Source organism: Pleurodeles waltl, chromosome 12, assembly GCF_031143425.1.
Source record: "Pleurodeles waltl isolate 20211129_DDA chromosome 12, aPleWal1.hap1.20221129, whole genome shotgun sequence".
Lineage (NCBI taxonomy): Eukaryota > Metazoa > Chordata > Amphibia > Caudata > Salamandridae > Pleurodeles > Pleurodeles waltl.
Genome location: NC_090451.1, coordinates 219,337,054 through 220,247,890, shown reverse-complemented (window position 1 = coordinate 220,247,890; position 910,837 = coordinate 219,337,054). Strand labels below are relative to the sequence as shown.

Sequence of the window (910,837 nt, the reverse complement as noted above, 5' to 3'; positions counted from 1 at the left end):
TGAGTTATTCCTTCGAATGTGTGAGTTGCGTGATTGATACTGTGAGTACAAAAAATGCTTCGCACTTCCCCAAAATTGGCCTAACTGCTCGACCAAGCTATCATAAAAATTGGAGCATTAGGTGATCTAGTTTTTACTTCTGCAAACCAACGTGTGGTTGCCTGGACCCCCTGCACAGTGTGCTTAGCTTTGCACACTACATAGAGGGCCAGCCTCCTACACTCAGAAGAGGGGTGATGCATCTGACGCAAACTTCATTCCCATCGACTTCTTTACACTAAACTGCACCACCTGGCTATTCCATTAATATCCTCCTTCAATAAGATAGTGCAAAAGTGATGCATTCTGCCCGCCCGGAAGCATGCCACAGTTGTTTTCATACATAATGGAGGACTGGTAAAGCCAGAAGTTTTGTCCTTGGCAAAGATGCATTTTTTTTTTTGCACGCATATGCAGAACAAATTAAAACATTAAAAATAAAAAAGTTGGAAACATGCTCAAAAAAAGAACAAATGAACTATCACAGAGCTTTGCCCACCAGTACTGGTCTGAAGCGCACTATATTTTTGAGGTGAAAGTGCACATGGAATCAGGCACAATGTTGTCACGCGGCCAACAGCTTAAGTAGGCTGACCCAAAGGCCCATGCTGTAAGCTGTTGTGGGTGGAACAAAAATGTGAGTGACACCTGAACAGCCAAATGAATAAAGGGGGCAGAACAAAACCTCTCTATGAATATACATGTATGCATTTTTTATTTAAGATTTTTTTTTGCTTACATAAGGCTGGCGAAAAAAGCTAAGGCTGTCTTTTGGTATGACCTAAAAAGGGGAACTATGACCCTGAATAATTAGCAATTCATCTCGATTCTCAACAGAACATGGAAATATAAGAGGCTGGTCCTCGCCACCAGAATTCAGGCACACCTGGAAGCCCATTATATTATCATTGACTGCCAGGGGGGCTTTTGAACTGTGACTAAGACCATACTGCTCAAGGACAAAATATGTCACTATGAGGAATGGATGCTACTTTTAGTCCTCCTTGACCACAGAGCCGCTTTTTACAATGTAGATTAAATAAAAATAAAGCGCTCACATACCCAAAGACGTCAGGGTGCTAAGTACTCAGAACCTAAACTGGAGAGTAGACCTAGGAACCTGCTAGAACTTAAAGCCTAAAAAGTGAGAGCCAACTTTTAAGGCTTTTCCTAAATAACAGATGATTAGCAGTAGTAATAAAAGAAGGACGTCGTAGATCGTGCCAAGACTTGGCTGTGGTGTTGGAAAAAGATTTACTACCCAAACAAGCATGTCAGATTCTGGCCAGAACAAGTGATTTACTGGGGGCGAGCACAATTCCGTTCTTAGAACATACCAGAAATTTACGGCCAAGATCATGTAACGTCTTATGTGCCATACGCAGAACCTTAAACATGATAAGCTTCTTAACTGGAAGCCAGTGCAATTTCCGGAGCTCCTCGGAAATAGAGTGAAATTTGGGGATGTCAAGGCTCAGCCAGGAGGCTGCGTTCGTCTCTGTCATCAGCTTGTTTCTGAGCTTTGATATTAGGGTAAAAGGGGTCACAGTCATTCAAAAGTAAATAAATCAAAGCAAGTACCACCTCATTGTGTGAGGCAATAGGAAGATATAGAAAGGCTTTTCTTAAAGAGAGAATGATGTTAAAGCATACAGAAACCACGACTCACTTGAGAAACAAAAGAGGGCTTACTAACAAAAAGCACCCCGGATTTTTAGCAGAACTAAATGGGCCGCGGAGATCGCGGGCCCCAATGACTAGGCCAAACAGAATGCTGACTGCCAATAACAAGGACCTCTGTCTTGGCAAATTTTAATTTTAGGTAGGTATCCTTCATCCAACTACAAATTTCTTGCATACAATTTTTAAAATCGAGGGCCACAGAATGAACGTCACTGATGATGGTGATGATGATTTGTGTGCTGTCGGCATAGGACAGCACACGAAAACCAAAAGATTGAATCAGTTTGGTCCGAGGCATGACACAGAGATTGAATAAGGTTGGGCTTAGGGACGACCCTCAGGAACCCCATAGAGCAAAGGGAAAGGTTTGAGAAGACCCGACGGCACAGTACAGTTTGAGATCTTTCAGACGGAAGGGAACCCGATGAGCGCAATACCTTACCTTTGATTCCAAAGTGAGACAGACGGGAAACAAAACAGGAAGGTGAGACAATGTCAAAAGCTGCGGACAGATCTAACAAAATAAGGGCGGCAGGCTCCCCACCGTCTACCAATGATCTTCTACTGCCTACCACCGCCGATTCAGTGCTGGAGATGGACCTACTAAGGGTCTCCTTGGAATCTTGTCCAGTTATTTAGGGAATAACTCTGCATCTCTCTGATACGGCCACTAGGGTCAAGTAATTGACTCCTTTTCCAAAGATGTTTCCTTTAGCCTCCCTTCTCTAACATTCTTATGAATGAAGCCTATGGCCATCTCGTGAAGTGCAATGCTGACTGTCCAATGAAAAACAGTCTTCCAGTAATGTGTCTCCTATATACGGATGCCCGTTGGCGCAGACTGAAAATGCCTTTCATTGACGTACAGTTTCTTTTAGGACTGCATTAGTGGTTAAACAGGAGCACACTGTTGCTAAACAAAATGTGTTTTTTTGTGAGAACAGTTACACCAATAATTAATAAAAAGGAGAGATTGTTAGGCACTTTGAATTTGTAGGTGGGTTGTTGTAGTGATAGGGTCATACGGACCACTGCAAAAGAAAAGTGCTAATATATTGTGCATTCAAAGCAAATTTTGTTAAAATATAATAATCTGGCCCACTATCAGCTCATCTGAAGGTATTTGGATCAAAATCTGCGGAAAGTGCTATGTATGGCACTGAACTATGGGGCCTTTTGAAAGTAAACCAATTGTCTAAAGCACAGCGTGTCTTCATGGAAAAATGTGTCTCTTCAGAATCGACCCCAGTGAAATTATTAGGGACTGAGGCGGGTGTAAAAGACACAGTGAAAGTAGCAGCCATCAAGCCTGCACTTTTGAGGACCATGAGTTGGGGGTTATATGGAGATTGGCCAATGCAGGACATCAGCAAAAAACTGGTGGTAAAGCTGCAGCCCCCTCTGAGTGTCATGTAAAAGAGGCTGGTGTGCATCTAGACCTTTTCTCCGTGTCCTTTGACCTCCCTTGATCTTCCTTAGACTAAATATAACGTAGATAGTGGCAGAAACAGAACGTGCACTGTTTAACTCCTTTCTGAATATGGATTATGGTTCACTTTTTCTTCTATAAACCATAAAACCTCATGTCAAGTACGACAGGTGGATTTAATGCTACCATCATATATGTGATCCCTCTTCCGAGTGGTCCTCTTGAGGGCTTGTATACTTCACTGTTGTACTAGTAATTGGGAAATGGACAATATTAACTTAGGTAAGCTCTACCTTTCCCAACTTGAAGGTGAATAAACGTCCTTGTCCTGGTGTCCAGAGAAAGTGGCTAAAACTGCTCCTGCTGGTGTATTGAATTAAACACCGAAAATATGTTCTTGCTTTTTGTAAAAGCATGGCTAAAGTGAAAATCCATTACTGTTTTGCAAATCGCAGCATTTTGGAGACAAAACCAGTGGGAGACCCGGCCTGTGATGCAGGATCAATTAAGCTAGTGTTATCTGTGATCAAAGAACGTCGAAGGAGACAGCGATTGGTAAGGGAAGTGTAAATTGCTTTTACTAGCTATAGCCAAATTAAAACCCCTCATCCCTTCACTTTCCTCAAAACGTGAAGCCTTGGTAGCTGGTGCAATGACCGATTCCAGGCCTGACTATTTCAATTATGTTTGCAAGGGACTGTCAGCCAGCGCATTAACACAATTACGAAGAGCACAGAATGCTGCTATGCACACTGTGTTTGGACTGAAATGCAGGGACCAAGTTTTTAAGTCTACAAGGTCTTTGCGCTCACTCCTGCTGAATGATCAGATTTTACTGTATTTAGTCTATGGATTGCTCTGGCGATTCCATCTCCAAGGTCCTGACTTGTTAAACCATTGCCTCTCCCACACTATAGACCAACTCAACGTCGTGAGGATTTGTCTCTTTTATAAATAGCTACGTTTATGCTTGCATTTAAGGGCAGTGGGCCATTGTTGGTAGCAGGCTCCATTTTCTGAAACTCTCTTCCAGAATACCACAGAAGGTTACCCAAATTTCCAGGGCTAAGGCAGCTCTGTTAACTTACCTTTTCTACTTTGCACATACGCAGGTACCAAAATACCTGTTCTGAGGAAGGGTGCATCTTACAAATGTCATAATTCATTCAATGTTCTTACTGAGGGAGTGAAGGAAACGTAAATTAGGACTTAACTATTAAAATGGTCTCTATGTGGACCATATATGAACCTGGGCTGTTGCATTCTTGTTTTGAGTGCTGGAGAATACCACACAATGGACAGATACTCCTGCAAAAGCTTCTAGCAGTCACAGTAATACATCAGCTTAATACTAAAACATATGCTACATCACTTTAAGAACCTAATGCCATGATCTCTGCATCTCAGAGTAAATTTCGTGTTGACTCCTACCACATGGCTTGCTTCACTACAAGGCACTGTTGCAATACTTTCTGGCATCCACACTAAACTGTCTGCTAATTAACAGCAGACATGTTTTCTCCCTTCTTGATGCTAAGCTACAATTATCTACCTCATTACCCGTGTGCTTCCAGTAGGTGTGTTGCTTCAGCAGACGACACCCTAATCACGCTTGATGTTCACAGTAAGATACATGTCTGCAGGAAACAACATGCTATACAGTGACTGGTGCATTAATCATCTGTGGAAACCACCAGACGCAAGCTGATGACCCCCAACAATCACCTTGCATCACATAAGGCACCAGTGTGCAACCACAGCAGAACCTGCTGACTAGCAACGCACATACAGCATCACTCCTCCATGTCCTTCCTGGTCTTTACACAAGTGGTTCCCAACCTGTGGTCCGGGGACCCCCGGGGGGCCCAAGAAGCCTCATCAGGGGGTCCACGACTGCTTAGAAAATTACATATTATTATAAGATTAGGTCACCAGCTTTCAGTAATGACTCAGTGGGGGTCCCCAGATTCCAATAATGATTTGGTGGGGGTCCCCGAGTTCCAGTAATGATAAAGTGGGGGTCCACAGAAGTCAAAAGGTTGGGAACCACTGATTTACACTGTGAGCTGTAGAACTGCAGAGAACTGAATAAAAACCACAGGAAGACTGGAGACAAAGGGCAACTCTGCTGGTTACTGGGAACCGATTCAGTGAAAGCGGAGACTATTTTGTGGCAGCCCAATTAAAAAGACATTCTTTCAGTGTATGAGATACCTAAACAATAACGAAGAACACTTGGAGGTTCCTGATGCCAAAGAAACAGGCAAATATCTAAACACTTGAGTCAAACTGTCCCACAGATTCTGTTTCTGTAGCAGTTACATCTGCTACAATATATGTGTTGATTGAAAAAGAAACAAAATGTTTGTCATTTTTTGGATTCTACAAAGGGATTCAATATAACATCGCCTGCAGGGGGCCTTTATTTGTGGCAAATACGAACCGTGAGGGGGTTTTGTATCGACTGTAGCCATTTAAATACATGCATTATAAGTACGGTTGCAGTTTCAGTTTTCTCTAAGTTTTACAGATAAATACAGACCAAAAACCCCATCCATTTCTCTGTATTATTTTTTAAGTAAGAAAATATGTCTTTTTTAGAGTGATCTTTGAACTGTCAGTCACATATGTTAGTCCACTAGCTGAGCAGACTGACATGCAGGGCAGTTAAAAAAAATAAAGACGGGATGCTTCCTAATGAAGCTTTAAACAGTTGTTGATGTGCATGTGTGCTAAACTGCTAATCTCATACGAGTGTATCACACGAGTATGCTTTTTAACCCAGGATGTGTCTAGCATTAGCATTTTTTTTGAAATATACTAGTTTCACGTCCATTTTTCACAAAACACAAAGTAACTACGGATAATCCCAAATAAAAATGTCTCAAAATATAGGTACTATAAAAATGAGAGCCCTAAAGAACTGCCATTGGTTAGCTTTATTGATTTTTAGCTATATCAGATGAGTTCGGATATATGCCAACTTATAAATACAAAACTGCATTTAAGAGTATGAGATGGCTATAGGTGTGTGGCTCTTGTAACGCCCTCGCGGTGACTCCTGGGATATGAACAGTTGTGGGGGCACCGGCCGGAGCTCACACAGCCGGCCCAGGGCCCAGAGCTCTGCAGAGGTGCGCTCAGCTCCGGCAGCACACTATGGACGCAGCTGCCGGGGACCCTCATGGCTCTCGCACTAGGGTCTCATGGGATGGGGACGCGGGGCTACTATCTGTCATCAGGACACGATCAGCTCCGCGTGGGCACCACCACCGGTGGGAAGCTGGTGGGAAGCCCGGGTCTGGGGAGAGAGAGAAGAGCCCAGAGCAGGGGACCCCTACACGAGCCCCACCACAGGGAGGTCCAGAAAAATAAACATCTCTCTTAAGTACCTTGCTAGGTGAGAATGGCTGCTTGAAGGGAAGGTTTGCGGAAGAACACAGCAAGATTAACATGAGAGCCTTTGAAAAGCAAGCGCCGATTCTAAAACCGTGTCCTAGTAAGAGGCTTGCAGCTGAAAACATGATGCCCAGTGGCTCCACTCCAAGCATAGAGCACATCTGCTTAAAGTGCTGACTCCTTCCTCCTGGCCTAGAAGTGCTGACTGACTGCTGGAGAACTGTGAGCCAAGCTGTAGTGAAACGAAACACAGCTCCCCGCCACGGAGGGTTGCAGTCAAGCTAGAGTCTCCCAACGTGCTGAATACCCGGGTCTGTGTGGTCGCGCGCCCGACTTCACTGCTGTGGATCAACTGAAAACAGCTTTCCAAGAAACCTTTAGGGATTAGGAGCCTTTAGCAGCGGCGGAGGAAAGTCCCCCACTGGCTAAGAGCCCAGGAGCTGAGAAATAAAACGATATTTTGTGGGGTTTTTCAGCTGCTGGCTCAGCTGAGCCAGGTGTGAAGGGAGGGGCAGGGCTGGGACATGGGAGGGAGGAGGAGGAGTGGAGTGCGCAGGTTAGTTTGGCCGGCCGTCTTAGGCCGGCCACAATGACATGCACACTTAGGTTTCTCCAACCCTTGGAGAAACTGCACAGACTCCAACACAGTGTCTGAGCGGCAGACCAAGCCGCTCAGACCAATCCCGATGCTGCTCTCATGCTAGGTTTAGCATGAGAGCAGCACCAGGATTGCAAGGGGGAGCCTGTGCTAGTGTCCCAGGGAGTGCTCCTCAGTAGAGGACCGCGAGGCGCCGGCAGCGTCGGGAAAGGTACGTTTATTTTTTACTTTTATTTATTCCCCTGCCCCCTCTCCCACCTCCTTGAGGTTTGCAGCGGCCGCTCCTGGCCTTTAGTAATTCCTTTTGTACTGAGCAACACACATACAGTGAAATGATGTTTTTATTGATGTTTGGTGGCAGTTCAGTGCATATATGGTCATCTACTGTTTCACATTACAGCTCTGCACAAAAAGAGGCAAGCGGATACCCTACATATTTTGACTTAGACAGGCTTTGTTTTTAAATAGTCACTTGGGGCCTGATTTACGTGGCAGAGTACCCTGTTTGCCACAGTGACAGCACGCATGCTTTATCTAGGCTTAGGGGGCTGTCATGTTTCCAGTGGCGATGCCCCGGCTGGCACTGCTGGCTGAAACTCTACATCAACGACCTAATGGAGCTGGAGTCATCAGTGTAGGTGCATTAAGCTGCCTACCCCTCTCAGGGCAGATGGTCTAATGTACTCTTTTCAGACTGGCAGCCAAACCCTGGTGGTCCAGAACAGAAAAAATAAAAATGACCCCCTCGGATCTAGGAGAAAACTTCCAGGGTACCAAGTCATTCGTTTTTCAAAAGCACACTGCAACGTTTGTGAGCGGCTACCTGAAGCATGGGTAAAGGTTTGTATATTCCTGAGTGGAATCGTCATTAAAACCATGATGTGATTGCTAACTTCTGCGCTCCTTTTCCTGCATCCCGACCTTACATCACTTATGGTAGAAACCAACGCTTTCTATTTTTTCATGACAAGCGATGAGCCGTATTCAGTGATGTACGTTTCATGGAAGGTGATGTGGGATAAAAATAATCGTAATCGTTTTGTGATCGAATTCTTGGCTATTAAAATATATTTGCTATGGTAGCCATTCGTCTGTAGGTACAATTTCTGTTTCCCAATAAGGTTTGGGGGAATTAAAAACCCAGGGGGTTTGAAGTTCAGCAAAAAACATGAATAAGGGCAAACCCATTGGAGTATGTTTTTTGTCCACTATCTGATTTCCAATTACCTACATGTTCTGTAGCCAGATTGGGAAACTGAAGTGATATCCATATCCTACCATAGGTACATGCTGAAGATGCTGCCAGTGTTCTGGTCGTCTCTCCTGAGAAGGCTTTGATGATTGCACATGACCCATCCGTTCCATTTTAGGAGATGTCAACGAGAACTAGACACACATTTATCAACAGACTGATGTTCTCTTGAGCAAAGGAACGATGACTGGTTCCACTGCCGGAGGCGAGACCACCACCAGTTATTTTGCCGCTGATTCAGATACTTAGTATGTGCAAAATGGAGTATTAACATTTACGGATGTTTGACCAAGGAACTGGTGGGCGATTCATAAATTGAGGGACTGTGCATCCTGCCTCCCGAAGCGGCACATCAGATCTAGGGGACTGGTTGACATACATTTGCAGTTAACCTATAAGTATGGGAACTCATACTGGTCATCTTTACAACTGTAAGTGATAATACCTGCTATGGCTATTTTTCCACCTATACTTCGCGAAAGGAGTAGTTATTCAGTTTTTTGAGTCAACTCCGCTGCTGTTGTATGTATGAAGAAAGCACGGGCCCGAGTCGTCCATGTAGCACCCGTAGTGCTTAGCAATGCTGTGAAAACATATGACATGGGCGCCAAATTATGATTTATTGAAGGTATAGAAAGGTCCACTTTGTACCATTGTGGAGTGGATGTCTGATGGAATACTAAAGTACTTTTTAGTGGGATAAAAGTCTTTCAGTGTTAAGCTCTCTTTCGGACCTTTCAGCTGATGATCCTCCTGCCTGTGGATGATGTTAATGTATAAATTGTGAAGAGTGCAATACGTTAAGTAGCACGGTGTAGTGTACTGTGCAAAGTATAATATTAGGATGTGTTTAAAATTCAAACAATGCGATGTTACTCCCATTTTACAAACTATTTGTATTTCTTTATTTCTATATATTTTTAAATATAATAAATTAATCACAATTCAGAACAATTCCACACATAGGGGGTTATTACAACTTTGGAGGAGGTGTTAATCAGTCCCAAAAGTGACAGTAAAGTGACGGATATACCACCAGCCGTATTACGAGTTCCATAGGATATAATGGACTCGTAATACGGCTGGTGGTATATCCGTCACTTTACCGTCACTTTTGGGACGGATTAACACCTCCTCCAAAGTTGTAATAACCCCCATAATCTCTCCAGCCACTCATTAATTTGATCAGATGCAGATAACATTACTGCAATAACGTAATACTCTAAAGGGGCCCTGAAACTTGTATTTGACGTGGCTTTACTTTTCTCACTATCCCTTTCCTTGAACTCGGTTCTCTTCCTTAAAGTGATTTGATGGGGCTGCAGAGTGACGTCATTGACACTTTAAACAGGTTAATTATTATATATGTATAAATGTATACTATACCTACAAGTTAAATGTAAGCAATACAAACCAAAGATGACACTGTGCTCCAGGCTTGCACCACACATCATACTACTTTACCATAAAATACTTCAGATGCACTACCTTCTCAGTACAAGTCACCCAAGCTCTCAAACTCACTATCAGCTAAGACTTGAAACATTCAGGAGCATTTGCACTTCAGAAGAGAGGTGAAAACATGGCTACTTCCAAGATAACTACATCATCCAACAACCCTGGGATAGAACCTGGAAAAATAATCCCTCCTTCAAGTACAGTCTACAGTCAATGATGTTAGATAGACAGACTAACACATAGCATCTTATGTCCAGGTAAGTTATGAAGGGATGACCTCTATATGGTCTGAGTTACATATAGTAATATCAATTCATCTATAATCCTCCTGGCTGGCACCAATTCTAATACCGTAACACTCACTCATCTGAACGTCGCTGGGTCAAGTCCATTACCTAGTACTGTTCCAGTCCAACGCATTAAAACATTCATTGCCAACTGAAAAAGCATGGATTAACTGAAAAGATATGTCACATTTCACATGACCAAAGGCAGACTCTAATTTAGTCCTCCAATGTGAGTCCCACCTAACTTCATACTATGGGTGCTTCTTAACGTTTTGCAGTGACACTCATACATGGGGTGATAGAATAAAAGTAAATCCCAGCAAATCTCTCCACCATCTCTCCCTCCAGTCCTATCAGGGATACTTAGGGTCTCTCTCTTGGGTGGGTCCTCAGATTCTGCTTGAAAGATTCCAGCAGGATTTCTCTGCAACCTTCACTTCGACTTCTAGCCTCCAGAACTGCGACTGGACTCTCCAGGCCCCAACACTCTGCTTCCAAGAAGAAGACCTTGTCTGCAACATTGTTTCCAGGGCTCCTGACAGAAACTGCAACATATCCACCGGCTGTGCATCCACTGAGGATGGAGTGTCTTCAGTCTGCACTGGAAGAAAGAAGGAATCTCCCTTGGAGTAAAGAAGTCACTCCCCTCATCCGCAAGCACCTGCTGCAATGACAACCGGCTGCATGGATCTCTCCTAATCTTGAGCTACATGGATCCTGCATCATGGGTGGTGGTCCTGGGTAGTCCTCTTAGTCCTCTCTGCCAGCTGTCCAACTTTGGTGGAGGTAAACCCTTACCTTCCCACGAAGGACAGTACCCCCATACACCGCATCGTTTGCAGCTGCCAAGGTTTGTTTGCTTCTCTTCCAAGGGATCTTCAGGTGACCTGTAGCTCCAGTCCTCAGCACTTCTTCCTGTGATGCACGGCCCTCGCTGTGGTTCTCCTGCAGTGTGGGATCCCTTTCTGTAGTGCTGCATGAGCTCCTTCTGCGACTTCTGTGTCACCGTTCTGTGGGACTCATGTGGGTGCTGCCTTTGCTCCTGTGGACTCTGTGTCTCTGAGGGTCCCCTCTGACTCCCCCTCCTCAGTTGAGTCCTCCTGGGCCTTGCTGGTCTCCTGCAGCTCCACTTTTCCATGAACCGCAAATTTGCCTTTGCAAAGGCTTGTTGGTGGAATTCCTTCACTGACACCGATCTGCAATCTTCACCCCAGCGTGGGACATCTTCTGCATCCACCAGAAACTCTTCTCCAGCTCCAGGACGGCAGTGCTGACCTGATCTTTATCACCGTCGATCAAATCCTGCAAGTACAGATGGGTGGGTAGTAGCTCCTACTCCTCCTAGACTCCACTGTGCCTCTTGGACTTGGTCCCCTCTCTCCAAAGATTTTTCCTCTCCAGGAATCCACCACTGGTTTCTTGCAGTCTTGTCTGGGTGTCTTCTTTTCTTAGTTTTTGTCCTTTTGGGTGGTTTGGGGAAATTCCAGTGATTTACTCCTGCTTTCCTGGTCGCTGGGGGGTATTGTGGCACTTACCTTTGGTGTTTTCTAGTACCCCCAGCTCCCCTCTACACATTCCACTTATATAGGTGGGGGTCATGTGTTCGCATTCCATTTTTTTAGTATATGGTTTGGGCTCCCCCAGGGTCACTATTGCTTATTGCTATTTGCACTGTTTTATAATCTTTTCTATGCCTATTACTGGTTACTAGTGTATATATTTAGTGTATTACTAAACACCTATTGGAGGGTAGCCTCTCTAGTGTTTTGTGGTATTGTGTGTCAAAAATAAAGTACCTCTATTTTGTACAACGGAGTGTTTTCTTTCATGTGTGTAAGTGCTGTGTGACTACAGTGGTATTGTATGAGCTTTTCCTAACTCCTAGATAAGCCTTGGCTGCTTATCCATAGCTACCTAGAGAGAGCCTGGCTTCTAGATACTGCCTACACTTCACTAAGGGGGATACTTGAATTTGGTATAATGTGTAAGTACCTTAGGTGCCCACCACACACCAGGCCAGCTTCCTACAAACTCGAACAGAGATCCACATACAATACACAATACATCCTTATTAACAACACAACGTAACAACTCCAAAACAAAATTCCATTGTTAAAAGAAATATGTGAAGCCTTATTAAAATTGAATACGCAAGGTCAGTGCTAAATACAACACTCAATTGTAAGTGCAACAGACTAAATCGTGCAAATGCAGTTACTTGAGAAACTTCTGCCTAGATGTGAATAAACCTGCATCATTTCCAGCTTAATCTTCCCTAAAACCAAGTAAATTTCTGTCTAATTCCACAACCTGACGTTCTAAAAATCATAACCTTTTTCTTAGCTATATTTAATTTTAAAAATGCTCTTCAGCATATTTCTCCAACAAACAAAGACGCCATTGAAAGCCTCTTGGGGTTACGTCTAGTAAAATAACATCATCTGCATAAAGGAGGCATCCAACACCCTTTATCTGATCAATTCTCCAGAGCAGATCATGACTATAAAGCGAAAAAGGTAGAGGGCAAGTAGGCACCCCTGATTTAAACTGCTATGAGTCTCCACTCTACTTGGGAAGCATAGATTCCCACCCAATAGGACCTGTGGCCACGTGGAAGACTGCAAGGCAATTATTAGCCTGAAAAGGTGAGCAGGCATCCCCAGTGTAGTCAATTTTCTCCACAGCATTCCTCGTCAACCCTGTCCAAAATAATTAAAGGCAGAGTAAATGGGCATGCCCCTAGCCAAAGGGTATTTTTCAATTAGTGTTTTAATGGTGATGATGTTATCAAGAGTACCACTATTTTAACAAAATCTAGACTGCTCAGCAGCAATGAGCTTATTACCAAACGCCCACAATTTGCCAGACCCATCCACGAGGGCAATTCATCTATAACTGGCAGGCGAGGCCTTTGGTCCTTTTTTTTATATAAGGGTACAATAACACTTTCCTTCCAGGATAAGGTTATGTCACCAGACAGATAACAATACTGAAACAATGGACATAGAAAAGCAGCCAATAAAGAAGCATCCTGCTTAATAACCAATATCGGAAGATTGTCAAGCCCATAGCCCCTGAAGTTATTGCACCATTAATGAATCCCTCAATCTCATTACCAGATGGGAGGCCATATAATTCCTTCAAAACAACTTAACATAATACAATAGTCATACACACCTTTCTGGTTGATAAGCACAGACAGTGTTGTTTATGAATCCTTCCTAGTCAGAGAGCCTGAAATTGCTGTAGATAACAAAGTTAAAATATTAAGGGTCATGCCAGAAGCAGGGATGGCAAAGGACAATCATATAAGCAACATCATTTCTTCCCCTAATTTACATCTTAAGATGCTGAGTAAACAAGACATGACTGCCAGAGAGCAGTAATTAATACAAAAATGGGCGGTCCACATTTCACCCACTCTATGGAATCTCTATTGGGTTCTAGTACGATTCTGTACAAAACTTAAAACTCTGATTCTAACCCTCAGGGCAGTGTGAGACCAAGACTCTAACATCCAGAAGAAAGAATTAATGCCTTTAAATCCAGTCAGGCATCTTAGAACATCAGAGAAAATATTGTTAAAGGCAAGAAGTTGGGCCTTCCTTACAATTACATGTTCATCATGGGATGATTTGAAACATTCTGAACAACTCTTGCTTTTCGTGCATGAGCAGGTCCGCCTCTCAGGTGTCGCCTGTGCAGGAGCCACAATCAGGTGTTTAACAAAACGTTCTTGAAATCAGTACCTCGTAGCCAACCACTCAGAGCTTTGAGAGGATGAGACAGAGAGACATCGCCATGAGAGACTTGTTGGTGAGGAATCAAGATCAAAGTGGGCTTGAAGACCCACCCAAGCTTATTTTCAACCTCGAAGAAATTAGAGAAATAATAACTTTCTCACTTCCTGGACCAAGTTTTCAGTGAAATCTAAACAAGTACTTCTTTTTCGTTTAATGTATTGACTTTTATTGTGTTTTGTGGATAAAATCATAACAGCAAATACCTTTCAGGTATGATGGCGTATATCAGTGGTGCTGAAAAAGCATATATGTCTGACTATCAATAAAACAGATAGTCTAATAACCTCGCTATGAAGCTGCAGGGCACTCTCCCTTTAATGCCATGCCCAAAGAAATTACAATTGATCCATAAGAAGTTAGGATATAACAATTGGCGATCCCTCTGCGCATTTTGATATATCCAATGATGAAGATACTGGTTCAGAGTCTCAGGACTGGCCGTCAGTGGTGCAGTTCAGCAGATGCATCGCTCTTGAGCAGTGGGTGCAGAAGGTCAGAAGGAGGAAAGAGAGGAACCAGAAGGTGGAAGCCATGGCCCAATGCTCAGAATGTACATAGGCCCTAGCTTGTGGCCTCTTTAGCCAACATAGGACAATATTTGTTCTGTGACGGGGGAGGGTGCTCTAGGACGCCAGAGAGAGTCTATTGTACCTCTTTTCTTCAAGGGAGTTAGAGGGCTCCGAGCGCTCCTAATAGGTTCTCTTTGAAGCCATCATTCAAGGCAGAGTGCACTGATCCATGAATACAGTGTTCTGCTAAAAATCTACAATATGCTGTTTACTGCATGGATGCAATGTTCAACAACAGGAGCTGTGATGCAGTAGCTTGAAAGTACCATCACACGGGTTAGACTGCTGTAACTCAGGAATGTAAAACAGTGATACAACAATTACTGTGTTCTGATACGTGGCTTGAATAAGGTGGTATGGGTGTTAGAATGTGGGGAAACAAGGCTTAGGATGGACAGACTCACAATCAGAAGGCATGGACAAAGGGACAGATTATACTGAAGATAAAATGGTGATGGATAAACAGTAGAGTTATGGTAAACCTACCTCAGATTGGGAGGGAGTGTTACCATTGTGGCAGTTTAAATCATCTTGCCTACAGTAAATCCTGCCCGGCAGTTAACCAAAAATGTGCATTTTGTGGTATAAAAGGCCACTTTGCGAGAGTGTGTAAAAGTAATGATCGTAATGGCAAAGTCAAATAGCTTAAGAAATCCAATGGGAAATGATCAGAAGAGAATTCTGGCAATTCGGAAGATGAGAAGAGTGATACTGGGAGAGATTGCGTACTTTTTGTGAATAATTATGTTAAGGGGAATCCTGTTTGCACTTTCCCCCTTCCGGTTATGCCCAGGTTTTTTCAGTCAAACCATCTGCCCAACTTCTAGTTCCCCTTAGATCCATGTCATTTGTCAAACGCCCTATTGTAAATCACCTGTGCTCTAGAAATATTCTTCTGGATAACATTTGGCGACCATTCTTCCAACAAGGATTTACTATGCCAAGCACGATTATCCTTGCTATAGGGGTCTCTTCCTATCATATAACAAAAGGGACATAATCCATCACAGTAGAGTTGATACGATGCATCCACACCATTTTTTATTTCATTTTTCCAATCCTTTTCCTTGACATGGCTGATTGCAAAATCCATTTAATCACACGGTCAAACCTTTCAACTTACCCATTACTTTGGGGATGGTATACCAAAGTCGTCTTATGCTCCACACCATTTCTAGTAAAAAATCATTTTACTTCTTTATCCTTAAATTGTATCCCATTATTGGTAATTATCTTTCTAGGCAGCCCCTCTCATTGAAACAATTCATCTGCATATTTCACCACAGCCTGTGCATCAGCTCTGTCCAGAAAATGACAGAATAGCCACTTAAAAAAATCATCAAATGTGACCAACACAAAGGTATTTTCTCGGTCTCTATTTATAATTCGACCCATAATATCTAACCTAATGACTTCCTAAGCCATTTCAGGAACCGGAACAGGAACCAACAGGAGTTTACATAGCACTTGTGACGTATAAGCATTATTGCAATCCAAACATTCTCTATCCTTTCAATTTCACAATCCATATTTGGCCACCAAGAGTACTCCTTAACTCTTCTCTTATTCTTGACACTTCCTAGATGACTTTCTTGACATAAACACTCAATGCAACTTAACACACTAGGTGGCACATCCTTAGTACCTGCACTGGAATGTAGATGCACTCTGTAGGGTAAGGAGCACCACATGCCTTTGTCTGACGATTGCGCCACCACAACGTTGTGGTAAGAGTGGGAATGCAGTCCAGGCCTCCCAGTAACAGTTTCTGCCTGCTTTGAGTAGGCAGACATTTTCAGTGGATTTGTCCCTGCAATTGGGTAAAATCCATCACAAAAGTAACCTGGTTGTTTTGGGCCTGTGAGGTTATATCCTATTCTGGAGAAAAATATCATAATTGCTGGATTTTGGTGCTGGGTCAATCAGCAGGAATTCGATATGAAGACTCCTGGGTGTTCCCACACCAAAATCTGTCTAACTCATAATGAGGGCCATAGTGGTACATATGATATGAAACTGAAATGTAATCTGCTGATGCAAGAAGAATTACTGTCCAGATAGTGAGGATGCGAAGTAAGAATGTACCGGCAGAAAAATGTAATGCAATACTAAAGAGTCTGCTTTATCTGGAGCACACATGCCGGTGCATCCGAATAAAGTAACAGCGTATCACGTGACCACCTGCAATGTGTCAGAGTTGTAGTAAAGATGGCAGCTGCCAAGTGTGAACATTCTGTTAGAAAAGTTGGAAAAACATATAAGTGAGCAAAGCATCCATTACAGCAGGAATGCCCAGGAGGGCTAAGTCCAGCCCTGACCTACAATATTGGTTTAAATATTCTGTTGATCCTTTCAGTGTATGTCTGTTCAGACAAATAGAATATGATCAGACCAAGGTAGACCAGAACGCAGAATTATGTGGAAGTGGGATTGCAGTAGAAAGTGTTTGCTCACACACTATAACCACACAATTATGTTTCAAAGTCCTCATGCAATCACAGAGCGCCCGTAGAAGGTTAGGATGCTCTCATAGGCGCCTCCAAGGACCTGGTGCAGTGCTCTGACACTGTCGCAATGCACTGGCATTGCTGACATACGGGCCTCTGCTGCACTGCTCCTGATACAGTGTGCTTGGACTGTCCCAGAGCAGCAATACCAGCACTGAGTTTGCCCATAGACTGTTGCAGTTCAGTACTTCACCCCGACCCAGAGTTAGACTATGCTCCAGTAATCTTCTAAGGCTCTACTACTGATACAATGTCCTCACACTGTGATAATGTATCAGTACAGGGTTAGAATGTACTTATCGAGAGTAACTGTGCCCTTATGATGTGTTACATTGCTTTCACACCATCACAAATGCATCCGTATAAGGATAGAAATAGTTGACAGCGGGTTACAATGCACTGGTCCTGTGTTACAACGTCCTCACACTATTACAGTGCACCGATCCTATGTTACAGTGTCCTCACTATTAAAATGCAGTGATCCTGTGTTTCAATGTCCTCACACTTACAACGCACTGATCCTGTGTTACAATGTCCTCACACTTACAATGCACTGATCCTGTGTTACAGTGTCCTCACACTTGCAATGCACTGATCCTTTGTTACAATGTCTTCACACCATCACAATGCACAACGACAGCATTACAACCTCATAGAGAGTTTCAGTTCACTGATACTGTGACACTGTCCTTACGCTGTCATAAAGCACTGTTATGTGGCTAAAATGTGCTCTTCTGGAGTTACTATTCACTGATACTCTGTAAGAATGTCCCATATTGTCATTGAAGGCCACGTGTACTACCCACAATTGGGGTCTGCACCTGCAAAATCTCCCTTGTTTCTGTTTAGTCACATGTTCTCCATCAGAGCCCTGCATGTGAAAACATATACATTTATCTTCTGCAGGGGTGTGCTTCTGGCTTTACGCTAACTGGGTTCTGCAGGATCCTCTTTCCACCTGACTCTGTAACTAACAGACATTTGTTTCATTTTGTTAATAAATATTCAGACCTCGAGTAGGCGTGTGAGCCGATTTCTTGAGTAATACATATCATCTGTGAAAGCAGCTTTTTGGTAAAACAGCCCTTCTGATACTTATTATACATCTAGGCATCTCACTAAGGCCTGCACGCCTATAAGACTGCCATGGGGTGTCCCCAAAATATCCAGAAAATTTCCTTTTTCTAAGCTAAAGGGGGATAGTTCTATGGCAAAATACAATTTTGTCTGAAGCACCGAATGTCACTGTACTGTTCTTGTAGCTCAATAATTGGCATTTAGCTAAGTTGTCTATTTGAGTTCAAGAAAATGGATATTGGGGTTATCTTACCATATTAAAATAAGCATTTGCAATGCATAGGGTCTTGCATTTCTCAGAGTTACAGCTATTAGCAGTTGTAAACTCCCAACCGGATTTTTCTTGCCACATTGAATGGAAAAAAACAGTGCGATTGTGCTGCTACAGTTCACTCGTAGTGTAACTTATCAGTAAAAGTGCAATTATCTACATAACCGGCAAAAGTGCAATTAACTATGTAACAGGGTCGATGTTATTCAAAGTGTTCGACTTCTCCCAAGCGAGATTGCGCTGCGAACAAAAGATAAAAAGTAGTCCACAAACCTGACAGGAAACAGTGAGCCTCGCATGTTTTCAGTACTTGGTCGCTGCGCTTGAGGAGGGCTAACCACCGTAAAAGGCATGACATGTGCGTGTCTTCCACTAATGAAAGCAAGCAGATTTTAACAGGCAAGGCCACGAACCAATGAAAGATACTGACGTGACATGGACGGAGCTCCGAGCCCTTTTCTAAGTACTAAAGTGTCTCACAAGCGAAACGCATGCGCAAGCGCATCCGACGCTAGCTCGACCCTAACAATAGATATAGGGGACATATGTCTACAAGATCAAATAGGAAAAGCATAGGACAGAACTGGAACAAACTGTTGAATGGTAACTTATTTTGTCAAGGGGAACATTTAGCAATCGAGATTGTACCTCCACAGGATTTCCTTGTGATGTTAGAAGGCAAATTTTGATTCAAAATCAGGACACTCAAACTCCAAGAAAGGACGACGTAGTGGAATTATGTAACTCTGTGCATAATCATAACTCCTCCGATCGAGTAATGCTAGATGAATAAGATTGATTTATAAACCCCCAAAGTCAGTTGGCCTAATTTTAGAATAAACTATTCCGATTACCACTAAAAAATAAATGACGTACCTTGACTTTGCATCTTGTAGGGCTAAACAAAGTGTTGTTAAAAATCGGTATTAAGGGTCACACTGTTCACAAACATATTGCCAAACACAATGTTCATGGGAAAATATAACAAATACTGTCTAGGCAAAAAAAAAAATAATCATTTTGGTTACTTGTTGCTAAAGTCTGTCTGATCAAAAGAGCCTTCTGGTTGTATAATTCTGGAGGAAGAGTGGGCCAGGCATACTGAACAGCTGTATCGACATGAAAAGTTCTTTTATTCTGGAGGGCTGAATTCTAGGATTGGCAACTTCATCCTTGACAACGTAATGTAAAGTCTACTGCCATCACTACATAGCACACAGTCTTGGGGAGCTCTAGACCCTAACATTCTCCCTAGAACACTTTTCCAAGCCAGCCCGCTTATGAGGGTTGCTCAGTTAAGTTACTACTGATCCCTCAGCAGGTGACTTGCACGGGTGTGGTACCAAAGCCGTGGCTGAAAGCCAGTTGAGCCCTATACATAAAAAGGTGTGATATCTGCTCCAGGTAAATAGAGGTTCGTAGCCCTACTAGACAGTGAAAGCCAGTTGTATGCACACATTATACGGGATCATTTAAGTGATTGGATAAATCAAGTGGGTACCTTACACAGGAACAACTAGGATTTAGGAAAACATCTGGCACCTTTGATATTGTGATGATTTTGGCAAGACAGGGCACAAAGGCTCAGAATAGAGATTGCAATTTATATTATGAAAGTGGATTCTACAGCATGCTTTGAAAATGTGAGTCGTAACATTGTGGGAGAAGCTGCACATAATAGGCACAAATGCAGGCTTGCAAGCTTTACATACAGACGCGTGTCCATGTCTGTGGGAGCAAGAATGGCCAATATAATAAGAACATCGTAGTAATGGCTTCAACATTTTCTTTCTTAGCGTTATTATGGGAAGAATCTATTGTAGGAAGATAATCAAATCAAAAGATTTTTATTGTAAATGTACTGAGGGTTCTTAAATGTAAACATGCACTTATGTGATAAATCGGAGGGTTCCCAAATAAAAAAATATATTAAACATTTCTTAATGAAAATATCAAGAAGCATGTTTTCTTAGAATATTGGGATTTTATTGAGCGGTGTAAAGTTATTTTGGTCCTTGGTGAGAAGATATGCTATTCTGGTTCTGCAGAGTTATTTGCTAGGTTTTCTAGACCCTAGTATTTGCATAGGGGTCATGAAATTAAGATTGTAGTAAATGGAGATTGCTGAATTTTAATGTTCATGTCCATTTTCTAAAGGAAAATCTACAAAGTTTAGGGTAGCTGTAGCATATGAGGATACACAAGTACATCTTCTTTGAATTTGTCCTTGTCTATTAGATCGTAGACTGTGCTATTTACATTCCAAATTCTTAGCTAATAAGATTTGAAACACTGAAGAAGCTGGTCTCAGATTATCAAATAGAGTTTGTTTTTGCACTGTGCAATATTTACAAAATAGTGATGAAAAATAAGATTTTTTTTTTTTTTTAATCCATCAGTCAAATACAGTTTTAGCTGTACAGTTTTACAGCAATAGGTAGAATAGGCTTCAAATGGTACCTATTATTTACCACGCTAAGGGAATAGGTAAATTACTTTATCTGGCCCTTTTTATGTCAGACCTCTCGGATAACCTAAAAACTAATAGAATAGTTCTTGGGGAGTATTACTACCTACTCTTAACCCTTCATATTGTCACCAAGGTGATGGTGCTGATGGTTGTCTACTAAAGCCCGGAGAGACTGATTAGTGTTAACAGTGGTTTGTAAGTTCCTGGTGCTCACAGAAACCAAGAGGGGCCGCACTGTCTTCCTAGGGTGGGGGGGGGGGGTCAAACAGAAAAGACCGTGAAGCTCAGGGATCCCCCTGGGGGTGTCCACTTTTGAGTCTGCAACAGTTTTGTCTGTGTCCTGCAGATGGTGATGAGGATTTGCCGGAGGCTTTGAATGCACTACACACTTTATTGTGTGAGTTCAGCTTAGAATCCGTGGAGCAGCGTGCACAGTGTTTCACTGTAGATTGCCGACTCAAGGGGCAGAGAAACATGAGCAGCTGCCCCAGGCAGGAGAAGAACCCTCTAGAGAGCTCCGACAGGCCTAAGTCCACCTTCCCTGCCATACTGCAGAGGTTACCTCAAAGGAAATGTTGATTTATCCTTGAATACAGCATTGGAGGCCCTCAGACGCAGTAGCCTGTAGATCACACTGTTCCCTGTGGTGGCAGGACCCAACACAAAGGCAGAAACAAGGCACATGGAAAGAAATCTTCCTGTGCACAGTGCTATGCAACGACCTGCTCCATATGGAGTATGTATATGTCACCAGGCCTGCCTAGCACCAGACCGAACTCGTAATACAAATGTGGCTGGAGCGAAGAGAGGGTCCACAAAGAGTATTGGTCCACAAAGAGACGTGCATGGGGCTCAGGTAGGCATGCAGGCCCCAGATCCGAGGGGAGGAAAAACAGTAGATGCAGAAAATTCAAACTGGAGTGCTGACGGTGAGACCCTATTGCCATTCAATGCCCCTTATGTTTAATGATGCCTGGTTGGATCCTGAGGCCTAGGGCGGCTTCAGTCACAGGGTTACGCTTTCAAGGCCTCAGTGCTGCATTTTGTGTGTAACTTGTGGTGATAACACTTGACAACCAAAGGCATGCGCAGTGCCTCCCTGCCTCATAGAATCCGCGCTTCCGGTCCTGCCGGCCTCCGATGAGAGCCCGCTGCGGGCAGCGCTCAGCCACGGGAGCCGGGAAAGATTTGGAATACATATGTGCGAATTACCCCGCTGGGAAGCACGATGCTGATTACGGAGTAACCTATTTTTACCTCTTTGCTATTAGAATCTCACTTATGTAGCTCGGCAGCCCACCCGATTACTCAGACCTGTTGCTAAGCTATCGAGGCCGTGGTTCCCTCAGCAGAAGCGGCGCGTGGGAGGCGGTCCACGTGCAGCGCTGCCACACTCCATGGCGGCACTAGATGCACCGGTGCCTGGAGAAGCTGGTAGGGCGGGGATGGTGTCAGTCAAAGCCAAACCTAGGACTGACACAGGAGCAGATTTATAGAAGATTTGCACCACCGCAAAGTGGAGCAAAGTATTCAGCAAGAATTTACTTTGCAGCACAAAACTTTTCAGGGTTCTGGAAAGTTGCCCTGGAGTAGCACAGGCAGCGCTTTGGCCTACTTTGCGTCAAGGGGGTGTTCAAAGGTTGCTAATTGGGCGTTCCAACCCTACTACCCATAGTTTTGTTGCAAAACCACATCTATACCGATCGTCACACCTAGCTTTAACAAAATAATGCCTCTTCAATATAGGTGTAAATTAGGAGAGACGTATTTAATTCTCCAAACATTTCACTCAGGGTTGCGAGTGTGCTGCACTGTACGGCACACATGCACCGTGTGCAGAGTAAATAAAGTGTCCACGCGTTTTACATTTGTACTAGAGGGGAAGCTTTAGTTCTGATAGGGAACCTCTGCTAGACATCACGCACACACCTTCGCATCATGCTGTAAGGGGGTATGCATGGATATGATGAGAGCAGCAGCAGGCCATCTTTAGTAAGGCTGGTTCAGCGTTGGTTTCTCGCCCTAATGCCCCCCAGCACAGCAACCCTGGGTTCCGCACTGCCCTGCTTAGCCCACAGCTAAATTACTGGACACGGTTATCCATTCTGACACTGGTCTTAACCTGTGACCTGCGGGCTGTGAATTCCATGTTGCTGAGTTCACATAATTGAATACCATTAAACAAGGTAACTGTAACACCTGTTATTTGCAGCGCTTAGAAAAGGCAGAAGTGCTATGCCAAAACTGAACAAGGCATTACCATATGTGCTGACTGCTGTTGGCAGAGGTGGCCCGTCCTTTAAGACGGAGGAGCGCTGCCCCCATGCCAACAGCGGCAAAACCTTTACAATAAACTCAGTTTATTATTGTTTCCTTATAAAGGGGCGGCCCACGGGGTGACATGCATTGAGAGTGAGTGCACAGAGCATTCCCCTCAGAGCGCCTGTGTGTTTGGTCAGCCGTCTCGGGCAGTAGGCTCTCTCCAGCCCAGCAACACAGTTGCCGGGCTTGAGAGAGCATGCACGGGCTCCCAGTCTGCCTGGGAGCGCCCTATCTGGGGGCTCCCAGCCAATCCTGACACTGCTCTGAGCAGCGTCAGTATTGGCCGCAGGGCAGGCTGGGAGCCTGTGCCTGCAGCGATGAAGCAGAGGAGACTGAGGAGCAGCGCGGTGGGGTGCAGGTAAGTGTTTTTTTTTAATAAATGATTTCATGTTTATTCCCCCCCTATCCCCCTTCCTCTGTGCGCCGCCCCTTCCACACCCCACGAGCCGTGACAGGCTGTTGGTAAGAGGTGCCCAACTCATGCCAGATTTTCTGGCCTCTGGTCAAGTGAACTAACATTTGCTGCCCTGTCTGACTTTGCACGGTGTATACCGGGCCGCCATATATGGCCTACCTAGCTTATCCAGATTGCACACTCTGCACAGTCTTGTGTCATCCTATTAAATCAATACTTGCACACCAATCATCCTAAATCCACACTTGCACACTCATCATCCTATTAAATCCACACATGCACACCAACCACCCTATTAAATCCACACCAATCTTCATATTATTAGCTCATGGTGTGTGCCTACTCTCAAAGCCTTTGAGAGAAGGTTGACCCTCATAGGGTTAATGTGACCACCGCAAGGGCCTTTCTGCAACTTGCAAGTCACAGGTTCCAGTCCCAGCAAGATGGCAGAAAGGCACACCCTTCCCAGGAAGATAAAAACGAATCCCATTCAAATTAACTCCAAATATTGCAAATCTTGAAAGTTTGTGTTTATACAACACAACTTAGAAACTCAAAATATTATATTCATTATTATATTCCTTACACATACATTCCCTTACTATATATTTATGTATCTTTTTATTAATTTAGTTCTACTGTACAAGAGCGAAAAACATTACTGTCTCGTGAGCTTTGCTCTGTCTCCCCATCACCTTATACCATTATCTATCTATCCACCCTCCGACTCATCCCAAGCCCATTCTACTACTGTGATCTCCTGAATAGCCCTGTCTAGGCTCTTCCCTCCTCTACCACTCCTGGTGCACCCCAAACCTCAGTTTACTACTATGATCTCCCAAACAATCCTACTAAATTCTCCCTCACTTATCTCACATTTTACTCATCCAAAACCCTTTCTACTACTATGATCTAACTAATCCCTTTCCAGGGACTCTATCTTCATCAATCTCTCCTTTACTCATCCTAAGCCTCATCCTGATACTATAAACCACCAATGAACACTTCTGGATTCTTCCCTCCTCTATCCCTCCATTATTGTATTCAAACCTACTAACAAACTCAGATATCCTCTGCTCAAATTAACTCATACTAATACTGTACGTATATTTCCCTATACTAATCCACCACTAATGCTTTTGGGTTCCGAAGTAGCGAGCTACTCGCCGAAAAGTGCTCTGAAGCCTCATCAGGGGTAGTAAGTGTTATATAAATAAAATTACAATTTGGGGAATGGTAACACCCGGTATCTGCGTTACTAGGAACCAACACGTCTCTACAGCGGGCTCTGCATTAAAATAGATTGCTAATGTTTTAATTCCCACTTTTTGCAGACAGGTACTTTCTCGTCCAATATGGCACCTTGTCTTTGAAATTGAAATTCTGCAAATAAAGTATTGAGTCCTGTGCATTTTCATTATATTGTGTAGATGGGAGAGGAGGGGTGGTATTCCAGCCCCGTTGCTGCATGTATTTTTTAATCACTAACGATCAGGATATACAAAGTTTTCACCATGAGTTTCATCATTTGTCCCTAGGTCCTGACAATGACACAGTTGCCCCAGGAGCTCGTGGTGACCAAACACAACGAGAATAGGTCAACCGGAACCGGAACAAGAAGTGATCCTTCACGAGCAACTGGGCCCTTAGCAACAGAGCAGCCTCTTGGCTGTCTATCAGTACGTATTTCCCCATGTTTGTCTGCACCTATGCCACATGTCATGTCTATCATTTATGTCAATGTAAGCACACCGGAAATGAATAGCTCTTTGGCAACTTTAAAAGGCCGATGGACTATTTTATCACTTGCGAGGAAGTCAGCGAAGCAGCGACAACGGGCATTGTACCTTTGCAATACCAGGGAAGCTCGTAGAGGGGCTCAGGAGGATCTCTCTGAGCTGGTATCCCCGAAAGGGCTAAGGAGCAGAGGGGCTGTCTACATATCGCTTCTGCTGTGCAGAACTGCCCTCCAAGCAGATTCTGAATGCTTCTGAACAAATATATTTTTAATCCGGAGTCTCCTGGTTTAGGTAACCCTTTTATGGTATTTTTCAGGAATGTTATGACCCCAAGTGTGGCGCTTAGCATTGCCTTTGAACAGTATTCCCCATACTCCCTGGGTATGGTTGTGAGGTGGCATTTGTTGTGTGACATTTTAGCCACAGTTGGAAAGGATAAGCCAACCACTGGCATCAATGTTCGTGTTACAAAACGTCATGCTCTTTAACACTGACCCTAACATGCTATACAGCTGGCCCAGCGGCCCAAGATGTGCAGGCGCCAAGAAGGAGCTTGTGGTATTTTTAATTAACCTTTAATTTTCCAGTGCTTCAAAAAGTGACCCGGGGGTACTGTTGTGATTTATATATGTTAGGGTTCTGTAAAGTGCAGCACATGTATGGAAGTCGTCTTAGAACAGGAGCTATATGCAGGGCCACTGGAATTATGTAGCAGAAGAGGACCAGATTATGCAGCAGGGTTGTCTAAATTATGCAACAAGGAAAGGCAAATTATGCAGCATAATGTGGCACACATTTTTTTATGATTTTTTTTTTACTTCTGGTAATACTGTCTGGGAAAATATTTCACCTTATTAGTACTGATTTAACACCCAAAATACAGTAATAAGCAGCTGAAAGATGGCTGCTCAGCCTTTGAGATATAACACATAACAGTCCTGCTCTTCAGCTTTACCCAGGAATGCCCATCCTTAAACGTGAAGGGGCCCTGACACCCCAGCTTTTTGAAAACATGAAGAGTGTCTGTCAGGTTGAGCAGAGGTCGCCTGACAGCCACTCTTCATGTTCAGGTCAGGCAGCCAGGCACTGTACATGTACTAAATGTGCAGGCCCCAGTCTGCCTTAGTTGAACTTTGCCGAGCTGTGGATTTTACACCCCTTTGGGCATGACCTCTTCCTCCCGGCAAAGTACTTGGAAGTCATTCCACTCATGAAGGGGGAAGCAACACTGATAGACATGGCCCTTGCCACTACCGTTTTAAGCCTTGAAGTGCCCAGAGCTGAGTGTCTATCATGATGCCTTGTCACAGAGTGGGGTGGAGTCAGCAGGCTCACGGATCTCATTGCACTCTGCAACGAGTATGAAACTGCTACTTCCTCTCATTTGCCGACCAATACCAAGGTCAGCGAACGAGAGGAAGTGGCAGTCCCAATCCTCCAGGAATCACAGAGGGTTCCCTCCCGCCACTCGAGATCACTGCTGTGGCCCGGTAAGTTTTTTTCTTTTTCAATGTATGGTGTATGGTGCATGTGTGAGTACATATGAACGTATGTAAACTTGTGTGTGCCTGCTGTGAATGTGTGTATATGCTTGTGAATGGTGGGTGTATATGTGTGTATTTGTGAATGTATGGGTGTGAGTGAGGGTGCATGTAGATGTGTGAGTATGTGTGTGCGTCTGTGGCCTATCCACCCCTCTGCTCGATTTACTGGCCACTATTGGCTTTACTGCTTATGCGTTTATCATCTTGGTATAATATGTAGCACCAATGCGCTGCAGTTCTGGCTGCATCTGCATTTCATGTATACAGACAAAGGAAAAGGTTGAATTCATGCAAAATTTTCAGAATATTCACATCAAACAAATGTGCAAACACCGAACTAAATAAAATTAATTTATATAGTCAGTTGCTAAACTGAATATCCAACACAGATTTCTCACTTCAGCTACTAGAGCCATTCGAACTTCGCACATATTTTGTATGCCAGATGACTATCAATTTTGGTTTGTTAATGGGAAGTTACATTTAACTCTCCTTGCTGCTATAAACTTACATAATTATTTTTGTATTTTAGTAGGGCATTAAACAAGAACCTAGAGTTTAAAAAGCTAGAATTCTTTCTAGGACATGCAAAGGAAAAATCTTCTTTTTGACCACTTTTATTCCTATTAAAAAATAACCTGATGGAGTAGCAAACTAATCATTATGAGTGTGCGGTCTTTAGACTGCCACACTCACGGTAGCGGTCAGGACTGCTGCTGTTGCGGTAGTCTGGCCACCACATTAAAACCCTGGCGGTCAGACCATCAGGGAACCGCCAGGATCCATGATCCCGGCAGCCTGGCTGTGGTGGAGGTTGTAATCTGTCAGGGCAGTGATGCCCTGTGGATTATGACCTTGTTCTCCGCCAGCCTTTTCATGGCGGTAACACCGCCATGGAAAGGCTGGCAGAGAACAGGTGCAGAGGGTTACAGGGGGGCCCCAGCACTGCCCATGCATTGGGAAGTGCAGTCCCCCACCCCCCAGCACTGTCGCGATTGCGAGGGTGCTGGTGCACACTGCGTGCTACAGAATTGCTGCTGGGTTGATTACGAGCTGGAGATAATGCTGTAGCCTGTTTCCCGCTAGGCCAGCGTGCAGAAACCAAGGTTTCCGCCCACCGACCTATCAGGAAACTCTTAATAACTCTGGCAGGGTGGTCGCCACGAAGGCAGCAGCCAACCTGTCAGGAGTTTGGCAGACTCCCTTCTTTGTCAAACTCTTAATGAGGGTCTAATTATCTTAAAATATGACTTTATTTAGGCCAGACGGTGAAAAGCAGAAAATCTTAACAGCAGCCTTGCTATGAGCAAAATATACCATCAAGATCAGTGGTTCCCACCCTTTTGACTCCTGAGGACCCCCACTGAATCATTACTGAAAGCCGGGGACTCCCAAGCAAATTGTACAATTTAAATTTCAAACATTAAAGCAGTCATTTGCAAAAAATACACAAACAAGTACACACCAAACAAATACTCGAATTGCTAAAGATATAATTATTTTATACTGAAAAAGTATGCAAAAATCAAAACATTTTAATGGGAAAGTTGGCACTGCATCTCGGCAACTAACTCTTCAATGTTTGGTTTTATTTAGAAAAGTTGAATCCTCAGGTCAGATTCTACATTTCCCAGGCAATTTCTTTTTTTTAAATGTTTTTTTAGGTACATAAGATCTGAGAAAGTTTTTTCACATAAATATGTTGTGGGGAAAGGAAGTAATATCATAAGAGCCAATGTGTCACATGTAATTAATTTGTTTTATAGCACCCATCATTCCAGTGTAGGGTGATGGAGCACTATAAGGTGTAGGATTCACATGTCATCTACACAGGTAGACATTTTCGAAGAGTGCTTGATCTGGCGAAGCACAAACTTGGGATTCAGAACTCAACACAGTGGTTAGTGTTGATTTTAATAATAAGAATGTATTTCTATGCAAGCAAACCTTTTTTTCAGAAGCATAAGGAAAATGAAAGACTGGGGAGGAAAAAAACAACTTTCTGATTTGTGCCATGCAGTTTGCATGCAGCTCTTCGATGGCAGATCATAGCTCATTGTGCTAGATTACGACTGTAACTTATGAACTGCACAGTAACAAAAGAATCCCTGTGACAAAAGCAATAACCGACTGCGCAATACACATAAAATACTGTTCTTTGCATTATAAACATTCTTTGCAGCAGGAATATTAACCATCTGCGCTAACTTTGAGTCAAAACTGCCGCTAGACAAAACTCCCATCTCTCTCCAGCAGGTACATAAAATCACTAGAGTTATCATAATACTTTTATTTTTGCCCAGATGCTGCTCCATGTACAAGGAACTTTGCAGTGCTTTTAAAACTGCTGCACAAAGAAAGTAATAAATATAAAAACAGCAGGTTTGTCAGAGGCCCCAGCTGGAGAAGTGCCTTCCTCCCAGCCAGGCCTGCAGACCCCCCCAGGAATGTGTCACAGACTCACAGAGGTCTGCAGACCACAGTTTGGGAACCACTGATCTGGGCAAGTGAAGCACTCACATTAAACAAGAACTGGCAATACAATACAGTAGGTCTGGACCATACCTGAAAGTGTCTCTTCAACTTCTGTTCAGTTTAGGTGCTCTATAACTCATCATAAATGTGCTTTGTCACTCATTCCTGCACATGCATGCATCCATCTGCAGAATCATTCTTGCATTCACCCCCTCACACACTGACAGTAAAACATACATGCAAACTCACCAAGAATTTGCAATATAAACTAAAGAATAAAAAAAGAACAAAAAAAGAAAGCAATGCTGCAGCTTAAATGCAGCAGGTATATCTTAACAATAAACAAGTAAAAATGTAAACAGCGTGGGAGAGCCATCTTGCTATGGTATTGTGTGTAGTATAAACACAGTGTATTAACATTCCACTACATTAGCTTTAAAATATGCCTTTCACAATAAAGATGCCAGCCTTACTGCAGATCTGTCATCTGGAATACATTTTCCCAATGAACCATTCAGCCTTTATCATTGTCTTGCTGCCCGAACCAACTCAGACACGCAGTATTGAGCATAAAGTTTCCGACATGGCCGCCATCATGCATACAGTCATAAAACCACATATATGTACAACATTTTACTGGCAAAACAACATACAGCCCCTCCTCAGAGGGTCCAATGAGTATTATCACAGTGCATGTCTTCTAGCTACAGGGTTTGTCGAAGGAGGCACCTAGCACCAGAACATTGATAAGTATGTCAGTCTATAACAATCCACATAACAAAATACCTGTCTACAGAGTTTAACAGAGTCTAACAAAAGGCACACCACCTTAAATGTGTGCTTTTCCTAGTAAAAAAGAGTCAGCCTTACAGCTTGTGTTGTTATATGGACTTTAAAACGGAGTAATAACCCACAAAGAAAGCCATGTTGGCTTTAAAATAACATTTTCTCAATACATACGTCAGACCACAGTCTTCATTGTAAGATATGTAATGAAGAGATCAGACCTATGGCATCTGACATTACTTTTCCCAATGAACCAATTAGTCCCAAAGTATAATGTAAGGCTTTTTATCTTAACCAACGTGGCTTACCGTATTTAGCATACGTTTTCTCACATGGCAACCATCGGGCATAAAGTTACTAAATTACAAATATTTACACAATTGCAGTAGTTGAAACAATATACAAAGTTAACCAGAAATATCAAAGGGCAAACTGTCTCCTTCGAGGCTTTGTCAGAAGCGGGAAACAGCACCAAGATCTAGAGTGCAGTGGCATACAATGCAGTCGAGTGCAGTGGAATAGTGCAGAGTAGAGTGGCATAGAGTTCAGCAGTGGTGAGTTCAGTGTTGCAGAGTCGAGTGTCAGAGTGCAATGGTGTAGAGTGGTGTAGAGGGCAGTGGCATGCAGTATAGTGATGCAGAGTAGAGTGCAGTGGTACAGAGTGCAGTTGTGTAGAGTGCTTTGGCAGAGAGTGCAGTGGTTAAAAGTAGAGTGCCATAGAGTGGAGTGGTGCAGAGTGGCGTAGAGTGCAGTGGTGTAGAGTAGATTGTTTCAGAGTAGAGTGAAGTGGCATAGAGTGGAGTGGTGCAGGGTAGAGTGCAGTTGTATAGAGTGTAATGACAGAGTACAGAGGTGTAGAGTGTAGTGGCATAGAGTTGAGTGTTACAGAGTAAAGTGCAGTGGCATAGAGTGAAGTGTTGCAGAGTGGGGTAGAGGGAAGTGGTACAGAATGGAGTTGTGCAGATTAGATTGGTGAAGCCTAGACTAGAGTGATGTAGAGTGCAGTGTCAAAGACTGCAGTGGTGTAGATTAGAGTGGCAAAGAGTACATTGCCACAGAATAGAGTGGTACAGGGTGGAATAGAGAGGTGTAGCATGAAGTGGCATACAGTGAAGTAGTGCAGAGGGCAGTGGTGTGGAGTGGTACAGAGTAGAGTGCAGTAGTGTGGAGTGGTGTAGAGTGGAGTATTCGTGGTGTGGTAGCACACTGCCATTATAGACAACACATTTGCAATTGAAATGACCGTTACTTTTGCACAGACACACAGTTTTACAAATAAAACTATACAGTACACAGTTTAAAATGTGTGGAAATTGCATCAACCAGTTTAATGAATTGTTTTGATCATATTAAGGTATTTGTTTCCAACACACTTCAGAAATAACAAAAACTGTGCTCCATTTGTGTGTTCCTAATTCTGCTCTTTTTTCTTTTTTTTTACATATTTACAAGTCCATTTAGTTGTCATGTGCAAGAAAAAAACTTTCCTACCCCCAGTATCCAGCAAGATTGTCATATAAGTCCTCTCATTTTGAAGTCAAAGAAAGAAAAGTAAACAAGCGCCCCTGGAGGACATCTTCTGACATTTGAACTCTGTCTTTGAATGCACAGCATTCATGATGAGATTAGAATATTTAAAGGCCCGTTACCAGAAAGCAGGTTAGCAGACAGATACAGAAAACATGGTTTAGGCAACAGTAGGGAGGGACAAACTGAATCTGGACAGCCTACGCAAATAAAGCCAGCAGATGGAAAGTCAGGAAGTGTGAGTTACAAACCACAAAGCCAATGGTAATCACCGAGTGCAATGCATTCATAAGTCATCCTTCTGAAAGTTCCTGAGATGTCTTTAGCAAACCAGACAGCAGCTGAGACCTACAAATAGAACCAAATTCAGTGAAATTACAAGTATAACAAATACAGCAGTGAGAAATTTACCACCAGGCATTATAATGCCATGTCCCTAAAATACATTTCTAATTGGATGGCAGAGAGAGTGCTCATGCAAAACAAAACGTTCCTAAATCATATCTGTCTAAAGTGATCAAATGTGCTTTGGGCCTCGCAGGGAGTAAGAAAGCGCTCTGTAAATTCCGAAAAAATACAACATAAACAACATTTCAGTTTCATCCAATATAAGGTCAGCTGACAGCTGATTTTATTTTGTGTGTTAAATTACATAGGTTTTGGCAGTATTTTCCTTCCATAAAGGGTTTTGCCGGCTGTAATTACTCGAAGTGGTTATTTTAACATCTGTGATAACCCAACAGAGCGAACGTTGTGGGCTGGTGAGAGATCTTTCTGTAAAGGGTAGAATTTTAATACAAGTAGTATTTGCTAAATATAGAACCCAACAATATGTATACACCCACTCCCACTCATAACAATGCATACTATCACTTGTAAGAACAGATGTCACTTCCACAGGCTAGTGTTTTTGACACAAACTTTTCACCTATACCTGGGGCTGCCTCTGCATAGGTTACTGTAAGTCACTACTACAGTGGAAATGTAGATTTTCTTGTTTTTTTTTAAAGTTATTTTTATTTTGTTTTGGAAAAACCAAGACATACGTTAAGGTCTGAATGTCATATTACCGACCTATACATAGTGTCGAATGTATCATCAGGTATACTATAGGAGTCAATACAGGTGGTAGTACTTGTCCATTTCTTTAGCACATCTTGCATCAACAAAATCTTGAAAATGTACATCTGGACAGCTGGCGCGGGTGTGTGAACGCAGGATCTATTGTAGAGGGACTAGATAACACTGAGGTGGTAAAGTATTTATGGGGTAAGGGGTATGTTACGGAATGTCCGGCTGTTGAGAAGATGTGGTGTCCGAGTGTGCATGATGAGTGGGATATAGTCAGTAAGGAACTGAAGGGAGCCCTGCCGTAAAGTGTAGTGATAAATTGGTGTAATACAACAGTTTAAATAGTAGGACCCAGGATTAATGATAGGTCAAGAAGAAAATAGGAAGAAAACCCCTTTTGGGTGGAATGAGGTGACTCCTAACTGTGGTGGAGCCAGATACTTTGGCGAAAGGTGGAAGGGCAGGGTATTTTTGTGCAGTGTACAGTTGTTTAGGGCGGCATGGTGACATCACGTCTGAGTTGCTGGAAGTGAGTGAGGATTGCCGGCAGTGATATGAAATAGGGGGTTTTCGAAGACCATGCATTGCCTCACCGCAGAGTGCCTCCTCAGCCGTTGCACCCCATTTTCACAAGGCTTCCCTCCCTGCCGCCCCTCGGAGGTGAAATTGAGTGCAAATGCAGTGTAAGTGTGTGAAAGGCCAGCAAGTGCCAATGCTGCAAAGTAAGTGCATACCTTTTGACTTTTTTTATGTTTGAAGATACCCATGGCGTTGGCCTCAGATGTTTGAAAGTCCGGTAGTTCTGTCACCTCTCGGAGTGTATCGTGTATTGAGGGGTAGTAATGTTGCTGTGTTGGACAGGACCACAGTATGTGAGAGAGGACTACTCTTAAGAGGGGGCAGCGCGAGCAGGTCATGTGCGCTGAGGGATAGTACGGGTTCAGTCCAGCCAGAGTGAGATATGCTCCATGTAAGATATAGAATTGGATGTTTTTGAAGCAGGGGTTTTGGGAGACCGATTTTGGGAGAGACAGTGTTGTCTCACACTTCTCATCTGGAAGCACTCTCCCTATATCTGCCTCCCACCACTGCCGTAGGGTAACAAGAGGAGTGTCCATGAGTTCTCGAATGGCCTTACAGAGCCAGGTGATAAGGTGAGGTAACCTGTGCTCACTGTAAGTATTGTATGTACGACTGGATTTGGGGGCAGTTTAGTATTTGTGGCACTCCACAGTGTGTTGCGCATTTGCAGGTAAGTTATAAATTGCCATGTAGATAGAGCACTATCTGTGGTTAGTTGAATGGAGAGGTGGTGGTCGTCGATATATAAATCCTCCAAAATGTGGAGGGAGCTCGACGTCCATCCCGTCAGCATGCGTGCCGTGTAGTAACCTTGGTAATGGGGAAGGCCTATCAAAGGTATGTTGTGGGTGTGGCATGGTTTCCACATGAAAGCCGGCGTATGCAAAGCCACGTGTAGGAGCCAGGGGGAGGCAGGCAGCACCCTAGGGAAAAGTAAGTTACCTAATGTAGCCAATGTAAGACTCCAGTGGGAGTCACTGGCTTCCCCTGTGTAGTGCCCCGCCATCCAGCGCGACAACCACTAAAAAGTAGGACTCAAAAGAGGAAGCTCTCAGCCCACCCCCCTCTGCCAGGAGTTGCAACGTTTTAAGGGCTACTCAGTGGAGCCTGCACCCCAAATTAAAGGGCACAGCAGAGTGCCCAATTCCCTGAATAAAGCGAGGGGGAATAAGCGGTAGGTTTGCAAAGTAATTTAGTAATCTGAGTAAGACATTACTCTTTATAACTGCGATTTTGCCAATAGGGGTGAGCAGGAGAGACTGCCAGAATATCATCTGCATGTGGTTACCAGCAAGGGCTCCGCAGAGACTTCCCTCATACAAATCGGGGTGTGTGTGATAGATATGGACCCCTAAATAACGGATCGCCTCTGGGCACCACTGCAAAGGCGTCTCTCCCAGTGATATGCCATGTTGTAGACATCCAGGATGTAGGGGGTAGACTATGGGCTTGGCCTAGTTAACTCTGAGGCTTGAGACTTCTGCAAATGCTGCAAGCGTAGTGTGTAACAGAGCGAGGGGCCGTTGTAGATCTTTGAGGTACATGAGCATGTCATCCACGTAGAGTGAGACCACATTTACCCGGCCCCACAGAGGGATGCCCCACTCCTGCCTCTCCCCAAGGAGATGAATCGCCACTGGTTCCACCGCCAATGCAGCAAGGGGGAGAGCGGGCATCCCTGCCTAGTAACCCGCTGTACAGGAAAAGGGTCCGAAACCAAAGGGGCCAGGAACACTCGAGATGATGGGTCTCTATACAACAGACAAGTGTAGACGAGTAATCGTCTCTCCACTCCCATGGAGGTTAATACCTGGAATAGGTAATCCCATGATAGGGTATCAAACGCCTTTTCCAGTAGATTTTCTTGTTAAATTTCAAAATGTGAAAAAAATATACAGGGCTGTTCACAAAGGTAAGTTACACTTTGGAATAACTTTACTTAATTTGGCTATTCACAAAATTTAAGAGTAAAGTTACTCAAAAGTTCAAACCTACACTGTCTCCACCCACTGAAAAAAGGAGTGGAGCCTAACTTCCCAGTGTGAGTTACTACTAAAAAAAAAAAAAAGTAAGCCTAGCACCACCCACTGACAGCCCCTGGTACTGCAACAACTTTCCACAGAAAACAATGGAGAAAAGGACTTAAGCGTAAGTCCCATATGAAATAATGTTAATATAAATTAAATTACTTAAAATAGTTAAAATATAAATACATATAATTTAATGATAAAAAAATAGTATATATAATAACTTTTTTTTGCATTTTACATTTCACTAAAAATAAATGGTATTAAAATGTAATGACCCTGCATTTAATTAATTCTATGCATCACTTTTAATATTTATTGAAGTGTAATAAAAATATTATTTTTTCTTAAATTGGGAATTTATTCTTTAAATTTAAACTTGGGGGATAATTTTAATTTAATATATTTTAATTATTTTTCATTCAACACTTAGTTATTTGTGCTTTAACATGTTTTCTTTAGTTCTACATATAAATAAATAAAAATAATTTACATTACTATTTAATATTAAAATCTGTTCACAAACGTTTTCCAAATGTAATAAACGTCTTTACTTTTCCTTACACTTTACCATGAAAGGATCTCTGCCACTGGGGTAAAGATCACCACGTGGTAAATTTTAGGTAACCTTTTCCTCTACTTTACCATACAGAGATCTCTGCCCAAACTGTGGCGATATCTGAATAGTAACATATAGACAAGTTTTCCCTATACTTTACCATATGGAGATCTCCTCCTCAACTGAGGATTATGACTATGGTTAAGTAAAGGGGAAAGTAAAAAAAAGTTTATTAAACTTGGAAAATGGTTTTAAAAATATTTTATGTTTACTATTAATCTGAAAAAATGTATATATCTATTATAAATATAGAACTAAAGAAAAATGCTATAGCACTAATAACCAGTTTTTTCTTTTAAATAATCTTTAATTAAATTTATTAAATTAAAAATATTTTTTTCAAGTATAACTTTTAAAATACATAAAGTAATATATATATATATTTTAGAGTTGCCTCTTAGTGTCATTTTGGGCAGATCCAGTAGTTTATGCCCAAGTTGGTTTAACAATTTTGCAGTAACACTCCATGTGGTATTAACGCAGGAGACTTGTCCCCAGAAAAAGGCCCAGCATTCAGGAGTATCATATGTAAATCTGCACAGTAGTGCAGATTTCTGCATTGGTTTCCCTATTCAACAGGAGATTAATATAAGGATCCCTATACCGAGGGCACAAGTCGGGCGTACACGCAGGGACACGGCGTCCACCCACTGTTTTCACAGGGTGGACACACTGTCTACCCTGCAAGAAGTGGTCCCCACTGAAATATGCTGAATATGTCCTGCTGTAATTTTGAGACACAAGGACATATTCAGCAGCGCTTGCAACTTATCTGCTCTCGTTTCCAGCAGCAACATGCAGAGTGGGAGGGAGCTGTCATGTTTCAGACTCCGGCTGGGCCCATAAGAAAGGCTGAATTTAAGTGGCCACCAGGCCCCCTTTTGTTCCGCTATCCTGAATGGTATCTATCTAATTTTCACACCTAGATGCAAGGGAGAGGAAAAAAAGAGGCACAGCTTGTTGTCATCACTAAGAGAGGCATGCTTTTTACAGTGTTCAGCACCTGTATATGAGACATGCATGCACTGTAAGATTGTAAGATGCGTTGGTCTGGCCCATTTTTTGGACAAATAACAATTTAAATAACACTGTTTTGTTCTATTACTTTTATAGCACTACTCATCCTAATGCAGGGTGTCAGAGCGGTTTACATCAGACGTACACATTATACATTGACAATAAATTCTAAATATGTGTAAATCAATGTACAAGATGTGTTACATAAGACAGTGAGGCTTACAAGGTGCAGCAGTCACAATTCCTCCATAGCTTGCTGTGCTATTTTAGAAGAATTACAGTTTACAAACTGCTACTAACAAAATGTCTGCATTAAAATCAGTAACTAACTTACTTGGTGACATAAAATAAAAATCTGTCATCTGCAGATTGACACATTAACCCTCTACACTACTTTGATTCAAAACTGGGACTAGGGAAAATACACCTCTCTCCAGCTAATGTGTTACCCTCTAAAGTTACCTTACCATTATTGTTGTTCCCTGGGATTTAATGGAAAAACAAAGAGCCCTGCTGCAGGTGCCCAAAACTCACAAGATATTTTAAAATGCAGACTTTGCAACCAGTTAAGCAGGATAGATTTACTACTACATTTCTCCCTGTTGCAAGCTTCTTTGTGGCAGTTTAAAAAAAAAATGTATAAATTGAAGACCACATGTTGTGTTGTGTCATGATTTTGGCACATACCAGACACAACTCTCATTTTTAAATCTCATAATGTGCTCAAATGTACTCATAACAAACCTGCGAAACCTACGTTAAGAGATAAGACTGATGTCACTTCTTGTGATGTCACTTCCTGTGAGGTCATGGGTTGTGATATCACTTACTGTAATGGCGCACTGTGATGTCACGCTCCATGATGTCACTTATATACTGCCTAACTTGGTTAAATACGTCAGGACTTGTGCCCTGCCTGTACCACGTCCTAGAAATTGCCAATACTTATGGTATTGGTAATACCGGTTGCGGTATTATATTACCACACGGCAATAACTGCAGTGGTGGTGATGGGGGACTTTGTAAATGGGCGCACCTGCGCTTAGTCGGTTCTATACATTTTTGTCGTAATGGCCCTGAGGCAGTTGCAGGCTTCCGCCCCGACGTTCATTTCAACACAAAAAAATTAGCCATCACGGAAACGTTCCCTTCTCATTAGAGTGGAAGAGCCCTGTGGAAAATGGGGTCGATTTCATCATACTCTGTCCCGGAACTCCTGGCTTTATCCGCCCCCAGGATCGGGAACGTCACAAGGGTCCCGGTTGGCACAAGAGCCTCGTTCTGCCGAGAGACGTCCCGGGAACAGGAGAAGCAGGCACACCTCCAGGCGCTAGACGCGCGAGAATAACTCTTGCACCACCCACGAACCTGTCAACATTTGGCAAGAATGGTGCATGCCCGACGAGATTATCAAAGCGGGCATTGTGTTTCCTCACTATTCGCTTTCCCACAACGCTTTTCCTGTGGCGTCACTGGCTTGCGTGGGGTGTGATGGCGTCTTTAACACAAGGGTTCAGAAGCTTCATATGAACGTGATATATGGCCCTATTGATTAGTCATTTTCTAGCAGCGTGGTGCACTCCGTTCATAAACTATCATAAAACAATATCGCTGGGCCCGTGTGTGTGGTTTGCGGTTGCCCTTGGTGATGGTTTATCGATACTGAGTGATGGACAGGGCCTCGGGCAGACGTGGGAGGCGGGGCTCGGAAGTATGGAAAGTGGAAAAGCAGCGCCCTTGATGCTTTCAAGAGACCATAAAGTTAAATACAGTGTCAAGGCTGAAGCCGTGTTTATTAGGCCGAGCCTACATATTGACATACTGTGAAGTTACCAAGAGCGCACAGCGGCATGGCGCCAGCCCGCTGCATCCCATTGGCTAGCTGCTTTTCTGTTCCTGTGATTTGCCAGCTTCTTGATTCATGTCCCAGACTGTGCTTGTGTCCTTCCCACAACCGACACTCTCATTAGCAATATTTTTGATGGGCTGCATCTGTGCTTCCATTACTTGCTTTTCAAATAATTTTTTTTGTTCTTTTTGGTAAAGCACTCCACAAGAGTGTATGTGTTTTCTGGCTGTCTCCCATGTGTACTTCCTTTCCCCTGCGCTCTGCTTCTCCCTGCCACCTTCTATTTTGCACTTGCTCTTGTGTCCTCTCACTCATCGCTTTCATGCCCGTGTGCTTCCCCGTGTGATATCTCATTGTTTCTTCTCCTCACCCTCACCCTCTGTGTTTTCCCCGACAACCTTCCTTCTCCGTCACCACTGCTTCTCTTCCGCACTGCCACCATTGCCCCTCACCTGCACTTGAAAAAAACATGTTTTCACACATTCTTTTCTTTTTATTTGCCAATCCAACTCAGATTGGCAAATGGAAAAAACAGCCACGTCATAGCTTTTTAATTTTCTTTTTTAGCCTAGTATCTTTTACTGCATAGCACTGGGGATGCTGTCAGCATGATTAAAAAACATTGACGAAGCCTATTGGTCACAAAGCTGAGACCTATTGGCTTAGACAGTGCTTGTTCCATGTGCTACGCTCGTCTGCAGTGTGTACACATTCTAGGATGAACACCACTCATTTGGAATGTCATCTTTTGTGGAATTTAATGGCTACTAAGTTATCACCAGACCACTCTGTTTCTCCAGTACAAAGGTCATGAGCAGTGGTGCTGGAACTTAGGGGGTCATTACGAGTTCAGCAAGCGGAAAAGTCCACCCGCCAAACTCCTGCGGTCAGGTTGCCGTCAGTGCAGCCTCCTTCCCACAGGCCCCATTATAAGTTCCCCACAGGGTCAGCGGTCGTAAATGGTGTTTCCGCCTGCTGGCCAGTGAGGAACAGCCCACAACATTGACACTGGCTCATAATTAAGCTGGAAGCCATATTGCGGTGTGTAGGGTGCAACTTCATCCGTTGTGCTTTTCACAGGGCTGTCCACAGTGCAAAGTGCATGGACAGTGCAGGGGCCCCCATGGGGCCCCTTGTACCCTGTCTCTGCCAGCTTTTACATGACGGTGCAACCGCCATGTAAAAGCTGGTGGAAAGGAGGGTCGTAATCCCCAGGGCAGCACTATATGCCACAGTCATAATGTGGTTGTCTGATCGCCACCAAAGTGGTCAGACCACCGCATCGGCAGCGGTCAGACCGCCACCACGACAGTGTCGTAATTAGAGCCTAAGAGTGTGAGAGGTGCTGCAAAACCCCCATGAAATGAGTTCAGATGGACAATGAGCAACATAGGGGCAAGTTAAAGGCTTTTCTTCTAGCATAATTTTAATGTTTTGAAAGAAACACTGCCTAATATCCTTTACGTCTTTAGTGAACAGACGTTATTAAACAGCACGCACACTCTAATCGGTCATAGGATGGTGAAACCATTCCTATGACCCCCAGGTTATCCACCCAATGAGAGGTCTTACAATACAACAAAGACAGTCACATCAGCAAGACCAAACCACCTTGCATGATATCAGACTTTCACGTCTAGAGAGGTTCCTGCTGGAGAAAGAGTCAGGTCTGATAGTTCAATGGCTGGAAGTGATTCCTAACCACACAGTCTTCCATATGGTGTATGATTCGCAGACCCTAGATCCAGAGTAAAATTCTCTCTAGCTTCCTTGCCTTGGATCACAAACTGTCCACCCTCGCCACTCACTAGAGCGCCTCCTCCATAGCACTGCTCATCCCTTTCTTTTATTTTTACTATGGGTGTAGTGTGGATCCGGTGAATGCATATGGGGCACATCCGTCTACTTCTGATGATGCTGGCGTTATGTAATCCTAGTCACAACAGTCAATGTCAGGGATCATAGTTGGCCAGGTTATTGCACTCTTTTGTGCTTGTTAACCCTTCATTTCTTTTAATCTCTTTTGTAACGATGGTCCCGTGAAAGTTTTGGTTTGGTGAGGGGACATGAGGGACCATGATACTGAAAGGAAAACTGCTCCTCAGCAGCGACCCTGTGGATCTACTGGAACAGAGTGAGCGAGGTGCGACTGGTCTACAGGATTTCATGCGTCTGTCCTAGAATGAGTGTGGGAGCAATGTTATTTCCATGGGCTTTCCTGCGCTTGTCTTGAAGGCAATCTTCATTCCACAATGATAGGTGGCGGACATATATTTGAGGGAGCCACCTACCTGAAGCAACTGCTTTTCCCCCAAATTTTTTTTTAAACTTGGCCAAATTATTGCGTGTTGCAATCTGTGGTACCACAGCGGGTTCAAGATAGTTCCCTTTAACAGGTGGCCGTACCACAAATGGAGCGTGAGAAGATAATAAGTTGAGAAATAATAAATGTATATACTGTTCTGAAATGTAAGAATGTGTTATCCGGTAAATAAGTCAGATGTATCCGATTCAGTCAAAGCAGATTAGTAGTGCCCAATCAATGAGCGATTGCCTTGAAGTATGTGCTTAAACAATTAGTCTTTTGTCCATCGACTAGAGATGCATCCCTTCTAACCACACAAATAACCAAATTCTCACTTCCAGTTCTGCTGTACGAGTGCCACTGACTTGAATATAAATGTGTATTGTCCTAGGGAGAGTAATGATATTGTGCCAGCCTGTTGCATCATCTGACATAGATGTTCTTTCCGCTGTTTCTGACCTAAATCTGGTAGACTGAAAATTATCCCTTGGCTCACTTGTGCGTCAAGGCTCATTAAAGGGCGCCGTTATAAAAATGCTTGTAATATATTCATGAATGTCAATTCACCAAAATGCCTGGGGTAGTGGAAGTGACATTGCACGCTCTTTGACCTTCAGTTTCTCTCTCTCTCTCACACACACACACACACACACACACACACACACACACACACACACACACACACACACACACACACACACACACACACACACACACACACACACACACACACACACACACACACACACACACACACACACACACACACACACACACACACACACACACACACACACACACACACACACACACACACACACCCCCTCAAGCATGCACACAATATACATTTCAAAGCATTTTTCTTTTTTTACTTACCTCAACTGCCAGGGAGGGCCAGCTAATTGTAGTCCATTTCTTATTATACTAATATTTAAACATTATTTACTATTAGTGTAATAAAAAATGAAAGGAAACAAAGAGAGTGGATCACCAAGTGACGTCCAGAAGGACGCGCTGCCCCTGTGTTCCTGGCACTGATTTTGCCACCTGAGGCCAGGTGTCGCAAAGGAGGTGCAGGGGTCGCAAAGGGCAAGCCGGGGGTCACAGCTGCGACCCCTAAAAGACAACCATGAATACATTGTAACGTGGTAGGCTTTGCATATTAGATAGTAGAGAATGTTTGGTGCAATTTGGTGAACAGAGTGGAATGTTTATTGCATGAGACAAGGGCATTGTTTCAAATCCTTTTTTTTTCTGCTTTATAAATAATATTGTTGAAGCTGCAAAAAGGGGCATTTTATGGTGCCAGGGTAACCTGGGTAAATCTAAATCTTAACTTGAAGAATACATTTACTATAGCCCAGTCTGTTGATAATATACATTTACGTCATTCGCCCAGATATCACAATTCCTTTAAGACAATTCTATACTTTCAGACTTCCAAACTGGATTCTGCCCAGGAAGAGGCACTGAACCGGCACTCATAGCAATCTGGGATGATCTTAAAAACACAGTCGACCGCAATTGAGTTGCTGCACTACTTCTGTTGGACCTCTAGGCTGTCTTTGATACGGTTGACCATGACACCTTCATTCAAAGACTCCATGAAGCTGGCATACAAGGGACTGCTCTCGACTGGATTACTTCCTAGCTTAAAAAAAGATCTAATATCATCTACTCGCCCCCCTTCTCATCCAAACCCTACCTCACAAAAGCAGGGATTCCCCCAAGGATCAATCATCTCACCTTTGCTTTTCAACATCTACATGATATTACCAGAACTGATCAATGATTTTCATCTCACATGCTGCAACTATGCAGATGGCACACAAATACTACTTAAATTAGAATGCCCCAAAAACATTGAAAACTCAGAAATCTTCAGTTGCCTCAGAGCCGTTGATCAGTGGATGACATGGAGCCATCTCAAACTAAATGCCTCCAAAACAGAAATACTCATATGTGGTGACTGAAAAAGTTATGACCCTCTGTGCGTCTGGCCTGACGATCTCGGACCACCTCCTCAATTATCCAAGGAAGTTAAAAACCTTGGAATCACCATGGATTCCAAGTTAACTATGATTGCCCAAGTGGACAAATTAGCACGAACAAGCTTCATCACCTTGAAGACTCTGCGACTCATCTTCCACCACCTCGGATTTCCACACAAGGTGCAAGCTACTATCTCATTTCTACTATCCAAACTGCATTGTGCCAATGGCCTCTATCATGGATCATCTCTATCTATTATGAAAAAACTACAACATATTTAGAACTCCACAGCCAGGCTACTATTACATGTAAAGCTGAAAGCCCACATCTCCCCTGCCTTGAGAGCACTACACTGGTTACCGGTTACCAGAAGATGCACTTTCAAGCTGCTTTGTATCACCCACAAAGCTATACATGGAACAGGACCGCTTTTTATCTGAAACAAAATAACCAAATACATCCAACAAAGAAACCTCCGCTCAAGATTGGCACCCCACCATAGAACACCACCATACAAGAAAAAGACTTTAGGTGGTACATCCTTCTCCCTTCAAGCAGCCAAACTATAGAATTCATTACCCCCAACTATAAGAGCCACAAATAACTTTCTTGTCTTCAGAAAACTACTCAGGAGTTGGCTCTTTCCTTCATAACCACCATATTCAAACAACTATGGACTGCATATGCCTATGTTGATAAAAAAATTATTTCTGATTATGTGTATATTTCTAGTTATGTATAGTTCTTTAGAAAATATGTATCGCTACTATGTCATAACAATAAAATACACACACACTCTTTAAACCTGTTTGACTAAGTATATTTACCCATGGTTCTAATTATGTATTGTATGCACATATATGTATGCATATGTGTGTATATTCATGTGTGTGTGTGTGTGTGTGTGTGTGTATATATATATATATATGTATGTATGTATGTGTGTATGTTGTTCTGTGCTTGGCATGTTCGTGGGTCATTGCATGGCTCTTGGGTGGGTTGTTACACTAGATATCTATGAATCCCTGCTCTCATTTTATCACACTTATCTACCCATCATCATATGTGATGTCTCTATCAATCTATCCTCCATTCACACTCTGACTCATCCCAAATCCATTCTACTACTCTCATCTCCTAAATAACACTGCCTAAGCTCTTGCCTCCGCTTCCACATCTAACTCACCAAACCTCACTCTACTACTATGACATCCCAAACAACCCTACTAAATTCTCCCTCATTTATCTCACCCTGCTACTATGATCTCCCTAACCCTTCCATAGACTGTTCCCTCCTCCATCCCCCTTTACTCATCCCAAGCCTTTGGGATGAGTAAATGAGGGATATACTCCTAATTAACACTTCTGGATTTCTTTCCTCCTCCACCCCTCCATTACTCCAGTCAATCTAACTAACAAACTCTCATATCCGTGGCTCAAATTAACTCCAAAAACAATCAACCCAGAGTGGTGTAGTTTTATAGATCAACATCATACTATCTTATTGCAGGAGACATGGGCCCCTTCTGCGACCTATAGAGCAGGTGATTGGACCTTCCAGAAGGTTGCGCTCCCATCGCCATCTGGTAGGGCATCAGGGGGTTTGATAACTTGGCTAAAGCACGATCTGTTTCCAAAGGCAAAGGAGCTGTTTACTCCCACCAGGGATATACTAGCTGTGGAGGTCGAATTTATCAGCCTAAGGGCGCCTGTTCGCATAGCAATTGTAAATATATACATCAGACCTGGCCTACAAAGGACCCAGATTGCTCTGCTAAATTTACTTGCAGAACTTTTGAATCAATTACCAGGGGGGCAGGGCTTAATCGTTGCAGGAGACTATAATATGCAACTGAGCTGTAAAGATGACTCCCAGCAAAAAGGAACACAGTTTGTAGATTCATGGGATAGGTCAGGGCCGGTTCAGGTTGTAACAAAGAAAACAGGGGGAGCATTAGATTTATTAGAGGATTTAATAAAAGTAAAGGGGCTAAGAATAGTAAATGGGAACACAAAGTCAGATACCCCGGCGATGCCCACATACAGAAAAGGTCTATATTTAAGCCGCCTAGACTATGTTCTAGTAGACGACACACTTTGGAATTCTCTTATTGACATGGTTGTTTTTCCACAAGATGATAGTGACCATCAAGCTCTTTGTATATCCTTCTCAACCTCCACATTTAATTGTAATACACTGACTAAGTGGGTGAAGGGTCATGCCTTAACCGTGACAAACAACTATAAAAATGTGAGATGGGAATTGGTGAAAGAAGATGTAAACTTCCAGATATCAATCTATAAAGCAGTTATATCGGCGCTTCTGCCCTTGAAGTACATTGATTCTGCACCAATTGACCTGATTAATTTGCACAGTATCTTGGTCAGTCGGCTAAGACCATATTTCCAGGTAATAAGGAGGCTGGTAGAGGCTGGGGATAAACCATTGAGATGGTTCTTCAGCTCCTGCCGGCAGGCAAAAACGCAGCTTTTGGGAGCAATGAAGGCAGGGAATTGCTGAGAGATAAGAGCAACTAGGACTGCCTACAAAACAGTATTGAAAAATGCCAAAAAAGAGTGGGAATCTAAACATCGGAATGGTTTGGTAGATGCTCTCCATGAGAAGGATTTTAAACTGTTTTGGAAATTAGTGGCAGAGAAAGGTCACTCTCAAACCGTGGAGAACTACCCAGCAATCCAGACAGAAATCTGGGTGTCACATTTTGGGAATCTATATAGAGCGGCTCAAATTAGCAATATTACTGTTTTTCTGCCAAAATCCCAGAGCCTCCTTACTTCTTATACACCAGCTACCAGGCCAGCCATATCATCCAAATATGACCCGGACTCCTTTTCTTTAAAAGAAACAACTTTGGCTCTCCAAACATTACGCCAAGGGAAGGCCCCGGGGCTAGATGGTATCCCAGGTGATATGTACTTGTCTCGGTCCAGAACTTGGTCTTTATACTTAAATGCACTTAGCAACGAGATACTGAGGGGTGGTGGGCTTCCCCCAATATGGCAAGGAGCAATCATAGTCCCTGTTTTTAAAAAGGGGTCAAGGGAAGCACCAACTAACTAAAGACCAATAAGTTTAATTGATGTTAGCCAAAAAATATTTTGTAAGCTGGTCCTGTCTAGACTGCAGACATGGATAGAGGACTCCCACATCCTTTCCAATTTTCAGGCAGGATTTAGGAAAGGAGTGAGCACAGTAGACCAGGCGTTCAGGTTCAATCTCCTTTGTTGGAAATACCTGACACTTAGCAAGAGCCGCTTGTATGTGGCCTTTATCAACCTAAAAGCTGCTTTCGACATGGTCCCTCAGGACTTATTGTGGAATGTCCTGGAGACCTACCAATTTGACAAAAATTGCTGAGATTGATTAGGTACCTTCATGAGGGCACTTATGCCCAGGTACGCTGGTCTCAAGGTGGAGATCTGACAGAAGCCATACCTGTTGACAGGGGGGTCAGACAGGGGTGTGTTTTGGCTCCCACTCTGTTTAACCTCTTCATCAACGGTGTGGTATATCAGCTGATGTACTGCAATCATGATGCCCCAAAGCTAGCAGGAGTCCCTGTCCCCATTCTAATGTTTGCTGACAACACCTTATTGATCTCAAGAACCCCAATGGGTTTACAAAATTAACTTGATGCTTTTTCTAATTTTTGTACCATGAGGGGCCTTGAAATTAATTTAACGAAGACAAAGTTTATGGCCTTTAATCCGCACAAGACATTTAGTGGGAAAATGTCTATAGCAGGACAACTGGTAGAGAGAGTTAATCAGTTTGACTATCAGGGGATCAGACTAGCAGACGACCAACAGTGGTCGGCACAGATCGGGAAGAGCTTGTCTGTCCTTCGGCAGAGGTCAGTAGCAATAGGGAGGAAAATTGCTAACATCTCAGAAGGGGAAATTTCACCTGCTATCACAGTATATGAAGCAGCAGCAGTGGCTGTTTCAACTTACGGTGCTGAGCTATGGGGGTACTGTAATTCCAGAAGTCTGACGATGATAGAAAACCATTTTATTTGTAACTTCTTGCGGCTGCCGATGAGTACCCCTCTTATACCACTTAGATTTGATTTAGCTTTAAATGAGATCCACAATGTAATTGCCTTAAGGCCTCTTATGTACTGGGTCTGCCTTTGGACTTCCGAACACCTGTCCACCTACCAAACAGCAACAGCTGAGCTTTTAATGGACGGTGGTGTATTAAAAATTCCTTGGTTTAAATATATTAGAGACATGAGTAAATTCCTCAAAATGGAGGAGGTATGGAGAGATCCTTGTAATTTGACCAAAGAAGCAAAAGTACGTATAAGGAAGTGCTACTGGGAGACTACTCTAGTGCAAACTTGGTCCAAAAAAAACCAAGGCAGCAGGACATTACAGTTTTTAGATCATAAATGCAGTCCTAAGTTTGAGGCCTATATGGATAATATAAACCCTCTCCCCCCCACACTAAAACCCTTTTTTTAATCAAATTTAGGTTAGGGATTCTGCCACTCATGACATTCACTGCGAGGTGGAGTAAGGAGGATCACAATCCGAGTTTCTGCCATTTTTGTCATGAGCAACCAGAGTCACTCGCTCACTTTATGTTCTTTTGTCCCAGATATTTGACATCTAGGAAGAAGTGGATTATTCCTTTATGCAGATCAATGGGGATAAGGAAATGCAACACATCCTTACGCATTTTGGCAAGTGATACAAGTGACAAGGTACTTTTTGGAGTCGCAAGGTACTTACAAACTGCTTGGGCTATAAGAACTAGAGAACTGTCATAACTGTGTGTTTTAACAATTTATCTTAGACTAAAATTGCTCTTGGCTGAAGTAGACTACTAAGTGGAACCAAGATGCAAAGGTTCACAGGGTTCTAAAACTTGTTGTCCGTCTTGTATCGTTTTTATATTGTGTGTTTTTAATAACATTATGAATGAATTTTTTAGGGCTTTTTAATGTATTATGTGGCACTTCTTGTTTTATCCTTTAATTGTTTTATTGTATGATTATGGTATGTTGTTACGGGATACTTTTATGGCTTTTAGCCAAAATAAAGTTATTATTATATGATTATATATTAACTCATTATAATACTAAAACTGTACTCATATTTCCCGATACTAATCCATCACTAATTCTTGTTGGGTTCCGGAGTAGCGTGCTACTCGCCGAAAAGCGCTTCGACGCCTCGTCAGGGGTAGTAAGCGCTATATAAATACTATTACAGTTTACTGTCAACTGACATTTTTTTTCAATCTGAATAACTAACAATCCAGTCAACTAAAAACCAATTGAATGAATGACTACAGGCATAGCTAAGGAGCGGGAGTGCACCGGCCTCTTAATCAATCAATCAATCAAGGCATTTATAGAGTGTGCTACTCACCTGTGAGGGTCTCAAGGCGCTAGGGGGGGGGTACTGCTGCTCAAAGAGCCAAGTCTTGAGGCTCCTCCTGAAGGCGAGGTGGTCCTGGCTGGTTCTTAGGTGAACGGGGAGGGAGTTCCATGTCTTGGCTGCCAGGTAGGAGAAGGATTTACCTCTGGCGGTGGATCTGCGGATACGAGGGATGGTGGCGAGGGCGAGGCTGGCTGAGCGAAGTTGACGGGTGGGCGTGTAGAACGAGAGGCGTCTGTTGAGATATTCGGGGCCCTTTTTGTGGAGGGCTTTGTGTGCATGGACGAGGAGCCTGAAGGTGATCCTTTTGTTGACGGGGAGCCAGTGCAGGTGTTTCAGATGGGCGGATATGTGGCAGTGGCGCGGTATGTCGAGGATGAGGCGAGCGGAGGCGTTTTGTATGCGCTGAAGACGATTCTGTAGCTTAGCGGTGGTTCCTGTGTATAGGGTGTTTCCGTAGTCCAGGCGGCTTGTGACGAGGGCGTGGGTAACAGTTTTTCTAGTTTCGGCGGGGATCCAGCTGAAGATTTTTCAGTGCATGCAAAGGGTGTGGAAGCAAGAAGACGAGACAACGTTGACTTGCTCGGTCATGGTGAGGAGGGGATCCAGGATGAATCCAAGGTTGCGTGCGTGGTCTGAACGGGTTGGTGCGGTGCCCAGGGCCGTGGGCCACCAAGAGTCGTTCCATGCAGACGGGGAGTGTCCGAGGATGAGGACCTCCGTCTTGTCCGAGTTTAGCTTTAGGTGGCTGAGCTTCATCCATTCTGCAACGTCTTTCATTCCATTTTGCAGGTTGGCTTTGGCGGTGGCTGGGTCTTTGGTGAGGGAGAGTATCAGCTGGGTGTCGTCGGCGTAGGAGATGATGTTGATGTTGTGTTTGCGAGCGATGTTGGCGAGGGGGCTCATGTAGATATTGAAGAGGGTGGGGCTGAGCGAAGAGCCTGGAGGAACGCCGCAGATGATCTCTGTGGGTTCTGAGCGGAAGGGTGCGAGGTAGACTCTTTGGGTTCGGTCAGAGAGGAACCAGATGATCCAGTTCAGGGCCTGTCCTTGGATTCCTGTGGAGCGGAGGCGGGTTATTAGGGTGCGGTGGCACACGGTGTCGAAGGCAGCTGAGAGGTCCAGGAGGATGAGTGCGGTTGTTTCTCCGTTGTCCATCAGGGTTCTGATGTCGTCGGTGACTGCGATGAGAGCGGTTTCTGTGCTGTGGTTGGCCCGAAAGCCTGATTGGGAGGGGTCGAGCAGGTTGTTATCTTCAAGGAAGGTGGTCAGTTGTTTGTTGGCGGCCTTCTTGATGACCTTGGCCGGGAAGGGGAAAAGAGAGATGGGGCAGAAGTTCTTCAGGTCGTTGGGGTCAGCCGTGGTTTTTTTCAGGAGAGCGTTGACTTCCGCGTGTTTCCAGTTCTCGGGGAAGGTGGCCGATGCGAACGAGCTGTTGATGATGCTCTGTAGATAGGGGGCGATGATGGCGTCGGCTTTGTTGAAGATGTGGTGGGTGCACGGGTCCGAGGGGGAGCCGGAATGGATGGTGTTCATGGTGATTCTGGTCTCTTCGGAGCTGATGGGGGTCCAGGCGTTGAGGGTAGCAGTTGGGGCTGTAGGTTCAGTGGTGGGAGGCAGGGTTTGGGGTCTGGAGCTGTTGTGTAGGTCGGTGATATTTCGATGGAAGAAAGTAGCCAGGGAGTTGCAGAGTTCTTGTGAGGGCGTGATGGTGTTGGAGCTGGCGTTGGGGTTGGAGAGCTCTTTGACGATGTTGAAGAGTTCTTTGCTGTTGTGGGTGTTGTTGTCAAGTCTCTCTTTGAAAGATGCCCTTTTGGTGGAGCGGATCAGCTGGTGGTGTTTACGGGTGGCGATCTTGAGGGCTGACATGTTTTCTGCGGTGTGTTCTTTGTGCCCGATTTTTTCGAGGGTACGGCAGGATTTCTTGGATTCTTTGAGGGCGTCCGTGAACCACGGGGTCTCCTGATGTTGGTCTCTCTTGGGTGGCTTCTGAGAGGGGAGAGGTTGTCGGCACTGTTGGTGATCCACTGTGTGAGGCTGAGGGCATCGTTGGGGGTGATGGCAGGTTGGTTATGGATTAGAGTTGCGAGAAGCTGATCTGTGGAGATTTTGTTCCAGGGTCTGCGGGGGATTTGTTGTGTGCGAAGGTGGTAGGTCTCACGATTGAAGGTGAAGTGGACACATCTGTGTTCGGTCCAGTGAAGCTCAGAGGAGTGGCTGAAGGATATATGGTTGCTGGCGGAGAAGATGGGGTCGAGCGTGTGGCCGGCGGTGTGGGTGTCCACCAGTTGCTCGAGTCCGAGGTTGGCAAGGTTGTCGAGCAGGGTGGCGGTGTTGGTGTCGTTGTTCTTCTCCAGGTGGAAATTCAGGTCCCCGAGGAGGATGTAGTCTGGCGAGGCTAGGGCGTGCGAGGAGATGAAGTCAGTGATGGATTCGCTGAATAGGGCGCGTGGGCCAGGGGGCCTGTAGATGAGAGTGTCTCTGAGGGTGGTCCTGGGGTCGGTGTGGATCTGGAAGTGCATGTGTTCGTCAGCGAGGGGGGTGTCTTCGGTGGAGGTCGTGACGTTGATGGAGTTCTTGTAGATGATGGCGATTCCTCCCCCGGTTTTGTTGGTGCGGTCTTTCCGGGCTTAAAAATCATTGCTGGTATTTTCTGACCAAGGTGGAAACAAAAGAATTCAGATTACACGAGTGAAGATGATGAGGTTTAGGTTGCACCCTGTCTAGCTATTGATCCCCCCTCAGAGATGCTTTGACCACCCACCAACTCTAGCTCTGGCCCTCGCTTATGACCTTTCAGTATGTAATGGACTACCCCCGTCAGATCAGGGATCGCCACACTTACACTGACTATTCTATTTTCAATGTCGATAATCGGCACCTGGTGTTGCACGAAGATTTACAGTCCAGTTGAGAGAGACTATGACCCTCTGGTCCTGTCCTTGCATTCTTCTGTTTTTATGCTACTCAATGCCTATTTTTCGGCTTTTCAGTACCTTGGGATGACTGGTATTGGAACAACTGCAGAAGCATTACATTGGATTGTATAAAGCTGTTAGTAAGAGTTCTGTTGCCCTATTAAAGTATGCACCACATGGAAGCAACAAGCATTTGCGCGCACTGCTTGCATCCCCAAGGCACTTTGGTTTTATAGATGGGGTGGCAGATGCTTGTGCAGCCCCTTCTACAATATGGATTGCACAGTGCACATTTTGCACTGGTGTAATCAAGAGGGGACTTCCCCTCGTATGGATGGAGGCCTGGGGCCTCTGCATTTGACCCAAAGCTGTACTAATGAGGAGGGCACCAAGACAAAGGAGCTGTCAGTGGGTGCACTGAACCACCACAAAGAGGTGGTGCCCAGTCAGTGTGCCCACCTCAGACGGGGAAAGAGGATCCGATGGACCATTCCCAAGAGATCACCCTTCAGGCATGTGCAGTTACTGGCATTTGTTTGTGGTACTGGTGTTTTGCTGCATTCATGGATGGGGGTGTGTGAGAGGACCATTTATCTCACAAGACAGCAGGGCTGAGAAGTGCCCCAAGGGCTACACATTGTGCAAGACAGTCCTGCAGCGTGGCACGTGCTCAGGCAGTGCCTGGGCGAATACTGGGCACGTCTGTGCCCATCACAGCATGGAGACGACTGGGCTGGGCCACCCCCTTTGATTTTGCTCCAAAAGTTGACTTTTGGTATTGTACGTACATAATTAATTTCATACTATTGACATCGTGTTCACACACTTTTTTTTAATCGAATGATTTTGGACTTTCTGAAAGACTGAAATATACATTTATGATTAAATTGTTTACCTCACACCTTAGTATGTGTTTATTTAAACATAGTGGCCCCATATAAAATGAATATTTGTTGCACTTGCACCCCTGTTTTACAAAATGGGCAAGCGAAAAGCAACATCCCGGAGGAACAACAGACTCTTATATCTTTAAGACTAATAGAACTGGTTTCCCTGAAGGCAAACCCATTAGTAAACCTAGTAGCTCATCCAGTACACTACCTCTATTACATTGTGTCTCAATGGAAAAATCCAATAGGACGAAAAGAGAACATAAGTCATTGGGACGCAGCCTGACATTGTCTACTTGGTCAATGTCCCAAAGTTGACAGCGCACGTAAGGGAAGAGAGTGAGTCTTTAAAAAAACAAGGTGATTTACTGGATTAGGTCCCAACCTAACTGACTTTGCCTCGTTTGTTCTGATATAATAGGGACCAATGAATATCCAGGAATTGGGAAACCCATGACATAACTGAGTTAACCCTTGCAGATTCTAGATTGGTAGATGGGCTTGTGTCCTTGGATGCACATACAATTCCTCCAAATTCTCAAAGGATTCAGTTCAAGTTAAATCCCTTTTCTATTCCTGCCCCTGCACAGTTGTCCTTCATGTGAAAGCAACACCCCTGGCCTTGGGACAATGTGCATCCCTTCCTAGGTTACGCCTCTTGGCCCCAAAGTTAATATTGATTGACTGCCATCTTAAATATTAAATCCCCTGCTCTCACACACAGGTGATCATCAGTTACAGATAATACAAACTGTTTCCTCAGTAAATTCCAAAAGAGTGGCTGCCCCAGGTATTCTGGGAGGTACACATGGAGAGGGCTAAATTACTGTGGGAGCTATTGAGGCTTGTCATGCAACCATTTATATGTACTCAAAGGAACTGGGTGGTCTGCATCCCCTGCTGTTCTTGTCCTGGAATATGGCAAGCTTGGGCAGAGGTTGGTTTACCCAGAGTGGCGCGAGTTTGTCAATAGTTACCATGTTTTAATGCTTAAGGAAACTTGGTTGACTGAACAAGTCTATAGGGGCGTTTTTAAAACCTATTTCATCAGTGGCTGTCCATCTGCTGCCGGATGGGCGTCTGGTGAATTATTTGTCTGAATAAGTCTGAACTGCCGCAAACTTTTGTCTGTTGAGTTTCCAGAAATCCTAGGATTGAACTTAACAGGGTAATGGGTTGTCATAAAAAACATATTTTTTATATAACCGTTCAATATCACGCAGCAAAGAGTCGCAAACCATTGCTGTCTTGGATCATCACCTGATTAGCATGAATCCAAAGCCCCCACTTTTGATCGGAGGGGACTTTAAGATAACCTTTGAGCCACTGGAATCTATGTATTTGGTAACTGAAAAGGAGATGAAGCAATGGATATCCCATCACTTGATACCAGTTTGTTAATAGCCTGTATGGTCTGGGCTTCACTTGTCCTCTTGACACTTACCCACAGTTTACGTAGCTGTAATGGGAGATTTAAATATTATAAAGCCAGACTACATACTTTTGCAAGGTGGAAATACAAAAACAGGATCTACTATTTCGTGCTGTATACTGCGTTACAGGGCAAAATGACTGATTTCATTGTGGTCCAAAGAACACATAGCACTACATGTACGAAGATTTGAAATAGTGACTTCCTAATTGCGATTTCCTATGAATCAAAATTAGGAAATTGCTATTTCAAATGTGTGAAACTTTATTTGAGTTTCAATTGCGATTCCTAGTGGGTCGCAAATAGACCTACCTCATGGCTAATAATGGGGTAGGACCCAATTTTTAATCACAGCCATCACAGGGATGATGGCCTGCTGGGGTCAGCACACCACCATGTCTGTGATTGCTTTTAAATAAAGTTTTTTTTTTTTTTTTAAATGCAGCCCATTTTTCTCAAAGGAAAAAGGGATGTGTTTAAAAAAAAATGAAATTGGACCACTACTTGCTCTTGAAAAATATGTGTTTCTCTTTTTTAAAGGGGCAGGGGGTCCAGTGAGAACCACTTCCTATTTGCGAATGGGTTACCATCTCCTTCAACGAGTCAGTAAAATATGAATGTTTGCGACCGTAATTCGGTCGTCATAAGTCCCATTCAGAATTGGTATTTGAAAGGGAAGCCCTGAACACACCCTTTCCAAATACCGAATTGTAAACAAATTGCGGTTCAGTAACCTGATAGAGAATCGCAAATTATGTTTTTTCCATATTTAAAATCATTTTTGCGGTCAGAAACCTCCTGATCGAACCATTTCTGACTTCAAAAATGGTTTGTACATAGGGCTTATAGTTATCATAACCTTATGCAAATTAGCATGAATGCCACTTTAATCAAGGCTTGCCCTAAAAATAGTGGACCAACTTCTGTACAGCCACAAATGGGTAATAACTGTAGGACGATTACATGGCCTAGAGTGTTAGCTGACGAGGAGGCATTGATGAAGATCTACAACATCTTTTATTCATTTTTTGTACCTTTTGCTGACTTCCCTCAATGGGATATTTCTATTACTTATATACATTATTCCTTGTTTTCCTAGCTCAACGAATTGTTCAAATATACATCTAGAATATAGGACCTCTGCCATAAAAACTAATGCAAATAGGTACAAATTGGGGTATTCTAGCAGTTGTCCTAAAGCAAAATCCCCACTTATCCTATCTATCAAATTATGCATCCCATCATCGATTAGAGCTGCAGGGTCATATTAAAGGTGTATCTTAAATACAAATAAGCAGATCTGGGACAATGGTAATTGGACAGACACCATTGAGATATCCAAAAACAGAGACATGACTTCCTTTTGGCATATAATTTCCCATGGCATCGGGGGGAATACCCCCACTGATCACCTCATTCAACCATCTACATGGGTTGAACATTTTGGAAATATATGCACCTGTACCAGTCTGTTAGAGCTTAGCCCAGTTGGTAAACTTAACCATCCAGTAACCCGTACAGAATCTCTGCCCATATAGAATCAGTTTTTCACTTTTGCAGATACTCAGGCTGCATTGATATCTTGAAAACGGGAAAGGCTCCATGCCCAGATAAGATCCCAGGGAACTTATGCCACCAGGACATTGCAATATGGCTCCATTCATGATTTTTTAAAGTCCAGCTCCATAGCTGCTGGTGCACAGATACACAATACATGGTGGGGGGCTGAGATGATCCCAATCTATAAATAGGGGGCCAGAGGTATTCCAAGCAATTTTAGGTCCATCAGTCTATTGAAGAAACTGCAAAAGCTCTTTAATAGATCCTCAATAAATTTGAGAAATTGATAGTTGAAAAAGTGGTGTTATTGCCCTTTCAGACTTACTTCAGAGTTAAAGCTGATTCCATTGATCAAGTGTTTCACAGTTGTCTTTAATTCTGTGTAAACACATTACTTTAAGTGAAGATCATTTATATGTCTAGTTCGTGTACTTGAGGGCTGCATCAACCTGGTCTCCAGACATTTACTGTCTCTCGTGCCCATGGGTGTGCTGACAACAACTGCTGACAGGTATAGTCAGTCACTCATGAGCACAATTATGAGTAGGTATGCCTGGAAACCAGGGGGGATTACTGAGCAGGATGAGACAGAGATTTGTTCTGGCTCCTACCATTTTCTCCCCTTACATCAATGAGGCTATCAAGACTGTTCTGTGCTGTACACACAATTCTCTTAAATGATCTATCCATACCAGTTTTGTTCTTCGTTGACAATAACTTGGCCCTCACTATGACATTGGTGGTAAATTCTGCTTATCGCCGCGGTGACGGCCACCAGCATACCATTGCGGGAGCGAACATCCATTCACCATATTATGACACACACACACTAAACCAAAAGAATACTGCCACAATCACAAATCCGCCAGATCAAAGGTAAGTGTTAAACTGTTGGGATGAACACCCATACTGTCACGCCAACAAAACAACACCCTACACATTATGACCCACGAATCACCACAGCAGACATTCAACTGCAGTAAGCCATAGGCGGTACACACCGGCACAGTCAGAAAGGCCTCCCAAAATACAAAACAACACAACATTGGCCAATACCAAAAACACACACCTGACACAAATACACGCACCACACCCACCCACCAACAGCACTATAAAACACATCCACATTACCCACAACCCTTTACGAACACGAAAATAGCCACAAGACAGACACACAAATCTCAGTCACAATTACACACACCACTAACACCCAGCCATCCGTCACGCATCCCACCACATTATTCAACACACACTGCACAACACACACCACACAACACCCATGTCCCCACAAAGGCACCCACGTTTCACAGATGAGGAGTTTCGGGTCATGGTGGAGGAAATAGTCAGGGCAGAGCCACAGCTGTTTGGAGCACAAGTACGTCAAATATCCATTGCAAGGAAGATGGAGCAATGGCAGAGAATTGTGGACCGGTGAACGCCATGGGACAGCATCCAAGAACAAGGGACGACACCAGGAAGAAGTGGAACGACGTACGGGGGAACAAGGCACCAGCCATGGCAGCAAGGCACCAGCTCACCATCCAGAGAACTGGCAGTGGACCTCTACCTCCTCCCCCACAGCTTACAGCATGGGGGGAGCAAGTCTTGGCAATCTTGCATCCTGAGGGACTCACTGGAGTAGCCGGAGGACTGGAAACTGGTGAGTCAAAAAATACTACCTATCACCCCCCCACACACCTGCATGCCACCTCACCCCCTTACCCTGACTTCCATCACTCCACTCCATCCCACACAGTGCACCTACACATATGACTAACCCCAATGCCAAGCCCTGAATGCCATACCCACTGCATGTACAGCCCTCTCAGCCCTGCATGTACACCCACCACCTATGCATACACAGCATGGAGAACTAACAATCACACAATACATCACCATACACAAATAAAGGCGTAAGGGCAATAGTAATGATATAGGGGAAGCTAGGGATGTAGAATATGTCGCGGACATGAAGCATAATAGATCACTCTCATCCCCGCAGGTGCCCCAGCCAATTCCAGTGGCGAGGAGGTGCCAGGCTATCCAGTCACCCAACAGAAGATGCCCCCAGTGATGACAGTAACTCTGGACTTCTGGATCTGGATGAACTTCCTGGCCTATCAGGGACCACTGGTCGGTCGGCCACCCCAGACCACTCCTAGTCCACCACAGAGCCTCCCACCTCAGTTTCCAACACCACAGCACCCACCCAGAAGTGTGGCACAATGGTAGGAGTGGCAGACCCTGAAGCAGAGATCTGGCTCAAGACCAGGGTTCAAGTCCTGCTTCGGCAGATCTTGGGCTCAATTCCCTTGGACCACATAATTCTCGCCTCGGTGCCTAATCTAATTAATGGGTCCCACTCTGCAACTCTGGGCAATAGCTTGCTTAATCTCCACAACGACTCCAACACGCTTGGATGCCTGGCTTCACCCTGGGGGTGCCCAGGAGTGGGCACCTCACAGGGAAAAGCCAGGAGGGGTTCCATAGCGGTATGAGTACAGCGCCTTGAGACCCTAACGGGTGAGTAGTGCGCTATACAAGTGCAAAGTTTACAGTTTACCCAACATCCCCATACCTGTGTCCCCAGGACACATCAATCAGCAGTGTGCCTACCCGTACAGGGGCCCCAGTCCACACCTCACAGGCAAGACAATCAGGGTCCTGGGGTCGATGGCAGTGGGCACACCATTCAGGGGACACATGCACAGTGGGACAGGGACAGAGGGAGGACAGCTGTGCGCCAAGGGGTGGGCAGGCTCAGGGAACTGACTGTCCTGGAGACACTTGCTACTGTCCTGAGGGTTACCAACAATCCCACAACAAGATGGGCCAGATTCTTGACATCCTGCCGGAGAACCAGCGGCTGCAGGAGGTACACCATCAGGAGATCAGGAAAGATTTGCAGGCCATCAACACCACCATGGTCTCCACAGCAGGGTGATGGCTGACATGGCCAACATAGTGAGGGAATATAAAGCAAACCAGCGGGCCCCTTCCACTAGCCAGTCAACTGAACAGCCCACCACATCTGCTGCAGCTAGTGGACAGGAGGCCCTGCCATAGGACCCACAGGCCACCAGCACCCCTCCCTCTGCAGAAGGTGAACCACCCCGCAAACGGTCCCTGCAACCAACACAGATGTCAGAGACACTTGCTAAGCCCAAGACCACCACCAGGAAATTAGACCCGCCTGAATGTCCCCCTTGTGTCTCACTCTGTCATCTTGTCTACTATAAACAACTGCCTTTGCTCCCCTTCCTATGGCCCCTTGGACACTGGACCTGTGCTACAGACTGGACTAATACCATGAACTTACGTCTACCATCACCCCATTCCATTGCACTATTCCGTCTACAACTTTCACTACAATAAACACCCTTGAACACAACTTGAGTGATAGTGCTTTATGTGAAGAAAATGTGCAATTGTGGTAACAGTTACATCTTGTGCGAATGACCTGAACTCTGTGATAGCATACAAATAATGACCTGTAGCTGTCTGTAGTCATCAAATCAGTACACAGTAGTTTTAACACGAACATCTGCTAAATGAGAAGGCCTGGGTAACAGTCAATTGAGATGCAAAGGAATTGACTGCCATCATGCTACAGCCACACTGAAAGGATAAATAATTAGAGGAAAGGTCAGTTCCACTGTCTCATCTGTGTGTCAACGGAAGTACTGCCATTTAACTGATGTTCTGTTGTCCACATCCTCATCCTCTGCCTCCTCATCCTCACTGTCCTCAGGGTCCACTGCTGCCACAGGGCCATTTCCAATATCCTCCTCCTGCAGATAAGGCACATGTCATCTGAAGGCCAGGTTGTGCAACATGCTACAACTATCTGGCAAACCTTCTCAGGAGAGTAGCACAGGGATCCACCTGTCAGGGGAGGCATCTGAACCTAGCCTTCAGGAGCCTGAAGGTACGTTCTATGATCTGCCTGGTTTGCCCATGTGCATCATTATACCAATTCTCAGCCCCTGTCCTGGCATTCCTCACAGGGGTCAGGAGCCACAATAGGTTTGGGTAGCCAGAGTCACCTGCAAGTATTGAGGGACAAACTTTAGCCTTACACAATGGTATGGAGGATGACTCCTGAAAGCATACACTGACATACAATGGATGGGGACTCTGGCTCACCTATTAGCCACACCTTGTGCCTCTGTAGTTCTGCCATCACATTTGGGATGCTGCTATTCCTCAGGACGAAGGCATCATGCACTGACCCAGGATACTTGGCATTGACGTGGGAGATGTACTGGTCAGCAAGGCAGACCGTTAGAACATTGAGTGAGTGGACACTCTTCTGATTCCTGAATATCTGTTCATTGTGCCGGGGGGGACAAATGCAATACGTGTTCCGTCAATTGCCCCAATAATATTTGGTATATGTCCCATTGCATAGAGTCCAGCCTTCACAGTGGCCAAATCTTCCACTTTGGGGAATGCGATGTAGCTGCACATGTTTCAGCAAGACAGACAAAACCCTTGCCAGCACTATTGAGAACATTGGCTGTTACATTACTGCTGCCAAGCCCACTGTCACTTGGAAAGACCCAGTTGCCAGGAAATGGAGCACTGATAGAACCTACACAAGAGGGGGGGATCCCAGTGGGATGACGGATAGCTAATATTAGATCAGTCTCCAAATGAGTACACAGCTCTGTGACTGTGGCCTTGTCCAGTATATAGGTCAGTGTTATGTGCCTGTCCTCCAGTGTAGCCAAGTCCACAAAGGGTCTAAGCACCGGCTCTTGTCTCCTCCTCCTATTCCTCCGCAGTGGTAGGTATCTAAGGGACACATGAGTGAGTAGGGTGTCACAATCTGAACAACGGAACCACCACCTCAGGGTACATAGAGCATGTATGTAATCGGACATTGTGAAATGCAATATATGTGCAATTAATAACAATGATGCAGTTTACTATTTCTGAATGTTGTCCACCACCATAAAATGGTGACCGCCTGTCCTGTAAGTAAAGACAGGTGGAAGTGATGTAACTTCGCCGGCGTTGGGCATCACAGGAGAAGACGGTCTTGCACCACCATGCAATTCCCCATTGGCTAAAATGGGGGTCTATGGAGTACAGTGTTCAATGGGGATCACCGGCGGTGGTGACGGTGTACACCGTTGTGGACGTGACCACCATTTTCTGCCTAAAACCTCACTTGATTCCTGACTTTCCACGAGTCAACACCTACACTGCTTGTGCAGCTTTGACCTGTGTCTGGATCCTGCCATGGCCTGTGTGACCGGTGAAAGGGCCCCTGCCTTCACTTCGGAGGAATTAGAGCACCTGGTGGATGGGGTCCTACCCCTGTATTACCCCTGTATTGCCAGTATGGGCCTCCAGACCACCATGGGCATGATACATGTGACAAGCTTGCATGGAGATGTGTGTGCTAGAAGTGTGTACTTTGTGTGGGGATATGTTTGGTGGTAGTGTACATGCAGAGCTCCAGGTGATGTGTGTGCCAGTGGAGAAGGAAATTGTATTTTTGGGACATATTTGTGACAGGCTGGATTGTATGGTTAATAGTGTCCTTCTGTCTGAATTACCTCTGCAGGTCAGCGCCCATCTGAAGAAGGGATTGTGGCGTGCCATCGCCAAGGATGTGCAGACCATGGGGGATCTATAGAAGGCGGAGCACCCACTGTAGGGAAGGTGGGGGGACCCGAGACACTGGGCCGCAGACCGCAGAGGCCCAGCTGGGGATGGCCTCCCAACAAGGGCAGGGTGCCCATCCGAACCTCATCCTCCTGATGGCCTGCATACTGGTGGTGGCCGGCCTAGAGCTGGATGGGTGCTTAAGGGCAGCAGAGCAGCCATAAGGGGGTGAGTACAGTGAGCATGTCAACAATGTCAACAATTATTTTGGGGTTACATGGGATCCTGGTGGTGGGTTTCAGTTAGTAGGTGCCTCTTAAGGCTACCTTAGCCATTGCTGCGTGATCCACCTCGAGGTAAATAAGTGTATAGCAAAATCTGGTAACCTAGATAGGTAGCATTCCATGTCAGGCAGGGCTTAGTGGGTCCCAGGAGGGGTGCAGTTGGCAGTGGTTGGCTCTCTACTTGCTGTGCACTTAGCCAATGTAATGCCAGTGCGATGTATAGTGCTCAATCCTGATCCCTGTGTGTGATGATAATGTGTATGCCAACTGTGGTGTTGTTGCTGTAGTTGACCCAGTGCTCCCTTTCTCTCTCCCCCCTATTATCTTCTGTCATCCTGTCCATGTGTGCACTAGTATCATCTGGCAGAGGAGCAGGGGCACCGGCGACTGAGGGAGCTACATCCCACTGGACCCAGGAGGCAGAGTCCACCGATGCTGAGGGGACCAGTGGGACGGACGGCAAAGGGAGCACCACAGCGGAGACAGAAGGTGATAACACCTACTCTGATTCCTCCTCCGATAGAAGCTCCCTGGTGGTGGCGGACACCTCTGGAATCACCCCAGCTACAGCCGCCACCCCCAGTACCAGCACCGCCCTCCGAGTAGCCCGCCACTGAGTTGCTCATGCCCGCTCACCCAGGAGGGTGGGCACCTCAGGCCCTGCTCAAGTGAGCCCTGCGGCCCTCAGTGAGGAGGCTAATGACCTCCTGAGATCCATCTCTGTAGGGCAGTCAACCATAGTGAATGCTATCCAGGGGCTGGCATCACAGATGCAGCAATGCAGTGCATACCTGGAGGGCATCCACAGTGGGTTGGCGGCCCTACAGAGATCGTTTCAGGCTTTGGCCTCTTCTCTGATGGCAGCCTATGTTCCTACTATCCCCCCCCTCCAACTACCACTTCCCAGTCCCAGTCTCCTCAATCCCAACCCATCCAAGGCACAGATACAGACAAGCATGCACGCAAAACATCACACAAGAGTACCACGGTCAAACACAGGCAGTACACTTCAGGCCACATGCACTCACACAAACAACAGACACTTGCACACACAACCATATCCACTGTCTCCCCCTCCTTCCTCACAGTCACATCTGCACTCACACCTGCATGCAGTGCATCAACAGCCACCACCACATCATGCAGCACACACACCTCACTTGCAGACACCTCCACAACATCCATCCACGCATCCCCTTTGTCCTCTCACACCCTCTCTGCCCCCTCCTAAGAGACACAAACACACGCACAGACACCCAACAGCCATCCACCTCACACATGCACACTGTCCATGCACCTGCACCCAAGTCCATAGACGTGCGCCTCCGACAACCACTCCCTCAACCTCCACGCCCAACCCTCCTCCCACATTCCGCCCCAACGACCCTAAGAAGCTTTTCCTTGCACGTCTTAACCTCTTCCCTCCCTCTCAACCCCCCCATCCTGCCCGTAAAAGCAGGGCCCCAACGACCCATCCCAGCACCTCAGCCAAACAGTCTGCCACTGCCCCCATCAAATCATCAGCTGCTGGCACAAAGGGGCCCCAGAGTGTGACGGCTGACACTCCTACTGAGAGCACATCTACGGCTCAGAAAGGGAGGACTAGGGTGGTGAAAAGGAAGGGACACGAGACAGGGACAGTGGAGGCAAGGACACAAGTGACATGTCTAAGGCCAAGGGGACCCGTCACAAGAGGGCACACATGGATCCCCCTCCACCAGCAAAGAAAGCGAAGGTTCCTACTCCACTACCAATGAAAGTGAAGGTTCCTACTCAACCACCAATGAAAGTGAAGGTTCCCACTCAACCACCAATGAAAGGCAAGAGGCCCACTCCACCACCAGAGCGCAAGGAGCCTCCACCTCCAGCAGAGACAGTAGCCCCCACCTCCAGCAGAGGGCACGGAGCCAATACCTCCAGCAGAAACACAGCAGCCCTCACATCCAGCAGAGACACAGCAGCCCTCACCTCCAGCAGAGACACAGCAGCCCTCACCTCCAGCAGAGACACAGCAGCCCTCACCTCCAGCAGAGGGCAGGGAGCCCCAACCTCCAGCAGAGACAGGGCAGCCCTCGCCTCCAGCAGAGACACAGCAACCCTCACCTCCAGCAGAGACACAGCAGCCCTCTCCTCCAGCAGAGGGCATGTAGGCCACCCTCCAGGGACTGTTGTACGAGGAGTCCCCTCAAGAGCCAGTGGGCAAGTTCCCCACTTCTGCAGAGGCGCCCACCACCCCTCCCCCGTCCCCCCTGAGATGCCTGCCCATTTCCAACATAATGCCCCTGAACAGTGGATTCCAGATTGTTTCAGGAGTCAAGTTGGGCCTTGGACTGTGCCCTTCTGTACTTTGGACTGGCCATTGGCCCATTCTGAACATTGTCACCTGCATTTGGAATTGAATGGACAATATGGTAGCTGTTGGCATCAAAGTACAGTGTTTGCTGATTCTCATAGTTGTTCTTGTTTTATTTTAACGGGTGTCCTGTAAGATTGGTTTAACTTTGCAACTGGTTCTGTGTATGGTGTGTGTATGAGTGGTGTGTGTGTGGTGTGTGTGTGTGTGGTGTGTGTGTGTGTGTGTGTGTGTGTGTGTGTCACTCTTCTTTTGCTCCCTCCCTTGTGTGCTAGGTGGCTGTACTCACCGTCGGCGTTCCATGAGGGCCATGGCGTAGAATATCATCGGGAAGACTTGAAGTTCCAGTTCCATGGTGGCGGTGGAGTCCTCTGTGTACCTGTTGGTGAGTCATTTGTTTACTGTGTTCTGTTTCCGCCAGGCTTCTTTTGATGGCGTTGGTACCACCCCAGAAATTGTGGTGGTTTGCTATGTCATAATATGGTGGGTCGTACCTTGGCTTCCGCCTGGCTGTTGATGGCTACTGCCGTGGTCAGTGGTGTTAACGCCCTGGCAGTTGCTGTGGTACATTGGCTGTCTATGGGAGGTATCACCACTGTGGTCATAATTTGGCGGTATTTACTGCCAGCCTGTTGTCGGTATTACCACCACTTTATCACTCACTGCCAATGTCATAATGACCACCTTTGTTACTATCTGGAACCCCTATTGGTTTACAAAATTTCAAGACCAAGTTTAAAACTTTTTACGATTTGAAGGGTCTACAAATCCATACACAAAAAAACTAATTATATGGCCATCATACCCCATAAATCCTCCAGAAGGAATATTTTAATATGCTCTACCGGATTGGAAGGAACTGAAAGATAGCAAATTATCATGGACCCCTAAATTAGAGAAGGGGAAGGCAATAGTTCAGCACAGGTCTACTGAACTTTTAAAGTTACATAAAACAACAATTTCAAAATCCTATTGTCAGCCCTGAGGGGTATAAAACCAAGACACCCATATGTCTTGTAAGGAGTAGAGATTTGCAGTTTCGTAAATGAAGATGCATTGGCCGCAAGGGAGAATGGCTTTGCTAGAACTCTTTTCAATTTACCACAAGGTACACCTCTGATACCGTTATCTTTTGATACTGCATTGAAAAAAACTGAACATCTAGCTGCTCTAAAACCCCTTTTATTATGGGTTAGACTTTGGTCAACTGACAAACTAGCCTCTTCTAGGATTAGTTTAATGAAATGATAAATTTTGATTCACTTTGTCTTGGCTCCGGCGTATTAGATCCTGGTTGGGCATAATGGCTCTCAAGAATATGTAGACTGACCCGACTTTTATAACTCCTGCTTCCATGGTAGAGTATTAGAATTTAAACTGCTACCCTCTTTTAAAAATCTTGTATGATATACAACCATTATCCAAAACACTTTTTGAGAAATGTTGTGTTGGAACTCTTTGCATCAAAAGCTTCACATCAAAGTGGAAAACTTGTCAAGCAATAATCATTTTTGTTCCTTGTGTACCAACCATGAAATAGAAAAAAATGAGCATATGTCATTATGAGGTCAAACACAGCAGTGTGCAATCACTGCTTTTCCGATGTATTGGTTTCTATGTGGGCTATTAACCACGCCCACGACTTTCACTCGTTTGTGGGCTTCCCTTTCAAAAATCCTTTGGTGAAATGTTTTACATTTGTCCCTCCTTGGGGCATTTTATTACCGCCTTGGGGACCGACCCTGTTACACGGATAATTGCTTGCTGATGTGTTTGACTGCGAGCGAACATCTTTTTCCTTTTGTCTCTCCCCTTCGTGCTCATGGCGGCTGTGACGCTTTGAATTGACTTGCTTATGTCAACTGTTTTTCATTTCATTTTCAATTTATGTGGCAAGAAAAGTCCAGATAGTAATTTACAACACTAATAGCTCTAACTTGAGCAAACATGAGACCCATTGCATTGCAAACGCTTGTGTTAGTTTCATTTTATAATGCTATGAGAAACTTTTTTGTTCTCTGGATTCTTTCTGTATATTTAATAGTAACTGTTGCTGTGCTCATCTGTAAATTAGACAGACAGCGCCACCATGTGGAACACCGTCATAAGTTCTGGTGTTGACAATTAAGGGCTGGTGTAGAGCGCCAGAAACCACCGGCTCAAATTAAGCTCTGATCGTCGTGAATTAAAGAGGCCTGGAGTGGTTCAGCACTAGCAGCCTTGGTATTTGGCACAGACATGTATCTGTATCGGCACAGACATTTATTAGCGCTGGCTGCAGTCATCTGAGGAGCGCTTGTGCAACAGCACCAATTATTTTACAACTTAAGTGCTGAACAAAGAGTCTAGCGTACTGTGTTATTGTCACCTGAGGTAAGTGCCATTTTGTGCAAATATTGGGGGAGGTCAGATGCCCTGACCTTGAATGTTAGAAGGCCCAAGTATGATTTGCTGCTCTTTACAGGGCTGAAATGTGCGGCTCTGGAGATTGTGGGAAAGTAATAGAAACTGAGAACTCACTTTTGAAGAATGTACTTGCCCTATGTGCTAGCACTCTGCCGTTCCCGTCAGTCTGAATAAGGTATGACTTGTTTTAGACTTGAAGCTCGCCTAACACCCATTCTACTCTTGATCGCACTGTGGACCATGGAAGAGATTGCAATGTACAGAGAACCTGTAAAAGGGGTGCCTGCTCCCACCCCTATTGTCCACTTACCTTTTAAACTGAGCATCATTTGTCTTCAGCACACTGCCCAACTACAGCCCATTGTGCATTGAAGAAGGCAGGGACCACCAACGAGTTGGGGGTCTTATGAGGAAGCTGTAAAAGAGGGATTGGGCATAAAAGGCTCCTGCTCTACCATACCATGGCTTATTACATCCACTCAGCTTCAGACAGACCAGCCTATGAAAGGATCTGGATCCCTCCAATGAGCACTATTCAACAGGTAATCCGAGATCTAAAAGACAACTATTAGAGGTGGGCCAGCTCTTAACACATTAACAATCCAAACATGGCCACTAGACTGCAATCTTTCAGTTGAGCCGTGAGCTAGACTGGAAGGTGACCTGTAATGGGTGAACTCTTTGCTACCAATGTACTTTGTATTGAAGTTGCTTCGCCCCCACCCCACCCCCCAAGTTTCCTCATAACGTCCGGAGAGTAATTTCTGGTGATGGCTGTGTCCTTCTTTTAAGATACCAATCTACATCTCCGCCCCCAGCTGCTACCCATCAGCCTTAGATATGGGGATATGGCCCCTCCCACCTGGGCGAGGCACCCCCAGAGTGTGGTCAGCTCACGGCCCACTGTTCTCTGATACTGCAGTAAGAAAACACAACGAAAGGTTGGATCTGGTGGTCTTTTCAGCACACCTGACTAAAGCTAGTAATGAGTAGCTCCAGGGTGCTGCAATTAGCAGATCTAATTAAGCTCTTCATAGCCTTGGGCTTCGAAGCGCGTTAATAACAGGTGTTATTACCCTCTCCTGAATTCACTCATTCATCTGTAGGATCAAAGGCCGAGCTAACCATCTGAGGCTTCAACCGGTGACCTGCAAGTTGCAAGCAAGCTCCCCCAAGCAGACTTATTAAAATGTCGATCTGTTTCACTGGCACTCAGCGCCCCGTTTCAGCGCAGCAGCCCTAAACTCTGTCCCCATCTGTAAAATACGACCCACGGTTTCCAGACCTGACACATGGCCCCTACTCATGTACTCGCGTCAGCAAAGTCCTGGCCAATCAGGATGACGGAGGAAAAACACCTCCTAGTTGCTTCATTTTGTGTAAGTTCATAAATATTCTCCAGCCCGGCTCAGGGCTTTTATAAATCCTTACAGTTGCATAAAACTGTAATTACAAATAAAGGAATTTTTAAAATGAGACATAATGTATATTTCCTATTGAAGGACAATAAAATACCCTATTAGGTTGCAAATTTGCATTTGTATTTATATAGCGCCTCATACCCTTCGAGGAGCTGCCGACGCGCTTCAGGTGGACGGATAGCAGGCTGTACCTCTGAAGGCATTTCCCTCCCCATTGACGCGAATGTTCAAAACGAAAACCTACAAACAACTGCGATGGGGGAAGGCACCAGGTGCCCCCAGCACAGGCTCAGCAGACATGGCCTCCCGAGTCCTGCCAGCCTCAGCCGCGCAGAAGGATGCCCGGCCTTTGTACAGGCGCTGTGATCTCAGTGCATACCGAACACCGGTAATGAATGCATCCTCACAGCAGCGGGCTGCAGGTGAGATCCGCCTGCATACCTAATGCGGCCTTAATGGAGGCTTAATGCACAGGGCATCCTTGCGAGCGCTCTGCTGGGGGGGGGGGGGGGTCTTCTATTTCCAGCCCCCCTCAGCTGACTCTAAGATCTGAAGGCACAACGGGGAGGGGGCGCTAGAGTGGCAGGGAGGGGTGTGGCGGGTGTTGGGGACCAGGTTCGCTCTTTTAATAAGCTGGGCTCCGAAGAGAAGATCTGAGGGGCCGGTAGAAGAAAGTAGCCGGGTGATCGATAGAGGCAGAATCAATAACGATACACATAAGTTATGGAAGATCAATACGAGCCCGCAGGCTCCAGTGTGCGAGCCAGCAGGAAAGGATGTGTGCGCGCCTGCGCATCTTGAGAAAACTGAAGATATTGCTGCCTTGCTTGTGCCTGCAGCCCACCGCACACCAGAGAAGGGAAGAAACCCACCGGGGTTCACGCCTGGCTTTAGAAAATGTCTCAAGCCAAACAGCCTTCAAAGTAGCCCATCCCACGATCATTGATTCAGTGCTCGAGAGGAAAAATAGAAGTGCAGATACTCCGTATCAGAGCACCTGCCTATTTCTGAGAAGTGCCAGTACTCTCCAGTTAAAAGTATTATGGCCCATATTTATACTTTTCAACGCACAACTGCGCCAACGCAGTTGTGCGTCAAAAAATTTAACGCCGGCTAACGCCATTCTGAAGCGTCATGCGGGCGCCGTATTTATTTAATGACGTTAGCCGGCGTTAGCGTAAAAAAAAATGACTTACACCAGGCAGCGCCAGCGTAGGGGAAAATGGAGTTTGGGCATCAAAAAATAGGGCAAGTCAGGCTGAGGCAAATTTTTCGCCTCAACCCGATTTGCGTCATTTTTTTCCACTCCCCCATTGAAATGACTCCTGTCTTAGCAAAGACAGGAGTCATGCCCCCTTGCCCAATGGCCATGCCCAGGGGACTTATGTCCCCTGGGCATGGTCATTGGGCATAGTGGCATGTAGGGGGGCACAAATCAGGCCCCCCTATGCCACCCAAAAAAAAAAAAAAAAAATACTTACCTGAACTTACCTTAAGTTTCCTGGGATGGGTCCCTCCATCCTTGGGTGTCCTCCTGGGGTGGGCAAGGGTGGCAGGGGGTGTCCCTGGGGGCATGGGAGGGCACCTCTGGGCTCCTTCCGAGCCCACAGGTCCCTTAACGCCTCCCCTGAGCAGTCGTTAAAAAATGACGCTAACGAGGGTAGACGTCATTTTTTTTGACCCGCCCACTCCCGGGCGTCATTTTTGCCCGGGAGTATAAATACGACGCACATGCCTCAGGGTCATTTTTTAGTAGGGAACGCCTCCCTTGCATATCATTAACGCAAGGAAGGTGTCCACGCTAAAAAATGACGCAAACTCCATGAACTTTGACGCTCGATGCGTCCAACGCCAAAGTCTAAATATGGAGTTAGTTTTGCGTCGGATTTGCGTAAAAAAAAAAATGACGCAAATCCGGCGCAAACAGAGTATAAATATGCCCCTATGTTTTTCCTGAGAAGTGCCGGTACTTTCCCTCTCAAAATAAAAAAGTGCTGGTACTCCGGACAGTGCCGGTCCATTTACAGCACTGCATTTATTCTAATTAAGTACAACTAGTCCACTGCGTGTACATCAAACATAACAATTTTCGATGCTTATCCCAGAGGAACAGTTCTCCATAATACACCCACTATCCTCCGAGTGGAGGGCATCCATTACATGTAATGGTCGATGCTCCTCCCGGGCATTTCAGGAACCTCGCGCCTAGTCAGGGAGAGAAGCTATGTAAAGTATTATAAACTTACATGAAAAAGGGAACGAAAAAATTGGGCAAATACTTAGACCATTTTCTCCAACTAACTTCACAACCCAGGGGTTCTTTCCGGGCCGGCTTTAGGCCAGTGCGACCGGTGCGGCCGCACTGGGCGCTGACCTGGAGGGGGGCACTGTGTTTACCAATAACTTAAAGATTTAAAATCACTGGCTGCAAGTTCCTTGTGCGTCCAACTTCAAGGCAGCAATAAAAAATGTCAGGATAACTGTTGTAATTAATGATCCTGCTAGAGAGAGATCCGATTTTTGTCTAGTGGCAAACTTGATTCGCCATAAAGTAGCGCAGAGGGTTAATATGCCTGCTGCAAAGAACAGTTCTGCATTTTATGCTGATAGCTGAGTGAATTAGTAAATCCAGTGTTTACCAGCAATTTAAAACAAATGAAATATATGTGCGAGAAAGACAATGGAGGTATGAGGGGCACTTTCGCCCGGCGGTGAATCCGAGGATGCGGTAACAACAAAGTTTGTCGCAGTGGACGCCACCACTGCTAAAGCCGGCCCGGTTCTTCCCTCCTGCTGTGCGGTGGGCCCGCCAGCAGGCAGCCCGCAGCAGTGTTTTTAGTATTCTGTCGCCGTGCCCACCACTGTAGCACAGTAACACGGTGTTATGTGAGTAAACTTTGAGTCACTCGGAGTGAACTCAGGAACCTCTTCCTTAGTGAGGGAGCTCTGCGCGCCCCCACAGAAGAGCGTTTCTGGGCCCGTGGGGTTTTGACACGCTCCTCCCTGACGTGCATATCCTTGGTGCATCTGATTCAAGCGGTTTAAGGTCTTGCTTGACAACGCAGCAGTCTGCCAGACATCCTCTAAGCAGTACTTTAACACTCAAGTGCTTCAACGCCTACTCAGCAGTAGCAAGCGCTATGTACATCCAATTACAATTCAACACCTACCGTGGCGTGTGTTCGTACAGCAGAAGCTCGGAACTCGTCCTGTACTTAACCCACCACCCTTCATGAAAGAGACAAGGGGACAAAGCCGGAACTGGTTGGGAAATCTGTCTAAAGTGCAGGTGGGATCGGCCCTAAGAACAGGGCCGTTGATACTATGCAGGCACGGAGAACCACATTATGCAGGAAGGCTCAATTATGCAGTATGTAAAGATACATTATGCGGCACATTGGGATGCATTCTGTGTCAGTATTATTTTGCGTTTTCATTTTATCACATGCATTTTATATAGGCAAAAGTTTCACCTTGTTAGTACCTGTTTATACCTGAATGAATATTGCAATTAATAACTGAAAGGAGACCTAGCTGTTTGCAAAGGGATTGCCACTTTTAGAGGCCACGTGGTTACTTTCTGTACTAACTGTTGATCCATTTGAGTTAGAAACATATTTTTTCGTGAAATCTGCTACTTTTACAGCAGTGTGGATCATGTGGGAAATGCTGCATATTCACAATTATGCAGAAAATTACAGCATCATATAACACCTGTGGCTTGCAAATGAGCCACTGTTTCATTCCTAAAAGGGAGTTATCAACACTCAGGGTCGTAGCAACAGGGTGATTTCCAGACTATGGGGCATATTTATACTTTCTTTGCGCTGAATTAGCATCATTTTTTGTTAATTCTAATTCAGCGCAAACTTAACTCCATATTTATATTTTGAAGCTAGAACCGTCTAGCATCAAAATATTGGAGTTTAAGTCATTTTTTGGATGTGTGAAACCACCTTGCGTCAATGAGATGCAAGGTAGGGTGTTCCAGTCCAAAAAATGACTCAAAACCCCTAGCGCCTTATTTATCCTGCTCTGCAAAAATGGTGCACAGGAGGGAGGCGGGCCTAAATAATGGCGCTAAGCCTTCTTAGCGCCATTATTTAACGCCTGTATCAGGGCAGGCGTTAGGGGACCTGTGGACCCATCTCCATGGGCAACATCATGGAAAGAGCACAAAGGTGCACACCCCAAGCCCCAGGAACACCCGCACCCACACCAGAGGATGAGGGGACCCCATCCCAGGTAAGTATAGATAAGTATTTACATTTTTTTAAAGTGCCATTGGGGGCTCTGAAATGCCCCCCCCCCTACAAGGCACTGGGTGCAGTGGCCATGCCCAGGGGACACTGTGCTGGCCATTGGGGTGGTGGGCATGAGTCCTGTTTTTTTAGTCAGGAGTCGTTGTATGGATGGTTTTGTGTCAGGAAATGACACTAAGCTGGTTAAAGGCATTTTCTTTTGCCTCTAACCAGTCTAGCATAATTTTTTGAGGCAAAACCACCTTCCCCATACTGCCACCCCACCCGGCTAATGTCATTCTCCCAGATGTTAGCCCACCCTTTGCGTCGGATTGTGGGGTTCCATAAATTTGGCGCCCAGCTGGTGCTTTGGAATGAACGCAAAACTGTGTTTGCGCAGTTTTGCGTCAAAAAGTATAAATATGGGCCCATATATGCAAAAGCCTGCAATAGGTGGGTGCACTGCCAGAAAAGTATTAGAATCTACATTGCCAGGTGATTTTGGGAACTCTGCCACACACAAAATTGCCTGTCTCCGGTGGTGGACTAACCTCACAAATTGAGGTAAATGATCAAGGTAAAAGAAAGTGGAGCAGCAGAAAAACCCGTAAGTAAAGGACATTTTATAATGCTCGTCAGACTACAAGGCTAAGTTGGCATGGGCGCAATTCAAACTTGTGATCTGCAGGTTACACACGGGTATCCACAGCAGGGACGCAGCCCACTGTGCTATCTTTCTGGCTGATAGGATGTGGCACACAGCTCTTTAATTTGTGCAAAGTTGATCTAGCTTTTGTTTGAAGTTAAAGTTCACATGCACAGAAGAGTATGCTCCTTGCTGAAATACACAATAGGATACACAAAAATAATGTTAGGCTCTTTTAACAGTTGGAATTCCATGTGCACACTACGCAGCAGGAAGGGTCACTGTAGAAGCTCTAGGTGTTTTCTTCACTATATGCAGGGTAGAGGAATTATGCTAGATTCTAGAACAACTTACCCATAACCAGGGACCTGCCACAGAATAAGTCACATGCCACAATTTGCTGAGTTCGTGATATAAAAATTTTAATTGTACATTTTAATTGCAAATTATATTTATGTAGTGCTTAGTAGTCCTGATGAGTCATTGAAGCGCTTTGCGGCGAGTAACATGCTACTCTGGAGCCCAAGACTAGAGCTTAACAGTTATTAGATTAGTAGAAAGTGGTTTATTCTTTTTTCTTGTGAATTAGTTGTGTTAAGTGTGTGCTCTTTATTTCTTGGGTTTTTAGTCAAGTTTAGTGTATGGACAGAATGATGGAAATTAATTTGAAAAGGGTAAGCAGTAATTTGTTTTTGGGTGGAATAGCTAAAGGTGGAAATTTGAGGAGGATGTTTGGGAATTCACAGTAGTCAGAAATGTTTGGGGTGAGTCAGAGGAGAGGGATGAGACAAAGCTTGAAGGGAGTAGTATTTTATTTAATTTGCAACAACCCTGAAATTAACTTACACATACATATATTCACATGACACTTGGTAAAGTTTTAGCAGTTGGAGTAAACCCCTCTATTTAAATACACATAAGTATATAGAAGCAATAATATTTACATTGATCTGTTGTGCACATGTACCTTGTGGTGAAGTATGTGTTTTTTATTTTATTTTGATCAAATAACTAATTAACTTCTACATAATGCATGACGATTAGTAAAGTTTTAACATTAGGCATAAACCTCTCTACATATGCACCTAAAGGCATCCAGAATCATTAATATTTACATGGCCTGACATACACATGTATCTTGTAGTGTAGTATACAATTGATTCCCCCCCTATAAATGTAACTGCTTATAATAAGCATAGTTCAGTGTAAAATGACACATTTAAAAATAACGTCATCTCCATACAGTGAGAAGCATAATTTGTCATGTCTGACTATACTGTTGTGGTGCACTGTTATGTTGTGAGTACAGTCATCATAAGAAGACGAGCAAACTCTTGACTAATCTTCTGAAGTTGAGGTGGTTTTCAGTGGATCTTACTTTTGTGTGTAGCAAATTCCATAGTTTGACTGCTTGAACAAAGAAAGATGTTCCAACAATGTTTTTCCTTCTATGTAGGAATAATGAGGCATGGATACATTTTTGAATGTAGGTTCTTTTGTTGTAAGAATGAGTTGGGTTTCTTCCTGATAAAGAGTTGTCCTATGCCATGCAATGATTTGTGGGTGACACAAGCAGTGTAAAGGTGGATCTCTTGGCAACAGGTAAAATTGAGATATCTGAGGTGTCTTTACCTGTAGGAGGAGTCTAGCAGCAGCGGTCTGAATTCCCTGTAATCTTCTAATAGGTGATAAAGTTGAGCCTTGAAACAGACCATTACTATAATCTAGTTTTGATAGGACAAGAGGGATGGTAGCTTGAACCTTGTGGGGGAATCCTAGATGCCAGAAGTTGTGTTGCAGTGTTTTCATTATGAGAAATATTAATTTGGCTACTTTATCCACCTGTGCATTCATTGACAGCTTGGCATCCATGGTTACTGTGAGGTTTCTTACCTCCTTAGATATTTTTGGCAGTGGTACTAGAAAGGCAAGCCAGGCACAGACAGTGTTATATGTTTTCCAGTCACCACAGGTGAGTTTTTTGGTTTTGGATGCATTAAATTTGAGGTGGCTCCTTGTCATACACTGATCAACAACCTTGAGAATAAATCCAAAGTACAATTTGAAACAGTCTCAGAATTCTTCACCTGGACCGCCTAAATGCTTCAGTTGCCCCCACACAAGCCTTGTGTGATGAACAGAACTCTTTCTTCATCAAAAAGTTTAGGATTATCAATGATAGTATCTCTCCCAGCACCCTTTTCAGCCCCACTCCTTTGGAAGGTAGGAATCTTTCCCAGTTTAATGCTTTTCCTTTAATCACCAGAGATGATCTGTCCAAGTTGTTAACAAAGGTCAAGTCTATCTCCTCTAACTACATTTGCCCCCCGCGATCCAAAAAGCAATTTTTTCAGTTTCCTGATTTGGCGATGACCATGCTCAACTTATTCCAGAGCAAGGGCATGGTCCCATTTACCTTTAAAGAAGCAGTGGTTCTGCGTCTTCTCAAAAAAAACCTGGGACGATCCCTCTATTCTAAAGAACTACAGTCCAATTACCCTCCTCCCCTACATTGCCAAGCTTCTGGAGACCCACATTCCCCATTTACTTTGCTCCTTTATCAAAAGCTCTTCCTTTCTAGATTCTCATCAGGCAGGTTTTTGCCCCTTTAGCTCTGCAGAATATGTTATTCTTTCCATAGTAGATGATATGATAGAGACAGATAAAGGTCAGGTCCAAGCACTGGCCTTCTTGGATCTACCGGAGGCCTTTAACACTGTTGTTCATGACATCCTTTTCCACTGTGTCATGGTCGCTGGCCTGCAGGGCTGTGCTTGAATTGGATTAAGTATTTTCTATCGGACTGGTCGCAGTCGGGTCACCTCCCCCTTTTTATTCCTCCAAGGTCAATCTCAACTGTGGAGTACCTCAGGGTTCTGCCTTATCCTCCATTCTATTCAATCTCTATCTGCCCACTGGTAAATTCACTACAATAGCTAAATGTAAAAATATATAACTATGCTGATGACATGCAACTAGTATTCAACCTTGAGGATACTCCAGAAGGAATATCATTCTTCCAGAACACCATGACCTTTATCCGGGACTGGATGAACGGTCATCAACTGAAACTGAGCTATGACAAAACCGAGGTGATGATGGTTAAAAACAAATTGCAGTACTGGAGTCTCTCCTTTCTTTCTCAGGAGTTACAGTCCCCTCCTATTCCCAAAAAAGTAGTCAAGAGTATTGGCATACTTGTCTATGAAGATCTCTCAATGAACCCTCAGACTGCAGCAGTGACTGCGTCCTGCTTCTTCCAGCTTTTCAAAATAAAAAAAAGGACATTTTCTCTACTGAGGCCATCATCCACATTGTACTTGCACGTGTGATATCTCGTATTGACTATGTCAATGCGCTTTACTCAAGTCTCCCTACGGTTATGAGCCAAAGACTGCAGTTTGTTCAAAACCAAGCAGCCAGATTTGTCTACCAACAACCAATATACTACCACACTAAGCCATGTTAAAGAAACTGCACTGGCTTCCAGTCGTGCATAGAACCCTGTTTAAAAAGGGCTATTTAATTGGTAATATCCGCCAGAGTAAAAGCGCCTCCTTTGTAGGTTCCAGAATACGAAATTACATTCCTAGGCACAACCTTAGATTAGCACACCTTAATCTCTTAGAAGGTTCCAAAATTCAACAGGTTTACTGCATAGACTCCCAGCGTCTGGAATTCTGTCCCAGATAACATAAGAGCAGCAATCTTTTATGAGCAATTCAGAACCGGGCTAAAAACATGGCTTTTCAGACAAGCCTATGATTAATCACATCTCTGCTCTGCTGCTAGTGCTCACAGCGCCAAGAAACGTTTTGGTGAACGAGTGCTTAAGAAGTGCCTTATGACATAACATAACATTGAGGTAACTGAAGATTTTTGATGTTGCAATGTCCTTTGGGCTTTTCAAATTCAGAAGAATCTGTGTGTCATCTTCGTAGTTATAGCAGGTGAAGTCAAAACTGGTTTTGACTTCACCTGCTATAACTATGCAGATGACTCACAGATTCTTCTGAAAATCATCTAAGTATATGTAAATAACCAATTACCCAATACATCAGATGCATTAATGGAACTCATGGGCCTTAGCTTTTTTTTCTGTTTCCGATTTTCATCACTGTAATTTACTGTGCAGTAACACAAAGTAATTCAACATATTCACAGTTAAGAAATAGCCTAAATAATCTATTTAAAACAGTGGAGAGAGTTAACAGCAGTGGATTTTAATTATGTAAATTATATGCAAGACAGGAAACAGAAATATCAATTAAAAAACGGCGGTGCAATGGGAAATAATTGGATACAAGGTCATGAAATTACAATGATTAGGGAGGTGTGATGAGCTCATTGCATACGTAAAAACTGTAAACGATGCCGCGCCTCTCCATAAAGAAAGAAAAAAAAGATTTTTTCACCGAAGAACCGGAAAAGGATAGCTTCTGTGCTGATACATAGACACTGTGTTGGGCCATCCACATAAAATGAACATGAACGCTCAGAATTAATGTTTATGCCAACTGAATAACTGAACTAACACACATTAGTTGGTAAATAATCGCATAATTTGGCAACAGTGTGCCAGATATTTCTATTTTTGCTGAAAAATCTACACTGCAGCGTGGTCCTGAGACAGCAGAAGTCTCCAGCTCTTCAAGGATGGCCTGGCTCTTCTGGTCCATCCAAGCACAGGCCATGTCTAGTTGCTGGAAGAGGGACGCAGTTGGAGAGGACCATGGGACCAGCCTCGCTCAGACTGATACACTCTGGGGTAAAGTACTCACAGGTAAATTTGAGAGTGAGAGTGTTGGCAAACTAGAGGGTGCACTTTTTGGCACCAATTATAGACGGGGCACCTTAAAATGGGAGGTAACCAGGGCCACTGGAATTATGAAATTTTGCGCTGCTGCGTTTTCCGCATACCTATGAATTTGCCACACCTGTCATGTAATTCATCAGCTGCTGCATAATCAGCTGATTGCAGCAAAACATGTTTTCTAGCAGAAACGTGTGGGTGTCAAAGACAATAATGAAGTGAAACATATGCCCAAAAAGTATTAACTTGTAAAAATGCCAAAATATGAGGTAATACTAGCACAAAAGATCATGTATTACTCCAAAATATGTGCCTTTTCTTGCTGCATAAATTGGTCCTCCCATGCTGCAAAATTAAAGTGGCCCTAGAAATACCACAAATAAGGAATGTTACTGTCAATTTTCCCACACCGCATATGCACCCCATTAGTGCAAGGTTTGATCGCCTGCAAATCGCTTGAAGAAAGACTCTTAATTTGTGCACCCAACAAAGCCCTGTTTTGAAAGTTTGCGCCTGAGGACAATTGTGCACAATCAGGCTCCATGCACACCAACAAACTGCCTTCAGCAGCAGCCCAAAATGGAGATGGGTTTGTATGCGAGCTGAGGGCCACCAGACACCGCAAGGCACAAGCCATTGTAGGCAACACCGCACAATCCGCTAGGCCAGTCTGGGGCTGACCCGCTGCTCAAGTCAGAGCACTGGTGGGTTGCATGCAGGGGTTTGCATGGGAGCATGACGCTACACTATAATAGTAACTTGGATCTTTTTATAAAGCATATCCCAAAACGCAGGTCTGCCCCACCACACACCGCCTTTAAGAAAGAACTGCTACTAAAACAATGACATTCAAACAGTCACTGACAATGCAATCCTAGTAACCTCTAATTAAGAGGCACCGTCTCTCGCCAATGTAAATACTGCGCATGCCCTATAACTTAAGCTTAGCAATGTCTCCTAGCTATATTACCTTTTATAGTAGATAAGGACTCAACCTAATGGTACCAAATCTGCCAAGTGAGGATGAGCCAGCTTTGCCAGGGCTGGGATTCAAACACATGGCCGTCTTGCCAGCTGGTCGTGCAGGGTGCCTTCCCACCCTGTCCTTCCAGTGGGAATGGCACAAAACCACAAAGGGCCCCCCATTTAATAATAGAATGCATGGGAAAGGGGTGGGGGGGTGAGTTCATTCGGTAATAGATTTCTGCTGACCTCTATTTCTTCTACATAAAATTAATGACACTTATAAACTGACCCCCCTCACTTAATTCACTCTCTCTGCTTTCAGTTCTCATAATTTAATCAAATTGTAACAATAATTTACAAAATACATCATTGTATGACACAAATCCATTATATGAAACAGTTCATAAAATACTGCAGTACATTTTTCTCTCTCTCTCTCTATATATATATATATATATATATATATATATATATATAAAAAATCATAATTTACATAAATTCAAACCCTACAACCAGTCTTCTACATACATACTCATGCATCCATTCACCATCTAACAACATCCCCCCAAAGACTCTTATTGACCAGACTGACATCGTTAGGATAGCGCTCACACTCCTGCCATAGGGGCTCTACACGCGACAAGATTGGTGTTCTTTCTCAATTGATTTCAACAGTTTATGGAATCAGATATATATATATATATATAGAGAGAGAGAAGAGAAATATATATATTTATGCTATTGGTGGTTGCTAGAAGGTAGTTCTAGATAGGACCTAGTTTCCATAAGAAAAGCATTTTTTGTTTTGCCAGTAATTATGGCGCTGTTTGAAGTATCTTCACAAATTTTTCAAAACTTGTTTGCTAGTCGCATCAGCTGCTGTCTGCAAAGTTTCGGCGTGATTCGTCAAGCGGGGCGGAGAAAAAGAGAGAGTCCAAAAACGTGTGATGCACATGCAATTTCCCATAGAGATTTTAGACACAACTACAGCCGGAACCTCTGAATGGAATTACACCAAATTTGGCAAAGAGCTAGATCTTGGTCCTGAAAGAGTGTTTTTAGTAATTTGCTGTAAATCTGTTCAGTAGTTCTGGAGTAGTTAAAGAAAAAAGATTTATGTATATCTACAGATTCGGAGGGTCTGCAGAGCCGACAGATCTCAAACTAAGATTTGATTGGCTGTCACCACTTAAACTAGGAAGTGACAGCAGCCATCTTAGGACTCAAGACTTGGCCCCAAGACCTAAAAAGATGTGAAAAAGGCAGAAGGGGGCAGAGTAGGAATACCCTAACCCCGTGGGTCTGGTCGTGGGGTCCCACAGGGCAATGCCTAGTGCCATTTTTTTTGTTTGTAATTTTTTCATGAATTCCAGGAGGATCCACTAATCCGCAGCAAAATTAAAACAAAAATACAAGCGTGCTCTCCTGCACTTGGTTTTTTAGAAAAAAACCCTGGTAGTCCAGGTCCCAGTGGCTATAAATATTTATATTTTGGGGGATGGGGTGGTCGGCTGGTGACATTTGAAAGTGGTGGAGTGTAAAAGTTCAGGATGATGACATGTGGTGAGGGACTCTGGGAGTTCTTCCCCTGCGAACATTTTGGATAAAGAATGGGTAAATGGTGTATTTTCAAGCAAATTTGAGACAGCCTTATGTAATAGTTAATTTTACGTAAAATACTCCTTCTGTGTTGCTGTGCTTTGAAAATATGCAGGAAACGTTCAGATACTGTAATCAGGTAACTACTTAGCAGTCCTGCACCGAATTTTTGATTGCAATGTGTGTTTACTGTGAAGAGTTTCGTCAGACTGTTGCAGTGTTCCATATGGCTGTCTGTAGGCAGAGAGCTTTATTTTGTGATATTCAGGTTTTTTAATGGAATTAGTAAGTTACCACACACATTCTGCTTGCCAGCTGCAAGCAATCTTCTACCCCATTTAAATGGATCCACTTTTCTTTTTTTGCATTTTTATATAGCTGAACATGAGAAGTCCTTCACCAGGCAAGCGGCTGCTTCATCGATCGCAGCACGAAGACAGACGGCTGCAAATTTGCTTGTCCCCCCTTTACAAATAAAAAGAGACACAAAAAAATGAACCCTTATTAACACGGCTTGCATAACCAACTCCATCAAGAGCAACTCCCAAAGGCAAAGGCTAGAATATACTTGTTGTTCTGAATAACATGTATTGCGTTCGAAAGATTATTAATTAGTAGCACATCACCGATATGTGTGAGATAAAGCAGCGAAATACAATTGTAAATAAAGTGAGTAGCTATGAATAGGGCGCAGAGCTTCTTGAAGGTAGCTGTACTGTAATGAGCCCAGGTGAGGTGTGGTCTCTCGTCTCAACTCTCTCCATGCTCCCTTGTGTGCAATGCCGTTACTGGCAACACGCACGAAGAGGGGAGAGGGAGAGCAAGAGAGAGGGGAAGAGCAGCACGGACAGAATGGCCAGTCACTGCACGGCTTCACAATAAAGCCATACCATCATTGGCCATTACTCTCCCATGGCTCCGTGGACAGGAGGACTGAGCCTCCCAGCCCAGTGCTGCCTGTAACTTGCGTCCTGCCAACGCAGCATGAAAGCAGTGCCAGGATTGGCCTGGGCAGCCCAACTCACCGCTCACTAGGAGAGCGGGGGACTGCGGCTTTGATCTCCCGGGCTTTCTAACTGTGCAGGTGAGACTCCTCCAAAGTGTGCATGTCTGGCTGGCCAGGGACAGGCACCAGTCCAACCAGGCATGTGCAATTGTTGTTGACTGACTGGTTGTCGCAACAGAGCACTGTCTGGTCTGCTGCTGTCAATCATATTCCTAAGCCCCACCCCTCCCCAGGCTTGCCGCACGGAGAGGCTTGAAAAGACTAAAGGAACAGGACCACGGCTGACAGCTGAATGCTATAGCCTGAATATAATAATTTGTTTTTGTTTGTAGTCCCATTTAATAAAGTCTGGGGGGTAAAACTATCAGAGGGGCAACACCCAAACACTTTAAGGAGGAAACCGCCCCTGGTTGTCCCCCTTCCAAGATGATTTCAGCCTGGGGGACCCAGTCCCTGGGTTCCAGCAGCATTAAGGAGGAGGGAGCATGTGGACCCCATTCCCTGGGCCAGTTTTGTCCTCGGGGATCCAATCCCCCCCTCCCTGGGCCAATTTTGGCCCTGGGGATCCCTCTGTCAGGGCCCAGCCAAATATGGAAAGGGAGAAGAGGCTTTGTGACCCCCCTCCTCCCCCCCCCGGTCGTATTTCAGATCAAGGGAACCCATCCCAGAGGCCCAGCCAAATATCCAAAGGGGGAGGCTCGCCAGGCTGATTTTGGCACTGGGGACACCAGCCACTGGGGCTAGGCCAGATATGCGAAGAAGGTGGAGGGCTCTGGCAACCCCATCCCAGGACATAGCGTTTTCCCTGCCCATGCACCTGTGTTTGCGGGAGCAATGCCAGCTCCTTCTGGATGCGGGTAGCTGGCTGGGGACACCAACAATAATGTGGTGGATACCCTGGGTGGGCACCAGGGCACCCACCCTTTGTTGGCCGGGCCCCAGGGATGGAGTCCCTGGGCCAAAATCAGCCCAGGGAAAGGGGCTGCATTGCCCTCCTCACCCTTTGCATATCGGGCTGGGCCCTGGGCTCCCCCAAGACAATCAACCCAGAAAGGGGGTGAGGACTGAGCACCCCCATTTCCATATTTTGCTGGGCCTCGGGGACGGGGTCTTCAGGGCCAAAAATCAGCCCAGGGAGGGGGGGGGGGGCACACAGTTCCCACCACCTTTGTATATTTGCTGAGGCCTGGGTGATGGGGTCCCTGGGGCCTTAATCGGCCTGGGGGTCTATGTCCCCCCCACTTAAATATGATGCCAGGCCTCTGGGGATGGGGTCCCCGGTGCTGAAATCGGCTCATCGAGGGGTGACCACATGGCCCCTCCTACTCAAACATGTTGCCAGGCCCTGTGGGATGGGGTCCCCGGGGACAAAAGTAGCCCTGGGATCATGCCCCCTCCCCCTAAAAAATGTGCCAGGCCCTGGGGGATGAGGTTCCCAGTGGCCAAAAGCGTCCTGGAAAAGGGGGGCACAGGCCCTTCTCCCCCCCAAAAATGCACCAGTCCCTGGGGAATGGGGTGCCTAGGGCCAAACTCAGCCCAAGGAGGGGGCTGCGTGCCCCCCTCACCTTAATTTTAATTAGTGGCCTTGGGGGATGGGATCCCCAGGGTATTACAAAGCTTGGGGAGGAAGGACACAAAGCCCTAGGGTTCCCAGGGCCAGGTTTAAGGCTGTGTACAGTGTGGGGTTGGCTGCCTTTGGGGTGTTGGCCAGAGGGCCCGGCTGTAGGTCAGGACTTGTTAATAGCCACCCCCCCACCCCCACACAAGTGCCAAAGGCTATGCACAGTGTGGAGTGGTTGCATGTGGGAGGTAGGATACAGGCGGGGCTGGCCAATCAGTAGTTTATTTTTTAATCTACAAAAGGACAATCTGCAGACCAAGTTCTAGCACCCTTCTAAATTTGGTTTGATTCCGTTCAGCAGTTTCTGGTGTACCCCTGCCTAACGAAGTCTATAAAAAATGCATGGGGATTCTGCGTCACCTTGCGACTTTCTGAATGTGTTAGTCTTTATTCTTTTACTGTGGGCCCGCTTACCTGAATATGACCTTAATTGTGGACTCCTCTCTATCACTCCTTTGTAGACTCAGACGAGGACTTACAGATGCTGCATTTCTCCTGTGTATGCTTGTAGGCTCACGTCATCACTGCTCAAACTCATTTAAGATGGCTGCCTGTATGCAGTGGATGCCTCACAGCTGTTCTTCTGCCCGTCTTGGATAAACCACATATGACATTTCTGTAGGCTGCCTGTAACCTGTCCATACCTATTGGTTGGTCTCCTCTTTCTCCTTGGTGGAACATATAGACTCTGGCTGCCTGTACCCAATGCACTCCTGTTGGCTATTCCTCTGTCACCCGAGTCTTGGTCTCTACTGTAGAGGCCAGAGAGTTTATCCACTTCACTTCTGGAAGCACTTGAATGTTAAGATCATCTATCATGGCGAATGTATGCCCTGCATGCCTGCAGATCCCTTAGTTTTGCTCCATGGGGTTATACAGAACACCTTCCAAATATTCCTGGATGCAGGGCAAATGGTGGGCTGCTTATTTTCTACTTCTGGTAGGATCAAGAGAGACTCACAAAGCAGTCGCAATAATTAATGTAGCTAATATGAGAGCATTCTACCTTTTGCCCTTTTCCTCCCATTGCACGCCTGGGTAGAGTAAGACAGGAGAAAAGAACCACTCTGGTCAACAATGCACAACACCAAAACACATCACACAATACCAAACCCTTCACATTTTCTTTTTAAACATATTTTTATTAAATCATGGCTCAGTGCAGTAAAGCATTGAAAAATATGGTCAACAAACACACCTTGGTCACAGGTATAATTTTCCATTAGAACAATCATGCCTACACAGTATATCACCGCAGTTGTCAATTCTATTATTCGTAACATGCCTTATATCTCTGCATGCAGCCACTATCCCCACGCAGTGGTCTCCTCCATTCCCTGTTCCACATCGCCACCCTAGGCCCCTAGGCCCTTTCCCTACAGTCCTCTATATTCACCACATAATGACCATATCTTATCAAATTTCCGGGGGCAACCCCTGCCCTGGTAAATCACTTGTTCCGCGTGATGGCACCAGTCCATGTTTCCCTCCCACCTTTGGAGTTCCGGCGGCTCCCCAATATTGGGCAATGTCCCTTTTGGATACCCGCGCTGCTAGCATCAACCAAGTCTTTAGATGTCTCGGGCAGTTCTCCTCTCCTGAGATCCTGGAGTATCAGCCACCTGGGGTCCCAAGGGACCGGGAGTCCCGTAACCAAAGTCATAATGTACACCACTCTCTCCCAAAGGTGTGTATAACTGGACACCCCCATAATATATGAAAGAATGTCCCTACCTCACCACATCCCCTTCGGCACAGATCTGACTCCCCTTTTCCCATGTGGAGTTGGAGGGTTCTAGAATAATAGGACCTGTGAAGGATTTATTATTGAATCTCACTCTGATTGCCACCTCTCTTGGGCTCTGAAGGGCGTCTTGCCAGTCATCATCCTCAATTCGCCCTATATCTCGCTTCCATGCCTCCTGAAGGGGTTGCCCTATGTCAGGTGAGTTATTCATCAGTTTTTTACAGATTAGGTAAATTGCTTTCTCCGGCATGGGGTCCATCAACAGGCGATCTTCTAATGGGGAGAAATTGGGGATTTGCTCCCCCCTACGGAGATGTGTCCCAAGTGCGTGACCTAGTTGGAGGTGTTTAAAACTCGGACGGTCCCGGATCATATTCAGCTTGTACGTCTGTCAGCATGATTAAGAAGCTCTCCCCCTGCCAGACGTCTCCGAGCTTATCAATGCTGAGCAATCCCCAGGCTCGGAAGCATTTTTGTGTACGAAGTTCAAAAAGCTGGTCACTACACCAAAGTGGCATCTCGGCCGTTAGTTTACCATCCCAGCCTAAATATTTAGTGGCCTCTCTCCAAACCCTCACCACCACTTGCTTGTTGGGCGGTAGCAAACCCTCCCCGGGAGTATAGCACTGAAGGGGATCCCCGGTCTCCCATAGACTCCCTGTCTATCCTGTAGGCTGGCTCCCCTACGTCCGCATACACCCAGTCTCCCACGGAGAGAAGCTGGGCCACCCAGTAGTACGCCTGCATATTAGGGACCGCTATTCCCCCCTCATATACTCCTTTCTGCAGTTTCACCAGGGAGATCCGCTGACAAACCCTTCACATATTCAACATGTTGGAACACTTAAAAAAAAAAAACACAAACAAGATGGCTGTCGCGTCATGACCCCTGCCACCATGCGTTATGCTGGTCTGATGTAGTGTCATGATACATAGTGAGCATGCATTAATATAATTTTAGGTTAAGCGCAAGCGTGCGACCTCCTGTATACTTCGTCTTTGGGCTTCCAGCTATTTCATTTGTTAGTTTCAGTGTCATTTAAAAATCCTTGCCTGCTAGTGGTCAGCCATGCCTCTTTGTCCCTCCTTCTTCTGTGTGGGAGCAGTGACCAACTACTGTATAATTACGCTTTGTCCTGTTTAACTGGCCTGTAGGGGACTTTTTTTTTTGCTTTGTTTCCTGCTCCTGTCCAGGGAAGCTTCCCTTTTAACTTGCAGGACATTGTTCCTCTGAGCTTAGCTGTAAACAAGGCTAGAAATCAGGCTGTTATCTTGGGCACAGTTTCTCTTTGTGGGCTCTCTGCTCCGTCTCTCAGCTGCCTGACTCCCGCCCTTCCTTAGCTTGGATTTTCTTCACCAAGTGTGCCTGCCTGCAAGCTGAGACCTTGCAATTGCTTATAGCCTAGGCACCCAGCTCTTCCAGAGCTCTGCAATCCTTAGAGACAGTGTCCACTTCTGCTCCATACTGGGATTCCACTCATAGCTCCATCAGTGCACCTCTGTTCACACTCTCCAAGCCCTCAGGCGTGCCGGTGCCGAGAACCCCACACACGCTGTCTGCCACAGCATCTCATCAGTCAGAACACTCCACTGCTCCAGTACTGGGACCTCGGCGCAGCTCCATCAGTGCACTGCAGTTCACACACTCCAACCCTCAGCTGTGCAAGTACCAGAAACCCCACACATGCTGTCTGCCAGAGCACCTCAGTTCTTGCACTCAGTACACTCTGCTGCTCCAGTACTGGGATCTAGGGCACAGCTCCATCAGTGCACCTCAGTTCACACACTCTAGGGCCTCAGTTGTGCCAGTGCCAGAACCCCCCACACGCTGTGTGTCAGAGCACCTCAGTTCTCACAGTCAGTACACTCTGCTGCTCTAGTCCTGGGACCTAAGGCGCAGCTCCATCAGTGCACCCCAGTTCACACTCTCCAACCCTCAGTCGTGCCAGTACCAGGAACCCCAAACAAGCTGTCTGCCAGAGCACCCCAGTTCTCGCAGTCAGTACACTCTGCTGCTTTAGTACTGGGATCTCGGGCGCAGCTCCATCAGTGCACCACAGTTCACACACTCCAACCCTCAGCCGTGTCCTTGCCAGAACCCCACACATGCCATCTGCCAGGTCACACACTCTAAGCCCTCAGCTGTGCCGGTGCCAGAACCGCACACACGCCGTCTGCCAGAGCACCTCAGTTCTTACAGTCAGTACATTCTGCTGTTCCAGTACTAGGACCTTAGGCGCTCCTCCATCAGTGCACCTCAGTTCTACCCCAGCGAGGTCACTTCCTTTCCTATATTAGGACCCCGTTCACATACAGTTCCATTACAGCAGCTCAATTCTAATATTCAGTCCCACTGCCAAGGCATTACTGGATCCAAAAGAGCAAAAATCAGCTCACCAGGGCACCTCCAGGCTAACACTGGCTCACCAATACTAGGCTCCACACATAGCTCCATTAAGATACCTCACTTCTGACCTTGTGTGCCCGTTACTATTCCAGTACTGCAGCCCACATACAACTCTGTCAGTGCACCTCAACCCTAACCCGCAGCGCCCCATTATTCCAATACCAGGAACTACAAAGCGCTCCATTTCTCATTCCTCACCAGCTGCCTTTCTGTTAGTACAGCACTGGGCCAAGACACAGCTCTGTCTATACTCCCAATCCTGATCTGAAGCGCCCCAATACTGCTGTATTGGAGTTCACATACAACCCTGCTAATGCACCTTCTGCTGTTCTGCAGTTCCCCCTGCTGTTCCATACTCTGACTTCTGCTTGAGGACATGGGGGAAGCAAATTAAATATATTCTTAGCTGCCATCTTTATTTGGGAGGGTCTGTTTCACTTATCTCACTCCGTTCTTTCCTTTATTCTGTTTACTCTCAATGTTTTCTTTCTCCCCCACTTTTCTCTTTCTAGCTCTTAAAATCCACATGTTAACAGTTTTGCTCTTTCTTTCAACTGCTTGTTTCTACTCTTCTCCCTTTTTTTTTTATTTATTTCCCTCTTGCTACCTCCTTTCAAACTTGCAAAAACTTGGTTATTTCTTTTCCTGTTTCGTTCCTCTCTTTTTTCTTCATCAAGTGTTCATTCTTTCACTATTTTTATCTCTTCTCTTCATTCTTTCTTTGTCTTTCTTATTTGTTCTTTCCTTTGACTCAGTATGTGTCCTTTCACTTTTTTAAATCTTTCTTACTTCCTTTCTCTGGGGGTTTTCTTATCTTTATCTGTCAGTTCTCATTTTACTATAAATTCCTCTTTTTCCGTCTGTATGAGGAAGCCACAAGTTACTTGTCGGGACCTGAAGTGTCAAAGTGTTTTTTCCATTCTGTGTCTGTGGGAAATGTGTCAGTAAATACCTGCCCTGGTTCTTTCTCTGCTTGTTTCTTTCACCATCTTTCTTTTTTCCCAAAATGTTCCTTTTTCTCTTTCTTTTCACATTTTTCATTATTTTTTTCTCTTTATCTTTTGTTCGCCTGCTTCCTTCCCTTTCTTCTTTTGCCTCACAAGTTTGCTTTATTTCTTCTTAGTTGTGTTTTCACTTTCTTGTTCTTTCTTGTCCTTTTTTTTTATTTCTGTGCAACCCCTTCTCTTTCTTCCTTTTGTCTGTTGTATTCCTTTCCCTTCTCTTTTTCTGCCCCATCCGCTTTCTCTCCTGAGGCCTATTTATCAATGGAGCAAAAGGTGCAGTGGCACCAGGGCCCAGAGACTTACTAACCTCACTCAATTCTAATTACTGGTGTATTTTCCTACCGATATTGCAGTCAACCTCTTATTCGAGGCCCCCTGACACCATTACTACGCCACTTGTCCTCTCAGACTCCCTCTTTCCTTTCACCCTCCATTCCGTCCCAAATGATATTTTTGTTATGGTGTTTTGAACATTACACTCTAATGCCAAAAGTTTATTTCTGATAAAGGTTTACTTGATAATTGTATATGTTTTAAGATAGAGGGAGAAGGTAAATGGAAGTGCTGTAGTTAAATGCTGGGCCACTAGAATTATACGGCAGTAAAAGACGAAATTTGAGGCAGATTTGACCAATTTATGTGGCAAGAAAAGTCAAGTTATGAATTTACAATGCCAATAGCCCTAACTCAAGAAAATGCAAAACCTATTGCAAATGCTTGTTTCAGATTTTGTTCAGTGTGAGCAATAGCCATGATTTACTATTTTCTTTTTACCGATGCTGAAGAGCAGCATTAACAAAAAACACTGTGAAAACCAAGAGGGCCCAGGCAAACCCAAAGGGGGAAACATATTGGCTTTCTAAATGCTTGTTCACTCTGAATGTCATGATGTTGGCGGAGACAAAGGTTCACAACTTCATCCACCGTTGCATGCAGGACAGAGGCAATGCATTCTGTGTGAGAGGACAACAGGCTGTCAGGCAGGTGCAAACTGCACTTTCAAAAGCATGGAGGTCTGAAGGATTCAGAAAACAACTGCTGCAGAATCTCTTTGCTGTAGAAGCCGGGCTTACTTTAAACAGCTTGAACAACCAATAGCTTCGCTGTAGGATGGAAAAGGTATATGGAAGGAGTGGGTACGAACGTAAGCACACAAAAACCAAATTGACCACTGCATTGATCTTTGATCCAAAAATAATTAGGAAGTTGGCCGTAAGGCAGTGGTGTAGCTAAAGTGTGATGGCCTCTATTGCAAGCATGGACATAAGGGCCCCTGGCTTCCTATCTGGGTAACAGAAACAGCCTTAACCGATCATGCATGAAAACTACAGAGAAGCTGAAGCAATTGTGGGTCCTGGAAACGTGCAACTATCAAGTGAAGTCCCTATGTGTAGGGTCACCCCAGCGAGGGCAGTTACAACGAGCATCGACACGATTACAGACTGAAAGCACGCAGGATGCTCATGGGAAGACATGTTGTTACGATGGTCATCCTAGTCCTTGCATCGTATGAAGTCCCGGGAAGTTTAGCGCTTATTTCTGTGTGCTAGGGGCAATCTTCCACAAATGGTGGCCATTAAAACCGCTGGGCTATCTTCACAAATAACACATGCACCTGAACCCTGGAGAAAAACTGGAGCATGTTATTCCTTTGTGTCTGATTAAACCAATGAATGAGGCTGGGATTAAGTAAACAACGAGGCGAAATGATCAAATTCCCCGTTTCTGAACAAAATATTACCACCAACGAAAGACCCAGCTGCTACCTGAAAGAGGGGTAGAAGAAGCAACCCGAAGTTAAGCAAATCAAATTAAGACCAAGACACCCAACGCAGCGGCCGCCTTGGGGGCTGCGTCATTCCGGAGGCGTGCACGTGACCTTGGGAAGAGGTAGCACTGTAACAATGATGCCACGGGCCCGGGTGCAAGGAAAATGCTCCATTTCTCTATCGAAGAAGGGTTATATAAAATACAGCAATTATCTTGGTTCTGTGTTCCCCGGTGCACGGCACCTGCTGCGCCCATTGTAGCTACGACCCTGAAAAGAGCTACTAGCATTTCTAAAATCTCTCCCCACGCCCCCAATGTTCACCCAGGTCGATGACCCGAAGACTTTACTTCCGGCATGAGAGCAGACGTCGGGTATCCACTCCACACCTGAGAGAGCACTGTTCCAGCTCACTTCCCAGCCTACTTGCTGACTCTTCAGTTTTCGCGCTTTTTTCCTGCCGCCGCCACGGAGGCTGCATGTCCTTGGCCCGGTTTCGCGGGGTCATTCCCACGTGCAGAGCGTCACGAGCTGCGGCTCAGGGACATGACGCACTACTGCAGCCTTGCGTCTTATAGTGGACGTACCGTTATATTGCAAAGGCATTTGTGGCCATGCGGGCAAGCGTGTGGTAATATATTCCACACCTATATGCAGTTTTGAAATAAGGAGGGTTGATAATTATCAAAATGTAATTCACGGAAATAAAGGGTGACAGGGGATAGAATATACTGAGGGTGGAGGGCAGAGGGGCATCCTGGCATTAAACATGATTTTCTAAGTCAGCTCGGCGAGTCAATGAATGAATCACTGGCAAATTATTGTGCAGAATAGGCTGGTCACAGGGTCCAATCTCCACAGGCTACACCCAGCATATCAGAAGGAATGAATAACTGAATGAAGGGATACACAATACTGGCATAGGCGTGATTACGAGTTCCCTGGAGGGTAGGTGCCATTTATCGCACCCGATAAATTCGGACTCATTGGGGTTTGGAATTTATTGGGTGCGTTAAATGGCACTCATTTCCAGTTTTGGGGGAAAAAAATAAGGATTTTGGTGGTGATAGCACTAAGCCTGTCTATCACAGTAAATACTGTATCTTACCCCGTTCAATTTCCAGCAGGGTTGGCCTACCAAATTTAAAATTAAATGTCGGGCGAGGCCTTTATCACACTGGATAGACTCCACACAACTTGTAATACTGCCCCTGTGCAAACTGGATTTGCACAGGAGTTGGAAAACTTTGCTCCACTCATAATAAGGCCGCAGTTACCTATGAAGATTCAGATCTACCTCCGCGGATGAAATACATGAGAATTATTGAGATGGTTGCTATATAGAACTGTCGTTTACAGTACAATAACACTGTGCCATAAAAGCAGTTTATAACATCTCGAGAAACAGTAAATTAAATAGATTCCTATTTAAAATGCATATATTTCATGCCAAAGGTCACTTCTATACATACATAACATCATCTAAAAACGAAAAATGGAAGAAGCTGAACAGCAGAGAAGCTACAATCAACAAATAAAGAGCAGGCTGTGGGGCCGGTGACACACATAAAACATATTATAACTATTTTCCCGGATAAACCTCGACATCTGATACATTTTTACATATTTATAAATCATATTTCCACTGAGCCTTGAATTTCTCCTCAATTGTCAGTGTTACTCTGCGCATCGCCAACAATTTCCTCTGAGATATTTAGTTCAGTTCTTAATAAATGGGTAAGGAATGCTGAAGAGAACACTGCTGACAACATGAAAACGTGCAAGGCCCAGCTCATGCACTATATTCAGATGGACTATAACGGAGGCTAACACTATTCCCTTATTGCTGTTTTTTTAGGTTTAAATCTGGTTTATTGAGTTTATTCAAATCTTCAATACAACATTCAACCCACCTACATCCAAAGACCGGTGGGGATAGTAAGAAAATCACTATAATAGGGAGATTGGTGGAGAGGCAGGTGGGAGAAAAAAGGGAGGGAGGGAGGAAGACAGGGAGAGGGCAAAGGGGCGAGAGAGGAGGGATGAAGGGATAGGGAATAAGTTCCCTCTACAGCTCACTGCAGATGAGCAACTAGTACTAAAAACGGGATAGAAATGGAGGAGGCCGTCTCCAGCACCTCGTTGACTAACATGGCCCAAGTGGGTACGGCCAAGAACTCGTAAGTAGGCTGGACAAGTTAGTTCCCTAAAACCATGGGACAGGAATCTTATGCAAGGCCCCCGGGTTTTATCAAAGAGTGGTAGCATGCAGATTATGGCTGCAGTTAGTTTCTCCATCCCAGGAGATCCCTTAACTTGTGGAGTCAGTCCAGACGTGACTGCGCCAAGTCAGAGGCCCAAAAGGACCTGTTTGACCGCCGCAAGCACTAGTGTAATAGCCCACCCCTCAACGACTTTAATGGGTATGTTAGGGGATTCCGAAGTCCAAGAAGGATGCAACTGGGGAACCTGGGGATATCCATGTCATAGATCTCATTAATGTCAGCCAAGACTTCTGCCCAAAATGATTATATCTTTGGGCAATGCCAAAAAAGATGTTTAAGTGTGCCAGTTTGTCCACATTGTCTCCAACAAGTTGCATCCCCGCCTGATTTCCACTGAGCGACCCTCGCTGGTGTATAGTACCAATAATAGGCAATCTTGAGGATCATTTCCTTACCTGACGCACTGCATGCAGAAGTGCAAGTCCTGTGCCAAAGACCCCCGGTTCTTTGGCAGTGAAGGTGTTCACATTCGCGCTCCCAGCGATGTTGCACTGGTGACTTAGAGGGCATCAATAGAACATACATACATATATTATATATATATATATATATATATATATATATATATATATATATATATATAGAGTAAGCGTTTATCAGGTGCGTGGTGAGGAGTTACTTTTCAAAGGAGGTGAGGGGTCAGCTCTTGTTGGGGGGGTGGGGCACGAATGTGAGGTTGTAGGAGCCAGTGCCGGCGGGTAATGTATTGCCAATGGGCACTGGACGGGAGGCCATAATTGGACTGGAGCGGTGCAAACTCCATAATCCCCTCAACCTCAAAAAGGTCACCCAGCTTTTTGCAGTTGGCAGCTTGCCAGGGCTCAAAGGAAGACCCTTTGTACTGCTGGCAGGAAATCAGGATTGCCTATAAATGGGGTCAGGGGAGCTATGTGGGTGGAGAGCTTGCACTGGGTTTGTACCATGTCCAAGACTCCTATTGTGGCACTGGGGAGACACAGACCCCAGAGGGCGGTGAAGTTTAGGCAGCCCTGGTATTTTCCAGATGTGTATGCCAGCCTCAGCCTGATCTATGAAGCACCAGTGCTTCTCCATGTGTGGCCTAGACCATTCCACCATGTGGCAGAGTTGAGCCGTTTGATAGTACCTTAGTAAGTGAGGGATTCCCAGCCCCCCTCCAATGGGGCTAGGTAGGCCTGTGTTTTTGCTATGCGTGCCTTTTTCCCAGCCTAAACAAAGTCATCTAGGAGATGCTGTCATTTACCGAGAACATGTGGAGGAGGCTGCAGTGGTAACATTTGCATGACATAAAGAATCTTGGGTAGAATGGCCATTTTGACCTCTGCCTGTCTCCCTAACTGGGAAAGGGTGTATTTTTTTTCAGGAGGAACTAGCAGTAGCCAGGAGCAAGGCTTAGTTGCTCTCTGAGGTTTGTCTTGGCATCGGAAGTATCCAGAGGCCCAAATATCCCACAGCACTGGGTGCCCAGGTGAAGGGGAAGAGGCTTTCTAAGTGGTCTTGGTCGGCTTTGGGAAGAGTGAGATTAAGGAAGTGTGATTTCAGAAAGTTGATGTTGAAGCCAGAGGCTCGTCCAAAGGCTTACATCTCATGCATCAAACGAGGTGAAAGACTTTGTCCATGCTATCAGCACAGCATCAGAGTAAAGTGCTAATTTATGCTCCCTGCTCCCCATCTGTAGCCTTTCAATATCTGTATTCCTGCGTATCGGTTTGTCAAAATGGTCCATATAGACGGCACAAAATAGGGGGAACAGCCCTGATGAGTGCCCCCAGCAATATCAAAAGGCTGCAACATCAGTCCACTGACTAGAACTGCTGTCTTGGGTCGCACAAAACTGCACCACATACAGAAGCAGAGTCCTGGGCGTAGGCCCATTTTAGTAAGTACAAGTTGGAGATATGGCCAGTGGAACCAATCAAATGCCTTTTCGGCATCAGAAAACAAGTGGGCTGGTGTACAAGACCGATGGGGTTTATCCAGGAGATGGCAAAGGCTCCTAGTGTTGTCACAAAATTTACGTTTGGGTATGAACCCTGCTTGATGGGGGTTCACAAGACTTTGCATGTAGGAGGCCAGGCAGGCAGCCAAGATACTTGTAAAGATCTTGACGTCACGTTCAGCATCGAGATGGAGCAGTATGAAGAGCAATGAGGGGGGTCCTTACAGGGCTTAGGGATGACTGTGATGGTCGCCAAGTGCATCGTATCAGTGAGTGTGCCAGTTGTACTAAGGGAGTTATATAAATGAGCTAAGAGGCGCCAAAATGGATGCAAAGGTTTTGTAAAAGTCTGCTGTGTAACTGTCATTGCCAGGCGCTTTGCTGGGCTGCAGTCGCTGTATAGCCATAAGTACATCAGTGGTCAGGATGTCTTAATCTAGGCTGGAGGAATCGGTTGGGGTGAGGTGGGTCAAGGGAACCTTCGCTAAATATGATTCAGCATCCCTAACGTCCAGGGCTTCAGCCCCGTACAGAGTGGAGTAAAAGTGTTCAAACGCTTGAGTTATGTGTTCATCTTGGTCAACTTTAGTGCCCTGGGAGCCCACAATCTCTGATATCCTGTGTTGGAGGGTCTGGGCCTGAAGCCTATGAGCCAACAATCAGCCCGCCTTGTTGCCCCATCATAATGTTTCTGCTTTGTTCGCAGGGATGCGTATTCAGGCTTATCAGTGTTAAGAGCTTTGAGTTGCTAGCGGGCTGCAGCTGCACTTTGAAGGAACCTGTGCGTTGATGTACTTCGTCCAAGTCCCTCACTGCATCCTCCAGCTGTGACCGTTTGTGCCTCCTATCTCGGTTCATCCGAACCACCACAGCTGTAAAGTGGTCTCGAATTACTGCTTTCAACATGTTCCATATCAGTACAATAGTAGTTTCAGGGGTATCGTTGATGGCCAAGAAGTCTTGGATGGCATTTGTTATATCAACAACAGTGGCGTCATGTACCAATATTTTAGGGTTAAGGTGCCAGGTATGGTGGTGTGGTGTGAAGCCTGGCAGGTGGCATGTAATAGATATAAGTGAATGGTCTGAAAGTGCAGCTACGCCCATATCAACCACCTTGGTGACTGCAGTTAGGCACTGGGTGGTAAGGATGTAGCCAATTCTTCCATAAACTGGTGTGTCGCAGAAAAATAAATTATAGCTTTTTGTGAGAGGATGGCGCTGGCATCATACATCGACTAGTCCAGCGTCTGTCAACCATTGCAGACATGTTGGTGATAGCGCTCCTGTCTGTCCCATCCTTTGGGTTGATCTATCTAGGGAAGCACCAGGGACCAGGTTGAAATCTCCTCCCACCATGTCTTCATCCGGGGAGGCTAGTACTCGCTCCATCGTGTCTTTAGGGAAGGTTCCCTGGTGGTCAGTGGGGGCACAGATGTTTGCCAGTTAAAAGATATAACCCTTTATGTCAATGCACAGCAAGAGTGATCTACGTGGGATTTCTGCTGGGGTCTGGATCACCCTCCCCGGAAAGTGTGTGGCCAGCAATACCGCTATTCCCGCTTTCTTCCCCAACCCTAATGAGAAATATTGGCGGTCAACCCATCTGGAGAGCAGGTGCCTCCAGTCCACCTTTAGGAGGTGTGTTTCCTGAATAAGGGATACATCGCACTGAGAGTCCCTGAGCAAGGAAAGAAGTGCTAGCCATTTCACTGGAGGGCTGAGGATGCAAACTTTGAGACTCAAAATGTTAACCATGTGGTGTGAAATGGGTGAAGCTACTCGTGTGGAGAGGAGCTAGGCCCCACGGTGGTGGTGTGGAAGCAATCTTGTTCATATCGAAGCTGGCTAGTGTCTAACCAAATGTGAGCTGTCGGAGCTAGGAAAACAAGAGAAAACAATAAACAATACAACTGGGTAGTTCCCCGCCTGGCAACACAATGGTGAATCAAAGTCAGAGGGTCCATGTAACCAGCGAGAGTCATGTCCAGTCGTTGGTGTGGGTGGAGAGAGGAGCTCCGCTGCTGAAGATGGAAGCCAGAATAGAATGACAGGGGGCTCCTGACCCTCCCAGGTATATGAAGAGAAGGAGAGCAACTTTGCAGTGCAGATAAGCAAAGGCAACAGGAGTCAGCAAGGGGAAGGGGCTACCTCTAGTCACTGTCCGGTTCAGGCGTGCTGTCTTTCCTTTGAAGTTGATGTAGTAGTGTGACTCTTTCGGGGAGGTGCTATTGAGCAGAGGGTTTGCAGAAGCATTTGCTCTTCGAGTCCACAGCTGATGAGGACGCCAGACATCCGTGTTGAGAATGGGAGAGGGGGGTCGTCATTCTGCAGGTCGTCCATGTCTAACAGTGACTGGGCTTCCTCCAGGGTGCGCAGTCTACGGGTTTCATTATTCCATACAAATGTAAAGCAGAATGGATATCCTCACTTGTATCTGATGCCTCTGTCACAACGAAAACTGGTAAGGGGTCGAAGGGCCCTGCGGCGCTGCAATGTAATATGACGTAAGGCCTGATATAACCACACCTTTGCGTCGATAAGTCAATAGCATTCCTGTTGTGCACTGCGGACATGATGGCCACTTTCTGTCGATAATAATGGACACAGGTGAGTATGTCCTGTGGTTGCCCAGGGGAGTGGGCCGGTCAACCAGCTGTGTGTGCAATCTAGGACAATCTCCTAGTTGGCCAGGGCCAGAGCTACCTGATGAAAAAGATGAAGAACATAATCTTGCAGGTTCCCGGAGTTGGTCTGCAATGGAGCTCCTTTGATTCAAATAATGCAGTGTGGTGACCTGTTTTCGAGATCCTCCAGTTGGTAGCTGAGATCATCAGTTTTGTCCCATGGGTGAAGGATCATCCAACGATGTTTCTATAATTTTTTCGTCATGAGAATCACTGGCCTGCTCCATGGATTCGACCTTCTGGTCCAGTTCACCCACACCCCTCCTGATGTCCTTGACATCGGTCGCTATTTCCTGTTTAATTGAGGCTATGTCGTCCCAGAGGGCTCCAAAGAGGCTTTCCAAAATTGGCCGTATAACTGGGGCATCGTCATCACGATCAGCTTTCTGAGGTGGTGACGACAGGGGTGGATGCTGATGTCGATCCGTCTCCAGTTTGGTCACTTTTCTTTGGGGAGGACTTTGTGAGCAAGCCTTTAATGGAGGAATCCTTCCTAGCATGGCTGGCTGTTGACATGGCGACTCCGCAATGGTGCCAGAGCCAGGCAAGAACAAAGTGAGGGGCCCGACAGGGCAATATCGCACCTTAGTAGTGAGGGGCCGGGTTCCCTGTGACAAAAGTTGTTACCCACCTTAAACTCCGCTGCTGCAGAGGGAGCATGCTATGAAGGGACATAAGCGCAGGAGCAGATGAGTCTAAAAAAAGGGCACCTCAGCGTGTTACAGCCCACTGGTAACAATTTTCAACAAGATTATGGGAAACATGAAAACAAACAGGCACTGGAAAAGTCAATCGATCTGACATTTGTTGTGAGTCTTTTGGTTTCATCAAAGTGTGTCTTGTTTCGACATGGCTTTTGTGACACTTTATTGTTGTATGAGCTGCCAGGCCTTCACCATTGTAACAAACACTGGCAAAAAGCAAAAAAAAATTTTTTGTCTCAAAAAGTACACAAGGCCACCAGTGGCGTAACAACTGCCCGCTGCCCCTGCGGTGTGGGGGGGGGCACCGCTCTAGGAGGCCCCCTCAGCACATCACCTGCCCTGAGTGAGTCTTGGGGGGCGGGCTCCCCATGTTCTTTGCAGGGGGGCGCCTTCCAGTTTCATTATGCCACTCATTGTCACAGTAGTTCCTGACACTGAAGAAAACTACTTTTTGTGGCAATATGCTCCTTGTGGAAGAGCAAAATGCGATCACTCACAGTAAAGCCAGCCAGTAGATAGAGAGAGAAATAGAAGTTTAATAAAAATAAAAAAAATCTTTGTTAACGCTAGACCTAATAAGGGACCCAATTCTTAAAGAAAGTCACAAAAGTGCACCTATGGCATAGGTCTTTGAATCAGTGGCTTTCATGAATTCACAAGAACTTGCAGAAGTAGACCAGGAACTCGTATTCCTGGAAAATATTTGTGAACTGTATTTTAGAATGAGTAAATATGCATGTGTAAATTTGCTCATGTGCAAATCTATTGAGCGTTTACAAGTTCACTTTCCTTCCAACAACTTTTTTCCCAACCCTGGAAGAACGTCTACTTCTGCCATTGTCAGGAGTAAATTTCCCACCTTTCTCATTATGGTAAAAGATTAGAGAAGAACTCGTGAAAATCCTTAAAACATGCAAGTTAGTAGGTTTGGGACTCAAAGGCATCCAGCCATGAAACTATTGCTTACTGCTTTCTCCAGCCCAAGTATGTAGATATGTGGAAAGGTGGCAAAATAAGGAAATTGCTTTAGTAGGGATTGAAAGTGCATGTATTCAAGCCCTACTATAGTAGTAGCCCCGGTATGATCAGAGGGGCTATTATCAGAGCTCTTACAAAATGTGACTGCTGCCATAAATTTTCGCCACACTACATGGCATCAAAAGGAGAAGTAGATTTTTTACAGGACAAGTAGATTTAAGAAGCAACCTGTCCCATGGACAAGTAGATATTTTATTGAATTCCACACCCCTGTGCCATGCTGTGAAGTAGATACTTTGCAAAAAACTGCATTCTAAGAAAATTTGCACCTTTTATTAATGAAAAATTAAACATATTAATCCTGTGTACCACTTCCGTAACTCGGAGACCTTCCTTAGACAGCCACTTATCACGAACCTTCAAGTACAACGTATTATCTTTCTGTTGTCTATGGATACAAACCCGACAGCTAATGGATCTGCAAGAGGAGGTTTCTATCCAGTATTCTACCAAATCTAAGCTGTCCCAAATTCTATTAATATCCACATTACTTAAAAACTGTCTAATATAAGTTAAAGACCCTTGCATCATTATCGTACAATGCCAGATTTAGTACTCTATTTCTGCCCATGTCTTCCAACTGGCTGAGTTTAGGAAATCAATAACCGTACAATACCCATTAATCTCCAACCTGGCCACAATATTCGTATCCAATAAGAGACGATTCCCAACACTAATATCTGTCAGGCGGGTTATACCACTGATGAACGAAATGCTGTAATATTTACACAGTTGATCTTTATGCTTAACAAAATACCATCAAACCTTACATCTAACTTTTTGTGGGATCTGTGAGGCATAGAAAATCAACCATATCATATTCACGGAAAATCAAATGAATAAAAAATTATCTACACTCATCCTGCAAGGAACTTTTTTCATAAAATGTATATGAGCAATGTGCAAAATTAGCAAAATATAATTTCAAATCAGGCAAAGCTAAGACGCCTTCTTTTAAAGGCATATAGTGTACCTATATAGCGAGTCTTGTTGTCTTATTCGCCCACATAAAAGCCAAAACATGCCCTTTAATTCCTTAAAAAACTTCACCTGAAGGGTACATGGAATCACTGAAAATAAAAAAAATACACAACAGTAGGACTGACATTTGACTCAGTGTCACCTGGTCCATTATTGAGAGAGGCAGATCAGTCCATTTAGCAAACAATGCCTTATCTTACGGACCAGAGGGGAGTAGTTCAGGGCAAATAGATCATCCACCTTTTCCGTAACATATTTCCCTAAGTACCTTTTAGGCCAGGGATTAACTAAGGGGTGAAGTTCTATAGATAAAGTGTCTAGTGTGCAATTGCTTAACCAAATTTTAGCTGGCAGATGGTGGCAGATGCAATTTGTGCAATCCTTTGCTAGTGCACTCACTCTACCCCTCCCCTCGGAAGTAAATGCCTGTGCAGCTGTGGACGCCGATTGAGACCACCAAAGGCACTGTGGAGGTTTGCCCAACCTGGAACAGGCTTTGAGCATGGAGACCTGATGGGATGAAGCCAGTAGCCTCTCAGCGCATGGAGCTGCTGCCAAGGGATTGAGAAGCAGCAGCTGCTACCAGCGAGGGTCACGGAAGCAGCATACCATAGGTGAGTGCAGGATGCCACAAGGAGTCGTGGTGAGCCGTGACTCACCCAAGGCCCATTTCCTGGACTACTGAAAGACAGCAGTGACCAAAGAAGTAGTGTATCTGCTGCTTTCACTGCTGGGATTACACGCTTTTGTGTGAAAGTGCTGCTGTAAATGGGATATCTCCTCTGATGTAATAAGACTGCTTCTCTGGAGGCGAGCTCCTGCATGTGGAGCTTTTGTCCCTGTTCTGCCCGTATCTGATTTTTTTCCCTGCTCGACATGTCAGTAGTCCTGTTTGATGAGATTGCTGAAAGTTGTTAATTCAACAAAAATATCCCTGCAAGTCAAGATCAGTTGTTGGGGTGGTGGTCCTCCCTTTTTTGCCCAAGCTGATCAAATGTTAGACAAGGCTTATTCATAAGCTTTACAAGCTTGGACAAGATTGTTAGAACAGTAGCAACAACTCCGGGTTCTGACTCATCTGAGTCTAGTCTGGTGAATCAGCTTATTTATGATGCGAACATTTCAACGCAAAGGCGCTTGTTCAAGTGCTTTGCTAAGTAAACCCTCGTCATCCCGGAAGCTAAAGCATGGAGGGTGCCAAATTAAATCTGTTGGGATGGAGTTTGAAGTTAGAGAACTTCTTCAGGCTGAGAGGAATGGGGCAAGCACTAACCCAGTGGGGGACACAATGGGGCTGAACTGCGAGAGTGGGGTGATGTTTCTGATCTTTAACTAACGGACTCACCCCCCCTTGTTAGACACTACAGATGCTGAGGCAGACGGGAGTGTAATTGTCAACATAGTGGGGGGAGGCTCAACTGGAGTAGCTCAACCTAAGCAATACCCTCTATTCTCTAAACGAATAAGGGAGTCTATGCAGATGGGGGGTCCGACTCAGTCAGTAGATGTGGAGAGTATTAGAATTAACCAACCCACTTCTCTTCCTGCAAAAGCACCTCTGGTGGCAGAGATACCTCTGACTGCATTTCAAAGTATGTACTCTATTGATGAAAGCACGCAGCTGACACCAGGGTTGGGAACTGTTATACCCAGGATAATGCGGATAAGTCCATCAGGCAAATGTTTGAGGCCATATTAGCTGAAATTAAGGACCTGAAAGCTACGCAAGCACAGAAAATCGCTGTTCTCCATGCATGCTCGCTTAAGATCAAGAAAGTTATGGGCCAGGCCCAGGCAGGCTAAAGGAAGTGGAGGTCAGAATCTCAAACTTGGAGGACAAGGTGGGGGCTATGCAAAAAGAAGTCACCTAGTTGGGAAAGAGTGAATGCCTTTTGGAGGATAAGCTGCAGGACTTAGACAATTATAGAAGGTGTTCAAACCTCAGAATTATAGGGGTACCAGAAGGAGTTGAAGGACAAAAGATGCCCCATTGGTTGAACACCAATTTGAAAAAGGCTATACCAGATATAAAAAACGATTTGACTATTACTTGGGTCCATCGAGTGCCTGCTCAACACCTCCCACAGAAAACAGAACATTGTCCACTCCAGAGGTGCTTCAGTTTAAGGTTTTCTCCTATATGTCAGCAATTGCAGCATGCAGACCAAGAGAGTTTGTTTAAATGATTGATTTGTTTAAGACTCAGGGCGCTCAAGTGTTCATTGTTCAGCAGTCCAAGCTTAACGTTTTGGCAAAGGGCCACTTTCATCTTTTATCACATATTGGAGCAGCCCAGACTCTTATGCAGAATTTATCTAGCTAGATTGACTCTCAGTTGATTCATTGGAACCGGAGTTTACTTATGTCTGTATGCCTGATGGATATACCCATGATAGGTTTTGCAATGTGAATGGAATGCACACGAGTGGTAATGGGTCTAGATTTGTGTTTCCGGGGATGGGTAGAGGTGCCCAGGGTACGCTTGTTTTTTTGTGATAGGGTGTGGTAACATTGCAACCAGGGCAGGTTGGGTGGAGAGGGAGGAGGTGTGAGTTAATATACTCTTACCCAAGGGTGTGTGGTCTGGGGTGAGGGAAGGGTGATGGGGGTGTTTTGCAATGGGGAAAAATGGGAGAGTTCATGAATTGCTACTCAATATTAGGTACGACCGCCCAATTGGAATGGGAAGTGGTTTTTGATGGCTGGGGCAATGGAGGTGGGCATGCTAGGAGAATTTTGGTATTGACTCAGAAATAATGAGTTTTCAGCTTCAAAAAGGTGGGTGCAGATCTAAGCGGGCCCACATGGAACCAACATGGGGGGGATAGTAGTCCAGTTTTCAGCTTCAGGATGTTTTCCTTGCCATTGCATTGTTATTTAGGCAAATTGCACTTTATCGAGGAGTAAGGGGAGGACAAAATCTAGATGGCCGCCATGTGTAGGCATAAGTACAAAAGCATGCTTAATACTCTGGCTCCTCTGATATCCAATAGGAAGATGAATATGGCTGTGATGCTGCAGTTAAGTTCAGTAATTGAGCATCCTCCCTTTTTGTGCCCTACCTACATCAATTAATAAATGCTGACACTGGCCTGTTCAGTAGGCATATTAGAAAGTATTATGGTAGTTTATAACCAAGGAATCCGTATTATCACAGTTAACCCTAATGGTTTAAATAATAATCGTAAGGCTCAGGCGACTGAAAATTGGATAAAAGGGCATCGCCAGATTTAGTCCTTATCCAGGAGACACATTTTCAAAATAAAAAGGTACCAAAATATAAAATATTTGTGCACTGGACAGGTTATCAATGTGCATCGTCTGTGAGTGCTGCGCATAGGGGGTGGCAAAATATGTGAATCGGTATTTTACATTACCGGTCATTTTTTTCACAAGTAGATAAGCATGGATGATGGGCTCTTATGTACTGCTTAATAACTGTACAATGGCCGTCACCATGATTTACGCCACCATCCCCGATGATTATGCCCCTGTCCTCGAACTCACTCAGGCTTTGTTAACTATCCCTGGAACAGTTATTATTCGGGGGGGAGGTTTAATTTCATTCTAAATCCAGTTTTAGATTCAACATCTGATGCTCAGGCTGTGCAAACCGCGAGTGGCAAAAGCCATATCTGACTGTATGAAAACTCTGTGGTTATTGGATTTACGCCACAAGAAGTATACAATAAAACATGAGTATTCTTGTGTTTCAAGTAAATATAAACTCAGCTGCCAGACTGACTATTTCCTATCCTCTCGTCAGTTGAAATTACCTAGGGATACTCATACTTTGAGCAGTTTCTCAGACCATTCCTTGGTAAACATGGACATAGTAGGGATCAAGGTACAGAAACCTACTGCGAGGTGGCATTTTGATAAAGTTAACCTTGAGGCAGAAGAATGTTGCAAGGAAATAAATGGCGAGATAATAAGCTATTATGCACTGAATACGGATGCAACTAACGTAGACTGTGTCTGGGATGCATTCAAGGCCACAATGCGTGGTCATATCACCTCACGTCGTATCATGCAGAGAAAGGTGCTTTCTGCCCGCTGGGAAGGTTTGGAATCTGCCCTTTGGCAAGCACATTTGATGAATTCACACAACAAGAACATTTTCAGTAAATCTGTTCTTATTCAGGAGAGAATGAACATGGCAGATTATTATTATGAGAGTGGATATATTGGTAATACCGCCTACCTTCAGAGGGTAGGGTATATGAGGAGAATGAGCATGCAGGTAAATTTCTAGCCTGGTAGACCCGGGAACACCAGGCTAAGAATATGGTTACCTCTCTCTTTGATGATGAAACTAAAACCAGCCTAACAGAGCCTGCTCAGATTTATCATACATTTTCAGGCACCATAAAGCACTTTATGATGTGCAACAACAAGTTGATACAGTTTGTCTCAAAAGTTTCTTATCTCAGCTTCCTCTCCCCAAGATAGGTGCTAGGCAGAACAGGCCCTGCTAGTTACAGTCTCCCTTGAGGAGGCTGAGGAGGAGGTGAAGTCTTTGGCCAGTGGAAAAGCCTGTGGCGCAGATGGGTTGCCTGCAGAATTGTCAAGAAATGTGCACCAGTTTAAAATCCTGAATTGACCAAGCTCACCAATCACATTTTGGAGTGGGGTGAGGTCACGGGTTCATTTTGCACCGCTGTAGTGACTAGCATTCCGGAAAAAAAGAAAAAAAAAGGAAAATATTAACTCATACAGAACCATCAGTCTGCTAAACACAGATTATAAAATTGTTGCCAAAGTATTGGCTAATCTTGTGAGTAAAATGCTTGGTTCCATCATCCTTCTGGGCCTGTGTGGTTTTATTCCTGCAAGGCGATTATTTTCCAATATGAATTTTTTAACTGAAGCACTAAAATATTTTTCGAAAAATCGAATCCCCACTCAGGTTTTATTACTGGATGCAGAAAAAGTATTTGACCTTGTATCCTGGACCAGCCTTTTTACTATTTTACAAGAGTTTGGGTTTCCAGACAGGCTGATACAGAGTGTATCACACCTGTATGGAGGGGCTATAGCTCAGATAATTATTAATTCTCATAATCTTGGGACCGGTGCGATTGCTAAGGGCACAAGGCAAAGCTGCCCCTTGTCATCTATTCTTTCTTTGTTATTTATAGAGTCACCAGCCATAGCAAAACGTACTGATACGAGCACTGTGCCCCCTATAAACGGTAAGACTCCTATTAAATTATATGCCAATGATATAGCATTATTTTAAAAAACTTAACAGGTAAAACTAAATCCGTATTTTTACAATTTTTCAAGAATTTCAAGAGTGGTGGGTACAAAATGAATAAGTTGAAAAAGAATGATTTTTTGTCATAATGAAGCTTTAAATTATTCCCTCAATTATACTTTTTGTGGCTCCCAAGCAGCCTTGAGATTTGCTAACAAAGTATACTTCCCCAACACAGAAATGTGCAAACACAAATGCAGGTTCACAGGAACACACGCTCACTGACTCTCACCACCTCTCTCCCTCACTTCCCAGCAGTCCAAGTCAGCAGTGTGTTCAGTGTTCATTGTGCAGGCTCCCGCTCCCCTGCTATCTAATTACCTGTTTGCTGAGGTGCATGTCAGAGGTTTGCAGCCATGAGGGGTTGTGCAACATACCCGGGCTAAGGGGGTAGAGAGTTGCAGACTGCAGTCTTCTGCTTTCTCAACCCAGGCAGGTGCAGTGCAAGTGGCCAGAAGGAGGGCAACAGGAGCTGCAGGGCTTTAACTCAGGGACCAGCATCCTCTGCAGTGCAAGGAGGCCCCAGGTCTCCTCGTCATGGGGAGGGCCCGAGTCACTTGTCATCTTCATTTTTAAAATCTGTCTGGGTGTGAGGAGGGTCTCCCTATACATCACCGAATGAGCCCTCAGGTTTCATTATTGTAAATGTAATTGTATTTATGTAGCGCTTACTACTCCTGACGAGGCATTAAAGTGCTTTTCTGCAAGAAGCACGGTACTCTGGAACCCAAGATGGAGTAAAGGTGGTTTTGTATATGGACATAAAAGTTACTAATTCGATCAGTGGACATGTAGTTCTGTTAGTTGGGTTGAATAGGATAAAGGAGGATGGAGGAGGGAAGAGTCTAAAAGGTGTTATTAAGGAGATCACAGTAGCAAAATGCGGTTTGGGATGAATCAAAGGCTGTTTAGAGGAGGGAAGAATCTGGAAAGGGGTATTAGGGAGATCATGGTAGTACAATAAGGATTGGGATAAGTCAGAAAGTGGAGGTATAGGATTACCTAAAGGGGTATAGGATGAGACAGAGATGAATTGGAGAGAGTTGATGGGTTTCCTTCCTACAGTAGGTGTGAAGTGATAAATACATAGATACATAACTATATGTAAAATAATCAGGGGTGTAGCTTTGGGGGTGGGTGTTTGGAGTGCTACACCCTCCTAATAAATCCATTTTTTAATAACATTTTGGTTGTATGTTGTGGTGTGTGTCGGATTTCACAGGGATTTTTTTATACGCACAGACAAAAACGCACACACACATACCCTTCCTCTCTGTTTCAAAGACTTAAAAAATGTTGGTTATCACACTAAAAAATGTGCTTTCTCTAACTTAGTACCCCTACCAATCTGCATTCCTCTCACTTTCCGCTGATCCTCATGCCCCTCGTGTGCCCTACTTGTCCTAAAATGCATTTTAACATTATGTGCCAGCGCGATTATTGGGAAATCTGAAGCTCATCCTCCCCAATCCTACTGACCAGCTACGGCCCTGAAAATAATAAAGAGATATAAGTTGTATTATATAAAGTCCCGTATGTACATGTGTGGATAAATAGTTAGAAACTTCGACTATCAAGTGTTGCTGTCCATAAAGATAATTTATTTATGTTTTTTGGGGGGGGTATTTTTTGTTTTTATTATTCTTCCACATATATATATATATATATATATATATATATATCTATCTAGCTAGCTCAGGACTGCGAATTTTTTTTCATTTATTGAAATAAATCAAGACAGCTCAGTAGCCCGTTTTGACCATCGAGCCTTGCTCACGCCTCCAGTTCCAGTGAAAACTGCCTCCATAAAAGTACTTAGTATAGAAAGAGGACTGATAAGCCTGTACAAATTAGACGTCATATTGAAAGTTTGCCACCACATCACCAAAACGTAGAAAAATAATCACAACAAAGTTGTTCAAACAGCAAACTTAATCAATGGCATGCCTTCATATTACTCCGGGTAGAAATAACTTGTACCATATCTGTTTATTAACCAGAAGTAATATACATTAGTTATACATTAGTTTCTTATACAGGGGAGCTGTGAAGAAAATGAGGATGACAAAATGGGGGCAGAAATATACGGGACCAATGTCAGTCTCCATCGCCTCAGAGATGGCTGAGCATAGCAGAACGACCACCAGGCGTGACTGGTGCTAAGAGGAGGCAAGGCCTATGGTTTTGTCATTGCTGCTGGTGCAGAAATTCAATGACTGGAGTCATAGCTATCGGTGGACTGTGATGACCCAGACTGCTCATGTTGATGAGTACCACAGCACCTCAATGACCCACAGCAGCAGGCAGGCAAGTTTGGAAGGTCAAAACTGTGATAGGGATTTGAGTGAGAAAGATGTGGTGCCCCTGCAAAGCTGCAGTGAGTGTAAACAGTAACTCAATGATGTACAGTGGTAGCTGCAGAATGAGGGGGCTGTACCCACAAAGGCCTTAATAGATTTGACACCACAGGGATTGCATCAGTCTCGGTAAGGATTCCATCAGAATTCTAAAGATGATTCTCCAGTCTTCTGAGAAAATAAACTGGGTAGGTTGACTGCGCCATGAAACCTTCAGATGACTGTTTGTGCTTTACAAATAACTAAAAATAAAATAAAAATAAATATCATGAGAACCCCAGGCTTCGGGCATTGGTTGCACAAGAGTTCCTCGCAGACTGGGGTCATCCATATTTGAGTGTCATTAGTTTTACCCATCAGTGAACACAGGGCTTCACTCTCCTGCTCATACTTGACACATGTTCCTTGTGCTGCAACTGTCTGCACCCTTTTCTGTTTCTAAGGGATCAGAGTGAAGTCCGAAGTCTCTAAAAAGCAAAATGTTGGCACTATAGAAAAAGTATAACTAGGTTTTATCAGTATGTGTGTGTGTAAGTGTGTGTGTATGTATGTATGTATATGTTATAAACAAACCAAACATGTTTTTCTTATGGAAGCACGGTCCTGATCATAACTATCCAGTGGTCACTGCAGGCTTGATAATGGTCAGAAGGTACCATTATCAAGCCTGCCATCTCAATAGCACATCTATATCGTTATTTTGTATGGTCCCTTTTTCACTGAGCTTCTGACCCCTCTGTGGAGCGATAAAGCTCTTAGAACAACAACACACAGACTGAAGCCCTGACACAATTACGTGCACAGTATGACTTGCAGATGCAGTTGTGTAAGTCTTTGCAACAGCACATCCATATCAAGTTATATTGTATAGTGTCATTTGCGTAGCGCGTACTACTCCTATGAGGGGCACCGAAGCATTTAGACCAAGAGTGCACATTAGACACAACACCTGACAGCACTATGTGAATATCAGAACTCCTAGATATAGCAGGCTAAGCGTTTGCTGCCTCAACAGTTCATCCATATCTGATTATATTCATATTTCTCCGCACATCTACAAGTATGCGCTAGACGCATCCTCGACACCATCACGTGAAAACGGCTGAACACCAGAATTAAGTGCTATGTATATAAAGAAATGCATGACTGAATAGACTGGTAAACAAGAGTGACTGAACACGAATTCTTAGCAACGACTGTAAGTTCATTACACTGTCCTATGCCACAATGTTATTATTTTATTTAAATGTAGAGGGCTTTTTTGTGGCGGGGCGTGTGTGTGTACTTGAGAGAAGACAGAGCGTGACAAATAGATACTAACCGATGGCAAGTGACCCTCTCCCATCGCCCCACTGCCCTCGTCTTCTCCACACCGTCCTCCGCTTCAAAGCCCGAGGTGTTCCCCGACTGTGAGGCATGGTAAAGTGCTCTTCCGCCCCTATCCCGCGGGGCGGCGCTCCGGTGAGCACTCTACCGACAGGGGGCGGTAAAGTGGCCAAAGCTGAGGCACAGACTCGCAAGCGAGGCCGTGTAGCTGGACTGCTTCTTGGGTTCATGATTCAAAATCTGTAACCCCGGGGCTTCTTCCCCAATAGTTCTTGGTCTCTCTATTGAGGCGAATGTCAATAAATTTTCGGATGTACCAAGTTGGCAGGGGAGGGGGAGCGGGTGACGGCCGCAGAGTTACAGCTCACGAGGCACGGGTCACCATGTGGCATTGGAGACCAGATCTCTGCCTGGCACCTTAAGACAATTGCCAGAACACTTTACGATGCAACCAGTGTACCGAGAGGTGAAACGTTAGACCCCATCCTCTAGTAACCCCCTTTATATGAAAAGAGAGTCACCCGGGCATGCTCTCCGTGCAGCTGGATAGATGTGGCCGAAAAGCCAGGCCTTGCCGCCGGGACTCTTACCTTTCCTTTGCCGCGTCAACTCATTAATCGGGTAAATCCGGCGCGGCGACGGCCCACGAAGCCCAAGCTCGCTGCCGCGCACGTCTGCACTCCTTTCTGCACAAAAATGCCCTTGTGCGTCGAGAGGGAAACATCGCCAGCTCGGGGGACACCATGGGAACGTTGCAAACTCGGCTGCTGGTGTAATGAGAGAAGGCAAGATCTGATCAATAAACATCAGGAGCCTGCAAACTGCAAAAGACGCTACAGCCTGGGCAGAGAGGCCTCCCGAGCGCCGGCACACGAGCACAGAAGCGCCTTATGCCCCCGGTTTACTCGAAGAAAGAGTTCGGCATGTTCTAGACAGTGAGACTGTTCATTTGATTGGCACAATAGTTGTACACATCACCCAGTAGGTACGCAGAAACGGAGGGTCAAATTATGTGGTAGAGTTGATTAGATTATGTGGCAAGCAAACCTTTTTTGGAGCATATGCGAACATTCCGTGGCTGTATCATTTTACAACATATTAATAATGACAGCAAAAGTTTCACCTCAGCAGTGCCAGTTCAAGTTCAAGTTCTTAATACAACAATTAGCAACGGAAAGGTGACTAATCAACATTTGCAAAGGGTCTGTTACCGCGCAGTGCCCAGGGTTTCCCCTTAGCCCGAAGTAAAACATCAGCCATTTGTTCAGGTTTTAAGTTTCTGTTAAGGCCAGCATGATACTTTATTATAACTTTAAAGAAAAGCGCCTGTTTCAATTTTTATTATGACCTTCCTGTCTTTATTTAATGTAATCATCAGGTGCCATTAAAGCAGTCCTAGGACACATTTTAAAGTGCTGTTTTTAGCATGTACTGATATGGGGAAAAATACCAGCTTTAGGTGAGTTTCCTAGATTTTGTACCGCCTGGGGTGTGACAATACTAGTCAAAAACAGTCTGATCCTCTTTAAACACATTTTTAATTAACCGTACGCTGGAAGGTGCTTCCTCTGTCACAATGACTAAAACTAGAGGTGGGCAAGGGGGAGTAATTTACTAATTGATATTTTGGGTGGGGGGAATTTTAAATGTTTTTCAACAACCGCTGCAGTGGACCTTATTTAAAAAAGATAGTGTGATAAGTGGGTGTCTTCTTTAGGTTTCAGACGTCACTTCCTATAAGAGCAGGTTGCATATCTGCCACAGTCCGCGGGCAGTAGGACAGCTGAATGGGTTAGTCCATCAGCCACCCCCCCCCCCCCCCAAAAAAAAGGTACAGTTATGTGGCCCTGTCATTCCTGAGGCACACACGTGTGATGACATATGCATGTATGTGCTTATGCCTACCGAAGCAAGACCATTTTGTGTATTTTTTTTTTATTTACCTTTGCAGGATCGCATTTCATCTGTAAATAAAAATAAATAAACGTTCAGTTACACAAACACATGCCCAGCAGCAATAGAGTCGTCCAAAGTTGAGGAATAAAAGTAATTTGAAGCACCATTAGGGGTGGAACAGAAACGAAGGAGTGGGTCAGGGTAGTGGGTTGAGGGGAAAACAGCACACTAGGGAGACAGCAAATGAGGCTGGGGGATAAGCACACAACGGAGAGATTACCACAGAGCGTGGGGAGTGTGTATTAAACGGAGGAAGCACACAAAGGAGAGAGCTTGAAAACACATGCACACTCTCCTGGAGAGTCGAACTAATAAGAAAATAAGAAGTTCCCTAAAAGTGAGCGGAATAATCATAGAAGTCAATCAAAATGATAGAAAAGAGGTCGTGCTCCAGGGGAGGGGCAAACACAAGAAGAGGAGGGCAAGCCATCGAACAGGAAGCAAGCAAATGACAGCGGCAGTAAAACAAACCAATGGGCAGGCTGTAAACCCACTGTAAGTTTTTGGTAAGCCCACAGAAGGTCTCGCAACCTGACTGCGCTGTCTAGTATACGAGACCTATGACGTGGATTCTGTGTTTGTGAATAGTAAGTGGTGATCAGACTTGCAAAGATGGTATGACTGAACTTACAAGTTGTAACAACACAAACAACTGTGAGTCACCAGGAATTTACTTGAATCCCATAACATAACATCACATCTATAACCTTTTCCTGGGAAAGAATCTCGTTTACAGTTAGCTTTTCTGCAGTAGACATCTGAAAATGGCTTTCCCATTGGCATTGAAATAATGTATCATAGTTAACCTAATCAACAGTATGCATTTATTTAAAAATCTATAAACAGTTACACATGACGTAGACTGAAGCCACTGTTCTAATTTTGAATAACTTGGGAGGATGAGGGTCTGAATCAGTCCGACCATGATTTGAAAGTGTACATGGGCTACCATAGATGCGTCCAGCAAGCACTCATCCTCATTAGCACCCGTCTAGGTATTGACTAGCAATATAAGAGAAACATGAAGATACCAGGGACTGGGTCACAATACATTGTTGGGTGGCAATAAATGTCCCTGATAGTCAATATTGCATTGATTAGTACAAGCACATTTTTACAATTTTCTTGTGAAAGCATGTTTGTGGCAGCAGTAAGTTGTGAGACTAAGGTACATATTTGAGGATTCATATTGCAGTTAGGTGCAGCAACAAGACAGTAGTAAGAAGTCATCCATGGTGGTGCCTTTGGCAGTTGCGGCCTATATGCGAATATAGGTTTCCCACTTCGGTGGTGACTGACGCGGAGTCATTCTTTCCCACATCACCAGTGATTAAAGCTCTCTGGAGACTGCCAGGCAACACAACGGTTCATGATCCTTTTCAGCTTCAGCGTGGCTCACACCGTAACATCACAGAGATACTGGAGGGACCCCTCCACGGCACAGGTGACTCCAGACTTACCTCTTTGGGATATTCAGCGGTTTCTGGATGCTTCATATGCTGGGAACATGCTGGTGTTTTCTTTATGTGCAGTTTATCCTCCTGCATGGTCAGACATGCTCCTTCCTTCTCTAAGCACTCAGGCTTCTAGCCACTCCAGGTAGACCATTAGCTCCTCCAGCAGAAAATGCAGATTTATGATGATGTCCGCTGACCTTGGAATAAATGGATGTCAGGCAGACACCTTTCCTCGGTGTATAGCAGCTATTCGAGTTGTCTATGGAGTACCCTTTCCTTGGTTAAGAACTTGGGACTGGACCAAAGCGGAGTGGCTTGCTAAGCACTTGTATACACATGTTCCAAACAGAGGATCTGGATCCATTGTCTAAAGCTTTGGAGTCAGTTTGGGTGGGTTCTCTTTTAAATGGCATTTCCAGGCTACTCCTCAGACAAAGCCTTTGAGCAAAGTGATAAGTCTTACAGAAGGAAGCAATGGGGAGGACTTCAAGTACGAGTATCCAAAACATGGACACAATGAAGTGTGAGGGTGTTTTGCCTGGTTGTCATCAGCCTTTCTGAAGCAGTAATCAGGAACATTTAGTAGAGCAAGCCCTCCCTAGAAACTTCTTCATCTTGAACAACAGAAAATGTAGTCCCAACCCCCATCCCTAGCTTCTACCTGAAGGTGGTTCTCATAAAGAACTAATCAGTAGCCATTTTCCAACAATGACTTCAATACATTTCTAGCTGTAGCCTTCTTTCCATCCTCACTCACTTCATTGTCTGTGTCTCCAATCTCCCACCACAGAAATACAGATGTACACGTCCTCTCTGTTGGAAGCTGTCCTTATCTTTCATCATGTGCCATGCTAAACCAGGGGCATCCAAATGGATCTTCCTTTTGCCACTACTCAGAATAACACAACACACAGAGTCCTCCTTTCATACATGTGCTACACACACACTGCACACACCAGCAGAATGTTACCTGAGATAAGCCAGTAGGTTCACCTCTCCTTGACACAGAAAAAAGTGGTCACTCTGCTGATTCACAAAACATGGTACACTGCCACCACTGCTTTTTATGATATACCAGGGCATTGACAGCACTCCTTCTGTGCCCCTCCACAGCACGGAACAGGTTTTGAACCTCTCATTACCATGAACAGGCTAGACCTTTATGTACCCAATAGATTAGCAGATTAGATTTGTGAGGGCCAAAATGAAAGTTTGAATACCAATAAAACACACAGTTGGGGACTCAGGGAAGGGTTACATGCTTGTTTACCATGCAAGGGACAATTTCTTCCAGCAGACTCCCCTACCAGATCAGACATCATAGAACCTTACTCCCCCATGGGAGACGTCTAGTCATCAGATTGGCAAAACAGATGGAAAAGTACATCTGCATTTCCATGATTCACTCTAGCTTGGTGTTCTACTGTGAAATGTAGGTCTTGTGAAGAGTCAGAATATCTCAGCAACTCAGGATTGTAGCCCTTAATTCCTTAGTGCAAAAAGGACTGTGTTTAAAAAAAAAAAAAATCTTAATAAAAAAATAAATAAAAAAAACGTTTCACAGAGTTCTATGAAGCATTTCCTACTCTCTCTAAAACTTTATACCATAGTCGAAAGGCGAATAGGTCCAAAGCAGACTCATCCCTTTTATAAATGGGTTACCACCCAGATTTGGAGATCTGTAATGTTTCTGTTTCAGTGTTTTGCGACTGGAATTATGGTTGCATACCAAATTGCCATTTAGAAGGGATGCCTACAACACTCCTCTTCCACATAGCAGTTCAGCATAAAGTAGCAACCCCATTTTAAGAGATGGTAAACATTTACGGATTCCTGACTCCTAAAATGCCTTTAGTACACTGTGAAAACACTTTTTTGCAGTCAGACTGTTTGTAGTTGTAAATATATTTAGTACCTATGGCCCATAGTTCACTAGGTCACAAACATTGTTAGGAGCATTATTGACACCAGTAGGCATGAACATAACTGGTACAATTGCTCTAGCATACAGAATGTAATTTTCTCATTAGCACCAAGTGCCAATGCGATCTGCCAATACCCACCACTTAGATCAAAGGTACTCAAGAAGCAAGCAGCACCCAGTCGGTTCACTGGCTGATCAGCTCAAGCATATGGTCATGCATCCGTCTTGGTCACCTCTTTGAAGGACCAGAAGTCCACACAAAAATGCAAGTCTGTGGATCCTTGCTTGGGCACCAATACTACTGGACTGGCCTAAAGACTATGGAAATGCTGAATCACTCCTGAGTCCAACATCTTAGCCAGCTGTGCCTTCACACATTTGTCTACCTTATCTGACATCATGTAAAGCTTGCTTGTCACTGGTAAGCTATCGCTTATATCAATATCATGAACACAGATGGTGTCAACCTTTACTTCAGCAAAAAGAGATTGGAAATCATTCCAGTGCCCTTCCACTTTTTTTGGTGTTCAGGCATTAGTTCAGGGACTACAAAGATTGTAGCTAGGGCACTACTAGGGATTTTGCACTAATGATGCTGACCTGTTCGTGAGATTCCTTCCCAAGACCCACAAGTGTAAGGTACTCAACATGTGGCTGGCTAAATTCCTCCTGGGTAGGTCCTCCAGCCACTAGCCAACTCAGCAGTGGTAGCAGTGACCCAGACCTCAACACCTGGTCCAATTTGGGCATCTTATTCTTCTCTCCGTCTGGAGCAGGGGCGATTGACGCCTCAACCTGTGTCTGCTCAGAGCCTGCCCTGATAAGGTTGGTACACTTATTTGGTCCTTGCAAATCTCAAATAATACCAGTCTTTTTCTTAAACTGTTGTGCAGCCTGCATGGACGTAGTCTAAGGCATGTAAGCTTCTGGTCATGGTACTCCTTATCATACCCTCTGGCTACCAAGCTTGTGCCATTGGCACCATGGATAATTTCCTTTGGCCTGAGATAACTCCATGTGAATCACAGTCCTATATACAACTGTGTCCTTTAGAGCAAGAACATTCCTCTCATTGATAAAACCTCCCAAAGCAAATTCCATGGTATTTGGATGGACATGCTTAAGAGCACCTCTGTCCCTTTCCCAAATGTCCATTAATAAAAGGTTGAGTGTCCCAGTGCCTACTCAGGTAGATTCACCCACAGTCAATAGACTAGCTATAATGGGTGCAGTTGGTATAGGTTCAGTCACCTGACAGTCTCTTTCATAATTACATCCATGTGACAAATATAAGTAATAACCTTGGATTTGTAAGAACCTTCCTACCCTCTCCTTTTCTTCTGTTTCTGACTCAATTCCCTTTTTGTCTGTCTCCATCCTTGGACCTTTAGGAATTTCCCTGGTCCTTATGCTCTGGCTTGGAACCAGTCTGATGCGAGTTCCTCTCTTCTTTAGGCTTGGACCCATGCTGTTCCAGCCTTTTGTTAATCCTGTTTTGGGGAAAATTGGAATAAAGAGAGACAAAACTTCTCTGGCAAGGCGAAAGCAGTTTTAATCATAATGGCCAGGAGACCAGTCACCTCCGTAGTGCTGAAAAGGTGATCTCAAATGACTTCTTGCAAGGAGCCCTTTATATAGCTACAAAAATGCTGACTTCATACATATTATCTTCCAAAAACTACAACTAGTCACAGAATAAAAAGTTAATAATATACATCCATATAAACACCACCTCACCTGCGCCCTAAACATGTGACCTCTTCTCTAGGTTCCCCTTATTATAATCCTAACAGAGCTTTGATAAAACATGATCCTTTCTTCCTCAAGTGTGTAAGTATTTATGACTCTGTTCCCTAAAACTTCTTACCTGACTCTGTAGTTCCCTAAAACGTCTTACCTGACTGTATACTCTTGACTAAAGTAACCGTTGACCAATATTTTCTAAGTCATGTCTCTAGTGACAATGAAAATGAAATACATACTTGTGCACTGTGATCATAAACCCTTCAAGGCTTGTTAAACATGTTTCCCCTTTTGACTGAAACTTGCTGAGTTTATATTTTGTTTCCTGGTGAACTCTCACCTACTTTGTGTCCTGGCAGCTGGGGCCTGTACTGCTTTTTAACTATGTATAGTTCTACAACACTCTCTCCTGAAGTCTGTGGTGGTGGGATTTCCTTGCATTTTATTCTTTCCTGAACATTCCCCCCCCAGTTGATATTTCAACTACTTTCTATAATTCTGGATCTGCACTTGGTATCAAATGATATGTATTACCCTGAGCATCTACTAATTGTGTAGGTGGCCTGACTGTGAACATCTCTCCCACCTTTGCGCTCATCCTCTTACAGCAAGAGATAGCTAACTGAATAACACAACATATCAAAGCAACAACACGATAAGCGGTAATAAAGCTTTAAACATAGCCAATTGAACCAACCCTTAAACCATTCATCCGGGGAACCTCCTTCATCCACAATTTTCTTTTGTAAGTTGTGCAAAGTTTGTATGGCCTCCAACAATGTTGCACATTGTTTGCAGGTACATAATCTAGGCACATACTTCTCCTTCCATGGCCATCATAAGATCAAGTACATAACGGTGATGCATGATCATCATTCTCTTAGCACGCACAGCTTCCTTTATGGCATTGAATCAGTCTTTTGTGGTACTGATCGCCTTCATTAGTTCCCATCTAGGTATTTGCAATCATAGATCGGTTGCTTTTGCCTGAACAAACCGTAAGACAGTTCCAAAATAACAGCTGGGCATCACTGAACAACCTGTGCTCTTGGGGAACATTGTAGTGAATCCTAGTTTGTTTTAATGGGATAACAGGAGTTTTCTTAGCCTTTGGTTTGCAGAACTCTTGCCCCGTCACCTAGTGACTTTTAACCTACTTAGCTTGCTCTGTCTTAGCCCATTTATTTAATTAATTCTTCTAAGATGGCTGCCTTGTTTATAGTTAGGCCATTTGTTTAGCTTTATGTTATCAGTGCCACCGTGCTAAGGCGTCAAATCAAGCAACAAAAGACAAACAAACTGTAGGTGTTCACATTAGGTACTTTCCCTCTTCACGCTTTTGAGGCAATTGTTTATATTAATTACCATCCCAAGCATGCTGTGTTATCTATTGTTTGGGAACAACCTACGTCAGGGGTCCAAGTAGATCCGGGTAGCAGTGCCATAATACTCTGCAGCTCTTCTCCTCCAGTGATGGTGTAACAAGGTAGTTAGGCTGCTCATACAGCTTGGAGAGAATTATTCCCAAAATGACCAAGACTGGTGTGTGCACAGTAACCAAAGAACGAAGGCAGTTCCAGTTAGGTGGCAACTGGGTGCATAGGAGTTCTCCGCACTGCCAATAATAGACAATGAAGCTGGAGGTGCCCCCCTGCACGTTGGCATTATCTATTGTAGTATTGTATTTTATATTTTTCCCTACATTGTTAGTGCTATTCCCTCTGAAACATAAAGAAACCAATATTAATTTCATGGCTGACTGGGAGCTTACTGCATCATCCATCCAAGTACATAGCACAATATTAATAACCTATATGCATGCACACTTTCCTGGGGGTTTACAGTTGCAGTCATCTTCTCCGATGGTTTCCTTTTTTATGTTGCTGACGGTGTCTGGTACGGAGTGGGCTCCATCCAGACATCCTATAGGTGGATCCATGGCTTACTACCGTCAACCTTGATTGCTGTGAGAGTACCTATTGTTACTGAGAAGGGACTATCAAACTTGGGATCCTTCCATTTCCAGACATAATTTTTTATGAACACTCAATCTCCTAAATGCACGGCTGGGAGGTTGACCTCACTGGTGGTTCCTCTGGTTGCCTGTTTGGAAATGAGGTTTGCAGCCTTCATTAATTTATAGAAATAAACATGCATTTCTTCATTCAGAATTTCAGCTGTACTTTCTGCCTGCACCTAAAATCTAGTGGCAGGTATTTCCGTGTTCTTGAGCCTTCCCTGTCACTATCTGATGGGGAGTCATGTGGTGGTCAGAACTGGGTGTGTTCCTGAGAGAAAATAGGGCTAATGGTAAACAACACAACAATCTTTTGTGCAATGTGGCACATCATTTGCCTATCTTATTTTTTTAGCAGTAAGGTGCTCAGCTATATCGTTACTCTGGGGGTGGTAAACAGAAGATAGTTTATGTCTTATCCCCAGCATTGTTGTGAGATGTGTGAAAATGGAATTGACAAAGTGTGTGATGTTATTGGATTATATCCCTTCGGGCATTCCCCAGCAGGCACTCACCTCACAAATCTGAAAAGTAGCAGCTGACTTGGCATCACAGTGGACACAGGGTCCTGCTTCAACCCACCGGGAAAAAGGACAAACCGCAACTATGAGGTAGTGATAGTTGTTACATCGATCAATCATATCAATAAAATCAATATGATAGGCTTGAAGGGACTTTGTGGTCATGGTATGGTTGCATTTATTACCTTTAATGTGGGGTTTGGGGATAATTGTTGGCAAATGGTACAATTATGAATGTATTTAGTAAGCATATCATGAAGGTTGGGAATGAACCAATCTTGTATCTGCATAGACAAGTGATCTCTTGAGATGTGAGCGGGTAAGTGCAATTGATCAAGGGCTATTATGAGCAAGGCCTGCGGCATCACTGGTTTACCTGTCGATATTTGTCTATAAAGCAAATCGTCCCCTGACTGAGATGACCCTCTAGTTTCCCTTAATTGTTTCTCATGCAGAGGAGCAGCATCCTGTAGTTCTTGAAGATATAAACGTGCTGCCTCAGCATAATGAGGTATAATAATATTTGTGGTAGTGTTTGACTCGGGCTCATGTGGTGATGCAGCCTGGGCCACTAAGACTGGGATATATTGTAAACCTGATGGTACATATGGGGGTGTGCGCCTAGCTGCGTCTTTAGCTGCCCAATCTGCTAATGCATTGCCCTGTTACACAAAGTCCTGTCCATTTGTGTGTGCTGCACACTTCACAACTGCCACTGCTTGTGGTAGGGCAAGTGCCTCTATTAAGGCGTTTAAGAGATTCCTATGAATGACAGGGCTCCTGTCTGACATGATGAAGCCCCTTTTGCGCCATCTCATGATGCTTGAATATACTGTAGCAGTTACATAAGCAGAATAGATTGTGATAACTTTTCCTATTCCTTGCTTAAGAGCCACTATCAGGGCTATCAATTCTGATGCTTGTGCAGAATAATGCGCTGGCGCAGTTAGCTGCTCAACTGTGGGAAGTGTGTCTGAAGAATTGTCCTGCTGTGCTCTACCCACCACCGCACCTGTGTCTCTTACTCCTGAGTCCTGGTCGGTGGTATAGAATCCACTATATTGTCAAGATTTTCCTGCACATTGGAGGGTAAACCCTTGTTTACTACATTATGGAGCTAAACAGCATTTCCCCTAATAACTTCCCAACCCTGGCCTACTTCTTGAATCCATTTCTCTTTCATTCTGCTGAGGAATTGGACGGCGTCCACACTGAACTGTTTTGACTGAGCAATGAGAGACCAAACGTCTGGCCTATCTCGATACACTTTCTTCAGCTGGTCCTAGACTACAGTCCAAACCAAGTTCAATTTTTAGACACATCGTACATGGTTTCAGTAAGTAGGACATTTTTCACTACAGCCTTATGGAAGACAGTGTCTGTCTCATCTTTTATAAGGGAGCTAAGTAGACTCTTTATTTCCCCTACTGCCATGGTGACACCTGCATTTTGTTTTTCAAAGGTCTTAATCCATTTCCCGGGCCACTCTGTAAGTGGTGGTTAACAGCTTTTTGAGGTTTTCCCTATCTATTGGGCCAAGAAACATAATGAGGTGCCCCAGGTCTCTTATTTATCAGAGGCTTCTGGTGTATGGGGCTAAAATGAATTTGGGAATTACACTATCTGGCATACTTTTGCCACACGTGCAGACTCTTACACATATACAGATAGTCCCAGTCTGGATCTCCTAACTGGCGTTTGACATGTCACATGGATTGAAAGACCCTCTTTTGACAATTGGCTCATCTCCGAGGCTAAACCTTCAGTCCACCCTGCTAAAGTGTCTGTGTAGGCTCTTACATTATACCAAGTGTTTTCACCATGGGCGACTATCTCATTGGGGGTGAAAGCATTGCTGCGTGGAGCCGATTGAAAACTTATCTGTTGCATCGGTCCATCATGTAGTGTCAACCCCCCAAGTAACCTTATAAGATCCGATTCTGGGACATGGCTGATCATGTGTTCCTTGGAACTGTAACTGCTTGAGCTCTGTCGCTCGGGGTCTCCTGGTATTAGAGAAAGTGCCCGCTTTCCTTCTCTAGTGGTTTTTGTAAACATATTATTGTGGACGGGCGACCTCATTGATCAATCCATATGGTCAAGGTCGATTAGTACTATTGTAGGTGGGACATCTAGCCTGCAGTGATTAAAGTACTTGCTCTATGCTATCTATGTGCCTATGTATTGTTTCTATTCTGTCTGCCACCCTCCTGAAACTTCTTTGAATTTGTGATGTCCTTCTCTCCTGGCGTCCTTCACATTTCTTCTGTATTTACTTTGTGACAACCATTCCCAAATGCTCTCTGGTGGAACTATATTGCTTCCCTTCTTCTTCTACCAAGGTGGCATATTATCCTCAGTCGTTTTAGGGTCTTTTTCTCGAGATGCTGGTCGCCGGGCCATGCTAACAGCCCTATCTACATAATCATTCCACTTTGCATCTTCTGCATCTCACCATTGTGGGGTGGGCACCCATTCCTTGATTACCCTCCATGTTATGTCTCTTTTTTGTGATAAGTGCGACGTTGCTGATGCATCTTTGGACCCTGGACCCTTCCTTTCGCCTCTACCCTCCTGGGGAGAGACCTAACTTAAATGTAATGTAAATTGTGTTCCCAATTGTCCTGAGAACCGAAAGTCTTCCACCCTTGTTTGTTGTTTTGGAGTACCTGTGTGTTTTGGCTTTGGCATCTGTAGGGCAACACTAGTGGGTTCCTCCAGAGATAGTGGCAGGGTCTCAACCTTGGGATTCTCAAATCACACCACAGCTTCCTATAACTGTGCTAGTAGATAAAAGCTGAATACCTTGGAGGAGATATTTGTAGGGTCATATGGAGGTGGGAGAGCAGATGAGATACAAGATGTGCCGGTATTTGAGACCTTTAGATTTCTCACAAAAGACTCGCCACAGGGCTAGGTTGGCCTCTCGTTTCAGCAACTTAACTCTTGTATATTTGCTTTTCAGGTGCGTGGAAGTATGGTCTAATATCTTATAATCAAGTGTCCCTACCTGTGGCCAGGGTTATGTGTATCTCTGGCTAGCCTTAAACCATTCTTTACAGTGTTTCTGTAACCTTTTCTGATCACCAGGAAAGGTCTTCTGCGTGTGTTTTAGGGGAGTCTACATAGTCCCCTGTGTGTCTGGTAACTTTTTGTAGTTTGGCTTTTTATCTTTTCACTCAGTGTTTGACCCATTTAAAACTTCCTTTCCTGAATTTTTACACTATCCCTCACAAGATAAGGAATCAATCAATTTGTTTCTTAGTTGTATGTTGTGTATCATAAAATGACATTACCCTGTGGACATATTTCTGTTTACACGTGTATACATATATTACCACCAATATGTTTTCATTTAGATAGACATGCTTTTCGAACTATATCTATATCTGTTACAATCCATTGCCCTAAACAACATACTAGGTCCGTATTTTTTGATTGCACCCCTCTGTACTTCATTCCTTGGACCTTATGGGCCAAAGAATGACTTCCAGACGTAAAGTTGGGGTCTGTTGCTTCGAGTGTTCTGTTCTTACTCAGCCTTTTGGACTTTGCTTGTGTGAAAATGTCGGAACACACATTGAATCACCTATACTGTCCTGGCCACTTCCAACATTGCAATAAACTGTCTAGCAACTGTACATTGCGCTTAGCTAACATTGTGCCATATTACATACACAATCGTGAATGTAATTACACATTACATTTCATTCATGTTTACCATTGCAAAGAAAAAGTCATATAATATACAAACATGGAAAAGAGTCCATGTTGGCCTCACCCTAAAGACGGCAACTCTGGGTCCTACCCTACTCCTCCTCAATAGGCAGAACTTTAGGTAACATGGTGTCTGTTTACCTTGTCATAATTGTGCAATAGTCTATGTTGCTGGGTAGGCGGTATTCCAGTGGCAGCAGTCGGCTGAGGACAAACAGGACTCCTGACTGGCTCACTAAATGATGGGGGAAATCTGGAATAAAGAGAGACAAGACTTCTCTGGCAAGGCAAAAGCAGGTTTAATAACAACGGCCGGGAGACCGGTCACCTCTGTAGATCTGAAAAGCTGATCTAAAATGACATCATACATATACATGTTATCTTAAAAAAACAATAACAAGTCACTGAATAAAACGATAATAATATACTCCCACATAAACACCACCTCACCTGCGTCCTTAAACTTGACCTTTTCTGTAAGTTCCCCTTATAGTAATCCTAACAGCGCTTTGATAAAATATTAACCTTCCTTCCCCAAATGTGTAAGTATTTATTGCTCTGTTCCCAAAACTTCTTATCTGACTCTGTATACTCAACTAAAATTACTGTTGACCAAAGTTTTTTAAGTTACGTCTCTATTGACAATGAGAATGAAATATGTCAATCAATCAATCACTATACTTGTAGAGCATGGCTAGTCACCCGGTAGGGTTGCAAGGCGCAGGGGCAGGAAGTGAGTAGTCATCGATGAACAGAGGGGATCAGACGAAGAGCCAGGTTTTGAGGTCTTTTCTGAATTGCGATAGAGAGGGAGATCTTCTGAGGTGGATGGGAAGGGTGTTCCAGGTCTTGGTGGCGTGATGAGAGAAGGATCTTCCTCCGGCTGTGGCCTTCCGGGCGCGAGGGATGGTGGCGAGGGCGAGGTTGGCGGAGCTGAGCTGTCTGGTGCACATGTGGAAGTGGAGTCTGTGGTTGAGGTATTCTGGTATGGCGTTGTGAAGGGCTTTGTAAGCGTGCGTGAGAAGTTTGAATGTAATTCTCTTGTCTATTGGGAGCCAGTGCAGGTCCCTCAGTAGGGCGGAAGTGTGGCTGTGTCTGGGGGCATTCTTGATGAGACGGGTGGAGAGGTTCTGGATGCGTTGCATTCTTTTTTGTACCTTGGTGGTGGTTGTGGCGTAGAGTGCGTTGCCGTACTTCAGGCGGCTGCTAACAAGGGCCTAGGTGACTGTTCTTTTGGAATCGGTTGGGATCCATTTGAAGATCTTCCAGCGCATGCGCATGGTGTTGAAGCAGGCGGAGGAGACTGGGCTGACTTGATGGTTCATCGAGGGTGCTGAGTCCAGAATGAAGCTGAGGTTGCGGGCGTGGTCAGTGGGGGCCAGAGTGCTTCCGAGGGCATTGGGCCACCAAGAGATGTCCCAGGCTGAGGGGTTGTTGCTGATGACGAGGAGTTCTTTTTTTTCGGTATTTAGCTTGAGGCAGCTCTCCTTCATCCAGGCGGTGAATGCCTTCATACCATTGTGGAAGTTGCTTTGGCTGTGTGTGGGTCATTGGTGAGGGAGATGATTAGCTGTGTGTCATCGGCGTATGAGACAATGTTGAGTGCGTGGTGTCTGGCGATGGTAGCTAGGGGGGGCAATTTAGAGGTTGAAGAGAGTGAGGCTCGGATGATCTTGGTGACCTCTGAGTAAAAGTGGGGGAGTCGGACATTTTGGGTCCTGTCGGAGAGGAAGGAGGTGATCCATTTCAGTGCCATGTCGTGGATGCCGGCATCGTGGGGATGAGTCCGTAGAGTGTGGTGGGAGATGGTGTTGAAGGTGGCGGACAGGTCGAGGAGGATGAGAGCCGCGGTATCACCCCTGTCTAGGAGGCTGCGAATGTCATCTGTGGTGGCGAGGAGGGCAGTCTCAGTGCTGTGGTTGCTCCGGAAGCATGACTGTGAAGGGTCCAGGATGTTGTTGAGTTCGATGTGTTTGGTGAGTTGTCTGTTGACAGCTTTTTTTTATTTTATTTTTTTATTACTTTAGCTGGGAAGGGGAGCAGAGAGATGGGCTAGAAGTTCTTGAGGTCGTCTGGGTCTGCAGTGGGTTTCTTCAGTAAGGGCTTGATTTCGGCGTGTCTCTAGATTTCTGGGAAGGTGGCGGTTTCAAAAGGAACGGTTGATGATGTGCCGGAGTTTGGGTGCGATAGTGCTGCTTGCTTTGTTGAAGATGTGGTCGGGCAGGGGTTGGAGGGAGAGCCGGAGTGGATGGAGTTCATGATGTTGAGGGTTTCTTCGTTGGAGAGGTTGGCCCAGCAGATTAGGTGGTGGAGATTTGGAGGAGCTTCAGTGGTGGATATGACGTGGTGGACGTGAGATGGTCCTGAGTTGGGAAGCTGTCGTAGGTGTCTGCTATATTGCAGTGGAAATAGGTGGAGAGGTTGTTGCAGAGTTCTTGTGAGGGGGGATGTCCGTGGAGTTCTCTCTGGGGTTGGTCAGTTCGCTGATGACCCTGAAGAGCTCTTTGCTGTTGTGTGCCTTGTTGTTGATGTGCTCCTGGAAGGCGTTTCTCTTGGTGGTCCTGATGAGTTGGTGGTGTGTATTTATGGCTTTTTTGAAGGCTTCGTGGTTGATGGGGGTGTTGTTGGTGCGCCATTTTCTTTTGAGGCGTCTGCAGCTTTGTTTGGACTACTTGAGGGCGGGGATGAACCAATTGGCTTTCATTAATGTGCGTCTGTTGGAGGGTTTGTTGATGGGGGCTAAGGTGTTGGCCCAATCTTAGATTCAGTTGTTGAGGTCTCGGGCAGCTGTGTTTGTATCAGGGTCGTCTGAGGGGTGAGGCTGGTGATTAGCTGGTCCTTGGTGATCTTGTTGCAGCTCTTGTGGAGGGGGTAGGTGAGCGAGGTGTGGTCGGGGGATTTGCTGAAGGTAAAGTGGATACAGTAGTGGTCGGTCCATTGGAGTTCGGTGATGTGGCTGATGGAGATGTGGTTGCTGGAGGTGAAGATGGGGTCTAGTGTGTGTCCGGCGGAGTGGGTGGGTGAGGTGATGAGTTGGTTGAGTTCAAGGCTGACAAGGATTTCGAGCTGCGTCGCCAGTTGTTGTCATTGGGTTTCTCCAGGTGGAAGTTGAGGTCCTCGAGGAGGATGTAGTCCTTGGAAGCAAGCGCGTGGGTGGTGGCGAGGTCGGCACTGGTGTTGCAGAAGGGGGGCGGGGCCCAGGCGGCCTGTAGATGGACAGGGAGGGTCTGGTGGTTCTTGCAGGTTCTTTTTCAATCACTGCATTGTTAAATTGTCACTTTTTTCCTTCTTTCTCGTCCTCCTGCTTTCCCCCTTTTGTGTTTTGTCTCTCTTACTCAGGATCAAACTCTACTGATGCAAAATATGTGCTGGTGTCCAAAAACGATCATCAGTGGGACTAACCTGCAACCACTGGCTCAAATTAAGCACTGCATTCTCAGCAAAGCACAAGTGTGGAAATCACACAGTCAAGCCTAACTGACCGTTTTCCAAAAACCACCCCATGGCCAAGGCAGGGCAAGATGTGGCTTTGCTGCATCACTGGCCTGCGTGAGTATATCGCAGCCCAGTAGGCTGGACTTTTTCCTTAAATAAAGAAGATGTAGGTTACGGAAGGGACTGGTTAAAACAAGGAGGTGAGGACATCTGAATCAATTACTAGTTCTGTTTACTCACCCACCAAAACCTTAGCTGCCAAGTTCCTCATAGAATTCTGGTGGCGTGTAGTCATATTTAACCAGCGGCTGTTGCCAATAAGGCTTTGTCGGGCAGCGCATGGAGTGGGGAGGGGGGTAAGCAAGGGGGAGGGCTGGGGGAATGGATGGGGGTAATAATAGAGAAAAATAAATAAAAAGATGTACCTGCTGCTGTTGCCGGATGCCGCCTCAGTGTTCCTCTGGGCCTACCGCCTCGTTGCTTCTCTGCTTGCTCCCCACCCAATCCAGACGCTTCTCTTACGTGTTACTCAGCATGAGAGAAGCGCCGGAATTGGTCTGAGTTGGGCTGAAATGCCACTCAGTCAGGGACTGGGAGCCTGTGATGGTTCTCCAACCGGCTGTGCAACACAGCTTGGGTGGTGAGTTCGATGTGCGCAGGTTGGTTTGGCCAGCCTAAGATGGCCTGCCAAACCAACATGCACACTTGGAATGCACCTACCACTCAACCTCCCTGCTGCTGACGCAGAGGATGACCCTGCCCTAGACTCAGCGAACTGACTAAGTGAAAAATAAAATGATAATAAAATAGTTTTATCATCATTTTATTTTTCTTTCTGCTGCCTTTCAGCAGTTGGGCTATGCTCCTCCGCCATAATGGAGGGGCCACCCCTGCATTAAACCGAGTATAAATCTAGGACTACAAGTTTGAAAATTCTAAGGAAAAAGGATCTGGAATAACTAGTCATGCATGAACCTTGGAAACTTGGCAGCTATGCAATACCTGCTTTGCATGCGATGACCATGTGCAGTAAATGCTAGTCTTTTCCAGTTATGAAACTCGCAGTGTGAAATACTGTTGCATAACATCTTCTATTGAATAGATTTCCTAAAACATCAGAAAGTGTACAGATGGCTCCAAGTCACAATGGGCACAATACTCCAGTGCTGTGCATTTCTCTTACAAAGTTTTTTTAGGTGTTTGTGGCCTAGTTGGATCAATTGGAGAAACCAGAATACAACTCCTAGACTAGATTAAATTGTTAAATGGAAACAGAAAAGGAGCAGTGCATTCTTGATGACATTGAGAGATCTTGTAATCTTACCATCCTGAAGAGTCTTTTCCATATTATTTTGATTGCTTGTGGAGATTTTCTGCTTGAGTCTGGCAAAAATTGCATTTAAAAAAAATTAGGTTTTCATTTTGAGGTAGTTCTTCAAGATAAAGTAGATCAAGCAGATGTTTTTCAGTTTAAAAAAATAATAATTTCCAGCCATAACTTGATACATTCTTATTATTCTACAGTGCAGAGAACTACTTCCTTACATAACCACACCAGAGCATTATTATATTGATATACTAGGCCAAGGGCTTAGATACAAGTAATAAGTCTTCTAACTATATTGATGTTATCTCTACTCATGTTTACACTTAGTCTATTTTCATTGCCTGCCACGGCAATGAAATTGCATGCAAATACTAAGGTTTTCTATCTTTTGCATTAACTGTAATTGCATTTCTACAGCGCCTCATACCCTGTTGCGAAGCACATTATTAGACAGGTAGCAGGCTACTCCATGGGGGTGCGTTTGGTTGGAAGGGTATTGTGTTTGCAATGAGCCCTACGTGGGAAGCATTTTGGTGATGTGTCTGAGAGCGACCATAGTGTTGCTCTTATCCTGTCTTATGTTACAGTGCTTAACACTGAAAAGAAGGGGTGGAGACATTCAGCTCGCTTGTCTGCTGCGAGTTACTCTTCCAGTCCCTTGTGGAGTTTTTGGTGATTTCTTGTGCTGGATACAAGTAAGACATCCACTATGTAAATTATGAGGCGGGTACATAGAGGAGAGAGAGGACAGAAATCCTCCTAGATGGTCTGCATTAGCATCCTTTCGCTTCTATCGGGTACAAGAAAGGGCTTGTTGGTGCAGGTAAGCATGTAGCCCTATATAAGAAAGCCAAAGCCAAAATTGACTCAATTTTGCTATTTATCACAATGTCGAGCTGAGTAGCCACAACCAATCAAATATTGCCAAGGCGAACATTATTTGTTCCAGAACCAAAACATTCCTTCCTGTCTGGGAACAAACGAACCACAAACATTGTGAAAGCTGCATAGGCACAATTAAATATAGTCAGAATCAACAATTAAGACGGAAGAACATGAGGTTTGTGTATTGTTAGGGGAAGTCCCAGAGCAGAGGGAAGGGTCTAAAGTACTTGTCTGCTTGCAACACCATCCTAGACACATAACGCCTTGTAGCAAAATGTTGCAATACCTATGAATCCACAATAGCTTTGGCAAAACTTGTTAATCTATACTCATGGTAAAAAACATTGATCGTATCTTGCCACCCTAGGCAACAGAAAACGGGGAGGTAGGAGCGTTAAGATGCAGGAGCGGCTGATGCAAGTAAATTGCTGACATCTGCAGACCCACCCGAGGAACACTGTATGGCCGTAAAAGAGAGATTTGTATTTGCCAACCAACCTGTGATGAAACAGGGAACAGTTAACAGAAAAAAAAATATGGCTAATGAAAAGGGTAGTCCTTGCTAAATAGGAGATACACGGCATGTATGTTTAATAGCGAGAGTCAACCAAACCACAGGGATTATCCACGTACCTCCTAGAACTGACGTGGCAGGGCTAGTCGATGGTGTAAATCTTTATACAGTGTAGAAATCACAAAGCAAAACTCAGCATGAACTACTACCATAAACAAAAACAAACATCTCCAATTTTTATATTCATGTACAAATTTCCTATAACCATTGCTCTTGTGCTATGCACCATTGGGGGCATGGAGTGCATATGACAAGACCTTTATTGTACTGAAAACTTCCCTTCTCGCATCTTTTCCTCAGGACCTGCTAGTGTCCACATCACTACTGTGTGCTGACAGACCTTTCCGATAGTGGACTTCTACTTCCACCCACAAGAATACACAGGCCTTTCCTCCATCAAACACCCTTAAGTCATCCATAGAGAGGAGAGAGGCCATTGGTCATAAAAACAACAGTTTCTGGAAAATCTCTTGTAACTTTGTCTCTGGACTAAGGTCAGGGAACAACAAAATCCTCTGTCATTGGCAGAGCAGTTGTTTTTAGGTATTATATCCATAATATACTTATAAAGGTTTTCAGCTGGCCATCTTCTTCCATTGTTCTATTACTGTGTCTTTTCCATTTTTCTTATGCTCATTACATTATGGTGCAGGGGGCTGCCCACCTCTGACATTGGCAAACTTCAAAGGCACGACAGCAATGAACAAGTTGATTACCTACAGTAACATCTTATCTGATAGAGACTCTAGCCACAGATTCCTTACCTTAGAATATTCCTCAGTTGTCACATTGGATCTAGTAGAATCATTTAAAGCAGTACCTCTGTGTGCTGGTAGGTGGCGTCGATGGGCTCTGCTTCATAAGTGATTTGCGCGGTGCCTATGAAAATGCACCACACCAGCATGCTGATATCAGTTACTTTTCACTACATTTCTGCACCAGAAGCTTGGAGCCACAAAGGATGCTGATATATAAGTGAGTAGACACTAAGGACCTCACTATATGGAGACATCCATTCAGTGCTCGGAAGATGGGTGGGTCGGTAAGGAATCTGCAGCAAGTCTCTACCAGATAAGGCATTACCAAATGTATATAACTGTTTCATCTGATAGAGAGTTATAGACACAAATCCCTCACCTTAGGCTAAAGATCCAAGCAATACCTCACCAGAGGTGGGTCTGCGAACAGATTTAGATCAGCAATTCCTGGAGGACCAAACTGGCAAGGTGCCCATTATGACGGACCAGACTGTCCAGACAATAGTGCTTGGTGAACGTGTGCAGAGGCACCCACGTGGCAGCCTGCCAGAAGTCCATGACAGGGACTCCGTGAGCTGACTCTGGTGAAATGGCCACGCATGCCCTCAGTTAGAGCTTGCTTCCCAGCCAGTGCATAGCAGATTTTAATGCATATTATGATCCATATTCAGATGGTCCTTTTCAGCACTGGCTTTCCTTTCTTTGTTCAAGCGAGCCAAAATGAAGAGTTAATTGTCCACCTGGGTGTTCCTTAGTAGGATCAATGTAGCACGAGAATGCTCTTTTTAGGTCTAGGCGATGGAGTCCCTCTCCCCCTTTGTAAAAGTGAGGTGGAGTAAAGAAAGTCAGCAGTGTATTGGTCTGGCCAATGTGGGAGCATGTCAGCACTGTTGGCAGGAAAAAAGCATGTGTTCTTAGAACCAGTTCATATGGAAAGCATATGGTGTATGCAGGGTATACAGATAGGGCCTGCAGTTCACTAACCCTCCTAGCTGATGTAATGGGCACTAGAAAGGTAGTTTTGATGGTCAGACGACGTAAGGGAGAGTTGTGCAAAGTTTTGAAGGGTGAGCACATCAAAAATATCCGTAACCAAGTCAAGTCAAGGGTTTTGGTGGGAGCATATGTTGTAGTCCTTTTAGGAAAAAAGTTACAAGAGGTGACTTAAATAAAGAAGGCTGACCTGGCAACCACAAGAATGCTGATATGGCCGAAGGATACCCTTTAACTATGCCCAAAGCAAAGCCTTGCCAGACTAGTTAGAGAACGAACAAAACTTCAGATAAAGCTGCAGAAAGGGAATAAACATCTTTGGCAGTACACAAAGCTACAATCTTGTTCCAACAGTAGGCGTATACTGTCTTGGTTGAGGGATGCTTAGCTTCTAGAATGACATCACAGACTTCTGTAAGGAGGTCAAAAAATGTCAACTGCATCCGCTCAATTGCCATGTATGAAAGGACAGCATGCACAGGTACAGGTATAGGACCCTGCCCTGCTGCTGTGACAGTAGATCCTCCAAAGGGTGCAGATTGATTGTAGGACCGATGATTATGCTCAGGAGTTTGGGATACCATACTCTCCATGCCCAATGCGGAGCCACAAAAATGATTTGGGCCCTGGTCGTTCCTAAACTTCTTGTGAAGGTGTGGTATCCGCGGAAAGGCATGCAGGAGGCCTGAGCTTCACTCGCAACGAAAAGCATCTCCCAGGAAGAATCACCTTGAAAACCCCAGTATGGATAAGTGCTAACATTGTGCATTCTTGGTGGTGAAGAACAGATCTAAGATTCCCCCGAGTTGTCGAAGAGACCTTGACATCCTCTGGATGGAGACACCATTTGTGATCCACTAGGCATCAACAACTGAGTGTCCGCTCAGGCGTTCAGAGAACACGCCAGATGTTAAACCACCAGGAATATGTCCTGATGTTTCATCCATGTTCAGAGATGCAGGGCATCTTGACACAAGGTCCACTACCCCACCCTGCCCTGCCTGTTGCAATACCATATGTCAATGTTGTAATTGATCACCTGAACCAGCCTTCCCTTGACAGAAGGAAGAAAGGCTTTCAGTACCAGGCAAATCGCTTTTAACCCCAGCAGAGCAGATTAATGTAGATTCAAGATTCCGCCAGAGACCAAAGCCCTGACCTCCACATCTCCCAAACGGCTGCTGTTACCAAGGAGTGATGCATCTGTCACTATAGTCAGTGCTGCGTGGGGAAGAGAGGGGGGTCTGCCGCTGACCCGATTGCGGTTCATGAGCCACAACTGTAGATCATTTGCAACTCCGCTAGTATTTGGACCAGGTCGCAGAGATTCCCCTGAGGCTGGACCCACTAGGACTTCAGGTCCCACTCGAGAGTCCACATATGCCAGCGGGCATGTATTACCAGTAGGATGTAGAGAAGGCCATGAGGCCCACAGCCTTAGAGTCAGTCTAAAAAAAATTCAGAATAGAGGCTCAAACATCAGAATCAATTGTAGTTCTCTACCACCTTCCGGGCGTACCCGCCTTTTGTGTCCTTTTCCTTCATTGTGGGCCGCTGTTAATTACCTGCTTATCAGATGATGGCGTGGATTGGCCGACGCACAAACGTGCGTCTTATTTTACCTGAGAGATGCACTGTTCCGGCATTATCTGGGAACGCATCCTCATGGTAGGTTCTCGGGCCGAGCTTGAGGCATTACAATGTAAGAGTAGAGACTCTCTCTTTTGTGTTTCTTCTAGTGCAATCCTTTTTTGGCTTCTTAATGTTTTGCGACCATTGCGGATATATTGAGCACTCCGACTTGAGTTGACGGCGGATGGTTGATTTATTATCAAACCCCAGTCTGTATTTATACCGCTCGATTTGTTTGTCCCTCATACTGGATCCTTATATACAAACTATGTGGGCCAATTGTTGGCCTACTTGATTTCTATATGAGATTTTAATCACGTACATTTAACCTAAACCAATTGTAACTGAATTTTAGCAGGCTATCGGCCATATCATGTTTGATACTACCCCAACTAATATACTGACAATAAGGATATTTTTAGTTGTGGGGATAGTAATTGATGACATTGATACTGACTAGTTAACTCTGTTTTACTTTGACAGTCACATTATTCATATCATTGTTTTGTTGTCAATATAGGTCATCATTCTTTGGGCCCTTTTACTCATTGAGACTGAAACATCTAACCTTTTTGTATATGATTTTGTTTTCTACATATTTGCATAGATATTACAGCAAGCTCAGTAGACGCTTGTTCCCATGAGGCATTTTCCTCACTTAGGGAGGTTAGGCAACATTCATTGAATCGTTTTCATTTTTATCACTGAGCATGGTACCCACTATTTTCACTTAGTGCCACGGCACCTTCAATCTTATTGAAAAAAAACTTTTTGATAAGAATGTTGACATTTGAATTTGCAATCTCTTATGTGTCTTTCTTGTCTCCACAGAGTATACCACATGTTTTGGTATAATACCATAAGTAAGTGGTTTATTTAGGTTTTTGTATACATATTTTTAGACACATTGAGGTCTCTTTAAATAGCCTAGAAGTGTTTTTTCTTTTTGTTATTTCGTCCAGACGAAGCGCCACCAGATCCATATACACGCAAAACATGTTGACCTACGGTGATGGTTGAGGGTGATTTCCACTTCCTCACCTTACTATGTTGGTAGAGTGATTGAGCATTATCTCTAGCTCACTCCCCCTTCATTTTTAACCTTGACCCAGACCCTTCATGGCTCAATAAAGTGTGGTGTTTTCAGGGGGTTCTCGAGCCAATTGTATCCATTCCTCCTTTCTTTCTCCTATGCTGTCCATAGGATTGAATCTGTTCCTCACCAACCATGGCACAGATCTCTAGTTAAGATCTCCGGCAAAGTGCCTCCTTGCAGTGGGCCTGTCAGACACTGCAGCGCCAGTCTGAGTCGGACCAAATCCCATGATGATGCATGACATCTTTCGGGTGTGTGAGGGTATTTGCTTCTAGATAGAACAGTGCCTTGTGGAATTTTGACACATCTTTCATTGGAACAGTGTACTCATTTATATTGTATGAGACTAAACCAGTGTCTGTGGATGTGTCCTTTCCACTGAAATCCATCAGTTCCTCATACCAGATGTTTGCAGGCTTTTTCAGAGGTTTGAGGTACCCAAAAGGATCTTAAGAACCTACTCAATCATACTTCTCCCGAGGCCTGTCAAAAAAAAGCAGACCCTGGTTCCCACTCCGAAGGTCGAGATCCAGCTGGCATTGGGGTCGATGCCGATCCGGCTCCATATCAGAGTTAAGTAGGATGATGGGGCAGCACCAGGAACAACATAGCTGGAAAGGGCTCCAGGGTAGATTGCGGTCTTGCAATCAGAGCCATTCCAAATCCAGGGACCCGAATGGTGCCAAGGGAGGACCCGTCGACAGAAATCCATTGGGGGCACCTGTCAAACCCATGGGGCTTGAAGGCACTCTAGGGGGGTCGGCCGACCCAAACAGGAGGTTTTATGGTCTCAAAGTTCACAAAGTTGAGTGGTGGTTGCTCCTGAAAACTCAAGGAAGTGTAAATTAGGCCAAGAAGCAGGCTCCGCGTGGGAGTGGGGCCTGGAGTGACATAGCTCTCACTGAGAGGTACTGCTTGAAAAGATTCCGGATCCAATTTGACATCCGGGATATACAGGGAGTGCAGAATTATTAGGCAAGTTGTATTTTTGAGGATTAATTTTATTATTGAACAACAACCATGTTCTCAATGAACCCAAAAAACTCATTAATATCAAAGCTGAATATTTTTGGAAGTAGTTTTTAGTTTGTTTTTAGTTTTAGCTATGTTAGGGGGATATCTGTGTGTGCAGGTGACTATTACTGTGCATAATTATTAGGCAACTTAACAAAAAAAAATATATACCCATTTCAATTATTTATTATTACCAGTGAAACCAATATAACATCTCAACATTCACAAATATACATTTCTGACATTCAAAAACAAAACAAAAACAAATCAGTGACCAATATAGCCACCTTTCTTTGCAAGGACACTCAAAAGCCTGCCATCCATGGATTCTGTCAGTGTTTTGATCTGTTCACCATCAACATTGCGTGCAGCAGCAACCACAGCCTCCCAGACACTGTTCAGAGAGGTGTACTGTTTTCCCTCCTTGTAAATCTCACATTTGATGATGGACCACAGGTTCTCAATGGGGTTCAGATCAGGTGAACAAGGAGGCCATGTCATTAGATTTCCTTCTTTTATACCCTTTCTTGCCAGCCACGCTGTGGAGTACTTGGACGCGTGTGATGGAGCATTGTCCTGCATGAAAATCATGTTTTTCTTGAAGGATGCAGACTTCTTCCTGTACCACTGCTTGAAGAAGGTGTCTTCCAGGAACTGGCAGTAGCACTGGGAGTTGAGCTTGACTCCATCCTCAACCCGAAAAAGGCCCCACAAGCTCATCTTTGATGATACCAGCCCAAACCAGTACTCCCCCTCCACCTTGCTGGCGTCTGAGTCGGACTGGAGCTCTCTGCCCTTTACCAATCTAGCCACGGGCCCATCCATCTGGCCCATCAAGACTCACTCTCATTTCATCAGTCCATAAAACCTTAGAAAAATCAGTCTTGAGATATTTCTTGGCCCAGTCTTGACGTTTCAGCTTGTGTGTCTTGTTCAGTGGTGGTCGTCTTTCAGCCTTTCTTACCTTGGCCATGTCTCTGAGTATTGCACACCTTGTGCTTTTGGGCACTCCAGTGATGTTGCAGCTCTGAAATATGGCCAAACTGGTGGCAAGTGGCATCGTGGCAGCTGCACGCTTGACTTTTCTCAGTTCATGGGCAGTTATTTTGCGCCTTGGTTTTTCCACACGCTTCTTGCGACCCTGTTGACTATTTTGAATGAAACGCTTGATTGTTCGATGATCACGCTTCAGAAGCATTGCAATTTTAAGAGTGCTGCATCCCTCTGCAAGATATCTCACTATTTTTGACTTTTCTGAGCCTGTCAAGTCCTTCTTTTGACCCATTTTGCCAAAGGAAAGGAAGTTGCCTAATAATTATGCACACCTGATATAGGGTGTTGATGTCATTAGACCACACCCCTTCTCATTACAGAGATGCACATCACCTAATATGCTTAATTGGTAGTAGGCTTTCGAGCCTATACAGCTTGGAGTAAGACAACATGCATAAAGAGGATGATGTGGTCAAAATACTCATTTGCCTAATAATTCTGCACTCCCTGTATTCTAAGGTAAGGACTGTGGCTAGAAGTCTATCAGAAATGCCCCTTCACAGGGAGTGTACCCACACTTACAAGTAGTTCCTTTCAGTGTAATGGACTACTATGGCAATTGTAAGCCCCAACAAATATTGATTTTGTCATTTCTGTTTAGATTCATGATGGCCTACCACCTGCCCCAACAACAGAATTTTTGCAAAAACCGTGACAAAACAAGCATTGAAAAAGCCAAAAGGTTGTCAGTTTACGCCAGACCTACAAACTTTGCCAATGCATGTTTTAAAAGTTGCCACTCCCAAGACCGCTTCCCTTCCTCTTCCTTTCTGAGTGCAACTAAAGTGCCTTGTTAACATGCACTGTCATTCTTACTCTTTATGGTCACCCATCATCGCTCTTTCTCCACATGCAGTATTCTCACCCTAGTCTAAGTGCACATGTTGCCACAAGAAGATTTAATTTAGGACTCCAAGTTTATGTGTTTCATCTATCGCCCGCCACTCCAGACTGTGTAAGTTCTGTACACATCTTCTATTCACCACAATTCGTAACTTAAATCAGACCCTCTAGGGTTTTGCGATTTGCATAAAAATTGTGCATTAGGGACTTTTGTAGAACTGTTGTGATTTTTACAAAAGCCCCTGCAAAATCTTAATTAAACCCATTCTTTAACCCTCCATTTATTGACTCTGTGCTGTGCCAGTAAAAGGAGGTTTGGCAGGAGAGAGGGGTTTTCCTACACTCTCTGCCTCTATAACAAAGCAAAACAAAATACTGCAGGAGACCAGGACTAAACAGGTATATTCATGTCCCAACTCATTTGGCAGTCTTCAGCTCCTACAACCTCCACCTCCCACTATGGTACTTATCTGAGCTGACCTCGACCCATAGATAACTACCCCCAACCCCAGGGCACCCATCACGCACAACTAGCATAAAATACATGGTGCTAGAAGGCGAACAGCTGATACTTTATCCCCTTCCACCCTCCTCACACCTTAATTTAAGGTAGGAGGTGGGCGAGAGGGCTAAAGTAACAGCCTTCCTCCAGCACCATGTATGTGATGCTGAAAAGCATGACCACAGGGTAGTAACAGCAAGTGCTTATTTGCTGGCCCTACCTTGGGGCCACGGTATTTTTATGACAGACGTGTTTATTGCCTGTGGCAAAATGTTGCAAATGTTTCTTTTTTGGGCCACAATTTTTTTATTTTGAGACTGGAAAATTTGGCAAAACAGGCGACAAAATCCTTGGGCAGGTCTGATAAATGATTCAACCTCCTTCATCAGAGCAGTGGTGTAGGAAGCTGGCCTGGAGTGTGGTGGACACTTACGTTGTTGCCACATTATACCAGGTCCAGGCAACCCCTGTTAGTGAATGAAGACCGTGTCTAGGAAGCCAGGGCTCTCTAGAGATAGCTGTGGAAGGGCAGTCAAGACTTATCTAGGAGGAGTGTAAAGCAATACAACAGCAGTGACACAATAACTTATCACACCTGAAAGGAAGCACAAAGTGTTGCAACAATAAAGGTACTTTACTATAGTAACACTGAACTAGATTACTTATAGGCAGTCCCCTAACTGGTGGTAAGTACTATATATATATATATATATATATATATATATACACACACACACACACACACACACACACACACATACACAGTAATAATTAGGAATTAGCATAAGAAACAACAAGCATTGGGAAGAAATTGTAGAAAAATAGCTAGGGTCCTAGGAGAGGGCCATACCATATACTAAAATAGTAGAATGCAAAGTAAAGTGCCCCACCCAAGGATATGGAGTAGTTAGAATGGAGCTGTGAGAACTCAGGAGCCCAAGAGGTGAGTACCTAGGTGATCCCAAGCGACCAGGAGAGCAGAGGTAGGTACCTGGTCTTCCTAATGACTAACAAGTGGACTTAGAAAAGGAATTTTGCAAGAATAGGACTGGACTATAGGAACCGAAAGGTGGATTCTGGAAGAAGAGGACCTGCAAAAGAAGAGGACAGAGTCCAGTCCACGATGGAATGTCCAAGTGGGGCAGAAGCCACTACCCACCCTTCGATGGATGAAAATCTGGGTCGATTGGGGAGGGAGAAGATCAGCTGTGGAGGAGCCCAGGAGCTGCAGAGACGTCCTTGGAGCCGTGCAGATGATTCCCCATATCGGTTGCCGGGTCGCAGATGGTCAGTGGTTAGGAAAAACACCGCCAAGCCTTGGCAAGTGCAATTTGGAGCAACAGAAGAGTTGCAAGGCTGAAGAGGACCAGCAAGGTCCAGGGGACTTGACTCTTGGAGGGAAGTCTGGGCTGACCCTCAGCAGTCAGGAAAGCCAGCAGAAGCAGTTACAGCCCCACAAGCAACCCACTGGTATCAGGCACAGTAAGTTGCAGTGAGGCTCAATCAGCACAGGAGACCCATGTCACTGGAGCAGCAAAGGAGAGACTGTCCTTGCAAGGATGAAGTGCTGGAGGCTGGGGCTACTTGGAGCCTGAACATCCCTTGGAGCGGGAGTCAACAAGCCTTGCTTGCTGCAAGAGTTGCGGTGCACAGGGGTACTGCCCTGCAAGGAGAGGCACAGGCTCCCTGTCTCCCAGAGTGGACAGAGGGCAGAGAGAATCAAGGGGACCACTCAAGACCACCACCTGTGTTGAGGATCCACACAGTTCCACAGGAGGGCAGATCAACACAGCCGGACGTCGCTGCTTTAAATGTATGCAGATGCAGTGGAGTGACTCCTTCACTCCAAGGGAAATTCCTTCTTGCTTGTTGGTGCAGCTGAAGTCTTACCAACACCAGAGGATACACAGCTGGGGAAATGTTGCAGTTGCTGGAAGGAGCTGGTGAAACAATGTTGCAAGGTGAGGTTGTCTTGGGAGTTGCAGTCTTGCGGTTTCGGTGGCCAGGAGCAGAAGAGGTCAATGCAGAGGAGTCCTGGTGGAGCCTTGCACGCCGAGTCTGGGGAATCAAGGGAGTCCCTAAATAGCCCTAACAGGGGGCTTGGTCACTTTGCACGGTGACCACCTATCAGAAGGGTCACTGACGTCATCTGTCTGACCTGGACAATCAGATGCTCTCAGGGGCCTCTGCAAATCTTGTTTTCAAAATGGCAGAATCAAGTGGCCACCTCGAGGAGCTCTGGGCACCAACCCTGGGGTGGTTATGGACAGGGCAGTGGTCACTCCTTTTTCCTTTGTCCAGTTTTGCTCTAGAGCAGGAACTGGTGCAAACCTGTTTATGCAAGGAGGGCACCAAATGTGCTCTTCAGAGCAAACCGGTGGCTTGGGGAGGATACCTCTCCCCAGGCTTGTATCATCTATTTCCAAGGGAGAGGGTGTTGCCTCCCTCTCCCACAGGAAATCCTTTGGTTCTGCCTGAGCTGGTCAAGCAGCGGAGGGTAGAAACCTGTCTGAGGGGCGGCAGCAGTGCAGGCTGCCCGCAAACCCTGAAAGACTGGAAGGAGCAATACTAGGGGGTTCCTCTAAGGAGCCCCCAGAGTGTGTGGAATCATGCAACCAATACAGGTATTAGTATTGGGGTATTATTCTGACATGTTTGATACCAAACATGCCTAGGTTTGGAGTTACCATTATGTAGCTGGACCAGTACACAGATAAAATGGTTTCCCTGTACTTATGAAGTCCAGTGCATTGGAACTGGAGTTTGTAGGGGCACCTCTGCTCATGCAGAGGTGCCCTCACACACAGACCTGCATCTTTCCCTCTGGGCTAGAAGGCCCTACATAGGGGTGACATAGTGACCTAGTGCAGTGACCAGCAGTAAAAGGGTGCAAGCACCTTTTCACGCAGGCTGCAATGGCAGGCCTGCAGAGATAGTTTGCATGGGTTCCAATGGTTGGCATAATACATGCCGCAGCCCAATGGGGACTCCTGGTGTACTAATGCCCTGGGTACTCAAGTACCATATACTAGGGACTTACAGGGTACACCACTGATCGGCTTAGTTTCAAACTAAGAGGGAACAAGGCTAAAGAATGCAGCACTCTTAGTCTGAGCAATTAATTTATTAAGACACTTCCCAGGGCTCAAACAAAAGTATACAAAAATATTAACTTTAGCATTTAACTTGAATGTAGCAAAATGTGCAGCTACTAAAATAATCAGAGCAAATTAATAATAATCAGAAAAAATCCAATATATAAACACTGACTATGTATGTAGTGAAAATATATATATATATATATATATATATATATATATATATATATATATATATATATACACATACATGCACACAGCAAAGCTAGATAATTAAGAATTAAAAATGCATCACAATGGGGATTGAATCCACATCATCCTTGCCAACGTCAAGCTGTGGAACCCTCAACAGCTGAGACAGGAGACATTTTCCACAATGGGACTCTGACTTTCCGAGCAATGCGTCCAACCTCAGAAATTAGTACCGCCTGCCTCAGCGCCAAGTTTCCCTACCTTATATACTTAAAACAAGCTCAAGAGGAAGGTTCTGGTAACCTCACCTGTCCCTTCGAGTAAGTTGTGAAATTCAAGCGCTAGCTGTATGTGGTCAGTGTTGAAAACACACAAAAGGACTGGTAAGATCCCAATGTACATTTCCAAGACAGAGCCGTACCCTTCTCTGCTATAAACAGTCTCATCCTTGGACACTCTTATCATCGTTTCATCCCCATGTCATGTTCCCTTCCCTAATGAGAAATGTGAAAACACGTTCAATTTAGAGAACAAGCTGTGTGTGGAAAAATACCTGTGCCGCCGATGTGACGCAATTTGAAGCTAAGCTAAGCACAAAATGGAGTCAGTGGTCAAGATGGAATCGGTGGTTAAATACAGATAGCATTACACTCCACTCTTTGACCAGTGACTCTCATAACATCCTGGTCTAAAAGTAACCCTTTTTGGTTTAAACATTATAAGTAGATCAGGTATGCATTCTACACAGCAACATAGCATTATTAGAATACAAATACGTATTCCGCCCCAAATATTGCGTAATTGCCCAAAATCTGGTAACCAGTTAAATAACCAGTCCCACCACCCTTTGTCAACATGTTGTCGTACTCCTTTCATCAATTCATGTAATGCGTTAATAAGAGAGTAGATAGAGTGGTCTGATAGGTTGAAGTAGCACATTTCCTCAAACTCTGAGCATCCATGGCCATGCTTCAAGAGCAAGTAGTCAATGGCTGCCCTGTTTTGCAATGCAGCTTTTCTAGCCCCTCACATATCCAGTAGTTCAGACAATGTGATGGATGTGTGATTGATGTTCTTAACCATCAAACATGCTAACTTGTTCATAACTCGAGTATTATAAACAGCTAATCCTAGAATTCCTACTATAGAAATGCTTAAACTCAGATATTCTGATTTTAGATAATAACTGAATTTCAGAGTCACAGTCTTCGCTTAACCGAACTGTTTCCCTTGGATAGCGAGTACGTACAGAGTGAAATGGAAAAATCATGAGTCCTAACTGCGTAAAAACACTCGGTCCACCAGTTATACTGGCAGGAATGTATGTATAAGTGGTATTTCCACAAGAGAACCACCCCCCCACTGGTAGTTTGATATGCTTGATGTGGCTAGCAGCAGTCACAGTATGTTGGAAAAACATGCTATTGTCCATATTCTTACAAGTTTTATGGTTTCTATGCTGACACAGTAATCGTTCCCACTCAATCTCTTGATGAGACCCCGTTGTTGTCTCCAGGCGCATGTGAGCACATTTTCCGATTTTGTGAGAATCACAAGTTAAGTTGCAGCAGACATTAACGGTAGTAATATTGTAAGTAATCACATGGGTTAGTGTATCCCATTTCTCATCTGTTACCTCTTGGCAAAACCTGCAGTATTCATACAAGGAGAAGTGCGATAACACGTCACTTTTTTTTAACTGCTCCATCTTTGTCAGTGGTATAAAAAATTTGCTGCAGAACACTGGCAGGAGTTGGTATGGCGACTAGGCATGTTGAGATAACATCCACAGTACTTTGCATGTTAGACATGCAAAATGCAATCTGTTGAGCACAACTCGTACCAGATGGATCCATACATTTTCGGTGAGGTGCAGTAAAGGTGTTGATTGTCGTGGTCGGTCAGTCACTTCAGAGTGGGGGGCTTTCAGTCCCTCCTGACCCACACACACAAAGGGAGACCACGTAGAACAGCTAGCAAAAAGACACCTCATAGTATGATCTGTAAAAGAGATAAGTATGATCATTCTTGCAAATAACAATTATCCGGAGGTATATATATATATATATATATATATATATATATATATATATATATATATATATATATATATATTCCCATTTCACGTGTCCTGGTTTCATGACTAAGAGGACATTGTCTTTGCCCTTTGCTATGATTTCTGCTGGTTCAGGAGAACGGTTTGGGGATTCTACCCACACCTTAGCAGCAGGGTTTTTGTCAGTTGAGCCAAAACCTCCCTCCCCACGCACTGTAAAAAGGGCTGGGGCTGTCCCCTTTTTCACTATTCCTCCATACACTGGGATAATGGGTCAACATTCGCATTAAAGGGGTCTCTGTATTTGTCAATGGTCTGTTATTCAAAATTTGGAGAGCTTCATTTAAATGCGATCTCCAGTTTCTCAAAGTTCCACCTCATAATTTTCGTAATTGGGCTTTCAGCAAGCCGTTCATTCTCTCAGTCAGTCCTGCAGCTTGTGGATAATATGGAATATGATAAATCAATTCAATATTGCGTTGTAAACAATAATCTTGCACCAATTTTCCTTTGAAATGTGACCTGTTGTCACACTGGACTTGGGAGTGGGACTCCGTAATACAACATTAACAAGTCCAGAGTTTAAATGGTATTAAACTGAGTGGCACTTTTGTAAGGGATGGCAATAAGGTAACCAGAGTAAGTGTTCACTACTGTGAAAGCGTATTGATAACCACGACTAGTCGGTAGTGGTCTAATGTAATCAATATGACATATCTGCCACAGCAACTTCCCTCTCCCCAACTGACCTTTGACAGTTTGGGGAACAGATCTCTGTTGTGTGTTTTGAAAAACAGGACACTGCATGATCACTATTTTGATCAAATCTAGGGAAATGTGCATCCCTCTAATCTGTGCCCGCCCAGATGTCCACATTTCTGGTGTGCCCACTTAGCCATCTCCACCAAGTCAGAATCCTGTGTCACCATTCTGCCTCTGAGATTTTGGCTATGTCGTCCGCAATGGAATCAAACCATTGTTCTAGTGAGTCGGTGGGACAGTGGGCATCTACATGATACACAGTAACGGTACTTTGCTCTAGTATTTCCCAACTTTTTTGCCACAACTCTTTGCCTCACACCTCCTTAGAATGTATGTGCCTGTTATGTGCATGCCATGTGGGAAGCCAGGTGGCTAACCCATTGGCTGTAGACCAAGAATCAGTATAAATGTGACAGGTCCTGGGCAATTCTTGTTTCAGTGCCTGATATACAGCATACCATTCTGCATATTGACTACTCTTTCCTTCTCCTGTAGTGGATAACAACTTCTTGGTGACTTGGCTATATGACACTGCTTTCCAATGTCTTTTGGCCTCCACATACTTGGCTTCACCATTGGTAAACCATGCATGCTTCATATCCTCTGGAGACAAGGATTTAAATGCCTCACCCCACCTCACTGGTGACTCTTACCTCTGGTACCTCCTGCACCCTCTCCTCATCCTGCACAGAGGATTTACCACCTGTTGATGCAGGGCTGTTGTCCCTGCTGGTCCCACTCAGGCCCTGTCCTATATGTACAACTTCCACCAAACTATACTGGCCTCTTGTGCATGTCCTGTGCGGTACGTTTTAGGTGAACTCATCACCTACTGCATTATTGGAATCTCAGAATCACATTATGACCTAAGGTCATTTGCTCAGTATCCACTGGAGCCCAGTAACAAGCAAGTAACTGTTTCTCAAGGGGACTATATCACTCTCCACAATCAGGTAGCTTTTTGGTCCAGAAGTCCAGGGTCACACTCTTTCTTCCCTGTTTTTGCCACATGCTCCAGTTTGCATATTGCCCCTGAACGGTTACATGTAACTCAATGTCTCCTTCATGTACTGGCCATAAGTCTAAAGCCTGTTGAATTGCCTCCTTTGCCAAGTCAAATGCACACTGCTGCTGCTCTCCCCATTCAAACTCATGTTTCTTTCTCGTCACTTTCTACAAAGGGGCAACATTCAGGCAAGTGAGGCATTTGCTGTCTCCAAAAACGAAACAATCCAATGAATTGCTGAGTCTCCTTCTGAGTATGGGGAATGGCAAATTTTAATATCTTTATTTTGCTTGTGGCCACACCTCTCTATGTCCCTGATTCAACTGAATTTCTAGAAACTTCACATTTTTAGAAGGTCCTTGTGTCTTATCTATATTAATCATCCACCCTTTTCTCCACAAGAGTTCCACAACCCTGTCCATCTGAGTCTGCACCTATTTTTGTGCCCCTCCCTGAATCACATCATCAACATGAGACAATTGTACAAGTAGAATGACAGATATTTTATCCAGGTGTTCTGCCACCAGCCGATGACAGATGGTGGGGCTATGTACATACCGTTGGGGGTAATCTTAGCCATTGCACAAGAAACTGATTTGCTCCTCTCAGGGGCCAATTGTATAGAAAAGAAAGCCTTGTCAATATCAATGGTTGCATACCAGGTCCCCTTATGTTTTTTATTCTCTCAAAGTGATGGTGTTTTGGACTGCAGCAGTCAAGAGGGGGGGGGGGGTGTATTTGTGGTAATCAATAGACATTCTATAGCAGTGGCTCCCAACCTGTGGTCCGGGGACCCCTGGGGGTCTGCGAAGCCTTCTCAGGGGGTCCGGGAGAGCCTAGAAAATAAAAAAATATTACCAATAATTGACAAATTAGGTCCCCAGCTTCCAGTAATGACTCAGGCGGGGGTCCCCGGATTCCCATGATGATTCAGTGAGGGTCCCTGGGTTCCATTAATGTTAAAGTGGGGGTCCACAGAAATCAAAAGGTTGGGAATCACTGTTCTATAGCACCCATTGGTCGGCACAATGGCTACAGAGCACTGTTCCACTCAGTGGTGGCTAGAGCCACCACACCTGCCTCCATCAACTCCAGCATAGTCTCACTTAGTTCCTCATGCCCTCCCGGAATTCAGTATTGTTTCAAACAAACCACCTTGGTTGCTGGGAGCACCTTCACTGGGGGTATCTTCAAATGACCCACCCTCACTGCTGCCACTGAAATGTATCTCTTTGATCCAAACTGATAACAACCATCATCCAAGTATAAAGTCATCCCTTTCAGAATGTCAGTTCCCAATATATACTCTTGGAGGGGCACAATCAAAACAGTACATTCTCTTTTTGGTGTTCTCCCCATTTTCATTTGAACAGCAGTCTGCACTGCGGGGGTTTGCTCTCCACCCATCCCTATGATGGTGTAGTGCTGACCTGTAAATTTGTTTGCATTTCCATAAAGAGGCCTTCGCTCCAGTGTCGACTAAGGTCCGGACCCTTTGAACATTTTTGTGCTTCCAGTGAATTTCTAAATCAACATGGGGTCTGTTATCTTTATAAGCCCTTCCCTGTACAGGAACTTCACCTGTTTCCTAAGCTGATTTACACCTGTCAACATTTGCCCAAGGCAGGTCTGGATATATGGTCTCATATCTGCAAGGAGATTCCTCTCCTTTCCTGTTCTCAGCAATTACTCAATAACTGTCCAAATCTTCCTCCTCTTTCCCTCGTGAAGTACAATTTTTCTCCCTTTCTTTTCCTTTCTCCTGCATCTGTGGCTGGCCCCAATTTACTTGTTTATTATCTTGCCTTTTCACTTTCCTGCTGCCCTCCTTTCTGTCCAGCCCTCACTTATGGTACATCTCCCACAGGCTTTTGGTATCTATCCCATCAGTCTGCTCCTTGTTGACACCATCCTTCAGTAATACCATACCTATCTCTCCTAGATATTCTATTATTATTTGTGTGACCCTCAGACCTCAAGGCTCTCTTAGGTTTTGTCCAATCTCCAAGCTCTCCTAGCTCGCAAACTTTCAATGCCTGCCCTGTCTGATTAATTAAGAGTAGGAGAGTCATTTTTACCTGCTTGTAAGCTGGAGGAGCAAGGCATATTATTTTATTTTGCACTGATACAGAGAGTGGTCCGTCTAACAGACGGTGAGCATCACCCAGAAAAATAGCAGTTTTCATTTTCTCCTCCTTAATTCACTGCACTGAATCTCTGTACCAGGGCTTGTCATTTTTTGGCCAGTCTGATTCTGTAGGCTACTTATGGTTACACCCCACAACTGCTAGCTGCTGTAGGGTGATCTGTTGGTTACCCCGATAGCCCCTAAACTGCTCCTGTATTATGGGGTCAGTGCTAAGAGTACAAAACTTAGGAATGTCTCCTATATCTAACATCACTCCAGCGACTCCTGTGTCAAATAATCACACCATGTAAGTAATGTTTCCCCGATCGCTGCTTGAATCTGTATATGATATCATTGTCTTCTTGTTGTGTATCATCTTCTAGGGCACTGGTTCCCAATCTGTAGCTTGGGGGCTACTGGGGGTCCACAAAGCCTCTGCAGGGGGTCCGCGAGTGCTTAGAAGAATAAATCATATTAACAAATTAGGTCCCCAACTTTCAGTAATGACTCAGTGGGAGGGTCTCTGGATTCCAGTAATGAGTCATTGGGGGCTCCAGGGTTCAAGTAATGATAAAGTGGGGGTCCACAGAAGTCGAAAGGTTGGTAACCATTGTTCTAGGGAGTGCATCGCAACCCCCCCATTGGGTTTTGTGGGGGTGCCCTGTATTTTCCGTCTAATTATAGGCTGTGCATGAACCACTTTCTGTTAGTCGGGCAAAAGCTGGCCCACACCTTTTTTAACTGATTCATCACTGGAATCAGAAAAATCGGTTGAGTCCCAGATATTAGCGTCCCAGATTTCTGGATTCCAATTTAACCCTGCTTTAGTAATAGCTAAATGAACTTTCTTGTGATTGACTCTACCCCTACGTTTCCAATACCTGTATTGGGCAACGAGGACAGCTGCCTTCTCGGTGACAGATTAATAAGTATCTGCTTTATCTTGCAATAACTTATTCTGACAAGATAACATAGTTACATTATTTTTAGCTTCAACTAGCTGCCTCTCTAATTGCTAGTTTTCTTGTTCCAACTGCACATATCTTTCAGCAGAGATATGTTGAAAAGATAACAGGATCCAGCCCTATCTGCCTAAAATAGATAAATCACATCCCTGTTCTACTGGCGCTTTCTGTAAACAGAGTAAAACTGTTTTTTGGCTCAGCATCGCTAAGACATCCATCCCAATTCTCACATAATCCTGCTCCACAAGACCATTCTTCGCAAGAACATCATAGGGTGCTTTTCCCACCCTTGTATGTCATTTGGAATCTGGGAAACCACCTTTGACTTTTTGCCATACATTTTTCACTTTTAAATCTTTCACTTTGTATCCTGCAAATGACTACGCCAATTTGATCTGCTTCGCTTTAAACTAAGAAGGAACGAGACTAAAGAATGCAGAACTCTTAGTCTGAGTAATGAATTTATCAAGGCATTTATCAGGGCTCAAACCAAAGCATACAAAAATATTAACCTGACCATTTAACTTGAATCAGCAAAACACATGCAGCTACTAAAATAATCACAACAAATGAATAATAATCAGAAAAAATTAAATTTATCAACAATGAATATGCATGCAGTGAACATATATTTATGCATGCATGCAGCAAAGCTAGGTAATTAAGAATTAAAAATGCATCATCATCCTTGTCCTTGCCAACGTCAAGCTGTGGAACCCTTGTCAGTTGAGATAGGAGTAATTTTCCCTAGTGGGACTCTGATTTTCCGAGCAATGTGTCCCCCCTCAGAAATGAGTTCCTTATGCCTAAGCACCAAGTTTCCCCATCTTATATACCTTAAACAAACTCAAGAGGAAGAGGAAGGCTCTGGTAACCTCCCTCCTCCTTTCGACCATGTTGTGAAATTCAAGTGCTGGCTGTACTTGGTCAGTGTTGAAAACACACAAAAGGATTTGCCAAATCTCAATGTGCAATTCCAAGACAGAGCCATACCCTTCTCTGCTATAAACATTCTCATCCTTGAACACTTTTATCATTGTTGCATCCCCCATGTTATGTTCCCTTACCTAGTGAGAAAAGTGAAAACATGTTCAATGTAGAGAACAAGCGTGTGTGGAAAAATACCTGTACCACCGATGTGACGGCATTTGAAGCTAAGCTAAGCACAACATGGAATCAGTGGTCAAGATGGAATTGGTGGTTAAATACAGATAGCATTACAACCAGTATGCCAATTGTGGGGTGTTGGACTTTTGGCCATACGCATGGTCATCCCTAGTCTTTTTGCCTCCTTCCTCCTGTTTTTTCTGACCTCTCGCTGTTGGCTCTAGGACTCTGAGCACTTTATCACTGCTGACCAGTGCTAAAGTGCAGGTGCTCTCCCATCTGAAGTTGGTATGATTGGCTTATACCTAATTGGCATATTTAATTTACCTATAAGTCCCTTGTACAGTGGTATCTCTATACCCAGGGCCTGTAAATTAAATACTACTAGTGGGCCTGCAGCGCTGCTTGCGCCACCCACTGAAGTAGACTTTCAAACCTGTCTCAGGCCTGCTAGCGCAGGGCCTGTGTGCGCAGTTTTCTGCCACAGGGACCTGGCATCTAAATTTACTTGCCAGGCCCAGAACTCCCCTTTTACTACATGTAAGTCACCCCTAAAGTACGCCCTAGCTAGCCCTATGGGCAGGGTGCCATGTATGTAGAAAGGCAGGACATGTGCCATATTGCATGGCCTGTCCTGGTAGTGACAAACAGCCTAACTTGGTGTCTCACTGCTGTGAGTGCTGCCTTCTCATAGGATTGCATTAGAAATGCCCTGCCTTATGTGTAAGGGGTATTGTCTGATTTATGAGGGGTAGCGTAGGCGTGTTTGGTATGGTTGTGATGGGGATAATAAATACTGCTTACTGGTGTGGGTGTATTTTTTATTACTATCATAGAAATGCCACTTCTAGAAAGTGCGCATTTATCTGTGCTTATGATTCTGGTGTTTTGCAGCTTGACTCCAATCCACGTCTGGGCAGAGTGACAGTTGGGGCTTTGTGCATACTTTTCAGACAGCCTGTACACAGGGAGGGTGGAGGTGTCACTGAGGTGCATCTACATACTGAATAGTCTTCCTGGGCTGCGAGAAGGGAGAGGCGGGGCACACCTACATTTGTAAAGGCTGTGCCCTGGCCTCACACAATAGGGTCGTTAACCCCCCACTGATGTTTGGAGCCTGTGCTGAAAGGAGAGAGGGGGCACTCCCAGAACCAGTTGTAACTGGCTGGAACCTCCTCTCCCTGTCATTGTAAAACACTGTAAAAAAAGGACTATAAGTACAGGGGAATTTTCCCCACAATTTGAACATTCTTGGAACTTGAAACTGGACACAGAACGCTGATGAATGGACTCACCAGGAAACCGCCATGGACTGCTGCTGCTGTGCTGACCTGTGACCTGCCTGGTCACTAGGAGGATTTGCCACCATCTGCACCCCTTGTGCTGGCCTGTAGCTGGATCCACCAGCCCTGTACCTTTTTCTTGATTATTTGTTCCCAGGGGCAGGGTGCTGTGGCCCCTGACCCCTGCATAGATCTTTTACATCTTTGCCCAGGATGCTTTAAGAGAAGAAAGGCATCCTTTCAATTGCTGGGCTTTGGAGGGGTCCTAGCGCTTTGAAAGCGCTTTTCTTGTGCCCAAGGAAATCACCGCCACAACCCGGGCATGAAGGAAGACCGTCGCGCCTTCCTAGAGCGCTTTATTTTGAGCCCTGAAATCACCGCCGCAGCCCGGGCTTGTAAATGAGCCCTCGCGCTTTCCTGAGCGCGCTGCCGTCAAGGTGCCCAAAAGAATCACCGCCGCAGCCCGGGGAAATTAATTTGGTGGAGCGCGAGGATCGCGCTCAGCTCCGTGCCCCCGGGGCACGAGAAATCCCTTTCCAAAATACCGAGGAGCAAGCCTGCTCCTAGCGGTGCTCCCGGGGGACGCGCGCTTTTCAAAGCGCCCCCGGGGCACCAGCAGGCCCCACCTTGGGCCGCGACGTCGAGGGAGAGGAGGACGCCTCTCCCTCACACGCAGGGGTCCCGGAGGACTCTCCTGCTCTGCAGCGCCAGGCGGCAGCCTCACTGGAGGCTCGCCCTGGCCCCAGCGCTCGTGTTGGCCCCCTCGGGGGCCAGGATTAGTCCACTTCGGGGTCTCCCATGGTGGAAGGACCCACGGAGGTCCAGGGAGACCCCAGGGTTTAGCGGGTCCCCGGAGGGGCCCGCGTTTCTGAGAAGGGGGAGCGCAAGGCGCCCCCCTCCACGTGCAAGGATTTCCCTGACTTGGGCCCCCCCTGGAGAGGGCCGGTGAAGGCCAGGGGGCCCCCTAATGATCCCGGGTCCCAGAAGGGGCCCGCCAAGGAAGCAGAGAGGGTGCGTGCCGCCCCTCTCTATTTGCCAAGTTTAGGGAGGCCCCCGTTTTGCGCAGAAGGGCGCCGGGGGCCCCATTATTCGTTTTAGGCACTGGAAGTGCCTCTTCATCAAAACAGGTACTTTCTAAAGGGACCAATATACCGATACTCTAAAGTTCTTTTTACAGACTTTATTCATTGTGTTATATTACCTGCCTGTACTATGATGATTTTACAGATGTGTGCACATGTTCCTTTTATGGGCATGACTTGCTAATATGTTTCCCTCACTTGCCATAGGTTTTCTAATGTTCCTACTATGGGCGTTTTATGATATTCTTGTGACAAGTGTGCTAATGTAATTACGTGTTTCCTGACTACTGCTTATGTTGCAGAATACTGAGTAACCTGTGTGTTATGTGTGACTACTGCTAGTTTGCAGAGTAACTAATGTGTAACGTTCTGACAACTGCTAAGGTAGCAGGATAGTACTGTTATGTGATGTTGGTCTAATAATTACGTTGTGTACAATACAGTGTATTTTTATATAATCTGGTGTTGTGTTTCCTTTGTGGTGGGGATATTGCGTCACATGTATGTGTGTGTTGTGCAAACGCTTTACGCATTGCCTCCGGGTTAAGCCTGACTGCTTGTGCCAAGCTACCAAGGGGGTGAGCAGGGGTTATCTTGGACGTGTAACTCCCTTGCCCTGACTAGAGTGGGTAAGTTCTGCCTGGCTGAGGTGCATACCCTAGCCAACCAGAAACCCCATTTCTAACATGGGGGGAAAAGGGGACTAAAGCAACCACATTTGGAGGAGAGAGCACAATCACTGGGGTGCTGGTTAGCAGGATCCCAGTGATGACAGACTAAACACACTGATAAAAAGGCAAAAAGTGGGGGTAACCATGCCAAAAAGAGTGTCTTTCCTACAAGCGGTCTTCAACTGCACCATTTGTGTTGGTCACCTCTTTCTTCAACATTTACTTTCGCTTTCAACTGCTTCACTCTTATCACCAACCTCTTTGGCATTTATCAAACTTCTTGTGCTTTTCTGCATTGAGGTCAAGAAGGCCCTCTTGCCCTCTAAAATCTCCCTACATTTTTAAACCTGATCAAATTACCTCACTACTTGAATTAGGCGAGGGCGCAGGTTATAGTTACCTTAGGGCAAGAGTTATAGTCACTCAAGATAACTATAACTAGTGAATTTCTGTGGTTTAGTGTGTAAAATCTGAACCTAACTATTACGTCCTTGTAACCCTTGCTTTTTTCAGTGAATTTCTAACTTTAAAAAAATTTCTATTTCCTAATCGTAGCGTTCCTATAACTTTTGTATTTTTTCAGTGAATTTCTGTTTTTCTAATGCTATTTCCTAATTATAATATCCCTGTGACCTTTTTTTTTCCTCTGGATTTATAGTTTTTTTTCAAAGTGAAGTTAAACGTAAAGCTATTGTAAAGTAATATTTAATTATCATATGCTGATCTAACCACCGCCGTGCACGGCCTTCGGACACACCCTGCAGCCAACCCCACGCTGCATGCGGCCAGGCCTAATGGCCACCCCCCAAAGGCAGCCAACGTGCTGACCTCCTCTCTGGGCCTTTTTTGGTCCTGGGGATTCCATCCTCCAGGGCCCAGTGTGTGACTGGTTTTCTGGGTCTCTGAGTGGGTGTGTAAGTAGCTGTATGGGTGTGTAAATGGGAGTGCGAGTGTGTAAGCTGGTGTGTGAGTGAGTGGTTCTCTGGGTGGATGTATCAGTGACTATATGGGTGTTTGAGTGGGTACGTGAGCACCTGTGTAGGTGTGTGAGAGGTTCACGGGGTCTCTGAGTGGATGGAGCAGGAACTATACAGGTGTGTGAGTGACTATGGATGTGTGACTGGGGGTTAGAATGGCTGCATGGTTGTATGAGTGGGTATCAGTGGTGTTCTGGGTCCCTGAGGGTGTGTGGATGTGTAAGTGGGAGTGTGTGTGGGTGTATGCCTGGGTGTGTAAGTGGCTGTGTGGGTCTCTGAGTGGTGTTTCAGTGGCTGTATGGGCTTGTGAGTGGGTGTGTAAATGGCTGTATGTATGTGGCTATGTGAGTTGGTGTGTGAGTGGTTCTCTGGGTCTGAGTGGATGAATCAGTGACTGTGGGTGTGTGAGTGGGTGTATCGGTGTGAGTGGCTGTATGGGTGGGTCTGTGAGTGGTTGTGTGTGTGCGAATGGGTGTATTTTTTATTTTTATTTGGGGTCTGGATCTACAGCGCTGAAGTGGATTTGCAGATCCTTGCGTGCCCTAAAAACATTTTTGGACAATTTCTTGCCCATGAGGTCTACCCTCACAAACCCCTCCCATCAGTCCCCATGGGGTCAGGATACCGCTACCCTGACCCCTTAAATCCTATTTACGCTTTATTTTCCTCAGGGAACCATGTTCCGATTCACAAAATGGCAGCCTCAACTTTTCAATCAGGTTGCGGCTAGCCAATCACGACACTGCTCTTGGGGCATGAATCTACAGATCTCCCACCGTAGATCTGCATCTCTAGATATATGTAAATCGTTTTTCTTTAATAACTCAAAACTACTGAACAGATTTACACCAGATTACAAAATGGTATCTTTCTGGACCAAGATCTAGGTTTCTGCCAAATTTTGTGTAATTCCGTTCAGCGGTTCAGGCTTTAGTCATGTCTAATTCCCCTATGAGAAATTGCATGGGCAAAACATGTTTTGGCACCCCCCACTTTTCTCGGTCCCCGCCTGACGAATCATCTCAGAACTTTCCAGACAGCACCTGACGTGACTGGCACACTAGCTTTGAAAATTTCATGAAAATTCATCAAAGGGCATCAAAGTAATTAGCAAAATAAAAAGTGTCAGTGTTCGAGTCCAGCCAGACTTGGGTCCCTTTTTTTTTTTTAAATTACAAATTATTTTAATTTGTAAAAGTTAGATTCATTTTTTATTTTAAATTGTACAGAAATATCTCATTCTAATTAGGTCATGCATCAAAACCTAAAAAAACTCTCTCCCTCTTTCAATCTTTTTCTACCACTTACACACACACTCAGACCCTTACACATCCACTCAGACCCACTCAGACACTCGCGCACCCACTCACAGACCCACTCAGTACCTCGTTCACACACACACACAGCCAAGTCACGCACAAACTCGCAGACGCAATAAGATAGTTAGGCACCCACTCACAGACTCTCACAGACCCACTCACAGACCCACTTACAGCCTCATGCACCCACTCGGAGACCTGTGCACACACTGACATCCACTAAAACACTGATGTATGCGCACTCACCCCCAGACAGACACTCTCACAGCCACTCTCGCCCCCAGATACACCCTCTCACACCTATTATGACACCCAGAGAAGCTGCAGCCAACTTTTGCCACACACAGCCAAAGAGCTGTGCACAACATGGGGTTTGGTAGTTATGGGGGCTGGCCCCAGGCTTGGTCATGCAGGCAACCTCCGCTGCGCAAAGGCGAATGCCGCGCATGGTGCAAGCTGGCATGCTTATAGGGGATTGGCCTCAGGACCTGGACATGTGCGGCAGTGGTTGGATTAACATACCGTAATGAAAATTACTATACGTAAAAAAAACATAGAAATTCACTGAAAAAAAACAATGGTTTCAGGTACTCTATAGTTAGGAAATATGATTTTTTTAACAACATAGAAATTCAGTTAAAAAAAAACACAGGTTACAGTGACGTTACAGTTAAGCTCACATTTTAAACATACATAACCATAAAAGTTCACCAGTTATAGTTACCTCAAGTAACTATAACTCATGCCCTAACCCCAGCTCGTGATCAAGACCTTGCTGGTTGAAACGTGTTGGTGTTGATGTGGTTTGAAGATTAAAATTAGTAATTCCAAGAATCCTGTGAGTGCTGTGTTTGACTTTGTGTCAAAATTGTGTGTGTGTGTGTGTATATATATATATATATCCTTTAACTTTATCAACCCCTGACACCTGAACTCACCCACCCCTATTTATACTACTGGCGATCGCTAGTAGATAGTGTTATAGTTAGGATCACGTTTACATAGAGAATTTTTTTTTCAACTTTCCTATATCTTTGGCATTGTTTGACAAATCTTTACAAAACTTTTCCCAAAAAAAGTGTGCTGGTGATTCTTGTTGAGCATGGAAAGTTTCAGGGGGATCTGTCAAGCGGGGGCCAAGAAAAAGGAGGGGTGGTGTTAATTCCTATAGTAGTTTTGAACATGACTACAGTCCAAACCGCTGGAACCAAATTTGGCAAAAAGGCAGATTTTGTTCTGCAGATTGTGCTTTTTGTAAATTTGGTATAAATCCAGCCAGTAGTTCAGGAGAAATTAAAGGAAATCCAAATGTATATATCTGGGCGGAGCATAAATACAGATCTCATGGTGAGATCGGACTGGCTGCCAGCACTCTAACCAGGAAGTGCTGGCAGCCATCTTGGGTCTAATCTACATGACAGCACCCCATTGAAATGCTTTGTAGTGAATGGCAGGTTTTGAGGTCTAAAAAAGGAGAACATATAAAGGGTGATATATTTTAGTTACAATATGAACAAGTTACTTACCTTCGGTAACGCTTTCTCTAGTGGATACAGTAGCTACCTGTGGATTCCTCACCTTATGAATTCTCCCTATGCGCCAGCATTCAACGGAAGTTTTCTTCCTAGCCCCTCACGTCGACGAAGATGTCACAATTGCACGCTCCGCAGAAGTCCTCGCCAGCATGCGGATGTCAGTTTCACCATTTTTTACTGTGCCTTCAAGGCGAACAGGTGAATACCGACTTCACAAGCACAACATGTGCCAATCCAAAAAAAAATTAAAAAATAAAAATACACACACATATATATATATATATATATATATATATATATATATATATATATATATAGAAAATTTCACTTATCCAGTGTACATCTGTTCGTGGCATGAGACGCTGCAGATTCACATGCTTTGCACATCCCGCCATCTAGTGTTGGGCTCGGAGTGTTACAAGTTGTTCTTCTTCGAAGAAGTCTTTTCGAGTCACGAGATCGAGGGACTCCTCCCCTTTCGGCTCCATTGCACATGGGCGTCAACTCCATCTTAGATTGTTTTCCCCGCAGAGGGTGAGGTAGGAGTTGTGTATTATAGTAATAGTGCCCATGCAATGGAGTAAATATGTATGTACATAATGTGGTTAAAGCGATATATTTACAAATTTACAAATGTTCAAGATCAACATCAAACGGCTACATGCTCCCGGGGAGGCGGGTGGGCGCATGTGAATCTGCAGCGTCTCATGCCACGAACAGATGTACACTGAGTAGGTGACATTTTCCGTTCGATGGCATGTGTAGCTGCAGATACACATGCTTTGCACAGACTAGTAAGCAGTTATCTCCCCAAAAGCGGTGGTTCAGCCTGTAGGAGTTGTAGTTGTTTGAAACAAAGTTCGTAGTACTGCTTGTCCTACTGTGGCTTGTTGTGCTGTTAACACATCCACGCAGTAGTGCTTGGTAAACGTATGAGGCGTAGACCATGAGGCTGCCTTACATATTTCAGTCATTGGAATATTTCCTAGAAAGGCCATGGTAGCACCTTTCTTTCTAGTTGAGTGTGCTTTTGGTGTTATAGGCAGTTCTCTTTTTGCTTTGAGATAACAGGTTTGAATGCATTTAACTATCCATCTGGCAATGCCTTGTTTGGATATTGGATGAGGTTTTTGGAAAGCAACAAACAATTGTTTTGTTTTTCTAATTTGTTTTGTTCTGTCAATGTAGTACATTAATGCTCTTTATATGTCTAATGTATGTAGTGCCCTTTCAGCTACAGAATCTGGTTCTGGAAAGAACACTGGTAGTTCTACTGTTTGATTCAAGTGGAACGGTGATATGACTTTTGGTAAGAACTTAGGATTAGTTCGTAAAACTACTTTATGCTTGTGTATCTGAATAAAGGGTTCTTGTATGGTAAATGCTTGTATCTCACTTACTCTTCTTAGAGATGTGACGGCAATTAGAAATGCTACTTTCCATGTAAAGTATTGTATCTCACATGAGTACATGGGTTCAAACGGTGGACCCATGAGCCGTGTTGAGACAATGTTAAGGTTCCACGAAGGAACTGGTGGTGTCCTTGGTGGGATAATTCTTTTCAGACCCTCCATAAAAGCCTTTATGACTGGAATCCTAAAAAGTTATGTTGAGTGCGTAATTTGCAGATAAGCTGAAATTGCGGTGAGATGTATTTTAATGGATGAAAAAGCTAGCTTTGACTTTTGTAAGTGCAGTAGGTAGCTGACGATGTCTTTAGCAGATGCGTGTAAGGGTTGTATTTGTTTATTGCAATAATACACAAATCTTTTCCACTTATTTGCATAGCAATGCCTTATGGTTGGTTTCCTAGCTTGTTTTATGACCTCCATACATTCCTGTGTGAGGTCTAGATGTCCGAATTCTAAGACTTCAGGAGCCAAATTGCTAGATTCCGCGATGCTGGATTTGGGTGTCTGATCTGTTGTTTGTGTTGAGTTAACAGATCTGGCCTGTTTGGTAGTTTGACATGAGGTACTACTGATAGGTCTAGTAGTGTTGTGTACCAAGGTTGCCTTGCCCAAGTTGGTGCTATTAGTATGAGTTTGAGTTTGTTTTGACTTAATTTGTTTACCAGATATGGAAGGAGTGGGAGAGGGGGAAAAGCGTATGCAAATATCCCTGACCAACTCATCCATAACGCATTGCCTTGAGACTGATCCTGTGGGTATCTGGATGCGAAGTTTTGGCATTTTGTGTTTTCTTTTGTTGAAAATAATTCTATTTGTGGTGTTCCCCATCTTTGGAAGTAAGTGTTTAGTATTTGGGGGTGAATCTCCCATTCGTGGATCTGTTGGTGATCCCGAGAGAGATTGTCTGCTAACTGATTCTGAATCCCTGGAATAAACTGCGCTATTAGGCGAATGTGGTTGTGAATCGCCCAATGCCATATTCTCTGTGCCAGGAGACACAACTGTGTCGAGTGTGTTCCTCCCTGTTTGTTCAGATAATACATCGTTGTCATGTTGTCTGTTTTGACAAGAATGTGTTTGTAGCTTATTATAGGTTGAAATGCTTTCAACGCTAGAAATACTGCCAGTAGTTCTAAGTGATTTATGTGAAACTGTCTCTGCTGAGTGTCCCATTGGCCTTGGATGCTGTGTTGATTGAGGTGTGCTCACCACCCTATCATGGAGGCATCTGTTATTACGTATTGAGGCACTGGGTTTTGGAAAGGCCGCCCTTGGTTTAAATTTATATCGTTCCACCATTGAAGCGAGGTGTATGTTTGGCGGTCTATCAACACTAGATCTTGAAGTCGACCCTGTGCCTGTGACCATTGTGATGCTAGGCACTGTTGTAAGGACCGCATGTGCAATCTTGCGTTTGGGACAATGGCTATGCATGAGGACATCATGCCTAGTAATTTCATCACCATTTTCACTTGTACCCTTTGTGGACTTGGAGTGGCAATCCCTTTTGTTGTGTTGATTGTCGCCCCTAAGTATTGCTGTGTTTGACACGGTTGAAGGTGTGACTTGTTGTAGTTGAGTGAGAAACCTAGTTTGTGGAGGGTTTCTATGACATACTTTGTGTGTTGTGAACACCGTTTTTGCGTGTTGGTTTTGATTAACCAATCGTCTAGGTACGGGAACACATGTATTTGCTGCCTTCTGATATGAGCAGCCACTACTGCCAGGCATTTTGTAAAAAACTCTTGGCGCAGTTGTTATCCCGAAAGGCAACACTTTGAATTGGTAATGTACCCCTTGGAATACAAACCTTAAGTACTTTCTGTGTGAAGGATGTATGGGTATATGGAAGTATGCATCCTTTAGGTCTAGTGTTGTCATGTAGTCTAGTTGTTTGAGCAATGGGATTACGTCCTGCAGTGTCACCATGTGAAAGTGATCTGATTTGATGTAGATATTTAATGTTCTGAGATCTAATATAGGTCTTAGAGTTTTGTCTTTTTGGGGTATGAGAAAGTACAGTGAGTAAACTCCTGTACCTCTCTGATGAATTGGTATGAGTTCTATTGCATCTTTTTGTAACAATGCTTGGACCTCCAGTTGTAGAAGATCTATGTGTTGTTTTGACATATTGTGTGTTTTCGGTGGGACATTTGGAGGGAATTTTAGAAATTCTATGCAATAACCATGCTGGATAATTGCTAAGACCCAAGTGTCTGTTGTTATTTCCTCCCATTGTTTGTAGAACTTGGTTAATCTCCCCCCACTGGTGTTATGTGTTGGGGATTTGTGACGTTGAAGTCACTGCTTGTTTTGTGGGGTTTTGGGAGTTTGGAACTTCCCTCTACTTTTTGGGAACTGTCCCCCTCTATATTGTCCCCGAAAACTTCCCTGCTGATATTGGCTCTGATAAGTGGGCCTTGTTTGTGAGGTTGTGGGTTCAGTGCTTTGTCCTCGAAACCCCCCTCAAAACTGTGTTTTACGAAATGTGCCTCTGCTCTGTGGGGAGTAGAGTGCGCCCATGGCTTTGGCCGTATCAGTATCCTTTTTAAGTTTTTCGATAGCAGTGTCCATCTCCGGCCCAAACAACTGCTGTCCGTTAAATGGCATATTCAGCACGGCTTGTTGTATTTCCGGCTTGAATCCTGATGTACGCAGCCATGCATGTCTCCGTATTGTCACTGCTGCGTTAACAGTCCTAGCAGCTGTGTCTGCCGCATCCATTGCTGACCGTATCTGATTGTTTGAGATACTCTGTCCTTCTTCCACTACTTGCTGTGCTCTTTTTTGGAACTCCTTGGGCAAATGTTCTATAAAGTGTTGCATTTCGTCCCAATGAGCCCTATCATATCTGGCCAACAAAGCCTGTGAGTTGGCAATACGCCACTGGTTTGCTGCCTGTGCCGCCCCTCTTTTCCCTGCCACGTCGAACTTACGACTCTCTTTGTCTGGAGGTGGTGCATCTCCTGAAGTGTGTGAGTTCGCCCTCTTGTGAGCTGCCCCTACTACCACTGAGTCTGGTGTCAACTGTTGTGTGATGTACACAGGGTCTGTTGGTGGCGGTTTATATTTTTTCTCCACCCTTGGAGTAATGGCCCTTCCTTTCACAGGCTCTTCAAACACTTGTTTGGAGTGTTTTAGCATTCCAGGTAGCATGGGGAGGCTCTGGTACTGGCTGTGAATGGACGACAGTGTATTAAATAGAAAGTCATCCTCAATTGGCTCAGCATGCAGGCTGACATTATGAAACGCCGCTGCCCTTGACACCACCTGTGCGTAGGCTGTACTATCCTCTGGTGGTGACGGTCTAGCTGGATAACACTCGGGACTGTTATCTGACACAGGTGCATCATAGAGATCCCACGTGTCTGGATTGTCCTGACTCATCCCTGTATGAGTTGGGGATTGCATCATTGGTGGAGTGGCTACCGGTGATGGTTGTGGAGAGCGTTGTGGAGATGGTGGCGGGGTTACTTGTTTAGCCACCTTCACCTGTGGCTGCTTGTCTTTGTCTTGGAAGGCAAGTTTTCGTTTCATTCGAATTGGAGGGAGAGTACTGATTTTCCCTGTTTCTTTTTGGATGTGGAGCTTTCTTTGGGTGTAGTCTGGCTCCATTGTCTCCAGTTCCTGTCCAAATCTATGTGTTTGCATTTGTGAGGACAGGCCTTGTTCCTCTGTGTAGGAACTTGATTTCGGTTCCGAGGCCTTTCCGGCTGCCTTTTTCAGTTCCGACGACACTTTTTTGCTCTTCGGCGTACTGATTTCTCTGTGCCGACTTTGTTCGGTGCCGCTCTCTCGGTGCCGAGATTGCTCTGACCCGGTGTCTCGGGGTCGAGTGTGCTCTGTGCCGGTATCTCGACCGGAGTCGGATGACTTCGACACATGCATGCCCTTTTTCGGTGCCGATGCCCGGTCACCTATTTTTCGGGTTAAGCCATGGCCTGTTGGCAGTGGCGTCCCCTGGGCTTTACTGGTCTTTACGTGAGTCTTGTGCATCGACGTCTTACTCACGGTTTTCGGCGTCTGTTCGGGATCGACCTCTTCTGAGTCTGAATCCTCGATGGAGAAGGCTTCCTCTTTTTCCTCCATGTGCTTTTGTCCTGTCGGCACCTACGCCATCTGTAGTCTTCTTGCTCTTCGGTCCCTTAAGGTCTTTCTGGACCGAAATGCCTAACAGGCCTCACAGGTATCATCTTTGTGTTCTGGCGACAAACACAAATTACAGACCAAATGCTGATCTGTATAAGGATACTTATTGTGACATTCAGGGCAGAAGCGGAATGGGGTCCGTTCCATTAGCCTTGAAGACGCACGAGGTCGGGCCGAACAGGCCCCGCCGAGGAATCGAAAACCCCGAAGGGCCGCCGGAGCTCTTTAAATTTCGGTGTCGATCTGTTGTAACTAATCCGATATCGAACGCAAACAATACCGTCTAATTTTCCGAGTTTTCTACTAACTTTCCGAACCGAAGCGCAGAGCGAAAAGGAACACGTCCGAACCCGATGGCGGAAAGAAAACAATCTAAGATGGAGTCGACGCCCATGCGCAATGGAGCCGAAAGGGGAGGAGTCCCTCGATCTCGTGACTCGAAAAGACTTCTTCGAAGAAAAACAACTTGTAACACTCCGAGCACAACACTAGATGGCGGGATGTGCAAAGCATGTGTATCTGCAGCTACACATGCCATCGAACATATATATATATATATATATATATATATATATACACACATACACACACATATGCACACGAATATATATAGATCACAATGTCTGTTTATATAAATATATATAGATATTACTATTATGACAATAATCGAAGTCTTGGTATGACCAGACCGGCAACGGGGAGGCGTGAGGGACTGTGAGGAATCCACAGGTAGCTACTGTATCCGCCAGAAAAAACATTACCGAAGGTAAGTAACTTGTTCTTCTAATGGATACAACTACTTGTGGATTCCTCACCTTATGAATAGAATCCCAAAGCAGTCCCACACTTGGAGGTGGGTGCCCGACTGGTCAAACCAAGAAGTCCTGCAAAACAGATCAGGCAAAAAGGCCATCCCTCCTAACTTCCGAGTCTAAGCAATAATGCTTTCTGAAAGTGTGGAGGGAAGCCCAAGTTGCTGCCTTACAAATATCAACAACTGGCACACCTCTAGCTAAATCTGAAGTGGCAGACTTAGCCATGGTGGAATGGGCCCTAATACCTTCAGGAGGAACCTTCCTTGCTAACGAATAACAAATCTTTATGCAAAGAATGACCCACCTTGAAAGAGTTCTCTTGTGGACAGCTTAGTCCTTCATTTTGCCCACATATTGAATGAAGAGTTGATCATCAATTCTGAAGGTTCTCGTCCTCTTAATGTAGAAACTCATAGCCCTTCTTGGATCCAAGCAGTGCGGTCCTTCCTCCTAGTTTGAAGGATGAGGAGGTGGGTAAACGGATGAGAGTGTTATAGATTGTCCCTGATGAAAGGGATTAACTACTTTAGGAAGGAAGGCAGCCCTGGGTCTCAGCACCACCTTGTCAACAAGAAAGGTTGTAAAAGGAGGTTTCACACTAAGAACCTAAAGCTCATTCACACGTCTAGCAGACGTGATGGATAATAGGAAAACTGTTTTTAAAAACTAAAATCCTCAACGGGCAAGTATGCACAGGCTCAAACGGTGAACCCTTTAAAAAAAGTCAGAACTAAATTCAAATCCCACTGAGGCATTACAAACGGAGTGGGAGTAAACTTGTTAGTTAAGCCTTTATGAAACCTCAGAACTATAGGGAACTTAAATAAGGAAGGCTGATCAGGAAGGCAAAGAAAATCCGACAGCGCTGACAAATAGCCTTTCACTGTCGCAACTGTGCAACCCTTCTATGCAGAGGAAAGGGCAAAAAGCTAAATATCAGATAAATGGGCCTTTAAGGGATTAATGGGTCTCTCTCCCCATCATGTAACAAATTTTGACCATCTACCGGCATAGACAGTCTTGATGGAGTGTTGCATGGCCGATAAGATAACATCCACCACTTCTGGAGGGAAAGAAAATTAACTCAGATTGCCCCATTCAATCTCCAGGCATTTAAGTGCAAGCTCTGGAGGTGGGGATGCAGAAACTGCCCATACGACTGTGAGAGGAGGTCTACCCTGTGAGGGAGACGGAGCAGAGGGCACAGTGAGTTGAAGAAGGTCTGTGTACCACACCCTTCTTGGCCAATCCAGGACTATTAAAATGACTTGAGCCCTATCTTGGCGAATCTTCCTCAGAACTCAAGGAATCAAGGGTATGGGAGGAAACGCGTAAAGCAGTTGGTCGCACCAAGACAACTGAAACGCATCCTCAACTCCCCCTGGACTGAATACTGGAGGCTGCAGAACAACGGGCAGTGGGCGATCTCGTGAGTGGCAAACAGGTCAATCTGAGAAACTCTCTACATCCGGAAGACGTGAAGAACCACGTCCGGATGGAGACGCCACTCGTGATAGGTTGAGAAGTGCTGACAGAGACTGTCTGCACAAACACTGAGAACTCCGGCCAGTTTGTTTGCTACTATGCAAATCCGATGGGCCTGCGCCCAGGACTAGAGCCACAGAGCCTCTCTGCAGAGAAGGTATGACCCTACTCCTCCCTGCTTGTTGATATACCACATCGCAGTAGTGTGGTCTGTCAAGACTTGAACTGACTGACCACGAATGAACGGGAGGAAGGCCTTGAGAGCCAGACACATTGCCCGCAATTCTAAAAGATTGATGTGAAACATCTGTTCTACTGGAGACCAAAGGCCTTTGCTCTCCAAGTCCCCCAGATGAGCTCCCCACCCTAGAGTGGAAGCATCCGTTATGACTGTGGTCACCGGAGGTGGAAGACAAAACAGCCTTCCTTGAGAGAAGGTGCTGTCCACAGTCCACCATCGTAGATCCACTGTAGCGTCTCTGGAGATAGTTATCGACTCCTCAAGGCACAAGTTGTTTCTCATCTGCACACCACAGGATCAGGTATGGCATGCTAAAGCCCTCAAAGAAAGTGTGCAGATGCTCATCCACCTTAGTTCTGTGTACCAGACTCTGCTGGGCCAATGCGGAGTCACTAGTATGACTTGAGCTCAGTCATTCCTGATTTTTCAGAAATAGGGGGAGGAAAGGTAGGGGCGGGCAGGGGTAAAGGAGTCCTGTGTTTCATTCCAACAGGAAAGTATCTCCTAATGATTTTTTTGCCAGAAACTCCAACAAGCAAAACGTTTGAGACCGACAACATTGTGCAGTCTCAGTGGTGCGGAAAAGATCTAGCCAGGGTACTCTCTACTCTTGTAAGATGCACTGTGCCACACCTTGATGTAGACACTACTTGCAATTTGCCAGTTGCCTCCTCCTCTGCTCAGCTGCTCCAGCATTCACTGACCCTACTGGATTGTTTGCAATGAGGGAAATGCCCTGGTGCTCCTACCAACTGCAGAGGTGCACATCCTCCTGGCACAGGGCCCGTCTGCACCCTGCTTGTTGTAATAGGGTGGTGGTGTCTGTGACACCTGCACCAGCCATGCCTTGATGGATGGCAGGAAGACCTTCAATAACAAATTGGTGTACAAATCCAGGCAACTGATGCACTGCCGGGCTTCCGTCTGACACCAGAGTTCTGTGATCTCTGATTCTGTAGGGGAAAAGTGGTATTCCTGCTTGAGCCAAAGAGGCTAGACACAAGAGACAGACTTTGATGTGGATCTGTGACAGACATCTGTTGTCTTCAGTCGCAGCATGGTTTGGAACCTAGAGTTTTGGGTGGGGACATCATTTCCTAGCATACTGGAATTCATTTTTGTTTTTAGAAGTAGTGAGAAGGCCAACACAATTAGGAGTGGATCTCCAGTTGTGCACTGGAAGGCACAGAAAGAAGGGACTGGCGCCCACATTCAGGGGTGGCACTCATGTGACACCTAGAGGCTCATAGGAGCAGTGCTAAGAAAAGTTTCTGGGTCTAGTCAGGTGCCTTGTGAATATTCGAATGTGCGGAATCTGAAGTTAGAAGTATCCATCAGAAACCCAGTGTCTAGTTAATCTTTTAGCTGCCACTCAAAACATATTTATCGACAGCTACATGCCATGGGGAAATCCACTAATTTCCACCTATACACATTATCAAAATCTGCCTGCTGTTCAGAATAAAACACCAACAAACAATTAACACAATCAATAGTGATATCAGGATTAGAAGTATTACATGGCCTTATATTTAAATCTTCCCCACAAAATCTATTCAGGAACTGTGATACAAATCTGGGCCATCAGCGCCTTTTAGAGTCTGGGGAAAATGACTGCATATCTCCCTTGTCATATCAAGTAACTTGGCTAATCCTCAATTACGAGTTACAATACAAAGTTCTGTGCTTCGTCTGGAAAGCAATCAATGGGAATGCCCAGAAGTAAACATCAGACCTCTTCTATTTCGATCAGCAGGTCACACCTCAGCGCACTCTTGCTCTGAGTCCAACTTTCTAAAGACCTAAAGTTGCTAAACAAATTCACCAGTTTTAAATGTAAATTAAAACACATACTCAAGGTACGTGCATGAGTAACGAGGCAATCGGCTATCTTCTTCATAGTCTTCTCAACGCTGAAGTCTTACTAATTGTACTGTGTATGTGTTTTTTGTTTGCTGTGCCCCTTGAATTTGGGTGCGCTTACAAAAATTAAATACAATTGCCATAATTGATTCATTTAAACTATCATCACGTTTGAACAGAGCCCTTATAAGACTGTTTATTGTTTGGGCACTGTCTAGACTTCTGACTCTGTGTATTCAGAAACCCATAGGGTAATGAAGCAATCGGCAACTAGCTCTTATTATGAAGGATTTACTTTGGATGCACAGATTATTCTTCACTCCTCCGAATCTTCCTGTGAAGATCAGCCTACGTACCAATAAGTAAAGGCAGCCCTACCCTCTCTAGGTGGAAGAGAAGCCATGCAAGGCCAGTGACACCAGGGTTTGCTGGAATGCTTTGGGAGATGTGTTGCTTCTGTTTCTCTATACCTTGCCGTCTTTTGTCTACGATGTCCTTGCTAAGCTGAAGCATCAGCCATCTTTTACGTACTTCTGACAAGAGATGAAGAGCAGCGAGCATGTATTGAATCAGAGGAGGAGGAGGAAGAAGAGCGAAGTTGTATCTGGGATAAACAGTGCGACGGAAACGCCACACCAATGCCCTGCACAATCAGAGATAAAACAAAAAATACAAAATTTTAATAGTTAAATATATATGTATTTTTGTTTTTACAGCACAGGCGACGTATGTTCCTAAAATGAAGAGAGATGAAGATGGCCGAGTAACGTGTTTGATGCTGAAACGCTTTCTCTTGGTGTCCTCTGTAGTATGGCTTATCCCCTTTGGGTTTGATCTCCACTTTACTCTCCTAGGGCAGCACCACAATCTTCTTCTCTAGCTTTTGCTGAGGGAACAGAACACGCATCATGATCTCATTGAGCTCTTCCAGCGCCAGCCTGGCATGTAGCAAAGTCACCTCATCTTGTTCACATTGCGAGACAAACTTAAGCAGGCGGTACAGGTCTCGCAACACTTCCCGCAGAACCTGAGGAGAAGAAAAAACAATGGTCAGGCCATATGCTTTCTGGTAATACCACATACAGGTCTAAACTACCACACGCCAAGGCTACTCAGTCACCTCGCTCTCAGCTCATTTCAGATTTTAGGGGAAGTGTCACCTCGCTTTATTGTACTGTACAGTATGGTATTCCTACAACACTTTCTTACCTGTGACTACCCTGCCGGCAGCTAATGGGGTATACAACGGAAGAATTGTGAGGTGCTTCAATCATGTCACAGTGAAATCGTAAATCCTCATAAGTAAGGCATAGAGCAAAGATACACAGGAGAGAGACACTACTTTCGTCCGAAAAAAGCCATCTACCCAAACCTTTAGACAAAGGGTTCTCAACATACTGTACAAATTACTCACCAAAATAATCTCAGAATTTTAGTCCGTCAATCCTCAATTGCATTTTATGCGTTGAATATCCGTCCCCAACATGAGAATGGGTGGTCTGTCAAAGCAAGAAGGAACCTGCCCAGTCTTTCTCCCAGATATCTCACTGCGTGAGGTTCACACTCTCATGTTGGGAAAAAACATAAGTCGTGTTGGGAGAGTTCCATCATGACAAAGCAAAGTATATGAGTGCAAGAGGAGTCATACTGCGTGGTGCGAGGACTGGTGCAACAAGCAAGCGTATGTATGCAACAGCACTGCTGAAATGCTGGCTCCGTCTGTGCAGGAAGAAGTCATCTCAGTTGTTTGAGCTGCTGGCAAGCATCACACATTGTTATGGTTTAGTAATGTATGAGCAGCATGTAAGCACCCCCGAATAGAGGGAATATTATGCTCTGAAGAACGGCAAAAACACGAAACGTGTCAGGAGAGTTCTAGCATGACTGGGCAAGCATTTGATTACAAGAATGCTGATAAAACTGAGTCACCGGAACCATCCAGTACACCTACCAGTGCGTGAAGAACACACATATGAAAGTATAGTTGCAGAGATGGCACAAAAAGATTCAACCTACGACTGAACCATGAATGGATCCCAGAGGGTGAGAAATCCCCCTAACCAGGACGCAAAAGCCCTGTCTATCAAATCTACCGTGACCGAAAACAGATCCATCGTCAATGTCCTCCCAAATCCTCCACATGAAACAGGTTGGTACCATTCAATCTCTGGAGCTTTGGAGAGTTTTCGCTTAAAATTCTCTAAATCTCAGTGGAGAATGGAATTTAGTCATTTTTTAATAGGCGTAGGGACTGGGACAAAGCTGCAATTCAATCCAGCGCCATGGAACTGCTGGTTGGATAATTTTTCAAGTAAATCCCTCTGAAGGAGTTTCCAAGCTTTCTTCTGGTGCCCTAACAACTGCAGGAGTACACTTTTAAAGACTACTGAGACTTCTCAGGGTGTTAGGCAGAGGCCAGCAGCAAAGTCCAGTCCTTTACCTTTGGTTGGCTGGGCACTTCAGAAAAGACCTCCTGAAGTTTGTTGTTTCCCTGTAGCCACAAAGAATGTCTTTTAACTAACCCTCGGCAGCCACTTCTTGGTCCTCGGTATGAGGGGCAGAGCAGGAATAGTCCTGCAGGGCTGCTCTCAGGTCAGACAGCATGGCCAGTCTTCTGAGCTTCTGCAGGTCCAGAAAGTATTCTAAGGATGGTGCCTTGTGGGTGCTAATAACTCCTGGACACGCTCTAACCAATAGGGTAAAAATTCTGGGGGCAACTCTACTGACTTTTGCAGCAGCTCCTGTTTGTCCTACTCCAAACAATTCCACAGTGCACCTTGTTCTCCAAATCCAAGGTGAAGAAAACTGTCTCACATTGTGTACAGCCACAACCCATGGGCCCACCCAACGATTTGGCCATATTAATGAACAGTCCTCTCCGCTATGGTCACTCAAAACTGGCTTTGGGGCTACCTTTCCTCCCACTGGGTTTGGCGCCAAACTGGTTATGGGGCCAAAGACTCAGGCCTTTCCAAGTGTCAACTAATATTTACTTTTGATAGGCCACTTTGAAATTGTAAGTTCCTGGGATCACCTCAACCGGTCTTCCTGACAGGGAAGGAAAACAAAACCTTTCCACTACCTCTGGGAGCAGTTTCATACCTCTTTTGTGCTTCATTCATGCAAAGCACTAGCTTGACATTGGCTGGAGAGCTAATACAAATTAGCCTCCAGCAGCTTCAGGCAAGGTAAAAGTACATTTTGTTTAAATAAAAGTTAAATTTCCAATATATTTAATAAAAATGGAACTTCATTAGGTTAGATTTTTAGTGAATATAAAAATACGTTTTTGAATGGTTTCTGTAGCTGGTACAGGTAAAAAATTATGGATTAAAATTTGTAATCTATACTTTTACTTTTCTTCTGTGCCAGTTACAACCTGACTAGGAACAGTGTAATTTTGGGCATAATCACTGGGGGAACATGCAAGTACTAATGCCACACATTTTCCACTCAAATATTATGCACCCTAACTTTTGGGAAGTAAGTCGTGCTTAGGGGTGACTTATTTAATATTTAAAATTCAGGCTTTCATACCAGTGACAAGGGTTATTCTAACAGGTCTGTGCAGCTGGGCTCAAGCTACTGTTGGCAGGCTACAAAGGATACACCTCAAGCCATGTTTTCTTTGGTGTTGTAGTGGTTGAAACAATAGGTGCTGTAGTCTGCAGGTATTTAACTTTAAATACCAGGGGTGTATTTCTGCACCATATATAAAGGCCTTATAAGAAAGTTAATTGCACCAATCAGGTTTACGCCAATTTCGACATGTTTAAAGGGGGTGCCCAAGCACTTTACTCTGATTTAGCAGGGCAAACATATGAAGACTTCTGAAGCCAGCAAAGAAGATAGGGCAAAAATTAGGATGACATCACACAAAAGATAGTCAATTCCTACACTGGTTCTTGAACATATACCTAAAGTGAAGTTTGGCTCTGACCAGAGCAGTACTTCTCTCTCACCTCATGCTATTGGCTGTTTGGTTTATAATTCCGCCTCATATGAAGTGCTTGCATTGCAATGCATGAGAGGCTATTAATTTTTAAAAGTACAATGATCATGCAATACAATATTTGACTCAAAGACAGAAAATAACATATACATATATATATATTTGTTTACTGCGGTAAGCATTTTTATGTTTTAGTCAGGGCTCTACATGCAAGCCAACCCTTCTGACTTTGCCAAAACTTGTTTTAACACCAGTCTCTCTACAGTCTTATGTTTGAGACACGAAAGTAATCATTACCTTTACCAGAAGAATCTGTGAACTCCATGCTCTTTCTGCTTCATGACAGAACACATGTTTTCACAAAGACTGGATTATTCTGTGCCCGTGTTCTATCCTTTCTCCCTTTCAAAGATACTTTCAGGTTTTGCATCGCTCTGAATATTCTGATGGTTTCTTATTCATTGCAGGTAGGTTGAAGAAAGCTAATGTGGGCCAGGAAATGGGTGAGCAGACAGAACCAGCAGTTAGTGTGGGGCTGTGGCTGTTAACTTGATACCTGATGACCCATTTTTAAGGACAAGACAGTGGTCATTAATAGTGAGAGGGTGCAGCAAGGACTAGGATCTCGACAGAGGAGGGCCCGAGGGAGAGTACTAGAACCAGACTGACAATAAGAATGTCTTGGAGAGGAATGGCGGGAGGTGTCGCAGAGAGGGACAGAACCAATGCCAGAGAAGGGAGGCCTCTGAGAGAAACCGAACCAGTGCTAGAGAAAGAGGCATTAGCAAAGCTAATAGGTCTCGCTGTCAGCAGACCTATTGACTTTATCAATGATATTGCTCATGCTCATCAGCGGGTACATAGGGGGCAAAGCAGCACATGATGGAAAGAGCAAGAAAATGAAAGCACTTGTCTGGAATGCTGAAAGCAAGAGCACTAGCTCGTGAATCTGAGCAGCAGAAGGACTTAAGTCATCCATTCGAAATGATGGTTATGAAGATATGCTCCTGTAGAGGGACAAATACAAGAAGAGAAAGGGTAGCCATCTAATAAGAAGCAAGCATATGAGAGTGATCCTAGAGTCAGCTAATGGTAAGCAAAAGCGGGGGCCAAATCCCACTGTAAGTACTAGTATTGTCGATAGAAGGTAAATCCACAACCTAGAAGAGACCTGAAAAGGCCAGAGGACACAGAACATTAGCAGTACCAGTACCAGAGAAGGACGGTCTCGCAGAGAGGAATAGAACCAGCATCATAGAAAGGGAGGCCTCTGGGAGAGGAAAAGATGCAGTGCCAGAGAAAGAAGGCTTTAGTGAGAGAATACAGTAAGTGCCAGAGAAGAGAGGCATCAAAGACAGGAACATAAGAAGTGCTATAGAAAGAAGGCCCTAGTATGAATGCCAGAGAAATAAGACCTCAAAGAGGGTAAAAAGATTAGTCCCAAAGAAGAAAACTTCAGACAAAGGAACAAACCAGAGGCAGAAAAAGAACAATCACAGGGAGAGGAACATAAGCAGTGCCAGATAAAGAAGGCCTCAGACACTGGAACAGCGCCAGAGATTAAAGGTCTCAGAGACAGAAACAGAACCAATGCCCGAGAAGGAAGACCTAAGTGAGAGAGACATAAATGGTACCAAATAAAAAAAAAGCCCAAGGAATAAAGTCACAGAAGCAAGGTTGTAGGCAGAGAAACAAAACCAGTGCCAGAGAGAGAAATGGTGCGCATCGAGCAAAAAGCTCTCCTTCCGGCTAGTTGAAAACGAAACTCTGCATCACCAAAGAAGGAACTCTAAAAAGCACGTGTTTCCACTGGAAATCACAAAAACTAAAATTAAAAAAAAAAACTTAATCAGGCCTTTTCCTGATTTGCACCAAGAATCTGAAACACCTTCCCAAAAAACTCAGATTCAAGCCCCATTTACCAGCCTTGCAGAGAAGCAAACACATACCTTTTCACAATGCACCTGAAGGGCCAGGACTCTATACAACAAGAGCTCCTGCCTCACAGCTTAGACCTATTATGTTATATTTTGTCTTTTATCATGTTACTTGTGAAGCGGCGTGATATACAAACATCGATAGTAAGATTCGGGACAGCAAAGAGGGCGTTCACAGCGGCCCAGGGGGTACTATCTGGGTGAGAGGAACATGGCACAGTGTCTTGTGGGCAAGACCTTGAAGAGAAGTGCACAGGGTGCAATGGTGGAAGGGGAAACCTCTAGAGATGGGGCAGTGGGGAGGAAGACAGAAGGGGCCAAGAAGGGATGCGAGAGAGAGTTGAATCAGGGAGAGGAGGGCATAATGCACAGTACTGAGGGAGGGCGAGGTACCTGGTGCAGGAATACAGTCCGGTGTAGCCCATGAACAGTATCAGGGAAAGAAGCCCCCCCCCCCCATTTGGATCCCATAGAGAGGCTGTAGCAGATATTACTGACAGGGGGGTCACAGACGATTGGAGGCTTTGTTCGGACAGAGGATTACAATAAAAGGTCATGGTGAGGGTGTGACAGGGTCAGCAGTGCTGCCATTTTGGGGCACTGTAGTACACTCACGGGCTCATTACAAGCCTGAGGGGGCGACCTCTCCCGCTAATCACAAGCGCCCAGGGTTCCTGCACCACTATGACTACCAGCTGCTGGACTGTCAGGGCTGATTTTATCACGTGGAAACCCTGTCCAGTAAAATCATGTGTGTGTAGCAGCGGGAACCAGTAAAGTCCAAAACGCTCCTACGGGAAGGCGGAGCGTCCAACGCTTCCTCCAACCAGCGCACAGCATGTCCCGCCAGGGCGCCCTCCTCACCCACACGCAACCCCCCTCCCACCCCCTCTCCAACCAGCAACACGTGCTGGCTCCCCACTCCTATTTCACACCTTTTCAGAGCAGGCCATACATGGGAGCATAAGCGCCCCTCTAATCATGAAGGAATTCTGAGTCTGCGTAGTTACTTCTCATTCTGGGGATGAAACCTTGCAATGCCATGGTGCAGTGGTGTAAAAAAAAAAAAAATGCTACGTAGACAGAGACTGCAAAGAAGTGCCTCAAATAAAGGAATATGGTTAGTACTTGCTGCTTAATAAGGGAACTCTATATCTCACCGACTTTCAGAAGAATATCTGAGGTAAATTCTGATTTGTGTGGTATTACAGCAAGTAGGAATTACTCAACGCTCACAATTGTTCCTGTACACATTTCGAAAAACCAAAACCTGGTGAAATGTATCCAGGGAAAATAAGCGGAGAAAAACAAGATGAAACGTGATAACCAGGAAGTAAACTGCTGGCATTGTATGCGATGCATACTTCTGACTTTCTGCACTCTGAAGAGGTGGTAATTACTGCACCCTGTGAATACAACACTGCTGTAACGGTACTTTATGGGTGCGGAAATTACCACCTATTTACCAGTGGCGTAACAAAACTTAAGGGTCCCTCCCTGCAGGTACCTGTCTCTCCTGGACCCAGTCAGGGGCCTGTCTGCTGTGCACAGAGTACTGTGCTGAAGGACCCCTCTAGTGCTCAGGGGCTGCCGGAGCCTTTGTTACGCCATTGCCATTTGCTCAGAGACTGATGGCCGAAGTGCTCATGATTTAACTGCGCACAACCTTCTTATCTGCTCCTGCCCCTCGGCGGTGCACGAGCCTGACCTTCCAACCCCCGGCTGCACCATCAGGCAGCAGTGCTCGAACAACTTACAGAGTGGGGGTGATGTCAGCCATAGGGATCGTGAAAAATCCAAGGGTCACACAAAACAAGTATAGCAAGTGTGTCGGCAGGAGAGAGGTAAGGGTGTGGTATGTAGCCGGTGGTGTATTTTGGCGCACTGGTGTGGTAGCGCACTGTCATTTCCAGACAGCACATTTTGCACTGAAAGGGTCACTAAATCTGCAGAGACACGCAGTTTTACTGGTAAAACAATATTGCGCACAAACGATAATGTGTGGAAATCTGGTTTCAGTGAATATTTATCATTTGCACATCACAAAGTTGTGTCTCGATTAGTTTCGATCCGATTAAAAACTTTGTTTTCATCACTCTTCAGAACTACAAACAAAATGTCTTTATTTTTTCTTTACTAACTACTGTTATATTTTGAAAAGTGTATTGTTTGCTTATATCACTGTAAATAGCTATAAATGTTATTGTGCTAGAAAAAAAATGGCAGCCTAAGCCTTTCCTTTAGCTTCTTGTAACCTAGCAAAATTGTCACCTAGGTCACTTTTACAAAACCCCCTTACTGTGCAGCCAGAAAATCAAAGCAAAAAACAGTTTCCAAATAAGCAGCTATTTGACAGAAGGCAGCCTGACATCTGACCTCTATCTTAGAATCCACGGCAAGTGTGACAAGATAAGTACAAAATTTAAAGGCATATTTATTGCACATTCACCTTTTGAACTCCAGCATTGTTAATTTGGGGAGTGCGGAAGCACCCCCACACCCCTTCTTCCAGCGCCTATGCTTCGGGGCCGGCCCTTGCGGTGATGGCCGGTGCGGTAGGTCGGGTGGAAACGCACAGGCCCTTCTCACCTGCCTTCCAAACACTTGGGAACAATCAAAGCCGCTCCTTCCCACTGAATCCCGGTAACTCCCCAGATCCGAGACATCAGAGGCCTTCCTGCGACTCCCAGGAGATCAAAGCGCCCTCGGCGGCGGGGATTGTCCTAAAGCCCGGGCAGGGAGGCGTTCAAGGTGCTGGCAGGCCGCATAAATGCCGACATGAAAGCGCTGCGCACACCTGCTTTGGTGCCGCAGCCGCGGCTCTCACGTTACAAAGGAGGAGATGCGAGGAGGGCCCGGGCTGACGGGGAAGCCCCGGCTCCGGCCCTGAACCGATATCAGCCATTGATCTGCACTAACCACACACTTTATCACCGCGGAAGCACCATCTGTTCCCTGTCTGCAGCTCCTCGGCCTCGATAATTAAACTCCGGTGTAGCACTGAGGGCTCTGCACCGGCTGCACGAGGCCGCCGGGACCCTGCTTCCTACAGTCCTGCCTCACACAGCAGGCCCGCGCCGCAGCCCCTAGCTGGAACTGTCAGGAGCAAGCAGCCAGCACACAGCTGGAGCAGGGTGTACCACCCCGGTGCGCTGTGCTACACACCTGGAGCAGTGCGTACCACCCCGGTGCGCTGTGCTACACACCTGTACCACCCCTGTCCAGTGCCAGCGCACAGCTCGTACCCCATTCCATCACAGGCGGACACAAAGCACGACACCTGTGACCGCCTGCATCCTTCTAGTGTAGTCACGCCACAGCTACACACCTGGAGCAGTGTGTACTACGCCTGTGCGGTGCCAGCGAACAGCTCGTGGCTTGCAAGAGGTACCCCATTCCATCACAGGCAGACACAAAGCACGACACCTGTACCCGCCTGCATCCTTCTAGTGTAGTCAAACCACAGCTACACACCTGCAACAGCTGGTGCCATTCCAGTACTGGGCCAAGACAGCTCTAAACCTGTAGCAGTGCTACCCTTTCCAGTAAAGGAGGGGCGCACAGCTCTAGACTATCAGGAAAAGCTCCCCCTTTCCATAACTGGGTGGGCGCACATCCCTTTCAATACACGATCATGACATAGGTTTGGGCCTGGAGACACAGCTTTACACATGTAAAAATGCTAACTAGTCCAGTTCAGGAACAGCACACATCTCCGTACATGGAGCAGCTCATGTCATTACAGAAGTGGGATACCAGACATCCGAAAACCTGTTTAAGTGTGTCCGTCTCATTGCAGCTCCCGGCTCTTGACCTCTGACAGCCGGTACCAGTCCAGTAGTGGGCCAACACAGATATCTAGTTCTGTAACAGATGGCACTATTGCTGTACTGGTTGGGTACTCCACTCAGGCCGTGTCACCAAGTGCAGTTACAGTACTTTGCCAGGACTGCTGCATGGGAGCATGTGGCTTTACAATACTGGGTTAGCAGACAGCAGTTGTCTTGTTACACCTATTTTTTAATTTTACCTAGTTATTGTTACAGTGCCGTCAGAACCATGCACACGGAGGGTCTGTGAGAGTACCACTGATCCAGCGCTCTTCAATTGTGGCCTCAATCACTCCTAGGCATTCCAGTACTTAATTCACATACATCCCCACCAACAAACATCAGCTACAGACTCTGTCCACAACTTGTAGTCCAGTGAGGAGACACCACACATTCCCAGCAGTTCGGCACATTTCTACCTGTGCATAACCTTATCTCTTTCAGTCATGCATATCTTCCTTCTCAGACCCCACAGGTACACCTCACTTCATAAATAACAACTTGCACCCTAACAATACTTAATCTGTAGCCTATCTATTCATTCCAACAACCATTTGCATGAAATCCTGTTACCCCAATTAATGATCACACAACTCCTATTGATTTTATTCTACTAGAAAGAAACTGGAATAAACGCATGGAGTGTTTTCATTGAGAGTGCAAGAAAAACAAGTTACTCACCTTCGGTAATGCCTTATCTGGTAGAGACAATATCTAGGTGCAGATTCCTTACCTTTTAATTCTCCCCAGGTGTCAGACTGGATTTGGAAAATTTTCATGATCAGTACCCCTGTGCACCGTTAGGTGGTGTCGATCAGCTCATCAGAATCGGATATGATATCATGGTAGCTATAGAGGAGCCGCCCCAGTGCGCTGACGTCAGTTTCTTTTCGTAACTTTCGCATCACAGGGGCAGAGCTATAAACAAACTGACTATAGGAGCATCAAAACCAAGTCCCGGAAAAGGGAGTCCTTGCCCCTAGAAATCAGTTTGCAGAGTGGAAAGGATGGGTGTGTTGGTAAGGAATTTGCAGCTAGCTATTGTCTCTACTAGATAAGTTGTTACCAAAGGTAGATAACTTGTTCATCCGGTAGAGAATTTTAGCAGCAGATTCCTTATCTTTGAATAAATACCCAAGCAATACCAGCCCTGGAGGTGGGTCTGAGAACCTCATACTTGAAAGTCCTGCAAGACCAAAAGGGCAAAGTACCCGTCCCTACGGACCTGATTGTCCAAGCAGTAGTGTTTGGTAAATGTGTGCAGAGATACCCACGTTGCTGCCTGACAGATGTCAAGGACTGGAACTCTGCATGCTAACGCAGTGGTCCCAGCGTTAGCTCGGGTATAATGAGCATGCAAACCCTCAGGGGGTTGCTTTTTGACCTGTGTGTAGCAGATTTTAATGGAGAGTATGACCCAACTGGAGATGGTCTGCTTCTGCATTCCCAGACCTTTTGTTTGCACTGACATAACCTGCAAAGAGTTGGTCATCCACCCTAAACTCTTTTGTACGATCAAGGTAGAATGCCAATGCTCTTTTTGGCTCCAGGTGGTGGAGTCTCTCCTCTTTCTTAGAAGGATGTGGGTGTGTGTAAAAAGTAGGCAAGGTGATGGATTGGCCTACCTGAAAGGGCATAACCACTTTTTGCAGAAAAGAGTCCCGATTGCGAAGCACCACTTTGTTAGGATAGACAGAAAGGTAGGGCGGCTTAGAAGACAATACCTGCAGCTCACTCACCCCGCTGGCAGACGCAATGGCTACAAGGTAGGCTGTTTTCAAAGTGAGAAGCCTGAGAGGACAAGGGTGGAGAGGCTCGAAAGGAGTCCACATCAGAAAGGTCAAAACCAAATTCAGACCCCATTGGGGCATAATGAAAATGGGTGGAGCAAAAAGATTTGCAAGGCCTTTAAGAAACCTATGTACAATGATCAGGCAACCTCAAAAAAGCAGAAATAGTAGACAAATATTCTTTAAGAGTGCCCATAGCAGAGCCCTGTTGGGCCAGGGAAAGGATGAACAGGATCTCAGAAAGGGGGTAAACAGGGTTAAACAGACTTGTCTGTGCACCATACCACAAATTTCTTCCAATGGCAGGCGTATACCTTTTTGGTGGAGGGACGCCTGGCTGGCAAGATTATGTTACAGTCTTCGGGAGGAAGGTCAAAGGCTGTCAACTGTCGCTGCTCAATCTCCATGCAAGGAGGAGAAGTTTGGGTACAGAACCCTACCTTGCTGCTGCAACAGAAGATCTTCCCAAAGGGACAGTCCGATCGGAGGATCAATGGACATGCCCAGCAGCACAGGATACCAGACTCTCCATGCCCAGTCCGGAGCCACAACAATTATTTGGGGCTGGTCGTTCTTGATCTTCTTGAGAACTCTGGGCAGAAGTGGTATGGGCAGAAAGGAGTATAGGAGGCCTGAGTTCCAGTCCAGACGTAAAGCATCTCTGAGAGATTGCGGCCTTAGAAAATCCAATGCGCAAAACTGTTTACATTGTGCTTTCTCGGCAGAGGCAAACAGAGCTAACCCAGGCTTTTCCCACTGCTGAAAGAGACCTCGCACTTGCCTCCAGATGGAGACACCACTAGTGATCTGCTAGGTATTTCCGACTGAGTTTGTATGCTCTGGCGCTCAGAAAGCCTGCCAGATGTTGAAATACCAGGGATATGCCCTGCTGTTCCAGCCACGTCCAGAGATGCAGAGCCTCTTGACAAAGGGTCCACTACCCCACCCGCCTTGCTTGTTGCGGTACCACATGGCGGTGGTGTTGTCCTTGAACACCTGCACCTTCTTTCCCTTGATAGAGGGAAGAAATGCTTTCAATGCTAGCCGGATCGCATGGAGCCCATACAGGTTGATGTGGAGTCCAAATTCTGTCGGAAACCAGATGCCTCTGATCTCCACCTCTCCCAGATGGACGCCTGATTCCAGGAATGACGCATCCGTCACTACTGTCAGATGTGGTTGTGGAAGGGAGAGGGATCTGCCTCTGACCTAATCATGGTTTGTTAACCAACACTGCAGATCTTTCACAGTTTCCTTCGAGATCTGGACCATGTTGGAGCAATTCCCATGATGCTGCGCCCACTGGAACTTCAGGTCCCACTGCAGAGCCTGCATATGCCATCTGGCATGTGTCACCAGCAGGATGCAGGAAGCCATGAGGCCCAGCAGCCTCCGAGTCATTCTCACTGAAATCCAAGATACAGGCTGAAACATTAGTATCATAGCCTGAATATCTTGGACTCACCGCTAGGGAGGATAAGCCTGAAACTGCACTGTGTCCAGAATAGCTCTGATGAAAGAAAGTGTCAGAGAGGAAGTCAGGTGTGACTTTGTCACGATATAGGGAACCCCAGCGAATGCAGGAGGTTCACTGTAGTCTAGAGGTAGGAGACGACAGCCTGGGGTGAGCCTAACTTCAAACAGCCAGTCATTGAGATAGGGAAAGACTGAAACCCCTGATCTCAGCAAATCAGCTGCAACCACTGCTTTCACTTTGGTGAACACCCAAAGGGCGCTGGTAAGGCCCAAGGGGAGCAAGGTAAACTGGAAATGCTTGTGGCCTACTTTGAACTGCAAATAACATCTGTAGGCAGGCAGGACGGGAATATGAAAATAAGTGTCCTGCAAGTCCAACGCTACCATTCAGTCTCCTGAGTCCAGGACCAATAGAACATGAGCCAGTCTGATCATATTAAACTTCTCTTTTATGAGGAAGAGATTTCGGAATCGAAGATCTAGGATAGGGCGAAGACCCTTGAACTTTCTGGGGACCAGAAAGTATATGGAATAGCAACCACAGTCTAATTTTGGCACAGGAACCCTCTCTATGGCTCCCTTGGCCAAGAGAGCCATAATTTCCTCACAGAGAAGGGACAAATGATCCTCCGTCATCCGATCATAGGATGGTGGCATGGATGGAGGGGTAGTCTTGAAGAGGAGGGAGTGGCCCTTCGGACTATCTGCAAATCACACCTGTCTGATGTGATAGATTACTAGTGGAGCAGGTGATGGCGAATCCTGCTGCCAACTCACCCATTGTGGTGGCGAGTCAGACTAGGAAGGTTTAGAGGCTGCTGTGGGTGGGCATGGGGGGTGAACTGTGCAGAGGCTGGCCAGCATGTATGGCACAGTGGCTGACCAGGAATGGACACGGTTGGAGGCCCCTTCCGTAGTGACAAAAGGGGTGAAAGACAGACTGGGGGGCGGGGAGGGCTGCTGCAAGACCCAAAGACCTGGCTTTAGACCAAGAATCCTTGAAATGCTGGAGCTCCATGTCTGCCTCGACTCCGAAGAGATGGTTGCTATCAAAGGGCATGTCCATCAAGGAAGCTTGGACATCCCCTGAAATGCCACATGTCCTCATCCAGGCGTGGTGCTTCAGGGCCACTATCAGTGAAACCGCTCTGCCTAGTGAGTCAGTCGTGTCCAGTCTGCAATGGATTGTGAACTTAGCTGTGCCTCTCCCATCAGCAACAGCCTGAGAGAGTACCACCCGGGCCTCCTTTGGGACCTGTGGCACCACTTGCGCAATCATATCCCACAGCTTGTGGGTATAACTGCCCAAAAGACATGTAGCGTTTATGGACCGAAATGCAAGGCTGGCGGACAGAAACATCTTTTTCCCCGGTGAGTCAAACCTGTTGGATTCCTTATCTGGGGGAGCAAAAGGAAACATGCCCTGAGAGGTAGAAGTTTGGACCACCAAGCTCTCAGGGGTTGCATCAAGAAACATGAGTCCCCAGGTGCGGGCGATGACGGCAGGCAATCGCCCTGTTCACAGGAGTCCCTCTGCTGGGCTTAAACCAGGTATTCAGTAGGACGTCAGTGAGGGCATCACTGAATGGGAGCTGAGGTGGAATGTCCCGGTTGCAGCATCTCTGTCAAGAGATTAGTCTTGACAGCCACCGAGGACAGCTGAAGGTCTAGGACATCAGTTGCCCTCCTCACCACCATAGCATAAGAAGTTCCCTCCTCTGTAGCCACGATACGGGAAGAAAGCATGCCAGCATGTGGAGAAGTATCCAGTCCTCTGGCCTCACCCAAGTCTTTAAACCAGTCACCTGCTTCATGGAGCTGGTATTCTAAAGGGTCCAGCAACCCGCCCATTCATCCCCAAACCCTAACCATAGTAAAAGGGCTCAGGATCCGATCTAGGAGGTAAGGCTTCTGCCAGTGTCGGAGTCAGTGTTGTATGACTCTTATCCCGCTCCGTGTTGGAGTCAGGGATCACAACGGGGAAGGCATTGCGCATGGGCTCATATGGCACACTGGCATTGGGGAAGGTCCAGGTGGTATGAGCGGCGCCAGTGTGGATACAGGACTGGATACCTGGGAGGCCTCTTGGCGCCTGGGCCAGAGCTGTCAGCGGGGAACCTGAAGGGGGCCCTACTGGCTCTGTGTGGCCCAAAGGTGCTCCAGTAGTGTCGGGCTGCCCAAAAATGAGGCACATGGCATCCTAAAACTCTCAAGAGTTCTGGCTCTCGGAAACTGAGGGAGGAGTGGAGTCGTTCCAGGTTCCGCAGAACGAGGCCTAGAGCATCAACGCTCCCTTGTCTCATTGGCCGACAGACGAGAAGAAGTCGAAGAACACTTCGACTTCTTGGACAACTTCTTAAAGCCTTGACTTACCTGATCACCCCGAGGACTTGGAAAGGGACAATGATGATGAAGGACTCCGCTATCAATCCCGGGACCTTCCTCTCAACCAAGATTTCGACTTGCTGAGTCGAGCGTTGGGCCTCCATCCACTTCAGGCACTGCTCCCTCAAAGCCTTCTGATGCACGGCCCGATATTCTGAGCAGGACTTCGAGTCGTGTTCGCGCTCCTGGCACCAAAGACACACGGTGTGTGGATCAATCACAGACATCACCCGATGACAGGATCCACAAGGCTTGAAGCCGGTCTTTCTGGAGGACATCCTGGATGCACCAGGAGCACAGCACTCAAACAATACTTGACAAAGTCAAAAAAAGCCAGCCAAAAATTTACTGAGGGGTAGCTCTCTTCGGACCAGCAATTGCTGGTGCAGGAAAAAAAGAACTGACCTTGGCATCCCGGGGTGACGTCTATATAGGAACCGCAACTTCACATCAGGCGCGGACGATGCCGACGCAGAGCCAATCAATGCACCTAAAGGTGCACAGGGTTACTGCTCCTGAAAATCTTCTGAATCCAGTCTGACGCCTGGAGAGAATTTATCGGTAAGGAATCTGCAGCTAGAAGTCTCTATCAGATTAATCCAATAAGTAACAATAACCAGCAAACACTGGATTAACCACTAACCTACTGTTCTGAAGGGGCATGCTATTCACCATAAAGCACTTTAATGCTTCATCAGTGGTAGTAAGCACAAGATATACGTGCAATAACAATACATGAGTTTATGCATATGAATCTTGATTTACAGTCACTTTATTTTCCATTTGTGAACGGGCACGGACATTTCGGCCACTGCAATGCAGCTCTGCTCAAAAGCCATGCTCTTCGATTACTTCTTTTGAGATGGAATTGAAGGCAACAGAGCCTTCAGTATATCCTGCCTTTCATTTCTATGAAATGAAAAAAATACCTGGTCCTGGTGGCACAAATAATCAATGGCAGTTGGGAAGATCAAGGAGTACACAAGAAAGGGGCAGGAGGCAGATACAAGATTGGAGGTAGAGTGAGGAGGGCAGAGGGGAAGAAGTCATATACAAGAGGGTGGCAGGCGGGATTTTGTTTTTCTGAAAAAGAGGGCAGAGGAAGCAACTTAATAGATGTGGAGGTGAGACGCAACATGTAGAGACTGAGGTCAAATTCAGGGATGAGCCATTAAATGAGGGCAGCAGCAATTAAAGACAACTCCTATGAAGTATTAGTAGAAAAAGAATGGGGAGGAAAGCCACTGAGTAAGAAGGAAGCAAATGAGATATACAACAAAGCTATCCAATTAAGAGCAAGGGGCTGACCCAAAGTCTAATATACGTAAGCATTTTGATTCAACAACAACCAGCTAAAGCGGTCTGTACATGAGACCTAAAAATGAGTGCTAAATGCTGGGCAGGCCCAGCGTTTTAAATTCTATTTCCCTCTTGGTATAATGGACTTTGTTTAATCGTAAATGTTGATCTGATCCACCAAATGAGATCTGACTAGAATTTCACACTCCTCTGTAATCAAAAAAGGGTCACCAAGGGACTTATTAACGTCCTCACTCACCCACACCCCTCCCACACTCTGGCATCCACGTCCAAAACCCCCACCCTTCTTACTTCCCCCAATGGCCAGGACTAAGACTAAGCTGGAGCAGAGATGGGGCTGCGGCTTAGGATAGAAAAACACTCAGGCACATGACACACCGCTTGGCAGTTCCTCATACACAAAAAGTACATAGGTGCATTCATTCATTCACTCCCACACATGCATCCGTGCTTGTAGTTTTATACATAGCTCTTGGTATTACAGTCTTAGTTTTGGGGCAGTAAAAATATTATGTGTAAATAATAGATATTATTATTTGTATCCAAGATAATGGTGCTTATTTTATGGCAGTTTAGGCAGCTAAGTGTCTACTACAGAACACTATCTGCAGGTAAATATTTGGATCCTTTTAAGAAAGCTTTGTAGCTCCACCTATTTGATGCAGACAGCTTAAATTAAAATGCAGATTAGAAGTTTCAACCCTGTAAAAATAGTTCAGTGAGTTATGCACCCCCTATAAGACTTACATCTAACATGCATGGCAAATATTTGAAGCCCTCCTGTGTTAACTCAAACTTTCGTTCTAGTTAGGTTGATAAAATGAACTCCATCGAGCCAGATAGTAACACCCATACTTAAATGCCTATGGGGTATTGTCATATGGAGCCTACGAGTGGTGGGTACACGAGTGAGGGGCGTCTATGAGAGCTGGAGTGCCGGAAGTGAAAGCGATACTGAGGAAGACTGGAACACATGAGAGAGGCATGGACATGGCTGACAGACTCCTTGGAAGAATGCTGCGATTTACCCGCTATAAATACTTCAGACAGGCACAACCTAACACTAAAGATGAAGGTGGATAACTATGTAGACACCAAAAACAGTCATTACTTATGAGTGGACCAAGGGGAAGGAAAAGGCAGTAAAATTAGCAAACTCAAACACTGAAGAGAGCTTTGGTGGGTGGTACCTAACGTGAGCCAAGCTGTAGTGAAAGAGAGAGACTACAGCTGCTGTCCATGCAGAGAGCAAAGCTCCAATACTGGAAGGCAAGAAGCAGGTGAATAACGAGTTTCACAACACTAGCAACAACTCTTATAGAGAAATTCATGATGGTTCACCATAGAGGAAGAGCAGGGCTGGGGGGCAAAAGAGGGTATCACTTGCAATAGTTCCCATGATACTGAAGCAATACAACAACTACACAAAGAAGTCAGCAGTCAAGTGTAATGACTTGCAAGACCCATCTTTGAGGAACAGTATTTACTTGCTGGGACTGCTAGAGCAGATGGAAAATGGTACAATGGCAAGATTTTATAGAGGAATTTCTGCCAAAGTTGTTGAAGGACTCTGGGGTGCTTAATGGCATAGAGAAGGGTCATCACATGCCAATGCAAGAAGAGGCTCTGGCTCTCTGACTCGCACTCGTGATACAGTGCCAGACATACAGATACAAGATTACCTTCCCATCAACAGTCCGCAAGCAGGACACCCTCATATACAATGGCAGTAGGATCTTACTGTATCTTAACTGAAATGGGGCAGTGCTGACTAAACGTTGTGCCAGGGTGGTGTAGTTATATGGGGATGTTCACTCTAAAAAGACATGAAATTATGGGAGTAGCTGTGCAGGTATGCTTTATTAGCTATTACAGCTACTTGCCAAGTGGGCGAGCGATTTGGATGCCTTAAGCATTACGTATACTTAAGTTTATTGGTTTTCTTGAGGCAACACTAGTGGAGCGAGTTCTCAGAATGAGGGGTTTAAAAGGGAACACGATAATGTGTCATAGGATGGGGAATGAGTGGAACAGATAGGTATGATTTGGGGGTTAGGAGAGGGGTGCTGTTGAAAAGGATGTCAATTTATGTTTAAATTACCAGACCTTCTTTCAAATTGAGATAGAGAGCCACCATGAGTTGAGCTGGAAAATGATCTCCTTGTTGCCATGGTTAATAGCAAAGAGACAAGAAGTTTTAGAAGTCTCAATGGAACAGTGAAAAGGCAGAGGATCTAGTCTCGTGTACAAACAAGGAATATTGTGTTATTGGAGTTGATTCCCTTCTTCGAGGAAAGAAATGAGAATTATGAAGGCACAAGGGATATTCATTAGAACCTGGAAGATTAAATTCCTAGGGCTGGAGATTTTCATTGTTTATCGGGAGGTGCACAACAGATTTTGTTTGACCTAATGCAAAACGGAATATTGCGCCTGTGATTCACTGTAGTGTAGCTGAAGAAAGAGGACTTGTGAAGGTTCAGACATGTGGTAGAGATTGTGTATTTATTTTACTAATATCTACCCAACTCTTATTTGAGGAATAATCTGTGGTTTGTTGTTGGGTCATCAGTGCCTAGACTTGTGGTATCAGAATATTTAAAAAGACGCTTGTGTGGTCATCCTCTCGGAAAATCAAAATATGATTTGGTGGAGAAAGGGTGAGGAAATACTACAACTGACAGATGTGGAGCTGAAATCCTTAGGTCCTCATTACGATGGCACAGATAATAGCAGTTACTGGCCCCATCAAAATTATAAGATCGACAGAAACATTGGCTTCATTTCTTCTCACACAGAGACTTAAGCTGCTGGAACAACCAAAATCACTATCTGAATGTCGGGGGCAGTGAAGGATGTACTACAAGGGGCGGGGGGAGATCTAGAATTACAGACTCCATTACTAAATTATTTCTTAGTGAATTCTCAGGGTAATTTCTAATTTCTTAGTGAGCCCGCAGGGTACAACCCCAAATGGGCTGGATGTATCTCATCCCTAAGAGAGTTACAGGTATCCCTGGTATTGGTAACTAAAGGGGCAAGGAAATACCCGATAGTTACCTAGCCACTCCTATTGAGGGCCTTATAGGTGAGATAATGATAATCTAGTTAGAGGGACTTCACAGTGAACATGAAGGCAGGAGTATGTGATGCATGCAAGGTTACAATTCAGGAAAAGTGCATTCCTTCATCATCACGAGTGAAGATAGCCCTCACCCACACCTTTTGTAGACACATGGACCGTATCCTGAGACCACAGACAGACTTAGTTAGTGATCGGCATATAGAGACAACTTTTACAACATTCACCACCACCAAATCTTCTTACTAACACGTTAAGGTAATCACTGTGGCTGGACCAGCCTGGAAGGCATAAGCAAAAGGCAGGAACTGCCTGGTCCCAGTATCCTATAAGCACAAGTGCAACCCAATATGTGAAGAGAACCTAGGTAAACAGTATTATAAGCAACAATGGTTCACTAGTGTCTCATAGATATACCACTCAATAACTTTGTGGTCTGGAAATTATCAAAAGAATGACATATTTGAACAAACGCCAAAAACACTAGCTGGGTCAAAATCAATTTAATTATCTTCATTTTACTTAAAGTACACCAAACAATAAAACAACAGTTCTAATAAACAAAGCTGGGTGCCCAAAGTGATCATACAGTGCAGACCAGACACAAAATGCTGCTGTCTATGTACAGGGAGTGCAGAATTATTAGGCAAATGAGTATTTTGACCACATCATCCTCTTTATGCATGTTGTCTTACTCCAAGCTGTATAGGCTCGAAAGCCTACCACCAATTAAGCATATTAGGTGATGTGCATCTCTGTAATGAGAAGGAGTGTGGTCTAATGACATCAACACCCTATATCAGGTGTGCATAATTATTAGGCAACTTCCTTTCCTTTGGCAAAATGGGTCAAAAGAAGGACTTGACAGGCTCAGAAAAGTCAAAAATAGTGAGATATCTTGCAGAGGGATGCAGCACTCTTAAAATTGCAAAGCTTCTGAAGCGTGATCATCGAACAATCAAGCGTTTCATTCAAAATAGTCAACAGGGTCGCAAGAAGCGTGTGGAAAAACCAAGGCGCAAAATAACTGCCCATGAACTGAGAAAAGTCAAGCGTGCAGCTGCCACGATGCCACTTGCCACCAGTTTGGCCATATTTCAGAGCTGCAACATCACTGGAGTGCCCAAAAGCACAAGGTGTGCAATACTCAGAGACATGGCCAAGGTAAGAAAGGCTGAAAGACGACCACCACTGAACAAGACACACAAGCTGAAACGTCAAGACTGGGCCAAGAAATATCTCAAGACTGATTTTTCTAAGGTGTTATGGACTGATGAAATGAGAGTGAGTCTTGATGGGCCAGATGGATGGGCCCGTGGCTGGATTGGTAAAGGGCAGAGAGCTCCAGTCCGACTCAGACGCCAGCAAGGTGGAGGTGGAGTACTGGTTTGGGCTGGTATCATCAAAGATGAGCTTGTGGGGCCTTTTCGGGTTGAGGATGGAGTCAAGCTCAACTCCCAGTCCTACTGCCAGTTCCTGGAAGACACCTTCTTCAAGCAGTGGTACAGGAAGAAGTCTGCATCCTTCAAGAAAAACATGGTTTTCATGCAGGACAATGCTCCATCACACGCGTCCAAGTACTCCACAGCGTGGCTGGCAAGAAAGGGTATAAAAGAAGGAAATCTAATGACATGGCCTCCTTGTTCACCTGATCTGAACCCCATTGAGAACCTGTGGTCCATCATCAAATGTGAGATTTACAAGGAGGGAAAACAGTACACCTCTCTGAACAGTGTCTGGGGGGCTGTGGTTGCTGCTGCACGCAATGTTGATGGTGAACAGATCAAAACACTGACAGAATCCATGGATGGCAGGCTTTTGAGTGTCATTGCAAAGAAAGGTGGCTGTATTGGTCACTGATTTGTTTTTGAATGTCAGAAATGTATATTTGTGAATGTTGAGATGTTATATTGGTTTCACTGGTAATAATAAATAATTGAAATGGGTATATATATTTTTTTGTTAAGTTGCCTAATAATTATGCACAGTAATAGTCACCTGCACACACAGATATCCCCCTAACATAGCTAAAACTAAAAACAAACTAAAAACTACTTCCAAAAATATTCAGCTTTGATATTAATGAGTTTTTTGGGTTCATTGAGAACATGGTTGTTGTTCAATAATAAAATTAATCCTCAAAAATACAACTTGCCTAATAATTCTGCACTCCCTGTATTTACAAGGATGAATTGGGAAAAATATTCAAATAAAATAATGAACCCTGCATTGGCACTCAAGGCATGGTTATATAAATCAATGTCTTGGAAATGTGTCTGTTTGCAGTATTGATGATGTTTCGACCTTCAGGTTGTACTTGAGATTATCATCAGAACAAAACATACAGAAATAGCTAGGTGGTATCCTACATAGATTTGATATAGTAGATGAAAACTTCAGTGGATGGTAAGATTCATATGAAGAAAAGCCATTTTTGAAACAGCAGAGATAATCCACCAAGAGAAGGGTCAACACGCTAGGAAAGTCTTGGTGGTCTCTGAAGCGTGCTTTAACGCAAGGCCAGGGACAGCAGCGACGTGGCCAGGGTTGAGAAAGCGCACCAGTTTCAGATGGGCCATGCAAAACCACACCCCACCGGGAACTGCACCGCTCCTGTTCGCAGCCGATACACGCCGCTGACTCACTTCAGAACATAAAGACCAAAGGTACCATGCTCAAGCGTGGCGGTGTAAACAGAATGGTGAACCTGAGAAACGTTGTTACCCAGAAGTGACTTCGAGGGGAAGCCTTTGAAAGCCCCTCCCCCCCCCAAGCAGGGGCGCTGGAAGTAGGAGTGCGGAAAGAGCTGCCGCACCCCCAAGTTGACCCAGTAGGAGTTCAAAGGGTACAGCTCAATAAAGAGGCCGTTACATTTTGTTTTTATCTTGCGCATTTTCTGCGAGTTCAAAAACGGACTTCAATTGTCATGTAATGTCTTTTGACAAATCTCTGAGTTTTTACCATGGAGATTAGTGTTTGTCTTTCCCTGACTACGGAGTCGGAATTTTGTAATCTGAACAGAGGGACAATTTTGATGTGTATAGGAAGGCTGCACGAGGTCAACTGTTTTCCAATGCACAACACAATGAAACACTTGTACATTAATATTACCAATATTTTAAAATATATCAGCAGCAAGAAAAGTTCACAAGGAATTTTTGTTTATAATCATTAAGTGTGATGGATTTTTTTTTTTAGGATAAAAGCGAGGCAGGACACTTTAGTTGTGTGAAGCACAAATGATAAATATGCACTGAAATACAAGTGATCGTGTGCCCACCACATAGGTTTAGCAGTAAAGCTGCATGACTGATGCAAATTTAGTGGCCACAAATGGAAAATATGCTCTCTGTTAAAGGCAGCAGGTTAACACCCCATGCTTTAGTCATATATGTGGGATAATATGCCCTAAAAAGCACCACTAAACACATACTAGTTCCCTGTCAGACCCTTGCCGAATGGGTGTGCCTCATTTGATACTCTTTGTGTAACACTTGGATTTTTCACAAGCCCCATGACTTCACTGACAGAACATTGATAGCAACACCCGCACCCTGAAAATTGTTCGAGCACAACTGACCCCAAGAACCAGGTAAGTGAGTTCCTCCTGGAGGGCTGTAGGCCTGCTTTTTTTTGCACAGACTATTTTTACTATAATAAAATAACTTAACAGGGATATAGCAGAGTACACAACAGCTAGTTTTCGCCACGCACTGTAACTTATACAGAAGTCTCTGTGTACTTGTAATTTGCCTTCTAAATCTGTATGTATGCACGTTGTTTCGTTGTACGCTGGAAGTGATAAGTAAGCACTGGTTAGCCACTGAGTTATTATTATATGTTTCATTATGTTCCCAGTTTCTCCCCACCACCTCCCTGAGTAAGCCTTGGATTGCTTGACTTCCCTACGATTAAGGTCAAGTTTTTAAAGGGGTGTACTTGGTGCCCACTTTGGGCTGAATAGTGGGGTAAGGCCCCAGGACAAGAGTGGCGAAGCAAGTTGATATGTCTACACCATCAAGCATGCAAATAGGAGGCTACATAAGAAAAGCAAGATTTTCGGCTGCAATGAGCCTGGACCAGGTCAGTGCTTAATTTGTGCTTGTTGTTTCTGGTGCTGAGCACTGGCTCTTATTTCTGAGGGCCGGCGCTTAGTTTTCTGCCTCAAGCATTTACTCTGAGCAAAAGACACGTGGGAAGGACGGAGGAAGAGAAAAAAGAAGAAGCGTCAGAAAGGGGAAAAGCAGGAAGCTGCAAGAGAGAGCTGAAGGTGCGGGGAGTGGCTGTTAAGGGATTGAAGAGGCCCGAGATGGCTTCAGGATTACGCTGCCTCAGTATTATGTGCTCGCACTTTTAATTGCAGCAGCTGCGTGTTTAAGAGGAGAGCTTTTAGCACCAGCACCTTTTTACTTACAAATTAAGCACTGGACCAGGTGCCAGTATCGGTCTTAAAATGTGACTAGGATGCATGGGGAAAACTTTTGTTACCACTATTTTTACATTGTAATAGAACAGGCCAAATTCCAAAGTCTTGGGTAGTAAGTATCGTAGTGCCTATACACAAGAAGAGTCTTTGTTCGGACCCAGGGTACTATAGGCAAATTATCTTATTAGCTGCAACAGGAAACTTTTCCCAAGATGTATTCTAGACAACCTAGAAGACTGGGCGTTTGGGAATGGACTTATCCGGAGAGAACAATATGGTTTTAAACCAAAACTTTCAGTTAAGGACAACATAGCAATCTTGCAAAATTTAATTGATAAGTACTTAACTTTTAAATCTCAAATTCTTTATTCTGTTTTTATAGATTTTTCAACTGCTTTTGACCGGGTGGATAGGCATAGTATGCAGACTAAACCTGTAAAATTATGTATCACATCTAACCTGTTAAGATTGATAATGGCAGTGCATACATCTACCTGATGTAGAATACTGTTAGGTGGAAGTAAAGGTTTAATGCCAATTGTTTTTTTTTTTTTAAACAAGAAATGTGTTGAAGTGTTGAAACAGGGATGTCTATTGGCACCACTATCGTTTTTTCGGCTCCCTCACGTTCTTCCTGCCCTCTTATCAGGCACAAAAATTCCCACCTAAACTTGCTTCTCAATCCCTCAACATATTGACGTATGCTGATGATGTGATTATCTTTGATCTAACCCAATTGAGCTGCAGCGCAATCTTGATATTTTGGACTTCTATGCTAAGGACAATCTTCTGAAAAATGAACGTATCCAAAACTAAAGTTTTTGCTTTTAATGGTAGGAAACGCTGTACACCTTGTGGATGGTACTTAGAGGCTGAATGACTGCAGCAGGTTAATACTTTACCACCTTGGACGAATATTTTCACAATACCTTGCAAATAGACATCACTTTACACAATTAGGGAATAAAGCACAGGCCTGAGCCGGTGCCCTTACGTTTTATAATGCCAAAGCGAAGAAACATTTTAAGCATTTATGAATTATTTATAAAACCAAAATTCCCCTTGTCTTATCTTATGCAGCTGAATGCACTCCCATTAATGAAAGGTCTTTTATGAATAGCTACGAGGGTAAGATCCTTCAAACAATTTGCATGCTTGGCACAGCTGTTCTGGTACCCACCTTAAGGCTGGAGTAGAAATGGGCCAGTACATTAGCCCAACCTATAGCAACAATAATTTTTTGGGCTTATAATATAATGCAAGCCCCTGGTGCTTCTCGAAGAGACATTCTAAACACAGAAACTTTTATAGTGCCTAAAAAGTATTCTACCTTTATGGTAAATCTTCAACTGGTGCTAGGAAAATTGGAGTGTAAGCTAGGGCATCTGCAGGGATAGCCAACTAGGCAACTAAGACTTTTCTGGAAAAATGAGGTACCTCGATGAAGTTTACACTTTAGACAGCAATCACTGCATGGGCTTAAAAATCAATAACACCTCCCCTGATACAGTAAGTTATAAAAAGCACCAACTTTACCAGTCATTACTTTTAGAACTAAGTAAGAAGATGTATACTACAATTAAGATATGGTATCCTCCCCTTGAAGGCGTATGCAGGTAGATGGGTAGAAATTCATGTTGCGCGTAATTTCAATATGTCTAGATTGGTAGAGCCATGACATTTTTTAAACCCACTATATTTAAAATATAGATTAGTAGATACATATTAATTCATAAGTTTTATAATGTTTCCTCAGCACGAACATGTTGGTTTCACCTAGTACAAATTTTTAAAGATTTTTTAAAATTCTGTACAAGTGTTGGGTAAGTTTAGAACAAGATATAATCATATGTAATTTTAACTGTTGATATCAGTCTATGTAAAGAAAAAACAAGTACATAATAAATCTGAGTGGATAAAAGGCTTTGGTTATTACAGTCTAAGCTTAGTAAGCCCTGTCTGCCCTGGGCCTCCTGAAAAAAGGTAACCCAACCTGATAAATATTTAAAAATCTGCAGTGTAAGCCATCATGCACTTTATCTTTGTCTAAAATCTGATGGTTTTAGTGACTACAATTAAGCATGCACTCGTGTATGGAATACCCTGAATCAAGCTATCAGACCTTGAGGGAGTGTGGATGAGTACTGCTGGTCATCGATAAGACAAACTATTTTTTCCATTTTCATTGCTTTCGGAGCCCCTTTTATCATGGGCGAGCGCAAAGTGCTCCGTCCCATGCTGTAATCTCTCTTTGGGCTTTTAACCACGCCCATGTCATATCAGTCACTTTCATTGGTTTGTGGGCTTACCTTTTAAAATCTGCTTGCTTTCATTTGTGAAAGGCATGCATACCTCATGCCTTTTCCGGTGTTTAGCCCACCTACACAGCACCAGTAAACTACTGAAACCATTTCAGGCTCTATGTTTTCAGCATGGTTTCCGGACTACTTTATCTTTTTATTTTCCACGCAGCGCGATTGCGCTCGGTTTTTCCGTTTTCAATTTCAGCACAATCGTGCTGCATTTTACATAGCGTGATCGCACTGTGTTTTTTTCCTTCCAATTTGTGTGGCAGGAAAAGTCCAGTTAGGAGTTTACAACGCTAATAGCTCTAACTCGAGCAAATGCGAGACCCGTTGTGTTGCAAATGCTTGTTATGCATGCTGCAAGAGGGAGAAATGAGTACCACTGCTTGGTGCACCACAATTTTTGTCTGTTTTGACTCTGGGTGCAATACCTGACATCTTTGCTGGAAACAATGGTGTCACGGGATGTCCGGTCACTGCTTTAGGTTTCATCCAAGTAGAATAACCATAAAAGCTTGCGCTTCAGCCTAGAAGACTGACCAAAATGTTGAGCATGTGAAATACACTGCCTCCTGCTGTGGGGACAGAACAAAACCTGCCAGGAATTCCATTTGCTTTACCTAGGTGTGCAATGTTTTGCAAATCCCAAATGGTCCAGGGTTGGATATGGCACTTCTCAGGGAACCTTCCTGAAACTTTTTGCTTTTCTCTCCCAGTCTTTGCTGACTCTCTGTGTGTGTCCTTAGGACTCTGGGCATTTCTCCACTGTATGGCAGTGGGAATTTGTGCATGCCCTTTCGACCTATGTTAGGAAGCGGCAGATATGAGCATGGTTGTTGTGCTGTACCCAGAAGGACCCTATAAAAAAGGTACCCCACATACTCGGGACAGGTGCGGCCCTGGCTACTACGGGGACATTGCACTGTGTGTGCCACCCCTAGAAGACCCTGTCAACCATGTCTTAGGCTAGATTGGATGAGCCTGCGGGGACACTAGTGCATCTGCGCTCAGGCTAGCAGTCCCTATGCGAGGGCCAGCCCTGAGCTGGCCTCAGGCCTCCTCTGGAGGGCCCCAAAGACGGGAAAGGTGGTAGGTGTAAGGCAGGGCAGGTACACAAAGGTGTACTCTGCCCTGGTGGGGGAAGACCCCCATTTTGGTGTCCTCTACTGGGGTGGGGGGTTAGGGTCAGTCCTGTATTAGTGGCCTTAGGCCAAGGGCACTGTCCCCCTGTATGTGCAGGGGGGACGTGCACACACGTCCTCTACTGGAAGAGAGGTGGCGTTAACCAACGTGTGCGGGGTCAGCCAAGACTGGTCCCGGGGTGTGCCCTTGCACCAGAGGGCCGTTAGAGGCGCTGGGTCTGGCCCAACAGGCCAGGGGGTGCCCACTTACATGATGGTGGTTTCATGTATGTTGAGCCTGGCCTAGCTTGCCTTTCCATGTCCACGTGCAAGTTGGTGTTAATTTATGTGCTAAGTTTGGCATAGCTGGTCTCTAGGTGCCTACCTGCACCAGGGTGTCATACATATAGTGAGTCTGGCCCAAACTGCCAGTGTGTAAATACTTGCACATGGGTGTTGCCTACTGTAGATGGAGAATGGCATGACTAACTTGTGTGTGCAACCTGGCATGTGGGTGGTTTACTGTATAGATACTGCATCTGGCATATCTTGCCAGGGTATGCACACAGGTATTTTAATATAGGAACTGAGCTTGATAGAGCAGGCCCATATATGCGCACATGCCCATTGTGGTGGCTTTAACCTAAGTGTCCAACCTGCCTCTGTAGTCTTGTTTGTGCGTCAGGGCACATGTGCCCAGGAAGTGTGGAACACCTATGCGTGTTCTCACTGGCCATGATAGCTGCTTTGCCCATAAAGTAACATGGGTGGAAGTCGGATTAGGTCTGGCTGCAATAGTGGATTGCAGTGCAGCAGCCTCATGATGTTTAGTATCATAGGACTCCGAATGACAAACCTCTCCGATGGTAGAGGTGGTTTTGTTATTAATGCCCTAGAAATGCCACTTCTAGGAAGTGGCTATATCCAGGCTTTAAAATGCTTTGTGTGTCCTGTAAATTCATTTTCATTCCACTGGTTGCAGGGGAAGAGCACATCTGTGCATTCCCCAACCGACAGCTATAGAATTTGAGCATCCAGAACGACAGACCCCCCCCCCTGCCATTTGTGGCCTGAGATACATCGGCTGGACAGAGAGGTTTCTGACACTTGACCTCTCGGAGCCAGAGCATGGCCCCACTAAAGATGAAGATCTACATTCCACATCCTAGGGTGGACAGGGACAAAATTTAGGGGAGACATCAGTGGTTCAAAGGAGAACCCTTAAAACCACCTCAAACTTCAAAGGCACACTTTAGTATAACTAGGGTTCGTACCCTTTAGCAAGGGAGAGTTGCATCCATGATGACGCGGGACCGGTACTGCTGGACCGCGTGGTGCACACTGTCAGAGGAGTCTGTTGTACACAGGAGGATAACTTTCTGAGGAAGGGATCACCGCACCATTCCTGTATTGTAGCTGGCCTGAACAAACTACCTGCTGCTGTGTAGTAAGCCTTAGTGTGCACTTCGAGGGCAGGTTATCCTGCCTCCTGTTCTCTGTGGCGGTCTGAGGGACATCAAAGACATCCTGCAAGGGACTTACATAGTCTACCGGTACCATCTGGAGAGCGGTGCCCTCTTCTGTGCCTACACTGTATGCTGGACTCCACCTGGCAGCAGCGGCATGAGCGTGGACTAAGTATTGTGTCTGGAAACCAGAACTGCCTGGTGCAGAGCTTGCCAAGTACTGCCTGCACCTCAGGTGAAAGGCCGCTCATTGTGGGGACCACTGCACGCTGAAACATCTTGTGGTGTGAAGGTGATCGCCTGGGGTGGGACACACCCCCCCCCCTTCCCCCCCCCCAGCCCATGGCCCTCTATTGTTGAATGCATGACATTTCTCTCATGTGACCCTCAGTTGCACACTCATTGTGTGTTGTGCACCGTTTATAGGTGGTGACCTTCAGAAGTGGGCGTGCAACCAGAATTGTGCCATACTCTGCCTTGTATGGCACGGTTGAACTTGCGTCAAAGTGTGTGACCAGGGAGTCTGATACAACTAAAGTCATTGAGTACCAGACGTTGTGCCTCATTCTAGGGAGGTACATAGATGAAGTTCCTTGTGTGAGTGTACTGTCTCAACTGACAAGTCATTAAGTGCTGGATGTTGTACCTCATTCCAATGGGGTGCAGGATTTACATTCTACGTGGGCGCGTCCAGGACTGTCTGGTGCGGTTCAAGTCATCATGCACCAGACTAGTGGCTCTGTCAGAAAAGGTACTACATTGGGAATTGTCTTTGGAGTGATTGTATCGTTGGGGCGACCCAGGTCATCAGGCCCCTGACGTTGTGCCTCATTTTTCTGGAAGTACAGCACTGTGCACTTTTCAAGTTGGATCATACCAGTCTAGTGCAACTCAAGTCTTCGTGCACCAGACACTGCGCCTCCTCGTACAGGTGGTGCAGACCAAGTAAGTCTTCATGTGCAACCGGAATTGTCGAGGGTGACTCAAGCCAACGCTCCCTGTTCCAGAGGTGCTGAAAGTGATAACTATTTAGTATCACTGGATTGTCTGGCTGGGCTGGGTGCAGTGGTAGCTAGCGGGGCCCCAGAGGCCCACCCCCATGTGTTGCAGACCTCTGATTGAACCTCCTACTGGGAGCCCAAACGCTCTTGCTAATTGTTGCCAGATTGGCTGCTGTCTTCCCCCATTCCCTCCCCTCCCAGGATCCTGTTAAGTGTGACTTTGGCTGCGAGCAGCCTAGTATCCAGGGGAAGGTTGACTCAGTCTTTGGTTGGTAGTGGGGCGGGATAGCTGAAGCTGGTTGGTGGGTGGAGGGCAGTTTGGGGCCCAGGGTGCCTGCAGACACAGTGGCATCCACTAGCCCGATATCAGCGCACCACATTAGGGTGCCGGGAGCGAGTGTGTATGAGTGTCGGTGTGCACAAACTGACCAATACCCACGGCATCACAAGGCAGTGCTGAGTAGTGCGGGTGAATGCAAGGGCAGCACCCTGGTGTTGCTGGTCACGTTCTTCTGCCAGTGAATCACAGAGGCTGGCATTATGATTTACTATTGCAGCCTAAGCAGCAGTGCTATGTCAAAGTGTTCCAAATCTTGTATGTACTTATTGATGCTAACATTGGGAACCAGGGTGCACCCTCAATTTATGTCTTACATTGAAGTTGGTAAATGCTAGGGTGGGTCTTGTGCGGACAACGCTTGGCACCGCATGAGGTTGATGGGAAGGAAATATCTTTTTTCACTTGTACATACTATTGTTGGTGTTACACACAGTTGGGCCTAAGATTGTGAATTCAATTGCAAAAAGTGATTTATGCCCAGATTTACTTGATACTCATGCTGTGTTGACAGTGTGTGTGTGTTGAATACAATTTTTATATACCTACACGATGTGTGAAGTCTCATTTGTGCTGCTCGGCATGGCTGCGGTGAGGAAGTGCTGTGTCACTGCTTTACACATTGCCACAGTGATAAACCTGACCTCCTTGTGTCAAGCTACCCAAGTGTGAGCGAAGGTTATACAGCGAGTGTAATCACCCACCCCTGATGGGAGTGGCAGGTTCTGCTTGGCTATTCCCTTGCCTCATCCAACCAGAACGTGCTCCCTCCAACATCTAGTCATGAGCAATCTTGCACTTGTGGTGTGCACTGTACTTAAGTGATAGTGATGAAAAACCACAATGCTCCTGCTCCAGGAGATGCATCTGGAAATAAACGAGAGATAGCCGCACTACCACTCTGGTGCTGTACCTATAGTTCGTGTCTTTGGAAGAAGAAATGCCGCTGCCCATGCATTAAACCTTTAAACACTAACTGAAGCCAGCACTGCTAAAGTAGGCTAATGCTTAATTTGTGCCGGAGCAGTTGGTGGTAAGTACAGGAACTATTTTGGGGGAACGGGTTTTTTTCAGTGCAACAGAGAGAAAAGGCAGAAAACACAGGAAGACGTGGCATATACGAAAACGGTAACAGAAGGGGAAAAGTAGTGTCAAAAGAGAAACTGCAAGACGGCTCAGATTTACGGATCAATATATATTTACGGAGTAAGCACCTTCAGAATGGGGGGGGGAATTGACGGGGTTGCTTTATTAGTCCAGACCCACGATTTATGGGTAGCAGTTAATTGTGGATTCCACAGGATAGTTAGTAAATGTTTTAAAGAGACAGAGGCCGGAGTGACTGCACCGTCAGACGTAATACAATGTTGTATTTTCCCTCCGCTGGCAGTTTTACCGCAGCAAAGGCCGGAGCAGGTACGGGAGCGCGTCTCCCCTCAATGAGCAGGCCTTTCTCCCTCCTCCGAGCCTGGCTGCTTGCTTACGACCGAGGAGGGCATTTCCCACGGGGCCGCTAGGGAAACAACATTCAATTTGGAATCGGATTTCCATAACTCAGTGACCTGCGGCCAGGACTTTATTACTGCAGCAAAGACATCCGTGGGAGAGCGCGAGCCGCACCAACCCCTTCCAAGCAGGGAGGCCGGTGGCTCTCAGGACCACAGACAAGTACCTGGGCGCCAGTCACACACAGTTGGATGGCCTGCGTAGGTGTGATTTACTCCTCGAAATTCAGGAGTAAGACAAGGGTACATCACAACTACCTACTCAAAGAAAACACAACTTTGGGAATCAGCCCCCTGCAAAATATCCAGGCTGTCAGCAGAAGAACCCGAGGAAGAGGAAAGATGTCAAGGCAGCTGAGGAGGGAAAAGAAGAGACACTCGCTTTAGGACAAATATCTGGGGCACGTCGACAGCGGGAAAGCAGGGGCGCGCGAAATTTGCTTTTGCGTAATTACTCGGTATTCTGCAAAAAAAATACCCAAAATCAACATTAATAACTATATTGTAACATGAAATTTGCCCTTGTGTTCAAATGCATTTCGTGCTAAAAAGTAATACAATTTGTAGAAGCAACATCAGTTTGCGCTCTGGCAGTTCACGTTGTTCCCATGCTCCTGAGCTGAGGTAAACTTTTGACGCAAATGCAGCGTACTTATGTCACGGTGGTTAATTTCGCATTAAAAAAAGTACCAAGAAATGTATGAAATTACATGATGGAAATTTCGCCCAGGCACAGGCCTACTCAAAAGCGATCTTCAAAGGATTAGTGATGCACCAATGTCACATTATGGGTTTTCTTTCATCTGGATGAAAATTATTTATTCACAAACAGTGGGTAGCTCCAACTACCATTAAACCCGGAAGAGAGTGAAAACTGTTCATGCCACATTTGGGAGTCGGAGTTTGGTCCAAATTGAGAATAGATTAGAGCTTTTCCCTGCTCAAGTTGCTCCAGGTACCAGAAAGCAAAAAGGGGGTAAAAAACTGATCTGAACCCCTATTTTGACCTTGACAACTCAGAACGAGGGGCATTAACAGACCTGGGAAAAAACGAAAACATGCTAAAAAGGTGGTTCCCACAGGGGTATGCCAGGGTTAGCTTCAGCCCATCCATGTCATGATGGCCTGGGACAGGGACTGAAACACCAAGTCTCAAAGCTCATCCTTCTAGCCCTTCTTCCTCAAAACCATAATCAATGCCGGGATCATCAGCACGATAAAATGGAACAAGGAGAGTCCAGAGAGGTTTCCTTCGAGTGGTCAATGAGGCAGATGGGTTAGGTGACAGAGCGTTAGCCCCTAGAAAAGTTGTGAACTGAAGTGGAGATAGGTGAGTGGAACAATAGCAGCTGGGAGCACAGACCTGGAGGGTGAAAGTACCACTGAATAGGCAGAGCCTTCAGATAGTCTCTTGTGGCGTGTAAGATAATGATGGTTTGGAATTCATCTTCTGTGGTGGTGAAAAAAACTACAGCTGGTTTGAACAATGGCCCAGCATAGGGATTTCGGCCTTGACATTTGGATTCCAGCCATGGCATCGTAAATGGGAGCCCAATACCGGTAGAGCTTGGGCTATCTACGTACCAGACCCCAAGTCCACACATTTTGTTTTACAGGGCACGTCACCCTTATCAATTGGCGGATGGAAAACATTTTAAGTGTGTGAACCGAAATCTGAATAATATAATTCCTAAATGCATCAAAGGCATAATAGATCGAGTCTTCAGCCAAAGACACCTACAAAAACAAAGTGTTTCAAATTGGCACTTATCCAATATTTGAAGATTTGCATGCTCAAATAACAGGTGCTACTATTTCCCAAACCAGTAGTACTTATTTAATAGACCTTAGAAAGAGAAAATGCTGAATTAACTAGCCACAATGAAAATCACAGAATCTGTTACCCATTCTACAAGATTCATCTACAGCAACAAAACCTGATCAGTGTCACCTTCAAGGTCACTAGTGTCCATCCTTGGCAAACAACCACAGGGTGTCTTATACCTGAAAATCTTAAGCCATGGCAGCTTGTGGAATCATATCTTTTGATCCAGTGAGATGGTTTCTCATGAATCCGCTGTCCATAAGGCTAAGAACCTTAGGCTAAGGTTCAACAAGCAGCTATATCTGAGGGAACATCTAAGCTTGGCGATCTCTGCATATTTTCTTCAAATGAGACAACTGAAGAAGGTATTTCCATTCATTTACTTTAATCTGCAAGCTCCGGTGGTGCAATTGTATTTTCTTCTTCCAATAATTAGGCCAATGTCTATTACCTGGGTCTCCCTCTGTGAATAGCTGGAGGGTTGCAGGTGGTCCAAAACATGACTGCTGTTCAATTTTCATGTATCAGACTATCTGTTGACCCCGCTGTTCGCTTCAATGGCTCCCTGTGGTATAGCAGGTTTAGGTTAAGGCACTCTGTTTAGCCCATCTGGATTTTTAAGGGATTGGACCAAAATGCATTTGTACATTTGTACAATGGGTGTAGCATGCAAATAAGACACAATACATCGTGACACGTCTCCAGGAGCTTGCTGATGATTGCCCTGGCTTGATGAATATGATACCATCAGAATTTTCTGATCAACAACCTGAGCCCCGGATAACATATGTGATCGGCGCTCTGTGGTACCTAGACCACACACCATCCACTGGATAATTGTTGACCCCAGACGTTGGGCACTTCCCATTACCTGAAGATGTCCCTGACCACCAGATTGCCTTGCTACACTGGAGTTTAGGTGCTACCGGCTGAATTTTACTGTCCTGATGATGACCCCCATTTGATTCTTCTTTACAACGGGGTCGAAACGTCGACATACCTATAAACATAAAGAAGCCTTATGGGACTTCAGTGCTTCCTGGACAGAAGGAGCCACTAGAAGTTCATAATTTTCTTAAAGCCACCTTTGTACATACTGTATATATCACCTTCACTTACCTGCACTTTTGCATCACCTTCACTGTTTTTACTAGGAGCACCTATTCAGACGAATGCAAACTTTATGTTCAGAATAACATGTTCAACTAAATATACGTTTAATGTCTGGAATAACGTGCAAAGAAATATATAATGCAATAATTGTCTATTGACGTTACATTGGTTGTACGCATAGAATTACTTTAGCCATTTGATTACTGTGGAAGTCTAGGTTACTTCCCCCTTGCATTGACCATTGACCTATCCACATTTACTACCCTGGTCATAAGGGTTAGAGGATATTTGCCTCATCTTCCTTTACAAACCAAACGTATTTGTGCCAGATTTCTGTGGCATGTTCCAGTCTGCTTGCTTGATCTGGGACCTTGCTCCTTTATTCTCAGGTTTTAGGCACTCTCAGCTTAACCCCTTCACTGCTAGGCCTTTTGGCCCCTGTGCTAAGACTTTTTTTTGGCTACTTGTGGTAATTCACTCTTAGTGCCCACATAATATATCCAAGCCAAATTTGTGTCCTTTTTTTCAACATCCTGCAGATTTCTAAAGGTACCTAGGATTTGTAGCTTCCCCTGGAGGGGACTGAGACAAATGGGCAAAATATAACTACATTTTGAGTTTTTGGGGAAAAATAGGTAAAAAGCGCTGCAGTAGAAAGCGTCTGTTTTTCCTCCTGCAAATGGAATCAACAAATGGTTTGCAGTGCTAAAAATCACCAATCAAAAAAAAAAAAAAACATTTTTCAACACAGTTTTGGCATTTTACTGGGACATAGTCCATTTTTCCTATTTTTGTGTGCTTTCAACCTTCTCCTTCCAGTTAGTGGCAGAAATGGATGTAAAACTAATGATGGATCCCGGAAAGCTATTCATTTCTTAAGAGTAGACAAAATCCTGAATTCAGGAAGGGATCATAACACCGATCAGCTCCCCCTCATTGGCATGCCCATTATGGGCAGCCACCACCCCTCTTTTATTTAAAAAAAATAATAAATCCCGTTACTGGATGACCTTCACCTACACATGTATGACAAAGTAAGTCTTAATAGTGAAAATATATTTTTGGAGTTTCTGTTTGATCCTAGACTCACACGCTAAAAGTGCAGTTTGATTTGAAGGGAGATGTCTTGGCTGCGACTAGACTAAAAATAAAAATATCTCAATACTATAGTTTTTTTGGGAGGTGTACAAGGTGTTACAAAGAGTTGCGTTGTAAAGGCAATCACATAAAAACAGAGATAAACCTGTTTATCTGAACCACGTATCCCACAAGTTTGAAGAGAACACAGAGCTAGGAATCAAACTGCTAAGCATGTGAAAGGCCAGGTCCAACTATTCCATAAAAGAGCTGCAGCAGAAGGAAAATATTTGGCCCTTAGAAGTAATGACTTTCTAATCGTTGCACTTTCTGGAATCACTCCTGTGATTCTAGGAGTAAGACAGTTATGATAGTTAGAAAAAGGGAACTGTTGTGGTGGGTATGAAAACAACCAGGAACTGCAGAGCATGAGAAATATATAAGGATGGACAAACACTGTTGCTGCTCCATCCAAATCTATGTGTCTCCCATAATTGCAGCCATGGAGTTCAGCCTTACCTCAGTAGCTTTCTCACTGAGTCCACGAAGCAGCAGAACAACTACATGAACTCCTGCTCTTCGAACTTCAGCCTCTCGGTCCATCTTCACCACTGATGTCAAACAAGAGGTCACCTATAGGGAAGCAGAAAGTAAAAACTGTTAAAAAGCATTGAGGCACACTTTCATCATCAATATACTTTATTTGATTATGAAGTATAATCATAAAAGTTCAAACAGATACTTTAAAATGCAATGTTGCAGCCATTATCATTCTCATAAAAATATTTGGTATAAAAATACTTAAAAACAGATAAGAACACACTCAAATATGTTTCAGATCATCATAGACTAATTGGTAGGGCCTCATCATCAATGTTTAATATAAAAAAGCAAAAGAATTGGGTCAGTAAAGTGCATTTTTTAAGAAGACTCCCACAGAATGGGACACAATAGATTGGGAGTTTCTGAAGGTAGTAAAATAACAGTGCAGGTCTATGGTGATTAAAGCCTGACTTTTAAGTATCAGTAGTATACATTTTTTCCTAAAAACGTTAAAAAACCTAAAAAAAATTATATGAAATGTGCCAGGGTTTGTGGTGATGACTCATCGCAAGGACAAAGTAAGATAGATTTTGGGTCATAGTGGCCAACAGGGAAACTCAGATAACATCTGATTATACCAAAACGGAACTTCGTCAGTAACACCATTTCCCTCATATTATTAACATACAATAAATATGGTTCAATCCTATTGGTCGTTTGTAAACTCATCAGTTCTCTCATGTTAGGCCTCATCACCTCTCTATCTTCCCTGTTGATCGGTGCCCTTTTTAAAAACAGTTCTTTGATTTTGGAGGAGTCTCCCTTTAAGATCGTATATGGGTTAGAAAATAACTCTAGTCTGTCCACGGCTTCCAATGAATTTTGAATATATTTCAGCCAAGGGATTCCAAACCATAATTACAGGACAAACAATCCTCTATAATTTCGCTATTAAAAGAGGCATCTGGGTTGCTCCAGATAGAGATCCAGAGAAGGGGGGGAGCAAGCCCCACCAAATCCATGACATAAGCCAGCCCCTTGTGTATAAAATTCTGTGGGCTGTCTGGTCCAAGGCCAAGAAGCCACCTACAAAAACGATTTTCCTCCCTCCAAAGGCTGTTACAGTCTTATACCCCCATATTCCAGCCCCACAGGTAAGAACAGGTAAACATTTCAATTTGTAGAGTCCCAGCAAGTGTTTAATATGTTTACTGCCTACTCTGGTGGATACACTGAACAGGGCCCCTGCTGCCCTGTTAAATCGTGAACATCATGTTCACGATTTAGAGAGACAGGGCACAAAGCTGTTGTTACTATCAAAGATCCTACTCAGATAGGGAAATTCACTGACTTTGGTGAGGTTAGTTACCTTGATGGATATTTATCTTAGCATGGAGGGCTGCGGGCCTCGCACCATGTAGTGTGACTTCTCAAAGGAGTAGAAATGCTCAAGATGGTCAATCTCTGAGGACTAATATTTGAGCCCAAACCCTCACTCTGAGTTGTAGGGTGCTGCTTTTCATTGACAATTACCCCAAATGTTTTGAAGTTCCTTTCCTTACAGGCGATGACAAGGCCATTCCAAGCTTCCTTCTTGATAACGACCTTACACTTTTTAATTGTAGATTTATGATGCTGGCTAGCTTTGAGTATGTTATCCTGGGCTCCTTGTCTGGAATTTAGGGCAGCCCTCAGATGTTGGTTTGGGATCCTACTCTCTGTCACATCACTCTGAGCTGGTGGCAACTGCACACTTAGGCACAATTATGAGTGAGGATTTGAGTATGACTATTAAGCTTTTCAAGAGAAGTGGTAATCCCCTGGGTTGAACAAATTTCAGTTCGAAGATAATCCATAATCAGGCTCACATTTGCCCTAACCACCTTAGCTGTAAAACAGGGGCTGTCTCTTCTCTTCCATCTATGCCTAAAACCCTTGTCCTTAATGACCAGATTAGTTACTCCTTTCAGCAGGATGGGTTGTTGGCCTGCAGGCAAATTAAGGTAATTTCTATAAGGGTGTTATTGCTATAACCTCTGGAGTCAGATCCCCCGGCCGCTAAGCAGTTGGTCAGCCCACTGGATAAAAACACATAGTCAATGGTGGTACTTTGTCCCCAGCCTATAAAGGTTGTGATATATGGTTCTTGAACCCCACCAATATTGCCCAAATTGCAAAGGTTAAATTCCAATAGGTTGTTCAGGAGTGCATGCCCTCTTTGATCAATCACGCAACTGAGCCTTGCCGAGGTTGTCACAGCAAAAGGGCTAGGGGTGGTGTCACATAAACCAATTTTAGCATTAAGGTCCTGGCGCACAATTGATAGAAACTCACCCAACTAACACACTTGTTCTATCCTTTAGTGTCCTAATACCATTGAATGGCACCCTAATGTGGGAGCCTAATTCTGTTACTGCATTATAGAAGTTGATCAAAAAACAATTAAATGTGGTGGGTGAAGAACCCATAAAATCTGGATCCTTTAGTGGCTCCATACAATGGGGATAATTGTAAAAATATTTTGTGATCCACAGACAGTCACCACCCCTCCCCCGATCACTCTCCTACCGAATATATTAAAAGGGTAAAACCTGTCCCAAGTAATCTCCCCAGATGTCCACTTTTCCTACAACAAAATAATGTTATATTTAGAAATAAAAGAGACCCAATTTGGGTCTTCCTCTTTGGACCGCAGTCCTGCGATGTTCATGATATGAATGTTGTATAAGAAGTAACAGTGGGTCCCAAGTGAGCGGACTGTGCCCCGAAGACTAAGGAGTCCCCGATTCTAACTTAGAAGGCAATGTGTAAAGTACTTGTGCAACACACACACAATAACCTTCACACGGATGTAGGAAAATAAAGCTTGTTTATCTGGTTACTTTTAAGTTCAGCACAATACAGATCCAATTCACAAATAGTGTAGTATAGGCTTTGTAGACTCAAAAATAGAAAGGTTAATGAGCAAATGTAATAGATTAAAGGGGTAAGGGATGGTGCCGGGGACTCCTCAACATGGGTATACGATGTTCTGATGGACTAAGGTTCTGTCCTGGTTCCACTCCTCTCAGAGAGTGGCGCACGGCTAGAGTGGGCACAGCCGCTCAGTTTGACTGATAGCAGCGAAGGAAAGCAGGCCCGCTCCAGACAGTTTCCAGGTGTAAGTGGCAAAGGTTGAGAAAGCAGCTCAGGTTGAAGTTCAAAGCCGGTGGCAAGGGAAAGCAGGGCCACTCTGAATTGGTCACAGATGCGAGAGGTGAAATTTAGCAAAAGCCTCTCAAATTGAAATTGAAGGTGAGTGGCAAAGGAAAGCAGATGCTGCTTGGAGTCACTTTGGGTTTGGAGGACAAGTCTGGGGCTACTGGGAAGAGATCAGCAGGGCAACAGTTCCTGAGAGCAGTCAATCCTGGCAGAGTGGCAATCCTGGCACACAGCAGTCTTTTCTCCATCAGTGTTTTCGTGAGTCCAGAGGTATACAGAATTTAGAGGGGGTGACTACAAAGAGTTTTTGTGAAGTGCACAGGCCCCCCTTTCAGGTCAGCCTCAGCTCCAGACTATCAGTGGAAGGCAATCAATCCCTTTGTGTGGACTTGAGACACTACTGCTTGAGGTGTAAGTGTGTTCCCTTCCCAAACTCCTCCCCAGAAAGACCTTCACTGTGCAGATGTGTGCAGATGCAATTGAGTATCCTGTGTTGTGGGTGTCTGGAGGGAATCCACAAGTGCAGCTGTCACCTAGCCCAACCCAGGCGTGTACTGGAAATAAGCTGTGGGCAACAAGGCAGTGAGTGCAGAGGAATTCCTACTTTCTAAAAGTGGCATTTCTAAAACAGCAATAATAAATCTGACTTTACCAGTATAGAGGATTTTCTATTACCATTCTAATGGTACTAACAATGATGCAGCCACTCCTCTCACCTCAGAAATTACAGCTTAAAGGTATTATAAGGAATTCCCTATGTTGGCCTATGAAGGGGCATGCCTCACAGTAATGAAAAAACGCCTTTGGGGAGTTTTTCATTACCAGCACACGAACATTTAAAATTATATGTCCTGCCTTTTGTTTACATTGAACCCTGCCCTATTGGTTTCCTAAGGTCTACTTTAACCCCTTAGCTGCTGAAAACTAGACAAAATTCTGAATTCAGAAAGGGGTCATTTGTGTAGATCCTTCAAGGTTTTCCTACAGAAAGTAACAGCTAAAATAAAAGTATATTGAAATTGAGGTGAAAAAAAGAGCAGTTTCTGTCCATGTTTTCTTCTATAACATTTTCCAGCTATGGCAGATGTTGGAAAGCAATATTCCGTTACGTCTGTTGGACTCTTCTGGTTGCGGGGATATATAGGGCTTGTAGGTTCATCAAGAATCCTAGGTACCCAGAGCCAATAAATGAGCTGCACCTTGCAATGGTTTTCATGGTATACTGGGCATCCAGCAATTCATTTGGTGAAATATAAAGACTGAAAAATAGGTATCAAGGAAACCTTTGTATTTCCAAAATGGGCATAAGATAAGGTGTTGAGAAGCAGTGGTTATTTGCACATCTCTGAATTCCGTGGTCCCCATACTAGCATGTGAGTTACAGAGCATTTCTCAAATAGACTTCTTTTTTACACACCGTCTTACATTTGGAAGGAAAAAACATAGAGAAAGATAAGGGGCAATAACACTTGTTCTGCTATTCTGTGTTCCCCCAAGCCTCCCGATAAAAATGGTACCTCACTTGTGCTCGCGACAAGAAGCGCAACAAGGACACATCACATTTTTACATTGAAATCTGACGTGTGTTTTTTGTAAAAGTGCCTTGCTGGGGTCTTTGGCCTCTAGCTTAGCCTGCACCTAGGGAAACCTACCAAACATGTGAATTTTTTAAAACTAGACACCTAGGGGAATCCAGGATGAGGTGACTTGTGGGGCTCTCACCAGGGTCTGTTACCCAGAATCCTTTGGAAACCTCAAAATTTGGCAAACAAAACACTTTTCCCTCACATTTCGGTGCTGCAAAGTTCTGGAATCTGGGAGGAGCTACAAACTTCCTTCCACCCAGCATTCCCCCAAGTCTCCCGCTAAGAATGGTACCTCACTTGTGTGGGTAGGCCTAGTGACTGTGTCAGGAATAGATCACACAACTGTCAATGTTGGTCCTTACATGAGGGCAACTGTTGACCCTGGGATGATCCATTCCTGACGCAGGTACAGGCACTCAAATGGGGTAGCGTTTTTAATCAGGACAGGTGGGGAAACACTGGGTGGTAGAACTTTTGTGGATCCTGGCATATTCCTGTACTTTGTGTGACAGAAATGCAAGAAAAAAATAGTTTTTATTCAACATTTCAGCTTTGCAGGGTATTCTGGGTAAGAAAACTTTTGGGAATCCACACAAGTCACACCTCTGTGGATTCCCCGGATGTCTAGTTTCCAGAAATGTCTGGGTTTGGTAGGTTTCCCTACATGGCCGCTGAGCCCAGGACCAAAAAAGCATGGGCCTGCCTTACAAAACCAGGTTGTTTTGTGATAGATAACTTTGATGTATCCACAATATGATTTGGATGGTGGAATTTGGGGCTGACCTAAGTTAGGAAGCTCCCAAGAGAGTACTCACTCTGTGTTTGCCCCGGCATGCACCTGCTCTTTGGGTTGGGCTAATCTGCTATTGTCCCGCTGCACAGCCTGTGCTTGCGAAAGGACAGCAGGACTGTCCTCATCACCTCCCTCATAATCACCGGAAGAGGAGTTATCGAATGGGACTCCTCCGACTGAAAAATCACTGCCAGAGTCTGCGCTGTTGTCCTATCCCTCAAATGCTGTCTCAGTATCTGGGGTCTCAGTCTCTGATCCTACGTCAGAGCTGTCCTCTATAACCCGAGTTAGGGCTTGAGAAGCAGTCATCCAACGAGATACCATCTCTGCTACTGGCTAAACTGTCGCTCTAAAACACTAGCCTACATAGACAGTCACAAAATTGCTGGTGGGTGCGTGTGTGATACCTGCAACAATAGAGGTCACCTTTCCTTCGCTTCTTCCCTCAATCAGCATGTTGTCTCAAGACACTCAAAAAAACTAAAAAGACACACTATTACTTCACCTTGTCACATACCAATCGTCACAATCTTTAGCGCCTCTAGCGCCCAGTCCAACAATCATTATTGATTCTCCCATTACCACCTCCTCCGATTCCCTCACTACCACTCAGCAGAAGTGCATTTTTATCTCTCCAGAGCGCCCCCTTGCACATACATTTCATTTGTATTATAGCGCAGGTAATGGCTGGCTTCACTAATCCACTCAGATAGTCACATATAATACAGTTTTGATCCTTGCAGTAGGCATATAAACCTTCTGCGCTACTTTACGTTATCAAAACTGCCACTAGACAAAAGTCAGATCCTTTTCTAGCAGAAACATAATCACAAGAGTTACTTGACTTTTTTACTGCTGCCTAAAAGCTACAGTTGAAACACGTCAGTTGAAGTATGTGCATTGTTTTGAAGACGCAAGCTGCAGGTGCCAGAGAACTGGTGGCGAATATTTATATGTATGTAAAGAGATCACTTTTATATGTGGGTGTGGTTTTCCTGGTGGCCTATCGCAGCCCCCAGGGAAACCACACACGCTTTGACAAAAGTGATCACTATATATACACGTCTTTATATATATATATATATATATATATATATATATATATATATGTATAAAATATTTATTTTAATAGCTGTATGGTTTCCTTGGGGGCCATAATGGCCCCCAGGAAAACCATACAGCTGTTAAAAAAATTATTGGCCCCACAGGGGATCGCCCTGCTCACAGGCTGGCCCCTGTCAATTTCATTTTGGGTTTAAAAAAAAAAACATTTACACCCCTGGGGGGCGTTATTGGCCGCGGGGGGATTGTCACGTTTTCCAAGCGGGCCGACCCACCCAAGTGAAATCCCTGGTGTCTGGTGGGGGTTTCCTGGCCCTCAAGGCCAGGAAACCTGTTAAGGAAGGCCTCATTTGAAAGGGATAATCTCCCCTTTCAAACTAGGCCTTCCTGAACATCGGGAAGGCCCGTTTGGGCCTGTTTATGGCCGCTTCCTGCTCCAGTGAGGAAAACGGATAGTGATGTCAGCGCCCCTCGCGGCGTGCTGATGTCACGAAGAGGCAAGTGGGGAGGATGGGGGGGAAGACACGAAAGATCTTCCGTGTCTCCAGGGTTTTTTTTTAATTAAAAAAAACTTCTCCGGTGCGACGCAACAGAGGATTTTTTTAACCCACTCCCTGGTGGTGTGGAGACGCACATGCACTTTAGCACTGATCAGCAGTGGTAAACTGCTCAGAGTCCTAAGGCCAACAAAAAGATACAGCAACAAAAAAGGAGGTAAAGGCAAAAGGTCTGCGGTAAGACCACCCTAAGGATGCCAGGTCTAACATCCAGCCACTATCCCTTTCCCTTTATCTTTATTAGCTTCGAAGACTCCAGCCTTGGCATGCCCAGTAGCCTTGACCTGGTGTTTCCTCTTCACTGATGGGCTTCTCTCAAGTAAAGAGCTGATCTCTTGAGAGTTTGTCAGCAACAGTTGATGAAATTCAACACATTTTCCCCCATAACTTCTGTAGGCAATTCAGATGCATTATTTTGATCCTTCTCCATTTTGAGGGAAGAGGTAGACAGCATTTTGGTAAAGGAGGTATCTAGCTCCAAAGAAAGCCGTTGCTTGGCCAGGTTTATTTCCCTGGCTGCAACTCCCACAACTCATGCCAGAAAGAAATCAAGTGTGTTATCGGTAAGCGAGGATGATGATGGTGCAGACTTATTTTCCTCTAACGTTTTTTGCTTACCCATCCTAGTCCCTAGGTACCAAGGTAGACAATATAAGAAAGAAAAGACAGAGGACGGGGGAGCAAAAGAAGCCGTTGAGGAGACGAGTGGCGAACTATCATGATGTTATGGTTTCTGGTGAAATAGCTGACAGAAGAATTTGCATCAGTGTATACAGCCTGCGATCCCTGCAAGTTCTAGTATACTAGTCCAGGGTGCCAAGTAATTGATAACTGAGACCCACTCCTTGCACAAAATCGGTCATCATAAAGTGGTAGGCAAACTAAAATAAAGGTGTCTTACCTGCATTTGAGAATAGGGGATACAGTGGCGTCCGGTCAGCCAGAGCTAAGGGGCACTGACGGGCACAGGACGGGCCTGTTATTAGCCTGGGCTTTGACCCACCATGTCCTGTGCAGCGGGAGACCAAGGGACACTTTAGGTGCAGTTGTAATTGTGTGTGGTGATCCCTCCTCTCAGGCAGTAATACAGACAGTGGTGCAAGCAAAGGAGTCTAGGAGCAGTGAATTCCAGCTTATGATGTGACACCATTGATCTTGTACGGACTAAACTTTAACAAAACAGAGGGCCTCTGCTAGGATCCAAAGAGCAGCCACAAATAAGAGCATAAAACAACCGCTGGTCCAAAACTGTAAAACTGGGAATACCTCCTATTGATATACCTTCAAAAAAGGAAATAGAACCAAATGTGAAAACAACATTATTTTCAAAATCTATTGCATGAACCACGCTGATATAGGATTGCAATTACATAGAAACATATAAATTTTAAGTATTATTATTATTACTAAATATGAGACTGCATACTTGGCTGGGTCTATTACATACACACTTTCATCAACCAGATGACACAATCATTCACCAAACTCACACCACACATCACCATATCATAAAAAAACAATCAAAACCTTACTCTTAACATTGCACTAGGATACTTATCTCCAATCTATCTATGAAAGATACAATAAAATAGGTGCATTCTCAGAACCCAACTATTCCACTTGTATATTCACAGCAGTAATTCCGCCCGGATATATTGATTCGCACATCCATAGCATTTTGTGCCAAAAGTCCATACGGTCAATTTGTTTTCCTTGGATCTTTTTCCAAATCCAATTTTCCAACGCTGACACGTGTTTCAGTGGTAACCGCAATCCTGCGGGAGCCACCTTCCTCAGGGCAAAACATTAAAAGGAGACAGTATGAGACCCCAACAAAGTTCTAGAGAGAATACATAAAAGAAACCATTTCTAGAGTGAAGACATAAAAGAAAAATAGGGCTCTAGAACCCTATAAGGGCTCTAAAATCCTATCAATGCACTAAAAACTTGTAAAGAACATATGTAGAGATACTGAAGAGGCATTCAAATCCAACTTACACCATGTGATAGAAGCAACCCAGTGACCCATAGTATCACACAGACCAATTATTCACCCTACCTTCACCAGTGCTCAGTGAACAAATAACCTAATGTGCCAACAGAACCTTACCATGCATGCACATGCTGTGCATACCCTAAAAAAAAAAAAAAAAATGGGCACCGACTCCATCTTAGATTGTTTTCCCGCATAGGGTGAGGTAGGAGTGGTAGAATGAGAATACTTGAGATGTCCATGCAATGGAATAGATATGTATGTACATCGTTTGTGCTAAAGGAATGTTTATTTACATATATACAATTTCTAATTGCAACTTAAACGGCTACAGGCTCCCGGGGAGGTGAGAGGGCGCATGTGAATCTGCAGCAGAACATGCCACGAACAGATGCACACTGGGTAAGTTACATTTTCCGTTCAATGGCATGTGTAGCTGCAGATACACATGCTGTGCATAGACTACAAAGCAGTAATCTTCCCAAAAGCGGTGGTCAGCCTGTAGGAGTTGAAGTTGTTTGCAATAATGTTCTTAGTACAGCCTGTCCTACTGTGGCTTGTTGAGTTGCTAACACATCTACACAGTAGTGTTTGGTAAACGTATGAGGTGTAGACCAAGTGGCTGCCTTACAAATCTCTGCCATTGGTATGTTACCTAGAAAGGCGCCATTGTTGCTCCGTTCTTCCTAGTGGAGTGTGCCTTTGGTGTAATGAGTAGCTCTCTTTTAGCTTTTAGGTAACAAGTTTGTATGCATTTGACTATCCATCTGGCTATGCCCTGTTTAGATATAGGGTTACCAGTATGGGGTTTTTGGAAAGCGACAAACAATTGCTTAGTTTTACGGTCTATATAATACATTAGTGCTCTTTTTATGTCTAATGTATGCAGTGCTCTTTCTGCTACTGAGTCTGGCTGTGGGAAAAAGACTGGGAGCTCCACAGTTTGGTTGAAATGAAACGGTGAAATGACTTTTGGCAGAAATTTTGGATTTGTGCGGAGAACCACTTTATGTTTGTGTACTTGTATAAAGGGTTCTTCGATAGTGAACGCCTGTATTTCGCTAACTCTTCGTAGTGAAGTGATGGCTATTAGAAATGCTACCTTCCAAGTTAAGAATTGGATTTGGCATGAATGCATGGGTTCAAAAGGTGGACCCATGAGTCGTGTAAGTACAATATTAAGATTCCACGAGGGCACCGCTGGAGTTCTTGGAGGTATGATCCTTTTTAGTCCTTCCATAAAGGCTTTAATAACTGGTATTCTAAAAAGTGATCTTGTGTGTTTAATCTGCAAGTAAGCCGAAATTGCAGTGAGACAAATTTTAATGGAAGAAAAAGCGAGATTTGCTTTTTGTAGGTGTAATAAATAACTCACAATGTCTTGTATGGAGGCATCTAACGGTGTGATTTGGTTTGCTTGGCAGTAGAAAACAAACCTTTTCCATTTATTAGCGTAACAATGCCTTGTGGTAGGTTTTCTTGCCTGTTTAATTACTTCCATACACTCATTTGGAAGATTTAAATAGCCAAACTCTAAGACTTCAGGAGCCAGATTGCTAGGTTGAGCATTGCTGGATTGGGGTGCCTGATCTGTTGTTTGTGTTAACAGATCTGGTCTGTTTGGGAGTTTGATGTGAGTTACTACTGAGAAGTCCAACAGTGTGGTGTACCACGGCTGGCGTGCCCACGTTGGTGCTATGAGTATTAGTTTGAGTTTGTTTTGACCTAGTTTGTTGACTAGGAAAGGAATGAATGGGAGAGGGAGAAAAGTGTAAGCAAATATTCCTGACCAACTGATCCATAGAGCATTGCCCTTGGACTGAGGGTGTGGGTACCTGGATGCGAAGTTTTGGCATTTTGAGTTTTGTTTTGTTGTGAACAGATCTATGTCTGGTGTCCCCCAGTGGTGAAAGTATTCTTGTAGTATCTGGGGATTCATTTCCCACTTGTGAGTTTGCTGGTGATCTTGACTGAGATTGTCGGCTAGTTGATTGTGAATGCCTGGAATATATTGCGCTATTAGGCGAATGTTGTTGTGAAATGCCCAATGCCAAATCTTTTGTGCTAAGAGGCATAGTTGTGATGAGTGTGTTCCCCCCTGTTTGTTTAGGTAGTATATTGTTGTCATATTGTCTGTTTTGACAAGAATGTGTTTGTGAACTATAAGAGGTTGAAAAGCTTTTAGTGCTAGGAAGACTGCTAACAGTTCTAAGTGATTTATGTGTAGTTGTCTTTGTTGACTGTCCCATTGCCCTTGTATATTGTGATTGCTGAGGTGTGCTCCCCACCCAATCATTGACGCATCTATTGTGAGAATGGCGTGAGGCACAGGGTCTTGAAAAGGCCACCCTTTGTTTAAATTTACAGGGTTTCACCATTGAAGCGAATAGTGTGCTTGGCGGTCTATCAACACTAGATCCTGGAGTTGACCCTGTGCCTGCGTCCATTGTTTTGCAAGGCACTGCTGTAAAGGCCGCAAGTGAAGCCATGCGTTTAGGACGATTGCGATACATGATGCCATCATGCCTAGGAGTTTCATGACGAATCTGACTGTGTAGTGCTGATTTGGTTGTATGTTTGATACCATGGTTTTGAATGATTGAACTCTTTGTGGGCTTGGAGTGGTAATTTCTCTTTGTGTGTTGAGTGTTGCTCCCAAGTATTGTTGTAGTTGGGATGGTTGTAAGTGAGATTTTTGGTAATTTATAGAGAACCCTAGTTTGTGTAGGGTATCTATTACGTACTGTGAGTGATTTTGACACCGATGTTGAGTGTTGGCTTTTATTAGCCAATCGTCGAGATATGGGAATACGTGCATGTGATGTCTCCTTATATGAGCTGCTACTACAGCGAGGCATTTTGTAAAAACTCAGGGTGCTGTTGTTATCCCGAAGGGCAATACCTTGAATTGGTAATGTTTGCCCTGTATGACAAACCTGAGGTATTTTCTGTGAGATGGATGGATGGGTATATGGAAATACGCATCTTTTAGATCCAGTGTTGACATGTATTCTCCATGTTTTAGTAAGGGGACTATATCTTGTAGTGTGACCATGTGGAAGTGTTCTGATTTGATGAACAGGTTTAGAGTTCTGAGATCTAAAATTGGTCTTAGTGTTTTGTGCTTTTTGGGAATAAGGAAATATAGGAAATAAACCCCTGTTCCTTTTTGTTGGTGAGGTACTAGTTCTATGGCTTGTTTTGTTAATAGTGCTTGTACCTCTATTTGTAACATGTCTAGATGTTGCGCCGACAGTTTGTGCACTCTTGGGGGAATATCTGGAGGGAAATGTGTGAATTCTATACAGTAGCCATGTTGGATAATTGATGGGACCCATCTGTCTGTGGTTATGTCTGACCAATGTTTGTGGAAAAATGTTAGTCTTTCCCCCACTGGTGATGTGTGTTGGGGAAGGGCGACAGTCAAGTCACTGTTTGTTACTAGTGGCCTGCTTGGTGGGCTGAAACTTTCCCCTTGATCTTGGGAATTGTCCCCTGAAGGAGCCACAAAACCCCCCTCTCTGATATTGAGATTGGTAGGTGGGTGCCTCTGAAGGCTGTTGTCTGAACCCTCCCCTAAATTGCGGTTTCCTGAATGATCCTCTATATTGGGAGGAGTAGAGCGCGCCCATGGCTTTGGCCGTGTCAGTGTCTTTCTTCATCTTTTCAATGGCTGTGTCAACTTGTGGCCCAAACAGTTGTTGCTGGTTAAATGGCATGTTCAGTACTGCCCGCTGTATCTCAGGTTTGAACTCTGAGGACCTTAGCCAAGCGTGCCGTCTAATTGTGACTGCTGTGTTCATAGTTCTTGCGGCAGTATCAGCGGAATCCGATGCTAAACAAATTTGATTGTTGGATATCGCTTGCCCTTCCTCTACCACCTGTTGAGCCTGTTTTTGATATTCCTTGGGAAGATGCTGGATGATATCACTCATCTCATCCCAGTGAGCCGGTCATAACGTGCGAGGAGGGCTTGCGAATTTGCGATACGCCACTGGTTGGCAGCCTGTGACGTCACTCTCTTTCCCGCAGCGTCAAATTTGTGACTCTCTTTATCCGGAGGTGGTGCATCTCCTGATGATTGTGAGTTGGCTCTTTTCCTTGCAGCACCAACCACTACAGAGTCCGGTGGGAGCTGTTGCGTGATGAACACTACGTCCGATGGGGGTGGTTTGTACTTTTTCTCCACCCGCAGTGTGATTGCTCTTCCTTTTACCGGCTCTTGGAAAACTTGCTAAGCATGTTTAAGCATGCCTGGTAGCATAGGCAGGCTCTGGTATGAGGCATGCGTGGAGGCCAGGGTATTAAAGAGGAAGTCATCCTCCAATGGCTCAGAATGCACACTAACATTATGGAATGCCGCAGCCCTGGCCAAGACTTGGGTGTACGAGGTGCTATCCTCCGGTGGAGACAGTTTTGAGGGGTAGCACGCAGGGCTATTGTCTGAGACAGGGGGATCTTAGAGGTCCCAGGGGTCTACATCATCTTGCGAGTGCACAGTATGTGTGGGTGACTGTGCAGTGGGCGTACCAATTGGTGACCCTGTCCTTTGTGGCAAATGCGGGGGAGAAAGTTCTGGCGAAAAATGGCGAGTTGGTGATTTTTCCCTAGCCACTTTTGCTCTTGGCTGATCAGTCTCAGTCTCTGATTGTGTTTAGAAAGCCAGCTTTCTCTTGCATTTGAGAGGAGGGGCAGTTTGGATCTTTCCAGTATCCTTATGGATTTGTATCGGTGCCTGCGTTTGGTCAAACTCTTCAATTTGAAGCTCCTCTTCAAATCTGTGCCTCTCCTTTAGCTGTTTAGAGAGCCCATGTTCCTCTGTGTAAGAGGTCTTTTTCGTCTCCGAAGCCGGTTTTCTCTGCACCGAAATGCCCATGGTGATGGATGGCCTCGGCTCCGAAAGGCTCTTTCGAAGCTTAGTCGATTCGACAAGGCGATGTCGAGATTTTGTGACGCCGGGTTCTTGGCTCGAGTCGGAAGACTTCGGCATGATCTTGGCCTTTTTCGGTGACGAAGGGGTTGCATGGTCACCGCTTTGTTTTTTATGGGTCAAGCCATGGCCTTCAGGCAGTGGCGTCCACGAGGCCTTATGTTTCTACGGTTGACTGTGGGGTTGGGTCGGGGTAGGCGTACTCACTTGTTGGCCTGCTGTAGGCGGTCGGTCTCCGTCGGAGTCGTCTGAGTCCGATCCCTGGATGGAGATAGCCATCTCCTCCTCTTCGACGTCGAGGTGTTCCGAAGATATTGATGCCATCTGCATCCGCCTCACCCTCCGATCTCTCAAGGTCTTTTTAGATCGAAACGAATTGTAGGCCTCAAAGGATCTTCTCGGTGTTCCCGTGACAGACACAGATTACAGACCCGATGCTGGTCTGTATATGGATACTTAGTGTAGCACTTCGGACACAAACGGAAAGGGGTCCAGTCCATTAGGCTTCGACGAAGTCTGTGGTCGGGCCGACCAGGCCTCGGCTGGGTGCAGAAGCACCGAAGGGCCACCGAAACGGTTGTGTCGTCGGTGTTGATGTGTCGATGGAAGATCTTTCCAGATCGCAAACAAAACCAACGCTTTGAGGATTTTTATTCTTTTCTCGATTCGAATCACAGAGCGAAGAGGAACGCGTCCGAACCCGATGGCGGAAAGAAAACAATCTAAGATGGAGTCGATGCCCATGCACAATGGAGCCGAAAGGGAGGAGTCACTCGGTCCTGTGACTCGAAAAGACTTCTTCGAAGAAAAACAACTTGTAACACTCCGAGCCCAACACTAGATGGCAGGAACAGTGCACAGCATGTGTATCTGCAGCTACACATGCCATCGAACATATATATAAATAGAGCTTACCATAACAGACAGAAAGAACTCTCAAAAACAGCTCACAACTAATAAACAAATTATGCTCAACTATAAAGGAAACAAACAGAACCACATTAAATGTGAAGAATTAAAAGTACCTAATAAACATTTTTTTTTTAAAACAGTAAAGAATGACACCTACTTGTACCACCAGACACTAACTGGCACCAGGCGGAGGAAGGAGATTAATTCCAAGAATAAACGGTTAGAAATTACTGATGGCCCCGAATTTATTCAAGTAATGCATGCAAGTCACTGTAAACAGCACTAATAGTGATGTTTGATTGTGCTACAACTGGATGTTATACACTTCTGGTCTTGGTGCCAACAGCTGCTTCTAACCTCCCCATTTTGAACAGGAGTATACCAAATTTCATAAGCATGGATTAGTGCATGTATCTCAAGTTATCACGTTTATGGCATGTCACCCCACCAGAGACCAGCCCTGCAACCACCTACCATTGCATCAATGAACATTGGGGTTGCAGGTGCCTGGTCGTGCAGCTGCGTCATCTCTACAGGCGACCCCAGCGAATGTATGAATGGAGTGAGAGGCTTCAGCATGTATTGGTAGGTTCGGTGTGCGTCTCCATGTCTGGTGACATGGTCAAGAGGTACGATTGCATTGGATCCGATGTCTCTAGGCCTAGACTGCGGGGGAAGTTGGTCAGCATATTTGGTCTTGGCAGTATATCAGGTCGCCAAGCCAGTCCTTAAATTTGGGTGTCCCTCCCCGCCCCATATACAGGCAATTCTGCACTTAGCCAGGAGTAGGCTCTGCGCTATATATTTCTGATAGCTTTGGTCAATTTCTCCAACATATCCTAGTAGTGCTATGATCGGGATGAGGGTAAGATTGTGCCCTGTCATGAGGGTGAGTGCTGCATCTATCTCAATCCAATATGCATGTAATGGGGCACATGTCCAAGTGAAGTGCAGAAAGTCAGCTGCCTCCATTCTGCATCGTGCACAGCTATCATCAGCACGTAGTCGGAACAGTGTAACCTGGCAGATGTTTAGTAGAGTCAGTGTTTAAATTTGCAGTGTATTATGTGTAATCTGCTGTTGGGGGTTAACTGCCCTGTCTGCGTACAGCAGTACTGCCATTGTATTTATGTTATGGAGATTCACAATTACAATCGATACTAAGTGTCTGGGACCTGTAGATTCAAGCAATGTGTACAGTATTTAAAATAGGAGGCTTCTGCGGTGGGGTTCACTTTTATGTTGTTCCGTTTATGTAAACAGAGGAATATTTCTAAGGGGGTTGGGTCTTTCCCCTCAAATAGCGTCTCTCGTGTGATAAATGTGTTCTCACAATATAAATTCCCCCATGTAGTAAAATTGTATTTCTGTAGCATCTGCCTTCAAGTTGCTTTATGTGTGACTGGAAAGGACGGATGGTACGACAGTGGCAACAGTGGGGAATAAATCAGTAGTGTGCCTAGTTTCCTCCATGTCGAAGATGTACATACAACAGTGGCATCCTCATAGAGATGGGAAGACATCCGTGAATCCAAGTATGAAGAGGGCGGTATGGGGGCCATATACCCTTGTTCAAATGTCAGGTACGGCAAATACGGGGTGGGCTTACACCAATGTATGACGTAGTGCGCCTGGGCACGTAAGTAGTAGAGCTCCATATCCAGAGCTTCAAAACCCCCTTTAAAATATGGTCTTGTTAGGGTGGTCCATGCAAGGTGAGGTTGCCCACCTGCCGATGTCAGGCAAATCAGTTGTGTTTTGAGTGCATAAAAAAAGTGTTGTCCCGGGTAGTAAGGGATGTTGAGAAATAGGTATAAAAATTTGGGTAGGATAACCATCTTCACGAATGCAGTGCACCCCGCCAGTGACAATAGTAGTTAAATCCATTGCGTGATATTGTCTGCGATTTTGGAGAGAGCGACGCCATAATTTGCACATATAATGTCACTCTTGTCATTGAATATTAATATTCCCAGATAACGCAGTCTGGAATCGCACCACTCTAGAGGGAAGTCTGTGGTGAACCGTGATGCAGCAGTTGTTAAATGGAAATAGTTGGGATTTACCCCAGTTTATGTTGACGCCTGAGAGCCCACAGAACCGGACACATTTGCGCAACACAACATTTAGACTAATATGTGGTTCTTTCAGAAATAGTGTGATATCGTCTGCATATAAAGAGACTAATATGTGGCGGGATGGAGAGCAAATGGCGTACTCCCCGTGGTGCTGACGGAGCTTCACAGCAACTGGCTCTATCGCCATTGTTAACAGCAGTGATGAAAGTCTGGTTTTGAGTCTGCACCGTTGATTCTGACTTTCGCCATAGGCTGGGAATAGAGGAGGGCTATCCATTTCAAATAGGCAAGGTGCAATCCCATCCTACGTAGTACTGTCATCAGACAGTCCCACTCCAGTGTCTTGGTAAACAAACACAAATGATCGGACGGAATGCAGAACCAATCAAACATTCACCCCCAGTCACAGATCTGGGTTTAATCCATCAATTCTTTTGCTCACCACGCCACCCCAGTTTGGACCAGTCTTGACCCTGTTCCCCAGGGGAACAGTCCAGCCCGAACTGCTAGTTGCCCCAGGTGGGAAGGGTATGCCCAGACGTGGATCATGTGCTTGCTAGGCCACCAGATTGAAGCTAGCCTTGCTGATGAAGGGTGATACCCTGAAACCAGTCCCAAGATGCTTGTTTCTGGTTCAGGGAGTACCTGGCCAGGCATGTCAGGCTGGACTGTTCCTATGGGGAACAGGGTCAAGACTGATTTGCCCACGGCTGGGTCTGAACTGGAATGGCATGACAAGCAAAAAACACTGATGTGTACGGGACTCCCTTGTAAATGAGGATAACAGTTTCCCATGCGTAAGATGAATAACTATTGATTTGCCTATGGGATGCCCAGCGGGCCGCAAATGTTGTGTTTACAGAGTCTGCTAAATCGGATTCCTGTAATAGGGCAATCTGTATATTTCTTCTATCCAGATAGGCAGATTGTGTGTCGATGTTTACCAGGGTCGCCCAGTCCTCTGACATTCCAGGAGAGACAGTTGTATGTTATTGGTACAGCATTTGTCCAGGTAGTATCAGTGTTAACCATCCTAAGGCGGGTGCAGAAGTGAGTATGAAGAAGGATATATGCAGGGGTCAAATCTGCGAATAATGTGCAATCGGGCATCATCAGAAATAGAGCATGTGAATATAATAACAATGCGAACAGTTCCTTATCCTCCCACTTCCCACACTGACGGCCCAATCCAATCAGGAATAAGTAACCCTCCCTTAACCTTCTTAACAGAGCAAAAACCATAGTAAGAAGACAGTGACGTTGATTCTTGCGTTGAGTTTGTTTTGGTTTTGTAGAAAGAGGATGGTGTGAGGAAAGAGCTAAAACTAAGAGGAGATAGAGAGGAATAATGAAGGTGAGGGTAGAGTAAGGGTAGGGTAGAGAGATATGTGATAGGGAAAGATAAAGAGTCACAGAGAGGAGAAGATGGAGAATACAGCAAGCCAGAACGTTACAACCGAAGTGAGTTAGGGGATTTCCCATTGGGGTTCGTCTAGAGAGCCAGTATGGTTCAGCGGTAGGTGAACAGGGGTGTCCAGGATGTAGCATATGGTCCCTTAAATGGCCCCTTTGTGCTCATGTAAGCCTTCAGCATACAGAGGTGATGTATAAGTCATTGGGTATAGTGTGAGCCAGGGTGGGCAGGCTGGGAACACCCAGGCCACCCTGCCTTAGTCCATAAAGGGGACCTCAACTGAGGCGACCATGGAATATGTTAGTTGAGTGTCACTTAATAGAGTTGAGTCATGCTGTGAGTAAGTCTACAAGTTGTTCACTCAGCCCAGCTGTGACATGGGTGTAGCGGGTCTAGATGGTGTATTTGGTGAGTGGCATTGCGATGCATAAATTCAGCCACCTGCTGCGGGGATGTGAATGTATGATCTTTGCCTTGATAAGAAATGCAAAGTCGGGCTGGATATAGCATCACATATGGTAAGGAGGCTCATCTCAGCTTTTGTTTGGCTGCTGTAAATTTGCTCTGGGCCTCCTGCACCGCCACCGTGAAGACTGGGTAAATGGTCACCGTATTGTCTTCAAATTGCAGAATTCACTTTTCCAATGGCAGGCAAAGGACAACATCTCGGTCTTAATAGTTCAGGAGCCTAGCAACAAATGGTCTTGCCTGGGTGCCTGGAGGAGGGCGAGTCTCCAAGGCGCAGTGGGCCATTTTAACGATAAGCATTTTTGAGAATGATTCTGCACCAAATAGCGTAATCAGAAGCCTCTTCACGTAGTCCTCCATTTTTCCAGTGTTGGTGGATTCCGGGATTCCCAGTATCCACAAGTTATTTCTGTAAGGTCGCGCCTTGAGGCCTTCGTTTTTGACAGCGATAAGTTTCAATACCTTCTCCATGTTCCGCAGCTGCTCACCTCGAGCAGTTTCAGTGTCCTCCACCGAGGAGATGCTCTGCTTTGCCTCTGTTATGGGGCTGTCATGTTATGCAGTTTATTCGTAATGGAGTTCATCCTGGCACACATTTTGTCCATTTTTGTCTCAATGGATATGAGACTCTGATGCATGGCCAAGAGTAGGGCCAAACTGTCTATCGTACAGTCAGGATTTTCCGGTGTTGCATCGTCCGTACTGACTTGAATGGGAAAATCAGCTGCACTATGTGTAGTTCTGCATGCTTCAAATTGGAGGTTAGTCTGGTACCCGTTGTTTTTTTCCCCATGGTGATTATATGGTGGTGCAATGTCCCGGGGCCGGCAGTAGTTGACGCCCTTGAGCGAAGCAGCACAATGCTTTAATTTTGTAGGGCCAGTAGAAATGGAAGAAGTAGAGGCAGCAGTGTGCTTGAAGTGTGTTTCGGGCTGAATTTCCAGTCCTGCCTCAGCCCCACAAGTTATGTTTTTCTTTCCGATGGGTGTCATCCACTGCATTCTTCCACCCAGGCGAGTCTCAGGCCAAAAGGGGGGTGCCAAACATTGATTGTTGGATTACTGCATTTGCAATTGTTGAGGAGGTATCACAGCAGCAGGTTAGCTGGAGGACTATGCAGTGACATTACAAGTTCTATGTAGAGTGACCATCCGACCACACAGCAGTAACCAGATGGTTCCAGCCCATCAATGCTTCTGTATGGCTGTCATTCCATGTGCAGGGAGGTGAGGACGATTCAGGCCACCATTCCGCGTCCCCACCACCACTCCACTGCAGTCCCCCTTCAGCTGGCCCCAGCCTACGTGGCGTGCCAAATGCCTCAATCAGGCACCACTTCCCCACTGGCCTCAAGTCAAAAGAGACATGACAGGGCTCAGAGGCTCCTGTAAGCAGGTGGCACCAGGAGGAGGGGGAAGGCAATGCAGTCCAGCAGGCTGCAGCAGGTAAGCAGTCTGCAATAGTGGCCCATGGCCCCACAGTCCGCTCCGCCGATCGTGGCTCAGTTAAGTCAGGGATGGGCCACCACGGTCTCCGGCTTCCCACTCCACATGCACGAAACTACATACATCAGCAGGCAGCACACTCACCTCTGCTCCCCGGGTCCTGTAAGTCCACACCGGGCACTCAGCAGCCAGGCTGCAAGAGACACATCAGCCTCCGGCAGACACACACAGGCAGGGCCGCAGATGCTGCTGGCCATCAGATGTGTACGGTCAGGCGTGGGCAGCGATTTCCCAGGTCCGGCGGGTGGCGTCCTCCTCCAATCCCCTAGCACGGAGGCGGCCCCCAGCTCCTGCTTCAAACTGTTAATCCTTGGAATTCCTCTCCCTCCCCCGTCTGGTGCCAGTTAGTCTCTGGTGGTGTCATTCTGTACTGTGTATTTTATGTTTATTAGGTATTTCACATTTAATGTGGTTCTGTTTCCTTTATATTTGATCATTATTTGTTTATTAGTTGTGAGCTGTTTTAGAGGGTTCTTTCTGTCTAGGTTATGGTAAGCTATATATAATTTTGAGTTTATGAACAGCATGTGCACGCATGGTAAGACTCTGTTGGCACATTAGGTTATTTGTTCACTGATCAATGGTGAAGGTAGGGTGAATAACTGTGTGATACAATGGGTCACTGGGTTGCTTCTATCACATGATAAAGTTGGACTTTAATGCCTCTTCAGTATCTTTACATATGCTCTTTTCACGTTTTTAGTGCATTAATAGATTTTTGGAGTCCTTATTTTTCTTGTATGTCTTCACTCTGGCTGTATGTTTTCTTTTATTTCTTCACTCTAGAACTTGGGTTTCGTACTGTCTACTTTTAATGTTTAAGCCCTCAGGAAGGTGGCCCCCACAGGATTGCGATTATCACCGAAACGCGCATCGGCGTTGGAGAACTGGTTTAGAAAAAGATCCAAGGATACCAAATTGACCTTATGGACTTTTGGAACAAAATGCTCTGGATGTGCGAGGAATCAGTGTATCCTGGTGGAATTAATGCTGTGAATATACAAATGGAATAGTTGGGTTATGGGAATGAACTTATGTTATTGTATCATTTATAGATAGATTGGAGATAAATATGCTAGATCAATGTTAAGAGTGAGATTTTGATTAGTTGTGTTTTTTATGACATGGCGATGTGTGGTGTGTGTATGGTGAATGATTGTGTCATCTGGTTGATGACAGTGTGTATGTAAGAGACCCAGCAAGGTATGCAGCCTCATATTTAGTAATAATAATACTCAGAATTTGTATGTTTCCATGTAATTGCAATCTTATGTCAATGTGGTTCATGCAATACATTTTGTAAATAATGTCTTGATATATAGCTCCATTTCTTTTTTTGAATGTATATCCATAGGAGCTATTCCCAGTTTTACAGTTTCAGGGCAGCTGTTTTGTGCTCTTATATGTGACAATCATGGGTCGCCAAAGAGAAATCATCACAGCCACAGTGTGACATCAGGTCAAATCAAAGAGAAATCATCCCAGAGGGAACATCTGCAAGGAAAGAGTATTCTAGCATGCACTATAGGCCAGCCCTTAGGGTCGCAGCATTCGGTGCCAAACAGAAATCATTACAGTGGGTTCATCTACAAGGAGAGACTTCTAGGAACACTGAATAGCAGTCCATAGTGTGACAACATATGGTCCCAAAGAGAGATGACCCTCAAAGCAGGAGAATCTATAAGGAAACACTTCTAGGAGCCCTGCACTTGAGCCCATTGTGTAATATCATGAGGTGGCAAACAGAAAGCATCAAGGAGGGACCATCTATTAGGAAAACATCTACAAGCACTGCATTCCCAAAGGTACAGTGTGACTCCATGTCCAACCAAAGAGTCTATCTACAAGGAAAGACTTTCATGAAAAGTGCAGACCACATAGTAGTGAGATACCATTTGTTCGCAAAAAGAGACAACACTTCTACAAGGAAGACGCTTATGGCTATCGGGACAACTCCAGTAGGACACTAAGTCGTGTCAAACCAGAACAACCATGCAATTGGTATTTACTGCAGGCAAGAGCTTTGAACACGGCAAAGCTCCCAGAGTGATACTTTCTAATGCCCAAGACAACCATCATATAGGGAACCCTACTAAGGAAAGCTAAGATCAACACAGACCACCAACATCACAGCATTATGCATGAGCAGAAAAACGAATTTCAGAAAAAGGAAGCCTTCACAAGCATGCCAGGTGATGCGCCTGTGAGCTGTGGACAGGGGAAGGAGAGATTTCAGAATTAAGAATACGAGCACTTTACATGGGGCAATAAATCAGTACATTCAGCGAAATGGGGATTATAGTGCACTGACCTCTGCTACGTCAGGGGTGTGCGTACATCAGGGTCACCAAGACTGGTGTTGTAGGAAATTCATGAACATATGCATTCTAGTGCACTATATTGATCTCCCTTGGAGATGTGGGAAATTCGTGGCCTCTATTTTATAAATTCTTAAGAACGTTTCTGAACTCTTTAGGCTGCCTCTTGTAAATTGCTAACAAGCCTTTGACACGCTGCAATCATTTGCTTCAGATTCAGCTCGTGGAGCCCTGATGCAGCACAAAATCCCCGACCACAGCATCCTATTGATCACATGAGGAGATATCGTCAACCTCGGCTCACCAATCAATGAGCACTGCTGGAAGCATCAGTACCGCCCCCCAACCCGACACACACACACCCTGCATCTTTTCTCTCAATCACACAACCTTAAGTGCTTTTACGACACAAGATACCATGATAAACATCTGCAAGCGCAAAGGGAGCCAAGCTGGAAAAAGTGCAAAGAGGGCCAAATATGCACAGGCAGGAGATCAATAGGACACGGTGTACTGAGCAGGGTAGCAGCAAAGCACATCAGCAGAGCGGACATTTGTAGCTGTACTTAAGTTGATCAGAACACTACAATGAATTAGCCTGCACTAAGCATCTTTGGAAAGAGGGATCTGGACCAAAGTCGATCATTTAGCCTCACTCATTGAAGCAACACTTGATCATACAGAGCTATTGATTGCAAAGCTCCCTATTAGGACTCATGGGACGATCCTTGTTTCTTCAATGTAAAATCATGACCCAAAATGTATTATGTTATGTTAGTATGTTATATGCGTGTATCTGATATGTGTGCACGCTATACTTTATGCTTGTATGTTACTATGTGTGTGTTTTGTGTCTGTTGTAAGTAATGGACTGGAAACCAGGGAAATCGGCTGACAGAACTCGGAGGTCCACATATACTACATTTGGAAAGTAGCCCCAGTTCCCTCTCCGGGGGTGGACACATTTCTAGCCCTCTCTTGTGGTTTATTCGGAGCCACGCGGGAAGGAGACAAGCCCCGACCTCCAGAGCATCGGAAGGGTGGAGGATCATGTCTCCATGACCTTGGCTGACTCCGTCCTAGATTGGCAGTCCGCTCTGAAAAAATGATGTACATTGTTGTATACTGCTAGCCGCTGCGCTTAGACGCCTCTGTAAATGACACGTTATTTTTTATTCAATTAAACGTAACTCAATTAATCGACAAATTCGGAAATAACAGAATTGATATCCTTTATTATTATTTCGTCTTGTAGAGCACGCTGATGCCGGAAATGACTCCTTGGCGCTAGACGACTGCTGTTAGCATGAAACAGACGCCACTCTAACATTTATTGGACTCAGAACAATAACCACTCAAGAACCGGAAGCTATTCCCCGTAAAGCTAGCAAGCATGAGCACGTGCACAGCTCTCTCTCATTCGTTCCACTTCCGCAACAAGTGCATCCCACTAATCACGCACGGCAACAAAACCCTTTCAAAACAAGCCAAACACCAAACCCACACCCTCCCAGCCAGACACAACAATGCATTAATATAAAGCTCATTTACTCCTTCACACACCGCGTTACATGCTACAAGAGCTGACAGGATGAGAGCACCAATCTGGTTCTCACGCTTGAAAGCAAAACACCTTCTACACAGGTTACAATACAAATAAACACTCTTCAAACCACAGGCCTTATGGTGAGCATGCTACCTGTTAGCTGATGAGCTCTGGCGCCTCAAACATGGGCATGAAGTGCTTTATTAACGCAACTAACAAGCGCACAAGAGAATAAGCAACTAAACAGACTTTTTTCTTCCTTAAGACTATATAAGCGTTGATTGTCCTACAATTTAAAGGAAAGATATCACACGATTTAGCTTTCCCAATACTAAAGAAGAAGTTACTAAACTTCGGTAAAGATATTTCTGGTGGGTACATCAGCTTTCCAAAGATTCCTCACCTTATGACCATCCTGCATGTGCCACGCTGTATCCGCAAACCTTTTCCCCAGCAATTGTTTCCCCAACACCACCAGGTGGCTTCATGCGGCTTCAGCTGTGACTCCATCCACCAGATGTCGTGATATCGAAGTACATTAGGCACCAACCAGCACCCTGGCGTCAGCTAATGGTACGTTTTCTGCACCCAATCAAAGCATGTGGAGAGCAATCAAGGGAGCATCAAAGACAGCAATAATAACCACACATAACCCGTTGCACCCCTTAAATCAGATCTGTCTCAGAACTCCTGGGGGTGCGGTGATAAATCTGCAGGAAGATTATGTATTCATTAGAAATATAATTGCCAAGGGTACTTAACTGTTTCATCTGATGGATACATTTTCCAGAACACACCTCACCTAATGAATGTGTCCGAATAATACCTTTGGGAGGTGGGATTAAGCCTTGTCAATTATACAAGGAAATCATGCACCACATTGCCTCCTTCTACAGGCCTAATAGAGACCTTAGATCGGCCTCAGCAGCCCTGGCAACCTTACCCAGAGTTAAAAAAAAAAAAAAAAAGCCAAGTGGGCTGGTGCCACAATGGCATATTTGGGAGCAAAGTTATGGAACTCCCTTCCTTCCAGACTGAGGCTTGTAAGCCATGAATACAATTTTCGCAAGGCACTGAAAACTGGGCTGTTTTAGATCTGGCGTTCTGACTGCCGAGGTCTGGTCGCTGTCCGTTAGCGCTGGGAAGCCCTAGGGTAGCCATGCGCTCTACAAATTTTATAACATAACATCACACATTCTAGGCAAAGTACCCATCATTGTGCTCTGGAGCTGTGAAGCAGAAGAGCTTGAAAAATCTGAAATAATGACAACATGGCTGTCTGGAATATATAAGATACTGGAACGCCTCTGGTGAGAGCGGTAGAAGCCATCATGGCTCTAGTGGTCATGAGTGCCATTTGCAGGGTATTTCTCGAGTGAAGTGTTGTAGACCCTAATACAGCATATGACTCAACAAGGAATAGTGTTTTTGGTCACCCCCTTGCCTTCCGTGGCTCCGGCGAAGTCCATAAAAACAGCAGATGCTTCACTGTAAACGCAGCCACGCAGACATGGAGTCGAGTCTCTGCATCCCCTCCTCCTCTTTGCAGTAGCATAGCAAGCATGCACTTAGCCATAATGCAAGCAATGGCAATGGGCCTCTATTTCCTCGTTTACAAAAACAGTTATAATTTGGGTGCAGTGGGCCCCAGTACCACTCCATCTGCTGCACTACAGATAGCTACATCTCTGCCTCTTTGGGGGGATGAAAGGAGAGATAAAAGATATAAAAGTGATGGACTGACCTGTGTAACAAGCACATTCAACTTTGGGAAGGAAAAAAGTGCAGGTAAAGATCCAATAGGTCTAAAAGGTCCAATATATATCTCTGTAGAATACCGTAAATTGTGGTCAAACTGGAAGGGCCTGAAGTTCACGGACTCTACGAGGTGAAGTCACTGCCACCAGGAAGATAGTCTTCAGAGTGAAAAGCCAAAACACAGCTGTCCTTTTCGCTTCGAGATAGTGCAAATCTTGGAACATCAGAAAGCTGTGACAGTAAAGGGTTTAGAAGAACTTGCACCAATAGAAAAACCTGTTTAAGTGCCCCACAAAAATATATCTGGTAGCAGGATTCCTGGCTCCCAAGAAGACTTCTGCAACTTCAGAAGGCCTAAAGAAGGAATCCAGCTGGCACCCGCTCAATCTCCATGTACTGCCGCAGCTTGCGGGGACCGGGATGGAGGACCTGACCCATGCAAGAGCAGGTTCCCCCTGTGCGAAAGAGAAAAGTGGGGAAAGGGGGCTGACTACTGAGCGGCAACAGATGTGTACCAGAGCCTCCTCGCCCAGGCTGGGGAACCAGAATCAGCTGTGCTGTATCGTTCACATAACATTTGATGAAAGCGAAACTGTCAGAAATGCATACAGCAGGCCTCGTGAACCTGAAGGGGCCCGCCAGCCACTCATTCAGAAGGAAGTGTATGGCACAGAGGTGAGGCTGCTTACTTGTCTGGCCCGCATCTAAGAGACCCGCAAATGGGCACCCTAATCTGAAACGGATCACGTCAGTCTCTTCAGCATCTAGCTCTTGTTCTGAATCGCCCCAACGGAGTGCCAATTCAGATCACCTGCTTGCATGCTGAGGAATCCTGCAAGGTGTGACACCATCTGGAAAATTCCACATTGCTGAGACTACTGCCGCAGGTGAATTGCCTTCCAACATAATGCTCACAAACCCACACCACCCTATCTGCTTATGTGTTACGGGTGGTGAAGTTGTTGGACAGAATTTGGATGATGCTTCCTGAAATAAAGAAATGTGCAGGCGCTGCTCTGATGTGGACCCCAGACCCTGCTTAACCATGTGACCTAGATGGGTGCCTCGGCTCTGCAAGTAAGCATCCGTGAACAGGATAGCCTGCACCTGCAGGACGCTCAAGGCACAACCCACCAACAGGTTGGAGGGACACAACCCTCAGTGCAGATACAAATAGTCTGATTTGAACATCTTCAACCGAGCAAAAAGGCTTTCTTGGGGTGGGAGCCAATGCTTTCCCAAGCACCACCCAGGAGCTCTCACCCACCATCTCGACTGTGGCGCCAACAGGATGCACGAGGCAGTCAAATTCAGCAGGAATAAGATGTACAGATCCATGATACAAGCGAATCAGAAACTTCAAAACCATCTGCCAAATTTGAGATGGAGGAAAAGCATTCATGTGGGTTGTGCCCGCTTCTCGGAAGGGTAGCCCCGATGTGGGAGTGGAATGGGATTTCTGGGCGTTGATCGTAAAGCCCAAGTCATGAAGCAGGTGATCTTTGATCAGTGCTAGAGATTCAGCCTTCACCAGCCAGTGATTCAAGTATGGAAATATGTAGACTCCTGACTTCACCAGTGAAGTTGCCATAACTTCCAGCACTTCTGTAAAAACACAAGGTGCTGTTGTCAGTCCGAATAGAATTATTGTGAACTGACGGTGCTGGGATCCTGTAATAAAACTCAGATAATGTCTGGGAGCAGGAAGGACTACACGAAAACAGGTGCGAATCTGGGAGATATAGGAAAGCTGAGCAATCTCTCACATTGACAGCCATTAGGACTAGACCCAGAGACAACATATTGACCATATCCTACTAAATGAAAAGGTTCTAGAGTTGGGGTTCCATAAGGGGCCTTAGTCATTGGTCCTCCTTGGGAATCTAGAAGAACAGGAGTAAAATCCCATGTACCTTTCTCCCAGAGGCAGCACAACAATGCACCCCCCTTGTTTGAAAGGGAAAGAACTTCAACTTTCAAGATCAAGGCGTGTGCTGGAGGGCACATCCTGGTGAAAGGAAGGTGGTTGAGCAAAGGGACAGAAAGTGCAGAGCACAGCGACTGCAGACTTGCTAGATGACACAGTGCTCTGTTGTGATAGTCTCCCAGCTAGAGGAAAAAAATGGGAGACCTTCCTCGTACCAGAAGATGGCAGCTTAAGGTGGAGGGAGTCAGAGAGGTTTTTGAGGCAGCAAAGCCATAAATCCACTCCAGGCTCTGTAGGAATGCCAGGACAGCGGGGTTCTGGTATAGCCGCTAAGATTTTTGTACTGCTGATAGAACTGCTTCACTGGAGAAGCTAGGTCCAGTGAGAGAGCCAAAGAACAGTTGTTCTTGAAGTTTTCCAGAAAGGAGTCAGCCTTCTTGAAAAATAGTAGCTCGCCATACAAAGGCATGTCCTTAAATGCATTTTGTCCATCACCAGAAAAGCTCCTGGAGTGCATTCAGGCGAGCTGACATAGGGTGATTGCTATACCTATGGACTTAGCAACAGTGTCCAAACTATTGTCGAACAAATCTGAGAAAGGCTTTTTCGTGTGGTGTGGAAGACTGAGATCCATCAGCTTTACCAGGCCCCATTGGGCGTGGGCACAATGGCCTAAAAAGCAAGTGTTATTTGTCATGCTAGAAGCAAAGACTTTGGATTCTGCAGAGGCTTGGATCACCAAACTTCCTGACAAAGGATGGAATGCAAAGAACGTCTGGTCACACAGGGCAGGTCTGTGCTGTCTGCCTGTGGACCGCTGGCAGCAAAAAGTGTTTTTCAAGGAATGTAAGAGCTTGACAATATAAGGCGGTTTGCAAGATTTCGGTCAAAACATTAGATTTGGCCTCTGTAGAAAGTAAAGTCAAATCCAATGCCTCTGCTGCTTTTCTTATCACAGGACTGAATGAATAGACTTTGGGAGCCAAACAAGAAGGGTAAGTGATGTTGAGACCACTTGCACTTTGCAAATCAATATGCAAACCAGCATTAGTGTTTTAAGCGTGAAAAGGGTATCTGACTCTGATTCATCAGTTTCTGCAACAGCGTAATACATACCAGGCTCGAAATAGGCATCAGGCAGACCCAACAGTGCTTTCTATCCAGGCAAATCTCTAGATCTCAGGGAGAAGATCCACCAAGGGCTTGTCAATAAAACATGCCTTAATCTTTTCTTTTGTGATTCTGTGAGCTGGCGTCAAAGGCAGTGGCAAAGATAGCTCCTAGTGCAGGCTCTGAATCGGCATCAGAGGCTGCACCCACTATTCAGGGGATGGCTCCTTGGAAGGCAATGACTGCTTGGGTGCCGGAGACTATTGAGCCATGTAGTCAGGGTTCTGAACAACTAGAATCACCAAACCCCCAGAAGTGAGCTCACACATTGGGAGTAGCCAAATAGTACTTCAGCTGTACTAAACAAATCCAGCATGGTTTCCCACAGGACCTCGACTCGTGCTGCGTCAGCAGATGAGAGCCAGGAATTCTGCCTTCATCTTTTTCAGTGTCGGGATTTTCTCCTACGTGAAGGACAGTCCGGTGTCAGGGAAGTATGTAGAGACTCCAAACAGCCAAAGCAGCAAACAATTTCCTTGAGCAAGAAGAGTATTTCTCCTTCCCACAGTGCTTTTTTGTGGGAAGATCATTTGGGAGGTCATTACCTGCCTTTGCTAGAAATAGCTTGGCCTCCTGCTTTCTAATGGACTTCAGATGCGTTAACAGAAACTGCAGGCTGGGGAGGCATGGTCAGAGAAAGCAGTCACATGCAGGTATCATGTGGGTTAAATAAGGACATTTTCTTGACTCATCGACTAAAAAGTTTAAACACTGAAGTCTTAGACAGTGGTAGACCTCTGGTACTTTGCCATCGGGCTGGAAGGGCAAGATCACACAAGCGGCACCCCTCTGGGATGCAGCAGAGATGGGTACCTGGGTAAGCAACCAGGATTTGACATATTGAACCTAATTGGCCTCTCCTGGGTGGGCGATATGTGGACCCAGGAGGACGTTATGCTCTTAACAGATTTGCAGTGAGCCTATCAATTAGAGGCCACTTGCGATACATACAGACACGCCACACACTGAAGGCAGTAGTGCCAAGAGAAGTAGAGCTCCTCGAGGCTTTGCCCTGGAGGACAGACTGCTAGATAAGTATATGCCCGGGAAAGCCACGTCCCTTACTTACAAAAAGTTGGTCAATAGCACACCAGATGCCCTGCTGCACCTGAGAGCGTGCTGGGCTCAGGAATTGGAGGGAGTTAAGGATGAGGAGTGGACGGCAGCCTTACCGGCCCCAAGGGAGGTGGGCATATGGGCAAGCTTACGTCTAGTCCAGCTAAAGATCCTCCACTGCTTGTACTATGCTCAGGCTATGATGGTTAAGATGGGCAGGGCGACAGATGAGTATTGTCTCCGAGGGTGTGGACGCATTGGTACGTTTTGTCACACTACGTGGGAATGGCCAGAGATACAGCTTTCTTGGGTGCCAGTGGTCGACTGTATGGGCGAGGTGAGTGGAGGTTCTATTGCTGTCTCCACAAAATGGTGTCTACGGAATATCTGGGGCAAAACGGAACTAAACCGTATGGAGTGCACTGGGATATTAATCCTGGGATTGGCGGTAGAGACTGTGGGGAGCAGTGCAGTTGCTGCAGCTTGGGAACTGACAATGCGATATGGACTGGTGTGAGCTAGCTGAGAGGGTGGTATATGAAGGATGGGGATGCCCCCAGAAATGTGTGAAAATCTGGAGACACTGGAATGGTTATAGGGGCAATATATGTAAAGTTTCTAGGGCACGCTACCTGGTAATGCCATTTCAACAATGTCAACTGTGAAGTGATGGGTGGGGATGTCAGGTGCTGAGACGATAATTGACATTGAAGAGAGTGACAATGCACAGTTGCACATTATACTTGTTTTTTATTAAAATGTCAATAAAAAGATTTATTAAAAAACACTGAAATCTTAGACGGGAACCTTTAACAGTGCCCTGTATGGCACCTAATATACTACAAGTACATCTGATTCGGCAGGTAGAGTCATGGCTGAAGCCGCATGGCGACGCTGTAGCACTACCTCTATGGAAACATTTTCCAGCTCGAAACTGGTGCCTCAAGGATATTCAGAAGGTGAAGTATTTGCAGAAAGATATAGCTATCAGAAAGCCCTATTTTCTAATTAAATACAATTTTTCTTCCCTACTCTGTAGGAGCCCAAGGCCAGCCAACATAAGATCTCTGTTTAGGTCAAGCTTTGGAGACCTCTTGTATACTTCAGTATACTTCTTTGTGGGCTTAAAGCCCACCCACTGCTTTTCATTTGTTTGTTTGTGTCTTTTAAAATCCTTGCTTGCTAGTGGTTAATCCTTCCTATTTGACCCTCCTTTTTGTCATTTGTTTACTCCCATGGAGCAGCGACCAAATACAGTATCTTTACGCTTTGGTTGTTTATCTGTTGTTTGGACGACTATTTTTTTCTTTGTTTCGTGCTCGTGTCACTGTTTGCCCATCTTTTGTGTTTCGGTGCCATCAGTTAATCTCCCTGTGCCGCCTCCCTTCCCCACGTCCCACAACACTGCTTGCCTGCCCCCACTACCCCTCCGGAGTTGCTATGTACCCTTCTGAACTCCACTCGCATTACTGCTTGCCCTGTCCTTCACAGGTCTGTATAGAGAACGTAACAGGCGTCTGTGTGATTCGTCTTGGTATGTTTCACCTGCGGCAAATTTTGTAGTGCGATCAGCCGCTGCAAGCCACGTGACGTAGTTTTGCATCATGAGCGCTCCACATCCTACGTCACCATCGTGCCATCGCTTGCAGTCTCCCTCTGTTTCTCTAGCCGCTGTTGAATCCCAGTCACCACAGTTTCCTGTCCAGTGCCGCCATCGTAAAGTCTGCTTTTGTGTGCACGGCTAAACCTACTGCTGCAATTGTAGGTCAGACAGTTTTTTGTCTGACACTATGGCACCACTTATCAGGCCTACCACCATCTAGGTCGCTACAAGTGCGGTGAGTGTCTTTACTTGCTGCGGGAAACAATGAAGATCCATCGCTTTATGGGTCTGAGCTGACGCTGGGCTCCAAGGAAAACTGGAGGTGCTGTGCAGAAAGCATCCCTCTGGGAATGGCTGTTCTGACCTCACCTGTTGGCTGTGGGACAGGGTTACGTCGTCATAATTTAAGCCTGTTTATGCACGTAGACGTTACACACTAGGTCCCTACAGCAACCCTTTGAAATGCATTGAAAACGGAGGCTTTGTTTACAGTGTTGCTTCATTTGTAAAAGTGCTCTTGTGCTACTTATATAATTGTCTGGTATTTCAATGTGTCGTTTCATATATTTTTATTTGACCTGTGTCAAATGTTTGTTAACTAAACATCATTTCTGGCATTTTGCATCATTTTTGGCACGTGAGATTTTCGAAATTAAGCATTATGCCTGGTCGCATAATTAAATACCATTCGGTGGAAATCCTATCGTAGGCACATAAACAACATGACGAACCAGAACCGGAGTTGCTGTTGTTTGCAGCACTATTATTTATTGCGCTATATTTTCTGTGTGCAAAATACATCATCCATAGGCCCATTCGCCACTAAAAGTTAGCGCTAAATACCAGATTTCCATTTCCTGCCATTACACGAATAGAAATTACATGAATTTTGCACACCCTTAACTTTTAGGATCTTTGACTTTGTTTAGTGCTCAGCAGTTTTACTCCTCTCTAGGCATTCATTCTTTAGTGGAATTGAAATGTTTGCTTGTGTAATATGTATGGGTTGTCTTAATAAAATATCTGCTACTTCCTCACATGACGCCATAGTGCTTGGGATGTTAGAAATGTGTATTTTGTGGGAAAGGCTTTTTCCCATGCTCCTCTTCTATTTTCAGCACTTCCAGATATATAAGTTTAAAGTACTAGTTGTACACAACAACACTTTAAATAAATGTTTCTCAATGCAGTGCTATAATGTGCCTATTAGTGTCAAAGCTTCCTTGTTAAGGACATACACTTTTTAGAACTTTGAAGACTATCATATTTTCATTAAATAGATCGGAAGCCCATCCTTGGTTGTGTGTGGCAGTTCACCAGTAGCACATGAATTAACAGTAGATGTTCTAGCACCCAGGATAATGTGCTGCATGGCTAAATACTTATGTAGTCCCAAAGGCGAGCCCTTTTGGCTATGCCAGTGCTTGTTGGTTGATAGTGGTCCCACAGTCAGTTAGTAATTTAGAAGTGTTTTGTACACTTACCTCATGAACCACTGAGCCAAGTGCAAAATGAAGTCTCTGGCAAAGCTCTCCAAGGTTAGATAGGCTGCTGGCTCGGAGAGTACTGTCCGGGTCTCGGGCTCCCCTTAAGAAGGCATGGATCAGAGGGTCCCGGTAGTGAGAGACCATATCACCTGCAGATGACAAGAAGAGATGCAAAGTTAAAAAAAGAGATGCAGTTTATTAGAGATGAAGCAAGGAACATGACACATAAAATCTTTGTGATGGTTTTAAATGGAAACCCGAACATATACATCCAAATCAGAGCAAAGCACGAAAAACATACGTCAACAGACACTATGGGGGTCATTACGACCCTGGCGGAACAAGTCCGCCAGGGCCGTGGGACGCGGTGGCACCGCCGACAGGCCGGCGGTGCCCCGCGGGGCATTCTGACCGCGGCGGCTCAGCCGCGGTCAGAGAAGGGAAACCGGCGGTCTCCCGCCGGTTTCCCGCTGCCCCAAAGGAATCCTCCAAGCCGGCGCAGCATGCTGCGCCGGCATGGGGATTCCGACTCCCCCTCCCGCCATCCAGTTCCTGGCGGTTCTCCCGCCGGGAACCGGATGGCGGGAGGGGGAGTCGCGGGGCCCCTGGGGGCCCCTGCCGTGCCCATGCCTATGGCATGGGCACGGCAGGGGCCCCCGTAAGAGGGCCCCTAAAAGTATTTCAGTGTCTGCAAAGCAGACACTGAAATACGCGACGGGTGCAACTGCACCCGTCGCACCTTCCCACTCCGCCGGCTCTATTACGAGCCGGCGTCATCGTGGGAAGGGAGTTTTCCCCTGGGCTGGCGGGCGGTCTTGTGAAGACCGCCCGCCAGCCCAGGGGAAAACTCGGAATACCCTCCGCGGTCTTACGACCGCGGAGCGGTATTTCGGAGGGGGGAAGCCTGGCGGGCGGCCTCCGCCGCCCGCCAGGCTCGGAATGAGGGCCTAAATGTTCTGGGTATGAATGAGATCTCGTGCAACATCCTAGCGCTAGATATTTCTTACACAATCTGCACACTCTATAAATCAACACCTTTGCTGCCCCTTACCCCACCGAATACCCCCTGCAGTCATGAGTGCAAGTAGCCACAATAATACACAAACCCATAATAAATTCTTAATTAATTTTTTAATTACTATTATGTACCTGGAAGGAACATTTTTAAAAACATTATGGAAATTCATCCCCAAGAGAGTGCACGCATGTGTATTCTTTGATTTGTTTTTTCTCCTAGACTGTTGGGAGTTACCTGGAGAACTCCATGCTGGTTTCGTGTAGCCACAAAAAAGCATTATTTGCTATGTAGCACAATCTTTAAGTGCTTTCAGTTTTCAAAGTATTGTAGATGATAGGTCGACATATTACCAAAGTCAGTGACTTCTTATTGTATCATTCTAGGGAGAAAAAAAGACTGAGTTACTTCATCAGAATTTAGATGTTCGACAGAGCCCCTCAATATGAGTGGCCAGGGAAATAGGTTGGCATTTCTCTATTCTTGGAGTTACCAATAGCTTTAATGGTACGCTAGAATAAATGACTTAACTTTTGTGATGCGTTTTCTGGTAAAGACTGACGGAAGATTCCTCGCCTTATGAATTTCCCCTGGGGTCAGACTGGATCCAGAAACTTTTGTAGCAATTCCTTCAAGTCTCAGTGGATGGCACTGTGCAGCTCTGCGTTGGATCTGTCTTGCACCAGATGTGGCTTTGGGGCCCTTATATGTATGCGTCACCTGAGTGGTCCCCTCGGGTCAGACTGGATCCAGAAACTCTTGTAGTGATCCCTTCAAGTCTCAGTGGATGGCACTGTGCAGCTCTTCGTTGGATCTGTCCTGCCCCAGATGTGACTTTGGGGCCCTTATATGTATGCGCCACCTCAGTGAGGACGTCAGTTTCTTTTTGATCTCTGCCCATGTAAATGGACGAGGAGCCACAGAAATAAAAATATGACAGTGTCCAAACTTTATAAATTGTAACCTTAATGATGGACTATCTGAGTCCATTCCAAATAATGGGGAAGTGGGTGAAGAAGATAAGTAACTTATTCTACTGATAGACTTCTCACTGCAGATTCCGCACCTTGTCAATAGATACCAAAGCAGTACTTACTGATGTGGTGAGTCTGTGGGATAACTCAAGCCGAATCTCCTGCAGGACAGATAATGTGTAGTGCCCACCCAGCCAAATCTGGCTGTCTATGCAGTAATGCTTGGTGAGCATGTAGAGTGATGGCCATGTAGCAGCCTGGTAAATGCCTTCTAGGGGCTAGTTCTTGGTTAACCCACAGTAGATATTGATGCATCACACAATTGGTAGATGGTTCTCTTTTGCACCCTTTTTTGATGCAGAGAAACCGATGAAAAGCTGGTCATTCTGTCAATAATCGCAGGTCTGATGTAAAAAACTAAAGGCCCTCTTGGTATCAAGTCGGTGCAGCTGTTCCTCCTCCTAAGAAGGTTGAGGTGGAGAATAGAAAGTGGGCAAGGTGATGGCTTGTACTATATGTAAGGGCGTGACTACGCTAGTCAGGAATGTCACGTTTGCCCGGAGGACCAACTTGTCTGGAAAAATGAAGTGTATGATTGCAGGACACACAAAGCTTGCAATTCAATTACTCACTTCGAAGAGGTTATTGTGATAAGGAACACTGTCTTGATGGTCAGAAGACATAAAGGACAACTGAGGATATGTTCAAATGGAGTACACGTTAGATAAGTGAGAACCAAATAAAGGTCCCACTTTGGCATCACAAAAACACGGACAGTAACATGTGGGTCAGCTTCTTCAGAAAACGCATCACAACAGGTGACTTGAAGACAGATGGCTGATCCGGTGAACATTGAAATGCTGAAAGGTAACTTTTAGCTGTTGCCACAGCAAAGACTTGCTGGAATAAAGATAAAAAATAAGAGAACATCTGATAACTCTGCATTTCGAGGTTAGATATGTCAGGAGGTGCGCGAGACAACAAATCTCTCCTAGCATCCTGAGTAAAACAGAGTTGGTAGATGGCGTCTGGCTGTTGAGAAAACTCCAATCACTTTGGAAGGAAACTTCATAAACTGTCAACTGTTGCAGCTCAATCTCCATAGGCGAAGGTGTAGGTTGTGCAGGCTCGGGTGCAGGACTCTGCCTTGCTGCTGCGACAAGCTATCCTCCTGAAGAGGCAGCCAAATCAGAGAACATGTGCTCATGGCCACAACGTCTGGATACAACACCCTCCTCATCCAGTCTGGAGCCACTAGGATGACTTGGGCCTGGCCTTTCCTGATCTTTTTTAGGACACTGGGCAGGAGAGGGGGGGGGTGGAAAGGCATATAGGAGTCAGAGATCTCAATTCATGTAGAAGGCATCTCCAAGGTCAAATTGCCTTCGGAGCTCCAACATTCAAAAGTTTCAACACTGCACATTCTCCGCAGTGGCAAATAGATTGAGCCAGGGTTCTCCACATTACTGAAAGATGCCGTGTGCCACCTCCGTGTGTAATTGCTATTTGTGATCCGCTAGACACCACCTGCTGAGTTTGTCCATCCTGGCGTTTAAAGATCCTGCCAGGTGCTGGGCAATCAGGGAGATGACCTGAGAGTGTGGCCACTTACAAAGGCGCAGAGCCTCCTACCACAGGACCCACAATCCCACTCCGACCCGTTTTCTACAGTACCATATGGCAGCCATGTTGTCCGTGAAGAACCTACACTTGTTCCCCCTTGATAGTCAGGAGGAAAGTTTTCAGTGCCAAGCGGATCGCTTGCAACTCCAATAAGTTGATGTAGAGGCAAGCCTCTGTTACAGACCAGAGTTCTCTGATCTCCACTTCTCCCAGATGTCATCCCTAACCCAGCAACAATGCACCTGTTATGGACACTAGATTTGGTTGGGAGAGTCGCCTGCCACTAGTCCACTTCTGGTCAAGCAGCTATCACTGTAGATTTTCTGTGGTGTCCTTCAATACCCGGATTGACTCCAACGGGTCCCTCTCGATTTTGAGCTGGAGGAGACATCAGATCCTACTGCAGAGCCCACATGTACCACCTGGTGTGGCCCACAAGCAGGATGCAGGAGGTCAAGAGGCCCAGACACCTCAGAGCTGCTTTCACTGAGACCCAGGTCAAGTGTTGAAACATCAAGATCATGTCCAGATTGCCCTAGACTGATTGAGGCAGAGGGATGACTCAGAAAAGCAAGATATTCAGGATGGCATCAATGAAGGTGAGGTATTGTAATGGAGTCAGGTGTGACTTCGGCACGTTGATGGAAAAACCCAGCTATGTCAACAGGTTGGCTGTCATCTGGAGGTGGATTATGAATATCTGAGGAGAGTATACCATCAGTAGCCAGTCGGCGAGGTATGGGGAGACTGGTATTCCCAACCTCAACAGAAAGGCTTCTACCATCACCTTAGTGAACACCCGAGGTGCGCTGATGAGACCAAAGGGGAGCATGGTGAACTGCAAATGCTCTTGGCCTACCTGAAAACACAGGTAACAACATTTGTGGGACTGTAGGACAAGCATATGAATATATGTGTCCTGCAAGTCCAGCATTACCATCCAGTCTCCTGGATCCAGGGCAGAAGAACTTGGGCCAGGATAAGCATTTTGAATTTGTCCTTCCATGGGAAGTAAGTCAGAATGTGAAGATCTAGAATAGGGCAGAGTCTTTCGTCCTTCCTGAGCACCAGAGAATAACAGTGATAACAGCCAGTCACGATCTACCAGTCACGATCTCTGATGCCAGTATCCTCTCAATTGCTTCCTTGGCCAAGAGAGCTTTAATTTCTCCATGGAGTATGGACAAGAGGTCCTCCGGGAGGTGTTGTGGTGCAGGAGGCCATGTCCATGGGTGGTGCAGAAAAGATAAGGTGTATCCACTTTGCATGATCTGGATGGAGCACACATTGATTGGACATGGTGCTCCTCAAGCCAGGGAATGTGATGCAACCTCCTACCAGTCCAGAATGTGCTTCCAAGGAAAAATTAAAGCCAAACCCTAGCACCTCCATCAGTGGCCGCGGGGTGGAAGGGCTAAGCTTTGGCAGCTCATTGTACCTGGAAGCCTGGACCCTGTTGGCCTCAACCTAGAAAGGAGTGGGAGGCCTGTTGCTGCTGAGGCAGGTTTTGTCTGTAAACCCCATGGAGCGACTCAAGGTGTGGTGTCTAAGCACCATGTGGTGCTGACCAGATTTATTAGAACATTTTGTGGCATCTTATCCATCCAAAATTAGCTTTTGCAAGGTTTGTCGGACATCATCTGAGACTCAGTGCTTAATTTGAGCAGGTGGTTTCTGGTGTTCGGTATCGGTACTTAATTAACAAAACCAGCATTTATTGACAGTCTGCCACATGGTGGTGAGGTTTGTCTAATCGAGAAACTAGCAAAACAAAGGTTGCTTAATAACTCAATGTACATTAAAAATGACTGACACCTTCGCCCAAAGCCATTCTTATAACTTTGGAGGCCTGGAATAGTCAGAACTGTCACACTTGTAGAAATGTGATGGTTCGTAGTTGTTACTGTAAAAGGCAGCATTGACACTGGCAACGGGCAGTGCAAGCGAAAGTGGCCTCCTCACCAGTGCTTTAAGTGGAAATACAGAAGTGCAGATACACACCCTGTACAGTACCTGTTTGCTACTGAGAAGCGCTGGTAGTTTTCTATTAAATGTATTGCAGCAGTGCTGAGAAGTGCAGGTACTCTGCCTTTCAAAAAGAAGTCGTGCAGGTTTTCAGTACCGGACAGTACTGCCCATTTAAAGCACTGCTCCTGATGAGGCCCCTGGCACTTAATTTTTTTAACAAATTAAGCACTGCTGAGATCACTGACAAGACGCCTGCCATTTTGTCCCATAATGTGTGCCATTATCTGGCCAAGAAGCATTTGGTGTTTTCTGGCCTGAAGGTGAGGCTGACTGAGGAGAACATCCATTTGGCTAATGTCTCCTTTCTTTTTGGTACCTTGGCAAGCAGTATGGTAGGGAATGCATTGTGGTTTAAGTGGCTTCTTGCTGCCTGGATGACAAGTTGAAATCGGAAGTCCGGATCTCCAGGAACTAGTCTACGCCACATTGCCACCTGGCTATTGGCTTGAGGGCAAGATCCTGGAGGAGAGCAGAGGTTGCTGAGTGGACTGTGCCAGGTTAAAGACCTCTGCCAGAAGAACAGTTGTGAGTTCCTGTGTTGGCATGCTGAGCTCAAGTGTCTCATACGCCCTCCGAATCACTGCAGTGAAGGATGCAGCCATTTCAGTAGCTATGGTGGGGTATGAAAAGAAAAGGCCAATGTCTGGGGAGGTGTCCAGACCACTGGATTCCTGAAGGTCATCAAAATTATTACCCTGATTGTACTTATTGTCATCCTCCATATCAAGAGTGCCTAAATCAAAATGAGGGGCTGGTTCAGAGTGGGAATATTGTCTAGGTCTGGGCGGTACAGCATGGGATCCGAATTTGACAATGCAATTGGCTCCCGTTTCAGAGTTGGTGCTGTCTGGATCAGCATCAATACGGACACTGGTGACAACAATTGTGGAGCCAAATGGGGAGTTGTGCCTGGTGAAGAGCATAAGTCTGTGGATGGTACTGGGGCTGGATTCGACAGAGTAAAAGTCAAGGACCAAGTCGACCTCAAGGCAAGGTTGAGGAAGTGCAGTGGACTTTAAGGACAGATCAGCCAACAGTAGACTAACTGGAGGCCTACTCTGATCGGTGGGGCCTAAAGGCGGTGCGAAGGCATCCGGTGTGGCACTGAAGATGTAGCCAGAATGCTTCCAGGTTCCAAGGGTGCTTGAAATTAAGGAGCAATCAAACCATCAACCAGTTTAGCGAGAATTAATGAGTTATAAATGGTTGGAGAGGGAAGACTCCCCTGGCCTACGAACGAGGCAATGAAGCATCAAGGGCAGTCTTCAGAGAGTCTGGATACAGTCCTCTTCAAGGTGAGGCATGGCCACCGGCTGAGATACAGGCCCAAGACTCCAGCCCTGACAAGGATAAACATGTAAGTAGTGGCTTTCATCTGCAACACAGTTCTTTAAGGAGTGTGAGGGTGCAAATGTGTGCCTTTTGTACATGTTACCATGCTTCCCACCCATCAAAAAAGTCGAAATGCGAGATTTTTTTGTCTGATACAATTCACATGCACGCAAAAGTTAAATGCTGTTAACATGCTGACATCAGTAGTCAGTACTATAGAGCTCTCTATAAGATGAAGTTAATAAAAATGGCTATAGTCCTCACATGCCCTCTCACTAGTCTGCCCAACAAAGCCATGCACGGGCCCTATAGAGCAGCATTGCCTTTGCTTCTGAAACTGTTTTATGTACTTCTTACATTCTAAAAGTACCTTTCCGCTTGAGTTTCAAGAGGCATGTATGATGGAGACAGTGTGCTCCACCTGGATGAACTACGTGTAATACTGCCTCCCTGGAACTTGAGATTGGGAACTGATGGTGTACAGAACAGATATGAACAATTGAAGAAATGTGTGTCACTTTTTAAGAAGATCATTAATGTTACCCGGAGGTTGAATCCCTGAAAAAATCCTAGTTCACATTATCATAAAAATTGCTCGGGTAACAAGAGAAGATGATGTTAGAATTAGAATGAAAACAGACACTGGCAAAGCCAATAGGTATCAGGAAGCTGAGCGCTATAGGCTTTGGCAATAATAATGCATTTGAGTACATCAGTAAAACAAACATAGCCCCAGAGCTGTATACAATGCATTAACATTGCCAACGCCTACTGCTCTCGGACTGCTGAGGCCTATTGGCTATCTGATGTATTACTCCATCTTACACGAGGGGCTATTTTACATATGAAAAATACTCTCAATCATTATACTGTTTGCCACATTCAGTTTTTAATATCATGTACGCATTGTACAGAATGCATTTTTTTTCTTTTTCTTCTTCAGCAGAGATAAAGACATAGGTCGTACTTTAATGAACAAAATAGCATTAATGCAAGCAACAAGCATTTTTGCATTGCAGTATTCAAATGATTTAGTACATTAAAGCCAGATCTCTTGGATTTGCCAGTGATTGTTTTAGAGTAAAAGCTTGGAGTATCAGCAAAAACTATGAGTATGTATGTATGCATATGTGTGTGTATGTCTGTATGAATTATGCATACGTGTGTATATATAAATGCATGTGTGTGTGTGTGTATTTATTATGTATCTATTGGATGTTTCCATAGTGCTGACTTCACAGAAGGGCAACGGAGTGAGTACAGGGTCCAAGGCAAAGATCCAGCCAAGGAGTAACAGGAGGGCAAGCTAGGTCCAGCAAGGGAAGGGTGGAAGGAGACGCAGCGGGGGCTCCATGCTTACCAGACACACAGAGGAATGTGGCATGTCGTGGTTTAGGTGCCAGTCCTGGGATTTTCAGAATCTTGAAACAGGAACTAAGCATTTGGCAGTGGTCACCTCTTTAAGTGACTATATACTGCTGCTTGTGTACATGGCATCACGGCATTAGGTGGGCCAGGTCTCTCCGAGCCTCAAACCCAGCAATAATTCATAACAGACACTGAAACGGGTCCTACCGGGCCCTAGATTCATGGCATTAACTTTACAGGCAAAATCACACAGATCGAATTCTGAACAATTATTGTAAAATATGTTAAAGAAATCCGTGTCAGTGCTGTGGTTCCATTTAATATTTAACATGGTTCACATGATCATGCATTCCCAAACAGTGTTTGCTTTTTGCCGAATGTTGCGTTTATGTATTTTTTTTTTGTTCGTGCAGACTTCTACTCTGGTATGGTGCATACTTTGTACCGATTCGTTTCCGGGTATGTGCAGCAGGCCACCAGCTCTGGAACTGAAAATATAAGGTAGGGCGAGCTTCTGACAATGCCTGCCTGTGGGTAAACATGGTGTTCAGAACACATGGACATCACAATCTAGGCCTCTCTGCAGAGCAATAGTCACTTGCAAATGTGGTTGTATGCAAATGTGTGTGGAGGTACTCCGTTATCAAATTATTGAGAACATGAAAGTAAAAGAAAATGCAATGCAGTGGGGCTTAGGTGTTTGTGGTGAGGAGGTGAAGTTAACGAGATACGAGGAAGTTCATGCAGGCGAGAGTGAAAAGAGGGTGCTGAACAGGAAAAAGATGATATGCAGAAGGAACATTTCAGAAAGATGTGGGGAGAAAAAAGGTGTGAGAGCGTATCATAAACTGCAGAGGAAAGTGGTGTGAAGGGAAGAACCGGGGTGTGAGACACTGAAGACCACTACCCCATTCGCAGACCTTGGTAATGTTTAAATCACAGTCTCGTACTGTTAGAATAGAAACCTTTTCAATATTATTTAAAACAAATCATCAATGTGATTAATTTATCTTAAACAGCTAACAACTTTTGACAAAGCCAATAGCCCTCGCTTGTTTTTGGTTTATGTCAGTTCTGTTATATATCTGAATGCAATAACAACGCTTAGAGAGCGCCATACACCTGTCGGGTGGCGTGCTATGGGAAGCACTGAAGTTTGCTTTATATGTAGAAGGCACACCATTAATTACACAGAGCATGTTTCTTGGAAATAATTAGACCACCCCCCCTTTTACAGACCGTCTATTTTTCATTTATTTCACCTAAAGCCCTGCACACTATACTTGCACAAGCAGTAATACTTTTGGCACTGAGATACTAATCATTCATGCACAATCGCTCACACACATATACATACATATATACACGCACAAAGGGGACGACACAGCGCTCAGAAATTAAAACACAGCTGTGCCAAACAGAGGGAGTGCAAGATTCAGAAGGTGGAAGGTCCCGGGTGGGCGGGGCTGCCGAGGGCCTTTGTTATGGGAGCACTTGAAAAGGAATGGGTTTCCTGCTGGGCTGCTGGCTGCTCTGGACGGGGCCACTGAGGATGGTGGGTGGGGAGGGTATGGTTGTCCTCACAGTGGCTCTACAGACCTTTCCACAGCCTGTCTGTCACGAGTTTCACAAAAAAAGCTATAAAGTTCCACCAAGGAGCACAGAGCTTACTGTAACCTTTGTGGTAAATGCTAATTTTTTCCCAACTTATGAAATATAGACAAGAGCATGATTTATGTGAAGTGTGAAAATACGTGTAAACATGACATAAATCAAGCTTGTGAAGCGGAACGTCGGTATGTATTTTTTTTTTTTTTTTTAAATAATGCAACGCCATAAGCAAGTTACAGAAGGGAACAGAAACGGCATAAGGAGGTGAATAATAAAACCAATCTGTGAATGAAAAGAAGCAAAAGGGTTGGGGCGGGTGGGGGGGAGCTTGTAAAAACAGGAGTACTCTTGTTGAGTACCCGCACACAAAGAAAAAAGTAGCTCCTAAGAGGGGAGGGGTGGAAAGACACGAACTGTGGGCAATCTCTGGGGGGAGGGCTAAACACAATAAGAGGCAAGACCATGCATGCTATGGACAAATGGGCACAAAGGATACGAGAGCGACAGTGGAGCGAGCAAATATTAAGTCTATGGGCGGCCAGAAGCCCACAAATTGAAAACTACATGTATCTTCGAGACAGTGCATGCATTGTCCAGCCGAGACCTAAAAAAGATTATGTGAGAACATGTAATGCTTTCAGGCATTAAACATTAGTCAACGTTTCTGCATTGAAAACTATTTTTTAAACATTATTTCATGTATATAATACCCTTAAAGGCGTGGCTACATTTCTGACGGGATCGCATGAGACTGTTTTAGGTGTACTGATAAAAGTTATTCCCAACACATATTCGCAAATGTCCTGAAGTCGAAAAAATTGTGCAAGAAGGTTTTCCTGTTATTAACTAGGGTGACCCAGGTAACAGTGGACCTACATATGGTACTGGTTCTTCTGTGAATAGATGGATAGGAACTGAACATTTGGAGGGTGCGACCTCTTTGCAGGAATGTCAATGATTCACAGTTTACTAGCTAAGAACCAGAAACATTTGACAATAGCAAGAGTTAATGAATTTAAAACGAAATGAAGTCAAAGTGCGTTCCTGAAAAATAAAAATACTTAGAAGGTAAAGTGGAATTACCCGATGCTGCAACAGTGCGTTTTCTGCATAATTATGGATCAATAACATTTGCCACATAATGCATAATAATCTGCTGCATAATTTGAAGATTTTAACAAATACTTGTTTGTAGCCCAAACGGATCAAAAGTTACTAAAGAAAGAAAGCACCACCTGAGGTGCCTCCCGTGGTTGATGCTTTGTAATGTCAACTGATTCCTTTTCAATTCCATGTAGCAGTAGTTAAGTGCTAAACTGGTACAAATAACATGAAACCTTTGCCATGACAGTTTGAATGTGTTAAAGCGTCAAGACTGTGAACTATTGTCACAGAACGTGCCACACAATTTGACATATCTTGCCACACTAGTGAACTCTGCTGCATAATTTGGCCCTCTACTGCTGCATAATTCCAGTGTCCTTGTGTATACAAGGCAAGGCTAGGGCACTAAATTCATGAACGTATGACACCCGCCCCACCCATGGATCAACCTTTCAATCCATAGGCGAACAATATTTAACATGTATGATCATATACTGAATATACTGAAACTAACTGCAAAATATAAATTTAATTTTCAAAGAATTTGTAATTTAGTATGGTAATGGATCCATTTCAAACTACATTTATATGTGCAATTCTCCAAATACCTCTGCTAAAATGTACACTACAAACACACCCTAATGCCAAAAGCTCTATAAAAAGAGATCCCATAAAATGTAGGTAAGGCAGTGGCACATTTAGCTATTGAGAGGATGATAGACCATCATAAATAGATTATTGCAACAAAAATGAACATTTTTCACGGGCATCTTCGGCAGGCAGGAAGCTGATTACACAGCCACTATTATGAATTTCAGATTCATTCAGAAACTGCCACATAATTAATTCAAATAAGTTTTAAATCCATCAGTCCTACATAAAACCTTAAACGCAACTATGGAAACCACTCAAGGGAGGTAAGGGGTGCGGAGACTAAAAATTACTTGTGTTAGGGAAGTAATTTCAGATGAGAAACCATTTAAAGAAAATGTTTGCATATTACTAACAGAATCTCAGAAGGATTTTGAGGAACAATGGTTTCACATGTCCAAACAGGACAGGCAGTCCCTTCTGCTGCACGTAAGTTTCAATGAACATCTGAACAAAAGCCAGTAATAGGGAGGAAAAAGGAGGTGGGACTTTTTTTTTAATTCCAGGAAGATAAGCATAGGAGATTCTCCTGTCTCCACCATGCTCTATTACACCCTGCAAACATGAAAATAAGTGGAGTTTTAGAAGAGAATGGGTCAATGTCAGATATAAGTTGCTTGTAGTATTAAACAAGCATTTGCAATGCAATTGGTCTCACATTTGCTCGAGTTAGAGCTATTATCGTTGTGAACTCCTAACCAGACTTTTCTTGCCACATAACTTGAAAATCAAAAGTAAAACAGTTTCACACAAGCGAGCCAATTCACAGCGCCACAGTCGCCATGAGCGTCAGCAATAAGGGGAGACACAAAAGGAAAAAGAAGTTCGCTTGCAGTCAAACCTATCAGCAAATGTGCAATTAGCCATGTAACAGGGGCGATAGCCACAGCGGTAACAAAACCTCCCCAAGGAGGGACAAACGTAAACCATTTACCAATGTCAAAGGATTTTTGAAAGGCAAGCCCACAAACTAGTGATGAGGTGGATGTTGTAAAAGCCCAGATACATCCCAACACGTCGGAAAAAGCAGCGCATGTGCACTGCTATGCTCAACCTAAAAAGGGATTAAATATTCAAATATTTACTTGTACTGTCTACTTCGAATATTTCTTGTCATATAAACTGTAAACTTTGCACTTGTATAGCACACTACTCAACCGTTAGGGTCTCAAGGCGCAGTACGCATACCGCTGTGGAACCCCTCCTGGCTTTTCCCTGTGAGGCGCCCACTCCAGGACAGCCCCAGGGTGAAGCCAAGCATCCAAGAGCTGTGAGGGCCGTTGTGGAGATTAAGCAAGCTATTGCCCAGAGTTACAGAGTGGGACCCATTAATTAGATTAGGCACTGAGGCGAGAATTATCTGGTCCAAGGGAATTGAGCCCAAGACCCACCGAGGTGGGAATTGAACCCTGGTCTCGGACCAAATCTCTGCATCAAGGTCTGCCGCTCTAACCATTGTGCCACACTTCTCCACATATGTCTTCTATAGGGCGAGTTTGACTCTCCAAAAACAAATATCAAGATTTAGTCCTAGGTAAACCATGAAGATGTGGATGAGGATGAATTGGCTTGGACTAAGCTAAGGAGTGATAACCAGGAAAGTGATTCTTAAGAACTGGAAGTCACTCATCCATTTCCCTTTGCCTGGAGGATCAATGATGAGTTGTACACTTTGAGTTCCTTTCGTTCCTCTTTGTAGGTCGGTTTCCAAGCTCAGTTTATGTTTCTTGCATAGTGCAAAAACCTCAAGCACAAACTATACTCGAGGAAATTACGGGAAAACCTCCGAAAGCAGAGGACAGTAGGATGGGGGAATCCAAAGATGGTGAAGTTGGACTCCAGTTTATTTGAACGCAGCTGTTACACAATTTCGAGTCATGAGAGAAGTCTAGGCACCAGAGATAGACCTCATGAGGGTCCCTCACCAACATCTGTTTGTGCCAATCTTTGCATGGTTTAAATCCTGTAGTTTTGGGGGAGACAAATCTCTTGCACATTCGAATAAAGGAACTGACATTGACGCATGGAGGTGGTGATTATATGTGGCTTTGATGTCACTTCCTGGGTAGGATGACTTGAAGTGAAGCCACACAACGGCCACCAAGAGAGTGTGAAGGAATTGCTAAGAAAATACTCTGGATCCAGTCTGAGGTCTCGGGGTATTCACAAGGAAAGGAATCTGCAGTTAGAACTATCCATAAGAAAATTAGCCTTAAAAAACAGAGTCACATTTGCTTCCTTTTCATAATTTAAAATGTATTGAGAGACTCACAAAGACAGTCTGATGTCTCAACATTCTGACAATGAGTTTATGGAGCTAAAGACTCTAGACTATGGTTGACTACAGCAGACACCTAATCAAGTCTCTTAAGCAATAATTAGAGTTCCAGTAACTGTGAAGGAAATGGCTCTTTTTAAAGTATTGCCAGGACATGTGTAAAAACAATGCTGATGCAAGTTTAATGTGTAAACACGGGGAAGGTACCAGAGCTCTTCTTGGCTTTGATGTATTTGCCTCTTGTACGTAGTTTATTTCCGAAAGCCGGGAAGTTGGGGGATGGATCTGTACTTAATGGCAGGATTGACAATGTTCTATGGATAGGAAAGAGACAGTGGTCCACCTTCTTCTGCTCTGCCTGTTTAATCGTTGAGACTTAGGGGATACAAGTTTTTTTTTTTTTTTTAAACCAAATGGTATGATTTGAATATTTACTTCCTGGTATGAACAACTATTTAGTGAGTAATCATGCTTGAAAATTTCAGGCCCGTGTCTGAACTGGCAAGACTATTTTTTTTTTTTTTTTAACAAAGTTCAGTTACGATGATTAATGGGATACAATGACTAATTTCCATTTTATGAGCTATGTTGCAATTAAAGCAATGAAGTATTCAAATGAGATAACGCCTGATATTTTCACAACCTATTTTGACTTTTAAAGGGTCTATGTTTTTACACAGCATAAGCCACAAAACAAAGTACTTGTAATGGTGCACAGGGCCAGAAAATATCATACACAGGTAACATCCATTTCGTGTCAATGCTCTTTTATGTATGAAAGAATGAGCTGGGTGCCTTTCCAATACTCTGGAAACTCAGGCATAACGGTGGCTGGGGCAACAATTGGCAAACTTGTGTTAGTGTGTTGTAGGCACTGGGGCTATGAGGACAAGATTCTGGTTCATCTTTTACTCCTTATAGTAAGGGATAGAAACCGAAATGAGGAAAAAGACAGGGTGTTCAAATAATCCAGGTTCTTGGTGTAAGGCACACTGTTCTTCATCTCATGTTCCATAAAAGGACCCTAGACTAATCAAAGAACACGCCCTTCAGGTGAAGCTGACCGGTACATCAAGTAATGGAAATAATCAGACTTCTGATGCACAGCAGCAGCAGGAGCTCTGAGGGGCAGGAAGAAAACCATTTAGTGAATACACTTAGGAAGGATACAAACTTTAGTTGGTCTTCAACCAGTACAAGCTGCAGAAGGAGAGAGACAGAAGGAGATTCCACCCGGAAGGAAATGTACATGTATATTTATTAATAATGCAGGCAAAATAATTTCCAGCATTCATTTAGTGAGATACTTGAAGACAGTTTGTGGTAAAACGTACTGAAAAAGTAGAACACTGTTTATTTCTGGATCAATATCAGTCATGTCACTGCCATTGATAGGTAGAGTAAATGCTCACGTACATAGAACAAAGCTGCAGATGACATGCATGTTCTGTTGCACTTATACTCCAGGATGAAGATACTCCATCAATCATGACCATGGATACTTCATAAATGATACAGTGGCCAAAGGTACAGAGTTGCAGTGACTCATCTTTCCTGAGTGATTATACATGCATTTAAAATAGTGGTTAGCAATGGTACCACTTCGAATGTCGCGGCATACTAATGCCCCAAATGTCTCAATATTAGACAGATTGACAGCTCCCACCGAGGGACGTACACATTATACACATATAAACATTGATAAGCCCCTACTCGGGTAGCCGTAATACCGTCAATCATGACAATCATCAGAGAATGGTGGCAGTAATGCATAAATCATGCGTGGGCCTCCCCAGTCCCTCGAAGGGGTATTGTCAAGCGTGCCAGGTGTAACATGGGCAAGTTCCAGCCCATAAGTATCGGCCCAGGACTGATGACAGAGCACTTGCTCGATCATGAATCCTCTGGTCTGTCGGCACCTACCCCTGTTCTGCGCTCCCTCGAGTGAATGTGGTGCAGGAGGCAGGGCTTTTTGTAGAAGGTCTACAAACAACGGGGGTAGAAATAGGACTTTTGTCAGACTCCAGAATGGCGACGGCTATCATGGAGTGTAGAATTCAAATCATATGGAAAGGAAGTTCTCAAAAACAGTGGCCTTGAGAACACAGCACTTACTTAATCATGAATCTTCGGGTCTGTAGGCACCTACCCCTGCTCCGTGCTCCCTAGAGTGAAAGCAGTATAGGAGGCAGGATTTAAATTAAAAGGTCTACAAACCACAATGGTAGAGATAGGACTATAATCAGACTCCAGAATGGTGGCGACCATCTTGAAGTGTTGAATTTGAGTAATATCGAAAGGAAGTTCTCACAAGAGGTGGACATTGTAATTTAATGTGCAAAAAATGGCTATTCTGTTGAAACGTTAATTTCTCAAACCCCGTAAGGGAACATAATAGACATATATGTGAAAGGGGGATGTTGTGCACATTGGTATATAGAGGGCAAGAGGTTTGTAGAATGTCAGACCACATGGTGTGTGAACGTATAATGTTTAGGATAAGTCCTGAAGCAGATGTTGTGATCTCTGGATGGTATATATAAAATAAACTTATGGAGTCAATGACAATGTCATATCAATTCTGACCATAGAACATCGTCGTTGAGGCCTCTGATATGTGTCCTTTGTCTGTGTACCCAACATTGTTCTTTTTTTTCGAAAAGTCTGACAGCACATTCTCTGTTTTCCGTCACACTCTCCAGTATAACTCATTTCATATCATCAGGTGTGCGATTCTGTTGAATGTAATGTATAGTTAATTTTATTGAAGCTCGTTGACATATTATAGTACTACGGTGTTCATTAATCCATATCTTAACCATCCTAGTGGTCACTCCTATGTAGCAGAGGCCACAGGGGCATAGAATCATGTAGATGCAGTTCATAGTGCAACAGTCTGTATGTTTAGTTAACTGCCACCTTTTGGCCTCCCCCAAATCTAATTTGATAGTGTTCATAGACAGGGGACAAACATTGCAACCTCCACATGGATGACGTCCTCTGATACCCAACCAGAGCTTTGGCAAGGTGGTGTCGGGGTCTTTTTGCATCTTGGTCTGGTTGTACTATCAAATCCTCGATGTTCTGTGTCCTTTTGAACGCAAATAGGGGGCTATCCAGAGGCTCTTGGGAACTAGTCAGTATCGGCCATCTTTTGTTGATGGTTTTCTTAACACAATTACTCAAGGGTGTGAAGGTTGTAACACAGGTTAGTGTGGTCTATTGGTTTCTCAAGGAATCAGTCAATAAAATTTCCCTAGGTATAGTGTGGGCTTTTTTTTTTTTAAACCTACAAAATAACCTTCATGGGATAATGTTGGTCCCTCAGTTTCCACCTAAGAGTGTCAGAATGTGTATAAAAGTCAGAAATATCACTACAGTTATGCCTTAATCTCAAAAACTGGCCAAAGAGTAGGTTAGCCCTCAAAGATTTAGGATGATGGCTGTCGAATAACAGTAGGCTGTTTTTATCAGTCTGTTTGTGAAAGATGGAAGAACGTAAAATTTCATCTTTCAGAGTAATATGTAAGTCCAAAAAAGCAACTTCCTAATTGGAAATGGTGGCACTGAAACGTAAGTATTGGTCTAGAGTGTTGACTCAGCTAATAAATCTATTTGCCTTGTCTCTCTCGCCCTTCCAAACAATCAGTATGTCATCGATGTATCGTCGCCATAATCAAATGTTGGAAAAGAACGGGTGTGCAGGTTCCAAAATGTGGCATTTCTCAAAAGTATACATACAGAGATAGGCTAGACTGGGGCAAAAGTACTGCCCATAGATGTCCTTTGTATCTGATGGTATAGATGTTCTTTGAATTGGAAGAAATGTTCTTTCAAAGCTATGCTGGCGCATTCTAGAACAAAGCTTATCAGGGTCTTATAGGTCCAAGTTGTGGAGGTAAGAATCTCCTCGACTTTTTCTAGTGTGGCATCCTGTGGTATATTGGTATATAGTGCCTCCACATCCAGGTATGTTAGCAGATCTGCGGTACCACTAGCATTGATGTGGTCTAACAGTACCAATGTATCTTTTGTATCCTTTAGAAAAGTAGATGTCTGTTGGACAGTAGGCTGAAGGAAAAAAATCACAACATTTGGACAAAGGTTCCAGTAGAGATCCTATAACTGACAATATCGGGCGGCCAGGAGAAGGGGTCCCTTTATGTATTTTTGGAAGGTAGCAGGAAGTAGGGGACCTGGGGTTCTTTGGTGTCCAAAAACTCTGCTTCTTGATGCGTAATCCATCCAGCAGTTTCTGCTTCTTCTATCATAACTCAAATGGTGCGTTGTAACCACTGTGTTGAGTTGGTCATTATGTGTTCATGGTATGAATTGTCACTCCTGTCTGTAAAATGTGTTGTCCAAAATCACAACAGCACCTCCTTTATCCGCAGGTTTAATAGTAATGTCTGGATCCTGGGACAGGGAGCGGACAGCTTGTCTCTCAATATTGGATACATTTTGAAAAGTCCAGGTTGGTTGTAATTGTCCAATTTCATGGTGTAGTGCTTTGTCAAAAATTAAGACCTCGACCGATACCATGCTTGGAGGAGGCATGAAAGTGGATGGGTTCCTCAAGTTAGTGTCACCTGTCAATGTCGTCATAGGGCGGCCTTTAAAGCAAAAATGTAAGCAAATTTTCTGGAAAAGAGCGGTTATTTCGCAGTTGAGTTGAAACAAATATTCTTTAGGTGTGGGGGACAAAGCCTAAACCTTTATTTAGAACTGTTAGTTCAGTAGGGGTTAGAATTTACCATAGACTGACGACTAGGCCTTCTTTGTCTGTGCTCTGCTGGGGCTCCTGGTTATCATCTGTGGTTCTTCTGGTTCCCAATGAACGTTCTTTCCTCTTCCTCTATTTCTTTCTCTGCCCCGGCCTCGTCCTAAAAAAGGATTAAACAATGCTTGTTGGCAGGGTTGGAAGAAGGGATATGGAGGTTGGTGCCACATAGGAAATTGTGGGTAAGGTAACATGGGTACTATATTCATTTGTGCAAATTGACGATTTGGGTTCTTCTTCCACTCCTTGTCACTGCTCCAACCGTCTGAACTAGAACTGTGGTAGTGAGAACGTGGTTTCCGCTGAGGGTTTCCTGACTCATCTGAAGACTCTGACCCTCCTTCCAGGTGATAATTCTTGTAAGGATATACTTTCTCTCTGCTAAATTTCTTGATGTCCTTCTGTAATTTAGTGAGGTGTTCCTTAGTCTTGTTCAGTTCCAAATTGATTTCTGCTAATTGGGACTTGAACTGAGCAAGTTGTATAGTTGCCTTAATGGATGTTTCCATCATGGAAATGTGTATGGTGATGGAATCTGCCAGTCTTTTTGAAGTGTTGATAATCAAGACTAGCCAATCGCGGGTACATTTCCAAGATATTTGTGCCCAGTCATTCTGAAATTGAAGATCCTGTAGGAAAATACGGGGTACATTGGTGACTATCAGTCCATTGGGGGCAATATTAGCCCTTAAGTAGTCTGTCATAAATGTACCATGTAAAACTGTTTTGATTAACTCTTTTTTTCAGTTGTGCTAAGAATTGCATCTACATGGTTGACCAGTTGAAGACATCAATTTGACTATTTTTAGCCATGCAAGTATCACTATCCCCCAAACACTACACCTATATACCGTATAGCGGGAGTTGCCACGTGTATACTCATTTATATGGGTACTTACTATGATGATGAGTCTAGACTACCCTAACCCGGGTCAACTACACTACTAATGTCAGTTTACATATCCCATCTCAAAGAATTATCAGATGGACTTCAGTAAATTTTAGGGACAGTACTTAATAATATTAGATGTCAGTCCCTTTGATATTCTTTTATAGATTGCTCCATTAATACATATGAGTAGCCAATCATTAACACAATCCTATGAGGTATCTATGCAGACATCCAATGCCTTTATTGTCTTCCTTTGACTCCATTCATGCAGATTATTACATTTGCTGGATCAATAATGCCCGTCGCTATCCCTTTGGGGCCCATCCTTTAATTTGAGGAGGGTAAGAATTCTAGCTTTTGATAATTAGAAGTGTACATCCACACGTCTTCACATCTTTTGAGAGCACAACTAGGGTATTCCACTAGTGTGTTTTGATTTACACTGGCATGCATAGCTTTGCATCATGTGTTATTAGACTATTGTGTGTTTAATAACCTTTCTCTCTTTTTAGGCTCCTGTTCCGCACATTTAACTGAGTTTACCACAACAGTGAGGATTAGGTATGATCTTTTTTTAGGTCCTAACGAATCACACTTAGAACTTTACAGACTAATTTAGAGAGAAACATGTTGACCTTTCCAATTCAGGCAGTGTAGGGATGTCCAACTCTGCCCACTACATACAAAACCCCTAGACGACAGGGTTTTTGACATAAGACATCATATTTGAGTAGGGACATTATTCTTACTTTCCCCGCAGTTTCTTCCTTTTTAACCTTGACAGAGGTCCACATTCTTAATAAATATTCTATTATATATGGGGGGGGGGGGGGGGGGGTGCTCCATGTCTGTTCACAGGAGCCCCTGTACTGGGCTTGGACCAAGTCTCAAGCAGGACTTCTATAAAAGCTTCATTTAAAGGGCAAAACAGGTTGGGGGGTCGTTCCTGGCTGAAGCACTTCAGTCAAGACGTTGGTCTGGACTGCCACCAAGGGCAACTGAAGGTCCAGGACATAAGTCCCCCTACGCACCACCATGGCAAGTGACACTCGCTCTTCCGTAGCTACAGGAGTGGGAGAATGCATGCCAGTATCTGTGGAGGTATCTAGTTCATTGGCCTTCACGAAGTTCTCTCAACAGTCTGCATTTGCCTGTAAGGGCTGGTATTCTTCAGGTCCCAGCGACCCCTCCCAAAATTCTCCAAGTCCTATTCCATAGGAATAGGCTCAGGCTCTGGCCTGGAAGGTATGGCTCTAGTCCACGCTGGAATTGGCGTCTGAAGATGCCCATCCAGCTCCGTGTCGGAGTCGGGGATGAGAATGGGGATGGCTCTGCAGGGAGTGTTGGCACTTGGACTGGCGCTGGGAAAGGTTGAGGTGGTATGACTGGCACCGGTCCAGATCCATTTGTGGACCCAAGGGGCCCAACTGGTGCCGAAAGCAGACCCACCGGCGGGGAACCAGTAGAGGCCCCTCCCGAATCCACAGGGGCCAGAAGGTGTGCTGGCAGGCTGTCCAAATACGAGATGCATGGCCTCATAGAACTCAAGAGTTTGGAGGGGTCTCTAGGTCTCCCGGAAACTTGGGGAGGCGCAGAGCCAGCCCAGGTGCAGGCTCAACCACGGAGCCAGGCCTCAAATGATGATGCTCTCCTGCCTTGTACGAAGACTGCCACAGATGGGGCAAAGTCAAGGACCTCTTCAACTTCGTGTTCTTTTTCTTGTGGGACATACCTGAACACCTGGACAACTTCGAATGCAATGAAGATCTTGGGCTCCAGGACTGATCCTGGGACCTTCTTATCGACCGGAATTAAGACTGTTGGAGCATCGCACGCTGAGTGTCAAGAAGCGTGAGGCCTTCAGGCGCATGGCGAAGTAGGCGACACAGGTGTTCGCGTTGCGGTTGTGCTCCAGGCACCAGAGGTAAACAAGGTGCTAGTCTGTCACCTACATCTGTCGATGACAGGCACTGCAGGCTTGAAGATGGCCTTCCTACTGGACTTCCCTGCCACACCAGGAGAAGATGCTCGAAAAAGACTGACATACGTTGAAAAAAGGTCAGTCGAACACTGACTTAGGGTAGCTCTCTCCCAATCTGTGCTGACTGGCTTGGAAAGAAAATTATTGATGTTAGCAAGCTGGGGTGGCACCTACATACTCACTGTGCAAATCACTTCATGCGCAGATGACGCCACGTGGACCCAAACGTTGGGGTACCGCTCTCAAAACCTTTCAGAATCCAGTCTGACGTCTGGGGATAATTTTAAGGTAAGGAATCTGCGGTCAGATATTTCTATCAGATATTCAGTCTCTATTAGATATACAGCATACACGGCCAGATGTACAAAAGGGAACTGAATTACTTAACGGACCGAATCACAGTTTCAGTCCATTAGGAAATGCAATACTGCCTTTTCACATGGAGAAAGGCCTTAACGTTGTTGCAAAAATGCAATTTCTACCCAGTAGAAATCGCATTTTGCGATTCCTTAAATAGGAAATAGCAAAGAGGGATTTTCTATTTGTGCACCACTTTTTATTTGGGTGCATCAAAGGGGCCATAGGCCATCGGCACGCTGGGTTTTGCATTTCCTAATTTGTGATTTCCTACTAGGAAACAGCAAATTTGGAAATGCAAAACCATTTGTATCTATGGGTCTTTAGGCCCATGGGAACGAATGGTGTAGCATTTCATAGACAGTAGTTTCCTAATAGCGAATTCTACTCTGTAGGAATCGCTATTAGGAAATCTCTACTTTTATACATTCCATTTTGCATCTCCTAAATTGAGATTTCTTAGGATTCATTATTTAGGAAATGCAACAACAGAATTTCGTACATCTGGCCCACAGGATGTTAGATGGAAGGGAAACGTACACTCAGTGTTAATACTCCGAACATAGGCTTTCCAGGACTGAAAAATGCTGTGAAGCAGTGGCTGTCTGTATCCCTGATCTGAGGGGGAGACTTCAACTGCGTTATGTCTGGAACAGTTGACAGGTATCCCCATACAGTTGACGTGGAAACACTCCTGAGTGATGGAGTTTACTCATTCTACTTCGCCAGGTTTGGGCCGTGCACTAGGTTAGAGTAGTTCTTCCTAAATATAGACTTGAAAGAAAAGTGTACTGACGTGGAATATTCAGGAATAATAATATATGATCAGTCACTGCTGCAGCTGGGACTGACTCAGGGTGGAGCAGACTGTATACCACTGTGGAGAAAGAGAAGAAACACCACAAGACCCTGAGCTCCAGACAATGATTTGGGAACAACTCGCTCAATATTTTGACATAAAGTGAGTGGATTGGCATGAAATCTGTGATCAGAGGAGTGCGTCAGAGAAAGGTGTTCGGAGTGGGTGCGCAAATGAAAGGGCGCTCGAGGGAGCATTGACAGAACAGGTACAGGTGGCCGCCATATCCCCAGAAATTACTGACAAAAAACACGCACTAGGGAAACTGTAGAATAGGATGTATAGATACTCCTTCGTTAATTAAAGGCAATGCTTACATTGAGAGGGAGGTAAGTCGGGGAGATTGCTAGCATGACTGCTGTGTAGCGAACATGCTCGATTCTTAAGGTACAAGTTGAAAGAGGACACTCTGGAATTGATCAACATGTGTTCTGTGACTATTTAAGGTTGCTTTATGACCAACAACGGGAAGCATAGCACACGCAGACAGCAGATGACAAATGCAGGGACTAGGTTAACCATAGGGCCTAGGCTACAACCAGGTCCCAGGTGAACAGTAGGGCCTAGGCTAACCACACGGCCTAGGCTAACCGCACGGCCTAGGCTAACCATAGGGTCCAAGCAAAACGGTGACAAGGGAAGAGTTTGAAGTGCCACCGACACAGGGAGACCTACGAGAGGCATAGAAATCCATGCAAAGTGGTGGGATGCCAGGATCGGATGGACTCCACGTAGAGGTTTACAGGTCTACCCAAGATTTAATGTGTGATAAACTGCTAGCGGCCAGGGATGCAAATTTTGTCTTGTATGAAATTTTTACTGACGTGGCGCACTTCAGTCAACTACGCACAAGGGAAATCCAGTACTAGTTTTAAAACCAAGCAAATACTACGAGAGCTGCAAATCCTAGAGACCAATGTCCATAATCAATGCATATATTAAAATTATCAGCAAGGCGACAACAAAGTTAGTGAGGGTCATGGTACAGTTGGACCACAGTAACCAATCGGAGTTCATCCAGGAACAAGCACATTGGCCAACCTGTGCGGACTGGCATATGTGTGATATTTCCATGAGCTGAGCATCTGGGTCTTCCTGTTTGAGGTGTTGGAACAATATAGGTTTGACCCACACTTCATTAAATGGATCAAACTGTTGAACACTCAGGTTTCAGCAAGGATGAACATCGGACTATCCCTGAGAGCTGAGAGCTTGACTAAGGCACTTAGCAGGGGAGCTCCCTCTCACCACTAGTGTTTGCATTGGCCATAGAGCCCCCGGCAGGCACACTCGGGAAGGGCATCTATAAGTGGTGTTTCTGCGTGGTCAACATCACTCATGTAGTGCCTGTATATGCCAATGAGATGAGACTCCGTCGATCGTGGAAAACCGAAGGAGTTGGGAAAACTGAGCTGGTCCAAATCTACTTTGTTTCCAATGAGAGTCACGGAATGAGCAGAGGAAGGGGCACTCCAGGGGCTAGGCACGGTATGGCAGCCTGGAGCTATAAGATACTACACAATCAGAATGACAAAATCACCCTTAATGTTGGCAGACTAGCTGATGGTGTATGCAGATCAACAGCCGTCTGAGCTGCACTGCTACTGTCAATGATGGACCAAGAAAGTGCCGGTCAAAATGGTGTCATTGCCTCACTACCCTGATGCTTTACAAGAAGTGATGTGCCTAGAGCCCATCAAATTGTTTACAGAGCTGGACAAGCTCTTCACCTTATTTTTGTGGGCAGGCTCAAGACCAAGTATTAAGCACGCCACTCTAAACTAGCCTGATGACAAGGCAGGCTAGAGCTGTAACTTCAGTGGAACAGTTACATTATCTCCATAACTGGCTGAGCGCGGAGCACACTAACGGAAGGGCTCTGTTGGTGGACTGTCCGGGATGTGAATGCCTGGCATCTTCCATTATGTTCTTTTGCGGGGTTTCCCCTGACCGGTGGCAATAGAGATGAAAGATAGGGAGAAAGATTAAGAGGGCTACAAAGTGCACCCCTTCTATGCAAATGCATAGCTCTGGTTGCTCAGACCTTTGACATGGAGGTGAAGAACAGGTTTGGGGTTCGCCTAAAGGCAATTCCCGGTATATGCCCGCATTGGGGGGGCGGCGGGGGGGCGGCTCCTAAATCGGTAGCGCTGAAGGAATGATATGCGCTATGGGATGGAGGAGCACCCGTTGCCACGCTCTACAAATCTCTGTCTGTAGTAAGAGTAGTCAATAGGCTTTCAGGGATACTAAGCGCATTTCTTTATCTGTAAATAAAGTTTTGTTCTTTTTTTTTTTTTTTTTAAACGCAGCAATGCTTGACAGATATTTTATTCTGAGAGATATAGGCAGTGCTTTTGAGCGGGTGGCTGCCTCTAGGGGCCACAGGCACTATTTTTGGGGGACCGGCACTTATTTTTCCCGATCATACGTTTCTCTGAGAGCATGGGAGAGAAAATCACACAAAGGGCAAGCAAAAGTAAGAGAAGGAGAGAAAAACTGTCACCAAGGGAGAAAGCAGGAACCTGCAAGTGTGAGATAAAGGGGTAAGGAGGGTGAGATAAAGGGGTAAGGAGTGTTTGGCAGTGCATTTAAGAGGCCTGAGATAGGTTCAAGAATATGTAGCCTTGGTATTCAGTGCCCTGACATTTAAAGGTGCCGGCCTAGCTTTAGAGCAGTGCTTAGTGCACCAGCACTCATTTTACAAATTAAGCACTGGATGTGGATGTTAGCGGAATCAAGCATTTTACCAGACACCACGTTCTAACACTAGCGATCAACAGTTTCACGCTGGCCCTGAAAATAAAAGCCGAGGGTGAAGCTAGTTGTCCTGCAGTACCACCTGGTTCTTGTGTGGCCAAGGGCAGCAACGATATTTGTTATTAAGATTGTCTAGTTGCTCTCGAGTCACACAAGCCACACAGAACTGCTCTAGACTGGCTACTTTCTAGAAAATCCAGGTACAAGTTACTGGGGTTAAAAAATCACATATCCCTAATGGTGTTAGTGCTAATGCACAATTATCACATCCCTTTGTGTCAGTTCCCTCTATTGGCCTCCCTTAAAAAGCAAATGTAATTTAAAGCGTTCTGGCTTGGCCTTCAAGTAGTGCTTTGAACGTTATGTCCCTGGCTAAGCAAACATTTCTATATATGTTGTTCAACTAGATACCTAGAGCTAGGTAATCAGAATAACTTTATACTATCAATCGAACACCACAAATTAAGCAGGAGAACTTTGCGAGCGCACAGCTACTCCAACTTGGAATCCTCTTCCATAAAACACTGTACCTTAAACCACATTATTTCTAATTCTAACACTAAAATAGAAATCACCTAACTGTCCCATCCGGTTTTCTAATTCAGCTACATACTGCAAGAGCTGTCTGGAAGACCTCATGTCATAAATTCTTCAAAAAGTACAAGACAAAGCACAGACAAACCGGGCTGTGGGTCAGCCCCACGTCTGCCATTGGCATTCATCTGTTTCTAATTATTCCCAATATCTGGATGTGCATTATGGCAAGGCATTTCGAAGACGATTACATTTCTCCATTTGTGCTTCCATTAAGATTAGGTGTCAAGTTCATCTAGCATTCTTGTGACACCACAGATTTGACAAGACGTATGGATTGTAAGTAAAAGCCAATGCGCGTTGTTTGATGTATTCACTTTCCTGACACAATCACAGTTTAATTTGCTGATATATGAGTTTTTGTTTATACCCACTCGGATGCATTGGACTGTTGTACAGGCAAAATCTGGGTAAACAGTGAACCATCTATGAACAAAAGAGACAGAAGCTCTCCGAGAGCAACAACAGTTTAAAAAAAAGTATCTACAAACATCAACATATATACTTAAAAGAAATCCCCAAGCTCTTCTCCTTTTCACCACCTACAGAAAATAGATATGGTAAGACCAGAATTGGCAAAGTCAGTAGGTTTGGTGTTGGCCACCAGCCTTTTGGCTTTATCAATGATTGTTTTTTCTTGCTTTTGCCAAACCCTATAATTGGGAAAGCTGTTGGTCCTGCATCAATTAAAAAAAAGAAAATATGCTAAGAGGAGCAAAAATATATTTTGGGTTTCAAAAAGCACATGCTAAAAAATGGCAGTACCTGGCACATAAGACAATTGCTTTGTGTGTGGATGTGCTCAGTGTCAAAGGACAAAATGCTGACACTCACAGTAAAGTTATCCAATGGCTGAAGTGGACTGATCCAAGCATGCTGTAATTGCCGAAGACACAACAGACCAATGAATGAAGGGGGCTGGCCAAAAGCCCCTCTAAGGATACAACACACAATTTTAGTAGAATCAAAATACCTTGGCTAACACCAGGCCTCAGAGGGCACTTTAATCAAAGGAGGCAAAAACAAGCAAGCTTAGCTCAGGTTCTTCATTAGGAAGCAAACAAAAGAACAAATGAAGGTTCATGTAACCAATTCAAAGGAGACTAAAATCTCTTCTCTAGTTTTACAGATTAAAAATATAATAAACTACAATTTTGGTACTAGCACTATGTATGCGAGACTCAGGACAATTGCAAATAGAAAGGAGTGTGTACATAATGGGAGGATCTCTATTTCCCTGATACAATATGTGGTCCTCATGTGGGCAGAACCAATTGATTAAAACAGGTCCTTGCAAGATGGGGTTGGTGGTCATAAAACAGACACACTGAATGAGACGGAAACCCCATATTCAGCCACGTATGACAGAGCCCAGCAACTTCTTCCTTCATTATTTCCATTCAGATTTTCTCTGCTCTTTAATGGTATCTTACAAAAAAACAAAACAGGTTACTATTTACTGCATCCCTTAATCTGTCTCTCTTAGGCGGAGTATGGCGTTGGTTTAAAAATTTGCAGGCATGCCTTTTTTTCTGTCTATTTGTTAATGCTTAATTTCTGGGGTTACTGCTGTGCTTATAATCAGTATTGTACTAAATGTGCAACATCATCTAAAGTTTGTACAGGTATTTCTTGAGTATTGTTCACATCTAGTTATGGATTAATAGAGGCAATTAAATACTCGAAGCAGTGGTACATGCTACAAGTTAGGATAGCAATAGTCGGGGTCATAGGAGGCTCCTATTAAGCTAGGTTGTAGGGTAAGACCATCTGATGATGGCCCTCACAGGTGACTCGCAAACATTTGAGCATATACCAAATGGCAAGCAACATGCACTAAGGGATTAAGGCTTCACGTGCATCATTTGATGTGGTTTCACAATACAGGAACAAAACGTAGGTCCTTTCCAGTCTCAAATTGAAAGCTATCAGACAGATGTATTTTCCGAGAAGGTGCAAAACAAATCATTTGCAGAATTAATGAACTGAAGGCAATGTTTTTAGTTTTTTTTTATATGCTCTTCGCTGTCAAGAGGAATAATTCAGACCAACACTCATCTGTTGTCTTATCAAAATGACATGAGTACTATCTAGCTCTACTCATCAATAATAACATTAAAAAATGTGTTTCTAAAAAGGTGCTGGATCACGGAATAGTTGTTTTATTAAAAAAAAAATAGAAAGAGGTCTTGCATCATCACATATGCATTGTGAGATGATGGGCCCAAACAGACTCAGCTTGCCTCTTTACTTCCATCTGTACCACACCACCAACTCCACTGTGACTTAACAGACTTCTTAATCACATCTTACTGTGAAGATAAACAGAAGACATGCCTATCTGGACATGAAAAAAGAAATGTCAGAGGAAGAAGCAAGCACTGTTTATCGTGGAGCATCTTGGAGGATTGTATGATGTGGTTTCAGGTAACTTAAGTAAGGTGAAGTTGTAACTTATCCTCACTCTCCAGTTCAATTTCCACCGTCCACCATGTTTAAAACAGATTATTGCTCAATAATGAGAAATTTTGAAGTGAGAGCAGAAGCTAAACTAATAGGTACAGTACTACTCATTATTATCGTCTCTTGGGCGGTATTTGAGCCAAAATACAATTGACCCTTAACCAATCCACGAGATAAGGAGTTGAAAGAATCACGGCAATGTAGCCTTTGTTTTGGCCATAAAAAAATCATACAAAAGTAAATTTACAGACAAATTTCTTGTTTGTGTGAAACACAAAATCAGCCAGACACCAGTTGTATTCAGACTCCTTTGTTTATTTAGTCAAGTGACAACGGTTACAGTCATCAAATGTTTTGCTCAGACTTGTACACCTACAAGCTACAGTCGAAAAACTGTCACTAATGCCCTAGACACCAGCATGTTGGACCACAGGAACATCCTCTAGGCTGGGATCACTTCACTAGAAGACAACAAAAACTATCCAGAACTCAGCAAACTCATCCTCAACCTCCCATACAGAACTCACATCACACCTAAGGGAGCTCCACTGGCTCCCGACACACAACACACACATTTCAAACTCCTAACACACACATACTGAAGGCACTACACAACTTAGGCCACACCAACCTGAACAGTTACATCTTCTTCCACCAACCACCCATAAAAGTCCACTCCACAGGACTCCTACTCACACACATCCCATGACTACATAGAACCAGTTCAGGAGTACAGGCATTCTTCTACATCGCTGCTAAAGCATGGAACTGACTCCCACCCCACATCAGAGCCACCTCCTGTCTTATTGAATTCCACAGAAGCTGAAGACCAGGGTTTTTAATTAACCAACCTATCGTAGGGAAATGTTCTGTAACGCAGTGTTCTGCCAGGCATTTTCTTGAAATTATCTTGATAGGGGTCAATTCCCAAAACCCAAGTTTCAGGGTTGGGCTTGGCCTGCTACACCATAAAAGTATTTTGCCCATTGGCTTTGTAGTTGTAACTCACATTTGTTTTCTTTGTACTCCTAGTTTTATTTGTTTTAAGCTGTCCAGCTTGAGTTTGTCCATTTCCTTGCCCAAACCTTATATACTGTATTTTTCCACCAGTGCTTAACTTCTGTAAACAGGCCTATAAATCTTGTTCTTATCTTGTCACATTTGCTGTTCATTCAAAGAGAATGGTGTTTACTTTTCTTTCTCTGACTTCAAAATGAAAGTATTTATGTCACAATCATGCTGGCTACTTGGGTTGTGCTGTACAATATTTTTTTCTAGCACAAAACGTAAATGTCTGTAAATGAACTGTGCAGATATTTCAGAATATGGAAAGCACAACTTAAGCACATTTTTTGGTAATTCTGAAATGTTGGGGAAACAAATATTGTAGTACGATCAAAACAAATCAATACAGTAGGAGATGACATGCCCAGACATTATTGTGTGTGCGCTGGATACTTTTACATCTGTCCAAAGGTAATAGCCATTTCAATTTAAGATGTGTGGGTTGTAATGGCGGTGCACTACCACACCATGCATACTCCACTTTAACCTACTCCACTCCACTCTTCACCACTCCACGCTATGCCACTTCACTCGATGCCGCCCTACTATACGCCACTCTACTCTGGCAATCAACTGTACCACACACTACTTTACCATGCTCCACTGTACTCTTTGCCACTGCACTCTACGCCAGTCCAATCTAAGCTACTCCACTCTAATCCACTGCAATCTACCCTGCGCTACTCCACTGCACTCTATGCTACTCTATTCTACGCCGCCACACCCAAAACCAATACACTCTATGCCAATCTACTGTTCAGCACTGCACTGTACGCCACTATACTCAATGGCATTGTACTCTATGCCACTCTACACCTTTACACTCTATGTCACTTTAATCTGCAGTACTTCACTCTACACCACTACTCTCTGCGGTTGAAGTCAACACCACTCTACGCTGCACCACTCTACGCCAATGCACTCTGTCATTATACTCTACACCAATCCACTCTACATCAGTCTAATCTACTGTGCACCACTGACCTCTATGATACTGCACTCTACGCCTCTCTACTTTGCACTACTCTATGCCAGTGCATTGTACCCCACTCTACTATGCACCACTGTACTCTTCGCCACTGCACCACTGTGCCCAGGACCATTCTACTCTACGCCAGTGCACTAACTCACTGAACTTTACAACCCTCTACAAGACTCCACCCTTCATCACTAAATTAATCGCCACTCTACTCTGCACTCCATGCCCTGCACTTTATACCAATGTACTCTATCCCACTACACTCTACATCATTTTACCCCACTCTAAACTATTCTGCATCACTGTACTCCATGCCACTGCACTCTACACCACTCTAGTCTATGCCACGGCACTCTACACCTCTGCACTCTACGCCCCTTCAGTCTACTATGAAGCACTACGCCAATGGACTCTACACTACTTTACTCAAAAGCAAAGCACTCTCTGCCAATCTACTCTGCACCACTGTACTTTATGCCATTTCACTCTAGTCCACTCCAAGACACTCCACTCTATAATCCACGATACTCCACTCTATGATGCTCTACTCTACAACACTCTACTTCATTCTATGCCCCTCTACAATACTACTCCACTCTACAATGCTCTGCACAACTCCCCCTATGCCACAACACACTACTCCATTTTATCTCACTCTGCTCTACTCCACTCTCATACTCCATGCCACTCCGCTCTATGTCACTTGACTCTACAACAGTCTATGCATTCCACTCTCCTGCACTAACTCCACTCCATGCCACTCCACTCTATGTCAATCCACTCTGCAACACTGTACTACACTCTCAAACATTACTCCACTCTACACCACTGACCTCTACTCCACTATAGGCCCTTCCAATCTTCAGCACTCTACTTCCTCCACGACACTCCACAACACTCTACACTACTCCACTGCATGCCACTCCTTGACACTCCACTCTAATGTACACACTTCTAGGCCACCACTCTGACTCTCATCACCACTCCATAACACTCCAGTGTAGTCTACTTTACGACACCACTCCACTCTCCTTTACCCCACTAACCTTTAGCCATGCTAACCAGCACCCACGCTGGTGTACAACATGGCTAAAGCAGATTGGCAAAGCCCATAGCTCTTGCAAAAGGCGACAGATACTGGCTGTGCTAATGCTTGTTATCAAATTGTTTTTCGAGCGAGAATTTCCTCAACTCAGGAATGTCACCACTCATATCTGTGCCAGGCTCTCCCGCTGGTAAGTGCCGGGTCCAATAGCGCCTCGTCCGAGAAGGGATCTGTTGTTCGCTACCTGAGAAATGAACCCCAAAAATCATCAAAGGCCATCTCTGCTCCTCGATGTCCTGCGATAAAAGCGGACGGAAGGGTAGCTAGGAAAGAGGTGGCAAAAAACGTGGCCACTAGTCCTAAAAAAGAGAACTCTGCACGAGTAAGGAGTTAAAAAATGAATGCGCCCGGGTGCTTAACGGTGGCCCCTACGGCGCAAGGGAGGTATTCAGCCACAGAACTATGGACATCGGTGACCTATGCGAGTCTTTCAACATAGTCGGCAGGAGGCCCGTTATTTTGCTTCACACACTGAAGGCGCCAGGTCTGCGGGTTTACACCTGCGATCCAAACATCTACCAAAAACGATGCTTTCAGCAGTTTGCTGAAGCACTCACAGAGCGACATGATGTTAACGCAGAGCTCCAAGCCATGACACCCAAACAATGACAGGCGCGGGTTAGTACAGTGCCGGCGCGGGAAACGGGCAGCATCTCTTAGAGAGCTCGCGCATTTCACGCTTGCACGAGCACAGCGCCGCTCGTCAGAACCACCCTGAAGGGCGCAGATGGTGCAACACCTGGAACAGCAGGCAACACAGGCGGGCACAGGGGTTACCAGGCCGCGGCTGGAACAACGGACTGAATGGGAAACTGGTGAAAAGGCCATTACAAGCGCGAACAGCAGGTCCCCACGCACTTTGCTTACCCAATTCCCATGCTCCGTATTAATTTGCTTTATCATAACTTAACGTTGTTTGAAGCGTCTTTTATTTTTTATTTTTTTTTTATTTTTTTTAGATCATTGCTGTAAAATGTTTCGACTCGCTTCACGTCTCACGAAGCACAAATGTATTATTTTCGCTACAAAACCCCTTGATAGCGCAGAGACGTAGGTGCGTCACTGGCAGTTCTGGGGGCAGTGCTGGGGGCAGCCAGAGCCGTGGGTGGATTATTCATGCCAGGCGGGGATTCTAAAAACCCATTCGAGTTTTTGTGCAACCTGCGGTTGTGCCATACCCAGGCTGCCGCTCTCCCACGCTGGCCTGGACTCTTTCTCTTCAGAACTTACAGTTTAGGTGCCCTAATGCCACTGCTGAAGTGACAGGAAATGAGGGGGCAGATTAGCCCGACCAGAGAGAAACATTGGGCAATTCCTAATGCTTCTGGCGTGAAGCACGTTCAGACAGGACATGAGCAACACAGTTACTGAAGATTTTGGGCAAAAGTATTGGCATGACCCACTAATGTGCTGCATTGTGAAAACGTCACGCTGCACTGATCAGGAACATCTTAAGGATTTTGGGGGCCACGGGCCAAACGTATTCTGGGGGTCCCAGATCAGAACAGCTTTGAATTTATTATCCAGTTTCGGCTTTTTCGTGCCCTTATTGGCCAGGTTACTTACCACGTATAGGCACATTCGTCCAAAGTCTACATATGTTAACTTCTAAAAGACAGAGACAGTGACATGTGTTTTCAATACTGTAACACAGAAGCAGCTCACGAATATTACTGCAAATAAACTCCGAGCTCCCCTCTAGTTTCTCATACGAGAGGTGCCCTCTTTTGAACTAAAATAAACTTACCTATGGATGTTGCATGAAACAAAAACCCAACATTTCTCTGGAAAATGAATGTAATAGACTCACAAGACACCCACGTTAAAAATAAATTCATGAGAAATTGTATTTTTGTCAGAACTACTTAAGAATTATTCAAATTCATCAGGGCAAGGCTCTGCAGGACAGAGCCCTGGGCCCGAGCCCCCCTTGCCTATGCTTTAAAACGCCGCTGGCACGGATCTCGGTGAGTGGGTGTGGTGGACCAAAATGTAGTTTGTCAGATGATCGTTCTTTCTGGTAACAAAAAGGAGGCCACAATTTGTGACTATTATTTGTGATCAGAAAGTTAATTTGCTTATACACGTATGTGGTAATGTGAAAGATTGCAAAATAAGGAATCGGAATGGGTCGCAGTTTGACCTACTGAATTATTAATCATTAGGAAGGTTGCAAGTTGCGACGCACTATTGTTGGTCACAGCCAGAGGAGTGGTGGCTTACGTACATACAACAGACTATTATGCCTGTGGCAGGTAGCACTGGACCATTGGAACACTGCCTACACCCCTGAAACCTGTAGCACAATTCATGAAGGGGGAGGGGTAAAAAGGGACCCTTCTCTTTTGCCAATTCTGCAACTCTAAGGTCAGCAAACATTTCAGTGGTTTGCAACTACAATTACAGCCCTAAACCATTGATACCTAAGGTCAGTGCTTGACTTGAGCTCGAGGTTGCAGGTGGGGCCCACTAGCACTTTTATTTTTACTTCTTATAGTACCAATTCTCAATTTAGAAGGGACACCCACCACACACTCCTTCCAAATTGTGATTTACAATCCATTTCTAAATCCATTTTAGGAGTCTTTAAAACTTTACAGACCATTAAAATGGGTTTAGCACATAATGCAAGTATTACAGTTCTCTAGAGTATTCTAGGGTCACAGCGTTCAGATTTCGGACACACTGGAACCAATGACTCAACAATGTGCCAACCTAAATCAGAAATCCAGTTGGACTGCAACGCACACACCACCCACTGACCAACATTAAAACAGATGACAGGGACAGGTAGTGGAAAACAACATCCTTTTCCATATGAACACACTCAGAGATCACTAGAAAACAGAATGTACATTTTAAAGCATTTATTTTAAAACTAAAACCCTAATCTAGAGTACACGTTATGAGCAGGGCCACTGGAATTATTTGACAGTAGAGGGTAAAATTATTCAGTAGGGCTGAGTAAATCATGAGGCAAGAAAGGCAAATTATGTGACATGTATAGTATAACTTCATTATTTCATCATTTTTATATCTGCTAACACTCTCTGGGCAGTGGTTGCACCTCATTAGTACCAGTTTAACTCCCACTTATAGCAATAAGGAACAGAAAACTGACCAATCTAGCTTTGCAAAGAGCCTTCCATTGGGCAGCAACACGTGCTGACATTTTTAAATTAACTTTCAAACCATTTGGGCTAGAAACAATTTTTTTAAATTAAAATCTGCAGATTATGTGGTGGTTGGCGGATTATATAGCAAATGCAGCAAATCTATAACTATGCAAAAATCGTGGCAGCCGCACATTATTGCTATGTGCTTTACTTCACTAACACCCTCATTTACTACTTCTAAGCACTATTAGTTCTAGCACATTTGTAGCACATTTATAAGATCCTATTTTGAATTTTAAAGACTGTTCACACCCACACGCCCAATTCCATAACAATAAATTCTAGTTTCAGCTCACAAAGGCAGTGTTTGTGCTTGTGATCAGCACAGTATACAGCATTATCGGACAGGCAGCTAGTGAAGGCCAACTGCCTTCTAGCTTTATTTAAGGCAGGTGCACAATTGGCTCTGGCTGTCCTTCTGTCACCTGGCATGAAGATCCTCTCTGACTTTTAGCTCTCTATGGATTTTATAAATGATTCCAGACTTTGTTGAAGACTTTTAGAATAAGTTTTCAAAATCAATGGGGTGTCACTCTTTCAGCTATTTTCACTTTCGGGAAAAGTTCTCTTGGAAAGAAAACAAATGTAACATGTAGTTATCAATCTTGTAGAAACTATAATTTCAAAATGAAGAAACCAAGATGATCAAAAGCCATGACTAAATACAAAAAATATATTCAGGTAAGTTTATCATATTTGAAATAACAGAACAATTTGAAAAATAATGTGCACTTGAGTTAATCACACACATTCACTTTTGAATAATTAGTTTGCACATCGTTCACAGAATAGGCATTCAGGCCCTAAAAGAGGAAGACAAAACATGACATTATGACACTGTCTTAGGATGAAATGATGAATCCCACCCTCACTGTATGGTATGCACCACTAAGGGTAAACTAAAATGATTTGGGGGATGTTACAACAGGTTAAGAGGAATAGGTGGGCTGATGTCTCTGCTAGCCTGCGCACTGTCTGCCAGATTCACGTCCATGACTTTGAAAGGACTGGGCTGGCTGCCGTATCTTTTCCTATACGTCGGCCCCCTGGAATAGCCTCTGGACTTTTTGAATTGGTGTGGAAACTGTTTGTCAAGGGACAACAGACCCAAGGAAAGTTCTGTAGCACTACGTTCATTTAAAGGACTCTAACCAGAGTCTAACTTCTCACTGAAAAAGTGTGACCCATCTAAGAGACACCTGTTCACTACTGGAAAATCCTGTGAAAAGCATCCACGCATGATGGCGAAGTACAAAACTGGTGATTGCTCTCCCAGGCAATCAGTAGTATCTAGACCAGTGGGAATAATGTTTGGCTTGTCTTGTCCATCATGGATTGTCTGCGCCAAAGAGGCCCTAAGGTCTTCTAAGACTATAGGCAAGATCTCACTGGCCATGTGACCCCCCAGTATGCAAACAGAATTTGCCGGCTACAATGCTAGACTGGCAGAGGAAAACATAAGCTTGCCAAAACTTTAATCTTTTTAGATTCTCTATTTGGAGGAGTAATTCAAAATGAGTTAGGATTAATTTTACTAGTAGAGGCCTGAATTACCAGGCTCAATTGAGTAGGATGTATTGAATGAAAATCAGAGCCACCAGGATCCAGTTTATGACGCCTAGCTGCCTGTTTATTTACAAGTGGCAAGTAACAGTGTTCCGACCAAGTGGCCATCATGGTATCAACGAAGGCCTCGTTAAATGGGTGAAAGAGCTAAATAATAGCTGTCCCAAGCTGCAAACTGTCTGTCAGGATATTCGTTTTTGTCTCAAATGAAGACCTCAGCAGCCCTCCGGACTACCAATGCAAAAGAGGCACTTTCTTCTCTTGGTGGCACAAGCAGTGAGTCACGCCCTGCCTCAGGAGAGGTGTCAAGCCCACTGGCCTCTTACAAATCCATGTAGGAGGCATTGTCTGAATAGCGAGGAGTAACAAAGCTATCCCCATCATCCTCCTCATGGGGTTTCTGTTGCTCTGAGGCAGAGCCAAGAGGATAACGAAGCCTCTGCTGGAGTCAGTCAGAGTGCATGGCCACAATTTGTGCTTTTGTGACACTGGTCAAGATCTCACTGAAGTCGGTTCAGCATCTGACATCAGTATCAGTACCAGGTCCTTTTCCAGGGCCAACAGCATCAATACTGGCATCAATGTGGAATGGACCAGCTCAGGTCTTAGAGACAGATCATTTCCAGTCAGCTCAGACAACTGGAAGGAACCCAACAAGTTCCCTTGGTACTGAGCTGACTAAGACTTCAGATTCCACTGCAGAGCCTGCATGTGCAACCTGGTGTTGTCCACTAGCTGGATGCAGGAGGCCAAGAAGTCTCAGAGCCATTCTCATTGTGACCCAGGGCAAAGGTTGAAACATCAGAGTCATAGCCCAAGTGTTTCAGACTCAAAGAGATTAAAGAAAGACTCGTAATTGCACTGTATCCAGAATGGCTCAGATGAAGGGGAGCCTCTGCGAAGGAGTAAGTGTGACTTCATGAGAACCTCAAAGATGACTGGGTAGCACATTGACCCTGAGAGCCTGGACTTTGTTGGCTGGACTACTGACCTCTTCCTCAAAACAACTGAAGGGCTATTGTTGCGGAGGTGGACCTTGGGGTTGCCTCTGCTGTGTGCCCATTCCAAAGCCTCAAAAAGGACAGTAATAATGGCAATACGGCCATGCAGGTGTTGAAAAGGCAAGGAAGCAAACTATGGCTCTGTTTTCTTTGAAATGCAATAAGTCCCCAAAGAGATTGGTGCCATCAAATGGCATGTCCATCAGTGATGCCTGGATGTCACTGGAAAAGCCTGTGGATTTCATCCAAGCATGGTGGCAAAGCACAAAGCTGGTACATAGTGCCCTGCTCAAGCAATTAGTGGTGTCAAGCCCAGATCTGAGGATGTACTTCAGAAGATCTTGATATCTTGTATGATCTGAGCCAAATTGGTGACAAAATCAACAAAGACTGCAGGCAACTGTTTATTCCCCATGCCCCATAACGCATGTGAGCAGCGTCCTTAGAATCAACTGGAGTTGACTGATCTGAGAGCTAGGCTGGTAGATGAGAACATTCTCGTCCCAAAGGCCTATCTGTTTGGAGCCCCTATCTGGAGGCATAGAAGGGAACTTCTTCAGGTTCAACCTACCTGCTTGTGGAAGCTTGCACCACAAGACTTTCTGGAGTAGGGTGTTAGAGGAGGAAAGAGGAGTCCCACAGAGAAGATCTGTGCCGCCTGGCAGTTTGCCTATTTACAGGTGAGCATGATCAAGGTTTGACCCAAGCATACATTAAAGTGTCATAAAAGGCCTCAATGCATGAGATGAGCTGCTCTAAAGATGTCTGATCAGAATGCAGGCCTTCTGTGAGAACATTAGTTTTTACCTTCATGCATGTCAATTGGAGGTCGAGGATTTCCACATCCCTCCTGATGACCAAGGCAAAAGATTTGGATTTCTCTGTGGAAGGGCAAATGGAAAGTTTAAGGAAGTGTCAGTGGGGCTATGTAGCCCAATAGCATCCCAAAGGTCCTGAAATAACGTTTTCTCTTCATAAAGTTGGAAATCTTCATCACCATTATGGGGTCTGGATCTGACAAATGCTTTGATAGTGCCAGAGTCTCACCCGAGTCTGAGTGGGGATGCACTGGCGGTTTCTGAGGTTGATGAGGATGTGATGTTGGTCAAGGTCATGGTGGATTCACTTCCATTTTTTTCAGGTTTTGGTGGTGTTAGTGTTGACACGCAAGGAGCCATTGAGGATCTGAGCAGCTTTTGAGAATAGTCAGGACAGGCCTCTGCTCCGGAGTCAGGGTGGCCCTTACAACTGTGTCAAGAGGCACAGTCAACATCAGGGACAAATCCACAGCTTGTGGTCCAACTGTATACCTCCTTGGATCCTGGGGGCCTTTAGGCAGATGGAGCTGGTAGGGTGCAAAATAAACAAAGCATGGCATCTTTGAAGGTTTTGGGCCTGTTGCGAAGTCACAGAAGTATCTGAGAATTTGAGTTGGATCGGTACAAGTTGAGGGATTGGCTCCAGACTGAGGGACCGCGACCTAAATAGAGAAGCACCCTGATGCTGCAAGACTTCACTTGATTAGAGTGGCAGGAAGAAGAGGAGTCAGGTTTAGACTTCTTTTTTTAATTTGGATTTTGACTTACCTGTCAAATGGGAAGACAACCTCTCTCAAAAACGTCCTCGAGAACAGATCCGTGTCCTTGAATTTGAGTGAGACCAGCCCTCATGTGCTTTTCAACGGTATTGAGTTAAGTAAAGCTTGGCATGGCAATCTTGGATGGCCTTTGGTTTCATCCTGGCTCAGTTGTTACACAACTTCAAGTCGTGTGAGGAACCTAGACACCAAAGACATACCTTGAGGGGTTCTTCACCAACATCTGCTTATGGGAGTTTTGCATGGTTTGAAACCTGAAGTTTAAGGGTGAGAGACATGTCCCTTGCACACTGTATTAGATTTTGACAAAAGTAGGTTCTGTCAAAAGACAGAAAATTAGGGAGTGGCCGTCAAATCTGTGATGGAAGGCACAGAAAGAAAGAAGTGACATCAGCATGCAGGGTTGGTGGTGTCATTAACAGGGCGTAATGGAGTTGCCACAGAGCTGCACTATACCACCTACCAGTGCTCAAGGGATTTACCAAGATTCATTTTTGGATACAGTCTGGTGCCTGAGGGTATTCACAAGGTAAAGAATCTGCGGTTAGCAGTATCCATCAGAAAGGATAAAGAGGGCACCATCTAATGAACATTCTTTTGATCAATTGAGGCAGCAAAGATATTTATTTACTAATTTACATCCTGATGTCAAGCATCCATTTTTATAATTTGGTAATTTTTTTTTTATTATTCAGTTGATGAATTCATGGTTGCCTAGCCGGATACTCGGCGTCAAAAGAGGCAATGCTACTCTGATTAAAATACCACCAGTTATATTATTTGCATTTGCCCATGAGTTGTATGGCGAAGATACTAATATTTAAAATCATTGATCAAGTCTCATGGTATCAGTACAGTGGAAAAGGCCACCCACTTATGATATTCATGATTTACAAATGTCAGAACTACAGAACAGACAACCTGTTTGTAAGACCAGAAACCTAAGCCTTAAAATATGGGGCACTGATTAGGAATGAGTGTGTATGGATGGTAAGCTATCCATGACTAACATTTTGTGCATTAGGGCTGGCTTTCCGTGCTTATGTGACAACAAATTATTAGTATTAGAAACTTGAACAAAGACCGTGTACGACAATGGTTTCTTGTAAAAATGCTGCCTTGACTAACCTTATTTTTCATTTTCATATAAGAGAGGGCCAACAGAGTTCAAATGCAATGAGAGTAACGATAAAGCTCAAAGGCGTAAATGGATTTTTGCCAGCTATTACATATACTATGGTTAGGGTTTTTAGATTAATTTTTAGATAATTCTATGTTTATAGCGTTAACATTTAACCGATCTATCAAGGATCAACAATGAAACTAGAAGTTTGGTAGAACTGCATTGCCATGAAGATATTGCTATTACTATCCCCGTTAACTCATCAGTATGCGCTGCATGATCACCGTCCTGTCCAGATTTCCATTCCAGGTTTATTTGACCCAGTCCTAAATTCATCCTGTCCAAAAACAGCACTGTGCTAGCTATGTTTTTGAATGCGTGTCTCACTTTGCACCCTCTAATTCATAATCTATCAGTTCATTCACTCTTTAAAAAACAGCCCTTATCTCCTCTGCTAATACTGTCCTTGTGATTGGACTCAACATGTGCTCACCTTCATGTAAAGCTTTATATGTCAATATTAGAAGGTAAGCATGAAAACCAAAGAGGAGTTCAAGTAAAGGGCAAGCAGGACCATTCATGAAATGTGTGTTCAAATCCATGGTCTCCTGGATTCAGAGAGGTCAGTGCATTGAACTATCACCTCAGGAGTGGATGGTGGGTCATCCACTAGATTTCATGCTATAAACCATGAAAAACTTGCCCAATTGGAGTACCCTTTTACACTATTCCAAGTGCAAATTGGCCATTACATGCATGCCTGGAAACAAAGCTCCAGGCCTTGATGGTTTTAAAAATTCATTTTAGAAAACAATTTCAGATATCTAACTAAAACAATTTCAGATATCTAACTAATCCCTTAATGGAATGCCATTATTTCTTGCAGACAGAGAAAGAAACTAAAACAATGATGGATTCCAGGTTCATGTTAATTTTTAAACACAATAAAAAACCTGGCGATACGTGGAACATAGCATACAGCTCTATTATATATTGATGTTAAAATTTCCACCAGAATCACTGGTCTAAATCCACTATGATGGGGTTTAACATCCAAATACTTGTTAATTTAGCATGCATAGGATAATACATGTTGAACAGTTCCTCTAACAACTATTGCAAAACAGACCCAACCTAAACTAGTCCTGCTCTCAATAGGTGCTAAAATGATGTCTGATGGATTTGAATGGGGCATACTAAGAGCATTGCTAAATAGGACAGAATTGAGTGCAAGTATGAAAACATTAATTTTGGTTAACTTCAGGCACCCAAAAGTGAGAATCATAATAAATGTACAGTTGTCGGAGAGGATAAACCTTAAGAGAAGGAAATCGGCAGGGGTGCCCACATTCTCTTTGCTTAGTCTATGGAAGCACTCATCAAAAGTATAAATAAAAAAACAAATATTGAAGGTCTCTCCACCATGAGCAGAAAACACAAATTGACATTATTTATAGATGCTATTTTGTGTTTTATAACCAATTCGGAGATTTCTTGCCAAGCCAGTGATTTTCAGCCATCTCTTGTTTCAAAATTTATTATGCCAAATCATTAGGTATGAATAATTCTGACCCACTAAATACTGGTGCATGATCAATGCAAGAAACCACAATAGTGTGTACTAAAAACTCCTTACAAATGTGGGAATATATCTTCCCAAAGGAAATTCTGACTGTTATCGCTGCAATATCTTGTTTGCTTTAAACTATTATTTAAAGATCTACATAGAGGGGTCAAATTAGAATTTTCCTAGTTTGGACAGGTTTTGCCATTAAACAGTCATCCCATTTCTCCTATACACAACACAAACATAACTCTTGATGTTTTCTAAGTACAACAATCATTTTACATGGTTTAATAAATCAGCTAGAATATCTAAAGAGAGATTCATTGCCAATTAGGTGTATCCAGTTCGACATGCAATTGGTATACGGTCAGAACACTGGCACTGCGGTCTGGTTAGCAGGCCTCACTGCACTCTCAGAGTCAAAAAACCAGAACCATCAGTCAAAAATTTTTGGGGTGAACATGCGAAGAGAGGCATTTCCTTATAGCCCCATATTAGCAATTCTGCAGCAGTCATTATGTAAGACTTCAAAGCATAGCTAACCACCATTCCTGAACAGAGCCAGAACTTGAGCTGGAGTCAAATATACTGAATCCCTCCACTACCACCTACGGCTTCAGCCTATAGTTACCTAGCATGAGCCTTTTACATCCTAGTAGATTGCTGACAGCAAACCACCTCCTGTGAGGTTCTCCATGTGCTAATTGGGCACCTGGAACCTCCAGAAGATAACCTGATCAATGTCCTTAGAATCTTAAAGGGAACAATTGAGATTGTGGTTCTTTATAATACAGGCAAATGCTAATCAACAAAGTTCTGCATATGGATTAAAACAAAACACTAGCAAGCAATAAAATGCATAACCACAAACACTGTTATGGAGAAGAGAAAGAAACAGAGGGAGGTACATGAAAAGGGATGAAGCAAGAGTGTGTCAGAGAAGAAAGGAGAACGGGCATAGAGTGACTGCTTAGCCAACATGGTTTTTACAACACTTCCAGACTTTAGGAGCACTGAGAAAGTCACATTTTAGGGCACAATTTGCGATGACATATGTCAACAATAGAACATTCGACTGCGAAAGCTCAACTTCTGAAAAGCATGACATGAAATCAACCAGAAGACGTATGTACCACACTGAAGGAAATGCTAAAAGGACATTCTTAAAATAGGTCACTGTATTCTTAAAGGGTTACTAAAGTCACCTGAATAACAGAGGTTGCAGGATCTTGAGTACTGTTAAGAAAATTAAGTCCTCCAAGTACTGTTATTCATAATAAGGTAAAGCATTTTCACCTGTTGCCCTATGGATTCCGACTGTCACTTTAGGAATGATTGGCTCAATATCCAGGGGGATCAACTTTAGATATCGCATTAACAATATCATGAATTTTCACTGCTGAATAATGTATTACTCCTATAACATAGAGCAAAATCAGTCATCAAAAACATAAACATGTAGCAACCAGTAGTCAGTCCCCACTAGGGTTAATGTTACTCACCCAACGCCCTGATGATTCTCATCAGCACTTCACCAATTTTCATCCTGGTCTCAGGTGTCTGGGTTTTCTGACTCCCCTGTTCATAAGTGCCATACTGTGCAAGCAGGACAGGCAGTATTTGCTTTGGATACACATCTGACAAGAGGGCAACACCTACAACAGTATAAAAAGAATGGAAACTGAACAATAGAGCAAAGACAGATGATAGATCGATAGGTATTCAACATGGAATCATACACAGAAAATAAGGAAAAGTATACTTGTATTGTGCACTCCTCATTGCATGCTTAGTCCTTAGTGCTCCTTTCTCTAGACTCCTTCCAGATATGAGGGAGACTCAAGGGTGCATTTTAGTTCAGCATAAATGAAGATGGAATTTGGCTTCAAATAGAGCAAATACCAACAAAAAAAACCCATCTCTTTCCATAACACTGTCCCTATTCTTTTTGTTTACACCAAAACAGAAGGAAAGAGCAAGGATGATGGGATGGAAGCAGACTGACGACTAGAATAATGAGAGTTCGTACATTGGGTAACTTCACTTATTCCTACACAGTCCCCTTTCAAAATAAATAAGAACATATTATAGCACCCAGAAAGAGGGAGCTCGTAATATCCCTATAACACTTTGTATTATATGTTCTTGTTATGCATGGCATCTACAGGAAGCCTCTATCGTTTGCACCAGATTCTAAATCTCATAACTTACTGTGATGGGTCCTAGCAACAGATGATGGCAAAACTCGTTACCCACTGTTGCTACATCATAAAGGCCTTCCAGTATAAGCTGACGGGGCTTTCTGAAAATCTGTCTGCGCAGTTCTGCGTGTCTGATTTGACTGAAAGTATATGGCAGAGTTGCAGGATGGAAAGGAAGGCAGGGAAGTTGGTAGGGTTGGATAAGGATGGCAGGTAAGTTTTCTTTGGTTTTAATTTACATTTGGATCCAGGAGGAGATGTCATGTTAAGTTTGGGTCCCTATTATTTCGCTGATGCTGCGTAGCTGCTGTTCAAAGCAGAGTCAAATGATTTTGGGGTGGGGGGGATATGCATAACATACAATTATATATGGGTAAAAAAGTGAATTACAGGAAGTTTTTAACCTCTGGATTCTGAGTGACATCACAGAAAACTTGAGCTTCGCTCTTGTTGTCTATTTGATGTCACTCAGAACCCTATGTGAAGACATCCCCGCAATTTACTATAACCCATCTATAATTCGATATATAATGCATGGGATTCTGCAGTCCCTGTGTAAAAATCAATCTCTAGTTTCTTTATAGTAGGTAACTGTTGACACATCCAGTCGCCTATTATATATGTGACAGAGTACCCCCCGCTGTACATTATAAGCATAATACAAGTCACTTGAGGTGTATCACAACCATACACAGGAAAGTCAGAGTTGAACTTTGAGGTAACTTGCAAAATCACTATTATGTACTACAGGGGGAACTTTATCCCTTATATACATGGTCACATCCTCCCCTTTCTCACAAACCATTAAAATCCTTGGTGCATAGCTTTTCATATGAAAGATAGAGAATGTTTGCAGACATGAAGAATAAAAACAGAATATCTACTGCAAAATTAAACATGTGAAAAATGCTGTTAGATACTTGTTGCAAGAAGATATCAGAATCAGTTTAATACAAATCATTTAAAAAAAGGTGCAGTAGCTCGGAATGTATAGAAACGTGGAGAAAGATTCTAGCTTTTCTATAAATGCCTAAGGGGTTCAAAAAAGCAAACATGTTGTCATAAACATGTTGCACACCACTGTACAGTTAGAAAAAAGGGTAGAAGAAAAAAAAAGCCAGATTTAATTTTCTTTCTTTAAAAAGCTGCTTTGAATATGCACCATGGCCTAACCTGCTTTCCCCTCGGCTGCTGGCTCTGGCAGCAGGCACTGTGACATCATAACTCAACTGTAATAAATTATTACAGTCAGGTTCTTACGTCTTTTCTTTATAATACGTGAGTAGGTGAGTCATCAGTTGGCTGTTATAAAGAAATCAATCAGGTATAGGAAGTGTGACGGGTGTTCCCAGATGTGGGTCCTGTGTTGACTGTGTCACTGGAACAAAGCTATACCTTGCTGATGAACTCTAATAAAGGTAATATCCGGCCTGGGTTGCTGGTGTTCCGGTTCATGGAGGACCTGGAGTCGCAGTTTGGGCTGGGCTGTTCCCAATGGAGCAGGGTCAAGGATGATTTGCATATGGCGGGGTCAAAACAGAGGTGGCATGGTGGCCGAAAAAAAGATGGACTGGGATGTGGCCAGCGAGATTGTCGGTGACTGAGATTAATTCAAGAATTACATCCATCACCTTTTTTTTTTTTTTTATGTTCACGGTTACTGGTGGTGGCGTCCCTGTCTTGAAATGAGCAAAACATCTGGTGGGGCATTTGGACAAGCTGCGAAGGTTGATGCTAACTGTTGCACCCAGGGCAAACCTGAATTGTTTGGTACCTACTGTTTTCACTGGATATGAACATACTGGACAAAAAGGCATGCGGCATTCACGGGGTGAAGTGCAAGGTTGCCAGAGGTGAAAACCTTTCAACCAACAGAGTCCAGCCTAGTAGACTCTTGGTCTGGAGCGGTAGTAAGAAAAGTGGTTGGTTTCGGCTCTGAAGGAGAGGCATTGCCACAAGGCTCTCTGGAGAAGGATGGGATAAACTTTGGGTCACCTGGCTGAGGACTGGGACTTTGTAAAAAGTGCCTGTTTGCCAAGCCTGAGAAGGGCAACCCAAGGCAGCAAGCACAGGATCCAAGAGTGGCTCATTAAATGGTATGCAGAGGTTCTGAGTCTGCAGAGGAGGGTGGCAGGATGTCAGATACAATATTCGATTTGGCCCCTGGGGTAGGCAAGGTCAGTTTTATTACCGCAGCTGTTTTTCATACCATCTACGTGAATGAAGAGACTTTCTTTGGGTGATAGGGGATATCTTCTTCAGGAGATGTGCTTAGGCCATTTTTGGGTTTAGCCTTTATCAAGCACAGCAACAGCATCTGAAAGGGATATGAAAAGAAGCTGGTTCTGGGTGAATCTTTGCACCATATGGAGGTGTTCTGCTAGAGGTTCACTGTTGAAACAAGCACTTAGCTTTTCTTTCGGCACTCTGATATCTGCCGGCTTTCAGGAGGAACCAGCACCTGCTCGAAGGACACCAACAGCATAAGGGTCAGTGTCTTGGAAGGCACTGGCTCCATCAGAGGCAGCACCAAGGCCAGCATCTCTGGAAGCAGAGTCAGGCGGCTTCAGGCTAGGAGCTGCTTGAATTGCAAAATCCGCAGAAATAGGCCCATCGTCGGGGAGTGGCCTAGAGAGTAACAGTGCCATCCTGTAAATATTAAGTATGCCCTGCCATGAGGCCACAATTTGCACAGGGTAAACAATGGAGATGGAAATTTTGCCTTCATCTTTTTCAATGTTGAACTTGGCTCAGTCAATGACGGAGGAGACTAGTATAGGGTAAGAGTATTAAGATGCTGACTGATATCAGAAACAGGATCATTTCCTCAAGGAAGAAGATTTCTACTTCCTGTGGTATTTTTATGGGGGAAGATTGCTCCTTCTCGGGAGATTTTTCTCAAGGAGAAAGGGACTGCAATGGCGTATCCTGGAGGGACCATGGGCAAAAATAACTTGGCCCTTGCTGCATCAAATAAGAGGAATAGAAGGTCAAGAACCGTGTCTTAATCCTTGACAACACATGCATTTGGCATGAGGGTCCAACAAGGACATCATCTTAGTGCATATGTGACAGGGTTTTAACTTTGAAACCTTGGGAGGAGACATTTGATCTCATCACTGTTAAAAGCTTAGAAATTTAGTTGATAAAGCACTGAGAAGATCCCCGGACTCATGCCGACAAGAGGCAGAAAAACAGGAACTTATGCTAGCACACTGAATGGTGGCTTATATGTCCACATGCCATCACAACCATGGCAAGCGGATTCAGAGGTGATTCTGCATGGTGCCACCTGGTGACAATGGAGAACTACTGCTGGGGGAAAAGTTTCTGCATTCAGTATTGAGCATGTGGACATTCATAAAGTGAGGAATCTACTGTAAGATGTATTCATCAGAACAATCCATCTAGCTATGGTCTGCTTATAACAAGGCATGACTGCGTAACTAGTTGCCCAATTGACCAGCAGTTATTTAGACACTTGTTTAGACCAATTGATAGCATTCATTTTGTTTGTTGTATGGCTCCCTTAACATGTAAGTTATTTAAGGACCTGTTCTGGGGATGAAACAATTGGCAAACAAATCGAATGGTTAAGGTAAAAATCTGAAATTACTAAGGACAGAAAAGATTATTCAATCCTCATTAATATATTATATTACAATAGAAAACATAGTCATGCTCATGGGTACATTGAGCATGTAATCCACTCACTCCCCGGTTGATGTGATGGTCTTTGAGAAGGAACCTTTAAAACAAGTGATACCAAAACAATTTACACATAGGTTTGAAGAGCAGCCTTCAAAGACACAGACATAGTGCTAACAAATGCCAAATGTAGGCAAATATCATACTCATTCACATGTATGTATAAAGAAAATGTATGACCAGATTCTATACAGTATAAAGGACAGTACCATTTTTTTCTTGATTCTTTCTTTGGTCCTCCATTGGAGGTTTTTTTTTAAGGATGTTTTATTTCTTTTACGATTGTCATGTACTCTGTGAGAGGATTCAAGTGACTGTATTGCACGTGTTCTGGAGCCAGGATTCTAGCTCAGTGACTGTAGGCCGGGAGCAGGATCTTTCTTCACATCCCGACGAAAAGATCCAGCCACCAGTGAAATCTTCTGTGTGGTTATTGGTAGATATGAAGAAGATCTGGTTACCAACCACTATATGAATACACTGGAGCAATAAGGATAATCCACTAAATGAATTGTTTCCCTTTGACAATCGCCTTAGGCAGAAGTAACAACCCTTAAAAAGCGAAAATTCTTTATGAGATACAGGAGGCTCAGGCATTTAGCGGCCTCAATAATTGTTACCCTCATATGAGGAACCATATGGATATGCAGTATTAGTGACTTATTTGTTCTTATCTCTTAGGAGCAGTGAAGAAATACAATAGGAGTCTTCTGCAACTTCTTTGATTAGTGCCCAGTGGCATCATTAGTCTCACAGCGCCATCTTGCTTATCACTACAGCAAATGTTAGGCTGCATGGGCACCTAAGGGTATGCCCTGGTGTCAAGTATCAGAGGTAATTCTGAGAAGGTTCTGTGTTGAGGTGAGTTTCTATCTCAGGGGATAAAACTGTAGAATACTTGGCACCACTAGAGATGGACTAGTGTACGTTGTCTCCCCATCTGAGATGGTGTATCTAGAAAGAGCAAGCCTCCCAGATCAATGTGTTCTAACTTTAGAGGTTTACTGACCCTATTCTTTCTCTGCTTCCATTATGAAACCCCCTTGGGTGAAAATAGCTGTCTACCAGTAAAGTCTATTTCTTGATGAACCAGCTTGAAGCTCAGAGGCTAGCAAAATGCAATAGATGTTTAGGTATCAATCCATCCAGGATAGCCTTATGTAGGTCACCTCGGCTCAAAAGTATTGGGATCTGAATTCCTGGCATTCTCTCAAGACAGACATGCAGTATACCAGGACTGGACAGAGACATGCAATATACCAAGATCGAATGGGACTGCACAAGGACCCAGTAGTTAAGATGTGCACCACATGTGGTGAGCAAATTCACAAAAACTGGTCAAATGATAAACTGGTTTTGCACGAGAGACCTAGGGCTGAAAGGCTGTGGTTGTCTTCTTGGGGTACAGTAGCAGATACATTTTAGCAGCCAAATCCAGTACGGTGTGGGAGTCTAGTGTCCACGTTCTGCAGCAGAGACAGGTCCTAGAGGGTCTGTACTGGTGTGCACTGGGTCACTTTGTAGGGACTGGTTGGTGGTGGCTAAGCAGAGACATTTGTTGGGCATGACTGATGTGTTGCAGCTTGCTTTAGTAGGTAATGAGTAGTATAAGGCTGGGAGTGTCTGGACTAATCTGCTCTGGTGGTCTGTGTGGTGCCTGGTTGTGACACAGCAGAGATTTCTCAATCAGTGCAGGTGTGCTACCCATGTGTAATGTAAAGGGGCATTGAGGTCAGCGTGGATGTGCTATGGTAGCCGTGTGCTGGGTTGTGACATAGCAGAGAAGCTTACTCCATCAAGGCCAATGGTGCTGCAGTCTTTGTGGGGTTCAACAAAACGGGTTGCTACAGGTTAAAATGACATAAACTGACAGGAAATATCCGCAACGTTTTGCTTTCTGTTTCCCATAATTGTATTTCTAAGTGTTGCAAAAACTCGTAACGCAATTAAAGTGGACCTTCATGATAGGAAACAGGTGTTCACCTTTGGTGAGTCAGCCACCCCAAGAGAGGAGATGCATCACAATGACTAGTCTGTGATGAGAATCGGCAGGTCGCTTTCATCATCCTTCACATATGCTTTTAATAAGCCACCCTACAGGATGCGCCTCCTGCCCTCCACTGCCACATTCGTGCACAGGTGCGGTTGAAAATGCGTGCTTGGCAAGGGCTGCCCTTACTCACCTTCTGCAAAGTGCTGCGCGGAGTGTGTTCCAGAACATTCCAATCCTGTGCAGGGAAAACCAAGGCCGTCTGCCAAACTCCTAAACGTAAGGTATGTGGCCAACACCGCCCTACTCCACACACAATCGCACCTCTAGAAGATAACTTCAAAAGTTCAAAGCTGGCGTATAAATAGTATGCTTAAAAAATATCAAAAATCTATGTTGTCAATGAAGCAGTTCAATGTCTGCAGCCCCAGGGAAATGGTAAAATAACTGAAGTATTGTTTCTCAGGTGACAGTTATGTAGGGCAGAGGAGAACCCCAACCCTTGAAACACCAAAAGACACAGCATCACCCACGGGAGATTCAAGATCCACCCGTCAGACACTTTTAAACACGCCTTTTGAATTATGTTAAGGCTAAAAATAAAGAATATATGGCGGTCTCATGGGGAGATCGCCGGGGATTTTCTTGTATTTTTATTTAGCACAGTTGCGACTGAAAAACACTTTGAAAGTGCTTGAGAATTTATTATCATGCAATATCTTGGGACAGTCTTTGTCCCACGACCGTAAAGGGTCAGGGGTCTTCTCACAGAATCCTAGCTCTCAAGTTTTAAAACTCCCTAGGAGTGAGAACTAATTAGCATATTGATAACATCACTTGAAGTGATGTCAGATAACCACTAACACTAATGAAGTCGCAGGAAGTCACATCAGTAAAATGATAAAAATCCTCAAAAAGGTCTTATTGATAAAATATAAATTACACTATACAGACACAAAAACACACACAAACGGAAATCCTACTGAACGGATAATATGCCGTGGTGTCCAACTGCACAGTGAAAATCCGAAGCGTATGTCTCTCCTAAGGCTCCTCCAGATTTTCTTAGCCGTCGGTAACTACCCTGGACACAACAGAAGTCTGAGTAAAGTTACAGCGAGAGTTCTGCTTCTAGCCTTCCTGATCAGGAACGAATATCAACATGGTATATGCAAATTTTCACACCAACCTCTAGATGTGTGATTCTCACTCGGGATGAGCGAGATTTGAGAAGTCTGTAGGGCCAATGCATTTTCAAGATGGCTGTGAAGCATTGCAGATAAGGACCAACCATATGCCAATTAGTCTTGATCCCTGAAAAATTAACAATATCAGTAAGGTCTTAATGCTAAGGACTTTTATATTAGGTTTCTTTAAAGAATGGCCCCTCTTCTTAACAAGCATTGGCAAAGCCAATAGGTCTCACCTATACAAGATCTACTGGTTTTGGCAATGTCATGCCATGTTGTACACCAGTATGGATGCTGTTCAGCATGGCTAAAGGTCATTGGCGCGGATTGTCAGAATGGAGTGGGGGAGTAGAGTGTTGTTGAGTAGAGGGGAGTAAAGATCAGTGGAAGAAAGTGTTGTAAAGTGGAGTGAGATGGAATAGGGTGGAGTAGGTTGGAGTGAATTGGGGGTAGTGGGGTAGATTGGGTAAAAGGGTGGATTGGGTGGGGTGGACTGGACTGGGGTGAGGTGGACTGAAATGAGGTGAAGTGGATGGGATTGGAGTGAATAAAATTGGATTGGAGTGAATAAAATGGGATTGGGGTGGGTGATTTGGATTGGATTGATAGGGCAGGTGTGTGTGGATTGTGGTGGGCTGGATGGATTGGAGTGGAGTGGACTGAACAGGGGAGAGTTAGACTGGATTGGGATAGAGTGGGTGGACTGGAGTGAGTAGTGTGGACTGGTGTGGGATGGACTGGGGTGGGGATTGGAGTGGGGTGGATTGAAATGGGGTGTGGTGGGCTGCAGTCAGATGGACTGGGTTGGAGTTGGGTGCAGTGGATTGGGGTGAAGTGTGCTGGATTGGGTGGATTGGAGAAGACTGGAGTGGGGTGGACGCATTGAATTGGGGTGGATTGGAGTGTGGTGGATGGATACGTTTGGAGAGGGGTGGACTGAAATGGGGCGGGGTGGACTGAACTGGTTTGAGGTGGATTGCAGTGGGGTAGATTGGACTGGAGTAGATTGGATGGATTGCATTGTGGTGGACTGAACTGGAATGGCGTGGACTGGGGTAGAGCAGGGTGGATTGGAGTAGAGTGAACTGCAATGGGATGGAGTTGTTTGAAATGAGGCGGGGTGGCTTGGAGGGGGTGGGAAGGGGTGGGGTGGATTAGAGTTGGGTTGGCTGCATTGAGGTGGACTGGATTAGTTTGAGGTGAACTGAACTGAACTGGACTGGGGTAGATCGGACTGGGGTGAAGAGGATTGGGGTGGTGTGGAGTGGATTGGGGTGGTGTGGAGTGGATTGGAGTGAGGTTGATTGGATTGAGTAGGGTGGATTAGGGTGGGTGGGGTGAATTGGATTAAGCGTGGTGGATTTGAATGATTGGGGTGGATTGGAATAAGTGTGGTGGATTTGTTTGGGATGGATTAGATAGGGTTGGGGTGGACTGGATTGGAATGAGGTGGATTGTACTGGAATGGGGTGGATTGGACTGGAGTGGGGTGGATTGGACTGGCAAGGGTTGGATTGGACTGGCAAGGGTTGGATTGGAGAGGGGAATACTGGATTTAAATCAGGTAGATTAAGGTGGTTTGTAGTGGGGTGGACTAGATTGGAGTAGGGTGAAATAATGTGGAGTTGATTAAAGTGGTTTGGATTGGAGTGGGATGGGATGGACTGGAGTGGGGCGGATTGGACTTGATTGGGGTGAGGTGTATTGGACAGGAGCGGGCTAGATTGGACTAGCCTGGATTGGGGAGGATTGGATTGGTGTGGGGTGGACTGGATTGTAGTGGGGTGTACTGTTTGGACTGGAGTGGGGTGAATTGGGATGAGTAAAGTGGATTGGGGTGAGGTGGACTGGACTTGAGTGGGGCAGACTGTTTTGGATTGAGTGGGTTGTTTGGGATTGGAGTGGGGGCAGGTTGGAGTTAGGCTTGTTGGAATGGAGCAGGTTGTTTTAGATTAAAGCAGGGCAGGTTGTTTTGGATTGGAATGGGGCACACTGGAGTTGGGCAGATTAAAGTGGGGCAGATTGTTTTGGATTGGAGTGGAGTGGGACAGACTGGAGTGCGGAAGATTGTTTTGGGTTGGAGTGGGGCAGATTGTATTAGGGTGAATTGGGATGGTGTGGGGTGGAGTGAATTGGGAAGAAGTGGGGTGAATTGTTTTGAACTGGAGTGGGGCAGGTTGGAGTGGGGCGGAATGGAGTGGGACAGATTGTTTTGGATTGGAGTGGGGCAGATTGAATTGGGGCAGACTGAAGTGGGGCGGACTGGAGTGGGGCTGATTGTTTTGGATTAAAGTGGGGCAGGGTGGAGTGAGGAGGACAGAGTGGAGCAGATTATTTTGGTCTGAAGTGGGGTAGATTGTTTCGGATTACAGTGCGGCGGATTGTTCTGGTTTGGTGTGAGGCAGATTGCAATGGGGCAGACTGTTTTAGATAGGGGCAGACTGGAGTGGGGCAGATTGGTTTGGATTGGAGTAGCGCAGATTGCAAGGGGAAGATTGTTTTGGTGTGGGGCAGACTGGAGTGGGGCAGATTGTTTTGAATTGGAGTGGGGCAGATTGTTTTGGACTGGAGTGGGGCAGACTGGAGTTGGGCAGATTGTTTTGGATTGGAGTGGAGCTGATTGTTTTTGCTTACAGTAAGGTGAATTGGAGTGGGGCAGATTAGACTGGGATGTGTTGGGAGGATTAGAGTCGGTGGATTGGATTGAGATGAGTGGTTTAGATGGAGTGGGATGCATTGGTGTAGGGTAAAGTGGGGTGGATTGTAGAGAGGTGGACTGGAGTGGGATGAATTGGAGTGTACTGCACGATTATGTGTTAAAGAATAATTTCAGAAGTTACACATAATAAAGAAACGATGTCGCTTTGCCATATTTCAAACAAGTTAATCGTCATCTTTTGAGAAGAGCGCTCATGAGCAAAAACAAAAGAAAACATGAGTGGCAATTTTGTTTGTCCTACTGGGCACGTTTTTGACAGTCACATAAGCCTTCTGTTTGCAGGGCACTAGAAGTCAAAAAGAACAAAATACTACCTTGATCACATCGGAAGCAGCGGCCAGGCATGTTCACAGGGACAAGTTTTTATTTTAGGCCACTGGAGCAGCTACAATCTGTTCCAGTATCAAGATATCTGTGGCGGTGTTTAAGATAACTTTTAACTGACAGACGTTGCACACTCCTTTTCTCCAGACTCCAACTATCTAAAGCCACGAGTGAGGCACTGAAATATTGCCTGCACTGTAAGAGATAGGGCTTGGGAAGCCTGATGTGTGCACATGCCATGTTCAACACCTCAGCCCTTTTACTTAGATACACATCTGTCAGCTAGAGAGACTTTAAATGTGTAGAGCACAAATCTAGCCAAAAAGACAGCAGAGAGGTGTGCAGGATGAAAGGCACACAGGCAATCAAGTGACAGGAGAAGAAGCTGGTTACTTGATTGTTACTGCACTGTGATGTTGTTTTCTTTAAAGAGGTGTGTCTTCAGCTGCTTTTTAAATTGGGTCAGCGTTGGTGGCGGTCCTTGTAGACATGGGGATATTATTCCAGTTCCTAGGTGTATAGATGGAAAAGGCCTGCTACCTTATTTTTTCTTTTTCACGCTCCTGAAGTCTCTAGTCTGATAGTGGCCTGGCTGTCTGTGTTCCATGAGCCACATGAGTGGTGAGCTTGTCCGCATGAGAAACTGGGGTGCACGCTAAACATAATACGGACTTCATATAGCACGTGAAACATACCAGGCGTTTCCTACCTTGATGAGTTGATCAGCACTGGAGAAAGGGAAGAGTTATCTTAGGGGGAAATACCCTCTAAGAGGGTAGCAGTGACAGGTTACTCTTACTTAACTTCTAGAAAGTAAAGGAGAACTTCGGAGTTACTTGCGGCAGGAACAGCTCTAAAGTACAGGTTGCACTTTTTCCAAACTTTTGGATTTTGGGAATCATTTTCAACATTTAATTACAGCAGGTGTAGTTATTTGGGACCATTTTCTTTTAAGATACACAGTGAATCTCATCTCAAAGTCCTAAAGGATAATGATGCAAATAGGACGAAATTGAAACATGCATAATTCATTTAGCAGCTATTCTTTATTAGGGTTACTAATTTCAGAGGAAATAACGAAAACTTCCGCCCAGCCAGCGCATTTCATTCCAGCAGTAACATTTTCATGACCCTATGTGTCATTGTTGAAAAGTGCCAAGTGAGTGCCAGTATCTCAATATTTCATCATTATAATCCACATGTCTGGTCATGCTGGCCGAGGGCGTAAGTGGTGTTACTGGTTTATGTACCATGCCAAAGCAATATGTGTGGAATTAAAGAAATGTGGGTTGTAATGATGAAATATTAAGACGTGGGCATGTATTTTCTATCCCATAAAGCCCAAGGGAGCCATTCCCATATCTTGGAAGGAGAGTATGGAACCTGGTAGATTTGATGGTGTATATTCATTGTGCAGGTTGTCCATGTTCTTTAAATACTGTCTAGGCTTTGCTGTTGTGGTTGAAACAGCAATGTTCCTGTTGTGCTGCAGTGTAGAAGAAGACAAAGCACTACACTCTGGCTCCAATCCGGATGGTGGGGAAGATAGTAATTTAAAATAGAGTCTCCATGCTGAGTATTTTGTGGGTATCTATGTACGTGATCATTAGTCATTCTTGAAGCAAAGCAAACTTTTCATGCAAATAACCTGCAACGCAATTCTAAATGGCAAGATTATGCATAGCCTATCATCAACAACAAATAAAATACTTACCTTAAGTAATGATCTTCATGGTGGATTTCTAACTGCAGATTCCTCACCTTGTGAACAGAGTCTGACTGGATTCGTAGATTTTTCTCAGCACGGGTAATTGTGACATTGGATAGATCCATGTTGGATCTGACTCTCCATGGAAGTGATGTTGAGGACCCAGTATAACAGTTATCTCTGTACGTCAGGTCCGTCTATAGTTTCTTACTGATGGACAAGTTACTTACCTTTAGTAATGCCTTATCTAGTGGAGACAATATCTAGTTGCAGATTCCTTACCGTAGAATTTCCGCAGGTGTCAGTCTGGATCCAGAGATTTTTCTTTAGCAGTACTCATCAGCACCGTTAGGTGACGTTGATCGGCTCCGTGTCCGTCATAGTCTATGCTGGGTACGACGTTGAGGTCCGATATAGGCACCACCCAGACGTGCTGACGTCAGTTTCTTTTCACGACTTTTGGAGCCAGAAGCACAGAGCTATAAGGAACACTGACCACTGGCGCGTTAAAACTAGAGCCCTGAAAGGTGAGTCCCTGTCCCTAGAAATCAGTTCGCAGAGTGGGGAGGATGGGCGGGTTGGTAAGGACCCTGCAACTAGATATTGTCTCTACCAGATAAGGCATTACCGAAGGTAAGTAACTTGCTCATCTGATAGAGACATCTAGTTGCAGATACCCAAGCAATATCATCCCTGAAGGTGGATCTGCAAACTAAGATCATCCTAGAAAGTTATGCAAGACCAAATGGGCAAAGTCCCTACAGACCTGACTGTCCAGGAAGTAGTGTTTCGTAAGCGTGTGCAGAGATGTCCACGTTGCCGCCTGACAGATATCAAGGACAGGAAGTCTCCATGCTAACGCAGTGGTCGCAGCTTTAGCTCTGCTAGAATGAGCATGCAAGCCCTCAGGGGGTTGCTTCTTAGCCAGAGCGAAGCTCATTTTAATGCAAAGTAGGACCCACCTGGAGATGGTTCTCTTCTACACTGCCCGACCTTCTTTCGCACCCACATAACTAACAGAGTTGATCATCCACCTGGAACTCTTTGGTACTATTAAGGTAGAATGCCAACAATCTTTGGGTCCGGGCAGTGGAGTCTCTCCTCTTCCTGAGAAGGATGCGGGGTGCTTAAAAAGTAGGTAAGGTGACGAATTGGCCTACACGGAAAGGCTTAAGCACTGTTGGTAGAAAGGAGGCCCTAGTATGAAGCACCACTTTGTCAGGATAGGTGGAACAGTAGGGCGGCTTAGATGAAGCTGTAGCTCAATCACCATGTGGGCAGATGTAATGGTAACAAGAAAGACTGTTTTCAAAGTGAGAAGCCTGAGAGGACAATTGTGGAGTCTCTCGAAAGGAGGGCACAACAGAAATGCCAAAACTAAATTCAAATCTCATTGGGGCATAATGAATGGAGATGGAGGAAACATATGAGTAAGGCCTTTAATGAATCTATTTACAATTGGAGACTTAAACAAGAAAGGTTGATCTGGCAACCACAAAAAAGCACGCAGAAATTGCTGATAGATACATTTTCAGAGTGTCCAGACAGATAAACTTTGAGAGTGCCCATTACAGAGCCCTGCTGGGTCAGAGAAAGGATAAACAACATAATCTCAAGAAGAGGGGCAGAAAGGGGGTCAACAGACTTGTCTGTGCATAATGCTACAAGTTTCTTCCAATGACAGGCGTATACTGTTTTGGTGGAGGGGCGCCTGGCTGCTAAGATAACATTACAGGCTTCAGGAGGAAGGTCAAAAGCGGTCAACTGCCACTGCTCAATCTCCATGCAAGAAGGCGGAGAATGGACAGGTTCAGGTGGAGAATCCTCCACTGTTGTGACAGAATATCCCCCCGAAGAAGCAGTCTGATCGGAAGATCGATGGCCATGCTCCATAGCTTGGGATACCAGACTCTTCGTGCCCAGTCTGGAGGTACAAGGTTTACTTGGGCCCAGTAGTTCAGCTCTTCTTGGGGTTTCTGGGCAGAAGTGGTATGGGCAGAAAGGCGTACAGTAGGCCTGAGTTCCACAGGCCTGAGTTCCACTCACGACGAAAAGCTGTCGTAGTTGGACTCTTGCTCTAGGCAAGAATGCTGGTTTAAGGATGACAGTACTTGTGTTTGTAGGCGACTATGCCAGTCCTACAACAAGTTCCAACTGTCGTCACAATCTTCCCGGCTCACAAGCAGCACCTCGCCAAGAACCCAAACAGTAAAAGGTGATTTGTGGCAGCCTTTATGCATGGACTCAAGAGTGTGACATCTCAGGGAGTGTTGTGGTTAAACGGAGATTACCCCTTTCTCACATTAACAACATGTCTCAATCAAACACAGGCAATGAAGATGCAGTAAGGTTTCAATAGGTTTTGTTTTAGCAAAACTGCAATCTGCAATAAGTGGCATGGGCTGCAATGAATAGGATAATGAACAGTGAAAGAAACAGAATGGTAAAGACAAGAGTCATTAATACAAAGACCCCCACCATCTTGCAATATCATGAAATGACATGAAGTGTGTGATATGCCCTAGCATGATAGGCCTAACCTCCAGCCTGAAAGCGAGGTAGGTATCTTAAACCTAATCTGCCAATGCCATGTCCATGAGAAGAGCCCCCAACCCTCGCTACCTTGGAATGTGGTCTCTAGCTCATACTCCGTAGAGACACGAAGACTGGGTCAGCGTCAAGCAATCCCTGTGACTATCTGTTAAAGTGAGGAGGATTTATACAGATCTACTTGGACCCCTGACGTAGGTTTGTTCCCAAACAATAGATAACAAGGCATACTTGGGACGGAAATTAATATAAACAATTCCCTCGAATGCATGAAGAGGGAAAGTACCTAAATTGAACACCTACAGTTCGTTTGTCTTTGTCGCTTGATCTTGATGCCTTAGCGCAGTGACACTGATAACACAAACTAAAACACCAGCCTAACTCAAAACAAGGCAGCCATCTTAAAAGATTTAATTGGATAAATGTGCTAAAACAGAGCAAGCTAAGTAGGGTAAAAGTCACTGGGTGATGGGGGCACGAGTCCACCAGGCACAGGCTAAGCTAACTCCTGTATCCCATTAAAACAAACTAGGATTCACTACACCCTCCCCAATGCCGTAACAAGTATGGCAAAAACAACAAGTGATGGACGGAATGCTGAACATTGTCAAACACTCACCCCCAGTCATAGATCTGGGTTTAATCCATTGTTCTTTTGCTCACCATGCCAACCCAGTTTGGACCCAGCCATATGCAAATCAGTCTTGACCCTGTTCCTCATGGGAACAGTCCAGACCGAACTGCCAAGCCAGGTCCTCACTGGACCGGAAACAAGCATCCTGGGACCGGTTTCGGGGTTTCACCCCTCATCAGCCAGGCTAGCTTGAATCCAGTGGCATGGGAAGCACGGGACCCACGTCTGGGCATACCCTTCCCACTTAGGGCGACAAAGCAAAAACAACAAGTGATGGACGGAATGCTGAACATTGTCAAACACTCACCCCCAGTCATAGATCTGGGTTTAATACCAATAGAGTGAGAGACTGCCAGATGTGGAAAGGCATGACAGCTTTCAGGAGGAACTGTGCCTTAGTCCATAGCACTAGCTTTCTGGAAAGAAGGTAGTGTACGGTCGCTGGACAGAAAATGCTTCTGATTAACCCATGTGACGAGCTTATGTGATCATTACAACTAACATTGTGTTCAGGGTTAGAAAGCTTGGTGGGCCAACTGTGTATTCAAAAAGAGTGCACATCAGAAATGTGAGAATGTTATGTTGTGCTGATTTGTAAAGCGTGCTATCAACTGGGAAGGCACCCTTAAGCTGAGCAGGTGTGCAACATGCTTCACCTGGTGAGGTGGGGGAGTTGTTTGGAGAACCAAATCTTCAGCTTCTTTTGGAATTCAGAAATTGAAGAGGCGGCTCTGATCTGTAGTGGTAGGTCTTTCCATACTTTTCAGGTGATGTAGAAGGCCTGACCACCAGATCTGGTTTGGTGTGTGTGTGTGGGATGTGTGCACGGAGTAGTCAGGTCAAGCAGAGGTGTCTGGATAGTTTGTGGAAGGTGATGCAGCTAATGAGGTAGGCCGGGCCTATGTGGTGTGTGCTTTGGAAGTGTGTGTGAAAAGTTTTAACTGTGTTAGTTTGTGTAATATTTGTGCAATGTGGGAGGTTAAGTGTGATTCTCGCGGTCAAGTTCTGGTTGGTTTGTTATTGTCTGGCAAATTGTTCGCTGATCATGGCACAGACAGTTTTCCTGTAGTCCAACCTGCTACTGATGATGGAGTGGGTGATGGTTTTACAAGTGCTGGCCCGGAGCCATTTGAAGGTTTTCCTCAGCATATTTGGGGTGAAGAAGCATGAGGCTGTCACACCACTGACTTTGGCAGTCATGTTGAGCTTGCTGTCAATGACCTGGAGGTTCTTCGCATTGGAGGTGTGGGTGGGATTTTGGGGGGGGGAGGGGGGGGGAGGTGAGGTGCGGGCACGAGTTGGTATGTCGGCTGGTCCGAGCTCAACTGGCCACCAGGTGGAGTCCCATGCCAATGGGTACTTTACGAAGATCATGACCTCTGTCTTGTCTGTTTCAAGCTTGAGGTAGTTGGTTGCCATCCAGTTGACATCTTTGGTAAAGGAGGTGGTGTACTTGTTACTAAGAGGGAGAGTATAAGCTTGGTGTCTTCTGCATAGAAAGGGCGTCGATGTTGTGTGAGCGGATGATGCTAGTAAGAGGGATCATACATGCGCTGAAAAGGTCCTGATTAGTGAGGATACTTGAGGTACTCCATAGATGAGGTTACGGGTGCTATGGGTGTAGGAGCTCAGCCAGACTGGCTGGGTCCGCCCAGGCAGGAAGGAGTAGATACAATGGAGGGCGAGCCCTTTGATTCCAATCTCATGGAGATGTCAGATGAGGATGGGGTGGAATACTGTGTTGAAAGTGGGGGATAGGTCCAAGAAGATAAGAACAGCCATGCCCCTTCACTGGGGCATCACAAAAGTTTTCGGCTGAAATTTGGGGCAGTCCTTTTAAAAAAAACACACAATATGAGATTCTAACAGAGATGGCCACTCCGGTAACCGTATAAGCTAATAAGACTAAAACAAACTTGATCAGCCATCTCTATTTTAACCTTGATTGTATTCACAGCAAGGCCTTACTGGGCTAATAAAAGGTAGGAAAAAAAGAGCTTGCAGGGGTTCAATATGCCTAGAACACCACCACAAAGCAAACTACTCCCATTATCCAGCCAAGATGGTTTTGGAGGAGGGATGCCTGGCCACGAGAGAGGAAGGTTGGAAGAAGTTGACTATCGCCGCTCAGTGGCTAAGCATGGAAGAGTAAGTTGTACAGGCTCAGGTGCAGGACCATGCCCTGCTGTAGTGAAGAAAACCCCTCTGCTGGCCCAATCAAGAGCCACTAGGATTTCCGGTTTGTTGAAAACGCCTGGGATGTCAACAGGTCAGCAGTACTCTGGAGGTGTGTAAAGACTGTTTGAAGGGAACCCGCATTTAGCAACCAGTGGTTGAGGTACAGGAAGAGTGGTATTTCCAGCCTCCTCAGATGTGCATCAACCACCACCATCAATTTTGTGAACATTTGAGATGCACTGGTAGGGCCAAAGGGAAGCATGGAGAACTGAAAGTTCTTATGGCCTACCTGAAACCGCAGGTAGTGTCTGTGGGACTGTGGGACTGCAGGACAGGGAGATGGAAATAGGCATTCTGAAAATCCAATGGCACCATCTAGTTGCCAGAATCCAGGTCAGACAAAACTTGGGCCAGTGGGAGCAGCTTGAACATGTGCTTCCTGAAGAAGAAGTTCAGAGGGTGTAAGTCTAGAATGGGATTAAGTCCTTCGTTTTCTTCTGCACCAGAAAGTAACAGGAATAGCAACCAGTCAGCAAGCAAAAAGGGTTCAGAGCTCAAACAGGGCTAGTCAGTTTAGCTCCCATGAAAACAGATGGATTCTATCCCTAGAACAACCACTCCAAGTCACCTGAGGTTGAGACTTGATCTGCAGCAAAACATTAAGTTAATAAGTACTACTGTACCTCACAGTGCAACCACTGGCATAGGGAGAAGCTTGGTCAGCTGAAAACTGAAGGGCTAGGTTGGAGCAATGGCACCTGTAAGGGGAGTGTGACTTGACACGACAGTATAAAAGAGGTTCTGCATTGAAGGAAGTTGTGGCCCCCTGGGATCATCAACTTTTAGGTGGGAAACACTATCTTCCTGGAATCACACGTAAAAAGGTCTGGATAGGAAAAAAGTTGTGTAGTCAAGGTCTGACAGGCACCATCACATCACTTCCAGAAAGGAGTTGAAGATTCATCTCTTCAAAAAAATGACCTTATCACTGCGTTGCCACCATTTTACCAGACGGACTCCACTCCTGATGGGGAACCCCCATTCCCACTTGATGGCCCACCCACTAAAGGTTTCTCCCCTGCCTTATGCTGGCACCTTTCTATGCCGCTCTTCTCCAAGAAAGCGTGAACTTCTTTTTAGTGAATGAATAAGTAATCCTCAAGAGCTGTGTGGAGTAGGTAGCATCTTTGGATGGGTGGACAGGAAGGGGAGGGCATAACCAAAATAGACAATTTGAAGTACCCATCTGTCTGATACTTTGCCACCTGTAGAGTTAATAACTTATCAGGCCTCTAACTGGGTGACAGTGCTCTGCGGAGGGCAAAATTAAGGGAATATTGCAGTGGGGAGACTGGGTACTTTGTTGCCAGGGCGGACCTGGAAGCTGTTGGCCAGCTCACCAACCTCTTCCTCGAAAGGACTGTGAGGTCTGTTGTTGCAGGGGGAATCTGTGGTGGCCTCTGCTGTATCCCACTTCCAAAGCCTTGAAAGGGGCGATATTGTTGGGGGAACTACAGTAAGGGTGGTGCAAACCCAAGAGCGTGCTGTTGCCTTGCTTCCTTTGAAGTGCTCTAATGTAGTTTCCCTGGTCTTTAAAGACACAGGTGCCTACAAATAGCATGTTGATGAGAGATTGTTGATACCGACTGTCCTACTCAGTCAGTACTGTCTAGGGCCGACTGGATCATGTAGTTTGCCGCTTCCTGGACATCCTGAACTATTTGTTGGAGGTTGACACGAAGGTCAGCAGGAAATGCGGGCAAGATATTGCTCATCATGTCCCACAACACATGAAAGTAACACCACAGGAGATCTGAGGGCAAGGCTGGCAGAGGAGAAAATCTGTTTCCCAAATTCATCCATGTGTTTGGACTGTCTGATAGGGCGGTTGGAAATGCATTTGGGTACAGCCTGATTGGTGAAAGCCTGGACCACTAATCTCTCTGGTGTTGGGTGATGTCGCCCAAAGCTGGCTGGTGTGTACTGGCGATTTGTCTATTGATAGGAGGAAGAATGTGGCTTCGTCCAGATGCCCAAAAGGGTGTCTGTGAAAGCCTCATTAAGTGAAATAGACCATTGTAAGTGTGTTTTTTTAACCTCCACTGAGTGGAGCTTGAGAGCAGGAACTTCTGCCACCTTTCTTATAACTATAGGGAATGAGGCAGATTCCTCCACAGAGGGCCCAGGAGGAGAACCGAGGCCCATGTCAGGTAAAGTGTCGAGGCCATTGGCCTCCTGGATTTCCAGAAAAAATTCTCATCATATATTTGCAATTCCTCATCACTGTCGTCACGAGGCTTAGTCTGAAAATCTGTGTTGTAGCTGAAGCTTGTCGGACTCAGAATGAGGTTGTGGACGGGGTCGAGGTGAGCGCCACTTCGACTGAGGTCACAGTGGATTCTCTTCCAAGTCCGAAAGGACTATGGGCTCACCCTCCAGTGCTGACGTACTGGGAACTGGTGCAGCATTTGGTAACATTCTAGGAGTTGGAGCAGGCATCGGCCTTGGAGTCGGGGTGGACCCCAAACTGGGGTCAAGAGGCATAGTCTGCATCTGGAGTTGATCAGCTGGCAGTAACCCAACTGGAGGCCTCCTTATTGCAAGCGATTAAAAAAAACAAAAAAAACAAGACTAAGTAAAGCAAATATTCCTCATCGCCTCTCCAAGAATACCTGCAAAACGTACAGTGTTAACTGATAAAGGTGAATATCCTCAAGGCACAATGTATAAAAAATTGTGGAAAAATAATGAAGATAAAATAATTGTACAGGTGTGGGATATTCATAAATTATACAGTTAGAAAAATAGCAAATATTTACATAATGTTTAAATCTTCTAACATTTACAAATACCTACTTGAATGTTGTTTCTTTCTAACAAAAACGTTTTTTTCCCCAGATAAATGCACTAAAATTTATCTTTATTACATTAGGTATATTTAGTTTTTCATTTTTATCATACGTTATGTAATTTTCATACCATATTCAACCATCATGTATGCATTATCTTATTTATTTTCAAGTCAATACTCTTCCCGAAGCTAAACTTGGTGTTAGACGTTGATCACTTTTAATTTCTACTAAGTTACAATACTTCATAAATCTATTTATAATGGTGGTCTCTTGTCCTGTCATCGGATTAGCGGCCAGGCTACTGGAGTTCTCTCATTTTGAAATTACCACAGGTTTACATAAAACTGTATATGCTGGACAGTAGTATGATAAGCTTTCTGAACCTAATGAAGTTGCCCAGTTACCATCGGTAGAAGAGGCAATGTGTGGAAAGACAGGTGAAAATTGCAATTTCGTTTTTCAGTCACAAAAAAACAGAGCACAGTCTTGGTGATGATATGCTTATCAGACGAATTCATATCCTACCTAGCTATATATTTCATGACTTTTTAAGTCTCTGTGCAAATAAGAGACTTATGTGGCCTAGAAAAATCTAAGCACCTATACTAGTAGTCTCAGGAAAAGAGCAACTGTGCAAGAATGTGTGTTTTATGTTGTTTTTGAAAACACAGACCTGGCGGGTCTGTTGGCTGACAGGTTAAGAATATGGCTCCGACAAAACTGTGCATTTAACAGGGCAGTGGCAGGATCAAGTGTGTGTGGTGAAGGCGGAAACTAAGAGAATGAAATGTGGCCTCAGGTTACACGAGGGACCCCTACTACTACAAAATGGGCCCTCAAAAGATATAAAGCGAGAGCCATCACATTTAACAAGCTCCATGTCAACAGGTGAAACGAACAAGAAGCGCTTCTCATGTCTGTCGAAGTATCGGATCCTTCGTTCAACAATGGCAACAAAACACAAGGGCAAAACCAGACGTGCAATGACACCCGGCCTAGACGCCCCGACGCCCAGGGGGGTTTCGAAGTCTCTTGCTTTCAGTCTAACAAAGCTTCAGCGACGGCACGTGAACAGGTGTACACACTAATGTGTGCAGGCAAGGGCGGCACCAGGACAACAGTAGAAACCATCCTGCCGACGGGGGTGTGACATGCCTCCCCCCACCCTCCCCTGGCTTGAGGTCCCTCAGCCCGTCTATGCTCTAATGAATGTCCTCCATGGATCTATGTAAAAAATAGGACTCTTGACATAACCTTTCCTTAAAACTCTGAAGATGAAGGAAGGAGTAAAGCGATACGTTTTCATAACTGAACTTTATGCATTTTAATATACTGATTCTAATATTGTTGCTTTGTAAGGTAATGTAGCCTATTTAGTGCATTGTGAAATCAACTCCTATATTTAATGCGGCGACTGCCCTGTACCTATTATTTCAAAAAGTCACATGTCCATAGCAATAAAGGTATAAATCATGAATCTGATATAATGTGGTGCTTGCTAATCTAAATTACCAATATTGTAAAAAAAAAAAAAAAAAAATTATTTATTTTTAAAGAATGGAAATCTTCTATTATTTATTTCTACCCAGGGTGCTTTGCTTCGCTTTGAAGACACGCGATGTGAAAAAGTCTGCAGCAGTTTGTTGTAGAATGTACAGATCACAATATGGATTTACTGAGAAAGCTAGACTTAGCTTTTTGGCTCTCAGAATCTAGTGACCAGGATGTGTTTCACAGAAGAAAGAGAAGGAAGCTAAGTTTCAGACAAGGTCTGAGACTAAACAGAGTCATTGTATTAAAGATATGACAGACTTTGCCTGACTGCAGAGTAGTATGCGGACTAGCCAGAACCCATTTACGTGCCAAAGGGTTGAAGATATTCTTCCCATATAAATAGATTGAACATCAACCTATACTTCTGTAGAAGGTGTTTGGGGAGCTACATGGCACACCCGCCCAAATTTGTGCCACAGATGCATCCAACTCATGATTATGCTAGCAACTATTGGTCTGATAGATATTTTTTTTTGCTTTGGCTATCAAGAGTCTCTGTTTCCTTAACCACGTGGGAAAATGACCATTCACTCAAAAAAGCTATTATTATCACATAGAGCAAGAGGTCGACCTTGCATGCCCTGCATTTCTTGTCTATAAACAGAGACGTAGTTGGGTGGGTATTGTTATATTGGTTATAACATTAGAGTGTTTTCCAAGTTATCAACTTGATGCTCAGCAACAGCTTTGGTGGGGGAGTTAATGCTCACATTGAGGAACAAATTATATTAGACTTTAACCATGAAGCTGAAATTTCGATAAGCAAAGCTTAGAATGCCTTAGCACATAGTGCAAAATAGTTGCTGGTGAGATGCATGTCATTAAATTGGATGTGGCACCCTTGCCATCTCAACTTGTGCCTTGGTGCTGATCGAGATCTTCCATTTTTGTTTCCTGGCTGAGGATGCCTTTGGAGAATGGTCGATTGGAGGGCCTGCAGTACTCTTCAAGGACTACTAATGTGGACGGTTGCAAAACGTTTGTGTGGTATAAGACAACAATATTCCTGCTTGGCACTTATGGTAACCAGGAAAGATTCTGATACAGGAGGGGGAACAGTATGCTGGCAAAATTGCCTCCTGCATCACTTGGATCTAAAACATCCTAGTTAGACTTGTGGTCGAGTGAGTCCTTCCTAGAACTTACTGTTCCAGACAGGAAGGTCCATTGCATGTTGTATGCCTGTACTGTGCATGAGATGTATTGGCCTCAAACCTTATGCCCTCCAGTTTCTGTTATGGCTAGAGGGGAGGCAGTGGGAAGGTGGCCATGTCATTCATGTTCTGTAACATTGACATTAAGTAGTAGCCACCTACCAAAGGCACTGATTAAGTTTGTGGGTAGCAAAAGTGTATGCAGACACTAGCAAAGCCACACACTTTCTGAATGTATGGTAATACTTGTATTTGCAAAAGAACTGGTAGACCAATGAATTGGTACAGATTTTCCACTTTCTTTTTGGGGAGCAGAGGGAGGCGGGTGGGCCTGTCGTTTAAGAGGTAGATGGTCTTCTAATCCTTAACAGACAGCAAGCAAGAAGGGTTCAGAGCTCAAACAGGGCTAGTCAGTTTAGCTCCCATAGAAACAGATGGATTCTATCCCCAGAACAACCACTCCAAGTCACCTATTCTTGAGACATAATCTGCAGCAACACACTAAGGTAATATGTACTACTACTGTACCTCACAGTGGAACCAACAGCATAGGGAGAAGCTTGGTCAGCAGCAAACTGAAGGGATAGGTTGGAGCAATGGCGCCTATACGGGAGTGAGACTTATCCCTACAGTATAATATAGGATCCTGGTTGAAGGAAGGTGTGCTCCCCTAGGACCATCAACTTCTAGGTGAGAAACTCTCTCTCCCTGGAATCAGAGGTAAAAAGGTCTAGATAGGAAAAATGTTGTCAAGTAGTCAAGATTGGACAGGCACCATCCCATCATTTCAACTCCTTTCTAGAAGACTCAACTCTTTAAAAATTACCTTGTCACCCTGTAGCCACCATTTTACCGTACTCCATCCCTGATGGGAAAATTCTTATTCCCACTTGAAGCCCCACCCACCAAGGTGTCTCTACTAACACCCCCCGCCTCTACCCCCCCAATCAGGCACACATCATTCTGTTAGACTATTCTCTACGGTAAACTTGTTCCTCTAACAATATTTCTCTCTCTCCCCGGTTTCTATCACATTCCCTTTGGTCCATCTACTGTGCATTTTTTGCCCATCACGAGGTTACTAACAACCACTGAGTAGAAGCTGAGCTGCGAATCTCTACGTAGGAGTTTGTGCCCCTGGACAAGATAACTTAATGTCGCACTGGGATTCAAGAAGTTCTTAATGAACCTCTACAAATGGGCTCTCAATACTTCCTATACAAAAAAAACGAAATCCGACATCTCTTGTAGAATGTGGTCTTCCTCGCAACGTATATTTTGATAGAGCTCATAGGGCGCCGGCATGAACCATCTACGAACATCATCACTAGTTTTTGTGTGGGTGAGCTGATGCTAACTTGCGGCGCAGGGCTCCATTTAGGCTCAGATTTGTAACATGACCTGTCTAAGTCAAAAGGAGGGAAGGAAGGAAGGGGGGAGAGAAACAGCATAAATGTTTTACAAAACGTAGATGCCTCATGGCACTGAAATCTTAAGTGTGAGAAGCAAGTTCCAGTCCACGGCAAATAATAGAAATGGTATCTGGTGAGTTTGTGCGTCCATGTTGGAGATGATGGTGGGCATGGCCGCGCGCTGCCTGTACACACTTTCATGGTACACACACAATGGTTGATAAACCGCTTTGAGAAGCAGCTGCCGATCACACCTCAAGGTAAGCAAGAAACCAGTTGGTAGGAGGGCTGCTTTTCTCAACTTGAAGCACAGTCTCAACTCTAGGGGTCGTGTCCAAAGCTGCATTAACTTCAAAGACATACCACAATTAGGAAGCACCTTCAGCTGTTAAAATGTTTACTCTTGGTTTAAAACTCCGACCTCGCCCCAGTAAGCTTTGGGAATTGGAAATCCTTTCATAGCTGTCGTTTGAGAAGAAAGCCACAGGTTCAGAAACGCCTGTAAAGGTATTGAGGCACGAGACAACGCCAAAGAAGCGTAAACGTCGTAAAGTGCACAATGTGCCACTTGTCTCGTGACCCAGCGGGCGGCTGCTGACTGGGATGAGGATGGCGCACGTCACGCGGCCTCTCCGCAATGGGAGGCAGCGGGACAGAGGGCGGTGAGCTGGCAAGCCTCCCGCCGGAAACCTCTTATTAACCGTTTATTACAATGACCAGGGACTCATTCACAAAATTGCCAAAAAAGATAAAGGCAAACGGGCCGGGGAAACAGGAGCGGCGCAGATCAATGGGCCTTTCTCCCGTGACACAAAGGGCTCAAATGAAAACATGATTAAGGAAGGACTGGGGAGGCCGGGTGGGGCGGCCTTTAAACAACAGTAAATCCTTTCTTAGATCCTGAAACCCGAAGCAAGAGTTTACCTACAGCACACACTGAGGATGGAAAGCCCCGGGCCCTCCCGGCCCCCACTGGAGCAAAACCGTCTAGGAGGGAGATGAGAAGGCCGGGCACCCAAGCGCTTCAGGATGCAAACGGCGGTCACTGAAAATGAAGAAGAAAACGAACCCAGACCATAGAGTCCCTCGGTCAAATAAGAAAACCTGAACTGGAGGTACTATTTAATTAATACATGTTACATTAACAAAGGGGAGGAGTAAGAGCCAAGCAAGAAACATCCAGAAGAGATCTCTCTGAGTCTCCAGTTACAACACACTGAAACAATTTGGGACAAAAACAGTAGCAAATGAGCTATGAACATGACAACATAAATAAGAGAACACATGCTTTACAATGCATCCGTCTTGTGGATGCCTCCTTATATTAAATTTACACAGGAAATACCAACACAGTAAAAACCCTTTTTTCATCCTGGAACAGTAATCTCCTATAGGGTTCCCTGGATACACGCCATCTTTGAAAGGGCACCTTCTTTTTAAAACTCATGGCATTTGTTGGGAATACGAACCCAAGTCTGACAGCCATCATTTTGCCTTGTACTCCACTACTTCTCTTCCCACTGACTTTCAATGTAACTTGTAGAACACCCCTCCAGCTAACAGTGAGTACAGAAATAGTAATGCAGTCTGGGTGGCAGGAGCACTTGATTAATCACTAAGCACAGCATTTATCTCTTGGAAAGAAGCGCAGTACCAGTAACTCCTGGTAAACTCTTACAATTCTTGGCATTCTCAATATCAATGTACCCAACTCTTTCAGCTGAGTGTTTCTGCTGTTTTGCAATCTTCTACTGGTTTACTCAAATGATTTGGGGTGTATCAGTGGCTGTGGTGTCTTTATGTGGGCCTCTTTGTGTGCCCTATTGGCCTCTTTGGCTCTGCCTTCTCTCATGGAGTCTGGGGGCTTGAGTGCGGTGCGGTGCGTTGCGGCCTGGCCTTGACTAGACGTTGTTCTAGCCTTTCAGTGGTGTGCTCTGCTGTTGGTTGGCTTTGCTTAGTGAACTCATTCAGTGCCCTGTTGGTCCATCCTAGTTTATTAGGGGCTGTCCACAGCAGTCTTCCTGGCTGCTGGTTTGGCCTCTCTTCTTATTGGTAGCCTCTATTGTGTGAGCTCCCTATGGGATCTGTCGGCTTGGCTACTGTGTTCCTCTGGCTATATTGACTCTCTACTGCCTTGACGTTCTCCTTCCATGGGGGTGGTTTCGCCTAGGTTCTGGCTATGCTGATCTCCTTGTTCAATTGTTGGCTGTTCAGCCTGCCAAGGCCCAACAGCTGGCCTTTCTGTGGTCCACTTGCTCACCTCACTCTTTGTGGTCTTCTCTGCATTGGACAGCATTCTACCTAGTGGCCTTTTGTTCCACCTTCTGGTTTTCTGTTCTCCCTTATGGGCTTCTGTTCTCATGTGGGCTGGCTCTTTAACATCATTCATTTCAGTTCTTTGCAGTCCTTTTGGTGTTTATAGGTTCTCCTGTCTAGTTTGGGCTTGCCACTGATTTGGCTGATGGCTTACGGTCTGTCGGCTTAGTTTTAGTAGATTTCAGAATTGGGGCTGTTACGATTTTTTATGTTCTCCTTGCTCTGTTCTCTCCCTTTATGCATGTTGTCCTGTTCCAGTATGAGTTTGGGCTGGGATCCCAGTAAGGGTAGGAGTAGGGTTATCAATGTGTACATTGCCGTTCTATCAAACAGCGTTAAGGGCAGATTCTCCCATCTTTCCACGTCATTATGAAAATCCATCAGGACACTCGATATGTTCCTTTCCACACTACGACCCTGGTCTAACATCACATAAAACCCCAGGCATGTGAATCCCTCTCTTTCTACTTGCAAGTTGCCTGGAGCCTTAAGCTGCTCTAGATTGTCTCCCACTTGGTAGAGGCTTGATTTGGACCAGTTAATCCTGTATCCTGTGTGCCTGCCACACTCCTCAAATGTGCTAAGAATCTGGGGCAGTGTTTCCCCAAGGTGGTTGACATATAAGCGGATATCATCTTCATATAGCAATATCCTTTCGTCTTCTCCCTGCCCTTCATGTATGTGGAAGCCCAAGATGCCCGAGGGGGAGCAGACGACACACGCCAGCTGCTCTATCGGGGGATGGTGGTTTCCTGGCTTTGGGACCACCACTGTCGTGGCTCTGCAAAGGTGTCTCGGGAGAGAGCCCACTTCTTTGGCTTATTGAATTAGGGGGACTAGATGTGGGCTAAGTATATCAGCATTCTTTTTAAGGAGTTCTATTGGGAGACTATTTAGCCCAGGTGTTTTCCCTTGCTGAAGCTTAGCTATGGTTGCTTTAACTTATGACAATGTGAACTTTGATTCATGGGAATCAGTCTTCTGCTGACAAATGTGGCACTTCTATTCTATCTAAATGAGTTTCTATTTGGAGTTCATCTGAGGAGGGTCTTGTTTGGTAAAGCTCTCTGTAGAATCTGATGAATTTGTTAGCTATCTCTTGTTCAGTATTGTAGCTCTCACTGGTATCTCCCTGAATGTTGTAAACCCAGCATGTCTCTGATTCCTGCCCCCTAACCAAGCTAGTAATCTGCCTGCCTTGTCTCCTGTGTCATATTGGCGACACTGCATCAATAGGGCCTGAGTTTTGACCTCATCACAAGCCAGTGTATGATATTCTTTACGGAAAACCATTATTCTGCGCTGAGTGTGGGAGTCCGTGTCTGCACCACGGTATCTTTCGTAGTCATGTAGTCGCTATTCTATAGACTCTTTTTCCATCACTGAGCATTTCCTCATTACACGCTACGATGTTCTGGGCCCTATCCCTGAGGACTGGTTTATACACTTCCCAGAGTATGATAGCAGATGTAACTGAATCTTTATTTTTACTGAAGTATAGTTCGATCTCTATTCTTATCACGTGTGCTCGCCCTTTATTTCCCAGGAATTCTGTCTCCAATGGCCCCTCCCTCACTGTGTTCTAGCTCCAATTACTAGCCATAATGAAGAGTGGTCCGACAGCCCCCTCGCTAGGTACTCAGCCTTCTCAATCATCCCCGCCTCTCCACCTGATGCCAGTATGTAATCTAAGTGAGAGAGGACTCTATGGGCACCAGAGAAGTATGAGTAATGTCTAGTCTCCGGGTGGTGATGACACCATAGGTCAGTTAAGCCCAATGATCTCACCCAGTCAGCCAAATGGGTTTCCCTTGTGAGTTGCACCTTCCTCCCCATCAGCCCTTGACAGCCACGAATGTGACATTCGGGTTGTTCCATGTCATTTCTATTGTGAATGGGATGATTGCCTGACTAGTGTAGCCACTCCCCATCCAGCAGTGAATTCCGCGTGTGTGAGCAGTGTGTACGCTCCCCTACTCAGGAACCCACAGAGTGAACCTCTCAAGTTAGTCTTCTAGAGGAAAACTGCCTGGCTTATGTCTCTTTATATGTTGCTACAAGCCCCCATTTAATTTTGTTGCCCAGGCCGTTTATGTTCCAGGGCAGCACTCTATGTTTGTGAGTATCCTTCATTATCTATGTAAACAACGAGTCTCTGTGACTTAGTGGATATACGCACCACCCCTACACACACACACACACACACACACACACACAACCTGGCTTGTCCCTGTGCATTCTGTAGATCTGTTGAAATTTCTTTCACATTGGAACCCCCTGCTCCGCCCCAAAGCTGCTACTAACTTGTCACTCCAACACAAACTCCCACTCCACCCCCTCACATTTCTCTGTGAGTGCTGTGCCGCCCAGCATTATTACTAATCTGCAGAGAGGACTGAGAGGTCTGTAATCCCACACCCCCAACTCCCAAAAACAAACAAAACAGTACAACCAAAAAAGGGTAAGTCACCCAGGTATGTGGCGACACCAAAATTAAAGCTGTTTAATGTTTACCAGATTAGTCAGTGAGGCTATATGCTGCCGAAGAAAGCTTGTCCATGTGTCTGTGCCCCAAAGTTGTTTCTTGTGATTCAGTGATCGTTATCGCCTCAGCCGGGTCAGATGCAGTGCTGCCCGACAGAGGAGCCCTATAGTCAGCGGTTGTATGTCTACAGCTTGCGCCAGTGGGTGCAGGGGGTCAGGAACTACCTCTGAGCCAGTGTCTGGGGGTCACGGGGGGGGGGGCTGTGACTTAGCAACTCCTTTGCTTCTTTTATTTAAGGCACGGGGTCATCATCTGTCTCTGAGGGGGGGGGGGGGGGGGTGCAGCACCACTGTGGCTGGAGCAATGATTGCCCCGCCATTTCCTTTAGTCTCGGATTCTGTCCCTCGCTCTTGGATACTCTCTGCACTGTAGAGAAGGGGTGTTTCCACTGTGACTATATACTTTTAAGCCCCAGTTACCATACCAGAACCGTTTGTAGCCTTTCTTCAAGCCATTTCCAGGCTTCCTCTGGAGTTTGAAAGAAGTGTGTTTTGCCTTGGTATATTACCTTCAGTTTCGCAGAGAATAAGAGCATGTATTGCATATGTAGAGCACAGAGTTTTGCTTTGATGGCATCAAAAGTGCACCTTTGGCGTTGCACTTCACAAGTGTAGTCCAAAAATACTTGTATTAGTGTGCTGTTGTGTCTCACTTCCTTCAGTTTCCTGGCTTCTGCAAGGATCAAGTGTCTATCCTGGTAGTTTAGAATCGGGCTATGTTTGGTCACGGAGGGACTCCTGGGGATGGCCTAGTGCTCAGTGTGCTCATTCTATTATGAAGCAGGACGCAAGTAGATCTACGGGGAACGTTTATTTTATCCATCCTGTCCGGAAGTGTTGCATATTTGGGCTTCCAACCCCTCCAGGAAGCCCGTAAAGCGCAGTTTATTCCTTCTGACACTATTTTCTGCATCCTCCATTCTCCACGCCATATCTTTGGAGACTTTGCGCAATTCAGCCATTTCCTTCCTAAGAGTCTGGACTGTCTCTTCCAATTTTGAGACATGCGATTCCACTGCTGTAACTATGTGCCACCTTTCTTAAGTCCTGATGTAGAAGAGAAACTTCTGACTTCACTTCTCCAAGACCGCTCTCCAGGGCTGTGCGAGAGGATTGTATTGCTTGCAGTATAGTTGCATTATCAGGCCCTTGTTGTACTGAGTTTGCCCCTGTGTCCTCTGTGGGCTGTGCGACCATAGTAGCATATTTATCTAGTTTCCCCTGTTGGATATACAAACTGGGGACCCATATCCATGGGCTCAATGATGATATCCCCTGGCTTCAGTTTACCCATTGATCGCCAGCAAATGTGTGATTCTCAAGTTTGCCATTGCCCAGCCCAAGTAGGCACTTCCCCTTGTGGTCCATTCCCTCCCCATGTTTGTCCTTTTATCACCTCTTTTTCCCTACACTTTTAGAGTGGATACTTCTCAGTATGCACCCCCTTGCCCTCTTTTGCAGGATTAGCCTTGGCATCTCTATCACAGACTGCTGTGATGTCTGGGGTGCATTGGGGAACAGTTCCCCTTCTTCACATTATTGTTCCCTCTCTTTTGACAAATGTGCACTCGGGTTTCCTAGTGGTTTCACCTGGACTTTCACATTCAGAACATTTCCTTTGCCCATTTTTCTGAGATTACTTTCTTTTCAGATATTGATGTTGTCTCATACTCCTGCACGGTGACCGTCCTTTCCGGATGCACCGTGTAGCAGGAAACCTTCCGGGAGTAGTTCTTTAGTGCCCATTATGGGCCTTGGCTTTCACAAGTCCGTCTTCACTTTCCTCTGACGACGAGACACGTGATCGCGAGCCCGCTGACTTCCGGGTCATGCCGGCGTTCTTATCCCAGGCAACTGCGTTTCCTGACTGTCGATGCAGGAACACGGCCACGGGTAGGTCCCGGACGGAGGAGTGCTGAATACGAAGTAAGACTTTACTTAGGCTCGAGCCGTGGTCAGACGCGTGCAGAGTCTCCGCTTGGTACGGCCATCTGCCGGATGTTTGTCCGCTTACTTAGTTTCCATTGGTCTCTCCGCTCTTTAAGGCATTTCCGTGAGCGTCCTTGTGATGCGATATTGCCGCATACTTTAAGCTTGATTGGTTTTGACTGTAATTTGCGACATACAATGTTTACTAATTTTATTACCTAGCACCTAACTAGGCTGCACTTGTAATTGATATCATGATCGGTCATACGAGCACTATTATGTAACCAGACCCCTGCTTTCCCTACGATCGGGGTTGGCTATTATCATTGACATTACGAGCATTCGTCAACTTACATATTTTGTGCCATGCCTTTTTAGTGATATTGCTCTTCTCTGGGCACGTGTTTTACTATGATGTCCGATCCTTCTGATGGGACGGTAAGCCTATACACCTTGATTCCATCCACTACCACTAAGCATGATACCACTGTGTGTACACTGCGTGCCACCCATTGTCTGTTCGTGCATTTAGTGTATCATTACATATGTGACATGATGTATATGCCTTTGTGTTCACTCTACAGGTTGACCCTTACATTAGACTAGCCTGACGTGCAGCCTTTTTTGTAAGTGACTGGAGTTTAATTTGACTGTCAGTTGGGACAAATTGTGTCATGGTACTGTTTTCTTTAGGAGAAGTATAGAGATAGATTTTTTGGTCCTGATGAAGTGTCTGTGGATCCTGTTGGACCGTACAGAAACGAAACATGTTGACCCCTTGCCCTAGGATTTAGGCTAATTCCTTAAATCCCTAGACTTCAGGTGGAGTGCGAGAGTGTTTTGAGCATCATCTCATCTATCACTCTCCTCCTTGGTTTTATCACTTTGGCCATCACCCTTTTACGTTCATTAAATTAGGTGTTCTGCTAGGGTTTTGAGCCAATTTTAACCTGTTTTGTTCTGCCATTTCTTCTCTCTCCTTGCTTGTGGGATGCCTACAACTGGGCACCACTCACTCTATTTTCTTTGTTTCGGCACAATGCTCCTGCGAAAAGATCTCCGGCAAAGAGCCCCCCTTATAGGGGTGCCCGTCAGACATTGCAGCGCCGGTCTGACGAGGAGCTCGCCCGATGATGACGCATGACATCCACTTGGATGTGTGAGGGCACTAGCCTCTAACCTAAGGGTTGCCCTGTGTTTTCTTTCATTATTAGGAACAGTGTATTCATGTTTTGTATCAGTAGGTTTGGGAGAACATACACTGGACCTTCAACCTCCCTGTCCCTTATTTTTTGCTTAGCTCTCGTAACAAGGCCATTTTGGCCAGTCCCCCTCTGAGTTAAAGATAAACGAGGAAAACACTTTTTTTTATTAACAATATTCCTCTGATAAAAATCGCAGTGCTTTACTTAAAACGTCAGGTTCCCCCATGACAAACTCCCATCTAAGGCTTACCTCAAAAAATAGCATCCTGAAAGGCACGTACACTCTCAAGTTTGCTTGTCTTGAAGGATACTGTAGTTGAGGCAAACCTTTGGCAAGCTCGCCACAAAAGAAAGTCTGCAAGTTTTGATGTGCATCGCCGATAACTAAACGCTATCCGCCATTTTCAATTCCATGGTAAGCCACTCCCTTGAGTATGGTTTGCAAGGACTTGCTATGATAATTGCATCAGTCTACTTGCAGGGCCCACATACTAATACAATTAATATTTGAGTCAGCCCCATTTTCACTTCCCACAGAAAAGGTAGCATTGGCATGAAAATGTTAAAGAAAGAAAAAGCAAATATATTGACACAAGACGATGGTTCTTGCTGCAATCCCTTAATTAAATTCCGCGTGACTACCTATTATGTTTGTAGAATAAAGGTGTTGGTGTCCTTGTGTGCTTTCCTGATTGGAAACCAGTTTCTGCAGATAGAGTCAGATTTCATTTTGAGTGTGTTCCATCAAGGCAACGGTGTCTTGGTGTAAGATAGCCATAGAGGTCATTGCTTTGTGCTTTATGCTTCTTACAACGAAAGCCAGTGATTTTATACCTCTTCAGCAGCATCTGAAACTTTGTGAGCTGTCAGGAAATATCTTACTTTTACATGTGTTGCAAATGTGAGGGCCTGGCTGGACCCACATACACCCACATCTATTTTTATGTGCTCATTATACACATTGCATAGTAGTGGTGACAGGTTTCTGAGGGCTAGTAACTCCAGTATTTATTGCTACTGTTGCTTTCTTGCAGTCTTTGGCTTATAATAACAGGTCAGTAAAGCCGACAACCAGTGGCACATTAACCGGTTCACTGCCAGGGACGTAAGGGCTATGTCCTGTGGCGCAACGCTCGAGCGCCACGGACGTAACCATTAGGTCCTGGGACTGGCCTTAGGGGGAAGTGCTAGCGCTCCCCCAATGGCCTCCTTCCCCACCCCTCCAGGGCAGGGCTGGAAAGGGAATTGCTTCCACTTACACCCCCCTGCCCCTCTCCCCCCAGTCTCTGATGACGTCAGCACGCAATCAACTCCTGTCGCGCTGGAAGCCATCTTTCCAGCGTGACCGAGGAGAAACAGATTAGTTTCTCCTCAGTACGGGGGGCACGGGAGGCAGAGAGGCATGAAAAAGGAAGGAAAGGCTTTTCGTTCCCTTTTCCAGGGATGTTTGTTTACCATAGGTAAACAAAGAAGGGCAGAGACCCCTTAGGCAAGGGTCGCTACCAGGGGGTAATTTTTTTTATTAGGCCTTTCTGCCGGCCTATATTAATTAGTCTACCAGATACCAAGGAATTTAAAAAACATTGTGTGGTGGTGGCTACCAACCAGTATGGGCATGGTTATGCCCCCACCCCAACTAAAGGGGGTAACAGTCTTTCACTTCTCCCACCGCACACTAAAACATCTTATCCCACGGCAAGCAAGAGGACATTTAATTATTTTGGGTTTTGGTTTTACATTTGGGCCATGAGAGCTTGGCTAACGCTCAAAATCGTCCCACTTGGAATGGTGAGGACTGCACTTTTTGGACTTTGGGACGCTGCCATATAGAAAAATCCACAAGTGGTTTGGGGCATTTCCTTTCGCGGGCACTAGGCCTACCCACACAAGTGAGGGACCATTTTTATCAGGAGACTTGGGGGAACACTGGGTGGAAGAAAATGTGTGGCTCCTCTCACATTCCAGAACTTTGTCACTGAAACGTGAGGAAAAAGTGTTTTTTTGGGCCAAAATTTGAGATTTGCAAAGGATTCTGAGTAACAGGACCTGGTGACAGCCGCACAAGTCACCCCATCTTGGATTCCGCTAGGTGTCTAGTTTTCAAAAATGCACAGGTTTGGTAGGTTTCCCTAGGTGCTGGCTGAGCTAGAGGCCAAAATCTACACTAGGCATTTTGCAAAAACACATCAGATTTCAATGTAAAAATGTGATGTGTCCATGTTGCGTTTCCTGTCGGGAGCATTAGGCCTACCCATGCAAGTGAGGTACCATTTTTATCAGGAGACTTGGGGGAACACAGAATAGCAAAACAAGTGTTATTGCCTCCTGTCTTTCTCTACATGTTTTCTTTCCAAATGTAAGACAGTGTGTAAAAAATACGTCTATTTGAGAAATGCCCTGTAATTCACATGCTAGTATGGTCATCCCGGAATTCAGAGATGTGCAAATAACCACTGCTTCTCAACACCTTATCTCGTGCCCATTTTGGAAATACAAAGGTTTTCTTGATACCTATTTTTCACTCTTTATATTTCAGCTAATGATTTGCAGTATGCCCGGTATAGAATCAAAACCCATTGCAAGGTCCAGCTCATTCATTGGCTCTGGGTACCTAGGGTTCTTGAAGAATCTACAAGCCCTGTATATCCTCGCAAACATAGTCCAGCAGACGTATCTGTGTATTGCTTTCAAAAATCTGACATCGCAGGAAAAAGTTACAGAGTAAAACGTGGAGAAAAATGGCTGTTTTTTCCACCTCAATTTCAATATATGTTTTTTTTTTAGCTGTTAATTTCTGTAGGAAATCCTTGTAGGATCTACACAAATTACCCCTTGCTGAATTCAGAATTTTGTCTACTTTTCTGAAATGTTTAGCTTTCTGTGATCCAGCTTTGGTTCACACCTATTTCTGTCACTAACTGGAAGGAGGCTGAAAGTACAAAAAAATAGTAAAAATGGGCTATGTCTCAGTAAAATGCCAAAATTGTGTTCAAAAACTGGATTTTCTGATTCAAGTCTTCCTGTCCCTGAAACTGGTTAGATGGTGATTTTAGCACCGCAAACCCTTTGTTGATACCATTTTCAAGGGAAAAAACACAAGCCTTCTTCTGCAGCCCTTTTTTCGAATTATGTTTTTTTTTTTTTTTAATCGAAATTGTCGCTGTATTTTGGCTAATTTCTTGGTCTCCTTCATGGGAACACACAAAATCTGGGTACCTCTAGAATCCCTAGGATGTTGGGAAAAAAAGGACACAAATTTGGCGTGGGTAGCTTATGTGGACAAAAAGTTATGAGGGCATAAGCGTGAATTGCCCCAAATAGCCAAAAAAAGGTTTGGCACTGATGGGGGAAAGGCCTGGCAGCGAATGGTTTAATTCCAAAAGTTACCCTTTTCATTCCTATCACAAAAATATGATGCCTGCCACACTACGCATTGCCAAACTTTCTCCCTAGCACTAACACTTCTCAACATGCAAGAGGGCATTGCATTGGACCACCCGAATCTCTCCCTTGCCCTCAGACGTCAAAATAGCCATGTTTGTGTTTCTATTTCCATTACAAAGTACTAGGTGTGCACGCTAGGACCTATGTCCACTTCCAAACCATCCGCAGTGTTTGAAAGTAGGCCCAGGATTGGTGCTGTGTGGTGGACCTCCATTACCAGTTTACCAGGAACAAAAGATAATAAATATAAGAAAGTTCCCATATTCAATAGAATCCTCTTTTTTTCCAGGTGTGGCAACCAGCACGCCAAATCTTAATTAAAACAAATATTTCATCAGCAATGCACACAAATGCTCTAAGATTACATATACCGATGCTGCAGCAATTGGGAATTTGCCTTCTTTGCGAAACGAAAGAACACATTTATGGTAAAAGCTCCCTGCGGCACGTTTGCCACTTTTTGTACAGAAACGACCTCACAGCACAAACACGCGTCCAGCCAAACACATTCAGTGCCGACTGGTGAGCAATGTTGCTATCTATAGCTCAGCTATCAGTGTTTACATCATCAAGGTTCAGTATTGGTTTTGAATCCGATTTTAATTTGTTTATACAAGAGTTCACGACTGCACGCAGATATTAAAAAAAAAAACATTTTGAATAAACACCACGATGCTGCCATCTGGCCCCAGTTATGCCCGCCACTTTTAGCCACTGCTGGATTTCATAGGGTTGTAGATTAGGTTTCTCAGTTAGGGCTATGGACTTACAAAGTCCCATCATCAAAGGGATTTGGCTGAAAAGCCTGGGCCTTCTAAAAATGTCCCATGAGCTGGAGCTACTTAGCAGCAGTGCTCTCACGGGCAGGTATCCCACCACCAAACCCAGGACACAGTACTCAAACGCAACCTCACCTTGAATTGCAGAGAGATACACAAAGGAGTCCTCGTGCTGCAAATTTTCCAGGAAGAGCTGAAAGAAGAAATAGAGCAGTCAATTCCACACCGGGGAGGGCGGCAACACAGCAATAACGAGCAAAGGCCACTTTCCTACAAGCGGACTTTTGAGTACTCAACTACCACGGCACTAAACATTCGTGTACAGACACTTCCCTGGCATCGATCCACTCGGCAGACGGTATGCAGCCGTCAGGTCTGTGGCATTCTCAGTGATCTACTTAATTGGAATGGCACCTTAGAGCAGGTTTAGAGTCCTCGGGTACTCGATAAATGCAGCCACAACTTGCACACACACACCTGCAGTCTGTTAACTGGCACACAGCACACCTAGACCCCGAACACGAAATACACCCAGCACCAAGTACTGAGTATGAGGCTGCAGAACAGGAAGCTAAATCGCTGACAAAAGGTCACAGGATAACCGAGCGTTTGGGGATGGAAACGACATTAGGACTTCATGTCTCTCCGCCCCATCAGCGGGTTGCATTTTACGCCCCCACTAACCTCCCTCCCTTACCTGAAGTACTTTGTTCTGCTGCTCCAGGGCCTGCTGGTCTCGCTGCTCTATCAGTCGGGTGATTGTGCGCAGGGCAGCGGCCCGCACTGGGATTTCCGGGTCATATGCAGATTCCAGAAGCTCCTGAAACTGTTGTGGGGTGTGTGCTGCAGTGGTCCTTTCCGGGGCACCTGTCCTCACTCTAGGGATCTCTGGGGCACCCACTGCAGCACTGGGCGGTATCTCCTGCACAAGAGTGGGTCTATGTGATGGAACGCCATCTTGTGCAGTCTGTTCCTCATTGCCATGTGCTGGGTCCTTAAGGACAGTCTTGTCTGTGCCAGAGCCCTCTCGATGCTTGGTCCGTCCTTGGCCATCCCTGTCGGTACCCGCAGGGCCTCTGGCAGCTGTGTCCGTGTCCTCTGTGGGGTAGGCACCGTGGGTGGCAATCGTGATGCGTAGGTCGCTGGCCAGCTCCTGGATGGCGGGATCTGGGTATACCCGAGAGATCTGCTGCAGCAGGGGGGTCAACTGCTTCATGGTAGCGAAGTCTTCGGACTTTAACTAAAAAATAAATGAAAATCAGAAACAATATATTTTCCCGTCCTAAAAGAGTCACCAATGCGGGGCAGAAAAAGTCACAGACAAACTAGTGTGTGTAAACTTCAGAATGAGTAGAGGTTTAATCTCCCTTCTTCAGCATGCAGAACTCCTCAATCACCTCCTTCACCTAGAATTGTCAGTGTGATACTTGGCTGCCATACACAGTACGATACCCGACCAAAAACCCAGACACAGCACAATGCTGCCCCACAACACCCATTCAGCCACTATGGTGACTGCATCCTCCTAGTTCCATGCTCCCTACCTAGAAAGCCTTACCTGCATATAACCAGAATACCTGTCCTTACACTGACAGAGTACAGTAGCTGCTTCCCTACCTACACCGGGTCAATATTGGACACTCAGGCTTCCACTTGCGCTTGGGATGTACTTTTCCCGGTTATTTTGATCTGTCCCTTACATCCTCCCTTTTTAATCCACGCGCTATTGGGATAGAATCAATGGAAGCCAGTGTGATCCATGGACAGTCTAAAGTCACCTCAATACATTCAGTGAATTATGTCAGAATAGATATCAAAATCCCACTTGACATCATCAAACAAAAGAACATTCGAGAATGGCTATTGTTGGTGATTGTTAGAAATGGAGGTCAAAGGGAACTGTTATCTCTACACTGGGTGGCCCATGTAAAAAAACAAACTGACCAAGGACCAAGTGGCCAATCAGTGCTAAGTGAGAAAACACTGGTTGTCTTCTAGAAGAGTACAGGCTTCAACAAGAGGCGTTCCAATACCTTCAGGCGTGAAGAAGCCACCAATACTGAAGCCTGGACTTATAAGATGTCATCAGATAGTGGTGGCAAGCATTTTGACTGGGTACACTTTGGTTGAAGTCTGCTCCATGAACCACCAGGAACTTTGTGGACGAGACTGCTTTGAGCTCAGGAGGTGGAGCTTCATCACTGAACAGCCCATAAATTGAACGTGGGCCAAGAGCGAACCCATCTTCACCTAGGCGAGGCTGCCTGCCCCCTCTTGATCTGACGATTTGTTTGCATGTGTCCTCTTCTATCATAGAGCTTAATCAACATCTCTATATTAAGACTCAAGGTAGCACTTGCCTTTTAATATATCGTGACCAAAATAAAGGTCAACCCGCCTAAAGGGACAAAACAATTGACAGTACCCGGCTAATCCTCTATAACAAATTATTTGACAACTGGAATGGGTCAATTACTTCTGAAACTGGTGTTGTAGAAGAGAGACTAGGCACTGTTCAGCTACTTTTTATGAGTTCTCCTACTTCACATGAGCATACACAGGCTTGTGCCATGACTTCGCCGACTGAAGCATGTATAACGTCTGCGGTTAATTACACAATAATATCTGACAAACACAGATATGACTATGGAAATGTGCTATAGGTGGGCGCTTCCAAATCAACAGTTGACAAATTACAAGTGGTGCAGAAGGCTGCTGCCCATCTTCTATGTAACATCTCCAAATTTCACTCCACCCGAAAGCTCTAAATTCGCTACACTGGCTGCCGGTTGCTCAAAGAATTAAATTTAAATCCCTCTGCATTGCTCACAGATCACTTCCCAAGACAGGTCCCAAGATTGGGAATGCATGGATCACCCCTTAAATCTCTACAAGACGATTGCATTCTTCCAACTCCTCCTAGCTATGGTTCAGCTGATCCAGCGATTGAGAAGAGGTGGACGATCTTTCCGGTACAATATTTCCAAGCTATGGAATTCAATGTTTACTACAGTCGGACTGCTAAATTGGAATTGTCATTCTGCAAACAGCTAAAGACTTGGCTGTTCGCACAACCTTGTTGATCACCTGGCTCTAAAGGCAGATTTTAACACTGTCACCGCTGTGTAAGGTGTAGTACTCTATAGTGCTGGGATGCCCTAGGGTAGCTATGCGCTCTATAAGTGCCTAATACAATACCTTTAGTAGTTCATGTAGGTAGTGAATGCACCATCTCTTAAAAGGAAAGGGAAGGATGTTCAGATAATAAAACTAGCAAAGTTAATCCTTAGCAACTGTTCTGTGACAACGCATACAGAGGGGGATGATTTGGCAGTATTAAACATGCTGGATATCAATTTGGCAAGTTATTGCAAAAATAATCCCCCATTTCGGAAAAGAAAATTCCAAGACCTTTTTAACCCCTTAGCTGCTGGGCCGTTTCCCCCGTGCTGAGCCCTTTTTTGGCTATTTGGGGTAGTTCGCGCTTAGGCCTTCATAACGTTTTGTCCACATAAGCTATCCACGCCAAATTTGCGTCCTTTTTTTCCAACATCCTAGGGATTCTAAGGGTACCCAGAGTTTGTGGTTTCCCCTGGAGGAGACCAAGAAATTAGCCAAAAAACGGTAACATTTTTGTTTTTTCCCAAAAAATGGGAAAAAAGGGCTACCGAAGAAGGCTTGTGTTTTTTCCCTGAAAATGGCATCAACAAAGGGTTTCTGGTGCTAAAATCACCATCTTCCCACCTTTCAGGAACGGGCAGACTTGAATCAGAAAACCACATTTTTCAACACAAATTTGGCATTTTACTGGGACATACCCCATTTTTACTATTTTTGGTGCTTTCAGCCTCCTTCCAGTTAGTGACAGGAATGGGTGTGAAACCAATGCTGGATCCCGGAAAGCTAAACATTTCTGAAAACTAGACAAAATTCTGAATTCATCAAGGGGTCATTTGTGTAGATCCTACAAGGTTTTCCTACAGAAAATAACAGCTGAAATAAAAAAATATTGAAATTGAGCTGAAAACAACAGCCATTTTTCTTTATGTTTTACTCTGTAACTTTTTCCTGTGATGTCAGATTTTTTCAAGCAATATACCGTTATGTCTGCTGGACTCTTCTGGTTGCGGGGATATAAAGGGCTTGTAGGTTCATCAAGAACCCTAGATACCCAGAGCCAATAAATGAGCTGCACCCTGCAGTTAGTTTTCATTCTATACTGGATATACAGCAATTCATTTGCTGAAATATGAAGAGTGAAAAATAGGTATCAAGAAAACCTTTGCATTTCCAAAATGGGCTCAAGATAAGGTTTTGAGGAGCAGTGGTTATTTGCACATCTCTGAATTCCGGAGTGCCCATACTAGCATGTGAATTGCAGGGCATTTCTCAAATAGACGTCTTTTTTACACACTCTCTTATATTTGGAAGGAAAAAATGTAGAGAAAGATAAGGGGCAATAACACTTGTTTTGCTATTCTATGTTCCCCCAAGTCTCCCAATAAAAATGATACCTCACTTTTGTGGGCAGGTCTAGCGCCCGCGACAGGAAATGCCCCAAAACACAACGTGGACACATCCCATTTTTTGACAGAAAACAGAGCTGTTTTTTTGCAAAGTGCCTACCTGTAGATTTTGGCCTCTAGCGCAGCCGGCACCTAAGGAAACCTACAAACCCTGTGCATTTTTTAAAACTAGAGACCTAGGGGAATCCAGGATGGGGTGACTTGTGGGGCTCGGAGCAGGTTCTGTTACCCAGAATCCTTTGGAAACCTCAAAATGTGGCTTAAAAAACACGTTTTCCTCACATTTCGGTAACAGAAAGTTCTGGAATCTGAGAGGAGCCACAAATTTCCTTCCACCCAGCATTCCCCCAAGTCTCCCGATAAAAATGATACCTCACTTGTGTGGGTAGGCCTAGCGCCCGCGACAGGAAATGCCCCAAAACACAACGTGGACACATCACATATTTTCATAGAAAACAGTGCCTACCTGTGGATTTTGGCCTCTGGCTCAGCCGGCACCTGGGGAAAACCTAGCAAAGCAGCGCATTTTTGAAAACTAGAAACCCAGGGGAATCCAAGATGGGGTGACTTGTGGGGCTCTGACCAGGTTCTGTTACCCAGAATCCTTTGCAAACATCAAAATGTGGCCAAAAAAACACCTTTTCCTCTCATTTCGGTGACAGAGAGTTCTGGAATCTGAGAGGAGCCACAAATTTCCTTCCACCCAGCATTCCCCCAAGTCTCCCGATAAAAATGGTACCTCACTTGTGTGGGTAGGCCTGGTGCTCGCGACAGGAATAGATCACACAACGGTCAATGTTGGTCCTTACATGAGGCAGCTGTTGACCCTGGGGTGATCCATTCCTGACGCAGGCACTAGGTGTAGGCACTCAAGTGGGGTAGTGTTTTTATCAGGACAGGTGAGGAGTCACTGGGTGGTAGGCATTCTGTGGATCCCACTATATTCCTGTAGTTTGTGTGACAGAAATGCGAGAAAAATAGAGTTTTTATTCAACATTTCAGCTTTGCAGGGTATTCTGGGTAGGAAAACTTTGGGGAATCCACACAAGTCACACCTCCGTGGACTCCCCCGAATGTCTAGTTTCCAGAAATGTTTGGGTTTAGTGTGTTTCTCTATATGGCTGCCGAATCCAGGACCAAAAACACAGGTGCCTGCCTTACAAAACCAGTTTGTTTTGCGATAGATAATTTTGATGTCTCCACAATACGATTTGGGCGGTGGAATTTGGGGCTGAACTAAATTGGGGAGCTCCCAAGAGAGCACTCTCTCTCTGCTTGCCGCCGCATTCACCTGCTCTCTGGGTTGGGCTAACCCACTATTACCTGTTTGCACAGACTGCTTGCGAAGGGACAGCAGGACTGTCCTCATCACCTCCCTCATAATGTACTGGAAGAGGAGTTATCGAATGGGACTCCTCCGACTGAAAAATCACTCCCAGAGTCTGCGCCATTGTCCTATCCCTCCGATGCTGTCTCAGTATCTGATGTCTCAGTCTCTGATCCTATGTCAGAGCTGTCCTCTATAACCCGAGTGACGGCAGCAGTCATCCATCAAGATGCCATCTCTGCTATTGGCTAAACTGTTGCTCTAAAACACTAGCCAACGTAGACAGTCACAAAATCGATGGTGTGTGTTAGATACGTGCAACAGTAGAGGCCACCTTACCTGCGCTTCTTCCCTCAATCAGCACGTTCTTTCAAGACACTCAAAAAACACCTTGTCACATACCATTCGTCACAGTCTTTTAGCACCTCCTGCGCCCAGTCCAACAATCATTATTGGTGCTCCCACTCCCTCCTCCACGGATTCCCTCATTACCACCCAGCAAAAGTGCCCTTCATCTCTCCATAGCCGCCCTCCACCCCGCACATATATTTCGTTTGTATTATAGCGCAGGTAATGGATGACTTTACTAATGTACTCAGCTATTTACATAAAATACAGATTTGCTCTTTGCAGTAGGCATATAAACCTTCTTCGCTTCTTTATGGCACTAAAACTGCCACTAGACAAGTCTGACCCTTTTGTAGCAGAAACATAATCACAATAATTACTTGAATTTTTTATTGCTGCCTAAAAGCTACAGTTGAAAAGCGTCAGTTGAAGTATGTGCATTGCTTTTAAGACGCAAGCTAACTGGTGGCATATATATATCTCTTTTATATGTGGGTCTTGTTTTCCTGGGGGCCGATCGCAGCCCCCAGGGAAACCACACACGTATTGACAAAAGTGATAGATATATATATAGAGATATATATATATATATATATATATATATATCTATATATATATCTATAGATATATCCATGTAGATAGATATATCTACATAAAAAAAAAAAAAAATATGCCCCCGGGGGCCGTTTTCCGAGGGGGCCGACCCCCCCCCCAAGTGAAATCCCTTTCAGAAAACACTTTCAGAAGGCCTCGTAAGAAAGGGGAGACTCTCCCCTTTCTTACGAGGCCTTCCCGAACGTGAGGAAGGCCGTTTTCCCCATCGGAGCAGTAAGCGGCCGCAAGGCTGCTTCCTGCTCCGATGGGGAAATCAACATTGTAACATCACAAAGGGGCGGGTGGGGGGCGGGGGGAGACACGGAAGAGCTTCCGTGTCTCCCAGGGACAAAAATATATATTTTTTTTTAAATCCTCGGGTTCGACGCACCCGAGGATTTATTAACCCCCTTCCTGGTGTCGGCCACTGGCCGTGACCCGCACCAGGGAGGTAGTGTCGACGCCCGCACTAATGCGGTTAAGGAAATTCAGTATTAAACATGCTGGATATCAATTTGGCAAGTTATTGCAAAAATAATCCCCCATTACGGGAAAGAAAACTCCAAGACCTTTTTAAGGAAATTCAGTATTAAACATGCTGGATATCAATTTGGCAAGTTATTGCAAAAATAATCCCCCATTACGGGAAAGAAAATTCCAAGACCTTTCTAAGGAAATTCAGGTCTTTGTTAAATCTATGGAGAATAAAATCAACACCACTAGTATGATGTGCCAGCAAAGACCCCTAGCCGTGAGTGGCCAGAGTATGGAAAATCTTCCTTCATCTATTGTGCTAGATAATGTAATGGGCACACGTGACCAGCAGATTATTGCAGGGCCTGCACTCTCAATTGCTACCTTACCTGGGATGTGAATGGAAAATCTTGCAGTGCTCCTCCCAGGTAATGAATTGAAACATGTGATGCAAGGGAAAGGAGGGATTCATCTGAAACTCCCCTCAGAATCTAATCCTTATGTAAATGTTTTTGAATCAGTTCCTCATTTAAAACCTATGCAGACAGAAGGAGGTCTGGACTTAATCCTTAAGAGCGCTCATTGGCTAGGGAAAAATGCAGACTGGCATAGCATTTTAAATGGGGAAATATTCCCTACAGGAAGTGTGTGTTGCATGGGTCAGGAACTCAAACAATCACCGGAAGATTGTGTGGCCATTAATATCAGAAGCCCAACACTGGTTAAAGCATAGTTACAATAATTAAATTATCGGGCCAAACTACTTGGAAGAATTCATGCTCGCCCACTTGTTTTTTTATTTTTTAAACTGACCTCCATCTCATCTTCAAATCCCTAAACGTGATGTGGACAGAAGCCAATTGGAAAGGCCTTTATCACCTTTGGGCTTCAATTTAAATGTAACTAACAGATGTGCTCCACTGGACACTGTACAATATGTTGAATGACTGGGAAACCAGTTCACTTCTATAATTTTAAATCCCTCACAATCTGACAATCATGTATAAAGTAAGTCCCTACTCTGGTTCCTTATAATAGGCCAACTCAAAGGAGTAGTATCACCCATGTTATAAAGGCCTGCACTTTCTTCCTGGAATATAGCTGGCATTCATTCCAAATTGACTAACTTAGAATGGCTGGGCTTTCTAAACAACTATGACATCATTTGTTGTCAAGAGACACGGGCTTCAGATGACTTTTTTGTTGATGGTTTTCATTCATTTAGCAAAGCAACTAGTCCTTCCTATGCGGGCACACAAGGGGTGGGGGGGCTAGAGATTTTTGTTTCAACTAACATTTCATACTTAAGTGCTGATATAATTTTTTACTTTGGCTGGTATCAAGTTATAGATTATTCTCTCTCTAGAAAGTATGATGTTTTGCTCATTAATGTTTATATTAACATTTTTGATAACAACTCATCAGAGCTTACAGACCTGTACATGACACATTGACCAAGTTTACCAGTCAATGGTGATATGTGCGGGAGATTTCAACATTGCCCTTTGTAACCATATTAATAACTCGGTATGTAGTGTTGTGGATGTATATGGAGAAGGTATGTCCCATTTTAAACACTGCCCATATATATTGGGAGGCCCTAAACAGGCAACTCACTAAATATAGGCTAGTGTTAACTAGTGACTTAGCAGGGAAAGACAAGACAGACAGTCCAACCTCTACAGGTTCCCGCCAAGGCAGTACTACAGATTTTATTGCAATCTCCTCGTATGTTCAAGCTTTATTTAAAGACTAAGATTATTTTTAATTGTCTGAGCTATTATATTCCCCTTTACTTGAATCTGCATCTACAGCTTAAGTATAAATGCTTACAACCTGGTGAGCTGGAGTACAGGGAGAACAAGGGCACAATGATAAAGTGGGAGAAAACAGATGCCACCTTTATTATAAAAGAGATTGACTAAAGGGAATAGTAATCATGTGAATCCATTTTCACCTGTCTGTCATCTGAAGCCGATAATAGCTCCATTATTAATTCTTATATATCGACTAGTAGAAAGATATCATGCACTCTGACAGTACCAAAATATAATAAGCCTATATCTGGGCATAGAAGGTTTAACTCAGCATGCTCAAATGCCCACAAACAATTTTTAGAGGTGCTTAAACAGACCCCATGTGACAGTACCCTCATTAGGCAACTGATCCTCACCTATAAAACAGCCTCAGAATCTTATAAAGATGGGATTAGTAAAGCAGCATGGGCAAACTTCAAACAGTTAGTATTAACCAGGGACTCCAGGAGATTCTGGGATATAATAAACCACCCTCGTTTTGTTGATCCTACCCACTCTAAAATTGTGAATCACATCCCTGCTGATTTATGAATGGCTCATTTTGCCAAAGTATTTGCCTCAGACTTTAAGGAGGACCAACTAGCTGATGATGCTGTGAATATTAACGCCCAGCTTCTCTATAATTATAGTAGTTCTATTGAAGTCACCTAAATTAGCCCAGCAATTATGACTTTTTCCTCAGGATAAGCCCCAGGGCTGGACAGAGTACTTGTGGACATCTTTACATTTAATGTTGCTTTATGGGCTCTGATTATCACTAATGTATTAAGAACTGTGATTCAAGGAGGACCCATCAGGACATGGAGAGAAGAAGTTATCCTCTGTTTGTCAGGGTATCCGTTTGCTATATACTGACTCTAGGGAGGATATACCATGGACAGTTTATAACATCTGTTGTTAACCTCTCATGCCTACGTCCTTGTGACTAAATAAAAACCAATTTAGTCATACTAACCAGCTTTATTTATAATATGATAATCTACTGGAAACATAATCTGTGCAGTTCTTCTCTGTTTGAGGAACAAGGGGAGGTTCTGCGAATGGTGGCAAATGCGGGGGTGTTCCACAAAGGAAAGGGCATAATCCCTCTGCACAGTTGCACCAACTTGTTGGAAGTGATTTCAGACTCTTCGGACAGGTGGTGCCAGGTCGTGCCACCAAAGGGATGGTTATGCTGGGTTGGAAGCTCACTAAAGCAGCTTGGAGGCTGTGGCATTCAGAGGGGCGGAGGAAAGGACAGTTGGTTGGGACTGGCTCCCGCACCCTATGTTGGATCCGTAACCACGAAAAGGCTGGGTAGCCTGCTGGGCGAGGGTGCAAGGCTGGCATCGAGGACACCCATAGGAGTCCCAGCTGCGACCACAGAAAAGACAAAAAGACAGATGCTGTGGTCAGGAAGACAGAAAGCAGCCCAGGGATCTGGTGGTGACCTGGCTTTCACAAAAGCACTTGAGTACAGTGACAGCTTTGTTGCCAAATAGACGAGGGCCATTGAAGGGCACGTCGAATAAAGATGCTTGGACATCCCCTGAGAACATAATGAACTGCAACCAGGCTTGGCCGAGAAGTGCAAATGCAGAGGACAAGGCCCTCCCGAGCGAGGCCATGGTGTCCAGTCTGCACCTGATGGTGAACCTGGCTGTGCCCTGACCATCCACCAATGCTTGATTAATGATTGCTCAGCCTTCTTCAGGAAGCATAGGCAGCAGCTGTGCAACTGAGTCCCATACAGCACAGGAATATTGGCCTAAGAGGCTTGCAGTGTTCAACGACTGCAAGGCCAAGCTGGTGGAAAAGAAGGTTCTCTTCCCAAAAGTGGCTAGCCTCTTGGGATTCCCTATCCGGTGAGGTGGAAGGGAATGCGTTTGGGTTGACCTTAACTGTTGAGACCTGCACCACCAGGCTCTCAGGGGAGTGATGCTAGGAGAGGGCATGCTGGGGCTCTTGGGGCAGGAATATGGTGACATGCAATCATGAGGTGCACAGGAACACCTGTGCAAGGTTTAGCCAAGGCCCCAAAAAGAACATCTGTGAGGGCCTCATTAAAGAGGAGCAGTGACCTGTCAGAGCTCTCCCATGAGTGAAGCACCTCCATCGAGTCTTGACCTTGACAATTGCAGATCAAGGACCTCCGCTACCGTATGCAGCATGGTTGCAAACATGCACCTTTCTCGAAACAGGACCTGGAAGGGAAGGCATGCCAGAGTAAGGGAAGGTATCTAGACCACTGGCATCACCCAGCTACTCATACCATTTGTCTGCTTGGCCAGGGTCCTCCTCAAAGAGTTAATGTGCCTCTTCTTCATCCCACACCCTCTTCAGATGAGAAGGGAATGTCTAAGGGCAGCAAGTCTGGGTAGATACAGTCTGGGTGGATACTGCCTGGGCGGCACCAGAGTCAAAATCAAGCGGTGTTAGGCCAGCACCGTCTTGAATTCAGAAATAGTAATAGGCTCGTCTTCCAGCGGTGCTGGAGATTGCATCAGGAGGTTTGCGGCTGGGCGGGCTAAGGCACCCGTGGAGGTATCAAACAGGGGGCGGAACCAAAGGGCCCAGCTGGCGTCAGGTGTGAACCTGCCAGCAGTACTCTAGCAGGGGCATCTCACGGCTCTGTGGGGCCCAAGCATGTGTCAGAGGGAGTCATGGCCAAAGGATGGCATACATCATGGCTTCATCAAATTCTTTCAATTGTCGGGGAAGAGCAGAGTGGGAGCCCGCCACTGGCTCCACAGGTGGCATGTGGGAGCGGGCCTCGATGTATATTGTTTGGATGGTGAAATCTAAGAACGCTTTTTCTTCTGCTTCTTGGACTTACCCAAATTCAAGGAAGATGTTTTGGTGTGAGAAGACTACTATATGTAAACGTGAGAGTGGCGCCAAGATCTCGCCCAGGAGCAAGAATGATACAAAGCCTTCTTCTGCCATGCCACCAGGCGCTTCATTGCGCACTCGCAGAGCACCCTGGGGTGCACAGACTTGCACTCATCGCAGGCCTTGGGGTCGTGGCCCAATCCCAGGAACCTGAAACAGACCAAATGTGAATCAAACACAAGGATCTGCCTGTGACATTCTCCACAAGTTTAGAAAACCATTAAGGGACATATCCCTAGTGCACTGGATACAAATTGCTCAAAAAGAGTTGAAAAAGTTGAAAAGGATCGTCAGAAAATGACAGGTAACTCTCCAGATCCACGCTGTTGGCCAGAAAGATACTGATATTAGCGTGCCTGGGTGGCCCCTATAAAGGCACTGCTCATGTCACTTCCAATGCTGACTACGCCGATGCGGAGTTAATTGATGCCATGTACTGGCCTGCAGAGGTCCTGCTCAAGGTTTTTCGGACCCAGTCTGATGCCTGGGGAATATTCTAAAGTGAGGAACCTGTGGTTAGAAGTCTCTATCAGAAAAATAAGGGCCACTGTTTTCTGCATTCACACTGAAAGAAGCATCAGAGGGTCAGTTGTAGAAGTATACATTTGTGGTGAACCACATAGTTGTCATACAAATCTGATCTGAACATCTGTGTAGAATGCCACGGATGATCCTGTGGTTCTGCAAGAGCATGTTTGAACATTCAATGGAAGAGGTTTCTTTTGCAGAGTGTAGAGATGGAGGAAGGGATCCACCTGGCAGTAATGATCTTGGGTGAAGACCTGTCTGCATGTGTATAAACACAGGTGATGAAGCAATGGTCACTCAACAGCATTCTACTTTTTCTATCCAGATGGACTGTGAAAACAAGTCTGACATGAATGTTGTGCAATACTTACTGAACTGAAGAGGGGTGTGGGTGCAGAAAGAAAACTTGTGAAATTTCTCATTATTAAGGTGAAATTTAATCAGTATCTTTGCAACAAAGGATTAATGTATCCTGTGCACAGCCTTGGTGCCATAGAAAACTGGTTACAGTCAAGCATGCAGAGTGTGCATTTTGCTAATATGTCTCGCAGAAATATTGTGGCAACGAAAAAAGCGGATATCATCAAAAACTGCTTGATACCACAGTAGGCCATAGTAGGCAAGGCTTGCGTACAAGACTGATCAGGATAATGTTGAAGTCCAACATGGGGGAGTTGCCGGAGTTCTTTTGTATTTTGCCGATGTGAAGAGTGAGGTGCAATGTACAATGTGATTATGTGAGCAGACTGGTGTAAGGTGAAAGTTAAAAATAACTAACGGATAACTCGCCCCTTTTAATATACATGTGCCCTTATTATCATTAAAAAAACTATATGCAGTAGTGCATTAACCAGAAATGGATACAATGGTCCAGACTGGCTCCGAAGGTAATGAGTAAAAAGAAGGTCGACATATTTCTTGGCTGTTTAAAGTCAAAATTGATCATAGCAATTGTCAGGACCAAAATCCTAATCTATTTGTGGTTTGGGCCGTCAAAGTGAGCAACATATCATTGTAATCGTATCCAAAGTCCCTCCTTCACCTTTCACAACCTGAAGGTTAAAAACGACCTAAATGAAGAAAAACACAAATAAATCAAATGAGGGTGTTAACATCTAGTAGCATGCTAAACAATATAGTAAGGCGCATGCTGGGGGAAGGTTCACCCTGATAGTGCAGATAAAAACTGAGCCCTATAGAGGCCTCAGACAGAGTATGTGTACACAAAATAAGACACTGACACATAACGTATATGTGATGAACCAAAAAGCACAACATAAATGTGATATAACCAAAATGCCATGCAATACGGGGAAGCACCAATGGCCCAGACTATGAGGCTCGCTATATTAGGAGGAATACTCTGACCCAGCATGAGTGGCAGGGAAGACGATCACTGGTGTAAAAGTAGTCTGATGAGGAATAACCATCAGTATCACGTACTTGTAGCCCGAGAGGGGCTCTCATAACGTCAAAAAATTCATCAACGAGTAATCTGGAACCAGCACTTACAGAAAGAAAGAGCACACTTTGCCCAAGACCTACCCCATCTGTCGCCACCACGGAGCTAACTGTGGAGCAGAGCAGGTGGCATTATGTAGGCAGCGTGCGGAGCTCAACGCGAAACAGGTGTGGGCAGTGAAAAGAGCTAGGACGTCACTGAAGCGTAAATCTAAAGATGGACACCATCTTAGAAGTAGCACAAATATGGGGAAAAGAAATACAATCCCCGATACATCAAAAGGAACTCCAGTAACAATAAAGAGGTAAGTAATGCAACTTATCAAAAGGGCAAACATGGGCCCCCATAAGGTAAGACTCTAAGTCCTGGCCCCTGAAAAGATATCAGGCCAGGACGCTCCATAGACTAAGCGTCCAACTGCGGGCGCCATCTTAAGAACGGGGATGTATTTAAATAATGTATTGCCTGAAAAACAGTCCCATCAAAGGTCTCATAACGGCCAGGGATCAAGGCGAAAAATACACATTAACTCAAGATAGTGTAAAAAAAAGGGGCATGCCTCTTAAAAAAAAAAAAAAAGCCTGCAACTTAAATGTGAGAAACTGCACCAGGCAGTCATGTTATGTCTCAGGGGATAGAGCGGACCCTATACGTAACCCCGGGTACCAATCCCTGAAATGCACAGAAACAACCATCACTGTAACACCACCTGGCACATCCCAGCATGAGGAGGCGTGTAGATAGAGCCTTCTCTCTGTGGATTTATGAAGGCAAATGTGGGCAGATACAAAGGGCTCCTCTAATCTATTAGCGTTGAAAAGAGTGCGGATGTATCTCCTGACATGTAAGGGAATATATATGGAGTAATTCGATAATACCTCCAGTTGTTAATTCACCTCAAGGTATATCATCATTGAGCCCCGTTTTGTGTGTAGCCAAATGAAAAATGTATTTCTGTTCCCTACGAAATAAGGTGTTCTTGTTCATCTGGGGGGTGTCTCCAAGACTGTCCAACATAAATCTTCAGGTGTATGTTGTGTGTCAAGGAAGTGGGTGCTTATTCTGGTAGTAGTCTTCTTGCAGCACATACTGCTGCGATGTTTTGTTATTCTAATCTTCACTGCTTGGGTAGTCATGCCTATATAGCATTTGGTACATGGGCATGTGATCATGTAAATACCATTTTTAGAGTTACAGTTAGAATCTGACTTTTGTGTCCAGGTACGCATGTGGTCGAGCTGGACGACCTTGGATGGTTCGGGGAGATTCCCACATCCCCACATGAGCTACAAGGTCATATCAAACCCCGCATGACCCACAGGGGAAGTGTCCCATAACGGGCGGTAGACCGCACAGTGGTTGTGGTGCTTGTCTGACGGCGCACTGTGGTCTGGTATGTACGATCATGTCCCTGATATTATTGGTACATTTAAAAGCAAAACGTGGGACTGGAAAAGTGAGGGACCCTGTTCCCAGTATTGATCAGTGCTTCCTAATGATTTTCTTTATCCTGGGAGAATGATGTCACACGTCAGGGCTTCATCCTGAGTACAGATGTGTGGTTCCAGCAGTGCAGCCCTATTGTTATTTCTGGCTCTTTTACGTGCCAATTTGATACAATGTGGTGGATCATGGCGCACCTCTAGGTTGGTAGATAAGAGTTGTGCTTGTTGATCATAGTCACTGGTGTTACTACAATTACGGCGGAGCCACAAAAACTGTCCGAAAGGTAAGTTATCTCTCAGGTGTTTTGGGTAATGGCTATCGTACTGGAGTAGACTATTGCAGTCCATCGGTTTTCAATAGGTAGTAGTACACAACTGTCCTTATTCTAGGGAGATCAGTAGATCAAGGAAGGGGAGCTTCTCAGTCAAAATGCTCTTAGTGAATTCAAGAAAAGGGTTTAAGGTGTTGATCCAATTGCAGAAGTTGTCACAGGTGTCACTGTCACCCCGCCAGAGTATGAGTTTATTGTCAATGCATCAACACCATGCCTTGATATGGGTCGAAAAAGGATTGTCATCACAAAAATCGTCTTTTTTTTCCCAAAAGTGGCCATGTACAAGCATGCCAAGCTCAGGGCGAATGTGCTGCCCATAGATGTACCCTGCGTTTAATTATATAACTGGTCTTGAAATTGGCAGAAATGTTCTTTTAACACAAGGGTGGCACATTCCAGAATGAAATTTACTGGGGTGGGCGATGTCCAAACCTCTGACAAAAGAGTGCTCTCTATCACTTCCAAGGTAGCATCTTGGGGGATATTGATACAGAGAGCCTCCTCTACAGGGTGACTAAGATCAATCTGGCCCATATCATCAACTTCCCCAATGAGGTTCAGCCAGTCCCTTTTGACTTGAAGGAAAGAAGGAATTTTAGTAAGGTTGTAAAAAAAATGGTCACAAAACTTCGATAGGGGCTCAAGTAGACACAATCGGTCTGCCGAGGGGAGGGCGAGGTCCAGGGGGGGCTAGAGAGATCTAGGTGATAGAAGGTTACTACTTCTGGATTCAGGAGCTCAATCTGAGTGATTACAGAGAAAGTTGTAGTACTGTTACCCTGTTCACGGTGAGCAAGCCCTGCCTCAGTGGAAAACGGATGACTTCCTTGGATAGTGCAAGATGTCTACGAATTTAACCTGGCGAGGCCCAGCTGAGGTACACAGCAGTCAGCAAAGAGGGTCCACAGGTTAATTTCACTATACTCACAAACAGACTTTGGACCTGATTACAACTTTGGCGGAGGGGGTTAATCCGTCACAAATGTGACGGATATCCCACCCGCTGTATTACAAGTCCATTATATCCTATGGAACTCGTAATACGGTGGGCGGGATACCTGTCACATTTGGGACAGATTAACCCCCTCTGCCAAAGTTGTAATCAGGCCCTTAGTGATCACAGATATTAAGTAAATTTAGTGGTGTAACATGTCATACTGACACAGCATCGGTTTCATTGTATTTGGGCCTTTTGTGGGCAAAATGTTCTTTTTTGTGACTATGCGACTGATTGTGGATCAAAGTGGTTGGCCTCTATTTAGTTTTGTCTGTCTGATGTGGAAGCTCTCCCTGTCACTACATCTATTTACCTTTGGCCTCCTCCAGCCTGTTCACGCATTTTGTAGGAGCCGTGCCGTTTCCCTTTACACCCTCTGACCCCTTTTCCCAATGAAGAACAAATGGAGCTCCCAGTCCTGTTAGCTGAAATGTTGTCACTTCTGAGCCCCCTGGTATCGGGGGAAAGCACACCATCACTGCCTCCGAAACAGAGTACCAGGACCGAGGTTGGTGTAAGTCTGTACTGAAATCTCCCACAACCACGATGAGGAGACTGGATGATGTGACAAGTCATGTGAAATGACCATCATCACTCCTAAGTCTATCCCTTACCTCCTATTTAGTTAACCTATCAATCCCAGGGAATCCAGCTTGGGTACCCCGGTAAAGGGTGGGAGGGAGTCATCCTGTGGAATATTCCCTGTGAGGCCTAGAAAGGCCCGGGACTAAGCCTCTGTCATTATTTTCTCTCTTGATCACACTGTCCCCACTCCAATCTCCTGTCAGTAACCTAAATTAAATTTTTCCACAGAATCACTGATGGGACCCCTCTTCTCTTCGGTTATCTTATTGTCACGCTCACTGAAGGCTTGAGCTAGCATCTTTCTTGGGTGAGTCTCACAGTCCACGCATCATGACTGCGCAACCCTGTCCTGGAATCATTGGTAAGTATACTATGTTTGTTCCACTGCCATTCCTTTATGAACTCCATATAGTATTCTTTGGTTGATAACCATACCTCCAAGAGTTGGATATATGTTACTCCTGGTAGCCTCATGTAGTATTCTCCAGTTGCCTAACTGTGCCTACAAGGAATGTACTTTGTCACTCTTGGGTGGGCCCCATAGAGTATAGACGTGATCGAGGACAGTAGTCTCTAGCTGCTTAGCTGTATTTCAAGGTACTGTACTTCAGTCTCTCATGGGTAGACCCATATAACATATATATATTAATTATGGACGCCATTGATGGACATCAATAGTGACTTCTACTCTATGAGACATACCACCTTAATGATAGTAAACATTCACATCCACGACTCTGCCTGTTTTCACAAAATCTGCAACTCTTCATGCTGAACTCACCATGTTTAGAGCACATGTCCTAAACTAAAACTCAAGGACACAATATCTGCTACACTGCCCTCAGATGACAATTTCTACAAATCTAAAAAGTGCACACATGTTCTAATCCCATGAAAACAACAGACACTATATCCCAATTCCTTAGAGGAAAACAATATCTGTTTCTTCTCCCTCAGCTGACAGTATATTCACCTTATAAAACAGGAGAAATAATAGCAATCCCACAGATATCCCGCGAGAGGTGCCGGCAGTCATTGATAACAAGGCTTTGATAGCAATTTATACACTCAGACTCACAAGGCACCATTCCTCTTCAGCTATACAGACAGGTTTCCACCACAGAAACAATAAGGGGAATTCCAGGTTCCATTCCTTAATATTTACTTGTTAAATAAGGTTTATAAACTGGTCTGTACCATGTTATTAAGGAGTTTAGACTACAATTAAAGTGTTTGCACCATCTGTTTGGACCATGCACCGTGTCTTCGATGATCACCCGAACAGTCTGTGTAGAGATCCCTGTGCAGAGACAGAGAGTCTGCACAGTAAATTACTCAGAGCCTCAGCCAGGTACAGGGATAGGCTGAGGGCCACACTAGAATCATCTAGGGTGCTCAACAAAGCTTCCACGAACCGCAGCAGAGAACAAGCATCTCATTTCACAGGGAGAGCTACAGCGTGGGAAAGGTGGAAGGGATGGCAACTGAGAGGGAATGGCGCAAGGTTTTTCACCGTTACATTTCTGGTATTTGTACACCTAATTTAGACCTTCAGCAATCCAAACACCTGTTCCCTTCCTCCTTATGAGAGCTGTAGATGGAGTACTTAATTTGTGCCAACGGTGGGCAGCAGCACTCATTTTTGGTGAGCATTGCATATTTTATGATCATCATATCGTGACCCCTACCAAGAGACTGAAAGGCAGAGAAGGGAGGGACGAAAGATGTGAAAACAGTGACAAAGGAAGAAAACATGAATGAAAATGAACCTGCAAGAGTGACAGACAGGAGGGGTAGGGTGCACTGATGCATAAAGAATGCAAACCTCACTTCAAAGCAAAATAGCAGCAAAGAATGGGCAGGTGTCTTCACTTGTCGTCCTAAATCTAGGTGTGATTGATGTGATCATCACGGGGGTCTGCTATCAGGCAGATTGCTGCAAAACCCACATTGCTTTGGTGGTGCAAGTCTGTTTATGGGACGTTCTGGCAGTCGTGCATTTCACAGTCACTGCAAAATTATGCACTACATCCAGATGGGGAATTGCATCAGAAGAGCGTTGAAAGCTAGGAGCTTAGTTTGTGCCTTGGAATAAGGCTATGCGGCAGAGGTTACCTTTGAAGCGAATGCACTGTACATGAAAATAGAGGCACAAAAAGCATTTTATTTGGTTGTGTAAGGAGCATGAAGATAAAAAATTTAATTACACAATATACTTTGTAATATGGAGGACAGGAGGTTTCCTCCATTAGGGAAAATGTGAGGTATGGCCCCTACTCTTTGGTCGGACATGGGGATAACATTGGAAGGGGCTGGGAAAGAAAAGTATCTCTTGAAGTTTGGGGTTTCAGAAAAAGTTTCAAAAATTTGCAAAGAAGCAACTATGACTGGATTCCTCTCACAGTTCTTTGTTTTGTATAAAATACTAAGGAAAAGGTGTACAAACAAGAAGGAAGTAATGGAAGAGGATTAGAACATTTCAGACAAGATGTAGGTAGCCCTTGCCACAGTGACCCAGCTTTCAAGCCTGGCTAACTTGTTCAACCTAAAGTACTTTTCAAAACCTGTATGTACGTCAACATATCAAGAACTTAACAGATGCAGTGTAAGGAGTGCAGACCACGTACCAGGTAGAGAAAGGTTTCAACAAAAACTTGAGATGCAGAGTTCATCTCTCACCCCCTATCCAATCATAGGCTCCTTGCCAACTTTACTACTTACAAAAATGCATCAGTGGGTGGATGATCCACGTCAACTTTACAATTAGCAGAGAAACATCACAGAGGGATCATTTTGCCAATATCAGTTCAGAGCAAGTGCTTTAATTTTAAACATTAGACTCCTTACATGGAGGGTCCAGGTAAGGAGTAGGCTTCTGGAAAATGAACCCAAAAGTTGAGCAAATCACAACTGAAAACATACGTTCCAGGGTCATGTGTCACACGACCTCATAAGTATTCCCAGTTTCCGAGAGGAATGCAGAAACGCCAGTGGACTTAAAAGTGCTAGCACCAGGCAAGGAACAGCAGGCCCCCAAGAGAAGAAAGCTGGTGATATCAGACCTAACAGCTCCCCGTCAGGCAATATCAGTGACTGAGCCACAGCGAGTGCAAGGGAGCCGTAATGGCAAATATTGAACCGTAATGGACACAGCTGGGCTGCAGTAGAACTAAGTGACCCACAATAGGCGCACCCGGCACTCGGATCAACAGCCTTCCAAGCACAGATCAAAACAAGTAGTTAATTTAGTTAATTATGATGCTAGCACTGATATAAATATTGCAAAGGAATGGGACAAATTATAGATGTGCAGTTCTTGAAGCATTAGCTGATGTTTTGTGGTCTCTGAGGCCATTACTCACGTAATACCGCCGTTTTTCAGTTTTTTCCAGTCAGTGAATGTTTTGACTGGAACACAAAGCAGATTAAATGGGTCTTAGATGCTCGTGAGAACTTTGAGGTGTGAAACTCAGTGCTTGTAAATGGTGATGCACACAATAGTGGTGACTGAACTCTCACAGCTGGGTAAGATTCTCAGCAGTAACCATCAATGGTGGCTGTTCAGACTGTTTACAATCAGACCATGGTTTTCTTTGCGTCAGTGTCAACTTGTTAACAAAAGATAATAAAAATATAAGTGCGGGCGGAAGATAAGGTGTACTTGGAATTCTGTCGCCAGTGCAGCCGAATGCTAGAGCTGCTAAGCACCGGGGAAGTCTAGTCTTGATGCCACCACATGCCTCCCTCCATTACCCTACACGTTCTAACTCAACCTTGCAGGCTCTTTTTCATTCCTCCTTTCTCGCTGTTGTATTTTCTTTCTCTTCCCCCCAGCTTTCTATCTTTTCTGCCCTTCTTCCTCTTCCTCAAAATAAGACTATGGCAACTAAGTCCTGTGGCTTCCTCCAAAAACGAGTATCAGGGACCAACTGCAGCAACCAATGGCACAAATGAATCAATGCATATAATGAAGCTACCTTCAAACGGTGAGGACTTGCGTGAACAACTATAAGGGGACTGAGACAAACTCGTCCTATGTACAACACAGAGCAACCTCAATGATTTGGCTAGTGAAGAAGTGAAGTCAAACACATGCTGCACTGACAACCTGCACAGCACAAGCAGACCTCTCTAGTCATTTACGGATAGACTGCACCCCAGGATAGACGCTCAGACAGAAACTCATGGAATGCACATTTTAAAGAATTAATGCCCACTTGTTAGCTTCAGTGATTCCAAGCAATCACTCTAATTGTCAAGATGCAGTGTGGGAGATGTTTACCTCTCTGCGCTGCCCAGTGAGGCACTAATCCAAATCTCTAGATCATGTGCACTTTTGCCACTGTCTGTAGAGAAGCTTTGTATCTGAGAGGTATACATTACACTTAAAATCTGAGTTAAGACAAGCTGGACTACATGGTCCATGGTGCCACAAAACCCTCACAAGACTTGCAAATGGTGGTAGTCACCTTGAATTCTTAGAATTTAAGTTCCTCTTGGTCCACAATGTCCTTGCTAGGCACTTGATATATATAGTTGTTGCATCCAGGATTTGCTGTTTATGGTTCAAATCTCTTTATTGGATTTCAAACAAAGAAAGTATAGCAGTGTGTGAGCGAACAGCTCATCATCGGTAGTACAAATATGAAGAGACAAAACGTTTCCCTACCCCCCCCCCATAAACCATAGTGCTTAAGAGTGTAGTACCTAAGGAGAACTCATAGACCCTACTATGGCAAACTAGTCATTGCCCTTGTGGTTGGAATCAACAGGAACCTCCATTAAATGAAGGAGCCAAAGGTATCTGGGGCATGTGAGTTTGTGGAATTCTGAGGATACATAGCTAGAAAAGGAAGCCAAATCCCCAAGTATGAGGTGCTTTGTGCAGAGAGAGTGAAAGTCAACCTTTCCATCCCAAGTGTATACCAAAGGCGGCATAATCATCCTTGGTAGGTAGGGAACTGTCCCATGGCCCAGTGCGGCAGAATATTTTGAAAGGCTGCTGCCAGAGCTAAACCAATCTGTCATCCCTGGCGGTATTTGAGCGGGAAAGTGAGTGCGTTGGGTAACCCCAGAATGGTAGAGGCAGGAAAGCGGGGGAACTGGGTATTAAGCTATCAAAATTGTCAAGCAGTTAAGTCCAAAAAGAAGTGAGTTTCGGGCATTCCCATAACAAGTGTAATAATGTGCCAGGGGAGCCACAGCCGCGCCATCACTCAGACTTGCGAGTAGGGTTCCCTCTGTGCAAGCGGACTGGAGTGAGGATACCAGTACGTGACGATCTTGGTAGCCGTCTCAATACTGGCCATGTTCGGCTGTATGTCGTGCCTTGTAAAATATTTCTCCCCATTCTTTCTGGGTCAGAGAGCGGCCAAGTTCAGATTCCCACCGTCACTGGCATGTTGTTTCATCAGTGTTGGGGCAGGGCATAGAAGGCTGTAAAATTCAGCGATAAGGCGTCTGTCTGATGTTTTGGTAAACAGCCATTTTTCAAAAGTGGGAAAGAAGCGTTGTACCCCTGGGCGAACAGATGGATGCATCAACCAGTGTCTAATCTGCAGATAATGCAATCACCCTTCTTCAGGTAGTGCATGATTTGATTGGAGTTGCTCAAAGGAGAGAGCACACTCATCAAACAAGTGGCCTACGGACTGGCATCCAGGTTTGTGCCAGTGTTGGAAGCTGATTGCATTGAGACCTGGAATAAAGTCTGGGTTATCGACAATGGGAGGTCAATAGGGACAGAAAGGAGGCCAGGCCCACTCTCTCTGCCACCCAGTCTCAAATATCCAAGGAAGCTTTGGTAATGGGGGATAGGTAGAGGCTTTGTGGTCCAGCATGTCTATGTAAAAAGGGAAACTTCCAGAGAGGTTGCCCTGTCACTGCCCTATCCATAAAAAGCCAATGCTTTTCAGACTCCTCTCGAGAACACTCAAGGAGGAATCTAAGTTGGGCCACCTTATAGAAGCGTAGAAGGTTTGAGATGCCTAGGCCCCCCCTCATGTGGGGGTCCGTAGTTCAACTCCTTCCGCATGCGAGAACACAATCAGCCCATACAAAGCAATTCAGATCTTGCTGCAAGGCCCGAATGGTCCCAGCAGGAGGCTCCACAGGCAAGGCCTTAAAGAGAAATTAAAATGTCACTTACCCAGTGTACATCTGTTCGTGGCATTAGTCGCTGCAGATTCACATGTTGAGCACAGTCCGCTGCCTGGTGTTGGGCTCAGAGTATTACAAGTTGTTTTTCTTCGAAGAAGTCTTTTTTGGTCACGGGACCGAAGGACTCCTCCCTCTTCGGCTCCATTGCGCATGGGCGTCGACTCCATCTTAGATTGTTTTCCCCGCAGAGGGTGAGGCTGGAGTTGTTTGCTATAAATAGTGCCCATGCAATGGAGTGAATACGTATGTACATAAAAAGTTTATAATAATTATTTACAAATGTACAAATGTTTAAGATTTAAGATTTACTTCTAAACGGCTACAGGCTTCCCGGGGAGGCGGGAGGGCACATGTGAATCTGCAGCGACTAATGCCACGAACAGATGTACACTGGGTAAGTGACATTTTCAGTTCGATGGCATATGTTGCTGCAGATACACATGTTGAGCATAGACTATAAAGCAGTTACCTCCCCTAAAAGCGGTGGTTTAGCCTGTAGGAGTTGAAGTAGTTTGGAATAATATTCTTAGTACAGCTTGGCCCACTGTAGCTTGTTGTGCATTTAGTACATCTACACAGTAGTGTTTAGTAAATGTATGAGGCGTAGACCAGGTTGCAGCCTTACATATTTCGCTCATAGGAATGTTTCCTAGAAAGGCCATTGTAGCACCTTTCTTTCTGGTTGAGTGTGCCTTTGGTGTAATAGGCAATTCTCTCTTGGCTTTAAGATAGCATGTTTGAATACATCTGACTATCCATCTAGCAATGCCTTGTTTAGAGATTGGATTTCCTATGTGTGGTTTTTGAAAAGCTATGAACAGTTGTTTTGTTTTCCTGATTAACTTTGTTCTGTCAATGTAGTACATTAGTGCTCTTTTGATGTCTAATGTATGTAGTGCCCTTTCAGCCACGGAATCTGGCTGTGGGAAGAACACTGGTAATTCTACTGTTTGATTTAAATGGAATGGTGAGATTACTTTTGGTAGAAATTTTGGATTTGTTCTTAGAACTATTTTATTTTTGTGTATTTGAATAAATGGTTCTTGTATGGTAAATGCCTGTATTTCACTTACTCTTCTGAGGGATGTGATTGCAATGAGAAATGCGACTTTCCACGTTAAATATTGCATTTCACAGGAATGCATGGGTTCAAAAGGTGGACCCATGAGTCTTGTTAAGACGATGTTAAGGTTCCATGAAGGAACTGGTGGTGTTCTTGGTGGTATAATTCTTTTTAGCCCTTCCATGAATGCTTTAATAACTGGTATTCTAAATAGAGACGATGAATGAGTAGTTTGTAGGTAAGCAGATATTGCTGCGAGGTGTATTTTTATAGATGAAAAAGCGAGGGTTGCTTTTTGCAAATGTAGTAAGTATCCCACTATGTCCTTTGTAGAGGCATGCAATGGTTGGATTTGATTGGTATGGCAGTAGCAAACAAATCTTTTCCACTTAGATGCATAGCAGTGTCTAGTGGAAGCTTTTCTAGCTTGTTTTATGACCTCCATACATTCTTGTGTGAGGTCTAAGTGTCCGAATTCTAGGATTTCAGGAGCCAAATTGCTAGATTCAATGATGCTGGGTTTGGATGCCTGATCTGTTGTTTGTGTTGTGTTAACAGATCTGGTCTGTTGGGTAGTTTGACATGCGGTACTAGTGAAAGGTCTAGTAGAGTTGTATACCAAGGTTGTCTTGCCCATGTGGGTGCTATCAGTATGAGTTTGAGTTGGTTTTGACTCAATTTGTTTACTAGATATGGAAGGAGAGGGAGAGGGGGGAAAAGCGTATGCAAATATCCCTGACCAACTCATCCATAGAGCATTGCCTTGTGATTCGCGGTGTGGGTACCTGGATGCGAAGTTTTGGCATTTTGCGTTTTCTTTTGTTGCGAACAAATCTATCTGGGGTGTTCCCCAAATTTGAAAGTAATTGTTCAGAACTTGGGGGTGAATTTCCCATTCGTGGACTTGTTGGTGATCTCGCGAAAGGTTGTCTGCTAGTTGGTTTTGGATCCCTGGAATAAATTGTGCTATTAGGCGAATGTGGTTGTGAATCGCCCACTGCCATATTTTTTGTGTTAGGAGACACAATTGTGTTGAGTGTGTTCCTCCTTGTTTGTTTAAATAATACATTGTTGTCATGTTGTCTGTTTTGACAAGAATGTATTTGTGTGTTATTATGGGTTGAAAGGCTTTTAACGCTAGAAATACTGCTAACAGTTCTAGGTAATTTATATGAAATTTTGTTTGGTGTACGTCCCATTGTCCTTGAATGCTGTGGTGATTGAGGTGTGCTCCCCACCCTGTCATGGAAGCATCTGTTGTTATAACGTATTGAGGCACTGGGTCCTGAAATGTCCGCCCTTTGTTTAAATTGTTGCTGTTCCACCATAGAAGCGAGAGGTATGTTTGGCGGTCTACCAACACCAGATCTAGAAGTTGACCCTGTGCTTGTGACCATTGTGATGCTAGGCACTGTTGTAAGGGTCGCATGTGTAGTCTTGCGTTTGGGACAATGGCTATGCATGATGACATCATGCCTAGAAGTTTTAGCACAAATTTTGCTTGTATCTTTTGGTTTGGAAACATAGCACTTATTACCTTGTGGAATGCTTGAACTCTTTGTGGACTTGGAGTGGCAATTCCTTTTGATGTGTTGATGGTTGCCCCTAGATATTGTTGTGTCTGACACGGTTCGGGGTGTGACTTTGTATAGTTGATGGAGAAACCCAGTTTGTGAAGGGTTTGTATGACATATGTGGTGTTGTTTGTGCACTTTCTTACTGTGTTGGTCTTGATTAGCCAATCGTCTAGGTAAGGAAACACATGTATTTGTTGTCTCCTGATATGTGCTGCTACTACTGCTAGACATTTTGTGAATACTCTTGGTGCAGTTGTTATTCCGAATGGCAACACCTTGAACTGGTAATGTATTCCTTTGAATACAAACCTTAGGTACTTTCTGTGAGAAGGATGTATTGGTATATGAAAGTACGCATCTTTTAGGTCTAATGTGGTCATGTAATCTTGCTGTTTGAGCAGTGGAATGATGTCTTGTAGTGTGACCATGTGAAAGTGGGCCGATATGATGTAGGTATTTAGTGTCCTGAGATCTAATATTGGTCTTAATGTTTTGTCTTTTTTTGGAATTAGAAAGTACAGGGAGTAAACTCCTGTTTTTTGTTGTTGTACTGGTACTAATTCTATTGCATCCTTTTGCAGTAGTGCTTGAACTTCTAGTCCTAAAAGTTCTAAATGTTGTAGTGACATTTTGCGTGTTTTTGGAGGGATGTTTGGTGGGAATTTGTGGAATTCTATGCAATAGCCATGTTGGATTATTGCTAGTACCCAATTGTCTGTTGTAATCTGCTGCCAAGATTGGTAGAATTGGCTTAGTCTTCCCCCCACTGGTGTTGAGTGAAGGGGTTGTGTGACTTGAAAGTCACTGTTTAGGTGGAGGTGTTTTTGGAGTTTGGAATTTTCCCCTACTCCTTGGGAATTGACCCCCTCTATATCCCCTGAAACCTCCCCTTTGGAATGAACCCTGATAGGGTGTGGTTCTTGTTTGTTGGCTGGTGGTGTCTATGGGTTGGCCACGAAACCCCCCTCTAAATGGAGTTTTTCTAAAAGAGCCTCTGCTCTGCGGGGAGTAGAGTGCGCCCATGGCTTTGGCCGTGTCTGTGTCCTTTTTAAGTTTTTCAATGGCTGTGTCCACTTCAAGGCCAAAAAGTTGTTTTTCGTTGAAGGGCATATTAAGGACAGCCTGCTGGATTTCAGGTTTGAACCCTGAAGTGCGGAGCCATGCGTGTCTCCTTATGGTGACAGCAGTGTTGACTGTTCTTGCTGCAGTATCGGCTGCGTCCATTGAAGAGCGGATTTGATTGTTCGAGATCGTTTGTCCCTCTTCAACTATTTGCTGCGCCCTTTTTTGGTATTCCTGGGGAAGATGGTCTATGAGAAGTTGCATCTCATCCCAGTGTGCGCGGTCATATCGGGCTAGCAGCGCTTGAGAATTTGCGATGCGCCATTGGTTGGCTGCCTGTGATGCGACTCTTTTTCCTGCCGCATCAAATTTTCGGCTTTCTTTGTCCGGAGGTGGGGCGTCGCCAGATGTATGGGAATTTGCTCTTTTGCGAGCTGCCCCTACTACTACGGAGTCAGGTGGTAACTGCGAAGTAATAAACACTGGGTCTGTGGGTGGTGGTTTATATTTCTTATCCACCCTTGGGGTGATGGCTCTTGATTTTACGGGCTCTTCAAAAATTTGTTTTGCGTGCCGTAACATCCCTGGTAGCATTGGGAGACATTGATATTGGCTATGTGTAGCCGAGAGGGTGTTAAATAAAAAATCATCCTCTAAAGGATCGGAATGCAGTTGGACATTGTGGAATTCTGCTGCCCTAGCCACCAGTTGCGAGTATGAGGTACTGTCCTCTGGCGGTGACGGCTTTGTGGGGTATGAATCGGGATCATTGTCCGGCACTGGGGTGTCATATAAGTCCCAAGCGTCTTGATCCTGATTATCTTGACTTATAGTAGTTTGCGCTGGTGAGTGCATTTGTGGCAGAGTTTGTGCCGGCGATGCCTGTTGTGGTGGAGAGGGCGGAGGCGTGACTTTTTTAACCACTTTGGCTTGTGGTTGTGCGTCATCCTTGAGAAATCCGATCTTTCTTTTTCTCATTATTGGGGGAAGGGTTGATATCTTCCCTGTGTCTCGTTGGATGTACAGTCTCTTTTGTGTGTAGTCTGATTCTACACTTTGGAGCTCTTGTCCAAATCTGTGCATCTGGCCACTTATTCCTTGTTCCTCTGTGTAGGAAGGAGGTGTGGAACTTTTCGGCGCCGAGAGAGAATCTTTTTTCGGCTTCGGTACCGACTGAATTTTTGTGGCTTTCGGCAGTGTGTCTCGGTGCCGATGTTTTTCGGTGCCGGCATCTTGTTTTTGCTTCTCGGAGCCGCTATCTCGGCTCCGAGGTTGCTCCATGGCGGTCCCTCGACCGGAGTCTGGTGTCTTCGCTATGGGCGTGCCCTTTTTTGGCGCCTTCGACGGGTCGCCGGTTTTATGGGTCGAGCCATGGCCTGTTGGCAGTGGCGTCCCCTGGGCTTTTGTTTTTTCGATGGTCTTTATTTTCGACGTCTTACTCACTGTTTGTTGTTGTTGTTCGACGTCGGAGTCTCCGGATTCTGAGTCCGGAACCGAGAATGTTTCCTCTTCGTCGTCGAAACGTTGTTTTGTCGGCGTGGACGCCATTTGTAGACGCCTGGCTCTTCGGTCCCGGAGTGTTTTTCTGGACCGGAAGGCTCGACAGGCCTCACAGGTATCCTCCTTGTGCTCGGGGGACAAGCACAAGTTACAGACCAAGTGCTGATCTGTATAAGGATACTTACTGTGACATTTTGGGCAGAAACGGAACGGGGTCCGTTCCATCGGCGTCACACGCAGTCGGGCCGACCAGGCCCCGATGGGGGATCGAAGCTACCCCAAAGTCTTCCGATGATCGGTGTCGATGTACCTAACTATCCCGATACCGAACGGAACTATACCGACGCTTTCTTCCGAAATTCTGACTAACTTTCCGAACCGAAACACGGAGCGAAAAGGAACACGTCCGAACCCGACAGCGGAAAAAAACAATCTAAGATGGAGTCGACGCCCATGCGCAATGGAGCCGAAGAGGGAGGAGTCCTTCGGTCCCGTGACCAAAAAAGACTTCTTCGAAGAAAAACAACTTGTAATACTCCGAGCCCAACACCAGGCAGCGGACTGTGCTCAACATGTGTATCTGCAGCAACATATGCCATCGAACCAATATTTTAGGTAGGATCAACATCTTCAGGGCAGCCACCCGACTGAGCCAAGAAAGGTGATGTGGCCTCCATCTATTTAGGGCTAATTTAATCTACTGACATAAGATCTGGTAATGGAAGGACGCAGTCGTCTGGGCTGAAGAAGTCAGTTGTATGCCCAGACAAGGGACAGATGTTGTCGCCCATTGAATTGGGTGGTTAAGAGCAAGGGCCTTTTGAGTGTAAAGTGTGAGAGACAGACTAAAGTCCTGGAATTTATGCACGTTCAACCAAAACCCCACTGCCTGTCCAAAAGCCTCCAGTTCAGACAGGAAGGCCAGAAGGGAGGTGACAGGTTCCTCCAGGGCCACCAACACATTGTCTGCATAGAGACTGATGGTATTTTCCTCTCCTTCAAAAGGAATCTCCTTGATGTTCAGATTGTTGCAGATACACTGGGCCAGAGGCTCCATATAGAGTGCAAAAAGCAGGGGTGAAAGAGGGCACCCCTGGTGTGTGCCTCTACAAATGGGAAATGCTGTTGACATTTGCCCATTCACTTAAATGGTCACGATCGGATGGCCATAGTGACTAAAAATCCAGGAACAAATGCGTTTGCCTAGGCCAAAATGTTTAAGGGTGGTATACAGGTATTGCTATTGAACCCGGTCAAACACCTTCTCGGCGTCCAAAGCCAGTAGCATGCGTTCTCAACCTGAGCAGCAACTTTTTCAATTAAATGCATGATCCGCTTCGTATTGTCGCTATACTGGTGATGAGGCACAAAGCCTGTCTGGTCGGGGGGCCACAAGGCCCGGTAGAGGAAGGCCTAGGCAGACCGCTAAAATGCCAGTGAATAGCTTAAGATCAACGTTTAGGAGTGATATTGGCCGGTACGATGTGCAGTGACACTTATCCTTGCCTGGCTTTGGGATAAAGATGATGGAGGCTGCAAGGCTAGAAGGCAGGATTGAGGCTGGGTCTTTTATAGCATTAAATAATCTAGTGAGAAGGGGAGCCAAGGTTGTGCTGAAGGTTTTATAGGAAAGTGCTCGAAGTCCATCTGGGCCCGGCGACTTAAGTGGTGACTGCCTGGTGATGATCGCTGTGACTTCCTTGACAAGAATTGGGCGATCAAGATGAGATACCTGTTCTGATGTTAACTTTGGTGTGTTGGCACCCTGAAGGTAAGGGCCTGATCTGTCCGCGACCAGGTCCTGCTTTGCATATAACTCCGTATAAAAGTCCAGGAAGGCTGCGGCGATCTCAGGATTGTCAGTTCATTCCAAACCATAAGGGCCTGGAATAACTTGGAATCCAGTGGCATGTGTTTGTGCCTGTGCCTGTGCCTGGTAGTCTGTTGGCCAAGAGGTGGCCACACTTGTCCCTGCCAATATTATAAGAATGGTGAAGTCAGAGGGCAGAGTATTCCTCTCTGTCCGGGTCAATTCCCGCTAACTGTGTCTGGGTGGCCTCTAATTGCCGACATCCCAGGGATGAGAGTGCGCTTATGAATACGCTTAAGTTCCTGGACCTGTTGGGACAGGTACTCCCTCTTGTCATTGCTCTTCTTATTGTCCGCCACTGAAATCGCGGTTACGCTGTTAGCTCGCCCCAGACCACCACCTTTAGCGTTTCCTACAACATGGAGATAGAAACATCTGCAGTGTTGTTGATTGTGAGGAAGTCCACAAGAACTTTATTGATTTAACAACTGCGGGGTGATGTAAGAGTGTTTCCCTCAGCCGCCAGGACCTAGTTATAAACGGCACCAGCGGGAAAGTAAGGGTGAGTGAATAAGCCGCAAAATCGGACAGGGAACGGGGTTCTATCTCTGAAGCCGAGGCCACAGATTGGATGCCAGGGGTGCCTACGAAGCTAATTATTCGGGCGTACTTCTTATGTGTGTGAGAGTAAAATGTATAGCCCTGCATTTGCGGGTGTAGCTTGCGCCAAATGTCACCTAGACTCCTTCCCCCCAGCCAGAGTGTCCCTTCCTGAGAAATATTCCCTGTTTGATCGTGTCCTGTGTTACCACATAAGCCACTGCGCAACATATAAAGTGTTCCTGACCTTCATTAGGAGTGAGGACTTGCTGTTTAGACGTTTGGAATCCTCCTAAACTCTCATTCTGGAAAGTTGATGAAAGTCATCTCTGAAGACAGAAGTACTCTGCAATTACACTTGATTAAGAATCTAGAGTTCTAGTCATCCATTATTATTACAAACTCATATTTGCACTTTTAGTTTTCACAAGGATTAATCTGCTAGGATCAAGAACTCAGAAAGATATTTGCAATATTTCTACAAGAGAAGTGAGTAGAAACTCTTCTTGCAGTGACTATTATTCTTAGAACACGTATGGTATTAAGATATTAATTAATTAAAAACAAGTGTATGATAGCAAATTGTGTAGGAAAACTATACAGAATTAATGAAAGCTTTTCCTCTCACAGTTATCAACCAGTTACACTGAATTTAATCAGTAACAAATGATCTGGTTCAGACAACATCTAGCAGGTGTGATGTCGAAGTGCCACAGTTGAAGAAACCACTCTGCCCAGCGAGTCACATGTATCCAATCTACACTCGATGGTGAACTTAGCACTATCTCTTCTGTCCTTGACAGCTTGGGAGAGAATGGCCTGGGCCTCCTATGGGACTTGTGGCAGCACTTGCGCAACTGAGTCCCACAGCGTGTAGAAGTAGTGGCCCATGAAGCATGCAGTGTTCACCTACCGCAATGCTAGGCTGGTGGAAGAAAACATTTTCTTGCCTAAGGTAACCAGCTTTTTAGATTTCCCATCCAAAGGAGCGGCAGGAAATGGGCCATGCGAAGTGGAATCCTGGACCACCAAACTTTTCAGGGTGGAGTGTTGGGTGAGGAAAGTTGGGTCGATGGTGGCGGGAGATTGGCCTGTTTATATAGCCTCAGAGGCACGTTTTCTCTGAGAAATAATTATAAAAGAATGAAAATGTACATTGTTAAAATGTTCTGCAGATACAGATATTCTAACGTATTCAGAAACGAAAATCCCAAGATGGAGAATCAGTGTTAAAATTAAGGGGCTGGTTCTGCTCATGCATACAGTTTCTGTGGATTCACCAGTACTGGGAATTGGTTGACCGGAAAAGACTAGAAGGAGGCACTTTGCAGTGTAGGAAAAAAGGGGCCCAACACTACCGGAAAACAAACAGCCAAACTGGACAATTTGCAGAAATAGGCCTCATTTATCCATTGGTGAGGTGCACCCCATTCACAGGTTAGGGGAGAGATGTACTTCAGGGCCCTCCCTGGTGGACTACAGCTCACCATATTTATTTAGAGATCCCCACCCACTCAGCGGAGGTGTGTGTGTATTCGTAGGCTCCTCTGAAGGAACTGAAGCTGTGCTATTTAGGCACTATGTTTAATTCGCCTGCACAGCAAAGTGTTTTGTTGTTTTAAAAAAAACCTACCATAGAGAGTTTGTTTCTGAAAACAAATAATAAATGCCACTGACATGCTGGGAGAAACTGACTCACTTGGAGCTTTCTCCCAGTGAGTGGCAGTCATTTATTTGTTTTCCTGTTCAGGGCCACCAGTCTTTCCCTGGCAGTCCCAAACAGGAAAAACACGTTGGATTGTTTGTTCTAAGATGGTCTGATGTACTCTGACCAATAACCTGCTATCAGTCACCAGTCGAAGGTTTCCACCTGTGGAGCCTGCAACATGATGGTTTTTCAGACTTTAAACAGATTGGGCTAACCAGGAGCATGGTGGGCAGAGTATCCCGTGTTCCAAACTCTAAATAAGGCCCATAATCTTTAAGATGGGTCACACAGTCCAAGTTGCTCTGCAACCCCCTGCATGGTAAGGCAAGCGTAAACAATCTGAAAAGCAAGTATATACTACTGTCTTTTGTTAAAAGGGTGAGAAAGACTAAGGTACAGTTACCTCATCTTCCTAGAACAGCTCATATAAACAAAATGTATTCTTAATATCGAAATTGAGAAGAACTTGATCTTTATGAATCAAATGAGGCCGTGGGAAAACAACAGCAAGACAATTCTTCTGATTCGGAAGTGAATGCGACACCACCTTGGGGAGGTAAAAAAAGTACATTCACACCAACAGTTTGAAAGTGGTGTGAAGAAATTAATGTTCATGCACATCTGGAAAATACCAATAAAAACATTTTTTAAGTAGAGTTTTAATTACAAGTTTCACGAATATTGCAAAACTGAAATTTCTCTCACAAGACAGAATGCTGTATGAGGTAATGTGGAGGACGTGGAGGATGGCAGCCAATATCAAATGATACTGAGCATTATGCTCAGTTCACTTTTTGGCCACATGTCAAGTAAATAAATCTTTATTTGGCGGTAAGACACAGCCATAAAAGCACAATACAATTAAACAAAACATCCTAAAAATAGGGGAATTCAAGGATTGCAGACACAACGAGGACTCCACACATCTTCTAATGCCACTGGCTCAAATTAATGGGACTACAAATGTTTTAGAGAGGGCCCTATAATATTTACCAAAAAAGTGAAGTGGAGCTAACTCTGGGGGGAAAGACTCATTTCAGGGGCAAATTAACACATTGGTATAATCAAATTGACTGCCTGAGAAGCTTAAATGCCACCTTACTGAATCCAGCTTAAACTTGTTAACAGGACTCTGTCCCAGGTAGTGTCCATCCAGGACAAATAAGGTTCCAAATGGGGGGTAGATTGCAATCTATGATATCCCCTAACAGAAACTTTAGCTGCTTCAAGTTCCTCTCTGCGCAGTCTATTCCTGGTTATGAATGCATTCTTATCCCAGGATATGTCAGCCTTGGATATACAAGTGGAGGAGAAAAAAAGCTTGGGTCTCCCCAAATCAGTCAGTTTCTGTTTGATATAAGACATCCAAGGAATAGCTAGGCCTCTGTTGCAAGCAAAGCAGTCCAAGATCACCGCCCTATTCAAGCCTGTGTGTTGATTCATCCAGATGGCACACCAAAGTGCCAAAGGGACAAGTTTGCTAAAATCTTCGACAAACAACACCAAGCTACTGGTGGACAATACATTTTTTAAGTAGAGTTTTAATTACAAGTTTCACGAATATTGCAAAACAGAAATTTCTCTCACATGACAGAATGCTGTATGAGGGGATGTGAAGGGTGGGGAGGATGGCAGCCATTAGCAAATGATACTTAGCATTATGCTCAGGTGACATGTTGGCCACATTCAAAAAAGGATTAGGTGATTCAGGGGGTCATTCCAACCCTGGCGGTCGGTGTTAAAGCGGCTGCTAACCTGCCAACAGGCTGGCGGTTAAAAAAATGGAATTCTGCTAACCGCCAACAGAGACCGCCACTTCAACACTCCGACTGCCACGGCGGGACAAACAAACAGCGCGGCGGTCACCGCCAACAGACACGAGGAAGACAATGTACCGCCCACCCTATCACAACCCACCAATCCGCCACCTTTTCCGGGGCTAAAAACACGGCGGAAACAGCCATTTCGAACAGAAAACACTCACCTCCATACACCCCACGAGGAATCTGGACAGCATGGAACCCGAACTCCACATTCTCCCAGCTATTGTCTTCCTGCTCCTCTACCAGGAGCACGAACGCCGGCGCAGAAGACAACGGTGAGTACTGCACCTACGACACAGGGGAGGCAAAAAATTACGGGGCCACACATACGCGACACACCCACCCCCACCCTCACCCACTACAACACACACATCAATGCATAGCAATACATCACAGTTACACCCCCCAAACCCCCCGGAAGAATGCAAAGACAATAGAAAATGATCATAAACAGTCGAATATATTGTATCACTGGCTTATAAAAATATCATACATCTAAAACTATTATATACATAAATATTAAAAGTCCGATAATTTCTGCAGGCATTGTCTGTGGACCACTGGGCCCAAATCACATGGGCAAAGCCCACACAGGATACCTGTCACCAACGGAGAGAACACTGCAGGGGCATCAGATAGCAAAACTACAGGCACCTCAGGGGGAAGGGAAGGGGGGGCACCTCAGCCAGATGAGTCCACGACGACAGATCCACGAGGGGCCTCCATGGCCACTGTGCCATCCTGGGGAGTGCAAAGCCACAGTCTCTCAAGTCTCTGCGGTGGGTGGGTTGCCCACTGTGCCATCCTGGGGAGTGCTAAGCCACAGTCTCTCAAGTCTCTGCAGTGGGTGGGTTGCCCACTGTGCCATCCTGGGGAGTGCAAAGCCACAGTCTCTCAACTCAATAACAGTGGGTGGGTTGCCCACTGTGCCATCCTGGGGAGTGCAAAGCCACAGTCTCTCAAGTCTCTGCAGTGGGTGGGTTGCCCACTGTGCCATCCTGGGGAGTGCAAAGCCACAGTCTCTCAAGTGGATGACAGTCTCCACTGGCTCTGGAGGGGGCTTGGTGCCCAGAGTGCTTCGTGCAGCCCTGCCTGACACAGATGAGGGCCTGCCCCTTCTGCCAATGGGCCAGCGGTGCTTGAGACGGCGGTGCCCAGTTCAGCGGTGCTTGAGATGAAGGGCCCTGTTCAGCGGTGCTTGAGATGAAGGGCCCTGTTCAGCGGTGCTTGAGACGGCGGTGCCCAGTTCAGCGGTGCTTGAGATGAAGGGCCCTGTTCAGCGGTGCTTGAGACGGCGGTGCCCAGTTCAGCGGTGCTTGAGACGGCGGTGCCCAGTTCAGCGGTGCTTGAGACGGCGGTGCCCAGTTCAGCGGTGCTTGAGACGGCGGTGCCCAGTTCAGCGGTGCTTGAGACGGCGGTGCCCAGTTCAGCGGTGCTTGAGATGAAGGGCCCTGTTCAGCGGTGCTTGAGACGGCGGTGCCCAGTTCAGCGGTGCTTGAGATGAAGGGCCCTGTTCAGCGGTGCTTGAGACGGCGGTGCCCAGTTCAGCGGTGCTTGATATGAAGGGCCAGGTTCAGCGGTGCTTGAGACGGCGGTGCCCAGTTCAGCGGTGCTTGAGACGGCGGTGCCCAGTTCAGCAGTGCTTGAGATGAGCGGTGCCCAGTTCAGCGGTGCTTGAGACGAGCGGTGCCCAGTTCAGGGGTGCTTGAGATGAAGGGCCCTGTTCAGCGGTGCTTGAGAGGAAGGGCCCAGTTCAGCGGTGCTTGAGACGGCGGTGCCCAGTTCAGCGGTGCTTGAGACGGCGGTGCCCAGTTCAGCGGTGCTTGAGACGGCGGTGCCCAGTTCAGCGGTGCTTGAGACGGTGGTGCCCAGTTCAGCGGTGCTTGAGATGAAGGGCTCTGTTCAGCGGTGCTTGAGACGGCGGTGCCCAGTTCAGCGGTGCTTGAGATGAAGGGCCCTGTTCAGCGGTGCTTGAGACGGCGGTGCCCAGTTCAGCGGTGCTTGAGATGAAGGGCCCTGTTCAGCGGTGCTTGAGATGGCGGTGCCCAGTTCAGCGGTGCTTGAGATGAGTGTCCAGGTCAGCGGATCCGGCCATGGCATGGATGTCACTCGCCACCTGACTTGTGGCTGGCGGGGCATTCCTGCCCATCTGTCTGGTGGCTTGCGGGGCCCTACTGGGCTGCAGTATCGGGCCTGTGGGTGTCCTCCTGCACACCTGGGATGGGGCTGGTGGGGCCCTCCTGGCCAGCTGGCCTGCTGCCGGCCTTGTCGGGTGTGCTGCCCTTCCCACCCTTCCCTGGTCGCCTGTGGCCCTTTCCCACCTTGGGCGGTGTGCCAGGTGGCACCCCACTTCCTGCAGGAGCCAAGGTTGGGATTTTGGTCCCCGGTGTCTTTGGCCTCTCGCGCCGGGCACTGGCAATCTTCGGGTGCTTTTCCGGGGGTGGGCTGGCCGTGCCTTGGCTCCTAGCTGAACTGGGTGCCCTTGAGGGTGGGGGACTCCACAGTCCATGGCAAACAGTCTTTATAGGTCCTGGTTTTGTGGTGGCTGAGGTGCTGATTGGAGTCTTATGAGATGGACGGGGTCGGGGAGTTGTTGGAAAGAGGTCAAGTTTGGAAAGGAAAAGCAATTTAGAAAGAGAGGGATGGGTAGGTGTAGTGGGTATGGGAGTGGAGGAAGAGGATGTGGTTGTAGGAGTGTGAAGTCTGGTGTCTTTGGGTGCAGGTACTTGGGCTGGAGGCTGTTGTGAGGTGGACGGCTGTTGGGTGGGTGGCTGCCTGCGTTTGTGTAGCTTGGAAGAGGGGGTGACAGACACACTGGGAGAGGACACAGGGGACGTGTAAATGGTAGTGGGGGTGGTGACTGCACGTTTGCGGAGTGTTCTGGTGGGTGTGCTGGTGATGGACGTAGTGGCTGAAGATGTTGTGCATGCAAGTGTGAGTGGAGACGTCACAGGGAGGGAGGAGGGAGACGAGGAGGAGGGGGACACAGAGGAGGCAGTGGGTGTTGGTATGTCTGCATGTGGATGTTGCTTGTGTGAATGCTTGTTTGATTTGTGGTGCTTATGTCTGAATGAGCTTCCCTTGGGTGTTGAAGTGTGTGCAGGCTGGTCTGATGGTGTGTCTGGGATAGGCAGAGGTACAGGGGATTGGGTCTGGGTGGAGGAAGTTGGAGGGGGGAGGCTAGAGACAGGGACAATGGCTGCCATCAGTGCTGAGGCCAGAGCGTTGAACGATCGCTGATGGGCAGCCTGACCAGAATGAATGCCCTCCAGGCATGCATTACTCCGGTGCACCTCCCTTTCTACACCCTGGATGGCATTCAAAAGGGTAGACTGCCCAACAATGATGGTCCTCAGGAGGTCAATGACCTCCTCACTGAGGGCAGCAGGGGTGACAGGGGCAGGGTCTGAGGTGCCTGGGGCGAAGGAGATGCCCACCTTCCCGGGTGAGCGGGCACGGGGCAGACGCTGAGGGGCTGCTGGGAGGGCGGTGCTGGTGCGCTGGGTGGCGGCTGTACCTGTTGTTGCGGGGGGCACGGATGTTGCCGCCACCACAAGGGAGCTCCCTTCAGAGGACGGGTCGCTGTCACTGACATCAGCACGAGTCCCCGCTGTGGAGCTCCCCTCGCCCTCCGTCTGGTGAATTCTGGCCATGTGAGATGCAGCTCCCTCGTGCTCCGATGCCACTTCTCCTCCGCCTGATGATGCTAATGCACCCATGAACAGGAAGACAACAAAAAAGGGGGGTGGGGAACAAATAAAGAAATGATGAGTGCATGCATAGACAACACCGTTGGCGGACAGGACAGACACAAAAGCCCCCTGCACTACGCCGCGCACTTGGGGTCGACTACTCAATCCGTGGGACATGGCCTACAAGCCTATGGACGACAACTGCACACATAGATGACACAGGGCCATGGATACCTGTACTTGGCACCCTACAGAGGTGGGGGGCGGGGGCACAGGGCCATGCCTTACGGAGGGGCCTAGCCTACAGAAATCGCCCTGGCCTAGGGATACCCACAGCCCTCCTCCCTCACCCAGACACCTCCACTGCGCGCAAAGTCAGCAGAATGTGTTTGTACTCACCCCCTTGTGTCTGCTGTGATGTCCTCACGCGCCCATCCAAATCGGGGTAGGCCACCGCCAGGATCCGGGACATCAGGGGGGTCAAAGTACGACTGGCACCCCTCCCATGTTGGGAGGCCATCCCCAGCTGAGCCTCCGCCGTCTTCCTGCTCCAGCGTCGGATGTCCTCCCACCTCTTCCGGTAGTGGGTGCCCCGTCTGTTGTGGACCCCCAGGGTCCGGACGTCCTTGGCGATGGCACGCCAAATAGCGACTTTCTGGTGGGCGCTGACCTATGTGACATGTACAGGGAGAGAAAAATTTTCAACACCTTCTGCATGCTCGATGTGAGTGGCCCCCCATCCCCACCCTTGCCATGTGGCACATGCTCTCATCTGTCGTTTGATACATGCCTCAATCGCTCCCCTCCCCACCATCTTTCATTCACCCCACTCAACACAGCCATTGCCCACAAAGCATGGTCCCAGAGTACTTACCTGCCGGTCTGGAGGACCGTAGAGTAGCGCATACTGGGGGAGGACCCCATCCACAAGTTTCTCCAACTCCTCCGCAGTGAAGGCAGGGGCCCTTTCCCCAGTCGCTTGAGCCATTGTCTCTTCCAGACCGAGGTCACAGCAGCAGTTGCAGTATAGGTCCTCTCCTGTGGAAGATCAGGTATCGAGTGATTAAGCAGATAGAAAATGGCGGTCACGCCCGCGGCGGTGCGTACCGCGACCGCCGGCACACATCACCATTGGCTCCTGAAACCCATAGGGTTCAATGTTAACCAATGCGGCTTTGCGCCGCGGTCTTCGACCGCCTACCGCCACGGTGGGCCACGCGAGCGCATTGACCTCACATCCCACTGTCGCACTTCACAGGTCAGGCAGCCGCCATTTCAAGGGCCCACATGGCTTAATTTCTACTGCGTCACACATACCTAGGCCTTGCATCAACATTCATACAAACCTTTCAATGCATTGGGAATCGTGTTATGTGCAAGCTGTAGTTACGTACCTGTGGGTTGATTGACTCTGTGCTCGCTGTTGTCCTTCATAGGCACCGTCCGCTGGGACATGCGAGGAGATGGAGGAATCTTCCCGTGTACAGACCGCTGGTGGACCTGTCGACAATGGAGGAACGACATGTCATACTGACATACAGGCTTGACCGAGCCACTATACAGGAACTGTGTGCCCAGCTGGAGGCAGACCTGATGTCACCCATCCGCCAACCCACAGGGATCCCCCCCTCTAGTGCAGGTGCTGTCAGTGCTCCATTTCTTAGCAAGTGGGTCATTTCAAACAACAGTGGCCATATCATCAGGGATGTCCCAGCCCATGTTTTCCAAGGTGTTGTCCAGAGTGTTGTCTGCCCGGCTCAAACACATGCGGAGCTACATAGTTTTCCCTGAGGTGGGGGATTTGCCTACCATGAAGGGTGATTTCTATGCCCTTGGACATATTCCCAACATCATAGGTGCCATTGATGGGACACATGTGGCTTTGGTCCCCCCCAGCAGGAGTGAACAGGTGTACAGGAACAGGAAGAGTTATTATTCCATGAATATCCAGATGGTCTGTTTGGCTGACCAGTACATCTCCCATGTTAATGCCAATTTCCCTGGGTCAGTGCATGACGCCTACATCCTGCGGAATAGCAGCATCCCGTATGTGATGGGTCAACTCCAGAGGCAGTGTGTGTGGCTAATTGGTGACTCTGGTTACCCCAACCTGTCATGGCTACTGACCCCAGTGAGGAATCCCAGGACAAGGGCAGAGGAACGGGACAAGGGCAGAGGAACGGTACAATGAGGCCCATGGGCGGACTAGGAGGGTGATCGAGCAAACCTTTGGCCTCCTGAAGGCCAGGTTCAGGTGCCTGCATATGACAGGTGGATCCCTAATGTACTCACCAAAGAAGGTGTGCCAGATCATCGTGGCCTGCTGTATGCTTCGCAACCTGGCTTTGCGACGCCAGGTGCCTTTTCTGCAGGAGGATGGTCCAGATGGTGGTGTTGTAGCAGCTGTGGAGCGTGAAGAGGAGGAAGCCGAAGAGGACGACATAGAGAACAGGAACACAGTAATACAGCAGTATTTTCAATGACACACAGGTAAGAGTACACACCGGCATATTACATTTACTTAAAGACTTCTACCTCTCTACTGTCTGACTTTTTCACCCAGTGTATGGTAACTGTGTTGTGACTTTCCCTTCCGTTTTCAGAGCTGTGGGCCCCACTGCGTGACATCCGATTTGTTGCCCCATGGACTACAGCTGTGTGACAGCGGTTTGTTGGCATCACAATGTGAATGAACATTTTGGCACGGTCATGTCTAATACATTTGTTCAAAATCACAGCCAGACTCCAGATTGTTTATGTGCAATAAGTGTGTTTATTCAAGTGCTCTAAATTGGATGAGTGGTTGTAAATCGGTGAGGGGTGATGGTGGAGGATTGTCCATGGCAGAGTCTAGTCTATTAGTCTCACAGGTGCATTGTCCAAATGCCTGTGGAAAGTGGAGCAGGGGCAGTTTAAGGTTGGACAGGGTGACAATGTGGGACAGTGGGATGACAATCAGGGAGGTATCCTTTGCTGGCGGGGTCTTGACATCTTACTCTATCTTCTTCCTGGATCTCAGGGCCCGCTTGCGGGGTGGTTCTCCTTCTGCAGGGGGTGGGGTTCTGGTGGCCTGTTGGTCTTGTGTCGGGGCCTTCTGTCCACTAGCGCCGGCGGAGGTGGTAGGCAGTTCTTGGTCCATGCTAGTGTCAGGGGCCCTTTGAGGTGCCACAGTGTCCCGCAATGTGGTGACTACCTGATTCACAGCCACTACGATGGTACCCATGGGGGAACTGATGTTTCTTAGTTCCTCCCTGAACCCCATATACTGTTGCTCCTGCAGAAGCTGGATCTCCTGAAACCTGGCCAGGACCGTCGCCATCGTCTCCTGGGAGTGGTGGTAGGCTCCCATGATGGAGGAGAGGGCCTCGTGGAGAGTGGGTTCCCTGGGCCTTTCCCCCTCCTGTCGCACAGCAGCCCTCCCAGTTCCCCGGTTTCCCTGTGCCTCTGTCCCCTGAACCGTGTGCCCACTACCACTGCCCCCAGGTCCCTGTTGTTGTTGGGGTGTTGGGTTAGCCTGGGTGCCCTGCAGTGGTGGACACACCGCTGATTGACGTGTCCTGGGGACAGAGGTATGGGCCCGCTGGGTGGGTGCTGTGCTGGTGTTCCCAGAGGGGGGAAGGTCTGCTGTGGCCGGTGGCTGTCTGAGGGGAACCGACTGTCCCGAGGTCCCAGATGGACCGGGCTGGTCATCTAGATCCAGGGAGACAGAGGTGCTGTCATCACTGTGGGCCTCTTCTGGGGGTGGAGTGGACATTTGTGGACCCTCCTGCGCGGTGACCTGGCGTTCGGGTCCTGCAGGGGTACAAAAGTATGGTTATTGCTTGTGTGTGTGCCATGGCGTGCAATGGGTGGGTGCCTGTGTACCCCAGTGCTGGCATTCCTTTGTGGGGGCTGTTGTGACGATGGTTTGGGGGGGTGTATGTGTATGTGCAGTGGGCATGCTTTGGTGATGGGTGTCCAGGCTTTGTGGACGCATGCAGGGCTAGGTGTTGGGATGGGTGGGTTGTGATGGTGAGATATTTGCAAGGAGTAGGTGTGATGGGGGTGGGGGTGAGGGTGGGGGTATGAGTTGCCATGCAGGTGGGGTGGGGGGGGATGAACCAGAGTCCATTCCTCCAGCTACTCCTGCAAGGCCCTCAGGATGCAGGATGTTCAAGACCTGCTCCTCCCATGCTGTAAATTCTGGGGGAGGAGGTGGGGGTCCGCCGCCAGTCCGCTGCACCGTGATGTTGTGCATGGATACCATGGAACGCACCTTCCCCCGTAGGTCGTTCCACCTCTTCCTGATGTCCTCCCTATTTCTTGGATGCTGTCCCACAGCGTTGACCCTGTCGACTATTCTGCTCCATAGCTCCATCTTCCTGGCAATGGTGGTGTGCTGCACCTGTGTCCCGAACAGCTGTGGCTCTACTCGTACAATTTCCTCCACCATGACCCTGAGTTCATCATCAGAGATCCTGGGGTGTCTTTGCGGAGCCATGGGGTGGTGTGGGTGATGTGTAGGGTGGATTGTGTGGTGCTAAGTGTGGTGATGTGTATTGGTGTGTTGTGTGAAGTGCGTGCAAGTATTGCTGGGTGACAGTGAATTTGGCATCTGGGTGCTCGGATGTCTTTTCTCGGTGCGTGTTCACGAATCTCTAGGAGTGGAGGTTTGTGGATGATGTGGGTGTGTGTTTTATATTGTATTGGGTGTGTGGGAGTGGTGTGTGTATGTGTATCAGGTGTGTGTATTTTGAATTGTCCAATGTGGTTGTGTTTTGTAAGTGTGTGTGTATTTTAAGCGCGGCGGTGTGTACCGCCAATGGAATACCGCGGTTGAAAGACCGCCACGGGGATTCGTGTGTCGTGATAGTGTGGGCGTATTTCTGTTGGCGTGACGGTGGAGGTTTGGTCATCGCCAGTTTCTCGCTGCCCTTTGGTGTGGCGGACTTTTGTGGATGTCTGTATTTTGGCGGTTTGCCTGTTGTGAGTCAGAATGACCGTGGTGGTTTACTGCGGCCGTGGCGGTGTTCTGGCGGTCTTCTGCACGGCGGTAAGCGCCTTTTACCGCCGAGGTTGGAATGACCCCCTCAGTATACAACTTTTTATGGGATCCCAAAGAAATAAATAGATCTAAACTGCAGACCTACCAACCTTAGAACAATTTTCCTTATGTGATTGTACAGGTAGAAAGGGGAGGGACCCTAGAGACGGTGCAGGGCCATGGAGAATTGGTTTTGGCCCCCACTGCGTTGCCTTACCAGCTGTAGCTATCGTTCCCACAGTTAGAAGGAACTCATTTGAAACCATCTCCTATATTCTGGTGAAGGTTTACTTGGAGCCAAGCAGTGCAAAGCGTTCACACCAAAGCTTGAAAAAATTCTGAGCAAGGGTTCCCAACTCACAATGTGATATTGGCTTTTCACTGTATGGCTGTGAGATGAGACATGTAACCATGGACACACGTCAAGCAGGCCTGAAACTTCACAAGTGGGATATGATTAACTAAGAGGAGGACTGCTGAGGTACCTAGTGTCAGAGAGAAGGCATACGTCAATCAAGAAAGGAGTTAAACCTACTACCCTCACTGAGATGTTTTCAAATAGCATTTTCCATTCCTTCTAATGACTAGAAAATATGTCAGAGGTGCTCATAATCAGCTCATGATAAGACCAGCCCTCTTACAAAAGGAAATAAAACTCAATTTCAGGGTTTTTTTCCCCACTAATTGGTGCTTCAAGAACGAATCAAAATTAAGTGCTCTCCTGCTTTTCAAAGAGCAGATTAGAGTTTGGGTGGTGCCTAGTTCCTTGTGCTATTAACTCAACAGCCAGTCCTCTGGGGTGATACCACTATAAGAATCACCTTCTCTCTAGAGCTGATCTTATGTCTGTTCCAACACACCGGTCTCTACCTCTGGACCAAACATTCTGAATAGTTCGGTCTTAAAAGCTGGGAATTAGAGGAGGGTTGTAAAACTAAGCACTAAAGACATAAAATCAGTTTAATAGGTATAAAACTAAGTATTGTATCTTGGATGACAATATATTAGAATTTGCACAAAATAGTTGCAAGGTTGATGTGTTAAAGATTGCTGATACATCTAAAAGGAACCAAAGCATCTACACAGACTGAATCGCCCCACTTTTCTAAGGCCATTAAGAATTGACAACAACAGATTCCGTCCACCACATTATCTGAAAAGCAGCCTACAGGTTTTCAGTTGAATTATTTTCTCAGGGACGGATTGCGGATGGCTTTTTTTGTTTGCAATCAACTTGTTTGAAAAGATCCTTTGAAATGTTAGTTTTTACGTCTATGGTAATGGGCAACAAACCTGTGAAGAACTTCCACCTGGATTTACAGTGAAGGGGGCACTGATCATGTACACCATCACCCTTTCTTCCACAGAATGGAGTAAGACTATGCGTAGGTTAGCTAATCCCAGTCCATGAAGTGATATTGACATGGACCTAAATAATTTTTATTACATATAAATTTTGTGGCATAATTTCCGATTCAGTTGGATTTTCTCGGAGGCCAAATGAGGAGATGTCCGCTTAATCCAGACTAGAAGGGACAGTGGCCATGCAGTTCTGCAATCCCTGGGGCAGTTTTAGACCAAGTGTATTGACTTACACATGGAGAAAAAGGTGTGCTCCACTTCCCATTGATAATTGGCTAAAATAACTCACTGGGAACTAAAGACTGACTCGATGTATGGTTTAAGGAGCAGTACTCATCCAGATGGGGCAACAGAGTCACTGGAGAAACTGGGGAGAGTTTGGCCCTTAGAGGGCTCTTAACTCTTCAGTAGTATGGTGCCTCTTCCTTGAACCTTGACAACTAGATCCAGTTGAAACAAGCTGTCTGGTATTAGAGGAACAATGGCAAGGTGCTATCACTGTCTCAGGGTACGTTATAACGTTCTCCATATTGCCAGTAAGGGTGAACACCACACCTGGTGGGGGACAATACTGGAGGCCTAGCTGCCTTACTAACAGAAAAATAACTCAGCACTTCAACTGATCCCAAAACAGCTGAATGCTGAAAGGTGAGTCTCTTGTATCCTGACTGGCCTTTGACCTCCTAATTATAGGGAAGAGAGCATGCTGTCCCTGCACTTCAACTAGAAGCAGTTCTAACCTTGCATCAAAACCAGCCAGCAACTAACACACAGCATGATTAATTGGCCTAACTTCAGCTGCTCTTAAACCATACCTTCTTCATTATATATATATATATATATATATATATATATATATATATATATATATATATATATATATATATATATATATATATATACATACATATATATATATACTCTTTATCACCATAACTCACTTGCTGGCCTAAAGTTGTAAAGCTGCTTCAGGGCAACTCAATGGACTAACCGTGCTAAAAACAGATCCAGAGAATCATATAAACATATCTAACAAGCCCTGAGGCATATATGGCAAGTCTCTAACAAAGATACATTATGTGGCCGCAAGGTGACATGCTAGCACAAAACCAGATTATGATACGAGCTGGGCATTCAAACCCAAAAACCAATTGGTATGTATGTGTGGAGAGTAAATGAGAACTATAATGAAGCTGATTTGCTTACCCAAACAGCACTTGATGACTGAGTGTTGTAAATATAATCCTTCAGCCCCTGGGAGAATTTTACAAACCAGGTGTTTGCAGAAAGGACAGTGCAGACCGTACCCACTATTTAGTCAGTGTGTATATGCCCAAGAAAGCAGGATTCAAAATACAGTTAACACTGCAGAATGCACAGTAATTCAAGTTGGTTCCTCTGTTAAACTTGTGTTGCATGTAAATAACCCTGAAATTAACTAGAAGTGCTTTGGTGCAGACCTACAACTATTTGATACAAAGAGAAGAAGAATATAACAGTCTGTCAGTTCAGGAGAGTAGCACCTTTTATTATGATAAATAGGGATAGGAGGGTTAACAGTGTTTATCACTGCATAGTATTGCTTTGGTAGATCAATCATTAACAATGACAAAAAACAGACTCCAGCAATGTAAGAAGAAATAAAGCCACAGCAGGAAAGCAAGTATGACATGCCTAATGCAAGTAACAAAGGCATTAACAATGAAACATGCAAAACCACAGAAGCAAAGTAGTTGTGGTATATACCAGATGACAGTAATGGGGTTATCAACAATGGGAAACACACAAAGCTGCAACATCCAAACAGGTGCAATATATACATCTAAAGCAGGTACCAGGGCACTAGCGATGGAAAACACACAAAGCTGCAGCAGTTAAGCACCTTATACAAGTAACAACTGTACTAGAAATGGCAAAACCACAAAGCTGCAGCAGGTAAGTAACTTGTTCTTTTAAAGCATAATTCTAATTGCAGATTCCTCACCTTATGATTAGATACGAAGCAAGTACCTCCTCCAGGTAGTAAGTCTGTAGAACGACCCAGACCAGAAGGTCCTTCTGGATCAAACAAGCAAAGTGTCCTTCCTGTCTGACCTGGCTATCCAAACAGTAGTGCTATGGGAACAAGTCAAATGATGCTTTTGTCGCAACCTGGCAGATGCCCAGATCAGGCACTTTGCATGCCAGCATGGAGGTAGTGGGTCTGGCTCTGTTGAAATGAGTCAGCAGCCCTTACAGAGGTTGTTTCTTGGCCAATCCGTATCCGATTTAGATAAAAAGGACAATCTATATAGATATGTTTCGTTTCTGCATAGTTCTTCCCTTCTTTGCCCTACAGAACCCTACAAACAGCTTATCTTGCACTCGATGTTCCTTGATAAGATCAATGTAAAAGCTCAGAGCTCTCTTCGGGTCGAAGCGATGGAGTCTCTATACCTCTTTGGATGGATGAGGTGGGGCAAAGAAAGCTGGCAGAGTAATAGACTGCCCAATGTGGAAAAGCCTAACAACCTTTGGGAACGCTGCTTCAGTCCTTAGCACTAGCTTGCCTGAAAAGAAGGTGGTGTACGGCTGCTGGACAGAAAGTGCCTGCAGCTTACTCACAAGACAAGCTGACATAATCTCTAAGAGGAACACTGTATTCATTGTGAGAAATCTCAGAGGGCAACTTTACATCACTTTGAATGGAAATCACATCAGGAATGTGAGGACCAGGTTGATGTCCCACTGGACATCACAAAAGGTTTTGGGAGAAACATGTGGATTAGTCCTTTTGGAAAACACATCACAACAGGTGATTTAAACAAAGATGGCTGATAATGTTATCATAAAATGGCAAATAACCCTTGCTCAGCCAGTGACAGAGAGAAAAAGAGAAAACCAGGCAACTGGGCTAGTAACGGTTGGATTAAAGAAACAGCAAACGTTTTCCAACTTCGTTCATAAGTGTTAGTCGAGGGATGTCTGATTGCCAAAATGACATTAATGTCTTTGGGAAGGAGATCAAAGGCCATCCAGTGGCACCCCTAGATCCCCATGCATGGTGGTGTAGGCCAGGGCAGACCTTTGCCCCGCTGTTGCAACAGGGGGTCCTGTATCGAGGTAGCTGTATCGAAGTACTGATATTCATGGCCAAACGTTCTGGGTACCACACTCTCCTGGCCAAATTCATAGCCTCTAGGATGACTTCTACCCAGGTGTTCCTGTTCTTCTACAGAACTTTGGGCAGGGTAGGTAGAGGCAGGAAAGCGTCCAGTAGTCTTGAGTTCCAATCTAGACGACAGACCCCTTAGACGAGAGAGAGAACTGTCTTGGGAGCACCAACACATTTTGAACATTGCTCATTCACAGCTGCAGCAAAAAGAATAAGCCACGGGTTCCAATTGTTGAAAGACACCCTGTGTCACCTTCGAATACAGCCACTATTCAGGATCCATTAAGCAACACTAACTGAGTTTGTCCGTCCTGGCATTTAAAGACCCTGCCTTTGATGTATAACCAGGGACATGCCTTAATGACTCAGGTACTTCTAGGGGCGCAAAGCCTCCTAGCACAGGACCCACAACCCCACTCCACCCTCTTTGCTGCAATACCACCGGACAGTGGTGTTGTCGGTAAGAACCTGCACCTGTTCCACCTCAATGGACAGGAGAAAGTTTTAGTGTCAAGGGAATGACCCACAATTCCAAGATTGACGTGGAGGAGACCAGAGTTCTCTCATCCCCACCTCTCCCATACGGTCTTCCAAACCCAGCAATGGTGCATCCGTTACAACCATTAGCTCTGGGTGTGGTAGAGCAAGGAGTCTTCCACCACTTCAATAGCAGTCCAGTAACTATCACTGTAGATCTCTTGCAGTCTCCACTGATACCTGGCTGGAATATGAAAGATTCTCTTAGTCCCGAGTCTATTGAGACTTCAGATCCTACAATAGAGTCCATAAGTGCATTTGGCGTGGTCCACTAACAGGATGCAGGAGGCCAAGAAGTCTCAGAGCTGTTCTCACTGAAATCCAGTTTAAGGGTTAAAACATCAGGATCATAGAGCGAATAGCCTGGACTCATTGAGGCAGAGGGAAGGCTTGAAAAGGCAGTGTGTCCAGGGTAGCTCCAATGACAGGGAGACTCTTTGAAAGAGTCAGGTTTGACTGTGACACCCTGGTGGTAAATCCCAAGGATGTCAAAAGATCGGCAGTCACCTGGAGGGGGCTCACGACTGTTTGAGGCGAGCAAGTCCTTTAGCAGCCAGTCATCGAGGTACAGGCAGAGTGGTATTCCCAACCATCTCAAGTGAACAGCAAATGACACTATCACGTGAACACCTGAGGGGCACTGGTCAGGCAAAGGGAAGAATGGAAACTGAAAATGCTCTTGGCCTACCTGAAACCACAGGTAGTGCCTGTGAGATTGCTGGACAGAGATGTGGAAATCAGCAAACCTGAAATCCAATGCGATTAACCAGTTACCTAGATGTAGGACAGACAGAACGTGGGCCTTAGTGATCATCTTGAACTTGTCCTTCTTGATGAAGAAATTCAGAGGGCATAGGCTAAGAACAGGGCAAAGTCCTTTTTCAGTGGTATGTAACAGGAAGAACACCTAGTTCACAATGTCTGATGCTGGTACCCTTTTTATAGCTCCTTTCTCCAAGACAGCGTGAACTTCTAGTCAGAGAATGGCCAAGTGGTCCTGCAGAAGCTACTGTGGTATAGGTGGCATGTCTACAGGGGTGAATAGTAAGGGCAGGACATTACAGTGTTGGGCAATTTGAAGCACCCATCTGTCCGGAGTGATGCTTTACCACCTGTGAAGGTAATAAGGTATCCACCTTCAAAACAGGCAACAATGCACTGAGGACACATTAAAATGGTTTGCAGTGGTGTCAAGAGCAATGAGGAATTGGGAATTTTGGTACTTCATTGACCTTGGGGGCCTGGAAGTTGCCAGCCAGATCCCTGCCCTCTACTTCAAAAGGACTACAGATCTGCTGTTGTGGAGGCAAAGTCATTTACGGCCTCTGTTCCTCTTCTGAAGCTGCGAAAGGGGTGGTGCTGCTGGGGAATTTGCTGCAGGGAGGGTGCAAGGCCAAGAAAGTGCATTGTTGCTTTGCTTTCTTTAAAGTGCTTTAATAACGAAGTCTGCTTTGCTTCTGAAGAGACAAATGTCATTAAATAACTCCTGGACATCACTGAAGAAGCCTGTAGATCTTATCCAAGCATGGCACAGAAACACCATGCTGGTACCACTTGCCCTACCCAAATGGTCGATACTGTCCAGGCAGGACCTAATGACGTACTTTGACATGTCTTGCCCATTTTGTATCTGCTGCAGACTGGCTCGGAGGTCATTAGGGACTGTGGACAAGAGCTTACTCACCATGTCCTACAACATGCGTGCATAATGCGCTAGGAAGCAATTCTAATTTACAGACCTAAGGGCAAGGCTGGCAGAAGAGAACAATCATTTCCTAAATGCCTTTATAGGTTCCGACTGTCTGTCTGGCAGGGGGCTCAGAAACACATTTGGGTTTAGCCAACTGGTGGAATCCTGATCTACGAGGCTCTCTAGTGTTGGGTGCTGCAGGCGAAAAAATAGGTCCCCCAGAGCTGGCCTGTGCCATCTGGCTATTTGCTTACTGACGGGGGCAGGCAAGATCCTAGCTTTGTCCAGATTACCAAGTGGGTATCTATGAATGGAAGAAGTAGCTATGAAGAGATCTGCCCCAGCTGCAAAACCTCAGTAAGTACATTTGTTTTAACCTCCAATGAGGAAAGCTGGAAGTCAAGAACTTCTGGCTTCCTTGGCATAGGAGGTGGATTCCTCCGTAGAGAGGCCAGTTGGTGAGTTTAGGCCAGTGTCAGGAGAGGAGTCAAGGCCACTTGCTTCCTAGAGGACCAGAATAAAATATTCTTATCCTCATACACTTGTGATTAGACATCGCCATTGATCTTCATGTGGCTCCAGGTTTGAGTATGTATATGGTAGCAGAAGCATGTCGGAGTCGGAATGGGGTTGTAGAATAGGTTGAGGTTGTCACGACTTTGATCAAGATTGTGGCGGACTCGCTTCCAAGACCCTTCGGCCATGGTACTGCTGCCAAAGTCGATGCATGGGGAATGTGAGCAGTATTCTGCACTGGAGGGATTGGGGTGGGCATCGACCCTGGATTTAGGGCAGATCCCCAGAGCAGGGTCTAGAGGCAACTTCAGGGTGGGGTCTGCTGGCGGTAACCAGAATAGAGGCTTAATTGGAGCTATGGGGCCCACAGGCATGGCAGAGGGTTTCAGAAGGTTAGCAAAAATCAGCAACACTGCTTCTTTGAAGGCTTACAACTACTGCAGCGTCACAAATGGACCAGGGAACTCAGACTGGATCAGGACTAGTGATGGTATCGGTTCAGTGGTAGGCAACTGAGATCTGGAGGTACCTTATCACCTGGGACGCATCACTTGGCGAGAGTGGACGGAAGATTGGGAGCCATGTTCAGAATTCTTGTATTTGTTCTTTTTGGACTTGCATGAAGACTAGGAGTAGGACGATAATCGCTTTCAGGAAAAGCATCAGGACCAAGAATGCCTCTGCGTCCACAACTTCGATTGGGATTGGGCCTTCCGAGCCTTCTTACAGTGCTCTGTGATGTAGAGTTTGGCTTTGTGGTCCCAAATGGCCTTTGGACTCATCTGAGTGCCCATTTTGTGCATGACTTAAGAGGAGCACAGGCACCAGAGACAGACCTTGTGTGAGTCTGTCACTGACATCTGCTTGTGGAAATCTTTACGGGGCTTGAACCAGTCAATTTAGGGGGAGATATACCCCTTGCACAGTGGAATAATGTCAGTGACACAAATCGAGGGAATGAGCTCCAGATCCGTGCTGGAAAGTGTAGAAAGACAGGAAATTACATCAATGCGTAGAGGTAGCAATTATATTATGGCCACAACATCACTTTTGAGGTGGGATGAAGCAGTCACAAAGCCACACAATCCCACCTACTGCCAAATGAAGGAACTGCTGAGAAAAACCTCTAGATTCAGTCTAGTGCCTTGGGGTAGTCACAAAGTGAGGGATCTGAAGTTAGCAGTATCTATCAGAAATACATCTAATGAAGGCAACAAGTGTACTAGTAATGGAAACACAAAGCCACAGTAGCAAAGCTAGTGTGATATATACCTACTTCAGGCACAGTGACACTTTCTTATCAGCCCAAAGAATGGGATAGGAACTTTTGGGGGGCTTCAGACCTTTAACATGTGAACTAACTCTGCCTCTACAGACCATCCTATGTGGAGCCCACAGTTAGAACACAAGGGTGCTTAGTTCTCCCTATTTCTTTCTGTTTAGATAGCCTTGACTAACAAATAATTGGGTATCATCACTGTGAGAAATTGGGTTGTTGGTCGACTGTGGTGCGAGCCCTTATCAAGCAACAACTACAATTCTTGTCAGGGCATGCCACATGCAAACCCCAAGTTAACCTGTGCTCACAGTCTGATAGCTTGGCACAGAGCATAAGTCTTAACTTTAAGACAATGTGTTAAGTATTTGTGCAATACTTCAAATAGTTAAACAGTGAAAACACAACACAAAAAGGATCCCACACCAAGTTAGAAAAACAGAACTTAATTTAATATATAAAACAAAACCAAAATTACACATTTTCAAAAGTTGAACTTGAGTTATGCATTTTTAAAGAATAAACTGTAAAACAGCATTTAGAAGCCAAAAGTGCCAATTGGGTCAAAAGTTCAGACTGACTGCGATGGAGCGCAGGCCCGCTACAGGGATCCAGTTGGGCCCCCTGAACCAAAGCGCCTTGAATCCGGGGTGCGTAGCGATGCATCTGTACCAAACCACATAGCGGAGGTGATGCATCAAGGTTCTCCACGAAACAGTGGCAATGCGTTGGTTCCGTGATGTGGCAAAACTGTGGTGGGTGTGAATTCCCAACGCAATGATGTTGGGGATGCGCTGGATAGTCGATGAGATGCGTTGGTTCCAACGAGCGCAAAAACTGCGATGTGGAGTTTCATCATTGTCATTGAGGCTGCTCTCGTTGGCGATGCAAGGGCCTTGCACCAAGAAATGCACTGCAGTGTCTGTTCCGAATGCGATGAGCTGGTTTCAAGATGCGAGGTACAACGATGATGCAATTCTGGTTGCAGATTGTAGTTGCGCCGGTTCTGACCCACGCAATAGAGGTGATGTGACAATTTACTCCACGCACCAGCGGTATTGCGTCGATTCTGTTCCTGCAGCATAGGATGCGTTGTTTCTACTGGACTAAGCACCTTAGGCCCACTTCCAAGGATCCAGGACTGGTATGGCATCACTTGGCTGGGCAAACTCACAAACGGCAGAGTCCAGGGGCAGAAGCAGGATTGTTGAAATTCCTTTAAGTCCCTTAGGCTTCAAATCAAGAGGCCAGCCAACTAGCCCTTGAAGTCGTTCTGGCCTGGAAAGATTCCGGTGCAGTCCTTCTCATTCCCAGGCAAGAGGGCAGCAGGCATAGGTCAGCACAGCAGGAGAGGAGTCCAGCAATCAACGGTCCAACAGTGTCAGACCTTCAGCATCACAGCAGTCCTTCTTCCTGGCAGAGTATCCATAGGTTGTGAAGTGTACTGAAGTGGTGGAGGTCCAGTACTTATATGCAGTTGGGCCTTTGAAGTGGGGGAGACTTCAAAGACATGCCCTTGAAGTGCACAGAGTCCCTGCTCTTCCTGACCTGGCTCCAGACTCACTACAGGGGGTTATGCAGCCCTTCAGCCCTTTGTGTGTGGACAGGACACAACTTATTCAGGTGTGAGGCTGTGCCCAAGTCCTCCCTCCCATCCTGCCCAGGATGGCACATCAAAGCCCATCAGGTCACCCCTAAGCTCCCATTGTCTGGGGCTGTCTAGGAGGGTAATACACTAAGCCCAGCTATCTCCCCACCACAGACATGTGATCAGAGACAGACAGCAGGAACCTAATGGCTAAAGTAAGGAAATGCCAACTTTCTAAAAGTCGCATTTTCAGAAATGCTATTTCAAATCCACCTTCACCATATGTTAGGACTTTAAATTGTGATTCTGGGGACACCAAACTTGGGGGAGGGGATGTTATCTCTTCGCATTTGGAAATTAAACTTAAAAGGTGTAATAAGGTAACTCCAGTGAAAAACGAATTTAACAGTTTTTCACCACCAGGAATGTAAAACATAAAAGTACATGTCCAACTTTTTAGAGACTGCACCCTGCCCTTGGGGCTTTCTAGGGCCTACCTTAGGGTGACTTATATGTATTAAAAAAGGAAGGTTTGGGTCTGTTTGGGTTGACTTTGCAGGTCGACATAGCAGTTTAGAACTGCACACACAGGCTATGCGGTGGCAGCCCTGAGACATGTTTAAAGGGCTACCTAAGTAGATGGCACAATCAGTGCAGGTCTACTAGTAGCATTTAATTTACAGGCCCTGGGCTCATGTAGTGCACTGTACTGGGGACTTGTAAGTAAACTAAATAATGTCATCAGGGGAATAAGCCATTGTTAACATGTTTTAGGTGAAGAGCACAAGCACTTTAGCACTGATTAGCAGTGGTAAAGCGTGCAGAATCCAAAGGCCAGCAAAAATGAAGTCAATAAAAACAGGAGGTCTGAAGGCAAAACGTTTGGGGAAACCACACAATGGATGCCAGGTCTAACAATCACCAGATTAGCAGAGGACCCTACCATCGTGTTCAGTCTGGCTGACAAAGGGAGTGCCTTGGTAATAATGGATCGAGATTTTGTACACAGAAGGTCGATTTTGATTTCATGGTTAAGTAAACGTGCATGATAACTGATAGTGATCCTACGAAGCCATATAAAAAAATATTAGACATTATTTTAAAAGGAGCTGAAGAGATAGGAACCATTACTGAAGATGATGGGAGATACCTTATTGAGAATTATTCTAAAGTTCTAAAGTTACATATGCTCCTAAAAATCCAAAAGAACATCAAAGATCCATAGTTCAGACCGATAGTGACAATAGTGTGATCTATCCATGAACTTGTGGAGAAGTATGTGGATTAAAACTTGCAGCCAAGTGTTGAACCAGGACAGTCTTATTTAAAGGACACCACGGACATTTTAAGGAAAATTGGTAATTTACCGGCATGTTACTGTGAACAAATGATCTAAAATCCCTTTACATGTCGATACTCCACGAGTTAGGGGTTGTGGGTGATTCAAAGTGTGTTATTAAAACTTTCAATGGAAGAAGACTTAAAATTATTTAGCATGGAACTGATGCACTTGACACTGTGCCACAGATACTCTGAATGGGCAAATACGTATTACTTAAAGCTCACAGAAACATCCATGAGCACTGTGCATCTCCAAGCAATGGTAATTTATTCATGAAAGAGTGTGATAAAGATAGTATCTTGAGCATCGAGAAATGAAGGAGCATTTGGTGTCCCTACTGGCATTTCATTTATTATAGTCATGGAGGCCGATATCATGTCAGTCAATACCTGGCTTGCACAGGCTGCTGATGGCATTGCCCCCATTAAACCCAGAGATGCCTATTCTCCAACAAAACAACAGTTAGCCCATTGGTTTAAGGAGGAGCTTAATGAGCTCCAAAAACTTTTAAGAAACTGGAAAGAAGCTGAAGGGGGAAGTACCTCCTGAATGACAAATCCATATACAAGAAGGCCTTAATGATTATCAAAGAGCAATTAAGAAAGCTCAAGCTTACTTTCTGCAGCACAGATAGACATCTCACAACAAACCAGGTGAAGTTTTTAAAACTGTTAAAAATGTACCCACCCAGATGCCCTGCTTCAGCCCCTAACCCCTTATCTTAAACATATCACCCAACTTTTCAATTTCTTAAGCATCAAAGTTAAAACCATTCTGGACTCTTTATTCCTTATGAACACTGTCCCCATGGACTGCTCTTTAGCTCAGCAGGAGGGTTCATCGCCACTTGGTGGCTAATTATTGCATGAATTTTTTCCATCTGACTAGAGGACTCCGGCTTACGCTTTAAGATCTTGTAAATCCAGGTCGCCAGATGATCGCCTAACCCCCCTCATATCTTTGTCTCCAACTGTGCTGCTATTAATCTGCTTCTAAATGAGTTTTTAAATCAGACTATTTGACTAGCCACAGTGTCTGGTGGCTGGAAACAAGCTAAGCTGATTTTAATGTTAAAGAAACCATTGGTTGATAAATCCAATCTTACCAACTGTCTCCCTATCTATCTGCTTCCAGCCTGAGTCAACATATTGGCAAAGCTCATTAACAACAGCTCTGCCTTTTTAGAACAGAATAAGCTACTTTGTCCCTCCAAGTTGGGCTCCCCCCACCAGAATTCAGCACCATGACTACTTTATTGGAGGTGGCAGACACAATCAGGCTAGCGGTGGATCATGGGGAGCAGGTTGAACTGGTTCTACTGGATCTATTCGCGGCTTTTGATACGGTCTTGCTCTCCACATTCCTGCAGCATCTCGGTGCTATAGGCGTCTATGATGCAGCCTTGCCATGGTTGTGTTCTTTTCTGGCAGATAGATTCCAATCAGTTTATATGGGCCCTTTTGCCTCAGACCTCAAACAGTTGGGATTTGGAGTTTCTCAGAGGTCTACATAAAGCTCTACATTGTTCAATGCATATATGACCCTTCTGGTGACCTTGATAGAATCGACTGGCGTACAAATGTTTTCTTACAGTGACGATACACAATTGCTCCTCAATCTAGAGCACAAAACTCACAATGCATTGAGGAATCTGCCCTCCTTAAAAAAAAATCCTGCATCATCTTCCTCTCCTGCAGCAAAAAATTGTGATCCAGACCTTGATCACCTCTAGGTTAGACTATGGCAACACACTCTAATAGGGTTTGCCTGTCTACCTCCTGAGAAGACTGCAATGGCTCAGAACGCCGCTGCTAGTCTCTTACTGCGATGCACCAGGAGAGCTGAAACTCAGCCAGCTCTACAAAATCTGTACTGGCTGCCCGTTAAAGAATGTGTGAGGTTCAAAGGCTTAGTCCTGACATTGAGCTTTTTACCTTAAAGACCCTCAGTACTTATCCAACAGATTTACCCGGTATCAGCTAGTCAGGTCACTTTGGTCTTCCATCGTCATGCTGGTTGTAATCCTATGATTAAGAAGAAAAATGTGTGGTGGCAGCTCCGACTCCTACCTGCCTGCCAGGGAGCTCCCATTACAACTTCATGCCACCGAGGACAGTCTGATCTTCAAGAAACTTCTCAAGACATGGCTCTTTGGTTCAGCCTTTTAGTACCTTTTATTTGCTGGGTTTAAGATCCTATTGCAAAGCGCCGGGACACTTGAGTAGCTGTTGCACTATATAAATCCCCAATTAATAATAATGATAATAATAATGATATATTCCTGATTTGGAGGGGGACCATACATGGACTGAGGAAGTAATAGAGGAATTCAACAACATTTATAGGTCTATTGATTTCACTCATGAGATCAGCAGCACTAAGATTGTGTTTCTTGATGTGGAAGTAACCCTGCTAGATGGCCGGTTGGGTACTAACATGTACACTGTATCAACTGATAGAAATACTCTACTGCACTTTAAGAGCTTTCATCAACCAGTCCTGAAGAGGCATTTGCCATGTCCCCAACTATTAGGAATTAAGAGGGCAAGAAAATGACTTGCAGAAAATTAAAAGAAAATTAAAGAAAGAGCTTATTCAGAAGATAACATTTAAAGTGCAGTAAAGAAAATGGATGAAAAATCAAACCATTAAAAACAAAACAGGACTGTATTTGTGTCCAAATATCCCACCAGCAGTGTGAAAAAACACCCATCGTCCCGCATTGGAGGATGTTGCCAACTGAACCAGATCCTAGAGAGTTTTCAGCACAGCTCCCAGGTTTGTAAATAAACAATCCAAAAATCTAAAAGAACTGCTTAGCCACAAGAACGGTTTCAAAATCACAGACTGAAAGGGCCTAAAGCCATGTCATAATTGTGGGAAATGCAGTATTATAAAAAAGTAACACAAAACAGCCATCCTTTTAAGGGAACTAAAATCAAATTGAAACTTATGACTATCTGTGATGTCTTGAATGTAACATACATGCTCAAATTTCTACGTGGAAAGGTGTACGTGGGCTAAACTGAGCATAATATCAAGACGAGAGTGTATGAGCATAAAAGCAATAAAAGGACAAGGAATGATAAATCACCAGTAACTTTGCACTTCAACAATGAGGGACATAATGTTAGTCAACTGAGATTTTGCTTATTAGAAACTCTTAAACTGCGGGAAGAAATCAATAATAAAGAATCGTCCAGAAGATAATTATTCTGGATAAAGAAACTGGATTCTGTAAATAAAAGAGGACTTAATGAGCGACTGATATATACCTGTGATTTGTAATTCGCAATAGTGCAAATAGGGACTAGGTGCAGTCACTTTTACATGGCACCTAACAGATCATGCAAAGCTCCTAAGTTTTTTTTTTTTTTTTAAGAATCTTTCTTAGAAACGCTTGGTAGTGAGTGTACCCAGGCTCTTCAAACAGTCGCCCAAATCATATTTTTATTTCATTTGTACGTTCCATTATTTTCTATGTTTATTTTCACTGTTCACAATTAGATAGTGCAGTAATATTGATTTATAAATACATTGCCGTGCGCTTTAGAAATGTTATATTACATTTCCATTTGATAGAAGGAGGATCCGGTGCAGCCATTTCAACAAGTCACTTACCGAGCCAGGCAAAGTTCTTTACCTCCCAAACCCTTTAAAAAGAAATGGGCTAAAGTCGCTCATTTTACTTCACTGTTTACATATAGTTGAAACCTGTGAATTATTTCGTGCAGCAACCATGATACTCAAGAACAATGCACACCCATTATGGTGAGCTCCTCTGATATGGTACCCACTAATGTATGCTAGGTTACCAATCTTATTTCTATTACTGTTGTTGAGCTTTAAAGAAACAGTGATTACGCACAATATCACCCAAACGGATCTCAGAAAGCTAAGAAGGTGCATGTTGGAATTTGGGGATATGGTGAACAGCCCTTCAAATGTTTAGCCTTTAATTTTAGTTAAAAGATTATGGGCCTCAATAGAAGTCTGGCGGTCCATGGACCGCTAGACTAGTGTTGGCGCTCGGACCGCCGCTTACAGGGACCGTCTGACTGCCATATTATGACCATGGCGGAGCCGCCACGGTTCGACCGCCAGCGCTGCAAGAATGCTGAAGGCCTGGCTGTGCCGGCGGTCCCAATCCGTCAGGGCAGTGCTGCAAGCAACACTGCCCTATGGATCACAACCGGCATTTCTGCCAGCCTTGCGTGGCAGTCCCACTACCATGCACTGCCCGGATGCCAAAGGGCTGGCAATGCCAGCGGTCCCAATACGTCAGGGCAGTGCTGCAAGCAACACTGCCCTATGGGTCACAACCGGCATTTCTGCCAGCCTTGCGTGGCAGTCCCACCGCCATGCAAAGGCTGGTGGAAAAGGGGTGCCGGAAAACAGACATAGCACAAGTCTGCTTTAGTCAAATGTTGAGGCTTGGATTGTGTGTAGTGATAGAGGATTTAGAGACATGGATAATAGGTACCAGTACAGAGGAACCAAGTGAATTAAATATAATTGTAGGTAGTTAAAAGTGGAAGTTACTGCAATGAATGAGTGTGGCAAATTTCTTTAACATTACAAGTATATCCAATAGGCCGGTAATTCACCCTCACTAAAGAGTTTTTTCTAAATGTAAATTATGTGGAATAATAGTTGAGTCATGGGGAAGAATGGAGACATGTACATGTGATTAAACGAATGGCTCCATTGCGTTCTTTTCATCTGACAAAGCACCCGACAGGACCATTTGGGGTCCAAAATACTTTTGGGGACATGGGGCACGGATGAATACATTAATCTGAATGTTTTGAATTTAGATATGCAACGGAATAAACACATGATTTACACAATAGGTTGGGAGGGCACCAAACAAGAGGTGCCATTGGGGAGACAGTCCTGGAGAAGATATGTGCTTGGACATGGATGGTCCACAACAAGCGTCTTCCCACCAGCTTGTTGCCAAATAATAACGTGCATTGGTTTACATGTTTTTGTCATATGTGGCGCACACATGCACATATGTTACAAAGTGAGAGCAGAATGTGGGGTTGGGCCCATAAGGGCAGCCAGTCGAGGAAATTGAGCATGCACTATCGAGATACATTAGAGCAGTTCAGTTTTTTTTTTTTTAGCAAGGTAAGGTTAAAAAAATGTTTCCCATCCACCAGCGTACAAGGATTAAACAGTTTGCCATTACCGGTTGTCCAGGCCTCGGGCCACTGGGGTGGTTGGCATGGCCAAAAATAAGAAAAACAAACATTTAGGTTTAGGTGACTGAACACAATACATCCCATGTGAATACACAGACTATTAGGCTGATGGCCATTCTGTAGACTGAAGTGCAATTTGTGCACACAAAACCCACAGTTACGGGTAATTAGGATCTAGATATTAATTGAGCAGGTTCACCTTGTAGTAGACGTCTGTTTGCCTGAAGTGTGCAAAGCGTTCAGACAATCGTCCGAAAATATTCTCTGAAGCTGCTGTTTGAAGGATGGTAAGAAGTTAGAATTGACAGGAGCAGTAGTGTAGCAAACACACTGCCAGGTCTGAGCGGATACACACGCTTGAAATGACACTTAACAACATATCATGAATGTATAACTGATAGTGACCTTTGCATCCCACCTGTACTTGTATTCTTACTCTGTTTATCCACATCAGCAGATGAGCAAGTCTGATTTGGATGGATAACAGTAGTTAGGTTCCATATCAAAGTCTCTGCAGAAGGTATTTAACCATGTTATCAGTTGCTTTACTTTGCTGTGTCTTGACACTGCCCTGTGACATTGGTTTTTACACTTCTGAGTTGCTGCCCATGTTAAAACTGCTACTAATGGACATATTTACTGGCTGAGATATGAGTATAATTGTTGTTTTAGGTAATTACTGTTGAATAAGAAAACGTCATATTAATACAGGGATTGCATGAATTATTTTGGAGACATTCTCACTCATATTGGGAGTGTGTGGTAATCTGCATATGGCACACTCCGGAGTAAACCACCGGGCCACGGTTGGCATTTATATTAATACACAGTAATCCCTTGATAGATTTCTGAATATTGCTGTATAAGAATACCTTGTTGCTTTGATAATTTGACTGCAGCTATATTCTTTAAATTAAGTTCAACGCAGAATTCTTGTCTACTTTTAATAGGCTGATCTCCTACTTACATAGATCACTGCTGAGTTAAGCTTCCCAGGCCACACTCAGGAACAAATATTGTTTCTGCTTTAAACACTGGCTAATGGTGAGTGTAGAGTGCTCTCTAAATAGCGGTTAGAGGTCAGTGTGGTGTAGAGGTGGGCAAGACAGCAAATTCACTGAACGAGCAGTGCTTTGGCTCTGTCAGCCCAGGCACAGGCCAAGCATTCAAAAGATTTGGAATGTAACAAGTGACATGTGAAAAAATAAAATGCCTTTCTCTTTCCCCCACCCCATTCTTTTTTGTATGTATCTGGAACTTTACAGAGAACAATACAGACTCGCCTTCCCCCTGGCTTGCAGATTTCCCCACATCTCTCACCTGGACGGCTCCTCCCAGCATAGCTGCCACAAGCCCCATGGACATGCTAAGAGTCTGCGCCTCCACTGTGCCACCCGGGTCTTGCGTCAGGCTGCTGCATGCCCGCTGCAGTGTTGCTGCCACAAAGTCCACCACCTGGGTAGACAAAAACGGATTTCAGACGCAGCAGTCAGTTTGCCCTAACATTATAACTTGAAACAAAAACAGTATCCTTTGAAACACAACATTTATGTAACTAAATGTTCTATATTAGAAGTAGATCAATGGTTGTCCATTGTACGTAAATATAGCATTTATATTGCTGTAGTGCAGGGCTTCCATTGTAGACCTTGGAGAGCCAGATCCATCCTATACTTGCAGGATCTCCATAATAACATGAATCTGCATACAATTACTATCGATAGAAATAGCTTGCATACTCAATGGTTTCCTGAAAATCTAGGATGGATCCAGGTCTTCTGGATACCTTGGAACAGTGGAAAGTCTTTTGAACCCTATGTGGAAGATATGCTTTCCACCCACACCACACACTGCACACAGACCTTCATTGGACAGTTCATCCTCAATTTCCGGTTCTCATAACGAATCTGTAGAATTATGCTGATTTTCCAAATTTCTATTTTAAAAACATACTGCCGCAGCATATGATTTTGCTTTTAGTGCAAGACATGATAGACATAACTGAAAGAAGTAAACAATGGAAAAAAAAAATTAGAAAAATAAAAAAAGTCTTAAAAAAGCAAAACAAACAAAAAAACAACAACTGTGCAATGGCAAGAGAATGAGGAGGATGAGGATAGAATTAGTAATAGCAAAACCCCTTACGCTAAAGTAAAGTGATGGATAGTTCCTTTGGGCCAGGATCTGTGTGGGATACATAGCAGGCTAGGGTAGCGGTTAGGTTAATGACTAGGCACAGGGTTGTGTGACTCTAGGGGGTGAGGGCCAGGAAGAGAGCAAGGGTTTATTCTAGGTAGGTTAAGAGAACATTCTTAAACTAGGTTAAGGACTGTAGGTAGGTTTTGATTACTGCCAGCCTGCTTAGGATAGGGTTAAGGGGCCTCACGAATTGAGTTGGGGAAAGAAACTAGTCAGAATTGGGATTGTATTGCAAATTGAACTGTTACAAGGGGGATACAAACAGAAACGTGTAAATGAGCAGAAGAGCGTACAATAATTGTTTTCTCACTTGTTAGGTTTTACAATAAAAATGTACATTTTCCTCACTAAAAATGTCACTTGAACTTTCGACCTGGATTCACAGGGCTCCACATCTACAATGTCTATTGCGGTGGGCTGTCCCAGGAGTGCCACATTGCACTAGAGATCTAAACATTGCTGTGAAGCTTCCGCTTTAGGAACCCTTAACACAAATGCCTTAGCAGACGGTACGCCACCCCTCCAAGGCGCCACGAAACCAAAGGCGAGAAGGCAGCGCTGCTGCAGTTCGGAGCCAGGTCTCTCCTATTCCCGTCATGCCTCAGCTCTCGTAGTAGATCTGCGGTTCTGCTGCTAGGCCGCCCATAAATATTCCCATAGAAGCCCCCGCCGCCTTCATTTTGAGATAAGTGCTTTCTTTCCCCGGCCTGCATATTAGGTTTCAAGATGAGCCCCTAATTATAAGAAGCAGCTGAAAGACTCAGCTTACTGTACAGGGGCCCAGGCAGGCTCCCTGGGCCGGTCACAGCCGCTGCACCCCCTCCACCGAGATTAAAGGAGAGCTTTCACCTTGGGTGGTTACTTGAGAACTAGGCCCGCTCCGCTGCCCAGGGCGCCCCTCTTGGGTAAAACTCACCGCCACCCCCGTCTCCTCCCCCACAAAGAGCGGACCAGAGAACGTGTTTATTTGATGCCAAGAGATAAGTACTTTGTACAAGGAAGTCTTAATCTAACAATGAAAACAAAAGAATGAAAGGTTTTGTGCAATTCTGTCCTCAACAACAAATACAATATTTTAATCCTACAGCGAATATACCCCTAAAGCTCTTTCCCAGTGTAAACTCCCCAGCCTAATGAAAGGGAAGAGAGCGTGGAACCCATACTTTACCAGAGCTCCCACCTAAACCAGGCACCCCAAGGACTGTGTGCAGCCACAAGTGCTCGCAGCTCTTCCCAAGAATCTCCCAACCCGTGAGCAAACAACTAACCCGGACGGACCCCGCTCCTGCTCGGCCTTCAGACGCACCTTTGTAAATGATGCTGCCAAAATGACAAAAGGGACGCGAATTCCCTTCATTATTATACCCATTAATTACACTTCCTGGGTGAAAGTGTAACTTCATTAGCACCAATTCAGCTCCATAATCAGTTTTGCAGAAGGGTCTTTGTTTTTAGTGACGTTTGATCTGTGTTAGAACATTTGTATTTGATTAAATCTACAAATTATGCAGCAGATGGTGGAATATACTGCGGGGAGGGGGTGTAAATCCTTAACTACCCCCAAAACACCATAGCCAATACATTCCTAATTCACTAGCTCAGATTACCCAAAATCGAAGGACTAAACCAATGATGCCACCAAAGTTTTTGTAACGTCCTAGTCACAGAGCTGGCATGTCAGTTCTGCTGCATCTAGCTACTGGGTAAACTTAAAGATCAATTTGATAATCTAACTTAACCCAGAAGGGGGTTTGGGTAAGGGAGGGATGAAGCATGTGGAATCCAAAAAAATGAAAGGGTAGGCCTTGCTGTTGAATTCTAGCACCCTGTCATCCCCGAAAGGTTACGCGAGGAGTACTAGCATCAGACAGACAACATCTAAGGTTCCACATGTTTGCTTAGGAAGCTGTGGGTTCAAGGTGCTTAGTTCCACCCTGGCCATCACCTACTTGTGCGACGTTTGTGAAGATGGTGTCTGAGATCTTTTCACATAGTACAGCTACCAGCTGTAGTACCAGCAGCTTCTTCTCCTTCCCACTCCTGCTCTGTTGATGGTGCCGCTCCAGCTCCAGGAGGCTCTCAGATTCCGGGCACTTCAGACCTATGGAGTCGTCTTCCACAACCACTTGAGGCAACTCCTAGATGGAATACAACAAAGAAATGTGAGACATTGGATGAGGACTAGCACAAAGGTCTACACTAAATAGAGCCGCGTGGAAACTCCGCAAGGCAGAGAAGTGAGAGTGGAGTTAACTGAATAGATATGTATAGCACCAGGTCAAACAGCTGTCTCAAGGCTCTATGCGATAGTGAAGGACTAAAGAGAGGCTAGCTACTGTAACAAGCATTGGCAAAGTCAACTGGTCTCACTTATGCAAGAGCTATTGGCTTTGGCCAATGTCTTTTAGCCATGTTGTGGAACAGCATGAGAGTGGTGTATGGAGGAAAGTGGAGCAGATTGGCATAGTGTGGAGTGGTGTAGAGCAGAGTGGCATGCAGTAGCGTAGAGTAGAGAGGCATGGAGTGGAGTGGCACAGAGGCGTAGAGCTGCATACTGACTTGGAGTGGTGTAGAGTGCAGTAGAGTGGAGTGGCATGGAGTGGTATACAGTAAAGTGGTGTGTAGTAGCTTGAGGTAGAGTGGAGTAGATTGGCATGGCTTAGAGGAGCATAGAGTAGAGAGGCACAGAATGGAGTGGTGCAGAGTGGTGCACAGTGACAGAGTGGTGTGACGTAGAGTGACACAGAGTGGTATGGGTTGGTGTACAGTGGCAGAGTGGAATGGTGCAGAGTGGAATGGCACTGAGTGGAGTGGTGTAGAGTTGCATAGGGTAGAGTGCTGTAGAGTGGCAGAAATTATAGCGGCGCAGTGGCAGAAATTATAGCAGCATAGAATGGAGTGGCGTAGAATGGTATTGCGTGGGGTGCTGTAGAGTGGCATGGCACAAAGTGACATGGCACAGAGTGGAGTGGTATGGATTGACAGAGTGTAGTGGCATGGAGTACAGTGGTGTGGCGTAGACTGTAATGGCAAAGAGGCACAGAATTGCATAGAGTAACGTAGAGTACAAGAGCGTGGCAAAAAGTAGACTGGCATGGATCAGAGTGGCGTAGGGCAGAGTGGCAGAGTAAAGTGGTGTGGCATAGCATAGATCAGCATGGCATAGAGCAGTACGGCGAGCAGTAGACTGGCATGGAGCAGAGTGGCGTGGTATGGATCGTGAAGAGAAGTGGCAGAGTAGAGTGGCGTGGAGCAGAATGGAGTAGAGCAGAGTGGTGTAGAGTGTGGTGACAGAGTAAAGTGACAGAGTGTGGTGACAGAGTAAAGTGACAGAGTGGGGTTGGTGTAGAGTGAAGTGGCACAGAGTGGATACTTAAAATCAACACAAAAGTATGAGGAACAAAGGGGACAAATGCCTGAACGGTAACGAAAATAGCAAGCATCATGTGTTGTTAGTGTGGCATTGATACATTATAACCGTTTAATCCAACAAAAGTAAAATGAAATTTTATTTTAGTTGTACAAGTAAGCCAAAAGCATGCGTAGATAAACAATGTGCAAAAACGGGTTGGTAAACAGAATGAAAGGAGAAAGCAGCAGAGAGCTGGAAACAGAGAAAGTGTCCTGAAATGCGTACCTTAATCACAGCAGGATTAGCGGGCAGATGCAAATTAAATTGAATCAATCTGTGCGTAGTCCATACTCCACAGTTAGAAAAGGAAGTAACACCCAGCACACGCTGGCCAATTAGGAGCAAAGAAGAGCGACAACAAAGCCAATGAATGGTAAGCAATGGAAAACAATACCCCTTACAAGCGAGGCAAAGCAGCGCATGCACTGCTGCAGGCGAGATCTCAAAATTGGATTAATATTTAGGGTGGGCGACTACCCACCTCAGGAATAATCACAACCTTTCTCAGGATGAACTGTCAATCACTAAATTAACCTGCGCTCAACTTCCTGGTATTTATGGCAGAGAGTAGATAGGCAAATGTGTAAAGTATTTATACAGTGCCAAATCAGTAATAAAAAAAAGTACAACCATAAAAAATGCAAAAATAGAGTAAAATGACACAAAAATAACACAAATTCAATAAGGGGAACAGGAGACATGATTTTTTTAAAGTATTAAGTAGGAATAGCACCAAGACGCACAAAGTGCTACCACCAGTCAATGGTCCCTGGAGAAAGGGACCTAGGTGCAATTTAACTGTGACCATTCAAAGATTTACCTTCTGACTTACTCTTAGTCTTGACCCCCACACTTCTAAAGCCCCACAGGACCTCAGGGAGGCACTTAGAGACTCACAGGGTGGTAGGCAGAGGCCAACAGCAGGATCTAGTCCAGATCCAATTGCCACAGGCTGCCACTGGTCAGCTGGTCACTTGCAGGAAAGGCCACTTGTAGCTTCGTTTATCCCTGTAGTGTCAACAGGAGGTCACTATATGACCATTGGAGTCAATGTTTTTGTGAAGGGTGCAAAGGGGGGGACCTTGGCTCTGAGTACTGGGCATGTGTGTGGGGCAAGTGTACTATAGTAATCCTACTGTTCTCCCACATCTAATACAAAAATACAGTTTCGGCGGCCACTGCACCCACAATATACCCACAGACAGAAGTCTTCTGGAACAAATTTGGGCAACTATCTAGTGGAAACACAAGAATTGTCTTGCCATCCTGTTCCCGTCCTTTCAAGTTCTCCCCAAGAGTTACAAAAAAAACAGAGAAGTCTGGGTAGACAAAGCAATGTCCTTCAGCAACCAGGCAGTGAATACACAATAATCATCTTGGCATCCCATTCTCTGCTTTTCATGTGGGCCCCCAAGCTTTATATGTAAATCTAGCAGACCTGTCAGACAGACATTGACACTGCAATGTTAAAAACGATGCTCACAGCCCCCCACCCTGCATATTATGAGAGGCTCGGTGAAGTCATCGCAACCCTTTCAGGCCAGACAACTGTTTGCTATTGGAAGGCATTTCACACCATTTTTTTTTATATACACCTATTCAAATGATAATCTGTGGCTGGAAGAAGTTTGAGAGCAAATACAAATTAACCTCCAGGAACTTCAGGCAGAAAAAGGCAACTTTCTAAAAATTACTTTTTCTTAGTATTTATTAAAATTCCACCTTCATGAGGGCATGGCCAAGGTGGAGACCCAGCAAGGTGCGTCTCGCCTGAGCTCCCGCTCAACTCCCCCTCTCCTCTCCGAAAGTTCACTGGAAGGGGCACTACCAGCCCCAAATGCCTTAAGTGCCAAACTGAATCCCTAAAGAAGCCTCTAGGAGATGACAGACCGGTTGGCCGACCCGCAGTGAGGCTGTGTCGGCCCGTTCTGTGAGCCTGTCAGGATTTAAAACACAGGAGCCATCTTCAGGGTCACGGGCCGTCCCCCCAGCAAGGATCAACGGAGCTCAGACTGCTGGAATATTTAGCAATGCAGCGGGACGCAAGTACTGCATGGACACGGGACGGGCTGCATAGGAGAACAGCGGCCTGTTTTATACTCCTCACATGATGATTGCCTCCTGCTAGGACTACCTGGAGGCCTACCACAGCCCAAAGTAGTACATGGGGAGTGCTGAGGCGCCCTCAGGAAGACCAGACCTACTAATTCACACTAAGCACCTACAGCGCGGCAGCGAAAAGGACATGTAAAGGTAAATCATTATCCACAGTGTGCCCCGCTACCTAGTTTATCCTCATTGCTCGACAATGAGACCTACCTGCGGCCCCTTCCAGAGGTGCCCCTGTCACGCAAGCCAAGAGCCTTGACCTGGATCGGCCTACACAGCTGCACCTATATTGTTCCAGGGGGAGACTTCAGAGGACACCTCACTCAGGGGTGCCTCGAATGGGGGCCGACTCTTATCCTGAACGCTTTTGCTCCTTAGGCTCTAATAACACGATTATGCGCAGACCCCAGAGCTAATGACTACGCACCAGCCAGCCTCTACGAACTGCATCTCCCCTTGGTATCGCTACTGGTCCCTATAAAGAATCTTGGCCACTGTGTGCTTCTTGCCTTCCATGTGGACTGTGCCCCTTCTGAGCGTCTGGTTGCCCAACTGTCTGACTCCCAGCTCGGAGGGATATACAAGGGACTCCAGTACACGTAAACATACATTACTGGCTCCTCAAATTCCTTGTTGGCGGCAGTAACATTTTGACACACCGAGATGGATGCCTACAACCACCCCCCCCCACCAAATCAGCAATGGTAACCAATCGTACAAGGGCTTTCAGGCATTCCTCAATAAAAGACATGCTCCAAAAATCTGACCCTACAGCCCGGACGATGGGGTGGGGGGTTTGCCTCTCCCCTTAGTCCCATCAACAGAACCGCCAACAGATGTTGGGGCTTCCCTTTGCACCTCCATTTCACCTTCCAGGACAAATGAGTGGTGGTGCTCACTCCGGAGGAGGCCAGTGAGGCACTAGGCTTATCGCTTTCACAAGACCTGGAAACCTCTCCAGAGGCATTGGCGCTCTCCTTAGTGGACCGAGGCGGGGGATGGAGATTCACGAATCACAGATCCGCAAGGAAGAAAGCCCGTAAACAATAACAAAAGATTGATGCCCAAGTCCACTGACATGCCTCATCGGATGCCAAAACTCATGCATAACCTCATTACTTTCCATGGGACCATGATTGGCTGTGGCTGCAGATAGACTGCTATCTCAACATAAATAGCTGCAGCTACCCTTCCAGTGACTTCCACAATTTCAGTAGGAGGGGGTTGGGAGGGGAGAGGGGGTGTGGGGGGCAGGGCTTTAGTTTCCTCTCCTAGGAGCTCGCCTTCCGAATTCCTGTTTCTCTCCTTCTTTCTTGAAGAATCTTCCCTTTTCTAATGCTTTGTTTTCTCCATTGTGATGCTGTCCCACATGGTCGCCCACTGCATGGGGACAGGTCTGGGCCATCACGATCGGCACACTTGACGCCTTTAGCTGGTTTCTAATTGTTATATTAGTTATCTGTTTTTATCAGTTGTTCAACACATTGCCACGACTACACCAGCAAGACAACGAGAAGACACTAGGTTCTTTGAACACTACCTTCAAGGCAGGCAGCATTCACCTTTTACTGTTTATATGACACTTAAACTGGTAACCTTAAAAATACAGGGTCTCAATTCCCCTATAAAACGATGTAGGGCACTAACCAACTGGCTGCAGCAACGAGAGATCGATGTTTTGTTCCTGCAGGAGACACACCTCCTCAGAGAAGACACCAATTGTTTGCGCTCATACTGGTATCCCACTCAATATCACTCTTCCTACACTTCAAAAAATGCGGGGGTTGGCCTGTTATGTCATAGATACCTTTCCTTCCAACTCGATGCCACTCACAGGTACACAGAGGACTGTGTGGTGGGGGTTTAGGCACCCTGGGACCCTCTACAATCACATTATCAGTCTACGGCCTGACAGTACTCCATTTTATGACGGACTCTTCCCAACTCTCTCCCACTTCGCATGAGGCATCACCTTTTTGGGAGGGAACCTTAATGCTACACTTGATCCCAGCCCGGATCGCTCCCGTACAAAACATGTTGACGCACACTACCTACAACCCTGCTTCAAGGCACATCCGACCTTTCCCTGATAGACGCTTGGAGACATTTCCACCCCCGAAGACATGATTATATGTTCTATTTCAACGTTCATGAAACATATTCCTGTATCTATTATTTTTTGGGCTTTAACATATTGATTCCCCTGATGCTGGATTCTGTAATCGGAGTGAAAACTATATCAGAGCACGCACCCGTTCGACTCAATATAGGGCCAGATGCCCCTCTGCCTCAGTTCCCACTCCCCTGGATATTAAATAAAGTGGCTTTTCGTGACACTTCTCTCCGCGATAAGATAAAAGACACTCTGGAACAGTATCTTACTGACAATGATACTGGTGACGTATCACCTGCAACCCTATGGGACATAGCGGAAGCGGTGCTCCGCAGTGAATTAATATCTCACACAACAGCGTTCGAACGGGCGGCTAAGCAGCGTAGACAGGAACTGGAAGCTAATTTAGCTGCAGCAGAAACACACTACAAACAACAAGGTACGGTCTGCACACTGCAAGATCTCTGTAATCTTAGAGGGTAATTAGAACATGTCTTAATGAAGGAGTCGGCCAAGAAATTACTCTATGTTGGTCAGAAATATTACAAAAAGGGAGAAAAAGCGAATAGATTGCTAGCACACAAAATATGACTCCATTCTACACGTAATCATATCCACGAGATTCAGGATGAGGAAGATCACTCCTTTTACACAACTCCAGATATAATAAAGATCTTCCGCCACTAGCATTTAGCCTTTTACGAGTCTCAAACCCTGTCAGACAGTCACCAGGACACCTATCTAGTTAGCTTTAATCTCCCCGACTTACTCTAACTTGAGTCTGATATCAGCCCCGATGAGGTTAGATCTGCTATATGTGCTTTACCCGCATGCAAAGCACCTGGCCCATATGGTTTTCCGGCTATGTTTTATAAAGCATTTGTCCACATCCTGACGGACACGCTAGCACATGTTTATAATTAATTTTTAACCACTGGCTCAGTTACAGATACTATGCTGGTATCTCATATTATGGTACTTCTCAAAACGAATAAACCCCCTACCAATAGTGCCTCCTACCGCCCCATCGCCCTCCTCAATTGGGATGTTAGGATTTTCTCATCTATCGTAATCAAACGCCTTTAGTTTGTACAACCCACCATTGTAGCCCCACAACAATCGAGCTTCATTCGCAACCGCCAAGCTAATGATAAGACACACCTAGCAGTAGCCCTCATGGAAGTGGCAGCATGCACCCACCAGCCCCTGCTTCTCCTTTACTTAGACGATGAGAAAGCATTTGACAGGGTAGACTGGGCATATCCCTCTAAACTCTGAATGGGCCCTAAATTGTTAAACTCTCATTCAAGGCAACTTCCGCCAACCTACAGCAAAAATAAAGATTAATGGCGGTCTCTCTCCAATCATCTCCCTTGCGAGGTGGACTCGCCAAAGTTGCCCCCTTTCTCCATCTATATTTGCACTTTCTATGGAACCCTTAGTGGCCAGAATCCAGAATAAGCCTGATATTCAGGGTATCAAGGTAGGGTGCAGGGAACACAAACTAGCTCTCTTCGACAATTATGTTCTCTTCTTCCTCACCCACCCCTTTACTTCCTAACCAGTGTTAAGGAAGGAATTGGAATCCTTTTCAGACATGTCAGGTATCAAGGTGAACCTTACAAAATCATAGGGCATGGGGGTAGCCGGTCCTCACGGTGATCTAGAACTCCCTGTGTGTCAAGCGGGGTTCCAATGGGCTACACACATTACTTACCTAGGAGACGCACTAACTTCACGCAGGGCAGACCTCTACCAGGGCAAAATTCCTCTGCTTCTGACTGCCCTATTCAAGGACCTATACAGTTGGGGCAAATTGGAGATCGCTTAGATGGGCAGACTTAACTGCCTTAGGATTAATTTTATGCCTCATCTTTTATACGTTCTTCAGACTCTTCCACTTTTGATTCCCAAACCAATGCTACATCTCATCCGCACTAAAATGTCCCAATTTGACTGGGATAATAAATCCCCAAGGGTAGCCAGGGAGACTACGTCCAGCACTAGAACAGATGGGGGCCTAGGGTTTCCCAACATATACTCATACACGCTAGCTGCACAAATCTGTCCCTCTCTCCATTGGAACCACAACTCTCCCTCCAAAGGAACCACAATTGTGACGATAAACCTTGGGTACACATCAAGCAGTCCCTTTGAACGGCTTGTTGTGGCTTTCCCTAGTAAAGGATCCTCCGGGTCCCCCCACTCCTTCAGATGACGTCTCTTCTGCTAAACTATTTGCGGGCTATCCATAATAGACGTACTTTTCCATATTATCCCTTCCCCCTCACACCTTTGGCAGCAAACTGGGATTTTCCTCCCGGCGTTACACACACTACTTCATACGCCTGGGATGGAAACAAAGCCCTTAGGCTGCAAACGTTTTACAAGAAAGGCATCTTATGAACAAATAACTAGTCACTAAAATGATATGTTATCATTACATTTCTACATGTTCCACTTTTAAATACCATGGACCCAGCTCTGTGTGCTCCAAGGCCTTCATAGGGGTGACGTTTTATTATTTAAAAGGGAGATTTAGGCTATACTGGTATATCTGAAGCATGTTAGCACTGCCACTGCAGTGGATGGCAAAACAGGTGCTGCAGACCTGTGGTGGCATTTATCTTCCAGGCCCTGGGTACATTTTGTACAAAATACTAGGGACTTATAGGTTACATTAAAAATGTCAGTCAGGTGTACACCAATATCATTATATTGAAATTTCCTACATGCCACCCTCCCCCCCCCAAGCAGATGGCAAGGAGTATTACCCGTACCCATGGGATTTCTAATTGCTGAGGCTGAAAAAACATGAAAAAAACACCAGCACCAGTGTTGTCAGTCCCCAGGCCATTTTCACAGTGAATACCCTGTAGGGAGATGTACCTCCTCAACAGTTTAGAATTTTCACCCAGCATTTGCATCAGCATCTGAGGGTCCTGTAGTCTGTCTGAACCTGGGAATGAGTCCCAGATCACTAGAAATGCTTCACTTTCAATTGCACTCCACCTTTGCTGCCTGGGTACTAGTCGCTTGCTGAAGAAGGCTACAGGCTAGTCCAGGCCCTCACCGTCCATTTAGAGACCATCGTCAATCTGATCCACTGAAGCATCTGTCTGCACAATGCATTCTTTACTAAAGCCTGGTGCCTTGAGCACTAGCGCTGAACACATGGCTATCTTCATGGTTCAAAGGTCTTTTGACACACATCTGTTTAAACCAACTTATTTAGATGCTTCTTGCAAGGCAGTTCAGTCAGGGAAGGCAACAATGGTGCTGTCCCCCTTGACAAACTCTAGTAATCAGCCCCCCCCACCACCACCAGATATTTGCCATTTCGTATATCGCGGTTTACTGTGAAAGTCGAGGAGGCACATGATGCCTGCTATTTTTTTAATGCTGTGATAAAACATGTTTATCATTGTAACAGTTCTCCTGCCTTGGGACAGGATAAACAATCATCTCAGAGCCTGGAAGATAGCAGCAGAGAGGTATCTTTCCCTCCACACCTCCTCCCAGCTGCAGTTACTAGGAGCAAGGATTCCAGGGTGTCTCAGAATACAGCTAGGAATCCAGGCTTCTTATATCTGTGAAGAATATTTTGATGGGTGCTATATATATGTGTGTGTATACATATATATATATATATAAAATGTAGCCACTACATGGATATATATCATACACCCGTGTAGTGGCCGAATTGCACAAATAAACCTGAAAACCTGGGCTCAATCCTCGCTTCCCTGCATAATCAAATTGTGTGATCTTAGGTAAACCCTGTTTGTCCTCATTGCCACAAATGACAGCACCCTGAAATACATTCAGAATGGGCATGGTGCAAAAACCTTTTGTGTTTGTTTTACTAGGCTATAATATTTATGCATGGTTTAAAATAATCTAGGCCTCACACAGGGTACACATGACAACTAATTTGTCTCTTAATTCACTAGGGGCATTGTCAGGGTGGCGGAGTGGGGTCAGCAAAGTCGTCTCTTTTATTAAAGACCTCTCAATTTCCTTAAATAATATTGATGCACAATGGTCAAACATTTAAACATTTTGAAAAGACTATGGTGGTCATTATGACCATGGCGGTCCTGCCCCGCCACGCTTGCAGTCAGACCGGCGACAGCGTGGCGGTTGACTGCCATATTATGAAAACGGTAGTGAACTGGCTGCATTGCAGCCAGTTCCCCACCTGTACTGCCCGGGGGGTGGAACCGCCTGGCCCCAGGTTGACCACCTTCAATCCGGCGATCCACCTAACACTGCCCGCTATATTTTGAGTATCCTTACTGCCAGGGATTCCGTGGCGGCAGCCCCACCACAATCTCTGGCGGTAAGGATACTGGCAACATGAATGCTCATTCCTGTTTCCACAACAGGACTCCCTAACCCCCCCTCCATGTAGGAGCCCCAGAACCCAATCAGAAGCCCCCCCAAGCAGCGACACACCCCTCCCCCAAACCAGTTCTGAACCCTCGCGCCCCGTCCACCCAAGCACATACCACACTTGTATACACACACACACATCCATGCTCACTCATGCACACATGGCCACAACACCTCCCACCCCTTGTATACATGCACACATACTCCCCCCTCTCTCGCATACAAGCATTCACACAAGCACATAGACACTTGCACCCACACAACACCCTCTTCTATACACACAGACACACAACTCAACACCCCCGTCGGTCAAATACCTTATCTGGTGGTCATCCGTGAGGGAACACGGTCCATGGCGCTTGCTCCAGCGCCCTGCCGACACAACACCGCCACGCTGTTTACAATCTTGTAATACGGCGGGCGGTGTTGTGCTGACTTGGCGGTGGCAACGGAGCAAGCTCCACCAGACTGCCGATTGCCAGTATAGCTGCTGGCGGCTTCCCTGACAAATAGGGGCGGAGAGCCGCCAGCAGCCATAATATGGCAGTCTCAAGTCCGCCAACATGGTCATGTGGCGGGCGTGACTTCGGCAGTCTACGAAATAGACCACCGAAGTCATAATGAGGGCCTATATTTTTACATGATATTCGCTGCATGATTTACATGTCAAACATGTCCATGGCTCAGTTTGTGCACAGGTTCCCAATTTGTTGGCTTCTTTACACCTATAAAACCAAAAAGTAATGGGATTCTGTAGGATCACTGCACACCGTTTATAGCAAGAAGTGGTAGTAGTTCCGAGGAAAGGTTATCTTCAGTCTGGTTCCTTGGGCTGTACAGAAATGTGTGCTCTTATGAATACTAATCAACCTTTTAAAGCCCCCCGTGGCTGACATTAGGGCTTTTAGAAGGTTGGCTTCTAAGGATTTGGTCACTTTATTGTTTCTCAGGTAGGCTTTATATCTGGTGACATGAATACACACACATTCAATTATATTATCCTCCATAACTGGAGATATGTATATCTTCCAATCGTAAGATGATATGGTCCTGTTAACACTTCTGCCTCCCCCATTATACATTCCTCCATAGCTGCTGCCTGGTATGTTTATGTATGCCCCCACATGGTGATTGCTGGACAGCTCCCCTTTTCAGTATCCCCACAGAATACTTTGCAACAAATAACAGTGCACACTTCCAGATTATAAACCACTTCCATTGTGCAGGACCACTTATTGCAAATGGCTTGTATTGTGTATGATTAAATTCAATATTTGGGGTAATTCACAACAAAACCAGTTAGCAAGTGAGGGTGCACACTGTTCTTTATCGTACAGGAAGCTTTGAGGCTATAATACATGTATGGGTAAATATATAAATATGTGGAAAGGGCATTCCTAAAAGCTTAAAGGTAGATTAGGGAGCATTTAAATATCTTCTACTAAGGTGAGTCATACTTTAAACTTAAAATCCGAAACAAAACTATGCAAAACTAATGAACTGTAGTTAAAAAAAAGCGGCACAAAAATGTCAGTGATATAACAGTGTAATATTCAGGGATTCCTAAAAAGGACTTCAACTGAGTCTATGTTTTGGGCGGTTCCTCTGCCATAATAGTCTGAATTTTGATATGGAGAGGCTATAATTGGCTTCCACCCACTTGGTGGCCAAAGTACACCACAGAACCCTGCCCTAATTGGCATTTACTGGCCTTGATAGTCAGGCCTCCCTGCTGCATGGCCTGTAGCACTTCTCACCGGTAGTATAGTGGTCTTCCCAGCTGGAGCTGAAGAATGCAAGTTCATCCACACAGAGGGTACTGAAGCTGCCCAACCCAGGAGGACCCAGATGACCAACCTTTGGAAGGTGGCTGGGGCTTTCTTCAACCAAAGTGTATAAACCTATGAAGTGCTCTTCTGGTGTGGAGAATGCAGACCTCTCATTGGCCCCCTCACTTAGGGCAATCTGCCAATACCCTGACATTAAGTTAAAGGTACTGAGGAATGTGGTCGCTTCTAATTTGTCAATGTGCTCATCAGCGCAGGGGATGGCATAAGCATCAGTCTTGGTGACTGAATTGAGGCCTCTGTACCCCACACAGAACCTTAGTTCTGGGGTGCTAACCAGTTGAGCAGCCTTGGATACCAGCACCACTGAGCTGCATCAGGAATGACAGGAGGGCTCAACAACTCCCAGCTCCAGCATCTTGGAAACCTCATCTTTGATACTTGCTCTTACCTTGTCAGGCAGCCTGTAAATTTTATTTCTGACAGGCATCCTGGCTCCTGTGTCAATATCATGGGTACATCAACTGGTGAGCCCTATGGTTAATGAGAAAATAGTGTAGAATCGCTCCAGTAACTGGTGACAGTCTCTCTAATGACATTCTGTCAGTGTAAGAGAGAGGATTAGCCCCTCTTTTGACTAATAAAGAACACTGCATGACAAGCAGTCTGGGAGGAGTTCACTTTGCTCCTCACCACCAACCATCTGTCACCTTCAACACTGTCACTTCAGACCTCTCAAAGTGTGGCTTGAGTTGGTTGGCGTGCAGGACCCTTATGGGATTTCTAGATGTCTGGTGGTCAACCAATTAGGGGACTCCCCCTTTCCTCTCTTTGATCTCATAGGGCCTTGTCCACTGGTCCTGGAGGGCTTGTGCTCCATGATACACACTTTCTGGCAGGTTGGCACTCTACCAGAGTGGCCTTCAGATCTTAACATTGTTTGATCATATCCTGGCTGACCTCTACATTGTTAGTGGCCTCTTACATGTAGCACCTCATCTTGGCTCTGAGCTAGCATGTAACTGACAACATCTAGTGGGGGCTTCTTGGGAGCATGTTTCCATCACTTTTTCATATGACTGAGCGACCCTCTCACAAGGTGTCCAAGCTGAAGCTCAAAGAGTGTTAAGTCCAAGACCTTTTGGAGTATCTCCTTGTAGGTAAAACAAAAGGAATGGCAACAGGATGCTCCACTTATGTCTCAGGGGCTTTGACAGGCCTTGTTGAACCTTTCAGTGTCTTGTTGATTCTTTTAACAAGCTCACTGGTCTGGGGGTGATAATGGTGTTGAGAAGTTAAAAGTAATCCCACACTCTTCCCACACAACCTTCATATACACGGACATGAAGTTGGTGCCCCATCAGACACTACATTCTAGAGGAAAACCACCCATGTAAAGATTACCATCAGTGACCTGGCCAGTATGGGTGCAGTTAGTACCGTGAGGAAATACCCCTACGGTCAATGTTTGGCATGATCCACCAAGCCCAGGATAAAATTGTTCCCTATGGCTGTCCTGGGGTCCACAGACTCAACAATGTCAGCATTCACCCATTCAAAAGGCGTTTCCAGCATGGGAAATGACTGGATGAGCGCCTTCAGCTTCACGTCTCACTGGCCAGGCAAGTCGTATAGGACCTTTAGTACGCATCTGACTTAGTGTTCGTCTGGGGCCCATAAAAGTGGGTGACCAGATGGTCAAAGGTTTTAGACTACCCCAGATGTCCTGACAAATGCATGTTATGAGCCAGCTCCGGTAAGAAGGTCCTAAAGCACTAGAGAACCATCAACACTCTGGTTGACCCAGTATCAGAGACTCTTAGGCTCACTATGTAGGAGACCATTCTCCCAATAAATGTAGTGATACCCAGAGGTGTCCCATTTTTCTGGGCCTCAACCTGCAGCCAAAGGCACTTTACAGTGGGGCACTCCTTCTGGGCCTTGCAGAACTCTACCTGTGACCATTCGCCTGAAGTTTTCTGCCCAGCCATCTCAGACAGGTATCCCAGGGCAGAAGTAGCCCTTCTAGGCACCTAGTTTAGGGTCAGCCACCTCCTGGACCATGGGAACTTCCTGGGTGGAATTTCCATGACCCTTGCCATTCTGACAGGCACCTGGGCCATTGTTTCAGGCTCCAGATCCTTCGGACTCCCCGACGTGCTGCCATGGACCGTGTGGTCATAAGCACCCACTCAAGCAATCCCAACAGCTCTACTTCCTTCCACATGGTGTGCTCCAGGTCATTCCCCAGCAGACAATCGATTGGCATAGGTGGACTCACGACTATTCTCAGAGAAACAGAGACACCACCCTATCCAGGGGAACCAATGCCAAAGGATAGAGGGTATACTGGTTGTCAACTGTCACCACTTGGAGGACTATATCAGGGTGTAGCGTGATCTGAGGACACAAGATAGCACCCAACAGTAATAATGCTGGTTCCAGAGTCTCTCAGTGCCTATACCCTCTGCCCTTTGATGGTAAGCCACTGTCTGTACTTTTTAGTATTATCAGGCATGTGAGCTGTGGATACCATCTCTATCACCAAGGGACAGTGAGGTAAATCTCTGCACTACTCCCAAAATAACGTCCTCCTCCAGTACTATGCTGGCAATGCCGGCTGCGGGCCACCGGCAGGGTGAGGGGGACTGTAGCAAACAAATGTCTGTGACAGAGTCTCATCGGGTCAGTCTGTAGTGCCTGAGATCAGGCCATGATTTTAATGCCTGCAGTGACTGCATGTCAATAAACCTGAAGGCCATATGAGACCGAAAGACAAAATTCTGTCACCCAGTACCGAAATTCTCTGTGGCGAGATCGGTTCAAGTTGAACATCAGGTCCCGTTCTCACTAATGAACTGTAGTTAAAAAAAAGCGGCACAAAAATGTCAGTGATATAACAGTGTAATATTCAGGGATTCCTAAAAAGGACTTCAACTGAGTCTATGTTTCCAAACATTGCAGAACGTATTTCTGAAGTCAGTCATCATCACGCTCCAAATTTATAGCTAGGTCAAAATAAAAACAAAATCCAAGTGGGATTTGGGCCCTTCCTGCCACTCACATACCCTGGAGAAATAGCAAGGGCATCACAATGCCTCTCGATCTTGCTCACGGAGTTGGTTGATGTCTCTGCACATCCTGTAACTTGTCCCCGGACAAGCAGAGATTCCAGAGATGTCAGCGTCACCAAGCCAGATCGAAGAGTTTTGCAAGACCATGTGCCGACTCTTCAAATCCGTACAGACTCCCTCTGGCGTGCCTACATGCCCCAAGGAGCGAGAGGCCCTCCATCTAGGATACTGCCAGCAGTTCTGCCCTCTTCACCAGATGGATGCTCAAATCCACCACTGGGCCACACCCAACTCCTGCACAGACTCCACCTCTGGCTCCACTGCAGTTGCCAAAGAAACGTCAATGCAGACTCCATCAACCCTGGAAGACAAGGTGCTCATTGCGCTTTCCAAATCAAAGCTAGCGCAGTTAAGACATCGACTGTGGCCGCCCTCAATTCCTATTGAACGCTTGACTACCACCTCCACAAGGAAAAACCTATATTTTACATTCATTATTTGGTACTGAATCACACAATGATCTTGATGCGGTTGATGAGCTATGTCAACCTTACCACAAAGAAAGTTGGTATGACTACCTCCAAGAAGTGGTGCCTTGACATTCCCCCCCCTGAGTTAAGACTCCTCTCATCCCCAGGCCCTGCCACAGAGGAGAGTGGAATTTTGAAATGTCATGCGTAGGGCAGCCAAGGTTCTCCATCTCCAGCTTCCCACCTGAGAGGTCAAAACCAATGTCACGACGGAAGTGCTCCAGCTAGGCAAACATCTACTGAGCCCCTACTACCTGTTACACAGACAATCTTAGAGGCTTGGACCAAACCCTGCTCAGGTATCCCAGTCAATCGCCAAATTGTGATATGCCGCCACCTTTCCCTGGACAACCCCGCATTTTTGTCTCTGCACCCTTCCCCTATAGGCTTGGCGGTGCAAGTCAGACAAACCAGAATACCTTTCCGACTATTCCCCCGAGAGGGAGTCTAAACAAGTGGAACCCTTTGGGAATAGGGTGTTTTCATCTACCATCTTTAACTTCGGATCTGTGAATAGCAGTTGTCTCTTGGGCCTTTACTCCCATCCTCTTGGGGAATAGGTGTCTCACGTGCTTCCAGGTGTTCTAGAAGACCTTTGACCTTTCCTCACTCAAGCCATACAGGATGGTCATGATGCGACCAAGTTCTCGATTGGATGTGGCATGGGCACCCCTGGTTCCATAGGGTGAGGCATTTGACGCCATAGCTGGTCACTGTCAACCAGTTTTCCAGGCAATGTCCAATATAGACATGCCCTTTGAGAGAACTCGCCTCTTTTGGGATAGGCAGATTAAACTCTGCAGCAGTTCAAAGAGAGCAAGGCCACCGCATGCTCCCTGGGCTTACCTGATGACAGCTGCAGTAACCCCATTGTTCCTTTTGCTGTTTCGGCAGGGGTACCCCAAACCACCAGCCACTTCAGCCTCACCAAGGTGCTCCATCATTTTGCAAACAAGGCCGTGGTGCCCACCGATCCTGTGGTCAAGGTTAGTGTGCTACTCAGCTTACTGTCTCTCTTGCAGTCCCTCCTGCCAAATCCCTTTAGCATGCTCTTAGTGGAGCACAGTCCCCAAGATCCAATGATTTTACCTTCCACTGTCCCTGGAACAAATGAGAAGTGCACACCCTTTAGAAAAATAAATGAGAGCACCTGCGACAGAAGTAGGTTGTGGTTGTTACTCCTGCTACTTTCTGGTGCCATGAAGGACAAATCCAAAAAGGTTACACTGGCCCAGTTCTTGTCTACCCTCGACCATGGATACTTAATGGTGACGCTGAAGCCGCAGGACACCTAGCTCCATTTAATCATCCTTTAGGCCCATTGATGCTTCCTGCGATTCATGATGGGAAAGGAGTATTTTCAGTTTACTGTGGTCCCCTTTGGTCTCACCAGCACCCATTGGGTGTCCATAAAACTGATGGTGGTGACAGCAGCATATCTTTGGCAGTCAAGGTCTCAGTCCTTCCCTACCTCGATGACTGACTGTTAAAGGCAGGCTCGTCCCAGGCAGTCATCAGCCCCTTACAGACTTCAACAAACTGCATGTCATCTTTGGGGTTCACTATCAATGTCCCAAAGTCACATCTGACTCTTTCTGAGACACTCCCCTTAATCACAGCCATTATGGGCACGGTCTGGTTCCAAGCCTTTCATCTGGAAAGGAGGGTACAGAACCCCAAACTTTCAGTTTCAGTCCTGGACCTCAGTGAGATCCACTCTGAGGTTGCTGGGACTAATAGCCTCCTGCTTGCACAGCACCTCAGGTGGCATATGCAGCTCTGCAGTGGGATCTGAAGTCTCAGTTGACCCAACATCAAGGGGATCTCTCTAACCATGTCCATTTCGGGGGAGACTGCAAAAGATCTGTACTTGACCACAACGGGGTCATAGGCAGGCTCCTCTCCCTACCCCACCCAGAGCTGACAGTGGTGATTGATGCATCTCTTCTGGGGTGGGGAGGCCACGTGCGAGAAGAGGAGAATAGAGGCCTCTGGTCACTGGCAGAGTTCTGGCTCCATATCAACTTTCTGGAGCTGAGGGCCATTTGCTTGGCATTGAAGGCCTTCCTTCCATCCGTCAAGGGGGAGGCTGGGAGAGGTGTTTACATACAACATCACCATGTCATACTGCAACAAACAGGGCCTTTTTGCAGCTGCTAGGTCAGTCCTCATTATTTCAATTACCCATTGTGATGCTCTTTTTGAAAGGCCTACAACATAGGTTTCCTCCGTCATCTCTTGTGATTTCATAGTAGGACCTTAACCTGGTCCTCACTTAATCTGTATTCCCTTTGAACTGCTTTGCATCTGTCCCTTGAGGTGTCTCACCCTCAAGACTGTGCTCCTTGTTAGCAAGTGAATGGGCTCCAGCTCTCTGTGTCAACGCATCGTACATCACCTTCCTCCCAGACAAACTGGTTCTTCAGACGCAAACATTCTTTTTGCTGGAAGTTGTGACACCGTTCCATGTTGGTCAAACTAAACCCTGCCAGCATTCTATGCTCCATCTCACTCCTCAGAGGAGGAGGACAGACTTCATCACTTAGACCCCAAAAGAGCAATGAGCTTTTACATTGCTCGTACCAGAGAACACCAGGTGGATGACTAGCTCTGTGGGGTTCAGACGGGTGAAAACAAAAGGCAAGGGTGTGCAGAAACTGACCATCTCCCCATATCCCGCTGGATCGTGCTCTGCATGAAGATCTTCTTCAGCCTCTGTAAGGGCTGCTACCTCATTCCATCAGAACCAAGGGCCCTAGCACTGTGCTGGCTAGCAGAGTTCCTGTCCTGGACATCTGCCAGGCGGCTCACTGGCTGAGTCTCCATGCATTTATAAAGAAATACTGTTGTACAGCCAGACTGAACAAGAAGGGTATTTTGCTCGCTTGGTCCTAAAGGAAATTTTGGTTTGCGTCAATTCACAGACTCGCCTCCAAATAGGTACTGCTTTAGTATCTATTCAAAGGGTAAGGAATCTGTGACTAGAAGTCTCTATCAGAAGAACAAGTTATTTACCTTTGGTAACGCTCTTTGAGGTAGAGATTCTGTCTAACCACAGATTCATCACTGACCTTCCCATGCTCCCTGTTCTGTGAACTGGACTTCCATCCAGTAACATGATCCCAAGTCTAGGAATCTGCACAATGGTCACAACCAATTTGCTGCTGGAGCTTTGCGACTGCACGAGCGAACAGCTTCAAAAGCAACCAACGTCAGCGAGCGGGAGTGGTACCTATGTAGTCTCCGCACATCATTTCCAGAGCAGAATGTTGTCAGTGCGGAGCTACACAGCACCACCTACCAGTGTGCAGACGTACTACTGAAAAGGTTCCTGGATTCAGTCTAATGCCTGGGGAATATTCAGAAGGTGAGGAATCTGTAGTTAGATAGATTCAACACCAGAAAGGGTGTTAAGAAAGGGAAGTACGTTGTTTGTTTATTTGCTAACTAGCAGTGCCTCATCTCTTCCAAAGGGAAGAGACAATTGGGCAGCCGAGCGCATGACATCTTAGCACTTCCCAGGGAAGTCGTGGTCACTCAGGTCTCAACCGGCTCTCTCATACACAGTACGGTCTCACATAGAAATGACAAAGGCAGTTTAAGTTGTAAAGATTGTTTTAATAAAACGACTGCATTTTAGATAGCAAAGCGTGAGCTGCAATAACCAGAACTACACAACACAGTAGGATTAAAATAGTAACGATGAGAGTGAAGCACAAGAATAAGTCTATCATAGTGCCACTATATTATGTTCTCTCTAAGTTATATTCTGAGCACAGCATGTGAAGCTCTAAGCCTGCCTTTCAGGTTCCCCTGGGAGGACATCAACCATCATACCTCAGCAAAGGCTGTAATCTGCATCAGCATTTGCAACGGGGCAGTCAGCATCTAGTTGTAGGTTCCTGGCCGGAATCTCCCTCTCGTCTTTCACAAGCTGTCTGGGCACAGTGAGTTTGGTGTGTATTGTGTGCTGACACTGTGTGGATTGCTGGACAAACTTGTTCATGTTCATCCTTTGCCTGGTGCCAACCTCCTCTGACGAAAGTTTGTATAATGAACTTATGGAGTGAAGCAGAAGCTACAAGCAATTTAGCACCAATATATGATGTTATATCCAGCACGGTGTATGTTGTTATTGCAAGGGAAATCACATTGTTTTAAGTCGCTCGAGGGGCGTGGGCCTTAGTGATCTGTGAACAAAATCCAGAGAGTTGGTGGCCTTAAACAGAGGTGCTCCAGTGGGCTCTTGTGCTACACACTTAAAAGACAATTGTATGGAAAGTGACCAAAGACACCAGGTAGACTCCAACCACAAACCGAGACAATGTGGGACTGCCAACTGCCATCTCTAGTGAGGATGATGACCAGAGACCCACTGCAGGTGAAGAAGTGTTTCAAAGCAAGTAGTACTGGCAGTCACCAAGCAAAAGCACGTATCATAATAGATGTTTAGCTATGAGGCAATACTAGGAACCAGGGATTTCAGTTGCTAATGCATACAGAAATTATGTGGTTAGTGATTGAGATTGTTCGAGTCCAAGCGTTTGGCAGGGCCACTGACCTGTATGAAAGTTGATCTATTGCTTATGTTAGGCATCAGATGCTTCGTATTAGAAAGTATGGGGAGGGAGGATTTGGGGAATGAGGTGTTTTTTTTTGTGGTTGAGTTGTAGCACATACACAATTTGATATCAAAGTGCTCTCCGGGAATGTGATTGGTCTAAATCAGGCTTCTCCAACGAGTAGCTTGTGAGCTACTGGTAGCTCTCCAGCTACCTGTCAGTAGCACTCCTGTGTACATCCCAGACTTCTAAATTGATACTTTTTGCTTGGTTAAATTAAGAGACATGTGACAAAATTGAGTTATCCGAAGACAAATGTGTGTGTATTTTCAGACCTCATAAGCTGAGGTTTGGAGAAAAATGGCTGAGTTTCCAAAATAAATTGAAAAGTGATTTCTGAGTGCTAAATCATTCGCAGAGACTTATTACTAACATAATTACTGTTGGGCCAAGCCCACTGTAGCCGACATACATAACCTAGGTACAGGCATTTCAAATTGACAAAGTTTTTAGATTACTGCTGGCAACCCTCCTTATGCACTGAGGTGATCACTGCTGGTAATCTTCAACATCGTGTTTACTAATGTAATTTTGACTGATGTCACTATTACAACACTAATACTATCAGTAGCTCTCACTGATTTTCGATTAACGTAAGTAGCTCTTATAACACAAAAGGTTGGAAACCCCTGGTCTAAATAATAACATCAAAAGAAGGGTCATACTGCAGTACATTAAGACACATGCTCTACATATACTTTTCCTACAAGAGATACATTTGATGGGCATTCAATGTCATTACCTAGGGCAGTATGCCTGTACCAAACTTTACCATTCCCGGTTTACAGGACGGCCTAAGGGAATGACAATCAGGATTCGTAGAATGCGTTCCCTGATGGTATGGGACGCACATCAGGATGCCTTGGGCAGCTCTTTCAGAATCGCGGGCTCATTAGAGGGTTTCCTGTGGTCCTTTATAAGTGTTTATGTTCCATCCACACTGCAAAATCTGAATTACCTCATCCTTAATGTTCCAGCAGGTAAAGTGATTTTTTTTGGGTGTGACTGCAACTCAAAAATGGACCAGGGAATGTAAGTTATAGGTTCTATTTCCATAGAGTGATGGACCATGCCCTTCAGTTGGGCTGCTTCGCTTGGACCGAGTAATGCTTGGAGAGCTAGATACTCAGGTATCTGAGACTTTTATTCGGGGGCACACCGGTCTCATTTTAGGGTAGATTATTTATCTGTACCTGCAGTTGATCTTTATGGGATGGGTGGCACTAAAATTCTTCCTCAATGTCTATCAGATCACCCTTCCTTGGAGATCACATGAGGGGAAGTCTATTGGAGGGGACGGTAGCCAGTGAAGTGGTGCTTGAATGCTTGGAGCATTACTAGACGTACAATTTTTTAGTCACATCCGGGATGGAACTGAGGAACACTGAGTTTAATAAATCTCTACCTCATCAGCCACAACATTGTGGGAGGGTCTGAAGGCAGCTTTTCAGGTAAAATAATCTCCAATACAAAGGGCAGCATAGAGACAGGGACCAGATAAATCATGAACTCGAATCCTCAGTTCACACACTGGAGAGTCGTTATGCTCAGAATAAAGATGGAGAGACGCTGAGGCAAATGGAAATGGCTAGGTGTTCTCTTTGGGAGAAATTGCCAGACGAAGCCAAAAGAGTTTTGGTTTTCTTCCAACATACAGTATACCACTAGGGAGACAAAACCGGTAAACTACTTTACTGGCAGGCTAACCACAGAAGTGGATTGAGGATAACAGACAGTATACAAGAACCACACTGTGGCTATGCCAATTCATCCAAGGATACAATAGATCAGGGGTTTCCATTATTTTGTGTAATAAGAGCTACTTACGTTAAATGAAAATCAGTTTGAGCTACCAATAGTTTAGTGTTGCAATAGGGACATCAGACAAAATTACATTAGTAAACACCATATCGAAGATTACCAGCAGTGATCACCTCATTGCATCAGGAGGGTTGCGAACAGTAATCTAAAAAGGACGTTGTCAATATGAAATGCCTATACCTAGGAATTATATGCCAAGTACAGTGGCTTTGGCCCAAAAGTAATCATGTTAGTAATCAATCTCTGCAAATGATTTAGCACTCAAAATCACCTTTTAATATATTTTGGAAATCCAGCCATTTTTCTCCAAACATCAGCTTCTGAGGTCAAGGTATACACACATATTTGTCTTTGAATAACTTAATTTTGTCACACATTTGTTAATTTAACCAAGCAAAAAGTTCAAATTTAGAAGTCTGGGATGTACAGAGGACAGTTACTGACAGGTAGCTGGACAGCTTCCAATAGCTCATGAGCTACCCGTTGGAGAAGCCCGTTATAGAATGATTCACAGATTTATGAAGTCTTGTAATGAGAAGTACCCCCTTCGCTGCCAAACATCCAATAATAAGAGATCTCCCTATAGCCAGGATCCAACTACAAGATAAAGTAGCCTTAGAACAACCTTTTTCAGAAGAAAAAATATTGGAAGCAATAAAAGGCATGCCATTAGGAAAAAACAGAGGCTCGAATGGCTTCCCCCCAGAATTCTGTAAGAGATATGCAAGCCTTTTGGTGGAACTACTGGGGTCATATTACAGGAAGCTGCGCACCGCCGGAAATGGCCAGAGAACTTAAGTGGGGCCACCACAGTAGTCATTCCAAAACCAGGTAAGCCGGTTACATAATGTACTTCCTACAGGCCAATAGCATTATTAAATAAACAGGCGAAAATTATGGCAAAAGTGTTGGCAACCAGGCTCGCAAAAATAATTTCTTCATTGGCGTATTCCAACCAGAATGCATTTATGCCCCTTAGAGGAACCAGATACTGTTTGAGAAAGTTATCTGTGGCCTTGGCTAACCAAGACAGAGTACACCAACAAACTTTGAAAAACATTTGATTCTATTTTATGGCCTTTACTATATCAAATTTTGGTCAAGACAGGGGGTGTATGTTGGCGCTAGACAAAATGGCGCAACCTAAGTTGGCTTTTGAAGCCAAATTTGGAATCATCCCTCATCCGTCCCATGATCCGTGCATTGCATTTCTGACAAACAGCCCCCTAATGCTGGGAGGGCTGTAGAGTAATTTTGGGTCCTGGGAGCCCGAGGGATCCTGCACAGTGGGAAGTGGCTTATTCAGGCTGGGGCGTGCGTGGCTGTGTATCGGCTCAGAAGCAGCGGAGGCTGGTTCTGGCGGGCCTGAGACGGCCCTGACAAACCGTTGCCGGCTGGTGCTAAGACCTGGGATCCTCGATGGGGCATGAGGCCTGGGCTACATTGATACTGCTCCAGAGTGGAGACAGCGAGGACAGAACCAGCTACTTTCCAGCTGCAGCTCCCGACCCATCAGAATCGTCAGGCCTCCCGCCGAGGGATTGGTGATCCCCTGTCACCTACGGAACAGACAGGGCTGGGGCCTGGCGGCTTTTCACGTAACCGGGGCCGAAGGGGGTTAAGAAACAAGCCTGCGCACCAATGATCTGGGGTGACCGAGTGGGCAGGGAGCATGGATTGCTTCGGGACGGTGCTCGCGCTGGGGCCTAGGCCACATGGAGGCTGCGCCTCGAAGTACACGTGGCAAAGAAGAGAGATAGCACTGCATGTGAAGGTGCCAAAGTAAATCCTCTATAGTGCAAGCCTGGGAGTCCCTGACAAGACAATTACAACGCTTCAGATAAGTAAAGGCTAGGCCCTGGGAGTGGTGAACACTGGTGACTAAAATAACTGGGACCCTTGGAGATGGGATTGGTGCTGCATTCTCCCCAAACTTTTCTAAGATTGGAACTATGGAGGAAAGGCTGTCCTAGAGAAGGCTACAGGGCAATTATTGTGGTTATGGAAGGGGGGGCTTGGGGGCCCGTCTGAGACCTGGCACACAAGCCTGCTTGCAACCAGTGACTAATTGGCTGATTTGAATACACCAAATGCTCTCCTGAGGCCCGAGATCCCTAGGTCCAAGGTTAATGACAGATTGATGGAGGGGCGTTACGCAGCCTGTTACAGTACTGGCCCTGGCCACATTAGCGTACTGACAGAGGTGAAGGGAGGCAGAGTGATGCAACTCCTCCCATCATGGTGGGGATCCGTGGTGCGCATCCCCTGCCACTGAACAAAATAGATAAATATGCAGTGGTGCTTCTGGCCCCGGCGACTGAGGTGGGGGAGGGTGGACCCACAGATGATACGCAGGAGAAGAGAGATACACTCAGTAGTGAACCCTCCTTATGGGAAATAACGGCAGCTATAAAAGACTTGAAAGACACAACAGAACCAAAACTTGGTGCTGTCACGATAGATGTTGCTCTCCTCTAGGCGGACTGTCAGAGAAAGTATCGACAGCAGAAACCAATATCACCTCCCTTCAGGTGGCCACGAAGTCTCTCGAAGAGAAGGTCCAATGCCTAGATGAAAGGGGGGGGGGGGAGGGAATGGGGGGGGATGGAAGCGAAATAATATTCGGGTGGTGGGGTTACTGGAGAAGGCTGAAGGACCTAGTTTTCAGCTCTTCTTGCAGGAGCTCATAACCAAACAGTTCAGACTGAAGAGGCTGTCCCATTTCTTTCCCATAGAAAGAGCACACATGGCGCCTGCCCCTCGCTATAACCAGGCACACCGCAGAGAACCATTATCACAGGGGTGTTTAACCATAGGGATCATGGTGCAATATTGTAGGAGGTTTGGGTGAAGGGAGATGTCTGGTTTGAGAATGCAACAATCCAATTTTTTCAGTTCTTCATGCTCCAGGAGCAAAAGCAGCGACACAGTTTCATGGAAGTCAAGAAAGCCCTCTGTGGTACAGATCTAAAATACATCATGCTTTTCTCAGACAGACTTCAGGTCATTGTCAAAGGTAAGGCCTGGCACTTTTATGGGGTGCAAGCAGTGGATGTTATTACATGCAGGGTGGCTACACCACATAGGGATTCTCCAAAGGACACTTCTCGGGGGATGGATTATCACCCTGGAATACTTTAAAGGGGGGGTATAATTAAAGAGAACTGTGGTACTGCAATACTCGAAACACACTCCCAGACATAATACTATCACAGGAGATCCATTTGAAGGCCAACTGATACCAGGCACTAGATAGGATGGGGTATTCCCTGAAAGCTCAGGTTTCACGACCGACTCCAGAGGGGTGGGGATATTGGTTAAAATAATTGTTCCCATACATCCCACAAAACCCATGGCACGACTCCTCCGGAAGGTTAGTGGCACAGTCAGGTAACTGGCAGTGTTGTACCTTCAAACTATGTTCTGTTTACATCCCACCTACGATGCACACATAGGCACTGCCGTAACTAAGATCCACGATAGTTGGAATGCTGCCGGGCATGCTTATTTTTGGGGTGGAGGGGCATGAACGCAGTATTGGACCCGACAACTAACAGACAGGTACAGGAGGATGGTAAAACCTCTCGTCTGCTGGCATTCGTAGACGGAGTTGACGTGGTCGATCTTTGGCAGGAACATAGCCCTCCTGAGCGCCAATATACCTTTTACTCAGTGGCACACTCCAGTAACTCCCGATTAGGTTATCTCTTGACACACCAAATGCACCACCATACAAGAAAAAAACTATATGTAGTACATCCTTCTCCGTTCAAGCAGCCAAACTATGGAATTCATTACACCCAACTATGAGAGCCACAGATAACTATCTTGTCTTCAAAAAACTACTCAAGAGTTGGCTCTTTCTTTCATAACCACCATATTCAAACAGCTATAGGCTGGATATGCCTATGCTGATACATATTTTTACCTGATTAGGTGTATATTCTAGTTATATATAGTTCTTTAGAAAATATGTATCGCTACTATGTCATAACAAACTACACACATACTCTTTAAACCTGTTCAACTAATGTATATTTACTCATGGTTTATACATGTATATGTGCATATGTGTGTATATTCATGTATGTATATAAGTGTGTATGTGTATATATACATATATATGTGTGTTATTCTATGCTAAGCATGTTCATAAGTCATTGCATAGCTCCTAGATAAGTTGTTATATTAGATATTTATGAATCCCTGCTCAGTTTATATCACACTTTGTCTACCAATCACCATGTCATGTCTCTATCAATCTATCCGCCATTCCCACTCAGACTCATCCCAAATCCATTCTACTACTTTCATCTCCTAAGTAACCCTGCCTAAGCTCTTCCCTCCTCTTCCACATCTAACTCACCCAAACCTCACTTTACTACCATGATCTCCCAAACAACCCTACTAAATTCTCCCTCATTTATTTAACCTTTAACTCATCCAAAACTCCTCCTGCTACTATGATCTCTCTAACCCTTTCCACAGACTCTTCCCTCCTCCATCCCCCCTGTACTCATCCCAAGCCTAAATCCTATTACCATAAACTCCCAATTAACACTTCTGGATTCTTCCCTCCTCCACCCCTCCATTACCCCAGTCAATCCAACTAACACTCACATATCCGCGGCTCAAATTAACTCATAATAATACTAAAACTGTACTCATATTTCCCTATACTAATCTACCACTTATTCCTTTTGGGTTCCGGAGTAGCGTGCTACTCGCCGAAAAGCACTTCAACGCCTCATCAGGGGTAGTAAGCGCTATATAAATACTATTACAATACAATACAATACAATGTACATAGATTCATTCAGACTTGCCATGAGGTCAGGGGTATATCCAATCACTCCCCGGTAGAGGTTATATTTAGAGGTCAGGCGCCTAGACGGGATGTGATGCCACATACCTATCCCTGGGATTTCAAAGAAAAGACTAAGATGGCACAACTCAGGGAGATGGCAGTGGATTATTTCTGGGACATTATGGGCACAGTCGATTGTTCTAGTGTTCTATAGGAGGAATTTAAGACATTTTTACGAGGACAAGCAATCTCTATGATTGCAGGAATAAAAAAGGATCAACGGGCAGATTTGGAAAACTTGGAAAGGGAGATCCAGAAGCTGGAAAGCAGAAGCCTTGAACAGACTGATGGGAAAAAGGGCCACAGCTTCATCTCAAGCAGATCAAGTTCAGTGCAATCTCGGAGGGGGCTGCCAGGAAGCATTCCTTAAGTACCCAGCATCGATTATATGAAGTTCGAAATAAAGTAGGCAGACTATTGGCGTGGCTGGAGAAGAGAGTCCAGGGTTGGAGCTGGGTGCTTAACGAGATTACAGACATCTTAGCTTCCTATTATGAGAACATCTATGCCCCCAGCTCTGGAGCCACCCAGATGACAGTGTTGAGTTCCACAAAGATATTAAAGTCTAACCCCTTTTGGATAAGGGCAGTGAGGCCCTAGAGGGCGAAATTAGAAATCAAGCTCATGGACGCCCTGATGTTTCTACACTTCGGGAAGGCTGTGGGTCCAAATGGCCTTCCGTTCGAATTATACAAAGGAATGGCCGCCAAAGTATCTAAACATATGTTGGCAATGTTCTAAGAGGTGTTGAGAGAAGGGGAGCTCCCACTCAATCAACGTATGGCAACTATTGTAGTGCTCCTCAAGCAACACAAATCCCGGACTGAATTATCAGCATATCGTCCCATATCATTGCTATATGTCGAGGCTAAGGTTCTGGTCAAGGTGCTGGCACTCAGGCTTTGCAAAGTAATTACCACAATCATCCACCCTGACTAGTCTGGGTTTATGCCCCACAGGGGAACGCGACCCAATCTGAGATGCCTATATGGGGTGTTACACATAACACAGGATTCCCACACAGATCCAGGAGTGGTCCTTTCCCTTGAGACAGTATATAGTGGGATTATCTTTTTGCCGTCTTCCTTCCACTTTGGCCCCAAATTCTGCACCTGGGCCCAACTTTTCTGTACAAAACTGGAGGCAAGGGTCAGAGTCAATGGAGTGTTGCCCTGAACGTTCGGTCTGGGTGGTCACTATACCCAATAATTTTTGCGCTCGCACAGGAACCACTGGCTGCCTGGGTTCATGATGACCTGCTCATTTGGGGAATCAATGGTACGAGTAATTGGGAGGAATATATCTCTTTCTATGTAGACGATCCCCGCCTGTCAACTGAGAGCGTTACAGATGTTTTGTATATTTGGAGACCACTCCCGATATCGTATTAACTGGGACAAATCAGGTCTATAACCCCTGGCAGGTGGGGTGCCAAACTTACCATGAGGGACAACGATGGCAGTGGAGCTAGATGGATTCACCTATTTAGGCATCTACATTGTGCGAGATGTCACTGAGTTCCTGAGAAGGAATATATATTGAATTCTTGATCAGCTCCAGCGTAATGTTAATCACTGGCAGACGCTGCCTCTTTCTCTGATGGGTAGGACGGCCCTGTATAAAATGATGGCCTTGTCTCGATTCTTAGATGTCCTTCAGAATACACCATTCCTTGTACCGCTGGCCTTCTGTCATAAAATAGCCTAGGAAGTTTGCCTTCTTTGGGATGGGAGGAGTGCCAGAGCAGCACTGCACAATCTCCAGAAGGGGGTGTATGATGGAGGCTGGCTGTCACAGACATCTTTAAATATTACTGGGCCTCACAATCAGAGGTCATAAACGAGGGGGCGATATGCCAACCATCCGGAACCGGCGCTCTGGATGGATAGATAGGCAATGGGACCCAGAGTTTACCCTGCGCTCCCTTATAGGAGGGGGCAGAGATGAGACATACCGATGCACACTCATACGGTGGTGGGGACATGGTCGGCAGCCCTGGGGTTCCTGGGATGGACGAAGAGGGTGATGGAGCAAACCCCCTTGTGGGAAAGTGATTTGCTGTCAGAAGTGGGTGGTCTGGCAGGCTTCTCACGCTAAGAGATCCTGGGTATTGAACAAATGTGGGATGTCTGGAAAGGAACAGGGCCCTGGCTCTTTGAGGCATTTCAGGCAGAGTTCGAACTCTGAATATTACCATTATCTACAGGTGGTACATGCCTTGACTGTGCATCTGCTGGGAGGCTCAAAGGTGGAAGAGTCTTCCCTCCTTGAAGACAGATTATTACTCGACCCTATGACAGATAAAGCCATCTGTCACACATAAGAAAATTATGAACAACGTCCCAGACACACTGGATCGATTGCCCTAGGGACCACTGGGAGGCAGATTTGAGAGACATTGATAACAAGTAATGAAGTGAGGCATTGCGGGGTCCGAGAGTCAAAGCGATAAAGGATGGGTTTTGCCTGGTCCAGCTCCGAATTCTACACAGATCACACTAGGCAACAACATTACTACACAAGATAGGTCAGATGCTCAGACAGGACTGCATAAGAGGTTGTGGTCAGGAGGGCATGTTTATACATATATGTGGGCCTGTCTACTTGTTCAATCCTATTGGGAGGGTGTCAACGTTTAAAGTCTTGAGTAGTGGCCACAGAGGTACAGATCGATGCCAAATGCCTTCTTCTGATTGTAGAGAGGGAAGGAGGATTGGCCAAACTATACAAAGTTTTGGCTGGAGGTTGGGGCCATAGTGGCAAATATGAATATATCGAAAGCATGGGCGATGTCAAAGCCTCCCAAGATTCATGACTGGGATAGAGACATGGACTGGTGCCAGCAGGCTTAAAAAGTGGTATACCAGGGTAGGGGCTGCATCAAAAAATGGGAAAAGATTTGGGGCAATTGGTGCTCTTTCTGTGAAGATAGGAAGAAACTGGAATAGAGATGTATTGGGCAGAGGGAAGAAGAGATTGGTGATGGTGGAACCTAGGTAGAGAGCCTATTCACCAGTACGTATGTTGGGGAGATCCTGATCTTACTACGCTGTGATATGATGTACCATGTCATGCTGATACACCAAGAATTGTATGTATAATATTATGCCTGCACTACTGATCTTCGAATTAAAAGATGCTTTAAAAAAAAAAACAGTTTGGTCAAGTTACAATTTGGTACTAGGTTTCTGGCATAAGTATGGCTGCTTCATTCCTCATGAGCGCAAGTCTGTATCAGTGGGGTACTATCTAAGCCTTTCAAGATTGAAAAGAGTATGTGGCAGGATTGCCCAATGTTCCCACTCCTTTTCATTTTAGTAAATTAATCGTTGGCAACTTGGATTAAATAGGATGCCCAGGTGTGGGGCAGAGATTGGGGGTAGCCTGGAGGACTGCCTAGTGGTATATGCTGATAAGGCCTTATTGTTTCTGCGAGGCCACATCTCTCGATCCCCCAAATTATAGCTATGTTGAGTGTTTACAGTGATGGTTTGGGTGTAGAGTCAATTGGCATAAATTGGTTTTGGTGCCCTTGATGGGAGATTTAGACGAAGGGCAATAGACAACTATACACTCTGGATATCACAAGGTCGTATCCAGTAATTGGACATCCAAGTTTCTTGGGATCTGAATGCCAGATGGAATTTAAACATAGTCCCCCTTCCGGAGAAAAGATACAGCTCAGATGAATGCATAGGGCAAACCCTCAACCCCCATAATGGGCAGAGGTGTTCCATTACAATTGTATCACTGCCACAAATGCTTTAAATCTTACAAACCTATCCATATTTGATACCTCCAACGTTCTTTACAACACTTCAGTTCAATTGCCAACTTATATTTTGGGGGGTGGGGGGGAGAGAGGGCGCATGCCCTCCATCAAGGGTAGCCTTCATAAAATGCGTTCAGTCACCTTAAGTCTGAGGGCGTGGCGTGGAGTAATACACTTACATTATTGGGCCGCCTAGATCAGGGGTGTCTGCAGGGAGGTGGGGGGCTATGGCCTGCGCAGCGTAACACTATGGCTGCAGTAGTGTTACACTGCTTGCACTAGTACAGCTGCGCCCCGACAAAAACAGTCCGGGACACCCCCCCACCAAAAAACATTTCTGCAGACAGCCATGGCCCAGATGCTCCCTAGTAATAACTGGTTCTTTGTGAGTGGGGGGTCCGGCCATTGTAGCTGAGACCTCTACAGGATGAGGGGCTGCTGAGAGATGTATAGTAAGAAACCCAAAAGGTTGTTGCCATCAGTTACGAGGATTCCAACTGATTGCTGGTATTGAGCCTTAAGATGGCCAGCATGGGGAAGACGTTAATGAGGGAAACACCATTGTTTTCCGGTACATGAATCCCGGCAGTTGGTGGTAGAAAACAGAGAAATGTGCCCACACTCTACCAAGCACTGCTGCTCAATACACCAGAGTCCTTCAAAGACCTTAGAGACAGGAGGACCTCAGATTTTAGGAACGTTGATGATGATTAATGGCTGCAGACCAAGATGGCCATCAGGGTGTCAGCAATCTTAGCAAAAGTACACCTCAAACCAGTTAAATACTTTTACTGAGTATATTATACTCCAGACAGACTCCATTGGATAGGGAAAGCTATTACCTCCTTCTGTACTATATTCCTGGCTGCAGTGGACAAAATATTATACATATTGCCCCAGGATAAAAATATATTTGTCCCATAATTACAATAAACTAGGAACATGTTAGAAATGGGGTCTCTAGTTGGAAGTGGTTTTGTCGCGTGGGCTCTCATTATTCTAAATGAGACTACTGGATTTCTAGGTAGCAGGATCGATAACGGTGTGGGGGACTGAGTCTGACCCACGTGTAAAGAACTCTGTCACCCTAAATCCGGTTTTTGCTCCGGCTAACTAGCAGTGCCTCATTTCTCCCATGTGGAAGGAATGATTTGGCAGCCGAGCGCATGACATCTTTGGAACTTCTCAGGGAAGTCGTGGTTACTCAGATCCAAACCAACTCTCTTATTTCCAATATGATCTCATATACAAATGACAAAGACAGTATAAGTTTTATATAATATTTTAATAAAACGACTGTATTTTAGATATTAAGGCGTGAGCCGCAATAACCAGAACGATACAACACAGTAGGATTGTAATAGTTACCAGGAGAGTAAAACATAAAAACAAAGCTATCATATTGTCAAACAGTTTCTACTCTCCCTCTGCTTGTTCTATCTAGAGCACAGCATGTTAAGCTTCTAGCTTGCCTATTAGAATCACTGTGGAGATATCAGCCCTCATACCTGAGCAAAGACCTGTGATCTTGGTTCAGCATCTGCAACGAGGCAGTCAGCATCAAGTTGTGGTTCCCTGGTCGGAATCTCCCTCTCGCGTGTATTGGGACAAGGAAGTGATTTTATAACTAACATGTCATCGTGATCACAAAATGTCCCTACGCAGGAATGCCGAGTCTAAACTCTTACCACGTCTATCGGCAATGTACCAGACTGTATCCTTGACTGAAGCACAGAGTAAATATGTTATAGAGAACTCCAGTGCTGAAGTAGGCAAAACAGTGTGATATGAATAAAAAACAACACCGTAGAACTGGCTATTTGAAAAATAACAGTACGAAGCTTAATAAAAAGCATGTAGAGCAAAGGCTCTAAGCTGTCAGCAAATGAATAAAACATATTCAGGGCAAAGTGCACAAAGGCCTAAAGCCTGAAGCTAAAGCGCAATGAATACGTAAAACTAACCACACTACACCCTCCCCTTGTCGGTAGCATGTGGTTCCAATAATATAAAAGGATGCCCTAAATATAAACAATACCTAAAAAACTTATTTCGACAAGGTAAGAAGACAACAAAGTCATAAATTTAGGTAACATGCGACCATAAAGCCAAATTCAATATAGTGTAAATTTCGTAAAAAATCCAATCGTTAGATAGAAGCAATAGAACGCAGGAGTTCCTCCACTTCGATATATGTCAATATCGGAAGATCCACGCCACAAAGTACCATGGAGCAGGTGTGATCCAAAGCCCCAAAACCATTCAGGGCGGCACCCCGTGCAGGGCCTATGAAAGAGACAATACCATCTTCCTCCAGGAAGGGAATCTCATAAACTGCCTCACGAAGCAAACGCATCCGTAGTGCACAAGTCTGGGAATGAGCCCTAATCGGGAACATCAACAGATCAGTATCGACCATTGGAGGGCGCTGCAATGAGAGACCGAGAGCCAGTGCATGTTCAAACGAGCACCAAAGGCATCGAAACACGGGTTGCACACAATCCAAAACCGGTCTGAATGACAGAGACCAGTCGCACTCCAAATGTCCCAGGAGTGTCGCTCCAAAATGCTGCATCATGCGTTCACGACACAGCTGCGCTGATGGGAGCAGCAATACAGGATCTCGTCGTGACGGGACAGCCATTGCGAAAAAATAGCAACAACAGCAAGACTCCAGCCAATAAAGCCAAAGTAATCGGGAAACCCCCAAAAATGCTTCCGAAAATAGAATGTATAGCCGAAGATATCAAACCGAATATGGAAGAGAAGGTATGAGCAAAACCAATACCAACAACTTTGAAAAAATGTGCAATACCAGCAGTGCTGGATGCATTAAATATACGTCCCACAAGTTCACCGAAGTGATTTGGAAAGTTTGTAGTCAAAAGGGACTGTATCTCCGCCGATGACCTCGCCACCTGAAGTGCGTAGGTTTCGCTAGCAGATGTAAGGGCCACATGCTTCTGAAACAATAAAGCTTTTAGCCGACTCAACTTGTCGAAATCAAGCTTGGAAGTAGCAATATGAGGCCAGATGTCCGCTACCTCCCTAAATTGAGTAGGGGGAAACAACACATTCCCGCAGCACGTAACAGCCTTGTTGACAACGACGATGTAAACTATTCCGGCACGCATGCCACAGCAGCGTTCGCTGTTAAGAACAATGTAACTGCCGTTAGAAAGCACCTGGAAAGTGTTTTTAATAACCGGGACTGGAACTCCCTTCAGATAACAAGCTAAGTTAGCAATCGAAGCGTTACACGCCCCGTGCAAGGACAGCTGTTTACAAACCATTGAATGGCTGACAGAAGCTTCGCATTCGCTGCCGCTAAGAAAAACCTCCTTCAAACCATTAACACATCTGTACTGAAAGGGAAGGTCCCACACCTTGTGTATGTAACTGTCTCCCAATAGTTCATATCTACCCACCGGAATGTGCTTCAAACACGAAGTAAATTGCAAAGTAGAGATAGGCAAATTAATAACCCCATGGATCAACCATTCAGCTGACGGAATCTCAGCTACCGTGAAAGGCAGTTTCTCTAATTTCTCAATATTTAACATAACATATGTTGCTTCCTTTTTAGCCATCAGTTGTTGTTGACGAGTCAAATTAAAAGAGATAAAGATCTCTCTGGCACGAACGTGCTGCCATGGAACGCGACCCGCCTTCAAGGTCTGAAGAGTCCAACCCAGCTGCATGATGGACCGCGTCTGACTCTGCCCATGATATAAAGAAGACATGTCCGATTTAATAATGTCAATGGCAGAGGAAACAATACTGTCAATCGTGTAAACACGTTCAGAAAGGGTATGCATGCCATTATCAACAACAGACAAAGTCTGCATCAGATTTTCTTGATCAATCTGCCGCAACCGGGCTGCAGCCTCTTGTTGTGAAAGCTTCCAAATCTCATTATAAACCTCGTATAAGAACCTTTTCTTCCGTGGTACTTTGGGACCTGACAAAAAATCTTCTAAATCAGTATTATTAGACAGCAACATGAGATGTGACTTAACTGCATCCAGCGTGAATGACTTCAACCATTGCTGACAAAGCTTCCCCACACTGTATGTAGTTATAATATCAGCATGTTCTGGTGAAACGTAACGAGGGTCTGCCCTACTAGTCCTGAACCCCCCTGAAGAGGTGACAAAACGTTGATGACACATATTAGTGTCTACAGGCCACAATAACCACCCGCCTGAATGTAACGATGAAGTGTTAAGCGTACCATTCTGGACCCAATGTGTAAAGTCACTGAAAGTAGCATTTACATAGTGCTGCCAATTTTTTTAATTTAGAAGGGACAGGTATACTAGGCAAAGTCAACTCCCTAATCGTCGCTAAGCCCTAACAGCTAGTCTGTTGTACTGTGTCATTGAGGAAAATCATCTGCACAGGGATAATACATGCTCTAAATAACGTGTCCCTGCCTTGCATCTGCCAATTTTTCGTACCCCAAACACTTTTCAAGTCAACAGTTTTGAACCAGTATTCATATCCCTCGACCCACAGTTTAGATACAAACAAATTGGAATACAGTAATTTAGTATCGGTCAATAACATTTGCTTATTAGAATACGGTGTAACTTTAAAATAGTAGGACCTAGCATTACGTGGATCATGCCCAGCAAAATATGCAAATTTTTCATAATACGTTTTTGAACTCCCTTGTGGAGGAGTCGAGCAATGTTCCCATTGCACATAATTAAACATGGGCTTAGGGCTACTAGCTTTATGAATAAAGTGGTGTCCATAATAGTTGTAACAAAACATGTCACCATGATTATCTCTAAACTGGTAAGCATCTTCATCGTCATAAACAGTATAATATTGCAAATCCGTTAGCATAGAATCTACTGTCTTCACATCCCAATCATCAGAAACAATGCCAGGTATAACAATATCATTCATTGATAATTTGAGGACATACGGTATTTGAATCAATTCAGTGGGACCATATATATCAAACATTACTTTATCCCACACAATTCCATCCGGAACTGGTATAGCAGAAATGTTCACTGTGGACAAGTCTCTTCGAACCATATGAGACGAAAAATGTGGTTTTAACACAGTCTCCACATGTTCAATGTCAGATCGATCAGGAAGAAAATGACCATGTATTATCAGAAAAAAAGTAACCACAAATCCCAACCATAATAAAATAGTCATCACGGCCAAAAACAGCCAAAAATATTTCCAAGGAAAAACAAAATATGTTCGTTTAAGCCATCCCAGCAGCCGTCGTGGACCGTGGACAGAAGACATCGAGGACGAGGAGCCGGACCCATCATTATCAGCGTCGTTGAAGCAGCCAGAAGCAGTTCTAGCAAAAGGTGCAACTGTGAACGAAGAAGCAGATGGAGGCTCTCGCCGTGGCACGCTATAAACCACACGTTCAGAAACGTCTGTAGAACGTACAGCAATTTGATCACAAGATTCCATATTAATCGTCGTCGGTGGAACAATCGCAAGATCATCATCCACCCTCCCCAAGCTCGGAGAGGAAACAGTGTCGGTGAAAATCACCTGCAGCGGGACTTCTTCCCCAGTAGTGAGAGGGATTCCGGAACTACTGGGTGTCCCTCTTGGTCTGCTGTGCAGAATCGGCCACATGTTGTAACTTGACATTATCAATGGAAACAAAGCGATTTCCTTTGGCCCCTCGCAGCGGCGGTAAAATCACAGTTCTCGTGCCGCTCACCCCTAACACAGGGACAGGTTCTCGATAAGAAGGACCAAATTCTTTTTTAACTGCGACCTTTTCACGCACTAGATCCCCAATCCTGGGTATCCAACCAGTAGGTGTTACTGGCTCATCCTTAATTCCTGAGGAGGCAGCACTGGCAGAAGAGTTATCTTCACGGAATTGTTGTAAATCCTGCAAAACAGTGACACGATCATTTATGTCAAAGGGCGTATCTGCCGCCTCCACACCAGGACCATCTAGATCAGGAACATACATTTGTGTTCCAAACAGGCACTCATATGAAGTACAACCCCCCAGTGACCTTCTAGGCAAGTTATTAAGTGCTCTCTGTACTCCATATAGGTGGGCTAGCCAACCACGACCCGTACCTATAACTCTGGCCGTTAAGGACTGCTTTAAATCACGATTTAAACGCTCCACGACAGAATTTCCCTCGGGATGAAATGGAGACGAGAATTGCAGCTGGACCCCCAACGAAGCCATGGTGTCCCTGAATGCCTTAGAGGCAAAAGCAGGGCCCTGGTCCGAATGAAAAGCCGCAACTGCAAATATATCGACAAAGATGCGCAAATCTTTAATAACAGTTCGAGCGTCAGCCGAGCGTTGAGGCCATACCCATACAAATCTGGAGCACGAATCTACAGCAACCAATATATATTTGTATGCACTATCTGGTGTCAGCGGACCACAATGATCCAAGTACACACACTGTAATGGTTTGTTTGAAATCAGAAGGGGCGTCTGCTGCGGGCGTCTAGCCGACGATGCCTTAATTTGTTGACAAACATCACAACAAAGGACATACTGCTTCGTCTCTTTATAGAGACCAGGCCACCATTAACGAGCCTGTAAAAGTGAAATTGTGGCAGCCACCCCAGCATGTGCAGAAGCCACCCCCTCATGTGCTGCAGAAATCGATCGAGGTCTCTCAATTTTATTGGGAATTTCACGTACACCAATGCCTGGAATTGTAACAGTAGCATTTAGCGCACTATTCAAGCAGTAACTATATTTTGAAGGAAATCCTTTAGGAAAAGGCGTGCCATCAGCCGTAGCCTTTATGGCAGCTGAAATTTCTGTGTCTGGTTTGAAACTCGAACGAGTCACTGCGACCACAGTGGCGACAGCCACTGCCGATTTCGCGGCTTCATCAGCCAAGGTATTCCCAGCAACGTGTATTCCAACGCGCTGGTGTCCAAGTGTATGCACAACATGGACTTTAGGAAGCGTTTCCTTCAGATCCACAACCTTACCCCACAACATTTTATGCTTAATGGTGTTGCCTTTAGAATCTCTGAACCCATTCATCTTCCAATAGTGTAAATATTCGTTGAAAGACTGCACACAGTAGTAGGAGTCACAGACCAGCAAGGTTAAAAGTGCCGGATCCGCGTGCTCCAACGCTAACAATAGAGCTTTGAGCTCAGCCAGCTGTGCCGTGCAATCTCCCAAGGTTTTAGTATAAGTATGTCGGGGGCAGAACACTTCCCCCTCCATCGTGCCGCTCACCACCGCACATGCAGCAGAATACTGTTGTTTAGTCCCAACCGCTGGTTGCGCAGAGCCATCAGTATACATGACCACTTCATATTGGTCAATAGGCAATGTACCAGCAGGAACAGGGTATTCTATTTCGTATTGAAGAAACTCTTGAGTCTGTAGTTTAGGGTCAAATACATAATCTACATCAGTGGCTGTCAAAGACGTAGCCCTTTGTATCCATCGCGGGTGTAAAGCTTTCGAATTAGGAACACTCGCTTTTGTAACAGCCTCTAAGGCCGGAACCGGAGAAACGACAACTATGCGTTGACCCTGGGCCAGCGGTCTTTCTTTAATAACAGCCATCTGTACTGCAGTGAGAATTTTCTCAGTTTGTGCAAAACGTTGCTCTGCAGCAGAATACAAGTGAGACTTGTATGCAATCGGGACAGTCTCCCCTTCATTAAAGGTGACATAAGTAAACCCAACAGCCCCAGGTATCACCCTGATCACTAAATGTGTCTTATTGTCCCGTGTGTGTAAGTGTTTAACTGCTAAGAGATCACTCTGTAATTCTCGCAGTATGTGTGTATGTTCAATCGTCCAAAATGTACTCGAAAAATTCGGGCGAATCAACTCGTATAAGGGTTTTATACGCGTTGCATAATCAGGAATGTAAGTTCTGCCAAAATTCAGAAACCCCAACAATGACTGGAGCTTCCGAACCGTATTAGGAGGCTGCAATAAAGCACATTTCTCCAAAAAATGTGGCGCTAGGCTCTTGCCCTCACTCGATAACTCATATCCCAGGAAAATGACGCTGAGGAAGGCAATCTTTGATTTTTTTAAATTAAACTTATAGCCAATATCAGCAAACCCCACAACAATGCGCGATACGCGCCTTAGATGTTGCAGAATCTCATCATCTGTCAGATATATGTCATCAACATATGATAATGCTTCAGGGTCGAACTCATGCAGCATTTCAGTTACACGAGCCGAAAACAGTCCTGGGCTATTCTTATACCCCTGAGGCAAACGACAAAAAAAAATTCTGAGAGCCAAACGCACTGAAACAGGTATAGTCCCGACTCTCGGGCGCTATATTCTGGCAGAAAAATCCATTCGAGATATCTAATGTCGTCTTATATTTTTTACGCACTATATTATTCATAAGCGCTGCGTTGTGTGAATTCTGTATTGCATATGTGCGTGTATGACTATTCAAATGTCGGTAATCCACCACTATCCTATAGGAATGGTCCGGTTTAGCAACTGGAAACAAGGGATTATTCATCGGTGAGACACAGGGCTCAATTACACCCTGATACTCCAATTGTGTAAGAATTTTCCTAACCGATGCCCTAGCTTCAAATTTGATAGGATATTGCGGTTGTGGCTGAGGTTCGCCCTTTATCGGAATTACATGATAAGGTGATTGCCTGTCCCACCCCACGTTATTTCTATACAAGGCGGGAGCCTGTGCTAGTGCCCATGATTTACTATAGGACTCCGCGAGTTCTCTCGGAACAAGTGGTGAGAAGGAAAGTGTAATAACCTCCTCCCCAACTGGACAGTCGCGAACAAAGTCAGGTGGCCAATCTTGTTCGGCCAACAGAACATCATATGATTTTACCACATGGTCCCAAAAAATGGCGTTTATAATACGGTCAATGTCCCCTTCCAATCGCAGAGTCACTTCATATACTCTATCAGGATCAGAGACACGCATATCCGCCGTCTCGACTTGTATGAAGTCATCAGTTGCTTTCACCTCCAGATGCTCTTGAAGACTCCGGCGAACTATTGTGACCTCTGCCGCGCTGTCTAACAGTGCTAACGCCCATGTCTTGTTCGTCAAGAGAACTCTCTTCTTGAGCGGCATGTCTAACTGAGACAGCTGCCACTTTCTTCTTTTTAAATTGCTGTTTCTGTTGCAGCGGTTTCTCTTCTTGTTTAATAGAAACCTCCGCTGAGCGTTGTGAATCCTGTCTCGGTTTCACGTACTCCGTCCTCCGCGAGATTGACGTGTTACGGTGTATCAGTATATTGATATCTATCAGGCGTCTTCAAAGTATCCCTATTCCTGAGATTATACTTATTCTGTGGGGTCTCCGGTTGCGGAGACTGCCCACCATCTTTCTTCGGTGTTTGCTGTTTCTTTTCCCAGCGCTTTTTCGAACCCTCAGGTTGTTGCTGTTTAGCATTTTCTTTATTATTTTTACCCTGTAACGGGGGTTTTTGTGGTCTAGCCCCTAGGCTATCACGACCAATACTAGAATATGTTTCCGCTATTATTCTCGGAAGCTCCCGCTCCTGATTAAGCAGCGGTACATCCCGAAGACGCATACACACTGCTAGTGCTACTGCCTCTCCTTTGAGATTACTCAAAATAATAGAAGAAACTGTGGCAAAATTGCCCAGCAACTGCATGCCCAAATCCAAGGCAGGGGCAGCCCCATATTCATCCTGAATCTGTTTAAGTACGTCCGGTAAATTAGCTAATGTCGGTGTACCGTGTGCCGTAGTGTAGAGCGCGGCAAACACCGTGCCCCAGGTATTACAAAGGTCCACCGGAGGAACCATCCCGTACGGCAAACACATCGTCAAAATTCTATGTTTATCCTGAGGTCCCATATGGGGAAATACTGCTTCCAGCGTATAAATTTTTTGCGCCAGCCAAAACGGAGTCTCCTCTCGTTTAGCCGGTACTTTACCCATAACTGAGTGTACAGTGGCCGGATTAAGACCCGGAACCACAGCCTGTGGGTGCGCTGGAGCAGCACGTGCTGCATTCGTATTTAATGTCTGCATCACAAACTGAACTAATCGTCTATATGTAGCCGTTAATTCTGTATATAAACGACGAACTTCAACCACTGCCAATCGAGCAACCGCAGGATGTGGTGTATATGTAGCCAATAAAGGCCAGGTAGGACCATCATTACTCAGTGGACCTAACCTAACTTGTGCTATTGAGTGTGGGAGGGCGCCATCAAGCCAATTATGGTGTTCTTGATAAGATAGAGGTATTTCTAAATAAGCGTAAGCCCTGTATTGTCCAGGGACATTCGCAACTGTGTATTCGTGAAAAGTATTTGTTCCCCATCCACCGCTGGAAATGCGACCCAAGAATAAAAAAGTTCCGTTCTATAGGCTGCATGGGCGTCCACCACAAAAGTGACTGGACCCCCCTGGACTGTCAGTCCATGTGTCAATAGATGTCCCGTGAGCGGATGTCGCATATTAATTGCTATGTTCACTACATTAGGATTCGCCATTTTATAAAAACGGCTTCAGGTCAGAGAAGGCACACCAATATCGGGGTTTTTCCCTTTCAAAGTTCAAGCTTGAACAACCAACCACTAAGCAATAGGAAGCACCTATGCCGTGGCGGCGGAAACCCTCAGCCCCACGGACGTCTCCGTATACGGAACCGAGGAGTCAAAATATATATGAGACCAAGAGAGTCAGTCGGACCTAATCATTAGAGCCAGACCAAACGTTGGCGGCGCCATGTCGCGTGGGCTCTCATTATTCTAAATGAGACTACTGGATTTCTAGGTAGCAGGATCGATAACGGTGTGGGGGACTGAGTCTGACCCACGTGTAAAGAACTCTGTCACCCTAAATCCGGTTTTTGCTCCGGCTAACTAGCAGTGCCTCATTTCTCCCATGTGGAAGGAATGATTTGGCAGCCGAGCGCATGACATCTTTGGAACTTCTCAGGGAAGTCGTGGTTACTCAGATCCAAACCAACTCTCTTATTTCCAATATGATCTCATATACAAATGACAAAGACAGTATAAGTTTTATATAATGTTTTAATAAAACGACTGTATTTTAGATATTAAGGCGTGAGCCGCAATAACCAGAACGATACAACACAGTAGGATTGTAATAGTTACCAGGAGAGTAAAACATAAAAACAAAGCTATCATATTGTCAAACAGTTTCTACTCTCCCTCTGCTTGTTCTATCTAGAGCACAGCATGTTAAGCTTCTAGCTTGCCTATTAGAATCACTGTGGAGATATCAGCCCTCATACCTGAGCAAAGACCTGTGATCTTGGTTCAGCATCTGCAACGAGGCAGTCAGCATCAAGTTGTGGTTCCCTGGTCGGAATCTCCCTCTCGCGTGTATTGGGACAAGGAAGTGATTTTATAACTAACATGTCATCGTGATCACAAAATGTCCCTACGCAGGAATGCCGAGTCTAAACTCTTACCACGTCTATCGGCAATGTACCAGACTGTATCCTTGACTGAAGCACAGAGTAAATATGTTATAGAGAACTCCAGAGCTGAAGTAGGCAAAACAGTGTGATATGAATAAAAAACAACACCGTAGAACTGGCTATTTGAAAAATAACAGTACGAAGCCTAATAAAAAGCATGTAGAGCAAAGGCTCTAAGCTGGCAGCAAATGAATAAAACATATTCAGGGCAAAGTGCACAAAGGCCTAAAGCCTGAAGCTAAAGCGCAATGAATACGTAAAACTAACCACACTACAGTTTGCACCCTGTCCAATTGGAGACCAGAAAAATAGCCAATATTTATCTGAGCTAAACAAGATCAAAATGCCAAAAATCCAACATACACAGGCACAAATTTCCCTTTAAAAAGTTTCAAAGAGTCTTAAACCAGAGGAATCAATGTTCATCTCTTTTTAATACACAGTACCTGGGATGCATCAAAAACAAAGATGATGCGGGCCACAGAGGAGGTGAGGTGCCAGAAAACAAGGAGATGCTTCAGTCCCTTACTGCACAGGGGAGGTGATGCGTCCGTTCCTTGCTGACAGGGGAGGGGAGGTGATGCGTCGATTCTCTGCCATAAGCCGAGCAATACGTCGATTTTCAGCCGCAGCGATCTGATGCTTGGATTTTTTTCTTCGGGAAACCAGTTTCCACTTCCAAGGGCACAGGGACTGGGTTTGGTACCACTTGACAAGTCGGGACTCTCAGCAGAAGAGTCGAGGCACTGACATAAGAAGTCTTTGATGTCCCTGAGATGTCTTAACTGAAGGCAAACGTAGTTCATGCACTTGGAGAACCTTGGAAAGTAGGAAGTAGAAAGTAAAGTCCAGTCCTTTCACTCCCAGGAGAGAAGCAGCAAGCAGCAGGCCAGCACCACAAAGCAACAGGCAGAGTGGCAGTCCCTCCAACAGCACCCAGATCTTGCTAGAATGTCCTCAGTCCAGAAGTGTTCTAAAGTTGTGGTCTCAGAGGCCCAAAACGTATACTCATTTCTGCCTTTGAAGTAGACAAACTTCAAAGGAAAGTCGTTATAGTGTACAAGACCCTGCTTTCCTGCCCTGGAACCAGACATACTCCAGGGGGTTTCAGACTGCTTTGTGTTAGGGCAGGCACAGCCCTATTCAGGTGCAAGTGTCAGCTCCTTCCTCCACTCTAGGCCAGGAAGACCCATCAGGATGTGCAGGGCATAACTCAGCTCCCTCAGTGTGACTGTTTTCAAGTGAATTCACAAACAGCTGAACTGTCATCTTGACTCACACGTGTATTGCATAGCCAGGCAAAAGCACAGAACGGTTAAGCAAGAAAATACCCACTTTCTTAAAGTGGCATTTTCAATCTTACAATTTAAAAAAACAACTTCACCAAAAGATGTATTTTTGAATTGTGAGTTCAGAGACCTTAAACTCCACATCTCTTTCTGCTCCCAATGGGAAATTATACTTAAAAGATATTGCATGGAAATCCCTATGTTAACCTATGGGAGAATAGGTCTTACAATAGTGAAAACCGAATTTAGCAGTTTTTCACTATCAGGACATGTAAAACACACCAGTGCATGTCCTACATTTTAAATACAATGCACCTGCCCATGGGGCTGCCTAGGGCCTAATTTAGGGGTGACTTACATGTAGTAAAAGGGAGGGTTTGGGCCTGGCAAGTGGGTACACTTGCCAGGTCGAACTGGCAATTCCAAACTGCTCACACAGACACTGCACTGGCAGACCTGAGACATGTTTACATGGCTAATCATTTGGGTGGCACAATCGGAGCTGCGGGCTCACTAGTAGCATTTGATTTACAGGTCCTGGACACCTCTAGTGCACTTTACTAGGGACTTAGTAGTAAATCCAATAAGTAAATTATGGATGAACCAATTACCAATCCAATTTAGACAGATAGTAGTTGCACTTTAGCACTTGTCAGCAGTGGTAAAGTGCCCGGGGCTCTAAAGCCAGCAAAAACGAAGCTCAGCATAGGATCAAAACAGGAAGTCTGAAGGCAAAAAGACAGGGGAAACCACACCCAGAGCTGACAGGTCTAACAGAACACCAGTTGTACGAAACACTAGGAGTGCCACATTGGGTGTACAGTCAGACTGGCTAGTGACAACCAGCCTACTAATGGGGAAAAGGGATAATGCACATCACTGGTAAGCAGAAACTGCCCCATGACTAGAAGAATGGCTTTGGGGATGGTCTTAGGTGAACTGGCAGATGAGCCTGTTTACATAAAATTGAGGATGTGCCTGAAATTATTGTATTATTAATAAAATTAAAGTTTAAAAAAATCCATAAATTACATTTTTACAAAAGGATTTTTAATTTCGACTTAAATCGCTGCGTGGTACTGCAAAATACAACTTCTGGATCCCACCGCTGAACAACTATGTAAGCAATTGGATTATTATTTGGGATGGGTGAGTATCCACCTCAAGAAATAATCACAACCCTGGTAGAACCCTCTAAGTCACTAACTTAACATAAGTTAATTCCCCTGGTAGCTATGGCACAGAGCAGACAGCTTAATTTAGGACAATGTGTAAAATATTTTTGAGGTACAAAACAGCACTGAAGTCAAAATACAAAACAATAAAAATCCCAAACCAAATTACAAAAACAGAATAAAATGTAGTAAACAAAATGACAAAAAATAAATACTGGGAAGCCGAGATAAGATTTTTTAAAAGTTTTAAGTAAGAATAGCACCAACAAGCACAACGTGCCAATGACAGTCAATGGATGCAAGAGACCAGGACCTAGGCATAATTTGACGCCAACTATAATTGAGAATGGGTCTAACAACAACCAGATTCTTCCAGGTCAGTGATTTTCCCTTCTGACTTTAGTCCTGTAAGACCCAGTCCAATACAGGAGAACAGTTGTAAAACCTCCACAAGATTTCAGGCGAGGCACACAAAGGCTCACATGGTGTCAGGCAGAGGCCAACAGCAGGGTCCAGTCGAGGCCCACAAGCCGCTGGTCAGTTACAGAAAAGGCTTTGTGTAACTTGCTGTATCACAGTAGCTTGAAAAGGTGATCAGCTTTATGACCCCTGGAGTGCACTTCTTTGTCCCGGGTACAAAAGAGCAAGTTTGGTCCTTCAGGGCTCTTCTCAGTTCACAGATAGCATGTTCAGCCATCTTATGATTCCTCCGTAAGTCAAGCAGTGGGTGCTTGGAGATGGCACATTTTCGTCTGGCACATGCTAGTAGGTGGGAATAACTCCTGGCCATGCCTGAACCAATGGGATGAAAGTTGCTGGGGTCAGGCCTACCCACTTTGGGCATTTTCAAGACGGTTAAAGTCTTCAGCCAAATTAATCTTGGCCTCTGAGTACTGGGGGTGTATGAGGCAAGTGTACTATGGCAATCCTAGTGTCCTCCCACATCTATTACTAAATTCCGGTTTGGGGCAGGCAGTATATTCATAACAAAACCAGAGATAGACATCTAATAGAATAAAATAGAGTTAATCAGTAATCAGACAACAGATACTAAAGAATTGTCTTGCCATCCTCTTCCCGTCCTTTCAAGTGTGCCTCCAGCGGTATATGTAAAACCCAGACACCGAACTCTGGTGAGACCTAGTAGGGTCCTTCAGTAGCCAGAGAATGGATACACAGGAATTATCTTGCCATCCTGTTCTCTGCCTTTCAAGTATTTCCCAAAGTCTTACATGTAAACCCAGCAGACCTGTCATGCAGGCTTCAACACTCAAGCAGGATTTGACACTGCAGCATCAAAAAGGATGCTCACAGCCCCCACACCGTATATTCTGAGGGATTCACAGGAGTCATTTCTGTTCATTTAGGTCAGTCTGTTTGCTACTGAGAGGAATTAAAAACCTTTTTCACACCTATTTAAATGCTAATCAGTGGCAGGGAGATGCTACATAGCAAATGCAAATTAGCCTCCAGAAACTTCAGGCAGGGAAGATGCAACTTTTTAAATGTTACTTTTTCTTAATATTTATTAAAAATTCAACTTCACAACTGAATTGAATTTTAAAAACGTAAAAATATTTACGTTTTTTTTTTTTTTTACTAGCCTCATTCCCGAAATACAGTATTAGGATGTTTAATCTGGTTTTCTATGTAAGACAGATATGTTTGCCATAGTGAAAAATAGCTTTGGATGCTAGTCACTGTAAGGACATGTTAACAATAAATTTGTACACATCCTACTTTTAAACACCATACATCTTGCACGTGGGCGACAAGTCACACATAAGGGTGATGTTTTCATATTTAAAAGGGAGGTTTGATATGTCAAAGAGTTTATTTTGACAGGCTGAATTGCAGCTTTTACACTGCTACCGTCAGGCTACGCAGGTAAGCTTGAAGCCACCACTGTAGAAGATGGCACAATAGGTGCTGCAGTGAAATGGTGGCATTTAATATCAAGGCCTTGGGTAGTCTTTGTACCACATATTAGAGGCTTATGGGCAAGTTAAATATGCCAATCACGTTTATACCAATTTCGTCATGTTCAAAGGGGGAGCACAGACACTTTACTACTGGTTAGCAGGGGAAAGGTGAAACAGAATTCTAGGGCCAGCAAAACAGTTAAGGCAAAAAAAATATGTGGGTACACCATGCAAAAGATGGTCATTTCCTACAGCTACTCAAACAGCAGGTTTCTCAATTTTTTTCTGAAGATCAGTTGGTTAAACTTTGTCAATAAAGGACCCCTTGCCTAGTGCAGCAGTCTGAAATGGAGGAATCTCAAGGCAGGTGTACCTCAGGACGATATTTCCTCCAAGCTTGATGGAGTGAACAACAAGGTTTACATCTGAGATCATCTTTTATGGGGGAGGGACCACAACAGACCCTTCAGAGGCTGAAAACATGACTATCACAATGAAGGGATCACCTGCATGGAAAATCTTTCACTTTTTTTGTGAATATTTGTAATGATTAACAAATGCTAAGTTTCCTAAGGTGCCCAAATTTCTTATTCAGAAAAAACAACATTTTGTAACTCTAGCCGCTGAAGCTCAAAAGACAAGCCCATGACCTGTACATTATCCCATGAACATTTTTGGGAAAGCTGCAAGGGTGATTTAGGAGGGAAGATCAGAAAAGGTGAAAGGTAGTGGCCCCGAGAATGGTATGCTCTGTTTGGATGTTCAGCACGTATAGAGGTTATTGTGTACTGCACTATACAAATGTTTTATTAATTCATTCAGTAGGTTAAGCGCTCTAAGCACTAAATAACACAGCACTCTATCAACATGCCTAGATTATTCATGACAGAATTTTATACTAAAACTTGATTTGAACCCTTAGCATAGCAGTATTGTTACAACTACTGGTTAATACATACATATATAAAAATGAACCCCCCACGTCTGCATGGAGACTGGATACTTAGGAAGGGGTCTAATGATGTGTTATGGAGGCTGAAAAGGTGATCAGGTCATAAGAGGTTGCAGTGCTAGCAGCTAAAGCTTCTGTGGAAGGAATGACCCATTCATCAGATGTTCAACCAGGGACAAGATCCTTTCATCAAACATCCAATGCAATAGGAGGCTGGAAGATGATGAAGCAATTCAGAAGATATCCCAAGAGAAGAGGCACATCAGTTCGGGGAGGGCTCATAATGCGTAGAAGCGAGCAGTTAAAGGATGGAGTGCTTCTGCTGTAGACACTGGGGAAAAGAGCATGTCACAAAGAAATGGCTAGCTGTAAGAGGGAGTGCAAAAACAAGGTGATGGATGGAATGCTTGGATTAATCTCAGCCACAGGCAATCGCTCGGGCCTCATCCCAATCAATCTTTTTTTGCCCAACATGCCACCCTAATTTGGACCCAGCCATATACAAATCAGTCCTGACCCTACTCCCCATGGGAACAGTCCAGCCCGAACTGCCAGGCTAGGTCCTTCCTGGGTCGGAAACAAGCATCCTGGGATGGGTTTCAGGGTATCACTCCTCATCAGCCCGGCTAGCTTGAATTCAATGGCACAGTGAGCCCAGTACTCATGTCTGGGCATACCCTCCCCACTCTGGGCAAAAAGAACAGATGATGGACGGAATACGGAGCAATGTCAAATCTGTGACTGGGGTTGAATGTTTGTCATTTTTCGGCATTCTGTCCATTATCTGTCCTTTGTGCATAAGTGGCTAGCTTCACAAAAGTGAACAGAAGAAAGAAGGAGTGTATAAGTTGATGGCTAAGGAGGAGAGTGTCCATTTTGGGTTGACATGGGCAGTTATAAGAGGGAGTACCTATGCAGATTGGAAGTGGCTAGCCACTGGAGGTGGTGTTGGGGCTGCGTAGTGGGAAACAACTAATGGAAGGTTTCTCATGAATCATAACCTTTCCACTGATCCTGCTTTCTTCCACCAAACATCCTCCAGGAAGTACTGAGCGGCCTGAGGGAAAACACAGACCTCGCAGTTGCAGAAACTTTCCACTGAAAGGGGTACAAGTGACATTTCCTTTGAGCCCAATCAACTGGTTTTAGGTCTGGCCTTTGAGACATCTTAGTAAATGTACATACACAGAGGAGTCTTTGGTTTTGGTTAGTTAACTTCAATCATCAGTATGTTACACAGTCATTCACATTTTGCTTCTGCTCCCAAAGGAATACAAGAAGGGCCAATGGGTCAGCCCCTTTAACATCTAACTCCCTTTACTTTGGGTGACTGCAAAACCATGCGCACACTCTTCACATCCGACGAAGATAGTTTATTTCTCCCCAATTGCAAAGCTGGTTCAAAGTGCATTTTATTTTTATATTAACTTTAAATACCGACTATTTATTTTGCGTGCACTGCTTTATAAGGCTTACAAGTGTTTAAGGGACATTGTAACATTTTGGGTGCTTGTAATCTGAGTGCTCTATCAGGTGGATATTTATGGTCTCCTTCGTGAATAAAAAAGTAAAAAGCACTGCACAACCAAAAGGTTTTTAGCTTATAAAAATCAGTAGTAAAAACGCTGTATTGGCAAAAAAATATATATATATATAAGAAGATTACTGCAAGCATAAGACAGATGATTTGTTTAGGAGGACGGCATATTTTATTTATTTATTTTTATTTTGGTAGCATATGCTTGCAAAACAATAGCCACCACCCCAGCATGCCACATTCTGATCATCTGGCTTTGCCAATGCTTGCCTAATGCACTGAAGTTTTTAGGTCATTTTTGGTTGTGGAAGAGGAACTATGGCCTTATCAAGAATTAAATGTAGGCTTACGCTATGCCCACTGCTTACAATTGGTTGGCTTTGTCACTCATTTCCTTGCTTCTTATTTGTTAGCCTGTCTTCCTCTTCTTGGGTTTGTCCGTCTCCTGAAGAATAGCCTCTTTATCCTTCTTTTGATTGGCTGACTTTAATGGTCACTTTTAGGGAGCTACTTTTTCTCTTTTTGGTTAATTTCATCATAAGAGTGTTTGTGCTTTTAGCTCTCTCCTTCGGGAGCTTCTCTCCCCCAATGAATATTTGCTTCCCCGTGCTGTGTTGCTCACTCCTGCATGCACTGCTCTTTCTTGTGTGCTTCTCCCCTGCAAAACTCTCCAGTGCTATGTGTTGTTCTGAGGGGTGGCTCCTCCTCAATGGCACAGGAGCTTTGCCCCACAGGCTACCAGCCAGCAGCAGAAAAATAAAACAATACTTGAATATTGTTTTATTTGTTTGCAGCTGGCTCAGCTAGCATGTAAAGGGAGAGGCGAGGCTGGGCCACGGGATGTGGGATGAGGAACTGTGTGCAGTAAGTGCACATGTGTGTTTGGACAGCCTAAGACAGCCGTCCAAACCCTCATGCGCACTTAGGTTTCTGTCTGAGCGGCAGTCAGAACCGCTCAGACCAATCCTGACGCTGCTCACATGCTAGCATGACAATGAAAGCACACAAACACATATGATGGACAGAATGCCGAACCAATCAAACATTCACCCCCAGTCACAGATCTGGGTTTAATCCATCAATTCTTTTGCCCACCATGGCACCCAGTTTGAACCCAGCCATAGGCAAACCAGTCTTGAACCTGTTCCCCATTGGAACAGTCCAGCCCGAACTGCTAGACCAGGTCCTCCCCGGACCGGAAAGAAGCATCCTGGGACCGGTTTCACAGTATCACCCTTCATCAGCCAGGCTAACTTGAATCCAGTGGCATAGTGAGCCCGGGAGCCACGTCTGAGTATACACAGCGCACTTAGGGCGACAAAAGCAAACAAACGCAAATGATGGAGGGAATGTGGAACCAATCAAACATTCACCCCCCAGTCACAGATCTGGGTTTAATCAATCAATTATTTTGCTCACCACGCCACCTCAGTTTTGACCCAGCCATATGCAAATCAGTCTTGACCCTGTTCCCCATGGGAACAGCCCACCCCGAACTGCAGGGCCTGGTCCTCCCTGGACCGGAAACAAGCATCCTTGGACTTGTTTCAGGGTATGGCTGCTTGTACCTAGTTTTCCAGATGTTCAATTTGGATTTAAGATGAATTATAAAAATAAGCACACATTAGTTACGTTGTCTGTGTTCCCAACTCAGTTTCAAGATCGACAAACGTCACTTCCTCTAAATCTAAAGCACCTAATACTCATACTGTGATTTTAAAGAACAGTTTTTCAGTGTTTGTGGTTCCATGTTACTACCATGACAGTTCCTTCCTCAAGGGAACCCACTCTGAACGCACATAGTGCATTTCTCACCCCACATTGGTACTCCAGCACATGGATGGGATGAAAAACTTGTCTTTTTTCCTTCGGCTTTAGCTTGTCATCTTTGAAGGGCATCCCCACAAGTGATATTTTAAACTACCAGCACAAAACCACGAGTTTCTGGCAAAATAACAACAGAGCACAGCCGCAAACCAGGTCCTAGCACACCTCACACCCATAAAAATACATGCTGGCAATACAGAGCTAACCATTTTGCCTCATTCACTTACTCAGAAGTACTTCTCAGCTTCTCCCCAGTGCCAAAGCCCTGTTAGCTTCAGGAATTAACACATTGATTGGATTTACTGTTTGAAAAACTGTAGTCTGCTAATTTCACTTTGACTTCTTCATGGTAGCAGATCAGCATCGTCGAGGGTTCTAGAGCTCAGAACCCCGATCTCTGGATCACCGAGAGCAGATAAGTAACCTTTTCAAAAACACTGCCTACATTTGTGGACGCTGTGAGTGAGGGATTATCTGTGATCATTGTACATATTCCAATCATTTAAAATATATATATATATATATATATATATATATATATATATATTTTTTTATTTTTTTTAGGAAAATGGGGCACAACCGCTTCGTGTACCAACTGGCTGCCAATCATGGATGGACTCACTTCCTACCACCACTGGAACCTATGGAGAGGGCTCCGATCGGACATGTCTTGCTTGAAGCCTAGTAAGCTCCATTTCTACCCTTCCCCCTTCATCAACCATTAAATCTATGAGCCAGCTGTCTGCTTTTTATGTCTCTTCCACCGGTTTTACCTTCACTTTCATTGAAGACCACTGACTTGTTTAAACATTTATGTGTCTCAAATTGTAATTCGATTGTGTTGGAGGCTGTGACAGTCTAATTCCTGACAAGAAGTGCTGCTTACACATAACACTAGCTTTCCGAGTTTCCCCTGAAACCTACCATGTTATTCTGCTTGTGTGAAGCAGAAACTCTACTGTTTAACAATGTGCACGGACAATAATCATTCACTGCCTTCCTATGATTATCAGAAAGCATTTCAAACCATTCCCAAAATATGTAAAATCACACAGAGCAAATCCAAAGAGCAGAGGATTCAAATTCACTTTTCTGTTAACACCTACAACTCAAAGAAGTGGTATAAACGAAGACAATACCTCTGTGAACTACAATTATAAGTGAAAACATACATTGCTTTACTATGTTGTAGGGATGGTATCAAAGACATGGCCAGAAAAAATGAAGCAACAGAATCTACAAAGTCTGACATCAACCCTATCACAAATCCACCCACAGTGTTTTCTGATTTTGTGAAAGGGATTATAGAATACCAAGAGGCAGCTTCCACGTTGCAGCAGGGGGCTACTTTAAAACATTTCAGCTTGCTCTGGATCTAGCTGACTGAACCCAAACCCCCTCCAAGACAGGCTCTTAACAGTAAGTGATAATAACTGTACCACAACACACAGGAGGATTCAGGATTTACAATTTTGTAATGGAATTTGACCTCCCCTTCCATTAAGGTCTAGAAAACCCTTACATTAGAATGCAACTTCCTGCTTTAAGATAATGGTTGAACTGGGAACTCCCAGCAGGGAGCTGCAGGGTACAGGGGTCACACGTTTACCTTGAGACAGCAGAGGAAGAAGTCTCCAGCAAGACCGCTTTCCTTGCAGTGTGACAGAAGGTCCACTAGGCATTCCACCATCCACTGATCTGACGAAACCTTCTGATACAGAGCCTCATCTTCATCCCTACAAAAGAGAACAAAAACCTCTTGTTACAGTACAGCTCAGCACACAATAGGCCATGCTGCACCGCTACACACATACAGCAGTTACAGCCCATCTGGTGGTAAAGAAGAGGAATAGCAAGAAAAAACGAACTACTCATTATATTAGCACAGGCAAGCGCCAAACTCACTGCTGCTTTAGATGTATGAACTGAATCAGAGACCACTTTTATGTTTCTTTCTCCCTAAACTAAGCCCACAAATCGACACAGTGTCTTACAATCTGTAGGTCACTATATACTCCTTGTAGCTTCCTATCAAAAGGATTGCACCCCAGAATCAAGGTACTGACAAACTGTGGGGATGCACAACAAGGAGCACAAGGATTCACAACGCCTACCTGGAATCATTGAAGTTAAAAAATATATATATGAGCCCCTTTTTGAAAACTATTATACCCGCAACCTGTGCCTGCATGTATGTATGTGTATGGTATTTCTATAGAGTAAACTTGGCCGAAAAGCAGCAGAGAAATGTATATGGTCTAGGACAAGCAGAAAGTCAACGACTACTAGGAGAGGAATCTGTGTTGTGTATAGTTAAAACATTGTGATTTAGTGTTATTTGAAGCCGTGAGTCTTCAATTCTTTCCTTGGAGCAGAAGTCAGGGGGTGGAGGTGTTCCGATGGATATTGGGGCGCTGTTCCATATCTTTGGTGCTTATACAGAAAAGGCTTGCTATCTTGAGTTTTCTTGTTTACACTTAGTCTGTATTCCTGGCTGCGGGTGTGCAGAGAACCACCAGAAATGGTCAGCGAGGGTGTTGGTTCCGTTGGCTCTGTAAATGATGATTCAGGTCATTCTGAAGATGGTGTAGGCTGCAAGGGGAGCCAATTGTGTTCCATCAGAATGGGTGTGAAGTAATCATATTCTTTCAGGCCCTGGATGAGACATGCTGTGGTTTGTAGGATGCCCTTAAGGGGTGCCAGTGGAGGCCAAGGATTAGGGCATTAGCACCATCTAGATGCAAGTATATAAGGGCTTGAACAGCAGTTCTGAAGTCGCTTTCTGGAAGAAATGGTCTAGCCTTCCTTAAAAGAGAGAGCTTGTACCTGGCCGTCTGCTTTTTTGACAATTTGTTCCTTGGGGATGAGCTTGGTGTCAAGGGTGAATCAACGTGACTGGGCATTTGGTGAAAATTGGGATTTAAAGACTACAAGGTTCAAGTCATTAAACCATGTTTGTCCCATATTTTGTTTGTTGTTCTTAGCAAATAACAGGAATTCGGTCTTGTTTGGGTTGAGCTTCTGGTAGATGCTGGACATCCATGTCTGACTGATGAGTTCGATGTCTGAAGCAGAAGAGACTTTCAATTAGAATTGTGTATCATCAGCATGTTGATGAATCTTGATGAGATTATCCATACGTAGGGCACCAAGAGGCTCCATGTAAAGGTTGGAGATGACAGGAGACAGTATGGAACCGTGTGGGACTCCTAAGGTGATGGGCTCTATTGTGATTTGGAGGTGCCCATGTGGACATACTAGTTTCAGTTGGACCAGATTTGTGGCTTGATTCTGGAGTGAAATACCTCAATCAAGAGCTTCAAAGGGGCCGTTTGGTGCACAGATTGTCATCGAGATCACAGTTTTCATAAAGCATTACAGGGAGTGCAGAATTATTAGGCAAGTTGTATTTTTGAGGATTCATTTTATTATTGAACAACAACCATGTTCTCAATGAACCCAAAAAACTCATTAATATCAAAGCTGAATATTTTTGGAAGTAGTTTTTAGTTTGTTTTTAGTTTTAGCTATGTTAGGGGGATATCTGTGTGTGCAGGTGACTATTACTGTGCATAATTATTAGGCAACTTAACAAAAAACAAATATATACCCATTTCAATTATTTATTATTACCAGTGAAACCAATATAACATCTCAACATTCACAAATATACATTTCTGACATTCAAAAACAAAACAAAAACAAATCAGTGACCAATATAGCCACCTTTCTTTGCAAGGACACTCAAAAGCCTGCCATTCATGGATTCTGTCAGTGTTTTGATCTGTTCACCATCAACATTGCGTGCAGCAGCAACCACAGCCTCCCAGACACTGTTCAGAGAGGTGTACTGTTTTCCCTCCTTGTAAATCTCACATTTGATGATGGACCACAGGTTCTCAATGGGGTTCAGATCAGGTGAACAAGGAGGCCATGTCATTAGATTTCCTTCTTTTATACCCTTTCTTGCCAGCCACGCTGTGGAGTACTTGGACGCGTGTGATGGAGCATTGTTCTGCATGAAAATCATGTTTTTCTTGAAGGATGCAGACTTCTTCCTGTACCACTGCTTGAAGAAGGTGTCTTCCAGGAACTGGCAGTAGGACTGGGAGTTGAGCTTGACTCCATCCTCAACCCGAAAAGGCCCCACAAGCTCATCTTTGATGATACCAGCCCAAACCAGTACTCCACCTCCACCTTGCTGGCGTCTGAGTCGGACTGGAGCTCTCTGCCCTTTACCAATCCAGCCACGGGCCCATCCATCTGGCCCATCAAGACTCACTCTCATTTCATCAGTCCATAAAACCTTAGAAAAATCAGTCTTGAGATATTTCTTGGCCCAGTCTTGACGTTTCAGCTTGTGTGTCTTGTTCAGTGGTGGTCGTCTTTCAGCCTTTCTTACCTTGGCCATGTCTCTGAGTATTGCACACCTTGTGCTTTTGGGCACTCCAGTGATGTTGCAGCTCTGAAATATGGCCAAACTGGTGGAAAGTGGCATCGTGGCAGCTGCACGCTTGACTTTTCTCAGTTCATGGGCAGTTATTTTGTGCCTTGGTTTTTCCACACGCTTCTTGCGACCCTGTTGACTATTTTGAATGCAACGCTTGATTGTTCGATGATCACACTTCAGAAGCTTTGCAATTTTAAGAGTGCTGCATCCCTCTGCAAGATATCTCACTATTTTTGACTTTTCTGAGCCTGTCAAGTCCTTCTTTTGACCCATTTTGCCAAAGGAAAGGAAGTTGCCTAATAATTATGCACACCTGATATAGGGTGTTGATGTCATTAGACCACACCCCTTCTCATTACAGAGATGCACATCACCTAATATGCTTAATTGGTAGTAGGCTTTCGAGCCTATACAGCTTGGAGTAAGACAACATGCATAAAGAGGATGATGTGGTCAAAATACTCATTTGCCTAATAATTCTGCACTCCCTGTATAAAGCAGCTAATTTACCTCATCTGTGCACTTTCTTATTGGGTGGTACGAACACTGAAGCAAGAGATAGGTAAGAACCAAAGCTGCTCCTAGCAGGTCTAGTTAAAAAATAAGTGCAGCATTCTAGACTGCCGAAAGAGTACAAGATGATCTAAGTGGGATATGTAAGGAAGGATTTATTATAGTTATCTGTAAAAAGTTCAAGCTTGCTCATTTGCAGAAATGTAGGTATCAGGGTTATACAGAAAAATATGGATTCAAAATTTGGGTAAGATGCACATTTTGTGGAAAAGAATCAGTGCATTGTTCAGTATCCTTGGCAACAGCTACTCAAAATTGCTACTGTGTGCACAAATTCGGGATAAATCTGTATCTTAACAGGGCTAACTCACTTAAAGTTCGGGACAAATAGCAAATGGGATTCGGAAATTAACCATAAATCAGAATCTCACACTGTATGGTTAGCAATTCCTAGATGTACTAGTGGGGAGAAATGCTTGGTTCCTGCCAAGCTTGTCGAAGGCTAAGGAAGCAGTCCAACAGCAAGCCCAATTTGATACCTTTGTTATTGCAGGGTAACTAAGAATCGGTTGCAGTACACTTGTTTGGACCAACTGCAACTTGCCAATATTAATTAGTAGTCATCAATGAGCATTGAAGATTTCCAGAGGTGAATGCTGTTTCCAGGACATGGGGAATGATATAGATCCTGCCCAGAAGAATATATTCTGTACATTCAGAAAGTCTGAGACCTTCATTTAATGCAAAAACAGTTTAAGGGCCTTGTCTGTTACCTGGGTTGCCATCTCAGAAGGATCAAACTTTTCTGGACTTAGCCAAACAGTATTTTGTAGCGTTTTGTGGCTACTCTGAGGAAAGCCATGCAAATTGATAAATTAAGTCAAAAGCTGATTTCTCAGGTACTCAGTCAAACACTGATGGACTATCAACACATATCCCATAGAACAAGTGGAAAATTATGGCACCAGTGGATAATTACGTCCTAACTGTTCTTTGTGAGAAAAAGAAGAACCCAAATTCCACAAGGAGAATCCCTGCACATCATCATCCTCATCATCATATACTGAGATTCCAGGTAGGAACTGGTGGAGTTCTAGGTAGAATAACTCTTTGTAAGGCCTTCCATAAAAGCTTTTATGACAGGTATTCTAAACAGAGAATTATGCTGTTTGTTTTGAAGGTAAGCTGATATTGGTGTTAAATTAATTGTAATAGGTGAATACGCTAGATTAGCTTTTTGTAAGTGTAGCAAATAAACAATATCCTGTACTGATGCTTTAAGTGGATCAATGTTTTTATGTTGACAGTAATATACAAAACGTTTCCATTTAGCTGCATAGCATTGTCTAGTTGTAGGTTTGCGTGCTTCTCTTAGAATGTCCATACATTCTAATGGGAGCTGCAAATATCCAAATTCTATGACTTCAGGAGCCAAATCGCCAGGTTGAGCACACTGGGATTGGGTTGCCTGATTTGACCTTTGTTCTGAGTTAATAAGTCTAACAATCTGAGGTATTTAACTGGTACCTTTTAATACAAATTGGGAAAAACAAGTTGGCATGAGGGAAGGAGACAGCATGCCTATCTCTCTAGTGCTTGATAAGCAATGTGGATGGAAATTAGGCAAAAAAACATGTAAAAACAGAGCATTAACATTTGAGGTAAAAAGAGGAAACAAACCGATACCTATTTAGTGGCTGATTTGTACAAAGTGAAACCAGAAAATCTGAGATTAATTCCTGCCAAATTGTGTGACCTTAGACACATATTTTATTTCAGCAATATCCATTTTGTTCATAATTGCATATGAAAACAGCTTCAAATAGGTTATTTCAGCATACAATCATATTGACTTTGCTTTAATAGACAGTAATGTTGTTCTCTGTGTAAGAATGGGAGCTGCATGCTTAGCTCCACTCACAAACGGCATTGTTATGGGGGTGTAGGAGAAATGGTTCTGAGACGATGTTTAACAACTTACTTTTAATCAGTGCCTCTCAGTGCAGTGGTATAATGTGAGGTATTAATGCCAACGCTTTCAAGTGTTAAAGTACAGGTTACTTGCCTTTGGCGGCGAAATATCTGGTGGAGACATATTCTAGTTGCAGACTCCTTACCTTAGAATTTTCCCCCAGGCGTCAGACTGGATCCAGAGATTTTTCTTCGAGCAATACCCTTGCGTGTTGGTAGGTGGCGTCGGTCGACTCCGCATATGATGTCAGGAGTAGTACATAGACACCGCCCTCGTGCAGTGACGTCAGTTTCTTTTAACGACTTTCCACGCCAGAGCGCAGAGCCAGCAAGAACACTGAGTTTGGTGCGCCAAAGCTAAGGACCTGAAAGGGGGGAATCCCTGTCCCTAGAAATCAGTTCGCAAGCGGGGAGGATGGGTGTGCGGTAAGGAATCTGCAAAGAGGACATGTCTCTACCAGATATTTTGTTGCCGAAGGTAAGTAACTTGTATATCTGATTGAGACTTCTAGTTGCAGATTCCTTACCTTAGAATAGATACCCAAGCAATGCCATCCTCGTGGTGGACTGCAAACTAAAATCATACTAGAAAGTCCTGCAGGACTGAACAACCAAAGTAGCCGTCCCGACGGACCTGACTGTCCAGGCAGTAATGCTTAGCAAACGTGTGCAGGGATGCCCACGTAGATGCCTGACAGATATCCAGGACAGGAACTCCACATGCTATCGCAGTGGATGCAGCAGTGGCCCTGGTAGAATGAGCCTGCAAGCCGACAGGAGGTTGCTTTTTTTCCAAAGCGTCGCACATTTTGATGTAAAGAAGCACCCATCGAGAGATGATACGCTTCCGCACCGCCTTCCCTTTCTTCGCACCCACATAGCCAACAAAGAGTTGATCGTCCACCCGGAAGTCTTTAGTACGATTGGGATAGAACGCCAACACTCTTTTTGGGTCTAGACGATGGAGTCCCTCCTCCTCACAGGAAGGATGTCGGGGTGCGTAGAAGGTAGGCAAAGTGATGGACTGGCCTACATGAAATGGTGTAACCACCTTAGGAAGGAAGGAAGCTCTAGTGCGTAACACCACTTTGTCAGGGTGCACAGACAAGTATGGAGGCTTTGAAAAAAGGGCCTGAAGCTCACTCACCCTGCGAGCAGAGGTGATGGCGATGAGAAAGACAGTTTTGAATGTGAGGAGCCGTAAGGGACAATTAGTTGTCTTCAGAAAAATACTCAAGAGTTGGCTCTTTCCTTCATAACCACCATATTCAAACGACTATGGACTGCATATGCCTATGTTGATAAATATTTTTTTTCAGATTATGTGTATATTTCTAGTTATATATAGTTCTTTAGAAAATATGTATTGCTACTATGTCATAACAATAAAATACACACACTCTTTAAACCTGTTTGACTAAGTATATTTTACCCATGGTTCTAATTATGTATTGTATGTGCATATGTGTGTGTATTCATGTGTGTATGTGTCTGTGTGTGTGTGTGTTGTTTCTGTGCTTGGCATGTTCTTGGGTCATTGCATGGCTCCTGGGTGGGTTGTTATACTAGATATCTATGAATTCCTGCTCTCATCTCATCACACTTATCTACCCATCATCATATGTCATGTCTCTATCAAACTATCCTCCATTCTCACTCTGACCCATCCCAAATTCTTTCTACTACTTTCATCTCCTAAATAACTCCGCCTAAGCTCTTTTCTCCACTTCCACATCTAACTCACCAAACCTCACTCTCCTACCATGACCTCCCACACAACCCTACTAAATTCTCCTGCATTTATCTCACCCTGCTACTATGCTCTCCCTAACCCTTCCACATACTCTTTCCTCCTCCATCCCCCTTTACTCATCCCAAGCCTTTCGGTTGAGTAAATTAAGGATATACTCCCAATTAACACTTCTGGATTTCTTTCCTCCTCCACCCCTCCATTACTCCAGTCAATCTAACTAACAAACTCTCATATCCACGGCTCAAATTAACTCATAATAATACTAAAACTGTACTCATTATTTCCCGATACTAATCCATCACTAATTCTTGTTGGGTTCCAGAGTAGCGTGCTACTCACCGAAAAGCGCTTCAACGCCTCGTCGGGGTAGTAAGCGCTATATAAATATGATAACAATACAATACAATCATTGCAGAGTGAAGTACGTCAACAGAAGAAAAGGAAAATAAAAGCACACACCAACAAGAGCAGACGAGACATGCCACCACACCTTTGTCGAGAAGATCTAGTACTGTAAATGGTTTCTACACGGATGTTATCTAGACCCATATATATCATGATTGTTATCCATGGCTCTAGGTTCACAACAAGGAGAAAGGGCCACTCGCCGACTGAAAATTGTATTTCTTCAGCATGCTCAGTTTTACCCAATGTACGGTATCCTCTGAAAGAAAACATGCAGACGTGGAAGAAATCCCAAGTGTGAGAAATGCCTCACAATGACTTCACCCCTAACACTTCCCTAATTTCATCTCACCTGCCATTCAAAACCCCAAGTCTCTTGCCCTCCCTACAATGTTAGGCCCATAGTAAAAGTGTGTTCGCCAAATTCGGTGTGTGTCAGTTCTCAGTGAGGCAATACCGGGAATACTGAAAGGGCTGGGTATAGTGACTGTCCATTGGAAACAGACCTCTTTTTAAATGTCAAATCATTGTCCATCAAGTATTTCTTTTGGTAATTCGGGCCAGAAAACGTTTACAGCGTTTCAATTATACATATTTCATTCTGCATACAGTTAAATATTTAACTCACTAGCAAATCGCAGAGTTTGGTCTAAGCCATAAGTAATCAATTTCACATATTTCATTCCACATACAATTAAATATTTAGATAAACAGCAAATAGCAGAGCTGGGTCGAATTCTAGCTAGATAATTATACATATTTCATTTTGCTTATTTAGTCCGTTAGCAAAAAGCAGAAGTTGGTTTAAGCCACAAGTAATCAATTATACATTATTCATTTGCATATAATTAAATATTTTGTCTGAAAGCAAACAGCAGAGTGGGTCTAAACCCTATGTAGCGAATCAATCCAGTTGTCAAATAACCTCCATGTTCGGTCAAACCTACGGCATAAGCCTAGTAGAGCATAATACGTCTTTTCCAAACAGAAGATTTTTCTCATCTTTAAATCCATTCCCCAAAAGTAGGATTTTCTGTAGATCTCCATTTTTTGGCAAAGAAAGAACTAATATGAATTACATTTATCACGTATTGGCTTCTGTTGGAATGTGTTGCTGAGAGAACTGTGTTATTTCTTCTAAAATGGTGTAAATCAGGGACAAAAATACTTTGCCTTCGTACATTCCCGAAATATATGTTAACAGTCACCTACTGCCCTCCTGCAGGTATCATTTGCTTTTGAAAAGATTTTTTAATTTTTATGGGGGCTCATCGTGTAATTAACCTCTCTGCTGCCTTCTTTTTAACATCTAAATTCCAGACCCATTCACTGCAATGTGCTTTACGCTCTGCTAGTCAATTTCCGCTTCACATTCCCATAGTCAGAACATGCTCTTATGCGGACTTGGCTGTCTCAGTGGCAGCGGTGGGTGAATGGAATAATTTTCCTAATGAGTTGCACCACTTCTTTCCCTTACATTTCAGAAATTACTAAAAACTCTACTTAAAAAAACATTTAAGTAAATACATGAAGCCTTAGTGTACGAGTGTTCCGGATTTATAAATGACCGTCAGCTTGGCGGTCATTTATAAAGCACTGTAAGGAACTGCCGTCACGGCGATCCCTGTCAATGCATTTTCCTTTGGTGCAGGGCTCCGTCAACACGATGGTGCCTTGCACCAAACTGTTTTCACTTTTTTAATTTTCAAAATGACAATCTCAAAACGGGATTTTTATTTTGAAAATAAAAAAGGTAAAGCCGTGGAAGTCATCTTCTATGACGAGGGGGGCATTCTTTTTCTTTTTTTACTGTCCCTCACCCCTATGGTTAGCCTAGTGGTGATGGACAATAAAAAACGGCTATACAGGGAGTGCAGAATTATTAGGCAAGTTGTATTTTTGAGGATTAATTTTATTATTGAACAACAACCATGTTCTCAATGAACCCAAAAAACTCATTAATATCAAAGCTGAATATTTTTGGAAGTAGTTTTTAGTTTGTTTTTAGTTTTAGCTATGTTAGGGGGATATCTGTGTGTGCAGGTGACTATTACTGTGCATAATTATTAGGCAACTTAACAAAAAAAAAATATATACCCATTTCAATTATTTATTATTACCAGTGAAACCAATATAACATCTCAACATTCACAAATATACATTTCTGACATTCAAAAACAAAACAAAAACAAATCAGTGACCAATATAGCCACCTTTCTTTGCAAGGACACTCAAAAGCCTGCCATCCATGGATTCTGTCAGTGTTTTGATCTGTTCACCATCAACATTGCGTGCAGCAGCAACCACAGCCTCCCAGACACTGTTCAGAGAGGTGTACTGTTTTCCCTCCTTGTAAATCTCACATTTGATGATGGACCACAGGTTCTCAATGGGGTTCAGATCAGGTGAACAAGGAGGCCATGTCATTAGATTTCCTTCTTTTATACCCTTTCTTGCCAGCCACGCTGTGGAGTACTTGGACGCGTGTGATGGAGCATTGTCCTGCATGAAAATCATGTTTTTCTTGAAGGATGCAGACTTCTTCCTGTACCACTGCTTGAAGAAGGTGTCTTCCAGGAACTGGCAGTAGGACTGGGAGTTGAGCTTGACTCCATCCTCAACCCGAAAAGGCCCCACAAGCTCATCTTTGATGATACCAGCCCAAACCAGTACTCCACCTCCACCTTGCTGGCGTCTGAGTCGGACTGGAGCTCTCTGCCCTTTACCAATCCAGCCACGGGCCCATCCATCTGGCCCATCAAGACTCACTCTCATTTCATCAGTCCATAAAACCTTAGAAAAATCAGTCTTGAGATATTTATTGGCCCAGTCTTGACGTTTCAGCTTGTGTGTCTTGTTCAGTGGTGGTCGTCTTTCAGCCTTTCTTACCTTGGCCATGTCTCTGAGTATTGCACACCTTGTGCTTTTGGGCACTCCAGTGATGTTGCAGCTCTGAAATATGGCCAAACTGGTGGCAAGTGGCATCGTGGCAGCTGCACGCTTGACTTTTCTCAGTTCATGGGCAGTTATTTTGCGCCTTGGTTTTTCCACACGCTTCTTGCGACCCTGTTGACTATTTTGAATGAAACGCTTGATTGTTCGATGATCACGCTTCAGAAGCTTTGCAATTTTAAGAGTGCTGCATCCCTCTGCAAGATATCTCACTATTTTTGACTTTTCGGAGCCTGTCAAGTCCTTCTTTTGACCCATTTTGCCAAAGGAAAGGAAGTTGCCTAATAATTATGCACACCTGATATAGGGTGTTGATGTCATTAGACCACACCCCTTCTCATTACAGAGATGCACATCACCTAATATGCTTAATTGGTAGTAGGCTTTCGAGCCTATACAGCTTGGAGTAAGACAACATGCATAAAGAGGATGATGTGGTCAAAATACTCATTTGCCTAATAATTCCGCACTCCCTGTATGTCCGCCCATGCTAATTTGGCCGACGGACATATAGCCAATTTTTCTACGACATTTATTCCATCAAAGGGGTCTAACCATGGTGGAGACAGGGTAGCCTCCGCCATGGTTACACCTATGATCCTCCCACATAGAAATCTGATGGGAAGGCCATTATCTTGGTGGTAAGGATGCTCAATCGCCGTTGCGATGTAGTATCCTTTCTGCTAAGATATAAATCAGCCTCTAATTGTTATTTCCTAATTCAGAAAAACGAATTAAAGGGGTTTTAACATCGCAGTTACAAAACACCAGTGAAAGTGTCATCCTATAATACGGCTACCACACCAGAAGCAGATATGCAACAACAATCTAGGATAAATAACAAAAGTACATAATCCATAAGAATCATTGACAAAACCTAATATTTGTCTGTGGACAGTGAGTAGCTTCCTGTATTAAACACATTAAACTCAAACACACACTGACATGCACACACACAGACACAGTAGTAGTAATGGGGGAGGTGGGGCAATGTACTGGTAAATGGAGTGAATGAAAGGTGAAGGAGTGCATTTCTGAAACCTTATTTCAATCCTTCAGGGAATATTTGTGTCTTCAAGATTGTAAAATATTTTGCCGATCCTGGGCGAAGATGCAAGCCCCCATCGGCGGATTGGTGTGAGGAACTCCCACGATTCTTTCACAACAAAGTCCAAGACATACAAAATAGTATTCCTACAGTTTTTAACTTAGATGCAATTGTGGTTCAGGCCAAAAGGCTATGCAATCTCTTGTGGCCTCCCCTAGTTTAGCACTAGCTCTCTGGAAGATTCTAGGACAGAGATCTTAAATCTTAAGTCAGGCTCTCCTATTTATCCCGGTTCCCCTACTATTTTGGCTCTAGGTGTGGATATTATCAATCCTATCCTGAATGCGGTACTGAATAAATCTCTTATCACTGCAACTGTGCCCTCACATTGGAAGAGAGCCAACATTGTACCTTTATCAAAAAAGCACAGTGTGGATCTGGATGTTCCAGGCAATTGTAGCCCAATTTCCCTTCTTCCTGCGCCTTCCAAGTTAGTTGAAAAATTTGTCAATCATCAGCTCTCATGTTACATAGAGGTCAATGGGCTTCTTCATCTGAGCCAATCTGGATTCAGACCTAGGCATACCACTGAGACTGCCTTGGTGAGGTCTCGGATCTCATAAGAAGTACCATTGATGCAGGCAGTAGGTTAGTCCTGATATTAGTGAACCTGTCTGCAGCATCCAACATAGTCCCACATGCCAGGCTGCTTGCACGTTTCCTTGAGATTGGCAGTAGAGGTAATGCCTGGAAATGGCTGAGGTCTTTTCTCAAGGACAGGAGTCAAGAAGATTGGTTACCTCCCCACTTTTCTGCCAGCCGAAGGGTGTCAGTCTGAGTCCCTAAGGGTTCTGCACTTAGCCCCACTATGTTTAATATCTTTATGCTCCCCTAGCTAAGGGGGTGGAATCATTTGAAGCTAAGACTATTGGTGGTGGCAGTTGTGTGTGAGAGAGAACAGCAGATCACAAGTTGCTTTCCTAGCAGTAGTTCACTACCTCTCCAATGATAGAATGAACAGTATCAGCAAAGGGCTAGAGTAAAAATAAATAGTGAGATGAGGCAACTGTTGCATTCAAGATCATCGCAAACCCTGCCCACCACAGATCCCACTCGTGCTCCAACTCCTCTTCACCCTATTCATAGACTTTCCCCTTTGCTGGTTTTGCCTTCCAGACCCTATTCATCAACTCTTGTACTGTCTCTGCATCACAAAGCAAACACTGACAATTCCACAATCACTAGGACTGTCAATGGAGCAATACTTTATGTAGACCATGAGCAATTTATAATTATAAAAGGTCAGCAAATGGTCACTGAGATGCCTATTGTACTGAAAGGTCAAAAGATGGTCAACAAGGAGGCATCAATTGTTAGGATTAATTATGAGTGAGATGATCACTGTGACGGTGATGGGACAGTCACCAACTGACCACACAAATAGGCAGTTTGAGAAACAGTCCCTAAACCAATGTGGTCACTAACATGAATGCCCAGTTTAGACACCACTCGATTCTAAACAATGCGCAGCAGCTAAAACAGACATATAAGAATGAGACATGAAAATGTGCCACAAACTAAATTGGGATGATCTGATTGTCAAATTAGTATTTCAGAACATTTTCTGATCCTTTACAAATTTTGGAAATGACCCTTGTGGGATATACAGACTGAGGAGTCACCTGGTTTCAGTACAACATATCTTACAGCAAAACTCATTTTCATATTTACTTATTGGTGTTTAACGTTGCCCTCAAATTACTTATCAGCAGTACACAGCAATTTCAATTTAGAGTGAGGGAACTGATTGTGTTTTGATCAATGAAGGACAATTTTTACAGCATTCATATCCTATAGACGATGACATACATCAGAGTCTAAGGCCTTCTAAGGTGATTCAGCTGCTGTCTCTTGGTAAATGGAATTACCTCACTCTGAACCAACTGAATTAGATGGTTTAAAAGCTAGACTATACTGCTCGAGGAAGGAGACACTATGCTTCTGGTTTTAACCTAGGGAAGCTTGATCCTTGTGAGGTAGTCAGAAGCCCCTCAATAGTGTTCCTAATGTACTGTCTGCCCTGAAATCTGATTTTTCCTTGGACAACAGCTGGTGCAAGGCTACCAGGGCCCAAGTGATGTGGTAGAAGTCAGTCTAAGGATTATGTAAGCAGCTGAGGTCTTGGCCATGTGGATTTTCTGTACTTTCAATAATTAATAATAAATGTTGTATGTGTAGGCAGCATGTAATTAGTTCTGACACGGTTATGGCCATGGGGACCTGCGCAATTCTGTGGGGTAGAGTTGGAAAGTTGCAAATTACTCCCAAGAAACCCTATACCCACACCTCTTCCATTTGCAATTGATAGAACATACTACTGGAGACTGTGGTGACTTGCAGAACAAAGTCCAGCTTGTCTTTGCTCAAATGATTTTAGCTCCCCACTATTTGGGCTGTTGGGAGCACAATAATTATGTCCAGCTGATTTGAACGAAAGTGAGTTCTGTGGGGCCTTGAATCCAGATCTGCATCATGGATACCTCAAGGACCTTGGAGGTATGTTACATGTAGGCAAATGTCATCAACATGCATGTATGCAGCATCTCAAGCTATGGGATCTGATGGATAAAAAAAGGGGCTACTAGATCTTGGATTAGACCTTTGTTGAATATGAGCATGATGCAAATGCTGATTTTCTAATCTTCCTTGTTGTATAAATATTGCCCCAAGACCATACTTTCAGTCATGGGTTTAGCTTATACAATCCTCACCAACCTAAAACTGGCTTGTGAAGTATCCAAATAAAAATTTCCTGGGAACACTCAAAGGACCAAATAAAACATACTCATTGCTTCAAGAAGGCTTACATACTTGTGTGGAATGAGCAGCAACAATTTTAACAACTGTAGATTGGAATGAAAAAACATCTAGATATTCTAACAGAAAGTTACAATTCTGTTAAAGACACAGAAGCAAGGATTAGGCTGTTCTTTCTACACCTTTTTATTACCAGCAGCCATTTTGTCATTAAGTAAACAAGATAACATAACAAAAACTTCATTTCCCATGAAACCCTGGGAAAAAGAACAATGGGTGGGTCAAGGAGCTCTTTGATTTTCTTGAGTTTTCTTGGAATCTTGTTTCACAGATAAAATAAACCTATAAGTCCCGGCAACACTTTTTAATAACTAGGGGCTACAAAGTACATTAAAGAACAAGCATTTGCAGTGCAATGGGTCTCGCAGTTACTCGAGTTAAAGCTATTAGCTATTAGCGTTGTAAGCTCCTAGCCAGACTTTTCTTGCCACATAAACTGAAAAGTAAAACAGTTTCACATAAGGGAGCCGATGGCCGCCATGAGCGCAAAGCAAACACACAAAAGGAAACAAAAGTTCGCTCGCAGTGAAACGTATCGGCAAAGGGACAAATTATCCATGTAACCGATAAAAGTGCAATTATCCATGTAATCGGCAAAAGTACAAATGTCTATGTAACAGGGTCGATGTCATGCAAAGCGCTCTACTACTGCCCAGAGAGATCGCGCTGCCTACGAAATAAAGAGAAAATGTAGTCCAGAAACCATACGGAAAACGTGGAGCCTCGTGTGTTTTCAGTAGTTGGCCGGTACGCGCATGACGTATGCATGCCTTTCACTAATTAAATCAAGCTAATTTTTAAAAGGCAAGCCCACGAACCAACCAAACTTATGGGCTTGACATGGGCGTGGTTAAAATCCCACTGAGAGATTACACCAGGGACAGAGCTCTTTGTGCTCGTCCCTATAAAGGAACGTCCCTGGAGATTATTTCTCCACCCACATCAATTTAGGTCATGTTTCAGCCAGCTTTTGAATCACCTCTTGGGTCATCTGGCTACACTTTGTCCTGCTAGCTCCCGAATTTCATGAGGATAAACATTTTCTCTACATTTTTTTGGGTATCAATAGGGGCCCAAATAATGATATTTGTAGTCTACAAAATAAACACAGTCAAACCATTCTACTTCAAGGTCCGCTGAAAACACAGAGAGAAGTATATCACTTTCACCAGCACATTAATGTCTATACAAGGAAAACCAGTCTTCGCATGGGTTGCAGAAGTGCTCATCAGTCACTACGGCAGCAGCACAGCTCCCAGTAATATGAGCACAGCACTCATACATGGCAGCTGTCAATCGAGTCACACACAGCTCACATTAGAGCCCAGGGCTGCCACCGAAACTGCAGCACAGCTCTACAAATACAAGCACATTTACCATGCAGAGAACAGTAACTTATTAGAAGAGCTGCGGAAAGCTGCTCTCTGCTCACAATGCCATGGGAGTACAGTCAGTAGTATTTGATACAAATCAGTAAGAACAGCAAGAATAGCAGCAGTTTTTGTGTTTCGTATAGCTATGATGCACGCAAAGCACCAAAAGAACCCGTTACACAGTCTCACATGTGCGGTTTGTACTAATAAACTAAGGGAGTGAGTATAATTGTGATAAGTGATACATTTGTAATAACAAACCCTACCTCACAAAAGCAGTGGTTCCCCAAGGATCACCAGCTCACCTTTGCTTTTCAACATCTACATGATATCATTACCAGAACTGATCAATGGTTTTCATCTCACACGCTACAACCATGCAGATGACACACAAATACTACTTAAATTAGAATGCCCCAAAACATTGAAAACTCACTAATTTTCAATTGCCTCAGAGCCGTTGATCAGTGGATGACTTGGAGCCATCTCAAACTAAATGCTTCCAAAATAGAAATACTCATATGTGGTGACTGGAAAAATGATGACCCACTGCGCGCTTGGCCTGACGATCTCGGACCACCTCCTCAATTATCCAAGGAAGTTAAAAACATTAGATTCACCATGGACTCCAAGTTAACAATGAATGCCCAAGTGGACAAATTAGCACAAACAAGTTTTATCACCTTGAAGACTCTACGACGCATCTTCCCCCACCTCAGATTTCCACACAAGGTGCAGGCTACTATTTTGCTTGTACTATCCGAACTGAATTATGCCAATGGCCTCTACCATGGATCATCTCTATCTATTATGAAAAAACTACAACGTATTCAGAACTCTGCAGCCAGACTACTATTACATGTAAAGCCACAAGCCCACATCTCCCCTGCCTTGAGAGTACCACACTAGTTACCCGTTGCCAGAAGATGCACTTTCAAGCTGCTTTGTATCACCCACAAAGCTATACATGGAACAGGACCCCTTTTTATCAGAAACAAAATAACCAAATACATTCAACAACGAAACCTCCGCTCAAGATTGGCACCCCGCCATAGAACACCACCATACAAGAAAAAGACTATAGGTGGTACATCCTTCTCCGTTGAAGCAGCCAAACTATGGAATTCATTACCCCCAACTATAATATCCACAGATAACTATCTTGTCTTCAGAAGACTACTCAAGAATTGGCTCTTTCCTTCATAACCACCATATTCAAACAGCTATGGACTGCATATGCCTGTGCTGATAAATATTTGTTATCTGATTATGTGTATATTCTAGTTATATATAGTTCTTTAGAAAATATGTATCACTACTATGTCATAACAATAAACTACACACATACTCTTTAACCCCTTTAGTGCGGGGGTCGGCCACTGGCCGGCGCCCGCACTTCCTCCCTGGTGCGCATCACGACCAGTGGCCGACACCAGTTAGGGGGTTCGAAAATCCTTGGGTGCGTTATTTTTTTAAAGCCCTGGGAGACACGGAAGCTCTTCCGTGTCTCCCCCTGTCCCCCACCCGCCCCTTTGTGACATCAGCGCTCCGCAAGGCGCGCTGACGTCACAGTGTTGTTTTCCCCATAGGAGCAGGAAGCGGCCGTAGGGCTGCTTCCTGCTGCGATGGGGAAAACGGCCCCAAACGGCCTTCCCCACGTTAGGGAAGGCCTCGTATGAAAGGGGAGGCCCTCCCCTTTCATACGAGGCCTTCCTGAACGCGTTTCCTGGTCCTCGATCACAGCTCGAGGGCCTGGAAACGCCACTAGACACCAGGGATCTCACTTGGGGGGGAGGGGCTCTGCCCCCCTCGGAAAATGGGCCAGCTCCCCCAGCCCTCCTCCCCCCGGCCATATTTTTTAATTTCAAGTTTGGGGCCCCCTTGGGGGGGTGTGATTGCGGCACCCCCAGGGGCGATTTTTTTTTTCTAAATATAGAAATTGATAGGGGGGGGGGGGGGGGGGGGGAGGGGAGGGGTGTCGCCCGTGGGCAGGGCGACCCCCTGTGGGGGCAATTCTATTTTTTTGGTAGTTATAGGATTTCCCTGGGGGCCATTTTGGCCCCCAAGGAAACCCTACAACTACCAAAAAAAATACCGATCTGTCTATCTATCTATCTATCTATAGATCACTTTTGTCAGTGCATGTGTGGTTTCCCTGGGGGCTGCGATCAGCCCTCAGAAAAACCAGACCCACATATAAAAGTTATATATATATATATATATATATATATATATATATATATATGCAAAGAAAAGATAAATATAATACTCGCACACTCGGATTTCAGGAACAAAAAAAGATCAGTTTAATCTACACAACGCGTTTCGACTGACACAGCAGCCTTGGTCACGTGACCAAGGCTGCTGTGTCAGTCGAAACGCGTTGTGTAGATTAAACTGATCTTTTTTTGTTCCTGAAATCCGAGTGTGCGAGTATTATATTTATCTTTTCTTTGCTTAACTAATTACTGGCTTGCTCGTGCCGGTTCTCGCACCACCCCTTTGGGCTGATTGAGATCATACTTCGAGTATTTTTGTAGTTATATATATATATATATATATATATATTTTTTTGTTTTGTTTTTTTGCCACCAGTTGTCTTCCAGTTGCAGCTTGCGTCTTCAAAGCAGTGCACATACTTCAACTGACGCATTTCAACTGTCGCTTTTAGGCAGCAATAAAAAAAGTCAAGTAAGTCTTGTGATTATGTTTCTGCTACAAAAGGATCAGACTTTTGTCTAGTGGCAGTTTTAGTGCCATAAAGAAGCGCAGAAGGTTTATATGACTACTGCAAAGAGCAAATCTGTATTTTATGTAAATAGCGGAGTACATTAGTAAAGTCAGCCACTACCTGCGCTATAATGCGAATGAAATTGATATGCAGGGTGGGGGGTGGCTATGGAGAGATGAAGAGCACGTTTGTTTGGTGGTAATGAGGGAATCCGAGGAGGAGGACATGGGAGTGGGATTGGACTGGGCGCAGGAGGTGCTAAAGACTGTGACGAATGGTATGTGACAAGGTGTTTGAGTGTCTTGAAAGAACGTGCTGATTGAGGGAAGAAGCACAGGTAAGGTGGCCTCTACTGTAGCAAGTATCACACACAAACACACCAGCAATTTTGTGACTGTCTATGTAGGCTAGTGTTTTAGAGCAACAGTTTAGCCAATAGCCGAGATGGCATCTTGATGGATGAATGCTGCTGACGTCACTCGGATTATAGAGGACAGCTCTGACACAGGATCAGAGAGTGAGACAGCATCTGAGGGATAGGACAATGGCGCAGACTCTGGGAGTGATTTTTCAGTTGGAGGAGTCCCATTGGATAACTCCTTCCAGTAAATGGTGAGGGAGGTGATGAGGGCAGTCCTGTTGTCCCTTCGCAAGCACAGTCTGTGCAACAGGGCAATAGTGGGTTATCCCAACCCAGAGAGCAGGTGAATGCGGGGGCAAGCACAGAGAGGGTGCTCTCTTGGGAACTCCCCAATTTAGTTCAGCCCCAAATTCCACTGCCCAAATTGTATTGTGGAGACATCAAAATTATCTATCACAAAACAAACTGGTTTTGTAAGGCACGCACCTCTGTTTTTGGTCCTGGGTTCGGCGGCTATATAGGGAAACATACTAAACCCAAACATTTCTGGAAACTAGGCATCTGGGGGAGTCCACAGAGGTGTGACTTGTGTGGATTCCCCAAAGTTCTCTTACCCAGAATACCCTGCAAAGCTGAAATGTTGAATAAAAACTCTATTTTTCTTGCATTTCTGTCACACAAACTACAGGAATATGCTGCGTTCCACAAAATTCCTACCACCCAGTGATTCCTCACCTGTCCTGATAAAAACACTACCCCACTTGAGTGCCTATACCTAGTGCCTGCGTAAGGAATGGATCACCCCAGGGTCAACAGTTACCTCATGTAAGTACCAACATTGATTGTTGTGTGATCTATTCCCGTCGCGGGCACTAGGCCTACCCACACAAGTGAGGTACCATTTTTATCAGGAGACTTGGGGGAATGCTGGGTGGAAGGACATTTGTGGCTCCTCTCTGATTCCAGAATTTTATATCACCGAGATTTGAGGAAAAAGTGTTTTTTTAGCCAAATTATGAGGTTTGCAAAGGATTCTGGGTAACAGAACCTGGTCAGAGCCCCACAAGTCACCCCATCTTGGATTCCCCTAGGTGTCTAGTTTTCAAAACTGTGCAGGTTTGCTAGGTTTCCCTAGGTGTCAGCTAAGCTAGAGGCCAAAATCCACAGCTAGGCACTTTGCAAAAAACAGCTCTGTTTTCTTTGTGAAAATGTGATGTGTCCACGTTGAGTTTTGGGGCATTTCCTGTCGCGGGTGCTAGGCCTACCCACACAAGTGAGGTACCATTTTTATCAGGAGACTTGGGGGAATGCTGGGTGGAAGGACATTTGTGGCTCCTCTCTGATTCCAAAACTTTCTGTCACCGAAATCTGAGGAAAAAGTGTTTTTTTGGCCACATTTTGAGGTTTGCAAAGGATTCTGGGTAACAGAACCTGATCAGAGCCCCACAAGTCACCCCCCATCTTGGATTCCCCTAGGTGTCTAGTTTTCAAAACTGTGCAGGTTTTCTAGGTTTCCCTAGGTGCCGGCTGAGGTAGAGGCCAAAATCCACAGCTAGGCACTTTGCAAAAAACACATCAGATTTCAATGTTAAAATGTGATGTGTCCATGTTGCCTTTCCTGTTGCAAGCATTAGGCCTACCCACACAAGTGAGGTACCATTTTTATCGGGAGACTTGCGGGAACACAGAATAGCACAACAAGTGTTATTGCTTGCCCCTTGTCTTTCTCTACATTTTTTCCTTCCAAATGTAAGACAGTGTGTAAAAAAGACATCTATTTGAGAAATGGCCTGTAATTCACATGCTAGTATGGGCACCCCGGAGTTCAGAGATGGGCATATAACCACTGCTGCTCAATACCTTATCTTATGCCCATTTTGGAAATACAAAGGTTTTCTTGATACCTAATTTTCACTCTTTATATTTCAGCAAATGAATTGCTGTATACCCGGTATAGAATGAAAACCCATTGCAAGGTACAACTCATTTATTGGCTCTGGGTACCTGGGGATCTTGATGAACCTCCAAGACCTATATATCCCTGCAACCAGAAGAGTCCAGCACACTTAACGGTATATTGCTTTAAAAAATCTGACATTGCAGAAACGTTACAGAGCAAAACGCTGAGAAAAATGGCTGGGTTTTTTTCAGCTCAATTTCAATATTTTTTTTTCAGCTGTTATTTTCTGTAGGAAAACTTTGTAGGATCTACACAAATGATCCCTTCCTGAAGTCAGAATTTTGTCTACTTTTCAGAAATACTTAGCTTTCCGGGATCAAGTGTTGGTTTCACACCCATTCATGTCACTAACTTGAAGGAGGATGAAAGCACCAAAAATAGTGAAAATGAAGTATGTCCCAGTAAAATGCCAAAAAGGTGTTGAAAAATGTGGTTTTCCGATTCAACTCTGCCTGTTCCTGCAAGCTGGGAAGATGGTGATTTTAGCACCGCAAACCCTTTGTTGGTGCCATTTTCAGGGTAAAAACCACAAACCTTCTTCTGCAGCCCTTTTTTCCAATTGTTTTGAAAAAAACAATATTTTATGTCTATTTTGGCTATTTTCTTGGTCTCCTCCAGGGGAACCCAGAAACTCTGGGTACCTTTAGAATCCCTAGGATGTTGGAAAAAAAGGACGCAAATTTGGCGTGGATAGCTTATGTGGACAAAAAGTTATGAAGGCCTAAGCGCGAACTACCCCAAATAGCCAAAAAAGGGCTCAGCACTGGGGCGGCAGCAGCTAAGAGGTTAAACCTGTTTAGCTAATGTATATTTACTCACAGTTTAAATATGTATATGTATGTATATATATATGTGTGTGTGTGTATATGTGGGTTATTCTATGCTTAACTTGTTCATAGGTAATTGCATAGCTCCTAGATAAGTAGTTATATTAGATACTTAGGAATCCCTGCTCTCATTTTATATCACACTGGTCAAATGTTTATTATCATAGGTATGTGGCTATTCAAAAATTGAGTAAAGCTAAATAAATGTTAGAAAAGTACATTTATTAATTATCTTCAAATATTACAAATCTTGAAAGTCTGTGTTTATACAATACTACTCTTCTTCTCATATGAAACCCATTATTATATTTCTTGGACATATATACCCTTGCTATGTACTTACATATCTATTTATTTATTACTCTAGTCCTACTGTACTAGAGAAAAAAATATATCTATAAATAAAATTCAAATGATAAATCTGAAAAAAATATATATTAATAATAATAATAAAGAATACATAAAATAAAAATAATGATAAAAATGTGTGTGTGTATATATCGATATAAGTATAATATTATTAATAAAAAATATTATATTTTCACTCTCTTGTGAGCTTTACTTTGTCTACCCATCACCATGTCATGTCTCTATCAATCTATCCTCCATTCCCACTCTGACTCATCCCAAATCCATTCTACTACTTTCATCTCCTAAATAACCCTGCCTAAGCTCTTCCCTCCTCTTCCACATCTAACTCACCCAAACCTCTGTTTACTACCATGATCTTGCAAACAACCCTACTAAATTCTCCCTCATATATCTCTACTTTAACTCATCCAAAACCTCTCCTGCTACTATGATCTCCCTAACCCTTTCCACAGACTCTCCCCTCCTCCACCCCCCCCTTTACTCACCCCAGGCCTAAATCCTATTACTATAAACTCCCAATTAACACTTCTGGATTCTTCCCTTCTCCACCCCTCCATTACTCCAGTCAATCCAACTAACAAACTCACAAATCCGCTGCTCAAATTAATTATTAATAATACTAAAACTGTACTCATATTTCCCTATACTAATCCACCACTGACTCCTTTTGGGATCCGGAGTAGCGTGCTACTCGTCGAAAAGCGATTTGACGCCTCGTCAGGGGTAGTAAACACTATATAAACACTATTACAATACAATACAACTCACATGCAAGTCCTCATAAAGAGCCCAAAACTAGACCAAATACAATGCTCAGAGGTTCAACCAAAGTAGAAATTGTCACCAATTTATAAATCACGCAAAAACAGGAGGGATAAAAATATAACATGAATGGGTCACAGGTACAAAAGAGGCAGAAAACACGTTTCTACAGAGATGTAAAATCTAACAAACACAGAACATCAACAGAGTTTTAATCATAAAATTCTGTGTTGCAACAGATAATAGCATTTAATTTCGCTTTCAATCACCATTTTTCACACCCAAGGGTTTATACGCTCAAAATCACCCTTACTGATCATACATATTGTTAATGATCCGGCCAAACACCTGCTAAGGTGGTCTGCGCTACAACACCACAAGAAGGCCTTACCTAATGGTTTCTTTCACTTTGATGATGGCACCACCTTCACTGGCAGCTGCAAACGTGCATCGTGGGTCAAGAAAGGGCAAGGTCCTGTCCAGTTGTGCCAACCTCTTCAGTGTTACCAATGCTTCCTGACGCTCCAGCTTGTCCAAAAGCCAAAGTAGGATCTCCTGGCAAGGCGACCTGGTAAGAACAAGTGACTCAGCATAAGACAGTAACCTAAGCTTACAAAGCTTTATTTAATTCATTAGCAGTTTTATGAAGTGCAAACCAAACACAGGGGTGGGTCAGGAGCTTTAAAAGCCACACCGTGCTCACATAGGTGGCCATGGGTTAGTGTTACTATTTTTTGAAGGCTAGTCATTCCAGAAAGGAAGGTGCTAGAACACCTAAGAGACCAAATGCGTCCTGAGATAGATATTTTCACAAACAGGTAGAGGAGGCCTAAAAATGATTATCTTTGTGAATGATACAACTCATACTGAATACATTACTGCCAATGATTCCGGATGCTACTGTGGTAGTATATAAAAGATTAGTAATGGACATATGGGATAGGCTGTGATTAGGTGAGTACAGATTAAGATTTTTGTATACAACAAAGCACAAAGATTTAGCACAGGCAATAAATGCCATAAAATATATTATGTGGAGGGCTAGAAACCGTTCTTAAGATGGACTTAGCTTAAAATACTCAATGAATCAACCAGCTGATTTGTATAGCACTGCTAATCACCCACAAAGGTATCAAGGCGCTTGCAGGGTGCAATAGGCTCAGTTGAAGAGACAGGTTGTGAGTGCTTTTCTGAATTTAGGTAGAGATGGGGAGGTGGAGCTGCAAGGGGAGGTCATTCCAAGCCTTTTCTGCGATGTAGGAGAACAATCGCCTGCTGCTGGTGCACCTGTAGCTGCGAGGGAGTGTGGACAATTGATAGGGTGGCGTATTGGACTAGTCTGGTCGGTTGGTGAAAGTTCAGGTGGTGCTTAATGTAGGTTGGTCCTAGGTTGTGAAGGGCTTTGAATGCATGGGTCAGTAGTTTGAATTGGCATCTCTTCTATACTGGGAACCAAGTGAGTTGCTTGAGATGGGGAAGGGGGGAAGATGTGGGTCCTGCAGGGGAGGTCGAAGATGAGTCTGGCTGCGGCATTCTGGATGACCTTAAGTCTCTTGAGGTGGTGGGTGGAGAGCCTGCAGTAATGGGAGTTTCCGTAGTAAAATCTGCTTTTGACAAGGGCTTGTGTGACGGTGCGTCTGATATTGTTGGAGAGCCACTTCAAGATATTCCATAGAATGCACAGAGTGAAGATAAGCAGACTGATGGTACTGTGTTGACCTGGGATTTCATGTTCAGTCTGCTGTCTAGGATAATGCTAGGGTTCCTGGTGTGATCGGATGGGGAGGGTGCTGGTCCTAGTTACACAGGCCACCAGGAATCATGGCAGGAGGTGGAGGTTTTGTGGAAGATCAGAAGTTCTGTTATGTCGGTGTTGAGATTCAGGCAGTTCTCTCATCCAGTTGGTGATGCTCATCATGCAGCTATCGAATCTGGCTCTGGTGGTGGTAGGATCCTTGGAGAGAGAGAGAGAAAGAGAGCGAGAGAGAGAGAGAGAGCGCGAGAGAGAGAGGATAAGTTGAGTATCATCTGCGTACGAGATGATGTGTCCTTGGGATCGACAACGCTGGCGAAGTTGTCCTGTAGGTATTAAATAGGTTGGGGCTGAGGGATGAGCTGTAAGGGACCCTACAGATGATGTTCTTGGGTTTGGCGGTGACTGGGGTAGGCAGACTTTTTGGGTTCTTCTCGTGAGGAAAGAGGCGATCAATCTGAGGGAGTTCCCTTGGATACCGGTGTTGTGTAGTCTGGTGATCAGCATGTGGTGGAATACCCTGTCAAACGTTGCTCAGGTGTCGAGGAGGATCAGGGTTGCAGTATCTCCTTGATCGAGGAGGACTCTGATTTTGTCTGCAGCTGCAATGAGAGTGATCTAGGTGCTGTGGCTGCTGCAGAATCCGGACTGGGAGAAGTACTTTGGCCAGAAAATCAAGAAAGGAGATGGGTTGGTAGTTCTTGAGTTTGTTGGGGTTGGATGATGGTTTTTTGAGTAAGGGTTTGATCTCGGCTTGCTTCCAGTCTTCTGGGAACGTGGCCGTGGTCACAGAGGTGTTCAGCAGTGCCTTGAGACCATTACAGTTGAGTAATTGCGGTTTTGTAAACCCTGATTTGATTTGAGCACGGAGGTGAGTATTTGGCTGATTCTGTCTTTTCTGAAGTGAAAGATGTGGTGGTGCAGGGGTCATTCTGATCGCTCATGAGTGGATGGAGTTCACGAGAGTGGCGGTTTCCTGAGTGGTGAGGGTGTTTCAGGTGGTTAGTTGGGGTTCTGGGGTTCTGTGTTGTTAAAATAATGATGAGTCACTCAAGACTGAGGGGGTCATTCTGACCCTGGCGGCCGGTGGCCGCCAGGGCCACCGACCACGGGAGCACCGCCAACAGGCTGGCGGTGCTCCCACGAGCATTCTGACCGCGGCGGTTCAGCCGCGGTCAGAAGCGGCAAGTCGGCGGGCTCCCGCCGACTTACCGCTGCTCGGGGGAATCCTTCATGGCGGCGGAGCGCGCTCCGCCGCCATGAGGATTCTGACCCCCCCTACCGCCATCCTGTTCATGGCGGGAAAGCCGCCATGAACAGGATGGCGGTAGGGGGGGGTCGCGGGGACCCTGGGGGCCCCTGCCGTGCCCATGCCAATGGCATGGGCACGGCAGGGGCCCCCGTAAGAGGGTCCCGCAAAGTATTTCAGTGTCTGCCTTGCAGACACTGAAATACGCGACGGGTGCCACTGCACCCGTTGCACCTTCCCACTCCGCCGGCTCGATTACGAGCCGGCATCCTCGTGGGAAGGGAGTTTTTCCCTGGGCTGGCGGGCGGTCTTTTGGAGACCGCCCGCCAGCCCAGGGAAAAACTCATAATACCCTCCGCGGTCTTCTGACCGCGGAGCGGTATAATGGGGGCGGAATTCTGGCGGGCGGCCTCCGCCGCCCGCCAGAATCAGAATCACCCCCTGAATGTCTTCAAGGAGCTGCATAAAGTGGAAGAAATGTTTTTAGATTCAGCAGAATATCTTCAGCATTCAGAATATATGACACATTGGGGTATCGGAATAGAGATCACAGAGCATCAATGTAGGCAATAAAACGAGTCAAAGCAGGAATTGTATCTTGAGACACTTCTTGATGAACAAGAGAAAGGTTGCACAGATTGTTGCACACTTATTTGTTGTGAACAATTTTTAAGGACCCTACTATTCATGCCCATTTGTTGTTGGGAATTTCAAAGAAGGTCATTTGATTTACGAATCAACTGTCATAGAAAGAGCTAAAAGTATGAGAATGTAGGAAACACCACTTTCAAGGATGCGCAGTCCATCAAACATTTGAAGCATTGTGAGGTCAGCGCTGCACTCTAGTCTAAAAGTTGACTGAAGGTCTTCAAACAGGTTCTTTTCACTAAAGAACTGCTTGAGCTATGTTGCATTTTTGACAGACTTAAGCCAAGACAGACAGGCTCATAAAAACAAGCGGTTCCCAACCGTTTGACTTCAGTGGACCCCCACTTTATCAGTTCTGGAACCCGGGAACCCTCATTATTGGAATTTCAGGGACCCCCACCAATGAGTCATTGCTGAAAGCTGTTAATATTATTAAATTTTCAAAGCAGTCACGGACCCCCTAAGGAGGCTTCACGGACCCCAAGGGGTCCCCGGACCACAGGTAGGGAATCACAGGTTTAAGATATTGAGAAGGTTCTCTTGTATAGTACTCACTGAAACCAAAATCGGGTATAGAAAACTGGATGTATATTTACATGTATGCATTCGTTTTAATTATTTCTGCAAGAAGTATTATAATTTTAAAAAACATCAATAGATGAGAACATTGTTAGAGGTTTGAGTGGCATTAATCAGATAAAATGACAATAAAAAGGTGTAATCACTTTGTTGTAGCTAGCAAAGAGCAAGAAAATTCAATATAGGAAGGAATTAATCCATGACAAAAGTGGAGATATTATGAACGCACAATGTTATTTGAAGGAACAAAAGATGCTGAAAAAATACTGTTCATAACGAGCAGCAGCAGAATGAAACCAGAAGTAACTGAAGCAACATGCAGAAGATAATACAATACGTGGTGCAGTTCTGGTAAACTGCGTCACTTTGGGCATTTTTTGGTTTGTAGCTCTGAAAGCTGTTACTGAGCTTCAATCAACTCAAACTTGACGATTATTTTGGATCACCCAGACTAAGAGTCCCAAGGGAGACAATGGCAAGCATTCTGACAATAACAGATCTTAGTAGGTCTCAGGTTTCTGCATAACTAACAATCTTAGAAATGTTCTTAACAAAATCTTGATCGGGTTCAAAAGCCATAAACTGAACTTTTTTTAAATACGGAACAATCACCTGCCTGTATCTCTCTCACATAGTGAATGGCTCTTTAGCTTAAAAGATCAGATCATGAATTCTACGCCTTGACCCTCTTTGAACTGCTGAAACTACTCAACCATATCTACCAATGGATTCCTCGACTGTCTCAATGAGAAATGTAATAAGGGGTAATGTATAATCTAGATCCAACAAAAGTGGAAAATAAGCCAGAAACTGACAGAACAATTGTTTACCCATTAGCAAAGTGATCAAAATGTAAAGTGAAAGATATTCTCCCTTCTAACTCTCTCATACAAGCGTGGCTACTTGTACACCTGTAAACCTTGTTTTTCTTTCTTTCCGCAGCTAGCTACTACCTCTAAAGAGCTACCATGTACCATTGTTTAAGAAATATCTTTCTAAACAGTTTTACTCATGCCTGCTGCTCCCTCACCAAATGTCAGAAAAGAACCGTTCACTTAGAACTGTGAAGAGAGCCATGTACAATTTCACATGATCCGCTAGAAGTATAAAGCCCACTTTGACAAAGTACTTTGAAGCCCTCCAGAAGATGCTAGTTAAAAGGGCTCTCAATTCTTTTCTCCCTCTATGATACTGGTTTGGTGGCTGGTCTCCTATTTTATTTAATTCTCTTCCTTTATCAGGTGGCTATCAATCAGAAATCGCTTTTCCCTACCAAAGATTGTATTCTTTGTATCCAACTGCATGTGTGTATCTTTTTCATGCCTACAATTGCAGTAAAAGGCCAGGGAGCTGCATGCAAATCAAAAATTTAAAAACAAGTACTACATTTTACAAGGAGCCGGACAGCAGTCCTCTGCAGGACTTCAAAAAGCTGTGTAACAACAGATAGATTAGATAGGTTAGATAGATTAGATAGAGAGACAAAATCTTTCAAAAAGGCCTCACAGCGTAAAAACAATAACTTGAATTTATGATCTCAACCATCTGCTCCATGGTACATTTGAGATCTTGCTTGCTGTTAAACAAAACTGTAAGGTAGTTGAAAGAAGTTCTGAGCACTCAAGAGTTCAAATGAAAGCTAATATCCAGTTCCAAGGGTTGTGAAGTTACCAATAGCTTTTTTTTTTATTTCAGATCCTCCATGCAGTTCATACAGCATCGATGTATTTGCCAAAGCAATCTTATTTCTGGTTCACCATGTGGTACATACAGCATCAAAAGTCTACATCAACAGCCAACACGTGATTCGTTGTGTGGCAAATAGGCCCTCAACTATCAACCATCAGTATTTTCCAAATCTGCTGTCTTTAACCTCCATGCTAAGTGATGTAACTTCTGCTCTCTTGCATACCATTATCAACTTTAAACTTTTATTGGTGTAGGAGACAATGAACATCATGAACACAATAGAGTCAGGCTCTCCCAATGACCCAAACGCAGGCTATTCCTTTTATCTCATTGGGTTGAATAATGCCCCCTCAGTCTGTAGATCAGTAAATCCCTCATTGTTATCTGGCTTCCATCCGGGAAATTGGAAAAAGAAGATTGTATCCTTCCTCTTTTGATGAAGGCTCCTTTTGATCCTCTGGTCTTGAGAAACAATCATCCTTTTTCTTTTCTAAGCTTTTGTACAAAACTGACAGAAAAACTGGTCAATTCTCAGCTAAGATTAATTACAGCAAATTCTCTTCTTAAGCAGGGTTTTTCTGCCTCCCTTGGCAGTGAGGGGACACTTGTTGCTGACTAAAATAAATTATGAGTGATCTTGAACCAATGGTAAGTTTTTGCCCTTATCCTATTGGACCTCTCCATAGTCTCGGAACCTGAGTCAGGTCACTCTGCTTGACAGTTTCAGGGTAGTGAGAGCATGAGTTCAGGTTTTTAACTGGGTTTGATCATTTGTTTATTTCCAACAGAATGATCCCCTTTTAGATCACTAGCCAGTTCAATACTTTATGGAGTCCTGCAGGAATCATTCACGAGCCCAACACTAGTCTGAACATAGCTCCTCTTGGACGACTGATTACGCATTAGTTGATACTCAAATAATACTTGAGCTGAAGGATAGGGTGGCCCTCGCAAATTTTCACTCTGGATTGAGAGCTGTGACATACTGGATGTGAAGAAACTGTTCAAAGTTTGCTCATTTAAGTCATAGGTAATGGTGCAAGATGGTTCCCAAAGGATTTGGTCACAGGGCTGGTAGCCAGACTCTTTTGCTGTCTGTCCACTGCCCATGAAGAATGTTACAAATCTGTAGTATTCAATGACCAACCCACTTTCAAATAATAGGCAACCAAGGTCACCTCATCCTGTTTTTTTCATCTGAAGATTCCTGATAAAAGTCTTCTTTTCTTAATGGAAAATGTGCATTATTGCACTCTGCAGGCTGTGGCGGGCTGACAATTGGATTAGACTAATGCCCTATTTTCAAAGCTCCCGGGCTGTACCGTCCAGCTTTTAAAAATGGCACACATGTTGCAGTAGAGCACCTCCTCAAAAGCCCACATTTGTATATGTTTCACTTGTTTCCAGTACATAAACAAAGGAGTCTATGTGTCTGCTTCAAAGCCCTATGTGCCCCATCGTTCATGTTGAGCTGTTCTCCTGATATACTCTCAAAAGGACCCGAGGACAAAGCACAACCTTACATCTTCAGGATCTGAAGATCAGGAAAGCCCACCAGAGAGACAGATGCATTGCCTTTATGGCAGTCAAAGCCTGGAACTCACTTCCTTTGGAAATGAGTTGCCTCTCGGACCTTCATATTTCTAGAAAGTAAAAAAAATCTTGCTGTTCAATCAATAACAAGATTCTTCTTCTGTGTTAACCTGCTGGTTGTCTTTCTAATGTTAGGATGCCTTCTCAGTAACTGCTAGCACTACAAAACTATAGATAAACCTTCGGTGAGGCCGCTGTTCTGTTCTACATTTAATTAGGGATAGGCACATCCATACATCCCAGGGACATATAAGTCCTGTAGGATCTCATTAGAGGAAATACAGGAATGAGCTTTCAGCAAAGCATGGAGGCCATATCTGTCAAATGAATATGACTGTAGGGGTTGCCCTTATGTGAACAAGGGATATTCTGGTACATATATATATTTGGTGGATAAAAGCCTGCTGGAACGAATAACAAATGTAGAAGTAGTAGGCAAAGGTTATTGAGAACAGGTGCCAGTTACCATGACTCTAAGTTCATCCCTCACCCAAGTATTTCTTCTGGCCAGGGAGAGTGAATAACAAAAAAAAATAAAAGATCGCTACTCAGACATAAAATTACTGACATGATAAATTACATAGACACACAGGTCTGGGAGGTAATGAAAGCATTTGTGAAGGATGAATGCATTACACTTATGACACCTTTGATGAACCCTTTTACTCCCCCAGGGCTTGAACTGCACTAACAGTTAAAGACCCTTGTAATAAAATATAAGCAAACAGAGAAAATCTTCAGACAGCTTTGCCACGTCAGGGGACAGTGGACCTACCTATGGCATAAAAATCCCCACAGTCTGCTGTACAATAAAAACATATTACAACACAGATAATAAAGCAGACACGTTATGTGAATAAACTACATAAAGAACAAGGAAAAACTACTTTAAATCCATTAAATATTTTTTACAAAAATGTGCCCATCAGAAGCTTTTACACTGATCCCTTCACAAAAGAAAAACTATGTCCTAACACACAACGAAGCTATCTAAACCAATTATTATTACTAATGTGAAGAGATGAACTGAAGAGTTAGGTGGAACTCCACATTTGAAAAGCTGAGGTCAGAAAGATCCTCAAGTCACTGGCATATAAGGCACCAGGATAAGGTTTTCCAGCTAGGTTCCACAATTCTATCCAGAATATCCTTGAAGACGTGCGTTCCAAGATATACAACTGTTTTTAAACTATGGAACAGCCACAACCACAGTGACTGAATTTATACTTAGCACTCTAGTTAAACCCAGTGGGGACCCTGAATTCTACACATACTTGCACCGATAATCATATGTCCCAGTTACATTCAACAGAGACTGGCATTTGGTAACTGGACACAACAATTAAGAAATACAAAACTTCTACTTTCCCCTTATGTATATTTCTGAAACACAGCCATCTAGATTCCTCCCTAGCAGCAAGCAACAAAGGTGTCATCACTTGCAATGGATAAACTGTACAAAGAAGAAATCCCTCGGTCTTGATAGTGCTTGTGTACACACATTTACCCATATGGAAGAAAAACATAACCAATATGTACAACTCGGACACTGGGCATCTCACCTATGTTCTGTAAGCTTGGCTCAAAGGAGTATACAGATTTTTGACTCAATATAGCTACCCTAGACATCACTCCTATAGAATCAATGAACAAAGGGAATCAATGAACTAAGCTATAGAATACATGACAAAATTGGAGCAAGACATGGGTACGAATCTAGCAAGAAGCCAAGCAGGTGATATGGAATAGGCTGTTTAGCTCTCTACAGGTCGCTAGTACAAGAACATATATAAAAAATAATTTTGAGACTGTATCTTACATCATCTAAACTGTGGTCCCTAAATGCTGGCATGTTTACCAACTGCTGGAGGTAACATGGCCACTTAATTTCAAGATGGATGGCTGGATAAAACATTATTTGGGAAAGAGAGCAATCAACCACATCAATTTTCTACAATGTCCCTTTGAGTCTTAGATTACCTTGAGAGGAGCTGTCAGGAGGATGCTTTATATATATACTTTCTTGTACATGTAGTATGCAAAATACTGACCCTAATGTTATCAGCAGAAAAGAAATTAATACTGCCCAACAAATGGAAATCACAAACAAAGCTGTCAATAAATTTATGGCAGTCAAGGGTTTGTAACATAACTGAAAATCCCAGCTTCAACACAAAACATCACGCATCAATACACAGGCATTTGGTGGTAGCACAGAAAAGCTGAGAATGTAGTTCATTTTCTGTCACTTCATAGAAAACAGCTTTTTCACTGAGAGTAATAGTAACTTAGTTAATTTTTCATGCTTGTGGTATCACTTGCTTAGTGTGCTATACCTAATATACCTGGGGAACCATTTTGTCAAAACAAATATTTGTTCAGTTACCAATCTGGTTAAAGTTTACCACTGATTTATAAATATGACTGTGCCTAAATTATCTCAAGAGATTGTTTTCCAACTATAATGCCATGTGTGATAAAACTCATAATGGAAATGGTATAAAAGGACATTTTGGAAGCTTGGATTAACCAAGAAATCCGTAATATCAGCTGTCTTTTATCTTCCAAAGATTTTTTCATTCAGTCCTGGAGCAGGACAGTTAGTGCAGGAATCTCGCCTATACTAGCAGACACTTCCTGCAAGGATGCAGTGGGCCAATGAAGAGGAATATCAGGCTCCAGAATTACCAAATACATGTAACAGTGTTCTGCTTTCCTACATATCTCTTATCGGAGCTTACAGAACCTCTCTGGAATGCAGTTCTGAGTTCAAAGTAGACCTTTATTGTTGTTAATTCTCCCCCACCCACAAGTTCCTGAGAGATAAAATTAGTAGATTTCAAGCACACGTTTAAAAGTAGTCGCAGCAATGAAAGCAAAATATATCACAGTAATTCTCAGTTGCAATGTACACAGCAAATATATAACATAACTGCAAAGCAAAGCATAAAAGTCAAATTCATCACCGTAGGGGCAAGGGGGTAGGGCCTAAAGCTTCATCTTTCTGGGGTCTGCAAGTTGATGACTCCGGTCAACTGCAAGAAAGATTTTCTACCCAAGCGGGAGACTGGCAACTGACGTCTAGCTCCAGCCTGAAGTCAAGCAGATTCGAATCTAACTCACTGTAACCCAGAGTCATCCTTAAAAGCAAACTCAGTGTGAGATCCGAACAACCTTGGAGAGTGGCCAATTCTCCTGAGCCATTCCGCTCTCAGACTGGATTGCGAGGTAAACACAAAATCTACGCGCTCTTATCAGCTAAGGTCTGGTGTGAAGAAAACAGCTTGGTAAAACACAGACATCTGTAATGTCTCAACTGCAATGTCTAACCCCACGTTAAAGCCAATAGGCAGCTAACCTAAATATCAAATGCAATGTCTAATGTCATGTCAAAGCCAATAGGCAGCTGAGCTGAATACAAAATGTAATGGCTAATGCCATGACAAAGCCAATAGACGGCTAAGCTGAATACAGAATATAATGGCTAACTCCATGTTAAAGCCAATAGGCAGCTAAACTGAACAAAACATATAATGTGCTACTGGTGAACATTGAGCAACTAATATGCGCAGTGGTGAAACACAAAGTCATTGGTCAAACACAATTAATAGCATCACAAACAGTCAAAAGAGCATGTAAAGGAGACAAGGGAAAGTTGCACAAGATAGCTCAGCAGAAAAGGCAAATTAGTCCACAGGAAAAGTTATAAAGAAAAAAAAGGTCTTTCAGACACATGATGTGGGTTTTTTTCCTCAATCAATGAATGTTTCCCAACAAAAATATAGACCCATAATTGTGTATGGCAGACACCAAAGAAGATGAATCCTGCCTTTATTTATTCCTTAGCAAGCGCAGGGTGTTGTGAGAAGACGCATATACTTTGTAAACCGTATAAATAGTATAGCCTTCTCTGCAGGTCAGGGGTCTGATGAGTTTTGTACACATGCCTCTTACCCTTACCTTAAATGAGATACATTCTGTTTAGTGAAACAATATAGGGAGAAAATGGCTCCAAGAACATTCTTCAATGATTCCATCAAGACTTCAAGAGGCTCATTTCCAACAACGTAGACCTAGGAAATGGACAGAAGGAACGAAGCAAGTGTCAAGAGTAGTCCGGATGCATGACATCTCTGCATGGAAACAAAGGAGGCCGCAGTACGTGAAGGTGCACCACATAATGACACATTTTTTAACACTAAAGACATGTTTAACAAAGTCTTTTGCTTTGTCTCATTAAAAAAACGTTAAAAATTAGTAAACAAAACACTTAAAAACATGCCAACTGCTTTTTTCCCCCCTTTTAGCTCCTGAAAAATAAATGCAAGCCCCCTGAATACATTTCACCTTCTAAATCTTCTTTTATAGGAACCCTGAATTGTAAAAAAATATATATATTTGTGACAACGTTTCTCAACTGTACCCTCCATAGGTGAAGAGACTCTGGGCCTAATTTAGACTTTGGCGCAGGGGTTACTCTGTCACCACGGTGACAGATATCCCGTCAGCCGAAATATAAATCCCATAGGATATAATAAGATGTATATTTCGATGGACAGGATATTCGCCCGACTCCAAATCTGTCCCTCTGTGTTGGTCGAACCCAGTGTAGGACATGCCAAAGCTCCAACTTTTCAATCCGAAATATACTCTAACCTCGGTGTTTCTCGAAATGGCCTTATAGGTGCCTTTCTGTCACAGGAACTTTACACGCTGTGCGGCGGCAGACTGCCTTTACGTACCGCTGTTGTCTTGGTTTATTCTGAAGATGGCTCAAATTCCCAGGTGTACCCCCGCTCTGTTTTCAGAACTCCCCTGTCTGCATGGCTTCTTCTAAAAATACTTTAGACTCTTGATTCGATCCCTGGGAGGAATGCTTAAAATGTGGTTATGCTTTCCCTGTCATATTTTGGGAGAGGTGTGCATAATCCTCACCACGCTTAAAATTAATCAAGATGTGTAGACAGGTCCATTCCAGAAATGCATCTTCCCGCTTTGCTAGACGCCTGCGCGGCTGAAGGTCTCCCCTAGGGTGTTCTACAAAACATTAAGGCCGGGGTGCTGACGAAAGAAAAATCTGAAACCAATGTGATCTTTCTCACGATGCAAACACAGGACATTTTAGAAGTGAAACTTACATGACCAATGCTAATTCATGTGCCTTCTCTGATGAGCCCCCTTACCAAGCGCATCATATCCCTGCATCTGAAGAACGAGGATATCAATCCATGACAAATACATCATCTGCTCGTCTTGTGGTGTGAGAATAAAGTGCAAAAACCCCTCAGCCTTTTAATGAAACAAACAAATTTGTATTTAAAAGGCAGAGACTTCATTGTTTGCACCATACACCATGAAAACTACACACACCAAAAAAAGGCAAGGATGTGTAGTACCCACAAAGCCTGGCAGTTACAGACAGAGAAAGGCAAAAATAAAAAGCACTGACAGAGCCAATACTTGTGGCTTCTGAGTAGGGAGCAGTTTTTCAAACCCCATTGAACAAGAACCATAGTGGAAACCACAGTGTACTCTTCTATCACACAGAGGGAGCAGGAGGCATAGTCTCCCATTACACACACAACACAGGGAGCAACAGACCAAGGACATGGACCAGGTACAGCCCCTGCAATGCAAGAGTGGCTCACTCAGAACAGCTACAAAACAAGTAATAGCAGACATGACTTGTGATGAATTAGCAATGCTGTCAAAACCATCAAATTACCAATTCAATATTCTATCCTAACTCGCTTCAGTCAAAAAACAAAATTATTGTATAACAAGAGAACAGGTGCAGCAGCAGGAACCCATTCTAGTTATTTTGCATGTACAAAATATGCAAAGCATCATCTTGCATTAACTAGATGCCTGTTCAAATGGAGATGGGTTTGGTGACTGACCGCGACTCTCTTCACTTCTGCCTCCAACATATACAGTGGGTAAAGCTGTAACATGTAAACCTACATTTTCAAGAAGTATTAGAAGGAAAAACAAACAGTGAAAAAGAACCGCCTTACTATTTATGGTTTCCATTTCTGATGCAAACAGGCTCCTTTCTGGTAGAGTTATCAAACAAAAAGTGACAGGAGCAATGCTTGGAAATAGTCTCATCACTGGCAAGCGCTTGGGATAGCATTCTAGCCCATCATTTGTTGCCCACCATGCCACCTCAGATTACAAATCAGCCTTGGTCCTGCTCCAATGGGAACAGCCCAGTCTGAAAGCTATGCCACGCCCTCTAAGATCCGCTATCATCAGCAATGATGACAGATAATTTAAAGTTGACTTCTGTTAACTACATTCATTGTAGGTCTTAGACTTCACACTGAGCCTGGCCTTGAATCTTACCATTCTACCTCCATTTTGTATAATACTTCCTTGAGCATCACACCTATTTTACATCTAATTATCAATATTTGTGACTAGTTTTGTTTATGATATTTTTGTAATGTTCTATTTCTAATGCAAATACTCAATTCACAGCTTTGTGTAATGTCAGCACAATATAAAACTGCATAAATAAATAAAGGTGATTCAAGTATTTCCTGCACAACCTACTTCTCAGATCAATAGCATTGTGTCGCTCTCACCATGTTAAACAAAAACAACAAGGATAAACAATGCACACCTTTTGATGCTTTGAACAAAGTTATGTCAACAAATGTCTGGTGCCAACTCTGTGAGACGCTCTCCTAGATAATGAGACGATCTCCATCCCTTCCCATGTTTATGTATTTCATGTAACATGGGCAGCGCTCTCATGCTGACCAGTACATTTGACACTACACAAAAAGGTAACATGTCTGGTTTCATGAAACATGTATTTACCTTTCACTTTGGGCAGGAGTTCATCATTTTATATGGAGACATAGGACTTGCTTTGAGCTTCAAGCGGCATAGTCTGCCACTGCTTATGCTCATGTGCCTGTGTTGCACACTATATCAGTATACAATGCAGTTTGGGAGAGAGGATCCTATGATGAGCATGTGCTAGAGAACATGTTCCTTGAACATGATCAGTTCACACAAGGTATGTCAGCAGTTCATGCCTGCACAACAGATCAGTCTAATAGGGCCTGAATGTCAGGGTTTTGTTTGCACCTTGTGCTGAACAGGTGACAGGACGGATCTGTATGTCTCTAGGTTTGTTACATCTCTATCTTCACCCATGAAGCTGCACTTTCATCTCAAAAACAGCAATGAAAACCAGACAGGGAGTGAACTGCTATTTCCTGCTGCCAGAGAAACTATACAGCAGATGTATTCAGGTGATCTGGGTGGGGAGGCGCAAAGCCCCTGCTGAAGAAGATGCAACATTATAACAGCGGCTCAGCTTAGGTGTTCTCATTCAATGCAGCAAGGCACCAGCAGGTGCCATACCATACAAAGTGCCCCTGGGGTGCAACAGGCATGTGGACGCGCTTTGCGTGCCCCAGGGCACTTTGTTATTACAGAAAAGGCCACAGACACTTGTGTGGCCCTTTCTGTAATACAGATAGTGCTGCCGCACATACAGCACTAGTGCTATCACAGACCTGCCGACTTGAATACAAATCTCACAGTGTGAGGAGGGGTGGGGCCTTGAAGTGGGCGGGCTGAGTGCCATAAAGTACCTAAGTGGCACTTTTGCATCCAGCCCGCCACCAAGCCCCCCCCCTCCACCCTCCCCCCCCAAAAAAAGAAAGAAGAAAAAGCTTGCCGAGGCTGCAGCCGATGTCCTGGGTGTTTTCATATCCATTACTGGACGTCACCAGTTGAAAGCCTTTGAAAAGTAGCCGAAAACTACTGCTTACAGTGGTTTTCAGCTTGTTTTTCATGCCACCGTGTGATATCGGCTGCCACTGGGTGACCGTCTGCTATCACCAGAGGGTGTTCCCTTGTTTGCATGGGGGTGTTGGTTCCTATGCCTGTGTCATATTATAGACGTGAATGCAGAAGCAAATAAGATGTCGGGATGCACACTGACAGAGCACCACTGAAATGGTGGCACATGGTCAGTGTGTCCCCTGATGGCACTCTCTGGAGGGGCAGAAGGGGGGCTATGTACCCCCCCAGACATCCCCTTGCAGGCGAGTGCAGGTTCCCTCTGCACACACCTTCAAGAGGATCTCTAATCCTACTTAAAAGTGCGGTTGAGTTGCCCTACACAGTGAACCACAGAGCAGGTGCTCCGTTTTTCACTTCATTGGGCTGCCCTCCGGGCAGGGTTAGATCGCGGCTGCCCTGGGGGCAGCACATTCAGTGTAATAGGGCACACTTTCTCCGTTTGCACCTGACAAACCTGTTTTAAGGTGCTCCATGCTGTAAACAGAGAAAGTGTGCCCTATGTGTAATAGGGGCCCTGGGAGGACCAAGAGGAATTACATCAAGATGTGCACTATTGGCACCACTGAATTAATAGTTGGGGCCATTTTGGAGGGGTGTCATTATACAATTCCTAAGGAAGCGCAGGTCCATAGATATGAACATCACTTCAAGATCACTATATTGAAAATCTCACTCCAGAAGCAATTAACTAGACATTATTTTCTCACCCCGACACCTCCAAGATGGCCAGGATTTGGTGTCAGCAGGAAAGTTGGACTTTGGCAAGAAACTCTACAGCTATCTGTTGAACTAAAGCAATACAACCAGTGGTGCTAAAGCACAGTTACAAGATGTGTTTTCTCACTATATTTTTAACTTTGAGTGAAATATATACCAGGCCGTGAAAACCATGAAAAAGCGAAAAATATATCTTGAAATGGAATAAAAAACAATGGATGAATCAAGAGTAAAGTAACTGATTGTTCTGCAATCTACCAAAAAGAAATCTAAAGATGACCTCCAGCTCTAAAGCATTTTGGGAACCCTGCTGGGTGAGATCTGGCATGTATGATGCTAGAAGTATCAAAGCAGGAGGATTAGGCATTCAAATGTGTTCAGAATGCCATACTGGATAAACTATTGCTACAGGTGAGCAACATTTTCTTCTGCAAGCAAGATCCTTAAAACAGCTGCAAGGTGTTGAACCACAAAAGAAAGTAGCAATAAACCAAAGACAGAATTGTACAAAAGGACTATTCCACTCCAGACACAGGTTTGGTAACCAACTGATCTCGTTAGGAAGGCTGCCAACTAAAAAAGCACAACAACACTGGGCATTGAAAAGCTAATGCTCCCATACCAAAAGATCCAGGGGAAGCAAGAACTAATAGGCTCCCTCATACTGGGCAGCACATTTATTTAGTCAATACTGGTCAGGAGCAATTTGCCTTGAACTGACATTCCTTTAGCATGCGAAGAATATGGGATGCATGGTGTGCATCTATCTAGCTTGAAGATATTTCATTGGTATTGTACAGGTAAATGCTATATATATATATATATATATATATATATATATATATATATTGAAAATGCCACTTACCCAATAATCTGTTCGTGGCATGTTCTGCTGCAGATTCACATGCTATGCATATAGATTCTGACATCTAGTGTTGGGCTCGGAGTGTTACACGTTGTTTTTCTTCGAAGAAGTCTTTTAGAGTCACGGGATCGAGTGACTCCTCCTCTTCGGTTCCATTGCGCATGGGCATCAACTCCATTGTTAGATTGTTTTTCCGCAGAGGGTCAAGGAATGAGTGATAGATTATATAAGTATAAAGAAAGAGATGTCCATGCAAATGTAAATATATATACAAATGTGTTAACTTAAACAACTACAGGCTTCCGGGGAAGAGGGAGGGTGCATGTGAATCTGCAGCAGAACATGCCACGAACAGATGTACACTGGGTAAGTGACATTTTCCGTTCAATGACATATGTAGCTGCAGATACACATGCTATGCATAGACTACAAAGCAGTTTGTCCTCCCAAAATAGCGTTGGCTAGCCTGTAGGAATTGAAGTTGTTTGAAATAACGTCTACACTGTAGTGTTTAGTGAATGTATGGGGTGCTGACCATGTAGCTGCTTTACATATTTCAGCCATTGGTATATTCCCTAAAAAAAAAAACATTGTTGCACCTTTCATTCGTATAGAATGTGCTTTGGGAGTAATTAAAATCTGTCTTTTTTTTGCTTTGATATAGCATGTTCAGATGCACCTTACAATCCATCTTGCTAAACCTTGTTTTGATATAGGATTGCCTGTATGTCGTTGCTGGAAAGCTACAAAGAGTTGTTTAGTCTTTCTAAATAGTTTAGTTCTGTCTATATAGATCATTAGAGCTCTTTTGATGTCCAATGTATGTAGATCTCTTTCTGCCACAGAATCTGGCTGTGGGAAGAAGACTGGCAGTTCCACTGCTTGATTAATATGAAATGGTGAGACAACTTTTGGTAGAAATTTTGGATTTGTTCTTAGTACAACTTTATGTTTGTGTACTTGGAAGAAAGGTTCCTCAAGAGTAAAGGCTTGGATTTCACTTACTCTTCGCAAAGAAGTAATTGCCATTAGGAAGGCAACTTTCCATGTTACAAATTGAATTTGACACAAGTGCATTGATTCAAAGGGTGGACCCATAAGTCTTGTAAGCACTATATTTAGATTCCAAGATGGAACTGGTGGTCTTCTGGGTGGAATGATGTGTTTTAAGCCTTCCATGAAAGCTTTAATCACAGGAACTCTAAATAAAGGGCTATGTAGGATAATTTGTAAATATGCACAAATTGCAATCAGATGTATTTTTATTGAAGAAAATGCTAAATTTGATTTTTGTTAAATGAAGTAAATAGCACACAATATCTTGTATTGATGCTGTAAGAGGATCTATATTTTTAGACTGACAGTAATATACAAATTGTTTCCATTTGTTTGCATAGGACTCTCTAATAGTGGGTTCTCTTGCTTGTTTAATAACTTCCATACATTCTGATGGGAGTTGTAAATATACAAACTCTATGACCTCAGGAGCTAAATTGCTAGATTGAGAGGATTGGGATTTGGATGTCTCATTTGACCTCTGTTTTGTGTCAATAGATCTGGTCTGCATGGTAGTTTGGAGTGTGGTACTACAGATAGATCTAGTAATGTTGTGTACCATGGCTAACGTGCCCATGTTGGTGCTATGAGTATCATGTTGAGTGAAGTATGACGCAACTTGTTGACTAGAAACGGAAGGAGTGGGAGAGGGGGAAAGGTGTATGCACATATCCCTGACCAACTGATCCACAGAGCATTGCCCTTGGATAGGGGATGTGGGTGTCTGGATGCAAGGTTTTGGCATTTTGTGTTTTCGCTTGTTGCAAATAGGTCTATGTTTGGTGTTCCCCACTTTTGAAAGTACTTTTGAAGTACTGGAGGATGAATCTCCCATTCTTGAGTTTGTTGGTGATTTCTGCTGGGGATATCTGCCAACTGATTGTCTATCCCTGCGATGTACTGTGCTAATAGATTAATTTGGTTGTGGATTGCCCATTTCCACATGTTTTGGGCTAGAAGGGACAGTTGGGATGAATGTGTCCGTCCCGGTTTGTTAAGATAATACATGGTTGTCATGTTGTCTGTGTTGATAAGAACATTCTTCTGTGTGAGGAGAGGTTGAAAAGCTTTGAGGGCTAGAAACACAGCTAATAACTTCAAGTGGTTTATGTGTAGCTGTTTCTGTTTGACATCCCATTGTCCTTGAATGTTGTGATTGTTTAGGTGAGCTCCCCAACCAATCATTGATGCATCTGTTGTAATTATGGTCCAAGGCACAGGGTCTTGAAATGACCGCCCCTTGATTAGATTGGTAGAATTCAACCATTGAAGGGACATATATGTTTGGCGGTCTATTAACACTAGATCTTGGAGTTGACAGTGTGCCTGTGACGACCATTGTTGTGCAGGGCACTGCTGTAAGGGCCTTATGTTTAATCTTGCGTGTGGAACAATCGCAATGCAAGATGCCATCATTCCTAGAATTTTCATGACAAATCTTAGTGTATTGTTGATTTGGTTGTACTTGTGGAATTAGATTTTGGAGCTGGTATCCTTTGTGTATTTGGATACGCTAGAGCTTGTTTAGTATTTAGTATCGCACCTAAATATGGTTGTGGTTGTGCTGGTTGAAGGTGTGACTTTTGGTAGTTTATGGAGAAACCTAGGGCCATATGTACGAAAGCTTTTTCCCATAGACACAGAATGGGTAAAATCCTTTTGTACATCTGGCCCCTAGTGTGTGTAAGGTTTGTATTGCATAATGTGTATGATTTTGACATTGTGTACGACTGCTTGATTTTATTAGCCAATTGTCTAGATATGGAAAGACATGTATGTGGTGCCTTCTTAGGTAATCTGCCACTACTGTCAAGCACTTTGTGAATACCCTTGGAGCTGTTGTTATTCCAAAGCGTAACACTTTGAACTGGTAGTGTTTTACCTGAAATACAAACCTGAGGTATTTTCTGTGAGCAGGATGGATGGGTATGTAGAAATACATATCCATGAGGTCTAAAGCGGTCATAAAATCTTGTTTTTGTAGCAGTGGATAACATCCTGTAAAGTTACCATGTGAACATGTTCTGACAGGATGTAAAGATTGAGGGGCCTGAGGTCTAATATTGGCCTGAGGGTGCCATCTTGTTTGGGAATTAGAAAGTATAGTGAATAAAATCCTGTTCCTATCTGAGAGTGTGGAACTAACTCTATTGCTTGTTTGAGTAGTAGAGATTGGACCTCTTTTTGTAACAGAATTGTGTGTTCTGTGGTTAGCTAGTGAAACCTTGGTGGAATAGTTGGAGGAGTGTTTATCAATTCTAGGCAATAACCATTGCATATAATTGATAGCACCCAGTTGTCTGTGGTGATATTTTGCCAATGTGTGTTGTACTTCTGTAGTCTTCCCCCCACAGGAGAGGTGTTGAGTGGAAGGGAGTGAGGGAAGCCACTGTTTTGGGTGTGTTGCAGGCTGTTTAGAGGTCTGGAATTTTCCTCTATTTCTAGAGTATTGTCCTCTATATGTTCCTCTAAATCCACCTCATTGGTACTGTGTTTGGTAGGCTGGTTTTGTTTGGGAGGTTGATGCCTCGGACAGCTGTGGTCTGAAACCACCTGGAAACTGAGTTTTATGAAATGACCCTCTATATGGTGTAGAATAGAGTGTACCCATTGCCTTAGCTATGTCCAAGTCTTTTTGTAGTTTTTCTATTGCTGTGTCTACTTCTAGCCCAAGGAGATGTTTTTTATCGAAGGGCATGTTTAACACAGCTTGTTGTATTTCTGGCTTGAAACCAGAAGATCTCAGCCATGCGTGTCTACGAATAGTGACTGCTGCGTTGACACTCCTTGCAGCGGTATTCTGCTGCATCTAAGGCAGATCTTACTTGGTTATTTGTAATAGCTTGCCCTTCTTCTACTACCTGTTGAGCCCTTTTTTGGTGTTCTTTTGGGAGATGCTGTATTATATCCTGCATCTCGTCCCAGTGGGCTCTATCATAACGAGCTAGTAGTGCTTGTGAATTTGCTATTCTCCATTGGTTTGCTGCTTGGGACGCAACCCTTTTCCCCACAGCATCAAATTTTCTGCTTTCCTTATCCGGAGTGGGTGCATCTCCTGAGGACTGACTATTTGCTCTCTTCCTGGCAGCACTAACCACAACTGAATCAGGTGGTACCTGATGGGTGATATAATCAGGGTCAGAAGGTGCAGGTTTGTACTTTTTTTCTATTCTAGGTGTTATAATTCGTGCTTTCACAGGCTCGATCTGCATGTTTTACCATGCCTGGGAGCATTGGGAGGCATTGGTACCTAGAATAAGTTGAGGATAATGTATTGAATAAAAATTCTTCCTCTAGTGGTTCTGTGTGCAGTGTAACCCCATGATAGGCTACAACCCTAGCTATCACCTGGTTATATACTGTAGTATCTTCAGGTGGCAATGGTTTAGAGGGGTAGCTGTCTAGGTCGTTGCTTAGGGTGGGGTCAGGGTCGTAAAGATCCCATGGATCAACAGTGCCTTGGTGTGAGCCATACAAATGGGTTGGAGAATGCTTTGGTTGGTGTAGGGCTTATCTGAGGAGAGGTAGGTAGGCGTAGAGAATGAGGAAGAGAAGACTGAGGAGGTGCTGGCTTCTCTTTCTGTTTTAGCAATTTAGCTGGGGGCTGCATAGTGTCCAATTCCTCCTTTCCTTTCCTCGCTTTCTCTTTGTTTTTAAAGGAGGTGCTGTGATGATTTTCCCTGTTTCTTTATGGATGTGGATCCTGGACTGCCTCTCATCCATAATTTGAAGTATTGGTTCGATCTCTGACTCCTCCTCACAGGTTTTCTGGCTTTGGTTAAGTCTTTTAGAAAGTCCATGTTCCTCTCTATTTGCCGTCTTTTTTGGCTCCGAAATGTGTTTTTTCAGGATCGAAAATGATGAGGAAGATCTCGGCTCCGAAACAGTTTTTCTTATTTTCGACTTCAAAAATTGTTGCCTACTGGAGTCTTAAATGGAGCTTTTTGTTGACTGAGGTTTTCAGAGGGATGGCCTTTTTTAGTGCCGAACTCGAGGATCGGTCACCGACATTCTTTTTTCGGGCCGAGGCATGGCCTTCCGGCAGTGGCGTACCCAAGGCCTTCTGTTTTTTCTTATGTGAGGGTGGAGGGGGAGACGTACTCATATGCTGGCCGGATGTGACAGGTCTGTCTTTCTCTGATTCTTGCTCTGACTCCGAATCTCGGACTGAGACTGCTGTCTGCAGTAGTTCTTCTTCTGTTACAACAAAATGTTCTCCGCTCTTCTACGCCATTTCGAGCCTTCTTGCTCTTCGGTCTCTCAGAGTCTTTTTCGATCGGATGGATCGACAGGCCTCGCAGTTTTCCTCCCGATGGTCTGGAGAAAGGCAGAGGTTGCAAACCAGATGCTGGTCTGTGTATGGGTACTTCGTGTGGCACCGAGGGCAGAATCGGAATGGAGTCCGATCCATGAGGCTCTCCACGCTGTCGGCCCAAATAGGCCTGAGTTGGGTGCACGCCCCAGAAGGCGAACAAAGTTGTTTCCCGACGGTCCTACTGTGTTGATGGAAGATTATTAACGCGATCGATACAATACCGATGAAAAGAACGTTTTGTAAAGTTTTCTGAATCGAAATCTGGAAGCGAGAGGAAACATGTCCGAACCCGATGGCCATGGGCAATGGAACCAAAGAGGATGAGTCACTCGATCCTGTGACTCTAAAATACTTCTTCGAAGAAAAACAACTTGTAACACTCCGAGCCCAACACTAGATGTCGGAATCCATATGCATAGCATGTGTATCTGCAGCTACACATGACATCGAACACATATATATATATATATATATATATACAGGGAGTGCAGAATTATTAGGCAAATGAGTATTTTGACCACATCATCCTCTTTATGCATGTTGTCTTACTCCAAGCTGTATAGGCTCGAAAGCCTACTACCAATTAAGCATATTAGGTGATGTGCATCTCTGTAATGAGAAGGGGTGTGGTCTAATGACATCAACACCCTATATCAGGTGTGCATAATTATTAGGCAACTTCCTTTCCTTTGGCAAAATGGGTCAAAAGAAGGACTTGACAGGCTCAGAAAAGTCAAAAATAGTGAGATATCTTGCAGAGGGATGCAGCACTCTTAAAATTGCAAAGCTTCTGAAGCGTGATCATCGAACAATCAAGCGTTTCATTCAAAATAGTCAACAGGGTCGCAAGAAGCGTGTGGAAAAACCAAGGCGCAAAATAACTGCCCATGAACTGAGAAAAGTCAAGCGTGCAGCTGCCACGATGCCACTTGCCACCAGTTTGGCCATATTTCAGAGCTGCAACATCACTGGAGTGCCCAAAAGCACAAGGTGTGCAATACTCAGAGACATGGCCAAGGTAAGAAAGGCTGAAAGACGACCACCACTGAACAAGACACACAAGCTGAAACGTCAAGACTGGGCCAAGAAATATCTCAAGACTGATTTTTCTAAGGTTTTATGGACTAATGAAATGAGAGTGAGTCTTGATGGGCCAGATGGATGGGCCCGTGGCTGGATTGGTAAAGGGCAGAGAGCTCCAGTCCGACTCAGACGCCAGCAAGGTGGAGGTGGAGTACTGGTTTGGGCTGGTATCATCAAAGATGAGCTTGTGGGGCCTTTTCGGGTTGAGGATGGAGTCAAGCTCAACTCCCAGTCCTACTGCCAGTTCCTGGAAGACACCTTCTTCAAGCAGTGGTACAGGAAGAAGTCTGCATCCTTCAAGAAAAACATGATTTTCATGCAGGACAATGCTCCATCACACGCGTCCAAGTACTCCACAGCGTGGCTGGCAAGAAAGGGTATAAAAGAAGGAAATCTAATGACATGGCCTCCTTGTTCACCTGATCTGAACCCCATTGAGAACCTGTGGTCCATCATCAAATGTGAGATTTACAAGGAGGGAAAACAGTACACCTCTCTGAACAGTGTCTGGGAGGCTGTGGTTGCTGCTGCACGCAATGTTGATGGTGAACAGATCAAAACACTGACAGAATCCATGGATGGCAGGCTTTTGAGTGTCCTTGCAAAGAAAGGTTGCTATATTGGTCACTGATTTGTTTTTGTTTTGTTTTTGAATGTCAGAAATGTATATTTGTGAATGTTGAGATGTTATATTGGTTTCACTGGTAATAATAAATAATTGAAATGGGTATATATTTTTTTTTGTTAAGTTGCCTAATAATTATGCACAGTAATAGTCACCTGCACACACAGATATCCCCCTAACATAGCTAAAACTAAAAACAAACTGAAAACTACTTCCAAAAATATTCAGCTTTGATATTAATGAGTTTTTTGGGTTCATTGAGAACATGGTTGTTGTTCAATAATAAAATTAATCCTCAAAAATACAACTTGCCTAATAATTCTGCACTCCCTGTATATATATATATATATATATATATGAAAAACACTGCAGTGTGAACCTTTCACTATACAGTGAAAGAGGACAGACTATGCTAGAAAATATGGCCATGCCAACAGCGTCAACAACAAGGCCAACACTGCAAAGGAATACATCCAATTGTGCCAGACAGTAAGCCCAGATAGGTCAGATGAAATTGTTGTCATTGGGGTCGGTAATATATGATTTGTTTCTACTTAGTTATCTCTGTACATACCACATACCATCATAATTTGCTGGGGCAGCAAGTTCATTTACTGGTACTACCAAAGGATACTGTTTGTGGGTACAAAACATTATCAATATTTAAAACCCAGGCCTCTGAGGTGTTATAGGAAGGACTCCCTTCCTGTTGTTATGGGAAGGGCCACTTTGTGGCAATTTACACAGAATTCTAACAATCATGTTTTTGGAAAACAAAATCTCCTTTTCTGGCTTCTTCTGCCTGCCTAATAGGGGTATGTGTCTGAAAACTAACATTTTTTCAGAGTTCATTTAGTTTGGAAATTCTGTAAAACTATAAATATAGGTAATAGTCATTATTTTATGTTGATGAAACAGAAATTTCAGCAGAAAAAGCCATCTTTAATTTAGACTGATTAGACGGAACAGACAAATTCATTGACTAAGTAGCAAAACTGTTTTGCATAGATTTACATACACCAATTACAACTTAAATAAAAAAATTAAAAAAATAATAAAGACAAACAATGGCATCACGTAATCTGTACACAGTACAATTATTCCAAAACCACAGCTACCAGATGCATCGTTTTAGCACAACAATACTATCTCATTTTTAGTTTCTGATTATCAGTCCTTAGTTGATGAGTTATGAGAAGCTGTAGATGGATAGGACATGCCATCAGAAGAGAGCAAGCCTCCACCACAAGAACAGCTCTCCACTAGCCACCAGAAGGCAAATGGAAGAGAGACTAGCCAAAGAAAACCTGGAGGCGAACTGTGGAAACAGAAATGACGACCCTCAGCTGGGGCACCGTACAGAAACTTGCCCAAGACAAACAGAAGGGGAGGCACTTTACTGCTGCCCTACATGCCTGATGGCATAACAGACGGTAGTAATAGTAGATGATGACTGCAGCATCTTATAGGCATGATGAAAATTAGTTACTTACCTGTAACTGCAGTTCTCCAGTATTGGTATCTTTCATAGATTCACATGCTTGAATCATCCCCGTCGTCGAGGTGGGAGCCTCACGGTAAACTTAAATATATAAAGCAGTAAGTCAGTAAAAGTAAAACCAGTAGGCCCTAGTAGGCCTCATAGGGTATTTTACAGACTATCCACCTTGTTTTGTGAAAAAGACCCAAACTTCAGTATCAACCAATCAGGATTCAGCCCCTCCCAAACACTCCCAAACAGAGGCTGAATTCCCTCAGATTTTCTAGTAGGAGTGTGAAGTTTAATATCTGTATAACAGGGGAGCCTCTGAGGGGAGGAGGGTGGGTCGCATGTGAATCTATGAAAGATACCAATACTGGAGAACTGCAGTTACAGGTAAGTAACTAATTTTCTTCTCCAGTATTGGATCTTTCATAGATTCACATGCTTGAATCAGAATAACGAGCAGTAATGTTTTCTTAATTAGTGAATTACATTGACTGTAATTCTATCGTAATTGTATAAGTGATGTGATTCACCTTAGTTCAGCTTTAAAAATCCACGTACATATCAATATATCTATATCGATAAACATCCGAATAGAAGAGCAACAACAGGTGTGTGGCAGAAAATCCTGACACAATCTGTGTTATTATTATGAAGACTACGACAAGTTAATGCAGTATAACAAAGTGAACAATCTGAAGCACAAAATTAGAGTAAAACACACTGTAGCTATTAACGAGACTAAGAACCAATAACGAACATACCTCGAGTGTGGTGGTGGGATGTGTAAGAGGCTCACCTTAACGAAATAGATGCCTCAGCACTGCCTGTCCCACTGCTGTATCGACATTGTTAGTTTCCTCTAGACAGTAATGCCTCGTAAATGTGTGCTGGCTGGACCATGTTGCTGCTCTACAGATGCTATGTAGTGGTACACCTGCAAAGAGTGCAGCTGAAGTGGCTACCGATCTTGTAGAGTGGGCTCTCACCTTGGTGTGGAGCGGTTTTCCTGCTTTTGAATGGTAGAATTGAATTGCCAGGCCAATCCATCTTGCTATAGTCTGTTTGGACACCGCGTGCCCCTTTTTTGTTCCGCCGAATGCTACAAATAATTGATCCGACTGGCGGATGGCTTGAGTTTTCTGTAGATAAAATTTTAAACATCTTTTGATATCAAGAGAATGTAATGTTTTTTCCGCTACTGTTTGCGGATTTGGAAAAAAGGTTTTTAACATGACTGGTTCATTTAAGTGAAACGTTGAAGGAACTTTCGGGATAAATTTAGGATTTGTTCGCAGGATGACACCTGAGTTTGTGAATTGGAGGAAAGGCTGTTTGACAGTGAAAGCCTGAATGTCACTGACTCTTTTTGCTGAAGTAAGAGCTAGCAGTAACGCTGTTTTCCATGAGATGAATTTTAGGTCAGCTTTGTGGATCGGCTCAAAAGGAGCTTTCATGAGCTGCATCAACACAACATTCAAGGACCATAGTGGTGGAGGCTTTCTAACTGGCGGGAAGACCCGAAAAAGGCCCTTCATAAATTGTTTGACAATTCTTGTGGAGCACAATGAGAGTCTGTCTGGTGATCTGCGGTATCTGGAGATTGCTGCCAGATGTACCCGAATGGAAGAATATGCAAGTCCTGATTTTGCCAGGAGCAGGAGATATGGAAGTATCTGTTCCGGAGTAGAGGACAAAGGATGTATATCTTCTACTGCACACCATATACAAAAACATTTCCATTTAAGTTTATAGGTTTTGTTGGTAGTGTCAGCTCTAGCTTTTGCTAAGATGTCTCTACACTCCGGGGAAATGTTGAGATTCAAGTATTCATTGTATTCAGGAGCCAAGCCGACAAATGAAGAGACGACGGATCTGGGTGTCTGACTTGTCCCTGGTGCATCGTTAAAAGAGTTGGACTCTGTCTGAGTCGTAGATGTGGTCGTTCGGAGAGCATGAGGAGCTCCGTATACCAGACTTGTCTGGGCCATCTGGGAGCTATGAGCAGAAGGCGACACCCTTCCGCCTTCAGTTTGTTGATGACTCTCGGAATGAGTGGGATCGGAGGAAAAGCGTAGGCATAAACTCCGGACCATCTCATCGAAAACGCATTACCCCACAAATCTTTTTGGGGAAGCCAACTTGCGTAGAACTGGCATTTCTTGTTCTCGAGAGTGGCAAATAGGTCTAAGTTCGGTTTGCCCCATAATAGAAAAAGGCCGTTGAGAGTTTTCTGGTCTAGCTCCCACTCGTGATAAGCAATCACTGTCCTGCTCAGGGTGTCTGCTAGAACATTGGTTTGTCCTGGCACATGCTCCGCTTTGAGTGAAATATTGTGCTTGATGGCCCATGTCCAAATTTGTTGGGCTAGCTGCGAGAGTTGGTGGGATCTTGTGCCTCCTTGCTTGTTTAGATAAAACATGCTGGTTGTGTTGTCCGTCCTGATTAAGACGCTTGAACTTTGTATCTTTGGTAAGAAAGCTTTTAGAGCTAAGTGTATTGCCTTGAGTTCTAGATAATTGATGTGGAGCTGACCCTCTTTCTGATTCCAGATTCTGCTGATTTGCAGGTCCTGGCAGTGTGCACCCCATCCTTCGAGAGAGGCATCCGTTGTTACTATGTAACTTGGTGTTTGAAGAAGAAAAGACAGTCCGTTTGACAAATTGGTTAGAGTCGCCCACCACCTCATGGTGTTCTTCATTAGAGGCGTTACGCGAATCTTGTCTTCGAAGGAACCGTTGACCTGGGTCCATTGTATGTCTAATTGCTCTTGCAGGGGTCGCATATGGAGCCTGCAATCTGGGACTAGCGGTATGCATGATGATATCATTCCGAGCAATGATTTGTAGATGCGGACTGAAACGAACTTTTTTCTGGATAGCCTGTCTGCCAAGGAGGTTAACTTTTGTTTCCTCTCGTGAGATGGGTACGCTTTGCTGCGGACTGTGTCCAGAATTGCTCCCAAGAAACTCAATTCCTGTTTGGGGTAGAGCTGAGATTTCTGGTAGTTGACTACAAACCCCAGGTTGTGTAACAATTGAAGGCAATAGGAGATATGATTTGTTACTTGCGATTTGGAGGGTGCCTTTATAAGCCAGTCGTCCAGGTAAGGGAAGACCTGGATACCTGACTGGCGGAGATGTGCTGCTACCGGAGCTAACATTTTTGTGAAGATTCTGGGGGCTGATTTGAGACCGAATGGTAGAACCCGGAATTGAAGGTGCATACTTCCTACTTTGAACCTTAGGAATTTGCGATGGTTGCGATATATGGGGATATGAAAATAGGCATCCTGGAGGTCTAGGGATGCCATCCGATCTCCGGTGTTTAACAGGCGCAGGACATCCTGCAATGTTACCATCCTGAACGATTGCTTCTTTAGAAACTTGTTTAGTGCTCTCAAGTCGAGGATGGGGCGCCAGTCTCCTGAGGGTTTCTTTAGAAGGAAAAAACGGGAGTAGAATCCTCTGTTCTTTTGAGATAAAGGGACTGGTTCCACTGCTCCTTTTCTTAGCATTATTCTTACTTCCCTGAGGAGTTGGTTCAACCTCGGAGGCGGTGGGCCCGATGGAGGAACAATCGGTGGTGTTTATGTGAATTCCAGAGTATGACCTCTGGCCACTACATCGAGAACCCATCTGTCCGATGTTATAGCCTTCCACTTGGGGAAATAGGAAGTGATGCAACCTCCGACCCTCGATGTTGGTTGGTGGGGAAGCGTTGAGATGATCAGCGGGTCATTGCTTCCTGCCTGTATCTCTTCCTCGGGAAGCTCCTCTTCCTCTAGCTGGATGTTTGTAAGCTGCGGCCGGTGGTAATCGATAATGCTGCTGTTGCTGATGGTACTGATGTCGTGATCCTGTGGAGGAAGACGGATATTGTGACCTGTATTGTTGGTATCCACCTCGAAAGGAGTAATTACCTCTACCCCTTGCTCCACGAAAAGGTTGTTTTTTATATTGCAGGGTACCTAGGGATTTTGCTGTATCGGTATCCGTCTTGATAGCCTGTAACATGTCGTCGACATGTTTGCCGAGCAAACTCTCTCCATCAAAAGGCATGTCGAGAACACAAGTCTGGACTTCTGGTCTGAATGAAGTGGCTTTAAGCCATCCTTGTCTGCGCAGGACTGCTGCGCCAGCTAACTGTCTAAAGCCAGTGGGAGAAATGTCTATTGCGCTGTCTATTATCTCTGCGGAGACCCTTTCTCCCTCCTGCAAGACCTTTTTTGCTTCCACCTCGACATCTTCTGGCAGTAAATCTAAAAAGGTAGACATGTCTGCCCACATCTGGCGATCGTACCTTCCCAGGATGGCGAGGGAATTAGCCGCCTTAACCGTGACTGCAGCAACAGAGGAGAATTTCTTGCCGATATTGTCTAGTCTCCTTCCTTCTTTGTCTGGGGGAGACGCAATAGGTGTGGAGGGGTTTTTGGAACGTCGCTGAGCCGCCTGTGATATAACAGAGTCAGGTTTCGGCTGTGAGACTAGACAGGCCGGAGAATCATCTGGGGCCTTGTATTTTTTCTCTAGTCTTGGCATTTGTGAAGGCACTGTTGCCGGGTTTTTCACTGCTTTCAAACCCTCCTGCCATAAGAAATCTACAATGGGTATGGCTCTTACAGATCTCTTTGATGGCTCTTTAAAGTCGTACAAAAAACATTCCGTTTCATGGGAAACAATTGCAAGGCCAAAACGTTTCGCCGCTCTCTCTATTAAATTATGGAAACCTCCTATGTCCTCTGGAGGAGAATCTACTGGACCTGCTGGCGGTAAAGATGGTGTGGGAACGAGATAATCATCCCATTCACTAGCCGCCGAATCTCTTAGCTCACCCTCTTCCCTTTCGTCGTCTGACGAGGGGCAAGCTTCCGGAGTTTGGCTAGTTACAGGTATACTAGCCTGTGGCGTTTCGGAAAGATTAGTATTCTGAGCTTGCCAAGGTGTCTGGTAGCTCTGAGGTCTAGGTGGCGTGGACTGAGTTGATGGTGGAAACCTTTTATAGTAGTCCTTCAACATATATTGTAGATCTGTCACTAATGTGCTAGGCATAGCAAGGAGCGATGGTTGTTCTGTCTGTGGATAAGATGTTGAGGCATAACTAGGCTGGTAATGTTGATCCTCTTCTTCAAACTCTTGGCATTTGACATTGAGTTGGGACGGGCTACTAGCTGCCCCAAACATTCCGTCGTTTTGAGAGTATGCATCATCGTCATCATCGTCTAAAAGATGTTGCGGTGGGTATGGCAACACTTTACTTGGTGAGGTATGCATCGGCAGAATATCAGACGCCTTGTCCCCTATATTAATAAGTGAAAGGGGTAAGAATCTGGTGGAGTCGTCCTGATGGTATGAGGAATGGTGTGGCAAAGTATCCAGGTAGGTGGATGGTTTGTAAACTGTTAGTGCTGTGGAAGATATAATCGACGATGGTTCCCTCGTCGACGGTTCCCTCGTCGACGGCTCTCTCGTCGACGGATCTGTCGTCGACGGTGCCGTCATTGACGGCGTCTCCTTTGTCAACGAATCCTTCGTCGATGGTCCCTTCGTCGACGGGTACTTTATAGACGACGGTCGTTTCGCCGACGTATCTTGTGTAGATGCCGTCATCGGCAGTGCCTTTTTAAACCTCACTGAGAGGTGCTTTGTAGATGGGAGTGCCCTGGTTGATTGGTGAACCCAGGAGGCCTCCGCTGTCGATGTGGTTGCCGACGAAGCTTTCTTGAAAATTTTTGCTGTAATTATCGTCGTCGATGTTACCGCCGACACAGTCGTCGACGGGGTGGTCGGCGACGGTTGTTTTTTCACCGAAAATAGTTTTTCTGGCTCTTTTTGTGGTGACAGAGACAGGGACGGCTTTTTTGAGGTGCTTTTTCGGTGCAAAGGCGTAGTAGGTTCTGAATGAACCTTTTTTGGCCCATGTTTAAATGTCTCTGAGTGGAAAACATCCTTTTTCGCTTCAGTAGAGACTTGTTTTGTCTTTTTGGGCACCTTCCTTGGTGGTTCATCCGACCCTCTACTTCTCTCACCTGTTCTTTTCTGAGGGCGAGAATGTGATGACGCTTCGCTGTCATCTGAGGAAGGATGTTCTAAGGCTTTCTGTTTTTGCAACCATAAGAGAAGTCTACCCTCACGGTCTTTGAGGTTTTTTTGACTAAAGGTGCGACAGATTTTGCAGTCTCTCACCTTGTGGTCTGGATGAAGGCAGTAGATACACTTCTTGTGGGGGTCATCAACATGCAGTCTCTTCTTCACACAGTTGTCACAGTCTCTGAACAGACCCTTCTTTGCCTTTTCAGACATAGTAAAGCTGTAGCTAGTTTCCTGAGAGAAAAAACAATCTTCAGTCAGAGAATAGGAAAAAACTGAGCAGAGCTCAGGGAGACTCCCTTCACACGACGTGCAGTAGAAAATCTGAGGGAATTCATCCTCTGTTGGGAGTGTTTGGGAGGGGCTGAATCCTGATTGGTTGATACTGAAGTTTGGGTCTTTTTCACAAAACAAGGTGGATAGACTGTAAAATACCCTATGAGGCCTACTAGGGCCTACTGGTTTTACTTTTACTGACTTACTGCTTTATATATTTAAGTTTACCGTGAGGCTCCCACCTCGACGACGGGGATGATTCAAGCATGTGAATCTATGAAAGATCCAATACTGGAGAATATGGAATTTCATAAGTCAGCTAATGAAAAACGCAACATAGTTGCCCCCTTTCACTGTCCTTGTTTTTGCCTCGACAAATAAAGCATGCAGATACCACTTGCGGAAATCTAGTAGTTTTTTTCCACATCTGTTTATTGTGTTTTAAATTATGCAAAACAATACATAACATACAACAAAAGCAGTACTTACAACACTTGGGTATTATTTCGTCAAAATAAGAAATCACAGAGACTTAATGAGCAAAGAAGCATGCATAAGAACATTCTAAATCAAGCATTTTAGGTGTAAATAGCTCTGGAAGTCCAAGGGCCTGATATCTTCTGTTTGTGCATCCTCTCTATTTGTATTGATCTTACTCAACTATAGTGGTCCATGCCTCTGGACCAAACTATTTAAGAAAGGGGTCCAGCAGATCTCCAGGATCTAACAATGTCTCACTTAGCCACAAGGAAGCCAATGCCTGCCAGAAACCTCTGTCTCCAAGAGTTAGCCCAGCTCCCCATAACGTCCAGGAGTGTCACCTTAGCGTCCATGACATTTAGTATATGTAGCATTTTGGCTAAGGAGTCACTTACGTTTTCTCCAGTAATTAACAATAACTGGGCATGTCCAGATCATAAAGTAGAAGGACCCCTCCGAGTCCCCATACTGTGTATATAAAGTGTTTGGGACTCTCCCCCTTTTTCTCAGCCTTTCTAGGCTGTAGTACATGTGATGTAAATTATTGAACTGAATCATTTACAAGTTAGAGGGAATAGTGAGCATCCAGGTAGTTTTCCCAGACTCTCATCACACCGTGAAGGGGGTCTGGGTTATTGAGTATAATAGCTCTAGAAAGCCTTGATATCCTCTTACAACCTGACTGGTAAAGCACCAATTTGGCCATTAGCTAGCAGTTTTTGACAGAGGCAAATAAAGGGCCTCATTACTTGCAGTGCCAGTCTGGACCGCTGCAAATGCAGCGGTCTGACTGCCACATAACACCCAGGTCCGACCCCCAGGGAACCACCAGCTCCACTAGGATCATGGATTCCAGCAGCCTGGTGGTGGCAGAGGTTCTGATCCACCAGGGCAGCGCTGCATGCAGCGTTGCCCTGTGGATTACAACCTCGTTCTCTGCTAGCCTTTTCATGGCGGTAACACTGCCATGAAAAGGCTGGTGGAGAACAAGTGCAGGGGGCTACAGGGGTGGCCCATGCACTGCCCATGCTTTTGTCATGTGTAGTACAAGGGCCCCCTGCCCAGCTCCGTCATTGCGAGGGTGCTGGTGCACCCTGCTGGCTACAGCATTGCTACTGGCTCGATTACGAGCTGGAGATAATGGTGTAATCTGTTTCCTGCTAGGCCAGCGGCCAGAAACTTAGGTTTCTGCCTGCCGACCTAACAGGAAACTCATAACAACTCCAGCGGGGAGGTTGCAGCGCAGGTGGCGGCCACCCTGTTGGAAGTTTTGCAGACGGGCTTTTCCGTACACCTAAATTGAAATGGGGCCCAAAATGTTCTGGAGACTAACATATAGCCGCATAACATGCACCCCCTTTGAGTGAGAGATAGGTTCTTCCAAGATCAGTTGAATTGTTCCAGATGTATAATAGCGTGAATTTCATGTAGTTCATCTTTATTCCTGCCTCTAGATCTAAGCAATTGTTCCTGTTTACAACATCAATTCCTTTGAAATCATTTGTTTTAGAGCACTTTCTGCAGTCACAAAAATACCTAATTGTTGCAGCAATGATAGAGGATTATTAACCTTAGTTTTAATTCAAGTCTAATTTTACAGTGCGGCATGGAGGTTTGAAGGGTTAATAAAAGTCTTATATTCTGCATGCAAATTTTGCCCAGGATAGACACTTTGATTCAAGAGGCAGAGAAGCATATAGAAGGAACAAATTTAATTGATGACTCCTCCTCCAGAGATGTTTGCAAAACATTACACACATTTTATAAATATATTGTATTTCTATATTCTTGAGAAAATATGGTCAAACCAGGAAAATGTATTATTGATAATTATACCAAGGAAGATATACGTATTTGAATTGCTCTATGATTGTTGTACCTAATTTCCAAAATAACTATTTGTTACATATACCTACTATCATAACTTTGGTCTTGGTTGAGTTTACAGTTAGCCCACTTACAGAATTGAATTCATTCAGATGAGACAGTCGCCTTTGTAAGCCACATGATGGAGATAAAAAACATCAGCATGAACAAAACAATTCATTGCTTGATTTGCAAGTTTGGGAGGTACACAGTTACAAACAGATTTACTAGTTGGCTAGGGTGTGCACCTAAGCCAGGCAGAACCCACCACTCTAGTCTGGGTAAGGGAGCTGCATACTCAAGATAACCCCTTCCCACCCCCCTTGGTGGCTTGACCAGAGCAGTCAGGCTTATCTCAGAGGCAATGTGTAAAGCATTTGTACAACACAAACACCAGTGACACAATAAAGACACCACAAAAGAGACTCCACACAACATTACATGAAAATAAACTGTATTACATATATTCATAGAGCCATAACTACCTGTGCCAACTAGGCAATTGTCAAACCATCATAGTGCAAACATAAAAGAAACATTCCTATATTGCACGTTATGAAAAGGACATCCCAAACAAAATATTACTGTGTATATCCTACAGCCCCTGAAACAGCATCTGTGCTCTTGTCAGAAGAAACACAGTAAACATCAATCCCAGAGCACGAAAATACAGCATGTAATAAAGAAAAACACATCTGCCACCATAAAAGTATAGGGCATAGCGCTCCTGCGCTCCTTTCTATAGGGTAAATGGCACGTGAAATCTTCCCAAAAGTACAAGCATCACAAGAAATACCTCCTGCATGACAGCCTTGTATAGGTTGTGCAGTACTTGCACACCCACAACTTTAGGTACCCAGTGCTACTAGCACCACATTTTTGGTAATTTGCTTATACTTCTCCCGGGGGCGAATCCCTGCTCAGCAGGTGATGCCCCCAGAGAGACTGGAGGAATGGAAGGCCCACACCCAGTAGAGGATGGTGTTGAAGCTCTCCTTGGGCCCCTCGTACGGAATTCCCAGAAGGCCGCTGCTCACGAGCAGGCAGCGTAGCAGCTCTATTGAATACAGCCTGCTTCTCCTTGGGCAGGCAGGGTCGTCCACGAAAGCAGCGCAGTGGCTACTAAACTTCCCCAGGGTCCGGCTCATCCGTGGCTCTCCTCAGGGCCAGGGGGCAGACTTCCATAAACCCACTGGAGGCCTCCCTCAGATCAGCACTGTGACAGTCTCTGGAAATGGGGGCCGGCCACCCGCCAACGTGTCGTGCAGCTGAGACTGCTCTTTCACCTGCTCTGCTCCTGCCATGGCGCTCCTCTGGGGGTGGGGGGTCCCTCTGTCCTTGGAGAGGTGGGTGGGATGGTGATGTGTCTCCTGAAGACCCAGGGTCCCCTGGGAGAACAGCACCCAACACTCACCACCGGCTGTGTCCTTCAGGAGGAGCGGGTCATCCCAGGCAAGGCACCCCTCTCCACACGCTGGGGGGAAAAAACAGGGCCTCACAAAACACTTTCTATGTGCTGACAGTAATCATTACAGGGCCCAGTCAGGAGCACACAGGCAGGAATGTAGGCAGCAGGCCAGCATATCAGGGTCCTGGAGGCAAAGCAACAGTACTTCTTGTGACCCAGCATGCCACAGGTCAGTATGACAGTCCTGATGGCAGTTTCTCATAGCAGCATAACAGTTCTTTCTGGCAGGGTGCACAACCAGCAGCATCTTGTTACAAGTCCACGCATTGTCTCAATATATGGGGCTACAGCCCCTGCACTTAAACTCAAAATGTCTTTGATCTAGGGGGCACTTCAAAGGAACTTCAGAAGTGCACAACCCCCCCTTTCAGCCCCAAACCTGGCTCCAAAAATCAGTAGGGGGTAAATGAGCCCTTTGTGTGAGGGCAGGACACAAAGTGTGCCCTACTCCCACTCTCCCAGCCCAAGAAGACCACCTAATAAGTAGATGTAATCCTTTTACACTTCTACCATTCCTTGTGTGATGGTTGCCTGGAAAGTATGCACAATGCCCAGCTGTCACTCTACCCTAGACGCTGCAAAGCACAAGAGTCTTAAGCACAGTGAAATGCCCACTTTCTAAAAGTGGCATTTCCACAACAGTAATAAAAAATCCACCTACACCAATAAGCATGATTTCTCACTACCATTCCAAACATGCTTACGCTACTCCTCATAGATCAGAAATTACCACTTAGACAAATATAAGGGAAACTCCTAATGCAAACCTAGGAGTGGAGTATCACTCACAGCAGTGAGAAACCAAATAGGCTGTTTGTCACTACCAGGCCATGCCACACAATTAAAGCACATGTCCGACCTTTTACCTACACAGCACCCTGCCCATAGAGCTACCTAGGTCCTACTGTGGGGGTGACCTATATGTACTAAAAGGGGAAGTTCAGGCTTGGCAAGTCATTTTAGATGCCAAGCCAATGTGGCAGTAAACTGCGCACACAGGCCTTGCAGTGGCAGGTTTGAAAGGCTACTTCTGTGGGTGGTGCAAGGTGAGCTGCAGGCCCACTAGTAGCATTTCATTTACAGGCCATGGATATTGGGGATGCCATTGTACAAGGGACCTTTAGATAAATAAATGTGCCAAACATTTGTAAGCCAATCATACCAAGTTTAAAGGAGAGAGCAAATGCACTTTAGCACTGATCAGCAGTGATAAAGCGCCCAGAACCCTAAAGCCAACATAAGAGGGTCAGAAAAACAGAAGGAAGAAGGCAAAAAGGTTTGGGGATTTCCCTGCAAAAAGGGCCCAGCCAGGGTGCTCTCAGGCAGACTGGGAGCCTGTGCAGGCTCTCTCCAGCCCGGCAACTGTGTTGCCGGGCTGGAGAGAGCCCTGTGCGCATCTGTGTTTGGCCGGCCCGAGACGGCCGGCCAAACACACATGCGCTCTGAGGGAAGTGCTCTGTGCACTCCCCTTAAGTGCTCGTCACCCCCATGGCCCGCCCATTTTCAAGAAAAAGATAATAAACACAGTTTATCTTCTTCTTGAAAAGGTTTTGCAGCTGCCGCTGCTGGCGGAGGGGCAACGCTCCTCCGCCCTTATGGAGAAGCTGCCCCTGCTGAATAGGAAAATCTTTAGTTTTTAAGTTAGCACTTTCATTAGATCTTAATTGCTCCAGACACTGACTCATTTTGTTGTGCAGTTATGTGATAACAGAATATTGTCGGCCACAATCTACCGGTCTTAAATCTTTCAGATATTTTGTTTTTTTCAACCTGGAGAATTATAATTCCACATGCAGCCAAATCTTTTCTCCTTGCACTAAGCTTTGAAATACAAAGTTCTGACATCTAATCTGTATAGATGAGTTCTTTATTGGAGCAACGGTCTTTCATACAACACACACAATGTAACTCCTTAGAATTGATGTAACTTAATTCAGGTGTTGGAAATGGCCTTTTTTTGCAGGGTTATCCCCAAACGGTTTGCCTTCTTCCTCCGATTTTTTCTGACCTGCTTGTTGGCTTTAGGACTCTGGGCACTTTGCCACTGCTAACCAGTGCTAAAGTGCCATTGCTCCCAATTGTATTGGTGGTTGCTTTATCCATGATTGGCATATCTGATTTACTAGTAAGTCCCTAGTAAAGTGCACTGTGTGTGCCCAGGGCCTGTAAAATCTAATGCTACTAGTGGGATTGAAGCACTGATTGTGCCACCCACGCGAGTAGCCCTGCAAACATGTCTCAGGCTTGCCATTGCAGTGTCTGTGTGCGCAATTTTAAAGCACCCACTTCCCAGGCCCAAACCTTCCCTTTTATTAACTGTACATTACCCTGAAGGCAGACCAAAGATAACCCAATAGGCAGGGTACAGGCTATTTAAAATGTAGGACATGTAATAATGTGTTTTACATGTCCTGATAGTGAAATACTGCTGAATTCGTTTTTCACTATTGCAAGGACTGTCTCTCCCATAAGGCAACATAGGAATCGCCTTGAAATATCTTTTAAACGTAATCTCCCATTGGGAGCAGATACAAATGTGGAGTTGGGGGTATCTGAACTCACAGTTTAAAAATACATCTTTGCTGAAGTTAGTTTTTAAATTGCAAGTTTGTAATACCCCTTTTAGAAAGTGGGCTTTTTCTTGCTCAACCTTTCTGTGCCTCTGCCTGTCTGCTGAATACACGTCTGGGTCAGGATGACAGTTGGGCTGTTTGTGCATTCACTCTAGAAAGTCACACAAAGAGAGCTGAGGTATGCCCTGCATATCCTGATGGCCCATCACCAGGCTGATGGGTCTTCCTGAGCTAGAGTGGTGGGAGGAGCTGACACTTGAACCTGAATAGGGCTATGCTTGTCTTCACACAAAGCAGTTTCCAACCCTATGAAGTGTGTTTGGGGCCAGGACAGGGAAAGCCAGGGTCTTGTTCACTACAAAGACTTCTCTTTAAAGTTTGCCTACTTCAAAGTCAGAAAGGAGGGTAAGTACTGGACCTCTGACACCACATAGTTAGAATCCTTCTGGACTGTGGAAATTCTGCCAGGAAGAAGAGCTGGATGCTGTAGGGGGGGGACTGCCACTCTGATTGTTGCTTTGTCGTGCTGGCCTGCTGCTTGCTGCTCCTGTCCTGGGAGTGAAAGGACAGGACTTGGCTTTCTACATCCTGATTCCAAAGGTTCTCTAAGGACTTGGACTGAGTTTGCCTCCTGTTATGATGTCTCAGGGACATCAAAGACTTCACCTGTCAGTGCCTGAGCTATCTTGCTTGGAGTCCTGACTTGCCAAGTGGTGCGAAATCCAGTTCCTGGGGTGTTGGGAGTGAGTTCTGGTGCAACAAGGAAGAAACTAATGCATCGACTTCCAGAACGACTTTGGAACTGGCGCCGCTCTCTGACTCCACGCCACTGCCTGCGGAGCTGTGGTTCAAGCTGCGTGCAATAATGGCGACCTACAATGCAGGCCCGATGCTGCCACAGAACCTCTGAAGTCCAGCCACAGTGCGAGTCCAGAGTGCAATGTCACAGATGTCCGTGGCACCAACTCCGTTGCAGCACCTGTGGTGTGATCTCGACTTCGCAAAGTCATTAATCGACCCCGCTTTGTTGTAAGGAACAGATGCCTCGCCGCATCACCTGCTCTGCAACTGTAAGGAACTGACACCTCACCTCCTCTGCCTATCAGTAAGGAAGCAACGCCTCACCTCCCCATTAGCAGTAAGGAACCGATGCCTCACCGCCCCAACTCCATGCAACGTCATTGTTTCCTCATTGTTTTCAAAGGTACTGTAACCTGGGTCTATACGACTCCATGGCCGAAGGGCGCTCCCTCCCAGGTGGCGCTGGACTGTTGGAAGTGGCTCCGTCAAACCGTTTTGATAGCCTCAGTTGGATCTATTGTGTTCCTAAGCGCTGTACTATATTTAATTTTTTTAAATTCTTATCTTTACTTGTGCATGTTGGATCTTTGTCATGTTTTATCTTGTTTTACTCAGATAAATACTGGCTATTTTTCTAAACTGGTATGGAGTACTTTTGTGGTGTTTTCACTGTGTTAGTGTACAAATACTTTACACATTGCCTCAGAGATAAGCCTATCTCCTTGAGCCAAGCTACCAAGGGGGTAAAAACAGGGGTTGTCTTACCCCTCTTACCCGGACAAGAGTCACGGTCCCTACTTTGACAAGGTGCAAGCTATTGCCAACTAGAGATCGCATTTCTAACATCAGGAAAGTGCCTCAATAGTTTCAATATATTTTGACGATTCATGGCATTACATAGTTTACATGTTGGGAATAATCCTGACTCAGTGGTTTCAAACTTGTTGCTAGTTTTGGTAAAAACTTTCTGTTGGCACAGTTCATGGCTCTTGAAGAAAATGGCCTACTTGCTTTATTATGTTTCCTGTATGATCTGGATGTCAAATTTAATTGACAGGAACTGGCACTGTCAGGTCTAGCAGTTGCTATTAAATTGGCATGGCTGCATAATGCAGATGTTTATTGGATGATTCCTTCATTCGTTTTTGTTCTGCAGTTTTAGGTTGAAACTGAGAGAGCTTTAACTAGTAGTGAGATGCCATCTGCCATGCTTTTTAGGATTGAGTTGGAGAGGATGATAGACTGTTAAGTAATTGATTGATAGACTTCTCTCCACATTTGTTGGTGCACGTCTAACATTAGCGACCTCTTAAATATATGTTTGTTTCGTCATAGTCTTCGGACGAGTTTGTGTGGAAGTTATTGTGGGGGATCGACTTCTTTACGAACATGAAAAATATTTTGCTAGACATGTTCTGAATTGACATTATCTACTGTATGTTGATTTGTTATATTTGAATCTGTATGACTTGAATAAAGAGAAACATTTGAGTGTTTGACTCTTTAATATGTGTTATGTCTGTAATTTTGCCTAAAGCAAGATTTTTAAGTAGCGTGATTAATTTCTTCAGTCAATACTTAATTAAATAAGGTGGAAACACCTGACTAGATTCCTCATTTTAATTAATGGGTATGGTGCAGTCTTTAGATTGACTGTTGTAGTAGTTGTGATTTGTTTTTGCGGTAAAGTTTCACTTTTTGGTGATTTTTTTGTGTGAATTTTAAATGACTGTAGATTTCCCCTCAGTAGTTACCATCATAGGTGATTGATTTCTAGACCTATTATTTGAATTATTATTGCTATCTGAGGGTTTAGTATCGGCATCCCCCATATCACATGATTTAATTATTGATATGCCAACTTAAGCTTGGATATAGCTGTAGTAGGTCGATACCATCATCTATCCGTGACAGTCTAGGTTCTAACATTTCTAACATCTGTTTAATTGTGGTTATTGGTTTTGCATTTTCATGAGTTGTTTTTAATTCTGTGGTTATGTTTTAAATAGTAGTACTTGTTCTGATAACAGAAGAGATTTATTTACTAAAGTATCTGACATTTTGGTTAATGTTGAACTGATAGCTCTCATTGCAGTTAAAACAGGATATTGTGGAGGGATTCGGTCTTCACCCATTTGATCAATGGTATGTTGGTCTGTACCGAATATAGAAGGATCTTCTTTTGAGGTAAGGATGGACATTGTGTGCTGGATGTCAGTGGCAGCATTTCTAATTCTGTTAACAGATCAGGGATATCAAAAGAATTAATGGTCCCCTTCGGTTACTCAACTTAATCCATAAATAGTCTGATTCGGAAAGAGAATCCAAAGATCAGGAAATAACAGGAGGTGTGTTTACTTGAGCAATCGGGGTATTAAGAGTTATCGGATTACCATTTACAATTAGAGTATCAACTGGAGCAGAGAAACTTGCTGAGGAGATAAATGGTGGTGTGCCTTTCCCAATGCCTCTGTAGGTTCAAAACATTCACGCATCAACTGCTGTCTCGCACGTTGACAGTGATTCCTTACCTGCAATTGTAGACCCCTCCTTGCTGTTTATATTTAAACCATCTGGAAACCCAATATAGTATTTAGCGATATCAATTCAGTTGTTGCCTCATGTATTGGGGAGGGGTGTGGAGGTTTAGGTGTATAGCTCGAAGATAAAGAATGCTTTTGAGAGAGGTGTTCATTCTACAGGTGGTAGTATAGTAATACTCCTATAATCATTTTGGACTGTTTACCTCAGTCAATAGAACCTTGAAGGAGGAGGTAGGCTTATAAATTAGCTGGATGCTAACTGTACATATTAATAGGATAGTTTGCATGATTACGGTTACTCTGATTTTCAAGCAGACAACATTCTGAAACTTACTGATTACATTAGATCTGACTAATGGGTGCCCATAGCAGCTCCCCTTTAATCCATGCAGTAACCTTACAGAATTGCCCTTACCAACTGTTATGCCAAACTCGTATGGATCTTGTGAGCCTTATAGCTTTAATTAAACAGGTTCCAATGTGTCCCACAAGCATGATACATGCAGACGGTCAAATGTAGGCCAAACGTTTTACAGTATCTTGCCTGGTTTGAAAACTTAGAGGGCACAGAACTACACAGGGACTGGGCACCTCTAAGGCTGCACATTGCAGTGATAGCGATACACTAAGCGCATGGTGCCGCTGTGCCCCTTCCCTCCGAGTATATATGATGACCGAATAGCTGCGCAGACTCTGGAGGAGGCCGAGCATGTGCACGTCTCACTGGGGGCGTAGCTTTTGGAGTGGGGGAAGGTTGTATGGGTTTGGATTGTATTTTGTGATAAATAGTTGGGTACAGATGCTTTCAGTCGATGCAGTGTGGTGTCCAATTTCACCAGGACTTTTTATACATACACACACACACACACACAGACAAACACATGGAAAAACTATGAAATGTTGGTTATTTCACAGAATTATGTGCTTCCTTTCACTTAGTGGCCTCCTTTTGTTGATGTATCCAGGCTTGGAGCTATGGCGAGCCTCACACCTAAAAGCAATGGAGGGAAACAAGGGAACACTGCTTATCTCTTCACAGGTACTTAAGAGGGATGTTTTTGGCCTGTACATAAGACATAAGCGATCTTTTGGTCGGTCCCCTTATTTACACAAGATTTATATACCACTATTTTCTTTTATTTCTTTTATGGCGCTTTAGCGCTACTCATCACAATGTAGGTGTAAGAGCGCTTCACATCACATGTATATATTATGCATTGACAATAAATGATATGTGTAAATCAATGTACAGGATGTGTAAACTAAGACAGTGAGGGTTACAAGTTGTAGGAGTGACATGTACTTCATAGCTCACTGTGACTTACAATTTATGAACTGCAAGTAACAAAAGGACCTCAGTGCTAAAAGCGGTAATCGACTTACCCATTTACATAAAATAAAAATCTGTTATCTGTGTGTTACTTCATGTGCTTTGCAGGAGACACCCTAACTCTTTATGCTACTCTGATTCAAAACAGGGACTAAACAAAACACAGATCTCTTTCCAGCAAATGTGTTAACCACTGGAGTTATCTCACCATTATTATTAGTCCCTGCGATTTAGTTGCCACACAAAATCTATGCAGCAGATACCTCAAACCCGTAAGATATTTTAAACGCACACTTTGCAACCAATTAAGCATAACATATTTACTGTCACGTTTCTCCTTGTTTCCAATTTCTTTTTGGCAGAGTTTTGAAAACAAAATGTAAAAGTTGAGGCCCAGATTTTGCATTGGGGTTGCTTCACTTTTTTTGGTACCACCCTGATGCAAAATCTAATTTGTTAAATATTGTAATGTGCTCCAATGTACTCATGATAGACCTGCTAAACATATGTGTGAGGTCTTAGGATCTGATGCCACTTCTTGTAATGTCACTTCCTGAGAGGTCATGGGTTGGGATGCTACTCACTGTGATTCCACATGCGATGTCACGCGCCAAGATGTCACTTGCATACCGGCAAATTTGATTAGTCCCCCACTTTTTTTTTTTTTTTTTTTTTTTAAAGACTTGTGCCCTGTAAAGTAGCGATTGGTAGTTACACTCATAGGCATAACTGTTCCCCAGTGCTGTTTACAGAAACTATTTATGGCCGCTACAGGGTTGGAATGGCCTATATGGCAATAATGCAGTGCCAGGAAGACTTCTCTGACGGGCCAGTATGCAGGCCGTTTTTTGTCCGTTTATGGGTCCGTTTTATGGTCTATTGGCCAATTTTTAATGTTGACTTCCCTGATATTACCATGAACATTGCATGCAGTAGGCACAAATCCATGCAATTTCCCATACTTTGCAGAACACTGCACACAATATGTCTAAACAAGTTTAAAACTGCCTGATTTGCAAACCTGCGCCACTTTTTAGCTATCTGGTTCGCTAATCGGGGACACTTATTTTCTTCCCTGGAATGTATTGTCTGTACTAGTCCCACCCGGAACCACTGTGGTTAACATACATATTGATTTGTTACTGCTCGCATAAAGAACCATTTGAGCGGGTGTTATTCTGTATGAGAAAGCAGATACCAGCTAGGAGCAGAGGAGGCAGGTAAGATATGAATTCACAGCTGCAAACACTAATATCCAAAATAAAAGTAATACACAAGCAAACCTGGGTTTCATTCAAAATCTTTCTGCATTCACAGAGTGACCTATAGGACACATTTTGAAAACTAAGCTAACTAGATATTATGCGTATGAATATTTTCTAAAATAATATGTGTGTACTCTGTAAGGAAGCAACCCTTCACTGAACCATTTATTAGAACTACATGAATAGATAATTTACTACTCTGCCTTTTCCCCTACACGCACCTCAGTTATTTTAAAATAAAAAAAACAGACACGGTACTTGAAAGGTTTACTTTTTCCAATGCACAAGCGTCTCTTCAAAAAATTAAATCACCGGACTTTAGCATCAGGACTCATGCATATGGGAATTACCAAATCGATAAACCAGCTACTGGGCCTCACACCTGTCCTGTTATGGCAACACTGTTCTGTGGTAAAGCGGCTCGTTGTAATAGCGTCCACTTGAGCTAATCACAGCATAGCCACGTGGCTGTAGAGTACCATCCACTTATTCCTGGGCTTTTCCTTCCCTAATCATTGTTTTGTGCATACGTCCAAGTCCCTGAAGTGGAGAGAACCAAAACTAGAACCTCCAGAACGCTTTCGTTTGAGAAGTAAAGCGAGGACTATAAACCAGTGACCTTGTCAATGTTGCTGTACTTGGCCATCTTAGGTGAGTAAAGTTATTGGTCTGTAAGAGCCAAGCACCTTGAGGCTGTTTCAACCCCGATATAGCACTTGCATTGCCAAGTATGGTATACGTATGAAAGAATGAACATTGATTTAAACACTGGCCAACACTCACTCACACACAGAGACACATAATTCAGATTGCTGGAGACCGCAGCTTGGGACCTGGCCTGTGAAGGACATGCAGCCATGCATGTCACTGGTGCCAGAATCAAGGGGGGGTCTGCTGCAGTCTCCACGACCCAGAGTAATATTTCACTCAGAAGAGCATTGATCTCCTTGCTGGAACTGATGAGTTGCTGCAGACAGGCGCCCTGAACAATGAATCACACTGTGTCGTTGAAACGTTCAGAAGGGCGAGGGCTGAAGCACCAGTGCTCTGTGTTCCGTAACCTACACCCACAGCTCTTCCTCTTTCAAGGTCTTTACTAGGGTAGAGGGAGCTCAGCCATCACTGGCATACCTTGCAATCACGGTTTCATCACAACAGAGCCCTGTTTATTCACACGGAACCCTCTAGTCTGCCTGTAGTCTCCATCCTGCTGGGCCACAGCCTCATTGGTATGGACTAGGAGTTAATATATCATCTGATCACAGTTTTGTTTATCCAAGTCGCCCCACTCCATCAGGAACAGTGTAGCCTGAACAGGTGGGCCAGGGCCTCCAGTCACACACAATAGGAACCAAAGGCCTGTTTTTACCTCTAAGGCCTTATCTGTGAAGAATAGCTCCGGTCTTTTGGCACTGGGGCCAGTGGACCCACCCCTGGATAAATTCAGTGATTAAAGGAATACTTGAATTAAATTTAGCCACTGACCAACTCTCTGGGCCACATTCCAGCCCATCACATTTCGTCCACAGTGCCACTATAGGCCGAGACCAGTCAAATGCAAATGAGTGTTAATTCTGCTCCAACAGGAACGGCCCATCCTTAACTGCAAGGTCAGTCCAGACAAAACACAAGCACTCAAAGACAGATCATAGCTTCACAGGAATGGCTCAAAAGTTACTGGCTTATCAGAACACGCCTTCTTTATCCACATCACCCACAAAATGGCTCCTTCCTTTCCTCCTGAAGCTGTTCATAGAAGCATTGCTGTATACCAAACTCACATTTATTCCATTTATTTTGATATTTTGTTCCTATAGGTAGGAAGATATTTCCTTTTGTTATGAAAGCCCTAACTCACTAACATTACTCCTTGGTTGCATTCTTCATCATAGGGTTTCATCCTGTACCAATACGGAATGGGTGTGCTACTATCAATGAGAGACACGGGAGCACTAGATGGCAAATTACTGACGGATGGTTGGATGAAAAATATAGGAGGGGGTCATATACAAGGGGATGTCTAAAAACACCTGCCTGATGGACTACTTATAGTTTTATGCTAGTTCTGACGTGATATGATTAAAAAACGAGAGAGGGGAAGATTAATTAGAAACTGGTGGTGTCAATGACCCATGTTTCTATTGGTCGACATGTTTCTGGACACTCCTTTATGTGGCTTTCATCAGGACAGATGGAAAATTCATACAACCTTACTCCTAAAGGGTTACTGTAGTAGATAAGTACTCTAGAGTTCCACACCCACTAAGCATGCTACAAAATATTTCTCACCCAAATAAGTAGAGAGGAATATTTACCGAATCTTCATACATATAAGGGGAATCAATATTGCTGCATAGATCCTCCGGTAGCAGACCCCGGTATCTTGAACATAGGTGAATCCACCTGGACGTAGACTTGGAGTAAGGGTGCCATCAAGCTGTTGAATTAGACTACTCTGTAATGATGGGTGTTCCAAAAGCGCATGCCCTGCTATTATAGAAACAGCTGTTTGATAGTTTTGCAATTGCAGTGAAAAACAATGCAGCTTTAATTGCATACAAGCCTTCCTTGCTTTCCCATCCGGGCACGCTAATGTATCATTTTTATTGCTACCAAAGAACCTTGAGCCACTAGGATAGCAAAGACATTTCGTCTCGTTTCACTTTTATTCGTCGGAGCTATGAAAGACAATTAAAACTTAACTTCGAAACTACCCCTGCTTCCTGCGAAATGGCTTGCATAAACATGTTGCACTATAAGAAATACTTCTCAAACATATCTATTTCTGTCTGTCTCCAAAATGTTTCACTTTTTATTGCTATTTTGGGGTTTATTATAGTTTTTCGGACCTGCAAAGTATTTCCTGGTATGCATGTAGTGTCGGCAGTGGCGTGTGAAGGGTTGGCGCACAGACATCGTAGAGGTACAGGCCGCAGCTTAAATGAAGACACGGTCGCAGCGTTAATGTTGCTCTCCCGAGCAGTACTCGCGGGCCTCCGTTGACTGGCCATACCCCATTGCTTGAGTGTATTTATTATTGCTGCCTCACGTGCTGCAGGGTTGCACCACAATAATCCAGTTTTTTTTGGGGGGAGGGGTGTATTTTGGTGTGCACCCCTCGCCGGGTGGTTTGTCCTGATCATCCCACCAGTTTCCTCACAGGTAGGACATTCCTCCTTTATTTTAATTATCAAAAGAAAACACAAGACCAAGCAATGCATGAAGAGTCAAACTCAAATTAGTTATGACTTCGGTACTCGATGATTCAGTCATATACTACCCTCATGGTCTCTGGACTTCTGGCGGGCCAGAATAAATTGAAACTTTTCACACATAATTATATGCACGATTCCCTTTTTTGGGGTATCAGCATCTCCACCATTATCTCACATCACATAATCTTTTAGTCGGGAGGAGGGAGTGGGGTTCCTCCTCAGTGTGTATCTGGTGCTTTCGACTCGTAGTCATGTTCGGCTGGTTTGGTTCATCATCTTCTCTTGGAGTCTCTCCTGGGACTCGTACTGACTGGTGTTGCGTAATCTTCTGAACTTGCACCGTCTGTTGCAGCATTGTCAGAAACGCGGTTAGTTTTTTCGGTTCCTTTTTCACTCTGGCACACCTCGTTGATGAATGAAATCGTTGTAAGTGAGAAACGTTCCTTGAGATTACTTCATTCCCCTGTCAAGCCTTATCTTGGTACCTCTTCGGTGGGTGACTACCCACGGGTGTGGTTCAAAAGGGAGACAACATTTACTCCCTGGGTATCGGTCTCTGGAAAGTACTCAGTCTCTTTCTTTTAGAGAGGGTTCTTTGGCTGGTCATTGTCGGCTAGCTCTGTTATTGGTGGTGCAGTGCTTTCTCAGGGTATGTTGATCAATGGAAGGGGCAGGGACCCACACTGGATGATGTGGTATGGAGTCTTGGACAATTCACCCCATAAGGAGATGACCAGGTGCCTGATCTGTGGTGGAATGTGGTGTTTGTCAATAGTCTCTCAGAAAGGAGTATATAGACCACTCCAAGGGTTGTTGGTTGGCATGTGCAATTCGGATAACTTTGTTTAGCGTCCTCATAAACCTCTCTACCTCTCCACTGGCTTGGGGCCAGCTGGGTGTGACCTTCCTGTGAGTTATGTTTAAGGCTTTCAGTTATCTCTTGGCCTTGAAATGGCAGGCCAAAGTCAGTCCTTAGTTCTTGCAACAGGCTATAGGTGGCCATCATCTTTTCTAGTCTGGGTTTTACTTCATGTGCACTTTGCGAGTTGAGGATTTCTACCTTTTGGTATTTTGAATACCCATCAATGAGGACAAGCATGTATCTGCCATCAGGGAGACTGCCAAAGTCTAGATTTGCACGTACCCAGGGTTGCTGTGGCCCACATTCCGTTAATATTGGAGTGGGTGGAGGAGACCCTCTAGACGCTTGGCACCAAGGACACCATCATACCACTGTCTCCACTAGTTCATCCATCAGCGGAAATCACACCTTGGCACGAAGACGACTCTTTGTTTTGACCATCCCTTGGTGGCCTGCATGTCCCGGTTGTACTGATTGGATGGTAAGACTGCTCCAGATGACAAGTTGGTGTTCGCGCTGGAGGCAACCACTTGAGTCAGCCGCTAGCTCATGCTGGACATGTTAGGAACGGTCTATGGTACGTTGCATTTCCAGCATTCATTGCACCCACTGGGTTTTGAGTATATGCCATTGTCCGGTTTGGACTACTCTTAGCACCTTTGGAGGCATTCATTTTGGGCTATGGCTTGGGTGATGGCATCTAGAGACATGGGTATGGGGCGGGATCGGTCGGACACTTACTGGACATCCGCCTCAGTCTCGTCTGCTTCCTCCTGTTTGGGAGTTGCTGCTCGTGGGTGTCTTCATAGGTGGTCTGCTGGGTTGGGAGTCCCTGGTCGATACTGTACTTTGCAGTTATATTTTTGTAGCTGCAACATCCACTTATCTAAGAAATGGTGGTGGTTTCGATGCCATCCCTCGGAAGAGGGGGATGAGTGGTTTGTGGTCAGTGGTGACCACAAAGGGACATCCGTACACATATAGATGGAAATGGTGGCAGCCCCAGTGCATTGTGATCGCCTCCTTTTCAATTTATGAGTATTTTTGTTCTGCTGGGGTAAGGGATGTGCTGGCATATGCCACTGGGGCCCATTCGCTGTCTTCGGGCCTCTGCATTAGTACAGCCGCTAAACCTTTTGTGCTTGCATCCACTGCAATGGTTGTCTCCTTGCTCGGGTCAAAGTAGGCCAATGTTCTGTCTGACAACAAAGTGGCCTTGATGGTATTAAATAACCTTTGTTGTTCTTCACCCCATACCCAAGGAGTAGAAGTCTTGGTCAGATCTCTGAGTGGTTGGATCAAGGACATCAGATCTCTGATAAAGCGGCCACAGTAGTTTACCATCCCCAAGAAGCTGCAGACTTCTGACACTGTTGACGGCAGCAGTGCTTTTTTTAATGTCCCTCACCTTTTCTGAATCAGGTATAACTCCTTCTGTTGAGAAAGTGTTTCCAAAAATTAAAAAATTTTGTTTGAGGAACTCACACATGCTCTTATGTAACATAAGTCCAGAGTCCTGTAGCCTTTGGAGGACTACTCTTATCCTGGTGTCGTGTTCTGGCACTAATCAAGCATACACAAGCATGTCATCGCTGACATTAATCACCCTGGGTAGGCTTGCCAATAATTCCTTAATAGTGTTCTGAAATACTTCTGTGGCACTTGAGATTCCAAAGTTGAGCCTCTTGTTATTCCCCAGGCCTACATGTGTGGAGAATGTGGTGATATATCTTGATTCCTCATCCAAGGGGAGTTGGTGATACCCTAACCGAAGGTCTACTTTTGAGAACCAGCAGGCTCCACTTAATTCACCGTTCAGGTTGTCAATTGTGGGCTTTGTTTTCTTTTTATTGTATCATTGGGGAGATGGCATGTCAAAACAAAAAATTACCACACCTAGCTGATTCAGTTTGGGAGTAACAACAATGGGTGATACCCATGGGGTGGGGCCTGACACTATCTCTATGATTCCAGTCGTTTCAAGCTTTTCCAGTTCTCGTGCTACCTGTGGCGTTAGGTGGAAAGCGATGCGTCGATCAGGTAATGTCATGGGCTGGGCAGAGTGGTCAATGTGGAGCTTTACAGCCTTCCCTTTTAGGCATCCAATCCCCTCGAGTACTATCATAAATTCTACCAGTATTTGGGACACAATCTGAAGACAGACACCAAAAATTAAGGTGACAATCCCTAGGACCTCGGCTGTGTGATGACTCCGCAACATGCCATGGCCCCCTTCCACTACGTAGATGTAGAAGTTTGCTGTGGTGATCCGTGGGTGATAGGCGTTTTGAATTTTACTCGTATTGGTAAAGGAGTGTCCTGCCCATATGCGAAGACCCTGACCATAGCGGCTTGTAGCGGTGGAGTAGGAGCAACAGCGGCAAATGTTGTCACCGACATGATGTTGATGGATTCACCAGTATCCACAATGGCAGTGACTTGGTTATTTCATACTTGTATCTGGCAGGAAGGTGAATTTGGGTCTTAGCTGCGGATCCCACTGTGAACACAGAGTGCATTCTGTGCTCTTCTGCTTCGTCATCATCCATATCGCTGGTGGCTGTTTCTGCTTCCAGCAATGCTTTGACAGTCTTGTGTGGCGTCCGGTTCGTACCGGATCAGCAAACTTTTGTGAAGTGGTTGAACTTTCCACGAGTGGCACATTGTTAGGCTCTTGCTGAACATTCTGCAGAGCGGTGTGTCGGTTCGCCACAGTGGCCACATGTCTGAGAGGGTGCCATTGTCTTCTTGGGCCTGTCTGGCCCTTTCTTGGGCGCAACTGTATTCACAGGTTCTGTTTTTGCCCCCCCCTGTAAATCCACTTCCATATGAAAGGCAAGGGCTTTAGATAGTTCTTTCGGCTGCCCTACTGTGAAGATATCAACCAGTGACTTGCCGGAATCCTGTACTATGTGTTCTCTCAACTCTGTTAAGGAACACCCTTGGATGATTTGTACTCGTGTTTCTTCATTTTTGCCTAGGAAACCGCTGGTTCTGGCCAGTTTCTTTAGTCTTGTGTAGAATGTGTTGATAGATTCTTCTGACTGTTGTCCAGCTTGGAGGAAAATTAAGGTGTTCACAGTCTCTATTTGCCACTGAGTCAAAGTACACATGGAGCCTGGCTATGAGTGTTCTGTGCATTTTGGGGGTATCCTTGTGGAGTGTCTTGGTTATTTTATGGATTGCTCTGCCGTCTAAATGGATGAGCATAGCATGCTTTCCTTTCGTTGGCTATGGCTGTCGCCGCAAAGAACAGCTCTACTCTCTCTACTGAATCTCGCCATCGGGACAGGAGGCTTTTGCTGATGGGGCACCTTCAATCACGAACGGTTCTATCATGGGTATGTGCGATGGCGATGATGGCATTCTGTGTAGCAGATTGCTAAGGTGAGAATGTAGTTTTATGAATGAGGGTGGGGTGGTACGTGGTGGCTCAGTGTTATTAGGCTGTTTTATCTCTCTTTCAGGTTATGAAGCAGCTCCCCTTCTTTGTGAAGCCTAGCAAGTGACCCCATCTCACCATCACTGTTTACGTGTTTTAGTGACTTGCTGGAGCCCTGGTACAGCCTGAATGGCTATTTCTTCCCCATGCCACCCTCCACCGGGGAGGTATGAGGCTTGTTATTTGTAGTTTCTTTTAATGTTTGTTTCTCTTTTTCTGAGGACACAGATTGGAAAAGGTGCCACACTGCCCAACTTGATGCTGGCAGAGGTAAGCCTTGCGAGGAAAGAGTCAAGCAAGGCAGTGTGTTGTACAACAAAGCCAGCAGACCTCAGGGCAGTCACTTGTGGAGACTTCTTTCTTTTTTGTGATAACCGTTCTGGCAAGGATGGGGCCCCCTGGGGAAGTGGAGGGCACAAAAATGGGCTGAAAGCTGGCTCTGCGCTGTGCTGGGCAGCACATGTTTTCAGACAGCACCATGTGCAGATCTTGTGTGGCATGAGCAATGCACTCAGAGCAACAGAGTGCAGCCGCCGACCATGTGAGTGCAGATGACACTGCACCACTGTGGGGGTGGACAGGCCCGACCCTCGTCGCCAGTATAGCGTAGGCAGCACCATGCAAAGGGTGGTGCACAGACTCCAGAGAGGTACAGGCAGCAGCTTAAATGAAGACATGGACGCAGCGTTAATGTTGCACTCCCGAGCAGTACCTGAAGACCTCCCCTGATTGGCCATACCCGACTGCTTGGGTGTATTTATTATTGCTGCCTCACGTGCTGTGGGGTTGTACCACAATAATACAGTTCCCCGGGGGGTTTTGGTGTGCACCCCTCGCCGGGTGGTTTGCCCTGATCGTCCCATCAGTTTCATCACTGGTGGGACATTACAATGCACAATATTTGGAAGCCCTTCCTAACTACCCAAAATCTCAATGACGTGATTAGATTTATTGGGTCAAGTTCACATCACCGTCTATTTCAACCAACCATTTTATATTTTTCAACCTGCCAAAACTTTTAATGTCCATTCATTGAATAATTCTCAAATATGTAACCAGCACCTAATTCATTTAGGGATAAATTCACCTCTTCTTCAAAAGCCAAGTAGTACACCTTACAGAAGTCATGATTCAGAAAAGCACAAAAAAAGAAACGGGGAGCATCCTTGCTTGGAGGAGAGAGGAGGGGAACTACCACTTCCAGAAGACTCTGGGTGGAAGTGGAGTCATGTGTGTCCGGTACTTATAGCACATTGCAAGAGCCCACAGTACAGGACGTGGCAGGGCAAAGCCCAAAGAGGCTGGGCTGGGTCACCCCACTTAGCCATACACTGAAAGATGCTTTCTGTGCACTATCTTCCTGTGTCTCCACGTATTTCCTGAATGTGTACTGGGCATAATTGGTAGTGGTTTTCATTTTGCTATGGGGAAGATGAAAATCACTGTGGCATAAACTGTTTCTACCCCTCCCAGTAAAAAGTACCTCCATCGCTGGAAAAGGAAATGGATGTTATTAGTACTGAAATTGCCCTGACAGAAAGAAGACTTTCCCTGAGTTTGGGCTCCGTGACAGCTTCTATAAGCAGTGACATGTCCTCTGGCCTGCTGTTAGATTTGCCAACCACCGCTCCAGCTGAAGATGTCTCAAACCCATCCATTGTAGCCACGAACGATAGTCCAAAACCCTCAATCAACAAGAGGGCAAAGTAAGGGATGTGAAACAGGCAAATAGCTGTATCTAGCCAGACGATGACCACGGAACTTACCCTTTACCCCCTTTCAACTCCAATAGGGGACGCTGGACACTCAACTCTAAGCTCTCCTTCAATAGAGTGCCTCATGGAAAACCGTTGCTCCCAATTTAAGGTACTTCTACAAGAGTAACTTTTATCTTTAATTGGTCATTTAAAAGCCAGTGAGTTACATCTTGCAATTCTTCCACATCAGATACATTGCAGCCTTGGAAGTTGCCCTCACAATCATGTTTCTTCTAGGGGATCAGGAGGTTAAAAACCCAAAATGAGCTGTGCCAGCCCCACTACCCTGATACCTGGGCCTACCATAATTTCCGGGTCGCAAACTCTCACTGGAGCGGCCCTTCTAAGTTTGGGCTGGGGGAGTCCTACGAGGAACTATACAACAACATTTTAGATTGGCTTGTACGTAACAGGGGTTTCCCTTTCTCCTTTACTGGAGATATTCTGCTGACTTGAATGGTTAGTTGGATTGGGACCAGCCGAGCTGATGTACATGGTGACTGTGTTATTGTAAATTTTATATCACCCCTTCTGGTACAATGCCTGATGGTTGGGTCCATGAGCAAGGCTTTAGCCAAGCGCAATATAGCCCTATTTCCACTAGGGTACTTTTATAAACCCTGCCCCTGTCACCTGTTGATTCGCAACAATCCGATAACCGTGCTCAAAGATAGTGGCTCGAAAAGACCAGCAGACACACACCCAGGGCCCCAAATCCTGCAACTGGCCAGGCCCGCCGGTGACCCTCCCTCAATTTGCGCAGCGGACAGGGTTCTTTTAACTGTAGTTAATGGCTATGAAGCTTTATCTTGATGTTCACATGCAGTCTAACTTCCAGATGCTACCAAGGTGCTTCCTACCACTTGCAATCCCATGGGAAAGGAGGCTTTGAAAAAGGGCTATAGTTCACAGGATGCAAACACCCACTGTCACTTTTCTCTTCTAAGTTGGAATATTGCTGGTCTTAAGGACAAGATTACTAACCCGGCCTCGATTAAACAAATATGATTTTATTGGCACAGGAAACTCTGGATACAGTTCCCTTCTTGTGTAGGTTTTGTTTGTTATTCCTGTTCTGCTATCCCTTCCTTACGTGGCTGGGAAGCAGGACCAAGGGTGGTCTTTCCATGAGTCTGATTGAACCTGTTGAAGTGTCATATTAGACACAGGAAGTTCGGCCTTTAAAGCTCTGGTCCTTAAGGACAAAAGAACACCTTTTATTTTTATTTTATTCATTTCTATAATAATGATTTCTCAAACACTGTTTGTATCCACTTCACTCAGTTGTTTTTCTTTTCTAACTCATTTGAAATTTTAGGTGTTGGGGTCCTGTCTTGTTTCGAAATTAATTATATTCTCTGTTGAGATTTTAATGCTAAATAATCTGTAAGGTTTGAGGAGCAGGGTACCAATGGTCTTGACATTTTCCTGGGTCATTTGGACAACAGAGTTAGATCGCATTTAGCTGAACTCTCTCTTGTTGACATTGTCCAAAGGAGATGGACCCACCTTGTCCTCCTTTAGAGGAGGTAATTGACTATATCATTGACTATATATTTGAAACACATAATTTCTCATCCCACTTTTCACACTGTGACGCACTACAGACAGAGTGGGTGGACCATAATTCTCTAACTGTAGTAAGGTATTTTTCAGGGCTCAGGGCAAAAATTCCTCCTAAACGAATCCCATTACACAGCATTCTAATGAAGGCCTAAGGTGGCTTGTTTGGCATTCGAAAAAACCAGGGACTACACTTAGCCTACTTTTAAAGAACCATTTGGGCATATTTTTGAACTGTCTGGCAGAAGTGAATGGGGAAGTCATGGTAGCCCATTACAAAGATCTATGTTCATGCACCAAGAGTAGTTTGATGGAGCCTAATCGGTGTGCTCAGGAGTGCCCTGGATGGTTTGACAGGCATTGTCCAGCCGCTAATAGCCGATTAGGGAAGACTCCCTCAGCCAAACCAAAAGATCCTATTGAGGTCTGCAAAGCCCTAACATAACCTGACGTTAAGGAAGGAGGCACTGAATAAAAGATTGGGAACTCTTGGAAAAAGCAGCGTTCTTGAAGAATGGTCAAACGAATTAGGCAACGGGATGCCCCAGCCAACTCCTTCTCGAGCTGCAAAGTACCAGGTTTGGAAAGAGTTAGGCATTTCAGAGCCATCTATCGGCTAGTAAAAGGGAAGAACCAAGGTGAGCTACTTCAGAAAATACTGAATAATGTACACACTCTGTCACCTTATTTGAAGTGGCGGAAGCCATCAGGCAAAGCCCAAGGCTGGATGATGGGGTCTCTATGGACCTCATCAAATGGAATACAGACCTGTGGTTCCCTCTGCTCACAAACACATTTAGCAATCTGCTTGCACCCAACAAGATCCCACATTAGTTGACTCTTTCAACCATAGTTCCCATCTTTTAAAAAGGGGATCATAAGTCACCCAAAAGCTACTGACCCATCTCCCTTATTGACAGGACTGTCAAGATTATGGAAAGGGTGATCTTTGTGTGAGACATTGGGTAAAACAATTTAATATTCTGTGGCCCCATTAATATGGGTTCCATCTGGGGCTGGGTACAGTGGCACAGTGCTCGAACTTGCACTAGATTGTTTGCAAGAATACCATCGCCAGGCACTGCCCACCCTACTTGGCCTTCATGGACCTTCCAACAGCATTTGATTGCGTTAATCGGACTAAGCTCTGGCTGACACTGTTGGACTTAAGGGTTAAGATTGAACTGGAGAATTTTCTGCATACCCTCCAACAACCTAGCTGCTTAAGTCTGATTTGGCCCGGTAGGAGAAATGTCAGAAATCTTTCTGTTAGCTAGAGGAGTGCATTCTGGCCCGCTGTCGTTTATTGTCTACATTAATTACCTGAACTCCTTTTTGGTTAGTGCCACCAGCAATAATACAGATAAGAAACTCACATGTCCAGCACTGCTCTATGCAGATGAAGCAGTACTTATGGTATGGACCCAGAGGGCACTTGGCATATTGGTTGAGTCCATTGTGACCTTTATGAGTAAATTAGACTTAATTACTAATTTTGAGAAGTCTCACATCATGGCTTGTGGTCCAGGAAGGAGAAATGGTCCTAAATTATAAGCCAGTAGCCAATCCCTAAGAAGTGTTCACAATTTCTGCTATCTGGGTGTTATTTTCGACTCTTCAGGTTCCTAGAAGTCGCAGGTTAGAAACTCATGCCTGAAGCTCAGTAGGAGCAATATTTAAAGCCCCCAGAGTAGAGGGACCATCTCTCCACACTTGAATATAAACAATTCCTAGTGCGTCACTGCAGCTCTCTCTAGAGCCAGGGTTTGGGTTTATCAGAATGTTACTTTGTTACAGACACAGGAAAAACGTTTACGGCTCCTCCACCTTCCTTCCACCATCCCTCATTTTGTTATTTTTGCTAAGTTTACAGTATATCTCAGAGAAAGTGAAGGTGGCCCCATGTCTGTTATGGGTCAGGATTTAGGCTAATAGTGAGGCAAGTTTGAATAGGGACACTATCCTGCCTCAATTTAGAGAAGGGCATGTCAAGTTCCTTGGTTGAGTTATATCTATAATACCCTTACTGAATTAGGTTCTACAGATATATTCGAATCACCTTCTACCCTTACCAAAAGTGACAAGCAGAAGGTTAAGCTCTGTTTTCAAGAACTCTGCCAGCCTCAAAGATTGCACACCGAATCTAGCAAAAGTTCTATTAGAGATAACCTCATGTTTTTTGTACCTGTTGAGCCCATACTGTATTTAACTTTAGAACTTATACGTTGGGAGAGATCACTTCTTTTCCTATTTAAGGTCAGCACAATGTGGCGACTTTTGTGTTTCTCGGAGGATCAAAGCACTTTGGTAGTTTTGCATCAACATATCAATGTGATGGGTTGCCTGGACAATCCCTGATGTATTTTACATTTTTTAGTAAAATCTTTAGATCCTTTTTTCTACTTGTTTTTGAAGCCGGTTGGAAAGTATTTAGGGTGGTGGAAGTTCAGGGATGCATTACCTAACAGCTTTTAGGCAGCCCTGATGTTTGTTTTGCAGTATGTTCTTTTTTTCAAAGCAACAGCAAGGTGTAGGAAATCGATGGAGGGGTGACCTTCTGACTGAAGTTATTGCCCACAGCATTTTTGGGGTTCACAATACACTATGGTTGTCAGATCCTTCTTCCTAGTTGTGGGGCATTGTAGGAAACTGCCTCTAATGGAATGGTTACCCCCTAACTTTTTGCCTTTTGTTGATGCTAGTTACGATTGAAAGTGTGCTGTGACCCAGCTAACCAGGCCCCAGCACCAGTGTTCTTTCGCTAAACTGTACCTTTGTCCCCACAATTGGCACAACCCTAGCACACAGATAAGTCCCTTGTAAATGGTACCCCTGGTACCAAGGGCCCTGTGGCCAGGGAAGGTCTTTAAGGGCTGCAGCATGTACTTTGCCACCCAGGGGACCCCTCACTCAGCAAATGCACACTGCCTCACAGCTTGTGTGTGCTGGTGGGGAGAAAATGGCTAAGTCGACATGGCACTCCCCTCAGAGTGCCATGCCCACAAACCACTGCCTGTGGCATAGATAAGTCACCCCTCTAGCAGGCCTTACAGCCCTAAGGCAGGGTGCACTAAACCACAGGTGAGGGCATAGTTGCATGAGCACTATGCCAAACAGTGTCTAGGCCAAATCTTAGACATTGTAAGTGCAGGGTAGCCATAAAGAGTATATGGTCTGGGAGGTTGTCAAACACAAACTCTGCAGTTTCATAATGGCTACACTGAATACTGGGAAGTATGGTGTCAAACTTCTCAGCACAATAAATCCACACTGATGCCAGTGTGGGATTTATTGAAAAATGCAAACAGAGAGCATCTTAGAGATGTCTCCTGTATACCAGTCCAAATGCTAACGTTAGGCTGACCAGTTCATACCAGCCTGCCATATCCAGACGGGTTTCTGGCCACATGGGGTGGGTGCCTTTGTCACTCTGTTGCCAGGAACAAAGCATGAACTTGGTGGAGGTGCTTCTCACCTCCCCCTGCCGGAACTGTAACACCTGGCGGTGAGCCTCAAAGGCTCAAGTCTGGTGTTACAGCGCCCCAGGGTACTCCAGCTAGTGCAGATGCCTGCCCCTCCGGACACAGCCCCCAGTTTTGGCGGCAAGTCCGGAGGAGATAATGAGAAAAACAAGGAGGAGTCACCCACCAGTCAGGACAGCCCCTAAGGTGTCCTAAGTTAAGGTGACCCCTGTCTTAGGAAATCCTTCATCTTGTTTTGGAGGATTTCCCCCAATAGGATTAGGGATGTGCCCCCTCCCCACAGGGAGGAGGCACAAAGAGGGTGTAGCCACCCTCCAGGACAGTAACCATTGGCTACTGCCCCCCAGACCTAAACACACACTAAATTGAGTATTTAAGAGCGACCCTGAACCCAGGAAATCAGATTCCTGCAACCTGAAGAAAGAAGGACTGCTGACCTGAAACCCTGCAGAGACGACGGAGACAACAACTGACTTGGCCCCAGCCCTACCGGCCTGTCTCCAGACTCAAAGAACCTGTACAGCAACGCATCCAGCGGAACCAGCAACCTCTGAGGACTCAGAGGACTGACCTGCACCTAAAGGACCAAGAACCTCCGGAGGACAGCGGCTCTGTCCAAAAACAGCAACCAAGAAACCAACTTTAAAGAGACTCTCACCTCACTCCGGAAGCGTGAGACTTCACACTCTGCACCCAATGCCCCCGGCTAGAGTTCAGGAGAACCAACACCACAGAGAGGACACCCAGGCAACTCCAACGACGTGGACACCCCGAGTCGACCTCCCTGCACCCCCACAGCGACACCTGCATAGAGGATCCAGCAGCTCCCCCTGACCGCGACTGCCCGGTAACAAAGGAACACGATGCCTGGACAAAGCACTGCACCCGCAGCCCCCAGGACCGAGAGGAGCCAACCATTGGTGCAGGAGTGACCAGCAGGCGGCCCTCATCCTAGCACAGTCGGTGTTGACCCAAGAAGCCCCTCTGTGCCCTGCCTGCATCACCAGAGTGACCCCCAGGTCCCTCCATTGCTTTCAATGCAACACCCGACACCTACTTTGCACACTGCACCCGGCCGCCCCTGTGCAGCTGAGGGTATTTTGTGTGTGTGTGTGTGTGTGTGTGTGTGTGTGTGTGTGTGTCTGTCTGTCTGTCCCAGTGCTCTACAAAATCCCCCTGGTCTGTTCCCAGAGGACGCATGAACTTACCTGCTAGCAGACTAGGACCGGAGCACCCCTGTTCTCCATAGGCGCCTAGGCTATTTGGGCCCTACTTTGACCTCTGCGCCTGACTGGCCCTGTGTTGCTGGTGCTGGGTGTTTGGGGTTGACTTGAACCCCCAATGGTGGGCTGCCTATGCCCAGGAGACTGAACTTGTGTGTGCTTTACTTACCTGAGAAACTAACTATTACTTACCTCCCCCAGGAACTGTTGATTTTTGCACTGGGTCCACTTTTAAAATAGCTTATTGCCATTTTTTGCCAAAACTGTGTACATTACTGTTTTAATTCAAAGTTCAATACTTACCTGTGTGAAGTACCTTAAAATGTATGTACTTACCAAAAAATTTGAATCTTGTGGTTCTAAAATAAATTAAGAAAATAATATTTTTCTATACAAAAACCTAATGGCCTGGAGTTAAGTCTTTGAGTGTGTGTTCTCATTTATTGCCTGTGTGTGTACAACCAATGCTTAACACTAACCTCTGATAGGCCTACTGCTCGACCACACTACCACAAAATAGAGCATTCGAATTATCTAAATTTGCCACTATCAACCTATAAGGGGAACCTTTGGACTATGTGCACACTATCTCTCACTTTGAGATAGTATTTACAGAGCCAACTTCCTACACACATATTAACATACAAAAGGATATTTCTGATATTAATTTATAGCTTTTACAGCAGTTCCTTAAGGTTTCTTGATGTCTGCATAGATGTAATTCCGTAGGATATCCTAGGAAGGTATTAATTTGCTAGCTTTGTATTGACCATGCTGCTTTTATCATTGTTGGATTGATTGTATGCATTTCATTCTTTTGTTGAGCTTTAGGCCTCGCTACTCTGTTACATGCCCGGACAGCACACACTTTACCTTTTATATTGTTTTATGATGCAATGGTTATTGTTTTTAAGTTGTTGATGCACGTGATGTACTGCATTTCATGAAAAATTGAAGAAAGATAAAATGAACAAGGGAATGAAACAAAAGGTTAGTGTTCCACAACAACAACATAATAAGTTAAGTAAACTAACAATTATTTTAATGCCCTGCAGATTTCTTTCCATCTCCAGCCAAAACAAATACGCCATAATGGAGCATCAAGCAACCTACTGAGAGAAACATGCTGAATGAACATGTGCAAGTCTTGAAATTTTGAAAATACCTTTGCTAAAGCATCATGGCGTTTCTTGAATGTTTCTTACAAGCTTGTCATTAGCTGAATCACTCTCAAATGTGGATAATGTCCATCTCATTCTACTGTAGCAAATATATTTCATACATACTGCTTAAAGGAAACACTCTTTTCTGTTTAAATAGAGTCACGTTTCCATGGGTTACTGAGCCAACCCAATCTTTAAAAGTTTAATAGATAATCTTGTTAGCAATGAGCAGACCTGTCTTGTAGGATGTATGACGGAATCATGCATTCAAATTAATTCAGTGCACAGTTATCATGTTAAACATACAGCCGGGCTTGTGCTGTTTGTAACATTACAGAAACACATGAAAAGCCACAACACATCATTAATCATTATTAAACCACCTGTATTGGTATTCACGTCCACTGAAGGAATGCACAAAGCTTAGTTCTTTCACCCAAAGTTTATTTGTTTTCACCCTTAGCACCACTTTTGTTAATACTGCTACAAGTGAGTTAAGCAACAAATTGGATCCTTGGGTTACTTTGCATCACAAGTACAACACATCTATGAACCGTGAAGCACTGAAAGCTGGTAGACAGGACTAAAAAGAGTCCACCCTTCATAAGTCAACATCAACATACCTTAAGGACGTCTTCTATGCAGCGTGAAAGGCTGGACTCTTCCACCAACACAGTATCTGGTGGCCAGTCTTTGGCGATATTATCTAAGACGGAGACAAGAGCACTCTCTATTAATGTCTTGGACGTTTGCACAAGATGCGCTCTACAAATGAGTGAATGTTAAGAGTTAAGGTACATAATGTATCCTGCACGAGGATAACAAGTTTTAAGAAGGAACACATTTTAAGCAGTCTCCTAAAAGTCAGGTAGTTGGACTGGTTGAATATAAGCTGGAGACTGTTCTACACAGTGGGACCAGCAGAGGAAAGACTGTTGACTTCCAGATTTCTGGCAGACGTTTACAGTAGGTCTAGTGAGATCCTAAAGCAACTCCACAGAATCTTCTCTTTAGTAATCATTTATTTCTGCATTTTGGTCATCGAATTCTATATTTAAATCAAATAGACAAACTGTGAATTGAATAAAGCAAGTCATGTATAGTGAAGTACTGTGTCCCTGAGACAAAACATTATTTTGATTGGTGGTGTGAGTTTACCAAACGTAATAAACATTTTAAGAGACAATCACATAATCAAATATTCAACTGAAATGTAATACCTATATTTTATGTAAATAGCACAAACAAGAAAAAAAAACCTTTAAAAATCTAACACTCATTCTTGTTGGCACAGAAATATTTTTATGGATCCTAGTTAAAGAAAACAAACGGAAAGAACACCGAAATAGAGGTTCAAAATGTAATTATAATGTAGGTTAGGCAACTGAGTATGCTACAGTCATGGTAGAGGGCCATGATTACCTTGAAGGCAAATATATTGTTGGGTAAACAAGGAAGCGGCCGCATTTACTATATACACGACTTGCAAGAGGAGAGCTATAAAACACCTATATTGCATTTAATTTTTGTACACTCATTTTGAAGTGACAGTAAATGAAGCATACATGTTAAAAAGAGCCCCTGTCAACACAAATTAACAAAGAGTAAAACACCTGTAGCACAGCCTGGAAACATCCAACTCACAAACTTACACCTGTGATGAAAGCCAGCAGCCATCTTTTCCCCAAGGCAAATGCTCCTATACAACCCCTACCCAGAGATACATCTCATGTAAAATGTGAATCATGTGCGCTTAATGACAATTTAAATCCCTTAAGTTACGCCGCCACATCTCCTGGATATAGATTTTAGCTCAGACTGTTACTTTGAAACATTATTGAAGTCTATGAGGTTTGGGAAGAAGGGTAGGAGAAATGGACGCAGGAAAGACAGAGAAGTGTCTCTCAAACAGCACAGTTGTTCAAGACTTCAGCATCTCTCACAGCTGCAAAAAAAATCCAAGTTTAGTCCACTCTGTAAAACAATAAAAACACGTCACGTCTTTAGTGCAACAGGGATTGGATGAAAGTCCATTAATGAAAAGGTCTGCCTGTGCATTACTAATGAACTCTTGATGCCTTCGATGTGAGTGTAATAGGCAAAGGAATCAGAAGTGAATCTGAATGGCACAGCAAAAACTGATCAGGTGAAAGATTTTACGGGGGAGGTTACAGAAAGAATGCTTGAAAGAACTGGGATGAAAAACGAGTAACCAAGGTGATAGAGGAAGTAGCTTGTTATTATTGACCTCCATCTAAATTAAGACAAATGAAACGGCCCTTTCCCCATGCATACCTTGAGTGGACTTTCACACAGGTTTTGAGAAGCTGAGAATTTGTCTGCACCTGAGAATCTGTCTGCTAACACCATCTTCATCCTCATCCTCAGAACAGTCCTATGGTCCAATACACGGTCCCCTGACCTCTCTTGCATGTAAACGTACAAGTAGGACACAAGAGGTGGGGTAGGGGTGGAGAGTGAGAATGACTGCACAAACAAATTAGTTGGAAATGGTGGCTTTCTACTGGTGTTACATCCTATATGTACACAGAGTGCTTCAATAATCTGTTCCTTTAGCAAAACCAAAAAAAGCGAACTGCGAAACAATGATCGAATTAAAAGGAGATGGAAAGTTAAACATCTGGAGAGAAGTTGATTCATTTTCTTAAAAAGTAGGTGATCAAACTGATATGGTTATGCCATAATCCTTTCATCACATGTTTTGGATTTTCGATAGATATTTAAATGTGTCAAGTTTAAAAACAAAGAAGGAAATCATCAAACATGTAGGATCCTGAAACCAAGGAGGACGATATTATGGAGACAACTATGACCACCACCAAAAATGAATGACTTACAGAACCATATCAAATGACCAGAGAGGCATCCAATGTGAAGGAGCAGCAAATGGGCAGAGACTTGGATTTTGGTGTGTAACACAAGCTGATGAGCTAGATGGAAAAACAGGCAATGATATGTTGTTTGGGAAGGCTATTCATCACAGTGCAACAATCAGGAAAGAGGTACAAAAAAATACTTCAGGATTCACAGACTATTGTAGAATATGGAGAAGAGTCACAGAAAAGAAACAACCTCATATCTCAAAGGCGTGATGTATGCTCAAAAGATATCCATTTTCCAGCGGAAAATAACTTCTATAGCAATAGGTCACAATGTGCTCATGGAAGCAGGCTTAGGAAAACTGAAAGCTTGTGTTTGTTCACAAAGACTGCAGATCCATGGAATAACCATCAGTGGTGATGCGCACGTAGTCTTGTACAGTGCTAAAATCTCTGGACTAAAATCCACAATGGCTCAAGTAGGGGACAACAAACACAACAGGCATATTGAACTTTTGGAATTGCAGTTGTAAAGCAATGTTTTCAAAGGCAATATGAGTAAGCTGTATAGACATGGTGCTATAATGAACATGTTTGTATTGTGGGTCTGAGGGATGCAGTATCTGCAGCCAAAACTACCTTAATTTTAACATTGAAGAAAGTGTAACAAGTCACAGGTGTAAAGTGCATTCACATAGTTTGCATATATGTTTGTGCATACTACACATACCTCGACATGCATTCTGGCTTGCAAAGACAGTTAGCGCCATGCGTATTAGTGAGCTCTTCTATACCTGCACAGCTTAACGACAGCTGCTTCTAAAAATAATTGTTTTTGACTGATCCATTTTGAGGGCAGTCCTGATTCTATGTGATTTAATAGCCTACTTTGAAGCTGAGAAAAGCACAACTACCACTGGACCAAGCTAAAGTAGAACTAGCTATGAACATATCTGACACTGCATTTTCTGAAAGCCTGCATGCACAGCAAACATACAGTTGCCCTTCAGATGTTTGAGAGTGCCAACTGTGAGACTCACACGTTGAGTACAAATGAACAGGTTACTTACCTTTGGTAGCGCTCTTTCTAGTGGACACTCAATCTAACCCCAGAATCCTCTCTTTGTGAATATACCTCAAGGTGTGAGACTGGATCCAGAAACTTTTGAGCTTTGCTCCTGCACACTGGTGGGTGGCGTCATGCAGATCCGCATCAACATTGTTCATCTCTAGAAGTGATGAGTGGAGCCGCAGACGTTCCACCCATGTTCGTTGATATCAATTGCTCTCTGAGACTATCCATGCTCTCAGACGTAGATCCCACCAGCAAATTGGCTTGGTCATTGTGCAGATTGCAAGATTGGGACCTTTTTAGATGGAAGAGACCAGTTTACAGAACATGGAGGTGGGAGGGTCGTGAGTAATCTTTAATCTGAGATTAGGTAGAGTATCCACCAGAAACAGTGTTACTGAAGGAAAGTAACTGGTTCTTCTGATGGATACTTCTAACCTTAGAATGCTTATCTTGTGAATAAATACCATGCCAGTATCTCACCAAGTGGTGGTACTGTGAACTGGCTTAGACCAAAATGTCCTGTGGGACATTTCAGGAAAAATACCCCTCCAATGGACCAGATCATCGAGATAGTAGTGCTTTGTGAACATGTGCACTGACACCCACATAGCTACCTGACAATTATCCAGGACAGGCACTCTTAATGTCACTGCTATTTAAGCAGCTTTACCTCTGGTGGAATGAGCCCATAAGCCCTGTGAAGACTGCTTCTTAGCCAAAGCATAGCAGATACTAATACACAGAACAATCCATCGAGATATAATCCATTTTCCCTTCTTTTCCTCAGAGAACCCAACAAAGAGGTGATCATCTACCCAATGTTCTAAGGTGCAATCAACACTAAAACTGAGAGATCTCTTGTGGTTCAGTTGTTGGGGTTCCTTTCCTTCCTTAAAGGGATGAAGTGGAGCAAAGAAACCCAGAAGGGTGCTAGCTTGCATGAGGTGGAAAGGTGGGCTTTTCTGGGAAGTATCTTGTAGAAGGCGATTGGACAGAAACAACCTGAAGCTCACTCCCATACCGGCCTGATGTTATGGCGATCAGGAAGATCATTTTCAAGGTTAGAAGCCATAATGGACAGTTGTGTACTGGCTCAAAAGGGATACACATAAAAAAGCAAGAGCTAAGTACAACTCCCACTGCAGCATCACAGGCTTTGTTGGAAACATGTTGCAAACCGTTCAAAAATCACATTACAACAGGTGATTTAAAGAAAGATCTAACAACCCCACAAAAGCTGACAAGTAGCCTTTAACAGAGCCCAAAGCAAAGCCTTGCTGGGCTAGCTACTAAACAAACAGCAATACTCCAGACAGCACAGCTTGTAGTGGGTCAATCTGGCAGGTGTCACACCAAGAAAAATCAATAGAAGTGCACCTGCTTCATGCTTACACCATCTGTGCCTTCTACACAAATAATAATAAGACCCTCAAAGACTACTTTCCGTTTGTGGTATATATTTCCCACTAGAGTAATGGTAGTCAATGGTGTCATTATAGGGTTTCGCCTCCCCCAAGAAGTAAAGTCTTTTTTTCAAGAGACATGATGGGATCTGAGCGGTAAGTGAAAGTTAAAATTGTCTGCGGGCCTCTTATGACAGACCAGGCCGGGGCAAGATTAAAAACATGTGGGATGTGCAGGGAACACCTTAATCAGTCCTACACATCAATGTTAATAAAAAAAGGTCTACATGTTTCAGCCTTCTCTCGCCCTAAGGTTGACGGCTTTCATCAGGACCAGTGCTATATCAGATCCCTAATATACTGGAGGAGACACTTTCCCCAAGAGTACCACATCAAGCCAAAAACATATTCTAAAGACTGGCTTACACCAATTTTGTAGAGGGCCGCCTAGCCACCAAGTTGATAGCAAAGGCCTCAGAAGGAAGATCAAACAGAGTCAACTGTTGCAGATGAATCGCAACGGCTGCACATACAGATTGCACAGACCTTTGTCCAGTCTACTGCCCTGCTGTGGCAACAGTAGATTCTCGTGAAGTGACTGCTTGATCAGAGGAAAGATATTCATATGAATCACACTCTACTGGCCCAATGCAGTGCCACTAAGATGACTTGGGTCAGATTGTTCTTGATTTTCAGACCTCGGGCAGGACATATAGTGGAGGGAAAGCTTACAGAAGTCCGGTGACCGCTTGGTCAGCGTCTGCTCGCACTCCTCTGCGCAGCTCCACCTATTGCTGCTGCCTCTGCCGCGTTCGAACTGAGAGCCTGCCTGACTGCCACCCGCAGGCTCCCGCACCTTACCCCTGGTGGCCAAGTGGCCATCTGTATGTAAGTATCTTGTACTTTTTCCTCTTGCTTATTTTTCTGTCATCTTTATTTTTTCTTTTCTTTCGTGTCTCTTTCTCTTTCCTTCCCCCATTCACTCTCCCTGCATTTCCTGCGTTCCATTCCCCGCCGCTACAGCTGCTGGAGCCCTGTCGCTCTCCCATCCAGCGAAGCGCTTTCCTGCCCTCCCGCCTCCCAGCTGACCAGACCCCCGCCTCCCTCCCTTCTGAATGGCGGCCGTGCCGAAGGTGCACCAAAGGCTAGCCCATCTTCGCCTGGACCGCGGCCAACGCTATGAACCCTGGTCCTCCGACCTTCCATCGCTACAGCACAGAGACCCTTCATGCGCTGAACACAGGACGCTCCACCACCTGCCAACTTGCACCACCCAGAGACACCAATGGACCACTCTTCTACCTCTACTGTCACCGCACCCTCACCCTACACCAGGCACCAGACCCTTCCGCCACTGAGCCATCGAACACCTACCCAGAGCACCTCAGCTGCATCCTCCTCAACATCCGCTTCCTCCACAAACACACCGTAGAACTCTGGCACCTATTAGACTCCTCCCACCCAGACATCGCCTTTCTCACTGAAACATGAACAAACACAGCGTCTGCACCAGACATTGCCATCCTCAGCGACCACAAACTGCTCCGCAAAGACCTGCCGTCTCGCCCAGGCAGAGGCCTGGCCATCGTACACAAATCCACCCTCTACCTGACAACCAACGCAGAAGAACACTCCCCCCTCTTGGAGCACATCCATTTCCAGATACACGCCACCCCCAAGTCAAGCTTAGGCGGTACCCTCATCTACAGGTCACCCGACCAGCCTTCAGCCCTTCAGCGACTCCATCATCGACATATTTTCTCCTCACGCTCTCACCTCCTCGGGCTACTTCCTCCTCGGCGACCTCAACTACTACATTGACAACAGCATCAACACCTACACCACTTCCCTGCTTGATAACCTCACCACAATAGGACTAAACCAACTGGTCACCTTGCCAACACACATCGCTGAACACACACTCATTGTCATCTTTTCCACTTCCAACAACATCACAGTCAACACCACCTCCACGCTTCATTGAACTGACCACCACTGCATCCATTTCACCATCACCCCACCAACCATCCACCTCCTTACACTCCGAGCCCCAAGCAGAAAATGGAACCAGATCACTGAGGAACAGCTCACCAATACATTTAGCAAGTCTCCCATGCCTCTCACCACATACTCTAACATCTCAGCACGTAACTTCCACCAATGGATCTCCGAATGTGCCAACAAACTAGCACCTCTCAGTAAGACCTCAGCTAAACACCACGACAAGTAGGCCAGCTGGTTCTCCCCCGCACTCCAGGACTTCAGGCACACCTGCAGATGGCTAGAGAAAAGATGGAGAAACAGCAAGTCTCCAGAAGACTTCAAGGCCTTCAAAGCTGCCTCCAAATCCCACCACCATCTCATCAAAGTCAACAGGAAAGCTGCCCTGCAGGACCATATCAGCGCCACAGCTCACAACACCAAAGAGTTCTTCGCCGTGGTCAAAGAGTTTGCCATACCCCAATCGGAAAAGGGAAGCATCCCTCCATCTCAAGACCATAGCGACAGACTAGCCAACTTCTTCCACCGGAAATTCAAAGACATATACAACAGCTTTGGATCCCTAGACCCTCCGAGCCCTCCAACAACCCTCCAGTTGCGACCCACCGAACCGTCACAGATCCTGTACCGCTGGACTACCCTCACCACAGACGAGACCGGCACCATCATGAGCAGCATCCACTCCGGAGCCCCTACGGACCCCTGTCCTCACCACATTTTCAACAAAGCCAACACTTCCATCGCACCCGAGCTCCACTACACCCTCAACTGTTCCATAGAGACAGCCACTTTCCAATAGGACTGGAAGCACGCCGAGATCCGCTCGCTCCTGAAGAAACCCACGACCCCCCCCTAGACCTAAAAAATTACCCTCCCATCTCTCTACTGCCGTTCCCAGCAAAGGTTATTGAAAAGGCCATCAATGCTTGGCTCAGTAAGCACATCGAGAACAACAAGATCCTGGACATCTCCCAATGAGGTTTCAGGAGCAACTACAGCACAGAGACTGCCCTCCTTGTCACCACAGATGACATCCGGTCGCTCCTCGACCACGGCCGTACAGCAGCCCTCTTTCTACTGGACCTATTGCCCACCTTCGACATGGTCTTGCACCTCAACCTCTGCTCCAGACTCTAGGCAGGTGGCATCTGCCAAAAGGCCATACAAAGGATACACTCCTTCCTGTTTAGCAGAGGAAAGAGAGTCAGTCTCCCGCTTTACCTGTCAGAACCTACAGGAATCGGCTGCAGAGTTCCACAGGGCTCCTCCCTGAGCCCCACACTCTTCAACATCTACATGGCTCTGCTCGCATCCATCGTCAGGCACCATGGGCTAAACATCGTCTCCTACGCTGACAATATGAAAATCTCACAACTGCCAAGAAAAATTTCCACAACCAGATCGAAGCTGTCGCCGCCTGGATGAAGGACAGCTGCCTCAAGCTCAACTCTGACAAGATCGAGAACCTCATCCAGGGACCCTCCACATCAGCCTGGGGCAACAGCTGGTGGCCATCCACCCTCGGCACCCACCCTCCCCCAAAAAACCACGCAAGCAACCTCAGCTTCATCCTGGACTCATCGATCACCATGACCCGCCAAGTTAACTCAGTCACATCCTCCTGTTTTCACACACTCCAATTTCTCCAGAAGATCTACAAATGGATCCCAAAGGACTGCCGCAGTACCATAACACATGCCCTGGTTACCAGCAGACTAGATTACGGCAACACCCTCTACACCAGCACCACCCAAAAGAACATGAAGAAACTACAGCACATCCAAAACGCCTCTGCCAGACTCATCCTGGACATTCCCCGGCGCGAACATATCTCCAATCACCTAACAGACCTCCACTGGCTTCTTATGGACAAAAGAATCAACTTCAAACTCCTCGTCCACACATACAAGGCCCTCCAGGATTTAGGAACCGTCTACCTCAACCACCGCATCACCTTCTACTCCCCTCCCAGACGTTTCTGTCAACAAGCACTAGCCACCGTACCCTGCATACTGAAGACCACGGCTGGTGGAAGATCCTTCGCCTACTTCACGGCAAAGAGCTGGAACACAGCAGTCAACATCGCTACCTCAATTCAGGAAGGACCTTAAAACCTGGCTCTTAAACTGAAGCTCAGAGGACAAACCCCCTCAGGGCCTTGAGACCCTTATGAGTGAGAAGTTGCGCTCTATAAATCCTGATTTGATTTGAATTGTGCGCCAGTGTAGATTGAATGGTTCTCCGAGTGAATGATCTTTTAGGAACTCTGGCATGCAAAAGCACTGACATTGCATGTTAGCGGATGTAGCAAACGGATTGAGTTAGAGTTCTTCACATCGCTGGAAGACACCCTGCACTACCTCATCGTGTAGTACCCTTTTATGATCTGCTAGGTGTTGGTCGCTGAGTTCATCCACCGTGGAGCTTAAAGATCATGCCAAGTGGTTTGCCACTAGGGAAATTTCTTGGTGGTGCAGCCACTTCTAGAGATGAAAAGCCTCCTGGCACAGAACCCAAGACCTTACACTACTTGTTGCAGTACCACCTAGTGTTAGTGTTGTCTGTGAGCACCTGCACCAGTCTTCCTATTATGGTAGGCAGGAAGGCTTTCAACAACAAGCAAATTGCCAGCAACTCCTACAAGCTGATGGGGAGGCGCGTTTTTACCAGCGATAAGAACCCTGATCGCCACCTCTCTCAGATGGTCTCCCAAGCTCAGTAGGGATGCATCTGTCACCAATGTCAGAACTGGGTGGGGTAAGAAGAGGGGCCTGCACTGTGGGTTGGACATTCTCCTTTGGCATCAGCGGCATAGATACCAAAAGGATTGGGGCAGGACTGTAGACAGCAACAGGGCCAGAGCAGAACCAGAGGCGTATTCAAAGTGCACAGATGGCGTTGAGGGTGGACATGCTGGCGGAAATCCATCTGGAAGCCCCTACATATCCTTGGGGCCAAAAGGCATGCCAGAGAGAGCTGGTAAGTTGCCAAAGATATGTAGTATGACCTCCCTGAAGGCCTCAAGTTGCTGCGACACTGGCAATGGTCCAGAAAGTCAAGGTATATTAGGGTTAAGCTCTGAACCCGCTCAAATGGAGATCAGAATCGAAACCGGATGGCAAGTTGATGGCACAAACATTCTCTGGAGTTACAGTGTCAGAAGGGGCAGATTTCTGCTTGGATTTGGATTTCTTGTGCTTTTTCTTGGACTTATCCAAAGATCTCGATTGCAACAAAGATCGGTCACTTTAGTAATGAGATGTTTCTTTCGACTTCAACCGGTAGTTGCAAGGAGACTGCTTATGCTTTTTTTTTTTAAAATAAGAGTTTTAAGTAAGGAATAAAACAAACAAATGTAATTTTCATCTCTGCACTGGAAACAAATCGAGAGGTTATCACTTGTTTACAGTAAGGCGTCCGTGAGGTTGGTCTCATGTAACAATCCAATAGTAGGCCACATCTCCTCTTGGAGGTCACAGGATGTGGTCATCACTGTTGACACAATAAGAGAAACAAGCATTCATTCCCCATTGAATACACTGTATCAGTGTGGAACTCAGATTCTTAACACCATCTCGAATCTGTCTCTCCCCCACCATCAGTGATCGGGTCCGGCTGTGGAGTATAATTCAAATGGTGCCCAGGTGGCTCTTGGTTTGGTTGCAGCTGGCATTAGGGACTAGTATTCTGCGATTTGCTCCTGGAAGAAGGTAATATTGGATCTCAAGCGGCAGGCATGGGGCACAGAGGTGTGACCCCAGTGCATGGCAACTTGCTTCTTCACCAGCCGCAACAGCATGGCAGTGAGTTTACACACACTGGATGAAGCTTCTTTCATATATCCAAGAAGAACCACTATAGGCACTGCAGTATTGGTCATTTCCCCTATCTTTATGAATATCTGCTCCCAATAAGGCTGCTATTGTTGGGCACTGCCAAGCCAGGTGTAGAAAGTTGGTTCCTTCAGCAACACGTCTCATGCGCGGAGTGTTGTCTGCAAACTCCATTCTGTGCATCTGGAAGGGCATGCAGTACAACCCTTGTGGGAATGTGATGTGTATAATAGAAAGCCTGTAGTTGTGGGAGAGCGTAACAGTAGTGCAATTAGAGATTTAGGATGCTACTCAACCCAGTCGTATATAGTATGGTGAAGTCTGTATAGTATTGTAAACTCTCGGAATCAGTTGCTTTGGGGAGGGCGATGTCAGTATCAAGTCTAGTGCTTGTGGTTCGATGGATTTCAGTGGGAAGATGGGGTGTGCCTATCTCCAGGCGACTCTCCGCCAATAATCCAGGTGTGTGCAAGTAACAATTGTTTGTATATCATGCTGCTCTAGGAGAGAGACATACGGGGAGAGACCATTCATAAATCTTCCTATGCTTAGCAACATAAAGCTTTGAACCACAATCCGTTATGGCTTTTTGATTTATTTGGGTGCAGTCTCTGCAGGTCCTGGGTTCATGTTCCAACCCCAGGGACCACAGACGCACATCATGAGAGTCTGTCACAGACATCTATTTGCGACAGTACACGTTTGGAACCCTGTTGTCTTGGGAGGTGAAATTTTTCCTTGCACAATGGAAAACATTTGTTTAAAATTTCTCGAAAAACCGTCATGATGATACCTAAGGAGTGGCTCCAGATCGGAGTTGGAGGAGCAGAAAGAAAGCAACTGACGTCAGTGTGCATGGGTGGAGCTTATATGAGTCTCCACTTGTCATGTCAGGAGCAGAATAATGTCGGCAAAGCCCCCCGCACAAAGCCACCTACTGGTGTGCAGAAGTACTGCTTAAAAGATTTCTGATCCAGTCTGGTGCCTGGAAGTATATTCTCAAGATGAGGAATATGCAGTTAGGAAGATCCATCAGAAAGGGTGATTTTCTTATTGACACAGATCATTGCAGTGGTAACAAGGGATCTGGAGTGCCAGCTTAAGTGGTTTCAGAAGCAAAGCAGCTCAATTTGCTCACAGAACTGATTTGTGACAGAGCTCCTTGCCAATGTTAACAATGGCGGTTATTGCCGAAATAAGGAATGGGACGAAAGAGATGGGACAGACACTGCTCGAGGACGGAGAAGAGGGAATGGACAGAGAATGAATGGGATCTGAGGTATGTCTGTAGATCAGAAAACAACCAGACCAGTGAGCATGAAGGCCTCAACAAACATTATCATTTAAATAGCTACCACCAGCAATGCTAAATCCCCAAAGTGTTAAAAAAGATATACATTTACCCTCAGTGTCCAAGCAGTGGAGGAGTGGCTCTAGAATTGGCTGTAGCAGGTATTTCTTTGCCAGTTGTGGATGGTCTTTGGCCATCCTCAAAAGGGTAGTAGTGGCCACTCTCTGAAACTGGTGCGCTGTTAGCTTTTCTCTAATGTGAAACAAATCTAGAATCTGAAATGGAAATTAGATTAGGAACATGTTAAATAAGCAAAAGAAGTAAATCAAGCGAACTGCATTCAAACTGAGAAAAATGGGACTGTCCCATTAGTCGTTGGTGCCAATTAAACCAATGAAACAACAAAACAATTGTAAGGCAACCCCACAGAAAAATCAAATAGATTCAGGCATGTGTCTCTGATGCCACGCTGCACCGACTTCTGTCAGGTAAACAAGCACATCTGGTGTCTCTTCTCTTGTTCAAATGCCAATAGATTCGTTCAGTGTGTGAATTTTCCACATGAACTGCACTCACACAGCAAACTTGTGCATGAGTCTTCTCTCTCCAGACAACTTTTGTGTTCTTGCAAATCCACCTAAAGCCTAAAGTCACATGCTGCCTGGTTAATTACCTGTGTCCATTATCCAGACCTTCCCCAGATTGAATACATGATGCAAATAAAGCTCTTGGCCACCAGCAAACCCTGCACCATGATATATTGATGGAAAAGGCTGGTCTGCCTATGTGACCCATAAAAGTGCAAGATGATGAAAGACGGACAGAAAAGGAGAACATCTAGTCTCCAAGATTGCTAAATGAAAGCTTGAAGGTTGTCATTGAGAAACTCTTCACAACATTCAGAACTAGTAGTGAAGGAATGGAAGGGGGGTGACAACAATTCCTACCTCCTACTAGCCAGGAAGCAGAGGAGTGGGGCGTAGGGGTGGAGAAAAACTTGAGATGGGAAAAAGTTGGGTGTGGTCTGGGTTGCATCTGAAGAGGAGCATTGTAAAAAATACAGCTCAGATGCAGTTGAGGTTCACAGCTACTGTTATTTGTCTATTTCTGGGTCAGAAGTCTCATGTAAGAATCTCTGCAAGTCAGGGTGTGTTATCTGAAATCTCAGACTGTCGTTATGTCTCTTCTAACCCTAGTTTAACATGCTTTGTCCCTGTCAGTTTGCACACCACAAATGCTCCACACACATTTGCTTAGGTTTCATCCATTAGCTCCCTCACAGATCTGCTCCTGCTAAACACTTGGAACTATGGGAAACAAATAAATAATTCCATTACCTACTGGATAATTTGATGTAACACGTGAGTGAACTGTTCTTGTTAGACTCTTGTACAAGTTGTGACAGTATTCCACCTTGCACTGAGTTGTTTCCAAACCTAAAAACATAACTTTTCCAAGCTTCTATGAAAGATCTAGTTTGGAGTACACATACATTTTTTCACTTTAACAAACCAATCATCAGGCATGCGTGACAGCTTCATATATGAGTATGAACATCCTGAAGAGCAATTCAGATAAGACAGAGGTAATGATTGTGGGAGGACCATTTTCAATCCGGTTCCAAGATTGGTGGCCCATCTCATTCGGCTCCTGTTCTGCCCCTATGGCTACAGGGCTCAATCTGGACTTTATCACTTGATGAGTTAGGCCATTCAACTCAAATTCTCAAACTTACCTCCTTCCGCTTGTTTTATTTTAGACTCTTGAGGAAGCTATTGCCACAGCTTACTGTTAATGTACAATGTCTGGCAATTACTATTGTGGGATCAAGGACTGAAAATTGCATTGTGCTTTACTTGGCCAGATTCCAAAACTTCAGCTTATTCACAATCTAGCTCCCAGGCTGCTGCTGCTGCTGGGCTGGGGCTTTCTCATTGGGCATCATTTCACAGCATCCTAAACAACTTCACAGGTAGCCAAACGAGTCAGATTCAAGAACTTGAACACCTACCTTAAGTCATTAATGGCAACAGTCCTGTCTTAATCGCCAAACTGATAACTCCCTGCTAGCACAGCACTCGGCTCCACGCTCACACTGGTATTACTCAGGAATGGGAGACTTGAGGGTAGAGTTTTGTTTTTAATTTTTAGCAGCAGAAGTCTGGAATTCAATGCCTTTTTAGCACTGGATGATGGCTGACCATCTTGCTTTAGGGAAATAACAGAAAATTCTTCTCTTTAGCAATTAATTGCCCTCAGATGGCACCGCATGCTGCTGATTATGTTTCCTCCTAGTGCCAGGATGCCCGAAAAATTAGCAATGTGCTTCATAAATTATTTTTTTTTAAATTATAATAATTACCAGCATTCAATAAGCTTGTAAAATGTTACCATAACACTCCTATTTTAAGTCCCTATACAGAGAAAACAATAGGAATCCAGTAATACGGGAGTAAATTATTATTTACACTGAAAGAAAAATTAGAATGTAATATAGTGAGGTCAATAGCGAATTTCACTTCACATGGACAACTTAAGGCTAGAGGTTGAGATTCTCCATCCTGTTACAGCTAATATGTCTGTAAACAAAATATTTAACGTTTCTAAAAATATGTTTTTAAACAAAAATGCACAGCACAGCCAATCTCAGACAGTTTTGCCTTTGTATTTGTTCCAAACACTGAATATGAAAATTTGCTCTCATAAACAGGTATGGTAGCAGGCTGAATAAAGGATGAATTTAAATTGTATGCTAGAAAATGCATCTTTCTCTTCATGAGGTGAAAAATTATCAGACGGAGGTGATCAGGGTTCAACATGACTGGCAGTATATGTATATTTGTAGGTGTATGTATGCAGGTATTGTTTTCATAGTGCACACCATTAACTATGTCTGGAGGTTTCAGAATAAACTCACAATTCTATCGGGCAAATGCTCTATGGGTCCCTCTGTGAATCGGCCTTTAATAAGGGGTCAAATCCTATTGAGATCCTGTTCCCCATCTCCCTCCTCGCTGCCATAAATATTCCATCACTCCCCATCATCCTTTTCATAGATTTAGTTAAAGTGTGTACAATTAATGAGGACAGGTCTGGCGTTTATTGTGTGCACAATATACCCACTTCGCCCTTTTCAAGATCCTGTGTCCTTAGCTATACAAATATGCATCTAAGGTCAACATACTAGGATTAAAAAAAAATTACCTTTCATAATCTTCCGTTTCCCTATCTCCCATCGAAGACTAAGCACTGAGTAGCAAGAAGTAATAGTTTGTTAATTTAAAGTTCTACTACATTGTATCTTGGCACTGACACAATATATGTCACGCACACACATTTACAATAAAACAATTTTAAAAAGGAGAGACATGCGGCAGCAGGACCTCTGGGTGGTGCATAGAAAGCAGTGTTCTATGAATAACATACCTGGGGGCAGACCTGTTGGTAGTAGTCTTCCGGTGATAGTGACTGCTGAGTGCAGGAGGCCAGGATCTTTGCAACCACATCACATTTCCTCCAGTCTGCTGCGGCCGCCTCAGCATCACAGCCTCCAGCTGTCCCTGCTTCAAAGGAGAGATCAAGAAGACTTCAGACCCAGGATGAGCATCAAATAGTCACTTAAAACATGTATTGAAGAATTTATGGATCAAAAACAATGTAAGGATACAGAAAAGTACTTGTATGTGATGGAATAATGGATACTACTAAGCATCACACTCCCATGAGGGGAGGGGTTGGGAGGTGGTGAGAGGGGTAAAATGAAATTGGTTTGTTGAGTGGATGTGCATCGCTTCGGGCACTAGTGACTATTGGCGATGCCATGAATTTTGAAGGGTATCATTATCACTATATCATTTCTATGTAAAAATTATAAGGATCGTTTGTCCCTGGAATCATCAAGGAGTTTAAAAAAAAATATTTATGTATTTATATTTACCATCCACCTAATTGTGAATTTTATTGTGTGGTTAATTATAAACCATTACAATTTGACAGATACAGGTTCAAGTTAAAAACTGCAGATCAGTTAAAAAACAGAAACACAAATGTTTAATATAACTAAATTCAGTGGGAGCAACATTGTTACACATACCTACAAACAGAATGAAAATGTCACTTACCCAGTGTACATCTGTTCGTGGCATCAGTCGCTGGAGATTCACATGTTCTGCATAGCTCGCCATCTGGTGTTGGGTCGGAGTGTTACAAGTTGTTTTTCACCGAAGAAGTCTTTCGAGTCACGGGACCGAGTGACTCCTCCTTCTGTCTCCATTGCGCATGGGCGTCGACTCCATCTTCGATTGTTTTCCCCGCAGAGGGTGAGGTAGGAGTTGTATTGTAGTAATAGTGCCCATGCAATGGAGTGACTAAGTATGTACCTGTTTAAGGCTAAAATAATATATATACAAATATACAAAGTTGAAGCTAACTTCCTAATTGCTACAGGCTCCCGGGGAGGTGGGTGGGCACATGTGAATCTCCAGCGACTGATGCCACGAACAGATGTACACTGGGTAAGTGACATTTTCAGTTCGATGGCATCTGTCGCTGTAGATACACATGTTCTGCATAGACTAGTAAGCAGTTATCTCCCCAAAAGCGGTGGTTCAGCCTGTAGGAATGGAAGTGGTTTGAAATAACGTTCTTAACACGGCTTGACCTACTGTGGCTTGCTGTGCGGATAGCACGTCTATACAGTAGTGCTTGGTGAACGTGTGTGGCGTAGACCATGTGGCTGCCTTACATATTTCTTGCATTGGGATGTTTCCTAGAAAGGCCATGGTAGCACCTTTCTTTCTGGTTGAGTGTGCCCTTGGTGTAATGGGCAGTTGTCGTTTTGCTTTAAGGTAGCAGATTTGGATGCATTTAACTATCCATCTGGCTATACCTTGTTTTGATATTGGGTTTCCTGCATGAGGTTTTTGGAATGCAATAAATAGTTGTTTAGTCTTTCTGATGTTTTTTGTTCTGTCAATGTAGTACATTAATGCTCTTTTGACATCTAATGTATGTAGTGCCCTCTCAGCTACGGAATCTGGCTGTGGGAAGAACACTGGTAGTTCCACTGTTTGATTTAGGTGGAACGGTGAAATAACCTTTGGTAAAAATTTAGGATTAGTCCTTAGGACGACTTTATTTTTGTGTAGTTGTATAAAAGGTTATTGTATTGTAAACGCCTGAATTTCGCTTACTCTTCTTAGAGATGTAATGGCGATGAGAAATGCAACCTTCCAGGTGAGGAACTGTATTTCGCAAGAGTGCATGGGTTCAAAAGGTGGACCCATGAGTCTTGTTAAGACAACATTTAAGTTCCATGAAGGAATAGGTGGTGTTCTTGGTGGTATAATTCTTTTAAGCCCTTCCATGAATGCTTTAATGACTGGTATCCTATATAGGGAAGTTGAATAGGTAGTCTGCAGGTATGCAGATATTGCCGCAAGGTGTATTTTAATGGAAGAGAAGGCTAGGCTAGATTTCTGTAAGTGAAGCAAGTAGCCCACTACATCCTTTGGAGTTGCGTGTATAGGTAGGATCTGATTATGATGGCAGTAACAGACAAACCTCTTCCATTTACTTGCATAGCAGTGCCTAGTGGACGGCCTTCTGGCTTGCTTTATGACTTCCATACATTCTTGGGTAAGTTGTAAGTGTCCGAATTCTAAGACTTCAGGAGCCAGATTGCTAGATTCAGCGATGCTGGATCTGGATGTCTGATCTGTTGGTTGTGTTGTGTTAACAGATCCGGCCTGTTGGGCAATTTGATGTGGGGTACTACTGATAGGTCTAGCAGTGTTGTGTACCAGGGTTGCCTTGCCCAAGTTGGTGCTATTAAAATGAGTTTGTTTTGACTCAATTTGTTTACCAGATAAGGAAGGAGAGGGAGAGGAGGAAAAGCGAAGGCAAATATCCCTGACCAGTTCATCCATAGGGCATTGCCTTGGGACTGCCTGTGTGGGTATCTGGATGCGAAGTTTTGGCATTTTGCGTTCTCTCTTGTTGCAAACAAGTCTATTTGAGGTGTTCCCCAGAGTCTGAAGTAAGTGTTTAGAACTTGGGGGTGAATTTCCCATTCGTGGACTTGTTGGTGATCTCGAGAGAGATTGTCTGCAAGTTGATTCTGGATCCCTGGAATGAACTGCGCTATTAGGCGAATGTGGTTGTGAATTGCCCATCGCCATATTTTCTGTGCTAGAAGACTCAACTGCTTTGAGTGTGTCCCCCCCTGTTTGTTTAGGTAATACATAGTTGTCATGTTGTCTGTTTTGACAAGAATGTATTTGTGAGTTATAATTGGTTGGAAAGCCCGCAATGCGTGAAAAACTGCTAGCATTTCTAGGTGATTTATGTGCAGTTTTGTTTGATGTACGTCCCATTGTCCTTGTATGCTGTGCTCCCCACCCTGTCATGGAAGCATCTGTTGTTATTACGTATTGTGGCACTGGGTCTTGGAATGGCCGCCGTTTGTTTAAATTTATACTGTTCCACCATAGAAGCGAGAGGTAAGTTTGGCGGTCTATCAACACCAGATCTAGAAGGTGACCCTGTGCTTGTGACCATTGTGATGCTAGGCACTGTTGTAAGGGCCTCATGTGTAGTCTTGCGTTCGGGACAATGGCTATGCATGAAGACATCATGCCTAGGAGTTGTAATATCATCTTTGCTTGTATTGTTTGCGTTGGATACATGCGTTGTATGATCTTGTTGAAATTTTGAATTCTTTGTGGACTTGGAGTGGCTACTCCTCTTGTTGTGTCTATTATGGCTCCCAGGTATTGTTGTACTTTGCACGGCAAAATGTTGGATTTTGCAAAGTTGACGGTGAAACCTAGTTTGTAGAGGGTTTGTATGATTTGATTTGTGTGTTGTAAGCACTTTGTTAGTGAATTGGTTTTGATTAGCCAATCGTCTAGATACGGGAATACATGTATTTGCTGCCTTCTGATGTGTGCAGCCACTACTGCTAGACATTTTGTAAAGACTCTTGGTGCGGTTGTTAAACCAAAAGGCAATACTTTGAATTGGTAATGTATTCCTTTGAATACGAACCGTAGGTATTTTCTGTGAGATGGATGTATTGGTATATGGAAATACGCGTCCTTGAGGTCTAAGGTTGTCATGTAGTCCTGTAGTTTTAGCAATGGTAACACCTCTTGTAGCGTGACCATGTGAAAGTGGTCTGATTTGATGTAGGTGTTTAGTATTCTGAGGTCTAGGATTGGTCTCAGTGTTTTGTCCTTTTTTGGTATTAAGAAGTACAGTGAATAGACTCCTGTGTTTGTTTGTGTGATTGGTACTAATTCGATTGCATTCTTTTGCAATAGTGCTTGAACTTCTATTTCCAGAAGGTCGGAATGTTGTTTTGACAATTTCTGTGCTTTTGGTGGTATGTTTGGAGGGAATTGTAGGAATTCTATGCAATAACCATGTTGGATAATTGCTAAGACCCAAGTGTCTGTAGTTATTTCCTCCCATGCTTTGTAATAATGACCTATTCTTCCCCCCACTGGTGTTGTGTGGAGGGGGTGAGTGACATCTGAGTCACTGCTTGGTTGTAGGGGTTTTGGGGCTTTGAAATTTCCCTCTATTCCTAGGGAATTGCCCTCCTCTGTATTGGCCCCGAAAGCCTCCCCTGTACTATCCCTGGTAGCTGGACGGTGTTGCCTGCGAGGTGCTGGCTTGTGTGGCCTGACCCCGAAACCCCCCTCGAAAGGGTGTCTTGCGGAAGGTGCTGTAGGTTCCTCTGCTCTGCAGGGAGTAGAGTGCGCCCATGGCTTTAGCAGTGTCAGTGTCTTTTTTTAAGTTTTTCGATTGCCGTGTCCACTTCTGGTCCGAACAGTTGTTTTTCGTTGAATGGCATATTGAGCACTGCCTGCTGTATCTCTGGTTTGAACCCAGACGTTCTTAGCCATGCGTGCCTTCTAATGGTCACAGATGTATTAATTGTTCTTGCAGCTGTGTCTGCTGCGTCCATAGAGGATCGTATCTGGTTGTTAGATATGTTCTGTCCTTCCTCAACCACCTGCTTTGCCCTTTTTTTAAGTTCCTTGGGTAGATGCTCGATAAGGTGTTGCATCTCATCCCAATGGGCTCTGTCATAGCGCGCAAGTAGTGCTTGAGAGTTAGCGATGCGCCACTGGTTTGCAGCTTGTACTGCAACTCTTTTCCCAGCTGCATCGAACTTGCGGCTCTCTTTATCTGGGGGTGGTGCGTCCCCAGATGTGTGGGAGTTGGCTCTCTTCCGAGCTGCTCCCACTACGACGGAATCTGGTGGCAGCTGTGTGGTGATGAAAACAGGGTCTGTAGGAGGTGCTTTATATTTCTTGTCCGCCCTTGGTGTTATCGCCCTACTTTTGACCGGCTCCTTGAAGATTTCCTTTGCGTGCCGAAGCATACCTGGCAGCATAGGCAGGCTTTGGTAGGAGCTGTGGGTGGAGGAGAGGGTGTTGAATAAAAAGTCATCCTCGACTTGTTCTGAGTGGAGGTTTACGTTGTGGAATTGTGCTGCTCTAGCCACCACTTGAGAATATGCTGTGCTGTCTTCAGGTGGTGAGGGCTTTGTTGGATAAGCCTCCGGACTGTTGTCCGACACTGGGGCGTCATATAAGTCCCAAGCGTCTTGATCCTGGTCACCTTGGCTGATGGTGGTGTGAGCCGGGGAATGTGACGGAGTTTGCGCTGGTGAGACGTTAAGTACAGGTGGAGGAGAGGGTGGCGGAGTCACCTTTTTCACCATTTTTGTTTGTGGCGCCTGGTCTGTTTGAAACTCCAGTCTCCTTTTTCTCCTAATAGGGGGAAGGGTGCTTATTCTTCCTGTTCCCTGCTGTATGAAAATACGTTTTTGCGTATGGTCCACTTCGGTGGATTGCAGCTCTTCCTCAAACCTATGCTTTTGCATCTGAGAGGACAGTGATTGCTCCTCTGTATAAGAGCCTGGACCTGGGTCGGTTACGGGTTGTTTCGGCACCGAAACCCTGCCTGTATCTTTTTTCGGCTCCGAGGTGGCTTTTTTCTTTTTTGGAGTCGAAACTTCTCGGCGTCGATCTTCGTCGGTGCCGCTGTCTCGGCGTCGAGCCGTTTCTACACCGCTATCTCGGTGTCGTTGCTTCTCTCCAGCACTTTCTCGATCCCGAGAAGGCTGCGTGCCGGTGTCTCGACCGGAGTCGGACGATCTCGGCACTGTTTTGGCCTTTTTCGGTGCCGATGGTCGGTCACCGAACTTATGGGTGGAGCCATGGCCTGGTGGCAGTGGCGTCCCCTGGGCCTTGTCACTTTTTTTATGTGTTGTTTTCGACGTCTTACTCACGGTTCTCTGATCGTCGAATTCCTCGGAGTCCGATTCGTGGATCGAAAAGGTTTCTTCTTCCTCTTGTTCCTCGAACTCTCGGTGCGCTGTCGGCGTGGACGCCATCTGAAGTCTCCTGGCTCGACGGTCACGGAGTGTCTTTCGGGACCGGAACGCGCGACAGGCTTCGCAAGTCTCTTCACTGTGCTCAGGTGACAGGCACAGGTTACAGACCAAATGTTGGTCTGTATACGGGTATTTGTTGTGGCATTTGGGACAAAAACGGAACGGGGTCCGTTCCATCGGCGGTGTTGGACACGCGGTCGGGCCGACCAGGCCCAGACGGGGGCTCGAAAACTACCCCGAAGGGCACCGGAGCGCGTCGATCTTCGATGCGGTGTTTAATCTGACTACGCCGATCCCGAACGCAACAATACCGACGAAAATCTTCCGAAATCTACTAACTTTCCGTTCCGAAACTCGGAGCGACAGGAACACGTCCGAACCCGATGGCGGAAAGAAAACAATCAAAGATGGAGTCGACGCCCATGCGCAATGGAGACAGAAGGAGGAGTCACTCGGTCCCGTGACTCGAAAGACTTCTTCGAAGAAAAACAACTTGTAACACTCCGACCCAACACCAGATGGCGAGCTATGCAGAACATGTGTATCTACAGCGACAGATGCCATCGAACACATAAATATAAATTACCATAATTGTTATTCGCAAACAATTAAAAACAGCTGAGAACTGGCGCAAGAAAAATGTACAGAGGCAGATTCAGGACAAAGTGCAATAGCAAAGTAATAGCAGTCATTGTTCACAGTAACGTCTGAAGGCAAAGGACCATTAAAGGATGTCCCGCAAGTTCCCACCCTGGCCTAGAGATCAGGCCGCAATAAACAGAGGAAAAAAGAAGTGCATTTGTAATAATAGTGGCAACTTCAGGACAAGGTGGCAGTGCAATAGCGAGGTGGTAGCAGTAATTGTTCACAGTAAAAACTACAAACAGTTGCCCGGTAAATCCCCCACGTTCCCACCCTGGTCTAGAGATCAGGCCGCAATAAGCAGGAGTAAAAGAAGTGCATTTGCAAAAAAAAAAACTGGGTGAGGGGGAACAAAGCAACGCCACCAGTACATTATGACTAGAGGCTTTTAAGAACATACCTCAAATGAAACAGTGAACATGATAAAGACTAAATTCGAGGCACTGGGGAAATAAAAGTGACATGACGCAGTTCCTTGAGTGGGCAGGAATCAGACGGATGAGAGGCAGAACCTCGCAACACCCAAAATCTAAGGTTTCATGAATACACACAAAAGGGGATTAATTTGCGCTCCGCTCGACGGCGTGCACAGCACTTCCTTCAACCCTGCAATGACCAAGGTTTCACACAGTGGTAACTAAAGTGCATTCCGCTCAAGGATGTGTACAGCACTTACTTAAACTGTCCACGAAATCAAAAGGAGTAAATGCGATTTTATAAATCGAGGACCCAGCAAGGGAAGAACCGAAACCACTCGAGGGGACCCTCAAGCATCCACGTTTCTTAGCGGCTAGGGCAACACATTTGGGCAGCTGGATGTTTAGGGCGGCATTGTCAGAAATGAGAGAGCCTATGATGGCTCGACGGCAGAAGCGAATACCCAGGTTATCCCATCCCCACTTCAGAACAGATTTACGTTCCTCAAGCAGAACTGGGAAGCAGCAGATGAACTGTTCAAAGAACTTCTAGTACAGACCACAAACCCTGCATGTTGTTGATTCCGAAGGCTGGCATCTAGCAATGTGTTTTAAAAAAGGTCATTCCCCGAGTCGAAGTGCTATAAATCGTCAATGAGTTATCACTGCTGTCCTAGTTCTTACATGATGTATTCTGGACCAGGGTGTTCACTGTAATAGTGACCAGTATCCTATTCACTTGTACTACTAAGTATTTACATTACAGACTCCTTTAACACACTCTTTCTTTACAGTACACATTTTCTGGTTGCTCCCTTTAAGCTAATTTATGCATTGCACAGCATAGCAATAGGAACGACAATTTCGGCGTTGCATTACTCACATAAACCTAAAAAAGTAGAGGTTTTCTCCATACAGTGCACAGGAGTCCTTGGCACTGGAAGTTTCAACTTATTACTCAATCATCCTCACAAAACAAAGGCAAGAAGTACCACCATGCATCATACATCAGTGACATAGGTCACCACCTCGTCTCTGCTTACCACCCAGACCACGCAGTCATCATGTTGTCCACCCACTCTGGGGCACCTACCGACCCCTGCCACCAGCATAGTTTCAACCTCAGAATCTTCCCAATCAGCACTGACCTCACCACTATCCTCAACACCTCCATCTTCACAGCAATCTCCAGTGACAGGTGGAAACATGCAGAGGTCAAACCCCTCCAGATGAAACCCTCTGCCGACCCAAACAACCACAAAAATTACCGACCAATCTTAACGCTTTCCTACCCAGACAAAGTACTTAAGAAAGCCATCAAACAACAGCTCACCAACTACCTTGGACAAAACCACATACTCAACGCCTCACAAATAGGATTCCATGCCAACCACAGCACTAAGACCACACTGACTGCTGCCACAGACGACATTAGACTTCTCCACGACTGCAGAGAAACCGTACCCCTAATCCTCCTCAACCTCTCCACTGCATTCAACACCATCTCCCACCACACCCTCATCAACAGAACCTGCAATATAGGCATACAGCAAAATGCTTTCAAATAAATTGTCTCCTTCCTGACAGGACGAACACACAGCATCAGACTACCTCTCTTCATCTCTGCACCCAAGGGCATCATAGGAGGCTTACCTCAAGGATCATCCCTCAGCCCCACCCTGTTCAACATCTACATGAACCCCCTTGCAGACGTCATCAGACCCAAGGACTCCACATAATCTCTTTTACAGACGACTCTTAGCTAATCCTCTTGCTCACCGAGGACCCCTCAACTCCAAAACCAACTTCTGCAACACCATGACCAATGTAGCCAACTGGATGAGAGGCAACTGCCTCAAACTGAACTCAGTCGAAACAAAAGTACTCATTTTCAGAGAGAACACCTCCGCATGGGACTACAGCTGGCGGCCGGCAGAACTCGGACCAACGCCCACACTGAGAGCAATATCCTCAACAGCCAACTGGCCATGAAACAACAAGTCAATGCAGTTGCCTCCTCCTGCTTCAAAACCCTTTGCATGCTCCACAGAATCTTCAGGTGGATCCCAATCAACACCAGAAAGACCTTCACACAGGCCCTCCTCACCAGCTGCCTCAACTACGACAACGTTCTATGCCGGAGTCTCTGCCGAGCTACTCCGAAAACTCCAGACCATATAGAACACTGCAGCCAGACTCATCCTGGACCTCACCAGAAAGACCCACATCTCCCCGATCCCAGAGACCTCCCACTTCCTCTCCATCCAGAAGAGATGCCAGTTCAAAATCCTCATGCTTGCTTACAAAGCTCTACACAACCAAAGACCATTCTACATCAACCCTCGACTTGAGATTCCATCTGCCCACAAAAAACCTTCGCTCCACCTCACTCACCCTCGCACACACACTCTGCATCTGTCACAGCTGCAGCAGGGGCCGCTCCTTTTCCTACATGGCTGCCAAGATCTGGAATGACCTGCTTCCCCACCTCCAAACATCAGCCTCCTTAGAGGACTTCAGAAAGAAACTGAAGGCTGGCTTTTTGACAAAGACAAAGCACCCTCGGCCCCCAGATACCCCAAGAGGTGACAGGGCTGCGGTAAACAAATGCTGATTGACTGACTGACTGAATGCTGACTGGTCAGACTGGTCACTGTCCTTTTGCAGCCTGTACACTGCAGAAATTCTGTACCTTCTTGTAACATTAAATAGGACTGTTTTGAAACTTAACATTATATTTACCCTTTTGTAATTTCCAAATGCACCTTCTTCCTCTTTTCCTGGCAATAGTCATTGATTAAAAGCCCCATGAATGTGAAATGTAAGGGGGAGGTATTACCTAGTATTTTGGGTCCCTATCGCTTTGCAACAACATTATTAGAAGAAAGTTATTACGAGGAGTAAGGTACGTCTTCCTCACCCCTCTGTATTATCTTTTAAACAAGTGCAATATTTTGTTCTCTGTTGAAGTGGGAGGGGGAGCAGTGTCCAGGGTATCTATCTTCCTGTGTACATTCAGGTGATTTTAATAAGTAATAAAGTTGCCTCTACCTGGTTGTATGCTTGGCCAGATTAGCTCCGACAGTTTCATGACTGTCATGTAACATTTTCCAGGTAGTATTCCCTTTGAATTCCAGGGAGTAATTTGCACTCCTATAGACCTAATATAATGTGGTTCCTATAAAGACACTTACTTTGTGAATAACTGAGGTTCATCAAATTTGCAAGTAATCACTTAGCTCCACATTCTAAGGGTTATCTCAATTGAACTACAAATATCCGGATGTAAATGCTTCAGTGCGTATCTTAATAAAAATGTCCAGAAATATCCCCCTAGAATTATTATTTATTTTAAAAAGACAAGTTATATTATGAGAATCTAATCCATTAAAGATGTTGTGAAAAGTTTAATGAAAACAAACACACAAACACACACCTCTGTATCGAAAGACAAGCTAATTTGTCTTACATTATTAGCTATATGTTATATGTGGATATTACTTTGCATTTGAATAGATAATTCGAATATTTTTCATACTGAATCTGGATATAGTAATATCCCTGTTCTAAAATTATTTAGTAAGCATTGCGTGCTAAATTTCCCTAAACCTTTGAAGCATTTTGGTCCTAATCAAGCAACAGAGAAGGGGGAGTCTGGGGTGCCATAAAGCCTCAATCCAAATCCAAGATGTAATGCCTGTCCACAATTACCTCATTTCTATATCAAATTCACTATGGGTTTCAGTAATAATTACAAAGGAGAAAACACATAATGGAAGGTTTATCCCACGGTGAGTAAATTAATCTGATATTGCAATCCTGATCTGCAGTAGCTAACTCTTGTCAAACTTGTCACAGCTGTCATCAATAGAGGAGGACATTTGTTTCACACAGAATTTCCATAACGCCTCCCTAAAGAGAATTATGGGAGTGGAGCCCTCATTCTGCCATGAAGGTGTGAACATCAATCTAGATGCCAGTAGTTGTGATCTGAAACAACCCATCTGTAAATTCAGGGAAACACACAATCATCATAGCGGTGTAGGTAGGGGGACATTAAGGGAAGTGATCACTCCAATGTATACCAGGTTTTTCCTTCCAGATTGTCCTAACAATTTGGCTTCCGCATAGCATTTGAAACTTTCACTATGAATCTAAATTAGATGAAAATTGCATGCAGCGTTTGTAATTCTCGGACCTGTAAATTCTTATGCAATAATGATAGCAAAAGCAAACATTGTAACAAAGCAGTCTGCGTTAAGTTGCTCTCTCAATAATAAATAGAGTAAACCCAATTTGAAAAAAATAGCACTCAGGGGTGTGGAATTTATTAAAATATCTACTTGTCCAGGGGACAGGTTGCTTCTCAAATCTACTTGTCCTGTAAAAGGATCTACTTGTCCCTTTGGTGCCATGTAGTGTGGCGACAAATTATGGCAGCAATTAATAGCCTCTCTGATTATGCCAGGGCTACTACCATAGTAGGGCTTGAATACTTGGAATTTCAATCCCCACTGTAGCAGATCTGCATACTGGGGCTGGAGGAAGCAGAAAGCAATAGTTCCAGGGCTGGAATGCCTTTGAGTCTGCAAACCTACTAACCTGCATGTTTTAAAGATGTTTACCAGCTTCTCTCTAATATTTTCCCATAATAAGAAAGGTTGGACATTTACTCCTGACAATGGCAGAATTATAACTTCTTCCAGGGTTGGGAAGAAAGTGCTGGAGGGAAAATGAACTTGCAAATGCTCAATAGATTTTCACATGAGCAAATCTACACATCGTATTTACCCACACTAAAATACAGTTCACAAATATTTTATAGGGGTACAACATATACCATGGGTGCACTTTTGTGACTTTCTTTAAGAATTTGGGGCCACAAGTAGGTAGGTTCAGATTTGTGACCTGCAAATTGCGAGTCGCAAATCCAAATGTAGGATGGTGTCCTTGACACCATCTGTGATTCGCAAGGGCTTCGCAAATGCCCACATCATGAATAATCATGAGGTGGGTCGCAATTTGCGACCCCCTCACGAATGGTGGCCTGCTGGAGACAGCAGACCACCATGTCTGTGACTGCTTTTCAATAAAGCAGTTTTTTGGGTTTTTTTTTGTAATGCAGCCCGTTTTCCTTAAAGGAAAACGAGATGCATAACAAAAACGAAAAATTAAACATTTTCGTTTCATTTTTTCAGAGCCGGCAGTGGTCCGCAGGACCACTGCTTGCTCTGAAAAAATGTTTACAGTGACATTCACAATGGGAAAGGGGTCCCATAGGGATCCCTTCCCTTTTGCGAAAGTGTTAGCACCCATTTGAAATGGGTGCAAACTGCGATTGGTGTGCACTCGCATTCGCGGTCACAAAACAATCCTACATTGCACTGCGAGTTGCAATTAGGAAGGGAACACCCCTTACTAATTGCGAGTCGCAAACCCGTTTTGTGATTCGGTAACCAGGTTACTGAATCGCAAAACTGGGTTTGTGCATCGCAATGTGCTTTTTGCACGTCGCAAACAGCGAAAGTCGCTGTTTGCGACATGCAAAAAGCTACCTACATGTGGGTCTTGGTCCCTAATTAGGTCTGGTGTTAACAAAGACATTTTGTTTTTATTAAACTTCTATTTCTCTCTCTTTCGGCTGGCTTTACTGTGAGTGATCGCATTCTGCTCTTCCACAAGGAGCATATTGCCACACAAAGTAGTTTTGTTCAGTGTCAGGAACTACAGTGGCAATCAGTGACGTAACGAAACTGGAGGGTGCCCCTTTGCAAAGAACATGGAGGAGCCCCCTCTCCAGACTCACTCAGGGCAGGTGCTGTGCTGACGGGGCCCCCTGGAGGGCGGCTGCGGGGCCTTTGTTATGCCGCTGGTGGCAACGCGTGCTTTAAGAGTTCAAAAACTTTTTTGGGGGGGGGTTTGCCAATGTTTGTTACAATGTTGAGGGCCTGGTAGCTCCCACAACAATAAAGTGTTACAAAAGCCATGTCAAAACAAGACACGCATTGATGAAACTAAAAGACTTATAAAAATATGTCAGATCAGTTGGCTTTGTCAGTGTTTGTTTATTTTCATGCTTCCCATAATCGTGTTGAAAATGGTTACACTGATTTTCCATTAGAAATATTTTTGGGAAATACTAGCATGCATCAACACATTTTACTAAATGACACTTCATTTGCATATAATCAAAGAGCATTCTGGGAGCATTATACTTAGCCTCTTAGCCTAAACTTTTCAAACATGTGTGTACACGTTTTTGTTTTTTTGTACTGGAACCAACGTCAGTAGTGAAGTGTGACCTTAAAACATTTATTTACAGCACGCACCCTAATAATGTAGGCTTTCAAATAATGAACCATAAATACAAGTTCGAACAGCATTATCTTTTGGAAACACATTACCTCAACTGCAGAGAGTTCAACTCTCTGTAAACAGGCAGCCAAAGGGTTTGTGCTGCAGGGGGTTGGGCCTACTTGTCCCAAGGACAAAGTAAACATAAAAACTTGTTGCCCTTGACCCCAAACAAGATGTCCCGGGCGTCGGGCGATAGGAATTCCACATCCCTGTCACTATGTAATTCTTTAAGTTTCTGGAGTGGAGGTGAAGTATGATGGAGCATCACATGGACAGTGGCTTTTACAGAGAATTATGATGGCAAACATAGTGCTAAAAATCAAAGTCTATCATTTTATCATACAATCAAAACAAGGATACGGAACCTAGCAAATAAGTTGCAACTGGGAAAAGTATCATTTAACTTCAAAGGTCAAGCAGAACAATTCGGACTCAATTGGACAGCCTTTCTGGATCTATATGTTTTTTAGTCACAATTTTAGCCTTTTTGACTCACTTTGTTTTACTTGTAAGCCAATGAAACACTCTTACAAACAATACAATAACATTTTGGGAAGGGCGCAAGACTTACTAAAATGGCAATCTGTAACCTGCATTTAAGACTATAGTTTATTTTATGGCTGGACAGCATATTATACGTTTTAATAGTAACATGATGTTTCAAACAGACATAATTTGAACTGAGGTCATTATCTGTAACACAAAGAAAGTCAACACGTATGTAGGTGTTAATATCAACGTATCCTCTAGTGTAATGTCTCATATTTATAATGTGCAGCACAATAGGCTGGGGTTGTTAAAGTATTTAACTGAATTAGCAGCAGGCTTGATTCACGCCTTTTGGGTATAGCATCAGTGGAGGGGTACAATAGATAGGAAAACTGGGTCACATTTTAGTCACTTCCAGTATTGAGTGCTAGTAATCACAGGTAGAATGGGGTTTCAGTAAGTAGAAGTGACTGAAGCGCTGGTTAGCACATGCAGGATCAGTTACAAAAACAAAAAATTGGAAGTGTTGGGAACATTGCTAATAATATGAAGCCAGTGCCTAATTTGTGCTTGTTGTTTGCAGTGTGGAGCACCAGCACTTATTTTTGAGGGCCGGTGCTTATTTTTCTGCCTCAAGCATTTACTGCGAGCAAAAGACACATATGGAAAAGACGGAGGAAGAGAAAAACGAAAACGCGCCACAAAGGGAGAAAGCAGAAAGCTGCAGAAGTGATCTGAAGGGGCATGGAGTGGCTGTAAATGGATCGAAGAGGCCCGTGATGACTGCAGGATTACGCTGCCTCAGTATACAGTGCTCGCACATTTAATTGCAGCAGCCGCGTGTTTCAGAGTAAAGCTTTGAGCACCGGCACATATTTATTTACAAAGTAAGTACTGTATGTAGCGTTTGACTTCCAGTTTTCAGAAAAGTTGGGATACTTGTGAATCATATGCAATAAAACTTCCCACTAGTTTGAAGAGAAGAGTCGGGGAGCCTAAGCAATCATAGGAAAGAAAGGTTCCAAACAGATACAAGATTTTGAAGTTCTGGTAATCTTATCTGGTCTAGTGTCCCAGAGGCTTTATAATCATATACAACAAATCTCCCACTAGCTGGATTTGATGGTAGCTCTGGTAACCACAGGCAAAATTGATTCCCAAAAGGTTGAACATTTTGAAGCTGTGATAATTACATGTGGGACTGGGTCTCAAGAACTGTTGGGAATCATATGTGATATAGGTTTCTCGTAGCCCTGAAGACCGGGAGAAATGATACTCATGTGGAATAGTTTTAATCGAGCAAGTTCTAATACTCACATGCAAGTGAAGTTACCAACAGTTGGAAGAGAAGAGTTGGAAACACTAGTACACACATGATAGGCAGGTTCACAATTCAAGCAAGAGTTTGAAATATTGGTAATGGTATCCAGGTTAGGATATTGGCAAGCACTAATAATTGCATACATGAAACCTCTTGACAGCTGGAAGAGTTGAAAGCTCTGGTAATCATATGCAGTACTGGTTCCAAAACCTGAAAGATAGGAAGTGCTGGTAATAACATCTGGGGTAGGGTCTCAGAAAGACTTAGGAATCTCAGATATGAAACAATCCTAGTAGCTGGGATCGTTAGTAATCATGTGGAGAACTGTTCCACTTCATTACCAGTTGAAGAGTGTGAGAACTAGTAATCATATGAAGGATAGGTTATGCATACTTGTTACAGTGGAAATACTTGTGCCTGTGGCCAGGATTAGTTCACAGTAGGGAAATATGATGTTCACTAACAAGGCTGAGATGACAGCACTGGGAGTGAAGACCCTAATTTTATCCAGGTGTAAACTGACAAAAATGAAAACGGAAGTTGAAGTTATACCCTGCTCATCGGCCTCCACAGTTTTCTTTGAAGATCATGTTAGTAGTGATCATCCATACAATTCCTTGAAGATCATGACTAAATAAAACACAGTTTGATACCAATCCAGAGTATAATTTGGTGGACATGGCTGTACTCCACAAGTATGATAGAGAGCACTAAAGTATGCGCATAGAAATAGATCGTAGCGAAAAAATATTGAGGCAGCACTCCAAAAGTTGAACTGGCAGAGAAAGTCTCGATGTGTCCTAAATGTTTAATACTCTTGACACATGTTCCCCACCCTGTCCTGCTGGCGAAATCACCACCAGAAAACATACCTCCTATGCCCTCCAAGATTCCTCGTACTACAGCCTGAACCCCATTGGGTTTCATCAGCCTCTCAGAGAGAAGTTGCCCACAAAGACGGCGCAGCCAAGCTGGAGTTTGCACCAAATGCTGTGAGGCTTTTCCAGAATGGGATGTGAAGCCCTAAAAGGAAATAAAAAGAAATAACAGTATCAGGAGCTATGTATTGGTGTAATCTTTATTAATAAGGGTACAATATCAGCTAATAAGTATAAAGTTTACATTTTGCTATTGATATATAGTTTTGTACCAGCAGAGGGAACAATGGACCAAGATCAGTTATACAAGGGTGTTTATACAGTGTTGATCTAACAGACATATCCCAAGGAAAATCATAGGAAAGAGAAGAAGCAACCCCATTTCGATTACGGTTTATCAATTTTTATGATAACAATTCTAATGAAAAGATCCAGAAAACAGTTTCATTTCTCCATTCCTTAAAAACATTTTCAACTCTTAAAACTAGACCAGAAAAACAACAAAAATGTTTAGGTGAGCCATAAAACTGATGAGTGGGGATCAATTCAGGAAAAACGATTTTCAAAGAGAAGGGAAAATATCACAGTGCCTCTTTAAGACTCCCAACTAGTACAATTGCTCCCATTACGTTCTTCAATCTACATCTCCCGCTCAGAGAACCTGTCTTATGTGTAACCCTTTCATGACAAATTAGCAATATTATTTCTGATGTAAGACTGGAGTATCAGTGGCTTACTAAGTTCAGACTTAGGCGTAGATGATTATGGCATTTTGAGGCAGCCAGCTTAATGATGCCTCTCCACGTTGAATGTTATCTGTGATATTTCCACCATGTTCCTTACCCTAAATCGACAACTAAAAGGCATTTGTATTTAGAACCCAGCAGTGCATCTCAAATGATAATTTTTGGCATTTGTAAAACAACAAATGTGTTCACTTGCAGGGTGGGCCGGAAAGGAAGGAAGGAAGGATAAAGGGAGATAAGGGGATGAAAGGGGGAAAGGCAGAGAAAGAGAGAGGTGCACAAACCAAATGTACATCCAGCCATCAAGAGTATGCTCCCACAGAGATATAAAATGTTCCTTTCCTTGCACCTTTAATAATGTTTTGTACTTGAGAATGGATTTAGAAATACTTTTTTGCATTTAAATACAGAATGAAGATTCACTAACATTGTTAAAATGAAGTTATGCTTACTCAGGTGACAAAATAATGGGGAAAAAATGATTTAGTGAAAGGAAAGGATTTGTTACTATTTGAAATGTAAACATTAGTGAAATTCACCAGCTATAGTGAGTTGCAGAACCAAAAATTCCACTTTTCACACGTGCTACAAATTCAAAGTAGTCTATACTTATTCTCACTCCTCTCAATTTGAGAGGTCAAGACGGATTCACCAAGATTCTAAACTTCCCCCTCCAAATAAAATAAAAAAATAAAAATAAATGAAAATGAAAAAGAAAAAAAAAGAAAATCAAAGATGATACATATTATAGCAAATAACCATTAATACAAGTATATTATTTGGAGGTTTTAATGCACTCATCATCATTACTTTTATCTTGCCTGTGCTAATCGCCTTATTTTTGTGGTACACAATCAATCTTTTGGAGTATACATTTATTAGTATCATCCGTTTTCTCAGATGACAGTGCATCATCTGTGAATATCAGCAGAGAACTCCATGAACCCCACTCTCGATACACTGAGCATAACCTTCGCTGGGGACTATAATAGAGCCCTGCCTGAAATCAGTGGAAACATGGAAGGGATTAGCCAGTGAATCTTTAATGCCATAGTGCATCTGTCAATTATTACATCTTTGAAATGGAGGAACCATGCTTATCACCCTGAGAGATTCCAAAAGAAAAGGCAATTCACCAAATGTAATGCCACTCTGAGATTAGCAAATAGAAGATACAGGTAAATGCAACATAATTCCTTAATAACAAATAAAGCCAGAGACAGTGAGCCAAAGGTATATGCTTAGGTCTTAGATATACACTCATTGTCCCTTAGCCAGCCTATGATGGGAGCAGGGGGAACTTTAGGCTTTAAATGCAGAGTGGAACAAAGAAATGGGACAGTAATTATTCAACAAGAACCTATCTCCTTTCTTTTATTGATGGATAGTTTTAGGGCAGGCTTTCATCAATCAGGAGATTATCAGTTTAAATTCCAATAGTAAAAACGAGACGCGCTTCTTCGCCAGACTACGACCGGCTCAGTATCCTACTAGGGTCCCCAACTGAGGCTTATCAAGGCCTTTTTTGCTTAACTTCATTTACTGGTTCGGCTTTCACCTACTGCCAACCATCCAACTCCTTACATCGGTCCCACCCACTACTTACCTTCCTGGCCAACTGGCCCAGCCTTGAAAAAGTCACTTGTGTGACGAAACACGTGTTGGCTGTTCTTGGATGACTACGTCAAATTGTGGCGAATTGGGCCTACAATTAAAGACACTTACTTCACCAACTGAGGACTCTTCAGATTTATTATCCGCGTCTACAAACTGAACACCAGGGACACTTGTCCTCTACTTGAACTGTGACTGTACTGTTCTGTGTGCCGGGATCATTCTGCTGTTAGTAAAAACGTTTAAATGGAAATGAACCCAAATGGCAAGATCCTAGGAAAAAAATCAATTTGAATCCAATCTGGACTACATGCTCTTGACATACGTGTTATGGTTGTTTTAAAGCTCAGCCAAGATCATTCTATCAAGCTAATATTCAGATTCCCATCCTCGCCTTTATGACCTAAATGTTCAATATATGCTACTGAAAGTGCTGAACTGAGGTAATAAACCACCATGGTGAATATCCCCTTACATCATAATCAAGTGAAAGAGAGGTTATCACATACTAGACTCTGGCGCTGTATCTCTCCCGCAATTTATGGTTGCATCATACACATTTAAAAGATGCAAATTAGCCACCTTATCAGAAGAGGTTAACTGAAGATAAAGGATTCCTGTTGTACTACTTTCAATTATTTGTTCCAACTACCAGTCAATAAAATTAGATATATTCCAAATCCCCCTCAGACTCTTCCATATGGATTTGAGACGGAAGAAGTCAAATTTACAGACTTAAATTTGAATACTAACTGCTGACCAAATTTCTTTTAGCAAATATATTACAAGACTTAAACTGTTAAGCAATTACTGTCAGCCAAACGCTTTTCAGTCCCTTCCCCCAGTGCTTGATATAGCAGGTGAAGCAGCCATGTTTGTTTTGCTCACTGAATAGAATATCGGCTCCAATAGCTTCCATCTGTAGAGAGTGAATATCTGACTCAAAGGCTGTTGCAATAAATTCATTTGAAGTAGCTGAAGCTAAGCTGCTTAAGCAATTATGGCAATTCTAGATTGGATAACGCAGCCCCTGGCTTAAATTATAAGGGTATTACAGGTCACTGAGGAGTTCTATGACAATACAGAAGAGCAAGGCAGAAGTCAGAGTTCCTTTAAAAGTTCCTGGAGCTTCGAGGAGATTTGCGATATTCTTACAATGTACAGAAGAGGGCCTTTTATTCCTTATAATACACAATCACACCATTACCTACCAAAATATTTGGTGTCCTGCTCTTTCATGCTCATTGCAGACAGAGGAAAAAAACTGAATCTGTGCTGCAATATTAAACACATGCCACAAAGCAGCTAGTAATTTCTACAAAAAGATATTAGAATGATTATAATGAGTTTAAAAACACTGTGGCTGTCTTGCAATAACAGGGTGTGGAAAACAAACATATTACCATAAATCTCTCTCTTCTGATGCCCAGTGCTTATGTAAGTAACTGACCAGAAGAACGAAAAGCCAGGTTTCCTTGCCTTGTTTAAACTTCTACTATAATAATGTTCTTTAACCCCTTAGCTGCTGGGCCTTTTCCCCCGCAGTGCTGAGTCCACATAAGCTAACCACGCCAAATTTACGTCCTTTTTTTCCAACATCCTAGGGATTCTAATGGTACCCAGAGTTTGTGGTTTCCCCTGGAGGAGACCAAGAAAATAGCCAAAATACAGTGAAAATTTAGTTTTTTCCAAATAAATGGGGAAAAAGGGCTGCCGAAGAAGGCTTGTGGTTTTTCCCCTGAAAATGCCATCAACAAAGGGTTTCTGGTGCTGAAATCACTATCTTCCCACCTTTCAGGAACGGGCAGACTTGAATCAGAAAACCACATTTTCCAACACAAATTTGGCATTTTACTGGGACATACCCCATTTTTACTATTTTTGGTGCTTTCAACCTCCTTCCAGTTAGTGACAGTAATGGGTGTGAAACCAATGCTGGATCCCGGAAAGCTAAACATTTCTGAAAACTAGACAAAATTCTGAATTCAGCAAGGGGTCATTTGTGTAGATCCTACAAGGTTTTCCTACAGAAAATAACAGCTGAAAAAAAAAATATTGAAATTGAGCTGAAAACAACAGCCATTTTTCTTTATGTTTTACTCTGTAACTTTTTCCTGCGATGTCAGATTTCTGAAAGCAATATACCGTTTTGTCTGCTGGACTCTTCTGGTTGCGGGGATATAAAGGGCTTGTAGGTTCATCAAGAACCCTAGGTACCCAGAGCCAATAAATGAGCTGCACCCTGCAGTTGGTTTTCATTCTATACTGGGTATACAGCAATTCATTTGCTGAAATATGAAGAGTGAAAAAGAGGTATCAAGAAAACCTTTGCATTTCCAAAATGGGATCAAGATAAGGTTTTGAGGAGCAGTGGTTATTTGCACATCTCTGAATTCTAGCCATACTAGCATGTGAATTGCAGGGCATTTCTCAAATAGACGTCTTTTTTACACACTCTCTTATATTTGGAAGGAAAAAATGTAGAGAAAGATAAGGGGCAATAACACTTGTTTTGCTATTCTATGTTACCCCAAGTCTCCCGATAAAAATGATACCTCACTTGTGTGGGTAGGCCTAGCGCCCGCGACAGGAAATGCCCCAAAACACAACGTGGACACATCCCATTTTTTGACAAAATACAGAGCTGTTTTTTGCAAAGTGCCTACCTGTAGATTTTGGCCTCTAGCTCAGCCGGCACATAGGGAAACGGACCAAACCTGTGCATTTTTGAAAACTAGAGACCTAGGGGAATCCAAGATGGGGTGACTCGTGGGGCTCTCACCAGGTTCTGTTACCCAGAATCCTTTGCAAACCTAAAAAAGTGGCTAAAAAAACAAGTTTTCCTCACATTTCGGTGACAGAAAGTTCTGGAATCTGAATGGAGCCCCAAATTTCCTTCCACCCAGCGTTCCCCCAAGTCTCCCGATAAAAATGATACCTCACTTGTGTGGGTAGGCCTAGCGCCCGCCACAGGAAATGCCCCAAAACACAACGTGGACACATCCCATTTTTTGACAAAATACAGAGCTGTTTTTTGCAAAGTGCCTACCTGTAGATTTTGGCCTCTAGCTCAGCTGGCACATAGGCAAACCTACCAAACCTGTGCATTTTTGAAAACTAGAGACCTAGGGGAATCCAAGATGGGGTGACTCGTGGGGCTCTGACCAGGTTCTGTTACCCAGAATCCTTTGTAAACCTCAAAAAGTGGCTAAAAAAAACACATGTTCCTCACATTTCTGTGACAGAAAGTTCTGGAATCTGAGAGGAGCCACAAATTTCCTTCCACCCAGCGTTCCCCCAAGTCTCCCGATAAAAATGATACCTCACTTGTGTGGGTAGGCCTAGCGCCCGCCACAGGAAATGCCCCAAAACACAACGTGGACACATCCCATTTTTTGACAAAATACAGAGCTGTTTTTTGCAAAGTGCCTACCTGTAGATTTTGGCCTCTAGCTCAGCTGGCACATAGGGAAACCTACCAAACCTGTGCATTTTTGAAAACTAGAGACCCATATGGGAATCCAAGATGGGGTGACTCGTGGGGCTCTGACCAGGTTCTGTTACCCAGAATCCTTTGCAAACCTCAAAAAGTGGCTAAAAAAAACACATGTTCCTCACATTTCTGTGACAGAAAGTTCTGGAATCTGAGAGGAGCCACAAATTTCCTTCCACGCAGCGTTCCCCCAAGTCTCCCGATAAAAAGGATACCTCACTTGTGTGGGTAGGCCTGGCGCCCGCGACAGGAAATGCCCCAAAACACAACGTGGACACATCAAATTTTTTCATAGAAAACAGTGCCTACCTGTGGATTTTGGCCTCTAGCTCAGCCGGCACCTGGGGAAACCTAGCAAACCAGCACATTTTTGAAAACTAGAAACCCAGGGGAATCCAAGATGAGGTGACTTGTGGGGCTCTGACCAGGTTCTGTTACCCAGAATCCTTTGCAAACCTCAAAATGTGGCTAAAATAACAAGTTTTCCTCACATTTCGTGACAGAAAGTTCTGGAATCTGAGAGGAGCCACAAATTTCCTTCCACCCAGCGTTCCCCCAAGTCTCCCGATAAATATGATACCTCACTTGTGTGGTTAGGCCTGGTGCCCGCGACAGGAATAAATCACACAACGGTCAATGTTGGTCCTTACGTGAGGCAGCTGTTGACCCTGGGGTGATCCATTCCTGACACAGGCACTAGGTGTAGGCACTCAAGTGGGGTAGTGTTTTTATCAGGACAGGTGAGGAGTCACTGGGTGGATGGGAATGTTGTGGATCCCAGCATATTCCTGTAGTTTGTTTGACAGAAATGCAAGAAAAATTTAGTTTTTTTTCCAACATTTCAGCTTTGCAGGGCATTCTGGGTAAGAAAACTTTGGGGAATCCACACAAGTCACACCTCTGTGGACTCCCCCGAATGTCTAGTTTCCAGAAATGTTTGGGTTTAGTGTGTTTCTCTATATGGCCGCCAAATCCAGGACCAAAAACACAGGTGCCTGCCTTACAAAACCAGTTTGTTTTGCCATAGATAATTTTGATGTCTCCACAATATGATTTGGGTGGTGGAATTTGGGGCTGAACTAAATTGGGGAGCTCCCAAGAGAGCACTCTCTCTCTCGCTCTCTCTCTCTCTCTGCTTGCCGCCGCATTCACCTGCTCTCTGGGTTGGCCTAACCCACTATTACCCAGTTGCACGAACAGCTTGCGAAGGGACAGCAGGACTGTCCTCATCACCTCCCTCATAATGTACTGGAAGAGGAGTTATCGAATGGGACACCTCTGACTGAAAAATCACTCCCAGAGTCTGCGCCATTGTCCTATCCCTCAGATGCTGTCTCAGTATCTGATGTCTCAGTCTCTGATCCTATGTCAGAGCGGTCCTCTATAACCCGAGTGCAGGCAGCAGTCATCCATCAAGATGCCATCTCTGCTATTGGCTAAACTGTTGCTCTAAAACACTAGCCTACGTAGACAGTAACAAAATCGATGGTGTGTGTGAGATACGTGCAACAGTAGAGGCCACCTTACCTGCGCTTCTTCCCTCAATCAGCACGTACTTTCAAGACACTCAAAAAACAGCTTGTCACATACCATTCATCACAGTCTTTAACACCTCCTGCGCCCAGTCCAACAATCATTATTGGTGCTCCCACTCCCTCCTCCTCGGATTCCCTCATTACCACCCAGCAAAAGTGCCCTTCATCTCTCCATAGCCGCCCTCCACCCCGCACATACATTTCATTGGTATTATAGCGCAGGTAATGGCTGACTTTACTAATGTACTCAGCTATTTACATAAAATACAGATTTGCTCTTTGCAATAGGCATATAAACCTTCTGCACTTCTTTATGGCACTAAAACTGCCACTAGACAAGTCGGACCCTTTTCCCCCCAGGGAAACAACACACATATTGACAAAAGTGATATATATATATGACAGCCAACCACCTGAAACTCAACTCAAGCAAAACCGAAATAATCCTCTTTGGCCCACACAAAAACACCTGGGACCCCTCATGGTGACCCACCACGCTAGGCCCTGCACCCACCCCCGCCAACCACCCACGCAACCTCAGCATCATCCTAGACTCCTCCCTCTCGATGACCCAACAAATCAACGCTCTCACCTCCTCATGCTTCAACACACTCCGTATACTGAAAAACATTCAAATGGATCCCCACAGAGACCAGAAAAACTGTCACTCACGCACTCATCAGCAGCAGGCTTGATTACGGAAACGCCCTCTACGCCGGCACCACTCTAAAACTCAAGCGCAAACTACGCGCATCCAGAACTCAGCAGCACGACTTATCCTCGACCTCCCCCGACACAAACACATCTCTCCACACCTCAAATCCCTCCACTGGCTCCCCACTGACAAAAGGATCACCTTCAAGATCCTCATCCTCGCACACAAATCACTCCACAACACAGGCCCTGCCTACCTCAACGAGAGTCACCTTCCACACCCCCACATGAAACGTCCGCTCAGCTGACCTCTCTCTCGCCTCTGTCCCCCGCATCAAACACACCACCACCGGGGGCAGATCCTTCTCTTACCTTGCACCCAAAACCTGGAACGCCCTCACAACCCACCTTCACAAGACCCAAAACCTACTTCTTTTCAGGAAGGGCCTCAAAACCTGGCTTTTCGAACAGTGAACCTCCCAGCCCCTTTCCCTCCCCCCGTTCCCCCCCTCCAGTGCCTGGAGACCCTCACGGGTGAGTAGCGCGCTTTATAAATCTTTGATTGATATATATAGATCTACCTATATATATATATATATATATATATATATATATATATATATATATATATATATCTACGTAGATATATCTATAGATATATATCAATGTACATAGATATATCTATCTACATAGATATATATATATAGATCTATATATACACATCAATTTTTTTTTAGTTGTTGTATGGTTTCCTTGGGGGCCAAAATGGCCCCCAGGGAAACCCTACAACATCTAAAAAAAATATATTGCTCCCACAGGGGGTCACCCTGCCCACGGGCGACCCCCTGTCATTTTTTTTTTTTTTTGGAAGCTGTGCTGCGATCGGGGGGGCCAGGAAACACTTTCAGAAGGCCTCGTAAGAAAGGGGAGAGTCTCCCCTTTCTTACGAGGCCTTTTGAAAGTGTTTCCTGGCCCCCCGATCGCAGCTGTGCTGCGATCGGGGGGCCAGGAAACCTGAAAGTGTTTCCTGGCCCCCGATCGCAGCACAGCTGTGACCGGGGGCCAGGAAACACTTTCAGGAAGGCCTCGTAAGAAAGGGGAAACACTTTCAGGAAGGCCTCGTAAGAAAGGGGAGAGTCTCCCCTTTCTTACGAGGCCTTCCCGAACGTGGGAAAGGCCGTTTTCCCCATCAAAGCAGGAAGCGGCCGCAAGGCTGCTTCCTGCTTGGATGGGGAAAACACCTTTGAAACGTCAGCGCGCCTCGCGGCGCGCTGATGTCACAAAGGGGCGGGTAGGGGGGAGACACGGAAGCTTCCGTGTCTCCCGGGGGAAGGTTAAAAAAAAATAAAAAATCCTCGGGTGCGACGCACCCGAGGATTTATTAATACCCTTCCTGGTGTCGGCCACTGGTCGTGACCCGCACCAGGGAGGGTGTGTGGGCGTCGGCATCAAAAAGCTTAATCTCTTTCACCCTGGCTGTGCTCGGACAGCAGCCCTTCTGACGTCAGAACGTAGCTGCAATAACGTTAATACAGTAGAGCAGCTACGCCATTTTTATTACAGGTGACTTAAGACACCATGGGCCTCATTATGACCCTGGCGGGCGGCGGAGGCCGCCCGCCAGGATGCCGCCCTCCAAAATACCGCGCCGCGGTCAAAAGACCGCGGCGGGTATTACAAGTTTTCCCCTGGGCTGGCGGGCGGTTGCTGAAAAACCGCCCGCCAGCCCAGGGGAAAACGACCTTCCCACGAGGATGCCGGCTCGTAATCGAGCCGGCGGAGTGGGAAGGTGCGACGGGTGCAGTGGCACCCGTCGCGTATTTCAGTGTCTGGAAGGCAGACACTGAAATACTTTGCGGGCCCTCTTACGGGGGCCCCTGCCGTGCCCATGCCATTGGCATGGGCACGGCAGGGGCCCCGCGACCCCCCCCTACCGCCATCCTGTTCATGGCGGCTTTCCCGCCATGAACAGGATGGCGGTAGGGGGGTTCAGAATCCTCATGGCTGCGGAGCGCGCTCCGCAGCCATGGAGGATTCACACGAGCAGCGGAAAGTCAGCGGGAGACCGCTGACTTTCCGCTTCTGACCGCGGCTGAACCGCCGCGGTCAGAATGCTTGTTGGAGCACCGCCAGCCTGTTGGCGGTGCTCCCGTGGTCGGTGGCCCTGGCGGCCATCGGCCGCCAGGGTCAGAATGACCCTCCATATGTTACCTGTCATAAGGAAATTAGAGACAAGCATTTATACTAGGATTGCAGGCACCTATGTATTATAGTACTGTCAAGAGTCCGATGGTTCCAGTAAGGGAGAGCCAACCACTAAACTTAGACAATAAATCGCATATCAGCCCGCAAGGACTATAGTTTGAGCACCTTTCCAAATCAGTCTGAAATAGGGAAAGAAGGGTGCAGCAGAAAGTCGGGAAGCTGAGAAACGGAACACACCTCATCTGCTGGGAAATGTCAAAGAAAGTCCCTCAAAATGCATAGAACGGATGGCAGTTTTAGGGCTGGGCGGAAAGGCCCTGTAAGAACAAACAGCGCAATAACGATTAATACATGAACAACAAACACGGAAGTATGAATAAGGAAGGGAAGGCAGTACAAACTCAATGGGTATTTTAGAAGAGAGGCAGGAATGAGTACAGGAGGCATCAGAAAACACACTGAGGCCAAGAAGCACCCGACAAAGCAATCTTCCAATAGACTAGCTGCAGAGATTGAACCAACCAGCCTAATGTTCTTAGAGAGCAGGGTCCAAACTAGGAAAAGGCGGTAAGACAACAAAGGAGAAGGAGATAAAGAAACTGGGAAAGGAACAAAACAAATGTGGAGGTTACAGTGTGGCTAGGAACAGACTGAAAATGGGATACATACAACAAAACGGGAAGTTGCCAGGCAACATCTTGCTAGTTCGCAACCTTTTCATAGGACTCATAAAACACTGTGCTAGGTCTACCATCCCTTACCAGGAACAGCCTGTACTTGACTGTGTCCTTAGAGGTGAAAACCTGATCCGTATCATCATGATCCATTGGTATGTTAAGTACCAACAAGAATGAGAAGTACAGATGGGTGGCTTTGTCCCCAAACTAAGATGGTGCAAGATATGTGAGCTTGAAACTAGCCACCATCCGTGATTCCCCCGAGCCCGCAACCTGCCCATCGCTGCTGAAGAGGTGATGAATAGCAAGGACGAGTGCAGCATGTGTGAGAAAGCCTAAAAAAAATCCAGCATCCAAGTCTGGGCTCTGAGCACTGCAAGATGGCACCTGCTGGATAGTAGTGACTTGCATAGGTTTCCTGGCTGAGCTGGTCTCCAACAGGTGAAGCAGTCTGCCAGGTGGAATAGGGTCCACTTGTTTGTCATGGACCCAGTGGAAGGGAGAGGTGAAGAGGCAGCGAAAGCTGTGATCAGCAATACAGCAGTGGGTCCCAGTCCATGCAGGGACCTGCAAGTGGTCCCCGAATGCCGAACCTGGCCTCCAAGCCACAAGCCTAGATTATATGAACTGTGCACCAACGAAACACAAGAGGTGAGTGGCGGATGGACCAGAAGGGGAGCTGCAGTTGGATAGATGAGTGACACCCTCAATGCAAACCCCATCCAGGAGGGTGTGAAGGCCATGAGAAGCAGCCTGGGGTGAGCACCATTCGAACTGTAGAGTCACAGGCCCCACACACAACAACTGGGAAGCAACAAACTATTCTACTAATAAGGAGAGCTGCAAGACAACTTTGGGGACCTAGCAGGGGCCCAGGAGAAGTACCTATCAAAGCTGGTGAGAAAGTGGTCAGGGAAGATCCAGCCAATGGCACTGGTAACAGAATATGGGCCCCAGGAGACAGTCAGAGGAGTGGAGGACAGAGGGGCAGTGACAATACACTAATTTCAGTAAATAACCACACAAAAAAATGGCCTCCACAAACTGGGATCTCTGGCTTTAAACAGACCCATGATACTTGACCAAAAAGAAACTCACAGGGAGGCTGAAACAGAAAAGAGATCCAGGACCACTGAGCTCCTGAGAGACCAGGGTGACATGGTTCCCCACCACAAATTGCACTGAGCGGGGGGCAAGAACCCAGCAGCCATTGAAAAAGGTCAGTGCCTGAACTCTGCAAGCTTATGACAAGCAAGAATGCCTCTGCGTACCACTGTAAACATGGTCCACGACAAGGGCTATAAAGCCCTCCAATCCAGTAAGCTGAATAGTCCTACAAGACAGATGCGGCCAAAGAGAGGGTGAGTCCATGCAAGAACAGGAACGGGCAAGGTCTGGAGATCAGGGTCTTCACTCAAAGAGTTACTATCAACTATAGGGAAGACCTAATATGCACTAGAACACACAACAGAGTGCAGTGTCTGCAGACCTTAATCTTTTGCGGGTGGATGTTTGGAAGATTGCTGCACCAGTCCACACAGAGAAAGCCACACTCAAGAACATACCAAAGCAATCAAATTGCCCCAAGTAAAGGCATGACAGCTCAGACACATCCAAATGCCTCCACAATACAGCAGAGGAGACAGACCATCAGTCTTGTGAGATTCCCTGAAAAAGCAGAGGGCTGTTTCGTGAATGGTTTGTTGAGAACTTTGTACTCAACACAGTGAAACCCAGCGATCTCTCTGCTCAGTCTGTAGTGGAAATGGTTCACTGGATACCTGGGTCCAGGCAAGACCCTGGTCAATCATAGCTCTCATTCTTAATATCAGAGAAAGGGACTAGCAAAGTCACATGGTCCCCTAATGTTTGGAAACCACACCAACAAGGTATTCCCAAATTTCAAGCAGGAAGTGCAGGTGAGGCAGCACTATTTCAAGCCAAACTGTGGATTGTGGCAGAAGGATCGGCCAGAGAGGCTGTTACGCAGCAATGTATGAATAATGGAATGGTTGCAAGCTAACAGTAGCTCATTGTATCTCCCACCAGGTTTGCAAATGGTACTGGGGGATTTGGCGGAAAGGATCACTAGTGCATTGGACACATTCATGGTCACTTAGGGGGGATTTCAATCTAACTATGAATGGGGATTGGACACAATTACAGCGAGAGGGCGAGCGTGAACTGATGACGGTACCTGCTTCACTTTACAGAAGCTCTGGGCTTGATAGATTTATGGAGGGGGAGCACCCACCACAACCAACTAGGCGATACTCGTACATAGCTAACTCTATTAACATGATGTCTAGATTGGAATCTATTTTAATGCCCCAGACTCACTGAGGTCACTTCCAATCTACCCGTTATTTGGCAAGGGTATCTTGGATCACTCCCAGATGGGCATGAAATTTGAACTGCTTGTGCTCAAGAATCCATCAGATTGGAGACCTGATTCCTGGGAGCTTATTGACTGGGTGACAAGACGACACCTGACTGAATCCACAGAGCAGTCATTTTATGAGAATGCTGGACCAGTGAGTCACATGTGGTAGCGTGGGAGGCCTATAAATCTGTTGCTGGGGGGGAAGGGGTGGGCCTCTTGATATTGTACTGTGAAAAATAAGAATTCAGGAGGTAGTAGAAATGGAAAATCGATTGGTAGAAAGAGAAACTGAGCGCATCCAATCGCTGGGCCTTGAGTCAATTTATCAAATTAATTTGGCTAAAGAAAGTTAAATGAAGCTGGTGGGGGGACAGTAAGAGCACACTACAGGGGCAAGCAGTAGAGAATATACGAGATGCGCAGTAAAATGGGGAAACTGCTGGCGTGGCAGAAGTGGGTCCATAGGATTACTATCCATGGCAGTGAAATAGTCGACTCTGTAAAGGCAACTCTTCGGTCCTTTAAACTACCCTACACCCAGTCACACAATCGGGTATCAGAGGGCGACCTGAGTAGTTTGGTAGATGACATACAGAATCCGGTCACAGCATTTTTGGGAAATACTCTGGTATATAAATTAAATGGAATAAGTCAGTGCCGTTTCTAATTACTCCGTGGGAATAGCCTGACAATCTGAAGTTTCCCATGGGGTAGGAATCAGAGGGATTCAAAAATGTGGTGCTCTTTGTGATGGGGGACCCCATGGCATTTCACTGTGTCAACTTGGGGCGAGTCTTAGAGAAATTAGGAAGTCACCTCCAGTGTCCCAAATACTGCCTATATTCTTCTGTTGGCCAAAGAGAGCTGGTTCGATGAAGAATGTAAATCAAGGAAATCAAAACTACAACTAGCGCTCTGAAGTGAGACCTCCAGACAGGCATTAAGGTCCGCAAGGTGAAGTTATAAAGCCCTAATAAAGAAAAACAAATTGACCTAGAAAATAGAAAATGGCAGGAGTTAGAAAAAGCCTCCCTGGAGAAGTACATACAAGCTGGTGGAAGAACGGGAAAAGCTTGGAGTAAGGAAAAAGGTCTTGGAGGCAAACATCACATAAGAAGTCTCTGTAACGCATTTCAATATCATCTTTAACATCACACATGATCCTGAACACAATATACTGCCACTGTTTACTAATGATGGAGTCATGAGCAAATCACCAAACAGTAACCTACTAGAGGTGCACTTGAAAGATAAAGAAGCCATACAGAAACTTCATAAAATAAATGTGTCAGGCCGGATTGTGATTCCCTCAGAGGTGTTTCTTGCCTACATACATTGGAGGGCAGATACTTGCCAAAGTTATGAAGTAGCAGTAACACACAGCTGCTTGGTTAAACACGATCATCGTGCCACTTTTAGCACTGCAACAAATAGTGCCCTGTACATTACTTTTATTGATTTGTCATCAGCTTTTGATCTGGTTTCAAGGAAACAACTTCAGTCCGTGGTGGCCTTTTGCTACCATTACTCATTCCAGGTACTTGGACGAGATGTGCCTACATGCTACTCCTCTGCACAGCCTGTGGTTGCTTGTGGAGGGGTTTTTCGAGACCCCAACACCACTCGGCCTTATACCCTGCTTATTCCACCTCCAGGGGTTCCTCTTGGGGGAGGGGGTATGAGGGGAATACTCTGACTGGTCGACGCCTGGAGGTCTGCAAAAAGGCTGGAGTCACAATGCCTGTTTGGAGAGGTAACACTTCTGTCCTTTCAGGAGCTCCACAAACTCTATGTTTTACCTGAAGAGGAACTATTGACATACGGGGCTCTTTGAAGGACACTACAGAAATGATGGCAGATTCATGGTCCAGTCTCGACACAATACCCGTTGCTCCATGTGCTGCATTCACTGGGACCTGGTCGGTGCCTGGTAACATGGCCATACCGCGCCTTTGCATGTGATCCCCTGGAAGCACTGTTTCAGCTCTGGTCTGGATGGAAGGACTCTTTAGGACAACCTTTCTATGACTCAGACTTGCTTAAAGTGCTGGAATACCCCAGCAAAATCCCAACATAACTCCTGATTTAAATACATATAATTCTACCTACTGCACAGGGCCTGCTTCACTCCGCAAACACTTCAGCACATATATCCTACGATTGCAGACGAGTGCCCAAGGTGTAGAGTGGACTTGGTGGACATTGTACACATGTTCTGGTCCTGCAGGCCCTTACATCCCATCCTTACTGGGATAGTATACTCTCCGACATATCAATAGCCACGGTTAAGGATTGATTAAACACCGCCCAACAATACCTGCTGGGTCTGCACATAAACTCCATGACTGGGAAAGCCACTACTTGCTTCACAGTCCTTGTGCTGCTGTTGGCCAGAAGAGCAACAGCAATGGAGTGGAAATCAGCCTTTCTCCCCTATGCCTTGCAATGGTGAACTGAGGTGCTCAAATGGGTACAGGCAGAGGGCATCACTCTCAGTTGTGAGGAGTATCGCGGACTGAAAACATTTCCCCGTGTTGACCATTGGGACCTGATCCTTCATGATTTTGTACCTCAGCCTACAAAGGGATGCCAATACCAGAGTTGCTAACACTGCGACTCGTATCTGGATGACAGACCACCTTGTATTCCCCTTCCCTCAGATATTCTCAGTTTCTTTGTTTCTCCCTCCTACTGAGGCACATGGTCTGACTCCTCACCTGCCCTGCAATTTCTCATCCGGTTGGAGGATTTCGATTAACATTGTTCCCACTCTGGCTGTTCCACTGACTCTAGGTGAGATTTCCTGGGGGGGAGGTTGGTAGAGAGGGGTTGTTCTTCCTTTAAAATCCTTATTGGAAGTACTTACTATCTAAAAGGACACTGCAACAAGAATACTCACCCACCATGCACAAGACTGTGATTTTGAACATTATCCTGTTCGAATGGTACTACGTTCTGTGCATGTATACTACTGTAATGCGCTATAGGTGGTATGTGTTTTTATGCCGATGATACCATCCTAACAGCAAAACCCCTCAAAGACCTGCAAGCACATCTCCTAGCCATGGAAAACTATTAGAAAGTAAATAACTTAGCAACCAAGACAGGGAAAACCAAGATAATGAATTTCAGAACCAAAGCAAGACAAGAAGCATTTGTTCTTCATTTAGGAGAAGTTACTTCTTTTAAGTATTTAGGTGTAACAATCATAGGTTGTTAAAGTGGAATATACAAACATCTATAGGCATATCACAAGTCGCCACAAATGCCATCCTGTGGTTGGTGAACGAACACAGTTATCAATTTTCCAATTTTAATGATAAAGACTTCCAAGCAAAAGCTGGAAGTCAACTTTCATAAGGAGCAGAGGTGTGAGAGATGGACAAGTCCAAACATTGAGTACGCCGCCACGAGAGGATATTCTGGAAATCACTGCTCAAATTGCCATCAAGCTTTCCTACTGTGGCACTATGATCGGACAATGGCTAATCCTCCATTGAGTCCAGCAGCCAGACAGCCCCTATTAAACAGGGCTAAAAAGACTGAGATCGCAATTTACAAATTTGGAATATCAAGCTTGGAAGGAACACTTTTCTATGCATACGAAATCACAATATGCAATTCAATGGGAAAAGGAAGCCAAGCTATTGGGCATGTCCAAGTCAATGAATACGAATCTGCTGACACGGAAGAGGACAAATGCCATTGTTAACAAGCAATTTCCCAGCATAAGGCTAAACAAAAAAATAGACGCCTTAGGAAACTTACACCCTAGGAGCCACGTCAGCTTGCCTGATCCATCAAGGGATGCCCAACAATATCTGGTCCTGCTAGGGAACTAGAGAGAAAGAAGGCTCTTTGCATTTGCAAGGAGTGGTTGCTTGGTATTAAGTGCCATTAAGAATAGACGGAACCCTGTGATTCCAGACATATGCCCATGGGGTGAAAACGAGGACATGGAGCACCTTTTGTGGTTCTGCAAGTTGTAAAATAAGGTTAGATCTAATTCAATAGCCAAGATCTACGCAAAGAGCAGCTTGAAAACCCACTAGAATAAATATTTATCTCGTACATTGTAGGCCACACAACAAAATCAACCAGTTTTATCTGAGGAAAAGCAGGGACATTCACACAAAACTCCAGGATGCTTAGCAGACCAGCATGTTATAGGAGTTTTTGCATGTTTCTATGAAGAAATGTTGTGAGCTTCCAGGGTGCTAAATTTGATCCTCTTAAAATACAGTTTTATGTATTATACGTCACAATCTGTGTTTTAATTTATTTTTCAAAATGTTATCTTTTACCTATTTTATAATATTTCTGCGAAAGTCAGCTTTGTGTTTACATTACGAGTTGAAAGCACTTCAATAAATCTACCTGAAATCTGTTGGCCAGGGCCTCCCTATACAAAATGATAACCTTGTCCAAATGTTTGCATGTTACAAAACATCCCGTTTGAGGTTCTAGATGATTTTGTTTTCCTTGAATGGTAGAAGGGTGGCTAAACAGCATTTGTGGTATGGGTTGCCTGCAGGTCTGCACTCCAGCCACTAACAAGAGGTCCATAAGAGGGTGGTATTGCCGTACCCATCCTACAGTTATATTATTGGGTGATGTAATTACTGACTGAATGACTGGGTGTGGAAATGTTAACAATGGTTGTCACCTAGGTGACTGGGGAATTCCAGATGACATCTACTGAAATATAGGGTAGAGCAGTTGCAGGGAGGAGAGAAAGAGACCTGCCATATATTGCTAGAGATGTCAATCGAATAAAGAGTTATAAAAAAAAAAACTGGAGTTGGGACTTGGTGATAAATATGGTCCGGTGAGAAGACAAGCTATCATACTTCATTATTTGGGGCTTGAGGGGAGAAGAGTATATTAGGACTTACCTGAGATTTGGCTAGTAATGAGGGATGGCCAACCCAGTAATGTGTAGAAAATGACTATTCAAATGTTAGATTTGCATTTTATATCCAAAACTAATTTAGTACTTTAGGGATTAAGGGGGTTATTCTAACTTTGGAGGAGGTGTTAATCCGTCCCAAAAGTGACGGAAAAGTGACGGATTTACCACCAGCCGTATTACGAGTCCATTATATCCTATGGAACTCGTAATACGGCTGGTGGTATATCCGTCACTTTACCGTCACTTTTGGGACGGATTAACACTCCTCCAAAGTTAGAATAACCCCCTAAATCTCTTTATTGAAAAGTTTTATAAATTTGTAAAACTGCTCCACCTACAACCACAGCGCAGTGGAGAGTGAGGACATAACAAAAGGAAGTAAGGAAACCGGGGGAACAAGACAGATACCCTTGCACCTAAGGATAATCATTGCTGCACAGCCTGCTAATCGACTCCCCCTGGTAGGCAAACCTGTAGCCCCTTTGCAGTATCTTCAGTCTCAGTCAGGCATATGCCTGAAGTAGTCAAACGTAGGACACGTGGACACATCAGTTCCCTAAATTTGTCAGAGAGATAGAAAATACAGGGACCCCATGTTTTATCAAAAGTGGGCAGGGATCCAGTAGCCACCGCCAACAGTTTCTCCATTCTCAGCATATCCCAGAGCTTATGTACCCAGTCTGCTTGAGTGGGGGATCAACTCAGAACCCCATTGGGTTAAAAGAAGCTGTTTAGCTGCTCCGATCGCCAGCCTGATGGCTCTACCTTTCGGAGCTTTGAGCGGGAATGTCTGCGGATTCTGAAGCCCTAAAAGGATGTATCTAGAAAAGCGTGGTATTGTGGTGTCATAGATTTCATCAATGGTGTTCAGGATGTTGTCCCAAATGGAGGCTATCTGGGAGCAATGTCATAAAATGTGTGTTAGTGTACCTAGCTGTCCACACTGTGCCAACACCAATTGGTGGTGGCCATCCGGCGACCCTTGCCGGCGTGAAGTACCAGTAGTGTGCTATTTTCAGAAATAATTCTTTGGTGTTCATATTGTGGGCTGCCATTTTCACACGATATAGCACATCTTGCCATTACCTATCTGTAAAGAGTCAACCACATTCGGGTTCCCATCTTTGCCTCGTGGGTGTCTGGGGCAGGAGCGGTGGTTTAATCAAAAAGCTGTAAATGTCAGGGATTAACTTCTTATCATTCGTGCATTTTAATAACCACTTCCCAAAGGGAAGGAGGGGCCTACCCGCATGCAGTCGAAATGTTGGGGAGGACCACCAGTGCCGGATCGCCAGATATTGCCAACAGACTGCTCGCGGGCAGTCATATGCCAATAGGAGCTGAGTAAATTCCATAATGCCTTGAGCATCAAAAAGATCTTCAATTCTTTTACAATTGGAGTCCTGCCAGATTATTTAATGAGGGCCCGGTAAGTGCTGGAGGGAAATCTGGATTGCCGATAATTGGCGTTTGCGGAGATATAGAGGAAGACAGATCCCTATGCATCTGCACCTTGTCCCAGATGTCTATCGTGGCTCACAGAATGGGAGAGACATAGACCCCTGGGGGGCAATGTGCCCGAGGGAGCCAGGGAACCCTACAAGTATGTTGTCCCTCCTGATCAATAAAGCACCAGTGTTTCTCAGTGCTCTCACAGGATCATTCCACCAAGTAATGTAGTTGGGCAGCCTGGTAGTAACCAACCAAATGACGGACTCCCAATCCTCCCTTTGACTGTGGCAAGTAGGCCTTCACCGTGCCATTCTCGCCTTTTTCCCCAGCCCAGATTAATTCCTGTATCAGCTCTGTCTAGTATGAAGTACTCTGGGTGGGGGTTGTAATGGCACGGTGTGCATAATGAACAGCGCTTTGGGCAAGAGCGTCATCTTTATAGCTGCCACTCGGCCCAGACAAGAGAGACCATAGCCTCTCCACTTGGCCAAAGCCCCACGATCCTTCACTCAACAGGGAGGCATAACTACATTCAACTGTGGTTGCTAGGGTGGTGCAAATTTTTAAGCCTAGTATTGCACTGCTTGTTCGGCCCGCGTAAAGGGCAGGATGGGCTTCAGTGCCTCCACCTCTGTCTCCGGAATTGTCAAGTTGAGAATGGAACTGTGACCGGGCGTTCCCGTTCACGAAGGCAGAATGTCCTGAAAATTACGTATCGGGATCCTCCGATACGTCATTTCCGCGTCCCGGCGTTTCCACGGGAACGCGTCCAGAGAGAGGCAGGCGTCCCGCGGTTGCCGGGGCAACCTCGGAGGGTTTCCGGCCCGGGACGCTGAAGAGCCCCGGGAGTACGGCGGAACAGAGAGAGAAGCTGGAGGAGGTTGGAGAGGAGAGAGCAGCGGAGCAAGAGAGAAGGAAACCCGAGGACGAGAAGGAGATTTACCGAGACGGCTGGCCGGAACCACCCGACAGAAGGGATCCCGTGTCCACCAAGGTGTCGGAGCCGAGTCTCCCTGACGAAGGAGATCAACTAAGGGACCACGAGAACGCCAGCCACGACCCTGGAGGGTCGTGGCTTAACAAGTACCCTGAGCCTGAAAAGCAGCCGGAAGACCACCGGAACTATAACCTGGAAAAGAAGAGGGAAAGAAAGGCAGAAGAAACCATCAGTCAAAGACGGAGATCCCTGCCTAAATCTAAAAGAAAACCCCAGGCTCCCTGAAACGAACAGTTAACCCTTTAATATAAAATAAAACACTTACCTGAGTAATAACAGCGCCTCTCAGTTGCCTTTATACCGTTCGTACTGCCACAGTGGTGTCAGAAGTGGGATCAGACATTACCCACTCCGAGTGCGAACCGTATAAACCATGAGTGAGAGCCCATCTTTGGAGGACATGATTAAACAACTGGCCGAAGGCCAGAGACATTTGCAGTTGGTATGGGAGGCACACCAACGAGAAGCAAAAGAGGACAGGGAAGCCTTACAGTCGGCTTTGAAAAGCCAGGCGACCATCCTTGCCAATAATCAGCTGGTACACGAGACCGCTATGAAGAAATTAACTGAGACTATTGCTATCAGTAAGGTCCACCCCAATGTACCCAGTTCCGTGTTACAGAAATACCAAGAAGGGAAAGACCCAGAGGCATTTTTCACTAACTTCGAGAGAGTGGCCTCCTCAGCTCAGTGGCCTGAAGATAGATGGGGACAGTATGTCGCACCCTTACTTACCGGTTTATTACAAGCTGCATATCAAGCAGCCAACCCAGGGGGCACCACCCCATACCAAGAAATAAAGACTAGCATCCTGGAACGGGTGGGGCATGACACAGAATTCTACAGAGTCAAATTCCGGAAAATCAAATGGGGACCAAGTGAGGATCCCCGTACCTTCTATTATCGAGTAAAGGATTTGGCTTTGAAATGGTTAGGTCCTATCGGGGATAGCCGTGAGGAGGTGATACAAACCATTGTTCCCGAACAGTACCTAGATGCCTTACCTACTTCTACAAAGCATTGGATTCGCCAACATCCAAAAGTAAATACTGAAATGGCGATCGATTTAGCCTGCGCATATCATCGCTCTGTAGACGTAAGGGGTGTGCCACCCAGACCCAGCATAAAATTGGGTGTGTCCAGTCCAAAAAGTACTCCGAGAGCCCTTCCCGACGAGACCGTTCCCCGTAGACTAATAGAAAGCCCGCCGGCACAGGGACCCCAATGTTATAACTGTGGGGAATGGGGACACATTGCCCGCATGTGTCCGAGGAAACATGACAGTAGTGAGCCAATGGAGATCGGAGTAACACGACGACGGGTACTGTGTACCGGAAGAGGTAACATGAAGTTTAAACAAGTAATGAGCATTAACGGACGGTCGGTATGTGCTCTAGTTGACTCAGGCTGCAGCCAATCTGTGGTGAGGAAAGATCTTATAAGACCCGTTGACGGGGAACCAAGACAGTGGGTGAATATTTGCTGTATTCACGGGGACAAAGAGCAGTATCCGTTACAAATACTGACAATAGAGTGGGGAAACCACAGGGATTTCCTGCCTATGGGAATCATGACACAATTGATTGAGGACTGTATCATCGGGACTGACTATGAACATTTCCAAGAACTCCTGGATCAAGTTAGAAACCCCAAGGGGACCCAGGACTGGTGGAGGGAAGCACCTTTTTCGGACGACGATATTGAGTGCCCTGTCACACGTAGGAAACTTTCACGTCGAGAGAAAAGGGAAGAAAAAGGACGGTTCAGGGATCAGAACGACCCAGAACAAACCCAAAGACTTGTAGCAGAAATACACAAAGCACCTATCAGTTTCCAGCAAACCCAGAGGGAGGATCCATCCCTCACTCAGGCTTGGGGATCCGCAAAGTCAGAAGAAACCGATGAGGTGGGTCCTTACTTCCTAATTAAGAAAAACCTCTTATACAGGATAACCACTAATCGAACGGGGGAACGTAAACAACAACTATTGGTACCAGCACAATTTAGGGACTATGTCCTGACCCTGGCCCATAATCAACCAGGTGGGGGTCATTATGGAAGAGAGAAAACCGAAGAATACCTCCTCAGGCGATTTTACTGGCCGGGGGTGTTTGCACACATAAGAAAATATTGTTCTCAGTGTCCCAGGTGTCAGCTAACAGAACCAGGTAAACCTAAAAAAGCACCGCTGATGCCCCTACCCATCATAGACATTCCTTTTAGCAGGATAGGAATGGATCTGATTGGGCCCATAGTACCCTCAACCAAAGGCCACACACATATCCTAGTTATGGTTGATTACGCCACCCGATACCCCGAGGCAATATGACAAGTATAACTACCAAGACAGTAGCCCAAGCAATGATAACCGTTTTCTCTTGAATTGGGTTTCCCCATGAAATACTTACCGACCAGGGGACCCCCTTTATGTCTAATCTAATGAGACAGGTGTGTAAAACGTTAGGTGTTACACAAATCCGAACCTCGGTTTACCATCCACAGACGGATGGCTTGGTAGAACGATACAACAGGACAATAAAAACCTTACTGAGAAAAGTAGTAGAGGACTCAGGGAGAGACTGGGACCAGAAATTACCACCGGTCTTGTACGCTATCCGAACCCATGAGCAGGCCTCAACCGGCCATAGCCCCTTTGAGTTAGTGTTCGGCCGACAGCCCCGTTCCCTTATAGACATGGCAGTGGAAACATGGGAAGAGGAGGCAGAAGGAGGGGGAAGGCCCCTGTTAGAATATGCCCACAACCTACGATCCCACCTACAAACTATATGGGAAGAGGTCTGAGTGAATATGGAACAGGCCCAAAGAACCCAAAAACAGTATTACGACAGAGGGAGTAAGCTGAGGGTTTTACAACCTGAAGACCAAGTATTAATAATGCGTCCCACTTCCGAACACAAACTCCTAGCAAAATTGCAGGGCCCTCATAGGGTAATCCGATCAGTTTCTCCTGTTACTTATTTGATTGAAATCTCGTCCAACCCTAAGAAAACCCAGATTTATCATATAAATCTCTTTAAAAAATGGGAAGAACCCAACAATCCTGACAGTCCCATACGAGTGAATAGGTTCCTATGTCCCAGTAAAGAGTTAAATATTGAGTTTTGTCCCACCAGATCCCAGGAGGAAAAGGGGTTACCCGTGGTAAATGAAACCTTGACGAATCTAGAGAAGGGGCAGGTGTATAGCTTACTGAAACACTTCCAACATTTCTTTTCAGAAACGCCGGGTAAAACCACCTTGATACACCATAAGATAAGAACAACACCAGGTAAAATTGTTAGGTTACGTCCGTATCGTATCCCCGAGGCACGGAAACAGATTATGGAGCACGAGATACAGAAAATGTTAGAACTAGGAGTAGTGGAACCATCGACTAGTCCCTGGTGTTCCCCAGTCGTTCTGGTACCAAAACCGGACGGTACGATCAGATTCTGTATCGACTTCCGGAAACTTAACGAAAGTTCCATGTTTGATACCTATCCAATCCCTAGAGTAGACGACGTCCTCGAAAAACTCGGAAAGGCCAAATATATGTCCACGATAGACTTAACTAAAGGGTATTGGCAGATCCCTTTAGACCCAGAAGATAAAGAAAAAACGGCTTTTGCGACCCAGTCCGGTCTGTATCATTTCACAGTACTACCATTCGGATTGCACGGAGCACCTGCCACGTTTCAGAGGTTAATGGATAGGCTATTAAAACCATTTCATACCTTTACAGCAGCCTACCTAGACGATGTAGTGATATTTAGTGAAACCTGGGAAGATCATCTAAACCATTTACACCAGATATTCCACACTCTCGCAAGGGCAGGGCTAACTGCTAACCCAAAAAAATGCGTTATCGGAAAACAAGACATTTCATATCTAGGATACAAAATCTGCCAGGGAACTCTGCAACCTCAAACCAAGAAAGTAGAAGCCATTCTCCACACCCCTAGCCCAAAAACTAAAAAAGACTTGCGCTCGTTTTTGGGATTAGTCGGCTACTATCGAAGATTCATACCTGAGTATTCCACCCTTGCAGCTCCCCTCACGGATTTACTGTCTAAAGCACACCCCAACCAGTTAGTGCCTTTCTCAGATTCCCAGAAGGCTAGCTTTGAACAACTGAAGTCCTATCTGACCAAAGAGCCCATATTGCGGTGTCCCGACTTCTCAAAGCCCTTTCATCTATACACGGATGCCTCCGACGTAGGACTGGGGGGGGTTCTAGCTCAACCCAACGGGGAGTGTCGTGATCACCCGGTAATTTATATCAGTAGGAAACTGTTCCCACGGGAACGTCATTTTCCCATCATTGAAAGGGAGTGTTTGGCCATCAAGTGGGCCGTGGACGCTTTACAGTATTATCTGTTGGGTCGACCGTTTATTCTTTTTACGGATCATGCCCCCCTCACGTGGTTGGCCGCACATAAAGACACTAATTCCCGGATTCTGAGATGGTTCCTTGAACTGCAGCCATTTTCCTTTCAGGTACGCCACATACCAGGCTCACAGCAGGCCCCTGCTGATTATCTGTCTCGATTTTCGGACTCGACTGCGGTCCTCAAACAGGACCGTTCATGGGAAGAGGTGTGTGACCGGGCGTTCCCGTTCACGAAGGCAGACTGTCCTGAAAATGACGTATCGGGATCCTCCGATACGTCATTTCCGCGTCCCGGCGTTTCCACGGGAACGCTTCCAGAGAGAGGCAGGCGTCCCGCGGTTGCCGGGGCAACCTCGGAGGGTTTCCGGCCCGGGACGCTGAAGAGCCCCGGGAGTACGGCGGAACAGAGAGAGAAGCTGGAGGAGGTTGGAGAGGAGAGAGCAGCGGAGCAAGAGAGAAGGAAACCCGAGGACGAGAAGGAGATTTACCGAGACGGCTGGCCGGAACCACCCGACAGAAGGGATCCCGTGTCCACCAAGGTGTCGGAGCCGAGTCTCCCTGACGAAGGAGATCAACTAAGGGACCACGAGAACGCCAGCCACGACCCTGGAGGGTCGTGGCTTAACAAGTACCCCGAGCCTGAAAAGCAGCCGGAAGACCACCGGAACTATAACCTGGAAAAGAAGAGGGAAAGAAAGGCAGAAGAAACCATCAGTCAAAGACGGAGATCCCTGCCTAAATCTAAAAGAAAACCCCAGGCTCCCTGAAACGAACAGTTAACCCTTTAATATAAAATAAAACACTTACCTGAGTAATAACAGCGCCTCTCAGTTGCCTTTATACCGTTCGTACTGCCACAGGAACATTCAGACAGATTGGCCTTGAAACCGGCCACACTTCCGAAGGACAGCAGTTCTTCCAACACTGCTAAGAACGACCTATTCGGTTGTGTCAAATAGAGCAGAACATCATCTGCATATAATGCTATTTTGTGGGATCGATCACCCCATTGAGATACCACTAATATTCTGATTTTGACGTATATGCTCAGCAAAGGGTTCTATATACAGGGCAAACAGCAATGGTGACAGTGGGCAGCCCTGCCTGGACCCCTGGCGATAGGAAAGGATGTGGAGAGGCCACCATTAACGCTTACTCTGGCCTGAAGGAGAGCGTAGTTACACTGTACTCATTTGCAAAATCTCCCAGTGCACCCGGTCGAAGGCCTTCTAAGCATCAATGGAAGTAGTAACAATGGAACGTGGGCCCACTTCGCCTTGTCTAAATGATGACAAAGCCTCCTAGTATTGTCGGCACAAGTTCTCTCAGGGATAAAACCGGTTTGGTCCAGATCTATGAAGCCCTGCGCACGGAGCCGTTGGGCCAGGAGTCGAGACACACACACACTTACACACACACACACACACACACACTTTGGTACGCAGTAGAGCACGTTCTGCCCCTATCAATGTCTAAGGCCTTCAGTTGTTTACAAATCACTGCAAGCTGTTGCCTTGTTTCAGTAACGCCCGTTTCCCTATGCCTCCCCTCCAATCCTTTATCACGGCCTCCAATTGCTGACGCTTCTCCTTCCAGACAGCATTCAGTGCACACATCAGCATATGTAAGGAGTTTAGTGTTGAGTCGCCATAACCTAAGACCTCGTCTCTGGCCAGTTCTGCGAACTTCAGTGTAATCGCAGCATGATCGAAAAGATCTGCCACCCCGATCTTTGTCTGCGTGATTGTGTGTAGGAGCCCCGGGATGGCTAAGAAGAGGTCTAGCCTCGCATATGTCTGATGTGCAGCTGAGAAAAATGTGTATTCTCTAAGTGTCTGTTTGTGAGCACACCCAACGTCTGCCACCACCAGGACCAAGGGACTACATTTAAGTTATCCCCATAAGAATGTCCATATCCGAAGTAACAAGCACCTGCCCAATGGCCTAAGGAACTCCTCCTGAAGCTCATTAGTTCCATAAATACAAGCAACCGTAATTCTATATGCATGTATGTCTATGTGCAAGGAAATGAGCCTCCTGCTCATCTTCGCCTGGGTACCAAGCACCTTCCAAGGGAAATGTGTAACTAATTAAATCGCCACCCCCCACCCGCTGACAATTGCTACTGTGTATCGAACCAGCACAATCTCAAACGCTTCCAGACCGTTCACATCAGGTGTGATTCTTGTATCAAACATAAGTCACGTTTGGATTCCCTGAGCAGCAAGAGCAGGGCTCGCCTGCACTGGGGCACTGAGGCCTCTAACATTCAGACTAATTACTTTAATAGACATGCATGCGGGATAAGATAGAGCGGTAGTGCCCTCGGGGACCTAGTCTGTATCTAAATAAGTCAGCTACAAGGGGTCCTAGTGGTGACAACAAAAAGTAAGCGGAGACAGGTATGGTCAACTTAAAAACAAATATAACAAATAGATAACCAGAAACTGAACCGGTTCCCCACCTGGAAACCACACAAGATCTGTTGGGGGAGGAGTACATCCTCATGTACCAGTTCATTCTCCTTCCCACTGTCATCCTCCATGTTGGGAGCTCCGCTGTCACTCTTGTCTGTTCTCCTGCTTCCAGCCACCGTAAGCTGCTTATCACCAGGAGGCTCCTTTATGGGGGTGGGGGGAGGAGGAGGTGACCACATCTGTCACTCCCACCCCCAAGCAGCTAAGATGATAAAGTAGTGTTTGGACGCGAGACCAATGCGTACTTGCGAACTCAATAGAGGTCGTCCTAGCGATAGATTCGTCGATATTCTTTCGTCAGATTGGGAAGACGAGAGTACGGAGTGGAATTTGGAGTTAAGCACTATAATAGCGCATTAAAGGGTGATCGTTTTTAACATTATTTCAAGATTTGAGATCGAAGGCAGATTTGCCTCATAGCCCTGATGAAGTCGATGGACGAAACACGTGTTGGCTGTGGGGTTTGAATGGAACATATCAGATATCAAGATTGTGACTCATGGCACCATTGCTGACTAACAGACTGAATTGAATTTGGACATTATAATTAAAACTCAAGAGGAACTACATTGGAAACTGCTTTGCCTCTTCAAATGTTTTTTACAGTATCTCACACCAGTATGGTGTTCTCATTCTAAGGACAATTGCAGTGACTTTAGTGGATACTTTCTGTACAGTTTGATATACAAATGTTTATATAACGAGTGCCTCTTATTTGTTTATATTTCATTATCTGTTTGGCTTGCCACGCAGTTGGGGATCAGGGGTGTGGTCCTTCAAGAGTGCACCGTGTGATAATTTAGGCTAAGACTCATACCCACCTTGTAGCCTTGAGCGCCATTCTTTCCCTTAAATCAACACCCTTCCAAATTAGGTATCACCCCCAAAGCAGGCCCATACCAACCAGGGGTTAAGAATTTGCTTCTGTCTCGGAGACACGCTCCTGATTACGCAAGCTGCGCAGCAGGTCCCCCCTCTCCTTCCTGCTCTCCTTCTCAGATGGTTTATGGGCTTTCCCCTTTTCCTATCCAGCTGCACACCCACGGTCCCCAGCGGATGCTCGCAAGGCCCGGTCCTGATCCTCCGAAGGAGGTCCACCCTGTCCCACGTTCATATCTGGGAGAGATTCCTCCTCCAACAAGCGGATAATGCACGTCTCATTATGCCAAACAAACTGTAGACAGAAGGGGTGGCCGCACTTATAGCAAATTCCTCTATCTTGGAGCCTGGCCATGACAGGTCGAAGGGCACAACGGCGCTGCAATGTCATCGAGGAGAAATCCTGATAAACATATATTTTGTAGCCTTCTAAGTCAATTGCATTCAGGTCACGCACCGTTGCTAAAATTTGTTCTCTCTTGTAGTAATGGAGGCACATGAGTATGTCCTCTGCTTGGCCTGGGACGGACGACCCTTCCTATGTGTGCTGTCCAATATTATCTCCTGATCTTTGAGCACTGGTGCAACCTGCCAAAACAGGCGGATCACAAAGTCCTCCAGGGACCCTGGCGTCGGATGTGTTGGTACACCCCTAATGCGGATGTTGGAGCGCCGTGACCTATTCTCTAAATCTTCAAGTCTGTATTACAGTTCACAATTACTATCCTGGAGGATAAGAATTTCTTGCCTGTGGTGGACTAATTCTTCCTCTTGAGCATCATGAGTGCGCTCAACCATATCAACTCGCTGTCCCAGCTCGGCAACGTCGCTCTTAAGTTCCTTAGCCGTGGTAGCAGTCTCCTGCCTAAGGGTAGCAAGGACTTCTTGAAGCACCCCAAATAATTACTCCAGGAAAGATTTTGTTATCAGGGTGGTGGCTTCCTCCACCTGTTCACCACTGCTTGGCTGTCCACCGTGGCACCCCAAAGGCGTTCCTGTTTTTTTGCTGCGTTTTTTTTCAAAGAGCTCTCTCAGGTTACCCTCTTTCTTGCCATGTCTTTGTGTTGCCATGTCATTCAGATGAGGGGTGCCCCTCTGCAGCAAGAACCGTGTGACCCTCATGCAAATCCTCCACCACTGGCCCCCGCTCTCTCTGCCAGTCCACAGGCTCACAGCTATCACTAAGGGACACTCCGCCTTGCAGCCGTCACATTCAGGATGTTCTCTCCCTCTTTGGGGTGAGGGGTAGGGGAGGGGGGGGCGCGGGGTTTGGTGCCTATCAGGACTGCACGCTCTCAAAGGGTTGCCAGTCCCCGTGTCCAGGTCAGACAAGCATTTCCTGAAGTAATCACCAGTGGGGGGCTTCAGGTCCCTCTATGAATCTTCAGGCTTCCAGTTCCTCTTTCACAGGTAGGGTCCCTGGAGCAATCTTCTCCTGCCTGCAGGTGCTCCTCACCCCCCCACCCCCCCCCCCCACCCACCTGGCTCAATGCACAGCCACTTCCTCACCATCACTGTTGGCAGGCCTGCCGCAGCTGGACCCCTTCGTGGCCGCTCCCTTGTCCAAGCGCCTCTTCCCTGGGTCCACCCGTCTCTCCTCCAGCCTCTCTCCAGGCAAAGAGTACTACTGGTCGTGCCTTCGTAGCTCCCAGGTGCTCCACTGCCCTTCTCCTCTTTTCAGGGGTGCCCACTTAGACCCCACCAGCTCTGGAACTCCATCTCAGAAGAAGGGGGGCTGGGCGGGGTGCGAAGGGGTAATGCGGGCACTGCACTACCCACATCGGCCCAGTCGCAAAACCTTTGCTGCACCAGTTCTCAGGCTTCTTCAATGCTCCTGGCCTCCAAGCACTACACTCACACTGTGCCAGCGGAGGAGTGCGGCAGGCTCCCCTTTCTATGCTGCTCAGGCCACCCTGCAGTTCCTCCTCTGCCCGACACCAACCTCAAACTGCTCTGACCGCGTCCTTCTCCAGAAAATCACACTGCTGCCATTTTGACAAAGGGCGGCCAACCGTTTCATGTTCACTGCACGCTGCTCCTTCTACCCCCCTGGCTCCAAACAGGCACCCCACAGTCCTCAGACGTCCGACAGCACCTTGCCGGGACAGAGGGCGTTTTGCGTGGTTCCAGCTGATCCCAGCCTGTATCTGACGGCAGAGCTCCGCAATGGTGGTCCTATTCTGCTTCCACCTTGGCTTCTCCCCCAATGTTAGTACTTTAACATCATAAGTTTTTTCAAGGGTGCAAAAGACTGAGGAAGATATTGCATCTTATATGGCGAAATTGAGAAGCCTAGCTTTGTCCTGGTGATTTGAGAAATGAAATGACTCAATGATAAGGGATCAGATAGTGCGGTGTATCAATAATAAGAGAACAAATTAGAAACTTTTAATGAAGGATCATACGTTAGAGCAGGCTATTCAAATAGCGAATGGTATGGAACACACAGCCATGTGGTTGAAGGAGATTGAAGGTACATCAAGTGGTAGGAAGAAAACATTAGACGTTATGGAAGATTAAGGAAATAAAAAGAAGGAAGTAAAGACAGCACCTCAATTCCCAAATATAAAAAGTGAGAAGAGAAACTTGCGGTCTTGAGAGATAAAATGTTTTTGTTGTGTTGCGCCAGGACACACTGCTTTACGCTTGAATCGCGCCGCTAGGAACGCCATATGCAGAATTGTGGAAAGGGCACATTTAGCAAAATACTGCAAAACAAGGGTACCAGAGAAAAAGAAAATTCAGGCAGTAGATGGTGTATCAAGAATATGCAGGAAATTGTATTCCTTCACAACAGGAGAGACAAGAGGTACTGCACCACTCCCTTCCGAGCAAGCAATAGTCAACACAAACAGTGTGGTGGGGAAGAGGTTTTACCTGATCAAAAGGAAATTACCTGATTGTTTAAAACCAACTTATTAGTGGCGCTCATTATAGGGCGAACACTGTAATGTCTGGGTTGACAAAGGATTCCTCCTTATGGAAGGAGTGGTCTCACACACTTGACTGTGTCATGCTTCATCAGTGACCACTTCTCCCCACCCTGGTAGGACAGTACCACCAGGGCGGACTCAACCTCCTAGCTAGCCTTTTGTGTTAGAGGGAGTTCTTAGATAAAGGTTACTGGATAGGGTGGGGATCCAGATCAGTTAAAAATACCTCACAGACTACTGGTAAATGTTACCTTTATTAATGGTGCCCCTGGATGTAGTAGAAAACCTGTAGACAGAAGGTCCGAGTATAATGGCTCAGCCAGTCTTATGCGAGTCAACATGTTTCTGCCCTCACTTTAAGCCTATCCTGGTGTGAGGCATTCTTCAGGGCTACGGATCCCTATTTATGAGGGGTGTACTAACATAGAAAGATGTAATTGGGCACACTCAAGTCCTACCTGATGAGGAATAATTTTCAGAGCACCATAAACTTTAGGGGTATAAGCTTATAGTGTGGGGAAGGGCAATGTACTTTATGGTCACACATTCATCAAAAGGATAATTGTGCAATTGCACCTATCTGTGACCGCTCCCAGACGCTTGTATTGACAATAGATGGGGTGGAAACAGTGGATACAAAAGCAGAAATTGCATTGGTGTTGAGCACATCACATGTGAAAATGGAAAGTGTAGATAAGCTGGACAGACCTTATTTTGATGTGTCTTTTGATGAAACATCCATTAGAATACTCAGATTCAGGAAGTTTGTATACACTTGTTTCTAACAAAACATATAAGGAGAAATGGTTGGTGGGTGGCCGTCCACCGTTAAATGATCCGGACATCAGAGCAGTAGGATATGCAGGAAAGAGGATAGAAATACTGGGGATAAGTTGGATGACAATAATGTTTAAAAGTGAAGCGGTGAAAGGGACAGTGCATATAACCAATGATGGACCTGAATTATTCGGGAGGTGCCATCGAAGAGTTTTAAACATCATTATAAATCTGAATGCTAAAGAACCTGTAACAGTAACTGAAAAAGCAAATGTTGGGAAAGTTATAAAATGGTATGATAATGCAGGAAGAAAGTATCCAAAGATGTTGAGACAGGAAACTGGCCTACTGAAAAGGTTTTCACATAAGATAATTTTGAAAAAGCAAGCTAACCCTGTGGCCCAGAAGATAAGGAATATTCCATATTTGAAGAGACACTGCACCAGGAACTGGAGAGTTTACTAGAAAAAGAAATTATTGAGCCATTGGAGGCTTCAGAGTAGTTTGCACCAGTTGTAATAGCACCAAAGGAAGGAGGGAAATTTTACTTATGCGCAGATTTGCATAATTTAAATAGAAATATTTTGGTAGACAGGCAACCTCTTCCCAACATATCTGAGATGCTAGCGACCATTGGGGTTTGGGGGATTGAGTTGTATTTTTAGTGTGCTGGTTATGTTTGGCGCCTGAACCATCCAATGATCTTTTCTTGGATTGGCAGAATATTGAGCGAAGTATGTGAGGAACTTTTCAGAAGTAGTGGAACCATTAAGGAAGATAATGAAAAATAATGTAACATTTGTATGAGATGTGGCGTGTGAGAAAGCATTAGGCAAGCACATACACTGGGGCGTTTCGAAATAGCTGGTAAAACATATTTATCTACTGATGCGAGTGGAGTGGGGATTAACGCAGTGCTAATATAGGTAGTGGAAGGGGAAAACTATCATTAGATTTGCTTTTAGAAGGTTACAAGAAGCAGAATGTACTTATTCTGTCATTGAAAGAGAGGCTCTGACTTCTTGTTGGGCAATTCACTTCAGGTTTTACGTGTGGGGTTCACCTTTTAATGTAGTGTGGGCGTGTCATCTACTAATGTTAGGCTAAGGTGACACATAGGTCAGTGACATCTACTACCCTCAGAGGTTGACTCAGATCTTTTGACTCAGACACGAGTAATGAGATCACCAAATCAAACAATGAGAAGCAATACAATCAAAATATACAAGCCAGTTATTTATACATACCAGCATCAGGAACATAAAAAAGGAAAGCAGTTCAGTAATATTGGGCCTAATGTAACTAAACTGTAAAAATCATAAGTGGCTAAACATAAGAGCTGCAAAGTGCTGAACTGAACAGAACTTAACTCTGAATAGGACTGAACCAACATCATCTGAAACTTGCTAAATTAAGGTACCAAAAAAGTTACTATTTAAGCTTCTATTGAACAAGACTATGAGGTGGGTTAGTGCACAGCCAATAAAATTTTATCTGGGCTTCAGTTGCATCTTTCTTTGTTCCTCTTACTCACATTAAGAAAACAATGTTTGCGAAGGCATTTCAGTAAAATCAGCATAACATTTTAACACTGTGCTTCTCGAAAAACACTAAAACCTAGGCCTTTTCACTAATGTTAACACATGACGAATAAAACATTTCTAATCATTTCAAACCATTGTTGTGATTACTGTAGTAACCCTGCAGTCCATAAAAAAGTGTGTTTTAGCTAGTATGACGTGACCCCACAGAGTAATGAGATTCAACTCATGATCCTATGACGTCAGTCACATGCTGCATGCTGTAAACAGATACATGGGCATGCTTGTGCTCAGTGTATCAGTTAGAAATTGGGACTTTGGTTGGTAGTCAGTTGCCCCCTGTCCAAGCAAGGACCCTCACTCTAGTCAGGGCAAAGGAGAAACACATCTGGTTAGCCCTCGCTCACCCCTTGGTAGCTTGGCACGATCAGAAAGGCTTAACCCAGAAGCAATGTGTAAAGTAATTGTACCAACACACACAGAAATACAGTGAAACGCTACAAAATGGACACAGTGAGCTGAAGCTATCTGAGGTGAGCCATGCTCCCAAAACATGAGTGAATATAGGTCCAGGGGTCCTGAGGCCTTGCAGATGGTCATAAAGTCATATTAAGAGGTTTCCATGGGCCAAGTGGATCACAGCAGGAGCATCCATCACAGAAAAGTGGTAGCAGGTGCTCTTATACTGTTTGACACCACAGGGTGCCGCAGTTGTAAAAGTGAAACCAACTGTTGTTTTGAGGTTCCTGCTGAAAAGCCAATATTCCTTTTTCGTTTTCGCTTTATCACTTTTATCACTATCAATGTTAACTGAAAACCAGAAACTCCAATTATGTATTGGGATTTCACTTGATAGTTGTCCACTCTTGTTCAGTTTCCAATGCAATTTTTTGTATTGCAAGTAAACCCAGGGTATATTAGTATGAAAAGTGGAGTGGCCACACGCATGCTGTTGGGCACTCCCAGACATGAATCAGCCAGGCAAGGCCTGGTGGACCTCCACTGGCTCCCAGCAGCCCAAATAAATGAATTTAAAGTCTTGTACATTGCTCAGGGCTTTAAATGCACAGGGCTGGCCCATTCTATGTCGTTGGTTACCCCCTATGCCCCTAAAAGGTTACTTAGAGCTACCTACTCCCACTTGGCCACCGTTCCCATCATCAGAAGGGCCAGAAGTGGAGGACAGTCTTTCTGCCTTAATGTGGCCAAACATTTTGAATTCTCTCCCTCTGACTATCCCATCCATAGACAATGAGCTATGCTTCCATAAACAACTCAAGATTCTGCTTTTTAAGATCTGATCTGCTAGGTGGCACCTCAGGCCTGAGAGGTTTGCCCTTTCACAACTAGCGCTGGAATGACTTTGGGTTGCCATGGGATTTATAAATCCTATAGCATAGCATATAATAGCACACACTGGCAATGGTGATTGAAGTCGTTCAATGGCAGATGATAAATCCACAAGTAAAGCGACCACCAGCGCCTAACTACAAGTAACATTCTCTCTTATTCAAACTCCACATGGAACCCCATGATGTTCAATGATTCCACGGAACGTCCAATACGGCTCCAATGCAGCTCCAACCCAAACACCATGCAAGCATTTTTTTCCCCATAGTATATCTGCTCTGTAATCTACAAAACAGCAGAAAAAATGTCCACTCATCAATGGATTTTACGCCATTACTCAGAAGCCAAAATAATGATCAAGTGACTCTCTCTGAAACCACCCTGCTCCACAAGAATGATCTCCTTTTTCTCACACCTTTGTTTTAAACTTTGTATGATTATTTTTTAATAGACTTTAGCTTATCTGTTAATTAGGCTGATCAAATGATAGCTTTATGGTAATGATGGATCGTCCTTTTTATAGAATAGCTTGACCACAGCTACTTCCCAGCTATTGGGAAATTACCCAGTCAGCATAAAACATCTGACGCTTGGCATGAATACCTTAGCCTATCAATCTGTATTAGTTTTAATATTAACCACTGACAAATTATCTGGTTCAGCCGCTCGTTAAATTTATGGGAGGCATTCTTTCGTTTTATGAAATGTGAACAATCTAGCAATAAATAGTTGTGTATATTCCGTGGAATGTTCCTGGTGCTCCAGAACATAGTTGTCCCAAGTAAATCTTCCAAGATGCCTCATATACTCTTCAAGTTAATGATGGTTGTTTGAGCGATATTTCATATCGCACCAACTTCCAGAAGTCTATAGTGTCTTTAGTATTCATAGTAACCAACATTTGGTCCTGAATCTTAATTCTGATTCTTATTTTGTAGTACAATCAATCAATCAATCATTAAACTTATAAAGCGCACTATGTAGCCGTTAGGGTTTCAAGGCGCTGGGGGAGGGGGGGGCAGCTGCTATCGGTCGAAGAGCCATGTCTTGAGGAGTCTCCTGAAGGTGAGGAGGTCCTGGGTCTGGCGCAGGGAAGTCGGGAGAGAATTCCAGGTCTTGGCGGAGAGGTAGGAGAAGGATCTGCCTCCGGAGGTCTTGCGTTGAATTCGGGGGACGATGGCGAGGGAGAGGTTGGCAGAGCGGAGTTGGCGGGAGGGGACGTAGAAGTTGAGTCTGTTGTTCAGGTAGGCGGGACCGGCGTCATGTAGTGCTTTGTGCGCGTGGGTGAGAAGTTTAAAGGTGATCCTCTTGTCCACAGGGAGCCAGTGGAGGTCCTTCAGGTGGTGGGAGATGTGGCATCGGTGGGGGATGTCGAGGATCAGGCGGGCGGATGCGTTCTGGATGCGTTGGAGTCGTTGGATGTCTTTTGCTGGGATGCCTGTGTAGAGTGCGTTGCCGTAGTCAAGTCTGCTACTGACGGGGGCCTGGGTCACAGTTTTTCTGGTTTCCGTCGGGATCCACTTGTAGATTCTACGGAGCATGCGGAGGGTGTTGAAGCAGGAGACTGCGTTGACCTGTTTGGACATGGTGAGGGCGGAGTCGAGGATGAAGCCGAGGTTGCGTGCGTGGTTGGCTGGAGTAGGTGGGGGTCCCAGTGCGGTGGGCCACCAGGAGTCGTCCCAGGCCGAGGGGGAGCATCCGAGGATGAGGACTTCCGTCTTATCTGAGTTTAGCTTCAGGCGGCTGTTTCTCATCCATTCGGCGATGGATTTTAGTCCCTCGTGGAGGTTGGCTTTAGCGGTACATATCAATACTTAGTTCTATATTTCTTATACTTTTTCCTTACTAATGGGTCACCTGAATTATTTAGATTAAGATAAGTTTCCAGTTATCCTTACTAATATTTTTCACTTTCTGAATTTGATTTACACCACTTTCATTCTTCAACTCAATCTTGAGACAAACCACTACCTCTTTGATTAATTAAGAGTACCCTCCCTCTTGTTACCATTTCTAGCTCTATCTCTAAACACTTTATTACATAGGTCTAAATTTACATTAATTGTACCAGATGCTTATCCACCATGTTTTTAGGTGCTGGGGAAAGGCTACACTAAGAAGAAATGCTTTTTTGCCTTGTTGATTCAAGATTTAGATTGACTATTGCTTGTAATGGCCAATGATCAAGCTGTCTTGTCACAAACTCTAAAACTGCAAACAAGTTGAAATTAGAATACCATTGTCAATATGTAATCCCCTGGAAAGCATACACTTAGGCACAACACATCCAATTAAGTAAAAAAGTTCAAAACCTCCTTGTCCTTTTTTGATAGTACTCCTGGGAAAACTGTAAACAGGGATGAAGGTTTGCCGCCAAAAAGTCTTGTTTATTGTCTATGTTTTAAGGATGGAGATGTAAATTAAACTAACCAATAACTTAATACTGCAACATTTAAAATGAGGCATTAATCTCACTTATTTTTTTTTAATGTGACATTTGCATCTACTACAAAATGAACTTTGTGTTGGAAGCTTACATATCTAGTATGAGAATACTTTCCGTGAGGCACTTCCTGAAAAATGGGATGTTGTGGCTGCATTTGAGGTCAATGGGTAGTGAGTTCCAAACAGTGGGTGCCGCTCCAGAAAAGGACTGCTTCAGTGATAAAGTAGAACTGACTTTAGGTGGTTATGTATTTCTAGAGTTAAGAAGGTCTTGCTACTAGATAGTCTCATTCCTCTGGACAGTATGAAAAAGTTGGTATATAGTTTGATCTATTGTCGTGTAAAGCGTTGCAATCTCATTTGAACTTCACTCACACTACGAGTGGTAGCCAATGGAGGTCTATCAGAATAGGGATATATGGGTGAATCTTGTTTTCTCCAAGACGAGTCTGGCCAAGGAATGGAGATAGCTGAAGCAAGGTGGCTGTTTATGTGGAAATTCCTACTAGGATGGCAATGCCTGTATCAATTCTTAAGACTTGGCTGCTAATCTTAGCTGGTGGTAAGAGAGATGATGATGTTCGATTTTCTTAGGTTGATGGATGAAGAAGTTTACAGACTGTACCATTTTGTTCCCTTCTGCCGACAAATATAGCTTAGAGTCCTGGGTAAAACCAAGTGATCTCACCATGCTGCCTTGAGTTGGGCTAAACCCCAATAAGGATATTTCAGTGAGTAGCCATGATGCATTTTGGAAAATATTTGTGGGAGATAAAGAGCAATTCCATTTTCAACAGGTTTATTTTAAGGGCATCCATCCCTGAATTATATCCGTGCCTTTTCATTGTGTTTAAGTTTTGAACAATGACAGTTTTAAATATTGATGGGTGTTGTCAGGAAGGAGCCGAACCAGCTTAATACTGTTCCTCTTTTAGATAGTACTAGTTAATTAAAGCTTCTTTTTGTATCTCAGGACTGATTGTTCGATCATCCAATAACTAACGTGGTAAGAATGATACAGGTCTGGTTGAGACACAGACTGTAAAAGGGGGGTCACTGCTAAACCTGCACTCACTTACAGTACTGCTAGTTTGCAAATAAACTGCACTTTTAGCCACTTCTTGGACTGGTTTAACCAAAGTATGCATACAAGCATTTAACTGTCTTAACTCGGATAATCTTTCATACATCCTATGTGTGACTTTATAGAGTTCTAATTTAAACCTAATTACTCAAGTATGCCATGCAGCATGTTGCACTACAAGAACAATGTCCAAGATAAGGGTGTTGCTGTTGTCTTATAGGGTGACCCTGTGTGTGTAAATGTTTTACCTCTGCCAACAGCACACACCAATACACAGGTTATTGTAGTCCACTTTACTAGTGGGTAGGTTATTTGTGTCACTTTAAGTACTCCTTTTTAACCATATTGATTTTCTAGCACATTATTATAATAATTGGTTGGTTGCAGACTCCTACCAAAAGCGCATCTTACCACTAGAAAATATATTTGGTAGTGAGGTGTTTTTCAAGCATTAAAACAAACTTTTCCTAAATTCAGGGATGTGGAATTCCTATTGCCCGACGCCTGGGACATATTGCTTGGGGTCAAGGGCAACAAGTTTTCAAGTTTATTTTGTCCTTGGGATAAGTAGGCTCAACCCCTTGCAGCACAAACCCTTTGGCTGCCAGTTTACAGAGAAGAGAACTGTCTGCAGTTGAGGTAATATGTGTCTCCAGATGTAAATGCTGTTTGAACTCATATTTATGGTTCAATAATTAAAAGCCTTCATTATTAGGATGAGCGCTGTAAATTAACATTTTGAGGTCACACTGCACTACTGACAGTGGTTCCAGTATAAAAAATAAAAAAGGGAAGAAAAGTGTATACACGTTTGAAAAGTTTAACAATATGAGGTCAAGTATAAGGCTTCCAGAATGCTCTCTGATTAGATGCAAATGTTTGCAGAAGCTTGTAAGCAAGAGTGATTCTTCTTTGCCTTCAAAATAACATTTCAGACAAAAGTGCAATAGGGAAACAAATGTTTCACTACTCTGAAAATGTAGGTGCTATTTTTTGAAGCATCACTTAGTAAAATATTTTGATGCATGCTAGTACTTCCAAAAAATATTCCTAATTGAAAATCACTGTAACCATTTTCAACAAGATTATGGGAAGCATGCAAATAAACAAGCACTGGCAAAGCCAACCGATACAACATTTTTTGGGGGGGTTTCGGTTTTGTCAATGCCTGTCTTGTTTTGACATGGCTTTTTGTAGAACGTTATTGTTGTGGTAGCTGTCAGACTCTCACCATTGTGACAAACACTGGAAAAAAGGAAAAAAAAAAAAATTGGGGGTCTTTAAAAAGCAAACTTTGCCACCAGTGGCGTAACAAAGGGCCCACAGCCCCCCTCCATGGGGTTCCCTACATGTTTTTTGCAGGGGTGCCCCCTCTAGTTTTGTTATCCCACGGATTGCGACAGTAGTTCGTGGCACTGGACAAAACTACTGTGTGTGCCACTATGCTCCTTGTGGAAGAGCAGAATGTGATCACTCACTGTAAAGCTAGCCGATAGACAGAGAGCGAAATAGAGGTTTAATAAAAACAAAATGTCTTTGTTAATACCAGACCTAATTAGGGACCCAATTCTTAAAGAAAGTCACGAAAGTGCACCCATGATAAATGTCTTTGGATTTGTGGCTTTCATGAATTGACAAGAACTTACAGAAATATACCATGAAATTTTACTCCTAGAAAATATTTGTGAACTGTATTTTAGCACGAACAAATGTGAGTGTAGATTGACTCGTGAAAATCTATTGAACGTTTACAAGTTCAATTTGCCTCCAACCACTTTTTCCCCCTACCTTGAAAGATCTTCTACTTCAGACATTGTCAGGAGCAAATTTCCCACCTTTCTCATTATGAAAAAAGATTAGGGGAGAGCTGGTGAAAATCCTTAAAACATGCAAGTTAGTAGGTTTGCAGATTCAAAGGCATTCCAGCCCTGGAACTATTGCTTACTGCTTCTGTCAGCACCAATATATGTAGATCTGTGGAAAGGTGACAAAATAAGGAAATTGCTGTAGCAGGGATTGAAATTGCAAACATTCAAGCCCTACTATGGTAGTAGCCCTGGCATAATCAGATAGGCTATTCTCTGAGCTCTTACATATTGAGATTTCTGCCATAATTTATCGCCACACTACATGGCACCAAAGGGACAAGTAGATTTTTTTTACAGGACAAGTAGATTTAAGAAGCAACCTGTCCCATGGACAAGTAGATATTTTATTAAATTCCACACCCCTGTACATTTGATGTATTTCTAGTCTGCACTGCTTCCCTTAGTGAAATATAAAATAGCTAGATTTATGTTATTGTACAGAATCTGATTGTCAGAGCTTCTTAGCACTAAAGAACTTAATCAAAGAGTACGGATGAGGGAATGAGGGATCAACTGAGCCACTGACCAAAATAAGAATCTTTTCAGTGCTAGTAATTATAGATGGGTGCTGATTGAAACTGCGTACAATCGCATTCCCTTAAAAAATGTGATCCTGGGCATCTGATCTCTCTCCAGCTTGGAGCTTTCAGAAGCAGCATTCATTCTGACCAAAGGGAAGTAAAGGTACATATGGAGAGATTAAAGATATTTGTAGATTGAGCAAAGACACTGAAGCTGAATTCTTTATCTCACCTACAGTGACTGCAAATCACTATCTGCAAAAAGTACATGCTCATACATTTTCAAATGCCATAAAAAAAAAGAAAACAATCAACAAGCGCATTCTGCCCTGGCTGCATTAGGGTGAGAGTATAGACAGGAAACCCCACATAGAGACCATTAAGATAGTCAATTCTCTTCAACACTAAGATGAAAAAAAGGCAGGGCCAGATTCAGGAGGTGGAGAACATGAAAACAAGAGCTACACAAAGCATTGTCCTGTAAATTCATTGAGATTTTCATGATCAGCACTTTTATTTTACCAGTGTTTCATTTCTGAACGTTATGGCTCATTGGTGTTGTACAGCAACAAGGAAGCTACAAAGGTTCCTCAAGGATGAAGGAGTTTGCTTGTCCACGTGGATGATCTGTTCTGCTCTGCTTAACATTGCAAAAGAACAAGGCTCTACACCAGAATGATAGAAGGATGACTGATAGAGGGCAGATATATACATTAAAAAGTAATGGAGGCTCAGAAGGACCTTTGTGGGTCCCATGATAGTCTGAGGTACTTTGTAAACGAAAATGGGCAATTTTAACAATTTGGAGCAGTCCATTCAAACATTGCTGCACCACTGGTGGACAGTACCCTTCCCCAACCTCCTTAAAGTGTTGTAATAGATTAGGATACACAATAGTTATTAAAAGCAACAGGGAGACCCTAGAGAATCCCTCTTTCTGTATCATCTTGAAACCCTAATAATTCTAATTTCTTCCTTAGAGTGAAAGCTGGCTCCGGCCCTCTTGAAGGGAGAAAGCAGAATTATCACAGCATTGGGTGCATTTGTCTGCTCCAAGAAAACAGACCCCTGTTTTGCTACAATGCTCCACCCAGTGTTGGAAGAAGATAATAATTAAGCAGAATCGCATGTGACGTTTATTAATTCGCCATAAAACGCCTGTCTCAAAAACACAAAGGCCCGTTTGAACTTCTCAGACATAACAATAATAAGCTTGAGAACTCACTGCATAGCAATATACTTGAACAGAGTGTTGATTTATCTTTTATGATAACAAATGACATTAGATTGAGTAATTTAATGAAAGCAATAGTTGTACCTTAATTTTAAAGTGATTTCCAAAATGCTGGCCATAAAGGCACCTAAATGAGCACCTACTGACAAAGCCAATAAGTCTGGCATTGGGTGTCAGCATTTGAGCTTTGTCAATGTCATGGTTTTTATAAAACCTTAATGTTGTGGGAGTTGCTGGGCCTTCACAAATATATATTAGCTAAAAGTAAAAATAGCTTTTAGTCTGAAAAAGCACACATTGCCATACTATCCTGTGGCACCGAAGGGAGCTACTTTGTGTGCTGATGTGTTCCTCATGAAAGAGCCGAGGACCTCACAGTGAAGTTAGCCAATGTCTGAAGTGGACGACCCGGGCTATAGGGAGGGCGAAAGAAAACTGTGAATGACAACAAATGACCAATGGATGACGGAGGCTAGTTGAAAGCTGATGTAAGTTTACTACATATGTAAATTTCGTATGATAAAATCGTCTTTGCTATCGCCTTACTAAAAATGCTCAATGTTTCAAAACTGAACTAGCATGAAGAGCACCAGAGCAAGGAAAGTGAAAGAAGCAAGCAAACTGGATATTTGTACGGACCAGAGAAAGCAGAGATAAAAAGAGTGTGCAAGAAGATGAGGAGAGAGGAAACATATGGTAGTGGGTGGCAGAGACATGAGGTGGAACAGAGACTATGCAGCCTTAGTGTTCAGCTCTAGTGAAAGCTCCTAGGAATAAAATCGGGAGAGCTGCACTTATTTATGTATTTATTTAACATATCAATTACTGGTGGTAACATTAACTCCACGCCCAAATAGTGTCTTTTTAAAGCTGCCAAACGCGCATTTCTCCATAAAACTATAGATAAATACAATGTGCAGGCGAGTGTTTGAAACAACAAAGAGGACGAGCCCGCCCCCTGCTGGCAAACAACGCTACCAGCAGGCTGGTCATTGAACAGCTGCCCGGCTTGGAACGGAATCCGAAGCGCAGTAGTAGATTACTGCCGGTGTCCGCATTGATTCTAATGTGATGAAATGGTACTGAGTGAGCGCTGATTCATCTGCCCGGACTCTGCTGGTATCACTCAACAGACCACTGATGGATCCTGCGAGGACAGCGAGGACAATTGTATATTTAATAGAGACACACAGAGAAAGAGTTGAAGAATATAGTGTATGTAAAATGAGACAAACTAATGGGTTAATAGACTGATACAGAGAAACGAGGTAGTCACTATGAGCGATGTTGAGGGGATGGTGATATAGTGCACGTGTCGCTTTCATTTATAAGAATTCGCCTCACATAAAAAGATTCAACAGTAAAACATTATCCACCCTGCCCTCTCCACATAACTTTGCTCATCACTTTACTCATCTACACTTACTTGATTTGAAAGTTTTGAAAGACAGATTCGGATAGCAGGACCCTAAACATGAAAGGGAAAAACAATACTCATTTGCATTTATTCATTCGCACTTATTTCTGTACTGAGAGTTCCAACCCCAAATACAGTGCCGATGTTACCTCAAAGTGTACATGTGAAAACTTCCCAGCGAATGGTAACAGGAAGCGAGTATTTGGGGAGCGGGTGGCTGATAACACACTTAACTCCACATGGTTTACTCCACCACGTGACATCGGCTGTGCACGCGGAAGGAGATGCTTGGCTTGTACTTAAGTCAGCGGCCCTCGGATGCTGGGGCCCGTCTGGCAAGGGAGGGCTGAACAAAAGAAGCGCTAAGACAGACACGAATCTTGACAAGGCACACAGGTGCCGCCATGCCTACTAGTGTTTAAAAAGTAGTGGCATGTGTAGGTTTCCTGTACAGGATGGAATGTGGAGGTGACGGGCTAACAAAGGCAGCCTGACTAATGTACCTGGGGTGGTGAAGCTTCATCTTGGATTGAATAGAAGCGCTTCAACCCACTGATATCACATTTTTTAAACCATCGGGGCAGTAAGAATGAGTGGGAGTTAGATGAAGGTGAAAATGCCGCGGATTTAATGGGTAAAGGAAATAGACTGTAGTTTTGGAGGGGACGGAGAAAAACATTATATGAAACTTTATGAGAACAGCCTTTCAGAAGGGGTGGATAACATCCCTTCTCAAAACCCCTCACTGCATCCACCAGGTCCTGTAAATTTTGGACTATTACAGGTAAACCACACCTCACGAACACCATTGAAAAGGTGACAATTTCTAAATTATTTCAATATCTGCAGACGCATTATTTGTTCGGAAATATTCGACCTAGGGTTACCTAAGGAAGAGGGGCTGAGTAGCGTGTTAGGAACGGCTGCTGAAGGGGCATGCAGTGCAAAGGCCAGACTTTTTGTTGTGACGGATTGTCTTCTGCAACAGACAAGGTAGCTCACAAAATACTCCCCACAAGATTACGGGAAGCAGGACAAATCTAATGCATAGTTTCAATTTTATTCTAAGTGAACAATGCTTTTTGGTGTTCCATGTGGCTACAATGTCCCAGACCCTCTAGCCAAGATGTACAGATGCACAGAGATCCAAGCCGTCATCCACCGTTTTTGTATGCTCATGAAACACTATGCTATCTGATGCAACATGGGATCCAATCCTGTGTTGACAAAAAGATCCTTATTCCACTCATAAGAAACACGCAGAAACTAGTTTTATAGAACAACTTCCATGCAACCAAACTTGCATGTGTCAGAATTGTGTCAGAACTGGCTGACTCTTTACAACACCAAACTAAACCAATGTTAGGTGCTTTAAGACCAGCTACAAACAAGCTGGAAAGGTAAAAACTAATGATCATAGGTGAATCCATGAGTGAAAAAGCATTGACAATGTCAATAGGTCTTGCCTATACAAGAGCTACTGGCTTTGCAGGGGTGTGGAATTTTATAAAATATCTACTTGTCCATGGGACACGTCGCTTTATAAATCTACTTGTCCTGTAAAAAATAATAATAATAATAATAATAATATTGTCCAATTGGTGCAATGTATTGGTGCGACAAATTAAAGCATCGATCTTATATAAAAGAGCTCTGATAATATCTTCTCTGATTCTGCCAGAGCTCATACTATTGTAGGGCTTGAATACTAGCAATTCTCTTATTTTGCCCCTTTCAGCAGATCTACATACTGGGGCTGGAGATAGGGAAAAACAATAGTTCCAGGGCTGGAATGCTCTTTTGAGTCTGTACAAACCTGCTAACTTGCACGTTTTAGGGGTTTTCACCAGCTCTTCTCTAATCTTTTCCCATACTGAGAAGGGTTGGAAATTTACTCATGATAGGGTCAGAAGTAAAACTGCCTCCAGGGTTGGAAAAAGGTGGTTGGAGGGAAAGTGAACCAGTAAACACTCCACAGATTTTCGCAGGAGCAAATTTACACATGCAAATTTGCTCGTGATAAAATGTAGTTCACAAATGTTTTCTAGGAGTACAATTTCCTAGCCTACATCTCTAAATTCTTGCAAATTTGTGAAAGCTGTAAATCTGCACAAATAGAAGGACATATACCGTGGATGCACTTTTGAGATTTACTTTAAGAATTGGGCACCAAATTGGTTATCCAAGACCTTTGCTTTTAGTCAGGTTATATAGCGCTCTGTTAATTGATTACAGAGATTTTTCCATGAAGAATATTTTTTTGAAAATACTAGCATGCATCAACATGTTTTAGTAAATGATGCTTTAAAGAAATTAGGAGTTTAAGCCAAACGTTTTTTTCCTAGTTGCACTTCTTTTATTTTGAAAGCAAATAATCACTCTTACTTTCAAGCTTCTGCAAATATTTGCATCTAACCAGGGAGCATTCTGGGAGCATTACAAGTAACCTCAGATTGTTAAACTTTGCAAATGTGTATACACATTTTTATATTGGAACCACCATTAGTGCAGTCCCAGCTTACAACATTTTCTTAGAGTGCTCACCGCAATAATAACAGCTTTGCATTAATGAACCATAAGTAGAAGTTCAAACAGTATTAACGTACAGACACAAATATTACCTTCACTGCAGCCAATACCCTTCACTGAACTATAATGTGGTACTGTAAACTTGCAGCCAAAGGATTGGCGCAGCAGAGAGTTAAGCCTACTTGTTCCAAGTACAAAATAAACATTAAAGCTTGTTGTCCTTGACCCCAGACAATGTTTCCTGAGTTTTGGCTTTGGCACTGTGTCTTGCCTGGTTCTACACCAGGCGGCTGCTGTCCACCATGGCTAAAAGTTAGTGGCGTGGAACAACAGAGTGGAGTTGGGGAATGGAGTGTTGTAGAGTGGATTTGTTGGAGTGTCGTGGGGGGAGTAGGGTGTTGTCGAGGGTGGTAGAGGGCAGTAGAGTTCAGTGGTTCAGTGGCAGATAGTGTCCTGGACTTGGGTGGAATAGGGTGGGGGTGGGTTGGGGTGGACTGAGCTAGTGGGGTGGATTGGACTGGAGTAGAATCGGGTGGACTGGACTGGAGTAGAATGGGGTGGAATGAGTGGGGTGGATTGAATTGAAATTGGTGAGGTGGATTGGGTAGGTTTCAAGTGGGTTGGATTAGATTGGATTGGGGTGGGTGGTTTGGACTGGAGTGATAAGGCTGGGGTGGGGTGAATTAGACTGGGGTGGAGTGGATTAGAATGGAGTGGGTGGATTGGATTCACAAGCCTTCTGTTTGCAGAGTAGTAGGAATTAAAAAGAACAAAATAGTACCTCAATCACGCCAGAAGCTGTGGGCGGGCACTGATTAATTTGAATCAATCAGTGCTTGGTCCCCGCTCCCCGGACAGGAACGGAAATTAGGCTTGGCATACAGTGACAAATTATGGGGCTGTAAAAAAGAGTGGGAGGAAAGCAAACAAATGGCAAGCAACAGGCAGGCTCCAAGCCCCTTTGCTGTCCACAACTGAGTCTTGCAATCTAGCGCATGCACTTTCAGGATCGACCCTAAAAACTGGGGGGAAAAAACAAAACTTTAGATTTACCTTTAAATCTTTTACCTGAGAATGGAAGAGAACATAAATTTACTTCTAAAAAATGTAATTAGCAGCTTGCACATTGAAGCCTTAACTGAACTGCCCGCAATTGCTGAAGAATAAGATGGACGCACCATAGGAAGGATGATTAGATACTTGCCATTGATTGCTACAATACTTCTTTTCTGTGTACCTTAAGGACGTCTAAAATTAGGCCACAGAGAAATATAACAAAAAGGATAGTAGCACGAGTAGAAAGAACTGAAGAGTTAGAAGGTTGTATTGATTACCGATAGCAGCAAATAATTAAATGTAAAGCAGCTTCGTTTATGTGCCAAAAACGCTCTGCTAACATGAACTTCTGGTGCACTTCAGAGATAATACATACAGCAGCACATCTGAGGTTTTCGAAAATTCTAAAGATAAACATGAGAACAGTGGCAGAGAAATTTTTGAAACGCAAGATGTAAGCATCTACAATTCTTTGCCTTTTTACAGTAGGGAATGAAAACTACTACATTTCAGAAAACACTTACAAGCTCACTTATTCAGTGGGTATATAATAAGCAGGACCCATTTAGATGGATCTCAGTAATTTAAGAGTGTGGGTGGTTTAAGCACTATTTGAATTAATATGGTTGTGGACCAGCAGCTCATAGCTTTCCTGCATCACACGGCTGAGTGGAAGTGGTCACAAATATTTGTGAGAGAATGTGTAAGGATGGTCTAGGAAGAGGCAGATGATAGTGTCATCAGCACAGAGGTGAGAAGAAACTAAATGAGAGGCTGTCACAGTGAAAAATAGAGTATGAGGACTGCGAAGAAGGAGAGAGGAAAGTATGGGAGGGAGGTATGTGGGAAACATGAGGGGCATCAGGATTTTGAGCAAGAGGCAAGCCACACCCTAGGGGGCTAACACTGTTTAAATTTGACCCAGGGCGTAGATAGTAGCGCTGAGCAGGTTGTAAAGCTGGAGTCTTCCTCAGTGGAGTGTGTTTAGCCTGACTGAAGGAGAGCGCAAAAGATGTTGGTGAGATGGTACTTGAGTCACCATGTTATAGACCAGACGTCCCGGGGGTTTAGAGAAGGGATGTAGCTCGTGGAGGCGTCTACAGATATATTTTGAAGCTCTGACGACAATAGACTTTTTAAAACAGGAAAGGTAGATGCGTTTTGAAGAGGCAAAAAGACATCGAGAGAAAAGTATTTAATATATTTGGAGATAGTGTTTGAGCAGGTACTGCAGGGTTTAATAACTGCAGAATAGGCACAAATTCAAGTAGTCGGAGAAGACGGACCTGCTCTGTGATTTTCTCAACAATTATTTGTCCAAACCCTGGCCATGCTACACTGGAAGGGCTTAAAAAAAACACACAGTTTTTCCTGATTGTTGAGCTGTAGAGACCATGCGCCATCATATGGTGGAAACGTGTCAAATGCCTCAGAACATTAACTATACGCTCAATACATATAAACTTTACTGAATCTTAAATTTCCAGTGGCCTTGGCTAGCATTCATGTTTTTCCAGTTCTTTTTTTTTTTTTTTTTTAACAAAGGAGAATGTGAGAATCATGTCGTGACAATACATTTGTGAAAAAAGGAGGTTTTGATGTAACACCACCAGCGTTTTGCCCAAACATGACATCTGTCTTTTTACAGGTCACAAGCACTTCAACTGCTTAACATGTACGCCTTAACTAAGCTACAGCGCAGGAGGAAACAAGGGCGTCTTCAGACCCAGCACCTACTGATTGCTTGAGGCTAAAGGCAAACACAGTGTGCAAACCTTTCGTCCAGATAACAAAGAAGACCAGGGCGAATTGATCTGTAGATTTTTTTATTTTATTTTATTACTTGTATGGGGAAATGCTAGTTTTAAAGTAGGGAAGGCTGTAAGCAGTATGCAGTAAAGGGTTTCTGCAGCAGTGTGGGCTTGATATAGGTGTCCAGGTTAACTATGACAAGGAGGAGAGGATGTCAAGGACTAGAAAGCTCCTTCGACGCCTTAACGGTGAAGCCTGGAACAGGGTAGAAGGGTGCAACATTAAGGGGGTTTGTGGAAACTAGTACAAACGTTCACATTTGAGTGAGGTAGGTTATAGTCAAGGGAGCGGGAAGGAGTAAGAGTTGACGAGTGAATAAACATTAGTTTATCAGTTAATAAAAACCATAAACGTCATGCAAAATAACATTTAAAACATGCAAATATGAAAAATAAAACCTACGTCATAAGTATGGTTAGATAAAAGTACAAGAAGTGCTAAATGGTTGATATTTAAAAACTGGCAATGACCTAATAATATGTAAGTTGACACAGAACATGCTAAGCTGCCAATGCTTAGTCAAAGGAAACATTTATCCCGTCTAAAAAAGGCCTGGCGGAATGGGACACGACAAGAATTCAAGGACCCTAGCAACCGGCAAAGTATAAATACATTTTATAATGTGTGATATATTACTCTGGAAAATGCATATACAATGTTCAATTTTTAGAAACAGTGGTATCGTTCTAAGAAGGTTTACTCCCGGCTGGCAAGATGGAAGAACAGAAGATCATAGGGGGTAGCTACCCACTGAATGGGAATATGTTTCAGACTATTCCTATCTGTGGCCTTCTTCTTTGGGTCTGTAGTTCCACTTTAATAAGCGATTTGAAAGCTTCCAGGAACTGTACGAGCCTAATGTTCAACATTGTGTTCCTTGAATCTAATGAATGGATTAGCGCTGGTCTACAGGACAGAATACCTAATGCATTAAATTATTTTTTTCAGCAGGCCTCTTCGCCGTAAGGCCAGGGCTGGGCAGATACAGATTACATGCTGCAACGACTCATCTGCAATAGTTAAATCAAAGGAACGTAGAAGATTAAAGCAATTCCACCTTCCTTTTTATGGTGCGCCTCCCTTTTGATGGTCATGCCGGGTGTGTGGCTTGCCACCACCACAACAGTGATATGGGTAGGATAAAATGTATATTCTAGTCCTAAATTGAGGCCAGGTGAGCTGGATATAAAAAAAGTGGTTCTTGAGTTGTCGTGGGAAAAGAGATACTGAAGTAAGGCGGGAAAAAGTAAGTAAATATCAACAATTAAATGCCAGGTGATGTGACAAGGGAAATAATTTGTAAACAAAGTAAATCTTCAAGGCTAAATGTCCACAATACTGAGCATACCCAAAAACGAGCCAATGTTTTGAAAGTCTGGACATCATACAAACTAAATTCTTCAAGTGTTTTCCTCATCCTAAAAAAGCCTTCCACCCTGAGCCAATATACCACTTTTTTAATGCCACACAACCATACAGAAACATTTATCCGACTTTGTGCTCTGTGGAAACAAGTCATCCTAAGTGTACTTTCTCTTTTCAAAGACCAGCGTATCAGAAACACTCTGATTTCGTCTCTGGTCTCAACATACCTGAAAGGAAACCAGGAACTCATGGGTCAATCAATGTTCTAGCTCAGTGGATGCCAACATTTCCCACAAACTATGGACGAAGAATTTTAAACAATTGTTCCTTTCGCCAGTATTGTCAGTCCTTCGTCTCATCCTTCCGTGCAATCGCATCCCTTTACCTTCCCTCAGATGGTTTATTTACCTGCTTTGATCCGCCCTGGAGCACAAGAAGCTCTCGGATAACGATTGGCTGGTAAACTCGATCCAAAAGGCTGCGCAAGGCTTCTCTACAAAGTGCTCTCTCACTTTCTTTTAGCACCTAAAAAGACAAAAACCTGGGTCAGATCAATGCCTTTCATAATAAAACAAGGTCTATGATTCCCAATGTTTACAATGGAATAACAAAAGTAGGGGGAATGCTGCATTAAGCAGACAAGATGGCACAGTAAAATAAAGATGATATCTCAGAAACACATCAGAATTAGGGTTACTCGCTTTCTCGGTTCATTTTTCAAAGATTCAAGTGCATTTTATGATCTCACTTTTCTCAAAAGGGTTTATCAATGTTGAAACACAAATTACCAATTTTTTTTTTGCTATCCAAATTACAACATGCATAATTTCTCTGAAGGAGGAATATTGCAAGACTGTAGTCTTCTCTCCGTTGGTGGTGTGAGCAACTGAGTACTGGTAGACTGTTTTAGGAACATGCTCTCTGTGCTTTGCATGGTCCTTTCTACTGAATTTAGTAACATCAGGTCATTTTCTCTCTCACAAAGACACTGCCTTCCCTACACTCTAACTTCTGGCTATGACACAGGACTAATATTTGCACAATAGTGTGTTACATAATAAAACAAGATAAACACGAGCCTAGACTCAGAAGTTATCAACATGATCCCTATTAAAAGCTACGAAATCTTTAGGGTGAATCCTCCCAACTCGACAGTATCTTGTGGAATTTTAACATTTTTGAGTTACACCAGATTTCTTTGAATCTTTGCTGCATTTATAAACAACTGATGCTTGATTTTTATCGTGTTTCATAGCGCCTTTCTGCACTGTATGCAGACCTTCATAAAGGCTATTGGGCTCTGCTCTTGTTTTTTTGGAAATATCTTTAATAATCTTTAGTAGATTTTTCGTAATACAATCAATGGTAAAATTTGGCAGCTTGCATTGTATTAAATACATTACTGCTAGGCAGGATAGGCAATTGATTAAGCATGAGGTCAAAGTCTGAGTGCATAGCAATAGCCTGGCTTGATGCCAGGTGCAGTGAGCCAGGATGTTATGCTTCAGAAGTCTGTGGGGACAAGCGTCTTTGTAGTGTAACTAGGGGAAATGTGTGGGGGTCATGAGGGGAAGGCAGTTGGGCGGGTCAGTATCCATGTCCATGCATAAGTAATGTGAAGGGGATGACGGGGGTGTCTAGTATTGGGGATGCGCTTGGCAGGAGAGGGGCTGGATACGTGCATGCGCCCCCCCCTACTGGGCCCCAAGAGGGTCAAGAACTTCCATGTTAATGACAGGGGAGACCGAAGGATCATGGTTGGGAGTCACAGTTTTTTACCTTCTTTGTAAAGTGTGTAAGTATGGTGGTCCATTGAGGGGAAATGGGCTGCCCGGGGAGTCGACAAACTTCCTCATAGTGATGTGTGTCTTCTTCCGCAGCTCCCCATTTGAGTATGGCTCACTTCCACGCCTCTTGGGGGAGGTGGGCGTGGGCGAGCACCAGTGTAGTGCAAGGGTACGCTTGGCTAGAAGTAGCATGAGGCCCACAAAGCAAGCACAAACAATCTCGTTTTTCTTACGCTTGTAGACTCCTAGGGCACAATCCGCCCAAGTGTATATGTCGGGCAGTTCTGTGACCGTGCATAATATGTTGTGTATGGAATGCCAATATCCCTGTATGACTGGACACGACCAAAGCATATGTCGGAGGTCTGTGTCTGGCTTGTGACTATGTGGACATCCAAACTGTGTCTCGGGGAAGTGGCGGTGTAGGTGCGCTAGGGTCAGGTAGGCCCTGTGGAGGATGAAGAACTCAATATTTTTGAAGCAGGAGTTGCAGAAACCCTTTTTGGGAAATCTAGGGCTCATTCCCATTTGTCATAGAGTGCCCTTCCGAAATCCTCTTCCCAACTCTGGTGCAGCGCGGTAAGAGAGGCAGTTTTGAGCTCTCTTATAGCTTTATAGAGCCAAGTTATCAAGTGTCGACCAGTGCCTATCGCAAGGATCGCCTGCAGCACTGGGTGCGCACCTGGTCCACCACCCTCTGTTAGGTCCCAGAGGGTGCGGCAGGTGTGGCTGAGTTGTTGGTCAGAGTGGCGTGAGGTTAGCCACTACGTCCCAGATACATATAAGTAGATCGTCTGCGTAGAGGGACACTGCATGCGTTCCCCCCCCCCCTAGCGGAATGCCCCAGTCCTGGCCCTCCCTCCGAGGTTGCACAGATAGAGGCTCCACAGTGAGGGGACAATGGGCATCCCAGCCTAGTCCCACGCTGACTGGGAAGAGGGCCGAGACAAGGTAACCCAGGCAGATTCAGGGACTCTCGGAGAGAGCTCGCCATCATGCAGGGCAGCTTTGTACATTTTTGCCAGATGCAGTGCCAGGAGAGATGCAAAGGTGGCATAATACTCCAGAGGCAGCCCATTTATCCTGGAGACTTGTTGCAGGGTAGGTCGCAGATTGCCTGTTTCACGACTACAGGTGTGATTTCAGCCTGTAGGGATTGCTTAGTCAAGGCTGTGATATGCAGGAGATTCTCCCTCTCCAGAAAGGCTGTGAGGCGTTCTAGGGCCATGGGGGTGTCAGTGGGGGGACTCTATCGCTGGATTAGTAATAGTCATAAAAGTCCTGTAGAATATCAGGATGCGTGTGAACTGTGTCGCCTGCCATATTCACCAACTTAGTAATGGGTCGGGTTTCGGAGTCTCGTCAGCATAGCCAGGCGAGGAGTCTACCAGATGTATCACCTTCGTGATGGACCCATTGCTGTGTGTGCCGCAAAGTTGTACCACTGCAGGTGCTCCAGAAGGGTCATGTGTGCGATTTTTACATTCACCAGTCGGGCAGGAGAGTACAGGGTCAGTATCGGCCAACTTGGTCAGTATCGCTCAAGGAGAATTCTGTTGAGGCTATGTCTGAGAGAGTTAGTTCTACGAACTCCAGAGATCTGTTGGATGCATGCCCAGTGCGTCACCAACTTGAAGGCATCCCATTCCAGTGCCCAGGAGGAGGCGGCGGTGTCGTAGTTAGTGAAGTACTGATGGATGTGCTTCTCCTGTTACTCCCGAAACACAGGATTTTCCAAGCAGTCTAGTGGGAGTTTCAACAAGGGAGTGGGAGGAGACGGGGGGTCCACCTTAGTTCCACGATGTGGCATCATGATCAGATAACATTGAGACCCAGGTAGTCTGTATGTTGAAGTAGGGGTATGAAAAGTGCAGAGCACAGGAATCTATTGAGCCACACTCATAAGTTGTGTGGACTGGAGTGGAAGGGGTAGAGCCTGGTTCCTGGGTGTTGTGAACACCAAATGTCTGTGAGCTACCAATGGAGTGTCAAGCCATGGAAGCGGTTTACCTGTGTAATAAGGGGAAGGGTGGGGGGGGGGGAATGGGCGGAACTGGGAATTGGATCGGTCTAGTATTAGTTACAGTTATAGTCTCTGCCGAGCTGAGCACCCACAGGACAACTGTCTTATGAGCCAGTTCTGCAGAGAGGGTGTCCCAGATATATATATATATAGCATTTAGAGTGATAAAGCGTGTGTCAGTGCTGGCCATTGTTGTGTGTTAATTGTGGGTACATGATGCGCGGGAAGGACCCCCTCCCCCATGATGGTGTGTTACACTATCTCCTTGTGGTCTGGAGGGACTGTTTTAGACCCGCCCGCTAGGGTAATTTTAGGATACAGTGAAGAAGGAAGTTGGGGGGGGGGGGGATCAATTCCAGGGGGTGGGCAACTGTGCCAACTAGGGGGTGAAAGTACCCCAATGGTGGGGGCCTAGCACAACTGGTAATAAGCCCAATCAAAACAGGTTAATTGCTCTCTAATGTGTATCAGGGGTGTGGTCACAGGTGTGTAACGATGTGATACAGAAATGGATTGCTGAAGTTGCCAGGCATGACAGAGTTCCCATCGCTGGTGGGGGGGCAGGTGGTGCATGGCAGCATGTCCCAGAGGGGATGCGAAGTCTGCATATTGAGGTGGGCATGAAACTGTTCTGGGTTTGTAACTGGAGTGTCCTTACCCAGGTCTATGACCATCAGACTGTGGGTGTGGTGCAAAAGCCCTCTGCATTAAGTAGGAGCTGGCTGTTAGTTGGCATGATACCAGTTAGTAAGGTGGGGGTAGCCGGTGCCAATGGCGTCTGGGTTGAGGGGGATAGTATATTCTCCTCAGTTGCCCGTGTTCAGAGCACCATCCTCCCCTCTATCAGTCCAGAGTATAACAGTTAGTGGTGGTCAAATCATGCAGTTTACTGGGTGGTTGTCACAGGAGTGTGTCCGCTGTTTGATGTGTCATCATTGGATGGGATTGTGATCCCAGTCTGGAGTCCTTGGACCAAGTAGCGTCGTCCTCAGATGAGAAGATGTGTGGACCTTTATCATCATCAGTGGCTACAGAGGCAGGACCCAGGCTTCCTGCAGCCTGTGTGGCTCGTCTGCGATTGACTATGATTTGCTGTAGGTTGGTGGAGCTGGCCATGGAGCTGTGTGACCGTGGTATTGCAATGGTGCTGCGGTTTGCTGGGGCCGGGCCAGAGATGGTGTGGGCTGATGTTAGTTCGCCATGGTGATGGTCGATCCAGTCCCAAGATTCTTTGGGGTCATTGAAGAAAACGGTGATGCCACCAGTCACAACCTTGAGCTGGGCAGGGAACAGTAGCATGTACTGGACCACCTGTTGGTGTAGATGCCACTTGATGTCTAGAAATGAGGAGCGTTGGTGTTCCACCAATCTAGTGTAATCAGGAAACAGCGTTATAGTCTTGTCTTCCATCCGGATGGGGCCTGCCTGGCCACACAGAGTATTGCGTTGCGGTCCGTGTAGCAGTTTCGCCAGCATTGGGCGAAGGAGGCCCGGTGTTGGGCTGCGGGCAAGGGACTCTCTGTGCTCTCTCTGATCCAACGTCGGGGTGAAAGTCTTGAACCAGGCTTCCAGGAAGGTGAGTGGATCCTCGCCCTCGACCCACTCTGGAAGCCCCAGTACACGAATGTTGCTCCAATGGGAGCGTCCTTCTACACCCTCTGCTCTGTCCTCCAGATGTGTGACTCACTGCAGATCGCGAACCGCTGACTGATTGTCTTTTGTAAGGGGCTGTACACTGGCTAGGGTCTTCTCCCCGTCTGAGACCCTGTCCGCAAGCTTTCAACGGTCAACTTGCAGGAAGCCAAAGTCTGCAGCCAAGGAGCCGACGCTGGCTTCCATGGAGGTCCGAGTTTGTTCTATAGCGGCCAGCTGCCTAGCTTAACCAACATTGGGATGTTCTGTGCATCCTCCTGTAGTGGGGTGTCCCAAATTATGGAAGGCAGGTTTATGGAGGTCGAGGCTGAGTCATGGTAGTAGACTTCAGCCTGCCCATGTTGACGATGGACCTTTCGCTATATGCTGGATATTGGTTGGAGCACCCTGGGGCGAGTACAGCCTTATGATTGTAAAGTGGAGGTCTGAATCCGCTGTTTGATGGGTGGCCTCAAGCCATAATTGTGACTCTGGTGCTCGAATGGGATATGGTGGGTGCCATCCAGCTTTGTCCGCTTGCTATGTGTGGTGACTTGTTCTTTAGTGCAGGTGGGGTTTTCCTCTCCTCGTTTGGCCTGGTCGGGTGAGGTGTCACAGGTGAGGGCTGTTTTCAACCAGCTGCAAGTTGGGCTGACCCCCGGGGGGGCCCAAAGCAGATCTGCCCAGAGTGTTGGGTGCCCTCTGGTCTTGTCCTCAGGCCTGGGGCAGCACAGTCTCCCCTCCTCATGTCCTCTCCCCTGACCTTAGCCCCGTGGCCCAAACCTCCGTGCACACCAGGGCCTCTCCCACACCCCAGTGATAGCGCCAATCTGCAGTCTGCGCCTGGGCACAGGGACTCTGCTGGGCTCCCTCCTCCGTGCTGATTAAGCTGGGTGCCAGGGCTGCCCTGCATCTCTGCTGTTATGTGGAGGGTATTACAGTCCCCTGCTTTGCTATGTGCCCCTGGTGGGCGATGGTCCTCATGCCAGCTGCTTACAGTATGGGCAGGCAAGTGGGGGGAGAAGAAGACATGGAGAGAGGGCTCCCCTCAGTGTGTTTGTTAACCTCCACTGGAGCCCCTATGCCTCGATTGTGGTGTCGGATAGGGGGCATGCTGAGCCTCTCCCCAGTCACCTGCCGTCCCAGCTCACCTGCCTCCTCTCACTGGCCTTTACGTCCAGGGTCCTCCTCCAGTCGACTCTCCTCTCCCCACGCTGGCTTCATGGGCTGCTGTGGGGCGGGACAGTCAGCCTCATACCGATCCTACGTGTGCTGCTCCAGGAATCCACCGCTGGGCTGGGGGGGGTTTCCGTCGGTCTGGTGCGGCCCACTCTGGCAGCCTCAGGGCGCTGCCATATTGCCCCTTGCTGCCGGCAATGAGTCACTCACCTCTGTTCATGTCACCTGGGAGTGCCACCACCGTGGTACCGGCTTGGATGAGTGGTGATTGTCGTGCCAGTGGTCAGAACGCTAGGGAAATGCACCCACCATCTTGGCTGATTAACTAAATATATAGTTGGGACCTGCTCTTGTGCAGATATTTGTAGCTGCCAAATGGGTGAAAACCGATTCTGACACTTTTACACCGTCCTGGCTTTTTAGTATCAATGATCTTTACTGGCTCTGAAGTACGTACAAAATGCAAAAATAAGATGGGCATACCCACTTGAACTCCTAGCAACCATCTAGGCCCCCACTGGCCAAATTCCAAACCCAAATGGATCCCCCGCCCTCATCTATTCCACCATCACTCGGACCCATCCTTACATCACGGTCCTAGATGGTCATCTTATCATGTTGAGCAAATTGGTTTAAAGCACCCTATAAAGTAATGGTACTGTAATCAGCCAGAGCCCTCAAATTCTTGTGACAAATATACTCCTATACTCACTATTGAGGTATGCCAGGACTGAGCCCCCTAGGTTAAGCAAATGTATTGCTCTGTTAGATCATGAGCAACCTTTTCATGACCCGTGTGTCCAGATCCTATATAACCATATTTTAAATGTCTGAACATTTTTTTGGGCCACAAACAAAAAGAATGATCTGTTTTTCTGCTAGCTGAAAAAGAAACATTCTTTTGTCCTATTTGGAGTATTAAAAAAAACTAATGTCTACCGGTCTGCTCGGTAAGGCCAAATGAAGCTAATTGTCAATTTCACTACTGTTAATTTGTGTGATGGGCAAAAAGATTGAGTCCCAAAAGTTTATAATCTTAGTGTAATACCATAAGATATGGACCAGTCCCTGTGTCTCTGCAGTCTCTCCGGCAATCCTTTGATTTTGTGGAAGTCTTGTGTTTAGGCTTGCTCAGTTGCAGTACCATTGAAACAACATTTTAGGCAGAGTCTCTTTCCTAGAGCTTTGAGGTCCTCTTCTCATTTAGCTAGGTATGAGGACTTGAAGTCACCATTTGAAGAGTTCAGAAAACAATACATTCTAGAGACCAAATGCTTAGTGGATGTGAGGATCTAGAAAACGTTTGCAAGTCAGGTCCCTGACAACCTGATCCCTAATACCGTTCTGGAAGACCCAGTGCCTGAAATTGGAGTAATGGAAGCATTCGGTCCTCTGCATCCCATGTTGTGCCTTAATTTCTTTAAAGGACTTTATCACAGCCCCTGCGAAGAAGCCTCTTAGTCTAAGGCAACCCCTCAATCTCTAACTTTGGAATCCCAGGGTATCCATTCCAAGGGAAAACTCTGGGCTTCCTACCATAGGTGCGAGTAGGGACGGAAATGTAGTGAGACTTCCTTCTTTGCTATGGCACCCCGGACCTGTAATGTGGACCCTGTGAACAGTGAGATATAAAGGGAACAGACTGATTAGTGTCTGGCGAGCCAGGGGACTTTACCCTGTGGTCAGTTGGCAAAGTTCTGGTAAATGAAACACCTTTGCTTACCCATCTCCCCTTGCAGCCATTCAAGCATGTACTAAAACAATAAGGCCTGATAATACCTTAGTGGTGCGGAACTTACAAACTACCAACCATCCACAGAAAGGTGATTAGTACATGCTTTTGTGGCTAACCTTGGTTCGTCCCCTCCCCAAATATAGGTGGTATGTGCACTTTGCAATTTCCCAAGTGGCAGGGAAAAGGGCTGAAAAGAAGAATTCTCAGTAAAGTGTCATTTATAAGGCAGCTATTCTTCCCACACAAGAGAAAGCATGCTTCGACCAGGTGTCTAGAGCGAATTTGGCTTCAGTGGAAAAGGGACTCAAAGTTTTGTTTCACGCACGTTTTGAGATTGGGTGTGAGTTCGATGCATAGCTGACCTAAAAAGGACACTTCTACTGAGAATACAATATGTTTTCAGAAGCCTCATGACAACAGGCTCCCATCTTAGTAAGAATATAGCTGGCTTCATCTAATTCCAAAGTGTGGAGTTGACTGTGTATAGCAATCAACTTTCTCCAATTCTTCCTGGAAGGATTATTTTTATGCCAGCACACTAGATTAGCTAATCTCACAATTGGATTGAGCAAAAGTTAATTCTCATATAACTTTGATGCATGCTACCTCCTCAATAAATGAACCTCATATTACAGATTATATCTTGTCCCTATTACCCCTTTATCCACCTACTGCATTAAGTTCCAAAATAGTCTTTAAGCTTCTCCTGGACCTTGTGCACTATAGCAGGTCATGTAGTGGGACATCATTTAGGAGCCAAGAGGCGTTCAGCAAACGCTCTACGTCCTGTTACCAATGTAGTGTTAATACTATGACGCTGTGATAAGACAGAGTTTGGGGGTGTTGGTCTGCCTCCTCTAAGATTGCCTCCAAGCTCTTGGCAAGTAGAACAAACTCAATATGGCCACATATTCAATGAGCAGCAGAGTAGTAGGGATAATCTATTGTCAAATGATGGCATGTATTGGAATTGTATTTACATAGCGCGTACTACCCCTGAAGAGGCGTCAAAGTGCTTTTAGGCGAGTAGCATGCTTCTCCAGAACCCAAAAGGATTAATTAGGGAAATATGAGTTAATCTGAGCGGTGGGCATGTGAATCTGTTAGCTGGATTGAATAGAAAAATGGAGAGATAGAAGAGGTAAGAATCTATAAAGTGTTAATTGCTAGATCATAGTATTAAGATGTTGTCTGGGATGAGTAAAAGGAGAGATGGAGGGGAAAAGAATCTGTAAAAAGGGATTAGGGAGATCATAGTAATAAAATGAGGTTTGGCATGAGTCAAAGGATACACGAGGGAAGAATTTAGTAGGGTTGCTTGAGAGATCATAGTAGTAAAATGAGGTCTGCGATGAGTCAGAGTGGAGAAAGAGGATCGATTGAGAGAGGGATAAGATGAGAGTAGAGCATTGGAGAGAGATTTATTTTCTCTTGTATAGTAGGAGTAAAGTAATAAATATGTATATACATGATTACATAGAAAGAAAATACATGTATCCAGAAGATAACATATAAAGATTTAAAGTTGTATACATGCAGAGTTTCAAGTGTTGCAGTATGTGAATGTAATTTATTTGTGTATTTGGTTATAACTCAATTTAAAAAAATATATATTTTCCTCAATATTTAAATACTGATGTGCTTGTAGACAAATAGTTGCGATAATATTTAGTTATTATGATAGATAAATTCAACAGAGACCCATAAGCATCAAATCAAACAACGTATATACAAAACTATGCAATGACCTAAGAACATGTTAAGCATAGACTAATACACACACACACATATACATTTATTTATATCTGCATACATATGTATATAAGTAATGTATCTGTTAAGCATGCCTAAAGAGTATGTATTTTAAAAACCATAGTTATCATATTTGTACATTTGTACAAAGAAATACACTTCTAGATATGTACATATAATAAAATTATAAATGTTTATACACAGGGATGTACTGTAGATCATTGTTTGAGTATGGTGGTTATGTAGGAAAGAGCCAACTCTTGAGTAGACTTCTGAAGGTAAAATAGTTATCCATGGATCTTATATTTGGGGTAATGAACTCCATAGTTTGGCCGCTTGAACAGACAAAGATGTACCACCTTATTGTCTTTTTCTTATATGGTGGGTTGTTGCGGTGAAGTGCCAATCTTGAGCAGAGGTTCCTTTGTTCAATGTATTTGGTGATTTTATTCCTGATGAAAAGCGGTCCTGTTCCATGTACTGCTTTGTAGGTGATACAAAGCAGCCTAAAGGTGGATCTTTTGGCAACCAGTAACCAATGTAGGGCGCTCAAGGCAGGGGAGATGTGGGCCTGTGGCTTTACATGCAGGAGTAGTCTGGCAGCAGAGTTCTGAATCCGTTGAAGTTTTTTTATATTTGATAGAGGGCATTGGCGTAATCCAGTTTAAACAGTACAAGAGAGATAGCCTGGACCTTGCATGGAAATCCCAGGTGCGGGAAGATGTGTCACAGAGTTTTCATGATGATAAAGCTTGAGCTTGGTAATTTGTCCACTTGGGCATTCATTGTCAACTTGGATCCCATGGTAATTCTAAGGTTTCAGAGTGGGTCATAAATTTTCCAGTCGCCACATGTGAGTATTTCTGATACGGAAATATTTAGTTTGAGATGGCTCCATGTCATACACTGATCAACGGCTCTGAATCAACTGAAGGTTTTTGAGTTTTCAATGTCTTTGAGGCTTTCCAGTTTAGGGAGTATTTGTGTATCATCTGTATAGTTGTAGCAGGTGAACTGAAGATCATTGATCGTTGCTGGTAATGACTTCATGTAGATGTTGAAAAGCATGGGTAAGATGATTGAGCCCTGAGGGACCACTCCTTTTGTGAAGTACGGTTTGGATGAGAAAGAGGGAGTATGGATGACATTTGTTGTTTTGAAAGTAGGATGTGATCCAGTTGAGAGCAGGAGAGGCCCCTCTATGGCAGCTTTGTAGTCTTTGACACAGTTGACCATGACTCCTTAATACAAAGGCAGCTAAGAGGTCCAGGAGAAGTAGTGCAGCAACTCTCCATTGCTGTCTACTGTGTTTTTAAGGTCATCCCAGATGGCAATGAGGGCAGTTTCTGTGCGTCTTCCTGTGTGGAAACCGGTTTGGTAGTTTGAAAGTATAGAGCTATCTTCAATGATTTATGCCATCTGGGCAAATGCTGCTCTTTCTATCAGTTTGCCCAGGAAAGGACCATTTGTAATTGCTCTGTAGTTGTTGGCGTCATGAGAGTCCAGGTTTGTTTTCTTTAATGATGGGCATATCTATGCCTATTTTAGGTCTTCAGGAACGATTCCTGTAGTTAAATAATTACTGATGATTCTTCTTACTAGTGTGACAGCAGAGGTAGATAAAAGAATGTTCTTGAAATTCTGTGGTGGACAAGAGTCAGAAGGCCTGCTTGCTTTGACCAGATCCATAAGTTCACTTTGTGATATTTGAAGGAATGCAGAGGCTGGGTTGGCTTACCCTTGGAGGGGATTTTTGGAAACTGGTTGGTGCTGGTGGTTTTCATTTGTTTTAAATAGGAGTCGAATGTGTCCAGCGTGTCTGCTTTCATTGTGTAATGATTTGCTAGTTTGTCTGTGAATTCTTGAGCAATGGGAGGAGTTCCTTCCGTGTATATAGGTTTAAGGAATTTAGTAAGCATTTTATAAAATTCTTTATTTGCACATTTTGCATTTTGAACTCGGTCTGAATAGTACCTTTTTAATCTTTTTTATTGTTGACTTGTATATTCTGTTAAGTTTGCGCAGGTGAAGTTGGTCTTGATTGCTTTATCCTTTTGAGTTCTCTATTTCTTCATGGTGGTTGGTTTTATTTGTCCTGTTTTTTTTAATGTTAGTGGCCTTAGAATATTGAAAGCTTCCTGTAGCCACTCAACGTTTTTGAACGGACTTTATTGTGTCTAGATCTGTGTTGGCTGTTAACTGTGTTTCTAAGTAATCAAAATTGAATTTGTTCCATGGTCAATAGGTGGATGTGTGTAAGGTGGTCCTGGGTGTGTTGATTTGTAGTGTTTAATGTTGGAACGCTACCACATGGTGGTCTGACCATGTGACTGGAGTAATCCTTTGAAAGGTAACCAGTCTGTATTTGCAAATATGATATCTAGGATGTGTCCAACGATGTGTGTGGGTTTGCGTTCAATCTGATGTAGCTTCAGTGCGATTAGGCCAGTGATGATAGTTTTTGGATGGGGCATATTTGGTTTGTCAAACCAAATGTTCGGGTCCCGAAGAATGCATAGGTTGGAGTATAGTGTCATAATGTTTGAAATTGTGTCTAGAAACATGACTAGGAATATTTCATTGCTAGGTGATGGTCTGTAAAGGAGGAGGAAGTTATAGGAGGAAGTTGGTTTAGGGTTGCATCTGGTGATGAGGGCCTCACAACGTGTATGGAAATGTCATCAGTTTTGATGAGATTTATTATTTGCTTGAACATAACAGCTAGTCTACCTCATCTTTTGCCAATACAATTTTATGTGATAGTGTGGTAGCCTGGAGGAATGGCTTCATGCAACACTAGAGTCATGTCATCTCCCAACCATGACTCAGTTATGAAAGATAAGTAAGATTATGTGTCAGTGAGTAGGTTGTAGATGTGGTGCTTGTTTTTTAGAGAGAGTGATCGAGCTATGCATTAATCAAGACAATCATTAAGCCAAACCTTCCCTTCTACCAGCAGTTCTGGGATACCAGACCTGTTGCTGAGATCTATCCTGAGAGGCATTCTTAACTAAGCTAAAGTGCCCACCTAAGAGAAGCAGACTAGCAGCTCTAGATTTGGGACGTAAAGTGCTACCAGCCTGATGAAGCAACCTTCAGAGAGCCATGAACCATCACCTATGTTTGTCTACCTTAGGGTTTTCAACAAACATGCCTCTAGTGTTTCTTCAAATCAATCCCCAAGCTATCTTAGTTGAAGCGGAGGCATGGTACTAAACTGGGGGGGGGAGACTGGATTTCAGTCTCCCTTAATCTGGTCTGAAGAAAAGAAAAAAAAAAAAAAAAAAAAAAAAAGAGTCTCCTGGAGGAAGGCCACACACACACACACACACACACACACACACACACACACACACACACACACACACACACACACACACACACACACACACACACACACACACACACACACACACACACACACACACACACACACACACACACACACACACACACACACACACACACACACACACACACACACACACACACACACACACACACACACACACACACACACACACACACACACACACACACACACCCCCCCCCCCCCCCCCCCCATTCCCCCCGTCCCCCCCCCCCCCCCCAGTGTCATTAATCAGGACAGTATTTTGGGACAAGGATTCATTTAGCAAATCCTGAGCAGTAGAAGATATCTTAACTGGCTGAAGACCCTAAAGTCTGACCCAACAGTTTCTCTGCCCTCTTCGGTGGCTGCAGGAGCTTGACTTTGCTAGCTTCCATTTCTCTTGGAAGGCAGCGTGGCATAACTTTCTACCAGCTGTCTCATGCTGGCAAAGGTTTTGTCTGTTCATGCACAGTCTGGTCATCTTCTGTTCAGTATTTCTGGATCTTCCTGGCCTCTCTGAGTGATGCTATAGCCCTGGACCTACTTTCCCAGACAAGGATATGGTAGGGGTAGTCACACTGGTGTTTAGCTTTTTTAGCTTTTAAGGAACTCCATAATTGGTTTGTACGCCGTTCTCACTGCCAATACTTGTTGAGAGCTCTTTGAAGAAAAGCAACTGAGCCCTGTTAAAGCAGATCCACCCTCCCTGACGTGCTGTTTACATTATTGCATCCTTGTCAGAATAGAGATGGATATGTGCAGGTACATCCTGTAGGAGTTTTTCACTATTTGATAGAGGAACCACCCTATGAGCTCTATACATCGCAATGGGGTCTCTGATTAGCCGCTCCAGGAACGAGTCAGAAACGTCTCTGAGGTACCATGTTATATCAGAATCAGGTACAGTTTTAGGGATACCTCAAATGAGACTAATATTGCGACTTGACCTACCTTCCATATTTTGCATTCCTCTTCAAGGGAGATGAGCTCGTGTTCCAGTAAAAAAGTCATTTGTTAGAGATTTTTACAGACCTTCCGATTACCTGTCAAAGCTGTTTCAACTTAGCCCACTCCCTACTGCCTTTACGTCCCTCAAGGAGGTCTCTTTGGAGAGCGGTCTTTACACCAGTGAGCTCCTCATTCAGTTCTTTAAATACCTGAACAAGGAAGTCTTTAGTGATCGAGTTTTCTTGGGTACTGGAAGCGCCAAAGGATACCTTTTTATCACCGTGTTTTACTCTCCTTTTGAGGTTCTGAGGTGGAGTGCTTTGCATTGAACATCTTTGTCTGTTGCGTCTTTAAGGTATCCCCCCCAGCCATTGCACCAGATGCAGCAAAAATGCTGGTTATGAATAAAGATCCTTCAGAGGTACCGATGAGGCCCAGATGAAAAACCACAAAGAGAAGTTATATGCAGTTAAGGTTCCTCAAGTGTCAGCAGTTGGATAACACAGGGTGACATTGACCCATCCCAATAAAAAATTTGTAAGAGAACCGTCATATCAATTAGAGACCCCAACAGTAGCAATCGTCTGCTTCCTCAAGGCCAATCTGGGCGTCTCCACAGAAGACCAGTCCAGGGTGGGGGCACCTGTAGCCTTGGATCTCTGTATAACAGGGCTGTCTCAGAGAATTTGAATACTAACTCCAGTAAGACTCAGAGTCAGAGACGAGGGCCAGTCTGGGCTCCAAATATCACCCCAGTAGAGGGGAAATTGCTGATCTTGGATAGCTTAGTGTGCCCAAACTGCAGGATCAATAAACAAAGAGAGCAGTTTCTCCACCCAAACAGCTTGTTCACTTAAACATCATCTCAGTTCAGTCACCCCAGGGCAGTCCAGAATATACACTGGCATCAGAACAGCATGGCAGCTTCACCCAGTAAACTATCTGTGTGTGCGTGGGAGGAATAGTGCAGCAGAGGTCTATTGAACTTAATTGAAGATGCTTGTGAACCTCATACGATTTGGCAGGATTATGGTTCTGGCCAGAAAACATGATCATCACGCACCCCGGCTTATTCATTACCTCATCCAGGCCTATCTCTTAGAATGTCCCCAGCATCACAGTCTAATCATGCGAGAACCCGGCAGAGGATTTCTCTCAATCCCAGATCCATTCAGCCTCAGTACCAAGTACACCGACAGGCGAAGTTGGGTGCACATTAGAAATCGGAGATCCACCCAGGGGCAAAACACCTCTACCATGGCTCTTCCTTCAAAAGCTAACGACCCACAGCAGCAGGGATGGGCACCAGCTATGGGCCAGGAGGCTGCTCGCCAGGAGGGCCTGCCACGAATAGAACTCTGGTCGCATCTCCTGCAGTATAGGCTGGCCAGGATAAGGCTACAACTCACAGGGCACTGTGATTCAGAGCCACACTTCAGATCCGCAGGGCCAAAGCGCCCAGAGCCAGTGCCCCTGCCACCACAGCTGTTTGTCTTACTTCAGGGCATGTAGTCTGCAAGGAACAAAAGCAGCATTACACCTTTTGCGGCCTAGGCGCTGTCAGCCATCTTGTCTATTCAGACTCGGCCATTTTTTGCCGCAGGGCTCACGTTCCGAGCCACTTTTGCAGTGAAATTTCAGGACTGGATGCTGACTACTACTACCACCACAGTGCAGGAGTACATCTTTAGGGGCCCACAAGGAGCCGGATGCTGTGATGGGAGAGGGATTGTGTAAACTGGGGGGGCGCCAGGATTAAGAATTTGCCATTTGCAAATTAGTTACATAATTACAACATGGACATGTATTTCTCTAATTCTCTCATATCCTCAACAGTGTAAAAATATAATTAGATAAAAATCTGAACAGATGCTTGTAAACCCTGCAGTTCAATATCTATCAGACAGAAAAGGTAGAAGAAAAACGTGAAAACTTTACTGTCCAAAACACCAACATGCCCCTTGATATTAGTATGCCTTGCCACTTCTTTCACAAAGCTATATTGCTGTGTCCACTTGAGCAACAAATAAAAAATGACATTCTCTCTTCCTTCATTTTCAAGGATGGTATTTTAGTTTGTGAGTGTGCCTGCTTACTTGAACACCTGCGTTTAACAGTATTTACCTGCCTGCACTGACCAGGGCCATATCCCTTTACAGTAGGAATTACTGATGCTTATAAGCTCACACTTAAATAAGGAAAGCCTGTGCATTTTTTAATCACTAACTTTCAAGACCCTTATTGTCTAACAGGGTTTAAAGTAATAACTCCAAAAGCTCTCTTTTGTGATAGTGTGGGCGAGCAGTTAGGCTTATTAGAGGATAGTGTTAAGCATTTATTGCACATACAAAGCCAGTAAGCGAGACACACACTCAAAGAAATCAGACACCAATTTATAAAAACAACACAGGTTTTTATACTAATTTAGACACCAATATCATCATAATTGGGTAAGTACTTTTTAAGATAATGATTTTTCAAGACTGAGAAAATACACCGTATTACATCTTTAAAGCTGAAATGTTATCCTATGGGGGAAAACATATACTGGATTCAGGCACTTAGTAATGACTCACAGGATCAGTCTTCAGGAGTTAAGGTGAGTATGTGGCAAGGTCTGAGGCAGCACCAAGAGTTTACTTTGGGAGTTTCTGGGGAATCCGGGTGCATAGGTGGGTTCCGGCGTCAGGTGTCTCATTCACCTTAATGTGAAACAGTTCTGGGGGAAAAAAGGCTGCATGTGGGGACTGGGTGACCAGTCCAGCTGAACCCAAAGGGGGACCAGATCTTGAGGGTCTTGGACGCGCAGGGACACCGTTGGTTCACTGGAACTCAGGCTGGGGGGGCTTGTGTGCAGTGGTGCTTTATCCGACAGGGTTGCACTGTTGAAGATCCTCGTGGTTCTTTCTTCCTGCAGAAAGAGGCTGCAGACGGCGACTTGGGGACCAGTAAGGCCAAACCCGAATATGGACTCAGCTCCAGAGGGTTTCAGGACTCCGTTGGCACCAACGCCTCTCTCGGACTAGGTCTGTGGGGCTCGGGTGCAGTGGTGCTTTGAGGTGTCGAGTCACGGCAGTCAGAGGCTCACTCTGGGTCTTGGTTCAACAGAAGAGTGGTCATCAGGACAGGTGGGCCACTCTCGATGTGGGTCTCACTGTCACTGAAGTCCCTCAACATGCTGCTCCATTCTCCTCTGTGTTAGTGCCCGGAATGGACACCACAATCCTTGGCTGTTGCAACTGCTCCGGTAACCAGGGTTTTGGTGGTGTGGGGCTGCTGGAGGGGTCAGCGTCTCAAAACTCTCTGGGGAGATGGAGCTGACCTCCTAGAGCCTTGGACACCTTTTCCTGGCAGGTTGTTCCTGTGGTGGACCTGATGGTCAGCAACACAGTGGACTAGACAGCTGCTTTCAGTGCCCGCAGATGCAGAGGAGAAGCTCATCCACTCCACGGGTGATCTTTTCCGGTTGTTGAGGTACTGGGCATTCCTCCAAGGTGTTTGGGAGGATGTCCAGCTCTTTATGAAGTCAGTCCCAGAGACTGTCGAACTGCAAGCAGCTTGGCCTGGTTTGTGCCAGTCTTTGGTGCAGGTCTTCAATTCTCGCTCTCTTGGTCCTTCAAGGTGTCAGGGAGAACTCGAAATACTCAACTTAGGGAATAAGGGAGTGAAGGGTAGTAGCCAATAAGCTACCCACCCTCGTGTTCACTTCACCCCCATATGGCCACTTTCTGTGGCGATTGGGCATCACCCTGTCACAGAGTTCCTAATTCCATCACACACAAGATGGTGGAATTCTCTTTTTTGTGTTCACTTCAGGCAGCCCACTTTAGGGGTGTGTCCAGCCTGCCAGTGCAACACACCTCCTGGTTATCCAATTTCTCACCTGTCCTGGTGCCAAATGGGACTCAGGGCAGGAGGTTGCCTCTCCCAAGTCTGGGGAAGCTGGGATTGCATGTCAAAGGTGGCAGGGACTTTGAAATCCCTGGCCTTGGTATTCAGATTTAGTAGCCATCCTTCCGGCAGAGGTGATAACACCTCCTGCCAGAGCAGGCATTGTTTCTGAGCTTTGAGAGCAGGTGCTCCCACTTCCACTAGGTCAGAAACTCATCTGGGATGGCACGGTGGTTGATACCAGTCAGTCAGCACACTAGAGGACTAGTAGGTTTCAGAGGGCACCTCTGTGAGCATGTCATAATAAATCCAATACTGGCATCAATGTTGATTTATTAAGACGAGGTATTTGATACCAAAACACCATAGGTTTCAATGAAGCCATTATGCAGCTGAGTAACTCTGTGCCCAGTACATACCTTAAGATGGTTTCCCTGTTCACTTGCAATATCCAACAATAGAACTAGAGATAATAGGGGCATACCTGTTCATGCAGACATGACCTCATATGTATTATAATGCAACCTGCCTCAGGACTCTTAAGGCCTGCTGTAGGGGTTACTTACATATAGTACTTTGCCATGGCACACAATCAGTGTGCCATGTTGTGTTTTCACTCAAGGCTGCAACCCCGACACACAGTCTGCGATGGCAGGCTGTGTGCAATTTGTGTGTGGGTCCCTTAGGATGGCATAAGATATATTGCAGCCCTTAGGGACCCCCCTTTAGTACCCATGCACTAGGTACCAGGGTACCATCTACTAGGGACTTCCAGGGGGGCTAAATTTCTTTGCAGATTGTAAAATAATCAGACATACCTTGTTTTAAGGGAAGGAGCATCAGCATTGGGGTCTGGTTAGCAGGCCTCTCTGCACTGTCAGGGTCGAAAACAAGCATCTAATAGTTCTAAAGGGTGCAAAAAGTGGGGAAACATCTGCAAAGAACTCCAGTTTCCTATACACATTACTTCCTGACTGACAAACAACACCCACACATGTGATCTCTTTACATATATTTGCTACCAGTTCTCTTGCAGCTTGCATCTTCAAAGCAATGCACAGACTCCAACTGGCGCAATTCAACTGTAGCTTTTAGGCAGCAATAAAAAAGTTAAGTAATTCGTATGATTATGTTTCTGCTAGCAAAGGATCTGACTTTTGTCTAGTGGCAGTTTTGATGCCATAAAGTAGCGCAGAAGGTTTATATGCCTACTGCAAAGATCAAAACTGTATTACATGTGAATAGCTAAGTGGATTAGTAAAACCAGCCATTACCTGCACTGCAATACAAATGAAATGTATGTGCAAGGGGGGGCTATGGAGAGATGAAGGGCACTTTTGCTGGGTGGTAGTGAAGGAATCCGAGGAGGAGGTCATGGGAGTGGGAGCACCAATAATGATTGTTGGACTGGGCGCTAGAGGTGCTAACGACTGTGACGATTGGTATGTGACAAAGTGAGGTAATAGTGTGTTTTTTTTTTTATTATCTTGAGAGAACATGCTGATTGAGGGAAGAAGAGAAGGTAAAGTGACCTTTACTGCTGCACACATCACACACACACACACACACACACACACACACACACACACAACCACCCACCCACCCACCCACCAACCAGCAATTTTGGGACTGTCTACATAGGCTTGTGTTTTAGAGCAACAGTTTAGCCAGTAGCAAAGATGGCGTCTTATTAGAGGACTGCTGCTCAAGCCCTAACTCGGGTTATAGAGAACAGCTCTAACGTAGGATCGGAGACCGAGACAGCAAAGACTGAGACAGCATCTGAGATATAGGACAATGGCGCAGAATCTGGGAGAGATTTTTCAGTCAGAGGAGTCCCATCCGATAACTTCTCTTCCAGTGATTCTGAGGGCAGTGATGCGGACAGTTCTGCTATCCCTTCGCAAGCACAGTCTGTGCTGTGGGACAATAGCGGGTTAGCCCAACCCAGAGAGCAGGTGCATGTGGTGGCAAGCACACAGAGAGTGCTCTCTTGGGAGCTCCCCAATTTAGTTCAGCCCCAAAATCCACAGCCCAAATAGTATTGTGGAGACATCAAAATTATCTATCACAAAACAACCTGGTTTTGTAAGGCAAGCGTCCTGGGTCCGGCGGCCATATAGGGAAACCTAACAAACCCAGACATTTCTGGAAACTAGACACCGGGGAGAGTCCACAGAGGTGTGGCTTGTGTGGATACCCCAAAGTTTTCTTACTCCGAATACCCTGCAAAGGTGAATTTTTTAATAAAAACTCTATTTTTTCTTGCATTTCTGTCACACAAACTACAGGAATATGCTGGGATCCTGAAAATTCCTACCATCCAGTGTTTCCCCACCTGTCCTGATAGAAACGCTACCCCAGTTGAGTGCCTGTACCTAGTGCCTGCGTCAGGAACAGATCACCCCAGGGTCAACAGTTGCCCTCATGTAAGGACTAACATTGACTGTTGTGTGATCTATTCCTGACACGGGCACTAGGCCTACCCACACAAGTGAGGTACCATTTTTATTAGGAGACTTGGAGGAATGCTGGGTTGAAGGAAATTTGTGGCTTCTCTCAAATTCCAGAGCTTTCCATCACCGAAATATGAGGAAAAGGTGTTTTTTTTGCCAAATTTTGAGGTTTGCAAAGGATTCTGGGAAACAGAACCTGGTGAGAGCGCCACAAGTTACCCCATCCTGGGTTTCCCCTAGGTGTCTAGTTTTCAGAAATGTCCAAGTTTGCTAGATTTTCATAGGTGCCAGCTGAGCTAGAGGCCAAAATCCACAGCTAGGCACTTTGCAAAAAAAAAACAGGTCAGTCTTCTTTGGGAAAATGTGATGTGTCCATTTTGTGTTTTGGGGCATTTTCTGTCGCGGACACTAGGTCTACCCACACAAGCGAGGTACCATTTTTATCGGGAGACTTGGGGGAATGCTCGGTGGAAGGAAATTTGTGGGTCCTCTCACATTCCAGAACTTCCCATCACTGAAACGTGAAGAAAGTGTTTTTCGCCACATTGAGGTTTGCAAAGGATTCTGGGTAACAGAACCTGGTGAGAGCCCCACAGGTCACCCCATTCTGAATTCCTCTAGGTGTATAGTTTAAAAAAATGTATAGGTTTGCTGGTTTTCGTATGTGCCGGCTGAGCTAGAGACCAAAATCATCCACAGCTAGGCACTTTCCAAAAAACACATCGGATTTCAATGTAAAAATGTGATCTGTCCATGTTGCGTTTTCTGTTGCGAGCACTAGCCCTACCCACACAAGTGAGGTACCATTTTTATCAGGAGACTTGCGTGAACACAGAATAGAAGAACAAGTGTTATTGTCCCTTGTCTTTCTCTACATTTCTTCCTTCCAAATGTAAGACAGTGTGTAAAAAAGAGGTCTATTTGAGAAATGCCCTGTAATTCACATGCTAGTATGGGGACCCCGGAATTCAGCGATGTGCAAATAACCACTGCTTCTCAACACCTTGTCTTGTGCACATTTTGGAAATACAAAGGTTTCCTTGATACCTATTTTTCACTCTTTACATGTCACCATATGAATTGCTGTATACAATGAAAACCCACTGTACGGTGCAGCTCCTTTATTGGCTATGGGTAGCTAGGGTTCTTCATGAACCTACAAGCCCTATATATCACTGCAACCAGAAGAGTCCAGCAGACCTAACGGTATATTGCTTTTAAAAAAAAATCGGTCATAGCTGGAAAAAGTTATAGAAGAAAACGTGGACAGAAATGGCTCTTTTTTCACCTCAATTTCATTTATTTTTTATTTTAGCTGTTACTTTCTGTAGGAAAAACTTGAAGGATCTACACAAATGACCCCTTGCTGAATTCAGAATTTAATCTACTTTTCAGAAATGTTTAGCTATCCGGGATCCAGCATTGGTTTCACACCCATTTCTGCCACTAACTGGAAGGAGGCTGAAAGCACAAAAATAGTAAAAATGGGTTATGTCCCAGTAAAATGCCAAAATTGTTTTGAAAAATGTGGTTTTCTGATTCAAGTCTGCCTGCTCCTGAAAGCTGGTAAGATGGTGATTTTAGCACCGCAAACCCTTTGTTGATGCCATTTGCAGGGTAAAAACACCACACGCTTTCTTCTGCAGCCTTTTATTAAATTTTTCTGAAACAAAACACTAACTTTTAGGTGTATTTTGACAAATTTCTTGGTCTCCTCCATGGGAACCCACAAACTCTGGGTACCCTTAGAATCCCTAGGTTGTTGGAAAAAAGGGATGCACATTTGGTGTGGATAGCTTATGTTGACAAAAAGCTATGAAGGCCTAAGCGCGATCTACCCCCAAATAGGCCAAAAAGGGCTCAGCACGGGGTGGGGGTAATAGGCCCAGCAGCTAAGGGGTTAATGCTGAAAGTGTTTGATATTGAGCCAAAGTATAAAGGAATCCTTCACATGTATGCATGAATGCATGAACATGGTCTTAATATTAAAACGCAAGCATGAGCGGCAGCTACTATAAAAACAAAAACATGTAAATTCACTTACTAAGGCCAGATTCACAAAGGGAAACATATACAATTATACAATTATATTTCCTCGTGTATAGCTTGTGCTACATCCAGGTGTAAGTCTCTACCTTTTTTTGCTATTTACCATTTCCAACTGGAGAGTTACACGAAGGTGTACTAAAATCAGGGGATGGAGCCTTCTAGAAGAGAATTTAAGAGTATAAGTGTACTACTAGTAACTTTTCACCCGCTGATAGATATCTCTGCTACTGCAGTGTTGATCTCCAGTGGGAAAGTATTTGGAAAATTATTAAAGTTTATTATGTATCAAAACAATATTTTAAATATTGTAAAGTATTATATAATGTTACTGTTAACATTAAAATGTTATTTTTCACCTAGAGTTATAAAACTGTTACAGTACATTAAATAAAATTGTGTATTAAATAAAATTGTTTAAATATATGAATTTAATTATAATTTTCTTAATTAAAAAAATTACCCACCCTCACCAACATTTGTATTCATTTAGTAAAGTTTGTAAAAAATATGCATGTCATTTTTACTAAAGTTTAATAGTTTAATTTACTTTTTTTTTTGTTTAAAGTTTATTTTATATACACACACACTCCAATTCATTAGCACTAAGTATACATGCCTCTCTTCTGTTCCAGGTGACTTGATGAGAAATAAAATAAAATAGTTTCAGAATTATATAGTCATTTTGAATATCAAACTATTTTAATTTATTTAACATTAGCTTCTATGGGGTTTTCTTTTAATTCCCTGCATTTATCAATTACATGATTAGCCATGTGTGGTGTTTGACTTACTCCAAGGTTGGCCTGGAGTATGCCTAAGCTTGTTTTGACACGGTTAGGGCTGTAGTCCCTTCAGCAGTGTAGTTTGTGAACTGCAATTGTCTCTTTTGTGGGTGTTTGTTTAGCATTCTTCCAAAAGCCCTCATTAAATTTCACATAACCCCACCCATTTTTAAGAATCTCTGTCACCGTAGCGAAGATGTCGGCACAGAAAAGACCGGGGAGGCAGAGGTTTGTGGCACTAGGTTTGTGAATTTCATTTTGTAGTACGAGTAGTGCAAAATACAGTTTGTGAATCAAGCGCCTGTTGCCGTCGGGGAGTTGGATGCAGCAGCGGTGCACACTCCTTTACAATGCTACAGTGCTGTGTAGTGCCGGGTGTGAAGGAATAAAATGCATACAGACATCACAGTCAAGATGATGGGGGTGAGCACAGTGACAGAGGAACGAGGAGGGAGAAAAACACCAAAGAAAAACTTCAGAAATTATTCATGCTGGCAAGAAAAAGTTGAAAAAACTAGCAAACATAATCAGACAGCCAGCAAAGAACTCTGGAGAAAATGAGTGTTTATTCAAATACGGCTGAAATGTAGGTAGAAAATCTTCAAGATTCTTTTTTTTTTACAGAGTTAAAAAAAACACCCTCAAAATCTGCTAGCCATGATGAGATACTACAGCAGCCAAGATTCTTAAAAGGGCATGGCCAGTTTAACACCGTTTTTAAACTTAGGTGTAAAAAAATACAGCTTTCTTTTTTCATTTAATGGCATAACGATACAGTAGCGTTTTCAGTCAAATGTATTAGGATATACCTAATTTGGCAAAGTGGATTTGTTAAATTAAAAAAGAAAAAGACAACGTGTTGCCTGATAGGGTATGATTAATAGTTCTATTACATTTTAATTTCAACACCTGATTTTATTAAAAAGGTATTCTGGGATCCTGCACATTATACTTTTTCTGAATTCAGAGAGAATCCTGTGATGGAAAGTGTTGGGCCTGGCCCATTCTGCACAGTCATCACCGATGTTTGCCTTCCTTTGCTGAGCCTGTTTTTGTTGTCTTTCAGGTCTGCATACTTTACTCCTGCTAATCAGTGATAAAGTGCTTGTGTTCTCCCATCTATACATGGTCAAAGTGCTATACACCTGATTGGTATATTTATTTTACTTATAAGTCCCTTGTATATGATACTACCTATACCCAGGGCATGTAAAGGCTACAAGTGGGATGCAGCACTCATTGTACCATCCACTAGAAGAGCACTGTAAAACATGTCTTAGGCCTGCCACTGAAATGGCAGTTTAAAACTGCACCACATGCTGGAACCTGGCAAACAAACATTTTGCATAATATACATTTTGCCAGGCCTAAACATTTCTTTTTAATACTTACAAGTCACTCCCCCTCCCCCCCAAGGTAAGCTTTAAAGGAGGATAGCACAGATGCATGTTATTTAAAAAGTAGGACATGTGTACTTACGTTTTACCTGATCCAACAGCGAAAAACTTCTAGTCGTCTTTTTAACATAGCAAGGCTAACTCTCCCAGAGACTAACACTGTGTCCTCTTATTGCACTTAATAAGTGATCACTTCAGTTTGGGAGCAGATAGTGAAATACTTCTTTCACTCACTGAATTGTAATTTAAAATACTATTTAATGGTAAAGTCAATTTGTAATTTACCATTTCGAAAAGTATACTTTTAGAAAGTTGGCATTTTCGGACTAAAACAAATGTGCCTTTCTGCCAGTGTCTAGGGTCACATATCGGTTAATGGCTCTCTCTTAGTGTGATGTGTGTTCCCTCCAGACAGGGGACAGAGGAGCCTTGGGTGTGGGGAAGGGTGTTCTTCTCTTGTGCGGGATGGCCTGGGGGATTGTACCAGTCACTTCTTGAGCTTCAAAGGGTAGCCAACGGGCTGTGCCCTCTTCCTTCCTGACTTCTAAAGCTGCCAGCTCTGTCACTAGCAAATACAGCCCACACCTGGGTCAGCCTACCCTTTGTTACCTTAGACTGTTTGGAGGTAAAACCCAGGGAAGGGGAAGAACTAAGTAGAACCAGGTTAAGGGGAGACAAATACAGGGACCTGCACACACAAGCTGGCATTGGGTATAAAAATGGTACCCTCAGGACCTCTCATCAGAACACTCGTGAAGCTGTAGATGATTTGATAGGACTGCCATGCTGTCTTAAGAAGGAAGACTGGCTATACTTGCCTTAAACCCAGGATCTTCAGAAGAAGACCTTCTACATGAAAGTGGACTGATCTTTTAAAACTAGAGTCCCTGCACCAAAGTTGGCAGGGTATGTAGAGGAGGCCCTTGCAAAAGACGGGATCTTCTAGTCAAGGAGGTCTAGTAAGTGAGGAGTGAAGACTCCCAAAGATCAGTGGTGGAAGCGTTTCTATTTTAGTGGTTGGGTTACTGTAAGTGTGTTTATATGGGAGCAAATAAGATTTTGTAAATTCTCAGAAGGTACAAAATGATGAAGATTGAGTGGTTTGATCATTTGTCCGTGCGCTGCATTTTTTACACTAGTTACCTGTGGAAAAGCAGTCTACCATATTTAAGAAACAAACTAACTGGCTGCACTCCTAATAGAACCTCAAAATATACCAGAAGTAGCCAGATGACAGGAGATCCATGTAACTGTGTGAAATATTGAGCCGGCTCTTATCTCATCTTACAATTCAAATTGAATATCCACTCTTTGGTAGTAAAGTGTAAAACAGCTGCTATTTAGGAAGAACTTTACATTTATTTTGTTGGTAATTTTATTTCATTATTTAATAAGGGGTTTACTGCTGCTCAGACACCAAGATGCCACTATCTTAATGTGACCACTCAACACAATAAAATACCATAAGAATTTATACCTGGATTTATATTACATTGAGTGTACCCTAAAATTGGTAAACAATCTATGAATTCTATATGGATGAAGTACCTTTAGCTCTTGCATTGGCGCTGCTGTTTCTGCGTTTGGTTTTGTTGGGCAGAACCCCAGTTGGCACAGGCCTGCCATGATATCCCCAAGGTGACGTGTAAGCACAAGATTGCCCAGCGAAGGGTGGTGTGTCACTTCCAGCAGCACTGTGCAGCAAATGAAGAGCCTGCGTGTTGCACTAGGCGTCCCATTGTAAGTCACTAGATCCTCAACCACTGCCCCAAATTCAGAGCGGCGCCTCAGAGGAACTCCAATGCCAGGCATGAGATATGCAGAAATGCCCAGAGAGATGACAAACTGGAGCACAGACTTAACAGTCTTCTGCTGGGAGATACTCAAGGTGTCAGGAGAGAGAGCTGGAGCAGCCTCCGGGGTCTTGAGGTTGGGCTGTGATGGCTGGAAGGAGTTAGTTAACTCAACCATACAATGTTTCAAACACAGCAGCAGCAGTAAGGCTTCAGAGGTGAAAGTCCACGTGACATCTTCAGACTTCTCGAGCCAAGTGGCTTGCTTTGCCATCTGCTCCCTTATGCGCCTTAGCTCCTTGTATCCAATATCATCATTAAGTTTTTCCTCAAAAGAGGCCAGGTTGCGTTGCAAATTTTTAAGGAGAGCATCTCGTTTTGCTGTGCTAGGTGAAGCAGAGTCCAGTTCTAAAAGAGTAAAAGAAACAAGTCATGACTTAGTTTGACCTTATGTTTTCGTCTTTACATTGCAACATGTTTTTGCCCTATAACAGAGCTTTGCAGTGGTTTGGTGTTATTGACCACCAACCTTTTCTTACTGTCAAAGTACATAAACTGTGTCACATTTATGAGCCCCAGACACAGTGAAAGACAACAGCAGCCTCTGACCAACCTTGACCAGTGTCTGCCTTTAGCTTACATGATTAACGGAATTCACATTGTAATCTTATTTTCAACTTTCGAAATTTGGCTTGAATTGGTCAAGCTAAAAGGTGCAATGTTGCATTTAAATGATTTTCATACATTCTAAGGTGAGAACTTGTGCTAGCGGCCAGCAAGGCATCTTTGATATTGTGGATGATCATGGAAAATTTATCATTTGTAATTCAGCTGAAATAAGCAGAAATGTGTGAGCATGATAAATGGAAAGAAGTAATGGGGACATTTTATTTTTAGGAGTAATATTAACAAATATCCAAAACGTGTATAGTGCATTTTCACCGGAGTCTCAAAGCCCTTGAATATTACAAGGAGAGCATGTTTTGAGTGTCAGCAAACTCACAATTTACCAGTTTATCACGAGACTACTAACTGGATCCAATGAATAGCCTGCTCCTTCGGTTTGGGAACAAGTCAAGCAACACTGCACCACAGAATTAAACTAAGAGGCATACTCCTGTCAGCCTTAACCCTACGACAATGACTGCCAAGAAATGCCCAAAATGCACAGATGCAGGATTAGGTAAAATGCACAAAGCAGCATTTTTCCCACTCAGTAGAAAACATGCTCCTTTGGGAAGAGATTGCCACGGTTAACCACACAAACTATGAAGAAGTCTCATGCCCTCTGACACACTTACTGCATCACTAATGTCTACGTTTATTTTTTGTGGCACATTTCAGAGTCAGATGTTAAGGTCGCCAACATTACCTTGTGGAATCATATAAATCGATTTTAAGAGGAAATGTCCCATCTGCAATCTTTGGTTAAAAATAAAAAAAGACTAATTGCAGGTAAGTCCTGGCCTGTACCTACAGTTAAAGGATTTAAGAGAAGAATGAAGCTAGTTATCACAACAGAAAGTTTCAATTCTATTGAGGACTCTGAGGCGAGGATTACACTTTATTTTCTCCTTTATTTTTCTCCAGCAGCCAAGAAGATTCAACTTAACAAAACTACATTTCACAAGAGCTACTGGGAAAAAAACATGTCTCCAGCCAACTATAGTCCAGCACTGTCCACAAAGTCCTCCTCCACTGTTCATGCCCCCTCTTTCTTCCTATGAAGTGGTTACTTTTTTTTCTGCTCCATGTGGTTACATCTTTTTTTCTTTAAACAAAGTTTATTATGTTTTAAATAATCGATCAATCATCAACACGGCCAGGCAATTAGACAATAGGAGTACGTACTTTGTTAAAGTTACCTTAGTATTATGACAGCAATTATCTAACATTTGAAGCTGTAAGGAGTACTTAGTCCATTACAAGGTGATTAGGTGTATACCTATTACAGACATAACCAGCTGCCGCATTATGTAATGCTGACATTACCTAATAACAAACAATAAAACAATCTCCCCCTCTAAAACTAGCCTTCAATCCGCTAGTCGCACCATCGATAGTGCCTGTAATGTGTACGATATGCGGTTAGGGGAAAGGGAAACACCAATAAGAGATCATCATCTGGGCCATGCATTGGAACATCTTGTAGGATGGACGAGGATTACCCAGCCAGCCACAACGCTCTCCGCATTGCACATAAGAAGTTAGTTTCCCTCCGCCCCGTGTTGGTAGAAGTGCTCGAGCATCGTCTCCCATAGTGCCGCAATGGGGTGTTTCCGCAACCCCCTGTGTTCCTCCCTTTGCAGGGCTGCTTCCTCCGCCCCCGCCAGCGGAGCATCTCTGTTTCCATTTAAAGTCCAATGGGGACTTCCAGAGGAGTGTGACTGGTCTCTTAGTGAGAATCCGAGCCATGTCGACAAATCTGGACACCACCACGGACCACTCGGGTCGCGAATAAAGACCCAGTATGCAGTGATCAAACAAGTCCCCATGAGAGGACTCTGTAGTTGCCTGGAGTGCGTCATGGATTATGCCCCCAAAATAGTCTCAGGGATGGACACATCCATAGCATGTGGGGAAGATCTGCCTCCTCTGCATGCCACAGGGGACATGAAGAATTCACCGTGGGAAAAAGAGTGAGCATTTTTAGGGGTTAGGCATGCCCGATGTAAAATTGCAAATTGTATACATTTGAAGTGAACTGAATTTTCATGCAATAGACGTGCTAAATCAGTTTCCCATTTTTCCCCGAAGTGGAGCCAGTGAAATGCCGGTGTGTGAGCCCTGGGCCCTGTACACCCATTTAACCAGGTGCCTCCCTGCCCCCATGTCATAGAGTGCTTGCACCAGGGCGTGCGTCTGGGGCTCGACTCCGGATGGAGTCTAGTGTCACCACACATACTGCAATATATTGGCATGTGTGAGGAATAGAGTGCCAGGTAACGGGTGTTGGGCCATAAACTCCCGGTGTGAGATAAGTTGACTATCCTCAAAGAGGTCCCCTGCAGTAAATACTCTGCGCTCCTCCCCCAGTCAGTTGGGATGGTGATAATAAACCACATGGGGTGGGGATGCCACACAGGGAATGTTTGGAACATAGGGAATCGTGGGCCTAGGGAGTCGAAGTGCCAGGCGCCAATACCATGACGCATTGTGTAACATCAGAGGTGACTTTGGTTTGTGTGCCTGTAACCCGGGTAGCAGCAGCAGCGAGTGTAACTCTCCCCTATTTAAGTAGGCCTGTGTGTAGTTAATTTCCTGGAGATGGATACTTGGCAGCCAGTGAAATAACCACAGCAGTTGTGCTGCTAGACAATATTTGCGTAAATCTTGAGCCCCCATCCCCCCTTAACCGTAGGTAATTGTAGTTTTTGGAAGTTGATGCGTCTCTGTCCTTTTGCCCATATCAGTTCCATCAGTAGTGCATTCAATGTCTTAAAGATAGACTGCAGTATCTGGACTAGGGGTTTTAAAAAGTAATACAGTAATCTAGGCAACACTACCATCTTGGCCAACACCAAATGAGCAGTCACCGATAAGGGCAATGTAGTCCAGAATTTGATTTGCGCACGCAAGGACGTTGTCGCCTTTTGCGGTTTGCTTTCTAATAAGTCAGTATGGGAATAGTAGACTTGTATGCCTAGATATCTAAATGTTTAGTGAGCAACAGGGATCTGGAGCGAACGCAAAGGTACCATATTGGTGGATACCGTTCCCTCGCGAAAGGAGAAGGCCTGTGTATTTGAGTGATTAAATGCGCCGAAACACTCTAGTGTACCTGCCAGCTGCTCAAGGTTGCAGTTCATGTCACGGACAAATATTAGCATGTCGCCCGCATAGAGGGACACTGTGCCTATGGTCCCTATCCTGTACACCCCATTCCCTCCCATCTTGTCTCAGTTTTTGTGCCAGCAGTTCCATTGCTAGGGCAAACAGCAATGGGGACAGCAGGCAGCCCTGGCACATACCCTAGGATATCTGGTAAAGCGGTGTAACATGTCCCCCAGTTTTAGCTCTGGGCATAGGATTAGCATACAGGACTCTAAACCATTTTATGAAGAGAGCTGGAAGGGTGAAACGCTTGAGCACTGTAAATAAATAGTCCCAGTTTAATTAATAAAAGGCCTGTTGGAGATGGAGGGAATAACACCCCACCCTTGGGCAGGAAGATTGGGCTAACTCCATCACATCATTTAAACAACAGATGTTCAGGGAAGTACTCCTGTGCGGGATAAACCCGCACTGATCGTCGTTAATCAATTGTGGGAGGCGAGGTAAAAGCCTCTGTGCTAACACTTTACTTAATATTTTATAGTCTGTAGTTAACAGTGGCCTATTTGAGGAAAGTGTGTCCGGAGGGTGGCCCAGCTTCAATAGGGAGGAGATTAGAGTCTGGCGAGTGATAGCAGGGAGCTCATGACGCTGCAGGGCTGTTTCATATAGTGTCAGCAGTTCGGGTATTAGCTGTGTTGCAAAAGTCGAATAAAACTCAATAGGCAGGCCATCCACTCCGGGAGTTGTTATGTGGCAAGTCTTATATACCCATACGAATGTCATCTTCTGTTATTGGCACTGCCAGTTGTGCGTGGCTCACCCAGTCTAGGCGAGGGAGGCAGCGACCCGAAGGAAATTTGTGCAGCGTTGAGGGGGCAGGCGGGACTGAGTTAACTCCATACAATACCTTGTAATATTGTTGAAATGCTTGATTTACCTCAAGTTGTGTGGTGCAATGTCAGCCAGTGTGTGAAGTCACTTGGAGCACCAGTACGGGGGACCTTGGGGGTTGTTTCATGCACGCTAGTAATGCACTGGCCCAGTCCCCTTCTGCATGTACCCCATTCGCATAGGTTTTGTATTCATAGATGCGTAATTGATCAAGAGTTTGTGTATGTGCACCCATAGTTCCTGCAATGTTGTTGAGGGAATGGGGTCAGTGAAACCTGCGCATTCTGCCCTGCCCATTTGGGTATAAATTTTGGACAAATCCTGTCAGAACTGCCGCCCAACTCTCACCAATGTTTTGATGGCCACTCCACTGGCCACTACTTTAAAATGCCTCCCATTCCACTAGCCGTGATGAGGCGGAACCCTTAGTCAAGATAAAGTAATCGTTGTTAGCGGTGTTCAAGGAGTCCCTGAACCCCGCGTCTTCGGGCAGTGTTGGATGCATGGGCCACATGTGCTTGGTACAGGAACCCTTCCCCACTGAAGCACCACCTCCTCTAGGGGGTTGTGGTCGGAGACGGTCTTTGCCAAATAAGTTGTCTCAGTGATTTGCCCCGCCATATGAGACAGACAGAGGATTCGGTCCCATTGAGTATGCAGACCACATAGCAGGGAAAAGAATGAATATTCTTGCATCCTCACATGGTGAGCTCATCAGATCCCAGTGGGAGACTCAGGCTGTGAAGGCTTGTGCTTGAATGACTGAGCTAGTGTTGGGCAGTGGGGGATGCGAGTGGGCAAGTGCATCATCTAATACTGCATTAAAATCTCCACCAATGAGTCAGGGGATGTGTGCCCAGTCTGCCAGTGTGATAGAAAGACGTTGCAAAAAGGCATCTTGATAAACGTTAGGGCAACAGACACTTCCCAAAACCACTGGCACACTGTCATGATGTCCCATAGCGAAAGCATATCAACAGATGGGTATTTAGACTGCTAGCCAGAGGCCGAAAGGAGAAAGACGGAGTAAGTGGTGGCGATTACCTGGGCCCTCCCCCGTGCCAAAGCCGGGCCAATTCGGGAGATAAAAGGTGTGTTTCCTGGAGGTTAAGTGATGGATGCCTTATGTCGGTGTAGCTGGGCCATCACCCTGTGTCGCTTTTGGGGAGAGCCCAAAACTCTGACATTCCTTGTCAGTATCTTGTAACCACACAGTGCAGTGGCCCTGACCCTGTATCAGATAATACCTCAGCCATTGTGTGCTCCCGACCCCCATCCCACCAACAGACCATCGAGCAGTATGGTAAGCAACAACAGAAACATTTAAACATTAAGGTCCAACATAGAACATTTGTTCGACCAAACTGTAAATTCCAACTTAGCAAATATAGAAATATAACCGTAGGTACATTTTCTATTCGGGGTCCAAGTAGCACTCAAGCCACCTTAGTGCGAGTCCAGTAGTGCATCTGGCTCCCGCTTCTCCGCCCTAGTAAGTCTGGGATTATTGCCAAGCCATTAGAATTTAGCAGATAACAGACAGTGAAAGGAACAGTGGCATACCAACGGACCCTTCCACAGCTGAGCAGGAACATACAATGGAGTCCGTGGTCTGCAGCATAATGGAAGGGAACAACGCCACACTGGAGGTCAAGTCTGAGTCAGAATGAAATGTTGCAAAGTGGCGTGATGGGAAGCGGTCTGTCTGGGCCTCCAAGGACTTTATCGTCTGCAATGCCACCCCCCCCGTGGGCCTGTTGGGGAGAGGGTGGCGCAGACAGTGGTCCCTACTGTTGCCGCCTGTGTCGGCTATGTTTCTGAGCATTTTCACCTGTCCCCTGACAACGGGCCATGGGATATGTTCGCTCAAGCCAGTCCCAGCCACTTCTGGGGGAATCAAAGAATAATGAGCAATCGTCCAAGAGAACCTTCAGTCGTGCGGGGGAACAAGAGAGCATATTTTAGGCCTTCTTCTCTGAGCTGCCTCTTTACTGATTGGTATGATGTGCAGCGCCACTGCACTTTCATGGTATAGTCTGACAAAAGAGAGACTGCTGCGTTACTTACCATGAGAGGGGCCGCTCTCTGGGCCATTTGCAAGAGGTGTCCTCAGTCACTATAGTTCAGGATTTGGGCAGGGTGGGGCACCAGGAGGAGGACAGCGCGCTGGCACCCTGTGAGCCCTTTCCACCACAATTACGGCAGAAAGGCCCAGTGGAGCCACTACTGTATGAAACCACTGCTTTATGTACTGGGTGGGATCGTTTCCTTCTCCCCCTTTCGGCAGCCCCACTATTCTTACATTATTTCTCCTTGCTCTCCCCTCAGCATCTTCTGTGCGGCCCTTTAAATGCTGGATCCGCTGTTGCAGATCAGGTATAGTATCATTGTTGCGAGCATGTTGGGGAGTCAGGTCTACCAGAGTGTGCTCTGCCGTATGCACTCTATCAGTTAATTTTCTGTGGTCATCCCTTAAAATGGTGAGGTCCCACTGTGTAAGTACAGTTTGTTTCTCAAAGTCAGCTTATCTTAAGACGTGTAACATTCATCAAGAAGGCTATAATCAATGTCAGTATTGCTCCAATTCCAGTTTTTTATTTTAGAAAAGCATACAACTCGCAGTAGAAATGTAGACACTCATAAGTCCAAAAGTGTGTGCGAAAATTAGGCCAGCCAACACGTGTTTCGCCCCACAGGCGCGTAGGCCAGGGCTTTCTCAAGGCCGTTGTGTGTCAGTGACAAGATTCAGTAATAAATATTGCTGTTCGTCGCCTGGGATATTTTGTTTGAAAAAAGCCTTCTTGATGAATGTTACACGTCTGAAGATAAGCTGACTTTGAGAAACAAACTGTACTTACACAGTGGGACCTCACCATTTTTCGAATCACGTTTTTCTATGGAGGACTAGGGTCCAATGTCCTCTGGTGAAGCTCCCACGCCTTAAAATATTAAAAGGCATTCTTATACAGGGAGATTGTGGTTTTTGACCCCCCTTCTTTTCCTTGGAGTATCCCTTAAAATGCCAAGATTTGCAGCAATAGTGTCTATGCAGTGTTCAACTGCAGTGCGCAAATCGCATATTTCTTGCAGTATAAGATCCAACTTATGTGCCGACTGAGCAGGGTCAGCTGGGGGAATGCAATCCACATATGCTGAGACAGTGAGCTTGTCAACAGGGTCGTGGCAAGTATTAGTGTCCCCAAGATGGGAGGGCGGGGTACGCGCTGACTTGGTATGCTTCATGGCAACAATTCAGCATACGAGGGTGTGCAATTCACAGTGGGAGCAAATGCAGGCGCAGATCCGCACCCCTGGCTTTGCTCTATTGGCACTCGCTGAAGGAGGGGTTCATCAGGGGGCCTGGAGAGCTGGAATCTGGGAGCTCAGTCCTCATTCCCACGGGGTGACCCTGACCAATGGGTGCCCCCCGGCGGTCATCCCAGTAGTGATGTAGAGCAAGGAAAGGGGGGGGGGCTTGGAAGGGGGGAGTAGAAGGGCTCACGTTCCCTCCCCTCCTCGGTGCAGGTCTGTTGCACCAGGGGGCCCTCAGTGGACCAGTCTAAGTTTGCTTAAAGGCACAAAAATTGAAGGGGAGTGCCAATATCCAGTGACATGAGGGTGGGGGTTCTAGGCGTGTGTCCTGGAGGCCCCACTATATCTCCTCAGGGTGGGCCTGATCCAGTACCAGGTTTCAACTCTAGTCCTGTGCCAATAATCCAGCGCCGGGGGCCACACAGCAGTCCCGACCCTCTGATGTCAATGGGAGGGTCCCTCTCGCCGCTCGGCTCACGAAGTGGGCTTTGTTTCTCTGTGGGGGTCGGCTCCTCAGCCCGGTCAGGACACCAGGCACTTTGGGCAATCTGCACCGCTCATCCCTCCTCGCTTTCCTGGGGCAAGGATCACCAGCCTCGGCCTCCGCGCAAAATGGCGAAAAGCGCATCGGGCCCGCGTGGCTCACTCCGTTCCACTGAATAGGCACGGTGCCGAAGTCTGCCGGTGGGTGCCACTGCCAGAAGTCAGGGTGGCCGCCACCCACTAGGCGGTATGCAGGGTAAACACGGACCCAGTGGCCCGCTATTGCCGGCACACCTCTGCATGCCACCGGGGTCCTCCTAGGGGATCCCGCTGGACCAAAGCGGATAAGCGCGTCTGCCATGTTCAGCGCCAAGCCACGCCCAGCTCCGAGTGGTTACATTACTTCTTTTTGGCCGAGTCAGTACCTATGAGAATAAAACTGTGTAAAATATCGCACCAAATTCACGTTTACAAGTAAGCAGCATCAGAGTAGGGCAACCTACTTTTTGAGGACATGAATGGGAATAACATAATTCCACTGACCCCCCCAGGTGAAATAACACATTTGCAACAGAAAACTGATAGTAACCAAATTACTTACTGTCAACAACCATTTTACGTTGAAACCTTAAGTCTCAAATGATGGGATGATGCTCTGTGATCATTCTGGGAGGAATAATCTTCACCTCCAAGTCTTTAATAGAACTGAAACTTTTCATTACACCAGCTAGGAAATGTTTCATTCTATGTCACTACCGAAGATGAAGATAATGCTAGTTTTGAGCCTACTGACTACTAATGCGGCCACATCAGTCACCAGTTAAAAATAAAACCTCTTGAACGTAGAGTAAGATGACCAGTCTGATGCATTAAAAATATCTTCAAGCCTGGCACCCAAAGAAAACCGTAAGAGACCATGGCACCTCTGGCAGAATGCACACCAAATGTTTTTGCATCAACCCCCACTCCCTGCATGGCCCAATGCAACCTTACTGTGCCTGAGAAAGAAACTGTCTTGTGCGGTTTTCAATACAGATTAGTAGTTGCCTTCAGTCCGATGGGCGAAATTCTGCACTCATGTTCTCTCACACCTCAATGCATTTTACAAGACAGTTTCAGGGAATCCCTGCAAGAGGTTTATTACGCCACCCTAGAATTGCACTTTGTCTGTCTATAAATGCTGAAGATAACTTCTCCTGGAGTAAAAATCCTACCAGTTACATCTAAAGCCCTGCCATCAGAGACTCGTCGACATGACACCAGGCAGGGGAGTATTGCTACTTTGGCCTACAGCTCCTTTCTGGACAGATATTTGTTGCTTTGTTAGGAACGAAACAGATTCAGAATTTTATATTCACCCCACAGGGAAGAATACCTAAATACTCGAAGTAGTGGCAAACTGACACCTCTAAGCAATTTCCTGACCAGCTGCTCTCCCACAGGATGACCATCAATCAGAACGTGCCCAGTTGAGAAGGCAGATCGGAAACCATTTGCCAAACCGCAAGCTACTCCTTGCTCCGTGATACTGGTGAGGAAGTTCAAGATGCTGAAAACATCTTGCCCCATGGGAACCACATTCCTCTTCACACACCAACAAACCCATCTTGACCATGTTGATTTATACCTTTTAACAGTCCCATCTGCCCATACCCTGGAAAGGAGCGATTGAGCTGGTCTCGGAAGGCTAAGGACATTCCATCATTCCCTGTAATCCATCAGGCCATACATTAGCTGCAACATACCGTCACCATACAGTTAGGCTTCCCCAGAGGGTCCCGGAGAAGATCTAGGCAATGGGGGAGAAGGCCTGGAGAATCCCACAAAAGTTTCATCTGAACCTGAAACCACACCTGAGACCGCCACGCCAGAGTCTTCACCACCAAATGCACTATTTGCCTCCTCGTCTGTGCCGATAGGTGCGCTAGCATGGCAAAACAAGTGAAAGCATAGCCCTGTTCCTTGGACCAGTCCTATAGAAAAGTGCCCACTTCTGCTGCATTCGGGTCTGGCCTCCGGCTGAAGTACTTGGGCAGCTGGTGATCCCCTCAGGAGGCAAAACAGGTCCTCAGTGAATGGACCCCAGTGTCTTGCGAGCTTCTCAAAAGTCGCCAGATGAAGTTTTCATGCGTTTGCATCATGAAAATGTTGAGATTCACAATCTGCAACTGTGTTGATTATCTCAGGCAGATACTCTGTCATTACTGAGATGTTCTTCTCCAGGCAGAATTCCTAGATGTCCATGACAAGATCTACAAGAGTCCTGGATCTTCTCTTGCCCAGTTGATTGACATATCTCACTGCTGGCACACTGTCCATTTTCTGAAATACCATTGATTGGACTCGGTCCTGGTTCCGGCATTGCACAGCAAAGAATCCCAAGTTACAGACAGTCAATATGTAGACATCTCTCCACAAAAGACCATGCTCAGCCTGTGGAAAAAGCAGAACACTGAGCTCCCCAGCCTTCTCTGCTGGCATCAGATTTTATAACCAGATCAGGACTGGAAGCGAAAATGGCTTGTCCGTTCCACGCTTCCATACTGTAAAGCCACCAGCCATTCTCTTCCTTTACCTTCAGAGTGAATGGTCCCTTCTGTGAGTATGTGATTACCTTCCGGAGATGATAAGCCTTCAACCTTGAAGAGCCCTGTAGTGAAAAAGGCCTGGGAATATAGCCTGCATGGATTGCAACAGGAAGCCCTCCAGCCTTGCAATTTGACATAGAGAAGTTCCCTGTTTCAACAGTTTTGCGTAATTCCTGCCTGATGTTCTTCAACTTCCAGGACGGGAGAATGAGTGTCGTCTGTACTGAGTCTAGTACAAAACCTAGGAAGGTTATGGTCTGACAAGGGACTACAATAGATTTTTTCTTGTTTACGACAAAACCTAGATGCTCTAGAACAGATACCACCTGCTGAAGGTGTTTTGTCAGTTTTGTGGGACAGCTGTCCATGACAAGAATATCGTCTACATAAACTATGAACCGTGCTCCTTGTGACCAGAGAAGGTCTATTGCCGGCTTGAGTACCATGGTGAAACGCAATGGTGCTAATGATAGACCAAATGGGCAGGTAGTGAATTCATCCGTTTGTGGGCCCCAGGAAAACTGCAGGAATCTGCAGTGTGGATAGTATATCGGGATGGTGGGGTACGCATTCTTCAGATCCAGCCAGACCATCCAGTTGCCATGGCGCAGCAAATCCCTGGGAGGTGGATACCCTTCATCTTGAAGTGGCGGAATAGGAGCTACTTGTTGAATTACCACAGGTAAATCACTGGCCGGTGTGCCGCCATCATGCTTCTACATTAGCAGGACGTTGCCACAACTCACAAAAGAGGTTGGGATAATCGCACCTTCTGCAAGAAGGGAAGCAATTTCCTACTGAACGAGAAACGTACCCTGACAGGAAAAATGTAAAGGTTGAGGGCAAGAGCCCTGTCTGGGTTACACAAAGAACTCTATGTGAAAAACTTATCTGTAGAACCCAGACGTCTGATGTAAGGACCGGTCAGTTGTGAACAAAATTTGCCATCCTGCCCCCTACTTTCACTTGGGAAGAAAGGAGAACAATCCCCTGAGGCAATGGTATTGGAGAAGCCTACACATGATTGACCTCTACTGCCCCTTTATTGTTTTGGGCCCTTGGAGGGGAAGAACCCCTATATCCGTCCAGATAGTGCGAGTGTCCCTGCTTGGAGCCTTGATATCTGAAGGGAGCTTGGTGGGGTAAGAGGCTGACCTAGTGTTTCTCACCATGACCGGCCCCTGCAAAAACCAGTGTAAAGATGATCTTCATGGATGCTTGGGCCTTGTCCAGGGAGGTGAATGTTGCCATAAACTTACCTAACTCCATAATAAAGGGGTCCCCAAATAATCCGTCTTGTGTCACCAGCTCAGACAATGAAGTGGAAAGATCGCTTCGGATACAGTTAATCAGGAGTGAGCAGCCTTGCTCAGCAGAGAGAACACAGTTCAAATTTACCAAAATACTTATCGCTCTCTGGCCCCTAAGAGACTATCAGGGGTAATTTAGAAGCCAGTCTCTTTGGCATTCTCAGTCACTTTTGTAGGATTCTCCAATCCTTCTCCCCCATTGGCTATACCTTTACTGGGACCCTCTGGGGAATCCTAACTGTTTTTGTCAGGGGACCAACTATGTCAAGTAATTTATTTTGGCACGCCTGCCAGGAAGGGTCAATGCCTTTCTTTGGATCGCAAATGTATTTCACCAGGAAGACGCAATAAATGTGTCTGGTGTAAACATCATTTTGCCGTCTAGTGAGGACAAGGGTTTTCTGCCATGAGTTGATTACACACCTTCTTGTCGAGTGGCTTACGGAGTCACCCCACCACATAAGTGGCGACCTTTTCTCCAGGACCCAGTTTGAGTGGTGGATATGGAGAATATCATCTGGATCCAACACGTCTAAGATAGAAGCCCTAGCGCCATTGGCGGAATTCCCCATTTGTGAGAAGCATCTGGAGAAAGGCACCAAGGACCGTCACGGCCTGAGTCTCCATTCGAATCCACAAGGGAAACATCCCCTTCTGGCAGTTCTGGAGTGGATGGGTGGGTGGGGGATCTGTAAGACTAGGCCAATCTGTATAGGAGTCCCTGAAGGGAGGGGGCTTCAAGGGTTTGTGTTAACAAGTGCTGAGACGTAAATGTCCTTTTATAATTGGTGAAACAGATCCAGGTCGACCCTTTGTTCTTTCTTGCTTTTGGTAGCAGACTTCTTCAGGGGAGTATCGCTTGACTATCCCAGAGGGGGCAGGGGTGGACGAGGAGCCTGTGAGGTCTTCCCTTAAAGACAGGGGTTCTTTGCATTTACGCTCTAGGATGGAGATCTTCTTCTCAATGGGTGCCATGACAGAATCTACCGCCTTATAGCCTGATGTCTCAACTGCCTCAAAAAAATGACAACCCCCCCATCACGGAAAGCCAGGGAGTTGTTCCTCCCCCACCTCATAGTCCCATGAACTCTGCATGTCGAGGGTAATTAAATCAGGCTTGGCTATCAGCAAAGATATGGAGCCAGCAAGGCCAAAAGGGGCAAGCCCAAGGAAACTACACCCTGTGGAATACAAAGGGCTGCACCTTGGGTCAGTGTCCAGACCCGTCTAATAATATACTAACCACGGATAGGGTGTAAAGAGTTTTTGTCGTCAGGTAGGTTGCGTAAATATAGACCCCGTGGGAACATCAGATTTTGGGGACGGGCATATTGTAATAGAGAATGGTCGCAGTTGGGTTGCGGCTCCACTGTGTGAGAGAAACAGAAAGCCTGTGGAGATCACTGAGATGACCATGACCAGTGTGCGCTGCCTGGGAGCTCCGAGAAGGAGGACAGGGGCCCACTAGGGGTCAGAAGATAGTTCTGTACGTGGCTCTGCCAACATCAAAGGAACATAACTAAAAGCTGCATAAGGAGCGACACATCGTTCACACGGTCAAAATGTTTCCAGAAAACAAGAAAAATTCACACAATGTATAAAGAATAACACAATAAACTAGTCCCTTGGGTGAAGACACCCAAAGCCCCTGCTGGAGCAACGAAGAAAGAGGGGGCATGAACAGTAAGCCAGAACTTTGTGGACTGTACTGGACTATGATTGGCTGCAGTCATGTTTTTTTCCCCCGGTGGTTCTTGGGAAATGTAGTTTTGTTAAAGTTGAATCTTCTTAGCTGCTGGAAAAAAATAAAGGAGAAAGTATAGCATAGTCCTAGCCTCCAGTCCGGACATAGAATTAAGGGGCTTGGTGGATGATGAAGCATAAATGCACTATATTAGCCTGCAGAGGCATCTTTATGATATAGGCATTAAGAAAGGGAAGGATAAACTGACAATAACTAATACAGAGATAGCACTGTTCTTTGGCACATACTAATTGTGTTTATCAATCAAAATTGGAGATAGGTATGTATACATGCACGCCTGAACATATGACTGTGGTATTTGCAAAGCACAAACCTGGACAAAAGGCAGCAGAGTGCTACAGAGTCAAATCAAAGATACAGTTAATGAACAAATGGAGCAGCAGCTGGGTTCTGGGGCCAGATGTAGACATTTACTGTACTGTGATGAGATGTGCTGCTCATCGTCCGCTTTTTCTAGATTGGAACAGGGTTGTTGTGACCCTGATAAATAAAGTGGTACTGATAAGAATCCTGTGCATATAGATAGAGACTGCTTGTTGCATTATTTTGACTTTAAAAAAAATCTTTTCTGCCTCTAGTCTAACGGTGTTCAGACTGCAGGTGTACCAAGATCTCCCATAGATGGCGACCTTCTCAGCCAGGTTCGCAAGGGTGCTGGTCATGATGGCTCTGTAAACGATGGAGCTGCTTTGAAGGTGGAGTGGTCCAGAATGAAGAGCCAGTACAGTTCGATGAGGATGGAGGTGATGGAGGGATGGTGGTCATATTCTTAAGCTTCTGGATGAAATACGCTGCTGTGTGTAGGGTTTCCTTAAGATGGTATGGTGCAGAATCTGGGAGGTCATTGAGCAGGGCATTGCCACCATCGTGATGCAAGGCTTGAACAGCATTTCTGAAATATCAGACTGCCTGCAAGACCTTAAATGTTGGGCATATGCTAAAATCGACGTTTAAACTAAATCACAGACAGTAGGTACAAACAATAAGTAACTAGGCTGTGCCTATGCAAGATCTATTGGCTTTGTCAATGTTTTAAGACAGGTTTCACATCTTTAGTATAAGATGTTAAAGCAATCATCTTGCAAGATATTGTGTCCTGTGCCCTTTTTCAGTAACATTGGGTATGATGCAAGTTAGTAACTGAGTTTTCACACAAGCAAAGAAGTGTTGGTGAAAGAGTCCCACAGGACATTTATTTGGCTTATTACTTTAGGGAACTTAGGCTGTATTTCCCAGCATGTTTGCCCTAGTTTTAACAGTAGATATGCTTGCTCAGTTCAAGGAATGAGGCCTCGGAAGGCATAATCTGACATCTCCAACTTGCATCCACAAACTGGAAGGAGTTGGATTTAGCGGAGCAAGTGCGCTGATGGCACATGAAGAACAAGTTACTTACCTTCGGTAACGCTTTTTCTGGTGGATACACTAACTACCTGTGGATTCCTCACCTTATGAATTCGATCCTTGCGCCAGCATCCGACGGAAAGTCTTCTTCCTAGCTGTCTACGTCGACGAGGACGTCATAATGGCACAGCTCCACGTGACTCCGTCTGACGTCAACGTGCCAATAAGAGGTCCTCGTCGGCGTACTGACGTCAGTTTCACCTCATTTTTTTGGTGCCTTTGAGGCAAACAGGTGAAAACCGACCATGATAATAGATACACATAAATATATACAAACACAAAAATCTTGTCCATTGAAACCATATATTTACATTATTACCTTAAATACATGAATATACAAAAATATATAGATATATATATACAAATATATAAATATAAGAAGAAACATTAATCTAAATACTGCAAGATAAGAGTGTAACCAGGCAGGCAACGGGGAGGCGGGAGGGACCGTGAGGAATCCACAGGTAGTTAGTGTATCCACCAGAAAAAGCGTTACCGAAGGTAAGTAACTTGTTCTTCTGATGGATATAACCACTTGTGGATTCCTCACCTTATGAATAGAGTCCAAAGCAGTACCGCATTCGGTGGTGGGTGCCCGCCTGATTACACCAAGAAATCTTGCAATACCGAACGAGCAAAATGACCGTCCCTCCTCACCTCAGAGTCTAAACAATAATGTTTTACGAAGGTATGGAGGGATGCCCAAGTTGCCACTTTACATATATCTATTAACGGAACTCCTCTCGCTAGGGCCGAGGATGCAGACTTAGCCCTAGTAGAATGGGCCCTGATACCTTCAGGAGGGACTTTTTTCGCCAGAGAGTAACAAATCTTAATACACAAGATGACCCACCTGGAGAGTGTGCGTTTCTGGACCGCTCTGCCCTTTCGCTGTCCAGCATACACAACAAATAGTTGATTATCTAGGCGAAAGTCCTTAGTCCTCTCCAGGAAGAAACTCAGGGCCCTCTTAGGGTCCAACCTATGGAGCCTCTCTTAATCTTTAGAAGGGTGAGGAGGAGGGTAAAACGTAGGTAGGGTGATAGACTGCCCTATATGAAAAGGAGTGACAACTTTCGGCAGAAAAGCAGCCCTGGTTTTTAGTACCACTTTATCAGGGAAAAACATGGTAAAGGGAGGCTTAACGGAAAGTGCTTGAAGCTCTCCAATCCTCCTGGCAGAAGTGATTGCGATTAAGAAAACGGTCTTCAAGACTAAATATCTCAACGGACATGAATGCATGGGTTCGAAAGGCGAACCCATTAAGAACGTCAAAACAAGATTTAAGTCCCACTGAGGTGTGTGAAAGGGAGTAGAAGGAAACCTATTCACCAAACCCTTAAGGAACCTATTTACAATTTGAGACTTAAATAAAGATGGCTGGTCCGGAAGGCAAAGAAACGCCAACAGAGCCGCCAAATAACCCTTAACTGTAGCTATTGCACAGCCTTTCTTTGCCAAACTAAGAGCAAACAAAAGTACATCTGAAAGGTGGGCTTTTAAGGGATCTTTTTGGTTCTCTCCACACCAAAGCACAAATTTTGCTCACCTACCGGCATAAATAGATTTAGTGGAGTGTCGCCTAGACAAGAGAATAACATCCAATACATCCGGAGGGAGAGAAAACGAACTCAGGTTGCCCCGTTCAATCTCCAGGCATGAAGGTGCAGGCTCTGGAGGTGGGGGTGTAAAACCTGCCCCTGCGATTGTGAGAGGAGGTCTGCCCTGAGAGGGAGACGGAGCGGAGGGCACTGAGAGAGTTGAAGCAAGTCTGTATACCATACCCTTCTCGGCCAGTCCGGAGCCACCAAGATGACTTTGGACCGGTCTTGACAAACCTTCCTCAGAACCCGAAGAATCAAGGGTATGGGAGGAAACGCGTAAAGCAACTGGTCGCTCCAGGACATCTGAAACGCATCCCCCAACGCCCCTTACATCGGATACTGGAGGCTGCAGAATAATGGTCAATGCGCGTTCTCACGAGTGGCGAATAAATCCACCTGAGGAGCACCCAACATCCCGAAGATGTGGAGGACTAGATCCGGATGGAGACGCCACTCGTGATCTATTGAGAAGGGACGACTGAGACCGTCCGCTCGTACATTCAGCACTCCAGCCAAATGATTTGCTATTAAGCAAATCTGATGGTCCTGAGCCCAGGACCAGAGTCGCAGGGCTTCTCTGCAGAGAAGGTACGACCCCACTCCTCCCTGCTTGTTTATATACCACATCGCGGTAGTGTTGTCCGTCAGGACCTGAACTGACTGACCGCGAAGGGAAGGGAGGAAGGCCTTGAGCGCCAAACGTAGTGCCCGCAATTCCAACAGATTGATATGCAACATCTGTTCCGCTGGAGACCAATGACCCTTGATCTCCAGGTCCCCCAAATGAGCTCCCCACCCTAGAGTGGAAGCATCCGAAATCACGGTGGCCACCGGAGGAGGCAGTGAAAACGGTTTTCTTTGGGAAAGGTTGCCGTCCTCTGCCCACCAAAGAAGATCCGCTACAGCGTCCTTGGAGATCTTTATTGAATCCCTGAGATCCCCCTTGTGCTGGAACCACTGTCTGCGGAGGCACTACTGAAGAGCCCTCATATGCCAGCGAGCATGAGTGACCAACAGAATGCAAGAAGCAAACAGACCTAGCAGGCGTAAGACCTTGAGGACTGGAACTGCCGCTCCAATTTGAAACAACGGATTCAGCGCCTGAATGTCCCGAACCCGCTGAGGCGGGGGGTAAGCCCGAAACATTGTTGTGTCCAATACTGCCCCTATGAACAGGAGGCGTTGAGAGGGCTCTAGGTGAGATTTGGGCACATTTACAGAAAAACCCAGATCGATCAACAACTGGGTTGTCATTCGCAGATGAGACAACACAAGCTCTAGAGACTTGGCTTTGATCAACCAATCGTCCAGGTAGGGAAAAACTGCTACTTCCCTCCTTCTGAGATGTGCTGCAACAACTGACATCACCTTCGTGAAAACCCGAGGTGCTGAAGTAAGTCCAAAAGGAAGGACAGCAAACTGGTAGTGTTGCGATCCGACCACAAAACGGAGATACTTCCTGTGCGACTTGATTATGGGAAGATGAAAGTACGCATCCTGCAAGTCGATAGACACCATCCAGTCTCCTTTGTTCAACGCCAATAGCACCTGCGCTAGGGTCAGCATTTTGAATTTTTCCTGCTTGAGGAACAAATTCAAAATCCTCAAGTCTAGGATCGGCCGTAATCGACCGTCCACTTTGGGAATCAGGAAATATCTTGAATAACACCCCTGACCCCTTTCCTGCAACGGCACCAACTCTATAGCGCCCTTTGCCAACATGGTGACAACCTCCTGTTGCAACAACAGAAGATGGTCTTCTGAACAAAAGGAGGGACGGGGGGGAAAGGGAGGAGGGAACTCCTGAAAGGGGAGAGCATAGCCCTTTTGCACAATTTTTAGCACCCACGAGTCTGTTGTAATTGACCTCCATTTTTGCAGAAAAAGACTCAATCTTCCCCCTACAGGAGAAGTATGGTTGATAAAGTGGGGAAAACTAGGGCTGCTTCTGCTGTTGTCCACCAGAGGAGGATGAAGAAGAAGAGAGCTGCTGGGCTGGACCTCTAGCCCTACCCCTACCCCGCCCTCTAAAGGCACGATAGGGCGGATTGGCAGGTTGCTGGGCGTAAGACTGTGACCTTCGAAAGGCAGAACCTCTAATGAACCCTTGAAACCTACGAAAAGGTCTATAAGGCGTTGTAGTAGAGGTCTGTAGTCCCAGGGACTTAGCTGTAGCCCGACAGTCCTTAAACCGTTCAAGGGAAGAGTCTGCCTTGTCCCCAAACAGCTTTTCCCCATCAAATGGAAGGTCCATTAAGGTGGATTGTACGTCTGAAGAAAATCCAGAGGACCTTAGCCAGGCATGCCTCCTTGTAGCCACCGATGTTCCCATGGCCCTGGCAATGGAATCCGAGGTGTCCAGGCCATATTGTATAATCTGCTGTGCTGCAGCTTGCGCATCTAAGAAAAGGGACCCAAACGATTTCTGCATCTCCTGTGGCAGATCCCTCGCCATTTCCTTAGCAGAGTCCATAAGGGCATGGACGTATCTGCCTAGCACACAGGTGGAATTAGTAGCTTTAAGGGCCAAGGTGCAAGATGAAAAAATCTTCTTTGAAGACTGTTACATCCTCTTGTATTCCCTATCAGTCGGAACTCCAGGGAATGTTCCAGGGGCAGTCTTCGCAGAACATGACGCCTGAACTACCAAACTTTCCGGAGTCGGGTGCCGAGACAGAAAAACCGGATCTCCTGGGGCACTTCTATGTCTCCTCGCCACTGCCCTGTTCACAGCAGGAGTTGTCACTGGCTTTTTCCACAAGTCCAAAATAGGCTCAGTTAAAGCCTCACTGAAAGGCAGTAAAGGGTCAGCACTGGATGAAGAGGGATGAAGTACCTCTGTGAGCAGGTTAGTTTTTACTTCTGCCACGGACAAAGGCAAATCCAGGTACTCAGCTGCCTTTCTCACCACTGCATGGAAGGAAGCTGCCTCTTCAGTAAACTCCCCCGGAGACGCAATGTCCCACTCCGGGGAAGTATCCAAACCACTTGCAGTGGCAAGACCCTGGAAGTCATCAGAAGGCTCAATCTCGCCCTCCTCAAGCTGTCTATACTCCTCCTCCTCCAGAAGTCTCAATGCCTTCCTCCGAGATCTAAGATGTGGTTCCAGGGCTGGCGTCGACAAAGAATCCATCGACGCCGACGATCTCGAACCCCGAACAGGGCCAGGAAGGCTCCTAGGCTCATCCGGCGCCGACACAAAGTCGGCGAATGACCTTCTCGAAGTCGATTGGCCGGAAGGTGATGGAGCCGGTCTGGATGGAGACAACAACGACGCCGGATGGCACGGAGAAGGAGTCGGTTGACGTGCAGGCGGATCCACAGACACAGGTGGAGGACTCCTGCCAGGGGAGACCCTAGGCGCCGAACCGCCAGTCTCTGTAGGGCAAAAGGGCATGAATGGAGCAGCCCTGTACGACGCCGGTGAGCCCAAACTGAACGGCAATGGCCCCGTGGGACCCGCCGGTGCACCAGCAGGGGCCATGGAATGAAAGACGGCATACATCGCATTCATAAATGCAGCCGGATCCGTCCCTGGAGTCGGGAAAGCCGGGTACTGTTGTGCAGATGTCTGCTGAACATCAGGATCCCTCGGCGCCGGTGAAAAGTGAAGGCTACGTTGAGCCACCTCAAAAACTGAAGGCGCCGGTGACAACTCCGGACTCTCCTGCTGAGGCGTGACAGTAGGACTCATCTCCCATGTCTTCTGGCGTCGTGAAGATCGAGACCTCAACCTCGATCGGCTCCTCGATCGGCTCTGCTCCGAACAGCGCCGAGAGTCATGACGGCGCCGAGGATCATGATGACGCTGTTTCTTTTGCTTTTTGGGAGAAGCATGGGAGGAATCCTTTTTATGGCCCTTCTTCTTTGCTTTGGCTAAGAAGAGCTTCGCCTCACGCTCCTTCAGAGCTTTTGGATTCATGCTCTGACACGAAGAGCAACCTTCCACATCATGCTCTGAACTAAGGCACCAAATACAATCCGAGTGGGGGTCGGTCACTGATATCCGACCCCTGCATTCTCTACACGGCTTGAAACCGGACTGCTTCAGAGGCGACATTGTAACCACCAAAAATCATAACAGTTAACAACGAGGCAGGAAGAAAAACCGTTGACGTTGAAGGCACGGAAAAAGGAAAAACTGACGTCAGTACGCCGATGAGGACCTCTTATTGGCACGTTGACGTCAGACGGATTCACGTGGAGCTGTGCCATTATGACGTCCTCGTCGACGTAGACAGCTAGGAACAAGACTTTCCGTCGGATGCTGGCGCAAGGATCGAATTCATAAGGTGAGGAATCCAAAGGTAGTTGTATCCATCAGAAGGACACGTTCTCTTGAGCTTCAAGTAGCTAGGGACGAAAGGCATTAGTATAGGTTCACTTGGCAATTATACAGGATTAGTCAGGACTCTGATGAGGACAGAGACAAACGGGTAAGAAAACCTTATGGTAGGAGTGTTTCCACAGGGATACTGTATAGGTATCCATATACACATGCCATTACTTCATCTACACCTACAGATTCAAACTCATTGGTGCCGCACTCGCATCAATACTGAATTACTATGGCACGCATGGTTAAATGATTGAGATGCTTGCCATGTTCATCCTCAATCAGAACTTGGTAGATGTTCAGTTTGCTGGATGATAGGTACATTACAGTCACAGCACTGCACATAATGGTGGCTGGGGCACATGCTATGTTATCATGGACTACCCTGTGTGCTACAAACTACAGTTCTTCATAGTTTATGACGTTCTATGCATTACCCCACTTCTGCCAATAAAAATGCTGCCCCACTTGTGTGACTGGGCCTAGTCCCCACTACAGGAACAGCTCAAACTAAGGTTAAAGGGAGCCCTTGCCAAGGGACTTACACTGACTTTGGGTTGATCTGCTTCTGCCATGGGCATTAGGCCTACCCAGACAAGTGAGGCATCCATTTTTGTCAGCAGACTTGGGGGAATGCCGGGTGGACAAAGTTTGTGGCTCCCCACAGATTCCAGAACTTTCCATCACAGAAATGTGAGGGAAAATTCTTTTTTTAGGCAAAGGTGAGGTTTGCAAGGGATTCTGGGTCAAACAAAACCTAATGAGAACCACTCAAGTCAACCCACCCTGGATACCCCTAGATGTGTATAGTTTTAAAAGAATGTACAGGTTGGCTAGGTTTCCCTAGGTGCCGGCTGATCTAAAGTCCAAAATCTAGAAGACCCACAATGAAAAAAAGGTCAGTTTTTGGTGGAAAAATGTGATGCGTCCATGTTGCATTTTGGGCCATTTCTTGTCACGGGAATTAAGCCTACCCACACAAGTGAGGTACCATTTTTACCGGAAGTCGTGGGGGAATGCAGAGTGGACGGAAGGTTGTGGCTCCCCACAGGTTACAAAACTATCCATCACAGAAATGTGAGTTAAATCTGTTTTGTTACTCAAATGTGAGGTTTGCAAGGGATTCTGTGTAAAAATAACATGGTGAAAGCCACGCAAGTCACCCCACCCTGGATACCTCTGGGTGTTTAGTTTTAAAAAATGTACAGGTTGGTTACGTTTCCCTCGGTGCCGGCTGAGTAGGGTCCAAAATCTAGAGCTACCCACATTGAAAACAAGCATTGACAAAGCCAGTAGGTCCCACCTATCCAAGAGCTGTTGGCTTTGGCAATGTGTTTTTGCCATGTTGTACACCAGTGTGGCTGCTGTTCAGCACGGCTAAAAGTTAGCAGTGTGGAGTGTTATAAAGTGAAGTAGGGGAGTAGAGTGTCAGAGAGTGGATGTGTTGGAGTAGAGTGGAGCGGAGTAAAGTGTTGTGGAATTCAGTAGGGGGAAGTGGAGTTCAGTGGCATAGAGTGTCATACAGTGCAGTGGGTTGGAGTGGATTGAGATAGTGGGGTGGATTGGAGTGGACTGGGATGGATTGGATAGGGTAGAGTGGTGTGAATTGAAAGGAGTAGAATGGATTAGTTGGGTGAATTGGATTGGGGTGAATTGGAGTGGGGTGGAGTGGATTGGAGTGGCCTGGAGTAGGTGGCCTGGAGTAGGTGGATTAGACTGGCCTGCAGTGGGCAAATTGGAGTGTGCTGGATTGTAATGGAGTGGACTGTATGGGAATAGGTTGGATTGGAGTGAGTTGGATTGGACAGGATCTGAGTGGGGTAGAATGGATCGGGTGGGGTGGAATGGATCGGAGTGGATCAGAATGCATTGGACTGGATCAGAGTGGGGTGGACTGGATCAGAGTGGGGTGGGTTCTACTAAAGTGGGCTGGGTTGGATCAGAGTGGGGTGGGGTGGGTTCTACTAGAGTGGGCTGGGTTCGAGGTGGTGAATTGGGCTAAGGTAAACTGGAGTGGGGGGATTGGAGGTGGATGGGTTGGATTGGAGTGTATGTTTTTGGAGTGGGGTGGAATTGGATTGGGGTGGAACTGGGTTGGATTTGAATGGACTGGATTGGAGTGAAGTGGGGTGAATTGGATTTGAGTGGGGGGTGGAGTAGATTGGATTGGGTCAGATCGAATCGGGGTGGGTCAGATCAGAGTTGAGTGGGGTGGATTGGATTCACTGGAGTGTGGTGGAGTGGACTGTATGGCAGTGGGTTGGATTGGAGAGAGTAGCGTGGAGTGGGGTGGACTGAACTGGAGTGGATTGGACTGGAGTGGGATGGAGTGGATCAGAGTGAGGTGGACTGGATCAGAGTAGGGTGGACTGGGGTGGATTGTATTGGGGTGGGATGGATCGGGGTGGGTTGCAGAGGAGTGGGGTGGACTGGGTGTCTTGGGCTGGGGTGGATTGGACTGAGGTGGATTGAATTGGAATGTGGTGGATTGGAGGTGGTTGGATTGGAGTGGAGTGGGTTGGAACTGGATGGGGGTAGAATTGGATTGGATTTGAGTGGACTGGATTGTGATAGATTGGATTGGAGTGAAGTGGGGTGGATTGGATCGGAGTGGGGTGGACTGGGTTGGATTGCGGTGGGGCGTGTTGGATCAGATTGGAGTGGATAAATTGAACTGGGGTGGATTGGATTGGAGGTGGGTGGGTAGGAGTGGATTGGAGTGGGGTGGGGTGGATTTAACTGGGGTGGAATTGGATGGAAATGGATTGGGGTGGGATTGGATTTGAGTGGACTGGTTTGTGATGATTGGACTGAAGTGAAGTGGGGTGGTTTAGAATGGGGTGGATTGGAATGGAATGGGGTGGACTGGACTGGGGTGAACTAGAGTGGATGATCTGGCTTGGTGAGGGGTGGACTTGACTGAGCGGGGTGGATTGCACTGGAGGTTTGGATTGGGGTGGGATTGGATTGGAGTGGGGGATTAAGGTGGACTTGATTCTACGGGGTAGGGTGGATTAAGGTGGACTGGATTGCTTGGATTGGGGGGTGGATTAAATTGAAGTGGGGTGGGTGAATTAGATTGGGGTGAGGTGGATTAGGTTCTGGTGGAGTGGATTGGATTGGAGTGGGGTGGAGTGGGCTGGATTGAAATGCAGTGGGCTGGGTTCGAGTGGTTTGGACCACAGTGGAGTGGTTTGGGTTGAATTGGACTTGAGTGGGTTGGACTAGTGTGGGGTGGATTGGATTGGGCTAGAATGGGGTGGATTGGAGAAGGATCGACAGTGGTGGTTTGGGTGACGTGAATTGGGATGGAGTGGGGTGGACTGGTTTAGGGGAGGTGGATTGGAGTGAGGCGAACTGGAGTGAGGCAGATTGTTTTGGACTGAACTAGGGCAGATTATTTTGGATTAGAGTTAGGCAGACTGGGGTGGGGCAGATTGTTTTGGATTGGAGTGGGGCAGATTGTTTTAGATTTTAGTGGGGCCGACTGGAGCGTGGCAGATTATTCTGGATTGGAATGGGTGCCAAAGGGTGGTTGGCATTGGTGTGGGGTGGACTGGTGTGGGGTGATTTGGGATAGAGTAGGGCGAATTGGAGTGCAGCAGTTTGTTTTGGTTTGAGTAGGGCAGATTGTTTTGAATTGGAGCACATTCGAGTGGGGCAATTTGGATTCGAGCGGGGCAGATTTGAGTGGGGCACAGTGGAGAGGGGAGTGTTGGGATGATTGGAGAGTGGTGGATTAGATTTGGGGAAGTGGTTTGGATTTGAGTAGGGTGGACTGGATTGGATTGAGCAGGGTAGATGGTATGGGTTAAAATGGGGTGGATTGAAGTGGGCCGGATTGGACTGGAGTAGGGTGGACTGGAGTGTACTGTACCATTATGTGTTAAAGCATAATTTTGGAAATTAAACATAAGAAAGTGTCACTTTGCAAAATTTAGAACAAGATAAAAAAAATATCTTTTGAGAAGACCACCATGAGCAAATACTAAGGAAAACATGAATGCAAAGTGAGAAAAGAAGACTTGGCAAAGTAAAAGAAAAGACAACTATAGAAAACAAAAACATTACCATTTGTTTGTCCTCCTGGGCACGTTTTTGCCAGTCACATGCCTTCTGTTAGCATAGACAAGAAATTAAAAAGAACAAAAATAGTACCTCAATCATGTAGGGAGTAGTGGACTGGCACTGACAAAGTTGAATGAATCAGTGCTTGGTCCCTGTTCCACAGAAATGATGATATCCCTGCACACACACACACACACACACGTTGGGTAGGTTTCCCTAAGTGCCAGCTGAGCCAGGGTCCAAAATCTAGAACTACCCACACTGGAAAAAAAGGTCAGTTTTCAGAGGTAAAATGTGATGTGTCCATGTTGTGTTTTGGGCCATTTTCCCCATCATGGGCATTAGGTCTACCCACACAAGTGTGGTACCATTTTTATTGGGAAACTAGGGGGAATGCCAGATGCATTTAAGTTTGTGGCTCCCTGAACATTTCAGAACTTTCCTCACAGAAATCTGAGGAACATTTGGTTTTTAGTCAGAGTGTGAGGTGTGCAAGGGATTCTCAGTTACAAAAATGTGGTTAGAGACACACAAGTCAGCCCACTCTTGGTACCCCTAGTGCCTAGTTTTTGAAAATGTACATGTTGCCTGGGTTTCCCTAGGTGCCAGATGAGTGGGGTCCAAAATCTAGAGCAACCCACATTGAAAACAAGCACTGGCAAATCCAACAGGTCTCACTTATACAAGGGCTATTGTTTTTGGCAATGTGTTTGCCATGTTGTACACCAGTGTAGCTGCTTTTTAGCATGGCTAAAAGTTAGTGGTGTGGAGTGGGGGAGTAGAGTGTCAGAGTGTGGATTTTTTTGGGGAGTAGAGTGTCAGAGTGGAGTGGGGGGTAGGGGGGACTAGAGTGTCAAGAGTTAAGTAAAAGGAAGTAGAGTTCAGTGGCAGAGAGTGTTATAGAGTGCAGTGTTGTGGGGTAGAGTGGGTTGGGGTGGTGGAGTGGATTGGAGTAGAGTGTGGTGGATAGGATTAGGGTAGAGTGGGGTGGATTGAGAGGCGTGGGGTGGATTGAACTGGAGTGAGTGGGGTGGGGTAGATTAGACTGTTGTGGAATGGGGTGGATTCTATTGTCCTGGAGTGGGTTAGGATGGGGTAGACTGGAGTGGGGTTGATTGGATTAAGCAGGGTGGACTGGACTGAGTGAAGTGGATTGTATAGGGTCAGGTGGATTGGATAGGGTAGGGTGGAAATTAGTAAAGTGGGATGGGCTGGACTTATGTGAAATGCACTGCAGTAGATGGGACTGGGGTGGGGTGGATCAGACTGGAGTGAGTGGGATTGGAGTGAGGTAGACTGGATTGGAGTGGGGTGGACTGGATTGCAGTGAAGGGGTGGATTTGAGTCGGTGAACTGGGCTGGTGAGAGATGGGTTGGAATTAGGTGGATTGAAGTGGGGTGGGTTAGATTGGAGTGGGATGGATTTTTTTGGAGTGCAGTGGGATAGATTGGAGTTGGTGGATTTGATTGGGGTGGATTTGACTGGGGTGGGATTGGATTGGAGTGGGTGACTGGACTGGAGTGGTGCGGACTGGATTGGAGTGGTGTGGATTTTTTGGAGTTGGGTGAGTGGGATGGATTGGAGAGGGTGGATTTGATTGGGGTTTATTTGACTGGGGGTGAGATTGGATTGGAGTGGACTGAATTGGAGTGAAGTGGGGTGGATCAGAGTGGGTGAACTGGACTGGAGTGGGGAGGATTAAGGTGGACTAGTTTGGACAGGAGTAGGGTGGATTAAGGTGGATTGGATTGCAGTGGGTTGGATCAGAGTGGGGTGGGGTGGGGTGGGTGGACTGGATTGTACTGGGGTGGATTGGGTTGTGGTAGATTGGTCTTGAGTGGGCTGGGTTGGAAATGAGTGGGCTGGGTTGGAAATGAGTGGGCTGGGTTGGATTGCTGTGGAGTGGGTTGGACTGGAGCAGTGCTTAATTTGAGCCAGTGGTTTCCGGTGCTGAGCAGCGGCACTTATTTTTGAGGGCCGGCACTTATTTTTCTGCCTCACCCATTTACTGCGAGCAAAAGACACCTATGGGAAAGACAGAGGAAGAGAAAAATGAAAAAGCGTCACAAAAGGAGAACAGAGAAAGTTCAAAGAGTGAGCCAAAGGGGCATGGAATGACTGTAAATGGATTAAAGTGGCTTCAGGATTACGCTGCCTCAGGATTGCAGACTCGCAAATGTAATTGCAGCAGCTGCATTTTTCAGAGGAGAGCTTTGGGCACCGGCACATTTTTATTTACAAATTAAGCACTGAACTGGAGTGGGGAGAATTGGACTTGAGTGGGTTGGATTGGGGTGGATGGATTGGATCGGGGCAAACTGGAGCAGGGAAGACTGCTTTGTATTGGAGTGGGGTGGACTGGAGTAAGGCAGATTGTTTTGGATTGAACTGGGGCAGACTGGAGTGGGCAGATTGTTTTGGATTGGAACAGATTTTTTAGACTGGAGTGGGGCAGACTGTTTTGGATTGCAGAGTGGCAGATTGGAGTGGGGTAGATTGTTATGGATTGGAGTGGGGCAGATTATTTTCGATTGAAGTGGGGCAAAATGTTTTGGATTGGAGTAAGGAAGACTGGAGTGGGGCAGACTGGAGTGTGCAGCTTGCTTTGGATTTAAATGGGGCAGATTGCTTTGGATTGGAGTGGGGGAGATTGCTTTGGATTGAATGGGGTGGATTGGATTGGAGTGGGGTGCTTTGAGGTGTCGGAGGGGGAATGGGGTGAGATGGATTGGATAGGAGTGGCGTGGATTGGATTGGGCTGGATTGGATTGGAGTGGGGTGAATTGGGATATAGAAGGGCGGCTTTTATTGGAATGAGCTAGATTGGATTGGAGGAGAGCAGATTGGACTAGGGCAGACTGCTTTGGATTGGAGTGGGGCAGACTGTTTTGAACTGGAGTGGGGGGCAGACTGGAGTGTGGCTGATTGTTTTGGATTGGTTCGTGGTGGATTGGAAAGGGGTGGATGGTGGTGTCAAAGGGTGGACTGGATTGGGGTGAGGTGGATTGGCATACGGTAGACTGGATTGACCTGGAGTGGGGAAAAGTGGACTGGAGTGGGTTGCACTGGAACGGGGTGGATTGGATTGGAGTGGGATGGACTGTGGTGGTTTGGAGTGGAGTGGTGTAGATTGGATTGGGGTAGATTTGAGTGGGGTGAATTGGGATGAGGTAGATTGGATTGGGGCAAACCAGATTGGGGCAGACTTCTGTGTACTGACGCAGGGCGGACTGGAGTGAGGCAGAGTAGAGTAAGGCAGATTGTTTTAGATTGAACTGGGGCAGACTGGAGTGGAGAGATTGTTTTGTTTTGGAGCAGAATGTTTAAATTGGAGTGGGGCAGACTGTTTTGGATTGGAGTGTGGCAGATTTGGGAGGGGCAGATTATTTTGGTTGGAGTGGGGCAAACTGGAGTGGGGCATATTGTTTTGGACTGAAGTGGGGCAGATTGCTTTGGATTGGAATGGGAAAAAATACTTTGGATTGGAATGGGACAAATTACTTTGGATTGGGGCAGATTGCTTTGGTTTGGAGTGGGGCATATTGTTGTAGACTGGAGTGGAGCAGATTGGAGATGAACCCATAGGAGCGTGGTAGATTGTTTTGGATTGTAATGGTGTGAATTGGATTGGTATGGGGTGCTTTGGGGTGTTGAAGGGTGGATTGGGGTGAGGTGGATTGGATAGGAGTGGGGTGGATTAGACTGGGCTGGATTGGGGTGTAATGGATTGGTGTGGGGTGGAGTAGACTGGAGTGGGGTAAATAGGGATACAGTACGGCAGATAAGATTGGAGTGAGCTGGACTGGATGGAGTGGGGCAGATGGGAGCGTGGCAGATTGTTTTGAACTGGAATGGGGTGGACTGTGGTGGATTGGAGAGAAGTAGATTGGGGTGTCGAAGGGTGGACTGGATTGGGGTGGAGCGGAGTGGGGTGGATTGGGATAAAGTAGGGTGGATTGGAGTGGAGTAGATTGGAGCCGATTTTTTGATTGGAGGGGGGCAGATTGATTTGAATTGGGGGACATTTAAGTAGGGCAGTTTGGAGTGGGGCAGATTGTTTTGGACTGGAGAGGGACAGACTGGAGTGTGCCAGATTGTTTTGGATTGAAGTGGGGCAGATTGATTTGGATGGGAGTGCGACAGATTTGAGTGGGACAGACTGTTTTGGATTGTAGTGAGGCAAATTGTTGTGAACTGGAGTGGGGCACAATGGAGTGGGAAGGGTTGGAAGGATTGGAGTGCGCTGGGTTGGACTTGGGGGAGTGGTTTCTATTGGAATGGTTTGGATTTGGGTGGGGTGGATTAGACTGAGTAGGTTAGATTGGTGTGAGTTAAGATGGAGTGTATTTAAGTTGGCCGGATTGGACTGTTGTGGGGTAGATTGGAGTGTACTGCATGATTATGTGTTAATGCATAATTTTGTAACTTACACATTAGAAAGAAACAATGTCACTTTGCAATATTTAGAACAAGATAATCGTCATCTTTTGAGATCAGCGCCCAGGAGCAAATACAAAAGAAAACATGAGTGCAAAGTCATAAAAGAATGCTTGGCAAAGTAAAAGAAAAGGATTAACTATGGAAAATAAAACTATATCTTTTTGTTTGTCCTGCTGGGCACTTTTTTGCCAGTCATACGCCTTCTATTTGCAGGGCACAAGAAATTAAAAAGAACAAAATTGTACCTCAATCATGTTGGGGGTAGCAGACGGGCACCGATTAAGTAGTATCAATCAGTGCTTGGTCCCTGCTCCACGGACAGGAACAGAAATGGTGATATGCCTGCTGTGACACAAGGCTATAAAGAAGAGTGCCACCCAAGCCAACAAATGGTAGGCAACAGGCTCCTAGCCCTTTTCTATTTACAAGAGTGTCTTACAAGCGAGATGCATGCAGGCTCCACCCAAACAAAACGGTCAGTTTTCAGTGGAAAAATGTGATGAGTCCATGTTGCATTTAGGGCCATTTCCTGTTGCATGCACTAGGTCTACACACACGTGAGGTACCATTTGTATCAGGGGACTTGGGACAAAGCAAGACTCCAGAACGCCCTGCAGATTCCAGAATTCCCATCACACATATGAGAGGAAAGTATGTTTTTTAGCCAAAATGTGAGGTTTGCTAGGGACTCTGAGTAAAGAAAAAAAACATGGCGAGAGCCATGCAAGTCAGCCCAACCTTGGTACCTCTAGGTGTCTAGTTTTCAAAAATGTACAGATTGGCTAGGTTTCCCTAGGTGTCGGTTGAGTAGGTTCCAAAATTTAGAGCCACGCACATTTAAAAAAAAGCATTGGTAAATCCAAAAGGGCTCACCTACACAAGGGCTATTGGTTTTGGCAATGTGTTTTTGCCATGTTGTACACCAATGTAGCTGCTGCACAGCATGCATAAAAGCTGGTGTTGTGGAGTGGGGGAGTAGACTGTCAGACAGTGGATTTGTTGGACTAGAGAGAAGTAGAGTGTCAGAGTGGAGTTGGGTGAGAGTGGCGTGGGGTGAGAGTAGAGTTTCGTAGAGTAGAAGGAAGAGTTCAGTGGCAGAGAGTGTCGTAGAGTGCAGCGTCGTAGAGCGGAGTGGAATAAATTGGAGTGGATTGAGGCAGTTGGGTGGACTGGACTAGATTGGGGTGGATTGGATTAGGGTAGAATGGTGTGGATTGAGAGGAGTGAGGTGGATTAGATTAGGTGGATTGGGTGGGGTGGATTAGACTGTCGTGGAGTGGGGTGGGGTGGATTGGACTGGAGTGGATGGGAATGAGTGGGTGGACTGAATTGGAGTGGGTAGATTAGACTGAAGTTGAGTGGATTGGCCTGGAGTGAAGCGGAGGTGATTGGAGTGGGTGAATTAGATTGATGTGAGGTGAATCTTTTGTAGTGGATTTGCCTTCGGTGGAATTGGACTGGACTGGAGTGAAGTGGGGGAGGATTGGAGTGGGGTGGATTAAGGTGGAGTAGATTGGACAGGAGTAGAGTGATTTATGGTGGACTGGATTGTAGTGGGGTGGGTGGGCTGGATTGCAGTGGGAGGATTGGGTTGTGGTGGATTGGACTGAAGTGGAATAAAGTGGGCCCGGTTGAAATGGAGTGGGCTGGGTTGGTTCGGAGTGGATTGGATTGCATTGGTGTAGATTGGATTGGGGTGGATTAGAATGGGGGTAATGGTGGTGGATTGGAGTGGAGTGGGATGAATTTGGATGGAGTGGGGTGGATTAGATTGGGGAGGTGGGTATGATAGGGATGAATTGGAGGGGGGCAGACTGCTTTGTAATGGATTGGACAGATTGAAGTGAAGCAGAATGGCGTAAGGCAGTTTGTTCAGATTGGAGTGGGGCAAACTGTTTTGGATTGCAGAGGGGCAGATTGGAGTTGGGTAGATTGCTTTGGACTGGAGTGGGGCGGATTGTTTTGGAGTGAAATGGTGCAGAGTGGAGTGTGGCAGATTGTTTTGATTGGAATGGGGTGGATTAGATTGGAATGAGGTAGTTCAGGGTGTCAAAGGGTGGATTGGGATGCAGCGGATTGGATTGGAGTGGGGTATATTGGGGTGGATTGGAGTGGGGTGAATTGGGATACAGCACAGCGCATTAGACTGGGGTGAGGTGGAGAAGATTGGAGTAGGGTAGGTTGGAGTGGGGCAGACTGTTTTGGATTGGGGTGGGGCAGGCTGGAGCAGGGCAGAGTTTTGGACTCAAGTGGCCCAGTTGGAGTGGGGCAGATTAGTGTGGATTGGAGTGGGGCAGATTGGAGTGGGGAGGGTTGAGAGATTGGGGTGTGGTGGATTGGGCTGGGGTAAATGGTTTGGATTTGAGTGGGGTGGATTGGATTGGTCTGGGGTGGAATGGATTGCACGGGGTGGATTAGCGTGGGTTAAAATGGGGTAGATTGTAGCGGATTGGACTGGAGTGGGGTGGGGTGGACTGCACGATTATGTGTTAAAGCAAAGTTTAGGAAAATACACATAAGAAAGAAAGAATGTCACTTTGCAATATTTAGAACAAGATAATCTCATATTTTGAGAACAGCGCCCACAAGCAAATTCAAAAGAAAACATGAGTGCAAAGTGAGAAAAGAAGACTTGGCGAACTAAAAGAAAATAATTACCCATAGAAAATAAAACTTTACAATTTTGTTTGTTCTGTTGGGCACGTTTCTGCCAGTCACACACCCTCTGTTTGCAGGACACTAGAGATTAAAAAGAACAAAACAGTATCTTGATCAGGTCGGGAGCAGCAGACAGGCACTGATTAAGTTGAATCAATCAGTGCTTGGTCCCTGCTCCACAGACAGAAACGGAAATTATGATATACATGTTGTGAATAATTTCAAGGCTGTAAAGAAGAGTGCCACGCAAGCCAACAAATGGTAAGCAACAGGTGGGCTTCAAGCACTTTTCTGTTTACAAGAGTGTCTAACAAATAAGACACATGCGCTAGCACATGCTATCGCAGGCTCCACCCTAAAAAAGGGTCAGTTTTCTATGGAAAAATGCAATGTGACCATGTAAATGTGATGCATCCATGTTGCGTTTTGTGCTGTTTCTTGTCGCAGGCATTAGGTTTACACATACAAGTGAGGTATCATTTTTATCAGGAGACTTGGGGCAATGCAGGGTGTAAAAAAGTTTGTGGCTCCCCGCTGATCCGAGAACTTTCCATCGAAGTAATATGAGGAATTTTTTTTATTCAAAGTTTGAGGTTTGCAAGGGATTCTGCATAAAAAAGTGGTGAGACCCATGGAAGTAAGCCCACGCTGGAGACCCCTAGGCATCTAGTTTTCAAAAATATACAGGTTGGCTAGGTTTCCCTAGATGCCTGCTGAGCAAGGGTCCAAAATCTAGAGCTATTCACACTGGAAAAAAGGGATAGTTTTCAGTTGAAAAATGTGATGTGTCCATGTTGCATTTTGGGCTGTTTCCTGTCACAGGCACTAGGTCTACCCACACAAGTGAGGTGCTGTTTTTATCGGGAGACTTCGGGGAATGCCAGGTGGAAGAAAGTTTATGGTTATTCCCAGACTCCAAAACTTTCCATCACAGAAATGTGAGGAAAATATGTTTTCAAGTCAAAGTTTGAGGTTTGCAAGGCATTCTGGGTAGAAAACGTGGTGAAAGCCACATAAGACAGCCCACCCTTGACAACCCTAGGTGTCTAGTTTTCAAATATGTACAGGTTGTCTAGTTTTCCCCCGGGCCAGCTGAGCTAGGGTCCAAAATCTAGAGCTACCTACATTGGAAAAAAAGGTCAGTTTTCAGTGGGCACATGCGATGCATCCACGATGCGTTTTGCACCTTTTCCTGACGCAGCCACTAGGCCTACCCACACAAGTGACATACCATTTTAATCAAAAGACTTGTGGGAGCAAAGAATGGTAGAACCTTTGTTATTACCAATTGGATTTCACTGCATTTGTGCCTTTCAAATGTAAAGCCAGTGTGTAAAAAAGATGACATTTTGAAAAATACCCCTAAATCATAATCATACGCTAGTACGGGTACCAACAAATTAAGAGATGTACAAATACCACTGCTCCTGAACTCCATAACTTGAGGCCATTTCAGCAGTATATAGGTTTTCTAGATACCCATTTTTCACTCTGCCAATTTCGCTGAATGGCTCAGTCTGTACTCGGTACTCAATGAAAAAAACATGCTGTATGGTGCAGCTCAAATGTTGGCTCTGGGTACCCTGGCTTCTCAGAGATCTTACAAAATCTATATGTAGCCAGCAACCAAAAGGGTCTAGCGGATGAAATGTATATTGCTTTTGCAAGATGACCACTGTAACAAAACCTCACAGATGGAAATGTTGTCACAAATGCCAGTTTTTTTCTTACTCCTTTTCAATATTCCTTTATTTCAACAGTTATTTCCCTTGGGAAAACCTGGATGGATCTATACATATGACCCCTTGCGGAATTCAGAATTGTGTCTACTTTTCAGAAATCTACAGCTTTTCTGGATCACCTATGGGTTTCACACTGGTTTCCATCACAAACTGGAAGTAGGTTGAGAACAAAAAAAACCAGTAGGGAAAATAGGCTACCTCTTAGAAAACTGCTGAAACTGTGGAATTTTTTGATTCAGCCATTCATGTTCCTGAAAGCTCGGAAGATGGTCACTTTAATACAGCAAATCGTTCCTGGGTGCCATTTTTAGGAAAACAGACACTTATCTGGAGCACTTTTTCTCAGTTTTTCTCCAGAACTCAAAATGTTTTGTATATTTTGCCTATTTTCTCAGTCCTCAGTCCCCACAGGGAGAATACACAAACTATGGGTACCTTTAGCATCTCCAGGACGTTGGAAAAAAAGGGTACAAATTTGGTAAGGATACTTTATCTGGAAAAACGTTATGGAGCCCTAAGCGCGAACCACCCCCAAATAGCCAAAAACGGGCTCACTGGGAGGTGAGGGTGGAGGGTAGGCACAGCAGTTAAGAAGCTCACCACAAAGGTAACAGGGGAGTTTCAAAACACTACCAAGGTGCAAGAGATTTGAGGATTCTCCTGTTTGAGCTAAGAATTGAGACAATCACTGCAATACTTAAGGTTGTCGTACTACTTAAGTCTGTCAAGCCAAAAGAACAGTACAGCTCTTACATAGATCTATATCCAATAGACAAAGGGCCTAATTACGACCTTGGCCGATGGGATACTCCGTCACAACATAATGTAAATCCGGGCTGCCGTTCTACAAGTTCCATAGAATATAATGGAGCTTGTAATACGGCGGACAGGACACTCTGGCTTCTTGCCATTAAGGTTGATTAGGCTTAACCTCAAAAAACTGTTTAATGATGCAGACTATACAAACAGGGCTTTAAAGCCAGAGAGAATCCTGTTCCTCATCACAAATAAATCATTCAGATCCACAAAATGGTAATTTATGTCAGCAAAGAAGAGGAATTAGTCCAACGTTCGTTTTTACTTTGAATTGCACTATTTTATAGGAAGGCACTGGCTTGAGTTAAGGTGTAATGGGATTCCTGTACACTGTAGCAGGGAGCAAGACAGTGTGATTCATATTCCAGGTTGTTTTTTGCTTGCTCAATAGCCCAAAGGCTTGTTGGATCTGGAGAGCTGAATGGACGAAATGTCTTTATTGGGCTGTGAAATGGTATGACTCTATTTCACTGTTTGCAGATGATATAGTGCTTTATAATGTGGACCTGGACTACATCATCAAAAGATTGCTGGAAATAATTAAAATAATTAGTAGATACTCGAGTCTTCATATTAACTGATGTAAAGTCAGTTCCTAGCCATCTAAGTGAAGTAAAGGTGGCTGTTTACAATCAGCCCCAAAAGCTTTAAGAACTTGGGGATCTTTGTTACTGAATCAATTAAAGCCAGAAAACAGTCATGACTCCATCTCCCTCCATGCAACTCCACCCCTCCTCTCCCCACCTAAGCCCACCCATCATCGGATATTCCCTTCCAACAGCCTGCACTCTAAAGCAGTGATTCCCAACCTTTAGACTTCTGTGGACCACCACTTTATCATTACTGGAATCCAGAGGACCCCACCACTGAATCATTACTGGAAGCTGGGGACCCTGGCTTACACATTGTTGATGATTTGAAACGCAAAACAATATACCCAAAAAAAAATACTGAAACAAGCATTCAAACAAATACACAAATGATAATACAGTTTATTTAATTTGCAAACAAATATAAACAAAAACAATAAAAAAATAACTTTAATAGGAAGGTTGGTGTTCTTTCTAAATTCAAGCCACACATCGCCCATACTATATATTTTGTTTGATGCACCTGCACTGCTCTGACAAATCAATCCGTGGATACTAATTTAATTTGTAGCCTCCAATTTCAAACTACTTGACAGTTGCAGTATGTTTTAAAATTTTCAATTGTACATTTAGCCACTTTATTTATTTACACTTTATTAATCTATTAGCATTATTTAATTTTCTAAGCAGTCACAGTCCCCCTGAGGAGGCTTTGCGCATCCCCGGGGTCCTTGGACCACAGGTTGGGAGCCACTGCTCTAAAGGGTACACATGAACACTTAAACCCTACTGAGGAGGCGGCTCTCCCACATAATTCAATTTTAAGTGCCCGTGCATATGATACTTTCCTTTTAAATTGTCCTATTTCGCTAAGTTAGTATATGTGACATTCATCAATATTGAGCTCAGTGTGATCTAATAATTCTGTTAAAAAATGTATAGTAGTTCTAGGCTTAGGCTTTACGAGTGCTAGCATTATCTCAAAGCACTCATTTGAGGGTATTGCCAGCCAGAAACAATTTGATAAAGTTGAAATAGTATCAACTCTAACCCACATCAATATCTATTTCAGCAACCCCGCTTACTGCAAAAAATCAGGCATAAATAAAGCAAAGCCATTTCCTTTCCTCAAGTCATCTGAGTTCTGCCTTGCTGTTTTCTCTTTTTGTCTTGCTCTATTCTCCTCAACACAGCCACTGCTGCTTGTTCTCTGAAGAAGTATACTGCGTGCCCTATTTACATGATTTTCAACCTTGCTAGCTCTTGGAGCATGATGTCCACCTGTGATGCTTTAAATATATTAATCATAATTCTAAAACACCACGTTACAGGGCCATGTTTTAAAAATGGCAGAGACACTATTCATTTTGACAGTAGTACGTTTTATGGCTGTCTGGGAACTGCACAGAGAGTAGTAAGGCAACTACTCAAATTACATAGTGGGCCAAGTGTTTCCAGAAGGTCTTGGTCCAAACATTAGCCTCCCAGAATTTCTATTTTGTTGGTGTGGGTGATACTGAAGGCAGTGTAGACCAAATGATAAAAAGGGGCTTCAGCGAAGCTTGAAGAACTTGTGCAAAGCAGACTTGGAAATCAATTCAAAGACACGTAGGAGTCAGAAGCCTATAAGGCATGAATATAACTGTTCTTTATGATGACAACTGACAATAAGAAAGTCTTCATTGTGGCATGAAGCTAAGTAGAACCAGGTAGGTATGTATCCTGACAAGAGCTTCATTGAAATTAATGTTGAGGGAAGAAGGCTGTTGATTGCTGAGGATCAGGAGGTTTGTCTCTTGGAGATGACCTTACATAAATGAATGGTTGTCTAAAACAGGGTGACTGAGAAGCTATACAAGGTGAACTGAAGACAATTTGGCTTGGTGAAGTACCCTTGAAAAACAGAACTGGCTAAAGAAGCTCTATATGGACGTGGCACTACCAAAATTCATAACCACATCTGGCAGCTTATGTACCCCAAGAAGAAGCAGCACCTGTGATTACCCGTTCCTAGAATGAATCTTAATCCCCTTCAATGATCCTGTGCAAAAGCAGTACTAGCAGCATGACCCAGGTGGGCTCTTCACTTGTTTAGGTGGCAAGTGCTCGGTACAAGCAGGATCCCCCAAAGTAGATTTCCCTACCTCCAACTGGTGCAAATGAATGCAGTCCTTATTACCTTTGCCAACTCCTCCTTGGCTGACACTGAGGCACACATTGCACACAGCCCTGCACTTCAAAAGGGCCATTAAGGAGATCATTGGGCCAGGACATGGTAGAGCCCCCTGAAGAATGTGAGCCCACAAGCACACAACCAAGAGGAACACCCCAGCTCCAGATAGCGGTATGCATGCTCAACCAAGAATGTGGAGTAAAAGGATACTTACTTACAAAGGTGTAGAATTCCTATAGCCAGACGCCCAGGACATATTGTTTGGGGAAAAGGACAACAAGTTTTCATGGTTCTTTTGTCCATGGGACTAGCAGAGCCCACCCTCTTTAGCACAAACCTTTTTGCTGCCAGTTTACAGCAAAGGGAAGTGCCTGCAGTTGAGGTAATATTTGTGTATATATGTTCATGCTGTTCAAGCTTGTATTATTGGTTCATCAATGCAAAGCCTTTATTGGGAGGGTGAACACTGTAAGTAAGTGTTGTAAGCTTGAACTACACTACTGACAAAGTGATTCAGATGAATAAATGTGTTCACACGTTTGAAAAGTTTAACAATATATGGCTATGTATAATGCTCACAGAATGCTCTCTGATTAAATGCAAATGTTGGCACTAGCCTGTGAGCAAGAGTGATGATGTTTTACTTCCAAAATAAAATGTTCAGAAAAAAATACAACATGGAAAAAAATTACTGGGACATTTTAGGTACCATTTAAATACTCATTTAGTAAAATGTGTTGATGCATGCTAGTGTCAGGAATCCCCAAGGTGCCTCCTGCATTATCTGTCAGCATCCTCGGGGTTTAGGGTTAAATCATATCTCTGTTCTTGGTTAAACCTTCATATTTCTAATTAAACGTAATGTGCTGTGTTACACAATTGGTTTTATCAATGCTTGTTTGCTAATGTGAAAGTGTAGACATGTGCTTCTACTTGGGTGTGGTGTAGACATGTGCTTTTAATTGGGTGTGGTGACTCATCCACATGTGGAAACTCAACTGCTTTCCTGATTGGCTATAAATAGCTGAGTGAAGCATGCCTCCCTGCTTGGCTTTGTTTTGCTTCCTAATCTCAGCATCTGACTTGCCAGTCCAGCCCCTGCTGTCATCCTCGTATTCAGGACTTTCGAGGCAATTCTTTTCTTCGTTCCTCTACCAGCTGACACCAGGCATTCCTCCAGCACTCCAGAAAAGACTGCAGCTAAGTGACTAGTATTCTTCAGGGAGTTTGTTCTTTGAGCGCTGCGCTTTCCTGGAACAGCTGGTGCATTTCAGACCTCGTAATTTGGCAGAGTGCTTATCTTGAAGAGACACATGCATTTCTGAACATTGTACATTATTATTGTAGTTACTTGCCTCAGGATATTTGCTTGAGCACAAGCACTACAAAAAGTGACAGTGCAATTTTAAAAGAGCATTTACGTGACTTTTCTTTCTCTATTAGCATAACTCTTGGATTTATATTGTGTCATTCATGCTTGTGTTTCAGGTTTGAGGAATTTGCTTTTTGAAGGGTTTTTCACACATACAGTGAAACCAAACCAAACTGTGCCACCCTAACTGTTTAAACCCAGAGTGGACATTTGTATTTCTTGGATTGATTTTGTTCCTTTTAGTTTAACCCTATGCATGCAGGAAAGTTATATGTGATATAATTAATGCCCTTGTTTGTCTTTTTTGTGCATGATAAGTGCAACCACAGTTCTATTTGTAGTGTTAAACAGTGAATCTCTGTGAAGCCAGCCCTAGTGTCGCAGTACTTATTGTTATGGAACTCAGTTTGGGTTTTTGGTAATGTAGTGTTAGTAATTGTGCCAACAGTTATTTTTATTCAAGAAAAAAGTGCTGGAGCATCCCGGTGTTCTTTTACCGCTCCCACGCCCATATCAGAAAGAGAGATTCAGTTTTGAAGAAGTTGAGTGCACTAACTCTACTATCACTCTTGTCAACAATGACCTGCCCCCCTCGAAGATACAGGGTGCCTGGCTGAACTGGCAAGACGTGGCAGTGTTTTGTCTCTTTCTCTTCCACTCCCCCTTTCCTTTTTGGACACCTGCCGGGGTTTCTGTGTCCACCAGGAAGTGACAAGAGATTTTTCCAGGAGGTCGGGGCATCCCATTGCCCCTGCAGACAAGATCAGTGTAACCATTTTCAACATGGTTATGGGAAACATGAAAATAAACAAGCACTGGCAAAGCCAACCGATCTGACATTGGTGGTCATTCTTTTTGTTTGATCAATGCAAGTCTTGTTTTGAAATGGCTTTTGGAAAACTTTGTTGTGGGAGCTGCCAGGCCCTCACCATTGTAACAAACTTTGGCAACTTTTGGGTCTCAAAAAGCACACATTGCCACAGTAGTTTCTGGCACTGAACAAAACTACTTTGGGGCCCAATATGCTCCTTGTGAAACAGCAGATTGCTATCACTCACAGAAAAGCCAGCTGGTAGATAGATAGAGAGAGATAACATTTTAATAAAAAACAAAAGATCTTGGTTAATGCCAGACCTAATTAGGGGCCCAATTTTTTAAGAAAGTCACAAAAGTGCACCCATGGTATATGTCTTTGCATTAGTATTAAATTACGGCTTTCTGGAATTCACAAGAATTTACCTAAGTAGACCAGGAAATAGTACTCCTAGAAAATATAGCATGAACAAATTATACACATTTAGATTTGCTCATGCGAAAACCTACTGAGCATTTACAAGTTCATTTTCTCTCCAACCACTTTTTTCCCAGCCCTGGAAGAACTTCTACTTCTGCCCTTGCCAGGGGTAAATATCCAACCTTGTGGGAAAAAAACTGGAGATGAGCTGGTAAAAATCCTTAAAACATGCAAGTTAGTAGGTTTGCCCAGACTCAAAGGCATTCCAACCCTGGAACTATTTCTTACTGCTTCTTCCAGCCCCAGAATGTGGATCAGCAAAAAGTTGGCAAAATAAGGAAATTGTTAGCATTCAAGCCCTACTATAGTATAGCCCTGGCATAATCAGAAAGGCTACTATCAGAGCTCTTATATAATGAGATTGCTGCCATAGTCTGTCGTTGCACTATGTGGCACCAAAGGGACAAGTAGATTTATGAAGCAGCCTGTCCCATGGACAAGTAGATATTTTATTAAATTCCACACCCCTGTTACTTACACCAGGGCAACTATCCTACAAACACAAGTTGATAATTTGAAGAACTTTTAGTGCACAACGACTGCCTGGGGGGGGAGGGGTCTAACGAGTAAAAACAGCAACTCGCTCAAATGCATTTTTCTTTCTCACCTGTTAGTGTTACCTGGGAGAGGTAATCCCACAACACTATTAAGTCAGGGGTGTGAAATTTAATAAAATATCTACTTGTCCAAGGGACAGATTGCTTCATAAATCTACTTGTCTTGTAACAAAATCCACTTGTCCTTTTGGTGCCATTCAGCGCTGCATCAAATTAGGGCAGCAATCTCATTATATAAGGGCTCTGATAATAGCCTCTCAGATTATGCCGGGCATATACTATAGTAGGGTTTGAATACTGGAAAATCCCTTATTTTGTCACCTTCCTAGAGATGCACGTAAGCTGCAGTAAGCATTAGTTCCAGGTTTGGAATGGCCTGTTGAGTCAGTGAAAACCTACAAATGTGTATGTTTTAGAAGTGTTTACCAGCGCTTCTCCAATAGTTTTCCATACTGAGAAAGTGTGGAAATGTATTCCTGACATTTGGGGGAAAAAGTAAATAGAGGGAAAGTGAACTTGTAAATGCTCAACAGATTTCCAGATAAGCAAATCTGATGTTTTACTTCCAAAATAAAATGTTCAGAAAAAAATACAACATGGAAAAAAATTACTGGGACATTTTAGGTACCATTTAAATACTCATTTAGTAAAATGTGTTGATGCATGCTAGTGTCAGGAATCCCCAAGGTGCCTCCTGCATTATCTGTCAGAATCCTCGGGGTTTAGGGTTAAATCATATCTCTGTTCTTGGTTAAACCTTCATATTTCTAATTAAACGTAATGTGCTGTGTTACACAATTGGTTTTATCAATGCTTGTTTGCTAATGTGAAAGTGTAGACATGTGCTTCTACTTGGGTGTGGTGTAGACATGTGCTTTTAATTGGGTGTGGTGACTCATCCACATGTGGAAACTCAACTGCTTTCCTGATTGGCTATAAATAGCTGAGTGAAGCATGCCTCCCTGCTTGGCTTTGTTTTGCTTCCTAATCTCAGCATCTGACTTGCCAGTCCAGCCCCTGCTGTCATCCTCGTATTCAGGACTTTCGAGGCAATTCTTTTCTTCGTTCCTCTACCAGCTGACACCAGGCATTCCTCCAGCACTCCAGAAAAGACTGCAGCTAAGTGACTAGTATTCTTCAGGGAGTTTGTTCTTTGAGCGCTGCGCTTTCCTGGAACAGCTGGTGCATTTCAGACCTCGTAATTTGGCAGAGTGCTTATCTTGAAGAGACACATGCATTTCTGAACATTGTACATTATTATTGTAGTTACTTGCCTCAGGATATTTGCTTGAGCACAAGCACTACAAAAAGTGACAGTGCAATTTTAAAAGAGCATTTACGTGACTTTTCTTTCTCTATTAGCATAACTCTTGGATTTATATTGTGTCATTCATGCTTGTGTTTCAGGTTTGAGGAATTTGCTTTTTGAAGGGTTTTTCACACATACAGTGAAACCAAACCAAACTGTGCCACCCTAACTGTTTAAACCCAGAGTGGACATTTGTATTTCTTGGATTGATTTTGTTCCTTTTAGTTTAACCCTATGCATGCAGGAAAGTTATATGTGATATAATTAATGCCCTTGTTTGTCTTTTTTGTGCATGATAAGTGCAACCACAGTTCTATTTGTAGTGTTAAACAGTGAATCTCTGTGAAGCCAGCCCTAGTGTCGCAGTACTTATTGTTATGGAACTCAGTTTGGGTTTTTGGTAATGTAGTGTTAGTAATTGTGCCAACAGTTATTTTTATTCAAGAAAAAAGTGCTGGAGCATCCCGGTGTTCTTTTACCGCTCCCACGCCCATATCAGAAAGAGAGATTCAGTTTTGAAGAAGTTGAGTGCACTAACTCTACTATCACTCTTGTCAACAATGACCTGCCCCCCTCGAAGATACAGGGTGCCTGGCTGAACTGGCAAGACGTGGCAGTGTTTTGTCTCTTTCTCTTCCACTCCCCCTTTCCTTTTTGGACACCTGCCGGGGTTTCTGTGTCCACCAGGAAGTGACAAGAGATTTTTCCAGGAGGTCGGGGCATCCCATTGCCCCTGCAGACAAGATCAGTGTAACCATTTTCAACATGGTTATGGGAAACATGAAAATAAACAAGCACTGGCAAAGCCAACCGATCTGACATTGGTGGTCATTCTTTTTGTTTGATCAATGCAAGTCTTGTTTTGAAATGGCTTTTGGAAAACTTTGTTGTGGGAGCTGCCAGGCCCTCACCATTGTAACAAACTTTGGCAACTTTTGGGTCTCAAAAAGCACACATTGCCACAGTAGTTTCTGGCACTGAACAAAACTACTTTGGGGCCCAATATGCTCCTTGTGAAACAGCAGATTGCTATCACTCACAGAAAAGCCAGCTGGTAGATAGATAGAGAGAGATAACATTTTAATAAAAAACAAAAGATCTTGGTTAATGCCAGACCTAATTAGGGGCCCAATTTTTTAAGAAAGTCACAAAAGTGCACCCATGGTATATGTCTTTGCATTAGTATTAAATTACGGCTTTCTGGAATTCACAAGAATTTACCTAAGTAGACCAGGAAATAGTACTCCTAGAAAATATAGCATGAACAAATTATACACATTTAGATTTGCTCATGCGAAAACCTACTGAGCATTTACAAGTTCATTTTCTCTCCAACCACTTTTTTCCCAGCCCTGGAAGAACTTCTACTTCTGCCCTTGCCAGGGGTAAATATCCAACCTTGTGGGAAAAAAACTGGAGATGAGCTGGTAAAAATCCTTAAAACATGCAAGTTAGTAGGTTTGCCCAGACTCAAAGGCATTCCAACCCTGGAACTATTTCTTACTGCTTCTTCCAGCCCCAGAATGTGGATCAGCAAAAAGTTGGCAAAATAAGGAAATTGTTAGCATTCAAGCCCTACTATAGTATAGCCCTGGCATAATCAGAAAGGCTACTATCAGAGCTCTTATATAATGAGATTGCTGCCATAGTCTGTCGTTGCACTATGTGGCACCAAAGGGACAAGTAGATTTATGAAGCAGCCTGTCCCATGGACAAGTAGATATTTTATTAAATTCCACACCCCTGTTACTTACACCAGGGCAACTATCCTACAAACACAAGTTGATAATTTGAAGAACTTTTAGTGCACAACGACTGCCTGGGGGGGGAGGGGTCTAACGAGTAAAAACAGCAACTCGCTCAAATGCATTTTTCTTTCTCACCTGTTAGTGTTACCTGGGAGAGGTAATCCCACAACACTATTAAGTCAGGGGTGTGAAATTTAATAAAATATCTACTTGTCCAAGGGACAGATTGCTTCATAAATCTACTTGTCTTGTAACAAAATCCACTTGTCCTTTTGGTGCCATTCAGCGCTGCATCAAATTAGGGCAGCAATCTCATTATATAAGGGCTCTGATAATAGCCTCTCAGATTATGCCGGGCATATACTATAGTAGGGTTTGAATACTGGAAAATCCCTTATTTTGTCACCTTCCTAGAGATGCACGTAAGCTGCAGTAAGCATTAGTTCCAGGTTTGGAATGGCCTGTTGAGTCAGTGAAAACCTACAAATGTGTATGTTTTAGAAGTGTTTACCAGCGCTTCTCCAATAGTTTTCCATACTGAGAAAGTGTGGAAATGTATTCCTGACATTTGGGGGAAAAAGTAAATAGAGGGAAAGTGAACTTGTAAATGCTCAACAGATTTCCAGATAAGCAAATCTAGACATACATATTTGCTTGAGCTAAAATGTAGTTCACAAATATTTTCGTGGCCTACTTCTAGAAATTCTTGTAATTCATGAGTCGTAAATCTGCACTAATGCAAGGACATAAACCGTGGTTGCATTTTTGTGACTCCTTTTAAGAATTGGGCCCCTAATTTGTTCTGGTGATAACCAAGACTTTTTTTTTTTTTACAATCTGTCTCTCTATTGACTGGCTTCACTATGAGTGACAGCATTGTGCTCTTTCACAAGGAGCATATTAACACATAAAGTAGTTTTGTTCAATGCCAGGAACTACTGTGGCAATGTGTGCCTTTCGAGATCAAAAAATATTTTTGATTTTGCCAATGTTTGTTATAATAGTGAGGGCCCGGCAGCTCTCACAACAATAAAGTTTTACAAAAAACATATCAGAATAAGACACGCATTGACAAAAACAAACGGCTGACGATCCATCTCGAGCCAACTGACTGACAATGCTTGTTTATTTTCATGTTTCTCATAATCTTGTTGAAACTGGTCACATTGACTTTTCCATTATGGATATATTTTTTAGAAATACTAGCATGCATCAAAACATTTCATTAAATGATGCTTCAAAGAAATGGTACCTAAAATTTCACAGCAGCTTAGGAAAAGTTTGTTTCCCCCTCATTGCATTTTTTAAATAAAACGTTTTGATTTTGAAATCTCAGAATCGTCAATGTTTCTTTCAAGTTTCTGCAAATATATGCATTTAATAAGAGAGCATTCTGGGAGCAATATCATAGCCTCATATTGTTCAACTTTGCAAACATGTATACACATTTTTATATCGAAAGTACTATCAGTAGTGCTGTCTGCACTTACATTTTCTCAGCATGCGCTAACCCTAATAATAAAGGCTTTGCATTAATGAATCATAAATACTAGTTCAAACAGCATTGACATATGGAAACAAATTTTATCTTTACTATAGACCCTTCCCTGATTCATAAAGTGCTACGGTAAACTGGCAGCCAAAGGATTTGTGCTGCAGGGGGTTGGGCCTACTTGTCTAAAGGACAAAATTAATATGAAATATTGTTGTCCTTGACCCCAAACAATACATCCTGGGCGTCGGGCTATAGGAATTCCACACCCCTGAAGTACCCAGAAACAACAAGAAACAAAAATGTACATTATTTTTCTAGCTGCATTTCATGTGCAGCAGTAAGCTATGTGCCATTATTAAAAGACTTTCTTTGTAATCAAAAGCACACATTGGACAATGAATTATTGGTTGCTATTATATGTTCTGCTGAGTTCTGAGTTATACAATATATTATAAGATACCCTAATTAAGTCAGACTGCACAACTTTTCTACAGTGAGGGTTACATACTAAAGGGTGTAGTTGGTGCTCAGTTTTGGGCTCAACTGTAAAGTAAAGCCACAGAACACAAATGGCTCTCATTAATACAATTTGAGACACTAACACCAGATTGCCTTAGATCTTCTAAAATGATCATCCTCTGAAGTAGGTTAGCTTTGTTAAGGCCCTGAAAATTGTCAAAGCCCTCCAGGATGGAAAGGATGAAAGGGAGGAAACAACTTGAGAATGCAAGAAGGAGAAGCACGGATTACAAAGCCTGTAAGAGGGGAAGGAACAGACAGGATAGGTAGGCCCCTTTAACATAGAAAAAAAAGACACGAAAGACAGTAAAAACAGAGAGATGACAAACTGGAGAATTAGAGAAGAGAACGATACAATAACAGAAGCGTAAGGGTTACCAGGATCCTAGTCAAATGCACAAACAGAAGGGAGGAAGGTGACCACTCCTCGGCTCATGTGTTGACATGTTTAAAGTGCTACAGGTAACAGCAATGCAAGAATAACTTTCTAGTTTAGCACACACACTAGGCAGCGAGCTATCAGTGGAGATGGTTACAACAGGGGGCTCCTGAACAGACACACGACCTCAAGCACATTCACCCAAACATCAAAGAGTTTTTTCAGTGAGGTGAACATCAAATGAAGGAAGGTTCCTGTCCTGAGGCATACCAAGGACTGTGGTTGAGAGACAATTCCTCAAGCTGAGGATATTTACTCAGGTACCATTGGCAATAGAACTCCATTACCAACCCAACCCCCCTTGCCAGCCCTCACTATCTTCAATACAAGCTGCATTGTTTGCTAAGCCATTATGACCAGCATCCTCCTTATCTTGCAGACAAGCTCTTCATCTCGAGTGGTTCTCGTCAAGCCCGCAGTCAGGCACCACCACGCTGCAGACTAAGAAATTTTAGAAAGTAAAAACAAGTCAACATGCCTTTTACATTCATGCTCCCAGGCTCTGGAACAACGTCCCCATATTCTTTAGGACCACCCCCAATGCTGTTTCAACTCAGGGAAGAGTCTAAACTGCACCTCTTTAAAGTACACTACATCACAATGCATTAACAGTGTACGAGCTAGCTAGTTCTCCTATCACTCACTGGATTTCTGCTGGAATTTGACCAAGTACAGCACTCTGCTGCCTTTTTAGTATGTTCACGCTACCAATACACTACATACATCATAACAATTTGAGCTCAGACCCCCTCCCCTTCTGAGCACTCTTGAAAATATTTCCACACCAAACTAGGATGAAACTGGTCAGGGATTGCTTTTACTGCCTTCTACAGGAGACTTGGCCTACCAGTTCTGGCTGTATTGGTGTTATTGGAGCAGCAAGAAGTTAGGTTTGTATATGGCTGACCTCTGACTACAGTGGCTAGTGAGAAAGAAAGGATGAAGTGGAAAGGACCCCCTAGTCAATACCAGTGGCCAAGACTAATTTAAACATCTAACCATCTTTGTTTTCCTCCATTCAGAGAATGGGTTTTGGACAGTGAGGCTTAGTGTCAATTTTGGTTTGGCCAAAAGATCACAGGTTGAAAGCTCTAGCCTTCTGAGTGAAGAGAACACAGGGGTAATCTAGAAATTGTTTCATTCTGTTGAGGGCAACAGCCATGTTTTGAAAGCCATGTTATCTGCACTAAGTAGGTGAAAAGAGACATTATTCAAGTATAGCACGGGGATGTGAAAGCATTTACAGCTACGATTATTTTTTTTGTAAATGAGAGCTAGACAGTATCTGTTGTATCTGGACATCTTATCCTAGAGGAATTATTTATTTTGTTCATGGTACACTATGTGTGTATTGTAGAGGGTCTTTAATTAGGTCCCAGGCGCAACGGGCAGCCAGGGTATAGATCTTCTCTTGGGTGGTGAAGAAGTAGTCTGGTTGTATTTTAAGTCCTCCAACAAGGCAGGCTGGCAAGATTAGCACATTTGAATGATGACTCCAGGACAGATCATGACAATTAGAGCCTGTAGGTTTGTGGATATGCCTGGTACAGCAGGCTATGGTAGATTAAAGTCACATGTCTTGACTACAAGAAGAAAGGGGGTGTTCACTTGCTCTGGTACCACTTGGTTGATACAGCAGATGTCAGAGTGATAAGGCTCTCGGTATATGGTTTATGATCTTCTGGGCAAGCAGGATATGAACCAGGTGAGGACATCATTGTAGGTTCCTAGTTCCTTAAATCCAGCTTCTTTTAGTGCTGTGGTGTACTGTCAACAGTTGAAGACAGGTCTTGAAGGATGAGAATACCTGTGTTGTTACTGTCACCAGGGATGTGGAATTCCTATCGCCCGACGCCCGGGACATCTTGTTTGGGGTCAAGGGCAACAAGTTTTTATGTTTACTTTGTCCTTGGGACAAGTAGGCCCAACCCCCTGCAGCACAAACCCTTTGGCTGCCTGTTTACAGAGAGTTGAACTCTCTGCAGTTGAGGTAATGTGTTTCCAAAAGATAATGCTGTTCGAACTTGTATTTATGGTTCATTATTTGAAAGCCTACATTATTAGGGTGCGTGCTGTAAATAAATGTTTTAAGGTCACACTTCACTACTGACGTTGGTTCCAGTACAAAAAAACAAAAACGTGTACACACATGTTTGAAAAGTTTAGGCTAAGAGGCTAAGTATAATGCTCCCAGAATGCTCTTTGATTATATGCAAATGAAGTGTCATTTAGTAAAATGTGTTGATGCATGCTAGTATTTCCCAAAAATATTTCTAATGGAAAATCAGTGTAACCATTTTCAACACGATTATGGGAAGCATGAAAATAAACAAACACTGACAAAGCCAACTGATCTGACATATTTTTATAAGTCTTTTAGTTTCATCAATGCGTGTCTTGTTTTGACATGGCTTTTGTAACACTTTATTGTTGTGGGAGCTACCAGGCCCTCAACATTGTAACAAACATTGGCAAACCCCCCCCCCCAAAAAAGTTTTTGAACTCTTAAAGCACGCGTTGCCACCAGCGGCATAACAAAGGCCCCGCAGCCGCCCTCCAGGGGGCCCCGTCAGCACAGCACCTGCCCTGAGTGAGTCTGGAGAGGGGGCTCCTCCATGTTCTTTGCAAAGGGGCACCCTCCAGTTTCGTTACGTCACTGATTGCCACTGTAGTTCCTGACACTGAACAAAACTACTTTGTGTGGCAATATGCTCCTTGTGGAAGAGCAGAATGCGATCACTCACAGTAAAGCCAGCCGAAAGAGAGAGAAATAGAAGTTTAATAAAAACAAAATGTCTTTGTTAACACCAGACCTAATTAGGGACCAAGACCCACATGTAGGTAGCTTTTTGCATGTCGCAAACAGCGACTTTCGCTGTTTGCGACGTGCAAAAAGCACATTGCGATGCACAAACCCAGTTTTGCGATTCAGTAACCTGGTTACCGAATCACAAAACGGGTTTGCGACTCGCAATTAGTAAGGGGTGTTCCCTTCCTAATTGCAACTCGCAGTGCAATGTAGGATTGTTTTGTGACCGCGAATGCGAGTGCACACCAATCGCAGTTTGCACCCATTTCAAATGGGTGCTAACACTTTCGCAAAAGGGAAGGGATCCCTATGGGACCCCTTTCCCATTGTGAATGTCACTGTAAAAAAAATTTCAGAGCAAGCAGTGGTCCTGCGGACCACTGCCGGCTCTGAAAAAATGAAACGAAAATGTTTAATTTTTCGTTTTTGTTATGCATCTCGTTTTCCTTTAAGGAAAACGGGCTGCATTACAAAAAAAAAACCCAAAAACTGCTTTATTGAAAAGCAGTCACAGACATGGTGGTCTGCTGTCTCCAGCAGGCCACCATTCGTGAGGGGGTCGCAAATTGCGACCCACCTCATGATTATTCATGATGTGGGCATTTGCGAAGCCCTTGCGAATCACAGATGGTGTCAAGGACACCATCCTACATTTGGATTTGCGACTCGCAATTTGCAGGTCACAAATCTGAACCTACCTACTTGTGGCCCCAAATTCTTAAAGAAAGTCACAAAAGTGCACCCATGGTATATGTTGTACCCCTATAAAATATTTGTGAACTGTATTTTAGTGTGGGTAAATACGATGTGTAGATTTGCTCATGTGAAAATCTATTGAGCATTTGCAAGTTCATTTTCCCTCCAGCACTTTCTTCCCAACCCTGGAAGAAGTTCTAATTCTGCCATTGTCAGGAGTAAATGTCCAACCTTTCTTATTATGGGAAAATATTAGAGAGAAGCTGGTAAACATCTTTAAAACATGCAGGTTAGTAGGTTTGCAGACTCAAAGGCATTCCAGCCCTGGAACTATTGCTTTCTGCTTCCTCCAGCCCCAGTATGCAGATCTGCTACAGTGGGGATTGAAATTCCAAGTATTCAAGCCCTACTATGGTAGTAGCCCTGGCATAATCAGAGAGGCTATTAATTGCTGCCATAATTTGTCGCCACACTACATGGCACCAAAGGGACAAGTAGATCCTTTTACAGGACAAGTAGATTTGAGAAGCAACCTGTCCCCTGGACAAGTAGATATTTTAATAAATTCCACACCCCTGTGTCACTAACAAGTCTAGGACAGACTACATTTAGCCTGCTTGTCAGAAAAACACTAGGACTGTTTTAGCCAAATTATGTAATACGCATTTCACTAGTTGGTGTGTGAATGTGTTGTAGGTGTGGAGTTTGATGCATATGGCTGCCTAGGGTATGTTTGTGTTGAGGTTGCAGTTTGAGAACTATGCAGGGCAAATTGGGGCTTTTGAGCAATAGTTTTTGTAAATCTGAGCTTTAAGATGTTCTCTGGAGACGCCCATATTAGAACAATGTTCAATAAATAACTTTAAATAAAATTGTGTAAACTATGAAGTCCTTGAACAGTGTTCATCCAAATTCATGTTTAATGAAATGTGTGCACCATAGAAAAAGCTTTCAAACGTTAAAGTCAAAAAACGATTTTGTGCTCACCATGAATAGTGCAAAGTAACTTTGCATATTGCCCCACTAAAAGACTGACTGTATGTCGATCGATAAATGACAATTAACGGTTTTTGAGGTCTTATGACACCACTGAGAAGTTCTAGTAATCAACCATAAATATAAGTGGTATGTAAACATCATCAAAACTCCATAACGTTATCTGGAAAACAGGTTTTGAGAAAACTGCTTAAAGGACCTTAAGGTTTAAATCGAAAATCATAAGATTGTTTTTCAACGCTACTATAGCATGCCCTAGTTAAATGCTCACTCACTTGAGACATATCCATTACCTTGTAGCCCTGCCTCTGGCAATCACTTGACATGGTTATGCCCAGCAGGCACAAGGCATAGAGCATGCCATGCGTCCATCTCACGTGCACAGAAAGTCTACTAACAGTGTTTGCTGTGCATGACTTGTAGAAATCCCCAGCGCACCATGTGCATGGAACATGGTATTCCACTCTGCCCTCAGCCCCATATCTATGCTCGTAGTACTACACACACTGCCAAGAAGGTCTCTATGTGGTGCTTTTAACACTACGAGTCTGGCCGCAGGGCAATCTCAAAGATAAAAAAATTGAGAGGAAACAAAGTATCTCTCAGTCAGGACCAATGTTACCCAAGAGCACATAACGTTCACTTCTTAGACATGCTAAAATGTAGATAACTTTCTCAAGACTAAAGTAGTAAATGACCCTAAACGTTGCTTCGTTCTAGCTGCCCCATGCATCTACATGCACTTTAGGAATTTTTACCAACCCAGATTCATTAACAACTACAAACACCGCTCTGCATTCCACGTTACGTGACAGACACCTTCCTGTAGCAAACTACCCCATCTTCAACACAGCCTTCACATACACACACACTGTCCTGCATAGTTGGCCCTCTCTTCTATATGTACTGTTATGTGCACTACACGTCATACACCGGCATCGAGCTTCAGTCCTCTGGTACTTTAGGCATTCACATGGAAGAACTGCAAACGTGATACAGGGGTAGCTGCAGGTCTTTGCAAAACAGCAAACAACATCACAGGCTCCTCGCTATTACTGCTATTGCAAGCCACAAAAAACTATTTTCTGCCCTTCTTAGTCTACAGCCTGGAAGCATTCCAGGATAAATCTGGGGGTTGGTTAAACAACAACCAATCAGGGCTCTTTTGTCAAATATTCAGACGTCCAAATTCCACTGGGGAACTTTCAGATACAAGTCCCAGGCCAGCTCTCCCCTGCATTGCTCTCTCCTTCTTTCTGCCTTGTTTTTACTGCTTTCTCCCTCTCTACCCCTGTTTTTCTGAGTGCTTTCTTCTTCTTTTTGCCTCGTTTTTACTGATGCTTTCTCCTCCTCTCCCCTGATTTTCTGAGTACTTTTCGCCTTCTTTTTACCTCATTTTTACTGTTTTCTCCTCCTCTCCCCCTGTTTTTCTGACTGCTTTCTCGTGCCTTTTTGCCTAGTTTTTTTCATTGTTCCCTTTTTCCTCATGCCCATCTGTCCTCCTTGAATCTACTTAATGGAGGCTTTGGCGCGCCAAAGGCAAGCCCATCTGGGCCTAGTGCCAGGACCCCTGCCTCTTCCACCCCATGAAGATACACTGCTGCTGCCCTCCGAGCTCTGGACACACCAACAACCACAGCTGCTACACATCCTCGCCTACCACCAGAGGACCGTTCTCCTGCCGCCTCACCTTCAGCACTGAAGCAACCAATGACACCAGCGACACTGCAAACGCAGCCACACCCGACACATCGACCAAGACCACCAAAGCACAACTCCAGTGCATCCTACTCAAAGCACATTCACTCGATAACCATGCCAGCAAACACGGACTCCTTTCTCACACCAGACGTCATCTTTCTCACAGAAACCTGGCTAAACCCCACCTCCTCACCAGACAATGCCACCACCATCCCCGAAGCTTACAAGATAATACACAGGGAACTAACCAACAAGCACAGAGACGGAATCGCCATCATCTGCCACACGGCATCCCCTGACGACCTGACACCGGTAATGGAACACGGCAACTTCCAACACCACACAGATGGAAAAAGCACCATCAGAAGCACCCTTGTCTACAGACCACCAGGTCCACGCTCCAGCTTTTGCAACGCCATCTCAGAACTCATCGCCCCGCAAGCAATCGACTTGGAGCACTATATATTCCTAGGGACTTCAAATTCCACCTCGACAACCTCAGCGACCCCAACTCCACCAACCTCCTGGAAAGCATGAGGAACATCAGTCTCAAGCAGCTCGTCACCGACCCTACCCACATCGCAGGACACACACTTGACCCCCATCTTCACCTCCAGAGAGAGAGTCAGGTAAATCCACACCACACCACTCATCTGGTCAAACCACCACAGCGTACACTTCACCATTTCAGGACCGACCTATCCTAACACCCTGCCCCCAGATCCAAGCAAAGAAACTGCAAAAAGGTACCAGAAGACCAATGGAACTAAACTCTCTGCTCCCACCTCCCAGACTCTAAACATGACCCTGAACAAGCAGCAAAGAGCATCTCCCAGTGGAACACAGAATGTGCCAACGTCATTGCCCTGCCAAGACAGCCAAGATCAAAGAAAAAAGCAAAACAGCAAGTTGGTTCACCGAAGAACTGCACTCCACCAAATGCAACTCCTGACAACTTGAAAGGAAGTGGGGCATCAAGGAAAAAAACAGAAGACCACACCACCTTTAGGACCGCTCTCAACCAGTACCACTGATTCCTGAAAGAAACCAAGAAGAATGCACTAGCAGACCGCATCAAGGCAGAACAAACCACAGCAAAGAACTCTCTGCCATCATGAAACCGTTCACCAATCCCGCAGCCACCATGAAAGACATCACTCCCTCCCAGGAACTGTGCGACAACCTCACGGACATCTACCACAACAGGATTTCGGCCATCAACAAAAACTTCAAACACCAACCCTCTGCCGCAGACAGCAGCAACCAGCTCACATCCACAAACACAAACCCTGAACACATTCTCACCCACTGGGAACTCCTCACCACGTAAGACACTATCTCCATCATGAACTCCATGCACTCAGGAGCACCCACGGACCCTTGCCCCCACCACATCTTAAACTTTGAAAGCAAGACAATCGGTGATAAGCTCAGGAAGGTCCTGAATGCCTCCATCACTGCAGCCTCCTTCCCAGGAGGGCTGGAAAACCGCTAAAGGGAGGCCCCTCTTGAAAAAAACATCTGGTGATCCAGCCAAATTGAATAACTACTGACCCAGTTCTCTACTCCTCTAGCCAGCAAAAGTCCCTGAGAAAGCGATCAACCAGCAACTCACCCAACACCTAAAAAAGGACAACCTCCTGGACCACCCCCCCAAATCCGGATTCCAAGCTAATCACAGCACCAGGACAGCCCTGATTGTACCCACAGATGACATCAGAGCCCTCCTGGACCATAGGGAAACAGCAGCTCTCATCCTCCTGGACCTGTCTGCCGTGTTACACTATCTCCACCACATTGTGATCAACAGGCTCCACCACATTGGGATTCAAAGTAACGCCCTCAAATGGATCGCCTCATACCTCACCGGCAAAACCCAAAGGATACGTTCCCATTGTTCACCTCAGAGCTAAGAAGATCATCTTTGGAGTCCCCCAAGGATGGTCCCTCATTCGAGCCTCTTCAACACCTCAATGACCCAAATGGCTCCATCAGATCACACTGACTCAACACCATCTCCTTCGCTGACGACCCACAGCTCATCCCCTCACTGTCCAAAGATCCCTCCACCACAAAAGCCAACTTCCACAGATGCATGATTGACGTAGCCGACTTGAGGAAGGACAACTGTCTCAAACAAGAATGAAAAATGGAAGTCCTCATCTTTGGCAACAACACCTCGCCATGGATTGACACATGGTGGCCCACAGAGGCTTAGCACACCCCCTACTCCAACAGAGCACGCCTGCAACCTCAGCATCATCCTGGATAGCAAGCTATTCATAAAGAAACAATTTGACACAGTTTCACCAAACTGCTTCCACACCCTCAGCATGCTCTGCAAGATTTTCAGGTGGCTCCCAGCAAACACCAGAATGACCGTCACGCAGGCCCTCATCACCAGCAGACTGGGCTGCAGAAACAGACTCTACGTAGGAATCACTGAACACCTCCTGATGAGACTCCAGACAATAAGAACTCAGCAGCAAGACTCATACTCGACCTCCCCAGAAGGACCCACATCATACCCCATCTCAAGAAACTACACTCACTCCTGAATTAGAATAGATGCCAATTCAAGATGCTGACCCACGCCTACAAGGCCCTGCACAACAAAGGACCAGCATACATCAACAAACGCCCGACCTTCCACTAACCGACGAGACACATCCAATCAGCATCCCTCTCCCTCGCAGGCATCCCACAGATCTGCCAAGCCAACAGTGTAGGATGTTCCTTCTCACACCTGGCAGCCAAGGCTTAGAACAACCTCTCCCTGCACATCTGGACCGCAACGTCACTTGAGCGATTCAGAAGAGAACTAAAGACCTGAATGTTCAAATGATCATACCTCCATGCAGCAGGATACACCTCCAACGTCTCGAGACCCTTACTGGTGATTTATTGCACTCAATAAATGTTTGAATGATTGATTGATACGACTAAAACCTAGCCTTACATAAAAAGAACATTGGCAGAGAAGGCCACCATATTTAAATTCTGGTTTAAATTACAGAAGGCTGGAGCCAGGAGCTTTTAATTTTATTTGGGTAAACACCTGTTTAATTTAGCATTGTCTTGGCAGGAGGCCGTACACAAGTCTTTGTAAAAATATCTGAATTGTTTTAATTAACTAACAAATACAATGTAATTACTCTATGCCTCTATACACCAGCCACACTGCAATGCCTGCGAACCACTTGCTACTTCATCCAAAAAAAAAGTGAACACCCCGGTCTCCACCTCACTGGCCAAAGCCCTGAGCACGAACAGTGAACTCAACACAAACTTGTAAAATGAAATGAAGTTCTAGGACCGTGTTGTGGCGTCACTGAGTGGTCTGGTAACTCTACACTCCGCCAAATACAAACTTTTTTTCTGGACATCATAAGCTTTGCATAACGCTTACGCCACCCTGGCCGGCCACTACACAATCCTCCCGACTGCAGCTATAGACTCTGCGTCACTCACCAGCAGGAGTTACCAGGATGCCCAGCGCCTCGGTGACCCGGGCTACATTCAAACCCCCTTCCATCCCGCGCCTGCTTCACACAAGCAGTGTAGCGGACTGCGCCAGGCACATAATGTTGACAGTTTACGTCAAATTAATGCGCCGAGCGCCGGCTGTCACTGGGCGACATCTTGGGTGTGGCGTACAGTGCAGGCAGTGGGACGGGGACTGGGGGGATTATCGCGCGTTGCCGCTGTGGTCGTTTTGGCATAAATGGAGCACCTGTGAGTTTTAACGCTGCGTGCGTTAGGGCGTTCGGGTCAATGTTGTGGCGAGCAAATTAAACGTGTATACAGGGGCGGGGTAGAACAGAATGAAAGCAAACGTTGGATGAAAGCAGCGCTGACAGCTTTTGTCCCCATTCGCAGGAAATTCGCATCCTTTGTAGGTAACCAAGTGAAATGCCGGTTCGTTTGCTTTGGTATGTTTATTATTGTAACGTGTTCGCCCCTCCACTGCTTGTCCTTTCCCCCCCTCAGGTGCTGAGGATTTTTTGGGGGGGCAATTTGGTGTAGTTTGCGCTTTGGCCCTCATTACCTTTTTCATCCACATAGGAGACAATAAATTTCTGGGGGGGACAGGGACAGCCTTCGGGACTTTCAATCAACCCTATACAAATCGCTCGTTGTTTACGAACTGCGGGCTCCGATAAATATACACAATCATATATATTGGAAGTGAAATAGGGAAAAAGGAAGGCATGTTTACACAGTCCGAAAGTATCTTTTATTGTTCTTTATATTCACAAAGTAATTAGCTCAAATGTGAAAATAACATGTTGATTAACCTTGCATCTTCATGCACCAAGCAAATCAAGGTAGGAGTGTAAAAAGGAAGAACATACCCTTTGCGCCCCACACCCATCATGCCCTTCGCCTCATGCCAATTGGAACCGCACTGGAGAGATCAAAAGCGATTAGGTACAATAGTTGTAAACTGTGCTTGGAAACCATAGTTCTAATAACACTTCTACTCCTGTGTGTAATCTTGGGAAGCTCAGCTCCACATCAGTCATAACTAGAATCATTTCAACTGAAGAAACTCTTGCAGTTACAGTCTATATAAACATGGATTCTCTAATATCTGTATAAACTGCAGTCACTAATTTCTTTAGAAACGGCTGTTTGTGATGCACCAAGTCACAGCGTGTAAAGAAAAGACATTCACTGATTATAAAGAAAAGACATCAGAAAATGACTATGATAGGGTTATTACAGTGGAGTTCTGACATTGCAATGCCTTCTGCCAGAGCTAGCAGCCAAGGTAAAAGGCAGATCAGGTCAAGGAGCATAATTAATAAAGCTGTTTAAAGCAGAAAATTGAATGTTGCTTTTCTTTCTTCTGCTCTACTTTAATAGCTTGGAATGACAGAACCTATGCACTAAGGTTTTAAGTGGTTTGTGGGAAAGTTGGTGGTGTGACCATGTATTATATGTGGTAAAATACCCCCTGTGTACATAAGGATATTGCAAGTCACCTTAAAGTTCATACCTTATAAACAAGCAGTGGCAAAGCCAATAGGTCTCGCCTATGTAAGTTCTATTGCCTTTGCCAATGTGTTTTAGCCATGCTGTACACTAGAGAGACTACTATTTAGCATGGTTCAAAGTTAATGGCATAAAGGAGAATGATGTGTCATCGACTGGTGTGGCATAGTATCATGGAGTAAGTAGAGTGTCCTAGAATGGAGCAGTAAACTTAACTTTGAAGGAACAGGGGTCCCTGGAAAAAAATGCAACACCACTCCCATAAACAATGATATTAAAGTAGTATGCAAATGGAATGTTTTATGCATTTATTCAATCAAAATATAAAAGATCAAATGTAGTGGGAAAACATCAACAGGGGAAATCGAGAAAGACTGGTATTCGGGCATTACACAAGTTATCTGGATGACCCAATGTCGCCAATTACAAGAAAAATTTAAAAAGTAACCTATATAGTACAGTGGTTTGGAGGAGGCTGGCCTGGTTTGTAGTGGGTACCTATGGTACTTACACCTTATACCACATCTAGTTATCCCATATTAGTGAAATGTAGGCAGTGCCTAGACACCAGGCTCTCTAGGGGTGGCTGTAGCCAAGGCTCATCTAGGAGACATGCAAAGCTCATGCAATACCACTGTAGTCACACAGTACTCATACACATGAAAGAAAGTACTCAGTGTTACAAAAATAAAGGTACTTTATTTTAGTGACACAAATGCCAAAAATACCATAGAGACTATACTCCCTTAGGAGGTAAGTAATGCACCAATTATATACACTAGTATGCAGCAATAGCAATAAAAACAGAAAACAGTGCAATTAGTGAAAATCACAATGATTAGAAATGGGCCTAGGGGAAAAACAAACTATGTACTAAGAAAGTGGAATGCGAATGTCGGTTTCCCACCTAGGCAAGAGTGGTGTGTAGAGGGGCGCCGGGAGTATTAGAAAATACCAAAGGTAAGTAATAGAACCCACCTCAGAGCCCAGGAAAGCAGGAGTAAATCACAGTAACTTTCCCAGAACACACAAGAACACGAGAAAGAAGATAATGCAAGAACCAGAAGATACTTCAAGACACAAAGGGTGGATTCCTGGACCTAAAGACCTGTGGAAGAATGGGACTAAGTCCAAGAAGCACAGAAGAGTCCAGGGAGGACAGGAGCCCCCGCTAACCCGAATCAAGGTGCAAAAGAAGAACCACTGGTGAAGAACAACAGTCAGTACTCCACCCAAGAAGATGGATGTGGGTTGGTGCAGATGATATCCCACATTGGATGGATGATTGCAGTCTGGTTTGCATCGCTGGATTCCACCAACAAACCTTGGCACAGGCAAAGCTCTTGGTTAGTGGAAAATGGCACTGCCTGGGACCAGGAGGGACCTGGTGGACTCTACCCAGGAGGAGGAGTCAGAGGAGGCTCTCAGCAACTCAGAGAGCCAACAGAATACCAGCCAGCACACACAGGAGTCCTCCAGCACGGGGACAAAGGAGTTGCAAAAGGAGGCCCACGCAACACAAAAACAAAGGATCCCACGCCGCCAGAGTACCACTCAGGAAGCTGTGCATCTCAGGAAGGAGTGCTGGGGGCCGGAGCTACATTGTGCACAAAGAATTTCATAGAAGGATGCCACACGCCTTGGCAACTGAAAAACACATGGTGCACGGGGAACTGTCTTGCGTGAAAAGGCAAGCTCTTACCTCCACCAAAGTTGGACAGTAGGACGTCAGGGCCATCAGGACCACTTCAGTCTACCACCTGTGATGCAGGATCCATGCAACTCGTCAGGAGAAGGGGACCCATGCAGATGGTCATCATTGCAGAGAGGTGCCTGCTGAAGCAGGGGAGTGGCTCCTTCACTCCGAGGGAGATTCGTTCATTCTTCTGGTGCAGACTGAAGACAGGCTGTCCTCTGAGGATGCACGACCGTGAAACAGCTGCAGTTGCTGGCAGGAGCTGAAGTTACAATGTTGCAGAAGTCGTCTTTGCTTCGTTGTTGCAGTTTAGTTCCTGGAGGGTCCAGATGCAGTTTCTTCGGTGAGAAGGTTAAGTAAAGGATGCAGAGGATTCCTGCTGGAGTCTTGCAATCTGAATTTGAAGATCCTCCCAAAGGAGAGACCCTAAATAGCCCTGAAAGGGGGATTGGTCAGCTAAACAGGTAAGCACCTATCAGGGGACGGCTCTGACACAACCTGCTGGCACTGGCCACTCAGATGCTCCCAGAGTTCGCTGCCAACTTGGAATCCAAGATGGCAAAACCCAGGGACCCTCTGGAGGAGCTCTGAGCACCACACCTGGGGTGGTGATGGACAGGGGAGTGGTCACTCCCCTTTCCTTTGTCCAGTTTCGTGCCAGAGCAGGAACAGGGGGCACCTGAACTGGTGTAGACCGGATTATGTAAGGAGGGCACCAAATGTGCACTTCAAAGCATTTCCAGTGGCCTGGGGAAGGAAGCTACCCCTTCCAAACCTATTTCCAAAGGGAGAGGGTGTAACACCCCTCCCCCAAAGGAAATCCTTTGTTCTACCTTCCTGGGCTTGAGCTTCTCAAGCAACAGTAGGGCAGAAACCTGTCTGAGAGGTGGAAGCAGCTGGGGCTGCCTGGAAAACCTCAGAAGGCTGGAATGGCAATACTGGGGGTCCTCTAAGGAGCCCCAAGAGTGCATGAAATCATACAACCAATGCTTGCAAAAGCCTTGGGGTGTGATTCCAACATGTTTGATACCAAACATACCTATGTTCGGAGTTACCATTATGTAGCTGGGAATAGGGAGTGACCTATTTCCAGTATATGTGTAAAATGGCATTCCCGCACTCCTGAAGTCTGGGAAAATGGTCCTGGAGGTCGTGGGGGCACCTCTGCTAGTGCAGCGGTGCCCTCACACACAGGTACTCTGCACCCTGCTCTCAGGGCTGGAGGGCCTGCTATAGGGGTGACATATAAGTGACCCGGTGCAGTGTAACTGGCAGTGAAAGGGTGCATGCACCTTTTCACGCAGGCTGCAATGGCAGTCCTGCAGAAGCCTTTGCATGGGCACCCTATGGCAAAAGAAATGCTGCAGCTCATAGGGATCTCCTGGAACCCCAATGCTCTGGGTACCCAAGTACCATATAATAGGGACTTAAAAGGGGGCACCAGTATGCCAATCTTGGGTAAAATACTGAGTTACCAGTATGCAACAACCATAATTTAAGGGAGAGAGCATAACTGTTGGGGTCCTGATTAGCAGGATCCCAGTAGACACACTCAAACACACTGGCAAACAGGCCAAATGTGGGGGTAACCAAGCTAGAAAGAGGCTACTTTCCTACAAGGTAAGCATCCACAATAATGATTTACAAGCTTTTATACACCCACTTATACATGAATGACTCAAATAGTGACTCAAGAAGTCATTAGCTCATAGTACCTATGCTTATGCCAACTTATGTACAATATCACAAATTCAAGTCAAGGTACTTTGGCCGACGATATTTCGATCCCCTAGACAAGTATCAGGATCATCCTAAGCCTTCGTTAAGCTTGAGTTAAAGGGGTTACAGAGTGCTTGTAACCTAAACGGCCAAGATAAATCTGACTCACGTCTCATATGAGTGACAAGGCAATCAATGGAGATCTGAATCTCTAATCAAGCACCAATGCCATAAAGTAGTAGTAGAGTGGAGTAGTGTCACAGTGTAATAGAGTGTCATAGAGTGGAGTGGCAGAGTGTCATAGAGTGGAAAGGCATAAATATGAGTGAACTGGAGTAGAGTGAAGTAAAGTAACGTGAACTTGCATAGAGAAAGTTGGGTAGAGTGCTGTTGAGCATAGTACATTGTTGTATAGTGGAGTGGCATAGAGGGTTGTGCAGTGGCGTTGAGTAGAGTATCGTAGATTGAAGTGGTGTGGAGTGGCATAGAGTGGAGTAAAGTGGAATGGAGTGGCGTATAGGGAGTTGTGTAGGGAGTTACAGAGTGGAGAAAGTGTTAGAGTTTAATGGAATAGAGTGTCAAAGTCTAGTATCATGGAGTGTAATGTCAGAGTGAAGTGTCATAGAGTGGAGTTGGGTGGTCTAGAGTGAAGTGGCATAGAGTACAGTGGTGCAAAGTAGATTGGTGTAGAGTGTGGTGGTATAGAGTGCATTGGTTTTGAGTAAAGTGGTGTAGAGTGCATTGACGAAGACTGCACTGGTTTAGCGTACAGTGCAGTAGCGTAGGTGAACAGTAGAGGGGAGCAGAGTGGAGTGGCACAGCATAGATTGCAGGGGTTCAGAGTGATGTCATTGAGTGATGCAGTGCATGGTAGAGTGGAGTGGTGTAAGGTAGAGTAGACTGGTGCAGAGTAGAGTGGCATATAGTACATTGGTGTAGAGTGCAGTAGAGTGGCATATAGTTGAGCGGTGCAGAGTAGAGTGGCGTGGTGCAGAGTAGAGAGGAGTATAGTTCAGTGGCAGAGTGCAGTGTTGCAGAGTAGAGTGTCATAAAGGGCAGTGGTGTAGAGTGGCATAGAATGCTTTGGTGTAGAGTGCAGTGTTGTAGAGTAATGCAGAGTGGAGAAGAGTGGCTTAGAGTACAGTGGTGCAGAGTAGAATAGAGTTGCATAGAGTGCCGTGGCACAGAGTAGATTGCTGCAGAGTACAATATAGTGGTGAAGAGTAGATTGTTGCAGAGTGGAGCATAGTGATGTAGAGTGCAGTAGCATAGAGCCGTGCAGAGCAGATTGGAGTGGCGCAGGGTACATTGGAGTGGTGCAGGATAGGTTAGACTGGCATAGCAAAGAGTGGAGTTTCGTAGATTGCAGTGGCATAGAGGAGATGATTTCAAAGTAGAGTGAAGTGCCTACAGTGGAGTGGTGTAGAGTAGAGTAGATTAGAGTGCCGTGGTGCAGAAAAGAGTGCATTGGGACAGAGTACAGTGGCATTAAATGCAGTGGTGCAGAGTAGAGTGGCGTGGACTTCAGTGGCAGAGTGTAAAGTTGCAGATTAGAGGGTCGCAGAGTACAGTGGTGTATTGTAGAGTGGCATAGAGTGCAGTCGCCTAGAGTGCTGTGGCGCAGAGTACAGTGGCATTGAAAGCAGTGGAATAGAGTGCTGTGGTGCAGAGTAGATTGGCATAGAGTGCAGTGGCATAGAGTGCATTGGTTTTCAGTAAAGTGGTGAGTGCACTGGCAGAGTGCAGGGGTGTAGTGTACAATGGTTAGAGTAGAATAGCATAGATTGCAGTGGCGTAGTGTAGAGTGCTGCAGAGTAGAGTGATGTAGAGTGGAGTGGTACAGCATAGTTTGCAGTGGCGTAGAGTAGCACAGAGTGGAGAAAAGTGGTATAGGGTGCAGTGGCATAGGGTAGATTGTTTCAGAGTAGAGTGAAGAAAAGATAAAGAAAAGATAATATACTTCAATATGCTTAAGTATGTAACAATAACAACAACATAAATAATAACGCTAGGCATAACGGCCCAAAATGAAATATGGCTTCTCCCTGTTAGCCACTCTATAATCAAGCCCTTCATTACCTAGATAAAAAAGCATTAAGCATAAATCTTAGAAAAATATACCCTTCTAAAACCTAAATTGTTGTGGGAAAGGGTAAGATCTGGGCCGAATTTCGACTTCACTGTTTCACCAACTGGTGTGATCTTAGGCAAATACAAATACTGTGTTTCACAGTCTCCTTTCTAGCCTGCAGGCACCAGGCTGAGTATCTTCCTCATTGTTGTGCAGCTCCTCTTAAAGGCCTCCTGCAGTGCTCCTCTTCAAGGCGACAGGTGATGCAGACAGTAATCATCCAAAACTCTTCTCCTCCTCCTCGTGCCCTTTGTTCTTATGAGCACCCTTAATGCCCACAGCTGTGAACAGGACAAACAAAACGGCAGAGGGCGCAGGGGGCCTGCAGACTCACCTTCATTCTGTTACCATCAGATTGGAGGATGGTCCCTACAGGGCTATTATAAGTAGCGCTTTTGTGCGCTAATGGCCCTCTGAATAATACATGTAAAAGGGGAAATTATTTTGTCCCCTTGTCCCCCCCACCTTCGTCCCCCGTGTCCCCCACCCTCCAAAATCTGGGGGGGATACGTCCCCCGCGTCCCCCACACTTCCTACGCCCATGCCAACATCCTAGGGATTCTAAAGGTACCTAGAGTTTGTGGGTTCCCCTGAAGGAGACCAAGAAATTTGCCGAAATACAGCTAAAAGTTCGTTTTTATTCAGAAAAATGGGGAAAAGTGCTGCAGAAGAAAGCATGTGTGTTTTTCCCCCTGAAAACGGCATCAACAGTGCCTTTGCAGTGCTAAAATCACCATCTTCTGAACTTTTAGGAACAGGCAGACAAATCAGAAAACCACATTTTTCAACACAATTATGGCATTTTTCTGGGATATACACCATTTTTACTATTTGTTGTGTGCTTTCAGCTTCCTTCCAGTTAATGACAGAAATGGGTGTGAAACCAATGGTAGATCCCGGACAGCTAAACATTTCTGAAAAGTAGACAACATTATGAATTCAACAAGGGGTCATTTGTGTAGATCCTTCATGGTTTTCCTACAGAAATTAACAGCTGAAATAAAAGAATATCGAAATTGAGGTGAAATAAACAGCCATTTCTGTCCACGTTTTCTTCTGTACCTTTTTCCACCTATGGCAGATTATTGAAAGCAATATACAGTTACGTCTGCTGGACTTTTCTGGGCCCACAGTTATATGGGGCTTGTAGGTTCATGAAGAACATTAGGAACCCAGAACCAATAATTGAGCTGCACCTTGCAATGGGTTTTCGTTGTGTACCAGGTATACAGCAATTTATTTGGTGAAGAATAAAGAGTGAAAAATAGGTAGCAAGGAAACCTTTGTATTTCCAAAATGGGCACAAGATAATTTGTTGAGAAGCAGTGGTTATTTGCACATCCCTGAATTCCGGGGTCCCCATAATAGCATGTGCATTACAGGGCATTTCTCAAATAGACTTATTTTTTACACACTGTCTTACATTTGGAAGGAAAAAATGTAGAGAAAGACAAGGGGCAATAACACGTGTTCTTCTATTCTGTGTTCCCCCAAGTATCCCAATAAAAATGGTACCTCACTTGTGTGGGTAGGACTAGTGCCCGCAACAGGAAACACAATATGGACAGAAATCTGACGGGTTTTTTGGAAAGTGCCTAGCTGTGGACTTTGGCCTCTAGCTCAGACGGCACCTAGGGAAACCTAGCAAACCTGTGCATTTTTTAAAACTAGACGCCCAAGGAAATCCAGGATGGGGTGCCTTGTAGGGCTCTCACCAGGTTCTGTTACCCAGAATCCTTTGCAAATCTCAAAAGTTGGCAAAAAAACACTTTTTCCTCACATTTTGGTGATGGAAAGTTCTGAAATCCGAGGGGAGTCACAAACTTCCTTCCACCCAGCATTCCCCCAAGTCTCCCAATAAAAATGGTACCTCACTTGTGTGGGTAGGCCTAGTGCCGGTGACACAAAATGCCCCAATACACAACGTGGGCACATCACATTTTCCCAAAGAAAACTGACCTGTTTTTTGCAAAGTACCTACCTGTGGATTTTGGCCTCTAGCTCAGCCGGCACCTGGGAAAACCTAGCAAACCCATACATTTTTAAAAACTAGACATCTAGGGGAATTCAGAATAGGGTGACTTGTGGGGCTGTCACTGAGTTATGTTACCCAGAATCCTTTGCAAACCTCAAAATAACACTTTTTCCTCACATTTCGGTGTTGCAAAGTTCTGCAATCTGAAGGGAGCCACAAACTTCCTTCTACCCAGCGTTCCCCCCGATCTACCAGTAAAAATGGTACCTCACTTTTGTGGGTAGGCCTAGTGCTCTTGACTGGAAATGCCCCAAAATACAACGTGGACACATCACATTTTCCCAAAGAAAAGGGACATGTTTTGAGCAAAGTGCCTAGCTGTGGATTTTGGCCTGTAGCTCAGCCGGCACTTAGGGAAACCTACCAAACACGGACGTTTTTCAAAACTAGACACCTAGGGGAATCCAGAATGGAGTGACTTGTGGGGCTCCCACCAGGTTCTATTACCCAGAATCATTTGCAACCCTCAAATTGTGGCAAAACAAACTTTTTCCTCACATTTCAGTGATGGAAATTTCTGGAATCTGAGGGGAACCCCTAACTTCCTTCTCCCTAGCGTTACCCCAGATCTCCCGATAAAAGTGGTACCTCACTTGTGTGGGTAGGCCTAGTGCCTGCAACAGGAAATTCCCCAAAATACAACGTGGACACATCACATTTTCCCAAAGAAAACTGACGTTTTTTGCAAAGTGCCTAGTTGGGGATTTTGGCCCCTAGCTCAACTGGCACTTAGGGAAACCTGCCAAACCCAGACATTTTTCAAAACGAGACACCTAGGGGAATCCAGAATGGGGTGACTTGTGGGGCTCTCACCAGGTTCTATTACCCAGAGTCCTTTGCAAACCTCAACATTTGGCAAAAAAGGCTTTTTCCTCACATTTCGGTGATGGAAAGTTCTGGAATCTGAGGGTAGTCACAAACTTCCTTCTGTACAGGGTTCCCCCAGGTCTCCTGAAAAAAATGGTACCTCACTTGTGTGGGTGGGCCTAGTGCCCGTGACAGGAAATGCCCCAAAACACAACGTGGACACATCACATTTCCCCCCAAAAAACGGACATGTTTTTTACAAAGTGCCTAGCTGTGGATTTTGGCCTCTAGCTCAACCGGCACTTAGGGAAAACCACCAAACCCATAAATTTTTCTAAACTAGACATCTAGGGGAATTCAGAATGGGGTGACTTGTGGGGCTCTCACTAAGTTCTGTTACCCAGAATTCTTTGCAAACCTCAAAATGTGGCAAAAAAAAACACTTCTTCCTCACATTTTGGTGTTGCAAAGTTCTGCAATCTGAAGGAAGCCACAAACTTCCTTCTACCCAGCGTTCCCCCCCGGTCTCTCAGTAAAAATGGTACCTCACTTGTGTGGGTAGGACTAGTGTCTGCGACAGGAAATGCCCCAAAACACAACGTGGACATATCAAAATTATCTATTGCAAAACTACCTGTTTTTGCAGGGGGGTGGGGGCACCTGCATTTTTGGTCCCAGGTGCAGCGGTCAGCTAGGGAAACCTACCAAACCCGGACATTTTTGAAAACTAGACACCCGGTGGAGTCCAGGGAGGTGTGGCTTGCGTGGATCCCCCAACATTTTCTTACCCAGACTCCTCTTCAAACCTCAAATTTAGCTTAAAAAAACACATTTTCCACACGTTTCTTTGTAGGATCACCGTGCTGGTACAAATTTCCTACCACCCAATGTTCACCTCAGTCTGCCGATAAAAACAATACCTCACTTGTGTGGGTGGCCCAGGTGCCTGCAACAGGGAAGGGGCAAAAACATGTAGAGATCGAGGGATAGCACACTTTTTTAAATACATTTTTAGGTGGACTCTGCTTTGGGGCCCCACACAAATGAGGTATCATTTTATTTGCGAGACTGAGGGGAACTCTGGGTGGTATGAACTTTGTGCCTTCGCGGTGATCCTACAAAGAAAAGTGAGGAAAATGTGCTTTTTTAAGCAAAGTTTGAGGTTTGCAGAGGAGTCTGGGTAAGAAAATGTCTGGGGTCCACGCAAGCCATACCTCCCTGGACTCCACCAGGTGTCTAGTTTTCAAAAATGTCTGGGTGTGGTACGTTTCCCTAGATGACCGCCGCACCCGGGACCAAAAACACAGGTGCCCTCCCCTGCAAAAACAGGTAGTCCTGTAATAGATCATTTTGATGTGTCCACGTCCTTCTGTGATGCTCCAAACATTCAAATTGTGAAAAGAAACACCCTTAGGTTATGCTAAAAAGACCCCTCACCCACCAACCTAGTTGGTTGCATGCTTCATCATCAGGGTCCCACCCAAGACACCTAGCATGTCACAGGTGTGCCGCCGCACCCACACAAAAAAACATAAAACAAAATAATCCCTGGTGTTTTTGTGGATTTTGCCCCCATTGAAGACAGGTGGGCATAAAAATAATAGGCCGATCTGCCACCAAGGGGGGCAGAAATGTCCAACAGTCAAGAGCCCCCTTTGTGGGGGCGACCCTTGCCCAAGGGGTTGCGCGCCTCACACATAAAAAACATAAAACAAAATAATACCTGGTGTCTTCATGGCTCCTGCCCCCCTCGGGGGCAGATGGGCATAAAAATAATAGGCTGAGTTTCAACCTAGGTTGGCAGAAATGGCCAACAGTTGTGTGCCCCCCTTTGGGGGGTGACCCCTGCCCATACAAAAAACCTAACTAAAAGAAATCCCTTTTGTCTCAGTGGATTATGCCCCCCTTGGGAGCAGATGGGCCTAAAAAAATAGGCCGATCTGCCCCCAAAAGGGTCAGAAATGGCCATCAGTAATGTGCCCCAATGGGGAGCGACCCTTGCCCAAGGGGCTGCCCCCCAAACAAAACACACACACATGATCCCTGGTGCCTAAGTGGTTTCAGCCCCTCTTGGGGCTGATGGGCCTAGAACAATAGGCCGATCTGCCCCTAAGGGGGGCAGAAATGGCCAACAGTGCTGTGCCCCCTCTGGGGGCCGAGCCTTGCCCAAGGGGCTGCCCCCACAAAAAACAAAAACATAAGTAAACAATCCCTGGCACCTTAGTGGCTTCTGCCCCCCCTTGGGAACAGATCGGCCTAAAAATAATAGGCCGATCTTACCCCAAGGGGTCAGAAATGGCATAAAACATAGTGCCCCCTCAGAGGGGAGCGACCTCTTGTGTCTAGTTGGCATTCCTGCTGCCCGCTCGCAGTGTGAATGCAGGAATGCTGATAGAGACATTGAGGGAAAGGAAAGACATTTCCTTTCCCTCAATTCCTCTTTTGAAGTAAATCCCCCCTGGCCGGAGGAGAAACTCACCTCTTTCTCCTTTGTCGCGCTGGAAGCAAATGGCTTCCAGTGCCATCCGGCTGCCTCTAATGATGTCAGCGCACAGTGCACGTTGATGTCATTAGATGCCCCGGGCGGATGGGGCGGGGTGGTAGGGAAAGTACTTCCCCTTCCAACCCAGCCCAGGGTAGGGAGGTGGGAGCGCAAGCGCTCCCCTCTTGGGCCGGGTGCAGAACGAGCTGGTCTCATCCTCGGCACAGCAGCGCTGTAGCCGAGGGCGAGACCATCTCATCCAGGGCACCCAAGGGGTTAAAGTAAATCAGAATTGTTTACTGTTTAACCAAGAGAGTTTTTGAAATTCTTATTAGTTTTCTTGCAGTTTTGTATAACGCAAACATGGAGCCCTTTGCTGCTAGGCCTTCCAACACCCCATGCTGCTGCTGCACCTTTTTTTGGCTATTTGGGGTAGTTTGCACTTAGGCTCCCATAATTTTTTGTCCCCATGAACCATCCTCGCCAAATTTGCATCTTGTTTTTTCAAACATCCTGGACATTCTAAAGGTACCCAGGGTCTGTGGATTTCCTTGGAGGCAACAGAGAAATTAGCCAAAATACAGCTACAGTTTGGTTTTTTTGGGGCAAAAATGGGGAAAAAAGTGCAGCACAGGGAAGCGTCTGTTTTTAGTTTTTCACCTACACAGCGCTTGCGCTGTGCTAGGGAAATCTGACGTATTTAAAAAAAAAAATCTTAAAAGGGGGCTTAAACCCTGCCAATGAATTACCTCTACTTACCAGTGGCTGGCTCCCACGTGGGTCTCACATCCCTCTTATTTCCTTTTTCTTATCATTGGCTGGCTCCCACGTGGCTCCTACGTCACTCTTGTTTCCTTACCTACTATTGGTCAGCGCGTCTTCTTCACATCCATCTTCCTGGGCTTCAAGTCTTCATGTCGTCCTGCAGAGGACCCATGTCCAAGTACTGCTTTTGGTGGTTCGTGCCCTTACACTGCAGGCGTCTACAGTGTAGGCACTCTTTTTTTACCTTTCCAACTGCACTGTTTGCTGACCGTGAGCGTTGAGTGTTATTGATGGTGAAATTGCATGGCGAGCGGTGTCAGAGGTCTCGAGCGCTGGTGTCGGTTTTAAAGTGAGCATGGTCAGGATGAAGTGAATCATCTTCCCGGTGCAATAAACGTTGGGGAGGAGTGCCTAATGGTGCCCCACCCAACTCGGATGGGTGCAGGATGGTAAGGAATGTATGCCTTTCACAAGTGTGAAAACGAGACTCCAATTCACAACACCTGCTCTTGCTACTAAAACTGCACACATAACCTCTCATATTTGCCAGAAACTGTAATGGTTTTCACTTGCTTTAGAAACTTGAAGAGTAAAAATGTCATGTGAGTCAAAACTCTGCATATTAAAAGGTCTGGAAGCATTGCTATCTCCGATTTTGCTTCATCCACCATTGTAGCGTTAGGCGTTTCTTTTCAATTTTAATTTCAGTGCCGTTTCCTGGAGAGTGTTGCAGTTAGTATAGCACATGGGTACTCACAAACATTTTACCAGGGGCCACAAAGTTTGGTCTAGGGTGTGACCGATGGCTGCACTGATGCTAGCAGTGTGGTGATCAAAGGTAGGATGGGGAGGGGTTGTGGCGTTATGGTGGGTGGGGGCAGCAAAGCATATAGATCTAGTGGCTGAATTGCTCAAAGTGAAACCAGAAAACCTGGCATTAATCCCTGCGCCCCCACTTTACCAAATTGTGTGATCCTAGGCAATTGTTTTATTTCACGTTCCCTTAATTTTCTTCATTATTGTATGTAGGAGGACCTCCAAATGCATGACTTCAGTATGTGCGCTATGCAAACCCTTCTCCTGTGTTTGATTTAATAAACTATGAAGTTTTTCATGTATAATAGCAAATCAGGCCAATCAAAGAGTGCAGATAACAACTGACTTGGCTCTTAATTCACTATTGGCATTGTTATCAATGTGTGGGTAAGAATTAATGTTTCTGATTTTATGTTTGAAATCTATTGTTCTTAAAAAAAATACTTCTCCATGCACTGTGTAGGAAGTTGGCTCTGTATGTACTATTTCAAAGTAAGAAATAGCATGCACAGAGTCCAAGCGTTCCCCTTACAGGTAAGATAGTGGCAAAAAGAGATAATTCTAATGCTCTATTTTGTGGTAGTGTGGTCGAGCAGTAGGCTTACCAGAGGGTAGTGTTAAGCATTTGTACACACACAGGCAATAAATGAGGAACACACACTCAAAGACAATTCCAGGCCAATTGGTTTTTATATAGAAAAATATCTTGTCTTAGTTTATTTTAAGAACCACAGGTTCAAGATTTACAAACAATACTTCACATGAAAGGTATTTCACTCTGTTATCTTAGGAACTTTGAATCAACACAATATCATGTACAGTTTTAGCAAAAATGGCAATAAGCTATTTTAAAACTAGACAGTGCAATTTTCAACAGTTCCTAGGGGAAGTAAGTATTGGTCAGTTTTGCAGGTAAGTAAACTACCTACAGGGTTCAAAGTTGGGTCCAAGGTAGCCCACCGTTGGGGGTTCAGGGCAACCCCAAAGATACCACACCAGCAGCTCAGGGCCGGTCAGGTGCAGAGGTCAAAGTGGTGCCCAAAACGCATAGGCTTCAATGGAGAAGGGGGTGCTCCGGTTCCAGTCTGCCAGCAGGTAAGTACCCGCGACTTCGGAGGGCAGACCAGGTTTTTTTTTTAGGGCACCGGGGGGGACACAAGTCAGCACAAAAAGTACACCCTCAGCGGCACAGGGGCGGCCGGGTGCAGAGTGCAAACAGGTGTCGGGTTTGCAATTGGTTTCAATGGGAGACCCAGGGGTCTCTTCAGCAAAGCAGGCAGGCAAGGGGGGAGGGGGCTCCTCGGGGTAGCCACCACCTGGGCAAGGGAGAGGGCCACCTGGGGGTCGCTTCTGCACTGGAGGTCGGATCCTGCAGGTCCTGGGGGCTGCGGGTGCAGTGTCTTTACCAGGCGTCGGGTTCTTTGAAGCAGGCAGTCGCGGTCAGGGGGAGCCTCTGGATTCCCTCTGCAGGCGTCGCTGGGGGGAGTCTCAGGGGGGTCAACTCTGGCTACTCATGGGCTTGCAGTCGCCGGGGAGTCCTCCCTGTAGTGTTGTTTCTCCGCAGATCGAGCTGGGGCGTCGGGTGCAGAGTGGAAAGTCTCACGCTTCCGGCGGGAAACGTGGAGTCCTTTAAAAGTTGTTTCTTTGTTGCAAGTTTCAGTCTTTGTGGAACAGGGCCGCTGTCCTCGGGAGTTCTTGGTCCTTTTAGATGCAGGGTAGTCCTCTGAGGCTTCAGAGGTCGCTGGACCGTGGGGGGCGCGTCGCTGTTGCTGTTTTTCTTGAAGTGGGGAGACAGGCCGGTAGGGCTGGGGCCAAAGCAGTTGGTGTCTCCGTCTTCTCTGCAGGGCTTCAGGTCAGCAGTCCTTCGTCTTCAGGTTGCAGGAATCTATCTTCCTTGGTTTTGGGAGCCCCTAAATACTCAATTTAGGGGTGTGTTTAGGTCTTGGAGGGCAGTAGCCAATGGCTACTGTCCTTGAGGGTAGCTACACCCTCTTTGTGCCTCCTCCCTGAGGAGAGAGGGGCACATCCCTAATCCTATTGGGGGAATCCTCCATCTGCAAGACGGAGGATTTCTAAAAGTCAGAGTCACCTCAAAAGTGGGGCCGTGGCCGGAGGGGGCGGGCATCTCCACTAGCTGGGATGCCCTGTGGCGCTGTAACAAAGGGGGTGAGCCTTTGAGGCTCACCGCCAGGTGTTACAGCTCCTGCAGGGGGAGGTGAGAAGCACCTCCACCCAGTACAGGCTTTGTTACTAGCCACAGAGTGACAAAGGCACTCTCCCCATGTGGCCAGCAACATGTCTGGTGTGTGGCAGGCTGGTAAAACTAGTCAGCCCACACTGGAAGTCAGGTATGTTTTCAGGGTGCATCTCTAAGATGCCCTCTGGGTGTATTTCACAATAAAATGTACACTGGCATCATTGTGCATTTATTGTGCTGAGAAGTTTGATACCAAACTTCCCAGTTTTCAGTGTAGCCATTATGGTGCTGTGGAGTTCGTGTATGACAGACTCCCAGACCATATACTCTTATGGCTACCCTGCACTTACAATGTCTAAGGTTTTTCTTAGACACTTCAGGGGCATAGTGCTCATGCACCTATGCCCTCACCTATGGTATAGTGCACCCTGCCTTAGGGCTGTAAGGCCTGCTAGAGGGGTGATTTATCTATGCCATGGGCAGTGTGAGGTTGGCATAGCACCCTGAGGGGAGTGCCATGTAGACTTAGTCATTTTCTCCCCACCAGCACACACAAGCTGGCAAGTAGGGTGTCTGTGCTGAGTGAGGGGTCCCCAGGGTGGCACAAGACATGCTGCAGCCCTTAGAGACCTTCCCTGGCATCAGGGCCCTTATTACCAGGGGTACCAGTTACAAGGGACTTACCTGGATGCCAGGGTGTGCCAATTGTGGAAACAAAGGTACAGTTTTAGGGAAAGAACACTGGTGCTGGGGCCTGGTTAGCAGGCCTCAGCACACTTTCAAATCATAACTTGGCATCAGCAAAGGCAAAAAGTCAGGGGGTAACCATGGCAAGGAGGCATTTCCTTATACAACCCCCCCACCCCCAAACGAAAGAGGATGAGACTAACCTTTCCCAAGAGAGTCTTCATTTTCTAAGTGGAAGAACCTGGAAAGGCCATCTGCATTGGTATGTATGGGCAGTTCCAGGTCTGTGTTCCACTATAAAGTCTATTCCCTGTAGGGAGATGGACCACCTCAACAGTTTTGGATTTTCACCTTTCATTTGCATTAGCCATCTGAGAGGTCTGTGGTCAGTTTGAACTACAAAGTGAGTACCAAAGAGGTATGGTCTCAGCTTCTTCAGGGACCAAACCACAGCAAAGGCCTCCCTCTCAATGGCACTCCAACGCTGCTCCCTGGGGAGTAACCTCCTGCTAATGAAAGCAACAGGCTGGTCAAGGCCATCATCATTTGTTTGGGACAAACTGCCCCTATCCCATGTTCAGAGGCATCAGTCTGCACAATGAACTGCTTGGAGTAATCTGAGGCTTTTAGAACTGGTGCTTTTCACATAGCTTGTTTCAGGGTGTCAAAGGCCTGTTGGCATTCTATAGTCCAGTTTACCTTCTTAGGCATTTTCTTGGAGGTACGTTCTGTGAGGGGTGTCACTATGGATCCATATCCCTTCACAAACCTCCTGTAGTAGCCAGTCAAGCCAAGGAGTGCCCTGACTTGAGTCTGGGTTTTTGGAGCTACCCAGTCCAGAATAGTCTGGATCTTGGGTTGGTGTGGCTGAACTTGGCCTCCACCTACAAGGTGTCCCAAGTAAACCACAGTTCCCTGCCCTAACTGACATTTGGATGCCTTGATAGAGAGGCCTGCTGCTTGCAGGGCCTTCAAAACCTTCTTCAGGTGGACCAGGTGATCCTGCCAGCTGGATCTAAAGACAGCAATATCGTCAAGATAAGCTGCACTAAAGGACTCCAAGCCAGCAAGGACTTGATTCACCAACCTTTGGAAGGTGGCAGGAGCATTCTTTAAGCCAAAGGGCATAACAGTAAACTGATAATGCCCATCAGGTGTGGAGAATGCTATCTTTTCTTTTGCTCCTGGTGCCATTTTGATTTGCCAGTACCCTGCTGTCAAGTCAAAGGTACTTATGTATCTGGCAGCACTTAGTTTGTCAATTAATCTGCCCTTGGAATGGGATGGGCATCTGTCTTGGTGACAGAATTAAGTCCACTGTAAACCACACAAAACCTCATCTCTTTATTACCATCCTTGGTGTGAGGTTTGTGGACTAAGACCACTGGGCTAGCCCAGGGGCTGTCAGAGTGCTCAATGACTCCCAACTACAGCATCTTGTGGACTTCCACTTTGATGCTTTCCTTAACTTGATCAGACTGTCTGAAAATTTTGTTTTTGCAGGCATGCTGTCTCCTGTGTCCACATCATGGGTACACAGGTGTGTCTGACCAGGGGTTAGGGAAAAGAGCTCAGCAAACTGTTGTAAGACTTTCCTACAGTCAGATTGCTGTTGGCCAGAGAGGGTGTCTGAATAGATCACTCCATCAACTGAGCCATCTTTAGGGTCTGTGGAGAGGAGATCAGGAAGAGGTTCACTCTCAACTTCCTGGTCCTCATCTGTTACCATCAACAGATTCACATCTGCCCTGTCATGAAAGAGTTTGAGGCGGTTCACATGGATCACCCTTTTGGGGGTCCTGCTAGTGCCTAGGTCTACCAGGTAGGTGACCTGACACTTTCTCTCTAGCACTGGGTAAGGGCTACTCCATCTGTCCTGAAGTGCCCTGGGAGCCACAGGCTCCAGAACCCAGATTTTCTGCACTGGCTGAAACTCAACCATAGCAGCCTTTTGGTCATACCACATTTTCTGGAGCTGTTGGCTGGCCTCAAGGTTTTTGCTTGCCTTTTCCATGTACTCTGCCATCCTGGAACGTAGGCCTAGTACATAGTCCACTATATCTTGTTTAGGCTCATGAAGAGGTCTCTCCCAGCCTTCTTTTACAAGAGCTAGTGGTCCCCTTACAGGATGGCCAAACAGAAGTTCCAAGGGGGAAAACCCTACCCCCTTCTGCGGCACCTCTCTGTAGGCGAAAAGCAGACATGGCAAGAGGACATCCCATCTCCTTTTGAGCTTTTCAGGGAGCCCCATGATCATGCCTTTCAATGTCTTGTTAAATCTTTCTACAAGACCATTGGTTTGTGGATGATATGGTGTGGTGAATTTATAAGTCACCCCACACTCATTCCACATATGCTTCAGGTTTGCTGACATGAAGTTGGTACCCCTATCAGACACCACCTCCTTAGGAAATCCCACTCTGGTAAATATACCAATGAGTGCTTTAGCTACTGCAGGGGCAATAGTGGACCTAAGGGGAATTGCTTCAGGGTATCTAGTAGCATGATCCACTACTACTAGTATGTATTGGTTCCCTGAGGCAGTGGGAGGTTCAAGTGGACCCACTATGTCCACACCCACTCTTTCAAAGGGCACCCCCACGACTGGAAGTGGAATGGGGGGGGGCCTTTGGGTGTCCACCTGTCTTACCACTGGCTTGACAGGTGGCACAGGTGACACAAAACTCCTTTACTTTCTGGGACATGTTGGGCCAACGAAATGGTTGACTAACCTCTCCCAAGTCTTGGTTTGTCCCAAATGCCCAGCAAGTAGAATATTATGAGCTAAGGTCAGAATTAACTTCCTAAACTCCCGAGGCACTACCACTCTCCTAGTGGCACCAGGTTTGGGATCTCTTGCCTCAGTGTAGAGGAGTCCATCTTCCCAATAGACTCTATGTGTTCCAGTGATTTTTCCTTTGGTCTCTTCAGCAGCTTGCTGCCTAAGGCCTTCAAGAGAGGGACATGTTGCTTGCCCTTTACACAACTGTTCTCTTGTGGGTCCCCCTGGGCCTAGGCGCTCAACCTGATAAGGTTCTAACTCCATGGGCTCAGATCCCTCAGAGGGCAGAACTTCTTCCTGGGAAGAGAGGTTCCCTTTCTTTTGTTGTGTTGAAGCTGGTTCCCCAGTCTTCTTTCCTTTTCTCTTGGAGGGTTGGGCCATTATTCCAGGTTCCAACACCACTTTTTCCACCCTGAGCCTTGCACTGTGCCCTTGTCTTGACACACACCAGTTCAGGGATACCCAGCATGGGTTTTGAGTTCTACCTCAGCCCATACTGAGGACTCCAGGTCATTTCTAAGCAAACAGTCTACAGGGATATTTGAGGAGACCACTACCTGTTTCAGGCCATTGACCCCTCCCCACTCTAAAGTTACCGTAGCCATGGGATGTACTTTAGTCTGATTGTCAGCGCTGGTGACTGGATAAGTTTGTCCAGTCAGGTATTGACCTTGGGAAACCAGTTATTCTGTCACCATGGTGACACTGGCACCTGTATCCCTCAGGCCTTCTACACTAGTCCCATTAATTAAGAGTTGCTGCCTGTATTTTTGCATATTAGGGGGCCAGGCAGCTAGTGTGGCTAAGTCCACCCCACCCTCAGAAACTAATGTAGCTTCAGTGTGAACCCTGATTTGCTCTGGGCACACTGTTGATCCCACCTGGAGACCGGCTATTCCAGTGCTAACTGGAGTAGAGTTTGAAGTGGAACCTTTCTTGGGACAGGCCTTGTCTCCAGTTTGGTGTCCCTGCTGATTACAGCTACAACACCAGACCTTCTTGGGATCAAAGTTTTTACCCTTGTACCCAAAATTGGATTGTGAAGAGGCTTTGGACCCTCCCTCCTGAGCAGGTTTTTGGGGCCCTGTAGAAGACTCTTTACTTTTACCATTGGATGTCTCAACACTCTTCCCCTGGGGAGTCTTTGTGACCCCTTTCTTTTGGTCACCCCCTGTGGAAGTCTTGGTCACCCTAGTCTTGACCCAATGGTCCGCCTTCTTTCCCAATTCTTGGGGAGAAATTGGTCCTAGGTCTACCAGATGCTGATGCAGTTTATCATTGAAACAATTACTTAACAGGTGTTCTTTCATAAACAGATTGTACAGCCCATCATAATCACTTACACCACTGCCATTAATCCAACCATCCAGTGTTTTGACTGAGAAGTCAACAAAATCAACCCAGGTCGAGGATTTTTGAGCCCCCCTGAACCTAATCCTGTACTCCTCTGTTGAGAATCCAAAGCCCTCAATCAGGGTAGCCTTCATGAGGTCATAGGATTCTGCATCTTTTCCAGAGAGTGTGAGGAGTCTATCCCTACACTTTCCAGTGAACATTTCCCAAAGGAGAGCACCCCAGTGAGATTTGTTTACTTCTCTGGTTGCACAAGCCCTCCCAAAAGCTGTGAACCATTTGGTGATGTTATCACCATCTTCATATTTAGTTACAATCCCTTTAGGGATTTTTAGCATATCAGGAGAATCTCTGACCCTATTTATATTGCTGCCACCATTGATGAGACCTAAGCCCATCTCTTTGCTTTCCCTTTCTATGGCTAGGATCTGTCTTTCCAAAGCCAATCTTTTGACCAACCTGGCTAGCAGCAGGTCATCTTCATTGAGGCTGTCCTTAATGCTTCCAGAGTTGCTGGACTCTCCTGTGAGAGAAGCAGCATCTCTGACTATCACATTTGGAGTCAGGGTTGGAGAAACCCTGGTCTCCCTATCTAGGGTTGGAGGTGGGAGTTCCTCCAACTCACAAGTGTCCCCCTCTGTGATACCATCATCAGAGGGGTTGTTTTTTAGCAAACTCTGCCAAGAGATCCTGGAGCTGTACTTTGGTAGGGTTTGAACCAGTCTTTATCTTTTTGATTTTACAGAGAGACCTTAACTCTGACATCCTAAGATGCAGGTAAGGGGTGAGGTTGAGTTCCATCACTAACTCTTCTGTAGACATTTTGTTTCTAAAAGTTTGAATATTTTTTAAGAATCTAAAACTATCTCTAGAACTTAATTCAAACTTTTACAAAACTTTTAAACTCTAAAAGAAATGATAACAGGGACTAACACAAGGCCCTAGCAGGACTTTTAAAAATTTAGAAAAATAGCTCAAATTTCAAAAATCAGTTTCTAATGACAATTTTTGGAATTTAGTCGTGTGATCAGGTATTGGCTAAGTAGTCCAGAAAATGCAAAGTCTTGTACCCCACCGCTGATCCACCAATGTAGGAAGTTGGCTCTGTATGTACTATTTCAAAGTAAGAAATAGCATGCACAGAGTCCAAGGGTTCCCCTTAGAGGTAAGATAGTGCTAAAAAGAGATAATTCTAATGCTCTATTTTGTGGTAGTGTGGTCGAGCAGTAGGCTTATCAGAGGGTAGTGTTAAGCATTTGTTGTACACACACAGGCAATAAATGAGGAACACACACTCAAAGACAATTCCAGGCCAATTCGTTTTTATATAGAAAAATATCTTTTCTTAGTTTATTTTAAGAACCACAGGTTCAAGATTTACAAACAATACTTCACATGAAAGGTATTTCACTCAGGTATCTTAGGAACTTTGAATCAACACAATATCATGTACAGTTTTAACAAAAATGGCAATAAGCTATTTTAAAACTAGACACAGTGCAATTTCCAACAGCTCCTGGGGGAAGTAAGTATTGGTTAGTTTTGCAGGTAAGTAAACCACCTACAGGGTTCAAAGTTGGGCCCAATGTAGTCCACCGTTGGGGGTTCAGGGCAACCCCAAAGTTACCACACCAGCAGCTCAGGGCCGGTTAGGTGCAGTGGTCAAAGTGGTGCCCAAAACGCATAGGCTTCAATGGAGAAGGGGGTGCCCCGGTTCCAGTCTGCCAGCAGGTAAGTACCCACGACTTCGGAGGGCAGACCAGGGGGGTTTTGTAAGGCACCGGGGGGGACACAAGTCAGCACAAAAAGTACACCCTCAGCAGCACAGGGGCGGCCGGGTGCAGAGTGCAAACAGGCGTCTGGTTTGCAATTGGTTTCAATGGGAGACCCAGGGGTCTCTTCAGCGAAGCAGGCAGGGAAGGGGGGAGGGGTTCCTCGGGGTAGCCACCACCTGGGCAAGGGAGAGGGCCACCTGGGGGTCACTTCTGCACTGGAGGTCAGATCCTTCAGGTCCTGGGGGCTGCGGGTGCAGTGTCTTTACCAGGCGTCGGGTTCTTTGAAGCAGGCAGTCGCGGTTAGGGGGAGCCTCTGGATTCCCTCTGCAGGTGTCGCTGGGGGGGGGGGTCAGGGGGCTCAACTCTGGCTACTCACGGGCTCGCAGTCACCGGGGAGTCCTCCCTGTAGTGTTGTTTCTCCGTAGGTTGAGCCGGGGGCGTCGGGTGCAGAGTGGAAAGTCTCACGCTTCCGGCGGGAAACGTGGAGTCCTTTAAAAGTTGTTTCTTTGTTGCAAGTTTCAGTCTTTGTGGAACAGGGCCGCTGTCCTCGGGAGTTCTTGGTCCTTTTAGATGCAGGGTAGTCCTCTGAGGCTTCAGAGGTCGCTGGACCCTGGGGGACGCGTCGCTGTTGCAGTTTTTCTTGAAGTGGGGAGACAGGCCGGTAGGGCTGGGGCCAAAGCAGTTGGTGTCTCCGTCTTCTCTGCAGGGCTTCAGGTCAGCAGTCCTTCTTCATCTTCAGGTTGCAGGAATCTATCTTCCTCGGTTCTGGGGGGCCCTAAATACTCAATTTAGGGGTGTCATTTGGTCTGGGGGGTTAGTAGCCAATGGCTACTAGCCCTGAGGGTAGCTACACCCTCTTTGTGCCTCCTCCCTGAGGGGAGGGGTGCACATCCCTAATCCTATTGGGGGAATCCTCCATCTGCAAGATGGAGGATTTCTAAAAGTTAGAGTGACCTCAGCTCAGGACACCTTAGGGGTTGTCCTGACTGGCCAGTGACTCCTCCTTGTTTTTCTCATTATCTCCTCCGGCCTTGCTGCCAAAAGTGGGGCCGTGGCCGGAGGGGGCGGGCATCTCCACTAGCTGGGATGCCCTGTGGCGCTGTAACAAAGGGGGTGAGCCTTTGAGGCTCAGCGCCAGGTGTTACAGCTCCTGCAGGGGGAGGTGAGAAGCACCTCCACCCAGTACAGGCTTTGTTACTAGCCACAGAGTGACAAAGGCACTCTCCCTATGTGGCCAGCAACATGTCTGGTGTGTGGCAGGCTGGTAAAACTAGTCAGCCCACACTGGAAGTCGGGTATGTTTTCAGGGGGCATCTCTAAGATGCCCTCTGGGTGTATTTCACAATAAAATGTACACTGGCATCAGTGTGTAGTTATTGTGCTGAGAAGTTTGATACCAAACTTCCCAGTTTTCAGTGTAGCCATTATGGTGCTGTGGAGTTCGTGTATGACAGACTCCCAGACCATATACTCTTATGGCTACCCTGCACTTACAATGTCTAAGGTTTTGCTTAGACACTGCAGGGACATAGTGCTCATGTACCTATGCCCTCACCTATGGTATAGTGCACCCTGCCTTAGGGCTGTAAGGCCTGCTAGAGGGGGGATTTATCTATGCCATGGGCAGTGTGAATTGGCATAGCAACCTGAGGGGAGTGCCATGTCGACTTAGTCATTTTCTCCCCACCAGCACACACAAGCTGGCAAGCAGCGTGTCTGTGCTGAGTGAGGGGTCCCCAGGGTGGCATACAACATGCTGCAGCTCTTAGAGACCTTCCCTGGCATCAGGGCCCTTGGTACCAGGGGTACCAGTTACAAGGGACTTACCTGGATGCCAGGGTGTGCCAATTGTGGAAACAAAGGTACAGTTTTAGGGAAAGAACACTGGTGCTGGGGCCTGGTTAGCAGGCCTCAGCACACTTTCAAATCACAACTTGGCATCAGCAAAGGCAAAAAGTCAGGGTGTAACCATGCCAAGGAGGCATTTCCTTACACATTGATATAATCTGATGCAGTAAAATGAAATGGTCCTGCATGTATATGAAATACACTTTTTGAATTTTTAAGAACCTTTATCATAGTTGCAGACATTTGCTGCACGATTTCTAAAAAAGTGAAAGTGTTCCTGCAGTTAAGGCATTCAGAAAACATTCCTTACTTCCTTTCGTTATCTTTAATAATGTTTAAAAAAGTATTGAGTGTTGAGTCGAGTAAACAGCAGCCTAGTGCTACTTCTGCCCTGGGGGCCGCATGTAAAGTTCAAAAGGGCTGCATGCGTCTCCCGGGCCGTACTTTGAGTATCACTGACTATTGCACAACTTTTAACCAGAAATGTTCCCCCTTTGAGAGAGTTTTTTTTAAATAGTTTTTTTTAACTATATTCGTTTATTATGTTTGTGAATTCGTTTTTCTCAGCATTAGTATGAAGTATGTAATACCTTATGGTTTAGCTTAACACAGTTTCAAATAAAGTGGAAAAACAAAGCAATGTCCAGGTTACAGAAAAGTGCAGAAATGCAGTAGAACATTTCTTGTATAAGGGGGGAATGAAGAGCATTATTCCTGACCAGATTTGAGGATATCTTATTTTATCAGGAGCAGACCCCACTGAGATTTTCTGTGCGACTTTCGGAAGAGTGAGGAACACAACAAGGTGTTCGTTACCTCTTCATAGGTATGGCAACATCTATAATGTGGAGGCCCGGGCTCATTTTGAACGCACAGTGGTGGCCAATGAGAGGGAACACACAGCTGCTTCAAGGCAGATGTTTTCAGTGATTGCAAAGAATGCACAGTGGTAGCGGGTGGGCGGTAAATGCCTGGCAGCGACTGGTAGCTTACAGTAGTGGTAAAAGCTCAGTAACAATTGACTTTATTAGCTAGTGACTGCCTGGTGGTGGTTTGGAGCAACTGAGTGTAAAGTGGTGTGGGCAAACACATGACAGTAGGGACAGTACTGCGCCTAGTGTTGGCTACACGCAACAAATACACATCAGTGTTTAGGCTGCAGTGAATGTATTCATGTGACGGGGGAGTGAGAATATACTGTCACGACTGGGGCGACAGGTCTATGGCTGTGGTTAGTTGTAGAGTGCAGATCAGTGTCCGTGTGATCCAAAAGCTGACAGTTGCTTACTAACCATTGCACACCCTAATAATTACCTCAGAAGAGAGTATTGAATGATTGCTTCAAAGTTGCAAAGAGCTATGTGCCTTTGCCGGGTGTTTGCTATGGTGGGAGATTAAAGACACGTCTGTTAATCTCTCTTTGCCGGGGTAATCTCTTGTTTTTACACCTCATTTGTTGCTCACCATGATAGTCACAATTTCATCGGTTGGGGTGTTGCCTGTGCCGTCCGGTTTAGAGCAGCTTCAGTGCTGGCACTTACGTGAGGATTCAGTCACTCGGGCCTCTTCCACACTCCACTGTGGGGCCGAGGGATGGCAGACTGTCAAAAAAGAAAAGGTGGGCATGCCATCTTAAATGCTGCATGGTAAGGAAGCACCGTATGCCAGCCACTATCGTGGTTTGGCACAGCAGCACTCTGCCTACTCTCTGGTACTTTTGGGGCAAACTGGACAAACAGCGATTTAACTTGTGCAAGATCACACTCACACATCAGAGGGGAAGCCAATGTGATGCGATGTGGCTGTTGAACACACAAAAACATGTAATTGTCACTGCTGCGTTCGATGCACATACCAGACACCTACTGCTGAAGGATTTTGTGCTGCTCGGTGTAATAATAATTGCCTTTTATTAAGTGATTCCCACCACTACTTGATGTACACCTTTAAATGCCACACTTTCTAACGCACACTGTCAAATTCGGTTGGACAGTATTTATTATTGAATGTCCGTAGGGTATAGAGAAGACAGACAGGGTACACAAAGTGGTTCGTTACTTTGGCTTGAGGCAACATTGGAAGACCTATTTAGGAACTTTGACAGTGAATACCGGGCAGTACAGCAGGCTGGCAGAGCTGGGCATAGGACTGAGCAGGCTTGAGCTACAGTGATGGAACTGTGTGCCAGAGCCTACCAATAACATCTCGTGAAATGGCCTAGACTTGTTCTGAATTTATCTATTTATTGCTTTCAAAGGCATGTCTAGTTCAGTGACTGCTGCCCTGCTGTAAATCAGTGTAAAAGATCATATTTCTCTGCCCCAATCAAGCTTGCGGTGCCCCACCATCCAACATTCGAGTCTCGGCGTCGGCTCAACGCCCTGTGATTCTCGGCAAATCACCCACTATCCCTGTGCCTACAAAAAATATGAATGTCTCCTTATGTAGTGTAACTGGTGCTTATGTAAAGCACTGCAATACCTTTGGGTCGAGTGTGCACCATATAAAACTACAAAAGAAAAAAAAATCAAAAAGGCAGGATTTCACTAGCCTACAAAGAATGATGTTTCCTTGTCTGGTGAATTAACGTTGTACCCACCCATTTATAATTCCTTCTCAAGTTGTTAATGTACTCTACCTGGCGTGAGGATGCCCGGATCCTGGGGTTTGACGTCCCTTTCATCAATCAATCGTGTTCGAGAATGCCTGTAATTCTCCCTCAATTGTTTCACGATTCTGTTCTCTTTGGTATATGCAGGTGATGCTCCTGATCTCCTCGCTAGGTTTCTCTCATCTACATGGGTTGTAAACAAATCAATCCAATTCTAGATGAAGTATTTCCAATTTGCGTATCAATAGGTTTTAGTAGATCCCATAGGCGGAACCTATTGGCTTTGCCAATGCTTGTTTCCCCCGCAAATGACATCAACAAAGGGTTTGCTGTGCTAAAATCGCAATCTTCCCAGCTTTCAAGAACAGGCAGACTTGAATCAGAAAACCACACTTTTCAACACAGTTTTGGCATTTTACTGGGACATAGTGCATTTTTCCTTTTTTTGTGCTTTCAACCTTTTTCCAGTTAGTGGTAGAAATGGGTGTGAAACCAATGGTGGATCCCAGAAGGCTATACGTTTCTGAAAGGTGGACACAATTCTGAATTTAGCAAGGGGTCATTTGTGTAGATCCTTCAAGGTTTTCTCAAAGAAAGTTAAGTTAAAATAAAAACAAATATTGAAATTGAGTTGAAAAAAACAACCATTTGTGTCTACGTTGTAACCTGTAACTTCTTCTAACTATGGCAGATTTCCGGAAGCAATATGCCGTTACGTCTTCTGGACCCTTTTGGTTGCAGGGATATATAGAGTTTATAGGTTCACCAAGAACCTTAGGTGCCCAGAGCCAATAACTGAGCTGCACCTTGCAATAGTTTTTCATTGTGTGCCAGGTATACAGTAATTCATTTGGTAAAATATAAAGAGTGAAAAATAGGTATCAAGGTAACCTATTTATTTCCAAAATGGACACGAGATATGGAGTTTAGAAACAGTGGTTATTTGCACATCCTTGATGTGCAAATAACCACTGGGGAAGCCTAGAAAACCTACACATTTTTTAAAACTAGACACCCAGGGGAATCCAGTATAGGGTGACCTGTGTGGCTTTCACCAGGTTGTTCTATCCAGAATCCCTTGCAATACCTCAAACTTTGTGAAAACACATTCTCCTCATAGTTCTGTGATGGAAAGCTCTCGAATCTGAGGCGAGCCACAAACCTCCTTCCACTCAACATTTACCGAAGTCTCCCAATATAAATGGTACCTCACTTGTGTTGGTAGGCCTAGTGCCCGTGACAGGAAATGGCACAAAACGCAACCTTGATACATCCCTTTTTTCCACGCAACACTCACCTGTTTTTTGCAAAGTTGGTAGGTGTGATTTTAGGGCCCTACCTCAGCTGGCACCTAGGGAAGCCTAGAAAATCTATACATGTTTTAAAACTAGACTCCTAGGGGAATCCAGGATGGGATGACTTGTGTGGCTCTCACCAGGTTGCTTTACCCAGAACCCCTTGCAAACCTCAAACTTTGACTAAGAAAACATATTCTCCTCACATTTCTGTGATCGAAGGTTGTGGTATCTGAGGGGAGCCACAGACCTCCTTCCACCCAGCATTTCCCTGAGTCTCCTAATAAAAATGGTACCTCATTTTTTGGGTAGGCCTAGTGTCCGCATCAGGAAACTGCCCAAAATGCAACATGGACACATCAAATTTTTCCATGCAAAACGGTTATGTTTTTTGTGAAGTGGGTAGCTGTAGTTTTTGGGCCCTACCTCAGCTGGCACCTAGGGAAACCTAGCAAACCAGTACTGTTAGCAATGGGGTCTCTAGTTGGCAGAGGTAAACGCCCTTGTCCAAATAGGGACCAGAATCCTAGTCAGGGTAACTCACACACAATCCCAATTATCCTGTGCTCACTCTCTGGTAGCTTGGCACTGAGCAGTCAGGCTTAACTTAGAAAGCAATGTGTAAAGTATTTGTGCAATACATCATACAGTAACACAGTAAAAACACCACACAAAAAAACACCACACAAGTTTAGAAAAATATAGGATATTTATCTGATTAAAATAAGGACAAAACGATAAAGATTCAATAAGTACAAATTGAGATATCACTTTTGCAAGAATAAAAAGAGTCTTAAATCTTAAAAATCAACAGTTGTCTCTTGATTACACAAAGTACCTGGTTTGCATAAAAAATAACACACACAGAGACTGCAGAGGAGATGCGTGGAAAAATATGTTGTGCATCAGATTTTCCGACGCAGCACAGACAATGCGTCTGTAAAGCACGTTCCAATAAATACTTACAAATGCATTTACAAAGGAGTTTAGACAAGGAGAGTCAGAGTGAAAAATCAGTGACCAAGGTCTATTTATTTTGCTGCAGCAAAGAGGAAAGATTTACAACTGGCATCCCCAGCCCGAAGTAAAGGGTGCTAACATGGTGCGTTCAACAGTGATATTTATACTCATACATCAAAGGATACATAAAGTAAGTAAATAATGATATACGTCATACAGGAATTTTAAGGAGGGAATCAGTTTCCACACACCGGTTCCCGTCCCTGCTTTGTCCTCGACTGCCTTCTGCAGCTGTCTGACTTCTAACATTCTGAGAATCCTTCAAAGGATTTTGTGGTTCAAAGATATAGATATCAACCTTTCCCTCCCCAAAATACAACAGCCGAGGTCGGTTAGTTATTTTTTACCACTTGATTATAATGAGTAATGTGCCCCTGCTAGGAAAAGAAACCAGCTCCGAGCCCGTGGTGGAACCAGGCTTTTTTTACTAAACAAATATATAAGATAACATATGCAATAGGTAGTGCGTTGAGAGAGAGAACTCAAACTAAATGTCTTTAAGGAAAAGGAGCAATACAAAATGGATTCTTACACGTCGTTTCTTTCCACGCTGCAAGGGGCTTTGCATCGTTTTTCGGCATGCAGTCTTGGTTCCTCACTGCGATGTGGGGATCTTTTTGGCACCCAGGGACAATGTGGGGAAATCTTGGGTGTGCAGGAAGAAGTCACAGGCAGTGCGTCGATCCGGTAAGGTGATGTGTTGAATTTTCTGTCGCATAGCAGGTGCTGCTTTGATTTTCCACTCGGGAATCGGCTGTGTCGATCCGGTAGGGCTGTGCGTCTAATTTCCGGTCACAAGATAGGCGCTGTGTCAAATCTTCACTCAGGAAGTCAGGCTGCGTCATTCCATATCAGCTGTGCGGCGATTTCTCGGTCGCAAAACGGCTGTGCATCATTTCCAGCAGGCTGTGCATCGATTTTTGGCCCACAAGGAGTTTCCTGAAGAGATTAAGTCTTTTTTTGTCCCTGAGACTTCAGAAAACAGGAGGCAAGCTCAATCCAAGCCCTTGGAGAGCACTTCTCAGCAAAGTCAGAGGGCAGCAGGGCAGCAGTCTTTCTCAGCAAAGCAGTCCAAATGAGTCCTTTGGGCAGCCAAGCAGTTCCTCTTGACATGTTGCAGGTTCAGGTCCAGAAGTGTCTGATTTGGTGGGATCAGAGATCCAGTTTATGTACCCAAAAATGTCTTTGAAGTGGGGGAGACTTCAAAGAGTGGTTTTGAAGTGCACACGTTCCCCTTTCGGTACAGGTCTGTCTGCCAGGGTCCCAGTAAGGGGTTTGGCAGTCCATTGTGTGAGGGCAGGCCAGTAGCCTTTGAAAGGTAAGTGTCAGGCTCTTCACCCTTCCAGCCTAGGAAGACCCATTCAGTATGCAGACGAGTGCAGGTGTGACTGGGTATCCTGTGTTTGTGGTTCTCAGGGTGAAATGCACAAGGGAGCTGTCACTCAGCCCAGCCCAGACGTTAATTGGCGACAGGCTGTAAGGCACATATGGATTTCATGTGCAGAGAAGTGCTCACTTTGTAAAAGTGGCAAAAATAGTAATATAAAATCCAACCTTACCAATAAGCAGGAATTTCTATTGCCATTCTGGCCATACTAAATATGACCTGGTTACCCCTTTCTGATCAGCATCTACCACTCAAACAGTAAATGAGGGTATCTCTAATGCTATCCTATGAAAGGAGCAGGCCTCACAGTAGTGGAAAACAAATTTAGGACTTTTCCACTACCAGGACATATAAAACACACATGTACATGTCCTGCCTTCTACCTACATAGCACTTTGCCCTATGGGTTACTTAGGGCCTACCTTAGTGGTGACTTATATATGTGGAAAAAGGGGGGTTAGGCTTGGCAAATACTTTTAAATGCCAAGTCGAAGTGGCAGTGAAACTGCACACACAGGCCTCGCAATGGCAGGCCCGAGACATGGTTAAGGGGCTATTTATGTGGGTGGCGCAACCAGTGTGGCAGGCCCACTAGTAGCATTCAATTTACAGGCCTTGGGCACATGTAGTGCACTTTACTAGGGACTTACAAGTAAATCAAACATAACAATTGGGAATTAACCAATGTTACCATGTTTAAGGGAGAGAGCATATGCACTCTAGCACTGGTTAGCAGTGGTAAAGTGTGCAGAGTCCTAAAACCAGCAAAAACAGTGTCAGAAAAGCAGAGGGAGGCAGGCAAAAAGTTTGGGGATGACCACCCTAAGTCTGTCAGGTCTAACAAGTACATTTTTAAAAACTAGACACCTAGGGGAATCCAGGATGGGGTGACTTGTGTGGCTCTCACCAGGTTGTGTTGTCCAGATTCCCTTGCAAACCTCAAACATTGACTACGAAAATACATTCTCCTCATATTTCTGTGTTGGAAAGTTCTGGAATCTGAGTGGAGTCACAAACCTCCTACCACCCAGCATTTCCCCAAGTCTTCCCAGAAATATGGTACTTCACTTGTGTTCGTAGGCCTAGTGCCCGCAACAGGAAACGGCCCAAAACACATGGATACATCAAATTTTTCCACGCAAACCGACCCATTTTTTGCAAAGTGGTTAGCTGTAGTATTTGGGCCCTACCTCAGCTGACACAGAGGGAAAACTAGCAAGCCTGTACATTTCTGAAAACTAGACACCTAAGGGGATCCAGGATGGGGAAAGGGCCAAAAGGGCCAAAAATGTGTAGAAATTGAGGGGAAACCAAAGCGGGTCCAAAAGGGTCCTTTTTTAATATGTTTTTAGGCTGTGTCTGCTTTGGGCACCCACACAAGTGGGGCACATTTTTTATCAGAAGAGATTGGGCAATACTGGATGGTTGGAATTTTTTGGATTCCGGATATTTCCAACACAGAAATGTATGGAAAATACGCGATGTCAGGCAAAGTTGCAGGGCATAATGGGTAAGAAAATGGTGTAGGGTGCATGTGAATCATACCACCCTGGACTTCCCCAGATGTTTTTCTTTGCAAATGTGTCTGGGTGGTAGGTTTTTCTAGATGGTAGCTTAACCAAGTCCAAAAAGTGCAGCCACTCCCCACTGCAAGTGGGACAATATTGGGAGTTAGTCAAGCTCTCTTGGCCCTTATGTAAAATCGAAACCCAAAAGAGCCAAATGTTTTCTTGCTTGCCATTGGGATGTGTTTTAGTCTGCAGGGGAGGGTGGGGGACAGAAAGACTATTGCGTCCTTCATTTGGGGTGGGGTGTATAACCTTGTCCATTGTGGTGGACAGCCCCCACCCCTCTATTTTTTTTTAATGCTTCCCTGGTGTCTAGTGGGCTTTCTGCCTGCCCTGGGGGGCAGATTGGGGCATATAATGCCCATCTGCCCCTGAAGAGGGGCAGCGTTGGCTTGGGCCTTCAATGCTGGTGCAAGCCTTTAATGCTGGTATAGCCAGCTACGGGGCTATAAAGCTATAATAGTGCGTGTTCCTAGTAGGTCATTGTCCTTGTGCCTGGCAGAGCCCCTTTTTGCTTGCTGACTGGCTATTATTCCTATCTTTCCCAGATATCTTTGCCTTTTGCTGGAGACTCTGCTGAGTTTAATGAACCTCTCTTCATGAGTAGATCTGCTTTGATTATTTTGAACTATTGAGCTGATATTTGATGCTGAAGCTTTGTGCTTATGCTCTTCTCTCTCTCGAATCAGAATTCTTTATGGGTTACTGACCTGACAATTTTTCATTCCCATTCTTACAATGGGGCCTCTTTCTTTGTGGAACGCGCATATTGCATTTTATTATGATTTATTGATTAGTTGTTGATTATTGAATTTGAACTGAATTCTAATGAATTAGACTAATAAGATTTTATTCTGCAATCTAAATAAAGATGATCTACTAAACATATTTGAAAATAAAACCCTTTAACTCATACTAAACTCTCATTATTGACTAATAATAAAAAAAGTAAAGGATTTATTGATTGATGTGATATACAGCTCCTGGTTAATCTCAGACAACGTTGAAGGTCCATAGGCCTGAGAGACGGTTGGGATTTCTCTCTCATTGAATGGTAACATTCTCGTAGAACGATAATTTAACTGAGATCCCTGCAAGAGTTGGTAGCAGAGGATGGTTTTTCGTTATGAGAAAGAGGAGCTGTAATTAATTATCTGAATTAGAGAGATGCCCATGTCTCATAGCCTAAAGTCTGAATTTTGAAGATTGACGGAGCGCGGTTCTGAGGGGGGTTGCAATATTAGAGGTGTGGGTATCAATAGGGTTATGCGTCACAATTGTCTTTATTGTTATTGAGTTTTGTTTATGTTGTATTTGAGTATACATGTTGAATGAATTGGTGAAGCTTGTGTGCTTATTATAAAGAAGTTGAAGAGGTTATCGGACTCTGAAGCAGTCCAAGATCCCGGAATAGATATCAAAAGTTGATTTATATTTTTTTCTTAACTGCTAAAGGTTTGTGGTGCAGGTTGTCGGGTACAGTCAACTACACAATTAAGATGGAGATTATAACGATTTGTTATGAATGTAATAATATGGATTGGTGTTAGTGGAATCTATTGCCCAAAGCTGAAGCTGCATTTGTTAGGATGATTTCCCGCTGGCTGAGACTTCATTTGTGTGTGTGAAAATCTTTTGGGTGAGAAAAGTCGGAGGGTGTGAAAGCCTAAATATTCTTCTTGTTGAACTGCCTTTGTTTTTCTTTAGAGGAGCAGACACAGATTATTTATTTTGTGTTCACTTAAAGTTGTAGAATTGTGTATATGAGAAAAATTGTAATGGAGGGTGAACTGCTGCAAGGAGTGAATATTTGCCTCATTTTGTACCTCCCTAACATTGTTCGGTTGGTGTGAAACACCGTGCAGTGATTGGTTGGTCCGTGAAGAACTGCACTGAGATTGGGAGACAGGTTTTCTAAGAAACTGACATATATGGAATAGAATCAAAACATTGAAGATTTGATTTGCATTATCATTTTTTGAATAATTTGAAATCATGGAAGGTTTTAAAGCTTTTAAGAGTTTTGTGAGAGGAGATGTGACAATTCCAGAATGGGAAGGTGAAGAGGCACCTACTGAGGGTACACCAGCACATTACATGGCAACTAAAATGGGGTTGCATACATGTTTGTGGCTTCATCAATGCTGCAAGATCACTAAAAATGAGGGTCCTTTGAGTTTTCCAAGAAATTTTACATTTGACTTAAGAATCATTTAAAGAGTGAGAGAGAAGCTATACAATATGTGTGAAGCCACCTCCTGGACCTGCGTAACACGAAGCATTAAATGCTTGGGAGAAAAAGGCTCATACTAGATAAAAGGAGAAATATCAGAACATGGCATATTCGAAGGAGCTAGATTGTACACAGTTATTACTGCTGAAAAACATGGGAAATCGAAAAAAATAAAACACAGGGGAATGAAGATGAAAAAGATTGAAAGAAATCAGACAGATAGTGATTCTGGGGATGATATTTTGGATGCATTATTAGCCGCACGTCCACCACCTTATGTGGCCCCTGTAGTAAATACTAAGGGTGCTTCGACTTCTAATGCAGCAGTGGCTACAGCCCCTGTTGACCCGAATTAGGTTCAAATTGAAAGAACTTTACAGATGACAGCCTATTGTACAACCTGTTATATCTAATGTTGTGCTTGCCTGAGTTGAGACTGTTCCTACAGTGATACATCCGGGTGTTACTGCTTCTATTGTGACTGTATGAGCACCTGTTGCTTTGCTACAGTATAACAGCACAGCCTTTAGAGATTTGCACAGCAACTGCTTTGATTAATATTGTCCCAAATGCTGCAGTTCAACGAGCAGTTGGAGGAGCACCTGGCATCGCAGGATTCACAAATTGTTATTTGGACACCACCACAAACTGTTCAGTCATCGAGAGAAGGGAGAAGGATTGTCTCTACAACACCAGTAGCACAAGGCGAGACTAATCTATTTGAAGATGGGATTTTTCCACACTGGTTTGAAAAAGCCACAGAAAACAAAAAGACTGCAAATGCAGGAAATCATGTTGTTGTTACACAGGAGACAGAAAGGGAAAGACCATTAAATGTCTGGAGATTACAAGTTGAGCTAGAAGAAATAATCAGAGGATGTTTAGGTCTTGCACATGTCACTCAGTCGCAAGAAAAAGAGCTGATTTATTTGAGTAAAGAAATTATTAGGTGTGCAGTGGTTACACATGGTAAATTAACAGTCTTAGCTAGAAAATATGAAGTCAGTCTTTTATAAAGTGCCCCATTGTAGCAAGGTTTCAGGGCACAATTAGGTGATGAAGCTATTGAGACAATGCATTCTTCAGGAATACAAATATACATTACTGAATTGGTAAAGTGCATTTGTAAGTGGCGCAATTTTGAGAAATTAGAGAGCAAATGGGCAAATATACAGGAAAAGAAAAGGAAACAATCTGATGTTGCTGAAATAAATAGTAAGCCACCTCCAGCTCTCCCAGATGAAGGAGATGTTTAGGCTTTGCCAACATTAGAAATTTCAGATGGAGGATATGTTCACATACCATGGGTAGAGGAAAACTTGCAGCATTTACAAATCATTTTCCAAAATTGAGAGAGAACACCGTACAGTGGTAGACACAAGTTGATAGGATTGTAAAAAGTTCAAAGGTGCTGTGGACTAACCTAAATGCATTCTTTGTTATTGTGGTGCCAAGTGATTTGTCTGCCAAGCGTAAAATAGCTGTACAGTGGCCATGTAGCGAACCAACAAGAGATGCACATACCATTGCATTATCTCCTGTAGTAATGAATAAATATGATGAGGTGATGACCTCTTGGAAAGGCAAAGTTCCAGCAAAGGCTGTTGATGGGGTAAAAATAAAATGAACAACTCAAGAGGTAAAAGAATCGGTGATTGACTATTATGAGTGATTGCTGCAGGTGCTTAAACAGAAGAGTGGACAGCAACATCCAACAAGAGAGATATGGTGTTCTTTGTGTCACTGTGTGTTCTTGGTATAAGGCCAGAGATCAGTATGCACATAGAGCAGAATGTGATTGGCCGGCAGACAAACCCATTAGATGAGATCCTCAGAGATGCAAAATATTGTAGTGATGGATAGGAAATTAAGCAAAAGAGACTTAAAGAAACGTTTATGCTTGTGCCAACGAAGTTGGAGCAGAAATAATTTCAGAATCAGTCATTTACAGGGAATTCTGGTGGAATGCAAGGTGTTGGGTTTCAATATTATAGTATTCAAGTTTTTCAAAGAGATATAATTGTTTCACAGAGTAGAGGTTGAGGAGTTCCAATTGATCTGAATTCTAGTGTGGATCTTCCAGTGCTGAAGAAAATGACTCCTTCTCACTATTGTAACAAGATCGGGCTTTAGAAGAGAGAGTGTAGACAGAATCCCAACCAATTGAGTGATGCTGGTCAAATGCAAGAAGGAAATCAAATACAAATGCAAAATGTACCTGTTCAGCAAGTGCAAATGCAATGCAGTCACAGGGTTCCAATGATGCAGGTCCTGCAAGCTCAGATGGTCCAACAAAGTATGGATAATCCTAGGTTTCATGTTAATCGAATGCCAAGAGCAACTCCAAACCTATTCCAGAACCAGAATCAGAACCCATTTCAACAGTTCCCTATGTTGGACAGTGAGAACTTTGGCTCTGATAATTCGCAATGATGGTGCCTGGTGAGGGTGGAGATTGCATACTTGCTGCAGTCTTACATGTAGACCACAGTGGACCATTCGTAGAATGAGAAGTTAATGGCCACAATGTTTCATTTCTGATTGACACTGGAGCTACCCATTCTACAGTTAGAACATGGAAGTCCCAGACCTAGCCCCGTCGTGAAAGAAGAGCCAATGTGTAGGAGCTACATATAAACAGATAACAAATCCAGTTTCAGAAAATGTCCCTGTGAAAATAGGTTAATTTGAAGTAAAACACCAGTTTGTATTGTGTGACTCGAGTCCTGTAAATCTGCTAGGAACTGGGGTGAGTTTTGAAAAGTTTCAGCACTCTGTTCATCATCTTGTTGTGTTGCTATGTTCACCTTAAGTGGCCAGGGTATCTCCAGACATGGATCCTTTGCTTACTGTGCCACTGGATTCACGCTAGCCTGACTGATGCAGGGTGGTACCCCAAAAACGGTCTTAGGCTGCTTGTTTCCCATTCAGGGCGGACCTGGCCTGGCAGTTCAGGCTGGACTGTACCCATGGTGAACAGGGTCAAGACTGATTTGCATATAGCTGGGTCTAAACTGGGTTGGCATGGTGAGCAAACAAATGAAGGCTTTAACCTAGATCTGTGACTGGGGCTGAAGGTTTGAAACGTTTCAGCACTCCGTCCATCATCTAGTTTTATTGCGAACTTCCAGACCTAGCCCTCTCGTAAAAGAAGATCCCATTTGTAGGAGTTACATATAAACAAATACCTAATCCAGTTTCAGGAAATGTCCTTGCGAAAATAGGTTAATTAGAAGAAAAACAACAGTTTGTAGTATGTGACTCGAGTCCTGTAAATCTGCTAGGAACAGATTTGTTGTGCAAGTTTAATTGCACAATTTGCTGTACAGTGGATGGTGTCAAGTTTCAAACTCATGATGGAGATGTTGAATTTGAAATGTCCCGGCAGAAGCAGCTGTAGGACTGTAACTAGTGAGAACACTAGAAGAGTTAAACACCAGATTTGAGAGAGAGACTGTGAATACAGAAGTGTGGGATTTTACATGAGAAGAAATCAGGCTAATGAAAAGTATAGAATCAGACCGAATTACAGTGAAACAAAGCACAGTTTTTCTGTAACACTGCCATACAATTTGACCCCAGAGACAGTAGAAGGAATAACACCAATAATTGAAGGTATGTCGAGAACATGGATTCTAAGAGGAATTGTTGGGAGCCCTTGCAACTTTCCGATCATGGGTTGCAGAAGCGTAGCAATAGATATTGGCTTGTTCAAGACAGCAGCAATATTTTTGTGCCATGTTGTCCCATGGTACCGAATTCAGCTTCCATTCTTTTACAAAGTCCATGCACTGCAGAACGGTTTACCGTTGTGGACTTGTGTCAGGCCTTCTTCTCTATCCCATTGCACGAGGACAGCCAGTTCTTGTTCTCTTTTGTGTTCAGAGAGTTTTGGCATGGTGCAGAGTTCCACTAAGATATACTGAGACCCTCAATTTTTAATCAGATCTTGAAGAAAACTCTTGAGTCTCTGAAGATGCCTTGCAATTCAGTTTTTGTGCAATATACCGATGACCTACTTATGGCAACAAGCACTATGTATGCTTGCAGACAGGATGCCATTGTACTGTTAAATGATTTGGCTGGGAGGGGACATAAGCCTCTATTGCAGCTGAAGCACAAAGGTGTGCCTGATCTGCTTTCATGGGACATAGAGTACTTGAAAGCTTTCCTAGAGCTGAGAGAAAGTCTCTGTTTGTGCATTGGCACTAAGAATGCCATATTACAGTAGATGTTCACATTATTTTTCAGTGAGAGGGAGGTCTACACTCCTTAAAGCGATTGTGGCGGTAGGTGTCACTATCAAGAGGAGTGAAAACATAGTGATGGGACATCCTTTAACTCTTATGACCCCTCATTCTGTAGCAATTTTGTTACCCAAACAAAAACACAGTACTGGAGAAACAGCAGACTTGTAAAGTATGAACAGCAAATTCTTGCTGCCTAAAATGTGATATTGACGCGTTGTCAGGCAATAAATCTGGCATTGTTGCCCGTCCTGAAAATAAAAATAAGAATGGAGAGGTTGAACATAATTGTCTAGATGCCATGTAGCTATGCATCAAGCCACGGCAAGATATAAAATATGAACTTTTGAATGAGCCTGATTATGTCATTTTTGTGGATGGCTCATGTTTGAGGAACTATGAAGGTACCTGAAGAGCTTCACTGCTTTGAGGTGTTACCTTACCACAAGTTGAAGAACTAATTGCCCTTACAAGAGCTTGCAGTTTATCAACCCAATTTAGAGTGACTATATTTACAGATCGACAATATGGCTTTGCTGTGGTCAATGACTTTGGACAGTTATGGTCAAAGGGAGGTTTGCCTGACCTAATCTGGCTTGCCTTTCAGGAATGGAGAACATGAGAAAAGACTGCTTGATGCCTTACAAATGCTTACAGAAGTTGCAGTTGTGAAATCTGCCGCTCAACGGAGTGGCAATGATTATGTCACAGTTGAAAACAGATTTGCTGATAAAGTTGCACTATATTGTGCACTTGTAGCCTACTCATTAAATGAGCCTACATAAATTAATCTGAAGATAACATTGCTTTTTCATTGTTGTCAGTGGCTGATATATAGGAAAAGCTGCAAAGATTGCAGGAAGATGTTTCAGAGGCAGAACAGCAGAGCTGGATCAGAGCAGGATGTGGGAAAAATGCAAATTACATTTGGATTTCAGCAGATGGAAGACCAGTGCTGCCAGTCTATCGTCTCCCATGACACAACATTTTCAAGGTGCTACACATCAGGGAGATGCAGTAGTGAAATTATTCAGATAAAATTGGTTTAACCCCAGGTTTAGGATGCTTGCAGAAAAATTGTAGCATGTCAACAGATGCATGTAGGGAGCAGAACACTGAGTTACGTAGGAAGACTAGGTGGTGCTTTCAACAGAATGCAGATGGACTTTAGTAAGATGCCTGTTTGTAATGGGCTGAGAGATGTCAAGGTTATAGTGTGTGTTTTCTCTTGATGGGTAGAGGACTACCTAACATGGAGAAATGGCAGTCTTACTGTAGCAAGGCGGTCATACCAAGGTTCGGTTTACCATTTTCTCTGGAGTCAGATCGTGGGTCTCATTTTATCAATGAAGTCCTGAGGATGCTGTGTGCAACTTTACAAGTGGAGCAGATATTACACTGTAGTTATCGTCCAGAAGCATCTGGAATAGTTGAACAGCTGAATAGAACCATAAAGTACAGATTGGCAAATGTCTGTGAATTCACTTCACTGAAATTGCCTGGTGCTCTGTCTTTGGTATTGATGAGCTTGAAAGTACTCCTGACAGGAAGACAAGATTATCAGCACTTTTGATCCTTATGGGGCTTGCAGTGTGATTGCCTGCTATACCTGCAAAACACTTCTGAACATCACAGATGACATGATGCTCAATTACTGCAAGGGATTGGCTGATGTGGTGCATTCTGTTTCTCAACAGGTTGAAGGTGTCAATGAAAATCTGCACCAAGAGCAGTGCCACGACTTTAGTCCCAGCAAATGGGTCCTGATAGAGAAACACATGTGAAAGTCATGTCTGGAACCGTGATGGAAAAGCCACCTGCCAGGTCATCCTCATTATGAATGCTTCTGTTAAGTGTGCTGGAATACCACATTCGGTGCATGCATTGCACACTCAGAGAGTAAGGTGCCCATACAAACAAATAGTGTTTTATGAACAAGAACCAAGAACATTTCCGAATGCACAGCCACAAGCAGTGCCACTGCAAGGAGCAGATCTGCAAAGAACAAATTTGCAAGAACCACAACTGCAAGAAAGAGAATGGGGTGAAGAGCCATAGACGGTCACACAAATCCAAGTTTCTGTGATTTCCCAAAGTGGCATTGAAGTTTCTGGTGAAGAAAAAGAACAAGAGCTCAAATTGATATAACAGTCGAGACATCATCAGAACAACTATACAATCCAGGTGAAGAAACAAATATTAGCTCAAGAAGAGTCACTTACAATGCTGAGTGGACAAGAAACAGTAATCGGAAGCAATTGAGATCAAATGTGTCAGTTGAATGCATACTGCCAACAACTGCTGAGGAGACAAAATCAAGCAGTATAAGTGACACAGAAAAACAGACATCAAGGAGATCAAAAAGAGTGAGATTGCCTTGTCAGAGATATTCTGCACCTGGATGGACTTAATGCATTATCAAGTGCTAAACACACCACTATCGGATATGACTGATTTGAGATCAGAACTATTTGAACCTACATGACTTTAGCGTGAAACAGGATTTGGAAAAAAAACATTTGAAAAAGCATCAGAAAGGCAATTGTTGGAGTCAAAATTTCAACAGACACTATTAAGTGAAAGACAAAAAAGAAATAGACACACAGAAAAAAGAAAGCCACAAAATAAAAGAAAATAAAGAAGATTCCTCTGGGCCCAAGGCTGCAGTAGAGGAGTAGGAGGAACACATTTAGAATAAGATGAAGTAGGGTTAGGGATAACTATACAAAGATTGCTGTAAATAAAGCTGAAAGAACTAACCATACAGAAAAGAAGAAAACACAAGAAGATTCCTAGTACAGAAAGTATAAAAGTAGATTATTGACTTTACTTGCTGCTAAATTTTACTCAATGGTCTGACTGTAGACAAACATGTTCCCTAACCAAAGCTAAATTTAAGATTATTATTGGCATTACATTTTTAGTGGTAGTAATAGTAGTGATAGCAATATAAGTGCAGAGTAATTTCACAACACAAATAGAGAAACCTACCTCAACACTTAGACCCTCATTAGGACTTCGGCGGTCTTTTTCAGAATCTGCCAAAGCCGCTGCAGCCAGCATACCGCCAGTGCTGGCGGTATGCTGACCGCCATATTTGGAGTTCTGTTTTGGACTTCTGCCCATTTATCCGACTCCGTTGGCCTGGCCGACGGAGTTGAAGAGGCAGTAGCATCACCAGCACCACCATGCCAGCAAGACTACGCCTGCCGTATTACGAGTCATAATACAGCTTGGCAGAGTCTTGCTGGCGTGGTGGTGCTGGCGGTGCAAAACCGCCAGGGCCCATCCCCTCCCGGACGACCAGCTCACCGGAAAAGGTACGTTGATCGTCCGAAAGGGGGTGGGTGAGGAGTGTTGGGTGCATGTGTGTGGTGTGTATGTGTGCAAATGGGGGTGTCTGAGTTTGTGTATGTGTGCAAATGAGGGTGTCTGAGTGTGTGTATGTGTGCACATGGGGGTGTCTGAGGGCATGTATGTGTGTGTGCAAATGGGGGTGACTGAGTGTGTTTGTGAGCGAGTGAGTGGGGGTGTCTGGATATATGTATGTGGTTGGGGGTGTGTGCATGGATGCGGAGGGGAGGGGTGTGTCGGGGTGCGAGTGAGTAGATGTGTGTATTAGGATGCATGCGAGTGGGGGTGCATGTGTGCAAGTCTGTGAGTGAGTGGGTGTGTGTGTGTGAATGCATATGTATGTGGAGGTGTGTGTGTGTGTGTGAATGCATGCATATGTGGAGAGGGGTGTATGTGAATGTATGCATTCTTGAAGGTGGGGGTGTGGATGATTGTGGAGGGGGTCGGGGTATGAATGTTTGCGGGGGTGCGTATGTGTGAGTGGGGGTGTGTATGTCAGTGTGAGAGCGGGTGGGGGTGTTAGAATGGATGTGTACGGTTGGGGGGTGTTTGGAAGAGTGTGGACAGGTTGGGGGGTGTTGATAAGTGTGTGGACAGGTGTCTGCATGTGGGGGTGCGTGTGCCAGCTACAGGAATGGGGATTCCTGTCACCGAGTGCGTTACTGCCAGGGTTTTTGTGGCACAGCGACAGCCATGGAAAGCAAGCCGGTCTGTAGCCTCGTTATCTGGCCGGGCTGGAGGAGCTCACCGCCGGCCTAGTAGGTGTGATGGCACCGGAGGGCCAGGCAGCGTTGTGGCAGTTTGGCATCTGCCAAACCCCACAACTCGTAATTGCGGCGGTCTTTACCGCCGGATCCGTGGCTGTAAGACCGCCAAAGTGAGGCTGACGGTCTGATGACCGCCAGCCTCTTAATGAGGGCCTTAGTCCTATGACGTCTACAAATACAGGAGATGAGTCAAAATTAAGGGTGTCATTTGTAGATATCATGAAAGATTATTCAAAAAATATTTATTCTAGACTAATTCAGGAATACAGACAAGCTTTAGATGCAAAGGATTGTGATATCTATGCACATTTACCATTATCAGCTGCAGAAGAAGTAACCTGTCTCCACATACTTTGTCATATGGAATTATGTGTAGTATTTTGCTTATTTTAGTGTATAGGCAAACACATTTTTGATATTATTATTAAAATTATGACATGAGTCTTTCAAAAGTTCCTTTACAGAGGAGTATGAACCTCCATCCACAGGCAAAAGAATTGGATCATGCTTGGTATGATTTTAGATCACCTACACTGATAGAAACTGTTAGGGTACACAAAAACAATTTGACTTGTTTAATGAAGCCATTAGAGAAGTACATTTTCAAAGAGGTGAAGCAGTTATTCCAGTAGTTTATTTTGTTTGTAGACAATATGTCTATTTTCAATTACCAGCTGATTGAAGGGTGTTTGTTTTTTAGCTTTGCTGTTTCCTAAGATCTATCATGTAAATAGTATAGCTGCTTTGACAATGACACAATCACATAGCCATGCTCATAGTATTAATGATGGAACACATTAAGTGGGAGACATTTTTGGAGCAATCATGCCACCAGCAGGAAGAGTTTTTAATGAGGAGAAAATTAGAAAGTAGACAATAGAATGTCTCCAGCAATGCTGGCAGAACAGGAGCAGCAGCCCACCTAGGAGCAGCAGCCCACCTAGTTACGGCAAGGATGTAGGGCCCATTGACCTGCATGTTTTGTTGGACCCTCTTTCACTGTTTTTCCAGCCTGAAAAGGGGACAGCCTGATGTGCGTCCTGTTGGCAGTGGGGATATTCCGGAATCATTTCCGCCACATCTTTATGATCTACGAGTCCGAGGCTGTCATTGTTTAAAGGTGCAGCAGGAAATGAATCCTCCACCTGTGCTCCTGCCAGTTGATGTTGGAAACCAGCGAGTATTTTGAGTGACTATAGATTCATGGCTGCCCCATCACTGCCTCATTACTAGAATGTTTTGACTACAGGAAGCCATTTGTAAGATATGGACTCCTGCCAGGTGCATCGCCCCACCTTTGCAGCTACTGCGGGTCGAGTTCTTGATGGACCTCTTCTGTCTGTAACTCGGCAGAGAAAGGCTCATAACTAGCGCAAAAGGGTTGAGTGAATGAAAGAAGGGATGTATGGATGCGCAAGTGAAATGGTGGATGGGTAGATGGATGGATGAATTATTGAAAGGATGGATGTAAGTAATGATGGGTGAGTGTAAGAATGGATGGATGAATGAAGGGGGGGTAGTGGATGGATGAAAGTGGGAAAGGATAAGTGGATGAATGGATGGATGAATGAAGAGGGTAGATGGATGTATGAAAAAAGGGGGAAGATGAATGGATGAAAGGGCATATGGATGGATGATGAGAAAGGATGGATGGGTGAGTAAAAGAGTGAATGGATGGCTGAGCAAAAGGATGGATGGATGAGTGAAAGAATGGATGGATGAGAGACAGGGAGAGTGGATGGATAGATGATGAAAGGCTGGATGGATGAACAAAAGAATGAATGAGTGAAAGGGAGGGTGGATGGATGAAAGGGTTGATGGATGGATTGTGAAAGGTTGGATGGGTGAGTGAAAGGGAGGGTGAATGGATGGCTGGATGACTGAAAGCATGGGTGAGTGGATGTATGGGTGACCGTGTGGATGGATGGATGAGTGAACGTTTAAATGGATGGATGAGTGGATAGGTGGAAGAGTGGAAGGATGAGTGAAAGGGAGGCTGGATGGAGTGAAATAGTGGATGATAGATGGATGCAGTGAAATGGTAAATGCACTAATGAATGACTGAAAGGATGCATGGATGAGTGAATGGGTGGATGAAGAGATGGATGAGTGAAAAGGAGGATGGATGGATAGGTTTGATGGATAAATTTGTGTATGGATGAATAGGTTTGGATATGGATGGGTGGACAGACTAAATGGTGAAAGAATGAATGGATAACAGAATATAAGGTGAAATTGTCGGTAGCAGTTGGATAGATAGGATTAAAGGGTGAATGGATAGATGCTTGGATGGGTGAATGGATAGATGCTTGGATGGGAGAAACAAGAGAGCTGTTCTGGGGAGGGTGGTGATGACTTGCTTCGTTTGTTTGAAGCCGTAGGAGCTTTGGTTCGAAGTGGGGAGAGGATATGTTTAATTTTCTGGCTACTCCCTTGAATCCAGCTTAGTGCCTACTGCAAATGCTGGTCCAATTGCCCGCACTAGTGGCTCTTTGACACATTAAGTGCGATCCCAGTAGGAGCTGTAAATGGCTGGCTGCCACTCTGTTTGCCACAAGCCGTGCACTGTGAACCTCACCCCTTCAGATTTTGCCCTTCGTCTGTGTGGGTGCTAGTGCTCACAAGTGACTGTGTTAAAAGTACTTCTGGGATGTCACATTTCTTATACAAATCTAAGGGGGCTCATTTACAAGCCTTGTGCTGCCGTAGCGTCATTTTTTCTGACGCTACAGTGGTGCAGAACAGTCCCCTACCCGCGCCATATTTTCAAACTGACACAATTGGACCATTACCCCAGTTTATAAACCCTTGCGCCACATTTTATCTGCGCCACGTAGAATGTGTGCAAGGGAGGCGTTCCCCCGCCAGGAAGCCTTCAGGAATTGCGCAGTGAAAGCTACAAGATTTCACTATGTCATTCTAGCGTAATATTTTAATGGCTGCTCAGGACTGGCATTATAGTGACACTGTGATTTGTTCTATGGACCTCCCCGCGCTCATCCAGCAAAGCGCCATAACTGCATCAAAAATTCTGATGAAGCTGAGCTAACGAGCGCCATGGTGCTCTGTATTGTAAATACAGTGCTACCATGTGTCATTAGGGGGGTGCAGGGCGGTGCAGGCAAACTGGCGCATCCTGAGCGATGCTCCAGTTTTTTACGAATGAGGCCCTAAGCGCCTTCCTCTGGTTTAGGCACAGGAATCCCCCATCCTGTACTTCCCAAAGAAATGCTTTCATAAGGAAGCTGGAAAATGTATTTCCAACCCGCTGCCCCTTTTGTAGCAAGGCAAAATGCAAAGAAAAAGACACCACCTTTCTGGAAAGCCAGGCAAAATAGACACATGGGCTACATGTAGACTCATTCTGGGCATCAATCAAGTGTGCCGTAGTGGCTCACATACATAAGGTATGAATCTCTCCTGCCACTCTGTTCCAGACAGGAGCATCCGAGCCCTCCTAGAAGGGAGCTAAACATGCCGAGAAGTAGCCTTCATCTACTCCAGGTAGTGGAAAATTAAACAGCGTAGTTGAACGGAAACACTTCCTAGAATGCGGAATGATATAGTAAAAAGACAATACTATGAGGTGAGAGATAAATATTCTTTTGGATGGAGACAAATTACACTCTACTTGTATTTTAAGAAATTGCTAACAATAGGTATTGCAGAGAAGTTAAGATGACCGGTAATGTATCCGCCTGTGTGGTAAACGACAAAACATGTTTAAAAAAAGCAAGAAAATGCCCAAAATCTGGTTCTTTATCACCGTTTAAATACAAACTTGTAGCAAGAAATACAAGAAAAAAATCAAGTGTCAGAGGTGTCTAAGCTGTTCATAATTGGCTTTTAAAGGAAATAAATGCCGAAATGTTACTTTATAAAACAATACAAATAACTGTACGGGGCTGTTTTACTATTTCAAGGACCATCTGGAACCACAAAGCATTTACAATCCCTGGTAGAAAGGTGACAACTCTACTTGCAGACTGCTGCGCTCTCAAGCTAGACCTGGTCACAGTGACTTCAGTTCCAGCAGTGATAAATCAGTGACTCACAAAATGATCATAAAAGAAAATGTACCTTAAGTTACTTATAAGGCCTAACTGAGGTGCTCGGGGGGGAGGCTGCCAGATGACAAGATTGGGGTGACAAGCAGATGTGACAAACTGAGATGCTGTGAAAAGTAAGAGGATAAACTGAAAGCAGGTGAAGGCGCGCCTTGGAAATGTGCCACTGGGCTGCAACATACTCAGGTGATGCAAAGACAGAGCCCTCGTGTGCACCCAGGGTTCACACGGTGTGCACATGAACCGTCCGATCCCGCACTCTGCCCACCCACTCCACTCACATGCACACTAGCAATCACTGTAGGAAGTGGCTGTGAATTGTGCAGTACATTGTACCATCGTTGCATACTGAAAAGTACCTCACAATGCTGCAGTCTCCACACAAGTAACTTACAGGTGTACAGTAGCATCATTACAGAAAGAAAAGTGCCTTATTATGCGACATTTCCTTTCTTCCTACCTCCATGCCTCTCTCCTCCCCCCTACACACACTCCCTGGGGCAGCTGGCTGGGGCTTCTGCAGACTTCACTATGAGCCACTATGTTGAACTCTTGGTCGGCCACATACTGGTCGGGCTGCATTATCAGCTTGTGCATACATTAAATGCCAGCTACCCATCCACATTGCCCACCAAACCTTTTGTTTCTCCTTGCCTCCTCTCGGTGTGATGGATGATGCAGGCACGCAGATGCAGACTGGTGTATACTGGTTACTTTATTCCAAGATCAAGTTCTATGTGGAAAAACTCCACAAGAAGGTAAGTGTGGCTCTCCTGAGACCAAGGTATGGACAGAGACAGGATACTGGCTATATGAAATCATACATTCCACACCAGACTTGGAGAGTAGAAAGTTGTCTTTTATTTATCTGTCTTTCAAAGAGTAACATTGGGGCTGACCTAGGAGAGCAGCAGAACATCATTCCTTCTGTATATCCCCCCTCGCGCCATATGCCCTTACATAGCTCTGTAGCTAAGTTTGAACACTATAAAAACACACACATATATATATATATATATATATATATATATATATATATATATATATATATATACAAAAATGTGTGTGTGTGTGTGTAAAATATATAAAGGCACCTGTTCTTCCTTTTAGTTGCCTGAGTGTATTGTTGAGAACATTTAATAAAAAAAGAAATGGAACTATATAAAAAGTAATGGAAACTCAAAATATAATACTTTCCATCGAAAATTTTATAATTAATATTACATAAGCTATAACATGATCTTGAACCCAAAATATAGGAGAAGAACACCTTACAGATGTTATCTTTTTTATGGAAATCCTCTGTTAAAACTTCCATTAGAGTCCTTTGCTCTCATTCCTGTCTGTCCATGTCTAGAGTCCACAATTCGTCCAACCACATCCTTCTGATTGACTCCTTGTGGCCCTCCAACTACCTAACCTCAACACCTCCTTCCTCAAGCTATCTGTTAAACTGACATATTTGGAGGTACATCCCTAATCTTCATTTTCAATAATCTCTCCCTCAAATCTAAAAATAAAATCCTCTACCATCAGCATCCACCACCACGTCCTAACTTCATTCCCACATCCCCAGTAGTCACTCAGGACTTTTAACTTTAAGACTTACATTTTATGTATGTTTCTGCACTAAATACACTTGTCTGGGGAAATGGCATACGATTTGTTTTTACAAATGTATAAGAAGTGATCACTAGTGTTCCTATAGAGGGATTAGAAACAGGTCCTGCTGATTAAAATGTAATCAAATAACTTCAAGATGTGGGGTTGTATTTTACTGTTTGAAGCTTTTGACTACATAATCCACGTATGGTTTATGTGAAATAAATTGTTAATACATTATCACAAAATTGCCCTTTTAAATCTCAATCATATTAAATTTCTCTTTATTAAATAATCATTTTGTTTTATTTTTGTTCAATTTTAAACGCTCTAGCAATTGTGGATTCATTTTTTTTGTATCATGCCCTCCAAAATAGTAAAGAATGTTAAGCCAGGTCTCAAAGGGTTTGATTAGTCACTCTTATTTTAGATCCATCAGCTTGTATAAGATGATTGATATATTTCTGGAGAACTTCCTTTTTCCGATCTCAAGGCAGCAGACTTACAAACTCACTGAAGTGACCCTGATGTACATAAAATGTATGGGAGTTAGGGTTAAACAGAACTACATGTTCTATTACCAGCTTACAAACTGAAATGCACTTGAAAACTGCACCTGGAAGTGTAAAACAATTACATCTAATGTACTCTCATACACCATACAGAACCCAACTTGTCCCATATTTGGCGCTATAATGAATCAAATGTCCATTGCAGCGAACTGCGCCAAGGATGCACACACTGTGTGGTCTCACAAGCGAAATATCATATTCAAGTCAACAAATATATTAGTAAATATCAAGTTCTCACTGACGTGCTATGCGCAATTTGAAGATATCACGCCGCAAAATTAAAAATTTGACAGTAATAACACTTTTAAAAGAACTCCGAAAGAAGATGTTTATGTTTCAGTACATCTAGGCGCTGCGTGCTCTGCATGTCAGCTGAGATAACAAAACTGGATATGGATCTGGACGTCAAAGATAATGCGCAGAACACCAAACCTCTAGTTGAAAGAACTTTCAGTTCTTAGATCATGTCTTCATATTCAGATCAAGAGGCCAGACTACCCTCTAATGCCTTTTTACAACGCAGCGAGTTTGCATGCTGTTTTTAGCCAGGAGAGCAACAAATTAAGAATGAATGGCCTCAGTCCGCCAATTTATCGATCGACCATACACTTCCTTCATAAATTTATCCATAGTGAGCAACATCTCCTTGGTCTCCGAGGACTCTTGTCTTTGCCATTTCGGACACGGAGCCCTCAGCGTTTGGTAATGGCCATCTGCCTAGTCCACGATTCTGAGAACTCCCAGTGCCCCATAACGACAATAGCCTTTGCTGCAAAATGGCCTGGTTCCCACATTTCTTAAAACGGGGCACACAAAACCTATTTGAAAGAATCTTGGTTGAAGACTATTGACTTATTTCAGGGCTCCCTCGTCTTGCAAAACACACTGAAAGCCGTGTGGTCTCGCAAGCGAAATATCATATTCAAGTCAACAGAAATATTAGTAACTATCACATATTCTCAGTGACGATATTTAACATGTCCAACTTAAAGATATCAAGCTTCGCATGAAAAATCTAAGTGTAATAACACTGTTAAAAGAACTTACAAATAAGTTTTTTATGTATCAATATATCAAGGCACTGCGTGTTCTGCACGTCATCCGAGAAAGAAAACTGGATCTAGATGTCAAAGATAAAGCAAAGAACACCAAACCTCTATTTGAAAAAACTTAAACAAGCCTTTGCAATGCAATGGGTCTCACATTTGCTCCAGTTAGAGGTTTTGGCGTTGTAAATTCCTAACTACCTTTTCTTGCCACATAAATTGAAATTCAAAAGTAAAACAGGGTCAGTCTTCAAGGGGCTAACAAAACCTCCCCTAGGAGGGACAAACGTAAAGCATTTACCAATGATACCAAAATATTTTTGAAAGGCAAGCCCACAAACGAGCGAAAGTGATGGGCGAGCCCAGGGGGTGGGGGCGGGGGCTGAGGGTTAAAACCCCACAATACTTACAACAGGTCAAAGCGTTTGCAAGGCATGGTCCTATACAAAACATTTTAGGCATATTTCCAAAGATGCTTGAATTGTTTTTTAAATTTCACATGGAACCGTGCCTTTGCAGGAACCAACAGCTAGTTTAAACAAGCATTTACAATGCATCGGGTTTCGCGTTTGCTCATGTTAGAGCTGATCGCGTTGTAAACTCCTAACCCGACTTTTCACCTATCGGGCAAAAGTGCATTTATGTACATAACCCGAAAAAGTGAAATCAAGTACTAAAGCGCTTGACTTCTGCCAAGCGAGATCGGGCTCGTAAATTAGAGAGAAAAAAAGTCCACGAGCCCGATGGAAAACAGCGAGCCTTGCATGTTTTCTGTACTTGGTCGCTGCGCTGGAGGAGGGCTAGCCACCGGAAAAGGCATGACGTATGCATGCCTTCGACTACCGAAAGCAAGCAGATTTTACTAGGGAAGCCCACCAACCAATAAAAAACACTGATGTGAAGTTGACAGGGCTCCGAGCCCTTTTATAAATACAAAAGAGTCTCCCTGCGAAACGCATGCGCGAGCGCATGCAACGCAGGCTCTACCCTAAAAATATGGAAGCTTTGTGAGAAATTGTTGCTCGACTTTTAAGAAATATATTTATGTGTTTCAATAAAATATCAGTAGCAACCACTGGAGGGCAGCAAACGCCCAGAAACAAAACGAGAGTAATTGTTGCAGCGTGATCCGTCTACAAGATACGGTGTCCAATTCTAGCGAAAGAAATATGGAATGAAAGCTATAACGGCATATATTTATTTAATATTTTTTTCTATAGCGCTGATGTATTACAGAGTATGGACGCCATTTAAGGGTCGCAGCTGCGACCCCTGACTTGCCCCTTGCGACCCCTGGCCTCAGAGGTGGCAAAACCAGTGCCTGGAACAGAGAGGCAGCTCGTCCTAATGAACATTAGTAGAAGCTTCGTGTTCCTGGATTTCTGCCAATTTTTTTATTACACAAACAGTGTGAATGAGAATTCGCTAGTAGTGTATAAAAAGGATTATAATTAGAAGGCACATGACCCCATCTGGCAGCTAAGGTGAGTAAAAATGCTTTCAAATGCATGTTGAATGCCTGCTTGTGGGGGAGTGTGTTTATGTGAGTGTGTGGACGGGTGTACATTTGTACGGGGTCGTCAAAATAAAGGTCAAACGGTGTGTGATGTCACTTCCGCTACCCCTGGCGTTTGTTGTAATGACGCCCATGCCACAGAGGTGTCAGGCCTGGAAACAAACACTGAGCATGGAGGGTTCTCGCGGTAGAAAGGACAGCCAGCGTTATTTATGGGAAAACAGGGGCCCGAGTTACTAAGGGACAAGTCAGAAAAAGCGGTCTAAAATTGCATACCGACTTTTTGCAGCCAGTTTGTGATTTTGCCAAGCAACCTGCACCGCAAAACCTTCAGTCGCAGGGGCTTGCTTGAATACTAAGTAGGCAAATCGCTATTTGCAACCACAGCAAGCAGCTAAAACACAGCGATGCTCCTGTGCAAGGCCCAGTCAACCACCATCCGTGGGCTTCTTTTTAAATGCAGCTCGTGGACCTTGAAGAAACTGGAACATCTTTCAAAAATACAAAAAAAATCCACTTAGTGAAACACTGGGAGGAGCAGGCAGGGGTCCGTCCAGTGCGGGCTCCACGCGGTCTCCCCTGGCGGAATTCACGGAGGGAAAGGTGTCCCGGGGGAACGGAGGTGTTCAGGGCACCGGGAGATAGCAGGGAAGGACCGGAAGCTGGTGGGTTCCCAATTTAAGTAGTTTATTTCAAAGAGAAATGTAACTTTTTTTGCGAAATCTGCGAATATTTTGATATCTCATTTCTGCTGGGAGCGCGGTTCGATGAGATGGCGCTGCTCTGGAAGACTGCGAAATGACTACAAGTGTTTTCAACTTTCTTTTTTTTTTTTACTCAAGTCTGCGTATATCTCTGTGGTTAAGTTATTTGCGCATTCCTCAACATTTTACAGCAGGTTGTAAATACTTGAGTGGGGAAGAACACAACTTCAAACATTATTCTAGTCACAAATGGCAATCAGTGCCGTGTTTGTTTGGGTGATGTGAGCACATTTTCTGATGCCCATCACTGGTAAAGCCGCGGAACGCAGTTTATCACTGCAGAGGAAGCGCGCACCCCGATACTTTCACAAGGATGGCTCTTCCACAGTCAATGAGGGATGCTACTTATGTTTGGACCACAAAGTGGAGATCAGTTTGAGACAGAAAAAGGTTTAGTGTTTTTCTAAAAGTTAAAGCCAAGTAACTTTGTTTACCTCTCTAGTGTGTTCATTCTGTGACTACACTGAAAGATAGTAATCGATCTTGACTAAGGGATTTCACTTCAGGTGATAGAAGAGGGTTGAAGTTGTAGGCCGAAGTTCACTTAACCATTCTTTATTGGATTTGTACTTGTGGTGCTCCCATAACAGAAATAATTTAAATCTCTTGGGGTTGAGTTTAATGCAAGGTGGTGCCATCCACTCTTGTAGGTTTTTCAGACATGTTAGGAGAGGATTCGTTTCCAGGAAGCTCCGTGTGCTATGGCACATTGGTGGATCTTAACATCCATCAAAGTCTCAAGTTTTAAGAAGTTCCATATGCAAGTTAAATACTGAACCAAGTATAGAAATCTGAGGGACGTCGTAAATGATAGATGCTGGGTTTGAGTTGGCAGTACTTATTCTGACCCACTGTTTGTGACTGGTGAGAAATGAGGTGAACCGCCTCAAAAGATTTTTACGAAATCACATGCAAGATTCAAAATTTCAGCAGAGCCCATCTCGATCAATAGCATCAAAGACCGCTATTAAACTGAAAACAACAAAGAAAGATTTGCATCCCTCGTTTAATGCGCTATAGAGTATTTCTCACAAGCTGGATTGGCTGGTGGCTAGGAGAGCATTCTTGTTAGTATGTAATGTTTGCTGGTCTGCCACAGTATCTCAGTGACCTTGTCTTGTCATTGGAGGTTAGTGATTGGTCTATACTAGGGAGATTATTTGGGTGTTTTTTTCCTCATGTTTGTCTGGGAAACAACCATGCATTAGGGATACATATATTATTTAGCACCATGTCTAGTCAAAGTGATGAAGGGTATTGGTGATTGTTGCAGGAATGGGGTCATCATGGTAGCCAGTTGTTATTTGATAGTGACCTGCTGTAGTTCAGACATTACATCAAATTGGATCCACTCGCTACATGCTGACAGTTGCAGGGATGGAATTTCTCAGTACTTTCACATTTGGAACTGTTGGATGAAGTATAATATGGATACGTAATGATGTAGATAATGTCTCAATATTGATATTTATCAATGCACTTCTGTAGTCCAAAAACATTATTAAATGTTCACAACCACGGCAATTTGTATCCATGTATATCCACAGCTTGCCTAGTGCTTTCCCCTAGAAACAGACACAGCAAAATAATCTATCCAGAAAGGCACTAAGGAAAAAATCAAGTTTTACCACCTCAAACAAAGTGGAAAGCCAGACATGGGCTAGTTAATATGTCGAACAGAGATGGCTGGATTGCACAATGCCTTTACATGTTTACTCATCGATGTGATTCCGCTCCACTGTGATGGTTAAGCCAAATCCATCTCTCCAAAAGGTTTAATCCTCAATATGATAATCATCTTCAGATGAAGCAAGCAGATCCATCTCTTCATTAAATCTTTTGGGGTTAAAAATGTTCAGTATGTCAATCAAAGCATTCACATTTTATCTTTCTAAACCAATCCAACCAGTCCTCTCACTCATTGGGGTGTGTCTTTCTTAGTATATATATTTGAACTGAATTTGAGAGACTGCCTCATTTTGCAGCTATGAGTAGTATTATTTACTTACCAGTAGGAGTAGTTTTTCAGCTTGAAGAGTTTTCTGGATTCTGATGCTGTGCATTATTCTGCCATCTAGTGGTTGGGTCTGGAATTGTCTTTTTGTTTTCTTTTTTTGTGTGGGCGTTGTCAACCACCATTATGTCCGTCCCATGTATTGTATTGTATTGTAATCGTATTTATATAGCGCTTACTACCCCTGACGAGGCGTCAAAGTGCTTTTCGGTGAGTAGCACGCTACTCTGGAGCCCAACAAGAATTAGTGATGGATTAGTATCGGGAAATAATGAGTACAGTTTTAGTATTATTATGAGTTAATTTGAGCCTCAGACATGAGAGTTTGTTAGTTAGATTGACTGGAGTAATGGAGGGGTGGAGGAGGAAAGAAATTCAGAAGTGTTAATTGGGAGTATATCCTTAATTTACTCAACCCAAAGGCTTGGGATGAGTAAAGGGGGATGGAGGAGGGAAGAATATGTGGAAGGGTTAGGGAGAGCATAGTAGCAGGGTGAGATAAATGAAGGAGAATTTTGTAGGGTTGTTTGGGAGTTCATGGTAGTAGAGTGAGGTTTGGTGAGTTAGACGTCGAAGCGGAGGGAAGAGCTTAGGCAGAGTTATTTAGGAGATGAAAGTAGTAGAAAGGATTTGGGATGAGTCAGAGTGAGAATGGAGGATAGTTTGATAGAGACATGACCTATGATGATGGGTAGATAAGTGTGATAAGATGAGAGCAGGAATTCATAGATATCTAGTATAACAATGTATGATGTTAGACAGTGCCCCTGATGTTCCTGTGCGTAGTCGTCATCTTCAAATTCTTTTTTCTGTATCTTGTTTTTTTTGCCTCATGATAATTGTTTTTGTCCATGTCCCAACTGGTTGCTTTAGCTCCCATTTTTGGGGCGATGGGTGGGTTGCTTGTGAATCCATAAACGTCTTCAAGCTGCAAAACGTCTCCTACTGATAAATAACCGTTTTGTTTTGAAGTATGAATCCTTTTCCTGATTCACATCCTGTGCATTAGATTATGTGTCGGTTTCCCTTTCCTTGGGTTGGTTGGGATGAAATGAAGACTAATTTGCGAACAGGTGTTGTAGTACTTTTTGTTCCACTTATGCTTCCTTGTTCATTTGTATGTCCAAACAGTAATGTTTTGCGAATGTGTGTGGGGATGCCCATGTTGCTGCTGCGCAGATAGTGTCAGTGGGTACGTTTGCTAGTAACGCTTATGTTGTTCTCTTTTTCCTTGTTGAGTGTGCCTCTGGGCAGGTGGACAGTGTCATTCTTGCCCCTGAATAGCATGTTTGTATGGTTTCTACAATCCATCTTGAGATTGTTCCATTTGTTACCGCAGAACTTTTGGATGCTTTTTTGTAGCATACAAACAACCGGTTTCCTTTGCAAAACTCTCTTGTTTCTTTCAGATAGTAAATTGAGGCTCTTCTAACATCCAATGTGTGTAAGATTCTTTCTATTTGTTTCTGGATTGGATTTTTACAGATAATGATTCTTTAACTAACATAGATGTTACATCCCTAGCATGGTCTGACCACAAGGCTATCCTATTTGACATTACTTATAAACTATCTGGTCAAATGAGTAGAGTTTCACAATCCTCAGGGCTAACACAGGAATGGCATAAAATTCAACCAGAAGATTTTAAATTAGCCCTCGAGACATTCCCCTTGATATGCGCTGATGATATTGATAATACTACTCGAGACTATTCCAATTAGATTAATTGAGCGATCAACACTCTTGCGCCAGTAAAGATAGCCGGATCTCGGAGAATTAAACTCTCAGCCCCTTGGTTTTTGGATGACCTTAGAAAACTTAAACAATGCTGCAGGAAAGATTATAGAGGAAAGGTTACGACCACCTAAAAAAAACAAAAAACAAGTAAATTCTGGCTACAAATCAATGGTTATAAAAGCAAAATCCATTCTTTACACAAAAAAAATATATTAAAAAAACTCTACAAGGGAAATTATTTAGGACAGTAGTTAATTTGTCTACACCACCAACTAATAAACAGGCAGTTAAGACCCAAGACCTGTTCAATATTCTTGCAGACTTATTTCTAAGCAAGGTACAACAAGTCTATAGTAGATTTTCCAGTAATACTCCTTCCTCAAGCAGGGAAGTTGGTCACCGCCAACCTGGTGAGCTGGGTAAATCTGGATCCCCCAATGACCTTGCCCTCATCGGGTGGTGAACAATACTCCTAAGCTACTTGCTGCCCACTTAAGTGAAATTTTCTCCTGCATGTTTAAAGAGGGATACTTTCCTATGCAGTGGAAACATGCCTCACTATTGGCCCTTATAACAAAACCCCCTCCTCTAATTTTAATGCCTTGGATCCCAATAGCTACCTGCCTATATCTAGACTACCACTGCCTGCTAAAATTGTGGAAAAGATCATGAATTAACAGCTATAAAATACATAGATATTGCTTGATCCAACACAGTTTGGATTTGGATCAGGGCACAGCACAGAGACTGCACTCATCACAGTAACAGAAGAAATAAGAACATCAGTGGACAAAGGAGGGAGAGCGGTGCTTATATTGCTTGACTAATCAGCAGCATTTGATACTGTAGATCATAAGCTGCAGCTGAACCACATTTCCCAGTTAGGGATTACAGGCTCTGCCCTTGGTCTCCTAACTTCCTTCCTCTATGGCCGGGAACAATCTGTGGCCTTGGGCGATTTTGTATCCCATTCCGATTCACTGGCATGTGGGGTCCCTCAAGGATCGTAATTGAGTCCCACCTTGTTCAATGTTTACATGTCCCCTTGGCTGGCCTGATTCGATCCTCTGGCTCCTCTCTTTACATCTTATGCAGACGACTCTCAAATCATCGTCTCCCTGGCCAATGATGATACCCACACAGGACTTAATTTCCATGACTGTATGCTAGCGGTTGGTGGCTGGATGAACACCAATTGCCTGAAATTCAACTCGGGTAACACTGAGGTCTTGCTATTTGGTAATCAAACATCCTTCTGGTCTCCATCCTGGTGGCCACAAGAGTTAGGCGCACTTCTGGCCCCAGTTAAGAAAGCATGGAATCTAGGGGTTATTTTAGATGATAACTGGTATACACTGACCAGGTCAATTCAGTCCCTCCTCTGCTTTTTATGCTCTAACAACCATAAAGATATTCCTTCCCGACATCCCTTCTGAACTTCAGAAGATAGTGGTTACATTTCTCTTTCGGGCTCAATTACTGTAGACTATTGCAACAGTCTTTATTTAAACAGCAAATGAGCAAACTGCAAATAGTACAGAACCAGAAGCACATCTCCTTTTGAAGATCTCTAAATTTCAGTCAGCCTCAAAGGCAATAAGAAAACTGCATTGACTCCCTATGAAACAAAGAATAACCATTAAAGTCATATGCATCACTTACACAGCTGTGCATGAGCGTGCCCCAGCCTTCTTGAAGAATTGCCTTAAATGGGATATCCCATCCAGGATACTACAGTCAGAAAATTAAAAAATCTTTGCATCTCAAGAGCCAACAAATCCTCCTGAGGTGGAAGAAGTTTCACTTATGTGCTGTGAAGTCCTGGAATTCTCTGCCTCTGGAGATCAAAGAGATGCCTAATCTTTTAGCTTTCCAAAAAGCCTTGAAAACTTAGCTTTTTGATTAATAGTATAGGGCTCGTCCAAGGTACAGTAGAACCAGCACCAAAACACCCTCAAGTATTCAAGCGCTCTAAAACTACAATAACATTAACATTTGTGGTTCCTTGAAGAACACTGGTAGCTGTATGCTTTGATTAACATGGAAAATGCTATCTACCTTTGGTAAAAAATTGGGAGTTGGTCCTGAGAACCCCTCGTCTTTGTGTATTTGTAGGTAGGGTTTCTGTATTGTCAGTGCTTGCAGTTCACTCACTCTCCTCCGAGTGACAGCAATTAGAAATACAGCTTTTCGTGTGAGTGACTTGAGTTCAGTTTTGTGCATTGGTTCAAATTACTTTGTCATTATTTGTGTTAAGACTGTGTTTAAGTTCCACATTGGTGCTGGGACTGATCTTGATGGAGCAATCAGTTTTGATCTCCCTAGAAATCTCTTCACTACTTGTGAGGTGATAAAGCAGTCATATGATGCGTCTTAGGTGTAGGTTCCTATCGCTACTAGGTGTACCTTTAAGGATAAGTAGGTTAAACCACTACCTAGCAGGTGAGTGAGCTATGTTAGTGCTATTTCTAGTCTTGTATTTGTCTCCATTTTGTTTGCATTTGTGCACCAGTGAATGTACCTTTCCCACTTTGCTGCATAGCATTTTCTTTTTGTTGGTTTCCTTGTTTTCTTAAGGCTTTCCAATGTCCTGGGCAGTAGTTATAGGTGCCCAAACTCTATGTATTCAGGAGATTTGCCGTCAGTCTGAGTGCAGCTGGCTCCAGGTGATGCACTCCCCCCTTCTGCATTGTTAGCACACTGGGTTTTGCTTTGAGTGTGAATATTTGTCCTTTGGGCATCTCCAGTAGATTCGAGAAACAGGTCCATCTGTCCCAAAGGGGGCTAAGAGTATAAGGTTGGTCCCTGGTTGTCTTGCTTTCTCCAGCACTTTGTGTATTAGTGGGATCGAAGAACAAGTGTAAGCACATCTCCCTGACCATTCTAGTGACAAGTCTTTCCCCTTTGATGGGGGTTGTGGAAAGCAGGAGGTGAAATGTTGGAATTTTTTTGTTTTCTGCTGTTGCGAACAAGTCTATTGCTCTCCTTCCCAGATATGGAATATTTTCTCCAGACTTTCTTGTTTTAGCCCCAGGTCATGTGAGCTGCTTGTCTGCTTAGTCAGTCCGCCTCCATGTTTTCCTTTCCTGGTAGGTGGACGTTTTTTGATATTGCCCATTCCAATATTTCTTGGGCTACTTTGCTCAAGGTGTTTGATTTTGTGCCTCCCTGTTTGTTCAGGTGAGCATGTTTTTTTGTATTGTTCGTTTGTATTAACATGGTTCGACCAATGATTTCTGTTTGGAAGGCTTTCAATGCTATGGACGCTGTTTTCATTTCCAAGGAGTTGATGCGTTTCAATGCCTCTGTATTATTCCTTTGTCCTCCTCCTTTCAGCTTTCCTGTGTGTGCTCCCAAACCCTTGTGGGATGCATCTGTGGTGATGGTCACTGTTGGATTTAGTGTCTTGAAAGGTCTCCCTGAGGTTACATGTGTCAAATTGCCACCATTGTATTTACTTTTGTATTCTTGCTGTGACAACCACTAGATCCTTCCAACTCCCTGTGGCCTGTGACCATTTGGTATTGATCCATTCTTGGAAAGTTTGCATGTGCAGCCTTACATTTGTTGTGAGTGGTATGCATGATGCCATCGTGCCCAATAGTTTCAAGGCTGTCCTCACTGTCAGAGACTACCCTTCCAGTAAAGGTGAGTTTGCTCCGCCATCGCTTTTTACCTCCTTAGGCCAAGGTAAGAGCGTGAATTCAAAGTCACTCCTAGGAACATCTTCTCTTGTTCCGGTATTGGCGACAATATTTTGTGGCTTGTGGAGAAACCCAGGTTTTCCAAAGTTGTGGTTACTGTTTGTATGTCAGTTTGAATTTTTTTTCAGTGTTTTTGCCTTTACTAGCCAGTCGTCTAGGTATTGGCATACTTGTATTCCTTTCCTTCTCAAGTAGACTGGGACTGCAGCCAGGCACTTTATGAAGAAACATAGTGATGACTTTGTGCCAAATGCTGGTACTTTGAATTGGTAGTGTACTTCGTCTAGCACAAACCTGTGGTCCCTAGTTCATAGGTACGAATAGGTAAGGTATCTATGAGATCTATTGTAGCAATGTAGTCTCCTTGTTTTACAAGTGGGATCACTCCTTGGAGTGTTGTCATCTTGAAGGTTTGAGTACCTATTCATTTGTTCAGGAATCTTATATCTAGGATTAGTCTCAGAGTTAAATTCTGTTTTGGAACCAGGAAGTACAGTGAAGAGTTTCCTTTGTTTCTTTCCTTTGGTGGTACTCTTTTGTAAGAGTTCCTTCATCACCTTTCTTGTGTTATTTCCTCCCCTTTAAACCTTTTTGTTTTCGGCGGTCTTTGTGAAGCTTCTTTGGTGAGTTCTATACAGTTTCCATTACGTTAAAATACATTTGTCTGATGTTATTTGTTCCCAGTCCTATGGAAACAATCGTATTCTCCCTCCCACTGGTGTTCTGAGGCAGCCTGGGTTGCAGTTGGTCAAGCTACTTGCTTGCTGCTCCCCACCCTCGTGGGGTTTGTCCTCTTCCCCTTCCTCGTGCCTGAAAGGGCTGCCTGGCAGGGTGTGGCCACTGTTGATAATGTAGACTGTTGCATGGCTTGATGAGAACTGCCTTGAGGCTGCAGGTGTTGCCCCTTTGTGAAAAACACTCTTCCTGTGGGCCTTCGTGAAGTGCTTCCTCCCCTTCTGAATGAAACTCTGAATAAAAGAGCTCCCATTGCTTGGCCATTTCATTGTCCTTTTTGATTTGCTGTGACGACTTGTTGACCGCTTGTCCGAGCAGGGTGTTGCCAGTAAAGGGCATGTTGATTATTGAGGCTTGGACCTCTGGTTTGAAGCCCAACACCCGTAGCCCTGCATGCCTTCACACTGCAGTGCTGGTGCACCTCTGCCTGCTGGTAGTGTCTGCTGCATCTAGGGCTGATTTTAGGCATGTGTTTGCTATATTGTGTCCCTCCTGTATTACTGCTTTGGCCCTTTTCTTGAATTCCTCAGGAAGGTGTTGCATGAGGGACGCCATTTCGTCCTACTGTTGGTGGCCGTACCTGTTTAGTAAAGCCTTAGAGTTCGCAATTTGCCACGTTTTTGCGGCCTCTCTCCATTTTTCTTCCCACCATTTCTAGTCTTTTGATGTCTTTTCCTGGTGGTGGTTCCGTGGAAGTAGGTGCATTGTTGCACCTTCTTGCTATGGTGACAATTACAGAGTCAGCTGGTACGTTACCCTGGGGTTTTGGGTTGAGGATTTGTACTTCTCAACCTTTGGTGTTACTATTTTCACCATAGAAGGTTCTTTAAACACCTCCTACCTCTGGTTCAGTATGCTGGGCAGTATGGGTAAATATCTGTATGCCCTTTTGTCTGGTATAAGTCACTCTAGATGGAAACAAGAGTCATCCTTTTCCTCATCCTGCTGTACACCAGAAGTCCTCTGCAGCGCTCTTGAGGAGGCTGTTATACATTGAGAGGTCATCTGGTGGTGAAGGTCTCGAAGAACAGTGGTCTATTCCTTCCACTGGGGATTCGGTTTCAAGTTTGTTCCCTGACTCTTCTTTAAATCCTCCTGCCTACTCTGACCCTTCCGGCTCATAAAAATCCTCTTTGCATTCCTCTTCCTGTGGCTCTTGTGTTGCAGGATTCTCTAAAGCTGACTGGTTGTTTTCGACATCGAGTCGTCAAACTCCTTTTGACGGAGTGCTGCCATTTTGGCACCGAGCCGTCTTGTGTATAGCATTGAGCATCAATGAAGGTCTCTTTATCGGCGTTGATGGTTCTGTCGACATCAAAGGTTTAGTTCCCTACTTAGCGCCTTTTCTACCGGATGGATCCGTTGAAGGCTTTGATGGGGAATATTCTGCGCTTTTTCTTGTTCCTCTTTATTACAGGAACCACGATAGAGCTTATTTATTTCAGGCAAGTAATTTTGTTCCCTGCATGCATATGATTTTCACTGCATGATCATAGACTCACAGAGAAATTATTAGGTCAAATTTAATATATGTCCTGTAGAATGCCCAGGACTTTATAGGCCAGTAACAGGAGCTGAAACGTGTAGATGGTTTGAAGTGAAGGTCATAGGACCTTAAAATCTTACTTTTAATATTATTTTTCAATCATCCCCACTATCATAAAGGGACACCTTTGTGAATAGTGAGGTATTTTTAACCTTTACATCCCCAGCAGGCTATTTTCAAGTGTTCCCGAACTTTCGGTGGAGCCCACCTTGGCTCTTAGGGGTTGGGATGGACCTGATGAAGAATGCCACTACTGAGGGTCATTTTAAAGAAAATAATTTATTTTCTTTAGGGAAATACATTTGGGTTGATCTGTTATTGACACAAGTCCCCCCCCCTTTTTTTTTTTAAAGATAGTTTGGGCTAGGAATACTCAGTTGTGATTGTTTTGATGGGGTTTTGCCAGCATCAGTATCTCATAGTCCGGATCCGTGGGCTTCTTTTGCTTTTGGCTGATCTTCAGTCAATGTTTGTTTCATGCCAGAGGTTGCCTTTTTGAACTTTACATCCAAGGGTTTAGGGTCGTGGCCCTTTGAGGGTCTGATTACCTAATGTGCCCTCTTTTCAGCCTCCTTTGCTGACTTACTCGCCATCTGCTGTGTAGGTTTCAGGATCCGACTCGCTGCCGGGTGCCGTTTTGGCCTCAACGTTTTCTTCGATGTCGCTGGACAGACCTATGTGTTTAAATGATACTTTACACTTTTGGCTGTCCATGGTGTAATGTTGGAGCCTTTGTTGTCAATGCACCCTCATGGTCTTCGGGACAAATACAGGGAAGGCCTTGCAGTCCTCATTTCTATGGTCTTGTGAAAGACAGAGGTTACAGAGCTCGTGGGGGACTTTGTGTGAACTTGTGGTGGCAGTTGAGGCAGAATGTAAAGGGGGTATTTTCCATGTTCACTACCTGCCCTCATTCCCTGACCACGTCATCATCTCCAGCAAAGTCCCTCTTCAAGGAAGAGAGAGAAGGATCCCCTTCTCACTTGATGTTATATTTACTTTGCTGTGTATCGCAATTCTGCTGGTTTTCTCTAAAACTTCGGTATTTCTTCAAAAACCTTCAGAGCTCCTCCGTGGCTTCCAGACCTAACTGCGGAAAAGAGAATCTGAAGATGGCGACTACGTACAGGAACATCTGGGGCGCTGTCTGACATCATACATGGGATGTACATACCACAGCACTAGATGGCAGAATAATGCCTAGCATGTGAATCCAGAAAAGGATTCCTGCTGCAAAACTAAAAGTTACTTCAAATAGCCTGTATTGCACACCTATGCTTGTTAAATCTCATTCTCATTTTCCTAGTGCCCCCCCCTTCATAGAGAAATCCACAAGGGCAAATAGTAAGTTAAGTAACAATTTACTCACACCTGAACCATATGAAGTTTGTTCTTTTTAATGTGGAGATGCATCAACTATTCCCCATTACTGATTGAAATTTAGTGGATAGAATTGAGATTCTGAAACATACTTCTTTTTAGGGGGGGACTATAAAGGTTTTTCTGAAGTATACATACTTTAAAAAAAAAATGGGTCATGCCCTATTTGTTTTGCCAGGCATGCGGTTTGTTAAAAACAGAGTTCAGCAATATAATAACTGCGAATGAACAAGTCGAATGCTGTGGTTATGAATTCACGCCACTACCAATGTAAACACCTATGTTGCTTGATTGGTCAAAAACTGATCTTCACATGCAAACCTTCACAAACTAGTAAGCATTGTTTATTTACTTTTGAAACAAGGCACACTTGACATCAACTAATTATTATGCAGCTCTCATGACACAGATCGCAACACAAGTGACAGAGTTCTAACAAGTAGGTTTTCCACCTGACTTAATTGAAAAATAAGGCACTAATTTACACATTCCTAACACAAGAGGAGCAGTTACACATTTGAAATCATTAAGTAACAGGTTACTAAATCAATGCTTTTCGTTAACCCATATGACCAGTGTCATGAACTTTGGGATTTTGTTTTTTATATCTACGTCATTTTTTTGGGTTGCCCCCAATGCTCGTGCGTGGAGTAATTTTTGTTGCTATGCTGCTCTTTTAAAAATTACTTTGGAAAAATATGGGTGCTTAGTGAAGCACGAAGAGGTGCCAGATTATGACCCACAAAGACGGAGAAACAGCTTTGATGATGTGCATAAACTCTCTAATTTGATGCACTGAGTGTGAAAACCTGAAGCAAAATACCAGTTATGGCCATTTACTGAATGAAAATACTAAATCTTTGTGCAGAGTTGTAGTTCGACACAAAGAAGAAGATATGCATCGTCAAAGAACTCTCCAATCCTAACGCCAACTCCAACTCCATCACGCCCTCACAAGATCTCTGCAACTCCCTCGCTACCTTCTTCCATCGAAAGATCACCGACCTGCACGACAGCTTCGGTCCTCAGACCCAGCCAACCACCACAGAACCCACTGCCCCAGCCATCACCCTCAACGCCTGGACCCACATCAGCGCAGAAGAGACCAAAACTACCATGAACTCCATCCACTCCGGTGCCCCCTCGGACCCCTGCCCCCACTTCATCTTCAACAAAGCCGACGACATCATTGCCCCCACCTCCAGACCATCGTCAACAGCTCGTTTGCATCTGCCACCTTCCCCGAAGGCTGGAAACACACGGAAGTCAACGCTCTCCTGAAGAAACCTACGGCGGACCCCAACGACCTGAAGAACTTCCGCCCCATCTCGCTCCTCCCCTTCCCTGCCAAAGTCATCGAGAAGACCGTCAACAAGCAACTGACCAAATTCCTTGAAGACAACAACCTACTCGACCCCTCCCAGTCCGGATTCCGAGCCAACCACAGCACAGAAACCGCCCTCATCGCAGTCACCGATGACATCAGAACTCTCATGGACAACGGAGAAACATCCGCCCTCATCCTCCTCGACCTCTCGGCTGCCTTCGACACTGTCTGCCACCGAACCCTAATATCCCGCCTTCGCCCCACCGGTATCCAAGGACAGGCCCTGGACTGGATCACCTCTTTCCTCTCTAACCACTCCCAAAGAGTCTACCTCCCGCCGTTCCGCTCGGACCCCACCGAGATCATCTGCGGCGTCCCACAGGGCTCCTCGCTCAGCCAGACTCTCTTCAATGTCTACATGAGCCCCCTCGCCGACATCGCACGCAAACACAACATCAACATCATCTCCTACGCCGACAACACCCAGCTGATACTCTCCCTCACCAAAGACCCAACCACCGCCAAAACCAACCTGCAGGACGGAATGAAAGACGTCGCAGAATGGATGAAACTCAGCCGTCTGAAACTGAACTCAGACAAAACAGAAGTCCTCATCCTGGGAAACACCCCGTCCGCCTGGGACAACTCTTGGTGGCCCACGGCCCTGGGCACCACACCTACCCCCTCATACCACGCACGCAACCTCGGATTCATCCTGGACCCGCTTCTCACCATGACCAAACAAGTCAACACTGTATCGTCTTCCTGCTTCCTCACTCTCCGCATGCTCCGAAAGATCTTCCACTGGATCCCCGCCGACACCAGAAAAACTGTGACCCACGCCCTCGTCACAAGCCGCCTGGACTACGGAAACACCCTATACGCAGGAACCACCACAAAACTCCAGAAACGTCTTCAGCAAATACTAAACACCTCCGCACGCCTCATCCTTGACATACCCCGCAACAGCCACATCTCCGCCCACCTGAGACACCTGTACTGGCTACCCGTCAACAAAAGGATCACCTTCAGGCTCCTCACCCACGCACACAAAGCCCTCCACAACAAGGGACCCCAATACCTCAACCGTCCCCTCAGTTTCTACACGCCCACCCGTCAACTTCGCTCCGCCAACCTCGCACTCGCCGCCATCCCTCGCATCCGCCGCACAACGGCAGGTGGGAAATCCTCCTACCTGGCGGCCAAGACATGGAACTCCCCCCCCCCCAACCTCAGGACCACCTCGCATTCCGGAGGCAGCTCAAGACCTGGCTCTTCGAGCAGCAGTAACCCCCTCCCCTAGCGCCTTGAGACCCTCACGGGTGAGTAGCGTGCTTTATAAATATTATTGATTGATTGACATGCAGGTGTACAAGCAGAATGCAAGTCACTGCTCAAAGGGTTCAATGTAGAACAGCAGCAGGAAGAATCAATTGGTCTTGATCACTGGTCACATTTGCAGCTACAATGATCAGATTCATCTTTGGGATGAAAATGATCACACAAGAATTGGTGAAGTGTGCGTGTCTACATTTGTATACATGTTTGATGTTACATGTGTGACAGAGCTTGATGCACGAGTCCATAACTGTGTACTGGATAGGTTGGCATTTTTGATTTGTTTAGCGTAAGGAAGATAGTCCTCAATTTAATGACACTGACAACTTCATTTTCGCAAGCTAACAGAATGTTGATATGGGATAAATTGTCACATTTTCTGCTTCCACATGTTGAATTTGCTGGGGAAGGATTCTTTTTATCCTCTGCAGTGTTGATGGCAGCCAAGCTGCGCTGGTAGGTTGACCTTATGCAAGTTTGGTGGTGGAGTTCAAAAGATTCAAGGGCTGTGGCTTTAGTAAGCTTCCTAAAATAAATCATGCAAGCATTGTTTTCAGTCCTTTGATCCAAATGCAGGATCCACCAAAGGGAGCCCTGGACTTGTTCCGTACACTTCTTAGGTAAAGGAGCTTAAAAAACGCTAACAAATGAGGGAAAGCAGACTGGCCAGGTATTGAGGAGATGCTGTCAAACAGAGATCTTTTTTGATGCTCCCAGATGCAGTTACCAGGGTGATGTTAGATGTCTTTGCAAATATTCTGATCTAGTAAATAATGCCACAAGGCAGTTTGCCATAAAGAGATTGGGGATCAGACTAACAAGTTAGGGCAGTGTGAGGAACAATGTTTGAGGTGCGTTTAGTTTTCAGACTCATTGTTAACTACTGAGGTACTTGTTACAATTATCATTCTAATACATATCTGAAGAATAGTACTCAATAAATTGTAATTGGTTTTAATACACCAACATGTGTGCAGTGATTTCAGGTGTTAGGATGGGGCTTCGCTGCATCATCTGTAGAATCAAGATTCTCTGACAGGTTTGCCTGATTCGAGCATCCATATTCTGCATTAGCACGAGTCACTGCGAGGAGTGGGAAACACCTGCCTGTTTTCCTGTTCTTGATAAAGTTGTCAGCTCACTCATGAGCTCGAGCAATCTACCCCTATGGCAAATTTACTGTGGTTCTCACTAAAGTATGGTATGCTGATTACAGGGTAAATTACTCAATGTTCTTATCTGTACTGAAGACTTCCATAGATTTCCTAGCGTACATTTCAAATTATAAAGTGACGCAAAATCACAAGTATTTTTACAGAACAGTTTTCTTACCATGATAAACCTTTGTTACTCTTGCTGGCAGCTTCTAAGTATTAGAATGCCATTCTATATTTAAGCTGTGTCGCTATAGGGAGGACAAGGAAAATAAGTTAAGCGTTTTCAAGATGTTGCATCACCAGATGGAAAACGAGGAACAGAAAGGGGACTTTGCTGGGACTAGCCCTTCCTTCCAAGACCTAGCCAATGGCAAACAGCAGGCGGCGGCAGTGTCACCACCCACTCTGGTCTTCACCATGGCTTGAAGGGTAAGACAGACATTGTCTCCCCTACTTTTTCTTGTTTCCGTTCTCCTCCTGCAGCCACCAATAGGCCAAAGACCCGAGTTGTTAAGCGCACACACAGGATTCTGGTGCTAGCACGAGAACTGGCAGCCACTTTGGGATTTGCCTTGTAAAGGGCAAAAACCCAGTCTGCAATTTGTCAACTGTGGTAGCAGTGGCAAACAGCTGGCAGCCCAGAGGGTTCCTCCTCTGCACTCCTCTTCCCCTCACATCTGGAAGGCAGGAGCATCTTTATTGGCCTTGGTGAACAGACTCTAACTTAACCAGGAAACTCCTGAGGTGAGTGTGTAACTGGTCTGGTTTTGGACTGCTGTGTCATTGACAACTGGACTGGAAAACAATAATCACCTTCAACATTCTCATCCTAAACCCCTCTCCCACGGTGTGCGGTAGTTGACTGCTCGGGTTTGCCTCGCTGTGGCTGTACCAGAGCAAAAGGCACACTTATATGGCCATACTGGATGTAATCCAGCCGTAAGAGCAGCCGTGTAACCCGACATGGAGAAACACAAGACGTATCACAAGCTCATGTGTTCTGCTAGCAGCTGCCTGATGGCGTTTCTAGATGACCACTCTATGCAAAGCGGGCTGCATCGTAAGATTGTATAGGTAGGGTTCCTCAGCCTGCAAAGAAAGTAAGAGGAGTGAATTACAGAAACGGTGCACTCAGTAACTGGCTATCCCTCAAACGACACAAACCACATTGTATTTGTACTGTATCGCCTCAGCTAACAGTGTTAGCTTTAGTGATTACAATTGGCAAGTATCAGAAAAAAATATAAATAAATAAAGGCAGTGGCAAGTATGCAATGGCATCGTCTTGCTAAATAGCAACAAAATCACTCCAAAAAGTATTCTGTTACTTAGACTGTCTGATAGTATTCAAATGTTATAACTAGTGGCATGCATTTATTTTCCATCTGCATATGTGGGTAATGACATGCTCATTTTACAGAGTAATATGTCAACACCAACAAAAGAGCCATACATGTATGCTAATCCGTAATCAAAATGTCCATAATTATAGAAGACTGTCTCTTCACTACAAGTTGCAACAAAGTTCTCCAATATTTCATTCACTCCAGAGAAGAGTCAAAGTTGGCTTACAGTTGCCAATATTGCAGCGACAAAATCCTAGAATACACATTAGCATTTTACTGCACCATAAATCAAAAGTAAAAAGTTAGCTCTGTTCCACAAAAAGGGCGACCGGGGTAGTTCTAATTATCGTCCCGTCTCCCTCCTGGAACGGGCTTGCGAATGTCTTGGGAAAAGTTTTGCTAAACTGTCTTCAGGGCTGGGTGGATGCACACACATAACATGACAGAAGTGCAGGCCTGCTTCTGAGCATGAATAGGGACTGTTGATCAGGCTCCACGACTGTAGAGGATCTCATATAAACTTAGTTATAAGGAAGTGATCCCTTTATCTAATATTTGTTGACCTCAAAGCAGCCTTTGACTCAGTCGATAAAGAGAAGCTGTGGAAATTCCTGGTGGATTTAGGAGTGGATATCAGCCTGGAAATGGCTATAAACACTCTTTATACTAGTAATACACAAAAGTGAGGTATGGCCCTACTGCTGAGTGTACTGAACCTTTCCAGGCCAAAAAGGGTGTCTGACAAGAGTGTGTGTTGGTGCCCTTAATTTTTAGCCTTTTTTTAAATGGCCTAGCGGACTACCGAGCAGAAGATTCCTGAGCCATTCCCACCATAGCCAGTAGGAGGGTGCAGATATAGCTATATGCTGATGATGCGAAAAGAAAATGCCCCTCATGGGCTGCTAAAGTGCTTTGAGGAATACTGCAATAAGAAATCATTGATTATCAATGATACTAAAACAAAGAGCATGGTGCTTACGCCATCCAATAAGTTTAGGCAGAAGCCCATGACTGATGGTGTGGTCTAAGAATCTGCTAGGCAGTTCGATTACCTGGGCAGTCAATTCTCGGAGAATCTGCAGCCAGATATTGAAGGCAACTACAGCCCTGAAACAACTGGCAAGGGCAGTTTTGAAGTTTAAACACAAGCCCAGTGCTAGAAACATCAATGATATCCTGCAAATATACCAGCAAAGGGCGGCGGCTGCACTCTACGGGCAGAGTTATGGGGATATGTGAATATTCTCCGGTACTTGAATCAATTGTTCAATTTCTTAAGAGCTCAGCTGGGGTTGGGGCCAGGAACTCCCTTATTGGCGCTTTACACTTAGCTCAATTTTACCCTTATCTCGGGAGTATTAGCCCTCCCTTATTGGGTTAGGTTTACAAGAAATCTTAAGGCAGCAATATACTTGAAAACCCTTGAAGAAGTTACTTTAAGATGAGAGTACAAGGGTAATACTTGGTCGTCGCACATACAGAATATTTTGTCTGAGTTACAGATGGAGTTCTTCTGGGCAGACCCTGATGGGGTCAGGCCGGACACAGCAAAGAGAATTAAAGATCAGTACTTTGAATTTGTGCAGACCAGGAAGCGCCAGGTGCTGAGGCCAGGATCTATTATGTATAATTATCTTGGCAACTCCTATGGGTTCCCTTGCACTAGGTATCTAGATGTGTTGAACCTCAAACTTAAGCATACACTGTATGTAAAATACGGGCTAGGTACCCTGCCAACAAGGGATTATTTAATTCGCATTCACAGGCTGGCAGCTGGTTTTGTCCATTGTGACGGTTGTCTTGGAGAGTTAGATAATTTAACCCATTTTCTTTAGTTTTGTAAAAAAATAATATGACTCCGCACGGAGGCGATGGCTCCTTTTAAAAATTCTTGGTGTTAGATGTGTCAAGTTGGCATTGGCACTTTGTATCAGGCCGCACGACATGTATGTTAATTCGGTGGCGACATTTTTGTGGGTTGCATGGCCGCCTGAGAGAGCTGCCCACTTTGTTAGTTATTAGTTCATGCAGATAACCCAGGGGAATTTAAGCATATTCTTCAATGCACTGTGTAGTTGCTGCTGTCTTAATTGAATGCTCTTATAATCCTTCCCTGTATCTCGTCCTGACATATTTGATGATTTAATTTATTGCTTTTTTTACTGGAAAGGAATTTAGTGCTTAAAAGGTATCATACCACTCGACTGATGGTATTGTGTATGTCTTTTAGGATGCAAGTTTTAGACTGAATTTGCACCTGCATTTTTTAATGTTGGAGAATTTGTGATTGCCTTACTGGAACTGAATATTGTCCTAAATGTCATCACATCGCCCTGTGTGTTCTCTGCATTTGCACTTTTATGGGTTACATAAATGGTTCTCATCAGAAATGTACCGAATATAGTGCTTAGATTATGATCTCTAGGAATTATTTTTTGTTTCGTTTTTTGAGAATGGTACGGAATATAGGCCCTCATTACAACCCTGGCGGTCAAAGACCGCCAGGGCTGTTTTGGCGATTGCACCGCCAACAGGCTGGCGGTGCAATCTTGCCTATTTCGACCGTGGCGGAAGCGCCGCGGTCGCACCGCTGGGACCGGCGGTTTTCCGCCACGGTAGTCCAGGCGGTTGTAATCCGCCAGGGCAGCGCTGCCCAGGGGATTACGAGTCCCCTTCCCACCAGCCTGTCCAAGGCGGTAGGAATCACCATGGAAAGGCTGGCGGGAAGGAGAGTCGCGGGGAGCCCCACACTCCTTTTCACTGTCTGCACAGCAGACAGTGAAAAGCGCGACGGGTGCAGCTGCACCCGTCACACAGCCGCAACACCGCCGGCTCCATTTGGAGCCGGCTCCCATGTTGCGGCCCACATCCCCGCTGGGCCAGCGGGCGGAAACTCTGTTTCTGCCTGCCAGCCCAGCAGGGAGGTCAGAATGGGCACGGCGGTTACAACTGCCAAGGTTGCAATGAGGCCCATAGTCCCTAAATGCTATTACGCTACTTAGGAGACTGCTGAAAAGTAAAGTTAATTCAGTAATTTTATAGTTGGTGTATAAAGTAATAGTCCTTCAATTTAGTTATGCCAGACTTTGCCAGTGATTGCTACTATATGCAATTGTGGTAAAGTAACTAGGAGTGCTCATTTCAGTTTCTTCTTCCTTTTCTACATATAGTACATAGCTTCTTGGTAAACCCTCTATGGAATCCACTCTCAGTAGCTAGTATGTCCCAGTGACCGAACAGTCCTATAAACACATTATTACTGGTACTAAATGATGTATACTTTGCTGGACAGGCAGATGTAACAGTTTCTAGCGCTGTGGAATGAATTGAGCAGAGGAGTAACCAATTAATGAACAAGATCGGCTTGTTTGAAAAACCATGTTTTTAATCATTTACGAAAAGGAGACACAGTTAGCTTGCAGCAGGAGAGAGATACTAAGTATGAAATGCATGGGGCCATACAAGAAAAACTGCAGTCACCTGTTACCATTTTCATGAATCAAGGGACAGCCAGCAAAAACGCAGATGAGCAAAGTCCCCGTGCTGGACAGTAATTTGTTAATTTTATCCTTAAAAATTGAGGTCCAGCTTCTACTAAAGCTTTAAAAGTGAGGTAGCAGAGCTTACAATTGATCCTAAATGCCAGTCAAATGCATTTCCCTGAGCATGGGTGAGGTGTGTGAGTACATCAGTGCCTTTTAAATCAATAGAGCTACTAGATCCTGAACCATATCAAGCCCTGTAAATCTACATTTTTGGAAGGCCTGCGTAGAGAACAGTCATAATCTAGTTTAAATATAGCTAGGGCTAGAATGACCATTCTTGATACTTCTCCCTTTAGAAACATATCCATATTTGTAATCTTTCTCACTGTTAATATACACAAAGATCACCACACCCAGTTGTGGGTTTAAGGTCAGGCCACCATCAGTGACTCCCAGGCTTTTGGTTTGGTGCGGCCGAGTGGGAGCCTGTCCCGACTCCGGAGGACAATATAATTGGCTCCATAAACTGTTTCCTGTTATCCTACTGTATTTTGAAAATAAGTAACATCCTTCGGTCCCTTTAATGATATATTCTCAAATCATCTTTTTGCAGCAATTTACTGCGGTAGCCCTTCGCTTTATATCATTTTTCCAATTCATCAAGTTGGTGACTAACTGTCTCCTGGCAGTATTCCCCTGATCTGCATTTCTGGCTGTGAATTTGACAGAATTGAAGGACGGTGGTTCAAGGAAGATTTCAGTGTTGATTTTGTTTCAGCTGACAACTCCACATCTAGCAAGTGAATCTTTTTCTTCATTGTGTCTCATACTGAACTGACTGTTGTGTGGGATACAATTAAGTGTCCAAAGAAAGTGTTCACATCTTCTATGAAACCAGTTCACAGCATGAGGACGTCTATACATTATCTCCAGAAAAAGATATGATCTTAAAAAGTTTCAAAGAAAAGGAGACATGTTCTGCTCAAAGAGCCTTGAAAACGGCTGGTATAGGAAACAGCAATCCTGCAGCCCACTGCTATGCACACCAAGCATTTATGTGAAAGAACACATTGTTCAGAAGTTCTGCCATGTCTAACTAATGTTCATGGAAGCAAGCTTGCCTACTGCTGAGGTCAGCAGTGGCCTTTCCTTAAGGGCGGAGGGGTCCTGCCCCCCCATTTTTGGCAGACAAAGAGTGTGCCAGGCTGAGCAAAGGTCAGCTGGACAGACCCTCTATATGCTCAGGTCAGGCAGCCAGGTGCTGTGCATAGGCACCTGGCTGCCTGAGGTGAACCTTGCCAGGTTCAAGATGTTTCAGCTCTGTGGGTGTGACCGGCTCAGCCCAGCAAAGAGCTGCAAGGCCCCTTCATGATGAGGGAGAGCATCATGGACAGCCCAGACCTGGGTGCTTCAGTTGTAAGCCCTTTAGTGCCCATGGCAGAGTATCAGTGACACCTTGTCACAGAGTAGGGCGGGTTCAGTAACTCTCACTGATCTCATCCACTCTGTGATAAGGTAGGGTACCACCCAGGTCAGCCAGTGAGAGGAGGCGACAGTTCCAACTCTTCAGGAATCTCAGAGGCTTCCCTGAGCCACCAGAGATGACTGCTGCAGCAGGTAAAATGTGTTTTTTAATGTTTGGGCTGTAGATGCGTATGTATGAATTTATGTATATTTGTGCATGCATGATGTGAATGCATGGGGGTGTGAGTGTGCGCGCATGTGCGGCCCACCCTCCTACTAGTATTACTTGCTACCACTGTTTGAGATACTGTTTCATAGCTTTGAGACCCCATTTGAATGAAAGGGTGTATATAAACTATAAACCAAAAGTATCACCTTGTGTCTGGTTTCAATGTTTTTTTTTTTTGTTTGTTCGAAATAGGATTGGTTTCCTGGCTGAAAGATGGTGGGTTTTTCACCAGTGAGTTCAGGAAGACATCAGTGTACTGGGACAGACACTCAGTGGGTGATGCAATGCTAGACATGACAGGGCAAAGTGGTGGAAATGGGTTAGGCGGATTTATAGTTGGTAACTTTAAATGCATGGATATCTGGGTTGAGGTACAAACAAATATTTGGATACTAACTCTGTAATAAGAGACCTGTCACACCATGCTTGTTACATTTCTTTTATGTGTACAATACCAGGGTACTAGGATTAATAGACTGATTCTAATAATCTGCTACAGACCACTGATGCTCATTTTCACGATCATAGTCCTCCCGATTCATCACAGCAATGTTTCCTTTGTGCCAGCCTCTGTGTGGACTATGGAGCTATCTGTTGAAAGTTAGTTTAATGCTAGTTGTACTCCTTTTCAGAGATTACTGTAGCTCTATGTTTTTGCTGAGGCCTTTGGTAACTGGACTGCAGAAAGGTCAGTATTGCTGCTTATGCGTGGTGGCAGTATAAAGAGTGACTTGGGGTTAAAGCTGCTATCACTCATGCCTCAGGTTTCATCCAAGTCACTAAGTATAACTGACACAGAGGGCATTTCCTCCTTATTTTCATGAACGCACAACAAGATATGAATAGTTTAATGTTCCCAATTGCATGTTTTATGGGTGATCATGTTTGGAATGGGGACCTTTTTCATTGAATGTTTTTATTTCTTGTTTCTAATGTACAAGTTACTTACCTTCGGTAACAATATATCTGGTAGAGACATATTCTAGTTGCAGATTCCTTACCTATTAATTCCCCAGGCGTCAGTCTGGATCCGGAGATTTTTCTTCAAGCAGTATCTCTGCGCGCCATCAGTTGACTCCGCAGGCGTTGTTAGCATCGTGGTCACCGTGATGACATTGCGGTAGTATATAGGCGCCACCCCGGCGCGCTGACGTCAGTTTCTTTTCACGACTTTCCACGCCAGTAGCGCAGAGCCGTGAAGAACACTGAGAATGCTGCGCCAAAACTAGGGCCCTTGAAGGGAAGTTCCTGTCCCTAGAAATCAGTATACAGTGCGGGAGGATGGGAGGTTCGGTAAGGAATCTGCAACTAGAATATGTCTCTACCAGATAAATAGTTACCGAAGGTAAGTAACTTGTACATCTGATAGAGACTTCTAGTTGCAAATTCATTACCTTTGAGTAGATACCCGAGCAATACCATCCCCGGTGGTGGGCTGCGAACCAAGATCACACCAAGAAGTTCTGCAGGACTGAACGGCCAAAGCAGCCCTCCCTGTGGACCTGACTGTCCTGGCGGTAGTGTCTGGTAAAAGTGTGCAGAAATGACCACGTTGCTGCCTGACACATGTCGAGGACTGGAACGACCCGTGCTAGCGCTGTGGTTACAGCAGTAGCTCTGGTGGAGTGAGCACGCAAACCTTCAGGGGGTTGCTTCTTAGCCAAAGCGCAGCACATTTTGATGAATAAGAGCACCCATCTTGATATGGTCCTCTTCGACACCGCCTTTCCCTTGTTTGCACCCACATATCCCACAAAGAGTTGATCGTCCACCCGAAGTCTTTGGTACGCTCAAGGTAGAATGACAACGCTCTATTGGATCCAGGCGGTGGAGTCTCCTCTTCATGTGTGGGATGTGGGGTGCATAAAAGGTAGGCAAAGTGATGGACTGCCTGACATGGAAGGGTGTCAACTACTTTAGCTAGAAAAGAAGCCCTTGTGCGAAGTAACACTTTGTCATGGTGTATTGCCAGGAACAGTGGTTTAGATGAAAGAGCTTGGAGCTCACTTACTCTGTGGGCAGAGGTGATGGCAACCAAGAAGACAGTTTTGATGGTTAAGAGCCGTAAAGGGCAGTCGTGAAGTGGCTTGAATGGGGCACACAAGGTATGTTAAGACTAGGTTCAAATCCCATTGGGGCATTAAGACGTCAGCTGTCGTCGCTCAATCTCCACGCAAGGAGGCGCAGGGTGGACAGGTTCGGGAGGATAACCCTCCCCTGTTGCGACAGAAGATCCTCCCGAAGAGGCAGTCTGATTGGAGGAGCTATGGCCATGCTCAAGAGCTCGGGATACCCGACTCTTCGTGCCCAGTCCGGAGCCACCAGAATTACTTGGGCCGGTCTCGCCTGAACTTCTTGAGAACTTTGGGCAGAAGTGGTATGGGCGGAAAGCCGTACAGGAGGCCTGAGTTCCACTTGTGACAAAAAACGTCGCAGAGCGAGTGCCGCCTTGGAAACTTCAACACGTAAAATAGCTAACATTGTGCGTTATCTACGGAGGTGAACCAAGGTTCTCCCCACTGATGGAGACGCCATTTGTGATCGACCATGCATAGTCGGCAGAGTTTGTCTGCCCCAGCATTCAGGGAGCCCGCCAGGTGTTGAACCACCAGGGAAATGCCCTGATGTTCAAGCCAAGTCCAGAGGCGAAGAGCCTCTTGACAAAGGGTCCACGACCCCACTCCACCTTGTTTGTTGCAGTACCACATGGCGGTGGTGTTTGTCTGTGAACACCTGCACTGCTTTCCCTTTGAGAGAGGGAAGAAATGCTTTTAATGCTAGTCGAAGTCGCTCGGAGCTCCAGAAGGTTGATATGGAGCCCAGTTTCCACCGGAGACCAGAGGCCTCTGATCTCTGCCTCTTCCATGTGGTTGCCCCATCCCAGGAGTGACTCATCTGTCACCACTGTAAGATCTGGTTGGGGAAAGGAGAGGGATCTGCTTTTGACCCAATCCCGATTCGTTATCCACCACTGCACGTCTATTGCAGTTCCTTCTGAGATCTGGACCTTGTCAGAGAGATTCCCCTGATGCTGCGCCCAACGGAACTTCAGGTCCCACTGCAGAGCCCGCATATGCCATCTGGCCTTTTAAACTAGCAGGATGCAGGAGGCCATGAGGCCCAGCAGCCTCAGAGTCATTCTCACTGAAATCCAGGATAGAGGCTTAACCACCGGTATCATAGCCTGAATATCCTGGACTTGCTTTTCGGGAGGATACGCCCAAAACTGCATTGTAGCCAGAACAGCTCCAATGAAAGGGAGCTTCTGAGAAGGAATCAGGTGTGACTTTGGCGCGTTGATAGTGAACATCAGCGAATGCAAAAGATATGCCGTAGTATGGAGGTGGGAGGCGACTGTCTGTCTAGGGCTTGTTCGCCTTCAATGGCCAATCGTCAAGGTAGGGGAAGACTGGTATCCCTAACCTGCACAGGTGAGCAGCCACCACTTCCATCACTTTCGTGAACACCTGAGGGGTGCTGGTAAGGCCAAAAGGGAGCATGGTGATCTGAAAGTGCTCGTGACCTACCACGAATTGTAGGTAACGTCTGTGGGCCGGCAAGACAGGGATGTGGAAATATGCGTCTTGCAAGCCCAATGCTACCATCTAGTCTCCTGGGTCCACGGCAGCTAGGGCCTGAGCCAATGTCAACATTTTGAACTTCTCCTTATCCAGGAAGAGATAGAGAGATCGAAGATCTAATATAAGACAAAGACCTTTTTCGGCACCAGAAACTAGAGGGAATAACAACCATAACCTACTTCTGGCAGAGGGACCCTCTCTATAGCTCCTTTGGCCAAAAGGGCTTGAACTTCGTTGCAGAGATGCGCCATATGATCCTCCCATATGAGATTGTATGACGGTGGCATGGCTGGAGGGGATATCTCGAAGGGGAGGGAGTAGCCCCATTGGACGATCTGGAGGACCCACCTGTCCGAGATAATGGATTGCCATTGGGGCAGGTGATGGCGAATCCTGCCACCAACTGGTTCCTGGTGTATCTGCGGATTAGGAAGGTTTGTAGGCTGAGGAGGGGGCGGGAGTGGACTGGGTGACCCGCTGGCTCCCCTGATCCCTGGGAACGTGGGATCCCACGTCCGCACAGGAGCTGTACAGCATGCGTGGGTCGATGACTATGGGGGAAAGAACATAGTTACCCCGAAAGGCGGACTGCTGGGGTCTAGGAGCAGGCGCAAGGCCAAGGGACTGTTTCGGAAGAGGAAGAACCCGGTTGAAGCACCTCGGTTAGGAGATTAGTCCTAACCTTCACAGAAGGAAGTTCGAGGTCCAAGACCTCAGCTGCCCTTCTTACCACCATAGAGTAAGTAGCTCCCGCCTCCGTAGCCACAGAAGGGGGAGAGTGCATGCCATCAGGGGAGGTGTCCAGACCACTTGTATCACCCAGTTCCTCAACCCAGTCCATATTAGGGTCAAGCTGGTATTCCAAAGGGTCCAGCGGCCCCTATACACTCTCCCCGTATCCATACCCAAATGTTCCCGCTCCGGGTTGTCGGGTATTAAATATAGGATCAACATTGATCCTGGGCACAACCGGCGTCGGTAGCGTCTATGTCTGACCCGACGCCAGGGAAGGTCGCACTGGTACGACCGGCGTCGGGACGAATCCAGGAGTGGATCCAGAGGGACCCTCCGTAGTCAGGCTGAAGCTGACGACTTGGAACCCGAGGGGGCCCCTACTGACTTACCTGGGCCCGAGGGCACCAAGGGTGGGTCAGTCTGCCCAAAAATGAGACGCATGGCCTCACAGAATTCTTTCAGTTGGGCAGGGGTGGCAACGGCACCCAGAAAGTTGGGGAAACGCGGAGCAGACCCAGATGCAGGCTCTGATGACGGAGGCCTAGAGCGACGACATTCTTGCCGCGTCGCATCATCCGATCGTCGGGGTGAAGTCGAAGAACGTTTATCCTTCATCGACTTCTTTTCTTGTGACCCGAATGCCCTGAAGACTTTGAGGACGAAGAGTGGTGGTGACTCCGCGGGCGGTCTCAAGACCTTCCTCTTGAGCAAGACCGGGAGCGACGCGGAGTAGAGTGTCGGCCCGCCAGCAGCTTTAGGGACCGCTCCCTCAAAGCTTTCGGATTCATGGCCCGATACTTGGAGCACGACTTTGCATCATGGTCCCGTTCCAAGCAATAGAGACACAAGAGGTGCGGATCTGTCACCGACATAGTTCGGTGACAGGAGTTGCAGGGTTTGAAGCCGTTCTTACGTGGCATCCCTCAACGCATCCACAATCTTGTCACAAAAAGTAGTTGGTAGTAAAAAAATGATTGAGGTAGCTCTTTCTCCAGGTCTGTGCGAAGGCTGGTGCGGAAAGAAAAGAACTGACATCAGTGCCTCAGGGTGGCGCCTATATACAACCGCAACGTCATCACGACGACCACGACACCCATGGAGTTGACCGACGCCCGCAGAGGTACTGCTCAAAGAAAAATCTCTGTATCCAGACTGACACCTGGGGAATTCAAAGGTAAGGAATCTGCAACTAGAAGTCTCTACACACTCACACACACACACTCACAGTCAGGGTGTTCATTTACAAAGTTCCAAGATGGAAATGGTATTTACATTTCTAATGGCATTTATGGATATATCGGTGACCTGTTGTCATACGCTTTGTGCAGGATACTATCCTAGGGCCAGTTTACCTGTATCCTTTCTCCTCTCCCGTGAGCTTGTTTGAATTCCAACCCCAGTGGTGTCCCTGTTTTCTTGCCGTTTCACAATCTAATTTTCCAGCTTAAGGCCATCCCATTATGTTGGGTGGTTGGTTGCCTTTGCATTACCTCATGACATCTTCCTAAAAAGAAGTGAGGATTCGGGTTGTTTATTAGTTCTTTCTGGCTTCTTTATTCTGAGGTTTCAAAGGAGAAGGCCCGAACAGTTTATACGACTGATTGTAAAACAACAAAGCAGGAAACATCCAACAGGAAGAGGCACACAGATGAGAATCCATAACAGCTTGGTTGAAACCCTGTCATGAATTAGGAGTAGGCAATGTTGGCTGGGATGTAGAACTGCCTCAATGTACTCAAAATTTTATGACTTTCTGCGCTGTTGATAAGTAAGAGTAGAATGTGCTTGTGAAGAGCACGACTGTTCTGACCAGGAAGGTGGGTGTTCAACGTGTAGCCCAAGTGTTCTAGACATGACAAATGCCTTCAGTGGACATACACCAGTGTTCACAACAGAACAAGTGTTTAAGAAGGAAGCCAAAATCACCACCAATTAATCATATTAGACCAACACTAAACAGACAGGGCATAGTATTAACTTCAACATTAAATAAACAACGAAGAAAGAAAGGAAGAAGCTCTTGGGTAAGAAAAGAAAACAAGACTCAAGCAAGTATTTCGAAATGTTCATATCTGAACTTAAGTAGGAAGGAAAAAGAGCTAGCAAAAGTGGTGGTGCATGCAAAAAAACACAAACAAACATGGTAAACACCATGTTCACAGACACTAAATCAGACACCTGACCCATAAGCTGAATACCAAGAAGGATCCAACACTATTTTAAAAATGAGGCACTTTATTGGTTTATTTTATACAGTGATATTAACTCATGACTCTTTAAAGGGTCCTTGACAATTAGGGACTCTGAGTTCACTTAATATATCCTATCTGTATGGCACAACAAAACAGCACAGCTGCGGAGAGAGACTCACGTCCAACCTTGAATTTTATGAACACGTGTATACCTGTGTTTTTTTTCTCTCAAGAGTTCTATAATATTTTTTAGCATTTCCAACCATACAAATTTCATTTTCATTTATAACATATAGGGCCATGTGAAAATATACTTCTTGGTACATTACAAGCAAGAATCAAACTTTTCTATCGCCGGCCAAAAAGTGAGTTACGTTGAGTAAGCGCCATTAAATTGGAATGTTAACCACAACCAAACTTAGCAATCATCTGTAGTACAACAGAACATTCAGACTTTTACATTGGTGAATATTTATATACAGGTGAAAAAACAGGAAATCCCATCAACTGATCCCAACAGTAGTCCAGAACAAATCTGCATCGATCATAGAGGCACAATGGCTGCACTTCGCAAAGAAACAGAAGCATGGTTGATGATTTGAAGAGGTCTTGACTCCTATCTAATTTCACTTTCTGGTATATCTCAAAGGAGTCCTCACTATCATAGGTTGAAGTATAACCTTGGTAAACATCTTTCATCACAGTGGGAAAAAAGGCAACATCTTACAGGCTCCATTTAATCACGTAGCAAACTGTTAAATTATCTTTGTTTTTTTTAATGTCAGATGTACAAAAGATAGAAGCATACATCATATATATTACGATTAAAGGAAATTACTAAAACCACAGACCCTGTAAGCAGTAAGGCAATAATACAAAAATACAACTTTGGCAAATTTTGACAACTACAAAAAGATAGGAAAATTCTGTAAATGAGTGCTGGCATCATACTAAATGTTATGGGATAAATCCATGTGAAAGACCAGAATAAAATATCGGATAACCTCCTACAATCAGCTAAAAAAGTTTTAAAATAGAAACAATTGGTATTTTTCCCGTACACTACAAAAGAGGAGGCAACACTCCACAAGAGACTATCTTCTGGTACATTATATAATTCAGACACAGCATTTTCTTTGTACATCTCAAACACATTATCGACACAAATGAGAAGTATTTTCAACCAAATAAAATGGCACCTTATCACCAGGAAACCCACCAATAAACATTCTCATAGTGCTGGTTTCTGCAACGGTCAAGAGCAGAGCTATACAGCTTGCTTCCGACAACTTTTGTCCATTGAAAGTGGCCATTTTGAAATACTTGCAAAGAGGCTTTTCTGTTTTTAATCCTCATCACCTCCATACATATCAGCTAGTTTTCGGAAACGAGGACCCCAGTCGTTCAGGCAGTTGTAGTCCTGGTCCACATCCGAGTTGGAGGAGTTCAGGGAGCTGAGGGATGCAGCCTCTGAGCCGCTGCCCTCATAATCAAAGACCAGTAGAGAGTCATACGGTGGGGCTGTGGGGTCATTGTCCGCAGCCTGCAGGTTCTGGATGGGGACATGATAGTGTTCAGTACTCAAAACATTTACGATCAGCATGCAATCATGTCTCATCAGCAATTAATTTTGATTACACTACCACCTACTAAACGAGAAGAAATTACATTTGAACCTGTGCCCTCATCTTTACTCTGAAAAAATAATATGCTTCTTAGCCTGTGGATTCTCAACAAGACTTTCTTTATGTACAGGGAGGAGGAAAATAATTTCATGCAGATCAGGCGTGCCACCATCTTGTGAATTGCAATTTTCTCGTACATCAATTTCCTTTATGAACATGCATTTGCATCAAGTCGAATTCAAAAGACTGATCTGATTCCAGTTATGAAAGTCACAGTCTGGCATCTCACATTTCATGTTACATGTAATGCTAGGGAGGAGTCTTACCTGCTGCTTGCAAGCTACATGAAAAGTTACACATAAAATTGACAAGATACCTGCAAACTGATTATGGGTGACAGATTATACTTTGATTGTTTTTTATGCTAGACAACAGTGAGCATTACATGCCTGCATGTCCTACCATTCCCATTTTTATGGTTTCAATACACTACAGTCCTCAATCATACAAACCATCGTCCCTGACACCCTACAAAAGACATACCCATTACATAATGAAGCAAACCAACAATAATCCTGATTATCTGCCCAACTACCACACAATCAGTCCATTCCCGTACCTGGTATGATCACCAAGAAGGCAGGTACACGCATGACACAGAAGGATTCAGACATCAGTGCAGCATATTGACAGCCCGAAACCAGATGACCTCCCCCCTTCCTCATCACATACAGTACTGTGCCCAGAGTCTCATCTTGTAGGACTCCTGTGTAGTATTCAATAAAGGTGACCGAGCTGGACCTCTGCAATAGCCTCTTTTGCAGTGGCCTTCAACCGCATGGGCCTCAAATGGTTGTCTTGCCATCTCCCCCAAGATACACTACCTGGTCCAACTGAACTCCTCAAAAATCCAAAATGCATCCCAGTAACTGTGCCACACCCAAATTTTGGGTCCTTTCACCACCAGAATTGTTATACTCTACAAGGAATCTCTGGTCATTCTCCTGGCTGACACGAACATCAAGCGTGGTCAGTACTCGGACAGCACAACTCTATTTTTAAAACTCATCCAACAGACTCATCAACCTTCCAAAGAACTGTCTTTCCACCATCTAAAGCTGGGGTTCAAATTACTTTCTTGATGCTGGAAACCCTGAAAACAGAGTTCTTGTGATCTCCAACAGCAAACAAATAAAGAAACAAGAAGTAATCTCCAGTGAACCCTGACTGAATCCCCACTAGTTCGGAAACAGTGCCTTGTATTTCGCATCAACAGCGGCACCTGCTTCAAGGCCCACAACATTTAGGACAGACAGGCTGGCACCAGTTCTCACTTCTCTGAAAATTCAAATAATACGTCCCAGAGCATGACTTCAAAACCAAAATGTGGCAACAGTTCTGCCACAGCTAGATAGCAGCAAAGTCCTGTCAACTGTAATCTCAGAAATTCACTTCACACCAATAGAAACATCCAGAATGCAGCAAGGCTCAACAAGGGTTTGAGAAAGTATGGACGGATGGTTCCCCTATCTCTCTTTAAAGATCGAACTAACTTCAAAATCTGCTGAACAATATTAACACTGGTACCTCCAACACACCATCTAGCATTCAAGAGCTCTGGTGGTGAGCTCTACATGCACAAGGATGACACTGTCAGGAAGTAAGCCAAAAAACGCAAGAAAGAACTTTAAGATATGTCCTGAGATCTGACAGATACCTTCACTCATTCACTTCAGGGAGAAGTTGAACACCGTTCCGCATCAAGAAGAAGGTCATCCAAAAGTAAAAGTAACTACTTTTATTGTTTTCCTCATGTAAAGACTAAACAAGATAATCCATCCTATTTTCAAGTATGCCTTGCCTGCCCTCACAAGGTGTGGGGGAGGAGGGGACGCTGGCATCCAGGGTCTTCTCAAGCATCCGAAAGCAGCCTCCTCCCAATAGGGGCTGACGGGCCTGGATTTGACAATGTCCGTGTTCTGCTTTATTTTCTCCAGCATCTTGTCATCCTGTGGCTCAAATAGATGTTTGCCATCGAGTGGCAGGTTGAGGAGTTGTATTTGGACCTCTGGCTTGAAACCAGAAAAGTGCAGCCAGGTGTGGCATCTAATTAAGAAGCTAGTACTGACCCCATTGGGAAGTCTCAGTAGGTTTCAGCAGAGGTGGCTTTATCTAAATCTTCAGTCTGGCATGGAAAAAGTCTCCTTTGCCTGGTGCCCAATTCCTCCTGCAGCCTTTGGAGAATCTGTTGCTCCAAGTCATGGCAGCCAACTTTTGAGGGAGTCTTCGACATAAATGGAGGCTTTGGAGGCTATGGTGGCTTTGGTGCCAGAGTCTAAGGAGCCTTAGGCTTCAAGTGGAATTGAGGCTTGTGGCGGATCTTGGGACTTGATGGCTGTGGAGGGTTGATGCTCAGGGGTGGGAGGTTTGTCGGCTCAGAGGCCTTCTGTCTGTGCTGACTGGAGCCCAAAAGTGCAGGAACCCTGAAGACTGCAAAGGCTTCAATACGGATCTCGACACCCAACCCCTCTCAAGTGCAGTGCTCTGCCTCCATGTAATGGTTCCTTTGAGGCCTAGTGTGCGTATTCGTGCTGACTGCACTCGCAACAATGACAGGGGTCTTGGCTCGAGGGCAAGTGGCTGCAGAGATAGAGGAGGCCTCCTTTTCTTCCTGTTGGTCTGGATAGAAAAGGTAGTCTCAAGGCTGGACGATAGCTGGTGGGGTGGAATGGCCAATGGGCTAGAGTCCTCACCTACCTTGACAGGGACATGTTCTCTGAAGATGTCAGGTGCATTCTATGATTATTGCTGTTGTATCTTTTAATGTGCCCAACACTTCTACCCTCAGTATCTTCTTTGATGGGAAGGTGAGGCAGGCATTGAACAGTGTCATGGTTGGGGAGAGGAAGAGATTACAGACCTAGTGGTGGTTGGGCCCCAGGTACTGCTATAGTGCTGGGTAGAGCCCTGTAAGTGTGTTTGTTCCATCACCCTATGGGCATAATCCAAAGGGTGTTGCTCTGCTCGCCGGTTCTCCACAGTTGCTACTGATTGTGCAGAGAGAGCTTCAGTGCTCTTCTCTCCGCCGCCTGGTTAGATGGCCCAACTGCCATCTTAGGGCGGTCTGCAGTCTAGTTTTTACCATGCCTCAGTTAGCAGCCACCTATTTAGTCCTGATGCAAGGGAGGATGCACTGCTGGTGCATCAAAGGCACATCAAATGCAAGCGTATCTGTGCCCAAACGTTGCCAGGACCCCTGCCCATTTCTCCATCCAGGTCAGTCATGCTTCCAGATTGCGTTACTCCATTGTGGAGTTACATCATATCAAAGCCCTGTCAGCTTGTCATGATGGCCAGGCTACTCACTGTGCCGTCCTTTTCCCACCATATCTGCAAGGCCGAGTCTCTTGCATCTCCTGTGGATTTCCCTGCATAGTAACCTCTCGCGTATCTTGGGTTTATATTGCGGAAGGCTCTCATTTCTTAGTCTCTAAATCCCAAGTGGATAAGAACTTTCCCTCTTACCCCAGATATTTTCTCTCAGCACTCACTGGTAACCTTCACAGATTAAGAAGCCACATACTGCAAGTCACACTTTGGACTTGGTGTTCATTAACTCATTCCTTAGAGACAGACCCTCCCCAGCCCTTAACTTGGACTGATCGCCACTTGATCAGTTTTCATGTTCTGAGGGCCGTGGGGCCTGTTAAATCCAAGAGATCATGTAAAAGTGCCTTGAGACATTGGAAACTAGTCACCTCTGCCTCTTTTGGGAATATTTTCAGCCATCTGATAATAAACACAGCAGGGACATAAATTCAGCTTTTGCTGGTTACTGTAGAGCTCTCTCTCAAGTCTTTGACAGGGTCACCCCGTCTAACAAGTATCATCTAATCCAAGTACACACCACGCCCCCTGGTACTCAGAGGATCGGAGAATACAGAAATCTATGTGTAGAATATTAGAAAGGAGAAAGCGTCAGACTAAAGCTCCCACAGACTAAAATGGCTACAAACTAATATTCGCCAGGTATTGTAGGAAAACTAGAGAAGCACGTAAACGGCATATCATTAATAAGGCTGATCAGGCAGGCAACTCAGCAAAATAACTATTTAAGGTTCTTAACAAATTCACCAAACCACTAACCTGTACATTCACCACTCTGGCATCACAAGAACTATGTGACTCACTTGCTAATTTTTTTTTTTAAGAGAAAATAAATCAAATTTAACAGAATTTTCCAAAGATTCTATTGAAACTGGAGACTTTCTCTATTGAGCTGTTGTGTTTGTAATGACAAACTTCCAGACCATATACTCAATATGGCCACACCGCACTTACAATGTCTAAGAATGGACGTAGACACTGTAGGGGCATACTGCTCGTGCAGCTATGCCCTCACCTGTGGTATAGTGCACCCTGCCTTAGGGCTGTAAGGCATGCTAGAGGGGTGACTTACCTATGCCACAGCCAGTGGGTTGTGGGCAAGGCTCCCCACCAGCACCCACAAGCTGCAATGGTAGTGTTTATGTGCTTGGTGAGGGGTCCCCCAGGGTAGCATAATACATGCTGCACTCCTTGTGGCCCTTCCCTAGCCACAGGGCCCTTGGTACCATGGATACCTTTTACAAGGGACTTAACTTTGTGTCAGGGGTGTGCCAATTGTGGAAACAATGGTACAGTTTTTGGGGAAGAACACTGGTGCTGGGGCCTGGTTAGCAGGATCCCAGCACACACTGTTAAGTTGGCATCAATATCAGGCAAAAAGTGTGTGTGTGGGGGGGGGGGGGAGGTAACCATGCCAAGAAGGGCACTTTCCTACAATGTGAAACTGGCCAGCTTGATAGCGGAGCCAAGAGCAGCAAACCAGTTTCTGAAGAAGGCATGTACTTTTCCAGACCAAGGCAGTACAGATAGTCTGTTTATGTAGGAGAGGAGGCACATCCTTCTCTGGAGCTCATTTAAATAGTAAAGGACTTGTTATCCAAAGTTGATTGCACCTTCTCTTTTTGAGTACTGGAGCAGGAAGGGATGCATAGAGAGTAAGCCCACAATGAATGCAAGCATGAAAAGGAGATGAATGCATGTAAAAGTATCCCCCAGGAACTGCAGGAATACCTCACTGAATGTCCTGATATCCTAGAAATAAAGTTGGTATTTTCTTGATTAATTGGATTGTTTAGAATAGCTCCAAAGAGCTCACATGAATAGACTACTTCAGTTGTTTTTTTGTGTTGACCCTCAAGCAAAGGAAATCCAGTGTGACTCTGGAAAGGAAGCAGCAAGTTGTTTTGTGGCTCGTATGCTTTCTACTCTCCTATCGCAATCTGAGAGATCCAGAACCTACACCTTGGAGCTGCTTAATGTGCAACATAGTGTTCAGCATGTACCGCATGTCTCTGCAAATTCCAGTCCACCTGACATATGTACCTTATGTCCCTATCAGAGAGTCCAGTAATGATTATGCCAAGCCAACCTTGCATTCTTCGTAAGTGCTGAAGAGTCCAAGGAAGTGCTTGTTGAAACGCATGGGTGTGCGTCTGCAAAAAACACTGACACCAAGTTAACACTGGTTGAATATGCTTACATACTTGCCAGTGGAGGAACTTATTAGATGTCATAAGACTCCCCCTCCCCCCCCTCAGATACACAACACAATTCAGTGTGCGAATAATTGTTCAAAAGCTCAAAGACATTCCCATAAACAGACTGTATGACATGTAAACTCATGGCTACATCAAAGTAAACATTGGTCTTGTGGTATTCAGGTTAAATGAACTTTCCCTACTCAGACTGTGAGAACAAGGATATCGGTTACGAAATGATCCGCTAATGTGAAGCCTGAAGAGACATAGCATAAACTAAGGTTACATATATAAAAATCACCACGTCTTTGTTGAAATAATTGCATTGTTCTGAATCTGGGGACCTCTGCAGTTCACTAATCTTCGTCTCGGAGATAACTGCAACCAAAGGGCTAATCTTCCAGGTCAGCAGCTTACTATCAGAGACTAGCAAGAGGGGGAGAGAGGACAAAAAAGGAGGCAGAGCGGCGCGGTCAGACTGAATGTGAAGGGAGCAGGGACACAACCCAGGGTTTGCAATGTATTTAGCTCAGACTGGGTATTGATTGCAATGACTACCATGCCGCATCCCAGTTCCAATCCTACCACCTCGAGGATTAAATCCTGACTGCAATAGTACCTGTAACCCTAGTATACAAGCGATAAGCTAGAGTACTGGTGATTAATCCCCAAGATCGTTTACATCATGGATACTCAAAGTACGGCCCGCGGGCCTCATGCGGCCCCTCTGACCTTTACATGCGGCCCTATAGGCAACAGGAGCACTGGCCAGCTGTTTGCTTGACTCCGACTCCGCACTGACAAAAATATTAACTAGACACACAATCATTTATTTCAAACTTGACCCTCGGGTAGGTCGCTTCCCCGCCGCTGCAGCTCCACCTGCCCAGGCCCCTGCCACCTCTGGTAAGTCGTAAGTGCTCCTTTGCGCTTCTCCTGTCCTTCCCTTCTCTCTCTCTCCTCGCCACTTGGCTCCCCTCCTGTGATTTCTCCCTCTACACTCTGCCTCGCGCTCTCTCCTCCTGTGTATCTCGTCCTTTTCTCTCTTCCAGTGAGCCTTCTCCTCCTGTGTATCTCGTCCTCTTCTCTCCTCCACCGCACTTTCTCCTCCTGTGTACCTCGTCCTTGTCTCTCTTCCATTGAGCTTTCTCCTCCTCTGATTTTTCTATCTGTCTTGCCATCCTCGCCTTTTCTCCAGTGATTTTGTTCTGTTTCTCACTTTTGCACTTCGCACTTTTCCCGCCTCCCGTTTTCCCGCCGCTGCCACCCGTACGGCCCCGCCCCCGCTCTCATTCATCATCCCGCCTCCCACCCCCAAGCTGACCCCTCCTCCCCTCTTATGGCGGCTGCTGCGTGGCTGAAAGCGCACCAAAGGCAAGCCCGTCTGCACCCGTCCGCGCCTGAACCGCGCCGAGCGCCAGAACCCCTGGCCCCCAGCGGTCCCAAAACCCCCAGCTCAGCTACGACGCTGCCTCCCTCCACGCACTCAACCCCGGATGAACTACCACCTGCTACCAAGCCAGCCAGAAACGCACCCATGGACCCTTCGCCTGTCACACATGCAAGCATTCCTTCCACGTGACTGCAATCCGTCCACCAGCCCACGCTCCAACAACCACCTCAAGTGCATCCTCATCAACGCACGCTCCGTCCACAAGCACGCCATTGAACTATGGGACCTCCTGGACTCTACCGCACCAGACGTCGCCTTCATCACTAAACCCAGGATGAACGCCTCATCGGCCCCCGACATCGCCCTAACCATCCCTGACGGATACAAAATCACTAGGAAAGACCGCACCAACCAAATCGGAGGAGGAATCGCCATCATCCACCTAGAGCTCCATCAACGTCACTACCTCCACCGAAGACACCCCCCTTGCCGCAGAACATATGCACTTCCAGATCCACACCGACCCCAGGACCACCCTCAGAGGAACCCTCGTCTACAGGCCCCCCAGCCAACGCGCCCCATTCAGCCAATCCATCACAGATTTCATCTCCCCGCACGCCCTAGCCTCACCTGACTACATCCTCCTCAGAGACCTGAACTTCCACCTGGAGAAGAACAACGACCCCAACACCACCACCCTACTCAACAACCTCGACAACCTCTGACTCAAGCAACTGGTGAACACCCCCACCCACATCGCCGTACACACGCTCGACCCCATCTTCTCCGCCAGCAACCATGTATCCTTCAGCCACTCCTCAGAGATTCACTGGACCGACCACAGATGTGTCCACTTCACCTTCAGACGCAAGACCCAACACCTTCGCACACAACCTATCCCCGCAGACCCTGGAACAAAATCTCCACAGAACAGCTACTCTCTACTCTCAACCATAACCGACCTGCCATCACCTCCGACGCCAACAATGCAGCCCTCAAACTCACACAATGGATCACCAACTGCGCCGACAACCTCGCCCCCCCCCAGACGCAGCCCAAGACAGACCAACATCAGGAAACCTCCTTGGTTCACAGACGCCCTCAAAGAAAACCTGCCGTACCCTCGAAAAAACCTGGCACAAAGAACACACTGCAGAAAATATGTCAGCCCTCAAAACCGCCACCCGCGAACACCACCAGCTGATTCGCCCCACCAAAAGAGCATCCTTTAAAGAAAGACAGGACAAGAACACTCACAACAGCAAAGAACTCTTCAACATCGTCAAAGAGCTCTCCAATCCCAACGCCAGCTCCAACTCCATCACCCCCTCTCAAGAACTCTGCAACTCCCTTGCTACCTTCTTCCATCGAAAGATCACCGACCTGCACGACAGCTTCGGACCACAGATCCCACCGACCACCACGGAACTCGTAGCCCCAACCATCACCCTCAACACCTGGACACCCATCAGCGCCGAAGAGACTCGAACAACCATGAACACCATTCACTCCGGCGCCCCCTCGGACCTGTGCCCACATTACATCTTCAACAAAGCCGACGCCAGCATCGCCCCCTATCTCCAGAGCATCATCAACAGCTCGTTTGCATCTGCCACCTTCCCCGAGAGCTGGAAACCTACGGCGGACCCCAACGACCTGAAGAACTTCCGTCCCATCTCACTCCTCCCCTTCCCGGCCAAGGTCATCGAGAAGGCCGTGAACAAGCAACTAACCAACTTCCTCGAAGACAACAACCTGCTCGACCCCTCCCAGTCCGGCTTTAGGGCCAACCACAGCACAGAAACCGCCCTCTTCGCAGTTACCGACGACATCCGAACACTACTAGACAACGGAAAAACAACCGCCCTCATCCTCCTCGACCTCTCAGCTGCCTTCGACACCGTCTGCCACCGCACCCTAATAACCCGCCTCCGCTCCACCGGCATCCAAGGACAGGCCCTGGACTAGATCATCTCTTTTCTCTCGGACCAATCCCAAAGAGTCTACCTCCCGCCCTTCCACTCAGAACCCAGCAAGATCATCTGCGGCGTCCCACAAGGCTCCTCGCTCAGCCCTACTCTCTTCAATGTCTACATAAGCCCCCTTGCCGACATCACTCACAAACACAACATCAACATCCTCTCCTACGCAGACGACACCCAGCTGATACTCTCCCTCACTAAAGACCCAGCCACCGCCAAAGCCAACCTGCAGGATGGAATGAAAGACGTTGCAGAATGGATGAAGCTCAGCAGCCTGAAACTGAACTCAGACAAGACGGAAGTCCTCATCCTCGGAAACTCCCCGTCCGCCTGGGACGACTCCTGGTGGCCCACGGCTCTGGGCACCGCACCAACCCCTTCAGACCACGCAACCTCGGATTCATCCTGGATCCCCTTCTCACCATGACCAAGCAAGTCAACGCTGTCTCGTCCTCTTGCTTCCACACACTTCGCATGCTCCGTAAGATATTCCGCTGGATCCCCGCCGACACCAGAAAAACTGTAACCCACGCCCTCGTCACAAGTCGCCTGGACTACGGAAACACCCTATATGCAGGAACCACCGCAAAACTTCAGAAACGTCTTCAGCGCATACAAAACGCCTCTGCATGCCTCATCCTCAATGTTCCCCGCCACAGCCACATCTCCACCCACCTGAAGCACCTGCACTGGCTACCCGTCAACAAAAGGATCACCTTCAGGCTCCTCACCCACGCACACAAAGCCCTACACAACAAGGGCCCTGAATACCTCAACAGTCGCCTCACCTTCTACACGCCTACCCGTCATCTTCGCTCTACCTGCCTCGCCCCTTGCCACCGTCCCTCACATCCGCCGAACCAACGCTGGAGGAAAATCCTTCTCCTACCTGGCAGCCAAGACGTGGAATTCCCTCCCTAACCACCTCAGGACTACCCAAGATCACCTCGCCTTCCGGAAGCATCTCAAGACCTGGCTCTTCGAGCAGCAGTAACCCCACCCCCCCAGCGCCTTGAGACCCTCACGGGTGAGTAGCGCGCTCTATAAATACCATGATTGATTGACTGATTGATTGAAACTTAATTGGTGTTAAAGAAAGGAAATAACCAGGGACTCCTTCACCTAACTTTAAAACCCCTTCATTTTTAAAGACATCTTGCAGCATAAGTGTAAAACTAAGAGTCTCTTCAAAATTAAAAAATTGTATTTAGTTAACATGCAGAACCTTTTCACCTTAGTACAATTTATTTTAGCAGTGCATTGAGATGTATTCATTTAAAAGTGATAGTTTTCAAACATAAATTTGGAAACAAATTTGGAAACATTAAGTTCGATGGCATCTGTCGCTGTAGATACGCATGTTCTGCAATAGCTCGCCATCTGGTGTTGGGCCGGAGTGTTACAAGTTGTTTTTCTTCGAAGAAGTCTTTCGAGTCACGGGACCGAGTGACTCCTCCTTTTGTCTCCATTGCGCATGGGCGTCGACTCCATCTTCGATTGTTTTTTTTCCGCCATCGGGTTCGGACGTGTTCCTGTCGCTCCGAGTTTCGGAACGGAAAATTAGCTAATTTCGGAAGATTTTCGTCGGTATTGTTGCGTTCGGGATCGGCGTACTTAGATTCCACACCGCATCGAAGATCGAAGAGCTCCGGTGCCCTTCGGGGTAGTTTTTCGATCCTCCGTCGGGGCCTGGTCGGCCCGACCGCGTGCTGAAGAACGCCGATGGAACGGACCCCGTTCCGTTTGTGCCCCAAATGCCACAATAAATACCCCTACACAGACCAACACTTGGTCTGCAACCTGTGCCTGTCACCTGAGCACAGCGAAGACACCTGCGAGGCCTGTCGTGCGTTCCGGTCCCGAAAAACACTCCGAGACCGTCGAGCCAGAAGACTTCAGATGGCGTCCGCACCGACAGCCCAACGGGAGTTCGAGGAACAGGAAGAGGAAGGTACCTTCTCGATCCAAGACTCAGACTCCGAAGGATTCGACGATACACAAACCGTGAGTAAGACGTCAAAATCCACTCAGAAGAACATTTACAAGGCCCAGGGGACGCCACTGCCACCAGGCCATGGCTCGACCCATAAATTCGGTGACCGACCGTCGGCACCGAAAAAGGCCCAAACAGTGCCGAGATCGTCCGACTCCGGTCGAGACACCGGCACGCAGCCTTCTCGGGACCGAGAAAGTGCTGGAGACAAGCCTCGACACCGAGATGCCGGTGTGGACACGGCTCGACGCCGAGACAGCGGCACCGAAACAGATCGACGCCGAGAGGTTTCGGACCCGAAAAAGAAAAAAGTCACCTCGGAGCCGAAAAAACACGCAGACAGGGTTTCGATGCCGAAACAAACTGCAAGCGACCCAGCTTCAGGCTCTTATACAGAAGAGCACTCGCTAACCTCACAAATGCAGAAGCATAGGTTTGAGGAAGAGCTACAAGCAACTGATGTGGACCATACGCAAAAGCGTATCTTCATACAGCAGGGGACAGGAAAAATAAGCACCCTTCCCCCCATTACGAGAAAGAGAAGGTTGGAGTTCCAGACGGAACAGACACCACAACCAAAAGTGGTGAAAAGAGTTACCCCACCACCCTCTCCTCCGCCCGTGATTAACGTCTCACCAGCACAAACTCCATCACACTCCCCAGCTCACACCACCATGAGCCAGGGTGACCAAGATCAGGACGCATGGGACCTATACGACGCCCCAGTGTCAGATAACAGTCCGGAGGCATACCCTACAAAGCCATCTCCACCAGAAGACAGCACCGCGTATTCTCAAGTGGTGGCTAGAGCAGCACAATTTCACAACGTAAGCCTCCACTCAGAACAGGTCGAGGATGATTTCTTATTCAACACACTCTCCTCCACCCACAGCTCATACCAAAGCCTGCCTATGCTCCCTGGTATGCTCCGGCACGCAAAAGACATCTTTAAGGAGCCAGTCAAAAGTAGGGCAATCACACCAAGGGTGGAAAAAAAGTATAAGGCGCCTCCTACAGACCCGGCTTTCATCACTACACAGCTGCCACCAGACTCTGTCGTTGTAGGAGCAGCTAGGAAAAGGGCCAACTCTCACACATCTGGAGATGCACCACCCCCAGATAAAGAAAGCCGCAAGTTCGATGCAGCTGGTAAAAGAGTCGGAGCACAAGCTGCAAACCAGTGGCGCATCGCGAACTCCCAGGCACTACTTGCGCGCTATGACAGAGCCCACTGGGACGAGATGCAACATCTCATTGAACATCTGCCCAAGGACTTACAAAATAGGGCAAAACAAGTGGTTGAGGAGGGACAGACCATCTCCAACAACCAGATACGCTCCTCCATGGACGCTGCAGATACAGCTGCACGGACAATTAATACATCTGTAACTATCAGAAGGCATGCATGGCTCCGAACGTCTGGATTTAAACCAGAGATTCAACAAGCAGTTCTCAATATGCCTTTTAATGAAAAAGAACTGTTCGGTCCAGAAGTGGACACAGCGATTGAGAAACTCAAAAAAGATACGGACACTGCCAAAGCCATGGGCGCACTCTACTCCCCGCAGAGCAGAGGGAATTACAGCACATTCCGTAAAACGCCCTTTCGAGGGGGGTTTCGGGGTCAAAGCACACAAGCCAGCACCTCACAAGCCACAACGTCCAGTTACCAGGGACAGTATAGAGGAGGTTTTCGGGGACAATATAGAGGAGGGCAATTCCCTAGAAATAGAGGAAGATTTCAAAGCCCCAAAGCCCCTACTACTAAACAGTGACTCACAGGTCACTCACCCCCTCCACACAACACCAGTGGGGGGAAGAATAGGTCATTATTACAAAGCATGGGAGGAAATCACTACAGACACTTGGGTTCTAGCAATTATCCAACATGGTTATTGCATAGAATTTCTACAATTCCCTCCAAACATACCACCAAAAGCACAAAATTTAACAACACACCATTCCAATCTCCTGGAGATAGAAGTGCAGGCACTATTGCAAAAGAATGCAATCGAATTAGTGACAAACACACAAATAAACACAGGAGTTTACTCACTGTACTTTCTGATACCAAAGAAGGACAAAACACTGAGACCAATCCTAGACCTCAGAGTAGTCAACACTTTCATCAAATCAGACCACTTCCACATGGTCACACTACAAGAAGTATTGCCATTGCTAAAACTACACGACTACATGGCAACTTTAGACCTCAAGGATGCTTATTTCCATATACCAATACACCCATCGCACAGGAAATACCTAAGGTTTGTATTCAAAGGAATACATTACCAATTCAAGGTACTGCCTTTCGGATTAACAACCGCACCAAGAGTCTTTACCAAATGTCTAGCGGTAGTCGCTGCACACATAAGAAGGCAGCAAATACATGTGTTCCCATATTTGGACGACTGGCTAATCAAGGCCCATTCGTTCATACAGTGCTCAAATCACACAAATCAGATCATACAAACCCTCTTCAAACTCGGGTTCACCGTCAACTTTACAAAATCCAACATTCTGCCGCGCAAGGTACAACAATACCTAGGAGCCATAATAGACACATCAAAGGGAGTAGCCACTCCAAGTCCACAAAGAATTCTAAATTTCAACACCATCATACAACGCATGTATCCAACACAAAAGATACAGGCAAAGATGGTATTACAACTCCTAGGCATGATGTCATCATGCATAGCCATTGTCCCAAACGCAAGACTGCACATGAGGCCCTTACAACAATGCCTAGCATCACAGTGGTCTCAAGCACAGGGTCACCTTCTAGATCTGGTGTTAATAGACCGCCAAACTTACCTCTCGCTTCTGTGGTGGAACAACATAAATTTAAACAAGGGGCGGCCTTTCCAAGACCCAGTGCCACAATACGTAATAACAACAGATGCTTCCATGACAGGGTGGGGAGCACACCTCGATCAACACAGCATACAAGGACAATGGAACGTACATCAAACAAAACTGCATATCAATCACCTAGAACTTCTAGCAGTTTTTCAAGCACTAAAAGCTTTCCAACCAATAATAGTTCACAAATACATTCTCGTCAAAACAGACAACATGACAACAATGTATTATCTAAACAAGCAGGGGGGGACGCACTCCACGCAGTTAAGCCTGCTAGCACAAAAAATTTGGCATTGGGCAATTCACAACCAAATTCGCCTAATTGCACAGTTTATACCAGGGATCCAAAATCAACTCGCAGACAATCTCTCTCGAGATCACCAACAGGTCCACGAATGGGAAATTCACCCCCAAATTCTGAATACTTATTTCAAACTCTGGGGAACACCTCAGATAGACTTGTTTGCGACAAGGGAGAACGCAAAATGCCAAAACTTCGCATCCAGATACCCACACAAACAATCCCAAGGCAATGCCCTATGGATGAACTGGTCAGGGATATTTGCTTACGCTTTTCCTCCTCTCCCTCTCCTTCCTTACCTGGTAAACAAACTCAGTCAAAGCAAACTCAAACTCATATTGATAGCACCAACTTGGGCAAGGCAACCCTGGTACACAACGCTGCTAGACCTATCAGTGGTACCCTGCATCAAATTGCCCAACAGGCCAGATCTGTTGACACAGCACAACCAAAAGATCAAACACCCAGATCCAGCATCGCTGAATCTAGCAATCTGGCTCCTGAAATCCTAGAATTCGGGCACTTACAACTTACCCAAGAATGTATGGAAGTCATAAAACAAGCCAGAAGGCCATCCACCAGGCACTGCTATGCAAGTAAATGGAAGAGGTTTGTTTGCTACTGCCATATTAATCAAATACAACCATTACACACAACTCCAGAACATGTAGTGGGTTACTTGCTTCACTTACAAAAATCTAACCTAGCTTTCTCTTCCATTAAAATTCACCTTGCAGCAATATCTGCATACCTGCAGAACACCTATTCAACTTCCCTATATAAGATACCAGTCATTAAAGCATTCATGGAGGGCCTTAGGAGAATTATACCACCAAGAACACTACCTGTTCCTTCATGGAACCTAAATGTTGTCCTAACTAGACTTATGGGTCCACCTTTTGAACCCATGCACTCCTGCGACATACAGTTCCTAACCTGGAAGGTGGCATTTCTCATCGCCATTACTTCCCTAAGAAGAGTAAGCGAGATTCAGGCGTTTACAATACAGGAACCTTTTATACAACTACACAAAAATAAAGTCGTCCTAAGGACCAATCCTAAATTTTTGCCAAAGGTTATTTCACCGTTCCATCTAAATCAAACAGTGGAACTTCCAGTGTTCTTTCCACAGCCAGATACCGTAGCTGAAAGGGCACTACATACATTAGATGTCAAAAGAGCATTGATGTATTACATTGACAGAACAAAAAACATCAGAAAGACTAAACAACTCTTTATTGCATTTCAAAAACCTCATGCAGGAAACCCAATTTCAAAACAAGGTATAGCCAGATGGATAGTTAAATGCATCCAAATCTGCTACCTTAAAGCTAAACGACAGCTGCCCATTACACCAAGGGCACACTCAACCAGAAAGAAAGGTGCTACCATGGCCTTTCTAGGAAACATCCCAATGCAAGAAATATGTAAGGCAGCCACATGGTCTACGCCTCACACATTCACCAAGCACTACTGTGTAGACGTGTTATCCGCACAACAAGCCACAGTAGGTCAAGCCGTATTAAGGACATTATTTCAGACTACTTCCACTCCTACAGGCTGATCCACCGCTTTTGGGGAAATAACTGCTTACTAGTCTATGCAGAACATGCGTATCTACAGCGACAGATGCCATCGAACTGAAAATGTCACTTACCCAGTGTACATCTGTTCGTGGCATCAGTCGCAGTAGATTCGCATGTGCCCACCCGCCTCCCCGGGAGCCTGTAGCAGTTTGGAAGTTACCTTCAATTATTTATATATGTATCATCTCAACCTTAAATAGGTGCATACTTAGTCACTCCATTGCATGGGCACTATTACTACAATTCAACTCCTACCTCACCCTCTGCGGGGAAAAACAATCGAAGATGGAGTCGACGCCCATGCGCAATGGAGACAAAAGGAGGAGTCACTCGGTCCCGTGACTCGAAAGACTTCTTCGAAGAAAAACAACTTGTAACACTCCGGCCCAACACCAGATGGCGAGCTATTGCAGAACATGCGAATCTACTGCGACTGATGCCACGAACAGATGTACACTGGGTAAGTGACATTTTCATTATTCCCCATACCCTGAGAAGAGCACCAATAGTAAATTAAAGAGGCAAGTCACTTGGTATGTGCATTTTATGCGTGACCTGGGTTCCTATCATACATGAACAGTATAGTTTATTAAATAAAACATAGAAGCAGCTTTTGTGCAGCGCACACCATGAAATCATGTATTTCGAGGTCCTCTTATATGTGATAATGCCGAAAAAAGAGGGGAAGTGATATTAAACAATTACCTAGGATCACAGAATTTAGAAAAGTGGGTAAGCCGAGATTAATTCTAGGTTTTCTGGTTTCCCATTGTTTATTTCAGCCTCTACTTTATATCCTTCGCTTCTCCTACATCTATCTTGCCACCAATCCCTCCAGCCACCCCACCTGGCATCACTGCGGCCCCCGGGCACATCACAGACCAAACTTTTTGGCCCCTGGGAAAATGTTTGAGAGTACTCATGGTTTACATTATGAGTTACGAGAAGGGATCATAAAATGCACATCTGGACACTATTAACGACTATTCGATAGAAAATAATATTAATTACAATTCGGGAACGGTTTCTAATATTTTGCTTCAGGACTGGGCTTTGCTTAACATACCACTGCACTGATATACAGTATAATGCAATTGTGACCTTTTGCAACGAAGGCTTCATACGCTTCTTACCTTTAACAACCAAAGTGCCTGATTACTGGAATCAGGGTGCTAGATTCCAAACAGCACATTTAATTTCCATGTTATGAATCCCCATGTGTGGCACATCTTAAAAATTGTAAGCCAAAAAGAACTAGAATATAATTCTGTCGCCTTCTCCACTCACCTCATCAATGAAGTTTCCAATTTCATCAGGATTAGCTGGGCGAGGACGGTATTGGGGAGCAGCTGCAAGAGTTGGTGCAACATCATTACGCATAACATCAGGGCGGGCATCCAATCCTCTGTGCAACTGGCTCAGATCATAGTCCTGCAGGGATTATATGCAAACAAAATGTAAACTCAGCAAAAAGGGTTGTTTGTCAAATACTATTGTACAAATAGCAATGGCTTCAGGACCCATAATATTTTGATATAATGTTTTCCTATGCGATTTTTATACACCACAAGAATTTAAATTTTGACTTGCCAGGAACATGAATAGTGGGGCTAGCACGTAATCTTGTCTTATCCCTGTTAGGCTCAGGAACAAGCACACAAGTCTCTGGCACGATGACACTGTATCTGCACTGGATATAACTCTATATGCCCTTCGAAGACCCAGGCACCGCCCTACAGCAGATGTATCTCCATTCACTCAAATGGAAGCTGGAGTCAAGCGGCTGCCACGTGTAAACATGCCGGGGCAGGGCCCTTTGAACACACACTGTCCCACCCAGATGTGCCTCATCACACTACAACAAGGTGTCACCTCCTACCTGGTCTTCTTCTCCACCGCCTTCTTCGTCGTAGTAATAAACATTATCCCGCGTGTCATCCTCCGGGGGCAACAAAGGCTCTTTCACCACCTTCTTCTTCCGAACAAACAACAGGAGAAGCAGCAGCAGGACTGGACAAGACAACAGAACAGAGTGAGATTCTCCGCGTTGGACTTCATAAGAAATAGCATTTGCCCACCATGTATCTATCTATCTATCTATCTATCTATCTATCTATCTATCTATCTATCTATCTATCTATCTATATCATCCACCATTAGAGTCCCGCACAGCGGCAACACTGCAAAGTAGGAAACATCAGTAAACCCACTGCATAACTCTAAAAACAGATTCAAATTTTAACAATAAATATTTCAAGAACCAGCTGTGGAATCACCGTTACGTCTTTTTCCCACTGGCAGAGGGAAGTAACAGCAAAAAGTTCTGCAGTGAGTTTCTTTCCTCTCATACGATCTGTCCGTTTATCTAGAAGGCCATGAAGACATCGCTGAAATATTTTGTTTGAGCCTACTCCCAAAAAGGGTGTCTCCAATAAGGGATAGGTTCATGACAGATTTTCAGGATCTTCCCATATAGTACATTTACAGGACTCCAACTAGGAATACTTTACAGCCAGTGATGATCCTGAAACTCTGGCATGGGCCTGGTCCTCCTTTTTCTAGTCAAACAACTTTATTAAGGAAATACATCAAACAGGAAACCGCAAAATAAGAATACAAAAAAATAAAAAAGACAGGTTTATTTTACATGGGCAGCTAATCATAATGATTCCTGGAAATGCATCTACAAATTCATTGCATGGCAAGCGAACTTGGTGACACAGGTCTTCTATGCCATTTGGAGCAGAGTATGTTACCATCTGTAATCAGATCGGTTGTTTACAAAAACGTTCAGAGTAAGTTCAGAAACAACAGAACAGGTCTTCCCCTTATTCATCTTGCATTCAAAAGAGCAGACGAGCACACATCGAAAAACAATTTCTCCCTTTGTCACTGTTCTCCCTGCTCTTTTTTCCTTTTTCTGCCTTCGCCGTCTCATGATGGAAACACACATCCCGGGCTCACGCCCACCACCTACAACTACCACGACAAAGTAAGAACTGCCCCTGATGCAAGGCGGCCAGCCCTATCTTGTACATTAATATAGGATTTTGAGGACAAGGAGTAAGACTGGATTGGAACTGAAGCACTGGTCATTTTGTTATAATTTTCATGACTTCTGTCAGGCATCATCTGTTTTTTGGAGCTCGAAAATTGTCTCACTACCCATGGAAAGAAATGATGGATGTTCTTTAAGTATCTTCTATTAACGTATTTTTGAGCATTTAAAGAAAAATTGCTGAAAAGTTTACAAGATCAATGGTACTTAGTATATTTTGAGGTAGAATCAATCAGGAACTGGGGAAACGACAGAAAGTTGTTAATATTCGGATAATGTACGTCAATAGGGACATTACAGTAAGTGCAGAGAGAGGGATCGAGATCATGGGAGGTCCATACGAGTAGGGGTGAGAGTTGGGTGAGTGAACAGAGGACATCGGGAGGGATAGAGGTATGCTGTAGCAAAGGCTGATAAGGCCCAGTCTTGGGCTTTTAGATAGCCGAATCCAAGTACACAACTGGCAATGCAGTTTTAGGGAGGTCGAACGTGAACTTGGCAACACAAAAGCAAGAGATCACCTTGTTCAGCGATTAAAGTCCTCAGGTTCTCCACCCCACAACACAGTGCAACAAAGGGAGAACAAACCTCTTAAAAATTAAGGCTTTAAGCAAACAAGCATTTGAAATGCAATCGGTCTCGCATTTGCTCCAGTTAGAGCTATTGGCGTTGTAAATTCCTAACTGGACTTTTCTTGATACATAAATTGAAAATGAAAAGTAAAAAGGCTGACATAAGCGAGCCGATTCAAAGCACCATGGCTGCCATGAGCGCGAAGGAGACACACAAAAAGAAGCTCGCTTGCAGTCCAACGTATCGGCAATCGTGCAATTATCCATGTAACAGGGGCAGTCTGCGAGGCGGTAACAAAACCTCCCCAAGGAGGGGCAAACGGAAAGCATTTACCAACGATAAAGGATTTTTGAAAGGAAAGCCCACGAACGGGTAAAAGTGATGTGTGTGTGGTGGGCGTGCTTAAAAGCCCACAAGACTTACAGCAGGTCAAAGCGCTTGCGTGCTCGACCTAAAAATACGCCTTTCTAAGAGCTTAAACGAAGCAGGTGGAAGCCACCAGCATAAATGGCAGTATCTGCCCCCACCCCCAACCATGCACCCAATTATTGTGTAGCAGAACATGTAGCTACTGGCAATTCAAAAGAAACTCCCACTTTATGAATATTTACGTCTTGTTACTTTTCCCCATAGTTTTCGAGTGATAAATAAAACCTTCATGTAGATGCCCTTTGTGACGGTACTAACAAAGGTGATCAAACATATCTAGTCTAGGCTGTGCCTCAAGGACACTCACACAAGCCGCTCATTTTGATTTCAGAAGTTTCTATCCTGAACTCCATTGACGTTTGCTATGGTTGAGATAGTGTTCAAAAGTAATTGTCACTTTCCCGAAAATAGAATCATAGATGTAAACTCTTACAATGTTTTCCTTCAAAATGCTAAACGTCTTTCATGTCTTTGCCACTCACTTGGAAAAGATCTCCCATTTTGGCCTCAAGTGGAATAAACATTTGGTCAATACCATGAGGTATTTTTTTTTTTTTTAATTATAGCCCTTGCAGGGAGGCCAGTCGCTCCCAGCATTTTTTTTTTTCACTCGAAATACTTTTTTCAGGTTTCCAGATCTGAACTGGAGGACGAAGAGATAACTGAAAAATCTTTCTGGCAGAGGGGATCTGCGATGAAAAATAAATCTTCCTGGTTTTGTAGTTTATTTTTCCTTGTAGGCACGTCCAGCTTCCTCCTTAACAAACCTAATATCAATAGTAAGTGGCAATTAAGCCTTTCAAGGTACAGTCATCCTGCTGTAGTTCGGTTTTCTCAGCATCACTTTGGATCAAATCTGCTAGCTAGCCACCATATTCGGGGCTCAGGTAGTTCAAGAATTCACTGCAGTATCTGCATTAATGTGTTGAGAGGGCGTGCCGGGTTAGAACACCCAGCCAGCAGCATTCTCTCCGGGTTCCCTACATGGCCCCATAACTGCAGCAGGTCTGGCCCTGGATTTGGTGCTCGGTGCCCTACCTTGGATGGCACATGACCTCATCTGCTAGTCTCAGTCAACTCCCAAGGGTAAGAGCCTCATACAATGTATGAGGACTTCAGATGCACTCGAGATGCTTCCACAAACTTAAAACGTTTTTGGTGGTTGTTAGTGGGTATCGTCTTTCAGAGATTTCCATTGCTCACCAATGGTTCTTTTGTGCAAAAACGTTTTCTCCCAGCTCCTTTCAGAACAAACCTCGCCTCCTTCCAAGAAAGGCCTTGTTTAGTGTCTCCGACCTATAGATGCCCGAGAGGGGGGGGCACTGGCAAGCACTGGCACAGAGTTTCCCCTCGACCTCAACTAGCCGCGCTTAAGGTGTTTTAAAGTACTCTCCTTAAAATGTGAATTCACGCGGTGTTTGTACGGTACGGTCAATCTCCAAAAGGAATCCAGAAAAGAGTTAAGTTAGTGTAGCGTCCTGTGCCGAATGTCACGTGCTGCAAGGCACTAAGAGGAAGGAGTTTAAGAAAACCACAACTACAGTCTCTACATCATTAAAGGTGTTCTGAAAAGCTCTCCCTTGAAAACAAGTTTTTTGACTGCAACAAAAAGCAGCTCACACAAACAGCATGCAACAATACATTTTACAACATCACTTGTTATCTACCACAGCTCACTTTATTGTGGTGCTACGTACTAACAGTTGTTTCTAAAGAGGGAAGAAAAATTGCAGGTTTTGAGCAGGTTTACTGGCGGAGCTGCAGAGTCAAAAAACATTTCCAGTTAAAGTTGAGGATGGAGGGGTTTAAAACCTGAATTTATTTTTCATCTCATATATATCGATGTTAATGTAGTAGGGCTCACATATCTGTACCAGCCCTGCAAAGGCGTACATGCAGGTGGGACTTGGACACCCGCGAGGAGCATGAACACAGCACCATTTCTTCAAGTCTGAGCTGAACACCTGCATTCCGTGGGATTCGGTTTAAAAAGTTTAAGTTTCAGCATGGCAAGGAAAGACATACTGCATCCGAAATGAAAAGATGCCGCTATCCAATAAATATCCTGGGCTTAGCCTTAAGTGGTTGGCCCTGTATGAGAACCCAAAGAAAAAAGTCTAAAGCCAACAAACCAAACGCTTTGTTCTGAACACAGGAAGGCTGTGATGGAAGTAATGAGGAACATTCTCCCAGCATGTGCGACTGTGCAGACCTCTCTGCCAGCAGGCCCGGCTGTAGCGCAGAAATGTCTTCCAGCATTCATAGACTCCTGCAGAACATTCTGAGGCCTCCCCAGATCTCACTGGCACGCCCTGATTCACTGCAAAGCACTATACGGGAATGCTGTGACTCGGTGGAAAGCATTCAACCCCCTCGTGCCCTATGCAAATAATATTCACGCACACCGCATTCTGTATATTGCCTCATAGTTTCACATAGATAGCGCTTCGTACTACTGGCGAGGGCCCGAGTCATATTTGCAGATGGATAGCACACTGCCCCATTACTGTGCTAGGGAAGGAAGCTGCCTCGGTCACGTGGTCTATAGGGTAGTGCATGCCTCCAGTGCACTCTCATGTTTTGCTGCTATGATGCCTAAATTTGAAGCCAAAATGAGTGAGAGCAAGGACTCGAAGCATTAGATTCTCCTGTGTGGATAGACAGAAAAGAGGGTACGGTGGCGTGCGTGGGACATGTTTGTATCATTCTTGTAACCGCACTGTGTAGTTGCAGCTGCATGCGGGTGTTGGAGAAAAGTGCGAGAACAGATACGCGACATGTATGATAATCTCGATAGGTTTTGGGTTGTCTAGTTGGTCCAACTGAGATCACAACGAATTCTGAGCATGGTAACTGCGAGGAGTACTTACTGAGCAGTGCCAAGATGGCACCCAGTATTCCAAGGATGGCGGGCACCCCCATTCCTCCGGCAATGAAGGCTTTATGTTCGCAGTCCATGCTGTCCCCGTCGCAGTTGCAGGCCGTGGCCTCGATGGTCGTCAGCTTGAACACCCCCTCGCGGTCGTGCAGCGTCACCGCAATCGTGTACGTCCGCTGCTCCAGCTGCCTCAAGGGCTTGATCGCGAGAACTAGGGACCAGACAAAGACAGATGATCAACCACGAGGAGGCACACAGTTCTAAGGCGAAAGTTCTACAAAAAAAAGTCACAACTTTATGCAGCTAACACGATTCTCCATAGTACACTTTGGGATTTCCAAGCGAGAGAAGGTGAGCTCGGCTGACCAATAAAGAAACTGAATGAACTCTTGACACGCAGCAGAAAAAGGACAAGGCTAGGGAAGATTCCTTCCAGCAACATTTACTCTGTCAAAACTTACTCCAGATTCCTACAGAACAAAGGTGGGAGGGGAGCGGGAATGGACCCTGCCTGCCCTTTAATGATCCTGGACGGGTAGCTATGTATAGTAGTGAACAAACTACTTTTGTGGCTCCGGTTTGCCTTTCGATGTTGGGCCAATGTCAAAAACTGAAATGAGAAGTGCGGTGAGGTTTCCTGCCTGGATGTGAATTCACAGAATCAGAGGCCGCATTTCCTCTTACAGGTGGAATGGGGCACTGCTGGGCAGACAATCCCCTAGTTTAATGGGCTGTCCACAGCACTGAGCACAGAGGTACAGTCTGTAAAAGAGGTGCTACATGGGGCATGGAAATAGTGCGTGCAATGCAGGCAAAATGCAAAGAAACCCACGAACTGCTGCCAGTTTCCTATTAAGGGAACACATGTAGGACTGTGCCTGTGAAAAACAGCATTTTTGCAGGGTGTGGGAGGGAAGGCAGCAGAAGAGAACACATGGACGTGCTTTACACTGGTTTTCCTCAGGAAAAATATTCTCTCACTGGTGGTAAAAAAAAAAGTAGCAACAGATTGTTTAAAAAGTCTGTATGCGCTTTTCTGCTAGGTAACAATCTGCAGGGATAGGTTTGTAGACACGAGTTTAAAGGGAAATCTATGGCGTGTGTAGATATTCATGCATATTCAAGGCATCTTTAGAAAGCCTCAATATTTGTCATAAATTATCCCCCCCCCCCCTCAAAAAAATGACAAGATGCAGGACAGCCACTCACCCTTGTCATTCACTTCTGCTGTCCAGTTCTCCATGGACTCGGGACTGAGCTCCACCGTGTACGGGAACGTGTGCGGTTCCAGGTCGAGGTCCACAATCTTCAAATTTTGGGGCAGGGGATTCTGAATGCAAATTTGGAAGATTCGCGGGACGGGTTCCGGGGCGTTGTCATTGACGTCGAGGACTTTGAGGAGCAGAGTGCCGGTCCCCGACCTTGGTGGAGTACCTAAGAGAGGAGGAGGTGGAACATGAGTGTCTCCAAACCATGCACCATGCACACATGTAAATGAAAGCCATCGCAGCTGAAAGCACCGCCCTCATGAGCGCCACGGATCAAATGTGCCCGAGACAGCATTTGTAACCTTAACCTATAGATCACGGTTCAACCTCTGGCAAGGCAGGCGCAGCTTTACCAGGGACAGCCAGGTCTGTTGACTAATAGTATCTTTGGAAACCTGCACGAGCCCCAGATGAAGTGCTCTGTGGTGCACAAGCACCCAGCAGCCTCTGGCTACCACGTGCTGCGTCATCGCCTTCCATTCCACGGCTGCACGGGCTTTAAACAGCATCACCAACCCAGTGACGTGCTCAATGTGGCAGGCATCCCCCACATGCAAATACCACGGGTACCCAGAAACCAGAAAGTACGCATGCAGGGCGCGTGGCCAGTGGCAAATACGATATGGGTGGTATTGTCACCCACAAACTAGAACCAAGACATGGAGGACGACCACATCAGCGGGCTGAACGATAAAGGTCCCCGCTGCCCCAAGACCAGGATTAATGCGCGAAGGAGACCGGCGTTAAGAAACCAGAAATGCCTGAATGAAACAAGCGCCCAGAAAGCAAAGCTAAGGAATTAGGCATACGGGTGCCCAGAAAGCAGGACTGAAGTGTAAGGAGGCAGGTGAGCAGGCAAAAGCAGTGAGTGGGGCGTGAAGGACACAGCTGCAGAGGAAGGTCAAAGGGGTTCAAGTGCCCCGAGAGCAGGATGATGGTGTGAAGGGTAGCGATGCCCTTCTGTCACAACCCGCTCTGCAATTAGGCAACCACAGATATTTGCCTAGGGCGGCAGAGAACAGGGGCTCGCACTCTTCATTGATCCCCTGCCACACGATTTATTGCCCCCCTGATCACAAACTCTGGTTGAAATTCACTGAAGGGGTAAGCTGCAGAAACCTCAGCAAGAGCTCTTCATAGGTCAATTTTCACGTCACCAACGACGTACAACAGGGGTGGAAAGAAAATGTGTATTTAATATAGCATTTTACACGGTAAAGTACAGAGCAAGTGATTAACCATTAATTACGCATGACATAAGTACTTATTGGCAGAGTTTAGTCTACGAGTGAAAGTTAAAGGATTCTACAGAGACATAGCAATAGATTACAGATGAAACTCAACATCTTGGCATGATAAACACACACATATATATATGGAAAATGTCACTTACCCAGTGTACATCTGTTCGTGGCATGAGACGCTGCAGATTCACATGCTGTGCATTATCCTGCCATCTAGTGTTGGGCTCAGAGTGTTAAAAGTTGTTTTTCGTCAAAGAAGTCTTTTCGAGTCACGAGACCAAGGGACTCCTCCCTTTCGGCTCCATTGCGCATGGGCGTCGACTCCATCTTAGATTGTTTTCCCCGCAGAGGGTGAGGTAGGAGTTGTGAATATACTAGATGTGCCCATGCAATGGAGTAGGTATGTATGTACATAATGTGTATTAAAATAATATTTATTTACAAATTTACAATGGTCATTCAACTAATAACGGCTCCAGGCTCCCGGGAAGGCGGGAGGGCGCATGTGAATCTGCAGCGTCTCATGCCACGAACAGATGTACACTGGGTAAGTGACATTTTCCGTTCGGTGGCATGTGTAGCTGCAGATACACATGCTGTGCATAGACTAGTAAGCAGTTATCTCCCCAAAAGCGGTGGTTTAGCCTGTAGGAGTTGAAGTTGTTTGAAATAATGTTCTTAATACTGCTTGTCCTACTGTGGCTTGTTGTGTTGTTAACACATCCACGCAGTAATGTTTAGTAAATGTATGAGATGTAGACCAGGTGGCCGCCTTACAGATTTCTGTCATTGGTATGTTTCCTAGAAAGGCCATGGTAGCACCTTTCTTTCTAGTGGAGTGTGCCTTTGGTGTAATAGGCAGTTCTCTTTTTGCTTTTATATAACAGGTTTGAATGCATTTAACTATCCATCTGGCAATGCCTTGTTTGGATATTGGATTCCCTGTATGAGGTTTTTGGAAAGCTACAAACAATTGTTTTGTTTTGCGAATTTGTTTGATTCTATCAATGTAGTACATTAGTGCTCTTTTAATGTCTAATGTATGTAATGCTCTCTCAGCTACAGAATCTGGTTCTGGGAAGAACACTGGGAGTTCCACTGTTTGATTTAAGTGGAACGGTGATATGACTTTTGGCAAGAATTTTCGATTTGTGATTAGAACTACTTTGTTTGTGTATTTGTATAAAGTGTTCTTGTATGGTAAAGGCTTGTATTTCACTTACTCTTCTGAGAGATGTGATAGCTATTAGGAAGGCTACTTTCCATGTTAAGTACTGTATCTCACAAGAGTGCATGGGTTCAAATGGTGGACCCATGAGTCGTGTTAATACGATATTGAGTTTCCATGAAGGAACTGGTGGTGTTCTTGGTGGAATAATCCTTTTCAGACCCTCCATAAATGCTTTTATGACTGGGATTCTGAATAGTGAAGTAGAATGTGTAATTTGCAGATAAGCCGAAATTGCTGTGAGATGTATTTTAATGGATGAAAAAGCTAACTTTGACTTTTGTAAGTGTAGTAGGTAGCTTATAATGTTTTTTGCAGATGCGTGTAATGGTTGGATTTGATTATTATGGCAGTAATAGACAAATCTTTTCCACTTATTTGCGTAGCAATGTCTTGTAGTAGGTTTTCTAGCCTGTTTGATGACCTCCATGCATTCTTGTGTAAGGTCTAGATGTCCGAATTCTATGATTTCAGGAGCCAAATTGCTAGATTGAGCGATGCTGGATTCGGGTGTCTAATCTGTTGTTTGTGTTGAGTTAACAGATCTGGTCTGTTTGGCAGTTTGATATGAGGCACTACTGACAGGTCTAGTAGTGTTGTGTACCAAGGTTGTCGTGCCCAAGTTGGTGCTATTAGTATTAGTTTGAGTTTGTTTTGACTCAATTTGTTTACCAGATACAGAAGGAGTGGGAGAGGGGGAAAAGCTTATGCACATATCCCTGACCAACTCATCCATAACGCATTGCCTTGGGAGTGAAGCTGTGGGTACCTGGATGCAAAGTTTTGGCATTTTGCGTTTTCTTTTGTTGCAAATAGGTCTATTTGCGGTGTTCCCCATCTTTGGAAGTAAGTTTGTAGTATCTGGGGATGAATTTCCCATTCGTGGATCTGTTGGTGATCCCGACTGAGATAGTCTGCTAACTGGTTTTGAATTCCTGGTATGTATTGTGCTATTAGGCACTCCGTATAGTGGGTGTGAATCGCCCAATGCCAAATCTTTTGTGCTAAGAGACACAATTGTGTAGAGTGTCCCTCCCTGTTTTTTCAGATAATACATTGTTGTCTGTTTTGACAAGAATGTGTTTGTGGGCTATTAGTGGTTGAAATGCTTTCAACGCTAGAAACACTGCTAGTAGTTCTAACTGATTTATATGAAGTTGTTTCTGTTGAGTGTCCCATTGTCCCTGGATGCTGTGTTGGTTGAGGTGTGCTCCCCACCCTACCATGGAAGCATCTGTTGTGATCACGTATTGAGGCACTGGTTCTTGGAAAGGCCGCCCTTGGTTTAAATTTATAGTATTCCACCATTGAAGCGAGGTGTATGTTTGGCGGTCTATCAACACTAGATCCTGAAGTTGACCCTGTGCTTGTGACAATTGTGTTGCTAGGCAGTGTTGTAAGGGCCGCATGTGTAATCTTGCGTTTGGGACAATGGCTATGCATGAGGACATCATGCCTAGTAGTTTCATCACTAATTTTACCTGGAACCTTTGGTTTGGGTGCATGGCCTGTATTAAGTTTTGGAATGCTTGTACCCTTTGTGGACTTGGAGTGGCAATCCCTTTTTTTGTGTTGATTGTTGCTCCCAAGGACACGGCTGTAAGTGTGATTTTTGGTAGTTCAGTGAGAACCCTAGTTTGTGAAGGGTTTCTATGACGTATTTTGTGTGTTGAGAACACCGTTCTTGCGTATTGGTTTTGATTAACCAATCGTCCAGATACGGGAATACATGTATGTGCTGTCTTCTGATATGGGCTGCCACTACAGCAAGGCATTTTGTAAAGACTCTTGGCGCTGTTGTTATCCCGAATGGCAACACTTTGAATTGGTAATGTACCTCTTGGATTACAAACCTTAAGTATTTTCTGTGGGAAGGATGTATGGGTATATTGAAATACGCATCCTTGAGGTCTAATGTCGTCATGTAGTCTTGTTGTTTGAGCAAGGGGATTACGTCTTGAAGTGTCACCATGTGAAAGTGATCTGATTTGATGTAAAGATTTAGTGTTCTGAGATCTAAGATGGGTCTTAGAGTTTTGTCCTTTTTGGGTATGAGAAAGTACAGGGAGTAAACACCCGTTCCTTTCTGATGATTGGGTACTAGTTCTATTGCATCTTTTTGCAACAACGCTTGTACCTCTAGCTGTAATAGATCCATGTGTTGTTTGCACATGTTGTGTGTTCTTGGAGGCACATTTGGTGGAAATTGTAGGAATTCTATGCAATAACCATGTTGGATAATGGCTAGGACCCACGTGTCTGTTGTTATTTCCTCCCAGTTTTGGTAAAAATCTGTTCGTCTCCCCCCCCACTGGTGTTATGTGTTGGGGATTTGTGACACTGAAGTCACTGTTTATTTTGAGGGGTCTTTGGACTTTGGAACTTTCCTCTAGTTTTAGGGAACTGTCCACCTCTGTATTGTCCCCGAAAACCTCCTCTCGGATACTGGCTCTGGATTGTGGGTCTGGTTTGTGAGGTTGAGGGTTCTGTGGTTTGGCCCCGAAACCCCCCTCTAAATTGTGTTTTCCGAAATGTTCCTCTGCTCTGTGGGGAGTAGAGCGCGCCCATGGCGTTGGCCGTATCTGTGTCCTTTTTTATCTTCTCGATAGCAGTGTCCACTTCCGGCCCAAACAACTGCTGTCCGTTAAAAGGCATATTAAGCACCGCCTGTTGAATTTCGGGCTTGAATCCTAAGGTGCGTAGCCATGCGTGTCTCCGTATAGTGACCGCTGTATTTACAGTTCTTGCAGCTGTGTCTGCTGCATCCATTGCCGATCGTATCTGGTTATTAGAGATACTTTGGCCCTCTTCTACCACTACTTGTGCACACTTTTGGAACTCTTTGGGTAGATGTTCTATGAAGTGTTGCATTTCGTCCCAATGAGCTCTATCATATCTCGATAGCAAGGCCTGTGAATTGGCAATGCGCCATTGATTGGCTGCTTGTGCTGCAACTCTTTTCCCTCTATCATATCTCAATAGCAAGGCCTGTGAATTGGCAATGCGCCATTGATTGGCTGCTTGTGCTGCAACTCTTTTCCCTGCTGCGTCAAACTTGCGACTTTCCTTGTCGGGTGGTGGTGCATCTCCAGAGGTGTGTGAATTCGCCCTTTTGCGAGCTGCGCCTACTACCACTGAGTGAGGTGTCAATTGCTGCGTGAGGTACATAGGGCCTGTTGGGGGAGGCTTGTACTTTTTCTCCACCCTAGGAGTGACGGCCCTGCCTTTCACAGGCTCTTGAAATACTTGCTTTGCATGTTTCAACATTCCTGGTAACATGGGAAGACCCTGGTACTGACTATGTGTTGACGACAGAGTATTAAACAAAAAGTCATCTTCAATCGGTTCAGCATGCAGGGTGACATTGTGAAAAGCAGCTGCTCTGGACACCACCTGTGTGTAAGCAGTACTGTCTTCAGGTGGTGATGGTCTTGCTGGATAACAGTCGGGACTATTGTCTGATACAGGCGCATCATAAAGATCCCATGCATCTGGGTCATCTTGGCTCATCCCTCTGTGCGTTGGAGACTGCATCATAGGTGGAGTAGCCATTGGTTGTGGTGAGCGTTGTGGTGATGGTGGCGGAGTTACTTGTTTTGCCACCTTGGCCTGTGGTTGTTTATGTTTATCTTGGAAAGCAAGTTTCCTTTTCATTCTGATAGGAGGGAGAGTTCTTATTTTCCCTGTCTCCTTTTGAATGTGGAGCCTTCTCTGTGTGTAATCTGGCTCCCCTGCTTCTAGCTCTTGTCCGAATTTGTGTCCTTGCATTTGTGAGGACAGGCCTTGTTCCTCAGTGCAGGAACTTGTTTTCGGCTCCGAAGCCGGATGTTTCGGTATCGAAACCTTTTCAACCGTCTTTTTCGGCTCCGAAGCCACTTTTTGGGGTTTCAGTGTTCCGATATCTCGGTGGCGACTTATCTTGGTGCCGGTATCTCGATGTCGAGATTGCTCTGAACCAGTGTCTCGGTGCCGAGTCTGTTCTGTGCCGGTATCTCGACCGGAGTCGGATGACTTCGACACATGTGTGCCCTTTTTCGGTGCTGATGGACGATCACCTAATTTTCGGGTTAAGCCATGGCCTGTAGGCGGTGGCGTCCCCTGGGCTTTCATGCTTTTTCCATGAGTTTTGGCCAGGGCTGTTTTACTCACGGTTTTCGGCATCTGTTCGGTTTCGGCCTCGTCAGAGTCAGCAATGGAGAAGGTTTCTTCTTCCTCCAAGTCTTGGTGCCCTGACGGCGCAGACGCCATCTGAAGTCTTCTTGCTCTCCGGTCCCTCAGCGTTTTCCTCGACCGAAACGCTCGACAGGCCTCGCAGGTATCCTCTGTGTTCGGGAGACACACACAAATTACAGACCAAATGCTGATCTGTGTAAGGATACTTGTTGTGGCATTCGGGGCAGAAGCGGAATGGGGTACGTTCCATTAGCCTTAAAGACGCACGTGGTCGGGCCGACCAGGCCCCGCCGGGGAATCGAAACCCCGAAGGGCCACCGGAGCTTTTCAAAATTCGGTGTTGATCTGTGTTAACTAACCCGATACCGAACGCAAACAATACCGTTGAATTTTCCGAGATTTAACTAACTTTCCGAACCGAAACACGGAGCAAAGAGGAACACGTCCGAACCCGATGGCGGAAAGAAAACAATCTAAGATGGAGTCGACGCCCATGCGCAATGGAGCCGAAAGGGGAGGAGTCCCTCGATCTCGTGACTCGAAAAGACTTCTTCGAAGAAAAAACAACTTGTAACACTCCGAGCCCAACACTAGATGGCGGGATATGCACAGCATGTGTATCTGCAGCTACACTGCCATCAGCCTACCTATGACCAATACCACCTACCTTTATTGTTCCAATGTCTATAAATGAAGTAACCTTAAGTTGCGCAGCTAAAAAAAAATCTCCAGTCACACTATATTTTTGTGCAATTCCATCAGCAAGGGTGAGTCGCTGCAGCCTGCGGTGCATGTGTGTTGGACTGAGTACATAGGAGAATAAGAAGTAAGAGGATGCCGAGCACAGCCCCTAAGCACCTTTGCTTCAGTCGCACTTGGAGTTCAGAAGCAGGATTCATGGTGCGAGAGTGGAGCGGTTTGCCAACAATGGTTAACACAAGAGTGCTACTGTAATCCTTTACTGGCTGTCAACAGCTTGGAAAAAGACAGGTCTGTTGTTTTGCACTATTTACTTGCACATGCAGTCACTGAGTAAATCAGTTGCTGAAGGGTGGAGAGCAGTGTTTAATTTATATTGACCTGGTATTGATAAGGATGTGCCTGCAGCTTGCACCATCCAATGCTCGTGCAAGAGGTGCAAAATGCCAGCACCAAGTGTCTGTGGATGCACTAATATTACTATTTTTGTGCATATTACATTGCTAAACTGATGTGCTCTGCTGAACATAGGCAGACAATGCCACCATGTGTTGGACCGTCATAAAAAAGTGCCAGTGTTAAGAATTAGGCCCCTTTGCTTAACACCGCCAAACACTGGCACAAATTAAGCACTGGTAGCAGGGCACACTTTGGCAAGGTTGTGTAAGGTAGATGCAATAGTATCTCTAAACCAGATTAAGATGGGGGAGGGGGCTGGGCTACAGATGCCCCAAAACCATGACTAGGGTGTGAAGTTACAGCCGTGTAGAGAGCAGGCTATGGGTACCTAGAGGAGAACGTGACTGGCACAACTACCCATTGTCCAGAGCTAAGAATCAATTGGTGCAGGTGGCTGGATACAAAGAATATCTACACCCAGCGATCAGAACTAAGTTGTGAAAGACAACTGCCTAGATGGGACTAAAGGTTTAAGGGCACAGTGCCATTAATCGGGTGCATAGAGCCCACGGGATAGGATTGAATAGGACACATACACACTGACCATGACAGGGCGTAAAGCTTATAGGCGTCAAGTAGCTATGGCGGAATTATACATGGTACTGGTGCTAAAATACTAGGATCAAGGTGTGAACGGTTCGGGAGCCCAGGGGTCAGACTAAGATCTGAAAGATAGCTCTCAAAGTCCTAGCCTAAGTTGTAAATAGTAGCCAGCGACAAGGGTCCAAGGTGTGAATGGTACAGGTAACAAGGTTAAACTAACCTGTGGGACAGGAAAGGTGCAGAGAGACCGGACTAACCTGTGAATGACAGACATTAAACGTATATTTCATTAAACATGTTATTCTGAATGTAAAGTTTGCATTCGTCTGAATAGGTGCCCCTAGTAAAAACAGTGAAGGTGATGCAAAAGTGCAGGTAAGTGAAGGTGATATATACAGTATGTACAAAGGTGGCTTTAAGAAAATTATGAACTTCTAGTGTCTCCTTCAGTCTAGGAAGCACTGAAGTCTCATAAGGCTTCTTTATGTTTATATATTCCACTCTCATAGGTATGTCGACCTTTCGACCCCGTTGTAAAGAAGAATCAAATGGGGGTCATCATCAGGACAATAAAATTCAGCCGGTAGCACCTATGGGTAGTATAAATAGCTAGATTACTAACGGTCTGGTGATTCTGAGTATGAGTTAATTAAATGTGGGGGGTCAACACTCACCTAAACTCCAGTGTGGCAAGGCAATCTGGTGGTCAGGGACATCTTCCTGGTAGGAAAATGGCATTATTGTGGTGATCTGTTTATGTGCTAGTTGTATAGAATGTAATCACAGAGTGATCCATAAACACTTACAGGTAATGGGAAGTACCCGACATCTGTGGTCAACAATTATCCAGTGGATACATTCTATACAACTAGCACATAAACAGATCACCACAATAATGCCATTTTCCTACCAGGAAGATGTTTCATACTCAGAATCACTGGACCGTTAGTAATCTAGATATTTATACTACCCATAGGTGCTACCGGCTGAATTTTACTGTCCTGATGATGACCCCCATTTGATGATTCTTTACAACGGGGTCAAAACGTCAACATACCTATGAGAGTGGAATATATAAACATAAAGAAGCCTTATGAGACTTTAGGGCTTCCTGGACTGAAGGAACCACTAGAAGTTCATAATTTTCTTAGGGCCACCTTTGTACATACTGTATATATCACCTTCACTTACCTGCACTTTTGCATCACCTTCACTGTTTTTACTAGGAGCACCTATTCAGACGAATGCAAACTTTACGTTCAGAATAACATGTTCAATGAAATATATGTATAATGGAATAACGTGCCAAGAAAAATATAATGCAATAAATGTATATTGACATTTCGTTGGTTGTACGCATAGAATTACTTTAGCCATTTAATTACCGTGGAAGTCTAGGTTACTTCCCCCTTGCATTGACCAGTAACCTATCCACGTTATATGGCTGCGGCAGAGGTGTATGGGGGAATCAGGACTAAGATTCCTTTGAGGGACATCCATAGACGTGCAATAGTCACAATTATGTGTTCAAGTAAATTGCTGTTAAGGTGCAGTCATCTGGGTACCAAGTCCGCTACAATAAGGATCGAACACCACAAGACACCTCCCACATGTAACAAAACATTGCCTCTTTTTACCATAACCAATAGTGGATGGTGTGCTTACCATTGTCTGTCGCCAAGATTAAGGCTTTGTAAACATCATTTATCAAAAATGTCTTTGCCTCCCGGTCCAAGTTGCCATTTCCAGTTATGATACCACTGTCTGGTTTAATGGTAAGCCATCCTGCAGGGTCGCTGTCTATGCTGTACCTGTAGAAACAAACAGGATAGGCATTGAAAGGATTTATGCCAAAGCAAATCAAAAGCCTGGATAGAAAACATCTCTCCACTACAACTTGTTAGAAAAAGCCCGTTCCCCTGCAGTGGCCTAGATGTTTTTCCAGCTCAACTAAACCAATGCCACACCCCCTTAAAGTGAGCCAGACAGCTTTAAATGAGTGCTGTCGAGGTGCAACAACACTATCCACATTCAGGCCAAGTAGCAAGTAACCCATAAGAAACGCAAATCACCTACCTTTTGCCTGCCTGCCAAGGAAGGACCAATTTCTATGATCTTTCTAAAACTTATGGTAAAATTAGGTTTCATATTGCCACTGAATCAGGTGGGATATACTTGTTGAATGTTTGTTCTGGTGCCATTGTGAATTGTACATAAGTATCAATAATTCTCAAACAATTCTAAACAGATCTTAAATGCTGAAGATGAGGTGTACAAAAGGAAAGGATTAGGGTCGTCCTGAGATCCGAAATCTAGGAGGCCGAATCCCAGAGTAGTTTGCTCCTTAGACACCGCGCAAGGTTTGGGGTAGGACAAGTTAGGTTGATTGGTAAGGGCTATGAGGAGAGAGAAGCCTCAGAGATATCCGTGCAGTGCCCTCGCTGGGAGGACAAGAAGCATGAAAATAGGTATGCAGTTTTAGCCTCACCAGTTTATAGGGGAGAGGAGTGGATGAGCGATGTTGACTAGGAATGTTAATGGATTAGTGAGTATGTTAAAGTCAAAAAGTTTTGAAAGAGTGGTTAAAGTTGCATGAGATCGTGTGTATGCAGGAAACCTGTCTGCGTGACGATTCCCATGTATTTGAAGGTTCTGTTCAGGTACAACAAGCAGCGAAGAAAAGCCAAGAGGGTCGACTTTCAGGGGGTTTAATAACCTTAATCTCTACTAAAATAGCTAAGAAGGTGTTCCCAGTGGAACTGATATGTAAATGGTTGACGGCTTGCAGAGTGAGCTTACAGGACCCGGATGGGAGGTTAGACTCCAGGATGGTAGTTACCGTATATCTACAGGTAGCTCGAACGGAAGAATATGGACTGGAATTGGAAAGCTTTAGGGACGATGTAGATTCATTGTGTTCCAAGTTCCATAAAGTTTTACTCATTATTGCAGGGGATTTTAATCACAAGTTGAACCCCAGTAGAATCGACATCTGGTATAAGGAGTTACTATTGGCGTATAATTTAAACCTTGCCAGCTTTCCAGTAATTAATAGCAGGCATGGGATGAGGCACTTAATAAATATTTGGGCTCAAAGGGTTTATTTTCTATTACTGGGCGGTTGGAGCCCACCCGTCCAGCACATCGTACCTTCAAGTACAAGCTGCAGTTTTGCCCAATTGATTACATCCTTATTCATATGTGGGATTTTGATGTAATCAAACTTCTGTGTAGGGAATGTAGAAGGAAGTGAGCATTACCCCCTAAAGTTGGAATTAAGTAAGGGGTAAGTGGAATGAGAGAAAAGGTACGCCCCACTCCGGTTGACTACCCCAGGCACCTCACAATTATGGAGGAATCACTGGTAAAGCTAGCGTCCTTCCAAGAAGGGCTTATAATGACTAGAGCTCCAGGTAATAACATAACATGGTATGACAATATTATTAGGCAAATAGTGGCTCGCTAAAAGGTTGGCCTTTTAAGGGGAGAGGGCACATGCGGCTAGATTGCAGGACTGCCGGAGACAGGGAACATTTGGTTTAATGATGTGTAGGAAACTAAAGACCTTGGTCAGAAAAGAGGCTGAAAGGCTTAGATGGAGAAATGATTGGGTGAGATATAATATCCGCCAGAGCCTGAAGAAGGTGTATTAAAATATGGTACAAAATCAGAAGAGAGAACATCAGGAGATGTGTTGGGAGGACCTATTGGAGGCAATTGAAACAAAAAATTAAAAAAAAGTTCTGGAAGCTAGTACAGGAAGGTTCTAGAAAAACATCGGGGGCATGAAGTGCCTAGTGGATGAAGATACCTGGGAACAGTATCTATGGGGGATTTACAGTGATGGGATGGAGGAGGCACTACGGTCAATAATCCCGTGGGTGAAGGTAGATGAAGACACCAGATCCCCATTTCCAGTAGTTAACATCAAATATACTATCTCAGATCTGGTACTGACCAGGGCAGACAGACCAGGTAATCTTCCGGCTATTATTATAAAGAATAGAGCTGATTATTGGGCTGAATTCTTTGACTGGATGTTCTATAATATAATGGATTCAGGGCAGTTCCTAGAAAATTGGAGAGGTGCAATTGTGAGACCTGTTTATAAAAGGGGGAGAGGGGGAAACAAAAGGACCTGAAAACTTATAGGCTGATCAACTTGCTGGATGTCAGGGAAAAGATGCTCTAAAAAATGATTCTAGGAAAACTTAAGGAATGGGCTGAATTAAATCGAATTGTCCCCCCAGAGCAGGGTGGTTTTAAGGAGGGAAACTCAACTATAGATCATTGTTTCTCCCTTTGGTCAACTTTGCAGAAGTCAACAGATCAAGGAGGTAGGTTGTTTTGCTGTTTTGTCGATTTCCACACTGGTGGACCGTAAGTGGTTATGGGACAACCTGCCTAAGGAGGGTATACCCAAGAATCTGCTGAGGTTAATTCAGGAATTACACACAAATAATTGGTCCCAATTTATTATAGATGTGGAGGGGACCCTAACACAATTTTTTTTTATTAATAATGGGTTATATCACGGCTGTGTTTTTCTTTGTTTATTGCGCATTTGCCAACAACACTGGTTGTGAAAAGGTGCTTCAGCCCCAAAACAGATGGGAATTATGTGGCATGTCTTCTGTATGCCAATAATCCTGTGATTATAGATCAAACCGAGTTAGGCCTGCAAAGAAAGTTGGATGCAATCGCAAAATATTGCCACGCTAAGAAACCTGTGGTGAATCGGAAAAATACCAAAGTGTTGTGTGTCAGCAGAAAAACCTCCAGGTTTAGCTGGTATTTAGGTGGTACAACGTTGGATCAGGTAAAGAAATACAAATATTTAGGGGTTTGGTTTGAGGAGTCCGTGAGATGTTTTGTGCATAATGAATCAGTGAAGGCAAAAGCCCATGCCTCAGTCAGTGGCCTGACGAAATTTAATAGGGACTATGGTGAGATGTCCCATAGTCAAATGTTATAAGCCTATGCCACCATGCTACCCTCACATTTTCTATATGGTGCCGAGTTACAGAGTGTGGATGGTAAAAATGATGGGGACAGGGAGGAGGGGAAATGTTTAAAAAGCTTGTTGCCCCTACCAGCTTCAGCGATGAACCAGGCTGTGAGATTGGAAATGGTTATGTGGCAAGGGGTACACTGGCACAATCAGCCTTAATTAGATTCGGGATACGGCTGAGGAGGGGGAAGGGCAAAAGGTTGCTCTATGGTGCAGGAATGAGACAGTAAAAAGTGAAAAGAAATGGGCTAAGTGGGTTAGGAAAAGACTTGAGGGTATTTGTGCTAGTATTAAGGTGAAGCCGGAGCCAGTGGATCTAAATATGGAAGTATTCAAGATGGAACTCATGGTATATTGCAAAGAACTGTCTAGAGATTACGATCGGAAATACTGTGGGGGCAAAAACAAAGTCCAATTTAGGACTATGGCATGGCAAAAGAAAGAATGGCTCCCTCACTTGGACTTGCTGCCCAATGGAACACTGAGACATGAATTATTAAGGATAAGAGTGGCGATTCATCCCTGGTATAAGAACTTAGAGAGAAAAAATGATACAATGGATGCCGCCGGCAGCTGTTCATGTGGTCTAAGAACTAAATGCAATGTTTTGCACATAATATTGGATTGTCTAACAGTTCTGAACCTTCGGAGAATTATTCTATGTCATATTTTTAACAAATTTGGTATTGGGTATCGTGCAGAAGCTATAATGTTTTTAACAGATGTGCGTTTCTTGGACATTGCATACGCTGTTGGAAGATTTGTGAATGCTGTGAAAAAGCATTTTAGGGGCAAGTGCTTCTATTTGTGTATGAGGGATTTAACTAATTTTAGCTGTTATTCTGCAGTGAAGGGATAAACATTAGGGTGTATAATAATGACTGAGTTTTAATGTGGGTGGGTGAAAGGTATGGGTGATTATTTATTACATGTAACTAAAGACTTGGTCTGAATAAGCATTTACTGACTGACATTTACAAATCAATCTGCATTCTTCACTAGTGTTGCTGCAAAGCCGCCAGCTGCATAGGAGTCATGGCCCAGTTGTCGTAGAATTACAGTAATAAATAGTGTTGGCATTGGAATGATGCAGTCCAAAAGCTGAAACACACTTTGGGTACAGGTTAACAATTTACACAAGCTAATCCTGTCAGGTGGTGTTCGAGGAGCTGGGGGAAAAGTAACTGTACTACTAGTATCTGCAGCAGTACCGGTTAGTCCATCATAGTTTCCGTAAGTAATAACCGTAGTAATACTAGGTCAAACAGATCAGTTAGGGGCATGTAGGAGGAAATCCATAAGTCTGAGATTCAGGAGGAGTACCTGTATGATGGTTTGTGAGGTGATAAGTAGCTAGGTTCTCCAGGTAGTTAGATAGGAGGGCTACTAACTACGTAATCTAAAAATACAAGAAGCAACTCTTTCTGCACAATTTGCTGCTATGATGATCAGAACTGTGGCCTCCCCGTCCTCCTTTAATGCCACTTACTGCTTGAGATTGAAGGCAGTACCAAAAGAAATGAAAAAACAGATGATATCTCAAGTATTCAAGTATCAAAAAACGCTTAAATAAAAGCAAACCTTTTTTTAATACCTTTCTGGCAGTAATAAAAGCATTCATGAGTAACACTGATCACCTTGAATGTACACTCAGACACGAGTCAGGTTGTGTTCTTTAGAACATTTCTATTTAGAGGTACACACATGCATGTTGTATCCATACCACTTCAGTAGTTTGTTTTCTTTTATCAGACTAAATATTCCTCTTCAAAACCCAGTAGTACTCAAAGACAAGTAAAAGATGTTTTGAACTGTTCTTTTGGGAGAGGCGAAGCATTAACAGCTGTCCCTATACTTATCTCGGTCTCGTTACTGGCCAGAACGTTTAACCACACCACATATAATTCAGATGTTTCTACTTCTCCCCACCATGCTAGGAGTTATATTTTAAATTAATATTTTTGGTACAGATTAAAACATGCTTTGGAGAAATATGTGTTTGTTGGCTGAAAATGTGACATAGTACTGTCTTGGTGGAATTAGTTTGTGGAAATAAAGGGCTCACATTGGTAGGTTTATCATGATGGTGCCATACATTGGATGCTCACGCCTAAAAATAGCTTGAGTGTGGAGAGGTATTCCAGGAAGATACCAGTTCTGCTTCTAGTGTTGCCTTGCTGGTAAAAGCAATGGTTTCTGCAGAACTCCACTTCGTGATTTTCACCAATTGAACTGTCGCGACATTTCTCGAGAAGGCTCCTGTGCCATGGCTACCTAAAGGAAGGTGCAAGGATTTCTCTAACCTTAGATAGTGTGATATTTTGCATCACCCTCAGAATCACAGCCAAATGAAGAACATTTTGCTTTCATGTGGTTGCAACCCTGCTGGCTTGCACTAGGTGGTAAACCATACTGCCTACTAGGTTTGGCAAGCCCAAACGACCTTGCAGGAAGTCTTTGAATAGTTCATTCTCGAAATTAATCATTTGACACAGGACACTCGTACCCATCTGAAGCTCTTTTGGTAAAGCAATTATTAATCTGCATTCCTCCTTGCTCTGCTGTCACCCCCACTTTAGGTTCTCGTAAAAATGGAAATGAAGAACTCACCACTGACTACAGCAGAGCGGGGGGACTGTAGTGTTTCACCCAAAAGTGCTTTGTTGACAGCATTCGGGTAAAGTACACCAAAGCACACGTTTTCCTGGACCCAGAGTAGATCAGCCGGTCCAGTTTATATTTTCAATTGGCTTTCTAGGACTTCTAGTCTTCCTTATCCATTATGAAATCAGGACTTCAGATCCCATATTGCAAAGAAAAAATCTGGACTGGATGAGCTACTCGTGGACAGGGAAAACTTGAGAGCTCAGGGTACACCTGCAAGGAGCCTCTCAACATCTGAAGCAGCTTTGCCAGACCTGCCAGTGGGCAATGTCAGTAGCAGACAGGAAAACATTGCAGACTTCAAATTTAGTACATACACAATGTCCAAGACACTGACAAGGTCCATGCATAGGTTGTGTGTGATTTACTAAGATCCTAGCTGCCACAAAACCCATCTTACGTGATCTTCTGATTCTGCTGTGTATCAGGGTCCTTGGCTGTGTATGTGGTAATTGTCAATCCCGTGAGCAGATCCTCTCGGACTTCCACTTCCTTTGTTGGTGGGATGAACATCGGGCATTCGTTTACATCTTTGACGTTTACAGTCACTGTGGCTGTAGAGGTGGCCAGGGTAGTAATGGCAAAGGGAACTTGGTTCACCACGGTGACTGAAAGGACATACTGTTTTTTTGCCTCAAAATCCAAGCCCTGCAAAAAACAAAGTGAAGCAACTGTTAATGTAACACTTTCACATATATGACAAGTTATTCAGAAAAGTTGAGGATAAAAAAAGCAAACGCTGGAGGAGGTTAGACTGGATGCCCCTAGTTTCTCAGTTCATAGATTCAAGCATGTGAGGGAGCAGACAAGATCAGAATGTAAACGCTCCAGCATTATGAACATACCATGAATGGAAAATACAATCGGAATCAACACAGAAAACAGAGAAAAACTTTGTACAACAGTACAACACAATCAATTATAAAAATAAAATAAAAAAAAAGGTCTCAAAAAGACTTTGGAATGCTGTAGGTGGTAGTCATTGTTCCCCAAAAACCTTCCTGGTATTAAAGAATAAGTTACTTAACTTTGGTAACGCCTTATCTGGTAGAGCCAATATCTAGCTACAGATTTATTACTGTAGAATTTCCCCCAGGCGTCAGTCTAGGTCTGGAGATTTTTCTCGAGCAGCATCCTGCGCGCCGTTAGGTTGCGTTGATTGGCTTTGTGTCAGTCATCGGCATCGTGTGCGCCAGATATGATGTTGCAGGTCCTATATAGGTGCCGTGCTGACGTAATTTTCTTTTCACAACTTTCAATGCCAGAAGCTCACAGCCATGAAGAACATTGACTGCTGGTGCGTCAAAACTAGGGCCCTGAAAGGGTAGTCCCTGTCCCTAGAAATCACTTTGCAGAGCAGGGAGGATGTGTGGGTCGGTAAGGAATCTGCAGCTAGATATTGTGTCTACTAGATAAGGCGTTACCAAAGGTAAGTAACTTGTCCATCTGATGGAGACATCTAGTCCATCTGATGGAGACATCTAGCTGCAGATTCCTTACCCAAGCAATACCTGAAAGTCCTGCAGGACCAAACGGGCAAAGTGCCCGTCCCTATGGTCCCGACTGTGCAGGCAGTAGTGTTTGGTAAACGTGTGTAGAGATGACCATGTTGCGACCTGACAGATGTCCAGGACTGGATCTCTGCATGCTAATGCAGTGGTTGCAGCTTTTGATCTGGTAGAATGAGCATGCAAGCCCTCAGGGAGTTGCTTCTTAGCCAATGCGTAGCACATTTTAATGCAGAGTACAACCCATCTGGCGATGGTTCTCTACTGCACTGCCCGATGTTCTTTCGCATCCGCATAACCAAAAAAGAATTGATCATCCACCCAGAACCCTCTGGTACGCTCAATGTAAAACGCCAACGCTCTTTTTTGATCCAGGGGTGGAGTCCCTCCTCCTCCTTAGAAGGATACGGGGGTGCGTAAAAAGTAGGCAAGTTGATGGTTTCGGAAGAAAGGAGGCCCGTGTGCGAAGAACCACTTTGTCAGGGTAGATGAAAAGGTAGGGTGGCTTAGACTACAATGCCTGCAGCTCACTTACGGTGCAGGAAGATGTGATGGCCACAAGGAAGGCTATTTTCTAGGTGAAAAGCTTGAGAGGACAATTGTGGAGAGGCTCGAAGGGAGCGCACATCAGGAATGTCAGAACCAAATTAAAATCTTATAGGGTCATAATGAATAGAGAAGGAGGAAACTGGAGTAAGGCCTATTTACAATAGGAGATTTAAACAAAGAAGGCTTATCAGGCAGCCTTGAGAAAGCAGATATTGCAGACAAATAACCTTTGAGCATGGCCAAAGCAGAGCCAATGAAAGTATAAACAATAGAACCGCAGAGAGAAGGGGTCAACAGACTCATCTGTGCACCATGAAATAAATTTCTTCCAACGGGCATATACCGTTTTAGTCGCTGGCTGCCAAGATAACAGGACATCTTATATTTGTTCCCAGAAAATTGTACAGCATTTTGTCTATTATTTATAGACTGATAGAATCATTGTACATAAATGAGCTGAGGGTTTTTTTGTTTTATTTTTAATTGGAAATCAAATATTCTAAAGAAGTTTCTAGAATTTCTGGCCCAGAACAAAGAAATGTCCTTCTCTGGCCTTTTAAGGGCTTCCCAGTTTCTTGGATGGGACTTCCACAGACAACAACCAAGCTGCTCTCTTGTGATACAACGCTTCTGTAGAGCTTTTTCAAACGGCAATCAAGCCGATACAACAGACGACAAGCGAGGTGCAACAACATTAGTGAAAACATGCGTCTCCATTAGTCTTTCTCACTATCTTTCCTCAGTGGAGTCTTCAGTGCATGCTGGGAGATACGTTTTGCAGAGTCAGTCTTAATGACATGTAGGCACTTTTAAATAAAAATGCTTGTAGTATCCATATTCAACAAGATGTTGTATCTGAACAGAAGACTCTGGATCGCAGTTTCTTGCAGGCTGACATGAAGCACAGATCTCTGCAGGTTTCGCAATATAAGATCTTACCTGGTAAATTTCCCAAGCAGTCGGCTTCAAGTGCAACTCCCCATCAATGGACTTGTCTACCTGCAAAGACGTGTTGTGTGCCAAATATAAATTTGTGTTTTGCCAATGAAAAAATAGAACTGGAAATGAACTTTCCCAAGTTTGGAAATTAGGTACTCACAACGTTTAGAAAGTTTGAGTGTCCCTATCTTGTTTTCTCATTTTTGGGTTTTTCTGATGAATGCATTTTTTACATGTTTTTTTTGTCTTCAATTTTAGGTCAGCAAAAAACTATTTGTAATTCTACCATTAACTCTCAATTGTGGAGTTCAGTTCCATGCTTTAGGAGCAATGTAAGAGAACGCCTGTCCTCCTGATCTGGTTCTGTGTATGCGTGGGATGTGTGCAACTAGGAGTCCTGCGGATTGGAGGTGTCTGGGTGGTTGATGAAGGAGATGCAACATTTCAGATAAGTGGGGCCTACCTTGTGTAGTGCCTTGAAAGTGTGCGCGAGGAGTCGGACGTGCACAGGTCTGCTTTAATGGATTTAAGATTTAACTCAATCATAATCAAAATAATTTAGTGGCTTGATGGAATATTTTCCATGACAAGGCCCGGGATTATTGCCTCCGTAAATGTCTAGGAATGGATGGTGCAGTCTATTGTAGGGTACAAATGACATTTGCATAATGAGGTTACTTATCATAATTATCTATGATCAAGCCAATGGTGTCGTGCCCCTGTAGTGCTGGGCAGCATAGAAATGGATGAGCAGACTATATGCATTTCACAGGCAGGTAATGGGCTCTCTGTGGGGCAGTTTTGAAGAATGCATAATATGTATAGTAGTGGTTGGGCTATGGCGTCATTCATCAAGTAAACAATATGAGAACAAAAAGTGAAACATCTTTTAAAACAATGCTTTCTCTTTGTCTGTTGTGAAGTGACTATCCTTCCTTGTCACCAGGTCGCTTTTCTACTCATGCGCACTGACAATAATAAAGAACCTTATGAGCACCGTACATGGCACTCCCAATGCTGTTATAGAATAAAGTCAAGTTTTGTATAAACGAGGTCTTGAATATTTTCTTTTTAAATTTCTATACAACTAACTAGGTTGTTCCACTGGCAGATATTCCTTGCACCTCAGGGACTGAGTTAGAGGCATTCTTTAAAAAAAAAAAAAAAAAAAGACTTAGTCAGCACTAAATTAATGCGCATCACGGGATGCAGTGATTGTACGCAGTGACATCCATGACAATGGCCAGATTCTGTTCAGCTGGTTTAGTTAATCTTCGTAAGGTGTGTCACTCTCCAGTGCATCTAAGATGATCACAAGGTGTTTTTTTTTTTCAAAACTCTAGCAGACATTGTTGTCTAAAACTTTCATAGTCTATTAGCAAGTCTAGAAAGTAACAGCCACAAGGAAACGAACATCCCCACTAGACTACATTCAAGGACACAGTCACCTCAGATGAAATACTGAGGACCAAGCGTGCAAGGAAATCCAAGTAAAACACATGATTCGATGGTCAGAAATATCACGACCAGATTCTCACACCTAATGGCCTGGGAATCGTGCCAGAAGACATTAGGAACTAAGTTCCTGTAGAAGGAATGTATGGCAGATATTATCACAAGCTTACTATCCTATGCCAGGTTAGGGGTTTAGCCCAATCCATTCATTTTATAACAGTTTTCTTCCGTGTTTTTGTTTGTGGGACCAAAAGGATCTGAGAGTAAGGACACCACCAGGACAGATGAGCTTCTTGCACCTTGTTGGGACAGCTGGGGATCATAACAAAACTTAACTTTCGCAGGGCTTGTTCATACATAACTGTACCTCTACTTGCAATCAAACAGAATACAACTCCTCCTATTGCCCTGCAACACCTTCAATGCCTTTTTCTCATCCGTCCATGCAATTAGGGCTTTCAAATTAAATGCTCCGGGATTTTTTTTCATCTTGATCTGTAATTAAAGTAATCCTTCTTCAGTCACTCTTCCCCAGCCCACCGCCATAGCCACTCCTCACACCCAAGTGCTGTGGTTGCTACCTATACATCTCCCATATGTTTGCTGCAAACACCACCAGTCTATGTGCCAGAACAGAAACTTTACTTTTCGAAAAGGAAGCGACTTCTGAAGGACAGAAACTAGTTTTCCTGCTTAAAGACTGCCATGACATGTCATACTGGTTAGGGCAAACATGTTCAATGACACATGAAGAATTTGCGTTGCGACACCCAGGCTTATTGCCGTACCTTGGCTGTTTTCAAGATTCCATCATTCGTCTCGGGATCTGTTTCAACTGCGAAGTTGTTACCCTCGTTGCCTTTTATGATTTTGTAGACTGCATTCCAAGCTTTGGTGTTCACTGTGTCGCTGTCAGTCACAGTAAGTCTCTGGCACAGAACTCCCACCTCATTTTCCGGCACTTCGGCAGTGTACTGCAAGAAAGAAGGGGAAAGGAGTTCATATTATTGCAACAATAGCTCAAGAATGCAGGTATTTGTAAGGACCAAGCAGCAGCAATCTGACTCCATAGGCACTACAAAAACAACAACCTATATATATGATGCTGAACGTCTATTCAGATAGATTAGCGGTCAGCTAATCACGTTACAGAATATAAAACAGTTGCAGCAGTGCACATAACTGCTGCAACAATATACTCAAAGGAAAAAAAAACAGGAAGAGAGTGAACAAAAAAGTGAGAGCAACAGAAAGGGGGAAAATGTGAGAGGACAATAGAATTTGAAGATCAGTCCACACGCATGTATGAAGAGGTCCGAGTGCCAGTCCATTAATGTGGCACTGCCTGCCACACACTGAATCCCTAGGGACGCCACCCAGATCAAGCAGCCCCACATATACCTTAACCCCACTCCAGGGCGTCGCCTGCCTGTAGATACAAATGGAGATCATGCTCAAGGGTCTTCAAATCACTGGTAAATTCATTATCCGTCGGGGTTGCAGCGTTTTGTGAGACATCTACTCTCCTTAAAGAAGAAGGCAATAGCAGGTATTGGCAACAATGCTGAATATATGCAACAGAAGCCTGGCTGTGTGCGGGGCGAGGTAATGTGGACTAATGCGGCATTTAGCCCTTTTTCATTCCAGTGTAAAATAAACTGCAGCATTCAGGAAGTTACCAGTCAAAATATGTGGTGGACTTTTCTACCTCACTATGTGTGGCACATCCGTTGTATTTTATTGTAAATCCCAGAAAATGAAAAGCTCTTCATAAGCAGCGGATAATTGGTCATTTGTCCAAATATCATCAACTGTAAAGTTCATCACATAACAGCTAAACCCCAACAGCTGTCCACCTTCCCATCTTTATTTGTACCCCTGTTTTAAGTGCCATTTTAAGAGCAATTCAGCAGGAAAAGGTTGCCAGAATTTCCGTGCTGAATTGTCCTCTGCACCGCTGGTATCCCATTTTACTGCTATGGGAAATTGTGGTTCTGCACACAGTCCCGGACTGCAGCTCAAATATACCAATGATGTTACTTTAGTGAAAAACGGTAATACGGCTGCTTGTACTAAAGTAACACCAGTGCCCCCTGCTCTCCAGTCACCACACTTGCCTGAAATGAACAACTAATGAAATGACTAATCCAGGAAGTGACCCAGCCTCAAACTCTGCCAAAAGGCTGAAAGGCATTCATTCTATTTTACCTTGGGCCAACTGAGCCTCTATATCACCCACCAGTCGTAAAGATATTCCCAGCTGTAGCGTGCTGACGGAAGTTCAGTTCTTTGGCAGCGTAATAAAGGATTACCTGGGCTGAACATAAACGAATTACCTCCATAACCACATCATTTTAACTAGGATCTGATGGCGGACATTGCCCGCAGGGCTCAGGTACTTTGCTTATTGCTTGAGATTGCACTGTATTTTCTTACTAGTTTATTTCAACTGCAGTCAAACTTTTCCCATCTGGCTTAAGGATAAATCTGATTGTTCTTTCAAAAACCTCTGCAAGTAGAGTGATAAAGGGTCTTCCGGAGTGTCTTCAGCTGCGGCTCACTAGATTATACTTTTGAGTCTTCCCATTCTCTTATTCTCTCAGAAATCTCTTAATCTATCTAACTATTTGAAAAAGAAGCCACTGCTTTGGCCTCCAGATAATCTGTACAGTTCTGGAGGATGTTCGACCCAAAGAAGCCCTTCTTAATGCGAAGAGGGCTGACTGAGTCATGGCAAATCAAGGAGTCTGCCCAGTGTGGGAGCCGGTTTGATTGGACCTTACTAAGTTCATGGGTTAGAGAGTGATGACTGCACAGAGGCGTCACATCCAAAACTATGGAACTGGTCTTCTGTATAACCGCAGAAGCAGTCAAAATAAAGTGTACGAATCGACATAAACAGCTCATCAACAATACTATGTTTGTCATCATTAAGTATTGACTATTTTGCATCACAACACATCTTTGGATCATCATCAGTCATGACATGTTAGCAGACGCACCGCTGTTGGGTTAAATATAGGAGCATTATCATTAGTGTCTGTAACCAAGATCACGGCAGTGCCCGTCGTCACCATTCCGTTGCCCTCGGAGTCTGAGGCGGTCAGTGTCAAGGTGTACTTGGGGATTTTCTGAAACATAAAAAAAAGGTGGATTTAGAATTCAAAAACAAAAAAAATACAAAGTAATGCACAAATATCGCACAAGCTTGATATCAAAATAAATTGTGAATGCAAGATTAGTGTTCACTGCAGCAAACTCATCATACACAATTAATGGGACCTCCAGAAGTAACTGAAAAATACATTTCACATAAACATTTCCTTTCCCACCCCTACCAGAACCTTCTCTTAATCATCTGCAGATTTGTGTAGCCTTGCAGAGAAGGTATTCCATGTGTATACAGGCAAGACCACCGGCAGATTCGCCTTATATTACAGGGGCGCGGGAGGCGGCGGGAAACGGGCTGGTACCTGGCAGTTGGAGATAAAGGGTAGTTCAAGTGAAGTAGGTAAACTGTCGCAACTATGTTTATCTAGTCAATCATTTGTGTTCACATCTCGCCCCCACAGTCACTTCCTTTCATTTCGCTTTGGGCCAGAAGCAATAAAGTGTATGTGCCCGAAGGACCAAATCTGGCAAATTATTTTCAGGCCGACACATAAAACTAACAGTCATCACCTAGGCTACAGCTACACCTTAAACAATTTACCAGAAGTCCTCAACAGTGACCTGCGTACATAGTTTGTTTTCCCCACATATATTAAAATCTGTTACTAACATTGGTAGATCATCCATAATGCCACAGAGAAACTTACTATATATTACAAGGTACCATTTCTGCAAACCCTACTACTTAGTACCTCTCTACTAACTGGTTACTCCATGAACTGGGACCCCAGCATAAAAGCCTACTTCACCAAAGCTCTCGAGTCTGCCTTGAGCATCGGCAGACCCTGTCCTGGGTAGTGCCGGAGATGATAGTGCATGCGCTCGCTACAGGCCTAGGTGCTGGGATTATGCTTCAAGTGTCCCTCTGAAAAGGAGGAGCTTGTCGAGAATTGTAGCACTAAGAAATACAAGCACGAAGGGACTCAAGTCTCAAGCCCAAACCGTTTTAACACAAATCCACAGTGTACAGTATCTGTACAATAGAAGTGTAAAATTACACAGACCTATTTTATCTTATATGCAGCTCAACACCAAGAGTAGCTATGGGGGAATGTCCAAACTCCCAAAACATCTTACAACAGAAGTCTATGGTAGGACTCTGGTCATCGAACTCTAGTGCCCTTGTTTTGAGGGTTTCTGCCGGTGAAAATGCAACATGGAGGTGGAGAGGGTCAAAATGAGGGGATATTTTTCTTGATCAGTCTTATTTCTTTATTGCACTGACCCTGGAAGCACGAGGTACTCCGTTGTTAAGGGCTACAGGAGGTACTAAGTAATCCAGTATCTCTTTCACTGATGGCCAGCATGCACAAAGTCAAGGCAAAGAGGCCACAGGCTGAGACTCAATGCAATAAGGCAGAGTATCGTCTGCTGTGTTGGGACTGAAGGAAAATGGGGTCCCAGGTCCCTCCAGCATTGCCTGACCCAGAAATGGTGATTTACTCGAGTTCTCCTGCAAGGGTGGATTCACACTTTAGGTGAAAGATCAGTGAGTGTGAGACATCAAAGCAGAGTTTGTACTTATTACTAATACTTTGGGCGAGGTACTCTCAGGCCCTGGCTCAGGTTCCTCTGGTGCGAGGCTGTTTCTTGTTGAGAAGGAAAACATGAACCTATGGTTGCTAGGCAGGGATGGCAAGCCTTGGCTCGGTGTAGGGGCGTTTTTTTTTTCAATGGGGAAAGCCTCAGGTCTGCACGTGGGCAGAAGCAAGTGGAATACATCATGATTTTTGGGGAGTGGAGGCAAGACCACACCAGGAAGAGGATGGATCAAACATAATGCAGTGAACACTGGGACCCACATCAAACAGGAATCATGGAAGAAAAGGGTTAGTTTGAGTTGAGCTAAATGTTATTGTGTTTTAAGGATAGATAGTTAGATTGCTAAAATGTGTTAGAAAGGCAATTAGTATGGGTGTAGTGCCCTGCAGGCATAACATCAGCTAAATTCTGAATGTTAAGGAAGGTTCACACTTTTCCCCTTCTCACTAACCTCATGGTCCAGCCCAGTGGAGATCACGCTGATCACACCCGTGTCCTTATTGATTGTAAACATCTGATCGTTGGGCGCCTTTGGATTCTGATCTACGATTCTGTAATAAACAACTCCATTGTAAGTATCCTCTGCATCATCCGCATCCGTTGCATTGACTTGCATCACCGAGGTACCTGATAACAAGAGACATACCACAACTTCAAGACATTGTACGCAGTACATTATGGAGACAGCAACAAAGCCAGGCACCCAAGTACCATTTGGAAAAAAATGGGAAAAACAGACCAAAATAATTTAGTGAACAGAGCAAAGGATGACTGAAAAAGTAGCGGAGGAAGGAGCAACAGCAGCAATAATGTATGGCAGACAGAGGGAGAAAGGAAAGAACCTGTGATGAACAAACCTGAAACACTGAAGCATTCTACCTGGCACCTGTGCCGCATTCACAGGAACATTTTAGAGACAACCCGCAGTAACAACGCCAGTTATCAGCCAATGCCACCACAGGGAAAGGCAATCCCATAAGTTTGTTACACTTTCCGCTCCCTAACCGAGCCTCTGCTGTAATGGTATATAAATCAGTGCCGGACTTCAAACTAAGCAGAATTTTCACACTCGGATTAAAAATGAATCACACAGCTGTGTGCGATGTAAAAAAGGAATTCATTTACAGTGACATGGTCCTCAAATGGCACATACTAAAGCATCACCTGTGGGGTGAAGATCTCTGGTCACTGCCTTTTGTTACAACATTTTGGACATGATTAATCCAAGAAAAGACTAAACAGAGCATCCTAAACAGCTAGTCAGACAATCACACACCTTCGTACACTGTAGTGTGCTTGGATTATTATTTGGACAGGACTGTGAAGCACTCTGACACGAACAAGCATAACTGTTTTATTGCCACTCTACGTACGCCCCCAGTTTGTAGGTTGAACTCCCACAAATTCACTGCTTGCTTTGCCTTTCCTTATGCTCTGAGAACAGAAAAATGTAAATCAAGAGAATGACCTAATATCTAATCAAACTAAGGACTACTGTTTTTGTTTTGGAAGTTTATTCACTTCCGAAATTGTTGGCATCGAAGTATTTATACTTTGAGAAAAGTAGGTCTTCCAAAATATTAGGTATGAAATTTTAGGACTTCCTCTCCAGATGTTAAGAGGCGTTTTAGATGTACGTTGTCACTTGCATTGCTCTAGTATAAAAGGTGTTTATATATATATATATATATATACATATATATATGGAAAATGTCACTTACCCAGTGTACATCTGTTCGTGGCATGAGATGCTGCAGATTCACATGCTGTGCATATCCCGCCATCTAGTGTTGGGCTCAGAGTGTTACAAGTTGTTTTTCTTCGAAGAAGTCTTTTTCGAGTCACGAGATCGAGGGACTCCTCCCCTTTCGTCGCCATTGCGCATGGGCGTCGACTCCATCTTAGATTGTTTTCCCCGCAGAGGGTGAGGTAGGAGTTGTGTATATAGTAATAGTGCCCATGCAATGGCGTAAATATGTATGTACATAATGTGTTTAAAAGTGATATATTTACAAATTTACAAATGTACAAGTCTAATTTTTTCTCAACTTAAAACGGCTACAGGCTCCCGGGGCGGTGGGAGGGCGCATGTGAATCTGCAGCGTCTCATGCCACGAACAGATGAACACTGGGTAAGTGACATTTTCCGTTCGATGGCATGTGTAGCTGCAGATACACATGCTGTGCATAGACTAGTAAGTCGTTATCTCCCCAAAAGCGGTGGTTTAGCCTGTAGGAGTTGAAGTTGTTTGAAATAAAGTCTGTAATACTGCTTGTCCTACTGTGGCTTGCTGTGTTGTTAACACATCCACGCAGTAATGCTTGTTAAATGTATGAGGCGTAGACCATGTGGCTGCCTTACAGATTTCAGCCATTGGTATGTTTCCTAGAAAGGCCATGGTAGCACCTTTCTTTCTAGTTGTGTGCGCCTTTGGTGTAATAGGCAGTTCTCTTTTTGCTTTTATATAACAGGTTTGAATACATTTAACTATCCATCTAGCAATGCCTTGTTTGGATATTGGATTCCCTGTATGAGGTTTTTGGAATGCAACAAACAATTGTTTTGTTTTGCAAATTTGTTTTGTTCTATCTATGTAGTACATTAGTGCCCTTTTAATGTCTAATGTATGTAATGCTCTCTCAGCTACAGAATCTGGTTCTGGAAAGAATACTGGGAGTTCCACTGTTTGATTTAAGTGGAACAGTGATATGACCTTAGGTAAGAATTTAGGATTTGTTCGTAGAACTACTTTATGTTTGTGTATCTGAATAAAGGGTTCTTGTATAGTAAATGCTTGTATTTCACTTACTCTTCTGAGACATGTGATAGCTATCAGAAATGCTACTTTCCATGTTAAGTACTGTATTTCACATGAGTGCATGGGTTCAAAAGGTGGACCCATAAGTCGTGTTAAGACAATGTTGAGGTTCCACGAAGGAACTGGTGGTGTTCTTGGTGGGATAATTCTTTTCAGACCCTCCATAAATGCTTTTATGACTGGGATCCTGAATAATGAAGCTGAGTGCGTAATTTGCAGATAAGCTGAAATTGCGGTGAGATGTATTTTAATGGATGAAAAGGCTAACTTTGACTTTTGTAAGTGTAGTAGGTAGCTTACGATGTTTTTAGCAGATGCGTGTAATGGTTGAATTTGATTATTATGGCAGTAATAAACAAATCTTTTCCACTTATTTGCATAGCAATGTCTTGTGGTTGGTTTTCTAGCTTGTTCTATGACCCCCATACATTCCTGTGTAAGGTCTAGATGTCCGAATTCTAAGACTTCAGGAGCCAAATTGCTAGATTCAGCGATGCTGGATTTGGGTGTCTGATCTGTTGTTTGTGTTGAGTTAACAGATCTGGTCTGTTTGGTAGATTGATATGGGGCACTACTGAGAGGTAGGTTGTCGTGCCCACATTGGCGCCATTAGTATGAGTTTGAGTTTGTTTTGACTCAATTTGTTTACTAGATATGGGAGAGTGGGAGAGGGGGAAAAGCGTATGCAAATATCCCTGACCAACTCCTCCATAACGCATTGCCCTGAGAGTGAGCCTGTGGGTACCTGGATGCGAAGTTTTGGCATTTTGCATTTTCTTTTGTTGCACATAGGTCTATTTGTGGTGTTCCCCACCTTTGGAAGTAAGTCTTTAGTATTTGGGGATGAATTTCCCATTCGTGGATCTGTTGGTAATCCCGAGAGAGAGACTGTCTGCTAACTGGTTTTGAATTCCAGGTATGAACTGCGCTATTAGGCGAATGTGGTTGTGAATCGCCCAATGCCATATTTTCTGTGAGAAGAGACAACTGTGTCGAGTGTGTTCCTCCCTGTTTGTTCAGATAATACACTGTTGTCATGTTGTCTGTTTTGACAAGAATGTGTTTGTGGGTTATTATAGGTTGAAATGCTTTCAGCGCTAGAAATACTGTTAGTAGTTCTAAGTGATTTATGTGAAGCTGTCTCTGCTGAGTGTCCCATTGTCCTTGGATGCTGTGTTGGTTGAGGTGTGCTCCCCACCCTAACATGGAGGCATCCGTTGTGATTACGTATTGAGGCACTGGGTCTTGAAAAGGCCGCCCTCTGTTTAAATTTATAGTGTTCCACCATTGAAGCGAGGTGTATGTTTGGCGTTCTATCAACACTAGATCTTGAAGTTGACACTGTGCTTGTGACCATTGTGATGCTAGGCACTGTTGTAAGGGCCGCCTGTGCAATCTTGCGTTTGGGACAATGGCTATGCATGAGGACATCATGCATAGTAGCTTCATCACTAATTTTACCTGTAACTTTTGTTTTGGGTGCATGGCTTGTATTACGTTTTGAAATGCCTGTACCCTTTGTGGACTTGGAGTGGCAATCCCTTTTGTTGTGTTGATTGTTGCTCCTAAGTATTGTTGTATTTGACACAGCTGTAGGTGTGATTTGTTGTAGCTGAGTGAGAAACCTAGCTTGTGAAGGGTTTCTATGACATACTTTGTGTGTTGTGAACACAGTTCTTGAGTATTAGTTTTGATTAACCAATCGTCTAGGTAAGGGAACACATGTATTTGCTGCCTTCTGATATGAGCTGCCACTACTGAGAGGCATTTTGTGAAAACTCTTGGCGCTGTTGTTATCCTGAATGGCAACACTTTGAACTGGTAATGTACCCCTTGGATTACAAACCTTAAGTACTTTCTGTGGGAAGGATGTATAGGTATATGGAAATACGCATCCTTGAGGTCTAGTGTTGTCATGTAGTATTGTTGTTTGAGCAATGGGATCACATCTTGCAGTGTCACCATGTGAAAGTGATCTGACTTGATGTATATGTTTAATGTTCTGAGATCTAGTATATGTCTTAGAGTTTTGTCTTTTTTGGGTATGAGAAAGTACAGGGAGTAAACTCCTGTTCCTTTCTGATGAATTGGTACTAGCTCTATTGCATCTTTTTGCAACAACGCTTGGATCTCTAGTTGTAAGAGATCCATGTGTTGTTTGGACAGGTTGTGTGTTTTCGGTGGGACATTTGGAGGGAATTGTAGAAATTCTATGCAATAACCATGTTGGATAATAGCTAGGACCCACGTGTCTGTTGTTATTTCTTCCCAGTTGTTGTAGAAATTGGTTAGTCTCCCCCCCACTAGTGTTATGTGTTGGGGATTTGTGACGTTGAAGTCACTGTTTATTTTGTGGAGTTTTGGGACTCTGGAACTTCCCTCTACTCTTTGGGAACTGCCCTCCTCTGTATTGTCCCCGAAAACTTCCCCGCTGATATTGACTTTGATAAGTGGGTCTTGTTTGTGAGGGTGAGGGTTCTGTGCTCTGTCCCGGAAACCCCCCTCGAAAATGTGATTTCCGAAATGTGCCTCTGCTCTGTGGGGAGTAGAGTGCGCCCATGGCTTTGGCCGTATCTGTGTCCTTTTAAAGTTTTTCGATAGCTGTGTCCACCTCCGGCCCAAACAACTGCTGTCCGTTAAAGGGCATATTCAGGACCGCTTGTTGTATTTCCGGCATGAATCCTGAGGTTCATAGCCATGCGTGCCTCCGTATGGTCACTGCTGTATTTACAGTCCTAGCAGCTGTGTCGGCTGCATCCATTGCTGAATGTATCTGATTGTTCGAGATACTCTGGCCTTCCTCCACCACTTGTTGTGCTTTTTTTGGAACTCTTTGGGCAGGTGTTCAATGAAATGTTGCATTTCGTCCCAATGAGCCCTATCATATCTCGCCAGCAATGCCTGTGAGTTGGCAATGCGCCATTGGTTGGCTGCCTGTGCCGCAACCCTTTTCCCTGCTGCGTCGAATTGCGACTTTCTTTGTCTGGAGGTGGGGCATCTCCTGAGGTGTGTGAGTTCGCTTTTTTGCGAGCTGCCCCTACTACCACTGAGTCTGGTGTTAATTGCTGCGTGATGTACACAGGGTCTGTTGGTGGCGGTTTGTACTTTTTCTCCACCCTTGGAGTAATGGCCCTGCCCTTCACAGGCTCCTGAAACACTTGTTTGGAGTGTTTGAGCATTCCTTGTAACATAGGGAGACTCTGGTACTGGCTATTTGTGGACGACAGTGTATTAAAGAGAAAGTCATCCTCTATAGGTTCTGCGTGCAGGGTGACATTATGAAACGCAGCTGCTCTGGACACCAACTGTGTGTAGGCAGTGCTGTCCTCAGGTGGTAACGGTCTCGCTGGATAACAGTTGGGACTGTTATCTGATACAGGCGCATCATAAAGATCCCATGCGTCGGGATCATCCTGACTCATCCCTGTATGAGTTGGGGACTGCATCATTGGTGGAGTGGCTACCGGTGATGGTTGTGGAGATGGTGGCGGAGTCACATGTCTTGCCACCTTTGCCTGTGGCTGCTTGTCTTTCTCTTAGAAGGCAAGTTTTCTTTTCATTCGAATTGGAGGGAGAGTACTGATCTTCCCTGTGTCTTTTTGAATGTGGAGCCTTCTTTGAGTGTAATCTGGCTCCCCTGCCTCTAGTTCCTGTCCGAATCTGTGTCCTTGCATCTGTGAGGACAGGCCCTGTTCCTTGGTGTAGGATCTCAATTTCGGTTTCGAAGCCGGATGTTTCGGTATGGAAACTTTTTCGGCAGTCTTTTTCGGCTCCAAAGACACTTTTTTGATTTTCGGCGTGCTGATCTCTCGATGCCGACTCACTTCGATGCCACCCTCCCGGTGTCGAGATTGCTCTGACCCGGTGTCTCGGGGTCGAGTCTGCTCTGTGCCGGTATCTCGACCGGAGTCGGATGACTTCGACACATGCGTGCCCTTTTTCGGTGCCGATGGTCGGTCACCTATTTTTCGGGTTAAGCCATGGCCTGCTGGCGGTGGCGTCCCCTGGCTTTAGCGGTTTTTCCGTGAGTTTTGTGTTGTGACGTCTTACTCACGGTTTTTGGCGTCTGTTCGGGATCGACCTCGTCAGAGTCCGAATCCGCGATGGAGAATGTTTCTTCCTCTGTTGTTGTCCTTTCGGCGCTGACGCCATTTGTAGTCTTCTTGCTCTTCGGTCTCTTAATGTCTTCCTCGACCGAAACGCTCGACAGGCCTCACAGGTATCCTCTTTGTGTTCTGGAGACAAACACAAATTACAGACCAGATGCTGATCTGTATAAGGATACTTGTTGTGACATTCGGAGCAGAAGCGGAATGGGGTCCGTTCCATTAGCCTTGAAGACGCACGTGGTTGGGCCGACCAGGCCCCGCCGGGGAATCGAAAACCCCGAAGGGCCACCAGAGCGCTTAAAAATTCGGTGTTGATCTGTTGTAACTAACCAGATACCGAACGCAAACAATACCGTCAAATTTTCCGAGATTTCAACTAACTTTCCGAACCGAAACGCGGAGCGAAAAGGAACAAGTCCGAACCCGATGGCGGAAAGAAAACAATCTAAGATGGAGTCGACGCCCATGCGCAATGGAACCGAATGGGGAGGAGTCCCTCGATCTCGTGACTCGAAAAAGACTTCTTAGAAGAAAACCAACTTGTAACACTCCGAGCCCAACACTAGATGGCGGGATGTGCACAGCATGTGTATCTGCAGCTACACATGCCATCGAACATATATATATATATATATATATATACACACACACACTACATGATTCTAAAATATTTTAATTACTTTCAACATTCTTTGGTACAATTTGAGCATAAAAACACATATTGGAACTAAAAGAACGGTTTGGTTAAAGCAGGCTTCAAGAAGTTGAGATTAATAATAGAGTTGTACTGAACTGCTAATATTTCTTTATTTGAGGCTTATTAGAGACAACTGACTGGATTCAATACTCAACTTTTAACATCACCAACATGCCTACATGCAACAAAGCTACCACTCATTGGTATCCATGAAGTTCACAAAAGGAGTAACAGCTCTTCTCGTACCTTCCTACAGCCAGAAATCCATCAAAGAAACGCGGTATCCACTGTCGAGACCCCAGAGAGATAGACCCCATTCAGATGCAGCATTCGGCTTCGTGATTTTCCTGACTGAATCAAACTGAGGGCAACTATGAAACTGAAGGCTAAACGTTGGCATCTGCTTAAACACCCAGACACAATAATGCAAGCCAGATTGCAACGGTAGCTATCCACAACGATTTACAATGTCTCACAGTCCCCTGCCACAAAGCAGTAAATTATGATGTGGGTGATATCCAACCCATTTAATATAAAATCTAGTATCTACCTGGTTGGGAACCTTCAGGTACTTCACCCTCGAAGATCGCCTGCGTGAACTCTGGTTTATTGTCATTCTGATCAGTCACCTTGATGATGATCTCCATTGGGTCTTCAACAGGTTTTCCATTCTCAGACACAGCATGAGAAAAAAGCTGGAAAACATTAGAGATTAAGCCTTTAATACACAAGTGAGCCTGCCAGAATTATTACAATAGCAAATTATCTCAGGCGAAATTAGCTATCAGGCAATAAGACTATGTGTGAGCACCAAAGCTTGATCAAACAAACACCAACCACTTGGTGAAGCAACACAGCACACAGGCTTCATCATCGCCTCATCTGTCTTGTGACAACCATGACCCAAGAAGTTACTTTCGTAATGGCTACTTCTTGGATTCCGGCAGCTAAGCCATTTCTGAGCTTTGAAAGCATTTACACGTCCTGGTCTGGAAGTCCAATGTCACTTGTGTCTGAATGTGCAGGTAGAAAACATCAGGGCTTGTTTGTGCCAGTGGCTGCAGGTGGTCACCAGTATCTATTTTGAGGATCAGGGCCCACACTTTGGATTCATAGCAGGAGAGAATATCAAAAAAGGGAGAAACTATAGGAAAACAGTGAGAGAGGAAGAACGCAGAGAATAAAAAGGAGCTGCAAGGATATAATAAGGTGACAAGAAGCATGATATGGTGTAAGAAAAATGGCAGAGGTGGTCTCAAGGCTAGTCAGTCTTAATCCTTGGTAAACCCAGAATTCACCGGAACGGGTTGGTATGTTGGTGGAGGCAGGGGGGGGGGGGGATGTTGGGGGAGAGGTTGGAAGTCCCATGCACTCTTATCTTTACTTACAATTTGACCATTAACGAGGAGGAAGGCCATGGGGTACTTTGCTACAGTTTGAAAATATTAAGCTGAAGCAAACTGTCAAGAAGTGGGAAAAGAAAACCATACGACCACCTGATAGTATTTTTGAGGTTTTAGATGGCTGGCACAGTAGAGTTGTCATTTTTCTGGGCTTCCTTCTAAGCCTGAAAAGTGTTTTGAAAAATCAAGCATGGTTCATTTCCACGAGTTTCCCAAGCAATCCCCAAACAATACTGGGGGAGGGTAGAACTATCCCTTCCCAATTTGTTAGGGACTGTAAACATCTGGGCACATTTGTACTAGGTCTGTTGGATTTGTGCACAGCCTACATTAAATACGCAGTAAAGCAAAGAAGAACATACTTCGTGATCACTATTCAACTGTCCATATTTAATCAAACTCTGATCCTGGGTTTCATGTGTTAAGCACGCAGCAGATGTAGAATATCATAGTTCTACAAAAGTTCAGTAAAACGGTGTTTGTTTAGAACCACAGCTCTTTCATCTGAATAAACAGTTCGACCACCTTTAGTAGTTATGTAGAACAAACTTAGATGACGGGCAGTGGAGCACTGTACAGGGTCAGTGAATTTAGATAGGGAGTGTGCTGGGCTCTTGGAAAGAAGGCAGACTATTTGCTCTGTTGCAGAAGAACGGCATGTCCTCAGCTCTTCCCTTAATAAAAGATGGATAAGAGGTGGTCCTGATGGGTGCATGAATGTTATTCAGGATCAGTGGTGCATGAGTGGAGAAGGCCTGTGGTCCCGTTGGAAGACCAAATTGAAGTTATTTTTCACAATAACAGGGATGGCATCAGATTGGGAAGATAACTCTCAGAAAGGCAGGTGTAACCAGTACTTCGTTAAGCCTTGCCACATTTACAGGAACAAAGCTGGAGAGGGGGGGGAGGTGGAGGATGAAGAGATGGAGTAAGGCTCAGGAACAGGCGCCTTTCAAATGACATTTTATGTCTAGTAGCCAGCTATTACAGCTCAGAAGAAACAGTTAAGTTCTTGTTTCCTCAACTGCAGATTTCCATGACAACAGAAAAAAGTCAATATGTCTCGCCTATGAGAGCTACTGGCTTTGACAATGTTTTGTAGCCATGCTGTACGGCAGCGTGGATACTTTGCAGTGTGGCCAAACTATTTTTTTTTTTTTTTAAAAGAGCTATGATGCAGCGGGGGCTAATGCCCTTTTTAGGGTCGAGCCTGCGTTGCATGCGCTCGCGCATGCGTTTAGCAGGGAGACTCTTTTGTATTAAGAAAAGGGCTCGGAGCCCTGTCAACTTCACGTCAGTGTTTTTTATTGGTTGGTGGGCTTCCCTAATAAAATCTCCTTGCTTTAATTAGTTGAAGGCACGCATACATCATGCCTTTTCCGGTGGCTAGCCCTCCTCCAGCGCAGCGACCAAGTACAGAAAACATGCGAGGCTCGCTGTTTTCCATCGGGCTCGTGGACTTCTTTTTCTCTAATTTACGAGCCCGATCTCGCTTGGCAGAAGTCGAGCGCTTTACATACTTGATTTCACTTTTTCGGGTTATGTACATAAATGCACTTTTGCCCGATAGGTGAAAAAAGTCGGGTTCGGAGTTTACAATGCAATCAGCTCTAACATGAACAAACACGAGAGCCGATGCATTGTAAATGCTTGTTTAAGTATATTAGTACTAGATGCATCATGGCCATTTCTTTATTATTATTTTTAGCCACTCTGCTACACAGCATGGCTACAAATCGTTGCTAAAGTTGGCAATGCCCACACACTCTACGGAATGAACAAAGGTTCAATGGCAGAGTCAGCAGACTCAAAGGCACGGCCTATTGACTTTGCCAATGCTTGTTAGGTCTTGACACAACATCCCTGTGATTTTGAGCAGCTAGTATCGCCACATGAGAAAAAGAGCAAAAAAATATGACATTTGGCAAAAAACGTGTCAGATTAAGAAAGAAATTGCACCCATGTTTTAATGAAAATATGTTTGTAAGTAGATGACATCTGTTGTCACAATAAACAACCATTTCAAATGTGGAAAGGCCTTCTTTAACCCCTTAGCTGCTGGGCCTTTTCTCCCCCAGTGCTGAGCCCTTTTTTGGCTATTTGGGGTAGTTCGCGCTTAGGGCTTCATAACTTTTTGTCCACATAAGCTAACCACGCCAAATTTGCGTCCTTTTTTTCCAACATCCTAGGGATTCTAATGGTACCCAGAGTTTGTGGTTTACCCTGGAGGAGACCAAGAAAATAGCCAAAATACAGTGAAAATTTAGTTTTTTCCAAAAAAATGGGAAAAAAGGGCCGCCGAAGAAGGCTTGTGGTTTTTTCCCTGAAAATGCCATCAACAAAGGGTTTCTGGTGCTGAAATCACTATCTTCCCACCTTTCAGGAACGGGCAGACTTGAATCAGAAAACCACATTTTCCAACACAAATTTGGCATTTTACTGGGACATACCCCATTTTTACTATTTTTGGTGCTTTCAACCTCCTTCCAGTTAGTGACAGGAATGGGTGTGAAACCAATGCTGGATCCCGGAAAGCTAAACATTTCTGAAAACTAGACAAAATTCTGAATTCAGCAAGGGGTCATTTGTGTAGATCCTACAAGGTTTTCCTACAGAAAAGAACAGCTGAAATAAAAAAATATTGAAATTGAGCTGAAAACAACAGCCATTTTTCTTTATGTTTTACTCTGTAACTTTTTCCTGCGATGTCAGATTTCTGAAAGCAATATACCGTTTTGTCTGCTGGACTCTTCTGGTTGCGGGGATATAAAGGGCTTATAGGTTCATCAAGAACCCTAGGTACCCAGAGCCAATAAATGAGGTGCACCCTGCAGTTGGTTTTCATTCTATACTGGGTATACAGCAATTCATTTGCTGAAATATGAGGAGTGAAAAAGAGGTATCAAGAAAACCTTTGCATTTCCAAAATGGGATCAAGATAAGGTTTTGAGGAGCAGTGGTTATTTGCACATCTTTGAATTCCGAGGTGCCCATACTAGCATGTGAATTGCAGGGCATTTCTCAAATAGACGTCTTTTTTACACACTCTTATATTTGGAAGGAAAAAATGTAGAGAAAGATAAGGGGCAATAACACTTGTTTTGCTATTCTATGTTCCCCCAAGTCTCCCGATAAAAATGATACCTCACTTGTGTGGGTAGGCCTAGCGCCCGCGACAGGAAATGCCCCAAAACACAACGTGGACACATCCCATTTTTTCACAAAATACAGAGCTGTTTTTTTTGCAAAGTGCCTACCTGTAGATTATGGCCTCTAGCTCAGCCGGCACATAGGGAAACCTACCAAACCTGTACATTTTTGAAAACTAGAGACCTAGGGGAATCCAAGATGGGGTGACTCGCGGGGCTCTGACCAGGTTCTGTTACCCAGAATCCTTTGCAAACCTCAAAAAGTGGCTAAAAAAACAAGTTTTCCTCACATTTCGGTGACAGAAAGTTCTGGAATCGGAGAGGAGCCTCAAATTTCCTTCCACCGAGCGTCCCCCCAAGTCTCCCGATAAAAATGATACCTCACTTGTGTGGGTAGGCCTAGCGCCCGCGACAGGAAATGCCCCAAAACACAACGTGGACACATCACAGAAAACAGAGCTGTTTTTTGCAAAGTGCCTACCTGTAGATTTTGGCCTCTAGCTCAGCCGGCACCTAGGGAAACCTACCAAACCTGTACATTTTTGAAAACTAGAGACCTAGGGGAATCCAAGATGGGGTGACTCGCGGGGCTCTGAACAGGTTCTGTTACCCAGAATCCTTTGCAAACCTCAAAAAGTGGCTAAAAAAACAAGTTTTCCTCACATTTCGGTGACAGAAAGTTCTGGAATCGGAGAGGAGCCTCAAATTTCCTTCCACCGAGCGTCCCCCCAAGTCTCCCGATAAAAATGATACCTCACTTGTGTGGGTAGGCCTAGCGCCCGCGACAGGAAATGCCCCAAAACACAACGTGGACACATCACAGAAAACAGAGCTGTTTTTTGCAAAGTGCCTACCTGTAGATTTTGGCCTCTAGCTCAGCCGGCACCTAGGGAAACCTACCAAACCTGTACATTTTTGAAAACTAGAGACCTAGGGGAATCCAAGATGGGGTGACTCGCGGGGCTCTGACTAGGTTCTGTTACCCAGAATCCTTTGCAAACCTCAAAAAGTGGCTAAAAAAACAAGTTTTCCTCACATTTCGGTGACAGAAAGTTCTGGAATCTGAGAGGAGCCACAAATTTCCTTCCACCCAGCGTTCCCCCAAGCCTCCCGATAAAAATGATACCTCACTTGTGTGGTTAGGCCTGGTGCCCTCGACAGGAAATGCCCCAAAACACAACGTGGACACATCACAGAAAACAGAGCTGTTTTTTGCAAAGTGCCTACCTGTAGATTTTGGCCTCTAGCTCAGCCGGCACCTATGGAAACCTACCAAACCTGTGCATTTCTGAAAACTAGAGACCTAGGGGAATCCAAGGAGGGGTGACTTGCGGGGCTCGGACCAGGTTCTGTTACCCAGAATCCTTTGCAAACCTCAAAAAGTGGCTAAAAAAACAAGTTTTCCTCACATTTCGGTGACAGAAAGTTCTGGAATCTGAGAGGAGCCACAAATTTCCTTCCACCCAGCGTTCCCCCAAGCCTCCCGATAAAAATGATACCTCACTTGTGTGGTTAGGCCTGGTGCCTGCGACAGGAATAGATCACACAACGGTCAATGTTGGTCCTTACGTGAGGCAGCTGTTGACCCTGGGGTGATCCATTCCTGACACAGACACTAGGTGTAGGCACTCAAGTGGGGTAGTGTTTTTATCAGGACAGGTGAGGAGTCACTGGGTGGTAGGAATATTGTGGATCCTAGCATATTCCTGTAGTTTGTGTGACAGAAATGCGAGAAAAATAGAGTTTTTTTTCAACATTTCAGCTTTGCAGGGTATTCTGGGTAAGAAAACTTTGGGGAAGCCACACAAGTCACACCTCTGTGGACTCCCCCGAATGTCTAGTTTCCAGAAATGTTTGGGTTTAGTGTGTTTCTCTATATGGCCGCCGAATCCAGGACCAAAAACACAGGTGCCTGCCTTACAAAACCAGTTTGTTTTGCCATGGATAATTTTGATGTCTCCACAATATGATTTGGGTGGTGGAATTTGGGGCTGAACTAAATTGGGGAGCTCCCAAGAGAGCACTCTCTCTCTCTGCTTGCCGCCGCATTCACCTGCTCTCTGGGTTGGCCTAACCCACTATTACCCAGTTGCACAAACAGCTTGCGAAGGGACAGCAGGACTGTCCTCATCACCTCCCTCATAATGTACTGGAAGAGGAGTTATCGAATGGGACTCCTCTGACTGAAAAATCACTCCCAGAGTCTGCGCCATTGTCCTATCCCTCAGATGCTGTCTCAGTATCTGATGTCTCAGTCTCTGATCCTATGTCAGAGCGGTCCTCTATAACCTGAGTGCAGGCAGCAGTCATCCATCAAGATGCCATCTCTGCTATTGGCTAAACTGTTGCTCTAAAACACTAGCCTACGTAGACAGTCACAAAATCGATGGTGTGTGAGATACGTGCAACAGTAGAGGCCACCTTACCTGCGCTTCTTCCCTCAATCAGCACGTACTCTCAAGACACTCAAAAAACACCTTGTCACATACCATTCGTCACAGTCTTTAGCACCTCCTGCGCCCAGTCCAACAATCATTATTGGTGCTCCCACTCCCTCCTCCTCGGATTCCCTCATTACCACCCAGCAAAAGTGCCCTTCATCTCTCCATAGACTTTGCTAATGTACTCAGCTATTTACATAAAATACAGATTTGCTCTTTGCAGTAGGCATATAAACCTTCTGCGCTTCTTTATGGCACTAAAACTGCCACTAGACAAGTCGGACCCTTTTCCCCCCAGGGAAACCACACACATATTGACAAAAGTGATATATATATGACAGCCAATCACCTGAAACTCAACTCAAGCAAAACCGAAATAATCCTCTTTGGCCCACACAAAAACACCTGGGACCCCTCATGGTGGCCCACCACGCTAGGCCCTGCACCCACCCCGCCAACCACGCACGCAACCTCAGCATCATCCTAGACTCCTCCCTCTCGATGACCCAACAAATCAACGCTCTCACCTCCTCATGCTTCAACACACTCCGTTATACTGAAAAACATTCAAATGGATCCCCACAGAGACCAGAAAAACTGTCACTCACGCACACATCAGCAGCAGGCTTGATTACGGAAACGCCCTCTACGCCGGCACCACTCTAAAACTCAAGCGCAAACTACACGCATCTAGAACTCAGCAGCACGACTCATCCTCGACCTCCGCCGACACGAACACATCTCTCCACACCTCAAATCCCTCCACTGGCTCCCCATTGACAAAAGGATCACCTTCAAGATCCTCATCCTCGCACACAAATCACTCCACAACACAGGCCCTGCCTACCTCAACGAGAGTCACCTTCCACACCCCCACACGAAACGTCCGCTCAGCTGACCTCTCTCTCGCCTCTGTCCCCCGCATCAAACACACCACCACCGGGGGCAGATCCTTCTCCTACCTTGCACCCAAAACCTGGAACGCCCTCACAACCCACCTTCGCAAGACCCAAAACCTACTTCTTTTCAGGAAGGGCCTCAAAACCTGGCTTTTCGAACAGTGAACCTCCCAGCCCCTTTCCCTCCCCCCGCCCCCCCCCAAGCGCCTTGAGACCCTCACAGGTGAGTAGCACACTTTATAAATCTCTTTGGTATATATAGATCTACCTCTATATATATATATATATATATCTATGTACATAGATATATCCATGTACATAGATATATCTATCTACATAGATATATAAATATAGATCTATATATAGATCTATTTTTTTTAGTTGTATGGTTTCCTTGGGGGCCAAAATGGCCCCCAGGGAAACCCTACAACATCTAAAAAAAAAATTGCCCCCACAGGGGGTCACCCTGCCCACGGGCGACCCCCTGTCATTTTATTTATTTTTTATTTTTATTTTTTGAAAAAAAAAAAATCCCCTGGGGGGGGCGCAATCGCGCCCCCCCCCCCCCCCCCCGGGGGCACCTACCTTTTTTTTTTTAATTAATTATGCCCCCGGGGGGGGGGCGGCCCGTTTTCCGAGGGGGCCGCCCCCCCAAAGTGAAATCCCTGGCGTCTAGTGGTGTTTCCTGGCCCCCGATCGCAGCTGTGCTGCGATCGGGGGCCAGGAAACACTTTGAGAAGGCCTCGTAAGAAAGGGGAGACTCTCCCCTTTCTTACGAGGCCTTCTCAAACTGTTTCTGGCCCCCGATCGCAGCACAGCCCCCCAGGGGATTATTTTTTTTTCAAAAAAATAAAAATAAAAAATAAATAAAATGACAGGGGGTCGCACAGCTGCGATCGGGGGCCAGAAACAGTTTGAGAAGGCCTCGTAAGAAAGGGGAGAGTCTCCCCTTTCTTACGAGGCCTTTTCAAAGTGTTTCCTGGCCCCCCGATCGCAGCTGTGCTGCGATCGGGGGGCCAGGAAACCTGAAAGTGTTTCCTGGCCCCCGATCGCAGCACAGCTGCGACCGGGGGCCAGGAAACACTTTCAGGAAGGCCTTGTAAGAAAGGGGAGACACTCCCCTTTCTTACGAGGCCTTCCCGAACGTGGGAAAGGCCGTTTTCCCCATCAAAGCAGGAAGCGGCCGCAAGGCTGCTTCCTGCTTTGATGGGGAAAACACCTTTGCAACGTCAGCGCGCCGTGAGGCGCGCTGACGTCACAAAGGGGCGGGTGGGGGGGCGGGGGGAGACACGGAAGCTTCCGTGTCTCCCGGGGGGGGGGGGGGGTTTAAAAAAATAAATAAATCCTCGGGTGCGACGCACCCGAGGATTTATTGATACCCTTCCTGGTGTCGGCCACTGGTCGTGACCCGCACCAGGGAGGGTGTGTGGGCGTCGGCCAGTGGCCGACGCCCGCAACGAAGAGGTTAAAGTGTGTGTGACATAGCAAAACATAGCCACAAATAGCAAGAGGTTCAACGAGGAGGACAGGGAAGAAAGTGTCTCTATCATAGCACGAGCAGCGAAAGAACAGCAATCAAGTTGAAGGAAATCAGTACTTGGTCAATGTGCCAGAATCAAAAGGAATTAAGGCAGGCACACGCTGGCCAATTAGAAGGCAGCAAATAAGAGTGACAATGAAGCCCACAAATGTTGAGCAATGGGCGAGCTGTGCATGCAGTGTTGCAGGCGAGACCTAAAGTGTGTCTTCTCTAGTCGAGAACTTTGAGGCAGCAAGTTCAAGAGTGTGTTGAACTTCCCAGCTGCCTTAAATGAATGCACTCTCACTAATACATCAGGGTGATATGTCAATTTATTTTTTCTAAGAACTCAATCACTTTACTATATGCAGTGTTAAGTAGGAAAGCTTGTCTTGTAAACGTATACCATCTTATATTTCAAGATAAATCACAGCCTCCATTAAGATTCATATATTTGACTCACAATATACTTATCTAGCGTCTCTCGGTCCAGTGGACGTGTCACTTTCAACTGTCCAGTACTTCTTTCAATGATGAAGACTCCCTCTGGAGGCGTGTCAGCTCCTTGCCCGGTGATGCTGTAGAAAACCTTGGTCTCTTTATCCATGTTGGATTTGATCTATGAGTTGAAAATCCAGAACGAGAAAAAACCATTTAACTGGAGATCTTTTTTTCCATTGATTACACAACAGATTCCTAGTATATAGCAACAATGACAATTGAGCAGATTTCATGTAGGTCCCCTAAGTGAAAGACAGTTACAAAAGCAACAATGGTGCCATTCATTTACCACAAAAGTAGGTAGGTATTTAGTTACCTGCACCAAATTCTTTGGGAAAGGACCTCTCTCGTTTTCAGAGACCTTGATGGGTGGGATGACCCAGTCCCTCTTCTGTCGGTGTAAGCCCTGCTGCGACTTTGGGAAGTACATCACTTGGTGTTCAGAATGTTTGGCATGATGGGACTTCTGAAAGAAAATTTACATAATCAAAACTGGATCCTGGGGAACGTTCTGCACCAGGTAACCCAATGCTTCTCATAGACAATACACAATTGCAAAATTTTCCTTTGTACGTGCTTTGTTTCTGAATAATTAATGACTGAATTCAGCATTTTGTTTAACCAAATTAATAGTGTTCACTGGTTCCACACTGGTCACCTACTTTGACTCAACACCCAGAAGGCCAATCAATAAATATATTTTTCTTTCTGGACATGGCCTAGGCATTCTATTGTTTCTTACACACTATCATATTTTCTTATCAACTAATCTTTACCCACCACAGGGGTCTATTCTCAGTTATGAAGGCTGAACAATAGGGAATGTGCCTTTTCGTTTTTTTCTCACATCAAACTATCATGGGTAAGTTTTCTAGAGGAATTTGAAACGCTTGGATGTAGTTTTTGTTTTGGAAGAAATTTATATTTTCCATTCTTTGAATGTATGGCTCCTCAAAATAAAAATATTGCCTCCCCTAAGCTACTGTATCTTCACATATAAAACAGGAAAATGTAATACTCCTATCATGTAGAGGAGGTAGTTTCTGAAAGAGGAGCATTTGCCTTCCTCAGTAATGCATAATCAATGACTGGTGCAAAGTGTGACCGACTCTAGGTTGAGGAATATATTTCAGATTCTGCACCCGAAGTTAAAAAAGTGCTCTGGTAATCCTAAAATGCGTAAGTGATCCTAGGTGTTAAATGTGGCACTCAAAGGAAAATGATTCTATTTAACAGCATAATATGGCAGTGAATGGTGGTTCCATTGACTTTTTAAGTATGGTTTGGAATATGCTGTCAAACGGGGAAAAAGTTATTTAAGAAGCATGAGAAAAATTTGGCCTGAATAAGTAAAAACATTTATTAATATCAAGCTGGACTACAGCACGAACATACTCCTAAGTGGCGCATATACGGTCTAGAACAAAACAGTATTTCTGAGAAAGTGCAAATATTCTTCCTGTGTTCAAGATATGGCAGACAGAAGCCTATATTGGTGACAGCAATTAAATCAGTACTGGAGATTTGAAGATGGACGAGTACAGGGACATCATCAGATATATTTATGTTCCATTTGAATTATGTTATAAGTTTGGTAATGACTTCATGCCAACATAATACCCGGCATATAATATGATGTTGTTAGTAGCAGTGAAGCCATTTACGATGAACACAGTCCTTATAACACCCTTCACCACTGAAGGGGAAAGAACCTGCTTTAGAGCTAATAGCTCATTTATGTGGACTATTTAAAAAAAAAACAAAGAACAGGAAAATGTAATTGGGAAACTACTCAATATGAAACAGCCCAGCCTTATCCTTGGCAGGCATGATAGTCTTGCTCTCCAAGCTTTAACCTACACCAGAATGTTTATTAAAAACTTAGTAAAACTTTTGCTTAGACTATTCTTTGCAGGCTGGAGTTTTTTTGTTGTTGTTTTTTTTAACCTTTTGCAGAGAACCATCTCCCCTTGCTAAATTTGGCTTTGCCTCCTTTAACAGCAGCTATTCAGGCAAATTTGGAAATTAGGAGTGACTATTAATGAACATTTAAATAATGTTTTCACATAGTTAGTGTGCTGTCGGTTTTAACAGAAATCACTTAAACCCCTCTTTAAACGAATTAGGTATTTAACAGCTTTCTGCAGATTAAATACAAAAAACACGGTGGCTTTAATGATGTGAAATAATTGCTTCTGAAGAATAAGTGGAATTTAAATGCGGAAAGGATTAGGAACAAATTTAAATCAGGATATTCATAATTTAATAAGGAAAAATATATATATATATATATATTTTTTTTCCTGAAAGATTAGAAAGAGCTCCTGACTTTTCTCTATAGGGAAGCATACTACCTAGGTAGTCTATCTGTTTCAGTGTATACCTTTAGCAAAGTGTATTTGTAAAGAGCTCCTTCATCCTTGAGTCTCGCAGTGCTGCATAATTGACTTATTGTTACTCAACTCACCAGCACTCATTTTATCAACCTCAAAATGGATGCAAATTCAAGTAAACTGGACTGCTTTTGGACGATTGATCAAACACAGATGTATCAAGGGAGTACATCAGTCCATGGTGCCATCAGTGCTCTAAAGACGGTTATAATAGGGTATAAATCTTAAAGAAAATCATATTGAGCAGAAGTTTTCAAATAAAATTTCTAAGGGGTCTTTAGGAAAGATGTTCCTTAATATTTGACTAGAAAATGAGTTTTTCTGAAGTAGATGTTAATTACCACATTGGCCCAAAATATATTAACGTCAAAATGCAATAATGTAACAAAATAATGCATTTTAAAGTAGAATTTACCCATTACCTTGGCCAAAGCATGAAACTTTTGGGAAACTGACCCTAACAAATCTGTTAACAAAAGGGGGCACACTCAAAGCTAATTTAACATATCAGTAACAACTCTTTTCTTAAGCTTCTCTATACACATCCTTCTTTGTCAAATAGTTCCCCTGGACGCTAGCGTTCTCCCAATCCCCTTCTCCCCAGTACTCTGTGTAGGGACTCAAGGTGATATGACATTGTGGAGCTACCTAAGGGAATCCCTTCCTAGACCTCTTGGTACAAGATTTTTCAGAAAAATAGTGGAAGGGATCACCAAATGACTGGATCCATCTGCAAGGTATTCAACAGATAAGTGTTAATGGTTTGCCCCAGCACCTCGTACAGTAGTCTCTTCTCGCACATCATTTAATGCAAGTGCCTTGGTTATAGAACATAAAGTTGGCTCTAGTTTGCGGAGGACAGAAAGGAAGTACATTCGCTCTGCCAAGCATTGTCAACTTCTGTTCACTAAAGTGCAACCACTCCTCAGTCAAAAACTGAATTACTTTCAGGGAACACCTCCTCCCTCACAAACAGCCTATTCCACCTGCAGCTCTACTCAGAGTATCAAGCACTGGTGCACCAGAAGTAAGTAGCCTGACACGCTGCACCAAAGATTAGCAATCAGCACCCTAAGCCTCTACTACACCCAGGAATAACCAGCAAACCACGCAACTGCATCTGCTAGAATAGGAGCACTCAGACCTTGGGTATCTTTGTTAGGATCTGTCACAACACCTTGAGAGATTACACCCAGAGCCTGCTGTGACTTAACCCTCCATCTGCTCATCGGTATCTGAAAACCCACCGAGTTCTCTATTCAGAGACCTGTAGCTATTTGCATTTTAACATTCTGCTCTTCACCAGCTACTACGCAGTAATTGGGGTCCTTGAAATCCATCAGTAGAAAGCTGTATACTTCACCCAAGGGCCAGTTAAGCATCATTCAGTCCTGAAAGCTCCCACAAGCAGCCCTAATACTGACCACCAGTATCCCAAATCTGCACCAACTGCCAAGCAGCACCAAGGGTCTTGTATCCCTGACTGTACGAAGGCCCAGATTTTCTGACTCAACGTTCAAAGCCAATCGGGCAGGTCCATGGTTAGCCTGGCAAAGTGACAAACTCAGCTCCCATTGCAATGCAGTCTCCTTAGGTATACACACATGTGCAGCACGGTTATCACAGGAAAGGCTGACTTTCTGCACCTGGTAGGATTATTTCGCTCCCCATGCATGTGCACCAAAATGTTATTAGTTGAAGAATCTAAGTAAGTGCTTCCACAAGGATCACTGTAAAGCAGATGTACCTTTGAGCACTCTGTGCACATAACTGTTGAGTGGCCAGATGCCATTTGACACCTTCAGCCACTCCTAGCTTTGTAGTCAGTAGCACTTTGCATGCATGGGTTTTCTAGGCCACAGAAGAAAAACTTGTCCTATGACGCAAGATGCTATTGAGTGGAAAGCAAGCACTGTCTGATGCTGTCAACCATGGCAAGGGAACACTAGACATTTGAGTATGGGAATACACAATCACAAAGAGAATGGGAGAGATAATTCAATTGTGAATCAAGTCACAGACAGTCGTGTTACACAGGTGGAAGGAATTTGCTGAGCACAAACTAATTATTGGAATGAAAATTTAAAAAGCGTGGGAAAGTGATGTCAAAGGGTAGCTCATAAGTCTAATCCACTACTATGCCCCTTTTAATGATCTGACATGTTATCAAGTGATTCACTGATGTGCTGCAATCTAAGCTACAACCATCTTATGTCACTTGAATGTTTGAGTACCTACAATTGGTATAGCCTCAGAGCCGTAGGCTTCCTGGAATACACTTATTAAGAACATTAACAGCAGAAACTCCTCAATCAAACATACAGTCGAATTGCCTGCCTCAAGGAAATGAAAACCTGGTAGCCTTGATACATCCTCAGGCTGATCCTCCAAAAGACGATTTATACATCAGAGCTGTTGCCCAGAAAGTCGGGGCAAATTCGACTGACCATGTCTGTAGCAGCTTCAGTAAAAGGATTCTGCTCAACGGACTCCACTGATGCCAACCTCATTATGGACTCCACATCAAAGAAACTTATTAGCTAACTCTCAGCTACAACTATACAAGGAATGAATATATCTTTTCCCATCAGATGAATTTTTGCTTTGCACGTCTTAATCATACCATGCATCCACTGAGAGTGCAGACATCCGCTGTTCAGAGGAGTCCTTCGCTCAGCTGCTCGACTTGCCTCTGAAATTAGAACACTTGACTGACTCAGACCCAAAACTACACGGGTCCCCAGCTAAAGCCAAAATACATTTCTAAATCATGTGTTGCCTGAAGGGGTCACATCTACACAGCCCCGCATATCTTGTCAACCTAATTCACATTTCCTGACCTTCACAAGAAGGTCAACAGCCTCGAATACTTTAATATCTCACATTATAGAGTAAGCGACTAAGCGGTCACCAGTATTTGCTCTCTTGCTTAGAGATCGTTAAAAAGAATGCTGACAGACCAGCGATAGCGTCTCCATATTCACCACGCCAAACAGCTACTCATAAAAATGTCTTCCCTGGGAAGAGTGGCCTTCAGAACATTGTATATTATCCCTGCGTCCATCTACGGATGTTCTCTGCTTCTCGAGTTGCTGTATGTAGCAGTAGTCTCCAATTGGGTCCCTGTGATCATCTGGCCTTTGTCTTTTAAAATTCTTTGCTTTAAGTTTATTAGCCTTGGAAGTAAGAGTTTCTGAGCCTTGTCCCTTCTCTTTGGAAATCCTGGCCACCCACCGACAAGCGTATTACTGATATGATAATTTTCTGCAAAACGTCTTAACACATAGCTGGTCACATTTGATTTTTGCTTAATTGCTTTGATCTGCTGGTGACTGCTCTCCTATCCTCTATTAACCATAAAACCCTAACAGGTGTATGTGGACTCCAAATATAACCAGAGGAAATAACCCATGCAGATGCAAAAACACAACAAATGTCTGAGGTATCTCGGTAGGCAGCCATCACTTGGAGTTTGTAGACCGTACATAATGTAAGATGCATTGCACTAGCCTTGTGCACAGACTACTGTGAGCTACTCATCTGTTCGATGATCGAGAAGTTGTCCTTTCAGTTTCCTCTTGGAGCTCTCCCTCCACTCATACCCTCCAGTGTTCCCAACAGAGATCATCTCCTTGTTCCTTTATCATAAAACTGTGAAATGCCCCTATATGGCAATGAGATTAGTTTACCTTTTTGTAATAAAGCCTAGTTAACAGAGATTGATCGTGTCGTATATGCTGCAAGTAGCTGGTTGTCACTAAGTGTGGCAACAATTCAGTCACAATATATTTATACTCGAATTATTTTAAAATACCTTAAACTGTATTCTAACAAAGGTAGTTAAGCACTGGAAGCGTAATATCTTAAGGAAAGGGCCCCGCCCACATTTTTGTGAAACATGAATATAGAAGCATCCTACCTTCTTAGGGTGTTGATGGCCCTCTCTCTTTAGCGTGATGGTGGTATAGAACATTTCGCCAGCTTCATCCAGGGCATAGATGGAGAAGATCCGCTTATGGCCATGTAGATGCATGTGCTGACTCACAAACACAATCCCATCGGCTTGCACAGCAAGTTCCTGTTCCTCAGAGAAGTAGATGACACTGTTCGATCCCAAACAGTCATCAAATGACACTGTAAGCAAAAGAGAACAGAGGTCAGGGACCACTGAAAAAGGTCTGAGCCGAAGAACTGTTACATGGAGAGAGTTGGTTTGGTCTCAGGCCCACGACTGCTGGACAGATATTTAACAACAATGAATGCCTTATAGCACAGGGCAAGGAGTGTTACACGGCTATACAGGCACTCATAGGCGTATATTATTTTATTGCACATTCTTGAGAAAGTATAAGTATATTATGAGAAATTATCTGTTCAAGAAACGCCCACCAATAAGCCAACAGTCAGAGAAATGCCACAAATCGGCTAAAGAAATAGATATTTAAAACATTGCATTGCACGAAAAAAAAAAAAAAAATAGTTGCCCTCAGGGGCGGACACAAGAGATACACAAAAATAAGTCAATATCAGTTTATTAACGAGCCATCAACAAAGGGAGCATCCAAGTTATAGAGCTAATCGCCCAGGATTTCATGGCAGTCATCGATTTATGTTCAGTTATTTCAAACATTCTTCACCTGAATTAGCGGATGAAGTCATATGCTGCACTCTGGACACACCAAAATATATATATATATATATATATATATATATATATATATATATATATATATATATATAGATATATATAGATATATATAGATATATATATTTTTTTTTAAGTGTGTGAAGTGTGCAACTAGACAAATTTTAGACGCAATTTATAAAGGATTGTCCACACGCAAGTCAGCCTTGTGCCTAGAAAACATTGTGATACGTGGAAGGCTGTCATAATTCAATGAGAAGTAGATACAAGTGTATAAAATAAGACTGTTAAGGGAAACGTTTTACTCCGGCGATAACATATATATACGTGCTCCATACACCCACATCTATTTGTTTTATAGGTATTACTTCATATGGCCCATTCAAGAAAAAAGTTTCATGTCTAATGCCTATACTCATGGGAAGATGTAACTAATGTATAGTGTATGTTACACTTGTTTTTGTAAATCACGGATCTCTGGTCTGTATTTATAACATCACTTTCCAAATATTAAATAGTAATGTGGACATAATGTTAGTTAATGCCCCCACCTCCTCTGCAACACGGATAAATGTAATTCGCCCCCAAATACATTCTGCTGTTAAACTGCATTTTGTCACAGATGCTCAAGGTTGAAGTGATATTTTAACGTGGATCATTTCATACAGATCTCAAATGTTCTGATCAAATTATTCAAAAATCCATAAAATACTCAGATATCACGAAGTAGAAGCACAAATGAAAACAAAGAACAATTATTACAGATACCACTAAAAAGTGAACTTAACTGACCTAAATGACACATCTAAAATGGGTCAGAAGGTACATCGAAATGGTAAACAAATTCAGCAGAGAGTTTACCTAAGTACATACCGGTGAGGTGGTTATTAGAAAGCCAACGTCCTCGTAGAGGAGCAGAAGAGCACAAACCGCAGAGCATGGCAACTGGAATGATGAAGAACCCCCTTTTTCGAACAGCATATTGATCAGAAGGAATGACGTCTGATTTACAAAGTTTCGTCGTCACATGGATAGTTCAAAGCTAAGCCATCTCTTCCTAATATGCCAATAGTGAGACGACAGGAGGGAAGGACGTATTGACTTTTATCCATAGGATGCATGGGCACAGGTCACCGTTGCAAGTGCATAGCTAGCAGGAGAACTCAAAATCTATGTTTAACCTATAGAGCTCAGAGGCGAGCTGTATAAACAGCGCAATAGGCATATAGGCATAGTTTTGAAATTATAGATAGACTGAATGCAAGACATGCCATTTTTATATTTACAGTAATTTGAATGTTTCAAGACACTGTATTCAAGTTAGTATTAAAGTAAACCAGCGACGCAATGGGCAAAACAGGCACCGTGGAAACTAATACCCCTGCAACACCATCAAGAGGTAAACAGGACCTGTCTGAAGGGTCAGTTTCCGGAGCTCTAGGCCCTCGGCAACAGGTATTCTTAACACATATTTTTTTCTCTCATAGAATTTATTAGGCATTATTTTAGCATATACAAAAACGTTATCATTCCATGTATTTACGTATTAGATACGGGTTTTACTAAAAATGTAAAAAGAAGACATTTAGAATGGAGTTGCATGCAGAGATGTCGGTTCTTGCTGCAAACTAGAATACATACAGATTTTCAAAAAGAACACCAAAAAGGCAAAGCACTCAGTGCCGAAATGTGGCCACTAGATGTCGATATAGTACAAGTTACTGAACAGACCTTCGCCTCGACGAGAAGTGGAAACACTGCTGCCTATCTGCCGTTTTCACGTGCGATGCCTACTAGAAAAACAAGCATTTGGAACGCAACATGCCTCGCATTTGCTTGAGATAGAGCTATTGGCGTTGTGGCTGCACACCTGGACTTTTCTTGCCACATAAATGGGTCACCCCTGCAGCATACTTTGGTCCTCTCGGCCAGATAATACCAGTGGCTTGGCATCACAACTAGCAATAAGGCGAATAAGAGTGAAGCCTCTCGCCACAGCGCTTTGAAACCGGTACGAAACACTACATGAAAATATAATGATAATAATGAGAATTGTAATTGTTGCTTTTATTGGTAGTAGAGTGTTTGCATTATGAACATTGTTTTTGTTGGCTCTGTAGTCCACGTCGCGTTTGGGAGAATACACTGGTCCCATGTCGTAAGATTGCTTTAAATTGTAGACTAATTCAATAAGCGATTTTATTCCACAGAAAAACGAGAGATAAAATTATCGCAACGTTGGAGAAATCATATTGGTGCGTTTAGCCTTAAATTGCTCCCGAGTGAAACCCGTCTGTTGTACATGGACATGTGAACATGGACATGTGAACGAACCTGCGTGTGTCAGCCTACAACAGCTGAAAGTCAACTCTCTTATGTGAGGCACAGAGTGTGCGGTTGGTTGTGCCCCCAAGATCACCCATCATGGCATGGAGCGGGGCCGGGACTGAGCCGTCACCAGTCAATCTATTTAAAAAAAGAAAAAATAAATAAATAAATAAAAAAAGCAGGTGCCATCTCCAGTCAAGGTCAAAATGGAGCTGGCACCTTTCGAAGGTAATTTTCGTAGCACGGGGACATGAGAAATGTAAGTGAGCTGCCAAAGACAGAACACACAACAGTATTTTTGTGATGTAATGAACATTTCTGTTGAAGGTGAAGGTACATGCAGCACACTTTTTTTTTTTTTTTTTTTTTTTTTTTTTTTTTTAATCAGACCCAATTGACAAGAATGTTAACTTTCTCCCAAAAAAAGAGGAATTGTCCATCGAATGTCGAGACATGTGGCAATAACCCGAGCAACGTGCTCTGTGAGAAAAAGTAATAATTGTTTGTCTAAGGCTACTGACAACCCAAAACATTCCTATCGTATATCATAGGGCTCAGTTAATTTATTTTTTAAATACAAACTATTACTTCCATGTATTTATCTATTTTTTTTTAAATAAAATCTATTTCATCCCAGTTGGCGTGTTTCTACAAATTCGCAATAGAAATGTCATTGAGGATCTTGTGGTGTAATAGACTTCAGCACGAAAACGAAGCCCACGAACAAAAATTTTTTATCCACTCCTGAGGACCCCTGAGGTGATATAAATCACTCCCATGAAAAATGAAAATGTCCGTGTTCTGAGAGAGTGTGTGTGTAGGTGAATTTAAATTTTGGCATACCAAGTTAATTAAAAATAAAATCCTAAAACACGAACGGGGGCAGCAATCTACATGCAAATTATGTTGGGATCCTTTCCTCAGAGGTGGAGTGTGCGTTGTAAAGAGGGGACCCACTGACGCCCACAGCGGCGCTCATTTCGGGGATGCTTTTATTTCCAGAGCTCGGATTCCTGCCTACATCTCTGAGTCAAGTTTTACTCTGCTAATTTGGAAGCTGCGCACAAACGTGATGCACTGTCTGTCCTCCCCGTAACTGTAATGAGACTTACTGGTAGTCACGCAAAGCGCTCCAATACCGTTGTTCGAATTGCGCTGTATGAAACTTCAAAGCGTTATGGTCGCCATGGCGTGCACAGGAGAGAGACAAAAGAAACAATGTGACGTAAGTGGTAGTTACGCAAAGTGATCCAATACCGCAGATCGAGCTGCGCGAGGGGGAGAGACAAAAGAAACAAGCATTTGCAATGCAACGGGTCTCGCGTTTGCTCGTGTTAGAGCTGATAGCGTTATAAACTCCTAACCCGACTTTTCACTCGTAATGAAACCTATTGGCAAAAGTGCATTTATGTACATAACCAGAAAAAGTGCAATTAACTGTTTAACAGGGTCGATATTATGTAAAGCACTAGACTTCTGGCAAGCGAGTTAGCGCTGGGAAAATAGAGAAAAAGTAGTCCACGAGCTGGACGGAAAACAGAGAGAGCCTCGCATGTTTTCTGTACTTGGTCGATGCGCTCGAGAAGGGCTATCCACCGGAAAAGGCATGACGTATGCATGCCTTCCACTAATGAAATCAAGCAGATTCTAATAGGCAAGCCCACGAGCCAGTGAAGGACACTGACGTGACGTGGACAGGGCTCAGAGCCCTTTTTAATTCCTAAAGCGTCTCGCTTAGCGAAATGCATGCGTCAGCGCATGCAACGCAGGCTCGACCCTGAAAAGTAGTTCACTCATACTATAGTATATCGGCAATCGTGCAATAATCCATGTCACAGGGTCAGTGGGCAAGGTGTAACAAAACATCATCAAGGTGGGACAAACAGAGCATTTACCAATGACATCAAGGGATTTTCGAAAGGCAAGCCCAGGAACTAATGAAAGTGTTGGGCGTGGGATGGGCATGGTTAAAGCCCACAGAATAGATTACAACATTTAGAAAAGCAGCGCTTCCACACTGCTAAGCTCGACCTAAAAATGAAACAAATATTGAAGACATCAAAAATGTTATTTTCAGTAAGCAGCTCTAAACTTATATAAAAGTCAATCAGTTACAAAGTAATGTGTTCCAATCAGACATGCCCAACTTACACTGGTTCCAGTATGCTATGTCTATAGACATTGATGCACTAACTGAAAACAAAGTGATCTCCTAGACCATGGCCTACGGTGCACCTCCCTCGGACACAGATTAGCTCCTCAGCTCCGTATATACATCCTTACTGGCGAAGTAGACTTGTGGTATAATTAAGGAAAGGTAAAAAGAAAAAACAGAAGAACTGTAATGCATTTTCCCTTTAGGTCTTGTATTAGCCAAGATCTTTTGATTTTACTAAAACGATATGCATAGTAAACTTATAGAGGCTTTCAATCAGCCCTCCTCGTTGATTGGTCTGTTAACATGTTATTCAAATGTTATTTCTATCCACTACTGCATAAAAACTGGAGCAATGGGACAGCCCACTTCAGCAATTGGCTAACTACTAACTTCACTGAGTGTCGCATTCTGCAGTTCACAAGAAGTACATCAACACACAAAGTAGTTCTCCTAAGTGTCAGGGACGACTATGGCAATGATTGCTTTTTGAGACAAAAATATTTGTGCTTTTAGCAAAAACAAATTCTTACACAGATGAGAGCCTGGCAGCTTCCTCAAAAAGTTTTGCATAAACCTTGACAAAACAAAGCAAGCACTGACAAAATCAAAAGGAACGCAGTTAAGATCAACAAGGAAGACAGATTGGTTAAGTTGTCAAAACATAAAGGTTCATTAAAGGTTGAAAAGATTTTCAGTTTCAAAAACCTCAAAATAGCGTCTACCAGTAATCAACGCATTAGTAAATATTAAGTTCAAATCAAAGTCATATAAGAGGTTGAAATATCATAAATCACCTCAAAAAGGAATAGTTAAGTAAAACCATTTCTCCCATAAAGAGTACACAACTCTGCTCTAAGCGGCCTGAAAAGGTTCTGACAAAGTTAAGAACTCTTGTTTACATTAGCTTCAATCACGCTATTCTAACATTTGCTGTACCCACACATGGTTCCGAAAAAATGTTTCAATCAGGCTAATGCACACAGATAAAATCTAGGGTGCATTAGTTTCTGTGAATCATTCAAAATGCAGTTTCCCTAAGCGCCCTTAAACGTAGTTATCTGCAACAAACAAGATACATTGGACTGGCCTGTACTATGCAGGTGAACTGTTGCAACTGATTAGAATATTCTGCAGTTATCAGGTAAAAACATTCAGCATGGGAAAGAAAGCAAAGAAACATCGCTTTTGTTAATTGGGAGTTCAGCTTCTCCTAGAAATAAAACACACATTACATGAAAAAGATGGCTCTAAAAAATTAGCCATTTTAAACACAGTCCTACATTAGCACCTGCAGAAGCAGGCAGCGCTGCCAGGCAACTGTGGAGGACCAGATAGCCAGGGCTCTCACTGCTCTGAACCACAAACAAAGAACAGAAGGCTCTGCTCGTTAGTGCATGTGTGCTACAAGAACTGGATATTTGTTTTGTCCAAAATGTAATTACAAATTAACCCATGCGGACTCCTACACTAAAAAGGTTTCTGGGCATGAAAAATTCAAAACTATCCCTGGCTTTGAGGAATGTTAAGATAGTCCATTCTTGAATTGAGGCCTCCCAGTTCAGAACTATTCCCAAACAGACGGTATGGTATGGTGTCTATATTCCTAATATATGTTACATCTACGGAAGGGACGTGTGGTATCAAACCCTGCACACTATTCCTTATTAATAATTTTAAGACATTGCTATAATCTCGAAAGGCTGTAAATAACACTGGTACTCTCTAGATATTTAGTCAGTCTTTTAAAATATATCCTCACCTACAACTCGCAGATACTTCTCGAACTATTGACAGGTATAAACAGTTTTTCTATTTCGAGTGCACAAATGTGCTTCTCACCCTTATACCACTGCTCTAGGGAGGACTCAGTGACCTCTCACCACTTCCTGTCCTCTGGAAGTCTTATTGCTAACCTCACCCTTACTAGCAGGAAAAGCTTTCAAGCGAATCGTTAATAAAGTCAATTTTTTTTTAACATATCAGGGCTAGAGTAGTGAAGTCTATTCTCATGGCATCTTCAGGACAGCAGGGCAGTTTGTAAGACTGATACTGCCGCTCAGACAACCGAACCGCAAAATTAGAAAAATCCCTCCTTTAACACTTGCGTACAGTTTGCAACCCGCAGAACCTATTCAGGGAAGGCAAAGACAGGCCTGAATTAAACGCCCCCGAAAAACCTGACCAATGCATGCAGCAAAAACACAAAGGATACGTGAAAGTGAGCTGCGTTAAAAGTGGTTAAATATGTGTCAGAGAGTTGCATTGAAAGCACCGAGGGTCTCACCTAAGTCGAGATTAATTCGCAGTGACTTTACATTAAGCGGGGTCTCTCTCAAGGGTCTCTGCACCTCTTGATGCCCGTGAAAATATGTCGTGGTGTCATTGTGTGGTTTAGAACTTGAAATAAATAAATGATAATTCCTAACTATTCTGGTGATGCGTAAAAGAGAGAATCGGCAATGCTGAAATCGTTTTCCAAAAGAAATAATGAAATCGCGTCAAAAATAAAAGACTGAGAAACAAAGAAAATGGCAGCGAACAAGAGATGTTTTGGCTTCCTGTTCGACAAAATGTAAGAGAACAAAAGTAAAACCCTGTAAGTATATTCTTGCCTCCTGTTATAAGGACACGGGACGGCAGCTCTTCAAGGTTTCAAATATGTATTCTTCCATGTAATGGAGGCGGCAGCTGGCAAATGTTTACTCTCCGCACTTGTGACTGGCCGCATGCACTGCCCCTTGCAATCCGGTCACAGTTCTCTCTGGAGCAGCCCAGCAGCTCCCAGTCTCGGTGCGTTACACCAGGCCGCTGTTCAGGGTATATTCTTATATGCGTGCAGGCATTCCCGCCCGTCGGGTAACCTACTGGAGCTCCGCGGCTGCGCAAGAAACGTGCATGTCTAAATATCCACAACTGACAACCCGAAACCAAAGACGGACAATAGAAGCCTCCCTCACACAGGAAATGACATATTTGGAATTCTCGGAGAGCACGCGAGCGCAGGTTACACAGGCCGGCTTCAAGAGGATTCCTGCATTATGCAATTATCTGCAGCTATTGGAGTTAGTCTTTTGTACCAGGGTCAGTCTCCAACGTGGTAACAAAACACAGCCTCAAGGTGGGACCAACGCGAGGCATTTACCAACAACATCAAGGGATTTTTGAACGACAAGCCCATGAAAGTGATGGGCACGAGGTGGGCATGGTTAAGATAGCACAGATCGATAACATGTCGAAAAGTAGCGCTAGCACGCTGCGATGCTAGCCCTGAAAAAAACAAAACAAAGCTAGTGGCTTTTTAGAGGACATGCATTTGCTTTCAGGAACCTGTAAAATTTGGCTTAAACCCGTCAGACCTGCACAGTATTGCTAGCCGACAATAAGCTAGGATTGGCGTAACTCACAGGGGTGTCACTACGTAGAATTCCTCGGAGTTCCTTGAACAGGTGGAAGGCAGAACATCCCGCTGATTTTTAGCGCCAGGAGCTCATTTGGCGCTCAGAAATCAGTGCAAAAGGCACAGCGTGGCAAACCAGAGGGCGCGGCTGCTCGAGCTGACCTTGCTGCTGCTCGAGCTGACCTTGCTGCTGCTCGAGCTGACCTTGCTGCTGCTTTAGCAGATTTTCTACTTGAGCAGCAGCAGCTTTCGCATGACAAATAGTCCTACTGATATGTCTGATGTCACTGAGGCCAACAGGGCTGATTTACAAGGAGGCAAAGAAGATCCTGTGGCAGTTATACAATATTACTGCAGGCACTGAAGAAAGCTGACAACCAAGCCAACTTCATTTTTGATCAGGAGATTGCAATATTTGCAAACCTAAAAGGTTCTGGCCACCTTGTGTCTAAATTTTAGCTATCTTTTGAGGACATGGCACTTTTTCAATCTGTTATTACAGGTGCTACATATTAAAGACTAATCTATTTCGTACATTTCTATTGTTGATAGGTTGGCTTAAACGTTTTCATAAGTTTGGTAAAACCTTTATGTGAGATTATTTTCACACTATTTCCACATTGTAAATGGCAAGCATTCTAGAAATCACGATGTGTGAATACTATTAATAAAATTACTCATTGAAAAGCTTAAATCACTTTAAAATCATTTACCTCAGCACTGGAATGGTGAAAGCTCAGTTAAAGTCGACAGGGTAGAAAGTGCTCAATATGTCTGATATTATATATATATATATTTATTCAGTTAAAAAATAAGTTACAGGGATGTTATAGTTAGGCTCACATTTTAAACATTCAAAACTATAGAAATTAAGAGTTATTTCAAGTAACTGTAACTCGTGCCCTTGGGTAACTATAACTTGAGCCCCTGCCATGCACAGTTTTCTCATCAATGTTATTACAAATGTTACAGAGATACTATTAATAACGTTACAAAAGATGTCACAAGTGCTGTAATATCTGGGGTAATTGACAGTGGCCCAAGTTATAGACCTTAGGGCACAAGTTATATTTACTTGAAATAAACTATAACAGCTAAATTTCTATGGTTCTCGACGTTTCACATGTGAGCCCAAAATTCCTATAACCTTTGTTTTTTTAAGTGAATTTTTAAGTGTTTTTTTAACGTAAAGTAATTTTAATGACTATATGTTAATCCTGCATATGGGAGCAATCTTTTCATCTCTTTCCCTGTCTGCAGGACAGCGGGCAGTGAAAGAGATGAAAACACCACTCCTGGGAGGCTGGAGCAGGTTTAACGATCCCACTTGCTGAGAGCGGAGTTATGTTTGCTTGGCTGTAGCTGTCACAGCTCCGGCCAAGCAAAAGCGAACAGCTACCTCTTGAGGGTAGGCACCTCAGGAGGTAGCAAAAGTCAGCCCTGGGAGTGGTGGTCACCAAGGTCATGAAAGGCTCCAGGAGGAAGGCTGAGAGACCCCCTTCATTTTTTCTGCACAGGCCAGCCTCGGGGAGGAGGTGGTGGTGGTGATGATCCCGTCCTGGGACAGTGGACGTGTGGCCCTCCTTCATGCTTTTAACAATTTCTATGGCCCCAGGGAGATGGACCCCCCTCTTTAAATAGGATTATAGGTCTGGTGAGGTGGCAGGGCCCTTGGTGGTGATGGTGGGGGTCTGCACCCCCCCAAACAATATTTTTAATGTAGCACCAGGGAGATGGGGGTCCGCGCAGCCCCACCTGTATAGTTATAAAATGTAGCCCCTGTGAGGTGGTCTCCCCCCCCCACCTTATAACATGCATGCCCCCCCCCCCCCCTTGCCGATCTTGTCCCTGGTGAACCCCCCCAAGGGCCCAGCCTAAATATTTACATTTTAGAGGAGGGTGGGGGGCGTGGCAGTCCCCAGGCCCATCGAAAGCTCCCTCCCTCCCAAAAAAAATAAAAATAAATTAGCCCTGGGGAGGAAGGTGGTCCGTGGGCTCCCCCGCCTTTACAATTGTTTGAAACCCCTGTGAGGTGGTAGTCCCTAGGTCTGTGGGGGTGCCAGGCAGCTCCACCGCGTTTCACCTTTTAAAAGCCCCAGAGAGGTGGGGGTCCCCAGGGCTGCGGGGGGACCAAAAGGCCCCCTCACGTTAAAAAATGTAAATGCCCTCTGGCCCTGGCCCATCCAGGGGTCTCTCAGAAACAAGCATGGGAGGCCACTTTTTTTTTTGCAAATTTGTCACAGAAATTTAAAAAAATATATTTTTAACATGGAAAATGCAATTTTTATCAGGAACTTTTTCTCCACATTAAATTGTCTCCCTCTCTAACTCGTCACCAAGGTCTCCTAAGCCCCAGTGTTCCCTGGACCTTTCCTAGGAGGAACACTCCACACGCAAATATCTCTCTTTTTGGTGTAATCCACTCAAACGTTCTCGAAACACAATACCCAGCAAATCTGTTTTCTGCCTCCCATTCCTTGTGCTTCTGTGCCATCCTCTTGGCACATGAAATAATGCTACATGAGATCACTCAACTATAAAAGTCAGCAAAGGAAAGAAACACACTTAACACAATCAAAAAAATGTATGCGAGAAACTGCCGTAATAGAAGTACAGTCATACTTTTAGTACTCTATGTTTGGATTACTCAACTGCGGTTGCTGTACATATTACTCACTTACTCAGGCCACCTTAATGGGTTTTTTCATCTCACTACATGGACTTAATCTGGGTTCTGCCTCGTGTTAAATATCTCGTACACTTTGAAGAACAGCACGGCATAAGCCGTACCGAAGGCCATTTTGATCTACCCAGGAATAACCCTCTTTGGAGTCGTGGCCCTTCAGCGGACCCAAGAACGGTAATAAATGACAAAATACGCCCAAGACACTGGCTAATACAATACATGTGGCAAAATAATCTTACAGTTGAATAATCTATCAATGGCTGTAAAGGAAATAATTCTTACATTTAAATAAAGATGTATATTTATTTATTTTTTTACATCGCTAGCTGTGCTCAAGCTCGTATCTGGTCCAACGCTCGGTCTAGCATGCACAGGAGGACCCAAGCATCCTTTAAACAAGCCAAGAGGGGGGAATGGAGCCGGACCTCCCAGATCTGGGGAGAATCCGGGAGATCAGACGAAACATGTACTAAACAAGCATTTGCAATGCAACGGGTCTCGCGTTTGCTCATGTTAGAGCTGATAGCGTTGTAAACTCCTAACCCGACTTTTCACCCATCGGCAAAAGTGCATTTATGTACGTAACCCGAAAAAGTGCAATTAACTATGTAAAGCGCTCGACTTCTGCCAAGCGAATCGCTAGTAAATTAGAGAAAAAGTAGTCCACGAGCCGGACAGAAAACAGCAAGCCTTGCATGTTTTCTGTAATTGGTCAATGCGGTCGAGGAGGGCTAGCCACCGGAAAAGGCATGACATATGCATGCCTACGACTAATGAAAGCAAACAGATTTTATTAGGCAAGCCCACGAACCAATGAAAAACACTGACGTGATGTTGACATGGCTCCGACCCCTGTTCTAAACACTAAAGCGTCTCGTTGCGATACGCATGGGCGAGCGCATGCAACGCAGGCTCGACCCTAAAAAGTGCAAGTTACCATGGGCCAGAGAATTTAAAAGGACTCTGCTACGACCGGCGGTCACAAAATGAAAAGCAAAGAACAGTCATGGTTAAAAGAAAAAACGAGCTAGCCACAGCACGAAAATCCTTTAACTCAACACGCCACAGTACTTGTTAAATAGAATACCACATCACATCCAAAACAGTATTGTACTGCTACGGTTAAATATCACCGTGTGCACCACGCTATACACCGACACAAAACTAGGCACTTTTCTACAATAAAAAGCGTAAACAAACCACTGTAAACATTTCTCACTGTACAAATATGCAACTTACTGGTCATCAGGACCCTTAACAGCACTTTCATTCACACACAACCTTGAAAACACATATATGTGGCAAGATGTGGGCAAGCACACCAAAAAAAGATGATGCATAAGCGAGCTAGGCCAATCTTCTGGCCTCTCCTTTCAAACCCACTAATGTGGCCTCTTGCCTAACAGCCATCTCTTTACCCTACTGATTGCACATTTCCACAAAGCAAATCAGACTCCAGGCCATGATCGAAACCTCAGAGCTGCTTTTAATGGTCTCACTGCAGTAACAAAGGCACTGTGAAGTAAGGGGAGTGCAAATGTAACATCACAGTAAATGCTGTGTGTGTGGACACAAGACATTGATTGCACAGGCCGCTTGATCCCAGGATATGAACAAAAACTTAGTTTTTAATAATTACATTCACCAGTAACGAGGAAAAGAGCAGTCTTGATATATTGTGACTACAGCCTACAGCCACCAAATGTTTGTTGCCCTCGATTCCACACCACTGTACAATCACCTAAAGGCTAAAACATTCTTTAAACTGTTCTGCTCACTATATTTGTGAGGGTGAGCAATTCAAACAGCCACCCAAGTACATTATATCACTCCAACAACAAAACCACAGAATACTTCTCCAGGGCTAGAGCCAGGGACTTGCCTGCCATCACGGTCACATTCCCATGTATTCCTGCATCACCATATATCACACGACCTTGTAACTACTACATAGATTTCTGTAGGTGTTGTACTCCGGAACTGAACCAAACTTGAGTATTGTTCATCACTGGGTCCGATGTGCTCGACAGAGACATCCCCAAATGAACTACGGTGGTAGCTGTGCAGGAAGTGGGTTTAGTCAATGGTGAAGACTGGTCAGTAATTAACAGTAGCTTCTTCACTACAGGCTGGTGAGTCAAGAAAGCCCGGGGGCCGGGGCTGAGTCAATCCCATGGCACGCTCGCTTGGGAGAGTGGGCAGGCCCTCTCAGCCAGGGGTGTTTTGCCCACAGGCTAGAGAGGCGCCTCCTGGCCACAGCTATGAACGAATCCCACATCCAGCCAAGCCTTCACGGTTCCTTACATTAGTGATGGGAAATAAACATCAGTAGCACGTAATCAATAATGCATCCCTTTGTAAGAACCTTAGGCCTCATTAAAGCTTCAGCTTCTGAAAGCGCAACTCATCGGAACAGAACAAGAATAGCTGTCACGTAAGTGCTTCGGGCATTAGCTGACCACATGTTCAAAATAAGAAACTACGCGCATGACCTCGGTGCAAGAAAAAAAAAAAAAAGGCAAGGGAGTCTTCACAGAAAGGTTGCGTTCGTACTCCGAACAGATGTACACAGAGGCGTCCGAAGCCACGTGAGCTCATTATCCATAGATACATACGCCAGAGGGCGGGTATGATGCTCTTCGCTTATGGAGACGCTGGGATGTGGTCGGCTACAGGAACGTTTTGTGCTACTTTCCAGCGGGTTACTTAAGTCCTACAGACAAGGCCAAGTCAGACCGTCTTACTGTCCTTAAGAGAATGCGACTCATACCCACCTTCAGTGGCGTTCACTCTCAAGCCAAGAAAAATGCAATAGCAGAGGTCCATTTAAATGGTTCCGAGCCTTGAGGAGCAGAAGTTAAAAAAAAAAAACAATCGAGCAAAGAGCCATGGAGGCTTAAGCAGAAGAATCCATGCTGGGAGGCAGTAGACAGAACATGGGATGTCGCTGTGCAAGCAAGGAATTTAGGACAAGACAGACTGGAGCACACAAGAGCTGGGCGCGGAGACTCTTCCTTACTAACAGTCTTGAGAACTAACCCTTGGACTGAATGTAGAGGGCAGGATACATAAGAGGAACTCCTTTAGGCAGAAAACTCAAACCAGAAGCTAACCTGTGTAAAGGAGTTGTGTGCCGCAGAGCAGCTCCACTCCACTGCTCGGTCCACGTTGATGCTGAAGGTCTTGCAGCAGCTGAAGTAGCACCCACTCGCTGGGACGGCCAAGAAAGGACTGCCTTTTTCCTTCTAATAATGCTCTCATGCTATGTAGGGGATCTGGGTATAAAGAATTGCCTCTAATCTCAGACAGATTCCGACGTATTCCCTCTGGAAGGAATACAAGTCACAGAGGTATAAAATGCAGCAAACTAAAATCCCAAGGTACATCTGCTCAGCAGATCACTCTAAGAGACAAGCAATGTCAATAGCTCTCCGCTGTAACAATGCTTTGGGAATGCTGGTTGATGCTGCGGTGGTCGGGGCTTCGGGGGGTGGGGGGTGTATAGGAACCCCTTCTTTTCCCACTTTCAGTTCTTCTAGTCTGCCAAGCGAGTACTGAGGCATCACAAAATGAAGGATAAGACAGACAAACGACACTGTATTAATAGTAGGGAGTTTTCTGGAGCCCAGAGAAGTAACAGGGCAATGATCCACAGGAATTGCAACCCTCCTCCTGCAGGATGTTATTCTATTCGTACTTATTAATTATTCAAGCATCTGAACAAAAACGCCAACCACTTCAACAAAGCCGCCCTTTGGAGCCTGTACTGCTGGTTGGATTGTTGACTCTGACGTCACTGACTCTGCACCAGCCCTGATAGTCTTGTTCATACACTGGCCTGCTAGGAAAACCTTCAAGCCAACCCCACGCCAGACTGTCTCTAAAACTTTTCCTTGACCAATGCCTTAAATTAACTACTTAAAGGACTACTTTGAACAGAATGAAATTCCCTTGGCAGGGTCTTCGCTATCTCCCAAACCCCTTTCTCGAATTTGGTCGCTTGAAAAGGCGCCTCCGCCTGGGTGATATCAGAGAACGGAATATGAGGGCTACCGAGGCCGCTGCAGAAGAACATCACATCTGATCCGGCATCAGCAACAGAGTGGACAGTGAGACAATAGGCTTCAGGGCATTCCGATAGCCTGGATAACCTGGACAGGCAAAACAAAACATTCAAAACAGTCAGGTAACAACGATACCCTGGCAGAGACACATGCAATACAAAACACACTCAAAGGCACGCAAGCAAGCACACAGCGTACATGCCAACACATGCCCCTTCTTCCCACAGTCTCTTGCCTTTATGCTGCTGGGGATTCTTGGAATGTACTAGTGAGCGATGGAAAAATTCCACAGGTGGGATGCTTTTTACCCCTTCATTGTTTTACTTATTACCAACAAACGCTAATTCTTTCCTGCCCCCAACAGATTTACAGCCACACCCTCTTAGGGGATCCACAGTAAACACTAACCAGAGTAATAGGGCAAGAAGGGCTAAATGTGCAGAATGGACAAAACTGGAACAACTAAGCCTGGTTCCAACTTGAGCTGGTGGGCTATTATCTGGCACTTGGTGACCAGCGGCGGCTGGCAAGTACAGGGGGGGGTGTGTTAGGTGGTGGTTGGGTGCATGTATATAATGCGAGTGTCGAAAGTAAATAAAAAAAGAAATAGCCACTTGTCCTTGCTCCGGTCCGTGTTCTGCTCAGGCTCCAAGGCTCCAGAAAATACCCCCAACCAATCCCAGTGCTTCTTTCATACTGGTAACCAGCATGAAAGCAGCACCAGGATTTGAGGGAACAGCCTCTCACAGCACCAATAAGAGCACTGGAGGCCTGTGCTTTCTCTAAACTTCTCAAATCTAGCTGCCTTAAGACAACAGGTTAAAGTGCGAATGTCTGGCTGGCAGTCGCAAGATGGCCGGCCAATGAGACATGCGCAGTTTGAACCAGTTTGAACCTCCATGCTGCTCGACCCCTCCCGACACTTGGTTCAGGACGAGTCAAGGCAAAATAAAATGGTAATGAATTAACTTCATTACCATTTTATTTTTCGCCTCCAGCAGCATTTCAGTGGGGCGACGCTGCTCCGCTCCAATGGAGGAGCCGCCCCTGTTGGTAACCTATACATGAACAAGGTAGTAAGTACCACATTGTTTACTGCATTACTAGTTCAACTGCTCATCATTCTCGGATATGATTTAGAAGACAAGCAGAGGAAGATCCCTGAGCAAAGGGCTGGCCATTGCACAAGATGTGGTGCCCTGTGAGGTTCTGGAACAGAGCAGCATTTAGAACTATACTTCACTTGAAAGCACGGACTAATGGACAGTAGGCCCTTCATCAATTCCCATAGGAAGAGTCCTGTGGTGAAAACTGCTGGGCAAGTACATAAAAAAAACAACAACAAAAAAAACACAAGAACACAAAAATGTGGAGCAAGGCCCGGAAACGTGAAGGGGTATCAAGGTGTAAGGAGTACCGCAGAGACCTGGGATGTACTGCTGAGAATCAACAGTCGATGTTTCCAAGATTCTGAACTTCATGTCCCTAAAGGGTGGAAGAGCGTTTATGGCACTAAGGACTAGGCCAAAAGAGAAAAACACACTTCAGGGCACATCAGTGCCTCTCCAAGGCTGCTAAGGTTGAGGGGACAAAGGAATGGGGAGCCCTGCTTTTAAAGCAGACATGTCGGGCAACGTTTTCTCAAGTAGGACTGCATCCCTACTTACAAGAGGGGTTCCGTAGCCGCAACCCAATAGGAGGGAACAAAAACTGACATACACGCAGCTATTACTTTAGCAACGGCTTTTATTTTCAAGACACACTGGAGAAATGGGAATTCACTGACTTCCTTCTCCTCGTGCTGCCTTAAGCCAGTCTTGCATACAGGATTTAATTGCCCACTTTCAAACTTTTGAAGTAAAATAAGCAATAACTCCTCAAATACCATTGCACTATGATACAATCAAATGGGCAGGGGCAACACCCTTTTGCTAGCCTTTGCAAATCTCCTCACGCCTTGTAGAGCAGTTTCCCCACTCAAATAAACATTTTCATAATAAGGGTGCAAGAGTGTTCGATTTCTCCCACTTCCAGAAGCTCTACAAAGTTGTCCCTTAGCCCTGACTTGGACTTGTTTCCTCGTTTTAAAGGTAGGTAGTTATCCTCAATTGACCATAGTGTTTACAGGAAAAGATGAAACTTCCTGGGCGTGCACAAGTGATTCATGCTGGCGGCTCCTGCCCACATTCTGTTAAAAAAGAAAAAAACAGACTTGAAAGGCTGAGCTTTGCTTGGGTGCACTAAATGTGTGTGAGGCCAAACTAGATTTTGGCTAGGTTGTGGTAGGCTTAAGAGGCAAATTTTTGTTTTTATTGAAGATTTATTGTATCTTTAAGGTGGATCTAATTGACAATCAGTTTATTGTTAAATAAACTTTGCACTTGCTACATATGATAATGTTCTATGGGGGTCGCAGGGATATGCTTAAGAGCGAAATTGACTATTTGAAGCTGTGACCCTGACAATGTAAGGGAGGAACCAATGGAAAGATTACTGGTATTCATTTGAAAGCTTCACTGCAAGGTTCTTGGTATCTTCGTCTCCTGCTGACGTTACATATTGCTGAGGCGACACAGACCCCGCTCTCTTCAAATTGCCTCCTATGTAACTCTTACTACACCAGACTGACCCTGGATACCTTTAGCTTACCAGTAAATGGAGAGTTATGAGTTCCAAGAACCGACCGTAGTGCTTCTACGTTTCAGCTGCATCCATCACACATCTTAGTTTAAGTTGATGACCTGCCTAAGCACAAGGACCTAAGCAATGTGTGGGTCACCTTACTGGGATTGTACAAGCCCTTCCTTCAAGATCGTGTAGAATCTGTTGAAATACGAAAGCCATCATTCCTTTGCAGCCGCTAAGAAGGGGGCATATTGTGCACACTCCAAAAACCTATATTATGGTTTAAGTATTTATTTGATATGCTATGTGCACCTCATTAGTATTTATACACCTGGGAATAAGGGCTAATGTATTAAACGCAAGTGCTTCAAGGAGGGCAAAGCCAGAATTTGCAGTTTGCCACACACTTCAAGCCAGGTTTCATCTGACAACAATCATTCTGAAGAACACCAGCGTAGGTCGCAACTAAAAGTCAAAACGAAGTTTATGTCCGGTCGAGAAAAAAAGGCCCAAATAAGTTATTTATTGACAGACCGTTTCTACCTGAGCAAATCTGAGGGGAAGGAGAGAGAAAGAGAGGGAGACAAGATTGAAAAGTTGGTGGTTACAGTGACCACCAGCATCGGGGTGGGTGCTGCTCGTACACCCACATGTACCCATGAGAAGGAAAAAAAAAAACTATGGGCTCAGCCAACAACCAGGATGCTACAGAGAAGCCCCTCGCACTGTGCAGGCCTCAGCCATCCCCTGTGAGGGGATTTTAAGAGGTTTATTTGCCGCCCCCTGTCGCACCGGCACCAAGACAGCGCAACTGACCCCCTCCGAGTGCTCCCTTCCGCCACCGAGATGGGAACGCCCAGGAACCGCCATCAGCGTCTGATCGTGGTTTTAGGGACCGTTTTGTCTGATGTTAGAATCGCACATTTATACCGGAACAGAATACTTTTTGCTGTTACAATGTAATATTTCTGCTGTTCGGGTATTTTTTTGCTGCTAGACGTGTCCCTTTTGTCTGGTGAGAGCAGGGGGTGTTTCTGCTGTGACGGAACGGATACGTCTGCTACCGAGCCTCCTGCGGCCAAAAACCACACAACCCGCAGCCATGCCCGTCGCGTCCTTGGGAGTGTGTCCTTGTGTCGTCAACAGGCTGCAGATTGCGAGGGCTGTTGCAATACTCCCGGGGTGAGGATTAATGTCGAGCTTGTGTCCCAAGGCAGAAACCCGTTTATGGCCTGAGCAGACACAAACGGGGACTGTTTTATAATAAACACGCGCACAACGGCACCGGCGGAAGAGCGCGCGCGCGCCTGGGGCATTGCAGCTAGTGCCGCGTGCACGCTCTGTGCGCGGAGTTTACCCGTCTGACCTCACCGGCGTGGAATGTGCAAGGGGGCCGGGAGGGTAACCTGGCGCAGGTAAGGATGCTCCCCGCCGAGGCCTCCGATGGACGCCGCCTGCGGATTAAAGGTGGGAGTCCGGGGGCCGGGCGGGGCAGGCAGCATTCCCACCACAAACACCTGAAGCCCCCCGGGGGGCTCCAACACAGTGGCGAGGGGACAGGCACAGGCTTCTGTCTCGCGGAGGTCAGGAAACTCAACACCTCCCAGATAAGAATGAGGAATCAGAGAAACTATGAGAAACCAAAACAAAGCGGTGGACGGCTTCACCTTGGCATGTCAGGGTGTAATGTTACTTCTTGCCTCCCACCCGTCTGCGTCACTCCTTTCAACCCCCGAGTGCAGCCAGATAGGCCTGTTAACGCGTTCCACAAACTTGCGAATCAACACAAATTGCAAGACTGCAACCAAAGGAAGCCGAGAGTGGTCTAAAAGGCTGTATGAAGCCAGGGGCTGGGCGACGAGCCAACTTCAACACTAGTGAGGCCCATATACCATACAGCGTTTCTGGTTCAAATGTCCTTGTCATTCTCAGCGACAAGAAGCACTGGCAAAGCCAACTGGTCTGGCTTCCATTTTCAGCCGTGAAAAAAACATTAAAATAGATGATAAAACTAGATGACTTAAGAATACTTTCTGACGCGGATGATGTTGCAGCACTTTTTCTTTTGGGAATTGGTCAACTTTTGACCTCCTTCACTCAGTTTACTCAACTAAACTCAGTGGCCATCCACGATGCACCACTTGCTTGCACAAGGACCTACGTTACTGTGAGTTACCGATTGTCGAAATGCACCCACCTATTTTGAGCATCATACAAAGTTCTTCCTTGTGCCCTTGGATGTGTTTGACGGGTTTGCACCCGTCGCCGTGCACCGCCCCGACTGGTGGATGTGGTCGGAAGAACGGCAGGACTGTTGCGGCGAGATATATATTTATGCTCTCCACCATTACCATGATGAGGGATCACTTTACAGGAATGGAAGCATAGATAATACAGAGAGAATAGTGGAGAGGAGTACTTTTAAATTTTTACAGTTTCTGAAATCATGTTTTATCTTAAATAGGAAGCGGACAGGTCAAGCATGTTGAATGTTATTCAGCCTACCTAATAAACAATACTTTCAACTTGACTTGAACTCTTGTAGGGACGTTACCCAGCATAGCTGTGTAGTGCGAATACTCCAGATTTTTGGGACATTGTCAGAGTACTTACTTCAAAGTAGAGATTTTCTTGTACTTGGAAATACATTTAGAGTCCTAATGGCATTTTATCTAGGCTTTCATAATACCTGAAAAATGCTACAACTTACTAAGAAGTATGCTGCCCATATACTACTGAAATTCATGGGGGTAGGTATCAACCCTGCTGTGGCTACCTTATACTTGCCTTCAATGCAAGAGCATATAATGCACAAGGCATTATGCCTAGTTGAATAGGTGTTTATCAAGCCCATCATGCTAGAGACAGTACTGTAGCAAAGTTCACCTGGGGGGAATAACTATCTTCAATCAGGCACCATGACTCAGGAATGCCCTCTCTGCGGATTGCACAAACAGTTCAATCACACATAGTTCAGGAAGACAATAAATTGTTGGGATTATCCACACTATGTATAAAAATTTTAGCTAAAATTCTGTTGATAATCTCTGTAATGACAAAGGCAGATGCTGCGCTTTACAAACAAATGAACAGAAATATTATTCAAACACTAGGAGATAATTCAGCCAACCTAAGTGACACCAACCAATTAAGATCCGAGGGGTATCCATAAAGGACTTGAGAACTGGCCGAACTGTCCTGAAGTGGGCGCTAGGTAGCTAAACCGTCTGAGCCATGAGTGAGTGTTGTAGTACCCAGAGTTCACGCTGAGGAAAAGGAAGTGACCCGCATGATGTCACAGGGACCAGTGCTCGGGCCAGTGCTCTTCAACACACAAGTGATACCACAGGGCATCTGGGCGGTGAGCTGGGCCCATATGCACCTGGTGAAAAGAGCTGTCACGTGGCTGGTACTGAGCCAATGGTTCACTATGGAAAAAATGTGTGACTTGCTTAAGGGGGCACTTTGGTCTAGAAAGTTGAAGCAAAGGTTCAATGGAGTCAAATGCAGAATCATAGGGCAAAGCTTAACGCATCTCACTCATCACCACCCATATACACCTAACGGTAACCATATCAACCATATTCTCTGGAAATGGGCCTAAGACACTAATGTTCATCCGAGCGCTTTGAGCGTCATCAGGGGTGTGATATCAGTATTCTACAAGTATATGTAATGTGCATAACAATGAACTGGCTCGGAAACGTGACATGGCCATAAGGCGAGCAGGAGGAATTACTGTTATGAGAAGAGCACGAGCTATGTCACCTGCAGAGCAATAGTTTCAACCATGGAAGTTGTGCCTGGTGCTTTGGGCCAATGATGAGGCCAGAATAGGCTGAAACCGGTCTGGGGGTGCTTGTGGTCCCTTCCAGAAGGAACCTCTCCTGGCAGTTTGGGATCTGTGTTGTTCCTACGAGGAGCAGAGTCAGCATTGATTTACAAAAGGTGGGCCTCTGTTCAGAGTGGCCCAGTGAGGACTAGAACGCGGCCTTAGCAATACCCTATTGGTGTGATTCATTCAATCCATCACATTGCCGTGCTAAACTACACAGCGGGCCCCACACGGAGAACACTTCCTTTTCATTAACAGAGACAAGGCTGGAAACCCGGGTGCAGGGTTGCTACACCAGGAGCTGGATAGATGACATGTCCCACGACGTGCACTTGGAAAAGAAACACCAACAGAACAGCTTTTGTTCGTGTCCTCACATCATGGGGAGGCAGCTTTTCATGTCAGCTGTGCAGGTGCGTTGAAGTCTTCCCAGGGATGGCCGCAAGGGGGCGCAAAAGACCGCTCTCTCCCTTCGGCTGTAACAAGAACGCTTTACCCTCTCACGTCTCTAACCTGCCCAGTGTTTGCGAAGCTCTGTTTACTTGGCCACCCGAGCGGCACCGCCAACCGAGGCAGCATTTTATTTCCTAGTTACAGATAAGAGAGCCGCAGCGACCTTGGCACGGCCAAGATCCGAGCCTCGCAGGCCCCACCGGACGTTTCCCCCCAATTGAGCAGAGTTAAAACGGCGCCACGGCCACATGGATATGAAGTAGGAGAGCAGGTGACCATTCAAGGAGAGGCGCGGCTCTATCTCAGGCAGGGACTCACACAGGCTCAAAAAAGCGCGTTTTTCTTTTTATTTTCACAGACATGTGTCAGCACATGGCTCTGCCTTCTTGAAGGGCGGACGGGCTGGTCGTCGGCAGCGGTGTTTTTATGTTTTTGCACTGGCGCTCATTTTTTGGGCTTATTTTCCATTATCAGACTTAAAAAAAGGCGCAAGCGGAAAACAGGGTGAAAGTGACAAGGGGAGAATGCATGGTTAAAAAGAACCATCAACAGTTAGATAAAATGACAGAAAGAAACAGGTGGAAGCAAAACTAGGCAGGCTTGTCGCCAACCCACGCATTCAAGTAGCGCCTGTGGTGGGCTCTTAAACTCGTAGCTTTTTCTTTAAACGTAAAATCGCGAGGTGTGCCCCTTCACTTCCTCTAATTGAATAAATACTGTGCGTACTCTTCAGAAGACTGCATCAATGCACGGATGAATGAAGACTTTTTTTTTTTTAAACCAACAGGATTTCTGCGTAGCTTAAGCATTCGCTGCTGACAGCTGTGTTTCTAACCTGCAAAACATCAGTTGGAGTTTCGGGAGGCCATTGTAGCTTTCCATCATTCTGGGGTTGACAAATGGATTATCTTGAAATGTAATATTAGCAGAACCTGTTTACAGTCAGTAATAGCTGCAAACCTGCTGTAGTAGGTAGCTTAAAAATAAATATGGTATATAGTGTCACCAATCTATGCCAGGTTGTTTTGGGGGAGGTGGGTTGGTGAAGGTGTCCCTCTTAAGGATGGATTTTTTTTAATTTATACAAACGCAAATGGCAAAAACAGGTCTTTAGAAGTATTTTAGCAAAATAAATTAGGCTGAAACTTGGTAGAATTTTGTTAGAATTTGTTCAAGTTCAATATACTAGTTTCCGTTGTATTTAGGTTTCTTAGCCTGAGCGCGCTAGACTTTTTCCTATGTTTTGTGTGTCACTCTCCGTAATCCATTAGAAGATAGCGTTATGGAGAGGTTAGAGACCCTGTCAAAGCAATCTCCGAACAGCCAAAATGTTATGCACATCAGGCGGCCACGAAACGTTGCAGGACCTATAGCATCCTTTATAGGAGGCTTTGGCGGTACCCCCTTCAAGGATATTGGGGAAACTCTAGAGGTAAATTTCAAGTTCGTCAAGGAAAGAGGTTTGTAAGAACACGTCACACGGGTAGCAGACGGACTAAACTTTACATTACAGCTAAAGGGTTGTTCCGCAATCAAGCAAAGTTTTGTCATCATAAAACTCTGAAGAGACCCTCATTCTTCTGGACAGAAAATGTCTGTTTCATTTGGACCTTGCTGTAGGCACTCAACCAACCAACCTGCGACCGATCTAACACCGGCTCACCTCCGGGGCTCATAACCAGACTTCTCATTCGGTGCACTTCAACAAGAAGCCTTTGAAGGCCACACGAGCCTGCCCGCTGAGTGCTGTGCAGAGCTTTCTAGACTAAGACCTCGTTTCAGGGCCATTTTAGGTTCACCTATTGCGTGCGTGGACCTTTGTGGCACCTTCAGCCAGTACTCGTGTTTTAGCCAATACCACTCGTTGTGGGCTCGTTGTGTAGCTTTAATGTTAAGGTTACATTTATGGCTGTGAGCATCACAGCATACAAAATGCTGCTGGCTAAGCTGGCTAAGCTGGCGATGCAGGCATGATAGAAGTAAACAGGCCACAAGCAAATGAAAGGCAGTGCATGTTAATTCAACAAATACAGAAAACTAGTAAACATCCAAATGCTATAAGTAATAAAAATGTGTTTGCCAATCTACATAGGCAATCTGAGAAGTGTTCAGCTGCGCTACAAGGGGTAATTATGTTTTAATTAGCTGCGACAAAGTAAAGATTTACGTCAGACTTCAGAGTGGAAGAAAGTTAACAGTGCTGCCGTCAGTGACGTCACTCGTAGCCACAGATGTAGAGTCAAAATCCACCTACAGGTGGCGCCACAGGCGAGGGCCTTTGTTATCTAAAACTAGAGGAGGTTGTTGGGGGCAACAATCAGTGATGGTCTAAACTACTTTGTAGCAGTAAAAGCTTGGACTGTGGTTGCAACAGGGTGGGCAACAGACCCGACTGAGGGCACGCGGCACCGCAGACTGACAGTATGCGAACTGATGTACACAACCCCCCATGCAGCAGGCGTTCCCAACCCACACTCCCGTCTTCTTTAAGTGCAGTTATCAGCAATGCATGGGCCCTGCACTGTCACAGCCACCCAACCTTCAATAAAGAAACGCAACCTTCAGCCTTCCTGCAAACAATCTCGGGTGACTGGCAGCCCTGCCTCGCCCAGTTCTAGAACTTTCAGTTTTGTTCTGAAAACTTCAAGGAGTTTGACGTCTGCGCGTGACCAGAGCTGCCGCCTCATGGATGCGCGCCTAGGCAGGTTCTCCACAAGTGGCGCTTTACGGAAGATGAAAGTGCTGCAGCAAGCCAAACACCACCCATCTATAGGATGGAGCTTATTTTTAATCATAAAAGTTGGACCTACAGCAAGAAAGATAAAGTCAGAGAACGGAGAAGAGAAAGATGTGAAAATAGCGAAAAACTGTGAAACAGGGATGAAACGGACCTTCAAGAGCCGTCCGGTGGAGGAAAAAGTATGAGGTGGGATCAAGCCCAGGCAGGCTCGGCATTCAGCAATCCTGGTATTCTGCAGCAGCGGGGGCTCCTAAGAAAAACTGCGGGCCCGTGGACTCATGTTGTTTTATGCTTTTGTCTAATGGAACACTGATATTGATTGACTGAAGCACTGACACTGACGGACTTAAACGCCAGTGATAAGGGTTGTAATTGGGGTGTAGTGAGGCTCGCACTTCTATGCCCTGGTGCTATTGCACTACCGACAGACAAACCCCTGGAAAAAACAAGGTTACAGGGACGTTATAGTGGATGCTTTACCCATACAAAACCGTAGCAACTCAGCAGTTCACTGGATCTGCGGATCCACTGCGGTGTTACACAGGGGGGCTGCGCTGAGTCCCGCGGAAGATCCGTGGATCCAAGAATCGGACCAAAAAAAAAAAAAAGGGGGGGGGGGCAATTTTCTGACCTTAGGGATCCCTCTACATGTCCTATGGGGACAGGCTACCTATTTTCTGACCCCTCCTGTATTGTTCAACTATCCATAAATTGCAGGTCCCTTTCGATGGCGTTTCTGATGGTGCCCACCACACTTTACCACTATTCCCAGTGTCACTTCCGAATCTTTCCCACCGCGCTGAATAAAACATTTAAAGCATTAAAGGTCGCGGTCCCCATCTCTTCTCACGCCCCTGCGGTCTGTCCACCGTCTACCTGTGGACAGGTTCAGTTCTCGCGGCCTGGAAATCTTGCCTCAGATTTGGACACATTACTCAGGTCATGCCCCGCCCACGGCCAGATCTGTGGCAGCACAGTAAAAAGTTGCATTCTGGGACGTTTAGTATGAAGAGGAACCCAAATATTAACTTCACCGATGCGCAGCATTAGGACAGTTTAAAATAATCTCAGACTGAAATGAAAGTTCCATAGCACCAGAGGTGAGATTCTGAGCAAAACGTTTTGCCTCGGCACTTATTTTTTTTACAACTTAAACACTAGGCATATCTCTAGGACAGATCCTCGTTATCCTGAAAGCGAGGTCCTCAGTGAGTCTTAAAAGCAGCCTCTTCATGGAGGCCATGCTAAACGAAACCTCCAGCCTGGCAATGCATTGTGGGATCCTTCTTGGAACTCTATCACAGCACCGCAAGGCCAAGGCGTCCCAGGGAATGGCATGTATTACCTAAACATGAACCACAAAACAAGTGTGGGGGGGAATATATCAAAAGATGGCGCGCTGTGTCTCCCTAACTCACCATCTCCACCTCTCGCTGGAGGAACCAGGGGTATGTGGGTGGGGGAGACGAGGTCAGAGTGTGAACTGGTCAAGCTGCGCCTTTAAGTCTTAGATACAAGATGACAGGATGTCTTGAGCTTCTCTTTCTCCAACTACTGTAACATGTTTTTTAGTTCAACTGTTTCCATTGATGTGAACGAAGACTACAATTACCAGAAGGCATTAGGTAGTCACATAAACGCAGAAGACGTGGCTCGGTGTTCCCGGAGTCTTGGAGTAATCTACCACCCAAACAAATGGAGCCACAATAAAAGGGAAAACTACTTTTTCCAGCTCCGTTTGAGACTCTACCACATACTAATGCGCTACTCATTCGGCTTCCCAGACCTATGATGACGCGGCTGCAGTCAAAAGGAACGGTAAACTAATGTCTCTTTTACAAACTGCCGGGCTCTGCTGCTTTACCAGAAGTGGTTCAATTGAGGTAATGACTACAACTCCCAGAATGCACGAGGGAGTTAAATGAAAGCCCAAAACTGGAAGCATGGAGTCACATTGTCAGTCGACATCACCTTCTATTTATCTTTCCGCTGACGGGCCAGCCAAGCAGCCCCCCTCCCCCCCCCCCCCCAAAAGGAAAAAAAAAATCCCATTCGATAATATGCGCTGATAACTCATCCCAACCGGTTTCCAGCCCACACATGTTCTTTTTAGTTTAACTGCTGTGTAATTGCGACAGACAAGAGTGTCAAACCTCCCCCTGGGCTTCTCCGGCTTTTCTCCTTTGATCCACGCACAAGCTTGGGCACACATTTAACCTGCTGTCTTTATTCCCTCGTCTCGTTAAACGAGAACGTTATTACATAACGAGAGCATGACGGAGCGCAGCCAGTATCTGAAAAAATATCCAGCCAGCCGTGGGACCAGGAACCACGACCTGCAATGCCAGCTGCCCCTCTTGCCCACATTATGTGAGTTTGGGCACATCACTTTTTCCCCACTCCCTAATTCCCTTTATCTCCTGGGATTGAGGGGTACTCACAAAGGAACATAACACCAATGACGTGCAGTATATAAAATGCTCCTCCTTTGAGGTGTAATAGGTTATTACAGGAACAATAACAGGGGAAGATACCTGCAGAACATAAAGTGTGTACGTGTCAAGACTATGTTCTCCCCAAAGGCCATCTTTACGTTAAATATCAGATGGCACACGTTTATATCGATCTCAGCAGGATGAAAGGCTAAGCTAACGCACTTACATCTGAAACTGTGGCCATGGAGTCAAACACAGATTCCAGCAGTGGCTTATTTAGTCCATCGAGTCGCCAGACCCAAGAACTGGTTACTAACACCAAGGCCCTATTACAATCGGGTCGGTAATCTTGCCTCTGGGACAAAGATGTGCCTGAGTGAGGATTACAACTATTTCTTACATTTTACAGACCTGCGATTTTTTCCCCAGCATACATTTCGGCAGGTAATCCACAGTAAAATCTCAGGGGTGGAAACTCAATATTCCAAGTTTTACAGGTCAGGCCAGGGGAACAATCCTGTGGTATTACTGGGCTGTCCCCCACTGCGCCTCGGAATGCGAAGGTAATACTGCACCATAAACCCCTCCAGATGGCCCATTCCCGCAATGATAACACAACAGTTGGTTATTTGTTGGAAAAACTTTTGGCCACAGTTTATTGAAGGATTTGTTTAAAGCATGCCCACCCTGCTTTTGTGAGGGCCATAAATCATTATGTCATATTGTTGTTAAGAACAATAAAATTACCATAATGCTATATCTCCCCTGAGATTAGAAGACCTAGGGTTTGTGTTTCACATTGATACATTTGTGTCATACAGCGCTTTGTATCTTAACTTTATACTTGATGATAAATTTCCTGTTACATGGTGTTCACTCTTTGCTTTCAATCAATCTCACGTTTTGGTCCTTTGCAGTTATTCCTTTTTTAAGTAGGAGGGTACTCGTTTCCCTTTAGGCTTAACTCGCTACCTTGTTTTAGTCCTTGTTTTCCACTCAGCTCCTTTTAACCCCACTTTCTGCCCTCAGGGAATTTAGTGAATTTGAAAAATGCTATCACCCCATTGGGCCCCTTGTCCTTTCGTTGCCCCCCTCCTTTCCGTTTCCGCCTTAATGTCCGACTTGCGACATGGCCGGAAAGGTTGGGGTGGGGTGCTTGCCTCTTTGGGGGCACTTACGCTCCCCCGCCATCCCTTTGTTTTTTTGCATGCCAAAACCGGCACGTTTTTGCTCGGGCCGCGGTGTGGTTTCCGCTCCAGCCTCATCGAGCTCCCTGTGGTCGCGGGCCTTCGCCCAGAAAAAACCCAGGCACAAGGGTATGAGCCTGCCCCAATGTTGGTCGACGACCCGGGAACTCTCCACATCATGGAAAGAGGGCCTAAATAGAGCAGCAATGCATGGGTGCGCTTACTCAATCGAGAAAATGAATCTCCCCCTCAAAACTCCCCACCACATCGGGCAGTCTTTTTAGCCACTTCGCCATAAAACCAAGTATGGGTTAGTTCTCCCTGCTGTTTCTGCATTTCCGCTTTTCCGACGGCTCACAAACCATTCATCTCTTCTCGGCGTGGCCTTGTCCGCATGGGGACAAACTCTGGCCTGGCAATGCGAATAAGCGGCGTCCATCTGCCACCGAGGCCGAATGCACAACCCACATTCCCTACGTGGAAGCAGGACTCGAGAAGCTGTGTTTGACATCTGCCTACACCTAAAGCTGGGAAGCATTAACTTCCATCCACGGTTGGAAAACCTTTAGTGAACGAGGCGAGGAGGGCAGCGCGGTAGAAACTCTGGGCCCCGGGAGATTAAAGCGACGGAGTATCCTGGACATACTGGAGATAACGAGAGTCCCGCCGGAGGAAAGATGAGACCTGGCTGTCAGAGTTAAGCGCTGGGTGTAGGTTAGCTGAACCGATGGAGATCATGAAGCAAGCTGATCAGAAGCCCCAAAGAGTGAACTAATACCAGCAGTGAATACAAGAAGAACAGATTAACTGCATCAACTCACCCATGGCAAGGGCTTATGCCAACAGTTAATGCACACATTTTAAGGCAATCGCAACAGCCATGGCACGGGTGAACCAAAAAAAGTTAATGCTCATGGGCCAGGGTAATTATAATACCCATGGCACGTGATAATGCCAACAGTTAATCCCCATCCTGCAGGCTAATCCGAGCCTACCACAAAGGAGACCGCCACCTACCGACATGAAGGTGCAGCCTCTGTCTACCTACATCCGAGTCATCCGCAAGTGGCCTCTACAAAGACATTAGAGTAAGCATCTGACGCACAGCTAACGTTTGAGCCCACACCTCACAACAACGTAGTATAAGAAGCTACACAATTACTGTGAGCTGTTTGTATTATACTACCATCATTTAACATGATACACAATATGGAAAATAGAACACGAGAAAGGATGAGGTCGAAAGGAATAATAAAATCCTCTCTGAAACTTATAAAACGGTTATATTAAGGTGAAATATCTATCTATCTATCTATATATATATATATATACATACATACACACACACACACACACACACACACACACATACATACACACACACACACAGATAGTCAAAGGCAAACCTAATTTCTTGAAAGAAAATATATTGTATTGTTTTATTCTCAAGAGTAGAGTGGAAGAGGTGGACAAATATGTCCCACCACAGCACTAAAGACAATGCCAACACAACCCTCTTGGCAGAGGGAAATCATTTTACAACACCTATAAAAGCCAATTCCACCAGTTAGGTTTAATTCTCTTAGCTGGTACTAAGGTCTTTAGATACTGAAATGGAAAGAACGTATGCAAAGAGGTGAATTAACGTGCGAGGAACAACCAAATGTTTGAAACTTGTCTAAGTTTAAATGGGTCATCTAGTGAACGAGGCCACAACACATCTCAAACCCCAAACAGATGGTAAACAAAGCAACGGCTGTTGCAAGACATCTAGGACTGGGAAAAGAGAACTGGTATTTTACCATTTCAAAGTTAGCATCCTACAAGCCTCCTAAACGTTCACCTTGCTTTGAGTATATTCAGCAGGCACTTCGTGGCTCCGTCGGTGAGCAGGAATGATGCGTAGAAGTGCGCGTAATCAAAGTAAGCTTTTCCGCGAAGTTACGGCAAAATTACACGTCATTATGGGAAATGTAAATCTGACATTTCGCACTATATTTTAGCTTGAAGTGCATTGTCACGTCAATTTTAGCATGAAGATGTATTTAAACAAGGGCACTGTGCACTGCGGTTACGTTTGATAGCAAATTACCACAAATTTAGCCATTTATGATAAAAGTTTACTGTGTACAGCGCATAATAAATCAAACAGGTGTAATGCCATTGCTTTGTGTAACGTGAAATTCATTAAATTACACAAATTATGCCAACGTAATTTATATTTCACCCAGGCCTAATGATTTACTCAACATTTTTTATTTAACTGGAGATGCACGTCATGGGATATTCCTTGCTTTATTCACTAAAGTTTAGGTCCCAGGCAGAGCGAATCGCAACAGGTAATAGCTGTGGTGAGAGGTAATCTAAACTTCATTATGGCAAATTAGGAACACACCCAATTATGCTTGGCGTGCGCCCTGCTTGGATGTAGGGACAACACATGCTATATTCCCACTATCCAATCACAGTGAAGCCTCCGCAGAGCGGTTCATCTTCTAAAATCAGTCGACTACAACAAAAGACAGGTTGTCAGGGTAATGTAAATAGCTTCCTTCGTTACCTCTGTGCAACGGTTCCGTTTTACTTATCAATTTAAAAGTACAGTGGTGTCTTTGTCAACTCTTTGGAATGCACTCTCCCGAACTTTGTAAATCAGGGTCAGTTGCTAGTAGCACAGAAGCACTAACCACTCTCTGTATCCTAACCTCAGCCCTCCGGCGCACAGAGGCTGCCTGGCACAGCGCATTCCCACTCTGACTGCTTGTCCTACTGATGCACGCCTACCGACATTCTGTACCCAAAAGAGGGTTCAATCCCTCTAACTAGAAGGCTGATGACGGGAAATCGTATCACACGGCACATGACTCAGACCAAATGAAAAGACCGCATGGATTATGGGCCAGATGACATCAGAAATAAAGGCGATTGATGAGTGACGTTTCATCACAGAGGCTAGTTTTCATCTCCGTGACGTCTCTTCGCCAGCAAGCTGTGCGGAAATGCAAAGCAGGACTTTCAGGGCGCTGTGCGCTCTTCAGAGGGGCGCTGACAACCGTCCTCCTCGGGGAGCTAGCTTGGACCTCTTAACAGGTTCAGTCGCAGCTTCCCCAAAGGAGGAGGGCGAGTCATGTTAGTCTGTAGCTGAAGCACTGCCAAAAGCAACATCTTACGCCTTACATCTATGAGGCAGGCGAGTATGCTCTTGTTGGGTTGGGCAACATGTGCCTGCTGAAGCATACAGTGGATGTTGTGCTCCGCAGGAAGGAGGTAGCTGGTAGCGATGAATAATTTATTTCATCCACACAAAACTAGCTTTGAGGATGTGCCTATCGGAGAGGAGCGCCATCACGTGGTACTAGGGCGTTACCCTTTACTCACCTCCCAAAAATACTAAGGACAAGCCCTTACTTGATGATCCCCTACAATGCGAGCTAAAAGCATATGACAGGCTACACCCCACTGAGCAGTTTATAAAACAGAAGGGTAATGTCAGTCTTACTACTCAGTGAGTGCAGCACCATGAAGGATGCAAGAAGAACACTCTCTTAATGAAGACAAGAGACAAGGCTCCCTATCCACTGTAGACTTCCTGCTGGGGGCAAGGTCACTGCAATCCAGGAGAGGGGAGGTCCTGAGGGCCTCACTTGCCCATGTCTCTTGGTGGATACCTAGACACCTCCCTGGCGGGGCATCTTTACTTAGGGACAAACCCTCGTGTCTGCTACGCTGTGTGCGACTCTGTGGTATAATTCCACACATAATGTCTACAGGCTAGGAAACTAAGTGGAAATATTTCTAGACCCTATAGGAACCCTCACCCAATTGTCTTCTAAAATTATCAAGACTAACTGTTAGAAAAGGCATGACTCCTGGCTACTTGCACAAATGCTTAATATACCCAGGATTTAGTGCCCCCAGGCAGTGATGCCACGTCATTATCAGTAGGATCAGTGGTGGACCAACACTTTCAATAGATGAAGTGACGGTAAAGTGACAAGTTATTGCATATTTTATCTACATCTTCTGCAAACAAGATTTACATGTATTCATCAGGCACCAATACTGAAAAAAATATTACATGTGTGTGTGTCAAAACAAAACTCTTTCAGGGTTAGAGTGATGCATAAATTATGCAAAAAAAGAAGCGAGAACTCTGGGTAGTTCCCAAGTTTAGGCGGAGAGCAGCTCCAGTAAGGAACACCCTGCAACACCAGCCACACTCTAGATTTGGTCATTTTCAAAGGGTCCTGATGCTACAGTGACTCAGGCATGTCTGAAGTCCACTTACGAGTCCTACCCCGGTAATTTAAGATTTGACAAAGAGAAAAATGTCTCTGATATGAAACTGTGACTTGGCCACTAGGAACCCTTTCAAAGAGGCTTGGTCTCCGTATTTGAAGTTGTGGGTTAAAACATGAAAACTAAAATCCTGTGCTTTACCAAGCATGCTGACTAGTATTTGGGTGCCTCTTTCAGAGTTGCATGCTATTGCATCCAGACACTTAACACAAAGTTGTTTTGCCAGTGCGCGTTAGCAGCATCAAATGAACGCGTAACAGCAATTATTTTGTGAATAATTACAGCGGGGTTTGTTCTTTGTGTTTCAGCTGTGAACACGTGAGGCTGAATTCAGCACTGCTTTCATCTGTGGAAGGGGAAGTGGTCTTCGGGATGTCTCAGTCACTTCTTCTGTTGCTTATCACTGCCAGACAGTCCGTTTTTCTCACCAGATCTTTCTGAAATCTTCTGCATATCTCACACATCACCACTTTCCTTTTCACACTGTATTGTCACTCTTCTCTGCACGTACTTGTGCTCATCTCTTCACTTCACCATCCCCTCACACACAACCCAGCAACTCCGCTTAAACCACTCTATTTATTTGTCTTTTGGTGCTGTCATTATTTCAACAGTTGAGTACATCCTTCACAAACTTTGTCATAAAATCACAATTGGCACAGAAGTGACCGCTGTTGTATGCTCTCTGCAGGTAGGTGAATGATTGCCAGAAGTCCGAACAACTTTATGACAAACTGACAGGCACTGTGATCTTCACACAAACATCCGGCTCATCTCTAAAGCTCTCACTTGTGCCCAGGCATGAACGTTCATCCATATCCAGAACCCTAGAGGTGACTCGACTCATGTAAGAGTAACACCTTAGATGGAAAAAAACCGGAATAATAACATATGGAAAAATTAAACACTCAGAGAATGCAAGATGAAGTTAAACTGAAATGTAAACAGGCTGAGTCACTTATGCATTTCATCAAGACTTTCTACAGTTGTTGCTGGGAATTCAAGTGTTGGTTTTTGCACGTAAAGGGCATGAATTTAAGACCCAATGGTAACCTATTTCAAATACAGTTTAACTACTACAGCATGCAAGACCTCTCAGGATCTGACCCACTTAAAACCCTGCAGGTGGTACACTGATGTGGAGTGAGTGATGGGCTGAGGCCCAATCTATCAATGCCGGGCCTGAGCATCTCACATCTTTGTAGGTCCCTCTGCTGTTCCAGGTCTAATGTTGGAGATAAGAAAGCCACTGAAAACACAAACCAGATGCCTGGTTCTGGCTCATTTCAAGGTCACCTTGGACCTCAAAGCCCAAAACAAACTGAGCTTTCATGTGACATCATGAGCTTTCATCTACTCACATTTAAACTTCATGGGCCATGAATTGACAAAACGGTGACCTTTGATGTAAATTGGGTGACAGAAAGAGATGCCCAGCTAGTAGCTGAACTGCACAATGACAAACGGAAAATCTGGGATCAGTCCTAGCTTCCCCATTTCAATAAATTGTGTGATCATAGGCAAATATTTGAATTCAGTGTCTCTCCTTTTTATTCATTATCACATACAGCAGTGCCTTCAAATGCGTGAGCTCAGAATGTGTGCTGTACAAAAACACGTTTGGTTTGAACAACTATAAAGTTGCTCCATTTAGAACAAGCAATTTTGGCCTCATTCGGGTACACGTTACAAACGACTTGCTCCTGATTTCACTAGTAGCATTGTCATCATGACAGCAGAAGACATAAGTATTTCAAAGTTCATATTGCAAAACTATCACTTTTAAGGAATGTCTATCACACCAGTGATATAATCTTAAATACTAAGGTGAAAACGCTTCCGCGTGTTAAAGAAATACTCCTTTTTAAAAATGTTGATGCAGCTCGTGTTTTTGCATGATGCTTATTGCGCGATTTACAGGCCAACTATTTTACTGGCTCAGCTTGTGCACAGGCTGTTTGATCTAGGCCAACCTGACCTTTGGCTCAGTTATGTATCGGTGCTTCCTGTTAATACTTTGGCTCGCCCACCTTTACCTACTCTGCAGCAACAGTGAGATACTTGAGGACATTGTTGCCGCAGACAGCTGAACGAACTGATATTGCCAGACCAAGACCCGACCCAGAATTATTATTGTATGACCCTTCCCGAACACAGCCCCCTAAGCTAAGTCCCTGAATCTGAGACTTCATCAGGTTTTCACCACACCATAAAAACCAGTGTATACAGGGAGTGCAGAATTATTAGGCAAGTTGTATTTTTGAGGATTAATTTTATTATTGAACAACAACCATGTTCTCAATGAACCCAAAAAACTCATTAATATCAAAGCTGAATATTTTTGGAAGTAGTTTTTAGTTTGTTTTTAGTTTTAGCTATGTTAGGGGGATATCTGTGTGTGCAGGTGACTATTACTGTGCATAATTATTAGGCAACTTAACAAAAAACAAATATATACCCATTTCAATTATTTATTATTACCAGTGAAACCAATATAACATCTCAACATTCACAAATATACATGTCTGACATTCAAAAACAAAACAAAAACAAATCAGTGACCAATATAGCCACCTTTCTTTGCAAGGACACTCAAAAGCCTGCCATCCATGGATTCTGTCAGTGTTTTGATCTGTTCACCATCAACATTGCGTGCAGCAGCAACCACAGCCTCCCAGACACTGTTCAGAGAGGTGTACTGTTTTCCCTCCTTGTAAATCTCACATTTGATGATGGACCACAGGTTCTCAATGGGGTTCAGATCAGGTGAACAAGGAGGCCATGTCATTAGATTTCCTTCTTTTATACCCTTTCTTACCAGCCACGCTGTGGAGTACTTGGACACGTGTGATGGAGCATTGTCCTGCATGAAAATCATGTTTTTCTTGAAGGATGCAGACTTCTTCCTGTACCACTGCTTGAAGAAGGTGTCTACCAGGAACTGGCAGTAGGACTGGGAGTTGAGCTTGACTCCATCCTCAACCCGAAAAGGCCCCACAAGCTCATCTTTGATGATACCAGCCCAAACCAGTACTCCACCTCCACCTTGCTGGCGTAAGAGTCGGACTGGAGCTCTCTGCCCTTTACCAATCCAGCCACGGGCCCATCCATCTGGCCCATCAAGACTCACTCTCATTTCATCAGTCCATAAAACCTTAGAAAATCAGTCTTGAGATATTTCTTGGCCCAGTCTTGACGTTTCAGCTTGTGTGTCTTGTTCAGTGGTGGTCGTCTTTCAGCCTTTCTTACCTTGGCCATGTCTCTGAGTATTGCACACCTTGTGCTTTTGGGCACTCCAGTGATGTTGCAGCTCTGAAATATGGCCAAACTGGTGGCAAGTGGCATCGTGGCAGCTGCACGCTTGACTTTTCTCAGTTCATGGGCAGTTATTTTGCGCCTTGGTTTTTCCACACGCTTCTTGCGACCCTGTTGACTATTTTGAATGAAACGCTTGATTGTTCGATGATCACGCTTCAGAAGCTTTGCAATTTTAAGAGTGCTGCATCCCTCTGCAAGATATCTCACTATTTTTGACTTTTCTGAGCCTGTCAAGTCCTTCTTTTGACCCATTTTGCCAAAGGAAAGGAAGTTGCCTAATAATTATGCACACCTGATATAGGGTGGTGATGTCATTAGACCACACCCCTTCTCATTACAGAGATGCACATCACCTAATATGCTTAATTGGTAGTAGGCTTTCGAGCCTATACAGCTTGGAGTAAGACAACATGCATAAAGAGGATGATGTGGTCAAAATACTCATTTGCCTAATAATTCTGCACTCCCTGTATAATTATTTGCCCTGTTGACTCTCCAGGTTTTTAACATTTGCAATATTGGTTTACATGATAGTACTTATAGACACTTGTTTTCTATTTTATTTTGTAGTTTTGGTATGTCTCTTGTACTTGCTTTTCTGCATTGAAAGTAGGCACAGAATGCTAGGAGGAGAGGAAGCTAGACAAGTGCAAATATACACCTTGCTCAGATTCTGAGGTCAACACCGGCCACAAAATAACTTTTGGCATGAGCCTTTCAAAGATTTTCAGATTTATTGCTCTTTTCCTCTATCTAGAGTGGTACCTATCTCACTTGTTTATCTCCGTATACACAACAAAATAATAAACATTCAGTGGACTGGGTCTCGCCTCTGGCTAGCTTTGGCCTAGTTACTGCCTCAAATTGCTGTTCTGTCCCCTCCCCCCCCCCCCATTCTTCTCTCTAGCCCTTCCCTTGCGCCACTGCTCATATGTACTTCTAAGCAAAAATAACTAGCAACAGCGTCTGGAATGGTTAAGCCCAATTTAACTGGGAAGGAAGCGCCTGCAGGTTCCCCAGGAGTGTCTGAAGTCGGAAAGTCCCAGAGATTTCTGGGGTTTTCATTTAATATTTTTGCTTTCAATTGTGCAAAATGCTAACAAACCACATTGTTTGATTCCAGGCCAACCCACCAATAGTAGACATGTTGAGTCCCATCCTAAAATCAAAGCCACGTCAATGAGGTGGGGTGGAGAGGTACTGTATGGATTCTTGCCAGACAAACCCTTGTTATACATAGTTCTGGTGAGCATCTGACTATCCAAACCAGAGCACTATAGTTACATTATCAACGAGAGATGTGTACGTGTGTGTTGGGGGCCAAGGGGACTCTAGCGCCCCAATCACCTCAAACAAGATCGGTATAAAGAGGAGAAAAGGGAGTGTGGAGGGGACCACTAAGAACACTCAGCACATCTAAGTAGATATGAAGAAGCTCTACAGTGAAGGGCAACCGCATTGCACTTACTGGAAGACAACTTTACATGGCGAGTAGGTACAAATAAAAGGTATTTATAGATGTTCTATAAAAAGGGAGCAAACTAGCTGGGATGAAGTAAAACTACAATGAAAAGAAAGATATTTATTTGGCTCATTTGAAGCAGACTCATCCCCAACACACAATTAAAACAGAACCTAGAGCATGAGGGATCCAGGAACTCAAAGCACATTCCAGCTTTTTTTAAAAAATTAGACCCTTATAAACACCAATAGTTGTGGCATCAAACCAGAGCCCACCATTGCCAGCAGTGTATGTTTGATTTAAACTGATCTAGTCTGAGCTGATCAGTTGAGGTTAAACATGGCGAATAATACTCAGTGTTCAGATTGTAAAATCAAAAGAGCTGGACCAGTGAAGTCTGGTGTTTTCAAGTCTATAAGGCTATGGCTGTAACTCAAGGTGTCAGCCCTATTGAGCTTGAATGAGATCACATAGGCTGCCATCCTAACTAAATATAGTGACTGGAATCACAGTGTAAGTGATGTGACACATCTGAAAGGCATGCATGAAATATCTTCAAAGATACCCTGTCTCTAACATACATGTGATACATTCAGATAGTCTTGTACTCTATTGCACGTTACACATCTTGTGTGATACGTTGTAGATGGGTAGCACAAAAGTTGCCCGTCTAAAACATGTTTAATAAAGAGCACATAACATACGAGTGTGTGTGTATATATATATATATATATATATATATATATATATATATATATACACACATACACACACACACACACACACACATATATATATATTTTTTTAAACAAAGGTTACAGGGACTTTACAGTTAGGTTCACATTTTACACATAAAAAACAACAGAAATTCACCTGTTGTAGTTGGAGTTATTTCAAGTAACTATAACTTGTGCCGTAAGGGAACTACCTGCCATGCACAGTTTTTTCGTCAAAAAATGTACAGCAAATATTAATTTGATAATATCATTGATGTTATCAAAGATGTCATGAGTGCTGTAATTTGTGGGATAATTAGCAGTGCATAGCTAGGGCGCGAGTTATAGTTAGGGCATGAGTGGAGATGGCAACATTTTGCTTAATGAATAATATCTTTCTATTCCAGGGCCGACCCTACAAGCAAATACATGGTCAGCCATGGGCACCTGCTTCGCCACCAGCTACGCAAACCTTTATGTAGGCTGGTGGGAGAAGCAGGTGGCATGGACTGAAGTGAAACATGTATGGGTTGAAAAGAAAGTTTAGTGTAGGTATATTGATGACCTCTTCACTATTTGGAGAGGTAATGAGGAATCAGAAAAGGCATTTCTCTATATTATATGACAACACCATTACTTTACAATTCTCTGGTAAATGAGTACAGAAAGAGTACATTTCTTGGATCTTCAGGTATGTGCGTCTGATAATAAATTATGCACTACCTTGTTTAGGAAAGTGACACAGGGTAATTCTCTGCTCCATGCCAACATCAGTCATCCACAGCAATTAAAGTGAAGTATCCCCTATAGGGAACACCTTAGAGTTAAAAGGAATTGCACTAAGGAGGAAGATACACAGACTTTTGGTATGAGGTTATCCCAAGAGAATACTTGATGTGGCTATGAAGAAAGTACAGACTTAAAAGACAATAGTTCTAAAAGATAAGAAGCAGGAACAAGTGAAAACAAAAACTTATTGAGTGATTCTAAGAGTTACAAGATCCTACGACAAAATTGGTTAATTTTTAAATCAATGTTATTGGACCTGATTTACAAGATTACCACTTGGTAACCTACAGGAGAGGTAGACCCATTAGAGATCAGATTGGGTGTAGTCATCTTTTACACAAAATTAGAAGCACTACTCTTACAGCAGTTCAGGATTTTTACTGTGTACGATGTAAGCATGCAGACAGTGAAAAGGTTCTCTCATACAGGTGTCATTCCAGGTTGTAAAACACTTACAAAGATAATTTTTTGAATTGTAACACTGCTTTTACTATTTATCTCACATGTCAATGTGAATTGAAATATATTTGAAGTACAAAACACCATACGAAATATCATATATTAGAACATGAGGTCGATTACAAACCGCAACCCAACATATCTAGTTGCAAGACATTTAGAAATTTATCACAAAAGTAACAGTAACCTTTTAAAGTTCTTCTGTATTGTTCAGGTACAATATAGGAAGAAAGGAGGGGATCGAAGTTTGTGTCCGAGGCAAATGGAATCACGGTACACATTAGACTAACAGACCAAAGAACCTTTTGCCCTGAATAAGGATGAAGAACTTGTCTTACATTTGTAAGAAGATGTAGCATTAGCAATTAGACCCCTTTTCTTGCAAAGTTTTCCCCATGTTTTTAATTGCCATTCTTTCATTGGTTTTGTGTAACATTTTTGTTTTGGCCATTTTTATCTGTCGGTACCATCTATCAGATTGTATAGAATGTGGATGTTGTGATCAGCAGAAATTAGTATTGTTATTCCACAGGCGCCCATCTAAAGGTTTATGTCTTCACAACAAACAGGAATTTTAAATAGCAGCACTTGGCCATTCGTGGGTACGTGCTGCGTCATGACTCCACTGCAGTGAGGGCAGAAATCCAGAATATGTAACCGCAGGATCACTAGCTCGTCTCGCAAGCGTCAAAACTGTGACTGTGATCACAGCTGTAACCATCACATTCATAGGTTTCTCAGAATTATGGTCAACAAAGTGACTTCACGTTTAGACTAATGTTAAACAGTGGCATGTATACGAGTCATCTACAAACCCTTCCGTTATAAAAAAAAAGGACCTTACATTTTGTGAGTGTCATTGTTTTAAGGAAAATAGAGCAAGTATTAGCAAAAGAGAAAGCAAAAAATGAGAAAACAGAGAAAGTAAAACAGCAAGCACACAAGAGAAAGTAAAAGAAAAAGTGAAAGCAGAGAAAGTAAGAAATAGTGAGAAAGTGAAAGGCAGTTCGCTGAAGTGGCAGACTGACTGCGTAATTACTTATCTGTTGCGGGGTTGGGAGATGGCCATTTTGGAGACCAGAAGTTTAAGCTGTTCTCGTAACAACAAAGACAGGGAATAGTAGACATCAAAGGACATAAACAGAAAGGCAGACATATAGACACCATGCTCACTGTGACCTATACCTTGCACTTTTGGGAGGATTACTTTTTTGTTGCTTCAGAGTGTCCTTTTGGCTTGTAAGAATTGAAAATGATGTAGCCTTTGTCCAAGACTGAAGCCTGGCACAATATTTTGAATGGTATTTTATTTGACCTGTGTCACTGGAGGAGATTAGTAAGCATGTAGTTCAAGTCAAAAGAGCATTAAGACGTGGACATCTGCAAAGGGCAATCAGTACCAGAGGCAGCAACAACTGGAACGCTGATGAGTAGCGGAGAGATGGTGGCAGAACGAGTAGTGCTACCAGTGGTCACCAGAACTTTGGGAAGATTTGAGTAGTGTGTGTGAGCAGGCCATAACTGGAGGACAGAAAAAGCCCTTGTACATGACCTGTGCAGCAAAGGGTAAAAAGGAGAACTTTGATCGTCCAGGTGATGCATTGTTGGCTGTGGAACAAGTCTTGCTTCAGAACTGCGGAGCAAAAGAGGTTAGGGCATCCAGGAAGGGGTGAGAGCACCAATACATTCATCACCAACCCATGAAGCAGGAAGGGTATTAATTACCATGGTGCTGTTTACCTTTTTACTAATCATCATGGTGTTGTCTACGATTTACTATAGCCTCACACTTGGCCTTCAATCATTAGTCACGTGTTTTTAGGTTACCACTATACAATGGCACTCACTGCCTGTGACTGCTAATCTGGAACTCTCAATCCCCACTGATGTGACGAACTTTAGTGCCCACACTTTTGAATGATGACTGTTGCACACTGCACCTGGCTGCCTGACCCTACGTCCAATATACTGACCGACTGGTAACTCCTGCTTCCCTCATGTTGACCCATACATTCATTAAGTACTCCGCTGCGGTCAATAACCCTGTTTTCACCCCCATTGAGGTTGCTCCTGACTTTTCTTTTAGGGGTCACCGGCTTCACCGCATGCCAAGCCAATTCTAGTGGCCCTCCGGTTTCTGTCAAATTGTTGACCATAAGATAAGGGGGACCAGGTGTCCCAGATTTCCCGAGATAGTCCCTGTTTTCAGAGGACTCTCCCAGCGTCCAGACGCTTTTCCTAAATTTCAACTAATGTCCAGGTTTTTTGGACAAAGATAAAGTCATTCTGCAAAGCTGAAATCAAACTCTGCTCTCCTTTTAAGAACTGCAAAAACAACGGTTGATGGACGGAATGCAGAACAAATCGAACATACACCCCGTCACAGATCTGGGTTTAATCCACCAGTTTTTTTGCTCACCATGCCATTCCAGTTTGGACCCAGCCATATGCAAATCAGTCTTGACCCTGTTCCCTATGGGAACAGTCCAGCCCGACCTGCCAGGCCAGGTCCTCCCTGGACCAGAAACAAGCATCCTGGGACCGGTTTCGGGGTTTCACCCCTCTTCAGCCAGGCTAGCTTGAATCTGGGGGCATAGTGAGCACGGGACCCACGTCTGGACATACGCTTCCCACTTGGGGCAACAAATGCAAAAACAACAGTTGATGGACGGAATGCAGAACAAATCAAACATTCACCCCCAGTCACAGATCTGGGTTTAATCCAAACTGGAATGGCATGGTGAGCAAAAAAACTGATGGATTAAACCCAGATCTGTGACTGGGGGTAAATGTTTGATTTGTTCTACATTCCGTCCATCTTCAGTTGTTTTTGCACTCTTTTCAAGAACGGCCTTTAAAGTGATTTAAGAAGTTTTCTGTTTCTTTCAGGCAGCACAGGAGGAGGTCGGCTATGTGCTCACAGCAGAGGGAGAATTGGCAGGGGCTCCGGTTGGAGGTCCTGCCACAGCTGTGATGTAATGTTGCCTTGTAAATGCATGTGAACAAGCCAGACAGAAAAGAAAGACTTTAATCCTACTTTTATGTCCGACCGGTCTCGGTTTTTGCTTCTCAAAATCTAGTCACCCTACCATACGGTCAATTAAGCTGGGGAGCTGGGACACTAGACTGGAATCTAGAAGGCACCAGCAACCAAGGCCTTGAAAAGTTTGCAAGCAACCCAAACCTATGTCATGGTGCTGCTGGTGAACCCTGCTCTGTGTCTCTGCTCTCTAAACCATCCCCAATCCTCCTTTCACCACTCCTGATGCCCGGTCCCCTCCTCACCTAATCCTCTGATTGATTACCAGAGTAAAGTGACATAGGTCACGTTACATTATTAGTCCTTTTCTGCAGGACTCTCAGGGAGTACTAGCAAAGGGCCTAACATACAACTACATCTGGTGATTGGTCCAGAGTGCTACATGGATCTGAACCCTGCACCCAATCCCCATCACACCTCAACTCTCCACACACTATTACCTCCTCTTCCCCAGTAAACCCCTAGTGGCATACTGGTGATGACCTTTAACCACATTTCAACGTCATGGATACGTGAAGCACATGGGCTACCAGGTGGAACAAGTACATTTATTGCTGGTGGCTCTGTCTAACATCACCCATCATTAATCGTCATTTAACATCAGTGTACATTCTCAAAAGTGTCAATAAGCTCAAAAATTCATTCTTAAATAAATCAAGTTGTTTAATTCATTCACACACACGGAGCCACGAGATTCTAAATTCTGTGAAAGGTGTCATACTGCCTCATAGATACTCATTCCTAGTTGCCTGCACCAGCTTGTTAAAACATTGTCCCAACTAATACGCTCTATTTCTTTTTTTTCCTTCTCTCACTTCTCGTATAAAATGATTGTTTCACTGTTTTGTAGAAGTGAAAAAGCAAAAATAATGTGGTATAAAACAAATAAATAAAAAATGTAAAAAACAATGACCTTAAACATTTCATGTCTGAAGATAGCCCTAACAGCAGCAAACCACGTATAATCTTCATTCCAGAAAACAAAGCACAACCACGAAAAACGTGCGCCACTTATCAATGATCCAATATGTGCCGTTCCCATTACACTGGAAAAACAGCAAGCCAGGAACAAAGATAAACACGATGAAAACAACTATCCTTGCCCTCCACAGCATCCCCACAACGAACCACAAGAGAAAGCGGGCATTGTTTCACTAACTAGCGTGAAAGACTAACGTGGGTAGCTGCGAGCCTATTTTTCCACCCACCATCAAAGAATACAGGTGTTCTTTCTACTACCTCTGCAGATAAACCAAGTCAGTCACCACAAACAGACATCTCCCTTGCATGAATCAACAGTATATCCTATCTCACTAAAATACTGGGAGAGGAAGCATTCCCACCTCAAATTGAGCACCCTTTCCTGTTACCCACACAGGCCCAGCAGGCCTCACCTCCTCACTATTTCACAATGGGGTATTTTTGAGCCCACGCCAACCAACCGGCAAAGAGGAAATCTATCCCACCACTAATATGGACATTCTCATCCACAGTGGTAAACTGTGAAGATGCCTGCAACTACCAACATGAGAAAGGTAGGGCAGGCTCCATCCTACACACCAGGCAAGCAGGTCAGTAATAAGCAAGCTGTCGCCACTATTATTTCTGATCCACCTTTGTGCAAAAAAAAAAAAAGTGGCAGATGTAAAACCGGTTTTTTCAGCACTAGAGAACATTCCTGGCATAAGCACTCCCTTATTGTGCAGCTTCCTTGTCTGATGGGAAGTCGCCCTGGTTACGCCCACAATCAAGTCTCAAACCGGCCAGGCAGGCCTGTGGATTTGTGGCCTACCAGTCAAACCTCCTGTACTGGTGGAACTCCTATTATCACAACAGGGGTCCATGTTAGTACCACATACGTGCTTACAACAGTCTATGTGTAAAGAAAGTGCACTTGGTTAATGTATCCATTGTGGAGCGGGGCATGTCATCGGCTAGTTGCAGGGCTGAACCCTGGCTCAAAATGTTACACTTCTGAGAATGAAAAAATGAGCAGCTCGTACCTAGCTGGTACCAGTTCTGTTGCAACCTTTGTAAGGTGCATAGACCCCCATGTGGAAGTAGTGTGTGCAATGTAAGGATTACTGCCTAGTGAGTGAGTGATGTAAATTAATTTTAAGACCCAAAAAGATGTCAAACAAAGCAACATTCCAGAATGCTTCTTGCTGGTGATGCTTAATGATGCAGGGTTGGGCAAAAATAACTGTTTTTCTCTCTGAAGCTATGTTAAGGACAAAACGATCTCCTGTATTACACGTAAGACCAGGCCTAATGTCTCACGCACAGCTAAACAACACTTGTTCTACTAAGGATTGCTGATCATCCAAATACAATCAGCACCGCTCGTACAACGTAGGTCCAAGAGAACAGGGTTGGTACTACATATTTAGGATAAACCCTATATAAATGAGTTCTGTTTAGACTAATTTGATGTAGAATATTGTTTTGTGAGTATCCCTAACACCTGGCATGAATCTGGCCTCCTGATCCTAGGCTGGTACATCCCATTTACAGACCTAACTATATCCGACCTTGCAAGACTGATGGTTACATTAGTAAATCGTTATTTGCCCCACTCTTCTGAAAGTGCTAGAGACACCCCAATCTCTGGCAAATAGCACTTTTTAAAACCTATAAACAATTGGGGTTATTTTTTATACGTGTATGTCATGTTCAATACTAGAAGAGATGGTAAGTGAGGCGCGAGGAGCAGTGCTTGAAATGGAAAAATAGAAGTGCAGGTACTCTGTACCAGAGTATCTGTTTATTTCTAAGAAGTGCTGGTACTCTCCAGTTGAAAGTATTACGTTTCTTTTGAGAAGTGCATGCAGGTACTCTCCATCTCAAAATAAAAAAGCGCTGGTACTCTGTACCGGACAGTACCGGTCCATTTAAAGCACTGACGAGGAGAAATATTGACATGCTCAGCATCGTGTAATCTGATGGGAGAAAACAGGCATAGTATCCATGACTTCAGGTTTTCCACTCAACGCATTAGGCACTGGATCCCATCCCTTGCCACATCTAAAAAGAATGCCACTTGGATAGAAAGGTCAATGGACATAAATAAGGTGCACAGAAGATTAAGTATAGGTAAGCTGACCTGCTGGAGTGTGATGCTTACAGTACTCAATTCTCATTAGCTTCTTCTACCCAAGACACCTTCTAAGCTAAGACAGCACACATATTTCTATCACTTTCAGCTTCAAAGATGAAGTGGAAGGATGGGAAGCAGTGTTCGAGACTTACATACATTGATTCCTGCGAACATATCATCCACAACCCTTCAAGTAAATAAACATATTATTGCAACGTCTGAGGATGCATGTGCTACTGTTCTGAATTGAATGAGCAGTCTTCAACAACGGTAAGAAGTTAGACCAATGGCAAAAAAGATGTAACCCTGCCATACGCTTATTTAACAAACCCTGCAATACATCCTGTTATCCATCCAGTTAGCCAGAACGTGATAAAAAGCAGTCACTTCAACCAAGGCGTGCAACTCAGAATTGTAATAGACCTTAAACCCACGAGAGGATTGGAATTCAAGACTTCTCTACAGGCCGTTATGTTGAATGCCGTTAAGTCCCAAACTGTGAAAGTTTAACCACTTGCACCATAATGCTGCACCACAAAGCTCGAGTCAGCATGGCACCTGCTACCATCGTAGAGGCATCAGAGTTGCCTCAGGTCCGATTCTTCAGGTATACCAGAGGGCAAAGAAGATATCCCACAACTGGTTATACACACAGCCAGCGAAACAAACAGGCTGTAATAGTCTCACCAGACTACAGAGGTTGTGTCTTCTTAATACAGAACTCTTGCTGATTTTTTTTAAATACTATGTAAAAAAGTAGACAACAGGTTTTCCGAAAGGCAAAAAGGCTGCTCGATAACTTTTAGCATATTTTTAAATCGGCAATTTGAATGAAACATTCTTGAAATAAGTGCCCTGTTATTTTATATACTAACTAGAGCAGAGTATCTATCTGCTGCTGGTTAGCTTTCAAGAGAAACGTCTTTCCTTGCGCCAAAGTGATTAGTTTAAATGCCATCGCTTAGTCGTTTCGTAGACGCCCTCTCGGATACACTAACACAAGGGCGCAACGTAAATAAGTTTTGGTTCTACATATCGGACCGGAAGTTGCGAGTTTCCAGGTGTGCCCTAAACTGTGGGAACGTGCTCTGGCCCAAGCGAACGACCCAGCACACGAGGGCCAGTCACACCGACCGCCACCAAATATGGTCCTTCCAAGGACACAGGAACAGCGCTTCCGGTGGGCGTGGCCTGGCTACGCCGCCGCCTGGCACCTGGCTCAGGCGAAAGTGTGACATCACCCTGCGAAGGCAAGGCAAACACTCAGGCGAAACAGGACGGGGCCAGGCGTGAATCACGCGGCAGGAGACGTGAAACCCGGGCGCAGGCCTGCTCGCGGGCAGAGTCAACACACCTCACCACACGGTATCAACTCTGCACGATCAGAGGCCACGAGCATGTTTACGTGGAACAACTTGTACATTACCCCCTCTCTAGGGGATGGAGTATTCATTCGAGTAGTTTCAAAGAGACGTCACTGCCAAGCAACACCCAATTTACCTGCGGCTCCGTCACTTATCTTGGGCTGTAGTGTTATGATTGTAGTAGTTCGGGCACACCATGTCTGAACGCAATTCTTACCAATAAAAACAAAAGAAAAGTGAAGACCAAAAACCTACTGGGAATTCTGCGCTTTATGCCTTTTCCTGGAAGCACAAATGGTAAGTGCTAGAGCATTAGCCTGTGATTTGATCTGAGAGGGTCAGAGTTGCCTCTGCAGAAAGCTATGCAATGCCATTTACTTGAAAACAAGTCTGTACTGGATGTAAGCTGCCCAGTCACAACCACCAGCAGGCTCCCGTAGCAATACACTCCTGCACATATCCGAAGTGTAACCAGCATGGCAAGCGAGGCGCCATCAAGTGCTAGATGGACAGATTTCTGTCAGACTGGCAAACCTTAATGCAAAATGCAATTTTTCGGGCAGGGAACACGGTTATTCAAATATCGACAAAGCAAATCGGTACGACATTAACCACTGGCCCTTTGGCACAGTCAATAAAGGCCTTTCTTTGTTTTGTCATTTGTTTGGCAAATCTTTACCCTAGCCAAAATATGGACTAAAAGCAAAAATCTTCTATAGTCTCAAAAAGCACATATTTGTTTTGTACTTTCTGGGGGTGCTTGCTGTGAAACTGCATAATGCTGTCATTCACGTGAACGTGTCCATCAGCTAAAGTGGGCTGTCCATTGCTCCAAGCTGAGGGGGCGGAAGGAAAAGGTAGATGACAATAGCAGACCTATGATAATAGAGGAATATCTGATGGCCTCTACAAATGGGTGCATCATACATACAATTTTAGTAACATCAAAAGATCTTGGCGGACACTGCCAATTATTTTGTTTTTCTTAGCGTCAAACTAAAGGCGTTTAGACTGCGGACTGAACTGACTGGTCTCTGTGCAACAGAGATTGAAAGTGAAATCAAATCATCTCATCTTTCCAAGTAGTACAACTGATCAAATCAACACTGACGGCTGTCAACAGACATGGCTGGCGCAAGGCTTTTGCCGCCGTAGAAAAGCAGTTTCATGTATCTGCCCTAATAGCTTCCTTTTCTGACAACAGGGAGTTGTTTGCGCCATCCTCACTGGAGATACAAAGCACATCGTCCTTATTCATACTGCAATGAATCTAGAGTAAACATCACCTTACTTGTTGCCGTAGAAGTCATGATAGCGACGAGAATGCTCCTCCGTGGGTTCCGTGTCCACTGTACCACAGGTCTCCTGCTGTATCACAGACTAAGCTAAGGACTGCTTGTGTTCTGATCCGGGGGGGACTCGGCCTTGCTTTTGGGGCAGGACTGCTCCTACTGGAACGGAACTAGGACTGATTTGCATATGACTGGCGAATACCCACTAGACCGCGCTCCTCAAATTCAAACTCTTGGTAGCATGCATGTCTAGTGCTATGAGGGCCATTGTATGATGTCGGTGGGCGAAAGGAAAACAAGGCACCAGTTTCGACATAACATCTAAATACTGGTTTACCTCAGTTTCACAAAAACACTAATTGACCACTCTGTCCGCCGACAAGTGAACGAACATCTTGTAATGTAAGTCAGTCGAGAGAGAGAGATATGTAAGATGCTGTGGCCCGAAGGTCACAAGCTCAAAGGTCAGTTTAGGATAGTGCAGATACAACATATGTATGCAATGGTCAAAATACCCGAGTAAAAATAAAAATAAAATAAAAAACGAGTCCGGTGCCCGAATAGAGTTATAGGGAACATTTAACCCCTGTGCGCCTCAAATTTGCTTTATATTTTCTGCACTAGATAAAAAGGTATTCCATGAAAATATAACTCAAAGACGAACTATATTATTTTGCCTCTCAAGAATTGCATACTGGCGATAAGAAACCAAAAAGAAAGGTTGTCTGCCGAGCTGGACGGGACAAGTGGGGAAGTTAAAAAAAATAAATAAATAAATAAATTTAAAAAAAACACACAACACATGCAAAGTAAAGTATTGGCCCACCAGCCTAGGATTGAAGTGCAGTTATTTTTAGACAGATGTGTACAGGCGATCAGGAAAAATGGCAAAAGTGCAAGTGCGCCAATGGCTGAAATGGGTGGCCCATTAGCCCCATGTTATACGGCGGTGGCTGGTGTAAGCAAAATGAAAAATGAATGTTTAACAGACCAATGAATGAGGAAGGCGGATGCAAAGCACCTCTGTACGTTTACAAGTATGCATTTATTATCTATGAGTTAAGCTGTCCCTGGGCCAGATAAAAAAAAAAAAAAAGAGAAAATGGTGAGCAATTACTTAACAGGAGCACAGCACAAAATACTTGAAAAAGAGGAAAATGGTTGGGATGTAAGTGATAATACCAAAGTGTGAGTGAGAAGGGATGGATGTCATTGTTTTAAAACAAGTGAAACAACATTTATTGTATGAAGATCGTAGAAATGATGTTAAACATTCAGTGACCATCTAAATAGTGGAGCACTAACAGACGAGAATAGGGTTGGCACCTGGCTGGTTTTATGTCGGCATGACAGGTATTTTAATATCCTAGCTGCTGCAAAAATTAGAAAAATCACCTAATGCTGGTATTTTCCCCCTTATTACAACATCCCTTAAGCAGTAAATGTAAAAAAATTAAAATACTTTAAAGTTATGTTATAAAGCTGCCTTAATGATCCCTGACAGATAATGTAAACAAAGACAAATGGCCAGAAAAGAATACAGACATTTCAAATGAAGCACGACTTAAGATTCATGCCCTAGTCTTTGCAGAATAAATAAAAAACTTGCATTGTCAGAAAATAAGGGAGAAAATCTTCCAATGATGCTAACTAAATCTTGATTTTTGCCAAGGATCTTTACATGCCTTTAGCACATATTGTGTCAGGATTTGTGATATGGTGGACCCACTACACACCAGCAAAAGCAGGGGCAAGAACATGTCCCTTGGTCTGAAGATAACTTTGCTGATAAAAGGTGTTTAAAAATGAAGAAGCTACCAACACTGCAGTGAACTGGATTAACCCAGTCATGAAAGAGACAGCTCTATAAAGCAAAGACTTGACTACTTAAGAGACATCGTTTTTCATGACTGAAAAGAGAATCCAGACCTCACACATGCTTTCTATCATCAACGTGTGGCAACAGAAAATTTACTATTAACACCTGGTCAAAAAACGCTCATGGCACGCCTCCCCAGCAAGAGGGCAGTTGTCATTTTTTTTTTGCCTTTAAAAGGTTGCACGTGTTCTGGTCTGACAAAACTGAAGTGTGCAGCCAATTCTTTTCTGCTGTTTTGTTCCAAATTTCTACAGTGTTCTTGTTGCCCTAATGGTCTATATAAAAAAGCATTTGCAATGCAATGGGTCTCACATTTGCTCGAGTTAGCGCTATTAGCTTTGTAAATTCCTCACTGGACTTTTCTTGCTACTTAAATATAAATTAAAAAGTACGACAGTTGGCAGAAGTGTGCCAATTCAAATCGCCATGCCAGGATGAGCGCGAAGGACAGACACAAAAAGAAAAAGAAGTATCCTCACAATCAAATGTATCAGCAATCGTGCAGTTATCACTGTAACAGGGGTAGTCTGCAAAACGGTAACAAAACTGCCCAAGAAGGGGCAAAGAAAGCATTTACCAATGATAAAGGAATTTTGAAATGCCAGCCCACAAACGAGTAATAGTAATGGGCGTGCAATGGCTGTGGTTAAAATCCCACAATTCCTACAACTGGTCAACGCACTTGTGCACTCAACCTAAAAATAGTGAATAAATAACCTCAAGTTACACAACACTATTATATGGGAGTACGGTGGCAGCTTATTTGGTGTCAGTATGGGTGCAGGCACTCCAATACAATGGAATAATCTACAGCTAATGGGCAAAAGCTAGATGTTACCATTCAACTTACATCTCTTGTATTCACTCCATTCTTATGTGCACCAAGAAGTTGCCGCAAAATGTTTGGAGAACCCCTCCCAACCTCCTGAATAACACCAAACAGCTTTCCACATAGATCATTCTTCAAATCCATACTTCACCAGACATGCATAACAAATTGAGAAGCCTCTCATTCGATTACCCAGAACACTGAGTGGTATGAGGCATTGTACCTATGCTACTCTACAGTTAAGTGTATTAAAGGGGGCTCAAAATATCGTCTGTCAGTTCAAGCAGTGAATTGCATGATCACCAACGCAAAACATTCTTTTACAGATAATTTGTATGTATTGTAGAACACCAGAAACTAGAAATAGTGCTCAAAACAGATATAAACTGTACCAAAAGGTAATATAAATTCCAGAGGTTACGACTGGTAGTTTGGTTGCAGCAATGGCAAATTATGGGTGCAGACGGAACCAAAAAAAACACTATGTAATACATGTATGAGAAATTCCAATCGCCCGATACCCAGGACATTTTGTTTGGGGTCAAGGACAACAAGGTTTCATGTTTATTTTCTCCTCGGAACAAGTAGGCCCAACCCGCTGAAGCACAAACCCTTTGGCTGCTAGTTTACAGCGGGGAACTGTCTGCAGTCGAGGTGATATGCGTGTTCATATGTTAACACTGTTGGAACTTGTATTTTTTTGGTTCATTAACTGAAAACCTTAATTATTAGGATGAGTGCTGCTAACATATAGTTTATTATGTTTTATACTTTTAAAGTTTTAAGCCAAATAAAGAATTTATACAACAGAATAGGGTGAGTGCTGCAAATAAATGTTTTAAGGATCACACTGCACAATTGACAGTGGTTCCAATAAACCAAAAGAAATAAAAAATAAAAAGTGTACACACGTTTGAGAAGTTTAACAATATGAGGCTACGTATAATGCTCCCAGAATGCTCTCTGATTAGATGCAAATGTTTGCAGAAACTTGTAAGCAAGAGAGATGATTCTTTACTTTTAAAATAAAATGTTCAGAAAAAATGCAACTAGGAAAAAAAAAGTTTTGCTATTGTAAAATTGTAGGTGCTATTTCTTTGAAGCATCATTTAGTAAAATGCGTTGATGCACGCAAGTGTTTCCCAAAAATATTCCAAACGGAAAATCAGTGAAACCGTTTTCAACAAGATTATGGGAAGCCTGAAAATTAACAAGTACTGACAAAGCCAACCGATCCAACATTTTTTGAGAGCCTTTTGGTTTCGTAAATGCATGTCTTGCTTTGCCATGGCTTTTGTAACACTTTACTGTTGTGGGAGCTGCCAGGCCCTTACCACTGTAACAAAGACGGGCCAAAAAAAACAAAAAAACATTTTTAATCTATAAAAGCACACATTGCCACTAGTGGTGTAGCAAAGGACCACTGCCCCCCCTCCATGGGGCCTCTTCAGCACAGCACCTGCCTGAGTGAGTGAGTGAGTCTGGAGAGGCGGTCCCACCACGTTCTTTGCAGGGGGCCCCATCCAGTTTCGTTATGCCACTGATTGCTTCTGTAGTTCCTGGCAGTGAAAAAAAAACTACTTTGTGTACCAATGTGCTTCTTATGGAAGAGCAGAATGAGATCACTCGCTGTAAACCCAGCGATAAAGGTTGAAATAGAAGTTTAATAAAAACAAAATGTCTTTGTTAATGCCAGACCTAATTAGGGACCCAATTCTTAAAGTCACAACAGTCTACCCATGGTATGTGTCTTTGAATTAGTGGCTTTCATAAATTCACAAAAACTTACAGAAGTAGACCAGGAAATCGTACTCCTATAAAATATTTGTGAACTGTATTTTATCATGAGCAAATATGCATTTGTAGATTTGCTCATGGGAAAATTTATTGCACGTTTACATGTTCACTTTCAAGAACTGCTACTTCTGCCATTGTCAGGAGCAAGTTTCCAACCTTCCTCACTATGGGAAAAGATTAGCGAAGAGCTGGTGAAAATCCTTAAAACATGCAGAGTAGTAGGTTTGCTAACTGCTTCTTCCAGCGCAGTATGTAGATTTGCAAAAAGGTGGCAAAATAAGGAAATTGCTATAGTAGGTATTTAAAATTTCAAGTATTCCAGCCCTACTATAGTAGTAGCCCTGGCATAATCAGGTAGGCTATTATCAGAGCTCTTACATAATGAGATTGTTGTCATAATTTGTTGCCGCACTACATGGCACCAAAGGGACAAGTAGATTTAAGAAGCAACCTGTCCCATGGACAAGTAGATATTTTATTACATTCCACACCCCTGTGTATATTAATATTCAAGAGGGTGGAGGCAGTGTGGAGAAACAGGGACATCAAGAATGTTAGGAGGACATTCTGGACTTCAAGTTAGACAAGGTACGTTTTCAGGAGGATACTGAGCAAGGCTTGCAAAGTGGAAGTTAGAAGGTAAGCTATCAGTAAGTTTTAATGAAGGCACAAAATCTATACGTGGCACATAGCTGTTTATCTATAAAAGGAGGTTTTGATTGGCCATGAATATGTGGTGGGTTGGAATTAATTGAGGAAGGGTTTTAGATAGTTATGTGGGAGTAGCACTACAGAATAACCTTAAGAACTATCCAGATGTTAGAATAGAACCTTCTCTTGGCCAATAACTAGCCAAATGTTATGTGCTTGCATGGCAAGGTTAAAAAGGGCAGCAACATTCATAAATTTCTTTGGTGGAGAAAGAGACTAGAGAGGCTGGATGCTTAGGAAACTCGTTGTTGTCGATTTGTACTCCTAACGTGTGCACCAATTAAGGCTTTGGCTGTGTGGAGGAAGGTGGTTTCTACTGACAACTAGTGGCTGTTGCCTTGGTGGATATAAACACGTTTTCTAGAATCTGGCCTATGGGAGAAATAATTGGAAGAATTCTCGGACACAACTACTCTGACAAATTGTTAAGGGAGGGGCAACATTCCTCAATTCGAGGGGTCTGCAGCATGGGCTATGAACCCTCTCCAGGGTCTAATAAATTGCTCCGTAGTTGCAAACCAAGGTCAGCAAGATAACCAAAGCTTCCCAAGACACGAAAGAACAGCATTTAGCCCAGATACATGGCTAAATATAACTTATAAACATAAAACTGATCGTTGCAAGATGTTAAGCAGTTAAATGTTACAAAATGAAGCAAACAGAGAACATCACTTTTTGTAAGAAGTTCTTGGACGATATGGACCCTATGCATTCCATAATATCACATATCTTGGCTCCCTCGCTTACCACATAACTAATTTCGAACAAAGAATTTATTTTAAGCACAAAACAGATTTTTTGGTCTTTGTAATTGCACCTCCTTTAAATCTCACTGGAAATGTTGAACATGTAACATTTACTAGTGTGTTTTAGGGTATTATATTGAAAGGCAATACTGAATATCAGTGGTCTATTTTTCTCAGAGGAAATGTCTCCAAACATCACTACAATTATTTACTTTGCTTGCCTTGTTTAACATTTTACAAGCAAATTATAGAAAATCTTTTTTCATTGCGACTAAATTTATTACACAAATATGGAGGCTCGCTATAGAAACATCAATGACCTATACCCAAAAGTGACAAATCGCTCTCCCTGCAACCCAAGCCCCAGCAGGGATGGGAAAAGCAAACAGAAACTGACTTATCAAGTTCCCCCAACTGAGGAATGCTAAGCATAGGAGGCTGATAACACTATTAATTTTTAACAGACCAGCTCATATGAGGCCTTCTATAACACAAAAAATACGACGATGCACAGCACCATAGCTACGGCGGAGCACCTCAGAAAGTGGGAATTAAAAATAATAAACTGTGTCTGGCCGGAGAGGTCCATGTCACCACAAGGAAAATATCTAGTGATTTGTAGGTATTACAAGTATTTGAGGGAGTAACAGTACATCGTGAGAAAGGATAAAGCTGGAGACAGGATAATTTGTGGTTAGGTTCTTGGTGCCTATCTCACCAACTTCTGAAAGCTGTAGCTAAGGGCAGGCTTTGACCAACAGGGAGAAAGGTGAACAGGAGTTTAGTAAAGTAAGAGGCTGAGAGAGATGAAAATTGGGACAAAGGGAGAAAGCAGGGAGCAAAATCTCTAAATGTAAGAAGGCACGGGTAGCACAAGAAGTGGAAGAATGTGGCACGACGTGGAATCAAGAGAAGATAGCCATGGTATTCGGCAAACCTTGATTGGGCAGCACTAGTTTCACAAGAAAAAAAACTTGGAGTACTATGAAACCCCACCATCACCACCAGACAATTTAGTAATGGCTCAGAAAATGTTGGCATCTCTCAAAGAGGTGCTAGCACGGATTACACCCTCACTGGCACTTTTATCCTCTCCTTCTCTGTTAGATAGTCTACCATAGCGCTTTCACACGTCAGGGTTTAAGCACTACATAAACGTTTAAGACAAAGTTTCATAACAACGAAGATAACTCTTACCAGGTTAATAAACTCCCTTTCCATTGTCCCTAGCATACAGGTCCCCAGTTTCCTCCAGTTTCATTACCTTCCCACAATCACGTGATTTCCCGTTTTCAGAAAAAAACAAAATTCTTTAACAGTAGAGGAAAGCAGGATCCCCAATTGTGCCAGAACTTCAAAACAGAATTTCAGTAAACGCGTGCACCACAGAATTAGGAGACTTCCTGAAATTGATTTTTTGCTGGCTTTGTATACAGAGTAAATATTCACCTGCAGGTCAGGGGCACCATTTGTGTTAATCTGGGTTTTACATCTAGAACCCTCATTAATGTGCAGTCAGAGGTGTAGGGCGCCATGGTGTTGCTAAGATATTTAAAACCCATACTGTAGAAACTGTGCAATCTTATGGTCGCAGGCTCTTACCAAGGGCAACTCCTTATTTCACTACTCAACAACTGCCAAAACAAGGACCATTTCAACTTGATGGTAACAAATATAAAAACCTTATTCGGATACATATACTGCAGAAGAGCCATGTAGTGTATATATATATGATCAACTAAACTGACTGATTGTTTTAGCCACCTCACAAGGATAAAAAAAAGCGACGTCAGCCTCTTATGCCATGAGATATTTAGTATGCCCACAAAACATTTTAAGGTAATGCTAAATATGGCAGACGAATAAAGAATTTGTTTATCACCCACTTAAGGTGTGTATTTATTGGCTTGGCCTCAGCACCATCTAGACCTCTATAACACGAGATTGTGTTGATGTTCAGCATTCAATTCATGCAGTCTGTGAACAAAGTAAATGAGGAGAGCAGTCAGAATTTTGTAAGAATTTCTGAACCCAAGAAGCCAACGGTCTGGCATATTATCTCCTTCTCACTCTAACTCCATGACCATTTTGTACTAAAGTCTTGCACACGAGAAGCACATCACAAAGACATCCATTGTTGTTACAAATGGACTACAAAGCACTGGTCAAACATCTGGTCGTTTAGCTTTCAACAACGCGGTCACAAGTGGGGGTAGTAGCCGAGGCGTTCACCCCCGGTCCCACTCTTCACCAGGTCCCGTGCTGCTACTGTTATTTTTATTTAAACAATAAAATTGCAGGCCTTGCCTGCTTGTCTGATGAATTAATGACGCAGGCAATGCTATCTGCCACCATATACTGGTGCAGCCTTGAAATATGTCTAAGGACATTGTTTTTTTCCCTAAACGATGGCGTGTGCATCACTGAGGGGCCTTGCTTAATGTTGGAAGGACCCAGGCACTACAAAATCTGCCAATAGACCTGGATTTCGAACGGCTCACCTGAAGCCCCTCAAAAGTTAGGCAATAGAAAGCTATTGAAATATACCCCGAAGGGAGATGCAAGTCTAGTTAAGACTTCCCTCATGGGCACCAATGATTGTCTTACAAGGAGAAGCCGTAAAAATCAGCACAGGCCGACTCTCTATGAACAGCACTGATGTGAGACTCTGGGACCTTAACACAAATATATGGTTTGGAAGGACCAGATAGGCGACTCTTGCAGATTCTTTTCATCCACGCTTTTACTTTTATCACCATCTTCTACGTTTCCTCCTCTGGCTCTCAGTCAAAGCCTGATCATGAGAAATAAATTCCAGTTCTCAGAAAGGAGCACCATTGGCCACTACTTGCAACCATCAGCCCAAGTGAAGCCTTGTGCCAAGTTTGCTGCAATAGTTCCCCCCCATGACCTCACGCACAACATCCAAGCATCTCACTAAAGAGGCACTATAACATGCCCTGTAGAAGCCATGTGTACAATCTCTGCACAGTGCTTCAGGACCACCGGTGGTAGCAATGTGCTGTGGGAATACGAAAGCCAATAAAATGCCACCCCACTCTCCACATACACAGGATATAATTTGCAGGCTAGCAATTATTTTGCTCACTGGGGCTCGATTCTGCGAAACTAGGCTGCCCAGGGGTCCTGCTTTCCAAACGTTTGATGCCCAACAGAAAGAAGCAGCAAAACTCATCACTTCGTAACCAACCCAGCTCCCTTGCATCAGTGTGTCAACATAAAGGCCACATACCAAAGCTCGATCCTCCAGGCAAAAGCAATTATGAAAATGAAATGGTAGGGGACGGAGCCAAAAAAAAAAAAAATGGAAACAGAGAATGTAAATATCAGCGAAGACAAAAGGTTTTTGTTTCTATAGTTTTAACTGGATACACAATAATGTGTCACTACCACCCCCCCTCCCCAACCCCAACAGCCACGGCAGCTGCAAAACCTTTCAAAGAAAAAGATAATAAACAATATTAATAATCTTTTTTTTTTAAACGGCCGGGGTCACGGGGGTGACGTGCACTGAGGGGCCGTGCACAGCACTCCCCTCACTGCGCATGTATGTTTGGCCGGCTGTCTTGAGCCGGCCAAAACACACATGCACAGTAGGCTCTCTCATGCCCGGCAACACATTTGCCGGGTTTGAGACAGCCTGCACAGGCTCCCAGTCTGCCTGGGAGCGCCCTGGCTGGGCGCTCCGAGCCAATCCGGACGCTGCTTTGAGCAGCATCAGGATTGGCCGCAAGGCAGGCTGGGACCCTGTGCCAGCACCATCCGGACGAAGGCGAGAAGAGGAGGGGTGCGGGAGCAGAGGTATGTTACATTTTTTCTTTTATTATGAATTCCTCCAGTCCACCCTCCGCATGCCACCCCGCCCCACCCCCAGGAATCCCTGCGAGCCTCGACTGTCCCTTAACTCAGAAAGCAACCAGTGCCAACTTGTTTTCCCGTGGTTGTGCAAGAGCTGCATCTATGGCCTTCTCTTTCCGGGTCTTGCTTCACATCTGCCAGGCATTCATGGTGTGGCAGACCCCAAAAGTGGCTGGATGTTAAACTTTGCACACAACCACTCCCACTCAAAAAAGCACAGCTTACCCATGAGATGTCTTAGAAGTTAACAGCCGCAACCCAAATCTTAATGCTCTCCCAACACTGGGGCAGCCCGTACTGTCAACAGGTCATAAATCATGCCATAAATCATTTAACAAGTTAATTTATCCATAAATACGTCAATACCTGGTCATAAATCAAACCATACATCGTATAGGCAAGACAATTAAGCCCTGAACGCTTTGACACCTGGTAATAAATCAAGACATAAGTCATTATGTTATCAATCAACTGACCAGGCATTTTTATGGTGATTAGCAGTCGCTGTCAAGAGTCTGTATCAGTCCGGTTCATTGCCGATGATTGAGGTCCTTGAGCTGCAGCTTCACTGATTTGTTCCTGGGGAGGGGCATTCCACCATCTCTTTACTTTGGGCCCAACACGTTACCTCGGATTGACCGCTGTGATCTACTGACCGGCGGGCCAGTCTGCGAGTGCCGTGCTGTGTGCCCCTTCCTCTCTTGGACCACCTTATCCTGTTGTGAGGCATCCCAAGGTAAGTACCAAGTCTGCCACACCATGGTGGCCTTCCACACTCCTTATGCTCCATTAGCTGCCCCTTTTTGTGGCCACGCTGCATGTGGGCTTACGTCCTCGGCAGCTCACCCAGCTTAGATAGTGTTTGCTTTACTGACAACCAGCTAGCGCCATGGCTGTTCTTAGGTTGGCCCAGAATACCTCCAGCCCCAGAGCCTGTCAGGTGCACACCATCCTGTGCAAAATATTCCAGGCGCCTTAAGGTGGTCAGGCCATGCCTGGTGGCTTCCTAGCCATTGGCCCTGCAGAACCTTGCCACTGCCCCATTTAGCTTTTTCCAAGATCTTTCGAGGGCGCTGGTGGACCAGGCCCCTCTCCACATCTGCCTGGGCACAATCTCAGACCACAGCACCTTGGTGTTGCCCAGTTGCCTAGCTGCACCAATTAAGACTCTGCCTGATGTTCCCCAGCAACTCTTTCATTCTCAGCTTTACTAAGCCCCCACCCTCCCCCCAACCACCACAGTGCACTATTAACAAATCCGGTTCAATCGGGTTTTGACTGTACAATCTGGCCAAGGCATCCTTCAACTGGTCCCATCGCATTCCAGCCCATCTTATCGCTGTGTTGACTGGTCATGTCCTAAAGGAAATCTTTTTTTTGCCCCTGCACTCAATGTGACATGGTGGTGTTTCTTCCCCAGGCCCTTAGTTAGCTGCGTCAACCTTCTAACTCTCTCTACCATGATGACTCTCACCGCAAAGTTCAACTTGCCAATTAGCTCTTGTAACTTGCCCAGGGTGTTATTTTTTGTTGCTTCGCTATCAAGTCCCTGATCTTGCACCTTATGTGCCTGCCACTGAATCAAGCTCTATCCCTAAGAACACTATTCTTGTGCTGGGACCGGCTGTTTTGTCTACTGCCAACTGGACCCACAATTTCACTGCCAGCTCTTGAAAGGCCCCAAGTAGGTTCCCGCACTCCTCACCGTCTGGCCTGCCTACAAATAAAAAAAATCATTGAGGTAGTGCAGCTTTACGCCCCGACGGTATATTTTGTGTAGGGTCCATTCCAGAAAAGTGGAAAACTTTTTGAAGTATGCACACAATATGGAGCCCCCAATGGCCAATGCCTTTTCAAAATAGGTCTCCCCATTGAACTGAAAACCCAGGAGGTTGTAACTGTCAGGGTGTACTGGTAGTAGTCTGAAAGCAGATTCGATGTCTGCCTTTGCCATCAATTCCCCCGGGCCTGCAGCTCGCACCAAGTACACCTTGTCAGCCAGTGACGCATAGGCGACTGTGCAATCCTCATGGTTGATTGAGCCATTCAAAGCTTGCCTTTCCGGGAAGGACAGGTGGTGAATTAGTCTATACTGGCCCTCCTCTTGTTTGGGTACCACCCCGAGTGATGAACACATTAACTCTTCTGGCGTCCCCATTGCCAAAGGGACTTCTATCCTGCCCCACTGCTTTTTTTTCAGGATTTTCATATTCACAATCTGTAAGCGCTGTAGGGCTGAGTGCAGGTTCTTGGTTTCCCTTTACGTGACTTTCTTGGACACCAGTATCCTGAAACCTTTCTTGAATCCATCACATAACAGACATTCATCCACTTTATTATCATTCTGGTTACTTAGCAACCTTAACCTGTGTGTATTGATGAGGGAGCAAGCAAGCAGCAAGCTCTCCCATACAACTCTTGTCCAGATACCCAGCTGGTTACTTCTTCTTTGGCCCATCTCTTTTTTCTGTGGTTTTGTCACTTCTGCCCCCTTTGCAATTGACTGCTGGGAGCTCCCCTACCCTCACAGGAGGAGCACAGGTGCCTAAATACGCATGCCGGCCCAATGTGCACTTATCCCTCTCATACTTGTAGCATAGTGCAGGGAAACCCTCCCCTTTTGCTCCTCACTTCCAACCCTGAAAGTGCTTCTGCTTATAAAAGGATTACTGCTTCTTGTAGTACCCCTTCACTGACCCTTCCGAAAGGGATAATCCTGCTTCCTAGCTCCGGGTCTGGCTTTCCTAGCTACCATCATTTTTATGCATGTAGCTGGGTACGTCCTCTTCAGCACACTCCACGTCAGGGTGGGCTTGCATCTTTTTTCCGAAGCTCTTGTCACAGTCAAGCCATGCGTCACTCACGAATTGCCTGAAGGCCTTGTGAATCAGATTCATATAGCCACAGATCTTTTGCGCAATGGGGGAATTTCTCAACGACGACAGCTCATTATTCTAAAGGCATCCAGCAAGTTATTGAAATTCCTCTCTTTCTTCACCCCTTGCCCTTTTTCTCCTATCCTCTTCTTTCTTGTTGCATGTGGTGAGATCTAACCCTCTATCTGAAATTCTAGGAGGGAGAAGATATCTATGAATTTGTGCCAAAGACGCTAATTCACTGCAAGCAGGATTAGACTTGTTGGTGCTGTGGCCCTCGTCACAATGTATGGATGGCCCAACGTGCCCCGCTTGTAAGCCTCTGATGCAAAATCTTTCCCATCTTGAACTTGAGCGCTGCCCCCTGGTTTGCTGCCCCATGCTTCTGTGGGAAGCGTGTCTCATGCTTATGGATGGAGACTCTTTGCTAGCACCCTCTGTGGCTGCCGCTTGTGATGCTGCACTTGAATTGCTTGCCCCTGACTTGTCACCCCCTTGCAAGTCTACCGGCCCCTTGTTGGCAAACAGCAATGGTGCAAAAGATTTCAAACAAGCTTGCACAATCGCGCTTACCTGCTCACCATCCGCTGGACACAGCTTCTTCCACTCTTTTGACCTTGCTGGCGACTCTTCTGGGGTCCATCCGCTTCATTTCTCACTTCTCATCAGCCCCAATCTAGCTCCTTGCTGTCACTGGGTTCTTCCTTGCTGCTTTGGCTGGTTTTCGCGCCTCTTATTTGTGCTAGCAGCCACTCTTTGCTATGTGTGGTAGCCACTTCTCTTGCTGCCCTTATTGTTTCTTCAATGTCTTCCGGCTGCAGTATGCTGCTTGGTTCTGCCATTCATACAAACAGGTTGTATCTCCGACTGATGACCGCCCCTGTAGCATACTGCAGCTTGATTTTGCTACTGCGGCCTGGGTCTCGTCGCCCTAATCAGGGCTGTCCCATGCCGATTCTGGCTCCTTTGATTCCACAGCGCGGTCTAGGTCATGTGGCCCTCTTTTTGGGCTGTCGCCCACTGCGTTGGGGAAGGGTTGGATCCTTGTTTGCCCTCCAAGTCAGGGTGATTGGCTGCTCCCCATGCCCCCCACGCAGTAGTGGTAATTCTGGTGCCATGATGACGATGTGTCCTTTTACTTTGTGATCCCAGTAGTGTTGTATGTGATTTCTTAACGTATTTAATGCCCCTTGGGAGTTGCTTCCATTTTCTATGTGAAAAAAACAAAAACATTCTTAATGTCATGGGGAGGCTTCACTGTTCCATGGGGCCGTTCCCTGTCATGCGTGTGTGGAGTTCAAAGCTGTAAATGCTAATCGGGCTGCGCACTACCAATGGGCTTGATATCGTAGCGTATTATGGAATTTGCCCAGAGCCGATCCCCCTCGTGCTAGTCAGCAAAACGTTTAAATGCCCGGGGGCCCTCGCTCGAACGTGCAAGGATAATCCCCTTAGCCCAGGGCCACTCCATGTGCTCCTTAGTCTTTTTTTGTGCTCCAACCAAGGGGCGTTGCTATGGCCACAGACGCGCACAATGGACACACTTGCCACTTCCGCTTCCTAATGCTTCTTCTTACCACTGTTTGTCTGCAATGGCAGTGCGGCGCAGGGTCCTCTCGCCACCCCCGCCTGTGTATACTGCTGCTCACCTCCTTTTGGGACCTTTGATCTGCTCCTCAGCACGAGATGCCGGCCGCTTTCCTTTTAAGAAATCCGATAACCGCACTCAACCTGCTGCCACTTCCCCTTTAAGGGCATCCTAAGGAGGTGCCTCGATCTTACGCCTGCCTCCCGAACACTGGCCCTTACCGAGACACGTCGCTACTGACTGTAGTGGTTCTCAGTGGGCAGCCCGTTGGAGACCCGCTATTCCAGGCAGTCTCGTCTTGCTACAAGTATAGCAGTCCTCTGCTGGGCCTCTCCACTAGCCAAGGAGAGTGTCCCCTTCTTTGATCCGGGTCGCAACATCCCCGTCTGCCAAGCTTCATAATGCTACATCTTCTCAGATATGCCATTTTCGATGTCCAGCGATCGTCCCAGCTGAAATATAGGCTGTGCACCGCGCTTACCCTCAATACCACATACTCACAACATCGACAGATTGAGGGTAGGAGAGTTAGATCATCTAACAAGTTATTCATTTACCCGTTCATCAAACAAATGTGTGAAAACAAATGTGCAGTGGTAGCCTCATATTGAAAAAACGATTATGTAGCAGGATCTCCAAATGTAAGAAGTACATTTAAAGCTACATCCTCAAAACCAACAAAGTGAAGAAAGGCTCTGTTGTAAACTAACAAAATGAAACCTCTTTCATGAAAAATATGTCTACAATAAATCGTATGAATCTTACGAATATCAACACAGCCATGAGCAAATCTCTCTGATTCTATGACTTTGATCGTGGTATATGATGTACTAAAAGAAAGTCACAAAACCTAAATGCCAAATCTCCCGAAAACAATCCAGACAATGTTTTGATAGCGTTTTACTTACCAGGTTTCTGTGTCATGACACATGCTTACTTCTTGGCAGTAACATCTTTAGTCATGGAGCATGTGCTTTTTAATTGCACAAGTGAATTGCCCCAATGCACCCCAAAGCAGATATGGGAACTTAGGTATAAGAACAATGTTACTTGCCCGGAATCTCAGTTTGGTCAAGTGGATGAGCTGGGATCAAAGTACAGGACTCCTGAAAAAGGGCTGCAATTTGCACAGTTTATGTACAGCTACTAAAACTGGATCCCACACGTCCAGCTTCAGGCCTGGCTGTCAACCTGCTATGAGCAACATACAGTCAAAAAGTAATTGACCTGTACACACAAAATGCCATTTTTAAAATAAAATAATCACCCCACAAGTGATTATTTTCTTACACAAATGGGAAAAATAATTGCTTAGCTGCATGACAAAAATCCAAATCTGAAACACTAACCTCAGCTTGCATACCTCCTGTGTTTCCAGCCAGAGTCTTGCCTTGGGCCTCAGAGGCAGCCTCGAGGCATCATGCTAATTTCTACAGAAAGCGCATCTATGTTGATGGCCTTGGCCTGGATAGCCCACCTTTGTCACGTCCCCCAGACTGGAGGAAAGGAAAAAAATCTGTTCGTGCCATGAGAAAAGGTCCAGTCTTGAGAAGAATGTACTTTCTTATCCCGCCCGAGGGCCTGTGGGAGGTGACTGCCTGCACAGCCTGGAGAAGCTGAACTTGGAGTTTTCTCCAGCAGCCACCAAAGTATATGTGCACTGCAGGGTTGGCCCTTCACCTCCACGGGAGCAGTGACCCCATCACATTATTTCCAAAGGGGGAGGGGGGAATCCCTCGAGTCCCCATAATGAAAGTGCCACTGTACACTAACGATGTAAAGCAAGCAAATGAGTGATAACCACGCCATCACAAATGGCATGCAATACATCTCGCAATATACAGCACACACATTGCCTAGTAGGCAGGAACTAATGACGTACACCACAGAACATGCAGATTACTTTCATCTGTATGCAGAGGTTTCAGCGCAATTTAAAGAAGAGGGGCGGGGGTCTTTAAAAAGAGGTAGACCTAAGGTATGCAACTAAGAGGTATGGACTAAGAAATTAAGGGGGTGTCCTCAATGCACGTGAACTACAATCCTGGGCTTCACACAGTGCCACGTGACCAGCGCCTTAGTGTTTTTTTTTGTATTCTTATTGGACTTATGGCAAAAAAGCAAAAGCATGCACACAAAACAAGCCAAACCACTACTTGGTAAGTGTCATACGAGAAACAACGATTACATTTTTTTTTAAAATTCTGAAACCATGAGGCTGCGCATTAAACATTACTACAATCTTTGGTTGTGTCTTTAGAATGCCTCAGCCACTCCCGTACTCCACACCACTGTCCTCTGCACTCTTACTTTTTTGAGACACTTGTTTCCTTCGTCTCCCAAAATCTTTCTGAAATCACTCCGCTACATATCGTCTACCTCCTCGTCATCGCGGCCTATTTCACTCTGTCCTCCTGCATGCACATCTTCACACCAACCCCCTTCACCATGCCTTCACAAACTCTTCTCATTGCCCACCTACATAGTATTTTCTTTTGTCAATATTTAATGTGTGAATATCTCCTACACACTCACATGAAATGATAATTATTAGAAAATCGTAACTGCTATTGACACGTGATTACTGCTAAACAGAGAGGCTAAGGATTGGATGAGCTTGTAGTCTGGACATGTTTATGAGCCATTGACACCTACAGTGAGAAAAATCGCACCACCTCCAGCCTCATTGTGCACAGTTATGACCACCCACCCACCTCAACTCACCCGGACATCTAGAGGCGACTCCCGTTCAAGGAGTAAATCATGTGTCCTAAGGGAAGAAAAAGTACAGAAACACTCCTTGCTGATAAATAAAATACTCAATATAAGGTTATGTAAAGTATAAGGTGAAATGTCAACAGGGACTTCTTCACTGAAAATTATAACCTACGTTTTTTTTTACCTCCATTGTTGACAGTTGGATAACCCTATGTTTTTTTAACGGCATTGTTAAGATGAACCTTGATTTTGCCTGTTAAAATTAAGGAGATGAATAAAAGTCTCCCTAGGGACCCATTTATAAATCAGTTTTTAGGTCGGGCACTGCAGCGCACAAGCGCAGCTTTTCGGATGTGTTGGTATCTATGTGGGCTTTTAACCATGCCCACGGTAAACCCATCACTGTCACTCATTCATTGGCTTGCCTTTCAAAAATCCTTTGTCATCATTGGTAAACGCTTTAAAATGCTAGTTTTGTTGCTGCATTGGGCATCGACCGTATTACATGGATTATTGCACGATTGCCGGTATGTCTGACTGCGAGCGAATTTCTATTTCCTTTTGTGTGTCTCCTTTCCGCTCAAACTCATGGCGTCCGTAGCACTTTGAATCGGCTTGCATAGGTTAACTGTTTTTCTTTTCATTTTCAATTTAAGTGGCAAGAAAATTCCAGTTAAGAATTTACAACGTTAACAGTTCCAACACGAGCAAACGCGAGACCCATTACATTGCAAGTAAGTGATATTTGGTTGGAAGATGGGGACATGTGGCACCTAAATATTGTGCCATGGTTGCACACAATCTGCATGGCCCCACAGCCCTAAGCAAAAGACAAAAGATTCTCCTGGCAATTCCAGAAAAAGTGTTTCCCCCAACAATCCAGTGTCACTGCACTTTCCCACCACACACAGACTATATTTGGGCATACCTGGTTGGCTACAAGCACCTGCTTGCCACCAACTCTGGCTGGGTTTGCCAAAATCAAAGGATGTAAGACACCAATTACAGTAACATATTTCAATCTCATAACAGAATGCCCAAAGTCACTCTAAAAAACATTCATCCTTAAGGGCATGGGGCTATCAAGCCAAGGATGTCACCCTACTTCCAGATAAGGCTGGATTTCCTTGTAAAACCAATGGTTTGGTTGATGTCAGGAATGGAAAGCACTTGCTCAGCAAACTATCAATTTCTGATTTTTTCAGTTACGTCCTGCCTTGTAGTCTTAGAAGTACCACCCAAAAAGATTTCCGTTATCACTACTACACCAAAAAATACAACCTGAGCACTGGCCCAGCCAATTGTGCCTGGCAGGCAATAATCAACAGAAGCAGCCTCAAGGGAAGAATGTGGCTGGTGTATGTGCTACACCAGGGATACTCAAAAGTACTTTCTGGTACACTCGCGGCCATCTTGACCTATACATGCATCCCCTGGTGAACAGCAGCACTGGGCTGATATTTACGTGACTGGGGATTAAACAAACAGCAAGAATTTACAGGTTAACTTAAGAAAAGGAAAAGAAGCAAAGGTGTTCTGCTTAGCCTTAGTTTTTAGACATCTTGCAAATAACATGTAAAAAAATTTGATACCGTTTCTTCAGATTCAAAAAAGTGCATTTAATTACCATGCAGAAGATTTTCAGCTTAATACATTGGATTGTATCACTAAATTGAAAGGCATTTACTGAAAGTGATAGTTTTCAAACATGAACTTAAACATTCATGCTTCCCTCGCCCTTACAACAATGCCAATAGTAAATCAAGAGGCAAGTCATTTGTCATGTGCACCCTTATGGGTGGCTTAGTTTGTTATTATACATGTTACAACATTATAGAGAAAGTTTTTTTCAGTGCATATCTGAACTCAAATACTACAAGATCTTCTCAAATGTAATCATGAAAAAGGAGGCAATGTGAAATAAAGCAATTGCCCTGGGTAACACGGTTTGGTCAAATGGGAAAGTCGGGCTGGATCAAGGGTTTTATGGTTTCACCTTTTGCAATTCGGGCAGTTAGATGTCTACCTTTCACTCTCTTGTTTTACATCAAAAGTTAATGCTCAGTCTTTAATTCTTGGCACAAGGTGTGAAACCAAGGGTGGGATATAGGAAGTCAAATGAAGGTTCAGTTCATTTCGTCTCGAAGCTCCAAGAGAAAGAACCTCAAGCTGAGCCACAGTCAGGCACGTGCCTCGAGCTTGGCATAGGCCTTCAGTGTCTATCACATGACAATTAAGAGGACAAAGGCATAAGAAGCATATGAATAACCTCAAACAATTTGGTGAAGAACGTGTAAAAACACTACAGTGCAGGGACTCTGTTTCAAAATTCATAACTTTCTCACTGCACAACATTTTAGGCAGACTGCACTATGAGATTGGGTGATCTCTCCCTATAGGTAAAACCAAATGATTATTATGTTACAGTCCTGTTTTCTTTTTACATCCATAGTGCCAGAGTTTGGTATATTGTTTCCTGTTTCTGTTTAAATGAAGAGGGTACAGAGAAATATGTTTAGAAAACAATCAACCAAGGGTGCATCATCTGTCACAATGGGAGGTGGAGATTAATTAAAATAAAATAAAATAAAAAAGCACGCCTTCTGGTTCAACAGTTTCTATCTTGCTCATTACCAAACAACTGAGGTGTGAGTGGTTTTGATGGTGAGACCTAGGAGCTGCTCTCACCAAAGAAACGCTGCTGTATTGAAATCTAAAGTCTGGGCAGATTCCACAGTTCACAACTAACATATTTCAGCAAAGAGGTAAAACCAGGATTAAACCTCGAGTCTCTTAGTACCATGGCTAAAACGTTCTCACTATCCCATGTATAGCGTGGAGGTCGGGTGTTAGTGTTTGCCCGCCTCAGTAAAGTGCAGATCTTGTCGGGGGTCTTTGGCAAGGATTTTTGCAGCACTTGCTACTGTAACTAAACCTGTTTCTAAGCACTCCTCTAAGGGACTAAAGGCATGGGGGCATTGCGAGGCCCAAGAGTCCATTTGATTCCAAATCAATAATCAAGTTACTTCCTTTGTACACGTGACTTGCCAAAGGTAGCGATCACAAGCACACACTTAACACCAGAGCAGGTGGAGGGAAACCGACTCAGATACAGCATAACACAGAATTGTTAATTTTAGGTCTCTTCTTGAGACTGGGGCCCAATTTAGAGGGCAGTATGGCATTAAACCATAAAAATAACCCCAAGAATCACTGTCCACAACATGTACATGCTTTGCTTCCCTTCCCTCTTCCTTACACTCACCAACCGATCTATAAAGCAGTCTGTCAAGCCACAGCCCATACTTTTTCCCCCTGTGCAAAAGTTTGTGAGGACTCATGGGTTACACAGTGCTGCGAGAGGCTGTATTGCACACCTTTTTAATTAGAGCTAGTTACAACATGCTCGCTTTAAGGTTTAGCATTATGCCATGCTCAGCTATGTTAAAAATACAAGGCATTATATACGCAGTACATCCTAGCGGAGATTTTAGTAAAATCAAATTCAGCCTTAGAGAATTCCACCTGCTCCCAGGCCGAGCTCTGTACTGGTAAAGCTGGCTGTCACTTGCACAAACGTAACATGGGAAAGTACCGATCTATTAGCGATTATTTCAAGGAGCTACCCATCAAGCCACAATCTGAGATGTGAACAACCCTCCGACATTTCATCTCACTTAAAACTGTGCTTAGTACTCCTTGTTACAGAACTTCCGGCATACTCCTACGGGCTAAAACTTCTGTTCATTTATAGCCTGCCTGCTGTTTTGACAATCTTCTTCATACCCCCTTTAGGAGAGACGGGGAGGCATTATTTGCTAGGCAGCTTTAATACCTGGAAGTCTGATTAAACAATAAAAGGTACACAGTATTTTGCGCATCTAAACATTTACTTAATTAGTGCTGCCTTTGTCCAAAAACGACAGCTCGTGCCTGCGGTGGAAAAAATGTGCCCCCATGGCAAAGCAGGGAGAGAGAGATCTGGAATCTTAATTCCCAGAAAGGTAAAAATTAGTATGTTTTCATGATTATATCCACTTGCTATACCCATCCTAATGGCACATCTAACTTAAAAACAAAGATGTCAGATAGAAAGAAATTATTTCGCAGCACGGAAAATAACTGATCACATGCTGAAGAAAAAAAAAAAACAGGCGGCAATGAGCTACTGCGCCTACAACCTAAACCTGCGAGTAATCGTAAGGCTTAATACAAATGGCTATAAAAGTACACATAGAAATGATATTACCAGAATTTTTAAATGTACTCTTTGGAATTTTGTGAATGTACAACTAGTAACTATAAGCGTAAACTTATAAAACAGATTTCGCTGCCCTATGTCTGCATATCACATGTAGGTAAGAAATTCCAAAAATCAAAAGGGCCTACAAGTCTTAACCAGTTCCACATCTCTACAATTCATTGTGTGTGGTACACACTTTACTGGTTCAAACTAAAAGTCACAAGATGGTAAGGCTTGAATTTACTAGGCTTATTTTAAGAGCGTTATAGCTGGAAATTAAAGACTTGAATGTTATAAATATTTTACCCCAAAGATCATGTAGCAGGGTCTGGATTTTGACCGCGTAAATAAAACATTTCTGATGACCTCTCAGAAGTCCTGTTTTTGTACCATTACACGTGCGTCACACAAATATATGCTTCTGGTTGTTTTTTTGCAGTGCTGAATTTGCCCCAGTGAACAGGTCGTCCGTGTGATTTTTCACAAGTCATTTAGTTGTTTACCAAGTGCTGGGCCTGCCAGCAGCAGGCATATTTCGGTGCACTTTGCAGGCTCGAATCAATGCAAAGCAGGGGACCTGACACAGGTGCCAGAACTGAACTGTGCAACCACCTATGTGGGAATAGGAAATGTAAGCGGAAGTAGCTTTGACCCAGGCAGCGAGACAGAAAGTAGTAAAGCATTACCTCGTTGTTCACTGAAGGAAGGAGAAACAGAAAGTTTGGACGCAGCTGCATTTAGGGTGGGTTGGAGATACCCAGGCTGAGTTTCTCTGTTTGCCCATAAGCTCTTAGGAAGCTCTGTAAAAGGAGAAACTAATTTGTCTTTTCGTTTTGAGCTCTGGTGGCATGGGCAATGAGGAGTGGACGCAGAGCCTAGACAACCCAACCAAAGCAAACGCTACACCATTCTCAGGGCTACTGGAACTATTCAACAGTGTAGGACCAAATATGTGGCAGGGTTTGCTACCGTATGCGGAAAGAAAAGGCAAAATATGCTGCGTTTTGTGACAGTATTAACTATTTTGTCATTTTTCTACGTTAACAGTATCTGGGCAAAGTTTTAATCTCATTAGTACCAGCCTGACACACAGATACAGCAATAAGCAACAGAAAGATGCCCAGTCAATTTATAAGACGGTCTTTACACAGCACAGCAACACGAGTTACCGTGTTTTAATAACTTTTGGCCACTTTGAGCTCGAAACAACATTTTGTGAGAAAAAGCAGATGTGCAGCAGGTGGCGGATTATGCGGCAAATCCATAATTAAGCGAAAAATGTTGCTGCCGCGAAATCAGCTAATTCCAGTGGCCCTGACAGTGATCTGTCTTCCTATCAAGACACACCGTGACGATGTTCTTCCACTGTTGCGGATGTTGTACCCACATCAGATTGGAAGGAAAGGTGATAGAAAGTCCAATGCCTTCTTTACCAGTTCACCAACGAGGTACTGCCGTTGCTAATTCAACACACTGAATTGTGATTTTCGGTCCATAGATAATCAGCCTCCACCACATGCTCAAAACGAAATGTTTAACTGAACAAAATTACAGGAACAAAAACTGGGCGTCGAATGGACAAACATCCAGTTGACTCTTACCTTTGCCCAGCACAGTACCCAACTCCAGTGTTCTCTTGCTCACGGCAAAGATGTAATCCTTAGGTTTAAAACCTGGTTTGCATAGTGATCCCTCGCCAAACCCACGTCCAACCTAACCAAGAAAAGAAATGCACAAAAAATAGCTATCAAACAAATATCAATGGACCTGCTCAATTTAAGGTATACTCTGGCAAAGACACCCCATAAAATACCTTATGTGACACGGGCCATCTTGTCACACGCAAAGAGTTGATTTTATTATTACAAATCCTACTCAATACTAGATCCAGATCACACATTGCAACTCTCTCTACCGAAGGGCTTAGTGACAAAAAAAACCAGAGACATTGTGAAAAACACTGGACAGCCAGCCACCACTTATGGGTAGTAAAGACAGAGACGAAACTGCGATTTTATTTACTGCATGAAACATTACAGGTGCGGTTCAGCAGGGTGATACTTCCACTTCCTGTCCGGGCGGCCATCTTCTGACTGAAATACATCTGGGGCCATAGGGCGAGTCAGAAAACTGCTTTGAGGGCAAGTTGGGTTTTGGGGAAAACCAGAAAGGGTGGATGGGGGAGGGGGCGGAAGAGAGTCAGGCAGGAATGACAGTGGACAAGTCAGGCACGAGGCCTAGGGGCAATTGAGAGAGCATAGCCAAGCAAGAACGAGCCACGCCAGGGGCGTAGATTGGGGATGGCGAGACAGGCAGAGACAATAATGGGGGACCGAGGATTTGGCATGGCGACGATCATGGGGCAACGCAAGAGAGGAGGGAAGATGAGGGACAAAAGTCAGACAGGGACTACGATCGGAAGAAGAGTCAGGAATTAACAAAGATAGGCAAGCCAGGCAGGTGCAACAGGATTAACAATCAACAGGGGGGTCGGACCAGCCAGATGACATTGCAATTTGAAACGAAAGTGATAGATTTTAAATTAAGTCTGATCAGCCGCCAGCAAAGCGCAGTGAAGCAGCCAGGAACAGGCACCCTTGGTAAAAAAGAAAAAAAAGTGTCTACTGGAAGAATGATCAGAAAAGGGATGCTCATGTGCCCCGCTCAGCGGCCGGACCATTTTGACGTTACCTGCAGCAGGAGGCAGAGAAAAAGCCCGCAGCCCCCCAGGAGGGGCCGGTGCTGGCCGCCCATTGGTGGAAAGTTCAGACAGCGCCTGGTATGGAGTCCTCGAAGCGCTGGGTGCTCAGCTCGGCGCGGGGTCAGCCTCTATATTGAATGAAGAGCTCTGTACTCAGTGTCCCGTTAACAGTAGCCCAATATCCGCAGGTCGGGCTCCTATGCGCCCGGAACACCTTGAAATACGGTGCCTCGTTTACAGGGTAAGAAGTTCAGGTGTCCCGTATAAAAAGTGCAGAGTCCGGCTTGACCAGTTTCAGATCAATTGTATGTCCGGAGTTCGGGTGCTCCGGTAACCCCGACTGTCCCCAGAGGCTTCAGACCCGCTGTTGCCTCCTCGCAGTCGCCGCTCCTCTGGGAGGCCCCGCCCCCTCCTGCCGTCTACACCTCGCGCTGCCCCAGTGGGCCCTGCCCCGGGGCACGTGACCCTCGCAGGTGAGGTGCCCCACCCCGAGGCGAGGCTCCTGGCAGCCGGGCCCTACCGCCGCCGGTTCACACAAGTAGAGGTTCTGTGAGTACACGGGTTCTCGCAAACATTTTCCCAGGGGCCAAAGTTTGGTCCGTGATGTGCCTGGGGGCCGCATTGATGCCAGGGTGGTGGCATTCGGTGGGGTGACTAGGGGGATTGGTGGCAAGGTAGGTGTAGGGGAAGCAAAGGATATGCATCTAGTGGCTGAAATAAACAATGGGAAACCAGAAAACCTGGAATTAATCTCGGTTTACCTACTTTTCCAAATTGTGTGATCTTAGGCAATTGTTTAGTGTCACTTTCTGTCCTTTTTCTGCATTATAACATTTAAGATGACCTCTAAATACATGATTCATGGTGTGCGCTGAAAAAACCTGCTTCTATGTTTGTTTTAATAAACTATAATGTTGTTTATGTATGATAGGAACCCAGGCCACCCATAAAGTGCACATACCAAGTGACTTGCCTCTTTAATTTACTATTGGTGGTGTTCTCGGGGTAAGGGAAATAATTAATGTTTCCAAATTTATGTTTGAAAACTATCACTTTAAAATGAATACATCTCAATGCACTGATAAAATAAATTGTACTAAGGCGAAAAGGTTCTGCATGTTAACTAAATACGCTTAATTCATTTTGAAGAGACTGTCTTAGTTTTACACTTAGACTGCAAGATGTCTTTAAAAATGAAGGTGTTTATAAAGTTAAGTGCAGGAGTCTCTAGTTACTTCCTTTCTTTAACACCAATTAAGTTTGAAATAAATGATTGAGTGTGTATGTAATGTTTTTGTCAGTGCGGCGTAGGAGTCGAGCAAACAGATGCCCAGTGCTCCTGTTGCCCCAGGGGCCACATGTAAAGATCAGAGGGGCCGCATGAGGCCCGCGGGCCGTACTTTGAGTATCCCTGTGTTAGGATATGTTCAAACATTCAAAAAAATGTTTAACTCCAGAAGGCATTTTACCTTAGTGTGCGCCAGTGCTTTAAATGGTCAGGTACTGCCTGGTACGCAGTACCTGCACTTCTTTAATTTGAAAGTGAGAATACCAGCACTTCTCAGCACTGCTGCAATACATTTATTAGGAGAGTACTGGCAGTTGTCAAAAGGAACCGGGTACTCTAAAGAGCTGTAATTTAACTGGGCAGGTACTGTCTAGTAAGGAGTACCTGTGCTATTTTAATTCGAATGGGAGAACATAAGCACTTTTCAGCATTGCTGCAATACATTTAATGGGAGAGTCCTGGCAATTCTAAGGAGCAAACAGGTACTCTAAAAAGTGAGTACCTGCACTTCCCTAATTCCATTTCCTATCTCACGTTTATTTATTGCTACCACGTCCTGGCGCACTCCGCATTGTGTAGCGGTCGGGTGGCTCACTATACCAGTTCACTTGATGGTGAATGGCTCGTAGGGAGCAAGCATATCCTCTCATTCACAGGAAGCCTGAACTGAGCCTCATATCTTAACACTGGCTCTGTGCTACCTCAGGGACTCATTGGTGCCCCAGGGAGGTGGAGGCAACAGATGGTTCTCTGGCCCTGAAGGACATTGCCCCTCACCGGTCTTCTTGGGATCCTGTTTATGGGGCTGCACTGTGTTATGCAATGGGACATGTTTCAATAGATAGAGCCTCCATTCCAGGCCGTCTCCTTGTTCATCTGCAATCCAGAACGCTCCACATTACCACTGGCATGGAACCGCTGTGGTGTGATCTTCTGAAGAGTGATCCCCAAACCTTTCGCATATTCCTTGAATTTCACCCCTTGGAATGCGGGCCCGTTGTCAGGCAATATCACCTCTAGGAGGCCACACTTTGCAAATGTCTTCTCCAGCCTGGACAGTGTCTTCTGTAAAGAGACTTCTTGAAGTTGTTAGCTCACCGACATGGTATTGGGAGTACCCGTTGACCAACACCTTTATGAGCTGCCCATCCAGGAATCTCCCAAAGTCTAAACTGATTTTGTTCCACACTGCATCACTGCCTCTTCCTTGACAACAGGGAGTTTTGCTCCTCCTATCAGCCGGCATGAAAGGCACCTCAGCACTGTTTCCTCAACCATTTTGTCTAGCCCTGGGACCCACAACGTCTCAGGGACACAGGACTAACTGGCTGTATGGGCCAAATTGACTACTCTTGTCTGTAGGGCTTGCAGGATAACTAACCTGTGTCCTCTCATCAAAAGCCCTTCACCATTGACACTCCGTTCTTTCTGGACCCCCCAGAGCTTGGATAATTTATTTTTGTCAGCTGCCACCCACCTGTACACATCCTAAAGAAACGTCTTCCAAGCATTTTGCTGCAGTGCTTCCCTTACCTTTTGGTGTCCACCATCCTCCAGTGTCGCTCTCTGGATCCTCGTTGGAAGCTTGCTCAAGGGTCATTTTCCTTGAGCAAGCTTCCAGAGTCACTGTGTGGAGGAACTCTTCCATGCCATCCTCCAGGTCTAGTTTCCTGCATCCTGGGGCTGGTGGGTGTCATGACAAGAAGTCCACCATGTTCCAGACTCCTGGCCAGTGTATGATGGTGAAGCGGTAGGATAACCGGACTGCCCATCATCCGACCTGCGGGTGGCTCTGCAGCATGCTGACCAGTGGTTTGTGATCCGTGACAGCTTTAAACTCTCAATCATTCAGTACAAATGGGATGGAAGTGATGGAACTCCTCTTGATGGCCAGTGCCACCCTTTCAATTTGTTCATATTGTTCCTCTGTAGCCGTGAGCACTCGACTGGTGAATGCCAGCAGGGCCCACACTCCTGGCTCTTTTTCCCGTGTGAGGACAGCCACCAACCCTACAGAGCTGGCATCTACTAATAATTCTGTGGCTTTCTGGGGGTTGAAGTATGCCATAGTGGTGTTGGTCAACAAGGTTTTTTATTTTTTATTATTGAAAGCCATCTCCTTCGGTATGCCCCACTCTCACTTTACTGCTCTCTTGGCTGAGGGTACACAGTGATTCTGACAGGGTTGCCAGATTCAGCAAGAATCACCAATGTAGGTCACCACACCTAAAGAAGCTGCAGCTGCAGACTTCAGTGCCATTTCTCAGGGCAGTATCTTCTTGATGGTGTCCAATTTTAGGGGGTCTACCTGGCGACCATCCCTAAACAATTTGATATGGAATCAAAGAGCAAGCATTTCTCCTGGCGTAATGTAAATCCATACTCACTGAGTCTTTGAAGGTTGGCACAAAGGTGCCAGTGGTAGTTGGCAATAGTTGTTGAGTATATCAGGATGTCATTGCTTATATTCTGGACCCCCTCCAGACCTGACAGCATTTCCCTGATGGTGTTTTGGAACACTTCGGTAGCTGAGACGCTCCCAAAGTTCTGTCTCTTATTGCGTTGTAAACCCAGTTGGGTTGAAAATGTCATGATTTGGTGGCCTTCTGTGTTGGCAAATTAATTGGTGGTATCTGGCATTAGGGTCCAGCATAGAAACCACCATTAGTATCAGCAATTACATCATCTATCATTGGCATGATGTGCCTTTCCAGCTTTATTGCCTTGTTGAGCAGGTGCATTTCAGTACACAGTCTCTTGGCCCCCAGCTCCTTTGGGTTTTCATTGATTACCATGGGGGACACCCACAGCGTCTGGCCTGTCACTTGCTCAGTGACATCCATTTCCTTTAGATTTGCGAGCACATGCTGTACTGGCAGTTGTAGTTGAAAAGCAACCCCCTGTGCCGAAGCTGAATTGGTTGGATG

At 44.7% G+C, this 910,837-nt stretch overlaps 2 protein-coding genes across 4 annotated transcripts; both read right to left on the bottom strand.

Moving 5' to 3' along the window:
* Positions 1-164,045: 164,045 nt before the first annotated feature.
* TANGO6 (transport and golgi organization 6 homolog) lies at positions 164,046-679,113 on the bottom strand. 2 transcript variants are annotated; one of them, XM_069217099.1, is made up of 18 exons: positions 678,980-679,113; positions 622,371-623,023; positions 596,248-596,364; positions 545,488-545,638; positions 529,408-529,544; positions 526,094-526,256; positions 514,162-514,244; positions 464,127-464,239; positions 453,047-453,223; positions 429,910-430,036; positions 377,614-377,802; positions 374,786-374,920; positions 314,162-314,704; positions 313,600-313,657; positions 276,576-276,728; positions 233,222-233,373; positions 199,837-199,950; positions 164,046-164,395 (listed from the first exon to the last, which is right to left on the bottom strand). In XM_069217099.1, exons 1-18 carry the CDS (start codon positions 679,041-679,043, stop codon positions 164,219-164,221), a joined length of 3,306 nt encoding a protein of 1,101 aa, XP_069073200.1. In that variant the 5' UTR covers positions 679,044-679,113; the 3' UTR covers positions 164,046-164,218. The 2 variants fall into 2 exon arrangements, with proteins under 2 accessions (XP_069073200.1, XP_069073201.1); XM_069217100.1 differs by lacking the exon at positions 678,980-679,113 and adding an exon at positions 655,253-655,307.
* Positions 679,114-759,643: 80,530 nt separating this feature from the next.
* LOC138266903 (B-cadherin-like) lies at positions 759,644-907,016 on the bottom strand. Of its 2 annotated transcripts, none has more exons than XM_069215634.1 (16): positions 906,613-907,016; positions 905,523-905,634; positions 834,186-834,400; positions 828,190-828,339; positions 827,836-827,991; positions 818,512-818,656; positions 810,788-810,963; positions 808,626-808,754; positions 806,412-806,597; positions 801,573-801,820; positions 795,163-795,308; positions 785,093-785,317; positions 783,876-784,094; positions 778,825-778,955; positions 778,233-778,376; positions 759,644-761,170 (listed from the first exon to the last, which is right to left on the bottom strand). In XM_069215634.1, the coding sequence occupies exons 1-16, from the start codon at positions 906,673-906,675 to the stop codon at positions 760,964-760,966; spliced, it is 2,652 nt and encodes an 883-aa protein (XP_069071735.1). In that variant the 5' UTR covers positions 906,676-907,016; the 3' UTR covers positions 759,644-760,963. The 2 variants fall into 2 exon arrangements, with proteins under 2 accessions (XP_069071735.1, XP_069071736.1); XM_069215635.1 differs by having other exon boundaries at positions 828,190-828,336; positions 906,613-906,816.
* Between the last annotated feature and the right edge of the window lie 3,821 nt (positions 907,017-910,837).

Coding starts and splice junctions, on each gene's coding strand:
- TANGO6 (XM_069217099.1), bottom strand. CDS start 679,043: ATGGAAGGGGGTTTGAATGTAGCCCGGGTCACCGAGGCGCTGGGCATC. Junction 374,921..377,613: donor TCTTCACAAACGTCGCACAA/GTAGGTGATGGC, acceptor TTGTCTACCCAG/GTGGTGGACTTTGTGGCAGC. Junction 199,951..233,221: donor TTGGCTCAGTGGTTCATGAG/GTAAGTGTACAA, acceptor GCTTCCCTATAG/GTGACCTCTTGTTTGACATC.
- LOC138266903 (XM_069215634.1), bottom strand. CDS start 906,675: ATGGGCGGCCAGCACCGGCCCCTCCTGGGGGGCTGCGGGCTTTTTCTC. Junction 827,992..828,189: donor TCCCAAAGAATTTGGTGCAG/GTAACTAAATAC, acceptor TTCAACTCATAG/ATCAAATCCAACATGGATAA. Junction 785,318..795,162: donor AATCTTGGCGACAGACAATG/GTAAGCACACCA, acceptor CTCCTCTCTTAG/GTACTCCACCAAGGTCGGGG.